Source organism: Callithrix jacchus, chromosome 14, assembly GCF_049354715.1.
Source record: "Callithrix jacchus isolate 240 chromosome 14, calJac240_pri, whole genome shotgun sequence".
Lineage (NCBI taxonomy): Eukaryota > Metazoa > Chordata > Mammalia > Primates > Cebidae > Callithrix > Callithrix jacchus.
This window is the reverse complement of record NC_133515.1, coordinates 50,294,212-51,112,500: the sequence shown is the minus strand read 5'-3', so window position 1 is coordinate 51,112,500 and position 818,289 is coordinate 50,294,212. Positions and strand designations below refer to the sequence as shown.

General features: G+C 38.0%; 4 protein-coding genes, 1 non-coding gene and 3 pseudogenes across 89 annotated transcripts in view; 3 read left to right on the top strand and 5 right to left on the bottom strand.

Annotated features, from left to right (window-relative positions):
• Window positions 1–38,970, top strand: part of EHBP1 (EH domain binding protein 1) — a 388,496-nt gene extending 349,526 nt beyond the window's left edge. For all 50 annotated transcript variants that reach the window (XM_035272471.3, XM_054244907.2, XM_054244906.2 and 47 more), the window contains 4 exons: window positions 30,000–30,099; window positions 31,178–31,251; window positions 37,552–37,666; window positions 37,896–38,970. In XM_035272471.3, the coding sequence (XP_035128362.1) occupies window positions 30,000–30,099; window positions 31,178–31,251; window positions 37,552–37,666; window positions 37,896–37,986 (380 nt within the window). In that variant the 3' untranslated portion in view covers window positions 37,987–38,970. The remainder of the gene's footprint in view (window positions 1–29,999; window positions 30,100–31,177; window positions 31,252–37,551; window positions 37,667–37,895) is intronic.
• On the bottom strand, window positions 33,360–41,165 carry LOC128929531 (uncharacterized). Its single transcript, XR_013526582.1, has 3 exons — window positions 40,908–41,165; window positions 38,965–39,129; window positions 33,360–37,929 (listed from the first exon to the last, which is right to left on the bottom strand). It is a non-coding gene; the product is annotated as an uncharacterized LOC128929531 (transcript).
• A 2,153-nt stretch (window positions 41,166–43,318) lies between these two features.
• On the top strand, window positions 43,319–50,281 carry OTX1 (orthodenticle homeobox 1). Of its 2 annotated transcripts, XR_013526580.1 has the most exons (6): window positions 43,319–43,386; window positions 43,737–43,805; window positions 45,366–45,573; window positions 46,512–46,663; window positions 47,951–49,480; window positions 49,713–50,281. XR_013526580.1 is itself a non-coding variant. In XM_008980622.5 (5 exons), the coding sequence occupies exons 3-5, from the start codon at window positions 45,477–45,479 to the stop codon at window positions 48,767–48,769; spliced, it is 1,068 nt and encodes a 355-aa protein (XP_008978870.1). In that variant the 5' UTR covers window positions 43,319–43,386; window positions 43,737–43,805; window positions 45,366–45,476; the 3' UTR covers window positions 48,770–50,281. The 2 variants fall into 2 exon arrangements, 1 of the variants encoding a protein (XP_008978870.1); XM_008980622.5 differs by having other exon boundaries at window positions 47,951–50,281.
• Window positions 50,282–97,667: 47,386 nt separating this feature from the next.
• Window positions 97,668–98,200, bottom strand: LOC100405308 (ribosomal protein S12 pseudogene; annotated as a pseudogene).
• A 39,962-nt stretch (window positions 98,201–138,162) lies between these two features.
• WDPCP (WD repeat containing planar cell polarity effector) lies at window positions 138,163–697,222 on the bottom strand. Of its 33 annotated transcripts, none has more exons than XM_035272444.3 (19): window positions 696,915–697,222; window positions 614,448–614,512; window positions 590,714–590,798; window positions 586,542–586,589; window positions 585,655–585,693; window positions 583,420–583,490; window positions 583,107–583,166; window positions 522,693–522,807; window positions 520,253–520,386; window positions 516,587–516,778; window positions 471,183–471,792; window positions 454,377–454,565; window positions 450,881–451,004; window positions 372,532–372,595; window positions 295,395–295,497; window positions 207,989–208,151; window positions 190,972–191,051; window positions 188,961–188,992; window positions 138,163–139,262 (listed from the first exon to the last, which is right to left on the bottom strand). In XM_035272444.3, exons 2-19 carry the CDS (start codon window positions 614,475–614,477, stop codon window positions 139,212–139,214), a joined length of 2,190 nt encoding a protein of 729 aa, XP_035128335.1. In that variant the 5' UTR covers window positions 614,478–614,512; window positions 696,915–697,222; the 3' UTR covers window positions 138,163–139,211. The 33 variants fall into 33 exon arrangements, 31 of the variants coding, with proteins under 31 accessions (XP_035128335.1, XP_078205338.1, XP_078205327.1 ...); XM_078349212.1 differs by lacking the exon at window positions 614,448–614,512 and adding an exon at window positions 570,164–570,298; XR_013526575.1 differs by lacking the exon at window positions 614,448–614,512 and adding an exon at window positions 291,328–291,407 and having other exon boundaries at window positions 139,036–139,262.
• On the bottom strand, window positions 618,194–619,146 carry LOC144579286 (uncharacterized; annotated as a pseudogene).
• A 465-nt stretch (window positions 697,223–697,687) lies between the features above and the next one.
• MDH1 (malate dehydrogenase 1) lies at window positions 697,688–716,884 on the top strand. 2 transcript variants are annotated; one of them, XM_035272457.3, is made up of 9 exons: window positions 697,688–697,767; window positions 703,522–703,620; window positions 704,463–704,559; window positions 706,246–706,421; window positions 707,898–708,020; window positions 714,014–714,190; window positions 714,607–714,720; window positions 715,568–715,657; window positions 716,549–716,884. In XM_035272457.3, exons 1-9 carry the CDS (start codon window positions 697,765–697,767, stop codon window positions 716,672–716,674), a joined length of 1,005 nt encoding a protein of 334 aa, XP_035128348.1. In that variant the 5' UTR covers window positions 697,688–697,764; the 3' UTR covers window positions 716,675–716,884. The 2 variants fall into 2 exon arrangements, with proteins under 2 accessions (XP_035128348.1, XP_035128349.1); XM_035272458.3 differs by lacking the exon at window positions 714,014–714,190.
• A 60,655-nt stretch (window positions 716,885–777,539) lies between these two features.
• Window positions 777,540–787,285, bottom strand: LOC100397197 (presequence protease, mitochondrial pseudogene; annotated as a pseudogene). Its single transcript, XR_001907083.4, has one exon. The product of XR_001907083.4 is annotated as a presequence protease, mitochondrial pseudogene (transcript).
• Window positions 787,286–818,289: the final 31,004 nt, after the last annotated feature.

The window sequence follows — 818,289 nt, the reverse complement described above, 5'->3', positions numbered from 1 at the left end:
AAGTGTTATTTATAATGTTAAAAGATGACTGTGAAAATGCCAAAGATCATAGTAGAATATATGCCATTTTTCTGAAAAAAATTTATTAATAAGACTTTTGAAATAATTTAGTACATTTATTAGTTTAGAATTAATAAATATTGCAAAATATATCTATATATGTCAGGATCTCCTGCATACTTTATTTCTATATATTTAAATATTATGTCTGTTTATAAGTCAAACTACTCATCATCATCCTAGTTTGACTAAAGATTTAAGCTGAAGTACGTGAGTAGCATAGAATACATTTATTGCGCAGAAACACAAACAGCTAGCCAGGCTGTAAGTATATTATCAGGCAAGTTCTTTCAGAAACGTATTGCTAAAGAAGCTTAACATTAATTATTGTAACTTTGGGAAGATTACATCCACACTAGCCTTGTAAGAAGCAGCATACACTTCTTGACCTCCAATGCTAGAGCTTTAAGACACAAGAATGGCATTTTACCAACTTTAATGGGATAACCAGTATAATCTTTCAGCAGTAAGGGAAGAAAAAGTGTTTAGAGTATAATACCCTTCTGATTCTAATAGAGGCTGCCTGTTATGTGTATTGCAATCATAATTCATTTGTTTATTTTGTTTTAGTTTTTAACTATTTAAGGGAAAAACAACTTTTATAAAAAAGCAGGTAGGTTGTTGACTTTTTCATCGCAGTCATTCTTTCTGTTTGCATGCCAACTTCTTTTTGTGGAATGCATAGATACACAGCAAATATATATGTAGGTATGTGTATGTATAAAATATTTGCCACAGTTTTGAGATCTCTTAAGTATAATCTGTGCAGAGATATGGTATGCAAGAAAATGCTTGAAAGTTGATTTGTCATAGTGCAAACTCATGATAAAATGTCTTAATGTTATTTGGATATGTAGTATATAGAAACAGAAAAATAAAGTAGTTTTTGTAACTTAAAAAAAAAAGATATGGTATGAATTTGGGCACGCCTATTCACATACTTTCCTTTTTAATGGAGTTTCTTATTTCCTAGTCATAATCCTACAATGCCATGTGCAGTATAAATACCAGCTGAAACACCTCCCCTGTCCTCCATGTATATCACATTGTGCCTAAGAATACCAAATATAGTAATTTACTCAAATAAATAGAAAGTATATATTATGGTTCCTCTACCTACAACATAAGTTAAAAGCACATTGATGATATTCTTCAAAATTATTTTTTCTAAATTGAAGAAATTCAGCAGGGTTTTTAGCACATCTCTGTTGACTTAGTTCAGTGCATGAGATTGGTAGATTATGATTAATTTTAATAGCTACATTAAAAAATACATCTAACATTCTTAATTAGAATAATCTCCAAAGCCAGTTAAATGTTTCAGAAGACAAACAGTTTAATTAGCTAACCTCAGAAGTTCCCCTCCCCCATATGTGCAGTGGTCTTAGGCTTGGTGTGAGCCTTTCAAGCATTCTTAAACAATTGGATGAAAAGGGATTTTAGGCAGATTAGACTAGGGGATGCTTTATATGTTGTTCCTAATCATGAGATATGCAAAATCTACAAAGTTTTACAAAGAAATGAAAATTTAAATAAATTTTACTTTGACTATCTAGTTAGCATGAATTACAAGCTAAAATATCCAGTGATAAGACTACTTAATAAATGTATTCTTTTAATTGTAGATAGGAGCAAAAGTACATGCTGGGGTGGACTAGCAAGTGATATGGCAGATTAACATTCTAAAAGGGTCAATGCTTTTTCCCAGAAAGCATGCTTTTGTTGTACTCGCCTGTGGTACCACTAAATTTTTTGGAAATTAATTCAGAAAGTTGAAATAGAATTGTCAGATTTCAGTCTTGTTTTATTTTTCTTAATTTCTTTCTTGTTCTTACCTACTTTATGCCCTCTCTAATAAAAAAATGAATGTTTTAGTGTATGTTTTTTATTTATCTATTACAAAATGCTGAGGAACTTAGGAATTTCCAACTTTTAGTGATATATAAATCACTCCTTTTTTAAAAAAAAATTTGTAAGGGGCAAAAAATATCTTTTATACCTAGAGGGTTTTTTTTTTCTTATTTGGCTTCCTGCCTTTAGTTTTCAGTTTGCCTAAAAATAATTAATGTTATTTGTAGTTTTAAATTTTTTTATTGTAACTGGATTACAAAATTATTAAAGCAATAAACCAGAAATAAAAATATGTAAGGTTAGATTGGAAAGATTGATTTCACCAATTGCATATGCAGATAATATTTTATATTTACATTATATGAAATTCATTGAGCTAATTTTAAAATAGTGTTGAATAAATAAGCCCATTAAAATGAAAAAATTAATTTCTTCTGTGTAAATTTTGTATAAATACGTTGTAAGGTGGCATTTGAAGTTCAAATAGCTTAATTGAGTTTGAAGGGGTAAAGGTCATTTAATTGGCCTATTGAAGTGTTAACAGAAACAGATATGCTGTGGAATAGACTTTAATGGCAGCGGTGTTGCACTAATGTCTGTATTCACTTGCAAAATTGTTAATTAGGGTACTTTGGTAGTTCATTTGTTTTTGTATTGATGTGCTTAGTCCAATGGGGAAATCAATTTTATAGGAGAAATTACATGACTTGCTAGCACCCTAAAATGCATGTTTATTTTTGATTCCTAAGAGAATATACTGTAAAACTCAAGTACATTTGCAATTGAAGACCTCTGCTTCTCTTCTGGATAGTGGAATGCCTGATCATTTTTCTGTGTTACTTCTTTGATAAGGTTAAAATGTCCTGTATGAACATCTTAATGTCTGAATCTATATGAAACTTTTCTTACCTGAACATTTCTAGAAACTAATGTCATGTTTCTAGGGTAAACACGCTAAGAAGAAAAAGGAAGGAATGGAGTATGGATGGAATTGCTTATTTCACCCTCTTTAGGTTAAGGTGTAAATAGCATTCTGAGTGAGGTGTTTTGCTCAGCATAAATGCTCATTGCTTTAACTAGGGAAAACTGCTTAGAAACAGAAACCGTATTTCAAATTTTTTAGGATACGCTTATAAGCTATATGTGATTCATTTACTGTAGATGGAGACTTTATTATGAGGGTATTACCTTTAGTCTTAGACCATCTATGTATACATAGAACAATTTGTGCTGTGGTACAGTAGTCCCCCTTTATCCTTGGGGGGTCTTCAGTGGATACCTGAAACCACAGACAGTACTGTGGTTTCTATACATACTATGTATATGTGGTTTCTATATATACTTTGTTTTTTCCTATACATACATATCTATGATAAAATTTAATTTATAAATTAGGCACAGTGAGAGATTAATAGCAATAATAAAATAATTTTAACAATATACTGTAATAAAAGTCATGTAAATATAATCCATCTCCCCAATATTTTATACTATATTCACCTACTTTTGGACCTCAGTAAGTGATAAGGGGGGACTACTGTATTCAGTTTTTAAAGCCACTATGGAGTAAAGGAAGGCAAAGAATCAAATTTTGAACACTAATTCCTAATATTAGCTTCTAATGTTATAGTACTTTGTTTTATATATTATACTACCACATAGTTATAAATGTTTGCAAATATGACAAGTCTTAGAGATCATCTAGTATAGACCTTTTATTTTACTGATAAAAACATTGAATCCAGAATTAGAGGTTGGCTTAAAGCTGTAATTAGAGCAAGTACCTTCTGACTCACATTCCAGGTTGTTTTCCTTCTCTTAAACTTTACTTTCATACAGTTTGTTTAAAAAGAAAGCGGGGAAGGAGGAAGATCAGTATATAAATGTTTCAAGGAAAAACCATCTATATTTTAAAAATATACTTTAAAAATTATACTAAATTATTTTCCATAATGTGTTCAGAGCTTAATGAATCCCTAATTTGAATCTCTTAAGTAAACTAAAAAATCATAGTTTACCTTATTCATGTGGAGAAAACCTTTGTAATTTAGACTCTAAATGTTATAGAATGTAAATATTATCTGTATAATAAAAATATACCTTTTAAAGGATCTTCTTTTGGAAAATATAACACATTTTAATGTAGCAATTTGACACTGACTTTGTGATAACAGAGTCAGTTTCCTAGGTTCCAGAGGTTTTAGGGTTTTTAAAGCTAGATATCCATATATTGTTGAAATGCTGTTAAAAATAATTACATTAGTCTTGTACCATGAACATTATAGGTTCGTTCCAATATGTCTTAAAATTCTTAGTAGAATTATTAACCTATATCTTGATTCTTTTCACTTATGTTTTCAAACTACTTATGTATACAACCCCAATTTAGCTTGCTAAGGTAACCAAAATTCTAGAACACGTCTTTGTACCAATATGCAAATGTATTTACATAGGAATAAATCTAGGTTTTCTTAAAGAGGGCAACAGAATTGAAAACTGAGGCCAACAAATAAATGAAAGTTTCTCTAAATCCACTGGATAATAGAGGCAGTGTTAAGGCTAACCATAGTGTTGAACTAAACAGAGGGATTACTCCTGGGTTTTGCATCAGTTGTTTTCTGCTGGGTGGCCTCACTTGTCAAAAAAAAAAAAAAAAAAAGAAAGAAAGAAAAAAGAAAAAAAAGTTTTAACAGGCAAACATTCACATGGGCACATTGAGGAAAGAAGTATGCTTAATTCCATCAAAGCTTTAAAAAATCAATCATTAATTTATTCTAACTATGATTGTTGGTCATTTGTGAAAAACATCTGGCCTTTAAGTCATAGGAACCTAAACACCAGTATAATATGAACACTTGTGAAGAAGCTTCAAGTTTGGTTTAGTATAAAAAAGCTATGTTAGTGTGCGTGTAGCTTTATCTAACAATATAACAATACAGCAGAATTTGTTTACTTAAAATACTTTAACTCAACTTCATTTTTTTGTACTTTGACAATATTATAAATGCAAGTATAATGTGCTTTAAAAATTAGAAAATTATTAATTTGCAGCTTTAAAAAGTTCAGCCTTTTTACATCTTTTTGTGGTTGCTTAACAGAATAACAGTATAGCAATCTCAGTATTTCAAGTCAGAAATGGTTTCTAACAAAGTCTAAATTCAAGATAGAAAATATATTTTAAACATGGTTTCAGAAGGGACATTCCCTATTTTCCATATGGCTAAGTAATTCTTAAAATATTTGTTTTAAAGCTGGACTTAGACACTCCTGACTGCGCTCTAATTTGATATAGCTAGTCAAAGAGATTTTATTCAAGAAATTTAGGCAGGAGAATTCAGTGATGGAGATAAATAATTTTGCAACTATACTCATATTGCAAAGTATAGAACTAATTCAGTCATTATGACTGTAATAACATCTGTTCTTTAGCATTAAAGCTAGCAGTAGAACATCTCAATGTTGGGATACATTTAAATATTAAGCTTTGTTAGTCAAGTTTCAAGTTCTAACAAAATATAAGTAGCCACCTCATAGCCACAAAATGATAACATAGTAGGTCTTGAGTTTTGTTATTGTTTTTTTTTTTCAATGAACTTTTAAATCATAGAAAAGACCTAACCAAAGCTGTAGGGGGTGAAAATTAGAACCTCATTAGAAATAAAAGTTGTAACATTTTAATTTCATGCCATAATATGATATGAACAGTTAATATAGAAAACCTGCCCTGATGATGACATACTACTTAATCTAGTGTTTCCTATCATATAAAGGAAATAAAACATGATATAACCAAATGCTACTGTTTCATTTAGAAATGATCCATTCTCTTACTGTTAAACTACCTTCACCAGATTATTCATATACTGTATTTCACTCACCACTGCTCCTTAGCTTCTCCTAGGCTTTTAATAATTATAAATTTAAAAAGAGTGTAGATATTTGCCATAAATTAGGTTGGATTCTAAGCAAAATAATAACTAGTAATAAAAAAGCACTTTTCTGCAATGATGAAAAAAATACTAATCTTTAATTTAGTCTTTTATTTCATTTAGGCCACAAATACATTATTGTAATGAAAGATAACCATGTTTCTAAAATGTATACTAAGTAAATCTCAAAATGTACATGCCATATGTAGAACTGTCTTGTAAAATTTTGGCCCTCATTTCAGAGGTACTAATGTCCAAAGTACTGTTAGGATACCAGAGATGAGAGGAAAATCACTTAAAACAGCTTGTTAAATATAATGTTTGAAATGGTTCTTTGAGAATGTGCAGATTATGGCTTGCATAGGGACTCCTTCCAGCTCTCTGGGAAAAGGAGCTGTTGACATTCTTTTGGGTCATCATTCAAGATACGAGGGCAACCACAAGGATTTAGCAGATAAATTCATCCCCAAAGACCTTTATCCATTTCATTGCAACTTGGAAACATTCATGTTGAATAGTAGCATTAATGTAGCCTATTTAGCTCTTCAAAGTGAGTCTTAAGTTTAAAAAAAGAAGAGAAAACAAAATGAAGAAGATGATGAAGAAAATCAAACAAGTAGGGTAATAAACTTATTTAAGTCTTCTAAGAGGTATTTATTTGCTTAATTCTAAAGCACAGAACATTTCTTTTCTCTACACAATTTCGAAAATAGAATTGGGTCTTATACAGTGAGCAATAAGCCTTTGAATTGTAACTAAGTTAATCAACCCTGTGTTACTTTCTAGTTGTTTATAACAAAGAACAGAAAGTAAATTAATGTTTTAATGTTGTATTCTGAAATGACTGGCAACATTTATAAACAATTGAAAATAATCTAATTTAGGTTCTGACTCTCTTTAGACTTCATGATTCAGGCAAAAGGAAAAGTCAGAGCTGTGATAAACACATTAAAGGTATGCATTAAGATTCACATGCATGTCCTTTCCTATAAAGGGTGAAAAAAACTTTTTGACTCAAATTGGAATGATACTATGTAGGACTGAATGTGCAGGAAAGTTTCCCACAATGCATTGTGCAACCTAGAGCTAACAAATACCCTGCTGCTTTGAAACCCCCCCAAAATACAAAGGCACAATGAAATAGAAAGCTTACCACCGGTAGCTTTCAAAACGACAAACTAGGCAAACTATACATCTCCACCACTCCAATTTTGTCAGAATGCTAATGAGCTTGCTCTGATCTTTACTCGGCTTCCCGTGTTTTCTACATCTTCAAGGACCACATGGCGCTAGCAAAATAAAGACAACTAAATGAGAATTTCGAATGCTTTTTGTGTTAGGACCTGGTGCTTTTCAGTAGACGCACTCGTTGAATATTCTCAACTTAAAAGAGTACAACAGGGGGTTGGGTATGAACTTTTTAACAGGAAGAAATTTGAACAAAAGTAAATTAGTGAGATGAGGAAAATATGAGAAAAATTTCTGATTAATTTCCACTCCATAATATCAATGACACCTTCAGCCCCACTCATACTCTTCTAACAAGAGATGCTGATAAAAGATGAATGATTCTGTGTTGTTCACAGTGAATGTTTAGTGGTTTTTTAATAGCAGCATTCTACATAAAAGGCACCAGGAAGTACTCCGCATTAGCAGTTGAGATCACTAGTTAATAGGATGATGTCTTTTAGCTTTTGTCACAAGATTATTAGAAAGGATGGGTTTCTCTTCTCATCATTGCATAGTTTGGAGTGCCTGTTGAGTACAAGTGCTAAAATACAGGTTTCTCAGTATTGTTTCACATGTAAAGCAAAAAGCCTTTTAATGCAACACCTTTTTCCTTTTTACCAGGTGATTTTGTTATTGATCTCTAATCTCTCCCTTTAGCTGTATTAAATGCTTGAAGTGTTCTGCTCTTCTGTGTAGCCTAGATGCTAGCTATTTGTGTCTATAAATTCATTAACAGTAAAACAGGATCTATATAGACTAATAGAGTCTATGAGTTAGAAAATGGCAGATTACATACTTTTTATAGTTTAGGATATAAATAACATAAATTTAGGATTATCTGCATAAATGTTAAAAAATACGTTTTTTGATAAAGAACATGTTTTTATAGGATTTTAATTATGTATTTATAAGGAACATATTTTTCACAATCTTTTCTTTAGCAATCACTGTACACTTACTAGGAGAATAAGAGTAGTCAACTCCATTTCTTACCATATCTATCTATACCTAGAAAGAAGAAAAAAACAAAACTTGGTACATTTTTATATATAAAGATATTTGAACTTAAGAGTTAAATTGATTCATACAACTAATAAATAACCAGGAAAAGAAGGAAAAGATGTTTGATATAACATTTTTCAAATTTTATATGAAGAAAAATTTTGCCAGTGTTTCTCACATTTAATACATATATTTGATGTTTCCATATACTGTTAAGTGTTCTGTTATCCTGAAAAATTATATTTTTGTACATTGTACTTGGTTCACATGACTTAAATATTGTCTCTTAAGATACTGTAATTTATATACCCTTCTAGCAAAATGGAGGTTAAAATCCTATATTAATAGGAGTAACTTGGACAACCAAAATTGATAAAGTCACCAAAAAAGTAGAGACTATTTTCTAAATATGACAACAATTTTTTAAAATATGCTAGTTCTTTATTTTTTATTATTTTAGTGTGCTGTTTCTATATTTCTTTTAAATATGGATTGGATGGGAATTAGGATTCATGTAATAACATGTCTTCATTTAGTAGAGTTCCTGGGTTTTTGTGGTTTTGTGTTTGTTTGTTTGTTTATTTAGAGACAGGATCTTGCTATGTTGCCCAGGCTGGACTGGAACTCCTGGGTTCAAGCAATTCTCTCGTTTCAGCTTTCCAAGTAGCTGGGACTACAGGCAAGTGCCACCATGCTTGGCTAGAGATTCTGTTTTAACATATATAATATGTCTATTTTCATACAAATTATAATGAGAAAAGAGACCATGTCATTAAAAACATATACATTAAACTAAGTGAGATATCTATTTTGGGTTTTAATTACAAAACTAAAAAAAATTTAAAAGCATAGATTTGTCATTAAAATTTTTTTTCTAAAATAATATACCATGATAAAATAGAAAATAAAGTTTTCTAGGTTATTGAAGTTGAATGTTTCTAGTTGACATCTACTCATATAAACTATCAAGTAGATAGACAAAGCTTTAATGTTTCCTCTGCAAAGGAACTTTTCATGAACAGAAACAAAATAAGTGAGGGAATTTGATGTTATAAGGCAAATAAAATGATTACTAAGGTTCTGAAGTATTATACGGTTACCCTATTTTTCTCTACTAAAATTTATAGAGCATTGAATCAATAATGATAAACCAGAAAAAATGATAATTTATGTCTGAAAGTTTTCTGCAAAGTGAGTTTGTAACACAATTTTCAGAGGAATAAGCCACATCCATTAATAGACTCTAAGAGTTGATAGTATTGTTCCTTTCTGGAAGCAAAATGCTGACATGATTTTGATAAATGTGGTATTATAGGTCTCTTTTGTATATATGTGTTTTTAACTGTGTCAAGATGTTAGTTACTTTGTTACCTAACTCCAAGAATGCAAAATAATACAGCATCATCTTCTAATTACGAGAAGTGATAAAACTTTATGCAGTTATGTTGGGGGGTTGTTTGTTTGTTTGAGGGGATGGAGTCTTGCTCTTGTTGCCCAAGCAGGAGTGCAATGATGCCATCTCGGCTCACTGCAACCTCCACCTCCTGGGTTCAAGCAATTCTCCCTCCTTAGCCTCCCAAGTAACTGGGATTACAGGCACCCACCACCACTCCCAGCTAATTTTTGTATTTTTAGTAGAGACGGGATTTTGTTTTGCCATGTTGGCTTGGGTGGTCTCATATTCCTGAGCTCAGGTGATCTGACAACCTCAGCCCCAAAGTGCTGGGATTACAGGTGTGAGCCACTACACCTGGCTTGCAGTTATAATTCAATGTGCAGAAAGTAAAAAGCATAAAAGGGCATGTCAAACAATTTATTCTGTCACATCTTGATGGAATCACAGTGAGGTAGAAGGACAGTGTGCCAAGGAGAACCATTGCTCCTATGCTCCTGTCCATTAGGACCCAGAGCCCAGAGGTTTTTTACTGTTGTTAGTATAACTACAAGACAGGCTGTTCTTCAATACTTAATCCTTGTCATACCTTTATATGAAAACATGGACTTACCCCTTTCAGCAGTGAGGTGGGACCCTAGCTTGGGGAATGGTACCCGTTTACTAACTCATCTTCATAGCTGGGACCCTCAGTTTCCACATTAATAAAATGAGGACACTGCGGCTTTAGAAATAAAAATTTGGGGAAAGAACCTAACTTTAATTCTCAGAAAAGATAAAATATGTTTTTCATTCTTTCACGTCCTGTCATTTCCATCCATTCAGCATATATATATATATATATATATATATATATGATCGAGTCACCATCTGTCACCCAGCTCGTGCAATCTCATCTCACTACAACCTCCACCTCATGGGTTAAAACAATTCTCCTGCCTCAATTTCCCATGTAGCTGGAATTACAGGTGAGTATCACCATGCCCAGCTAAATTTTTTTGTATTTGTAGGTTTTTGTTTTTTTTTTAATAGAGATGGGGTTTCACCATGTTGGCCAGGCTGGTCTTGAACTCCCGACCTTCACGGATCTGCCTGCCTAGGCCGCCCAAAGCGCTGGGATTACAGACATGAACCACTGTGCCTGGCCTGCCAATATACTTCGATCCCTCATTATGCCTGAGGTTTTGATCTTTGATATGCTTATACTGAGTGTAGAAATTTAACCCTTGTTAGTGAACCTAATTAGTTTACATTTGGTCACACTGAGTCAAAGTTAATACAGTATGGCAGCTAAGAGAATTGTGTGAATTAGATACCTTATATCAAGCATTTGCAACCAAACACTTGTAGTATAACATTTGTAACCAAGCTCTTGGAGTACTGCATATATCAAGTATTTGCAGCCAAGCACTTGGAGCTCAATAAATGTTAGCTGTTATTATTTATGATATTTTAAATAAATTTGTCAAGGTCTCATTTGAAATAAAAAATACCAAAAGATGAAAAACACCAATATGCTGGGAATTTTACACATCATCATCAAACACTATAAAAAGCTATAATAAATTAATGTTGTTCTCTTCTCACATTTCTATATTTTATTTATTCTGTATTAAATATGTAGTATAGAGGCATTTGATTATTTGAAGTAATCAATAATGAATACACGTATAGTTTAAAGAAAATAGTAAATTTTGTTTTAAAAGGAGAGTTTAGGGGGCTGGGTGTGGTGGCACGCACCTGTAATTCCAGCACTTTGGGAGGCTTAGGCAGGAGGGTTGCTTGAAGCCAAGAGTTGAAAACAATCTTGGGCAACAAAGTGAAACCTGTCTCTACAAAAATGAAAAAATTTAGCTGGTTGTGGCACACGACTATAGTTCCCAGCTATTCAAGAGGATGAGGCAAGAGAATAGCTTGAGCCCAAGAATTTGCTGCTGCAGTGAGCTCTGATTGCATTCCACCCTGAGCAATAGAGTGATACCATGTTTCTAAAATTAAAATAAATAAAAGGAGAGTTTATATTTAAGGTGCTTATAGTGCTTTTGTTTTTTTACTTTTTATACTTTCAATTTTAAAAACTGGTAATATAATTCTTGTCTTTCTATAGTTTTCTTCTGTAGTTTACCAGGAAAATTAAAATGTCATATTTTCAAGTTTTCTTTATTCTCACAATTTGTTCAGCTAATTCAAACTTCTGTTTCTATCTGTATTTCATTTAGACTTTTTAAGAAGGCAAATATAAATTATATATAGAAGCACTAGCACTTAATTGTTGAATCATTATGGTTTATGTGATAGGTTCTGGATCATAGGATTTCTAGAACGGAAGCTTGCTGATTCAGAAATGCAGAGAGCTTCCTAAGGTTCTCATTTCTAACATTTATTTCTTCTCTCCTTGGCACTCACTGTATGCCCCAACTTTTTACTATATACGGTAGTAAGTTGACTTTCTCATCTGCTGACTCATGTTTATTCATTTATCCAGAAAAACAAATGTATACAGTTTCTACCAGTGATATTTAGAGAGTATTTTCCACTACCAGAAATTTTGAATTGGAAATGTAAAGTATAATTTTTGAACCTAAAGAATTAACACATCACCATATATTTTCAATTTGGAACATGTCTGTTGCCTGAAGTGAGGAACATCCTTATTCTAGATTGCAATAAAATTTTTTAACATTTAAAAAAGTAGAAATTCCAGGAAAAAGTGTTTTTTCTCAACAACTATCTATGAAACAAAATTTAGGCATTTGAACTGACTTGGCAGCAACATGTTTTTCTTCTGAATGTGAAATTAAATTTGTGTAATGTCATGCCAGTGCTAAAATAACATGTTATACATGGAATATCACCCTTTCTTTTTTTAAGAAAAATTAATCTCAGTGACTTCTTTGTGAAAGGGCCAAGACAGTGATTCTCAAACTTTTATACCCATAAAAAAAATCCTGAGAAATATGTTAAAAACACAGATTCCTAGGCCCTACTTAAAAGATTCTGATTCATTGGACCCAGTCTGGAGCCAGTCTTCTAGGCAATTCTATATAGGTGATCTACAGGCCACATTCGAGAAACATAGAGTGAAGATGCGCTAAACTCACAGTGTTACAAGCGCTAAGAGAAGTAGCACGGCATAGAAATTTAAGAGCATAGACTTCAAAATCAGTAAGATCTCAACTAGAATCTGGGTATTCTTAAACAAAGAGGTACTTAACCTCTTTGAGTCTCTATTTGATCAGATGTTTTAAAAAAAGAAAAAGGCAGCCAGGTGTGGTGGCTCACACCTGTAATCCCAGCACTTTAGGAGGCTGAGGAGGGTGGATCAAGAGGTCAGGGGTTCGATACCAGCCTGGCCAATATGGTGAAACTGCATCTCTACTGAAACTACAAAAATTAGCCAGGCATGGTGGCACGAATCTGTAGTCCCAGCTACTTGGGAGGCTGAGGCAGAAGAATTGCTTGAACCCGGGAGGCAGAGATTGCAGTGAGCCAAGATCATGCCATTTACACTCCAGCCTGGGCAACAGAGCAAGACTCTGTTTCAAAAACAAAACAAACAAACAAAAAACAGAAAAGAAAAAGGCTGGGCCAGGGGTGGTGGCTCACGCCTGTAATACTAGCACTTTGGGAGACTGAGGCAAGTGGATTGCCTGAGGTCAGGAGTTCGAGACCAGCCTGGCCAACATGGTGAAACCCCATCTCTACTAAAAATACGAAAAATCAGCCAGGGGTGGTATCAGGTGCCTGTAATCCCAGCTACTTGTGAGGCTAAGTCAGGAGAATCACTTGAACCCAGGAGTTGAAGGTTGCAGTGATCCGAGATCGCACCACTGCACTCAAGCCTGTGCAACAGAGTGAGACTCTGTCTTAAAAAAATAAACGAAATGAAATGTAAAAGGCTGATAATACCTACTTCAGAAAGTTAAGAGTACTTAGCACAGAGCTTGGCAGAGGGTCAGCACTCAATACAATAGTAGCGACTGCTTTCAGTCATAGCAGTAGTTTAATTATTTATCATTGTTTCTGCCTTTTTTCTTTTTCTTTTTCTTTTTTGAGACAGAGTTTCGCTCTTGTTACCCAGGCTGTAGTGCAATGGTGCGATCTCGGCTCACCAAAACCTCCGCCTCCTGGGTTCAGGCAATTCTCCTGCCCCAGCCTCCTGAGTAGCTGGGATTATAAGCACGCACCACCATGCCCAGCTAATTTTTTGTATTTTTAGTAGAGACGGGATTTCACCATGTTGACCAGGATGATCTTGATCTCTTGACCTCGTGATCCACCCACCTCGGCCTCCCAAAGTGCTGGAATTACAGGCGTGAGCCACCACGCCCAGCCTTCTTTTCTTTTTTTCTGAGACAAAGTCTTGCTCATTCACCAAGGCTGGAGTGCAGTGATGTGATCTCAGCTCATTGCAACATCCTCCTCCCAGGTTCAAGCCATTCTCCTGCCTTAGCCTCTCCAGTAGCTGGGACTACAGATGCATACCACCACACCTGGCTAATTTTTGTATTTTTAGTAAAGATGGGGTTTTACCATGCTAGCCAGGCTGGTCTCGAACTTCTGACCTCAGGTGATATGCCTGCCTTGGCCTCCCAAAGTGCTGGGATTATAAGCTTGAGCCACCCATGCCCAGCAGCCTTTTTAATTTTTATTTTTATTTTTTTCAGACAGGGTTGCCCAAGCTGTTCTGAAACTCCTGGGCTCAAGTGATCCTCCCACCTCAGCCTCCTGAGTAGCTGGGATCACAGGCATCCACCACCATACCCAGCTGTTTCTTTTTTTTTTTTTTTTTTTTTGAGACAGAGTTTCGCTCTTGTTACCCAGGCTGGAGTGCAATGGCGTGATCTCAGCTCACCGCAACCTCCGCCTCTTGGGTTCAGGCAATTCTCCTCCCTCAGCCTCCTGAGTAGCTGGGACTACAGGTATGCACCACCATGCCCAGCTAATTTTTTGGATTTTTAGTAGAGACGGGGTTTCACCATGTTGACCAGGATGGTCTCGATCTCTTGACCTCATGATCCACCCGCCTCGGCCTCCCAAAGTGCTGGGATTACAGGCGTGAGCCACCGTGCCCAGCCCCCTAGCTGTTTCTATCTTTAGTTTTTCCTTAGCTTCTAATATGCACATCTCGTTCTATCATATATCTTCTCTTCTTTGCAACTCACACACAACGTACTTATACTCTCTCCATCTCTCCCTCTGTCTCTTCCCCAGCCTCCCAAAAAAGCCAGAAGTACTGGTTTAGGAATTTGACATAAGGCTGGAGAATTGTTTCTATTGTTATTGTGTTGTTTTTCAACCCTTAGGTTATATGTAAAAAGTAGTTTTAATGTTTGTGTGAACACCATAATTTTCATGGATAAATTAATAACTAGAAGGAAGCCTTAGGAATTGTGCTAGTCCCTCTATCTGAATTCATACACTTGTATTATATGAGTATGAGGTACTTACTGAAACAAACTGAACTTAGACATTGTATTTTGAGAAATGTATTTTAGGACATCATGTAGAAGTCAACTTTACAAATGCATTTCTCTTCCTCTGTTTCATCCTGACTTCCTCCCCTAAGAAGATTAACCAACATTTCAGAATTTGTTTTGATGAAGAATGACATCAGAGATGGATAAGTATGTATGAGTTGGCCCAAACCAAAATCAAAGTAGTTTATGGAAGGGTGCAAGCCCTGTTCCAACAACTTTCTCCCAGTTTCCCCAGATGGAAACATTTTTATTTAAAAAATATGGATGCTAATGTATGCAAACAGCTGGATGCATACTGACCCTTGTCAGGTCCTTCATCTTGGAGACAGAACTGTCCAGTTGAATAGCGATGAACATTACTTTCATTGTTAAACAGGCTTATAAAGTTGTGCTTTCAAATCATTGGTCATTTTTTTTTTTTTTTTTTTTTTGAGACTGAGTCTCACTCATTTGTCCAGGCTGGAGTGCAATGGCACGATCTCGAGTCACTGCAACCTCCAGTTCAAGCGATTCTCTTGCCTCAGCCTCCTGCCAATAGCTGAGACTACAGACATGCACCACCATGCCCAGCTTATTTTTGTATTTTTAGTAGAAATGGGGTTTCACCATGTTCGCGAGGCTAATCTGGAACTCCTGACCTCAGGTGATCACTCACCTCGGCCTCCCAAAGCGCTGAGATTACAGGCGTGAGCCACTGTGCCTGACCGACACTGCCAGTTCTTCTAGTGGATGGTAGATTATTAAGTCTTTCTTTTAGTTACTCATTATGTTTTTAACACTTTTCATAGGCCTCTAGGTGTTTTGCATAAGAAAAGTGAACATATATAGTCATTGTATCTGTTCCCTATCCCCCTGTGTCACTTCTGAGTTGGAATGTGAAAAGTATTCATGCACTCAAAGGAGCTATCTCATCAGAAGAAGTTTATAGTGTAAGTTAAAGAAAACCTGTTGAGTTGATACCTATTTTTAAAAAAATGGAGGGTGGGTGCAGTGGCTCACACCTGTAATCCTAGCATTTTGGGAGGCTAAGGCGGGCAGATCACCTGAGGTTAGGAGTTTGAGACCAATCTGGCCAACATGGTGAAACCTTGTCTCTACTAAAAATACAAAAATTAGCTAGGCGTGGTGGTGTGCACCTGTAATCCCAGCTACTGGGGAGAATGAGGCAAGAGAATTGCTTGAACCCCAGGAGGCAGAGGTTGCAGTGAGCCAAGATCACACCACTGCACTCCAGCCTGGGTAACAGAGCAAGACTCTGTCTCCAAAAAAAAAAAAATTTAAATGAGATATTTTTACATGTTTAATATTACTAACTAATATTTGTAGTGTTTGCTGAGTCATTTGGTTTTCTGTAAAGATTGTTTGTTTTGTTTTTAATGGAATTTGGAAGAATTTTTTAGAGAAACAAGGATTAATCAAAATAGTGTGATTATTATATAGTTATTTTCCTAAGGAAATACAGTGGACTTTAACTGTAAAAATGAAAGTATGTAAGTTAGTTTTATCTTCTGCATTTAAACTGGTGACATTGATCTATGAATTCACAATATAGAGAGTTAACAAACATCTTACTTGGGAGTGTATCTTGTACTTACTGACTGGTTATAGACTGTTCTTCTACTCTTTACCCACCCTAAAGCCACCCAATTCCATGCCCCCAGTACCAGTTCACTCTGAATTAATAGCACCACTTTGTGGCCAAAACTAGAAATTGTGTCAAGCACTAACATTTCTTCCCTACTAGCATATTGTCCTCTACATTAGACACATCTGAACTGGAATCTGACAGATCTATTCATTGCTATATCTGTTGTGCTTCTGAAGATCTAGCTCCATAAGGAAAGTTAAAGATATAAGTCAAGGAAGACATTCAGACTGATATAATTGTTTATTTTAAAAATGAGTTAATTATAAATTTCAGTGCTTTAAAAAATTAGAGATAATTTTATATTTCAGGTATAAAAATTTTCTAGAGAAATGAATTATTAAAATAGTCATATTTTGTTTTCTTATGATAATAAAATTAGAGGGAGTAAAGGCCAGATCTGAGGGATCACACCTGTAATCCAAGCACTTTGTGAGGCCAAAGTGGGAGGATCAGCCATTCATGGTGGCTCACACCTGTAATTCCAACACTTTGAGAGGCCAAGGTGGGCAGATCACGAGGTCAGGAGTTCAAGACCAGCCTGGCCAAAATGGTGAAACCCCATCTCTACTAAAAATACAAAAGTTAGCCTGAGTGGTGGCAGGTGCCTGTCATCCAAACGACTTGGGAGGCTGAGGCATGAGAATCACTTGAACTTGGGAGGTAGAGACTGCAATGAGCCAAGACCACTCCATTGCACTCCAGCCTAGGCGACAAGAATGAGACTCCACCCCTCCCCCCAAAAAACAAAAAATAAACAAAATGGGAAGATCACTTGAGCTAGGATCTTCCCTAGCTCAAGTGATCTTCCTGGGCAACACAGCAAGATTCTGTCTCTACAAATAATTTAAAAATTAGCTGAGCATGGTGGCATGTGCCTGTGATCTCAACTACTTAGGAGGCTACGGCAAGAGGATTGCCTGAGCCCAGGAGATCAAGGCTATAGTGAGCTGTGATCATGCCACTGTATTCCTGCCTTGGCAACACAGCAAGACCCTGTCTCAAAAAAAAAAAAAAAAAATTAGAGGGAGTCAAAATTTAACACTTTTAATACCATTTGTTTATTTCGAATCAAAGTTAAAGGTTAAAATTATACTGAACATCACTATTCAAAAATAGAATACTGGTTGGGCATGGTGGTTCATACCTGTGATCCCAACACTTTGGAAGGCTGAGGTAGGAGGATTGCTTGAGCCCAGCCTGACCAACAAAGTGAGATCCCATATCTACAAAAAATTTAAAAATTAGCTGGTCATGGTGGTGTGCACCTGTAGTTGCAGCTACTCAGGAGGCTGAGGCAGGAGGATTGCTTGAACTCAGGAGTTCAAGGTTACAGTGAGCTATGATTGTACCCTTGCATTCTAGCCTGGTCAACAGAGCGAGATCCATTCTAGAAAAAAAAAAAGTAGAATACCATTCTAGAAAAAAGTACTAAATATTCAAAAAGACAACAACAAAGTTTGGTTTTAGATAATAGAATTTCATTAAAAGATTAGTTTTCATCATTTGTAGAGGATAAAAATGTTTTCTTTTCTTTTTCTTTTCTTTTTTTTTTTTTTTTTTTTTTTGAGACAGAGTCTTGTACTATCACCCAGGCTAGAGTGCAGTGGTGTGATCTCAGCTCACTGCAACCTCCGCCTCCTGGGTTAAAGTGATTCTTCTGCCTCAGCCTCCTGAGTAGCTGGGACTACAGGCACCCATTACCACACCCAGCTAATTTTTGTATTTTTAGTAGAGATGAAGTTTCATCATATTGGCCAGGCTGCTCTCAAACTCCTGATCTTGTGATCCACCTACCTCGGCTCCCCAAAATGCTGGGATTACATGCATGAGCCACTGCGTCCAGCCAAAAATGTTTTCTTTAAAATTATCCTACAAAATTATTAGTGTAGATTAGGTAGATATTTTGCTAAACTCTGAAATATGTAATTTGATTTGATGGCAACAAGTATGGGAAATGAAAATGAAGTACTGTGTTAACAGGTATGTTGTGAGGACCAAACATATTTTAGACAGGGTTTGTTTTTTTTTTTTTTTTTTGAGACGGAGTTTCGCTCTTGTTACCCAGGCTGGAGTGCAATGGCGCAATCTCGGCTCACCGCAACCTCCGCCTCCTGGGTTCAGGCAATTCTCCTGCCTCAGCCTCCTGAGTAGCTGGGATTACAGGCACGCGCCACCATGCCCAGCTAATTTTTTGTATCTTTAGTAGAGACGGGGTTTCACCATATTGACCAGGATGGTCTCGATATCTTGACCTCATGATCCACCCGCCTCGGCCTCCCAAAGTGCTGGGATTACAGGCTTGAGCCACCGCGCCCGGCCTAGACAGGGTTTTGATCTGTCAGCCAGGCTGGAGTGCTTCGATGCAGTCATTGCTCACTGCAGCCTCCATCTCTTGGGCTCAGGCAATCCTTCCACCTCAGGCAGTGAGTAGCTGGAACTACAGGTGCACACCAACACACCCAGCTAACTAAGCTTTTTAATTTTTAGTAGAGATGAAGCCTCGCTATGTTGCCCAGGCTGGTCTTGAACTCCTGAACTTAAATGATTCTGTCACTTCAGCCTCCCAAAGTGCTAGGATTATAGGCTTGAGGCTCTGGTCCTTTTTAAATGGATGTAGCTTTGGAGAGAAGGGAAAGGACATTATAACACAAGATAACTCCTCAAGATTGGCCTATAAGATTTATGCCAGCATCTGAGATGTACTATTGGGGTACCATGATATTCTTCACTCTGCGGGGTAATTTAAATTTATTTCATGATAAAAGGGACAACTCAACATATCCTGGAGATTAAGTTGAGGAGAAATATGAAAATAAGCCTTGGGAATTTTAGAGATTCTGGGAGTCACACATTAGATTTTCTCTAGATTTCTAACTGAAAAAAATAGCAATTAGCACAAGGATCTTTGGAATAGACTTAACAATATGTGTAACCTTGGAAAGGGGAATATCTCATGGAGGGTTTGGAATTGAGTAGCTGCTTTAAGAAAAGAAAAATGGGTAATGGGTATTTGATGGGTTTAGATACTTTGAGGGGATTAAAAAGGTAGAGTGATGGTAGGATGCATTTTGGCTGATTGGTTCAGTAAAATGAATACATTAGAAATACGCTTAATGGGCCAGGGGCGGTGGCGCTCGCTTGTAATCCCAGCACTTTGGGAGGCAGCAGCTGGTGGATCATAAGGTCAAGAGATCAAGATCATCCTGGCCAATGTGGTGAAACCCCACCTCTACTAAAAATACAAAAATTAGCCAGGCCTGGTGGCATGCCGCTCTAGTTTCAGCTACTCAGGAGGCTGAGGCAGGAGAATCACTTGAACCTGGGGTGGGTCGGGGCAGACAGAGGCTGCAGTAAGCCACGATCATCCCACTGCACTCCAGCCTGGTGACAGAGCAAGACTCTGTCTCAAACAAAAAAAGAAATGCTCAGTGAAACTAACAACTTCAGACTTGCACTAAGTTGCCCAACATATTTACTTCTGTGGATAGTCCTTTCTAGTACTTGGATAGGCAGTCAGAAAAACTGACACTCTGGTGGGAGGATTCACCATGCCTTGCTCTCTCAATAATTCTAGGAGTGAAGGGAGAATACTGAAGTTTGAGTAATGAATATGGCTCTCTACTGTGTGTGCGTGTGCGTGTGTGTGTGTAAACAATAATAGCACCATCATATTACTTACATCGAATTTATTTACCATAAGCCTGTCAGTATTCTAAGGGCTTTACATATTTGAATGCATTTAATCTTCACAAAACTCTGAATTAACACCGTCGTTTCCATTTTACAGATGGGGAAACTGAGTCTTAGGGAGAATAAATAACTTATGCAAGTTCATATAGCTATTAAAGAGCATAGCTGGACTTGAATATATCCTGATAATCCAGTGCTAGGCAGAGTATTCTTGCTTGGCCATTTACATTGAATGGCCGTTTTGGAATCACAGGTAGCTTGTACTTACCCAAGAGATGGACAGGTTCCTTCTAGGCATCCCATTTCTGTAAGATATCATATATCAATTTATAATTCAAGGATCTTATGGACATGTTTGCATAGGAAGAAAGGCTGACTCCTCTTAGGAAGGATGGTATGCTGCTCTGGCATCATTGCTAAGTCTCAATGGGAAGACTAAATGAAATCTCCTCTGTTATGGATGAGCCAGGTGAACAAGGTGTTATATAATTGCTGAAACCCTGTTCAAGTTAGAAAGCTGCTGGAGAAGGATCTGCACTGTCCTTCTTTGCTTAGGTTTCTGTGGTTTAAAAACAAATGTGGGTGCGGGCTAGAAGGGGAGAGGCATAATTCCCATCAGCTCTCCCTCATAAATATTTAGGAAGGTGTATATAAGGACATTATGTTAAGTGAAATAGGCCAGGGACAGAAAGACAAATATCATATGTTCTCACTTATATTTGAAATCTAAAAAGATTAAAGTCATAGACATAGAGAGCACAGTGGTAGTTACCAGGAGCTAGGATGATAGGGGAGGTGGGGTGAGGTCAGGGAAGATGTTGGTCAAAGGAAACAAAATTTCAGTTTGATTGGAGGAATAAGTTCACCAAATCTATTGTACAACATGGTGAGTATATGTTTTTGTTTGTTTGTTTTTCAGAGACAGGGTCTCGCTATGTTGTCCCTGCTGGCCTTGAACTCTTGGGCTCAAGCGATCCTCCTGTCTTGACCTCCAAAAGTGCTGGGATTACAGGTGTGAGCCACCATACCTGGCCTTTAACAGTGTATCGTACTTGAAAATTGCTCAGTTGATTTTAAGTGTTTTTACCACAAAAAAGATAAGTATATGATATAATTCATATGTTAATTACCATAGTTTAGACATTCCACAATGTATACCTGTTTCAAAATATGGACACGATAAATACATACACTTTTTTCAATTAAATAACTAAATGAAAATGTGCATAGGAAGGATATATCGCAGTGTTACCTGGTTATCTGAACCCAAGCATGATCAAAGCAAGTACACAGTGGAAAAGAAACTTACCGTGCAGGCAGCTAATTGAGGGTTGAACTCATCCCTTATTGGAAACTGGAGGCTCTGGAGACACCGTGGATATGATATTTTAAGTACTTTTAACAACTTTTTTTTTTAAGAATTTTGGTCTTGTATGTTGCACAGGCTGGCCTTGAACTCCTAGGCTCAAGTGATCCTCCTACCTCAGCCTCCTGAGTAGCTAGTACAGTAGGCATGCTCCACCACCCCCAGCCAATTTGTAGAGACTTTAAGCAACACTGGAGCAGATTACCTACAAGAGTAGCTGACTGACTGCAAAATATATCCTTGAAGAAACTCTTTACTAGGAAGGAACCTATCTGGAAAACATTTAAAGCCTACCTGTCTGAGTTTGTGTTACTATATTTTTAAAATTATAGATAGTTAATTTTTCATACTTTCAGTAGACTCTAACTGCAGTCTCACCTGGCATTTAGTAAATAAGCTATTTCATCTACACTGGCACTTTTATAAGCTGATTTTAAAGGTGCTGTGCTTTTAACATCAAAACCTATAAAAATGATGAAAACTTACTTTCCCAATGAAGCTTTTTGCTTTATAAATATTTGCTATTTTGTTGTTGTCTTTGAATGCTTTCTTTACTTCAGATTACCTCAATTTGTACTTCATAGTATAATTTTCATTTTTTAAAGTTTATATTCATAACTAGTAAACTTTTAAATTGTTCCATTAGTCTATAATTTTCAATCTTAAAATGTACCTTTTTCATTTTTTTATAATAAGCACTATTCCATTATCTACTTTGTTTTTAAGTCTCTAAAACCTACTGTCAATAACTAAACTATCATTACTTGGAATACAGCCACATTGTTGTGTCACCATAGCTATGGGTATCTTTTGTAGGCAGCAGTGACACTACTGATGCAGTAGGGCATCTGCTTTGTTTTTCCAGCTGCAGAGATGGATTTGTACTGATTCACCCACATTTTTCACCTCTTCTGCATATGACCAGTGGAACACTAGCTGTAGACTTCGTTATGGTAGCCAAGATTAAAAATACAATTTGTGTCCTTGAATTGTTTACAGATTTACCCTGGTTATATGTCTGTCTCCATACTAGACTATGCAGCCTTTGAGGGCAGGGACCACATCTTAGTTATCTTGTATCTCCAGTTCCCAGATCAGGGCTGTATACACCATCATCACCCTCTTTATAATCATCATCATAGCGTGTAGTCTTGGGTTCTGTGCTCAGTACTTTATGTGGATTTTCTCAATTCCTACAACAGTCATAAAGTAAGTAATACCATTATCCATATAGAAATGAAGGAACTGAGGTCTAGAGAGGTTCAATAATTTGTCTGAGATCAAGGGGCTCAATTTTTTTAAAAAGCTAAACTGAACAAAAGCCGTATTGTTTTTGGCTTTTTTTTTTTTTTTTTTTTTTTTTTTTTTTTGAGACACAGTCTTACTCTGTCGCCCAGGCTAGAGTGCAGTGATGCAATCTTGGCTCACTACAGCCTTCACCTCCCGGATTCAAGCAATTCTCCTGCCTCAGCCTCTGGAGTAGCTGGGATTACAGGCGCATGCCACCATGCCCAGCTATTTTTATTTTATTTTATTTTTAGTAGAGACAGGGTTCCACTATGTTGGCTAGGCTGGTCTCAAACTTCTTACCTCAGGTGATCCGCCTGCCTCAAACTCCCAAAGTGCTGGGATTACAGGCATGAGCCCCCATGCCAGTCAACAAAAGCCATATTGGATGTGGATACAATGTTCATCTTATTTGCATTATATTCAGAACAACTGATATAACCAGCTACAGGAACTATAGATAGTATATAATTATATATTATGCTTGACTCTACCAGAATGTATAGTTTTATCTACAGGAGTTTCTCAGAATTAATGTAAGTAAACATTCATAATATGCTCCTTAATTAATAAGAAGTCTTTATTCTAAAGTTCATTTATGAGTTAGGTGCTCTATCACACTTGTCCAAATAACCTAAATAAAGATGAACTCCATTCTCCCAATGAGAATATTCCCCCCTGAAATTGTGACCTACATGAATATATAAATGTTTATGAATATCTCTTTTAACATTTAGCTATGTATATATATGTATTTAAAATTACATCTTAAAATACATTAACCTAGAAATATTGCTTTTCTCCATTCTAACTCTTTTTTTTTTTTTTGAGACGGAGTCTCACTCTGTCACTCAGGCTGGAGTGCAGTAGCACAATCTCAGCTCAAGGCAACCTCCACCTCCCAGGCTCAAACGATTCACCTGCCTCAGCCTCCCAAGTAGATGGGATCACAGGTATATGCCACCACACCTGGCTAATTTTTTGTATTTTTAGTAGAGATGGGGTTTCACCATGTTGGCCAGCCTAGTCTCGAACTCCTGACCTCAGGTGATCCACCTGCCTCGACCTCCCAAAGTGCTATGATTACAGGCATGAGCCACAGTGTCTGGCCTCCACTCCCACTTTTAAAAAAATAATTTTATTCACTGATTCATGTTCATCTTTCATATAAATGTGTCTGTTACTTCTAGAGCCACTTTTTGGATCATTACCATGACAGGACTGTGAGAAGGCTGTAGGACAGGAAGTGGGTAGAAGGGAGTCCACCAGGTGCAATCCAAACAAAACGGGTTTCAAGAGAGTGGAGAACTGGCAGGTATACAGTCCCCTTACAGGGAGAGGTATCCATCTGTAAGGAAAGCTCACAATTCAAGTTTTCCCCTTATTAGAGGTCGCTTAATTCATTTTCCAAGGAGACTACTGTCTATTCAGTAGAATTATGCTTATAAAAGTGACTGACTATATTTTATCCTATTTTACAAAATATGTTAAATATACCTTAAAAAATAAATACAGCTTTGGAGTTCTAAGTGTTTTAACTCCAGTCAAATGCTTATCTGTAGATGATCAAGATACATGCATTACCTGAAATGTGAGTCATTTACCTTTAAAGGCTCTTGGCAATAAAAAGTTATGGATGCATCCTCATCCCATATGTAATTTTAAAAAAATGCTAAACTATTGGTAAGGCGCAGTGGCTCACACCTGTAATACTTTGAAAGGCTGAGGTGGGCAGATCATTTGAAGCCAGCAGTTTGAGACCAGTCTGGCCGTCAAGGCAAAACCCCTGCTCTACTGAAATTACAAAAATCAGCCAGGTATGATGGTGCAAACGTATGATCCCAGCAACATGAGAGGCTGAGGCAAGAGAATCGCTTGAACCTGGGAGGTAGAGGTTGCAGTGTGCCAAGATCGCATCACTGCACTCCAGCCTGGGTGACAGAGCAAGACCGTGTTTCAAAAAAACAAACAAGCAAACAAAAAATCACCTAAACTATAAGTAAATGTAAACAATTGTATCACTTATAATTTTTTCCATAATGACCACTTTGATGCTTTTTTGTTTCTATCTCCCCTTTGTGTTTAGTTTGTTACCTTTTGAGAAATCCAGTGCTGACCTTCAGCATAAAAAAGGTTAGTTCAGACCCTAATAAGGAGTAAGGAGTTGGTGCAAGAAGACTGCTGTAAACTTCCAACCTTTAGAAATAGCTTCTTCCTATGTGCAAGTTTATTGAGGAAGAACTTTGAAGTTGTCTATGCCTCCTCCTGTAGAAAGTCCATCCAGACTCCTATGGATGGACTTTCTACAGGAGGAGGCATAGACAAAGTTGCTACCTTGCATCTCTCCCCACATTTTATCTTAGCAAATGGGTAAATAAAAGGTATGTTTGAGAGAGTATGGCAGTTTTTCTTGTACGTCAACAAAAGGGGACAGAATTTTTCCCAAAGTTTATACTCATAATATTATAATAAATATATCAAGCTGAGCAAATGGTTTTAAGACAATTATATGGCTGAAAACCAATAAAGATTATGAGATTCTTGTATGTTGATGCTATTTGAGGATATTGCTGGATCAGAAACATTTGTTTATAGTAAAATTCACTTCATAATATAGCTCTATTTCCTAAGTTTAAATATGAGGCACCGGAGTTCTGCAATAATGTTGGTTTCAGGGTTAATGTGTACATGACCCTACATAACTACAGTAAATTCATCTCTTTCATCTATTCCCTTCATGTATCATATGTCTTTTGTCACATGTCTTTCAAAGATCATATTCTTATAATTACCATCAGGACAATTTGTGATGGCAGGTTTTTTATGTTTGGTTTACCTTTGCTATGTTGCATTCTTGAAGGGCTGTATGTGATAACTATTCAGCCATCCCCACTATGGGGCTATGGCAAGATTTTAGCGTTCTTTAGTGTTTTCATGGTAGAAAATCTTGAATTTCTTTGTATACTTGTATAACAGCAGCCTACATTTATATGTATTTACTCTTTCCCATTGAATTCATCTTCTATTCATCTAAAATTGTTTTGTTCCTTATTTTGTATTTACATAAGAATTCACTGTCTAAAATGTATCTTTATAAATAGATAATTATTTCATGGTGAAAGATTAATTAGGAAAAGCTAATGAGAAGACAGTTTTTAAAACATGATTTATAATTTCTGGGTTTTGACATCACTTTTATTCATTTTAAAACTTAGGTTTAAAATACTACTTCTGAAAAAATAAATAACAATTACATACAGATTCTTTAATGAATGAATTACTAAATAAAAATAATAACTTTAAAGAATTTTTTGAAAGAGATGTGATATATGGTAGTTGCTATTGTCAGTTAACAATGATTAAGTATTACATGTAGTGCTTCTGTATCATATGCTTCTTTCTATTAAGTGGTTTTTGTTACCTATGTGATAGGAAGAATAATTGGAAGTTATATTTGCAAATAGTTACTTTTCCTGCCATTATCATTATCCTTGATTATTTAATGATTTTTACAAATCATATTCCATCTGCAATAATGGATTAAAAGAAAGAACTGACATTAAGCATTGTGATGTGGAAATAGATGTTACATTATCTTGGAGTCAAAATAAAAAACAGAAGTTTTTAAGGAAACAAAGTAGAAAAATATATTACCAGAGATTGTATTAAGTAGTCCAGTACTTTAAAATGTGAAGGTTAAAGCTAGGTAAGTAGTTTTTATGTTTTTATTTGTTATTTATAATAAACACGAAGTACTATGTTTTAAAATATAGTGTAACAACTCAGCCATACTTTCACATTTTAGTAATTGTATACTGTAGTGTATTGTTTTGTCATTTTTAATTTCAAAATGGCTTTCAATAGCATATGTCTTGAAATTTTTTAATGGTGAGACAAAAAAAAAAGATTTAAAAAAATATTGTTGATCTAGGTGACAAAAATGTGGTTATAATTACAAATTAAAGATAATTTTGAAAAAGAGATAGTTAACCAGGTTAGGTTAAACAAGATTAAACGATTTATGGCCATTTTATAAAATAATGACAGTCTTCATTTTAAGCTACAATGTAAAGTGCTTTATTCTGAGATTAGGTATTGTGGCAGAAGCTAAAACTGCCTTTTTTTCTAACAGTGCCAGAATACAACCTCTTTTTCTTTTTGCACTAACAAGACTGCTTTACCACCACAGCCCACTCTAAGTAATTAAATCAATCCTTTGTACTTACCGTATTCTCCTCTAGTGACGGTACTAGATCTGATTATATGCTTCATGCATATTCAAAGTACCGCACTGACAGCTCTTTAATGAGCTCTTACTTAATCAGTATGAACAATGTTCATCTTGTTCTTTTTTTCCTCATGCATTAGAGCTAGGAACAGTTGGGAAAAATGAAACATCCAGCATTCATTTGAAAAATATATTGTACTTTGAAAAGTGTCTAAGCTGAGGAAGTTGCATTCTGCCCTTTAAAAGTCTGATGGACAAATTGGATTACTAGTATTGGATTAAATAACAAATGGTTAGAGGAGAAATGAGAAAAGCTCACTGTGATCACAGGCTTTAATATTTTTTGTTACTTATAAAGCTAAAGGGGTCTTTAACCAGTTATTAAAGTCAGGATTAATTTGTAATGGTTCAACTTACTGGCTTTTAAAAGCTTTTTAAATTTAAAAAATTTAAGACCTCTAAAAACAATAGTGTAATGAAGTATTAGAAGAAATTTTATTTTTTTTAATTACTAGGTTAAGCATAGATATCCATCATTGTGTACTATCTCAGATAAGGATTTGGTGATACAGAATTATCTTCAAATATGTTTTTCCAGTTAAATACTCCATGAAAGAATGAGTAATGTGTCCTTAAATACTTCTTATTGTTAGGCTTATTTCCTTTTGAAACATGAAATTCTTTTGTTATTAGTCATTTCCTAACAATTAGAGGAGGGGATCTCTTATTCTTCACTAGAAATCATAGGCATGAGTTAAACTGAAAATAACGTAGTATCACATCAATATTGTTATTCTCAAGGAAGCAGTCTTCCATTGAAGAAAATGATGCTAATTTAAGAGTAGGCTGGTAACTTCTAGTATTGCCTGAAAGCCTCAAATTATAGGTTAAGTTAAATGCAAAAGAAAGTTCTAATAAGTATATATTTTTAGAAGCCACATAGGTTATGAATACAAGAATTAAGTCTTTAATCGGAAAGTAAAATATCATAAAATCTACACCTATTAATATTGCACACATGTGGCATTTCACTGATCAAAAAGGCCTTCACCAGGGTACAATTGGCCTTTTTCCAAATTGCAAGCTTTTTCTCAGCTTTTTCTTTTTACTCTTTCTTCTTTTGTTGCTACCCAGGGATTTGTGCCTATCGCAGTCTGTATCACATGACCAGTGTCAAGACATCACATGGTCCAAAGTGAATACAAAACCAGCTACCCTAAAAGAGAGATTAAAAATACTGTAAAACAATAAAGACTTTTGTTCAGACTCTAAAAGAATCTATCCTAAGTCGGCTTCATACCATTAGTTTTAACAGCATTTAATGAAGGCACATATTCTCAATTTTTCCCTAATGGTAAACAGCAGCTATCTATTTTATAGGGATGCTCTGAAATACATGTTTAATCCTTTGCAAACAGATTTGCTTTTTGTATTCTATTTGTAGTCTAAAATTATTTAAATTTATATTAATGTGGAAATATTTAAATTATGGTATGCTTATAATTTATGCAAGCACTATAAAGAATGAGATAGATATTTGGACAGTATGACAAAATAAATCATAGATGACTATGTAATATGAGCTCTCCTATGTTAAAGAAACACATACGTGTCTATAGATACAGTATATACACATGTGTGATAGATATGGCTATCTATGTGGTCTGGAAAGAAATATGTTAAACTGTAATCATACCTCTGGAGAAGGGAAGTGTGGGGTTGATGAAAGAGGACTATCTGTGACATTTTACTTGAAAAGAAAATCAAACTTAGGGAATAATAATCTGAGGGGAATTATTTAATTTTTTATTAGGTATTTAAATTAACCTTATGAATGCTATACAGAAGTTAGACTGATATATTAAATAATAGCTTAGCAAAACAATAAACCAGCCGTGGGAGAAATTCAGGAAATAAAAGTTGAAGAATTAGAAATTCAAGTAGGTATAATTTGAAGGGAGAAGAAGGAAGATATGGGGGAAATTAATATTTTTCTTTAACTGTGGCCTACTTCTACATGAAAAAATGCTAAATATATACTATATTATAATCCTTAATATCTGGCCTTAGTGAGAAAGTGGCAGGGTGGTATTAGATGATGGGATGGTTGTTAGTGATGGAGAATTTTAAGTATCTCCTGCATACAATCAGTTATAATCTAAAATGCTCATTTGTCACACTGCTCATATGTTTTCTGAACATTATGATGTTCATGAATTTTTTTTTCATAGATAGCTGTGGGTGGTTTTTTGTAGCCTGATCATTTACAGTGTATTTAGTAATTTATAAATGGTCTACCCTATTAGGGATGAGGAGTTACAAAATGGCATATATATGCATATATCACTAGTTTACTTTTGGGAAGGAAAATAGCAAGTTGTTAGAAATGGAAGCTTTCACATAGTCTCTGGACTTCCCTGATCTTCCTGCTAGTCTTCTGAGTCTCATAATGATTTTTTATTTTTTTTAAAAAAATCATGACTATATGTCTGTCAGCACTCTGAGTTCCTCATTGAAACATAATAGCAAGTCAGCCTCTAGGGAGGATTTAAAAGGTAGGACATTTTGTTTACTATGCTTAGTGTTAATATGATCTATAGGTGTGTTCAGGGAGACAAAAATATGCATGCTGAATAATATCACCTTAAGAAGATTGACTTATGAGTTTGAAATGTGGATTTTTTTTGAGGACTTGGACTTTAATCTTTTCATAAGCAGTTTAATATATAGTATTAGAGTAACTAAATTTTTTTTATGTTTAAAAAATGTTGTGCTAAACTATTATTTGGCTTGTCTAATGTCATATAATAAGAGGTAACTCTTCCTGGATTATAGGAAGGAACACAGAAGAAGAAGAAGCCATGATGCAGGAATGGTTTATGTTAGTTAATAAGAAAAATGCCTTAATAAGGAGAATGAATCAGCTCTCTCTTCTGTAAGTACTCATGATTATGCTTGCTTTGCATACAACATTGATAAATCTTAGGCTTCTTGTTTTTGTCTTCTTTGGGATTTCATGTTTGTTTGGTATTTCCCCTTTCCTTAGAGATTACATGTTTTATAAAAAAAAAAACAGTACATGATAATTTTCATCTTATAAGAATTTTTAAATAGAATGATAGACACTGAAAAAAGTATATATAGAAGGCCAAGGAATATAGACAATTATCACTTATACAAAAAAAGGAAGTTTGGTTTATATTGAGGGTTAGGGGGGAAGAAAAATAAAGTTCATTTAACAACAAATTCTCAGTTAAATAAAATAACTCTTAATAAGAACAAAAGTACATTTATAGTCTCAGGTGATGTTAATCTAAATTTTGGGATAAAAGATCAGTTACTAAAACAAAAGTGACCTTTATGTGATTATAAGAATTATAGTAAAATGGAGTCTAGACAAAATGTTAGCATTCTTAGTTTTTAGCATTTTAGTTCACTGGAGGACTTAAGCTTGTTCCTTTCTCCTCACTAACAGTATTCTTCTAGTATGCCACCTAGTGTGGGAATGAGCAGGCTTACATGGTTTATTTCAGTGAAAAAGTCTAATTTTATAATTTCTGCCATGCCTGAACTTGATAAAAGAGTTATAAAGAAGCACAAAACTTCACAAATCCTGAATTGTGGTCTCTGTATTAAATCTGCACTGCTGGTACTTTCATGTTTCTTATATTCTTTTCATATGGAGTTTTGGGAAAAAAGTGATTATATATTATGAAAAATATTTTAGAAAATAGCCTCATACTTGGCACTTAACACAAGAAGCAAAGAAGAGAGTAATTATCCTCATATTAAAATATACCTATGTGCATTCAAAATTGAAGGAGGAAAATAATAGCACTAGTAAATATTCAACTGAGGAAGGTTTTAGGGTTTGTGTATCATTTGTTTGGAGTAGCTTAAAGTTAAAGAGAAAAGTCAGTTATGAGTCCTAAAATCAATGTAACCTAAAGGTTCTTTTAAGTGTTTAATGATTTAGTAATTAGCATATTGATGAACTTTTGCAACTTGCCCAGGGAAAAAGAGCATGATTTAGAACGACGGTATGAGCTGCTGAACCGGGAATTGCGAGCAATGCTAGCCATTGAAGGTAAGAAATGTTTTGGTAGAGTGAAGTATGCAAGGTGTGAGTTGTCAAAGAGATTCAAAGCATATAACACACTTCTGGTCTTACTAGATCTGGTGTAGGAACCGTCCAGAATTGCAAATAAATGTCTTGGAGGCAGAAAGCAGTATCCATATAAACTTAAGGACCCTAATTCAGATAGATAATCATTATATTTGCTATTAATAATAGCACAAAATCATCTTAACTTCTGATTGAGTAAGCGTACATGTCCATAAAATGGAAAATATAAGGAGTTGATTGATTTAATTACATTTCACTTAAGTACAATTTTAAGTTGTTTCCACTGGGGAGGTTTGGAAAAGATTTCTCATTTTGATTTTTTACATCCAGACTCTAAATTTTACCTTAATATTTAATCGATGTCAACATTGAAATATATCCCTGTTCAGTCTACTACAGTTCTTAAGATTCCAACTTCTATTAAGTGAATATCTGGGCAAAGATTGGCATAAGAGGTAAATGAAACACTTTTATGCTTTTCATAAAGCTTTTAAATGAATTATATAGTAATCCTATGCATGTTTCATATCAGTAAACATCAGCTAGCTTAACTGGCATTTACTATATATGATTTTTTTTAATTCTTAGGTGTTTTATAGTGCTGTTCTCCTTATATCTCTCAGTTGAAAATGTCTTATAGTTCAAAGATATCTGCTTAAAAGCTAATCCTTTCGGCTCTGTAAAATGGACCTTTTGTCTAATCAATGCAAACTGATTTTCCTATTCTATATTGACCTTTTAACCCATTGACTGTCCATGGTAATTTTGTTCTTCACCTGATAAGCTACCTGATCCATAATAAGTCAATTCTAATTAGTTCAGAAACTGCAAATTTAAGTACATAAGGGAAAGCCAAGTGAAGCCTTATATTCTTAAAATATTTTAATAAATATTGTCATCAAAATGCATGCTGTTTAAATACCATCATACATGTTTGTAGACATTTCATTTTTAATTACTTCTGTATTCATAAGCTCATTTGATAAATATCACCAGCAACATTTATATATCCTCATTTAGAAATCTGATTTACTTTATTTTAAAAGGCTTCAGCTAGCCAATTCTCTTCAAGTGTCTACCCAGATGTATCAAATTATACCATTGACAATGACTATAAAATTTGTCAAAATTATTCAAGAACTTCTATGAAACTTGCCATTGAAATAAAGTACACAGGTATACTAAATGGTATTTTTCCTCTCAAAATAGTTTTTGTAGTCATGGTATAGTCTTTAAAAGGGCAAAACAGTTAAAAAGTAGGCACAGCAAATACTATTTATATATTATATCTGTGTGTAATATGTAATGTTTATATATAATATATGTAATACATATAATTAATCAGTTTATTCTTTATAGATTCATTGTATACTATACTCAACACAGGATATTCTTTACATTTTTACCTACCCTTTCATGTATAGAAAGATAAACTATCCTCAAAAAATACAGCTTGATACAATACTGTTCACGTTTAAGATAGATATTGATTCTAACCCCAAAACCATATTATAACAAATACCCATCTTAGAAGCAGGGTCATGACACATTTAAAAACAGTTTTGTCACCAATCCTATTCCTACATGCCAGATTTACAACATTAAATAATCTAATATTTTATCTGCCTGACCTGCTTGCACATACAGAAAAGCAGTAGAAAGTCATATATTTGAAGAAAAGGAGAAAAATATTTTTCTTTTTAATACAGTTGTTAGTGTTTTGTGTTATCATTCTCTTTGTTTTTTAAATACATTGCCCCATATATGACTGTACCTTAAATCTCTGGGCCAATTTTCATTGCTGGTTGAGGAAAAAAGGAGACTTGAGAAAAGAAGCAGCCTGTTGATTACAAATAAAGATATTGTCTTAAGAGAGAGGCCTGTCCCACTAGCCTGAGCAGTACATGGGCTGGGGTGTCCCAGAGAGGGTGATCATTGTGAAGATTGGCTCTGTGAAGACAGTTTCCTCTGAGTCAACCCTTAGAATGGACACACATTCAGTTCAATAGCCTTTTCGAATATTAAAACACCACAGGAAAAAAAAAACATGAATAAGCAACACTAGTTGGTTTTGCTTTGCTTTCTTTATTTTAAAGTTCATTTCTCTTTTCCCATCTCTCCTACTTAGTAGTCATTAGATGATTTTAGTAATAAATAAACTAAAATAAATCAGCTGCTGAAATCATTCACCAGGAGAACAGCATAAATGTTAATAACCATAGCACATTGAAAGAAATATTAATAGCTTGGTTTGAGAGCAAAAAAAAAATATTCAATACATTCATTCTTCTGAGAATCTATAATCACTTTGGCCTGTTTTTTACCCTTTTTTCCTGAGGTGTTTTTCGTAGCAGGAGTTTCACTCTACTGAGCTAAGTTGTAGGATCCCTCAAGCTAACAAACATCTTTTAGATACTTTTCCTATAGTTTTTTTGTTCCAGATTATTCAATGCCCCCTCAGGAAAGATAAATTCATTTCTGTACACATTGGGGTGGGCTTTTAGAAAGTGGTATGTTCATTTTCTGCACAAGAAATGGATCTTCTCTAGGATTTTGTACATCTTGATTTATTCTTGGCTTAGAGTTTGAAGTGGGTGCTCTTCTAAAGGGATTTATGCATAGGTTCACTATTTTTGTAGTTATGGTTTATATGATAAGCTTTTTATATTTAAAATCAATATGTAATCCTGTGGAGGAGCTTATCCCCTAAAACCCCATTTGTAAATCTATTTTAGCTTTGTTACACAGCACAGCCACAGTCTTCCATAGATTGATTAGGTACAGCGGTAGAATCCTATCAAATGGCCTGTTCTGATGATGATGCAAACTCTTTCAGGATTGCTAGTTGACTGGAACTAAAGATAAGACTTGACTGCAATCCCCCAATGTGCTCTTTACAAAACTAGTGTTAATTTTCATCAAAGTGCCAGGCTTATTTATAGTGGCAAGGTTGAAGGTTTACTATAAGAACTTTCGGTCCTTTCTATTAAAGTGTTTATAGGTATTCCTCTTGCCTTTTTTCAAGGTAATTATCAACTTCAGCAAATAAACTGAATCAGGGAGTGAATAATTGGCCCTATATATAAAAAAGAGTTTTTAAAAGTAACAAAACAGCTCAGTGCAGATGGACATAAACAAAATCTCTTTATTTCAACACTTTGGCTCAAATGCAGCATCAAAACTTAATCCTATTTGTTAGGAGAGGATATGGCTTTTGTAGCAAAAGTACACTGGAATCTTTAAATTAATCAGAACCCACATTGTAGTTTGTCCAAGCCAAAGTTAGTGCAGCTAGCTAGCTGTGACTGGTATTATAGGTGAGTAGTTTGTTCTTAAAATGCATAACAGGTAACACGTAAACTTACATGCAAGTTTTTAAAACATAACATTTCTAAGTGAAGCTTTTTAAAACAGGATTTTTAAAAAATTTAGGCTTGAACATGCAAATATGAATCTTGGTCAGTTTTAAATGTAATACTACATTAAAAAAAGATAAAAATAGTTTAATTTCTCAAAATAGCATTCAAATATATATGTATATGTATACACATGTATGAGTTTGTATACATACATATCATATAATTTATTCCCATTATAAGACAACAGACATGAAGTAAAAGTACAGTTTTGCTAATATAAAATCTATTCACTGCACATTTCTGTTTCCAGTATAGTTGACTAATATTTTGTAGACAGATATTAATCTAGCACTATAATGACAGATTTAATATTTTAAAGTCTCTAAATTTTTGCTGGGATATTTTAAATTCTAATGTCATTTAAATTTGACTCTGAAATGATGAAAATTACCTAAGTATTCTTAATTTTTAAATGATTTCACTACAGTTATAGAAAATGTCATTATTGAGCTAGGGAAAAGTTAAGATATTTTAAATTACTCAGTACTTCAAAGGGTAAAAATTTTCTTTAATGTCCTCTTTTATCCATTTTGTTAAAGTCCTATTTTTTTCAATATTAATGAAATCGTGATATTTGTAATTACTAATTAAAGCCTTTAAAGTGACTAGTCAAGTTCAGAAGGAATAATTAAGAAAATTATATGTGTTGTTAAAATTTATCTTTTCTTGGTTTAATTTTTTTTAATATAATTTTCAGTTTAATTCTATTTTTGAAAATGTGTTCATTTGTAAAGCTCTTAGCAAAATGTTTTGGAAGTAAATAATTATAAATTAAAGCATATAATCAGAATGATTTCTTGAGGTTGGAAAGGGAAAAATTAATATTCATTAAATTAGTAATCTTAATTATAAAATTTAGTTTCAAATCTATTTAGTTTCAAGTCTATTTAGGTTTCTTCTGAATTAATATTTCTAGAATTATACTTACCTGAAATTAGACTAGATGACTTTTTAAGATCTTTCCAACCTGGAGAGCCTATTAATTTACCTGCTGAATAAGACTGATTTAAGAACAAGAACCAGATTAAAAAATTTTCCAGCATTCCTGTCCTCAGTTGCATTTAAATCCAGAGAATAAAATTGTTACATATATAGAGCTGCTCTTCAGTTTTGCTGTTTATTATTTTTTAAATTCTTCTATTCAAAGAAACCCAAATAGTTTCTGTATTCATCTCCATGCTATAGAATATTTCATTTAAAAAATAAGAACGTAATGGTGATAGGTTATTTAATGTATTGTTCGATATTTTATATCAAATGTGGATAATTAACATATAGCATGTTTCATATAAATATGGATTTATGTGTTAGAGCTTATAATGAAAGAAATAGTGATAAATTGAGTAAAACATTCTAGCTTTTTGCTGCTTTTCTAACCTTTATTGCATGATGATGCATCTAATTTTTAATTTGTAAATACAAGATAGAATTCCCTCTAGCACCATTTGCTTTCATAAAGCTGCTGAGCAGTTTGCTGTCTTGAATAAATTTTGCTTTGGAGGGGGTCGGGGGGATTTGAACCAGCACATTCTTGTGTGGTTTGTGAAGATTCACATGGTAACCAGCGGTGTGCATTGTTAGGTTTATCTGAATAAGCACCAGCCATGTGAGTTTTAACATGATTGCCCAGGGCAATGGAGAGAGAAGAGAGAAACCCGAAAGGATTGCACTTCTCTCTGTTTTGGAAAGTGCATTTGCTGGGGGAGGGGGCTGCCGGAGTCAGTGGCCGTGGTCCTTTTTTTTTTTTTTTTTTTTTTTTTAAAGCTGGTGTCCTGTTTCCCTCTAGGTCCTCATTTGTTCTGCTATCTGCCTCATCATCTACTTCTTCTTTTCATTGTTTACCTTCCTAATGAGGGAGGCGGGGTAGACTGGGGGTTGATTGACAGCTACAAGCCCTTACAGTCTGGCCAGAGAGCAGTTGGCTTTGGTTTCAAAAGTGTTTTAAATGTTCGATTTGGTCCTGTTTTTATTAAATGAAACTGCTGCTCATCTTAAGGAAATCATCAGACCAGCGAAGATTAGGAAATGTATCGCTGGGGTCTAAAACCTTAAAAAAACGCATGCCATCCATAGAAAGAGCACTGCCCATCGGGTTTTCCAACCTTTAACATAGGGTTTCAAAAAGAAATATGTAATTTTTCCTTTGCAAAAGTGCTTTGATTTGAAACCACCCAGCAAACGCCTCCAAAAGAAAACTGGCTGTGATGAGATCGAGAGCTGCAGTGTAATATTGCAGAGCAAATTTATTTTTTACTTCAAAGAAAAATGCTAATTAGCCGATTCACTACTTTTAAAGTTATTGTGAAGCATATGGCGCCCAGTGTGAGATACATCCAACTGCTAAAATAGAGCGAAGAGGAAATTAGCGAAGAATGGGCTGTTTGGGGTGAGAGTGGGGGTGGGGGAGGAGGATAGGTTCTCAGGCAGATTCTCTAGCCTTTTCAGAATGATTTTATCGCCCAGCACTGTTTCCCGCCTCCTCATTTACCCACTTCCCCCACTATCAACCCCTGGGCCAAACTCTTCTGGGCCTCCAGCTTCCCTCCCCCAGTTTGGCTGGATACAGGTGCGCACCTCAGGCTAGCCACCGGCTCACACCTGGTTCTGAGCAGGTTCCAACCCTGCCACAGTCGTCTCCATTCGCAGGAAATATTTAGAAAGTAGAGTTTTAGCGAGGAAACCTTCACCACGACAGCCAAACTCACAGAAAACACTAGCTAGTGGCTCTATAATGTGGTTTGCCGAGAAATATAAGGAAACTGGAAAAGGCGGGAAGAGGAGGGCAGGGGGCCGGGTGTTCAGAGGCCCTGCCGGTGGGTAACTAGCCTCCCATCTTCTGCAGACTGGCAGAAGACCGAGGCCCAGAAGCGACGCGAGCAGCTTCTGCTAGATGAATTGGTGGCCCTGGTGAACAAGCGCGATGCGCTCGTCAGGGACCTGGACGCACAGGAGAAGCAGTGAGTGGGCAATGGGGTCCGGTCGAGGCTGGGCCACCTGCGTAGGGGCCGAGAAGTGTGCGGAAAGTTCGATCCAGAGGTCGCGGGAGGGCCGGGACAGCCTCCTGCTGGCCTGGTGCTCCCCATTCCCGTTGGGGATCCAAATACTGGGTGACGGAGGAGTGCTGCTCTGCCCTCCACGTAGAAAAATAATTTTGTTTCCTGTTTGTCCTGTTTCTCTGACATCCAGGGCCGAAGAAGAAGATGAGCATTTGGAGCGAACTCTGGAGCAAAACAAAGGCAAGATGGCCAAGAAAGAGGAGAAATGTGTTCTTCAGTAGCCATCAGATCAGAAAGAATCTCTCCCAACATTTTAGAGCCTTGGTTCCCAGACCAGAAAAAGTCAGACTCATTGTTGATTTAAAACTTTTAACATTTTGTTTGGCTGGATTGTCCTACTTTACCACCATCACCTTTTCCCTCCTTCCTTTCCAAATAATATACAGAACTCCAAAATAGCTTTGTTTAAGGATTTTTTTTGTGAGTTAACAATTTCCTTGAAATCCTGTGAAATAGATTTGCACAGACACCTTGTGAGTGATTGGTATTGGAGGTGCAAGAAACTGTTCAAAAAGAACAAAAACACTTCCCTTGTTATTTTCTCTCATTTTTTGATGGGAGGAAAATTTGAAACCTTCTTGTTGTTGTTGCTAATAGCATAATGACAGTGGGAGGGGGGTACAAGGGAATAAGAAAAATGTCATGTTTTTTTTTTCCAGTCCTGCCATATGTAACACTTACTCTGTTACCTAAATTTTATAGTTAGATCATATCCAATCTACTTATTAAACTGTGTTCTATTTACCAGTGGAGTTTTTCTGCGGTTGTTTTGCGTTTCACTGTAAGGATAATGTAGTTTCTCTCCTCTGCTTTCTTCAGAGGATGGTCCTTTAACTTAGCCAGAAACAAGCCCTGTGGTTTGAAGGTGAGCTGTGAGGATGGGACTAATTGATATGCACCAATTTACAAAGACAGTCTTATCATCCGCGAATACACCATCTTTTTCTCTGAATAATTATTTCTTACATCATGCTTGATTCCTACGTTTTGTTGGGTTTCAACAGTGGCTCACGAATGCTGTTAATATTTATTCTGTATTGATAAAAAAAAAAGTCTGTCTTGCTACTACAAGTAAATCCCCCATTTAATATTTTCTTCTTTAGCATAGCACTGTCATTTTTTTTGTGAAAATGGTTATGTTTATTTATTACAATACTGAGTCATATATAAATTTTCAATAAAAGCAGAAACTTTCTTACCTTAAACACGGCTGCTACTTTCTTGCAATGAAAACTTGACATTGGTTTGAGTGAAGTTTGTGTATCGGTAAGACTTTTCATGTGGAAAATGGTCCTCTGGAACATAGGGCAGGATACTGGGCTGCATTTGAAGTTGAGTAAGTTTACACCATCCCAGAGAGGGCCCTGCTGACACACGAATGTGAATTGAAAAGTAATTAGTCATATTCATAAGCAGTATAAACCAGCTCTCTTTTGTAAAGGGGTCATCTCTGCTAAAGATTTGAGGAAATTTGTGATTCCACACCAATGAAAAAATACTAATATCTTGCATTTCCACGTTGTTACTTTTAATTGTTATAGTTTTGAAGTCATATTAGGGAGAACTGTGTCTTCTAATAACCGGCAAGTCTGTAGGTACCGAAGTAAAAGGAAGAGGGTTATTGCTGGGGGGCGGGGAGAATGTGTGCAGGTATGTATGTATGAAATGAGGGAAATAGAACTTTTAACAAGAAGTTCTAGACTACAGAAAAAAAAACTGGCGATTCTCTCGTGGTTTCCTTCACTCCCCCATGGGGGTGTCCAAACAAAGAAGGCTTGTTCAACAAGTCCAGAAACTTAGAGAAAACAGTCCACTAGCATTTATACTTTAGCGTAGATCATATGTATGTACACACAAACAAATTTCGTTGCAAGTATGCAGCCACCTCCAATTGCCAGTCTTTCAAAATGATTAAAACACACACACACACACACACACACACACACTTGATGTGGTAGAATTTCTTCATGATGAGAATTTAAGTTATTGAAAAGTTATTTTAAGTAAATGAAGTCGGTATTTGCCCTCTTCATTCGAGCTGGAGAGCCGAGAGAACTGCGAGAGCTGCTGCTCTCTGGGGAACGCTCTCAGAATCCCGTTCTAACCCTAGGAAAGCTCAGCAGATGGAAATCTCCCGCCCCTAGCAGCCTGGGGCTTGGGCGACCAACAGCACCCACCCAGTTTACGCAAGATTCGAGGAACCTTCACTCCCGAGGGGCCTCGCCGAAAAGCAGCTCCTTCACCCCAAAAGCTTCTCCCAATCGGCCAAGTGATAACCCTTCCCTCTCCCCGGATTGCTAGGATGGTCTGGGACCGCCGGGCGGCCCCTCTACCTGCCCCTCCAGCTTCAGTCCCGATCCTCTCGGGGTTTCAATTTGGGCTGCTCGGTGGCGCCCGAACGCCCCTCAGCGGCGGTGGAGCGTGGACCCCGGCGCCTGGCGGGGTCAGGCCCGCGGCAAGGGAGCTGCATCCGGACATCGCTGCGTGGTGCCCAGACGTTGGCTCCCGAGAGCGGGCACGGGCCCAGCACGCCCGGGGGACCCGGAAACTGAAAGCCCGCGCCGCGGGAAAAGAGGCTATGGGTCCGAGGGTCGCAGAGGAGCAGGGGCGTTGGCGGCGGGCTTGCTAGGGCAGTCTGCGGGCGGGTGCGGAACTTCCTTCCCTGGCCAGATCCCTCGGCCTCGGAGCCAAACCCCTCCCCCTGTCCAAAGTGTCCTCCAGAGCCTGGCCGGGCCTGGAGGTCACCTGGATGCTGGATCCGGGTCTCCAGGCCCAGCTCCCTCGCCCTTTCCCGGCCCGGGGGCCTTGAACTGGACGGCTTCACCTCCTCCAGTGGTGTCCCCACTTCCCCTCCCCGCGCTGCGGCCGATATTGGAACGGTCGTGGCTTCTGGCCCAGCGTCTCCCACCTGGACGTTTGCCTAGCTACGGCCGCCTCAATCCTCTGTGCCGCTTTCAAGAAACTTTCGCCCCAGTCTCTCTCCCTCTCTACTCTCCTCCCTCTCTCCCTCTCCTCTCGCTTTCTTTTCTTAATCCTGGGGTTTTATGGGCTGAGCATTAAGAAAATTCGCCTGCAATTTGGGCTTAGTTAAATACTCTCATTAGAAAAGAAAAAATAAAATAAAATCCGTGCTACTTGATACCTCCCGACTTCCCCGAGAATGGTGGCAGCATCTGGAACCGAGAGCGCCGGACTCCCGCGAGGCGTGCCCTGGGGACCGCGCCGGCACATTCCAGCGCGCACGGCTGTCCCACCTCGCTGCGCGGGACCCTGGTCGGGTGCTGAAGCTGCAGGCGAAACAGGGCCTGGTGAAGGGAGGAATGCGTAAGGTGGAGGAATGGGGCAAGGGCACGAGCCCCGGCACATAGCCGACGGGCCGGGACTAGGGCAGCGCCGGACTATAGACGCGGACGCCGGCGAAGCGCACCCCGGGACGTCCGCATATTATTTTCCCCAAAACTAGTGCGCCCCAACCGGCGCCTTTCCTCGGAACCCAAGGCGGGGGTATATTTCGTTGCTTTCTTTAAACTTCACCACAAATCACAGCGGCTCGGAGCCGCGGGCGGCTGACTGCGGGCCTGGCGGGCTACTCCTGGTAGGGGCCTGCGCAAGCCTAAGGTGTGTCCCCGCCTGGGTTAGCGCTGCGCTATGCGCTGTTTCTTTTCCTCTTAAAGCTTCTTTCTCACTCACTCTTTCCCTCTTTCTCTCTCTCATTTTTTCCCATTTCTCTCGTTCTTTTATTCAGCTTTCTCTCTTTATCTCCCTTTTGTGAATGGGCCGTGGTTTCTTTGTTCTGGAGAGAAGCGCCCGTGTCGCTGACTTTTGTGAACCAGAGAAGGATCTTGTAAAACCTCCTTTTCTCCTTCGTACGCCCCCACTCCCACTCCTCCTCCCCTGCCCCCTTGATTAGATGTTCCCTCATCGTAAAAAAAAAAAATGTAATTTCGTTGGTCTGGCGGCCACTTTCTTTGAACATTAGCTCGCTTTCAGCTCCAACTTCAATTAGAAGGAGTTGATTTTGAGAGATCAACAAAAGAACCGACCAAAGCCTTATTAAAGGTCCTAAGAAGATCTCCCGGGCCCTTTGAGAAGCAGTTAAGGAAACAGTGTGCCCTCCATCATATTCTGTTACCGTATTTTATTCGGACTCCAAAGGAAAGTGTCGCTTGGGGGAGGGGGAAGCACTTTGATGAGCGGCGGCCGCGGCCCCTTTTCACTCAGCGGGCTCCCCTTTCCTTCTCCTCCTTCTCGCCCAGCGCCCGGTCTGCTCTCGGCGCCCGACCCCGCGGCCCGGGCTGCGCGGGTGCTCCCCACTGCGATGCGCCTGGAGGCTCCTTGACTCGCCTTCACACTTACTCCTTTGCAAACTTTTTACTACTCCTGTCGGGGTGAGGGAGTAGGAGATTAGAAACAAGGGGTAGAAATTCCTCGAAAGGTAATAAAGTGCCTAATTTTCAGGAGGAGGTGCCATTTAAAAGATTCGCCTTACTCGGAGTTGGGACGAAAACACTTTTTTTGCACTTTGAAAAGTCCACCCAGGTAGACGCGTTTGGGAAGTTTGTTCGGCTAGGAAATGGGCTTCACATATACGAACAATCCGGGGAAATCGCCTCAAGGAGGCTCCTTACGCAGCATGTGGAAAAAAAGTTGAGGGCAGGGGTCTGTGGCCACATTTTTCATCTAAAAGTCCCTGTTAGAGGGAGACTAGGAAAGACAGAGTGTGAAAAAGAAAGTTTCCTAGCAAAATGTTTGAATTAAGAAATAGGGTGTGTGTGTGAGGGGAAGAGGACGCTGGGTTCCAATGTTTCAGAAGAAGCGCTTAAGACTTGTAAACACCCTTGGTGGGGACTGGGAACCCCGGGAGAGGCCGACGAGCAGGTAAGTGGCGGCGCCCTTCCAGTGGGTGCTCTTCTCAGGCGCGGGAGTCCCGAGGCGCCGAAGAGAGATCTGCGCGCCCGGAGCTGCTCCCGCGCTCTGCAAAGTAGCCTGTGCTGGCACGAGCCGCCCGCGGCGTCGGTCTCAGGTGGCGGCGCAGAGGAAGGAAACGTTGGGGCCCGCGGCGCCGGGAGAGGGGCAGACGCCCGGGCTCTTCTAGTCCGCCGCCCCCGAGTCCTGGCGCCCACATCCGGGCGGCAGAGCCTGGTAGTGCCTCGGAGAGCGAAGGAACCGGTTCTCCAGCACCTCGCGCTCTCCGAGCCACTCCCTCCAGAGCGCCTAAAGCGCGAGAGAAGGGCCGGGGGGCCCAGGGCAGGCTTGGGGACCCGCGGTCCCCTCAGCGGCCAGGACTCCGGCTCTCCGCTCGCCTTCCTCGGCTAGCTCTGCGCCGCTTTTGCCAGCCGAGTTAGCGCGCGACCGGGGCGGGGCGGGCGGGCGGGCGGGGAAGGCGGGGAGTGGGGGGCGGGGGAGGGCGGGGGCGCGCGGAGGTAACCCCCGGCTCGCGCTGCCATTGCCCGGCTCCCTGTCACTCAGCCCGCGCGGGGCCCCCGATTGGCGGCCTAGCCCCGTTACGCACTCGCCTCGCGTTCACATACCCGGGGAGGGCAGTAGAAAGGTGATCAATCTTCATCAGGCTACATTTCCAATCACCTAAACAACCGAGCAAGACAAGCCACTCCGACAAGGTAAATCGCTTGATTTATTTAGTTTGCAAAGTGACTGTGCAGGACTTCCCAGTCCCCACTGCCTCCACGTTGTATCGGGAGTGCCGCGGCAACGCCGAGCCACCTCCCAACTCTGCCACTCGAATTACCCCCCTTGCGGCCCCTCGGCGCGATTCCCGGTCAGGCAATGTCCTGAGAACGCGTGGGGCTTAGCAAACAAAGTGTCTGTGCAATAAAGTGAAACCCTTAGGGACACGCACAAAGCCACTGGAAAAAAAGATAGACGTGGGAGGAAAGAAGTTGAGAAAAGAAAGAAACCGGGGGTCCTAGACCAGCCGCCGGGGTAATTCCTGTGCCGCTCTGTTTTGCAGGTTGGCTGCCCGGCGGGTCTCTGTGAGGGATCCAGGTAGATGGTGAACGGCCCCGGCAGCTGAGGGCAGGTAAGGAGAAAGCCGCGGGGCCACCCGGGACTCCGGGAGCGCGTTGGTTACCCTTACCTCCCCCTCCTCAAATGGATCCTCGCTTCCCGGAGCCCCAGCAGGTGGGCGGGGCTGGGGGAGCGGCCTGACTCCCCTCTGGGTGCGCGGAGGACCCCGGGGCGCTGTCGCGGCCCGCCGCCCCCTCCCCCGCCTCCTCCGAAGTAACCGAGCTGAAGTGCTAAGTTTGGAGAAAGTCTTTGAAAACTCAGGCTGCAGCCTCGCAGAGCCGTCGCAGCTTTGAGTCCCATTTTCCTTTGGCCTAAGAGCCCTGGCTGCTTCCCTTCTCGTTCCCTCCCTACAAGCTGGACTCCTCCTCTGGCCTTGGGTCCGAGAGGACGGGGGCAGGAACGGGGCTGGGGGGAGCTTCTTTAACTCCAACTTCTCTCCCTAAACGTCCTAACCCGAGTCCCTGGCCTGCTTCACAGCGATCCCGCAAAGCGGGGTGTAGCGACGGCCCCCTAGAACCCCAGGCCCACTTTCCAGTGCCCCTCCCTGACCCTTGAGAGTGGCGCCTGGGTTCTCGGCAGCAGCGGGGGCAAGGCTTCGACCTCCCAGCTCGGGTCTGCGTGGGCTCTGCCGCTGAGGCCTAGTTCTCTGTTCTCAACAGTGTCCTGGGGCCTCGGGTTCAGCTACTAGGATGGCAGCATGCAACTTGCTGCCCTCTGGCTTCGCAAATCTCAGAGACCCTTTAAGGTGCTGGGCCCCAGCCTTCACCCCCTGCTGGGACCATGTGGTCAGAAGCCCAGACTGGGCAGAGAGAAGGACGGGTGCGCGCTGGCAACGAAGGGCGATGGCCGCAGCTGAGGCGCTCCTGACCTCAGGCCGCGTCTTGGGATCGCCCCCTCTACAGTGTTCCCTTCAGCGTCCTCTGGCCCTCTGCGGCCTGGGCCCGTTGCTGCGGTTGAAGTGTGGTGTGATTCCGCGTCAGCGATTTTTCAGTGGTTGGGCATAGAGAAGTTAGCTGGAATGGTTATTGTGGGCTCTGGGGCAGGGACGCAGCCCTGGACGCGTTAGAAGAAACCAAGTGTCTAGGTGCATAAGAGGTTGAGGTGCAGTTAGTCCTCCACATTGCCTCACCTTGGCCCTTCATAGTCTCTACCTTTTCAAAAACACTGAAACAAAACGAAACAACCCTGCATGCTCTGGGCGCCCTGCCCCGGGCACCAAGTGAACTTTTGTTTGTGCAACATGAAGCCGGCTTCTGCCGGACTCAGAATTTTGCCTGGACTTGGGAGGTTGTACATTCTGTGTTTCCAGCTCTACCTCCCAGCCTGGCCCTGCTTTTAACTTCTTACTCTATGGACTCCCTACCAGTATCTTTGGCCCATTCCGAGCCTAGAGCTAGAGGACCTAGAAAACTTTACTTTTCAAAGCAACTGTGGTTTCTGGGCTAAGTCCTTGTGGAGGCTAGTTGACCACCCTGCGGAGTTCTGTAACCTGCCTTCCCTGTCTATCCCCGGACAAGACTTGAAAGCCAAGTGCCTCCGACTGATGGTTTCCGTGTGTATCGTGTCTCCATAGGCCAGGCCCCCAGACGCATCAGAGCCTGAAGGACTGCGCAGTGGGAGCCCTGCACCGCTCCTGGCCCCGGGCCCCCTGGATCTGTCGGGGCGCCTCCACCCAGCTGTTAGCATGATGTCTTACCTCAAACAACCCCCATACGGCATGAATGGGCTGGGCCTGGCCGGGCCTGCCATGGACCTTCTGCACCCCTCCGTGGGCTATCCGGGTGAGCACCGGCCTTCCGGCCCCTGCCCAAGACTCTCAAATGTTGGGGACCCTCAGACTGTTGGGTTTGAGTGTAAGCTTTGTTGCCGAGCAGGCCCAGGGAGCCGATTGCCTAATCTGTTTACAGTACAGGGCCCACTGTCGGCGCACTGAGCAGACTCGTGGGCGCATGAGGTGGCCAGGGCTGAGAAAACGCCCAACGTGCGCCTTCCCGGCCGGGTCACCGACAACCTTTCTCCTGTTGTGGTCCCATCGCCAGCGCAGAGCGCATTTACCCGCGGATTTGCTAGTAAGGGGCGGCTGATGATTTTCCTTTTCTCCCAACATGGAATGAGTAATCTGGACACTCGTTAGGCCCTGACCGAAGGAGCCAAACTTTCCTTATGTGAAACGGCAGGTGGACTGAAAAAGGAAGATTCTTTCTCTCGAATTAAATTGTCCTCTAAATCAATGTCCTGCACCCATTTTTGCACTGCTGTAGAGGACGACTTGAGTCAAACCCCGGTTTCTTTTTTAGCTCCCACTCGTTTACACCATTTATTTTCTCTGAAAGTGTTTTTCATCTTTCCTACATGAAAGGTGCCTACATCTTTCTCACTCCCTGTCCCCCAGCCAGTGTGTGTGTGTGTGTGTGTGTGTGTGTGTGTGTGTGTGTGTGTACAGGGGAGGGGGGAAAAACTTTTCTTACTTTTTCAACCTCTGGGAGGCAGGGAGAGACGCAGCCCTCGAATCTTGGAGACACTGGCTCCTAGTCGCACATAAGCACTTTCTCCCACCTGTGGCCTCTCAGGCTCGGCCGCCGGAGGGAGTTTCTTTTATTCCCAGTTCGGCTTCTCTTGAGAAGGCCGAGCTATGAACCTGCCAGGGGCTTCCCAGAGTTCACTATCCCTGGTCCGCGTGGCCACCAATGACCCGCGGCGCCCCCGCCTGTCCCCACAGCCACTCCGCGGAAGCAGCGGCGGGAGCGCACCACCTTCACGCGTTCACAGCTGGACGTGCTCGAGGCGCTCTTCGCCAAGACTCGCTACCCTGACATCTTCATGCGGGAGGAGGTGGCCCTCAAGATCAACCTGCCGGAGTCCAGAGTCCAGGTCCGCACTCCCCAGGCTCCAGGGTCTGGGTAGGGGCGCTGTGGCTGCTCGGGGAAGGTCTCGGAAGGCTCCTGGGGAGTTCTGAAGGAGACCGGCCTGCAGGGGTGGGCTGACAGACTGGGCAGCCCCTCTCGGACTCCCCCTAGCGCTGGGCCCCAGCCAGGAAAGGGGGCAAAAGTTAAGGGAAATGGCTTAGAGCCCTAGATTCCGCCCTTAGCCCTAGGACGCCTTAGGTATTGGTATTGAAAGTCCTTTTTAGAATTGCAGGAGGACCAGGGAGGCTCCCGAAAGTAAAGCACCCTGCGGGCCTGACACTTGCCCCTGCTTCTTCGCCTGACCCAGGACTTGGCAGTTTCCCTCAGAGGCCTGAATTCTGCCTCTGCTCTTGGGTTGCACCCTGGGAATCCTAGAAATGAAAGAACGGAGACTGGCCAGAGCCTGGTGCTCTGCCTGGGTTTCATTAGACGCTTCCTCTGCTTACAAAGGACGCCAAGTGCAAAACCCTGCTACCGGCTTTCTTATTTCTGTTTTTGAGATGAAAGGGTTCTGATGATAATGCTCAGATTCTAACTCCGAACTCTCCTCAAGAGCCTTTTGTCTCGCCTCCTTTACTCGAAGGCTTGAGAAGGGGAACCAGGAATGCAGCGCCATGTGCTGGGACTCTCCCAGAAGAGGGACCATTCCATTTGGTTCCCCAGCTGGAGCCAAAGACCCAACGAAATCTCACCCAGGCTTCCTTCCCGAGTCCCTCAACTATTGCCTCTGTTTAGCCTCTAGCCTTGCTCCTACTCCCACCCAAATACTTGCCCTGCCCAGTTCTGGCCTCCAGGAGTTGCTCAGTAAAACGGCTCTGGCCCTAGACTTGGTAACTGTTCTACACTCTTCTGTTTTGTACCTCTCCGCTGTTGCCTGAGCTCTATTAGAAAACTGGGCCTCCAAACATACACGTAAGCAGCCAACAGCAGCAATTTAGAGATGGCAGAACTTCTGGCTGGACAGACTCAAATATTCTGCCCTAGGGCAGAGTTGCGGTAGGGGTGGGGAGGTGCACATCCCTACTTTGGAGCCAGCTGAGGAAGGGCTTTAAGCAGAAGGATGGAGGAGGGTGGAGGAGCTGGGAACCGAGGTGGGGGGCAGGGTCTGGCCACCCCTGAGGCAGGAAGGGGCGGAGGCCTCGGTGGAAAAGGGTTGCGAGATTCTGGGCGGGGAGTAGGGTACTAGGGGCGGGGGAGCAGCAAGCTCCCCTCGCCCCCCTTGACCCACTCTCTCCCATCCGGCCCACTGCAGGTCTGGTTCAAGAACCGCCGCGCCAAATGCCGCCAGCAGCAGCAGAGCGGGAGCGGAACCAAGAGCCGCCCAGCCAAGAAGAAGTCTTCTCCAGTGCGGGAGAGCTCGGGCTCCGAAAGTAGTGGCCAATTCACGCCGCCAGCTGTGTCCAGCTCTGCCTCGTCCTCTAGCTCGGCATCCAGCTCTTCTGCTAACCCAGCGGCTGCAGCGGCTGCGGGACTAGGCGGGAATCCGGCAGTGGCCGCCGCGTCGTCGCTGAGTACACCCGCAGCCTCATCAATCTGGAGCCCGGCCTCCATCTCACCAGGCTCAGCGCCCGCGTCCGTGTCAGTGCCGGAGCCCTTGGCCGCGCCTAGCAACGCCTCGTGTATGCAGCGCTCGGTAGCTGCAGGCGCCGCCACCGCAGCAGCCTCTTACCCCATGTCCTACGGCCAGGGCGGCAGCTACGGCCAAGGCTACCCTACGCCCTCCTCTTCCTACTTTGGCGGCGTGGACTGCAGCTCGTACCTAGCGCCCATGCACTCGCATCACCACCCGCACCAGCTCAGCCCCATGGCACCCTCCTCCATGGCTGGCCACCATCATCACCACCCACACGCACACCACCCGTTGAGCCAGTCCTCAGGCCACCACCACCACCATCACCACCACCACCACCAAGGCTACGGTGGCTCGGGGCTTGCCTTCAACTCTGCCGACTGCTTGGATTACAAGGAGCCTGGAGCCGCTGCTGCTTCCTCTGCCTGGAAACTCAACTTCAATTCTCCCGACTGTCTGGACTATAAGGACCAAGCCTCCTGGCGGTTCCAGGTCTTGTGAGTCCAAGAATGAAAAAGGAGAAGAAACGCAACTACCTGCACCCTCCATTGCCCCCATCCTGTTGCTGCTGCTGCACCACCCGCCTTTGCCTCGACTTCTCCAAAACTGAATTTTCACCCCCCAAAAGATGTCCATTGCCTGCACTGCCGCCCCCATTTTTGTGCCACTTGCTTGGGGGGATGTGCAAACTCGACTACCCCTTGGATGGGGGCGGGGACCGGTGCTTCAGCTTGGCCTACGCATTCTATACAGGAGAGCTGTATTTTCTCCCCCACTTCAGCCTAAACTCCTAAGTCGCCCCTTCCAATCTTTCTGGACAGCTGTTAAGCACTTGCAGCCTTCGGAGGCTCTTCGCTCTGATCCGCTGTTTGAGCCCAACATTTTAATTTATTCTTTCTGAACATTGGAGTCACCGACTGGCGTGTTTCTGCCCATTGGAACACCTACACACTACTCCAAATCAAAACAACCACTAAGTGTTTCTTCCGCGCAGACTGCCTCCCTTTCAGCTGCCCTGGATTTTGCTCTACGCCTGCAGGCAAGAGCCTCCCGGTGTTTCTTCTGCCCCAGCGGGGTGCGCTGGGGCGCGCCGGGGCTAGGTCGGCGGGAGGAGCGCGCTCCCAGCCTTCCGCACACAGAGCCGCATCCCGCCTCGCCCTGCGCTGGACTGGTTCAAGCTTCCGTCTCGGCGGGAATGCTGTACATAGTCAGGTCCGTTCCAAGGACCACTTAAACTTTTTAGTTGATGTTGGTTGGTTGGTTGGTTGAACTGAACATATCTTGTCTTAGCACCCAGGAAACAACTTTAAGATATATACAGCACATATATATATATATATATATATACATATATATACACATATATAAAAAACAAAAGCAAAAAATATTTTCCCTCTGTCCCCCTTCTGCTCTTCCTCAATCGATGGCAATTTTTCTTTTTCAGTTGTTGCAAAGCTGTCCTGCTCTCTTCACATCTTCTCCCTCTGTGTATTTATTGACGAGAACTACTTCGTTTTAAGAAGCTGGGCGCGGAGTATCTGAAGTGTGCAGGAAACAGACAAGTCAGGGTACAGAGGTGGGGTTTGGGGGGGCGCAGGGCTGAACCCTTCACCCGGTCTAAACACAGGGTCGCAGTTCCGGTTTACAAACCCAAAACAAGAAAACCAAAACCAGAAAACAAAAACAAAAAATCCGTAAAAGTACAGCATTAGGGAAAAACAAATCCAGGCCCCAAACCGAGTTGCAACTCCTCTGTCGGCTTCTCTCTTTAAACACCCTTGTTTTGTCTAGTGAGTTTTTAGTGCTACTTCATTCTCCGAAATTTGCGGAGAGCCCGCGCGCCTGTGTATCAGTTTTGGCTTTGGCCGCTTCGTCCAGTAGTTGGGAAAGTAATTTGTAAATTTGATTTGTCTGATGTGAAGATCACAAATTACTTGTTGAAATGTAAGGCAGTCCCTCTCCTCCTCTTTATCTACATTAATTCTCGAAAATAAATGCAAATTAATGAACCGCTTGTCAGTGTTGCTCTTCTGATTCCAGCCCCAGATCCTGGTCTTGGGGGGGGGGGGCGCTAAAAGCGAGGGAAACTCCGTGTTAATAACCCGCGTGTTAATGGCCTGCGTGAAGCTGGAGGCCAAAGGATGTGGCGGGGAGGACTTGGCAAGAGGAGTCTCCAGAAACTTTCGCTTAGGGAGTGTCTCCCACCACCCCCACCACGCCCCTCCGCGTCAGCCTGGCCTCTTCCCCCAGGCGTTTTGACCCCTCATTCCCCCCTCGCTATCCAGGACAGAGACAGGTGTCAGGACTCAATTCCCGAAGCAATTCCTTTCTCTTCAGAGGCAGGAGCCTGGCACTGATTTCTTCACCCTAATTGCCAGCACCAGAAAGAAAAGGGGGAGGAGAAGAGGGTCGGGAGGCGGGAAAGGATAGCTCTGTAATGTTCTCAGAGCTGAGCCAAAAAGGAAAAGAAAGCAAAAGGACAAAAAACCGATCCGTGTCCTGCATGTTGGCAGCAGACAATCTTCCTTGCTGTTGAGCTGTCCCGGGTGGCTTCACCGCGGCTGGGGGATCCGAGCCATTCCTTCCACGTGCTAAGGTGTTCCTCAAAGCCCTCAGCTCCTGCCAGAAGTAGCCAAATTACCTTTCTTGTAAAGTTCCTTTAAAACATACAAACTCATAACCTGGAAAAGTCGACAAGGACGCGCGTTTCACTTTGGAAGGGGAAGAAGAGGCCCGGCTTGCATCTGGGGGTCAGGAAGGACAGTTCCATCTCCCTCTGAGGGAAAACGGGGGTGGGGGGAAATCCTCCCCCAGAAAATGCAGAGCCCGAAACTGTCCAGACTCTGACCTGAAACCTCTCGGGTGTAAGGCCATGAAGCTGCTCAATTTGCCCACGGGCGGGAAGCAAACAAGGAAACAACGAAAAGTTTCCTGCGAAGTGACCAACATCCCCTATTTTTTAAAATTCCGCGTGAGACCTGAGAACACATCGTGAGGCGGGGTTCAGAGAACGACCCCACCCCCACGTCCCGCGCCCAGCGAGGTCGCAGGGCTGCAAGCCGGGCTCTAGGAAAGCTTTCTCGGCCGCGTCCTCCCTCCGGATTCGGTAGGCCTGGCTCGGGTGCGCCCTTCCCGTGCCAACAAACCCATCTTCCCGGACTCAGCAGAAGCCCACAGGGGGGCGCAGCCGCGGCCCCTCAGCCCTGGGCCCAGCGGCGCCGCCCTGGCACACGGGGCCTGAAGGCAGGGCCGGCCTGCGCCCGCGTAGGATCCCCCCTTAGGCGGCGCCTTGGGTGAAATGCGGCGCCAAGCCTGACCTGCCGGGGTGCCCCGTGGTACCTTGGGTGCGGACCCCGCAAGTGCCGGGGGACCCGGCGGGCGGCCAGGGCGAGGAGGCTTCCAGCTTGTGCCACTCTGGCCTGGGCACCTGGGCTGCAGGGCCTTTTGGGGCGCACCCCTCAGCAATCCTGCCTGTAGCCTGTCGAGGCCCGCGGCTCCCTGAGGCGAGCTCTGTGGGACCCAGCAGTCCTTTTGGCTGCTAAATGGAACGAAACCAGGAGACCCGGCTTTACACTGGTTTGAACAACTGCTTGGCCTCCGGAGCAAGGTACCCAAATCCTTGGGCCTCAGTTTGGTCGTAGTCGTTATTTGACCCCACTCGGCCTGGGACGTGCGGGAACTTCACACGTTAGGTCGCGGCCGCGGGCGGGAAGTGCACACGCGATCCCGTGGGCCGGCCCCTCGGGGGCGTCTAGAAGCTTCGGCACCTGCGTACTAAGGCCGGTGGGTGCTGGCGGCCAGGCGCACTGAGGCCCGGCCGGAGTTCCCACCTGGGGAACGAGGCTTCGAACAGAGGCACGTGCTTCTCCCAGGGCCTCCCGGCAGGTGCTGACACCCCACAGCGCTGAGTGGAAACCCGGAGCGGGAAGGCGCCAGGGCCTGAGGGGCCGCGGTGCCACCTCAGGCAGTCTGGACGCTGAAGCGTCGGGTAGTGGGGTGAGTGCGCGGCCGGCCAGGGGTGGCGGGGGGCGACCAGGCTCGGCAGGGTGACGGCGCTGGCGTGGGCCGAGAGTCCCAGGGCAGCGGCGGCTGGAGCGCAGAAGGTACCCATCCCCACCCCCACCCCCACCCCCGGACCGGCCACCTGTTAAAAGGCAGGTTCTCTGAGAACCGACTTCGGCTCTTCCTTCTGTCCAGGAAGTTTGTTCGGTTTGGTTTGGGTGTTCGTGACACAATTGGAGCAACTAGAATTGAAGCACCTTTAGGAGATTTAGAAACCTGGGAAAAATTAGCAAGATGTCAACAGTTTTCTTTCTTTAAGTGCTCAACGAAATCTTGATGTTTTCTACTCATACCTTGTATTTGTTGCTTATACTGTAGGGGCAAAAAAGTCTACTCTTAGATGAACGTGTGTGAAATAAGCTTTAAGGGTAAGGGATGGGTTATATGTATGATTTTAAAGATTGCTTTTAATCTTAAAACTCTCTCAAGGGCACTGCTTTAATTTGCTGAAGTTCTAAACAGATTCGGTGAAGTAACCTCGTTTGCTGAGCCTTTCTGTAATTTGTTATACCAGTTATTGAGGATAGATAGAGACAGTATTTCTCTAATTCATGAGTGATTTTTGTTTTTTTTTTTGAGAAAAAAAATCTTAAAACTACAGGGAATTAAACGTAAGGAGGAATCTGAGAGGAAAAACAGGTAAAAACCTTCAGACGCTGGATGTCAGCAAATTCATTTCTGCTAAGTTGCAAAGCCCAAAAAACAGAGTGGTTTCATCAGAAGAGAACTACTAGTTTTTAATGTATTTTGTGCGAAATAGCAATTTCCACAGCTAAATTGTGATTTTTTTAATTGTGAAAATATAAATTCACTACTCGCTCTGGCAGAATTAATTAATGTTAATGATGTCATTAGTGCTTGATGACAAGCACTAGGTTTTCTTTAGAGGTACAGAAATAAAATCTATCTGATATATAAATGTAGTTAATATATACATTGTTGGTAAAGAGAATATGTATTATTACTGTTCAAGACCAAAAACTCACTTGGCTTCTGATGCAGAATTAATTTAAGAACAGCAACAAGATATTTATACAAAATTTCCTAATTAAAAACAGAATAACTTCTTAACAAGTTATTCTGTATTTTTCACACTTTGTCTCCCTTCCCCCATACATTTTAATGTTTAAAATGAAAATGGAAAAAAAAACCCTCAAGTTTAAGAAATATTTATATTAAGCACTTTAATTAAAAAACACCACATTTTAAATGAATACTAAGTAATAACAATGCCTTGCTTATTTGACAACAAGAAAACATCTTCATTATCTTAAGGAAAGAATCTGTTTTAAATAAATGTTTGGGTGTCTGGACTGTACTTTTTTCAAAACCAGAACCTTTTTTGGCTGTGTTTAGTAGATGGTTCCTGAGAAGCAATTATGCCTCTTAATTATCCTGTTGATATTTACTGATATCTGAAAAAAGAATTGAATTTTTATGTGTGGAGGAGGGGAACATGCCATTTTGATCTAATAATTCTTTAATCATGGTTTAAAACTGAGTTGGCTTTTACTTAAAACACATTAGGTGCAGTTCCTCAAAAGTCTGAAAAATATAAAATATTTGCCAAAAAATCCAGTAATTTTGGTGAAATGGCAGTTACATGATACAGCCAAAGTGGACACTGCTTTTGAATATATCTAGCTTCTTTGTTAGGAAAAAATAGAGCAAAGAAGTGTATGATGTGCTTGAAACTAAAATGCATATCACTCTAATTTATGAAATTGTGCACTTTTGTTTCTACAACCATTGCTTGAAAGATAGGGATATTTTTCTAACCAAATAGGACTTAGGCTCCATTTAATCAATGATGGTCCATCAAAATTTAAACATTGAAAATCTATGATGTTTCTAAAAATTGTGCATCTTTTACCCCCTTTGAATCCTTTACTTGGTGACTAATATCACTAAAGGGACAAAATTGCATTCCTTTCCAATGGTCACAAATACTTTTTTACAAAGGTTAGTCTTTACTAAACAGATTATGAAAACTATTTTAGATAATTTTAGAAATTCTTTTAAAGTGGATTGTAAATTAGGATTTAAGGAACTTGAGTCAAAACACTTTCAGGATTGGAGTATAAATAAATCATAACTAATCTTTACATTCAGGGTAAAAAATAAAATGTAAGAATGGTCTCTGATTCAGCCTCTAAAGAGTGTATAAAACATTTGGTGTTTTTTAGTACACAGATATTCTCATGTATGTTCAGAGCTCTAAATGCTAGTAAGATACATCATCTGTCATAGTTATTTCAATAGGAGTCATATTTCCTTTTTAAAATTTATTTTAAAAATTTTGCTGTGAAATACATATACAAAAGAAATTAAGAGATTTATGCACTGCAACGAATAAAATATACATGGAGTACAAGTTTTTAACAAATACTTTGAAAAGTAGATTTGTAGTTGGTTACAATATCAATGTTTAAATTGGATGTTATATAAAATATGTCTGTTCAGGTTTCGGAGATTTGTTCAATCTTTTACAATAGTAACTGTTCCTGTATAGGGACACTTTTTAAGGGAGAAAAGCACTTTAAATCTTAAGATACAAAAAAATCTATAGGCCCTTTGTTAATTCATAGGGTTTATTTCTTGAGGGGAAGAGATGTGCTTTATGTCTATTAGAGTTTTTAATGAAAGAGCACCAACATAATCTACCTTCTTGTTTCCCAAGCATGAATACTTGACCTCATCCACAGCTATAGCTTCAAATCTTGATTTCGTTACTGGTGACTCTCAAATCCATGTTTCTAGCCCAGACTTCTTGGTTAGATGTCGCATACCATACCTGTACATCAACTAAATAGAGGCCTTTGAATTTTAGCCCTTAGGAAAGTTAATGATATTATTTCTGGGCCTTGATTCAAAATAGTCAAGGAAGAGAGAGAGAAGGTCAAAAATATATTAAATAAGATTAGCCTTAGGTTGATAATTTTTGCAACTGAGGGAGAGTACTAAAACTTTATTATACTATGCTTTTGTAGAGTTATGTTTTTTTCTGTAATATGAATAAAAGACATTTATTAGTTTGTGGAAAGTAGTCTTTGTAGTAGATTGAAAAAATTGTGCTTCCCATGCTTTGGAGTTTGTACAATATTGTTTACATATATTTTCTTTAATTTGCTCAATTCTCTTGAAGTTAGCAGTGGTAAAGTGAGACTAGGTGATTTGCTTACTTATTCAAGGTTGTATAATTGGTAGGTAGCAGATCTTGGTACTCAGTCTTCAGATTCCATGGGCATTTGCTCTAAGAGGTGCCTAAATTTTTAAACATATTAACAAACATTAATTTTAAAATACATACCATATCATTTGAGAATCTGATTACCGGATTAATATTAACAAAACATGCTTCATCTAAATTCAAGTTGAAAAATTTGAGTTCTGGTCATTGAAAATTATTTCTTGGGATGTTCTTACCTTTCTGTTTCTGGGCATCACTTGAATTTTATTTTATGAGTTTTCAGAGAGATATTAACATTAACTGAAGAGGCTAGTTTGATATCAAGTCTCATTTTTCTATTTTCCCCTTTTAATTCATTACTAATTTTCGTTTCTAAGTACTTATAACATTTTTTATTGTTAGGTTCGTATTTATGATTGGTGTTTTCTGTTCTTGACTGAGCCTTCTTTGCTGAGAACGTTGCTACATTATAGGAGTTCTAATCCAGTGAATAAGTTTAAACCAGATATGGAGTTGGGATTAGATTAGTATCTCTGTATTTGAGTCTTAATTTATGTGTAAGCAAACATTCAGATTTTTTTTTTCTCAGTACACTAACTTGGAAACGTCTATTTTTGAGTTTTGAAGCTTGTAGCTTGATTTTTAAAATCTCACTGATGGCACATCCTTGTCTTTTAGGGTAAACTTTATTTTTCAGAGCTAACTCTGGAAATTAAGAAATAGGTTAATGAGATGGGTAGCAGAGATCATATCCCTATAGGTTTCCTTTATTGAAAAGCAAAGAGCAGAAGTCTGTTTAAATTGTACCTTTATTCCTCAGTTTTTTAAACCCTTATTTCATGATTCTATTCCTGCTAATTACTTCTTCAGTCTTCCCCTTACTTGATGTGAAAAATAAAGGTTGTCTATTCATGTTTATTATGTCTAGAGAAAATAAATAGCACCTATTTTCTTCCTGTATTTTCTCAGTCGAGGCATAAACTTCATTGTGTACTCAGTTCAGCACCTCATAATCCTGCATATCTTTTACTGAAGCTTTTTATTAGGAGCTGAGATTTTCCTTTACCCTGAGATTGTATTCTAATTAATAAGTCAGCTAAACCTTTTATCCCAAGAGAGATTATAAATCAGCAGGGTTCCTAGTGCTAAGAGAAACCTGAGAGATTGAACTAAGTTTTCCTGTATTCTCAGCCCTTAACATAATGCCAGACACAAGGTAGGACTCAACGGTGTTTATTGAGTGAATTAAAGAGTGAAGCCTAGTCATCAGCCATGAAGCAAATTTATATGTAATTATTCGCAGATACAGAATTGCCTTTTTTCTTTTCTTTTCTTTTCCAAGAGGAAATTTTTTCTCTTGTTGCCTAGGCTAGAGTACAATGGCTTGATCTTGGCTCACCACAACCTCTGCCTCCCCGGTTCAAGTGATTGTCCTGCCTCAGCCTTCCAAGTAGCTGGGATTACAGGCATGCGACACCATGCCCAGCTAATTTTGTATTTTTAGTAGAGATGGGGTTTCTCCAAGTTAGTCACATTGGTCTCGAACTCCCCGCCTCAGGTGATTCGCCTGCCTCGGCCTCTCAAAGTGCTGGAATTACAGGCGTGAGCCACTGCACCTGGCCAGAATTGTCTTTTTTCTTTGTGAATTTTAAAGTTTCTTTCCCTCCTTCCTTCCTTCCTTCCTTCCTTCCTTCCTTCCTTCCTTCCTTCCTTCCTTCCTTCCTTCCTTCCTTCCTTCCTTCCTTCTTTCCTTCCGTCCTTTTTTTTTTGAGACGAAGTTTCACTCTTGTTACCCAGGCTGGAGTACAATGGCGCGATCTTGGCTCACCACAACCTCCGCCTCCTGGGTTCAAGCAATTCTCCTGTCTCAGCCTGCCGAGTAGCTGGGACTACAGGCATGCGCCACCATGCCCAGCTAATTTTTGTATTTTTAGTAGAGACGATCTCTTGACCTCGTGATCCACCCGCCTCGGCCTCCCAAAATGCGGGGAATAAAGGCGTGAGCCACCATACCCGGCCTCGTGAATTTTAAAGTTTCTTAATCTCTTTTATCATCCTTAGAAATAAGACTTTTTTGGTTACTTCTCAGTATTACATCTCTTTCAAAATTTATTTCTTTAAAATTTTAAGTTATAAAATTTAAAGTTTATAAAGTTTATATGTACATTTTATGAAATGGTTATCAACTTAACACCATGTAATCATCACCATGTCAATAAATAGAATATTATTGGGACCACAGAATTTTTTACCCATCATAATCTCTTCTGTCTCCCCAGAGGTAACTGCTATTCTGTTGTTGATGTTACTGATGCTCCTTTTCTTACTATGAGGTTTTGTCCTAATAAACCGTGGTAAGTTAAAAATATCATAAGTTTATTGGCTAGAGTCAAAAAAAAGAGAAAATATTGTAAGTCAAAAACACATTTAATACAGTCTAACCTACCAAGCGTCATAGCTTAACCTAACCTACTTTAAAAATGTGCTCAGAGCACTTTTATTAGCCTACAGTTGGGCAAAAAAACCTAACAGCCTCTTTTATAATAAAGTGTTGAATATCTCCTAGTTTATTGAGTACTGTACTAAAAGTGAAAACCAGAATGAATGCACATGGGAACTTAACATATGGTTTCTACTGAATGTGTGTTGCTTTTGCACCATCATAAAGTTGAAAAATCCTAAATTGAACCATTGTAAGTTGGGAACTGTCCATAATTTTTTCTTGCATTTCTTTTCTATCTTAACCACCTGTATAAGTATTCCTAAACAATTATAGATCTATTTAGCCAGTTTTTAATTTTATAAGATTAAAATTATATTGTATTATCTTTGTAACTATTTTCACTTAACATCGTAAAGTTAATAATTATGTATCTGTAGCTCATTTATTTTTATTGCTGTATGTTATATAGTGTTACATAGTATGAATATACCAACATTTATCTGTTTTTCTGTTGATAGGTGTTTGGGTCGTTTCCAGTTTGGGACAATTATAATGGTGCCACTCCGAACATTCTTTTATGCATATCCTGATGCACATAAGAATGCAGGTCAATAGGATATGTTCTAAGAGTAAAGTTTCTTTTTTTCTTTTTGAGACAAAAAGGAGTTTCGCTGTTCTTACCCAGATTGGAGTGCAATGGCACGATCTCAGCTCACCGCAACCTCTGTCTTCTGGGTTCAAGCAATTCTCCTGCCTCAGCCTCCTGAGTAGCTGGGACTACAGGCGCGTACCACCATGCCCAGCTAATTTTTGTATTTTTAGTAGAGACAGGGTTTCACCTTGTTGACCAGGATGGTCTCGATCTCTTGACCTCATGATCCACCTGCCTCGGCTTCCCAAAGTGCTGGGATTATAGGCGTGAGCCACTGCGCCCGACCAAGAGTAAAGTTTCTGAGCCCTAAGACATGTATATATCCGACTTGACTATACTGGCGTAATTTTCCAAATTGGTTGTGTTCATGTTCTCAAATAGTGAATGAGAATTCTGATTGCTCCATATCTTTGCCAGAGTTTAGTATTGTTGGACTTTAAAAATTTAGTCTCTCTGTTGGTGTGTAGTAATATCTCGTTGTGGTTTTAATTTGTATCTTCTTTTTTCTTTTTTTGAGATGGAGTTTCGCTCTTGTTACCCAGGTTGGAGTGCAATGGCACGATCTTGGCTCACCGCAACCTCGGCCTCCTGGGTTCAGCCAATTCTCCTGCCTCAGCCTCCTGAGTAGCTGGGATTACAGGCACGCGCCACCATGCCCAGCTAATTTTTTGTATTTTTAGTAGAGACGGGGTTTCACCATGTTGACCAGAATGGTCTCGATCTCTTGACCTCGTGATCCACCCGCCTCGGCCTCCCAAAGTGCTGGGATTACAGGCTTGAGCCACCGCGCCCAGCCAATTTGTATCTTCTTGATTACTGGTGAGATTGAGCCCCTTTTTCATATGTTTGTTGTCTATTTTTATTTCTTCTTTTGTGAAGTGCCTATTCTTATATTTGCCTTTGTCTTTTTTTCTATTAGATTGTCTGCTTTTTCTCTGAAATCAGAGAATTTGAATAAGAGCTCCTTATATATTCTGCATACTATTCCATTGTCAGTTATATGTGTTGCAGATAATTTCCCCACTTTGTGGATTGCACTTTCATTCTTAGCTGAATATGTTAATTTTTTTCTTTCTGATTGGTGCTTTTTATATGTCTTGTTTAGGGAGTCCTTTCTTACCTCATGATCATGAATATATATCCCTATATTTTCTTATAAAATATTTCTTTTAAAAGTTTTGCCTTAAATATTTATCATCTGACTTTTGTGTGTGTGCAGTATTTGGCAATGGTTCCTCCTGTTCCTTCTTGAAACTTCATCTGCTCACATGACTGCAAATATCATCTTTATGTTGCTAATTCCAAAATTCTGTATTTTTTGGTATTGACTACATTCCTTAGCTTAGACCCTTATTTCCAGCTGCCTCTTGGATCTCTCCACTTAAATCCAATCAGTAACACAACCAATTTGGAAAATATCTGCTACATTGAGCTCATTTTTAAATCCTTGCTTTCTGTTTAGATGAAATCATCATGTAAGCCAAAGTACATGTGGAATCTTTGAATTTTTTCCCCTTTCCTTCTCCATCTAAATAGACATCATGTCCAGGTGATGCCAGTTCTCAAATACATCTCAAATCCATTATTCTTTCCCTTCTCTCTAGTTCTGCAATTACTGCTCAGAGTTCCACGTAGTCTAGTACAATAGCTTCCTAATTGGTTTCCCTGCCTTCCTTCTATACCCCTTCTGTAGTCAGTCATTCACACTGCCACAGAATTTTCCTTCTAAGACAAATCGCTCTTCTTTTCTGGTTTTATGGCTTTTCATTGCCTTCATTATAACAAAAAGTTTAAATCTTTCACGTGGCTTATACCATTACTCATTACTAAAGCAGGAATCTCCTGTTTTAACCACACCAAGCTATTTATTGTTTTCCTAAAGAAGCTGCATACTTTCATTATACCTTTTTTCATATTGTTCCCTCTGCTTGGAGTAGTCTTCCTTCTACCTCTTCCCACTGGGAAAATCCTATTCCTTCCACCACCATTCCCGAATAAAATTAATACTTCCTGCCTCTGGGCTTTCCATACCACTTTGTTCATGTCTTTATTGCAGTACTTATAATACTGCTTCATAGTTACTAGTTTATGTACTGGTCTCATGCTGTAGATTTTGAGGTCTTTTCAAACAGAGAATATGTTTTGTTAATGTTTTTATTCTTAGCACCTACAAATTGCCTGATACATAGTAGTACTAAAACATACTTGAATTAAGTTTTAAAATTCTGCTAATCATAAAAAAGAAAATGGAAATATATGCATTGACCAAAAGTCATGAGTAGAGAAAAGTGTTGATGAAAGAGTACAGTATCAATGCCTCTAAACTGTTTTAGAAAAGATTCATGTCTATTACCTATTCTGAAGTTGATTACAGCTGTTGTGTTTTGCTGTACCATAATCACAGCTTAATTAGTTATCTGGGCTGTTTTATGTGGATGGGTTCTAGTTAAAAAGATTAGAGCCTACTGCTCTGGCTCAATGCTAATGAAGGGGCAAAAATAATCTTCAAAGAACAAATAAAATAGATTGAACTCTCCTTATTTTTAAAAGGGTGACTTTTGCTTCAAACAGACTTAGAATACAAAGTTACTTAAAAAAATTTGCAACACTGCTGGAGAAATATGTGAGTTTTTTTCAGAGAACCCATTAATGAGCACAGTCTATCCTATTATAGGCATTATGATACTGATGAATATATTTGTTTTGACAGTGTTTGCTAACTTCTAGCCTGGAAGGTGCTGGAAGTAGGTACTCCTTGGTTTTAATCATAATGGTGATAGTTAACAGTTTCTACATGTGATAATTTTACAGACTTCCACAAAATATAAAACCTCTGGGGGCTAGAGTTGAAATGTTTACTTACAGCTCTCACAGCACATACAAAACAGTTGAATTGTGATTAGATTTTTACCGTTCATCTGGAGGAAGCAGGGTTAGGAGTGTTTGATAACATTATCTGTCTCTCTTTTCATGTTAGTTCATTTGTCATATGCAAAAGAATATTCTGAATATAAAATGTTCTTAATAGAGAAAATTGATTTTTCATTAAGATATTACATATTATTTATATTTGAAATTTGGATTGAAGTGGATCTTTAAAGAAACTTGAAAAAGTTTGCCTCCTGTCTGCAGCTCAGTATCTTCTGATGATAAGAATATAGGTTTTAAAATAAATCAGCCCCTAATCATAAAAGCAACTTTTAGATAACAGTCATTCTATTATAAAGACACATGCACAGGTATGTTCATTGCTCACTGTTCACAATAGCAAAGACTTGGAACCAACCCAAATGCCCATCAATGATAGACTGGATAAGGAAAATGTGGCACATATACACCATGGAATATGATGCAGCCATAAGAAAGGATGAGTTCATGTCCTTTGCAGGGACATGGATAAAGCTGGAAACCATCATTGTCAGTTTGAACACATATGTTCATTTTTACTCTCTTGAAAACACAGTAAAATGAAAATCAGGGAATTAAAAAAGGCATAAACTTGGTAAAGACAAAAAGAACATGAAAGGAGATATCAACAGAATTTTTGAAGCTGGGGTGTTAGTGGATAAGTGTTAGTAAAGAAAGCTGAACTCCAGACTGTGCAGCCGCTTTCCACCTGCCACACCTGGCTAGCTGGGATAGCAAATATTAGCCAATGGCTGTGCAGATACTAATGGTTCCAAGCAAATGGTCAGCGTGAACCCTGTAGGGAACCAGAGCTGTCTCGAGATGATCTTATCACAATATACCTGTCTAGATTGTTGAGCCTGCAAATAACTGAACATTATAGATGAAGTCTGCTATGTAAGCATATGCTATGAATTATGTTTGATTACAGAATTAGGATGATGGTGTCTAAGGAAGAACCTCAGTGGCTCTATTAATTCAGCAAGAGTAACTGTGGAAACATAACATCAGGACATGTACTGTCCATTATGGTAGCCATTAGCCACATGTGGCTTTTGAGCACTTGAAATATGGCTAGTCTGAATTGAGGTGCAATGTAAGTATACAACTCTTGCTGGTTTTCAAAGACTTAGTATAAAAAAAGAGAATGTGACATCTCATTAACCTTTATTTAATTGCTTTTGATAAAATATGTTGGATATACTGGTTAAACCAAATATATTAATAAAAATAATTTCACCAGTTTCTCTTCACTCTTTTCTTTTCTTCTTTTTTTTTTAATTATGCTTTAAGTTCTTGGGTACATGTGCAGGTTGTGCAGGTCTGTTACACAGGTGTACATGTGCCATGGTGGTTTGCTGCATCCATCATCCCATCCTCTACATTAGGTATTTCTCCTAATGCTATCCCTCCCCTATACCCCCACCCCGTGCTATCCCTCCCCTCGTCTCCCAACCCCTGACAGGCCCCGGTGTGTGATGTTCCCCTCCCTATGTCCATGTGTTCTTATTGTTCAACACCCACTTATGAGTGAGAACATATAGTGTTTGGTTTTCTGTTCTTATGTCAGTTTGCTGAGAATGATGGTTTCCGGCTTTTTCCATGTTCGTGCAAAAGACATGAACTCATCCTTTATTATGGCTGCATCATATTCCATGGTGTAGATGTGCCACATTTTCTTTATCCAGTCTATCATTAATGGACATTTGGGTTGGCTGCAAGTCTTTGCTATTGTGAACAGTGCTCAGTGAACATACGTGTGCATGATGTGTAATCCTTTGGGTATATACCCAGTAATGGGATTGCTTGGTCAAATGGTATTTCTGGTTCTGGATTCTTGAGGAATTGCCACACTGTCTTCCGAAATGGTTGACCTAATTTACACTCCCACCAACAGTGTTAAAGGGTTCCTATTTCTCCACATCCTCTCCAGCATCTATTGTCTCCTGAATTTTTAATGATTGCCATTCTAATTGGTGTGAGATGGTATCTCTGTGATTTTGATTTGCATTTCTCTAATGACCAGTGATGATGAGCTTTTTTTCATGTTTGTTGGCTGCGTAAATGTTTTCTTTTGAAAAGTGTCTGTTCATATCCTTTGCCCACTTTTTCATGGGGTTATTTGTTTCTTTCTTGTACATTTGTTTAAGTTCTTTGTATATTCTCGATATTAGCCCTTTGTCAGATGGATAGGTTGCACAAAATTTTTCCCCATTCTGTTGGTTGCCAGTTTACTCTAATCATAATTTATTTTGCTGTGCAGAAACTCTTCAGTTTAATTAGATCCCATTTGTCCATTTTGGCTTTTGTTGCCATTGCTTTTGGTGTTTTAGTCATGATGTCTTTGCCCATGCCTATGTCCTGAATGGTATTGCTTAGGTTTTCTTCTAGGGTTTTTATGTTGTTAGATCTTATGTTTAAATCTTTAACCCATCTGGAGTTAATTTTTGTTTAAGGTGTAAGGAAGGGACCCAGTTTCAGTTTTCTGCATATGGCTAGCTAATTTTTTCAACACCATTTAGATTTTAGAACATTTTAAATTACATATGTGGCTCTTTTTATTTTTTTAAAATTCACCTCTGAATAGAGATATTGATCCCTAAGATGGCTGGTATGGTTCGGTGGTCTGTCTCTTACAGGGACAGAAAGAACTCTAAATGGGGACCCCATTTATAATCTGTAATACCTCTAAGTATTACCGAAAGTGCTACAAATATGTGCTTTTGGCAAACTGTAAAACTAATAGCGTTGTGAGTTGTGAGTCTCTAAACTGAATAAAAGGTAATTGCCTACAGTTCTCAATAGACCTCTTGCTAAAATTTTTAATTTTCTTGAATGTTACCCCCTTGTTAATGCCTCTCTAGCACAATTCCTTCCCTGAATCTATGTAACTTACTTTTTGTACCTGGTTACTAAAAGCCGTGAGAAAAACCTCACCGCTGAGCTGATAGGATTCCATAGAGTCATGGTTGCCAACCTGGCCTTGGATTCTCAAGCATTTTAACAATCTTTCCAATTTTTCTGTGTTTTTCTAATAATTTCCCTCTTTTTTTGAGACAGGGTTTTACTCTGCCACCTGGGCTGGAGTGCAGTGGCACAGTCATGGCTCACTGTAGCCTTAACCTCATGGGGCTCAAGCAGTCCTCCCACCTAAGCCCCTCAAGTAGCAGGGGCTACAGGCTCATGTCACCATGCCTGGCTAATTAATTGCTTTTTCTTTATAGAACCAAGATCTCACTATGTTGCCCAGGCTGGTCTTGAACTCCTGAGCCCAAGTGATGCTCCTACCTCGACATCCCAAAGTACTGGGATTACAGGTGTGAGCCACTTAACCCAGCCTCTAATCATCTGTTTAACCTAGTCTTTCATGGTGGCCATTTAAAACCTCCTTTATTCTTCTCAAACTCTCTACCCTTGTTCTTAGCAGATGACATTACTCCCTACTTTACCAAGAAAATACTGTAGAAGGCATCAAAGAGGAATATGCTTGTCTTTCAACTACCATACCTGCAATCTTATCTCTACTCAAGTGCTAGGGTTCTCTAGAGGGACAGAACTAATGGACCCAGAAAGTCATCTATATTCCATCCACCTTGGTCTTTCTTCAATTCCCATTGTCAGTTACTCACCAAATTCAGTTTCTTTAATCACTTAACAGGCTTAATTCTGCTTACCTGTCTATATTCCCAATATAAAATGCCACTATAATCTCTTAACTAGTCTGTTCCAGTAACCTAACTGGTTATATTTTCCTCAATCCTAATAATATACATAAAACCTGTGGTAGTTAGTTTCCAAAGATAGCCCCCAATGAATCACATCTTCGATTTATGCCCTTGTGTGGTTCCCTCCCATACTGAATCTGAGCTGACCTTGTCATTCACTCTAAGTAATATGGCAGAATGGTTGCTGTGCCAGTTCCAGGCCTCTGTCTGGTAGCAAAAGTTGAATGCTTGATTGCTTTAACTTTTGTACCTAAAGTCCCTCATAGTAAGTCTAGTTCCCTGCTAGAGGACAAGAAAGTGGAAAGAGTATGCCTGAAACTAGATGGAGGAAGAGAAGGGCTCAGGTATCCCAGTATCCCAGGTGAATCCAGCCTTCTAGATGTCCCTGACAAGATGCCATATGTGTGAGAGAGCCATCTTTGATGTTCCACATCTGGAAACCCCCCAGACGACTTCAGCCCAGGCAGCAGCATTTTTGAGTTATAGAACTGTCTAACTGAGCCTAATCAATCCATAGAATAATGACAAATAACAAAATGGTTTTTGTTTTAAGCCACTAAACATTGTGATGGTTTACTTCACAATAGGCAAAGCCAAAACCAAACCTGTCTCTGTTCTACTTACTACTCCAGTCTCATTTCTGACAATTTACCTTTGACACTTTAAGGTCTGCCTTCATTAACCTGCCTGAAGTTCTCTGAATCCCCTCTGCCTTTGCTTCTAGGCTTTTTGCTCACATTGTTAAAAACATTTTCTTTTCTTATCTTTTTCTCAGACAGGGCCTCTCCCTGTCACCCAGGCTGGTGTACAGTGATATAATTACAGCTCACTGCAGCCTTGAACTCCTAGGCTCAGGTGATCCACCTTCCTTAGCCTCCTAAGTATCTGATACTACAGGCATGCAGCACCATGCCTAGTTAATTTTTAAATTATTTGTAGAGACAGGGTCTTCCTATGATGCCCAGACTGGTTTTGAACTCCTGGCCTCAAGAGATCTTCCCCCCAGGCCTTTCAATGTGCTGGGAATATAGGTGTGAACCACCACACCTGGCCTAGCAATATTTTTTTATTTAACTTATAACCCTTGCCCTACCAAATTCCTACTCAACTTTCAAGTTTCTGCTTAGACGTTCCTAAAATCATGGGTGACCAATTTAATTGCATTGCTTCTGTACACTCATGTTAGTAAATACCCTTGTTGGCAGAATAATGTTTGAGAATATATAGTTGAGCAGTATGATATTTTTGCAAGTTGCTTATTCGCTCTAAGCCTCCAGTTTTTTCACCAGTAAATGAGGATAATAGAAATTAACCATATGTTTGTTGGGAGTATGTCAGAAACAGTGAACTCTCATTAAGCAAAGACATAGAATCAACCTAGATGCCTATCAACTGTGGTATGTATATACCATGGAATACTATGCAGTCATAAAAAAGAATAAAATTATGGCCTGTGCAGCAACATGGGTAATTAATGGGTAACATTAATTCTAAGTGAATTAACACAGAAAGAGGATAAATACTGTGTGTTCTTACTTACAAGTGGGAGCTAAACATGGCAGCAATAGACACTGAGGATTACTAGAGGTAGGAATGAGGGAGAAAAGCAAGGGTTGAAAAACTCTTAGGTATTATGCTCACTACTTTGGTAATGGGATCATTTGTGTCCCAGACCTCAGCATCACTCAATATAACCATGTAACAAACCTGCACATATACCGCTTGAATCTAAAATAAAAGTTGAAATTTTTAAAAACTGAAAAAACTGTTAATGATTATTAATGTTGTTAAAACATTAGCATAGGCCAGGCACAGTGGCTCATGCCTGTAATCCCAGCACTTTGGGAGGCTGAGGCAGGAGGATTTCTCGAGGCCAGGAGTTTGAGACCAGCCTGGGCAACAACATGATGAGACTTTGTCTCTACAAAAAATAAAAGTAGCTGGGCATGGTGGTGCCCACCTATAGTCCTAGCTACTCAGGAGGCTGAGGTGGGAGAATTGCTTGAGTTTAGGAGGTAGAGGCTGCAGTAAGCCAATATTGTGCCATTGCACTCTGTTGCCTGGGCAACAGAGCAAGACCCTGTCTTAAAAAGCAACAACAAAAACATTATTGTTAAGTATTTGTTTATCACTTTAGAGTTTAGCAAAGTACCTACAACATAATATGTGCTGTATGAAATGTGAGTAAGTCCAGATGCAGTGGCTCATGCCTATAATCCCAGCACTTTGGGAGGCTGTGATGGAAGGATTGCTTGAAGCCAGGAGTTCAAGACCAGCCTGGACAATGTAGTGAGACACCATTTCCACAAAAATATTTTTAAATATCAGCCAGGTATGGTGGTGTATGCTCATAGTCCTAGCTATTCAGGAAACTGAAATGGGGAGATTGCTGAAGCCCAGAAGTTCAAATTTGCAGTAAGCTGTGATCATGCCACTTCAATCCGGCCTGGGTGACAGAGCAAAACCTGGTCTCAAAAAAAAAAAAAAAAAAAAAAAAAAGAACAACAGTGGGCAGTGGCTCATGCCTGTAATCCCAGCACTTTGGGAGACTGAAGTGGGCAGATCATAAGGTCAGGAGTTCGAAACCAGTCTGACCAACATAGTGAAAACCTGTCTCTACTAAAAATACAAAAGAAAAAAACAATTAGCCAGGTGTGGTGGCATATGCCTGTAGTCCCAGCTACTTGGGAGGCTGAGGCAGGAGAATCGCTTGAACCCAGGAGGCGGAGGTTGCAGTGAGCTGAGACCACGCCATTGTACTCCATCCAGCCTGGGTAAGAGAGTGAGACTCCATCTCAAAAATTAAAAAAAAATTACTAAATGGATGAGTTAATTCAGATCATTCATATTTCATCATATCAATCCAAATAAAAGCCTAACTTCATGTCTTTTTAAATTCTTTTTTTATTTTGGTGAAATATACATTTAATACAGATTTGTCATTTTAGTCTTTTCTTTTCTTTCTTTGTGTGTGTGTGTGTGTTTGAGGCAAAGTCTCACTCTGTTTTCCAGGCTGGAGAGCAGTGGTTCACTGCAACCTCTGCCTCCCAGGTTCAGGTGATTCTCCAGCCTCAGCCTCCCAAGTAGCTGGGACTATAGGTGCATACTCCCATGCCTGGGTAATTTTTATGTTTTTAGTACAGACACAGTTTCACCATATTGGTTAAACTGATCTCAAACTCCTCACCTCACGGGATCTGCCCGCCTTGGCCTCCCAAAGTGCTGGGATTACAGACGTGAGCCACTGTGCCTGGCCCATTTTAGCCATTTTAAGTGTAGAATTTAGTGGTGTTACATTCACAGTATTGTGCAGTCACCACCACTGTCTGTTTCCAAAATTTTTTCATTATTCCAAACAGAACCTTTGTCTCATTAAACAATAAACTGTGATTTTCTCCTTCTTCCAGAGTCTAGAAACCATTAATATACTTTTTCTCTCCGTGAATTTGCCTATTTTGGATTCTCATGTAAGTGAAATCGAACAATATTTGTCCCATTGTGTCTGGTTTATTTCACTTAGCTAATGTTAAGATTCATTCATGTGGCATGTGTCAGAATTTTCTTCCTTTTTAAGGCTGAATATTCTGTTGCATACATATGTATATTTTGTTTATCCTTTGCTGGGTACTTGGGTTGTGTCTTCATTTTAGCTGTTGTGAATAATGCTGCTGTGAACATGGGTGTACAAATGTCTGTTAAAGCCTCTGGTTTGAATACTTTGAGATATGTACTCAGAAGTGGGATTGTTGGAATATTTGGTAATCCTATTTTTAGTTTTTTGAGGGACCATCATATTTTCCATAGCAGCTCTACTATTTTACATCCCCCCCCATCAGCAATGCACAAGTGTTCTCATTTCTCTACATCCTTGCTGAAACTTGTTTTTTTCCTTTAGATAATCATCATCCTAATGGGTAGGAAATGGTATATCATTGTGATTTTGATTTTCTTCTTCCTAATGATTATTATTCAGAATAGCTGGTCTCCAGGTTCATCCATGTCCCTGCAAAGGACACAAACTCATCATTTTTGATGGCTGCATAATATTTCATGGTGTATATGTGCCAACTTTTCCCTGTCCAGTCTATCATGGATGGGCATTTGGGTTGGTTCCAGGTCTTTGCTATTGTAAACAGTGCTGCAATGAACATTCGTGTGCATGTGTCCTTATAGTAGAATGATTTATAATCCTTTTGATATATACCCAGTAATGGGATTGCTGGGTCAAATGGAATTTCTATTTCTAGGTCCTTGAGGAATTGCCACACTGTCTTCCACAATGGTTGAACTAATTTGCACTCCCACCAACAGTGTAAAAGTGTTCCTATTTCTCCACATCCTCTCCAGTGTCTGTTGTCTCCAGATTTTTTTTTTGAAGGAGAGAAAGAAGGAAAAAGGAATGAAGGAGAGGAAGACAGAGGAAGAAAAAAGAGGGAGAGGGAACAGGAACCTTGTTTTATTCTAAAAACGGGTATTGAAAACCTCTTTTATGCCAATAATTGTGCTTAATAATGGCCGATCAATATTTCATTTAAACCTGTGAGAAGGTGTGATGTCATACTGATAAGAATGTATATTTTATGTATTTAAAGTGGAGAGTTCTATAAATGTTTATTAAGTTTATTTGTTCTGGATCTGAGTCTCCAGATTTTTTTTTAATGATCCCCATTCTAACTGGCATGAGATGGCATGTCAATGTAGTTTTGATTTGCATTTCTTTAATGACCAGTGATGATAAGCATTTTTTCATATGTTTCTTGGCCTCATGTATGTCTTCTTTTGTAAAGTGTCTGTTCATATCCTTTGCCCACTTTTGAATGGGCTTGTTTTGTTCTTGTAAATCTGTTTTAGTTCTTTGTAAATTCTGGATATCAGCTCTTTGTCAGATGGGTAAACTGCAAAAATTGTTTCCCATTCTGTTGGTTGCCGATTCACTCTAATGACTGTTTCTTTTGCCGTGCAGAAGCTGTGGAGTTTGATTAGGTCCCATTTGTCTATTTTGGCTTTTGTTGCCAATGCTTTTGGTGTTTTGGTCATGAAGACCTTGCCAACTCCTATGTCCTGAATGGTTTTGCCTAGATTTTCTTCTAGGGTTTTTATGGTGTAAGGTCTTATGTTTAAGTCTTTAATCCATCTGGAGTTAATTTTAGTGTAAGGTGTCAGGAAGGGGTCCAGTTTCTGCTTTCTGCACATGGCTAACCAGCTTTCCCAACACCATTTATTAAACAGGGAATCCTTTCGCCATTGCTTGTTTTTGTCAGGTTTGTCAAAGATTGAATGGTTGTAGATATTTGTGTTGGCTCCGATGCCTCTGTTCTGTTCCATTGGTCTATATCTCTGTTTTGGTACCAGTACCATGCTGTTTTGATTACTATAGCCTTGTAGTATAGTTTGAAGTCCGGTAGTGTAATGCCTCCCACTGTGTTCTTTTTGCTTAGAATTGACTTGGCTATGCGGGCTCTCTTTTGGTTCCATATGAAGTTTAAGGTGGTTTTTTTCCAGTTCTGTGAAGAAGGTCATTGGTAGCTTGATAAGGATAGCATTGAATCTGTAAGTTACTTTTGGCAGTATGGGCATTTTCACAATATTGATTCTTCCTAATCATCAACATGGAATGTCTCTCCATCTGTATGTGTCCTCTCTTATTCGGTTGAGCAGTGGTTTATAGTTCTCCTTGAAGAGGTCCCTTACCTTCCTTGTTAGTTGTATTCATAGGTATTTTATTCTGTTTGTAGCAATTGTGAATGGCAGTTCGTTCTTGATTTGGCTCTCTTTAAGTCTGTTATTGGTGTATAGAAATGCTTGTGATTTTCACACATTGATTTTGTATCCTGAGACTTTGCTGAAGTTGCTTATCAGTTTCAGGAGATTTTGGGCTGAGATGTTGGGGGTCTTCTAGATATACAATCATGTCAACTGCAAATAGAGACAGTTTGACTTCCTCCTTTCCTATTTGAATACCCTTTATTTCTTTTTCTTCCCTGATTGCTCTGGCTAGAACTTCCAGTACTGTATTGAATAGGAGTGGTGAGAGAGGGCATACTTGTCTAGTGCCAGATTTCAAAGGGAATGCTTCCAGTTTTTGCCCATTCAGTATGATATTGGCTGTTTGTTTGTGGTAAATAGCTTTTATTATTTTGAGATACGTTCCGGCAATACCTAGTTTATTGAGGGTTTTTAGCATAAAGGGCTGTTGAATTTTGTCGAAGGTCTTCTCTGCATCAATGGAGATAATCATGTGGTTTTTGTTTTTGGTTCTGTTTATGTGGTGAATTATATTTATAGACTTGCGTATGTTGAACCAGGCTTGCATCCCCAGGATGAAGCCTACTTGATCATGATGGATAAGCTTTTTGATGTGCTGTTGCAATTGGCTTGCCAGTATTTTATTGAAGATTTTGGCGTCTATGTTCATCATGGATGTTGGCCTGAAGTTTTCTTTGCTTGTTGAATCTCTGCTGGGTTTTGGCATCAGGATGATGTCGGTCTCATAAAATGATTTGGGAAGGATTCCCTCTTTTTGGATTATTTGGAATAGTTTCAGGAGGAATGGTACCAGCTCCTCTTTGTGTGTCTGGTAGAATTCAGCTGCGAACCCATCTGGACCTGGGCTTTTTGTGTGTAGTAGGCTCTTAATTGCTGCCTCAACTTCAAACTTTGTTATTGGTCTATTCAGGGTTTTGACTTCTTCCTGGTTTAGGCTTGGGAGGAGGCAAGTGTCCAGGAATTTATCCATTTCTTCCAGGTTTACTAGTTTATGTGCATAGAGTTGTTTGTAATAATCTCTGATGATGGTTTGAATTTCTGTGGAATCTGTGATGATATCCCCTTTATTGCTTTTTATTGCATCTATTTCGTTATTTTCTCTTTTCTTTTTTATTAATCTGGCTAGTGGTCTGTCTATTTTGTTGATCTTTTTAAAAAAACCAGCTCCTGGATTTATTGATTTTTTTTGAAGGGTTTTTGGTGTCTCTATCTCCTTCAGTTCTGCTCTGATCTTAGTTATTTCTTGTCTTCTGCTAGGTTTTGAGTTTTTTTTTAATCTAGCTCCTCTACCTCTTTCAATTTTGACTATAGGGTGTCAATTTTAGATTTCTCGTTGGTCTCATGTGGGCACTTATTGCTATATATTTTCCTCTAGAGACTGCTTTAAATGTGTCCCAGAGATTCTGGTATGTTGTGTCTTTGTTCTCACTGGTTTCAAAGAACATCTTTATTTCTGCCTTCACTTCATTGTTTATTCGGTCAACATTCAAGAGCCAGTTGTTCAGTTTCCATGAAGCTGTGTGATTCTGAGTTAGTTTCTGAATTCTGAGTTCTAACTTGATTGCGCTGTATTCTGAGAGACTGTTTGTTATGATTTCCATTCTTTTGTATTTGCTGAGGAGTGATTTACTTCCCATTATGTGGTCAATTTTAAAGTAGGTGTGATGTGGTGCTGAGAAGAATGTATAGTCTGTGTATTTGGGGTGAAGAGTTCTGTAAATGTCTATCAGGTTTGCTTGTTCCAGGTCTGAGTTCAAGTCCTGGATATCCTTGTTAATTTTCTGTCTGCTTGATCTGTCTAATATTGACAATGGGGTGTTAAAGTCTCCCACTATTATTGTCTGGGAGTCTAAGTCTCTTTGTAAGTCATTAAGAACTTGCCTTATGTATCTTGGTGCTCCTGTCTTGTGTGTGTATATATTTAGGATCATTAGCTTTTCTTGTTGCATTGATCCTCTTACCATTATGTAATGTCCTTTATCTCTTTGAACTTTGTTGCTTTAAAGTCTATTTTATCAGAGATGAGAATTGCAACTCCAATTTTTTTTTCTCTCCATTTGCTTGGTAACTCTTCCTCCATCCCTTTATTTTGATCCTTTGTGTATCCTTGCATGTAAGATGGGTTTCCTGGAAACTGCACACCGATGAGTTTTGGCTTTTTATGCAATTTGTCAGTCTGTGTCTTTTGATTGGTGAATTTAGCCCATTTACATTTAGGGTTAATATTGTTATGTGTGAATTTGATACTGCCATTTTGATGCTAGCTGGCTGTTTTGCCCGTTAGTTGATGCAGATTCTTCATTTCGTTGATGCTCTTTACCATTTGGTATGTTTTTGGAATGGCTGGTACTGGTTGTTCCTTTCTATGTGTAGTGCCTCTTTCAGGAGCTCTTGTAAAGCAGGCCTGGTGGTGACAAAATCTCTGAGTACTTGCTTGTTTGCAAAGGATTTTATTTTTCCTTCACTTATGAAGCTCAGTTTGGCTGGATATGAAATTCTGGGTTGGAAGTTCTTTTCTTTAATGTTGTTGAATATTGGCCCCCACTCTCTTCTGGCTTGTAGGGTTTCTGCTGAGAGATCTGCTGTGAGTCTGATAGGCTTCCCTTTGTGGGTGACCCGACCTTTCTCTCTTCACTTCAACCCTGGTGAATCTTTTCTCCTTCACTTCAACCCTGCTGAATCTGATGATTATGTGCTTTGGGGTTGCTCTTTTTGCAGGATATCTTTGTGGTGTTCTCTGTATTTCCTGGACTTGAATATTGGCCTGCCTTGCTAGGTTGGGGAATTTTTCCTGGATAATATCCTGAAGAGTATTTTCCAGCTTGGATCCATTCTCTTCGTCACATTCAGGTACACCTATCAAACGTAGGTTAGGTCTTTTCACATAGTCCCATATTTCTTGGAGACTTTGTTCATTCCTTTTTACACTTTTTTCTCTAATCTTGCCTTCTCATTTTATTTCATTGAGTTGATCTTCAGCCTCTGATATCCTTTCTTCTGCTTGGTCAATTCAGCTTTTGAAACTCATGCATGCTTCGTGAAGTTCTCATATTGTCTCTTTCAGCTCCATCAATTCACTCATATTCTTCTCTAAGTTGTCGATTCTTGTTAGTAGTTTGTCAAATCTTGTTTTAAGGTTCTTAGTTTCTTTGCATTGGGTTAGAACATGTTCTTTTAGCTCACAGAAGTTTCTCATTACCCATCTTCTGAAGTCTGATTGTGTCATTTCATCACACTCATTCTCCATCCAGCCTTGCTTCCTTGCTGGTGAGGGGTTCTGATCCCTTATAGGAGGAGAGGTGTTCTGGTTTCAGGCGTTTTCCTCCTTTTTGTGCTGGTTTCTTCCCATCTTTGTGGATTTATCCACCTGTCGTCTTTGTAGTTGCTGATTTTCAGATTGGGTCTCTGAGCAGACATCCAGTTTGTTGATGATGAAGTTATTTCTGTTTCTTAGTTTTCCTTCTAACAGACTGGCCCCTCTGCTGTAGGACTGCTGAGGTCCACTCCTTGCCTGAGGGTCACCTGCAGCAGCTGTGGAACAGTAAGGTTTGCTACCAGTTTCTTCTGCTGCTATCTTTGTTCCAGAATGATGCCCACCAAATGTCAGTCTGATCAGTCCTTTGAGGTGACTCTTTGGATATACAGGGGTCAGGGAGCTGCTTGAGGAGATAGTCTGTCCTTTATAGGAGCTCAAGTGCTGAGCTGTGAGCTCCATTGTTCATTCAGAGCTGCTGGGCAGGTACATTTAAGTCTGCTGCAGCAGAACTCATAAACCCCTTTTTTTTCCCCCCAGGTGCTCTGTCCCGGGGAGTTAGGGCTTTATTTATGAATTTCCATTGTTCTGCTGCCTTTTTTTTTTCAGGGCTGTTCTGCCCAGCAAGGAGGCAGCCTAGTCACTGTCTGCCTACAGAGGCTTTGCTGAACTGCTGTGGACTCCACCCTACTGCCATATGAACTTTCCTGCAGTCCTGTTTATATGAGTGTGGTTAGAACTGCCTGGGCAATGGTGGCCCACCTCTGTAATGGTGGATTCTCTCTGTAATGGCAGCTTGCCTCAGCAATTGCAGGCTGCCTCAGCAATGGTGGACTACCTCTGTAGGGGTGGAATGCCTCAGTAATGGGGGATGCCCCACCCCCACCCCACAGAGCTGTACTGTCCCGGGTTCAGCTGTGCTTGCCATGAAACTCTCAACCCAGAGCATTTTCAGTTGCTGTTCTTTTTGTATATGTGTGTGTGGGTGGGACCTGCTGAGCCTGATCACTTGGCTCCCTGCCTCAGAGCCTTTTTTTTTTTAAGTTGAATGGTTGACTCTCTTCCAGGTGTTCCAGTTGCCTGCTGAAAATGTGCTGGGATCTGTGTGATTTCCAGTGCGGTGACCTACTGCGCCAGCTGAAACAACGGCACTGAGATTTGTGGCACTTTTCTGCCCAGGAATCTCCTGGCCTGGCTCCCTGTTTCAATCCCTTGTTTAATTAGATGAATGGGTGACTCTGCCTTCCTGGAACTCCAATGGCCAGCTTAAAAGGGCAACCAGACCAGTGTATTTTGTATGGAGAACCGTTGTGCTGGGGCACCGGCAAAACAGCTGCGCTGGCAACCCATGGGGCCCCTCTGCCTGGGAATCTCCTGGTCTATGGGCAATAAAGATTTGTCTGGAAATGCACCGACCACTCACCCTCTGTGATTTTACTGGGAGCTGCAATCCTGAGCTACTCCTAAACAGCCATCTTGGATCTTCCTCGTCTCATCTTCTTATAAGGACACCAGTCATTCTAGATGAAGTCCCATTCATATGACCTTGTTTAACCTTAATTACCTTTTAAAATGCATTGTCTCTAAATATGGAGAAATATTCTGAGGTGTACTGAGGGTTAGGACTTCAACATGTGAATTTTGAGGAGGACGAATATCTGTTTTAAGATTCTGCTTTAACTCTTTCTTTTGTGTATGTACCTAGAAGTAGAATTGCTGGTTCCTATGGTAATTTAATTTTTAATTTTTTGAGAAACCACTATACTGTTATCCAGAGCAGCTATTCCATTTTACATTCCCACCAACAGTGTACAAGGGTTTCAATATCTACACATCCTCAGCAATGCCTTTTATTTTCTGTTTTTTAAATGATAGTCTTCCTAATGATTGCATTTTATTCTTTTTGATAATGTTATCAGTGAATTTGTTTTCTTCTTTCTTGTATTGTTTAATTCTAATGTATAGAAATGCAGCTGATTTGTGTGTGTGTTGATCTTGTGTCCTGTAACTTTGCAGAATTTGTTTATTAGTTCTGACAGGTTAAAAACATTTTTTTTTCTTTGTAGAGATGGGGGGGTCTCACTATGTGGCATGGTGGCTCATGCCTGGGTTTTATGTGGATCCTTTAGGGTTATTTTTCTACATAGAAGATGATATGGTTAGGCTTTATATCTCCACCCAAATCTCATCTTGAATTGTAATCCCATAATCTACACAATCCCCATGTGTCAAGGGAGAAACCAAGTGAAGGTAATTGAATCATGGGGGCAGTTTCGCCCATGCTGTTCTTAAGCTAGCAGGTGAGTTCTGACAAGATCTGATGATTTTATAAGGGGCTCTTTCCACTTCGCTAGGCACTTCTCCTTCCTGTTACCTTGTGAAGAAGGTGCCTTGTTTCCCCTTTGCCTTCGGCCATGATTGTAAGTTTCCTGACACTTCCCGAGCCATGCTGAACTATGAGTCAATTAAACCTCTTTCCTCTACAGATGACCCAGTCTGGGGCAGTTCTTTCTAGCAGTATGAAAACAGACTAATACAGAAGATCATTTCATCTGCAAACAGAGATAGTTTTACTTCTTCCTTTCCAATTTGAATAACTGTCATTTTCTTTTTTCTTCCTAATTGCTCTGGCTAGAAATTCTAGTACTTTTAAAAATAGAAGTGGCAAAAGTAGGCACCCCTAATTTGCTCCTGATCTTAAGGGAAATCAAGCCTGTTTTTTTCTATAAAGTAAAAATATCCATCTGTGAAGAACAGTCTTTCATATTTGGGATACACTTCTCATTAGCTTGGTTTGAATGAGGGAACACAGAGCTTATTAAGCATAAGAGGAAAAAGTATGGAATGGAAAGAGTGGTTCGAAGCTGATTGGTAGGTATGGGAGAACCTCACTAGGCCTGACAAAATGTTGAAACAGAGGTGGGGTCAGGGACATCCAAGACTCACCCCACCACTAGGAGGCAGTCCCTAGCTGTTTCAGGGCTAGTTTCTGAAAGTAGAGCAGCATTCTATGAGTTATTAGCTCTTGTGTTTTTTGTTCAAACCAAGCTTAATGAGAATTGTATCCCAAACATGAAAGACTGTTCTCCACAGATGGAAATTTTTACTTTATAGAAAGAATAGGCTTGATTTCCCTTAAGATTAGGAACAAGTCAGAGGTGCCTGCTTTTGCCACTTATATTCAAAAAGTCCTGGAATTTCTAGCCAGAGCAATTAGGGAGGAAAAAGAAAATTACAGTCATTCAAATTGAAAAGGAGGAAGTAAAACTATAATGAATGTTCATAGGGTATAACAGGTATTTCTGTAAATTAGGAATAAACATGGAGTAGAAAATAAGCATAGTTCATAATAATTTCCTTCATTGATATGGGGTCCATGTAATTTATATCCATATTTTAAGACTGAAAGAGGGTAATACTAATGATCCCTCCTGAAAAGCAGATATAAACCGACTGTCACAGGCAAACTGGGACACAGGATATCCTATTTGTAGAGTTTGTCACATTCTTAGATGGCAACTGTAGTTACCATTTAATCTTGGGAATGATAGTCATGATGTCACATTAATTTCTGTTAAGAATTAACTATTAAAACAATCTAGAGGTGGTTTCATAAGGTTGAGACATTTAATATAAATAGCTTCAGTTCACACATGAACATAGAAAATAAAGGATAATTTGTGAAGAATGTAGTGATCTCTTTTGCAGTTGCCTCTGCTGTTGCATACAACTAAATTTATGCTCAAAGTTGTACTGCCCTTTAGGCAATTTCTTTGCCTGTTAGATTGAGTCAGAGTAATCCTATGGTAATGCAACTTTCAGTGATGATTGATGATGAATTTATAGCTCATTTTTGCTTACTGTTATTTTCTGAGAGTTTATAATAGTATCTATGAGCCATTTGACTCATATAACTGGATTTGTTTTTTGTAAGTAGTATGTCTTCCTTTTAGAATAGCCTCCTTCATGGATGTATGTGTTATTTATGTATAGGGCTATAATCTTTTATATCAACCTAAAAGTTTAAGAATTTCCCTCATAAAATATTGGTAAACAATCATAATTCTGTGGTCCATAACCTTTTTTAAATCTTAAAAAAAAATGATCTATTATGTTTTTAGCTTCCACAACCCACCTGGCAAGAGTGAAGCTTTTCATTTTGTCTTATCATTTGAATGGAAAGTAGTATTCATCTTCTTTGGATGTTTTGCTGGCTCTTCTTTTGGTACCCTAACCTGTGGGTGTTACTCAAGGCCCTGTTTTCTACCTCTTTTCTTCCTATGTTCATTCTCTTCATGAGCTCATGCATTCTGGTGAAAGATTCAGCTATGACTTCTATGTTGACTTTTAAAGCTGTCCATTCAAACTGATCACCTCAATTTCATCAAATCTAAAGCTTAATTCATTTTCAAGTGTCAGACTCCTTTTCCCAACTACCCAAGGTCATTTATATCTGTCTTACTCTCCATAAGTGTGTCTGTCATATATATTACTATCAGTTTTATCCTAAGTAATTCATCTTTACTACTTTCTCTAGGAGTTTATATGGGCTTCATTTTGTCCATTGCTTTAAGTTCAGGCTCCTATGATTTCAAGGCTTTATCATCTAGTTCCGTCATTTCTCTCTCACTGGTCCCTCCGGGGATTTAATCTCACCCTTCCCCCAACCCCTTGGTTTTAGGCTGGTCTCCTCTTTGTCATGGTGAACACACCTTGCTGATGCCGTCTATTTAATTCTGGAATGTACAGCTGAAGGTTTACCTTATCCTAAGCCTTACCTGACTACCCCAGGATCCCAAGACAATTGCACAATTATGGACATTTATTTCACAAATGTTTAGAAAGTGAGTGACATTTAGTTCTTGTTTTTTCCTATTGCTTTGTTTCACCACTCTGTAAGTTCCATGAAGGCAGGCAGATCTATGTTATACCTCTCTGTGCTTCAGTGTAATCAAATGATAGGCACATAAAAAAGGCTTGCTGATAAGTTATTTTATTTTAAACATATTGTATCTTCCAATACAGACCTTAACCATACCATTTTTATAGGTCAGTTTAATTTAATCATGTTTTTGGTCATTCATAAGTTGTTCTAATTCAAATCCTCACCTTTAGGGAACCAAAGCTTACAGAACAGTGGTTCTCAGTCTCGATGGAATGAACAACCCCCTTTTTAAAATTAAGTACTTTGTAACAGTCACTTTATTATCCTGAAAAAAAATATGGACAATATGACCTATTTGTATACCTAATATAAAACAAGAATGCCTGAAATCACACTAAGAAGCAATAAAGGAAAATTTTATAATAAAATATTAGATATTTCAATATATAAATGCTTAGGCATGACTGCACTGGAAGTCCTAATGGGATGTTGGTACATAGAATCACTGTGACATATGCAACTATGTATCTAAAGTGATTGAGGTAAGTTGTATTGATGTTTAAAATATAATGAGTAGTGTTTCTTTCAGTAGTGTGATTTTCTGAAATGGTGAATAACACTTGACAAAGTTCCAAACTTTTCATCTGAAAAATTCAGCACATATCAATACTGTACAAAAATATATTGTGTCTATATGTAACATGGAGAGTCTAGGCTCACATAATTATAAACACGTTTTTCCTTTCTATGACCATCTATCAGGACTTAAAAGTGATGAGACATTTCTCTGTTCTGTGTAACTATCCCACGTCCTGCCCACTTGCTTCCTGCTCACTATAGTAGCAACTGATTATTGTGATTATAATAACCAAAAATCCCCCCACCAGATTTCTTTTTCTTTCTTTTTTTTTGAGACAGGGTCTCACTCTGTTGTCCAGGCTGGAGTGCAGTGGTGTGATCATGGCTCACTGCAGTCTTGATCTCCCAGGCCCAAGTGATCCTCCCACCTCAGCCTCCTAAATAGCTGGGACTACAGGTGCATGACACCATACCTGGATGATTTTTGTATTTTTCACAGAGACAGAGCTTTGTCATGTTGCCCAGGCTGATCTCAAACTCCTGGGCTCAAGCGATTTGCCTGTCTCAGCCTCTCAAAATGCTGGGATTACAGGTGTGAACCACCATGCCCGGCTCCCCACCAAATTTCTTTTCTTTTTTTTTTTTTTGAAATTTTATTTGATAGAGATGGGGTTTCACCATGTTGTCCAGGCTGGTCTTGAACTCCTAGACTCATGTGATACACCCATCTTGGCTTCCAAAAGTGTTGGGATTACAGGCATGAGCCACTGTGCCCAGCCATTGCCACTAAATTTTTAAGACAAAAAATACTATTTTCTGTACAAAAAAGTCCCTTTTCTCAGGGAATGCTGCCCCATTGAGAATACTGTTTAAAATGATCTTGATTTTCAAATGAAATGAGCACTTCTCAAACTGTTTTGTGATGAACTAGTTTTTGACATGTTGATGGATACCCATGGGGGAGGGATATTCTAAGTTCAAATTTTTCTCTCAGCTGCATGATTTTTCATAGCCTTTAATGTGTCAATGTATATTTTTCAGTTTACTAAATGATTTCATTGTGGAGTCCTTTGGAAATTGCTGAACTCAGTTGTTTAAAATGTAACCCTTTTAGGCATATTAGATTCTGTGGATTACACTTTGAAGATAAGGACAAAAATGTCTGTAATGTGTCCCATTTATAGCAGGATCTAGGTAGCTTTTGGTCACCTAGTGAACTTTTAGTTGCATGTGTCTTGCTATTTGTAAGTATGTTTATTCTTTTTTTTTTTTTTTTTTTTTGAGACGAAGTCTTGCTCTGTTGCCAGGCTAGAGTACTGTGGTGAGATCTCAGCTCACTGCCACCTCCACCTCCTGGGTTTAAGCAATTCCCTTGCCTCAGCTTCCTGAATAGCTGAGACTAGAGGTATGTGCCACCATGCCTGGCTAATTTTTTGTATTTCAGTAGAGATAGGGTTTCACCATGTTGGCCAGGATGATCTTGTTTTCCTGACCTCATGATCTGCCCCCCTCGGCCTCCCAAGTGCTGGGGGATTACAGGCATGAGCCACTGCACCTGGCCTAAGCATGTCTATTCTACCAGAATGTTATGGAATAATTCAATCCTGAACTGTGAAATTTAGTAAACCTAGGAAAAGTTGTAAACAAGTTATGGAAATTTATTACTGAACGATTACATTGTATATCAACCTAAAAGTGGCAGGAAGGTGGAGTGGCCAAAATAAGTAAACCCTATGTCTTCTATGTTGATAATGCTGGTAAAATTTTTCTTCTGTGAATAGTTCAAATAATTTTCATAATGGGATCATATGCAAATTAGAGTAGACAGCATTCAATGAAAAATATATGAATGCATCTCTAAAAAATACTCAAATTGACATAGAAGTAATTTAGATTCTTTGGAGAAATCTGAAGGAAAATTGACAATCAAATAAAAACATCAATGAAACACACAAAAGAACACAAAACAAATCAATTAAATATGTGGAAACCATTACTTTAAAAAAATTTTAGATTCAGGGGGCACATGTGCCAGTTGATTATGTGGACATATTGAGTGATGCTGATTGCCCAAGTATTGAGCAGAGTACCTGATAGGTAGTTTTTCAGCCCTTGTTCCCTTCCCTGCCTCCTGACTTTTGGAGGCCACCATGTCTGTTGTTCCTGTCTTTGTGCCCACATGTACCCAGTGTTTAGCTCAAGCAAGAACATGCTGTATTTGGCTTTTTTTCTGTGTTAATCCAGTTAACATAATGGCTTCCAGGTGCATCCATGTTGCTGCAAAGGATGTGATTTCATTCTTTTTAATGGCTGCATAGTATTCCATGGTATACATATAACACATTTTCTTTATCCAATCCACCATTGGTGGGCACCTGGGTTGATTCCATTTCTTTGCTGTTTTGAATAGTGCTGTGATAAACACATGAGTGCGGGTGTCCTCTTGGTAGAATGATCTGTTTTCCTTTGGGTATATGCCCAATAATAGTAATGGAATTGTTGGGTTGAATGGTAATTCTATTTTTAGATCTTTGATAAATCTCCAAACTGTTTTCCACAGGGGCTGAACTATAATTTGCATTCCTGTCGCAGTGTATAAGGATTACCTTTTCTTCTCAACCTCACCAATACCTGTTTTGTTTGTTTTTTTGACATGGAGTCTTACTCTATCACCAAGGCTGGAGTGCAGTGGTGAGATCTTGGCTCACTACAACCTTCGCTCAGGATTTGGCTCTCTGTTTATTTTTGCAATTGATTTCATATCCTGAGACTTTGCTGAAGTTGCTTATCAGCTTAAGGAGATTTTGGGTTGAAATGATGGGGTTTTTTAAACATACAGTCATATCATCTGCAAACAGAGACAATTTGACTTCTTCTTTTCCTAATTGAATATGGTTTCTTTCTTTCTCTTGCCTGATTGCCCTGGCCAGAACTTCTAATACTATGATGAATAGGAGTGTTGAGAGAGGGCATCCTTGTCTTGTGTCGGTTTTCAAAGGGTTCAAGCAATTCTTCTGCCTCAGCCTCCTGAGTAGGTGGGACTATAGGCACATGCCACCATGCCCGGATAAGTTTTGTATTTTTAGTAGAGAGGGGGTTTCACCATGTTGGCCAGGATGGTCTCGATCTCCTGAACTTGTGATCGAACTGCCTCAGCCTCCCAAAGTGCTGGGATTATAGGTGTGAGCCACTGCATCCAGCCTATTTGTTTTTTTAATTTTTTAATAATAGCCATAATGACCAGTGTGAGGTGGTACCTCATTGTGGTTATGATTTGCATCTCTGTGATTAGTGCTGTTGAACATTTTTCATGTTTGTTAGCTGCTTGTATGTTTTCTGTTGAGAAGTGTCTATGTCCTTTGTCCATTTTTTTAGTATTATAATTTTTATTCAATGTAAGCATAATTTGTTTCCAATTTTATTTTAACATTAAGAGAACAAATCTGGCATCTTATAAAACTCAATCTTCAACTTCTTTTCTTTTTATTATACTTTAAGTTCTGGGGTACATGTGCAGAGCATGCAGCTTTGTTGCATAGGTATACATGTGCCATGGTGGTTTGCTGCACCCATCAACCTGTCATCTACATTAGGTATTTCTCATAATGATATTCCTTCCCTAACCCCTGACCCCACCATATAGGCCCTGGTGTATGATGCTCCCCTCCCTCTGTCCATGTGTTCTCATTGTTCAACACTCACTTATGAGTAAGAAAATGCCATGTTTGGTTTTCTGTTCTCGTGTTAGTTTGCTGAGAATGATGATTTCCAGCTTCATCCATGTCCCTGCAAAGGACGTGAACTCATCATTTCTACGGCTGCATCGTATTCCATGGTGCATATGTGCCATATTTTCTTTATCCAGTCTATCATTGATGGGCATTTGGGTTGGCTCCAAGTCTTTGCTATTGTGAACAGTGCACAATGAACATACATGTGCATGTGTATTTATAATAGAATGATTTATAATCCTTTGGGTATATACCCAGTAATGGGATCACTGGATGAAATGCTATTTCTGTTTCTAGACCCTTGAGGAATCGCCATGCTGTCTTCCACAATGGTTGAACTAATTTACACTCCCACCAACAGTGTAAAAGCATTCCTATTTCTCCACATCCTCTCCAGCATCGTTTCCTGACTTTTTAATGATCGCCATTCTAACTGATGTGAGATGGTATCTCATTGTGGTTTTGATTTGCATTTGCATTTCTTTAATGACGAGTGTTGATGACCCTTTTTTTTTTTTTTTTTTTTTTTTTGAGACGGAGTTTCGCTCTTGTTACCCAGGCTGGAGTGCAATGGCACGATCTCGGCTCACCGTTCCTCTGCCTCCTGGGTTCAGGCAATTCTCCTGCCTCAGCCTCCTGAGTAGCTGGGATTACAGGCACACGCCACCGTGCCCAGCTAATTTTTTGTATATTTAGTAGAGACGGGGTTTCACCATGTTGACCAGGATGGTCTTGATCTCTTGACCCCGTGATCCACCCGCCTCGGCCTCCCAAAGTGCTGAGATTACAGGCTTGACCCACCGCGCCTGGCCCAATGACCCTTTTTCCATATGTTTGCTAGCTACATAAATGTCATCTTTTGAGAAGTGTCTGCTCATATCCATTGCCCACTTTTTGATAAGATTGTTTTTTTCTTGTACATTTGTTTAAGTTCTTTGTAGATTTTGGATAATAACTTTTTGTAAGATGGATAGAGTGCCAAAATGTTCTCCCATTCTGTAGGTTACCTGTTCACTCTGATGCTAGTTTCTTTTGCTATGCAGAAGCTCTTTAATTAGATCCCATTTATCTATTTTCGCTTTTGTTGCCTGACTTTTGGACTTTCGGTGTCTTAGCCATGAAGTCTTTGCCCATGCCTATGTCCTGAATGGTATTGCATAGATTTTCTTCTAGGGATTTTATGGTTTTAGGTCTTACATTTAAGTCTTTAATCCATCTTGAGTTGATTTTTATATAAGGTGTAAGGAAGGGGTTCAGTTTCAGATTTCTGTATATGACTAGCTAGTTTTCCCAACACCATTTATTAAACAGAGAATCCTTTCTTCATTGCTTGTTTTCATCAGGTTTTTCAAAGATCAGATGGTTATAGATGTGTGGTGTTTTTTCTAAGGCCTCTGTTCTGTTCTGTTCTATATATCTATTTTGGTACCAGTACCATGCTGTTGTGGTTACTGCAGCCTTGTAGCATAGTTTGAAGTCAGGTAGCATGATGCCTCCAGCTTTGTTCTTTTTGCTTAGCATTGTCTTGGCTATATGGGCTCTTTTTTGGTTCCATATGAAATTTAAAATAGTTTTTTCTAATTCTATGAATAAGTCAGTGGTAGCTTGATGGGGATAGCATTGAATCTATGAATTACTTTGGGCAGTATGGTCATTTTCATGATATAGATTCTTCCTATCAATGAGCATGGAATGTTTTTCCATTTGTTTGTGTCCTCTCTTATTTCCTTGAGCAGTGCTTTGTATTTCTCCTTGAAGAGGTCCTTCTCATCCTTTCTAAGTTGTATTCCTAGGTATTTTATTCTCTTAGTAGCAATTGTGAATGGGAGTTTGCTCATGATTTCACTCTCTGTTTGTCTATTATTGGTGCTTAGGAATGCTTATGATTTTTGCACATTGATTTTTGTATCCTGAGACTTTGCTGAAGTTGCTTATCAGCTTAAGGAGATTTTGGGTTGAGACAATTGGGTTTTCTAAATATACAATCATGTCATTTGCAAACAGAGAGAATTTTCATTCCTCTTTTCCTAATTGAATATCTTTTATTTCTTCCTCCAGTCTGATTGCCCTGGCCAGAACTTCCAAATCTATGTTGAATAGGCGTGGTGAGAGAGGGTATCCTTGTCTTGTGCTGGTTTTCAAAGGAAATGCTTCCAGTTTTTGCCTATGCAGAATGACATTGGCTGTGGGTTTGTTATAAATAGCTCTTATTATTTTGAGATACGTTTCAATACCTAGTTTATTGGGAGTTTTTATCATGAAGGGCTGGTGATTTTTGCTGAAGGCCATTTCTGCATTTATTGAGATAATCAAGTGGTTTTTGCCATTGGTTCTGTTTATGTGATGGATTACATTTATTGATTGCTCATGCTGAACCAGCTTTGTGACCCAGGGCTGAAGCTCACTTGATCATAGTGCATAAGTTTTTTGATCTGCTGCTGGATTTGGTTTGCCAGTATTTTATTGAGGATTTTCACGTCAATGTTCATCAGGGATATTAGCCTAAAATTTGCTTGTTGTTGTTGTTGTTGTTGTGTCTCTGCCAGGTTTTGGTATCAGGATGACGCTGGCCTTATAAACTGAGTTAGGGAGGATTTCTTCTCTTTCTTTTGTTTGGAATAGTTTTAGAAGGAATGGTACCAGCTCCTGTTTGTACCTGTGGTAGAATTTGGCTATGATTTTGTCTGGTTCTGGACATTTTTTTAGTTGGTAGGCTATTACTTACTGTCTGAATTTCAGAACTTTCTATTGGTCTATTCAGGGATTCAACTTCTTCGTGGTTTAGTCTTGGGAGTAAGTGTCCAGGAATTTATCCATTTCTTCTGGATTTTCTAGTTTATTTGCGTAGAGGTATTTATAATATTCTCTGATGGTAGTTTGTATTTCTGTAGGATTGGTGGTGATAGCCCCTTTATCATTTTTTATTGCATCTATTTTATTCTTCTCTCTTTTCTTCTTTATTAGTCTGGCTACAAGTCTATATATTTTGTTGATCTTTTCAAAAAACCAGCTTCTGGATTCATTGATTTTTTTGAAGGGTTTTTGTGTGTGTGTCTCTATCTCCTTCAGTTCTGTTCTGATCTTAGTTATTTCTTGTCTTCTGCTAGCTTTTGAACTTGTTTTCTCTTGCTTCTCTAGTTCTTTTAATTGTGATGTTATGGTGTCGATTTTATATTTTTCCTGCTTTCTCTGTGCTTTTGCCCACTTTTTAATGGGATTTTTGTTTTTTTCTTGTTAAGTTTCTTACAGACTCTGGATATTAGTCTATTGTTGGATGCGTTGTTTGCAAATATTTTCTCCCATTCTGTAGGTTGTCTGTTTACTCTGTTGATAGTTTTTGTTTTTGTTTTTGTTTTGACTGAGTCTGCTTTGCCAGAGGGCAGTGGCATGATCTCAACTCACTGGAACCTCTACCTCCCAGGTTCAAGAGATTCTCCTGCCTCAGCCTCCTGAGTAGCTGGGATTAGAGGCACATGCCACCATGCCTGGCTAATTTTTAGTGGAGATGGGGTTTCACCATATTGTTCTGGCTGGTCTCGGAACTCCTGACCTCATGATCTGCCTGCGTCAGCTTCCCAAAGAGCTGGGATTACAGGTGTGAGCCACTGCGCTTGTCCCTGTTGATAGTTTCTTTTGCTCTGCAGAAACTCTTTAGTTTAATTAATTCCTGTTTATTTTTTGTTTTATTGCATTTTCTTTTGGGATCGTCATCATAATTTTTTTTTTGCCTACACTAGTGTCTAGAAGAGTATTTCCTGGTTGTCTTCTAGGCTTTTTATAGTTTCAGGTCTTACATTTAAGTCTTTATCTTGAGTTAATGTTTGTACATGGTGAGAAGTAGGAGTCCAATATTTCTTTCTTCTGCATGTGGTTAGCCAGTTTTTCTAGCACTATTTCTTGAATAACTGTTTGTTTTTCCTCATTGTTTGTTTTTGTCAATTTGTTGAAGATCAGTTGGTTTAGGTGTGTGACTTTCTTTCAGGGGTCTCTATTCTGTTCCATTGGCCTATGCATGTATTTTGGTACCAGTGCTATGCTGTTTAGGTTACTGTAGCCTTGTAGAGTAGTTTGAAGTCAGGTAATTGTGTACCTTTGGCTTTATTCTTTTTGTTTAAGGTTGTCTTGGTTATTTGGGCTATTTTTTTTTGTTCCATATGAATTTTAGTTTTTCTAATTCTATGAAAAATGTTACTGGTAGTTAGATAGGAAAGCACTGAACCTGTATATTAATTTGGGCAGTATGGACATTTAAATGATATTGATTCTTCCAACTCATGAAATAGAATGATTCTATATGTTAATGTTGTCTCTCATTTCTTTCAGCTGTGCTTTGTAGTCTTCCTCACATCCTTGGCTAGATGTATTCCAAGGTACTTCTAAATAGGATTGTGTTCTTGATTTAGTTCTCAGCTTGAATATTTTTGGTATATAGAAATGCCACTTATTTTTGGCTGGGCATGGTGGCTCACGGCTGTAATCCCAGTACTTCAGAAGGCCAAGGCAGGCAGATCACTTGAGGACAGGAGTTCGAGACCAGCCTGACCAACATGGTAAAACTGTGTCTCTACTAAAAATTTAAAAATTAGCCAGGCATGGTGGCATTCACCTTTAATCCCAGGTACTCAGTAGGGTGAGGCAGGAGAATCACTTGAACCTGGGAGGCAGAGGTTGCAGTAAGCTGAAATCATGCTATTGAATTCCAGCCTGGGCAACAGAGCAAGACTCTGTCTCAAAAAAAAAAAAAAAAAAAAAAGAAATGTTACTGGTTTTCTGCTTTTTGTATATTGTTTTTTTTTATCCTGAGACTTTGCTGAAGTCATTTATCAGGTCTAGGAATCTTTTGGCAGAATCTTTAGGCTTTTCTAGGTGTAGAATAATATTATCAGTGAAGAGAGAGATATGGTGAGACAGATGTGTGTTGAACCATTCTTGCATCACAGAAACAAAGCCCACTTGATAATGGTGACTTAACTTTGTGCTGCCAGATTTGATTTACTAGTATTTTATTGGAGGATTTTTTTTTGTTTTTTTGAGATGGAATCTTGCTCTGTCACCCAGGCTGGAGTGCAGTGGTGTGATCTTGGCTCACTGCAACCTCTGCCTCCTGGGTTCAAATGATTCTCCTGCCTCAGCCTCCTGAGTAGCTTGGATTATAGGCATGTGCCACCATGACTGGCTAATTTTTGTATTTTCAGTAGAGATGAGGTTTTACCATGTTGGTTAGGCTGGTCTTGAGCTCCTAGGCTGGTCTTGAGCTCCTGACCTTGTGATCTGCCCACCTCAGCCTCCCAAAGTACTGGGATTACAGGCATGAGCCACAGCACTCTGCCTTATTGGAGGATTTTTCTTTTTTTTTTAAGAGAAAAAGAAAGAAAGAAAAAGGAATGAAGAAGAGGAAAAAAGAGGAAGAGGAGGAGGGAGAGAGAACGGGAGTGTTGCTTAATTGCCCAGGCTAGAATGCAGTCTAAAAATGGGTATTGAAAACCTCCCTTATACCATCAATTGTGCTTAATAATGGCCAACCATAGATTTTTACATCTATGTACCAACATTTGCCAGATTTTGGTATCAGGATGATACTGGCTTTTTAGAATGAGTTAGGGAGGAGTCCTTCCTCCTTGAATTCTTGTAGAAGTTTCAGTAGGGTTGGTACCAGAACTCTTCTTTGTATGTCTGGTAGAATTCATCTGTGAATCCATCTGGTCCAAGACTTTATTTGATTGGTAGGTTTTTGGAAAAAAAAAAAAAAAAAAAAAACAGATCCAGTTCCATTACTTGTTATTGGTCTGTTCAGAATTTGTGTTTTTTTCTGATTCAATCTTAGGAGGTTGTGCATTTCCACGAATGTATCAGTTTCCTCTAGTTTTGATGGTTTGTGTGCATAGAGTTTTTAATAGTAGTCTCTGAGGATCTTCTGTATTTCTGTGAGCTCACTAGTGATGTCACCTTTGTCATTTCTAATTGTACTTATTTGGATCTTCTCTCTGTTTTTCTTTGTTAATCTGGCTGGTGATCTGTCTATTGTTTCAAATAACCAATTTTTCATTTCATTGATTCTTTGCATTTTTTGGTCTCTATTTAGTTCTGTTCTGATTTTAGTTATTTCTTTTCTTCTGCTAGCTCTGGGTTTAGTTTGTCCTTCTTTTTTGTTTCCTTAAGGTGTGAGGTTAGGTTGTTAATTTGAGATCTTCCTATCTTTTTGACATAAGCATTCAATGCTATCAACTTTTCTGTTAACACTGCTTTTGCCACATCACAGAGGTTTTGGTACATTGTGTCTCTGTTTTCATTTATTTCAAAGCATTTTTGTTTTTTGAGATGGAGTCTCACTCTGTCGCCCAGGCTGGAGTACAGTGGCACGTCAAAGCATTTTTTTATAGCTGCCATAATTTCATTGTTTACTCACATGTTTTTCAGGAGGTGGTTTTTTAGTTTCCATGTATTTGTTGGAAACCATTGCTTGTTGCTTAAGTGAAGTCCAGAAATTCATTACAAAGTTTGTAAAGAAGCTCCATTTGAAGAGCAAGGGAGTCTGTTGTTTGGCTGACTAACATTGTAGTTTTATGAATTACATACATTATCGTCAGTCGTGTGCAGAATTAATTAATTTCACATTGCCTTGGTTGCAAACAACCTGTGATGATAATGTCAAAGAACCAGAGAAAATAATGAATGAATATGATAGCAAAAATAAAGACCTTAGTCTCTATCTCAATATCTAGAACACATCAACCTTAATCAGTAATAGAGATAAACAACAGAATTAGACCAAAAGCATGCTACACACTTAGGTCCACCCTACCTCTCCTTTAAAGGTACCCAGCTTCGTTAGCCAGAACATATATATCAGACCTTTGAATAATAAGTTTAAGAGCATGAACAGTTCCAGAGTGTTGAGAAAGAGTAAATAATCCACACATAGTTCAAATGATCCTTGTTAACAATGACTGGTTTCTCTTGTAACTGGACTGAACATAATGTAAAAACATAAAAACAATTTTTCCGCATACTACTGACAAGATCTTACTTACCTTTGTACAAGGTGATGTCATCATTACACTGTCTCTGAAAGAAAAGTTGGCTGATTTTATGGTAATTTAGGTATGGGGTTGGTTATCAGTATCATATACATATTTGCTGGAGGAAAATGAGAAGGAAACAGGGACTATGGCAACTCTATGCCCTGAATTCATCCATAGGATGAGCATGGTGAGTTTATCTGAGAAATGTGGGGTTATTCCATTCACCAAATTATTTGGCACGTTTGTCAATAAGAGCAGCTGCTTCTAAAAGTGATGGTACTTTTGAGGCACCTGTGTCCAAGCTCGAAATTGTATCTACTAAAAATGTAAATGTAAAAATGTAAAGGTAGCAAAACTGCCTAAGTGGAGGAAACCCCTTGGCTGCTATGAAACTCTGATCATCAGTGGTAAGTGATCCACAGTGCAAATAGTATGCGAATAAGATTATTGAAATTCACCAAGATCAAATGCAGGTAAAGGATTATGAGTGTGAACACTTCAGGTTGTTGGTCTCAGGATCCTTCCTGTTAGGTTCCGTAAAATCACAGCTTGTCTGTCCCAGGATAACAAAATAAGTAATTCTACCAAATGTTAATAACAGGACCATGTTATTGCTACTCCAGGACCAACAAAGGGAAGCATAAACTTCAACTTACCCTAAATGCAATTGTCAGGGAAGACCACCTGTTTGGAGGAGAGATGCTCCAGCTAGGAAATAAATTGTAAGTGTGTTTAATTAAATGACTCATTACTTCTCTCACCATTTAAAAGAGTTGAGACATCTTTGTTTTCTTAAGGCAAAACAGCAGAGGATCCTAAACGGAAACAAGATGAGGGATAGGAAGATGCCCATGTTGTTAGAAAAATCTTCCAGAATCCTGATTCTGTCTGGTTAGGACCACCACTGGAGACAAAGACCTGGCATGATGTCCCACATTGCTACATACCCAGAACCTTCTCTCCCATACCAGGGCAGTAATTTCCTTACACATCCTTGGGCTAAAGGGGACAAATGGCCAGTCATAGTGGGCTAAAAGGTACTTGACAATTTATAGTGAAATACTGCTGGAAAAAGCAGTTTTTGTCTCTCCCTGACAGAATTCTTCTACTTAAGAAGAGCCACAAGAATTCTGTTTGCATTTGCCGGTTTACAAAGTGAATGGCAAATTAATGATATTTGATATATATAAAATGGGAAGAAAACATTTTAAAGAAAAAGAAATTAAATTATTTAAATGTTATCATTTATCACTTTAAAAGGCAAATCCATGAAAGTTCAGTTGTCATGCAATCTGCCTTATGTTTTCTCCCAGGTTAATTAATGAAGGTACAAAAATAAGGAGGAACAAGAACTAAATGCTAATTTTCAAAAATTTCTACATCTCTGTAAAATCCAAGAGCTTACAACTAAAATTAGTCAAATGACTAGGGTTTTTCTTTCAATATTAATACCTAAGTATTCACTTCCAAATAGAAAGGGAAAAGTTTTAGATTTTTGCCCCCTCCTCCTATAGAGAAATTCCAATAAAATAATAAACCTGATATCTGGTGTTTTTAAAAATTGTTTTTAAAATTTTTTTGTGGAGATGGGTCTCACATGTTGTCCACGCTGGTCTTGAGTTCCTGGCTTCAAGTGATTTTCCTGCCTTGGCCTTCCAAAATGCTGGAATTATAGGCATGACCTACTGCACCCTGCTGGTTTGGGGTTTTTTTTGGGTTGTTTGTTTAGTTTTTCAAAATTGTAGTGAAAGACATATGTGTTTACATCAATCATATTTATATTGTATCTAGAAAGCCACCTTTCTTGGGAAATTTAATCTCAAAGCTGCTGCTTTGAAATGAAAGCATCAAATTAAATGTATACATATGTAAGTATGTAGCCTGTTTAATGTGATGCTAATATTGGTATCTTACTGAAATACCTCAACTATTAAACTGAAAATTGTAGATTGTTCTCACTTAAGCTAGTATGACATTTTCTTTTTCCTCTTGGTATTCCTAAACGCTTGAGCTACTAGGATTGAGTTCTCAAGGATGCAGGGCGATATGTGAAGTACTCCTAGAGATTCAAGGCAGTGGATCTAACATGTATTAAATGTCCATCTGTTATAGATACTGCAATAGATTCTTTATATTTAATTTACTTAATCCCCACATGACTTTATATATTTTTATTCTCCCTTTACAGATAACAAAAATGGAGACCAAGATAAATTGTCCAAGATCATTCAACTATTAAGTACTTGAACTTAGTTTTTAATCATGGTTAATCTGATACCAAACCAGGTATCATGCCATTTTGTATAATCTACAAAGCAGTGTTCATGCAAATTATTTCTATTGGTCAAAAGGATAAATACATTTTCGTAGCTTTTGAAAAATTGCTATACATTCCCTTTCCAAGTTTTCCTCATAACCCTTCATTTTGACATTCTGTTTCACTTATTGTAAAGCTAATGTTTTTAGTGTCCTACAAATCCCTAGCTAAGCCCTGCCCCACCTCTTTCTGGTGTCTTTCTAACCTCCTCATTTACTACTTTTCTTCTTGATCATTATGCTTCAGCCACTCTGGCATTCTTACTATTCCTTGACTATGTGAGGCATACCTTTGTCTCAGGCCTATTTAGCATTAGCTGTCCTCTCTGTCTGGAATGTTCTTGACATTCAGATATCCACAGGCTTCACTTGCTTTTCTCCTTCAAGTTTTTGCTCAAATGTCATCTTCTCAGTGAGGGCCACTCTGGTAACCTTGCTTAAAATTGCCATGTCACCTACTTGAATTCTCTCTTATTTTGTTCCTTCTCTCTCTCTCTCTGTATATATTTTTAGAGACAGGGTCATCTTCTGTTGCCCAGGCTGGGGTATGGTGGCACAATCATAGCTCACTGTATGTAGCCTTGAACTCCTTGGCTCAGTTGATCCTCCTGCCTCAGCCTCTTGTATAGCTAGGATTACAGGCATGTGTCATCATATCCAGTTAATTAAAAAAATTTTTTTAAGAGATGGCATCTCACTATGTTGTCCAGGCAGGTCTTAAACTTCGGGTCTCAAGTGATCCTCCCACCTTGGTCTCTCAAAGTGTTGGGGTTATGGGCATGAGCCACCATACCTGGATCTATATTTTTTCCAGAACACGTATCACCTTCCAACATACTGTATGATTTACTTATTATCTGCCCACTCTTTCCTTACTAGAGTGTAAAATCCATACACTTTTTTTTTTTGAGACAGGATCTTGCTCTGTCGCCCAGGCTAGAGTGCAATAATGTTATCACAGTTCACTGCAGCCTAGAACTCCATGTTACCATGTAGAGTAGTGCACACTATCACATCTGGCTAATTTTTGTATTTTTTGTAGAGAAGGTTTTGCCATGTTGCCCAGGCTGGTCTCAAATTCCTGAGCTCAAGCAGTTCTCCTGACTTGGCCTCCCAAAGTGCTGGGGTTACAGATTTAAGCCACCGCACCTGGCCAAGATTTTAATCTGTTTTATTTAATGATGCAACCTCAGTGCTTACAGCAGTAGTTGGCACAGAGTGCTTAATAAATATTTGTTAAATGAAAAATAGAATGAATGAATAAGATATTATTTCTTCAGAGGTTTTCTGAACCTCTACAGCAGTAGATAGAAGAGTCCCTCGGTGTATTATCATCAGACAGTGGCCCTGGTATGTAGTGGATAGATCCCGATTTATGTGAGTGATTATATAGTCAGTATATTTTTGGTAAAGTGACTTCTTTATGGTGATTCTTGAATATTTTTTTGTTTTAGCATATATATATATTTAGTGGATGGGGATCTTACTAGGTTGCCCAGGCTGGTCTCAAACTCCTAGACTCAAGAGATCCTGCCACCTCAGCCTCCTAAGTAACTGAAACTATAGGCACATGCCACCACACATGGCTGTATTCTTAGATTTTTGGGGTAATTTTTTTCTTTTCATTCTGGGAATTTTAAGATATAAACTAAAGTGGAGATTTAGCAGTTACCCCCACACAGCTAACCTTACTCCTTGCTCACAGCCACCTCCTGAAGATTATTTTGAAGCAAAATGCTATGGTGGGGAGAAAACATATCATTTCAGTTGTAAGTTATCTGAATTATCTGAAAGGTTTTTGATAGACTTGAATATTGTTGAAACTCAATATTGCAGCTCATAATTTGTTCCAAAATATGATTAAGTCCCTACTAGAGCAAGTCACTCATATTCTAGAATTTTACTGTATTTTTATTTTCCCCTCTAAGATCTAAACCAGTTTTCTCATTTACGTTTGATCTAAATGTGACTTTCCCCCTTTTCATTGTAAAGGTTTTTTTCCTAAGTAAAAAATCTATGAGCACTGTGTTGGCCTGGCCTCAAACTCCCAGACTCAAGCAATCTTTCTGCTTCAGCTTCCTGAGTAGCTGTCAATGTATTTATAAGAAAAAACCAAAACAAAACAAAACTCCTCCTTAAGGTATCTGTTTTCATACAAATGGACTTTTTAATAAGTGACTGGATACTTAAAAAGAAAAAGCTATTTGTTTTTAGGGTAGTAGGATTATGGGTAATATTTAATTTTTAAAAATTGAACTATTTTTATTATTACTATTAAAAGTCAAAAGCATTTTGTAATTGAGCATTCTCTACTTATCTGTGCAATATGAGATGACCAAATCAGTGGTGCATGAAAAGGGTCAATTTTGTTGTACAAATGGCTGAAGAAGAGCTGTATATAACACTTTGTTCAGAGTCAATGAACTGTGATTTTTATCTGAAAGGTTATAGCTTATTTTTCAAGCCTAAATTCTCTCTGTGCTATGGGGTTACTTCAGGCAGTCTCAATGTATGACCAAAGTCTATGTGTTTAATCTGCTGTTATTATAGGCCCCTATAATTCATAAGTATGTTTTTAGATTGGGGAGGGGAGGAGGGAGCAAACATTTTGTATAACTATAATAGTTTGTACATTATTAAAATAAATTACAGTTAATTAAAATGTTCTAAATAGAGAAATATCTTATGTGTGATTTTTAATATATTATTAAACTATTAAATTTAGTCTTCATTATTTTCTTAGCTTACCAGTTGTGAAAGTGAATAACAAATTTGCTGTTTTCTGTTAACTAAATTATAGTCCATGTTAAGGAACCTCTTCTGCTTAGAAACATTTGAAAGTTTTAAGTGCTGACTAGGAAATTTAAAAATGTTATATTATCTTAAAAAGATTTTCTTGACAGACAAATCAGCATCTCTGCCAGTTTTTGTATCATTATTTTTGGCAAGATAATTAGCTGTAATGCCAGAATTCAGATATATGGTAGCTGGAGTTATAGATGATCCAAAAATTTATTCTCAAACTGTGATTTATCGCTCAACCATAGGAAGTAGGGTGTGGATTACAAATAACTAGGTGTATACATGGTTTTAAAGCTACCCAAATAAAAATAAGTAGCCTAATAAAAGGATGAGAGCTTTTGAACTATAATCACTTTGATTATTTTAAGTTAGCAGAACATTCCAAGCCTTAGCACTCTGTCAAGATTTTGGCAGTACATTATGGTATATATACAGTACAGTAATGCTCAGCTTTTCTTGAGGGAAAAGGTATAACTTTGGACAGTTTCGGACATATGTATCTTTTACCCATGAGGGAGTAGTTGAAGTTACAGCCGAAAGGAGTTAATTGATAGAATAAGGTTTCTGAGGAGCTGATTGGTAAGGCCAACTTAAATTGTTGTGCCTAAGGATGCTGGCGAAGTGGGTAAGGAGGGACTAAAATTGTGTGCTTAGTTTGATAAGCTTGTGCCCTTGTGTAGATATTGTGTACCTAGAGAAGGAGCCTTTCTCTTACAAAGTGTAACAGCATAAGCTCTGAGAGGCTCTGGTGGACAGAGATGAGTCTCAGAGGGCAGAAGTGATTGATTCCTATTCCATAATGACAGTAGGAGTGTAGAAAGATCTAAAGAGTCTCCTTCAAATATCTGTTTAATATTTTATTCAGGGTAGAAAGATATTTGCTTTCTAGTAAAAAAATTGCATACTTCTATATGTTCATAATAAAAGATTTAATAACATGCACAGAACATAGCTTAATATTTTAATTTTATATTAAAAAAACATTGATTTCCTACCACTGAAAATTAGGTAGCGTTATTTATTCATACTCATTAAGGATTGGGGTAAGGGCCTATAGTTGATCTGACTCCTCTCTTCCTTTTGGAAGTCATCACCAATAATTTATTTCCTTGTTCATTTCAGCCACAGAGAGGTCCTTGTTTCTGTTTTTGGTACTAGCCACTTCCTCTGTTTAGAATGTTCTGTTCTCTACTGTATCTATGCATGGTTGTTTCCTTTTTATCCTTTAGGTCTGTTGTACCTCAGTGTGGCTCTTCCTTACTTTTTTTTTTAAGCAAAACAAAAGCCCAGATTTATTGAAACAAAAGTACACTCCACAGGTTGGGAATGGGCTCCAGCAAGCAGCTCAAGAGCCCTGGTTACAGAATTTTCTGGAGTTTAAATATCCTCTAGTGGTTTCCCATTTGTTACTTCATTATACCCTAAGTAAATGAAAACCTGGCTTAGAGCCAGACTGATTGGTTGTAGGAGGGGACCAGTCAGAAGTACTTTCATTTTTCATCTGTGAAGCAGCAGAAAGGGGGGATTGCAAAGGGAATAGCTTCCTCTTCTTTTTTTTCTTTGTAAACAATGAGGAACTATTTATTGAAACTGGATGCTTACTTTTAATCTCTATAAGCAACCTCCTCATCCCTAGTCTTCTCTATGTGTCTCCCTATGTTTTCCTAAAAATAGTGTTTATTACTATATATCATCTTCGTTTATATGTTTAGTATCTGTTCCTCCTAGAATGTAAATCCCCCAAGAGCAGGGACCTTGTTTGTCTTGTTTACCACTATAACCTTGGTTTCTTAGAACTGTACCTGGTATATAATTGGTACTCAATAATATTGTTGAATAAATTATTAAAGTTGAAAAGTCCTGTTCAAAATATATTTCAGGTTACTTTTTAATGTTTCTTCGTTGGCAACATGCTTCTCACTTTTATTTTGTTCTTTCATTGGTTTTCTTGTGCTGTTTTCTGAACCAGACAGCTTCCTGTGAGGAATATTAAAGATTTCAAATTTAAATTAAAAAAAAAACCAAATTACTTGCTCCTGGTAAATAGCACCATACAATGCATGATTTAATTTTAAGTTTTCTGTAGATTGTGACTTTCAGTTTTTGCTTTTGTTTTTTAATGTGAACCAAAGATGTATTTCTTTATTTCTTGCATTTGAAGTACTCTTTGATGACATCCTTGGCCTGAGACTCCTTGCCATAGTCCTTAACTACTATACAACTGCAACCAATCACTTTACCGGGCTTCCCCTCTCTGTCAGTTTTACAGAGGCCTACCCATTCCCCTAGTTTCTCGTTGTCATCAACCTTAATTAGGTTGATTTGGTGTTCGGCACAAAGGGTCTCCACCAACCTGACATACATAGGCTCATCACAGTTGGATGCAAGCACACAAAGATGGGTTTGGTGCTTGTCAAAGGCTTTGGCAGCTTTGCGAATTCCACATGCTAGGCCATCAAGGATGAGGGCAGTCTTCATCTCTTGTAAATCAGTATTAACATCCATTACACCTCTAGCAGCAATGCCTTCCTCGGCCATGGCTGTGGATTACGGGTGAAGCTGAATCTTGAATGCACCCAAGCCTCCGCCTCCGCCTCCGCATGACTTCATGACTTGGTGGCACGGAAAGAGCGACTATCACTTTTAAGTCCCTGTTAACCATTTGGATCAGGATTGGTGACACTACCTTCAGTAGCACTATATAATCTATTAAGTAGATTCAGTCTGCAAAGATACTTGATGGAGATAGCTTGATGTTGGCAAAGTTATTTAAAGAAATTTTTTTGGCTGGGCACAGTGGCTCATGCCTGTAATCCCATTACTTTGGGAGACCAAGGAGGGTGAATCATGAAGCCAGGAGTTTGAGACCAGCCTGACCAACATGGTGAAACCTGTCTCTACTAAAAATTTAAAAATCAGCTGGGCGTGGTGGTGGGTGCCTATAATCCCAGCTACTCAGGAAGGTGAGGCAGGTTCTCAATCACTTGAAACAGGGAGGTGGAGGTTGCAGTGAGCCAAGATCGTGATCCAGCCTGGGCTACAGAGTGAGACTCCGTCTCAAAAAAAATTTTTTTTTCCAAATGCTTTCAACTTTGAGGACTTAGGGACTGTTACACATTTGCCTGGTTATGAAGCAGTTGCATTAAATAGTCCTTTATTATCATTTTATTCCAATGTTGTTATAGTGCCTCTTGAAGACTGGTCTCAGGCTTCTATTTGGTCAGTGAACCCTTTAATCCAGCTCTGAGAAATGGATAGGTATGGGTATATGTCACTTTAAGTGTGATAGCAAGAATTGGAGGAGTTCTTGGCTGATGTCTTTTATTATCAATGGATTAGGAGGCAAGGTCATTTGCTGAGACCAAGTAGAGAAATAGCTGGCTGGAAAGTGTGAGGGAAGTAAAGAAGAATGGGAGGAAACTGAATAGGGAAGTGAAGAAGGATTATTTGGTAGAGCTGAGAACCAAACTGAGATAGGTAACTATGCATTTTTAGTGGTATCAATCTTATGTTCATTTGTGTGAACAACTGGAATGGTAAATAATATAAACACTTCCTTGAATTCTTAGTATATGTTTGGCAGTTGAAATAAAAAATAACACTGTCTAATAGGGTTTTCAATGTGTGTAGATATATAGTGAGATAACTAACACAAAGGAGAGGGCAAAATGACCTAACTGATGGCAATGTTTCTATATACTTTAATTGTTAAAATTGTGATTCTAAGAAGACTGAGTAGTTTTTATTGTAATCCCTAAAGCTACCAGTAAAAAAGATATATAGTAATAACATAGTAGATGAACTTAAATCAAATACTAGATAATACTCAAATTTTCAAAAAGGCAGGAAATGTGAAACAGGAAAATAGAGGAGACAAACATAAAACAATAAAATGGTAGCTCTAAATTCAAACATATCTGTATCTACATATATACATATGTGGTCTAAATATAAGAACTAAAAGACATTAATTGTCAGATTCTATAATAATAACAAAAAGACCTCACCATATTCTGTCTGTACAAGAAGTCCACTTTAAATACAGTGATACAGACAGTTTAAAAGAAAATGATGGAAAAAGATATACTGTGTAAATACTAATCAAAATATACTTGGATGATACCTCATTAAATAGATTTCAGAGCAAAGAAAATTAGTAGGGGTGTTACATACTGATAAAGGGGTCTATTTGCCAAGAAGACTTTATCAATTTAAAATATATGTGTGCCTAACAACAGCTTTGAAATACCTGGAGCAAAAACTGATAGAAAGGAGAAATGGGAATATCCACTTGCAGGAGGAGACTTCAACATTCTTTTCCTATCCACTCCAATCACTATCCTAAGTGATAAGAGAGAGGCCAGGTGCAGTAGCTCAACCTGTCATCCTAGCACTTTGGGAGGCAAGGTGAGCAGATTGCTTGAAGTCAGGAGTTCAAGACCAGCCTGGCCAACACGGTGAAACCCTATTTCCACTAAAAATGCAAAAATTAGAGAAGCATGGTGGCACGCACTGTAGTCCCAGCTACTCGGGTGGCTGAGGCAGGGGAATTGCTTGAACCTGGGAGGCAGAGGTTACAGTAAGCCAAGATCATGCCAGTGCACTCCAGCGTGGATGACACAGTGAGACTCTGCCTCAAAAAAGGAGAGAAAATCAATTAGAACAATACCATCAGTCAACTAGGTCTAATTGAATTTAAAAAATATATCACCTTGTTAGGTGATATATGTTCTTTTCAAACTCTTTGGATATATGGGGGTCAGGGAACACTTGAGGAGATAGTCTGTTCTTTATAGGAGCTCAGGTGCTGAGCTGTGACCTCCGTTGTTCATTCAGAGCTGCTAGGCAGGTACATTTAAGTCTTCTGCAGCAGAACTCATAAACCCCCTTTTTTTCTCAGGTGCTCTGTCTGGGGGAGTTAGGGCTTTATTTATGAGTATCCGTTGTGCTGCTGTCTTTTTTTTTTTTTTTTTTTTTTTTCAGGGCTGTTCTGCCCAGCAAGGAGGCAGCCTAGTCACACATACCCAAATATATGTTCTTTTCAAATGCTAATGGAACATATACCACGATCAGGGATCAGCAAATATTTTGTGTAAAATGCCAGATAGTAACTATTTTATGCATTGTGAGACATGTGGTCTCTGTCACAACTACTCAATTCTGTCATTGTAGTGCAAACTCAGCCTTAGGTAATTCATACGTAAATGAGTGTGACTATGTTCTAATACACGTTTATACATGGATGCTGAAATTTGAATTTCATGTAATTTTCACGTGTTATAAAATATTGTTTGATATTTTCTTCCATTTAAAATGTAAATATAGGAAAAGAAAGAAAAAGAAAAAGAACTATTCCGAGAGAAGATCCAAGATGGCCCGTTAGGAGCAGCTCAGGATTGCAGCTCCCAGTGAAAGCACAGAGGGTGAGTGGATGCCGCATTTCCAAACGGATCTTTATTGCCCACAGACCAGGAGAGTCCCAGGCAGAGGAGCCCCAGGGGTCGCCAGCGCGGCTGTTTTGCGGGCACCCCAGCATGGCAGCTCTCCGTACAAAATACACTGGTCTGGTTGTCCTTTTAAGCATGCAATTGGAGCTCCAGGAGGGCAGATTCACCCATTCATCTGATTAAACAGGTCTGAAACAGAGAGCCAGGCCAGGAGATTCCCGGACAGCGCCGTTGTTTCCGCCAGTGCAGTGGGTCGCCACACAGGAAATCACACAGATACCAGCACCCTTTCAGCAGGTGACTGGAACACCTGGGAGAGAGTCAACTGTTCAACTTAAAAAAAAAAAAGAAAAGGCTCTGAGGCAGGGAGCCAGGTGATCAGGCTCGGTGGATCCCACCCCCACAAAAACAAACAAACAAAAAAACAGCAATTGGAAACACTTGGGGTTGAGAGCTTCATAGCAAGCACAGCTGAACCCAGGATGGTGCAGCTTGGTGCGGGAGGGGTGTCCACCATTACCGAGGCACTCCACCCCTATGGAGGTAGTCCGCCATTGCTGAGGCAGCCTGCCATTGCCGAGGCAACCCACCACAACAGAGAGAATCCACCATTACAGAGGCGGGCCACCATTGCCGAGGCAGTTCTAACCACACCCATATAAACAGGACTGCAGGGGAGTTCACAGGGCAGCAGGGTGGAGACCACAATAGCTCAGCAAAGGTTTGCAGGCAGACAGTGACTAGGCTGCCTCCTTGCTGGGCAGAACAGCCCTGAAAAAAAAAAAAAAAGACAGCAGCACAACGGATACTCATAAATAAAGCCCTAACTCCCCCAGACAGAGCACCTGAGGAAAAAAAGGGGGTTTATGAGTTCTGCTGCAGAAGACTTAAATGTACCTGCCTAGCAGCTCTGAATGAACAACGGAGGTCACAGCTCAGCACCTGAGCTCCTATAAAGAACAGACTATCTCCTCAAGTGTTCCCTGACCCCTGTATATCCAAAGAGTCACCTCACAAAGGACTGATCAGACTGATATTTGGTGGGCATCATTCTGTGACAAAGATAGCAGAAGAAGAAACTGGTGGCAACTTTTACTGTTCTGCAGCTGCTGCAGGTGATCCCCAGGCAAGCAGAGCCTGGAGTGGACTCAGCAGTCCTACAGCAGAGGGGCCAGATTGTTAGAAGGAAAACTAAGAAACAGAAATAACTTCATCATCAACAGTCTGGGCATCCACTCAAAGACCCAATCTGAAAATCAGCAACTACACAGACGACAGGTGGATAAATCCACAAAGATGGGAAGAAACCAGCACAAAAAGGAGGAAAACACCCGAAACCAGAACACCTCTTCTCCTACAAGGGATCACAACTCACCAGCAAGGGAACAAAGCTGGTTGGAGAATGAGTGTGATGAAATGACAGAATCAGACTTCAGAAGGTGGGTAATGAGAAACTTTTGTGAGCTAAAAGAACATGTTCTAGCTCAATGCAAAGAAACTAAGAACCTTGAAAAAAGATTTGATGAAATAACAAGAAAGGACAACTTAGAGAGGAATATGAGTGAATTGATGGAGCTGGAAAACAACATGAGAACTTCATAAAGCATACACAAGTTTCAGCAGCTAAATTGACCAAGGAGAAGAAAAGATATCAGAGGTCGAAGATCAACTCAATGAAATAAAACGAGAAGGCACGACTAGAAAAAAATGCACAAAAAGGAATGAACAAAGTCTCCAAGAAATATGAGACTATGTGAAGAGACCTAATCTACATTTGATAGGTGTACCTGAATGTGACAAAGAGAATGAATCCAAGCTGGAAAATACTCTTCAGGATATTATCCTGGAAGACTTCCCCAACCTAGCAAGGCAGGCCAATATTCAAGTCCAGGAAATAGAGAGAACACCACAAGGATATTCCACAAAAAGAGCAATTCCAAGGCACATAATCGTCAGATTCACCAGGGTTGAAATGAAGAAGAAAATGCTAAGGGCAGCCAGAGAGAAAGGTTGGGTCACCCACAAAGGGAAGCCCAACAGATTCACAGCAGATCTCTCGGCAGAAACCCTACAAGCTGGAAGAGAGTGGGGTCAATATTCAACATCCTTAAAGAAAAGAACTTTCCTCCCTCCCTCCCTCCCTCCCCGCTTCCTCCCTTCCTTCCTTCCTTCATCCCTTCCTTCCTCCCTACCATCCTTCTTCCCGCCCTTCCTGCCTTCTCCCCGCCAAAAAAAGAAAAGAACTTTCAACCCAGAATTTCACATCCAGCCAAACTAAGCTTCATAAGTGAAGGACAAAAAAAAAATCCTTTGTGAACAGGCAAGTAAAGTACCAGGCCTGCTTTACAAGAGATCCTGAAAGAGGCACTACACATAAAAAGGAACAACCAGTACCAGCTACTCCAAAAACATACCAAATGGTAAAGAGCATCAAAGAAATGAAGAATCTGCATCAACTAATGGGCAAAACAGCCAGCTAGCATCAAAATGGCAGTATCAAATTCACACATAACAATATTAACTCTAAATGTAAATGGACTAAATACACAATCAAAAGACACAGACTGGCAAATTGGATAAAAAGCCAAAACCCATCGGTGTGCTGTATCCAGGAAACCCATCTCACATGCAAGGATACACAAAGGCTCAAAATAAAGGGATGGAGGAAGATTTACCAAGTCAATAGAGAGCAAAAAAAAGCAGGAATTGCAATTCTCATCTCTGATAAAATAAACTTTAAAGCAACAAAGATCAAAAGAGACAAAGAAGGACATTACATAATGGTAAAGGATAGATACAACAAGAAGAGCTAATGATCCTAAATATATATGGATCCAATACAGGAGCACCCAGATACATAAGGCAAGTTCTTAAAGACTTATGAAGAGACTTAGACTTTCACACAATAATAGTGGGAGACTTTAACACCCCATTATCAATATTAGACAGATCAACCAGACAGAAAATTAACAAGGATATCCAGGACTTGAACTCAGACCTGGAACAAGCAAACCTGATAGACATTAACAGAATTCTCCACCCAAATCCACAGAATATACATTCTTCTCAGCACCACATCACACCTACTCTAAAATTGACCACATAATGGGAAGTAAATCACTCCTCAGCAAATGCAAAAGAATGGAAATCATAACAAACAGTCTCTCAGACCACAGTGCAATCAAGTTAGAACTCAGAATTCAGAAAGTAACTCAGAACCACACAGCTTCATGGAAACTGAACAACTGGCTCTTGAACGTTGACTGGATAAACAATGAAATGAAGGCAGAAATAAAGAAGTTCTTGAAAACCAATGAGAACAAAGACACAACATACCAGAACCTCTGGGACACATTTAAAGTAGTCTCTAGAGGAAAATATATAGCAATATATCCTCCATATGAGAAGAGTGGAGAGATCCAAAATTGATACCCTATCATCAAAATTAAAAGAGCTAGAGGAGCAAGATCAAAAAAACTCAAAATCTAGCAGAAGACAAGAAATAACTAAGATCAGAGCAGAACTGAAGGAGATAGAGACACAAAAAGCCCTTCAAAAAATCAATAAATCCAGGAGCTGGTTTTTTTTTTAAAGATCAACAAAATAGACAGACCACTAGCCAGATTAATAAAAAAGAAAAGAGAGAATAACTAGATAGATGCAATAAAAAATGATAAAGGGGAAATCACCACAGATCCCACAGAAATTCAAACTATCATCAGAGAATATTACAAACAACTCTATGCACATAAACTAGTAACCCTGGAAGAAATGGATAAATTCCTGGACACTTGTCTCCTCCCAAGCCTAAACCAGGAAGAAGTCAAAATCCTGAATAGACCAATAACAAGGTTTGAAGTTGAGGCAGCAATTAAGAGCCTACCACACAATAAAAGCCCAGGTCCAGATGGGATCACAGCTGAATTCAACCAGACACACAAAGAGGAGCTGGTACCATTCCTCCTGAAACTATTCCAAATAATCCAAAAAGAGGGAATCCTTCCCAAATCATTTTATGAGACCAACATCATCCTGATGCCAAAACCCAGCAGAGACTCAACAAGCAAAGAAAACTTCAGGCCAATATCCATGATGAACATAGACGTCAAAATCTTCAATAAAATACTGGCAAGCTGACTGCAACAGCACATTAAAAAGCTTATCCACCATGATCAAGTAGGCTTCATCCCGGGGATGCAAGACTGGTTCAACATGCGCAGGTTTATAAATGTAATTCACTACATAAACAGAACCAAAAACAAAAACCAATGATGATCTCAATTGATGCAGAGAAGGCCTTTGACAAAATTCAACAGCCTTTTATGCTAAAATCCCTCAATAAACTCAGTATCGATGGAACGTATCTGAAAATAATAAAAGCTATTTATGACAAACCAACAGCCAATATCATACTGAATGGGCAAAAACTGGAAGCATTCCCTTTGAAATCTGGCACTAGATAAGGTGCCCTCTCTCACCACTCCTATTCAGTATAGTACTGGAAGTTCTAGCCAGAGCAATCGGGGAAGAAAAAGAAATAAAGGGTATTCAAATAGGAAAGGAGGAAGCCAAATTGTCTCTATGTGCAGATGACATGATAGTATATCTAGAAGACCCCATCATCTCAGCCCAAAATCTCCTGAAATTGATAAGCAACTTCAGCAAAGTCTCAGGATACAAAATCAATGTGCAAAAATCACAAGCATTCCTATGCACCAATAACAGACTTAAAGAGAGCCAAATTAAGAACAAACTGCCATTCACAATTGCTACAAAGAAATAAAATACCTAGGAATGCAACTAAAAAGGAACATAAAGGACCTCTTCATGGAGAACTACAAACCACTGCTCAACAAAATAAGAGAGAACACAAACAGATGGAGAAACATTCCATGTTTATTGTTAGGAAGAATCAATATTGTGAAAATGGCCATACTGCCCAAAGTAATTTACAGATTCAATGCTCTCTCCATCAAGCTACCAATGACCTTCTTCACAGAACTGGAAAAAACCACCATGAACTTCATATGGAACCAAAAGAGAGCCCGCATAGCCAAGTCAATTCTAAGCAAAAAGAACACACTGGGAGGCATCACACTACTGGACTTCAAACTATACTACAAGGCTACAGTAATCAAAACAGCATGGTACTGGTACCAAAACAGAGATATAGACCAATGGAATAGAACAGAGGCATTGGAGGCAACACAGCGTATCTACAACCATACAGTCTTTGATAAACCTGACAAAAACAAGCAATGGGGAAAGGATTCCCTGTTTAATAAATGGTGTTGGGAAAACTGGCTAGCTATGTGCAGAAAGCAGAAACTGGACCCCTTCCTGACACCTTACACTAAAATTAACTCCAGATGGATTAAAGACTTAAACATAAGACCTTACACCATAAAAACCCTAGAAGAAAATCTAGGCAAAACCATTCAGGACATAGGAGTAGGCAAGGACTTCATGACCAAAACACCAAAAGCATTGGCAACAAAAGCCAAAATAGACAAATGGGACCTAATCAAACTCCACAGCTTCTGTACGGCAAAAGAAACAGTCATTAGAGTGAATCGGCAACCAACAGAATGGGAAACAATTTTTTGCAGTTTACCCATCTGACAAAGGGCTGATATCCAGAATTTACAAAGAACTAAAACAGATTTACAAGAACAAAACAAACAAGCCCATTCAAAAGTGGGCAAAGGATACGAACAGACACTTTACAAAAGAAGACATACATGAGGCCAACAAACATATGAAAAAATGCTCATCATCATTGGTCATTAGAGAAATGCAAATCAAAACTACATTGAGATACCATCTCATGCCAATTAGAATGGTGATCATTAAAAAATCTGGAGACAAGAGATGCTGGAGAGGATGTGGAGAAATAGGAACACTTTTACACTGTTGGCGGGAGTATAAATTAGTTCAACTATTGTGGAAGACAGTGTGGCGATTCCTCAAGGACCTAGAAATAGAAATTCCATTTGACCCAGCAATCCCATTACTGGGTATATATCCAAAGGATTATAAATCATTCTACTATAAGGACACATGCACACAAATTACAGCACTGTTTACTGTAGCAAAGACCTGGAACCAACCCAAATGCCCATCAATGATAGACTGGATAGGGAAAATGTGGCACATATTCACCATGGAATATTATGCAGCAATAAAAAATGATGAGTTTGTGTCCTTTATAGGCACATGGATGAATCTGGAGAACATCATTATCAGCAAACTGACACAAGAAAAGAGAATGAAATACTACATGTTCTCACTTATAGGTGGGTGTTGAACAATGAGAACACATGGACCCAGGGAGGGGAGCACTACACACTGGGGTCTGTTGGGGGGGCATAGGGGAGGGACAGTGGGGGGTGGGGAGTTGGGGAGAGATAGCATGGGGAGAAATGCCAGATATAGGTGAAGGGGAGGAAGGCAGCGAATCACACTGCCACGTGTGTACCTATGCAACTATCTTGCATGTTCTTCACATGTACCCCAAAACCTAAAATGCAATAAAAAAAAGTAAATATAATCTGTAGTTCAGGGGCCATACAAAAATTGCTGGGGGCTGGATTTAGTGCATAGTTTGTGCTCCCCTGACCAAGATAAATGATATTCTAGTTGATAAAATCTTAACACATTAAAAAAAATTGAAATCAGGCAAAATCTGTTCCCTGACAGTAATAGATTTAAGCTGGTAAAAATATCAAAAAAGATGTCTGGAAAGTCTGCAAATATTTAGAAAGTAAACAACCAAGTTCTACATAACTCATGGGTCAAAGATATCTCATGAGAAATGGACATAGTTGGAATTAAATGAAAATACAACATAGCAGAATTAGTGGGATACAGAATACAGGGAAATTTATAGCACTAAAAATAGAGGGAAATTTAATATTTTTATTTCCATTTTTATTTTCAAGACAGAGTCTCACTCTATCTCCCAGGCTGGAGTGCAGTGGCACCATCTTGGCTTACTGCAACCTTCACCTCCCATGCTCAAGTGATTCTTGTGCCTCAGCCTCCCGAGTACCTGGGACTACAGGCACATACCACCACAATGCCTAGCTAATTTTTGTATTTTAAGCAGAGACGAGGTTTCATCCTGTTGGCCAGGCTGGTCTTGAAACTCCTGACCTCAGGTGATCCACTCACCTTGATTTCCCAAAGTTCTGGGATTGCAGTCATGAACCCACTGTTAAAGGGAAATTTATAGCATTAAATGCTTATGTCAGAGGCATTTGAGCCAGAGCAACTCCAACTTGAATAGGAGCTGGGTAGAATGAGGCTGAGTTCTACGTGGTTCCATTCTCAGATGGTTAAGGCATTCTAACTTATAGGATAAGATAGGAGGTTGGTACAAGATACAGATCATAAAGACCTTGCTGATAAAACAAGTTTCAGTAAAGAAGCCTGCCAAAACCCACCAAACCAAGATGGTTACAAGAATAACTTCTGGTTGTCCTCACTGCTATACTCGCTGCAGCACTGTGACAGTTTACAGATGCCAGCGCAATGTCACGAAGTTTACCCTATATAGTCTACAAAGAGAGGCATGAATAATCCACCCCTTGTTTAGCATATAATCAAGAAATAACCATAAAAATTGGCAACCAGCAGCCCTTGGGTTGCTCTGTCTATGGAATAGCCATTCTGATATTCCTTTACTTTCTTAATAAACTTGCTTTCACTTTGCTGTATGGATTCACTCTGAATTTATTTCTTGCACCAGATCCAAGAACCCTCTCTTGGAGTCTGGATCCAGATGCCTTTCCTGTAACACTTAAATTAGAAAACAACAACTCAACTTAATAAGCTTCTGTCTTTGGGTTTTTCATATAGACAGTTTCTTCTTTTCATTATGCTATTGTGTGATTTTCTAGTTGATTTGCTATTTCTTTTATCTTGCTCATTCTTTTTTTTTTTTTTTTTATCTTGCTCATTCTTAAGTTCTAGGTCCCTACCCCAACTTTTCTTTGCTCTACTGCAATATAGGTGAATTTTCCTAGAGTTCTCTGTGACTAGTTTTTCTTTTCTGAGCTACTGTTTGGTGTACTGTTTCTGTACTCCTAGAGTTGGGAGCGTGAGGGGAGTAGGGAGGGTAATTCAGCTGGGGTTTTGCAAACTTTTCTAAAGGACGTGGGTTTTGTTTCCTCTTTCAGGTTTTATTAAGTGTCCTTGACCAAGGTTCATTCCTCCTAACCAGTGGGTATCCTTTTCCTGTGTGAGATGTGCTCAGAGTAGACATGATTTTCTCCAATATGTTATGTAACTCTAGTGCCTTTTCTTCCACTAGGGAAAAACATCCTACCCCATTTTACTTACTCATTTTCATCTCAATACTTACAGTTCATAACAATTCACATTCCTTTAATGTTCAGTTTTGCTAAATTCCTGTTTATTGTTGGGGATAGTTAGCTCTGCCTGTATTTTAAATGATGTGCCTGAGAGTGCCTCATCTCTTCACTAGAATCTAGCTTTTTTATTTAGAGTTTGTCTTCTCTAAAAATATTTTCAGCTGTGTGTGATGGGTCATGCCTGTAATCCCAACACTTTGGGAAACCAGGATGAGTAGATCACTTGAGGTCAAGAGTTCGAGACCAGCCTGGACAACTTGGTGAAACCCTATCTCTTCTAAAAATACAAAAATTAGCTGGGCATGGTGGTGCATGCCTGTAGTCCCAGCTACTCCAGAGGCTGAGGCAGGAGAATCACTTGAACCTGGGAGGTGGAGGTTGCAGTGAGCGGAGATTGCACCACTGAACTCCAGCCTGGGCTAGAGCAAGACTCTCTCTCTCAAAAAAAAAAATTTTTTTTCAGTTTCTTTTCCATGAGCTGCTTATTCATTTCCTCAGTCTGCTTTTTATCAAATTGGGGTACCAGTGAAAAACCTCATGACTTTTCTTTTTGATCCCAAAATAAGTAAATTTAATTATTTATAATGTGCAACAATAAAATATTTTACATATTTATGGGATACATATGAGTATTTTTACATATAATGATCAAGTCAGGGTATTTGGGGTATCTATCACCTTAGGTATTTATCATTTCTATGTTGGGAACATTTCACCTCCTCTCTTCTAGATGCTTTGAAATATATAAGATATTGTTGCTAACTATAGTCACCCTACTCTGCTATTAAATACTGGAGCTTATTTTTTCTATCTAACTGTATCTTTGTACCCACTAACCAGCCTCTCTTTATGCCACTCTCCTACCCAATTCACCCCATTCTCTGGTATCTATCATTCTATTCACTATCTCTCTGGGTACAATATTTTTAGCTCCAACGTATGAGTGAGAACATGTGTTATCTGTCTTTGTGTGTCTGGTTTATTTCACTTTACATAATGACCTCCAGTTCCATCTATGTTGTTGCAAATGACAGAAATTCATTCTTAGGGCTGACTAGTATTCCATTGTGTTTATATATTCCATTTTCTTTATTCATTTGTCTGTTGATAGACACTTAGGTTGGTTGCATATAATGGTGCTATAATAAATATGGCAGTGCAGGTATCCTTTTGATACACAACTTTATTTTCCTTGGATAAATATACATTAGTGGGATTGCTGGATCATAGGGTAGTTCTGTTTTTAGTTTTCTGAGAAATGTCCATGCTGTTTTACTAATTTACGTTCCCAACAACAGTGTATAAGAATTCTCTTTTCTCAGCACTGTAACCAGCATGTTATTTTTTTGTATTTTTAGTAACAGCCATTCTAACTGGGGTAAGATGATATCTCATTGAAGTTCTCATTTGTATTTCCCTGATAATTAGTGATGTTAACCTTTTTTCTTTTTTCATAAATATGTTGGCCATTTATATGTCTTCTTTTGAGAAATACCTATTCAGATCATTTGCCCACTGTTTCAGGGGATATTTTTTTCTGTTGAGTTGTTTGAATTTCTTGTATATTCTGGATATTAGTTTATTAAGTGAATAATTTGCAGATATTTTCTCCTATTCAGCATGTTGCCTCTTCATTCTGTTGATTGTTTCCTTTACTGTGCAGGAGCTTTTTGGTTTAATATAGTCCCATTTGTCTATTTTCATTTTTATTATCTATGCTTTTGAGGTCTTAGGCATAAAATCTGCCTACCAGTGTTCGTGTTTCCTCTATGTTTTCTTCCAGTAGTTTTATGGCTTGAGGTCTTATATTTAAGTCTGTAATTTATCCTGAGTTGATTTTTGTATATGTCAAGAGGGGTCCAATTTCATTATTTTGTGTATAGGTATCCAATTTTTCCCAGCACCATTTGTTTGTGATAGTATCTTTTCCTCAATATATGTTCTTGGTGCCTTCATTGAAAATTGGTTGGCTGTAAACATGGGGTTTTATTTCTTGGTTCCCTATTTTGTTTCATTGGTCTGTATGTTAGATTTTATACTAATACCATGCTGTTTTGGTTACTATAGCCTTTTAATATATTTTGAAGTCAGGCAGTATGATGCCTCTTACTTTGGTTGCTCAGAATTGCTTCGGCTATTCAGGCTCCTTTCTTGTTCCACATGAATTTTAGAATTATTTTTTTGAATTCTGTAAAAAAGACATTGGTATTTTTATAGGAATTGCATTGAATCTGTAGATTGCTTTGGGCAGTTTAGTCATTTTAATTATATTAGTTCTTCCAGTCCATGAGCATGAGATGTCTTTCCATTTGTTTGTGTATGTACTTTTCAATTTATTTTAGTAATGTTTTGTTTTTTTTCCCCTGGTATAGATATTTTATCTTTTTGGTTAGATGTATCACTAAGTTTTTTTTTGATAACTATTTTAAATGGGATTGCTTTCTTGATTTCTTTCTCAGTTAGCTGATTATTGGTATATAGAAACTACTGATTTTTTATATGCTAATTTTGCATACAATTAATTACTGAATTTATTAATCTAATCTAGAAAGTTATTGGTGGAATCGTTAGGTTTTTCTTTTTTCTTTCATTTTTTTTGCGATGGAGTCTTGCTCTGTTGCCAGGTGCCAGGCTGGAGTGCAGTGGTACAATCGCAGCTCACTGCAATCTCCACCTCTCGAATTCAAGCAGTTCTCCTGCCTCAATCTCCTGAGTAACTGGGACTACAGGTGCGCACCACCATGCCCAGCTAATTTTTGTATTTTTTAGTAGAGACGGGGTTTCACCATGTTGGCCAGGATGGTCTCGATCTCTTGACCTTGTGATTCACCTGCCTTGGCTTCCCATAGTGCTGGGATTACAGGCGTGAGCCACCATGCCCGGCCACTTCTTTGGGTTTTTCTAAATATGGGTTCATATCAGCAAAGGGGGATAATTGGACTTCCTCTTTTTGAGTTTGGATGCCTTTTATTTCTTTCTCTTGCCTGATTGCCCTGGCTAGTACCTCCAGTACAACATTGAATAGAAGTGGTAGAAGTGGGCATCTTTGTCTTGTTCTAGGTCTTAGAGAAAGGGCTTTATAGCTTTTTTCCCATTCAGTATGATGTTAGCTATGGGTTTGCTGTATTTGGCCTTTATTATTTTGAGGTATGTTTCTTCTAGTTCTAGTTTGTTGAGAGTTTTTACCATGAAGGGATGTTGAATTTTATCAAATGCTTTTTTTTCTGAATCTATTGAGATGATCATATTTTTTTCCTTCATTCTGTTGATGTGATATGTCACATTTATTGACATTTGCATATCTTGAACCATCTTTGCATCATTGGTATACATCCCACTTGGTCATGGTCTATTGCCTTTTTGCTGGGCTGCTGGATTCAGTTTGCTAGAATGTTGTTGAGGACTTTTATGTCTATGTACGTTGGGAGATATTTGTCATTATCTTTTTTTATTGTGTCATTGTCTGGTTTTGGTATCAGGGAAATATTGACCTCATAGAATGAGTTAGGGAGAGCTTTCTCTTCATCAGTTTTCTGGGATAGTTTCAGAAAGATAGGTATTAATTTTTCTTTCTATGTTATTTGAATTTGACTGTGAATGCATTCAGTCCTGGGCTTTTCTTTGGAGACTTTTTATTACTATTTCAATCTTGCTACTCATTACTGGTCTACTTGGGTTTTTGTTTTTTTATCTTTTTTTTTTTTTTTTCTTTGAGATGGAGTGTCACTCTGTTAACCAGGCTGGAGTATAGTGGCATAATCTTGGCTCTCTATAACCTCTACCTCCCAGGTTCAAGCAATTCTCCTGCCTCAGCCTCCTGAGTTTCTAGGATTACAGGTATGCACCAACATGCATGCTAATTTTTGTATTTTTAGTAGAGATGAGGTTTCACCATGTTAGCCAGGCTAGTCTTCAACCCCTAGCCTCAAGTAATCTGCCCCTGTTGGCCTCTCAAAGTGTTGGGATTACAGGCATGAGCCACCACATCCAGGCTACTCAGGTTTTCTATTTCTTCCTGATTTAGTCTTGGTAGCATGTATATTTCCAGCAATCTATCATTTCCTCTAGGTCTTTTAGTATGTTAGTGTATAGTTGAATATAATAGTCTGTGATCTTTTGTATTTCTGTGGTATCAGTTGTACTGTTTCATTTTTCTGATTTTGTTTGAGTCTTCTCTCTTTTTTCTTGGTTAGTCTAACTAGCAGTTTAGTAATTTTGTTAATCTTTTTGAAGAACCAGCTTTTCATTTTGTTGATCCTTTGTATTGTTTTCTTAGTCTCTATTTTGTTCATTTCTACTCTGCTCATTATTCCTTCTTTCTGCCAGTTTGGGAATTGGTTTGTTCTTGATTTTCTAGTTCCTTTAGTTTTATTGTTAGGTTTTCTTTTTTTGAAATCTTGCTACCTTTGATTTAGGTATTATAATAAAATTTCCTCTTTGCTATAACCCAGTGGTTGTTCAGGAGCATGCTGTTTAATTTTCTACATATTTGTGTAGTTTCCAAAGTTCCTCTTGGTATTGGTTTCTGGTTTTATTTTATCGTGGTCTGAGAAGGTACTTGATATGATTTGGCTTTTTTAAAAATGTAGACCTGTTTTGTGGCCTAATCTATCTTACAGACTATTCCATGTGCTGATAAGGAGAATGTATATTCCACAGTTGTTTGATAAAATGTTCCATAAATATCTTTAGGACCATTTGGTCTGATCTCCAATTTAAATTGAATGCTTCTTTGTTGATTTTCTGTCTACATGATCTGACTAATGCTGAAAATATGGTATTGAAGTTCCTTACCATTATCAGATTGGAGTCTGTCTCTCTTTTTAGATCTAATAAGAGATCTTTTTAAAATCAAATTTAATATTGCTTTATGAATCTGTGCTGCAGTGTTGGGTGCACATATATCTAGAATAATTGTATTGTCTTGTGAGATTGATACCTTTATTATTATATAATGACATTCTGTGTCTTTCAAAAATGTTTTTGGCTCAAAGTCTGTTTTCTTTGATATATGTATAGCTACTTCTGCTTGCTTCTAGTTTCTGTGTATGTGGAATATTTTTTTTTCTATTCCTTTGCTTTGAGTCTTTGTTTGTCTTTACAGGGGAAGTGCATTTCCTGTAGACAGCATATAGGTGGTTCCTGTTTCTTTATCCATTCAGCCAGTCTCTATCTTTTAAGTGGAGAATTTAATTCATTTAAATTGAAGGATATTATTGATATGTGAGGTTTTGTTATTTGTTCTTGTTAATTGTTTTCTGGTGGTTTTCTTTATTCTTTGTTTTTTGTTTTATTTTTCTGTTATTACTTGTTATGGTGGTTTGGTAGTTTTCTATAGTGATACCTTTTGAGTCCTTTCTCTTTCTTATTTGTATTTGGTTTACCAGTGAGTTTTATACTTTCAAGTGTTTTCTTGATGGCAAATGTCATCCTTTCATTTCCTGGTTTAGGACTTCCTTGAGCATTTCTTATAAATCTGGTCCAGTGATGATGAATTCCCTTAATGTTTGCTTGTCTGGGAAAGACCTTATTTATTCATTTATGAAGGCTAATTTTGTGGGCATAGTATCCTTGGTTGGCAGTATTCTTTCAGCTGGTTGAATACATCATTTCCTTTTCCTCTGTGATGTAAGGTTTCTGCTGAGAAATCCACTGTTAGTCTGATGGGGTTTCCTCTATAGGTATATAGACACTTGCCTCTTTCTGTTTGTAGAATCCTGTCTTTGTCTTTGATTTTAGACATTTTGATTATAGTGTGCTGTGGAGTAAAGCTTTTTGCATTTTATCTGTTGGGGGAGTCTCTGAACTTTCTGAATCTGCATGTCAGTCTCTTGCCAGACTTGGGAAGTTTTTATCTATTATTTTGTCAAATAGGTTTTCTAGGCCTTTCATTCTCTCTTTGCCCTTGGGGACACCAGTAACTCAAATATGATTGCTTTATGTTGTGCCAGATGTCACAAAGACTTTGCTTATTCTTTTAAATCATTTTTTCTTTCTTTTTTTCTCACTGGATTGTTTCAAATAACCTATCTTCAAGGTCTGAGATTCTTTCTTCTTTTTAAACTAGGCTATTGTTGAAGCTTTTGAATATATTTTGTATTTCAGTTCTCCATTCCAGAATTTGTTTCATCCTTTAAAAAAATATCTATCTGGTAGATTTCATATCCTGAATTATTTTTCTAATTTCTTTGTATTGTTTTTTAGAATTTTCTTGTATCTCATTGAACCTCTCTAAATCAGCATTTTGAATTTATTGTTTAGGGTTTAATGAATGTGTTCTTAATTGGGATCTTTTGCAAGAAAATTATTGTATTTCTTTGGGGTGTCTTATTTCCTTGCTTTTTTGGTGATTCCTATGTCCTTTTATTGATATCTGTTCATCTGGTGTAACTGTCGTTTATTCCACTCTTTTAAATTTGCCTTTGTAGTGGAGGACTTTTTTCTGAAGTTGTATCTATGATACTGGTTGGGTAGGGCACTTTGGTGTTGATTTGGGTACATGCAGTAGTGTAGTTCCTGTATGATTTATTTGGCTATAAACAGTGTCAGTGGTATCTGTGACTTCCTTGTAGCTAGGGGCAGTTATTAGTGGAGGCTGTGCTGAAGTTGTGCTGGGGACTGGGATGCCAGGTAGGCCAGTCTTTGGGCTCCAGTGGTGGCAGTGGTAGGCTGAAGTTACTATCCTTGGGCCCAGGGGTGGTGTATACAGAATCTAGTGTTGCCAATTCTAGGTGGGTTGGTTCTTGGGCCTCCAGGTGATTTGCTTGGATGCTGGTACTGACAGTGGTAGGCCAGACATGTGGGAATGTTCTTGGGCTCTTGGGCAGCAGGTGTAATGTTGGTGATGGTAGTGGAAGTGGTGGGGCAAACCACTGGAACCCAGTTGGTTCAAGCTGCTGCTGGTGCTGGCTTCAATGGGTTGGGAAGACCAGTCCTCTGGTCCACAGGTGGCACATGTGTTTGGGTGCTAGCTGTGGTGGTATAGACAGCTTGGGTCAGCCTGATCTCAGACCTCAGGAGGAGTGCTCAGATATCAACAGTGATGGACTGGGTTGGACAATTTTCAGGCAACTGGACAGCATGCTCATGTATTAGGGGGACCCCCTGGTCCAGCATACTTGTTATCAGGCCTGTGGTAGTGTGTTTAGGCATTAGCTGTGATAGTAGGGGTGGAGTTGTCTCCAGGCCACTGGAAAAATGCTCAGGTAGGGACAGTGGGAGCTGTGCTGCAGTCCTGCCACTGGAGGTGGTGTGGCCACTCTTGGAGGGAGCAGTAAAGGCAGCCAGTTCTGGAGTGTATGGTTTTCTTGACTTCAGTCCTGCAACAGCCTGCAGCATCAGCAGTCATCAGATTTATCTTTGGGGCACCTGAAAGTGCTCAGCCTCCCTTCTCCCTCCTTGGCTTGGCAGTAGCAGTAGTAGCATCAGCTCCAGGGTAGGACACAATCTTTCGGGGACTAGGCTCTCAGAATGGTGCCTTGTGGTAGCTACTCAAGGCTTAGGGGCCTCTCTGCAGCAATGCCTCTGCACAATCTTTAGGCAGCTCCCTGTGTGAGTCTCTAGGTCCATGAGTGTCAAGGGCTCTCCTCTAGCTAGGATAGTAAGAGTTTGGCAGGGATATGGACCCTTGGGGTCTTACTTACCCTTTCTCTGTGTCACAGAGCTTCTTCTGGCTTCCAGTGCATCTTGGCCAAGAAGGCTGCCTCATTTCTGTCTCTTTTCTTGCTTTCGGTGCTTCCTATAACTTCTCTATTGAATTCCAGTGTTTTCTCCTAGAGGATCTATTCTAAGTTTAAATATCTATTTGATATGTTGATTCCTTTCTATAGACGAGGTACATACTAATAGGATCTAGTCAGTCCTCTTGAATCACCTTGCCTCATGATTTTTCTGAAGCTGCTGCTTTTCTTAGAACCTCTTCTTTGGGGTAGAGATTATAGCTATTCCACACATTTCCTTAATTATTATTTTTTGAAGATTCATAGCATTTCATTGTTTATTCTTTACTGTTTGGTTTCTTTACCATTTAAAGTATTCTTAAATTGCTTTTGTTAGGCTTTGACAAAGAGAATCTGATCTGGTTTTACTCTGCCTTCCACCCAGCTCTCAGAAGACCTATAATTTGTATAGTTAGAAAAATTAATAAAGATATTTCCTGTTTAGAAGGTAGAAGATATATCAAGAAACACTTTATAAAAAAGAAATAAAATGATGAGACATTTGAAAAATTTTTCTAAATATAGAAAGTGCAATGAAAATTACTTGTAAAATTCACAAAGAAAAAGGAAACCAATATATTGAGGATTCAGTTTTAAAAATACCACATAAAAACAGGTTTCCTGAGAATTTATAAAACTTTGTGGAAAACAGTGTGGTCATGTATTTCACAGTTCTTAAAAATGCTTGTTTTCTTTCATGCAACATTCAGTTTTTCCTAAGAAAATAACCAGAAATATGTACATATAAACAACAAAAGGACATTAGTATTAATATAAACTGTAAACTGAAAAGTGATTAAAATGTTGATCAACAGATAAATGTAAGTGTAATTAGAAAATGCTCATTACAAAAAGCAGAATAGTAAACTACATGTTATGTGGCCCTAGTTTCATAAGAAAAATATATTTATAATAAAGGACAATGAAAGGAAGCACACATTTTAAATTTTATTATTTTGATAATTTTATGTATTTTTTTCAAATACTCCATCATGAATACATATTCTTAAATTTAGAGGAAAAATAAAAATAATAAGATGAAGAGATATTTATTCTGTGATGGTCCCAGAGCTGGGAAGAGGGGAAGATGAAGAAAGGTTGGTTAATGGGTATAAAATAGTTAGATGGAAGGAAAAAGTGCCAGGGTTGTATAGCATAGTAGCATGATTATAGTTAACAATAATCCCATTGGGCCTTGTGTTTAAGAGCAGGGTCTCTGAAGACATCCTTGTTGAAGACAGTTTTCCAAGGGGATATCACAGAGTAGTCTGTAGGCATGAGGTGATTGTAGTTATAAATTTGCCCCAAGACTTGATCTTTGACCTCTTGGCAGTCTTCTTGCCTATGGCAACTGATTTGTGGCAGTTCCAGCCACCAGAGCATGGTTATAGGGGTGATCTGAAGTGCCATCATCAGTTTTCTACATGATGATGGCTTTGAGTCCAGAGGCATCAGGCCAGAAGCAGCACCACTCTCCTAGGTTTCAAACTTGCCCATTTTGATATCAACCAAATAGGCCTACAGCAGAAGGGAAGAAAGGGCACTTTTGCTAACTGTATATTTCAAAAAAGTTAGAAAAGAAGATTTGAGATGTTCCCAACACAAATTATGTTTGAGATGATATCCTGATTACCCTGATTTGATCATTGCACATGGTATGCATGTATAAAACTATCACATGTACTCCATAAATATGTATAATTATTTATCAATAAATTTAAAAATATCTATTCTATATGAAAGAAATATAAAAAATACAAATTTAAGAAATATTCATGAGGATAAAAAGGAGTTTGAAGTGATAAGATAGCAAAAATATTAATATAATAATGTATGCTAAGAATAATCAGTATAAACCAATTAAAATGAGAAGGTAAAAGATTGAATAATAAAGTGACAAAATGTTTAATACAAAAATAAAATTAATATTAATGAATGAATTTTAAAAATAAAACCACACTAATCTGGAAGAAGTAGATAAATACCCAGATTAAATCTTCACATTAACATCCTTTAAGAATGAGAATAAAAAGAGTTTTTTGAGCTGAGGAAGTTTCATAGCTTTAGTGACTTTCTGCAGATTGCTGAGAGAAGAAGACAATATCTATTTGATAGTGCCATTTTCCCCTGGCTTCTCACACTTGAAAAAGCAGCAGTTCTTAGATATTTTTAAAGGAATTTAAGGGATTTTGGGGTTGGTTGTTTTTTCATTGTTATGTTTTTGAAAGTTCTTATTTGGTAAAACTCTGTGTATGAAATGTTTTGTGAGTCATTGATAATCAAGAAGTATTTGGTTGTAAAAGTAGAAAGCCATTCAAAAATTCTCATGTAAAGGGATAGAATAGTTGACATCTTAAAAGGGCATTTCATGCCATTCAGTTGCCAGAAGCCTCATGGAAGTAGTTCCCTGGAACCAGCTGATTTGTTGACGTTTCTCTGCATTTTTGCTTCTCTTTTCTCATTTATTATAAACTGACTTCCCTGCTCGTATATTCACTTGTACATGGTCTCTCATCATGACCATCTCAGAATGATAGCCTCAGATCTAGAGTCTACATGACTTCTGACTCTCCTATCCATACTTAAGTGTTCATGTTCTAATTCCAAATCCCCAGGAGAGAGTATCTAATTGCTTCAGTCATTTATTTTCTGGTAATAGGCTTGGGAGTGAAGGAACAGGGTCAGATAGCACAAAGGATCTGTTCCTTCCAGGGTTATGAACAGAGCATATTCTCAAAGAAGACATTACCAGCATCTCTGATACATGTGGTGAATAATTCTAATTTTTATAAATAATGTGAATAATCACAGGTAAAAACAAAATATTTTTTAAGTCTTAGTGTCTCCACTCTACTTGTGAATTGTGTAAGCACATCTTTCTTCTTTTGATAGTGGTAGCTTCAGAGAGTAGTCACGAAATGAGAACATATTGATGTCTAGATAAAACTCTCCTAAGTAAATCTCTGGATTGAAGATTTCAGCATATTCTTACTTACTTGTGGAACCTAAAAATCAAATCACTTGAACTTACGGACACAGAGAGGAGTAGGAAGGTTACCAGATGGGAAGGCTAATAGGAGGTTAGGGAGGAGGTGGGGATGGTTAATAGGTACCAAAAAAAAAGAAAGGATGAGTAAGACCTACTATTTGATAGCACAATCAGGTGACTATAGTCAATGATAACTTATGTATTTTTCAAATGACATAAAGAATGTAATTTGATTATTTGTAACTCAAAGAATAAATGCTTGAGGGGATACATACCCCATTTCTATGATGTGCTTATTTCACATTACATACCTGTATCAAAACATCTCATGTACCCTGTAAATATATACAGCTACTCTGTACCATCAAACATTTTAAAAGTTTAAAAAAAGTTAAAATATTTAATTGTATATAAAATGTTATCAAATGATGATTTTAATTCTACCCCATAAAATTGAGTAAGTATTGTATTTCACCTTACAAAATAAGTCCATTTTAGACATTAATGTAGACATTTAATGTAGACATTAAAACTAAATATTTTTATGAAAATTGCTCTTGTTCTATGTACATGTTTAATGTTACTTCCTGTATAATTTTAAAATCTGAAATTCTTTTAGCATACAGAGTAATTAGATTATGATATACTGAAGGATTAAGCTTCACTGTTTTGTGTCAGATTAATCTCTCATACATAGATTGTCACTTGACCTGACAGAAATATGACTGCAATTCACCAAAAAAACTCAATGGATAAGTAACACATTTCATTATTTTATGTAGAAGAATGCATGCCTCTTGACTGGTTATACAATTATCCAAATTAATTAAACCTCATAATCACACATTTTTCTCAGAGTTTCATAAGGATTCATGGAAAAGGTATCTCTGATAGCTTATGTGGTGAAATAGAACAATTAAATATAAATATTGTGATTCTTCCCACTTTATTATGATTAAAGTGTGCTAAAGTTACTCAATGAGAATAATTTTGTATTTTAATATAAAAGTGTTTGCATTATTTTAAACTTAAATTTTCTCATCAAACAAGTACAGATAAACTTTTGCATTTAAACAAAATAGTTAATACTATGAGAACATTTTTCCATTTGCTTATATGTTTTTGAATGAAATAGGTAAAATTATATACATATAAATGAATGTTAAAAGGGAGTGTGAAAAATAAAGATAGCTGTGAGGATTATAGTTTGAAATTAATGTATATTTAATAGTTAAATGAAATTAAAATAAACTGAATCACTGTGTTTTTGTCCTAACAGGAGGTTGTATGAAATAATTTAAGTGTATTATATTTAGGTAAATAGTTCAGCTATAGAGCAGAAGTATTAACTTAAAAATATTAATTAAAAAGTTGAAAATAAATAGGTGGGCATAGTGGCTCATGCTTATAATCCCAGCACTTTGGGAGGCTGAGGCAGGAGGATAGTTTGAGTTCAGGAGTTTAAGACCAGCTGGGGTAACATAGTGAGACCCTGTCTCTATAAAAAAAATTAAAAATTAGCCAGTTATGGTGGCCACTTGGGAGAACTGTGTGAGCCTGGGAGGTGAGGCTGCAGTGAGCTGTGGTTCCCCACTGCATTACAGCCTGAGTGACAAAGCCAAGACTCTGCCTCAAAAAAAAAAAGTTAAAAATAAAAGTGTTAGTAAACTTTTACATAACACACGAACAACATTTATATTATGTAGTTTATGTTAGAATAATTGTGAGAGAATGAAGGACTACTGCTTTTTTCAAAAAGTTGAGAATAAAAGTAGATTACTGAGCTAGATTGTTAAAATCTGGATTTTTAAAACAAATTGTATTTTAAACCTCATGACTTATTTTTTGTAAGACCTATTTTTTATTGAATTGTTATTTTTTTATTATACTTTAAGTTCTGGGGTACATGTGCAGATTGTGCAGGTTTGTTACATAGATATACACATACCATAGTGGTTTGCTGCATCCATCCCCCCATCATTTACATTAGGTATTTACCCTAATATTATCCCTCCCCAGTACCCCCCACCTGCTGCTATCTCTCCCCTAGCTCCCCATCCCCCCAACAGGCCCCGGTGTGTGATGTTCCCCTCCCTGTGTCCATGCGTTCTCATTGTTCAATACCCACTTATGACTGAGAACATGTGGTGTTTGGTTTTCTGTTCTTGTATCAGTTTGCTGAGAATGATGGTTTCCAGCTTTATCCATGTCCCTGAAAAGGACATGAACTCATCCTTTTTATGGCTGCATAGTATTCCATGGTGTATATGTGCCACATTTTCTTTATCCAGCCTATCATTGATGGGCATTTGGGTTGGTTCCAAGTCTTTGCTGTTGTAAACAGTGCCGCAGTGAACATACATGTGCATGTGTCTTTATAACAGAACAATTTATAATTCTTTGGGTATATACTCAGTAATGAGATTGCTGGGTCAAATATTTCTATATCTAGATCCTTGAGGAATCATCACACTGTCTTCCACAATGGTTGAATTAATATACACTCCCTCCAACAGTGTAAAAGTGTTCCTATTTCTTCACATCTTCTCTGGCATCTGTTGTCTCTTGATTTTTTTTCTTGAGACAGTTTCACTCTTGTTGCCCAGGCTGGAGTACAATGGTGTGATCTTGGCTCACTGCAACCTCTGACTCCCAGGTTCAAGCGATTCTGCTGCCTCAGCCTCCCAAGTAGCTGGGATTACAGGCATGTACCACCATGCCTGGCTAACTTTGTATTTTTCACTAGAGACAGGGTTTCTCCCTGTTGGTAAGGCTGGTCTCGAACTCCCTACCTCTGGTGATCCACCCCCTCAGTCTCCTAAAATGCTGGGATTATAGTTGTGAGCCACTGTGCCCAGCCTTGTCTCCTGATGTTTTAATGATTGCCATTCTAACCGGCGTGAGATGGTGTCTCAATGTGGTTTTGATTTGTATTTCTCTAATGACAGTGAAGAGCTTTTTTCATGTTTGTTGGCTGCATTGTCTTCTTTTGAGACGTGTCTGTTCATATCCTTTGCCCACTTTTTTGATGGGGTTGTTTTTTTCTTGTAAATTTGTTTAAATTCTTGGTAGATTCTGGTTATTTACCCTTTGTCAGATGGATAGATTGCAAAATTTTTTTCCCATTCTGTTGGTTGCTAGTTCACTCTAATGTATAAGACCTAATTTTTTTTAGAGAAGTTTTAAGTTCACAACAAAGAGGAAGGTACAGAGATTTCCCATCTATGTACGGTCACCACATATGCAATAGCCTCCCGTCTGTCAACATTCCCCACCAGAATGGTATGTTTGTTACAGATGATGACTCTCCATTGATACAACATCACCCAAAGTCCATAGCTTGTATTAGGGTTCACTGTTGGTGTTGTACATTCTCTTGGTTTTGACACATGTATGATGACTTGTATCTACTCTATAGTATCATATAAAACAGTTTCACTGCCCTAAGAATCCTCTATACTCCTCCTATTCATCCCTCCTTTTTCTTTAACCTCTGGACCCCGCTGGTCTTTTTACTGTCTTCACAGTTTTCCAGAATTCCCTTTTCCAGAATGTCATATTGATGGAATCATACATTATGTAACCAATTCAGATTGACTTCTTTCACTTGGTATTATGCATTTAAGGTTTCTTCATATCTTTACATGGCTTGATAGCTAATTTATTTTAGTGTTGAATAATATTCCATTATTTGGATGTACCACAGTTTTTTCATTCACCTACAGAAGGGCATCTTGATTGCTTCCAAGTTTTGTTACTTATGAATTAAACTTTGATAAACATCCATGTACAGATTTTTGTGTGGACATAAATTTTCCACTCTTTTGGATCAATACCAAGGAGCTCAGTTGCTAAATCATATATATGGTGAAAGTATGTTTCATTTTGTTAAGAAGCCACCTAACTTTCTTCCAAACTGGCTGTACCATTTGTGTTCCCATTTGCAATAAATGATCATTCTTGTTCCATCTCCTTGTCAGCATTTGGTGCTATCAGTGTTCTGGATTTTGGCCATTATAATATGTATGCATTGGTTATCTTTTTGTTTTAATTTGCATTCCCCTCATGACGTATGATTTGGACATCTTTTCTTGTCCTTTTTTTTTTTTTTTTTTTTTTGCAGCTATATGTCTTCTTTGGTGAGGTGTCTGTTAAAGTCTTTGGTCCAATTTTTGATTGGGTTGTTTTCTTATTTTTGAGTTTTGGGAATTTTTTGTATATTATGGATAATAGCTCTTTATATAAAAACAGCCCTTTTGCAAATATTTTCTCCTAGTCTATGACTGTGTTTTCAATCTCTTGGCAGTGTCTTTTGTAGAGCAGAAATGTTTAATTTTAATGAAATCCAGTGTATTGATTTTTTTCTTTTGTAAATCATATCTTTAGTGTCACATCTAAAAAGTCATCACCAAATCTAAGGTCATCTAGATTTTCTCTTGTTATCTTCTAGGAGTTTTATAGTTTTGTGTTTTACATTAAGGCTTGTGATACATTTTGAGTTAATTTTTGTGAAGGGTATAAAGTCTTCCTCTAGATTCATCTTTTGCATGTGGATGTCTATTATTCTAACATCATTTATTGAAAAAACTTCTTTTTTTAGTGTATTGCCTTTGCTCCTTTGTCAAAGATTAGGTAATTATATTTAGTGGGTCTGTTTCTGTGCTCTCTATTCTATTCCATTGACCTATTTGTCTTTTACCAGTACCATACTGTCTTGATTATTATAGTGTTACAGTAAGTCTTTAAGGTGAGTAGTATCAGTCCTCTAACTTTATGCCCCATAAATATTGTATTGGCTATTCTGAGTCTTTTGCCTCTCCCTATAAACATTAGAATCAGTTTGTTCTTATTTATGAAATAATTTGCTGGGATTTTGATTGGGATAGCATTGAATCTATAGATCAAGTTGGAAAGAAACGATATCTTGATAATATTAAATCAACTTGTCTATGAATATGGAATATCTTCTAAGTTATTTATAGTTTTTCTCATATAGATCTTGAAAATATTTTTTATAGATTTATACCTAAGTATTTCAATTTTTTTAGGTGCTTATGTAAATGGTACTGTGTTTTTAGATCAAATTCCACTTGTTCATTGCTGGTATATAGGAAAGTAATTGACCTTTGTATATTAGCTTTATATCCTGCAATCTTGCTGTAATTGCTTATTCCAGTTTTCTTGTGAATTCTTTTGGATTTTCTTCCATAAGTTTTTTCAAAAAGCAAATTGGTAGTTATTTAACTAGGATTACTAGGTAGTTGTAGATTATTAAATATAGAACTATTCTTAACAAAATCTTGCTACTTCTGAAAGTCAGCTTTCTTGGAGTTATTTTAGGAGATAGCAGATCTCAGTGAATTTCAAAGCCTTCAAAGTCATATTAAGGTAAAACTACATGTTACATACGTATTTCTTAAAGTTGTGGTAAATACACATACTATTTACCGTCTTACCCATTTTAAGTGTACAGCTTAGTGGGCTATGTGTATTCACACTGCTGTGCAACCAACCTCCAGAACATTTTTTATCTTGCAAAACTGGAATTCTCTACCCATTAAATAACTCACAATTTTCCTCTGCCTTTATTCCCTAGCAACTACCATTCTACTCTTTGTTTTTATGAATTTGACTACTTTGGATACCTCATATAGGTGAGTTATACAATATTTGTCTTTTTATGACTATTTCACTTAGCATAATATATTCAAGGTTCATGTATGTGTATCATGTGTCATAATTGCGCACTCCAGCCTGGGTAACAAGAGCAAAACTCCGTCTCAAAAAAAAAAAAAAAAGAAAAGAAAAGAAAAGAATTTACTTCCTTTTTTAGGCTCAATGTTTTATTGTGTGTGTGTACACACATATACACCATATTTTGTTTATGTACTGTCAGTGGACATTTATGTTCTTTTTGCCTTTTGGCTATTGTGAATAACAATATGGTTATTAACATGGGTATACAAATATCTGTTTGAGTCACTGCTTTCAATTCTTTTGGGTATATACTAGAAGTGGAATTGCTGGATCATATGATCATTGTATTTTCAATTTTTTTAGGAATCAACAAATTGTTTTCTGTAGTAGCTGTGCCATTTACCTTTCTACCAACAGTGTATAAGTGTTCTATGTCCTTGCTTACACTTGTTACTATCTTTCTTTCTTTTATAATGTAATAGCCATTCTAAGGCATATGAAGTAGTATGTGGCTGTGGTTTTGAATTTCATTTCCACTAATGACTGCATTAGCAATGTTGAGCATTATTTCATGTGCTCGTTGGTCATTTGTATATCTTCTTAGGAGAAATATCTGTTCAAGTTCTTCACCCATTTAAAAATATTTTGTATTTTTTGTTGAGTTTTAGGAGTTATTTATATAGTCTAGATAATAAGTCCTTATCAGATGTGATTTGCAAATGTTTTCTTCCATTTCATAGATTACTTTTTCAATCTGCTGATAGTGTTCTTTGGTGCACGAAGTTTTTTATTTGGAGCCCAATTTATCTATTTTTACTTTTATTGCTGGGCTTTGTGTCATATCCAAGAAATCATCACCAAATCAAATGTAATGAAGCTCTCCTTCTGTTTTCTTCTAAGAGTTTTATTTTTTTAGGTCTTATGTTTGGGTTTTTGATCAATTTTGAGTTATTTTTGTATATGGCATAAGGTAAGGGTCCAACTTCATTCTTTTCCATGTGGGTATCCAGTTTTCCCAGCAGCGTTTGTTGAAAAGACTGCCCTCTCCCTGATCATTTAATAGTCTTAGCACCCTTGCCAAAAATAATTTGACCATATATGCTAAAGTTTATTTCTTGGCTCTGTATTTATTCCACTGGTCTATATGTCTGTATTTATATATATATTTTTAAAGAATATAATTAGTAAGCTCTTTTCTTTTCTTTTTGAGACAGAGTCTTGCTCTGTCACCCAGGCTGGAGTGCAGTGGTATGATTTTGGCTCACTGCAACCTCAGCCTCCCGGGTTCAAGCGATTCTCATGCCTCAGCCTCCTGAGTAGCTGGAACTACAGGTGTGCACCACTACACCTTACCACTTTTTGTATTTTTAGTAGAGATGGGGTTTCACCATGTTGGCCAGTCTGGTCTTGAACTCCTGACCTCGGGTGATCCGCCTGCCTCAGCCTCCCAAAGTGCTGGGATTACAGGCATGAGCCACCATGCCTGGTCAATCAGTATGTTTTTTTTTTTTTTATTGCATTTTAGGTTTTGGGGTACATGTGCAGAGCATGCAATACAGTTGCATAGGTACACACATGGCAGTGTGTTTTGTTTGCTTTATCCCCTTCACCCACATTTGGCATTTCTGCCCAGGCTATCCCTCCCCACCTCCCCCTCCCACTGGCCCTCCCCTTTTCCCCCCAATAGACCCCAGTGTTTAGTACTCCCCTCCCTGTGTCCATGTGTTCTCATTTTTCATCACCCGCCTATGAGTGAAAATATGCGGTGTTTCATTTTCTGTTCTTGTGTCAGTTTGCTGAGAATGACGTTCTCCAGATTCATCCATGTCCCTACAAAGGACACGAACTCATCATTTCTGATTGCTGCATAATATTCCATGGTGTATATGTGCCACACTTTTCCAATCCAGTCTATCATCAATGGGCATTTGGGTTGATTCCAGGTCTTTGCTATTGTAAACAGTGCTGCAATGAACATTCGTGTGCATGTGTCCTTATAGTAGAACGATTTATAGTCCTTTGGGTATATACCCAGTAATGGGATTGCTGGGTCAAATGGAATTTCTATTTCTAAGGCCTTGAGGAATCGCCACACTGTCTTCCACAGTGGTTGGACTAATTTACACTCCCACCAACAGTGTAAAAGCGTTCCTTTTTCTCCACATCCTGTCCAGCATCTGTCATCTCCAGATTTTTTAATGATCGCCATTCTAACTGGCGTGAGATGGTATCTCAATGTGGTTTTGATTTGCATCTCTCTGATGACCAGTGACAATGAGCATTTCTTCATATGATTGTTGGCCTCATATATGTCTTCTTTTGTAAAGTGTCTGTTCATATCCTTTGCCCACTTTTAAATGGGATTGTTTGCTTTTTCCTGTAAATCTGTTTGAGTTCTTTGTAAATTCTGGATATCAGTCCTTTGTCAGATGGGTAAACTGCAAAAATTTTTTCCCATTCTGTTGGTTGCCAATTCACCCTAGTGACTGTTTCTTTTGCCGTGCAGAAGCTGTGGAGTTTGATTAGGTCCCATTTGTCTATTTTGGCTTTTGTTGCCAATGCTTTTGGTGTTTTGGTCATGAAGTCCTTGCCTAGTCCTATGTCCTGGATAGTTTTGCCTAGATTTCCTTCTAGGGTTTTTATCGTGCCAGGTCTTATGTTTAAGTCTTTAATCCATCTGGAGTTAATTTTAGTGTAAGGTGTCAGGAAGGGGTCCAGTTTCTGCTTTCTGCACATGGCTAGCCAGTTTTTCCAACACCATTTGTTAAATAGGGAATCCTTTCCCCATTGCTTGTTTTTGTCAGGTTTATCAAAGATTGTATAGTTATAGATATGTTGTGTTGCCTCCGGTACCTCTGTTTTGTTCCATTGGTCTATATCTCTGTTTTGGTACCAGTACTATGCTGTTTTGATTACTGTAGCCTTGTAGTATAGTTTGAAATACGGTAGTGTGATGCCCCCCACTGTGTTCTTTTTGCTTAGAATTGATTTGGCTATGTGGGTTCTCTTTTGGTTCCATATGAAGTTCATGGTGGTTTTTTCCAGTTCTGTGAAGAAAGTCAATGGTAGCTTGATGGGGATAGCATTGATTCTGTAAATTACTTTGGGCAGTATAGCCATTTTCACGATATTAATTCTTCCTAACCATGAACATGGAATGTTTCTCCATCTGTTTGTGTCCTCTCTGATTTCATTGAGCAGTGGTTTGTAGTTCTCCTTGAAGAGGTCCCTTACGTTCCTTGTGAGTTGTATTCCAAGGTATTTTATTCTTTTTGTAGCAATTGTGAATGGCAGTTCATTCTTGATTTGGCTTTCTTTAAGTCTGTTATTGGTGTAGACGAATGCCTGTGATTTTTGCACATTGATTTTATATCCTGAGACGTTGCTAAAGTTGCTTATCAGTTTCAGGAGTTTTTGGGCTGAGGCGATGGGGTCTTCTAGGTATACTATCATGTCATCTGCAAATAGAGACAATTTGGCTTCCACCTTTCCTATTTGAATACCCTTTATTTCTTTTTCTTGCCTGATTGCTCTGGCTAGAACTTCCAGTACTATACTGAATAGGAGTGGTGAGAGAGGGCATCCTTGTCTAGTGCCGGATTTCAAAGGGAATGCTTCCAGTTTTTGCCCATTCAGTATGATATTGACTGTTGGTTTGTCATAAATAGCTTTAATTACTTTGAGATACGTTCCATTGATCCCGAGTTTATTGAGGGTTTTTAGCATAAAGGGTTGTTGAATTTTGTCAAATGCCTTCTCTGCGTCAATTGAGATAATCATGTGGTTTTTGTTTTTGGTTCTGTTTATGTGAATTACGTTTATAGACTTGCGTATGTTGAACCAGCCTTGCATTCCCAGGATGAATCCTACTTGATCATGATGAATAAGTTTTTTGATTTGCTGTTGCAATCGGCTTGCCAATATTTTATTGAAGATTTTTGCATCTATGTTCATCATGGATATTGGCCTGAAGTTTTCTTTTCTCGTTGGGTCTCTGCCGGGTTTTGGTATCAGGATGATGTTGGTCTCATAAAATGATTTGGGAAGGATTCCCTCTTTTTGGATTATTTGGAATAGTTTTAGAAGGAATGGTACCAGCTCCTCTTTGTGTGTCTGGTAGAATTCGGCTGTGAACCCATCTGGACCTGGGCTTTTTTTGTGTGGTAGGCTCTTAATTGCTGCCTCAACTTTTGACCTTGTTATTGGTCTGTTCATAGTTTCAGCTTCCTCCTGGTTTAGGCTTGGGAGGACACAGGAGTCCAGGAATTCATCCATTTCTTCCAGGTTTACTAGTTTATGTGCATAGAGTTATTTGTAATATTCTCTGATGATGGTTTGTATTTCTGTGGAGTCTGTGATGATTTCCCCTTTATCATTTTTTATTGCATCTATTTGGTTGTTCTCTCTTTTATTTTTAATCAATCTGGCTAGTGGTCTGTCTATTTTGTTGATCTTTTCAAAAAACCAGCTCTTGGATTTATTGATTTTTTTTGAAGGGTTTTTTGTGTCTCTATCTCCTTCAGTTCAGCTCTGATCTTAGTTATTTCTTGTCTTCTGCTGGGTTTTGAGTTTTTTTGATCTTGCTCCTCTAGCTCTTTCAATTTTGATGATAGGGTGTCAATTTTGGATCTCTCCATTCTCCTCATATGGGCACTTATTGCTTTATACTTTCCTCTAGAGACTGCTTTAAATGTGTCCCAAAGATTCTGGCATGTTGTGTCTTCGTTATCATTGGTTTCGACGAACTTCTTTATTTCTGCCTTTATTTCATTGTTTACCCAGTCAACATTCAAGAGCCAGTTGTTCAGTTTCCATCAAGCTGTGCGGTTCTGGGTTGGTTTCTGAATTCTGAGTTCTATCTTGATTGCACTATGGTCTGAGAGGCTGTTTGTTATGATTTCAGTTGTTTTGCATTTGCTGAGCAGTGCTTTACTTCCAATTATGTGGTCAATTTTAGAGTAGGTGTGATGTGGTGCTGAGAAGAATGTATATTCTGTGGATTTGGGGTGGAAAGTTCTGTAAATGTCTATCAGGTTTGCTTGCTCCAGGTCTGAGTTCAAGCCCTGTATATCCCTGTTGATTTTCTGTCTGGTTGATCTGTCTAATATTGACAGTGGAGTGTTAAAGTCTCCCACTATTATTGTGTGGGAGTCTAAGTCTCTTTGTAAGTCATTAAGAACTTGCCTTATGTATCTGGGTGCTCCTGCATTGGGTCCATATATGTTTAGGATCATTAGCTCTTCTTGTTGTGTCGATCCTTTTAGCATTATGTAATGTCCTTCTTTGTCTCTTTTAATCTTTGTTGCTTTAAAGTCTATTTTATCAGAGATGAGAATTGCAACTCCTGCTTTTTTTTGCTTTCCATTTGCTTGGTAAATCTTCCTCCATCCCTTTATTTTGAGCCTTTGTGTATCCTTGCATTTGAGATGGGTTTCCTGGATACAGCACACTGATGGGTTTTGGCTTTTTATCCAATTTGCCAGTCTGTGTCTTTTGATTGGTGCATTTAGTCCACTTACATTTAGGGTTAATATTGTTATGTGTGAATTTGATACTGCCATTTTGATGCTAAGTGGCAGTTTTTCCCGTTACTTGTTGTTGATTCTTCATTATGTTGAAGCTCTTTAGCATTTAGTGTGATTTTGGAATGGCTGGTACTGGTTGTTTCTTTCTATGTGTAGTGCCTCTTTTAGGAGCTCTTGTAAAGCAGGCCTGGTGGTGACAAAATCTCTGAGTACTTGCTTGTTCGCAAAGGATTTTATTTTTCCTTCACTTCTGAAGCTCAGTTTGGCTGGATATGAAATTCTGGGTTGAAAGTTCTTTTCTTTAATGATGTTGAATATTGGTCCCCACTCTCTTCTGGCTTGTAGTGTTTCTGCTGAGAGATCTGCTGTGAGTCTGATGGGCTTCCCTTTGTGGGTGACCCCGACCTTTCTCTCTGGCTGCCCTTAGTATCTTCTCCTTCATTTCAACCTTGTTGAATCTGACGATTATGTGCCTTGGGGTTGCTCTTCTTGTGGAATATCTTTGTGGTATTCTCTGTATTTCCTGCATTTGAGTGTTGGCCTGTCTTGCTAGGTGGGGGTAATTTTCCTGGATGATGTCCTGAAGAGTATTTTCCAGCTTGGATTCATTCTCTTTGTCCCCTTCTGGTACACCTATCAAACGTAGGTTAGGTCTTTTCACATAGTCCCACATTTCTTGGAGACTTTGTTCATTCCTTTTTGCACTTTTTTCTCTGATCTTGGTTTCTCATTTTATTTTGCTGAGTTGATCTTCGACTTCAGATATTCTTTCTTCTGCTTGGTCAATTCGGCTATTGAAACTTGTGCATGCTTCGTGAAGTTCTCGTATTGTGTTTTTCAGCTCCTTTAATTCATTCATATTCCTCTCTAAGTTATCCATTCTTGTTATCATTTCCTCAAATCTTTTTTCAAGGTTCTTAGTTTTTTTGCATTGATTTAATACTTGTTCTTTTAGCTCACAAAAGTTTCTCATTATCCACCTTCTTAAGTCTAATTCCATCATTTCATCACAGTCATTCTCCGTCCAGCTTTGTTCCCTTGCTGGTGAGGAGTTTTGGTCCTTTCTAGGAGGCGAGGTGTTTTGGTTTCGGGTGTTTTCATCCTTTTTGCGCTGGTTTCTTCCCATCTTTGTGGATTTATCCACCTGTCATCTGCGTAGTTGCTGACTTTTCGATTGGGTCTCTTAGTGGACACCCGGATGGTTGATGATGAAGTATTTCTGTTACTTGGTTTTCCTTCTACCAGTCTAGCCCCTTCGCTGTACGACTGCTGAGGTCCACTCCAGGCCCTGCTTGTCTGGGGTGCACCTATAGCAGCTGCAGAACAGTGAGGGATGCTACCAGTTTCTTTTTCTACTATCTTTGTCCTAGGATGATGCCTGCCAAATGTCAGTCTTTTGGATATAGAGGGGTCAGGGAGCTGCTTGAGGAGACAGTCTGTACTTTATATGAGCTCAATTGCTGAGCTGTGAGCTCTGTTGTTCATTTAGGGCTGTTAGGCTGCTATGTTTGATTCTGCTGCAACAGAGGTCATTAAAAAACCCTTTTTTTCTAAAATGCTCTGTCTTGGGGGGTTGGGGCTTTGTTTTTGGATGTCCGTTGAGGTGTCCTGCCCAGCTAGGAGGCAGTCTAGTCACTTTTTGACTGCCGAGGCTCCGCCCTGCTGTTGTGAGGTTCGCCCTGTTGCTGCAGGCTCTTGCTCTTCTGCTGTGGTCTCTGCCACGGGCTACGCCCTGCGGCAGAGTCTCTCTGTTGTAGCGGGTTGCCTCGGCAATGGCAGACTGCATCAGCAGTGGGCGTGTATCTCAGTAGGGGCGGGTTGCCTCGGCAACTGCAGGCTGCGTCAGCAGTGGGCGTGTGTCTCAGTCGGGGCAGGTTGCCTCGGTAATGGTGGACGCCCCTCCCCCACGGAGCGTCTCAGGGACCGTATCCACGGCGAGCATTTGGAATTGCCATTTTGTCTGTCCCACTGCGCTACCCCTGACGCTGTGTCCCTGCCATCCCCTGGGCTGGCCCACTGTCCAAGTCCCCTTCAGTCTCAAGTTCAGCCCTCTCAAGTCTCAGGTTGCCAGTTCAACAGGGCACCCAGACAAGCATGCCCTGCGGGGAGCGCTGGGTAGGGCTGGTCGCCGCCACCCCGGCTGCCGGCTTCTCCAAGCAGAGCCTCTGCCTGGTGTCCCGCATCTCCTTTATACTTGGGAATTTCCCCATTCTGTGGGCAACAAAGGTCAGTCTGAAAATGCAGCTCTGACTCACCTCTCCGCGGATTAACCGAGAGCTTCAATCCTGGGTTGTTCTCACAGCGCCATCTTGAGTCCCCCCCCAATCAGTATGTTTTAAAATAAAGTCTTGGGCCAGGTGCAGTGGCTCATGCCTGTAATCCCAGCACTTTGGGATGCCAGCACAGGTGGATCACGAGGTCAGGAGATCGAGACCAACCTGGCTAACATGGTGAAACCCCATCTGTACTAAATACACAAAAAATTAGCTGGGCTTGGTGGCACGTACCTGTAGTCTGGCTACTTGGGAGGGTGAGTCAGGAGAATCACTTCAACCCGAGAGGCAGAGGTTGAAGTGAACTGAGATCACACCACTGCACTCCAGCCTGGGTTCCAGAGCAAGACTCTGTCCCAATCAATCAATCAATCAATCTTAGTTGTAAATTTGATAGTCTTTACTAATGTAGAGATGGCGAAACTTTACCTCCATTTTCTTAGAGTCTTGACTGGGCCGAAGAATTAAACTGATATAAAATAAACAGGAGAAAAGCATACACATTTACTGAATACAAGTTTTATGTGGCATGGGAGTCTTCATAAAGGAATGCAGAACTGGAAAAGCTGTTAGAGTCAATTACTTGAATAGTGAATTGGACAAAGAATAGTAAGGCTAGGATAGTTAATTGTGTAGATATATAGGCAGGAAGATAAATGTTAGTTTAACTAGGTTTGTTTGTACAAATTCCTTTGGCCTCAACTTTTTGTCCTCTATGGTAAGAATGTTGCATCATTCATATAGGAATTTCATTTCTTGTCTTAAGAACTAGCATGAATGTCATAGTGATCTTTTTTTCACCTGCTGTTTTTCAAGTGCTGTATTAACTTAAATGGTTAATATACCAGAATGGTATAATTTTTTCCATTAGTGAGTCCTGAGATTTTATTTTCCTTTCACAGTATACATAGAAAAACTTCTCTCCTACCCCATCCCCATCAGTCCCATTTCTCCTGCATCCTATAGGCAATCACTTCATAAGCAAATACAAATATATAAATTCTATTCTCTCTCCTTTTTTTAAACTTTATCTTTTGGTTACTTTCTACTGTCCTAATAAAGGCATATTTTTACTTTTTAGGTTTTATGCTTTAAAGAGTGGTATGGCTATATATACAACTTCTTAGTTGTTATCATATATTGGAGTAAATGTATTATTATTTTTACTAATAATTTACATTTAACATGCATCATAATCCTAAAAACATCAAAGTGTCTTTATAACATCCTCCAAACAAGAGAGAACAGCACTGCTGTTCTACACTGTGGCTCTTGCCCAGTCTAGAGTTATAAGAAATAGTTCTTTAGTTGCTGTGATGCCCTGGGTAGGTTTCATTCTTAAGTAATGTACTTGTCTATAGTAACTCCCTACAAATATGTGAACAGAAGATCTTGAAGACACATGGTGATGTTTGTTTGCCTTTGTTCTATGAAGCTTTTATGGTTGTTGCTTCTGTTATTACTTCCATCAAGAACTGGAGTTGACCTGATGTCATGATCTAAGAAAAAAAAATATATATGTATATATATTTTTTGAGATGGAGTTTTGCTCTTGTTGCCCAGGCTGGAGTGCAATGGCGTGATCTTTACTCACCGCAACCTCTGTTTCCTGAGTTCAAGCGATTCTCCTGCCTCACCCTCCTGAGTAGCTGGGACTAGGTGCACGCTACCATGCCCAGCTAATTTTTTTATATTTTTAGTAAAGACAGGGTTTCACCATGTTGGCCAGGGTGGTCTTGATCTCTCGACCTTGTGATATGCCCACCTCAGTGTCCCAAAATACTGGGATTACAGGCGTGAGCCACTGCACCCAGCAGAAAAATAATTTTTAATTAAGGAAGAAGTACCAGGAAATCTCATGTCACTGTAGACCTGCTTCTTTGAATACCATTTAGCACTCCATACTCTAGTCATCAGGCATAATGGTTGTGCATTGATGCCTCCATGTTAATGGACACTAAGGATCAGAAGTTGGGCTCAAACACTCTAACACTTGCTTAAGTAAAGGGGATGTGTTGTGTTCTTGCAAAAAATCCCACATATAAATACGTATGCATATTGTCCCACAAACATCCCCAAGCAGAAACCAGGGTTAGGTACAGAATAATCCCAAGAAAATTTTGGTTGCTAGGTCTTTGATGAGTCTTTCTGAGGCTGGTATTTTGACACTACATGCACCATTATTTCTCAACTGCTGTGTTGTGTTGTGTCAGTTGTTTCACCACATTATCACTAAAAACTTGGTCTCCCTAAAAACATTAAATTCTTAGGGCCTGTGTCTCAGTGGGAGCTTTGGTCTTGACTTTAGCTTTTTGGAGGACAGAGTCCCTTTCCCCTCTGTAGTGTTATTAGTGAATCAACCCTGAAGAGATAAAGTGTTAGGGCCTCAGCCTCCCAAGAGGCTGTCACTGGAGAATGGTTTCACTGACCTCAGCCCTTGGGCATTTCCACAGTACATTCTCCTCCTAACCACTCTACTGCCAAATGCCTACCTAGCTCTTGTAATAGAAAGGCTGGGAACTCCACTCGAAAACCATACAAAAAACCAGTTTGTACATTTGGTTAACTCCCTAGCACTCACAGTCACTGTTTCTCTTTTCCAACAGCAGTCACTCTCATGCAGTTTAAGTGATTTATTGATGTCACAGCTAACCTTGCTATTGTTTCAGAACATTTCAGCCATCAAGGTTTTTTAAGAAAAGCATTCTGTACCAGAGGAGCCACGCTGCTTCCTTGTGTCTGCCAATGTGTCCTTAGCCAGCCTCATTCTTCTTCAGCTTTTCCACTTTGGCAACATAGATCCTCGTGATGTCCATCTTAGACATTCCTTTCTTCATATTACATGCCTCCCACTTGGCCTTGGCTTTCACATCTGAGGCTGGAGGGCAGCAATGTTGCAGTTGATTTGTATGGGCTGTTTATAGAAGCTGTACACCAGCAGTTTTCTCCTGAGTGTACACAGGACCCTTCAGCTGCTTGAGGGCAGTGCAGGCCAGCTCAAAAACTCCACTTGGCACATTGTGGGAGGGGAGGCCAGTCTCCCCTGTCCTTTCTAGGTGAAATTGGTGCTAGAAGTGTCATCAGGTTTCCTCATCGATAGGAGTGGGATGATGATGTATCTTCCTCACTGTTTTGGGGGACTTTTCATTGAGAATACCTATGTACAGTATCTAGTACAGGGCCATGCATGTTGTAGCTCTGATCAAACTTGCAGTAGAGAGTGGTATAATTTTAACTCTCATAAACATTTCAAGGTAGTAAGAAGAAAGTATAATACCAAGTTTTGGATGCATGGCCTTTTTTAAAAAAAATACAAATTGAAAATCCAAATTTATTAATAATATCTACAAGTATCTGACTACTTTATTATATTTCAAGTTCATATCAGCCTAAGCATTAATATTTATACTATGTTAAAATCCTTTTATTTCTCCTTTAAATTACTTATTTACTTTATTATACCTTAAGTAGTGGGGTACATGTGCAGAATGTGAAGGTTACATAGGTTATGTATGTGCTTACATGGCCTTTTAATGAAGCAAAAACCTTTAGACATTAGCATTCCAAACAAAATTTATTCTAGCAATAAGACACATGTGATAGCTAATATAAATTACTGTGAAAATTACCTCAGATATGAGAAATCTGGAAATAGTTGAAAAACCTCATGGGTCTGTTCCTGAAGGACACTGTAAACCTGTCAGTGCTAGGATAGATACTACCTAGCTGTTCCTGTCTATACCACTCTTCTTTAGAGCTATGGTGTGGTAGCTTCATAATCCTTTCAGGTTCTAGCAAAGTTAATAAACATTCTCAGATTGATAACATCTGGGAAATAACAGCATTTATAAATCATGGACATTATCAAAGATCATAATATATTCTTATTACTATCTAAAATTGGTTTTCTGTACATTTGAGTTAATTTTTCTAGAGATATGTGAAGTGGGGAAAATGGATACTTTAAGAGCTATGATTTAATTTTCACCCAGATAACTGGCAAACATTATTATCATTATATAGAACAACATAGCTGTATCAATATCTATATTTTATATTTAATATCTCACAGGAAAGGTATTTTGGGTTAATGACTATTTACCAGAAAATCTGGAGAAAATTTTGCAATCTTGACAAAATCCTATTTTTTAATACAATTTTTCTTTGAAAATTAGTTAACTTTTGATTGTCTGTGTGATAAAGAAGAAAGGGAGTAGTAAAATGAAAGTTTGCTGGTAACTATCTCTTTTTAGTTTGTCTTACATGTTATACATTATTAAAATTTTTTCAGAGCAATAACAAAATGAAAAACATGTAATTTGAGTTTCATCTTTTTTGGTCATATCCTCTGGTAGAGGTACAGATAAATGGGAAGTAGAAAAATATGAAATGTAAAAGTCTCCAATCTTATTAACTTTTAACTCTAAGTTTAATTATATAATGTAATTGTATAGCAGTAAACAATGTTGATTATTATAGATGTCTATAATTGTGAAATATTGGTTATCTGCTAAAGAATGGGTGTCAGAACCGTGAAGGGTATGAGATTTTATCCTCTTTATTAGCAAACAAGTTACCACACTACAGTTTCATGGATGCTGGTAGAAGACATGAGACTCCTGAGTCAGAGACAATTGATAGTAGCCAGGGTATTGGCATTTTTTCTTTTCTTCTTTTTTAATGGATTCTCTGAGCTCTATTCCTACAGAACAATGTTAAGAGGGCTAGATGTCACCTGCACACAGAGTGAGCAGTGTAAAGGAGAGGCATTCTGAGCTTAAAGAACTAAAATCTCATATGCCTACCCCTTGCTCATGAGGGAAACAGTATCTGTGTTCCCAGGGGCAGTCAGGGCAAACTACCCATAGCAGTAATTTGAGAGAACCATGGAGATCTATCTTCTAATAATGGGTCTGGACTGAAACATTTGCATAATAAATACTGTATTTATAATGTAAATTAATAATGTAAACAAGAGCAGAGGAAGATTTTTTTTTTTGAGACAGGGTCATTCTCTGTTGTCCAGGTTAGAGTGCAGTGGCGTGATCATGGCTTACTGGCAGCCTTGAACTCCTGGGCTCAAGTAGTTCTTCTGCCTCAGCTTCACAAGCATGTTCCACCAAGCCTGGCTAATTTTTCTAGAGACAGCATTTCACTATGTTGCATAGGCTAGTCTTGAACTCCTGGGCTCAAATGATCCTTCAGCCTTTGCCTCCTAAAGCACTCAGACTACAGGAATGAGCCACTATGCTCGCCTCCTACTGCCTCCTTTTTAAAGTACTTGGGAGAACAAAGTTTAAATATGCTATTTTTGTAGCACCTAATTAATGTACAATTTAAGACACCTTCAAAATGTCTTCATTATTGAAAATAAGTAGACTAAAGATTTAGGATCATTGTGCTGTTATGCTATGTTTTTAAAATAATAAAACTTTATTTTGAAAACACTCCACTTAGAACTCTTAACTAATTCATATAATTCATACTGTCTCCTTGTTCAGAATCCACACAGGGAGATTTTAAGTCTGTATCAGGCCATGAAAAAGTTTAGATATGAAAAAGGTGGGTTTCTTTTGTTCTTCTGGTTTACACCAGACCAAAGTGAATCATTCTGAGAGAACTACCATCTCTGATTTCCTGCAAATAAAAAAATAAAAATAATTAAAATAATGTTTAAGCAGAGTAAAAAGAGTAACATTTGTATCTTTACTATTTAAGTATTTAAAAATAGTGAAACAAAATAAAATAGTTTAAAATGCACTGCCCAGAGACACATAAGAGAACTGTATACTTATCTGATTTGATCATCAAAATTTTGATATGATATTCATAAAAATTAGTCAAGAAATAATAAGCATTAAAAGGCAAAGAAAGGACAGGATGTTAATTGAAATTTGTAAGCATTTGAAAGTTTCTCCAATGAAAAATTGCAAACTGTGTGTCATTTGGATTCTACAGTGTGATTTTAAAATACTGTGTGTTCTGAAAGGTATTATATGGCATATATTTGAGGTTTATAAAATAGAGAAGATTGTGGTTTTATAAGACTTTCATAACATTTTATGAAGCTGAAAAGCAGTATTAGCAAGAACTTCATCTATTTCCCATTTGTTATTCTTTCTTTCTTTTGCACCCCACCCCCATCGGTCCCCATCCCTATCGGTTACAGAAAAACAGAAGATTTTATGGGCTTTTGAAGTTGGATGATGTGTGAAGGTAAGACTAAAGATGAGTGATATTGTGTGAAAAATAATACAGTGGGGACATTTAAAAAAAGTTTGAAGATAAACTTCTTAGAGTTGAAATGGAAAAGTGAAAGGTAAAGAGTAGGGATAATAGCACTTAAACTATCATGTCATAATTGGAGACATTTTTCTTAAAGTATAGGTGAAAATAATTAAAAAAAATTTATTCTGTAAGTTATATCTTAAAAATTATTATTAAGAGAAGCTTTTCAGAAGTCTGCATTTATACTATTTTAAGTACTCACATCTCAAAGGAAACAGGTATGGGGCTAAAAAATAAGGGCAACACATGTATGTATATATGTGCCTGTAGATCTTGAAGTATACAAAATTGAAAAAAAAAACCTGGAAAAACAGGTAGCAAGAAGAATGTGTAATTTAATAGTGCCTGGGGCTTGAGTGTGTGTGCTGGCAAGTTCCAGGGTTTTAGGTAGCTTTGAATTTAAAAAGAAAACTAAGCACTGTCATTTTTAAAACATAAGCTTCAACTCTTGGCTTATAAACTACCATACCAAAGTCTAGTTTGTACACCAAAAGAATGGTCATTGAGAAAATGAGTTCGGTTTTGGCCTTGTTCATCAACTGGCAGAGATCCTAGGTAAAGTATTTTATTTTCCTAATATCTAGATATACTGGTTGCTAGAAGGCTGATGGTATACCTAAGAAGTATCATGTGGTTCAGCCTTGTTGTTGATGTTATGCAGTGTCTGCTATCCATGATTTAATCCTTTCTTACTTTAGGAATTATATTTTAAAAAGTAAGAATCATAGAATTAACTTCTCAAGGATGTTCCAGGATTTAAAAAACAAAAAAAAATTTCCTTTGGAGGATTTCCTTTAAAATCCATTGCGTTTTAAAAAGATTTAAGGATGGCTGGGTATGGTGGCTCATGTCTGTAATTCCAGCACTTTGGGAGGCTGAGGCAGAGGGATCACCTGAGGTTAAGAGTTCGAGACCAGCCTGACCAACATGGAGAAACCCCATCTCTACTAAAAATACAAAAATTAGCCAGGTGTGGTGGCACATGCTTGAAATCCCAACTACTTGGTAGGCTGAGGCAGGAGAATCGCTTGAACCCAGGAGGCAGAGGTTGCAGTGAGCCTAGATGGTGCTATTGTACTTCAGCATGGGCAAGAAGACTAAAACTGTCTCAAAAAAAAAAAAAAAAGACTTCAGGGCATTGCCAAGGTTTTCATGCTAAATAACCTTGACTTACACTCTGTGTACCTTAGAGGGATATTTTGAAGATTTGTAAAATAATTTATATTCAATTTTTAACATTATTTGAAATAAAACATAATTATTAAATAAAATTTGGAAAACAGGAAAGTATGAAAATTTACCCATAGTCCTACCAATCATGTAAAACTATGGTTAACATGAATTAGTTTCCAGTCTTTTTCTCCACATATATGTTTTGTTTATTTTAAACACAGCTTGAATTCTATTGTATATATAATTCTATATCTTTCCTTTTTCTTTCTTTTTTTGGCCTCATAACACTTCATAACTTTTCACTTTCTACATAATCTGTTTTTAATGGCTGAATTTTATTCCATTAAATACTATACCTTTATTTAACCATTCCTTTTTTAGTTATATTTATATTGTTTCCAATTTCTTCTTTTTCATAAATAACCCTATGATAGCTATTCTTAGGCATGATTTTTCTTTTTCTGTTTGTAGGATTATTTCCATGGTATAGAACTGTAGAAATAGAATTATTGGACCAAAAGCTTATGAAATTTTAAGCTTCTTGATAAACACTGTAGAATTGGTGGTTTTGCTTTGTTTGTTTCCTAGTATGGGAGGAGGTGATTTTGTTCAATAATAGGAAGTTGTGGTTCCAAGGAAGACTAATCTTCATTTTTAAAAAATGTGTTGAAATTGTGCTGAGCCTTGACTCAATGAAGCTACATGTTAATTCTTGTAGTAATTTTACAGCAACAAAAGGGTTTTCCCCAGTCCCTCACTGATTTCTACATACGGTTAAGTGCATTTTCAGAGCCACACCCTTTTGCTGTTACCTAATGTTGGGTGATATCAGGTTACTTTCCTTTAAATGTACACAGACTTTTGTAAGTAAATTCAGTAGACAAGTTAAGCTTTGCTTTGCTATAAACTGGATTTTGATGCATTTCTAACTTAATACAGATTTTTGAATTTTAATAAGTGATCATCTCAGTTTATTACGTTAGGTTTCGTCTGTGTTACTAATGGTCTCTTGTGAAGTTTCTGATTTGGTTTAATAATAATTACATGCCAGAAGTATAACATTTTAGGGATGGAAGAAATCTTAAAACTCCCTAATCTGAAATTCTTTTATTTTACAGATTAACAAGCTGAGGCTCATATGGGTTGGGTGTTTTGTCCAAAGTCACTTAGTAGCAGAGTTGGGATTATAATTTAGTTTTTATTTCTCTATGAAGTGTTTTTTTTTCCACTAGAGTTTTTTTAATGTACTAATAAAACTAGTTCCACAGGATGCTTTATGATTAACTCCTCTCTCTCTATTCCTAGTATTTAAGGCTTTTGCTTAAAGCATGCTATAAGCAAGCACCGAATGTGGCAGGAAACACTTTCCTGAGTAAGTTGACCAGCTATTCAAGTTTCACCACTGAACACTGAAATTGAACTCTGCTTCTTGCATATTTGGTATCATACATAGGTTTCCTTTTCATCAACACTGCAGAGTTTGGTCCTTGACATTTTTTGTAGAAAATGCAATCTCAAACTGACTATAGGCTAGCACTCGCCAAAGGTTAGCTTGAGGCTTTTGGTTCATATGAGAGACAAGTTGATAGACAAGCCAACTTTTTGACTTCTGTGTTAAGCAAACCATCAGAAAGGAATGTACTTAGAACTTGTCATTTCACCTTTCCACAGAAATGCCTTTAGTGAATTATGATTTAATATAACTCTTTCGGCTTACAAAGAAGAGTTATAAGAAACATCTATGTGACTAGAATCAAAACTGTAAGACATGTTATTTTGTTCTTCTGTTAAAAAACATTTTTTTTTTTGGTAGAGATTGGGTCTTGCTAGGTTGCCTACACTGGCCTAAAACTGGGCTTAAGCAGTTTCCCCACCTCAGCCTCTAGAGGAGCTGAGACTATAGGCATGCACTACCACACCCAGCTTGCTTTTCAGTTTTTTTTCTTTTTTAAAACAGTGTTTGCTCTGTTGCCCAGGCTGGAGTGCGGAGTGCAGTGGTGCGATCTCAGCTCCCTGCAGCCTCTGCCTCCCAGGTTCAAGCAGTTCCCCCTGCCTCAGCCTCCTGAGTAGCTGGGAATACAGGCACATGTCACCATGCCTGGCTAATTTTTTTTTGTATTTTTAGTAGAGATGGGGTTTCACCATGTTGGCCAGGCTGGTCTTGAATTCTTGACTTCAGGTGATCTGCCTGCCTTGGCCTCCCAAAGTGCTGGTATTACAGGTGTGAGCTACCACGCTGGGCCACTTTTCAGCTTTTTTTTTTTTTTTTACACAAACTTTTGGTTGTTGTTGTTGAGACAAGGTCTCACTCTGTCATCCAGGCTGGAATGTAGTGGTCCAGTCAAGGCTCAGTGCAGCCTCGACCTCCCAGACTCAGGTGATACTCCCACCCCAGCCTCCTGAGTAGCTGGGACTACAGGCATGCACCACCACGCCAGGCTAATTTTTGTATTTTTTATAGAGACAGGATTTTACCATTTTGGCCAGGATGCTCTTGAACTCCTGGCCTCAAGTGCTCTGCTTACCTCTACCTCCCAAAGTGCTGGGATTATAGGTGTGAGCCACTGTACCTGGCCTGCACAAACGGTCTTGAGTGTGAATACAAAGTGCTGAAAAAAGTTTCAATCCAGATAAATTTACTATTTGCATATGTTAAAAAATTAAGTCAGTGATAATAATAACAACCATGTTTTAGAACAGAATGGTTTCCCATTACCTAATTGGACAAAATAATCATATAGTATTACTAGATTAAACATAACTATTCTCATTTTACAGATGAGAAAACAATTTTAGAGGTATATGGCAGTGAGGAGGTAGTGGAACAAAACTCGACTGAGACAGTTGGTCTATAATACTGCATTCTTTCTATTATATCATGATGCCTCTCAAAGTAAACCTATTTCACTTTTTTGTCTCTGCCTTCCCAAATTCAGAGCTAGACTCAGTTTCAACTTGTATATAACAGCCTGATATTCAACATTACTTACTCTGCACCTTTTTCTTTCTTGAAATAGGGTTGTGCTCTGTTGCCTAGGCTGGAGAACAGTGGCACAGTTACAGCTCATAGCACAATTATAGCTCGAATTCCTAGGCTTGAGTGATCTTGCCTCAGCTTCCCAAGTAGCTGGGACTACAGGCATGCACCACCATGCCTGGATAATTAAAAAAAAATTTTATTTTCGTAGAGACAGGGTCTTGTTATGTTGCTCAACTACTGGGCTCAAGTGATCTTTTTGCTTTAGCCTCCCAAATCACTAGGATTACAGACATAAGTCACCATGCCTGGCCTGCAACTTTTAATTGACTTTTGCTGTATATATAATTTATTTTAGATATGATATATAAAATACTTTTATGAAATGCCCCAAGTCTTTCAGAAAGTAAATAGATCATAAATACTAAGATCAAGTATGTTGATATATTTAAAATATTTTTAAAAAATAATTTCTTTAGAGGAAAGAATATGAGAACAATTTATCAACTATTCCATCTCAACCAATTCTTGAAGATACTGTCATCCATCAAGTAAACTGATAAACTTATGATAGTAGTATCAGCGAACTCAAAAATTACTACCTTATCATTTTCAGAGGTTACACACTAGTGCTCCACTAATGTAATTGTCAACATGTAAATACTGTGCACACACTCCCTATTCTATGTATATCATTCCTCTCTTTGGGTGATAGTAAAAACAGGAAGTACAGCAGGTTACTATATGTACCATAATTCTACATTAAAATAATCAATTTCTGCCATTTCTAAATATAAGATTTCTGTGGCTGGGCTTGGTGGCTTATGACTGTAATCCCAGGGGTTTGGGAGGTCAAGGTGGGCAGATCACTTCAGGTCAGGAGTTCAAGACCAGCCTGGGCAACATGGTGAAACCCTGTCTCTATTAAAAATACAAAAATTAGCTAGGTATAGTGGTATGTAATCCCAGCTACTCTGGAGATTGAGGCAGGAGGATCACTTGAATCTGGGAGGCAGAGGTTGTAGTGAGCTGAGATCACACCTCTGCACTCTTGACTGGGTGACAGTGTGAGACTTCATCTCGAAAAAAAGAAAAATAAATAAACAAATGTAAGTTTTTTTCAGACAGTATGCCAATGAGTTGTACAAACAAGACAAGGTAGATATGTAACTACATGATTTATTACCCTTGACTATGCAAAGTCAGTGGGAAGAAATAAGAGGTATGCCACATACCTAGAAACTCATTCAAACGTGTAGCCCCAAGATAACCTCTAAATTTACCTACTAAAGCTTAAAGGAGAATTCAGTTCCTTCCTTCAGCTTTTGTCATTAGCACAATTTTTTTCTAGAATGTTTCCAAGAGGTACCTAGACTGCTAGTGGTTTCATTTCTTTCTTTTTCTCTTTCCTTTATTTATTTATTTTTTTAAATTGCATTTTAGGTTTTGGGGTACCACTTTATTTTTTAAGTGTATACTTTAGTAAAGTCATTAGGCACATTATGTGACATGGTCATGATGTCATGTAACCATCACTACTCTCCATCTCTACAACTTTTTAATCATCCCAAACTGAAATTCTGTACTCATTAAGCAAAAATTTCCCATTTCTTACTTCCTTAAGCCCCTGATAACTGCTGTTCTACTTTGTGTCTCTAAGAATTTGACTATTCCAGGTACTTCATATCAGTGGAGTCATACAATATTTGTTCTTTAGAGACTCATTTCATTTAGCATAATGTCTGCGCAGTTCATCCATGCTGTAGCAGGTATCAGAATTTAATTCCCCTTTTAGGGCTGAATAACATTTCATTATACGTATTATACCTTTCGTGTATCCATTCATCTGTCAATGGCCATTTTTGTTGTTTCCACCTTTCAGCTATTGTGACTAATATTGCAGTGAACATGGGTATAAAAATATCTGTTCATGTCCCTGCTTTCAGTTCTTTTGGGCGGAAAACAGAAGTAAAATTGCTGGATCATATAATGGTTTTATGTTTAATTTTTTCAGGAACTACCATACTGTTTTCCACAGGGGTCACAGCATTTTATAGTCCCACCGGCAATGTACAAATATTCTAGTTTCTCCCCATCCTTACCAACACTTTTTGCTTTCTGCTTTTTGATAATGGCCATCTTATTGCTTCTCAGCCTTTTGGCTAAATCAAATAATAATAGCATCCTAATGTATGGAAAAGTAGTCTCTCATTGTGGTTTGATCTGCATTTTGCTAACAATTAGTGCTCTTGAACATCATCTCATGTACTTACTGTCCATTTGTATATCTTGGAAATCTTGTAGTTTAATTTTTTTGTTATTGGGTTGTAGTTTTTTTCTATATTCTGGTTATTTGTCACTTATGAAATACAGTTGTCCCTTAGTATTTGTGGGAGTTGGTGCCAGAACCCCCTACAGATACCAAAATCTGCAGATGCTTATGTCCCTGATAACAAATGGCTAGTATTTGCATATAATCTATATACATCCTCACATATACTTATTTTTTTATTGCATTTTAGGTTTTGGGGTACATGTGAAGAACATGCAAGATAGTTGCATAGGTACACACGTGGCAGTGTGATTTGCTACCTTCCTCCCTTTCACCTATATCTGGCATTTCTCCTGATGCTATCTCTCCCCAACTCCCTACCCACTGCTGTCCCTCCCCATTTGCCTCAAAAGACCCCAGTGTGTAGTGATCCCCTGCCTGTGTCCATGTGTTCTCATTTTCAACACCCACCTATGAGTGAGAACATGCGGTATTTCATTGTCTGTTCTTGTGTCAGTTTGCTGAGAATGACGATTTCCAGGTTTATCCAGGTACCTACAAAGGACATGAACTCATCATTTTTGATGGCTGCATAATATTCCATGGTGTATATGTGCCACATTTTCCCTATCCAGTCTATCATTGATGGGCATTTGAGTTGGTTCCAGGTCTTTGCTATTGTAAGCTGTGCTGCAATGAACATTTGTGTGCATACGTCCTTATAGTAGAACAATTTATAATCCTTTGGATATATACCCAGTAATGGGATTGCTGGGTCAAATGGAATTTCTATTTCTAGGTCCTTGAGGAATCACCACACTGTCTTCCACAATGGTTGAACTAATTTACACTCCCAACAGCAACGTAAAAGTGTTCGTATTTCTCCACATCCTCTCCAGCATCTGTTGTCTCCAGATTTCTTAATGATCGCCATTCTAACTGGTGTGAGATGGTATCTCAATGTAGTTTTTTCATTTCTCTAATGACCAGTGATGATGAGCGTTTTTTCATGTTTGTTGGCTTCATGTATGTCTTCTTTTGTAAAGTGTCTGTTCATATCCTTTGTCCACTTTTGAATGGGCTTGTTTGTTTTGTTCTTGTAAATCTGTTTGAGTTCTTTGTAAATTCTGGATATCAGCCCTTTGTCAGATGGGTAAACTGCAAAAATTGTTTCCCATTCTGTTGGTTGCCGATTCACTCTGACTGTTTCTTCTGCCGTGCAGAAGCTGTGGAGTTTGATTAGGTCCCAGTTGTCTATTTTGGCTTTTGTTGCCAATGCTTTTGGTGTTTTGTTCATGAAGTCCTTGCCTACTCCTATGTCCTGAATGGTTTTGCCTAGATTTTCTTCTAGGGTTTTTATGGTGTAAGGTCTTATGTTTAAGTCTTTAATCCATCTGGAGTTAATTTTAGGGTAAGGTGTCAGGAAGGGGTCCAGTTTCTGCTTTCTGCACATGGCTAGCCAGTTTTCCCAACACCATTTATTAATGGGGAAGGAATCCTTTCCCCATTGCTTGTTTTTGTCAGGTTTGTCAAAGATTGGATGGTTGTAGATATGTTGTGTTGCCTCGGATGCCTCTATTCTGTTCCATTGGTCTATATCTCTGTTTTGGTACCAGTATCATGCTGTTTTGATTACTGTAGCCTTGTAGTATAGTTTGAAGTCCAGTAGTGTGATGCCTCCTGCTGTGTTCTTTTTGCTTAGAATTGACTTGGCTATGTGGGCTCTCTTTTGGTTCCATATGAAGTTTAAGGTGGTTTTTCCAGTACTGTGAAGAAGGTCATTGGTAGCTTGATGGGGATAGTGTTGAATCTATAAATTACTTTGGGCAGTATGGCCATTTTCACGATATTGATTTTTCCTAACTGTGAACACGGAATGTCTCTCCACCTGTTTGTGTCTGCTCTTAATTCGTTGAGCAGAGGTTTGTAGTTCTACTTGAAGAGGTCCTTTACATTCCTTGTTAGTTGTATTCCTTGGTATTTTATTCTCTTTGTAGCAATAGTGAGTGGCAGTTTGTTCTTGATTTGGCTCTCTTTAAGTCTGTTATTGGTGTATAGGAATGCTTGTGATTTTTGCACATTGATTTTATATCCTGAGACTTTGCTGAAGTTGCTTATCAGTTTCAGGAGATTTTGAGCTGAGATGATGGGGTCTTCTAGATATACTATCATGTCGTCTGCAAAAAGACAATTCGGCTTCCTCCTTTCCTATTTGAATACACTTTATTTCTTTTTCTTGCCTGATTGCTCTGGCTAGAACTTCCAGTACTATATTGAATAGGAGTGGTGAGAGAGGGCACCTTGTCTAGTGCCAGATTTCAAAGGGAATGCTTCCAGTTTTTGCCCATTCAGTATGATATTGGCTGTTGGTTTGTCATAAATAGCTTTTATTATTTTGAGATACATTCCATCAATACCTAGTCTAGTGAGGGTTTTTAGCATAAAGGGCTGTTGAATTTTGTCAAAGGCCTTCTCTGCATCAATTGAGATAATCATGTGGTTTTGTCTTTGGTTCTGCTTATGTGGTGAATTTGGCTGTGAACCCATCTGGACCTGGGCTTTTGTTGTGTGGTAGGCTCTTAGTTGCTGCCTCAACTTCAGACCTTGTATTGGTCTGTTCAGGGTTTTGACTTCTTCCTGGTTTAGGCTTGGGAGGAGGCAAGTGTCCAGGAATTTATCCATTTCTTCCAGGTTTACTAGTTTACGTGCATAGAGTTTGTTTGTAATAATCTCTGATAATGGTTTGAATTTCTGTGGAATCTGTGGTGATATCCCCTTGATCATTTTTTATTACATCTATTTGGTTATTCTCTCTTTTCTTTTTTATTAATCTGGCTAGTGGTCTATTTTGTTGATTTTTTTTCGAAAAACCAGCTCCTGGATTTATTGATTTTTTTGAATGTGTTTTTTTTTTTGTCTGTGTGTGTGTCTCTATCTCTTTCAGTTCTGCTCTGATCTTAGTTATTTCTTGTCTTCTGCTAGGTTTTGACTTTTTTTGATCTTGCTCCTCTAGCTCTTTCAATTTTGACTACAGGGTGTCAATTTTGGATCTCTCCTTTCTTCTCATGTGGGCATTTATTGCTATGTATTTTCCTCTAGACACTGCTTTAAATGTGTCCCAGAGATTCTGAAATGTTGTGTCTTCGTTCTCACTGGTTTTGAAGAACATCTTTGTTTCTGCCTTCATTTCATTGTTTATCTGGTCAACATTCAAGAGCCAGTTGTTCAGTTTCCATGAAGCTGTGCAGTTCTGAGTCAGTTTCTGAATTCTGAGTTCTAACTTGATTGCACTGTGGTCTGAGACTGTTATGATTTCCATTCTTTTGCATTTGCTGAGGAGTGATTTACTTCCCATTATGTGGTCAATTTTAGAGTAGGTGTGATGGGTGCAGAGAAGAATGTATATTCTATGGATTTGGGGTGGAGAGTTCTAAATGTCTTATCAGGTTTGCTGGTTCGAGGTCTGAGTTCAAGTCCTGGATATTCTTGTTTTCTGTCTGGTTGATCTGTCTGATATTGACAATGGGGTGTTCAAGTCTCCCACTATTATTGTGTGGGAGTCTAAGTCTCTTTGTAAGTCATTAAGAACTTGCCTCATGTATCTGGGTGCTCCTGTCTTGGGTGTGCATATATTTAGTATCATTAGCTCTTTTTGTTGCATCAATCCTTTTACCATTATGTAATGTCCTTCTTTGTCTCTTTTGATCTTTGTTGCTTTAAAGTCTATTTTATCAGAGATGAGAATTGCAATTCCTGCTATTTTTTGCTTTCTATTTGCTTGGTAAATCTTCCTCCATCCCTTTATTTTGAGCCTTTGTGTATCCCTGCATGTGAGATGGGTTTCCTGGATACAGCACACGGATGGGTTTTAGCTTTTTATCCAATTTGCCAGTCTGTGTCTTTTGATTGTGTATTTAGTCCATTTACATTTAGAGTTAATATTGTTATGTGTGAATTTGATACTGCCATTTTGATGCTAGCTGGCTGTTTTCCCATTAGTTGATGCAGATTCTTCATTTTGTTGATGCTCTTTACCATGTGGTATGTTTTTGGAGTGGCTGGTACTGGTTGTTCCTTTCTATGTGTAGTGCCTCTTTCAGGAGCTCTTGTAAAGCAGGCCTGGTGGTGACAAAATCTCTGAGTACTTGCTTGTTTGCAAAGGATTTTATTTTTCCTTCATGTATGAAGCTCAGTTTGGCTGGATATGAGATTCTGGGATGAATCTGGAGAACATCATTCTCAGCGAACTGACACAAGAACAGAAAATGAAATACTGCATATTCTCACTCATATGTGGGTGATGAAAAATGAGAACACAAGGACACTGGGAAGGGAGTACTAAACCTCGGGTCTATTGCGGGGAATAGGGGAGGGACAGCGCAGGGAGGGGGAGCTGGGGAGGGATAGCTTGGAAAGAAATGCCAAATGTGGGTGAGGGGGAGGAAGGCAGCAAAACACACTGCCATGTGTGTACCTATGCAACTATCTTGCATGTTGTGCATATGTACCCCAAAACCTAAAATGCAATTAAAAAAAAAAAAGAAAGTTATTTTCTTTAAGGATGTTGAATATTGGCTCCCACTCTCTTCTGGCTTGTAGGGTTTCTGCTGAGAGATCTGCTGTGAGTCTGATGAGTTTCCCTTTGTGGGTAACCCGACCTTTCTCTCTAGCTGCCCTTAGCATTTTCTCTTTCATTTCCACCCTGGTGAATATGACAATTATGTGCCTTGGTGTCTTCCCTTTCATTTCAACCCTGGTGAATCTGACAATTATGTTGCTCTTCTTGAGGAATATCTTTGTGGTGTTTCTCTATTTCCTGGACTTGGATATTGGCCTGACTTGCTAGGTTGGGGAAATTTTCCTGGATAATATCCTGAAGAGTATTTTCCAGCTTGGATTCATTCTCTTCGTCACATTCAGGTACACCTATCAAACGTAGATTAGGTCTTTTCACATAGTACCATATTTCTTGGATACTTTGTTCATTCCTTTTTACGCTTTTTTCTCTAATCTTGCCTTCTCGTTTTATTTCATTGAGTTGATCTTTGACCTCTGATATCCTTTCTTCTGCTTGGTCAATTTGGCTGTTGAAACTCATGCATGCTTTGTGAAGTTCTCGTGTTGTGTTTTTCAGCTCCATCATTCTCTGATATTCCTTTCTAAGTTGTCCATTCTCGTTAGCATTTCGCCAAATCTTTTTTCAATGTTCTTAGTTTCTTTGTATTGGGGTAGAACATGTTCTTTTAGCTCACAGAAGTTTCTCATTTCCCACCTTCTGAAGTCTGATTCTGTCATTTCATCATACTCATTCTCCATCCGGCCTTGCTTCCTTGCTGGTGAGGGCTTTTGATCCCTTGTAGGAGGAGAGGTGTTCTGGTTTCGGGTGTTTCCCTCCCTTTTGCACTAGTTTCTTCCCATCTTTGTGGGTTTATCCTCCTGTTGTCTTTGTAGTTGCTGATTTTCAGATTGGGTCTCTGAGTGGACGTCTCATTTATTGATGATGAAGTTCCTTCTGTTTCTTAATTTTTCTAACAGTCTGGCCCCTCTGCTGTAGGACTGCTGAGGTCCACTCCTTGCCTGAGGGTCACCTGCAGCAGCTGTGGAACAGTAAGGGTTGCTACTAGTTTCTTCTTCTGCTATCTTTGTTCCAGAATGATGCCCACCAAATGTCAGTCTGATCAGTCCTTTGTGAGGTGACTCCTTGGATATACAAGGGTCAGGGAGCTGCTTGAGGAGACAGTCTGTCCTTTATAGGAGCTCAAGTGCTGAGCTGTGAACTCCATTGTTCCGAGCTGTTGGGCAGGTACATTTAAGTCTTCTGTAGCAGAACTCATAAACCCCCTTTTCTTCCCCAAGTGCTCTGTCCCGGGGAGTTAGGGCTTTATTTATGATTTTCCATTGTGCTGCTGCCTTTTTTTTTCAGGGCTGTTCTGCCCAGCAAGGAGGCAGCCTAGTCACTGTCTGCCTGCAGAGGCTTTGCTGAGCTGCTGTGGGCTCTGCCCTGCTACTGTGTGAACTTCCTTGCAGTCCTGGGTGTGGTTAGAACTGCCTGGGCAATGGTGGCCCACCTCTGTAATGGCGGACTCTCTCTGTAGTGGTAACAGCAGGCTGCCGCAGCAATGGCGGACTACCTCTGTAGGGGTGGAGTGCCTTGGTAATGGCAGACGCCCCTCCCCTACAGAGCTGGACCATCCCAGGTTCAGCTGTGCTTGCCGTGAAACTCTCAACCCAGGGTGTTTCCAATTGCTTTTTTTTTTTTGTCAGGGGGTGGGATTCACTGAGCCTGATCACCTGGCTCCCTGCCTCAGAGCCTTTTTTTTTTTTTTTTTAAGTTGAATGGTTGACTGTCTCCCAGGTGTTCCAGTCGCCTGCTGAAAAGGTGCCAGGATCTGTGTGATTTTCTGTGTGGCAACCCACTGTGCCGGCTGAAACAACAGCACAGCCTGGGATCTCCTGGCCTAGTTCCCTGTTTCTGTCCCCTGTTTAATCAGATGAATGGGCGACTCTGCCTTCCTGGAGCTCCAATCGCCAGCTTAAAAGGGCAACCAGCCAGTGTATTTTGTACGGAGAACTGCTGCACCAGGGCACTGGCAAAATAGCCATGCTGGCCAAAATAGCTGCGCTGGTGACCTGTCAGGCTCCTCTGCCTGGGAATCTCCTGGTCTGTGGGCAGTGAAGATCCGTCTGGAAATGCGGCGTCCACTCACCCTCTGCACTTTCACTGGGAGCTGCAATCCTGAGCTGCTCCTAAACCGCCCTCTTGGATCTTCCATCTCTTCTATACTTTAAATAATCTCTACATTACTTATAATACCTAATACAATGTAATTGTTTTATAAATCATTGTAATGTTGTATTATTTAGGGAATAATTTACAAGAAAAAAAGTCTGTACATATTTAGTACAGTTCTTTTCCAAATATTTTCAATCTGTTGGTGGAATCCATAGATGAGGAATCCATGGATACAGAGGGCCAACTGTATTTTCTCCTGTCATGTGGGAGACCGGGTCTTGCTCTGTCTTCCAGGCTGGAATACAGTGGTATGATTTCAGCTCACTGCAATCTCTGCCTCCCAGGTTCCAGTGATTCTCCTGCCTCAGCCTCCTGAGTAGCTGGGATTACAGGCATGTGTCACCAGGCCTGGATAATATTTTGTATTTTTAGTAGAGATGGGGTTTCACCATCTTGTCCAGCCTGGTCTTGAACTCCTGACTTCAAGTAATCCACCTGCTTCAGCCTCCCAAAGTGCTGGGATTACAAGTGTGAGCTACTATGCCTGGCCCGGTTGATGTTTTTGAATATACTGTCCCATTCTTTTTTAGCCTGCAAGATTCATACTGAGAAATCCATTGATAATCTTATTAGGCTCCCTTGTATGTGATGAGTGATTTTTTCTCTTGTAGTTCTCAAGATTGGCTCTTTGTCTTTGACTTTCAGCAGTTTGATTGTAATGTGTCTTGTGTGTCTCTTTGGGTTGATTAGAGTTTGTTGAGCTTCTCGAGTTTATATGTCCATTTCTATCCTCAGATTGGGAAGTTTTTGGCCATTATATTTCAAATAAGTGCCCTACATTTTTCTTATTGTCTTCTCCTTCTGGGATCTTCACAATGCATATATTGTCCTGCTTGATAGTGTCCCGTAAGTCTCTTAAGCTGTGTTCACTTTTTTTTCTTTTTGTTCCTCAGACTTGATAATTTAAAACAAGTTATCTTTAAGCTTGTTTATTCTTTCTTCTGTCCAAGTCTGCTGTTGAATCCCTCTAGTGAATTTTTAAGTTTGACTTTCACAACGTGCCCATTATATATTTCATTTCCAGAATTTCTGGTTCTTTTAATAATTTGTATCTCTGTTGATATTCTCCTTTGTTCATACAGTTTACCTGATTTCCTTTAGGTCTCTGTCCATGTTGTTCTTTACTGTTTGAACATATTTAAAACAATTGTTTGAAAATCTTTTTCTAGTAAGTGTGATACTTGTATTTTTTCAGGAATAGTTTCTACTAATGTATTATTATTATTCAATGTTCCATGTTTCCCTGTTTCTTTTTATACATTGTGATTTTGGGATTTTAAATTTACAATGAGTATATTGGGATTTGAAAAAAAAGAGACCTAGCTACTTTTCCCATTCTCTGTAGACTGGCTCTTTGCCATGGAAGTCCTTTCCTAATTATCTTGGCCTTGCTTCTCAATTTTGAGATCACATCAAAGAGAAAGCTAAAGATCTTCTTAGTTCTTTACAGAGCATGCATCTTGCCTGGGCCTGTTTGTGGTTTTTTTGAATCTCTGTATAGATTACTGCTTTTAATTGTCTTAAATTTCCCAAGAGATCTTTGTGGGGTCTTAATGGTCTGTCATATATCTCCACCTATAATCTTTTGCCCCAGGCATCTGTAGGGTCAGTCTCTCTGTGGGTTTCCTGAGCCATGACTACTGCCTCTCCTTATCTGAGATTAAAGCCATGCTTGTCTCCCAGCTGAGATCTGAGTTAGGTGAATAAGGGATCAATTATTCAGGCAGCCTCCAGACAAGTTAGAATGTTGCAAATAAGGTCAGCCTTGTTCCTTCTGGTTCAAGGGATGGTGATATGATTTGGCTCTGTGTCCCCACCCAAATCTCACATTGAATTGTAATAATTCCATGTGTCAAGGGTGGGACCAAGAGGCGATAATTGAATAATTGGGGCAGTATTCCCCATGCTATTCTCATGATAGTGAGAGTTCTCACGAGATTTGAAGGTTTTATAAGCATCTGGCATTTCCCCTGCTGGCACTCACTCTGTCCTGTTGCCCTGTAAAGAAGGTGTCTGCTTCTCCTTTGCCTTTTGCCATGACTATAAGGTTCCTGAGGTCTTCCCAGCTATGCAGAACTGTGAGTTAACTAAGCCTCTTTCCTTTATAAATTACCCAGTCTCGGATGTTTCTTCATAGCAGCATGAGAATGGACTAATACAGGTGGAATTGGGAACTGCCATCTCCTCCAAACCAAGACAATGGCTGGAGAGGGGTGGAGCAAGGGTGAGCAAAAATGCCATGAAATTTTTGTCCTACTGTTCTGAATGTAGCCATTCCTTGATTGTTTATTTGGTTTCTGTAAACCTTTGACTGTTTTCCAGAGTTCCTTAAAGTTATTTAGCCAGTGTACGGTTGTTTCTTTAATGTTTATTAAGGAGTATGAGGGCCTGAAGCTTCTTCTTTTTTTTTTTTTTCTTTTTGAGATGGAGTCTCGCCCAGTTGCCAGGCTGGAGTGCGGTGATGCAATCTCAGCTCACTGCAACCTCCACCTCTCAGGTTCAAGCAATTCTCCTGCCTCAGCCTCCCGAGTAGCTGGGACTATAGAAGCATAACACCACAACCAGCTAATTTTCCTTTTTTTGTATTTTTAGTAGAAATGGGGCTTCACCATGTTTGCCAGGATGGTCCCGATCTCTTGACTTTGTAATCCACCTGCCTCGGCCTCCCAAAGTTTTGGAATTACAGGCATAAGCCACCATGCCTGGCCATTCTTAGTCACCACTTTGCTGATATCATTCTTCCTAGGGGTTCTTTTTCTAATAATTGTTTACTCTGGTTGTATATGGTTTCCTTATTGCTTGGGAAGGGAACTTCATTGTCAATGCAACCCTGAATAATATATGCAGTGTAGGACTTTAGTGAAATTCTAATCCCATCTGATCAAATCCTTGTTATTTTGCTCATTTCACTTCTGTGGTCATAGAATGTAACTTCTCTGTAATACCTCTCTTCCCCAGTTTTATTTTGTTTTTCTCCAAAATTCATATTTTATTTCTATGATTTACCTCTTAAATCCTTTTCTGCTACAATATAATTGATCACAATTATGGTCAATAATACCCATTCAGCATGTTGAGAAATAAAAATTAAATTCTGGCTAAGTTTCACAGAATGCCAGAAAAGTACTTAGCAAATTTATATATATGCATACACACACATGTGCACACACACACATATGTACATGTACACATACTATTTTCATAATATGCTGTGTTTCAAAGGTTTTAGATACTTAGCATATACTATGAGCACTTTGAACACTGGTGTTCTTAATGTGAAATTCTAAGAATATTTTGTTCTTGGTATCAAATATGAAACTTGTGAAATTCACATATGCAGATTGCTTCATTCATTAGTGACCTCTGATGGCTTCTGATTGTCAGTATTGTGTCCATTTCTGAAGTATAGATTTAAAAAATTGTGAATTTCCTAATTTTTTCTTCATTGTGGCTGGCTATAGAGAAATTGCTGTGTATCTCAGTGAAGGTCCATTTAAATGGGTTTTTCAAAGCTCAAGATCGGGAGGTGCTTTGGCTCACATCTGTAACCCCAGCTCTTTGGGAGGCCAAGACAGGTTGACTGCTTGAGCTCAGGAGTTTGAGACTAGCTTGGGCAACAAGGTGAAACCTTGTCTCTACAAAAAATAAAAAATTTAGCCAGGCATGGTGGCACGTCTGTAGTACCAGCTACCTGGGAGGATCACTTAAAGCCACAAGGTGGAAGTTGCAGTGATCTGAGATTACACCACTGCACTCCAGCCTAGGTGACAGAGCCAGACCCTGTCTTGAATAAAACAAAAAGCTCTGGATAAAGTGTACAGAAATCTTAAAATGGACCACATCCATCAGAGAACAGTCTACTAAATTGCAGGGCATCTGTGAACTTTAAGGAGGAATTAGCCAAGCACTGTCAGAACATTTTTTGTTTTCACAAAGGCTAATATAATTCTTCCTTAAATGTTATTTCTTTTTTAAATTTTGAGATGAAGTCTTGTTCTGTTGCCCAGACTAGACTGCAGTGGCGTGATCTTGGCTCACTGCTACCTCAATTCAAGTGATTCTTCTGAATCAGCCTCCTGAGTAGCTGGGATTACAGGCATGCACAACCATGCTCAGGTAATTTTTGTATTTTCAGTAGAGACGGGATTTCACCATGTTGGCCAGGCTGGTCTCGAGCTCCTGACCTCAGGTGATCTGCCCACCTTGGCCTCCCAAAGTGCTAGGATTAAGGGTGTGAGCCATTGTTCCTGGCCAAATGTTGTTATTTCAAGTTAATAAAATTCTCATAATTATGGCAACATAATTCTCTTTTTATGTTTTTCCACAAAAGAAAACATGAACAAGGAAGTTAAGTTTTGTTTTGTTTTGGTTTTGAGACAGGGTCTTACTCTGTCACCCAGGCGGGACTGCAGATGGGTGATCACTGTTCACTGCAGCCTCTAACTCCTTGGCTCAGGCAATCCTCCTGCCTCAGCCTTCTGGGTAGCTGGGACTATAGGCATGTGTACCATGTCTGGTTAATTAAAAAAATGTTTTTTTAGAGATGGGGTCCTATTCTGTTGCCCAGGCTGGTTCAAACTCCTGGCCTTAACTGATCCTTTCACCTTAGCTTCCTAAAGTGCTAGGAAAGTGCCACCAGTGTGAGCCACTGCATTGAACAAGGAAATTTGAGGGACATACTTTTTCTTGAAAAGTAAACAGGCAGTAATGTATACTATTATAGATGTAGCCATTTTAGTACCAAAGGTTTAGTAAACTAATTCGAAAAGTGTCAGAGAACTTTATACTTGAATTACTGTATGCATTTCTCAGAGAACTTTTACCCAAACAATTTTCTTAAAGTTTATAATTTGATGAAGTCTAAAGCTGGTCATGGTTAAAAGAAATAGTGATTTAAAAATAATTCACTGTTTACTTTAACCATGAAGTAACTACAGGTGTGAGCAGAATATGAAATTTAAAGAAAATTGTTTGGGAAAAAAAGTCCTGCAGGGATTGATAGGGGTGGGAGGGAGGAAGAGAAGGAGACAATCTATTATAATATGGGTATAATAAAATAATATATATTATGTATTATATACAGGCACTTAATGGAACACTTAAGATTTGTGAATTTTATTTATGTGCATTTTACTGGGGAAAGGGAAGGAGTATAAACAAATATTCTTTAACTTTTCAGTTCAGGAATACATGTGTAGATTTGTTACATAAGTAAACTGTGTTATGGAGACTTGGGGTTTGTTGTACATATTATTTCATCGTCCAGGTATTAAGCATAGTACCCTGAGTTATTTGTCCTGATCCCCTTCCTTCTCCCACCTCCCACCCTCCAGTAGGCCTCATGTTGTATTGTTTCCCTCTGTGTGTCCATGCGTTCTCATCATTGAGCTACCACTTATAAGTGAGAACATGCAGTATTTGGTTTTATGTTCCTGCATTAATTTGCTTAGGATAATGGCTTCCAGCTCCATCCATGTCCCTGCATAGGACATAATCTCATTCTTTTTCATGGCTGCATAGTATTACATGGTACCACATTTTCTTTATCCACTCTATCATTGATGGGCATTTAGTTGAATCCACATCTTTGCTATTGTAAATAGTGCTGCAGTGAACATAAGCATATATGTGTCTTTATACCAGAATGATCTATATTCCTTTCAGTATATACTTAGTAATGGGATTGCTGGGTCAAATGGCATTTTTGTCTTTAGGACTTTGAGGAATCACCACACTGTCTTCCACAATGGTTGAACGAATTTACACACCCAATAACAGTTTATAAGCATTTCTTTTTCTCCACAAACTTGCCAACATCTATTATTTTTTGCCTTTTTAATAATAATCATTCTGACTGGTGAGGTGGTAGCTCACTGTGGTTTTGATTTGCATTTATCAGTGATATTTAGCATTCTTTCATAATTGTTGGCTGCATGTATGATTCTCTTGAAAAGTGTCTGTCATGTCTGCTGCCCATTTTTAATGGTTTTTTTCTTCTTGTATATTTCTTTAAGTTCCTTATAGATGCTGGGGATATGTCAGGTGCATAATTTGCAAAATTTTTCTCCCATTCTGTAGGTTATGTTTACTCTGTTGATAGTTTCTTCTGGTGTGCAGAAGCTTTTTAGTTTAATTAGATCCTATTAGTCAATTCTGCTTTTGTTGCAGTTACTTTTGGTGTCTTCATCATGAAGTCTGTGCCCATGCCTATGTCCTGAATAGTATTACCTAGGTTTTCTTCCAGACTTTTTATATAGTTTTGGGTTTTACATTTAAGTCTTTAATCCACTTTGAGTTAATTTTTGTGTATGATCTAAAGAAGGGGCCCAGTTTCAGTTTTCTGCATATAGCTAGCTTGTTATCCCAGCACCATTTATTGAATCCTTTCTCCACTGCTTGTTGTTCTCAGGTTTTTTGAAGATCAGATAGTTGTAGATGTTCAGTCTTATTTCTGCATTCTCTATTCTGTCCCATTGGTCTGTGTGTCTGTTTTTGTACAGGTACCATGCTGTTTTGGTTACTGCCGCCATGTAGTCATGATGCCTCCATCCTTCAGTTTTGTTTTGTTTTTCCTTAGGACTGCCTTGGCCATTTGGGCTCTTTTATGGGTCTGTATGAATTTTTTTTTTTTTTTTTTTGAGACGGAGTTTCACTCTTGTTACCCAGGCTGGAGTGCAATGGTGCGATCTTGGCTCACCGCAACCTCCGCCCCCTGGGTTCAGGCAATTCTCCTACCGCAGCCTCCTGAGTAGCTGGGATTACAGGCACGCGCCACTGTGCCCAGCTAATTTTTTGTAATTTTTAGTAGAGACGGGGTTTCACCATGTTGACCAGGATGGTCTCGATCTGTTGACCTCGTGATCCACCCACCTCGGCCTCCCAAAGTGCTGGGATTACAGGCTTGAGCCACCGTGCCCGGCCATGAATTTTTTTTTAACATAGTTTATTTAATACTCCTCTGGTGATTTAAATTATTTCCAACTTTTATTTGTAATAAAAATTGTACTGCAGTGAGCATCCTTATGATTAAATTTTTGTAGCCATCCTTTATTATATTTTTAGAATGAATTTCCAGAGGGCGAATTACAGTTCACATTTAACTCTTTCAGTGCACAGTGTCAAGCTGTCCTGCAGAGAGATTGTGCTGATGTCTGCATGCTCAACAGTGTATACCAGTGCCCATTTCCTTGCACCCTTGACAACACCAGATATTGCTATTTTATTTTTTATTTTAATGAATGAATGAATTTTTCCATAAGTTATTGGGGTACAGATGGTATTTGGTTACATGAGTAAGTTCTTTAATGACTTGGGAGAGTTTGGTGCATCCATCAAATATTAGTATACACTGCACCGTATTTGTACTCTTTTATTCCTCACCCCCTCCAACTCTTCCCTGCAAGTCACCAAAGTCCATTATATTATTCTATGCCACTGTGTCCTCATAGCTTAGCTCCCACATATCGGTGAGAACATACAATGTTTGGTTTTCCATTCCCAAGTTACTTCACTTAGAATAATAATCTCTAATCTCATCCAGGTCACTGCAAAGGCAATTAATTCATTCCTTTTTATGGCTGCATAGTATTCCATTGTATATACATACCATAGTTTCTTTATCTGCTTGTTGACTGATGGGCATTTGGCTTGGTTCCATGACTTTGCAATTGTGAATTGTGCATGTGCACGTATCTTTTTTCAGTAAATACTTCTTTTGCTCTGTGTAGACACCCAATAGTGGGATTGCAATAGGACCATTGCATCAAATGGTAGTTCTACTTTGAGTTATTTAAGGACTCTCCACACTATTTTCTATACTGGCTGTACTACTTTACATCCCCACCAGCAGTGTAGAAGTGTTCCCTTTCACCATATCCATGCTAACATCTATGTTTTTTTTTGAATTTTTTACTGTGACTATTCGTGCTGGAGTAAGGTGGTATCTCAGTGTGGTTTTGATTTGCAGTTCCCTGATCATTAGTGATGCTGAGCATTTTTTCATATGTTTGTTGGCCATCTGTAAATCTTCTTTTGAGAACTGCCCATTCATGTCCTTAGCTTACTTTTTGATGGGCTTGTTTTTTACTTATTGATTTGAGTTTGTTGTAGATTCTGGATATTAGTCTTTTGTTAGATGTACAGATTGTGAAGATATTCTTCCACTCTGTGGGTTGTCTGTTTACTCTGCTGACTGTTGCTTTTGTCATGCAGAAGCTCTTTAGTTTAATTAGGTCCCAACTATTTATCTTTGTTTTTATTGCATTTGCTTTTGGGTTCTTGGTCATAAAATCTTTGTCTAAGTCAATGTCTGAAAGGTTTTTCCAGTGTTATTATCTTCTGGAATATTTGTAGTTTCAGGTCTTAGGTTTAAGTCCTTAATCGACCTTGAGTTAATTTTTGTATAAGGTAAGAGATGAGGATCCAGTTTCATTCTCCTACATGTGGCTAGCCAATCATCCCAGCACCATTTGTTGAAGAGTGTCCTTTCCCCACTTTATGTTTTTGTTTGTTTTGTTGAAGATCAGTTGGCTGTAAATATTTGCATTTACTTCTGGGTTCTCTATACTGTTTCACTGGTCTGTGTGCCTATTTTTATACCAGTACCCACACTGTTTTGGTGACTATGGCCTTATAGTATAGTTTGAAATCAGGTAGTGTGATGCTTCCAGATTTCTTTTTTTTTTTTGCTTAGCCTTGCTTTGGCTATCTGGGCTCTTTTTTGTTTCCATATGAATTTTAGAATCTTTGTTTTTTCTAATTCTGTGAAGAATTATGGTGGTATTTTGATGATGATTGCATTGAATTTGTAGACTGCTTTTGGCAGTATGGTAATTTTCACAATATTGATTCTACCCATTCATGAGCATTGAATATGTTTCCATTTGTTTGTGTCAGCTGTGATTTCTTTCAGCAGTGTTTTGTAGTTTTCCTTTTAGAGGTCTTTTGACTCTTTGGTGAGGTATATTCCTAAGTATTTTATTTTATTTTTTGCAGCTATTGTAAAAAGGGTTGAGTTCTTGATCTGATTCTCAGCTTGGTCACTGTTGGTGTATAGAAGAGCTACTGATTTGTATACATTAATCTTGTATCCAGAAAATTTGCTGAATTCCTAAATCAGTTCTAGGAGCTTTCTGGTGGAGTCCTTAGGGTTTTCAAGGTAAACAATCATGTCATCAGCAAACAATGACAGTTTGACTTCCTCTTTACCAATCTGGATGACCTTTATTTCTTTCTTTGGTCAGATTGCTCTGGCTAGGACTCCTAGTACTGCGTTGAAGAGGAGTGGTGAGAGCAGGCATCCTTATCTTGTGTTAGTTCTCAGAGGGATACTTTCAACTTTTCCCCAATCAGTATTATCTTGGCTGTGGGTTTGTCATAGACAGAGTTCATTACATTAAGGTATGTCATTTGTATGCCGATTTTGCTGAGAATATTAATCATAAAGGGATGCTGGATTTTGTCAAATGCTTTTTTTTGCATCTATTGAGATGATTATGTGATTTTTCACTTTTAATTCTGTTTATATGGTGTATCACATTTATTGACTTGCATATGTTAAACCGTCCCTTTATCCGTGGTCTAAAATCCACTTGACCATGGGGGATTATCTTTTTTGATATGTTGTTGGATTTAGTTAGCTAGTATTTGGTTAAGGATTTTAGCATCAATGTTCATTAAGGATATCAGTATGTAGTTTTCTATTTTGGTTATGTCCTTTCCTGGTTTTGGAATTTGGGTGATGCTGGCTGTAGAAAATGAATTACAGAGGGTTTCTTCTTTCTTTATCTTGTGGAATATTATCAAAAGTATTAGTAGCAATTCATTTTTGAATGTCTGGTAGAATTCTGCTGTGAATCCACCTGGCCCTGGATTCTCTTTTTTGTTGGTAATTTTTAAATTTATCATTTCAATCTTGCTGCTTGTTACTGGTTTGTTCAGGGTATCTAATTTTCCTGATTTAAGCTAGGAGGGCTGTATCTTTCCAGGAATTTTTCCATCTCTTCTAGGTTTTCTAGTTTATGTGTGTAAAGGTGTTCATAGTAGCCTTGAATGATCTTTTGTATCTCTGTGGTATCAGTTGTAGTATCTCCTGTTTTGTATCTTAGTGAGGTTATTTGGATTGTCTCTTTCCTTATGTTGGTTAATCTTGCCAATGGTCTATCAATTTTATTTATCTTTTCAAAGAACCAGTTTGTCAATTTGTCTCATCTATCTTTTGTATTTTTTGTTTATTTCTTTCAATTTCATTTAGTTGTGCTCTGATCTTGGCAATTTTGTTACTTCTGCTGAGTTTGGGTTTGTTTAGTTTTTGTTTCTGTGATTCCCTGAGGTATGACCTTTGAATGTCAGATTGTGCCCTTTCAGTCTTTTTGATGTAGGTGCATAGGGCTTTGAACTTTCAACTTAGCACCACTTTTTCTGTATCTCAGAGGTTTTGATAGCGTGGTCATTATTGTCATTCAGTTTCAATACTTTTTAAATTTCCATGTCGATTTCATTTTTGATCCAGTGCTCATTCAGGAGCAGAGATATTTAATTTCCATGTATTTGCATGGTTCTGAAGGTTCCCTTTGGAGTTGATTTCTAGTTTTGTTCCACTGTGGTCTGAGAGAGTGCTTGATATAACTTCAATTTTCTTAAATTTATTGAGGCTCATTTATAGCCTATCATATGGTCTATCTTGGAGAAAGTTCCATGCACTATTGAATAGAATGTGTATTCTGTGGTTGTTGGATGAAATGTTCTGTACATATCTAAGTCCATTTATTCCAAGGTATAGTTTAAATCCATTGTTATTTTTGTTGATTTTCTGTCTCGATGACCTGTCTAGTGTTTTCAGTAGAGTAGTGTAGTCCCCTACTATTATGGTGTTGCTTTCTACCTCATTTCTTAGGTCTATTAGTAAATGCTTTATAAACTTGGGAGCTGCAGTGTTCTTTTTTGAGACAGAGTTTCACTGTCACCAGGCTGGAGTACAGTGGCACAATTTTGGCTCACTACAACCTCTGCCTCCTGGGTTCAAGCAATTCTCCTGCCTCAGCATCCCTGAGCAGCTAGAACTACAAGCAAATGCCATGACAGGTGTCTGTTTTTAGAATTGTTATTTTCCTGTTGGACAAAGTCCAACCATTATATAATTTTTACCATTATATAATTTGTCTCTTTTAACTGCTGTTGCTTTAATATTTGTTTTGTCTTATATAAGCTACTCCTGGCCTGGCATGGTGGCTTACACCTGTAATGCCAGCAGTTTCAGAGACTGAGGCAGGTGGATCACGAGGTCAAGAGATTGAGAACATCCTGCCCAACATGGTGAAATCCTGTCTCTACTAAAAAATACTAAAATTAGCTGGGTGTGGTGGTGCACGCCTGTAGTCCCAGCTACTTGGGAGGCTGAGGTAGGAGCATTGCTTGAACCTGGGAGGCAGAGGTTGCAGTGAGCCGAGATCACGCCACTCAACTCCAGCCTGGCACCTGGTGACAGAGCAAGACTCTGTCTCTAAATAAATAAATAAATAAATAAATAAATAAATAAATAAATAAATGGAATAGCTACTCCTGCTAGCTTTTGGTGTCCTTTGGTGTCCATTTGCATGAAATGCTTTATTCCGCTCTTTACTTTATGTGAGTCCTTATATGGTAGGTGAGTCTTCCAAAGGCAGCAGAGAGTTGGTTGGTGAGTACTTATGCATTCTGCAGTTCTGTATCTTCTTCTTCTTCTTCTTTTTTTTTTTTTGTTAGAGTTTTGCTCTTGTTGCCCAGGCTGGAGTGCAGTGGCGTGATCTCAGCTTACTGCAACCTCCGCCTACCAGGTTCAAGCGATTCTCCTGCCTCAGCCTCCTGCCTAGCTGGGATTAAAGGTGCCTGCCACCATGCCCAGCTACTTTTTGTATTTTGGTAGACCAGGTTTCACTATGTTGGTCAGACTGGTCTCGAACTCCTGACCTCAGGTGATCCGCCCATCTCAGCCTCCCAAAGTGCTGGGATTATAGGCATGAGCCACTGTGCCCAGCTGGTTCTGTATCTTTTAAGTAGAGCATTTAGGCCATTTACATTCAATGTTAGTATTGAAATGTGAGGTACTACTGCATTCATTGTGCTTTTTGTTGCCTGTGTTCTTTCTTTTTTTGATTCTGCTTTTTAAAGTGTATTTTGCTTTTATAGGTCTTGTGTGATTTATGCTTTAAAGAGGTTCTATTTTGATATGTTTCCAGGATTTGTTTTAAGATTCAGAGCTCCTGTTAGCAGTTCTTGTAGTGGTGGCTTGGTAATGGCAAATTCTCTCAGCATTTGTTTGTCTGAAAATGACTGAATCTTTCCTTCATATATGGTGCTCAGTTTTGCTGGATACTAAATTCTTGGCTGATAATTGTTTTGTTTGAGGAGGCTGAAGATAAGGCCCCAATCTCTTCTGGCTTTTAGGGTTTCTGCTCAAAAATCTGCTGTTAATCTAATAGGTTTTCCTTTATAGGTTACCTGGTGCTTCTGTCTTTCAGATCTTAAGATTCTTTCTTTTGTCTTAACTTTGGATAACCTGATGACAGTGTGCCTAGGTGAAGATCTTTTAGCAATGAATTTTTAAGGCGTTCTTTGTGCTTCTTGTATTTGGATATCTAGGTCTCTGGCAAGGCTGGGGAAGTTTTCTTTGATTAATCCCCCGAATATGTTTTCCAAGCTTTTAGAATTCTCTTCTTCCTCAGGAACACCGATTATTCTTAAGTTTGGTCATTTAACATAATCCCAGAGTTTTTGAAGACTATGTTCATATTTTCTTATTCTTTATTCTTTGTGCTTATTGGATTGGGTTAGTTCAAAGACCTTGTCTTTGAGCCTTGAATTTCTTTCTTCTACTTTTTCCTTTCTATTGGTGAGACTTTCTAGAGCATTTCACATTCCCCCACTTTTTTTTGTGAGACGGAGTCTTGACCTGTTGCCCAGGCTGGAGTGCAGTGGCATGATCCTGGCAAAATGCAACCTCTGCCTCCTGGGTTTGAGTGATTCTCCTTCCTCAGCCTCTGGGGTACCTGGGATTATAGCCGCATCCCACCAAGCCTGGCTAATTTTTGTATTTTTAGTAGAGACGGGGTTTTGCTATGTTGGCCAGGCTGGTCTTGAACTCCTGACCTTGTGATCCAGCCACCTAAGCCTCTCAAAATGCTGGGATTACAGGCATGAGCCACATGCCCAGCCAGCATTTCAAGTTTCCTGAATTTTTGGTTGCTTTTTAAGCTATCTATTTCTTTGAATATTTTTCCCGTCATTTCTTACATCATTTTTTGGATTTCCTTGCATCAAAATTGGGCTTTGCCTTTCTCTGATCCATCCCTGGTTAGCTTAATCTCCTAAATTCTTTTTCAGGTACATCAGGGATTTCTTCTTGGTTTGGATCCATTGCTGGGACTAGTATGATGTTTTAGAGGTAGTGAAGAGCCTTGTTTTGTCATATTACCAGGGTTGGTTTTCTGGTTCCTTCTCATTTGTGTAGGCTCTGTCAGAGGGAAGGTCTAGGGCTGAAGGCTGCTGTTCAGATTATTTTGCCCCATGGGGTGTTCCCTTTATGTACTACTCTCCCCCTTTTCCTATGGATGTGGCTTCTTGTGAACTGAACTGCAGTGATCATTGTTTCTTTTTTGGGTTTCGCCACCCAGCAAGTTTACCCAGCTCTAGGCTGGTACTGGGGGTTGTCTTCCCAGACTCCTGTGATATGAACCATCTGTGGGTCTCTCAGCTGTGGATACTAGTGCCTATTCCAATGGAAGTGGCAGGGGAGTGGGATGGACTCCATGAGAGTTCTTAACTTTAGTGGTTTAATGCTCTATTTTTGTGCTGGTTGGCCTTCTGCCAGAAGGTGCACTTTCTAGACAGCATCAGTTGTAGTAATATATAGAGAGGGACTGATGGTGGGCGAGGCCCTGGCACTCCCAAGACTATATCCTGTTTGTCTTCTGCTACCAGAATGGATAGGGAAGAACCATCAGGTGGTGGTGGGGCTAGGCATGTCTGAGCTCAGACTCTCCTTGGGCAGGTCTTGCTGTGGCTACTGTGGGGATGGGAGTAAGATACCCAGGTCACTGGAATTGTGTATGTAGGAGAATTATGGCGGCCCTGCTGAGTTATGCAGGTTGTCAGGGGGAAAGCCGACAGTCACTGGCCTCACCCAGCTCCCATGCAAACTGAAGGGCTGGTTTCACTCCCACCAGGCCCCTCCCCACAACAGCCCTGAGTCTGTTTCCAGGCAGAGGAAGTGATGGGCTTGAAAACTTGCCTCTCAGATGCAAGAAAGGGCCTGCATTTTAAAATAGTTTTTTTCTAGTTCTGTGAAGAATCTCAATGGTAGTTTAATGGGAATAGCATTGAATCTGTACATTGCTTTGGGTAGTATGGCCATTTTAACAACATTGATTCTTCTTATTCATGAGCATGGAATGTTTTTCCATTTGTTTGTGTCTTCTCTTCTCATTGTAGAGATCTTTCACTTCTTGGGTTAGCTGCATTCCTAGGTATTTTAATCTTTTTGTGACAGTTGTTAATGGGATTGCATTCCTGATTTGGCTCTTGGCTTGGCTACTGTTTGTTGGTATATAGGAGTGCTGGTGATTTTTATACACTGATTTTGTATCCTGAAACTGTGCTGAAGTTGTTTATCAGCTGAAAGAACTTCTTGGATGTGACTAAGGAGTTCTCTAGATATAGGACCATGTTGTCTGCAAACAGGAATAGTTTGACTTCCTCTCTTCCTACTTGGATGCCCTTTATTTCTTTCTCTTGCCTGATTGCTCTGGCCATAACTTCCAATACTACATTGAATAGGAATGGTGAGAGAGGGTATTCTTGTCTTGTGCTGGTTTTCTAGGGGAATGTTTCCAGCTTTTGCCCATTCAGTATGATGTTGGCTATGGGTTTGTCATATATGGCTCATATAATTTTGAGGTATGTTCCTTCAATACCTAGTTTGTTGAGAGTTTTTAACATGTTAGTGATATGTATCCTAAAGTGTCTAAAGAGGTTGAAGTGTATTGGTATCTGCAACTTACTTTGAAATATATCAAAAATAAGATGTTTGAATACAATACAATTTAAAAAAAGAATAAGATGGATTTATAAAGGGAGAGGTTAATGGACAGATACGGGATAATGCAATTATTTTAAGACAGTAAATGTCAAATCCAAATAGTGGGTAAATGGATGGTTACTGTGCATTCTTAGAACTTTTCTGTATGTTTAAAACTTTTCATAATAAAATATTGGAAAAACTAATGTTACTGAGAAGGTACCTAAGTCTACATAGGTCTAGTTTGGTTTAGTCAACAATTATTGGCATGTATAGTGTTCAAAGTGATATAATAGGTATTAGGGATATAGCAATGAAGCAACCCAGACTCTTTGAGGTAGAGAGTGGCAGGAAGCAAAACTGAAAATCACAGGTTAGTTAATGCAGAGTCTTATATAACATGATAAGGAGCTTGGACTTTATCCTATGGGATTTTACTTAGGTAGATTACTTTAGTGGCATTGTGGAGGCTAGATTTGAGGAGGTAGTGGTGGTGGTAGTGAGTACAGACTAAAGACAAAGATAATGATTAGGAAGCAGTACGCCAAATGAAGATGATTGATTAACCTAAATTACAATCATTATAGGGCTAGATTCTAGAAATATTTAGAAGCAATAATCAATCAATTGAATTTGATTGGTTGGATTAATTGAAAGTGGGTTATAGAGAATCAAGAATGACAAAGACCACTGATGAAGCAGCAAGTTTGGAGTTTGAGGGGAAAATGATGAGTTTGGTTTCAGACATCTTATGTTTTGGATATTATCTAGTCAAAGAGTTCTTTCTTTATTGATGCACTTGTGCCTATGTTATTTTATAAACATTCACTATAGAATTTCATGTCTGTTGCTAACAGTAAGATGTTGAGCAAAATGGATACAGATACTGCCTTTTAGAAAGTTACAGCCCAGTAGGCTCAGTGTGGTGGCTCATACCTGTAATCCCAGCACTTTGCAGGGCCAAGGTGGGCAGCTCACTTGAGCTCAGTAGTTTGAGACTGACCTGGGGAACATGGCATAAACCTCATCTCTACTAAAAATGTGAAAATTAGCTGGGAGTGAGGGCATGCACCTATAATCTCAGCTACTTGGGAGGCTGAGGCAGGAGAATTGCTTGAACCCAGAGGCAGCCTGGTGACACAGTGATACTGTCTCAAAAAAAATTTACAGTTACAGCCTAATGAAGGAGATAATTAAACCAGAGTTATAATAAAAAGTGATATTCATGCCCATAGGAAAAGTACAAGATGGTATAGAACTTCATGGAAGGGACAGTTATCTTAGTCTGACAATGGCTTGTAGGTATTATCAGTTTGAAGCTTGGGAGGAAGCCTGTACTGGGATACGAATTAATGCCTGTCTACTGCTGATTCCTCAGAGTTGATAAAAATGTCCTAGCAACTCAGGAGGCTGAAGTGGGAGGATTGCTTGACCTTGGGAGGTCAAGGCTGGAATCATGCCACTGCACTCCAGTTTGGGTGAGTGAGACACTGTATTAAGAAAAAAAGTTGTTACTTTATTTTTTTTGAGACAGAGTCTCCCTCTGTTGCCCATGGTGGAGTGCAGTGGCATGACCTTGGCTCACTGCAACCTCTCTGCCTCCCGGGTGTCTCAGCCTCCTGAGTAGCTGGGATTACAGGCATGTACCACCATGCTAGCATACACACACACACACACACACACACACACATATATATAGATACACATATATATGTGTAATATATACACACACATATATACGTGTATATACACACCCATACATATGTGTATATACATATATATGTATATATATACACGTATATATGTGTATGTATATGTATATATATATGTGTGTGTGTGTGTGTGTGTATATATATATAAAAAAGAGAGACAGGGTTTTACCATGTTGGCCAGGCTGGTCTTGAATTTCTGGCCTCAAGTCATCTGCCTGCCTCCCAAAGTGCTGGGATTACAGGTGTGAACTACCACTCCTGGTTGAGAAAAAAAAAGCATTTTCTTTTCTGTTCACTAAAGAAGTCTAAAAGCCGGACTCAAGATGGCGCTGTGAGAACAACCCAGGATTGGAGCTCTTCTCGTTGAATCTGCAAACGGTGAGTCAGTGCTGCATTTCCAGACTGATCTTTGTTGCCCACAGAACGGGGAAACTCCCAAGTATAAAAAAGACACGGGACACCAGGCAGTAGGTCTGCCTGGCGAAGCCGGCAGCCGGGGCAGCGGCGGCCGGCCCTACCCAGCAATCCCCACAGGGCGCGCTTGTCTGGGTGCCCTGTTGAACCGGCAACCTGAGACTTGAGAGGGCTGGACTTGAGACTGAATGAGACTTGGACAGTAGCCCAGCCCAGGGGATTGCAGGAATTGGGATACCCAGTGGGACGAACAAAACCGCGATTTCAAACTATCCCGAGTAGACGGTCCGAGACGCTCTGTGGGGGAGGGGCGTCCACCACTATCGAGGCAACCCGCCCCAACTGAGATACACGCCCACTGCTGACGCAGCCAGCCGTTGCCGAGGCAACCCGCCCCAACGGAGAAACACGCCCATTGCTGACGCAGCCAGCCGTTGCCGAGGCAACCCGTCCCTACTGAGATACACGCCCACTGCTGACGCAGCCTGCCGTTGCTGAGGCAACACGCTACAACAAAGAGACTCCGCCGCAGGGCGTAGCGGAGACCACAGCAGAGCCGGCAGGAACAGCACGAATCACACAACAGCAAGGCGGAGCCTCGGCAGCCAAACAGTGGCTAGTCTGCCTTCTAGCTGGGCAGGACACCTGATCAGACATCCAAAAATAAAGCCCAAACCCCTCAACACAGAGCATTTGAGAAAAAAAAAAAAGGGGGTTTTTTAATGAGCTCAGTTGCAGCAGAATCAAACATAGCAGCCTAACAGCCCTGAATGAACAACAGAGTGCACAGCTCAGCAATTAAACCCCTATAAAGTACAAACTGTCTCCTCAAGCAGCTCCCTGACCCCTCTATATCCAAAAGACTGACATTAGGCAGGCATCATCCTGGGACAAAGAGAGCAGAAAAAGAAACTGGTAGCATCCCTCACTGTGCCACAGCTACTAGAGGTGCACCCCAGACAAGCAGGGTCTGGAGCGGACCTCAGCAGTCGTACAGCGAAGGGGCTAGACTTGTAGAAGGAAAACAAAGCAACAGAAATACTTCATCAACAACATTCAGGGTGTCCACTCAGAGACCCAAACGAAAAGTCAGCAACTACGCAGACGACCAGCGGACAAATCCACAAAGATGGGAAGAAACCAGCGCAAAAAGGAGGAAAACACCCGAAACCAGAACACCTCGCCTCCTAGAAAGGACCAAAACTCCTCACCAGCAAGGGAGCAAAGCTGGACGGAGAATGACTGTGACGAAATGACGGAATTAGACTTCAGAAGATGGATAATGAGAAACTTTTGTGAGCTAAAAGATCATGTATTAAATCAATGCAAAGAAACTAAGAACCTTGAAAAAAGATTTGAAAAAAGATTCGAGGAAATGATAACAAGAATGGATACCTTAGAGAGGAATATGAATGAATTAAAGGAGCTGAAAAACACAATACGAGAACTTTGCAAAGCAAACACAAGTTTCAATAGCCGAATTGACCAAGCAGAAGAAAGAATATCTGAAGTCGAAGACCAACTCAATGAAATAAAACGAGAAACCAAGATCAGAGAAAAAAGCGCAAAAAGGAATGAACAAAGTCTCCAAGAAATGTGGGACTATGTGAAAAGACCTAACCTACGTTTGATAGGTGTACCAGAAGGGGACAGAGAGAATGAATCCAAGCTGGAAAATACTCTTCAGGACATCATCCAGGAAAATTTCCCCCACCTAGCAAGACAAGCCAACACTCAATTGCAGGAAATACAGAGAACACCACAAAGATTTTCCGCAAGAAGAGCAACCCCAAGGCACATAATCGTCAGATTCAACAGGGTTGAAATAAAGGAGAGAATACTAAGGGCAGCCAGAGAGAAAGGTCAGGTCACCCACAAAGGGAAGCCCATCAGACTCACAGCAGATCTTTCGGCAGAAACACTACAAGCCAGAAGAGAGTGGGGGCCAATATTCAACATTCTTAAAGAAAAGAACTTTCAACCCAGAATTTCATATCCAGCCAAACTGAGCTTCAGAAGTGAAGGAAGAATAAAATCCTTTGCGAACAAGCAAGTACTCAGAGATTTTGTCACCACCAGGCCTGCTTTACAGGAGCTCCTAAAAGAGGCACTACACATAGAAAGGATCAACCAGTACCAGCCATTCCAAAATCACACTGAATGCTAAAGAGCTTCAACATAATGAAGAATCTACAACAACTAACAGGCAAAACAGCCACTTAGCATCAAAATGGCAGTATCAAATTCACACATAACAATATTAACCCTAAATGTAAATGGACTAAATGCACCAATCAAAAGACACAGACTGGCAAATTGGATAAAAATCCAAAACCCATCAGTGTGCTATATCCAGGAAACCCATCTCACATGCAAGGATACACAAAGGCTCAAAATAAAGGGATGGAGGAAGATTTACCAAGCAAATGGAAAGCAAAAAAAAGCAGGAGTTGCAATTCTCATCTCTGATAAAATAGACTTTAAAGTAACAAAGATCAAAAGAGACAAAGAAGGCCATTACATAATGGTAAAAGGATCGATACAACAAGAAGAGCTAACGATCCTAAACATATATAGACCCAACACAGGAGCACCCAGATACATAAGGCAAGTTCTTAATGACTTACAAAAGGACTTAGACTCCCACACAATAATAGTGGGAGACTTTAACACTCCACTGTCAATACTAGACAGATCAACCAGACAGAAAATCAACAAGGATACCCAGGGCTTGAACTCAGACCTGGAGCAAGCAAACCTGGTGGACATTTACAGAACTCTCCACCCCAAATCCACAGAATACACATTCTTCTCAGCACCACATCACACCTACTCTAAAATTGATCACATAATTGGAAGTAAAGCACTGCTCAGCAAATGCAAAACAACTGAAATCATAACAAACAGCCTCTCAGACCATAGTGCAATCAAGTTAGAACTCAGAATTCAGAAACCGACCCAGAAACACACAGCTTCATGGAAACTGAACAACTGGCTCTTGAATGTTGACTGGGTAAACAACGAAATGAAAGAAGAAATAAAGAAGTTCTTCGAAACCAATGAGAACGAAGACACAACGTGCCAGAACCTCTGGGACACATTTAAAGCAGTCTCTAGAGGAAAGTATATAGCAATAAGTGCCCATATGAGGAGAATGGAGAGATCCAAAATTGACACCCTATCATCAAAATTGAAAGAGCTAGAGGAGCAAGATCAAAAAAACTCAAAACCCAGCAGAAGACAAGAAATTACTAAGATCAGAGCTGAGCTGAAGGAGATTGAGACACGAAAAACCCTTCAAAAAATCAATAAATCCAAGAGCTGGTTTTTTGAAAAGATCAACAAAATAGACAGACCACTAGCCAGAATGATTAAAAAGAAAAGAGAGAACAACCAAATAGATGCAATAAAAAATGATAAAGGGGAAATCATCACAGATTCCACAGAAATTCAAACCATCATCAGAGAATATTACAAACAACTATATGCGCATAAACTAGTAAACCTGGAAGAAATGGATGAATTCCTGGACTCGTGTGTCCTCCCAAGCCTAAACCAGGAGGAAGCTGAAACTATGAATAGACCAATAACAAGGTTTGAAGTTGAGGCAGCAATTAAGAGCCTACCACACAAAAAAAGCCCAGGTCCAGACGGGTTCACAGCCGAATTCTACCAGACACACAAGGAGGAGCTGGTACCATTCCTTCTAAAACTATTTCAAACAATCCAAAAAGAGGGAAGCCTTCCCAAATCATTTTATGAGACCAACATCATCCTGATACCAAAACCCGGCAGAGACCCAACGAGAAAAGAAAACTTCAGGCCAATATCCATGATGAACATAGATGCAAAAATCTTCAATAAAATATTGGCAAGCCGATTGCAACAGCAAATCAAAAAACTTATTCATCATGATCAAGTAGGATTCATCCCGGGGATGCAAGGCTGGTTCAACATACGCAAGTCTATAAACGTAATTCACCACATAAACAGAACCAAAAACAAAAACCACATGATTATCTCAATTGATGCAGAGAAGGCATTTGACAAAATTCAACAGCCCTTTATGCTAAAAACCCTCAATAAACTCGGTATCGATGGAATGTATCTCAAAGTAATAAAAGCTATTTATGACAAACCAACAGCCAATATCATACTGAATGGGCAAAAACTGGAAGCATTCCCGTTGAAATCTGGCACTAGACAAGGATGCCCTCTCTCACCACTCCTATTCAATATAGTACTGGAAGTTCTAGCCAGAGCAATCAGGCAAGAAAAAGAAATAAAGGGTATTCAAATAGGAAAGGTGGAAGCCAAATTGTCTCTATTTGCAGACGACATGATAGTATACCTAGAAGACCCCATTGCCTCAGCCCAAAAACTCCTGAAACTGATAAACAACTTCAGCAAAGTCTCAGGATATAAAATCAATGTGCAAAAATCACAAGCATTCGTCTACACCAATAACAGACTTAAAGAAAGCCAAATCAAGAGCGAACTGCCATTCGCAATTGCTACAAAAAGAATAAAATACCTTGGAATACAACTCACAAGGCGAACTACAAACCACTGCTCAACGAAATCAGAGAGGACACAAACAGATGGAGAAACATTCCATGTTCATGGTTAGGCAGAATTAATATCGTGAAAATGGCTATACTGCCCAAAGTAATTTACAGAATCAATGCTATCCCCATCAAGCTACCATTGACTTTCTTCACAGAACTGGAAAAAACCACCATGAACTTCATATGGAACCAAAAGAGAGCCCGCATAGCCAAGTCAATTCTAAGCAAAAAGAACACAGCGGGGGGCATCACACTACCGGATTTCAAACTATACTACAAGGCTACAGTAATCAAAACAGCATGGTACTGGTACCAAAACAGAGATATAGACCAATGGAACAAAACAGAGGCACCGGAGGCAACACAACACACATACAACTATACAATCTTTGATAAACCTGACAAAAAGAAGCAATGGGGAAAGGATTCCATGTTTAACAAATGGTGTTGGGAAAACTGGCTAGCCATGTGCAGAAAGCAGAAACTGGACCCCTTCCTGACACCTTACACCAAAATTAACTCCAGATGGATTAAAGACTTAAACATAAGACCTGGCACCATAAAAACCCTAGAAGGAAATCTAGGCAAAACTATCCAGGACATAGGAGTAGGCAAGGACTTCATGAACAAAACACCAAGAGCATTGGCAACAAAAGCCAAAATAGACAAATGGGACCTAATCAAACTCCACAGCTTCTGCACGGCAAAAGAAACAGTCACTAGAGTGGATCGGCAACCAACAGAATGGGAAAAAATTTTCGCAGTCTACCCATCTGACAAAGGGCTGATATCCAGAATTTACAAACAACTCAAGCAGATTTACAGGAAAAAAACAAACAAGCCCATTCAAAAGTGGGCAAAGGATATGAACAGATACTTTACGAAAGAAGACATATATGAGGCCAACAATCATATGAAAAAATGCTCATCGTCACTGGTCATCAGAGAGACGCAAATCAAAACCACATTGAGATACCATCTCACGCCAGTTAGAATGGCGATCATTAAAAAATCTGGAGACAACAGATGCTGGAGAGGATGTGGAGAAATAGGAACACTTTTACACTGTTGGTGGGAGTGTAAATTAGTTCAACCATTGTGGAAGACAGTGTGGCGATTCCTCAAGGCCTTAGAAATAGAAATTCCATTTGACCCAGCAATCACATTACTGGGTATATATCCAAAAGACTATAAATCGTTCTACTATAAGGACACATGTATACGAATGTTCATTGCAGCACTGTTTACAATAGCAAAGACCTGGAATCAACCCAAATGCCCATTGATAATAGACTGGATTGGAAAAATGTGGCACATATACACCATGGAATATTATGCAGCAATCAGAAATGATGAGTTCGTGTCGTTTGTAGGGACATGGATGAATCTGGAAAACATCATCCTCAGCAAACTGACACAAGAACAGAAAATGAAACACCGCATATTCTCACTCATAGGTGGGTGATGAAAAATGAGAACACATGGACACAGAAAGGGGAGTACTAAACACTGGGTCTATTGGGGGGAAAAGGGGAGGGCCAGTGGGAGGGGGAGGTGGGGAGGGATAGCCTGGGGAGAAATGCCAAATGTGGGTGAAGGGGAGAAGAAAAGCAAAGCACACTGCCATGTTTGTACCTACGCAACTGTCTTGCATGCTCTGCTCATGTACCCCAAAACCTATAATCCAATAAAAAATTAAAAAAAAAAAAAAAAAAAAAAAAAAAGAAGTCTAAAAGCCAAGATGTTAACTGCAGAGAAAATAGAAGAAATGGAGAAATAGTAGATTCTTGGTATAAGACAGGGAATTTACAGGATGACTCTGGGACATCTCATGCCCTAAAAGTGAAGCTGCTGCCACAGACAGTGTTAAATAGGGTTAAAAGGACACAGGACCTAACACACACACACACACACACACACACACATACACAAACACAGTGGATTAAAGACATGTGAAAGGTAAAAACTTTAATAAAAGGAGATTATTTGTATGAGATTCGAAGTAAGGAAGGGCATCTTAAGCTATAAAAGCATATCATAAAGGAAAACTGGTGCATTCTTATCTTTAATATACTCAAAAATTTCTTTCATCAACTGTAAAGACAGGAAAGAGATAAGCAACAGCTTCGGAGCAGTTATTTGTAACACTGATAAAGGATTAGTTTCTAAAATATGTAAAGACTACTACAAATCAGAAAAAGGCAAAGAACTCAATGGAAAACATGAGTAAAACATAGGAATAGGCATTTCAAGGAAGAAGAAACAAGATGACAATAAACATATGAAAAGATGTTCAACCTCATTATTAATCAGGAAAATACAAATTAAAACCTCACTGAGAAACCTCTACACAGCTACTAGGGATGGCAAACATTTAAAAACCTGAGTGTTTAAGTATTAGCAAGATGTAGTGAAATGGAAACTCATACTTGTTTAGTGGGAATTTAAATCTGCAAAACTACCCTGGGAAATATTTGGAATTATTTATTAAAAGTAAAGATGTGTATTGCCTGTGACCAGAAATTTCACTCCTAAGTATATACCTCAGGAATATGTTGGAAGAATGTTCATAGTTGCCCTGTTGTAATAGAAAAAGCTAGGATCAACATAAATGTCCACTAACAAAAGAATACATTGAGTAGTGGATGAATAAATTGTATTTGGTCAGTGAAATAGTGTAGGTAGTGAAAATGAATATACCTACACCTATACATGTCAGCATGGCTATGTTAAAAAATAACATTTAGTGAAAACAAGTAACAAGCAGAATGTATTATGTTTCCATTTATATAAAATTCAGAAAGAAGTAAAACTAAACAAGTTGTTAAATGAGTTTGAGACCAACAATATAGCAAGACCTTTTCTCTACAAAAAGCCCCAAATTAGCTGGGCATGGTGGCATGCACCTATAGTTCTAGCTACTCAGGGGGCTGAGGTGGGATAATTGCTTATGCCCAGGAGTTTGAGGTTACAATGAGCTGTGTTCATGCCACTGCACTCCAGCCTGCATGACAGACTAAGACTGTTTCTCTTAAAAAAAAAAAAAACCTTTTTGCCGGGCGTGGTGGCTCACGCCTGTAATCCCAGCACTTTGGGAGGCCGAGGCGGGTGGATCACGAGGTCAAGAGATCGAGACCATCCTGGTCAACATGGTGAAACCCCGTCTCTACTAAAAATACAAAAAATTAGCTGGGCACGGTGGCACGTGCCTGTAATCCCAGCTACTCGGGAGGCTGAGGCAGGAGAATTGCCTGATCCCAGGAGACGGAGGTTGTGGTGAGCCGAAATCGCGCCATTGCACTCCAGCCTGGGTAACAAGAGCGAAAACTCCGTCTCAAAACAAAAAAAAAACAAAAAAAACCTTTTTTTTTCTGTTTCTGTCTCCTTCAGTTCTGCTTTAGTCTTAGTTATTTCTTGCCTTCTGCTAGTTTTTGAATTTGTTTGATCTTGCTCCTCTAGTTCTTTTAATCATGATGTTAGGGTGTCAATTTTACATCTTTCCTCATTTCTCTGGTAGGCATTTAGTGCTATAAATTCATAAAATCAATAAATCCAGGAGCTGGTTTTTTGGGAAGATCAATGAAATAGACCACTAGCCAGACTAATAAAAGAGAGAAGATTAAAATAGATGCAATAAAAAATGATAAAGGGGATATCACCATTGATCCCACAGACAGACAAACTACCATCAGTGATTACTACAAACACCTCTATGCAAATAAATCAGTAAATCTAAAAGAAATTCATAAATTCCTGGACACTTACAGCCTTCCAAGACTAAACCAGGAAGAAGGTGAACTCCTGAATAGACCAATAACAAGGTCTGATATTGAGGCAGCAAGTAATAGCTTATCAACCAAAAAAAGTCCAGGTCCACAGGGGTTCACAACTGAATTCTACCAGAGGTACAAAGAGGAGCTGGTACCATTCCATCTAAAACTATTCCAAACAATACAAAAGAGGGAATCCTCCTTAACTCATGAGACCAACATCATCCTGATACAAACCTGCAGAGACACAACTAAAAAAGAAAATTTCAGACCAATATCCATGATGAACATTGATGCAAACATCTTTAATAAAATACTGGCAAACAGAATCCAACAGGACATCAAAAAGCTTATTCATCACGACCAAGTCAGCTTCATCAATGCAACCAGGATGCAAGCCTGGTTCAACATAAAAAATCTATAAAAATAATCCATCACATAAACAGAACCAAAGACAAAAACCACATGATTATCTCAATAGATGCAGAGACAGTCTTCGACAAAATTTAACAGCCCTTTATGGTCAAAACTCTCAATAAACTAGTTACTGATGGATCATATCTCAAAATAATAAGAGCTATTTATGACAGATCCATTGCCAGCATCATACTGAATGGGCAAAAACTAGAAGCATTCCCTTTGAAAAGGGACACAAGACAAGGATGGCCTCTCTCACCACTTCAATTCAACATAGTGTTGGAAGTTCTGGCTGGGGCCATCAGGCAATAGAAAGAAAGAAAGGGTATTTGAATAGGAAGAGAGGACATCAAATTGTCCCTGTTTGCAGATGACATGATTGTATATTTAGAAAACCCCACTGTCTCAGCCAAAATCTCCTTAAGCTGATAAGCAACTTCAGCAAACCCTCAGGATACAAAATCAATATGCAAAAATTGCAAGCATTCCTATACATGGATAATAGAGAGCCAAATCATGAGTGAACCCCCATTCATAATTGCTACAAAGAGAATAAAAGGTATACAACAAGGGATGTGAAGGACCTCTTCAAGAACTACAAACCACTGCTGTAGGAAACAAGAGAGGACACAAACAGATGGAAAAACATTCCATGATCATAGTTAGGAAGAATCAATATTCTGAAAATGGCCATACTGCCCAAAGTAATTTATACATTCAGTGCTGTCCCCATCAAGCTAACAATGACTTTCTTTATGGAATTGGGGGAAAAAAACCACCTTAAACTTCACATGGAGCCAAGAAAGAGCCGCATGGCCAAGACAATCCTAAGCAAAAACAACAACAACAAAAAAAAAAACAAAAAAAGCTGGAGGCATCAAGCTGCCTGACTTCAAACTATATTACAAGGCTACTGTACCTAAAACAGCATGATACTGGTACCAAAACAGAGATATAGACCAATGGAACAGAACAGAGGCCTTAGATAGAATGCCACACAACTATAACCATCTGATCTTTGACAAACCTGACAAAAACAAGCAATGGGGAAAGGATTCCCTGTTTAATAAATGGTGTTGGGAAAACTGGCTAGCCATATGCAGAAAGCTGAAACTGGATCCCATCCTTACACATTATACAAAAATTAACTCTAGATGGATTAAAGATTTAAACATGAGGTCTAACACCATAAAAACTCTAGAAGAAAACCTAGGCAATACCATTTAGGACATAGGTATGGGCAAGGACTTCATAACTAAAACACCAAAAGCAATGGCAACAAAAGCCAAAATATACAAATGGGATTGAGGGAATGTATTTTCTTCCCGGGTCCACAAGGCGGCACAGTTTCAAAGCAAGAGCTTCCCAGCACCATACCTCCATCTATATGTCTATCCAGAGATTTAGAGGTCTTTAACTTCTGTGCACATGGGGGAAAAATATCAAAGATCAGTCACTCCAGGAGAAGTTTAAAGGAACTCCTTTCATAGACCAGGAAACTTAAATAGGGTGGGAATTTCTCCCAGGTTAAAAGTCCCCATTCACCACATCCAGACGGACTCCATATCTGGATTCCCTTCCACAACGTCGTGGAAGCCCTTTTCCATTCTCCTTTTTATCTTTCTGCCTAAATAAATCATTTTCTGCAAAACTCTTTGGGGTCTGATATTTACTTACGAGTGTACTGTGGCCGGCAGGGTCCTCTCTCCCATTCTTGGGCAAGTGAGGGACCAAGAGACTGGAAGAACACATTGTAGTGGGGAGCTGAGCCTCCCCTGTACCCCAGAACCTGGTCAGAGCATTGGTGAGCCAGCCAGGAGGCAAGAAAGCAAGTCAGAGTGGTGAGTTGGACCTCTCTCACTTGCAATCTGTCCTGTTGCCTTAAGGAAACACCAGGAGCAGCTGCGCCAAGCTGCAGGGACAGGGCCCAGCAGGGCTTGGTCGCTGATCGAGGCCCCAGCCTGTCTTTAAGGGGTGCGGGCCAGCCAGAATTAAAGGTGCAGTTTTTTTATTCTTTCCAAACTGGCTTTCTCCGTCCCTCCGCCCCCACCGCCCCTACTCTCTCTGCTTGCTCTTTGCTCTCTCCCTCGGCTGTTTTCTCTGAGCCAAGTACCTGTAGGAGGTGGGGCAGGCAGACGCCATCTGCAGAAACTAGGCGGGACCAGCCGAGTGTCCCGGCTGTAATCTAAGCCTGTAGGGGGTGGAGCCGGTGAGCACTCTCCCCAAGCTATTTGCTCGCCAGCCTCACATCCAGGCCGTAAACTGGGATCACCGAAACAGCTGCTCGGCCCAGGGTGGGCCCAGGCTTTTAAAAGACACATTCGCTGCTGTTGCGGGTGGGAGCAAAACAGCGGGGAGGGGACAAGGAATGGCCCAGGCCTGCGTGCGACCAGGGAGCGCAGTGACCTGGCACACAGCCTGGCAAGCCTCTCTGGCATCCCTGGTCACAGGCAGCAGTGTAAAGAGGCTCCCAAACAGGGATGCACCTAGCTTTCAATCTCACAGTGTCAAGCAGTTATTTTTCTTTCAGGGTGTTGTAATGAGCCAGCGGCTGAAGCAAAAATCAGCTGCTGGCTGGAAGTCCCGCCCGGCTTTTGGGTTCAGATTTCTGGAAGGCCCGGGCTTCCCCCTGGCGGCACCGCTGCAGGGTGCAGCATTTTCATTCAGGGATTAAGGAAGCTCTCCAGCCTTATTTTGGAAAGAATGGCCTCGTAGCACAGTGGGTGTAGGGCTGGGAGTCACAGGGTTGCTGGTTTAAATCTCTGGTGCAAACAGTCTTGAGTGGGGAAACCTTTTGGGGAATTCTGAAGCTGAAGGCTATAGGACTGTGTGTATTGTGTATAATTTGTCTTGCTTAGGATTGGCTGTCTCTAAGGCAGAACTTCTCCATCTAGAAGACCATAGTCAAAACGGGTCCTAGCATTTTTCCTATAATGGAAAATGGGGTCGGGGAGGAGGCCCAGGTCCTGAGGGCATTGTTTCAGCCTCAGCCACACAGCCCTGCCTTCTTTGAATTGTGTGCTCTGCGGCCCCTTCCTAGAAATTTACCCTCCTAGGACAGTTTTATAATCTGGCCTGTGTAAGTTGGACTTTTGCAGGGAATATTGGTACCCATCTCCCTAGCCTCACTGGCTTCATTCATGGACATGCTGGTACGAACCACCCATCCCAGCGATCCACGTCTTTATGGTGGTCACTAAAGGCATGCTGACAGTGAGTGTGAGTACCCATGGCACTGGTATTGTGATTAAGCCCAGCACTGGGAGGCCCAAAGATGATCACACATCTTAGGCATACAGAATACGAGGTACTGACTGGGAGACTCCCCAGATCCAGTGCCCTACCTGAGGGACACCTCAGATTGCACGACTGCAATTAATAACCAGGGACGTGGGCATCCCTTGTGTTCGATTTCAGATGGGTGCTACTCTTCCCAAAATAAAGTCCCCATTAAAACGTATCTTGGAGAACTGGGACTAACTTGACACATGATCTTTGAAGCAGCAGCAGCTCATTTTTCTCTGACAAACAGTGTGGCCAAAATACCCCTTGCTGAATGGAAAAACCTGGCCTCCTAAGGGAAATATAGATTATGACACTATTTTACAATTAGACTTGTTTTGTAAAAGCGAGGATAAATGGTTTGAGATCCACTATGTGCAACTTTTCTTTTCTCTAAGGAATAAACCTCAGCTCGGGCCTGTTCCCCATACCATTTAGCCGTCCTCAGGACTGCCTCCACATTTGGGACTCCCTGTAGCTACTACCTCCAGTGCCAACCAGGGCTCCTCAGCTCCTGTACCCCGACAGGAGCCAAGGAGTGCCGAGACAGCCAAGGCATTTCAGGCTACTAGGATGCCCAGACTCTGCCCCCTACAGGCAGTAGGAGGATTTGGCCCAACCAAGGTGCATACACCCTTTTCACTTTCGGACTTAAAGCAAATTAAGGTGGACTTAACGAAAGTTTTCAAAATAACCCAAACAAGTACATAAATGTTCTGCAGGACCTGGGTCAGTCCTTTGAATTAGCCTGGAAAGATACCATGCTATTGCTTAATCAAACTCTAGCAATGATAGAGAGTCTTCTCTAGCAGTGGCTCAAGAGCTTGGGGACACCTGGTACCTTAGTCAAGTACATGACCTAATGATACCAGAGGAAAAGGGTAGATTTCCTACAGGTAAACAAGCAGTCCCTGGCACAGACCTTCACTGGGATCCTGATTCAGAACAGGGGGACTGGAGCCATGGGCATTTCTTGACCTGCATACACTTGGGGGATTAAGGCAAACTAGGAAGAAGTCCATGAACTATGCAATGTTATCCAACATAACTCTGGGAAAGAAAGAAAACCCAACAGCTTTCCTTGAGCAATTGTGGGAGGCCTTAAGAAAGTATACTCCCTTGTCACCAGACTCCATCGAGGGTCAGTTAATTCTAAAGGAGAAGTTTATTACACAGTCAGCAGCAGATATTGGGAGGAAGCTCCAGAAGCTGGGCTTGGGGCCAGAACAGGGTCTAGCGTCATTACTGAACCTGGCAACCTTGGTGTTTTATAATAGAGACCAGGAGGAACAGGCTGAAAGGAACAGGAGAGACCAGAGGAAAGCTGCTGCCTTAGTCATGGCCCTCAGGCAAGCAGACCCAAGGGGCTCAAATGAGGGAAAGCCTCGGGTTAGCTACCAGTCTGGCAGAGTTGTTACCAGTGTGGTTTTAAGGGACATTTTATAAGAAATTGTCCCCAGAGGAATGGACCACCTCCTCATCCTTGCCCACTGTGCCAAGGAGATCACTGGAAAGCACACTGTCCCAGGGGACAAAGGTTCCCAGAACCTGAGGTGTCTGATCAGATGACCCAATTCCAGGACTGAGTGTGCCCGGGGTAAGTGACAACTTGTATCATCACCCTCATTGAGCCCTGGGTAAAGCTGACCATAGAGGGCCAGGAAATTAATCTCTTGGACCCTGGCATGGCCTTCTCAGTATTACTCTTCTGTCCTGAACAGTCTGTAACTGTCTGAGGGGTCCTAGGACAAGCAGTCTCCTGATATTTCTCTAAGCCCCTAGGAGATGCATTAGGGATAGCCCTTTCTTACTAATGATTTTGTATTAGACAAGGAAACAGATCTAATAAAAGATACAACCTCCTTGGCTAAGCACCAACAGGCCCCAGTGTCCCAACAGCAGTTGGGCTTTCCTGTTTAGAGTGGGGATCGAGAAAATGTATTCTCTTCCTGGGTCCACAAGGGGCACAGTTTCAGAGGAAGAACTTCCCAGCTCCATACCTCCACCATGTCTCCATCCAGGGTCTTAGAGGTCTTTGTTTAACTTTCACATGTGTGGGAAAAAAAATCAAAAGATCAGTCACTCCAGTGGAAGTTTAAAGGAACTCTTTTCACAGGCCAGGAAACTTAAATGGGGTGGGAATTTCTCCCAGGTTATAAATCCCTGTCCCCCACATCTGGGCGGACTTCATATCTGGATCCCCTTCCACAGTCTCGTGGAAGCTCTTTTTCATTCTCCTTTTTCTCTCTCTCTGCCTAAATAAATCACTTTCTGCGAAACTCTTTGGGGTCTGATATTTACTTACTAGTGCACTGTGCCCGGCGGGGTCCTCTCTCCCATTCTTTGTTGAGTGAGGGACCAAGAGCCTGGAAGAACACATCATAGCGGGGAGCTGAGCCTCCCCCATGCCCCGGAACCCAGTCACAGGATCTAATTAAACTTAAAAGCTTCTGCACAGCAAAAGAAACTATCAATAGATTGAACTGGCAACCAACAGAATGGGAAAAAATTTTTGCAACCTACCCATCTGACAAAGGGCTAATACCCAGAATCTATGGAGAATCTTAAATTTACAAGAAAAAAAAACCATCAAAAATTGGGCAAAGAATATGAACAGACACTTTTTTTTTTTTTTTGAGACAGAGTTTCGCTCTTGTTACCCAGGCTGGAGTGCAATGGCGAGATCTCGGCTCACCGCAACCTCCGTCTCCTGGGTTAAGGCAATTCTCCTGCCTCGGCCTCCCGAGTAGCTGGGATTACAGGCACGCGCCACCATGCCCAGCTAATTTTTTTATTTTCAGTAGAGACAGAATTTCAGCATATTGACCAGGATTGTCTTGATCTCTTGACCTCGTGATCCACCTGCCTTGGCCTCCCAAAATGCTGGGATTACAGGCTTGAGCCACTGCGCCCGGCTGAACAGACACTTTATGCAGCCAATGAACATGAAAAAAAGCTCATCATCACTGGTCATTAGAGAAATGCAAATCAAAACCACATTGAGATACCACATCACACCAGGTAGAATGATGATCATTAAAAACTCAGGAGACAACAGATGCTGAAGAGGATGTGGAGCAATAGGAATGCTTTTACACTGTTGGTGGGAGTGTAAATTAGTTCAACCATTGTGGAAGACAGTGTGGCAATTCCTTAAGAATCTAGAAATAGAAATACCATTTGACCCAGCAATCCCATTGCTGGCTATATACCCAAAGGATTATAAATCATTCTCTTATAAAGACAAATGCACATGTATATTTACTGCAGCACTATTCACAAGAGCAAAGACTTGGAACCAACCCAAATGTCCATCAATGATATACTAGATAAAAAAATGTGGCACATATGCACCATGGAATATGATGCAGCCATAAAACAGGATGAGTTCAAGTCCTGTGTAGGGACATGGATGAAACTAGAAACCATCATTCTCAGCAAACTGACATAAGAACAGAAAACCAAACACTGCATGTTCTCATAAGTGGGTGTTGAACAATGAGAGCACAGGAACACAAGGAGGGGAACATCACTCACTGGGTCCTGGGGGGTGGGATGCTAGAGGAGTTATAGCAGGGGACGGGGGGTTTGGGGAGGGATAGCAGTAGGAGAATTACCTAAGGTAGATCATGGGGCAATGGTTGCAGCAATCCACCATCATGGTATGTGTATACCTATGTAACAAACCTGTACAATCATGTACCCCAGAACTTAGAAGTATAATAAATAAATTTTAAAAAATTGTATGGAACTAGATTTATATGTGGAAACCATAAAGACAAACAAGGGAATAGTTAAGACAAAATTTAAGACTGATAGTAAATAGAAGAAGAATGTAACTGAGGAGGGGGACCCCGGGGAATTCAAAGGTACTGGTAATGTTAATGGTTTTCTCTCAATGGTGGGATGAAAGTGATTTTTATTTTTTTATTTTTTGGCTTTCCATATTGTCAGAAATGTAGAGAAACCCCTACATGACATCACCTCTCTGAAATACATGTATGTGTGGCTTTCAGAGAGGTGATGTCATGTAGGGGTTTCTCTAGAGTTGTGGTTATTAACTAGGAATGACTTTTTACTATCCTCCTCCCTGCAGGAGACATTTGGCAATGTCTGGAGAATTTTTGGGTTGTCTTGACTGCGTGGGGAAACTACCAGCATTCAGTAGACAGAGGCCAGGGATTGCTGCTAAACATTCTACAATGCACAGGATGGCCCAACAGCAAAGAATTATATGGCCGAAAATGTCAACAGCACCAAGGTTCAGAAACCCTGGTCTAAGAGACAGACTGTTTGGGTTTGAATTCCAGCTTTATACTTTACAAGCTGTGAGACTATGGGAAATTACTTAATCTCTGGGTCTCAGTTTCATAGTTTATATGAGGCTAACAGTAGCATCTGTTTCATAGGTTTGTTGTGAGAATTAACTGAATTAAAACATAAGGTACTGAGTCCAGAACCAGATAAATGAGTACTTGATAAATGCTAACAATATTTTATTATTGTTTTTGTTGAATATATTCAATTGGTTGAGAAAAAAAGTTGAAAAAGAGCTGATCAAGAGAAATACGTTGAAAAATAGTTATTACAGCAATAGAAAATTATGCAAAGACATGCATATGCACAAACACTAAAATGCAGCATGTGGAAATTTCAAATGAGAAGAGCTTTACAAGCAATAATTACAGTCTGTTATAATCCGTATCTTATCTGTACTTAATGGCAATTTCTAAACAAGAAGCCAGAGAACTGAACATAAAGTGTGTATTAATTAGTGCTAGTCTGAATTTAAGCTATATTAGTAACTGAACTCAAAGTCTTGTGACAGATTAAATTACAAAAATCATTCTACACTTTAGTACACAAACTGGTCTTTCCCTTATTCTCTATAAAAACCCAGAAAGATCCTTGAGAAGTCAGTTTCTTGATTAAATTTCATGTACACTTGTGTATTCCAGTGGATGTGTCTGTAAAGTTTTGACAGGATACTGTATTTTTGTTTGTATGTTTATTTTGAGACAAGGTCTCACTCTGTTGCTTAGGGTGGGGTGCAGTGGTGTGATCTCAGCTCACTACAGTCTCCAGCTTCTGGGCTCAAGTGATCTTTCCGTCTTAGTCTCCTGATTGGCTGTGACTACAGGTGCACCTTTTTTTATTTTTAGTAGAGATGGGGGTTTTGCCATGTTGCCCAGGCTGGTCTTGAACTGCTGGGCTTAATGCAATCCACCTGCCTTGGCTTCACAAAGTGTTGGGTGTGAGCCACTGCACCTGACCAGGATGTTATTATTTTTTTTAAAGAACTATTCTAAAAATATAAGCTATTTAAAATATGTACAATTTATGGTAAAGTTTCTTGAAGCTTTAGTGAATTTTTAAATTAAATTTTTAGGCATGTATAGTCAACTGTATTTTCAAGCAAATAAAAATCTTTATTTTTAATACAGGTATGTCCAGAAAGAAGTAGATTGAAGCAGTGATACTGATTTTTACTATCATTAGTATAGTTCCATATAGTTAGCAAAGTCCTACACATTCATGTTCACAAAAGAGCTTCATAAAAATCCCATGGAGTGTGTGGAATTATCTCTATTTTAGAGATGAAGAAGTTGAGGCTCAGAGAGATGAAATGATTTGCCCAAAGTTATAAAGCTAGTAACTGTGGGACTACCATTCAGACTGAAGTCTCAAAATAAATCCTAGCCTTTCTGAAATTGGTATAACAGGATATTGCTGTTTATTCTCAAAATGAACTGCGATGCAATGTCAGGGTCAGACACAGACAGGGGTTCAGAACTACTTGCCAGATGTGATATTTTATATGCATTATTTATAAAAATTATATGTAAGTAAAATAGATTGGATAATTTCATCATTATTATACAGCTTTGATTTTTAAATAATTTATTTTGAATAATTTCAAACATATACCAAAGGGAGAATGACATGTGTAAACTGCTATATTATGCACTACCCAGTTTTATCAATTATCAACTCCTGGCTACTCTTTTTTTTTTTTCTTCTCTGACAGTCTTGCTCTGTTGCCCAGGCTGGAGTGCATAGCACAACCTTGGCTCACTGCAACCTCTGCTTCTGGGGTTCAAGCAGTTCTCAGGCCTCAGTCTCCTGAGTGCTGGGATTACAGACACAACCACCACGTCTGGCTAATTTTTAAATTTTTAGCAGAGATGGAGTTTTGCCATGTTGGCCAGGCTGGTCTCAAACTCCTGACCTCAAGTGATCTGCCTGCCTCAGCCTCTCAAAGGGCTGGGATTACAGGTGTAAGCCTGGCCAACTCCTTGTTACTCTTAATTCACCTATATCCCTTCTTCCCCCTACTGAATCATTTTGAGTCAACTTCAAGATATGTAATTTCATTTGTACATATTATGCACAATTTTATTTTTAAATAGCTTTTAAATAATATTTACAACTTGGGTATACTGAAAAGCTGAATGGCTTTTTAGAAGCTATTAGTGTAGTTAATGTAGACCAATTAATGTAATGTAGTCCAGTTAATGTAGACCAACAGATAGCATTTCTTGAGTTCAAAATAATCACAAACATTATGCTTTTCTCTTCGAATTTAAATGTCTATTATTAAACAGAAAGTGTTTTACCTGTTCTCTGCAGTCTTCACCCAGTTCTCTTTCTAAAATAAAAGATTACAACAATTATCTTTAAAATCTAATAAAGGACCTTAATAAATATTGTTTATAAAACTAAAAACAGAAATGCTTAAAATAATAACAAATAAATTAAAATGCTGAAAACTGTAGAGAAATCAAAAGCCAAACCTTAACATAGTATGAAAGTACCCATTATTTTCACACATACATGTATGGCTAATACATGTACCGAAATCAAATTAGTAGCTATGCCTATATAGTTCCTTTTGTTCTTAAAGTGATGCCTTAAACTAGCAAGGCAAGTAAGTTTCAACTAAATGCCAGTTCTGGTTGATTAATGGTGGTTACCCAGGGAACTGTGTTGAAGTTTTATGAGGCCATTTTCTTTTTTTTTTTTGGCTCAATAGGAAAGAAAGCTATAATTGATTAAGTGTTATACCTGCTGACCTTTGCTCAGTGCATCAAAATGATGCTTTAAAAGGAGGCATCCTTATATAACTTTATATGCTGAGGAGAAAGAACTGTCATTACTGCCACAATCTAATTTCTCATTATTGATGAATATTAACGAGCAGGCATTCATTCTCAAATATAAGAAATTACATATTCTCATTTTGAAACAAGGAATTTGGTATAATTTGTGGTGTTTATAAATTCCAATTATGTTTTTCATCCCTTATAGCACTTAGTGTGTACATACACCACACATTTGGTACTAGGCTTATATCATTTATTTAGATTATCTTCCTAGGTAGATTATATGTTTACTGAAGGCTTTTGGTGGTATCTTAGTCTTCCTTGTCCTAGCACCAGCTAATGCCTTGATGATAATTGTATTTCTGTATATACACATGTTACTTGCCTGTCATTATCTCTAAGTTACTTGCTATTTAAGAGTATTTCTGTATAGTCTGGGATGTTTTACTACTGAGAATTAGGTATTTTAAAACGATTAATGGCCAAAGAATTGCTTTAATTGTTTATTCACCTGCCTGTCCTGTATAAGAATCATTCTATTTAAGTTTTTATTTCATAGGTGAGGATAAGTGAAAAGGTGAAGTAACAGTATTTTAGATTAGAGTTAGGACTATATAGGCTTTTGACTTCAGTTTACGAAAACAAAAACAGTGTTCACTATATGCTTGGAACTATGTGATACTTCTTAAAAACTCATTTTCTTTCCTAACCACCTTTCTCAGATGCTGAAGTTACTCTCATGTATTTCCTTCCCTAGACACTCCAGAAGAAAAATTCCATTTAAAGACTGTTAACTCTACTTGCCTCTATTGTCTTTCTTTTTCGGTATTTCTGTTTCTTCAAAATTTTGCATTTCAGAGTCTCAAAGACAATATAGCTGAGTTAACCCGTTCTCAGAGGGAAAGGTAAAAAAATGAGTTGCCCAAGTTAGATTCATTTTTAGGGGATAGTGAGAAGGGAACATAGAATACTCAAATGTTTACTACTTTTGTCCCCTCACAGTTATCTATATATTATTTGTGTTTTCTATCTCTGCAATTTCTTCTGCATATTGAAAATTGACTTATCTTTGAAGGCCACCTGTTCAGCTGGACATCTTGGCTGGGAGTGATTGCTCTGTTATTGTGTCTTGCTTTCTTTTTTGGTATCACTTTTAGGGAGTATGTTACATGGCTACTTTGTGTTACAGTATTTACTATACATAGTATATACTATAGTATATACTAGCAGGATTGAGAGCTAATTACAAATGCAGAGCCATAGGCTCCAGCCCAGATCCACTTAATCAGAATAAACTTTTTAACAAGATCCCCAAATTTATATTTACTTGTATGAACAATGAAATTGAGTCTTTTTAATAATCAGGCAACTTGGTATTTTATGTCAACCACAAGCTGTTTTATAACATACCCACTAGAAATTCTTAGGAGTCTCTTATTTTTATTAATTAACTGAAACTTCTTGCAAGCTGTAACATAGTTTTTCTGTTATACTTTGAATACTTGGGTGTTTTGAATGCCATTACCTTCTGCATTATAGGTATTAGTCATCAAAGATCCAGAACAGATGTCTTTTTCAAGTTCATTTCTTCTGTCCATTACTTGTCTGCAATATATGGGATTTTTTAATTGGAAAAAGGATTAAAAAAGAAAATTTTAATGTTAGGTATGTTATAAATTTTAAAGTATTAAAATAATTTCAAATTTCTGAGTTTTAAAAAAATGTAATTAAAAAATTTCTCTAAAAACTTTCAACACTATAGTAATAATTTAAATACTATTATATTTAAAAATACAGAATGCCACTTTAAATTTTTCCACCATTAAATATTTTACAAGACATTTCAAAGAACAACTAAACTAAACTTTAAGTACAAATAATGTATTTTACATATGAAGTTTTAAGAGAAACAATCATGGAAACCAAATGTGATGCTCTGAACTCATGGTTATTACAAAATTAAAATGAATTATAAAGTTTTATAAACTTTTAAAAGTAATTCACTTTTGGTGTAGAAAATCCCCCCAAAACATAGAAATGGAATAATATAAATATCCAGAGCTGTTCTCTGGATATTTAGCTCCTCTACTTATTATTATGCATCTTTTAAAAAATAAAACTGAGATACTACTGTCTTGTGAAATTTTATGTCATCATCTTTCACTTACATATTTTTTATTTTAAAATGTGTAGTTTAAATTATATGTTAAAATTGACTTTGTTAAGGTATAGCATTTTATGAATTTTAACAGATATTTAGATTCTTGTTATTACCATTATAAACAGAATATAGAACAGTTTCATCATGCCAAAAAAACCTCCCTTACATGCTTCAGTCACACCCCCTCAACCTATATAACCTGGCAACCACAGAAATCTCCATAACTATAGGTTTGACTTTAAAAATGTCATATAATTGGAATTATACCATATAAACTTTTGTTACTGGATTCTGTCATACAGTATAATGCCCTGATATTCATCCAAGTTGTTAAATATGTATCAATGGTTCACTACTTTTTATTGCTGAGCAGTATTCCATTACAAATGTGTGTAGCAGTTTATTCACCTGTTGAAGGGTATTTTTCTCAGTTTTTGAAAATTATGAATAAAACCGCTATAAGCATTTATGTACAGGTTTTTGTGTAAACATGTTTTCACTTCTTTAGTGTAAATACTTAAAGAGATTATTGAATCATATGGTAAATACATGTTTAACTTTATAAGAAACTGTGAAACTGTTTCCCAGAAGAGCTGTACCATTTTGTACTGCATCTCATGCAACAATGAATGAGAGTTGAGTTACTTTGCCCCATCCTTACCAGCACTTGGAATTGTCAGTAAGTTTTTTTTAATTATAGACATTCTAATAGGTATACAGAGGTATTTCATCATGGTTTTAATTTCCCAAATAGCTAATGATATGAAATCTGTTTGTTTGCTATTCATATATCTCCTTACTGAAATGTCTGTCCAAGTCTTTAGACCATTGTAATTGGGCTATTTGTTTTTACACTGTTGAGCTTTGAGAGTTCTTTATATATTCTGGATACAACTCCTTTGTTGGATATGTGACTTGAAAATATTTGCTCCCATGTAGCTTGTCTTTTCAGGCTTCTAACAGTGCCTTTTGAGGAATAACAGTTAATGAAGTTATTAATTTTTAAAAAATGAATAGTACTTTTGGTGTCTAGTTGGAGAATTCTTTGTTATTCCCAGGTCACAGATATTTCCGCCTATGCTTTCTTTTAAAAGTTTGATAGTTTTACATTTTATATTTAGATCTATAATTTATTTTTAGTTAACTTTTGAGAGTAATGTATGAGGTTTAGTTTGAGATTCTTTGTGTGTCTGTGTGAGCATAGATGTCCATTGTTCCAATACCATTTGTTGAAAAACTATCCTTTCTTCATTGAATTGCCCTTGTACTTTTGCCAAAATTCAGCTGGGCATATTTATATGGGTCTATTTCTGGGTTATATGTTCTGTTTCATTAATCTGTGTGTCATCTTTTTACTAATACCATAATTTCTTGAAGAGTTATATAGCTTTAGAGTTGGGGATTGCAAACCACAGTCCATAGGCCAAATCCAGTTTATACATATTTAGTAAATAAAGTTTTATTGGAACACATTCATTTTATATTATCTATGGCTGCTTTCTTGCTATGATGACAGAGTTAAATAGTTGTGACAGAGACTATGTGGCCTGCAAAACCAAAATTATTTACTAAATGGCCCTTCATAGAAAATGTTTGTCAACCCCTGCTAAGATCATGTATGATTCTTCCAACATTATTTCCCTTTTTCAAAATGGTTTTTGTTATTCCAGTTTCTTTGTCTTTTTATATAAATTTTAGAATCAGCTTATTGATATATTTTACAAAATCCTTCTGAGATTTTGATCAGAATTGTATTAAATCTTTAATCAGAAATCTTTAGATCAGTCAGGAGACAGCTGACATCTTTACTATATTGTGTCTTCAAACCATAAACATGTTACATCTCTATTTATTCATTTTCTAAGGCAGAGTCTCACTCTGTTGCTCAGGCTGGTGTGCAGTGTTAGGATCTTGGCTCACTGCAACCTGCACCCCTTGGATTCAAGTGATTCTCCTACCTCAGCCTCCTGAGTAGCTGGGATTACAGGTGCCTGCCACAATGCTCAGCTAATTTTTTTATTTGTAGTAGAGACACGGTTTTGCTATGTTTGCAGTCTGGTCTTGAACTCCTGACCTCAGGTGTTCACCTTGGCCTCCCAAAGTGCTAAGGTTATAGGTGTGAGCCACTGTGCCTGGCCTATTTATTTTAATCTTTTTTGATTTCTTTAAACAGTGTTTTATAGTTTTTAGCATACAGATGGAGGGTTTGGTTAGACTTATAACAGTATTTCATTTATTTTGGAGCTACTATAATTTAAAAAGCTTTTTTTGGTTTTCAGTTCTACATTACTAGTATGTAGAAATACAATTGACTTTTGTGTGTTGATCATATATCTTATGACGTTGGTAAATGCACTTATTAGATGTAGGAACCATTTTGTATGCAAAAAGCGATGGTTTCATTTATTCTTTTCCAAGCTGTGTTTTTTTCTTGTTTTTCTTGCCTTATTACACTGTCTAAGATTTTTAGTAGAGTGTTCCATAAGAGTGGTAACAGTGGACATCTTTACCATGTTTCCAATCTTAGGAGGAAAACATTCAGTTTTCCTCTATCAAGTAGGGTGATACCTGTAGTATTTCTTTTTTTCCTTCTTGGTAAAAACTCTCTATAGTTTGAGGAAGTTCCCTTCTGCTTCTGCTTTACTGAGTTTTTTTTTTTTTTTTTAATCATAAATGGGTATGGAATTTTGTCAGACATTCTTTTTCTTCCAGTTGATCTGATGAGTTGATTTTTCTTACTTATACTGTTAAAATCATGGATTACATTAATTTTTGAATACTGAATAAGCTGTGCATTCCCAAGATAAATCCCACTTAATTCTGGCATATTATTATTTTTATACATTACTAAATTCTTAATCCCTGTTGAGGATTTTTGCTTCTATATTTATGAGAGATACCAGTCTACCGTTTTTTGTACTGTTCTTTTTTTCCTTTATAAAAAAATTCCATGGGACTGCTTGATATCTTTTATTGTACTGTCCTTGGGCAGTAGCCTCAGAAAATGAGCTGGGGTGTGCTGCATCATCTTACATTTTCTGAAAGAGATGTGCACAAATTACAGTATATTTTTCTCTCAATGAATTCACCAGTGAAACCATCAGGACCTGGCGATAGCTTTCATAGAGGTTTTAATGTTTGTTTTAAACTACAAGTTTAATTCTTTTAATAGCCTTAAGATTCAGGTGATCTCTTTCATTTTCAGTCAGTTGGTAGTTTGTGATTTTCAAGAAATTATTTCATTCAAACTATGTTGTTAAACTTATTTACATACAGTAGTTCATGACAATATTTATTATCTAGTTAATGTCTGTAAGGTTTAATATGATATACCTTCTTTGATTCCTGATATCAGTAACTTATGTCTTCTTTTTCTCTTTGTCTTTGAGTAGTTTTATCAATTTTGTTGATCTTTTCAAACAGGCTTTTGACTTTATTATTTTTCTGCTTTCAACTTCAATGATATATGCTCTTTATTATTTCCTTTCTTCTGCTTCCTTTGAGTTTACTTTGCTTTTCTTCCTCTAGTCTCTTTAGATGGAAGCTTAGATTGTTTACTGAGACATTTCTTTTTTTAATATAAGCATTTAATGGAATAATATTCTTATTTTAATCTATGATTTTTTTCAGTTTATAATATTTTCTGATTTCCTTGAGACTGCCTCTTTGACCTAGGGATTATTTAGAAGTGTGTTAATTTCTAAGTGTTTGGAGAATTTTCTGTATTTCTTTCTGTTATTATTTCTAATTTATTCCTGTTATGGTCAGAGGACATACTTTGTTTATTCTTTTGGGTTTGTTTGATGACCCATGAATGTCTTGGTGAATGTTCATGTGTACTGCAAAAGGATGTGTGTTTTATTGTTGTTGGGTGTAATGATTTTCTGTCTACTAGTTTTTCTGTTGTTGAGAAAGGACTGATGTAGTCTCCAGCTGCAAATTTGGATTTGTCTGTTCGTATTTTGATCTCTTATCATTTTTTGCCTAATTATGTATTATGACATTCTCTTGTCAGATGCAAACACATTAGCATTGTTATACTTTCTTGATAAACTGACTTTTTCATCATCTTTTCCTTCATTCCTGGTATCTTAAAGTTTCCCTCTGGTACCATTTCCCTTGTATCTCAAGAACTTCATTTGGTAATTCTTTAATAACAAATCTACTGGAAACATATTCGCTTGGTTATCCTTCACCAAATTTGAAGTTTTCAGCTATTCTCTGTATATATATATTTTCAACATTGCATTCTTTATCCTCTCCTTCTAGGACTCTGATGTTATGAATGTTAGACCTTTTTGCATTTCCTCACAGGTCCCTTGGTTGATTTTTTAAAAAAGAGATGTTTTCTTTATTCATTGAATATTTTCAATTGATCTGTCTTCAAGTTCACTGACTTTCCTTTGTTATCTCTATCCTGCTATTATCAAACTTATCAATGAGTTAAAACATTTTGGTGGGACAGGGGGTGGGGGAGGGCCAGGCACAATGGCTCACACCTATAATACCAGCACTTTGGCAGACTGAGGTGGTTGAATCAGGAGTTCAAGACCAGCCTGGGTAACATGGTAAAACCGTGTATATACAAAAAAAAAAAAAAAAAAAGGCAAAATGTAGCAGGGCATAGCGGCATACACCTGTAATCCCAGGCGTTTGGGTGGCTGAGGCAGGAGAATCGCTTGAGTTCAGGATGTCAAGGCTGTAGTGAGCTGTGATTGTGCCACTGCAATCTAGCCTGGGAGACAGAGTGAGACCTTGTCTCAAAAAAAATTTTTTTTGGTTAATTTACTTTTAAATTCTTTATTTGTTTCTTCTTTATACCTTCTATTTCTTTTTGATCCTGTGGTTTTTGTTTGTTTGTTTTTTAAAGAGATGAGATCTCACTAGTTGCCTAGGCTATTGTCCACTCCTGGGCTTAAGTGATCTTTCTGCCTCAGTCTCCCAAGTAGCTGGGACTAAGGTGCATGCTACCATGCCCGGCTTGTTTCAGGATTTTAATGATTCTGGGAGCTCCTTAAAGTCTGTCAGATAATTCCACCATTTGTCATCTCAGTGTTGTTGTCTTTTGATGATAATCTTTTCTCATATTAGTTGAGATTTTCCTGCTGCTTTATTTATCAAGTAATTTTTTGTATCATGGACATTTTGAATATTTTAAGACTTGATCTTGTTTAAATTCTGTGATGAATGTTGATTTTCATTTAGTAAGCAATTATTATGTTTAGGTTTCAAGTTACAGTGTTCTGCTGTGAGCTATGTTATGTGTTAATTTACTTTTTGAAGTCTCTGCAGGGCTCTTTGTCATGCTGTTTTGTGTTATTTGCAGTGACGTCAGTGTGTGTACCATCCAGCAGCTAATATATAACCTGGGTGATGGTATATGTATCAGTTTAGATCTCAAAGTCTTTTTTATGCTGCTTAGAATCAGATCCACACATACATACCTTGGGGTAAGCCCTGGAGTTTATAAACAGTTCAATGGGGTTATTTTTATAAGCTTTCAAGTCTGCAATTTCCTTTGGTACTTTCTGAATCCAAGAAGCTGCATCTTTTTAGTTAACTTATGCTTCTATGTACCTCCATAGTTGCACCTGACACTAGACCATAGTTGTGGAGAACTGAAGGAAAAGACACTAGTAAATGTGCCACAGGGTCAGAGGCACCTCAAGTTCTTGTCTTCTTCCTCATTTCTTCCGTACTATTTACTTTTCAGAGTCCCCAAACAGCTGCTCCAATGTATTCTACCAATGATTTTTAGCTGCATTCAATGGGTAAGACAAGGAGGAATGTGCTTACTCCATCTTACCTGGAACCAGAGCCTGATAATCATGATTTTAAATGGGTATATAGTATCTGTTATTTAGATATACTGTAATTTAGTCATTAATTTCCCACGTAGATTTTTAGGTCACTCACTTTTATAATAACAATGTGATTAACATTTTTATGTTTATATTACAAAAATGAAATTTAAAGTTATGGCATTTTTAGGCTTCTGTTATATGCTGCTAAAATTCGTTTCTGAAAGATTGATACTGATTTACAAATTTGACCATTACAAAGAATACTGACCACAAATGATTAAAACACATAAAATGATATTTAAAAATCCATATTAGCCTCCCCTCCCCTACTATCCAAAATAGTGGCCACTACTGGGGGTTGCTGAGTTAATTTATTATTCTGAAAACTGATAGATCTAAAAAAGTTATCAACCATTTACTCTACCTTTTGGGGTAACTGAATAGTTGATAAGGAAACTTTTCTGTATAGAAGTACACAAACTTATAAATGCAGGAGGAATTACAAAATTAGAAAATCATCATTTCACAACCCCTAATAAAATAATGTAGGCAGTGTTCATCAATGATTTCAAAAACAGGTGAAAGGTTGATGGGAACTTTATAATGGAAAATTCCATTATTCAGTCTTTGTTTCACTAAAAGACATATACCTCATGTTGTGATGTAATAGGAAGCCCACAGCACCATCTACTATGCATTATTTGGGACACAAAGCAACAGTTTCCCCAAATTTTCTTATAGTACATAAGTATGAAAGCAAAATAATAAAAATTTATAAATATAGGGGATGTGCAGATGACATGTTTCTCTTGTTCCAGATGTGCAGTGTATCTCTGGGAAGAAGCATACAAAGCTTGATATACCTTGAACCATAGTTAATAGACATGATCTGTAAGCAATGTATTACATGATGGTATCAAAGTGTGTCATGCCATACTTAAGGTATTTTCTGGGGCTCTGTCATATCTGCAAAAGTCAGTCCAGCACCCTTGTCTAGCACTGTTTTCAGCTGTGCATAAAATGGTAAAGATGGAATCATCCATTATTTATAACTGTTGCATGTATATATAAATGGCACCATATTCCTTATGTTGCTTTTAACTTTCCATAATTGCCTCTCTGAAAGTTTTAATTTCTTAACCTTTTTGTCACTCCTTTTTGACACACCAAGGTACATGAACCTAGATTCAAATAATATGGCACAGAGATAATAAATAGACCCAAAGAAATAGTGAAAAACAGTAAAAGCAGAGGAGAAAGCCAAGATGGCTGAATAGGAAGAGCTCTGGAGTGCAGTTCCCGGAAACAACGCAGAAAGTGACTGATCACCAAATTTCCATATGAGTTTTTACTGCACACAGATGAGGATATTCCCAGGCCAAAAGCACCAAAGTTCCCAGCATGGCTATTTCAGCCAGCACAATGGGTCTCCGCACAAGAACTCACGCAGATCTGGGCAGCTGTTTGAACTGGCGCCTGGAATGCCTGTGAGACAGCGCCTCCCGTTCAACTGAAAAAGAGGGGGCTGAAATAGGGAGCCAGATGATTTGGCTCGGTGGGAGTCCCACTCCCACAAAGACTAGCAATCTGAAACACCCTGGATTGGGACTTTTGCAGCAAGTGCAGCTGGACCTAGAATGGTCCAGCACAGTGAGGGGAAGGGCGTCCACCATTACCAAGGCAGTTCACCACTACAGAGGCAGGCTGTGATTACCGAGGCAGTCCACCACTACTGAGGCAGTACACCAATAGCAAGGCAGTTTGCCATTACTGAGGAAATCCACCATTACCAAGGCAGTCCGCCGTTACTGAGACAGATCGCCATTACTGAGACACTTCTGACTGTACCTGTGTAAACAAAACCTCAAGGAAGTTTACATAGTAACTGAGCAGAGCCCACGACAGCTTAGCAATGCCTCTGCTGGCACACTCTGACTAGACTACCTCCTTACTGGGCAGGGCATCTCTGAAAAAAGGCAGCAGCATGACAGGAACTTATAAATAAGCCCCACCTTTCCAGGACAGAGCACCTAGGAAAAGAGGTTGCTATGCGTTCCACTGCAGCAGACTTAAATGTTCCTGCCCAGCAGCTCTGAACCAAACAATGGAGCTCCCAGAAGAGCACCTGAGCTCCTATAAGGGACAGACTGTCCGCTCAAGCAGATCCCTGACCCCCATGTATCCAAAGAGACACCTCATAAAGGAGAGTTCAGGCTGACATCTGGTGGGTATCCTTCTGGGATGAAGATAACAGAAAAAGAAACCAGCAGCAACCCTTACTGTTCTGCAGCCCCGTGCGTGAACCCCAGGCAAGCAGGGTCTGGAGTGAACCTCCAGCAGTACTGCAGCAGTGGGGCCTGACTGTTAGAAGAAAAACTAAAAAACAGAAATAGCATCAATATCAAGTAAAAGGACGTCCACTCAAAGATCCCATCAGACTCACCAACCAGAAAGACCACAGGTAGATAAATCCATGAAGATGGGAAGAAACCAGTGCAAAATTATGAAAACACCAAAAACCAGAATGCCTCTCTTCCTCCAAGGGATCACAACTCCTCACCAGCAAGGGAACAAAGCTGGATAGAGAATGAGTCTATGAATTGACAGAAACAGGCTTCAGAAAGTGAGTAATAACAAACTTCTATGAGATAAGAGAACATGTTCTAACCCAATGCAAAGAAACTAAGAACCTTGAAAAAAGGGTAGAAGAAATGCTAACAAGAATAAACAGTTTAGAGAAGAAAATAAATGACCCGATGGAGCTGAAAAACACAACACAAGAACTTCGCAAAGCATACACAAGTTTCAATAGCCAAATCGACCAAGCAGAAGAAAGGATATCAGAGAATGAAGATCAACTCAAGGAAATAAAATGAGAAGGCAAGATTAGAAAAAAAAGAGTGAAAAGAAATGAACAAAGCCTCCAAGAAATATAGGATTATGTAAAAACACCTGATCTATGTTTGATAAGTGTTCCTGAATGTGACAAAGAGAATGAATCCAAGCTGGAAAACACTCTTCAGGATATTATCCAGGAGAACTTCCCAACCCTGCAAGGCAGGCCAATATTTAAGTCTAGGAAATACAGAGAGCACCACAAAGATACTCCTAAAGAAGGGCAACCCCAAGGCACATAATCATCAGATTCACCAGGGTTGAAATGAAGGAAAAAATTCTAAGGGCAACCAGAGAGAAAAATTGGCTTCCCACAAAGGGAAGCCCATCACAGCAGATCTCTTGGCAGAACCCCTACAAGCTAGAAGAGAGTGGGGGCCAATATTCAACATCCTAACTTTTAACCTAGAATTTCATATCCAGCCAAACTAAGCTTCATAAGCGAAGAAGAAATAAAATCCTTTACAAACAAGCAATTGCTCAGACATTTCATCACCACCAGGCTTGCCTGTCAAGAGCTCCTGAAAGCAGCACTAAACATGGAAAGGAACAACCAATACCAGCCGCTCCAAAAATGTACCATTTGGTAAAGAGCATCGACACAGTAAGAAACTGTGTGAACTAATGGGTAAAACAACCAGCTAGCATCAAAATGGCAGGATCAAATTCACACATAACAATATTAACCTTAAATGTAAATGGGCTAAATGCACCAATCAAAAGACACAGACTGGCAAATTGGATAAAAAGCCAAAACCCATCAGTGTGCTGTATCCAGGAAACCCATCTCACATGTAAGGATACACAAAGACTCAAAATAAGTAAATGGAGGAAGATTTACCAAGCAAATGCAGAACAAAAAAAAGCAGGAGTTGGAATTCTTGTCTCTGATAAAATAGACTTTAAAGCAACAAAGATCAAGAGAGACAAAGAAGGACATTACATAATGGTAAAAGGACCGATACAACAAGAAGAGCTAACGATCCTAAATATATATGGACCCAATACAGGAGCACCCAGATACGTAAGGCAATTTCTTCATGACTTACAAAGAGACTTAGACTCCCACACAATAATAGTGGGAGACTTTAACACTCCACTGTCAATATTAGACAGATCAACCAGACAGAAAATCAACAAGGATATCCAGGACTTGAACTCAGACCTGGAACAAGCAAACCTGATACACATTTACAGAACTCTCCACGCCAAATCCACAGAATATACATTCTTCTCAGCACCACATCACACCTATTCGAAAATTGACCACATAATTAGAAGTAAATCACTCCTCAGCAAAAGCAAAACAATGGAAATCATGACAAACAGTCTCTCAGACCACAGTGCAATTAAGTTAGAACTCAGAATTCAGAAACTAACTCAGAACTGCACAGCTTCATGGAAACTGAACAACTGGCTCTTGAATGTTGACTGGATAAACAATGAAATGAAGGCAGAAATAAAGAAGTTCTTCAAAACCAACGAGAACAAAGACACAACATACCAGAATCTCTGGGACACATTTAAAGCAGTCTCTAGAGGAAAATATATAGCAATAAGTGCCCACATGAGAATAAAGGAGAGATCCAAAATTGACACCCTGTAGTCAAAATTGAAAGAGCTAGAGAAGCAAGATCAAAAAAAGTCAAAACCTAGCAGAAGACAAGAAATAACTAAGATCAGAGCAGAACTGAAGGAGATAAGAGACACAAAAAACCCTTCAAAAAATCAATAAATCCAGGAGCTGGTTTTTCAAAAAGATCAACAAAACAGACAGACCACTAGCCAGATTAATAAAAAAGAAAAGAGAGAATAACCAAATAAACGCAATAAAAAACGATAAAGGGGAAATCACCACAGATCCCACAGAAATTCAAACCATCATCAGAGAATATTACAAACAACTCTATGCACATAAACTAGTAAACCTGGAAGAAATGGATAAATTCCTGGACACTTGCCTCCTCCCAAGCCTAAGCCAGGAAGAAGTCAAAACCCTGAATAGACCAATAACAAGGTCTGAAGTTGAGGCAGCAATTAAGAGCCTACCACACAAAAAAAGCCCAGGTCCAGATGGGTTCACAGCCAAATTCTACCAGACACACAAAGAGGAACTGTTACCATTCCTTCTGAAACTATTCCAAATAATCCAAAAAGAGGGAATCCTTCCCAAATCATTTTATGAGACCAACATCATCCTGATACCAAAACCTGGCAGAGACTCAACAAGAAAAGAAACCTTCAGGCCAATATCCATGATGAACATAGACACAAAAAATTTCAATAAAATACTGGCAAGCTGATTGCAACAGCATATCAAAAAGCTTATCCACCATCAAGTAGGATTCATCCTGGGGATGCAAGGCTGGTTCAACATGTGCAAGTCTATAAACATAATTCACCACATAAACAGAACCAAAGACAAAAACCACATGATTATCTCCATTGATGCAGAGAAGGCCTTTGACAAAATTCAACAACCATTTATGCTAAAAACCCTTAATAAACTAGGTATCGACGGAACGTATCTCAAAATAAAAACTATGACAAACCAACAGCCAATATCATACTGAATGGGTAAAAACTTGAAGCATTCCCTTTGAAATCTGGCACTAGACAAGGAAGCCCTTTCTCACCACTCCTATTCAATATAGTACTGGAAGTTCTAGCCAGAGCAATCAGGCAAGAAAAAAAATAAAGGATATTCAAATAGGAAAGGAGGAAGCCAAATTGTCTCTATTTGGAGATGACATGATAGTATATCTAGAAGACCCCATCGTCTCAGCCCAAAATCTCCTGAAACTGATAAGCAACTTCAGCAAAGTCTCAGGATATAAAATCGATGTGCAAAAATCGCAAGCATTCCTATACACCAATAACAGACTTAAAGAGAGCCAAATCAAGAACAAACTGCCATTCACAATTGCTACAAAGAGAATAAAATACCTAGGAATACAACTAACAAGGAACATAAAGGACCTCTTCCAGGAGAACTACAAACCACTGCTCAACAAAATAAGAGAGGACACAAACAGATGGAGAAGCATTCCATGTTCATGGTTAGGAAGAATCAATATCGTGAAAATGGCCATTCTGCCCAAAGTAATTTACAGATTCAATGCTATCCCCATCAAGCTACCAATGACCTTCTTCATGGAACTGGAAAAAACCACCTTAAACTTCATATGGAACCAAAAGAGAGCCTGCATAACCAAGTCAATTCTAAGCAAAAAGATCACACTGGGAGGCATCACACTACTGGACTTCAAACCATACTACAAGGATACAGTAATCAAAACAGCATGGTACTGGTACCAAAACAGGGATATAGACCAATGGAACACAACAGAGGCATCGGAGGCAACACAACATACCTACAACCATACAATCTTTGACAAACCTGACAAAAACAAGCAATGGGGAAAGGATCCCCTGTTTGATAAATGGTGTTGTGATAACTGGCTAGCTATGTGCAGAAAGCAGAAACTGGACCCCTTCCTGACACCTTACACTAAAATTAACTCCAGATGCATTAAAGACTTAAACATAAGACCTAACACCATAAAAACCCTAGAAGAAATTCTAGGCAAAACCATTCAGGACACAGGAGTAGGCAAGGGCTTCATGACCAGAACACCAAAAGCATTGGCAACATAAGCCAAAATAGACAAATGGGACCTAATCAAACTCCACAGGTTCTGCATGGCAAAAGAAACAGTCATTAGAGTGAATTGGCAACCAACAGAATGGGAAAAAATTTTTGCAGTTTACCATCTGACAAAGGGCTGATATCCAGAATTTACAAAGAACTCAAACAGATTTATAAGAACAAAACAAACAAGCCCATTCAAAAGTGGGCAAAGGATATGAACAGACACTTTACAAAAGAAGACATACATGAGGCCAACAAACATATGAAAAAATGCTCATCATCACTGGTCATTAGAGAAATGCAAATCAAAACTACATTGACATATCATCTCACACCAGTTAGAATGGTGATCATTAAAAAATATGGAGACAACAGATGCTGGAGAGGATGTGGAGAAATACGAACACTTTTACACTGCTCGTGGGAGTGTAAATTAGTTCAACCATTGTGGAAGACAGTGTGGTGATTCCTCAAGGATCTAGAAATAGAAATTCGATTTAACCCAGCAATCCCATTACTGGGTATATATCCAAAGGACTATAAATCGTTCTACTATAAGGACACATGCACACGAATGTTCATTGCAGCACTGTTTACAATAGCAAAGACCTGGAATCAACCCAAAAGCCCATTGATGATAGACTGGACAGGGAAAATGTGGCATATATACACCATGGAATATTATGCAGCAATCAAAAAGGATGAGTTCGTGTCCTTTGTAGGGAGATGGATGAACCTGGAGAACATCATTCTCAGCAAACTGACACAAGAACAGACAATGAACTACTGCATGTTCTCACTCATAGGTGGGTGTTGAAAATGAGAACACATGGACACAGGGAGGGGAGCACCACACACTGGGGTCTGTCGGGGGGAATAGGGGAGGGACAGCAGGGGGGGTGGGGAGTTGGGGAGAGATAGCATGGGGAGAAATGCCAGATATAGGTGAAGGGGAGGAAGGCAGCGAATCACACTGCCACGTGTGTACCTATGCAACTATCTTGTATGTTCTTCACATGTACCCCAAAACCTAAAATGCAATTAAAAAAACAAAACAAAACTGAAGACCAGCCTGGGCAACATAGGAAAACCCCATCTCTAGAAGCAAATACAAAAAATTAGCTGCATGTGGTTGTCCCATACAGAAATTAGGCTGGGCACTGGTGGCTCATGCCTGTAATCCCAGCACTTTGGGAGGCAGAGGCAGGCGGATCACAAGGTCAGGAGCCCATCCTAGCCAACATGGTGAAACGCTGTCTATACTAAAAATAAAAAAAATTTAGCTGGGTGTGGTGGCGCATGCCTGTAATCCCCGCTACTCGGGAGGCTGAGGCAGGAAAATTGCTTGAACCAGATAGTTGGAGACTGCAGTGAGCCAAGATTGCACCACTGCACTCCAGCCTGGGGACAGAGTGAAACTCTGTCTCAAAAAAAAAAAAAAAAAAGGTAGCCTGGCATGGCAGCATGTGCCTGTAATTGCAGTTGCTTGGGAGGCTGAGGTGGGAAAATCACTGGAGCCTGGGAGGTCCAGGCTGCAGTAAGCCATGACTGTACCACTGCACTCCAGATTGGGTGACAGAGTGAGATCCTGCCCCAAAAATAAAAAAATAAAGAGGAAAGACTACTAGGTAGCTGAAGATAATAGCAGTCACCTATGTTCTATTTCCCACTACTTCTTTTATAAACAATACAGAACATTATAAAAGGAGAAATGAAACTACATGACAATCATGTTCTTAGCATGACTTGAAGACAGCAAATGTCCATTCTGCAAAATAATTGTAAATAAAATGGAAAAAAAAAAACACCAAATGCCAGTGCAGGATCTCTCTAGCTCCTGATACTCTGGTACACTGGAGCATGGACTATAAGGAAGAGGCTATAAAGTACCATGCAATTTGAAGAGGCAGTTTTCAAAAAGAATAGCTTCTGAGGGGGAAGGCAGAAAGAGAGGGGCACTTTTGGCATTTGGGTGTGAAGTAAGGAACAAGCATAAAGAGGAAAATACCAGACAAGAGAAAGACAAAAAATGAGAGGTCCTAAAATCCCATCAAGAATTTGTGGGCCGGGCGAGGTGGCTCACACCTGTAATCTCAGCACTTTGGGAGGCCAAGGTGGGTGGATAACCTGAAGTCAGGAGTCAAGACCAGCCTGGCCAACATGGTGAAACCCCATCTCTACTAAAAATACAAAAAAAAATGTAGCCAGGCATGGTGGCGGGCACCTGTAATCCCAGCAGAATTGTGTGAACCCGGGAGGTGGAGGTTGTAGTGAGCTGAGGTCGAGCCACTGCACTCCAGCCTGGGCAACCAGAGTGAAACTCTGTCTCAAAAAGGAAAAGGAAAAATGATTGTAGAAAGCTTAAGTAGCCCCTTTTTGTTTTTCTCATCTCCAGGATCTCTCTGTTGAATTTTTGGCTGGTTTGCCATTCTGTCACTTGCCCTAATCAAGCGAGCAGAATCATTTCCTATCAAGTTTGTCACTTTTACTGACAACTGTTTGCTACTTTTATTTGACAATGCTGTTAGGCAGAGTTTTTCCACCCTCAGCTCCAAATCAAGTCAACTGTTGGTTTTCAAAGCCAGTCCTACCTAGTTTGAGGATGGGCAGGAAGATGGAAGCAGCTTGAGGCAAAAAAATGAGACTTCTACTTTATTACTACAAGTTCAGCAATTTTGCATGAATAAATGCTTCTCAATTTGTTTGCCTTTGATTTCCAGAGCCCAGCAATGGTGGCTTTGTCTAGTTTTATATTTGTTTCTTGGGGAGAGGATTTACTGATATCCAAATAAACACTTTCTTACTTGGAAATCCTCCCCCTCTTTATTTGCTGTTAACCTGTATAGTTTGAGATATTTTTCTTGAAGGTATTATAGGTGGGTATGTATAATTCATATATATGATTTTTTTAATGTGGCCTCTTTACAATGACTGAAAATAGGATCCTCAAAAGCAGGAAGGTTATCCATAAACCAGGGACCAAATCTGACCCACTGCCTACTTTAATTATAAATAAAGTTTTCTTCTAACACAGAGACTCTCATTCATTTATATATTGTCTGTGGCCACTTTGTCTTACTGTAACAGCAGGACTGAGTAGTTGCAAAAGTGTTTGTGTGGCCTGCAAAGCCTAAAATTTTTGCTGTCTGGCCCTTTACACAAAAAGCTTTCTGACCCTTGCTTGAGAGAATCATTATCATAATTAATATTATAATTATCACTGTAAATAACATTACTTTTGTCTAGTTTTTTTTTTTTTTTTTTGAGACAGAGTTTCGCTCTTCTTACCCAGGCTGGAGGGCAATGGCGCGATCTCGGCTCATTGCAACCTCCGCCTCCTGGGTTCAGGCAATTCTCCTGCCTCAGCCTCCTGAGTAGCTGGGATTACAGGCACGTGCCACCACGCCCAGCTAAGTTTTGTATTTTTAGTAGAGACGGGTTTTCACCATGTTGACCAGGATAGTCTTGATCTCTTGACCTCGTGATCCACCCACCTCGGCCTCCCAAAGTGCTGGGATTACAGGTGTGAGCCACTGTGCCCGGCCTACTTTTGTCTAGTTTTTAAATTTCATATTTCTTCTTTATCTTCTCAGTAACCCTATGTAGCAAACTGGACAGATATTTGAACTATCATCTATCAGATTTCAAAAACCAATGGTCAACTTACATTAAAGAAATATGATTATATAAATTATAATTCAAACTACATATTCTAAAAAATTAATGTTTATTAAAGGTAATCTAACAATCCTAGAATTAAATAACTGAATACAAACAGAATTCAGTATGTCATAGTAATTTCATTTTGGCCTAGAATAGCATTTATTGCAGCAATATTATTTTTATAGTCACTTTTGCCATTCATTATGCTTGCTCTGAATGACCAAACTACTGCAAAGTCTGAGCTGTGAGAAAATGCACACCTTTCCCCTTGACATTTTGAAATACTCTTGCTTTGCTATTAGTTCAAAATTGAACAGGTAATACTAAATACTTTACGGAGCAATTTCCTGAATTCAACATTTCTTACTTGTTAGAAGAGCCATTCAGTTTTCTTTGTCGTACAGTATGTTGGTGGGAGGAACCAGAGGGAGAGAGGTTATCTGGAAATGAGTCTTCCACTTGAGGTGCTAAAGACAGGCCAGCAAAAGCTTCATTTAGTATATCCCCTCTGTCCAAGGGCCCCAGCAGTTCTGTTAAAAACGATTAATATATAAGTTAAATACTAAGTACAATTTCTGTAACTCCCTCATAAGTAAGATTACAGAACAACTTTCACATATCCCAGTGGAACTTTTCTCTTGATTCTGTCAATTTGAAAATCTCGTTGTCCCAGTCTCCTATGACTTCCGACATTCTTATACTTACTTCAGCCAGGGGAGTTTGATAATAGAATCATGAATGTTTTCAAGCTCAGATTTAAAAAAATTCATGTATACCTTGCTTATATATGGTGTTTTTAACCAGCATATTATTAATTAAAAGTTTTTTTTGTTTTTAGCCAATTACTGGAATATTTATCTTAGACTGTTGCAAAAAGTGATTTTACTCTTTCACATATAGCAAACAATTTGAAAAGAAAAGAAAAATATTTTTCCCAATATTTGCTTTCAATTAGCATTTTAAATTTTATAGGAAGATATATATACTCCCATATCTTAGAGCTATACAGAGGTGTATATAGAGAGACTGGCAAGTTTGACAGGGCATTGTTTAAAAACATATTCTGAAACATAATGAAGCTATGAAAAATATATATTTTTTAAGAAATATAAACCTTATTAAGAAACAAACAAAAACCTCTTAGGACTACTGTGTTTGTATTTAAAGATTTTTAACTTATGGAAAAACCGTAATTTTTACCATCTTAAACATTTTAAAGCATACCATTCAATAGTGTTAAGTATATTCATATTGTTGTGAGGCAAATCTCCAGAACTTTTTTATCTTGCAAAACTAAAACTGCACCCATTGTACAATTCTGCTTTTGCCCCTCCCATGCCAGATAACCAACATTTTATTTTCTGTTTATATGAATTTGGTAACTTTACATCTTGTATAAGTGCTATCATACAGTATTTGTGTTTTTGTTACTGGCTTATTTCACTTAGCATAATGTCCTCAAGGTTTATCTGTGTTGTAGTATATGACAAGATTTCTTCCTTTTTAAGACTGAATAGTAAGCCATTTTATGTATATACCATGCTTTGTTTTTCCATTCTCTGTCTATTGACATTTGGGTTGCTTCCACCTCCTAGCCATTGTGAATAATGCTGCTATGAGCATGGATGTGCTAATATATCTGAGACCCTGCTATCAGTGCTTTTGAACATATACTCAGAAGGAAGATTGTCATATCATACAGTGGATCTATTTTTAAATTTTTGAGGAAACATTATACTAATTCATTGTGGTTCACCGTTTTACAATCCTACCAACAATGCTCAAAGATTCTAATTTCTCCAAATCCTTGACAAAGCTTGTTATTTTCTGTTTTTTTTTTAAACTAGTTATCCTAATGGATGTGAAGTGCTACCTCACAGTTTTGATTTGCATTTCTCTAATGATAAGTGATACTGAGCTTATCATTTCATATGCTTGTTGGTCATTTGTATACCTTCATTGAAGAAATGTGGATTCAAGTCCCTTGTCCTTTTTTTCTTTGAGACAGAGTCTCATTCTGTTGCCCAGGCTGGAGTACAGTAGCACAATCATGGCTCACTACAGCTTTGACCTGTTGGGCTCAGGTGATCCTCCCACCTCAACCCTCTGAGTAGCTGGGACTACAGGTGCGTGCCACAATGAATCACTCATTTAGAAAAACATTATTGTATAATAGAGGGGCTTTCACTAGGTTGCCCAGGCTGGTCTTGAACTCCTGGGCTCAAGAAATCTTCCCATTTCCTGTGGTGGCTCTTGCCCGTAATACTGCTTCCCAAAGTGCTGGGATTACAGGCCTGAGCCATAGCACCCAGCCCCCTTGCCCATTTTTAATTAGGTTGATTTTGTTCTCAAGTTGTAGGAGCTCTGTATGTAGTCTAGATGTTATGAGCTATATGATTTGCAAATATTTTCTCCAATTCCATAGCCTGTCTTTTCACTTTATTGGTACTTTAATGTGTCCTTTAATGCAGAAAAGTTTTTAAGTTGGATTAAGACCCATTTGTAGTCCCATTTGCCTATTTTGCTTTTGTTGCCTGTCCTTTTGGTGTCATACACATTAAATCATCATATCCAATTTCATGAAGATTTTATGTTTTCTTCTAGAAGTTTTATATGTTTGTTTCTTATGTTTAGGTCTTTAATTCATTTTGAGTTAATTTTTGTTTATGGTGTAACATAAGGTCCAACTCGTTCTTTTGCATGGGGATATCCATTTGTTGCAGAGATAGTTCTTTTTCCATTGAGAAGTCTTGACATTTGTCAAAAATTGTTTTACCATACAGTTAAAGGTTTATATCTGGGGTCTCAATTCTGTTCATTCCTATTGGTCTTTATGTCTGCATTTATGCTAGTACTAAATGTTTACTGTAGCCTTGTAATATGTTTTGAAATCAGAAAGTGTCAGGCCTATAACTTTTTCCTTTTTCAATATTGTTCTGGCTATTCAGCATACCTTGAGATTTCATATGAACTTGTAAATGGATTTTTCAATATTTCCAAAGATGCCATTGGGATTTTGATAGGGATTGCACCAAATTGGTAGATTACCTTGGGCAATATTGACATTTTAACAACATGAAGTCTTCCAATCCATGGACATGGGAGGTCTTACAATTTATTTGTGTCTTTAATACCTATCAGCAGGGTTTCTACTTTTAAGTATGTTAGTCTTTTACCTCCTTGGTTAAGCTTATTTCAAACTATTTTATTCTTTTTGATGCTATTGTAAATGAAATTGTTTTCTTACTACCCTTTGCAGATTGCTCATTGTTAGTGTATAGAAATGCAATGGATTTTTGCATGTTGACTTGTATCTTGCAGCTTTGCTGAATTCAATTATTCTGAAGTTTTAAAATGGGATCTTTAGGGCTTTCTGCATAGGAGATTAAGTCAACTAAAAGCAGAGACAATTTTACTTCCTTTCTGATTTTGGTGCCTTTTATTTCACTTTCATAATTGCTTTGACTAGGACATTCCAGTACTATGTTAAATAGAAGGGTGAAAGCAGGCATCTTTGTCTTGTTCTTGATTTTAGAGGAAGGGCTTTCAGTTTTTCACCACTGAAATTGATGTCAGCTATTGTCTTTTCATGTATTGCCTTTATTGTGTTGAGTTATTAATGGTTTCCTTATATCCTAGTTTGAGCGTTTTTCACATGAAACAACATCAAATTTTGTCAAATGCTTTTTTGTGTGTATCAGTTAAGATGATTATGTTCTCATCTTTCATTCTGTTAATGTGATTAGAATGATTTTCTTACATCAAACCATCCTTTACAGCAATACATTTTACTCAATCATGGTATATGATCTTTTTACTGTGCCTAAGAATTTGGTTGTCTAGTATTTTGTTAAGGACTTTTACACCAATATTTATCAAGAATGTTGGTCTGTAGTTTTCTTTGACTTCATCTGGCTTTGTTATTAGGGTAATGCTGGCCTTATATAGTGAATTTGGGATTTTCCCTTCTTTTAATTTTTTTTGGAAGAGTTTGAGGAGAATGGGTGTTAATTCTTCTTTAAATATTAGCTAGAATATTCTAAAGAAGACATGAGGTCTTGGGTTTTTCTTTGTGTGGGATATTGGTTACTGATTCAATCTCTTTAATAATTTTAAGTTTGTCCAGATTATTTAATTCTTCATTATCCAATCTTGGTTGGTTGTGTGTTTAAAAGATTTTGTCCATTTATATAATTTTTCCAGTTTGTTGGCATACAAGTGTTTGTAGTATTTTCTTACAATCCTCTTTACTGTATGTGGTATTGGCTGTAATATCCCCTCTTTCACTTCTAATTTTCGTTATGTGAGTCTTCTCTCTTTTTTTTAAAATTACTATACCTAATAATTGGTCAGTTTTTTAGATATTTTGGAAAAAACCACCTCTTAAGTTTTGCTGATTTTTTTCTATTGCTTTTGTTTTCTTTATTTCATTAATCTCTGCTCTAAACTGTATTATTTTCTTTCTTCTGTTAACTTTGGGTTTAGTTGTTTCTTTAATTTCTTAAGGTGCAAAGTTAGGTTGTTAATTTTTGATCTTTCTTCTTTTTTAATGTAAACACATAGCCATAAACTTCTGTTTGTGTTCACTGCATTTCACAAGTTTGGGCACTGATATGGCTTGGATGTCCCCTCCAAATCTCATGTTGAGATGTAATCCCTAGTGTTGGAGGTGGGACGTTGTATTAGGCTATTCTTGCATCACTATAAAGAAATACCAGACAACCTGAGCAATATGGTAAAACCCCATTTCCACAAAAAGTACAAAAATTAACTAGGCGTGGTAGCTCATGCCTGTAGTAACAGTTACTCAGGAATTTGAGGCTGGAGAATCACTTGACTAGGGAAACAGAGGCTGCAGTGAGCTAAAACTGCACCACTGCACTGGAGGTGGGGTGACAGAGTGAGACCCAGTCAGAGAGAGAGAGAGAGATATATAAGAGAGAGAGAGAGAAAGAGATCAGAGAGAGAGAGAGAGACTCAGTAATTTATAAAGAAAAGAGGTTTAATTGGCTTATGGTTCTGTAGGCTGTACATGCATGGTGCTGGCATCTGCTCGGCTTCTAGGGAGGACTCAGGGAGCTTTTGCTCATGGCGGAAGGTAAAATGGAAGGTGATTGGATCATGGGGGCAGATTTCTCATGAATGGTTTAGCAGCATCTCCTTGGTGCTGTCTTTGGAATAGTGAGTTCTCATGTGAACTGACTGTTTAAAAATGTGTGGCACCTCCTCCTTCTCTATCCTTCCTTTGCTCTTCTCATTTTACCTTCTGCCATGAGCAAAAGCTCCCTGAGGTCTGCTCAGAAGCTGAGAAGATGCCAGCACTGTGCTTGTAGAGCCTGCAGAAATGTGAACCAAGAAAACTTACTTTCTTTATAAATTACCCAGTCTTGAGTATTCTCTTATAGCAAAGAATGGCCTAACACAAGAACATTGTTTTGATTTTCATTTGTCTCAAGGGGTTTTCCAATTTCCCTTGTGATTTCTTCTCTGACCTGTTAAGAGTGCATTGCTTAATTTTCAGGTATTTGTGAGTTTTCCAGTTTTCCTTCTGTTGTTGATGTCTAGTGTCATTTCACTTTAATCAGAGAAGGTATTTTCTATGATTGCAGTCTTTTAAAAATTGTTAAGACTTGTTTTTTGGTCTTCACATGGTCTATTTTGGAGAATGTTCCATGTGCACTTGAAAAGAACGTGTTTCTTGCAGTTGAGGAGTGAGTGTTCTGTATACGTTCTGTTCTTTACAAAGACCTGGAGGTCATTATCTTAAGTAAAATAACTCAGAAACCCAAAAGTCAAATACTGTATTTTCTCATTTATAAGTAGGAACTAAATACTGTGAACACATGGAAATAGAGTGTAGAATAATAGACACTGCAGTCTCAGAACAGTGGAAGGGTGGTAAGTGTGTTGTTAAAGACCTCTGTTACTTTTTTTTTTTTTGGTTTGCATTTAAGGAGTATAGTCCTTGTAAGTACTTGTAAATGCAGTTTTGTTATATGGATATACTGTGTAGTGCTAAAGTCTGGCCATTTAGTGTAGCCACCATCTGAATAGTATACATGATATCCATTAATTTATTTGTCATCCTTTACCCACCTCCTACTTTATTGCATCTCCAGTGTCTATTATTCCATACTCTGTGTCCACATGTACATACTATTTAGCTCTCACTTGTAAGTGATAACATGTGTTGTTGACTTTCTGTTTCTGAGTTATTTCACTTAAGATTATAGCCTCCAGTTCTATCCATGTTGCTGCAAAAGATGATTTTATTCTTTTCTATGGCTGAGTAGTATTTCATTGCACATATATACCACATTTTCTTTATCCAGTCCTTCACCGATGTACACATAGGTGATTCCAGATCTTTGCTACTGTGAATAGCTCAGTGATAAACAGATGAGTGCAGGTATCCTTTTGATCTAATTATTTCTTTCCCTTTGGGTAGATACCCAGTAGTAGGATTGCTGGTTCCAATGGCAGTTTTATTTTCAATTCTATGAGAAATCTCCATATGGTTTTTCATACAGGTTGTACTAATTTACATTCCCACTAACAGTGCATAAGTATTCCATTTTCTCTGCATTCTTCCAACATCTGTTATTTTTTAAAAGTTTTATTAAGTTATTCTGACTTATGTGAAATATGTTATTATTTTTAATTTGCATTTCTCTCATGGTTAGTGATGTTAATCATTATTCATAAGCAGGTTAGCCATTTGTGTTTTCTTTTGAAAAATATCAATGTTCTTTGCCCATTCAATAGTGTAGGAGGTGGGTAAAAGATAAAAAAAGAATTTATGTGCTTTGTTTTTGATGTTGTTGAGTTGTTTGAGTTCCTCGTATATTAGTCCCTTGCTGTAAGCAGTTTAAAGGTTTTCACTCATTCTGCAGGTTGTCTGTTCTCATATTTCTTTTGCTGTGCAGAAGTGCTTTAGTTTAATTAAGTCCCATTTGTCTATTTGTGTTTTTATTGCATTTACTTTTGAGGTCTTAGTCATAAATTGTTCGTTTAGGCCAATGTCCAGAGGAATTTTCCTTAGGTTTTCCTCTAGTATTGTTATAGTTATATTTAAGCCTTTAAATGATCTTGAGTTGGTTTGTAGATGGTGAGAGAAGTCCAGTTTCATTCTTCTGCACAGGTAATCCAATTTTCCCAGCACCACTTAGTGTAAAGGATTTCCTTTCCTCAGGGTATGTTTTTGTTGACATTGTCAAAGATCAGTTGGCTTTAAGGTATATGGCTTCGTTTCTGAGTTCTTTATTGTGTTACATTGATCTATGTGTCTGTTTTTATATCAATACCATGCTGTTTTGGTTACTATAGGCTTGTAGTATAATTTGAAGTCAGATACTGTGATGCCTCCAGCTTTGTTCTTTTTGCTTACAATTACTTTTAATATTCAAGCTCTTTTTTCATTCCACATGAATTTTGTGATTGTTTTTTTGAATTCTGTGAAAAATTACATTTTAAAAATAGGAACTGCATTTAATTTCTAAATACTTTGGGTAGTATGGTTGTTTTAATGATACTAATTTTTCTGATCTGCAAACATGGTTAGTTTTTTTTTTTTTTTTTTTAATTTTTTATTGGATTATAGGTTTTGGGGTACATGAGCAGAGCATGCAAGACAGTTGCGTAGGTACACACATGGCAGTGTGCTTTGCTTTTCTTCTCCCCTTCACCCACATTTGGCATTTCTCCCCAGGTTATCCCTCCCCACCTCCCCCTCCCACTGGCCCTCCCCTTTTCCCCCCAATAGACCCCAGTGTTTAGTACTCCCCTCCCTGTGTCCATGTGTTCTCATTTTTCATCACCCACCTATGAGTGAGAATATGTGGTGTTTCATTTTCTGTTCTTGTGTCAGTTTGCTGAGGATGATGTTTTCCAGATTCATCCATGTCCCTACAAACGACACGAACTCATCATTTCTGATTGCTGCATAATATTCCATGGTGTATATGTGCCACATTTTTCCAATCCAGTCTATTATCAATGGGCATTTGGGTTGATTCCAGGTCTTTACATGGGAAGTTTTTCCATTTGTTCGTGTCATGTAGGATTTCTGTTATCAATGTTTTGTAGCTTTCTTTGTAAAGATCTGTCACCCCCTTGTTTAAATATATTACTAAATATTTACTTTCACTATTGTACTTCTTGATTTGGTTCTCAATTTGTTTGTTGTTAATGTATAGAAATGCCACTGATTTTTGTAAATTGATTTCATATTCTGAAACTTTACTGAATTTATTTATGAAATCTAGGACTCTTTAGGATTTTCTAGGTATAAGATCATATGAGCAAACAGATAAGTTGAGTTCATCTTTTCCAAATTTGGATGCATTTTATTTCTTCTTTTGCCCGATTCCTCTGGCTTGGACTTCCAGTATGTTGAACAGAAGTGGTAAAAGTGGTCATTGTTGTCTTGTTCCAGTTCTTAGGGAGACAAAATTTTTCCTGTTTAGTATAATGTGTTCTGTGGGCTTATCATATATTGCTTTTATTATTTTGCAGTATGTTCCTTCTATGCCTACTTTGTTGAGGTTTTTTTTTTTAAAATCACAAAAGTATCCTTGATTTTATCAAATGCTTTTTCTTCATCTATTGAGTTGTTTATATAGTTCATTTTTAATTCTCTTTATGTGATCAATCAAATTTATTTACTTAAGTATGTTGACCTATACTTGCATCTTTGGAATAAAATCACTTGATTATGGTGTATCATGTTTTTCTTGCTGTTGTATTGGGTTTGCAAGTACTTTGTTGCAGAGTTTTGCAACTATATCATCAGATATTTTGGTCTATAGTTTTCCTTTTTTGTCGTGTGCTAGCCTGGCTTTAGTATCTGCTTTGTACATTATCTGCATCTTTTTTTTTCTCTTTCTGTCTTTTTGGTTTGGCAGAGTTCTGTCCTGTTGTAATTTGTTTTCTTTCTCTTTCTCCTTTGTGTAACTGTTTTTATAAGACCTGTGAGTTTTATACTTTTGTGCATTTTTATGATGGCGAACATTGACCATTTCTTTCCATGTTTGTAACTCCTTTGAATATTTGTATAGGGTTCATCTAGTGGTGATAAATTCCCTCAGTGTTGGGGAAATACTGTATTTCTCCTTTATGAAACTTATTTTAGCAGAATACAAAATTTGTGGTTGGCTTTTCTTTTTTTCCTTTAAGCACATTGAAAATAAAATCCCAGTCTCTTCTGGCTTATGAAGTTCCCATTGTACTGTTAGTCTGATGGAATTTCCTTTACAGGTCACTAGATAATTTTCTCTTGCTGATTTTAGGATTTATTCCTTTATATTGGTTTTAGACAATTTAATGACTATATGTTGTGGGTAAAATCCATCTGGCAGTGTGTTCTCCTAGTATTCATTTTGCCTCGTGTATTTTCATGTCTAAATCTCTTGTAAAACTAGGGAAATTTTCATGTATTATTTAATTAAATTATTTTTGAAACTTTGTTTTTTCTTCTCCCTCAGGAATACCAATGATTCATTAAGTTTAGATTCTTCATATAATCCCATATAATCTCAATATATTCATTCTATTTTATTCTTTTTTCTTTGTCTTTGTCTAACTGGATTAATTCAAAGGACTTGTCTTCAAATTTTGAGATTCTGCCTTCTGCTTTATCTAGTGGGTTACTGACCCTTTCGGTTGTGTTTTATAATTCCTACAGTGAATTTTTCATTTCCAAAAGTTATGTTTGTTCATTTTTAGATAAAAAAAAATTGGTAAAGTTCTCTGTGATAAATTTCTCATTCATATCCAGAACTGATTTTCTGATTTCTCTCTATTGGTTTTCAGATTTCTTTTGGATCTCGTTGAGCTTCTTTAAAATCAGTATTTTGAATTCTTTACCTGGCATTTCAGAAATTTCTTTTTGGTCAGGATCCATTACTAGAGAGTTAGTGTAATCCTCTGGGGATGTCTTAACCCCTGATTTTTTGTGCTTCCAGTATTATGCAGATTTTTTTCTCATTTGCAGAAATAGTCACTTCTTATTTTTGAATTTACTTGTGTTTGGACAGAATTTTTTTTTCCCCTCTTGAGGATGTGACTGTAATAGATGTTGTGCAGGGCTGTTTTGGCTTTGCGTCTGGGTGCATTCAGTGGCAATGACTATGTATGAATTCCTTGGTTATAAATTACCATCATGTGGTGGCTTTTTCAAATGCTGGCTGTAGTAGTGGTATACCAGGCAGGTGAGCAGGCTCATGACACAAGGAGCTTATCTCATTCCTAAGTGCTGTGGACTTGTGTTTCCAGATTTTGTCTTATATTGTGCAGGTTGACTTCCAGGCCAGTCAGTGGTACATGCAGGTAAAAGCTGGCTGTGGTGGTAGTAGTAAAGTTCATGCTTGGTCTTTGTTTGCCAAGAGAAACTCTCCAATGTCCCAGGCAATGGGCAGGGTTGTGGAATGCTCAGTGGTTTGGGTTTTATGCTCAGCCTCAGAGAGGGTATAAAGTTGGGTAGAGCTGGACCAGGGAAGCCTGTACTTGTGCTGCTCCCCTCCACCACCTCCTAAACAGTGAATGTAAGCACTGTTTCTGAAAAGAGTTTGGAGAGCAGTCACCAAATGCCTGGAGATATGCCTGATAAAGGGTAGAACACTGCTGATGCACCAAGTTCCTCACATGTGAAGATTGGGGCAGGCAAAGCTCCTACACCAGGTGAGCTGGTATGGGATCTGTCTCCCTCTCACTCCTCAGAACCAATGGAACTGAATCCCATCCTGGCTTGAGGTGTGGCACTCAGTAAAGTCACATGCAGATTGGCTTTAGATTGCAGTGTCATCCCTGTCCACAAATCTTGCCACTTGGGGAAAACCATGGCTGTCTAGCAAATCTCCTCCCCGTCTCTGGGGGGGAAAGCCCAATTTCAGCTCCTATGGCTTGAATGCACTACAAAATCACCAGTCAATTCTGGCTGTGGGGGCCCTTCCCCAACTCCAGTCCCAGCATTCCAGTCTCCAGCCCAAGAATCTCTAATGCCTGTGGCTACTGCTCCTAGGTTACTGAATCCTGACCAGTTTGGTTGTCAGGATCAAGAAGGGCATCCTCCTGTTAGATCCCAGGTCTGGGAAAATGTCTGGAGCGCTTCCCAGTATTTTTCTTTCTCAGTCTCCCGGCTTCTTGCCATGTTAGCTGCAGGGCTTAGAAGGGCCAAGGTAGTTTCCCAGGGCCTGGGTGGCATGGTTTCCCAGCGGAAAGAAGGATCACAGAGGCACAGGTTTTGCTCCCCTACTACATCAGGGGCTTCACTCACAGTTCTCAGCCAGATGCTGCTACTCAGGCTGCCCTCCCACTTTCTATTTTCCAGGATTTGAATTTCTGTGTTCCTTCTTGAATAAAAGATTATTATGTGACTTTCTCTCCACTATTTTTATTTTTGGCTTCAAAATAGGTGAAGCATGCTAGAAAAGCCTCTGATCTGCCACCTTGGGGGAAGAAAAAGGTAAGTCCTCTATTTATTTATTGACCTTATATCTTGTGGTCCTATTCATTATTGAAAGTGGGCTATTGAAATCTCTTACTATTATTGTGTTGATATGTATTTATCTCTTCAATTCTCTCAATGCTTGCTTCACATATCTAAGAGCTCTGATATTTGGTGCATAAATATTTATAATTGCAGTATTTTCCTGGTGAATTTATTCCTTAATCATTACATAGTATCCTTCTTAGTCTCTTATGACAGTTTATGACTTAAAGTCTATTTTGCCTCATATTAGTAAAGATATCCCTGCTTTCTTATGGTTATTATCTGCATTGAGTATCTTTTTTCATCCTGTTTAGCCCTTCTATGTTGTTAGATCTAAAGTGCCTGTATGCAGCATATCATTGGATCCTATTTTTATTATTTTTATCCATTTAACCAATATGCCTTTTGACTGAGGAGTTTAATTGCTTCTCTTTAAAGTAATTACTGATATGGAAGGATTTTCTATAGCCTTTTTGTTACCTATGTCCTATATATCTTTTGGCTTTTTGGACCCTCATTCTTACTGTCTTTGTGTCTTATAGATACTCTTTAGTGACAGCCTTTTGATTCCCTTCTCATTTCCTTTTGTGTGCATTGTATAGATATTTTCTTGGTGGTTACCACTGCAATTGTAGAAACTATCTTTATTATTATTATAATTTCTGGGGTACATGTGCAGAACATGCAGGTTTTTACATAGGTATACATGTGCCCTGGTGGTTTGCTGCATCCGTCAACCCATCATCTACATTAGGTATCTTAAAGTCATAACAAATCTATTTTAGAGTAGTAACTTAATTTCAATTAGAGACACAAATTCTCCTTTATAGCCAAGCCCCCTTATGTTATTGTCATAAATTACCTATTGTGTATATTGTATACCAGTTAACACAGATTTATAATTGTGTGTGTCTGGGATTTACTTTTAGACTCTATACAAAAATTAAAAGTAGATTTATACACCAATATAGGATCTATGTTTATTTAAATGTTTATCATTAGTGGAGAACTTTATAATTTCATATCACTATGTTGCTGCCTAGCTTCCTTTGTCTAATTTGAAGGACTCTGTTTAGTATTTGTTGTCTAGTAATATTGACTAAACAGCTTTTCTTTATCGGATTCAGAGGCCTATCCATTGCTGTAGTCACTTCTGAACAGAGACAAATCAGAAATGTGCCCACATGCTATGGGAGCAACTTTATCTCAGGAAGCTCTCTTTTTGTGCCTCATCAAAAAGGACAAATAAGTTATATTTAATGTCTTTAGTCGCCTTCTAATATCAAAAAACTCAATATTGTTTCTATTGAATGAAAACACTAAAACAATGTACATTTGTTTTTATTCAATCATTTTTGGAAAATCATTACCCATGGTGCATGGCTTAGAATATATTGTTTTGTTTTTTTAAATTTCTGAATGTCAAGTCACAGAGTGAAATAATAGATGACAGAGGTGTCTAAATAAAGTTAAAATCAATGGAAGAAAAAAAAAATTTAATTTAATTTCTTTATTTCTGAAGGACAGTTTTGCTGGATGCAATATTTTTAGTTGATTTTTTTCTTTTAGCACTTTAATCATACCATTTCTTTTTAGCCTTCAAAATTTCTATTGAGAAAACTGCTGATAATCTTAGTTGGCTCACTTGTACATGATGAGTTGTTTTTCTCTGGCTGCTTTCAAGATTCTGTTGACTTACAACAATCTGATTATAACATGGCTTGGTATGGGTTTCTTCAGGTATATCATAGTTGCAGTTCATTGAGTTCTTGAGTTTGCAGGTCCATTTCTTTTATCAGCCTTGGGAAGTTTGTAGCCACTATTTGTTCAAATAAGCTCTTTGTCCCTTTCTCTTTCTCTCCTCCTTTTGAGAGACTCAATAATTTCAAATGTGCTAACTCAAAAACAAGGATTCTTTTGCTTGCATAAGTCTGCTGTTAGTCCCTCTAGTGAATTCTTTAGTTCTCTTGTATTTTTCAGGTCCATTATTTGTTTTTTTTTTTGTTTTGTTTTTGTTTGTTTCTTTTTTCAAGAGACAGGGTTTTGCTATGTTGCCCAGGGTGGTATTGAACTCCTGGGCTCAAGCCGTCCTCCCTCCTCAGCCTCCCAAAGTGCTAACATTAGAGGCTTGAGCCATCATGCCTGGCCTTATGACTTTTAAAAAATAGTCTCTCTTTGTTGATAGTCTTATTTTGTTCATGCATTGTTTTCCTGATTTCTGTGCAGTTCTGTGTTCTCTTGCAGGTCTTGATCATCCTTTTGAGAGTTACTATAAATTCTTTTTTAAGAAGCTTATAGATCTGCATTTCTTTAAGGCAAATTTCTGGAGCTTAATTTTGTTCCTTTGGTCAGGCCATAGTCCTGTTTCTTTGTATACCTTGTGGTCTTCTGTTGAGGTTTGAGCATTTGAAGAAACAGCCACCTTCCTCAATCTTTATCAACTACTTTTATTTGGGGGAAGACTGTGACCAGTCAGGCTAGCTAGAGGTTCTGAGACCACTCAGATTTTTCCTGGGGATATGTTTTCTTTAGGGTTGTACATTTGCTTTTAGTATATCTGGGTACTTCTGACTATCTTCGTTTCCTGTGTCTTCATGGGAGCTTTTTCTGTTGTATTCCTCTGCCTTAATCTCTTGCTTGCCCCCCTGGAACCTGCCTGCAGAACTATAGAGTCTCTGCTGTCTTAACATGGTAAGGCATTTACCTGCTTTCAGTGGCCTCTAGTCTTGTATTCAAACTATGCCACTGCCATTCTCATCAGTTCCCTGAGCAAAGGAAGGCAGCTTACAAAGAAGTTAGCACACTGGACTTAAGTTTCACTCTATTCCTTCTGTTCTAGGGGAGGGGCCCTGAAACTAGAATAATGTAATGAACTCTCTTACCCTCTCAGGCACCATCCATTCTTGTTTTTGCACTTGTCTGCGTTCTGTGAAACCTAATTTCTAGATTTCTCACAAACATGTTTTTATGTATATATTACAGATAATTTGTCCCTATAGGAAAATGAGGACCTGGAGCTTCCTAATCTGCCATCTTGCTAATGTCACTTCTGTATATTATTTTTGCAGTGTGTATCTATAACCATATATATATATATATTATATAGTTTCATATATATATTATATAATATATATATACAGTTCCATATATATATATAGTTTCATATACATATATGAAAACTGTAGCAGGTAAGGACTAAATGCTTTTTCCTTGATAGACAAGATATTATTATATTTATTCTCACCTTGAGCCCTTTTCCCAATCCTTACTGTTCCTGAATTTCTTTTCATATTCCACTAGAAAATACATATGGTATGGATTGTCTCCTTGCAAAACTTTCTATAATACATTTTGCTTGGATATGCTAGTACTATTTTAAGGATGAAAAGTGTAGTAGTTACTTCTATTATCGTACTTAATTGACATACTATCATTACATGGATCAGCTGTACTCTTTGCTTTTCATTAAGATAAAATGAAAATGTATCTCTGCTAGTAATAGAGTTCTCAGATGGTTTAATTTTCAAATGCAAAAATTAGGTTTGAATGTTTATTCATTTGTTTTTTTTTTTAAGATGCAGTTTTGCTCTTGTTGCCCAGGCTGGAGAGCAATGGCATGATCTCGGCTCACCACAACCTCTGCCTCCTGGGTTCAAGCGATTCTCCTGTCTCTGCCTCCCGAGCAGCTGGGATTACAAGCATGCACCACCATGCCTGGATAATTTTCTATTTTTAGTAGAGGCGAGGTTTCTCTATGTTGGCTAGGTTGGTCTCGAACTCCTGACCTCTAAAAAAGCATTTTATTGAAGGTCTGTTCTGTGCAGATATCTTTAATGATTGGGGATATAAAGATGAAGTGGACATAATCCCATCCTTAATGAGCTTACAGTGTGATAGCAGGGTGGGGAGAGGGGAGCAGAAAAAAAATAAACAACTAGTGACAACATAGAAGTAGAGAAGAGGCCAAGTGCTATGGCATGAACCACACACAGCTGTAATTACAGCACTTTGGGAGGCTGAGGTGGGTGAATTGCTTGGGCCAAGGAGTTCAACACCAGCCTGGGCAACATGGTAAAACCTCATCACTAAAGAAAAAAAAAATTAGGCATGGTAGCACATACCTGTAGTCCCAGCTACCTGGGAAGCTGAGTGGGAGGAGCACCTGACCTGGGGAGGTTGAGGCTGCAGTGAACCATGATCATGTCACTGCCCTCCAGCCAGGGTAACAGAGTGAGAGAACTTGTCTCAAAAAAAAAAAAAAAAAAAGTAGAAAATAAAAATTTTTGGAAGATACTAAAGGACTTATTTTGGGTTCTTTTATTGGTAAATGTTTAAATTGTGTTTACTTGAATATAAACTGAAAATAAGATCCCCAGTAGCAGCAATTTAATATGGTTATAACTTTGAGAAAGGACAACAGGAGTTAGAAAAAAAATAATTTATATTAACTATTTTAAATCTGGTAGTCTTAGATTATAGCTATAATATGTGATTATATTTTTAAAATATAATATTGAGTGTACTCAATTCCAGGAAAGGTTCTAGATGTGACTAGTACTTTGGTACCACCTACTAAACAAAACTTAATGTCTTAAACTAATAAACTACAAAAAGGCAGAAGTTTGGTGGGGTGGGGTATAGGATGGGGTAGGGAGTGGTTATAGCCTGAGTGACCTACTACTTTATAATCACTTTTGTGTTCCATTTGTGGAGAGGTTAAGGGTTTGGTCTGAAAGACCCTGAATTGGGTAAATTTGAATTCTTGCTAGGAAGCATGAATTACCTAGAATTTTGCTTTGTCTTCCTAGAACACAGATTTTAAACTGGTAGTCCATGTGCTAAATTCAGTTTACAGATGTCTGACCTACAGTATTTAACAACTATTTTGAATTATTTACCAACACTTAAAATTGGGACATTTAGGTGAGCTTTCATTTTGTTTTGTGCATGGAAGCTACCCAAATTCATTTAAAAAACTGGGAGATTTAGCATAAAAATCCAGTCTTCAGGCTTTTTGAAAAGTCAGAAGATTTTGCAATATTTGGCCTCCATTTCCTAAGAGCCACAGTCTCCTTAATCAGAATGGCTACTGCCTACTTTTGTGGGGCAGGCACACTCCACTTCATCCCAGTCCCCTTTAAACTCTTATTATTTCTATAACATCAAGGCTGAATATCTGTTCTACTTATCAGGCTTATACTTCTAAAGGCATCAAACTACAGATCCCATGAGCCACATGTAGCCCTACATCTGTTTTTTTATGGCCCACAATCTAAAAATGGTTTTTATATTTTCAAATGGTTGAAAAAATACAAGAAAGATATATTTCTAGATGTGAAAACTATATGAAATTCAAATTTCAGTGTATAAATAAAGTTTTATTGGAGCACAGCCATGTTTTTTTGTTTGTTTTTTTTTTTTTTTACATATTGTCTACGGCTGCTTTTGTGCTATAGTGTTAGAGTTGAGTAGTTGAGAGAGAGGCCATATGACTTGCAAAGCCTAAACTATTTACTATCTGGCCCTTTAAAAAATTTGCTGAGGCTTGATGTAGAACAAAAGGAAAAGCTCTCCTCACCCCCCTTTTTAATCTTTTTCCTTTTCTTGTCTCTTTCACTGTTTTTTTTGCTATCCTATCTTAACATGCTCCTTTAGATCCAGGCTAGAATTACCTTATCAAATTCCATTTCACAGCAACAATGAAAACAGTGAAAAACTCAGGAGACCAGGGTTCTGATCTCTGTGTTTAACTAACTATGATCTTAGACAAGTCATTTAATCTCTCTGAGCTTCTATTTCCTCATTTGTTCAACAAAAGTGCTAAATTAGATCATCTCTAAAATATTTCTTACTTTCAATTCCATGCAGTAGACAAAAAAGAAAGAAGAGATAAGCTGGGAGAATAAAAATGTAAAGGACAAAGACTAAAGAATGACTGGGAGACTCCTGGTTGCTAGGTAGATAGGATAGAATAATAATTGCCACCTTTATTTAGTTAGCCCATTTACATAAATTATCTCAAATTTTCATAATGACCCTTTAAGGTAGGTATCATTACACCATTTGCAGATACAGAAACTGAGGGTCAAAGAGGTTAATTGGCTTGCTCTAAACCAATATCTATTAAGTGGCAAAAGAATCAAGGTTCATACCTGAAATGTCTGGCACAAAGCCAGTGCTCTTCCATTTCAACAAACTGCTGGAGTCAAAAGAGGAGAAGCGAGCTAAGAGAACTTATTGCTTTTATACATTTGTCTTCTGAAAAAAATTGTACTATTTCTCTAGTGATCTTATACATTATTCTTTAAACCTATCTATTCTTTTGTTGGCTTTGTGCCTTCAAAGGAGATATCCTTTCCAGTCTAAAATCTCCAAAGGATTTTCAAGGTAAAATACTTTTCAAGATGTTGAATCACATGGAAGAATGAAAATCTTTTATAATATTGTTTGTTAAACTGACAGCTCTACTTAATAGAAACCATTAAAATATTTACAAAGTAGCAGCTGCTCTTATTAAAAAAAATACAGCTTTTTGGAGGCATAAAAATAAACAAGTTGATAAGTACAAGATAAACCATTTGATGACTTCTTTATGTACATTGCACAATATATGGAAAATTCTGATATTTACACAGCAATTATACTATAAAGCCTTTTAAGTTAAAAGGACACAGACTGAGTAAGAACTGAATTGTTTACAAGAATTTTCCATACTGATCTTGGAAACAATTTAGGAAACCCCCAAACATAATCCTTTAAGAAGTGTTAGATTTTAGGTGTTTATTTTTTCAAAAGCTTTGTTCTTAGAAGATAGTTATATATGAATGAATCTCTAATGAACTCAGTTGAGTTTTATATTATATTAGCATTACAGCCAAGCTTCTTATATTCATAATTAGAAGTTGTGGGAAACAGATCAAGAGAGCAAACCAATGTGTCAACAAAAATGTTTAAAAGTAAACTGAACATTTGCATTGTATGTCTTAGTCTGTTCATTTGACATTATTTATTTACTTAGAGACAAGAGTCTTGCTCTCTGGTCTAGACTGGAGTGCAGTGGCACTATCACAGCTGACTGCAACCTGTAACTGCTAGGTTAAAGGAATCCTCTCCAGCTCAAGGAATCCTCTCCAGCTCAGCCTCATGAGTAGCTAGAAGTACCAGCATGAACCACCATACCGGGCTAATTTTTAAATTACTTTTGTAGAGATGGGGTCAAACTATGTTGCCCAGGGTAGTAATCTGACATTGTATATATAAGCTGAGTGATTATAAACATTAATTATTAAAAATCTGCATTGTTGGGTAAAATTTAGTAATTAAAAAAAAATTGAGTAGTGATATGTAACTTTTACAACCCAAGGTTATTTATGAGGATAAAAAAATATATATAATGCATTTATATATTATATATAAATATATATATTCAAATAAATATATATAATATATAAATGCATTTATATATTATATATGTATAAATGCACTTATATTATATATATATTTATTTGAAAGTGGCTTTTGTCAAAATTTTAAGTTAATGGAAGAATGACATTGGTCATGATCCTGTGAAAACATAAGCTTACTGATTTACTTAATGACTTCTACTTATTGGTAAGAGCATTAGATTGAAAAGAAAATCATCTGGTAGTGATTTCTAAATCTGTGATATACTAATAGCTTGAGAAAAACCACAACTTTCATTTTTAAATATGCATGTAAGTTATGAAATTATTACAAACCTATCAAATATTTTGATATTCTTTTTCTACCTTCAATTTCACTTGGCTCACACTTTGTTGTCCTTCCAAATACAGTATTTTCTATGCTGTTCTTAAGGAAAATACTATTTTGCCATTTTTTAGAACTAGAAAAAGGCAGAAGACTAAGATGATGATGGAGGAAGTTTAGGATGCTCTAAAAGTGTCAGCAGCTTATCAAAAGTAAGGAAGAACCAGAAAAAACAGTGTTACCCTGACCCAAAAGGGTGGTAACAGGCAGCTTATCTTTTAGGGTAATTATTATAAGGTCCCATACTTTTCGTCTCAGTTACTTCAAAGTGTTGATGTGATCTCTGTGGAAGTCATGCCTTCCTGTATAAGAAATACCAGCATATATATTGTTGACAGTTGTTTTCATTAGAAAAAGAAGCAAACAGAAAAAATATGCAATTAATGATAATGTATTATATTTATGGACAGAAGTCTGTCTTTAACACTGGGTTTTCTTTTCTCATCTTGAAGATCTTTGATACAAGTGGATGTGCCTATATGGAAATAAGTACTCATACTTTGGGGACATGTAAATGTGTTGAGATAAAAGTATTTTATAAAAATTTCATTTTCGGCCGGGCGCGGTGGCTCAAGCCTGTAATCCCAGCACTTTGGGAGGCCGAGGTGGGTGGATCACGAGGTCAAGAAATCAAGACCATCCTGGTCAACATGGTGAAACCCCGTCTCTACTAAAAATACCAAAAAAAAAAAAAAAAAAAAATTAGCTGGGCATGGTGGTGCGTGCCTGTAATCCCAGCTGCTCGGGAGGCTGAGGCAGGAGAATTGCCTGAACCCGGGAGGCGGAGGTTGCGGTGAGCAGAGATCGCGCCATTGCACTCCAGCCTGGGTAACAAGAGCGAAACTTCGTCTCCAAAAAAAAAAAAATTTCATTTTCAATTATTATTACTATGTGTTGATTGATATATTAAGTTTTGGTGTCCATTGATAGACAATCTGGAAAAAGGGTGACTGTTCAAGACTGCTTTTGACTTCTCCTATGAAATAGACCCTTCTATGAAACAGGCACTGAAACTAAAACAAACAGTGGAGGAAGGATTGGTACAATATGGAAACATTTTTAGTGAAATGAAAAAGCAAGAAATATAAACAGAAATGATGTATTTCCATAAAGTTACATCAAGAATGCCTACCTCTCTTGCCTCTCCTTCAACCTCCTTCACGTATTCTGCCTCTGTCACCCCAAGACAGTAATACCCATCCCTCCTCTTCCTCCTCCTCAGCCTATTCAATATGAAGACAACACAGATGAAGACCTTTATGATGATTCACTTCCATTTAATGGTAAATGTATTTTCCTTTCCTTGTGATTTTTGTAATAAAATTTTATTTTTTCTAGCTTACTTTATTGTAAGAAGGCAGTACATAATATAACATACAAAATATGTGTTAACTGATTATGCTGTTGGTAAGGCTTCCAATCAACAGTAGGGTACTAGTAGTTAAGTTTTGGTAAAGTCAAAAATTATACATGGATTTTTACTTCATGGGGGTGCCCCTAAACCCCCACCTTGTTCAAGGGTTAACTGTACTTTTAAAAGGGCAATTTAGCAGTATTTATAAAAATAAAAATATTAATACTCTTTGGACTAGAAAGTCAACCTATTGAAATATATCCTGTAAAAAATCATTAATAGAATGAGCATGAAGATAAGTATAAGGATATTCATGCAAGCTCATGATTAAACATACATAATTTTTTCTGGACATTTCAGCATGTCTGAAACTAGACATTATTTAACTCCCACTTATAGGTAAGAACATGTGATATTAGTCTTTCTGAGTCTGACTTGTTTCACTTAATATAATGGCCTCCAGTTCTATCCATGTTGCTGCAAGACCTCCTTTTCTACCACATCTTACTTAACTAGCCAAAGAAAGTTCTCTGGCTCATTTAATTAGATTGGGCCCACCTGGATAATACAGAATACTTTCTATGTAATCTTAGTTAAATCTGCAAAGTCCCTTTTGCCATGTAACACAGCATATTCACAGGTTCTAAGGATTAGAATGTGAACATCTCTCAGTGGGGGATATTTTGTCTACTACTCCCTTTTAGGAAAGGTTCTCCCATTTACAGGTTATACCAGATTTCACCCATGTTTTCTTCTAGTATACTTACATGGTTTCCTTTGTTTACATTTAAATCCCTCATCCTTCTGGAATTTATTATGGTGTGAGGAGTGAATCCAATTTTATCATTAAAAAATCTACACTTACAGAAATTCCATTTATTAAAAAGCTGAAGTTCATCTTTTCTCCACTGACTTGAACTGCCTTTATCATACACTGAATTTCCATACAAATTTTCTGCTCATCTCCATTGGGATACCAATATACTCTGTAATTTTAATTAAATAGTTTTTTCGTATGTTTAAATGTCTGTGGGGCTAGGTTCCTTTTACTATTCTTTTGCAGGATATTCCCAGATTTATTTTTATTGTCTTTCCAAATGAATTTTAAAATTGTGGACCCCAGGGAAAAACAGTACGCTTTTTTTTTTTTTTTGCAGTAAAATGGATTGTATTGATGTATGGTTCTTGACATTTTGACACATGCAGAGACTCATCTAACCACCACCCCAGGTCTGATGGTATTTTTATATGCATAATGTTAAATTTGTAAGTTAACTTAGGGAGAGGTGATCCTCAGTGTTGGAGGAAGAGCCTGCTGGGAAGTGATTGGATCATGGAGGTCTATTTCCCCCTTGATGTTCTAGTGATAGTGAGTTCTCATGAGATCTGCTTGTTTAAAAGTGTGTGGTACCTTCACCTTCACTCTCTTCCTCCTGCTCTCCCTTCGCCTTCTGCCATGACTATACATTTCCTGAGGCCTCATATCTTTGTAAATTACCCAGTCTCAGTTAGTTCCTTACAGCAATATGAGAAAGGACTAATACAGAAAAGTGGCACTGGGAGGGGGACATTGCTATATAGGTACCAGAAAATGTGAAAGCAACTTTGGAACTGGTAATGGGCAGAGGTTGGAAGGACTGAGTTTGTAGGACTCAGAAGAGGACAGGAAGATAAGGTAAAGTTTAAAACTTCTTAGAGACTGGTTAAATTGTTGAAGTCCAGGCTAAGGTAGTCTCAGACGGAGATGAGGAACTTATTGGGAACTGGAGTAAAGTCACTCTTGCTACACTTTAGCAGAGACTGACAGCATTGTGCTCCTGCTCTGGGGATCTGTGGAACTTTACACTTGAGAGTCATGATTTGGGGTATATGGCAGACCAATGTCTAACCAGGAAAGCATTCAAACGTTTTGCCCAGATGCTTCTAACAATGTATGGCCCCATGAGTGAGTAGGGATGATCTGAAACTGGAACTTATATTTAAAAGGGAAGCAGAGTATAAAAGGCTGGAAAATTTGCAGCCTGATCATTTGGTAGAAAAGGAAAATCCACATTCTGGGGAGGAATTCAGCTGACTGCAGAAGTTTGCATAAGAGGAGCTGAATGTTAGTAAAGATAATAAGGAAAATGCCTCCAAGGCATTACAGAGACCTTCTCAGCAGCCCCTCCCATCACAGGCCTAGAGGCCTAGGAGGGAAGAACAGTTTTGTGGGCCAGGCCTGGGGTCCTGCTGCTCTGTGCAGCCTCAAGACATGGTGCTCTGCATTATGGCTGCTCCAACTCTAGCCATGGCTAAAATGGGCCAAGGTACAGCTTGAGCCATTGCTCCAGAGAGTGTAAGCCCTAAGCCTTGGTGGCTTCTATGTGGTGGTAAGCCTGCAGGTACACAGTGTGAGAGTTGGGAACCTCAGCCTAGATTGCAGAAGATGTATGGAAATGCCTAGATGTCAAGGCCAAAGTCTGCTGCAGGGGCAGGACTCTCATGGAGAACTTCTACTAGGCCAGTGCATAGGGGATTTGTGGGGTTGGAGCCCAAACACAGAGTCTCCACTGGGGCACTGCATAGTGAAGCTGTGAAAAGAGGACCACCATCCCCCAGACCCCAAAATGGTAGATCCACTAACAGCTTGTAGCATACACCTGGAAAAGCCACAGGCACTCAACAACAGCTCATGAAAGCATCCATGGGAGGTAAGCCCTGCAGAGCCAAAGGGGCAGAGATGTCCAAGGCCTTGTTAGCCCACTGCTTGCATCCTCATGCCCTAGATGTGAGTCAATGGTGATTATCTTGGAGTTTTAGGACCTAATGATGGAGGGGAGGGATCCAAGATGGCCAAATACGAATAGCTCTGGATTGCAGCTTCCAGTGAAAACACAGAAAGTGAGTGGTCACTGTATTTCCAAAGGAATTTTTATTGCCCACAGACCAAAAGACTCCAGGGTGGAAAAGAGCCATGGGTCTCCAGCGTGGCTGTTTCAACCAGCGTGGCAGGTCTCTGCACAAAAACTCACACAAATGTGGATGCCTTTTCAACTGGCAACTGGAATGCTTGGGAGAGAGTCTCCTGATCAACTGAAAAAAAGGGGACTGAAACGGAGCCAGGCCAGGAGATTCCCAGGCGAAAAATACCAGGAGTCTCCAATGCAGATGTTTCAGCCAGCCCAGAAGGTCTCCACACAAAAACTCACAAAAATCCGGGCACTGCTTCAACTGGTGACTGGAATGCCTGGGAGACAGAGTCGCCCGTTGAACTAAAACACAGGGGACTGAAACAGGGAGCCAGATGATCTAACTCAGCAGGTCCCACCCCCACAAAAACCAGCAATCTGAAATGCTCTGGACTGAGAGTTTCAAAGCAAGCACAGCTGAACCTGGGATGGTCCAGCTCCATGGGGGCAGGACATCTGAGGCAGTCCACCCTACTGAGGTAGTCTGCCATTACCAAGGCAGCCCAGCATTACTAAGGCAGTCTGCCACTACAGAGAGAGTCCGCCATTACAGAGGCAGACTGCCATTACTGAGGCAGTTCTAACTATACCCCTATAAACAAAACTGCAAGGAAGTTCACAGAGCAGCTGGGCAGAGCCCACAGAAGCTCAGCAATGTCTCTGCTGGCAGACTGTGAGTACGGTACCTTCTCACTGGGCAGGGCATCCCTGAAAAAAGGCAGCAGCATGACAGAAACTTATAAATAAAGCCCTACCTTCCTGGGACAGAGCAATAGAGCACCTGGGGGGAAAAAGGCGGTCATGAGTTCTGCTGCAAGAGACTTAAATGCACCTACACATCAGCTCTGAATGGAACAATGGAGCTCATAGCTCAGCACTTGAGCTTCTATAAATGACAGATTGTCTCCTCAAGCAGCATCCCAACCCCCGAATATCCAGAGTCACCTCATAAAGGAGAGCTCAGACTGACATCTGGCAGGTATCCTTCTGGGACAAAGACAGCAGAAGAAGAAACTAGCAGCAACCCTTACTGTTCTGCAACTACTACAGGTTATCCCCCAGCAAGCAGGGTCTGGAGTGGACCTCCAGCAGACCTCCAGCAGAGGGGCCTAATTGTTAGAAGGAAAACTAAAAAAAAGAAATACTTTCATCATCAACAAAAAGGACATCTGTTCAGAGACCCTATCTGAAAGTCAACATCTACAAAGACTACAGGTAAATAAATCCACAAAGATGGGAAGAAACCAGTGCAAAAAGGATGAAAACACCCAAAACCAGAATGCCTCTCCTCCAACAAGGGATCACAACTCCTCACCAGTGAGGGAACAAACCTGGATGGAGAATGAGTCTGATGAATTGACAGAAACAGGCTTCTGGTGGGTAATAAGAAACTTCTCTGAGCTAAAAGAACGTGTTCTAACCCAATGCAAAGAAACTAAAAACCTTGAAAAAAGGTTTGATGAAATGCTAACAAGAATAAACAGCTTAGAGAGGAACAGAAATGAATTGATGGAGCTGAAAAACACAACATGAGAACTTCACAAAGCATATACAACTTTCAATAGCCAAATCGATCAAGAAGAAGAAAGGATATCAGAGGTCGAAGATCAACTCAATAAAATAAAACAAGAAGTCAAGATTAGAGAAAAAAGAGTAAAACACAATGAACAAGTCTCCAAGAAATATGGGATTATGTGAAAAGACTGAATCTACATTTGACAGGTGTACAAGAATGTGACAGAGAGAATGAATCCAAGCTGGAAAACACTCTTCAGAATATTATCCAGGAAAACTTCCACAACCTAGCAAGGCAGGCCAAAATTCAAGTCCCAGAAATACAGAGAACACCACAAAGATACTCCTCAAGAAGAGCAACCCCAAGGCACATAAATGTCAGACTCACCAGGGTTGAAATGAAGAAGAAAATGCTGAGAGCAGCCAGAGAAAAAGGTTGCGTTAACCACAAAGGGAAGTCCATCAGACTCACAGCGGATCTCTCGGCAGAAACCCTACAAGCCAGAAGAGAGTGAGGACCAATATTCAACATCCTTAAAGAAAAGAACTTTCTTCCTAGAATTTCATACCCAGCCAAACTAAGTTTCATAAGTGAAGGAGAAATAAAATCCTTTATAAACAAGCACTTGCTGAGAGATTTCATCACCACCAGGCCAGCTTTACAAGAGCTCCTGAAAGAAGCACTAAACACAGAAAGGAACAACTGGTACCAGCCATTCCAAAAACATACCAAATGGTAAAGAACATCAACAGAATGATGAAACTGCATCAACTAATGGGCAAAACAACCAGCTCACATCCAAATGGCAGGATCAAATTCACACATAACAGTATTAACCCTAAATGTAAATGGGCTAAATGCCCCAATCAAAATACACAGACTGGCAAATTGGATAAAAAGCCAAAACCCATCAGTGTGCTGTATCCTGGACACCCATCTCATATGGAAGGATACACACAGGCTAAAAATAAAGGGATGGAGGAAGATTTACCAAGAAAATGGAGAGCAAAAAAAAAAAGCAGGAGTTGCAATCACAGTCTCTGATAAAACAGACTTTAAACCAACAAAGATCAAAAGAAACGAAGGACATTACATAATGGTAAAAGGATCGATGCAACAAGAAGAGCTAACGATCCTAAATATATATGCACCCAATACAGAAGGCCCCGATACATAACGCAAGCTCTAATGACTTACAAAGAGACTTAGACTCCCACACAAGAATAGTGGGACACTTCTAACACTCCACTGTCAATGTCAGACAGGTCAATGAGACAGAAAATTAACAAGGATATCCAGGACTTGAACTCAGACAGAGAACAAGCAAATCTAATAGACATTTACAGAACTCTTCACCCCAAATTCACAGAATATACATTTTTCTCAGCACCATATCACACCTACTCTAAAATTGATCACATAATTGGGAGTAAATCACTCCTCAGTAAATGCAAAAGAATGGAAATCATAACAATTAATCTCTCAGACCATAGTGCAATGAAGTTAGAACTCAGAATTCAGAAACTAACTCAGAACCACACAACTTCATGAAAACTGAACAACTGGCTCTTGAATGTTTACTGGATCAACAGTGAAATGAAGGCAGAAATAAAGATGTTCTTCAAAACCAACAAGAATGAAGACACAACATACCAGAATTTCTGGGACACATTTCAAGTAGTGTCTAGAGGAACATATATGGCAATAAATGCCCCCATGAGAAACTAGAAAAGATCCAAATCGACACCCTATCATCAAAATTAAAAGAGGCAAAGGAGCAAGATAAAAAAAAAACAAACTTAAAAGCTAGCAGAAGACAAGAAATAACTAAGACCAGAGGAGAACTGAAGGAGATAGAAACGCACACAAAAAAATCCTTCAAAAAATCAATAAATCAAATTAGCTGGGCGTGGTGGCACGTGCTTGTAATCCTGGCTACTCGGGGGGCTGAGGCAGGAGAATTGCCTGAACCCGGGAGGCGGAGGTTGCGGTGAGCTGAGATTGCGCCATTGCACTCCAGCCTGGGAAACAAGAGCAAAACTCCGTCTCAAAAAAAAAAAAAAAAAAAAAAAAAAATCAATAAATCCAGGAGCTGGTTTTATGAAAATGAAAAAAATAGACCACTAGTCACATTAATAAAAAGCAAAGAGAGAATAATCAAATAGGTGCAATAAAAATGATAAAGGGGATATCACCACAGATTCCACAGAAACACAAACCACTATCAGAGATTACTACAAACAAGTCTATGCACATAAATCAGTAAACCTGGAAGAAATGGATAAATTACTGGACACTTGCATCCTCCCAAGCCTAAACCAGGAAGAACTGGAAACCCTGAATAGACCAATAACAAGGTCTGAACTTAAGGCAGCAATAGCCTACCAACCAGAAATGCCCAGGTCCAGATGGGTTCATAGCCGAATTCTACCAAATGTACAAAGAGGAGCTGGTACCACTCCTTCTGAAACTATTCCAAAAAATCTGAAAAGAGAGAATCCTTCCCAAATCATTTTATGAAACCAACATCATCCTGATACCAAAATCTGGCAGAGACTCAACAAGAAAAGAAAACTTCAGGCCAATATCCATGATGAACATAGATGCAAAAATCTTCAACCAAATACTGGGAAGCTGATTGTAACAGCACATCAAAAAGCTTATCCATCATGATCAAGTAGGCTTCATCCCGGGGATGCAAGGCTGGTTCAACATACACAAGTCAATTAATGTAATCCACCACATAAACAGAACCAAAGACAAAAACCACATGATTATCTCAATGATGCAGAGAAGGCCTTTGACAAAATTCAAGAGCTCTTTAGGCTAAAATCTCTCAATAAACTAGGTATCAACAGAAGGTATTACAAAATAAAAGCTATTTATGACAAACCCACAGCCAATATCATACTGAATGGAGAAAAACTGGAAGTATTCCCTTTGAAATCTGGCACTAGACAAGGATGCCCTCTCTCACCACTCCTATTATAGTATTGGAAGTTCTAGCCAGAGCAATCAGGCAAGAAAAAGAAATAAAGGGTATTCAATCAGGAAAGGAGGAAGTCAAACTCTGTATTTGCAAATGACATGATTGTATATTTAGAAGACCCCATCATCTCAGCCCAAAATCTCCTGAAACTGATAAGCAACTTCAGCAAAGTCTCAGGATACAAAATCAATGTGCAAAAATCACAAGCATTCCTATACACCAATAACTGACTTAAAGAGAGCCAAATCAAGAACAAACTGCCATTCACAATTGCTACAAAGAGAATAAAATACCTAGGAATACAACTAACAAAGGATGTAAAGGACCTCTTCAAGGAGAACTATAAACCACTGCTCAATGAAATAAGACAGGACACAAACAGATGGAGAAGCATTCCATGTTCATGGTTAGGAAGAATCAATATTGTGAAAATGGCCATACTGCCCAAAGTAATTTACAGATTCAATGCTATCGCCATCAAGCTACCATTGACCTTCTTCACAGAACTGGAAAAAATCACCTTAAGCTTCATATGGAACCAAAAGAAAGCTCGCATAGCCAAGTCAATTCTAAGTAAAAAGAACAAAGCTGGAGACATCACACTACTTGACTTCAAACTAAACTATAAGGCTGCAGTAATCAAAACAGGATGGTAATGGTACCAAAACAGATATATAGACCTATGGAACAGAAGAGAGGCCTTGGAGGCAACGCCGCACATCTACCATCTGATCTTTGACAAACCTGACAAAAACAAGCAATGGGAAAAGGATTGCCTGTTTGATAAATGGTGTTGGGAAAACTGGGTAGCCATGTGCAGAAAGCAGAAACTGGACCCCTTCCTGACACTTTACACTAAAATTAACTCCAGATGGATTAAAGACTTAAACCTAAAACCTAACACCATAAAAACCCTAGAAGAAAACCTAGGCAAAACCATTCAGGAAATAGGCATAGGCAAAGACTTTGTGACTAAACACCAAAAACATTGGCAACAAAAGCCAAAATAGACAAATGGAACCTAATTAAACTCCAGAGCTTCTGCACAGCAAAGGAAACAATCATTAGAGTGAAGTGGCAACCAACAGAATGGGGAAAAAAAATTTGCAATCTACCCATCTCACAACGGGCTAATATCCAGAATCTACAAAGAACTGAAACAGATTTACAAGAAAAAAACAAGCCCATTCAAAAGTGGGCAAAAGATATGAACAGACACTTTACAAAAGAAGACATATATGAGGACAAGAAACATATGAAAAAATGCTTATCATCACTGGTGATTAGAGAAATGCAAATCAAAACTACATTGAGATACCATTTCACACTTGGGGGGTTGGGGGAGTGTAGGGGAGGGAAAAAACGAGGTGGCGGGATTTGGGTGAGATAACATTAGGAGAAATACCTAATGTAGGTGATGGGGGGGGGATGGATTCAGCAAACCACTATGGCATGTGTATACCTATGTAACAATCCTTCATGATCTGCACATGTACCCCAGAACTTATAGTAAAAAAAAAAAAAAAGTTTCGATCCAGACCAATGCCCTGCAGCATTTCCCTAATATGTTCTTGTATTAGTCTGAGGTTGTAGATTTAAATCTTTAGTCACTGTAATTTGTTTTTTGTATATGGCAAGAAATATGGGTCTTGTTTCATTCTTCTGCATATGGATATCCAGTTTTCCCAGTACCATTTATTGAAGAGACTATCTTTTCTCCAGTACATGTTCTTGTCATCTTTGTTGAAAATGAGTTCACTGGAAGTATGTGGATTTGTTTCCCGTTAGCTATTTTGTTCCATTGGTCTGGGTGTCTTTTATGCCAGCATCATGCTGTTTTGGTTACTACAGCTCTGTAGTATAATTTTAAGTCAGGTAATGTGATTCTTTTTGCTTAGGATTGCTTTGGGTACTCTGCATCTTTTGTGGTTCTATGTAAATTTTAGGGTGTTTTTTTCTCTTTCTGTGAAGAATGTCAGTGGTATTTTGATGTGAATTGCATTCAATATGTAGATTGTGTTGGATAGTATGGACATTTTAACAATATTGATTCTTCCAGTCCACGAACATGGACAATTTTCTACTTTATAGTGCTCTCTTCAGTCTCTTTCATCAGTGTTTTACTTTTTTCATTATACAGATCTTTTTCACTTCTTTGGTTAAGTTAATTCCTATGTATTTTATTTTATTTGTTGCTATTGTTAATGGGATTACTTTTTAAATTTTTTTTACATTGTTCACTGTTGGCATATGGAAATATTACTGATTTTTGTAGGTTGATTCTGTAACCTGCAGCGTCACTGAATTTATCAATTCTCATAGTTCTTTTATGTGTATTCTTTAAATTTTTCCAAGTATAAGATCATAGCCTCTGCAAACAAGGACAGTTTGACTTCTTCCTTTCCAATTTGGATGCCCTTTATTTATTTCTCTTGTCTGATTTCTCTTGCAATCAGTACCATGTTGAATAACAGTGGTGAAAGTGGGCATCTTTGTTGTGTCCCAGTTCTTAGAGAAAATGCTTTCAGTTTTTTCTCATTAACTATGATACTAGCTGTGGGTCTGTCATATATAACTTTTATTAAGCTGAGATTATTCCTTCTATGCTATTTTTTGAGGGTTTTAATCATGAAGGAATGTTGAATTTTATCCATTGCTTTTTTCTTAATATGATTTTTTAAAAATTTATTTTATTTTTTATTGCATATTAGGTTTTGGGGTACATGTGCAGAACGTGCAAGATAGTTGCATAGGTACACACACGGCAGTGTGTTTTGCTGCCTTCCTCCTCTTCACCCACATTTGGCATTTCTCCCCAGGCTATCCCTCCCCAGTTCCCCCCTGCTGTCCCTCCCCTATTCCCCACAATAGACCCCAGTGTGTAGTACCGCCTTCCCCATGTCCATGTGTTCTCATTTTTCCTCACCCACCTATGAGTGAGAATAAGTGGTATTTCATTTTCTGTTCATGTGTTACTTTGCTGAGAATGATGTTCTCCAGATTCATCCATGTCCCTACAAACGACACGAACTCAGTTTTTGATTGCTGCATAATATTCCATGGTGTATATGTGCCACATTTTCCCAGTCCAGTCTATCATCGATGGGCATTTGGGTTGGTTTCAGGTCTTTGCTATTGTAAACAGTGCTGCAATGAACATTCGTGTGCATGTGTCCTTATAGTAGAACAATTTATAGTCCTTCGGATATATACCCAGTAATGGGATTGCTGGGTCAAATGGAATTTCTATTTCTAAGGCCTTGAGGAATCGCCACACTGTCTTCCACAATGGTTGAACTAATTTACACTCCCACGAGCAGTGTAAAAGTGTTCCTATTTCTCCACATCCACTCCAGCATCTGTTGTCTCCAGATTTTTTAATGATTGCCATTCTAACTGGTGTGAAACGGTATTTCAGTGTGGTTTTGATTTGCATCTCTCTAATGACCAGTGATTATGAGCATTTTTTCATATGTTTGTTGGCTTCATGTATATCTTCTTTTGTAAAGTGTCTTTTCATATCCTTTGCCCATTTTTGAATGGGCTTGTTTTTTTCCTGTAAATCTGTTTGAGTTCTTTGTAAATTCTGGATATCAACCCTTTGTCAAATGGGTAAACTGCAAAAATTGTTTCCCATTCTGTTGGTTGCCGATTCACTCTAGTGACTGTTTCTTTTGTCCTGCGGAAGCTGTGGAGTTTGATTAGGTCCCATTTGTCTATTTTGGCTTTTGTTGCCAATGCTTTTGGTGTTTTGTTCATGAAGTCCTTGCCTACTCCTATGTCCTGAATGGTTTTGCCTAGATTTTCTTCTAGGGTTTTTATGGTGATAAGTCTTATGTTTAAGTCTTTAATGCATCTGGAGTTAATTTAACAGGGAATCCTTTCCCCATTGATTGTTTTTGTCATGTTTATCAAAGATCAGATGGTTGTAGATACGTTGTGTTGCCTCCGATGCGTCTGTTCTGTTCCATTGGTCTATATCTCTGTTTTGGTACCAGAACCATGCTGTTTTGATTACTGTAGCCTTGTTGTATAGTTTGAAGTCCGGTAGTGTGATGCCTCCCACTGTGTTCTTTTTGCTTAGAATTGACTTGGATATGTGGGCTGTCTTTTGGTTCCATATGAAGTTCATGGTGGTCTTTTCCAGTTCTGTGAAGAAAGTCGATGGTGACTTGATGGGGATAGCGTTGATTCTGTAAATTACTTTGGGCAGTATAGCCATTTTCACAATATTGATTCTTCCTAACCATGAACATGGAATGTTTCTCCATCTGTTTGTGTCCTCTCTTATTTCATTGAGCAGTGGTTTGTAGTTTTCCTCAAAGAGGTCCCTTACATTCCTTGTGAGTTGTATTCCTAGATATTTTATTCTTTTGGTAGCAATTGTGAATGGCAGTTCGTTCTTGATTTGGCTCTCTTTAAGTCTGTTATTGGTGTATAGGAATGCTTGTGATTTTTGCACATTGATTTTATATCCTGAGATGTTGCTGAAGTTGCTTATCAGTTTCAGGAGTTTTTGGGCTGAGGCGATGGGGTCTTCTAGGTATACTATCATGTTGTCTGCAAATAGAGACAATTTGGCTTCTACCTTTCCTATTTGAATACCCTTTATTTCTTTTTCTTGCCTGATTGCTCTGGCTAGAACTTCCAGTACTATATTGAATAGAAGTGGTGAGAAAGGGCATCCTTATCTAGTGCCAGATTTCAAAGGGAATGCTTCGAATTTTTGCCCATTCTGCATGATATTGGCTGTTGGTTTGTTGGAAATAGCTTTTATTACTTTGAGATATGTTCCATCAATACCGAGTTTATTGAGGGGTTTTTAGCATAAAGGGCTGTTGCATTTTGTCAAATGCCTTCTCTGAATCAATTGAAATAATTATGTGGTTTTTGTTTTTGGTTCTGTTTATGTGTTGAATTCCATTTATAGACTTGCGTATGGTGAACCAGCCTTGCATCCCTGGGATAAATCCTACTTGATCATGATGGATAAGCTTTTTGATGTGCTGCTGCAATCGGTTTGCTAGTATTTTATTGAAGATTTTTGCATCTATGTTCATCATGGATATTCGCCTGAAGTTTTCTTTTCTTGTTGAGTCTCTGCTGGGTTTTGGTATCAGGATGATGTTGGTCTCATAAAATGATTTGGGAAGGATTCCCTCTTTTTGGATTATTTGGAATAGTTTCAGAAGGAATGCTACCAGCTCTTCTTTGTGTGTCTGGTAGAATTAGGCTGTGAACCCATCTGGACCTGGGTTTTTTTTGTGTGGTAGGCTCTTAATTTCTGCCTTGACTTCAGACCTTGTTATTGGTCTATTCATAGTTTCAGCTTCCTCCTGGTTTAGGCTTGGGAGGACACAAGTGTCCAGGAATTTATCCATTTCTTCCAGGTTTACTAGTTTATGTGCATAGAGTTTTTTGTAGTATTCTCTGATGATGGTTTGAATTTCTGTGGAATCTGTGGTTATTTTCCCTTTATCGTTTTTTATTGCATTTATTTGGTTGTTCTCTCTTTTCTTTTTTATCAGTCTGGCTAGTGGTCTGTCTGTTTTGTTGATCTTTTCGAAAAACCAGCTCTTGGATTTATTGATTTTTTTGAAGGGTTTTTCGTGAGTCTATCTCCTTCAGTTCTGCTCTGATCTTCGTTATTTCTTGTCTTCTGCTAGATTTTGAGTTTTTTTGATCTTGCACCTCTAGCTCTTTCAATTTTGACGATAGGGTGGCAATTTTGGATCTCTCCTTTATTCTCATGTGGGCACTTATTGCTATATATTTTCCTCTGGAGACTGCTTTCAATGTGTCCCAGAGATTCTGGTATGTTGCGTCTTCATTCTCGTGGGTTTTGAAGAACTTCTTTATTTCTGCCTTCATTTCAATTGCTTCTTTGCATCAAATGAAAATGATCATATAGTTTTTGTCTTTCATCCTGTTGCTGTGATGTATCACATTAACTGATCTTCATATTTTGAATCATCCTTTCATCTCAGGAATAAATTTCACTAGGTCTTGATAAATACTCTTTTTAATGTATTGTTGAGCTTGGTTTACTATTATTTTGTTGAGGATTTTTGCATTAATATTCATCAGAGATATTGGCCTGTTATTTTGTTTCTGTCTTTTTCAGAGTACTGTCTGTTCATTCTCTACTGTGAGCATTACTGAAATTAGTAGCCAGGTTTCCCCTTTATCCTTCTTTCCCAGTGTCAGATATGAAGTAATACGCTTTTTATTTCTAGCCAGAATCTGTAAGGCAGTCCTTTATTTATTTTATTTCTTCTTTTTCTTGCAGACAAGGTCTCACTCTGTCATCTATGCTGGAGTTCAGTAGCTCATGGTTCACTGCAGGCTTGACTTCCTGGACTCAAGAAGTCCTCCCACATCAGCCTCTTGAGAAGCTGGGAGTACAGGTGTGTGCCACCATGCCTGCTAATTTTTGTACTTTTTAGGAGTTTTGCCATGTTGCCCAGGCTGGGATCAAGTGATCCTCCTGTCTCAGCATCCCACTTATTCTATTTTTATTCTACTCTTCTTATTCTCCCTATATTTTTAATAGTTGTTTTGGGTTGCGTAATTATCTCCCTTTAACTATCATTTAGTTTTAAAAAAAATTTATGTACAAGCTAATAGTTTTTCATTTATTGTGATAAAATACACATAAGAGAACTTATTATCTTAACCATTTCTAAATGTATATGTCAGTAGTGAATATATTCACACTGATGGGCAATAAATTGCTTGAACTTTTTAATCTTGCAAAACTGAATCCCATTAAACACTAATTCTCCTCTCCCTTTCTCTTCAGCTCTTGACAACCACCCTATTGTTTCTATAATTTTTGACCACTTTGGCTACTTCATATGAGTGGAATCATACAGTATTTACCCTTTTGTGACTGGTATCATCAGTTTGTTTTAACTGTAGATATATTTACTATGCTTATCACTATTCCTTATATAAATGTCTTAAGTCATGTTGACTGTTTGAATCTCATTATCTAATAGATTTCCTAATAGTGGCTCATGGCAGTAATAAGTGATATGGTTTGTCTCTGTGTCATCACCCAAATCTCATATCAAATTTTAATTCTCAGTGTTGTAGAAAGGGCCTGATGGGAGGCAGCTGGATCAAGGGGGAGGAGTTCTCCCATTGCTGTTCTCTTTGACAGTGAGTTCTCACAATATCTGTTTGTTTCAAAGTCTGTAGCACCTCCTGCTTCACATTCTTTCTCCCTCTCCACCATGCGAAGAAGGTGCTTGCTTCCCCTTCATGCTTCCACCCTGATTGTAAGTTTCCTGAGGCCTCCCCAGCCATGCTTCCTGCACAGCCTGTGGAATTATGAGTCAATTAAACTCTTTTCTTAATAAATTATCCAGTCTCTGGTAGTTCTTTATAGCAATGTGAGAATGGACCTAATGCAAATAGGTTGCTTTGGCTCACATTTTTCTTGAGTATCTTAAATATATTTCCATATTGTGTTCTGGCATAAAGTGTTGCTGACAAAAAGTGATTGTAATCCATTTTCATTCATTTAGAAGAACTTGGTCTTTTTGTCTGAATGTGCACAGGATTTCATTAGAATATGTCTTGATGTTGACCAACTTGGGCTGATGTTCCAGGTCATGATGTGCCCTTTCATTAGTACTACAAAGTTTTTTTCTATTTCAGGAAATTTTTCTTAAGAGTTTTTCAGGATTCTGCTGTACTGCGTTCGTTTTTCTTCTCTGGGAATTCTTATTTTATGTATGTTGGGTATTCTTTGTCTGTGATCTTTCTCTAGCACTTTTACTTGAGTCTTTTTCTTATCTTTGATTTTTAAGTTTTTCATCCTTTAAATTCTCTAGTTACAAGTAATTGTGTTTACTTAGTCTTGTGATCTAAGTTAATGCTCATTTCTGAAATGATTTTTTCTTACTTTCTTATTCTTTTATTCTCTAAAAAATCTTCTTTAATCACCTCTTTCTGAGTTTATCCTTATTTACATTGTTCTTTCCTAACTTCTATCATTATATTTACTTAAGATTATTTTAAAATATTGGGGTCAATTCTCATCTATTTGTGGGCATGTCTTTCTAGAGTGCTTTCATTGTTGATAGGGAAATTATATTGTTTTTCAAATGCAGCTTTGTATGGGATGTACTGCAACCCTTTGTTCTTGTTCATTTTTATGGAAAACTGGTTTTTCTGACTTTTAAGGGGGTGAGTGTGCCAAGAAAGCTTTCTTATCTGCATAGGTCTGGAGCTTCTGTATTTGTTGTTTTCATCATGTAGACAAAAATATGGTCCTCTATTTTACCTTTTTAATTTCTACATTTTTTGTCCTTTGCCTTCATTGTGCTTGGTGTGCTCAATTTGGACTCTATTCTCAACTGTTTCTCCTAAGTTTGGGGATTTATATAGAAAGATTATTTTACTTTGTTAGTCTTAACTATTTATAGGATCCAAAATCTAGACCATCCCAGCACACTGATACCTTCCCACAGTTTTCTTGTATTCACAAATTGGAATCTACAGAATCATCTCTAGTTTCTCCTGCTGTTCTGAGAATGACCTCACAAAATATTCCAATTAGTACTTTAATTTTTCATCTGTCTGGACCATGAGAAGATCCCCTACTTTCTGTGTGCTTCTCCCATGAAGCTGTTGTTGTTGTTATTTTTGTTTGTGTGAGGCTGTGCATTCACGGTCTGTATTTATAATGAAAATAAAGATCAAGTGTGCTTTTGCCCTTCTGCTCCATAGGAGGTTTATGCCCTCCCTGAGCTTGCTATTAGACACACCTGCATTATTGTTTCACAGGTATACCACTCCCGCTTAACTCCCCATTTGGCTCTGGCCCTGGCTCTGGAGAGGGTTGTGCCTGGATGGTGTGACTGGGTGCTTAGAGCCAGTAGTAATAGCCCATTAGAGCTCGCTTCCTACTCTCGCCATACTGAGCCAGTAAAATAAACAAACAGACAAACAGTAAGAGTAGTGATATTTCATAGGCAGCCCAAAAGGCTGCCTCCATCCCACTCCCTCACAGGGGTGCCTCTAATTATTTTAATTTGCTTTTTGTGATTCTAGAATTGAATAACACTTTATTCCATAAAATATAATAGAATAAGTGTTCTCCCTCCCACTTATTGTACACCTTTCATAGCTGTTTCTGTCATACTCATTCCCTTGGCTGAGGTTTCACTGGATAGTAGGTAGGGACAGTGGGAATCTTGGTCATCCATTAACGCATGTCACTAATTAGATGACCAAGCATTTGGGTTCCTTAAGAAACTTATACTTGCTACTGCCTTTTACCTGAGCCTCACTGAATTTTTTCATGTTGACATTCAGATGACTGCACAGACATCACATTGCCTTAACACCCACTGTGGACCTTCTAGACCTCATGAAGTTTTTAGTGGTCCTGTAGCTGTTGGTGATTTATCCCTATCCACTTATGTTTTGGGATTATAAGAATATGTTGTCACTAAGGTTTGTTGTAGATGCTGTCCATGGATAGTGGGGTTCACTATTGCAGTTGTTCTTTCTGTTATGACAAGTTCCAGGGGATTAAAATACTTTAATTACAGCATCTTTTTGGAATCATCTAGCAGTACTGATTTTAGTAAAAACAGAAAATAACCCAAACGCCCAGTAATCGGGTACTGATTAAATTGTAATATATTCATACATTTTCTTTTTTTTTTGAGACGGAGTTTCGCTCTTGTTACCCAGGCTGGAGTGCAATGGCCCGATCTCAGCTCACTGCAACCTCCGCCTCCTGGGTTCAGGCAATTCTCCTGACTCAGCCTCCTGAGTAGTTGGGATTACAGGCACGCGCCACCGTGCCCAGCTAATTTTTTGTATTTTTAGTAGAGACGGGGTTTCACCATGTTGACCAGGATGGTCTCAATCTCTTGACCTCATGATTCACAGGGGGTCAGTCTATATATACTGACATTCAGCTTTTTAAAATACTTTGATAAATTTTTAAAAAGGAATTTTGCAAAACAGGAAGTAAAGAATGATTCTATTTTGCTAAAAATATGTGAAAGGGGATAAGCTAGAAAATATGTAATATGTTAAAATTCCTTTTTTCTGGTTGGTGGCATTATATAGATCTCTTATTTTCTAATGTTTGAATTTTATGTAATGTGTATGTATTAACTTGTCATTAGATAGAAGAGTACATTTTGGAAACAATGGCTATGCTATAAAATTATGAAAAAATATACTTATAAAATTATAAATGTTATATATTTATGGAATATATATATATATATATATATATATATATACACACACATAAGTGCAAACCTAATGTGGACTGTTAGGTTTATAACAGTTAACATTATTTGCCTCTGAAGGCAACATTATTTGACTAGGTGACTACAGAACAAGTTTGGCAGTAGACCCTTTCACTAGAAACCTTTGGAATTCTGAGTCATGTGTGTATTTATTATTCAAAAAATTAAATGTAATTTAACATTGAGAATTTTCACAGATTAAAACTTCTTTCATGTAATTTAATTTACACAAATTAAAATTTTTTAAAATAAAAATGTGTGTAAATTAACTTTACACAAATTTAAAACTCATTTAAAATAGTTAACGTAGAAAATGGCCAAACTTAATTTTTTCTTAAACATTTATTAGCATAGGAAATTTTTTAATGAAGCAAATGGAACAAAAGATTTTATACTGAAAACTGATGTTTTTCACTATTATAATGAGAATAAAGTCTAAAGACACTGAATTGGGTTCACTTGAGAGTAATATTTTAAATGTCATTACTTCCAATAATTATTCTGGTAATTGGTAGGCTTCTGGAACCTATTAAATACTTTAAACAAAATTAAAAATAGTGACATGTTTTTTCTCTGGAACATAGGTACAGTCTATAAAACAAGAAACAAAACAAGCTGTTAGAACAGGGGTTACCAAACTATGCTCAGGCAAAATCCAGCCTAATGCCTGTTATTCTGTAACCTGTGAGCCAAGAATGGTTTTTACCTTTTTAAAAACATCAAAAGAATAGTCTGAGATGTGTCAGCATTATATAGAATTTATATTTATGAATTTATGCCCATAAATTTTTATTGAACTCAGCCTTGATTATTCATTTACATATCAGGTATGGCTGCTTTTGCACTACAAGGGCAGAGTCAAAAAGTTGTGCCAGAAACTCTATGGCCCACAAAACCTTAAAATACTATATGGCCCTTTACAGAAAGAAAATTGCCAACCTCTGCTTAAAATATTTCATTAAGCTGGAAAAGCTGGGTCCATTAGAATCATGAGTTTTAAATCTTTGCCCTCAATATTATTTAGCTTCTAACAGATTGATCAAAGGAATAATTGGTTTGATCTTCAATAAAGAAAATTTTTCATTTTCATTCATGATTTAGGTACATTCTTGAGACCAACAAATAAAGTGTTTGAAATATCTTTCTTTCTCCTGAACTAAAACCTTACCTCTCAGCTGTCATCTTAGAGTGAAAAGGAAGACTAACATATCATTTTGTGCTGGGCCACATAATTAATGGACCAGTGCACACATTGATGGGTTTAGATGAAAAGTGACTGAAATTTGAACTATTGGCTTTCTCTTTCTTGTTACTTCAAAACTAGTTTGGGCTTTAAACATCAACTTACAGGTGTTTATCTTTTCTTAGTTATCAGATAAATGGGCTTCCTGAGACATCATTTTGCAATTTGGTGCATCTCAAAAAGAAAAACCCAAGAATCCCACAATTGAACCCCTTGATAAAGGATAGAATGCCAAATGTCCCTTAAGGTTGCCTCTGTGGAGATACCCTTCAGAAATGAAAAATTAGAAGTATCATTATTGAATACTAATTTACTGAGCAGTTACACAGAATGCTATTTACCTTAAAGTTTGAGTACTGAGAATTTAATTTGATAATTTATGGTAAAAGGATTAAAACCTTTAATACTTATCTAAAAACTACACATTTGAATTACTAACCTTATTGAAATTTAGACCACAAAAATTATTTTGTTTTAAGTGAAGGAGGGGATTACGGGGCATTTTTTTTATTGAATATATTATACTTTTCTGTACTGTATGAATTTTACAAATGAGTATATATTACTTTCATTAGGAATAGTTAGAATCTAGTTATCTTACATTCAGGAAGGACTATTAACACTATTAATAAAAGTCAATAAACTGTAATATTTGTTTTCATGCTTTATTTCTGTTCAAAATTGTACAGTTGTAGGAAAAGTATGATGTGAACATATTGTTTCTGTTTATTTTAATATCTTAAAGTTAAACTGGGTATTTCTTATAAACTATAGCATACTTTAAAAAAGATTGTTCTATAGTTCTTTTTAGATAGCAGAAATCTCCAATGAAGTTTCTGTTATTATTTGCAATTTTAATTCCATATATATGGTTAAGAGTATGTTTTAAAATACCGGCTTAAACCTGACACATAACGATAGAATAATTTTCTTTGTTCTCAATCTGAAATATGTGCTGAACTATAATGAAGGCCGAGTTAGCTAATTGTGGTGTTTAAATATACAATTTACATGTATGTATAGTGTCATAAATCTTTGCATTGCTCTTTACTATTAGGGTTTGTTATTTATTATTTTCCAGATGGATGCTTTTATGAGCCAAAACATAGGAACATTTTCTGAATTCACCTCTGGGCATTAAGACAAAAGAAGTAGAGGTCTTATAACCTGACTTGTTTGGAACATCACTATGCTACTCTGAATGACAGTTTACAATTTACAAGTAGGGTGTGGCTAATAAAGTCACTGAAGCAGACATAAGCATAGGTTTTCTCTCATACATACTTCTGGCCTGTCAGTCATGCCTCTCAAATGCTTTGTTGCACAGGCATGCCAATAAGTAAAACCACATTTTATCAGTTTTGTGCCCAAAGGCTTTTAAAAGGCCATGCAACCATATCAATGTTTGAAAACCCCAGATTAAACTTGAAGTCCTCAGGAGAGACTTTTCTTCCATTTAAAAGAGTAGTCTTGTACTTTCTTAAAGTGATTGAAGAATGCTAAAAATAATATTTTAATAAAATTGTTAAAACTTTGGTTACTTATCTTGTTTCCAACATTTTCTATATAGTAATTTTTACACATCTTAAAAAATTCTAATATGAATGACTTAAAAATATGTATCACTTTTAGTGACTATATATATTAAGATAAAGTAATAACAGACTCGGCATGGTGGCTCACGCCTGTAATCCCAGCACTTTCGGAGGCCAAGAGGGGTGGATCACGAGGTCAGCAGTTCGAGACCAGACTGGCCAATATGGTGAAACCCATTCTCTAGTAAAAATAAAACGTTTAATGGCCGGGCGCGGTGGCTCAAGCCTGTAATCCCAGCACTTTGGGAGGCCGAGGCGGGTGGATCACGAGGTCAAGATATCAAGACCATCCTGGTCAACCTGGTGAAACCCCGTCTCTACTAAAGACACAAAAAATTAGCTGGGCATGGTGGCGCGTGCCTGTAATCCCAGCTACTCAGGAGGCTGAGGCAGGAGAATTGCCTGGACCCAGCAGGCGGAGGCTGAGGTGAGCCGAGATCGCGCCATTGCACTCTAGCCTGGGTAACAAGAGCGAAACTCCGTCTCAAACAAAGAATAAAATAAAATAAAAAATAAAACGTTTAGCCTGGCGTGGTGGCGGTGCCTATAGTCCCAGCTACTGAGGAGGCTGAGGCAGAGGTTGCTGTGAGCCAAGATTGTGCCACTGCACTCCAGCGTGGGTGACAGAGTGAGTCTCAAAACAAAGAAAAAAGAAAAAAAAGATATAGTTACAACAAAACAAACAACAAAAGCCTTTGGCTACACGGACTGCACCTCCTTCTGCTATCTGAAATATGTTGTCCTTAGTAATTTTTTAACTTATCTATGTATTTTCTGTCTATAGTTTATCTTATATGTAGTAATAAAACACAGAGTTTTAACTTAAAGGCATAGATTTGGGTAGCTGAAAAGTTTCAGCCAATAAAAGTTGCACATGTATTTCAGAACTTTCTAGTTTTAGAAAACGGATTCCCATTATCAATTTCAGAGCTGGCCATGGAGTTGTTGAGAATTTTTTACCTTCTGGGATTAGAGAATGGGGTGATAACTTAATGACAGATGTAAGGATCAGCAGAAAAAGAGAAAACAAGAAGAGGGAATAAATCTGACTGAATATGAACAACTCTAGGTTGAATATTAGGTGGTTGGTTATATCTGTGACCCTGAATGGCTCTAGGAAATGTTTAGCTAAAATGGATATGTTCTGGAGGAAAATGGTGTCTCCAACTTGGATTATGTCTTCTGATAATTACTGTGCACTGCTTGGTAAATTAGAAGCTTGACTCTGATCCTTTGTAGTCTTTTTTTTTTTTTGTCTGAAGTTCTTTCTAGCTGTTGATTCGCTTTGTGAAACTACCCAATGGTACAGACTAAAAGCAGGTATGGAGGTTAACGTTACTATGCAGTGATGTGTAAATAAACATAGTACATTATTATACGCATATTGTTCTTTAAATTTAAAGTTCTAGGATACATGTGCAGGACGTGCAGGTTTGTTACACAGGTAAACATGTGCCATGGTGGTTTGCTGTACCTATCAACACATCACCTAGGGATTAAGCCCAGCATGGATTAGCTACATTTATCCTGATGGTCTCCCTTCCACTCCCCTGACAGGCCCTAGTGTGCGTTGTTCCCCTCCCCGTGTCCATGTGTTCTCACTGTGTGGCTCCCACTTATAACTGACAACATGCAGTATTTGGTTTTCTGTTCCGGCATTCGTTTGCTAAGGATAATGGCTTTCCGCTCCATCCCTGCCCTGCAAAGGACATGATCTTGCTCCTTTTTATGGCTGCACAGTATTCCATGGTGTGTATGTATCACATTTTCTTTATCCAGTCTATCATTGATGGGCATTTGGGTTGATTCCATGTCTTTGCTACTGTGAATAGTATAAGCATATTTTTCAATGATGAGATAAGAGAACCAGGAGTGTTTTCTGTATCATATGTAGCTGTAAAACTGTTTTCCCAGGATTCATGTAGGATTTGTTTTCTATTCCCTTCATTTGAATGGTGAATAGAAGAATATGAATTTGTTCAGCTAAAGCAGCTGTTTTGTGGTGCTTTCCACAATTGCATATATAAACTGTGGGATAAGGGAATAGGCTATGGGGAAGTTAACAGCGGTAGAAAACTTTGATGAATGATATACTAATAGTACAGAGGAGCCAATAGGCCCAATGAAGGTAATAGAGCCATTTCAATAAGCACATCTACCACCATCAGAATTAAATGTCATCCTTGAGAAGACAGGTTTGTTATAACATCCATAGCAACAGCTATGTAAAAGTATTTAGAAGACAGTTCAGATGTAGCAACTTCTTGGGACATTCTGGGTCTTTGCTGGAGGTACATCTATCACAAAAGTAAAGCTTTGCTGGAGCTTTTTAAAAGATACATAGAACCCGGTATATTGGTAGATAACTTCCCCTCCATTTCCTGGCCTGCATTCCTTATCTTCAGGGGCTTGACTCTAAAACATTCTTGATTAGGTCAGGCATTGCTATGTGTAGGTGTCCATTTGTTGTTATCTCCTAATTATCTCAGTTAATTAAAAGTGTGTGGAGAATTTATGAGCAGGTCTCAAGCAAAACCTTGTATTTTTCTGAGAAGGGTCATTGGGTAGGCCAATGACATTAGGAAAATAACCTGCAAATCCCAGGAACATTTACATATCTTTGATGAGGGGTGTGGCTGTCTCACTCTGGGTTGGATCGTTTCCCTTAGTTGGAGAGAACACTGCTTAGGAGAGTCACCACCAGGCTCTCAAAAATACAATTTTAGGATTTGGTCCAGTGGTAGTACTCTTGCAGGCAATTCCGCTTTGCCTAGACAGAGACTCATATGCAGTTGAGGCTAAAGAGAGAAACCAAAGTTTTATCCATATACGTGATTACTCCTAATATTACAGATCAACCTTTATAATGTGCCTATAGCATTTTATGGACTTAAGAACATCAGCAGTTACTTTTAGTAAGACACTTTTAACAGTGTCTGAAAGGCTTCCCCACTTATAATTCTACTATGTAAGTTCAGCTTCTTTAAGACTCCTACCATCAGACTTGTGAGGGTTTAGCATAACAAGATTCCCTCAACCCCCAACTTTTAAAAAACAAGATACTGGGGAAAATGGAAGCTCTCAAGTACCATGGCCATAGATCAGGAATGTGGGAGAAAGGGCCTCTGGCTTACATAGTAAATACACTGTTTATCATGTCAAGCACCAAATCTTTGACTTGCAGTTCTGGTGACAATGTAATTCCTTTGTCTCCTGGTCTGAGAAGACCTATAAGAGGCAGTACATTTGATAAGAATTTTAGGAGGGGATAGAGCAGATGGCACATCTAGGTAGGTAGTTTGCAGATTATGCTTAAGGCAGTGCCTGGAGAGGAAGCTTATAATCATTTAAGTCAGCACTACAACATTAGCTCTATCAGCTGCATTTGTAGCTATAATATCTACTGTGATTTTATGTACAGGTATAAGGAACTAATTCCTTATGTCCTTTAGTATAGAATTGTTACATGAATCTATTTTTAAAATTATAAGTTATTTTCCATTTATTTCTTCTCTATAAAGTTATGACATTGCATCGTCATTAATATGTGTATATTTACATGTGTTCATTATGAGTTTGATTTGAGAAAAATAAAATTGATTTTTTATGAAATATTTGTTTTAAAAAGGCGGAAAAGGTCTAAGAGGGTTAAGAACAGCTGATATAAAACATAAGAAAACAAAGCAATTATCTATAACCAGGTAAGATAAAATGGGTATAATCTTTTAGTCCTTAAACAAAACATGACTGTATCAGTACTAAATGAATATAAATATGTCTAAATGCAGGATGCCTTAAATTTTAAATGAGAAAGCTAGCAATTCCTAGTTGAGAGAAACAACTCACCTGCTATCGATAATGCTCCTGCATTCTATTCATACCTGAATGTTGGGTCAGTTTTGACTAAATTGGGCAATGCCTTTGCAACTGTTCAGATAATTTCTAATAGACAGATGGCAATCAGCAAAGATCCAGATTGTTCATTAACCTAATATTATCAGAGAACGGTTTATCACCCTCATATGTGAGAATCCCTAGATAGCATATTGTTTAGTTGTGAAAATCTGATTGGCATTCACAAACTAGCTATTATAAAGACAATATTCATACAGTTACATAAAGGCTCCCCTGGAAAAGAGAAGCTGAATAGTAATAATCTAGTCTGTGCTTCTCTTTTTTTAAATTTTGAAGCTGTTATTTATTTATTTATTATACTTTAAATTCTGGGGTACATGTGCAGAACATGCAGGTTTGTTACAAAGATCCACGTGCCATGGTGGTTTGTTGCATCCACCACCCCATCACCTAGATTAGGTATTTCTCCTAATGCTATCCCTCTCCAAATCCCCCACCCCCTGCCATCCTTCCTCTAGCCCCCACCCCATGATAGGCCCCGGTGTATGTTCCCCTCCCTGTGTCCATGTATGCTCACTGTTCAACACCCACTTAGAAGTGAGAACATGTAGTATTTGGTTTTCTGTTCTTGTTTCAGTTTGCTGAGAATGATGGTTTCTAGTTTTATCCATGTTCCTGCAAAGGACATGAACCCATCCTTTTTCATGGCTGCATAGTATTCCATGGTGTATATGTGCCACATTTTCTTTATCCAGTCTATCATTTATGGGCATTTGGGTTGGTTCCAAGTCTTTGCTATTGTGAACAGTGGCACAATAAACATACGTGTGCATGTGTCTTTACAGCAAAATGATTTAGAATCCTTTGAGTATATACCCAGCAATGGAATTGCTGGATAAAATGGTATTTCTATTTCTAGATCCTTGAAGAATCACCACATTGTCTTCCACAATGGTTGAACTAATTTACACTTCTACCAACAGTGTAAAAGCGTTCCGATTTCTCTACATCTTCTCCAGCATCTGTTGTCTCCTGATTTTTTAATAACCATATTCTATCTAGCATGAGATGGTATCTCTGTGGTTTTGATTTGCATTTCTCTAATGACCAGTGATGGTGAGCTTTTTTTCATGTTTGTTGGCTGTATAAATGTCTTCTTTTAAGAAGTGTGTGTTCAAATCCTTCGTCCACTTTTTGATGTTTTTTTTTTTTTGTTCTTCTATGGCATTTATAAGAGGGCTTATTCCAGTGTATTAAGTAGGCAAGGATTGAATGAATTCTGCAAAACGTTCAGACTCACTACAATTGTGGCATATGGTAGCAGGGCTACTACATGGCCAGGTAAATACCTAGCAGCATATGTTTCAGGAGATTGACCTCTGCTTCTAAATTATTTAATCCATAAGGAATTGCTTTGTGTATATACTATTAGGCAGGGTTTTAAAAACTTATGTTTTAATCACATGGATATCCTAATAACCTAGCACCATTTATTTAAATGATTATCCTTTCTCTTCTACACAATGTCACTTGTGTCATAAATCATATGGCCATACTATATATGGGGTATGTTTCTGGTTTATTCACTTCCATTAGTCTGTTTATCTCTTCTTGCATCAATATCACTATTCAATTACTGTAGACTTGTAAAAGTTCTTGATTTCTAGCACTCTAAGTCTCCCAGCTTCGTTGTTCTTCATAATTGCCTTAGCTATTCTTGGTCCTTTGCATTTCCATTTTCATTTTATGATCAGTTGTTAGTTTACACCAAAAATACTATTATAGGCCTAAAGAGACACCTTACCAAAGAAGATATACATATGGCAAAGAAGCATATGAAAAGATATGCCACATCATATGTCATTAAGGAAATGCAGTTTAAAATAACAAGTAGCTATGACTACACAACTATTAGAATGACCAAAATCTAGCACACTCACAACATCAAATTATGAATGTTCCTTGGTGGAACAAGGGGTTCTTATTCATTGATGGTGGTAGCGCAAAATGGTACGGTCACTTTGGAGGAAAATTTGGTGCTTTCTTACAAAACTAAACATACTATATGATCCTGTAATTGTACTTTTTGATATATACCCAAGGGAACTGAAAACTTAAATCCACACAAAAACCTGCACACAAATATTTATCATAGTTTTATTAATAACTGCCAGAACTCAGAAGCAACCAAGTTGTCCTTCAGTCGATGACTAGATAAACTACTGTACATTTAGATAATGGAGTATTATTCCACACTAAAAGTAAATGAAAAGACATGAAGAAACCTTAAATGCATATCACCAAGTGAAAGCAGCCAATCTGAAAGGCTACATGCTGTATAATTCCAACTATGTGACATTCTGGAAAACACAAAACCATAGAAACAAAGCATCAGTGGTCACCAGGGACTAGGGAGGAGAGAGGGATGAACAGACAGAGCACAGAGGATTCTTAGGATAGTAAAACTATTCTAATGATATTATAATGGTGGTCACTTACGTTTATCTAAACCTACAGAATATACAACACAAAGAGCAAACACTAATGTAAATTATTATTCTTGGGGATAATGATGTGTAAATATAGGCTCACCAATTGTAACAGATTTATCATTCTAGAAAGGGATGTTGATATGGGGGAAGACTTATATGTGTGGGAGCTGGGGGTATAGAATTTTAATTTTACAAAATTAAAATTCAGTTTAATTCTGCTGTGCACCTACAATAACTCTAAAAAATAAAGCCTATTAAAAATAATTTTTATAAAGATACTCAAGAATGAAAAAATACTTTTCAGACTTTGGACTTGTTTTGCAGTACATACATCTAACAAAAGATTTACATAAAGAATATATGAAGAACTCCTAGAAAGCCTAAGAATAGGAATGATAATTCAACAGAACAATAGGCAGGAGGCAAAAGTCTTGAAAGGGCACTTTACAAAAGAGATATCTGAATTCCCAATAAACATATAAAAAGAAAGTCAACTTTATGAATCCCCAGAGAAATACAAATTAAGTAAAATGGTAGTGGTGGTTGGGGGCTGGGGATACCAAGTGTTGGCAAGGATAGGGATGTAAGGGAATTTTCACGTATTGGTAGTGAGAACATATATTGCTACAGTTACTCTGGAAAAATCCTAAGAGGTATCTACTAAAGCAGAATAAACACATGCCATAAGACCTAACAATTCAAGTCCCAGATATTGTACCCAGAAGAAATGGGTGCATACATTCACAAAGGACATGCAGCATAATATTTATAATAGCCTCAAACTGGAAACAACCCACGTTTCTTAATCACAAAATGAATAAACAAATTGCGGTATACAGTGGAACAATACACATGACAATATGGGTGGCCTTTCACAAAAACATAATATTAAGTGTAATAGGTCAGACTCCCCACCTCCACCAATGCACAAAAAGACCCAAATAGTCATCTCTGTATATTAATTACTACAGTATATGTATTTATGAATAATTGCATTCATAAATACATATACTGTAGTAATTAATATACAGAATGTATCTGGATAAGGATGTGTGATTCTCTTCCAAAACCAGGTGATACTGATTTATAGTATTAGAAGGCAGGAAATGTAATCCTATGAAGTATAAGAAGATGGGACAACAGAGCCTTTTGGAGTGCTGGTAAATTTAGTTTTATAATCTGGATGCCAATTATATGTGAGTGTTCACTTAGTCAAAATTCTTTGAGTTGAACACTTACAATATGTATATTCACTCATTTTCCTGTGATAGAGACAAAATTTGGGTCTTCCAAAGCAAATCTTGTGATCAACTCATCTATCCATACTCTATGTTGAAATCCTATGCTTTGGAACAAGAGTTTTTGATGACAGCTAAATATACTGCAGAAGCTTTAGAAAAATAAAGGTAGATGAGGAAAACATAATTGTATTACCAGAATGGTTTGGTCAACAGTGCAATGTGTAAACTCTAACTAAATAACTGTGTCTGCTGGAAGGGACTCTAACCCAGAGACACCTAGCTGGAAAAGACTGTAACCAAAGAAACATGACCTCAGTTGCCATAGATCCCCACCCCACCCACCGGTTTTTTTTTTCTGAGTAAAAGACTTCCCTAAGCATTTGAACTAAATTCCTTGATAGGTAGGAAAAATAAAACTATATATTCTTTACAACTTTAAAATACTATTTAAATCATTTTAAGGTATTGTTTTCAAGATTTCTTAAAATTCCTGACCTGAGTCATCTTTGAGATGTGTTACACCCTGTCACATTAAGTTACCTTACGTTGAATAAGCAGAAGAAGGGTTATAAAAACTTAGCATGCATACCACCTGACATGAAAATATTTGCCAGCTATTTCTTCTGCTTAAATGAATGCATCGCAAATATCTAGATTATATGAGCTTGGAAAAACTATATAGTTTACAAAATAATGAAAGAGTCATCTCTCTATATTACTATAGTACATACATTTATGAGTGTGCTTAATTCTACATATGGGTAGAGTTTTACTAGAAATATTATGTTTCTCTTTCACATTTAGTCTTTTCACATGAATGTACATGTACAAACTTGTTTTACTTCTCTCCTGGAAGCAGTCTTATGCAGAACATAGTAACTATCTAGTACAAGTGGAATTTAGCCAGAAAATAAAGAAATAACTGAAAGGTAACAGAAAATTTGGCCAGGGAGTGTTTATGGAACTTAAGTAAAAATACCATTTGTTATGAAAAAGCATTATTATGAACATCTAAATGACCTAGAATAGCTTCAAACACTTTTAATTTTGATTAATAAGGCAAAATAAAGTGAGGCTCTCATTAGGATATTCAGGTAAAGTAGAAAAAAAATTACTTAAGGAAAAGGAATCACTCTATACCCATAACTAACTGTTCTCATTAATGTAATGTAGCTATGATAAGTGATGTTTTATCCTCTATCTCATACTTTATTAAAAATATAGCTTTAAAATGCCCACTGAATGAATAATTTCCTTTAGTTCTAGAGGAATTGTAGAAGTTTCCATTTCATAAATGAAGGACCTGCTTAGCTCAAGGTCTAAGGTAAAAACCTCTAGTTCCACATTAATATTATAACCTGTCAGTATAATACCATGCAAATGTATTATAGAGACTGTATGATATAATGCTTAAAACTACTTTCCTGCACTGTGCTATGTAAGTGGTATAAGCACTTGCTTGTAGCATTGTTAATATAATACGGCAAACAAAGAGGACAAAGAAAACCTTTCTCGCTATCTTTTCTATGCCAAAATTAAAAAAACACAGACACAAGTAATCTGTAACATGCAACATCATGGTGGTAAGAAACATGTGAAATGGCAGTGGACTTAAAAAAGCAGAATCACAAAGTAATTTAGAGTATGAGATTTGTAATTAAATAGGTATGGTTTCAAAATTTGCCTCTGACAGTCTGAGTCTCTGTCCTCATTTGTAAATGGAAAAACTAATATTTAACTCTGTAGTTGTAAATATTAAATATGATAGTAATTACAGAGCTTAGCATTATGGTTTACAAGTAGCATGTGCTAATAAATATTTTAAATGAAGATTTGTTCCTTTATTCTCTAACCTTGATAATATTCTATATTTATTTCAAGTTCAAAAGGCATATGTATTTTGCACTCTATTTACAATGGAACAGAGTATAAATGTAACAGGGAACCAAAGAAACAAAAATGACAGGCATACATGTTTACATACAAAGTATAGCAAAATTTGTTCAGAAGAGTTTTTAAATACTACTACATTTAACATTCAATAGTCAAAATAAGTTGCTAAGATTTTATCATCTCAGAAAGAAGTTTTAGAAGGCTCATCATACATGACTCAAATTATGACTTTCTTAATGAAAAAAGTTTAATTTTATCGTCTGAAAATCTCCAAGTTGCTGGAGGTCAGGTAAACCAAATCACTGCCAATTTTTAAAAGATTCAAAGTCTCTTAAATTAGAAAGTCACAACTGCTTAGCAAAATTATTTGAAGTATATATTCAACTTTCAGTAATATTAACATGAAAAAAAAATCCATACACCAAACTATCATCAGTAGCCAGCTGGTGGATCTTCTAAAACCAGAGACAAGGTATTCTTAAGAGTCCAGACTTTTCAAACCTTTACACTAGAATATTCGAGCATATGGACTTTATTTGACTTCATTTAACAGAAGAGAAGATCCTCTGAAATGTAGTGAAAGACAGGCTGGTGTATTTTTGCAATCTTTCCAAGTTTAGACACAGCTTTTGTTGCTGATACCTTGGTCAACAGCTGCTGTGTTCCTCAGTTTTTCTTCAGTTCACTGTCCTTACTGTGAAATGTGATGTCCAAACCTTGAAGTTACTGGACTAGAAAATGGGGAAGACTCTCAAGATCTATTTACTTTCTCAAAAGAATCATCTTGAAATGCAAATTTCTGCATAAGTGCATGAGATAGTAAAGACACTGGGTCCTAATATAAATTTTGTCTTTTCCTCTTATGAATGGATTTACTGCCAGGTGACCATTCAATCACATTAAGCTTAACCTTTTTCATATCCTTTAGAACATTCGATATGTTTGGAATGTATTTCTCTTGCTTTTTAAATGATAATTACAATTGGTCTTACTAGCACCTGCATGCTGTTTTATTCGTTTCAGTAGCTGGAGTATCTGAGTCACAAATACTAGATCTGGTTGTATGGGAGGAATATGGAGGCTGGAGAGAAGAAAACTGAGGAGAAATTGGTGGTGGAGGAGGAGGAGAAGGAAGCAAGGAGGAGAAGAAAGTGCTGAACTTGGAAACTGATCTGACTTAAAGTTGGAAGCTCATCTTGGAAAGTCATCTGAGCAGCCCCCCAGTGCTGGCATTTGTGTCAAACTAATGGGCCTGTCATCTAAGCCAAAGGAGCTAGAATTTGTACTGTTTTGAAGTTCCTGCATTTCCACAGTTGCAGATATCTGACGGAAAAAAAATTAGCTTATCTTCAAGCACAACTATTTTTTTTTAATTGCTGCTTCACTTACAGGCAGATAATTTTTCACTGGTTTGTTATGTCTTAGAGCAGGTGACAGTGGATCTCAAATTACTTGCAAAAGATGGAAACATTCAATTTTATTCTTTTTTCTGTATGTTATTTTAAAATTGGAGCTAGCTTGCTTCTTCATCATTTGCCACACAGAAAATATCAGCAAAATATGGAACCATAAATCCACAGAGCTTATACAGTTCAAGAATGGGACTAACTCAAAATTGAGTCCTCTACAATGAAAGCATTTTCCCAATAATGCAAATGATATTGATCCACATCCTTTTTCTCCAATCAGTAAAACTTGGTCTACAGGAATGCCGAAGTATTCCAGCATCTCTCTTAAGATATTCAATATGAGAGATATCAATGAAGCAAATACAAAAGCTAATTCAAGGAAACTTATAAGTTTTTGGTAACTTCCTCTGAATCTGAAGCTAAGCCTCCTGGCAACCACCAGCACATTAAGCAGGGCATTATGAAACCCTGTCTTAGAATCCTCAATTGAAGAATTTTGGAGTGCAGTGGTTCTGGTCCAGGAGTGCTCAGATGTTGACCTAAAGACTGCCTGCCTTACAGGTGCATACCTCAACTTGCACAGACATTAATGATGCCCTCACTTAGGGGTATGAGATTGATCTGGTGACCAGAGCTGGAGCCCCTTGCTCAGCCAAGGTTAACTCTGCAGGAGGTGTTGCCACCTACTCCTGTGCCTAACCAACCTACCCAGTATTCCATTTATAGATTCAGCATAGTATTATAAAACTTAACAACATATGCTTAGGGCAGAAAGGACCTATGTGTAACAATGTCTCTGCATAATAATTTTTATTCATGGGTAAAATAGATGTGAGGTGGCTGTGACCATAACATGAAGTAATGTGTAAACAATGTTCAACACATTCTCCGATATATAGTAAATACTAGATTAGGGTATCAGTATGTTAACTTTCAAGTCACTTAGCCTCAGTTTCATGAAAAAAAAAAATGGATATAACAGCACCTGTTCCCATTTATCTTTTAGTGTTGTTGAGATAACAATATTATATGAGCTGGGCACTGTGGCTTGTAGCTGTAATCCCAGCTATTTGGGAAGATGAGGCAGGATGACTGCTTAAGCCCAGGAGTTCATGTTTGCAGTGAGCTATGACCATGTCACTGCACTCCAGCCTGGGTGACAGAGCAAGGGTTCATCTCTTAAAAAAAATGATGCAGGTCATCCCTTTAAAGTTGTAATGCCTATGAAATGGATGACATATTTCTGATGGTAGTTGAGAGGATAAATAACATAATAATGGCATTTAAAAGCCTACCTTAGAAAGCCTACCATAGAAAACTATGCCTACCTTTTGTTAATTTTGTAGACAATACACAGGTGACAAACATTAAAGAAGAACCATTTTTCTCTGTTGAGGTTAGTTTATTATGGTACTTAGAATCAGAAAATTTAGTTAATTATGAATATTTTGTCTTATTCAGGAATAAGATATTAACAGAAGTTTATGTACATTGTAGTACTGATGGTTTCTGTTGAGAAGAAATCCCCTCTTTGGCCCTAGAATTCACATCTAACAGAAATGATATATGGTTAACATCATCAGATTAATAACTATTTGTAAAGCCCTTCAAAGATGAAAAACACTCCATAAATGCTTAGCATTTATTACTACTAACATAAACATCATTAAGCTCTTCTTCACAATGCTGTGAAGACAGAATAAGAGAAATAACTAGAATTAGAGCATAATTGAAAAAAGCTGACCAAAAATAATATAAAGGATAAATGAAAAGTTGGTTCTTCGAAAGGATAAACAGGATCAATACACCATTAGCTACATTCACAAAGAAAGAAAGAGAAGATCCAAATAAGCACAAGCAGAAGTGACAAAGGAGACATTACAACAGATCTCACAGATACACCAAAGATCCTCAGAAACTAATACAAACAACTTAGTGTATACAAACTAGAAAATGTAGAGGAAATAGATAAACTTCTTAAAACACACAACCTCCCAAGATTGAACTAGAAAGAAGGTGAAACCCTGAATAGAACAGTAAACAAGTTATGAAACGGAATCGTTAATAAAAAGGCTACCAATCAAAAAAGCCCTGGCCCAGATGGATTTGCAGCTGAATTAAACCAGATGTACAAAGAAGAACTTGTACTCATCCTATTGAAACTTATTCCAGAAACTGAGTAGAAGGGAACTCATTCTTAACTCATTCTATGAAGCCAGAACCATCCTGATACCAAAACCTGGCAAAGACACAATGAAAAAGAAAACCACAGGCCAGTATCCCCAATGAACATATATGCAAAAATCCTCAATAAAATTCTAACACATCGAATCCAGCAGCAAATCAAAAAGTTAGTTTACCATGATCAAGCAAGCTTTAACCCCAGGATGCAAGGAAGTTTCAACATATGCAAATCAATAAATGTGATTTACCACATAAACAGAAGTAAAAACAAAAACCATATGATCATTTTAATAGACGTGGAAAAGCCTTTGATAAAAATCCAACACCCTTCTTGATAAAAACCCTCAATAAACTAGGCATAGAAAGAATGGAATTTAAAATAAAAAGAGTCATCTACGACAAACCCACAGCCAACATCATAGTGAATGGGCAAAAGCTGGAAGCATTTTTTTTTTCTTATTGCATTTTAGGTTTTGGGTACATGTGCAGAACATGCAAGATAGTTGCATAGGTACACACATGGCAGTGTGATTTGCTGCCTTCACCCACATCTGGCATTTCTCTCCATGCTATCCCTCCCCCCAACTCCCCCCATTGTCCCTCCCCTATTCCCCACAACAGACCCCAGTGTGTAGTGTTCCCCTCCCTGTGTCCATGTGTTCTCATTGTTCATCACCCGCCTATGAGTGAGAACATGCGGTATTTCATTTTCTATTCTTGTGTCAGTTTGCTGAGAATGATGTTCTCCAGGTTCATCCATGTCCCTACAAAGGACACAAACTCATTGTTTTTGATTGCTGCATAATATTCCATGGTGTATATGTGCCACATTTTCCCAGTTCAGTCTATCATTGACGGGCATTTGGGTTGGTTCCAGGTCTTTGCTATTGTAAACAGTGCTGCAATGAACATTCGTGTGTATGTGGCTTTAGAGTAGAACGATTTATAGTCCTTCGGATATATACCCAGTAATGGGATTGCTGGGTCAAATGGAATTTCTATTTCTAGGTCCTTAGGAATTGCCACACTGTCTTCCACAATGGTTGAACTAATTTACACTCCCACCAGCAGTATAAAAGTGTTCCTATTTCTCCACATCCTCTCCAGCATCTGCTGTCTCCAGATTTTTTAATGATCACCATTCTAACTGGTGTGAGATGGTATCTCAATGTAGTTTTGGTTTGCATTTCTCTAATGGCCACTGATGATGAGCATTTTTTCATATGTTTGTTGGCCTCATGTATGTCTTCTTTTGTAAAGTGTCTTTTCATATCCTTTGCCCATTTTTGAATGGGCTTGTTTGTTTTTTTTTTTCCTGTAAATCTGTTTGAGTTCTTTGTAAATTAGGATATCAGCCCTTTGTCAGATGGGTAAACTGAAAAAATTGTTTCCCATTCTGTTGGTTGCTGATTCACTCTAGTGACTGTTTCTTTTGCCCTGCAGAAGCTGTGGAGTTTGATTAGGTCCCATTTGTCTATTTTGGCTTTTGTTGCCAATGCTTTTGGTGTTTTGGTCATGAAGTCCTTGCCTATTCCTATGTCCTGAATGGTTTTGCCTAGATTTTCTTCTAGGGGTTTTATGGTGCCAGTTCCTATGTTTAAGTCTTTAATCCATCTGGAGTTAATTTTAGTTTAAGGTGTCAGAAAGGGGTCCACTTTCTGCTTTCTGCACATGCTTAGCCAGTTTTCCCAACACCATTTATTAAACAGGGCATCCTTTCCCCATTGCTTGTTTTTGTCAGGTTTATCCAAGATTGTATGGTTGTAGATATGTTGTGTTGCCTCTGAGGCCTCTGTCCTATTCCATTGGTCTATACCTCTGTTTTGGTACCAATACCATGCTGTTTTGATTACTGTAGCCTTGTAGAATAGTTTGAAGTCTGAGAGTGTGATGCCTCCTGCTGTGTTCTTTTTGCTTAGAATTGACTTGGCTACACAGGCTCCCTTTTGGTTCCATATGAAGTTTAAGGTGGTTTTTTCCAGTTCTGTGAAGAAGGTCATTGGTAGCTTGATGGGGATAGCATTGAATCTGTAAATTACTTTGGGCAGTATGGCCATTTTCACGATATTGATTCTTGCTAACCATGAACATGTAATGTTTCTCCCTCTGTTTGTGTCCTATCTTATTTTGTTGAGCAGTGGTTTGTAGCTCTCCTGGAAGAGGTCCTTTAGGTTCCTTGTTAGTTGTATTCCTAGGTATTTTATTCTCTTTGTAGCAATTGTGAATGGCAGTTCGTTCTTGATTTGGCTCTCTTTAAGTCTGCTATTGGTGTATAGGAATGCTTGTGATTTTTGCACATTGATTTTGTATCCTGAGACTTTGCTGAAGTTGCTTATCAGACACATTTAAAGCAGTCTCTAGAGGAAAATATATAGCAATAAGTGCCCACATGAGAAGAATGGAGAGATCCAAAATTGACACCTGATTGTCAAAATTGAAAGAGCTAGAGGAGCAAGATAAAAAAAACTCAAAACCTAGCAGAAGACAAGAAATAACTAAGATTAGAGCAGAACTGAAGGAGATAGAGATACCAAACACTCTTCAAAAAATCAATAAATCCAAGAGCTGGTTTTTTGAACAGATCAACAAAATAGACAAACCACTAGCCAGATTGATAAAAAAGAAAAGAGAGAATAACCGAATAGATGCAATAAAAAACGATAAAGGGGAAATCACCACAGATCCCACAGAAATTCAAACCATCATCAGAGAATATTACAAACAACTCTATGCACATAAAGTAGTAAACCTGGAAGAAATTCCTGGACACTTGTGTCCTCCCAAGCCTAAACCAGGAAGAAGTCGAAACTATGAATAGACCAATAACAAGATCTGAAGTTGAGGCAGCAATTAAGAGCCTACCACACAAAAAAAGCCCAGGTCCAGATGGGTTCACAGCTGAATTCTACCAGACACACAAAGAAGAGCTGGTAGCATTCCTTCTGAAACTATTCCAAATAATCCAAAAAGAGGGAATCCTTCCCAAATCATTTTATGAGACCAACATCATCCTGATACCAAAATCCGGCAGAGACTCAACAAGCAAAGAAAACTTCTGGCCAATATCCATGATGAACATAGACGCCAAAATCTTCAATAAAATACTGGCAAGCCGATTGCAACAGCACATCAAAAAGCTTATCCATCATGATCAAGTAGGATTCATCCTGGGGATGCAAGGCTGGTTCAACATACGCAAGTCTATAAAGATAATTCACCACATAAACAGAACCAAAAACAAAAACCACATGATTATCTCAGTTGATGCAGAGAAGGCCTTTGACAAAATTCAACAGCCCTTTATGCTAAAAACCCTCAATAAACTCGGTATTGATGAAATGTATCTCAAAGTAATAAAAGCTATTTATGACAAACCAACAGCCAATATCATACTGAATGGGCAAAAACTGGAAGCATTCCCTTTGAAATGTGGCACTAGACAAGGATGCCCTCTCTCACCACTCCTATTCAATATAGTACTGGAAGTTCTAGCCAGAGCAATCAGGCAAGAAAAAGAAATAGAGGGCATTCAAATAGGAAAGGAGGAAGTCAAACTTTCTATTTGCAGACCACATGATAGTATATCTAGAAGACCCCATCGTCTCAGCATTCTTCTTAAGAACAGGAACAAGGCTGGGCGTGGTGGCTCATGCATGTAATCCCAGAGCTTTGGGAGGCGAAGGTGGGTAGATCATGAGGTCTGGAGTTCAAGACCAGCCTGGTCAGGATGGTGAAACCCCATCTCTACTAAAAATACAAAAATTAGCTGGGCACGGTGATGGGCACTTGCAATCCAGCTACTTGGGAGGCCGTGGCAAGAGAATTTCTTGAACCCAGGAGGCAGAGGTTACAGTGAGCCAAGGTTGCACTACTGCACTCTAGCCTGGATGACAGAACAAGACTGTCTGACAAAAAAAGAAAGAAAGAAAGAAGGAAAAGAAAAAGAGAAAGAAAGATGAAGGAGGGAAGGAAGGAAGGAAGGAGGGACAGGAACAAGACAAAGATACCAACACTCATCACTCCCATTCAAATTAGTACTGAAGTCCTAGCCAGAGAAATCAGAAGAGAAAGAAATGAAAGGCATCCCAATAGGAAAAGAGGAAGTCAAATTATCTCTCTTTGCTGATTATATGATTCTGTACCTAGAAATCCCGAAAGACTTAACAATCACTCCTCAACCTGATAAATGACTTCTGTAAAATTTCTAGAAATCCCTAAAGACTTCACAGAAACACTCTTCAATCCGAGAAATGACTTCTGTAAAGTTTTGGATACAATATCAATGTATAAAAATCAGGGCCATTACTATATGCCAATAACGTTCAAGCTGATAGCCAAGTCAAGAACATAATCCCACTTATCATAGCCATATACAAAATAAATACCCCTAGGAAGACCCCTAACCAAGAAAGTGGCAGATCACCACAAGACTAAGAAACACTGCTTAAAGAAATCACAGATGACATAAACAAATGGAAAAACTTCCACATATACAGATTGGAAGAATTAATATTATTAAAATGTCCATACCACTGAAAGCAATCTACAGATTAAGTGCTATTTCTATCAAGTTATCAAGGTCGTTTTTCACAGAATTAGAAAAAAACTATTCTAAAATTCATAAGGAATTTTTAAAAAGCCTGAATAGCCATAGCAGTCCTAAGCAAAAAAGAATAGAGCTGGAGGCATCAAACTATCTGACTTCAAACTATACAAGATTGCAGTAACCAGTATGGTACTGGTACATATGGTATTGGTACAAAAACAGATACACAAAATAGACTGGAACAGAATTGAGAATGCTGAAATAAAGCTGTATGCTACAACCAACGGATCTTCAAAAAAGTCAACAAAAATAAGCCATGGGGAAAGGACTCCCTATACAATAAATGATGCTGGGAAAATAGGCTAGCTATATGCAGAAGAATGAAGCTGGACCCCTACCTCTTAACATACACAAAAATTAAATCAAGATGTATTAAAGACTTAAAAATAAAACCTCAAAATATAAAAATCCTAGAACAAAACCTAAGAAATGCTCTTGTGGAAATCAACATAGGTAAAAAATTTATGACTTGATAAACGTCCTCAAAAGCAATTGCAATAACACAAATGGAAAATTGGGACCTGCTTTAACTAAAGAGCTTCTGTACAGCAAAAGAAACTATCAACAGAATAAACAGACAACCTACAGAATGGGAGAAAATATTTGCAAACTGCACCTTCAACAAAAGACTAATATCCAGGATCTATAAGGCAGTTAAACAAATCTATAAAGCAGTTAAACAAGAAGAAAATAAAACATTAAAAAGTGGGCAAAGGACATGAAAAGGCACTTCTCGAAAGAAAGCATACAAGTGACCAACATTAAAAAAATGCTCAAAATCATTAATCATCAGAGAAATGCAAATCAAAACCACAATGAGATACCATCTCACACCATTCAGAATGGCTTTGTTAAAAAATTTAAAAAACAACAGATGTTGGAAAGGCTACAGAGAGAAGGGAATGTAAAAGTTGGTGGGAATGTAAAAGTTAGTTTAGCCTCAGTAGAAAGCAGTTTGGAGATTTCTAAAAAAAAACCTGAGTTGACCTACAATTCAATCCAGTAATCTACTGCATTTATACCCAAAGGAAAATAAATCGTTCCATCAAGACGATATCTGCACTTGTAAGCTTATCGCAGCACTACTCACAAGTGCAAAGGTATGGAAACAATATTGATGCCCATCAGTGGTGAACTGGATAATGAAAATGTGGTACATATATACCATGGAATAGTATGTAGCCATAAAAAGAATGAAATCATGTCATTTGAAGCAACATGGATGCAACTGGAGGCATTATCGTAAGTGAAATAATGCAGAAACAGAAAATGAAATATTGCATGTTCTCTTTTATAAAGTGAGAGCAGCTAAACTCTTGGTACCCAGAGATGTAAAGATGGGAACAACAGACACTGGTGGCTCCAAAAGGAGAGAGAGAAAGAGAGGGGCAAGGGTTGAAAAATTTGTTAGGGTCTATGTTCACTTTCTGAGTGATATGGTCAATAGAAGCCAAAACTCAGCATTATGCAATGTGCCCTGGTAACAAACCTGCACATGCATTCCCCTAATCTCAAATAAAAATTAAAAATAAGCATTTTCTTAAACAAACACAATGCAGCTACTGCTTCATGAGTTAACTGTTAAACAATATGACATGTTCAAAATGGTAGGTGGTATATCATGAGAATCTTTTTATGATTACAGCCATAATACAAATTTCTTTTGTTAAATAGCTATTAATAATAACTATTAGTACCTTATTCTTCAAAGGTTATTTTTGTCTCAGATAATTGAGGCTCTGAAAAATGCAATAATTAAGTTTTGATTCTATAATTTAAGCTAGCACAGAATAAGGCCCAAGCTTCTGGGAAACTCCTGAATTACTGATGTTGTAATGCTGCTATTTCCAATGTGGAAACACTACTGCATTTGACTACTGAATCTTGAAACATGGCTCGTGTGACTGGGGAACTGCATTTAAAAATTTTATTTATTTTCAATTAAATTTAAGAATTGATACTCCATTTAGTAATTGCGAAATTTTAAAGAATGTGTGCAACAGCTTGCGTAACTGAAACTACTTCTTCAACTGTAAATTTTATGAAATATAAGCATAGATAACATTTCCAATGAAAATTTAATATCTGATTTGAGATGTACTCTAAGATGTAGTAGGTAATTTGAAATTTTGTCTGTGGCTTGCATCATATTTCTATTGTACATCATTAAAGATACATGACAAATCATATATGATATGGACTTTACTCCTTTTATCTTTCTACTTCAAACCTAGGAAGTTGGAAGAGTATATGTGAAAGTTGAAAATTTCAGTTCTTGTATTTGTAGAATAGAGGAGTAATAAGTCTTTCTTTGATGGGTGAAGACATGCCTTCAGGAACTATGACTTGGCATTATCTCAGTTATGCACTGTTAAATTAACGACTCGCTCTCCACAAATCAAATCAAAACCCAAACTAAAAGCCAACCAATTAGTAGAATTTGCCAATTTCCATGATGTAAATATTCCTACCAGGGCCAATTTTGAGCTGCCAAAATGGTCACTAAACATGGAGTTGGGAAGAGATGCACATAATTGGTATTCCTGATGCCATGGAATCCAGCCTCAGTGTACCACTGGAATACTTTGAGTTGCTGACATCTATATTTCTTGAATGATGTATGTAGGTATGTATGGTACATATGTACGTGGGGGCTGAAATAGATTAGCTTTAAATTACATTCTGCCCTATAGCAAAAAGTATTACAGGATTATTATTTCTAGGAAAGTAGGACATTTTATTTTCTTTAAGCCTTTGGAACCTGACTATAAAAATTCTGATTCTTTCCAAATTCCCCTTGAAAATATACATCTATGGTTAAAAGAAGCCATTTTGCAAATTGTAAAATGAAACAGGTGAAGACATTTAATTTTGATAAAACAAAATGCATGACTACAAATTAGAAATTTAATAGGCCAATTATATAGCAAAGATTTGTGAATAGTGATTTCCTAGGGACATAATAAGGGCATAGGAAGATTACCTTCAGAATCGATATAAATTCTGACATACTGAGAATTTTATACATGTAAAATATCTGTAAGAGGTCCAAATTTAGCTCTAAAGTTCGATAATTTTATGAGTTTTGTTAGCTAATATATGTTAAATCATTCTGTTTATTTAGAAATTCTTGTTTCTATAATAGCTCCTCTGCTTGGGCACCTTAATGTTATGCTTTTTGCTACACTTTTAAATTTAGTATAACGTCTTTTAAAGGCAGTATCTAAGAGGATTTAATTTAAAAGTATCTTTTGAATAAAGCAATTTCCCCTCTAAGGAAATCCTTTAAGAGAATATTCAAGCTTATTATTTTAGTATGGGTTTGTTTGTACTATTAAATGGATATGAATAAATGATTTTTTCACAGAGTTATATATTGGCTAGAATTTTACAGTGCCTGAGTTTGGATTCTATTCTGTCATATCTAATCACATGCATAAAATTTTACTGTTGGAAAAGACAGATTCTTCTATGTCTTTACTTTATAATAGAGCAAACTGAGACTCCAAAAGGGGACTGTTTTAAGTGTTATTTGGCTAGTCTTCACTAGTTTAGCCAAGACTAGATCTCTTAGTATTCTTTGTTTTTTAGAGACAGGGTCTAGCTTTATTGCCCAGGCTGGAGTGCAGTGGCATAATCACAATTCACTTTAACCTCAGGCTCTTGGCTCAAACGATCCTCCTGCCTCAGCCTCCCAGGTAGCTAAGGCTACAGATGCATGCCACCACCCTGAACTAGTTTTAAAATTTTTGGTACAGTTGGGGTCTTGATATATTGCCCAAGCTGCTCTCCAACTCCTGGCCTCAAGCTATCCTCCCACCTTGGCCCCTTGAGTCATTGGGGTTACAGGCATGAACTACCATGACTGGCCCATCCTTAGTATTCTTAGTTTGTACCATATAACTGCATGAATCTACTTGTCCATCCACATTTTGAGATTATCGACAGAAGATATTTTTGTTATACTCCACACTAGCTACATTGGACACATATTCTATTTATTCTTTAACTTCACAGTTTCATTAGTTCCCCTTAATGTTCAATCCTTGAACAAAATTCTTTATTTTCTCAAAAAATTTGAATGTGGGTTATTCCGCCCTGGATTGGCATAATTTGCTAGTCTAGTAAGTAAAGCAGAGAAAGAGGTTCGAGACTTTCAACTCCTGTCTCAGAAAGAAAAATAGTAGGACTAAAGCATAAACAGTTTGACATTTGCACCTTTCTCCATAGGAAAGGACTACTACCTTTTGCTTAGTAACTGTCAACTTATGACTAGGTAAGTTCTGAAGAGTTGACAACTTGTTTTGGAATATAGTGATCTGGTATTTCAGAATTTAAAAATATGTTACATTTAAATTATGAAAAGTTTCCATCTGAAAATAACTAATTTAGAGAAAATCCATACTTATTCAATAATACGAATTCTTAATTACCATATGTCACATTCTGTGATTGACATTATGTCACCACAAAGAAAGGAACAAAGGTTTGATAATCATAGCATACTTAATAAGTTTACTGGAAACTGTACATCTCTTAAGATATACAAGTAATACAGTCTTGTACAGACCTTTGCAGCCAAGCAAAGCAGTTAATCTTTGATGTGCTCATAATTATGAAATATTTAGGATGTCTTTAGGTAAAGATGCCTACAGGTAGGAAGGTTTAGATCAAAACTGACATCATTACATAATAAAGGAGGAATGGTGAAGTGGAGCCAAAAGTAGATTGGCAGGAATATGCCTAAGTCAAACAATTAATATAATGCATCCTGTCATGCACAGTATAGGAGTTAAACAGTTGACCACAGTTTCAATTGTTTATAGAATTAAAAACTGCATTTGTAGCTTCATTTTAGAAGAATTTTGTTGATGTAATAAGATATTTAAAGTATAAGAACAAATCTTTACATTTGTCCATGTGTCACCTTTTAGACAGAATTTTTATATATGTTTACAATGGTACCATGGTTTTCAATTTTTAAAATATTTTTAGAGACAGAGTCTTGTTCTATGGCCAAGGCTAGAGTGTAGTGGTCTGATCGTAGCTCCGTGTGACCTCAAACTCCTGGGCTCAAATGCTGTTCTCACCTCAGCTTCTCAGTTAGCTAGGGTTGTAGGTGTTTACCACCATGGCCAACTAAATTTTTAATTTTTTTTACAGGTAAGGTTTCACTGTGTTATCTAGGCTGGTCTCAAACTCCTGGGCTCAAGCAATCCTCCTGCCTCAGCCTCTGCAAGTGTTGGGATTACATGTGTGAACCACTGCACCTAGGCTTATGACTTTAATGCCATTTTAGGAAGAACATGAAAAGTCAAACTTTTGAACAATTTTTAAAATGACTTGGTAATGTGGTGATGACATATACTCTGGTAATGAAAAGGAAGATAAATAATGACTCCAATTTTGTTAAATATATGCATAGAAGAAAGGGAATTAAATATACTAAAATAACTATTTTTATCAGTTATCTCCAGGTATATGAGTGATCTTTATCATCTTTATTTTACATTCTTTATGTCACATTCTTTAAAGTTTTCCATTAAGCATGAATAAGCTTTTATATCAGAATTTTAAAATACATTTTAAAAGGAGATGGCAACTTATAAACCTACAGCTTTTTTATAGCATAGTATCTGCAATATCATATATGATAAATGTATTTGGAAATATAATGCATTTGGAAGGATTTCATAATATGCAAATTTGTAGACAGCCATATTAAGTACAGCTGGGATGTCTTTGAATAGGATTTCTTTTATATTTTTATTTCTCTGCATATGAGGGTTATATAAAAGAGGTTATTTCTCCATGTTTTTCTTTTACTAAATAATATTCTTCAAATAAAAAGTTAACCAGGCATGGTGTTGCATGCCTATGGTCCTAGCTACATGGGAAGCTGAGGCAGGTGGATCGTTTGTGTCCAGGAGTTTGAGGCTGCAGTGAGCTAAGATTGCATCATTGCATTCTAGCCGTGGCAATAAATCAAGACACTTGTCTCTAAAAAATAAATACTATTCTTAAAATCTCACTGTAACAGATGAACTGCTAACTGTCCCCAGATAGCTTCTGCTTTTATAGTAACTGGTGTTTTGCTGGGTGCATAATCCCCCACTAAAAATGCGTTCCAGACTTTCTTACAATCAGTGTAGCCTTATGAACAGGTTCTGTCCAATGGGATATGTACAGAAGTGACAGGTAACAAATCCTGGGTTGTGACCTGAACAAGAAAAGACTATGCGAGTCTTCTTTTTCCTCCTTCTGTAGGCTGGGATGCAAATTTTCAATGATGTACATGGAGGCTTTACCCTAGAGATGACAAAGTAACAGAATAGATAAGGCCTGGTAATCTAATACCAGCACGAGGCCTGGTAATCTAATACCAGCACGCCTTACCAGTCCTGGAAGACATCCCAGCATTGTTATACAAGAAGGAAAGAAAATTCTCCTCCTGAAGTTACTGGGTTTCATGGTCTCTTGTTTTATAGCAGTTTAGACTATTCTACTTTATAACGGTATTTGTACTATAGACAGATGTAAATCTGACTTCTCAGGCTTATGCTGGAAATGAGACAATAATGTATTTACATTATTATTTAAGGGAAAACTTTGTTGAATGGCCATCCCTACTACTTTACCCACACAAATGATTTATCAGATATTATATTTATTGAAGAATACTAAAACAAGAATTAAATTATGCTATGACCAAGAGGAACCAATAAAAACCTGTATTTTGTATGTTATATCTACCATTTAAGATGTTTATTACTAAAAATTATGTATTTTAACTTTTGAAAGGTACTATTAATAGCTAACCTTCATTATACTTTAATATTTGCCTGACACTGTTCAAAGCATGAATTAACCAAATTAATCTCATAATATTCCATAACATAGGTACTACCATTATCTCTTTATAAAGATAAGAAACTGAGCTACAGAAAACGCAAGTTATTTGCCCTAGGTCTCACAACTGGTAGTATAAAACTAGTATTCAAACTCAAAAAGTATGGCATCATAGGCCATATTTAGAATTTTGTCATCATAGAGCATTTTTTAAAGCCCTCACCCCAGCCATTTTTATAAAGCTTCTTTAAAAGTTTATTTCTAACATTTAACACAGCGTAGCTTACAAATTAGTCAGAGAATAAGTGATTAGAGGTTAGGACTACTTATAATCAAGTAGCTTAAAAAGTATTGCACAATTAAGATCAACAAAATTTACATTGCCCTAATTTACATTATGAATATAGTATTAATAGCAATTCCAGTTTTCCATTTATAGTATTTGTATCTTTTCCAAAATGATTTTACATCCGCAATCTCATTCTCTTCATATCCGTCTTACCATTTCTCATTTGTCATAGTACTAAGCAACATAACACAAATTTGCATATAGCACTAAAAAGCAAGCAATGGAGAAACATAAGGGAGAGAATGCTTTAAGTGTCTTACTGCTACTGTCAAATTCTTATTAAGCTTAATTCTGTGTTTTATATGCATAAAGTGTATATGTCATGTTATGTCATGTCATGTCAAAATTGATTACAACTTTTTCCCCCACCAAGCTGTTCGAAAGTTAGCATGTTTGACTAGTATGCACCTTTATACAATTTATCCTGTATGAATGAACAGTACACTATAAATAAAAAAAGGGGGCTGAATGAAGATAAACTAAAAAGCTAGAAATCCAAATATTATAAATTTATACTTTGTGTACATAATAGTATATGTAGTTTATTTCACATAATATATTTAAAAACAAATTACCTGAAAAACATAAATGGGCTTGTTGTCTATTGGTTATACGTTATTAGGATTCTTTTCTGTATCTTCATTCTAATTTTTCCAATGCATAACAGTTAAAATTCTCTTCTTTGTGCATCATTTAGATTTCTCACATTTTTTAATACATTATAGTGGTTTCCAGGTGCCCTGAATTAAAACTGACATTATGCTTTAATGCACTCTGTTTGCTACTAACCTCTCTAACTCTGCTGAACTCTTGTGTTATGGGCTGGATGTGTTTTCCTCACATTCAAATGTTGGTCTCAACTCCCAGTACCTTAGAATTTGACTGTATTTGAAGACAAATCTTTAAAGAGTTAAATTAAAATGAGGTCATTATGGTAGGCCTTAATCTTATATAACGGGTGTCCTTATAAGAAGAAATTAGGAATGGTGTTGACAGCCCTTGAATTTCTGCTGGGTGCAGTTGTATGAATGAGGGTGTCATTTACTGAGATGGAAACATTAAAGACAGACTAAGTTTGAGGTCAGTTTAAGACATGATTGCTTTGAGATTTCAAGTGGAGATGTCAAGTAGAGAGTTGAATACACAGATACTAAGTTTTGGAGATACTAGCATGTATGTGGACATGGGTAAAATTAACCAAGGAGAGAATATAGAGTATTAGTGAAAGGAATCCAAGGCCAATTTTGGAGGAACGTATAGAGGCCTGACAGAGAAAGACAAACTAATAAAGGAAACTGAAAAGGAATAGCTAGAAAAGTAGTTAGGAGGCAACTCATGAAAGAATGATGTCACAGAAATCAAGAGGACAACTTCAATATAAAGGGAGTGGTTAACAATATTTAACAACTGTTGAAAAGGTAATGACATTTGAAGACTTAAAATTGCCTACTGAATTTAATGCCATTGGAGGAGAATAGAGTCACTGTCACTTATGAAAACTGTTTTGGTGGAATAATTTGATAGCAGCCACATAGGAATGAATTGAGGAGCGAATGGAAAACAGACTTTAAGCTAGCAATTATCAAAAAGGTTCCCAAACACCTAAAGCTGTTCATTACTTCTAGTAACAGTACTAGGGTTGTACTCTTACTTCTCACTGTCTCTTTCTTTCCTTGGAAATGTCTTCTACTCACATTATAAAGTGCTGATTCCTTGTCTTCTTAGGTTTTCAAATAATTGTGGGAATACCTATCTTATAATCTTGAATCAGTACACCTGAAAGTACACTAATTTCCCTTCTCCTAAAGGAGACATTGGTGATCTGCAATATGGAGACATATTTGATTCCTTCCTTTTCCTTATCTCTGAAGAAGATGCAGGTGGAATTATGTGCTTAGTATCTTTTTTTTTTCTAAGAACAATCTTTGATGTCCAAATCATGGCATTATTATGGGAGCCATTTTCATAGAGGTTTATGTGACCCAGGCTTCTTGCTATAGTTGATTGGTACAACCTGGTCAGAATGCCACCCTGGACTATAGTCCTTCTCTGGAAGTTTTAGAACTAGAACTGAGAAAGAGAATACTTTTTTTCCTCTGCATACCTAAATTGTATATAATATGTAAAGTTTGGGTTTTAAAGGTAGACATGCTGCCTGACTTAAAAACTTGAAAAGTAAAAATATCTTTAGAGAGAGAAAATACTGAAGCAAATCCAAAAAGCTTTTAAGTTTCTTGTTCCAGATTTTTTTTTTAACTTCTTAGATTTCAGGGGTAACATTTGTAGGTTTATTAAAGGTATATTGCATGATGCTGAGGTTGGAGTACAATTGAACCTGTTGCCCAGTAGGTAGTTTTTCAACCATTGCTCCTCTCTCATCTTCCCCATTCTTATATTTCCCAGTGTCTATTTTTCCCATCCTAATGCCCATGTGGACCCAATGTTTAGCTCCCACATTTAAGAGAGAACATGCAGTACTTGGTTTTCTATTCCTTTATTAATTTGCTTAGGATAATGGTTTCCAGCTGTATCCAAGTTGCTGCAAAGAATATGATTCATTCTTTTCTGTGACTGCATAGTATTCCATGGTGTATAAATATACCATATTATCTTTATGCAGTCCACCATTAGTGGGCACTTGTTTCCATGTCTTTGCAATTGTGACTGGTGCTGCAATAAACATACAAGTGTAGGTATCTTTTTAGTAGAATTGTTTATTTTCTTTTGGCTATGAACCGAGTAATTGGATTACTGAGTCAAATTATAGTTCAACTATTAGTTCTCTGAGAAACCTTCAAACTGCTTTCCTTAGTGCCTGAACTAATTTACATTCCCACCAGCAGTGTGTAAGTGCTCCCTTATCTCTGCATCTCTGCAGCCCTGCCAACATTTCTTTTCTTTTCTTTTTTTTTTTTTTTGACTTTTTAACAAAAGCCATTCTGGCTGGTATGAGAGAGTATCTCACTGTTGTTTTGATTTGCATTTCTCTGATGGTTAGTGATGATGAGCATTTTGTTCATGTTTCTTAGGGACTTGTATGTCTTCTTTTGCAAAGTTCATATCCTTTTCCCACTTTTAATGAGGTACTTTTTTCTTGTGATTTATTTAATTTTCTTATAGATTCTGGATATTAGGCCTTTGTCGTATGCATAGTTTGTGAACATCTCCCGTTTTGTAGATTGTCTGTTTACTTCATTGATAGTTTCTATTGCTGTGCTGAAGCTCTTTCATGAAAGCAGAAAACAAAAAGAGCAGGAGTTGCTATTCTTAGATCATATAAAACAGACTTTAAGCCAGCAACCATTAAAAAGGACAAAGAAGGGTATCATAATCATAAAGCATTCAATTTATCAAGAAGACTCAACTATCCTAAATGTATATACACTCAACATTGGAGCTCCCAAATTCATAAAACAAGTAATTCTAGATCTATAAAAAGACTAAGACAGCCATACAATAATAGTGGGGGACTTCAACACCACACTGATAGCATTAGACAGGTCATGAAGGCAGAAAAGTAACAAAGAACTTCCAGACTTCAACTTTACACTTGACCAATTAGACCTACTAAACATCTACAGAATTTTCCATGAAACAACTGCAGAATACATATTCTTCTCATCTGCACACAGAATATACTCTAGGATTTACCACATGCTTGGCTATAAAGGAAATCTCAATAAATTAAAAAAAAAATTAAAATCATACCAAACAACACTCTTAGACAACAGTGCAATAAAAATAGAAATCAATATCAGAGGTATCTCAAAATTACACAATTACATGGAAATTAAACAACTTACTTCTGAACTTAACTGAAATCTCTGGGTGCAGTAAGCACAGTGTTAAGAGGAAAGTTTATAGCTAAACACCTACATCAAGAAGTTAGAGTTCAAATTAACATTCTAACATCACACATACAGGAACTAAAAAAAACAAAAAAAAAACCCAGACTAACCCCAAAGATAGCAGAAGAAAAGAAATAATATCAGAGCAAAACGGAACAAAATTGAGAGGCAAATAAATATCCATACAACAGATAAATGAAACCAAAAGTTGGTTCTTTGAAAGAATAAACAGGATTGGTAGACTGCTGGCTTAGCTAGATTAACAATGAAAATAAGAGAGATCCAAATATGCACAATCAGAAATGACAAAGATGATGTTACAACTGATCCCACAAAAACATAAAGATCCTTAGAGATTATGATGAACACTTCTATGCACACAAACTGGAAAATCTAGAGGAAACAGATAAAGTCCTGTCAACATACAAATGACAGATAAAGTCCTGTCAACACACAACCTCCCAAGACTAAGCCAGAAAGAAATTAAAACCCTAAACAGAACAATAACAAATTCCAAAATCAAATAAGTAATTTTTAATGAGTCCAGCTATTTATGTACAGCTACATTTCTACTCTTTGCTACTAATAGGTATCCCATGAGCCCAGTGACATATTCCCATTTTCACTTATTTTGAGATGGGTGTCTGTCAGTTATCCTTATTCACATAACTCACAGGCCAAGTCTGATTTGCAACTTCTCAGTGTGAAGTTGAGAGTTTAATCATTACATTTAAAGTATAGGTTTAGCACCCCAATCCAAAAATCCAAAATCCGAAATGCTCCAAAACCTGAACTTTTTAAAGTGCCAATACTGATGGCATAAGTGGAAATTCTACATTTGACCTTCTGTGATAGGTGGCAATAAATATGCACACATACACAATTTATTAAATGTCCCCAAAGGAAGAAAGACCTTCCCCCAACCCTCTCAGCTGTCATATCTTTTCCAGACACAGCTAGATGCCCTCACCCACAAAGATTAATAAAATGGCACCTGTGCAAGCCAGGTGTGCCAATGTCAGGTTCCTCATGATGCCCTGCATGAGGCCAAGACCTGTGTGTATTACTCACTGTCGTTGTGTGTATTCTCTGCTCTTTGAAACGTCCAAACAGCCTATATCAAATAATTGTGTGGGTAACAGTGATAAGAAAGAGAGGAAGCATTTATTGCACAGAAAGTCAAGCTTTTTGAGAAACATGACAGTGGTATAAGTGTAAAATATCTTATACAGCAGGGGAGTATTGGAATGACCACTATAAATGACTTGTACAAAGAGGAGGACAAACTGTTGTTTTATGCTAAAAGTGATGTAAGTTAATGAAAAATAGAAAAACAATACATGCCATAAAGGTAAAAATAAAGATTCTGATTACATATTGAAGGAGTGGATCCATAAGTATTACAGTGAACACACGCCACTTAATGGTATACTGATGATGAAACAAGCAAAAATCATGATGAACTAAAACTTGAAGGGAACTGTGGTTAGTCAGTAAGCTAGTTACAGAAATTTAAGAAAAGGTATGGCATTAAATTTTTATTTTTACTTTGAATTATTATGGGCACATAATAGTTCTTTATATTTATGGATATATGTGATGTTCAATACAGGCATAAAATGTGTAATAAATCAGGATAACTGAGGTACCCATCACACCTTAAGCACTTACTTTTTTTTGTGATAGTAACATTCTGGTTTTACTATCTTAGTTGCTTTAAAAACTTGTGGTGATAAAGCATTGCTGATTATAAAGTGGTGAACAAATTCACTGATGAGTTCACTAAGGTCATCACAAATAAAAATCTGACATAAGAAAAGGTCTATAATATTGATGAACATCACTGTTTTTGGTGTAACTGCCCCAGATGAGACAGCCCCTATATGAATTAAGGATACCAATGACAGAAGAACTCTGCTGAGATGTGTTAATGCAGCAGGCACGCATAATTATAAACTTGCTATGATAGGCAAAAGCTGGAATCCTTGCTATTTTCCAGGAGTGAGTTTCTCACCAGTCTATTACTATGCTAACAAAAAGACATGGATCACCAGAGACATCTTTCCTGGTTGATTTCACAAATATTCTGTACCAGTGGCTTGTGCTCACCACAGGGAAGCTGACCTGGGTGATGACTACAAGATTTTGTTACTCCTTGATAACTTCTGCTCATCTTACAGCTGACATTCTCATAAAAAATATTTATGCTATGTACTTTCCTCCAAGTGTCACTTCATTAATTCAGCCATGTGACCAGGGTATCCTTAGATCAATGAAGAGTAAATATAAAACACTTTCTTAAAGAGCATGCTATTAGCAGTGAGCAGAGGTATGGGTGCAGAAGGTTTTCAAAAGGATGTTTAGCATGAAGGATGCCATATATGCTGTTGCCAACACTTTGAACACATGACTAAAGACACAGTTGTGCATGCCTGGCACAATCTCTGGCCTGTGATTATGTTCACTGGTGATGACAAACAAGGTGTAACTTTGTAGGATTCTATATGCCAAGTGAGAGAAAAATGTTTGACCTCCATATATGTACAACAAATATACCTTCAGAGTCCATCAGTAATCTGGAAGAGGTAGATATTGAAGAGGTTTTTAATATTCAATAATGAGCCTCCAGTTGTTCATTCATTAAACAATGGTGAGATAGCCAAAATGAGTAATCAAGTTGATTGTGATAACAGTAATGAAACTGTTAACACAGAAAAAGTGCCTGAGAGTGACATTGTGAAAATGTGCGATGGGCTTATTGAAAGAGTAGAGCAGCATGCGTTTGTAACAGTACAAGAAATCATGTCAGTTTATAAAACCAAAAAGAAATTTCTAAGACAAAAACTTTAGTTATGAGGCAGATAACTGATAACTCTAAAGGAACTACTTTAAAATGCCATCGAACAGAATTCCTTCTTATCCCTAGAGGACCCACTTCCAAACTCTTTAACTGCTGCTGATGTTTTTTCTCAGAAAAATAATGCCCTATGCAGTAATCTTTTACTCAAAACACAGCATTGTAGGCAGAGGTAGAAAGCCTGCCACTGTTTCATAGCTGATACAGGTATTCTGATGATTCTACTGTATTACTTAGTTATCCTGAACACATTAGTTTTTTACTGAATTAATGGTATGCTATATTTTTACTTTTAGGTACTTATGAATGGATAAGTGTAAGAAACTGATTGCTTATTGGTAGCATATAAATTTAGTCAGGAATGAAGATGATAACAAACAATCACAGATCGTCCACATGGGTGGCTGAGACAGTGACACCTTTGCATTCTAATGGTTCAATGTAGACAGCTTTGTTGCATGCACAAAATTATCAAAAGTATTATATAAAATTGCCTTCAGGCTATGTGTATAAAGTGTATATGAAATCTAATTGAATTTTGGGTTTAGGCCTGGGTACCATCCTCAAGATACCTCTGCATGTACCTGCAAATATTCCAAAATTGAAAAAACCCCACCAAACCAACCCAAATCTAAAACATTTATAGTCACAAGCATTTCAGACAGTGGACACTTAACTTGTAATTATTGACAGAGCAGGAGTTATATTTTAGAGCTATGTTTTAAAAAAATACAGCCTTTTTATTACTCATTTCTTCCATTGCTGCCTCCTTTTGGTTTTAGTTGTGACATGTTTTGATTCCCTTCTCATTTCCTTTTGTACATATTCTTTGGTTATTTTCTTTGTGGTTATCATGGAAATTACATGTAACATTCTAAAGTTACAACAATGTAATTTACATTGATATCAAGTTAACTTCAATTGTATACAAAAACTCTTACACAGCATTGTCACTGTCCCCCTACTTTGTTATTGATGTCACAAATTACATCTTTATATACTGTGTACCTAATAAAGAGCTTTGTAATTATTTTTATCCCTTTGTGTTTTAATTCAGGTTGCTAATAAGAAGTAGAGTTATAAGCTAAATAATACTGGTTTTTATATTTGACTGTCCAGTCTTGCTGGACATAAAATTCTTGGTTAATTGTTATTTTTCTTCTGGCACTTTAATTATACCTCTGGCCTCCCAAGCTTCTGCTGAGAAGTCAGACTCCCTTATTATTGAGGATCCCTTGTGTATGATGAGTTTCTTCTCTCTTGTGGCTTGCAGATTCTCTTTCAACAACTTGATTATAATGTGTCCTTTCGGTTGATTCTACTTGAAGTTCATTGAGCATCTTGGATTTTTGGATCCATGCATTTCCTCAAATTTGGGAGGGTTTTGGTCATTATTTCTTCACATAATCTTTCTGATCCTTTCTCTCGACCCCTTCTGGGACTCCCATAATGTATATATTGGTATATTTGATGATGTCCCATAAATCTCATAGGTTTAGTTTATTTTTCTTAATTCTTCTTTGTCTTTAGAATTGATATAATCTTTCTGAACCTATCTCTCTTCTACTACTTCTCTTTTCTCCCATAACGTATATACTGGTATATTTGATGATGTCCCATAAATCTCATAGGTTTAGTTCACTTTTCTTAATTCTTCTTGGTCCTTAGTACTGATAATTTCAAATACTGTATCATAAACTTGGCCAATTTTTTTCTTCTGCTTACTTAAACCTGCAGTTGAACTTCTCCAGTAAATTTTTAAATCTAGTTATTGGACTTTTCAGTTGCTTCAGAATTTGTTTGGTTCCTTTTTATAATTTCTCTTTGTTGATATTCTCATTTTGTTCTTTTGTTTTTTTGATATTCTTTAGCTCTCTGTATGGTCTCCTTTGGCTCCCTGAACATATTTAAGGCAGTTGTTTTAAAGACTGCCTAGTTTGTAAGATGTCTGTGCTTTCTCAGGGTTGGTTTCTACCAATTAATTTTGTTCCTTTGAATGGGTCATGTTTTCCTGTTTCTTTGTATGCCTTGTGGGGTGAGTATGTGTGTGAAACTGGGCATTTCAAAAAGCCATCTCTCCCAGTCTTTGCAGGCTAGCTGTGTGCTGGGACAGTCCCACTAATTAGTGAGGTTTGCTCTAAACATAAGAATTGGCCTGAGGTAAAAGCTTGGTCTTCTCAGGTCTTTTCTGACATGTATGTTGACTGGGCCTGTGTGTGGCTTTCTCAATTCCCCTGTATACATGGTTGCTTTTGAATGCATTAGTTTCTATAAGAAATGAGCCTGTTGGGAGAGAGATCCAAGATGGCCATCTAACAGCAGCTCAGGGTTGCAGCTCCCAGTGAAGGCACAGGAATTGAGTGTACGCCGGACTTCCAGATGAAATTTTGTTGCCTATGGACCAGGAGATTCCCAACGAGGAGCCCCACAGGTTACCAGCGCGACTCTCTTGGCCACCGTGGCTGTTTTGCCGGCGTCCCAGCGCAGCGGTTCTCAGTGCGGAGTATGTGGGACTGGGTGCCCTTTTAGTTGGCATTTGGAGCTCCGAGAAGGCAGATTCACCCATTCAGCTGATTGAGAAGGGGACTGAAGCGAGGAGCCAGACTGCGAGATTGCTGGGCAGAAAAGTGCCACGAATCTCAGCACCACTGTTTCAGCTGGCACAGTCGCCACACAGGAAATTGCATAGATCCCGGCACCTTTTTGGTGGGCGACTGGGGCACCTGGGAGAAAATCGACTGTTCAATTAGGAAAAGAAAAAAGGGGACTCTGAGGTGGGGAGCCAGGTGATCGGGCTTGGCTGGTCCCTTAACCCCACAAAAAAAACAGCAATTGGAAACGCTGACGGTTGAGAGTTTCACAGCAAGCACAGCTGAACCCAGGAAGGTCCAGCTCTGTGGGGGAGGGGTGTCCACTGAAGGAAAATAAACAGAAATAACATCACCACCAACAAGTGGGACGTCCACTCAGAGACCCAATCTGAAAGTCAGCAATTACAAAGATGACAGGTGGATAAATCCACAAAGATGGGAAGAAACCAGCACAAAAAAGCTGAAAACATCCAAAATCAGAATGCCTCTCCTCCTTCAGGGGATCGCAGCTCCTCATCAGCAAAGGAACAAGGCCTGATGGAGAATGAGTGTGATGAATTGTCAGAATCAGGCTTCAGAAGGTGGATAATAAGAAACTTCTGTGAGCTAAAAGAACATGCTCTAACCCAATGCAAAGAAACTAAGAACCTTGAAAAAAGGTTTGATGAAATGCTAATGAGAATAGACAATTTAGAGAGGAATATAAATGAATTAATGTAGTTGAAAAACACAACATGAGAACTTCCTGAAGTATGCACAAGTTTTAACAGTCAAATTGATCAAGCAGAAGAAAGGATATCAGAGGTTGAAGACCAACTCAATGAAATAAAACGAGAAGACAAGATTAGAGAAAAAAGGATAAAAAGAAATGAGCAAAGTCTCCAAGAAATATGGGACTATGTGAAAAGACCTAATCTACGTTTGATAGGTATACCTGAATGTGACAAAAAGAATAAATCCAAGCTGGAAAATACTCTTCAGGATATTATTCAGGAAAACTTTCCCAACCTAGCAAGGCAGGACAATATTCAACTCCAGGTAATACAGAGAATACCACAAAGATATTCCTCAATAAGAGCACATAATCGTCCGATTCACAAGGGTTGAAACGAAGGAGAAAATACTAAGGGCAGCCAGAGAGAAAGGTCAGGTTATCTACAAAGGGAAGCCTATCAGATTCACAGCAGATTTCTCGGCAGAACCCCTACAAGCCGGAAGAGAGTGGGGGCCAATATTCAACATCCTTAAAGAAAAGAACTTTCAACCCAGAATTTCACATCCAGCCAAACTAAGCTTCATAAGCGAAGGGAAAATAAAATCTTTTGTGAACAAGCAAGTACTCAGAGATTTCATCATCACCAGGACTGCTTTACAAGAGCTTCTGAAAGAAGCACTACACACAGAAAGGAACAACCAGTATCAGCCTTTCCAAAAATATACCAAAAGGTAAAGAGCATCAACATAATGAAGAATTTACATCAACCAATGGGCAAAACAGCCAGCTAGCATCAAATGGCAATATTAAACTCACATATATTATTATTAGTCCTAAATTTAAATAGACTAAATCCCCCAATCAAAAGACACAGACAGGCAAATTGGATAAGAGTCAAAACCCATCAGTAAGCTGCATCCAGACCCATCTCACATGCAAGGATACACAAAGACTCAAAAAAAAGGGATGGAGGAAGATCTACCAACCAAATGGAGAGCAAAAATAAATAAATAAATAAATAAATAAATAAATAAATAAATAAAAGCAGGAGTTGTCATTCTCGCCTCTAATAAAATAGACTTTAAAGCAACAAAGATCAAAAGAGGCAAAGAAGGACATTACATAATGGTAAAAGGATCGATGCAACAAGAGCTAACGATCCTAAATATACACTCATCCAATACAGGAGCACCCAGATACATAACTCAAGTTCTTAATGACTTATAAAGAGACTTAGACTCCCATTAATAGTGGGAGACTTTAACATCACATTGTCAATATTAGACAGATCAACAAGACAGAAAATTAACAAGGATATCCAGGACTTGAATCAGACCCGGAACAAGTAAACTTAATAAACATTTATAGAACTCTCCACCCAAATACACAAAAACATACATTCTTATCAGTACCACATCACACCTACTCTACACAATTGTAAGTAAATCACTTCTCAATAATTGCACAGCATTTCACAGGTTTAAATGAAATATTAAATGGCTGCTTGTTTGTTATTTTCCCCCCTTATTCCTTCCTGTCTCCATTGTTAAGCACAGTTATTGGCATAAAAGAGGTTTTCAATATCCATTTTTAGACTGCACTCTAGCCTGGGCAATAAAGCAAGACTCCCGTTCTCTCTCCCTCTTTCTCTTCCTTTTTCTTTCTTTCTTTCTCTCTTTTTCTTTTTTTCTCTCTTAAAAACAAAAAAAAACAAAAAAAAGAAAATAGTCTGTTGAGTGGCAATAGTAATGTCATCTTGAAGCAAAACTACCATGATAATGAATGTTTGACTGCTACATACCAAGGTGTTCTATGGCAAGTTCTTTAGACAATGCCTGTAGCATAGATAATATCTGATAAAGATGTTTTATCTAGCCTCTATAGTGGTCATGATTTTTGCCAATATAACCCTTTATGAAGATGCCTATTTAATATTTCCAGTTTTGGCAAGAAAGTCTGAGACATTAGCAGCTGCACATGTCTTTACTTCTGATTTTTTATGTAACTGTGGGGTAACTAAGGACAAAGAGCTTCCTATTCTGAAATTTTGCTGAATGTCATTCAGAGTATGGAACTGAAAGAAGGAAGAGGTTGAGGGGAGAGGAATTTTCTAGGTATGGTAGTCTCCCTTTATCCATGGGGTATATGTTCAAAGACCTCCAGTGGATGCTTAAAATAGCAGATATTACCAAATCAGAGGGCTGTCAGTTGGAACACTTTTCTGTTTGTGTCTTTCACCTGCAAATTTAAATGACTTTTCTATCGTAACTAAGCACTTATCACATGCAACTTTTGCAGTTTGAGGTGCAACAGCACAACTCGCAAATTTCTGTTTCCTTCTTCACAGTTTCATGAACGGAAGATTCATATGTACCATAGATATTAGCAAGCTCAGCATATGATTTCTATCCTTATTAAGTTGAGAACTTTCACCTTTTTACTCATTGAGAGGACCATAAAATGCATCTCTTTGGTATATTTGAATTGCCAGCATCATTACTCTTGTGCTTTGGAGTCATTATTAAGTAAAATACGGCTTGCTTAAATACAAGCACTGCTACACCATTACAGTCCATCTGATAATCAAGATGGCTGCTAAGTGACTTATGGGCAGGTAGCATATACAGCGTAGGTACACTGGACAAAGGCATTCACATCCTGAACAAGACAAAATAGGACAGTGTAAGATTTTGTCACACTACCTCACAGTACACATTTAAAAACTTATGAATTACTTATTTCTGGAATTTTCCATATAATATGTTTTGGAATGTGGCTGACTGCAGGTAATTAAAACCACAGGAAGGAAATTAGCAGATAAGGGGGGACTACTATAGTAACAGTATAAATGTCTGAATTCTTTACCTCTATGAATGATTATTATTATTTAAAGAGCTAGAACCATCATGCTAAACCTGTTAGCAAGAATAAAGATTTAGAGCTATGCAATTAAGCTATAAGTTTACCCAAGTGAATTCTAAAAACTGCAAGTTTTATGAATTTATAGCTATTTCCTGGAATGAGGAGAAAGATGAGGGTTGTATGGTCACAATTTTTGGAAATGTTAAGATAAACAATAGTTAAGTTTGTAATTTCTGAGAATATTTAATGTACACCATAGATTTTTAAAGAAATTAGTTTGTCTTAATATATCCTTCAAGTATTTAGCCATATGTATTTTATTTTATTTTACTGAGTATTTTATGGCACTACTGTATTTAGGAGTCAAATCTGGGGACTAAATCCATAGCAAACCGATTAGAATTGCTATAGAACAGCAGCTCTCAATTTTTTGCAATTCATGGAGCATTTCCACTGTCACCTCCTTTCATTGCCTATACAAAAAAGTTCTCTCCACAAGTTTATAGCACTAAAGGCCTACATCAAAAACTTAGATCTCAAATTAACAATCTAACATCACACCTAGAGGAACTAGAAAAGCAAGAATAAACCAAACCCAAAGATACCAGAAGAAAATAATATCAGATCAGAAAAAAATGAAGTTGAGATCCAAAATCCCATACAAAGAATTAACAAAACAAAAAGTCTACACCTTGAAAGGTTAAACAGGAATGACAGACAAGTTGGATAATGAAGGAAAAAGGATGATTAAATAAGCACCATCAGAAATGGCAAAGGTAACACTATCAATGATTCCACAGATATATAAAAGATCCTCAGAAAATAATACTAACACCTCAAGCACATGAACTAGATAATGTAGAGAAAATAGATAAATTCCTGGAAGCACACAATCTCCCAAGACTGAGCCAGAAAGAAAGTGAAACCCTAAACAGAACCCTATCAACAAGTTATGAAACTGAATCAATAATAAAAAGGCTACCAATCAAAAAAGCACTGCCCAGATGGATTCGCAGCTGAATTAAACCAGATGTAGAAAGAACTTGTACCCATCCTACTGAAATTATTCCAGAAATCAGGTAGGAGGGAACTCCTTCGTAACTCATTCGATGAAGCCAGAACCACCCTGATACCAAAACCTGGCAAAGACACAATGAAAAAAGAAAACCACAGGCCAATATGCCTGATGAATGAACATACACGCAAAAATCCTCAACAAAATACGTTGAATCCAGCAGCAAATCAAAAAGTTAATTCACCATGATCAAGCAGGTTTTTATTTCTGGGATGAAAGGTTGGTTCAACATATGCAAATCAATAAGTGTGATTCACCACCTGAACAGAATTAAAGACAAAAACCATATGATCATCTCAATAGGCATAGAAAGAGACATAGAACCCAACGTCCTTCTTGATACAAAACCCTCAACCAAGTAGGCATAGAAGGCACAGACCTCAAAATAATAAGAACTGTCTATGACAAACCCACATCCAACATCATACTGAATGGGCAAAAACTGGAAGCATTCCCCTTAAGAACAAGAATAAGACAAAGATGCCTATACTCATTATTCCTATTCAAAAGAGTACTGTGTCTTAGCAAAAAAAATCAGAAGAGGAAGAAATAAAAGGCATCCAAATAGGAAAAGAGGAAGTCAAATTATCTCTCTTTGCTGATGATATGATTCTGTACCTAAAAAACCCTAAAGATTTCACCAGAAGACTCCTTGACCTGATAAATGACTTCTGTAGAATTTCAGATACAAAATCAACATACAACATCGGTTTGAACCAATAACATTCAAGCCGAGAACCAAGTCAAGAACATAATCCCACTTTCAATAGCTACATACAAACAAAATAAAATACGTAGGAATACACCTAACCATGGAAGGGAACAAACTACAAAATACTGCTGAAAGAAATCACAGATGACACAAACATATGGAAAAATTTCCATGTGCATGGATTGGAAGAATCAATATCATTAAAATGTCCATACTGCCCAAAGCAATTTACAGATTCAACTCTGTATCTATCAAACTACCAAGGTCAATTTTCATTCAAAATAGCACAAAAACTATTCTTAAAATTCATATGGAACCAAAAAAAAGCCCAGATGGCCAAAGCAATCCTAAGCATAAAGAACAAAGTTGGAGGCATCACTTTACCCAACTTCAAACTATACTACAAGTCTGCAGTAACCAAAGAGCATGGTACTGGTACAAAAACAGAGACCAATGTAACAAAATAAGAGAACTCTGAAATAAAGCCACACACCTACAAGCATCTGATCTTTTACAGTCAAGAAAAGAAGTTGGGAAAGGACTCTATCCAATAAATGGTGCTGGAGTAGCTTGCTAGCCATATGTGGAAGAATGAAATTAGATCCCTACCTTTCACCATATACAAACATTAACTTAAGATTGATTAAATAATTAAATGTATGATCTCATACCATCTAGGAATCTTAGAAGAAAACCTAGGAAATATCCTTCTGGACACTGGCCTCGGTAAAAAATTTATGATTAAGTCCTGAAAAATAAATGCAACAATAACAAAGATTGAGAAGTGGGGCCTAATTAAACCAAAAAGCTTCTGCACAGCAAAAGAAACTATCAACAAAGTAAGCAGACAACCTACAGAATGGGAGAAAATATTTGCAAACTATGCTATGCATTAAACAAAGGACTAATAAGTAGAATCTAAGAAGAACTTAAAATCAACAAGATAAAAACAAGCCCATTAAAAAGCATGCAAATGACATGAACAGCCATTTCTCAAAAGCAGACATATAAGCAGCCAACAAACCTGAAAAAAATGCTCAATATCACTAATCAAAGAAAAGCAAATCAAAATCACAATGAGATACCATCTCATACTAGTCAGAATGGCTTTTGTTAAAAAGTCAGAAAGCGACATCTTCTTTGAGGTTGTGAAGAAAAGGGAATGCTTATACACTGCTGTTGGGAATGTAAATTAATTCAGCCACTGTGGAAAACAGTGGAGATTTCTCCAAAACTCAGAACTATCATTCAACCCATTGATCCTATTTCTGGGTATATATCCAAAGGAAAATAAATTGTTCTGCCAAAGAGACACATGCACTTATATGTTCATCACAGCACTACTCACAATAGCAAAGACATGGAATCAACCTAGGAACCCATCAATGATGGACTGAATAAAGAAAATGTAGTATATATACACCATGCAAAACTATATAGCCATAAAAAAGACTAAAATCACATCCTTTGCAGCAACATGGATATAGCTGGAAGCCAGTATTGTAAGTGAATTAACTCAGGAACAGAAAACCAAATACTACATATTCTCACATGTAAGTGGGAGTGAAGCATTAAGTACACATGGACATAAAGATAGGAATAATAAATGCTGAGAACCAGTAGAAGGGAGAGGAGCAAGGGCTGAAAAACTACTTATTGATTACTATTGCTTACTACCTGGGTGACGGGGATCATTCATACCCCAAATCTTAGCATTATGAAATATACCCATGTAACAAACCTGCACATATGCCCGCAAATCTAAAATAAAAGTTGAAATTATTTAAAAAGCTTCTAAAAAAATTCACCAATAGAGTACTTTCTCCTTTAGAGCTAAGTTGGGAGGAACAAATAAGGTAATGTTTATTACAGTACTTAACACAGGACACTACATTAGTATAAACTTTTAAAAATTAAACTTTTAAAGATAATTACATAATATGCAGTTATAAGAAATATTGGGAGATCCCATGTCTCTTTACTTAGTTTCATCCAATGATAATATTTTACTAAAATATAATACAATGTTCCAACCAAAATATTCACATTAAAACAGTGAAGATTAATGTAAAATTTTTAAGTTGTAAGCAGTGTTACATATGTCATATATATATAACTGAATCATAAAGTACTATTACATGTTCAAATGTATGCTTTCTAGAATGTTTGACATTTAGGCATTAGGTCAAAATAATCTGGATATCAAAAATAGATATGGAAATGAAACCATTTATAGATTGATCCCTCATGAACGTAAATGCCAATATTTAAAAATAATAAATGAAATCCAGCAATATGTAAAAATACATCATCACAATTAAGAAGTATTTATTCTGGAATGCAAGGTTTACCATTTGAAAATCAATGCAATTCACTATATTAACAGAACAAAGGAGAAAGATTATATGATAATCTTGATAGGCAAAGAAAAAGTATTGATAAAATTCAATACCTATTCATGATAGAAACTCTTAGCAAGCTAGTTATTGAAGAGAACTTTGTTAATATGAATAGAAGGTTTATTAAAAATCTGGAGAAAACTTTACACTAACTGGTGAATTACTGAAAGCTTTCCCTACACATCTAAGCTACATGGTAAAAAAAGAAAAGAAAAAAAAAGCTTTCCCTAAGAATCAAGAAACAGAAAATAATGTCTGTCACAACTTCTAAGAACTAGAAAGGAAGGAATTAAAATGTCCTTATTTGCAGATATGGTTTGGATGTTTGTCCCCTCCAAATCTCATATTGAAATGTAATCCCCCATGCTGGAGGTGGGACCTGGTGGGATGCGTTTGGGTCATGGAGGCAGATCCCTCTTAAATGCCTTGGTGCCCTCCCCATGGTAAGAAGTGAGTTTTTGCTCTGTGAGTTCACATGAGAGCTAGTTGTTTAAAGTAGCCTGGGTCCTCCTCCTCTGTCTCTTTCTCCCTCTCTTACCATGTGATCTGGCAGCTCCCCCTTTACCTTCTGTCATGATTTGAAGCTTCCTGAGGCCTCACCAGGTGTAGAAGCCAGCACCAAACTTCTCATATAGCCTGAAGAACCTTGAGCCAAAATAAACCATTTTTCATTATAAATTGCTCAGTCTCAGGTATTCCTTTATAGCAATGTAAAGAGACTAACACGTTTCCAGATGACATGATTGGGATGCAGAAAATTCAAAAGAATTTACAAACTGTTGGCATTAATAAGTAAATTTATCATTTATTGCTGGATATAAGGTCAATATATATAATGGTCAAATATATATATATATATATATATATATATATATATATATATATATACCAGAAATAAAACAGAAAATGAAATTTTAAAGTAAGATTATCACATACAAAGGAGAAAAAGAAATACTTAAATCTAAAGGAAGATGTGGAAGACCACTACTGTGAAAACTACAAAACATTTTTCATAAGAAACAGAGAAGACCTAAATAAATGGAGAGCTATATCATACTCATGGATTAAAAAACAATATTATAAAGAAATCGGTTCAGCCCAAATTTATATATGGATTAAATGATATTCTAACCATAATTTCAGCCACTACTGTTTCTTTTTCTTGATTGAGTCAGGGTATAAGCCAATTTTGAGATTTATATGGAAAAATAGCCAAGTCTATCTTAAAGAACAAAGCTGGGCAGTTTGCACTACCAGATAATAACATTTACAACCAGAGTTGCTTAAAGCAAGGAGATATTTGTGCAAATATAGACAAACAGACTAATAAAATAGAACATGGTCCAGAAAGAGTGTATGCATTATACTGTCACATATACAAAATTACAATACCTTTTCCACCAGAAAGACTAAAATGAAAAAGAGAGACAATATCAAGCATCAGTAAGGATGGCCAAAACTGGGACTCTTACATACTGCTGGTGAGAAGGGAAATTGTTAACAACTACTTTGGAAAACTGGAAGTGGCTACTGGAAGTAGCTAAGGCTACATTATCCTATGTCACAGGAATTCTCCTTCTAAGAACAATCCAACAGATCTGTGTACCTATGTCCATTAAAAGACATACATAAGAATGTTCATAGCAACACTATTCACATTAGCTGCAAACTTGAAACAACCCAAATATCCATCTAAAGTAGAATAAATTGTAGTACATTCATACACTGGAATATTGTTTTTTTATTGTTTTTTTTTTTTTTGAGACAGAGTCTTGCTCTGTTGCCAGGCGCCAGGTTGGAGTGCAGTGGCATGATCTCGGCTCACTGCAACATCCGCCTCCCAGGTTCAAGCAATTCTCCTGCCTCAGCCTCCTCAGTCTCCTGAGCTAGCTGGGACTATAGGTGCATGCCACCATGCCCAGCTAATTTTTATATTTTAGTAGAGATGGGGTTTCACCATGTTGGCCAGGATGGTCTTGATCTCTTGACCTTGTGATCTGCCCACCTCAGCCTCCCAAAGTCCTGGGATTACAGGCATGAGCCACTGTGCCCGACCTTGAATACTGTTATACAGCATTAAGAGTAGAAAAATTATATCTATATCCAACAATATGAAAGATGCTCAGATTGACAATGGTGAATAAAAGGAGTCAAATACAAAAGAATACAGGTATGAATCCATTTATTTTAAGTTTGTAAAAAGGCAAAACTAGTCTATAATGTTAAAATTCTGGACAGCTGGGCTGAGATTATAGCACCTTAAAGTGGATATAGGAAGGCTTCTGGGGTCCTGGTAACATACGTTTATTGGTTAGGATACTGTTTACAAGGATGTGTTTTCACTTTGTGAAATTCATTGAGTCACACAGTTAAGTTTTTCGCACTTTCTGTATGCATGTTGGACTTCAATAAAAAGTTTTAAAAATTACCAAATTGTTCAGATTATCATCATCCAGCTTTTCCTTTGGCAACTCTTGCTTTTAACTGTAGTGACAGCATTTATGTCTGATGCTTTTTTAGAGACTCTCCCATGTAAATGGAACTACTTACTTACTCTTTCGCTGTCTTACATAATTTGGCTTCTTGCTTGCATCAAAGAACCACTTTGAAAGCCAAAAATTTAATAACTTTCAGCTTTGGGATAAGTTTAAGAGAATAGCTGAATTAAATAGAGGGAATCTGAGAGAAAATTAGCTTTCCCCAGCATGATGCAGACTACAAAAAGAACTAGGCAGAGACCATGATGAGGAAACCAGACATTCTTTCCTATTCCATTTAGAATTATGAGTGAGAATCATTCGGGTTTCTGCAGCAAAAGTAGAGGAGAACATTCATCTAATAGGGCAACCTCCTGAAAGTTACCGATGTTATTTAATAGTATCTTTGTCAAAACACAGTAATCTAGGTCAAAGCCTGAGGCCTGAGACAAGGCTGAGAAAAGGGAAGTCACAGGGTATCAGTGAAAATATATTTGCTGGAAATGATGCAGGCCTCAAAGTGGGTACACAAAGCTTTCTGGCTAGGAATTATCCACTGACCATGGTAACCTCATCAGATAATACACAGGGAATGAGATGCATTTTGGTGAATCAGGGAGTTTCTTTGTTTTGCTGAAATTTTGTGATAATCTCTTCACATTCTTTTTCACTCTTACTAATTTTAAATAACTTTAAAATGCAAAGATGGCCTTCATTATATCTGATACCCTGGTAGAAAAGGCAGGGTACAGGACAACTAAGGAAAATTTCCAGACAACTGGCTATGACTTATTACTGTGTTTTCCTAAATGGCTAGAGGGATAGGGATGGAGAATATTTGTATCCCCATCACATAACACCATAATTCCTATAAACATGGCATGCTTTCATCATTTAGTTAGAAGTGACTTCTCATAACAAATGTAAGTTGTACTTACTTCACAGAGTTGTAGTGAAAATTAGTTGATATCTATAACTTAGCATTCAATAAATATTAGTTGCTATTATTATTAGTAGACACAGTAATATCCCTCCCTAGCAAGTAACAAGATGTAGTGATAAGTCAGTTACAGTTATTCTTATCTAATATTGCATTAATAGAGAGTATTCCTTATCCATTAGAAATGGAGATATGAAACTGGTCTAATCAATTTGGAACTCTTTCAGGATGGGGGAAGGAGAATGGAATTATCTTGCTAGTACCTAAGAGCCCTGGTATTAAGGTTGACAGCTACCCTGATGAAATGGTTTTGAATCCTTCAGTACCATCTTGAGGAATGGATCTACATGGTGGTGTCTGAGAGAAGCTGACAACTGGTCCCTTTGGATGCAAACAACATTACGAAAACAAAGCACAAGATCTATCAATGGAGAGGCTCCTATAAGGTTTTTTAAGCACTTACAAAGTGGAAATATTATTAAAACTTCTTTGTTTCAGAGGAGTTTCACAGAAAAATGAATTCTAGTACAATCCTGAGGGTTCTTTGCCTAACTTAGGACTAATAAATAGGAAGAAAATGAATTGGATTTCTAAGTATCATTATCGCCCATCTTAGTGGCATTAAATTGAATTTAAAAAAGATACTAGTGTTGATATTACAATTTTTTTAATCTTTCATTTTTTAAATTATAAAGTTTAAATGAACTTTTAAATTCATTCTAAGACTTCTGATCTGTCTTCTTTAGAATACTACAGTTTAAAATGATTCTAGCAGCTTCTAAACAAAAACAGATCACCCATCAAATCCAAAATCCCATATGAAATACTTTGCCTGATATAGGAGAGAATTCTTTTGAGAAATGACATGTCTGTGTCTAAATAAAGAATTACATAAATTTCTGTGTTGGTTAGTTTTAATAATAGCACTGATGATAATATTAAGCTCTTTCTCTGAAAATTTTATGAAAAGAACAATATCCTTTTGACTTTTTGATAAATGATGACTACAGTAATCACTAAATATAAATTTTCATATAAACACAATTCCAACTTGTGTATCAACATTGTACTGGTTGTCAAGTCTTAATTCTTCTTTTTATAAGGCACTGTCTTTACAAAGAAAGTAATTCAAATTAATCAACCATGTCCTCCAAATAGAAATGATACTAAGCATTGATTAAAATAAAAGCACTTAAAAATAGCATTAATTCTTACCAACTCCAGAGGTTATTGATTCTGCATCAATGTCACTAGCTCTTTTTCTTGCCACTTCAGCTAGTGCCAATTCACCTTTATCTAGTGCAAGATAATGAATATCCTGAGGAAATAAAGCAAAATAAAAAAATTGATCCAAAATGAATCTTGCTCAAGTTACAAAGAAGATTTTGAAAGAAACTTATTGTTCAGATTACAAAATAGAAACAGTTTGTAAATATTCTTTTCTATATTTTAAGATTCTTAGTTTTTTAGTATAAGCAAATTTTTCTGAATTGGAGAGCACAGCTATAACTAAAGGCAAATATTTAAATAAATTATTTTAAGCTGTGAGGGAAAATACAAGTTTTTAATAAAGTGTTTGACATACTCAGTTTTGTCAGGGAATAAAAATGTTAATTGTTATTTTTCTTTGACATTAATATCTGAGAGTTTGTCTTCAAATTTTAATTGTATATGATGCTAAGTACAATACAAAGGATACTAAACAGATGTGTTGCTGTGTCTGGCATATTTTGTTATAATATTATTAGTATTTTGAACTCACTTAAATAATTAGTACCTACTATGTGTTGGGCACTGATTTGGAGTATGGCCATCAATTATAATACTGTATCTCAAAAACCTATGTGCCCAATGGGGAGACAGACCACTGTAAACTAATAGTTTATTACATAAAAGGTTGATAGATTTTATAGCACATATTTGCAGAGTGCTGTGGAGCCAAAGAGGAACTGATATCTGATCGGAGTCTCCAAGGGTGAATAAGAAGAGTTACTCTAAGAGGGGGAAAATGGAGAAAAGGTGAGTGACAGTGAATGAATGACATCTGGTGCAGATATACAGAGAAGTTTGAGAAAATACAACTCTCTCAGGCAATGGCAGATCTTTCAATATGGAAAGATGGTTGGATGTGTGGGAGAAAGCAGTGAAAAGTAATACTGGACAAGTAAGTAGAGCCACTAAAAAGGATTTAGAACTCTTTTTGGTACACAGAACGATTGTTGGAATGAAAATTTTATTGAAATAAAAATGGGAAAAGAATATGAAAAACCAGTTTACAGTGAAGAAATAAATATAAATGGCTTATAATCATTAAAAGATATGTGACTGTATGCAAATAAATGCAAGCTGAAAAATGTAATTTCAAATTGGATAAATCTTTAAAAGTAAATAATTACTGGTTGCAAAGTTTGGGGAAAACTGGCATGTAACATTTACTGGGAATATAATTGGTTAAGACTTTATAGTGCAAGGGTCAGTAAGCTATGGGTCAAATCTGGCCTACTTCTTATATAGTCCTCAAGTTAAAAATGGTTTTTACCTTTTTAATGGTTGGAAGAACTGTGCTCAGTCACTGCTACTGAACTCTAAGTGGCTTTGAAATTAGCTTTTGCTGCAGATTTGAAAAGGTATCAGGCTAAAGTTACAAAGTAAAACAGTGCTTATATGTGAAACTTATATGTGAAACATACTGTGAAAAAGTCATTTTATCAGGAACATTGTTTGAATTGCAAGTAATGTCAGGCACATACTTCCTGCACTGTCAAAAGTTATATATATGTATATGTGTGTATGTATATATATACATATATAGTGATGTCTCCATTCCTACACAAATTCCCAGCAATATATTTTCTGATTTCAAACTACAGCAGTGTTTTTCAGACCTTGATGCAAGTGGAAAGGAAATTTACATATTCCAAAATCCATTTAACTGTACAATTGAGGAACTTTAATTGGAAGTGATTTGCAATGTAATGACATGCTAAAAGGCATTCTAGCCTTTTAGCTAATAGAATTCTAAAAATGCCTGCCAGTCTGTGAATATACGCAATTAAAAGCATATTCTCATGGATTGATATCAGTATTTGGCAATACTTATCTATGTGGAAAGACATTTTCAAAGGTGAAATATGTAAAATCTCATTGTAGATCAGCATTAACAGATGAATGTTAGCTAAAGATTTTGATGATAGAAAACACCAGCTTTCAAACCCAACTAAGTGAAATGCTACCTCCTCTGAAAAGGATTCCATTCTTCACATATATAGAGCTATATCACAAAAATTGTACTCTTTTAATTTCATCAATAAAGATTTATGGAAATTCATTTTCTATATTGTTATATAAGTACCTACATAATAACTTCAGTTTTGCCTCTTGGCCCACAAAACTCTAATATTTGCTACCTGGCCCTTTGTAGAAAAAGTTTGCTGGCCCTGTATTTGAACAATATTATCATAATTTAAAATGTACTTTTGGTAAATCTTTCTAAAAAAATATGGACAGTGTCCAAGATTGGTAATTAAAGCATTGTTTATAACAGTGAAAAACTGGAAACAACTTAAATGTACAATTAAAATAATCATGTGGTTTTTACTTTTTAAGCCAAGAATAGCATGTTACTTTCATAATAGATCCTTACAGTCAGAGAAGAATTTGGTAAGTTGAAAATACATACTTTTTTTCAACTTATTTAAGATTTTTGCATCTATGCTCTAAAGAATAGTCTGTGGCTTTGTTTACTTGGACTGCTCTTGACTGGTATCAAGATTACCCTGGCCTTACAACATAAGTTAGGTAGCTTTCCCTATTTTCTGTTCCTTGACAAAATTTGTATTTGATTAATTATTGAAAGCAAAGGACATGCAATATATTTGAGAAGCAAAGGACATGCAATGCATTATTGAAAGCAAAGGATATGCAATAAATTTGAGAAGACCATTACTAAAGAACATAAATGATCATCTGATTAAAATACAGACATTCACATGCTTATATCTAGGAAGACCACACATGTTTAAAGATTTCTATTTTGACCCAAAATATTCTGTAAAATTCAGTGGAGTTCTAATCAAAATCGCCTCAACTTGCTAAGTTGATCTTAAAATTAACATGTCAAAACAAATGATCAAGAATATCTAAAACTTATTTGAGTTAATTTTAAAACTATAGAACACTGATATACAGCCATATAAACCCAAAAAAAGCAGCATACTCATATATATATCATTCTGTTTGTGAGTTACCATCATAAGTACTTTATGTTTAGAAGTGTTTTAAGTGTGGGCTATACGATCTGTGGTCAACAAATTATTTCTGGAACATTTTCTCCCTCTCATTTTCATACTCTTCCTTAATTCTCTAATTTCTCCCCTGTATTGTTAAAAATAGTTCTAGAGAATTGTGGTCATCTATTTGAAGAGAGCAAATTAAAACAGAAAAATAAAAGAGATTGTGTCTTTGTTGCTCAGGCTAGATTCAAACTTCTGGGCTCAAGTGAACCTTCTGCTTCAGCCTCTTGAGTAGGTGGGACTACAGGTGCTGTCTAAAAGGGCAAACCTTAATAGTTCTTACATTTACATTATGTCTCTACCATGAAAGTCTTGATTTCATAATCTGTTTGGAAACATACTATGCAGTCCATTTATTTGCTGATTCACTTGTGGGCCTCCTCATGATTCATATATTTGAATGTGGACTTCAGCAAAATGGATTAAAGAATATATCTTTATAATTCCATGTCCCTCAGTCTGACAGGGTTAATTAAGATTTAGGATCTGGTTAAAGACATATCTAGTATCTATATCACCTCTCAAGTGGCTATCTTCTGGCTTCATTTAAAAAATCATTTTGAATAGATTTAGCCTGGGAATTTAGTTTAAATGTTGAATTTACACAATTAATTGCTATGATATGAATGTCTCACCAAAACACATGTTGAAACTTAATTGCCAATGTAATGGTATTGGAAGCTGGGGCCCTGAAGAGAGGATTAGGTCATCAGAGCTCTGCCATGATGAATAAATTAATGTTGTTATGACAGGAGTGGGTTAGCTATCAAAAGAATGGGTTTGTTGTAACAGTGAGTTTGGCCCAATTTCCTTTCTCTGTTTCATGTGCTTACATCTGCCTTCCACCCTTCACCATGGAATCACCCTTACCAGATGCCAGCACCATGCTCTTGGGCTTTCCAGCCTCTAAAACTGTTTGCTGAATAAATCTGTTTTCTTTATAAATTACACAGTCTGTGGTATGCTGCTGTAGCAGCACGAAGTGGATTAAGACAACAAATGTCTGGAAAATGGTCACAGTCTAAATGAATCAAAAAATATAACCCACTTGGCTGTATATTTCATTTTTATGTCTTTTACCTGAGTAGGCTACCACATACAGGAATAATGAACATGCAGCAAAGCTGGTTTAGACTAACTAATGCTAAGATACTGTTGAATCTAAATATACTGAAGAAATTGCAAGCAAGTGGCTACTACCCGGGTAGTCATACTCATTGTAACATTAGATTTAATCAACAGATATTGGCTAATCAAAAATCATTTGGTAAATAACTGTGGGATGTTTACTATGTACCAGATACACAGATGAATTTTTCATGAAGCTAATGAAGGTTCATTACCTCTTAACTATAGAAGTCCTTTCTGGAAACTAATTTTGTATATGAAAATTTAAGTCCTTTTTCTTAAAATATATTCCTCAAATTATATCAGCCTCAGGCCCTATGAAACATGGATCTACCCTGGCCAGATGCCTAGCTATCATTGTCTCACAGTCATGGTCTATGTTATTATATAGCTAGTTGTTTAGAATCATGTGTCTGAAAGACTCAAGTATATGCTGTGTACAAGAGACTCACTTCATCTCTGAGGACAGACTAAAAGTGAATGGATGGAAAAAGATACTACATTCAAATAGAAACTGAAAGACTGGAGATACCTATACTTCTATGAGACAAACAAGACACACTTTTAGTGAACAGCTATAAAAAGAGAAAAAGATCATTTTAAAGCAATAAAGGGGTTCAGTTCATCAAGAAGTTATAACAATTGTAAATATATTTGCACTAAATATTGGAGCACATGAATGTATAAAGCAAATATTAATAAATTTGAAGGGAGACAGAGACTGCAATACAATAATAGTAGTAGACTTCATTGCCCCGACTTTCAACAATGGATCATCTAAACAGAAAAATCAATAAAGAGACATCAATTTAAACCACAATTTAAAAAAATGTTCCTAACAGATATTTTATAGCATCAACATCCAACAGAAACAGAAAATAAATTCTTTTCCAGTGTATATTCTTTGGAACATATTATATGTTAGGCCACAAAACAAGTCTTAAATTTAGGAAGACCGAAATCATATTGAGTATCTTTTCTGACCACAGTGTCATAAAACTATAAATAATAAGAACAATCTTGGGAAACTCACAAGTATATAGAAATGAACCATCTTTCTGAACAACCAGTTGGCCAAAGATGAAATTTAAAAATACATTGTGACAAACAAAAATGGAAACACAGCATACCAAAACTTACGAGATATAGCAAAAGTAGTCCTAAGACAATGTTTAGTAAAAAATGCCTACCTCAGAAAAGAGTATCTCAAATAAACAATCTAACATTACACCTCAGGGAACCAGAAAAACAAGAATAAACCCAAACTTGGAAGAAAATAACAAAGAGAAAAAAGACACAAAATAGATAGTAGAAAAATAATAGAAAAGATCAAGAGAATTAAAAGTTGGTTTTTGAAGATAAAAAAACTGACTAACCTTTAGGTAGACTAACAAAGAAAACAGAGATATGATTCAAACAAAATCAGAAACGAAAGAGGAGACATTATAATTGCATACCACAGAAATACAAAGAATCAAAATATACTACTGTGAACAACTATATACCAACAACTTGGATAACCTAGAAGAAATGAATGATCTCAAAGAAACATGCAATGGACTAAGAATAAATCAGGAAAGAAAGAAATAGAAAATCTGAACAGACCAATAATGAGTAAGGAGACTGAATAAATAATCAAAAGTCTCCCCAACAAGAAAAACCCTGGATCTCATGGTTTCACTGTGGAATTATACCAAACACTGAAAGAAAAAGTAAAACCAATCCTTCTCAAGGCCTTCCAAAAAATTGAAGAGAACGGAATACTTCCAAACTCACAGTGAGGCATTACCCTGATACCAAAGCCAGACAAATGGACTACAATAAAAGAAAATTACAGGTCAATATCCCTGATGAACATAGATGAAAAAATTTTAAACAAAGGACTACCAAACCAAATCCAATGGCACATTAAAAAAGATCATTCACCATAATGAAGTGGTATTTATCCCAGAAATGCAAGAATGGTTCAACATATATAAATCAGTAAGTGTGATACACTGTATTAACAAGATGAAAGACAAAAACTGCATGATAATGTCAATAGACACAGAAAAGGCATCTGACAAAATTCAACATCTGGTCATGATAAAAACTCAAAAATGTAGAAGGAATATACCTCAACACAAAAAGGCCATATATGAGAAGCCCACAGCTAACATCATACTCATTTGTGAAAAGTTGAAGCCTTTTCCTCTATGATCAGGAATAATTCAACACATTACTGGAAATCCTAGCCAGTGCAATTATACATGGAAAAGAAGCCCAAAGTATCCTTACAGGAAAGGAAGATATGAAATTCTGTGTGCTGATGACACGATCTTATATACAGAAAAACAAAAATATTTTAGAACTGATAAACGAATTTGCAGGTTGCAAAAGCAACATACAGTTGATTTTGCAGCTTACAAAATCAGTGAGTTATAGGTTATAAAATCACCATTTAAAAATCAGTACTCTTTCAATATACTAACAATGAATTATCCAAAAAAGAAATTAAGAAAACAATTCCATTTCTACTAGCATCAAAAAAAAAAAAAACACATAGAAGCAAATTTAACGAAATAGATGAAAAGCCTAAACACTGAAACTATAAAACATAGATGAAAGAAATTAAAGAAGACACAAATAAATGGAAAGATACTGGCTGGGCACGGTGGGTAACACCTGTAATCTCAGCACTTTGGGAGGCTGATGTGGGTGGATCACGAGGTCAGGAGTTCAAGACCAGCTTGGGCAACATGTGAAACCCTGTCTCTACTAAAAATACAAAAATTAGCTGGGTATGGTGGCAGGCACCTGTAATCCCAGCTACTCAGGAGTCTGAGGCAGGAGAATCACTTGAACCCGGGAGGGGCGGGGTGGGGATGGAGGTTGCAATGAGCTGAAACTGTGTCACTGCACTTTAGCCTGGGTGACAGAGTGATATTCTTTCTCAAAAATAAATAAAAATAAAAAGATAACCCATATTCATGGATTAGTAGAAACAATATTGTTAAAATGTTCATACCACCCAAAGTAATTTATTAATTGAATGCAATTTCTATCAAAATTCTAATGTCATTTTTTTTTTCTAAGCAACATAGAGAAAACAGTCCTAAAGTTAATATGGAACCAGATAATGTCCTAGACAGCCAATAATCTTGGGCAAAAGAAACAAAGCTGGAGGCAACACAATAACTTCAAAATATATTATAAAACTCTGAAAAAAAGCAGCATGGTACTCCCAGAAAAACAGACACACTGAACAATAGTACAAGATAAAAGACCAAATACAAATCCAAGTATTTACGGTCAACTGATTTTCAACAAAGTGGCCAAGAACATGCAAAGGGGAAACAGCAATTTATTGTCCTCTCCAATTTACTTAATAAATGGTGTTGGGAAAACCGGATATCCAAGTTCAGAATAATAAAATTGGACCCTTACATCGAACCATATATAAAAATAAACTCAAAATGGATGAAAGACAGTATGTTAACCACAAGACCTGAAACTTTTGGAGGGAAAAGCTCCTTGACATTTGCCTGGGCAATGATTTCTTGGCTAGGACTCCAAAAACACAAGCAGCAAAAGCAAAAATAGAGAAATAAGACTGCAACGAATGAAACAGATTATGGACAGCAAAAGAAAGAAGTAACAGCGAAGAGTTAAACCATGTGTTAGGAGAAAACATTTATAAACCATACATCTGATAAGGGGTGAATACCCAAAATATATAAGGAATTAAAACAACTCAACAGTAAGAAAACTCAATCAAAAGCTGGTAAAAGTATCTGAACAGATATTCCGCAAAATAAAGAGAGATGAATGCCAACCGGATATATGAAAAATGATAAGCATCTCTAATCACCAAGGAAATGCAAATTAAAAACACAATGAGATATCACCTCATGCCTGTTAGAATAGCCAGTAATGTCAAAAAAAAAAGTGTTGGTGAGGATATGAGGAGAAGGGAACCTGCGTATACTGCTGCTGGGAATGCAAATTAGTGTAGCCATTTTGGAAAATAGTATGGAGGTTTCTTAAAAAACTAAAAATACCATATGATCTAGCAATCCTGCTTCTGGGTATATATCCAAAAACACTGAAATTGATATGTCAAGCAGACATTGGTATTCCCATACTTATTTTAAGATTTTTCACAATAGCCAAGTTATGGAAGCAACCTAAGTGTCCATCAATGGATGAATGGATAAAGACAATGTGGTATATCTACATAATGAGATATACAGCCTTTAAAAATAAGAAAATTTTTTCATTTGTGACAATATGGATAGAACTAGAGGACATTATGCTATGTGAAAGAAGCCAGGTATAGAAAGACAGATACTCTATGATATCACTTGTTATATATGGAATTTTTTAAAAATTGACTTCATAAAAACGAGGTGATGACAGAGGCTGGAGGTGATGGTGGTGGGGAAAGGGAAGATGCTGATCAAAATATACAAAGTTTCAATTAGACTGTAGGAATAAGTTTAGTAATCTTTTACACTATATGATGATCACAGTTAATAAGACCACTCTGGCCTGGTCTTATTAACACTTGAAATACACAATACATTGTATATTGCATAATACACAATGTATTGTATATTGCATAATATACAATGTATTGTACATTTCAAAATATTTGTTATTTTTTATTTCATTTTATAAGACAGGATCTCATTCTGTCCCAGGCTGGAGTACAGTGCCACAACCATGGCTCACTGCAATGTCGACCTCCAGGGCTCTGATGATCCTCCCATCTCAGCCTCCCAAGTAGTTGGGACTAGAAGCACATGACACTCTACATAACTAGCTTTTTAAAATTTTTGTTTTAGCTTTTTGTAGAGACAAATTTGCCATGTTGCTAAGGCTGGTTTCAAACTCCTGGGCTCAAGAAGTGCTGGAATTAAAGGCGTTAGTCACTGCTCCTGGCCTTCAAAATAGTTTTAACGTTATGATCACAAAAAATAAATTGGTAAGGTAACAATATGTTAATTAGCTCAAGGGAATCTTTCTGCAATGTGTACACAGATCAAAACATCACATTGCACCCCATAAATATACACACATGACTTTGTACCACATAAATGTACACAATTGTATCTGTCAATTAAAATTATAAAAGAATAATGCATCTTGGAAAGTCACAATAAAACACTGTAAGATGTATAGTCTTTTACTATTTTTTTGTTGGTCCATTTTGGAATTACTGTATAAAATTAAAATACTGTATCACAAATCTGAATGGACAATATACATAATAGATTTGAAAAATGTCATACTGACAATTTTCAACTTTTACTTCAACCCAACCAGTGTTACTTAGTTGATAGATGGTTACTTATAAAAGTGTTACTAACTTGGAATCAAGTATTCAACAAAATATTCAGAAGAATGAATACCACTGAGTGTCTGTCATTCTCAATGACAATTTTATAATTTATCATTTGCCAATTTGACTTATATTAGCATCATCATTTAGCACTATTAAATGAAATTGGCTTCCACTCAACAAAAGATGACAAACTGACAGTCTTTGGACATGATCCAGATTTCAAAATTTACACATATTCTGTCTATACATCTAAGATCTAAAATAAAAACTTACTGCTCCTGGGACTTCATTACCTTTCACAGAAGACTTCTGAATGTGCTACCAGAATGAATACACAAGTTTATAGCAAAAATTATTTAAAGCTAAAAAAACTTGAATGGAGTTTCATCTTAAATCATACTTTGGATCAGTTATTGACAGATAATTATAAGGAATGTAAAATATTGATATTGTTATAACCTTTTCTAATTTGTGTAATGTTCCTAGGATTGATAGGTTTCTATGAGATATAGAAGCACTAACAAAGACATTGGAACAGCTGATACATATTTATGATGACCGTGTTCTTGTCCTGCATGATGTTTTGATTAGTTCGAATCAACTGATAATTGAAAAATTTCATTCATATGCCACAGCTTTACAGGTTTAAACCTTGTTCAGAGTTGCCTTCAACACATTCAAATTCACGCTATTTCACCTAAACATAAATGTGTAAAGTATTGATACAATCCTCTGTGTTTATTTTAAACTAACATTTCCCTGTGGACAAATCTAATCAATAAGCGGCTTTAAGAACTGGGGAAAAATATTGTTTCTAATCCCATGTTTATATTTTAGAATTATCGTATTTTGTAGCTTTGAGGAGAATTAATGTAATTTTCAAAATAAGGAAGTATTTTAAATAACTTATCTCACAGTTAAATTAATTGAAATAAAAATTTAGTAATCAATTCTTACTATCCATATAAATGCTCCACAGTCTTTCTTTTTTTTTTGGGGGGGGGGAGGAAGGCAGAAAGGAAGGGAATAAGGATGGTAGGGAGGAAGGAAAGGATGAAGGAAGGAAGGAAGGGAGGAAGCGGGAAGGGAGGGAGGGAGGGAGGGAAGGGAAGAAAGGAAATCAAGCAATGAAAGAGACATTGCCGACCTGGATCTAGAGGTTTACAAGTTGATTTCTTTTTTTTTTTTTTTTTGAGAGAAGGAAAGAAAAAAAAAATAAGTAAAGGAGAGGAAGAGAAAGAGGGACAGCAAATGGAAATATTGATTTATTTTGAAAAAAATTGGGTATTAATAATGGCCAATCAATGTTTCATTTAAACTAATGGGTAGGTGTGATGTGGTATTGACAAGAATGTATATTTTGAGTATTTGAAGTGGAGAGCTCTATAAATATTTATTAAGTTTACTTGTTCTGGATCTGAGTTCGAGTCCTTGATATCCTTATTAATTTTCTGTCTCATTGAATCTATGTCTCCTATCTGGGTGTTAGGATCGTTAGCTCTTGTTGTTGCATTGATCCTTTTACCACTATATCTTTGTTGCTTTAAAATCTATTTTATCCGATACAAGAATTGCAGCTCCTGCTTTTTATTTATTTATTATTTATTTTTGCTCTCCATTTGGTTGGTAAATCTTTCTCCATCCCTTTGTTTTGAGTCTTTGTGTATCCTTGCATGTGAAACAGGTCTGGATGTAACATGCCGTTGGGTTTTGGCTGTGTCTTTTGATTGGGAATTCAGTCAATTTAAATTTAGGGTTACTGCCATTTGATGTTGACTGGCTGTTTTATCCATTCGTTGGTGTAAATTCTTCTTTACGTTGGTGCTCTTTACTTTTTGGTGTATTTTTAGAAAGGCTGATACTGGTTGTTTCTTTCTGTGTGTAATGCTTCTTTCAGAAACTCTTGTAAAGCAGGCCTGGTGGTAATAAAATCTCTGAGTTCTTGCTCGTTCATAAAAGATTTTATTTTTCCTTCAGTTGTGAAGCTTAGTTTGGCTGGATATGAAATTCTGGGCTGAAGGTTCTGTTCTTTGAGGATGTTGAATATTGGCCCCCACTCTCTTCTGGCCTGTAGAGTTTCTGCTGAGAGATCTGCTCTAAGTCTGATAGGCTTGCCTTTGTGGGTAATCTGACCTTTCTCTCTGGCTGCCCTTAGTATACTCTCCTTCATTTCAACCCTGGTGAATCTAACGATTATGTGCCTTGGGGTTGCTCTTCTTGAGGAATATCTTTGTGGTGTTCTCTGTATTACCTGGGGTTGAATGTTGACCTGCTTTGCTAGTTTAGGAAAATTTTCCTGAATAATATCCTGAAGGGTATTTTCCAGCTTGGATTCATTCTCTCCGTGGCATTCAGGTACACCTATCAAACGTAAATTTGGTCTTTTCACATAGTCCCACATTTCTTGGAGACTTTGCTCATTCCTTTTTATCCTTTTTTCACTAATCTTTTCTTCACGTTTTATTTCATTAACTTGGACTTTGACCTCTGATATCCCTTCTTCTGCTTGAACAATTCGAGTGTTTAAACCTGTGCATACTTCTCGGAGTTCCTGTATTGTATTCTTCAGTTCCATTAATTCACTCATACTCCTCTCTAAGTTGTCTATTCTCAATAGGATTTCATCAAACCTTTTTTCAAAGTTCCTAGTTTCTTTACGTTGGGCTACAACATGTTCTTGTAACTCACCGAAGTTTGTTATTATCCATTCCTTGAAGAGTGATTCAGTCATCAGGAGGCGCTCGTTCTCCATCAAGCCTTGTTCCATTGTTGATGTGGCACTGTGATCATCTTTAGAGGGAGAGGCGTTCTGACTTTGAGTATTCTCAGCTTTTTTATGCTGGTTTCTTCCCGTCATTGTAAATTTATCCTCCTGTCGTCTTTGAAATTACCAACTTTCAGATTAGGTCTCTTGAGTGGATGTCCAGGTTGTTAGTTCCCAGGGCCAGAGCAGCGGCGTTAAAACTGATGGTGCTTTTCTGCCCAGGATTCTCCTGTCGGGCTTCCTTCTTGTTTCCGTAGTAGGCGACTCTGCCTTCCCGGGGCTCCAAACCTCGGTCAGAAGGGGAACCTGTCCCGTTTACTCTGCGCTGAGCGCTGCCACGTTGAGGTGCCGGCAGAACCGCTGCGCCGACCACGAGAGTCGCGCTGGCGACTCGTGTGTTTCCACCACTGGGTGATCTTCTGCTCCGTGAGCGACCAGACTTTGAAAGTGTGGCATCCTCTAGTTCTCCGCGCCTTCCCTGAGAGCTGCAATCCTGGGATGTTAGCGATCGGCCATCTTGGATCGTTCTCTCTCCACAGTCATTCTTATAGGTAAGAACAATGAATCATCAGTTTAAAAGAAAATATATGGAAAGAATCTATATTTTATTTTACCAAAGTAAGAATTTACTTGGCTTGTCATATATTGTCATTAGAATAAGTTTAAAGGAATTACATGTTTTTGAAGGTTTTGTAGAACTCATGAATAAAACCAAGTGCTTCCTTTCAGGAATTCTATTTTTGACCACTGTTTAAATTTTCTCTCTGAGGTTACTAGACTATTTAATTATTTTTTATATCTTATGCCTATTTTAGCCATTTATATTTTTCTGGAAATTATTCATGGTGGGGAGGAGGCTTGCAAGATGGCTAACTAGAGGCACCAGCACTCACCTCCTCCACAAAGAAGGACCAGAATATCAAGTAGATAATCACATGTTGAATACAGCTTTTAAGAGAGAACACTAGAATTCAGAGAAGTGACAGGGAACTACGGAGACACAGAAGGAGAGGGAAGAAGTTGCCAGCCAGCCACGATTGGCACAGAGCCCAGGAAAAACTCAACAGTATAGGGAAAAGGTAAGTGAGAGGTCTATAGCAGTCTATTCTCCCATGATGGACTCCTGCAGTCCTAGCTACAGGAGAGCATCTCAGTCCTTGTGGACCTTGAGACTACTATATGGACTGCTTGTAGTCCATGCAGTGGCACTGTTTCACACAGGTAGTATGCACTGCATCCCACATCCTCCAAGCTCAAACAGCTGTAGCATGACATCACTTGAGAGCTCAGGCACAATGAATGATATCCTTCCCTGGGGCACAACAGCCCCCGAGTGTCCACATCACTGGAGACCTGCTGACAATTCCCCCTACATCAGCCCAGAAGGCTGTAGTACTATGGCACCAGCTGGATTCAGTGGTATGCTGAGGTATGCAGCACTCTAGTTCACCTACTGTCCTGCACCTGGGAAATGTGCAGTGATGTGCACTAGGGAGGCTGCCTCTGAGACAAAGGAAGCCAGAGCCAAAGCCAGAGCCAAAGTGTGGTCACAGGAGCCTGAGAGCCAACTTCCTGGGTCCACTGTGACTGACAACAGCCCTTCCTTGCTTCCAGCAGCAAAGGCAATGAGCACCTGCACATACCTTTGAGGAGTCAGGGACCAGCCAACCTAGGCACCATTCTAAGATCTAAGGACAGGCCCACCCTGCCCACTGTTGCATGAGTGCACTGTCCAGAGCCCTGAGAATTGATCTGCTGTCTGTCACAGCCTGAAGTTGAGTGAAACATTAAGGAGCTTCAGGAGTGGCCTATCTGGCCACCACTGTTAGTGCCCACATATACCACTGAGGGGTCTGAGAATAGATTTTCCCTGGTCACTGGCATCTGAGTACACTATCTGGGGTCCTGGGGATTGACCAATCCCATCACCGTCACTAGTGCCTACATGTACCATTCTGGTGGTGGGGAGGCAGTGGCTTGAAAACTGGCCTGCCCACCACACTGTCAGTGACTGTGTCTATCATAAAGAAACCTGAAGATAGGTCTACTTTGCCCACTGCTTCCACTGGCCAAGCACACCATTTGGAGACTTAGGGATCAACCCATCTGATCCACCAATATTTGCACATCCCTTTTGAGAGCACGACATTAGGCCCACCCAGCCTTCTGCCACCACTGTTGCCAACATTAACCTAGGACATGTACCACCTGGGAGACAGGGAGCAGCCTCGCACAGACTGCTACAATGACAGGTGCCAGCAGGTATTGCTTAGGGGCCTCTAGGTTGTCCCAACACTACTACTGTCACTGCTAACATCATACATGCTGCCCAAGAGCCCATGGATCTACACACCCACCCAACCACTGCCACTGCTGGTCCCTGAACAAGCAACCTGGAGGTCCAAAGGTCAGCCTGCATGGACTTACCACTAGTACCTGCATATGTCACCTGGGGGTCCAAGAACTAGTGCACACCCAGTCCACCACCACCACCATTGCTGCCTGAGGACCAGCCCTCCTGACATTCCTATTCTCACCAAAGCCTCACTATAGCTTTCACTAACAATTAAACCCCAAGCAACTGAGGAATTAATAGACGCCACTAATGCTGATGACAGCCAATGAAATCATGTGATGACTACATGAGTTTGCACAACCAGAATCAAAGCCAAATCAACCTACCCAACAAACACTGTAGATATGTCTTTAGGAAGATGTCTTACCCCATTAAAAGCCAACCTATAAAACTGGAAGAAGGAACTGTGACACCAGATAAGCAAATATCAGTAAAAAGGCATATGAAACATGAAAAGGCAAGGAAAATGACATGACCAAAAGAACATAATAATTCTCCAGCAGCAGATTCTAATGAAAAAGAAGTCTGTAAAATACCTGAAAAATGATTCAAAATAATAATAATATTAAATAAGGTAAGTGGGATCCAGAAAAATATTTTAAAGAGAAAAACAATTCATCATCTGAATGAGAAATTTGACAGAGTTATCATTAAAAAAAAACAAATTCTGAAACTGAAGAAATTAGTGAATGAAATAAAAATACAACTAAAGGTTTACACAACAGATTAGAACAAATACAAGAAATAATCTAAGAACTGAAAGACAGGTTCTGATACCATATATCTACCAAATATTTAAATTTTCAGAGTTCCAGAGGAGACAATATAGGCAAAGATATGGAAAACATAAAAAAAAAAAGCTGAATGCTTCCCAAATCTTATGAGAGACATGGACATTCAGATACAAGAATATCAAAAGATTCCTAAATAGATATAATCCAAAAAGGTTTTCAGACCACATTATAGTCACTGTCAAGAGTCCAAGAAAGACAAGAATTCTAAAAAAAGGAAGAGAAAAGTGTCAAGTCACATGTAAGGAAATCTAACACTAACACTGGATTTTCTCTCTTTACAAGACAGGAGAGAATAGGATGATATATTCAAACTGCAGAAAGAAAAATGCAAGACAAAAGTACTGTACCCAGAAAAGAATTTTTTTTTCAAATATGAAGAAAAAATAAAGAAATAAAGTGTTTCCCAGATAAGCAAAAACTAAAGGAATTCATCACCACTAGATTGCTCCTACGAGAAATATTTAAGAAAGTCCTAGATCTGGAAGCAAAAGGATAGTATCTACTATACAAAAACACATGAAAGTATAAAACTCACTGGTAGAGTAAACACACAATGAGAAACAGAAGGAGTCAAATGTTACTACTAAAGAAACTAAACAAATTACAATGATAAACAGTAAGAGAAGAAAAAAAGAATAAAGGCCATAAAAAACAAAAATAAAACATTTAATGAAAGAACAGAAATAAGTCCTCATCTAACAATAATAACCTTGAATGTAAATGGATTAAATTTCCCACTTAAAAGATACAGACAGGCTTTTCAGGCAGGACTTCCTCCCTGAGCTGAGCCAGTACCACCCCATAGGAAAACTGCAGTTCAGATGAGCCACATTCCAGACACCCAGGAGCCACACATGGCCAACAGCTGCCACACTAAAGTGCAGCTTTTACGTCAGTGCTACTTCCACAAAGATGGCTGAATAGGAACAGTTCTGGAGCACAGTTCCCAGTGAGGAGACACAGAAGGTGAGTGATCTCTGCATTTCTAACCGAGGAGAGCTTGGCTGACATTTGGTGTGTACCCTTCTCGGACGAAGGTACCAGAGGAAAGATAAGGCAGCAATCCTCACTGCTCCACAGTCCCCAATGGTGTTTCCCAGCCAAGCAAAGTCTGGAGGGGACCTCCAACAGTCCTACATCAGAGGGGACTGACTGTTAGAAGAAAAACTAAAAACCAAAAGAAATAGCTTCAACATCAAAAAGAAAGGACGTCCACTCAGAGACCCCATCCAAAATCATGAAATTCAAAGATCAGCGGTAGATAAATCCACAAAGATGGGAAGAAACCAGCACAAAGAGGATAAAATCATCAAAGAACAGAATGCCACTCCTCCTCCAAATGATCACAACTCCTCACCAGCAAGGGAACAAAAAAGGATAGGAGAATGAGTTTGATGAATTGACAGAAGCAGGCTTCAGAAGGTGAGTAATAACAAATTTCTCTGAGTTAAAGGAACATGTTCTAACCCAATACAAAGAAATTGAAAACCTTGAAAAAAGGTTAGACAAAATGCTAACTAGAATAACCAGCTTAGAGAAGAACATAAACGACGGAATGGAGCTGAAAAACATAGCACGAAAATTCTGTGAAGTATACACAAGTTTCAATAGCCAAATTGATCAAGCAGAAGAAAAGATATCAGAGATTGAAGATTAACTCAATGAAATAAACTGAGAAGGCAAGATTAGAGAAAAAAAGAGTGAAAAGAAATGAAAAAAGCCTCCACAAAATATGGGACTATGTGAAAAGACCTAATTTCTACTTAATTGCTGTACCTGAATGTGATGGGGAGAATGAATCCAAGCTGAAAAACACTCTTCAGGATACTATCCAGGAGAACTTTCCCAACCCAGCAAGGCAGGCCAACATTCAAATCCAGGAAATAAAGGAACACCACAAAGTTACTACTCAAGAAGAGCAACCCCAAGGCACATAATCATCAGATTCACCATGGTTGAAATGAAGGAAAAAATGCTAAGGGCAGCCAGAGAGAAAGGTCAGGTCACCAACAAAAGGAACCCCATCAGACCCACAGCAGATATCTTGGCAGAAACCCTACAGGCCAGAACAGAGTGGAGTCCAATATTCAACATCCTTAAAGAAAAGAACTTTCAACCCAAAATTTTATATCCAACCAAACTAAGATTCATTAATGAAGGAGAAATCCTTTACAGACAAGCAAATGCTGAGAGATTTCACCACCACAAGACCTTCATTACAAGAGCTCCTGAAGGAAGTACTAAACATGGAAAGGAACAACCAGTTCCTTTCCATGGAACAGCCACTGCAAAAACATACCAGATAGTGGAGACCAATGACAAAATGAAGAAACTGTGTCAACTAATAGGCAAAACAACCAGCAACTAACAAAATGGCAGGATCAAATTCACACATAACGATATTAACGTTAAAAGTAGACGACCTAAATGCCCCAATCAAAAGATTCAGACTGGGAAACTGGATAAAAAGTCAAGATCCATCAGTGTGCTGTATTCAGGAGAACAATCTCAAGTGCAATGATACACATAGACTCAAAATAAAGGGATGGAAGCATATTTACCAAGCAAATAGAGAGAGGAAAAAAAAGCAGGGGTTGCAATTCTAGTCTCTGATAAACTTTAAACCAACAAAGATCAAAAGAGACAAACAAGGGATTGTGGTAAAAGGATCAACAAAACAAGAAGAGCTAACAATCCTAAATATATATGAACCCAGTACAGGAGCACCCAGTTACATAAACCAAGTTCTTAACAACCTACAAAGAGATTTAGATCCCCGCACAATAATAGTGGGGGACTTTAACACTCCAGTGTCAGTATCAGACAGATCAATGAGTCAAACTTAACAAGGATATCCAGGACTTGAACACAGATCTGGATCAAGCAGACCTAATAGACATATACAGAATTTTCCTCCCCAAATCCACAGAATATTCATTCTTCTTAGCACTACATGGCTCTTACACTAAAACTGACCACATAATTGGAAGTAAATCACTCCTCAGCAAATGCAAAACAACGAAAATCATAACAGCCGCTCGGACCACAGTGCAATCAAATTACAACTCAGGATCAAGAAACCAACCAAATCCCACAGAACTATATTGAAAGTGAACAACTTGCTCCTGAAGGATGACTGGATAAACAATGAAATGAAGGCAGAAATAGAGATATTCTTTGAAACCAATGAGAAGGAAGACAGAATGTACCAGAATCTCTGGACACATTTAAAGCAGTATCTAGAGGGAAATTTATAGCAATAAATGCCCACACGAGTAGCAAGGAAAGATGTAAAATTGACACCCTATCGTCAAAATTGAAAGAGCTAGAGGAGCAAAATAAACTCAAAAGCTAGCAGAAGACAAGAAATAACTAGGATCAGAGCAGAACTGAGGAGTTAGAGACACAAAACATGCTTCAAGAAATCAATAAATCCAGGAGCTGGTTTTATGAAAAGATCAACAAAATAGACAGACTGCTAGTCAGACTAATAAAAAAGAAAAGAGAGAAGAATCAAATAGATGCAATAAAAAACGATAAAGGGCACATCACCACCAAATCCACAGAAATACAAGTTACCATTAGAGATTACTATAAACAACTCTATAAACATAAACCAGTAAATCCGGAAGAGATGAATAAATTCTTGGACACTTGAACTCTCCCAAGACTAAACAAGGAAGAAGTTGAAACTCTGAATAGACCAATAAAAAGGGCTGAACTTCAGGCAGCAATTAATGGCCTAACAACCAAAAAAACTCTAGGTCCAGATGGGTTCACAACTGAATGCTACCAGATGTACAAACAAGAGCTGACACCATTCCTTCTGAAACTTTTCGAAATAATACAAAATGAGAAATCCTCCCTAACTCATTTTATGAGAGCAACATCATCATGATACCAAAACCTGGCAAGACACATAACTAAAAAAGAAAACTTCAGGCAAATATCCCTGATGAATACTGATGCAAAAATAATCAACAAAATACTGGCAAACTGAATCCAACATCACATCAGAAAGCTTATCCATCACAACAAGTATGCTTCATCTCAGGGATGCAAGGCTGGTTCAACATACGCAAATCTATAAACGTTATCCATCAAATAACCTGAACCAAAGACAAAAAACACACGATTTTTTCTCTATAGATGCAGAGAAGGCTTTCAACAGCTCTTTATGCTAAAAACTCTCAATAAACTAGGTATCGATGGAACATATCTCAAACTAATAAAAGCTATTTATGACAAACCAACAGCCAATATCATACTGAATGGGCAAAAACTGGAAGCATTCCCTTTGAAATCTGGCACTAGACTAGGATGCCCTATCTTACCACTCCTATTCATTATAGTACTGGAAGAAAAAGAAATAAAGGGTATTCAAATATGACAGGAGGAAGCCAAATTGTCTCTATTTGCAGACAACATGATAGTATATCTAGAAGACCCCATCGTTTCAGCCCAAAAACTCCTGAAACTGGTATGCAACTTCACCAAAGTCTCAGGATACAAAATCAATGTGCAAAAATCACAAGCATTCCTATACACTAATAACTGACTGAAAGAGAGCCAAATCAAAAGTGAACTGCCATTCACAATTGCTACAAAATAATAAAATACCTGGGAATACAACTAACAAGGAATGGAAAGGACCTCTTCAAGGAGAACTACAAACCACTGCTCAACGAAATAAGAGAGGACACAAACAGATGGAGAAACATTCCATGTTCGTGGTTAGGAACAATCAATATCATGAAAATGGCTATACTGCCCAAAGTAACTTACAGGCTCAACGCTATCCCCATCAAGCTACCAATGACCTTCTTCACAGAACTGGAAAAAAACACCTTCAACTTCATATGGAACCAAAAGAGAGCCCACATAGCCAAGTCAATTCAAAGCAAAAAGAACACAGCAGGAGGCATCACACTACCAGACTTCAAACTATACTACAAGGCTACAGTAATCAAAACAGCACGGTACTGGTACCAAAACAGAGATATAGACCAATGGAACAGAACAAAGGCCTCGGAGGCAACACAACATATCTACTACCATACAATCTTTGATAAATCTGAAAAAAACAAGCAATGGAGAAAGGATTCCCTGTTTAATAAATGGTGTTGGGAAAACTGGTTAGCCCTGTGTGGAAAGCAAAAACTGGACCCCTCCTGACACCTTACACTAAAATTAACTCCAGGTGGATTAAAGACTTAAACATAAGACCTGGCACCATAAAAACCCTAGAAGAAAATTTAGGCAAAACCATTCAGGACATAGGAGTAGGCAAGGACTTCATGAACAAAACACCAAAAGCATTGGCAACAAAAGCTAAAATAGAATGCCAGTTAGAATGGCGATCATTAAAAAATCTGGAGACAACAGATGCTGGACAGGATGTGGAGAAGTAGGAACACTTTTACACTGCTGGTGGGATTGTAAATTAGTCCAACCATTGTGGAAGACGGTGTGGCGATTTCTCAAGGCCTTAGAAATAGAAATTCCATTTGACCCAGCAATCCCATTACTGGGTATAATCCAAAGGACTATAAATCGTTCTACTATAAGGACACATGCACACGAATGTTCATTGCAGCACTGTTTACAATAGAAAAGACCTGGAACCAACCCAAATGCTGATTGATGATAGACTGGACTGAGAAAATGTGGCACATATACACCATGGAACATTATGCAGCCATCAAAAACGATGAGTTCGTGTCCTTTGTAGGGACATGGATGAATCTGGACAACATCATTCTCAGCAAACTGACACAAAAACAGAAAATGAAATACCGCATGTTCTCACTCATAGGCGGGTGATGAACAATTAGAACACATGGACACAGGGAGGGGAGCACTACACACTGGGGTCTATTGGGGGGAATAGGAGAGGGACAGTGGCGGGGGAGGAGCTGGGGAGGGATATCATGGGGAGAAATGCCAGATGTGGGTGAAGAGGAGGAAGGCAGCAAATCGCACTGCCACGTGTGTACCTATGCAACTATCTTGTATATTTTGCCCCTGTACCCCAAAACCTAAAATGCAAAAAAAAAAAAAACAAAACACCACATATTCTCACTCATAGGTCGGTGTTGAACAATGAGAACATGTGGGCACAGGGAGAGTAACCACACAATGGGGTCTGTTGGGGGCTAGGGCATACGGGAGGTACAGCAGGGGGCAGCGAGGTTGGGGAGGGATAATAGTGGGAGAAATGCCTGATGTAGGTGATGGGGGGATGGAGACAGGAAACCACCACGGCATGTGTGTACCTATGCAATAATCCTGCAAGCCCTGCACATGTACCCCAGAACTTAAAGTATGATTAAAAAAAATACAGACAGCTTAAATGTACTAATAAGACATGAACCAACTGTATGCTTCCTTTAAGACACTCATTTCACCTGTCAAGGTATAATAAACAAAGTAAAGAAATAGAAAAAAAAATGTGCTGCACAAATGGACACCAACAATGAATTAGAACAACTATATTTATATCAGGTAAAATAGAATTTAAATACAAACATAAAATGAAACAGGGAAGGTAATTATAAATGAAGAGACCAATTGAGCCAGAGGGTCTAGCAACTCTAAATATATATGCACCCAACACTGAAACACACACACACACACACACACACACACACACGGACAAATCCGCAAAGATGGGAAGAAACCAGCGCAAAAAGGAGGAAAACACCCGAAACCAGAACACCTCGCCTCCTAGAAAGGACGAAAACTCCTCACCAGCAAGGGAACAAAGCTGGATGGAGAATGACTCTGACGAAATGACGGAATTAGACTTCAGAAGATGGATAATGAGAAACTTTGGTGAGCTAAAAGATCATGTATTAAATCAATGCAAAGAAACTAAGAACCTTGAGAAAAGATTTGAAAAAAGATTCGAGGAAATGATAACAAGAATGGATAACTTAGAGAGGAATATGAATGAATTAAAGGAGCTGAGAAACACAATGCGAGAACTTCGCGAAGCATGCACAAGTTTCAATAGCCGAATGAACCAAGCAGAAGAAAGAATATCTGAAGTCGAAGACCAACTCAATGAAATAAAACGAGAAACCAAGATCAGAGAAAAAACGCAAAAAGGAATGAACAAAGTCTCCAAGAAATGTGGGACTATGTGAAAAGACCTAACCTACGTTTGATAGGTGTACCAGAAGGGGACGAAGAGAATGAATCCAAGCTGGAAAATACTCTTCAGGACATCATCCAGGAAAATTTCCCCCACCTAGCAAGACAGGCCAACACTCAATTGCAGGAAATTCAGAGAACACCACAAAGATATTCCGCAAGAAGAGCAACCCCAAGGCACATAATCGTCAGATTCAATAGGGTTGAAATAAAGGAGAGAATACTAAGGGCAGCCAGAGAGAAAGGTCGGGTCACCCACAAAGGGAAGCCCATCAGACTCACAGCAGATCTCTCGGCAGAAACACTACAAGCCAGAAGAGAGTGGGGGCCAATATTCAACATTCTTAAAGAAAACAACTTTCAACCCAGAATTTCATATCCAGCCAAACTGAGCTTCAGAAGTGAAGGAAAAATAAAATCCTTTGTGAACAAGCAAGTACTCAGAGATTTTATCACCACCAGGCCTGCTTTACAAGAGCTCCTAAAAGAGGCACTGGACATAGAAAGGATCAACCAGTACCAGCCATTCCAAAATCACACTGAAGGCTAAAGAGCATCAACATAATGAAGAATCTACAACAACTAACAGGCAAAACAGCCACTTAGAATCAAAATGGCAGTATCAAATTCACACATAACAATATTAACCCTAAATGTAAATGGACTAAATGCACCAATCAAAAGACAGACTGGCAAATTGGATAAGAAGCCAAAACCCATCAGTGTGCTGTATCCAGGAAACCCATCTCACATGCAAGGATACACAAAGGCTCAAAATAAAGGGATGGAGGAAGATTTACCAAGCAAATGGAAAGCAAAAAAAAGCAGGAGTTGCAATTCTCATCTCCGATAAAATAGACTTTAAAGCAACAAAGATCAAAAGAGACAAAGAAGGCCATTACATAATGGTAAAAGGATCGATACAACAAGAAGAGCTAACGATCCTAAACATATATGGACCCAATGCAGGAGCACCCAGATACATAAGGCAAGTTCTTAAGGACTTACAAAAGGACTTAGACTCCCACACAAAATAGTGGGAGACTTTAACACTCCACTGTCAATACTAGACAGATCAACCAGACAGAAAATCAACAAGGATATCCAGGGCTTGAACTCAGACCTGGAGCAAGCAAACCTGATAGACATTTACAGAACTCTCCACCCCAAATCCACAGAATACACATTCTTCTCAGCACCACATCACACCTACTCTAAAATTGACCACATAATTGGAAGTAAAGCACTGCTCAACAAATGCAAAACAACTGAAATCATAACAAACAGCCTCTCAGACCATAGTGCAATCAAGTTAGAACTCAGAATTCAGAAACCAACCCAGAACCGCACAGCTTCATGGAAACTGAACAACTGGCTCTTGAATGTTGACTGGGTAAACAACGAAATGAATGCAGAAATAAAGAAGTTCTTCGAAACCAATGAGAACGAAGACACAACGTGCCAGAACCTCTGGGACACATTTAAAGCAGTCTCTAGAGGAAAGTATATAGCAATAAGTGTCCATATGAGGAGAATGGAGAGATCAAAAATTGACACCCTATCGTCAAAATTGAAAGAGCTAGAGGACCAAGACCAAAAAAACTCAAAACCCAGCAGAAGACAAGAAATAACTAAGATCAGAGCTGAACTGAAGGAGATTGAGACACGAAAAACCCTTCAAAAAATCAATAAATCCAAGAGCTGGTTTTTTGAAAAGATCAACAAAATAGACAGACCACTAGCCAGATTGATTAAAAATAAAAGAGAGAACAACCAAATAGATGCAATATAAAATGATAAAGGGGAAATCGCCACAGATTCCACAGAAATTCAAACCATCATCAGAGAATATTACAAACAACTCTATGTGCATAAACTAGTAAACCTGGAAGAAATGGACAAATTCCTGGATTCCTGTGTCCTCCCAAGCCTAAACCAGGAGGAAGCTGAAACTATGAATAGACCAATAACAAGGTCAGAAGTTGAGGCAGCAATTAAGAGCCTACCACACAAAAAAAGCCCAGGTCCAGACGGGTTCACAGCCGAATTCTACCAGACACACAAGGAAGAGCTGGCACCATTTCTTCTAAAACTATTTCAAACAATCCAAAAAGAGGGAATCCTTCCCAAATCATTTTATGAGACCAACATCATCCTGATACCATAACCCGGCAGACACCCAACGAGAAAAGAAAACTTCATGCCAATATCCATGATGAACATAGATGCAAAAATCTTCAATAAAATATTGGCAAGCCGATTGCAAGAGCAAATCAAAAAACTTATTCATCATGATCAAGTAGGATTCATCCCGGGGATGCAAGGCTGGTTCAACATACGCAAGTCTATCAATGTAATTCACCACATAAACAGAACCAAAAACAAAAACCACATGATTATCTCAATTGACGCAGAGAAGGCATTTGACAAAATTCAACAGCCCTTTATGCTAAAAACCCTCAATAAACTTGGTATCGATGGAACGTATCTCAAAGTAATAAAAGCTATTTATGACAAACCAACAGCCAATATCATACTGAATGGGCAAAAACTGGAAGCATTCCCTTTGAAATCTGGCACTAGACAAGGATGCCCTCTGTCACCACTCCTATTCAATATAGTACTGGAAGTTCTAGCCAGAGCAATCAGGCAAGAAAAAGAAATAAAGGGTATTCAAATAGGAAAGGTGGAAGCCAAATTGTCTCTATTTGCAGACGACATGATAGTATACCTAGAAGACCCCATTGCCTCAGCCCAAAAACTCCTGAAACTGATAAGCAACTTCAGCAAAGTCTCAGGATATAAAATCAATGTGCAAAAATCACAAGCATTCGTCTACACCAATAACAGACTTAAAGAAAGCCAAATCAAGAGCGAACTGCCATTCGCAATTGCTACAAAAAGAATAAAATACCTTGGAATACAACTCACAAGGAACGTAAGAGACCTCTTCAAGGAGAACTACAAACCACTGCTCAACGAAATCAGAGAGGACACAAACAGACGGAGAAACATTCCATGTTCATGGTTAGGAAGAATTAATATCGTGAAAATGGCTATACTGCCCTAAGTAATTTACAGAATCAACGCTATCCCCATCAAGCTACCATCGACTTTCTTCACAGAACTGGAAAAAACCACCATGAACTTCATATGGAACCAAAAGAGAGCCCGCATAGCCAAGTCAATTCTAAGCACAAAGAACACAGCGGGGGGCATCACACTACCGGATTTCAAACTATACTACAAGGCTACAGTAATCAAAACAGCATGGTACTGTTACCAAAACAGAGATATAGACCAATGGAACAAAACAGAGGCACCGGAGGAAACACAACATACATACAACTATACAATCTTTGATAAACCTGACAAAAAGAAGCAATGGGGAAAGGATTCCATGTTTAACAAATGGTGTTGGGAAAACTGGCTAGCCATGTGCAGAAAGCAGAAACTGGACCCCTTCCTGACACCTTACACTAAAATTAACTCCAGATGGATTAAAGACTTAAACATAAGACCTGGCACCATAAAAACCCTAGAAGGAAATCTAGGCAAAACTATCCAGGACATAGGAGTAGGCAAGGACTTCATGAACAAAACACCAAAAGCATTGGCAACAAAAGCCAAAATAGACAAATGGGACCTAATGAAACTCCACAGCTTCTGCACAGCAAAAGAAACAGTCACTAGAGTGGATCGGCAACCAACAGAATGGGAAAAAATTTTTGCAGTCTACCCATCTGACAAAGGGCTGATATCCAGAATTTACAAAGAACTCAAACAGATTTACAGGAAAAAAACAAACAAGCCCATTCAAAAGTGGGCAAAGGATATGAACAGATACTTTACGAAAGAAGACATATATGAGGCTAACAATCATATGAAAAAATGCTCATCATCACTGATCATCAGAGAGATGCAAATCAAAACCACATTGAGATACCATCTCACGCCAGTTAGAATGGCGATCATTAAAAAATCTGGAGACAACAGATGCTGGAGAGGATGTGGAGAAAAAGGAACACTTTTACACTGTTGGTGAAAGTGTAAATTAGTTCAACCATTGTGGAAGACGGTGTGGCGATTCCTCAAGGCCTTAGAAATAGAAATTCCATTTGACCCAGCAATCCCATTACTGGGTATATATCCAAAAGACTATAAATCGTTCTACTATAAGGACACATGTACACGAATGTTCATTGCAGCACTGTTTACAATAGCAAAGACCTGGAATCAACCCAAATGCCCATTGATAATAGACTGGATTGGAAAAATGTGGCACATATACACCGTGGAATATTATGCAGCAATCAGAAATGATGAGTTTGTGTCGTTTGTAGGGACATGGATGAATCTGGAGAACGTCATCCTCAGCAAACTGACACAAGAACAGAAAATGAAACACCGCATATTCTCACTCATAGGTGGGTGATGAAAAAAGAGAACACATGGACACAGATAGGGGAGTACTAAACACTGGGGTCTATGGGGGGGAAAAGGGGAGGGCCAGTGGGAGGGGGAGGTGGGGAGGGATAGCCTCGGGAGAAATGCCAAATGTGGGTGAAGGGGAGAAGAAAAGAAAGCACACTGCCATGTGTGTACCTACGCAACTGTCTTGCATGCTCTGCTCATGTACCCCAAAACGTATAATCCAATAAAAAATTAAAAAACAAAACAAAACAAAAAACTGAAATTAAGATCACAAAGGATAAAGGAGACATTACAACTGATATCACAGAAACAGAAACGATCATCTGAGACTTTTCTGAACAACTATACAGGAATAAATTGGAAAAGGTACAGGAAATGTGTAAGTTCTTGGATATATGCAACCTACCAAGATTGTACCAGGAAGAAACAGAAAACCTGAAGAGAATGTGTTTTTTCATCATTAACAAGAGTTAATCAGTAATAGCCTCCCAACGAAGAAAAGCCAACTGCTTTATTATTGAATTCTACCAAATTTGGAAACGAATACCAATTTATCTCAAACTGTTCCAGAAGATTGAGGAGAAAAAATTCTCCTAACTCATTGTATGAGGCCAACATTACCTCAATACCCAAACCAGACAAGGATACAATGAAGACAAAAAACAAACAAAAAAAACCTATAGGCCAAAAACCTATGGGCAAATATGCCTGATAAAAAGAGATGCAAAAATCCTCAACAAAATACTAGCAAACTGAATTCAACAAGACACACCATGATCAAGTGAGATTTATCCCAGGGATGCAAGGATACTTCAACATATGTAAATTAATAAAAGAACAGAATGAAGGACAATAACAATTTGATCATCAAATAGATGCAGAACAAACGTGATAAAATTCCACATTCTTTCCTGATAAAAACTCTCAACAAGTTAGGCAGAAAAGCCATATATGAAAAACTGAAAGCTAGCATTATACAGAATAGGGAAAAGCTAAAAGTATTACTTCTAAGAACTAGAACAAGGATGTCCACTTTCACCACTCCTGATCAACACAGTATTGTAAGTCCCAGCCAGAACAATCAGGGAAAAGAAAGAAAGAAAACAAAGTCAAATTTGCAGATGGTATAATCTTATAGCTGGAAAATCATTAGAAATAATAAATAAACTCAGTAATAAGTTTCTTTATAAAATTAACATATAGAAATCAGTAGTGTTTCTATATCTCAATAACGAACTAGCTGAAATGGAAAGAGACATCCCACAGTTGTGGTTTAGAAGATTTAATCCAATTAAAATGAACCAGGGATAACAGGGAAGATGGTGCATAGTAGGTAGGAATACCTTTCAGCTCCTACTCAGACAGGCAAAACAATGTATAGAAAATCACATCATAAACTTTTGCTCCAAGAACTACTGCCAGAACTTACCAAGAAAGCTGAAAGAATCCACAGACTCTGAAGAAACATGATCTCCACTGCAGGCCCCCTGAGACACTGAAAAACTGTGCGGGTATCCATGGCTGAAAGACCTGAAGACAAATCCTATCAAAGGACTCTGCAGACATTCCCAGTACCAGCCCAGAACCCAGTAGCTCCACTGGGTGGCTAAACTCAAAACAGCAAAAACCAAAAACCAATCACTGAAGTTCTGCTCTCAGGAAACCCCTCCCCTAGGGGGAAGGAGGAGAACACCACATCAAAGGAGCACCCCATGGGACAAAAGAATCTGAACAGCAGCTCCTGGGTCCCAGATCTTCACTCTCACATAGTCTACTCAAATGAGAAGAGACCAGAAAAACAATTCTGATAATATGTCAAAACAACATTTCAAACAAGCTCACCTGCAATGGATCTAAACCAAGATTAAATCTCTGAATTGCCAGAAAAAGAACTCAGAAGGTTGCTCATTAAGCTAATCAAGGAGGTACCAGAGAAAAGTGAAGTCCATCTTAAAGAAATAAAACAACAAGATACAGGATATGAAGGAAAAATCTTCATTGAAATAGATAGCATTAATTTAAAAAAATCACAACTTCTGGAAATCAAGGACACACTTAGAGAAAATGCAAACTACACTGTAAAGTCTCAGCAATAAAATTGAACTGCAGAAGAAAGAAATCAGAGATCGAGGACAAGGCTTTTAAATTAACCCAATCCATCAAAATCAAAGAAAAAAGAATTTTAAAAAGTGAAGAAAATCTATAAGAATTTTGGGATTATGTTAACTGTCTAAACCTAAGAATCATTGGTGTACCCAAAGAAGAAGAGAAATCTAAAAGTTTGGAAAACATATTTGAGGGAGTAATCAAGGAAAACTTTCCTGGCCTTGCTATAGATCTAGACATGCAAATACAAGAAGCTCAAAGAACACCTGGGAGATTCATCACAAAAAGATCACTGTTTAGGCACATAGTCATCAGATTATCTAAAGTCAAGATGAAGGAAAGAATCTTAAGAGCTGTATAGGCAATGGCATCAGGTAACCTACAGAGGAAAATCTATCAGAGTAACAGCAGATTTCTCAGCAGAAACCCCACAAGCTAAAAATGATTGGAGTCCTATTTTTAGCCTACTTAAACAGCAATTTTCAGCCAATAATTTTGTATCCAGAAAAACTAAGCTTCATAAATGAAGAAAAGACAGTCTTTTCCAGACAGACAAATGCTGAGAGAATTCATCACAACCATGCCAGCTCTACAAGAACTGCTAAAAGGAGCTAAATCTTGAAACAAATCCTCAAAATGCACCAAAATAGAACCTCCTTAAAGCATGAATCTCAAAGGACCTACATAACAATAATACAATGAAAAAAAAAACCCACAAGGTATTCAGGGAACAAATAGTATGATGAATAGAATAGTACCTCACATCTCAATCCTAATGTTGAATGTAAATGGCCTAAATGCTTCATTTAAAAGATTGACAGAATGCATAAGAATTCACCAAGTTACTCTTGTCTTCAGGAAACTCACCTAACACATAAAGGCTCCCATAAATTTAAGGTAAAGGAGTGGGAAAAGATATTCCATGCAAGTGGACAACAAAAGAAAGCAGGAGTAGCTATTCTTATATCAGACAAAACAACCAAAACGAAACAAAACAAAACTTTAAGGCAATAGCAGTTTAAAAAGACAAAGAGAGACATTATATAATGATAAAAGGACTAGTCGAAGAGGAAAATATCACAATCCTAAATATATATGCACCTAACACTGGAGCTCCCAGCTTTATAAAACAATTACTACTAGATATGAGAAATGAGATACATGGCAACATAATAATAGTGAGGGACTTTAATATTTCATGACAGTACTAACCAGGTCATCAAGACAGTCAACAAAGAAACAATGGACTTAAACTATACTACAAAGCAAATAGACTTAACAAATATTTAGGGAACATTCTACTCAACAACTGCGGAATATACATTCTATTCATCAGCACATCGAACATTCTCTCAGACAGAGCATATGACAGGCCACATCACAAGTCTCAATAAATTTAGAAAAAATCTAAACTATATCAAGTACTTTCAGACGATAGTGGAATAAAGTTGGAAATCAACTCCAAAAGGAATCCTCAAAACCATGCAAATACATGAAAATTAAATATCTACTCCTGTATGACTCTTGAGTCAACAATGAAATCAAGATGGAAATGTAAAAATTCTTTGAACTGAATGATAGTAACACAACCTATCAAAATCTCTGGGATACAACAAAAGCAGTGCTAAGAGGAAAGTCCATAGCTTTAAATGCCTACATCAAAAAGTCTGAAAGAGTACAAAGAGACAATCTAAGCTCACACCTCATGGAATTGGACAAACAAGTACAATCCAAACCAAAATGCAGCAGAAGAAAAGAAATACTCAAGATCAGAAACACAAACAATAAATGAAACAAAAAGCTGGTTCTTTTAAAAAATAAATAAAACTGAAATACAAAGAATTATTCAAGGCTGCTATAAATACCTTTATGTGCATAAACTAGAATTCTACAGGAGATGGATAAATTCTTAGAAATATACAACCCTCCTAGATTAAACCAGGAAGATATATAAACTCTGAACAGACCAATAACAAACAGTGAGATTGAAAATGGCAGTAAGACTGCCAACAACAACAACAAAAATCCAGGACCAGATGGATTTGCAGCTCAAATCTATCAGACATTCAAAGAAGAATTGGTACCAATCCTACTGACACTATTCCAGAAGATAGCAAAAGAGGGAATCCTCCCTAAATCATTCTATGAAACCAGTATCACCATAATACCAAAACCAGGGAAGGACATAACAACAACAAAAAAAACTACAGACAAATATCCCTGATGAACATAGATGCAAAAATACTCAATAAAATACTAGCTAAATGAATCCAACAGCATATCAAAAAGATAATGCACCATGGTCAAGTAGGTTTCATACCAGGGATGCAGGGATGGTTTAACATACACCATATAAACACAAATAAAAATCACATGATCATCTGAATAGATGCAGAAAAAGCACTGACAAACTTTGGCTTCCCATTATGATTAAACCTGCGGCAAAATCAGCATAGAAGGGACGTACCTTAATATAATAAAAGCCGTCTATGACACACTCACAGCCAATATAATACTGAATGGGGAAAAGTTTGAAAGCAATACCTTTGAGAACTAGAACAAGACAAGGATGCTCACTTTTTCCACTTCCATTCAACACAGTACTGGAAGTCCTAGCCAGAGCACTCTGACAAAAGAAAGAAATCAAGGGCATCCAAATTGGTAACGAGGAAGTCAAACTGCTGCTGTTTGCTGATGTTGTCATCATGTATCTAGAAACCCTTAAAGACTCTCCAAAAAGCTCCTACAACTGGTAAATGAATTCAGCAAGATTTCAGAATACAAAATCAAGATACACAAATCAGTCACTATGCTATACACCAACAGCAACCAAACTGAGAATAAAATCAAGAACTCAACCCCTTTTATAATAGTTGCAGACAAAATAAAATACTCAGGAGTATATCTAACCAAGAGGTGAAAGACCTCCAAAAGGAAAACTATAAAATACTGCTGAAGGAAGTCATAGATGACACAAACAAATGAAAACACATCTTATGCTTATGGATAGGTAGAATCAATATTGTGAAAATGGCCATACTGCCAAAAGCAATCTACAAATTCAATGTAATTCCCATCAAAATATCACTATCATTCTTCAAAGAACTAGAATAAACAATCCTAGAATCCATATGGACCAAGAAAGAGCCCTGTATTAGTTTGTTTACACATTGCTGATAAAGACATACCCAAAAGTGGGAACAAAAAGAAGTTTAATTGGGTTTACAGTACCATATGGCTGGGGAGGCCTCAGAATCATAACAGGAGGTGACAGGCACTTCTTACATAACCTTAGCAAGACAGAAAAATGAAGAAGTTAAACTGTAAACCCCTGATAAACCCATGAGATCTTGTGAGACTTATTCACTATCATAAGAATAGCACGAAAAAGACTACCCCCATGATTAAATTACCTCCCCATGGGTCCCTCCCACAACATTCGGGAATTCTGGGAGATAGAATTCAAGTTGAGAGGTGGGTGGGGACACAGCCAAACCATATCATCCTGATGCTGGCCCCTCTAAATATCATGTCCTCACATTTCAAAACCAATCATGCCTTTCCAACAGTCCCCCAAAGTCTTAACTCATTTCAGAATTAATCCAGAAGTCCACAATCCAAAGTCTCCTCTGAGACAAGGCAAGCCCCTTCCACCTATGAGCTTGTAAAATCAAAAGCAAGCTAATTACTTCCTAGATACAATGGAGGTATAGGTATTGGGTAAATAGAGCTGTTCTAAATGGGAGAAATTGGCCAAAACAAAGAGGTAATAGGGCCCATGGAAATCTGAAATCTAGAGGGGCAGTCAAATTTTAAAGCTCAAAAATGATTTCGATTGACTGCAGGTCTCACATCCAGATCATGCTGATGCAAAAGGCAGGTTCCCATAGTCTTAGGCAGCTCTGCCCTTTTGGCTTTGCAGTGTATAAACTCCCTCCTGGTTGCTTTCTTGGCTGGTGTTGAGTGCCTGCATATTTTCCAGGTGCATGATGCAAGCCGCCAGTGGCTCTGCCATTTTGGGGTCTAGAGGACAGAGGCCGTCTTCTCACAGCTCCACTAGGCAGTGCCCCAGAAGGAACATTATGTAGGGGCTCCAATCTCACGTTTCCCTTCTGTACTGCCCTAGCAGAAGTTCTCCATGAGGGCCCCGCTCCTGCAGGAAACTTCTGCCTGGGCATCCAGGTGTTTCCATACATCTTCTGAAATCTAGGCAGAAGTTCCCAAATCTCATTTCTTGACTTCTATGCACCCACAGGCTCAACACCATGTGGAAGCTGCCAAGGCTGGGGCTTCCACCCTGTGAAGCTACAGCCCAACCTCTACATTGGCCCCTTTCGGCCATGGCTGAGGTGGCTAAAACATAGGGCACAAAGTCCCTAGGCTGCAGACAGCATGGGGACCCTGGGTCTGGCCCAGGAAATGACTTTTTGGGCTTCACCCATGAAACCACTATTTCCTCCTGGGCCTCTGGGCCTGTGATGACCAGGGCTGCCATGAAGTCTCTGACATAGCCTGGAGACATTTTCCCCATGGTCTTGCAGATTAACATTAGGATCCTTGCTACTTAAGCAAATTTCTGCAGCCAGCTTGAATTCCTCCTCAAAAAAAATGGGGTTCTGTTTTCTACTGCATCATTAGGCTGCAAATTTTCTGAAATTTATGCTCTGTTTCCCTTTTAAAATGAAATGTTTTAACAGCACCCAAGTCACCTTCTGAATGCTGTGCTGCTGAGAAATTTCTTTTGCCAGACACTCTAAATCATCTCTCTCAAGTTCAAAGTTCCACAAATCTCTAGAGCAGCAGCAAAATGCTGCCAGTTTCTTTGCCAAAACGAGATTCACCTTTGCTCCAGTTCCTAACAAGTTATTGATCTCCATCTCAGACCACCTGAACCTGGACCTTACTGTTCTTTTCACTATCAGCCTTGTTGTCAAAGCCATTCAGGTCTCTAGGAGGTTCCAACTCCCTCATTTTCCTGAGCCCTGCAAACTGCTCTAACCTCTGCCTGTTATCCAGTTCCAAAGTCACTTCCGTGTTTTCAGGTTTCTTTGAAGCAATACCCCACTCTACTGGTACTTAATGTATTAGTTCATTTTCACACTGCTGATAAAGGCATACCTAAAACTAGGACCAAAAGGAGGTTTAATTGGACTTACAGTTCCATATGGCTGGGAAGGTCTCAGAAGCATGGCAAGAGGCAAAAGACACTTCTTACATGGCAGTGACAAGAGAAAAATGAGAAAGAAGCAAAAGTGGAAACCCCTGATAAACCCATCAGATGTAGTGAGACTTATTCACTATCAAAATACTAGCACGGGCAAGACTTGCCTCCATGATTCAATTACCTCCCCTTGGATCCTACCCACAACATGTGGGAATTCTAGGAGATACAATTCAAGTTGAGATTTGGGTGGGGACACACCAAACCAATCAAGCCCACACAGACAAAGCAAAAAGAACAAATCTGGAAGCATCACATTACCCAACTTCAAACCACACTCTAAGACTACAGTCACGAAAACAGCATGGTACAGGTGTAAAACTAGGTACACAGACCAATGGAAGAGAAGAGAGAACCTAGAAATAAAGACAAATACTTAGCCAACTGATCTTTGAAAAAGCAAACAAAAACAAAATGGGGAAAGGTCACCCTATTCAACAAATGATGCTGGGATAATTGGCAACCCACATGTAAAAGAATGAAACTGGATCCTCACCTCACACTTTATGCAAAAATCAACTCAAGATGGATCAAAGACTTAAATCTAAGACCATAAAAATTCTAAAAGATAACATCAGAGAAACCCTTCCAGACACTGGATTACACAAAGACTTCATGACCAAGAACCCAAAAGCAAATGAACATAAACAAAAATAAGTAGATGGGACTTAATTAAACTAAAAAAGTTTTTCTGCACTGCAAAAGAAATAATCAGCAGAGTTAACAGATGACCAACAGAGTGGGAGAAAATCTTCACAATCTATACATCTAACAAAAGACTAGTTTCCAGAATCTACAAAGAATTCAAATCAGCAAGAAAAAGAAATAACAAGCACATCAAAATGTAGGCTAAGGACATGAACAGACAATTCTCAAAAGAAGATAAACAAATGGCCAATAAGCATATGGAAAAATGCTCAACATCACTAATTACCAGGGCAATGCAACTCAAAACCACAAGGTGATATTGCCTTACTACTGCAAAAATGGCGATAATAAAAAAAAAATTTAAAAAAAAAAGAGATTTTGGTGTGGATGTGGTGAAAAGGGAACACTTTTACACTGTTGGTGGGAACGTAAACAAGTACAATGTGCAATTGCAAAAATATGGAACCAGCTGAAATACCCATCAATCAAAAGCAGATAAAGAAGATGTATATATATATGCACATATATATATACACACATGCACACACACAGGCGCACACACATGTGCGCGTACACACAAACACACACACACACAATGGAATACTACTCAGACATAAAAAGGAACTACATCATGGCATTTGCATCTACCTGGATGGAACTGGAGACGATTATTCTAAGTGAAGTAACTCAGGAATAGAAAATCAAATATCATACGTTCTCACTCACAAGAGAGAGCTAAGCTATGAGGATGCAATATTGTAAGAATGATACAATAGACTTTGGAGACTCAGAGAAAATGCTGGGGGCAAAATGAAAGATAAAATACTTCATATTGGGTATAGTGAACACTGCTTGGGTGATGGGTGCACTAAAATCTCAGAAATCACCACAAAAGAACTTATTCATGTAACCAAACACAACCTATTTCCCAAAAACCTATTGAAATAAAAAATAAAATAAACCATATCACCCAAAGCAGTCTACAGATTCGCTGCAATCTCTATCAAAATATCAATGACATTCTTTACAGAAATAGAAAAAATAATCTTAAAAGATTTATGAAACCACAAACAACTCTAACCAAAGCAATCTGAGCAAAAAGAACAAAGCTGGAGGCACTGTACTACCTAATTTCAAAATATAATATAATGTAACCCAAACAGCACGGAATTGGTATAAAAACAGACACATATACCAATGCAACAGAATAGAGAATCCAGAAAGAAATCTACATATTTACAGCCAACTGATGATAAAATATAGAGTTAAATTGGATCTCTCTTGATGTAATTTTTTCGATGATGTTACTTTAGAGCCATATGCATTTTTTACATAATTATAAAATAAAAGTGAAAGATAGTTCTTAAAAATCAAAAACAAAATTAACTAAATGAACTTAATAGTGGTCCTTCAGTATTAATGAGGGATTTGTTTTAGGACTCCATGCAGCCCCAAGAATACCAAAATCCACAAATATTTAGGTCCTTTATATAAAATGGCCTGGTATTTCCACAGAACCTACACAAATATTCCCAAACACTTTAAATCATCTCTTGATTACTTATAATACTATAATTCTTACACAACATTTCATTAATGTGGCTTCAACTTAGTGTTTGGCTTGGGAAAAATTGACATTTTGCTTTTTGGAACTTTGTGCGATTTTTTTTTTTCCTAAATATTTTTGATCCACGGTTAGTGGAATATATGGATGGGAACTATCAGATATGGTGGGCTGTGTATCAAATTGGTGGCATAATTTGATGGAAAAAATGATTTCAAGTCACTTTAAAATATAAATGTCTTTTATCCCTTGTGGGATGTATTTAAGAAAAAAAGAACTGCAAAGAAATCTTAGAATATTTTTAAGAGGTCTTGCTATATTGCCCAGCCTGGCCTCAAAGGCCTGGGCTCAAGCAATCCACCTGCCTCAACCCCTTGAGTAGCTAAAATTACAGGTGAATGCAACAGCTTCTGGAATGATTTTATAATTTTACGAGTAGGATTAATGTTTGTATAATTATTCTAAAACCATTTTCTATAAACATTGTATAACAGATATTGATAAAGTACAGCCTGTGACCAGTCTATGACCAGTTTTTGTAAATAAAAATTTATTAGAACATAGCCTAGGACCAGTTTTTGTAAATAAAGATTTATTAGAACATAGCCTAGGACCAGTTTTTGTAAATAAAGAATTATTAGAACATAGCCTAGGACCAGTTTTTGTAAATAAAGATTTATTAGAACATAGCCTAGGACCAGTTTTTGTAAATAAAGATTTATTAGAACATAGCCATACTTGTTTACATATTGCCTATGGCTGTTTCTAAGCTGCAGTGGCAGAGTTGAAGAGTTGTGACAGAGACAATGTGGCCTGCAAAGCCTGAAGTATTTACTATATGGCCTTTATGAAAATAGTTTGCCAACTTCCGTTCTAGTTCTTTCTCCAATGCAATAACACATTTAGGACAAGTGGGGCATCCCTAATCTAAAAATCCAAAATGCTTCAAAATCTGAAACATTTTGAGTGCTTTCGAATTAGGGATTGTGTTTCTTTGTCTCTAATTCCATATACCCAGCACTAAGCCTCTAAACAGTGCCAGGGCAGGGCTATATATTATGACCAACAGCTAGTTGTGTTGTTTAGATTCAGTTTGTTCCTATATCTTAGGAGAAACTTAGAAAACAATGAGGAATTCTACTGAGGAATAAAGGTGATACAAAGCTGAGAGGATTTATCAGTAAAGTTCAGTACAACAAAAAATACTAAACAAGGTTATTCAGTCAAATAAGGAAATGTATCAGATAAATACTTGGAATGATATAAAGGAATAAAGAGTACCAAAATGGTAAATACATGGGTACATTTAAAAGACTATCTTTTACATTAAAAATTAAGAGCAAAACGAGTTTCAATGTATTATGGCATGTATTATGTATAAAAGTGAAGTGAATAACAATAGCACAGAAGACAGGAGGAATGAATATATTCTGTCATCAGGTTAACACTATCGATGAAGTGGTATATTATTTGAAAGCAGACGGTTATAAGTTAAACATGCATACAGTAGTCCCCTCTTATCTGTAGGGGATCCCCAGTGAATGTCTGAAAGCATGGATAATACCAAATCCTGTATATACTGTGCATGGTTTTACTTTTCCTTCTTGACAATTTCATGGACAGAAAATGTTCTAACCATCTTTCTTAGCAACTTCAGCATATGTTTTTTTAAAATTTATATTGAGAACCTGCATGTTTTCATTTAAATGAAGCACTTTAAAAAGGTTTCTTGTTCGCATATCTGAATTGTCAGAATTACTACTTTTGTGCTTTGGGCCATAATTTGGTAAACTGAAGGTTACTTGAATACAAGCACTGTAATAGTTTAACAGTTGATATAATAACCAAGATGGCTACTAAGTGACAAATGGGCAGGTAGCTGTATAAAGTATAAATATGATACACAAAGGGATGATTTTCATCCTGGAAAGGATAACACAAGATTTCATTATGCTACTCAAAATGGCACATAATTTAAAATGAATTGTTTACCTTTGGAATTTTCTCTTCCATTTAATATTGTCAGACTGCAGTTGACTGTGGGTAACTGAAACCATGGTAGGTGAAGCTGCTGCCAATAAAAGGGGACTACTGTATTGTAAGCCCTAGAATAAGCATTTGCACATGCATATACATACACATACAAATTTAAAAATAAAGTATAGCTAATAAACCAAAATAGAAGGTAAACTGAAATACAAAAAAAAAAAAAAAAATTAAATTTAATTAAATGAAAAGAAGCACAAAAAAAGCAAAAAAGAAGAAAAGGGAAAGAACAGATATGACAAAAAAATGAGATAACAGGAAGTTTAAGTTGAAATACATAATTACATTTAAATGAAGATGGTCTAAAGAGTCCAAAAAGAGGGAGAACTCAAGATGGCGCTGTGAGAACAACCCAGGATTGAAGCTCTCGGTGAATGCGCGGAGAGGGTGAGTCAGGGCCACATTTCCAGATGGATCTTTGTTGCCCACAGAACGGGGAAATTCCCAGGTATAAAAGAGACGTGGGACGCCACGCAGAGGTTTCGGCTGGTGCAGCCGGCAGTTGGCAGCTGGTGTGGCAGTGGCCCACAGTGTAGCGCAGTGGCGCTACACAGCGCACCACACAAAGCGCACTGGTCCTGTTGAACCAGCAACCTGAGACTTCAGAGGGCTGAACTTGAGACTGAACGGGACTTGGAGAGTGAGCCAGCCCAGGAGATTCCACGGACACAGCGTTTGGGTAGTGCAGTGGGACAAACAAAATGGCGATTCTCCAAATGCTCCTGGTGGAGAGGTTCCCTGAGGGCGCAGCTCCGTGTGGGAGGGGCATCCGCCATTACCGAGGCAATCTGCATCTACTGAGGTACACGCCCATTGAGGACGCAGCCTGCCGTTGCCGAGGCAACCCGCTACAACAGAGAGACTACGCCACAGATTGAAGCCCCTGGCAGCAGGGCGGAGACTGCAGCAGAAAAACAGAGCCTGCAGCAACAGGGCGAACCTCACACCAGCAGGGCGGAGCCTCGGTAGGAAAATAGTGACTAGACCGCCTCCTAGCTGCACAGGACAGCACAAAGGACACTCAAAAATAAAGCCCCAACCCCCCCCAGGCAAAGCATCTGAGAAAAACAGGGTTTTTTTTTTCTGAGTTCTCTTGCAGCAGAATTAAACATAACAGCCTAACAGCCCTGAATGAACAACAGAGCTCACAACTCAGCAACTGAGCTCCTATAAAGTACTGACTGTCTGCTCAAGAAACTCCCTGACCCCTCTATATCCAAAAGACTGACATTTGACAGGCATCATCCTAGGACAAAGATAGCAGAAAAAGAAACTAGTAGCATCCCTCACTGTTCCGCAGCTGCTATAGGTGCACTCCAGACAAGCAGGGCCTGGAGTGGACCTCAGCAGTCGTACAGCAAAGGGGCTAGACTGGTAGAAGGAAAACCAAGTACAGAAATCCTTCATCATCAAAAATCTGGGTGTCCATTCAGAGGCCCAATTGAAAAGTCAGCAAATACACAGATGACAGGTGGATAAATCCACAAAGATGGGAAGAAACCAGAACAAAAAGGAGAAAAACACCCGAAACCAGAACACCTCGCCTCCTAAAAAGGACGAAAACTCCTCACCAGCAAGGGAACAAAGCTGGACGGAGAATGACTGTGACGAAATGACAGAATTAGACTTCAGAAGGTGGATAATGAGAAACTTTTGTGAGCTAAAAGAACATGTTTTAAATCAATGCAAAGAAACTAAGAACCTTGAAAAAAGATTTGAGGAAATGATAACAAGAATGGATAACTTAGAGAGGAATATGAATGAATTAAAGGAGCTGAAAAACACAATACGAGAACTTCGCGAAGCATGCACAAGTTTCAATAGCCGAATTGACCAAGCAGAAGAAAGAATATCAGGAGTCGAAGATCAACTCAACGAAATACAACCAGAAACCAAGATCAGAGAAAAAAGTGCAAAAAGGAATGAACAAAGTCTCCAAGAAATGTGGGACTATGTGAAGAGACCTAACCTACGTTTGATAGGTGTACCAGATTGTGACGAAGAGAATGAATCCAAGCTGGAAAATACTCTTCAGGACATCATCCAGGAAAATTTCCCCCACCTAGCAAGACAGGCCAACACACAAATGCAGGAAATACAGAGAACACCACAAAGATATTCCGCAAGAAGAGCAACCCCAAGGCACATAATCGTCAGATTCAACAAGGTTGAAATAAAGGAGAAAATACTAAGGGCAGCCAGAGAGAAAGGTCGGGTCACCCACAAAGGGAAGCCCATCAGACTCACAGCAGATCTCTCGGCAGAAACACTACAAGCCAGAAGAGAGTGGGGGCCAATATTCAACATCCTTAAAGAAAAGAAATTTCAACCCAGAATTTCATATCCAGCCAAACTGAGCTTCAGAAGTGAAGGAAAAATAAAATCCTTTGTGAACAAGCAAGTACTCAGAGATTTTGTCACCACCAGGCCTGCTTTCCAAGAGCTCCTGAAAGAGGCACTACACACAGAAAGGAACAACCAGTACCAGCCATTCCAAAATCACACTAAATGCTAAAGAGCATCAACATAATGAAGAATCTACAACAACTAACGGGCAATACAGCCAGCTAGCATCAAAATGGCAGTATCAAATTCACACATAACAATACTAACCCTAAATGTAAATGGACTAAATGCACCAATCAAAAGACACAGACTGGCAAATTGGATAAAAATCCAAAACCCATCAGTGTGCTGTATCCAGGAAACCCATCTCACATGTAAGGATACACAAAGGCTCAAAATAAAGGGATGGAGGAAGATTTACCAAGCAAATGGAGAGCAAAAGAAAGCAGGAGTTGCAATTCTCATCTCTGATAAAATAGACTTTAAAGCAACAAAGATCAAAAGAGACAAAGAAGGCCATTACATAATGGTAAAAGAATCGATACAACGAGAAGATCTAACCATCCTAAACATATATGGACCCAATACAGGAGCACCCAGATACATAAGGCAAGTTCTTAATGACCTACAAAGAGACTTAGACTCCCACACAATAATAGTGGGAGACTTTAACACTCCACTGTCAATATTAGACAGATCAACCAGACAGAAAATCAACAAGGATATCCAGGGCTTGAACTCAGACCTGGAGCAAGGAAACCTGACAGACATTTACAGAACTCTCCACCCCAAATCCACAGAATATACATTCTTCTCAGCACCACATCACACCTACTCTAAAATTGACCACATAATTGGAAGTAAAGCACTGCTCAGCAAATGCAAAACAACTGAAATTATAACAAACAGTCTCTCAGACCATAGTGCAATCAAGTTAGAACTCAGAATTCAGAAACCAACCCAGAACCACACAGCTTCATGGAAACTGAACAACTGGCTCTTGAATGTTGACTGGATAAACAATGAAATGAAGACAGAAATAAAGAAGTTCTTAGAAACCAATAAGAACGAAGACACAACATGCCAGAATCTTTGGGACACATTTAAAGCAATCTCTAGAGGAAAGTATATAGCAATAAGTGCCCATATGAGGAGAATGGAGAGATCCAAAATTGACACCCTATCGTCAAAATAGAAAGAGCTAGAGGAGCAAGATCAAAAAAACTCAAAACCCAGCAGAAGACAAGAAATAACTAAGATAAGAGCTGAACTGAAGGAGATTGAGACACCAAACACCCTTCAAAAAATCAATAAATCCAAGAGCTAGTTTTTTGAACAGATCAACAAAATAGACAGACCACTAGCCAGATTGATTAAATATAAAAGAGAGAATAACCAAATAGATGCAATAAAAAATGATAAAGGGGAAATCACCATAGATTCCACGGAAATTCAAACCATCATCAGAGAATATTACAAACAACTCTATGCATATAAACTAGTAAACCTGGAAGAAATGGATAAATTCCTGGACTCCTGTGTCCACCCAAGCCTAAACCAGGAGGAAGCTGAAACTATGAATAGACCAATAACAAGGTCAGAAGTTGAGGCAGCAATTAAGAGCCTACGACACAAAAAAAGTCCGGGTCCAGATGGGTTCACAGGTGAATTCTAGCAGAAACACAAAGAGGAGCTGGTACCATTCCTTCTGAAACTATTCCGAATAATCCAAAAAGAGGGAATCCTTCCCAAATCATTTTATGAGACCAATATCATCCTGATACCAAAACCCGGCAGAGATCCAACAAGAAAAGTAAACTTCAGGCCAATATCCATGATGAACATAGATGCAAAAATCTTCAATAAAATATTGGCAAGCCAACTGCAACAGCAAATCAAAAAACTTATTCATCATGATCAAGTAGGATTCATCCCAGGGATGCAAGGCTGGTTCAACTTATGCAAGTCTATAAACATAATTCACCACATAAACAGAACCAAAAACAAAAACCACATGATTATCTCAATTGACGCACAGAAGGCATTTGACAAAATTCAACAGCCCTTTGTGCTAAAAACCCTCAATAAACTCGGGATCAATGGAACGTATCTCAAAGTAATAAAAGCTATTTATGACAAACCAACAGCCAATATCATACTGAATGGGCAGAAACTGGAAGCATTCCCTTTGAAATCTGGCACTAGACAAGGATGCCCTCTCTCACCACTCCTATTCAATATAGTACTGGAAGTTCTAGCCAGAGCAATCAGGCAAGAAAAAGAAATAAAGGGTATTCAAATAGGAAAGGTGGAAGCTAAATTGTCTCTATTTGCAGATGACATGATAGTATACCTAGAAGACCCCATCGCCTCAGCCCAAAAACTCCTGAAACTGATAAGCAACTTCAGCAAAGTCTCAGGATATAAAATCAATGTACAAAAATCACAAGCATTCCTCTACACCAATAATAGACTTAAAGAAAGCCAAATTAAGAATGAACTGCTATTCACAATTGCTACAAAAAGAATAAAATACCTTGGAATACAACTCACAAGGAACGTAAGGGACCTCTTCAAGGAGAACTACAAACCACTGCTCAATTAAATCAGAGAGGACACAAACAGATGGAGAAACATTCCATGTTCATGGTTAGGAAGAATTAATATCGTGAAAATGGCTATACTGCCCTAAGTAATTTACAGAATCAACACTATCCCCATCAAGCTACCATTGACTTTCTTCACAGAACTGGAAAAAACCACCATGAACTTCATATGGAACCAAAAGAGAGCCCGCATAGCCAAATCAATTCTAAGCAAAAAGAACACAGCGGGGGACATCACACTACAGGATTTCAAACTATAATACAAGGCTACAGTAATCAAAACAGCATGGTACTGTTACCAAAACAGAGATATAGACCAATGGAACAAAACAGAGGCATCGGAGGCAACACAACATATTTACAACCATACAATCTTTGATAAACCTGGCAAAAACAAGCAATGGAGAAAGGATTCCCTGTTTAACAAATGGTGTTGGGAAAACTGGCTAGCCATGTGCAGAAAGCAGAAACTGGACCCCTTCCTGACACCTTACACTAAAATTAACTCCAGATGGATTAAAGACTTAAACATAAGACCTGGCACCATAAAAACCCTAGAAGGAAATCTAGGCAAAACTATCCAGGACATAGGAGTAGGCAAGGACTTCATGACCAAAACACCAAAAGCATTGGCAACAAAAGCCAAAATAGACAAATGGGACCTAATCAAACTCTGCAGCTTCTGCTCGGCAAAAGAAACAGTCACTAGAGTGAATCGGCAACCAACAGAATGGGAAAAAATTTTTGCAGTCTACCCATCTGACAAAGGGCTGATATCCAGAATTTACAAAGAACTCAAACAGATTTACAGGAAAAAAACAAACAAGCCCATTCAAAATTGGGCAAAGGATAGGAACAGACACTTTACGAAAGAAGGCATATATGAGGCCAACAATCATATGATAAAATGCTCATCGTCACTGGTCATCAGAGAGATGCAAATCAAAACCACATTGAGATACCATCTCACGCCAGTTAGAATGGCGATCATTAAAAAATCTGGAGACAACAGATGCTGGACAGGATGTGGAGAAATAGGAACACTTTTACACTGTTGGTGGGAGTGTACATTAGTTCAACCATTGTGGAAGACAGTGTGGCAATTCCTCAAGGCCTTAGAAATAGAAATTCCATTTGACCCAGCAATCCCATTACTGGGTATATATCCAAAGGACTATAAATTGTTCTAATATAAGGACACATGCACACGAATGTTCATTGCAGCACTGTTTACGATAGCAAAGACCTGGAACCCACCGAAATGCCCATTGATGATAGACTGGATTGGGAAAATGTGGCACATATACACCATGGAATATTATGCAGCAATCAGAAATGATGAGTTCATGTCGTTTGTAGGGACATGGATGAATCTGGAGAACATCATTCTCAGCAAACTGACACAAGAACAGAAAATGAAACACCGCATATTCTCACTCATAGGCGGGTGATGAAAAATGAGAACACATGGACACAGGGAGGGGAGTACTAAACACTGGGGTCTATTGGGGGGAAAAGGGGAGGGCCAGTGGGAGGGGGAGGAGCGGAGGGATAGCCTGGGGAGAAATGCCAAATGTGGGTGAAGGGGAGAAAGGAAGCAAAACACACTGCCATGTGTGTACCTATGCAACTGTCTTGCATGTTCTGCACATGTACCCCAAAACCTAAAATGCAATAAAAAATTAAAAAAAAACAAAGAGTCCAAAAAGAAAACCCCAGAGATTATTGTACTAGATGAAGAAGCAGGAATCAACTATATTTTGTCTATAGGAGACCCACTTTAACTCTAAAGACAAAGTCAGGTTAGAAATAATAGGATTAAAAAAGATGTGTAATACAAACACCAATCAAAAGAAAGCTGAAGTGCTTATATTAATAAAGGAGCAGTAAACTTCAGAACAATAACTATTACTAGGATAAAAAAGTCATTTCATGATAAAAAAGGTCAATGGCTTTAAAATATTTGATGCAAACTCTGAAAGAACTGAAAGTAGTGAAATCCACAATTATAATAAATAGAAAAAACTACTTGGATTTCACTACTTCTACTTTCAGTTTTTTCAGTTTGCATCAAATGTATTTTGGTATGGTTCTAAATAGGAAAAATAGCTTTTTCTATTTACCAGTTCTAAAATAAAGAGGATTTAAACACTCCTCTCTAAGTAGTTGAGAGAAATAACAGAAAGTCAATGGGATATAAAGACTTAAACAACACTGGAAACCAACTGACCTAAGAGTCATTTAAAGAACAACATCCAGCAAAAGCAAAATATACATTCTTTTCAGTACATATGGAACATTCAATAATAAAACAAGGTCATAAAACAGGTCTCTCTCTCTCTCTCTCTAGAGAGAGATAGAGATAGAGATAGAGATAGAGATAGAGATAGAGATAGAGATAGATAGAGAGAGAGAATCTATCTATCTATCTATCTATCTATCTATCTATCTATCTATCTATCTATCTATCTATCTATCTATCTATCTGTGTAGGCTCAAGCAGTCCTACCGCCTCAGCCACCCAAGTCCCTAGCACTAAGGCACATGCCACCACACCCAGTTAATTTTTAAATTCTTTAAATTTAACATATATCTGGATATGTTGAAAATCCAGTCTTATGGTCAGTTATTTTCAACAAGTGAATTTAATTCATTCACATTTATTAAAATTAATGATGTTTAGACATTCTGGCTAGTTTATTTAACAGTTTCTTACCATACCTTTCTTTACTTTTCATTATTTCCTATTTGCATTTTTATCAAGTTTTTTTAATTGTTGTTGTGTTTTTCCTATTTAACAGTTTGAGAGTTATACCATTTGTAGTAGCTGATTAAGGCTGTCATAACAAAATACCACAGAGTGGATTGCCTAAACAACTGAAATCTATTTTCTCACAGTTCCATAAGCGGAAAATCCATCGTCAAACTGGCAGGTTTGGTTTTTCCCCAAACCTCTGTCCTTGGCTGTGTCCTCACATAATCTTCCCTCTGTACACATACATTCCTGGTGTCTATTGCTCATAAGGACACCAGGCATATTGGATGAGGGGCCCATCCTTATGGCCTCATTTAACCCCCTTTAGAGGTTCTATCCCCAAATATAGTCACATTGAAGGCCAGGGTTTCAACATATGAATTGAGGAAGGGCAGATATAATTCAGTCCATGACACCATCCATTCTTATTTATTTGCTGAGTATCCTTAAATTTTCAACATACTCTTATCAACTTATTTTTCTGAAAATACCTAGGGTTTAATCAGTATCCACTTGTTCTGACTTTTCTCCACTCACTCACTTTACTCTTCCTGTTGTAACTCCCTAATTATTCATCCTTGCTTGCCCAGGAACACTTTGCCATTCCTAGTATCCCTTTCCTCAGGGCATGAAGAACTTTTTGGTGCTCCTTCCAGTTCTGGTAGCAGTCTTCTTTTGACATTTTGGTTTCTGCTTTGTTTTTCCCTAACATTCTATTTTACAGTTTTCAATAGATTCCTCACAAACTCTGGTCCATCAAATATTCTTGTCTTGAATTCCAGTTATAAATTTCTAAAACACACACACATACAGATGCATCTTCCATCATTTCCAAATATTTGGCACAGGAATAGATATATGTATATATTCAATCTAATCTTAAAACAGAAGAAATACATTTTGTTTAGTAGTTAAGTCTTCTGACTGGAGAGTTCCAACTGGGAGAATTTAAACTTGGAAGTCCAAGTTGGTTTGAGTCAGCACAGGCAAAAACTAGCCTATAATCATAATATGTAAAATTGCAATTATAAGGTATGTAATAAATGATAAGTCTTGTTTCAGAAGTTAGCAGGTATAAAACTTCTCTATGTAAAAACAGTGCCAAGGAAGCAATTCTATGTCAACTTGATCACCAAGCAAGTGCCTAGGAGTGGCAGATGTAAGCCATCCTACAAAAATCATGCCAATGAAAGACAAACTACCCAACAGTATCATGCCAAGGGAAGGCACAGATGGCTGGAGAGCAGCAGCTATAGGTCTTTTTATAGCATTATCAGATGGCACAGATGACATTCCAACTGGACCTGTGCCAATGGCCAAGGTAATTAGGGATGCCAACATGAGAATGTTCAGAAGGCATACTCATCCTCATGCCATCCAACATGAAGCCAGAGAAGCAATCTTGGGTGGCTTTTATGCAACAATGAGTAAAGTAAAATGAGTAGCTTTTATGACACAGTAGTAATGAGTTTGGAGAGGTTACCTGAATTTTCAAAAGCAGAATAATGTCCTGAAGAAAAGAATTAAAAGCAGTATTTCTGTGGCCAACAGACTTCCAAACCATACAGCATTTATTGAGAGAATGCATACAATGGTAGAATCTAAATCTGTAATAATAAGTGAAAGTTTTTACTTTTAAAGTAATCTCAAAGATACAGAAAAGTTTCAGGTACACTACAGAGATCACTTTATTTCTGAACCATTTTGGAGTAAGTTGCTGACACATTCTTGAATACTTTAGTGTTTATTTTCCACAAATTAGGACATTCTCTTACACAACCACAATTAAACCAATAAAATCATGAAATTAACACTGATATCATTACTCAGACTTAATAACTTAAGTTTCACCAGTTGTTAGAATAATGTCCTTCATATCACAAAGATCCAGTTCTTGATGCATTTACTTGTATGTTTCTTTAGTCTCCTGTAATCCAGAACAGTCTTACTTTCTCTTATATGAACTTAGCATTATTGAAGAGTATAGGTTGGTTATTAGAATGTCCCTCAATTTAGGTTCATTTGATACTCCCCATGACTAGATTCAGGTTGTGTACTTTTTTTTTTTTTTTTTTTTTTTTGCAAGAATGCCATGGAATGGATGTTGTGTTTTACTGCAATATATGAGGTGACAAATTATTTTTATTTCTTCCACTATTGATGATATAAATTTTGATTACTTGATTAACAGGGCATCTGCCAGCCTTCTCCACTGCAAAGTTATTCTTTTTCCCTTTGTAAATCATAGATATCTTGTGAAAAAATATTTTGAGGTTATGTAAATATCCTGTTTTTCATGAAACTTTTTCTCACCAGTTATAGCATCCATTATGGATTCTTGTCTTAGAAAATTATCACTATGAAGTTTGCCAAATTGTCATTTTCTAATTCTATCTTTACTTTTATATTTATTAGTTGGATTTATTTACTTATATCATTATAAAGTCATGGTGTCTTATTTTATGCTACATGGAATAATCATCCAACGCATTTTGATATATTATGTTCTCATTTTAAAATTCAATTCCAAATATTTCCCATTTTCTCTTGTGACTACTTCTTTAATCCATAATCTTTTTAGAGAAGTATTATTTACTTTGTGAGTATTTGGGAACTTCGTAAATATTTGGATATAACTGACTTGTAATTTAATTCCTTTGTTGTCATATTTCAATCTTCTAGAATTTATTGAGTTTTATTTTATGAACCAGATATAGTTTATATTTAGTGAATATGCCATGTAGATATGAAAAGAATGTATATTCTGCAGTTGTTGGATATAGGTTCAAAAATGTCAGATCAAGTTGGTTCACATATTTTATATATTCATGATTTTTTGACATGTTCTATGAAGTATTATATTTATCTATTTCTTTTTTGGTTTGTCAGCTTTTGCTTTATGCATTTGAAGCTCAGTTATCTTCTTTAGGATTGTCATGTCTGCCTGACTGAACTTTTGTCATTATAATGTCTCTCTTATCTCTGGTGATATTTTCTTTGTTTTTGAAGTCACTTTGTCTTACATTTACTGTTTGCAGGATATATATTTTTCACATTTTTACTTTTAATTTATTTGTTTCACCATAATTAGTTTCCCTTATACACTGAACATAATTAGGTCTTGCTTTTTATCCAATCTGACAATTGCTGATTTAAAAAAAATTCCTTTCTGCTTTTTGAGTATCTAGCCAGCTTGAACCATTATTAATGTCATTATTTACTAATACATTTGGAGTTTAGTGTAACATCTTATTTGTTTTCTATTTGTTCCCCTTTTCTTCTTATTGATTCAATATTTTTTAAGTATTTAAAAATTTCCTCTTTTGAGTTTTTAAAACAATGTACCTATTTACATTTTTAGAAAATCCTCTGGGCACATAATATGCAATTTTAATTTTCACAGTCTACCTAAAATTAATATTGTACCACTTCAGTTAAAAGGCACTAGTCTTACAACAATATAATTCCATTTACCCTCCCCTGTGATGTTGCCATTATTCATTTCATGTAGCCATAATAAAACACAATGTAGGCCGGGCGTGGTGGCTCCAGCCTGTAATCCCAGCACTTTGGGAGGCCGAGGCGGGTGGATCACGAGGTCAAGAGATCGAGACCATCCTGGTCAACATGGTGAAACCCCGTCTCTACTAAAAATTACAAAAAATTAGCTGGGCACGGTGGTGTGTGCCTGTAATCCCAGCTACTCAGGAGGCTGAGGCAGGAGAGTTGCCTGAACCCAGGGGGCGGAGGTTGCAGTGAGCCGAGATCACGCCATTGCACTCCAGCCTGGGTAACAAGAGCGATACTCTGCCTTAAAAAACACACAAACAGACAAACAAACAAAACACAATGTACGGTTATTACTTTTGTTTTAAAGAATTATCTTCTAAAGTAATTTTAAAATAAGGAAGAAAGATTTAATATTAGTCCATATGCTTATGATTTCCAAGACTCTTCATTTTTTTATGTAGAGGCAAGTTTTCATTTGGTATCATTTTTGTCCTATCTGAAAAAATTTCTTCAGCTTCTCTGATAGTGCTGCTGCTAATTTCAATTTAATTTCACTAATTTAAAAGTATCTTTATTTCACCCTCACTTAAGGATGATTTTCACTGGATGTAAGATTTCGTGTTGAAATTTTAATTTTGTTCAGCATGTTGAAGATGCTGTTCCATTAACTTCTGAGATCACTGTTACTGATTAGAAGTCAGTCATAATTCATATTAGTTATTGCTTCTTTTTGTTTCCTGGGTATTTTACAGATATAATTTTTTGTTTCCTGGGTATTTTAAAGATTTATCCCTCATCACTAGTTTTCAGTAATTTTTCTATGCTGTGCCACGATATGGTGTGCCTAGGTATGGATTCCTTCTATTAGGATTTCACTGAGAGTTTTGGATCTGCAGGTCAATGTTTTCCACCAAGCTCCAATTACAGGCATTTTGGACTATCTGATTTTCTTCCATAAGTCACTGATACTGTACTCATTTTTTGAAATATATTTGTTTTCTTTAGATTGGATACTTTCTACTGATCTGTCTTTAAGTTCATCGATCCTTTATTATGTCCAATCTCCTACTGAGTAAATGTTTCATTTCAGATTTTATATTTCTTACTTCCAGTATTTCTATTTTGCTTAAAAAATGTTTCTTTGTTTCTCCTGAAAATCCCTATCTTTTCAATCATTATGTTCATCATTTCCTTGAAAATCCTTGAGGACTTTTTATGACTTATTACCAAGAACACATTTAAAAGGAAAGCTGACATAATTTCTTATAGGAAAGACCCAATGACACCTGCCCAAAAGAGTCAATTACAGTTTTGTATGTGTTATACAGACTTAATTTTCATTGTCAAAGAGAAGGAAGAATAAGGCAAATGAATGTCTTCATAGTGACGGTGTTTTTGCATCTCTGATTTTTGGATTACAAATCTAGGGAAACAAAAAGTAACAAGGAGGACCAGGTGTGGTGGCTCACACCTGTAATCCCAGCAGTTTGGCAGGCCAAGACGGGTGGATCTCCTGAGGCCAGGAGTTTGAGACCAGACTGGCTAACGTAATGAAATCCCACCTCTACTAAAAATACAAAGGTAGCTGGTGTGGTGGCTCATGCCTGTAATCCCAGCTACGCGGCAGGCAGAGGCAGGAGAATTGCTTTAACCCAGGAGGCAGAGGTTGCAGTGAACCAATATTGTGTCATTGCACTCCAGCTCCAGGCAAAAGAGTGAGACTCTGTCTCAAAAAAGAAAAAAAGAAAAACCAAAGAGGAAATGGAACGATCTAGTTAGCAATTTGAAAGTTGGATCTTTTAGTTTCCATAATGAACTTATGAGAAGGTTTTAAAAGACCACAAAATAATTCTGTAATAGAATATCAGGTTGAAGGGTCATGGAGAAGGATTTCAACAGTATTATCACTTAATGCAGCCAGATTTTCTATCCTAACAGCTTTTTAAAAAATCTCAGAACAGAATGGTTCCATTTTTTTTTTTTATAAATATAAGACATGTTGAACGTGGGATTTTATGTCATTTGCCCAATGAGGTTGCTTAAGTTTGGATGAGTCAGAATTCCAGTATTTCTCAGAACTGTGAACACCCTAGCATCTCCATTTCTCCCTTAGTCTTACAGCAGTGGCTTTTTGCTATGCCTTGTCTACTGTAGTCTAGCTCTCCATTAAGGACCCAAAACGGACCACAATAAAGACTCGTGGTTCTCATCTCTTCACACAGATTCCCCCTTTCTGACATACCACAAATTTTATATCCTTTATCAGCCCTGAATTCTGAACACTGATCTCTGAGAAGATGGCAAAGTAGGAAATACCAGGAATCTGGAACCTAAAATAATAATTTCATTGGCAGAATCTCTATAGTCTACTGAGGCTTACAACTTTTAGGGAAAGGCTTGGATGGTAAATTACAGTTAATGTTCATCAATTTCAGCTCTTAGCCCAGTATCTGTTACCCATCCATCACCCCAGCTGTGTGGTGGGCAAGTGTGAAGACATTCCAGAGCAGCTGGCAGGCAGCTGGCTGGAAGGAGGGTGGGAAAAATATAGGGATTCTGTACGCTGACTGTGAATTGATGCTTTTGATTGCAGAGGTGCAGACAGGGAGGCTGGGAACCTCATCCCTCATTACACCTCACCCCTTATTGCTGCAAACCCCTCCTCCTTGCCTGAAGTAATTTGTAGGAGATTTGAAGAGCTGTACTCTTATTACTCCCTTCATTTTTTTTTTTTTTTTTTTTTTTTTTGCCCTTTTAGGAACCAAACATTAAAAACTAGGACACTCAAAAGCAACTGCATATATGGGGAAAATTACAAAGTTACCATGCATTCCAAGAGCAGGAAAAGTATATGTTAGGACAAGGCCTGAGACGACCTTAAGATGTACCTTAGTACAATCTTTTGCCCACAATCAGCCTAAAACAATTGTAAAAACCCTAAAGCAATAATAAAAAATAGCAAGCCCTAGGGAAGAATATGAATCTGATTCTTAGTTACCATGTTATTAGATTCCAAAGTCCAGTTTTTAATAATAATAAAAAATCATGAGGCATACAATGAAACAGGAAAGTATGGCCTATTCTAAGAGGAAAACATAAACAGAGACTGTCCCTGGTAAAGGACCTGATGGCAGACCTACTAGACAAAGACTGTAAAATAGTTATCTAAAATATGCTCAAAGAACTAACTAAAGGAAGATGCAGGGAAAGTCAAAATTACGAGTGAATAAAATGAAAATATGAATATAAAAGATAGAAAACCTAAAAGCAAACCAAAAAGAAATTCTGGAGCTGGAAAACAAAATAAGATGATTTCAAAGGCAGATTTGATCTGACAGAAAAAGAATCAAGAACTTTGAAGACAGGACAATAAACATTATCAACCTAAGGAACAGAAAGAAAAAAAGATTGAAGAAAAGTGAATAGAGTCTAAGGGACCTGAGGGATATCATCAAGCTGATCAACATATGTATTGTGGGAGTTCCAGAAGGAAGAGAGAGAGAAAATGCTAGAGAAAATATTTAAAGAAATAATGGCTAAAAACTCCACAAATTTAATGAAAAATATGAATACAAACATCCAATAAGCTCAAGGAACTCCAAGAAAGATGAACTCAAAGAAACGCATCTTGAGACACAATGAAATAAAACATTCAAAAGACAAAGACAAAGGGAATGTTGAAAGCAGAAAAACAGAAGTGATTTTTCACATACAAGGGCCCTTAAGAAATACTATCAACAGATTTCTCATCAAAAGCTTTGGAGGTAAGAAAGCACTGGGCTGATAAAAATCCAAAAGAGGCCAGGCACAGTGGCTCTTGCCTGTAATCCCAGCACTTTGGGAGGCTGAGGCAGGTGGATCATGAGGTCAAGAGATCGAGACCATCCTGGTCAACATGGTGAAACCCCGTTTCTACTAAAAATGCAAAAAATTAGCTGGGCATGGTGGCGCACGCCTGTAGTCCCAACTACTCAGGAGGCTGAGGCAGGAGAATTGCCTGAACCCAGGAGGCGTAGGGTGTGGTGAGCCAAGATTGCCCCATTGCACTCCAGCCTGGGTAACAAGAGCAAAACTCCATCTCAAAAAAAAAAAAAAAAAAGAGGCTGAGGCAGGCAGATCACTTGGGGGTTAGGATTTTGGAACCAGCCTGGTCAACATGGGAAAACTCCATCTCTACTAAAATGCAATAATAGTAATAATAATTAGCTGCGGGTAGTGGCAGGCTGCTTGGGAGGCTCAAAGAAAAAAAAATGCCCAAAGAAAAAAAATGTCAACAAAGAATCCCATATCTTGCAAAACTGTCCTTCAAAAGTGAAGAAGAAACTGAGAAATTCCCAGACAAACCTAAGCCAAGGGAGTTCATTACCACTAATCCTTGCCAGCAAGAAATGTGCAATGGAGTCCTAGAGGGTGAAATAAAAGGGCACTAGACAGTTAGCTACTCAAAGCAATATAAAGAAAAAAAAAATCTCAATAAAAGAAAATCTCAATACAAAGAAAAAAATCTTAATACCAAGGATATTATAAAAGCTAGCATTATTGTAACAATAGTTCAAAATTGCCCTTTTTACTCTCTACACAAACTAAGATACTTATACATTTTAAAAATTATTAGTCTAAAACCTAGTATTACTGTAATTTTGGTTGTCCTACCACATTTTATATTTTACATAAGACATTTAAAAGAACTATTAGTTTATGTTATAAACAATGTATAACAAAGTAGTTTTGTGACATTAAAAACCAAAAAAGGTGAAGAGAAAGAAAAAAAGAGCAGAGTTTTTGTGTGTTATTGAAAATTAATCAGGTGTAAATACAAATTAAACTCTTATAACTTTAGGGCAGTAAATATAATCCCCATGATGACTGCAAAGAAAATAGCTATAGAATATATGCAAATGGAAGAAAAAAATATTTTACTACAAAAAATATCAACCAACCATGAAAAAGACAGTAATCTAGGAAATGAGGGATAATTAAAAGCTATGTGATATAAAAAAATGAATGACAAAATAACAGAAGACCATCTGTATTAGTAACTTTAATGCAAATGGATCAAACTTCCAATCAAAAGGCAGATTAGCAGAATAGATAGAAACAACTGACTCTACTATATGCTGTCTATAAGAGATTTACTACAGATTCAAACATACTAATAGGTTAAAAATGAAAAGACAAAAAAAAAAAAGATATTCCATGCAAATAGTAACAAAAATAAGTTTGGTAATGCTAATAATCAGAAGAAAGTAGGCTTTAAATTTAAAAAGGTTACAAGAGATAAAAAAAAGATTATGTAAGCACAATCGGAAATGATAATGGTGAAACTGCAACAGATAATAAATATAAAATATCATCAGAGATTACTATAAACCTATCTACACACAAAAGTAGAAAACCTTGAGGAAATATATTAATTGAATACATCATCCCAAGATTGAACCAGGAAGAAACAGAAATCCTGAACAGACCAATAATGAGTAAAGTAATTGAATCAGTAATAAAAAATCTTCCAAAAACAACAGCAACAACAGCAAAAAAGCCCAGGCCCAGATGAACTCATGGACTACTTTTACCAAATATATAAACGAGAGCTGGAACCAATCTTAGTAAAACCATTCCCAAAAAATCAGGTTGGAAGGATCCCTCCCTAATTCATTCTACAAAACCAGTATCATCCTGACACCAAAATCATGCAAAGACACAACAAAAACCAAACTTATATACCAATGCCCCTAATAAATATAGATGTAAATATCCTCAACAAATTATTAGCAAACCAAATTCAACAGCATATTAAAAAGCTATTTCATGATTAAGGGGGGTTTATTTCATGGATACAAGGATGTTTCAACATTCACAAATCAATTAATGTGATTCACCACAAAAATACAATTAAAAACAAAAACTTTGTGATCATCTCAATAGATGCAGAAAAAGCATCTGATAAAATCCAGCATCCGTTCATGATGAAAACCCTGGACAAACTATGCATTTAGGGAACATACCTCAAAATAATAACAGCCATCTATGAAAGCCCACAGCAGACATCATACTGAATGGAGAAAACTTGAAAGCATTCCTCCTAAAAACAGGAACAAGACAAGGATTTCCACTCCCAGCACTACTATTTAATGTAATACTGGAAGTCCTAGCTGGAGCAATCAGGCAAGAGAAAGAAATAAAAGGTAGCCAACTAGGAAAAAAGGAGTCAGACTATCTCTATTCACTGATTACATGATCTTCCACTGAGAAAATCCTAGACTCCTCCAAGAGATTCCTAGATTTGAAAAATTACTTCAGTAAGTTTCTGAATACAAAATCAACACATAAAAATCAGTGTCATTTCTATCCACCAATAACATTCAAGCTGAGAATTAAATCAGGAACTCAATATCATTTACAATAGCCATAAAAATTAATATATCCAGTAATACATTTAAACAAGGATGTGAAAGGTCTCTATAAGGAGAACTAAGATATAAGAAATCATAGATGATACCCAAAAAATGGGAAAACATTTCATGCTCATGGATTTAAAAAACCAATATTGTTAAAATGACTATACAGTCCAAAGCAATCTGTGGATTCAATGCAATTCCTATCAAAGTATCAATGTCATTTAGAGGAAATGTATTCTCTTCCCAAGGCCACAAGAGGGTGTGGTTTCAAAGGCAAGAACTCCCCAGTGTCATACCTCCACCCCCTTCTCCATCCTGGAGCTCACTAGTCAGGTGAGACTCCTTTGTCTAGGAAGCCCTCTAGAAGCTATGGGAGGACTGTGGGCCAAAACAACAAATCAAAGGTTAGAAATCAAAGATCAGTCACTCCAGCGGAAGTTTAAAGGAACTCCTTTCATAGGACGGAAAACTTGAATGTGGCAGGAATCTCTCTCAGTTTAAAAGTACCCTTCTCCCACATGGGTGTGGACTCCATTTCTGGATCCCCTTCCATGACATCATGGGAGCTACTATTCTTTCTCCTTTTTCTTTCTCTCTGCCTAAATAAATCACTTTCTGCAAAACTCTGGGGTCTGATATTGAATTAAATGAGCCCACCGCTCCTAGTGGGGTCCTCTCCCCCATTTTTGGGTGAGTAAGGGACCAAGAACCTGGAAGAACACATCCTATCAGGGAGCTGAGCCTCCCAGGCATCCTGAAACCTGGTCTGAATTTCACAAAATTAGAAAAACCAATCCTAAAGTTCATATGAAATCAAAAGACAGCCCAAATAGCCAAAGCAATCCTAAGGAAAAAGAATGAAGCTGGAGGCATCACATTACCTAACTGCTGCTATTCTGGATCCCTACTGACTCTAATAAGGATGGCACCATGTCTGAGAGGCTGAAGAAGAGACCTGGAGTCAGCAAATGAGATATAGGATTTAGTGAGGAAACTTACATACAAGGACACTCCAGAGGTGGTAAGTTGGACATCAGAACTGTTACTGTTTGTAAAAAGCATGTGGTTTATACAGCATTTTCACTTAGCAGTCTCCACTTGGCCAAAACAAAAGGCATTAATCCCCTGTATAGCCTGCATTCCAAGGGATGGGCTGTGGGTTCAGATGTCCTCTATAAATATGGAATACGTCCTCAGGTTGGCCACTCTCAGATTCTTTAGCTTAGGACTCCAAACACACATTCTTGTAAGACAGTAGGATCATTCTCAGGGTATGCTTAAATTACTGCTGTCAGATGCATGTGCCATACGCTCCACTCTAACATACTATTGAATGGCCTTCACATTCTTATCATGCCATTTCTTCTGTAATTCTCCTAGGGTCAGGTATGTGGCAGAACATTTCAGACAAATGCCACAGCAGCAATACAAACTACAACAACAAAAAATAACAAATATAATAACAATCACACTGGATACAAAGTTCTACCAAGTGCTTGGGAGTTGATTTAACCATGTTTTTATAGGTGTGTAAGACAGCATTTCTATAGTGTTATTATAATGTATACCATAGAATATAATGCAGGTGTTTAGGACCCACATAGCCTGGTTACATTGTGAGAGTAATCAGGGATATATAAACAACATTCAGTTTTAACTAATGCATAGATTCTACGCGGGGCAGCAGTTAAGATGTCCAGGGCCATGCCATTTTGCAAAGTAATGTCTTATTTGGGTGGTCTTTTCAGTAAGAATAATTGCATGGCTGGTAGCATTAATGGCTGCAGTCATATGTTTAGCCTCAACTTGCAGCTCTATCTATATCTATTGTTGCCACTTGGGGAGCAGAAATGGCCAAAGGGTAAAACTGCCAGGATGCATGCTTCTGGAAGTACCTGGCTTTTACACTCTCCCAGTGAGGAGGAATACATGGTATGTATATGGGACACAATGCATACTGACAAGGACGCCACCAGGTGCATATAACAGTCCAATTAGAGGGTAAATAAGGCCAGTTGTGGGTGCCACCACCCATAACAATCCCCAAGGGGAGAGGTAGGCCCTCACCCCCCATGTGGAAAGAGTTATTCTGCCACCCCAGCCACATATCTTTGGTTACTTGAAGGGACTGGTTACACTGCTGTGGTGGGTAACCATTTATGATAATTAATATTGTCAACTTGAGGTGTTGCCAGAAGAGATTAACATTTGAATCAGTGGACTGCGAGAGGAAGAACCACCTTGGGTAGGTATGATCCAACTGGCTGCCAGCATGGCTAGAAAAACCAAGCAGAAGAAGGGGACTTGCTGAATCTTCCTGTCTTTAACTTTCTCCCGTGCTGGGTGTTTTCTGCTCTCAAACATCAGACTCCAAGTTCATCAGCTTTTGACTCTTGGACTTATATCAGTGGTTTCCCAGGGACTCTGGGCATTCAGTCAAAGATTGGAGGCTAAACTACCATCCTCATCACTTTTGAGGTTTGGGGACTCGGAAGGAGCCATTACTGGTTTCCATGCCAGCCATCGGATAGAGGCAAAGGTCCTATGTAGTCTAGCTGCCACTGTTATACTTGTCTCCAGCCCTGGCTATCTGTTCAGTATTGTGTGGAAAGGGCCTGGGGTATTTCTGTGCATAAGTAGGACACTGCTGACAGGTAAGTACTGTATCTTTGTATCATAGTAGTAAGTCCTCAGTTTTCACTATGGCCCAAAAGGTATGTTGTCCCCAGCATCCTCTCTTTTTACACAACCAATAAGCCACAACTTTTGTGGGCACTTACTTGAGGAGGTGAATGTATTCTGCCTTGTCTGTCTATTCATTTCCAGGTGGTATAGGTGCAATCTGGGCATCCACATGGTCGACTGTTACATGCATCCCCTAGATGCGTGGATGATGCCATTCCAAATGTCAGTACTTGAAAGGGCACAGGCTGCTATTGTCCAATCCTGTTTTCCACTATAGTAGCCACATTGTGAGTCCCCAAAGACAGCCCAGCTATCAGTGCATAGGACTATTAGGTCTAGCTTGTGAAGGAGGACCATCCAAGCTGCCTACAGCTCAGCTCACTGGCTACTATGTCCTTCACTTGGATCAAAGTAGATACTATCAGTGGATGGCTGAGTGGCCAAAACTATCTAGGGTTAAGGACTGAATCATCATAAGCCATCTGTGTACCAGGCCTGGTCAGGAATTGGACCCTGTCCCTCCTGTATAAATGAAGGGATTTGTGGAGGCTCAGCAGCCTCCACTGAAGACTGTCCTTCAGTTGTCACATAGGTAACAGGTCCGGCATCAAATGGAGGTCTGCAATTAATGTGTTCCTCTGCTGCAGGCAGGCCTGCCATTTGTCCTGTCTCTGGGCATTCCTAGGCTTTGGTTTCTGGAAGGTACCCTTCAGCCAACCTGCTATGAGGTATGGGGTGCATACTAGCACCAAGACACTCTTTGTAATGTCCACCACTTGTAAGGAATAATATGAAGTACAGAGTTGCTGCTCTGCAACATTACATTTAACTCAGCCTCCTTCCATAGTGATACAGGAGTTAAGAAGAAATCACTTAGGCAGATAACTAGGGCATAAGAGTCCTCGGAAAGACTTTTCTGTTTAATAAAAAGTAGCCCCAAATCATTTTCTAACAAAGAGAGCCTGCCAGCTGGAAGCTTGCACAGATGAATGCTGGCAGCACTAAGGACTAGACATTTTTAAGACAGCAGCTCCATCTTCCCTTCTCTGCCAGCCATGTGTGCTGGAAGAAGCAGACAAAATGGCACAGATCAACTGAAAAGCCCATTGACATAGAAGATTAGGGGGAGACGAGCAGCCTTCCCTGCCTGCTATATAAACTTCATACAGGATTGAACCAGTCTATGAGCCCTATGTAAATCAGACACCACCTCCTCAAACTGGACTATAAAACTTGGTGCATTCACTGCCAGCTGGCCCTTTCCTCTCAGAGACCCCTTCCTTTATGGAGAAAGCTGTCTGGACCTTGTCTGGGGGATACCGAGATATAACATTCATTGAAATGGTGAGTAGAGGAGTGAACTCCAACTCTATTCTTTCACTCTGAGGCTCTTAGCCTCCATTTTAGACCTTTCATTGAGGATTTAGCTGGCACATGGGGCTAGAAGTAGTCCTAGGGCAACTGAAGATTTCTGATCAGGGCTATCCCCTGGTGTTATCTAAAGGCTTCTGGACTGACTCCAGCCTCTGACTGCTCTGATGGGGTGTCAGCAACAGGATCTCCAACTTCCCTATCGTAATTTCCTCCTTTCCTGTTTGCAACCATCATATCTCTTATCCTCTCTGGGTATGAAATATGTGGTATGTTTTACAATGCACAGAAGTAATCCTGTTTAGCAAGACCAGAGAATTTCTAGTAACTGGGGATATAGTTCAAGGGAAAATGTCTTTGTGATTTTCTAGGAACTGAAAGTTTCCCCTCACCACTACCACTGTGACTGTTTCTCTCTCAGCCTTTGGTCTAGAGGGCACATGGCATTTCCAGGTCTCTCTCTGCCCTTGGTCTGGAAAGTACATGGCCTTTCCAGGTCTCTCTCTGCACTTGATCTGGATAGCATGTGGCATTTCCAGCTCACTCTCTGTCCTTGTCCTGGAGAGAGCACATGGCATTTCCAGGTCTCTCTCTGCCCTTGGTCTGGAGACAACATGGCATTTCCAGGTATCTATCTGTCCTTGGACTAGAGAGCACGTGGCATTTCCAAGTTTCTCTCTGCCCTTGGTCTGGAGACCACATGGCATGTGAAGGTCACTGTGCCCTTGGTGTAGAGAACACATGGTGTTTCAAGGTCAATAGTGCTACCTAGTGAAATAGAGATCCATAAGGAACATAGTTGGTCCTTCATCAAAATACTCTACTCTCCCAGTTCTCTTCCCTTTTGCACCTCTCTAATAGAAACCAGGCTCTATGCTGCTTCAGTAAATGGGAAAATTCTGCCTTCAACAATTGAGGTAAAATATCATCCAAAGCCAAATTTTAGTCTCGATGCTGTCTCATCAGCAGGAAGAGGGCCACTAAATCCCTCTATTTCTTTAAGGCACCTATTTTGCCTCCAATTAGAGTAGTACTTAGTAAGGGGATTTTAAGTTCAGAAGTTAAAACTGGAACCATACTCTACAGGTAACTACTTCAGCACAGGCCATAATAACAGGATATAAAGTTCAATCCAGCATGCTCTCTCTGTTAAAGTGGCCTTGCCCAACTATTATGTAGTCTTTCTGGAGACCAATTTTTTGGGGAGCCAGGCAGGTCACATGAGTCTAGGAAGTCAGAGAGAAATCACAGGCAAAGAACTAGAGCTTACGTGGGTGAGCGTGACTAATCCCAATCACTTAGCTCCTTTGGTTTCATGGCTGGGGGTCACACCTGGGGTACACCCCCATTGTCTTCCTTTCCGCCCTGAGTCTCACCAAAAGAAAAAAGACTAAAGGAATACCTTTTTCTCCCTTTTCTTTTTAGATGGATATTGTCTTAAGCCTGCACTACCTTGGAGTGTATTCTGAAGCACTGGGACTTCTTTCACCCTGAGGCTTTAAAGAAAAAGTGGCTAATTTTCTTTTGCACAAGGCATGGCCTTTTTACTAGAACTTTGCAAGCGTTACAAAATCAACCTAGTGCTTTTAGCAATCACATTGGGAAGGCCCAAAGAGAATAATTCTCCAAAATTAGAGAAGCAACTTTCAGGGGAACCATCTGAGGATCCCCCTAACTTGGGGCCCTTCGAGTTCCCTTCTCATTACAAGACCTTAGGCAAATAAAGGGAGACTTAGATCAATTTTCAGACAACCCTGATAGGTATACAGAAGCTTTCCAAAAGGTAACTCAGGTATTTGACCTCTCATAAAAGCATGTTATGCTGCTCCTAAGCCAAACCCTAACCACATCTGAGAAGCAGGCAGCTCTACAAATAGCAAAGAATTTCAAAGATGAGCAATATGTCTCCTGTAGCAGGCCAAAAGGGAAAAGAGAAGATAGTAAAGGGGAAGAAGTAGGGGAAACACCATTCTCAGTAATAAAAAGCAATACCTTTTGACAACCCTTATTGAAACTCTCAGGCTTTTCTATGGTGTTTTTCTTTCATGGTTTAAATGGCTTCTATCTCTTTTATAATGTTCTAACAACCTGGTAAAAACTAATTTTCGAACCTTAAAATGCCTGGCTTAGAGTTGAGCTAGGAGAAAGGAAATCCAGAAGCCTGACATGCCAATAATAGGGTAAAAATTCATTCCCAGTTGGGCTTTTGGCTTCTCTCTTCTTGTGTAAACTTGTAAAAGGGATAATAAGGATCATTGTCAAGTTTTAATGGAAAAGGATTTGTGAGGTTGGTCTTAAGCTGCAGAAAATCTGGTATGCTTTGTGTGTCTTTCTGTATGGTTATGCAAAAGAAAGGGTACCTTAGGTTAAGATACAGACCCAGGATCTTATAAGACTGCTGTTCAAGCCAGCCCAACAAAGCTATCAGTAACAAACATGGCTACAGGCCTCCATCTTGTTTCACATCCTTGGGAACATTACCTGTAAACACAGGGCAATATTTTGTTTTAGTCTTGGCCATTTTACAATGGTGCTGTCTTCTTGTGATAAGCCAGTTCCTGGGAGGGCTGCAAAATCAAATAAGCCAGTTTATCAATCTGAACAGGGTCAAGGTATATACCCCAAACAGTATATAGTACAGCTGCTTCACTAGTTGGTACCAGAACTCTAAAGGCACATGTTTATGTCCGTATGTTTCCAAAAGGCCCAACCCAAGCTGTTCAGGATAACTGGCAACCACCAATTCACAAGGTTATCCCTCCACTAGAACTTTCAAGGCTTGCATTTATGTCACTGCAATTTTAGCTTGTTCAAGGCCACATTTTCCCTTGTGGACACGTTCTAGTGGTCCTCCTTCTTGACTAAGCCATCTAGGGGCCTAAAAAGTTGCACCAAATAGGGAAATAAAAGTACACCAATACCCTAGAAGGCCTAAGAAAGTTTGCAACTACTCTGGTGTGGTAGGACATGGGCAGGCCTGTAGCTTATTCTACAATGGCAGACTGAATGAATTTAGTGTCAACCCACTAGATGACACCCAGGTATTTGATATGCCTGGACCCTGGACGTTGCATTGACCCTCCATCTTTCCTCTGTAGGTCAAGTGAGACAGCAAGGTAGGGGCTGTAGTTTCTAAGCTAAAAAATGACTCAGAAGTTATCATGATATCATCAATATAATGGAAAACACATACCCTAATGAGGTGTTCCACTTACTGAGGTTGGAGGCCCTTCGGGCCGCAACAGACAGTGGGGCTCAGTAAACATCCTGGGAGTAAGACAGTAAAGATTCATTGTTATCTTTTCCCAGAGGAATGCAAATTGGTCATGACCTCTGGGGCAATAGGGATGCTAAAGAAGGCCTTGGTAAACAACTCAGCAAGAGAAAAGGAAAAACAATCCCATTAAAAGTGGCCAAAAGACATGAACAGGTATTTCTCAAAAAGAAGACATATAAGCAGCCAACAAACATGAAAAAATGTTCAACATCACTAATTATCAGAGAAATGCAAACTAAAACCACACTGACATTTCATCTTAAATGAGTCAGACGGGCTATAAATTTAACAGTCAAAACAACAACCAGATATTGGCAGGGATGTGGAGTATGGGAGCCTTGTCCACTGTTGGTGGGAATGTGAATTAGTACCACCTCTATAAAAACAGTACAGATGTTTTGCAAAGAACTAAAAACAGAACTACCATTCAACACAGCAATCCCACAACTGGGCATTTACCCAAAGAAAAATAAATTATTATACAAAAAAGACACTTTCACTCCTGTTTACTGCAGTACTATTCACCACAGTAAAGTCATGGAATCAACCTAAGTATTCATCAATGGATGACTGTATAAAGAAAATGTGATATATATAGGTGTCTGGCAAGAACGCTGAATAGAACAGCTCTGGTCTGTACTCCCAGCAATATCAGTGCAATAGGGGGTGATTTCCGCATTTCCAATGAAGGATCCAGTTTGTCTCACTGGGACTGGTTAGACAGTGGGTGCAGCCCACAGAGGGTGAGCCAAAGCAGGGTGGAACATCACCTGACCTGGGAAGCTCAAGGGGTCTGTAAACTACCTCCCCTAGCTAAGGGAAGCCATGACGAACTGTGCTGTGAGGAACAGTGCATTCTGGTCCAGATACTATGCTTTTCCTATGGTTGTCACAACCTGCAGACCATGAGATTTCCTCAGATGCCTACACCACCAGGATCCTGGGTTTCAAGCACAAAACTAGGCACCTGTTTGGGCAGTGACCAAGCTAGCTGCAGGAGCTTTTTTCATACCCTAATAGTGCCTGGAATGCCAGCAATACAGAACCATTCACTTTCCTGGAAATGTGGGTGAAGCCAAGTGGTTTAGCTCAGCAGATCTCACCCCCATGGAGGCCAGCAAGCTAAGATCCACTGGCTTTAAATTCTTGCTGCCGGTACAGCAGTCTGAAGTCAACCTGGGACACTCAACCTTGGTGGAGGGTGGGGTGTCTGCCATTACTGAGGCTTGAGTAGGCAGTTTTCCCCTCACAGTGTAAAGAAAGCCACCAAAAAGTTCAAACTGGGATGAGCCCACTGCAGCCCAGCAAAGCCACTGTGGTCAGACTGCCTCTCTAGATTCCTCCTCTCTGGGTAGGGCGCCTCTGAAAGAAAGGCAGCAGCCCCAGTCAGGGGCTTACGTATAAAACTACCATCTCCCTGGGACACAGCACTTGGGGGAAGGGGTGGCTGTTGGCACAGCTTCAGCAGACTTAAAGGTTCCTGATTACTGGCTCTGAAGAGAGCAGTGGATCTCCCAGCACAGGGCACAAGCTCTGCCAAGGCACAGACTGCCTCTTTCAGTCTGCCAGTGATACAGGCAAACAGGGTCTGGCGTGGACCTCCAGCAAACTCCAGCATACCTGCAGCAGAAGGGCCTGACTGTTAGAAGGCAGGCTTAGAAAGGCACAGCATTAACATCAACAAAAAGAACATCCACTCAGAGACCCCATCAGAAGGTCACCCGCATAAAAAACCAAAGTTAGATAAATCCACAAAGATGGGGAAAAACCAGCTCAAAAAGGCTGAAAATTTCAAAAACGAGAAACCCTCTTCTCCTCCAAAGGATCACTCCTTGCCAGTAAGGGAACAAAACTGGATGAAGAATGAGTTTGACAAATTGACAGAAGAAGCAGGCTTCAGAAGGTGGGCAATAACAAACTCCTCTGAGCTGAAGGAGTATGTTTTAACACAATGCAGGTAAGCAAATAACCTTGAAAAAAGGTGAGGTGAACTGCTAACTAGAATAACCAGTTTAGAGAAGAACATAAATACCTGATGGAGCTGAAAACCGGCACAGGAACTTTGTGAAGCATACATAAGTATCAATAGCTGAATTGATCAAGTGGAAGAACGTATATCAGAGACTGAAGATCAACTTAATGAAATAAAGTGTGAAGACAAGATCATAGAAAAAAGAATGAAAAGGAACAAAGCCTCCAAGAAATATGGGACTATGTGAAAAAACCAAACCTACATTTGATTAGTGTACCTGAAAATGATAGAGAGAATGGAACAAAGTTGGAAAACACTCTTCAGAATATTATCCAGAAGAACTTCTCCAACTTAGCAAGACAGGCCAACATTCAAATTCAGGAACTACAAAGAACACCACAAAGATACTCCCTGAGAAGAGCTATCCCAAGACATATAATCGTCAGATCCACAAAGGTTGAAAAGAAGGAAAAATGTTAAGAGCAACCTGACAGAAAGGTCGGGTTACCCACAAAGGGAAGTCCATCAGATTAATAGTAGATCTCTCTGTGGAAATCCTACAAGTCAGAAGAGTGGGTGCCAATATAGAACATTTTTAAAGAAAATAATTTTCAACCCAGAATTTCTTATCTAGCAAAACTAAGCTTCATAAATGAAGGAGAAATAAAATCCTTTACAGAGAACCAAATGCTGAGAGATTTTGTCACCAGGCCTGCCTTACAACAGTTCTTGAAAGAAGCAGTAAATATGAAAAGGAAAAACCAGTACCAGCCTCTGCAAAAACATACCAAATTATAAAGACCATCAACACTATGAATAAACTGCATCAACTAATGGGCAAAATAACCAGCTAGCATATTAATGACAGGATCAAATACACACATGACAATGTTAACCTTAAATGTAAACTAGCTAAAATCCCCCATTAAGACACAGACTGGCAAATTCAATAAAGAATCAACATCCATTGCTGTGCTGTTTACAGGAGACCCATCTCATCTGCAAAGACACACATAGGCTCAAAATAAAGAAATGGAGGAAGATATACAAAGCAAATGGAAAGCAAAAAAAGCAGCGATTGCAATCCTAGTCTTTGATCCAAAACAGACTTTAAACCAACAAAGATCAAAAAGACAAAGAAGGGCATTATGTAATGGTAAAAGGATCAATGCAGCAAGAAGAGCTAAATATCCTAAATATATATACACCCAATACAGAAACACCCAGATTCATAAAGGAAGTTCTTAGAGACCTACAAAGAGACTGAGACTCCCACACAATAATAGTGAAAGACTTTAACACCCCACTGTCAGTATTGGACAGATCAATGAGACAAAAAATTAACAAGAATATCCAGGACTTGAACTCACCTCTGGTCCAAGCAGACCTAATAGACATCTGCAGAACTCTCCACCCCAAATAAACAGACTATACATTCTTCTCAGCACCACATCACACTTATTCTGATACTGACCACATAATTGGAAGTAAAACACTCCTCAGGAAATGCAAAAGAACAGAAATCATAACAAACAGTCACAGTGCAATCAAATTAGAACTCGGGATTAAGAAACTCATTCAAAACCATACAGCTATATGGAAACTGAACAACCTGCTCCTGAATGACTACTGAGTAAATAACAAACTTCAGGTAGAAATAAGTAAGTTCTTTGAAACCAATGGGAACAAAAACACAATGTACCACTATTTCTGGGACACAGCTAATGCAGTGTTTAGAGGGAAATTTATAGCACTAATGCCCACAGGAGAAAATGGGAAAGATCTAAAATTGACACCCTAACATCACAATTAAAAGAACTAGAGAAGCAAGAGCAAACAAATTCAAAAGCTAGCAGAAGACAAGAAATAACTAAGATCAGAGCAGAACTGAAGGAGACAGAGGCACAAAAAACCCTTCAAAATCAATGAATCCAGGAGCTGGTTTTTGAAAAGATTAACAAAATAGACCACTAGCCAGACTAACAAAGAAGAAAAGACAGAAGAATCAAAATGATAAAGGGGATATTACCACTGATCCCATAGAAATACTAACTACCATCAGAGAATAGTATAAACACCTCTATGCAAATAAACTAGAAAATCTACAAGACATGGATAAATTCCTGGACACATACACACTCTCAAGACTAAACCCAGAAGTTGAATCCCTGAATAGACCAATAACAAGTTCTCAAATTGAGGCAGTAAATAATAGTCTGCCAACCAAAAAACAGCCCAGGAACAGACGAATTCACAGCTGAATTCTACCAAAGGTAGAAAGAAGAGCTGGTACCATTCCTTTTGAAATTATTCCAAACAGTAGAAAAAGAGGGACTCCTCCCTAACACATTTTATCAGGCCAGCATCATTTTGATACTAAAGCCCAGCACAGACACAACAGACAAAGAAAATTTCAGGCCAATATCCCTGATGAACATCAATATGAAAATCCTCAATAAAATACTGGCAAAGCAAATCCAGCAGCACATCAAAAGGCTTAGCCAGCCAAGTGCGGTGGCTCACAAGGTCAGGAGATCAAGACCATCCTGGACAACATGGTCAAACCCCATCTATACTAAAAATAACAAAATTAGCCAAGCCTGGTGGCACACACCTGTAGTCCCAGCTACTGGGGAGGCTGAGGCAGAGGAATCACTTGAGCCCGGGAGGTGGAGATTGCAGTGAGCTGAGATCATGTCACTGCACTCCAGCCTACAGACAGCAAGACCATCTCAAAAAAAAAAAAAAATAGCTTAGGCATCATGAACAAGTCAGCTTCATCTCTGGGATACAAGGATGGTTCAATATATGCAAATCAATAAACATAATTTATCACATAAACAGAACCAGTGACAAAAACCACAGGATTATCTCAATAGATGCAGAAAAGACCTTTGATAAAATTCAATACCCCTTCATTCTGAAAACGCTCAATAAACTAGGTATTAATGGAATGTATCTCAAAATAATAATAGCTCTTTATGACAAACCCACAGCCAATATAATACTGAATGGGCAAAAGCTGGAAGCATTCCCTTTGAAAACTCGCACAAGACAAGGATGCCCTCTCTAACCACTCCTATTCAGAATAGTACCGGAAGTTCTGGCCAGGGCAATCAGACAAGAGGAAGAAAGAAAGGGTATTCAAGTAGGAATAAAGGAAGTCAAATTGTCTCCATTTGCAGATGACATGATTGTAATTTAGAAAGCCTCACCGTCTCAGCCCAAAATCTCCTTAAGCTGATAAGCAACTTCAGCAAAGTCTCAGGATATAAAATTGATGTGCAAAAATCACAAGCATTCCTGTACACCAATAATAAACAGAGAGCAAACCATAAGTGAAATCCCATTCACCAATTGCTACAAAGGGAATAAATACCTAGGAATACAACTTACGAGGTATGTTAAGGACCTCTTCAAGGAGAACTACAAACCACTGCTCAAGGAAATAAGAGAAGACACAAACAAATGGAAAAACATTCCATACTCACAGATACAAAGAATCAATATGAAAATGGCCATACTGTGCAACATAATTTATAGATTCAATGCTTTCCCCATCAAGCTACCATTGACTTTCTTCACAAAATTAGAAAAAACTACTTTAAATTTCATCTGGAACCAATAAAGAGCCCACATAGCCAAGACAATCCTAAGCAAAAAGAACAAAGCTGGAGGCATCACACTGCCTGACTTCAAACTATACTACAAGGCTACAGTAACCAGAACAGCATGGTGCTGGTTCCAAAACAGAGATATAGACCAATGAAACAGAACAGAGGCCTCAGAAATATCACCACACATCTACAACATCTGATCTCTGACAATCCTAACAAAAACAAGCAATGGGAAAAGGATTCCATATTTAAGAAATGGTGTTGGGAAAACTGGCTAGCCATGTGCAGAAAACTTAAACTGGACCCCTTTCTTATACCTTATACAAAAATTAACATAAAATGGATTAAGGACTTAAATGTAAGGCCTAAAACCATAAAAACCCTAAAAGAAAACCTATGCAATACAACTTAGTCATGGGCAAAGACTTCATGACTAAAACACCAAAGCAATTGCAACAAAAGCCAAAATTGACAAATGGAACCTACTTAAACTACAGAGCTTCTGGACAGCAAAAGAAACTACCATCAGAGTGAACAGGCAACCTACAAAGCGGGAGAAAATTTTTGCAATCTATCCATCTTGACAAATGGCTAATATCCAGAATCTACAAAGAACTTAAATTCACAAGGAAAAAAACCAAAGCCATCAAAAAGTGGGCAAAGTATATGAACAGATACTTCTCAAAAGAACACATTTGTGTGGCCAACAAACTTGTGAAAAAAGCTCATCATTACTGTTCATTAGAGAAATGCAAATCAAAACCACAGTCAGAATGGTGATCATTAAAAAGTCAGGAAACAACAGATACTGAAGAGGATGTTGAGAAACAGGAATGCTTTTACACTGTTGGTGGGAGTGTAAATTAGTTCAAACACTGTGGAAGACAGTGTGGCAATTACTCAAGAATCTAAATCTAGAAATAACCTTTTGACCCAGCAATCCCATTACTAGGTATATACCCAAAGGATTATAAATTGTTCTATTATAAAGACACATGTACATGTATGTTTATTGCAGCACTGTTCACAATTCAAAGACTTGAAACCAACCTGAATGCCCATCAGTGTTAGATTAGATAAAGAAAATGTGACACATATACACCACGGAATACTATGCAGACATAAAAGAGGATGAGTTCATGTTCTTTGCAGGGACATGAATGAAGTTGGAAACCATCATTCTCAGCAAACTAACACAGGAACAGAAAATGAAATATTGCATGTTCTCACTCAGAAGTGGGAGATGAACAATGAGAACACATGGACACAGGGATGGAACATCATGCATGGGGAGTTTTCTGGGGGTAGGGAGCTAGGAGCAGTATAGCATTAGGAGAAATACCTAATGCAGATGACAGGTTGATTGTTGCAGCAAACCTCCATGGCACGTGTATACCTAGGTAACAAACCTGCATATTCTGCACATGTATCCCAGAACTTAAAGTATAATTTTTAAAATGTGGTATATATACACCATGAAATACTATTCGCCTATAAAAAAGAATGACATCATGTCCTTTGCAGCAATATGGATGGAGTTTAAGAACATTTTCTTAAGTGAAGTAACTCAGGAAATCAACCACCACATATTTGCCCTTATAAATGTGAGCTAAACATTGGGTACACATGGACATAACAAGGGAAATAACAGACATTGGGGTCTCCAAAGTTGGTAGAGTTTTAAGGATTAAAAATTTACCTACTGTATACAATGTTTTGATGAATACCCATCCAAACAGTTGGATGATACCCATCATCCAAATCTTTACTAGTGGATGATGGGTACACCACAAGCCCAAAGCCTACCATTACTCAGTGTATCCATGTAACAAACCTGCAAGTGTACTTCTGAATGTAAAATTAAAAAAATTAAAAGATAGCATATACTAATGCAAATTTCAATACAGCAAGAAAAATAACAATAATTAACATTTATATACCAGACACCAAATTATCAAATATTTTATAAAAACTGACAGAAGCTGGGTACAGTGATGCATGCCTGTAATCCCAGCTACTTGGGAGGTTGATGTGGCAGTATTGCATAAGCCCAGAGTTCAAGTCCAGTCTGGCAACATAGTGAGAACCTGTCTCTTAAAAATAAACCAAATAGAATTGAAATAAGAAACAGTATACAGTAATAGTTGGAGGCTTCAATACCCTACACTTAATAATTGCTCGAAAACCAGACAGAAGGAAATAGAGGACTTAACACAATAAATCAACTTGTTGTACAGACAAATACAAAATACCCTACCCCGAAAATACACATTCTTCCCATGTGTATATAAGACATTTTCTAGGATAAATTAAGTTTCAATAGATTTAAAAAGATAGCTATCAAAGTATCTTTTCCCATCACAATGGGATGAAGTTATAAATTAATAATAGAAGGAAAACAAAAAAACCCCACAGATTTCTGGAAATTATGTAAATAGCACACTCAGACAACTAACGGATTAAAAGAAAAATCTGTTAGTTGTCTGAGTGTGCTATTTATATAATTTATAAAAAAGGGAAATTAGAAAATTCTTAGAGGCAAAAGTGAAAACACAACATATCAAACTTACATGACACAGTGAAAATAATGGTAAAAGAGATATTTATACTTATAAAGGATTATAGTAAAAAGCAAGATCTCAAATCAACAACCTAAGATTACAATTTAAGAAACTAGAAAAAGAAAAAAAAAAAAAACCACACCCAGAGGAAGAAAAGGAAATAATAAATATTAGAGCAAAGATCAACAAAATAGAGAGTAGAAAAACAGTGGAAGAAAATAACCCAAAAATTGTTATTAGAAAAGAATCAACAAAATTGACAAACATTTAGCTAATTACCTAAAAAAAAAAAAAAAAACCTAGAGAAATCTGAAATTACTAAACTCAGAAATGAAAGTAGGAACATTATTACTAATTCTATAGAAATAAAAAGGATAAGATAGTACTATGAAAAATTTTATGGCAACAAATTAGCTAACTAGGTGAAATAAATTATTAGAAACACAAAGCCTACTAAAAATAAATCAGAAAGTAATAGACAATCTAAATAGACTGAGAAATAATAAGAAGATTGAATCAGTAATAAAAAATTCCCTGCCAAAGAAAAGCTCTACCTCTGATAGCTTCACTGGTGAATTATGCCAAACACTTAAAGAGAAAATAATATCAATTCCTAACTCATTCTATAAGGCCAGTATTACCCTACTACCAAAGTTGGACAATAACAATACAAAAATAAAAATAAAACCACAGACCAATTTCCCTCATCAATATTAATGCATAAATCCTCAACAAAATACTAGCAAACTGAACTCAGCAGCATATTAGTAAGATTATATATCATGACCAAGTAAGATTTATTCTGGGAATGCATGAACGGTTCAACGTATGAAAATTAATTAACATGATATACCTTGAATAGAATGAAGGTAGACAAACCCACATAATCATCCCAATTGAGGTAGAAAAAGCATTTGACAAAATTCAACATCCTTTCACGATAAAACCCTCAACAATCTAGGTTAGAAGAAAACTAACTCAACAATAAATTCTATATACCAAAAAAAACCACCATTAATCAAACTCAACTGTGAAATACTCAAAAGCTTTTCCTCTAAGATCAGCAACAAGACAAACATGCCCACTTTTACCACATCTATTCAATGCAATACTGGAAGTTGGATTGGAGGATTTAATATTGTTAGGCTGTTAATTTTACCCAAAGTGACCAACAGACGCAATGCAATTATATCAAAATTCCAATTTCTTTTATGCAGAAATATAAAACCATCCTTAAATATACATGGGTCCCAAGGGACCCCAGATATCCAAAATAATCTTGAAAAAGAAGAATGAAGTTGGAGGACCCATACTTCCTGATTTCAAAACTTAATACAAAACTACTGTAAACAAAACAATGTGGTGTGGCACAAAGACAGACATATAGACCACTGGAATAAAAAAGAAAGTCTGCAAATAAACTCTCTCATATATGGTCACATGATTTTTGATAAAGCTATCAAGACAAGCTTACCAAAACACTCTGCTACTACCTGCTTAAGATTGCGTGTCTCTGGACACCTTAGTCCAATGTATTCTTTCACTCACAGAAAAAAAGACTGAACATTTTTCTGTATGTTTACCTGTCATCTTATTTTGTGACTTGCCTTCTTCTTATTTTGTGATGTGCCTGATTGTAACTCTTGCTACCTTTTTATTGGGGTGTTTTACTTCTTACTTCTTATTGGTTCTGTATATTAGGTACATTAGCCCTTTGTATGGCATATGGTGAGTCTGTTGAACCAACGTAAGTTATTGAAACTTTGCCCCACTGATTTGAAATGCTACTTTTACTGTACAGTAAATTAATATATATGCAAATGAATCTAGTTCTAGGCAATATACCACAGTGATTAGGAGTATGGACTCTGAAACTAGGCTGCCATAATTCAATTCCAACCTCTCAAGAAGAGACTACTTGGTTGTAAACACTCAAATATCAATAATTACCTAAATTCCAGCATTGTTAATCTGACAAATACATAAATAATATAAAATGAAGTACTATCTAAATATTTGAAAAGTGAATATAAAATAATATACCAGAAACTCTAGTTATTAAGTCATTACAATATGCTAGACACTTCATATATATTATTAATTAATTTGATACTTAAAACACACTAGGGATTTATGTATTATCATCACCACAGGCTATAAAATGAAAGCAAACATACTTAGGTAAATTACACAAAATTATGCAACTAGTAACTGAGAGAGCTCAGAGTTTAATCAACAGTCCCTAAATATAAGAATATTACTATGAGGATGCTGAACCTGAGGAAATGGGCCTGAAAGAACCTATCTCTTTGTTTACTTTACACTTGTACCTAGGAGCCTTGTCTCATTAAAGTTTATTTTCTACAGTGCAGCCTAAGTGATCATACTCTAAACAAGGAATCAGCAAATGGTGACTTGTCATCCAAATTCAACCCAAACTAAGAATGGTTTTTGGAAAAGAAATCACAAGAACAGTTTTACGTGACACTTGAAAATTATATTCAAATTTCAATGTCTATATATAAAGTTTTATTATCCAAACTTATTTGTGTATGTATTGACTATGCCTGCTTTTGCTCTATAACGGCAGAGTTAAATAGATGCAACAGAGCCCATATGGCTTGTAAAAAGTCTAAAATATTTGCAACACTTAGACATGGCTCATGCCTGTAATGTTAGCTCCTTTGGAGGCTAAGATAGGAGGATTGCTTGAGTCTAGGAGTTCAAGGTTATAGTAAGCTATGATCACACTACTGCATTCCAGCCTAGGTGAAAAACTGAGACAAGAAAGAAAAGAAACAGGAAGGAAGGAAGGAAGGAAGGAAGGAAGGAAGGAAGGAAGGAAGGAAGGAAGGAAGGAAGGAGGGAAGGGAGGGCAGGCAGGAAATAAGGAAGGAAGGAAGGGAGGGAGGGAGGGAGGGAAATAAGGAAGGAAGGAAGGAAGGAAGGGCAGGAAATAAAGAAGGAAGGAAGGACAGGAAACAAGGAAGAAAGGAAGGGAAGTAAGGAAGGAACAAAGGAAGGAAGGAAAGTAGGGAGGGAGGGAGGGAGAGAGGGAGGGAAAGGCAGGAAGGCCTGCCTAAAGTATTTGCTTACCTGGACCTTTATAGGAAAAGTTTTCTAGCAAATATATTGATAATATCACTCTTCTGTTCAAAATGATTTAGAAAATTCCTGTTGCCTTTGAGATAAATTCTAACTCTTTTATATGAAATGTAAGCCCCTTTAGTCTCTCTGCTTTGTAGCCCTATCAACTTTCTTGTCATGTTGTATGTCTTGTAACTTTTTACTACTGATAATATGCTAATGCAAAATGCACTATTTTCAGGTTAACTGATACAGTTTGTGTGATCCCATTGTGATTCATATGTTATTATTTTTAGTCTTTTAGGAAAAGATATCTCAGAGGTAGAAAATCATGTATAAGTAGGAATAATCTTGTTTATTTTATAAGCTTTTAATTTCAAAAAAGGTAATATTTTCCAATCTGTAGTCTATAGAACTCTGGCTAGATGAAATTTAGATAGTAAGAATCAATCTATTAAAAGAATAAATTCTTTTAGACAATTTCTACATGGAACCTTAAATGTATATATTAGATAGATGAGCTTAAATAGAATTTTGAGGCTTTAATGCTCTCAATATTTTGAGCTTCTGTAAAGCAGACCTTCGGGCTATAAAGCTATGTATGAAGAGTAACAATGCAGCATTCTAAATAGTGACTGTTTGCTTTTTGAATAAAAAGGATAGTAAAACCATTTCTATACTTCTCTTATTTTAGATTTTCATCTTTTATGTGTAAAAATCCTCATGGGTTAGGGTTAGCCTATCAATAGAAAGGCTTTAGATGAAGGAGATTTTATATTGGACACTTTATACTGTTATTGGCTAAACTAAGACTAAAAGCTGAAAAAGGTTAAGATTTGAGAAAAGTTTAGAAGGTGCCTTTCATGATTATGCTTATAAATTAATAATTACATTAGATATTACATAACATAATACCTTGAGAGACAAATTTTACCAGGCACCAAACATTTAAATATTTATCTCTTTAGATCTTCTCTTGGCTAGAAAAAGATTGAAACTATCAACCTAAAAAATAAAGAAATATGGAGAAAATCTACTTTTATTGGGGTAAGTGGCAAAGATGAAAAGGTAGAGATAAGGAAAAAAGTCAATGGGGCTGGAAAATCTAAACAGTGCAATTAATTTTCTGACACTGTGATCTTTGCATGTATAGATTTTGATGAAAATAATAAAATCTTCCCTCAATATAATATGCCTGCTCAACTAGATATCACAAAATGCAGATCATGAATAATAGAATATTCATACTTTTTAAAGTAATTACTTTTTCATGATCCATAAAAGTATAATTGAATGACGTACATTTAGAATTTAAATATCAAACTTAATCCAAAGATGACTGATCTAATGTGATGAATGCATAATATCTAAAACATCAAAGCTTAAACTATAAAATGTCTTCATTGTGCACAAGATTCAAGAAAACCACCTTCTAGAAGTATTTCTTGCTTTCAAGAAGCTTTTGCTCTATTGTTTCTGTGACAACAATGAAATTGCTGTCTAACAATATCTAAACCATCCCAGCTTAATTTAAACTACACAGTGTCTTCATTGTACAAAAGATTCAGGTAAAAGCGCCTTCTAGAAGTATTTCTTCTTTCAAGGAGCTTTTGCTCTATTATTTCTGTGAAAACAATGAAGTTGCTGTCTAACAGAATATGCTGGGAAACTAGGAAAGGACTCTTAATTTGTTCATTTGATCTCAACGTGGCTCTGTGGTGCAAGACCTTTTAAAACAGAAACCTGATATAGAGTACAAGGATTCATAAGAAACTGGTCAGTGTTACTGTTGTGCAGCTAATAAATGGGAGGGCCAGAATGTACCTGATTTTGACCTCTTGGATACACTTTGTACTATGGTTACTTTAAAAATATATGTGAGAACATTCAAACTTTGTTACTCTACACTGAAATCTAAGAGACAAACTAAGCACATTCAAGATCTGTGGGACATGTTTTGCCCTATGTCCTGGATTCTATAGCTTTATTTCAGAGACTGGATTAGAAAGATATTTAAGCTTATTAGATAGATAGGTGTCATCCCCTTGTATCAAGGAACATGAAGAGAAAAGTTCAAGAATTATAAATTCTTAGAAAACATAAAAGATCCGTTGGACTCAGCAAGGAAAATGTCAACAAATCAAAGATACTAGATACTAGATGGCTACTGACCAGTTTCACAAAAGCAAACCTGCAAGTCCAGATGGAATAATGCTTTCCCACCATGTGTCTAAGACTGCAAATGACACTAATCCTTTTTAATGGTCACAAAAGCTGACAACTTACTCAGCCTTAGAACTGAAGGCACAATATCATCTCTGAAAATGACTCACCATAAACAGGTCACGAGCACCAATGTCAACAGCTAGGAGAAATGCCTTTTCAAACCTCTCGTATCTATAAAGCAGAAAAAAATGTTATGTTAGTTGTTAACAAGAATATAAAAAAGGAAAGAGCTGTTTACTTAACATATTTGTGTGATACTGTCATTGTCCTTTTGATTGGAAAAATATTTTCAAACAGAAGGAATTTGGCTTACTAGGATCTTCCATATGTGAAAAGTTGTCACATTTAGGAGGGGCTGAGGTACAGAGCCTGTGGAGGCCTTACTTTGAAGAATAAACATAACCCCAAGTAGACACTGCTGACTATGACAGCTTAGAAAACATGCTGCCTCTTCTTATTAGTCCTTCTCAGCTACAGAAATCAAACGGCAATTTTGTTTATTTTGTGAATGAAGAGTGTCTTGTACTAGAAAGTTTATTGATTCATTATATATTCAGTGGAGGTTGGATATACTAAGGAAGAGGTCAGAGGATTAGCAAATTGTACAATTTGTCCTTGCATTTACTGCAGTGTTGCATTTGTCCCCATTCCATTGTAACTATTCTGGCAATACTAATTATCCATCTTCTTTTTTCATTTCTTTTTTAATACATGGCCTCACTCTGTCACCCAGGCTGAAGTGCAGTGGTGCAATCATGGCTCACTGTAGCCTTGACCTCCTAGGCTCAGGTGATGCTGCTACCTCAGTCTCCCAAGTAACTGGGACTGCAGGCGTGCGCCAATATACCCAGCTAATTTTTTGTATTTTTCATAGAGATGGGGTTTTTGCCACGTTCCTCAGGCTGGTCTCAAACTCCTGGGCTCAAGCAAACCATCAATCTCAGCATCTCAAAAGTGCCGAGATTACAGGCATGAGCCATTGTCATCCATCTTCTTAGGATCAAACTTAAAGGTAAATTCTCATCTTGTGTGTCCTTTCAGTCCTATCTAATTCCACAAACAGCCCTTCCTTGAAACCCTTTCCTACCTTGGCTTGCCCTACTTTCCTTACATTTTTGTTTTCCCTTCCTTAGATTGTGTTCTTCTCAGTCTCCTTTGCTGGTTCATTTTTCTCTGCCTCCCCGTGAAATCAGTTTTCTATGATCTTTTTTTTTTTTTTGCCAATCAGTTTGAGCTTATGAGGTTGCTCAGGTTAGCCTTGAACTGATGACCTCGCCTTCACAAGCGCCATGACCTCCGGTGGGAGCCACTTTGGACCCCTGATCTTCTTTTATTTTACCCACTCTCTCCAATCTCCTCAATAACCTTATCACTCCCAGGGCATTGTTAATCAATTATCAGTGGCTTACAAATCTACATCTCTGGGATCCATATCTTCCCTGAGCTCCAAATTATTATTTCAAGGCATCTCAAAGCTAACATGTCTAACACGTTCACTGAAACATCAATTTGGCAATCATATAGGGGAAACAGAAATTGGAGAGAGTGAAATTAAGGGGGTTAAGTTAGGATGTGCTCTTCTTTCTAGGTGAGAGGTAATGATAGACAGTAGACAATAGATGGTAATGATACATAGTAAAATAAAAAAACTGGCAGCCTGATGAAACAAATAGCAAAAGGAGACTCCTAACTAGATTGTTTATAGAATATAGAACTTTGTTAAAGTATATTAAAGTACATCATAGGACTTATGAAAGGAAAGTAAGTGAATACCAAGGGGGTCATATTCTCAATAAAAAAATAACCAATTAAGCAAAATCCCTTGATAGAATCATAGTGAGGACTCCTCAGTAGACAGCAAATAAGGTGGGAAAACAGGGCAGAACTACTTACAGGGCCATCCCCTTAGGAGATGAGTCTGAATAAAACTCAAGTTAAAGGTGATAAGCTCAGACTGCTGATTAAGCCAAGAACAAGTGCTAAACCCAAGAATTCTGATTAAGCTAGGGGCTAAAAGAGACCCAGGTTAGTAGTGCCCCTAACTTTCACAGAAACAAACAAATAAATTCATGTCTGGATTAAAGCCCTTCTAATAGAGGCCCTCAATTATTAACATAAATGAAAATCAAACAAGTACGAGTTCACAATCAATGATCATCAAAAACACAAGAAAATGAGAGACTATAACTAAAAATTAGAAAAATAACTAATTTAGATCTCCAAGGATTTCAGATAATTGAATTGTTAAAGTAGGCATATAAAATAATTCAATATAAAATATTTGAAGAAAGAAATGAGGGAGTAATAAAAATCAGCATGTAATATCATACAATAAAGAATAATCAGGTTAATATTTTAAAGAATAAAATAGAACTTTTAGAAATAAAAGAATTAATAACTGAAGTTAAATAATTAGACACTTTTTTTTTTTAACTGGGTCTTGCTCTTTCACCCAGGCTGGAGTGCAGTGGCTTGATTATAGCTCTCTATGGCCTCAACCTTTTAAGTACCTCAAGTCTCTTAGGAAACCTTGAATCTCCTAAATAGCTGTGACTGTATACAAGCATGTGCCATGTGCTGGGATAATACTTTTTTTTTGTAGAAGTGAGGTCTCATTATGTTGCCCAAGCTGGATTCAAATCCATCGGCTGGAGTGATCTTCCTGCCTCGGCCTCCCAAAGTGCTGGGACAATAGGTGTGAGCCCGACTGTGTTCAGTCAATTTGACACATTTGAAGAAAGAAACGGTGAAGTAAAAGTGCATAAATTATGTATAAGTCAGGAACTACTCGGAATGTTACACAGAGAAAATACAGATTAAAAATATAAAGAGAGGCTAAGCAAATTAGAGAATATGAAAAAGTCTAATATGACTACACAGGGATGCCTAAGTTAATGGATAGGCATTTCTAGACATGATAAATGATATGAGAAAATCAGCACAAAAGAAACAATGTATATCAGGCAGGATAAATAAAAACGATATTTAAAATATTCACATTTGTAATGGAAATGCAGAACTGAACAAAAAATTAAAACTAGGCCAGGCAAGATGGCTCATGCCTGTAATCCCAGCACTTTGGGAGGCTGAGGTGGGTGGAGCACCTGTATCAGTCTGGCCAACATGGTGAAACCCCATCTCTACTTAAAGAAAAAAAAGAAAAATTAGCTGGGCGTGGTGGCGGGTGCCTGTTATCCCAGCTACTCAGGAAGCTGAGGCAGGAAAATCACTTGAACCTGGGAGGCAGAGGTTTGAGTAAGCTGAGATCATGCCACTGCACTCCAGCCTGGGCAAGAAGAGTAAAACGTGGTCTCAAAAAAAAGAAAAAAAAAAAGAAAGAAAGAAAATTTATATGGAACCAGAAAGAAAGCCTGAATACCCAAAGCAATTCTAAGCAAAAAGAACAAAGTTGGAGGCATCAGATTATACACTTCAGATTCCCACAAAGCTACAGTAAACAAAACAGCATGGTAATGGTACAAAAACAAACACATTAACCAATGGAACAGATTAAAGAACTTAGTAAAAAAGCCAAACACCTGCAATCGACCTTCTGATCTTTGACAAGGTAGACAATAGCAGCAATGGGAAAAATGACTTCTTATTTAATAAATGGTGCTAGAATAATTGGATAGTCATATACAGATGACTGAACTAGGCCCCTTCCTTTCAATATATAAAAAAATCAATTCAAGATGAATTACAGACTTAAATATAAAATCTTAGAAGAAAACCTAGGAAACATAATTAGGGACATAGCCCTGGCAAAGATGTCATGACAAAGACTCCACAAGCAATTGCAAGAAAAACAAAAAATTGATGAATGGGAAGACCTAATTAAACTAAAGAGCTTCTGCGGCCAGGTGTGGTAGCTCAGGCCAGTAATCCCAGCACTTTGGGAGGCCAAGCAGGGTGGATCATGAGGTCAGGAGTTCGAGACCAGCCTGGCCAAAATGGTGATACCCCGTCTCTACTAAAAATACAAATACTAGCCAGGCATGGTCACGGGCCTCCTGTAATCCCAGCTATTTGGCAGGCTATGACAGAGAATTGCTTGAACCCGGGAGGTGGAGGTTGCAGTGAGCCAAGATCACACCACTGCACTCTAGCCTGGGTGACAGAGTGAGACTCTGTCTCAAAAAGAAAACAACGTCCCGACTCAAGATGGCGCTGTGAGAACAACCCAGGATTGGAGTTCTTGTTGTGTCTGCGGAGAGGTGAGTCTGAGCTGCATTTCCAGACTGATCTTTGTTGCTCACGGAACGGGGAAATTCCCAAGTGAAGAGGAGACGCGGGACGCCAGGCAGATATTCCGCCTGGCGAAGCCAGCAGCCGGGGTGGCGGCGGCCGGCACTACCCAGCGCTCCCCACAGGGCGCACTTGTCCGGGTGTCCCGTTGAACCGGCAACTGGAGATGTGAGAGGGCTGGACTTGAGACTGAGCTAGACTTGAACAGTGGGCCAGCCCAGGGGATTGCAGGAACAGAGCGTTAGGATTGGCCCAGTGGGACGAACAAAACTGCGATTTCAAACAAGCCCCGTGCAGACGGCCCGAGACGCTCTGAGGGGGAGGGGCGGCCACCATTACCGAGGTAACCCGCCCCAACTGAGATACACGCCCATTGCTGACGCAGCCAGCCGTTGCTGAGGCAACCCGTCCCTACTGAGATACACGCCCACTGCTGACGCAGTCTGCCGTCGCCGAGGCAACCCGCTACAACAGAGAGACTCCGCCGCAGGGCATGGCGGAGAACAGCAGAACAGCGGAGCCAGGGCGAGCCTCACAACAGCAGGGCGGAGCCTCGGCAGGCAAACAGTGGCTAGTCTGCATCCTAGCTGGGCAGGACCTCAACGGACATCCAAAAATAAAGCCCAAACCCCTCAACACAGAGCATTTGAGAAAAAAAAGGGTTTTTTTAATGAGCTCTGTTGCAGCAGAATCAAACATAGCAGCCTAACAGCCCTGAATGAACAACACAGCTCACAGCTCAGCAATTAAACCCCTATAAAGTACAAACTGTCTCCTCAAGCAGCTCCCTGACCCCTCTATATCCAAAAGACTGACATTAGGCAGGCACCATCCTGGGACAAAGATAGCAGAAAAAGAAACTGGTAGCACCCTCGCTGTGCCACATCTGCTAGAGGTGCACCCCAGACAAGCAGGGTCTGGAGTGGACCTCAGCACTCGTACAGCGAAGGGGCTAGACCGGTAGAAGGAAAACCAAGCAACAGAAATACTTCATCATCAACATTCAGGGTGTACACTCAGAGACCCAATCGAAAAGTCAGCAACTACGCAGACGACCAGTGGACAAATCCGCAAAATGGGAAGAAACCAGCGCAAAAAGGAGGAAAACACCCGAAACCAGAACACATCGCCTCCTAGAAAGGACCAAAACTCCTCACCAGCAAGGGAACAAAGCTGGACGGAGAATGACTGTGACGAAATGACGGAATTAGACTTCAGAAGATGGATAATGAGAAACTTTGGTGAGCTAAAAGATCATGTATTAAATCAATGCAAAGAAACTAAGAACCTTGAGAAAAGATTTGAAAAAAGATTCGAGGAAATGATAACAAGAATGGATAACTTAGAGAGGAATATGAATGAATTAAAGGAGCTGAGAAACACAATACGAGAACTTCGCGAAGCATGCACAAGTTTCAATAGCCGAATTGACCAAGCAGAAGAAAGAATATATGAAGTCGAAGACCAACTCAATGAAATAAAACGAGAAACCAAGATTAGAGAAAAAAAGGCAAAAAGGAATGAACAAAGTCTCCAAGAAATGTGGGACTATGTGAAAAGACCTAACCTACGTTTGATAGGTGTACCAGAAGGGGACGAAGAGAATGAATCCAAGCTGGAAAATACTCTTCAGGACATCATCCAGGAAAATTTCCCCCACCTAGCAAGACGGGCCAACACTCAATTGCAGGAAATTCAGAGAACACCACAAAGATATTCTGCAAGAAGAGCAACCCCAAGGCACATAATCGTCAGATTCAATAGGGTTGAAATAAAGGAGAGAATACTAAGGGCAGCCAGAGAGAAAGGTCGGGTCACCCACAAAGGGAAGCCCATCAGACTCACAGCAGATCTCTCGGCAGAAACACTACAAGCCAGAAGAGAGTGGGGGCCAATATTCAACATTCTTAAAGAAAAGAACTTTCAACCCAGAATTTCATATCCAGCCAAACTGAGCTTCAGAAGTGAAGGAAAAATAAAATCCTTTGCGAACAAGCAAGTACTCAGAGATTTTGTCACCACCAGGCCTGCTTTACAAGAGCTCCTAAAAGAGGCACTACACATAGAAAGGATCAACCAGTACCAGCCATTCCAAAATCACACTGAAGGCTAAAGAGCATCAACATAATGAAGAATCTACAACAACTAACAGGCAAAACAGCCACTTAGCATCAAAATGGCAGTATCAAATTCACACATAACAATATTAACCCTAAATGTAAATGGACTAAATGCACCAATCAAAAGACACAGACTGGCAAATTGGATAAAAAGCCAAAACCCATCAGTGTGCTGTATCCAGGAAACCCATCTCACATGCAAGGATACACAAAGACTCAAAATAAAGGGATGGAGGAAGATTTACCAAGCAAATGGAAAGCAAAAAAAAGCAGGAGTTGCAATTCTCATCTCCGATAAAATAGACTTTAAAGCAACAAAGATCAAAAGAGACAAAGAAGGCCATTACATAATGGTAAAAGGATCGATACAACAAGAAGAGCTAACGATCCTAAACATATATGGACCCAATGCAGGAGCACCCAGATACATAAGGCAAGTTCTTAAGGACTTACAAAAGGACTTAGACTCCCACACAATAATAGTGGGAGACTTTAACACTCCACTGTCAATACTAGACAGATCAACCAGACAAAAAATCAACAAGGATATCCAGGGCTTGAACTCAGACCTGGAGCAAGCAAACCTGATAGACATTTACAGAACTCTCCACCCCAAATCCACAGAATACACATTCTTCTCAGCACCACATCACACCTACTCTAAAATTGACCACATAATTGGAAGTAAAGCACTGCTCAACAAATGCAAAACAACTGAAATCATAACAAACAGCCTCTCAGACCATAGTGCAATCAAGTTAGAACTCAGAATTCAGAAACAGACCCAGAACCACACAGCTTCATGGAAACTGAACAACTGGCTCTTGAATGTTGACTGGGTAAACAACGAAATGAAGGCAGAAATAAAGAAGTTCTTCAAAACCAATGAGAACGAAGACACAACGTGCCAGAACCTCTGGGACACATTTAAAGCAGTCTCTAGAGGAAAGTATATAGCAATAAGTGCCCATATGAGGAGAATGGAGAGGTCCAAAATGACACCCTATCGTCAAAATTGAAAGAGCTAGAGGACCAAGACCAAAAAAACTCAAAACCCAGCAGAAGACAAGAAATAACTAAGATCAGAGCTGAGCTGAAGGAGATTGAGACACGAAAAACCCTTCAAAAAATCAATAAATCCAAGAGCTGGTTTTTTGAAAAGATCAACAAAATAGACAGACCACTAGCCAGATTGATTAAAAAGAAAAGAGAGAACAACCAAATAGATGCAATAAAAAATGATAAAGGGGAAATCACCACAGATTCCACAGAAATTCAAACCATCATCAGAGAATATTACAAACAACTCTATGCGCATAAACTAGTAAACCTGGAAGAAATGGACAAATTCCTGGATTCCTGTGTCCTCCCAAGCCTAAACCAGGAGGAAGCTGAAACTATGAATAGACCAATAACAAGGTCTGAAGTTGAGGCAGCAATTAAGAGCCTACCACACAAAAAAAGCCCAGGTCCAGACGGGTTCACAGCCGAATTCTACCAGACACACAAGGAAGAGCTGGCACCATTTCTTCTAAAACTATTTCAAACAATCCAAAAAGAGGGAATCCTTCCCAAGTCATTTTATGAGACCAACATCATTCTGATACCAAAACCCGGCAGACACCCAACAAGAAAAGAAAACTTCAGGCCAATATCCATGATGAACATAGATGCAAAAATCTTCAATAAAATATTGGCAAGCCGATTGCAACAGCAAATCCAAAAACTTATTCATCATGATCAAGTAGGATTCATCCCGGGGATGGCAAGTCTATCAATGTAATTCACCACATAAACAGAACCAAAAACAAAAACCACATGATTATCTCAATTGACGCAGAGAAGGCATTTGACAAAATTCAACAGCCCTTTATGCTAAAAACCCTCAATAAACTTGGTATCGATGGAACGTATCTCAAAGTAATAAAAGCTATTTATGACAAACCAACAGCCAATATCATACTGAATGGGCAAAAACTGGAAGCATTCCCTTTGAAATCTGGCACTAGACAAGGATGCCCTCTTTCACCACTCCTATTCAATATAGTACTGGAAGTTCTAGCCAGAGCAATCAGGCAAGAAAAAGAAATAAAGGGTATTCAAATAGGAAAGGTGGAAGCCAAATTGTCTCTATTTGCAGACGACATGATAGTATACCTAGAAGACCCCATTGCCTCAGCCCAAAAACTCCTGAAACTGATAAGCAACTTCAGCAAAGTCTCAGGATATAAAATCAATGTGCAAAAATCACAAGCATTCGTCTACACCAATAACAGACTTAAAGAAAGCCAAATCAAGAGCGAACTGCCATTCGCAATTGCTACAAAAAGAATAAAATACCTTGGAATACAACTCACAAGGAACGTAAGAGACCTCTTCAAGGAGAACTACAAACCACTGCTCAACGAAATCAGAGAGGACACAAACAGATGGAGAAACATTCCATGTTCATGGTTAGGAAGAATTAATATCGTGAAAATGGCTATACTGCCCAAAGTAATTTACAGAATCAACGCTATCCCCATCAAGCTACCATTGACTTTCTTCACAGAACTGGAAAAAACCACCATGAACTTCATATGGAACCAAAAGAGAGCCCGCATAGCCAAGTCAATTCTAAGCAAAAAGAACACAGCGGGGGGCATCACACTACCGGATTTCAAACTATACTACAAGGCTACAGTAATCAAAACAGCATGGTACTGGTACCAAAACAGAGATATAGACCAATGGAAGAAAACAGAGGCACTGGAGGCAACACAACATACATACAACTATACAATCTTTGATAAACCTGACAAAAACAAGCAATGGGGAAAGGATTCCATGTTTAACAAATGGTGTTGGGAAAACTGGCTAGCCATGTGCAGAAAGCAGAAACTGGACCCCTTCCTGACACCTTACACTAAAATTAACTCCAGATGGATTAAAGACTTAAACATAAGACTTGGCACCATAAAAACCCTAGAAGAAAATCTAGGCAAAACTATCCAGGACATAGGAGTAGGCAAGGACTTCATGAACAAAACACCAAAAGCATTGGCAACAAAAGCCAAAATAGACAAATGGGACCTAATCAAACTCCACAGCTTCTGCACGGCAAAAGAAACAGTCACTAGAGTGGATCGGCAACCAACAGAATGGGAAAAAATTTTTGCAGTTTACCCATCTGACAAAGGGCTGATATCCAGAATTTACAAAGAACTCAAACAGATTTACAGGAAAAAAACAAAGAAGCCCATTCAAAAGTGGGCAAAGGATATGAACAGATACTTTACGAAAGAAGACATATATAAGGCCAACAATCATATGAAAAAATGCTCATCGTCACTGATCATCAGAGAGATGCAAATCAAAACCACATTGAGATACCATCTCACGCCAGTTAGAATGGCGATCATTAAAAAATCTGGAGACAACAGATGCTGGAGAGGATGTGGAGAAAAAGGAACACTTTTACACTGTTGGTGGGAGTGTAAATTAGTTCAACCATTGTGGAAGACGGTGTGGCGATTCCTCAAGGCCTTAGAAATAGAAATTCCATTTGACCCAGCAATCCCATTACTGGGTATATATCCAAAAGACTATAAATCGTTCTACTATAAGGACACATGTACACGAATGTTCATTGCAGCACTGTTTACAATAGCAAAGACCTGGAATCAACCCAAATGCCCATTGATAATAGACTGGATTGGAAAAATGTGGCACATATACACCATGGAATATTATGCAGCAATCAGAAATGATGAGTTTGTGTCGTTTGTAGGGACATGGATGAATCTGGAGAACTTCATCCTCAGCAAACTGACACAAGAACAGAAAATGAAACACCGCATATTCTCACTCATAGGTGGGAGATGAAAAATGAGAACACATGGACACAGAAAGGGGAGTACTAAACACTGGGGTCTATGGGGGGGAAAAGGGGTGGGCCAGTGGGAGGGGGAGGTGGGGAGGGATAGCCTGGGGAGAAAAGCCAAATGTGGGTGAAGGGGAGAAGAAAAGAAAGCACACTGCCATGTGTGTACCTACGCAACTGTCTTGCATGCTCTGCTCATGTACCCCAAAACCTATAATCCAATAAAAAATTAAAAAAAAAAAAAAAAAAAGAAAACAACAACAACAAAAAGCTTCTGCATAGCAAAAGAAACTATCAAGAAAGTAAACAGACAACCTACAGAATGGGAGAAATATTCACCAACTACGCATTTGACAAAAATCTAATATCCAGAAACTATACAGAAGTTAAACAAATTAACAGGCAAAAAACTTACAACCCCATTAAAAAATGGGCAAAGGATATGAACAGATACTTCTCAAAGTAAGACAAACACTCAGCCAACAAGCATATGGGAAAATCACTGATTATGAGAGAAGTATGAATCAAAACCACAATGAAACACCATCTCATTCCACTCAGAATGGCTATTATTAAAAAGTCAAAAAACAGCAGATGCTGACAAGGCTGCAGAGAAAAACAAAAACATATATGCTGCTGGTAGCAATGTAAATTACTTCTGCCACTGTGGAAAGCAGTTTGGAGATTTTTCAAAGATCTTAAAACAGAACTGTTATTCAACCCAGCAATCCCATTATTGTGTATATACCCAAAGGAATATAAATTGTACTACCATAAAGATGTGATGTGTATGTTCATTACAGTACTATTCACAACCGAAAAGACATACAATCAACCTAGATGCCTATCAATGGTTGACAGGATAAAGAAAATTGGTATATATACACCATGGAATACCATGTAGTCATACCAAAGAAAGAGATCATGTCATTTGCAGCAACACTGGTGGAGTTGCTGGCCACTACCCTAAAATAATGAATGACACGCAATTTACCTTTGTAATAAACCGGCTGATGTACCCTTGAACCTAAAAGTGCAAGAAACAAAAATAACTTATACATAAAATTTAAAAAAAGAAAAAGCTGCCAGAGAGAAGATATATCCTCTACAAAGGAGCTACAAATAGACTGACCCTAGACTTCTTATTGGCAAGAACAGGAGGTAAAAAACAGTGAGAAACTATCTTCAAATTACGGAGCAAAAATAAGCATCATGTCTCTGACCAGAGACTCCTCCAATTTGTCAATTTTTGTTTTTGTTACAATTGCTTGGGAAGTCTTTGTCATGATGTCTTTGCCAAGGCCTATGTCCAGAACAATATTTCCTGGGTTTTCTTCCAAGTTTTTTTTATAGTTTTAGGTTTTACATTTCAGTCTCTAATCCATCTTGAGTTCATTTTTGTATATGGTGAAAAGAAGGGGCCTAGTTTTAATCTTCTGTATATACAAAAATTCTAAACTTGGATGTACTTAATAGGTTCAAAAATGTATAGAGCAAAACGTTAATGGAATTAAAACAAATGATAAGCCTACCATCACTGTGTGGGACTTCAAGAGTTATCTCTGAATTTTGCTAGTCTAAGCAGTGAAAAAATTAGGAAAGAAATAGAGGTCTTAAACAACATAATTACAAAGCTATGTTTATTGGACACATAGAACTTAAATCAGAGAACCTTAAATCTTAAATCAGAGAATACATATTTTTCTCAAGCACAAAATTATATTATGAAGTAAATAAGCATGGGGGACTATAAAATTATATTATGAAGTAAAAAAGCATGTCTCAATACATTCTAAAGATTATAATTAATCCATCCACAATGTAATAAAGTTTGACAAAAAGATAAGCAATATATTCAAATGTACTTAGGAATGACAAAGTCATTAGTCAAAAGAGAAATCATAATAGAAATTTTACAATACTTAAATATACACAAAAACACTTGAGCAAATGAGGCATTTGAAAGGAAATCTATAGCCTTTAAGTGCTTATATTGAAAAGAAGGTTAAAAATTGATAAACTAAATATCCAACCTAAGAATTTAGAAAACAAGAGTAGAATAATCTCAAGAAGGCAGTGGAATAACATGTTTGAAGTACTGAAAGGAAGGTGAAACACACACAAAATTTTATATGCAGCAAAGAGTCTTTTGCAAATGAAGGTGTAATAAAGACATATTCAGGAATAAACTAAGAAAATTTATCACAAGTAGAACTACACCATAAAAAAGACTAAAAGAAGCTCTTTAAACACCAGATGGACATGCAGATCTTCAAGAAACAATGAGAAGTAGGGGGCCGGGCACGGTGGCTCACGCCTGTAATCCCAGCACTTTGGGAGGCCAAGGCGGGTGGATCATGAGGTCAAAAGATAGAGACCATCCTGGTCAACATGGTGAAACCCCATCTCCACTAAAAAAAAATACAAAAAATTAGCTGGGCATGGTGGCGTGTGCCTGTAATCCCAGCTACTCAGGAGGATGAGGCAGGAGAATTGCCTGAACCCAGGAGGCGGAGGTTGCAGTGAGCCGAGATCGTGCCATTGCACTCCAGCCTGGGTAACAAGAGCAAAACGCCGCCTCAAAAAAAAAAAAAAAAAAAAAAAAAAAAAAAAAAGGATGAAAAGTAGGAGAAATGGCAAATACTTGGGGAATATAAAGACCTCCATGACCTTTATTTCTTTAACATATACTTGTCAGTTGAAAGTGAGAAGTGTAATATTTTGTGAGGGTTATAACATGTAGGTAATGTATATGGCAACTATGGCATTCAGGATGTGGTAAGGTGGGTAAATGAACCGATTCAGCTCATTGCAAGATTTCTACATTTTACAGGAAGTGGACTATGTGAAGATTTCTCATTTTAATTCTAAGTGGACTATAGAACACTAAGGATATATAATGTAACTTCTACAGCAACCATCAGAAAAACCGTGCAAGTAGGTATGACTAGAAAAGAAAGTAGTTATGACTAAAGAAGCAACCAGATAAATTAAAAAGTCTGAAAAATATTCAAATAATCCAAAGAAGAAAGGAAAGAAGGAGTGAATAAATGATAATTAGAATGTACAAACAGAAAACAAATAAAATGGTAGACTGAATTCCAACTAGATTCATAATTACATTAAATGTTAATGAACTGAACATTCCAATTAAAAGACAAAGACTGTCACAAGGCATAATATAGCAGGAATCAAACATATGCTGTTTATAAGAAGTCCACTGTAAAAAACAGAGAGTTTGAAAGTACATAAACAGAAAAAAATATGAAAAGGCTAGAATGGCTATAATTATCAGATGTAATGACTTTAAAAACAGTATTAGAGGGACATTTCATAAGGATAAAAACATCAATTCATCAGGAAGACCTGTAACAATCCTGAGTGTGAATATCTTAAACATACAAAGCAAAAAAGATAACAGAATTAAAGACAATTGTATTAACATTGCTTTCAGCACTCCTCAATCAGCAAATAATATAAAGTTAAAAAAATAAAGTAATAGATGATCTCTATCTTCATAGAACAACATCAGTCTGAAGTACTGAAAGGAAATGTGTCTCTATTATCAGTGTGTATTGTATATACATACACACATACATATATACAAAAATAAAAAATAGATGATCTTTATCTTCATAGAACAGTCTCAGTCTAAAGTACTAAAAGAAGTGTGTCTCTTATCAGAGTGTATACTGTATATATACACACACACACACATATATACTTTGATACAGTGTATGTGTAAACATATATACACACTCAGTGTGTGTGTGTGTGTATATCACCACCACATGAGAACTCCTTATTGATTGTTACTTTGCTTATTTCATTTTTGTCTCTTTGACCAGTCTTAGATTGAAAATGTTACATGCATATTAACTACTAGTTTGCTTTTGTCTTTTCTCCTTTTATCTCCTACAATTTCTGCTTTATGAAGATTCCTATCATTTTATTTGGTACACAGACATAATTTTTATTATTATGAAAGGCAGCCCACAGCATTGTAGAATTACTCTCTTGGTTCTGTTTAATAATCTGTGGCATAATTCTGTCTTGTCATACACTATATAACAATCCCTGCTTAGTTTGTTTTTTTTTTGCCATGTAGCAACTTTGCTTTTTAAAAAATTGTTTTGGTTTTGTATTTGTTTTGTATTTAGGAATGTTCACATTTTTATAAACTCAATAAGCATGTATAATTTACGTAATTTTCTTGGGCTCCTTTTTCTTATACTTCTATTGTCTACCTTTTTACATATCACTTTACTGAGATATTGTGATAAGGACACTTAAGATGTAGCCTGTTAGCAAATTTTTAAGTATATAATACAGTATTTGTTAATGATAGGCATTATGCTATATGTTAGATCTCTAGGTCTTACTCATCCTGCATATCCGAAACTTTGTGCTCTTTGACCAACACCTGTTGCTCCCCCTACCACTAGTCCTGGCAATAACTACTCTACTCCATGCTTCTATGAGTCTGACTTTAGATTCCTCACATGAGTGCAATAAGTCATATTTGTCCTCTGTTCCTGGCTTATTTTACTCAGCAAAATGTCCTCCAGGTTCATCCATGTTGTAATTTCTTTTATTTTATAAGGCAAAATGATATTCTATTTATGTAAATACATTTTTTTGCAAATAAATTGCTTTTACTGATTATACTGCAATATAAGCAAATGATACGGATGGCATTAATAGAAATTTGTAAGTATTTGAATTCCATTTAATTCTGCTAAGAATTAGAGATTGACTTTTCCTAATTTGCCTTGCAAATGAAGTTGGTACTGTGAATTTTATTATTCTAGTTTTGTATATCCATGTTTCTCTATTTTTTCATTATTACCCTGTCCCCAAAGGCCTTTTTATTTAAACAATTTTTAAATGTGAAATATCCAAATTTTTCAGTGCTGACTTAATTTTTGTATACCCTTTGCCCATCATCTCCCCTTTTCCAGAATGCCTCATTTCACCTAACTTCATGGTAACCACCACCCTAATCTGTAACACCATGAGTGCAACTTTTTTTAGATTATACATATAAGTGAGATCATGCTTTTTTTTTTTTTTTGGAGAGAGAGAGTCTTGCTCTGTCACCAGACTGGAGGGCAGTGGTGTGATCTCAGCTCACTGCAACATCTGCCTCCCGGGATGAAGTGATTCTCCTGTCTCAGCCTCTCGAGTAGATAGGGCTACAGGTGCGCACCATCATGCCCAACTGATTTTTGTATTTTCAGTAAAGACGGGGTTTTATCATGTTGGACAGGATGGTCTTGATCTCGATCTCATGATCCACCCACCCTGGCCTCCCAAGGTGCTGTTATACGTGTGAGCTACTGCACCCAGCCAATCATGCCATCTTTTTGTGTCTGGCTTATTCACTTAGCAAAATGTCCTCCAGGTTCATTCACATTGTTGTAAATAACAGGATTTCCTTCTTTTTAAAGGCTGAATAATATTCCATTATATATATTTATGTTGTTTCTGTATTGACTCAACATCTGAGGGAAAATTAGGTTGTTTCCATATTTTGACTGTTGGGAATAATGCTGTAATGAGCATGAGAGTATAGATGTCTCTTCAAGATAGTAATTTTATTTCCTTTAGATATATACCCAGAAGTAGGATTTCTGGACCATATGATAGTTTTATTTTTAATACTTTTAGAAACCTTTGTACTGTTTTCCAAAGGGGCTATACCAGCTAACATTCCCACCAAAAGTGGTATCCTTTTATCCACATTCCTGCCAGTCACTTGCTACCTTTTGACTTTTTGGTTAGGAGGTATCGTAACAGATGTAAGGTGTTATCTCTTTGTGCTTTGATTTTCATTTCATAATGATTAGTGATGTTCAGCATCTTTTCATATACCCACTGGACATTTGTATATCTTCTTTGGAAAGATGTTTATTCAGGCCCCTTGCCCATTTTAAAATTTGATAATTTGCTATGGAGTTGTATGAGCTCCTTATATATTTTGAATATTGACCTCCTTCCCAGGTATATGGCTTTAGAATATTTTCTCTCATTCAGTTGATTGCCTTTCATTTTGCTGATTTTTTTTCTGCAGTACAGGAACTTTTTAGTTTCACGTAGTTCCGTTTCTTTTTTTCTTTTGTTGCTGCCTATGATTCTTACATCAAATCTAAAAACTCATTGCCAAGACCAATAGCAAGGAACTTTCTCTGTTTTTTTCTACCAGTTTTAGTTTCAAGGTTTTATGTTTAAGTCTTTAATCCATTTTAAGTTAACTTTTCTGTATGGTGTAAGAGAAGCATCACTCTTAGAACTGCTTTTGCTGCATGCTTCACTATGTTTTGGTATATTGTGTTTTCCATCCTTAGGATGCATATGGTCACTGTTTCCCAGGGCTTTTTTTTTTTTTTCTGAGACAGGGTCTTGCTCTATCACCCAGGTGGGAGTACAGTAGCACTATCATGGCTCACTGCAGCCTCAACCTCCCAGGTTCAAGGATCTTCCCATCTTAGCCTCCCAAGTAGCTATGACAACAGGTGTGCACCACCATGCCTAGCTAGTTTTTGTATTTTTAGTACAGGCAGAGTTTCACCCTTTTGTCCAAGCTAATCTTGAGCTCTTGAGCTCAAGAAATTCACCCGCCTTGGTCTCCCAAAGTGCTGGGCTTACAGGTGGCGTAAGCCATCATGCCCAATTATTTTAAAGCCATTGGCCACATTTTTTTAAAGACAGATTCGATACCATGTACAACAGCTTGGGAAGATACAAAATCCTTGGCCCATCCCCTTTTTCCTTGTGCATTTTGTAGTCATTGCATCAGTGTTCTCTTGTTGGTAGGAAATTTGTTAACTTGATTATTTTTACCCTTTCAAAATGATTTAATGTTTTGGCCTGGAGACTGGGAGGATATATTGTCTTTAAGTTTGTTTTAGTAAGATATTTCATGGAACAGTCTGACTGTTTAGGTTAATTTTCCAGGTATACTGTGGGTTCTTTCAATATTTACATTCAAGTCATTTATTTCAGGACAGTTATCTTGAATATTTTAAATCACCTCTTGAGACATAATTCATTTATAATAAAATTCACTCATTTTAAGTAAATAGTACAAGGGATTTAGATGAATATATATTTATGTTACAATAACTACAATCAAGATAAATGTTTTTAAAATCATCTCAAAAACAGTTTCCATGTGCTATTTGCAGCAAATGCCCTTAGTTCACCCACTTTCAGGCTTTGGAAACAATTGATCCATCTGGTTTCTCTCACTATACTTTTGCTTTTTTTCCTAGCATGTCATGTGTGATATCAAACAGAATACAGTCCAAATTGTATCAGGCTTTGCTTTTTTACAAGAATATCATAAATGGAATAACAAAGTATGTATTGTTTTTATCTTTCTTTTCATAAACCTTTGGAGATTCATGTATTTTGTTCAGGTATGTAGTTTTTAAAAAAAACTGAATAGCATTAATCAACAGTTTGTTTATACATTTCCCAATTGGTGGCCATCTGAGACACTCCCATTTGGGCCTGTTATTAACAATGGTGCTTTAAGTATTCATGTATAAGTTCTTGTATGGAGATGTGTTTTCAGTTCTCTTAGCAGGGGATATACATATATATATGTTTATTTATATTTATACATTCTAACCATTCTAATCATATTCTAATAATTCTAATCATATAATTCAAATGGCTAGAATGTATAAATATAAATATCTCCCCCTAAGAGAAATATGTTTACATGTATGATTAGAATGGTTAGAATTGTTAGGTAATATGGTAAATGTATTTTTAACTTAAAAGGAACTGCTGAACAATGCTCCAGTGTAGTTATAACATCTTATGTATCCAACAGCAACACAGAAAATTTCTAGTGTAGCCACATCCTCTCTAGCACTTGGTATTATTTGTCTTTTAAATTTTATCCTTCTAATAGTTCCTGGCATAGTGGCTTCTTATTATATGTACAATATACTTCTCTGATGACTAATGATGTTGAACATTGTACAAGTGCTGCCTAGACATCCATATTTTTTCTTTGGTAATGTGTCTCTTCAGATCCTCTGTCCATTTTATATTGAGTTAGCTTACTGTTAAGTTGTAAGAATGATTTATATACGCTGGTTACAATACTCTAATCAGATATTGTTTTATCAGACACATATACTGAGAATATTCTCAGTTTGTGGCTTTCCTTTTCATTTCTTAATGGTGTCCTTTGAAGAGCAGAAGCTTCCAATTTTGATGAAGCTTTGATTTTATTCTTTAATTATTTTTTCCTTATTTGATTTTGTAAAGACGGGGTCTCACTCTGCTACCCAGACTGGTCTGGAACTTCTGGCCTCACATAATCCTCCCACCTTAGCTTCCCAAAGCGTTGAGATTACAGGTATAACCACACTCAACCTATTTTTTCCATGTTATATCTAAGAAATAATCACATCAAAATCAATAAATTTATCTTGGACCCACTTTTCCTGAAGATCTACAGTTTTACTTCTTATATTTAGGCTTGTGATGACCCATTTCAAGTATATTTTGTATTGGTATGAGAACAGAATTTTTTTTCTTTTTTTTTTGGCCCACACAGACATCCAATTGTTTTAGCATCATTTATTGAAAAGATTACTTGTTTGAGGACTAAGCTCTTATTTTTTTTATCTTGCCCAAATACCTAAGGGGTCTGGGGAGTCATGCCCTACAGACCATAAATTCCCATCAGATGGGTTTTATTTAACACCGTATATCATGACTTACTTTCCAATCTGACTCTGGCATAACAACAAAGAAAATCAAAATGTTTTACCCCAATATATATTTTCTTGCCATACCTTGCTTGCCCTGCAGTCTCCTATGGGAAAAATCCACATTCTGTAGAGAATCCCTTTTCCCCTTTGTTTCCCTTCCTTCCTTTTCAGATCCAGGAGATAATCAACTAAAAAGCCAGGCACCCTTTTAAGTTCTCTAAGAAACATTTTATGACCTGCTGTTTCTGATGTCTGCTATCTGGGAGATTCCTCTGCACGATAAAACTTGGTCTCCACAATCCTCTATCTTAACCTGAACATTTTCTTTCTATTGATTCTAGGTCTTCAGATAAACTCAACCAATTGTCAACCAGAAAATGTTTAAATTTACCTATAGCCTGGAAGCCCCTGCTTTGAGTTGTCCCACCTTTCTGAACCAAACTAATGTATTTCTTAAATGTATATGATTAAGTCTCATGCCTCCCTAAAATATATAAAACCAAGCTATACCCCAACCACCTTAGGCACATGTTCTCTGGACCTCCTGAGGGCTATGTCGTGGCCATGTTCACTCATATTTGCCTCAGAATAAATCTCTTAAAATATTTTACATAATTTTACTCTTTTTGTCGACACTTTCTTCATAGAATTGTCCTGACAAAGTAGTAAAAATCCACTTGTAATAAGTTTTGAAATCAGGAAGGATGAATACACAAACTTTGTTCTTTTTCAAGATTGTTAGGGGCATTTTGTAACTTCATGGGAATTCCCTATCTTTGAAAAAACAAAAACAAAATCATTGGAATTCTGGGAGGAGTACCGATAAATCTGTAAATTACTTTGTTCCCAATTGCCAGCTTAACAATACTAAGTCTTTTAATCCATGAACATGGGGTGTTTTTACATTTATTTAAGTCAATTTCTTTCAGGAATGTTTTATAGCTTTCAGTGTTTATGTCTTTCACCTTGTGAACCCCAAATATCTGAGACAGGTGTCAGTCAATTTAGAAAGTTTATTCTGATAAAATTGAGTATGCACACCTGTGACACAGCCTCAGAAAGTCCTTACAACATGTGCCCAAGGTGGGCAGAGCACAGTTTGGTTTCATACATTTTAGGGAGATATGAGACCTCAATCAACATATGTAAGATGAACACTGGTTCAATCCAGAAAGGCGGGACAACTTGAAGCAAATGTGAGACAACTGGAAATGGGGAGGGGACATTTAGGTCGCAGGTAGACAAGAGACAAATGGTTGCATTCTTGTGACCTTCTTATTAGCCTCTCCAAAGGAGGCAATCAGATATGCATTTTTTCTCAGAGAGCAGAGGGGCAACTTTGAATACTGCCCTAAGCAGTTCCCAGCTTGACTTTTCTCTTTAGCTTAATGAGTTTGGGGCCGGAAGATTTATTTTCTTTTCACAACCTCCTTGGTTATAGTTACTGCTGGTGTGAAACAAAAAATAAATCTTGGGACCCAAACTCACTAAGCCAAAGGGAAAAGCCAAGTGGAAACTGAGTCACACAAACCTGCCTCCAATTTTATTCCTAAATAAGACAGCTACAAAAATTTTTAAAAGCTATAGACCTCCTTCACAATTTGACCACAGGGCCTCAAGATCTTTACCCTAAAATAGTTCTGTTGATTTCCACCCTGACAACGTAAATTGATAGCTTATCTTCACAGGTATGGGAAAAGGACAGAATTTAAAGTCAGCCCTCTGCCCCCTAGACACAAATGCATATCTGATTGCTTCCTCTGCTCTATGTTTATCTCATGTTAAAACGCAGATTTAATAAGCTACATGCCTAACTAACTATTCCTCTACCCCTTTCACGTGTACATAGGTGATCAAAGACTCAAAAGCATGCAACCCTTTGCCTCTTATCTACCCATGACCTTTTAAAATTTCTTCCTCTTTCACCAATACCTGCCCTTTTCCCTTTAAATACTGAAGTCCCTAGACCCTCTTTGTAAAAAGCAGGGACCACAATTTTTCCTATCAATCTGTGTTCTTTCCTGGGCATCCCTTAACTGTAGCAAATAAACCTCCTAAAATGATTGAGATTCTCCTTGGTCATTTGATTTACATTAGGTATTTTATTCTTTTGGATGCTACTGTAAACAGAATGAACTTTTTTTTTTTTTTAAAGACAGAGTCTCACTCTGTTACCCAGGCTGGAGTGCAGTGGCACAATCTCAGCTCAGTGCAGCTCAGGGGTTCAAGTGATCCTCCCACATCAGCCTCACAAATAGCTGTGATTACAAGTGCCCACCACCATACCTAGCCAGGATTTCTTAATTTCCTTTTTAAACTGTTCATTGATGGTGTAGAAAAATGCTACTGTTTTTGCGTGTTGATCTTGTATCCTGCAACCTTGCTGAATTCATTTATTCAGTCTAATAGTCAGAGGAGTGTGAACCAGAACAACTCCATCTTAAGTAGGAGCTGGCTAAAATGAGGCTGAAACCTACTGGGCTGGATCCCAGACAGTTAAGGCATTCTAAATCACAGGATGAGATAGCGCAACACAAAATACAGGTCATAAAGACCTTGCTAATAAAACAGGTTGCAGTAAATGAGCCAGACAAAATCCACCAAAACCAAAATGGCAACTGTTAGGCCTCCCCAAATCCAGGCCTGGCCATTTTAGCCTTGGTGACCCACACATATACTTCTGGATGGTCTCCAGGAACCAGAAAGTCTGAAGTGGCCACAAATAACCAGGCGGCCACAGTAAGAAGTAAAACAACTTGTTCCTGCCTCAACTAATTGCTGCAACCTGCATCCATTGTTCCTGTTCAGCCTTGCAAAAATCTGCCCCCCACTCCCAGACACTGGGTTTCTCAAGAACCCAACCCCTGTAACTTTGTAATCTACCACACCCTACCCTCTGACTGCAACTGATACCCCCCCCACCCTGTGATCATGCCTGCTTGTAATAAATGACCCTTACCCTTGTGATCATACTCCCCACCCTTATAATCATGCCTGTTTGTAATAAATAATCCCTCCCTTGTGATCATACATCCCATGATGCCCTTCCCCTCCCCAAAATAGATTACTGATCCCTACCCTTGTAGTCATGCATCTTGTGACATCCTCCCCTCCCTCCCCAAGATAGATTACCACCTTTAGCTGATCATTTGCCCCAACCTATATAACCAATCCCCTCTCTCCTACCCCCTTTGCCTAATTCCTTTCTCAGACTTGGCCCACTGCAACCAAGCATGAAATAAATGGCCTTGTTGCCCACACAAAGTCTGTCTGATGGTCTCTTTATGTGAGTGACCTGCGTGATAGCAATGAGAATGACTTCTAGAAGTCCTCAATGCTACACATTCACCAGCACCGTGACAGTTGATAAATGCCATGGCAACATCGGGAAGTTACCCTATTTGGTCAAAAAAGAAGAGGTATGAATAAACCACCCCTTGTTTAGCATTTCATCAAGAAATAACCATAAAAATGGGCAACCAGCAGCACTCAGGACTGCTCTGTCTCTGGAGTAGCCATTCTTTAATTCCTTTACTTTCTTAATAAACTTGCTTTTACTTTGCGATACAGACTCACCCTAAACTCATTCTTGCATAAAATCCAAGAACCTCTCCTGGGGTCTAGATCAGGACCCCTTTCCTATAATATAATGGTTTTTATGTGGACTCTCTGGAATTTTCAAAATAGAATCATGTCATTTGCAAATATAGTTTTCCTTCTCTTTTTCCAATTTAAGTGCCATTTCTTTCTTTTACCTAATTGCTCTGACTAGGAATTCGAAAACAATATTGAACAGTAGTGGTGAAAGTAGACATCCTTATCTTGTTCCCAGTCTTAGGCAGAAAGCACTCAAGTCTTCTACCTTTGAACATAAAGGTTTTCCACAAATGGCCTTTATCACGTTGAGGAAGTTCATCTCTATTCTTAGTTTTCTGAGTTTTTAACATGAATGGGTACTGAATGTGGTCGCTTTCCCTGCATCAATTAAGATTATTGCATGGGTTTTGTCCTTGCTTCTAATCATGATTGACAGATTTTCTTACGTTGAAACACACATATTCCTGGGATAAATCAACCCATTAGGTTATTGATTTCAGACCTCTACTTTTAAAAATTTTTACTGAGGTAAAAATATATATAAAAGTTACCACCTTTACTATTTTTACATGTAGAATTCAGTGCTAATAAATACATTTATAATCTTTTTCCCCCCTTTATCCTCCTCTTTACAATTCCTGGCCTCTGGTAAACCACCAATCTACTCTCTATCTTCATGAGAGTCAGTTGTTAAGATTCCACTTATGAGTGAGAACATGCAGTATTTGTCTTTCTGTGCTTGGCTTATTTCACTTAACATTATGACCTCCAGTTCCATCTATATTGTGGCAAATGACATGATTTCGGGTTTTTTGATGGCTGAATAATATTCCATTGTATATATATATATATACACACCACATTTTCTTTATCCATTCACCCATTAATGGGTACCTAGGATGGTTCCATATTTTGGAACCATCTATTGGATATAGTGATTTCATTTCTTTTGAATATATACACAGTACTATATATTTAAAGCAATGTCTTAATCATATGTTAGTTCTGTTTTTAGTTTTTTGAGGAACCTCCATTTTGTTCTTCATAGTGCTATACTAATTACATTCTCACCAACAGTGTACATGAACTCCCCTTTTACCATTCTTACCAGCATCTGTTATTGTCTGTTTTGCGGATACAAGTCATTTTAACTAGGATAAGATGATGGGTCATTGTGGTTTTGATCTGCATTTCTCTGATTAGTGATGTTGAAGAGTTTTTCATATACATGTTGACCATTAGTATTTCTTTTGAAAAATGTCTACTTAGATCTTTTGCCCATTTTTAAAAACAGGTTTTTTTTTGCTATTGAGTACCTTATATATTCTGATTATCAATCCCTTGTTGAATAATTTGCAAATATTTTCTCCCATTCTGTGGATTGGCACTTTACTTTGCTGTCTCTTTTGCTGTGCAGAAACTTTTTTGCTTGAGGTAACCTCGTTTGTCTGTTTTTGATTTGGTTGCCTGTGCTTTTGAGGTCTTACACAAAGTCTTCTCAACGACCAGTATCCTACAGCCTTTCCCTAATGATATCTTCTAGCAGTTTCATATATTCAGGTCTTAGGTTTAAGTATTTAATCCATTTTAATTTTTGTATATGGTGAGAGATGGGGTCTACCGTCATTCTTCTTCAAAGAGTAATCCAGTCTTCCCAGCATCATTTATTGAAAAGACTGTGCAGTGACTCACACCTGCAATACCAGCACTTTGGGAAGTGGAGGTGGGTGGATCCCTGAGTTTAGGAGTTCAAGACCAGCCTGACCAACATGGTAAAACCTTGTCTCTATTAAAAACACAAAAATTAACCAAGCATGGTGGTGGGCACCTGTAATTACAGCTACTCAGAAGGCTGAGGGAGGAGAACCATTAGACGTTTGAACTCAGGAGGTAGAGGTTGCAGTGAGCTGAGATCGCACCATTGCACTCCAGCTTGGGTGATAAGAGCGAAACTCCATCTCAAAAAAAAAGAAAAAAGAAAGGACTGTTGTTCCCCCATTGTATGTATTTGGTGTCTGTGTTGCAAATAACTTGTCTATAAAAGTGTGAATTTATATAAGGGTTCTCTATTCTGTTTCATTTTCTTATGCGTCTGTTTTTATATCAGTGCCATGCTGTTTCAGTTACTATGGCTTTGTAGTAAATTTTGAAGTCAGGTAATGTAATACCTCCAGCTTTGTTCTTTTTGTTCATGACTGCTTTGGCTTTTCAGGGACTTTTATGGTTTCATATAAGTTTCAGAATTTTTTTTTCTATTTTTGTGAAGAATGTCATTCCTATTTTGATAGGAATAACAATGAATGTATAAATTGCTTAGAACTATCATTTTAACTATATTAATTCTTCCAGTTTACAAGCATGAAATACCAATTTTGTATGTGTATTCTCTTCAGTTTCTTCCATCAGAATTTTATACTTCTCCTTGTACAGATCTTTTCTTTTTTTCTAGGTACTTAATATTTTTTTAGCGATTATAAATGAGATTCCCTTCTTGATATCTTATTTTTTTAATTTTTAATTTTTAGTTTTTGAGATAGAGTCTCACTCAGTTGCCCAAGCTAGCGGGCAGTGATGTAATCTGAGTTCATTTCAACCTCTGCCTCCTGGGTTCCAGCAATTCTTGTGCCCAAGCTTCCTGAGTAGCTGGGACTACAGGCACACACCACCACACAGGGCTAATTTTTGTATTTTTAGTAGAGACGGGGTTTCACCTCATTGGCCAGGCTGGTCTTGAACTTCTGACCTCAAGTGATCCGCCCACCTCGGCCTCTCAAATTGCTTGGATAAAAGGCGTAAGCCACCGTGCATGGCCTAATTTCTTTTTTAGATTGTTTTCCGTTAGTATATATAAGTGCTGCTGATATTATATGTTAATTTTATATCCTGCAACTTGACTGAATTTATCAGTTCTAACAGTTTTTTTGGCGGGTCTTTAGGTTTTTCTACATATAGGATCATGTCATCTGAAAAGAGGGCTAATTTGACTTCTCCTTTTCCAGTTTAGATACCCTTCATTTCTTTCCCTTCTTTTCTCTTACCTAATTACTCTCACCAAGAGTTTTCATATTATGTTGAGTAAAAGTGGTGAAAAATTGGGCATCCTTGTCTCGTCCAGTCCTTAGATGAAAGGTGTTCAATTTTTCCCCATTCAGTACACTAGCTGTGGGTTTGTCATAGATGGCCTTTATTATTTTGTGGTATGTTCCTTCTATACCCATTTTAATGAGAATTTTCAATCATAAAAGTATATTGCTTTTACCAAATGCTTTTTTGCCATCTGTTGAAATAATCATATGGTTTTTGTTCTGTTAATGTGATATACCATGTTTAGTCAGTCACTGAATTTTTACTTAGTCCTTTGGGGAACTCATGGTTCCATTTATTGGTGTTTCTTATGGGTATACATTTATGTCTCTGCATTGAAGGATTATTTATTTCAGTTTTCTGTCTAGCTTGTTTTGTTTTTTATTGAATATATTTGCAGTAGGAGAAGGCTGGCTAGGAGCTCCAGTCCAAGGGACCTGTGAAATATACCTTATAGTGTGGTGCTGCTGAAAAACCACTGTGATTTGGCGTCTCCTTTGGCTAAGTTACAGAGAAGTTTCCAGGGTGGAGGAATCCTGCCTACCCACTCTGTCTCTGCCTCTCCTAAGGGATATTTCTTCATTCAAGCAGTCATGATGCATCTTGTGGGTTAACACAAGAGTAAGTCTCTTTCCAGGGACCCCCAAGATAGTGTGATTACTGGTTGACCACCTCAATCTCACTTTGTCCAGAATAGAAATTGTGAACCGAAGGGAAGATTTTTCCATTCACTTGTTGCCAGGCAGAATGGGAACAGAGAATATGATGGATGTGAAAGTCCAATTTTCCTATCATCTGCTCAAAATTTTTTCACTTATTTGTGGCCCTGGGATCTGTCATCCTTATATTTGAGTTCTGGGTTGTTGCTGATAGAAATCTCAGCACTGTATGTTTATTTCTGGTTTTCTGTGGGAAGGGGAGTAAAGACAGCTTGCTTTTACACTGCCATTTTAAAACTAGAAGTTCCCTCTTTTTTAAAATGTAGGTGTTTATCACTATAAACATCCCTGTGAGCATGAATTTTGCTGTGCCCCATTAGTGTCATTATGTTTCCAGTTTTAATTTCTGTCAAATTTGACAATGTGATTTCTTCTTGGAGCTCTTGTTTAAAAATCTTTTGTTTGATTTCAAATATTTTTGAATTTTTCAGTTTTCCTTCATTAATTTTTAGGTTCATTCTACTTTGATAGAAACTGTTTTTGTATGATTTGTCTTTTTAAATTTTTTAGACTAGTTTATTTTTATTTTTTTAAAGACAGATTCTCGCTCTGTTGTCCAGGCTGGAAGTGCAGTGGTGTGATCTTGGCTCACCTCCACCTCCACCTCCCGGGTTCAAGTGATTCTCCTGCCTTAGCCTCCTGAGTAGCTGGGACTACAAGCACGTGCCACCACATCCGGCTAATTTTTTATTTTTAGGAGAGATGGGGTTTCACCACATTGGCCAGGCTGGTCTAGAACTCCTGATCTCAGGTGATCCACCTGCCTTGGCCTCCCACAGTGGATTACAGGCATGAGCTACCATGTCTGGCCCCAGACTTGTTTTGTGACCTAACATATGATCTATCCTGCAGAATGCCCTGGAGAAAAATGTATATTCTGCTGTTGTGGGTGGGGTAGTGTATTCTATATATGTATCTACTAGGTCTCATTGGTTTATAGTATTGTTCAAACCCTCAATTTCCTTATTGATTTTTTTCTCTAGATGTGCTATCCATTATTGGGACAGGGCTACTGAAGTCTCCAACTATTAGTGTACAACTTCCTATTCCCTTCAATTCCATTAATGTTTGCTTCATATATCTTGGCTCTCTGGTCTTTGAGGCACACATTTAAATATGTAATACCTTCTTGATGCATCTTCTCTTTTACCAATATATGGTATTCTTCTTTCCCTCATGCAATAATTTTTGTCTTAACATCTGTTTTATTTGTTATTAGTATAGACACCCTAGCTCTCTTCTGGTTACCATTTGCATAGAATATATTTTTTTTGTCCCTTCACTTTGAACCTATTTGTGTCTCAGTATATAAAGTGAGTCTCCTCTAAAACACATATGGTTGGATCATGTTATTTTATCCAGGGGTCACCAACCTTTTTGACAATATTTTTCATGGATGGAGTGGGGAGGGGGTGATCTTTTTGGAATGTAACCGTTCCACCTGAGATCATCAGGAATTCGATTCTCATAAGGAGCATGCAACCTAGATCCCTTACATGTGCAGTTCACAGTACGGTTCATGGTCTTATGAGTATCTAATGCTGCCACTGATCTGACAGGAGACAGAGCTCAGGCAGTAATGCTTGATCGCACATTGCTCACTTCCTGCTGTGTGGCCTGGTTTCTAAAAGGCCATGGTACCAGTACATGGCCCAGGGATTGGGGAACTCTGATTTAATCCATTGTTTCAATCTTTGAAGTATCAAATTTAATCTATTTATATTTAAAGTGATTACTGATAAGAAAGTACATCTACCTACGATTTGCTATGTTTTTCATAACTCATATCTGTTTTGTTAAATAAATTCATGCAATACTGCCTTCTTTCACAAATTTATTTTAATCTTCATTTCATATTCTGGCGGGTCTTTAGGTTTTTCAACATATAGGATCATGTCATCTGAAAACAGGGCTAATTTGACTTCTCCTTTTCCAGTTTAGATACCCTTCATTTCTTTCTCTTACCTAATTACTCTCACCAAGAGTTTTCATATTATGTTGAATAATTTTAATGTTTAAATCAGATTCTTTCCCTCTCCATGGTTTGCTATTGTTACTGCTGAGGACTGCAGTCATACATTTTATTAGTGACATTCCCAAACTAATCTTGCAAAGCCTATATTCCTTATGGTCAGTGAAGTATTTTTCATTCTCTCTGTCATTGGCCAGTAACCTAACAGAGATGGTTTTAAATCCTCAAGCACAACAACAAATGAACAAAAACAAAAATTTTCTGAGAGCTAGGGCAGTCCCTCACTACTTACCCAGGCTACCTTACCCAAACTTTCTTACTTGTGCAGACCCCGAAAGTCCCCCAGAGATGTAAAGCTAAGGTGCATCTCATCATTTCTGAGCCTGTGTCCAGCTTTGGTCATGTGTGTTGTACAGATTTCACTGGTATATGCCATTCATGGCCCCTATTCACCCAAGTGTCTTTCTCCTCATCCTTTTCTTTCCCAGTTTTTTTGGTCTGTCTGTTGCTTTCCCCACTTACCATCCCTAGACTGAGACAGCTAGGTATTTTCTTAGATATATAGGTATTACATGCCTTTACATGCTTTGGACAGACACTGCCAGAAATGCTATTCCAGCCTGAGAGAGGTGAAAAAAACAAGCCTCTGTTAACAGTTCCTCTGAAAACGACCAGACTGATCAAAATACATTTTGAGAACAAGGTTTGTAATGACTCTCTGGTACCAACTAATCACACCAGAAATGCAGATCCTGTTCTCATGGCCACTGTTATACTGGAAAATGGGGGTGACAGACAAGTAAAAAAAAAAAATACCTCCATGCTTTCTAACCAAAATTTAACAGCTTCTATATTCATTATGCACTCACATGACTGCTGTTTTATTACATTCTTTATAATCTAATTTTCAAAAAATCGATTCTGTCAGCTTTTGCCTATTTAATAGTTGCTTCAGTGGAGGCATTAATTCTTGGAGCTTCTTATTCTGCTATGTTTCATGACATCACTCCTGCTTCTATCTGTAGACTCCAATGTGGCATCTATGACCATATACCTCTCCAATTCCCTATTATATGGAAAATAATTCACTACAGCACCAGCTGCTGCATTCTGAAGTTTATCACTGTATTTTCACGTTAAGACTACACTTTCCATAAGCTGCTCCTAGGCAATGGGTGATTACACAGAAACAGTAATACTAAGAGTCTGTTTCTAGGTGACAAAAAGTGCTTCAGTTGGGCAACCTTGGCTTGATGATTCCCAGTGCCCTTTCTGAAGAACTGCTCTTCAGTACATGTGGGTGGCAGGGCACAGATAGGCAAGGTGCACAAGTCAGTAGAATTTGTTGATTACTATTAAGCTCTATATGTTTTCAGAAAGGCTAATGAAAGACTGAGTGCTATTTACGGGTAGTGACTGAATATGACAGAGACTCTCTCTGGTAGCTCACAAAGGTTCTTATCTTCTTAATTTGAAGGCAGACACAGTAGACAGGTAGAAGATATAACTGTTGATCAGAACTCTAGAGATTTTAAGATGTAACATCAAGGCAGACCCACTTTGCTAAAGTCAGGGCCCTGCTTAATAACACCTGGGATCCTAATATATGAATGGATACCTCTGAATAGCTTCCCTTGAGGATTCTGATACTGCAGAACTCTTGAATCTGAGCCAGCACTCTGCTGTACTAGAAGATGCTCAGAGACCTCTTCCCACAATGGAATGCATACTCCCCACTCTGAGGAAGTACCTATACCTTTATTTATTCTGGCTGCCAAGCTGATAACTATGTTTAAATCTCACCACCGGACTGGGGTGATCCAAGATGGCCGAACAGACAAAACTGCAGCACACTACACCCAGAGAGAGAGACACAGAAATCCAGAGACCTACTAGCTCCAACTGAGGTAGTAAGTGTATTTCAACAGGTCTGGTCTGACTGTGAGCAAAGGCCACTCAGGGCAGACCGAGGCAGGGAGGGATGCTGCTTCACCCAGACACTGAATCTGACCAGCAAGTCGGAAGCTCCCCCTCTGGTATTCTGGTCTACATACAGCACTTCCCCAAAAGCCTAAGCAATACACAGAACAGGGAATCTTTGCCAGTCAAGCACTGGGAATTACAAGTGTGGAGCTGAATAATAATCAAGGACAGTTTCCCAGATTGGCGCACAGACCTAAACAGATGCATAAGCCCAAAAGGCAGCTGGGAGAGCCTGCAGACTGAGCTATTGCCCCCTCCTCCCACCTGGAGAGAGAGGAAACTATAAGCTGGAGCAGCTGAGCAAGCCCCTACCCCATGACCAGAGAGAAAGGAAGCTAAAGTGGGAGACGTCCGGGTGCAGCCGGCTGGGTCCCTACCCTCCCCCACAAACCCCAGAGGGCTGAAGCTCTAACTCTAGAGGGTTGCACAACAAGTGCCACAGTCTGAGCTGAACCTTGAATGATCCAGCCCAGTGGAGGAAGGGCGCAATCCACCATTAGAGGCGGGGGACTGGGCTACATGTTGTAACAAAAAACACAGGAAACCTTTGTAGCAATGGGAGGGCGTTCTTGACAACACAGCAGTGCCTAGGTCAGCAGAAGAGGTGGGCCTAATCTCCTAGTATAAACAAAAAAGACACAGGAAGCTTCCCCAGTAACATGAAGGAGTCCCTAGAAACCCAATAGCACCTCCACAGGCAGACAAAGGACCTCATCAAGCAGCTCCCTGACACCACAGCCAGGTAAATCCACAAAGATGGGGAAAATCCAGTGCAAAAAAGATGAAACCATCAAAGACCAGAACACCTCTTCTCCTTCAAGGGATCACAACTCCTCAACAACACAAGATCACAACATGACCAAGGAATAATGCGATGAATTGACAGAAACAGGCTTCAGAAGGTGGATACTAACAAACTTTTCTGAACTAAAGAAACACATTCTAACTCAATGCAAAGAAACCGAAAACAGTAAAAAAAGTTAGATGAAATGCTAACTAGAATAAGCTTAGAGAAGAACATAAAGGACTTGATGGAGTTGAAAAACACAGCATGAGAACTACGTGAAGCAAACACAAGTTTTAATAGCTAAATCAATCAAGCAGAAGAAAGGATATCAGAGATGGAAGATCAAGTCAATGAAATGAAAAGAAAAGGCAAGACAAGAGAAAAAAGAATGAAAACAAATTAACAAAGCCTGCAAGAAACATGGGATTATGTAAAAAGACCTACCTACATTTGATCAGTTTACCTAAATATGATGGGGAGAATGAATCCAAGCTTGGAAACACGCTCCAAGCTATTATCCAGGAGAACTTCCCAAGTCTAGGAAGACTGTCTAAATTTCAAATTCAAGAAATACAGGGAACTCCACAAAGATATTCCTCAAAAATAGCAACCCAAGGCACATAATTGTCAGATTCACCACGGTTAAAATGAAGAAAAAAATGCTAAGGGTAGCCAGAGAGAAAGGTCAAGTTACCCAAAGAGAAAAGCCAATCAGACTCATAGTAGATCTCTCAGCAGAAACCCTACAAGCCAGAGGAGAGTGGGGGCCAATATTTGACATCCCTTAAGAAAAGAACTGTCAATGCAGAATCTCATATCCAGCCAAACTAAGCTTCCTAAGTGAAGGAGAAATAAAATCCTTTATGGACAAGCAATTACTGAGAGTTTTTGTCACCACCAGACCTGTCCCACAGACGCTCCTGAAAGAAACACTAAGCATAAAAAGAAACAAGTACCAGTCACTGCAAAAGCAAACCACTTGGCAAAGACCAAAAATGCAATGAAGAAAATGAGTCAACTAACGAGAAAGAAAACCAGCCAATAACAAAATGGCAGAATCAAATTCACACATAGCAGTACTAACATTGAATGTAAATGGCCTAAACACTCCAATCAAAAGACACAGACTGGCAAACTGGATGAAAAGTCAAAACCCATCAGTGTGCTATATCCAGGAAACCCATCTCACATACAAAGACACACATAGACTCAAAATAAAGGGATGGAAGATGATTTATCAAGCAAATGGAGAACAAAAAAAGCATGGGTTACAATCCTAGTCTCTGATAAAACAGACTTCAAACCAACAAAGATCAAAAGAGACAAAGGAGGACACTACATAATGGTAAAAGGATCAATCCAACAAGAAGAGCTAACTATCCTAAATATATAAGCCCCCAACACAGGAGCACCCAGATACATAAAGCAAGTTCTTAATGACCTAAAACGAGATTTAGACTCCCATACAATAATAGTGGGAGACTACAATACTCCACTGTCAGTAACAGATCAACAAGACAGAAAATGAATAAGGATATCCAGGACTTGAATGCAGAGCTGGACCAAGCAGATATAATAGACATATACAGAATGCTCTACCACAGATCCACAGAATATACATTTTTCTCAGCACCACATAGCACTCACTCTACAAGTGACCACAGCACTGGAAGCAAATCACTCCTCAGCAAATGCAAAAGGACAGAAATCATAACAAACAGTCTATCAGACCACAGCGCAATCAGAGTAGAACTCAGGAGTAAGAAACACACTCAAACCCGCACAACCAGGTGGAAACTGAACAGCCTGCTCTGGAGTGTCGACTGGATAAACAATGAAATGAAGGCAGAAATAAAGATGTTCTTTGAAATAAATCAGAATGAAGACACAATTTACCAGAATCTCTGGGACACCTTTAAAGCAGTGTCAAGAGGGAAATTTATAGCAATAAATACCCACATAAAAAACAAGGAAAGATCTAAAATTGACAGCCTATCATCAAAATTGAAAGAGTTAGAGGAGCAAGATGAAAAAAATTCAAAAGCTAGCAGAAGACAAGAAATAACTAAGATTAAAGCAGAAATGAAGGAGATAGACACACACAAAAAACTTCAAAAAAAAAAATCAATAAATCCAGGAGCTGTTTTTTTAAAAAATATCAACAAAATAGACCACTAGCCAGATTAAGAAAAAAGAAAAGGGAGAAGAATCAAATGGATGCAATAAAAAATGATAAAGGGGATATCACCATTGATCCCACAGAAATATAAACTACCATCAGAGATTACTACAAACAAGTATATGCACATAAACCAGTAAACCAGGAAGAAATGGATAAATTCCTAGACACTTACACTCTACCAAGACTAAACCAGGAAGAAGTTGAAATCCTGAATAGACCAATAACAAGGGCTGAAGTAGAGGCAGCAGTCAATGGCCTACCAACCAAAAAAGTCCAGGTCCAGATGGGTTCACAGCTGAATTCTAACAGATATATAAAAAGGAGTTGGATCCCTTCCTTCTGAAACTGTTTCAAACAATACAAAAGGAGGGGAATCCTCCCTAACTCATTTTGAGAGACCAACATCGTCCTGATACCAAAAACAGGCAGAGACTCAACTAAAAAAGAAAACTTCAGGCCAACATCCATGACGAACATCGACACAAAAATCTTCAATAAAATACTGGCACAGATTGCAACAGCACATCAAGAAGCTCATCCATCATGATCAAGTAGGCTTCATCCCGGGGATGCAAGGCTGGTTCAACACACGCAAATCCATAAATGTAATCCAACACATAAATGGAACCAAAGACAAAAACTACATGATTATCTCAATAGATGCAGAAAAGGCCTTTGACAAAATTCAACAGCACTTCATGCTAAAAACTCTCAATGAACTAGGTATCGATGTACCCTATCATAAAATGATAAAAGCTATATACGACAAACATACACCCAATATCATACTGAACAGGCAAAATCTGGAAGAATTCCCTTTGAAATCAGGCACTAGACAAAAATGCCCTCTCTCACCACTCTAGCCAGAGCAATCAAGCAAGAAAAAGAAATAAAGGGAATTCAATTAGGAGAGGAGGAAGTCAAACTCTCTCTACTTGCAGATGACATAATTATATATTTACAGGACCCCATTATCTTAGTCCAAAATCTTCTGAAACTGATAAGAAACTTCAGCAAAGTCTCAGATTAAAAAAAATCAATGTGCAGAAATCACAAGCATTCCTATATACCAATAACAGACAAAGAGCGAAATCAAGAGCAAACCCCCATTGACAATTGCTACAAAGAGAATAATATACCTATGAAAACAACTAACAAATAATGTAAAGGACCTCGTAAAGGAGAACTACAAACAACTGCTCAATGAAATAAGAAAGGACACAGGAGGGACAGTCCAAGATGGCCGATTAGGAGCAGCTCAGGATTGCAGCTCCCAGAGAAACAGCAGGGGGTGAGTGGACGCTGCATTTCCAGACAAATTTTTAGTGCCCACATGGGGAGATCCTCAGGCAGAGAAGCCCCATGGGTCGCCAGGGTGGCTGTCTCACCCGGTGCAGCTGTCTCGGCTGGTGCCCCGGTGCGGCTCTTTTGGCTGGCGCCCTGGTGTGATGATTCTCTGTAAAAAATACATGGGTTCAGGTACCGTTTTAGCTGGCGATTGGAGCTCCAGGAAGACAGAGTCACCCATTCAACTAATAGAAAAGGGGACCGAAACAGGGAGCCAGGCCAGGAGACTCCTGGGCAAAAAAGCACCACGAATCTTAGTGTGGCTATTTTAGCTGGCGCAATGGATGGCTGCATGGGAAATCACACAGATCCCAGTGCCTTCTCAACAGGCGACTGGAACACCTGGGAGACAGTCGACCGTTCAACTAAAAATAAAAAAAAAGGGCTCTGAGGTAGGGAGTTAGGTGATCAGACTCGGCTGGTCCCAGCCCCACAAAATAACAGCAATCTGAAACGCTCTGGATTGAGAGTTTCACAGCAAGCACAGCTGAACCCAGGAAGGTCCAGCTCTGTGGGGCAGGAGCGTCCACCATTACCATGGCACTCCACCATTACGGAGGTAGTCTGCCATTGCAGAGGCAGCCCACCATTACAGAGAGAGTCTGCCATTACAGAGGTGGGCCGCGATTGCAGAGGCAGTTCTAACTATACCAGTACAAAACGGACTACAGGGAAGTTCACACGGCAGCTGGGTGGAACCCACAGCAGCACAGCAAAGCCTCTGCAAACAGGCAGTGACTAGGCTGCCTCCATGCTGCCTCCGCGCTGGGCAGGGCAGCCCTGAAAAAAGGCAGCAGCACAACAGAAACTCATAAATAAAGCCCTAACTCCCCAGAAGAGAGCACCTGGGGGAAAAAAGGAGGGGATTATGAGTTCTGCTGCAGCCGACTTAAATGTACCTGCACAGCAGCTCTGAATGAACAACGGAGCTCTGGGAGAGCTCAGACTGACCTCAGGTGGGTATCCTTCAGGTATAAAGATAGCAGAGAAAGAAACTGGCAGCAACCCTTACTGTTCTGCAGCCACTGCAGGTGATCCCTAGGCAAGCAGGGCCTGGAGTGGACCTCAGCAGTCCTACAGCAAAGGGGCCTGACAGGTAGAAGGAAAATGAAGAAACAGAAAGAAATCACTTTAACATCAACAAAATGGACATCCGCTCAGAGACCCAATCTGAAAGTCAAAGATGACAGGTGGATAAATACACAAAGATGGGAAGAAACCAATGCAAAAAGGGTGAAAACACCTGTAACCAGAACACCTCTCCTCCTACAAAGGATCACAACTCCTCACCAGCAAGGGAACAAGGCTGGATGGAGAATGAGTATGATGAATTGACAGAATCAGGCTTCAGAAGTGGGGTAATAAAAACTTCTGCGTGCTAAAAGACCATGTTCTTTTAGCGTGCTAAAATGACCCAATGCAAAGAAACTAAGAACGTTGAAAAAAGATTTGACGAAATGCTAACGAGAATAAACAACTTAGAGAGGAATATAAGTGAATTGATGGAGCTGAAAAACACAACACGAGAACTTTGCGAAGCATACACAAACTTCAGCAGACGAATTGACCAAGCAGAAGAAGGGATATCAGAGGTTGAAGATCAACTCAATGAAATAAAACGAGAAGGCAAGATTAGAGAAAATAGCACAAAAACGAATGAACGAAGTCTCTAAGAAATATGGGACTATGTGAAAAGGCCTAATCTACGTTGGATAGGTGTACCTGAATGTGATGGAGAGAATGTATCCAAGCTGGAAAATACTCTTTAGGATATTATCCAGGAAAACTTTCCAACCTAGAAAGGCAGGCCAATATTCACGGCAAGGAAATACAGAGAACACCACAAAGATATTCCTCAAGAAGAGAAAGAAACCCCAAGTCACATAATTGTCAGATTGACCATGGTTGAAACGAAGGAGAAAATAGTAAGGGTAGCCAGAGAGAAAGGTCGGATTACCCAAAAAGGGAAGTCCATCAGACTCACAGCAGATCTCTTGGCAGAAACCCTACAAGCCAGAAGAGAGTGGAGGCCAATATTCAACATCTTTAAAGAAAAGAACTTTCAACCCAGAATTTCACATCCAGCCAAACTAACCTTCATAAGTGAAGGAAAAATAAAATCCTTTGCAAACAAGCAAGTACTCAGAGATTTTGTCACCACCGGGCCTGCTTTACAAGAGCTCCTAAAGAGGCACTACGCATAGAAAGGAACAACCAGTACCGGTCACTCCAAAAACATACCAAATGGTAAAGAGCATCAACAAAATGAAGAAACTGCATCAACTAACAGGCAAAACAGCCAGCTAGCATCAAAATGGCAGGATCAAATTCACACCTAACAATATTAACCCTAAATGTAAATGGGCTAAATGCCCAAATAAAAAAACACAGACTGGCAAATTGGATAAAAAGCCAAAACCCATCGGTGTGCTATATCCAGGAAACCCATCTCACATGCAAGAATACACAAAGGCTCAAAATAAAGGGGTGGAGAAAGATTTACCAAGCAAATGGAGAGCAAAAAAAAGCAGGAGTTACAATTCTCATCTCATTTAAAATAGACTTTAAAGCAACAAAGATCAAAAGAGACAAAGAAGGACATTACATAATGGTAAAAGGATCGATGTAACAAGAAGAGCTACTGATCCTAAATATATATGTGCCCAATACAGGAGCACCCAGATACATAAAGCAAGTTCTTAATGACTTACAAAGAGACTTAGACTCCCACACAATAATAGTGGGAGACTTTAACACCCCATTGTCAATATAAGACAGATCAACAAGACAAAATTAATAAGAATATCCAGGACATGAATTCAGACCTGGATCAAGCAAACCTAATAGATATTTACAGAATTCTCCATCACAAATCCACAGAATATACATTCCTCTCAGCACCACATTACACCTACTCAAAAACTGACCACATAATGGGAAGTAAATACTCCTCAGCAAATGCAAAAGAATGGAAATCATAACAAACAGTCTCTCAGACCACAGTGCAATCAAGTTAGAAATCAGAATTGAGAAACTAACTCAGAACAGCACAGTTTCATGGAAACTGAACAACTGGCTCTTGAATGTTGACTGGATAAACAATGAAATGACGGCAGAAATAAAGATGTTCTTTGAAACCAGCGAGAATGAAGACACAACATACCAGCAGCTCTGGGACACATTTAAAGCAGCCTGCAGCAGAAAATATATAGCAATAAATGCTGACATGAGAAGCAAAGAAAGATCTAAAATCGACACCCTATCATTAAAATGGAAAGAGTTAGAGGAGCAAGATCAAAAACACTCAGAACCTAGCAGAAGACAAGAAATAACTAAAATCAGAGCAGAATTGAAGGAGATAGAGACAAAAAAAGAAATCAATAAATCCAGGAACAAAATCAACAAAATAGACCACTAGCCCAATTAATAAAAAAGAAAAGAGACAATAATCAAATAGATGCAATAAAAACGATAAAGGGGATATCACCACAGATTCCACAGAAATACAAACCATCATGACAGATTATTACAAACAACTCTATGCACATAAACTAGTAAACCTGGAAGAAATGGATAAATTCCTGGACACTTGCATCCTCCCATGCCTAAACCTGAAAGAAGTCAAAACCCTGAATAGACCAATAACAAGGTCTGAAGTTGAGGTAGCAATTAAGAGCCTACCACCCAAACCCATTCAGGACAGAGGCGTAGGCAAGTACTTCATGACCAAAACACCAAAAGCATTGGCAATGAAAGCCAAAATAGACAAATGGGACCTAATCGAACTCTACAGCTTCTGCACAGCAAAAGAAACAGTCATTGGAGTGAATTGGCAACCAACAGAATGGGCAAAAATTTTTGCAACCTACCCATTGACAAAGGGCTGATATCCAGAATTTACAAAGAACTCAAACAGATTTATAAGAGAAAAAAAAAGAAGCCCATTCAAAAGTGGGCAAAGGACATGAACAGACACTTTACAAAATAATACATATATGAGGCCAACAAACATATGAAAAAATGCTCATCATCACCGGTCATTAGAGAAATGCAAATCAAAACTACATTGAGATACCACCTCACACCAGTTAGAATGGCAATCATTAAACAATTTGGAGACAACAGATGCTGGAGAGGATGTGGAGAAATAGGAATACTTTTACACTGTTGGTGGTAATGTAAATTAGTTCAACCATTGTGGAAGACAGTGTGGCGATTCCTCAAGGACCTAGAAATAGAAATCCCATTTGACCCAGCAATCCCATTACTGGGTATATATCCAAAGGATTATAAATCGTTCTACTATAAGGACACATGCACACGAATGTTCACTGCAGCACTGTTTGCAATAGCAAAGACCTGGAACCAACCCAAATGCCCATTGATGATAGACTGGAAAGGGAAAATGTGGCACATATACACCATGGAATACTATGCAGCCATCAACAATGATGAGTTTGTGTTCTTTGTAGAGACATGGATGAACCTGGAAACCATCATTCTCAGCAAACTGACCCAAGCACAGAAAATCAAACACCGCATGTTCTCACTCACAGGTGGGTGTCGAACAATGAGAACACATGCACAGGGAAGAGAGCATCACACACTAGGGTCTGTAGTGGGGAAATAGGGGAGGGACAGCAAGGGGTAGGGAGTTGAGGAGAGATAGCATGGAGAGAAATGCCAGATATACGTGATGGGGAGGAAGGTAGCACATACACTGCCCTGTGTGTACCTATGCAACTATCTTGCATGTTCTTCACATGTACCCCAAAACATAAAATGCAATAAAAAAATAAGAGAGGACACTGATGGAAAAATATTCCATGCTCATGGTTAGGAAGAATTAATATCATGAAAATGGCCATACTGCCCAAAGTAATCTATAGATTCAATGCTATTCCCATCAAGCTACCTATGACCTTCTTCACAGAACTGGAAAGAACCACTTTAAACTTCATATGGAATCACAATAGAGCCCACATAGTCAAGACAATCCTAAGCAAAAAGAACAAAGCCGGAGGCATCACACTGCTGGACTTCAAACCATACAAGGCTACAGTAATCAAAACCACATGGTACTGGTACTAAAGCAGAGATATAGACCAATGGAACAGAACAGAGGCCCCAGAAGCAACACCACACATCTACAACCATATGATCTTTGACAAACCTTGCAAAAACAAGCAATGGGGAAAGGACTCCATGTTTAATAAATGGTGTTGGGAAAATTGGCTAGCAATGTGTAGAAAGCAGAAACTGGACCCCTTCCTGTCACCTTACACTAAAATTAACTCCAGATGGATTGAAGATTTAAACATACAATGTAACACCATAAAAACCCTAGAAGAAAACGTAGGCAAAACCATCCAGGACATAGGCATAGGCAAGGACTTCATGATTAAAACACCAAAAACAATGGTAATAAAAGCCAAGATAGACAAATGGGATCTAATTAAAATTCAGAGCTTCTGTACAGCAAAAGAAACCATTATTAGAGCAAATCAGTAACAAACAGAATGGGAAAAAATTTTTGCAATCTACCCATCTGACAAAGGGCTAATATCCAGAATCTACAAAGAACTAAAACAGACATACAAGAAAAAAACAAACAGCCCCATTCAAAAGTGAGCAAGGGATATTAACAGACACTTTTCAAAAGAAGACATTTATGAGGCCAACAAATATATGGAAAATGCTCATCATCACCGGTCATTAGAGAAATGCAAATCAAAACCACATGAGATACCATCTCATGCCAGCTAGAAAGGTGATCATCAAAAAATCTGGAGAAAACAGATGCTGGAGAGGACGTGGAGAAATAGGAACACTCTTACATAGTTGGTGGGAGTGTAAACTAGTTCGACCATTGTGGAAGACAGTGTGGCAATTTCTCAAGGATCTAGTAACAGAAACTCCATTTGACCCAGCAATCTCATTACTGGGTATATATCCAAAGAACAATAAATCATTCTACTATAAAGATACATGCACACATATGTTCACTGCAGCCCTGTGTACAATAGCAAAGGCCTGGAACCTACCCAAATGCCCATCAATGATAGACTGGATAAAGAAAATGTCGTACATATATACCGTGGAATGCTACACAGCCATAAAAAACGATGAGCTCGTGTCCTTTGTAGGGACTTGGATGAATCTGGAAAGCATCATTCTTAGCAAACTGACACAAGAACAGAAAGCCAAACACCACATGTTCTCACTCATAAGTTGAACAATGAGAACACGTGGACTCAGGGAGAGGAGCAGCACACACTGGGGGCAGTTGGGGAAGGTAGGGGAGACACAGCAGGTGGTGGGGAGGGAGGGAAGGGTGAGGAGGGAAAACATGGGGAGAAATGCCAGATATAGTATGCACCTAAAGTAAAATAAATAAATTTAAGAAAAAAAGTCTCAGCACCATCCAGTTGCGGACATGATGAACCTGAAAAGGTAGGAAACTATACAACTAAAGAGTTGCAAGAACTAGATACTGTGTTTCAGCAAAAATAGGGGAGCACTCCTAGGATTGGATTATGAGGATGCTTGAGCATGGGAATTAGAATGGAAAACATAAGAGTCCATTGATGTGGGGTATTTTTTCAGGACACAGGATTTAACATCTTATTGAGGAGCCCAAGAGATGGGGCAAATTGTTGCTGGAATGGCTCTTAGATGCCTGGAAAAAGTAATGCTCAACACTTAATGAAGTGGAAATACCATAACTGTTATGGCACAAGAAAAAGTAGAAAGCATATGAGGGAGAGAATAAGTATCATTTGAAGCCATAAGATTAGCTGCAGTGATAGTGGGTTCAGTTTATATTTCACCCATTTCACCTCACCTCAGTTACTATGGAATAGCTGAGCCTATGTGGAAAAATAGACCTATTCAGCCAATAAGTGGACAGTGGAGATCTTGAGAATGCACCTCTCAGATTTCTGACTTCAAGCAACAAAACAGACCAGGAGCACTGGATGCTATGGTCTGAAATCCATTAGAGTATCTGCACTGAGGATATAATTCTCACAGACTGCTTCAAGCCAATCCTCAGCACGGATTCTAGGACAGCTCCCTTGCTGGGAGACACGGAACTGTCCTGTCATTGTTCTTTGCCCAGTCTCATGTAATCTCACTCTATGAATGCATAGCTTAGAGTTCAGCCAAAGACTCAAGGTGACTCTTTGATAGATTTATGGAGCTCTTTCTCCACATAGCACCTCCCTCTCCAGGATAAAAACCTGCACATTCAAGTGGCCTCAGCTTCCCTGAACTCCAACTAACTCAACAAACTGCCATGCTCTGTTTGCATTCCCTCTCTTTGCTCTCTGGTCTAGACAGTGCCTCTCATCAGAAAACTAGAGGATCATAAGGTAGACCTCATTTGTTTTTAATTCTCAGGAATCAGAGTCCTACACTATCAATCATTTAATATCTAGAGACAAATGCATTTTCAATGCATTTTGTCCAGCTTATTGACTGTCTATGGCAATAGGGTCAGTCAGTTTCCAAATAATTATCACAGCAGACAGCAGGAACTCTCAAATAATATTTTCATTAAGTATTACAACCTTAACAATAGCCACAGTAACAACAAAAACAGGTAATATTTATTAGGATCTTCTGTGTACTAGTTACTATTTTAAGTACCTTACATATATTCATTTAATCTGAATAGCCCTATTAAGTTGGTAGTACTATTATCCCCATTCAATTGAGAAAACTGAAATGCAGAGATGTTAAGTAACAGTTACCAGGTAAAACACAAGACACCTAGTTAAATTTGAACTTCAGATAAATAATAATTTTCTATTGTTAGTATATCTAATACAATATTTGGGACATACTTATATGAAACAATTATTTGTTATCTGAAATTCAAACTTAACTGGGCATCCTATATTTTTGCTATATCTGGTAACCCTAAGCTTGCCCAAGCTTCCATAGCTACTCAGTTGCATAGCAGGACATGGAACCGGGCAGTCTGGCTCCAAAACTCACACCCTTTACCATAGTGCTGCTCTACTGTCATTGGAAAAGAATTAACTATTTGTCACAGTCTTATAGATACTTCTTCAGATCTGGTTCGTTGGTTTTCTGAATTCAAGATCAAGATTAGAAATGCCATGCTGTAGTCATTAAAAAGGAATGATCAAGTATCCCATGTTGGACTATTATCCAGAGCAGAGATATTTTGGGGGTCGGGGGGTCACTGGGCATTGGAGAACTATCTTCTGAGAGAGGGGGAGTTGCCCCCCAACTGAGTATTCGTATGAGCTTTATTCAGTCCCAGCCATGGCCCTGACTTTTGATTGTGGCCCTCGCTAATGCCAGCCCCCTCTTTGACTTCTATGTTAGGGACCTAAAATTCTGTCATTTTGGACCTTGCAAGTTTTAAAATTAGTATAATTCAAAATTTATCATCAGCTATGTGTCAGCTATAACTACATTTACTTTTATGAGGTATTTTCAAAATCCTCTAATGCTTGATGTTCTGTGGTAGGATTAAAAAGGTTAGAAAAACTAATGACATTAGTCTTTCTCAACTTAAGCAACTCAGTCTAGGTAGAAGAGATAGCCACAAACACAATAATAGCTATCACTTACAAAGTACTTAATACATGCTAGTCATTTTATTATTTATCATTTATAATCTTGGCATTTAATTACGGTTTGGTAAGTTATTCATCTATAAAAATGAAAATAACAGTAATAGCTTAAGTAACTCACCTAAAGTTACCCATCCAATAAAGGAAGCTGGGATTCGAACTTAGTTCTGTTTGACTCCAAGGCTTGGACTTTTCAAAAATTACTGCATGCTACTTCCACAACTGACTTAAACCTCAGACTATAAGTGCTATAGCAGAGCTGTCGATCAAGAGTTAGGGGAGCATTCATAACTAGTGCCTCCTCCTCAATACCTAGTAGAGGGGCTATTCATAATTATAATTGCTGTAGATTACTGACATGGTATGTAGTAACTGATCTTATTGTTAGTGTTATAATATTTGTAAAGATAGAGGCAGGTTTTGGGCAGGGCGTGGTGGCTCAAGCCTGTAATCCCAGCACTTTGGGAGGCCGAGGTGGGTGGATCACGAGGTCGGCAGATCGAGACCATCCTGGTCAACATGGTGAAACCCTGTCTCTACTAAAAATTACAAAAAATTAGCTGGGCACGGTGGCGTGTGCCTGTAATTCCAGCTACTCAGGAGGCTGAGGCAGGAGAATTGCCTGAACTCAGGGGGCGGAGGTTGCGGTGAGCCGAGATCGTGCCATTGCACTCCAGCCTGGGTAACAAGAGCAAAACTCTGTCTCAAAAAAAAAAAAAAAAAAAAAAAAAAAATTTGTAAAGATACTATTTATAAGACTTTTTTTCTGACAACTATGATGAGTAAACTGGTAATAGACTGACCCTATTACCATATATTAATGGTAGAAAATATCATGTATATTTAATTGTGCTTATATAGGTATTGATGATATAATGTTGCAGTATGGCTACAGACATTATAATTACATGAAAAATAATACTAAGTTGAAGAATAATTTCATGACAGTAAATCAGTCTAAAATAAATTAAAATAGAATACTCCAAATTGATGGCAGCAGGCATATTTAAAAAATAAGAATATGAATAAAAAGACAGGAATTGACAAAAAGCAGTTTCAACACTACTGTTCAACCAAGGATACGCCTCTGGAGAAAACTGTTACGTAAGGATTTCTGAGGAATAACAAATGTGAATGTATTCTGGCTCTTCAGACATCAGGGATATTCAGAAAAGGTGAGTTGATGAAACAATACTATCAATTGTGGCCTTGAAAACATGTTGAGATAGTGAGATGTCCACAGACGTTTTCAGAAATGCTTCTTACAGCCACTTCATGGAAACTACAACTGAGTTCTCCAGTTAAAGTAAGAGAGGTCTGTGTGCCTATATGTTGAGTATAGGGATGAAAATTTGTGATTAAAAAATCTGTAAAAAATTTACATGCATTGGTTGCTCATGTTAAATTTTGTCTGTCAAGTATGAACAGAAGTAATGATCTAGCCAAAGTTCCTGTTTTTTCCTAGAAATATGAGGTTATTAGAAGTACTTGGTTCTCTATTGCAAATTTTAACTGTTTTTGTCTGTATAGAGTATAAATTTCAAGAGTAAAAGAATTCAGATCTTAGTTTAAATGCATAGAAGTGTAACTTTATTATTCTAAGTCAGAAAGTACTAAAATTTATTTAAAACCCATCCATAATTTCCCTCTATTCTAAGCTGTATCAAATTAACCACTAGACATGACTAGTTTGTACCTCTAGACTATTTCCTTCTATATGAATTCTTTCCAAGATAAATTATTTCTGATTAAATTATAATATAGGAAAATTAAAGGTTTACTAGCATTTTTCATTAATCAATTAATAACAAATGGTAGTCAGAATCCTCTGGAGAAAAAAAAACTCAAGTTGGTTTCTTTTCTTTTTAGCCCCCATATAAAAAAGGTATATAAACCTACAATAAAGTGACATATCAAATTGAAGCCCTTTGGCTTAGGAACATTTTTATTTTCATCCTTTGAAAAGTACCTACCTGTACCCCCTGGTTTCTTAAAGTACTGCCCATCTCTGCTGAATAAGAAAAAAGCAGGATTATTCCAATTTGGTTGCAGACTCTCCCAGATCACATTCAGGGAATGGGATAGATCCCAGCCCTTCTTTTCCAAAAGACTGAAATAAAAGAATTCATGGGATATAGGATTTCTTCTCCTTAACACTGTATGCTTCTCTTTTGCACATACCCTCCTCTCTCTAACAGCTATATCTGAGCCAACCCATTGTCAGTCACTGGAAGTATGGGTTTAAGGCTTACACTGTGAGCTACTGTAGTCCATTTGATCTGAGGTCTAAGCCCTTTCTTTGCAGAGCACAGTATAGGGTATGTTGAAAGAGGAAGCACTGTAATAGAATGACTATAACTCTGCCTTCTTGTTCCATTTTGGCTCTAAATTGTAATCCTGCTTAGTGTAGAGATGATGTAAAACTTTGGATGTCTACTGGCAATTTGTAAGCATTTCTGTGGCAGAGCAAGGCAAAGTATAAGCTTTTATGATGCTTTGTTTACTTACTAAATAAATGCAAATAGCCAGTTTATACACTTTTTAGACCTTTCCCTCCTCCCTTGCTTTCTATCCTGAAATTTGGTTAAATAAAATATTTGTAAACAATGAAAATTGCTAAATTGTCTCTATTTAATTTTATTATTTTAAATTTCAACTTTTATTTTATTATTATTATTGTTTATGAGACAGAGTTTCACTTTGTTGCCCAGGCTGGAGTGCAATGGGTTGATCTTGACTCACTGCAATCTCCGCCATGTGGGTTCAAGTGATTCTTGTGCCTCAGCCTCCCAAGTAGCTGGGATTACAGCCATGTGTCACCACACCTGACTAATTTTGTATTTTTAATAGAGACGGGGTTTCACCATGTTGGCCAGGCTTGTCTTGAACTCCTGCTGGCTTCAAGTGATCCATCCGCCTTGGCCTCCCAAAGTGCTGGAATTGCAGATGTGAGCCACTGCATTCGGCTCAATTTTTATTTTAGATAAAAGAGGCACATGAGCAGGTTTGCTACATGGGAACATTGTGTGATGCTAAGGTTTGGGGTATGGATCCTGTTACCCATGTAGTGAACCTAATACCTTATACCCAGTTTTTCAACCAATCTAATAGTCTACAGTGTCTATTGTTCCCATATTTATGTCCATGTGTGCATAATGTTTAGCTCTCATTTATAAATGAGAATATGTGACACTTGGTTTTTGTTCCTGTGTTAATTCACTTAGGATTATGGCCATCAGCTGCAACCACGTTGCACTGCAAAGGACTTGATTTCTTTTTTTATAAATGCATAGCATTCCATAGTATATATGTACCACATTTTCTTTATCCAGTCCACCACTGATGGGCACATGAGTTGATTCCATGTCATTGCTAATGTGAATAGTGCAGAGAGGAACATAAGAGAGCATGTGTCTTTTTGGTAGAATAATTTTTATTCCTTTAGGTATATACCCAGTAATGGAATTGCTAGGTGAAAGGGTGACTCTATTTTCAGTTCTTTCAGAAGTTTCCAGATTGCTTTCCACAGTGGCTGGACTAGTTTACATTCCCAACAACAGTATATAAGCATAACCTTTTATCTGAGCCTCACCAGCATCTGCTGTTTTCTGACTTTTTAATAGCCATTCTGATTGGTGTGAGATGGTATCATACTAGTTCTGATTTGCATTTCTCTAATGATTAGTGATGCTGAGCATTTTTTCAGGTTTGTTGGCTGCTTGTATGTCTTCTTTTGAGAAGTGTCTGTTCATGTTCTTTGGCCACTTTTTAATGGATTGTTTTTTCTTGTTAATGTGTCTAACTTTCTTATAGATTCTGGATATAAGACCTCTGTTAGATGCACAATCTGTGAATATCTTCTCCATTCTGTAGACTGTCTGTTTACTCTGTTGATAGTTTATTTTGCTGTGCAGAAGCTCTTTAGTTTAATCGGGACCCACTTGTCTATTTTTGTTTTTTGAAAAGTTGAAAGTATTTTTTAAGTGTTAAGTTTCAATACTTTCGTACACTTCCTATTTTTTACCTAAAAGGAAAGAATGATATAATTTCCGCTCCCAACAAATTTACTGGATTACAGTGATAAATTAATGTATGACAATAAATATGCTTCAGAAATCAATGTGAAACCATTTTTCAATGTTTACTGCTAATACTCTTTGTTATAACTTAGTAGTATGACAAAACATAAAGTGATAGGATGTTTAACTGAATCATGGGATATTCATTCAGGGAATCATAGGAGTTGTACTTGAAAAGATAACAGCTAGAAGCCTGAAAACAGTTCAATGTTCTTCATTCAATCTGGGTTCAAAAGCAAAGAGGAGAGGAACATGGAGCCAGTGTCTCCTACAGTGAAAAGGCAGCTGTTGAGCATATGATCTTAATGTCCAGACACGTTCCCTGGCCTACATTAAGGCTAGGAACATACATAAAGGAATGACACATTCTCTAGCTTGAGGGTGCAAGCTCTGTGCCTTGGATGCTTGCATTTATTCTTCACAAATAAGGTGAATCCGACATAAATTTACAGACTCCTGCTATGTCCTATTGGTGTGTAATGATGGTTGCGATAATAAAAAAAACTGGTAAGGTAGCAGCCCTTTCTAATGAAAATCATTAAAGTCCTTTTATAAAAAAATATGGTTGCGTACTTACATTGGGACTAATTAAGGAAAAAACTTGACCCATGGGAGACAAAGAAAAGCAAGACAGCACGATGGCCCACCCGGGAGCAACACAGAGCCAGAAGAACCTCCCACTCCAGGGAAGCAGTGAATGAATGTGTCACCCCAGAGAACCACGATTCTCCTACAGATCTTTGCAACCCTCGGGTCAAGAGATCTCTTTGTGAACCCATTCCACCAGGGCCTTCAGTCTGACAGAGCTACCTGGAGTCTCCATACAACAGTTGCTCATGCATGCATAGAGACCCTGGAACCTTAGATACTCGGGCTTTCTGGCAAAAGTAGCTGCACTTCCAGCAAAGTGGGAGGTTAGACATCCGTACATACCCCTAGGAAAGAGGCTGAATCCAGGGACCTGAGCAACAACGGTCTGCAGATCCTATATCCACAGCCTCTCACAAGATAAGACCCACTGGCTGGGAATTCTGGCCAGCCACTGGTAGCACCATTGCACTTCCCTGAAAAAGAGCTCCTGGTGGGAGGGGCAGGCCACAATCTTGGCTGTTTAGGTGCCTTAGCTGCTCTAGTCTTCAGGTTTTAGAGTCTGAGCTGACCAGGGGCAGAAGGGATTCCCCAGCACAGCACAGCTGCTCTACAAAATGTGGCCAGGCTGCTTTTTTAAGCAGTTTCCCAATCCTGTTACTCCTCACTGGGCAGGACCTCCCAACTGGGGTCTATGTCCAACTCCTACATGTGTCTTTGAGCTGGCAATGGGCCCATGTGTCCCTGAGATGAAGCTCCCAGAGGGAAAGGCAAGCTGCCGTCTTTGTTGTTTCACAGTCCTCCCTGGTGATACCTCCAGGTACTGGAAAATTAAAAGTGACAAGGGACTTGAGCAGGCCCTCAGGATACTGCAGCAGCCCTATGGAAAAGTGGCCAGACTGTTCTGTGGGTGCCCATTCCCATATCTCCCCACTGGGCAGGTCCTCCAGGCCTGGGTCTCCAATCATCACTTGCCAGAGTTATTGAGCCAGTAGCAACTCAGCAACTCCCTAAACAGAGCCTCCAGGGGCAAATGAAAGCCTCTCTGCCAATGCCTCTACAGTGGAACTACCCTTGCCACTCTCAAACTAACAAAGGGGCAAAGACCCTAAGTGCCTTATCCATAGCTCTTAAAAGCTGCAGTTGACCCAAGAAGAGAAGACCAGTCTGTCTCCCACGAATCCCACACATCCCCCACTGCTTTTCACCATGCAAGGAACCCCTGGCTTGGGTCCACAGCACAGACTTGCCCTCCTGATTGCACTGAGTGATTGCTGACCTGCTGCTCTCTGGGAAGGAGCCTCCAGGAGACAAGCAAATAACACTTGGCCATAACCACTACTAAGGTCCCTTCCTCTGTTGCCTCCAAGTTGAGGAAGGAAGATAAACACTGAGATCTCTCTATAGCTTAAGTGGGCACCCCAGGAGTGCCAAGTCACTATCTACAGCCAACACTTAAGGGGGAGAAGAACCTACACATTCAGAGCATTAAAAGGGAAAATAGCTGCAACCGTAAGGGAAAATAGGGGAGTCACACTCACTGAGCAAGAGTATACCAACTGACCAATAAACCTAAGTCCCACCAGTTGGATCACACCCCAAAGCTTCAACACCAAATACACACACACACACACACACACACACACACACACACACACACACACGTATATGTATGAGCTGAGATTGTGCCAGTGCACTCCAGCCTGGGTGACAGAGTGAGACTCCATCTCAAAAAAACAAACCAACCCCCCTCCACATATATCAATACTAACCTTGAATGTAAACAGGCCAAATGCTCCACTTAAAAGGCACAGTGTGGCAACCTGGATAAAAAAGCAAGACCCTATGGTATGCTGTCTTCAAGAGACCCAACTCACAAGAAATAACACTCATAAGTTCAAAATAAAGGGATGGTGGAAAATCTACCAAACATATAGAAAACAGAAAAGCAGGGTTACAATTCTAATTTCAGACAAAACAGATTTCAAACTGACAGTGATCAAAAAAGACAAACAAGGACATTACATAATGGCAAAGGGTTCAATTCCACAAGAAGATCTAACTATCCTAAATATATATACCCCTAATGCAAGAGCTTTCAGATTCATAAAGCAAGTTCTTAGATACCTACAAGAGAAAAACACTCCAACACAGTAATAGTGGGACACTTTAACACTCCACTATCGGTATCAGACAGATCATCAAGGCAGAAAATTAACAAATATATTCATGACCTAAACTCAGCATTGGTCCAAATAGAAGTGATAGACCTTTAAAGAACTCTCCACCCAAAAGCAACAGAATATACATTCTTTTCATTGCCATGTGGCACATATTCTAAAATCAATCACATAATTGGACATAATCCTCAAAAAATGTAAGAGAACTGAAAGCATACCAAACACACCCTTGGACCACAGCATAATAAAATAGAGGTCAAGATTATGAATATTGCTCAAAACCATGCAATTACATGGAAATAAAAAAACATGCTCCTGAATGACTTTTGAATAAATAATAAAATTAAGGCAGAAATCCAGAAGTTCTTTGAAAATAATCAGAACAAAGATACAATATACCAGAATCTCACATAGCTAAGGCAGTATTAAGAGGGAATTTCACAGCACTAAATGCCCACATTGAAAGGCAACCCTAAGCAAACAGAACAAAGCTGGAGACATCATGTTATCCAACTTCAAAGTATACTACAGGGCTACAGCAACTAAAGCAGCATGGTACTGGTACAAAAATATGCACATAGACCAATGAAACAGAACAGAGAACCCAGAAATACGGCCACACATCTGCAACTATCTGATCTTCAACAAAGGACAAATACACACAATAGGGGAAAGAGTCTCTATTCAATAAATGGTGTTGGGATAACTGGCTAGCCATATGCAGAAGATTGAAGCTGGAGGTCTTCTTTACACCATACAAAAATCAACTCAAGATTGATTGAAGACTTACATGTAAAACTCAAAACTATAAAAACTCTGGAAGACAACCTAGGCAGTCCCATTCTAGACGTAGCAACGGGCAAAGATTTCATGACAAAGACACCGAAAGCAACCGCAACAAAAGCAAAAATTGGCAAGTAGGATCTAATTAAAGTTAAGAGCTTCTGCACAGCAAAGAAACCATCAACAGAGTAAAGACACAACCTACAGAATGGGAGAAACTATTTGCAAACTATGCATCTGACAAAGGTCTAATATCCAGCATCTATAAGGAATTTAAATTTACAAGAGAAAAACAACCCCATTAAAAAGTGGGCAAAGGACATGAACAGACACTCCTCAAAAGAAGACATACATGAGACCAAGAAGCATTTTTTAAAAAAACTTAGAATCACTGATTAGAATGCAAATCAAAAATACAATGAAATACCATCTCGCACCAGTCAGAATGGCTATTATTAAAAAGTCAAAACATAACAGATGCTGGCAAAGTTGCATAGAAAAGAGAATGCTTATCCACTGTGGGTGGGAGTATAAGTTAGTTCAACCACTACAGAAAGCACTTTGCCAATTCCTCCAAGAGCTAAAAGCAGTACTACCATTTGACCCAGCAATCTTATTACTGGGTATATATTGAGAGGAACATAAATCATTCTACCATAAAGACACATGCATGTAAATGTTCACTGCAGCACTATGCACAGCAGCAAAGACATGGAATCAACCTAAATGCCCATTAGTGACAGACTGTATTAAAAAAAATGTGGTACATATACACCATGGAATACTATGAAGGCATAAAAAAGAACAAGATCATGTCTTCTGTAATGACATGGATGGAGTTGGAGGCTATTAGCAAACTAACATAGAAAAGAAAATCAAATACTGCATGTTCTCACCAATAAGTGGGAGCTAAACGACACAAACATATGAACTAGGGTCTGCTTGAAGGTGGAAGTGGGAAGAAGGAGAGGAGCAGAAAAGATAATTATTGGATACCAGGCTTAATACCTGGGTAATGATATGATCTGTACAACAACCTTCATGACACTTATTTACATATGTAACAAACCTTCACATGTATCCCTGTTACAGGTGTGAGCCACCAGGCTGGCCTAAAAGTTTTTGAAAAAAGAAAAAAAAATCATGGTTGTATTTGCATTCTTGTAATATTTCAGTCCTGTTACTTTTTGGTTACTTTTTTAAAAGTTGCACGCAAAGCTTTTATTTATAGAACACCTTACAGAGGTAAAAATGTTTTCTAGTAATTGTCTTATTGGATATAACACTCCAGAAATACAGGAGATTCAGATGACTTGATTTCCCAATATATAAATAAATAGCTTGTCAAAGATCTCTTACTCTTACTCTGTCACGCAAGCTCCAGTGCTGGTGCAGTCACAACTCACTGCAGCCTTATATTTAAGTGACCCACCCACTTCAGCCTCCTGAGGAGCTGGTACTACAGGTGTGCACCATCATATCTGGCTAATTATTTTATTTTCTTAAGAGATAGGGTCTCACTTTGTTGTCTCAGCTGGTCTTGAACTAGTTGCCTCAAAGAATTCTCCTGCCTTGGCCTTCCAAAGTTCTGGGATTCCAGGTGGGAGCCACCAGGCTGGCCTCCAATGCTCTTTTAACTCCACCACTAACCGTAAGCATAGATGCAATTAAAGGGAAGTCAAATGACTTCCCACCATCACAGGTTATAACTCATTTTTTAAATCCCCAAAATTTCTATACAGACTACCCAGTCTCATTGCCCATGAGTACCATAAATACTTTCTAAAAATACTTTTTAGTCCCTGACAAAAGCCCTTGTTGCTAGGATGCTTGACATATTTCATTTTCTTCCCTGGAACCACTTTACCTTATCCTCTTTCTTAATTCTATCTATACCTATCTCTTCTCCACGTCCTTGCACTCTCTTTTTCCTTCCTTTCCTTCCTCTTTCCACTTTCCCTCATTCCCTTCCCTTCTTTTTCCCTCTCCTTCCCTTTTATGTTCATATCTCAATACTACTTTGCCAATATAAGAAGTTTTACCATAATCCAATCACAATATTCTGGTTCCTACATCTACATTTAAACATCTAAAATGTCATCAAATTGTCTTGCAATATTTCTCTCATGCTTGAGACATGCAACCTTGCATTTCCAAAGAGAAATCCATAAACTTTTCTAGAAGCATATGTTCATACAATTCAATTAGAAAATAGGCAATGGACATGAAGAGATATTTCACTAGAAAGCATAAAGATAGAACACAAGTTCATGAAAAGATGTTCAATATCATTAGCCATCGGGAAAATGCAAACGAAAGCCCCATAAGATATCACTACACATATTATAATAGCTAAAATAAAAAAAAATGGCAATGCTAGGAGGAACCAGATCTCTCACACATGGTGGGAATGCAAAATGACACAGACATTCTGGAAAACAGTATGGCAGTTTCCTGTAGTACTAAACATACATGGCCTAGTACCAGACTTAGCAACCACCTTCTTAGGCATTTATTCCAGAGAAATGAAATCAAATCCATACAAAAACCTGTACATAAATGTTCATAGAAGATTTGTAATAGCCCCAAACTGGCAACAACCAAAATACACCCTTTAACAACTGAATTCCATGATTTTTAAAAATTGTACTTTATAAAATAGAATTTCTTAGGAGAGTCAGAGTAGCAGCTTTATATATATATATGTTAAAAAGCATTATCTATTAAAACATTTCTAAGAATATTTTTTCCTCCAAAAAGTACAAACCAAACCAAACCTTAGCTTTGAATTAGACTTTAAGCTCAATGGAAGTTTGTGTCTTGTTATAACTTCAGTTATAAAATGGTTATGCAGAGAAACTTAAGCACCAATATTGTACAGATAGTCTCAACTAGTACATATTTCTCTATCTGAGAAAAGCTAATGAACAGGACTGCTTTTGCTCCCTTCCACAACCCCTTCTTGGCTTTTATTTAATTGTCTAGATTCTTTCAGTTTTCCCAACATGAAAAAATTCTTAAACTGCTACCATACCTTATGGCAAACATAGTTTTAACAGAGATCTCTTGGACGTCTGTATCCAGAGAGTAATCTCCATTATTCTTTCCTCTCAAGGAAAATCTTTATCTTTTACTAACCCCCTCACTACTCAGCTGTGTCTCAGTAGTCGGTGTTTGTCTCTGAATAAAGGCACGTGGTGCATTCTCCGCAAATTGCTTTCAGCTAAAAACAGATGTTAATATAAACTATAGATAACATCTCAAGGCACCTGTTGTTTCACACTTCTTTTGCTCAAGTGCCAGTGTGTCAAATCACATCTTTTATTTCAGTAATTTTCTACAGCTTTTCTTCCATTCCAGCTGTAGGTCTTTCACTGTGATGATCACTTGAACTTAACAGAAAAGCCATGTTTTACTGAGCAAAACTATCAGGATGACTACAGAGTCATTCAAGCAGCCCTAAGTCACGGCTCTGATTTAAGAATGAAATATGTTCTAATGATAAATGTCAGTTATCTGGATGCAGTGTCTGAATAATTTTAACTATGAGAACAGAAATTTAGGAAATTAGCTGAATGTATGTCCATCTTCCAGCTGTGCTGCAGATCTTAGTAACTGTTTTCATAACAAGACACGAGGGAGTAAAGGAGAAGGACTAGGTCAGAATTCACAGTGACCTTAATCACCTAGTACATGTCATCATAAAAGATTAAAGTTCTTTAAATGCAACTGTGAGTCACTGAAAATAAAATTGATAAGATGGGAAGGGACTAGATGAGAATATTCCGAAACATTTACAGAATGGATCAAAGTAATCAAGACTAAACTGTATAATATTGTGGTCAAAATCGCTACTGAGATGATACATGGATAAACTGGAATATTCTGATACTGATCACTGGCCACTAATCCTAAATTACACCAAGCATGGGGTTACAGCCTCAATAGATACAACAACGTAGATTTTGAGCTCTATTCTCCACTCTTAACATAGTGCAAGGCATATAGCAAACAAATATTTATTGAGTTAATGAATAATGTTTGCAAAAACTAAAGAAAAATTAGAAGTATGAAAAAAGCAAAGATAAAGTGGGAACATGAATATAAAGCTAATTAAATCTAGTAGTTCCCACTAAACTATGGACATGTCTCACCATGTAGGGTAGAAAACTCTCCCTAATTTTATGTTGGTAGCACATAACCTGCTCCAAGCACTAGCCTGATTCTTTCATTTGTTTTTGTTTTTGTTTTTTTTTTCCCAAATAGGGCAAGTGAGAGGGTAAAAATGAGAGAGGAGCAGTGAGGACAAGGCTGACAAACATTAATGTTGTACTTCTCAGAGGGAGAGGGGTGAGGCATCCAACCTCCAAGATTCACAGTATCTCAGGGCATGGAAGCTTCACCTAAAAATTCTGGGTTGGGGAGGAAGTTTTAAGCTTTTCCTTTATTTCCTAGTTTTTAAGATTGATATATCATAGTTGATCTATTTTGGAGGTATATGTGATATTCTGACACCTGTGTACAATGTATAAGGATCAAATTAGGGTAATTAGGATATCCATCACCTCAAACATTTATCTTTTCTTTGTATTGGGAATGGTATACTTCTCTTCTACCTATTAGGTATTTTGAAACATACAAGTTACTGTTGACTGTAATTTCCTTACTGTACTATTGAATAACAGAACTTATTTTTTCCATCTAACTATTTTTTGCAACCCAATTTTTTCCTCTTTAATGAGGTATTGTTACATGCATACCCTGGTAAAATCAGAATTCCTTTTTTTTTTGGTCAGAGGTGTGTGTATAAAAAGGAAGGGGGGTGAGGGGAGGAGAGACAGGGTGGGTGAGGGGAGAGGGGGAAGGAGAAGGGGAGGGGGAGGGGAGGGGGACGGGGGGGAGGGGGAGGGGGAGGGGGAGGGGGAGAGGGAGAGATTACCTGGATATAGAAAGTAAAACAACATTCTGCTCAGAGTGACCAGAAAATTTGTTATTCTTATCTGGGTCATCGGTGGTGACCATTAATACTTAGTTTCCAAGACTATAAATAATATCCAGTACTGCCAGGAGAACAAATTATGCTAATAATACTGGTTTGCTAAGTTCTGCTTGTCCTGTGTAGTCTGAGTGAGTGGGATGTATGAAATCTCTGAGGTGTTTCCATATACTTGAAAAATGAGCTGGCTCCTTGAGAAATTAGTTTATTTACTTTACATGAATACAAAACTTTTTATTTACTTTACATGAATACAAAAAATTAAATTAATATTTTCTTTTTTTAAGAGATGAGATCTTGTTCTGTCGCCCAGGCTGGAATGCAGTGGTGCAATCATAGCTCACTGTAGCCTCAAACTTCTAGGCTCAATTGATCTTCCTACTTCAGCCTCCTAAGTAGCTAGAACTAAAGGTGTGAACCACCACATCCTGCTAAAAATCAGTTTTCTTAACAACTATGATAGAATGTTTTATTTACGAACTAGGTTACTCTTAGGCATACTTTCTACTTCAGTTTCCTTATAACATAAAGTCCTTAAGATTACAGTTTGGGTAAAATTTTAGTACTATTATTTATTTGTAACTGAAAAACTTAAAAATTTTGAAAATAAGGAAATACCAAAAACAACATAATTACCACTGTTCACATCAGGGTATATATGCTTCCACTTATTTAGTGAGATGTTTTTTAATATGGACAAAATAATCACTCTTGTTTTTGTAAAATGTATCTGTGTTCATAAAGAATTCAAACAATATAAGAAGCACAAAGATGGAAATATGTATCATTTCCACATTGCAATATGCAAAAATTAACATGGTTCACATTAGACGTGCATCACCCTACATATCTTGTATGAGTATATAACAAATAGATGGAGGGATATGAAGGGATTTTTCTATGTTAATAGGTTTATGTTATACATACTATTGTTAATAAACAGTATTATAGTTGGGCACGGTAGCTCACAGCTAGTAATACCAGCACTTTGGAAGGCTGAGTCAGGCAGAATGCTTGAACCCAGGAGTTTGAGACATGCCTGAGTGACATGGTGAATATCCATCGCTGTAAAATGTTTGATAATTAGCCAAGTGTGGTGGTGTGCACCTATAGTCCCAGCTACTTGGGAGGCTAAGGTAGAAGGATTGATTGAGCCTGGAATATTGAGGCTATAATGAGTCATGAATAGGTCACTGTACTCCAGATTGAGCAACAGAAACCCTGTCTCTTAAAAAAGAAAAGCAAAATTTTACAGAAATTATTAACCTTCAAATACTTGTTTCCTGATCCTATCTTATTTTCTAAAAGTTCCAGGTTAAAAGATCATGAAGAATATCGTTTTTTTAAACTACTTATATGACTTTTAAACAGTATTCATGGATTTTTTGTTTTGCAAGTGATGACTGATATTTTCTCCATCTCTTCTTCCTCCAAATTCCAATTTTTATCATATAGTTGCATTTTTACATTAACCAAGATAATACCCTATTTTTGCCAGGCACTAGTCCCAGCTGCTCCAGAGGCTGAGTGAGGAGGATTGTTTGAGGCCAGGAGTTCAAGGCAGAAATGCACTATGACCATGCCTGTGAATAGCAACTGCACTGCACCTCCAGCAAGACCCTGACGATAAAAACAAAATACTCAGTATCTTTTCTAATCATAGTATCTATGGTTGTTTAGCATTAGTTACTCAAAGTGTATTGTTAACCACCATAATTCTTTTTTTCATTCAGATTCTCCATTTCTGAGAAGCCTTCTATTTACATTCATTGTTAAGCAGTTTTTTTTGCATGAAGGACTCACAAATGCTATTATTCTCTGAAGACTTACATGATTGAGAGTATTTGCCTGTTGCCTCTAAACGTGACAAAAATTTTAACTGGGTATAATATTCTTGGGTCACACTTCTAGATTCTTTTCTCATTTCAGAGACTTTTTATTGAATTATGTATTTGAGTACATCTTCTATTCCTATTAATGTTGAATCATCTGTCATCTATACCAAATACATATTTCTAATTGCCTTAATCTCTTTGTCTTTCATGTGCATTCACACACACAAATACAATGCTTATTGCAGAATTATTTATAGTAGCAAAACACTGGAAATTGTTCATATCTATATATAGCAGGATGGTTGAATAAATTATGGTAGTCCATCCTAAATAATGTGCCATGTAGATCTATGTTCATTAACATAAATAGAAGGCCATAATATTTATTTCTTGAAAAAAAATCAACTGTTACTTCTGTAAATCAGAAAGCTATTTTTGCTTTAGAAAAAACATAGCAGAGTGTTCCAAAGAACAATAGTGGCTGGGCAGTCTATCGATCAGGAAAACTTGAATTAATTGGAGGGTGTTAGTTTTAAAAAACTTTTATTTATAAAAACTATGAACCAAAAGACAAACAGAAATCCTTGCATAGTAATAACCACATGTGATCAGTGTTCGCTAAAGATTTCATAAAAGTAAGGTCTTTTCTTCAACTACTTCAACACTGCTGAGGTCCATAAACAATGTGATCTTTGTGGAAAGCTAGTATTTCTTGCCTCCCTATAATTTAGACAGATGACCCTCAGTACCTTTTGCTATAAAATGTAATGACATAGAGAATAAGGAACAGAATCTTCAGCAAGCTGAATATTTTATTATTTAAACATGCATATCTATGGGAAAGGAAAAGGAAAAAGGGAGAATTCAAAACAAATGAGTTCTACTTATCCTTGTGTCCTCTAGGAGACAGATGATTGAGAGCACTTACTAGAAACAGAAAAAGATTACATCATCTGTTCATAGTTTTTTGAGTTCTGCTAAGTTTATTTCTCTTTATTTCATTTTTTTGGAGACAGTGTCTTGTTCTGTTGCGCAGACTGGAGTATAGTGAAGTGATCTCAGCTCACTGCAGCTTCCACCTCCCAGGTTCAAGTGATTCTCCTGCCTCAGCCTCCTGAGTAGGTGGGATTACAGATGCACATCACTATACCTGGCTAATTTAGTACAGACAGGGTGTTTCACCACATTGGTCAGGCTGGACTTGAACTCCTGACCTCAGGTGATCCACTAACCTCAGCCTCTCAAAGTGCTATGATTATAGGTGTGAGCCAATATACCTGGTATTTTATTTTTTTAATTTAAAAAAATGCACTCAAGCAATTCTCCTGCCTCAGCCTACTGAGTAGCTGGAAATACAGGCATATACCTGACAAGTTCTGTTAAGTTTAAATCTGTACTAAACGTGTAAAGGATTATTAAGGTTGTGTCTAGACTGTATTAAACACAAAGGAAATACAAATATATTTCACATCCAGTGACATATTCTGAAATATTTATTGATGTTCATATTTATGTGTTGTCTTTCCTCAAGGTAAGAGCTCTGCAGATGTTATAAATCTGCCTAATAAATTCTTGATTATATTTTCTCTGTATGTTTCTTTTCAGGCTTCAATACAGAATTTATCCTAGATTTTATAAAGTATTCATGAATGTAAACAGCCAAGAATCATCATACCTCTCTAACAGCTGCCGTTTGTACATACTATGTATGCCCTTCACTACATAGTAATAAAAAAAAAAATCTTTGATTTTAACCATGTTGGTGGTAAAGGCTGTCCTCATCCCACAGCTTTAATACAACTGTAGCTTTGTAATAGAAGTGTCTGGAGTCATCTCCAGTATATACTTATTTCTGCCAGGTGCTATAATCAAATGTCCTTAAAGGCCAATTACTTAATACAGTGAATGTAGACACTGTATCTCTTTCAATCCGCCTCACCAAACTAAAGAGAGCCAAGCTTGCTGACAAGAAGCATGATGAGGTCATCATCAGGGGACAGTCGGCTTTGAGGTCAACAACTGTCTTGATCAGGAGTATGGTGGGTCTGCAGATGCAGTTCACTCACTTTTAAAACTGGTTTTTTACCCAGGTCCTCACTCAATGAATAAAAGTACCAGAGAAGACAGTTAGGAGTTACAAGGGAGAGAACATGAGAGTAACAAACAGATGGCTTCAAAAGAAAGTTGGACATACAAGTTCTCTTAATTACGCAATCCAGATGAGGAAGATCCAAGATGGCCCTTTATGAGCAGCTCAGGATTGCAGCTCCCAGTGAAAGCACAGAGGGTGAGTGGATGCCGCATTTCCAGACAGATCTTTATTGCCCACAGACCAGGAGATTCCCAGATGGAGGAGCCCCATGGGTCACCAGTGCAGCTGTTTTGGCAAGCATGGCTGTTTTGCTGGTGCCCCGGTGCAGCGGTTCTCTGTACAAAATACGCTGGTCTGGTTGCCATTTCAAGCTGGCAATTGGAGCTCCAAGAAGGCAGATTCACCCATTCATCTGATTAAACAGGGGTCTGAAACAGGGAGCAAGGCCAAGAGATTCCCAGGCAGCGCTGTTGATTCAGCAGGCACAGTGGGTCACCGCACAGGAAATCACACAGATCCTGGAGCCCTTTCAGCAGGTGACTGGAACACTTGGGAGTCAACTGTTTAACTTTAAAAAAAAAAAGGCTCTGAGGCAGGAAGCCAGGTGATCAGGCTCGGCAGGTCCCATCCCCCAAAAAACAAAAATAAACCAGCAATTGGAAACGCCCGGGGTTGAGAGTTTCACAGCAAGCACAGCTGAACCCAGGACGGCCCAGCTCTGTGGGGGAGGGGTGTCTGCCATTACCGAGGCAATCCACCCCTACGGAGGTAGTCCGCCACTGCTGAGGCAGCCTGCCATTGCGGAGGCAACCCACCATAACAGAGAGAGTCCACCATTACAGAGGCGGGCCACCATTGCTGAGGCGGTTCTAACCTCACCCATATAAACAGGACTGCTTGAAAGGTCACATAGCAGCAGGGCGGAGCCCACAGCAGCTCAGCAAAGCCTCTGCAGGCAGACAGTGACTAGGCTGTCTCCTTGCTGGGCAGGGCAGCCCTGAAAAAAAAAGGCAGCATTACAATCGATACTTATAAATAAAGCCCTAATGCCCAGGACAGAGCAACTAAGAAAATCAAAAGGGGTTTATGAGTTCTGTGGCAGCAGACCTAAACATATCCGCCTAGCAGCTCTGAATGAACAACGGAGCTCACAGCTCAGCACTTGAGCTGCTGTAAAGAACAGATTGTTTCCTAAAGCAGCTCCTTGACCCTCGTATATCCAAAAAGTCACATCACAAAGGACTGATCAGACTGACATTCAGTGGTCAACATTCTGGGACAAAGATAGCAGAAGAAGAAACTGGTAGCAACCCTTACTGTTCTGCAGCTGCTGCAGGTGACCCCAAGCAAGCAGGGCCTGGAGTGGACCTCAGCAGTCCTACAGCAGAGGGGCCAGACTGTTAGAAGGAAAACTAAAAAACAGAAATAACTTAATCATCGACAATCTGGACATCCACTCAGAGACCCAATCTGAAAATCAGCAACTACACAAATGACAGGTGGATAACTCCACAAAGATGGAAAGAAACCAGTGCAAAAAGGGTGAAAACACCCGAAACCAGAACACCTCTCCTCCTACAAGGGATCATAACTCCTCACCAGCAAGGGAATAAAGCTGGATAGAGAATGAGTCTGAGGAAATGACAGAATCAGACTTCAGGACACGGGTAATGAGAAACTTCTGTGAACTAAAAGACCATGTTCTAACTCAATGCAAAGAAACTAAGAACTTGAAAAAAGATTTGATGAAATGATAACAAGAATGGACCACTTAGAGAGGAATATGAGTGAATTGATGGAGCTGAAAAACACAACATGAGAACTTTGCGAAGCATACACAAGTATCAACAGCTGAACTGACCAAGCAGAAGAAAAGATATCAGAGGTCGAAGATAAACTCAATGAAATAAAACGAGAAGGCAAGATTAGAGAAAAAGAGTGCAAAAAGGAATCAACAAAGTCTCCAAGAAATGTGGGACTATGTGAAGAGACCTAATCTACGTTTGATAGGAGTACCTGAATGTGGCGAAGAGAATGAATCCAAGCTGGAAAATACTCCTCAGGATATTATTCAGGAAAACTTCCCCAACCTAGCAAGGCAGGCCAATTTTCAAGCCCAGGAAATACAGAGAAAACCACAGAGATATTCCTCAAGAAGAGCAACACCAAGGCACATAATTGTCAGATTCACCAGGGTTGAAATGAAAGAGAAAATGCTAAGGGCAGCCAGAGAGAAAGGTCGGGTTACCCACAAAGGGAAGCCCATCAGACTCACAGCAGATATCTCAGCAGAAATGCTACAAGCCAGAAGAGAGTGGGAGCCAATATTCAACATCCTGAAGGAAAAGAATTTTCAACTCAGATTTTCATATCCAGCCAAGCTCACCTTAATAAGTAAAAGAAAAATAAAATCCTTTTTGAACAAGCCAGTACTCAGAGATTTCATCACCATGAGGCCTGCTTTACAAGAGCTCCTGAAAGAGGCACTACAAATAGAAAGGAACAGCCATTACCAGTCACTCCAAAAACATACCAAATGGAAAAGAGCATCAACAAAATGAAGAATCTGCATCAACTAATGGGCAAAACAGCCAGCTAGCATCAAAATGGCTGTTTCAAATTCACACATAATAATATTAACCCTAAATGTAAAGGGGCTAAATGCAGCAATCAAAAGACACAGACTGGCAAATTGGATAAAAAGCCAAAACCCATCGGTGTGCTGTATCCAGGAAACCCATCTCACATGCAAGGATCCACAAAGGCTCAAAATAAAAGAATGGAGAAAGATTTACCAAGCAAATGGACAGCAAAAAAAAAAGCAGGAGTTGCAATTCTAGTCTCTGATAAAATAGACTTTAAAGCAACGAAGATCAAAAGAGACAAAGAAGGACATTACATAATGGTAAAAGGATTAATACAACAAGAAGAGCTAACGATCGTAAATATATATGCACCCAATACAGGAGCACCCAGATACATAAGGCAATTTCTTAATGACTTACAAAGAGACGTAGACTCCCACACAATAATAGTGGGAGACTTTAAAACGCCACTGTCAATATTACACAGATCAACGAGACAGAAAATTAACAAGGATATCCAGACTTGAACTCAGACCTGGAACAAGCAAACCTAATATACATTTACAGAACTCTCCATCCCAAATCCACAGGCTATACATTCTCCTCAGCACCACATCACACCTACTCTAAAATTGACCACATAATTGGTAGTACATCACTCCTCAGCAAATGCAAAAGAATGGAAATCGTACCAAACAGTCTCTCAGACCACAGTAAAATCAAGTTAGAACTCAGAATTCAGAAACTAACTCAGAACCACACAGCTTCATGGAAACTGAACAACTGCCTCTTGAATGTTGACTGGATAAACAATGAAAGGAAGGCAGAAATAAAGAAGTTCTTCAAAACCAAAGAGAATGAAAACAAAACATACCAGAATCTCGGGGACACTTTAAAAGCAGTCTCTAGAGAAAAATATATAGCAATAAGTGCCCATATGAGAAGAAAGGAGAGATCCAAAATTGACACCCGACTGTCAAAATCGAACGAGCAAGATGAGCAAGATCAAAAAAACTCAAATCCTAGCAGAAAAAAAGAAATAAGTAAGATCAGAGCAGAACTGAAGGAGATAGAGACATGAATAACCCTTCAAAGAAATCAATAAATCCAGGAGGTGGTTTTATGAAAAGATCAACAAAATAGACCACTAGCCAGAGTAATAAAAAAGAAAGGAGAAAATAACCAAATAGATGCAATAAAAAATGAAAAAGGGGAAATCACCACAGATCCCACAAAAATTCAAACCATCATCAGAGAATATTACAAACAACTCTATGTACATAAACTAGTAAACCTGGAAGAAATGGATAAATTCCTGGACACTTGCCTCCTCCCAAGCCTAAACCAGGAAGAAGTTGAAACCCTGAATAGACCAATAACAAGATCTGAAGTTGAGGCAGCAATTAAGAGTCTACCACACAAAAAAAGCCCAGGTCCACATGGGTTCACAGCCGAATTCTACCAGACACACAAAGAGGAACTGTTACCAACAGCTAATATACTGAATCGGCAAAAACTAGAAGCATTCCCTTTGAAATCTGGCACTAGACAAGGATGCCCTCTCTCACCACTCCTATTCAATATAGTACTGGAAGTTCTAGCCAGAGCAATCAGGCAAGTAAAAGAAATGAAGGGTATTCAAATAGGAGAGGAGGAAGTCAAATTGTCTCTATTTGCAGACGACATGATAGTATATCTAGAAGACCCCATCGTCTCAGCCCAAAATCTCCTGAAAACTGATAAGCAACTTCAGCAAAGTCTGAGGATACAAAATTAATGTGCAAAAAATCACAAGCATTGCTATACACCAATAACAGACTTAAAGAGAGCCAAATCAAGAACGAACTGCCATTCACAATTGCTACAAAGAGAATAAAATACCTAGAAATACAACTAACAAGGAGCGTAAAGGACCTCTTCAAGGAGAACTACAAACAACTGCTCAACGAAATAAGAGAGGACACAAACAGATTTAGAAACATTTCATGTTCATGGTTAGGAAGAATCAATATCATGAAAATGGCCATACTACCCAAAGTAATTTACAGATTCAATACTATCCCCATCAAGCCACCAATGACCTTCTTCACAGTACTGGAAAAAACACCTTAAACTTCATATGGAACCAAAAGAGAGCCCACATAGCCAACTCAATTCTAAGTAAAAAGAACACAGTTGAAGGCATCACACTACCAGACATCAAACTATACTACAAGCCTACAGTAATCAAAACAGCATGGTACTCATGCCAAAACAGAGATATAGACCAACGGAACAGAACAGAGGCATCGGAGGCAACACAACATATCTACAACCATACAGTCTTTGATAAACCTGAAAAAAACAAGCAATGGGGAAAGGATTCCTGTTTGATAAATGGTGTTGGGAAAACTGGCTAGCTAGGTGCAGAAAGCAGAAACTGGTCCCCTTCCTGACACCTTACACTAAAATTAACTCCAGATGGATTAAAGACTTAAACATAAGACCTAACACCATAAAACCCCTAGAAGAAAATCGAGGCAAAACCATTAAGGACATAGGAGTAGGAAAGGACTTCATGACCAAAACACCAAAAGCATTGGCAACAAAAAGCCAAAATGGACAAATGGGACCTAATCAAACTCCACAGCTTCTGCATGGCAAAAAAAACAGTCATTAGAGTGAATCGGCAACCAACAGAATGGGAGAATATTTTTGCAGTTTACCCTTTTGACAAAGGGCTGATATCCAGAATTTACAAAGAACTAAAACAGATTTACAAGAACAAAACAAGCCCATTCAAAAGTGGGCAAAGGATATGAACAGATACTTTACAAAAAAAGATATACATGAGGCCAACAATCATGAAAAAACACTCACCATCACTGTTCATTAGAAAAATGCAAATCAAAACTACATTGAGATATCACCAGTTAGAATGGCGATCATTTAAAAATTGGGAGACAACAGATGCTGGAGAGCATGTGGAGAAAGAGAACACTTTTTCACTGCTGGTGGGAGTGTAAATTAGTTCAACCAGTGTGGAAGACAGTGTGGTGATTCCTCAAGGACCTAGAAATAGAAATTCCATTTGACCCAGCAATCCCATTACTGGGTATATATCCAAAGGACTATAAATCATTCTACTCTAAGGACACATGCACATGAATGTTCATTGCAGCACTGCTTACAGTAGCAAAGACCTGGAATCTATCCAAATGCCCATCGATGATAGACTGGATTGGGAAAATGTGGCACATATACACCATGGAATATTATGCAGCAATCAAAAACGATGAGTTTGTGTCCTTTGTAGGGACATGGATGAATCTGGAGAACATTATTCTCAGCAAACTGACACAAGAACAGAAAATGAAATACCACATGTTCTCACTAATAGGCGGGTGTTGAACAATGAGAACACATGGACACAGGGAGGGGAGTACTACACACTGGGATCTGTTGGGGAGAATAGGGGAGGGTCAGCCGGAGGTGGGGAGTTGGGGAGAGGTAACATGGGGAGAAATGCCAGATATAGGTGAAGGGGAGGAAGGCAGCAAATCACACTGCCATGTGTGTACATATGCAGCTATCTTGCATGTTCTTCACATGTACCCCAAAACGTTAAATGCAATAAAAAAAAAAAAAGAGACTAATAAACAGTTCTGAACAGAGAACTCAAGCAGAAATTGGGCAGAAAACACACTTTGTACGTCCCAAATGAAAAAAATAACTATTGTCTATGGTAAAGAAAAGTCTTAATATTCACTCATTCAATGTCACACCTAATAAGCAAACTATCCCCACTCCTTTTTTTTTGCTTCCTGCACCAAATTTATTTTCTTCTACATATATATGTTATCATTCATCATTGTAATACTATTCTCTTTTTTAAAAAATTTATTATTATTACACTTTAAGCTCTGAGATACATGTGCAGAATGTGCAGGTTTGTTACATAGTTATGTATGTGCCATAGTGGTTTGCTGCACCCATCAACCTGTCATCTACATTAGGTATTTCTCCTCATGCAATCCCTCCCTTAGGCCCTACCCTGCCACAAGTCCCAGTGTGTGATGTTCGCCTTCTTGTGTCCATGTGTTCTCATTGTTCAACTCCAATTTATGAGTGAGAACATGTAGTGTTCTTCTGTTCTTGTATTAGTTTGCTGGGAATGATGGTTTCCATGCAAAGGACATGAACTCATCCTGTTTTATGGCTACATAGTATTCCATGGTGTATATGTGCTATATTTTCTTTATCCAGTCTATCATTGATGAGTATTTGGGTTGGTTCCAAGTCTTTGCTACTGGGAACAGTGCTGCAATAAACATACGTGTGCATGTGTCTTTATAACAGAATGATTTATAATCCTTTGGGTATATACCCAGTAATGGAATTGCTGGGTCAAATGGTATTTCTGGTTCCAGATCCTAGGGGAGTAGCCACACTGTCTTCCACATGGTTGAACTAATTTACACTCCTACCAACAGTGTAAAAGCATTCCTATTTCTCCACATGCTCTCCAGCATGTTGTTTCCTGACTTTTTTTTTTTTGAAAGAAGGAAAGAAAAAAAAAGTAAGTAGAGGAAGAGAAAGAGGGAGAGTAAATGGAAATATTGCTTTATTTTGAAAAAAATTGGGTATTAATAATGGCCAATCAATGTTTCATTTAAACTTATGGGTAGGTGTGATGTGGTATTGACAAGAATGTATATTTTGTGTATTTGAAGTGGAGAGCTCTATAAATATTTATTAAGTTTACTTGTTCTGGATCTGAGTTCGAGTCCTTGATATCCTTATTAATTTTCTGTCTCATTGAATCTAAGTCTCCTATCTGGGTGTTAGGATCGTTAGCTCTTGTTGTTGCATTGATCCTTTTACCACTATATCTTTGTTGCTTTAAAATCTATTTTATCTGATACAAGAATGGCAACTCCTGCTTTTTATTTATTTATTATTTATTTTTGCTCTCCATTTGGTTGGTAAATCTTTCTCCATCCCTTTGTTTTGAGTCTTTGTGTATCCTTGCATGTGAAACAGGTCTGGATGTAACATGCCGTTGGGTTTTGGCTGTGTCTTTTGATTGGGAATTTAGTCAATTTAAATTTAGGGTTACTGCCATTTGATGTTGACTGGCTGTTTTATCCATTCGTTGGTGTAAATTCTTCTTTACGTTGGTGCTCTTTACTTTTTGGTGTATTTTTAGAAAGGCTGATACTGGTTGTTTCTTTCTGTGTGTAATGCTTCTTTCAGAAGCTCTTGTAAAGCAGGCCTGGTGGTAATAAAATCTCTGAGTTCTTGCTCGTTCATAAAAGATTTTATTTTTCCTTCAGTTGTGAAGCTTAGTTTGGCTGGATATGAAATTCTGGGCTGAAGGTTCTGTTCTTTGAGGATGTTGAATATTGGCCCCCACTCTCTTCCGGCCTGTAGAGTTTCTGCCGAGAGATCTGCTGTAAGTCTGATAGGCTTGCCTTTGTGGGTAATCTGACCTTTCTCTCTGGCTGCCCTTAGTATCCTCTCCTTCGTTTCAACCCTGGTGAATCTAACAATTATGTGTCTTGGGGTTGCTCTTCTTGAGGAATATCTTTGTGGTGTTCTCTGTATTACCTGGGGTTGAATGTTGACCTGCTTTGCTAGTTTAGGAAAATTTTCCTGAATAATATCCTGAAGGGTATTTTCCAGCTTGGATTCATTCTCTCCGTGGCATTCAGGTACACCTATCAAACGTAAATTTGGTCTTTTCACATAGTCCCACATTTCTTGGAGACTTTGCTCATTCCTTTTTATCCTTTTTTCTCTAATCTTTTCTTCACGTTTTATTTCATTAAGTTGGACTTTGACCTCTGATATCCCTTCTTCTGCTTGAACAATTCGAGTGTTTAAACCTGTGCATACTTCTCGGAGTTCCTGTATTGTATTCTTCAGTTCCATTAATTCACTCATACTCCTCTCTAAGTTGTCTATTCTCAATAGGATTTCATCAAACCTTTTTTCAAAGTTCCTAGTTTCTTTACGTTGGGCTACAACATGTTCTTGTAACTCACCGAAGTTTGTTATTATCCATTCCTTGAAGAGTGATTCTGTCATCAGGAGGCGCTCGTTCTCCATCAAGCCTTGTTCCATTGTTGATGTGGCACTGTGATCATCTTTAGAGGGAGAGGCGTTCTGACTTTGAGTATTCTCAGCTTTTTTACGCTGGTTTCTTCCCGTCATGGTAAATTTATCCTCCTGTCGTCTTTGAAATTACCAACTTTCAGATTAGGTCTCTTGAGTGGATGTCCAGGTTGTTAGTTCCCAGGGCCAGAGCAGCGGTGTTAAAACTGATGGTGCTTTTCTGCCCAGGATTCTCCTGTCGGGCTTCCTTCTTGTTTCCGTAGTAGGCGACTCTGCCTTCCCGGGGCTCCAAACCTCGGTCAGAAGGGGAACCGTTCCCGTTTACTCTGCGCCGAGCGCTGCCGCCTTGAGGTGCCAGCGGAACCGCTGCGCTGACCACGAGAGTCGCGCTGGCGACTCGTGTGTTTCCACCACTGGGGGATCTTCTGCTTCGTGAGCGACCAGACTTTGTCTGAAAGTGTGGCGTCCTCTAGTTCTCCGTGCCTTCCCTGAGAGCTGCAATCCCAGGATGTTAGCAATCGGCCATCTTGGATCATTGTTTCCTGACTTTTTAATGATCACCACTCTAACTGGCATGAGATGGTATCTCGTTGTGGTTTTGGTTTGCATTTCTCAAATGAGAAGTGATGATGAGCTTTTTTTCACATGTTGGCTGCATAAATGTCTTCTTTTGAGAAGTGTCTGTTCCTATCCTTTGCCCACTTTTTGATGGGGTTGCTTGTTTTTTTCTTGTAAATTTGTTTAAGTTTTTTTGTAGATTCTGGTTATTAGCCCTTTGTCAGATGGATAGATTGCAAAAATGTTGTCCCATTTGGAAGGTTATCTGTTCACTCCAATGACAGTTTATTTTGCTGTGCAGAAGCTCTTTGATTTAATTCAATCGCATTTGTCCATTTTGGCTTTTGTTGCCATTGCTTTTGGTGTTTTAGTCATGAAGTCTTTGCCCATGCCTATGTCCTGAATGGTATTGCCTAGGTTTTCTTCTAGAGTTTTTATAATTTTAGGTCTTACATTTAAGTCTTTAATCCATCTTGCATTAATTTTTGTATAAGGTGTAAGGAAGGGCTCCAGTTTCAGTTTTCTGCATATGGGTAGCCAATTTTCCTAACACCATTTCTTAAAATAGGGAATCCTTTCCCCATTGCTTGTTTTTGTCAGGTTTGTCAAATATCAGATGGTTATATATGTGTGTCATTATTTCTGAGGCCCCTGTTCTATTCCCTTGGTCTATATATCTGTTTTGGCACCAGTATCATGCTATTTTGGTTACTGTAGCCTTGTAGTATAGTTTGAAGTCAGGTAGTGGGATGTTTCCAGCTTTGTTCTTTTAGCTTAGGATTGTCTTGGCCCTGCAGGCTCTTTTTTCGGTTCCATATGAAATTTAAAGTATTTTTCTAATTATGTGAAGAAAGTCAATGGTAGCTTGATGGGAATAGCATTGAACCTAAAAACTACTTTGGGCAGTATGGTCATTTTCATGATATTGATTCTTCCTGTCCATGAGCATAGAATGTTTTTCAATTTGTTTGTGTCCTCTCTTATCTCCTTGAGCAGTGGTTTATAGTTCTCCTTGAAGAGGTCCTTCACATCCCTTGTAAGTTGTATTCCTAGGTATTTTATTCTCTTTGTATTAATTGTGAATGGGAGTGCACTCATGATTTTGCTCTCTGTTTGTCTATTATTAGTGTGTTACCTCCATCTGTACAATGAATCGAGTCTATTTCTCTCACGCCAGAAAAAGAGTTATTAAGATTTTCATAAAATGCAAATGGAACAGAGTGGGTATCAAGGTAGCCTCTTACATAATCATGATATTTCCTTTTTAACACTGCAGTTTTTACCTATTTTGATCTTTAGACAAAATGTCATTCATAATTTAGAACATGAACAGCATAAGCAAAATGTAAAGACTTGTTTCACTGGTATTGAGGCAATGCTGTTAAAGGAAACCAGACTACCAAATGAAAAACAGCATGGATGCTTTGGATCACACCCCTCACTCACACACCCAATTAGCTATGAAACGGGAGCTTTAAGAAAGAAAGCAATAATAAAACTTGTTCATGTAATGACCATCAGGTTATTTGTACCTATATTCTGTCAATTTTGTTTGGTATCCTAATTTACTGATCAGTATCACAACTTTTCTTCAAATTGCCATTATGGTAAAAGGAGCCCTCATCCCTTGGCAGGAATCTAAAGAGCCTTTATATCCATGGTATTCCTTCCTAAATGGCCCTAACTGCACTCACATGAAAACCAGATCCTTCATCTATAAAATCACAGTTTTCTAGGTGCTTTCAGTTAAAAGACTTGATGTTTAGCTACTGTTCCCTTCTGCTTATTTCTTCTTTTGTCTTTTCAACCTTTCTCTAACCAAGAGTCTGTTCAGATGTGTGCAGACCACTGAAGGCTTAAACAACGTTTAAATCCAACTACCATATCAAAGAGTACACATCTCTTGGAATGCCATCGTAATAAATTAAACTTTTAGGATTTTTAAAAGATGTTAAAATTTCATGTATTCAGTGATTACAACTATGTAAAAAATGCATTTGATGGAAAAGACTGAAAAAAAAAAAAAACAACAACAGAAAAGAGTTCTGTGAATATAGCGATGGAACCTCACTTGCCAAAATCATCTGGGACTGTGGTTTGTTTTATGGGAGAAATGTTTATTACCAATTTCTTTCATGTGTATAAGACTATTTAATATTCTGTTTCTTTTTTAGTCAGTTTTGATTTTTATTTACCTAAGAAATTTTCAGTTTTCCCCATTTTTCAAGTTTGTTGTCATAGTTTTTATTGTATTCCCCTTACTTTTTTTCTGTTTGACTAATCTTGTCAAAGGAGTAATAATTAGCTTTATTAACTCTATTTTATAATTTTGGTTTTTGTTATATTTATTTCTAAACATCTTTATTTCCTTTCTTCTTTCTTCAGATTTATTTTACTGATATTTTTCACCATTTTAAAAAATTTCCTGGTCCATTGAGTCTTTCTTTTCCAAGATAAACATTTTAAAGATATATATTTCCCTTCATAGCTCTGCCCCAGAACTCACTTCTGAATTCCTCACTCAAACTCTACATTTCCAAAACCAAGCTCCTAATCTTTTCCCATATACCTACTCTTTCTGGAATCTTGTCAATCTTGTCAATAGCAATTCTATTTTTCCAATTGCTCAGGTCAAAATACTTGAAGTCATGCTTGACTTTTCTATTATATTCTTTGTCCAATCTATCAGATAATCCTGTTGTCAAAACCTTTAATAAGTTCAAAATCCACTACTCTATCTTCATTCCCTTTGCTACCAATCTATAATTGGCCACCATTGCTTACTCAATTACTGCAACAGCATCCCAGCGGGTCTCCTTTTCCTTGACCTTCTAAGGTCAATTCTCAACATAGAATCTGAGTTATCCATTCACTAGTTAGTTTCAAATCATCTACTGAGTTCCCCTATTATTCAAGAGAATATTCTGAATTCCTTACAATGGTCTACAAAGTCCTGTATGACCTGGCCACTTGCTACCACTCTGACCCATTCTTTTATTCCTCTCTTTCTCATTCACTGCTCCAGCCAAACTGCTGGGATTTAACTAATATTTTCCCTTTTTATCAAGGCCTTCCCTGGCAATCGTTTTTGTTTTTGTTTTTAAAGTATGATTATTTTGCATAACAAGCCTCCACCCCCCCCAAAAGCCTTTGTAATAACAATTTGTATTTTCTAGGGTCAGGGCTAAGGCTAGGGTGAAATGAATGAGGGAGAACAACAGAATTTACCTCAGGTGTAAAATTTAAGAAACCTGGCAATCTTATTTAAAACTGCAGTCCACTCACCCATTACCCAATACTTCCTAGCCCTGTGCCGGCATATTCTTTTTCATGACACATATCATTACCTGACATATTATATATTTTACCCACTTATTTATTGTATTAGGCCATTCTTGCATTGCAATAAAGAAATTCCTGAGACTGGGTACTCTACAAATAAAAGAGGTTTAACTGGCTCATGGTACTGCAGCCTGTACAGAAGCATGGTGCCAGTATCTGCTCAGCTTCTGGTAAGGCCTCAGGAAGCTTTCATTCATGGCAATCAGGGAGCTGAAATCTCACATGGCAAGAACAGAAGCAAGAGGATGGGGAGGCATCACGTTTAACCAATCAAATATGGTCATTTGGGTCATGAGGGTGGATCCCTTATGGCTTGGTGCTGTCCTTGTGAATTCACTATCACAAGGGGCACCAAGTCATAAGGGATCCACCCTCATGATCCAAACACCTCCCACCAAGCCCCACCTCCAACAATGGGGATTACATTTCAACATGCGACTTAGGCAAGGACAAATATCCAAAGTAATTGTTTTTGGTTTGTTTGCTCATTTTGCCCTTTGCTATATTCCTAGTACATGCCTGACATGTGCTGCTCAGTAATTAATTGTGGAGTAAATAAAAATTACTCCCTGAAATTTTCATGAATTTTATGACCTAGAATAGTCAGTTTATACAAAAGGTTTATTCATAAGAAAAAGTATAGTCTCCACTTGCTGGATATAGTACTCTAAACATGTCCATTAAGTCAAAATTTCAATTATACAGTATCGTTCAAATCTCCTATTTCCTGACACTTTGTTTGCTGAATCTATCAATTACTACATGAAGGGAGTTAAAATTCTGTAACTATTGACAGTGGACTTTTGTTTTATGTACATTGAAGCTATGTTACACACATTTAGAATTGTTATATTTTCCTAGTGAATTGATTTTTCTGTCAATATTGATCTCTGGTAATCTCTACTAATGATTTTGCTTTAAAGACTATTTGTATGACATTACTACTGTATTAGCCCTCTTCAGAGTATTTATCTGGTATAAATTTTTTTTATATTCTCTGACATTTAAACTTTCTTTGTTTTAGTTTAGTTTAGTTTTGTTTTAAATAACACAGGGTCTTGCTCTGTCACCCAAGCTGGAGTGCATTGGCAGGAACAAATTTCACTGCAGACTTGAACACCCAGGCTCAAGCCATCTTCCCATCTCAGTCTTCCATGTAGCTGGGACTACAGGCATGCACCACCACACACCTGGCTAATTTTTTTTTTTCTCTTTTTTTTGGTAGAGACAGGGTCTCACTGTGTTGCTTATGCTGGTCTTAATCTCCTGGGCTCAAGCGATTTTCCTACTTTGGCCTCCCATAAGTGCCAGGATTACAGGTGTGATGAACAGCACCCATCCATCTTCTATGTTTTAGATGTCTTAAAAAAAAATTGAGGAAAAAAATCTGTTTTACATTAACCATGATTATTGATTTTTTTATTCATTGCCAGTATCTCACTGTGTGTTTTCTATTTTCCATCTTTTTTCCCATGCTTTTTCCCCTGCATGCTGCACCTTCCTCTAAATCTTGCCATCTTTGGGGTTAAATTTTTTTCTTTATCCAATATTTTCCCTCTCCTTGCTTGAAAATTAATACTCTATTTCTTTCCTTTTAGTAATTACCCTAGAAATTCTGTATTTCACTTACTAAAATCTAGAATTAATAAATATCTTTATCTTACTCTTGAAAAGTATAAGGACCCTAGAATGTTTTAACCCTCTTCACTCCTCTTCTGACTTATATGTTGTTATTGTCCAAGATTTTAGAAAAATTTTTAACCCCTTGAATTAGACATTAGCGTATATGCTTTATATGATCAATTTTTGTTTAGGTTTCCATAAATCTATGATTTTTTTTTTGTCTACCATTACGTTTTGCACCCCATGCCTTCCTTTCTTCCACTTCTCTCAGGAAGGATGCTGTCTCTTTCATCTGACACAACCTTCCATTCTGCATGAGCCCTCAGTTATGTCTCCTATCTTCTGAGTATACAACCTTTGTAAACCAAGTACCTATCTTACTGTGATCCAGAAGATGCCCTCCAGGAGAATGTTAAAGTTTCCTTACTGTTGCGAAATCAAGCATCCTTGTCATTTCAACCTGTTTCCCTTATTTCACTGCCAGCTCAACCATGCTTTCAATAAATATTTGAATAAGTTATCTAGCATTTTTGGATGATCTGACCAGGAAGTTTGTCTCTAAAGATCATTCTATCTTGTTGTCTTGAATGCTCTTAGATTAACGTTTTTAGTATTCATGTTCTTTGAAATGGTTTCATAGAAATATTCTATTTACTACATATGCTCCATCAGTGAAAAGTATAAATGAAAGAGCCATGTATACATAGAATTGCTTAAGAACTGTTTTAGTCACAAAATTATTTTTGTTTTGCCTATTATATATATTTTACACAAGCTAAAAGCCATTTCCAAAAGACTGCCCTTTTTTTCTGAATTCTAAGTGTAAATATTGACTCCGATATATTATCCCCAACATCTTATTATAAAAATTTCCCAACATACAACAAAGTTAAAAGAGTATCTACTGCATGTATTTTGACTTTATCATTTTACAACCCTGCTTATCACATTATCTACCTATCTCTATTTATCCATCAATTCATATTACTTTTTGTTGTTACATTTCAAATGAAAATGCAGACATCAATACATTTCTCCACTAATATTTCATAAACAAAAATTATTTCTAGGCAATAAATCTTACATTCTACAAATTTTGCTTAATATTTTTATAAGCAGTTAAAAAGCACAACTATCTATGCCACAATCATGTAACACCATTTGAGTCAGAAAACAACAGTCTCACAGTTAGGAAGGGGGAAAAGTTAAAATAAATTATTAACTCTTTATAATACATTATATTTCCATGCTGGTAATAATAAGCTTCATATGTGGCACACTGATTTGAAATGTCTGCCCTTTCATTTAATCAATATTTAGGGTTCCTATTCCTGTTTCTATTTTTTAATGATAAAAGCTCTCACTTGCCATCACTTCACTGTTCAATACTTGTGGAAGACTATTCAATTTCACAGAGGCAGCTGACCAGTTATCTTTTAAATTTAGTTTAGGCAAAGTTGTGTTTGCCTTCTGTAGGTAAATGCCTTCCTACATTTAGTTTAACGATTTTATAAATTAGATTCTAACATCTCTTTAAAATTTTATTATAATAAACATTTGATTAGCTACCATATCAAGATTGTGCTTCTGTTTTCTCTTCCTATCTTTAACATTAGAAGCATAACTTACATTTCTAGGGAGCATTTCTTTTGAAAATAGATCACTTTGAATGCATTTAAAAAGATGAGAGGTATGTTTTAGAGTTTAGATTTATTTGAATTTGGAAAAGGCTTTCAGGTAATTTTTTATACTTGCCAAAGACAAAAAAGACCAAAAAATGTAAACCAATATCTGTAGAATTCCTCTACTGTCAAGACAAAAACAAAATTGTCTAAAACAATTATTTTAATAATCTACATGGTATACTTGCCTATTATCACAAATTCATAGTATGATCTTACCCTTCATTTGCTGGATTAAATTAAAATCAATGTAATATTATACTCTTGATCAAAACAATCCAATCCAGATTCAGCCAATCTGAGACCCATGTGAGTAATTTAGGCACACTCCTAATCTCTGTGAGGCTACTCTTCCTCATCTTTAATTTAAAATTCCCTAAGATAGTCTTTACTGTTTTAGGGCTTATTCCATTATCTAGAAGTTTTTTATCAGATTATTAAAATAATGACTAGCTAAAGGACAGAGTAATGTAATTCTAGCACTTCACAAATATGAAAAGGTATTTCACCTATTTTTCTTCCCCTAAGCACAGGAACTTCCTGGTAGCACATTAAACAAAAGAATGGTTCCAATTTAAGCTCTCTCATTTAATTTCTTCTAAACTTTTGTTTCTTTTTTCGTAATACTGTATAGCCTACTATCAAAAGAAGAACTAATAAAATACTCATTATAATTGAAATAGTAGCAAAGTATGAAAAAGAAGAAACATGAAAAAGCTAGTATACCTTAAGGGAAAACATCCAGTTCCAGATGTGACCACATAGAAAAGCTATAGAATAATAATGATAACAGTAATAATGACCTTATCAAAGTATGTCCAAATGGTTGCTCATTCGAGAAAAACCAATGAACAAAAAATTGCATGTTAGTAGAACAGAGCATCCTAGAGCCCACAGGATGGTTACAAATATGATGCTTAAGCAACAACTAAATCACTGCATAAAATGTCAGGGGCCAGAAACAGTGAGGACACAAAGAATATGCTTCCAAAACTTCTACTTCATTCACTTTCATCTTTTTGGGCTCTTTAGGCAAGATGAGAATCTACTAATTTTCCCCAGAAACAGGGAAACAAATATTAGCAATGAGACCAAAGGACAATGCTCTAAGTCCAAATAAATGTGATATTAACCCCAGCACTTTTACTATATGTTCATTCATAGAAGACATTTCATTCACATGAAGAATCTTGGAATATGCTAATATCATTCAGATGAAAAGACAAGATTCAATCATATATCAAAACTCTTGCAATATTTTAATGTTTCTCAGTTTCTAAAATTGCTGTTTTCCAGAGGCTTTGCTGCTTAATAGACTTCAAAAGCCACTTTATATGCAGAAATATAATTATAGAACGTGAATATCTATACGACAATACAACTTCTCAAATCTTGACCAATCTGGTGTCCTCTTTCTTTTTGGGCAGATTTACCAAACAGTCTACTCTTAAGTGAATAAAAACTTCCAGTTAGTTTATAAGCTAGGATCTTAAAACTATACAGCCAATAATAGCCAAACGGTTTTAAGGAAAGAGTAAGGAACAGGGAATCAAAATCAGTTCAAGATCTGGCACCACCAATAACTTGTTGTTTGATCTAAGCAAGCCACTTATCTATGCCTCAGTTTACTAATCTCTCATGTGAAACTACTACTTTAACAGGGATTTCTGAGAAAGAAATAAGAGAATACATATCAAAGGCCTTGAAAGAGTGAAAAGGATTCTAACTGATTATATTATTAGTAAAACTGAAAGTCTAAAATCAACTCCTTGATGTAATCTTCCTTTTTGGTACACAGAGTTGAATATTCTGTTACTTTCCATTATATAACATATCATATACAAACATATATTATACATGTATCTACACATATATACAAACATACACAGACATACATATGTATATGTATGTGTATATATACACATAGTTAAAAATAATTTTTAATATGCCCTGATATTTACCACTTACCTTAAATAGAACATTACTAATATCTTGGAGGCTATTATATGCTTATTTTATTGTATTTCTTTTCATTAAGTCCAGAGTGTTCTAAATTGTGTGCTAATTACTCCCTTGCTTTGACTTATAGTATTGGCATATATATATATATATCACTAAATTATCTATCCATGCATTCATCTTCCTTCTTTCCATCTATTAATCCTGCTTTCTGAACTTTATATATATAGATGCTGTATATATTTTTCCTTCAACTTCTGCAATATTTTTCTTCATTTCTTGACATTATTTTTCACATAATTTCTAAGGTTAACAAAATTTATTATACCCATTTAAAACAGAAAAAATGAGGTATGCTGAAGCTAGAAACTTGCCACATTATGTGAGAAGACAATGGATAAGTTTTTCTATAGTAATTCTGAAAGAAAAACAAACCAATGACTGTCTCAGAGCTTTAGAGAACATTCATATCATTAGCTTCAATTAAAAAGAAAATATTTACTTACTGCTAGCAGCATAATTCAGTTAATATTTCTACACTGACTTTACATAGATGATATTTGTTCTTTCATATTAAAGGGGAAGGTATATTAAAAAGTACTGATGATATAAAAGCCCCAAATAATATTTAAATATTTCCTTCAAATGAGAACAATAACAAATTAAGTAAGATCAAAAGAAGATGTATATTTCTTTGAAGAGATGGACTGTCAGGAAACACGTAGCCTTACTATGGAATATTTTAATTAAAGAGGATTGTCTCCTGAAATAAGTAATTAGTCTGACACTAATCAATCCAAACATATCATTCACCTGAGCAAATGGTGGAAGAATCTCCTTGAATATTTGCTGATTTGGTCTCTATATTCCAATATAGTGGTATCCAGAAGTGGTCTTGTTGGAGCATAGAAGGTTCCAAGGCTTGCCTCAAGCTGTGCTGTGGAATTCAAACATAGCAGCACTGAAACAAGTGAAACTCCTTCAATTACAACAAAATACTCATGTTTGCAGTCAGTCAGGTTTTGCAAACTTGGATGAAATGTGAGCTTGTTGCAGGAAAGATGAAATTAAAATATGACAGCTGGTACAAAAACAAACCTGTGTATAAACTTTCACTTGAGGCAAAGCTGACAATGACTCTGAGCAACAAAAAAGCTGTCAAAACTGAAGAAATCCATATTGAACCACCCTCTCACCACAAATGGGTAATTAAAGCAGTGACTCATCAAAGTAACGCAGTTTGAACTAGTACTTCCAGTAAAATCAGCTCACAGTGTGCTAAACATTTACTCTTTTTGGCTAAAAGGATAAAACTAACTTTTCCCTATTGGGAATTGAAATCAATATAGAAGAAATTGTTTTTTAAATAATACAAATAAACAGCCATATTGGAGTAGAAATATGTCTCTATTGCAGTTTGAAGAGAACCATGAAAGTCCCTATGTCTTCCCTAAGTCCTATCCTAAACAGCAAGATTCTTGGTTTTATCCAAGTGTGAAAACTAAGACTCCTGGGAAAGGAAAGAAGGACTGGAGAGTCAGGTTTTAATAAACTAGAGGGCTAAGACTGGGGGAAAGGGCACATTTTGCCTGTTTTGTAGTTTTACCAAGACATGCTTATGGGACTAGGTTTTTCCCCAGAAATACCTGGAAGTTAAGTAATAACCATAATAGTGAGAGTAAGAGTACGTATGAGAACACTATAGTTCACAGTAAGACTCCTCTGATTTGTATGCTACTAGCACTGGGTTGAATAAACAAATCCTTATTTAACAAAACTAGTTTTAGGCATATTTGGGTTTGAAAGTATTAAATACCTCATCAGAGTAATTGCTATGGAATTGGCTAAGCTGTAAGTAATTTCTTTTTTTAATCTCAAATCTAGACAGTAAAGTAAGATGAACTTTAGAGGTATTTTCTTTTAAAGCAGCAGTCAATTTAGATTAAAATTGAATACAGCAACGCTATTGTGAAAACAAGCCAGATTCTCTTGTCATTGCTTGTTTTCTTGACAGCATGTTTCGTACATCTGAAATGTTCAAACCTATATGGAATACTCATAACTCCCAGCACAGTTATAGATTCATTAGATATCCCAGCTTGATGTTTAAGGCAGAAATGAAGATCTCAAAGATAACTACAACATGGCTACAAATAAAATAGCTCACTGGGTTCCACTAATAAAAGGAAAACAAATTACCATATCAAATTTGTTAGATTCAGAACACATCTCAAGAGAGAAGAATTCTGAATGTTTTAGAAATCTGTTTTGCAGTTACTTGGAGGGAAATGCACATACCTACTTAAAATGTACATATTCTGATAACCCAGCATCATGCAAACATTTTATTTTAATAGCCTAGTATCATACAAGCTTTTTATTTCCCTATCTCCCCAATATGGTTCCTTGAAAATATCCTTTATTAAAGCAAGAATCGGATGATGCCCATTTGTGTATTCCCTAATAATCTTTCCTATAACACAGTCATCTTACAAGACAAATTCACTAAGGTACTAGCAATTTCTTGGTGTGCTCAGTCAATATTTTATCTTTTCCATATTTCTTCTTTAAGTATAAATTTATGATTGCTTATATAGATTGTGTATAATATAAGCATTCGTTAGGGACTCCGCTTTTAAAAATTTTTTATGTTTGTTTTTAAGTATGCACCCAGTCATTACAGTATATCATTGCTAATAAATAATTAGTTAAGATAACTCTGTAAGCAGCAATATTATAGTAGTATCTTGTATCCTAAAATTATGATGTTATATTCTTTTTATTTTTAACTAATACTCACTGAGTACCGAAGTATGGGCCATGCACTAGGCATTTTCTCATTGTAAAAATACTAGAATTTTTTGGCTGGGTGCAGTGCTCAGCTGTAATTCCAGCGCTTTGGGAGGCTGAGGCAGGTGGATCACCTGAGGCCAAATGTTCGAGACCACTCTGGGCAACATAGTGAAACCTGTCTACTAAAAACACAAAAATTAGCCAAGCGTAGTGGTGCACATCTGTAATCCTGGCTACTCAGGAGGCTAAGGCATGAGAATTACTTGAACCTGGGAGGCAGACATTGCAGTGAGCCGATATTGTGCCACTGTACTCCAGCCTGAGCAACAGAGCAAGATTTGGTCTCTAAATAAATAAATAAATATATTCAAAGTTCCTTAGTTAAATTTTGACTACCTCCTAAAAGCACATTCAATTAATATTAAATAAATATTTACTGTGGGCCATGTGTGACTTCCTGGATACAGACTTCCTGGAAGAGCATGTTCTTACTAATTATTCTTCTCTAAAATTACTAAAATGAAGATTACCTACAGAATTCTATCTAAACAACTTTTGTATTTTGGCAATGTAATAAAGTGGGATAAGAAAAATCTATAAAAATGCAAAGAAAATAGAAAAGAAAAGCTCTCCAAGTAAAGATCTTTTGACATATTTCCTGTTCTTCCTATCTTATAAATGACCTAGGGACAGTTTCTCATTGGCCATGATTTTCCACCATTAATGTCAATGCTTACCACAAACATACGTAAGATGCAAATGTTAGACTGCTTAGGTGTATTATACATCGAGTAAATAACTTATAAGAAAAATAAGACTAGATAATTGGCAAATATAAAGATTTATTTCATTATTGTATGTGTCACAGCATTCCCCAATGCCCCCATCCCCTGACCTTTGTTTTTTTTTCACTTCTCTTTTAAAATTAAACATCTTAGATCTCTATGGACAAAATTACTTATTGGGCAAAGGTAAGGAAATTCAAGCAGGCAGAAAAGAGAAGAGTGTCAGAACTATAAGTCAGAATAAGGAAAATAAGAAGGAGCAGCCTGGGCTGCAATTCAGATACACAGAAAAAGTAAGTGTTAAGGACTATTGTCTGGACAGAGGACTTGGGTGTGAGAAAAAAGAACTGATGTCTGATGTGAGTGAGGAATGAAAGACCTTTGTTGGGTGCCCTTTGTCTAGCAGATCTCAGGGAGTACATAAAAATTTTGGTCAACGTTTGAACTATGAGCACATTACATCCTTGATCTTAAGATAGAATGGTACAATGACTACACTGTGAGTTCCAACATAAGCATAAACAGAAAAGCTGTTTTTTATGTTGACAAATACTATACAATAAGTACCATATGGGAGCAATCAACTGTTATCTGATCCTTTGAGTTTTACTAGAGCACTAAAGTAATCTCCAATAAAATAATTCAAAAACAACCTTAAAAAATAACCAATTTAATAAAATATATTTCATGTATATACAAAATACATCTAAGTAAAATATTTCAAGCCTGACCTTCTCTCTCTGGAGTGAGCTTTTGTCTAAGAAGATGGTTTACAATGGCGCTCATGCTGATAAAGCACTGGTGGCCCAGAGTGTCCCAGTTCATGCTGCTCAGGATGTTTATTGCCTCATAGATCTTATCACAGTGAATGTACTGGAAAATGATATCTACCAGGCCCAGCTGTCCTTGAGTGAAGACACCTGTCACAAAACATGGAAAACCAAGTGAATCTCTTAAATAAAAGTAGGAAAACAAAAAGTTAACTTTTCCATAAAGAAAAAAACCTGCATTGCTTGCATAAGTGCTAGAAATGTGGGACTGATCTCTTTCTCAACTAATATCTACTATAAGATACACTGGTACAACACAAACGTATCTATTGATCCCGTCAAAATGAAAGAAAATTCACTTTTACTCTCATGAACATGAGCATAAAACAAAGGTTGGGGGTAGCAATCTGTTCTGGTTTTATAGACTTTTAAATATGGCTGACCTCATTTGAAATTAATCATTTCTGTCTATTAAATGACAATAAGTATTAGAGCTGTTAGGTGTTTTACTTGTTTTTTGTTTTGTTTTGCTTTTAATCTTTTCAAAATTGTAGGTAGGCTATAAAATCTTTTTTTTCTTCACTGTTTACTGATTTAAAGTATAAAAAACTTCCTCTCAGTACAAATAATCATAAAAGAAAATGAGAAATGTGAAATTACTTTCTAAGCTGCAAAGTATTATAAAATATTACTGTATTTCTTTTTATTACTATCATTATCATCATCATCATTTAACTGGAATAGTTACAGGCTTCGGGATTTTTAAAAATGTATTCATTTATGAGAAAGATGTTAAAATTCTTCATACTAACTTCAAGTCGCATGAAAATGAAAACTTGTACTAACTATTAACAGGACTGAACTTGATAGGGAATCTGGGGAATTGCCCTGACTGTACTAAGCAATAAAACTTTACTATTCCTTTTGTGTTGGTAGAATCAAAGAATGTGACTGTCCAAAAGCCTTCATGAGCCTGCAATCAAGCATTGGAAGTCCTCATAAATCAGGGTGGTTCCTTGGCAGTAGATATTAATGCACAGGAACTTTACAGGAAACCAAAAATATCTGAAGTCTGTTGACTCTACCTATACCCTAAGTAATGCTTCTACTAGTAACAAGAGAAAGAACTCATATATTAAGAAAAGCTAACATATAATAATAAAAATCACTGAAAGGTGATAAAGAGAAAATCTTAAAAGGCAACCACAAGAAAAAAAAATACATTGGATGTACAGAAAAGCAAAGGCATGAATGATTATAGACTTTCCATCTAAAATTATATAATCCAAAGGAAAATAACAAGACATTTTTAAACTACTGAGAGATAAAAAGTAAATTAATCTAGAATTCTATACCTTTATAAATATGATTCAAAATTCATGAAGAAAGATTAACAATCCTTAAATGCACCTAATAACAGAGCTGTGAAATAATAAAGCAAAAATTGACAGAATTAAAAAAAAGAAAAAGCTAAATCTAAAATTATAATTGGTAGCCAGAAGTGGTAGCTCATGCCAGTAATCCCAGCACTTTGGGAGGCCAAGGCGGGCAGATCACTTGTGAGCACATGTTCGAGACGGACCTGGCAAACATGGCGTAACATCATACACAAATTAGCCAGGCATGGTGGCAGGTGACTGTAATCCCAGCTACTCAGGAGGCTACAACAGGAGAATCACTTGCATCTGGGAAATGGAGGCTGCAGTAAGCCAAGATTGCACGACTGCACTACAGTCTGGGTGACAGAGTAAGTCTGTTTCAATCAATCAATCAATCAATAAAATGATAATTGCAGATTGCTTCACTTTTACTAATCAAGAGAATATGTAAGCAAAAAAAAAAAAATCATTGAGTAAAGGAAATACTTGAAAAACACTATCAATGAATGTGACCTAAGTGACATTTATAAAACACTGCACTGAACCACAGTAATACACACATTCTTTTTAAATGCACACAAAACATTAACCAAGATAGAGCATATTCTGGGGTAATATAATAAAGCTAAATACATTTAAAAGTTTTAAAATCATAAGAGCATTTTCTCTGACCAAAACAGAATTAAATAGCAATAACAGAAAAATTATCTGGAAAATCTCCAAATATTTAGAAGTTAAGCAACACTCTCCTAAATAACCTATGGGTCAAAGAAAAAAATGTCATAATGTATATTAGAAACTATTTTTAACTGAATTAAAGAGCAGATTAGACCCAAAGTAAATAGAAGAAAATAATAAAGACAATAGGAGATAAAGAATACAGAAAAATCAATGAATTCAATAGTATGTTCTTTGAAAAGATCAGTAAAACTGACAAACTTCTGTCTCAGCTGAGAAAAAAAGAGAGATGATACAATAACCGATATAAGAATGACCACTACAGAACTACTAACATTTAAAATCAGTGAATAGTTCACTTTCATACGAATAAATATAACCTAAATGAAATGGATTCCTTGAAAGACCCAAACTCTCAAAGCTCACTCAAGAAGGAGTAAACTTGAATGGCTCCATGTTATTTAAATTTGAAGTCATTGTTCAAAAATCTTTACAAACACATGCACCAAGGCACACACATACATATACATGTCATGCATGTTAAGATGTCTTCACTGGTGAATTCTCTCAAACACTAAGAGAAGAAATAATAAAGCCAGGAATAGGGGTGCACACCTATAGTCTAAGCTACACTGGAGGCTAAAGTGGAAAGATCGCTTGAGCCCAGGAGTTTTGAGTCCAACCTGGGCAACATAGCAAGACTGTGTCTCAAGTAAAAAAAAAAAAAAATTAACAAAAGAAGAAATAATATAAATCCAATACAACTCAGATTATAAGACAAAATATTTCCCAACTCATTTCATGGGGTTATAATTACATTGACACCAAAAATGAAGATATTACAAGAAAAGAAAAAGAAAACTACAGAACAATATTTCCCATAAACAAATACAAAAGCCCTTAACATAATATTAGCAACTCCAGCAATATATTAAAAAGATAACATATCATGAACAAGCAAGATTTCTCCCACAAATGCAAGGTCGCTTAAACATCTGAAAGCCAATCAATATAATTTACCTTATGATGAGAAAAAAAAAGAGGAAAAAACATATAGTCATTTCAGTTGCTGCAGAAAAAGCACTTGAAAAAAATTCAACATTCACTCAAATAAAATATCCCAGCAGACTAGGAAAGGAAAAGGACTTCTTCAATGTAATACCATCATACTTATAGTGAAAGATTGAATGTTTTCTACCTAAGATTAGAAACAAAGCAAAGATACCCTCTCTCACCATTTCTATTTAATATTGTACCAGATGTCCTAGCTGTAAGAAGTGAAGAGAATAAATTAAAAGGCATACAGGTTAGATAAGAGGATGTAAAACTTCTGAATCCAGTTGTCATGATCATCTCTGTAGAAAATCCTAAGGATTCCAAGTTACTTCAGCTAAGATGAGTTTAACAGGGTTGCAGGATGTATGGTTAATATTTTAAAAATTTATTTCTACATAATCCCAATGAACAATAAAATTGTAATGAAAAATATTTAAAATATAATCCAAAAACAATGCTTAGGGAAAATATAACAAAGCATGTACAAGATCTTTACACTTAAAATTATAGAACTATGCAGAGAGAAACTAAAGAAATTTATGGTTAGGAGACTCAATATTAAGAACCATCCCTACCCAAAATGATCTCTAGGTCCAACACGATCTCAGTAAAAATCCCATCAGGTGTTTTTGTAGAAACTGACAAGCCAGTTTCAAAACTTACATAAAAATGGAAAGGATCTACAATAGTCAAAATAACAGGAAAAAGGACAATAAAGTTGGAGGACTAACAGTACCTGATTTCACTACTTACTTTAAAGCCACAGAATTAAGTCAGAATAGTACTTGCTTAAGTATTGACATTTAATTTACTAAAAGACATCACAGTTATTGATAGGTAAAAGTAATTCAATGGGGGAGAGAATTCCGAAAAATGGTACTTGCTTATGTATTGACATTTAATTTACTAAAAGACATCACAGTTATTGATAGGTAAAAGTAATTCAATGGGAGAAAGAATTTCTGAAAATTGTACTGGAACAATAAATATTCATATTAAAAATTAATCTCAACCCATCCCTCATACCATATGCAAAAAGATAACTTGAAATAGACCATGAACCTAAATGAAAGAGCTATACCCACAAAACTTCTAGGAGGAAATCTTTGCGACGCTGGGTTTTCTTAGGACAGGAAAAGATAAAGCCACAAAACAAAGAACATTATGAACTGAATTTCATTAAAATTAAAAAACTTCTGCTACTTTATACACAATGGTAAGAAAATGAAAAGGTAAACTCCAGGCTAAAAAAAAATTCACAATATAAGTATCTTACAAAGGCCTTGTATTCAGAAAATATACATAAAAAACCTCTTACAACTCAAGTAAACAAAAAATCCAATTATATTTGGGCAAAATATTTGAAGACATACTTCATCAGACAAGATACACAATAAATAAGCACATGAAAATATGTTCAATTCCAACAGTCACCCAGGAAATACAAATTAACACTACAACACACTCACTAGAATGGCTAAAATTAACATGACCATAAATTTCAAAGTGAGAACATGTAGCAACTAGAGTTCTCATAAATTGCTGATATGCTAAATGGCATAATCACTTTGGAAAACAGTTTTTTCTAAAGTTAAACACTTAGCATATGGCCCAGCCATTTTAAATTTGTAGGACTTTCATAAGAGAAATGAAAATATATGTTCATACAAAGACTTGTAAATGAAAGTACACAGTATTTTTAATCTGTTAGCTAAAACCTGGAAACAAACCAAATGTCCATCAATATGTGAAAGGATTTAAAAAACTGTGGTAACAGAAATACCAAAAAAAATTTTAAAAAACCTTCAGAGGATATTAGGAACACCTCTATGCACTCCAGCTAGAACACCTAGAAGATATGAATGAATAAATTTCTGTAAACATACACTCTGTCAAGATTGAATTAGGAAGAAACAGAATCACTGAACAGACCAATAACAAGCTCTGAAACTCAATCACTAATAAAAAGCCTAACAACAGAAAAAGCTTAGGAACAGACAATTAATAACCAAATTCTACCAGGTGTGTAAAGAAGAGCTGGTACCATTCCTAATGAAAGTATTCCAAAAAAAAATGAGGAGGAATGACTCCCTAACTCATGCTATCAGGCCAGTAGCATCCTGATACCAAAATCTGGCAAAGAGACAACAAAAAAAGAAAAGTTCTGGCAAATATCCTTGATAAATATAGATGTAAAAATCCTCAACAAATACTAGCAAATGAAATCCAGCAGCACAGCAAAAGGCAAATCTACCACAATTAAGTAGGTTTTATCCCTAGATGTAAGGTAAGGTCAACATACACAAATCATTAAAGGTGATTCATCACATAAACAGAACAAAAAACAAAAACCACATGATCCCCTCAATAGATACAGAAAAGGCTTTCAATAAAATCCAGTCCCTACATGAAAAGAAAAAGAAAAGAAAAAAAAAAACCTCAACAAAATAGGCATTGAAGGAATATACTTCAAAATAATAGAGCCATCTATGAAAAATCCACAGCCAACATCATAATGAATGGGCAAAAGCTGGAAAACTCGAACAAGACATGGATGTTCTCTCTCACCATTGCTGTTCAATATAGAACCAGAAGCCCTAGCCATAGCAATCAGTAAAGAGAGATAAATTAAATACATCTGAATAGGATGATCAGAGAGTCAAATGATCTCTTTTTGTAGAAGATATGATTCTATACCTGGAAAACCCCATAGTCTCTGCCCAAAAGCTCCTAGATCTGATAAACAATTTCAGCAAAGTTTCACCATATAAAACTAATATATAAAAATCAGTAATATTGTTCTCTATCTGTTTTGGTACCAGTACCATGCTGCTTTGATTACAAAAGCCTTATAGTTTGAAGTCAGGTAGCATGATGCCTCTCACTTTGTTCCTTGTCCTTAGGATTGCCTTGGCTATACGGGCTCTCTTTTGGTTCCATATGAAGTTTAAGGTAGTTTTTTCCAGTTCTGAGAAGAAGTTCAATGGTAGCTTGATGGGATAGCATTGAATCTATAAATTCCTTGGGTAGTATGGCCATTTTCATGATACTGATTCTTCCTAACCACGATCATGGAATGTTTTTCCATCTGTTTGTGTCCTCTCCTATTTCCTTGAGCAGTGATTTGTAATTATCCTTGAAGAGGTCCTTTACAACCTTTATTAGTTGTATTCCTAGGTATTTTATTCCCTTTGCAGCAATTGTGAATGGGACTTCACATTCACTCACGATTTGGCTCTGTTTGTCTGTTATTGTTGTATAGGAATGCTTGTGTTTTCTGCACATTGATTTTTTTATCCGGAGACTTTCCTGAAGTTGCTTATCAGCTTAAGGACATTTTGGGCTGAGACGATGGGGTCTTCTAAATACACAACCATGTCATCTGCAAATAGAGACAATCTGACTTTCTCTTTTCTTAATTGAATACCCTTTTGATTTCTTTTTCTTGCCTGATTGCTCTGGCTAGAACTTCCAATACTATCTTGAATAAGAATTGTGAGAGAGGGCATCCTTGTCTAGTGCCAGTTTTCAAAGGGAATGCTTCCAGTTTTTGCCCTTTTAGTATGATATTGGTTGTGGATTTGTCATAAATAGCTTTTATTATTTTGAGATATGTTCTATAAATACCTAGCTTATTGTGAGTTTTTAGCATAAAGTGTTGTTGAATTTTGTTGAAGACCTTCTCTGCATCTATTGAGATGATCATGTGTTTTTTGTCTTTGGTTCTGTTTATGTGATGGATTATGTTTATAGATTTGTGTATGTTGAACCAGCCTTGCATCCCCAGGATGAAGCCTACTTGATCAAGATGTATAAGCTTTTTGATGTGCTGTTGCATTCATTTTGCCAGGATTTTATTGAAGATTTTGGCATCTATATTCGTCATGGATATTGGCCTGAAGTTTGCTCTTTTAGTTGATGCCTGGTTTTAGTATCAGGATGATGTTGGTCTCATAAAATGAGTTAGGGAGGATTCCCTCTTTTTGTATTGTTAGGAATAGTTTCAGAAGGAATGGTACCACCTCCTCTTTGTATGTCTGGTAGAATTTGGCTGTAAACCCATCTGGACCTGGACTTTTTTTGGTTGGTAGGCTATTAATTGCTGTCTCATCAGATCTTGTTATTGGTCTATTCAGGGATTCAACTTCTTACTGGTTTAGTCTTGGGAGGGTGTTAAGTGTCCAGGAATTTATCCATTTCTTCCAGATTTGCTGGTTTATGTGCATAGAGTTGTTCGTAGTAATCTCTGATGGTGGTTTGTACTTCTGTGGCTTTGGTGGTAATACACCCTTTATCATTTTTTATTGCATCTATTAGATTCTTCTCTAGTGTATAGACACTAAGAAGGGAACGACAGACAACAGGGCCTAGCTGAGGGTGGAGGATGGTGAGGATCGAAAAACCGCCTATCAAATACTGTACTTATTACCTGGGTGATGAAATAATCTGTACACCAAACCCCCAAGACATGCAATTTACCTACAAAACAAATCTGCACAGGTACCCCTGAACCTAAAATATACTGACATAATGAACCACTGCTCAGTAATGTAATGAAAAAATATAAAGATATACACACTAACATCTAAGATTCTCACAGAGTAACGCTGAGTGAAAGTACCAAGACACAAGAGTACCTACTATATGATCCCATTTCTATGGAATTCTAGAAAAGGAAAAACTATTTTTTTATTTTAAAAAATGTATCTTGGCCGGGCGCAGTGGCATACACCTGCAATCCACGCACTTTGGGAGGCAGAGGTGGGCAGATCACGAGGTCAAGAGATCGAGACCATCCTGACCAACATGGTGAAACCCCATCTCTACTAAAAACACAAAAATTAGCCTGGCATGGTTGCAACACGCGCCTGTGGTCCCAGCTACTCGGGAGGCCGAGGCAGGAGAAACCCTTGAACCTAGGATGCGGAGGTTGCAGTGAGCCGAGATTGCGCCACTACGCTCCAGCCTGGCAGCAGAGCAAGACTCCGTCTCAGAAAACAAAATGTTTCTTCATAGATTTAGGGATATAAGTACAGTTGTGTTACATGGATATACTGCATTGATGAAGTCTAGGCTTTTATTGTACCTATCACCCAAATAGTGAACGTTGTACTCAATAGGCAGTATTTCATCCCTCAGCCCTCTCCCACTCTCCCATCTTTTGGACTCTCCAGTGTCTATTATGCCACTCTGTATGTCCATGCATACCCACTGTTTAGCTCCCACCTATAAATGAGAATGTGCAGTTTTTGACTTTCTGTTTTCCATATGATTTCACTAAGGATAATGACCTCTAGCTCCATCCATATTGCTGCAAAGGACATGAGCAAATAGAATCTATAATGATGGAAAGCAGATCAATGCTCATCACTTTGGGGGAGGTGGAAATTAACTGAAAGGGGCCTTGAGATAATTTTTTGGGATGATGGAAATGTTCTATATTATGATGGTAGTAGTACCATTTGTCAAAACTCATTGACCTGTTTTTAATTTTTTTTTTTTTTTGAGAAGTTTCGCTCCTGTTGCCCAGGCTGGAATGCAATGGTACAATTTTGGCTCACTGCAAACTCTGCTTCCCAGGATCAAACAATTTTCCTGTCTCAGCTTCCTGAGTAGCTGAAATTACAGGCACATGCCACCACACCTGGGTAATTTTTAAAAACATTTTTAGTAGAGATGGGATTTCACCATATTGGTCAAGCTGGTCTTGAACTCCTAACTTCAAGCGATTCACCTGCCTCGGCCTCCCAAAGTGCTGGGATTACAGGCATGAGCCACTGCACCTGGCCTGAACTGTACATTTTAAATGAATGTATTTTATGTAAGTTGTACCTCAATAAACTTGATTTAAAAATTCATCATCACTCTAGTTTGAGGAAAGCAGAATGTTGTCTAGAATAAAAGTTCATTTAAAATGATATGAGATCCAATTTTAAGATGATTAGGCATCTAATGAAGTGTTTAGTATTTCCAGCAATAAACTGTCTAATACTACTTGGGTAAAGTATAATGTTGAAATAACTCTTTGAAAATAACTCTTGAGGAAAATTGCTTTGTACAAAATTTCTAAAAGAAAATCATACTGTTCATTTTTTAGAAAGAGACACAGGCATACACACACATACGCACATTACCCATCATTTTTAAAATTCTATGAGAGTGAGGATGTTAGCTTTTATTATCTCGTTTTAGCTCTTGAACATTTAACCTTCTCATAACTTTGCACCTCTATGAGGGCATTGTGGGGACACTCCAGGCAAATGGAATACTATCATCACCAACATGGAAGGCATGAGTGTGACAGCACACACCATGGCTGGGAGGCTACACTAGTGCAACTCAGCTGGGGAGATAAAGCCCAAGAGGCAGGAAAGGGCTTATCACCCACTAAAGTATTTATTTTAACTTTTAGGTTTGGGGGTACATGTGAAGGTTTGCTACGTAAACTCATATCATGGAGGTTTGTACAGATTATTTCAACACCCAGGTATTAAGCCCAGTAACCAAAAGTTAACTTTTCTGCTTCTCTCCCTCCTCTCAAACTCTACCCTCAGGTAGACCCCAGTGTTTGCTTTTCATTTGTTTGTGTTAATGAGTTATCAGCATTTAGCTCTCACTTATAAGTAAGAACATACAGTATTTGATTTTCTCTTCCTGCGTTTGTTTGCTAAGTATGATAGCCTCCAGCTCCATTCATGTTCCCACAAAAGGCATAAAGTATTTCAAGCTGGAGAATCCATGATCAAATCTGTACTATTAGAAGGATCACTAGGATAGCACCCAGGGAATTAACTGGGTAGTAGGATGAGAAGCCTGGAAGGCAGAAGGGCCTCTGCTTGATCATGGTAAAACAGAGTAGGTCAGATTAAAGCAATGACAGTGAGGCTGAACTGAATGAGATGTTATGAGTGCATATCAATAGGATTTGGTCACTAATTGGATGCGGTATTAGGAGGGAGGAAGGATTGTAGAAAAACTTTTGACTTGGACGTTCCATCTGAGTAACTGTACCATTCACCAAAAAGAAGAATCCAAGAGGAAAAGCAGGTCTGGAGAGAAAGAAGATGACTTCATGTCTGCACAAAATGAGTCTGAGGCACACATGTACATACAAGAGAATGTATTCAGCAAGCCAAGTGAATACGTGGATGTGGAGTCAGGAATGGACTGGCTGGAGTCAGAGATCAAATAACAAAATTGAAAACGAAGTCTCAACTTGTACAAAGTGAGAGAAGGGCTAAAAACAGAACCCTCAACAGTCCTAACATTTTCATGAGTAGGCAAAAAAAGAGCATAAAAAAGTGACAGAAAGTTGCATTTGGGATCATAGAGGACAAGTTTGATGAGGGTTCTGTGACAGCGGAAGTGGTCAGAAATGATCAAATGCTGAAAAGTCATCAAACAACATAAGAGAAATGTATTATTAAGTAGGAAGTCACTGGTGACCCTTCCAAGAGCAGTTCTGAGAGACCATTGAAGATACAACCACAGCACAGAGTTCTGAGGAGTGAGAAATGAAGAAGCAGAGAAAACGCAATGTTCATTATTATTTCAATGAGTTTGGCTATGACAGAAAGGTGAACATGAGATTAATAACAGAGGGGAAGTCATTTTAAGGAAGAGTTCTGTTAGTCTGTTTTTATGGTATGGCTTGGGCCTGTTTATCTGCTGCTGTACCAAGATAGATGGGGCTGGGGAGGTTGACAAAATCAAGGCGTCAAAGGGAATGTTACGAGCTCCACAGAGGAAACAGTGGTGGCATCAGTCTTGCACAAAAGGAAAGACTCCTTTTTCACTAAACAGAAAGGGAAAGATACATGTGCATACTGATAAGTGGTTGGGTGCATGGGTGGGTGGTAAGAAGCAGATAAATTTAATGAACTGACCATTAAAAGGTGAGATGGTCTGTTGGGAGGGATAGGGAACTGATTATGTGAGTTTAAGGAGAGCAGTGAAGGTTGGAAAAGGTACTAATGAGAATGAAAAAGCTTTAATATCCCAATAGTATAATGAGGGCTTCCACTTTTTAAAATTAATCTTAGTCTATGTATGAAGAAATATGTGATAGGGATTGTCACATAAAGAGATTCTGAATAATACAGCTTTCCATAAAACAGTATTTCCTGTCTTCCATGTAATGGATACTTCTAATTACCTCCTAAGGAAGACATAATCTTTGAATTCTTCTAATAACAATAATGATGGACTTTTAATGCCCAACACATTTGTGTGATCCTTGTAAAGATTAAGAAATGGAAGCTCTAGCCTTGGAACAGTGTTCCTTCAACATTATACTAACTGACCTTATCTAATGTCAAACTCCAAAAATCTTAGCATATTGGCATTAGGCACTGCCACGTTTACATATGAAAGCATTCTATTTTAAACTATGATCCACGATCTATCTTTACAATTTTAAATTGTAAGCTACACCTTTCATGTCAAATTTTCCAAAGGCTTGCATAACAAGCATTTGAAAAAAAAACTCATAAATGCTCCCTAGTGGGGAAACTGCACATGTAACTACCTGTTTATGTATGCAGTAACTTGAATTATACATGAAAATTCCACATGGATGCCCAGAATCAGCACTGACAAATTCAAGAAGTATATTAATTTTTTTGGATGTATTTAGTAGCAGATCATAAGAAAAATCTGTTCTTTAAACTGGGTTTTCTTTAAAAAAATCTGCTAGTTGGAATCTTCTATTTCAAGGAATCTACTCTTCCCAGGAAAAATAATTTGTAATAAATATTAATTTTATACATTAAAAATGAGAAACAAAACTTTAAAAATTCCTGAGAAATTATATATTTAGATCTCCTAAAGAGCATGTAAGACTGTATGATTTCCCTATCCTATAAAACTTAAGAGTCATATTGAAAATAAAATTTAAATGATAAATGTCAGTTGCAAAAGTTATCACCTTTTCATTTGAATGCTTGACTTCTATTGGATAATTCTCTTCCAAGAGACCTTCTTGGGAAAAAGAAGTGACAGCCAACTCAATGCCTAATTGATTTAGGAACAGTGCCCAGGGAGACAGTCCAATTAAGTTTACAAGCTGGCAATTAGCAGGAAGCCCTCTAAATCCCTACATTGAGAGCCTGTTTACTTTAGTAAGAAGGCAAATGTGCTAGAGATAGGAAGAGAAAGCTGTGCTTTTTGCAAAGCTGCTGTGAGTAGGCCCACAAGGGAAAGCTGAAGAAAAGCTAGGTGTACATGGGCAGAAAGCCTTCTGTTTGACAGGTAAATGGGTAATTTAGAGGGTTAAAGGAGAGATTGAGAGAGGGGTCTGGGGGGGGAGAGAGAGAGAGAGAAAGAGAGTGCATGTGTGTGAGCATGAGTGCATGAGTGTGTGTGTTTTAACAGATATGTGAAACATCAAACATCCAGTTTAATTAGTGTTGTGTATGGAGACATACAACTGTTAAACATGTAGTTGGGCAAAGTATAACTGGATTATCTCATAATAAATGAGACTCCAAACATTTTTTTTGAATATTAACATTATGAATAGATATAGCTGCATTTTTATTATGTGAAAAGAACATAGGTCTCACACTGTATACATTATATCTTGCAGGTTAATCAAGTCATGTTCACTAGACTTATTTTGTGTACTCAACTTCAGAGACAAGCAGATCAATAAAATAACAAAGTAAATTGAAAGCTGTTTAACAAACACTGCAATGCCTTTAAAAACCTAACTTTGTACCACAGAGCCAAATTCCATAAGGGGTTTTAAAATGTATTTCTCTTTCTATGTTTTCAAGTAGCCATACTGTACGTTAATTAAAATTTATTTTTTAAACCTAAGTGAGATTCTCTCAAGAATGTTAAATTGTAGAAATCTAATACCTAAAGTATACCATATATTTCAGGGTATAGCTAGTAATGCAAACTTAGAAAAGGCAAGTGAATCATCATAATAAATTATATTTTAAAGTCTGTTAGTTGATACATAAAAATCAACTCAAAATGGAATAAAGACTTAAATGTAAAACCCAAAAGTATAGAAACACTGAAAGACAGCTAGGTAATGCCATCCTGGACAATGGGCAAAGATTTCATGACAAGGATGCCAAAAGCAATTGCAACAAAAGCAAAAATTGACAAGAGAGGTCGCTTTAAAGAGCTTCTACACAGCAAAAGAAAATACAAAGAGAGTGAACAGACAACCAACAGAACAGGAGAAAACATTTGCAAACTGTGCATCTGAAAAAGGTCAATATCCAGCATCTATTAGGAACTTAGACAATTTACAAGAGGAAAACAAACAAACCCTTTAAAATGTGGGCAAAGCCAAAGTAATTTATGGATTCAATGCTATTCTCATGAAACTACCATTGACGTTCTTCACAGAATTAGAAATAATTACTTTAAATTTCACATGGAAACAAAAAGAAGCCTGGGTAGCCAAGACAATCCTAAGCAAAAAGAACAAAGCTGGAGGCATCATGCTACCTGTATTCAAACTATACTACAAGGCTACAGTAACCAAAACAGCATGATACTGGTACCAAATCAGATATATAGACCAATGGAACAGAACAGAGGCCTCAGAAATAACACTGCACATCTACAACCATCTGATCTTCGACAAACCTGAAAAAAACAAGCAATAGGAAGGAAGATTCCCTATTTAATAAATGGTATTGGGAAAACTGGCTAGCCATATGTAGAAAACTGAAACTGGACCCCTTCCTTATACAAAAACTAACTCAGGATGGATTAAAGACTTAAATGTAAAACAAAAAAACCATAGAAACCATAGAAGAAAACCTAGGTAATACCATTCAGGACACAGGTATGAGCAAAGACTTCATGAAAACACCAAAAGCAATTGCAACAAAAGACAAAATTGACAAAGAAGATCTAATTAAACTAAAGAGCTTCTGCACAGCAAAAGAAACTTACATCAGAGTGAACATGCAACCTACAGAATGGGAGAAAATTTTTGCAATCTATCCATCTGACAAAGACATTATATCTAGAATCTACAAGGAACTGAAACAAATTAACAAGAAAAAAACAACCTCATCAAAAAGTGGGCAAATATATAAGCAAACACTTCTCAAAAGAAGACATTTAAGTGGCCAAAAAAATATGAAAAATAGCTCATCATTACTATCATTGGAGAAATGCAAATCAAAACCACAATGAGATACATCTCACACTAGCCACAATGGCAATTATTAAAAAGTCAAGAGGCTGGGTGTGGTGGCTCACACCTGTAATCCCAGCACTTCGGGAGGCCAAGGCAGGCAGATCACTTCAGGTCAGGAGTTTGAGACCAGCCTAGGCAACATGATGAAACCCTGTCTCTATTAAAAATACAAAAATTAGCCAGGTGTGGTGGCGCATGCCTGTAACCACAGCTACTCAGGGGGGCCAAGACAGGAGAATTGCTTGAACCCAGGAGACAAAGGTTGCTGTGAGCTCAGATCACACTACTGCACTCCAGCCTGGGCAACAGATTGAGACTCTGTCTCAAAAAAAAAAAAAAAAAAAAAAACAAACTCAAGAAACAATAGATGCTAGTGAGGCTATAGAGAAATAGAGCACTTTTACACTGTTGGTGGGAGTGTAAATTAGTTCAACCATTGTGGAAGACAGTGTGATGATTCCTCAAGAATCCAGAACCAGAAATACCATTTTACCCAGCAATCCCATTACTGAATATATACCCAAAGGAATACAAATCATTCTACTATAATGACACATGCACACATTTATTACAAAATTATTTATAATAGTGAAGACGCAACCAACCCAAATGCCCATCAATCATAGACTGAATAAAAAAAATGTGGTACATATACACCATGGAATACTATGCAGCCATAAAAAAGAATGAGATCATGGCATTTGCCAGGGCACAGATGAAGCTGGAAGCCATCATCCTCAGCAAACTAACACAGGAATAGAAAACCAAACATCACATGTTCTCCCTCATAAGTGAGAGCTGAACAATCACAATACGTGGATGGGCACAGGGAGGGGAACAGCACACATTGGGGCCTATTGGGGGTCGGGGAGTAAGGAGAGGAAGAGCATTAGGACAAACACCTAATGCATACAGGCTTTAAAAACCTAGATGACAGGTTGATAGGTACAGCAAACCACCATGGCACACATAAAACTATGTAAACTTCTACATTCTGCTCATGTATCCCAAAATTTAAAGCAAAATAAAAATTAAAGAGGGCAAAGGACATGAACAGACACTCCTCAAAAGAAGACATACATGAGACCAAGAAGCATATGAAAAAAAGTTCAGTATCACTGATTATTAGAGAAATGCAAATCAAAACCACAATGAGATATCATCACACACCAGTCAAAATGGCCATTATTCAAAAGTCAAAAAATAACAGATGCAGGCAAGGTTGTGGAGAAAAGGGAACACTTATACACTGTGAAGGGGGAGTGTAAATTAGTTCAATCATTGTGGAAAGCAATATAGCAATTCCTCAAAGAGCTAAAAGCAGAACTACCATTTGACCCAGGAATTCCATTACTGGGTACATACCCAGAGGAATATAAATCATTTTGCCAAAAATATACATGCACACAAATGTTTGCTGCAGCACCATTCACAATAGGAAAGATATGGAATCAACCTAAATGGCTATCAATCACAGATTGGATAAAGAAAATGTGGTACATATACACCATGGATTATTATGCAGCCATTAAAAAGAACAAGATCATGTCTTTTGCAGGAACATGAATGGAGCTGCAGGCCATTATGTTTAGCAAACTAATGCAGAAACAGAAAACCAAATACCGCATATTCTCACTTAAAAGTGAGAGCTAAATGATAATACTTTATTAGCACAAAGAAGAAAAAAACAGACATTGGGGTCTAGTTGAAGGAGGAGGATGAGAGAAGGGAGAGGAACAGAAAAGATAACTATTGTGCACTGGGCTTAATACCTGTGTGATGAAATAATATGTACAACAAACCCCCATGATACATCTGTACCTATATAACAAACTTTAATGTATACCCACAAACCTAAATAAAAGTTAAAAAAAATAAAGTCTCTTGGTTGAAATGGGCTACATTAATATATAATTTTATAGATATTAACTTATCAACATCTATAAAAATATCTATCCTTTTGAATATTTTTATCCAAAAGAGAAACTAAAACAAAGTTATACAAATATCTTCAGCAAATTCTAACTAAATATCTGCTTTCTTTTATTTTAAAACTCTTGTTTCACACAATTCCAGTCTGAGAATCAACAAATACCAATAATCTAAAATAATTTTTATAGAAAAATTATTCTGTTCCTACAACACAGAATTTTTCAATGGACAAAGTAAGTCCTTTTAAAATCTTCACATATCTATTGCTTAAGGAATTATTTAGTAGTGCAGTTTATTTTAGAGAGTATCAAATGTAAAAGTTCGGGTTTTTGAAGCATCATGATTGACAATTAATGCAATTTCCAAATTCTTCAATATCTAATGTTCCCTTGACAGTTAGAAAATTATCCACAAAAGGAAACTATATGGATATTTAAAAGGCAAACATATTTACGGGATGACAAATAGAAAAATCTATTTTGTAAGAATAGTTTTATTGCCTTAATTATATCACTATCATAAACACTTTACTTACGACTTTCCTTAACTTACCTAGTTTGAACAACAGCACACCCAAAGGTCCTCTTTCAAACCTGAGGAAGAGGAGATCATAGATATCACTACCTTCAGCCTTCTGAGAAACAAACTGAGGAGCTATCCATTGCATTCGAACAAGACTGCTGGAAGCATCAAATAATTTATTGAATTGCAGAGTCTCCCTGGGTAAGTGGTCTTCAGCCAACAGCTGGATGTTAATAGGGGAGAGAGCCATATCAAAAATTTGTAACTCCCCTTGGTTGCTGCCAACTAGCAGAATGGCACCACTTGGGTGGCAGCTTATTAATGAAGGCAAAAGTTCAGTCTGTGCTAGGAAAGTCACTCTACGGTACGTTTCATAAAGAATTAGTGAGGAATCTTCACAGCCCAGAATCAGTTTGTCTTCAGTAACATTCCTGCAACAACTGATGGCCTTCGATTTTAGTGGTATTCTGGTGACAGACACACACTGGATTTTATTCCGAACACATTCATAGATGCAGCTGTCAGCAATGGGCTCTTTGTCTACACTGATGGAGTGCTCCACTGTGAACATCTGATAAGGCTGTTTAGCTCCAAAGCAAACATCCAGTGGGTCCCATTCTGTGCGAACAGAACTCAGAACCTATAAGAAACATATCAAGTACATTCAGACAGAGTTTGGTTTTTCTTCAACTTCATACCAAGGCATGCATATTAATTCAGAAACCTATTAAATAACCTCAATTACTATCTTAAACATCAGCAACATATAAGTATATGAAGTATATATAGCACATCTATCTCATGTAGATCACATATATAAATACAGTGACAGAGTGAGATCTTATCTTTAAAAAAAAGGATACCTACAGCACAGCTGCAATATTTAAAATATATTATTTTAATCTTAACAATTTGTTTTGGAAGGCTTGGAAATCCCTTTAAATATGTCCAATGATATATAAAAACTAAGAAAGTCGGCTTTTAGTAAAATAGTATGGTGAGCAGAATATCTTAAAAACTCACAAAGAATAAATAAGAACTTACAAACACAAAGTAGGACTTTAAATGATTGATCTCCTTTGACCAGGCACCATTCTCAATTCTGAAGTTATTGGTAAGGTACTTAGAAAAAATATATTTCTAATTAGTAGGGCTGGGTAGGCAAAGGAAAAACTTTGAACCCTGTTAACAATCTTGTAGAAATATTTTACTATCAGAAAGGATATAAAGGAGTTCTAAGTAGACAGGTGACCAAGAGAAAGAAATAATGTAATGTACCAGTTTAAAAATAATTAAGGAAGCAATTAATAGCCTACCAACCAAAAAAAGCCCAGGTCCAGATGAATTAACAGCTGAATTCTACCAGACATACAAAGAGGAGCTGGTACCACTCCTTCTGAAACTATTCCAAACAATCCAAAAAGAGGGAATCCTTCCCAAATCGTTTTATGAGACCAACATCATCCTGATACCAAAACCAGGCAGGGACTTGACAAGAAAAGAAAACTTCAGGCCAATATCCATGATAAACATAGATGCAAAAATCTTCAAAAAAAAATACTGGCAAAGCAATTGCAACAGCACATTTAAAAGCTTATCCATCACGATCAAGTAGGCTTTATCCGGGGATGCAAGGCTGGTTCAACATACGCAAGTCTATAAATGTAATTCACCACATAAACAGAACCAAAGACAAAAACCACATGATTATCTCAATAGATGCAGAGAAGGCCTTCAAAAAAAATCAGCAGCGCTTTATGCTAAAAAACCTCAACAAACTAGGTATTGACGGAACTAATAAAAGCTATTTACAACAAACCCATAGTCAATATCATACTGAATGGGCAAAAACTGGAAGCATTCCCTTTGAAATCTAGCACTAGACAAGGATGCCCTCTCACCACTCCTATTCAATATAGTACTGGAAGTTCTAGCCAGAGCAATCAGACAAGAAAAAGAAATAAAGGGTATTCACTTAGGAAAAGAGGAAGTCAAACTGTCTCTATTTGCAGACGACATGATTGTATATTTAGAAGACCCCATTGTCTCAGCCCACAATCTCCTGAAACTGATAAGCAACTTCAGCAAAGTCTCAGGATACAAAATCAACGTGCAAAAATCACAAACATTCCTATATGCCAATAACAGACGTAAAGAAAGCCAAATCAAGAGCAAACTGCCATTCGTGATTGCTACAAAGAGAATAAAATACCTAGGAATACAAGTAACAAAGAATGTAAAGGACCTCTTCAAGGAGAATTACAAACCACTGCTCAAGGAAATAAGAGAAGACACAGATGGAAAAACATTCCATGCTCATGGTTAGGAAGAATCAATGTTGTGAAAATGGCCATAATGCCCAAAGTAATTTATAGATTCAGTGCTATCCCCATCAAGCTACCTATGACCCTCTTAACAGAACTCAAAAAAAAACCACCTTAAACTTCATATGGAACCAAATGAGAGCCCACAGAGCCAGGATAATCCTAAGCAAAAATAACAAAGCTGGAGACATTACACTGCCTGACTTCAAACTATACTATAAGGCTACACTAATCAAAACAGCATGGTACTGGTACCAAAACAGAGACATAGGCCAATGGAACAGAACAGAGGCCTCAGAAACAATACCACACATCTACAACCATCTGATCTTTGACGAACGTGACAAAAACAAGCAATAGGGAAAGGATTCCCTGTTTAACAAATGGTGTTGGGAAAACTGGCTAGCCATGTGCAGAAAGCAGAAACTGGACCCCTTCCTGACACCTTACACTAAAATTCACTCCAGATGGATTAAAGAGTTAAACATAAGACCTAACACCATAAAAACCCTAGAAGAAAACCTAGGCAAAACCATTCAGGACACAGACACAGGCAAGGACTTCATGACTAAAACACCAAAAGCATTGGCAACAAAAGCCAAAATAGACAAGTGAGATCTAATTAAATTTTTGCATAGAAAAAGAAACAATTAAGCTTTTGCATAGGAAAAGAAACAATCCTTGGAGTGAACCAGCAACCAACAGAATGGGAAAAATTTTTTGCAATCTTCCCGTCTGACAAAAGACTTATATCTAGAATTTACAAAGAACTAAAACAGATTTACAAGAAAAAAACAAATTCAAAAGTGGGCAAAGAATATGAACAGACACTTTACAAAAGAAGACATACATGAGGCCAACAAACATATGAAAAAATGCTCATTATCACTGGTCATTAGAGAAATGCAAATCAAAACTACATTGAGATACCATCTCACGCCAGTTAGAATGGCAATCATTAAAAAATCTGGAGACCACAGATGCTGGAGAGGATGTGGAGAAATAGGAACACTTTTACACTGTTGGTGGGAGTGTAAATTAGTTCAACCATTGTAGAAGACAGTGTGGCGATTCCTCAAGGACCTAGAAATAGAAATTCCATTTGATCCAGCAATCCCATTACTGGATATATATCCAAAGGATTATAAATCGTTCTATTATAAAGACACAGGCTTTATACATTCACTGAAGCACTGTTTACAATAGCAAAGACTTGGAACCAACCCAAATGCCCATTGATGATAGACTGGTCAAAGAAAACATGGTACATATACACCATGGAATACTATGCAGCCATAAAAAAAATGATGAGTTCGTGTCCTTTGTAGGGACATTGATGAACCTGGAAACCATCATTCTCAGCAAACTGACAAAAGAACAGAAAATCAAACACCACATGTGCAGGTGTTGAACAATGAGAAGACATTGACACAGGGAGGGGAGCATCACACACTAAGGTCTTCTGTGGGGGGACTAGGGGAGGGACAGTGGTGAGGTAGGGAATTGGGGAGGAAAAACATGGGTAGAAATGCTAGATATAGGTGATGGGGATTGAGGCAGCAAACCACATTGCCATGTATGTACCTATGCAACAATTCTGCATGTTCTTCACATGTACCCCCAAACCTAAAGTGCAATTATATATATATATGTGTGTGTGTGTATGTATGTGTGTATATATATATATATGTGTGTGTGTGTGCGTGTGTGTGTGTGTGTATAAAATTAAGACCTAGTATATTTAGTTGGTCCTTGAACAACATGGGTTTGAACTATATGTGTTCACTTATAGGTGGATGTTTTCAACGAAATGCAAATAGAAAATACAGTATTCCCAGTATGTGAAATCTGTGTAAGCAGAAGGCTGACTTTTCATATACTTGAGCTCTACAAGGCTAAGTATATGCAGATTTTGGTATAGTGTGTGTATGTGTGTGTGTCTGTGTGTTCGCATGTGTGTATGTGGGGGTGGGGGTCCTGGAACCAATCCTCCACCTATATTGAAGGACAACTACAATATGATTTGTCAATCTTGGTGGAGTAAAATTTTAAAAGCATCTCTGGTGTAGAAAGAAAAGGCTATCTACCAACATGGAACACGATGCAGAAGAACATAAAATAAAACAACAGGTAATTCACTTTATTCATATGTAAATGATGGCAGCCCAAGAACCAGGAGAGTGATATTAGAGAAGGTCAGACCCAGAAATATTAAATAACATATATCTACACATGTTAAAATTGTATGGAACTGTACATCCCCCCAAATAGGTGCATGTAAAATCTGATGAAATCCATCTAAGGTCTGTACCTGAGTTAATAGTATAGTAATGAGGTCATTTTCCTGTATTTGACAGTAATGTAAAATGTCACTGGGGACACTGGGGGAAAAGTACACAAAGAGCATTTACTGTACTATTTAGCAATTTCTTATGAGTCAAACTATTTCAAGATTAACAGTTATTTTTTTAAAATGCACACCCATTTCTCCAGCTGTGTGGCAGAGTGGTTGGATTGGGAAGGGGTGGTGAGTTGATGTGACTTAAAAAAAAAATCCATCCTACATCTTATTACCAAATTAATCTTCCTAAACTATATGCTTTTGCCTCTACTCCTCAATTCACACCCTTCAATGGTTACCTACCGACTAATAAGTTAAGTTTTTATTCCCTTTCCTGGAACATAAAATACCACAGGATCCATATCCAACTCCTTCCCTCCCTCACACCCTTTTTGCTGCAGTCATTTTCTTTTTTGTCTAGTAAATATTTGAATACAAGCTATGTGCCAGGCACTGGTTCTGGGTGCTAGGGATACAATGGTGAGTAAAATCTTCTCAATCAAGGACCTACACTTGTAAGGGAGAAAAAAGTAATATATTTTCCTCCCATCACAAGGTTCATAGCTGACATCCCTATAACAAATGACAGATTAATAAGAGAAAAGCTTAACAAATTTATGTAATCAAAATTTTATGCAACACAGGTGCCTTCAGAAATGAAGACCCAAAGAACCAGGGAAAACTGTCTATTTTATGCTTAGGTTTGATGAAGAATGGATAGTCTTGTAGAAGTATAAGTGCACAAAAAGCAGGTATAACCTAATGGTACTGAGGGGAACTTAGCAAGTCCTGTTTGTTCAGATTTTTCTTTGTATTTCTGTGTGTTCATTCCTTTCCTCCATGTCTAGGGAAGACACTTGTCACATGAAGCTCTTATGATCTACTTTTAGGTCAGAGAATTCCTTTCATGGCTTCAAGGGGAGAAAGGTGGAAGAAGGCCGGAGAAAGAGAATGACAAAGACACAGGGACCTTTCTGCTTCTGCGGTTTTCTTAATTTCTTTCAACTTTAAACATTCAGTATGCCCAAATGCCATATTTGGAGGTAGCACTTTCTACACTCCATAACACCTTAAGCAAAAACAAAGGCAATAATAATAAAAGCATACAGATATCCTAAATACAGTTAAGAAAAATAAAGCAAAGTAAAGGGAATAGGGAATGGCTGGAGTGGGGCAGCGGGTATGATATAGGGAGATCAAGACAGAACTCTCTGATAAAGGTGACCTAAAAGAGGGGTGAGCAATGCAGCCATGTGGGAATGGAGAGCTTCAAGCAGAGGAAACAAGGCCTGAGGTAGAATCTCTATTGGCCAGATCAAGGAGACTAATATGGCTAGAGAAGGGGAAGCAAGGAAGAAAGTCATGGTAAATGGGAACTGGGGTGCGGAAAGGACACTGTAGCCTGCAGGCCAAAAGGGACTCTGACTTTTTATCTCAATAATATGAGAAGCCAGATGAGAAGCTGTAAGTTTTGAACAGAGGAGGGACATGATCTCTTTTGCAAATTTCAGTATTATCTCCTACACTCTCTGCTCCAGGACTCCTACTCCAAGTTCAAACAAAAACCAGCCACGCATTTTCCCTGCTCTCTAACTTCATTCATGTCTTTTGCCTGAAATCCACAGTCTTCATCTATACATTCTGTTTGTTCTACCAACCATACTTAACTAACCATACTTACATGTATACTGGACCAAAAGTATCCTAATTTTCTGGATTCCTTCTAGCTGGGTGGCACCTTTAAAAAAAAATCTGTCTTGTATATTATACACTTTTTTGTACCTGTGTAGCAGCTAGCCAAAAGCTGTGCTGGATGGAAGTTTGTTAAACTATTAATTAAAAGAAAATTGTAATGCTAGTTGAAATATCATACTTCCAGAAAGCTAAAGATTTGCAAAGAAAACCTTAGGGCAGATGATTGTGAGGCCAAGTGATGTTGAGTAGAGCCTGTACTCACAAAGGGGCCCAAACAGATGGTAGTCTTGGACTAAAACAAGTTACATTTATGATCCAGATAAAAGGGTCCCAGTCCTCTTTGTTTCCAAAGTTCGTGAGACACTTTCTAATAAGCTCCATAGTTTTACCAAGAAAAAGGGTAAAAACACGGAGGTGGACCAGAGGCAGGTCTAGAGTGCAGCTCTGGAGAGAGCAGTGTGCGGAAACCTGCAATGTGAATTTTAGCTCCAGATAGACTGCAAGAACAAATGAGCAGTCCCAAGAGGACCCGCACACCTTTTGAAGGAAGCAGACTGCTCCTGCAGTACCCGGGAGACACCCCAAATACTGTGAGTGCCCCAACTGTGGACATGGGAAAGGAAGAGCCTCCTCTCCCAGACACATACCCTCACTGGAGAACCTGAAGGTCTATTTGCATGAAAAGTTTCTGACCTTAACCGGAGCTGAGTCAATTTAGAGAGAGGAGTGAAATATAGGGGTAGTAGAAGCAACAGAAAGGCCCTGAGAGCTCGCTGGGTCCCCTAACAGGCCATTCCTACCAGGCCCCATAGGGATCCAGGGCAGGGGTAGCCAGAGGAAAGGGAGGTAAAACTCTACAAGGAGAAGGAACTCTCTAGCCGAACTCTGTGACAATTTGAATGGGGCAAGAAGCCTCCTGGACAGAACTTGGGGAAGGGTACAAATCCTGGATGCAAACTCCACAGGTGGGGAAAAAACCAAGCCCTTTTCTTTCTCAGCTAGGAGGCAGGTAGCCTAGGACAAGTTTTCAAGCCCAGCTTGCCTACCACTTGGAAACAGACTTGGGGTTGCTGTGGGGGGCACAGTGGGAGTGAGACGGGCCCTTTGGCTTGTATGGGAGTTGGGTGAGGCCTGTGACTGCCAGCTTTACCCCACTTCCCTGACAACCTGCATGACTCAGCAGAAGCAGCCATAATCCTCCTAGGTACACAAATCTGGTAACCTGAGTATCTCACCCTCATTCTCCACAGCAGCCATACAAAGGAGAGTCTGAGCTAAGACACGCCTATCTCTGACCTCACCTGATGGTCCTTCCCAACCCACTCTGGTAGTAGAAGACAAAGGGCATGTAATCTTAGGAGATTTATAGCCCTGTTCACCACCGGTCCCTCTCCATACTACCACAGCTGATACTCTCCAGAAAGCGCCACCTCCTGACAGAAGGCCAACCAGCACAAAAATAGAGCATTAAACCACCAAAACTAAGAACACTCACAAAGTTCATGGCATCCCCACCACTTCCACCAGAACAGCCACTGGTACCCACAGCTGAGAGACCCACAGACGGTTCACTCCACAGGACTCTGTGCAGACGACCCTCAGTACCAGCCCACAGCCAGGAAAACTTGCTGGGTGGCTAGACCCAGAAGAGAGACAACAATCACTGCAGTTTGGCTCACAAGAAGCCACATCTATAGGAAAAGGGGGAGAACACTACATATAAAGGGAACACCTCAAGGGACAAAAGAATGTGAACAACAGCCTTCAGCCCTAGACCTTCCCTCTGACAGAGCCTACTACCCAAATGAGAAGAAACCAGAAAACCAACTCTAGTAATATGATAAAACAAGGCTCTTTAATATCCCCCAAAACATCACATTAGTTCATCAGCAATGGATCCAAACCAAGAATAAATCCCTCATTTGCCTGAAAAAGAACTCAGGAAGTGTCAGGTCTCCATGTGCAAGCCTGGACCCAGAAAGTCTGAAGTCCTGCCTACCTCGGCTGATCGTCCCCCACAACCCCATCTGCGTTCCCCGTTATCCCTAATTGCCCAGCAGAGCTTTTGAGGAGCCTCTCACCCCACCCTGTCATCTTAACTGTTCTTATGATAATGTGAATATTCCTCACCCCATCCTGCAATCTTAACTGTTCTTATGATAATGTGAATACTCCTTACCCCACCCTACCATCTTAACTACTCTTCTGCCTTACCCCACCTGCCACTGTAACTGAACTTATGGTAAGGTATACTCCTTGCCCCTACCCGAAACCACTGTAACTGATCTTACTCTGTAACACCCCCACCCCCGCCCAAAAATTGCCCCAGCCTATAAACCGAATTCTCACCCTTAGCCCTTGACCTGTCCTTTCTCAGATTCGGCCCGCTTACACCCAAGCAAGAAATAAAACAGCCTTGTCACCCACACAAATCCTGTTTGGAAGATCTCTTTATTAAATACATTTAATATTCAGTGCGACTGGATGGGAATAACAGGAAGTTTGTTATTAAGCTAATCAAGGAGGAACCAGAGAATGAGTGAATCCCAATGCAAGGAAATTCAAAAACCAATAGAAGTGAAGGGAGAAATATTCAAGGAAATAGCTTAAGGAAAAAACAATCAAAAATTCAGAAAACATTGGAAACGCTTTAGAAATGCAAAATGCTATGGAAAGGCTCAGCAACAGCATTGAACAAGTAGAAGAAAGAAAGTCACAGCTCAAAGGTCTTTGAATTAACCCAATCCAACAAAGGCAAAGAAAAAAGAATTTTAAAAAATGAACAAAGCCGCCAAGAAGTCTGGGATCATGTTAAATGACCAAACCTAAGAATAATTGGTGCTGCTAAGGAAAAAGAGAATTCGAAAAGCTTGGAAAACATAATTGGGGGAATAATCAAGGAAAACTTCCCTGGCCTTGCTAGAGACTGAGATGTCCAAATACAAGAAGCACAAAGAACACCTCGGAAATTCATCACAAAAAATCACTGCCTAGGTACACTGTTACCAAGTTATCCAAAGTTAAGAAGAAGGAAAGAATCTTAAAAGTAGTGAGACAGAAGCACCTGGTAACCTAAAGAGGAAAACCTATCATATTAACAGCAAATTTCTCACAGAAACCGTACAAGCTAGAAGGGCCTGGGATCCTATCTTCAGCCTCCTCAAAACAATTATCGGCCAAGAATTTCGTATCCAGTGAAACTAAGCATCACTTATGAAGGAAAGATACAGTCTTTTTCAGACAAACAAATGCTAAGAGAATTTGCCACTACCAAGACACCACTATAAAAACTGCTAAAAGGAGCTCTAAATCCTGAAACAAATCCTAGATACACATCAAAACAGAACCCCTTTAAAGCATAAATGACACAGGACTTACAAAACAAAAATACAAGTTATAAAGCAAAAACAATAAACAAAAAAAGTAAACAGGAAAGGGGTAGAAAAAGGCATTTCATGCAAATGGACACCAAAAGCAAGCAGAAATAGCTATTCTTGTATCAGACAAAACAAACTTTAAAGCAACAGTAGTTAAAAGAAACAAAAAGGGACATTATATAATGGTAAAAGACATTGTACAACAGGAAAATATCACAATCTAAACATATATGCACCTAATACTGGAGCTCTGAAATTTACAAAACAATTACTAATAGACTTAAGAAATGAGATATGCAGCAATACAGTAATAGTGGGGGACTTCAGTACTCCACAAACAACACTAGACAGGCCATCAAGACAGAAAGTCAACAAAGAAAAAAATAGATTTAAACTATACCGTGGAACAAATAGACTTAACAGATATATATAGAACATTTCATCCAACAACCGCAGAATACACTTTCTATTCAACAGCATACGGAACCTTCTCCAAAATAAACCATATGATAAGCCATAAAATGAGCCTCAATAAATTTAAGAAAATTGAAATGATATCAATCACTCTCTGAGACCACAGTGAAATAAAACTAAAATCAACTCCAAAAGAACCTTCAAAACCTTGCAAATACATGGAAGTTAAATAACCTGCTCCTGAATGAGCATTAGGTCAAAAATGAAATCAAGATGGAAATTTAAAAATTCTTCAGACTTAACAACAATAATGACACAGCCTACATAAACCTCTGAAATACAGCAAAGGCGGTGCTAAAAGGAAAGTTCATAACCTTAAACCCCTGCATCAAAAAGACTGAATGAGCACAAACTGACATTCTAAGGTCAACCTCAAGGAATTACAGAAAGAAGAAGAACCCAAACCCAAACCCAAACCCAGCAGAAGAAAGCAAATAACCAAGATCAGAGCAGAACTAAATGAAATTGAAACAAACAAAAATACAAAAGATAAATGAAAAAAAAAAAGCTAGTTCTTTCAAAAGGTAAATATGATTGATAGACCATTAGCAAGATTAACCAAGAAAAGAAGAGAGAAAATCAAAATAGCCCCAATATGAAAGAGGAGATATTACAACTGACACCATAGAAATACAAAAGATAATTTAAGGCTACTTTAAACACATAAACCAGAACACCTAGAAGAGATGGAAAAATACCACTCTCCTAGCTTAAATCACAAATAATTAGATACCCTAAACAGACCAGTAACAGTCAGTGAGATTCAGATGGTAATTTAAAAATTATCAACAAAAAAAGTCCAGCATCAAATTCACAGCAGAACTCTAACAGACATTCAAAGAAGATTCAGTATCAATCCTTTTGATACTATTCCACAAGATAGAGACAGGAGGAACCTTCCCTAATTCATTCTATGAAGCCAGAATCTCTCTAATACCAAAACCAGGAAAGGGCCTAACTAAAAAAGAAAACTATAGACCAACATCCTTGATGAACAAAGATTCTCAAATCCTTAACAAAATACTAGCTAACTGAATCCAACAACATATCAAAAAGATACCCAGAAGAGGAAAAGAGAATCAAAGACAGAATTAAAATAAGTAATAATTAACATTAGCACTAGTTCATTAAGAAAATTCACAGTAAACAAAAATAGGTAACCCTCCTAGCTTAGACCAATGAACTGCAGCTGCAAACTTATCCCAGAGCCCACATTCCAGGCTAGTCACAAAAACCGTATTCAGAGAAAGTAGAGCCAAAGCTCTCTACTTAAATAAGAGTACCAAAGCGTATCTTTAGGCTTGCAGCTGCCACATATTTCTGCAATTCCTGTTTTTCTGGTCTCCTTGGGTGCTCTGCTCAACCTTTCAACCCCCTACCTCAGCTGCAAGGTTATAAAGTCAAATAACCAGGACGCCCAAGATTGTTAAACTTGATTAACTGTCTTTGTCTGAAAACTGTCTCCTGCCTTGTTTTCCTGCCTCAAATTATACAAAAGCAATATGTTCTCTTTGTTCAGAGCTGGTGGCCATTATGGGCAGTGAGGCCACAATCAGCCGGAGCTCCAGTAAAAGATCCTCTTGTGTCTCTTGGTTTCTCTGTTCTTCTTGGCTCAAATTTTCTCAACAAATCTGCCATGATCAAGTGGGTTTCATACCAAGGATGCAGGGATGGTTTCATATACCCAAGTCAATAAATGTGATATACCACATAAACAGAATTAAAAACAAAAATCACATGATCATCTCAACAGATGCATGCAGAAAAAGCATTCGACAAAATCCAGAATCCCTTTATGATTAAAACTATCAGCAAATTCGGCACACAAGGGACATACCTTAATGTAACAAATGCCATCTATGACAATCTCACAGCCAACACAATACTAAATGGGGAAAAGTTGAAAGCAGTCCCTCTGAAAACCAGAAGAGACAAGAATGCCCACTCTCACCACTCCTCCTCAACACAGTATTGGAAGTCCTAGACAGAGCAGTCAGATATGAGAAAGAAATAAAGAGCATACAAATTGGTAAAGAAGAATTCAAGCTGTGATTGTTTGCTGGCAATATGATCATTTACCTTGAAAACCCTAAGTACTCTTCCAGAAAGCTCCTAGAACTGATAAAAGAATTCAACAACATTTCCACATACAAGATTAACATACACAAATCAGTAGCTCTACACACTAACTGCATCCAAGTGGAGAATCAAATCAATAACTCCATCACTTTACAACTGCTACAAAAAATAAAATAAAATACTTAGGAATATACCTAACCAAGGAGTTGAAAGACCTCTACAAGGAAAACTGTAAAACATTGCTGAAAGAAATCACAACAAATGGAAACACATCCCATGCTCATAGATGGGTAGAATCAATATTGTGTAAATGACCATACTGCCAAAAGCAATCTACAAATTCATTGCAATCCCCATCAAAATACTACCACCATTCTTCACAGATTTAGAAGAGCCCACATAGCCAAAGCAAGACTAAGCAAAAAAAAAAAAACAAATCTGGAGGCATCACATTACCTGATTTCAAAGCATACTATATAAAAGCATACTGGTATAAAAATAGGTATATAGGCCAAAGGAAAAAAAAAGAGAATCAAGAAACCCAAATACTTACAGCCAACTGATCTTCGACAAAGCAAACAAAAACATCAAGTGGAGAAAGGATACCCTTTCCAACAAATTATGCTGAGATAATTGGCTAGCCACATGTAGGAGAATGAAACTGGATACTCATCTCTCACTTTATACAAAAATCAACTTAAGATGGATTAAGGACTTAAACCTAAGACCTGAAACTATAAAAATTCTAGAAGACAACACTGAAAGATAACATTGGAAAAACCCATCTAGACATTGGCTTAGGCGAGGATTTCATGGCCAAGAACCCAAAAGAAAATGAAATAAAAACAAAAATAAATAGGACTTAATCAAACTAAAGAGCCTTTGCATGGCAACAGGAATAGCAGAGTTAACAGACAACCCATAAAGTGGGAGAAAATCTTCACAATCTATACATCTGACAAAGGACTAATATCCAGAATCTACAACAAACTCAAATCAGCAAGAAAAAAAAAACAACGAATAATTCCAGAAAACAGTGGGCTAAGGACATGAATAGACAGTTCTCAAAAGAAGATACACAAATGGCCAACATACATATGAAAAAATACTCAACATTACCGATGATCAGGAAAATGCAAATCAAAACTGCCGTAAAATACCACTTTACTGTTACAAGAATGGCCCTAATCAAAAAATAAGAAACAGATGTTGGCATGGATGCAATGATCAGGGAACATTTCTACAATGCTGATGGGAATATAAACTAGTACAGCCACTACAGAAAACAGTGAGGATATTCCTTAAAGAACTAAAAGTCAAACTACCATTTGATCCGGCAATCCCATTATTGGTTATCTACCCAGAAGAAAATAAGTCAGTATATGAAAAAGTTTCTTGCACACACGTTTATAGCAACACAATTTACAATTGCAAAATCGTGGAACCAACCCAAATCCCCATCAGTCAATGACGGGATAAAGAAACTATGGTGTATTTATATACAATGGATTACTACACAGCCACAAAAAGGAATGAATTAACAACATTTGCAGGGATGTGGATGAGATTGGAGACTTATTTGAAGTGAAGCAACTCAGGAATGCAAAACCAAACATTGTATGTTCTTACTGATATGCGGGAGCTAAGCTATAATGATGCAACAGCCTAAGAATGATGATACAAAGGACTTTGGGGACTTGGGGGAAGAAGTGGGAAGGGGCGAGGGATAAAAGACTACAAATATGGCGGAGTGTATACTGCTCGGGTGATGGGTGCACCAAAATCTCACAAATCAATACCAAAGAACTTGCTCATGTAACCAAATACCACCTTTACCCCCAATAACTTACGGAAAATTTTTAAAAAGGGGAGTAAGACCATGGACTATACATAACCCCTTTCCCCAGCTGCCAATCCCAGATTACTCTTAAAAGCTAGTCAATGCTGGAGGATCACTTGCTGTCTTCTCTAATAACTGTCCACATGACAATAGATGGCCAACACTCATTTCAGGATGGAAAATGTCTTGCACAGCATAATTAAAGATACCATAAAAATTAAAAAAAAAAAAATACTTGAGGATAATCCCAGTGCTTTGTGAGGCCAAGGCAGGAGGATTACTTGAGCCCAGGAGTTTGAGACCCACCTGGGCAACTTAGCAAGACCTCGTCCCTACAAAATAATTTTAAAAATTAGCCAGGCATGGTGGCACATGCCTATAATCCTAGCTACTCAGGAGGTTAAGGTAGGAGGATCACTTGAGCGCAGGAGTCTGATGCTACAGTAAGCTAGTATCATGCCACTGCACTCCAGCCTGGGTGACAGAGCAAGACTGTCTATAACAAACAAAACAAAGCAACATACTTGAATGTGCATAAGTTTCAGTAAAGAGTAACCTCATCAGTAATAATAATAGTAATAAGCAAGAAAATAGGACACTGTGTGGCTTTTCATGCACTGTCTTATTTAATATTTTCAATACCCCAAAGTTAGGTATTATAATCCACATTCTAAAGATAAAGAAAATGAAGGTCTAAGAGATGTTATAAATTGCACCTGGCCCCAACTAATAAGTGACAGAGCTGCAGTTTGAATCCAGGTCTGGCTCTAAAAACCAAGCTCTCTGCAAGACATGCTACCTGTCAATCATAGGCAACTAATTAGTTTATACGACTGTATCGGCTTTTCCTTTATTCAATCAAGAGAGGAAATGAGAACCACAGGGCATTGGGAACCTTAAGTGAGGTGGAGGAAGCCCCACAAAGGAGAGAAGAGTGAGACAAAGTTGAAGGGACTGAAGAAATAAATTACTCAAATGACAGTAGAGCCTGTTAACTTTGGGGTGGAAAAGAAAGAAGGTGTGCTTTTTTCTAATAATGTAAGTAACTTTGCTGTGAATGGCTGAAAAGTTTGAAAGGGGAAGTTCGTAATAAGCTGACTTCTCATAAAGATGCTTCATTCTTTTATTGATTGATTTGTACTAAAAATAAAAAAGAATGCTTTGTAAATGTAAGTGAAAAAAAGTCCTAAAATGAACTAAATAAAAGCTAAATTATCCCCTCAAAACAAAAATTATACAATTAGAAAACATTATTGCTAGTTTTGCATCTGTTTATATAGAAGATAAAAAGGAAAATTAAGTTTCTCCTAAGCTGTTGCATGGAATCTTGTTTTTTTTTTTTAAAGACAGACTCAAAATCTAGTGTTACTTTTAATACATTCCAGGTGAAGGTCATAAGTTAGACAGAGGCAGATGATGAAGTAAAATAAACCAACTATGTCTATGTCTCAAACATGTATCAACTTTCTATACTGATACAAAAGTATGACCACCTCCTTTGAAAATTATTCAGTCCTGGCTGGAAGCGGTGGCTCAAGCCTGTAATCCCAGCACTTTGGGAGGCCGAGGCAGGTGGATCACCAGGTCAAGAGATCGAGACCATCCTGGCCAACATGATGAAATTCAACATTTTGGAATCTTGTTTTGTTTTGGCTCTGAGTCTCACTCTGTTGCCCAGCCTGGAGTGAAGTGGTGCAATCTCTGTTCACTGCAAACTCCGCCTCCCAGGTGCAGGCGATTCTCCTGCCTCAGTTTCCCAAGGGTATTACAGGTGCATACCACCACCCCAAGCTAATTTTTGTATTTTTAATAGAGATAGGGTGTTGCCACGTTGGCACACTGGTCTCAAACTCCTGACCTCAAGTGATCCACCCAGCTCGGCCTCCCAAAGTTCAGAGATTACAGGCGTTGAGCCACCACACCTGGATGGAATCTTTTGAAAGTAGTATTACTTCAACAACAGGCAGTGTCAAGTTTATATGACCCTTATAATGATATCACATTAGGATTAACACCCAAAATACTTTTATTTTTCTTTTCAGATGAAGTATCATCCTGTCGCCCTGGTTGGAGTGTAGTGGCATGATCTCAGCTCACTGCAACCTCCGCTTCCTGGGTTCAAATAATTCTCCTGTGTCAGCCTCCTGAGTAGCCGGGATTACAGGCACCTGCCACCATGCCCAGCTAATTTTTGTATTTTTAGTAGAGACAGGGTTTCACCATGTTGGCCAGTCTGGTCTTGAACTGCTGACAACATGATCCACCTGCTTCGGCCTCCCAAAGTGCTAGGATTACAGGCGTGAGCCACTATGCCCAACCCAAAATACTTTTTTTCATTTTTATTTTTTATTGTACTTTAGGTTATGGGGCACATGTGCAGATCATGCAGGGCTGTTGCACAGGTACATATATGGCAAGGTGGTTTGCTGCTTCCATTCCTCCCCTACCCCCTCAACTGACCCCAGTGTGTGATGCTCCCCTCCCCGTGTCCACGTGTTCTGACTGTTCAACGCCCATCTATGAGTGAGAACATGCAATGTTTGATATTCTGTTCTGTGTCAGTTTGCTGATAATGATGGTTTCCAGATTCATCTAATGCCATACAAAGGACAAGAACTCAACGATTTTTATGGCTGCATAGTATTCCATGGTGTATATGTGCCACATTTTCTTTGTCCAGTCTATCATTGATGAGCATTTGGGTTGGTTCCAGGTCTTTGCTATTGTAAACAGTGCCGCGATAAACATGTGTGCATGTGTCTTTACAGTAGAATAATTTATAATCCTTTGGGTATATACCCAGTAATGGGATTGCTGGGCCAAATAGAATTTCTATTTCTAGATCCTTGAGGAATTGCCACACTGTCTTCCACAATGGTTGAAATAATTTACACTCCCACCAACAATGTAAAAGTGTTCCTATTTCTCCAATCCTCTCCAGCATCTGTTGTCTCCAGATTTTTTAATGAATACCATTCTAACTAGCCCAAAATATTTTTGTTTAAAGTATTTTAAAAACTTGGGTTCGGAACGATCCAAGATGGCCAATCGCTAACATCCCGGGATTGCAGCTGTCAGTGACAGCGAGGAGAACTAGAGGATGCCACACTTTCAGACAAATTCTGGTCACTCACGGAGCAGAAGATCCTCAGTGGAGGAAACACACGGGTCTCCAGCGTGACTCTTGTGGCCGGTGCCGCGGTTCCGCCGGCACCTTGGTGCGGCAGCTCTCGGAGCAGAGTAAACAGGTTTGGAGGACCCACAAGGGCCCCCAGCACGACACCAGAGCCTGGCACAGCGGCTGTGACGGCACCTTGGCGTGCCAGGGAGCAGAGTAAACGGGACCGGCTCCCCTTCTGACTGAGGTTTGGAGCCCCGGAAAGGCAGAGTCGCCTACTACGGACACAAGAAGAAAGCCAGACAGGAGAATCCTGGGAAGAAAAGCACCATCAGTTTTAACGCCGCTGCTCTGGCCCTGGGAACTAACAACCTGGATGCCCACTCAAGAGACCTAATCTGAAAGTTGGTAAATTCAAGACCACAGGAGGATAAATTTACAATGACGGGAAGAAACCAGTGTAAAAAAGCTGAGAATACTCAAAGTCAGAACGCCTCTCCCTCTAAAGATGATCACAGTTCCACATCAACAATGGAACAAGGCTTGATGGAGAACTAGCGCATCCCAATGACAGAATCACTCTTCAAGGAATGGATAATGACAAACTTCGGTGAGTTAAAAGAACATGTTGTAGCCCAACGTAAAGAAACTAGGAACTTTGAAAAGGATATCAGAGGTCAAAGTCCAACTTAATGAAATAAAACACGAAGAAAAGATTAGAGAAAAAAGGATAAAAAGGAATGAGCAAAGTCTCCAAGAAATGTGGGACTATGTGAAAAGACCAAATTTACGTTTGATAGGTGTACCTGAATGCGACGGAGAGAATGAATCCAAGCTGGAAAATACCCTTCAGGATATTATTCAGGAAAATTTTCCTAAACTAGCAAAGCAGGTCAATATTCAACCCCAGGTAATACAGAGAACACCACAAAGATATTCCTCAAGAAGAGCAACCCCAAGGCACATAATCGTTAGATTCACCAGGGTTGAAACGAAGGAGAAAATACTAAGGGCAGCCAGAGAGAAAGGTCAGGTTACCCACAAAGGCAAGCCTATCAGACTTACAGCAGATCTCTCAGCAGAAACTCTATAAGCCAGAAGAGAGTGGGGGCCAATATTCAATATCCTCAAAGAACAGAACCTTCAGCCCAGAATTTCACATCCAGCCAAACTAAACTTCACAACTGAAGGAAAAATAAAATCTTTTTGAGCAAACAAGAACTCAGAGATTTTATTACCACCAGGCCTGCTTTACAAGAGCTTCTGAAAGAAGCATTACACACAGAAAGAAACAACCAGTATTAGCCTTTCTAAAAATATACCAAAAAGTAAAGAGCATCAACATAAAGAAGAATTTACGTCAACGAATGGATAAAACAGCCAGTTAACATCAAATGGCAGTAACCCTAAATTTAAATCGACTAAATCCCCCAATCAAAAGACACAGCCAAAACCCAACGGCATGTTACATCCAGACCTGTTTCACAGGCAAGGATACACAAAGACTCAAAACAAAGGGATGGAGAAAGATTTACCAACCAAATGGAGAGCAAAAATAAATAATAAATAAAAAGCAGGAGTTGCAAATCTCATATCGGATAAAATAGATTTTAAAGCAACAAAGATACAGTGGTAAAAGGATCAATGCAACAACAAGAGCTAACGATTCTAACACGCAGATACATAAAGACTTAGACACAATGAGACAGAAAATTAATAAGGATATCAAGGACTCGCACTCAGATCCGGAACAAGTAAACTTAATAAATATTTATAGAGCTCCCCACTTCAAATACACAAAATATACATTCTTGTCAATACCACATCACACCTACTAATAAGTTTAAATGAAACATTGATTGGCCATTATTAATACCCAATTTTTTTCAGAATAAAGCAATATTTCCATTTACTCTCCCTCTTTCTTTTCCTCTTTCTTCCTCTCCTTTACTTATTTTTTTATATTTATTTTTTTCTTTCCTTCTCTCAAAAAAAGAAATCAACTTGTAAACCTCTAGATCCAGGTCGGCAATGTCTCTCTCATTGCTTGATTTCCTTCCTTCCCTCCCTCCCTCCCCTTCTTCCCTTCCTTCCTTCCTTCATCCCTTCCTTCCTCCCTACCATCCTCCTTCCCTCCCTTCCTGGAAAAAAAAAAAAAAAAAAAACTTGTGTTCACGATATAATTCTAAGTTGGGCCTGATCCTATATAATAAAGACAGACTATACTGTACAGTAAAAAAGGCAAATGACAGAGCCTGAGTCCTTATTTTGGCGACAGAGAGCGCTGGGATCTTGAGCAAGATGACCCCTTAGAACTGCAGTTTTTCTCATAGCTCTGAAGACAGTGGCAGCTCTCCCAACATAGGGCTCAAGCTCTGTGTTATGAGTCAGACAGCCTCCTCACCTGGGTCCTTCAACCCGATGTCTCCTGATTGGGAGACACCTCCCAGTAGGGGCCAACAGACACCTTGTACAGCAGAGCTCCTGCTGGCATCTGGCGAGTGCCCCTCTGGGACAAAGCTTCCAGAGAAAGGAAGAGGCAGCAATATTTGCTGTTCTATAGCCCCCGCTGGTGATATCCAAGCAAACAGGGTCTGGAGTAGACCTCCAGCAAACTCCAGAAGCCTGCAGCAGAGAGGACTGACTGACGGAAGGAAAACTAAAAAACAAAAAGGAGTAGCATAACATCAATGAAAAGGACGTCCACTCAGAGACCCTATTCAAAGGCCACCAACATCAAAGACCAAAGGTAAATAAAGCCAGAAAGATAGAGAGAAACTAGTGTAAAATGGCTGAAAATTCCAAAAACCATACTGCCTCTTCTCCTCCAAAGGACCACAGCTCCTTTCTAGCAAGGAAACAAAACTGGATGGAGAATGAGTTAGACAAATTGACAGAAGTAGGATTCAGAAGGTATATAATAAAAACTCTGAGTTAAAGGAGCATGCTCTAATGCAATTCAAGGAAGCAAAGAACCATGAAAAAAGGTTAGAGGAATTTCTAACTAGAATGACCAGTTTAGAGAAGAACATAAATGACCTGATGGAGCTGAAAAACACAGCATGAGAACTTCGTAAAGCATAGACAAGTATCAATACCAAATCGATCAAGTGGAAGAAAGGATATCAGAGACTGAAGATCAACTCATGAAATAAAGTGAGAAGACAAGATAAGAGATAAAAGACTGAAAATAAAAGAAAAGGACCTCCACGAAACATGAGACTATGTGAAAAGACCAAATGTACATTTGATTGGTATACCTAAAAGCAGTGGGGAGAAAGGAACCAAGTTGGAAAACACTCTTCAGATATTATCCAGGAGAACTTCACCAACCTAGGAAGATAGGCCAACATTCAAATTCAGGGAATACAATGAACACCACAAAGATATTCCTCGAGAATAGCAACCCCAAGACACACAATCGTCAGAGTCACCAAGGTTGAAATGAAGGAAAAAATGTTAAGGGCAGCCAGACAGAAAGATTGTGTTACCCACAAAGGGAAGCCCATCAGACTAACAGCAGATCTCTCTATAGAAACACTACAAGCCAGAAGAGGGCGGTGGCCAATATTTAACATTTTTAAAGAAAACAATTTTCAACCCAGAATTTTATATCCAGCCAAACTAAGCTTCATAAGTGAAGGAGAAATAAAATCCTTTACAGACAAGCAAATGCTGAGAGATTTTGTCACCACCAGGTCTGCCTTACAAGAGCTCCTGATGGAAGCACTAAATATGGAAAGGAAAAACCGGTACCAGCAACTGCAAGAAAACCCAAAATGTAAAGGCCATTTGTAGAGAGCCAGAAGAGCCCACCCACTCCGGGGGAATCAGCAGCAAGGCTGTTGTGAACTTTGGATGAACTCCAGAGAAGTGAAACCATAATAGGAGAATGTATATGACTTGGAAAAGAGTAGACAAACCTAGAGAAAGATAACCAGCTTTCACTGACCTTGCTGCAAGATAGTTGTTAGCTGAAGTATGTGAAGTGAAGTATGAGAATAATAACAATGGGCTGTTATAAGTAACCGCACCCTCCCTCTGCTATGTGCTTTGTGAACATATAAAATAAAGTACTCTGAGACAAGTCAGAGCCAGAGAAACTGACATCCTCATTTTCCCAGACCACCTGGCCCAGATTTCTCTATGTTATGTCTTTGTGTTTTCCTTCATCCCCCACTGTTCCCTCTTGGGTCTTTGAACCTTGTGCAGTGTGGGATGCAGCACACGCCGGAACCATTGACACTATGAAGAAATTGCATCAACCAACCAGCAAAATAACCAGCTGGCATCATAATGACAGGATCAAATTCACACATAACAACATTAACTTTAAATATAAAGGAGCTAAATGCCCCAATTAAAAGAAACAGACTGGCAAATTAGATAAAGTGTCAAGACCCATCAGTGTGCTGTATTCAGGAGACCCATCTCATGTGCAAAGACACACATAGGCCTAAAATAAAGGGATGGAGAAAGATTTACCAAGCAAATGAGAAGGAAAAAAAAACCAGGAGTTGCAGTCCTACTCTCTGATAAAACAGACTTTAACAAAGATCAAAAGTGACAAAGAAGGGCATTACATAATGATAAAGGGATAAATGCAACAAGAAGAGCTAATTATCCTAAATATATTAACCCAATAAGGAAACACACAGATTCATAAAGGAAGTTCTTAGAGACCTACAAAGATACTTAGACTCCAACACAATAATAGTGTGAGATTTTAATACCCCACTGTCAAGAAAGTTCAATGAGACTGAAAATCAACAAAAATATTCAGGACTAGAACTCACCTCTGGACCAAGCAGACTTAATGGACATCTACAAAACTCTCCAACCAAAATCAACAGAATATACATTCTTCTCAGCATCACATTGCACTTATTATAAAATTGACCACATAATTGGAAGTAAAACACTCCTCAGCAAATGCAAGAGAATGGAAGTCATAACAGTCTCTCAGACCACAGTGCAATCAAATTAGAACTCAGGATTAAGAAACTCACTCAAAACCACACAATTATATGGAAACTGAACAACCTGCTATGAATAACTACAGGCTAAATAATGAAATTAAGGCAGAAATAAAGAAGTTTTTTGAAACCACTAAGAACAAAGACACAACACGTACCAGAATCTCTGCAACACATTTAAAGCAGTGTCTAGACAGAAATTTATAACACTAAATGACCACAAGAGAAAGCAGAAAAGATCTAAAATAGACACCCTAACATCACAATTAAAACAACTAGAGAAACAAGAGCAAACAAATTCAAAAGCTAGCAGCAGACAAGAAATAATTAAAATCAGAGCAGAACTGAAGGGGACAGAGACACGATAACCCTTCAAAAAAAAAAAAAAATCAATGAATCCAGAAGCTGACTTTTTGAGATCAACAAAATAGATAGACCGCTCGCCAGACTAATAAAGAAGAAAAGAGAGAAGAATCAAATAGACACAATAAAAAATGCTAAAGGGTGTATCACCACTGATCTCACAGAAAAACAAACTACTATAAACACCTCTACTCAAATAAACTAGAAAATCTAGAAGAAACCAATACATTCCTGGACACATACACCCTCCCAAGTCTAAACAAAGAAGAAGTTGAATCCCTGAATAAACCAAACACAAGCTCTGAAATTGAGGCAATAATTACTAGCCTAACAATCAAAAAAGGTCCAGGACCAGATGGATTCATAGCCAAACTCCACCAGAGGTACAAAGAGGAATGGTACCAGTTCTGAAGCTATTCTAAACAACAGAAAAAGAGGGAATCATCCCTAACTCATTTTATAAGGTCAGCATCATTGTGATACCAAAATATGGGACAAAAACAACAAAAAAGAAAAATTTAAGGCCAATATCCCTGATGAACATCGTTGCAAAAATCCTCAAAAAAATATTGGTAAACTGAATCCAGCAGCCAACCAAAAAGCGTATCCACCATAATCAAGTCGGCTTCATCCTTGGGATGTAAGGCTGGTTCAATTTATGCAAATCAATAAACATAATCCATCACATAAACAGAACAAATGACAAAAACCACATGATTATCTCAATAAATGCAGAGAAGGCCTTCAACAACATTCAACATCTCGTCATGCAAAAACTCTCAATAAAGTAAATACTGATGAAATGTATCTCAAAATAATAAGAGCTATTTATGACAGACTCACAGCCAATATCATACTAAATGGGCAAAAGCTGGAATCATTCCCTTTGAAAGCTGGCACAAGACAAGATGCCCTCTCTAACCACTCCTATTCAACACGGTATTAAAAGTTCTGGCCAGGGCAATCAGGCAAGAGAAAGAAATAAAGTGTTTTCAGATAGGAAAAGAGAAAGTCAAATTGTCTGTTTGCAGACGATATGATTGTATGTTTAGAAAACACAATGGTCTCAGCCGAAAATCTCCTTCAGCTGATAAGCAACTTCAGCAAAGTCTCAGGATATAAAATCAGTGTGCAAAAATTGCAAGCATTCCTATACATCAATAATAGACAAACAGAGAGCAGAATCATGAGTGGACTCCCATTCACAAATGCAACAAAGAGAATAAGAGATACCTAGGAATATAATTTACAAGGGATGTTAAGGACCTCTTCCAGGAGAACAACAAACCACTGCTCAAGGAAAAAAGAGAGAAGACAAACAAATGGAAAAACATCCCATGCTCATGGGTAGGAAGAATCAATATCATGAAAATGCCATACTGCCCAAAGTAATTTATAGATTGAATGCTATCCCCAGTAAGCTACCATTGACTTTTCTCACAAAATTAGAACTACTTTAAATTTCATATGGAACCAAAAAAGAGCCCACATAGCCAAGATAATCCTAAGCAAAAAGAACAAAACTGGAGGTATCATGCTACCTGACTTCAAACTATACTACAAGGCTATAGTAACCAAAACAGCATGATACTGCTGTTTTGGTACTGTGTTAGTTTGCTGAGAATGATGATTTCCAGCTTAATTCATGACCCTGCAAAGGACATAAATTCATCTTGTTTTATAAAATCAGAACAAATATATAGACATATATAGACAGAACAAAATTCATCTTTTTTATATATCAAAACAAATATATAGACCAATAGAACAGAACAGAGGCCTGAGAAATAACACCACACATCTACAACCATCTGATCTTTGACAAATCTGACAAAAACAAGCAATGGGGAAAGAATTCCCTATTTAGAAAATGGTGTCAGGAAAACTGGCTAGCCATATGTGAAAAACTGAAACTGGACTCCTTCCTTACACCTTATACAAAAAATAACTCAAGATGGATTAAAGACTTAATAAGACCTAAAACTATAAAAACCCCTAAAAGAAAATCTAGGCAATACCATTCAGAATATAGGCATAGGCAAAGACTTCACGACTAAAACACCAAAAACAATGGTAACAAAAGCAAAAATTGACAAATGGGATCTAATTAATTAAAGAGCTTCTGCACCGAAAAAAGAAACTATCATTGGAATGAACAGGCAACCTATCAAACGGGAATTTTTGCAATCTATCCATCTGACAAAGGTCTAATATCTAGAATCTACAAAGAACTTAAACAAATTTACAAGAAAAAAACAACCCCATCAAAAAGTTGAAGGATATGAACAGAAATTTCTCAAAAGAAGACATTTATGCAGCCAACAAATGAGATAGTATCTCACTGTGGTTTTGATTTGCGTTTCTCTATTGATCAGTGATGATGAAAAAAACTCATCATCACTGGTCATTAGAGAAACGCAAATCAAAACCACAGTGAGATACCCTCTCATGCCAGTTAGAATGCTAATCATTAAAAAGTCAGAAAACAACAGATGCTGGAGAGGATGTGAAGAAATAGAAATGTTTTTAGGTGGTTGGTGAGAATGTACATTAGTTCAACCACGTGGCAGACAGTGTGGCGATTCCAAAAGGATCTGGAACCAGAAACACCATTTGACCCAGTAATCTCATTATTGGGTGTATACCCAAAGGATTATAAATCATTCTACTATATAGACACATGCACATGTATGTTTATTGCAGCATTATTCACAATAGCAAAGACTTCCAATCAATCCAAATGCCCATCAATAATAGACCAGATAAAGAAAATGTGGCACATATACATCATGGACTACTCTGCAGCCATAAAACAGGACGAGTTCATGTCATTTACAAGGACATGCATGAAGCTGGAAACCATCAGTCTCAGAAGACTAACATATGAACAGAAAACCTAACACCACACGTCTCACTCAAGTGAGAGCCAAGCAGTAAGAATACATGGACACAGGGAGGGGAACATCACATATTGGGGCCTGTCAGTGGGTGGAAACTAAGACACGGATAGCATTAGGAAAAATATCTAATGTAGATGATGGGTTGACAGGTGCAGCAACCACCATGACACGTGAATAGCTATATAACAAACCTGCACGTTCTGCACATGTACCCTAGGACTTAAAGTATGATAATAATAAAAACTGCAATTTTCTCATCTGTAAAATGAGAATTTATTCATTTGTGTTGCAGGATTGCTGCACAAATTAATAATGTAATTAAATGCAGGGGATAGAGTAGCCCTCAATAAACAGTGGCTATTACCATTGTTTCTAAGGAGAAAGCCCTAGAATATTTGGTAAGAACAGCAGAATGAAACAAAAAAAAAAAAGAAAAACACTGACACTAAATAAAATTCATATTTGGTTATTTAGAATTTATGGCTGATATTTATATAGTGCAAACTGTTTTAAACATACTAAGGATGTAACGTGAAAATTAATATTAAACTCCTTTAACTGATTCATGAAATTTAACTCTGTAGTTGGCATATGATAGTGGCTCAACTATTAATGGAATACACTTCAAAAAAGATATACATTTCATATTTAATTTCATAATTTTATTTTTATTCACAATGTGATTTTTAAAGATAACTGATAGGAGAATGAAACATTTCAGTTCTTATGTCTATGAAATAATGAAAATAATAAATTTGTATAACATCATGATAAAGGTATCACGTACAATAAATGATAGCAAGAATAAGTATATAGAAGACAATCTGCACAGAAAAATGTTTATAAATAATTTGACTCACACAGCACAGACACTTAGTGCAAAAGTTTAAATCGATCAAGAAGAGTGAAACAACATTAAATGTTATACTGATATTTTTAATTGAAAGAAAAAGTAGACTGGAATATCAATTAGAATTCTGAAGAAGATGTAACCAAGATGGCTGATTAGGAGCAGCTCAGGATTGCAGCTCCCAGTGAAAGTGCAAAGGGTGACTGGACGCCACATTTCCAGATGGATTTTTATTGCCCACATATCAAGAGATTCCCAGGCAGAGAAGCCCCACGGGTCACCAGCGCAACTGTTTCGGATGGTGCAGCTGTTTCGGTGGGCACAGCTGTTTTGGCCAATGCCCCAGCGCGGTAATACTCCATACAGTTACTAGGCTGCCTCCTTGCTGGGCAGGGCAGCCCTCAAAAAAGGCACAACAGAACTCATAAAGCCCTAACTCACTGGCACACGGAGCTCACAGCTCAGCACTTGAGTTCCCATAAAGGACAGACTGTCTCCTCAAGCAGCTCCCTGACCCCCGTATATGCAAAGAGTCACCTCATAAAGGAGAGCTCAGACTGACATCAGGCGGGTATCCTTAAGGGACAAAGGTAGCAGAAGAAGAAACTGGTAGCAACCCTTACTGATCTGCAGCTGCTGCAGGTGATCCCCAGGCGAGCAGGGCCTGGAGTGGACCTCAGCAGTCCTGCAGCAGAGGGGCCTGACTGGTAGAAGGAAAACTAAAAAACAGAAAAAAATAACTTCATCATCAACAAACTGGACGTCCACTCAGAGACCCAATCTGAAAGTCAACAACTACAAAGACGACAGGTAAATAAATACACAAAGATGGGAAGAAACCAGCACAGAAAGGAGGAAAACACCCAAAACTGGAACATGTCTCCTCCTAAAAGGGATCACCACTCCTAACCAGCAAGGGAACAATGCTGGATGGAGAAAGAGTGTGATAAATTGACTGAATCAGGCTTCAGAAGGGGGGTAATTAGAAACTTCTGTGAGCTAAAAGAACATGTTCTAACCCAATGCAAAGAAACTAAGAACCTTGAAAAAAAATTTGACAAAATCCTAATGAGAATAAACAACTTAGGGAAGAATATAAGTGAATCGATGGAGCTGAAAAACACAACACAAGAACTTCACGAAGCATACACAAATTTCAGCAGACGAACTGACCAAGCAGAAGAAAGGATATCAGAGGTCGAAGATCAACTCAATGAAATAAAACCAGAAAGAAAGATTAGAGAAAACAGCATAAATACGAATGAATGAAGTCTCCAAGAAATATGGGACTATGCGAAAAGACCTAATCTACATTGGATAGATGTACCTGAATGTGACAAAGAGAATGAATCCAAGCTGGAAAATACTCTTCAGGATATTATCCAGGAAAACTTTCCCAGCCTAGCAAGGCAGGCCAATATTCAAGTCCAGGAAATACAGAGAACGCCATAAAGATATTCCTCAAGAAGAGCAACCCCAAGGCACATAATCGTCAGATTCACCAGGGTTGAAATGAAGGAGAAAATAGTAAGGGCAGCCAGAGACAAAGGTCGGGTTGCCCACAAAGGGAAGCTCATCAGACTTACAGCAGATATCTCAGCAGAAACCCTACAAGCCAGAAGAGAGTGGGGGCCAATATTCAACATACTTGAAGAAAGAACTTTCAACCCAGAATATCATATCCAGCCAAACTGAGCTTCGTAAGTGAAGGAAAAATAAAGTCCTTTACAAACAAACAGGTACTCAGAGATTTCATCAGCACCAGGTCTGCTTCACAAGAGCTCTTAAAAGAGTCACTATACATAGAAAGGAACAACCAGTATCAGTCACTCCAAAAACATACCAAATGGTAAAGAGCATCAATACAATGAAGAAACTGCATCAACTCATGGGCAAAAAAGCCAACTACCATCAAAATGGCAGTATCAAATTCACACATAATAATATTAACCCTAAATGTAAATGGGCTAAATGTCCCCATCAAAAGACACAGACTGGCAAACTGTATAAAAAGCCAAAACCCATCGGTGTGCTATATCCAGGAAACCCATCTCACATGCAAGGATACACAAAGCCTCAAAATAAAAGGATGGAGGAAGATTTACCAAGCAAATGGAGAGCAAAAAAAAAAAGGAATTGCAATTCTCATCTCAGATAAAATAGACTTTAAAGCAACAAAGATCAAAAGAGACAAAGGAGGACATTATATAATGGTAAAAGGATCGATGCAACAAGAAGAGCTAACGATCCTAAATATATACATACCCAATACAGGAGCCCCAAGATATATAAGGCAAGTTCTTAACGACTTACAAAGAGACTTAGACTCCCACACAATAACAGTGGGAGACTTTAACACCTCATTGTCAATATTAGACAGATCAACGAGACAGAAAATTAACGAGGATAACCAGAACTTGAACTCACACCTGGATCTAGCAAACCTAATAGACATTTACAGAACTCTCCCTGCCAAATCCACAGAATATACATTCTTCTCAGCACCACATCACACCTCTAAAATTGACCACATAATTGGAAGCAAACCACTCCTCCGCAAATGCAAAAGAATGGATGTCACAACAAACAGTCTCTCAGACCACAGTGCAATCAAGTTAGAACTCAGAATTCAGAAACTAATTCAGAACCACACAGTTTCATGGAAACTGAACAACTGGCTCTTGAATGATGACTGGATAAACAACAAAATGAAGGCAGAAATAAAGATGTTCTTTGAAATCAATGAGAATGAAGACACAGCATACCAGAATCTGTGAGACACATTTAAAGCAGTGTCTAGAGGAAAATATATAGCAATAAATGCCCACGTGAGAAGCAAGGAAAGATCTAAAATCAAAACTACATTGAGATACCATCTCACGCCAGTTAGAATGGCAATCATTAAAAAATTTGGAGACAACAGATGCTGGAGATGATGTGGAGAAATAGAAACACTTTTACACTGGTGGTGGGAGTGAAAATTAGTTTAACCATTGTGGAAGACAGTGTGGCAATTCCTCAATAACCTAGAAACAGAAATTCCATTTGACCCAGCAATCCCATTACTGGGTATAGATCCAAAGGATTATAATCATTCTACTATAAGGACACATGCACACAAATGTTCATTGCAGCACTGTTTACAATAGCAAAGACCTGGAACCAACCCAAATGTCCATCAATGATAGACTATGCAGCCATCAAAAATGATGAGTTTGTGTCCTTTGTAGGGACATGGATGAACCTGGAAACCAACATTCGCAGCAAACTGACAGAAGAACAGAAAATCAAACACCACATGTTCTCACTCATAGACGGGTGTTGAACAATGAGAACACATGGACACAGGGAGGGGAGCATCACACACTGGGGTCTGTAGGGAGGAAATAGGGGAGGGACAGCAGGGGGGCTGGGGAGTTGGAGAAATGCCAGATATACATGATGGGGAGGAAGGTAGCACATCACCCTGCCATGTGTGTACCTATGCAACAATCTTGCATGTTCTTCACATGTACCGCAAAACCTAAAATGCAATTAAGAAAAAAATTTTAAGACATTTTGTATTTAAAAAGTAGGAGAAACAGACAATCATAGATAAAAATGGGCTCAGATAAAATATGGCAATCATATCTAAGAGAAGAAAATTCAGTCATTTAGTTCTTCTAGGAAAATGCTAATGTGACAGACCAAGATGATGAAGTGCAAATACTTGGATTTAAGCACTTTAACCTTCTTAGAGAATACTCTATTGACTAAAGAAATATATAAAGACAAAAAAATGTTAATATATTTTCTAGCCATCAGACATTCTGTTAGCAGATCCTTGCAAACAGAAGGTGAAAACACCAAATATAATTATGTAGTTATTGAAAATACCTAGAAAAAAACAGACTTTTAAAAATCCAAACTTGTCCATACTAAGACAGCTCTTATCCTATTCAGCTGATTTTTCCTCCCAAAATCAGCTTAGGTTGAATTACTAGTCAAAAGATGATCAAGTCCAAGATATGATGCTAAGATAAAAGAACAAAATATATGGTGTGTAATGAAGGGAGAAATGCAAAGTGACAATGCCCTGAAGAAAAAAGCACATGGAGACAGAAAAATAAAAAAGATAGGATTGTGTTTGGTGACATTAGTGTAACCTATCAAGATTAATTTGAAATCTATTCCCAATTTCCATGAGGCATGCTCGTCATTATCATCAACAAACTTCATGATACAAGCATCCCTCCACTTACTGGGTTCTTGGTCTTAATCCTGTCTTCAGGTCTTTCCTAGACTTGGTGAATTCTGAAATCTAATAACTAAAGAGTCTTAAAATATATGTCAGAGGTTTCAGGAACTGGTCACTAGAATCCAAAAGGAAATGCTTGTGATAAAAAACAGGATAAAAAGTTCTAACAAAGACATAGTGAAAAGGCAAACAATTAGAAAGGGGAAACCAGTACAGATAATTAAGGGATGAAGAAAAATCTTTTGTGAGGTGAAAAGTCTGATAAAAGCCTTAAAATCTAAAGGAAAATGTCTCTGTTTTAATTCTAAGGCAATACAGTGGTACAAAGAAGAAAAGCAAAGAAACACAGGCAACGTGGTTGCTAAACCACAGGCTATGCAGTGTTAAAAATGGCCAGTGAGGGAAGACTGTTACACAAGAAATGGATGGCCAATGTCCAGTGTTTGGTTTTTCTTGTTTTGTTTTGTTTATTTGTTTTTGAGACCGAGTTTCACTCTTGTTACCCAGGCTGGAGTGCAATGGCGCAATCTCGGCTCACCGCAATCTCCATCTCCTGGGCTCAGGCAATTCTCCTGCCTCAGCCTCCTGAGTAGCTGGGATTACAGGCACACGCCACCATGCCCAGCTAAGTTTTTGTATTTTTAGTAGAGACGGGGTTTCACCATGTTGACCAGGATGGTCTTGATCTCTTGACCTCGTGATCCACCCGCCTCGGCCTCCCATTTTGTTTGTTTGTTTTAAAGAAAACTGTGTGGCAAAGAAAAAATGGTAAGAATTGAATAATTCAAGCTAAGAAAGAGTAGAATAGAGTTCTAAAAGTTCTGGGATTTCCCAGTTTCAAAGATGAACAAGGTAGTAGTTTATCCTTTAGCGTATCTTAAAGTGATTGTTTTAGCCAACTAGAAATCAGTCATACATTGTCTTTATTTAATTAAGGTTGAAACCTGCTGAAAAATGCATCACTGAAATGATTCACTTTCACTTTAAAAAAGCTACATCTGAAAAATGTAGATAGACTTGATCCAAATGCCATCAAAGGAGGAAGCAAACAAATAATCAGTCAACATGATTGATGCCAATCTCTGGAAGATACTTTAAAATCAGGAAAGCACGAAAAGCAGAAAAACAATCAGAGAGACAGGCTTAAAATCCTCATGTTTCATGTTTCAGGTATGGAATATATCTATACAGTCCTTTTAAAGTCACTCAATACAAAAACCAGGAAAAGAAAAATTACTTAACGAATGGCCTTTTCTAGAACTGAAAACTTTCACTGGTAAGTGCCAGTAGGTAAACCAAGATGTTTCACCTTCCTGTAGGTAAACATTTAATGTTTTGAATACTTTCTGCTATTACAATCATTTAAAAGATCATGCAGCAACCAAAAGTTCTTAGCTTATCAGTAGAATTTTTTCTGACATCTCTATTTCCCTCCTTACTTTGTGGAAATTTTTGAAACAGAAGATAAAAGGTACACTTCATTTTTACTTTTTTTTTTAAGAAACAGAAGATAAAAGGTATACTTTATTTTTACTTTCTTTTTTTACCATGAAGCATTCAAAATACACATAAAATTAGAATACTATGATAAGTGTGAAAATCAGTTTCATGAAATACCATCCTTTTGCTTCATTTCTTTTAAAGAAATAAGTAGCACAGATAAAGTTAAGGCCTGCCAAATCCCATACCCTTGTCTCCCTCCTCAGATGCAACACTATTATGAATTTGTTATTTATTCTTATGCATACTATTTCATCATCAAACAAGAGCAATGCTGTAGAACACATAGCATTATTCTGAATGTTTTTAAATTTATGTAAATGTATTTTGTCATACTGTAATTTCTTTTTGCACAACTTACTCTTTTCAGATTTCACATGGTCACATAGCTCTAGTTCAGTCACTTAAACTGCTGTAGAGTATTCCACCCTATGAATTCAACATGAAATGTTTTCATTTTCCTGTTGGTAGATATTTATGTTTTTTCCAGTGTATTTTTACTATTACAATGATGCTATGAACACTATTGTACATGCCTTAAATAGTGTAGGATACTCACCTTCAATTATATTACCTATTGCTAATCTGCTATTAGAGTTTACTAATTCACTCTACAATAATAGCGAATGAGAGTTCTCTATTTCTCGACATCTTTACTTATTCAACGTATCAATTAAAGACAAAATAGTAGCAATTGTTTTCAAATGGATACTGCTCTTATTTGTAACATTTTACAATGAAATCTGGCATTTGTATACAGGACAAATATATAAATGCTTACAAGCACAAAAAGAAAAGTTTAGAAAAACATACATATTTACTAATAAGTATAAGCATTTCCTTATGCATATTTTTGGGCATGTGAAAGTTACAAATTATGTTTATATTAATAAAATCCTCCAATCCACAGAACTACTTGCTATAACAGTAAACACAATATATTAAAATTTTTATTTTATTGAAAACATAACCAAATAGATCAATGGAACAGAATAGAAAGCCCAGAAATAGACCCACACAAATAAAATCAACTGATATTTGACAAAGTAGCAAAGGCAATTCAATGGTGAAAGGATAATCTTTTCAAGAAATAGTACTAGAACATCTGGACATCCTCATGCAAAAATGCGAATCTAAACACAGGTCTTAAGCTTTCACAAAAAGTTGGTTCAAACTAAACCTGTTCATCATAACCATGAATACAGCATCCCTAATTCTGGAGAGGTGTCAGAGGGAGTACCACAGATTTTTAATTTCTCTAAGTCCCCACATAAAACACACAGTTAAATGAAAGGGCAAACCCAAAAACCCACAGACAACTAGATGAAGATTAAAAGAAAAAGAACATTATATGTAGTGGTAGTATCAGCATGATTATCCTGAGACTGTTACGTGTTTATTGTGGGGTAAAATAAACAAGAAATTCTGGGATATTCTAATTCATCCTGTGTCCCTACTAAGATTTTTAATACAAAAAGAAGGATATATAAATGTAATATAAAGAAGAGGTTAAATTTAAAACTCTGTAGTCCTGAATTTAAGTTATAAATATTGATATGGACTCACTACAAATATATATATGTATAAAATCTCTCTTTCTACTGAAGAAACCTAGAAACAATAACCAACCCCAAAACAACAGCCTAATATCACTTGCACCCTTATTTGAGCTTAAAATATCATTTTCCATTAAAAAGGAAACCACAGTATCTTAGAGAAATGATTAATGCCAGATGTGGGGCAGAAAATATACAAGATAAACAAGGAATATACCCAAGACTGCTGAGGCCAACAAAAAAGAACAGCCAACCTGAAGAGCCTCCTGCTGGCCTAAAATGGGACAATCTTAGCTTCCAAATGATAGCAATTATAACTCAGGACCCCATCAAATCGAATATATTAAAATTCATGAATAATGCTATTTTAAAAACAAAAGCTAACAGGGCATCTTCAGAGAGTACTAAAGAATCAATTCATTACCTCAAAAACTGGTAAATAGAAAATAATCAGACATTTGTCCTGTTTACCCTATATAAGTACAACCATTGGGAAACATATAGAAGTTGAGTGGAAGTGTCCCTTTATAAAAGTATCCTAAGTAATCAATGAAAACTAAATATTATATTTATATATTATCATTTTGCAACTCTAATGAATTAATGGATTGAAGTATCAAACATGAAATAGCTGCTAACATCAAAAAAGAGAAAGAACTGAGAGAGAATCTGAAATTATGTGCCTCCTGACGAAAGACAAATCATCTCATAGTCTTGCCAAAACTGAGTACTAACTTGAGGAATTTTCAAATAACAGAGAAACATACTGAACCAAACATGAATATGCAAGCAACCAAATCCAGACTGTGGGACACTACAGTTTCAACAGACAAATTTTACAGAAAAAGAAAGAATGGATGGGGGACTTGTACATTAAAGGAGATTTAAAATACACATTAAAATGTCTTAAATGGCTAATATTGAACCATGGTTTCTAGGGATGCATACTTGGTGATTAAAGAATGTGATAAAAAGTCATGATAGTGGTTACTTTGGGGGACAGGGAAGGGGTTAAGATCATGACAGAGCACATGGAGGTACTTCTGAGTGCCTGCACAGAAAAGTGATTTCTTCACTTGGGTGGTAGTTCCAGGAGTGTTTCCTTTTTAATAGCTAATTAAACTATGCAGTTATTTTCTATGGCTTTATTTGTGCTTTATTTTATAATAAAGCAGTTTCTTTAAAAACCAGCATCCCTAAAGAATAATATCTTTGTCACTGGTTGAAAGCTAACACAGTATCTGCATTTCTTGGGAAGAGAAGTTTCTTAAGTATTTTGGCTTTTCGGTTGGATGCATTTATAATGCTTTCTGAATGCCTATGTTGTAGTTGGTTACAACATTACTTTCCCGTCAGTTACTGCTCCTGAAAATAGTTGGTTACATTATTACTTTCCCATCAGTTACTGCTCCTGAAAAATCACTGGAAAAACAGTTTTTTCTCCTTATGGGAAAATTATCTTCATGATCTTATGTTTCCCTGACAACATATTTTAAGGTTTAATAGCTCTGCTTAAATGCTTTTGGTTAATTTGGTAAATAAATTCAAGGAACTGTTCTGAGTAAGACATAATGAAATTACCACCATACTCCGAAAGCATTATCAAGTCTATACATCTGAAATGTTAAAATACCTGCCTAGAGACTAAAGTAAGGGCAGAATAAATTGTCATCACATTATTGATATTAGTTCACATTACTGATAAACATTTCTTCAAACTAATGGTGTTTGTTGACAAATGAATTATGTGACAAAGCAAATGAATAAAATACTAGTTCTTGGAGGATAATAACTTTCCAAAAGGAAATATTAAAAGTATGTAGAGATTAATGAGGGACAAGATGGTCGACTAGACATAGCCAGGACGTACCTCTACCACTGAGAGAGACCAAAATACTGAGTAAGCCAAGGTACTTGAAACAGATCTTGAGACAAAAAACACTGAAATTCAATAGAGAGAGATGCAGACACCAAACTGAAGATGGTGGAAGCTAGGAACGCTGCATGGGATTGCTGAGCACCAGGACTAGATCCTGGCCCTAAACAGCTCCTAAGAAAGGGGTGAGTGAAGTGATGATAGGGGAACCCTCTCTCGCTGCTGCCCTCTGGGATCCCAGCTACAAGAGATCCCACAATCTCCATACATGTTTGAATTGGCAGGGCATCTGTCCAGAGAATAGGCAGAGACAGAGCTTTGGCCAGCATGGAGCCCAGGGAGGTCTGCAGGGGGTGGCGGGGCGGGGGTGGTTTTAGGTGGGGCATCTTCAGTAAAATGTGATCACAGATTCACCAACTTCCTCCAAATAGCTCCATCCCCAGTTGACCACTGAGCCAGGAGACAAGAGGACCGTCTTTTTCATAGGACTGCGGCATGACTGTTCTTCACACCCGCTTTGTCCAGCCCCTCTTAAGGCCCCTGCTTAACCACTCCTCCAAGAGTGTGTACACAGCACAGTCTCCACTGCCCAATCTGAGTGCTTTGCCAGTAGCCTTGGAGCATGCTGACTACCCCAGCATAACCATGATCCAAACCAGGGGCAGAGAGCAAAGCTGCAGGCACAGTCCCAGTGTCCCAGGGTTACAGCACATAACTCAGGGAGCCAAGCTGAGCTCTGTGGCCAGCATGTAAGCAGGGGAAGAGCTTCCACTTTCAGAATACTCAGAAGAGTGAAACATGGGTACTTGTGGGCTCTTGTGGGCTGGTACGGAACTGGGGCATGACTCCCTCCACAGGGTAATCTGGGAAGGGTATGGCCTGCCTGCCAGCTACAGCCCCTGTCTAAGAAAGCCTGAGGCCTACAACACCTAATAAAGGCATTGTGGGAGGTGCCAGTGATTAGAGAGGGAGTCCCCAAGGCCGGGGAATGGATCTGGTGAGGGGGTTATCTCACCTCTTACACCACAGAGAGATGCTTCCAATGTGCTGAAATACAAGAGCCACATGGCTAAGAACTTATCTGCCAGTCATTACTCTTAAGCGCCATCTACTGGATTGCAGCCTAAATTACAACACCAAAAATAATTCTTCCAGTATATATAACTTGTGAAACCCAGGGCAACAACTAGCCACAAATGAAGATCCCGTGCAGACATCTGGACCTGAAAGCATCCAGAAACAAAGCCTATTAACTGTACTCAATTTGTACCACAGTTAAAAACTCAAGGGAATAAATTATAAAAACAGAAAGCCCCGTTCAACAACAGCAAATCCAAAAAGACAGTACCAGCCCATTCACATGAGAAAGGATGGGTGCAAAATCTTTAGTGATTGAAAAAATTAGAGTGTCCCCTTACTTCCAAACAAATGCACTAGCTCCCAAGCAATGGTTCTTTACAAGACTGAAGTGACAAAAATGACACAGAATTCAGAATATGGGTGGCAATGAAGCTCATCAAGATTCAGCAGAAAGTTGAAACCCAATAGAAAGAACCCAGTGAATCCATTAAAATGATTCAAGAGTAGAAAGATGAAATAGTCATTTTTAGAAACAACCAAACCCAACTTCTGAAACTGAAAAATTCACTACAAGAATTTCAAAATACAGTTGGAAGCATTAACAACATAATGGACTAGGCTGGGAAAAGAATCTCGGAGCTCAAAGACCAGTTCTTCAAATCAATTCAGTAAGAAAAAACTTTTTAAAAAGAATTTTTAAAAAAAATAAAACTTGTACAAAATATGGGATTTAAAAAAACCAAACCTATGACTCACTATCATTTCTGAGAGGGAAGAAGAGAGAGTAAGCAACTTGGAAAACATATTTGAGAATATAGTTCAAGAAAATGTTCCCAATCTTGCTAAAGAGATTGACATGCAAATTCAAGAAATACAGAGAACCCATGCAAGACACTATAAAAGACAACCATTCCCAAGACACATTCTCTTCAGACTGCCCAAAGTCAACATCAAAGAAAAAATCTTAAAGGGAGCTAGACAGAAGGGTCAGGTCACTTACAAAGGGAACCACATCACGCTAGCAGCAGACCTCTCAGCAGAAACTTAAAAGGCAGAAGAGGTGGCCAGGCACAGTGGCTCACGCCTGTAATCCCAGCACTTTGGGAGGCCGAAGCAGTTGATCAAAAGGTCAGGAGTTCAAGACCAGCCTGGCCAATATGGTGAAACCCCGTCTCCACTAAAAAACACTAAAATTAGCTGGGTATGGTAGGGCACACCTGTAGTCCCAGCTACTCAGGAGGCTGAGGCAGGAGAATCACTTGAACCCAGGAGGTGGAGGTTGCAGTGAGCTGAGATCATGCCACTGTACCCCAGTCTGGGTGACAGAGTGAGACTCCATCTCAAAAAAAAAAACAAAAAGGCATCTTTAAAGAAAAGAAATTCCAACCAAGAATGTCATATCTTGCCAAACTTAGCTTCATAAGTGAAGAAGAAAAATCTTTCTTAAACAAGTAATGCTAAGGGAATTTCTTATCAGTATATCAGCCTTACAAGAGGTCCTTAAGGGAGTGGTAAACATGGAAACAAAAGAACAATACCTGCTATCATAAAAACACAAGTAAGCAGATAGCCCACAAATACTATAAAGCAACTATACAATCATATCTACAAAACAACCAGCTAGTAACACAATGACAGCATCAAAATCTCACATATCAATATTAACTTTGAATGTAAATGGTCCAGACATCCCACTTAAAAGGCATGGAGTTTCGAGTTAAATAAAAAGACAAGATCCAAGTGTCTGTTGCCTTTAAGAGACTCAATTTACATTTAACAACACCCACACATTCAAACTAAACAGATGGAGAAAGATCTATCATGCAAACAGAAATCAGAAAAGAACAGGGGCCACTATTCTTATATCAGATAAAACAGACTTTAACAATAGTCAAGAAGGACAGAGAAGAGTATTACATAATAACAAAAGGGTTCAATTCAACAAGATCTAACTATCCTAAATATATATGCACCCAACATTAGAGCACCTACAGTCATAAAACAAGTTCTCCTTGACCTACATAAAAGACAAGCCACACAATAATAGAGGGCGAATTTAACAACCTACTGACAATAATTGACAGACCATCAAGGCAATGAAATTCTGGACTAATTGGACCTGATAGTCATGTAAGAGAATACTCCACCCAACAACCACAGAATATACCTTCTTCTCATCTGCACAAAGGACACACTCTAAAACTGACAACCTCCTCAGCCATACAGCAAGTCTCAATAATTTTTTTTTTAAATCAAAATTACATCAACTATATTCTTGAATTATATAGCAATAAAAATAGAAACCAATAGCAAAAGTTCTCTCAAAACCACAAAACTACATGGAAATTAAATAACTTACTCCTGAATAACTTCTGAGTAAACAATGAAATTAAGGCAGAAATTTTTAAATTCTTGAAATTAATGGAAACAGAGACACAACATACAAAATCTCTGGGTGAAGAGTGTTAAGAGGAAAGTTTACAGCAGTAAATGCCTACCTCAAGAAGTTAGAAAGCTCTGAAATTAACAATCTAACATTGTACTTAGAGGAAGTAGGAAAAAAACAACAAATGAACCCCAAAGGTAGCAGTAGAAAAGAAAAGGCGACTATCAGAGAACTGATAAAATTGAAACACGAAAATCCATACAAAAGATCAATGAAACCAAAAGTGGTTTTTTGACATAATAAACAAGATTAATAGAGTGCTAGCTAGATTAACAAAGCAATAAAGAAGAAAGATCCAAATAAGCACAACCAGAAATGGCAAAGATGACATTACGACTGATCCCACAGGAATGCAAAAGATCCTTACAGACTATTATGAATACCTCTATGCATACAACACAGAAAATCTATAAAAAATAAGATACATTCTTAGAAACACAAAACCCCCCAAGACTGAACCAGGAAGAAAGAGAAAACCTGAACAGACCAATATTGAGTTCCGAAATTGAATTAGTAATAAAAATCCTACCAACCAAAAAAAGCCCTGGACCAGATGGATTCACAGCCGAATTCCACCAGATGCAAAAAGAAGAACTGGTACCAAGTCTACTGAAACTATTCCAAAAAAAAATCAAGGAGGAGGGACTCCTCCCTAACTCATTCTACGAAGCCAGCATCATACTGATAACAAAATCTGGCAGACACAACAAAAAAAGAAAACGTCAGACGCAAGCACACCAAATCCAGCAGCATACCAAAAAGTTAATTCACCACCATCAAGTAGGTTTTATCCCTGGGATGCAAGGTTGGTTCAACATACACAAATCAATAAATGTGATTTATCACATAAACAGAACTAAAGACAAAAATCGCACGATTATCTCAGTAGATGCAGAAAAGGCTTTCAATAAAATCCAACATCCTTTCACAACCCCCAACTAACAAGGTATGGAAGGAACATACTTCAACATAATAAAAGACATCTATTTCAACCCCACAGGCCACATCATACTGAATGAGCAAAAGCTGGGAGCATTCTTCTTGAAAACTGGAACAAGACCAGGATGCCCACTCTCACCATTCCTACTCAATATAGTAGTGGAAGTCTTAGCCAGGGTAATCAGGCAAGATTCTTTTACACCAATAATGTCCAAGCTGAGAGCCAGATCAAGAATGCAATGTCGTTCACAACAGCCACAAAAAGAATAAAATGCCTAGGAAGACAGCTAACTAGAGAGGTGAAAGATCGCTACAATAAGAACTATAAAACACTGTTGAAAGAAATCAGAGACAACACAAATAAATGGACAAACATTCCATGCTCAGAGACTGAAAGCATCCTTATTGTTAAAATAGCCATAATGCCCAAAGCAACCTAGATATGAAACAGCATAGAGAACCCAGAAAAAAAGTCACATACCTACAACCATCCTGATCTTCAACAAACCTGACAAAAATAAGTAATGGGGAAATACTCCCTATTCAATAAACAGTGTTAGGATAGCTGGCTATTCATATGCAGAAGAATGAAACTGGAACCCCACCTATCACCATAAACAAAAATTAACTCAAGACGAATTAAAAACTTAAACCTAAGATTTCAAATTATAAATATCTTAGAAGGAAACCTAGGAAATACCCTTCTCAATACCAGTCTTGGCAAATAATTTATGTTCAAGACCTCAAACTCAAATGCAACAAAAACACAAATTGGTAAGTGGGGCTTAATTAAACTTAAGGACTACACAGCAAGAGAAACTATAAAGGGAGTACACAGACAACTTACAGAATGAGAGAAAATATTTGTGAACTTTGCATCCAACAAAGGTCTAATATACAGGATTTATAAGGAACGTAAACAAATAAAGAAGCAAAAAAAAAATAACCTCTATAGAAAGCAGGCAAAGGACATGAACTTATCAAAAGAAGACATATACAAGTAGCCAACAAACATATGAAACAATGTTCATAATCACTAATCATCAGAGAAATGCAAATCAAAACCAAAATGAGATATCATCATATACCAGTCAGAATGGCTTTTGTTAAAAATTCAAAAAATAACAGAAATTGGTGAGGCTACAGAGAAAAGGGGATACTTAAACACTGTTGGTGTATATGTAAATTAGTCTATTCACTGTGGAGTGCAGTTTGGAAATTTCTCAAAGAACTAAGAGTTGAACTACCATTTGAACTAGCCATCCCATTACGGGGTATACACCAAAAAGAAAATAAATCATTCTACCAAAAGGACATGTGCACCTGTAAATTCACTACAGTGCTATTCACAATAGCAAAAACATAGAATCCACCCAGGTGCCCATCAAATGGTATACTGGATAAAGAAAATGTGAGACAGACAGACACACACAGACACACACACACACACACACACACACACCATGAAATACTATGCAGCCATAAAAAAGAACAAAAGTATGTTCTTTGCATCAACAGAGATGAAGCTGGAGGCCATTATACTAATGAATTAATAATGCAGCAACAGAAAAGTAAATACAACAGTTCTCACTTATAAGTGGAAGCTATACACTGGGAATACATGCACATAAAGAGGGGAACAATAGACAGTAGGGACTAATAGTAGACAAGGACAGAGGAAGGAGGACAAAAACTACCTATTAGGTACTATGCTCACTAGCTGGGTGATGGTTTTAATTGCACCCCAAACCATAGCATCATGCAATATACCTTTGTAACAAGCCTGCACGGGTACCTCCCAATTCTAAAATAAGTTAAAAAATAAAAGAAAAAGAGTATGTGGAAATTCAAATGAAAACAACCACCATGTTATATGTGATAATTTAAAAATACACCTTTAAAATATATTAATATTTTTAAATGAATTTACTGATAAAACATTTTTTTCTGTACCATCTATTGTACATTTTTCAAAAACTTTTTTTCTTTGACTACATGATTCTCTCTGTTCTGTTCTTCTAATTAAGATATGGACTGTTGTTTACAGCTCTGTGGTGTGAAATTAGACTAGCAGTTTTCTAATATCCATAAAATAATTTAAAACTGTTTTTCCTCTGAAAGTCACATAATTCAGTCACAGAGCTTATTTCTATGTTTCCTTTGTTTTGTTGTTTTTAGCTGCTTGGTAAGCCAATTTTCTACTTAGAATCTACTGTTAAATCTCTCATGTGGTTCAGTATGTGGGCTTTATCCTTTCCATGGTCTGTTATGTAAAAAAAAGATGGCTTTAAAAATTTTTTTTTTAAGTTTGCTCTATAGCAGTGGTTCTCAACTTGGATACACACAAGAATCACCCAGGGAACCCATAAAAAATACTGATACTCCCTCCCTTCCAGAGATTCGAATGTAACTGGTCTGGGTGGGCCCCTTTTAAAAGCTCTGTAAGTGATTTTAATACGTTGTCAAGGCTAGGAACTACAGTTCTAAGATCCTTCCATTGTCCAAATAAAAGCTTATTATCTTTTCTGATTGAACCTAGATGATAAATGCTTTTTAAATATTCTATAGTTTTAACAGATCCAATGAAGAAATTTCTTTTCTGCAAGGCTGCTATATTTTTAGTTTGAATTTTAGGGTTTAAGAGTATATTGTATCTTTATCCTGATGATTAGTCCAAGAAGCTCCTTGGCCGCTACTGAAAAAAAAAAAAAATTTAAAGGAATATATGCCTGAATACTACTTTAATAGACTGGTGCTTTTGGTTCATAATATTCTAAAACTTTCTATACTTCATATTTAAAGATTATGTCTCCACACACACACAAGGAAAACAATTAGTGTCCTAGACATTTCTTCTAAAAGATTACACTTTTTGCATAACAAATTTCACATAAAGTTCTAAAAAAGAAATCTTTGCAAATTTTTCCAGCTAGAATAACTAAAAGGGCTAATTACTAAAACAAAAGCTCTTCACAAAAAAATGAATTATATATCTTAATAAGATTAAAAGGAAGGAAATTATACAATCAGTGGTGAATAAAGAATCATGGACAAATTTGGATACAACTTTATGAAAAAATATTTAAATGCATACAATGAATTATTTTCTAGAAACACAAATTACAGAAATAAAAGAAAAAAAACCCTTTAAAAGTAAAATCAGTAATGAAAAATCAACCCTCCCTGAAAGACATCACACCCAGGAAATTTTAAAGGTAGGTTTTACCAAACTTTCAAGTATCAATTTCTTTTAGTACTGTTTCAGAGAGGAGAAAAGGAAAAGGCTAGCCAAATCACTCCACTGAGATAGTACAACTTTAATATCAACCCTAGAAAGGATAGTTTAAAAAGTAAAATTGTGGGCCATGCTCATATTTGAGCACATTGGGAAGCCTGTTCAATCTTCCCTACTTAACATCTCTTTAAGTAGAATCAATCACCAGTTCCGTTGGCTCCCACTACAGCTTACACATACTCTACCCACAGCACAATTAACACTTTAATGCTCTTATACATTTTCATATTTGTCTCTTACTGGCAGACATTAAGATCCTTGCTGGCAAGGACAGTTTCTTATTCATATCCCCTGGTACGAAATACAGTGTTTACCCCCATGGTCATGCTCAATAGTTGCTAAATAACGGCTATTACAAGTAGAAATAGCATTAATGTGCACATGCAGAGGTAGGAAATAATGAGTCCGCAAGTAAATTCATGTGACTAAGACATGGTTTATGTAAGGAAACAATATTGGAAAGGTAAGCCAAGGCCAATCAGAGTGGGTTTTTTAGTGCTGAGGCTGAGTTTGGTTTTATCATCTATGGAAGACTTTTGGGCAGGCAATGTCTAAATCAGATCTGTGCTTCAGAATCCATACAAGCACTTTTTAGAGCTGTTAAAGACCTAGAGGTGACCTAACAGGATTAAATCTATCGTTTTAAAAGTAAGAATACTAAAGCCAGAGAGGGAAGGTTATCTACCCAAAGCCACGGAACACAGAATTAGCTAGAAGCAGGCAGAAGCTTAGAGGGAGTAAACTTGATTAAAGTCACATAGTTAGTATATGGGGCAACCAACAGGCAACCCCAAGTTTGTTCAACTATCTAGATGACACTAGGCAATGAGGGATGTAGACTATGTATATCCTTTTAGGACAGTCCTAATTGCATATAAGGACTCATTTCAAAGAAAGGTAATTTATAAAATATATAATTAAAAGCTAATTTAATTATTTTTACTTTTATTATAAGACACACATTTAATTGAATTCTAATTAGTTTAATTACATTAAGTCATTTTAACAAAGTCTTTTACTCAATGAACTTCTGAACCCAAGATCAATAAAATGGTGATCATGAACAGGAAGCGAGTAGGAAAAGTGCACTTCCTTAGCCTCACAAAAATCCACACCTACATCACTACAAGTTATTTTAGTCACTGCAACAGAATTAGAAAAGTTCCAGAAAAAGGAAACTAAAAAATCTAGAGGTAATTAAGAGGATTTTTGCAGAAGATATACATATATATAAATTATACATCAAACTTTAGGATGTTCCAGTCTTAAAAAATAACCTGAAAGTTTATAAAACCAGGAGAGGTAGGTAGAGATAGAAAAAACTTAAACTTATTCATCTTATATTGAATATTAAATCTGAGAAATAGAGGAAAATATAGGAACATACTATTTTACCTACATAAGAAGAGGGAGAGAGGGAGCTTTTTTTACAGTTATAATGAAACAAAAACAGAGAATTTTATACCCAAAGTACTAGTACAAACTGAAAATACACATAGGTTCACATATATGAATGAATGATCAAACCATTATCATGAATTGATAGAGGATACAGTCCTCACCTCATAGACTAATCTACAGTCTCCTTACATATCCTTGACCCAGCTACAGTCTGGCATGAAGGGCCTTATACAATATAAGCATTTGACTAATGTTTGTTAATTGACTGAAGTTTGAAGAGGGTAATTGGTAACAAAAGGTTTCGCAGGCATGATATCATGAATAAATAGTAATGATGGAACTAATTATGGTAATAACATGCATCATAATAGTGAACAGTGATTCAGGGTTTAATATATATTGATATTGCTCTAAATGTATGTATTAACTCATTCATCATCATTAACTCTATTTTTCAAATAATAAAACAATAGCACATACAAGTTAGTAACTTGATCAAAGAGAGGAAGCTACATAGTGGCAGAGCTAGCATTTGAACCTGGAAGCCTCACTCTAAATCACTACACTATTCTGACCAGCCCTGGTTTGTATGGGTATCTTCTAGATGTGATGCTTTTTAGGATCTCATTTCATATGTAATTTTCTTTTTTTAAATATTTGAAAAAATAAATTATAGGTAAAAAATAATTCACATTTCTTTCAAAATAGAAAAATCTAATAATCCTATTTATACTTTATTAAAATGTACATATTTGTTTTAGATTTACCTCTAGTCTTCCTTGAGCATAACCCAGGAGGAGTAGATTGGCTCTATCCTTCTCAGAAGAAATGGGGGCCCAAGGCCAAGCATCATCATTGACCAGTGGCCACCAGCAAACAACTCTATCATGAACACAGTTGATAGCTAGACGACGCTCTGTTGTCTTGTTTATTGGGCCAGGTATTTCATAATAGAAAATCTAATGATTAAAAAAAAAAGCATACATGAAACATTTCTTTTGAAAGATGCAAAATCCTCAAAGTATTACAAAAATGAAAGCATCTGGAAATATAGATACATTCAAGTAAATATGCATGTTAAACATGTGCTTAAGAAGGTGTCAGAATTTACCAAATTCTTTTGACACATATATAAAAAAGACATATGTTCAAAATTCTCCCCATTTTTAGCAAAGGAAAGAAAAGAAGAAATGTGAGTTAGGAAGGAATTGAATGTAGCAATTCCAATCAATACCAAAATGTACAGTCATGGTTACTTGACAGCATCGACCTACACACAGGATTTAGGACCAACTGTATAAAATGACAAGTTCAGTACTGCTGACCAAGAATGTCTCACTACTATTTAAGACATAACATGTCAACAATGACTGACAACAATAAAAGGAAAAACAACTTGAGGCAAACATCTCTTTAAAGAATATATAAGACGTATACACATATATTCTGCATAAAAGGGATAAGCCACAGAATCATGCATAAAAGTTTATGAAGCTTCTGAGAATTATGCTTCTCTTTCTTAGGAAGGATTTGTAGAATTTATTATTCAAACTATGTTATTTTGGAACATGGTTATTTGAAAACATAAGCACGGCACCATCTGTGTGACACATGCCAAGGAAATATAGATTGCACCGTATTTCTGCTTAAGGAATTAATGGAAGGTTGATAGCTTGGAAGAAAAAAAAACTATCTTGCCATTGCTGGTCAGCAATAATCGAACCACTTTCTGGGGATTAAGCGCATGGCTAAGCCTACTGGACCAGACACTAGCAAAGGGCAGGGGGTCTTCTTATCAGAGAAATGCTTCTGGAGCCAGTCTCACTACATGACAGATTGCTTTCATATTCCTGTCTGCAAGGCAACAAAGGATGGCAGTAATGCGATAATGCCAGAGTGCAATGGGTGTTAAGAACCCGTTGCATTTATGTATTGTATTTAGTAAATAATCAGGCTCATCCAAATTGTGATCTCACCACTCAACCAAGGCCATTAAAACCAAGGTTAATGCTTTAATAATCCTCTGCTATTTTTTTTCAATATGGTCAAAAGGAACCCTTTTCTATTTGCATGGCCATAATATTATTGACCTCTTCATCCTCTGAATGCACATCAAAAGAAACTGAAATCAAAGTAATTACTAGTGTTGTTCTCTCATGGTAAACATTTAACTCCTTGCACTGTCCCTTCACTGCTAAATAAATTGAATTGGATTTTTCAAATGTAGATAGGAAAACTTGTTAAAGGTCAATAGTTTAAGGATGTTTACCCTGCAATTTTCTTTGCCAAAATTATATCAATCTGAAAGAATTAAATTATAGTACAGCTGTAAAGAAAAGCAAAATTACAATACTCTATACCACTTCCTTGTTTTAAAATCCAAATGGGCAATGACAGACAACACAGATGTACTTTATGCTATTAAGTGCAATTTCTTATATTTAAGCTTTCAGTATCATTGTTGTAAGTCTTCTTATTTGAGAGAAATATCACAATGATATTGCTGAGTACTTAAAAATACACATACATTATTTTGATGTCTGATGTGACACATAAATATGCTACCTATGAATTTCTAGATGAGTTTAAGTTACAATGAGTGACTGACATTTTCAGTTGCCACATAATGCAAATCACTTACGTTAGGAAATTTCATGTTTCCTATGAGTTTAATATTATCAGTATTCTGTCATGATGACCAAGAGAGATAGTAAAATAAACGACTTTCTTAAAATATCCTTCCAATGGACAAACAGCAGATTTGACTAAGCAATAAAATATATATTTTAAATATTAAACCAGAAAATAAAACTCATGAGCTTTCCAAGGGGAAACAGATTACTTTTCTAACGTACAGAAATGACATGGATGTCCATGTTCCTATTTTCTCAAAGCCAAAGGCATATTCAAATAAGCAAGTAAGTAATTCCTTTACTTAAGGCTTAAGGATCCAAATGCTAGATCTATTTTCCACATCTTCTCATAAAAAAAGATGACATCTTGATAGTTTCTCTCTGCTCTCAGGTAGCTACTACTCTTCAGTTAAGAAGATTTTGTCAAGCTATCACACCTAAGATGAAGAAACTGGTCAGCCAAAATTTTATGCATACTTCCAATGGGTTAATGCACACTGGTACATTTTAAAGGCCAATAAATTTTAGTAAATAAACAAGATTTCAAGTAAATCTGGAGTTAGCCATTCTAGAACTAACATCCCTTTAAGAATGCTAATACCATTTTTGTTTTGGCTAACCAAGTATCATATATAAGTAGCACTGATTTCCTGTTTTAAAAAATCTGTATTAGAGTTTGACAGAAGTTTCACAAAGCTGGCAAACAAAACCAGATTGTAGTTTATTACCACAATGAAAAACTCACTGAATATATTTTATTCCATGTTAAATTTATTTTTATAAGAATAAATGCTTCTACTAAATAAAACTAAACCTTCCCACACTACTGCCACCTCATGGATAAGTAATAATCCCAAAGGGTAAAAGGTTAAGTTAAATACTCCTTCGCCAAAGACACACACACGTTTGAAGCTACAGAGCTAGCTTCTCAAACTCTTTGCCCTTGCTATAGACGCTCTTGGTATGGCATAAGTGTGCATCTTTTTTAAGGAAGCTGTATATCAGCTGTGTTCCCAGTGAACAGTGAACTGTCTCAAATCCACATCACAGAGGTTGGATCAATCTTGCAAACACAAGTCATTGCTGAAAAGAGGCCTTGAACTGAAACAGCCTGGAAAATGTATTAGATACTCATCCTAGCAGAGAATATGCCTCCCCAGCAGTTAAAATGTAATGTAGCAAAACTTAAATTAAACACATCACTTAAAATAAAAATTCTGCCTTAACAGATGTAAAGCCCCTGATACAGTAAGAAAACAAATTACCTGGAGTTAGTGAACAGAGAGATACTAACACATGAAGGAGGTTTCTTTTTGCATTTTCTCCAGTTATACTCGGAGGAGGAGGGTTCTCTCCCCTCCTTTTTTATCATACTTTTCTATTAACCTTTGAAAGTGCCTTCTTTCTTTCTTTTCTTATGAAGTGGAAACCAGAGCAGCTATCCTACCCTAGAAAGATGGTATGGGGTCTTAGGGTAAAATGAGAATGGTATATATACTACCACTAGCAAGAAAACCATTTTCAAAAGCGTAACTTGCCTCTACTATCTGTCTTTGATGTCTATTAATACTATTTAAATTGCTCCAAACATGCCATTGTTAGACACACCCCCATAGCAAGAGTAAAAAAGAAAACTTGGGGTGGTCACTGTTTGCAATTAATTAAGCTTAATCCTGTAACATTTCCAGTTTTTCTGAAATCCAGCAATGCTCAAGAATAATGAGCAGAACACCAACTTATGTTGATACTCATATATACCTTAATAATTAATAAAAGGACTATATAAATCAAAATCTTTACCTTATAATCCAAGGCTGAGAGTTTTTCCAGTCTTTTGTTTACATCAGAGGAATCCATCTTCTTGGTAAACTGAATAAAACATAGCTTGTTTTGTGCCAGAAATGATAAGATGATAAAACTGTCTGTGAGAAGAGCTAAAAAACATAATTAGATAATATCAAGTTAGAATAAAATGAGTAGTTTAACACGGAAATATTATAAAAAGCTATCTTCAAACATACATACATATATATTAACTGAAATCACTAAAGTCTCCTGAATATCATGATAGCATTTTATAAAAATATTAAAGATATTAGGAATAGACAACAATTATCAATCTAATCATGTATGATTTTTTTTCCTGTGACTATTTCAATATACTCTGATTTTGGAGACAACCACTGAATGAGATATATTTAGAATCAGGGCTACATAGATATTTTAAAAAACTATTTCACACTTGAATGTAGCGATGAAAACATTCTATTTTATTTGTGCTAAGATTTTAATCCTAATTACTTATCCATGAGGTGGCCGTAGTGTGGGAAGATTTAGTTTTATTTAGTAGAAACATTTATTCTTATAAAAAATAAATTTAACATGGAATAAAATATAGGATAGAAATAATCTGAGGATAAAGTGGATTTATTAGGGGATACTGATCAGTGTTCTCCACCAGTCTCTTTATTTAAAAACATCTTATCAATGAATCTTCTTTAAGAGGTATGCAAGCTGGAGGAAATAAAGCATATTATACCCAATATGTACATATTTATGTACCCAATATTTAATCATACCCAGTATTTAATCATGAAAATTAGCAACAATATTTCTACAGCTTTGTCACTAAAGCACACAGGTAGGTAGATAACTAATATTCATGGATTATATAAAGAGCCATTAGTGTTATATAAAGTTATTGATAAAAACATATTACAGGAATCTGAGAAATGCTTTGCATTGTTCCTAGCATAAAGAAATTATTAAATATTTTATACATTTTCCTTTACTTTCACACCCCAACCATGCAAATAGTGACCAACAGCAGATCTACACAATTCCAAGAGAATCTGGAGAACTGCCAAGAAATCACACTGTTACCATATTCCCATGAGAATGTATTATTTTGGGTATAAATAAAAAAGATATGTGAAAAAGGATAACTCAGAGACACGAATTGTGTTGTAAGTCTCCTTTTAATTCTCATTGAGGAGTATCAATATAACAAAATCATCACAGCCAGTATTTTATTTGCAGTACCAACCAAGGAGTCAATCATTAGACAAGAAAATGGAACCTCTTCCAAAGGGAAGCTTCCTCAGCACCTTACTCCTATAAGGAAGGGGAAATGGCATGCTTACAATCCTACCCCCAGCTTACAACTATCACTAATGTTGCTAATTATAGCCATCCTACAGAGTTCTTTTCTTCAAGATGATGTGATTGTGTCTGATTTATTCAGAGGTAGCTAGTAAGAGCACACAGCAGACAGAAGACTTCTTTATTCTCACCTCTGTCCTTTCCACTAGGACATACTTCCTTTGATTACTAAATTTAAGATATGGACCATTTTCAATCTTTCATAATAATACAATGTTTCTCAACCTTTTTACCTTGAATAAAAGAATATCATCTTTAAAAATTCAGGGGTCAGCACAGTATAGTGAAAAGAAAATGTACTTTGCAACTAGAACCTGTATTCAAATCTCAGCAAAATCACTTTCTAGCTATATGACTCTGCACACGTTCCTTAGTAGCTCAGCTTCCGTTTCCTTATATAATTGTTTTCTTGTATTAAATGAAATAGGTACGTTAGGAACCTAACATAGAGCCCTTTGGCTCAATAAATGTCTGTATCCTTCCTATTCAACAACTGGGTTAACATCTTTTGCTTAGATGCTTTGTACCAATTATGCACTGATTATGATGTCACTTAATAGGATCTGATTATCCAGTATATTTGGCATCGATATTTACTATTTAGAAAATACAGCCCAAAGTCTCTCACAAGTTAGTATTCCTAAGACTTCAGTAACAAAGAATTTTCCTATGAGAGCCAAAACACCAATTGTTTACTGGTTACTGGGTTGATATACTTGTGTTATTTATTCAAAATTCATTTGGAAATGAAATATGTATTTGAAGTACCAATTTAAAGAACTAATTTTGAAATAATGAAAACAAAACCCTATTTTGAAAAAATGTTCACTTCTTCTAAAGAAAAAGTGAAAAACCACTCAGAATATAAGCTTAACACTTGACAAGAAGAAAAAAACATTGATATTAAATATTAGTCAAAACTTGTATTGGTCCCAGGGGGGTTTAAGTATGCTATTACAAGCAATTACTTGTTGTGTTTGCAAGTCCCCAGTGGTAATAATTAGTCTACCTGTTGACACACTATTTCTTCTGCCCCACTGTTAATGTAGGCAATTGATTTGCACATGGGGGTAATTACCATCACTGATGGTGTCTGAGATGAGCTTCCCCACCAGGCTTCTGTCAATCACCACTTTCTCCAGCTGTGGCCCAGAAAGGCTTAGGGACACCAACACACCTGAACCAAAGAGGAGCTAAAACCAGGTAAGGAGGGAAGAGAGGGAAGAAGACATGCTGTGATTGAGAATCTTTAAAAAACCTCTCTCCAAATGTACAATTTATATAGATATTTTACACATGCATCTACACTACAACATGATAGAGAATTTTCTTCACTGAAAAACAATTACTGACATTCTGAGTAAAAAGAGACAGGTGGTTAAAGGATGCAATGCAGTAAGTGCCCTGATTAAAGCTACATGCAGAAACCTAAGTTAGTCCGTGTCTATCAGAAGTCTAATCTTCTAAATACTTAGAAAGCACCTATGCAGAAATAACTGCTTTGTTTTAGATTCAGAAAATGTACTGTATTCTATTGAGATATTTTGAAAGATTACTACTATATCATAAACTAAAACATTTCGTGAGGTTTGAATAGTCATTGCTGCACATTAAATATATAAGAGATGCCACTATTACAATATAAATAGCTAATGTTATGCATTTATTTGGAACTTAAACACTACTTCTAAAAATAAAGATCTTATCAGTCTAAAATATTAAAATACATGTAAATCAAGGCAATTAATGTTAAATTTTTAAATCATAAACAAATAATACATATCAGAAACAATTTCACAAGGAGAGATAGAGGAATACAGCAAAGCATTTGGGCTTTATCAATATCAGTGTTCACAAAATCACTCTACAAAAGATGACTGGATATCACCATTATAATTTTATACTGCTCCTTTCCATTTGTGGCAGCTTAATTCATTCATCTCCAAATGTTTAAAACTTCTGAAAGGACTATGCATATGTGTATGCTTGTTATCCATGAGACTATGAAATATCAACATTGGAAGAAATTGTTTCACCTTCAAGGCAACAGACTCAAAGCTGATGAATCATGGAATAACATATGGTATAAGAAGAAAAAAACCAATTGTCAGTAAACTAATCATCAACATGCTAGCAAATTCAAAGACAACTTTGATTTTAAACAAAACAGGGGAATCCCCTACCCACCTAGGCATCATGTCCCAGCTAGAGAGGATGATTCTGTGTTGAGACATATTTGAACATGTGTTAAAGATAAGCAGCATCAGGGACCAGGGTAATATAAAGACAGACCACCATTCCTTACTGCCTAACAGATTCCAGGCACATAATTCAGAAAAGAAACTGAAGAGTCGCTTTGCATTTACTGTTAGAACTCTTGTCCTAGTCACCAAAAAGTTTTACCTTTACTTAAGAGATTATTCCATTTCACATTAATACCTCTAAAGGGGCAGAGAGTGGGAGGTACCTTAATCATCTTTATGGGTTTTGGAGACTAGTAAAAGTCTTCAAACTTAAAATGTTTCACGAATTAATCTCTACTGAATTACGTCCAGCCCTACCATACACATTAATGGCAAACAGGAATATTTCCTTTTTGAAGAATCCCCCCATAACAACTCAGCATGTGGTCTTCACTCCCTAAATTCTCCCTTATCAGGCAATTTTAGGGACATCTTTCCTATGTACTTCTCCCCTTATTCCTTTATTCATAACATCTCTAAAACCTATCATTTTCTATTTATTTTTCTCTACTAAAGCTTTACACCTATACTCTTAAGACTTCTTCTCCTAATTACCCACTATCAGCTCCTTACGGATATTTGCTTGGCCACATTTATCTTTGTAGTTCCAGGAACACAATAGGTGCTCAACAAATGTTTGGAGAAAGAATCATATCTAACTTGATGGTATATCAGATAATTCAGAGTTACAAAAAAACTCAGTCTAATTTTCCATTTCCACATGACGTGGATGTTCCTTCTGCAGCATCCCTTCAAGCATCTAGCCCAAGCTTGAATAGTGCCAATGATCAGGAGCTCACTGTTTCACAGAAAAGCTATTCTACCATGAATCAGTTATAATCAATTTAAAGATCCTTTATTAATATTTTTAATTCACCAAAAACTGAATGTTGATTATATACCAAGCACTAAATTAAAGGGCTAAAAAAAATCAAATATGATTCTTAAAGTAAGTTAAATACAGGTTCATAAAAAGAAGTCAAGATCAAAGCAAATAACTCTAATAAAGTGCTGTTACCAGCTTACCATACCTATTATAGAAGTACATACTGGGTAGACTCAGAGAACTGAGAAGGAGGTGGTGACTGTTGAGACTGAAGCTAAGGATGCAACTGACTCCCTACAACTTCCACAGTACCCCAATTCTTCAATAGCACCCACCTCAAATATTCAAAGAAAATAGCACAGTGGTTAAGGGCACAGACTCTGAAATCAGAATAAAATCAGTATTGGCCATACCTGTTGCTAGCTGTGTGACACTTAGCCATACCTGTTACTAGCTGTGTAACACTTAGAGTGTAATTAAACCTCTCTGAACCTTCATTTCCTCATCTGAAAATATACCTGATAGTATCTAGTACATAGGATGAGGACTAAATAACTTTTTACAAGAAACATTTAGAATAATGCCCTAATTGATTCAACTATTACTTGTATGATACTGTCCATAGTCTCCAAATCACTGCTCCTGCCTCCATGCATAGATCAATTATCTAACCAATGTATGCATGCTTTTGGTTCCATGACACTCATCCCTTTGAATCCTATATCTAATAATGAATATCCTCACTACATTGTTAACCAACTCTGAACATATTTGTCTTTTTAAACACCTTGTAACCCAGAATGCACTAAATGTTAGACATGGAACACTCAGGCGAGAAACAACTAGTAAAAAATGTAATCTTTTGTTGCCTTTCCCATTTGCTGTGATTTCACAAGGATATTGTCTCCAAAATATTTGCAAGTTCCTTCAGAACTCTAGAGTTTAATTTTTCCAAGTCTCTAATTTCTTTTACCTTCTTTTCTGTTCTCACCACTGCTGTCATGAAATAACCCATATATATAAACAAAAACTGCTTTTTCTATGTATGAGCATTTGTTATAAAATTCTTTTTAAAACCCACTTTTATGGGATGAATGACAGTGTAGCCTGTGAGAGTAGGTAAACAAGGGAATAGCTGCAGGAAAAGACTCAGAGAGGTGAGGGTTATGGAGCCAAAAGCATGCATACACTGGTTAGATAACTAATCTATGCATAAAGGCAGGGGCATTGATTTGGATACTATGGATCCTGCCAAGTGAGGTTAGCCATTCCTCCAGAATATTTTTAAAAGAATAGGTGCATCCACTTTTTCATAAGGAGAGGAAGATCCAAGATGGCTGTTTAGGAGCAGCTCAGGATTGCAGTTTCCACTGAAAGCACACACTGTGAGTGGACACTGCAATTCCAGAGGGATCTTTATTGCCCCCAGACCAGGAGATGCTCAGGCGGAGGAGCCTCACAGGTTGCCAGTGCGGCTGTTTTGTCCATAGTGGCTGTTTTGCCGGTGCCCTGGCATGGCGGTTCTCCATGCAAAATACACTGGTCTGGTTGCCCTTTTAAGCTGGCGATTGGAGCTCTGGGAAGGCAGAGTCGCCCATTCATCTGATAAAACAGGGGACAGAAACAGGGAGCCAGGCCAGGAGATGCCTGGCAAAAAAGTGCCACGAATCTCAGCGCCGCTGTTTCAGCGGGCACAGTGGGTCACCGCACGGGAAATCACACAGATCCCAGCACCTTTTCAGCAGGCGACTGGAACAGCTGGGAGAAAGTTAACCATTCAAATTTTTTAAAAAAGGCTCTGAGGTAGGGAGCCAGGTGATCAGGCTCAGCGGGTCCCACCCCCACCAAAAAAAAAAAAAAATACAGCAATTGGAAACACTCTGGGATGAGAGTTTCACAGCAAGAACAGCTGAACCTGGGACAACCCAGCTCTGTAGGGGAGGGGCGTCCACCATTATTGAGGAACTCCACCTTTACGAAGGTAGTCCGCCATTGCTGAGGCAGCCCGCCGTTGCCAAGCAACCCGCTATCACAGAGAGAGTTTGCCATTACAGAGATGGGCCACCATTGCCGAGGCAGTTCTAACCACACCCATATAAACAGGACTTCAAGGAAGTTCACACAGCAGCAGGGTGGAGCCCACAGCAGCTCAGCAAAGCCTCTGCAGGCAGACAGTGACTAGGTTGCCTCCTTGCTGGGCAGGGCAGCCCTGAAAAAGAAGGCAGCAGCACAAGGGAAGTTCATAAAAAAGGCCCTAAATCCCCAGGACAGACCACCTGAAAGAAAAAACGGATATATGAGTTCTGCTGCAGCAGACTTAAATGCAGTACCTGCTCAGCAGCTCTGAATAAACAACAGAGCTCACAGCTCCACACTTGAGATCCTATAAAGGATAGACTGCCTCCTCAAGCAGCTCTCTGAAGCCCGTATATCCAAAGAGTCACCTCACAAAGGACTGATCAGACTGACATTTGGCGGGCATCATTCTGGGACAAAGATAGCAGTAGAAGAAACTGGTAGCAACCCTTACTGTTCTGCAGCTGCTGCAGGTGATCCCCAGGCAAGCAGGGCCTGGAGTAGACCTCAGCAGTCCTATAACAGAGGGACCAGGCTGTTAGAAGGAAAATTAAAAAACAGAAATAACTTCATCGTCAACCAACTGGACATCCACTCAGAGACGCAATCTGAAAATCAGCAACTACAGAGATGACAGGTGGATAAATCCACAAAGATGGGAAGAAACCAGCACAAAAAGGAGGGAAACAACCAAAACCAGAACACCTCTCCTTCTACAAGAGATCACAACCCCTTACCAGCAAGGAAGCAAGGCTGCATGGAAAATCAGTGTGATGAAAAGAGAGAATCAGACTTCAGAAGGTGGGTAATGAGAAACCTCTCTGAGCTAAAAGAACGTGTTCTAACCCAATGCAAACAAACTAAGAACATTGAAAAAAGATTTGATGAACTGCTAACGAGAATGGACAACTTAGAGAGGAATATAAGTGAATTGATGTAGCTGAAAAACACAACACAAGAACTTCAAGAAGCATGCACAAGTTTCAACAGCCAAATTGACCAAGCAGAAGAAAGGATATCAGAGGTCAAGGATCAACTCAATGAAATAAAACGAGAAGGCAAGATTAAAGAAAGAAGCATAAAAAGGAATGAACAAAGTCTCCAAGAAATATGGGACTATGTGAAAAGACCTAATCTACATTGGATAGGTGTACCTAAATGTGATGGAGAGAATGAATCCAAGCTGGAAAATACTCTTCAGGGTTAGGATCTTGATTTGGATCTCTTTAAGTCTGTTATTGGTGCATAGGAATACTTGTGATTTTTGCATGTTGATTTTGTATCCTGAGACTTTGCTGAAGCTACTTATCAGTTTCACGAGATTTTGGGCTGAGATGATGGGGTCTTCTAGATATTCTATCATGTCATCTGCAAATAGAGACAATTTGGCTTCCTTCTTTCCTTTTTGAATACCTTTTATCTTTTTTATTCCTCTCTAAGTTGTCTTAGAGACAACTTAGAGAGGAATAAAAAATGGTGATTTTTCAGCAAGCACTAGTAGATACTTTAAAAAATATATCTAAACTCTGCCCACTTGCTGAAAAATTGAATGCGGTATATGAGAGAAAGACTCAAGATTTTTGGCATGAGTAACAGTTTACTTTGACTGGGAATGCTAGAGGAAAAGCAAATTTAGGTTATGAAGAATCAAGAGTTTAATTTTGACAAGTTAAAGTATTTATGGACATACCAGGGGAGAGATCCAGTATGTAATCAGAAATGTTGTTTAAACATTGTGCAAGAGATAATTGAGGCAAATAGGAACCAAAACTCTTCTTTCTTTCTGACACCCCTCCAGAAATAAGTACCTTCTTTATTATTCCTACTCGGACCATGTCTATGTTGCTTTTCTCATTTTCTCCTCATTTTCTTCAATAAGCTCATACTATAAAGGTAAGTTTTCTCTTTAAGAAACTCAGAACTGATTTTTGCAATATCCAGATGGCTCTTCAAATTGGTTTCCCTTAACCCCAAAATCTATGGTACTTAGATTGAGGATTAAATTGGAAGTGAAATGGTACTTTGAGGAGAATGAGAAAATTACATCAGATGACATCAGACATCATTAACTGAAACAAAACATAAATAACATCTGAGTTTTGTTCAGTAGGCAAAAAAAAAAAAAAAAAGTGAGTGCCCCCTACATCCATGTCAGGAGACAAAAGTGAATATAGTTAAAGATAAAAATAATTAGTTGATTTACTATAGGAAATTTACTTAGGGAGAAAAAAAGAAAGGACAAGAAATAAACAGGAATTTTTCTGGATAGAAAAGTGAGGTTTCTCACTGGGGTACTGCAGTGGGATTTCCCAAAAATTTGTATGGTGTCATTCAATATATGGAATACATATGTACCTAGAAATCTGCCTGCAAAGTCTATTACAATTTATTAAATCTCATTTTCTCACCTATTCTCATTATAAAACAAATGATGCCATATTTTAATCCCTAATGTAACTTTAAAATCCAGCTAACTGTATTTGCACAGATGTGATCATTCCCAGGAAGTATTTATAACCATGTCAAATTCACAAAATAAAATGAGGTTCGAAGATAGATTTTATATTTGTCAGTTTTAAAGATCTAAAGAGTTAAAAGCAGTGGTGAGAAGTAAAGAGAAAGTCAATTTAGATAAACTTTTTTTGTATAATATTTTATAATTATAGAAGACTTTTATATGCACCATGTAAGTTTTGAAAACAATAGTAATAAGGTTAATTTCATCCTCATACTAATTCCCAATCGGAAGGGTAAAGCAATTAATCAAAAATCTCATAATGAGTGGGAAAGTAGAGACCAAGACAGGTCTACTAATAACAAATCCTATATACCCTTTCTCCACTTTTGAGGAACTAATATGCTTAACTCTCACTTCTGAGTTGACTTCCATGCAACATCCCATGTGATTTTCCTCTCTCCAGCTCTTTTCTTCACTCTTCTCCCTCTAAACCAGTGGTCCCCAATGCCCAGGCTGCTGACCAGTATCCATTTGTGGCCTGTTAGGAACCAGGCCACACAGCAGGAGGTAAGTGGTGTGTGGGCAAGCATTGAGCTCCACCTCCTGTCAAATCAGCTGCAGCATTATATTCTCAAAGGAGGCAAACCCTATTGGGAACTATGCACGTGAGGGATCTAGGTTGTGTGCTCCTTATAAGAATCTAATGCCTGATGATCTGAGGTCTGTAGAAAAATTGTTTTCCATGATACCAGTCCCTGGTGCTGCCAGGGGACCACTGCTCTAAACCACTGCTCCCTGGTTCTCAAATGGGGATGACTTTGGCCACCAGAAGACACATCTGGCAACATCTAGAGACACCGTGGTTGTCACCACCTTTATATATTAGCCATCTCCACAAAGCCTCGCTTTAGAATGCTTGTAAATGAGTTGCTGTGGAAGCAAACATGTTTTCCGTGTCTCCATTAGGCAGATTTGGAAACTTCTCAAATTTTAATCAACTCTTTTCTCACATAAAGAAAGGATGATGTGATAAGCTATCCTCTCTCATGAGTGACAGGCAGGTCAGATATCTCAAATGGAGTGGTGGGCAGTGCACAGTCCAGATCAGGAATCCACAGGAAACCCACCCTGTGTGTCTCTAAGCATGTTCAGGGCTATCACGATAATGACTAATGCTACTTTTCAAGATACAAAGTGCCCCACGGCAAGTAATTGAGCTACTTCAGCTAGAAAAGAAATATCTTGTTAGAACGCCTCCTTGCTTTTGTTCTCATTTTCTGCTCACAAATCAGCTTTCTTATCTATAAGTCAGTCTCTTGAGTAACTCATCCATAAGGTGCTAATACCCCAAGGAAATGAGCAATGTCTATGATGCCAAATATATCTCACATAGTAAATTAATAAATTGCCATTCCAGTTAATAAATCAGTCACTTCTGAATTTGGCTACTGTGAATGCTGTTAGTACAAGAAAATAAATGGAGATAACATAAAAGATTGGTAACTTTAATTAATCGGAAAATTTTTTCCCAACTGTATGATACATTGTTGAAGGTGGTGGCTGGAGTGGGGGCATTTTTAGAAGTTACAGACCTATACATATTACTGGGAAAAAAAACAAGAGTAGTATGGGTATATATACATATACAGAAATTGTAGAAACACAAGAAAATATCAGAAAAAAATAAAACCAAAGCTGTTGATAGCAGAGATCTCACAGAGATAAAATAGGGACCCAGAGGGCACAAACTTTCTTGCTAAATAGAATTTTTTAAAATTGATATTAGGGATGATTTCTTAAACCTTTTGTATGTTATTCAGTATGTTTCTATGAAAATTTTCAAAAGTAAGAAATGCTTAAAATATCTGGCCACAAATATATTTCTTATTTTATGGTTTTGAAGAGATGCTAGAAATATGTTTCTCAAAAGCCAGAATAATGAAAATGCACTAAGAGTTGTTCCTCAGTAAAAGAATCAAATGGGAAACTGAAATAATCCCTTGTCTCTGCTATTTAATTTACTAAAAAATTTTAAGACAATTTTGTTCTTGTTACACTGCCTTAATTACTCATCTATGTCCAATTTCCATATTTACTAAAAAGATTGCCACTAATACTTGTAAAGTATGGTACATCTAAATTATGAATTACTATGTACCTAGTAAAAATAAGGAGATAGATGTAGATCATGACAGCTGTCATACAGTTATGTAAAGAAAGTTACAGAAAAATCATATAGAGTGATTCCATTTATTTTTTTATGTGTGTATACATATACATACACAAATGAGTGTTTGAAGAAAGATATAAGCCAAATTGCTGAACATAGTTACTACTGGAGAAGGAAATGAGTCTGGGGTAGGGGAGCTTTTATTTTTTACCATATATCTATTTGTATACTATGCCATTTTATGATTGCCAGGAATCATTTTATTATTTTAAATTTAAAAACATTAAAAGAGGGAATAAAGATCTCCACTAAATCTCTTCTCACTTCATTTGGTATGAGACTGCCATTTTTAAGCTCTCAACTTTTCCTAACAAACTTCAAATTCACTATTAAATACTGCTCATTCTCTTTGTTCCATTTATCTCAGATCTACCACTTTTAATATACATCCTGTCCATTCTTTTACTAGGACCATACTCAACAGCTGCCCTTTACAACTTCCAGTTCTCCTCCATAATCCATACTAATGTAGTATAAATGAAAAAGACCATTTCTCAAAGCATAGTCCATGAAATACTGAAGATATTTCAAGAAAGTAAGCTTGGCAACTTTTCATATCATAGGCTCCTCTCAAAGACTGACAACCATGCTTCCTGAGTTTATTTAAATATACATATACAACACACACACACACACACACACACACACCCTTAATATGCAGTGAGATATGCTTCCTAATTTATCAGCATAGAGTATTATAGTGGGTTTAAGCACAGCAAAAATTTCTTAGGGTCAGTATTGTTAAATTGTTACCACTACCTTTTGTGTAGTTAGAGATACAAAATTCCCAAATCTTTGAGAATAAAAACGATCACAGAAAGAAAATGTGCTATATATACTCAAGAATACCATTCAGCCTTAAAAAGAAATTCTGCCATTTGTGACAACATGGATGAACCTATGAGACATTATGCTAAGGGAAATAAGCTAGGTACAGAAAGACAAATACTGCATGATCTCACTTATCTGTGGAATCTAAGAGAGTCAAACTCATATCAGCAGAGAGTATGATGGTAGTTACCAGGCTTGGTAGAGGGGAAATGGGGAGATATTGGTCAAAAGGTACAAAGTTTTAGTTAGAAAGGAGAAATACATTTTAGAGATCTACTGTACAACATAGTGGCTAAAATTAATAATAATGAGTTATATATTTCAAAACTGCTAAAAGAGATTTTAAATGTTTTCACCAGAAAAAATGATATGTGAGATGACAGATGTGTTATCTGCTTTGATTTAATCATTCCAATAGATATACATATAGCAAAACATCACATTGTATGCCATAAATAAATGCAATTATTATTTATCACTGAAAAAACTTGAATAAAAGTGAAAAAATATCTATCACAAAATATTTGCAGGAAGTTTTACAACTTCTCCTCCCAAATATTTGATAACCTCCCTCCTGAAACTTTCAGTCAAGTCAGTGAGGTAGTTAGTAATTAGATGGTCACACAATAAATGTCCAAGTGGAACTGCAATGAGTGTCAAGACGTACATAGTGAAATGCAGTTCAATATAGCTGAGACATCAGACAGCCACCCTTTCTAGAAAGTGGAACCAAAATTATGAATAGATAATCACACCTTGAACAGAACATCTAGGAGAGAACACTAGAGTCCGACAGAAAAGTCAGGGGAAATACCTGGGGTACATAAGAAAAAGAAAACAAGTGGCCACCTCATCCAAGATTGATTGGGAGCCCTGAGGACCTTGGTATTACCAGGAAAGAGTAAGTCACAGAAATTCAGCAATCCATATCCCCAACACAGGCTGCTGCAATATGAACCATGAGAGACCTCCTCTAACTACACAAACCCCAACACTAGCATGAATGTTGGAGACCCTGAGAGGGCACTACACCAGACAGAAAACTTGTAATGGGTCATGTACCCTACCCCTGAGACTTAAGTGGTTGCAGCTGGGTACCAATGTGACAGCATAGTTGTCACAGGACTGCATCCTGCCCTAAAAACCACAGCCCCCATGTCTCCACATCCTAAGAGCTTCCACTGACATCCCAGTGTCCACATAGAAGACTACAGCAATACAGCACTGGTTGGTCCCAAAAGTACTATGGGGTCTCCAGTACTTTAGCCTACAGAGTACTAATCCTCGGGGTAACAAGGTGCCAGTTGAGCCAGACTTCAGGGCCCACTGGTGGTAGTGGTGGACTGAATGTGCCTGATCTCGGGTGCTGTGCACCAAAAAAAACAGCCCCTGGGACAAAGGAAAGCAAAGTGTATGCTTTCCAGAGCCTGAGAGCTCCCTGTCTAGGGCTCTGAGAAGTGACCCTGCCTCAAGCAGTAGCACAAACTCTATGCTCAGTCTCACAAGCAGAGAGTGAGATATTTTCCCACCAGGAGAGTGACCCCTGGGGTTGGGCTCATACATAGAGACCAGGACTCCTTCTTCCTTTCCACACACCACTGCAGGCATAGCCACTTCTGCTACCCTGGAGGCTAGGGCAAGTGAGCTGGAGGGCTGCCTGTCTGGGGCTGCAGTGGTAACTGAGGTCACACCAGTGGCAACTGAGGTCACACCAGTGGCACGGTCTCCATTCCTGGGTTAACATGTGAAAGGCAGGGTTCTTCCCCCAATGCTAAGCAGCACTGTGGTGCTGGTCTGGGTCTGTGGATGGCAATCCTTCACTGCAGCCACAGCAAACACCAGTGTGCACCAATCAGGACAGAAAGAGTCATTCTAGTACTGCTACTAGTATCACCCACACAATGCCAGCCACCTAGGAAACTCATGAACCCACTCTCACACCTGGCCCACCATTGCCATGACTAACATTTAAACAAGCCACCTGAAGGTCCAATAACTGGCCTGCCTGGTACTGCTAACACCAGTGCCACTGCACATAGCCCCAAGACCCGAGATCAGGCACATTCAGTCCACCACTACCACCAGTGGGCCCTGAAGTCTGGCTCAACTGGCACCTTGTCCACAGGAACACTTCAACGTAGCCTCCACAAATAACCACACCCTAAACCACTGAGGAAATCACAAATACTACTGATGCTATTTATAGATGAAGAAATCATCTGTAAATCATCCGTAAATTTAAATCGACTAAATCCCCCAATCAAAAGATACAGCCAAAACCCAACAGTATGCTACATCCAGACCCATTTTACATGCAAGGATACACAAAGACTCAAAACAAAGTGATGAAGAAAGATTTACCAACCAAATGGATAGCAAAAATAAATAAATAAATAAATAAAAAGCAGGAGTTGCAATTCTCACATCTGATAAAATAGATTTTAAAGCAACAAAGATATAGTGGTAAAAGGATCAATGCAACAATAAGAGCTAACGATCCTAACACCCAGATACATAAGACCTATAAAGAGACTTAGACTCAATGAGACAGAAAATTAATAAGGATATCCAGAACTTTAACTCAGATCCAGAACAAGTAAACTTAATAAATATTTATAGAGCTCTCCACTTTAAATATACAAAATACACATTCTTGTCAATACCACATCACACCTACTCATAGGTTTAAGTGAAATATTGATCGGCCATTATTAATACCCATTTTTAGAATAAAACAACATTTCCATTCTCTCTCCCTCTTTCTTCCTCTCCTTCACTCCTTTTTTCTTTCCTTCTCTCCAAAAAAAAAAAAAGAAAGAAATCATACAGAGACTACACTACTGAACACACTCAGAATCAAAGCCAAAAGACGCCATCCAACCAACAGAATTGATGTATTTTCAGGAAAAAGTCATCCCCTACAAAAACAAATGCAAAAAAACTGGAAGAAACAACTATTACACCAGATGTGCAGATAATCAGTGTTAAGAGTACAGGAACTATGAAAAAGCAAGAAAATATAAAACCTCCAAGTAATAGCTAATTCCCCAGCACCAGATTCCAATCAAAAAGAATTCAAGAAATTCCAGGAAAATATTTCAAAAGTATGATACTAAAGAAGCTTAGTGAGATACAAGAGAATTCTGAAAAATAATACAAATAAATCAGATAAAGAATTCAGGATATAAATGAGAAATTTACCAAAGAGAGAAATATCACAAAAAAGAACCAGAGGAATTCTGAAACTGAAGAATTCCTTCTATGATATACAAAAGCACCAGTAATGAACTAGACCAAGCAGAAGAGACAATCTCAGAACTTGAAGACAGGACTTTTAAAACACCCCAGCCAGACAAAAATAAAGAAAAAGGAATAAAAAAAGAATGGGCAAAGTCTCTGTGATATACAGGATGCCATAAAGCAACCAAATATAGGAGTTAATGGTATTCCTGAGGGTGTGGAGACAATGAGAAAGTTCAAAAACTTACTTAAAATAATAGATGAAAACTTCCCAAGTCTAGCAAAAGATTTAGACATCCAGACACTGGAGATCCAGTAATCCCAATCAGATTCAATGCAAAAAAGTCTTCTCCACAGCACATTATAAGAAAACTGTCTAAAGTCAATAACAAAGAGAAAATTCTAAAAACAGTAACAGAAAATAATCTAGTCATAAAGGAGCGCCTATCAAACTAACAGCAAATTTCTCAGCAGAAACCTGACAGGCCAGAGAGAATGAGAAAAATATAGTCAAATTGCTGAAAGAAAAACATCAGCGCCCAAAGATACTATATCCAACAAAATTACCCTTCATAAATGAGAAATAAATATATTCCCAGATAAGCAAATGCTGACAGCATTCATTACTACTAGACCTGCCTTACAAGAAAGGCTGAGGGGAGGCCTAAACCTGGAAGTGAAAGAATTATAATTGCCATCATCAAAACACATGAAAATACAAAATTGATTGGTAATAGAAATGCACAAATGAGAAAGAGAAAAGATTCAAATGGTACCACCATAGAAAAGCAGCAAGTCACGAAGACAGTCAATAAGGAAAAAACAAAGGAACAAAGAATATAGAAAAAGAATTCAGGATATAAATGAGAAAAGCAACCAGAAGACAATTAACAATATGACAGGAACAAAACCTCACATATCAGCAATAAACCTGAATGTAAACAGATTACATTCTCCACTTAAAAAGATATATACCGTTTGAATCAATTTTTAAAAAAGAGGATCCAACAATATTCTGCCTATAAAAAAATGCACTATTACTTGTAAAGCTATATAAATACTTAAAGTAGAGGGATATAAAAAGATATTCCATGCAAATGGAAAACAAAACACACCAGGAATAAATTTATATCAGATAAAATATTAATTCAAGAACAGATAAAAAATAAAAGCAAAGAAGGTCATTATATAATGACAAAGGGATCAATCCAGCAAGGGTATATTACAATTCTAAATATATATGCAACCAACAGTAGTGCACCATAAAGCAAATATCACGAGATCTAAAGAAAGAGACAGACTCCAACACAATAATAGTAGGAGACCTCAACACTCCACTCTCAGCATTAGCCAGATCATCTAGACAGAAAACCAACAAGGAAACATTGGCCTTAAACCAGACTTTAGACCAAATGAACCTAACAGACATTTACAGAACATTTTGTCTAAAACCTGCAGAATACACATTCGTCTCATCACTACATGGAACAATCTCCAGGATTAGCCATATGTTAGGCCACAAAAAAAAGTCTCAACAAAATTTTAAAAAGGGAAATTACATCACATAGATTCTCAAACAGTGAAATAAAACAAGGAATCATTACCAAGAGAAACTTTAAAAACTATATAAATACAAGAAAATTAACACACTTCTCAACAACCATGGGACCAATAAAGAAATTAAGATGAAAATTTAAAAATTATCAAAATAATTGATATTTTTACAATAATTATCAAAATAATTTATATTTTAATAATTTATATAATTTATAAAATTAATATATATTTAATAATTTATATAATTATATAAATTTATATAAATGATTTATATAATTTATAAAAAATTATCAAAATTACAAAAATTATCAAAATTTTCAAATAATTTATAAAAATTATCAAAATAATTGATATTTTTATAATAATTATCCAAATAATTTAGGCAAGGCAAGGTGGCTCACGCCTATAATCTCAGCACTCTGGGAGGCCAAGGAAGGCAGATCACTTGAGTTCAAAAATTCAAGACCAGCCTGACCAACATAGTGAAACCTCATCTCTACTAAAAATACAAAACTTAGCCGGGTGTGATGGTGCATGCTTGTAATCCCAGCTAATCGGGAGGCTGAGGTGGGAGGATCACTTGAACCCAGGAGGCAGTGCCACTGCACTCCAGCCTGGGGAACAGAGTGAGATTCCATCTAAAATAATTAATTAATTAATGCAAATGGTAACACAATATATCCAAACCTTTACTGTGTTTTTGGGACACAGCAAAAGCAGTGCTAAGAGGTAAATTTACAACAATAAACCCCTACATAAAAAAGAATTAATAAATAAAGATTTCAAATAGTCTAATGATGCAGCTCATGGAACAAGAAAAGTAAGAACAAATCAAACCCCAAATTAGCAGAAATAAGAAACAAAGAGCAGGGCAAAACGAAACAAAATAGACTATAAAAAATCATAAAGGAACAACAAAATGAAAAGTTGGTTCTTCAATCCAGTCACAGTGGCTCAGTTGTATTCCCAGCACTTTGGGAGGCTGAGGCAGGCAAATCACTTGAGGCCAAAAGTTCAAGACCAGCCTGGACAACATGGTAAAACCCCATCTCTACTATAAATGCAAAAAGTAGCCAGATGTGGTGGCACATGCCTGTAATCACAGCTACATTAGGGAGGCTGAAGCACAAGAATCACTTGAACCTGGGAGGCAGAGGTTTCAGTCAGCTGAGGTTGTGCCACTGCACTCCAGCCTGGGTGACAAAGCAAGAGAGACAGAGGAGGAGAGGGGAAGGAAGGGGTGGAAGGAAAATAATACAAATAAATCAGAAAAAGAATTCAGGATATAAATGAGAAACATACCAAAGAGAAAAGGAAGGGAAGGAAGGTAAAGAAGGACAGAAAGGAAGGGAAAAAAAGAGGAAAGAGAGAGAGAAAGAAAGAAAAGTTGATTCTTCAAAAAGACAAACAAATGGACAAACTACTAGCTAGAACAACCCAGAACAAAAGAGAAGACCCAAACACACAAAAACATAAATGAAAAAGGAGACATTACAACTGATGCCACAGAAATACAAAAGATCATTAGGACTATTAGGTACAATTATGTCCTAACGAACTAGAAAACTTAGAGGAAATGGATAAATTGTTGAATGAATGCAACCCACCAAGACTGAATCAGAGGGAAATAGAAAATCTGAGCATACCAATAACAAGTAGTGAGACTGAATCACTATAAAAAGTCTCCCTACAAAGAAAAACCAAGAACCAGATGGATTCCCTGCAGAATTCTACTACCACATGTATAAAGAAGAACTAACCCTCTTCAAACTACTGAAGAGAAGTGAATTCTCCCTAACTCACTATGTAAGTCGAGCGTTACTGTGATATCAAAACCAGACAAGGATACAAAAAAATAATAATAAAACTGCAGGCCAATATCCCTGAATAAAAATAGATGCAAAAAACCTCAACAAAATACTGGCAAACCAAATCCAACAGCACATCAAATGGTACTATATCATGATCAAAAAGAATGTATCCCAGGGGTGCAAGGATGGTTCAATGCATGCACATAAAAACATGATACACCACATCAACAGAATGAAAGACAAAAATTATACGAACATCTCAATAGATGCATAAAAAGCATGTGATAAAATTCAACACTCCTTCATGATAGAAACTCTCAAAAAACTAGGCATAGAAAGACCATACCATCATACTGAATAAGGAAAGGTTCAAAGCTTTTAATCTAAAACTGGAATAAGACAAGCATGCCTACTTTCACCATTTCTAATCAACATAGTATTCTAAGTCCTAGCCAGAGCAGTCAGGCAAGAAAAAAAAAATATCAAAGGAATCCAAACTGGAAAACAGAATTTCAAACTATCCCTCTTTGCAGATGACATGATTTTATAGCTAGAAAAACCAAAAGACTCCACCAAAAAACTCTTAGAACTGATAAGCAAATTCAGTAAAGTTGGAAAACACAAAATTAATGTCTAAAAATCAGTAGTACACTGATCAGCATACATATACAAATCAGCATACAACAATAATGAACTAGCTGAGAAAGAATTCAAGAAGGCAATCTCATTTAAATGACTACCAAAAAATAAAATACTTAGGAACAGATTTAACTAAGTTAGCGAAAGATCTCTACAAGAACAACTATAAAACATTGATGAAAGAAATTTAAGAGGATACAACCAAATGAAAAGAAAATCCCATGCTCATGAGTTAAGACAATTAATATAGTTAAAATGATCATACTATCCAAAGAAAGCTACAGATTCAATACAATACCAATCAAAATACCAATGCCACTTTTCACAAAGATAGAAAGAAAAATTCTCAAATTTGTATGGTACCAAAACAGAACCCAAACAGCCAAAGCAATTCTGACCAAAAAGAACAAAGACAGAGGCATCACACTACCTGACTTCAAAACATATTACAAGGATACAGTAACCAAAACAGCATGATACTGGTATAAAAACAGACACATCGATCAATGAAACAGACTAGAGACAGAGAGATAAATCCACATATTTGCAGCCAACTGATCTTCTCCAAAGCCCTGAAGAAATACACTGGGGAAAGAACACCCTCTTCAATAAATGATAACCACTTATTCTTCTATATGTAGAAGAATGAAACTGAACTCTATTTCTCACAATATACAGAAGTCAACTCAAAATGGATTAAGTTTTATACCCAAAAGTCTAAAACTACTAGAAGTAGTAGTAGTTCTAGGGAAAACTCTTCAGGACATTGGTTTAGGCAAAGATTTTGTGGCTAAGACCTCAAAAGCACAGGCACAAAAACAAAAAGAGAAAAATGAGAGTATATTAAATTTAAATGCTTCTGCACAGCAAAAGAAACAATCAACAGAGTTAAGAGACAACCTCTTGTATGGGATAAAATATTTGCAAATTACTCATCCAATAGGGGACTAACACCCAGCATATACAAGAAACTCAGACATCTCAACAGTAAAAAATAAATAAGTAAATGAGTGAAGTACATAAACAGACATTTCTCAAAAGACATACATATAGCAAGCAGGTGCATCAAAAAATGTTCATCACTGATCACCAGGGAAATGCAAATAAAACCACAATGTGATTTCATCTCACCCTTTAGAACTGCTATCATTTAAAAGACAAAAAATAACATGCTGGCAAGAATGCAAAGGGAACTCTTACATACTGTTGGTCAGAAAGTAAATTAGTACAACCAATATGGAAAATAGTATGGAGATTTATCAAAAAACAAAAGGAGGCCAGGCATGGTAGCTAACGCCTGTAATCACAGCACTTTGGGAGGCTGAGATAGGTGGATCACCAGAGGTCAGGAGTTCAAGACCAGCCTAGCCAACATGGTGAAACCCTGTCTCTACTAAAAATACAAAAAAATAGCCAGAACTGGTGGCACAGGTCTGTAGTCCCAGCTACTCAGGTGGCTGAGGCAACAGAATCACTTGAACTCAAGATGTGGAGGTTGCAGTGAGGTGAGATTGCACCACTCTACTCCAGCCTGGGCAACAGAGCTAGACTGTCTCAACAACAACAAAAAAATTTACCATACAGTCTAGAAATCTTACTACTGGCTATCTACCCAAAGGAAAAGAAATATATTTCAATCAAAGGGATATCTGAGACAGGCATGGTGGCTCACGCCTGTAATCCTAGCACTTTGGGAGGCCGAGGTGGGTGGATCACAAGGTCAAGAGATTGAGACCATTCTGGCCAACATGGTGAAACCCCGTCTCTACCAAAAAAACAAAAATTAGCCGAGCATGGTGGTGTGCACCTGTAATCATAGCTACTCAAGAGGCTGAGGCGAAAGAATCACTTGAACCTGGGAGGCAGAGGTTGCAGTAAGCCAAGAGTGTGCCACTGCACTCCAGCCTGGTGACAGAGGAAGACCCTGTCTCAAAAAAAAAAAAAAAAAAGGGATATATGCACTCACATGTTTATCACAGTACTACTCATAACAGTAAAGATACGGAATCAATACAAGTACCCATCAACAGATCAATGAATATAACCAGTGGAGTATATAATGTGGTATATGTGACCAGTGGGATATTATTCAGCCATAACAATGAAATCATCCATTTTGCAGCAACATGGATGGAACTGGAGGTCAATATGTTAAATGAAATAAGCCAGGCACAGAGAGGCAGGTACTATGTGTTCTTACTCATACATGGGAGCTAAAAGCTTGATCTCATGGACACAGAATAGAACAACAGATACCAAAGACTGGGAATTGGGGGTAGGGGGAGACAGTTCGGTTATGGGTCCAAACATAGAGTCAGATAGAAGAAATAAGTTATAATGCTTGATAGCAGACTAGGATGACTATACTTAGCAATGATACTAGGTATATTTCAAAATAATTAGAAGAGAGAACGTGAAATAATGCCAACACAAAAAAATAATACCCACTCAAGGTAACATACACTCCAATTACTTGCACTTGATCATTACACATTCTTTACATGTAAACACTCACATATGTCCCATAATTATGTACATTATATATCAGTAAAAGAGAAAAAAAAACAAAAAATACAAAATAACTCTCTTATAAACAGGAAAAGTATGTGATGTTCTAAAACCACAAAATAAAGGATCAAGCTTCTCTGGAAAGGGTTCCCTGGGGAAGAGACAACTGGTAGTCAGGGATCTAAGGTTAAGAATGTGTTACTTTCATGAAAGAGGAAGCAAAGGGCATTTTAGGCAGAGCTAGGAATAATTTGTGCAAAGGTGGGGTAGCAAGAGATAGTTTGTAGAATATAAGGGATTGACAGAAGCCTGGTGATATAGTTTGGATATTTGTCCTCACCCAAATCTCACCTTGAAATGTAACCCCCAGTGTTGGAGGTGGGGCCTGGGGGGAGGTATTTGGGTCATGGGGACAGATCCCTCACGGTTTGGTGCTATTCTGGCAATAGTGAGTGAGTGTTCACTAAATCTAGTTGTTAAGGTGTATAGCACCTCCCATCCCTACTCTCTCTTGCTCTGGCTCCCACCTTGTGAAAACGCTGGCTCCACCCTTTGCCTTCTACCATGAATGAAAGCTCCTTGAGGCTTCACAAAAAGCCACGCAGATGCCAGCAACATGATCTCGTACCTGCAGAACCATGAGCCAATTAAGCCTCTTTTCATTATAAATTATCCAGTCTCGTGTATTTCTTTATAGCAATGCAACAACAGCCTCATATGCCTGGTGTAGCCTGGGCAATGAGATTAAAAAAGAGTATAGTAAGAGATGAAATTTAAAATACAGGCAGATTGGGACAAGTTCTACTGATGTTATAATTTTTAAAATTCAAATTACTGATTCAAGTTTTGGAACACATAATATATTCATGTAGCTCCAAAAGAACAGAACAGCAGATTATAGCAAGGTGTACAATTAAGTCTTCTTCCCATCCCTGTATGCCCTTACCCATGTTTCTTTCTCTACCCCTGTTTTACTCTATCAGTTTCCAGTTTCCTACCTGTCCTCCTTAAGCAGAGGAGTAACAGATTTGTTTTTTTTTTTAATTTTTATCATACAGTAAGTTCTGGGGTACATGTACAGATCGTGCAAGATTGTTACAGAGAAATACACATACCGTGGTGGTTTGCTGCATCCATCCTCCCCGTCACCTACATTAGGTATTTCTCCTAATGTTATCCCTCTCCAATCCCCCCACCCCCCAACAGACACCAGTGTGTGATGTTCCCCTCCCTATGCCCATGTGTTCTCATTGTTCAACACCCACGTATGAGTGAGAACACGCAGTGTTTGGTTTTCTGTTCTTGTATCAGTTTGCTGAGAATGATGGTTTCCAGCTTCATCCATGTCCATTCAAAGGACATGAACTCATCCTTTTTAATGGCTGCATAGTATTCCATGGTGTTTATGTGCCAGATTTAACTTAACCAGTCTATCACTGATGGGCATTAGGGTTGGTTCGAAGTCTTTGCTATTGTAAAAAGTGCCACAGTAAACATACATGTGTACATGTCTTTATAATAGAAAGATTTATAATCCTTTGGATATACACCCACTAATGGGACTGCTGGGTCAAATGATATTTCTATTTCTAGATCCTTGAGGAATCACCACACTGTCGTCCACAATGGTTGAACTAATTTACACTCCCACCAACAGTGTAAAAGTGTCCCTATTTCTCCGCATCATCTCCAGCACCAGTTGTCTCCAGATTTTTTAATGATCACCATTCTAACTTTCATGAGATAGTATCTGAATGCATTTCTCTAATGACCAGTGATGATGAGCATTTTTTCATATGTTTGTTGGCTGCATAAATGCCTTCTTTTTTTTTGAGATGAAGTTTTGCTCTTGTTACACAGGCTGGAGTGCAATGGCGTGATCTCAGCTCACTGCAATCTCCGCCTCCTGGGTTCAGGCAATTCTCCTGCCTCAGCCTCCCAAGTAGCTGGGATTACAGGCACGTGCCACCATGCCCAGCTAATTTTTTTTATATTTTTAGTAGAGACGGGGTTTCACCATGTTGACCAGGATGGTCTCGATCTCTTGACCTCGTGATCCACCCGCCTCGGCCTCAGATTACAGGCGTGAGCCACCGCGCCTGGCCATAAATACCTTCTTTTGAAAAGTGTCTGCTCATATCCTTCACCCACTTTTTGATGGAGTTGTTTGTTTCTTGCAAATTTCCTTAAGTTCTTTGTAGGTTCTGGGTATTAGTCCTTTGTCAGATGGGTAGATTGCAAAAATTTTTTCCCATTCTGTTGGTTGACGGTTCACTCTAACAATTGTTTCTATTGCTGTACAGAAGCTCTGGAGTTTAATTAGATCCCATTTGCCTATTTTGGCTTTTGTTGCCAATGCTTTTGGTGTTTTAGTTATGAAGTCCTTACCTATGCCTATATCCTGAATGGTATTGCCTAGGTTTTCCTCTAGGGTTTTTATGGTGTTAGATCTTATGTTTAAATCTTTAATCCACCTGGAGTTAATTTTTGTATAAAGTATAATAAAGGAATCCACATTCTGCTTTCTGCACATGGCTAGCCAGTTTTCCCAACACCATTTATTAAACAGGGGATCTTTTCCCATTGCTGTATTTCTCAGATTTGCCAAAGATCAGATGGTTGCAGATGTGAGGCGTTGCCTCTGAGGCCTCTGTTCTGTTCCACTGGTCTATATCTTTGTTTTGGTACTAGTACCATGCTGTTTTGGTTACTGTAGCCTTGTAGTATAGTTTTAAAACAAGTAGTGTGATGTCTCCAGCTTTGTTCTTTTTGCTAAGGAATGTCTTGGTTATGCGGATTCTTTTTTGGTTCCATATGAAGTTCAAGGTGGTTTTTTCTAGTTCTGTGAAGAAGGTCAGTGGTAGCTTGATGGGGACAGCACTGAATCTACAAATTACTTTGGGTAGTATGACCATTTTCACAATATTGATTCTTCCTAACTATGAGCATGGAATGTTTTTCTATCTGTTTATGTTTTTCCATCTTATTTTCTTGAGCAGCAGTTTGTAGTTCTCCTTGAAGAGGTCCTTCACGTCCCTTGTTAGTTGTATTCCTAGGTATTTTATTCTCTTTGTAGCAATTGTGAATGGGAGTTCACTCATGATTTGGCTCTGTCTGTTATTGGTGTCTAGGAATGGTTGTGATTTTTGCAAATTGATTCTGTATCCTGAGACTTTGCTGAAGTTGCTTATCATCTTAAGGAGATTCTGGACTAAGATGATGGGGTCTTCTAAATATACAATCACGTGATCTGCAAATAAAGACAATTTGACTTCCTCTTTTCCTAGCTGAATATGCTTTATTTCTTTTTCTTGCCTGATTGCTCTGGCCAGAACTTCCAGCACTATGTTGAATAGGAGTGCTGAGAGTGGGCACCCTTGTCTACTGCCATTTTCAAAGGGAATGCTTCCAGTTTTTGCCCATTCAGTATAATATTGCCTGTGGGTTTGTCATAAATAGCTATTATTTTGAGATAGGTTCCATTGATACTCAGTTTATTGTGAGTTTTTAGCATAAAGGGCTGCTGAATTTTGTTGAAGGCCTTCTCTGCATCTATTGAAATAATCATGTAGTTTTTATATTTGGTTCTCTTTATGTGATGGATTATGTTTACAGATTTGCATATGTCAAACCAGTCTTTCATATCTCGGATGAAGCTAACTTGTTCGTGATGCATCAAGCTTTTTGGTTTGCTTTTTGATGTGCTGTTGGATTCAGTTTGCCAGTATTTTATTGAAGATTTCTGCATCAATGTTCATCATCGATACTGGTCTCAAATGTTCTCTTTTAGTTGTGTCTCTGCTGGGTTTTGATATCAGGATGATGTTGGTCTCATAAAATGATTTAGGGAGGATTCCCTCCTTTTGCATTGTTTTAAATGGTTTCAGAAGGAATGGTACCAGCTCGTCTTTGCACCTCTGGTAGAATTCAGCTGTTAACCCGTCTAGTCCTGGACTTTTGTTGGTTGGTAGGCTATTCATTGCTTCCTCAACTTCAGACCTTGTTATTGGTCTATTCAGCAATTCAACTTCTTCCTCATTTAGTCTTGGGAGGCTGTAAGTGTCCTGGAATTCATCCATTTTGTTCTAGATGTATTGGTTTATGTGCATGTAAGTTGTTGTAGTAATCTCTGATACTAGTTTGTATTTCTTTGGAATTGGCAGTGATATCCCTTTATCATTTTTATTGCATTTACTCAATTCTTCTTTCTTTGCTTTTTTCTTAGTCTGGCTAGTGGTCTATTTTATTGATCTTTTCAAAAATCCAGCTCCTAAATTCATTGCTTTATCAAGGCTCACTTCTGAACCACCTGCTCTCCATTCTGAACTTCCAGATTACCAAACATATGTCTATCTACAGCTTCAAAGTTTCCTCCTAAAGTGCAAACGTCTTCCCTGTGCTCAATCCCTTTCTGCATATTTTTAGCTAGAACACTCACTTCTTCTCTCTCTAGGCTACTTCAAAACTTCCCAATCACTATCTCTATTCCCTGTGTGCCCCTACCAGTCTGCTCTCCATACAGCAGTCAAAATGATTTTCTAAGAACAAATCTGTGATTTAACAGATTTGCTGAATTCCAGTTCAACAAATATGCAGAAAGGGATGGTGCACAGGGAAGAAGTCTGCACTCTAGGAGGAACCACTGAAGCTGTAGATATATATTTGATAATCCAGAAGTTCAAAATGGAGTGCAAACGGTTCAGAATTGAGCCTTGAGGAATTCAAGGCTCTATTTTGAATAGAGATACCAGTGGAACCAGAATAGAGATATCAGTGGAATAGAAAAGAGATGCCAGGAATAAATCCTTACATAAATAATCAAATGATCTTCCACAAGGGTGCCAAGACTATTCCATGGAAAGAAAGAACAATCTTTTCAACAAATGATGCTGGGAAAATTAGATATGCATATGCAAAAGAATGAAGTTGAACCTTACCATACATAATAAATAAAATCTAACTTGCAAAAGAAGGCATGAGAGACTGTACCCGGAGGAACAGTGCACTCTGGCCCAGATACTGCGCTTTTCATACAATCCTCACAACCAGCAGACCAGGAGATTCCTTCCAATGCCTACGCCACCAGGGCTCCGGGTTTCAAGAACAAAACTGGGCAGCCATTTGGGCAGCCACTGAGCTAATGGAAAAAGTTTTGGTTTTTTTTTCATATCCCAGGAGCACCTGGAACACCAGCAAGACAAACCCATTCACTACCCTGGAAAGGGGGATGAAGCCAGGGAGACAAATGGTCTAGCTTGACAGGTCCCATACCCATAGAGTCCAGCAAGCTAAGATCCATTGTATTGAAATTCGTGCTGCCAGCACAGCAGTCTGAGGTTGACCTGGGACCTGAAGCTTGGTGCAGGGAGGGGTGTTCACAATTGCTGAGGCTTGAGCAGGTGATTTTACATTCATAGTGTACACAAAGCCGCTGGGAAGTTCAAACTGGGCAGAGCCACTACAGCTCAGTAAGGCTGCTGTGGCCAGACTGCCTCTCTAGATTCCTCCTCTCTGGACAGGGCATTTCTGAAAAAAAAAAGGCAGCAGCCCCAGTCAGGGACTTACAGATAAAACACCCATTTCCCTGGGTCAGAGCACCTAGGGGAAGGAGTGGCTGTGGGGACAGCTTCAGCAGACTTAAATATCCCTGCCTGACACAGCTCTGAAGAAAGCAGCAGATCATCAAGACAGCCTTTGAGCTTTGATAAGGGAGACTGCCTCCTCAAGTGGATTCCTGACCCCCATGTAGCCTGACAGGGAGACACTTTCCAGTAGGGTCTGACAGACGCCTCATATAGAAGAGCCCAGGCTGGCATCTGCCAGGTGACCCTCTGGGATAAAGCTCCCAAAGGAAGAAGCATGCAGCAATCTTTGCTGTTCTGCAGTCTCCACTGGTGATACCCAGGCAAACAGGGACTGGAGTGGATCTCCAGCAAACTCCAGCAGACCTGCAGCAGAGGGGCCTGTTAGAAGGAAAACAAACAAAGAGAAAGGAATAGTATAAACATCAACAGAAAGGACATCCACTCAGAGAAACCTCATTTGAAGGTCACCAACATGAAAGACAAAAAATGGATAAATCCACAAAGATGGGGAGATACCAGCGTAAAAAGGCTGAAAATTCCAAAAACTAAAATTCACGTTTTCCTCCAAAGGATTACAGCTCCCCATTAAGGGAACAAAACTAGATGAAAAATGAGTTAGACAAATTTACAGAGGTGGGCTTCAGAAGGTGGGTAATAAGAAACTCCTCTGAGCTAAAGGAGCATGTTCTAACCCTATGCAAGGAAGCTAAGAACCTGGAAAAAAAGGTTAAAGGATTTTCCAACTAGAATAACCAGTTTAGAGAAGAACACAAATGATCTGATGGACCTGAAAAACATAGCACAAGAATTTCATGAAGCATACACAAGTATCAATAGCTGAATCGATCAAGCAGAAGAAAGGATATCAGAGATTGAAGATCAACTCAATGAAATAAAGCAAGAAGACAAGATAGAAAAAAGAGAGTGTAAAGAAACTCACAATCCTCCAAAAAATAAGGGACTACCTGAAAAGACCAAATCTATGTTTCATTGGTGTACCTGAAAGTGATGGGGAAAATGGAACCAACTTGAAAAACGCTATTCAGCATATTATCCAGGAGAATTTCCCCAACCGAGGAAGACAGGTCAACATTCAAATTCAGGAAATACAGAGAATACCACAAAGATACTCCTTGAAGAGCAAACCCAACACACATAATTGTCAGATTCACCATGGTTGAAATGAAGGAAAAAATGTTACATGCCGCCAGAGAGAAGGGTCATGTTACTCACAAACGGAAGCCCATCAGACAAACAGCAGATCTCTCAGCAGAAACTCAACAAGCCAGAAGAGAGTGGGGCCCAATATTCAACATTCTTGAAGAAAAGAATTTTCAACCTAATACTTCATATCCAGCCAAACTTAGCTTCATAAGCAAAGAATAAATAAAATTCTTTACAGACAAGCAAATGCTGAGAGATTTTGTCAAGAACCATCACTGTGCTATATTCAGGAGACCCATCTCGCATGCAAGGACACACATAGGTTCAAAATAAAGGGAGGGAGAAATATGTACGAAGCAAATGGAAAGGAAAAAAAAGCAGGTGTTACAATCCTACCCTCTGATAAAAGACACTTCAAAGCAACAAAGATCAAAAGAGACAAAGAAGGGCATTACCTAATGGTAAAAAGATCAATGCAACAAGAAGAGCTAACTATCCTAAATATATATGCACCCAATACAGAGGCACCCAGATTTATAAAGCAAATTCTTAGAGACCTATAGAGAGACTTAGACTCCCACACAATAATAGTGGGAGAATTTAACACCCCACTGTCAATATTAGACACGTCAACGAGACAGAAAATTAACAAGAATATTCAGGATTGAACTCAGCTCTGGACCAAGCATACCTAACAGACATCTACAAAACTCTCCACCTCAAATCAATATAACATACATTCTTCTCAGCACCACGTCCAACTTATTCTAAAACTGACCACATAATTGGAAGTAAAACACTCTTCAGCAAATGCAAAAGAACATAAATCATAACAAGTCTCTCAGACAACAGTGCAATCACATAAAAACTCAAAATTAAGAAATTCTCTCAAAATTGCACAACTACATAGAAACTGAACAACCTGCTGATGAATGATTACTGGGTAAATAATGACTTTAAGGCAGAAATAAGTAAGTTATTCGAAATTGATGAGAAGAAACACACAACGTGCCCAGACTCTGGGACACAGCTAAAGGTGTATTTAGAGGAAAACTTACAGCACTATATGCCCACAGGAGAAAGAAGAAAAGATCTAAAATCAACACCCTAACATCACAATTAAAACAACTAGAGAAGCAAAAGCAAACAGATTCCAAGGTGATATAAGACAAGAAATAACTAAGATCAGAGCAGAACTGAAGGAGATAGGGACATGAAAAACTCTTCAAAAAAAATCAGTGAATCTAGGAGCTGGTTTTTGAAAACATCAACAAAATAGACTGCTAAACAAACTAATGAAGAAAATAGAGAACACTCAAACACAGGCAATTAAAAATGATAATGGGGATATCACCACCAATCCCACAGAAATACAAACTACCATCAGATAATACTATAAACACCTCTACACAAATAAACTAGAAAACCTAGAAGACACTGATAAATTCCTGGACACATACACCCTCCCAAGACTAAACCAGGAAGAACTCAAATCCCTGAATAGACTAATAACAAGTTCTGAATTTGAGGCAATAATAGCCTACCAACCAAAAAAATTCCAGGACCAGATGGATTCATAGCCAAAATGTACCAGAGGTAGAATGAGGAGCTGGTACTATTCCTTCTGAAATGTTTCCAAACAATAGAAAAAAGGGAAGCATCCCTAACTCATTTTATGAGGCCAGCATTATCCTGATACCAAAACCTGGCAGACACACAAGAAAAAAAAAGAAAACTTCAGGCCAATATCCCTGATGAACACTGATGTGAGAATCCTCAATAAAATCCCGGCAAACTGAATCCAGCAGCACATCAAAAAGCTTATCCACCACAATCAAGTCAGCTTAATCCCTGGGATGTAAGCCTGGTTCAACATACACAAATTAATAAATCCATCACATAAAGAGAGCCAATGACAAAAACCACATGATGCAGAAAAGGCCTTTGATAAAATTCAACACCCTGTCATGCCAAAAACTCAATAAACCAGGTTTTGATGGAACATATTTCAAAATAATAAGAGCTATTTATGACAAACCCACAGCCAATATCATACTGAATGGGCAAAAGGTGGAAGCATTCTCTCTGAAAACTGGCACAAGACAGCATTCCCTCTGAAAACCAGCACAAAACAAGGATGCCCTCTCTCACCACTTCTATTCAACAGTGTATTAAAAGTTCTGTCCAAGGCAATCAAGCAACTGAAAGAAATAAAGGGTATTCAATTAGGAAGAGAGGAAGTCAAATTGTCTCTGTTTTCAGATGACATGATTGTATATTTAAAACACCCCATAGTCTCAGCCCAAAATTTCACGCTGATAAGCAACTTCAGCAAACTCTCAGAATACAAAATCAATGGCAAAAATCACAAGCATTTCTATACACCAGCAAACAGAGAGCCAAATCATGAGTGAACTCCATTCACACTTGCTACAAAGAGAATAAAATAACTAGAAATGCAACAGGGGATATGAAGGATCTCTTCAAGGAGAACTACAAACCATTTCTCAAGGAAATAAGAGAGGACACAAATAGCTCTTGCCTGCAGCCATGTAAGACATAACTTGGCTCCTCATTCACCTTCCGCCATGATTATGAGGCCTTCCCCTGCCGAGGGAAACTGACATTTAAATTCCTACTGCCAATATATAAGAAAAGAGATGGTAGCCAAGATGGCCGAAAAGGAAAACCTCTGGAGTGCAGTTCCCAGCGAGAATGCAGAGGGTGAGGTGATCACCATATTTCCAAAAGAGTTTTTACTGCCCACTGACCAGGAGATTCCCCGGCAGAAAAGCACCACAAGTTTCCAGCACAGCTGTTTGAGCTGGCGCATCAGGTCTCCGCACAAAAACTCATACAAATCAGGGTGGCTGTTTCAACTGGTGCCTGGAATGCCTGGGAGAGAGTCACCCACTCAACTGAAAAAGGGGGCTGAAAGAGGGAGCCAGGTGATCTGGCTCTGTAAGTCCCACCCCTACAAAGACCAGCAATCTGAAATGCTCTGGATTGAGTTTCACAGCAAGCAGAACTAGACCCAAGACGGTCCAGCTCTGTGAGGGGAAGGGCGTGCGCCATTACCAAGGCAGTCTGCCATTACTGAGGCAGTCCATCATTACTGAGGAAAACCGCCATTACTGAGGAAGACTGCCATTACCGAGGCAGTTCTAACTATACCTCTATAAACAAAACCACAAGGAAGTTGACACAGCAGCTGGGCAGAGCCCATGGCAGGTCAGCAACACCTCTGCTGGCAGACTGTAACTAGGCTACCTCCTTGCTGGGCAGGGCATCTCTGACAAAAGGCAGCCGCACATCAGGAACTTACAAATAAAGCCCCACCTTCTCAGGAGAGAGCACCGGGGAAAAAAAAAGGCAGTTATGAGTTCTGCTGCAGCAGACTTAAACATACCTAACCAGCAGTTCTGAATGGAACAACGGAGCTCACTGCTCAGCACTTGAGCTCCTATAATGGACAGACTGTCTCCTCAAACAGCTCCCTGACCCCTGTATATCCACAGATATACAAGGCTAACTCATAAAGGAGAGCTCAGGCTGACATCTGGCAGGTATCCTCCCGGGACAAAGATAACAGAAGAAGAAACTGGCAGCAACCCTTACTGTTCTGCAGCCAATGCAGGTGATCCCCAGGCGAGCAGGGTCTGGAGGGGACCTCCAACAGTCCTACAAGAAAGGGGTCTGACTGTTAAAAGGAAAAGTAAAAAACAGAAAGTAATAACTTCATCTTCAACAAAAGGACATCCACTCAGAGACCCCATCCAAGAGTCACCAACTACAAAGACCACAGGTAGATAAATCCACAAAGATGGGAAGTAACCAGTGCAAAAAGGATGAAAACATCCAAAACCAGAACACCTCTCCTCCTCCAAGGGATCACAACTCCTCACCAGCAAGGAAACAAGGCTGGATGGAGAATGACTGATGAATTGACAGAAAAAGGCTTCAGAAAGTGTATAATAACAAACTTTTCTGAGCTAAAAGAACATATTTTAACCAAATACAAAGAAATTAAGAACCTTGAAGAAAGGTATAAAGAAATGCTAACGATAATAAACAGCTTAGAGAGCAATATAAATGAACTGATGAAGAGCAAAAACACAACACGAGAACTTCATGAAGCATACACAAGTTTCAATAGCCAAACTGATACAGCAGAAGAAAGGATATCAGAGATTGAAGATCAACTCAAGGAAACAAAATGAGAAGGCAAGATTAAAGAAAAGAGTGAAAAGAAATGAAGAAAGCCTCTAAGAAATATGGGACTATGTGAAAAGACCTAATCTATGCTTCATTGGTATACCTGAATGTGACTAAGAGAAAGAATCCAAGCTACAAAACACTCTTCAGGATATTATCCAGAATTTCCCCAACCTAGCAAGGCAGGTCAACATTCAAATCCAGGAAATACAGAGAACACCACAAAAATACTCCTAAATAAGAGCAACCCCAAGGCACATGATCATCAGGTTCACCAGGGTTGAAATGAAGGAAAAAATGCTAAGGGCAGCCAGAGAGAAAGGTCAGGTTACCCACAAGGAGAAAACCAACAGACTCACAGTGGATCTATTGGCATAAACCCTACAAGCCAGAAGAGAGTGGGGGCCAATATTCAACATCCTTAAAGAAAAGAACTTTCAACCTAGAATTTCATGTCCAGCCAAACTAAGCTTCATAAGCAAATGAGAAATAAAATCTTTTACAAACCAGCAATTGCTCAGACATTGCATCACCACAAGGCCTGCCTTACAAAAGCTCCTGAAATAAGCACTAACCAGTACCAGCCACTCCAAAAAAGGTCCAAATGGTAAAGAGCATTGACACAATGAAGGAACTGCATCATCCAATGGGCAAAACAACCAGCTACCATCAAAACAGCAGGAACAAATTCACACATAACAATATTAACCTTAAATGTAAATGGGGTAAATGCCACAATCAAAAGACACACACTGGCAAATTGGAAAAAACGTCAAAACCTATCAGTGTGCTGTATCCAGGAACCCCATCTCATGTGCAAAGACACACAAAGGCTCAAAATAAAGGGATGGAGGAAGATTTACCAAGCAAATTGAGAGCAACAATGCAGGAGTTGCAATCCTAGTCTCTGATAAAATTGACTTTAAACCAACAAAGATCAAAAGAGACAAAGAAGGGCATTCCATAATGGTAAAAGGATCAACGTAACGAGAAGAGCTAACAATCCTAAATATAAACGCACCCAATAAAGGAGTACACAGATACCTAAAGCAAGTTCTTAACGACTTACAAAGAGACTTAGACTCCTACACAACAATAGTGGGAGACTTTAAAACTCCACTGTAAACATTACACAGATCAAAGAGACAGAAAATTAACAAGGATTTCCAGGACTTAAATGCAGATCAGGACCAAACAAACCTAAGAGACATCTACAGAACTCTCCACCCCAAATCCACAAAATATACATTCTTCTCAGCACCACATCGCACTTACACTAAATTGACCTCAAAATTGGAAGTAAATCACTCCTCAGCAAATGCAAAAGAACGGAAATCATAACAGTCTCTCAGATCACAGTGCAATCAAATTCGAACTCAGGATTAAGAAACTAATTCAGAACCACACCACTTCATGGTAACTGAACAACTGGCTCTTGAATGTTGACTGGATAAACAACGAAATGAAGGCAAAAATAAAGATGTTCTTCAAAATTAACAAGAACGAAGACACAACATACTAGATTCTCTGGGACACAATTAAAGCAGTCTCCAGAGGAAAATTTATAGCAATAAATGCCCTCATGAGAAGCAAGGAAAGATCTAAAATCAACACCCTATCATCAAAATTGAAAGAGCTAGAGGAGCAAGATCAAAAAAACTCAAAAGCTAGCAAAAGAAAAGAAATAACTAAGATCAGAAGAAAAGAAATAACTAAGATCAGAGCAGAACTGAAGGAGTTAGACACAAAAAAACCTTAAAAAAAATCAATAAATCCAGGAGCCGGTTTTTCAAAAAGATCAACAAAATCGACAGACCGCTGGAAAGATTAATAAAAAAGGAAAGTGAGAAGCATCAAATGGATGCAATAAAAAACGATAAAGGAGATATCACCACCAATTCCACAGAAATACAAACTACCAGCAGGTATTACCACAAACAACTCTATGCACATAAAACAGTAAATCTGGAAGAAATGCATAAATTCCTGGACACTTGCACCGTCCCAAGCCTAAACCAGGTAGAAGTCAAAACCCTGAACAGACCAATAACAAGGGCTGAAGTTGAAGCAGCAATTAATAGCCTACCAACCAAAAAAGCCAAGCTCCAGATGGGATCACAGCCAAATTCTACCAGACATACCAAGAGAAACTGGTACCACTCCTTCCGAAACTCTTTGAAACAATCCAAAAAGAAGGAAATCCTTCCCAAACCATTTTATGAGACCAACATCATCCTGACCAAAACCCAGCAGAGACTCAACGAGAAAAGAAAACTTCAGGCCAATATCCAGGATGAACATAGATGCAAAAATCTTCAATAAAATAGTGGCAAACCGATTGCAACAGCACTTAAAAAAGCTTATCCACCACGATCAAGTAGACTTCATCCCGGGGATGTAAGGCTGGTTCAAAATACACAATTCTATAAACATAATTGACCACATAAACAGAACCAAAGACAAAAACCACATGATTATCTCAATAGATGCAGAGAAGGCCTTTGACAAAATTCAACAGCTCTTTATGCTAAAAAAAAAAAAAACTCAATAAATTAGGTATCAATGGAACGTATCCCAAAATAATAAACTATTTTACAAGAAACCCACAGCCAACATCATACTGAATGCGCAAAAACTGGAAGCATTTTCTTTGAAATCTGGCACTAGACAAGGATGCCCTCTCTTACCACTCCCATTCAATATAGTATTGGAAGTTCTAGCCAGAGCAATCAGGCAAGAAAAAGAAATAAAGGGTATTCAATTAGGAAAGGAGGAAGTCAAATTGTCTCTATTTGCAGATGACATATCTCCTGAAACTGATAAGTAACTTCAGCAAAGTCTCAGGATACAAAATCAATGTGCAGAAATCACAAGCACTCCTACACACCAATAACAGACAGAGACCCAAATCAAGAATGAACTGCCATTCACAATTGCTACAAAGAGAATAAAATACCTAGGACTATAACTAACAAAAGATGTAAAGGACCTCTTCAAGGAGAACCACAAACTACTGCTCAAGGAAATAAGAGAGGACACAAACAGACAGAAAAACACTCCATGATCATGGTTAGGAAGAATCAATATCATGAATATGGTCATACTGCCCAAAGTAATTTATAGATTCAGTGCCATCTCCATCAAGCTACTTATGACCCTCTTCACAGAACTGGAAAAAACCACCTTAAACTTCCTATGTAACCAAAAGAGAACCCACATAGTTAAGTCAATTCTAAGCAAAAAAAAAAAAAAAAACAAAGCTGAAGGCATCACACTACCTGACTTCAAACTATACCACAAGGCTACACTAATCAAAATAGCATAGCACTAGAACCAAAACAGAGATATAGACCAATGGAACAGTACAGAGGCCTTGGAGGCATGCCACACATCTATAACCATCTGATTTTTGACAAACCTAACAAAAATAAGCAATGGGGAAAAGATTCCCTGTTTAATAAATGGTGTTGGGAAAACTGGCTAGCCATGTGCAGAAAGCAGAAACTGGACCCCTTCCTGACACCTTACACTAAAATTCACTCCAGATGGATTAAAGACTTAAACATAAGACCTAACACCATAAAAAGCCTAGAAGAAAACCTAGGCAAAACCATTCAGGACACAGACACAGGCAAGGACTTCATGACTAAAACACCAAAAGCATTGGCAACAAAAGCCAAAATAGACAAATAGGATCTAATTAAACTCTATAGCTTCTGCACAGCAAAAGAAACAATCATTAGAGTGGAACGGTAACCAACAGAATGGGAAAAAATTTTTGCAATCTACCCATCTGACAAAGGGCTAATATCCAGAATTTACAAAGAACTAAAACAGATTTACAGGAAAAAAAATGCACCCATTCAAAAGTGGGCAAAGGATATGAACAGACATACATGAGGCCAACAAACATGAAAAAATGCTCATCATCACTGGTCATTAGAGAAATGCAAATCAAAACTACATTGAGATACCATCTTACACCAGTTAGAATGGCGATCATTAAAACATCTGGAGACAACAGATGCTGGAGAGGATGTAGAGAAATAGGAACACTTTTACACTGTTGGTGGTAGTGTAAATTAGTTCAACTCTTGTGGAAGACAATGTGGTGATTCCTTAAGGACCTAGAAATAGAAATTCCATTTGACCCAGCAATCCCATTACTGGGTATATATCCAAAGGATTATAAATCGTTCTATTATAAAGACACATGCACACATATGTTCATTGCAGCACTACTGACAACAGCAAAGACCTGGAACAAACCCAAATGCCCATGGATGATAGACTGGACAAGGAAAATGTGGCACATACACACCATAGAATACTAGGCAGCCATAAAAAAAACGATGTGTTCATGTCCTTTCTAGGGACGTGGATGAATAAGGAAACCATCATTCTCAGCAAACTGACACAAAAACAGAAAATCAAACACCACATGTTCTCACTCATAGGCAGGTGTAGAACAATGAGAACACATGGACACAGGGAGGGGAGCATCAGACACTGGGGTCTGTTGAGAGGGGGCTAGGGGAGGGACAGCGGGCGGTAGGGAGTTAGGGAGGGATAACATGGGGAGAAATGCCAGATATAGATGACGGGGGGGATGGAGGCAGCAAATCACATTGCCGTACCCATGCAACAATCCTGCATGTTCTGCACATGTTCCTCAGAAGCTAAAGTGCAATATATATATGAATTAATGCAACATAAAACAAAATTTTTAAAAAAGACACAAACAAATGGAAAAATATTTCATGCTCATGGATAGGAGGAACTAGTATCGTCAAAATGCCCATACTGACCAAAGTAATTTATATACTCAATGCTATTCCCATCAAGCTACCATTATCTTTCTTTATAGAATTGGGAAAAAACTATTTTAAATTTCATATGGAACCAAAAAGAGCCCATATAGCCAAGACAATCCTAAGCAAAGAGAAAACCCTGGAAGCATCACGCTGCCTGACTTCAAACTATACTGCAAGGCTATAGTAAGAAAAATGGTACTGGTACCAAAACAGATACATAGACCAATGGAACACAACAGAGGCCTCAGAAATAACACCACACATCTACAACCATTTGATCTTTGACAAACCTGACAAAAACAAGCAATGGGGAAAGGATTCCCTACTTAATAAATGGTATTGGAAAAACTGGCTAGCCACATGCAGAAAGCTAAAACTGTATACCTTCCTTATACCTTATATAAAAATTAACACAAGATGGATTAAAGACTTAAACATAAGACCTAAAATCTTAAAAAACCTAGAAGAAAACCCAGGCAATACCATTCAGGACATAGGAATGGGCAAAGACTTCATGACTAAAACACCAAAAGCAATGTCAAGAAAAGCCAACAATGACAAATGGGATCTAATTAAACTAAAGAGCTTCTGCACAGCAAAAGAAGCTAGCAGCAAACTGAACAGGCAACCTACAGAATGGGAGAAAATTTTTGCAATCTATCCATCTGACAAAGGGCTAATATTCAGAATCTACAAGGAACTTAAACAAATTTACAAAAAAAAAAAAAAAGAACCCATCAAAAAGTGGATGAAGGATATGAACAGATACTTCTCAAAAAAAGACATTTATGCAGCCAACAAACATACTGAGATACCATCTCATGCCAGTTAGAATGGCTATCATTAAAATGTCAGAAACCAACAGATGCTAGAGAGGATGTGGATAAATAGGAATGCTTTTACACTGTTGGTGAGAGTGTAAATTAGTTCAGTCATTGTGGAAGACAGTGTGGCAATTCCTCAAGGATCTAAAACCAGAAATACCCATTTGACCCAACAATCCCTATACTGGGTATATTCCCAAAGGATTATAAATCATTCTACTATAAAGACATATGTACATGTATGTACACTGCAGCACTGTTCACATAAGCAAAGACTTGGAACCAACCCAAATACCCATCAATGATAGACTGGATAAAGAAAATGTGGCACATATACACCATGGAATACTATGCAGCAATACAAAAGTATGGGCTCATGTTCTTTGCAGGGACATGCATGAAGCTGGAAACCATCATTCTCAGCAAACTAACCAAAGAACAGAAAACCAAACACCACATGTTCTCACTCATAAGTGGGAGTTGAACAATGAGCACACATGGTCACAGGGAGGAGAACATCACACACACTGGGGCCTGTCGGGAGATGGGTGTCTAGGAGAGGGATAGCATTAGGAGAAGTACCTAACGTAGAAGACAGGTTGATGGGACACAGCAAACCACTACGGCATGTGTATACCTACATAACAAACCTGCAAGTTCTGCACATATACCCCAGAACTTAAAGTATAATTAAAAAAAGAAAAAAATTAACTCAAAATGGATTAAAGACAGAAATGTAGAGTGCGAGCCTTGGAAGAGCAAAGTATTATGGACCCCATCTATAAAACTTCCAGAAGAAAACAGAGGAAAAGCTTCATGTCATTGGGATGGGCTCATGGTTTCTTAAGTATGACACCTAAAACACATGCAACAAAAGCAAAAATAGACCAATGGGACATGAAACTTAAAAACCTTTGTGTATCAAAGGACACAATCAACAAAAAGAAAAGGTAACCCACAGAATGGGAGAAAATATTTGCAAAACATATGAAAGAGTTAATCCTCAAATACATTTAAAAACTCCTAGAATTCAAAAACATATCAGATAACCCAAATTAAAAATGGGAAAAGGACTTTAATAGACATTTCTCCAAAGGTAATATACAAATATCCAAAAAGCCTATGAAAAGATACTCAACATTACTAATCATTTGACAAATTACAAATCAAAACCACAATGAAATATTGCTTCATAGCTCAATAGTATAATTACTACCACCACAAAACAAACAAACAACAACAACAAATCAGAAAAGAACTAGTGTTAGCGAGAATCTGGAGAAATTAGAATCCTTGTGCTCTGTTGGTGCGTTTGTAAAATGGCACAACCACTATGAAAATCAGTATGGTGTTTCCTCAAAAAATTTAAAATAGAACTACCATATGACCTAGCTATCTTAATTCAGGTTATACATTCAACAGAATTGAAAGCAGGGTCTTGAAGAGATATGTGCACACTCATTTTCATAGCAGTACTATTCACAAAAGCTACGACATGGAAGCAACCCAGATGTCCACTGATGGATGAATGGAGAAACAAAATGTAGATACCCATACATTGGAATATTATTCAGCATAAAAAAAGAAGGAAATATTGTCACATGCTACAACACGGATGAACCCTGAGGACATTATGCTAAGTGAAATCAGTTCAGTAACAAAAAGATACATATTGTATGATTCCACTTAAATGGGGTATCTAAAGTTGTCAGGTTCATAGAAACAGAAATGAGAATGGTGATTATCAGGGGTTGAGGGAGGAAGAAAAAGGGGCATTATTGTTCAATGGATATAGTTTCCATTTTACAAAATGAAAACTTTCTGAATAATGTGAATATACTTAACACTACTGAATTGTACACTTAAAGATGGACAATGTTATGTTTTTTATCACAATAAAAAAATTTTAAAGTTTTTAACTGAAAAAAAAAAAACAAAACAAAACACTGATTGAGAAGGGCAAAATGACAGGTTAAATTTATTTATTTAAAAAGCAGGTACCTGTACCAGACACTGTGCTAAGTATTTCATATGTGTTAACTTACTGAGTTCTCATAATACACCTACAATTTAAGTATTTTTTTCTTCATTTGATAGCTAAATAAAAACTGGCACAGACAGGTGAAGCAACTTTCCAAAGTCACACAGCTGGGAAAGCTAAGCTCCAAGAAAAATGGAGCGGTCTGTGCTTTCCACTATTATGCTGTACATTAGAGAAGCGACAATCACATTAGGTTCTGAGAAGGCCAGATGGAATGGGATCCAAAGTAAAGGCCCAGGTTCTTATTCCTTCTCAATTCACAGCACTGTTTGTGTTTCTGTAATTGTTTACAGTGCCCCTAGGCCAAAAGATATATCAATAGTTCCATTTATTAAATAGATTAAAACAACTTAATAAGTATTTATGTCCTAATAATTTAATAGCCACTTAGAAATATAATACACAGAGATTGAAAGAAAAAGATTTATTGAATTCCTAAATAACTACAATTACTTATTAGTAAGTTGTGTGCACTAACAGAAGTCAGGCACCACAAAACTCAGATTTTGAAATCAAATTGGACACCCTCACCCTGATTCCTGTTCTATGCTAATTATTGTGTAGTAGTTGCTTTTTATTACAGTAAGCCCTGAAAACCCAGCTTCAAATAGTTATGACAACTGGAAAAGGAATGTAGCATAAACTAACACTGAAACTTTGAATTACCTGGAGCTAACAGTTTGTGTCTTCGACAGAAATCTCTGTTTTCCTTGAGACTTTAAAAATATCCTGCAGAATGCCTGTAAATTCACTGTAGTACCCAGGGTGCCTCTGTGCATAGTTTGGGAACTTTAGGTCTAGGTAGAAGACTTGACTTCGGATAAAACAAGGGACTGTTCTATCAGGACAGAAGGATGAACACAAAAATAAGATAATTTATGTGCTTAGTGGGGCCTCATAATTCAACCTAAGATTCTACTAAGACCAATGGGACTGCAAAAGGACAGGTACTTCTTCACTGTGGAGAGACACTGTGAACATTTTATATACAATACTATTTTATGAGTAGTTACAACTGCTTTTCATTTCACAGTCACTTGTTAAGTAGTTTATCTGCTAAGTTAATACTTTTATTTAAAAAAAAACTATTAAAAAAAACTTAGAGGCATATAAATCACAATTTGGCAAAAGTACTTAATGTGTTTGCTCTATTAGTTACACTGACATATATATAACATAATTTTCTCAAATATCATGCTGGGTTTTCACACTTAACCTTAGATGTAGTTTATACATACATTTATATCACATTCCAAATTGTGCATTTAATGCAAAGTTGTAAATTGAAAATAAATCACTTTTTAAGTTTCTGTAAAACTGATAAAACTTGACTGAAAAATCAGTATCAGTATTAAAATATAAAGTATTAAAATTCTTCTCATTAGCTAACTATGGATGTACAACTTTACCCTCCCTTTAAAAACTAGATAAATATTTGGTATGTGTTTAAGAAAGACATGTGAAAATCAACAACAGAGGAGTTCGATTATTCAGATTACGAACTCATGTAGCTTGACACATACTTACTCTCAACTCTAACTGAATAAATATGAGAGAAATTCATAGTCCTGAACTGGCTTCATTTATAGCAAAATACCTGGAAGTTTCCAGAACATTATTAGTCATGAATGCCAACAGTGGAGCCAGGAAATTAAGAGTTTCTTTAAAGAAATGTTTTAAAATGAAGACAATTTATAAAAGCAAAAAAAGAACCATTTATGAAGAAAACAAGAAGGAAATTTTGATTGATGATAAAAAGGTATATTATTAAAAAGAAGACCAAGTATTTCTTTGTGTCCTAACCATGTTACAAAGTCGGGTAAATATTTTAAGCATGAAATATTTTAAGCACTATATTTTTAAGCATAAACAATGTATCAGTCAATTATCATAGGTCATTGAATTCTGGATTGAAGTAGCTAAGATACAATGTAAATTTTCCATTTTTCTTGGAAAGAAATACAATTTTTGCCCAAGGCCTGTCAGTGGCTCACTGTAATTCCAGCACTTTGGGAGGCCAAAGCAAGCAGATCACCTGAGGTCAGGAGTCGAGACCAGCCTGGCCAATACAGTAAAACACAGTCTCTACTAAAAATACACAAATCAGCTGGGGGTGGTGGCACACACTTGTAATCCCAGCTGCTCAGGAGGCTGAGGTAGGAGAATCGCCTGGAGGTGGAGGTTGCAGTGAGCCAAGATTGCACTCCAGCCCAGGCGAAAGAGGGAAACTCCACCTCCAAAAAAAAGGCCAGGTGTAGTGGATCACTAGGTCAGGAGTTCAATACCATCATGGCAAACATGGTGAAACTCCATCTAACATGGTGAAACTCCATCTAACATAAAGACACATACATACATATAGTCATTGCAGCACTATTCACAAGAGCAAAGACAAAGAATCAACATAGATGCCTATCAGTGTTAGATTGCATAAAGAAAATGTCGGACATATACACCATGGAATATTATGCAGCCATAAAAAAGATTTATGGTTTTTATAGGAACATGGATGGTGCTGGAGGCCATCATCCTTAGCAAACTAATGCAGGAACAGAAAACCAAATATCATGTGTTCTCACTTGTAAGTTGGAGCTAAACAATGAGAACACATGGACACAGAGAGGGGAACAACAGACACTGGGGCCTACCTGAGGAAGGAGTGTGGGAGGTGGGGGAGGAGCAAAAGAAATTCACTAGTGGGTACTAGGCTTAGTACCAAGATGACAAAATAATCTGTACAACAAACCCCCATGACACAAGTCTACCTATATAACCAACCTGCACATGTAGTCTTGAACCTAAAATAAAAGTTTAAAAAAAAAATACTTTCCAATAAGGCTTCTACCATCACCTTCCATTGAAACTGCTTTTATCCAGATCATAAATGACCTGCATGCTCCTCCATGCAGTGGTCAATCGCCAGCATCGTGTTACAGGTATCCTGGTATACAGTAACACTCTGTTCTTGAAACCTGGTTTCCAGGACATCACACTCCCTTCATTGTGCTCTACTTCTCTAGCTACTCCACTCTGTCTCCTTTCCTCATCTCCCCTTTCTCCATCTCTCCAATCTCAAAATGCTGGTGGACTCCAGGGAGCTCTTCAGCCTCCTCTATTTCTCCGTCTATACTAACTCCTTTGATGATCTCCACCAGTCTCTTGACTTTTAATGCCACTTGTGTCACTGCCTCTCAAATTTATATATCTGACCCAAATCTTTCCCTGAATTACAAATTCCAACAATCAACAATTGATTGTACTTTTACAATTGGCTATTTAATGGGCATTTCAAACAGAGCATGTCCAAAATTGAACTTCTGACATTTCCATCAAAAATGTCTCTCCTCAATCATACCCACACCAGTAAATGACAACTCCATTCTTCCAGTCCCTTAGAAATTTCCTCTATAGCCCACATTTGACTCATCAGCAAATTCTGATGCCTCAACACTCAAAATATACCCAGAATCTGGCCATTTTTCACCACTCCACTGCTATCATCCAATCAAGAGCCATCATCACACCTTTCCCTGGACTATGGCAACACCCTTCTATCTTCCTGCTTTCTCACTCTCTTCAATCTATTCCCATCAATAGCCACAGTGATCCAAGTAAAATATAAATTGAATCATATTTCTACACTCAAAATTCTTCAAGAGCTTCTCTTCTCATTTAGAGTAATAGCCAAGAGTTCTGAAAGGCCTAGAAGCCCCTATATAACTAGGGTCACATTTCCTTTCTGACCTCAATTCCTACTACTCTTCTTGTTCATTTCACCCCCGTCATATCGTCTCCCTGCTATTTTTCAAACATGCCAGGTATACTCCCATCTCAGGGCCTTTGTATCTGCTGTTCCCTCTACCTGTAATAGTGTTTCCCGAATATCTTCCACAGCTTACTCCCTCACTTCCTTCATATCTTAATCTCAATCTGGGGATACTTCATTAAGGTCTTTCCTGGCCCCCAAATATGAGGCCCATCCTGCCCTACCATCCCTCATCACTTTCTTTCTTGATTTTTCTCTAGTAGTTTCACTCTCTTACATACTATATGTATTCCTTAATAATCTTTTCTTGACTCTCTCTTCTTTTAGAACATAAGGCACATGAAAACAGGGATATTGCTTTTGTCCCTTCTATTCACTGCTATCCCCAGCACCTAGAATACTATCTGGAATATTGTTGGTACAAATAAACATGCATTGAGTGAGTGAATGAATGGTCACACGCTTCCCCTGCCCTTTCTGGATCATATCTCAGATTCAGACTTTTAAAAAGAAGGCTCATAGCAGAAGCTGAGAAGTTATAACCCAGTTGAGCCTGGTCCCCTTTCATAAACTTTCTTGGAAGTCCCACCAGTGACCTCTGCTTAGCAAACCAAGAAGTGCTTCATATGGCCAACTCCGGCTTGACGAGTAATAGGAAAGCTAAGAATTTTTAATTGGTTTTATTGCCACTCTGAACATCAAGTTCAGTTCATAAGGAAAAATGGATGATGGATAAGCAACGAGTAGTGTTCTCAACATATGCTATTTCTCGATTTAGTCATTACTTATTGACTTCCAATTATCATAAACGAGGATTTCTTGTATCTCTTATCTGTTATCATTAATTATCTTATATTAAATGATCTATCAGTTGCTTTCCATCTCTTCAACATCCTTCCTGGAACCTTCCATTCCCTGCCCCAATTTGGACTAGCTGCTCTCTGAGACTAAGACACAGCCATTTTAAAACTTTGCTTCACCTACTTCCTGTATGAAATTCACCGTTTCTTGATTCCTAAGAATCTTATTTACTCTATGGCTTTAGGGCACCACATCTTTCAATAACTTCCTGAGAAAAGTTTTTGGCAGGTAAATTTTTTTGAGAGCTAAGTCTGAAAGTGTCCCGCTTGAATGACAATTTAGAATTTTAGGTACAGAATTCTAGGCTAAAAACTCACTTTCTTTCAAAATTTTGAAGGCCTTATTGTATTCTAACTCCTCATGTTGCTGTTGAGAAGTCTGATATAATCCTAATTCTTAATCTTTTGCATGTATCACACTGTTCTTTCTTTTCTTTTTTTAAAACTCTAGAATTTTTTTGGATCTTTTTATCTTTGATTTCCTAAAATTAACAAAAATGTCTTTTCAAAAATTCACACAATATGCCTATTAATCTTTTTTCAATCATTGGTCCTTTCAAACTCTAGACATGCAAACTTCAGTTCTGAGAAATTCTCTTTTATTATTTCTTTGATTCTTCCCTTCTGTTTTCTATTATTAGTTAGATATTAAATCTTCTGGCCTAATACTCTAATTTTTTTCTCTCCTATCACCTTTGGTTCATTGTTAGGTCCCTTTGTCATTTTGTTCCACATTACAAGGATATTTTAACTTTATCTTTCAAATTTATTAATTTTTCTATTTTGCTGTCATGTTCTTAACTTGCAAGAATTCCTTTCCCTTTTTCCTAATTATTCCTTTTGTTTGTTTGTTTTGTTTTCTGAGATGGAGTCTCTCTCTGTCTCCCAGGCTGGAGTGCAGTGGTAGGATCTTGTCTCACTGCAACCTCCGCGGTTCCACCTGCTGAGACTATTCTCCTACCTCAGTCTCCCATGTAGCTGGGATTCCAGGTGTGTGCCACCACACCTGGCTAATTTTTGTACTTTTAGTAGAGACGAGTTTGACCATGTTGGCCAGGCTGGACTCCAACTCCTGACCTCAGATGATCTATCTGCCTTGGCCTCCCAAAGTCCTAGGATTACAGGTGTGAGCCACTGCGACCAGATTATTCCTCGTCAAAAACAGCATATCGTTCTTCTCTTATTTCACTGTGGATATTCATTTCAATTCTCTGACTTTAGTTCTGTTTACAGCATTGTCCCTGATTCTATTTTCTGAAGGCTTAGACTTACAGATCTCAAATTTACAGATGGAGAATTTCCTCAAAAGTATAGTGATTTCTGGCGCTCTGGTTATATTTAAAGGTGATTAGAAGGCTGGTTTACATGGTAGGCTTGTTAACTTGGACCTCATTGTAAGGAGATTACTTGGCACAGCTACCTTTTCAGACAGAACTGCCAAATATCAATATGTATACGTTTTACTCTGGGAAGAATAATCTATTTTTCCAGAGAAGGATCCTCTAAGCAAGTAACATGGAGACATAGCTTAGCTGCTAGAGCAGGGAATGAGTTGGGAAAAACCGCACTACTCTGGATACACGCCTAGTTAATCACCTTATTTTCAGTCTACCCATCTCATGTTTACTTTTTAATGTGCTTAGTGTTTTCAAGCCCAGAAACCCTGTGGGTTGGTGTCTTCCAAAAATTATCCTATTTCATTTTCTCTTTATACAAACTTTCAACATATCCCCTTATTTTAAGTTCCATCTCCTAATGCTCCTGGTCATCCAGTACTTGTGCCTTTGTGGAGTTCTACAGCACAAAGCTTTTACTCCCCATTGGTATCTTTTTGCTGCAACCACTCATATTTCAGGAAAGCCTGTGGTCTGCAAAGTCAGGTACCACATAGCCATCTGGTTTACAGCTTCCAAAAACTGTTATTTCCTATTATCACAGCCTTTTTATTCCCTTTGTCCTTACGACTTTATATATTTTTCCATTCCTTTACTAAAATTTAATGAAGTTATAAGAGGAAGTGAGAATAATCACATAGCTTTATTTATCCATGTTTAATGGGAAGACCTATGTGTGTTCCTTCCATATCTCATTGTGATTGACAGTATTTTTGAGTATTTTTCTATAATTATGTTTTGCTGAAAAACAGTATGATATTTAGTGACTAAGGGCATAAACTTTGAAGCCACTTTGAGTTGAATCCTAGAATGACTTACTAGTTGTGTATTAATTTGTATTTCTGTTTTCTCATCTATTAAATGGACATACAGTAGCTATCTGATAGGGCTGTAAAGAGTACAAAGAGTTAATGTTTGTTTATGAGAAATGAAAATGAGTTAATATTTATAAAATACCAAAAAATTGCCTGCCACATAGGAAATGCTATATAAATTTTAAGTAAAAGAATGTATATTCAGTTAATACAGAACTTAAATAAATACACACAGAATTGAAGAATATCCAGCTACAGATATCAGAGGTAAGTAGAATTGTGAATTCCAGTGCATTTTTTAATAATTTCACACACATAAATACGTATGTCCATGCAAATTTAAAGCTTTACGTTACATAAACGGAATCACAGTATACATAAAAGTTTCTGCACTAACTGGCAGACATAAGATAGTTCTCAATTTTAAACATTTACTTTACTTGGACATTTACGTGACTGTTTCTCTGTATACATATCTAACAACAGAAATGCCCTGCAATTGGTAATTGTACACTCTGACCAGTGATTTATGAAAATACTCATTTTCCCAATCAATACCTGAGGCTGAGGCTGTTAAATATTTGCTTATCTACTGAGTGAAAAACATAGTATCTCACTACTATTTTAATTTGCACATTTTAACGCTTGGTGGGGAAAGCTCCCTTTAAAACCATCTGTATCTGAGAGGGATGGGGGAACTGGGTGGAAGAATAATAATAAGCAGATTCAACAATATAGCAATAATCTAATTCATTAGTTCGGTATTGGGTTCATGTGTTTATTTTATGACACATGAAAAAGAACATATGTAATGTATTAATGTAAGTTCAAATAATATGTATTAAAATATTTAGGTCATATGTACAGTATATGTATATCAAGTATGTAATCTTTTAAGCAAATACTTGTAAGTAAATATCTGCAGAGTAAAAGGATAAATATCAAATGCTGAATAGTTATACTAAGTGGCTGAATTTGATGATTTAAGTCCCTTTGGGCTTTTCTATGTTTTCCAAATTTTCTGCCTTAAGCATGTCAGTTATTTTTATAATTTTAAAGAAAACCACTAAATACTTTTTTTTTTTTTTTTGAGACGGAGTCTCGCTCTACGGCAGGCTAGAGTGCAGGGGTGGGATCCGGCTCACTTCAACTTCTGTTTTCCAGTTTCAAGCGATTCTCCTGCCCCAGCCTCCCAAGTAGCTGGGACTACAGGCACCCACCACAACAGCCGGCTAAAATATTTTTGCATTTTTTAGATGGGGTTTTACCATGTTGGCCAGGACCGTCCCGATCTCCTGACCTCATGAAACGCCCACCTCGACCTTCCACAGTGCTGGGATTACAGGCCTGAGGCACCGCGCCTGACCTAAATACATTTTTTTAAGTGAGAAAACATAAAGTGCTAAGCTGCCATATGCTAGCTAAGTTTCGCTAGCCACTAGACACTATTATTCAGCTGTTTACCATAACAGTGAAACTAGCCTAACCCTGCAACAAAATAGTTTTACAGTACGTCAAAAGAGGTAATCAAATACACACCTATGGAGCAATCTTTTCAGACTACCCTTCTAGCCCTTACTTTGTACTTATCTAAAGACAGTTTTTCTTTGATTGTACATTTCCCCTGACTAGGAATGTTGTCCTTTCCCTTTCTACTAGCCTTAAGTGTGTCCTTCATAAGGTCACAATTTACCTGTGATAGGTTTGAAAATTAATTTGTACTTTTACATAGCCTGTCAAATAATTTACTACAGACATTAAAAAAAAAAAAAAAGACTATCTTTGGTTGGCCTTTTAAGATTGTGCCTGAAAATGCACAATTGTTATGGATGGAAACCACGGTACAGCTGACTATGTTATATACTTTTATAGTTCAATTTACATGCACAATTCAAATGATTTAATACAAAATGAACATATACGAAGTTACGTCTATGCTTAATGACAATACTGTTTTAAACTAATTACATAACAATCCAAAAACATGAACGTGACTTAAGCCATAATACTTTACTAAATTAAAAAATTCCACCAGACTGATGAACAATTTAATAGTATATTAATGTTAAAACTATTATTCTCTAGAACAGAGTTACAATGGTTTAAGAAATTCAAAGCAGGAAATTATTAAACACTTTAAGTGAAATGATTTTAGGAGACCAAAATAATAAAAATGAGAAATATATTGAATAGCTGGTAAAACTAAAACTGTGTATCTCATACCTTTTAATGTATCCCAACTAGGGATAAGCACTGTCTGAAAAGAAAATAAACTTTAAAAGACAATTTTTATCCTGAACATGTGTATAGGTAAGTCTTGATTTGAAAACCAATCTGGGAGGTAGGAGGAAAATTATGTATAGGAGGCAGGACTAAACTAAAGCTCCCACTCAGAAAGGCAGAGCAGCATGTGGAGAATCACATCATGAACTTTTGCTCCAAGAACTACCACAGGAACATACCAGGAAAGGCAAAAGAATCCACAGACCCTTTGAAGGAAGCAGATTGCTCCTGCAGGCCCTGGGAGACAGTCCCAAAACTGTAGTGCTTGAAGTCTGAAAGTGGGAAAGGGGGATGATCATCTACCCCCGAACATACACCCTATCTGGGAAACTTGAAGGTCCTGATCACAGGAGGATGATCTGGCCTTACCTGGAATTGACACAATTTCAGAGAGACAAGCGAAACACAAGGTAGAAGCAGCAGCAGGAAGAGCTCTGTGGGCTCTCAGTCCCCAGCGAAGCCATTTTTGACATTTATCTTTCAGAGGTCCTTGGGAAGGGATCCCTGGGAAAAGACCACAGGAAGAAGGAAACTTCCAGCTGAACTTTATAACAATTTCAATCAAATGTGAATGTGAAGTTTGTTGAACAGAACTCAAGGGACTGGGTGAATTGGGAGTGCAGACACAGCACAGAAGAGACAAAGACTGAGTGACATTACAGAATGATAGAAGGACTTTGTCCAACAGGAAAATATCACAATCCTAAACATATATGCACTTAACACTGGAGCTCCCAAACTTATAAAACAATTACTATAAGACCTAAGAAATGAGATAGACAGTAACACAATAATAGTGGGGGACTTCAATACTCCATTGTCAGCACTAGACAGGTCATTAAGATCAGGTCAACAAAGAAACAATGAATTTAAACTATACCCGAGGGGAAAAAAAGGATTTAACAGATATTTACAAAACAATCCACCCAACACTACAGAATATATATTCTACTCATCAGCATATGGAACTTTCTCCAAGACAGACCATAGGACTGGCCACAAAACAAGTCTCAGTAAATTTAAGAAAACTGAAATTGTATCAAGTACTCTTAAACCACAGTAGAACACAACTGAAAAATAAACTCCAAAAGGAACCCTCAAAACCATGAAAATGCATGGAAATTAAATAACCTGCTCCTGAATGATTGTTGAGTCAACAATGAAATCGAGATGGAAATTTAAAAATTCTTTGAACTGAATGATAACAGTGACACAGCCTATCAAAACCCCTGGGATACAGCAAAGATGATGCTAAAAGGAAAATTCATAGCCTTAAATGCGTACATCAAAAAGTCTGAAACAGCACAGACAATCTAAGGTCACATCTTAAGGAACTAGACAAACAAGAACAAACCAAACCCAAATCCAGCAGAAGAAAAGAAATAACAAAGATGAAACCAGAACAAAATGAAATTGAAACAAACAATAACAACAACAAAAATACAAAAGATAAATGAAACAAAAAGCTGGTTCTCTGAAAAGATAAATAAAACTGATAGATCATTAGCAAGATTAACCAAGAAAAGAAGAGAGATGATAAAAATAAGTTCAAAATGGGAGACATTATTACAAATACCACAGAAATACAAAAGATCATTCAAGGCTACTATGAATACCTTTATGCCCATAAACTAGAAAACCTAGAGGAGATGGATAAATTCCTGGAAATAGATCAGTAGTGCTCTGAACAGACCAGTAATAGGCAGAAATACTGAAGTGGTAATTTAAAAATTGCCAACAACAACAACAACAAAAAATCCAGGAACAGACAGATTCACAGCTGAATTCTATTAGAGATTCAAAGAAGAATTAGTACCAATCCTACTGACACTACTCCACAAGATAAAGAGAAAATCCTCCATAAATCATTCTATGAAGCCAGTATCACCCTAATACCAAAACCAGGGAAGGACATAACAAAAAAACAGAAAACTACAGACCAATATCCCTGATGAATAAAGATGCAAAAATCCTAGCTAACAATATCAAACAATGTATCAAAAAGATAATCCACCATGATCAAGTGGGTTTCATACCAGGGATACAGGCATAATTTAACATACTCAAGTCAATAAATGTGATACACCACATAAACAGAATTAAAAACAAAAATCACATGATCATCTCAGTAAATGCAGAAAAGCATCTGACAAAACCCTCAGCAAAACTGGCATAGAAAGGACATACCTTAATGTAATAAAAGCCATCTATGACAAACCCACAGCCAACATAGTAAATGGGGAAAACCTGAAAGCATTTCCCCTGAAAACTGAAAGAAGACAAGGATGCTGACTCTCAACACTTCTATTCAACATAGTACTAGAAACCCTGGCCAGAGCAATTAAACAAGAGCAACAAATTAAGGGCATCCAAATGGGTAAAGAGGCAGTCAAACTGTTACTGTTTGCTGATGATATGATGATATATCTAGAAAACCCTAAAGATTTCTCTAAAAAGCTCCTAGAACTGATTAACGAATTCAGCAAAGCTTCAAGATACAAAATTAATGTACACAGATCAGCAGCCTTGCTATACACCAACAGTGACCAAGCTGACCATAAAATCAAGAACTCAACCCCTTTTACAATAGCTGCAAAAGAAAAAAAAAATACTCAGAAATATACCGAATTAAGGAGATGAAAGATCTCTACAAGGAAAACTACAAAACATTGTTGAAAGAAATAACAGATCACAAAAACAAATGGAAATATACCCCACGCACATGGATGGGTAGAATCAATATTGTGAAAATGGCCATACTGCCAAAAGCAATCTACAAAGTCAATTTCCCATCAAATACCACCATCATTCTTCACTGCAAGAATAATGCCAAAGTAAGACTAAGCAAAAAGAGCACATCTGGGGGAATCACGTTACCTGACTTCAAACTATAATACAAGGCCATAGTTACCAAAACAGCATAGTGCTAGTATAAAAATAGGCACAGAATAGAGAACCCAGAAATAAACCCAAATACATACAGCCAATTGATCTTTGACAAAGCAAACAAAACCATAACAGTGGGGAAAGGACACCCTATTCAAATGGTGCTGGGATAATTGGCAAGCCACATATAGAAGAATGAAACTGGATCCTCATCTCTCACCTTACACAAAAACCAACTTAACACGTATTAAGAACTTAAATCCAAGACCTGAAACTTAAAATTTCTAGAAGATAACATTGGAAAAACCCCTGTAAACATTGTCAGGCAAGGATTTCATGACCAAAAACCCAAAAGCAAATGTAATAAAGATAAATAACTGGGACCTAATCAACCTAAAGAAGTTTTGCACAACGAAATGAACAGTCAGCAGAGTAAAGAGACAACCTACAGAGTGGGAGAAAAAAATCTTTACAATCTAACATTTGACAAAGGACTAATATCCAGAACCTACAATTAAACAAATCAGTAAGAAAAAAACAAACAATCCCATCAAAAAGTGGGCTAAGGACATGAATGGACAATTCTCAAAAGAAGATATGCAAATGGCCAACAAACACTTGAAAAACTGTTCAACATCACTAATGATCAGGAAAATGCAAATTAAAACCACAATGCAATATACCACCTTACTCCTGCAAGAATGGCCATAATCAAAAAATTAAAAAAAAAAAAAAAAAACAATAGATTTGGCAGGGATGTGGTGAAAGGAAACACTTTTACACTGCTGGTGGAAATGTAAACTAGTATAACCACTATGGAAAACAGCGTGGAGATTCCTTAAAGAACTACCATTTGATCCAGCAATCCCACTACTGGGTATCTACCCAGATGAAAAGAAGTCATGATACGAAAAAGATACTTGCCCATGCATGTTTATAACAGCACAATTCGCAATTGCAAATATATGGAACCAGCCCAAATTCCCATAAATCAATAAGTGGATAAAGAAACTGTGGTACATATATGCCATGGAATACTACTCAGCCATAAAAAGGAATGAAATAATGGCATTCACAGCATAAATTGCTGTGAAAAATAATGGCATTCACAGCATAAATTGTTAAATGATAGAACTGGAGACCATTATTCTAAGTGAAGTAATTCAGGAATGGAAAAATAGACACTGTATGTTCTCACACATAAGTGGGAGTTTCCTATGAGGATGCAAAGGCATAAGAATGATACATGGAGTTTCAGGACTCAGAGGAAAGGGTAGGAGGGGAGTGAAGGATAAAAGACTACAAATTGGATATGGTGAATACTGCTCTAGTAAAGGGTGCACCAAAATCCCAGAAATCACCACTAAAGAACTTATTCATTTAATCAAACACTACCTGTTGCCTAAAAAACCTATGGAAATAAAAAATTTAAAAATAAAAAAGAAAGAAAAATAAGTAAAGATCCAGAAATATAAAATACTATCCTATTAAAAAAGAAAAGAAAAACCATTCTGAATTTATAGGGGAGGGAATTAGTTTTTAAATGATACAAGGTAAAGATCATTGGACTGACATCATCAACTAAGCTTTGGTAATGATGAAAATCTATAAATCCTCATCGTTTGACACTCAGAACAATCCAACCTCAGATTGCATCCTCTGAAATCTTTATGTTGCTGTGGTTGCCTTGCTTACTTTTAAACAATTGGACTTTCCAAAGAAATAAGGATCCCTTAAAGAGATGACTACTAAAATAAATTCATAAATCCTAAATTTACAATTTCTTGGGAGAAAATTATGTACATTAGCAGAGGAGTAGCCAAGTTCAAAGACTGAGAGTCCAAACGTGTTAGCATGAAGACAGTGATGAACATTTTCACTCTTTTTCTAAGAGTTTATAGAGCATTATGTTGTGGTCAGCGGACATGCTATCTTTGGAACCACCATACTGGATATGTGTATAAAAGAGGTCCCTTGGGGAGCCTGTTAAGGTAGTTCACTTACTTTATAAGTAAGTAAAATTTAACAAAATTTAAGAAAAATTTAACAGAAAGGGTTAAGGGGGTCATTTCCTTAAGCTAAAAATGTAGCTTGGACATCAACATTTTAATTTATTGTGATATCAGAGATCTTCTGAAATAGAACATGCACAGATTTTTAGAAGAACTAGCTAACAATCTTATCTAGAAACTGAAGAAGTGAATGGACAATGTTAGGAGGTCTCTGAAAGACTTTAAATATGTGAAGACTGGCCTGGACCTGTGGGCAAGGTGGAGATGAAGTTACCTTGTTAAAATATATCACATCAAGAATGTGCTGGAAGTATAAGGTCTATTTTAGATGTATCTTTATAATCATAGAAATGAAGCACAGAATACAACAGAACAACAAAATAAGAAAAATCCTATTAGAAATGTTAAAAGCAGACTCATTAGTACACCAGCTTAATTAACCAATTAGATTACTGTAAATTACAAAATTTTACATATATTTTATGAAAATTCCCTTTCTGAATTGAATTAATGTAATAGTAAGAGACATCCTTCTCCAGACATCCCCTCATCACACATACACACACACACACACACACACACACACACACACACACACAATTACTAATAAATTAAAATTCACTAAAGACTATCTAAAAATGATTGTCTATTGGGATGCTCCACTGCATATTTTAAGATGCCAAACATGTTCAAATTTATCCTGTGTGATGGGTAATGGTGGAGGCCATAAGACATGCCTCTTACTACAGATGGCAGGCTTGACCTCCAGTCAATTAATTCTGAGCCTTGTTTTTTTTTTTTTGAGATGGAGTCTCACAATGTCACTCCGGCTAGAGTGATAATGGCATGATCTCAGCTCTCTGCAACCTCCATCTCCCGGCTTCACTAGATTCTCCTGCCTCAGCCACCTAAGTAGCTCAGATTACAGGCGCACACCATGATACTAGGCTAATTATATATAAATATATATATATATATATATTTTTTTTTTTAAGTAGAGACAGGTTTTCACTATGTTGACCAGACTGGTCTTGAACTCCTGATCTTGTGATCTACCTGCCTCAGCCTCCCAAAGCACTGGGATTACAGGCGTGATCCACTGTGCCCAGGCAATTCTGAGCCTATTTTTAACATGAATAATGGCATTAAAAACTACAAATTTGAGTTGTACTAAGTTTGAAACTTTCTGGAGCGTATTTTGTATTCCAGTTTCAAAGTATGATTGAATTATAAAAATAAGCTATAATTTTCCATCCTTTCTAATAATATCCTAAGGCAAATATAACAATTATGATTCTAAAAATGCTAACTCACCTTTGTAAATGAACTCTGAAAAATAAAAATGTGTGCCAGTTGAGAAGGTAACTAAATAGTTGCCTCCATGAGCAAAAGCAGACTAGACAAAAAAACGAGGAAAAACTAGAATCCACTAAAATGATGGTATGTATTCAAATGGTAGATTAAGATCTGTTTATAATTACTACAAATTTAGTGTTGCAGCTTTATGAACAGAACCATGGGCCTAAACTACAAACAAGAATGATGACACAAAAGAAATCACATTGTAAAAGAGAATTTAAATTAATATAGGAATATTTGATTCCATATATCAGTTATAATTCCTATTAGTACTAATGCAACTTCAATTCCACAGATGACTAATAATTATGCTTTTTATCAAAAGTATATAAAATTTTTCTAGACATATAAAACTTTTTAGGCCTATCAGCAAAGCTAAAGCATTTTTTCATTATCTTGTAAACAGTGTACACTAATTATTATGTCCTGAATCTACCCATTTAATATATAGATCACCTTGTCTAGGCCTTTACACTACTACTGACCAATAGAACTGTCTGAGATGGAAATGTTCTGTATCCGCACTGTCCAATATGATAACATATAGCTATTGAACACTTCAATGTGGGTAGTACAACTGAAAAACTGAATGTTTTATTTCACTTGATTATTCAGTCACATATGACTATTGGCTACCATAGTAAACAGCACAGCTTAGTGGGTTCAAAAAGTAAGACCAAATGTTTTATTATAGTAAATCTAGCTGTATGTAGTCTGCATGTTGACTTCCATAAGCAATGACATTCACAAATGCTTACAAGAGCAGTATGTCAAAAAATTTTTTACCCTGTGGTTTCATCTTCATTAAAAAATACTAGTAAATCAGGCTGGCAAGATGGCTGAATAGGAACAACTCCAGTCTGCAGCTCCCAGTCATATCAATGCAGACAGGGAGTGATTTCTGCATTTCCAACTGAGGTACCTGGCTCATCTCACTGGGACTTGTTAGACAGTGGGTGCAGCCCATGCAAGGCAAGCCAAAGCAGGGTGGGGCATTGTCTCACCCAAGGAAGTGGAAGGGGTTGGGGAACTCCCTCCCCTAGACAAGGGAAGCCATGAGGAGCTGTGCTGTAAGGAACGGTGCACTCCAGCCCAGATACTATGCTTTTTCCCACAGTCTTCGCAATGCACAGATCAGGAGATTCCCTCTGGTGTCTAAGCCACCAGGGCCTTGGGTTTCAAGCAAAAAGCTGGGCAGCCATTTGGGCAGACACTGAGATAGCTGCAGGAGTTTTTTTTTTCCAGACCTCAATGGAGCCTGGAACGTTAGTGAGACAGAACTGTTCAGTCCCCTGAAAAAGGGGCTGAAGCCAGGGAGCCAAGTGGTCTAGCTCAGCGGATCCCACTGCCACAGAGCTCAGCAAGCTAAGAACCACTGGCTTGACATTCTCACTGCCAGCACAGCCACCTGAAGTCGACCTGGGATGCTCAAGCTTGATGGTGGAGGGGTGATGGTCATTACTAAGGCTTGAGTAAGTGGTTTTCCCTTCACAATGTAAACAAGGCCACAGGGAAGTTCGAAGGGGGAAGAGCATACTATAGCTCTGCAAAGCCACTGTCGTCAGACTGCCTCTCTAGATTCTTCTTCTCTGGGCAGGGCATCTCTGAAAGAAAGTCAGCAGACCCAGTCAGGGGCATATAGACAAAACTCCCATCTCTCCGTGACAGAGCACCTAACAGAAGGGTGGCTGTGAGCACAGCTTCAGCAGATTTAAACATTACTGCCTGAAGGCTTTGAAGAGAGCAGTGGATCTTCCAGCTCAAGGACTGAGCTCCGCTAAGAGACAGCCTGCATGCTCAAGTGGGTCCCTGATCCCCATGCCTCCTGACTGGAAGATACCTCCTAGCAGGAGATTATCTCCTGACTGGGAGATACCTCCAACAGATACCTCATATAGCAGAGCCCTGCTGGCATCTGGCAGGTACTCCATTGGAACAAAGCTTCCAAAGGAAGGAACGGGCAGCAATCTTTGCTGTTCTGCAGCCTCTGCTGGTAATACCCGACAAACAGGGTCTAGAGTGGACTTCCAGCAAACTCCAGCAGACCTGCAGCAGAGAGGCCTGACTGCTGGAAGGAAAACTAACAAACACGAATAACATCAACATTAACAAAAAAGATGTCCACACAGAAATGCCATCCAAAGGTAGATAAATCCACAAGGATAAGGAAAAAAACAGCTAAAAGAAAGACTGAAAATTCAAAAAGACCAGAATGCCTCTTCTCCAAAGGATCACAACTCCTCACCAGCAATGGAACAAAACCAGACTGAGAACAAAACACAGCACAAGAAACTCATAAAACACATACAAGTATCAGACTGAGAATGAGTTTGACAAATTGACAGAAGTAAGCTTCAGAAGGTGGGTAATGACAAACTCCTCTGAGCTAAAGGAGCATGTTCTAACTCAATGTAAGGAGGCTAAGAACCTGGAAAATAGGTTAGAAGAAATGCTAACTAAAACAACCTGTTTGGAGAAAAACAAAAATTACCTGATGGAGCTGAGAAAAACACAGCACAAGAAACTCATAAAACACATACAAGTATCAATAGCCAAATTGAGCAAGCAGAATAAAAGATATCAGAGACTGAAGATAAAAATAATGCAATAAAGTGTGAAGACAACATTAGAGAAAAAAGAATAAAAAGAAACAAATAAAGCCTCCAAGAAATATGGGACTATGTGAAAAGACCAAACCTGCATTTGACTGGTGTACCTGAAAGTGACAGGGAGAATGGAAGCAAGTTGGAAAACACTCTTCAGCATATTATCCAGGAGAACTTCCCCAACCTAGCAAGGCAAGCCAACATTCAAATTCAGGAAATACAGAGACCACCACAAAGATACTCCTCGAGAAGAGCAACCCCACAACACATAGTTGTCAGACTCACCAAAGTTGAAATGAAGGAAAAACTTTAAGGGCAGTCGTACAGAAAGATCGGTTACTCACAAAGAGATCAGACTAACAGCAGATCTCTCAGCAGAAACCCTACAAGCCAGAAGGAATGGGGCCTAATATTCAACATTCTTAAAGAAAAGAATTTTCAACCCAATATTTCATATCCAGCCAAACTAAGCTTCACAAGCAAAGAAGAAATAAAATCCTTCACAGACAAGCAAATGCTGAGAGACTTTGTCACCACCAGGCCTACCTTACAAGAGCTCCTGAAGGAACCACTACACATGGAAATGAACAATCAGTACCAGCCACTGCAAAAACATCCCAAATTGTAAAGACCATCGACACTATGAAGAAACTGCATCAACCAACCAGCAAAATAACCAGCTAGCATGAGATTGACAGGATCAAATTCACACATAACAATATTAATGTTAAATGTAAATGGACTAAATGCCCCAATTAAAAGACACAGACTCGCAAACTAGACCAAGAGTCAAGACTCATTGCTGTGCTGTATTCAGGAGATCCATTTCACATATAAGGACACACATAGGCTCAAAATAAAGGAATGGAGAAATAGGTACCAAGCAAATGGAAAGGAAAAAAAAGCAGGTGTTACAATCCTACCCTCCGATAAAAGACACTTCAAAGCAACAAAGATCAAAACAGACAAAGAAGGACATTACATAATGGTAAAGGGATCAATGCAACAAGAAAAGCTAACTATTCTAAATATATATGCACCCAATACAGGAGAACCCAGATTCATAAAGCAAGTTCTTAGAGACCTACAAAGAGACTTAGTCTCCCATACAATAATAGTGCGAGAATTTAACACCCCACTGTCAATATTAGACACATCAACGAGACAGAAAATTAACAAGAATATTCAGGATTGAACTCAGCTCTGGAACAAGCAGACCTAACAGACACCTACAAAACTCTCCACCTCAAATCAACATAATATACATTCTTCTCAGCACCACATTGAACTTATTCTAAAATTGACCACATAATTGGAAGTAAAACACTCCTCAGCAAATGCAAAAGAACATAAATCATAACAAACGCTCTCTCAGACCACAGTGCAATCAAATAAGAACTCAAAATTAAGAAACTCTCTCAAAATTGCACAGCTACATAGAAACTGAACAACCTGCTTATGAAAGAATACTGGGTAAATAACAAGTTTAAGACAGAAATAAACAAGTTCTTTGAAACCAATGAGAACAAAGACAATGTACCAGATTCTCGGATACAGCTAAAGGAAGAGTTAGAGGGAAACTTACAGCACTAAATGCCCACAGGAGAAGGCAGGAAAGATCTAAAATCGACATCCTAACATCACAATTAAAGAAAGTAGAGAAGCAAAGCAAACAAATTCAAAAGCTAGGACACAACAAGAAATAACTAAGACCAGAGCAGAGCTCAATAAAATAGTGGTCAAAAAAAGCCAGCAGCACATCAAAAAGCTTACCTAACACGATCAAGTCAGCTTCATCCCTGTGATGCAAGGCTGGTTCAACATACACAAATCAATAAATGTAATCCATCATATAAACAGAACCAATAATAAAAACCACATGATCACCTTAATAGATGCAGAAAAGGCCTTTGATAAAATTCAACACACTGCCATGCTAAAAATGCTCAATAAACTAGGTACTGATTGAACATATCTCAAAATAGTAAGAGCTATTTATGGCAAACCCACAGCCAAGATCATACAAACTGGGCAAAAGCTGGAAGTATTCCCCTTGAAACCTGGCACAAGACAAGGATGTCCTCTCTCACCACCCCTATTCAACATAGTATTGAAAGTTCTGGCCAGGGTAATCAGGCAAGAGAAAGAAATAAAGGGTAACCAATTAGGAATAGAGGAAGTCAAATTGTCTGTTTGCAGATGACATGATTGTATATTTAGAAGACCCCACTGTCTCAGCCCAAAATCTCCTTAAGCTGACATGCAACTGTAGCAAACACTGAGGATACAAAATCAACGTGCAAAAATCACAAGCATTTCTATATACCAATTATAGAGAAACAAAGAGCCAAATCATGAGTGAACGCCCATTCACAATTAATACAAAGAGAATAAAATACCTAAGAATACAACTTACAAGGGATGTGAAGGACCTCTTCAAGGAGAACTACAAACCACTGCTCGAGGAAATAAGAGAAAACACAAATGAATGAAAAAACATATCCATGGCTCATGGGTAGGAAGAATCAATATCGTGAAAATGGCCATATTACCCAAAGTAATTTATAGATTAAATGCTATCCCCAGCATGCTACCATTGACCTTCTCCACAGAATTAGAAAAACTACCTTAAATTTCATATGGAACTAAAAAAGAGCCCACATAGCCAAGACAATCCTAAGCAAAAAGAACAAAGCTGGAGGTATCATGCTACCTGACTTCAAACTGTACTACAAAGCTACAGTAACCAAAACAGCATGGTACGGGTACCAAAACAGACCTATAAACCAAGTGAACAGAACAGAGGCCTCAGAAAAACACCATACATCTACAACCATCTGATCTTTGGCAAACCTGACAAAAACAAGCAATGAAGAAATAAACAGTGTTGGGAAAACTGGCTAGCTATATGCAGAAAACTGAAACTGGACCCCTTCCGTACACCTTATACAAAAAATAACCCAAGATGGATTAAAGACTTAAACGTAAGACCTAAAACCATAAAAGCCCTAGAAGAAAACCTGTATATACCATTCAGGATATAGGCATGAGAAAAGACTTCATGACTAAAACACCAAAAGCAATGGCAACAATAGCCAAAATTGACAAATGAGACCTAATTAAACTAAAGAGCTTCTGCACAGCAAAAGAAACTACCATTGGAATGAACAGGCAACCTACAAAATGGGAGAAAAATTTTGCAATCTATCCATCTGACAAGGGGCTAACATCCAAAATCTACAAAGAACTTAAAACAAATTACAAAAAACAAACAACCACATCAAAAAAGTGGGCAAAGGATATGTAGAGATGCTTCTCAAAAGAAGACATTTATGAGGCCAATAAACATATTAAAAAAGCTGAAAGCTCATCATCACTGGTCATTAGAGAAATGCAAACCAAAATCACAATGAGATACCATTTCGCACCAGTTAGAATGGTGATCATTAAAAAGTCAGGAAACAACGGATGCTGGAGAGGATATGGAGAAACAGGAACGCTTTTACACTGTTGGTGGAAGTGTAAATTAGTTCAACCCTTGTGGAAGACAGTGTGGTGATTCCTCAAGGATCTAGAACCAAAAATACCATTTGATCCAGCAATTCCATTACTGGGTATATACCCAAAGGATTATAAATCATTCTAGTATAAAGACACATGCACACATATGTTTATTGCAGCACTGTTTACATTAGCAAAGACTTGGAACAAACCCAAATGCCCATCAATGATAGACTGGGTAAAGAAAATGTGGCACATATACACCATGGAATACTATGCAGCCATAAAAAAGACGAGTTCATGTCTTTGCAGGGACATGGATGAAGCTGGAAACCATCATTCTCAGCAAACTAACACAAGAACAGAAAACCAACCATCACATGTTCTCACTCATAAACTGGAATTGAACAATGAGAACACATGGACACAGGTAGGGGAACATCCCACACCAAGGCCTATCAGGAGGTTGGGCGGGGGGGGGGGTGCCTACAAGAGGGATAGCATTAGAAGAAATACCTAATGTGGATGGTTGATGGGTGCAACAAACCACCATGGCACATGCATACCTATGTAACAAACCTGTACATTATGCACATGTATTCCAGATCTTAAAACATAGTACAAATATATATATAAATCTATGCCAGCAAACATCTACTACAACATTGAGACCACTTCAAACAAAAATACAATATGAAAGTATTTTTATTAGTGTTTATCATGTCAGTAAAACTATACAACTATACTGATTAATACTGATTAATGAGCCTGTTGTCCTATGTCAATCTGTCTAATGTTAGCTCTAGAATGACTAGAATTCAAACTATGAAATACCCACTGCTAAAAAAAGTTTTTGTCCATTACCTATCATAACACAAGAATACCAATTACTACATAGTTTTCAGCTCCATTGGTTAAACACTGCAAAGGCTTGTCAAACCATTTTACCTGACAGACATATTTGTTCTTCCATTTGCTCAGCACACACTGACTGTTTTGCATCAGCTCCTGAAGTACAACAGAAAAAGAGAGAGTGCAGTTGGCTATACACATTGTCATTATCAGTTAAACTGCCTCTGACTTGCAAGCAAAAAAAGATCAACATGCCACACAAAGACGCAACTGTTTTGGAACTCATCACTGGACAAAAGCAAAGCTATCATCACCATGAGAGTTGATCCTTTATGAAAATTAAAGCTGTTGAAAGATGTTTGAAAAACAGATTTGTTTGTTGCCATTTTTGAAACTTTTTGAAAGATACCTCCAACTCTTTGAGTGAGTCTCGGAGTTTTTCTGGGCGTCTGTTTTTGAGCGTCCAAGGATAATCTCGTGCTGGCAAATAAAACATGTACTACAGTTAGTTAAACAAGATTTTTTAAAAAGGAAATTCTGCTTAGCAGTGTGCCTTAGGAAGATTAAAATAAAACACCTCTATAATTGAGAGGAAGTAGGCTTCATTTCCATCATCAAATGACAGCCTTTTAAAAGGCTTTGTCATAGGAACAGGATTTTTACCACAAAACAATCTCCCTAATCATAGTTTTATGATGACAACCAACAAGGCTTGGAGAATCCCTGGAAAAGTTTGCTAGGCTTTTGAATCTAGTAATTCGTTGTAAATGACGTACTTTTTACCAAGAAAGTAACTTTTTTACGTAAATAATTAAATGTTCAATCCAAAAGAAATTCCAAATTCTCCAAGTAGCCTGTACTCAGACATAAAAAAAATTATCATGAGTAAATGAATATAATGAGCAAAGAAATAAAATGTAAAAATGAAAAAAAATTAAAAATAAAAATTTACATAAAAATATATGAAGTTAAGCATCAAAGCACCACATTTTAAAACTATGGAAAAATCTGAGGGAAATCCAAGTTTTAACGAATAAGGCCTTAATAGTGCTCTTTTTAATTAAGAACAGCTCTTTTTAAAGTATATGCCATAATGATAAGACTTTGTTTTGTTTTAAATAAATTTAATTAAAAGATAAAATGATTTAGTAGAGTCATGTTAGCTTAAAATAAATTAAAAATAGTTCTGTTTAAAATAATTTAAAAATGTTAAACTCATATCTATTTCATCAGAAAAATGAATTCATCTTTGGATTCTCCTAATTAATAATTCTAAATAACAGTTGTAAGTATATTTGTGCATATGTATGTGTTGTATGTGCCTATACATATATATAGTACACATAGATACTTAAATTTGAGAGTAGAATTGCTATACATCTTATTTCAACAAATGAACTTGGTCTATAAACAATTTTGATGTGTAGAATGTAAGTGCAAATTTTTAAATCTGTGTTGCAGCTACTAACACAGTATTTTTCAAAATTAAATGTCAGTTCAATCATTTAAAAAACAGGAAAACAAGCCAGGTGCAGTGGCTCATGCCTGTAATCCCAGCACTTTAGGAGGCAGAGGCGGGCAGATCACCTGAGGTCAGGAGTTCGAGACCAGCCTGATCAAAATGGAGAAACCCTGCCTCTACTAACAATACAAAATTGGCCGGGCATGGTGGCACATGTCTGCAATCCCCGCTACTCAGGAAGCTGAGGCAGGAGAATCACTTGAATCTGGGAAGCAGAGGTTTCAGTGAGTCAAGATTGCACTATTGCACTCCAGCCTGGGCAATAAGAGCGAAACTCCCTCTCAAAAAAAAAAAAAAAAAAACCCACACAAGGGAACAAATGGGATTTTCACCTCTAGCTACAGTCCATAAAAATCTTAATGTATGTTTAATTTTAAGTCATTAAAACCATATTACCTCGTAGTCATAATATACATATATACACTTATATACTGGAGATCAGAAAAGACTAGAGTGAATAAAATGCTAATACTGATATTAGAAATATTTTCTTAAAAATGGGTAAGAAGGCTGGGCGCGGTGGCTCAAGCCTGTAATCCCCGCACTTTGGGAGGCCGAGGCGGGTGGATCACGAGGTCAACAGATAGAGACCATCTTGGTCAACATGGTGAAACCCCGTCTCTACTAAAATTACAAAAAAATTAGCTGGGCATGGTGGTGCGTGCCTGTAATCCCAGCTGCTCGGGAGGCTGAGGCAGGAGAATTGCCTGAACCCAGGGGGCGGAGGTTGCGGTGAGCCGAGATCACGCCATTGCACTCCAGCCTGGGTAGCAAGAGCGAAACTCCGTCTCAAAAAAAAAAAAAAAAAAAAAAAAAAAAATGGGTAAGAAATGTTAACAATGTTGGCAAAGTATTAATAATTAAATGTTTAATTTAAGCTTGGTACAATTATCTTAAATCTACTAAATAACATATAGCTCATTAAGAAAGTTTATGTTTACATAAACATACATTTTGTAAAGGCCTGACGAATACAATTGTTAGTCATAATTCCTAAGCAATGGGAATTTGTAATTATAAGAAATTTGGAGGGAATAATGTTTCCTATTTGTTCCAGATGAATATTTTATAATACTGAACTTTTCAGTTTTATAGTTCCAAAAAAATATAAAGTAGGCTTACACTCTGCCAGCTTCTGCTTTTCTTCTAAGTTACCATACTCTGTCACGGATATTGTGGCAGAAGGGATAGAAAGAAAAAACAAAAGTAGAATTTATTTTTATTATAATGCCTTGTATTTTCATATGTACACATATATTATTAACATTACATGTATTACTGAAATAAATTATGCTAAGGTTCTTAAAGGACAGTTGAAAAACATGCCATAATTTGGATGTTTTCATTTCATAGAGATAATTCCTATATTTGTAGTGAAAGGGCACAACAGGTGGAGCAATATCCTGAGCTTCCACTCTCATCAGATAGGAAAGTGCAACAGAGCCCAGAACAGAAGCTGCTTCAGTCTGTCATCAGAACCGTGAAGTCAGCCTATTAACCACTAAGCAAAGCACACAGGATGCTCACACAGCCCACTTCAACAGAGACCAAAACAGGAAGTAACTCTAGCTAGAAAGACCTTTTGGCCCATCATAAAACTTCAGGGATTAACAGGATTAATCAGATAAGGAAAATTGATCATTCACTCAGAAATGCCTATTTCAGATATTAGGTGAGGATCCAGGAGGCCAGCATCAGTAGGACCTATGCATTAACAATGCCCTCTACTGGGACACCGATAAATACACGTGAATAGACTGCCCTGTTATCAGTCTGATCAAGAGTAAAATGAAAGTTTTCATCCTTCTACAGCATTTTCTCGATATTACTTTATTTTATATAGAACAGATCAATATCAACCTCAGCATTTTTCTAAAGAACTGAAGGGACTTTTCTTAAAATTCTAGAATTTATCTAAAGCTCATAAGAAGAGGGTTTTTAATGGTCAGTACTTCATGGTTTATAATATTTAGTTAATAAAAACTAATTGCACAGAATATGTACTTTACCTGGTGGATCTTTCTTGTCATAATACTGGTAGATCCCAATGTCTCTATCTATAGAAAGGAAGAAATAACATTAAATTGTGGTTTAAAAGTCCCAGAGAATAAAAAACCAAGCCATACTATACTGGAGAAAGGGTAGGGAAAAAAGCAGAAAACAGTCTCCTTATGTTTGTTACTAGAAATAAAATGGCTCAAAGCATCTGGAGATAAGTTCATATACTCTAGGGATATGCAGAAACTGGAAAGTCTATCAATCTAATGAGAAAAGATTTATACAAAACTAGAATGGCATGAGAAAAAAGATTAGTAAAGAACTGAAATCAAGAAAGACCAAGTTTTCTCTTTCACACTTCCTCTGATATTTTTCACAGGGCGCTACCAAAAGGAACTGCCACTAAGCAATGCCAAATGAAATCAGTGCATGGAAGAAAATGCCCTGTTGGATTCTGAGTTGTGGTTTTCTTTTCTCCAATTCAGCTCAAGAGTCTAGTCCCTATCCTATGGCATTTGGGAGAAATCTGCAGAAGAGAAAGGGAATATTAGAGGAAGCTTTGGATAAATTATTATCTGAAACTTGTTTAGACTGGGAAAACCCCTTCTAAACCTGCTCAAATTCGGACACTTTGCTGGGGCTACCTAAGAAGCAAAGCTGGCTTCTCAGATGTCAGGATTCATTTAATCAAGAAAGTATTGCAATTTAAATATAAAAGAACAAAATAATTTTGTCCATTTTCTTCATATCTATGAATAATAAAGTATTTCTTTCATTGAAGGAACGTTTGTTTTCTTCCATGCAAAATAATTCTCAGTTACTAACATAAGGATAAGGAGTATACAACTGTTTGCAAAGAGGTGAAAGCAGTACAGGCTGCCCCCTAGTGACTGACTGCCCTAAACTTTCTCAAACTGAATAAAACCAAAAAAAAGTATTACTGCTACAATGAACTTTTCCAATATAGTCTTTCGAAATAGTTAATTGTGTGTACTTGTTGAAGCTCTATTTTATTCATCATGCCATTTGTAGAGGCATACAATTTTAAAGAATGCAGTTTATGTCTCTAGACTAAATAACATCTAATAAGGATTGATTGGGAAAAATCATGAGTAGAACTTCTTGGATACTGATATTTTATTTGTTATCCTGGGTGGTAATTTTATGGGTGTTTTCACATTCTGACAGTTCACAACATAATCTTATAATCTCTACATTTTTCAGTACATACACTATACTTCAGTAAAAAGGCTTTTTTAATCTATTGATAATTGATAATATACAATAAGATATTTAAAGTGTGATGAGGAATGGGATATTTACATAATTTCAAGGTACGTCCCTACGAAATACTTAGTAATAACAAAGAAGAAATTAACTTTGCAGTGGAGAAGCCTAGCAGACACTATCAGTATCATCAGGAAAGGGACAAACTGAAATTATGTACCACCTGATAGGATGCATTGAGAATACAGCATCATTTGTGAGATATTTCCATCAAAAATGCATAACCTGAATCTAATTATGAGGAAATTTCAATATAACCAAACTTAGGAACATCCTACACAAAAACTGGCCTAGTACCTTCAAAAATATTAAGGTAATGAAACTTAAAAAAAGAAAAAGGATGACGGATGACAAGAATGAAGGACACTAAAGAAACATGGTAACAATACAATGTGTTACTGTGAACAAAATCCTTTTCCAAAAAAAGAACAAAGATGGGACAACTGGTGAACTGGTCCATTTAGATTGAAGTACATCATTGTTAATTTCCTAATATTGACGGCTATACAGTAATGCAGGACAAAATTCTTTTTGTAAGACATACACACGAATATATTTGGAGGTGATCAAGCATCAGACTACAACTTACTCTCAAATGTTCCAAGAAAAAAAGATTCTCTGTATTGACAATTTTTCTGTAAGTTTGTGATTATATCAAACATTTTAAAAATAAACATCAAGGATAATGAAAGCACATTAATAGGGTTACTAATTTAGTACAGATAGCAGGAACGGCTTCTCTAAGTGACTTAATAAAGCTGAGTCCTAAAGAAGTAGGATTCATAAAAGGTTAAACAGAAGAATGTCCCAATAGAGAGGCACTGCAAAAATGCAGTTGGGGTTAAAGACTATTTCCATGGAGCTACTATGCACCACTGTGTGATTCTTCTCTAAAACCATTCAGTGCCTCAGAATAGAAGAAACAGGGTTGGAAAACTTTAGGACTGATGGAAGGGCAGGAAAGGAGTTTGCTGGGCATGAACAGAAGATAAGGGGTAAAAGGGGATCAAGATGGAACAGCTCAGACTTCCAACCATGGGGTCCAAGCTGGGTAGGAAGATAAATTAAGAAGGCCCAATGGACTAGGAGAATATCAAGGGATTAAAAGATTAATGGTCTCAAAGAAGCATAAAACCTAGATATATGAGAATAAGGGAATAAGATGAAAAATGGGCAATTATGATTAGAGAAGAAAATATTTAAAGATTTCCACCAGTGGTAAAATTTCTTTTTTCTATTTTCTGAGGAGATTTCTTTTACACTTTGAGTTTTGAATTTTTTTCTGTAACACATTTTTACTTTTCAAGAGATCTGTATAACTTCAAATGTTTTCTGAAGCTTATGTTTTTGTTTCTTGTTTCATGGATTTTAGTATGTTTTCTTAGGTCTCTGTTGTACTTTTTTTCTCCCTTCCTACATTATCTCTATTTCTTCAGAAATCCATTCATCTTTTTACTTTGTTTTCTTTCCTGTTGAAGATATTCCTCAAATATCTGGTGATCCTTAGTTCTCTGAATTTACAAGTAAGGCACTAAAAAGCTGACTGGAAGCCCTGTGTACACAAATAGAGCTTGCCAACTGGTGGGCTTCACTGATCAGCCAAGGATCGAAGTATTTCACCAAAGGACTCCCTCCAATGTCTATGTATATAAGCCTTCTTTCTAGGGTCATGCAATCCTTCCAGAGAGGAGTATCTCAAGCTCCTTCTTTCTTGCAAAGTGTACAAATGGGTATGATATTCTCCGAACAAAGTGGGATTAAGAAGACATTACCCATCAGTATGTAGGCTTCCTTCCATTTCATGCCTGTTTTCAGTTCAGCATGTCTTCTCTCACTGGCCCTGGTGTTCCCAACTTTAGAGCCTCCTTAATTTAATATTTCCACAGCATGAAAGGTATCTCACAACTTCTTTTGCAAACTTTCATCTCCCTTTAACATCAGTCTCATGACACATACCATCTTCTACAATATCTGGCTCCTAAAATTTCTGTATCTTTCCAGAATTTTGAGTCATAAATTGGCTATCATTGGAACTCTCCTCTGCAGGCAATTTATATTCAGGTTTTTCAGCTCTACTAATTCCTCTTTTCCTCCCATCTTCTAAAATTTGTCCAATTTCAGTTGTCCCCTCTCCCAGAAGGGTTTATGCCTTCCTTATTTTTATTCCTTTATTGTCATTTTAGAAGAATTTTAACAGGAAGCAAATGAATGTTAAATCTACTTTGTTTAATTGAAATTTCAATCTTAATACATTTTAAAATAGATAAATGATGAAAATATCACAGTCATCCTTAATTCTATATTTGATATGGAAAAACGATATTTTGTAAGGTAAACCATTTTCTTTGTAATGATGCCTAAGAAATATAAATAATTTTGTCCTCCTAAATACAAGTGTTACTTTGTATAATAAAGATTTTTTAAAAGATATTTTCTATAAAATATATTATATCCTATGTTAATAAGCATTATTAAAACACACATATAATCCTCCCCCCAAAAAATGTGAACATGAAAATAACTGTACATCTTAGCTATATGTTTGAAATGTTATTTTAAATCAAATAGAAATGTCTTTACCATTAGCTATCCTGTACATATTTATGAATGTTATTATGAACAATCCCAGAAAAAAATTGAACATGTGTGTATCATGAGGGATCAAACATTAAGCCAATAAAATTAATTTTCAAAAATAAAAACCTAACTCAAGCTGTAAATATTAAGTTAGTAAGAGTAATTAAAAGGAATTATTTCCCATTAACCAATTTTTCATTAAGAATAAAGAAAGAATGCAACTCCAGCTGGAGAATTCAGGCTCTAACCTTTGCTAATACTTATTTATAATGGTGTAACATATTTGAAAAATATTGAAATTAATCCAGAGCTCATTTACCCGCAATGTGTAAGGTATTCTTCAAAGACCACAGGTGCAGTTCAGTCAAGCAGAAAGACATCTGACGGCAGAAGGAATCTCTGTCCTGTTAAAAAAAATAATTAAAAATAGGTGCCAATTAATTATCTTCTATTGTCAATAAAACCAAGATACCTTAGAAAGAGTAAAAAGAATCATTTGCCACAACTGTTATTTGAAATATGGTACATTAGAATAAACATGCTCTAGTGTATCCTTGGTTAACCATCCAGAAATAAACTCTAGAAAAAGGAAAAATACACTTCTTTTCCTGGATTTAGTATGTCATCACATTGAGAAAATGTGGTAAGAAGAATATATATAGTATTTAGGTTTTCAATAGCATATGTTTGGTTAAGACTCTGAGTATATTTAGAATTATTTAGTATTTAAGCATTTTTTAAAGTTTTATTTTTAAGGAAAGGAAACATCTGTTAGGTAGTTATTAAGTACGAGCACATTTTGTGGGGCATTTTTTGGTATGTAAAGCAAATATTTACAATATCCCACATACAAACAGGCTAATTAAAGTGGAATTTGCAAGGTAAATGGTATATACTTACTATTATAAGAAATACAATTACTTAAAAGTGAACTCTGAAACCACATTAGCATTCAGTTTAATTTGTTAATCTGCATGTCACAATGGATCCATATTATCCTATTCTGTAGGGGTTTTTTGAAAAAACAAGATAGTAATAATATACATCCTGTATTTCCTCTCATTTTAATGGCAAGGGCTAGGGATGGACACTATCTATACTTTTTTTTTTAATCAAGTACTACCTCATCAATTTAGACTGATTGGGAGAAGGCTAGTCTGCATTAGAAAATAGGTCAACATTTTACAAATGTTTGAAAGGAATTTATATAATTTTCAAATGTATCCCTGGAAATATATATAGTACTATACTGTATTTATGTTATACTACATATTAGAAATACCCACAATAATTTAAACTATGGACACTTTCTTTATAAAAATCATAAAAGAAATGTTCTTTCCAGTAAACTTCTGAATGATGAAGTTTGAAAAATGTTTTAATACATGTTTTAATGGAGGAAAATTCATTCAGTTTCTTTAACATTAGGAGTGACTAAAAATATTTCCCATAGTATCCATATGGGTGATAATCCAAAATAATTTCAGACATAGTACAAACTGCCTTGCCCCTTCCTTCATCCTTACATATGACCTCAATGCACTTACAATCAAGGAACAGATGCATGTTCAACTAATGAGATACAGTATGCTAGGGATTGGAATGGCAGAGAGAAAAATGTGGCAGCACAGAAGAGAGGCCCAATGCTGCCTTATCAGCTGGGCTATCAGAAGGCTCAGAGAAGTTGTGAAATGTTAGTGGGCCCTCAAAGAAGGAAAGGATTTCACCAGTTGATGATGATGATGATGATGATGATGACGATGATGATGATGATGATGATGACGATGACGATGACAACGACAACGACCAAGAGGATGGAGATAAAGAAGAGGAAGAAAACGATGGTGATAACAACAGATAACCTATACGTGTTCTAAACATTTTACATGTATTAACTCTCCTAATTCTCATAGCTATTCTTTGAGGTAGTATCATCAGTATTCCTATAATGAGGAAACTGAGGCATAGAGCGGTCACATAGCTAGCAGGTGGTGGAGGTAGGCTTTGGATCTACACAGACTACTTCCAGAGTCTGTTTGCAATCACAGTACTGTATTGTACTGGGGTAGACAGAGTTGTGGGAGAGAGTATATTTGGTGGTTTGAGTAAAAAGATGGCATGACCCAAGGTTGACAGTAGCTTAAAATGCACAGTGGATAGTGACAGAAAGGTGAAGTTGGAAAGGGTAAGGAGGAAACAGGCTATAATAGTAAATTTGGAGTTGATCCGAATTTACTTTCTTCCTTATATTAAATGCCTTTAAAGGTAAGAGATGAAATAAAAACCCCCTCAATCCCCAGATCTGCCCTACTGTACCTAGATGCTGGCTTCCATTACATACAGGTACGGAGTTCGAAAGCTAGTGGACTGCATTACTAAGAGAGAGACTGCAGTTCATTATCAGCAAACAGTAGAGAAAAAATGGATATTAAACTAGTTACTAATTCTTCAGTTAAACTGAGTATTACCTTTCAGAGTTATCACTTTGGAAGTGACTCTAGTGAGCCTACTATTACTCAAAATGTTTCCAAAGCAGTGTTCTTTGGAATCGCTTTCAGTTAGTTTTATGAGGCTTATTTTACAATTGTCATGTTACAGTTAAGCTTTTTCTTAACTAAAATACTTACTGTATTACAATAAGTAAACTGCAGCCTTCTCATTTGGAAATGTGAAGACTGGAATGTTTGTTTTAAAATACCAGTTAATGAATTAAATATTTATTTTGCATCTATTTAGCTTAATGTGTGGAATCTGCCTGCCTGTTTTCTTATTCTAATTTCTCAGCTTAGTAGCTAACTTAAACAAATTATCTAACTTCTCTATTTCTAAGATTCCCCCACCTATAAAATGGGTATAATAAAGTACCTACATCAGGACTGCTTTCAGGATACATTTACTCAATTATCTTAACACTGCAGTTGCTGCTTGCTGTTACCAGTGTATCTATCACTATACAAATTTCTATGGAAAAAAAACATATGATCTCTGACCTTATTTGGTAATCTCACAATATGAAATAAGTAAGTACTAAGCACAATAAATGGTTTATGAAGGAAAAACATTCAGATGTGGAGAAGTTACTACATAAGAGAAGGTATTCAAATTAGGACATGCAAATGGGTTAATATTTCACTGCAAGAAAAAAAGAAAAGATATGGTAAAGCAGGTACATACTTCCTCCAACACTGAGCATCTAAAGTTACCAACTTCTAGACTATACTAGAAAAATACAAATCATATTCCTCAATTTAGTTTTTATTCAGATACCAGTAATACTAATTTATGATAACTGCATAAGACAAGGTTGAAGTTTAGCTGTTTGTTGCTATAGAAAAATGTCTTATCATGTAAATTAAATATAGATGAAATTTTACAGAAGAAACCAAAAGACTGCACCTTTACTTACATATCAAAAGAAGACAACAGTTGAAATTCTATATTTCAGTTTGAGTCAATTTTATAATAATCTGTCAAAACTTTCTCCTGATAACAGAAACAGAAATAGAGAGTGGAGTATAGTTTTCATTATAATCTATACTGGCTATTTCTAAGAGGTAGAAAAACACCTTTTACTTGAAAAACTGATAGGTCCACTCCCCCATATCTTCACTAAGTTTGGAAGTCCTAAATTAATTTTTAAAAATTATACTGTTTCAAGGAGAATAAGTAAAATGAGCTCTGTGAAGAACTTCAAAGCCAAGAGTCAAGCCATTAATTCTCTGGGTTTGGACACGGGAAATTCTGAACATAGTACAGTATAGAGTCTATGACCTGGACTTCTCTTCCAGCTCCATACCCAATGATCCATTTCTAGGTCCAATGGTGGTGGGAGGACTGAGAAAAATGTACAAGATATTTCTCAAAATGCTCTGATGTACAAACAACACTGCTCTAGTTTCCCATTAAAAATCAGAGAACAAAAGAAAACAAAAGAAAAAGACATTCTCCTCCTACTTTATAAAGCACCCCTTTGTGGCCCCACAGGGAACCTATCATATAAGAATGGGGAACCAGGCCGGGCAGGTGGCTTACACCTGTAATCCCAGCACTTCAGGAGGCAGAGGTGGGCGGCTCACTTGAGGCCAGGAGTTCGAGACTAGCCTGGCCAACATGGCAAAACCCTATCTCTACTAAAAATAAAAAAAAAATTAGCTGGGCATGGTGGCACACGCCTGTAATCTCAGCTACTTGAGAGGCGGAGGCAGAGGTTGCAGTGAGTCAAGATCATGCCACTGTACTCCAACCTGGGCGAGAGAGTACGATTCCATCTCAAAAAAAACAAAAAACAAAAAACAAAAACAAAAGAAGAAGTGGTATGCAGCAGAAAATATGCAGGAATGGTAAAAGTGGTGATATCCAGACAAAGCAGGATCTGTATCCAGCAAACGCAGACATGCAGTCAAGGAGTGGCCTGCATCATCTGAAGAAATAGCAGCAATAATTTGCAAGTAATGGGTCCAGCAATGAGAATAAAATGACCAGTGTCCTTTAGTAGATGACTGAACTGGTTTATTAACAAAATGTCACAACTCTTGTAGATTAAGGAGGGGGCTTTGCAAGTGGTCATGCATTAGCGCGGTGGGGGGAAAGATAGTCAAATGTAGGTTATTCATCCTTCTTTTTTTTCTTAACTTCAAATATTTGCCAGGAAGACCATGTAAAACTAAAGAAAATTGATGGAGTAAATAAAACAAGTTTGTAGAAATCTATAATAATAACTAGATGGGCAAGGTGGGAGAGGACCATATCAATACCCTTGTTAGTCTTAAAGCTTTATACGCCATGCACGTTTTTTGAAAGACACAAGTTTTTTAAAGACTTCTAAACATCTTGAATCTCATTCAACTGTGCCACTAGTTAAAAAGAATGCTGGTAATTTCCTGGTTTGAAAAATCTGCCTGGAGGAAGTAGTCAAGACTGAGCTTGTATTATTCAAATATTGTATTTGTGCATAAATAGCTGTTTTGAAGGAGACAAGAAAATAATTTCAGAAGAATGCTGGGTTCCGCATTTTCAGAACGGGGTGTGTGTAGGGGTACCTATCAAAGTAAGGTAAGCAATGCTGCCCCACGTGACCTTGTACGTTTCTCTGAGCAGTAAAACCCAATGCACATGGCATAGAACTGTAATAAAAGTAACTGTACAGGGAGAAATGAAAGAACAAATGAATAAAATATAGAGCAAATTGTCCAACTATTAAATATTGAATCGGAAAAAGAATTATCCAAATGAAAAGAACAGTAGAATGAAAAACCTAAACAAAAAAGTCACCTGTAATGTAACTTCATTTATTTTTAAACACCTTTTCAACTTTTACAGTTTTTTCTTTAATTATACAAGGTAGTTGATGACAGTCTCAGAAGGCCATTTTGGATCCAAGCTTCCTACATGAGACAATAAACAGCATGATTTAAATTGAGCTTCACATAAATTTAGGATGACTGCTCTATTTATAGAGAAGACAATCTATGATTGCCCACATTTTAAGGACAGAGATGTGAGAATCCTAGAAAACCCCTTTTTACTTTCTCCTTACATCCTTAAAAAGTTTTTTCAGTGTTTAATACCTTCACTCCAATTTGGGCTACATTAGAGTAAATTAATATTTATTTGTCTTAAGAATAATTTTACCACATAGACTAAACTTTGAGAAAGTAACATGCAAAATAAAGATAGTTTCACTACTATACTGTTGATAATCTCCTCTTGAAAAAATGTTTTAGAAGTAGAGTTTACTTGCCACTGAATAAATCTGCAAAATACATGTACTCTGCCAGGGTAAAGTATGTAATTCCCTGGTTTCTAAAGTCAGCTATTTGGGCAGCCATGGGAAGGACAGGAAGCTTGAGGGCAAATAAAACCCAAATGTGAAACATGACAGCAAAGAAAGAATTAAGAAATAGAAGACATTGCTATTGCTAAGACATACCTAGACTATATCCTCATTATAACAAGGATAAATGCTGGCATGGCATCAATAAGATATTTTAGATGGCTGTGTATTAGCAGAAGACTGTGGATAGAACAAACGGCTCATTTGTACCTCACAGAGCATTATGAGATCTAAATATCAATTAAGTATCACAAACACTTTGAGCACTTTATGCATATGTTTACTGAGTCATGGATACACAGATTTATAGAATGGGCCTCTACTATCAAATATCATATAATCAGAGTAGCAGATAAATTAATCACAAAAACAATATGAAGTATGTGGTAAATGCTAATTTAGTAATATAAACAAAGGGCTGGGGGGTTCAAAGGGCACTTCAGGATTGTCAGATTTTGCTAGAGGGAGGGAGAGAGAAAGGAGGGAACAATATCCAAAACTGTAAATTAGAAAAATGCAAGGCTTATTTGAGAAATAATAAGCAATCTGTTTTGGTGCATAGGTAGAATACATAAATCTGGGCCATAATAAGGAAGTCTTCACCAAGCTCAGGAATTAGGACTTTATATTTGCTAGGTAGCTAATTAGGAATAATAAAGTTTCTGATCTGGGAAGATATTTTTAAAAAGAATAATGAATAGCTCAGAATTGTTGTAAGATTAACTGGTGGGTAGAATAATGGAGGAGTGAAGGAAGGTTTGAGGTGAGTGAACTGTCAGAAAGGTTAAAACAGACAACACTAATATTCAGTAAGAAGGACCTGAATTGGGATGTAGCAGTTGGAATATAAATAAAAAAAGGGATGTAAGTGATCTTTTGAAGAAAGAATCAGCAGCATACGGGCACTGATGATTTGTAAGAGACAGTGTGAGGGAGTGAGAGAGAAGAATCTGGAATGACCACCAATGGACGGGGATCTGGTTACTGTCCATATAGTGACCATTGCCTTGACCATGCCTTTACTGAACAGGCATGCCTGCATCATCATGTGCCCAGTAAATGGGTACCAGTGCATTCTATCTGTTCAGAATGACTGCCTCAACTACTCGACCCACACACCTCAATGTTCCTAGTTACTAACCTGGCTACTTGGTCTCCTGTTTTACTTCTGCCTTGCCCCTCAGTTTGTAGCTCTGGCTCTTCTTAAACTATGACTCAACTTCTTCATCCTGTCAAAGGACCCATGAATACTATTTTTCTTGGCCACACCCAGTTCGCAGGAACCCCTTACCCAGACTTGTTCCCATCTAGTTGATCCAAGTTTCGAGGCCAGGACTTGGATTGAAACACACACAGAAACAGGTTAGTCTAGAAGAAGAGCAAATTTTCTTAATGTTAGCAAGTCGAATTTTAGACTCAGTGGGATGTTAAGGCACAAGGAAATGCTCTGGTTAGATATGTCTAGTTGGTAGCTAGAAATACAGAAGAGGGGCCTGAACTACATAAAAACTACTTTGGAATTTTCTAAATAGAGAATAGAGTTAAAGCCAATGAATAAGATCAAAGAAGAAAAATAAAGTCAAGGATAGTCTGCTAATTCTCCAATTGAGTCAATTTAAAAAAAAAAGATAACATATTCTTAAGAAAGCCTTGAGCCGGGCACAGTGGCTCACACCTGTAATCCCAGCACTTTGGAAGGCTGAAACGAGTGGATCACCTGAGGTCAGGAGTTCCAAACCAGCCTGACCAACATGGTGAAAGCCTGTCTCTACTAAGTAAAATACAAAAATTAGCCAGGCATGGTGGTGGGTGCCTGTAATCCCAGCTCCTCGGGAGGCTGAGGCAGAAGAATTGCTTGAACCTGGGAGGCCGAGGTTGCAGTGAGCTGTGATTGCACCACTGCACTGCAGCCTGGGCAACAGAGCAAAACGCCATCTCAAAAAAAAAAAAAAAATTCTTGAAAGAAAAAAAAAGGGGTGTGTGTGTGTGTGTGTGTGTGTGTGTGTGTGAGAGAGAGAGAGAGAAGTGGTTATACAGTGATCAAACTTGTTGGTTTTGAATTTTAATGTAGAGATGACCTCAATATGATTTAATGAGAAGTAATGTTTTATCAAGTACATAGAGATTAAGTCTGCTAAAGGTGTGGTTCTACTGTTCTGAATGCTGGGCTCTAAGCCAAAAATGCCTTGATTCCAATTCCACTATGACAAACTTACTCCAAATCATTTAACCTCTGCCTCAATTTCCCCACCTGCAAAAATAGGAATAATGATATTGATCTACATTTATAAGGTTGTTTTAAGGATTAACTAATGCTGAACAATGCTTTGAAGATTAAAAATGCTGAACATTATTAGTGAGTATTGCATAACTGTCTGCAATACTAAAAATTTTATCCTTTAATTTTAAGCAAATAGTTATCAAATAAATATTCTAGCTCCTTTAGTACATTTACCTTCTAATGTTATTACTAAATTTATTATTGAATATGTATCTAGATCTTTTTTACAAGTGTTATGGCATATGAAGTTCTAAATCAGTTTGGAACCCTAGGACATTTTTTCAACCTAAATATTAAGTGTAAGTATTCAGGACATGTTTATCTGAAAATGAGCACTCACTACAAATATTCAATAAATGTCAGAGGTAATACTTTTAATTATAAAATTTCAGCTTTGACAAGTAACACTAAGCAATTAAATAATAGAAGCAAAATGCAAAAGCACAAAGCATTATGTTAAAAATACTATCTAAGTCTCTATTTTTAAAACAAGCTTTAGAACCAAAAAGTGTGCAAAACATGAAGAGAGAAAGCCAGGTTCAGTGGTTCACATCTATAATCTCAGGACTTTAGAAGGCTGAGGTGGAAGGATTGCTTTAAGCCAGGACTTCAAGTTCAGCCTGGGCAACACAGTGAGACCCTGTCTCTACAAAAAATAAACAAAAATTAGGCAGGTGTGGTGGCACCTGCCTCTACTCCTAGCTACTCAGGAGGCTAAGAGAGGAGGAACTGTGGAGTGCAATGAGCTATGGTCCTGCCACTACATTCCAGCCTAGGTGACAGAGCAAGACCCTGTCTCAAAAAAAAAAAAAAAAAAAAACCCTTTTAAATCCATTAGGCTCCTTCCTTTCCTTTTCTTTCCTTCCCCTTCCCTCTTCCCTCCTTTTTTCTTCCCCTTCCCCTCCCTCTTCTCTTTCTCTTCTCTCCCTCTCTCCCTCTCTCCCTCTCCCTCCCTCCTCCCCGCCCCTTTCTTGACAGGGAGTTTCACTCTTGTCACCCAGGCTGGAGTGCAGTGGCGCAATCTCAGCTCACTGCAACTTCTGCCTCCCAGATTCAAGAGATTCTCCTGCCTCAGCCCCCAAGTAGCTGGGATTAAAGGTGTGAGCCACCACATCAGGTTAATTTTGTATTTTTAACAGAGACAGGGTTTCACCATGTTGGGCAGACTGGTCTCGAACTCCTGACCTCAGGTAATCGGCCTGCCTCAGCCTCCCAAAGTCCTGGGCTTACAAATGTGAGCCACAGTGCCGGGCTGGTCTTTTCTTTCTTCTCAGGTTTTAAAATTACAATAGTAACACATACTTATTGTTCTTTAAAAAATGCAAACATACAGAAGTATTTTATGTAAAAATTAATGTGTTCTTCTCCCAGCTGCCCTCCTCACTCTGAAGGGAGCCACTGCACAGGGTGGCACATGGCCTTCCAGACTTTCTCAATGTGCCTACAATATGTGCACACCCATACCAGCTTGTTTGTTTTGTGTTTTTATAAGAATAAAATGTTATTATATATACAATTTTCTTTGTTCACTGAACACCACATCATGGGTACTCTGTTAGCACAAACAGATAGATCTACCTAATTTTCTAATAGCCACAATATGTTCCATTGAATAGTGACCATAATTGACTTATCCATTCTCTTAATAAACAATAATCTATTTCTAATTTTTGCCTTACAAATAATATAACCATAAAAATATATATTCACACTTTATATTTTGATAGGTACTGCCAAGTCAGTTTCCAAAATGATTAGTAAATTTACATTTCCACCCATAATATGACTGCACTTTTTCCTATATCCTCAACAGCATGCATTATTCAATTTTTAAGTTGTTGCTAATCTGGTAGGTGAAAATTTATCTTATATTGTTAAGTTTCATTTTTCCATTCATTAATAAGACCAGACATCTTTTCACAGATTTTTAAAACAATTTGTTCCCTCTATAAATTACCTGTTCCTGTATTTTGCCCATCTTTCTATTAAGTTCTTTATCCCTATGTGTGTATGAATGATATTAATCTATTGTTACATACTTTGGGCATGTTTAGTCATTTAAAATTTTTGTCACTAACATTATATACGAAGAGAATAAGAGAATGTAGAATTCAAATTAAAAAAAAAAACTGGGCATAACATAAAAAGCTCTTTAGACTCAATTAAACTAGTGCTTTGCAAAGTGTCAAAGATATTTAGACTCCAGCCAGACTGTGGTACTTCACGGCTGCGACCCACTGGTCACATGATGCTATTTCAACATGAAGCAAAAGGTGACAGATTTCTATGTTCCAAGAATATCTGTGCATCATTCTTACTAAAAGAGGTTAAAACAAATTCTATGCCTAGAAAGAAAAGCAGGAATCCCTTCACTTTCCTCAAATAAACTGTGGCAAAAATCTTTTAAAAATCTCCTGTTAAATTTGGCAAATATTTCTCTAGGGCACATTCAAATGGTTTAATTCACTTAAATAAATCTTGTCAGTTTAACATTTTCCATACTATAAGCAGTTTTGACATTTAGACAATTTATCAATAGCTTCTTCATTGTAGTCTGTTTCCTCTTCTTTCTACTCATTACATGCAACAAATTAAATTTCACTAATATTTAAAGATTGGTCCTGACCTTTGCATACTCATTTTCTAGGTTCCCATTAATATAAACATCTTGTTTGCTAATTCTCATTTTAAATATTTTGCTGCACACATTTTTCCATTATTCCAAAGAGACTTCTATCTAGTTGAAGTGCATTTTTTCCATGACCTCAAAAAATAACTGTAATAGTTTATATCAGGCACTACGGGGAAGTATGCTTGCATCAGCAAATATAATAATCAATATCATCATCTCTTACCACCTCCACTCAACACAGATACCCACTTTTCTGAGCTTCAAAAATATGATCTTAATTCTTCTTTTTAGGATATACCTCAACCACAACAATGAAAGGACAAGGAAAACAGAAATGTTAGCAATATAATAACAATAATTAATTGTAGACTAAAACTCTTTAAATATAATTTTATGCTATACTTGGATAGAAAAAAATATAACATTGAAGAGAAAATAAATTAAATTTCAGGAATAACTCCTAAACAGCTAAAATAAAGGCAAGAGAATGCTGAAATGCTCTTATCTAAACCAATGCTTAAATACCAAAATAACTTCTCAATTTAGGATTATTGTTTTGAAAAGCATATAAATCAAAGACTGTTATGAAGTGAGCAAGAATTAAAAGAAAGGAAAAGAAAGAAATCCTTTCTTTACAAATAGAAAAGGCAGTGGAAAATTTTGGAGTGGCCTGCAGCTATACCACCTCTACCTTGTCAGATTTCATTTGTCAACACTTTGATGACAGATTGCTACCCCCTCATCTGAAAAACAAACTCTAGTAACTGCTGAAAGAAATGGCTTCTTATAAAAACTGAAATATCTCATGCAACTTGATACTTGTATACTTTTAAAGCTTTCTTTTCCAAAAAAAGACCTGAAAAACTTTTTTCTATGGCTTCTAGAAAAACTTAGAAGCTAAAGAACCCTCCTAACATGAGGAAGAGAAAGGTGGGTAACATTTTTAAATACCTACTAAATGTACTTTATATTCACTATTTCATTTAATCCTCACAAAAGGCTTCTGAAATTATGTTCTAAGGTGGGAGGTGTGTGTGTGTGTGTGTGTGTGTGTGTGTGTGTGTGTGTGTGTGTGATATTTTGTTCGCGTATGCATAAAAACATTTTTCTGGGCAGGGAATAACAGTTTCTCGAAAGAGTCCATGTGCCTCCTCTGGCACAAATCAACTCTGACAGACTCTAAACCCCTTAATTTACAAATATGGAAACTGAAATCTATGGGGGTAATTTGCACAGATTCAATCATCTTGTTAGAGGAACAATTAGGACTAAAATTTCTGTCCACAGATTATCTGTGCAGTGGTCTTTCAACTCTATCTCCCTCTGCCTAAATGCTATGCTAAATGGAGCCTTTTGACCCCTGAGAAAAATGTCAGTTTAGACTTGTATAATTAATCCATGGAAAGGGTTATCTATGGAAACTATCTTCTGACCAACTTTTACTTCAATTTACTTCGCTTAGAAAGCTCTTGGAGAAAGTAAACTGAATGACTAGGGAGTATTTTAAATTAGTATAACAATACTTTATAAGTAAATTGATGTATATAAAATATCTGATTAAATTTTGTACTTACGCACTAAAGAATCTTCTCACTACTGCTTAGCAAACTTCATAGATGATATAAAAGCTCTGATACAAATTATTAACATTTATGGTTGACTGGTAAATAAATTAATGTCTTCCTGTTAAGTTATTGTGTTATATCACAGAAGATTTATTTCTATTTTGACTACTCTTATGTGGTAGTGACACCCTTTTAAGTTTTCAGCCCCTCAGTCTTTATGACAAGTTCTTAAGAAATGTAAACAAGCTCTAAATAGTCACAGTTTATAAGAGTTCTGCAGCAAAGTCTTTAATATTGTGATTGGATCTTCCTTCATAATCTTTCTTCCCTGATTAAGTGTTCTCAACTTTACTAATGGTTTGTCACAGAGTTCTTACTTATATAAAATTTTTAGTATTTTGTTTCAGTGGTTGAATAAAGAACCAAAGTAGATAACTTAGGAAAGAACAGCTTTTCTTACTGAAATGAAAGCCTGTGAATAATCACCAAGGTCCTTTGAGAAGGGATAGATTTCACTGCAATATATTTAACACAAGCATATATCATCACAGCTTAAAATGTTAATTCCCTAATATAGTAGGAAATTATTACCTGATATTTAAAAATCAGTAGAATGAAATAATGAAGATTCTAGATTATGATCATGTTTTGCCCTAAAGCCCAAATAAGTTTCAGATTAATAAAAAATGTTTCCTATGCTTTTTTATTCTATATTAACATATAGAAAAATGGAAAAGCATAATTGAAAATTTGTAGCAAATGATAATTGTTCAATAAATGTATTTTGCTTTCATGAATATTCAATATCCTTAAAATAATGAGTCTAATTTCAAAAATAACTAAACAAAAGAAGGAGTTTCACTGGATATCATTTTATCTTCTAATTATTTTTAGTATGGTTCAACCTACATTTACAAAGCATCTGCTAAGTGCAACCACCGAGCAGCACCATGCTAGGCATTCACAATATGATGTTAAGAAACCAAAGAACTTGTTCTTGAGGAGATCAAACTTAGTGGGGAGTGTAGGGATGGAGCAGAAAAATAATGAACACTATTACATCAGAGTATGGCAAATAAAATAGAACCATGTCCAGGAATTTAGTACAAATAAGAGAGTTATAACTTCTAGCATCTAACACAATCTCAATCACAACAAAAATAGAACTCATATATTCATTTTCAAAACTTGAAACTTCTTTAAAGAAAATGAATGCAAGCATGTGATCCACACAAATTTACTAATTCTAAAGTCACTGTAATTCACACTTGAGGGTTTCTCAAATTTTACATATCTTATAATTAATGTGTACATTTAATATGTGTTACTTTTTATCATCAAACTTGCATCTAAATAAACAATACCTTACAAACAATGGTAAATTAGTAGCAGTATATGCCAATGCTTCATTTCCTTTGGCAGTAAGACCAGCTCCAAATGACTTAGCAACATATACAAAGTCCTACATAGAGGACCATCCCCAAAAAGACAGGGGATTGAGTACATATACTTATATTCATTCTCTTACAAACTCTTGAGAAAATGATAAAGCAGTTTAAAATAAAAAACCTCAGAAGGCAAAAGAATTAGTGGCAAGATAACAAAATAGATGGCATCCAAATTTTGGAGGGTAAAAAGCAGATGGGCAAGAGGTAATTGACAATAGATCTGAGAAAGCAGAAAGGAAGTACCAATAGCAGAGTGGATGAAGTGAAAAAGCACATGTACTGGAACCCTAGAAAAGCTCAGAAACTGGAAGCACTAAGTACTTCTGAAGAAATAGCTGTGCTTAGAATTGAAAACAAAAGAACTGTTTGAAAGTCTATGGATATAATACTTAGAATTCTAGGTGCTCCTCCCTGCCAACACAGTTGGGCAATGAACTCTCCCTATCATAGAACAAAAATTAAAATGGACTACTGAGAGATTATATCAGAGCTTTATTTCTTAAGAAATAAAGCATTACTGAGAGTGGGAAGGCTATGCTGAAAAGAGGGAGAAAAGAACTCCTGGAAATAAAAGTATGAGAGCCAAAACAAAAGCAAACAAAAGAAGACTTGAAAAATGCTTTTAAGGAACTCTCCCAGAAGAAAAACACACAAAGAAAGAGAGATGAGGTTGGGTGATCAGTTGGAGTGATTCTCAGTCATACATTAGACTAAGACAAATAACAGAGACAATGGAAGGGAAGAAATTATGAAGAAATAATACAAGAAAATTTCCCAGAACTGAAGTACATGACTTTCTCTGTTGAAAGAAATCACTAAGTATCCAGTATAATGTATTACAAAAGAAATAATCCCTATCCAGATTATTGTGAAATATCAAAACAGTACAGATAAACAAAATACACTAAAAGTTTGCGGAGAAGGGAAAAAAAGATCACATAAAAAGGATCAGGGCATCAGACTTTCTGAATAACAACACTGGGAGTTATTAGAAGAAAAAGGAGTTTTACTTTCAATTTCTAAGGAAATTATTTCCTACCTATAGTTTTATATCTAGCCAAATTTTCACTTGAGAGTGAGATTAGAAAAAGAGATATTCAAGGGGCAAAGTCTCAAAAATAAACTATCATGCAATGTCGTTAAGGAAGTTACTCACCAAAGGATGAAATAAAAACCCAAGGAGGAGGATGATATGGAATCCAGGAAGGGAAAAAAATGGACAGAGAATTTGTTTGACAAACTGACAAAAGTAGGCTTCAGAAGGTGGGTACTAACAAACTCCTCCGAGCTAAAGGAGCATGTTCTAACCCAATGTAAGGAAGCTGAGAACCTTGATAAAAAGTGAGAGGAATTGCAAATTAGAATAACCAGTTTAGAAAAGAACATAAAAGACTCGATGAAGCTGAAAACACAGCACAAAAACTTCCTTAAACATACACAAATATCAATAGCGGAATCGATTAAGCAGAAGAAAGGATATGAGATTGAAGATCAACATAATGAAATAAAGTGTGAAGACAAGATTAGAGAAAAAAGAATGAAAAGAAACAAATAAAGCCTCCAAGGAATATGAGACTATGTGAAAAAACAAAACCTATTCCTGAAAGTAACAGGGAGATTGGAACCAAGTTGGAAAATACACTTCAGGATATTATCCGGGAGAACTTCCCCAACCTAGCAGGGCAGGCCAACATTCAAATTCAGGAAACACAGAGAAAGAAGCATTACACACAGAAAGAAACAATCAGTATTAACCTTTCTAAAAATATACCAAAAAGTAAAGAGCACCAACATAAAGAAGAATTTACATCATCGAATGGATCAAACAGCCAGTTAACATCAAATGGCAGTAACCCTAAATTTAAATCTACTAAATCCCCCAATCAAAAGACACAGCCAAAACCCAACGGCATGTTACATCCAGACCTGTTTCACATGCAAGGATACGCAAAGACTCAAAACAAAGGGATGGAGAAAGATTTACCAACCAAATGGAGAGCAAAAATAAATAAATAAAAAGCAGGAGTTGCAATTCTCATATCGGATAAAATAGATTTTAAAGCAACAAAGATATAGTGGTAAAAGGATCAATGCAACAACAAGAGCTAACGATCCTAACACCCAGATACATAGAGACTTAGACTCAATGAGACAGAAAATTAATAAGGATATCAAGGACTCGAACTCAGATCTGGAACAAGTAAACTTAATATTTATAGAGCTCTCCACTTCAAATACACAAAATATACATTCTTGTCAATACCACATCACACCTACTCATAGGTTTAAATGAAACATTGATTGGCCATTATTAATACCCATTTTTTTCAGAATAAAGCAATATTTCCATTCACCCTCCCTCTTTCTCTTCCTCTTTCTTCCTCTCCCTTGCTCATTTTTTTTTCTTTCCCTCTCTCAAAAAAAAGAAAAAAAAAAAAAAAAAGAAATCAACTTGTAAACCTCTAGATCCAGGTCGGCAATGTCTCTCTCATTGCTTGATTTCCTTCCTTCCTTCCCTTCCCTTCCCTCCCTCCCTCCCCCCTTCCTCCCTTCATCCCTTCTTTCCACCCTCCCTTCCTCCTTCCTGCCTTCCTCCCTTCCTCCTTCCCTCCCTTCCTGCCTTCCTCCCTTCCTCCCCTCCCCCCCCAAAAAAAAGAACACTATAAAGATACTCCTCAAGAAGAGCAACCCCAAGACATATAATCGTCAGATTCACCAAGGTTGAAATGAAGGGAAAAATGTTAAGGGCAGCCAGAAAAAAAGATTGGGTTACCCACAAAGGAAAGTGCATCAGACTAACAGTGGATCTCTCTGAAGGAACCCTACAAGCCAGGAGAGAGTGGAGGCCAATATTCAACGCTCTTAAAGAAAAGAATTTTCAATCCAATATTTCATATCTGGCCAAACTAAACTTCATAAGTGAAGGAGAAAATAAAATCCTTTACAGAAAAGCAAATGCTGAGAGATTCTGTCACCACCAGGCCTGCCTTACAAGAGCTCCTGGTGGAAGCACTAAATATAGAAAGGAAAAGCCGGTACCAGCAACCGTAAAAACAAACCAAAACGTAAAGACCATCGACACTATGAAGAAACTGCAACAACTAATGGGCAAACTAACCAGCTAGCATCATCATGACAGGATCAAATTCACACATAACAATATTAACCTTAAATGTAAACTGGATAAATGCCTGAATTAAAGGCACAGACTGGCAAATTGGATAGTCAAGACCCATTGCTGTGGTGTATTCAGGAGACGCATCTCATGTGCAGACATACATGGGCTCAAAATAAAGGGATAAAGAAATGTTTACCAAGCAAATGGGAAGCAAAAAAAAGTAGGATTTGCCATCCTAGTCTCTGACAAAACATATTTTAACCCAACAAAGATGTAAAAAGACAAAGAAGGGCGTTATATAATAATAAAGGGATCAATGCAACAAGAAGAGCTAGCTGTCCTAAATATATAACCACCCAATACAGGAGCACCCAGATTCAAAAACAAGTTCTTAGAGACCTACAAAGAGACTTAGACTCCCACACAATAATAGTGGGAGACTGTAACACCCCACTGCCAATATCAGACAGATCAACAAGACAGAAAATAAACAAGGATATTCAGGACTTGACCTCACCTCTGGACCAAGCAGACCTAATAGACATCTACAAAACTCTCCACCCCAAATCAACAGAATACACATTCTTTTCAGCACCACATAGAACTTTTTCTAAAATTGACTACATAATTAGAAGTAAAACATTCCTCAGCAAATGCAAAAGAATGCAAATCATAACAAACAATCTCTCAGTCCACAATGCAATCAAAATAGAACTCAGGATTAAGAAACTAACTCAAAACCATACAACTTCATGGAAACTGAACAACTGGCTTCTGAATGTCTACTGGATAAACAATGAAATGAAAGGAGAAATAAAGATGTTCTTCCAAACCGAGAATGAGGACACAATGTACCAGAATCTCAGGGACACATTCAAAGCAGTGTCTAGAGGGAAATTTATATAAATGCCCACATGAGAAGTGAGGAAAGATCTAAAATCGACACCCTATTGTCAAAATTGATAGAGCTAGAGAAACAAGATTTTAAAAACTCAAAACCTAGCAGAAGACAAGAAATAACTAAGATCAGAGCAGAACTGAAGGAGATAGGCACAAAACCCATTCAAAATATCAATAAATACAGGAGCTGGTTTTTAGAAAAGATCAACAAAATAGACCACTAGCCAGATTAATACAAAAGAAAAGAGAAGAATCAAATAGATGCAATGAAAAATGATACAGGGGATAATACCACCGATTCCACAGAAATACAAACTACCATCAGAGTTTACTACAAACAATTCTATGCACATAAACCAGTAAATCTGAAAGAAATGGATAAATTCCTTGACACTTGCACCCACCCAAGACTAAACCAGGAAGAAGTTGAAACCATGAATAGACCAATAACAAGGGCTGAAGTTGAAGCAGCAATTAATAGCCTACCAAACAAAAAAACTCCAGGTCCAGATGGGTTCACAGCCAAATTCTACCAGATATACAAAGAGGAGCTGGTACTATTCCTTTTGAAACTCTTCCAAACAATACAAAAGGAGGGACTCCTCCCTAACTCATTTTACGAGACCAACATCATCCTGATACCAAAACCCGGCAGAGATTCAACAAAAAAAGAAAACTTCAGGCCAATCTCTATGATGAACATTGATGCAAAAATCTTCAATAAAATACTGGCAAACCGATTACAACAGTACATCAAAAAGCTTACCCATCACGATCAAGTAGGCTTCATCCCAGGATATAAGAATAGTTCAACATACACAAGTCTGTAAATGTAATCCATCACATAAATAGAACCAAAAACAAAAACCACATGATTATCTCAATAGATACAGAGAAGGCCTTCGACAAAATTCAACAACCCTTTATGTTAAAAAATCTCAATAAACTAGGTATCAGTGGAACGTATCTCAAAATAATAAAAGCTATTTACAACAAACCCACAGCCAATATCATACTGAACGGGCAAAAACTGGAAGCATTCCCTTTGAAATCTGGCACTAGACAAGGATGCCCTCTCTCACCACTCCTATTCAATATATTATTGGAAGTTCTAGCTAGAGTAATCAGGCAAGAAAAAGAAATAAAGGGTATTCAGTTAGGAAAAGAGGAAGTCAAATTGTCTCTATTTGCAGATGACATGACTGTATATTTAGAAGACCCCATCACCTCAGCTCAAAATCTCCTGAAACTGACAAGCAACTTCAGCAAAGTCTCAGGATACAAAATTAATATGCAGAAATCACAAGCATTCCTATACACCAATAATAGAGTAAAAGAGAGCAAAATCAAGAGGGAACTGCCATTCACAATTGCTGCAAGAGAATAAAATACCTAGGAATACAACTAACAAAGGATGCAAAGGACCTCTTCAAGGAGAACTACAAACCACTGCTCAAGGAAATAAGAGAGGACACAAACAGATGGAAAAACATTCCATGCTCATGGTTAGGAAGAATCAGTATCATGAAAATGGCCATACTGCCCAAAGTAATTTATAGATTCAGCACTCTCCCCATAAGCTACCAATGACCTTCTTCATAGAACTGGGAAAAAAAACACTTTAAACTTCTTATGGAACCAAATGAGACCCTGCATAGTCAAGACAAACCTGAGCAAAAAGAAGAAAGCTGGAGGCATCAAGCTGCCTACCAACCAAGAAAAGCCCAGGACCAGATGGATTCACAGCCAAATTCTACCAGAGGTACAAATAGTAAGAGCTATTTATGACAAACCCATAGCCAGTATCATATTGAATGGGCAAAAGCTAGATGCATTCCCTTTGAAAACCAGCACAAAACAAGGATGTTCTCTCTCACCACTCCTAATCAACATGTATTGGAAGTTCTGGCCAGGGCAATCAAGCAAGAGTAAGAATAAAGGGTATTCAAATAGGAATAGAGGAAGTAAAATCATCTCTGTTAGCAGATGGTTTGACTGTATATTTAGAAAACCCCATCATCTGGCCAGTACGGGGGCTCACATCTGTAATCGCAGCACTTTGGAAGCCCAAGGCGGGCAGATCACAAGGTCAGGCATTCAAGACCAGCCTGCTAAGTATGGTGAAACCCTGTCTTTACTAAAAATACAAAAGAAATTAGCCAGGCATGATGGCAGGTGCACATAGTCCCAGCTACTTGGGAGGCTGAGGCAGGAGAATTGCTTGAAGCCGGGAGGCAGAGGTTATAGTGAGTGAGATCACACCATTGCACTCCAGTCTGGGTAACAGAGAGAGACTCTGTCTCAAGAAAAAAAAAAAAAAAAAAACCACCATTGTCTCAGCTCAAAATATCCTTAAGTTGATAAGCAACTTCAGCAAGTCTCAGGATACAAAATCAATGTGCAAAAATCATAAGCATTCCTATACATCAATAATAGACAAACGGAGAGCCAAATCATGAGCAAACTCCCACTTACAATTGCTACAAAGAGAATAATATACCTAGGCATACAACTTACAAGGAATGTAAAGGACTTCTTCAAGGAGAACTACAAACCACTGCTCAAGGATATAACAGAGGACACAAATAAATGGAAAAACATTTCAGGCTCATGGATAGGAAGAATCAGTATCATGAAAATACAAAACTGATGGGCTGCCAACATTCAGCATTAATTTAGGAGTTACATGCTCTGTAGTTCCAAAGTAATTTACAGATTCAATGCTATTCTCATCAAGCTACCATTGACTTTCTTCACACAATTATCAGAAAACTACTTTAAATTTCATATAAAATCAAAAAAGAGCCCACATAGCCAAGATACTCCTAAGCAAAAAGGGCAAAGCTGGAAGCATCACGCTACCTGACTTCAAACTATACTACAAGGCTACAGTAACCAAAACAGCATAGTACTGGTACCAACGTAGATATATAGACCAATGGAACAGAACAGAGGCCACAGAAATAACCCCACAAATCTACAACCACCTGATCTTTGATAAATCTGACAAAAACAAGCAATGAGGAAAGGATTCCCTATTTAATAAATGGTGATGGGAAAACTGGCTAGCCATATGCAGAAAACTGAAACTGGACCCCTTCCTTACACTTTACACAAAAATTAACTCAAGATGGATTAAAAATTTAAACATAGACCTAAAACCATAAAAACCCTAGAAGAAAACCTAGGCAATACCATTCAGGACACAGGCATAGGCAAAGACTTCATGACTAAAACACCAAAAGCAATGGCAACAAAAGCCAGAATTGATAAATGGGATCTAATTGAACCAAAAAGCTTTTGCTGAGCTAAAGAAACTAGCATCAGAGTGAACAGGCAACCTACAGAATGGGAGAAAATTTTTGCAATCTATCCATCTGACAAAGGGCTAATATTCAGAATCTACAAAGAACTTAAACAAATTTATAGGGGGGGAAAAAAACCCCATCCAAAAGTGGGTGAAGGATATGAACAAACACTTCTTCAAAGAAGATATTTATGCAGTCAACAAATATTTTAAAAAGCTCATCATCACTGGTCATTAGAGAAATGCAAATCAAAACTACATTGGGATACCATCTCATGCCAGTTAGAATGGTGATCATTAAAAAGTCAGGAAACAACAAATGCTAGAGAAGATGTGGAGAAATAGGAATGCTTTTACACTGTTGATGGGAATGTAAATTAGTTCAACCATTGTGGAAGACAGTGTGGTGATTCTTCCAGGATCTAGAACCAGAAATACCATTTGACCCAGCAAGCCCATTACTGAGTACATACTCAAAGGATTATAAATCATTCTACCATAAAGACATGTACACACATACATTTATCGCAGCACTATTCACAACAGCAAATACTTGGAACCAACCCAAATGTCCATTAATGCTAGACTAGATAAAGAAAATGTGGCACATATACACACAGAATACTATGCAGCCATAAATAAGAATGAGTTGATGTCCTTTGCAGGGACATGGATGAAGCTGGAAACCATCATTCTCAGCAAACTAACACAGGAACAGAAAACCAGACACTGCATGTTCTCACTCATAAGTGGGAGTTGAACAATGAGAATATACAGGCATGGGGAGGGGAACATAACACTCTGTTGCCTGTCGTGAGATGGGGGCAAGGGGAGGGATAGCATTAGGAGAAATACCTAGTGTCCATGATGGATTGATTGCAGCAAACCACTGTGGCACATGTATACCTATGTAACAAACCTGCACGTTCTGCACATGTAACCCAGAACTTAAAGTATGATTAAAAAATTAAAAAAGAAAGAATCCAGGAAATAAGGGATTCAACACAAGAACAAAGAAAAAAGAATTTACAGAATAATGATGAAAGGAAATCCTACATCTGCATCTCATGAGGAAGACAGCAAATTCAGGTTTAAGCAGAAGAGGAAATAACTTTCAGGGAGGTAATTTCAAGAAAAAATAAAATGTACACAGTAATTAATAGAGGCCTGAAGCTTCTGAACTTACATAAAGAAGACTTATACTTCTGGGGAAGTTGGGAATGAAGAAATAATAGGTCTATATTAAAAAGCATATTTAAAAAGTAAAAGCAATTATTTACCACAGAGAAAACAAAAAGTACAAAAATATAATTATAATATGCTACATGATCACGAGCTTTGAATATTTACGTCGTTAGAAAAACGTAAACATACAATATTGATTAACCAAAAATGGTGGTGTAATCATATTGGAGGGGAGAAAGGAAATATGTATGGGAGAGGATGAGTGCTGAAGTAAGTGTCGTTGGGGCTCAGATCACTAGACCCCAGAGTCTGGCACTCTGGCATGCTGAGCACTCTGAAGGAGATTTGAAGGCCTCTGAAGCAAAGTATCTCAGATGTTCTACTGTCCTCCTGTCTCCCTCTTTTCCCCAAAAAATGATTCACAGAAACCAGATCTGTGAATTCCTCTTCTCCAAGTGTCATAGACACTAGAATTCCTCTCCCTCAAAGCAAGCCATAAATCCTAGAAAGGTTAGTCTCTCCTTTCTCTCTTGAAGACCCTCATTCCACAGGGGTCCTGCCCCATACCTCTGAAGAAGAAATGCTACACAGAGAGGCAAGATGAATCTGAACAGACAAGGCTTGCTGGTTTCCCCCATCAGTCTATTACCATTTTTCCCCGCAGTGTCCAGTCACATTTCTACAAACTGTCCACTTCACTGAACCTAGGCATAAAAATAGATAGTTTTCCCTGGATCTTTGGGTCTTCATTTCTGAAGGCTCTTGTGTCACATAAGACTTTTGTTAAATAAATTTACTATGCTTTTCTCTTGTTAACCTATCCTTTATTAAAGGAGTGTTGGCTGTAACTCTTACAATGGGTGAGGAAAAGTATCACCCCTTGCATTTAAAGATGCTCAATAAAAGGTTTAATACTGTTACAGAGAAATGGTCAATTCCTACAGAGTTAAATTCTCTTTTTTCAAAGTAAGAATAGATTAAAAATTAAAAATTTTTAAATGATGAAATAAGTACATGCACATTGTTTATAAACATGGAAGCAAATACCAGAAGAAATAACTAAAAAACTGAAATTGGTTGCCTCTGGAGAGAGCTGGGAAAGATGAATGCTGTTGCTAGTTATGAGCCTTATAAAACTCTTTGACTTTTTACACTATATACGTGGGCTATTTTTTAAAGTGACCCACTTCCTACCAAGTTCACTCAGAACACATCTGCAGATGGGAATAGCAGTAAACAATGAGTAAATGCCTCATCCTAGGTGTTTTGCCCTCTCCTGTGCTAATACCTTTAATGTCTTGGTGAGCATCCTTTTTTCTTACTTCAAATTGACAGTCTGTTTAACTACACGGTTTGCACCATTGATATAGCTAATCATATTACCCTGACAGGCACTTTGAATGAAAGAATATTTTCTATTAGAAGTGCAACTAGGATTTTTTCCAGGATAATTCGGCACTTTGGTTTTGCAACATTCCGTGATGTCACCTGGCGTTTAAAAATAGGTATAAAATTTCTGGGCTGCCCACAGTTAGCATTTATTATTTAGCAGTTACATGCTCTGTAGAATGGCAAGCTAAGTTATAGCTCTTGATAGACGTGAAACACCTAAATACAGATATAGAGTTCAGGAGTTTGATCTGGAATGAAAATATGGGTTTAGGAGCCAACCATGCAATTGAAGCCACAGAGGTGGAAAGAGAATGGAAGCTAGAGGATTCTCAAGACAAAGAAAGGATTTATATTTTAAGACAGAATAGATATGAACTATCAATTATTCTTACCACTCGTGTATTTGCAACCTCTCTTCCCATATCCTCCTTTCAAGAGAAATTAGACAGGGCCAGAGCTGCAAATAACACAGAATCATAATTGGTTTTGGTGCTAATTCAGACTGCAGTTGTCTGTAGATTGTCACAGTTGGTGCCAGCCAACAAGAAGGTGCCTAGGTATTCAAAGACGGGTTTGCTATTTTTTCAACAGGTAATAAATATTGTATGTCAGTTATTTTCTAATTAGACGTACATATTTTAACTATAAAATAGTTTAATATATTTATACATCAAAAGCTTTATAGTAAGCTATACCAGAGGTATATTGATTTCTTCTGGAACAGCTTAATACATATGAGTGTGTGGTAGATGTGGCACAAGCACTGATAACCATACATTCTCTTTTGATCCAATTTATACTTACGTAAAGTACCTATTTATAAAATTGATATCTTACATAACTATAAAATTGATAGTTATTTCAAATATAAACTTTATGGTGTGACTTGCACGCTATCCAATATATGGCACACTTACAAGTACTTTCCATTAAAGATGCTCAATAAAAGGTTTAATACTGTTACAGATAAATGGTCAATTCCTAAAATAAAAACTACATTTGTGTGAAGTATTGTTAACCTCCTAGTTATAATTTAAATAACTGATTATGCTAGGAAAAGTGCAACTTGCCTTTAGAAATTGCATTTATTTGTTTCTAAACATTGGCAAATTTGGAAAATCTCCAAAAGTTTTAATATTACTCATTTTCTGTTTGATATAGAAGAAACTTCTCTTCAGTTATTTATAGAGTGCCTACTACATGCTGAGTGCTTTATGTGCACTTTCTCATTTAGATTTTATAATCACTGCTGGGTGCAGTGGCTCATGCCTATAATCCCAGCACTTTGGGAGGCCAAGGCAGGTGGATCACTTGAAGCCAGGAGTTCAAGACCAGCCTGGTCTACATGACGAAACTTCGTCTATACCAAAAATAAAAATTAGCTGGGCATGGTGGCACATGCCTGTAATCCCAGCTTCGAGAGGCTGAGGCAGGAGACTGGCTTGAACCCTGGAGGCAGAAGTTGCAGTGAGCCAAGATCATGCTATTGCACTCTAGCCTGGGTGACAAAGCCAGACTCCATCTCAAAAAAAAAAAAAAAAAGGTTTTATAATCGCCATATGAGGTAGTATTTCCTTACTTTATAAAGTAGAAAAGTGCTGGAGCTATATTTTTAACACTAATCTGTCTAATTCCAAAGCCCATCATTTTGTCACTACATTATTCCTTCAATGTAAGGTATTTAGAACAATTTTTTTATTGATACATAATAGACATATTTTGGGGTACATGTGATATTTCAATATATTCATTTATGTGTAATAATCAGGTTAAGGTAAATGGAATACCCATCACCCTCAAAATTTATATTTTCTTTATGCTGAGAACACTCAAATTATTCTCTACTAGCTATTTTGAAATATACAACAGATTATTGTTTAGTCATACTACTGGTTTATTAAATATCAGTCTTATTTCTTCTACCTACTTTTATTTTTAAAGTTCTGACTGCTTTGCCTCAAAATGGAGCTGCTACAGCCCTGTGAGGCTCAGAGCCTTCATTCACAGATGCCTATCACCTCTGACCAGAGTGAGAGGGGTAACCAGCAACTATGTTTTGAAGGCACTCAAACAGCCTATGTGGAAGCCTATGCGAAGAGGAGCAGATAATGGACTCTTGCCAGTGACCACCACATCTTTGTCAGCCATGTGAATGAGCCACCTTGGATGGAAATCCACCAGCTCCAGGTAAGCCTTCAGATGACTGCCACCTCATAAGAAATCTTGAGCCACAATGGCCTACCTGGTCTATTCTCAAGTATCTTACACACAGAAACTGTGAGGATAATACTTGTTTTTTTTCAAGTTCTGATATTTTTTTAAAATATGGGTAATGCATTTTAAATGTGAGCCACCTTCCCACTCTTATCACAAACTTTTTCCTTTCCCAGCAACATGGAGTACATGCTAACTACATACAAATGCTCACTCTTTTATTAAGGGGGATGGGGACAGGAAGATAAACAGGGAGGTAGGGAAGAAGGTGGGAGGAAGAACAAAAGAGGAAAAAAGAAATATAAAAACCCTTTCAAGTCCATCTCAATATGTGTCACCACTTCATGTCCTCTTTTCCCTTATTGGATCTGCTCCTCTAAAATACACCATCCTATTCTATTTTTTCATCTCTACTATTACCACTCTAGTTTATGCCCTCATCTTATCTTGCCTAGAGCACTTCAGTAGCCTTCTGACTAGACTTCCGTTTTGACTTCTGAGTCCCTATAACCCATTTCCCATAAAAATATAACACTATTTTTATATGTTCATATATTATGTATAATATTTTTAAATATATTTTAAATATATGAATTAGATCATTTTGTTTGTCAAAGCCCCTTCAAAAGATTGTCATTGCCTATGTCTCAAAGTTCTTATACTGGCTTATATACCCATGTGAGATTGCCTCTATCTCTTCTACATAATCTCTCTTTATTCCCCTGAGAAAGGCAGATTGGGGTGAAATTATAAAGAACCTAGGATAAAATGCAGTTAGTCTAAAATGTATCCCATAGACTAATAGTTTTCAAACTTTTTTTTCTGGCAGAACACTTTTTCCTATAACAAAACATTATATATGACTCCAATATATAAAACTTGTACAAGTAGAGACTGGTTGAAGCAAGGTCCAGGGCCCCATTCCAACCACTAACACAAATTGTTCCCTAAAGCCAGAGGTTAGATGCATGGAGCCATCCTTTATTTCTTAATTTCTAGCTGTATTGAACATATAGGATGTACCTTCTATGTCTCAACTTCCCTGTCATATTTTGTCTTTTAGCTTTAAATCTGTAAATATTTGACTTTTATGTCATATTACTATTTTAGTCTGTAGCTAAATCTGTTACATTGTTTTGCTGTATCTCTATGTACACACACACACACAGAGCATTATTTTTGTGTTTTTTTTTTTTTTCTTTTGTTTGAGATGGAGTCTCACTCTGTCTTATCTAGGCTGGGATAAAGTGGTGCAATCTCAGTTCACTGCAGCCTCCGCCTCCTGAGTTCAAGGGATTATCCTGTCTCAGCCCCCTGAGTAGCTGGGACTAGAGGTGTGTGCCACCGCACCCAGCTAATTTTATATTTTTAGTAGAGACAGGGTTTTACTATGTTGGCCAAGCTGTTCTCTAACTCCTGACCTCAGGTGATTTACCCACCTCAGCCTCCCAAAGTGCTGGGATACAGGTATGAGCCATTACTACTTTTAATTTCAAAGACCTCTTTCTGATGTTCAGAGGGAAGGCATTGGGAGTGGACAGAAAGAAGACATAAATCCTGGGCTGAAGGGGAAGGAAGCTGGGAACACTGCACAGGGCTACCAACACCAGGACTTGTTCCTGGTTCCCAGTGACTCCTGGAGATGGGGTGAGTTGAGCAGGTGAGAAGCCATCTGCTCTCACCAGGGACCTCTGGAATTCTGATAGCAGGAGGCCCCACCACCCCCACAGACACTTGAGCTGGCAGGGAGAGCTGCTTAGCGGAGTGGTAGGGGCAGAACTAAAGCCAGTGGGGAGCCCACAGGGTTTGGGGTGGGGAGCATCTGTAGTGGAGCATAGCCACAGATGCCCATAACCCCAAGGCTCGCCAGGAACCCCTAGGAGACTTTAGCCTTGGGAAAACTGCAGACCTGAACACTGCAAGGACAGTCTTGCCCATGAGACAGGGCCAGTCCAATCTGAGCACCTACTTCACCTGGCCTCTCCTGGGGCCCCAGCCTTACCATGCCTGCTTAAAGTGCAGCCTCAGATGTCTAGCTAGGCTACCACATGGGGTCACATCATAGCTCTTGCAGGGGTGAACTGGATCTGACCATTAGGGCACTCCAGCAGAGAAGCCTGCACAAATGCACACCAACCTGACCATGGCCACCTCCCACTACAGACTCTCCTTTGCCCATGGCCACACCCATATCACTTTGCTGGTGCATGTGCATATGGGCAAACCTCATCTCCCACTCACTGCCAGTGCATGGTGCACATGCACCCCACTGTACCACTGCTATTAGCATGTGTACATCCTGCCACCCACCTCCATGCTATTATTGGTCAACCTAAAGACACACCAGGAGACCAGCGGCCTCAGCCCCCAAACCGCACCATCATTGCACCAGCACGTTCATGCACAAAGAGACCACCAGCCTTTTTTCCAATAGCACGTGCGCCTATACCAACAGGACCGTTACTGTAAACCTACACACAGAGACCAGAAACGCTGCCCTCTACCCTGCAGAGCCACTGCAACCCGCATGAACATGGGCATGGAGAGCGCCAGCCCCACACCTGCCAGTGCCCCCACCTCTATAACAATACCACCACTGTTGCAAATGCCCACAGCAAGGCTGGCACTCCTGCACCTGCCAGTGCCCTGCCAAAGCCTAGGAGAGTATACTCTGCCATGTGGCCGGCAAATGCAAACAAGCATGGATCCCACTGCCACTGCCCAATGAAGAGCTTTGGCTGGCATCATCATTAGCCCCACCTCAGCGCCTCCAGCACAAAACACCTCAGCCCCTCCAGCACAGAAGTTTCCTAACCTCAAGGAGTGAGAGAACAAAGCTGGGAGCCTGATACCAGCTCCTCAGAGTTAGAGCATGCAGCCCAGGAGTCAGGAGCTAAGCCTTGGGCCCCTAAAATTATCCAGAAGTCAACTGAACCCACCTTAAACAAGACAAATCCCCAAGGACATTAAGGAGGATAAAAGAAAAAAAAAACATCAAAAGAGCCGCAACTTCAAAGACTGAAAAAACATGAGCCTACAAAGATGAGAAAGAATCAGCACAAAAACTCTCGCAATTCAAAAAAAAATCAGTGTCTTCTCACCTCCAAATCACTGTACTAGTTCCCCAGCAATGGTTCTTAACCGAGCTGAACTGTCTAAAATGACAGATACAGAATTCAGAGTATGAATAGGAACAAAGATCACCAACATTCAGGAGAAAGTCAAAGACCAATCCAGGGAATATAAAGATTACAATAGAACAATACAGGAGCTGATGGGTGAAATGGCCATTGTAAGAAAGACCGAACTGATCTGCTAGAGCTGAAAAATACACTATAGGAATTTCATAACTAAATCACAACTATTAACACATGAATCAACCAAGCTGAGGAAGGAATCTCAGAGCTTGAAGACTGGTTCTCCAAAATAATTCAGTCAAACAAAAATAAAGAAAAAAGCAAATAAAAAGAGTGAACAAAACCTCCAAGAAATATGGGATTTTGTAAATTGACCAAATCTACAACTCACTGGCATCTCTGAAAGGGAGAAAGAGAAACCTAGCAACTTGGTAAACATGTATCAGGATATCATTCATGAAAATTTCCCCAACCTGTCTAGAGAGGCCAAGAATCAAATTCAAGAAATGCACTAAACAAGAAGAGCATCCCCAAGACAAGTAATAATCAGGTCCTCCAAGGTCAAAATGAAAGAAAAAAATGTTTAAGGCAGCTAGAGAGAAGCAGCAGGTCACCTAGAAAGGGAACCCATTCAGGCTAACTGCATATCTGTCAGCAAAGGCCCTTCAAGCCATAAGAGATTGGATGCCTACATTAAACATTTTTAAAGAAAATAATTTTCAGCCAGGTGTGGTAGCTCATGCCTGTAATCCCAGCACTTTGGGAGGCCAAGGTGGGTATATCACCTTAGAACAGGGGTTTGAGACCAGCCTGAGAGACATGGCAAAATCCCATCTCTACAAAAAACACAAAAATTAGACAGGTATGGTAGGATACACCTGTCCAGCTACTCAGAAGGCTGAGGTGGGAGGACCACATGAGCCCAGGGAGGTCAAGGCTGCATGTGATCCTGCATGATTGTGCCACTGAACTACAGCCTGGGCAAAAAAAGTGAGATCCTATTTCAAAAAAAAAAAGAATTTTCAATCACGAATTTTATATCCAGCCATACTCAAAGGGCAAATAAGATCCTTTTCAGACAAGCAAATGCTAAGGAATTTTACAATTTGTTACACCCAGACCTGCCTTACAAGAGATCCTGAAGGGAGTGATAAATATAGAAAGGAAAGACTGTCACCAGCCACAACAAAACCACATTTAAGCACATAGACCAGTGATACTATTAGGCAACCACACAAAGACATCTGCATAATAATCAGCTAACAACATGACAGAATCAAATTGACACATATCTATACCAACCTTGATGTAAACATGCTAAATGCCCTAATGAAAAAGTACAGAGTGGCAGGTTGGATAAAGAAGCAAAACCCAATGATATGCTGCTGTCTTCAAGAGACTCGTCTCATATGCAATGAGACCTACAGGCTCAAAGTAAAGGGATGGAGAAAAAGCTACCAAGCAAATGGACAACTGAAGAAGGCAGGCAGTTGCTATTCTAATTTCAGACAAAACAAACTTTAAACCAACAAAAATCAAAAAAGACAAACAAGGGCATTACATAATCGTAAAAGGCTAAATACACACCCCATACAGGAGCACCCAGATTCATAAAGCAAGTTCTTCGAGATCTACAAAGAGACTTAGATACTCACACAATAATATTGGGATACTTCAACACCCCGTTGACAGACAGATCATCAAGGCAGAAAACTAACAAAGATATTTAGGACCTGAACTCAACACTGGACCAAATGGACCTAACAGACATCTACAGAACTCTCCACCCAAAACCAGCAGAATATACACTCCTCTCATCTGCACATAGCACATACTCTGAAACTGACCACCCAACTGGGCATAAAACAATCCTCAGTAAATTCAAAAACATCAAAATTATAGCAACCATACTCTTGGGCCACAATGCAATAAAAACAGAAATTATGGCTAAGAAAATCACTCAAAACCACACAATTACATGGAAATTAAAACAACTGTTCCTGAATTACTTCTTGGTAAAAGTGAAATTAAGGCAGAAACCAGGGAAGTCTTTGAAACTAATGAGAACAAAGATACAACATACCAAAATCTTGGGGACACAGCCAAAACAATTTTTTTTATTATACTTTAAGTTTTGGGACACATGTGCAGAATGTGCAGGTTTGTTACACACGTATACATGTGCCATGGTGGTTTGCTGCACTCATCAACCTGTCATCTACATTAGGTATTTCTCCTAATGCTATCCCTCCCCTAGCACCCCAACTCCCTGACAGACCCCAGTATGTGATGTTCCCCTCCCTGGGTCCATGTGTTCTCATTGTTCAACTCCCACCTGTGAGTGAGAACATGCTAAGTGGGAAGTTTATAGAACTAAACACCCACATCAAAAAGTTTAAAAGATCTCAAATTAACAACCTAACATCACACCCAGAGGAACTAGAGAAACAAGAGCAAACAAACCCCAAAGCTAGCAGAAGACAACAAATAACCAAAATCAGAGCTGAACTAAAGGAAAGTGAGACACACACACACACACACGTGATCAATGAATCCAGGACATGTTTCCTTGAAAAAATTAATAAGATACATAGACCACTAGCTAGACTAATAAAGAAAAAGAGAGAAGATCTAAATAAACACAATCATGAATGACAAAGGGTATGTTACCATTTGCCCCAAAGAAATACCAAAAACCCTCAGAGACTATTATGAACCCAGGTAGGAAGCCTACAAGAAATGAGCCAATTATTGGGAACATACAACCTCCCAAAGCTGAACCAGGAAGAAACTGAATCCCTGAAAAGAATTTCCAAAATTGAATAAGTGAAAAGAAAGCCTACCTACCAAAAAAGACCCTAGACCAGACAGATTCACTGCTAAATTCCACTAGATGTACAAAGGAGGATAGTACCATTCCTACTAAAATTTCTCCAAAAACTGAGAAGGGATTCTTCCTTAACTCATTCTATGAGGCCAGTATCATTCTGATACCAACACCTGGCAAAGACACACATAAAAAAAAGCTCAGGCCAATATCCTTGATGAACATAGACATAAAAATCCCCAACACAAAATCAAGCAGCACATCACAAAGCTAATCCACCATGACCAAGTAGGCATTGCCCCTGGGATGCAAGGCTGGTTCAACATATGTAAATCACTAAATGTGATTCATCACATAAATAGCTAACAACGAAAACCACATGATGATCTCAATAGATGCAGAAAATGCTTTCCATAAAATTCAACATATCTGCATGTTAAAAACCCTTAACAAACTAGGCATTGAAAGAACATACCTCACAATAATAAGGGTCATTTATGACAAACCCACAGCCAGCATCATAGTGACTGGGCAAAAGCTGGAACCATTCTCCTTAAAACCGAAAGGAGACAAGGATGCCCTCTCTTGTCACTCCTGTTAAACATAGTAATGAAAGTCATAGCCAGACAAATCAGACAAGAGAAAGAAATAAGATGCAACCAAATAGGAAGAGAGGAAGTCAAACTATTCCTGTTGGCATATGATATACCTAGAAAACTACATGGCCTCTGCCCAAGCTCCGTGATCTGATAAACAACTTGGGCAAGCTTCAGGATACAAAAGCAATGTACAAAAATCAGCGGCAGTCCCATATTCTAACAATATCCAACCTGAGAGCCAAATCAAAAATGCAATCCCATTCACAATAGCAACAAAAAGAATAAAATATCAGCCAGGCGCGGTGGCTCACGCCTATAATCCCAGCACTTTGGGAGGCCGAGGCGGGTGGATCACAAGGTCAAGAGATCGAGACCATCCTGGTCAACAAGGTGAACCCCCGTTTCTACTAAAAATACAAAAATTAGCTGGGCATGGTGATATGCACCTGTAGTCCCAGCTACTCAGGAGGCTGAGGCAGGAGAATTGCTTGAACCCAGAAGGTGGAGGTTGCAGTGAGCCAAGATCTTGCCATTGCACTCCAGTCTGGTTAACAACAGCGAAACTATGTCTCAAAAAAAAAGAATAAAACACCTTTATTCCTGAATAAAGCTGACCAGAGAGGTGGAACATCTGCACAGTGAGAATTGCAAAACATTTCTCAAAGAAATCAGAGATGACACAAACAAATGAAAAAATATTCTATGCTCATTGATGGGAAATACTGGTAAAATGATCATACTGCCCATAAGCAATGTACAGATTCAATACTATTCCTATCAAACTACCAATGATATTTTTTTTACAGAACTAGGAAAAGCTATTCTAAAATTCATATGGAACCAAAAAAGAATAGCCAAGGAAATCCTAAGCAAACAGAACAAAACCAGAAGCATTACACTACCTGAACTCCAACTATAATACAAGGCAACAATAACCAAAACAGCATGGTACTAGTACAAAAACAGAGAGACCAATGGAACAGAACAGAGAACCCAGAAATAAAGCCACACACCCACAACTCTCTGGTCTTTGACAAGATCAACAAAAACAAGCAGTGGGGAAAGGACTCCCTATTTAATAAATGGTGTTGGGATAACTGGCTGGCCATGTGCAGAAGACTGAAACTTGGCCCCTTCCTTTCACCACATACAAAAATCAATTCAACTTGGATTAAAGATTTAAATGTAACACCTAAAACTATGAAAACCATGGAAGATAACCTAGGAAATACCATTCTGGACGCAGGATTTTGCAAAGATTTCATGATGAAGATGCCAAAAGTAATGCAATAAAAGCAAAAGTTAAAAAGCGGGATCTAATTCAACTAAAGAACTTCTGCACAGCAACATAAACTAACAATATAATAAACAGACAACCTACACAATGGGAGACAGTGATTTCTCAAAGACCTTCGAACAGAATTATCATTAAACCTAGCAATCCCATAATTGGGTATATACCCAAAGGAGTATATGTTATTCTACCACAAAGACACCTGCATACATATGTCCATCACAGCATTATTCACAATAGGAAAGACATAGAACCAACCTAAAAGCTTATTGGCAGTAGAGTGAATAAAAAAAATGTGGCATAGATACACAGTAGAATACTGCTCAGCCCTAAAAAAGAATAAGGTTATGTCCTTTGCAGCAACATGAATGGAGTTGGAGGTCGTTAGCCTAAGCAAACTAATACAGGAAAAGAAAACCAAATACCACATATTCTTGCTTATGAGTGGGAGCTAAACACTGAGTACATATGGACACAAAGAAGGGAACAACAGACCCAGGACCTACTTGAGGGTAAAGGGTGGGAGGAGGGTGAGGACAGAAAAATTGTCTGTTGGGTACTATGCTTATTTCCTGGGTGACAAAATAAACTGTAAACCAAGCCCCTGTGACATGCAATTTACCTATATAACAAACCTGCACATGTACTACTGAACCTAAAATAAAAATTTTTAAACTAAAAACTAAAAAACAAAAAAAGTCTCTCTTATTGCTTCTTTTGGATAGTGATCTGTTCTTATTTTATTAACCTATGGAATTATTAAAATATATTTTATGTACTCTTCTTTAAATTCAATGTTTCATCCAAACCTGTTGTCCATTTTGGCTCTTCTTTTTCCAGCTACTGGTTTTTATAAGTATCTGATGACCCTGGGCTATCATTCATATTTATAAATGAAGATCTAAGTTGATGGGTACACACAGTTTCCTCCATCTGGTCTCTTTCCTAAAGAAAAAGGCTGACTGCCATTATGTCAGTTGCCGTGGCCACATTAAGCTGTGTGGGCCCAGGGAGGTAAGCTGAGGACACCCTAACTGGCAAAAAAAAGAAGAGCTTTACACTGGTAAAGTACAGTGGAGTACTTTAATGTATTCTCCTCCTAGGCAGGGCTGCCTTTCCTTTTCATTTTTTCCTCCCTTCTATGCCTGCAATACAGGAAGTCCCAAGTTACTTCAGGTTCTGCTCTTTCCTCAGGCAGCAACAGCCACACCAGAAGCCTTTCCCAGGTAAGTTGTCTATCTGGGAAAGTACACCATTTGAATTTTAGGAAAGGGCAAATACTTCTGTTGCTTGCTGTTGCTACTCTGTGTGTGCGCAAGCGCACATACATGTGCTCTCCCATGCATGTGCATATCTTGAGAAGAGAGGACGAATTGCGGGGGGAAACATATCAGCCTTTCTATTTAAGGCACAGATCCCTACAACAAAGACTTCAAGTTTTTGAGGCTCTCCTTTCATGCACAGTTGTTTTTTCTTGTTTGTCGTTTTGAGTACTTGTTTTCCAGCCTTCTGCTTCTGTCTCTAAGGAATTCCTCACAATTTTTGATGGCACTATTTCTTGTTGTCCAACACTATTATATTTATCTTTTCACTCTCTTCTATTTTAAAAATATTTGGAGAAAAAAGGAGAAGCAGTGGCAACTCTTTGAAAAGGAACTGTTTAAAGGGAAAAGGCCTAAAATATTTGTAAATTAAGAGAAAAGATACAGGGGAGTAACAAAGGTTAAAGATATCAGAATAAAATTCAAATTTCTTGCCATGACCTACCCTTTCAAACTCATCTTTCACCATTTTCCCCCTTAGCTGACAATCAATCCTTCAGAAACTTGTGCTTTCTATTCCTCAAAAAATATCAGGAGTGAGGACTCAAGATGGCGCTGTGAGAACAACCCAGGATTGAAGCTCTCGCTGGACGCACAAAGAGGGTGAGTCGGGGAAGCATTTCCAGACGCATCTTAGTTGCCCACAGAACGGAGAAATTCCCAGGTATAAAAGAGACGCGGGACGCCAGGCAGAGGTTTCCGCTGGCGTAGCCGGCAGCCGGTACGACTCCGGCCCGCGACGGAGCGCAGAGGCACTCCACAGCGCTCCATACAAAAGCGCACTGTTACGGGTGCCCTGTTGAACTGGCAAACTAAGACCCGAGAGGGCTGAACTTGAGACTGAACGGGTCTTGAACTGTGACCCAGCCCAGGAAATCTCAGGGACTCAGCGTTTGGGGGAGCGCAGTGCGACAAACAAAACGGCGATTCCAAACGCTCCCGGTGAATAGGTTTCTTTTTAAAGTGCAGCTCCGTGGGGGAGGGGCGTCAGCCATTACCAAGGCAATCAGCCCCTACTGAGGTACACGCCCATTGCTGACGCAGCCTGCCGCTGCCAAGGCAACCCGGTACAACAGAGAGACTCCTCCGCAGGGCGTAGCCCGAGGCAACAGGGCGGAGACCACAGGAGAAGGGCGGAGCCTGCAGGAAAAGGGCGAACCTCACACCAGCAGGGCAGAGCCTCGGCAGGCAAAAAGTGACTAGACTGCCTCCTAGCTGGGCAGGACAGTGAGGCGGACACTCACAAGGAAAGCCCCAACCCCCTCCAGACAGAGCATCTGAGGAAAAAAAAGGGGTTTTCTTACGAGTTAGGTTGCAGCAGAACTAAACATAGCAGCCTAGCAGCCCTGAATGAACAACAGAGCTCACAGCTCAGCACTTGAGCGCCTACAGACTGTCTCCTCAAGCAACTCCCTGACCCCTCTATATCCATAAGACTGACATTCGACAGACATCATCCTGGGACAAAGATAGCAGAAAAAGAAACTGGTAGCATCCCTCGCTGTTCCGCAGCCGCTACAGGTGCACCCCAGACAAGCAGGGCCTGGTGTGGACCTCAGCGGTCGTACAGCGAAGGGGCTAGACTGGTAGAAGGAAAACCAAGTAACAGAAATACTCCATCATCAACAATCTGGGTGTCCACTCAGAGATCCAATCAAAAAGTCAGTAACTACACAGACGACAGGTGGATAAATCCACAAAGATGGGAAGAAACCAGCGCAAAAAGGAGGAAAACACCCAAAACCAGAACACCTCGCCTCCTAGAAAGGACCAAAACTCCTCACCAGCAAGGGAACAAAGCTGGATGGAGAATGACTGTGACGAAATGACAGAATTAGACTTCAGAAGGTGGATAATGAGAAACTTTTGTGAGCTAAAAGAACATGTTTTAAATCAATGCAAAGAAACTAAGAACCTTGAAAAAAGATTTGAAAAAAGATTTGAGGAAATGATAACAAGAATGGATACCTTAGAGAGGAATATGAATGAATTAAAGGAGCTGAAAAACACAATACGAGAACTTCGCGAAACATGCACAAGTTTCAATAGCCGAATTGACCAAGCAGAAGAAAGAATATCAGAAGTCGACGATCAACTCAATGAAATAAAACGAGAAACCAAGATCAGAGAAAAAAGTGCAAAAAGGAATGAACAAAGTCTCCAAGAAATGTGGGACTATGTGAAGAGACCTAACCTACGTTTGATAGGCATACCAGAATGTGATGAAGAGAATGAATCCAAGCTGGAAAATACTCTGCAGGACATTATCCAGGAAAATTTCCCCCACCTAGCAAGACAGGCCAACACTCAAATGCAGGAAATACAGAGAACACCACAGAGATATTCCACAAGAAGAGCAACCCCAAGGCACATAATCGTCAGATTCAACAACGTTGAAATAAAGGAGAAAATACTAAGGGCAGCCAGAGAGAAAGGTCGGGTCAACCACAAAGGGAAGCCCATCAGACTCACAGCAGATCTCTCGGCAGAAACTCTACAAGCCAGAAGAGAGTGGGGGCCAATATTCAACATCCTTAAAGAAAAGAACTTTCAACCCAGAATTTCATATCCAGCCAAACTGAGCTTCAGAAGTGAAGGAAAAATAAAATCCTTTGCGAACAAGCAAGCAATCAGAGATTTTGTCACCACCAGCCCTGCTTTACAAGAGCTCCTGAAAGAGGCACTACACATAGAAAGGAACAACCAGTACCAGCCATTCCAAAATCACACTAAATGCTAAAGAGCATCAACATAATGAAGAATCTACAACAACTAATGGGCAAAACAGCCAGCTAGCATCAAAATGGCAGTGTCAAACTCACACATAACAATATTAACCCTAAATGTAAATGGACTAAATGCACCAATCAAAAGAACAGACTGGCAAATTGGATAAGAAGCCAAAACCCAGCAGTGTGCTGTATCCAGGAAACCCATCTCACATGCAAGGATACACAAAGGCTCAAAATAAAGGGATGGAGGAAGATTTACCAAGCAAATGGAGAGCAAAAGAAAGCAGGAGTTGCAATCCTCATCTCTGATAAAATAGACTTTAAAGCAACAAAGATCAAAAGAGACAAAGAAGGCCATTACATAATGGTAAAAGGATCGATACAACAAGAAGAGCTAATGATCCTAAACATATATGGACCCAATGCAGGAGCACCCAGATACATAAGGCAAGTTCTTAACGACTTACAAAGAGACTTAGACTCCCACACAATAATAGTGGGAGACTTTAACACTCCACTGTCAATATTAGACAGATCAACCAGACAGAAAATCAACAAGGATATCCAGGGCTTGAACTCAGACCTGGAGCAAGCAAACCTGATAGACATTTACAGAACTCTCCACCCCAAATCCACAGAATATACATTCTTCTCAGCACCACATCACACCTACTCTAAAATTGACCACATAATTGGAAGGAAAGCACTGCTCAGCAAATGCAAAACAACTGAAATTATAACAAACAGCCTCTCAGACCATAGTGCAATCAAGTTAGAACTCAGAATTCAGAAACCAACCCAGAACCGCACAGCTTCATGGAAACTGAACAACTGGCTCCTGAATGTTGACTGGATAAACAACGAAATGAAGGCAGAAATAAAGAAGTTCTTCGAAACCAATGAGAACGAAGACACAACATGCCAGAATCTCTGGGACACATTTAAAGCAGTCTCTAGAGGAAAGTATATAGCAATAAGTGCCCATATGAGAAGAATGGAGAGATCCAAAATTGACACCCTATCGTCAAAATTGAAAGAGCGAGAGGAGCAAGATCAAAAAAACTCAAAACCCAGCAGAAGACAAGAAATAACTAAGATCAGAGCTGAACTGAAGGAGATTGAGACACGAAAAACCCTCCAAAAAATCAATAAATCCAAGAGCTGGTTTTTTGAAAAGATCAACAAAATAGACAGACCACTAGCCAGATTGATTAAAAAGAAAAGAGAGAACAACCAAATAGATGCAATAAAAAATGATAAAGGGGAAATCACCACAGATTCCACAGAAATTCAAACCATCATCAGAGAATATTACAAACAACTCTATGCACATAAACTAGTAAACCTGGAAGAAATGGATAAATTCCTGGACTCCTGTGTCCTCCCAAGCCTAAACCAGGAGGAAGCTGAAACTATGAATAGACCAATAACAAGGGCAGAAGTTGAGGCAGCAATTAAGAGCCTACCACACAAAAAAAGCCCAGGTCCAGATGGGTTCACAGCCGAATTCTACCAGACACACAAAGAGGAGCTGGTACCATTTCTTCTGAAACTATTCCAAATAATCCAAAAAGAAGGAATCCTACCCAAATCATTCTACGAGACCAATATCATCCTGATACCAAAACCCGGCAGAGACCCAACAAGAAAAGAATACTTCAGGCCAATATCCATGATGAACATAGATGCAAAAATCTTCAATAAAATATTGGCAAGCCGATTGCAACAGCAAATCAAAAAACTTATTCATCATGATCAAGTAGGATTCATCCCAGGGATGCAAGGCTGGTTCAACATACGCAAGTCTATCAACGTAATTCACCACATAAACAGAACCAAAAACAAAAACCACATGATTATCGCAATTGATGCAGAGAAGGCATTTGACAAAATTCAACAGCCCTTTATGCTAAAAACCCTCAATAAACTCGGTATCGATGGAACGTATCTCAAAGTAATAAAAGCTATTTATGACAAACCAACAGCCAATATCATACTGAATGGGCAAAAACTGGAAGCATTCCCTTTGAAATCCGGCACTAGAAAAGGATGCCCTCTGTCACCACTCCTATTCAATATAGTACTGGAAGTTCTAGCCACAGCAATCAGGCAAGAAAAAGAAATAAAGGGTATTCAAATAGGAAAGATGGAAGCCAAATTGTCTCTATTTGCAGACGACATGATAATATACCTAGAAGACCCCATCGCCTCAGCCCAAAAACTCCTGAAACTGATAAGCAACTTCAGCGAAGTCTCAGGATATAAAATCAATGTGCAAAAATCACAAGCCTTCCTCTACACCAATAACAGACTTAAAGAGAGCCAAATCAAGAATGAACTGCCATTCACAATTGCTACACAAAGAATAAAATACCTTGGAATACAACTCACAAGGAACATAAGGGACCTCTTCAGGGAAAACTACAAACCACTGCTCAACGAAATCAGAGAGGACACAAACAGATGGAGAAACATTCCATGTTCATGGTTAGGAAGAATTAATATCATGAAAATGGCTATACTGCCCAAAGTAATTTACAGAATCAATGCTATCCCCATCAAGCTACCATTGACTTTCTTCACAGAACTGGAAAAAAACACCTTGAACTTCATATGGAACCAAAAGAGAGCCCGCATAGCCAAGTCAATTCTAAGCAAAAAGAATACAGCGGGGGGCATCACACTACCGGATTTCAAACTATACTATAAGGCTACAGTAATCAAAACAGCATGGTACTGGTACCAAAACAGAGATATAGACCAATGGAACAGAACAGAGGCATCAGAGGCAACACAACATAGCTACAACCATACAATCTTTGATAAACCTGACAAAAACAAGCAATGGGGAAAGGACTCCCTGTTCAACAAATGGTGTTGGGAAAACTGGCTAGCCATGTGTAGAAAGCAGAAACTGGACCCCTTCCTGACACCTTACACCAAAATTAACTCCAGATGGATTAAAGACTTAAACATAAGACCCGGCACCATAAAAACCCTAGAAGGAAATCTAGGCAAAACCATCCAGGACATAGGAGTAGGCAAGGACTTCATGAACAAAACACCAAAAGCATTGGCAACAAAAGCCAAAATAGACAAATGGGACCTAATCAAACTCCACAGCTTCTGCACAGCAAAAGAAACAGTCTCTAGTGTGAATCGGCAACCAACAGAATGGGAAAAAATTTTTGCAGTTTACCCATCTGACAAAGGGCTGATATCCAGAATTTACAAAGAACTCAAACAGATTTACAGGAAAAAAACAAACAAGCCCATTCAAAAGTGGGCAAAGGATATGAACAGACACTTTACAAAGGAAGACATATATGAGGCCAACAATCATATGAAAAAATGCTCATCGTCACTGGTCATCAGAGAGATGCAAATCAAAACCACATTGAGCTACCATCTCACGCCAGTTAGAATGGCGATCATTAAAAAATCTGGAGACAACAGATGCTGGAGAGGATGTGGAGAAAAAGGAACACTTTTACACTGTTGGTGGGAGTGTAAATTAGTCCAACCATTGTGGAAGACGGTGTGGCGATTCCTCAAGGCCTTAGAAATAGAAATCCCATTTGACCCAGCAATCCCATTACTGGGTATATATCCAAAGGACTATAAATCGTTCTACTACAAGGACACATAAACACGAATGTTCATTGCAGCACTGTTTACAATAGCAAAGACCTGGAATCAACCCAAATGCCCATCAATGATAGACTGGATTGGGAAAATGTGGCACATATACACCATGGAATATTATGCAGCAATCAGAAATGATGAGTTCGTGTCGTTTATAGGGACATGGATGAATCTGGAGAACATCATTCTCAGCAAACTGACACAAGAACAGAAAATGAAACACCACATATTCTCACTCATAGGCGGGTGATGAAAAATGAGAACACATGGACACAGAGAGGGGAGTACTAAACACTGGGGTCTATAGGGGGAAAAGGGGAGGGCCAGTGGGTGGGGAGGGATTGCCAGGGGAGAAATACCAAATATGGGTGAAGGGGAGAAAGCAAACAAAACACACTGCCCTGTGTGTACCTATGCAACTGTATTGCATGCTCTGCACATGTACCCCAAAACCTAAAATGCAATTAAAAAAAAAAAAAAGAAAAAGAGTAAAAAAAAAAAAAAAAGAATGGAACAGCTAGGTCACAAGGTAATGTTTGCTTTGTCTTATAAAAACTGAAAAATTATTTTCCAATAATATGTTACAATCTAATCAACAACAACAACAAAAAAAATATCAAGCTGATTCCTGCTTCAGGGCCTTTGTATTTGATGTTCTTTCATGTAGAAATGTCTTCCCTGTGGTTTTTATATGGCTGGCTGCTTTTCATGAGTCTGATCTCCATGTAAATGTTATTTCTTCCTAAAAGTCTTCTCCAATAACCCCCATACTTCCATCCCAGTTTTCTGTCACATCATTCTGTTTTGGTTTTAACATCATTGAGCTTATCCTAGTGTAGGATTACCTTATTTCTTTGCTTACACATCCAAGTACCTGAACTAGAATGAATGCCACATAAATTTGCTCTATAATATTCCCCAATATATCAAAGTATTCAATAAACATTAATGAATGGAGATTAGGTAAGAGAACACACAGTCAATGAAACAAGGTTTCCACATCAACTTGTAGTGTCAGCCATGAAAAGAAATAATTTTTATTTTTTAGAATATGAGTGAAATAAGGATAAAAATTATGTTTCAGGTGCTGGACAAAAATTCTCTAAAGGTCTCTCACATTTTTGCAAGCAACATACTACTTTGTGCTTGACTATTTGTTCAAAGATAGCAAGCAGCCTTAGAAAATCAAGCTAGTGTCTCTAATGGGGCAAAGAGTAGGTATGCTTTATATCCAGTACAGAAAACTTAGGTTTCTTAAGCTTGGAGTTGTTTTCCTATAATGCAACCCACTATATGTACATGTGTCATCTGGCCCTATTCATGTCACCCTAAGGGGATTAAGGTTCAGAGAGCCAGTGCAAAAATGTTGATACCTTAGCTACTCTGTTACCATGAGTAATAAACTGTCCTTCATCTCTGACCCAAGGTCATGTTTTCTAACAGTATCCATGCAACTGACAGGCCAACTTGTTAGTTTGAAAACATGGTAAAATCTCAGATTGTTCATGCTTTTTTTTTTTGAAATGGAATTTTGCTCTGTTGCCCAGCCTACAGTGCCATGGCGTGATCTTGGCTCACTGCAACCTTTGCCTCCTGAGTTCAAACGATTCTTGTGCCTCAACCTCCCGAATAGCTGGGACTACAGGCATGCACCACCACACCCAGCTAATTTTTTTGTATTTTCAATGGAGACAGGTTTCGCCATGTTGGCCAGGTGGATCTCAAACTCAGCCTCAAGCAATCCGCCCACATTAACCTCTCACAATGCTAGAATTAAGAACCTGAGCCACCAAGCCCAGGCCTCCATTTCTAAAGCTGAATTCACATTTTTTGCTTTCAGACTCCTTCTGTGGTTCCTTCCAATCACATTGAATGGAAGCACCAACCACCTAGTTATCTTTGCCAAAAACTTGTGCCACCTTTACTACTGTTTCTTCCACGAACCTCCACATCTAGTCAATCAACTCGATTGCTATTACTAGTTAAATATTTCACAAATTCATCTAGTTTTCTTCATCCCTACTGCTACTATCACAGTTTGTACTGCTATTGCCTCTCAAGTAATCACTCAGAAAGTTCTCATTTTGTAACCCTACCTCTAATTTGGGTCTTTTCAATCCATTCTCCACATTGTTGCCAGGGCAATTTTTCCATAAAACAATTATGTCACTTCTCTGAAAAGCCTTAATGACTACTTATTGCACCAAGGATGAAATTCTGGGTCATGATGATACACAAGACCATGCATGAAATGATCCTTACTCACAGTTCTAGCCTCACCTCTGAACCCTCTTAGGGTCCTATGAATCATACCATGTTATCTAGCCTTTTTACATATCATTTCATCTGAAATTGCACTTACCTATCCTTACTTCCTTCTCACTTCCAACCCTTCACCTGACTTAATGATTATACATGCTAGGCCTCAGATTAGCCAAAACTTTCTCCAGGGAGCTTTCCCCAACATCAGGCTCCACAAGGATTCAATTAAATGGCCACACCCAATTTCACCATAGGTACTTTCAGAGTACCTTGTGCTTTCCTCAATCATAACATCGTCTTACACACTTAAATTTTAACTACCTATTTACTTGTTTGTCTCCTCCACAAAACTGCAAGCAACTTGAAGCATAACAGGTAACTTACTATTTTATACACAGGTTCTTGAACATAGCCAATGTTCTATAAATATTTGTTGTCAGATGAATGAATGAATGAATAAACGAATGAACACCATCTCTGCTGAACAAGAACATACGTCCCCCATGGCAAAATCTGAATCAGATAAATTTGCAATCATCATATAATATGTTCTAAGAAACAAAGTTTTGAGGGTTTTTTAAAAAAATTTCAGATAGGTCAAAATAAATCTTAAACTTCAAAGAACATGATGTACAATAGAAAAGTATATTCATAATGCTGAGAAAGGAATCTCAAGAGTAAACAAGTCAAATCCCTGCCATTAAACAAATAAAAAATAATCAATCCCTCAATTGTCTATAATAAAGTATTTATAAATTACTATCAGCAATATTTAAAATAATACATAAAATTACACAATTAGATGTAGAGTCCCAAATATTAAAAATTGACTTACTATACATGAATTCATTAATATGTTAGTGTATAAAAAAGAAGAAACCCTGAGAAATGTGAATATCCCAAAGAATTAGAATAATGAAATCTACTTGAGTTCAGAGCTTTCATAATTTCAAAATATTTGAAGCCATCACTTTATAATAAAAAATTTGCCTTTGACAAATTGTTTTGTGCATTCTATGGGAGGGAAATTCATACAAGTATAGTTGCCCAGCTATAAAGATGATTTCCATATCCTAACAATTTTAGCATATCCTAACATAAATCTGCTTTAAACATATTGCATCACCCTGTATATTTTCTTTACAGCTTAATAACAACCATCTAAATCACTAGTGTCAACACCTCCTTTAAAAACAGTCATTCACGTATCATTCAAGGAAAATATTTTTTAAAGCATATATATTTTCAAACTGACAAGAACTCAGCAGTTATAAAGATTTATATTTTTCAAAGTAATAAAGTAGCAGAAAAGATAAAGCTAGCCTGATAGAATTTCATTGTATAATAGCTCTGAGAGTCAGAATCCTATCAATAGAAATCAGTCACTTTTGTTCTCTTCTGAAAAATCATGTAAGGTGACTTGCAAAATAACTGTGGTTAGTAAAAATATTTTCAAAATAATATAATACCAGTCATTAAAATTCACAGCTGGTGTCTATTTCTCAGACTTTTCTCAATTTTCTCCTTTGCAATTCTTGAACCCAAGTCTCCCAGACCTTTAACATACCATTAAAAAATGTTTAGGGCCGGGCGCGGTGGCTCACGCCTATAATCCCAGCACTTTGGGAGGCCGAGGCGGGTGGATCACGAGGTCAAGAGATCGAGACCATCCTGGTCAACAAGGTGAAACCCCGTCTCTACTAAAAATACAAAAACTTAGCTGGGCATGGTGACACAGCCTGTAGTCCCAGCTACTAGAAAGGCTGAGGCAGGAGAATTGCTTGAACCCAGGAGGCGGAGGTTGCAGTGAGCCGAGATCGAGCCATTGCACTCCAGCCTGGGTAACAAGTGCGAAACTCTGTCTCAAGAAAAAAAAGAATGTTTAAATATTTGTTGCTAAAATATTTATAGGAAACATATTTTATCAAAAATAGTATTTGATGAAAGTGAAACTTTCCCCAAATATGCAATTAGATTAGTTTTTAAAAACTTGTATTTTCTAAAACAGTTAACCCATAATTTACATTTATGTGAAAAACTGCATTATCTTATCACAATCTGGCTTTTTATATCTGAAGCCCCTTTTTCATTTGAAGTAAAAATTATACAGATATTACAAGGTGAAAGCAGACAGAAATTATTTTGAATTGCCAATGCTTCTGTAACAAGTAGTTAGACTAAACTGACTGCACTGAATAAGGTCTATTCCACAAATGAAAGCTAAAAAAAAAAAAAAGAAGAAGAAGAAGAAGAAGAAAAGAAAATCAGCTTACGCCTGTGATCCCAGCATTTTGGGAGGCCAAGATGGGTGGAACACTTGAGGCCAGGAGTTTGAAAACTGCCTGGCCAATGTAACCCTGTCTCTAGTAAAAATACAAAACTTAGCTAGGCATGGTGGCGCATGTCTGTAATCCCAGCTACTTGGGAGGCTGAGGCACAAGAAGTGTTCAAGTAACTTGGGAGGAGGAGGTTGCAGTGAGCTCAGATCACACCACTGCACTCCAGTCTGGGTGATATAGCAAGACTCTGTCTCAAAAATATATATATAATTTTTAAAAACTCAGGTAAAACTTTATGTATCAAATTAATTTTTTAGTTGTATATTTCTTTCCAGTAGTTAAACTATTCTATTATCTACAGATAATCAGAAACTGTGAACCAGTAATTCTACTAAGTATTGCCACTTATTTATAGATAGATGGATGAGTAAATAATAATTAGTCATTTCTTGAGTTATTCAGGACATGTTTTGCACTCTTTAGTACTTAATTTAATAATTTCACCATTCTCATTGAAATGTTAAATAAAAGCAGGATGTTCTATTAAAAGATTACGTTCCAAGAGCTATGTAATGAATAGTCTCTTGAGAATTAAATTTTAAAATCAATACTTTTATTAACAACATAGATACTTTTCTGTATCACTATTTAAAGGTGACTTAAAGATGGTATGCATAAGTATATTTAAGATAAAAACAAGTTTTCAATACTAGAAATAGTATTTAATTTACTAATTATTTTTATAAACAATAGACAATTATTTATTTGACCTCAATATTCTAAAACATCAGAATATTTCTTTTACTTTTATTACTTGATTAAACTCCTATAAATTCAGAGGATAAATAATTAGTACAAACACAATTATTTGAATGAATTAAGAGTTATGGAATTTTGAAAATTCATTACAAGAAATGTTCATCAGAGTAGATAATTACATACACACTGTTCAAATAGAGAAGCCTGTTGGTATAAAGACCTCCTTTCATTGTGGGGTAGAGAATAACGAGAGCAGCTTGTTGACATAGAGGATCCCCCTTATGGTTGTCTGTAAGGAACAGACTCTATGTTCACCAAAAAGCACCCCAAACTTTAAAACATAAGGAAATACTAATGATGGGCCAGAAAATATATGAGATTGTTTTATAGCATATGCGCTTATAATCATGTCTCTGTATGTAACCACTTATGTTAAATATGAAATGCAAAAAGTAGCAAACTAGAACTACGTCGTATATTTTCCTAATTAAAACATGATTAAATTCTATATTTCAGTTTTTAATTGGACTCATTTCTATTTAATGTTTTTTTGTTTTGTTTTATGAGCGTCTTACTCTGTTACCCAGGCTGAAGTACAGTGGGATGATCTCGGTTCACTGTAGCCACAACCAGTCGGACTCAAGTGATCCTCCCTCCTCAGCCTCCTAAGGAGCTGGGACTACAGGTGCACACCACCATACCTGGCTAATTTTTTTAGTAGAGATGGGGTTTTGACATGTTTCCCAGTTGGTGTTTTGTTTGTTTGTTTGTTTGTTTTTGAGGGAGAGTCTCCCTCTGTGGCCCAGGCTGAAGTGCTGAAGCATGATCTTGGCTCACTACAAACTTGCCTCCCGGGTTCATGTGATTCTCATGCCTCGGCCTCTCAAGTAGCTGGCCTCTCACCTAGCTAATTTTTGTGTTTTCAGTAGAGATGGAGTTTGCTATGTTGGTCAGCCTAGTCTCAAACTCCTGGCCTCAAGTGACCTAACAATTTTGGCCTCCCAAAGTGCTGAGATTACAGGCATGAGCCACCATGCCCAGCGTAATAAGCATTTTAACCCAAATGGGTTTCAGTATACTTTGTGGTTTTTCAAAACTGCATGCAAACAAATAGTTTGTTACTATCAAGAGTTATAATGCAATAGTGTATAATAAAAATAAGTTACAATCATACACGGCTTTTCATTTCACATTCTTAATTGTGTAATGCTGAAAAAGTATATTTCAGATTACTCTCATAAATACTGGTTTTTCGAACATAACGTTCTTCATTTTTTCAAAATCATTTATTGTTATAAAAGTAGAATAGCAAATATTAAAACATACAGCAAATGTTTCAATTTTGTACCTGTTTGTTATTAAACCAGCAAATGCTCGGTTTCTGCCCTTATTTCTCCCTTTTCTGATCAATAAATGCATTATTTAATATTAAAGGTAAGGATATAAGAGTCATATAAGCCAGTGGCATACCGACTAGTTAGTAACGTCAAACTAATGAGACCACAGACCAACTTGCTTTTTTTGACATCACTTCTAAATCTCTTTGAGCTAAATTTTCAGTCAGCATGTGAGAATTAGTCATAGCAATCCCATTACCTTAATGAGTATTCTATGTGTAATTCTATGCAAACATAAGGCCTTCACAGTTTAGTTTATCTTTCAAATATCAAAATAATTTCCACGTGTATAAAAACTCCAAATTCTTTATAAAGCCTAAACATATTTAAATAATGTATATATACACATATACATATTTATATATTAACTTGCACATACACACACATTCTCTATCAGTTCTCTACATAACTAAGAAGTTGCATTATAGTCATTAAAAGGATTATCCAAAATAAGTGACTGCATAGCAGCAATATCTTGGACGGGGTTTGAATGAGCTATATATTTAACAGAGCGTGTCAAATGTGAAGACTCCCATTCTTGAGACTATATGTATTACCTAAATGAAACTATTTGAAGACTGAATACTGCATTCAATAATACAGGTCTGGGAAGGAAGCATTTTTTTCTTCTTCCTGATGTGAATTTGATGCTTCTGAAAGACTGACAGATTTGGAAGAGAAAGTATAGCTCTAAACTAAATTAAGTATTCACAGAACAAACACTGCAGCTGCAAGAGCAATTCAAATTTCCTATCACCAATGTTTCAATCCTCTTTTAAAAGAACGATTTCTGAGGTCAGAGGTTACTCCCATTTTCACGGCTATTCAGCTCCCTGGCTAATGTACCTACCATGGGTGCCATTAAATGGTGGCAATTGCGATAATGGATATATCTGCAAAACGGCAAGTCACTTTATAAAGACTGCCAACTACTATAAAAATAGTGATTTTTCAATTCTGCAAATTATTTCTCTAACATTTTGCCTAAAACTGGCTTGCATTACTCAAATACTAAATATGTATTTTTAAAATAAAATATTAATTTACATGTTTCATTCCAAAAGTTTCAAAGGAAACTTAAAATAAATTTTAAATGAAAATACATATCATCAAATAAGCCATGAGCAATGGCCCGGCTGCCTGGACTTAGAGTAATCCCAAACACTCTCTGATGCATATATGTGTCGGTGAGTCTGTGTACACATACATCTGTTTCACAAACAGAAGGAAAACAACTCTTCCCTTCAAACCTCCTCTGCTAATTACTAGTAAAAATGTAATTAGTCTGATATAAGGAAACTTGAACATATTTTGAAATAAATGTGTAATCATTTATTCATAGCAATGAAATGATATTACCTCAAAATAAAAATATCAAATATTCAAAAGAAAAATGCTGAAGGTGGTAGTCTTGAAGAGTAGTAGTATAACATTATAGGAAAAGCATTTCATAAAATGTAAATCTAGATTTCCAAAAGGATATAATTTTTGTATGGTTTTTTTGTAAATGGAAAATGTTTTAAAAGAAAATAATTTATATCCTATATTTTTTCACTACATTAGTGAAACATAAAAATCAGTTTTGTATGACTCTGTATCTGAGAGAGCATTATCCTATTCACAGAAAAATAACATACAAATACACATATAGTTTGTCTGTCAGTTATAATAGCCTACTGAAGTACTTAAATTGATCCTGATTTTCCGTGATTACCACTGAATGCTTTGAAATGGTAAGACAGCCTCATTTTGTATTTCAAAAACATTGAAAAATATTTAAATACAAATTTAACAGAAATATTACTCACAAAATCATGGGAACACATATGACTTTTCTTTTTAATTCCCAAAAAGTATTTTATCTCAAACTGGAAAAAAAAACTTAAAAGGAAAATGAACCCTCTCAGAATTAAGACTCAAAGCTTTAAATTATTATCCATATAATTTTTTTATCTCAACATATAAATGAAACAATAATTCTTTTTCATCTCAGAAACTGACTCTTCAATTTAATGATTTAATGACTTGAACTTACATAGGAATGCAAGGGTTTTTTAGTGAATAAAAGAAGACACATATGCCAAAAGGAAAGCTACTTTGCAAGTTTTAACTGATGAACAATTATTCAATGAGATATAATATTACAGAAAAGCACTCAAATCCTAGGGCATTTTAGAATAATTTGAAATAGTAGAAGGTAAACCTCTTTAATTGTAGTCAGAGAGCAAGTCAATATTTAAATTTTCCAGAAAACCAAATTGGATCTTTTTTTTGTCATCATATTTTCTTTTATATTTAATGTACTTTATTTGTATGTTGAGGAGGGTGGTGTGGTTAGTTGAGCTTAAAATGCAATACAAACAATATACCAACAGCTTGAGACCTCTAGTGTAAATTACAAGATAGGTCCCCATTTAAATCCCGGACCAATTAATAGCAAAGCAAGATTCATTCATTCTATATTAGTATTTTGAGAATTCTTGTTTCCAAAGAGTTTATTCAAACCATAATTTCATCCTGACACCTTTTTTCAAAAAATGCATACTTCATTATATGGTCCTTGCACAATTGCACCACCTAGTGTTTACTCAATTAATTCCACAACTTTAATAAAGTTTTTTCAGCATTTTAAACAAAAAAACCCATACTATCACCACCATGATACCGCCACACTACATCAATCATCTAAACTTTATTATCTTTAACTTATAAAAGTTTAACTTTGTTTGACTTATAAAAAATTTATAAACTATTAAGTTTGGAATATATTAAAATTACAGATTTTAATTGTAATCTATTTTAAATATTCTAAATGTACACTGAAATACTCATTTCAAATGTGTTTAAATTGATTCTGTTATTTCAAAAAGACTAACTTTTAAATATCTAGAATGTATTTCAATGTCAAAATTAACAAACAAAAATGAGAATGGTAGGTGGCCTCTTTATGGCCAAAAGCAATAATAGTGTATCTCCCCTTCCCTCTACTCCTTTGGCTTCCTGAGGAAAACAGAGTAGTAGGTACAGTAGGCTCTTTTTCCTGTTCCTCACCCAGAATCATATTTTAAAAGCTGTGTATACGAAAAGGTATGCTTCTATAGTTTCCTCAATAAATAATTAGATTTTTAAAATTAATGCTCCTGTAACAGTGTTGAGCAATAACTTCTTTAAATGTACATCTGTGAATGATAAATTACCATATCATATTAAATTTAAAATATTAACTTGACACTTATTTAATAACGTACCTGATGATTACAAGTCATTATTGCAATTCTACATGGTAATCAGGCATAAGTGATACACTATTCACGTGAATTACTAGTGTCAACATTGACTTTACATAGTTAAAACTAAAAATTCATAAAGTAAGCTGGAGGGAGAAAAAGAGAAACTCAGGCAGAACAGAAAAGTACTCTAAGGCCTTTCCAAAGACTTTATGATCCATTATCTACACTTGAGAGAGCCAATCCTATTCCTTTTCTAGCAGCAGGATGCCACGGCCATGGATTACAGAATTCCCTGGCGGGTAAGTATACCAGTTCTCCAACTTGCCAACCTCCAGTGTTGAAAGCCAGGAGAGAGCCAAATACAATTTGGCTTAGAGTAGTAGTCCTAAGTGTTAAAGTATGTGAGAGGAGAGAGAGAGAGAGAGAGAGAGAGAGAGAGAGAGAGAGAGAGAGAGAGAGAGAGGTGGGGGAGGGAGAGAAAGAGAAAGAAACAAAGAGAGAGATACATGAAAATGGAGGGCTTCCATCCAAATTGAAAACTAGTCCAGGCTCCTCATTAAACTGCAAAGGTATGCAATCAAATCTTTTTTGGATAGTGTCTATTATACTTTGTTCTACAGCATCAGGCTTATATTATGATGTATTTTCTTATCCACCCTGTGATAATCTACCTGAACATTTTATTTTTCACCTTCTCTCTAGTTGAGATATGATTTATATAATTTGTTTCTTCTCTATAGGACATAAAAAAAAATCCAAGTGATTTCCTTGGTGCCATAATGTCAAGTAGAGCTCAGATCCACCTAGAAACATTCAAATATTCATGGACCATGGTGTATTCTCTAGAGGCTGAAGGTACACAAGAATATGACACCTCCTTAATGGAACAATGGTCTACAAAGTCTCACTCTTCCAGCCCCTCTAGTTTCTTTTTTTTTTTTTTTTTTTTTTTTTTGAGACGGAGTTTCGCTCTTGTTACCCAGGCTGGAGTGCAATGGCGCAATCTCGGTTCACCGCAACCTCCGCCCCCTGGGTTCAGGCAATTCTCCTGCCTCAGCCTCCTGAGTAGCTGGGATTACAGGCACGCACCACCGTGCCCAGCTAATTTTTTGTAATTTTTAGTAGAGACGGGGTTTCACCATGTTGACCAGGATGGTCTCGATCTGTTGACCTCGTGATCCACCCGCCTCGGCCTCCCAAAGTGCTGGGATTACAGGCTTGAGCCACCGCGCCCGGCCCAGCCCCTCTAGTTTCTTATGGCAGGTTCCTATTACTCATCCTGAGAGCTGGGCTTTATACTGATAATAAGGAGCTCAGATTTTTTAAAGAAAAGTATTGTGAAATGTGCCTGTGAATTGAAAGCTTTTCCTGATGTATATAAAACTTACTAAAAACTTTCCCTTTGCTAGACTGATGCACGTTCTTGCTCCCATGATCCTAGAGGCCAACTGTAACAATACAATCTCCTAAAATCTGACAGCCATGATTCGCAGGATCCTACGTCTAACCCAGCTCACCAAGGAACCATACCTACAAAAACATGGTGGGATACTATATTCACTGAAGCAGAAAGATGAGAGCCATGCTTGGGAGAGCCTTAGCCTTAAATTAGCTCCTCTGATCAGCAAAATGGATAAAGGGGAGTGACATTCATTCCTGTTCCTTCTAACAAATAAAATGTAAGTGAAAAATGGTAAAAGGAGATATTTTATGCATGAAGTAGGCGGAAATAGATAACTCAGAACCTTTAATATGAACTCAGAGCAAAACAGTAATGTAACTTTTAAATTCAAGAGGAAAGTAGACAGAATCCAGCCCTGCCCAAGGTAGGGGATCTAACACACAATCCATCTTTACCAACAAGTTTGAATTCTCAACATAAACGGGAAAGAAAATAAACTCACCCAATCTTTCCTACCTCTAGAGAACTAAAACAAAAGTTGCCTTGGCACTGAAAAGAGGCCCGGGTACCTGAGAAAACGTAGACTGAAGCAAGCCATTGCATAGAGTTACAGTCCAAATTCTCTTGACTGGGGTGTTTAAAGCATTTTAAATCTTGATTTAGTCCAAAGTAGTCACAGTCTGGTAAGTGACCTCGAACGCCCAGCAAAAGCTAACAAAGTTCCTCTTGGAAGAATAATTATATGATTGTTTCAGAACCCAAAGGCTTATTTAATTTTTCAAAGTTAAAAAATGACATACTAAAGCAAGGTATCATGAAAAAGAACCAATAAAAACATTAGAAAGCAGAAACAACTCAAAAACTTAATATATTGGAATTATCAGGCACAGATTATAAACTATATTTATATCTAAAGACATAAAGAAGGTTAGAAATACTGCAGAGAATAGAAAAAAAGGACAAAGATATCAGACAAAGTAAATAAACTAGAAATGAAAACCATAATTCTTGAAATTAGAAACTCAATAAAATTAATTCCAGATTAGAGAGCTGGGAAACATGAAAGAATGAGCTAGTTTAAAAGACAGTTTAACAAATAATCCTATTAAAAAATAGGCAAATGAAAAAATATATCTCAAAGGAGACATACAAATGACCAAGAAATATATTTAAAATGCTGAACAACACTAATCATCAATGAAATATAAATCAAAACCACAGAGACATCATCTTACCCAGTTAGAATGGCTATTATCAAAAAGACCATAAAAACAACAAATGCTGGTGAGGATGCAGAGAAAAAGGAGAGTAGGCTCAACTATTAAACACTGTTGGAGGGAATGTAAATCAATACAGCCATTATGAAACACATATGGAGATTTCTCAAAAACTAAAAATAGAACTACCATAAGATCCAGCAATTCCACTACTGTGTATATATATGAAAGAAAGGAAATCAATATATCAAAGAGATATTTGCTTTCCCATTTTATTGCAGCACTATTCACAATAGCTAAAGTATGGAATACTAGCCCATCAATGAATAAACAAATAAACACACGCACATACACACAAACACACTGAAATATTATTCAGCCATTATAAAAAATGACATTCTGTCATTTGCAGCAACATTGATGGAAATGGAGGTCATCATGTTAAGTGAAGTAAGCCAAGCAGAGAAAAACAAATATCACATGTTCTCACTCATATATGGAAGGTTTAAAAAAAAACACAAAAAAAAGTGGCTCTCATGAAGATGGAAAGTAGACTTGCGGGTACCAGAGGCTGGGAAGGTAGGGTGGGGATGATGAAGAGCAGTTTATTAATACATATGAATGGTGTTTGACAGATCAGTAGAATGACTGTACTTAACAGTAATCTATCATACATTTCAAATTAGCTAGAAGATAATAATTTAAATATCTCTAACATAATGATAAATTCTTAAGGTGACAGATACTCTAATTACCCTGATTTGATATATGAATGTATCAAAATTATCACATATACTCTGAAAATATGTACATCTATTATGTATCAATAACAAATTATTCTTTGGGAGGCCGAGGTGGATGGATCATGAGGTCAAGAGATCGAGACCATCCTGGTCAACAAGGTGAAACCCCATCTCTACTAAAAATACAAAAATTAGCTGGGCATGGTGGTACATGCCTGTAGTCCCAGCTACTCAGGAGGCTGAGGCAGGAGAATTGCTTGAACCCAGAAGGCGGAGGTTGCGGTGAGCCGAGATCGTGCCATTGCACTCCAGTCTGGGTAACAACAGCAAAACTCCATCTCAAAAAAATAAAATAAAATAACAAATTATTAATTACAAACTTAAGACATGTAACTCAAAACAAAAATAAATACTTGGGGCAATCACAAATTTTTTTTTTTTAAAGTGAACATATGTAAGTATTACATAATACTTACAAGAGACACATCTAAAATATAAGGATACACAAAGATTGAAAGAGGAAGGAAAAGATGATTTTTCATTAAAATACTAACGAAAAGATACCTGGTGCAGTTATATTAATATCAAGCAAAAAAAGAATTTAAGAATTATATCTAAAGATAGTCAGTTTATAATGACAGAGGTTCACCTTACCAAGACAAAACAATTTATAATTAACATGCATCTGATAACACATCTTCAAAATATATAAAATAAAAACTAACATAACTTAATCTACTCTTAGTTTCCTGAATGGCAATCAGAAAAAGAAAATCAGAATAGATATAGATTTTAGAACACCATTAACAAATCTGTCACAATGGGCACATAGAGAACACTACACTCAAAAGCTACAGAACACATACTCTTTTAAAACTCAATTTGGACATAAAAAAATCAAATGGGCCATAATACCCTAAGTCTTGACAAATCTTAAAGTACTTTCATCATAAAAAATACATTTTCTTTCCTTTTCTTTTTTTTTAAGAGACTGGGATCTCACCATGTTGCCCAGGCTTATCTCAAACTCCTGGCCTCAAGAGATCCTCCAGCCTCAGCCTCCTGAGTAACTAGAATTATAGGCATGAGCCATCATACTCAGCAAAACACATTTTCTAACTAATTCAGCTAGAACTCAAGAAAAAAAGAATTAAAATAAATGTTCGTATGTTAAGAATCAGGAAACACACTTCTAAACAACCATGGGTGAAAGAAAAGTATCAATAGAAAAAGTTTTAAGTATGTACATTAAAAACCGTGATGAAAATATCATTTGTTGTCCAGCCACAGTGGCTCACACCTGTAATCCCTGCATTTTGGGAGGCCAAGGCTGGTGGATTATCTGAGGTTAAGAGTTCAAGACCAGCCTGGTCAATATGGTGAAACCTGGTCTCTACTAAAAATACAAAAATTAGCTGGGCATGGTGGCAGACACCTGTAATGCCAGCTACTTAGAAGGATGAGGCAGGCAGAATCGCTTGAACCTGGGAGGCAGAGGTTGCAGTGAGCCAGGATCATGCCATTGTACTCCAGCCTGGGCAACAGAGTGAGACTTCTTCTCAAAAAAAAAAAAAATATATATATATATATATATATATATATATCTCATTTGTGCTAAGCATCTCCCTAAATAAATTAAAAATAAAAAGCTGCAAAGGAAATTCAAAGTAATTAAAAGGAAATAATAAAATTAGCAGAATTAATGAATTCAGAAACAAAGACACCACAATCAAGAAAGTATTTTATACTTTAATGAAAACTAGAAAAAAAATTACCAGGTCATTAGCATAAAAGATATTTGAAAACTATTCTAATAAACAGGAATTAGGAAGACAGACATAAGAACACACCCACAGCCGTGGCTACTTCCACTCAAAGGTTCTGATCTTGTTGTTTCAAATAGTAAGAAAAAGAGATCTGAAATTTAGTTGTTTATGCAGTAAAAATGTGCTCACTCCCTCTCTTTCCTATGCCATCTCCCACTGCTTTCCTCCACACCAGACCTTTCTGCAACACCCTCTGAACTCCCTCCCCCTCCGTCTTAAACATCATCAAATGCATCAACCATTGCTTTCTCTTTCTCCTTGTCTTCTGTAAAACTTGGTTCTGCCATAATTATACTGCCTTCTCCGATGTCCTCATGTGCAGATTCTTTATCTCACACATTCTCAATAGCATTCACTATATTTAAGTGTCTCCCATCTTAAGAAACACACACACACACACACACAGACACCCCTTCCTCTAATCCCAATTACCACCATTCTACTTGCTTTAAAAAACCAACTCTTGAAAGAGGTTTTCTTCATATATTCATAATCCCTGAACTCTGGTTTCTATTTTCACCACCCAAAGAAACTGTTTTCGCTAAGATCACCAATGATCTTCTTGTTACTAAAGCTAATGAGCCTTTCTCAGGTCTTATATCACTTGAGGTTTCTCCTATTTCATGCTGTTAACATCTCCTCTTTCTAGTAATATTTTCTGCTCTTGCTCCCCAAACTAGTTTATTTCCTATCTTTCTGACCATTCTTCCTTAAGTACCATTTTTCTGCTCGTGTCTAATATTCCTCAATATTCTGTCCTAGGTCCTCTTCTCTATCTGCTATCCTTGGGTGATCATATTTGCTTCCACAGCTTCAATTTCCAACTATAAAATTAAGTATCAAACACACACACACACACACACACACACACCATAGGAAGGTATGCGGTTTCCCTTACACCTATCCCCAACTCCTGAAATAAGAATTCCTTCATATAATGTTACTTACCAAGGACCAAAATTAACTTCTCTTCATCAAGCAAACCTATCTATTTTCCTGTCATTCCAGTTTTAGTAAATAATACTATCATTCAATTGCTCAAGGCAGAAACCCTATATGTAGGTCTTTTCTCATCCTTCTCCCTTGCCACTTACATCCAATCAACCACTATCCACTAAAGTCTACCTTATAAATGTCTTTCAAAATGATCTAAACCTCTTCTCTGAAATATCAGCATTTATTCTAAGATTTCAAAAACTAAGACCCTCAAATTCGACATTTCTTATGTACAATATAAACTTTGCTAATACATAAGAAAAATTAGCTTAGCTTTCATTTATAAATACATTCATCCGTATACACATTACTATGTTCAAGTGTCTCATATTTTAAAAAAGGAAATAAAACAACAAAAACGTTTCCCTCCACTCTCAGCTATTTCCTTCTGCTCCCAATTGAATGAATCTCTTAATAATCTTGTATATTCCAGCCACTGTGGTAGGAAGAAGAGACAGGATCTCTACCCTAAAGACTGCTGCATACACTCACCCATAATTTTTTAGAGATTTTTGGCATAGGAAAGATAAATCCAATAAATCTCACTCCTTCAAGAGGGCTCTGAGATCAGACATTAAGGGTGTCCGTAAAACACTGCAAGTCAAGGGGCAACATGTGATTGCACAATAAAAATAGTCCTACCATGGCATTCCAGCCTGAGTAACAGAGTGAGACCTCATCTCTAAAAAATAAATAAATTTTAAAACATAGTCATAGATAATGATGACTGTTAGGGGGAATTCATCCTGCTTCATGACTGGAACCTAAATCCCTGTGGGATCTACAGGCTTAAGCCATAGAACCACTTTCCAGGATAAACACATGAAATCAGGATCATTGGTTCAGCCCTACTGACAGCATCAGCAGGACTATCACCTACAGACTCTCAAACCCTGTTCTGCCATTTTATATTTTCCTCTGAGAAATCTCTATAATTTAGAAATACTGGTTCTAAAGGTTGTGATTTCATGTTTTAGTTATCTTCTGTTTCAGAAGGACCCTATTCAAATAAAGGCCCATCTGTACCTCAGCTAGTCAGCCTAAGCAATCAAGTGACATACAAGCAGCACGCCTCTTATCTACGTAAGAGGCAACTTAGTCACCATGCCTCCCACAAGGAGTTCTAACAACTAGAGTGATTCTCCACTGCAGAGGTCAGGAAGGATGCAGATTCACTAAAGGAGCTTTGTTAAACTCTATCTCTAAATTGCAGTACAAAATAGGCATTTACTCTCAGACCTACAAATTTTAAGAATATCCAAATACAAAGATAAAAATTCAATGCAATTCACTGCAGCACTATGTATAACAGCGAAAGAACAGAAACAACCCAAATACCCATCAAGAGGGAAATGGCTGAATAAGCATAGTACATCTACACAATGTGGTTCTCTGCAGCTGTTAAAAAAAAAAAAAAGAATGAGAAATATCTCTATGCAGTCCTACCGCATGATCTTCAGAATAATGTGGTATGTGAAAAAAATCAGAGGATACAGTATCTTACAGTATTTAAGAAGGAGATACACACACGCACTTTTTTTAAAGAAGGCTAAACTAAAAAGTAAAAAATTAAAAAAAATTACAGAAAGAGAGAGAGATGGAGGGAGAGACCAAGGTGGAGTGGAAAGGAATAAAATCTAAGCTTCTCTCAATGTCTTGTTTCATGGATTTGATTTGGGAATCACATAATATTTTGCAAAATTTTTTAAATTTTGTGAAGTTAAATAAAAAAAAGGAGGGAAAAGCCATTTTAAAAACCAAAAACGAAATGAAATTCAACCATACCAAGAACTATTTCAAGTGACTTTAAATTACAGCAATTTTCTGTTCATCTCTAATGGAATATCCTACGGAGGAGAGGAGATTGTGAAGAGACAGAGAAATGCCAAGAAATTACTAGTCTAGGAAATCATATGCTAGTAATGATATTGATACTGTTATTTTAAAACTGTATTTGCTTTAGTGTAGTAAGTGTAAATATTTGTTATTTAGAAACAACATTTTCAGCATAAGAAATCAGATACAAAGGTAAAATCAAGGAAGTAAAAACCCTGCATTAAAAAATTCAAATCATAAATATCGGTAAAAACTCATGACATATTTTCTGTTTTAAGAAAATACTCTTTTCCAGCTCAGACCAAGGCCTGGAAACAATGACCAAACCAATAATGCGCAAGTTGTGGCCTAATTGTGGCCTCTACATATATTTCTCAAAGAACCAGGGCTCTTTGAAGAAATAGCTGATTCCAAGTATGAAATAGAAAATGTACAAGATAAGCCTCAAACACCTTGTTCTGGGACTATGTCAAAAGGACTCAGGAGCCAACTTGAAGAGATTAAAATAATCTTCTAAAACTGAACACTCATACACTGTATGACCCAGCATTTCTACTTACAGGTATGTGTTCCCCAAAAACCTACATATGTACAAGAAAAGAATGTATGTGTCTTCAGAATATCAAACATCTGGGCCAGGCACAGTGGTTCATGCCTATAATTCCAGTGTTTGAGAGGCTAAGACAGAAGGATCACTTGAGGTTAAGAGTTAAAAACCAACACAGGCAATAGAGCAAGACCCCATCTCTACAAAAATACAAAAAACAAAATTATAAAAAATAGAAAAACAAAAATCTAGAAAAAAACCCAAATGAACAGAAGAGTAAATGACTAAACCATGGGCTATTCAAGCAGAGTACTATATAGCAGATAAGGAAATGAATCACAGTGGCTGGGCGTGGTGGCTCACGCCTATTATCCCAGCACTTTGGGAGGCCGAGGCGGGTGGATCACAAGGTCAAGAGGTCGAGACCATCCTGGTCAACAAGGTGAAACACTGTCTCTACTAAAAATACAAAAATTAGCTGGGCATGGCGGTGCGCACCTGTAGTCCTAGCTACTCGGGAGGCTGAGGCAGGAGAATTGCTTGAACCCAGAAGGCGGAGGTTGTGGTGAGCCAAGATCATGCCATTGCACTCCAGTCTGGGTAACAACAGCAAAACTACATCTCAAAAAAAAAAAAAACAAAGAAAATGAATCACACTAATGTGCAACAATATGGATGAACCTTAGCAATATGATATTATAAAGAAAAAATGTGGGTTATTGCCAAAGTCATTGCTTTTTTCAAAAGTGTAAGTTTAATAGGAAAATTTTAACAGAAATGTCTATGAAATTTCCAAAAATAATTACTAGCTAAAAGATAAAAGGAAGCTCTAATACTAAAACATCTGTATATTTTTTAAATCCACTAGTAGCCTGGGCACGGTGGCTCAGGCCTGTAATCCGAGCACTTTGGAAGGCCAAGGCAGGTGGATCACAAAGTCAGGAGTTCAAGATGAGCCTGGCCAACATGGTGGAACCCCATCTAACATAAAGACACACACATGCATATATTCACTGCAGCACTATTGACAATAGCAAAGCTATGGAATTAAACTAGATGGCCATCAGTGGTAGACTGGATAAAGAAAATGTGGTACATAAACGCTATGGAATATTATGCAGCCATAAAAGAGAATGAGATCCTGTTCTTTCCAGGAACATGGATGGCGCTGGAGGCCATTATCAAGACCATCCTAACACAGTGAAACCCCATCTCTACTAAAAATATAAAAATTAGCAGGGCGTGGTGGCACACATCTGTAGTCTTGGCTACTTGGGAGGCTGAGGCAGGGGAATCACTTGAACCCTGGAAATGGAGGCTACAGTGAGCTGAGATAAATCACTGCACCCCAGCCTAGGCAACAGAGTGAGACTCCATCTCAAAAACTCTGCTAGTAAAAAAATATGACTGTAATATAGTTCGGATGTGTATCCCCTTCAAATCTCAAGTTGAAATGTAATCCCCAGTGTTGGAGATGGGGCCTGGTGGGAGGTGTTTGGATCATGGGGGCAGATCTCTCATGAATGGCTTGGTGTCCTCTTCATGATAGTGAGTTCTCACTCCTTGAGTGCAAGTGAGATCTGGTTGATTAAGAGTCTGGAACCTCCCCCTCTCACCATGTGATAACAATGACTCCTTTGCCTTCCACCATGACTGAAAGATTCCTGAGGCCTCATCAAAAGCAGATGCCAGCACCATGTTTCCTGTACAGCTTGCAGAACCTGAGTCAAAATAACAACTCTTTTCTTTATAAATTACCCAGCCTCAGATACTTCTTTATAGCAATGTAAATGGACTAATACAGACTCCTATAATGGCAAGAGCATGTTGGACACACTGATCTTTGATAACATTAAAGCAATTAAGACTCAAAATATGTTAAAAGCAAAATGATGGAATAATACTTCTGTTCTCCAAAACCAAAGACTCACATGTGAATGATTTGTTAAATAAAAGGCACCCATTTGAGAAGGATATTTTTTATAATGTGCTAGATTTCTCATTACCCTTTTTTAACCTATCCCCATCACAGTCTTTCCTACTTAAATCTTATCCTACTATAAACCTAAATATGAATATTCTATTTTGCTTTCTTTTTCTTTTTGTATTAAGAGATAGGGTCTCACTATGTTGCCCAGCCTGGTCTCAACTCCTGGACTCAAGTAATCCTCCTGCCTCAGCTTCCCAAAATGCTGGGGTTACAGGTGTGAGCCACCACACTTGGCCCTGCTTTCCTTAAAACAATATTTTATATTCTGTATTCTATTTAAAATCCAAGTACTCTATTATAGTACCCCAAAAACGTTGTGATAAGTTATTTCACTAGTATCAATATTGAATCTGTATTTGGGCAGAGTTAAATTAAGCAGAATGAAGACTTACAAAAAATAAATTTTCTCTATTCTCTTTTATGTTGTTTATTCCAGATATTCCCAGAGAAAAATATATACACCTATTCTAATGCATAAAAATTAATTTTAAATAGATTCCACAAAACAATAAAATGCCAATTTTTAAAGATTTCTTCCCATATTAGGTAACAAGTGTTTAAAAGGTACCTGCATTTTAAAAAGTAATAAAAAGGTAATTCAATTCAAAAAATAGACACTGTGAGGAGGATTATAAGGTATAAACATATTATCGCCTCTTTTCTTATTTCGACTTTTAAATGCAGGAGGTACACATGTGGGTTTGTTATACAGGTATTTGTGTAATGCTGGATATCTTTTTAGAGTTTATAAATCAGTTGAGAAGACAAAGAATACAGACACAAACAACGAAACAAAAATACAGGAAATACGTGACTAAATGGCAAATAAAAGGCACTAACAAGAAAGCTATAAATTACTTAATACAGAGAAATCACTATGGACCAAGAGTGATTAGAAACAGCATCAGAGATTTTATTACCACCAGGCCTGCTTTACAAGAGCTTCTGAAAGAAGCATTACACATAGAAAGAAACAACCAGTATTAGCCTTTCTAAAAATATACCAAAAAGTAAAGAGCATCAACATAAAGAAGAATTTACATCAACGAATGGATAAAACAGCCAATTAACATCAAATGGCAGTAATCCTAAATTTAAATCGACTAAATCCCCCAATCAAAAGATACAGCCAAAAGCCAACGGCATGTTACATCCAGTCCCATTTCACATGGAAGGATACACAAAGACTCAAAACAAAGGGATGGAGAAAGATTTACCAACCAAATGGAGAGCAAAAATAAATAAATAAATAAAAAGCAGGAGATGCAATTCTCACATCTGATAAATAGATTTTAAAGCAACAAAGATATAGTGGTAAAAGGATCAATGCAACAATAAGAGCTAATGATTCGAACACCCAGATACATAGAGACTTAGACTCCATGAGGCAAAAAATTAATAAGGATATCCAGGACTCGAACTCAGATCCGGAACAAGTAAACTTAATAAATATTTATAGAGCTCTCCACTTTAAATACACAAAATATACATTCTTGTCAATACCACATCACACCTACTCAAAGGTTTAAATGAAATATTGATTGGCCATTATTAATACCCATTTTTTAGAATAAAGCAACATTTCTGTTCACTCTCCCTCTTTTTCTTCCTCTTTCTTCCTCTCCTTCACTCCTTTTTTTTTCTTTCCTTCTCTAAAAACAAAACAAAACAAAGAAAAACTTAACTTTAATGTCTTGAGGATGCTTTCAAATAAGTTACAAGAAGATATTGTAAGTGAAATATAATTTTTTTCAAAGGTAATAAAAGATACTTCAGAATCTGTTGTGAAACAGGGAAACTTGGGAAACCATCTTTACAGAATTAATCCCAGGACAAAACCTTTAGGAAATTTAGAGGAAAATGGATTCTAACATCTATAACCTGACACAAAAGTGCAACATGTTTAGCCACTTTGCATACACCTAGAATTTATATTCAATGATAATCATAATATTTAGAACCCTTGAATGCAGATTGCTCTAAAGCCCATATGATACAAATTTTGACCTTTTAAATCAGGAAAAATTTTTCTTGCAAGCCAGAAGAAAAAGAAACAGCATCTTGGAAGAAATGGAACCTGTGTTTTGTCAGATGAGTAGCAAACATTTAGAAAATAACAGAGGTGAGACAGGATCCAAGATGGCCGAATAGGAACAGTTCTTGATTACAGTTCCCAGCAAAAATGCAGAGTGAGTGATTACCTCATCTCCAAACTAATTTTTACTGCCCACAGACCACAAGATTCCCAGGCAGAAAAGCTCCACGAGCCCCCATTGCAGCCGTTTCAGCCAGTGCAGCAGGTCTCCACACAAAAACTCACACAAATCCGGGCACCATTTCAACTGGCGACTGTAATGCCCGGGAGACAGAGTCTTCGATTCAACTGAAAAAAAGGGGACTGAAACAGGGAGCCACGCCAGGAGGTTCCCAGGCAGAAAAGCGCCACAAGCCCACAGTGCAGCTGTTTCAGCCATCGCATAGGGTCTCCACACAAAAACTCACACAAATTCGGCGTCATTTCAACTGGCGAATGGAATGCCTGGGAGACAAGAGTCGCCCAAGCAACTGAAAAAAAAAAAAAAGAGGGAACTAAAACAGGGAGCAAGGTGATCTGGCTCGGCCAGTTCCACCCCCACAAAGACCAGCAATCTGAAACTCTCTGAATTGAGAGTTTCAGAGCAAGCACACCTAGAACCGAGACAGTCCACCACTGTGGGGGAAGAGCATCAGCCATTACCGAGGCAGTCCACCACTACCTAGGTAGTCCACCACTACTGAGGCAGACAACCATTACCAAGGCAGCCTGCCATTACCAAGTCTGCCATTACAGACACAGACTGCCATTACCGAGGCAGTTCTAACTATACCCTTATAAACAAAACTGCAAGAAGGTTCACACAGCAGCTGGGCAGGGCCCATGGCAGATCAGCAACACCTATGCTGGCAGACTGTGACTAGGCTACCTCCTCACTGGGCAGGGCATCTCTGAAAAAACTTATAACACCTATGACAGAAACTTATAAATAAAGCCCCACCTTCCCGGGACAGAGCACCTGAGAAAAAAAGGCAGTTATGAGTTGCGCTGCAACACACTTAAACGTACCTGCCCAGCAGCTCTGAATGGAATAACAGAGCTCACAGCTCAGCATGTGAGCTCCTATAAAGGATAGACTGTCGAGAGAACGATCCAAGATGGTCGATCGCTAACATCCTGGGATTGCAGCTCTCAGGGAAGGCGCGGAGAACTAGAGGACGCCACACTTTCAGACAAATTCTGGTCGCTCACGGAGCAGAAGATCTCCCAGTGGAGGAAACACACGGGTGGCCAGCGCAACTCTCGTGGCTGGTGCAGCGGTTCCGTGGGCACCTCGGCGGGGCAGCTCTCGGAGCAGAGTAAACAAGGTCGGAGGACCTGCAGGGGTCCCCAGCACGACACCAGAGCCCGGCACAGGGCTGTGACGGCACCTCGGCGCAGAGTAAACGGGACCGGTTCCTTTTCTGACCGAGATTTGGAGCCCCGGGAAGGCAGAGTCACCTACTACGGACACAAGAAGGAAGCCAGACAGGAGAATCCTGGGCAGAAAAGCACCATCAGTTTTAACGCTGCTGCTCTGGCCCTGGGAACTCACAACCTGGACGCCCACTCAAGAGGCCTAATCTGAAAGTTGGTAATTTCAAAGACTACAGGAGGATAAAGTTACAATCATGGGAAGAAACCAGCGTAAAAAGGCTGAGAATACTCTAAGTCAGAACGCCTCTCCCTCTAAAGATGATCACAGTTCCACATCAACAATGGAACAAGGCTTGATGGAGAACGAGCGCATCCTGATGACAGAATCACTCTTCAAGGAATGGATAATAACAAACTTCAGTGAGTTAAAAGACCATGTTGTAGCCCAACGTAAAGAAACTAGGAACTTTGAAAAAAGGTTTGATGAAATCCTATTGAGAATAGACAACTTAGAGAGGAGTATGAGTGAATTAATGGAACTGAAGAATACAATACAGGAACTCGGAGAAGTATGCACAGGTTTAAACACTCGAATTGTTCAAGCAGAAGAAGGGATATCAGAGGTCAAAGTCCAACTTAATGAAATAAAACGTGAAGAAAAGATTAGAGAAAAAAGGATAAAAAGGAATGAGCAAAGTCTCCAAGAAATGTGGGACTATGTGAAAAGACCAAATTTACGTTTGATAGGTGTACCTGAATGCGACGGAGAGAATGAATCCAAGCTGGAAAATACCCTTCAGGATATTATTCAGGAAAATTTTCCTAAACTAGCAAAGCAGGTCAACATTCAACCCCAGGTAATACAGAGAACACCACAAAGATATTCCTCAAGAAGAGCAACCCCAAGGCACATAATCGTTAGATTCACCACGGTTGAAACGAAGGAGAAAATACTAAGGGCAGCCAGAGAGAAAGGTCAGGTTACCCACAAAGGCAAGTTTATCAGACTTACAGCAGATCTCTCAGCAGAAACTCTACAAGCCAGAAGAGAGTGGGGGCCAATATTCAACATCCTCAAAGAACAGAACCTTCAGCCCAGAATTTCATATCCAGCCAAACTAAGCTTCACAACTGAAGGAAAAATAAAATCTTTTATGAACAAGCAAGAACTCAGAGATTTTATTACCACCAGGCCTGCTTTACAAGAGCTTCTGAAAGAAGCATTACACACAGAAAGAAACAACCAGTATTAGCCTTTCTAAAAATACATCAAAAAGTAAACAGCACCAACATAAAGAAGAATTTTCATCAACGAATGGAAAAAACAGCCAGTCAACATCAAATGGCAGTAACCCTAAATTTAAATTGACTAAATCCCCCAATCAAAAGACACAGCCAAAACCCAATGGCATGTTACATCCAGACCTGTTTCACATGCAAGGATACATAAAGACTCAAAACAAAGGGATGGAGAAAGATTTACCAACCAAATGGAGAGCAAAAATAAATAATAAATAAATAAAAAGCAGGAGCTGCAATTCTCGTATCGGATAAAATAGATTTTAAAGCAACAAAGATATAGTGGTAAAAGGATCAATACAACAATAAGAGCTAACGATCCTAACACCCAGATACGAAACTTAGATTCAATGAGACAGAAAATTAATAAGGATATCAAGGACTCGAACTCAGATCCGGAACAAGTAAACTTAATAAATATTTATAGAGCTCTCCACTTCAAATACACAAAATATACATTCTTGTCAATACCACATCACACCTACCCATAAGTTTAAATGAAACATTGATTGGCCATTATTAATACCCAAGTTTTTTCAAAATAAAGCAATATTTCTATTTACTCTCCCTCTTTCTCTTCCTCTTTCTTCCTCTCCTTTACTTATTTTTTTTTTCTTTCCTTCTCTCAAAAAAAAAAAAAAAAAAAAAAAAAGATAGACTGTCTCCCCAAGTAGCTCCCTGATCCCCGTAGAGCCAAAGAGTCCCCTCATACATTGGCGGGTATCCTTCTGGGACAAAGATAGCAGAAGAAGAAACTGGCAGCAACTCTTACTGTTCTGCAGCCACTGCAGGTGATCCCCAGGTGAGAAGGGCTTGGAGTGAACCTTAGCAGTCCTACAGAAGAGGGACCTGAATGTTAGAAGGAAAACTAAGAAACAGAAAGAAATAATTTCATCATCAACAAACTGGACGTCCACTCAGAGACCCAATCTGAAAGTCACCAACTATAAATACCACAGGGAGACAAATCCACAAAGATGGGAAGAAACCAGTGTAAAAAAGATGAAAGCACCCGAAACCATAATGCCTCTCCTCCACCCAGAGATCACAACTCCTCACCAGCAAGGGAAGAAGACTGGATGGAAAATGAGTCTGATGAACTGACAGAAACAGGTTTCAGAAGATTGGTAATAAGAGATTTCTCTGAGCTAAAACAACATTTTCTAACTCAATGCAAAGAAACTAAGAACCTAGAGAAAAGATTTGATGAAATGCTAATGAGAATAAACAGCTTAGAGAGCAATACAAATGAAATGATGGAGCTGAAAAACACAACACGAGAACTTCATTAAGCATACACACATTTCAATAGCCAAATTGGCCAAGCAGAAGAAAGGATATCAGAGACTGAAGATCAACTCGATAAAATAAAATGAGAAGGCAAGATTAGAGAAAAAAGAGTGAAAAGAAATGAACAAAACCTCCAAGAAACATGGGATTATGTGAAAAGACCTAATCTATGTTTGATAGGTGTACCTGAGTGTGACGGAGAGAATGAATCCAAGGTGGAAAACACTTTTCAGGATACTACGCAGGAAAACTTCCCCAACCAAGCAAGGCAGGCCAATATTCAAGTCCAGGAAATACAGTGAACACTACAAAGATATTCTTCAAGAAGAGCAACCCCAAGGCACATAATCATCAGATTCACCAGGGTTGAAATGAAGGACAAAACACTAAGGGCAGCCAGACAGAAAGGTTGGGTGCCCACAAAGGGAAGCCCACAGACTCACAGAGAATCTCTTGGTAGAAACCCTACAAGCCAGCAGAGACTGGGGACCAATATTCAACATCCTTAAAGAAAAGAACTTTCAACCCTAAATTTCATATCCAGCCAAACTAAGTTCCATAAGTGAAGGAGAAATAAAATCCTTTGGGAACAAACAATTGCTTAGAGACAGCATAACCACCGGGCCTGCTTTATAAGAGCTCCTGAAAGAGGCACTAAACATACAAAGGAACAACCAGTACCAGTCACTCCAAAAACATAGAAAATGGTAAAGAGCATCAACACAATGAATAAACTGCATCAACTAATGGGCAAAAAAACCAGTGAGCATCAAAATGGCAGTAGCAAATTCACACATAACAATATTAACCCTAAATATAAATGGGCTAAATTCCCGAATCAAAAGACACAGACTGGCAAATTGGATAAAAAGTCAAAACCCATCGGTGTGCTGTATCCAGGAAAACCATCTCACATACAACAGGCTCAAAATAAAAGGATGGAGGAAGATTTACCAAGCAAATGGAGAGCAAAATAAAAAGCAAGAGTTGCAATCCCAGTCTCTGATAAAACAGAGTTTAAACCAACAAAGATCAAAAGAGACATAGAAAAACATTACATAATGGTAAAAGGATCAATGCAACAAGAACTAATAATCCCAAATACATACCCACCCAATACAAGAGGACACAGATACATAAAGCAAGTTCGTAATGACTTACAAAGAGATTTAGACTCCTACACAATAATAGTGGGAGACTTTAACACTCCACTGTCAATATTAGACAGATCAATGAGACAGAAAATTAACAAGGATATCCAGGACTTAAACTCAGACCTGGGCTAAGCAAATCTAATAGACATCTACAGAACTGTCCACCCCAAAACCACAGAATATACATTCTTCTAAGCACCACATCAAACCTACTCTAAAATTGACCACATAATTGGAAGTAAATCACTGCTCAGCAAATGGAAGAGAAGAGAAAACATAACAAACAGTCTCTCAGACCACAGCACAATCAGGTTAGAACTCAGAATTCAGAAACTAACTCAGAACCGCACAGCTTCATGGAAACTGAACAACTGGCTCTTGAATGTTGACTGGATAAACAATGAAATGAAGGCAGATATAAAGATTTTCTTCCAAACCAACAAGAACGAAGATACAACATACCAGAGTCTCTGGGACACATTTAAAGCAGTGTCTAGAGGAAAATATATAGAATTAAATGCCCACATGAGAAGCAAGGAAAGATCCAAAATCGACACCCTATCATCAAAATTGAAAGAGCTAGAGAGCAAGATCAAAAAAACTCAAAACATAGCAGAAGGTAAGAAATAAGTAAGATCAGAGCAAAACTGAAGAAGACAGAGACACAAAATCCCTTAAAAAAAATCAATAAATCCAGGAGCCGGTTTTTCGAAAAGATCAACAAAATAGACCACTAGCTAGATTAATAAAAAAGAAAAGTGAGATCAAATAGATAGAATTAAAAAATGATAAAGAGATATCACCAAAGATTCCACATAAATACAAACCACCATCAGAGATTACTACAAACAATGCATATAAACCAGTAAACCTGGAAGAAATGGATAAATTCCTGAACACTTGCCTCCTCCCAAGCCTTAACCAGAAAGAAGTCAAAACCCTGAATAGACCAATAACAAGGGCTGAAGTTGAGGCAGCAATTAATAACCTACCAAACAAAAAAAGCCCACGTCCAGATGGGTTCACAGCCGAATTCTACCAGACATACAAAGAGGAGATGGTACCACTCTTTCTGAAACTATTTCAAACAATCCAAAAAGAGGGAATCCTTCCCAAATCATTTTATGAAACCAACATCATCCTGACACCAAAACCTGGCAGAGACTCAACAAGAAAAGAAAACTTCAGGCCAATATCCATGATGAATATAGATGCAAAAATCTTCAACAAAATACTGGCAAGCAGATTGCAACAGCACATCAAAAAGCTTATCCATCATGATCAAGTAGGCTTCATCCCAGGAATACAAGGCTGATTCAACATACACAAGTCTATAAATGTAATTCACCACATAAACAGAACCAAAGACAAAATCCACATGATTATCTCAATAGATGCAGAGGCGGCCTTTCACAAAATTCAACAGCACTTTATGCTAAAAACACTCAATAAACTATGTATTGACAGAACATATCTCAAAATAATAAAGGCTATTTATGACAAACCCACAGCCAATATCACACTGAACATGCAAACACTGGAAGCATTCCCTTTGAAATCTGGCACTAGACAAGGATGCCCTCTCACCACTTCTATTCAATATATTATTGGAAGTTCTAGCCAGAGCAATCAGGCAAGAAAAAGGAATAAAGGGTATTCAATTAGAAAAGGAGGAAGTCAAATTATCTCTATTTGCAAACGACATGATTGTATATTTAGAAGACCCCATCGTCTCAGCCCAAAATCTCCTGAAACTGACAAGCAACTTCAGCAAAGTCTCAGGATACAAAATCAATATGCAAAAATCACAAGCATTCCTATACACAAATAACATACTTAAAGAGAGCCAAATCAAGAATGAACTGCCATTCACAATTGCTACAAAGAGAATAAAATACCTAGGAATACAACTAACAAGGAACGCAAGGGACCTCTTCAAGGAGAACTACAAACCACTGCTCAAGGAAATAAGAGAGGACACAAACAGATGGAGAAATATTCCATGCTCATGGTTAGGAAGAATCAGTATCATGAAAATGGTCATACTGCCCAAAGTAATTTATAGATTCAATGCTATCCCCATCAAGCTACCAACAACCTTCTTCACAGATCTGGAAAAAACCACCTTAAACTTCATATAAAACCAAATGAGAGTCTGCATAGCCAAGTCAATTCTAAGCAAAAAGAACAAAGCTGGAGGCACCACACTACCTGACTTCAAACTATACTACAAAGCTACACTAATCAAAACAGCATGGTACTGGTACCAAAACAGAGATATAAACCAATGGAACAGAACAGAGGCCTCAGAGGCATCGCCACACATCTACAACCATCTTATCTTTGACAAACTTCACAAAAATAAGCAATGGGGAAAGGATTTCCTGTTTAATAATGGTGTTGGGAAAACTGGCTAGCCATGTGCAGAAAGTAGAAATTGGACCCCTTCCTGACACCTTACACTAAAATTAACTCGAGATGGATTAAAGACTTAAACATAAGACCTAACACATAAAAACCTTAGAAGCAAATCTAGGCAAAACCATTCAGGACATAGGCATAGGCAAGGACTTCATGACTAAAACACCAAAAGCATTGGCAACAGAAGCCAAAATAGACAAATGGGACCTAATTAAACTCCAGAGCTTCTGCACAGCAAAAGAAACAATCATTAGAGTGAACTGGCAACCAACAGAATGGGAAAAAATTTTTGCAATCTACCCATCTGACAAAGGGCTAATATCCAGAATCTACAAAGAACTACAACAGATTTACAAGAAAAAAACAAACCCATTCAAAAGTGAGCAAAGGATATGGACAGATACTTTACAAAAGAAGACATAGATGAGAAATAAGAGAAATGCAAATCAAAACTACATTGAGATACCATCTCACACCAGTTAGAATGGCGATCATTAACAAAACTAGAGACAACAGACAGATGCTGGAGAGGATGTGGAGAAATAGGAACACTTTTACACTGTTGGTGGGAGTGTAAATTAGTTCAACCATTGTGGAAGACAGTGTGGCAATTCCTCAAGGACCCTGAAACAGAAATTCCATTTGACCCGGCAATCCCATTACTGGGTATTAAATCATTCTATTTTAAGGTCGCATGCACACTAATGTCCATTGCGGCACTGTTTACTATAGCAAAGACTTGGAATCCACCCAAATGCCCATTGATGATAGACTGGACAGGGAAAATGTGGCACATATACGCTATGGAATATTATGCAGCCATAAAAAACTATGAGTTCATGTTCTTTGTAGGGCCATGGATGAACCTGGAAACCAACATTCTCAGCAAACTGACACAAGAACAGAAAACCAAACACCACACGTTCTCACTCATAGGTGGGTGTTGAATAACGAGAACACATCTACACAGGGAGGGAAGCATCACAAACTGAGGTCTGTGGGAGGAACTATTTTGTGTAAATATTTAACCTCACCTTTACATCAATCTGATACTTTAAAAACAAAATACTTTTTTCTTGGTAAGTAGAGCATTCAATGTGAATTGAATCATAGGGATATACAATTTTAGAAGAAAACAGGACTGTTTTCCTAGCTTTGCTGTGAAATAATTTCAAGTTAATGGAAGGGTTGCAAGAATAATTTTTTTAAAAACTCCTATGTACCCTTGACCCAGATTCCCCAATTAACACTTTAGTTCATTAAATCTAACATTCTCTTATACACACAAACACACACAAATTTCTTTCAAGCCATTTGAAATTAAGTTGCAGACACAATGTTCCACTACCCCCTTAGTATGTCAGTATGTATTTCCTAAAACCAAGAACACTCTCCTACATAACCACAGTATAACCATCAAAATCAATAAATTAATATCAACACAATTTTACCATTTAAACCAGAGATCAAATTCCAGTTTCACGCATTGTTCCAATAATGTTAGATCCAATTCAGGATCATGCTTTGCATTTCATTGTTATGTCTCTTAGGTTCCCTTCAATTTGGAACACTTCCTGCTGTCTCTAGATTTTGACATTTCTGATGTATAAAGGTTGGTTACTTTATAGAAGGTTCTTTGCTTTGGATTTTTCTTATGTTTCTTTAGAAGTGGCTTATGTATTTTTGGCAAGAATTCTGCAAAACTGATACCATGCTCTTCTAGGTTCATTATATCAGGAGGCACATAATGTCAACCTGTCCCATTATTGGGACTGTCAACTTATGTCACTTGGTTAATTGGTGTCTGCCATGATTTCCCTCAGTTAATAAGTATTTTGTACCTGATCACGTGAGGTCAGGAGTTTGAGACCAGCCTGGCTAACATGAAACCCCATCTCTACTAAAAATACAAAAAATTAGCTGGGTGTGGTGACAGACGCCTATAATTCTGGCTAGTTAGGAGGCTGAGGTAGGCGAATCGCTTGAACCTGGGAGGCAGAGGTTGCAACGAACTGAGATCACACCACTGCACTGCAGCCTGGGCAACAAGAGTGAAACGTCGTCTCAAAGAAAAAAAAATTAAGTAATAAATATTTTGTGGGCAGGTATTATGAAATTATGCAAGTATCCTTGTCATCAAAATTTCACCTACTACCAAGAAGAACAAAAATGGTGAGTGAATCCTGAATCAACAACTGAGGTGTCCAGGTTCTCTCATTGGGCTGACTAGGCGATTGGTGCGACCCATGGAGAGTGAGGAAAAGGAGGATGATGTGACAGCCCACCTGGGAGCCACATGGGGGAAGGGAAGCTCCCACCCTCGGCCAAGGGGGGTGATGAGAAATTGTGCTACCCCGCCCAAGATCTTTTTCCACAGATCTGAGCAGTCCTCAGATTAGGACAATCTCTCATGAGCTCATGCCAGCAAGACCTTAGTCCTAAGCACAGAGCTGTGCAGATTCTCCACGGCCACTTGGCTGGAGACTGCCTAAGGCTACCAAGTTCCCAGGGGGAGGGGCGGCAGCCATCACTATAGCAACAGTCTGCTGTTTTTCCCCTGCCAGTGCCAAGGAGACTGAGTGATTTGGACACAGAAGGAATTCCTCACAGCGTAGCATAGTGGCTGTGAAGGATTGTGGCCAGACTGCCTCTTTAAGCCAGACCCTGACCCATCCCTCCTCACCAGTTGGGGGCCTCCCTGAGGGAGTTTCAGCAACTCTAGCCAGGGGATTATGGACAGAACTCTGATCTCCCTGAGACTGTGCCCCTCTGGGGAGGGGCAGCCATAATCTCCATAGATCAACAGACATAGTCTTTCCCCTGCTGGCTCTAGAAAATCCAGGTGGTCCAGGCCAGTGGCATTCCCCCTAGCACAGCACACCCCCTCAGTCATGGGACAGCCAGAGTGCTTCATTAAGTGGATCCTGGATCTCATGCCTCCTAGCTGGGTAAGACCTTCCAACAGGGGTTGCGGGACACCTTATAAAGGAGCATTCCCACTGGCATCAGGTCAGCACCCCACTGGGATGGAGATACCAAAGGATGGAGCAGGCAGCCACCTTTCCTGTTCTGCAGCCTCCACTGGTGACACCTCCAGCGTGGGAGGGACCCAGGTGAACAGAGTCTGGAGTGGACCCCCAGCAAACCGCAGCAGCCCTACAGGAGATGGGCTTGACTATTAAAAGAAAAACAAACAGAAAGGAACAACAACAGCATCAACAAAACGACCCCATAAAATCACATACAAAGGACAGCAGCCTCAAAGATTTAGGCTAGACAAACTCATGAACATGAGAAACAATCAATGAAAAAATGCACAAAATTAAAAAACCAGAGTGTCTTGTCTCCAAATAATCCTCTCTAGCAAGGGCACAGAACTGGGTAGAGGCTGAGATGGATGAAATAGAAGTAAGCTTCAGAAGGTGTGTAATAACAAACTTGGCTGAGCTAAAGGAGCATGTTCTAACCCAATGCAAAGAAGCTAAGAACCATGATAAAACATCACAGGAACAGTTAACAAGAATAACAGGGAAGAATAACCTGATGGAACACAAGAACTTCATAAATCAACCACAAGTATTAACAGTTGAATAGACCAAATGGAGGAAACAATTTCAGAGCTTGAAGACCACCTTACTGAAATAAGAAAGGCAGACAAGATTAGAGATAAAAGAATGAAAAGGAACAAACAAAACCTCTAAGAACCATGGGATTATGTAAAAAGACCAAACCTGCAATTGACTGGGGTACCTGAAAGAGATGGGGAGAATGAAATCAAGTTGGAAAACATACTTCAGGATATACTCCAGGAGAACGTCCCCAAACTAGCAAGACAGGCCAAGATTCAAATTTAGCTTCTTTGCATTGGGTTAGAACATGATCTTTAGCTCAGCGAAGTTTGTTATAACCCACCTTCTGAAGCTTACTTCTGTCAATTCATCCATCTCAGCCTCCGTCAGTTCTGTTCCCCTGCTGGAGAGATGTTGAGATCATTTGGAAAAGCAGCAGCACTCTGGCTTTTTTAGTTTTCAGAACACCAGTCAGATACTCCATGAAAAGATCAATCTCAAGAAACATATTCATCAGATTCTCCAAGGTTGAAAGGAAGAAAAAATGTTAAGGACAACCAGAGAGAAAGGCCAGATCACCTACAAAGGGAAGCCCAACAGACTAACAGCAGACCTCTCAGCAGAAACCCTATAAGCCAGAAGAGAACAGGGGCCAATATTCAACATTCTTAAAGAAAAGAATTCCCAACCCAGAATTTCATATACAGCCAAACTAAGCTTCATAAGCAAAGGAGAAATAAAAATTTTGGACATGCAAATTCTAAGGAAATTTATCACCACCAGGCCTTCCTTGCAACAGCTCCTAAAGGAAGCACTAAATATGGAAAGGAGAAAACGTTACCAGCCACTACAAAAACACACTTAAGTACAAAGACCACTGACACTATGAAGCAACTACAAGTCTGCAAAATAACTAGCTAGCATCACGATGACAGAATCAAATTCACATATAATATTAAACTTAAAATATAAATGGGCTAAATGCCCCAATTAAAAGACACAGAATAACAAGCTAGATAAAGAATAAAGACCCAATGGTGTACTGTATTCAAAAGACCCATCTCAAGTGCAAAGACACACATAGACTCAAAATAAAAGTGTTACGCACGGTCTGAATAACGAGACCCCCTAAACAGGCTTTGTGTAAGCAACATGGATGTTTATTCACCTGGATACAGGTTGGCTGAGTATGAAAAGAGAGTCAGTGGAGGGTGGTGGGATAAGAATCAGTTTTATAGGTTTGGGGTAGGCAGGGGAAAGTTACAGCTCAGGTCAGTTTTTGTAAGCCGGGGGGTTGGGGCGGTGTAGAGGGGGGTGTCACCAGGAGGTTGTCACAAGGTCCAAGGTCCAGTGTCTCAAGTTTGGCTTATCAGTTAAGGGAGGAGTGGTTGAGTCAAGAACAATGGCAGAATGTTGCAAGGTCAGTTAATCAGGATGCAGGGTCCAGTGTCACAAGGTTGACTCAGACTTTCTGGCTCCAGAAGTCCATCTGGAAGTATATGTGTGGGTCACAGGAGTCACCATGGTGTAGCCAGTTCAGAGAACCTTGCATTCCTGTCTTTTTAAATTAAAAATATGAAGGAAAAAGTAAAAACTAGAAAAAAGAGGGCAGTAAAATGTTGGGGGCGGTACAGAGGATGACAGGTTACCTTTCTCAGGGCTCCTTCAAGTGGGATTAGGGGTGGCATAAAAACCTAAAAATGGGAAAGAATTTAGACTGCCAAGAGAGTTGGGGGCAAAGGTTGATATTGTGGTGTTGTTAAGGGGAGCATTTGTCATATTGACTGATTGGTTATAGCTTGGATACGATTTTGTAGGAATTGAGAGATTAGTCAGAAAAGGCAAGGGCCGAATAAGAGAAGGAGAAAAATGGGTTTAAGGGGGCCTGCTAATTGAAGGAGCCATGATACCCAGTTAGAGAGCAGCCAGCTAGGTCCAGAATAATTATTTGCCTGATGAACGAGCTTTTGGGTCCTGTCTTTAAGTCCTCTGATGGCATCATATTAGTTTAGATAAAAGCAGCATTCGTCATTTAAGAATAGGCAAAAAGGATGAAGGAAAATTTACCTAGCAAATGGAAAGCAAAGAAAAAAAAAAAAAAAGCAGGGGTTGCAATCCTAGTTACTGCCAAAATAGACTTTAAACCAACAAAGATCAAAAAAGACAAAGAAGGGCATTACATAATTGTAAAGGGTTGAATTCTACAAGAAGAACTAACTATCCTAAAGATATATGCACCCAATACAGGAGCACCCAGATTCATAAAACCAGTTCTTAGAGACCTACAAAGAGACTTAGACTCCCACATGAAAACAGTGGGAGACTTTGACACCCCACTGCCAATATTAGACAGAAAACAACAAGAATATTCAGGACTTGAATTTATTTCTCAATCAGGTGGACCTGATAGTTATCTACAGAACACTACACCCATAAACAAAAGAATATACTTTCTTCTTGGTGCCACATGTCACTTACTTTAAAATTTATCACATAACTGAAAATAAAACTCTCCACAGCAAATGCAAGAACTGAAATTACAACAGTCTCTCAGACCACAGTGCAATCAAATTAGAAGTCAAGATTAAGAAACTCACTCAAAACCACACAACTACATGGAAATTGAACAACCTGCTCCTGAATGACTCCTTGGTAAATAATGAAATTAAGACAGAAATCAGGCAGTTCTTTGAAACCAATGGGAACAAAGAGAAAATAACAGAATATGGGGCACAGCTAAAGCAGTATTATAAAGGAAATTTATATACTAAATGCCCACATTAAAAAGCTGGAAAGATCTCAAATCAACACCATAACATCACAACTAAAACAGTTAGAGAACCAGAAATAACCAATATCAGAACAGAACTGAAGGAGATAAGAGACATAAAAACCCTCTTCAAATAAATAAATAAATAAATACAGGAGCTAGTTTTTTGAAAAAATAAAAACAAAATAGATTGCCAGCTAGACTAATAAAGAAGAGAGAATAATCAAATAGACAGAATATAAAATGATAAAGGGGATATCACCCTTGACCCCACAGAAATCAGAGAATACTATAAACACCTCTATGCAAATAAACTAGAAAATCTAGAAGAAATTGATAAATTCCTGGACACATACACCCTCCCAAGACTGAACTAGGAAAAAGTTGAATCCCTAAATAGACCAATAAGTTGTTCTGAAATTGAAGCAGCAATAAATGGTCTAGCAACCTAAAAAAGGCCAGGACCAGATGAATTTACAGCTGAATTCTACCAGAGGTACAAAGAGGAGCTAGTACCATTTCTTCTGAAACTATTCCTAACAACTGAAACAGAAGGACTCCTCCCTAACTCATGTCATGAGGCAAGCATCATCCTGATACCAAAACCTGGCAGAGATACAAGAAAGAAAGAAAATTTCAGGCCAACATCCCTGATGAACATCAATGCAAAAATCCTCAGTAGAATCTAGCAGCACATCAAAAAGCTTATCTACCATGATCAAGTCAGCTTCATTCCTGGGATGCAAGGCTGGTTCAACACATGCAAATCAATAAGCATAATTCATCACATAAACAGAACTAAAGACAAAAACCATATGATTATCTCAATAAATGCAGAAAAGGCCTTCGATAAAATTTAACATTGCTTCACGTTAAAAACTCTCAATAAACTCGGTCTTGATGGAATCTAAATATAACAAGAGCCATTTATGACAAACCCACAGCCAACACCATACTGAATGGGCAAAAGCTGGAAGCATTCCCATTGAAAACCGGCATAAGACAAGTATGCACTCTCTCACCATTCCTATTCAACATAGTATTGGAAGTTCTGGCCAGGACAATCAGGCAAGAGAAAGAAATAAAGAGTATTCACATAGGAAGAGAGAAAGTCAAACTGTCTGTTTGCAGATGACATGATCCTATATCTAAAAAACCCCATCACCTCAGCCCAGAAGTATGTTAGGCTGATAAGCAACTTGTGCAAAGTCTCAGGAGACAAAATAAATATGCAAAAATCACAATCATTCCTATACACCAACAATAGACAAGCAGAGAGCCAAATCATGAATGAACTCCCATTCACAACTGCTACAAAGGGAGTAAAATATCTAGGAATATAGTTAACAAGGGAAGTGAAGGACCTCTTCAAGGAGAACTACAAACCACTGTTCAAGGAAATCAGAGAGGAAATAAACAAATAGAAAAACATTCCATGCTCACGGATAGGAAGAATCAATATTGTGAAAATGATCAAACTGCCCAAAGTAATTTATAGATTCAATGTTATTCCCATTAAACTTCCATTGAAATTCTAATTCTAATTCTAATTCGGAATTAGAAAAAACTCCTTTAAAATTCATATGGGACCAGGAGTGGTGGCTCTGGGCCTGTAATCCCAGCACTCTGGGAGGCCAAGGCAGGTGGATCACCTGAAGTCAGAAATTTGAGACCAACCTGACCAACAGGTTGAAACCCTATCTCTGAAAAATACAAATAAATTAGCCGGATGTGGTGGTGCATGTCTGTAATCCCAGCTACTTGGGGGACTGAGGCAGGAGAATCGCTTGAACCCGGGAGGTGAAGGTTGCAGTGAGCTCAGAGCACACCATTGCACTCCAGCCTGGGCAATAAAAGTGAAACTCTGTCTCAAAAATAAAATAAAGAAACCTCCTAGGTTCAAGCAATTCTCCTGCCTCAGCCTCCTGAGTAGCTGGGGTTACAGGCAGGCACCACCATGCCTGGCTAATTTTTATATTTTTAGTAGAGACAGGGTTTCACCATGTTGGCCAGGCTAGTCTCAAACTCCTGACTTCAGGTGATCTGCCTGCCTTGGCCTCCCAAAGTGCTGCAATTACAGATGTAAGCTTGAACCAGGGAGGCAGAGGTTGCAGTGAGCTGAAATTGTACCACTGCACCCCAGCCTGTGCAAAAAAGCAAGACTCTGTCCCAAAAAATAATAGGTGGCTCACACCTGTAATTCTAGCACTTTGGGAGGCTGAGGCAGGTGGATCACAAGGTCAGGAGTTCAAGACCAGCCTGGCCAAAATAGTGAAACCCCATCTCTATTAAAAATACTAGCCAGGCGTGGTGGCAGGCTCCTATAATCCCAGCTACTAGGGAGGCTAAGGCAGGGAACTGCTTGAACCCAGGAGGTGGGGGCTGCAGTAAGCCGAGATCATGCCACTGCACTTCAACCTGGGTGACAGAGCAAGAATCCGTCTCCAAAAAAAAACCAGTTGCAACAAAAGCAAAAATTGACAGATGGGATCTAATTAAACTAAAGAGCTTCTGCACAGCAAAAGAAACTATCATCAGAGTGAACACACAACATACAGAATGGGAGAAAAATTTTACAATCTATCCATCTGACAAATGTCTAATATCCAGAATTTACAAGGAACTTAATTTACAAGAAAAAGAAACAACCCCATTAAGAAGTGTGCAAAGGACATGAACGACACTTCTCAAAAGAAGACATTTATGCAGCCAACAAATATGTGAAAAAAAAGCTACCCATCACTAATCATTGAGAAATGCAAATCAAAACCACAATGAGATATCATCTCATACCAGTCAGAATGGCAGTTATTAAAAAGTCAAGAAACAAAAGATGCTGGCGAGGCTGTGGAAAAATAGGAATGCTTCTCCACTGTTGGTGGAAATGTACACTGGTTCAACCACTGTGAAAAACAGTGTGATGATTCCTCTATCTAGAATCAGAAATACCACTTGACCTAGCAATCTCATTATTGGGCATATACCCAAAGGATTATAAATCATTCTATCATAAAGATACATGCAAACGTATTTTCACTGCAGTACTATTCATAATAGCAAAACATGGAATTAATCCAAATGCCATCAATGATAAACTGGATAAAGAAAATGTGGCACATATACACCATGGAATCGTATGCAGTCATAAAAAGGAACAAGATCATGTCCTTTCCAGGGACATGGATGGAGCCAGAAGCCATTAACCTCAGCAAATTAACACAGGAACCGAACACCAAACACCACATATTCTTACTTACAAGTGCGGGCTGAACAATGAGAACACATGGACACAGGGAGGGAAATAACACATACTGGGTGGGGCTTTTGGAGGGTGTGGTAGGACGGAGAGCAACAGGATAAACTGCTAATGCATTTGGGGCTTAGTATACCTACGTGATGGGTTGATAGGTGCAACCATGGCACACGTTTGTAACAAAGATGCACATCTTGCATATGTATCCTGGAACTTAAAATTTTAAAAATAATAAAATTTTTAAAAATAAAAAATTTCCAAAAATACTTTCACCTACCAGTTATAGAATCCACTGATGATTTTGCCCAAATAAATTATTACTATGAGAATTGCCAAAGATGATTTTCTAATTCCAACATTTTTCTACGTTAGTTGGTACTGTACTCTAAGGCAGAGCTTTCCATTTGACACTACTTATTTCATGCATGTACTTGTGAATTTCAACTTACTTAACAAGTTAAATCTATCATTATTTACTCAGACATTCAAAATATCTCATATTTGGCCAGTGGAGTTCCTTTAAGCTTGTTCCTGTGTGCTTTTAACATGGTTTCATCATTCTTCAAACATTTCATTGTTTTCTGGCAGAGCAATCTATTTCTCTAAGAGGCCCTAAGCCCTTTTAGTGGAAAATGATAGTTAAAAATAGAGATGTGCACACTAGTGTATTCACTCCTACTAGACTGTCATTGCTTCTAAGTCCTCTCAGGGATCAGAGGTTGGAAATATATGCAGGTATACACACAAATGCACACATATATAATACATACATACAGTCAGTCCACTGCTGGTACAATGATTGAAATGATTGCATTTCTAATTCTAGTCTTAAGATCACCCAAAGAACAAGGTTTTCATGCATATGCGACAGTTTTAACATAACTCCATCAAAAAAGTCTAATGTTAATAAAACAAGTGAGACACAGAACAGCAAGCAAGACGATCTCTTCTACTACTAATCCACTAGTCTGAAAAAATGTCATCCAGAAAATGCCACATATGCAATGTATAACAAGTATCTTCTTGTTGAAAAACGGCATCATTTGGCTGGGTGTGGTGGCTCACACCTGTAATCCTAGTCCTTTGGGAGGCCTAGGTGGGCGGATCACCTGCGCTTGGGAGTTCAAGACCAGCCTGACCAACATGGAGAAACTCCATCTCTACCAAAAATAGAAAATTAGTCGGGCATGGTGGTGCATGTCTGTAATCCCAGCTATTTGGGAGGCTGAGGCAGGAGAATCACTTGAAACCAGGAGGCAGAGGTTGCCGTGAGCCAAGATAGCACCATTACACACTCCAGCCTAGATGACAGAGCAAGACTCCATCTCAAAAAGAAAAAAAAAATAGGCATCATTTAACGGAATAACCACCATAGTATGGAAATGAAAAAAATTACCAAAGCACTGCCAAGTAAGATTTATCACTGATTACGGGTTCTTCAAAAAGAAAAGTCAGCAGGCACATAAAGCCACATCTTATATAATTTCATATATATGAAATGTATAGATGGGGCAAATCCATAGACAACACAAAGTAGATTCATAGTCATTCCCCATTTCTCCCTCCCTCCAGCCTCCCAGGGGTTTGAGGGAGGGAGAAATGGGGAATGACTATTAATGTATTTAAGATTGCTTTTTGGGTTGATAAAAATGTTCTCAATTAGATAGTGGTTGCTATGGTTTCAATGTATCCCTTGAAGGGTTTCAATGTATCCCTAAGAACCTAAGATAGGTTCTTAGGAGGCAATTAAAGTTAAATGAGGTCAAATGAGTAGATCCCTAGTATAACAGGACTGTGGCCTTATAGAAAGAGAAAGAGCCCTATAATACACTCCTGTCTCTCACATATGATGCCTTCTGCCACACAGCAAGAAGGACTTCAAATGCAGCCCCTTGAAACCGGATTTCTCAGCCTCCAAAATTGTAAGAAATAAATTTCTTCACTTTAAAAATTACCCACTCTCAGGTATTCTGTTATAGCAACAGAAAATGGGCTAAGACAGTGGTGATGGTAGCAAACTTTTGGGTATACTAAAAACCACTAAATTGTACACTTTAAAAGGGTGAATTTTAGGATATGTGAATTTTATCTCAATAAAAATGGAGGGCTGGTAATGCAAGACTCCGTAAAGGCCCATCAAACATTAACTTTTGGAGATTCTCATGTTGCCAAACTTTGGTGGCTTCTCTGTACACCAAAGGAAGCAATTCTGACAGACAACACTGTCACTTAGGTGGAAAAGTGCTTCATTATAAGGGTCAACTTGCCAAGAATATTTTTGGAAACTTCATTTTCTCATTTCATTAGGTGACAGTTGCCAAACTTAGCCTGGTTAACTTGTAGCATTTAAACATTTAGGTATGCTTCAGAATTTCACTGTTAGAATTCTGTAACCTGTGGTTTTGGAATATTCAATTCAGCAAACATGCAGTGCGTGCTTTTGGGACTCTGCTAACATTGTGTCAATTTCAGTCACAGTTTTGTTGACTGTGACTGAAATTGACACAATGGCATCTCCCAGATCTAGGCTTGTTGTAAATTATAAGCCCAGTTTCCTTGAATTTTTCATCCAGTTGTTAATTCAATATCTGTGGGGAGCCTCCTTCTTATAATAGGAAATGCATTTTCTTCTTTCTGTCATCATGAGCTTAAGTTCAACTAACCAGATAGCACAATAACTTTTTCTTCAATGTTTGCTGATCTTCAATCAATTGAAATAAAAAATCAAAATTAAAATATTATTATTCAAAATTCACCAGACTATAAAACAAATATAAACAATTAAACTTTCAAATAATGTTCTTTCTAAATCTATAGTACATTTACTTGTGATGTTATTAAACCTTAAAACTGCACTTAAAAAAAAGTGTCTAGACAGTGTCTACTGTCTAGAATAATGAAAGCAAAATGAGATTTAGCCTAAAACACGAAGGTCATGAAAAGGCTGAACACAGAATGATTATCAAATCCCAGATTATTAAAATTAAAATTTTCAACCTTCGAAGCTTGCAAGATATTATTTTAAGACCAAAAAAAAAGTAATGTGTTACTTTTTTAAATAAAACTTAGGAATTTGTTATGAATACACAGACTGAAAATTCAATTTGCTTCAATAAGAGTTTGAATAAATGTATGGATGACTATTGGTCAGAACTAACAGAATAAGCTGGAGATATAAACCTTGAAAATATACAGTTAAATACATAATTTAAGCAACCTTAGAAAATAAAGAAATATTTAAACTTACAGGATATGAATTATAGTACAATAAACCATCAAGGAACCACTGGGAAAAATAAGGTGTGGGTGATTTGGCATTGTGCTTGTACTCAATTCACTGCTGAATCACTGTATCTTACCAATGCCTTGTTAAATGTAAATTCTCAAGGGATTAATTAAAATATAAATTAATAAATTAAAAAATGAATTACTATATTGCTAATCTAAAAAGCAAGCAATAAATCAGTATATATAACCTAGAATCCCACATTAGTTGAGCCTCTACTTTTGAAAAAATACTGAATTCTATTATAAGTCATATAACTAAAGAGAAAAGTTGTAAACCTGAGCATGTTGAATAAAAAAACCAAACACAATTTGAAAGTTTGCAAAGGAGATTGATTAGTCAAAACTCAATTTTGACACCTCCCTCTCTCTCACTATCTGCAGGTACATATGCAACCATCACCCAGTCCTGTCTATTCTATATCCTAAATATTTCTGAATGTCTAATTTTATCTCCACTACCACCATCTACTACCTCAGTCTCCTAACTCATCTATATTCAGTACCTTTTCTATGCTACAGACAGATCCTTTAAGACATAAAATAGATCCTTCTCCTCTCCATCTCACATTCTTCCAGAATTCCCATCCATTTCCCTTTACTTGGTTTGGAAGGTCTTGAATGTATCACTCTGATCTGTTTTTACTCACAACACTTCTGTGAAAGTAAAGTATCCTGGACCCCCAAAATTACTAAGGAAAACTGAAGCTGGAAACTGTTTAGGGCAAACCTGCCTCTCATTCTATTCAAAGTCACTCCTCTCCTCACTGAGATAAATGGGTATCTCATTTGCCTCCTTTGAAAAGGCTAATCAGAAACTCAAAAGAACATAACCATCTGTGAATCACCTATCTGTGACCAGGAAGCTCCCTCCAGGCTTCAAGTCTTTGCTTCAATTTGTACTGCCTTTCCAGACCAAACCAATGTGCTTCTTACTTGTATTGCTGTTTCACGTCTCTCTAAAAGTATAAAACCAAGTTATGCAGCAACCACCTTGGGCACATGTTGTCAGGGCTTCCTGAGGTTGTGTCATGGGCATGTCCTCAACCTTAGCAAAATAAACTTTCTAAATGAACTGAGACCTGTCTCAGATTTTCTGGGTTCACACTTCTGACACCAACTGTGAAGGTTTTCCACACCAAGCAATTCTCCAACTCTCTGGACACTACCTGGATGTCTTAGAATTCAATTCAATCCTGACAATATCCAAAATTAGCAACAGACACTACAGGTTTAAGAGCTCAGTCCCACAAGACCGTCCTCACTTCTGATGTTGGTTACAAGTCCCATGGTGTTGCTGATACTTATGACAGACTAGCTATATATTCAAGGGTTCCCACAACCCCCTTCTCAGGTTCTGTAATTTGCTAGAATGACTCACAGAATTCAGAAAGGAACCTTAGTTACTGTTACTGGCTTATCATAAAGAATACAACTCAACAACAGCCAAACACAAGAGTTTGCACAGGGCAAATGGCAGCAGGGGTCAGGTGGAGTTGGGGTGGGGGGTGGTGTGATTGTGGGGAAATGGTTAGGACAGGGCTTTCATGACTTCTACTGACTTGCCACCCTCTCAGCACCTCAATGTGTTCACCAACCCAGAAGCTCTGAACCCTGTTATTCAGCGGTGTTAAAGGTTTCATTAATAGGCACGATTAATTAAATCTCTGAAAATTGCTGACTGAACTCAACCTCTAGCCCCTCTCCCCTCCCCTAGAGGTCAGGGAGTAGGGCTGAAAATTCAAACCATGTACCTCCCTTGCTCTTTCTGGTTACCAGCCCCCATTCTGAAACTATCTAGACATCCCCAGCCACCAGTCATCTTAGCATACAGAAGACATTCTTATCAACTCCAGAGATTCCAAGAGTTTTAGAAGATGTGTGCTAAAAACCAGGAACAAAGACCAACTATATAATTCACTTCCCATTGTATCACACTCTCCAATTTCACTTCATGCAGCTCCCACTTTGTTCACTAAGCTCTTGCCTCTCTGGCTTCTCTTGGGCCCCCAGTACACCAGGCTCTTTCCCACATGAGGAGCTGGGCACATGCTGACCTCTCTGTAAGAAGTACTCTTCCCCCTACTTAACAGCAGTTACAGCTTAAATATCACTTGCTAAAAGAGGCTTTTCCCAATCCTTCCCACCAAAGTAGACATCCCTTGTTTTTTTCCCTTCATAATCCATATTCTTTCTTTTCATAGCACTAATAAGTTTGAAATTCAATATGTGTGTATTTTTTCTCTTTATTCTCTACTAGACTCTGATGTTTCTTAAGGGCAGAAACCATGTCAATTTAGTTGACCATTGTTTGTCCAGTGCCTTGCACAATGCCAGGCATCTAGTACATGTTAAACTCACTGAATAAATAACTTTTTATAGAATTCATTTTGATATAATTTGAATGAAAATTCTGATACATATGCTCTGGAATTTAGGATAGGGTTGAGGAGTACTGAATTTAAGCGTATAAATGGGTACCCCATAGAAGATAATTTTTTATACTTTCATTATGGCACATTAAGAATAATAAGAGCTAACATTTACTGAATGTTTGCCATGTTTCAGGCACTTTATATGTATTAATTCAATGATCTTTACTACAGCCATATGAGGTTGTTTGCAGGTGAAAGCCCGAGGTCAGAAAGATTAATTAACTTGCCCTACACTAAACAAACACGAGAGAGCTGGGAATTTTGAACCCAAGCAATTTAGTTCAACTACTATGCCCTCTAGAATAAAAGGAAACAAGTTTAAATGTAATATAACTACTTTAGGTTAGAAAGAAGGAAGTTGTCTCTCACTATAAACACTGAATAAATTCCTAAAAAAAATTTTTTTTTTCTAAAGAGCTCTAAAAATTCCATGACAGCTTCTCATTTGTAGTAAGAGATATTTATAAAAGTGAATATAGTACTGAAGAAGGAGACTCAAGCATCTAGGATCACCTCCCCCTTGACTTCCACACTGCATTTCAACAGAAGAAAAGGCTGGCCGACTGGCACCTCCTAAATCACCTTCCTATAGACAGCAGGCATGGTATGGGGGAATCTCTCTGCAAGACACTGTTTTTACTTAAACAAGATCAAACCCCCATCCCACTCCTCCATCAACCAAGACCCTTTCATGTGTAATTTCTAAAACTGTAAACCCAAGACCCTTTCACATGTAATTTCTAAGGCTATAAACCCAAGACCCTTTCACGTGTAATATCTAGAGTGCAAGCCTATATAAAGGCAGAGCATCTCTTTGTTAAATGAGCTTGGCTGTTAGACAAATAATTGTCACCTGGCTCCCTCTTCCTTCCTAGTGTCCGAAAGGTCTGTTTCTCAAAGAGGTCTTGTCGCAGCAGTTCCTGCATCAGTACCAACGTTAGAGATAGTTAAAAAGTGGAAACAAACTGAAGGTCATTAATATGGAAAATGGAGAATAAAGTATAAGGTAGAAAACAACATAGATGACTCTCAAAAACAATGTTTTGTTTTGTTTTGTTTTTTTGGTGGGCTAAGGCTGAAAAGGGCATTAGCGTCAAAAACAACGCTGAACAAAAAAACAAGCTACAGGAAAATACTAATTTCTATAAAATTCAAAAATGACCAAAATGAAACCTACTATTCAGAATATAAATGAAAAGTCTATGAGGAAAATCATAAGAGTAATTAACTATAAAAACTTGACACAATGATTATCTCTGGTGAGGAAAAAGAAGAATGCAATTGGGAAGGGATGTGTAGATGGTTCCAAAAGCATTGTTAATGTTCTATTTCTTAAGCTGGAGAGCAGGTACAAGTATTAATTTTTTTTCCTTTGGCCTCATATATGTTATATGTTCTTTCACATACATCTAGCTAAAGCTATATTATGTCACCAATGCAAAAGGAAAGATTCAGCAGAATGGGAATGCCCAAGGAAGCAATGTCATGTCAAAAAAAAGATGGGAGGGTCCAAAGATTATAAGCAAGAGCCTACCCCTACCTGATATTGAACATACCTGGCTTTATTCTTTCTCCAGCTTTAGTGCTGGGAGCCTATACTTAATTTCCTGATTACAAACATTTGCTAACTCACCTGGGCAAGGGCTCAGTGAGTCAGAGCTAACACTGACATGCAGAAGCAAACAGCCAGTTAACAGTGTGTTGATGACTACTTCCCCCCAAATTCCCCACCTCCATGAAATGTGTTATACCCTGGTAGACGGGCTAGCAAGTATATTTTCAGTTTACTTACAAGCACTCAGAAAGGACTATCTGACTATAGCAGAGGAAAAACATCTAATGGGGAGTTTTAAAACACCTTCAGACTCTCTCACATGCTTTGAACCCTGAGTACCTACATATAGTTATAACCACAAAAGACAGCTCAAGAAAAGGGGTTAGGGATGTGGTTGAATGACTGGCTGCCCACTCTTTGGTTAGTAGGGCCATTTTCACCACTTATTTCAATACTTACTCACTAAAACTACAGAACTAACTGGGTACTGAGACTAAGATTACAACTGTCATCCAAAACTCTCATTTTCAAATCTTGCTTTTTTCAAAAAAACTTTTAAACCCATTAACTTGATGTAAATATTTATAAATATAAAAGTCCAAAAACATCTGTGTAAACAATGTATTAGTTTTATACTCTGCAATAAAATGAAATATTTAACTTGGAAAAAGGGTTCTTTACTATTTAAACAAAGGTCTGAAAACATATGTGTACCATGCATTCTCAAACTGGACAAAATGTGGAGAATTTTTATGAACTTAATGGATGTTTATGTCTTTACCCACCAAAGTATAGCCTGACTTTCCTTTCCTTGCCTTAGCATTCACCTCAACGTTTCCCTTAACTTTCCTACTTGAGGCTGTCAGCTCTTGTTTTCCAGTCAAATATATTAAAATAGAGGTTGTGAGAGCAAAGGAAGCAATAAGTAAAAAAATTAAGTCAAGGGATGATGAATTGGGGCTAGGAATTACCTGTCCCAGGGATTAACTACAGGGATACATCTAGGTAGATGATCATTATTGTGTTTACAGTGGACAAAGTGAAGTGTATATAGTGTATACAGGAAAAACAGAATGCCAAGTGCACTAGAAATGGAAACTAAAGGTTTCTCATATTTCTTATTTTTGACAAATTATCTTTTACTTTAGTCACATATTATATATTTGCAATATGTTAGTCATGAAGTCTAATTCAGTTTTCATTTTCAGTTTTCATAATATAGTAGCTTGGAGCATAAACTCTGAAGTCAGACCCTATGTTCAAATCCTTGCTCTGACACTAACATTTTATGAAACTTTGGGTAAATCATTTAACCATACCATGTGCTGCTATTCTCATGTGTAAAATCAATCAGTGTACTATATCTACATATGCCACAAACTTCACAGAACAATGTTATAATTTTTAACCTTAGTCATATGTTTTGTTTGTTGATTGGTTTTGTTTATTTTTTGTTTTTGAGATGGAGTTTCACTCTTGTTGCCCAGGCTGGAGTGCAATGGTGCAATCTCAGCTCACAGTAACCTCCATCTCCTGGGTTCAAGCAATTCTCCTGCCTCAGCCTCCTGAGTAGGTGGGATTACAGGTACCCACCACCATGCCCAGCTAATTTTTTGTATTTTTAATAGAGACAGGGTTTCACCATGTTGGCCAGACTGGTCTCAAACTCCTGACCTCTGGTGATCTGCCCACCTGGGCCTCCCAAAGTGCTGGCATTACAGGCGTGAGCCACTGCACCTGGCCCATCATTTTTTTTTTAATTGAGAGAAATAAATATATTTACCCATATACCCACCATTTCTGGAGTTCTCAATTCCTCAGAAGATCCAGGTTTCCATCTGGTATCACTTCCTTTAAGTCTGAAGAACTTCCTTTAGCTAAATTTCTTGTAGTAAAGGTCTGCTGGCAACAAAATCTCATTTTTGTTTATTCAGTGTTATTTCCTCTTTCCAAGTATAAATTCCCTTTCAGTTTATTCCTGCTATGGTCACTCTCTGGTCCCTTCAGAGAATTGTGGGTTTTCTGTATTTTATCCAGAATTTATCATGGATTAGTTCAATATGAGCTACTCCACCATTACTAGAAGTGGCTCATATTTTAAAATGCCAGAATAGTTTTAAATATTCAAACATTATTCTTGGACATGTGACCATGAGGTGAAAGATGCACTACAATGCTTCAACATGATATATTCATAGTTACTGCTGTCATACCATAAATTAATTCAAGAAGCCTATTGGGATATAATTCAGCAACCTAATTATTTCAGCAATGTTTCTATTTTTCCCACATATAAAACATGTTACTCTCTCCCATGTAAACTTGATAATGGTCATCTACCCAGAAACATAATCATGTACTTAGTTGTTTCTTCTACCAGTTTTATTTGTTTAATAAACAACAGAAACAAACTTCAGTAAACTTTAACAGAAAATTATTGCAAAGAAATCAGATAAATCACAGAAGTAGTGGATGTATAGAAAATCAGGCTCCAGAAGAAATGAAAGGAGGCAAGGAATGGCAAATATCCTGTATCTCATATTCCAGTCCCATATCCCTTGGAACCCACTGAATACTTTTCCTCATTCCCTACCCCCGTACAGCTAGACTCTCAACTATTCCACAGCTACTTCATCTAACTAATCTAACACCAATCATTTCCTTAAGAGGAAGCACCCTGGGCAGGACTATCTGATTGGCTCAGTCTAACTGCCAGGAGTAGCCAGGTAGAACCTTATCATGTGTAGTATTTGCCCCAAATAAAAAGGATACTCAGCTATAAGTTATTTCTAATATGTTACTATTAATTATAAATTGGACAGTAGGCCAGGCAAGGCGGCTCACACCTATAATCCCAGCACTTGGGAAGGCTGAAGTGGACAGATCACCTGAGGTCAGGAGTTTGACATCAGCCTGGCCAAGATGGCAAAACCCCACCTCCACTAAAAATACAAACATTAGCTGGGCATGGTGGCAGGCACCTATAATCCCAGCTGCTTGGGTGACTGAGGCAGGAGAATCACTTGAAGCGCAGAGGCAGAGGTTGCAGTGAGTAGAGACTGAATCATTGCACTCCAGCTTTGCAACAGACTAAGACTGTCTCAAAAAAAAAAAAAGTATAAATCACTGGCAAGAGGGTAAACAGAACAAAATTATACAATATGAGAAATTTGTAAAAATAACTTCTCATGCTTGCTTTTTCCTTGGTTCAGTGCCTGTAATTATTTTGGAGTTAAAAGTTGTGCCCAACTTAAAATCTGATATACAAAGCTCTCATTTTTAAAACACATAAAGCAAGAAATAATAACTTTAGTTAGAAAAGGATTCTTGCTCTTCAAAAGTTTTCATTGGCCAGGCGTGGTGGCTCACACCTATAATCCCTGGAGTTTGGGAGGCTGAGGCAGGAGGACTGACTGAGGTCAAGAGTTTGAAAGCAGCCTGGGCAAAACAGCAAGACCCTGTCTACAAAAAAAATTTTTTGAATTTGCTGGTGGCATGTGCCTGTAGTCCTAGCTACTTAAGAGGCTGAGGCCAGGATCACTTGAGTCCAGGAGGTGGAGGCTGCAGTAAGCCATGATCATGCCACTGAACTTTAGCCTGGGCAACAGAGCAAGACCTGTCTTAAAAAAAAAAAAAAAAAGGACTCACTGCTGGATTCCTTTATATAACTGCCTCTCAGGCCGGGTGCAATGGCTCATGCCTATAATCCCAGCACTTTGGGAGGCCGAGGCGGGTGGATCACGAGGTCAAGAGATCGACACCATCCTGGTCAACATGATGAAACCCCGTCTCTACTAAAAATACAAAAATTAGCTGGGCATGGTGGTATGTGCCTGTAGTCCCAGCTACTCGGGAGGCTGAGGCAGGAGAATTGCTTGAACCCAGGAGGCGGAGGTTGCAGTGAGAGGAGATCACACCACTGCACTCCAGCCTGGGTAACAAGGGCAAAACTCTGTCTCAAAAAATAACAATAATAATAATAATAAAATAACTGCCTCTCTCATTGCAACTGACATAAGATTAGATTTAGAAAAACTCTTATTTTCTTCTACTTTCTGAATCAGGACACAGGTTTTAACCAATCAATTTCTTCTTTTATAACAAGAATGTCATTTCATTCATTTATAGATTCATTCATTTTAAGGTGCCTACCCTCACAGAATTTCCATGTTGGGTAGACATGAATAAATTAAAAACATGGGTAGACATGAATCAATTACTCTACTGAAGCTACAAAAATCAAGCTAATATGAAGTACCGGGGTACCAGTATTGAACAGTAAGAAAATAATGTAAAAGACTGAAATTCAGCGAGTGTTTTGGCTATCTTGTCCATTTGTCTGTCATTGACTAGGCTATGCTACAACTCTGTAGAGAGAAAAGTTGTAGAAAACTGATAATAATACAATAATTCCTGTCCATAGAAATGTAAATTATGTCCTGTAGAATGCTCAGTGGATATTCATCAGTTTTGCCAGTTTTTGCATTCAATGTGTGGTACTTCAACGGCAATAATATCATTATTGGGTTAAATGTAATCTTTGAGAAATAATCATTTTATATTTGTCTGAGAATCATGGTCATATTCACTTTTTAACTTTTTCCTTTAAAAACAGTCTGCTTGGTAGAGAGTTAGAATAGAAAGATAAATATATGTATCATTCACAACCAATAATTCTGTAATGCAACCTTGAAAAACATGGCAAAGGAGGGCTGCCTAGAGGACAACAGCTACAACTAAATAGACTTGGGATCAATACAATAATTATTTCTCTATATTACATAATGGAAATACTCTAAGAAATGTACTGTTCTCTACTACAGATAGTATGTCACTATATATAAAACATACATATTATATATACACATATACCGTATGTGTAAATATAGTATGTACATATACACATACATATACTGTGTAAACACAGGATAAATGGTACATATATATTGTATATATACTGTATACTAAAGATATTTACTATACAGTATATATACAGTATATATACAATGCATACTACTAAAGATATTTACTATACAGTACATATGCTATATACTACTGAAGATATCTTATTTACTATACAGCATATATACTGTATACTACTAAGGATATCTTATTTACTATATATTTACACATATAAAGAATACAGCATTCAGTATATACAAATGTGTGTGTGCATGTACGTATATTATAGACAGTATAGAAAATCACTGTGCCAATATTTAAACAGGAGATCATTTCTATTATTTAGAATAGAAATCTAGTAAATAACATGAATTTTAGACTAACTGTGGCATTTTAACTCTTTACCTAGTTTTATACTATTTTAATACAATGAGGAGCATAAGTCATAATTTGACATTAAGAGTTTATTTCCTTTTCACAGGCACAGTTAAGTAATTTTATGTTTTCAATTAGACATAGTATAGAGACAGGGCAAACCAAAGTGTTTTTCCTACCCTCACACACCACTCAACACATTAATCACAACAGACGTATACAGGTTTTGTACACTCCAAGCAATTCTCTAGCAGGTAACAAATGAGTTGTCCTATAATTTAAGTCAATTCTGACACTCTGCCTGGAAACAACATCAGATCCCCACAAGTAAGGACTCAATCCCACAAGACTTCTGACACCAATTATAAGCCCCATGTTGTGACCTGTACTTCTGACCAACTGGCTATATATCAGGGTTCCCATGAACCCCTTTTTTGGTTCAATTAATTTGCTAGAGTGGCTCCCAGAACTCAGGGAAACTACTTACATTTATCTATTTATGACAAAGGTTATTACAAAGGATACAGATGAACAGCCCGATGGAAAAGATGCATAAGGCAAAGCCTGTAGGAAGGGGTATAGAGTGCCATGTCCTCTCTGGGCATGCCATTCTGCAGGCACCTCCAGCTGTTCAACTGTCCAGAAGATCTCTGAACCCTGTCCTTTGGGGTTTTTATGAAGGTTCCTTTATAAAAGTCATATAGCCATGACTGATTAAATCAATAGCCATGGGGGATGTATCCAACCCTCAGGTTCTAGAGGTTGTGGGGTTCAACTGAAAGAGTCAACCCTTGGCCAGGCGTGGTGGCTCACACCTGTAATCCCAGCACCTTGGGAGGCTGAGGCGAGTGGATCGCTAGGTCAAGAGATCGAGACCATAATGGCTAACATGGTGAAACCCTGTCTCTACTAAAAATACTAAAATTAGCTGGGCAAAGAGGCACACGCCTGTAGTCCCAGCTACTCAGGAGGCTGAGGCAGGAGAATTGCTTGAAACCAGGAGGCAGAGGTTGCAGTGAGTGGAGATCTCCGACAGGGTACTCCAGCCCAGCAACAAAGGGAAACTCCTACTCAAAATAAATAAGAAAGAAAAGAAAAAAAGAAAAGAAAAGAAAAGAAAAGAAAAGAAAAGAAAAGAAAAGAAAAGAAAAGAAAAGAAAAGAAGGAAGGAAGGAAGGAAGGAAGGAAGGAAGGAAGGAAGGAGTGAGCGAGCCAACCCTCTAATCACAAAGTTGGTTCCTCTGGCAACCAGCCCTCCTGTCCTGAGGCTATCCAGGAGCCTTCCACTACCAGTTATCTCATTAGCACACAAAAAAACACTTATCACTTTAGAGGTTCCAAGGATTCAGGTTGATGTGTGCCAGGAACCAGGGGCAACCACCAAATATATGTTTCTTATTATATCATAAATCATATATATATACAAATATCCATCATTAACAGGTTTCTCATAGGCAACAATAATAAAATCAGATTTTCATAGCCAGAAAAGACCATGTTCTTGTGAAATCTTCACTATAAGGTAGTTCCACAATGTAGTTTCAAAGATTCTGAACGTAATTAATGTCAAATAACAGTAGCTAAAATGTTTTGAAATCCCTTTGCAATCAAGTAGTTCTAGTGAATATGGTAACAACTTATTTTAAACGCATATTTCAAATTTTTATATCGAATCCGACCTACAGTGTAATTTCCAAAATGATATTTCCAGAAGCCAAAACCCAGACTTCATGTCTCTAAAGTAATCTTGCCTTATAGTAGTTTTAACTTCAGTAAGCCTATATCCCCTTCCCAAAGTAGTTCTGGCTGGACTGGGCTTGTTGTAAATAGTTGGTTCAGTCAGACTTTTTAACTGTCAACACCCTTAACAGTTCACACAATGTACATGGAAAGTATTGTACCTTAAATTAAAGATGTTTCCTCTAAATAAAGTTTATTGTTTGGGAGAGTCTGCTGAACGGAAATGAGACAGCTTTATGTTCTCTAGAAAAGAAGTGAAAAGGCATCTCGTCTCACTTTTCCCTTCCTTTATCTCATTTCAAGCATGACCCAGAAATTAAATATTTTATATAGATAGAAAAAGTAACATATCATTAAAGGATGCAAACCTGCATAATCTAATAGTCATTCATGTAAGCCTGTGAGATTGCCAAAAGCTGTTCTACATTTTTAATATCTGAAAATAATCAAATAATTTTATGTCAAATACAAATTTTCCAAGCTCCCCAGTATATCCCCTCTAAAATTTTAAACAAATATACTTGATATGAAAAACAGAATTTTATCCAAATATCAAATATCATACCGAGTATTTGAACAGCAAACACAAACAGTCCTAATCCCAATCATAGACTATGTTGTGAAATGTTAATGTATTTAAATTTTTTAATTATACATGGAATTAATTTAAATACTGCACTTTAAACAATTAGTTATTAATATTTCATTCATATTAAATAACAAGAACACATGAACAAGTGATAACCAACACAGGAAATGTTCAAAAGTAAATTATACATTGTGGGAAGTCTAGTTCTGGCCTCTACAAAATGTTAACTGCAAACACTCTACACTAGCTCTTTTAAGGAAATACTAAATAATGATGCTATAGTAACAGAAAAGTTAAAAAAAAAACACTGTGCTATATTTACATCTCTTAATCAGGCCAAATTAATAAGGCAGACTTAACAGTTACGGTTTCACAATAATTTTAGTGAATAATACAAGGTATCAAATTACTGGAAATCCTTGTCCCAGTTTTATACCAATTTTCAGCATTATCATTTAAAATACATTTAAACAAATCTAACCATATTAGTATTCTGAAAATAACCCAAAAAGTAAACCATTTAGCTTATACTGCCTACAAGCAGAGCAGAGCTCTGAGGACTCTGTTGGTAGGATGAAAAACAGGATGAAAATCCATATTGCCAATTATATCTCCAAAAGCAACTTAGGAAAACTGCCCTTTCCACCAACCCTACTATAAGAGGAGCCACAGATATTCCATGTAAAGAAATATGTATTCTAAACATCATAATTCCTCTCCAACTGTGGCCATACCTGAGTGGACTGGGAATGGGCACCTGACATAGCCTGGTGTTGATAAGTAAAACATGAGAAACTTAGTAGGGGAAACTCTTCCCCATCAGAAGCAGCAATGAACTCCAGGCCAATCTACCTCTGTCTCTCTAAGGAACTATGAACACCCAGACAATTAAGAGCAAGAAGAAAAGCAGAAAGATTTTTAAAGTTAGGTTAGGTTATTGATGAAACACTGGAAGGACAGATAACACAGAACCTATAACTTTTTGAGATTGTAGAATGGCCTATCAATTCTATTCTCCATGAAAGTCCCGTATTCTTAATGAGGCTCAAATAATGGCTCTATTTGTTCCTGTTTAGGAGAGGAGAGAACAGGACTGGAATCTCACAGTTTGGCCTCATTAAGAATAGTTTTGTCCTCTCCCAAATAGGAACAAATAGGAACATTATTTGAGCCTTAATAAGAATAATTGAATCTCATGGAGAATAGAACTGATAGGCCATTCTAGAATCTCAAAAAGTTATGTCCTTCTAGCTTCAGCAGTCCACAGACAGACAGACAAGACAGATAATACTATAGTTTGGATGTCTCCACCAAACCTCATGTTAAAATGTGATGCTATTGTAATCATATTAAAAGCTGAGGACTTTATGAGGTGATTAGGTCATGAGGGCTCTATCCTCACAAACTGGTTAGTTGTTATCATGAGGATGTGTTAATTATTGTGGGAGTGGGCTCCTGATAATGTTTGGCCCCCTTTCTCTCTCTGTCTCTCACACTTGCTTGCCATGTGATGCCCTCTGCCATGAGACGATCCTCACCGGAAGCCAATGCCACACTCTTAAACTTCCCAGACTCCAGAACTATGAGCCAAATAAACTATCCTTTATAAATCACCCAGTCTATGGTATTTGTTACAGCAGCAGCAAACAAAGGCAAATAAGGAAAAATTCAAACTTCAGTAAAATGCCATTTATTAAGGGGTGAAAAAATGACACACTTTGAAAATCATTTTACAACCATAGTAATAATTGATTCAGGCAAAAATCATCAATGAGTGCTAAAACTATGAGTAAAAGTTTGGTGAGAAACAGGATATTAACGTAGTCTCAAAGTATCTCCTTACTATTAATTACAAATCTGGTGAATACCTTAGCCAAATTATTAAAATCAACATCACAAATAATAAGACATACTGATTTAATGCCCTAATAAGGCCACAACATCACCTATGTAATCATCTTCCCAAAAATACAAACCTGAATTTAATCACAAAAAAATACCAAACAAACCCAAATTGAGGGACAGTCTCAAAAAAACTAGCCTGTATTCTTCAGAAATATCAAAAGAATTGAAAAAGACAAAGAGGGCAGATGAACCATTCCTGATTACAGGAGATTAAAGAGATATGACATCTAAATTAAATGCACAATCCTGTATAAGGGGAAAAACATGGGACATTACTGAGACAACTGGCAGAGTGTCAACAGGAGAGTATATTAGATAATTGTATACATCAATGTTAAGTTTCCTAAATGTATGGTGGTTAAGCAGAAGAATGCCCTTGTTCTTGGAAAATATTCACTGAAGAATATAGAAACATAAAGGGACACATTATCTGCAACTTACTCTTGAATGATTCAGAAAAAAAAATGTGTGGCAAGGGGAGAGTGTGGTGCGAATGTAATAAAGCAAATGTGACAAGATGTTTAAAATGGTAAATCTAGCTGAGTAGGCCTTAGAAGTTCTTTTTACTATTCTTACAACTCTTCAGTGAATCTGAAATTATTTCAAAATAAAATACTAAAAAAAAAGAAGTTCAGCTTGTAAGAGAGAGCACTTCTCCTTACCAAGAAGTAGGAACTAAAAACCAAGTGGTAGGCATATGAAGCTGTGTTAGAGCTTAGTTCCATAAGACATATTACCATATGTCTTTGTGTGAGAGAATGTATAGTGCAAGAAAGGGGAAACCAGGAGTAGCCCAGCAAACAACTTGAGTTGAGGAGAGAGAACTGAAAAACTAGAGAAGACAAGGTAGTTAGTTCCCTAGAGAAGGAGAATCACACAGAGAGAACTCCAGAGAATTTCAGAGGGTTCCCCTTGAGAATTCAGTGAGTACTGACAGCACATGCATATGATAAAACCATGAGGCTGGAGAAAGAGCATCCAGAAATGATTACAGATAACAGTGCTTGGCACTCATATCGGGCTGGGAATAGTGCCTGTTCTCACCAGCCTGACAGAAAAACTTTGTGATTCACAGTCAATGGGTAGAGTATACAGAAAAGTCTTGGCTCTGGAGCAAGAAATTATTAGCCCTAGTAGCTGAGGACTACTCAGATCTTAACATTTAATAAATCTTAAAAGCAAGTTTTTAAAGAATCAAACTATTTTCAAATAATTCAACTGCATCACAGAATAAAGCTCAAAGTTATTGACAGAAAGATAAAATTATCTAAGCTGGGCATGGTGGTTCATGCCTGTAATTCTACCACTTTGAGAGACTGAGACGGGCAGATCACTTGAGTCCTAGAGTTTGAGACCAGCCTTGGCAACATGGCAAAACCCTATCTCTGCAAAAAACTACAAAAAATTAGCCAGGCATGGTGGTGCACACCTGTAACCCCAGCTACTTGGGAGCTGAGGCTGGAGGATTGCTTGAGCCTTGGAGCATGAGGTGCATTGGCCACTTACTCCACCCTGGGCATCAGAGCAAAACCCTATCTAAATTTTAAAAAGAGATATTCACAATCTGACATTTAATTTTAAAAATTACCATAATTTCAAAGAAGCATAAAAATATGGCCCATAATAGAAATAAAAATTAATTAAAATCAACCCAGGACTGGCAGACATGTTATAATAAGGAGATAAGAATATTAAAACAATGATTATAACTGCTGTATTCCATATGTTAAACAAACATAGCAGACATAAAAGCTATTTTTTAAAGGACCCAAATCCAACTTCTACACATTAAAAACAGTGTGTAAAATGGTCGGGTGCGGTGGCTCAAGCCTGTAATTCCAGCACTTTGGGAGGTGGAGGTGGGCCGATCACGAGGTCAAGAGATCGAGACCATCCTGGTCAACATGGTGAAACCCTGTCTCTACTAAAAGTACAAAAATTAGCCGGGTGTGGTGGTGTGCGCCTGTAGTCTCAGCTACTCGGGAGGGTGAGACAGGAGAACTGCTTGAACCTGGGAGGCAGAGGTTGCAATGAGCCAAGATTGTGCCACTGCACTCCAGCCTGGTGCCTGGCAACAGAATGAGACTGTCTCAAAAAAAAAAAAAAAGTGTGTAAAATGAAAAGCTGCATAGAATGAACAGCATATTAAACATTGCAAAATAAAAAATTAGTGGCCTTGAAAACATAGCAACAGAAACTTTACAAAATGAAACCCAGAAAGAAAAGAGAATTTGAAAAATAAACAGAGTACCAGTGAGCCATGAGACAACTTCAATCAGCTAACTACACATATAACTGTCATCCCCAAAACAGTGCCAGAATCGAAGAGCAGACAGAAAAAAAAATTTGAAGAAACAAGGCCAAAATTTCCCCAAATTCAAACTACAAACCTGTAGATCCTGAAAACTAGAAACCTATAGATCCAAGAAGCTCAATGAACCCCAAGCACAGGAAACATGAGAAAGACTACACCAAAGCACATCATAACGAAATTACTCAAAACGAGTAACAAAAAGAAAACTGCTAAAAGACACTTAAGTACAAATACATAAAGATGATAGCAGATTTTTCATCAGAAAGAAAGCAAATAAAAAAAAAACAGTGGATCAAGATCTTCAAAGTACTGAAAGAAAAAACTATCAACCTAGAACTCTATACCCAATGAAAATATCTTTCACTTTTCCATACATACAAAGCTGAGAGAATTTTTCAACAGCCAGTCCTCACAAGAAATATTTTTTAAAAAGGAATTACATTAGGCAGAAGAAAAATCATACTATATTAGAATATAGTTCTATAAAAAGAAATTAAAGGACTGAAAATAGTACCTATACTGATGAATATTTAAGATGTTTTCCTCATCATTTAAATCTCTTTAAAAAGTAATTGACTAAGTAAAAATAACAATGTTGTATGGGACTCATAACATGCAAAAGTAAAGTGTATGTCAACCGTAGTACAATGGTCAGAAAGGGAGAAATGGAAGTAAATTATTGGAAGGTTTTTATACATGAAGTTGTATGTCACTTGAAAATACACTATGATAAAAGGATGTATGCTATAAACCCTACAGCAGTCACTGAAATAATTAGTTACTATCCATAAGCCAACAAAGGTGATAAAATGGAATTGTAAAAAATTTCAATTAATCAAAAAGAAGGAAGAAAAGAGAGAAAAAAGAACAAATGGGACAAATTGAAAATAAATAACAAGACGACATTTAAATTTAACCTTAAAATTTTGAATAGAATTTGGAAAAATGGAAATTCTTCTTTTATGGTACAAGTTTCATGAGTGACTATTCTTTCTCAAAGTTGCTGTTCAATAATAAAAGATAAAGTTCTAAGTCACCATGTTTTATATAAGATAGGATACATAGGTCAGGCATGGTGGCTTGCACCTGTAATCCAAGCACTTTGGAGGCCAAGGCCGGTGGATCACCTGAGGTCGGTAGTTCAAGACCAGCCTGACCAACATGGTGAAACCTCATCTTAAAAAAAAAAAAAGAAAATAAAAGAAGATAGGATACATAAGAGTGGTCAGTGCCCATAGTCCCAGCTACCTGGGAGGCTGAGACAGGAGGATCATTCAAGTCCAGGAGTTCTAGACCAGCCTCAGTAACATAGCGACACCACATCTCAAAGAAGAAGAAGAAAAAAAAAGTGGTCAGAGGTATATGTGTATTCTAAATAAATAAATAAATAAATAAAACAAGACTATGTGCAGTGGCTCATGCTTATAATACCAGTACTTTGGGAGGCCAAGGCAGGAGTATCACTTGAGCCCAGGAATTTGAGGCTATAGTGATATGATCATACCACTGCATTCCAGCCTGGGAACCAGAGTGAGACCATCTCAAAATAAATAAATTAATGAATAAATACCCACATACTAACACAGCTTAAAAAGAAGTAGATTACCAATATGTTGAAGACCCCAGTACCCCCTCTCTTACTCTCCTCCCCAAGCAACCACTATCCTGAATTCTGAATCATTCCTCTGCTCTTCTTTATGGTTTTACCAGACATGTATGAAATCATGAATAACAGTATGTTATAAATTTTTAATTTTTATAAAAATTAAATCATAGTGTATATATTCTTATATGATTTGCTTTTTTCAATCAACATTGTATTTTTGATACTCATCCAGGCTGGTGTGTAGCTATGTTCTATTCATTTTCAATGTATTTTTACATTTTCTTATTGATGGCCACATAGGTAATTTCTAGAGTTGTGCTCTTAGAAACAGTGCTTACGAACATCTTATACATCTCTTGAGTTAAATGGGTATGTAAAGTAATGGAATTGCTACATTTTGTTTCCAGACATAATGATCACTGTGTTATTAGCCTCATTTCATTAATGAAGGCTTAAAGACCAGGAAACTTGTTCAAGGTCACACAGGTAGATAGTAAAGTTAAAACCAATAAATTCTACTTCTTCCACTTGAAAAAACACAAGGTTAGGTAGCTCATACTTCTGGAAACATGTAATTATCAAAGAGAATCCTGATGAATCATGTTTTATCTTGTTTTACCTAGAGTTAAAAGAGGAGGTGCTAGCAAATTATTCACTCAATTCTACCACTTGACCACTCACAGCAACTTGACTACATAATGATCACGATTAAAACTTTTATTCTATTACAATATCCTGTATTTCACCACTACTGAAAATTCTAGTCAAATGTTATAGTTTAAAATGTGTGCAAATTGTGTACATATAAAATTGTAAGATATAGTAATAAAGTGGTTCTCATTGTGACTACAATTTTAAATTAAATTACAAGCACTTTTATTTTTGCCATAACTAAATTTGGAATTACTATGTTTAAGATTCACTGAAGTGAATAGTTATTTTTTAAAATACTACATATTCATTTCAGAAATTTAAGAATACTTTCAAAAATGTCATGCATGTCATTTAAGCCAACCAAATAATTTCCAAGATACCTAGCATTATACTTAAATAGTAAAAAGGGTAAAAAGCCAAAATTTTATTTTCAGCTAAGGTCAACTACTCTGCAGTCTTTCCTTTAAAAAATATTTGTAATAAGGCCAGTTGCAGTGGCTCACACCTGTAATCCCAGCACTCTGGGAAGCCGAGGCAGGCAAATCACAAGTTCAGGAGTTCAAGACAAGCCTGGCCAATATGGTGAAAATATCTCTACTAAAAATACAAAAATTAGCTGGGAGTGGTGGCACATGCCTGTAATCCCAGCTACTCCGGAGGCTGAGGCAGGGGAATTGCTCGAACCCAGGAGGTAGAGGTTGCAGTGAGCCAAGATCAGGCCACTGCACTCCAGCCTGGGCGACAGCACTAGACTCCATCTCAAAAAATAGTAATTATATATATATATATATATATATATATATGTATATGTGTGTGTGTAATAATTTGGTCTCCAATTTATTTCACAAGTCTTAATCTTGTTTTTTAAATAATCCTATTTTCAATCACACTCTATTATCTAACACAACTGTTTATTAATTACATGATCCTATGGTAAAGCACATATTTCTAAAAGTGTAGCTATTTAAACCAACAGCAATGTAAAGGCATCTTTACATTACAGTACTCTCTAAATATTACATTGTTACCTTCAACAAAAAGGAACCAGATTATAACAAAATTGCTATAAAAATAGCTTAAAAGCGTAATAGTACTTCATTAAGGAAAACATTAAAATGAATGTGTTTTAACTAGATCTATATGACTTTTATATATGCTACAGATAAAATTAATATGAAGTTAAATAATTTTCTTTACTTTTTTTTTTTTCTTTTTGAGACAGGTGAGGATCTCACCCTGTTGCCGAGGCTGGGGTGCAGTGATGCCAATGCAACCTCCCCTTCCTGGATTCAAGCAACCCTCCCACCTCAGCCTCCTGAGTAGTTGGGACTACTACGGATGCAAGCTACCATACTCAGCTAATTTTTAAAAAATTTTTGTAGAGACAAGGTCTCAGTATATTGCCAAGGCTGGTCTCCAACTCTTGGACTCAAGCGATCTTCCAGCCTCAGCCACTCAAAGTGCTGAGATTACAGGTGTGAGCCACCATGCCTAGCTGAGGTTACATAATTTTATACTATAAAAAAGCATAAGATCTTGTGAGTTCGAAAGCGCCTTGGGTATCAAGGGCCAACATTCTGTTTCATGGATTTGAAACTTAATGCTCCTTTAATATCTTTCCTGGACGTTGTTAGAATAGTATTTCAAACATTTTCTACCATTTGAATTAAATATTACCTTACTAAATAATGCGAGGCTGGGCAAAAAAAATTAAGTACATCTCCAAATATAGCATAACAGTTTAATGCTCTGTTTGTTGCCTTACCAAAAAATGAATGTCTGCAACACATTCACAAACCACCTAGAGATTCAAACTCACAATGAAATATCAATGACATATTGTGCTATTTGACATTAGTTATTACCAAGACAGGTCAAAAGGAAGGAAGGGAACACAATCTTATTAGTATAATTGGAAATGTGCTGATAGACCCACCTGACCAAACATCTTCTCTTGCAATGTATTATATTACCTGAGAAAGGTAACTTTTTTTTTTTTGAGACCGAGTTTCGCTCTTGTTACCCAGGCTGGAGTGCAATGGCGCGATCTCAGCTCACTGCAACCTCTGCCTTCTGGATTCAGGCAATTCTCCTCCCTCAGCCTCCAGAGTAGCTGGGATTACAGACATGCGCCACCATGCCCAGCTAATTTTTTGTATTTTTAGTAGAGACGGGGTTTCACCATGTTGACCAGGATGGTCTCGATCTCTTGACCTTGTGATCCACTCGCCTCGGCCTCCCAAAGTGCTGGGATTACAGGCGTGAGCCACCGCGCCCGGCCAGGTAACTTTTTTTGTTGTTGTTGGAGACAGTCTCACTCTGTCACCAGGCTGGAGTGCAAGGTCGCGATCTTGGCTCACTGCAACTTCTGCCTCCCGGGTTCAAGCGATTCTCCCGCCTCAGCCTCTAGAGTAGGTGGGACTAGCATGCACCTCCACGCCCGACTAATTTTTGTATTTTTAGTAGAGACGAGGTTTCATCATGTTGGCCAGGATAGCCTCAAATTCCTGACCTCGTGATCCACGGTCTCGGCCTCCCAAAGTGCTGGAATTACAGGCATAAGCCACCGCACCTGGCCTTATATTACGTGAGAAAGGTAATTTACAATCAGTGCTAATATACACCTTAACCTGATTTACAAAGGCAACTAGCTATAAACAGAACAAGGCCCATGAGCTACCACACAGGTGATTTCAATTCTGTATATCTGGACTGGATGGGAATACGGAGGCTCACACGTTTGTGGCCTTCTTGGAGTATGGGAATGTCCTGTCCTGCTATAGGACTGCAGTGAGATTTCTGGTCATAAAAACGCTCCCTTCTAAAATTCACTGTAAATCAAGGACAAAAATCATGAGAATTTGAAAGACAATAACATGGAAAAATCTTTCTGTTAGCAGCTAGAAGAATTCTTTTAGAAGGATAATGAGACATTTTTGGTAACAGCTCAGAGTAAAAAGTAAAACTCAGAGAACCTAGGCTTGAGAATAATGCACACCCACTAATTCAGGACTAGACACATAAATTTGAGAGCTTTTGACATAAAAGTAGCATTTGAAGGGATGCAACTCATGAATTAGTTGCAACACTGAAGGATTGAGTATAGACAGAATGCAGGCACCACAATGTTAAGAGATCACAGCAAAAAAAAAGCTTTAAAAAAACTCGGAAGGACTGAGAACCAGGGACAAAAGAGGAAAACCAGGAAAGTTTGTTGCCTGAGAGCCAAATGAATAAAGAGATACAAGAAGGAGAGTCATTCAGGTATGATATTAATAAATGCTAAAAGTAAAGCATTACATTTCTTTCCAAAAATAGTAAATCCTCCAAAACGGAGAAAAAAATTGAAAGATATTTTACTTGGCATTCATTTATCAGTAATAGAGAAAAAAAACGGAAGTTAAAACAATGTAATCTAATAAGAGATGTTTTAATCATTTTCATTACGTATATGCTACTCCCAACCATCGTAACTTCCTTTCAACATCCACATGAAACAAGCTTTTAGTACACAGCAATTCTCTTGGGCAGCATTAATTTTAAAGAGAACCTCTTAAGTTGTTTTACCAGCTGAGACTGACTGACTAAACAACCAGTGTCTCCCATTCAGCTTCCAGTCTTTCCTCAGAAATGCCGTTCTGGCATAACTTTAAGAATCAAGATGGTTTAAAGAGCACCGTTTCTTCCAAAACAGAATGGGCAAAACAACCTTCACGGAAGGCTTAGATAAAGTTATATCCGAATACTGTGACCTCCTGGAAGGGAGAGGCTCAACTCCTACAAAGTAGATGCTCAATAAATATTTTTGATTTAACTCTGGAAAAGCCCAATTTTATAGCGGGGTTGGGGGTGCGCCTACTCCAGGGCACCACCCCCTCCAGAATAGTTGCATTCCCACACCCCTCATACTCGGCGGAGATGGGACCCACGAACATGCAGGTATCCGCCCAGTTAATAAAAGCAATGCCGGACGGCGCACAACCGCATTCCTGTCTCTAAGTTTAAAAGAAAACCCCTTGCCCTCGGGCCAGGGCTCACCTGCCTCGAGAGTGGGGAAGAAGCACGGCTCCCGCTCGCTTCGGAGTAGGCGTCCCGCGAAAACTCTCGCCTCATCACCAGGGTAGAAGCTTCTACCCCGGGCAGAAGCTTCCTAAGCAAGAGTTCCTGAACCCGGGAGGGAGCGACACGCTCGCTCCGTCTCTAGGGTCTCCGGGCCGCCGCCGCCACAGTTCGCTCAGGTGCTACCCAGCGGTCTGAGTGTGCGCTCGCTCCCGCCTCGTCGCTTAGCAACCTCAGAAGCTGTCGGGTAGTCCCAACTTAATGATTCCCCCTCCCCTCCAGAGTGTGAATTGTTTTTTTTAAAAAGATTTTGCTTCCGGGTCGAGACAGCTTTACGCAGCGGAAGGTCTCTTTACCTCCCACGTTTACCCTTAAGGGAGTATGAAGTCTCAGTCGCACGCCTGGGAGTGATATCGCTAAGGTGTCGGTCTCTCCTCCCTAGACTTATACACGCCGTCTCTCCGGCCAATTGCCAGGCGCCATCAGGCAGGTCTTTTTTTTCATGAGCCCAAACCATCCGCGTGTCGTCGTCCTCCAATCAGAGTGGCTCATCCTCAGGGACTACTTTGCAATCGGCGAACTGCGCAGTGAGAGGAACGTGAGAAAACCCTCTGGTCTCGGGAAGTGTAGTTCAACACTTGAAGGAAACGCCTTCGCGATTGCGCCAGAACCAGGGCAGTGTAAACTACAATTCCCAGAGAGGGCTGCGTCGCGAGCGGAGCCTTTTTTCGCTAACACCGCTCGCCCACTCCGAGTCAGTTCCGCGGTAGAGGTGACCTGACTGAGGCTCATTTTGCAGGCGTTAAAATTGTTCTCGCAGTTTTGAGTCATGGTGAGTGTGGGCCCCGGGTGCCTGCCTATCTTCGGCACTCGCGCCCTTGTGTGGGGTTTCTTACACTTTAGGGACTTTTGGGAGGCAGATGTGCAAGGCACTGTCCTTCGAGCCTTTTGGAAAGCTCGGACTCATCTTCTGGGGATAGTCTAAGTGACCCAATAATTGGGAAGGGATAGACGTCCACCTTGCGGGGCATGGGGAGGCCCTTAGGAGGACGCTGGGGAAGTATTTGTCCTTGAAGAGGCACGATCTTAATCCTGCTGCATGGCGAGAGGACAAAATATGACGCTTAAGCTATTTTTCGAAGGACATTATGGGGTTTGTTTGATATGGACGATAAGGTTTGCGATGGGAGGGAAAGGTTGGGTCCTAACCCCTTTTTCTCCTCATTAGCCCACAGTGTTTATAAGGGCTTTTGTCACAGGGCCTTTGAAAGCAGAAATCTGGAAAAATAGTATTTACCAGGTACTCCAGATGACGATCTGCGTTTGCACGAGAGGTGTTTCCGCCATATCTAATTTCACAAAATGTTATTTGGAACCCGTTCATTGACCTCCTTTTGCAATGCCAGGACATGCTAAAGTGACGGCATCACTAGCCAGATAACTACTGCACATATTCTTTATTGAACTGTATGTTATGAGTTCCAGAAGCACCTCTTTTAAATGTAACAGTGTAACCATTTTGTCATGGAAGACCTGGATAACCTAGATCTCCATCTCTTGCCACTGCTGAAAGAGAGGGGGAGGGAGAGGGTTGTTGAAGGAACTCTGACGTAGGAATAATCTGCGTACTGCTTGAAGGTGACATTTGTTATAAAACTCAGAGAAATCGCTTCATACTATAAACGCAGTGGCTTTTATTTATAGTTGCGACTATTTTTTCTACTTTATCTCCAAAATACTAAAATGGCTGGAGAATGTGGAGAAATGTTCGAATGAATGGGAAATTTTTCAGAACCTGAAAAGACACGTTTTCAAGGCAAGGGCATTACTCTCTCTGCTTATATAACGGGGCCAGTGGAGACAGCTGCTAATTTCCAGTGGGTGTTAAACCTAGGCTTCCTAAATATTTTGTCACATAATTAGTCATTTAAATTACGGTTTCAGTGGTTTCCGTCCTAATAACCTTAGGTAAGCAGAGGTACTTATTATCTGAGAACCTTGAACTTTCTGCTTTTAGAACTAAACGGGATTTTTTAAAGGTCATCTTGACGAATCTCCCCACTTCAGATCTTTAGGCTGAGTTTATCGAGACCCAGAGAGAATGTAATTTGCCCCAAGAATCTCACACTCTTTACATTTTTCTATATTGTCTCTTATACTTATCAAGTCTTTCTGAATATTTATTTTTATAGGGACCACTGCCATGGGGTCTCGCAGCAGCAGAGAGACAGTGTACTCAACTCTCTGAAATTTTATTTATTTATTTTTTTTATTTTTTTTTTTGAGACGGAGTTTCCCTCTTGTTACCCAGGCTGGTGTGCAATGGCGCAATCTCGGCTCACCGCAACCTCCACCTCCTGGGTTCAGGCAATTCTCCTGCGTCAGCCTCCTGAGTAGCTGGGATTACAGGCACGCACCGCCATGCCCAGCTAATTTTTTGTATTTTTAATAGAGATGGGGTTTCACCACATTGACCAGGATCGTCTCGATCTCTTGACCTCGTGATCCACCCGCCTCGGCCTCCCAAAGTGCTGGGATTACAGGCGTGAGCCACCGCGCCCGGCTGAAAATTTATTTTTACTAGCTGAGATTTTGGATGAAGTTACCAGCTCATACTGCATATACAAACTCAACTATGTTATCTACATGTAGATTTTTTTATAGCTTTATTCCTTGCAATTCAAAATATTGGAATTCTAGAATTCAAAGGCAATTTGGAGATTATTTTATCTACTCTTATAATGTTGTCTGTTGAGGTCAGATAATTTTCCCAAGGTCACAGAGAGATTTTGGGCTCCTGATTCTTAGCTGGTTTTCCCTAGCAAGGTCCCATCCCTAGAAGGTCACTGGGGTGCCAGATAGCAGAGAGACAGAACATAAAGAAGAATTTGTCTGGCAGTTTGCCAAAACTGACAGCAAACTCACACATGACTCAATTTCCTTGCCCCTTCAGGAGAGTGTATGAATGATCAGTTAGAAAGGAGCCTTTTTTTGTAAGCTCATTCAAAGGGGAGGATTCTTTGCTTGTTGTCTATAGGGAGTGACAGCAAAATAAACTGTATGAAGGAATCTAAATGGTAGCGCTTATTTTTTGTGATACAGAAATCCATGTAATTTATAAATATATATAAATTAGAAAGTGAAAAAGGAATATGTGGATCTGTCTGTGGAGTAACAGAGACACTTAAATTCAATAGTTGTAGCTGAGAAGTTAGCATAGAGCCTGCATTTGCAGGAAGATCATTGGTGCCTTGCTAAGAGCAAAGACGTTCCTTCTTTGGATCTTGGCAGACTGCCCAGATAACTGAGCAAAGAATAGTAACCTATGTTCACACTGTAACATTGTGAAAGTCGGCAGGACTCTCCCACCCTCCTGCTTTTCAGCTCCAATGTACCAGACCTGGACTTTTCTTTCTCTGTTTCATCTTCAAACATTCAGACACTAAGCCTCATACTACTATTAATAAGATGGAATTACCTACCTGTGAAAGTAATTTCTCCAAAGACACAGAAGGAAACTGCTGAAGTGGAATTAACTCTTCATTAGCTGGCCACAGCCCCATCACTAAGAGCTGTGATACTGTGAACACCTTTTTTAAGTAGCTACTAAAATTGACTGCATTATTCTAACCATACAGATGACCTTATGGCAGGCTAAACTTTATAGATAGTGATCTTCACTCTCTCCCACCCCACTTTTCTCATCCTAGCTTGCTGTACATTGAAGTAGTATGTGTTTATACTTGTTACTCTAACCTTCCCTCATTCAACAAATACTTATTAAATTCATATGAAAGGCAGACTGCTCTCAAGGGGGCTTCACAGCCTAATAGAGAACAACAGACATGTAAATAGAAAATCACAGGCTATTAAAGTCTTTAGAGGAAAATTCTGTGATGATAATTATAAATACTCCTACTGTTCTTAGTGCTTTGTGTGTTAACTCTTTTAATCCTCAAAACTGCTCGATTTGTTAGATAATTGCTATTATTGTCTCCATTTTACTATGGGGAAATAATATATAGAGAGATTAAGTAACTTGTCCTAGAGCATACAATTAACGAGTTGTGGAACCAGGACTTGAACCCAGAAAGTCTGACCCCAAAGTCAGTTTATTTAAATACTACTCTCTACTGCCTCTCTAGCCCCGTTTTAGAGAATTGGCTTATCCTCTTGTTTTCTAGCCCCATTTTAGAGAATTGGCTTATCCTCTTGTTTTCTTCTTATGATTCACCAATGGATTCCTTGGCCTAAAATAGTACCAAGTACATGATAGGAATTTAGTGGTGTTTTGTTTAATGAATGAATTAAATGAGACAGCAGTTCATCAGTAGATTTATAAGGCATTATCATTAGTACTAGTGACATAAATAATTTTCTTAACTATAGTTGGAACTATTGTGGTCACTAACTTTCCAACCTTCTGAAAACATAGTATATATGAATAAAACACCTTTTGTCTTCGTAGTATATATGAATAAATTTTTGTTTGTTTGAGACAGGATCTTGCTCTGTCACCAAGGCTGAAGTGCACTGACAGAGTAATGGCTCACTGTAGCCTTCCAAGGTTCAAGTGATTCTCCTACCTCAGCCTCCCGGGTGCCTGGAGTACAGCATGTGCCATCACACCCAGCTAAATTGTTTATTAAGAGAGAGGATCTCACTGTGTTACCCAGACTGGTCTCAAACTCCTGAGCTCAAGTGATTACCACCTTGGACCCCCAGCAGTGTGCTGGGATTGTAGGCATGAGCCACTGCATTCAGCCTTAAATATCTTAAATGAATAAAATCTCTTTAAAAAAATTTTTAAGCATGTTACATATGTATCCAAACAGTTCTTACACATTTCCATCTTTTTGGTAGTTTTACAGGACCCAGCTATTCCTTCAAGTAAATATCCGAGTTATAACTATGTGCCAGGAGTTTTTCTAGGCAATTGAGATATAGCAGTAAATAAAATAGACAAAAGTTCCTGTCCTTAAGGATCTTGCATTCTAAAGGTAAAGGGAGTAATAATAATAATAATAATAATAATAATTTCTTCCTCTATTCCCTTTTTCTTACGTATTCTACTTGACTTTAAGGAAAGAAGGGAAATGACAGAATGAAAAACATACTTAGGCCATTAAAGATTTTTCTATAAATAGTAATAACAAATTAGAAAACAAATATTGTATAGTTGGCTATGATCATTTTTCTACATCAGTTAACACTTTTTTTTTTTTTTGAGACTGAGTTCTTATTGCCCAGTCTGGAGTGCAACAGTGCAATCTTGGCTCACCGCAACCTCCGCCTCCTAGGTTCAAGCAATTCTCCTGCCTCAGCCTCCTGAATAGCTAGGATTACAGACATGTGCTGCGATGCCTGGCTAATTTTTGTATTTTTAGTAGAGACAGGATTTCTCCATGTTGGTCAGGCTGGTCTTAAACTCCTGACCTCAGGTGATCTGCCCGCCTCGGCCTCCTAAAGTGCTGGAATTACAGGTGTGAGCCACTGCTACCAGTCTGACACTTCTTTTTTGAAACTTTTTTCCTTTGACTTCTGTGGGTACCAAATTGCTGAGTGTTGCTGACCTTCAGAGCTTAGAGTTAGAAGCATAAAAGAAGCCTTCCAGGCTATCCATTCTTGTTTCATCTCAGAGACATGATTCTCATCTGAAACAGGGAATTTTAAATAAAAAGAAACCAAACAGTTCTAGGCTTAGTCACATCAATGGACCATTTCTCCATGCAGGTAGGGGTAAAGATGGCAGTGGAAACTTTTGGCTCCTTAAAATCACACACACACACACACACACACACAAAATTCTATTTTTTACATTATCTTAGCTTAGTCTTTTTTTAATAACTCAGTCATCACCTTGATTATCAGTTGTCTTTGTTTATATGTCTGTATTTTGTTCAGGGTCTGTTGAAATCTCTTTGTATGTCTTCCCCCTCCTCGTTTTTAAAAATAATTTTCCCTTGGAATCAGGTCGTCAGCTGTCTGTCACTACATGTTGCTGTTGTTATTTATTATTATTTAATACTAAAATATACCGTAATCCAGATATTACCGTTTTCTCCTTTTTGTTTCTCCCAAAATAAAAAATAAAGTCTTGTTTTTCCTCCTTCAGACAATAAAGTTGAAGCATGATTGTCTTATTTAAATGTTTTGGCTCAATGTAAATGGAAAGTTTTAGCCTCTTACTCCTCTTCTTGGTATGAAGATTCTATTGAACAGATGGGAGTGGGGGCTTTGCATAATAAGGATTTATGCAGTTCTAGTGGCCGCCAGGGTTTAGATCATCACATGCCGAGCACATCAACATTATTGGGCCAATTTTAGTGGTAAAATATCCCCAAAAAGGTGGATAAGATTATGTAAGTAAATCCAGGATAACACTTTTAGCTCTCTACATCGTGAGAGTTAAATAACGCCACATAAATATGCAGCACATTCATTTTCTACTAAGCCAGATGCAAAGAGACTTTAAAATTTCACATTCACTTTTAAAGTATGTGGATTTCTTACTATAGTAAGATTTCTTACTGGATATTTTTAAGGTACAGTACTTAAAGATGTTAATGGGTCTTTTTCATTACAGTCCGAACCAATCAGAGTCCTTGTGACTGGAGCAGCTGGTCAGATTGCATATTCACTGCTGTATAGTATTGGAAATGGATCTGTCTTTGGTAAAGACCAGGTAGGAATCGATGTCTATAAATCTTAAGTTATTAGAGTAAGAATATGGTTAATAAAATTCTATATTTAGTTGTACACAAATTGTAAAACAGTGAAGGAATAGGTAATCCCAACAAATGTAATAGGCACATTGCTATAAATGGAAGCTAGTAAGGTATTTATATGTATTCCTCCGGGCACTGAAAGCACTTTGCAAATGAGAACTCTTCCATATATTGTACTTAGTTGATTTGGTGCAACCAGCAGGTGTCAGTCAATGGGAGATAACAATAATGACAGTAACTTACAGTCATGTGGGAGAGAAAGTTGCTCAATAAGCACTTCGTTGTTCATAAACGACCTTTAGAACCAAAATAGTCAGAAAATCTGCTTCCCAATAAAAGCAGGTGCTCCCATTTCCAACAAGCCTGATTAATTTACAGTAAAATCCTTTTCTAAGGTATTCATTTATTCCATTTCTTGACCCATGGATATTGAATTCTTCTTTCATGTCAGATACTGTACTTAGCTTTCCATGAACTGAAATCAAACATACAGCTATTAACAATAAGAGCAAGCTGTGGTATGTCACTCAATTTGATGGTTTTTTTTTTTTTCACATACTCTTAAAATTGAGTAGTGGTGATTCCTCTCACTGTGTCTGTTAGCAAACTGGTGCTTGTTTTATAGCATTCTTTTTTCTGAAAGGGCATAGTACTAGATACCTGACCTTCTAAAATAATCATCATGACTAATTAATGGGAATTATATGCATGTACATACCAAATAAAAACTGGGAAAAGACTGTCTTGTGTCTAAATGAAATAGCCTACACTAACAGATACTATCCTTGATATTTGGTAGCCTATAATTCTTGTGCTGTTGGATATCACCCCCATGATGGGTGTCCTGGATGGTGTCCTAATGGAACTTCAAGACTGTGCCCTTCCCCTCCTGAAAGGTGAGTTATGGATAGAGAAAGGATTTTATAATATCAATGTCAGGTAAAGGACTATCCTTTTTTCCCAAATGTGTGTGTACATGATTTATTATGCCAGTTAAGTATAATAATGCGTAAGGGTTATATACCTGACATTGTCTACACACATACATTATAGACAGTGTGTAGAAATTGTCTACATTCTGTTATGTAGTCTACCTAAACGGTAATAGTAGCATCCTGTAAGGGAAAACTTTCTCAGTTGTGCAGGATGTCCTTCTCTATATATTGCTCTGGAAGTTAGTTGGTTCCTCTTATATGGTCCCCATCCCATCTACCAGTCATCAGGTTGAGACAGTGTAAAATTGTCGTTACCGTATGCTATATAGTTTGCAAAAAACTCAGAAGAGCTCAGATAAGGGCCTTTGCAAAGCATTGAACTATACCACAAATATAATAAGGAAGCCTTAAATGTGATTGAAGTTTATTAAAATTCTAAATTAATTTGAATATTCTTCTTTAGCTATAGCTTCATCATAGTCTTTTTTTGGGGTAGGGATTAATTAATGATACTCTCCTAGAAGTTTGCACTAAGCAAAATAATATATACCTCCCAAGAAAAACTTTCCTTAAAATTTTTCATCTGTTGAGTAAACATTTGCTAGAAGGGATACTCTAAGTCTTTTGGTTGCATAGTTCGGTAGAAGAATACATGACTGCCCACACTATTCTGTTGGTTCCCTTTTCTCACCCACAGCTCTTTCCAAATCAGCTTTGCTGCTTTTTCCCATTTGTATTTCTTTGTCTGCTGAGTTTCCTGTGCTTTCTCTCAAGGGCCCAGATTGCAGTCAGTTTGTCCCCTGCCAGATGTGAATATGGACATGTGATTGGGAAGAGGAAGATAAGTTTTTTTTTCCTCTAACTGGTGTTCCTGCCTATGCCCATTTTCAGATTTATGGCAGTTTTGACTATGATGCAACTATGATGGCCAGTTTTCCAGTGAAAATGCTAAATGTTGATCATAGCTTTTTTAATATAATCAACAAAGAAGTACGATGATATATGTTCTTTAGTCAAAAAACAAGTGATGTGCGCTTACTGTACTGACACCGGAGTATAGTGGTTGAACTCTGGACCAACCTAGGCTGGAATTACATCTCCATTATCTTTTGATGGTGGCGAGTTAATCTCTTTAAACCTCAGTGTCTCCGTCTATAAAATGTGAATATTAAATTTGATAATAATATAAATATCTTAGCATTATCCCTGGCACAAAACTCCTTAATAAACATTTATGATTTTTTAATTCGTGATTGGTATCTTAGACCTTAAAGTAATTTAAAGATTAGGTGAATTAGTTGCTCTTTTGTGTTATGTGGTAATTTGTGTGAATAATAAGTGTTGCTTCAAAAGTCATCGTTATACCTTGCATCATATATGATTATAAAAGATAAAAGCTATGGAATTTTTGAAATTTAAGGTAATTATTGAAATAGGAAAAGCAAAATGCATCTATTGACATTTCTGATGTTATGGTTGTTAAATTAATGTATTATCTTTGTTTTCTTAGGCTCCTGAAATGTATATCAGTGTGATATGTAAACACTTGCAACAAGTAAAAAAATTAATTGGTAGATTCAATATGAAAAAGAAAACTTCAAACTTTGGTGTTTAAGTAGCTCTGCATATGTATTGCCATGTCCACAGATGTCATCGCAACAGATAAAGAAGAGGTTGCCTTCAAAGACCTGGATGTGGCCATTCTCGTAGGCTCCATGCCAAGAAGGGAGGGCATGGAGAGAAAAGATTTACTGAAAGCAAACGTGAAAATCTTCAAATCCCAGGGTGCAGCCTTGGATAAATACGCAAAGAAGTCAGTTAAGGTGACCAACACTGTATTTTATGGGATCTTTTCATTATTAGCATTTGAAACTTATGCTTTTAGCATTTAAGTAAAACCAAATTATTTGCCCTTTTCTCTAGTTCTGTACAATCATCAGTAGATACGGCTATAGAGTTTTGCTCGTTAAGCTCTCTCTTTCTGGGTTTTTTCTTATAGTGTAGAAATCTATATTCAGAGTACTCAAAAATATTTTTCCTGTTAGTATAATGTGAAAATTTAATATTAGTTCTTAAACCTATAAAGAAGGCATGGGACATTTTGATGTATTTTTGCTGTGTGGGAATACTTATTCAGACATTTGGATATGTGTGTGATTCTGAAAGGAGATAGCCATAGGTAAGTTTATTCTCAGGAGTAGAAGATGGTAGTTTCTGAATGCTCAGGTTTCTAAATATGTCTTAATATTACAATAAGCCTTCTTTTTTATTTTATTTTTTATAATTTTTATTTTTGAGATGGAGTCTAGCTCTGTTACCCAGGTTGGAGTGCAGTGGTACAATCTTGGCTCACTACAACCTCTGCCTCCCAGGTTCAAGCAATTCTCCTGTCCCAGCCTCCCAAGTAGCTGGGACTACAGGTGCATGCCACCATGCCCAGCTAATTTTTGAATTTTAGTAGAGACGGGGTTTTACCATGTTGGCCAGACTGGTCTACAACTCCTGACCTCATGTGACCCACCCACCTCGCCCTCCCAAAGTGCTGGGATTACAGGTATGAGCCACCACCACCACCCCCAGCCAAACCTTTTATTAGCGAACTATTAATTAACTAGAACTTAATTGTCATACAGCAGTTAGGCTTGCTGGTTAAGGTTAAACTGATTTCTGTATACTTTACTATCTTGACTTTGAAAAAAAAAGCAAAAAAAAAGTTTTAAGATTTTTTAAGTTGCCCATTATAATGTTCTATCTATAACATTTCATGGATGTCTGCATTTTTGCTTTCTGTGGACTTAATTTTAAATAGTTCACTTATTTTTTGTAATCACAGAAAATACTAAAAGTTGAATAGAAATCCTCAGGTCCCAATAAAAGATTACAAGTTTGTTCAGACTGCTAAATTCCAAGCTTTTTGGAGGTATAGTATTCCTTGCATAGTAATTCCACCTCCGCAAAGCATCCTTGTTTGTGAGAAATATTCACCAGCACTGCAATACTTAGAGGCAGTGAAGTATCTTGTCTGCAGCTTGTCAAAAGAGGTACCAAAAAAAAAAGACTAAAAATACATGGGATTCATATAATATGCTTGTAACTTTTTTATAAATATATTATTTCAAAAATTTTTATCATTTTATTAAAGATTTTATAACTTAAAATGTATTTTCCTATGCTACATAATGTTTCCCAAGCATCCCCTGTACAAAGGCTACCTATTAGACATTTTCTGTCAAATTTTAACGTAGCTTAGTTAATAAGTATATAGTCTGTAACTCTTCTGTTCCTTCCATTCCTCATAGGTTATTGTTGTGGGTAATCCAGCCAATACCAACTGCCTGACTGCCTCCAAGTCAGCTCCATCCATCCCCAAGGAGAACTTCAGTTGCTTGACCCGTTTGGATCACAACCGAGCTAAAGCTCAAGTAAGAAAAATTCATAAGTCTTAAATCTTATGAATGTTCATCTTTAAAACATTTTTCTCTCACTTGTAAAATAACTGAATCTGAGTTTGTGCTTTTTTCTTATTTTTGTTTAGTAGGAACCTATTACTTTTATTAAATTAAGAGTAAATTATCATTAATTTGTTAGGGAATCTTTAAATGTATTCTTGTAAAGGACCAGAGGCTGGACTTCCTACTTGATTTTGTCTTTAGCTATATTTCTATTGCTAACTATAATTAAATGCAGTTACTAATGTTCTCTTGTTACAGTGGTTAAAAATTTGTTATACATGATAATACATAATTTAGTTTAATTTTTGTCAGATATATAGGAAATTATATAAACAAAAAACTTGAACGTTGTGTGATTGTATGGTTCTGCTATTTTACCTGCAGCTAAACAAATTCAGATTTTAATTTTTAATTTTATATTTAATTTAGTTTTCAATTTTATGTCTTTTTAATATTCTGTGTATCTGTAAAGTTTCCTACTTTCACTACTTAGGAGCTAAACTCTGTTGCTAATTTTCCTTATCCTTTGATCCATAGATAAATATGCTGAAGAACCAGTGACCGGGGAATTAACAATAGCTTTTCAAAAAATTAGAAGCCAAGCCACTGATCTGAGTTACTTTCCTAGGCTTTTTCAGATCTAAGTGGTCCTGGTGCTGTTGGAAGTCATGATAAAGTTCTAGTTTTGGACAGAATCTTTTGCCCTAATGCTTTTCTGGCCATTCCTTCTTGGCTGTAGGTCATCACCGCTAGATAGGTCTATGAGTTCAGTGCTTTTTCTTCTAGAAAATATAACTTTATTTAGTTTAAAAAGAAAGTTGTTAACCAGAAGATGCTGTGAGGTCTAAATTGAAGCACTACTACCCTAAACTGAGAATTAATAACCCTTCAGCTCTGGAATGCCTAGTGAAAGAGAAAAGAATATACATTTGTTAAGCATCTACTGTAAATTGAATGCTAGACATATAATTTTCCATTTAATTTTTATAGTAACCATATGAGGTATCTCATATTATCCCTACTTTAGGTAAGAAACCTGAGGCCCAAGGAAGTCAGGGAACCTGCTGAGTCATACAGCTCGTAAATTATGGAGCCACCATGATTTGCCTGACTCCAAACCCTTATGTATGTTCTTACCTAATGTTAACAACTTCCCTTAGTCCAGTTACTAGCTCTGTGATTTTGAGAAAGTGTATTCAATGTATAAAATGTATCAACCTCAGAGAGTTCTTATAAGGATTAAATGAGATCCATTTTAAGCCCTCAGCAAAGTGTCTGCACATAGTAAAACACAAGAAAGGTTGGCTGCTATTATTATTAGTTGATTTTGTTTTTATTTCTAAGAGGCATACAGCCTAAACATTCCTAATTTAGGGGGTTGTTAGATAACAACCCTTAAATTTTTAGCTTAAAGTGCAAATATTCTCTGAGAGGCTTTAGGTGGTGGGCTGGGTCTGGTGGTAGCTGAGAAGGAATAGGAGTTTGTTTGAATGAATGGAGGTAGGAGGTTTGGGCATTGTGGGACAGTTGTAATGGAAGAGATATTATATGTGTTACAGTTGTAAACTCTGGATTGCAAAAAAAAGTGACTTATTTCGTTAGAAGAAAGAGGTAGCACAATGACACTGACAACCACTTTTTGCTGTTTTGCCTGAGGCTTTGGTGGAGACAGGCCATGGAAAATTGTACTTCCAAAGGTACTACCAAGAGATGCTTAGTCCTGGTGCCTGAAACAGTTTTCATTGCAGGGCTAAACTCTGAATGAGCAAAGTGGGAAGAAAGTGCTATCTCCTCAGACTTTAACCTTCACTTTGGCACATGTTCTTTGTTATTCCCAGGCCCTTGGCTAGGCACTATTTCAGCCTAGCATAATAATGTCACTCTGGCATAGAGAGAGCTTTTAGGGAGTCTCTGAAGAACCACTTTCTTCCTCTAAAAGAAGTTATTTATCCAGTAAGCAAAATAACCCAAAGATAAGTTTTTCTTACGGGAATGGTTGCTAGGTTTTTTGTCTTAGAATTCGGAGGCCTTAGCTTAGTGACTTTTCTGTAGAACTTCCCTGTGTATTTGCAAGCCAGCACTGTATTTATGTCTGCTGATATGATATTTATGTCTTATAATGATAAGGTTATTTGAAAATGATATCAGTTAGCTAGTATCACATGGAAGAAAATTACCAGGGCTGGAGAATTAATCAAAAACTTTAACAGACATATATGATAGACATGAGTGTCTAAGGGAGCAAAGAATTGTTATTCTGGTTACATATTAATTTAGACTAGCTGTGACATGAATCATATTAAGAAATTATGTCTTCTGGGTGCAACGTACCTGGACTTTGCTGTCCTGAGAGAACTGGATTAGCTCAAGAGATCACAGGAGCAAGAGGAGGAGGGCCACAAGAACAAAGGAAGGCAGAGGAGCCAAGAAGGACTGAGGGTGGAGAGGCCTAGAGGCATTTTTGTCTTCACTGTACTTTGGAGCATTGAAACTGACATTCAGAGGAGTTGTGGGCTGTAAGCTCCTGGTAATATATATCTTGAGTTAATTGTTCCAGGTATAAATTTTATCTTTTTTTAATACCAAACTAGCTAAATATAAGTATAAATGTAAGTAAGAGCAATTTATTCCACAATTTCTTCCCCAGTTCTTTCAGGCCATGGCACACGTAAGAAATGGTTGAGCACCTTGCTACTATACCAGACCCTACAGGCTAAGCAGATCAATATCTGGTTACCCCAGAAACCAACCATCAACTAATTTTAGAGACTAATGCAAATATTGTAGATAATAGTCCTGATACTTGCAAAACTATATGAAGCAGGGATTAGGTTTGTCAAAAGTGATTTACAATATCACAAACAGAAATTTTTAAGTAAACTTTTTTAGACTAACAATTTTAGTATTTAAGAAAGCAGTCTCAACTAGTTTAAGAGTTAAAGTGAAAGTAAAGACAGTTTACTTCTTACCTAACAGAATAAATTAGTGTGAAGACCAGTCAACATTCCAGACATTTTTGGTAATGGCCTTTATCTTTATCCTTTTTGGTTGGTTGGTTGGTTGGAGTTTTTCTTTACTTTTTAATTTGAAATAATTTTAGACTCCAAAGTCGCAAAAAAATAGTACAGAGAAGTCTCATGTACCCATCATCCATTGATGGCATCTTACATAACTACAGAGTATTCTCAAAACCAGGAAGTCAATAAATTACATACAATACTATTAACTAGACTTACTGAAGTTTCACCAGTTTTACATTCACTTATTTTTTCTGTGTCTTTATGAATGATTCTATGACATTTAAATACAAGTGTAGGCCGGGCGCGGTGGCTCAAGCCTGTAATCCCAGCACTTCGGGAGGCCGAGGCGTGTGGATCACGAGGTCAAGAGATCGAGACCATCCTGGTCAATGAGGTGAAACCCCGTCTCTACTAAAAATACAAAAAATTAGCTGGGCATGGTGGCAGGTGCCTGTAATCCCAGCTACTCAGGAGGCTGAGGCAGGAGAATTGCCTGAACCCAGGAGGCGGAGGTTGCAGTGAGCCGAGATCGAGCCATTGCACTCCAGCCTGGGTAACAAGAGCAAAACTCCGTCTCAAAAAATAAATAAATAAATAAATAAATAAATACAAGTGTAGATTCCTATAACTGCCACCATAGTCAAGACACACAATTTCTTCATCACTCACAAAATAACTGCTTCATACTCTCTCTTATTAGTCACACCTCCCTTTTTCTTTGTCCCTGACATCATTTATCTGCTCTCCACCTCTACAATTTTTTCATTTTGAGAATGTTACAATAATGGAATCATTCAATAAGGAACCTTTCAAGACTGGCTCTTTTTCACTCAGTTCAATGCCTTTAAGATTCATCCAGGTTGTTGGTTGTTCCTGTTTGTTGTTTTTCCATGCATCTTTTATTTATTCTGTTGTATATATAAGACAGTACAATTTACTTAACCATTCTTTTATTTTATTTTATTTTATTTTATTTTATTTTATTTTATTTTTGAGAAGGACTCTAGCTCTGTCACCAGGCTCGAGTACAGTGGCACGGTCTCAGCTCATGGCAACCTCCACCTCCCAGGTTCAAGTGATTCTCATGCCTTAGCCTCATGAGTAGCTGGGATTACAGGCATGCGCTGCCACACCCAGCTAATTTTTGTATTTTTAGTAGAGATTTGTATTTCACCATGTTGATGGTCTCAATCTCCTGACATCATGATCCATCTACCTCAGCCTTCCAAAGTGCTGGGATTACATGCATGAGCCACTGTGCCCAGCATATTTAACCATTCTTTTTTTTTTTTGGTGCCACCATGCCCAGCTTATTTTTTTATTTTTTTAGTAGAGACGGGGTTTCACCATGTTGACCAAGATGATCTCGATCTCTTGACCTTGTGATTCACCCGCCTCGGCCTCCCAAAGTGCTGGGATTATAGGCGTGAGCCACCGCACCCGGCCTTATATTTAACAATTCTTGAAGGACATTTGAGTTGTTTCCAGTTTAGAGCTGTTATTACCCTTGTTTTAAAATTTTCCTTAAAATGTCAAAGTGTATTCCCTTTGTCACATGGTAAATATTCAAATGCTGCATTATGTGTGCTAAAGCTACAGACTCTAGCACAACTAATTTTCTCTTCCATTCTTACTGGGACACAAGGAAAGAAGAATTGCCCACAATGTCATCAAAACAGATCAGCTTCTTAAAATATTTTTCCACATTCCCTTCTGGTTCATCATAAATTCTGTTGTCTAATTAGGAACAATTTATACATACACCTAATCATAATTTTTTTTTTTTTTTTCTTTTTTTTGAGACGGAGTTTCGCTGTTGTTACCCAGACTGGAGTGCAATGGCACGATCTCAGCTCACCGCAACCTCCGCCTTCTGGGTTCAAGCAATTCTCCTGCCTCACCCTCCCAAGTAGCTGGGATTACAGGCACGCGCCACCATGCCCAGCTAATTTTTGTATTTTTAGTAGAGACGGGGTTTCACCTCGTTGGCCAGAATGGTCTCGATCTCTTGACCTTGTGATCCACCCGCCTCGGCCTCTCAAAGTGCTGGGATTATAGGCGTGAGCCACCGTGCCTGGCCAATAATTTCTTTTCTGTACATAAACTTATCACCGTACATAAAATAAGCAAGCTAATTTTGCTTTATTTAAATCTATCAAGACATAACTTTCTAACCTTTTTTGTGGCTACTTACACTACATATAATTGCAAGGCATTGCAAGACCCTAAAGTGTTTTCTGGAGTTATAGCTAGAGGTTGTTACATATGTTATTTTAGTGTGTATATATGTGTGTACACACAAATACACACATATATTTATAGGGAAAACCTCTTCAGTTTCCTGATACATAAAATGAAAACAGTCATATCTTGGTAATTTGAGTCCCATCCAACTCTAAAATTTTATATTAAGGATTATTTGAAAATTAGTTTGTATATGATATATAATAAAAATTTTACCTTCTACATAGAAAGATAAAATTACTACATAAAATTACTACCTTTACTTTCTACATAGAAAGTGCCCAAATACCTGATTACTCAGAAGCACTGAGAAGACATCTCCAAATAAACATTAACAATGAAACAAAAGATCACATTTAGTCAAGAAATAGTAAATTGATTAATAAATAGTAACTTGATTAATGTTTTATATTTGATACACTTACTGTATGAATACGTTAACGACAAACTATGGGATGCTTCCTACTTTTAAACATTCTACTCCATAAAGTTTAACATCCACAGTTGTTACCACTGTTAAGCTGTTGTAGGGAATTGCCAAACAATAAATTTACATTTTTTACAAGTCAATATAACTCTTGTGTTCTCTTGAAATTTCAGAAGCTTTTTATCTTTACTTAAGGGCATTTGTCAAAACAGGTCCCAATTGTAAATAAAAAGCATTAGTCTAAGTAATGTATTTGTTTTCAATTTAACTAGATTGCTCTTAAACTTGGTGTGACTGCTAATGATGTAAAGAATGTCATTATCTGGGGAAACCATTCCTCAACTCAGTATCCAGATGTCAACCATGCCAAGGTGAAATTGCAAGGAAAGGAAGTTGGTGTTTATGAAGCTCTGAAAGATGACAACTGGCTCAAGGGAGAATTTGTCACAGTAAGAAAAGTCTATGAGCCTTCTTAACACCTGAGCATAAAAACTCTTGAGAGACACTTAGGACAGGAAACCTTCAAGGAGAGCAGGTCTTTCACAGTTGCTCTGATGACTACATACTTTCGGGATCATAGTAAGCCAGTCATGATCCAGTCTGATCTGATGCGATCTGTAGCATAGCAGTTGAGATTTATACCAAGATCCATGTCTTTGCATGAAGTATGATAAACTTTATATGGGGATATATAGTTTTCTTTTTCCATAAGGATTAGTAAGGCTAACATCGGGTTGTTGCATGATTTTGGAGGGGACACATTAAGCCCTGGACATAGCCTTTCACCCCAAGGTCTACTGGAATCAATAAAAATTTTGCTATCATGATCAAATAACACTGCTGCCTTTGCCTGCCCCCTTCCCAGACTGTGCAGCAGCGTGGCGCTGCTGTCATCAAGGCTCGAAAACTATCCAGTGCAATGTCTGCTGCAAAAGCCATCTGTGACCATGTCAGGGACATCTGGTTTGGAACCCCAGAGGTAAAGATTTAGTCATTTGCACAAGTCACTATTTTATTTTTCTTGCCTGATGCTATAATATAAAAAGAATATAGCCTTTGCTACAGTCAGGTTAGGTTCATTCCTCCGCTCAGCTGCCTACTAACTAACCTTGGGAGTTTCTTAGCCTTGACCTTTCTGAGCTGTTTTGTCATCTTTACATGACATTATTATTTTTTTTTTTTTTTTTTTTTTTTTGAGACGGAGTTTCGCTGTTGTTACCCAGACTGGAATGCAATGGCATGATCTCGGCTTACCGCAACCTCCACCTCCTGGGTTCAAGCAATTCTCCTGCCTCAGCCTCCGAAGTAGCTGGGACTATAGGCACGCACCACCATGCCCAGCTAATTTTTGTATTTTTAGTAGAGATGGGGTTTCACCTTGTTGCCAGGATGGTCTCGATCTCTTGACCTCGTGATCCACCCGCCTCGGCCTCCCAAAGTGCTGGGATTATAGGCGTGAGCCACTGTGCCCGGCCGACATTACTATTATACACAGGGTTGTGAGGGTTAAAGGAGATTAAATATGGAAAACAGCACAATGCCTGATACACTGTAGGGGTGAAACTTTTTCTTCTAGTCCACAGGTTCCTCATCTGCAAAATGAGGATTAGGTTTCCCTGGCCTACTTCACATATGATATGGAAGAATGGAATGAAATAATATCCATGCAAGTTATCTTGTCGTGGAAGTACCTGTTGCTGATGATAGTTCCTTACATAGTAATGATGTTACGAACATTTTAAGAGAGGGCTGGTTTAATTTTATTATTTCCTGTGTCAGTTGTGTGAACTAATCACCATGAGAATGTGAAACATTGTTATTTTCAGGGAGAGTTTGTGTCCATGGGTGTTATCTCTGATGGCAATTCCTATGGTGTTCCTGATGATCTGCTCTACTCATTCCCTGTTGTAATCAAGGTAAAGTATTTTGGAGTTATTTCGCTTTGAGAAAGTAGTTATGTGTTTAAGAATGGTATTACTGGCCAAACATGATGGCTCACTTCTATAATCCCAACACTTTGGAAGGCCAAGGTGGCAAGATTGCTTGAGCCCAGGAGTTCAAGACCAGCCTGGGCAACGTAGTGAGACCCTCATCTCTACAAAAATAAAATAATCAGGCATGGTGGTTCATACCTGTGGTCCCAGCTTCTTGAAAGGCTAAAGTAGGAGGATCACTTGAGCTTAGGAGGTCAAAGCTGCAGTGAAACATGACAGTACCTCTGCACCACGCCCTCAGCAACAGAGTGGAACCCTGTCCCCCCCAAAAATAGAACAGTATAACTTTGTCTAGAAAATTGTTCCTTTACTAAAGTAGACATCTTTCTCAGCTTTAAAACAATATGTATTTCAACTTGAGGTCATTTAAAGTTTTTGTGATTGAAATTAACCTGGAAAGGAAGATTCAGCTCTTCCACTAAACAGTATGTTATTATGCCTCTAGTATTAGAGACCTACACATAGTATATTTCTGAATGAAGCGAAGTCTTTCAGTGTTGTTGCTCTTTATTATAACTGTGCTAAAGTCAATCATTTTTAAAGTTCTTTTTTTAAATTTAGATTCAAGGGGTTTTAAATTCAAGTGTTGAGTTTTTATTAGAATTATCTATTAAGATCTGGATTCTGATTTACTTCTTTAGAATTAGACTTTAAAACAAATAAATATAGGTTTATTTATAAACTTTAAATAAATAAACTTAAAAATAAACTTAAAAAAAAAGTTTATTTATAAAATTTAAACAACAACTAGGTTGTTGCTTATTGGAAGATCAGTTCCCATTTAAATCTCTTACTTGCATTATTTTCAAACAGAATAAGACCTGGAAGTTCGTTGAAGGTCTCCCTGTTAATGATTTCTCACGTGAGAAGATGGATCTTACTGCAAAGGAGCTGACAGAAGAAAAAGAAACTGCTTTTGAATTTCTTTCCTCTGCCTGACTAGACAATAATGTTACTAACTGCCTCAAAGCTGAAGAATCTAAATGTCGTCTTTGACTCAAGTACCAAATGATAATAATGCTATACTTAAATTACTTGTGAAAAACAACACATTTTAAAAATTATGTGCTTCTTGGTACACGTTTGTGAATGACAGTTTATCATCATGCTGTTACTGTGCATTCTAAATAAATATATATTCGAATGAAAGTGGCTCAGACACTGTTTCCAGCTAATATTTAGTATCTATTCAGAAAATAAACTTGCAGCCAGGCACAGTGGCTCACACCTATAATCCCAGCACTTTGGGAGGCTGAGGCAGGTACATCACCTGAGGTCAGGAGTTCGAGACCAGCCTGGCAACATAGTAATGCCATGTCTCTAATAAAAAATAGTAGAGGTGGGAGACTGAGGCAGGAGAATAGCTTGTCCCAAGAGGCAGAAGTTACAGTGAGCCAAGATGATGCCACTGCACTCCAGCATGAGCAACAAGTGAAACTCCTCAAAAAATAAAAGAAAACAAACTTGCATGTTTCCCAGCTTGCCTAAAGAATTCTGATTTTTTCTTTTTTTTTTTTTTCTTTTTTTTTTTATTTTTTTATTGCATTTTAGGTTTTGGGGTACATGGGCAGAGCATGCAATACAGTTGCATAGGTGCACACATGGCAGTGTGTTCTGTTTGCTTTCACCCCTTCACCCACATTTGGCATTTCTCCCCAGGCTATCCCTTCCCACCTCCCCCTCCCACTGGCCCTCCCCTTTTCCCTCCAATAGACCGCAGTGTTTAGTACTCCCCTCTCTGTGTCCATGTGTTCTCATTTTTCATCACCCGCCTATGAGTGAGAATATGCGGTGTTTCATTTTCTGTTCTTGTGTCAGTTTGCTGAGAATGATGTTCTCCAGATTCATCCATGTCCCTATAAACGACACAAACTCATCATTTCTGATTGCTGCATAATATTCCATGGTGTATATGTGCCACATTTTCCCAATCCAGTCTATCATCAATGGGCATTTGGGTTGATTCCAGGTCTTTGCTATTGTAAACAGTGCTGCAATAAACATTCGTGTGCATGTGTCGTTATAGTTGAAGGATTTATAGTCCTTTGGGTATATACCCAGTAATGGGATTGCTGGGTCAAATGGAATTTCTATTTCTAAGGCCTTGAGGAATCGCCACACTGTCTTCCACAATGGTTGAACTAATTTACACTCCCACCAACAGTGTAAAAGTGTTCCTTTTTCTCCACATCCTCTCCAGCATCTGTTGTCTCCAGATTTTTTAATGATCGCCATTCTAACTGGCGTGAGATGGTATCTCAATGTGGTTTTGATTTGCATCTCTCTGATGCCCAGTGAAGATGAGCATTTTTTCATATGATTGTTGGCCTCATATATGTCTTCTTTCGTAAAGTGTCTGTTCATATCCTTTGCCCACTTTTGAATGGGCTTGTTTGTTTTTTTCTTGTAAATCTGTTTGAGTTCTTTGTAAATTCTGGATATCAGCCCTTTGTCAGATGGGTAAACTGCAAAAATTTTTTTCCATTCTGTTGGTTGCCGATTCACCCTAGTGACTGTTTCTTTTGCCGTGCAGAAGCTGTGGGGTTTGATTAGGTCCCATTTGTCTATTTTGGCTTTTGTTGCCAATGCTTTTGGTGTTTTGTTCATGAAGTCCTTGCCTAGTCCTATGTCCTGGATAGTTTTGCCTAGATTTCCTTCTAGGGTTTTTATGGTGCCAGGTCTTATGTTTAAGTCTTTAATCCATCTGGAGTTAATTTTACTGTAAGGTGTCAGGAAGGGGTCCAGTTTCTGCTTTCTGCACATGGCTAGCCAGTTTTCCCAACACCATTTGTTAAACAGGGAATCCTTTCCCCATTGCTTGTTTTTGTCAGGTTTCTCACAGATTGTATGGTTGTAGATATGTTGTGTTGCCTCCGATGCCTCTGTTCTGTTCCATTGGTCTATACTTCTGTTTTGGTACCAGTACCATGCTATTTTGATTACTGTAGCCTTGTAGTGTAGTTTGAAATCTGGTAGTGTGATGCCCCCCGTTGTGTTCTTTTTGCTTAGAATTGACTTGGCTATGTGGGCTCTCTTTTGGTTCCATATGAAGTTCATGGTGTTTTTTTCCAGTTCTGTGAAGAAAGTCAATGGTGGCTTGATGGGGATAGCATTGATTCAGTAAATTACTTTGGGCAGTATAGCCATTTTCACGGTATTAATTCTTCCTAACCATGAACATGGAATGTTTCTCCATCTGTTTGTGTCCTCTCTTATATCATTGAGCAGTGGTTTGTAGTTTTCCTTGAAGAGGTCCCTTACGTTCCTTGTGAGTTGTATTCCTAGGTATTTTATTCTTTTTGTAGCAATTGTGAATGGCAGTTCGTTCTTGATTTGACTTTCTTTAAGTCTATTATTGGTGTAGAGGAATGCTTGTGATTTTTGCACATTGATTTTATATCCTGAGACTTTGCTGAAGTTGCCTATCAGTTTCAGGAGTTTTTGGGCTGAGGCGATGGGGTCTTCTAGGTATACTATCATGTTGTCTGCAAATAGAGACAATTTGGCTTCTACCTTTCCTATTTGTATACCCTTTATTTCTTTTTCTTGCCTGATTGCTCTGGCTAGAACTTCCAGTACTATATTGAATAGGAGTGGTGAAAAAGGGCATCCTTGTCTAGTGCCGGATTTCAAAGGGAATGCTTCCAGTTTTTGCCCATTCAGTATGATATTGGTTGTTGGTTTGTCATAAATAGCTTTTATTACTTTGAGATACGTTCCATCGATACCGAGTTTATTGAGGGTTTTTAGCATAAAGGGCTGTTGAATTTTTCAAATGCCTTCTCTGCATCAATTGACATAATCATGTGGTTTTTGTTTTTGGTTCTGTTTATGTGGTGAATTACGTTTATAGACTTGCATATGTTGAACCAGTCTTGCATCCCCAGGCTGAATCCTACTTGATGATGGTGGATAAGCTTTTTGATGTACTGTTGCAATCAGCTTGCCAGTACTTTATTGAAGATTTTTGCATCTATGTTCATCATGGATATTGGCCTGAAGTTTTCTTTTCTTGTTGGGTCTCTGCCGGGTGTTAGTATCAGGATGATGTTGGTCTCATAAAATGATTTGGAAAGGATTCCCTCTTTTTGGATTCTTTGGAATAGTTTCATAAGGAATGGTACCAGCTCCTCTTTGTGTGTCTGGTAGAATTCGGCTGTGAACCCATCTGGACCTGGGCTTTTTTTGTGCGGTAGGCTCTTAATTGCTGCCTCAACTTCTGACCTTGTTATTGGTCTATTCATAGTTTCAGCTTCCTCCTGGTTTAGGCTTGGGAGGACACAGGAGTCCAGGAATTTATCCATTTCTTCCAGGTTTACTAGTTTATGTGCATAGAGTTGTTTGCAATATTCTCTGATGATGGTCTGAATCTCTGTGGAATCTGTGGTTGTTTCCCCTTTATCATTTTTTATTGCATCTATTTGGTTATTCTCTCTTTTCTTTTTAATCATTCTGGCTTGTGGTCTGTCTATTTGTTGATCTTTTCAAAAAACCAGCTCTTGGATTTATTGATTTTTTGAAGCGTTTTTTGTGTCTCAATCTCCTTCAGTTCAGCTCTGACCTTAGTTATTTCTTGTCTTCTGCTGGATTTGAGTTTTTTTGATATTGGTCCTCTAGCTCTTTCCATTTTTACGATAGGGTGTCAGTTTTGGATCTCTCCATTCTCCTCATATGGGCACTTATTGCTATATATTTTCCTCTAGAGACTGCTTTAAATGTGTCCCAGAGATTCTGGCATGTTGTGTCTTCGTTCTCCTTGGTTTCAAAGAACTTCTTTATTTCTGCCTTCATTTCATTGTTTAATCCAGTCAACATTCAAGAGCCAGTTGTTCAGTTTCCATGAAGCTGTGCAGTTCTGGGTTGGTTTCTGAATTCTGAGTTCTAACTTGATTGCACTATGGTCTGAGAGACTGTTTGTTATGATTTCAGTTGTTTTGCATTTGCTGAGGAGTGCTTTAGTTCCAATTATGTGGTCAATTTTAGAGTAGGTGTGATGTGGTGCTGAGAAGAATGTATATTCTGTGGATTTGGGGTGGAGAGTTCTGTAAATGTCTATCAGGTTTGCTTGCTCCAGGTCTGAGTTCAAGCCCTGGATATCCTTGTTGATTTTCTGTCTGGTTGATCTGTCTAATATTGACAGTGGAGTGTAAAGTCTCCCACTCTTATTCTGTGGGAGTCTCTTTGTAAGTCATTAAGAACTTGCCTTATGTATCTGGGTGCTCCTGTATTGGGTCCATATATGTTTAGGATCGTTAGCTCTTCTTGTTGTATCGATCCTTTTACCATTATGTAATGGCCTTCTTTGTCTCTTTTGATTTTTGTTGCTTTAAAGTCTATTTTATCAGAGATGAGAATTGCAACTCCTGCTTTTTTTTGCTCTTCATTTGCTTGGTAAATCTTCCTCCATCCCTTTATTTTGAGCCTTTGTGTATCCTTACATGTGAGATGGGTTTCCTGGATACAGCACACTGCTGGGTTTTGGCTTCTTATCCAATTTGCCAGTCTGTTCTTTTGATTGGTGCATTTACCCCATTTACATTTAGGGTTAATATTGTTATGTGTGAATTTGATACTGCCATTTTGATGCTAGCTGGCTGTTTTGCCTGTTAGTTGTTGTAGATTCTTCATTATGTTGATGCTCTTTAGCATTTAGTGTGATTTTGGAATGGCTGGTACTGGTTGTTCCTTTTTATGTGTAGTGCCTCTTTCAGGAGCTCTTGTAAAGCAGGCCTGGTGGTGACAAAATCTCTGAGTACTTGCTTGTTCACAAAGGATTTTATTTTTCCATCACTTATGAAGCTCAGTTTGGCTGGATATGAAATTCTGGGTTGAAAGTTCTTTTCTTTAAGAATGTTGAATATTGGCCCCCACTCTCTTCTGGTTTGTAGTGTTTCTGCCGAGAGATCTGCTGTGAGTCTGATGGGCTTCCCTTTGTGGGTTATCCGACCTTTCTCTCTGGCTGCCCTTAGTATTTTCTCCTTTATTTCAACCTTGTTGAATCTGACGATTATGTGCCTTGGGGTTGCTCTTCTTGCGGAATATCTTTGTGGTGTTCTCTGTATTTCCTGCATTTGAGTGTTGGCCTGTCTTGCTAGGTGGGGGAAATTTTCCTGGATTATATCCTGAAGAGTATTTTCCAGCTTGGATTCATTCTCTTCGTCACATTCTGGTACACTTATCAAACGTAGGTTACGTCTCTTCACATATTCCCACATTTCTTGGAGACTTTGTTCATTCCTTTTTGCACTTTTTTCTCTGATCTTGGTTTCTCGTTTTATTTCATTGAGCTGATCTTCGATTTCTGATATTCTTTCTTCTGCTTGGTCAATTCGGCTATTGAAACTTGTGCATGTTTCGCGAAGTTCTCGTATTGTGTTTTTCAGCTCCTTTAGTTCATTCATATTCCTCTCTAAGTTATCCATTCTTGTTATCATTTCCTCGAATCTTTTTTCAAGGTTCTTAGTTTCTTTGCATTGATTTAATACATGTTCTTTTAGCTCACAAAAGTTTCTCATTATCCACCTTCTGAAGTCTAATTCTGTCATTTCGTCACAGTCATTCTCTGTCCAGCTTTGTTCCCTTGCTGGTGAGGAGTTTTGGTCCTTTCTAGGAGGCGAGGTGTTCTGATTTCAGGTGTTTTCCTCCTTTTTGTTCTGGTTTCTTCCCATCTTTGTGGATTTATCCACCTGTCGTCTGAGTAGTTGCTGACTTTTCGATTGGGTCTCTGAGTGGACACCCAGATTGTTGATGATGAAGTATTTCTGTTACTTGGTTTTCCTTCTACCAGTCTAGCCCCTCCACTGTACGACTGCTGAGGTCCACTCCCGGCCCTGCTTGTCTGGGGTACACCTATAGCAGCTGCGGAACAGTAAGGGATTCTACCGGTTTCTTTTTCTGCTATCTTTGTCCCAGAATGATGCCTTCCAAATATCAGTCTTTTGGATATAGAGGGGTCAGGGAGCTGCTTGAGGAGACAGTCTGTACTTTATAGGAGCTCAATGCTGAGCTGTGAGCTCTGTTCATTCAGGGCTGTTAGGCTGCTACGTTTAATTCTGCTGCAGCAGAACTCATAAAAAAACCCTTTTTTTCTCAGATGCTCTGTCTCGGTGGGGTTGGGGCTTTCTTTGTGGGTGTCTGTTGTGCTGTCCTGCCTAGCTAGGAGGCAGTCTAGTCACTATTTGCCTGCCAAGGCTCCGCCCTGCTGGTGTGAGGTTCGCCCTGTTGCTGCAGGCTCTGCCCTTCTGCTGCAGTCTCTGCTTTGCTGCCACGGGCTATGCCCTGTGGCGGAGTCTCTCTGTTGTAACGGGTTGCCTTGGCAACTGCAGGCTGCGTCAGCAATGGGCGTGTACCTCAGTAGGTGTGGATTGCCTCGGTAATGGCGGACACGCCTCCCCCACGGAGCTGCACTGTCCTGGGTTCAGCTGTGCCCTCAGGGAACCTCTCCACCTGGAGCATTTGGAATCGCCATTTTGTTTGTCCCACTGCGTTACCCCAAATGCTGTTTCCCTGGAATCTCCTGGCCTGGCTCACTGTCCATGTCCCGTTCAGTCTCAAGTTCAGCCCTCTCAAGTCTCAGATTGCCGGTTCAACAGGGCACCCGGACCAGTGCGCTTTGTGCAGAGTGCTGTGTAGTGCCGCTGCGCTATAGCGCTGGCTGCCGGCTACGCCGGCTGCCGGCTGCACCAGCCAAAACCTCTGCCTGGCGTCCCACATCTCTTTTATACCTGGGAATTTCCCCGTTCTGTGGGCAACAAATATCCGTCTGGAAATGTGGCCCTGACTCATCCGCTGTGCGCATTCACCGAGAACTTCAATCCTGGGTTGTTCTCACCGCGCCATCTTGAGTCCCCGTCCCAGAAAATTTGATTTTAAGGCTAGCTACTAATATTAAATAAATGGCAGATAATATTGTTAACAGTGTTATGCCATTGGATGAAATTAGAACACTTTCATCAAATAAAAAAATGATAATAGATTTTCCCTGGAGGTATTACTTTTTAACAGATAAGGAATCTTATATTTCATAACCACTAAATGCCACAGAAGTTTATGCTAGTGTTAGGAGTTCTCAATCTAAGCTTATTACTAGAAAAATAGTGGTTTTTTTAAAAATAGTCTTGTTTTTTCCCCAAACCTATGAGGACAGAAGGCATTTTCTACTTTTTCATCCTCATGCTTAACACACTTTACAGATATAAAAGACAATATCATATTAATCAATATCTCCAGGCCTAATGTAGTACTCTTTGTGGATGCTCAAATATTTGTTGGTTTGATTTACTTAAAATTACTACTTTGGGAGACCAAGGCAGGAGGACTGCTTGAAGCCAGGAGTTCAAGGCTAGCCTGGGCAACAAAACTAGACCCCATCTTTACAAAAAAAATTTTAAAAATTAGCTGGGTGCAGTGGTAGATTCCTATAGTCCCAGCTACTCAGGAAGGTAAGGCAAGAGGATCACTTAGCATGGGAATTCAAGGCTGCAGTGAGCTAGGTATGTGCCACTGCACTCCAGCCTGGGCAATAGCGAGACTGTCTACTTTTTAAAAAATTAAAAATTACCTAGATCATTATCTCATATGATATAGAAAAGAAAAAAGCGATAGACTAAAACTACCTTTAGGACTGCTATTAATCAGAAGCAGTCTGAAGTTTTAATATGAAATTAAAAACAATTTCATACAGAATAAATAAAGTTTTGTATAAAGTAAGTATGAATTGTATCAGTTGTTATTTTCTTTCAGTTCCAAACACATCCGTATATGTTCTTGTGATATTAGGACTGGAACTTGGCAAGCCACATTTCTTTACCAGTTGCTCCTTGTTAAAAATATACTAATAGGCCAGGCACGGTGGCTCACACCTGTAATCCCAGTACTTTGGGAGGCTAAGGGAGAGAGATCATTTGAGGTCAAGATTTTGAGACTAGCCTGGCCAACGTTGTGAAACCCCATCTCTACTAAAAATAAAAAATTAGCCAGGCATGGTGGTACATGCCTGTAGTCCCAGCTACTTGGTAAGCTAAGGCAGGAAAATCGCTTGAACCTGGAAGGTTGCAGTGAGACAAGATCATACCACTGCACTCCATTTCAAAAAAAAAAAAATATATATATATATACTAATAAAGGGTACTAGAAGGAGACTAGATGGCTGAAGAGAAAGAAAACATGCTCTTATTCCTTCCTGTTGGTTTCCTCTATCATTACCTTCTCTCCACTTACAGCCAGAAAAAAAGAAAACAAACTTTAGCAGAGCAATTAGTTGGAAGCATGAATACTAATTTCATGTAGAATTTAAAAAATCTTGTCTGGGTGCAGTGACCTGTTTGTAATCCCAACACTTTGGAAGGCTAAGGTGGGAGGAATGCCACCTGCCTGGGCCACATAATGAGATCCTATCTCTACTAAAAATAAAAAATTAGCTAGGCATGGTGGTACACACCTGTAGTCCCAGCTATTCGGGAGGCCAAGGTGGGAGGGTTGCTTGGGCCCAGGAGGTCAAGATTGTAGTAAGCCATGATCATGCCACTGCCCTGCAGTCTGGGTGACAGAACAAGACTGTGTTTAAAAAAAAGAAGCCAGATGCAGTGGCTCACGCGTGTAATCCCAGCACTTTGGGAGGCTGAGGTGGGAGGATCACCTGAGATTCGGAGTTCGAGACCAGCCTGACCAACATGGAGAAACCCTGTCTCTAAATAAATAAATAGAAATAAAATGTTACTGGAAGAAAGTATGTATATATTAAAGTTATTGGAGAAATCTATATTACTTGTAGAAACAAGTAATTTTTCACCAACTGTGCCTTTGAAGCATGGATTTTGCTTTGAATATTCACATGGTAAAATTGATTATCCCTTTATGCCTTTTTTTTTTTTTTTTTTTGAGACGGAGTTTCACTGTTGTTACCCACACTGGAGTGCAATGGCATGATCTTGGCTCACTGCAACCTCCGGCTTCTGGGTTCAAGCAATTCTCCTGCCTCAGCCTCCCAAGTAGCTGGGACTACAGGCGCGCATCACCATGCCCAGCTAATTTTTATATTTTTAGTAGAGACGGGGTTTCACCTTGTTGACCAGGATGGTCTCGATCTCTTGACCTCGTGATCCACCCGCCTTGGCCTCCCAAAGTGCTGGGATTACAGGCTTGAGTCACCGTGCCCAGTCCCTATACCATTTTTTTAATGCTCTGCACTTCTGTTACCTTCACCAAGAGAACAAAGCATTTTGTTGCCCTTTCTCTTAATGGACAGAATTCAGGCCCAGGAAATTGTGTCTTTAAGCAGCATGATAATATGTGAAAAGCCTACGCCTTTTTCTAAGCATTTTACTAGTACTTGAGGAAATGATACATGGGTGCATTACAGGGCAAAAGACATTACATCTTAAGCCAATAAAGTTAGATTAAGAAGCTTTCCAACAATTTTGCTTAATTTCCATCAATTGTGCTTAATAATCGCCAACCAATATTTCATTTAAACCTGTGAGTAGGTGTGATGTGCACCCTTATCAGTCCACATCACACCTACTCACAGGTTTAAATGAAATATTGGTTGGCCATTATTAGGCACAATTGATGGTATAAGGGAGGTTTTCAATACCCATTTTTAGACTGCATTCTAGCCTGGGCAATTAAGCAGCACTCCCGTTCTCTCTCCCTCCTCCTCTTCTGTTTTTTCTTCTTCATTCCTTTTTTTTTCTTCTTTCTTTCAAAAAAAAATAAGGAAATGAGAAGCGTTTTCAAGGAGAGCTGGGGCAGGAAATAAGAATCAATTTTGAGTCTAGCATCATTACAGCCCTTCTAGTCTAGAGGTAGAAGAAAAAAAAAAAGAAGCTTTCCAAATGAGGCACAATCTGTATAACCTTAAACCTTAAGGGAATATTGACCTCTACAGATCACGACCCTGGTACTGTTTCCTCAACAACAGAAGTGGATGGCCAATGCAGCTTTATTTAATTCTTAAAAAGCATAAAGAAGGAAGGAGAAAAAACCCTATAATTCCACTGCCAGTCAAATCCTAATTTAAATAAAGTTATAGGCCTTCTCTTCCCAGTTCTTCCAGAGTCAGGAAAAGCTGGGTTGAGAAGGTGAAAAAAAAAAAGTTATATATACATTAGAAAATCAATGAAATGGTGTTAAATGAAAACAAAGTTTTTGTTCATCCTTACAGCAAAAAAAAAAATACATATGTATTTTGAGCATTAACGACAACAACAAAAAGTAAAGGAATATATAGTAAAAAGAAATTCTCTTTGCTCACCTGACTCCTACCCATTTAAACCTCATTTTTGTCCCATGGCCTATAGCTCAGAAATATTCAATGCATAACCAAAGTAAGTATGTAAATCTATGTGTGTACATGAAACCATCCTCCTTTATACATAAATTATAACACACTGTTCTGTACTCTGTGTTTTTTCTTTAGAAATGTATCTTAAAGCTATATAGATACTTAGGGTCAGGCACAGTGGCTCATGCCTATAATCCCAGCACTTTGGGGGCCAAGGCGGGCAGATCACTTTGAGCTCAGGGGTTTGAGACCAACCCGAACAACATGGCAAGACCCCTTCTCTACCAAAAACAAAAACAAACAAAAAATGATTACCTGGATGTGATGGCTCACACCTGGGATTCCAGCTACTTGGGAGGCTTAGGTGGGAGGATTGCTTGAGCCCAGGAAGCAGAAGTTGCAGTGAGCTGAGCATGCCACTGCACTCCACCTTGAGTGACAGAGCAAAACCCTGTCTCAAAAAAACATAAAAGCTATATAGGGCCGGGCGTAGTGGCTCACACCTGCGATCCCAGCACTTGGGAGGCCGAGGCAGGTGGATCATGAGGTCAAAAGATCAAGACCATCCTGGCCACATGGTGAAACCCCATCTCTACTAAAAAAAAACAAAAATTAGCTGGGAGTGGTGGCGCGCACCCATACTCCCAGCTACTCAGGAGGCTGAGGCAGGAGATTTGCTTGACCCTGGGAGGTGGAGGTTGCAGTGAGCCGAGGTCAGGCCACTGCACTCCAGTCTGGCACCTGGCAACAAAGCAAGACTCTGTCTCAAAAAAAAAAAAAGCTATATACATACCTGCATAGCCACCTCATTCATTTTAAAAGTTATGTAGTACTCCATTGAATGGATATAGCAAACTTCATTTAGCCAGTCTCCTATTGATGGACTTTTAGATTCTTTTCAATCTTTTACTACTATAAAAATGCTGGACTATTTCTGTAAGTTGGTTATTTCATACATGTGCAAGTGTACCTGTAGGATAAATTCCTAAAGCACAGCAGATTTTTTTTAAACACTGTTGAATCTAGTTTGCTACAAAAACAGCAGGCTTCTGGCTTTGATATTATATTTACATTTAATACCATTTTAACTGTCCTTTCTAAACCACCCCAACCTTTTTTTTTTTTTTTTTTTTAACAATACCTTGATTAAAACAGTCACAATATCTCTCAAGGAATGTTGACCAGGGGAAAAATCTATTAGAAGTACATTTTTGGTATGCAAGCTTAAGAATTTGACTATGAAAAACAAAAAGCAACAAAAATAGGTTCCTAGTTGTCCCTGTGAAATTGGTATGAGAACTCATCATCTTTGTGATCGTTATGACTTTAAACAAACCTCAAAACAAGAAACATATCTGTTTTGATTTCTGAATATTGGTGGGTTCTTTTTTTTTTTTTGGAAGGGAGGAAGGCAGGAAGAGAGGAAAGGAGAAAGGGAGGGAGGAAGAAAGGGAGGGAGGGAGGGAGGGAGGGAGGGAAAGGAAGGAAATCGAGCAATGAGAGACATTGCTGACCTGGATCTAGAGGTCTACAAGTTGATTTCTTTTTTTTCCTTTTCTGAGAGAAGGAAAGAAAAAAAAGGAGTGAAGGAGAGGAAGAAAGAGGAAGAAAAAGAGGGAGAGAGAAGGGAAATGTTGCTTTATTCTAAAAAAAATGGGTATTAATAATGGCCAATGTTTCATTTAAACCTATGAATAGGTGTGATGTGGTATTGACAAGAATGTATATTTTGTATATTTAAAGTGGAGAGCTCTATAAATATTTATTAAGTTTACTTGTTCCGGATCTGAGTTCAAGTCCTTGATATCCTTATTAATTTTCTGTCTCGTTGAGTCTAAGTCTGTTTATAGGTCTTAGGTATCTGGGTGTTAGGATCATTAGCTCTTCTTGTTGCATTGATCCTTTTACCACTATATCTTTGCTGCTTTAAGATCTATTTTATCAGATACAAGAATTACAACTCCTGCTTTTTATTTATTCATTTATTTTTGCTCTCCATTTGGTTGGTAAATCTTTCTCCATCCCTTTGTTTTGAGTCTTTGTGTATCCTTGCAAGTGAAATGGGTCTGGATGTAACATGCCATTGGGTTTTGGCTGTATCTTTTGATTGGGGGATTTAGTTGATTTAAATTTAGGATTACTGCCATTTGATGTTAACTGGCTGTTTTATCCATTCGTTGATGTAAATTCTTCTTTATGTTGATGCTCTTTACTTTTTGGTATATTTTTAGAAAGGCTAATACTGGTTGTTTCTTTCTATGTGTAATGCTTCTTTCAGAAGCTCTTGTAAAGCAGGCCTGGTGGTAATAAAATCTCTGAGTACTTGCTTGTTCATAAAAGATTTTATTTTTCCTTCAGGTGTGAAGCTTAGTTGGCTGGATATGAAATTCTGGGCTGAAAGTTCTGTTCTTTAAGGATGTTGAATATTGACCCCCACTCTCTTCTGGCTTGTAGAGTTTCTGCTGAGAGATCTGCTGTAAGTCTGATAGGCTTCCCTTTGTAATTAACCTGACCTTTCTCTCTGGCTGCCCTTAGTAATTTCTCCTTCGTTTCAACCCTGGTGACTCTAGCAATTATGTGCCTTGGGGTTGCTTTTCTTGAGGAATATCTTTGTGGCGTTCTCTGTATTACCTGGGGTTGAATATTGTCCTGCTTTGCTAGTTTAGGAAAATTTTCCTGAATAATATTCTGAAGAATATTTTCCAGCTTGGATTCATTCTCTCCGTCGCATTCAGGTACACCTATCAAACGTAAATTTGGTCTTTTCACATAGTCCCACATTTCTTGGAGACTTTGCTCATTCCTTTTTATCCTTGTTTCCCTAATCTTGTCTTCTCGTTTTATTTCATTAAGTTGGACTTCTACCTCTGATATCCTTTCTTCTGCTTGAACAATTCGATTGTTTAAACCTGTGCATACTTCTCGGAGTTCCTGTATTGTATTCTTCAGTTCCATTAATTCACTTATATTCCTCTCTAAGTTGTCTATTCTCATTAGGATTTTGTCAAACCTTTTTTCAAAGTTCTTAGTTTCTTTACACTGGGCTGCAACATGTTCTTTTAACTCACAGAAGTTTCCTATTATCCTTTTTTGGAAGCCTGATTCTGTTAATGGGATGCGCTCGTTCTCCATCAAGTCTTGTTCCCTTGTTGATGAGGAACTGTGATCCTCTTTAGAGGGAGAGGCGTTCTGATTTTGAGTATTCTCAGCCTTTTTATGCTGGTTTCTTCCCATGATTGTAAATTTATCCACCTGACGTCTTTGTAATTACCAACTTTCAAATTAGGTCTCTGAGTGGACGTCCAAGTTGTTAATTCCCAGGGCTGAAATATGAGCAACCCACTGCGCCGGCCAAAACAGTGGCGTTAAGACTGATGGTGCTTTTCTGCCCGGGAATCTCCAGTCTGGCCTCCTTCTTGAGTCCGTAATAGGCGACTCTGCCTTCCCGGAGCTCCAAACCTCGGTCAGAAGGGGAGCCAGTCCCGTTTATTCTGCACCGAGAGCTGCCGCACTGAGGTGCCGGCAAAACCACTGCGCCAGCCACAAGAGTCACGCTGGCGACCCATGGAGCTCCTCCACTGGGAATCTTCTGCTCCGTGAGCGGCCAAAATTTGTCTGAAACTGTGGTGTCCTCTCATTGTCTGAGCTTTCGCTAGGAGCTGCAATCCTGAGATGTTAGTGATCGGCCATCTTGGATCGTTCTCCTTGGTGGGTTCTTATATAACCTAAAATGGTTACTGACTCAGTAGAAATATATAGGCTTTCATTCAGTTAGTGTCACCTAATCGGTATCATCCAGCACAATATAGTGAGAGTTCAATACACATTATTGAATAAATAGGTTCTTGTCAGTTTGCCCTCTAACTCTGCTGGGAATAGACTTGTATTCTAAATCAAACTCATAGCCTGACCCTGGTAGCACAATTGAGTAAAGTACTTTAAAGCTGAACAGACATCTCTAAACCAGTTTTCTCATGTCCTTACCACCACTGTCCTGGTTCAAGCCCTCATTATTTCTTCATAACAGACTTCTGCAATAACAATGGGAATGGGAGCTTCAGTTCGGAGTCTATGCCTCCCCTCTCGCCCTAGTCCAACCCAGACTTGCATCGGAGTTACTTGTTAACAATGATATTTTACTTCACGTTTTTGAAGAATAGACCAACTCATGGGCTTGGAAGTCAGACAAGCTTGGATTCCAGCCCTGACTCTTTTTAGGTGTCCTTAAACAACCTTTCTACATTTTTATTTCCTCAGATGCAAATATGGGGATATTAATAGTATCTTCTTTATAAGGTTTTCATGAGAATTATTTAAATGGAAAGCATATAGTAAGGGCTCAATTTACTTATTGGGTTTGTAGGGGATCAAAATATGCGACCCCAAAATATGCCACTTTAGCATAAGAAGTATTTTGAGCTGCAGTCATTTCAGATACGAAAGATACAGAAGTAGCCTTCCCTGTGCCTCCCTTGTCTGACTAAAAGCAGAAACTTCTGAAAATGATGACTGCCATAAATCCTCTCTCCTACAGAAGTTTCATGACCATGAAGAAGAGAAAATTGGCACTGAGATGGACATGAAAACAAACCTTATTCCTTTAGTTCCCCCCTACACTTACCTTTCTACAGTTTACCACCACTGAAAGCTTAAAACCTTTTCCTTTGTCTTGTCACAACTAAGTGTTTTTTTTTTTAAGATGCTATATAAACTCAAATTGTAACCATCCCTTGTAGTTACTCATCACTGAGTTTCTCCCATTTGTATGTGTACTACATGTGTTAGTAAACCCTGTTTTTCTTTTTTCTTAGCATCATTTCAAAGTCTATTATAATGTGGCCTCAAGTGACACCTGCCAGCCCCATCTTTTGACTATCATTCCCTGTACCTTACATATTTTCCATGCTAGCTGTGTTAAAGTACTTGGACAGTTAATCATGTGCATGGTTCCATGCCTTTGTTTGGCTGCTCTCTCTTTGCTTAGACTGCTCTTCTCTGCTTCTCTAGAGTGCCTTACACATAGGTAGTCAATATGTGCATATTGATTAATAGGGGGAAAAAAATCCCAAGAACCTGTATCCTACTGTCTTAAGACTAGTTCTCCAGAAGTATACCCTAAAATGAGATTTTTGAGGATTCAAGTGCATGTGATTTACTAAGGCAGTGCTCCCAGGAGAAATCTCTAAGGAAACCAGGAGCAGGGAAAAGGAGGAAGCCAAGCAATGGTGCATCTAGCCAAGGATGGCTCCAGCCTGATGAAATTCAGGAAACTTCTGAGGCAAGGAGCCTGGGGCTTTTATTTCATACTCCCAAATTCCCCAATCATGAGATGGGGGTGGAGAATGTAATTCCCAGCCATTGCCTGCTCTCTACGCTGCCAACAAGGCAGGCTGTAGTAGTACAGGCACAGTCCTCTGAGAAGAAACCCAGATGCTAGCTGTTAGAAGCAAAGGAAAGTCCAAGGGAATGGGAGCGTGGGTGCTAAAAGGGATCTGGGCAGAAGCACCAACATTATTCACCATTTCCACTGTTGGAGTGCAGAAAACAATACCCCAAAGTATGATGCTTTCGCATGCCGACCGCTTCAGAATAAAAGGAACTTAGAAAGCCTTAGAACCTGCCTCAGAACCAAGGACTTTCTAGTCTTCTCCCATTTCTACCTCCACCCCTAAGCACAGGGAGAGGTTGTCTCTGGAATTTTCCTTGTCTGACTGAGGAAAACTTCTTCCAAAAGAAATGTAATTATCTTAAGGCCCCCTCCCTCCCTAGGAATCTCATCAAATAACTAGGAAAGATTAACCACTGGAGAAAAGAAAAGATTAAACATCATCACCATGCCCAGTCAGACTTTTTATTCATTTTTCCTCAGAGCAGCTCCAAGAGATTACCTGGAAGACTTTATTTACATAATAAAGGAAACTTCCTTCATGGGGAAGTTCTGCCCCTCACTGTCCCACCACCTCCCCCAGTGCTCAGAAGTTTTTTTCCAGGCCATCTGTTCTTTGGGCACATTCAATTGTCCTGAAAATCATTTACCCCTCAAAATTGCCTATATCCCCCATTCCCTCTCCCCTGTGAAGAAGATATTTAAGCCTCAACCATCTGACCCTTCTTTGAGTTTCATATTTTGTATGGCTCCTGTGCACACTTGCGTGTTAATAAATTTGTATGCCTCTTTCTCCTGTGAATCTCTCTGTTGTCATTGTCATTTCGGCAAACCTTCGGAAGGCAAATGCCAAACTTTCCCTCCACTCCTATGTCTATCCACTCAGTCTTACTCCTAATGAAGCCTAGATGAACTCTATCATTTTATGCTTACAGGGAGATAGCAATGTTAGGGTTCAAAACACAATAGCCTAAAATATGTTGTCTTTGGCATGCTTAGTACTTTGAAACAAAAAAGACTGGAAGAACCACAGAAACAAAGTCTCTCTGACCTTCTCCCATCCTCTTGTTTCCCACCCCTTTTCCTCCCTCAAAGTAGGTCTAGAAACTAGTATTCCTCTTCCCCAAGGTGAGTCATAGCTACTAAAACTCCTCTTCCCAAAACAAGTCATAAAATGTAGAAAGACCACTTTCTGCCTTTTCACTTGAAGAATCTCATTCCAGAGGGATTCCACCCCATCCCCTGGAGGATGAAATGCTTCACAGAGAGGCATTTCAGGAATCTGAACAGATAGGCCTTGCTGGATTTCTCCCTCACTTGATTACCATTAGATCATACTCTATATCCAATCACATTTCTACACAACTGTCTATTCTTCATTGAACCTAAGCATAAAAACAGACAATTTTCCCTAGGTCTTGGGACTGTCATTCTGAAGTCTCTTGTAGCACATAAAACTTTGATGAAAATAAGTTTTTTATGCTTTTCTCTTGTTAACCTGTTTTTGTTATAGTGAGAGAGGCGATAAAAAGTAACTAGCTAGGCAGACAGGGCAGAGTTCTGAGCAGAATTTCCCTTCTAACAAAAAGCAGCCCAAGAAATCTCTTTTAACAAAGACCAGCCTGGAAGATCAGGCTGCAAACATAGATAAGGAAGCAGCTATGGCACAAAGAGGGAGCTTCCTGGTTAATCAGCAAGCTTCACATACTAGGGTGGGTCCCAGTTAACAGAGTGGGCCTTAGTGAGCACATTCCTTTCCTTTTTTGGACATACTTATAGGGGGATGCCTGAAGCTGCACCAATTGTAAGGAGTTCCTGGGACCAGGCATGTCCACCATGGGGGCTCCACCTCCCCTTTTTTGGCACATGTAGAGTAGGAAAGAAGTAAGCAACAAGAAGTAGCTCAGACCAAGGAGCATCCTGCATAATAAAGATGGGGGTGGGGACTGCCAGAGATTTGCACTCTATTCAGATGGAACAACCGGTTCTAACCTGTTTTTCACACCCTAGGTAAATAAGGTACCTCCTCCCCACTAACTTGTTTATAAAAACACTTGCATTTCCCTTCAGAATGGCAGCCCTTTTGGGGCCTCCCTCTACAGCTGAGAGCTGTTCTCTTTCTTTTGCCTATTAAACTTCTGCTCTAACCTCATCCTTGGTGTGTTTGCATCCTTGATTACCTTGGCCATGAGACCAAGAACTTCAGGTGCCACCCCAGGCAATGAGGCCATTTCAAGAGGGATGTCAGCCATTACCCTTAGGATTATATCTGGGTTCTGCACATGATTTACATCTACATGATTTTCTACTCATGTTTCTTCTCTTACTCTGTGGCCCTGAGAATAAGCTTTTTCATTTCACTGAGAGCTAAACTCATGGCACTAACTTCTTATTCTGGCTGGAAGTTACCTTGGTAATAATAATATTCTCAGTCTTGAGCTGTGGCATTTCCAGAATAAAGTTGCTCAGAGTAATGCTCTCCTGTTCATTTATTTTTGCAACAGACAGATCAGTCTGTGCATGGCACTGTGCTACTTCCAGGGACATTGACTAATTCTATCTTTACGGAACATACTATAAATAACACACATACATTACAATAAATTATTTGCAGGAAATAGTGCAATGTTAAGAAACTTACACAGATGAGAATCTACTTAGATAGATTCTCTAAATCTTTCAGAGGAGTTGATGTTTAAGCCCAAGATCTGAAGAACAAAAAAGGAGAGTGGGAGTTACTTCTTCACCTCACAAAGGGAATTACAGCCTTGAGCCTGGAAAAAAAACTCCTCCTGTTTTAGGAAAGAAAAGGTCTATTTAGGCCTAAAACAACCAAGGAGGAATTAAGGGAGGGAGGGTAAAGAGAGTCCAAACGGAATTGGAGAGGTAGATAGGAGCCAGACCATGCTAGACCCTCACCTTAGCCTAATAGGCTAGATTTCTTTTTAACATGCAAAAGTAAGTCTAATGTGCACATTTGAGTTTTATATATCCTTTATAGCATATAATAAGAAATATAAAACCAAAATAGAAATAATTTTAAGATTCTAGTGGCTTCGGTATTGCCAATAATGTTGATTAGTGGACAACTTTGCTTATGTGGAAAGAGACCATATTACTCTCCTCCCTTCCTTCTATATTATAATGCAAAGACGTATCATTACTTAAAAATAGAAACCCATGTAGAGAGGAAAAAAATCATTATTTAAAAAGTATATGCAAATAAGGATATTAGTGATCATGTGAAAAGGACTAAATAAAATTGCAATCCATAGAGAGATTTCAAAGTTGGAAGAAACCTTTGAGATTATCCAGCAAAATACTTTGCTTATTTTTAAAATTGAAGTAATGACAAGGATATTTAAGGTTTAAGAATTTCTTGTTTGTAAAAACAAAATGTCTTTCTCTAACATCCCCCAAAAGTAAAAATGGAGCCGGAATAAGTAGAAAAACAAATTTAGAAATGAATGCATACCAAGAGCTTTTTGCCTTGTCTCTGATCTGGCAACAAGGTCTTCTGGGGCAGAACTGAGCATTTGTAATCAGCACCTCAACAAAGAAGAAATTTGTAATAACTCTCAAGAAAGCCATTCAAGACACAGAATAAATTCTACATCAACCATGCTCATGCAACCATAAAAGATAATTAACCATGTTTAAATGTATCTGTTGGAGTGATAATGTAGACCAGCAGCTTTTCAATTTAGCTATGAAATTCAAAATAACATTTTTCAGAATTGTCTTGAACTTAGAGATGGGTTGCAAGTAAGATTAAAATGATTATATTCCTTCCTTCCTTCCTTCCTTCCTTCCTTCCTTCCTTCCTTCCTTCCTTCCTTCCTTCCTTTTTTCTTTCTTTTTCTTTTTTTTTTTTGAGGCAAACTTTCATTCTTGTTGCCCAGGCTGGAGTGCAATGGCGCAATATCGGCTCACCACAACCTCTGCCTCCCAAGTTCAAGTGATTCTCCTGCCTCGGCCTCCTGAGCAGCTGGGAGTACAGGCATGCTCCACCACGCCAGGCTAATTTTTTGTATTTTTAGTAGAGACGGGGTTTCTCCATGTTGGTCAGATTGGTCTCAAACTCCCGACCTCAGGTGACCCACCCTCCTTGGCCTCCCAAAGTGCTGAGATTACAGGCATGAGCCACCACGCCCAGCCATATTGTTCTTTGAAATGAAATTATAACTTCATATCCTCCTTATTTCATATGTGTTGGTGGTAGGAAAAAAATGCTTTCTTATACCCTTCTAGGTTCTGTGGCTGGTCTAAGAATTAAACTGACATAGATTAGCAGGAGAAAAACAATTACGTATGTACACATAAGAGTCCCATATGAGAGGAAGCAGCAAGATGATTGAGATTTTCATATCATCTGGAGTTACAGAAAGGAATAGGGGTTTGGGGCTGCTCAGCGGTGGTGGAGGCAAAGTGTTGGAAGGCTAGAGAAAAAAATGTATAGTGAATAAAGGTTGCCTGCCTTGTTATACAGGTAAGAATCTCTCAGGTGATAAAAGTTGTCTTCAGGAATGGCTGTCTTCCTGGAACAAATACCTTTACTAAAGAAAATTTGCTTTATAAATGTAAATTTCCTTTTCAAAAGGAGAAATTTAAACTTTATTTTAGGCAGTTGAGATAAAGAGTTGGTTCTCAATTTTTTTAGCTCAAACAATCAGCATGCCAAAGCAACAGATTTTGGAGTGGCATGTTCTGAACCCCTTTGTTTTCAACTCGTATCAGGAAAATACAAACAAATATCTTGAAACCACACTGTTTTTAGGCAAGACAACATAACAATAAAAATAAAAATGGTTTTTAAAAATTCTTCATCTGTAATTTTATTTCATTGATTAAAAAAATGCATTTTACATTTCAATTACGAAATCCTTGAGGATTAAGACATATTTAAATGAAAGAGGGGCTTATGTAAATATACCACCTTTGAGTCAGAAATGGGAACAATTTTCTTTTCTGCTCAAATATCAACGCCCTGTTGAGAAGAAGATTCCCCAAAATGTTCAAGCAAGTGCTTAGAATGAAAACTCAGCTAGCACAGAGTGGAATGGACAACTAGGAAAGCTTTATCTGGAAGGCTTTATTTCCTGGGGGGAGACTGCATCTTTGAACTTAATAGCTTAAAATGAAGTAACTAAGGTAGAAGTGGACTTCATTGTGTTCCTTCAATACAAAGAGTACATTCGAGTGTGATCACCAATTTATTATTAAGAATTTAATTGCCTAGGTGTTAAGCATTTTCTTTTTCTTTCCTGAATTCATTTACTGCCATTGTGAAATGATCAGTGATTATCTCCTATGACTGCCTCCTCAAGTAGGTCCCTGACCCCCATGCCTCCTACTAGAAGACACCTCCCAGCAGAAGTTGACAGACACCTCATACTGGAGAGCTCTGGCTGGCATCTTTGTCCCTCTGGAACAAAGCTTCCAGAGAAAGGAACAGGTAGCAATCTTTGCTGTTCTGCAGCCTCCACTGGTGATACCCAGGCAAACTGGGTCTGGAGTGGACCTCCAGCAAACTCCACAGACCTGCAGCAGAGAGGCCTATTAGACAGAAAACTAACAAAGAGAAAGGAATAGCATCAGCATCAACAAAAAGGATGCCCACACAAAAACCCCATTCGAAGGTCACCAACATAAAGACCAAAGGTAGATAAATGCACAAAGATGAGGAAAAACCAGCACAAAAAGTCTGAAAAATGGCCAGGTGTGGTGGCTCACGCCTATAATCCCAGCACTTTGGGAGGCTGAGGCGGGTGGATCACGAGGTCAAGAGATCAAGACCATCCTGGTCAACAAGGTGAAACCCCGTCTCTACTAAAAATACAAAAATTAGCTGGGCATGGTGGTGCGCGCCTGTAGTCCCAGCTACTCGGGAGGCTGAGGCAGGAGAATTGCTTGAACCCAGAAGGCGGAGGTTGCGGTGAGCCGAGATCGCACCATTGCACTCCAGTCTGGGTAACAACAGTGAAACTCTGTCTCAAAAAAAAAAAAAAGGCGAAAATTCCCAAAACCAGAACTCCTCTTCTCCTCCAAGGGATCACAACTCCTTGACAGCAAGAGAAAAAAACCTGACAGAGAATGAGTTTGGCAAATTGACAGAAGTAGGTAGGCTTCAGAAGGTGGATCATAACAAACTCTTCTGAGCTAAAGGAGTATGTTCTAACCCAATGCAAGGAAGCTAAGACCCTTGATAAGGCCGGGTGCGGTAGCTCACTCCTGTAATCCCAGCACTTTGGGAGGCCAAGGTAGGTGGATCACAAGGTCAAGAGATCGAGACCATCCTGGCCAACATGGTGAAACCCTGTCTCTACTAATAATACAAAAAAATTAGCTGGATGTGGTGACACATGCCTTTAGTCCCAGCTACTTAGGAGGCTGAGGCAGGAGAATTGCTTGAACCTGGGAAGCAGAAGTTGCAGTGAGCTGAGGTTGTGCCACTGCACTCCAGCCTGGTGCCTGGTGGTGGAGTGAGACTCTGTCTCAAAAAAAAAAAAGAAAAAAAAAGAACCTTGATAAAAGTTTAGAGGAATTGCTAACTAGAATAACCAGTTTAGAGAAGAACATAAATGACCTGATGGAGCTGAAAACAAGCATGAGAACTTCGTGAAGTATATACACAAGTATCAATAGCCAAACTGATCAAGTGGAAGGAAGGATATCAGAGATTAAAGATCAACTTGATAAAATAAAGTGTGAAAACAAGATTAGAGAAAAAAAGAATAATAAGGAACAAATAAAGCATCCAAATATGGGACTATGTGAAAAGATCAAACTTATGTTTGCTTGGTGTACCTGAAAGTCACAGGGAGGATGGAATTAAGCTGGAAAACACTCTTCAGAATATTATCCAGGAGAACTTCCCCAACCTTGCAAGAGAGGTCCAACATTCAAATTCAGGAACAGAGAACACCACAAAGATATGCCTCAAGAACAGCAACCTTACGACACATAATCATCAGATTCACCAAGGTTGAAATGAAGGAGAAAATGTAAAGGGCAGACAGACAGAAAGGTCGGTTACCCACCAAGGGAAGCTCATCACAGTAACAGTTGATCTCTCTGCAAAAACCCTACAAGCCAGAAGAGAGTGGGGGCCAATATTCAACATCCTTAAAGAAAAAAATTTTCAACCTAGAATTTCATGTTCGGCCTAACTAAGCTTCATAAGTGAGAGAGAAATAAACTCCTTTACAGACAAGCAAATGGTGAGAGATTTTGTCACGACCAAGCCTGCCTTACAAGAGTTGCTGAAGGAAACCCTAAACACAGAAAGGAAAAACTGGTACCAGCCACTGCAAAAGCATCCCAAATTGTAAAGACCATGGATACTATGAAGAAACTGCATCAACTAATGGGCAAAATAACCAGCTAGCGTCCTAATGACAGGATCAGAATCACACATAACAATATTAACCTTTAATGTAAATGGGCTAAATGCCCCAGTTAAAAGATGCAGACTAGCAAATTGTATAAACAGTCAAGACCCATCACTGTGCTGTATTGAGGAGACCCATCTCACATGCAAAGACACATAGAGGCTCAAAATAAAGGGATGGAGGAATACTTACCAAGAAAATGGAAAGCAAAAGAAAGCAGGAGCTGCAATCCTGCTCTCCAATAAAACAAACTTTAAACCAACAAAGATCAAAAGAGACAAAGAATGGCATTACATAATGGTAAATGGTAACAGGAAAAGCTAACTATCCTAAGTATATATGCACCCAATACACAAGCACACAGATTCATGATAAAGGAAATTCTTAGAGACCTACAAAGAGACTTTGACTCCTGCACAATAACAGTGAGAGACTTTAACATCCTACTCTCAATATTAGACAGATCAACAAGACATAAAATTAACAAGGATATTCAGGACTTGAACTTACCTCTGGACCAAGCAGACCTAATAGACATCTACAGAACTGTCCACCTCAAATCAGCAGAATATACATTTTTCTCAGCACCACATCACACTTATTCTCATACTGACCACATAATTGAAAGTAAAAGATTGCTCAGCAAACGCAAAAGAATGGAATTCGTAACAAAGTCTTTCACATCAGAGTGCAATCAAATTAGAACTCAGGATTAAGAAACTCACTCAAAACCACACAACTATATGGAAACTGAACAACCCACTCCTCAATGACTACTGGGTAAATAACAAAATTAAGGCAGAAAAAAATAAGTTCTTTGAAACCAATAAGAACAAAGACACAACCTACCAGAATCTCTGGGACACAGTTAAAGCAGTATATAAGGGAAATTTATAGCACTAAATATCCACAGGAGAAAGTTGGAAAGATTTGAAATTAACACACTAACATCACAATTAAAAGAACCAGAGAAGCAAGAGCAAACAAATTCAAAAGCTAGCAGAGGACAGGAATTAAGATCAGAGCAGAACTGAATGAGACAGAGACATGAAAACCCTTCAAAAAAAATCAATAAATCTAGGAGCTGGTTTTTTTAAAGATTAACAAAATAGACCACTAGCCAGACTAACAAAGAAGAAAGAACCAAATAGACACAATAAAAAATGATAAAGAGGATAGCAGCATTGATCCCACAGAAATACAAACTGCCATTGGTGAATACTATAAACACCTCTATGCAAATAAACTAAAAAATCTACAAGAAATGGATAAATTCTTGGACACATACACCCTCCCAAGACTAAACCAGAAAGAAGTTAAATCTCTGAATAGACTAATAGTAAGGTCTGAAATAGAGGCAGTAATTAATAGCCTACCAACCAGGAAAGGCCCAGGACCAGATGGATCCACAGCCGAATTCTACCAGAGGTGCAAAGAGGAGCTGGTACCATGCCTTCTGAAACTATTCCAAACTATAGAAAGAGAGGGACTCCTCCCTAACTCATTTTATGAGGCCAGCATCATCCTGATACCAAAACCTGGCAGAGACACAACAAAAAAAAGAAAATTTCAGGCCAATATCCCCAATGAACATTGATGCAAAAATCCTCAATAAAATACTGGCAAACCAAGTCCAGAAGCACATCAAAAAGCTTATCCACCACAATCAAGTTGACCTTTTCCTTGGGGTGCATTGCTGGTTTAACATATGCAAATCAATAAACATAACCATCATATAAACAGAACCAATGACAAAAATCACATGATTATCTCAACAGATGCAGAAAAGGCCTTCAAAAAAACTCAGCAGCCCTTGATGCTAAAACTCTCAAAAAAACTAGGTATCGATGGAACATATCTCAAAAAAACTAGGTATTGGTGGAACGTATCTCAAAATAATAAGAGCTATTTATGACAAACCCACAGTCAATATCATACTGAATGGGCAAAAGCTGGAAGCATTCCCTTTGAAAACTGGCACAAGACAAGGATGCCCTCTTTCACCACTCCTATTCAACATAGTATAGGAAGTTCTGGCCAGGGCAATCAGGCAAGAGAAAGAAATAAAACAGGAAGAGAGGAAGTCAAATTGTCTTTGCGGATGACACGACTGTATATTTAGAAGACCCCATTGTCTCAGCCCAAAATCTCCTTAAGCTGATAAGCAACTTCAGCAAAGTCTCAGGATACAAAATCAATATGCAAAAATCACAAGCATTCCTATACACCAATCATGAGTGAACTCTCATTCACAATTGACAGCCAAATCATGAGTGAACTCCCATTCACAATTGCTACAAAGAGAATAAAATACCTAGGAATACAACTTACAAGGTATGTGAAGGACCTCTTCAAGGAGAACAACAAACCACTGCTAAGGATATAAGAGAGGACACAAACAAATAGAAAAACATTCCATCCTCATGGATAGAAAGAATCAATATCATGAAAATGGCCACACTGCCCAAAGATATTCATAGATTTAACGTTATCCCCATCAAGCTACCATTGACTTTCCCCATAGAATTAGAAAAAACTGCTTTAAATTTCAATGGAGCCAAAAAAGAGCCTGTATAGCCAAGACAATCCTTAGCAAAAAAAAACAAAAAAACAAAGCATCATGCTACCTGATGCTACAGCAACCAAAACAGCATGATACTGGTACCAAAACAGATATATAGACCAAGGGAACAGAACAGAGGCCTCAAAAATAATGCCACACATCTACAACCATCTGATCTTTGACAAACCTGACAAAAACAAGCAATGGAAAACAGATTCCCTATTTAATAAATGGAGTTGGTAAAACTGGCTAGCCATTTGCAGAAAACTGAAACTGGATCCCTTCCTAACACCTTATACAAAAATTAACACAAGATGGATTAAAGACTTAAATGTAAGACCTAAAATCATAGAAACCCTAAAAGAAAACTTAGGCAATACAATTCAGGACATAGGCATGGGCAAAGACTTTATGACTAAAACACCAAAAGCAATGACAACGAAAGCCAAAATTGACAAATGGAACCTAATTAAACTTAAGAACTTCTGTACAGCAAAGGAAACTAGCATCAGAGTGAACAGGTAATCTACAGAATGGGAGAAAATTTTTGCAATTTTGATAAAGGGCTAATATCCAGAATCTACAAAGAACTTAAACACATTTGTAAGAAAGAAACGAACAACCCCATCATAAAGTGGGCAAAGGATATGAACAGACACTTCTCAAGAGAAGACATTTATGTGGCCAACAACCACCTGAAAAAAAGCTCATCATCACTGGTCATTAGAGAAATGCAAATCAAAACCACAATGAGATACTATCTCATACCTGTTAGAATGTTGATCATTAAAAAGGCAATTAGCAACAGATGCTGGAAAGAATGTGGAGAAATTGGAATGCTTTACACTGTTGGTTGGAGTGTAAATTAGTTTAACCATTGTGGAAGACAGTATGGGCAGTTCCTCAAGGATCTAGAACCGGAAATAGAGTTTGACCCAGCAATCCTATTAGTGGTTATATACCCAAAGGATTATAAATTATTCTACTGTAAAGACATATGCACACATAATGTTTATTGCCACACTGTTCACAATAGAAAACAAAGACTTGGAACCAACCTAGATGCCCATCAGTGATAGACTGGATCAAGAAAATGTGGCACATATACACCATGGAATACTATGCAGCCATAAAAAAGGATGGGTTCATGTATTTGCTGGGACATGGATGAAGCTGGAAACCATCATTCCCAGAAAACTAACACAGGAACAGAAAACCAAACACTGCATGTTCTTACTCATAAATGGGAGTTGAACAATGAGAACACCTGGATACACATTGCAGCCTGTTGGAGGGTGAGTAGCTAGGGGAGGGATAGCATTAGGAGAAATACCTAATATAGATGATGGGTTGATGGGTGCAGCAAACCACCATGGCATGTGTATTTCTATGTAACAAATCTGCACATTCTGCACATGTAACCCAGAACTTAAAGTATAATAATAAAAAATGAGAAGCCCAAGATAATAAAATATATAAATACAAAAACACACACACACACACACAACAGGGATTAGTTAAATGACACATTTGGTGACTACTTCCATTAAAAAGTAATTTTTCTGCTTTAACCTTAGTAATCTCATTTTGTTTTCTAAAATATTAATCTCAAATGCTATAATTTTTGTTCTCAGTTTTTCAGTAACAGGCAGACAACCTTTAGCTGAAAAGACAAAGCTCTTGTATTCTTTTTTTTTGAGACGGAGTTTCGCTCTTGTTACCCAGGCTGGAGTGCAATGGCGCGATCTCGGCTCACTGCAACCTCCGCCTCCTGGGTTCAGGCAATTCTCCTGCCTCAGCCTCCTGAGTAGCTGGGATTACAGGCACGTGCCACCGTGCCTAGCTAATTTTTTGTATTTTTAGTAGAGACGGGGTTTCACCATGCTGACCAGGATGGTCTCGATCTCTTGATCTTGTGATCCACCCGCCTTGGCCTCCCAAAGTGCTAGGATTACTGGCGTGAGCCACTGCGCCGGGCCAGCTCTTGTATTCTTAACCTTCCCCAAGACTGTCATGATCTGGAGTCATAAAATTAAAGGAGTATTTAACTGACAATTTTTACATCCTAGTCAGTGACTAGATTAGAGAGACACAGAGATTGCGGAGACACAGAGATACTTTTTTTTTTTCGTATTTTAGAAATACTGAAAATCGTATCTGTAATGATAGGGACAGCAGGCAGAGAAATTCTAGGCAGAAAAGGGCGGGGTCCCTGGCGAAGCCCCGCCCTCAAGCCTGGAACCACACCCAAAGTGAGAACATGCATTCCCGGTTTCCCACTCCAATGTTGCCTTTTCCAAAACCACCCATAGCCCGACCTGCCCCCCATCGTGTACCCATAAAAACCCCGGGCTCCACTGGCAGAGGGTAGAGAAGGAGAGAAGAAAAGGATCAGTTGAACATTGGAGAGAAGCGGCTTAACTTCAAAGGGACAGCTTGACAGCGGGACTTTGGAGTAGAGTCCCTCCAGAGACTGACAGACTTCAGGGGAAGAATATCTTCCTACTCCATTCCCTTTCCAGCTGAGCACCACTTCCATCTGCAATAAAATCCTCCGCATTCACCTTCCTCAATTCGTTTGTGGGACCTGATTTGTCCTGGACGCCAAACGAGAGCTTGGGTGCCATGGCTGCAGATGCTAAAGGCTGTCACATTGACCCTCTGCCCTCCTGGTGGAGAGCAACTGCCTCTTGCAAAAATGCAGAGGGCCCACTGAGCTTTTTAACACTTAAGCCGTCCTCTGAAGGCAAAGCTAAAAAAGTGCACTGTAACACACGCACTCTGGGGCTTTGGGAGTCATGAGTACACCCCGCACTAGATCCTGCTGCCAGGACCTCTGGCACCTACTCATCTGCGTGCTCCCCCTCCTTCTAGGGGTTGAGAGTTGCAGGCTGAGTAAGTGAGGCATCTTTGTTAGGAGCCCCGCAAAGGGGTCAGGGAAAATCTCCTATTTCAATAATGTTATCACATAGTCTATATACCAGCTTTCTGCTCTACAAAATATGATGATGGTAACTACTATTTTTGTATTTTATAATGATAAAAGATACTGTATTTTTTGCTTCTCAATAGAAAAAATGTTACGGTCCAGTTTTTAACTTACATTAACTCAGTGAAAGAGGATAATAATATACATATTGGTATATTTTTATATAATATCAAATATAATATAAACTATTTTGTTAATGAACACACCTTCTGACAATTCTATTTATGACTTTATAAACAGAAACCACAATAGAACTTATCTTAAAATAATCTATTGAAGAAGCATAAGTTTCAACTGAGGAAAAACTAAGAAAGAGTGATCTTAAAATAGGTTTCGGTTTAAGATTCAAAACAGAAAATTTTGCAAGCTTCTGTTCTATGAGGAAATTCACAGCTGTGAGTTTAGATACCATCTGGTTTAGGAGGTCTCAGTTTTTCCATACAGAGGACTGGCTCCAAATTTGACATCTTGGTATGTGGCCTAAGGGAGTTGGTAACAATGTCCTTTTCAGCAGCTGCTCAACTTTTTAATAGAAAATCACAGAGGTCTGAGAGAAGGACACATCCTATGACAACTGGCTTAGCAATGAATTGACCTAATGGCTGCAAGGTGCCTCCTAAAGAACCCAGATCCAGGACCACCATACAGAAAACTTCAACTCGGAGCTGAAATGGGCTTCACAGTTACCATGTCCGGTGGTCCCACACTTGGACTCAACAATGAATTTCCAAAACAGCAACAACCCAACAAAACAAAAAGCTTCACAGGGCTTTAGTTTCTATAGAGTAGACATTCTTTCATCTATCCTTTCCTCTAAGTATAACTAAAGAAATAACATGATGGCGCATTCTCTGGACTTTCTTTTTGCCTTATATGTATCCCAGAACCCAGGAAACTGGAAACACCAAACAGGCACAGAGAAAAATGAAGCCCATTTTGATCCTGCTCTTTCTAGCCAAAGCAGCAGGAAAGCAGGCAGCTTTGTAAGAGAAAAAATTTATAGGCAATAATTGCTGTACTCTACCACAGAAAAGATCTGTAACCCCACCCTACCTACATCAGCAAATGTCAAATGGGGAGCTCAAAGTTCCACTCAGGATATGCTGTAAAAAGGCAGCCTAACCCCACCACTGGGGAAGTATCAGAGAAGGCTGAGTAGAATTATATGAGTTTCATCCTACTGGGAAGTTTGAGGAACTTTATGGTATCAGTGGAGACTACATGGGAAGTCTGTACTTCCATTCTACTCAGTATTAATGAGGCACCCCTCTCCCACCTTCATGCTACGTGATGTCAGAGGACAGCCAGTGGACAGTAAAGACTTACACCAGCAATAGAAGGCCACCTCCCTCTTGGTGGCAATGGCAGCCATGTGGGAAGAAATAATGACACACTCCTATCCCTCTCAGTCTGGACATATCAGTGAGGGCTTAGTGGAGAGTTGTAAATTCCACTCCCACCCAGCAGTAGCAAGTTGCCCTCAATTCCATGTGGGTATCAGTGGAGGTTGAGTGAGAAACCTAACTGTCTACACTCAGCTGGCAATAAAGGGTTGGTACCCCACCCTTCCTGCCAGAGCAGTGTCAGAGAAATCCATCTAAAAGAAAAGATGTAACTAAGATCTGGAATTTTATAATGTAATACTCAAAATGTCCAGATTTCCATTGAAAATGATTTGTTACATCATGAAGTAGAAAATTTCAAACTGAATGAAAATAGACAATGAATATATGCCAATACTGAGATGACAGAAATGTTAGGATTTAAATCTGACAAGGATTTAAAGGCAGCTATTATAAATGATTCAATAAAACGTTATGAAATGCTTGAAACAAATAAAAACTCAGAAACTCTCAGCATAAGTGATATGCAGTACCTACAGCAACCATGAAAAAATTATAACCAAAAGATACACTTTAAAAAACTGTATTTAAATAAATAGAATTCACCAACATATTCAAGTAACCCACAAGAAGAAAAAGAAAATGGAAACAAAACCCAGAGGAAACAAATAGAAATAAAAAATAAAATGGCAAGCTTAACCCCTAATATATCAATAACTACTTTAAAGAAAAATAGTCTAAAGGCATCAATTAAAAAACAGATTGACAGAAGGGATTAAAAAAGATGACCAAACTACATACTGTCTACAAGAAACTTGCTTCAAATTTAATGATAGACACAGGTTGAAAGTAAAAGAGTAAAAAAGATATCATGCAAACATTAATGAAAAAGAAAGCAAGTAAATGCTAAAGAGTATCAACATAATGAAGTATCTACATCAACTAACGGCCAAAACAGCCAGCTAGCATCAAAATGGCAGCATCAAATTAACACATAACAATATTAATCATAAATGTAAATGGGCTAAATGCACCAATCAAAAGACACAGACTGGCAAATTGGATAAAAAACTAAAACCCATCAGTGTGCTGTATCCAGGAAACCCATCTCAAATGCAAGGATACACACAGGCTCAAAATAAAGGCACGGAGGAAGATTTACCAAGCAAATGGAGAGCAAAAAAAAGCGGAAGTTGCAATTCCCATCTCTGATAAGATAGACTTTAAAGCAGCTAAGACGAAAAGAGACAAAGAAGGTCATTACATAATGGTAAAAGGATCAATACAACAAGAAGAGCTAACAATCCTAAATATATATGGACCCAATACAGGAGCACACAGATACATAAGGCAAGTCCTTAATGACTTACAAAGAGACTTAGACTCCCACACAATAAGAGTGGGAGACTTTACACTCCACTGTCAATATTAGACAGATCAACCAGACAGAAAATCAACAAGGATATCCAGGGCTTGAACTCAGACCTGGAGCAAGCAAACCTGATAGAAATTTACAGAACTCTCCACCCTAAATCCACAGAATATACATTCTTCTCAGCACCACATCACACCTACTCTAAAATTGACCACATAATTGAAAGTAAAGCACTCCTCAGCAAATGCAAAACAACTGAAATCATAACAAACAGTCTCTCAGACCATAGTGCAATCAAGTTAGAACTCAGAATTCAGAAACCAACCCAGAACCGCACAGCTTCATGGAAACTGAACAACTGGCTCTTGAATGTTGAATGGATTAAACAATGAAATGAAGGCAGAAATAAAGAAGTTCTTTGAAACCAATGAGAACAAAGACACAACCTGAAAGAATCTCTGGGACACATTTAAAGCAGTCTATAGAGGAAAATATATAGCAATAAGTGCCCATATGAGGAGAATGGAGAGATCCAAAATTGACACCCGATCATAAAAATTGAAAGAGCTAGAGGAGCAAGATCAAAAAAACTCAAAACCCAGCAGAAGACAAGAAATAACTAAGATCAGAGCTGAACTGAAGGAGATAGAGACACAAAAAACCCTCCAAAAAATCAATAAATCCAAGAGCTGGTTTTTTGAAAAGATCAAAAAAAATAAACAGACCACCAGCCAAATTGATATAAAAGAAAAGAGAGAACAACCAAATGGATGCAATAAAAAATGATAAGGGGGACATCACCACAGATTTCACAGAAATTCAAACAATCATCAGAGAATATTACAAACAACTCTATGCACATTAACTAGTAAACCTGGAAGAAATGGATAAATTCCTGGACTCCTGTGTCCTCCCAAGCCTAAACCAGGAGGAAGCTGAAACGGAATAGACCAATAACAAGGTCAGAAGTCGAGGCAGCAATTAAGAGCCTGCCACACAAAAAAAACCCAGGTCCAGATGGGTTCACAGCTGAATTCTACCAGACACACAAAGAGGAGCTGGTACCATTCCTTATGAAACTATTCCAAAGAATCCAAACAGAGGGAATCCTTCCCAAATCATTTTATGAGACCAACATCATCCTGATACCAACACCCGGCAGAGACCCAACAAGAAAAGAAAACTTCAGGCCAATATCCATGGTGAACATAGATGCAAAAATCTTCAATAAAATATTGGCAAGCCAATTGCCACAGCAAATCAAAAAACTTATCCACCATGATCAAGTAGGATTCATCCCGGGGATGCAAGGCTAGATCAACATACGCAAGTCTATAAACGTAATTCACCACATAAACAGAACCAAAAACAAAAACCACATGATTATCTCAATTGACGCAGAGAAGGCATTCGACAAAATTCAACAGCCCTTTATGCTAAAAATCCTCAATAAACTCAGTATCGATGGAACGTATCTCAAAGTAATAAAAGCTATTTACAACAAACCAACAGCCAATATCACACTGAATGGGCAAAAACTGGAAGCATTCCCTTTGAAATCTGGCACTAGACAAGGATGCCCTCTCTCACCACTCCTATTCAATATAGTACTGGAAGTTCTAGCCAGAGTAATCAGGCAAGAAAAAGAAATAATGGGTATACAAATAGAAAAGGTGGAAGCCAAATTGTCTCTATTTGCAGACGACATGATAGTATACCTAGAAGACCCCATCGCCTAAGCCCAAAAACTCCTGAAACTGATAAGTAACTTCAGCAAAGTCTCAGCATATAAAATCAATGTGCAAAAATCACAAGCATTCCTCTACACCAATAACAGACTTAAAGAAAGCCAAATCAAGAACGAACTGCCATTCACAATTGCTACAAAGAGAATAAAATACCTAGGAACACAACTAACAAGGAACGCAAGGGACCTCTTCAAGGAAAACTACAAACCACTGCTCAACGAAATCAGAGAGGACACAAACAGATGGAGAAACATTCCATGTTCATGGTTGGGAAGAATTAATATCATGAAAATGGCTATACTGCCCAAAGTAATTTACAGAATCAATGCTATCCCCATCAAGCTAGCATTGACTTTCTTCACAGAACTGGAAAAAAACACCATGAACTTCATATGGAACCAAAAGAGAGCCCGCATAGCCAAGTCAATTCTAAGCAAAAAGAACACAGCGGAGGGCATCACACTACCGGATTTCAAACTATACTACAAGGCTACAGTAATCAAAACAGCATGGTACTGGTACCAAAACAGAGATATAGACCAATGGAACAGAACAGAGGCATCGGAGGCAACATAACATATCCACAACCATACAATCTTTGATAAACCTGACAAAAACAAGCAATGGGGAAAGGATTCCCTGTTTAACAAATGGTGTTGGGAAAACTGGCTAGCCATGTGCAGAAAGCTGAAACTGGACCCCTTCCTGATACCTTACAGTAAAATTAACTCCAGATGGATTAAAGACTTAAACATAAGACCTGGCACCATAAAAACCCTAGAAGGAAATCTAGGCAAAACCATCCAGGACATAGGAGTAGGCAAGGACTTCATGAACAAAACACCAAAAGCATTGGCAACAAAAGCCAAAATAGACAAATGGGACCTAATCAAACTCCACAGCTTCTGCACGGCAAAAGAAACAGTCACTAGAGTGAATCGGCAACCAACAGAATGGGAAAAAATTTTTGCAGTTTACCTGTCTGACAAAGGGCTGATATCCAGAATATACAAAGAACTCAAACAGATTTACAGGAAAAAAACAAGCCCATTCAAAAATGGGCAAAGGATATGAACAGACACTTTATGAAAGAAGACATATATGAGGTCAACAATTATATGAGAAAATGCTTATCATCACTGGTCATTAGAGAGATGCAAATCAAAACCACATTGAGATACCATCTCACGCCAGTTAGAATGGCGATCATTAAAAAATCTGGAGATGACAGATGCTGGAGAGGATGTGGAGAAAAAGGAACACTTTTACACTGTTGGTGGGAGTGTAAATTAGTTCAACCATTGTGGAAGACAGTGTGGCGATTCCTCAAGGCCTTAGAAATAGAAATTCCATTTGACCCAGCAATCCCATTACTGGGTATATATCCAAAGGACTATAAATCATTCTACTATAAGGACACATGTACACGAATGTTCATTGCAGCACTGTTTACAATAGCAAAGACCTGGAACCAACCCAAATGCCCATTGATGATAGACTGGACTGGGAAAATGTGGCACATATACACCATGGAATATTATGCAGCAATCAGAAATGATGAGTTCATGCCATTTGTAGGGACATGGATGAATCTGGAGAACATCATTCTCAGCAAACTGACACAAGAACAGAAAATGAAATACCGCATATTCTCACTCATAGGTGGGTGATGAACAATGAGAACACATGGACACAGGGAGGGGAGTACTAAACACTGGGGTCTATTGGGGGGAAAAGGGGAGGGCCAGCAAAGGGGGAGCTGGGGAGGGATAGCATAGGGAGAAATGCCAAATGTGGGTGAAGGGGAGAAAAGAAGCAAAACACACTGCCATGTGTGTACCTATGCAACTGTCTTGCTTGTTCTGCACATGTACCCCAAAACCTAAAATGCAATAAAAAATTTAAAAAAAAGAAAGCAAGTGTGTCTATATTAATATTGGATAAAGAGAAGAAAAGCTACTAGGGACAGAGAGTACCTTTAACATAATTATAAAATGATCATTCCACCAAGAAGACATAGCAATCCTACATGTATATGTACCAAACAAGAGAGATGTCAAACACGTGAAGCAAAAACTGATAGAAGTAATAAGATAGACAAATACGCCACTTGAATTGGAGATGTCAACACCTCTTACTCAACAATGGATAGAACAATGAAACAGAAAAATTGACAGGCTATAGAAGAATTCAACATCAAAGAACAGAACTAACTGACATTTGTAGAACATTCTACCCCCAAACAGCAGAGTATGCATTCTTTTCAAGTGTCCCTGAATATGTGCTAAGATAGACCATATTCTAGGCAATAAAAAAAACCTCGACAAATTAAAAGAACTGAAATAATACAGAGTATGTTCTCTGATCACAATGAAATCAAATGAGAAATCAACAATGGAAAGGCAATAGGAAAATCACTAAACACTTGGAAACTAAACAAATAATGAAAATATGTCAAAAACTGTGGTCTTGGCACAGTGGCTCACACTTGTAATCCCAGCACTTTGGGAGGCTGAGGTAGATGGATCACCTGAAGTCAGGAGTTCAAGACCAGCCTGGCCAACATGGTGAAACCTCATCTCTACTAAAAATACAAAAAATCAGCTGGGTGTGGTGGCCCAAGTCTGTAATCCTAGCTGCTAGGGAGGCTGAGGCAGGAGAATCACTTGAACCCAGGAAGCAGAGATTGCAGTGAGTGAGATCACACCACTCCACTCCAGTCTGAGCAACAGAGCAAGACTCCATCTCAACATAAATTTGAAAAACATTGTGAGATGTGGCTGAAACTGTGCTGAGAAAATAATTTGTATCACTAAATGCATACATTAGAAAAGAAGAGTTTGAAATTAATGATCTAAGTTTCACCTAAGGAAGCTAGAATAAGAGAGAAAAAAGCAAGCAGAAGGAAAAATAAACATAAAAGTGGAACCAATAAAATTGAAAATAGGAAAACAATAAAGAGAGGAGTGATGTCAGCAAGACGGAGGAGTAAGAGATTAGCAGCCTCCCTCTTCTGACAAAAATAATAATTAAACAGCTATCAAAGAATAAAAGGAGCCCGGAGAGGATTCAAATGTCCATTTTAAAACTACAGCAACACAGTGGAGCAAAAAAAAGAGAATAACCATACAGAAAAGATTGCTAGGGAGATTGGCTAATTACAGACATCTGGAGGTGGCTGGGAGTAAAGATAATGCATGGGGGCTATCTTTATCAGCCATGCAGCAGGTGCCATTGCAATCCCAAGTGGCCTGCTCAGTGGAGGACTTTGGCAACCTTTACTGCTCAGGACCTCAGTAGCCCTGACGACAGCCACAGACTCTGCAACTTTCACTGTGGAGAATCCTATAGTGTTCATTAGTGCCAACTCCAGCAGCCTGCTCTGCAGAGGACACTGGCATATTTCATTACTGATACAATCAACAATCATTGCTGCCACAGACTCCCCAGAGAGAGATGCTGCTGAGCACCCTCACAAAAAGATAGGCTGTTGTGCATGTTGAGGACCCCTGCAATCCTGACTGATGATGACCTCGGCTGACAGAGCTACAGACACCACTGGGTCTTCTACAGAGCTGAAACCATCACCCAATACTTCCACTGCCCTTGCACCAACCCTGCACCACCTTGTTGAAGGTCTTTCCCCACAAAAACCAGAAAGGCTTGATCCATAAAATATGCAAACATCAACATGAGAACAAAAAAATAGAAGAAACAACACCACCAAAGGAACACAATAATTTTACAGTAACCAACCCCAAAGACCTACAAATTGTTGAACAAAGAATACAAAGTAATTGTTTAAAGGAAGTTCAGTGAGCTATAACAGAACACAGATAGACAACTTAATGTAATCAGGAAAACAATACTTGAGAAAAATGAGAAGTTCAACAGAGAGATACAAACTATAAAAAAGAAACAGAAATACTGGAGCTGAAGAATATAATGAATAAAACGCAAAATGAAATAGAGAGCATCAGCAGCAGACTTGAACAAATGGATGAGAAAAACAATAAACTCAAAGGTAGGTCATCTGAAATTACCCAGTTAGAAAAGAAAAAAAAAGAGAGAAATTTTTAAAAGTGAAGACAACATATGTGAATTATAGACACCAAAAAGCAGCCCAATATATACATTATGGGAGTTTCAGAAGGAGGAGAGAGAGAGAGAGCAAAGCAGACAGAAAGCTTATTGAAATAAATAATGTCAGGCTGGGTGTGGTGGCTCACACCTATAATCCCAGCACTTTGGGAGGCTGAGGAAGGTGGATCATGAGGTCAAGAGATCAAGACCATCCTGGTCAACAAGGTGAAACCCCATCTCTACTAAAAATACAAAAATTAGCTGGCCATGGTGGTGCATGCCTGTAATCCCAGCTACTTGGGAGGCTGAGGCAGAAGAATTGTTTGAACCCAGAAGGCGGAGGTTGCAGTGAGTTGAGATCGTGCCATTGCACTCCAGTCTGGGTAACAACAGCAAAACTCCATCTCAAAAATAAAATAAATAAATAATGTCAGTAAACTTTCCAAATCTGGTGATACATATGGATATCCAGGCATATGAAGCTCATAGATCCCTATACAGATTCAATCCAAAGACGACTTCACCAAAACATATTATAATAAAACTGTCAAAAATCAAAACAGAGAAAATTTTAAAAATAGTAAGAGAAAAGAAACTCATCTTATACAAGGGAGTCTTCATAAGGCTACCAGCAGACTTCTCAGCAGAAACTTTAAAGGCCAGGAGAGAGTGAGAGATATTCAAAGTGCTGAAAGAAAAAAATCTGCCAACCAAAATACTTTACCCAGCAGAGCTGTCCTTAGGAAATGAAGGAGAGAGAAAGACATTCCCAGACAAACAAATGTTGAGGGAGTTCATTACCAGTAGACCTTCCATATAAAAAATACTAAAGGGAGTTATTCAAGCTAAAATAAAGGACAAAAATAGAAACATAAAAACATATGAAAGCATGAAACTCACTGGTAAAGGTAAGTATATAGTTAAATTCAGAACATACTAATACTCTAATAGTATGAAGGTTAAAAGACAAAAGCATTAAAAATAACTGTAGCTACAATAATGTGTTCTTGATACATAATATAAAAAGAAAAAATATAAATTATGACATCAAAAATGTAAAATGAAGGGCAAATAAAAGAGTAGATTTTTTTGTATGCAGTTGAAGTTCAGTTAATATCAACTTAAGACTGTTATAAAATTTTTGTGGAAGCCTCATGGTAACAACAAAGTAAAAACCTATAGTAGATACACAAAAGATAAATAGAAAAAAATAAAAGCATACCACTATGGAAAACTATGAAACCACAAAGTGCCATTGAAAGAAGGAAGGAAGAAAGGAACAAAGGAAAGAAGGAAGAAAGGAACAAAGGAGCTAAAAACAGCCAGAAAAGAATGAACAAGATGGTAATAGTAAGTTCTTACCTATAAACCACTATTTTCAATTAAATAGGTTAAATTTAGCCAGGCTCAGTGGCTCACGCCTGTAATCACAGCACTTTGGGAGGCCAAGGTGGGTAGATCACTTGAGGTCAGGCCTGGCAAACATGGAGAAACCCCATCTCTACTAAACATACAAAAATTAGACAAGTGTGGTCATGCAGGCCTGTAATCCCAGCTACTCAGCAGGCTGAGGCTGGTGAATCGCTTGAACCCAGGAGGTGGAGGTTGCAGTGAGCCAAGATCACACCACTGCTCTCCAGTCTGAGCAAAAAAGCAAGATTGCATCTAAAAAAAAAAAAAAACAGGAGAGGGGGTTAAATCCCCTAATCAAAAAACAGAGTGGCTGAATAGACAAAAACAAAAATAAAAAAAATACAATTATATGCTACCTACAAGACACTTACTTCAGCTTTAAGAACACATATAGGCTGAAAGTGAAGGAATTGCAAAAGATAGTCCATGCAAATGGAAACCATAAGATAAGGGATAGCTATACTTACATCAAACAAAATATAAGTCAAAACTTTAATGAGAAAAGAAAGGTAATTATATAATAATAAAGGGGTCAATTAATCAAGAGGATATAACAATTTTAAATATGCAAACACTATTGGAACACACAAATATATTAAGCCAATATTAAAGGCCTAAAGACAGAAATTGATAACAACATAATAATAGCAGAAACTTTAACATCTCATTTTAAAAATGGATAGTCATCCAAGCAGAAAATCCACAATGAAATCTTGTACTTGAACTACACATTAGACCAAATAGACCTAACAGACATATCCAGAACATTCCATCCAATGGCAGAATACACATTCATCTCAAGCCCACATGGAACATTCTCCAAAATAGATAATATGTTAGGCTACAAAACAAGTCTTAAAAAATTTAAAGGGGTTTATTACCAGTAGGCTATGTTAGGCTATAAAACAAGTCTTAACAAATTTAAGGGAGTTCATTACCTTCCAAATAAGAAATACTAAAGAAAGTTATTCAAATTTAAGAAGCTGGAAAATTTACAAATACATTCAAATTAAACAACACACTCCAGAAAAATCAATGGGTGAAAGAAGAAATCAAAGAAATCTAAAAATATCTTGACACAAATAAAAATGGAAACACAACATACCAGAACTTATGAAATGTAACAAAATAAAAAACCTAAGTTTACACCTTAAGGAACTAAAAAAAGAATAAACTAAGTGCAAAATTATCAGAAGGAAATAATAAGATGAGAGCAGACATAACTGAAACAGAGAGTAAAGAAACAATCGAAAAGATCAATGAAACTAGGAGCTGGTTTCTTGAGAAGATAAATAAAATTGACAAACATTTAGCTAAATTAAGTAAGAAAAACAGAGAAGACTTGAATAACGAAAATTATAAACAAAAGAGGAGACATTATAACTGCTACTCCATAAATACAAAGGACCATAAGAGACTACTATACATAATTATATATCAATAAATTGGATAACCTAGAAGAAATGTATAAACTTCTAGAAACATATAACCTACCAAGTCTGAAAGATGAAGAAATAGAAAATCTGAATAGGCTTATAATTAATAAAAAGATTGAATCAATAATCAAAAATCTCCCAACAAAGAAAAGACCAGGAACAAATGGCTTTACTGGCAAATTCAACCAAATGTTGAAAGAAGAGTTAATGCCAATCTTTCTCAAACTCTTCCAGAAAATTTAGGAGAAGAGAACATTTCAAACCCCATTTTATGAAGCCAGCACTACCTTGATACCTGAACCAGATGAGGATACTGTAAGAAAAGAAAATTAGAAGTCAATATCCCTGATGAACACAGGTGCAAAAAACTCTCAACAAAATACTAGCAAACCAAATTCAATAGAACATTAAATGAGAGGAGCAAGGAAGATGGTGCTGTAGGACCAAGTCGGGATTGCAGCTCCCAGTGAAAGCACAGAGGGTGAGTGGATGCTGCATTTCCAGATGGATCTTTATTGCCCACAGACCAGGAGATTCCCAGGTGTAGGAGCCCCATGGGCCGCCAGCAAGGCAGTTTGGGCCGGGGCCACAGCGCAGGGCACTCTGTACAAAATACACTGGTTTGGTTGCCCTGTTAAAATGGCAATTGGAGATTTTGGAAGGCAGATTAGCACATTCATCTGATTAAATGGGACTTAAACAGAAAGCCAGGCCAGGAGATTCCTGGGCAGCAAAGTTGTTTCAGCCGGCGCAGTGGGTTGCTGCACGGGAAATCACACAGATCCCGGCGCCCTTTCAGCAGGCGGCTGGAACACCTGGGAGAGAGTCAACCGTTCAACTTAAAAAAAAAAAGGGCTCTGAGGCAGGGAGCCAGGTGTTCAGGCTCGGCGGGTCCCACCCCCACAAAAACAAACAAAACAGCAATTGGAAACGCTTGGGGTTGAGAGTTTCACAGCAAGCACAGCTGAACCCAGGACAGTGCAGCTCGGTGGGGGAAGGGTGTCTGCCATTACCAAGGCACTTAATCCCTATGGAGGTACTCTGCCAAGCTGATGCAGCCTGCCACTGCCGAGGCAACCTGCCATAACAGAGAGAGTCCGCCATTACAGAGACGGGCCACCATCACCACGGCAGTTCTAACCACACCCATATAAACAGAACTACAGGGAATTACACATGGCAGCAGGGCAGAGCCCACAGCAACAGGGCAGAACCCACGGCAACAGGGCAGAGCCCACGGCAGCTCAGCATAGCCACTACAGGCAGGCAGTGACTAGACTGCCTCCTTGCTGGGCAGGACAGTGCAATGAATACTCATAAATAAAGCCCTAACTCCCCAGGACAGAGCATCTAAGAAAAAAAAAAGGGGGCTTTATGAGTTCTGCTACAGCAGACTTAAACGTACCTGCCTAGCAGCCCTGAATGAACAACGGAGCTCACAACTCAGCACTTGAGTACCTATAAAGTACAGACTGTCTCCTCAAGTATAAAGTACAGACAGTCTCCTCAAGCAGCTCCCTGACCCCTGTATATCCAAAGAGTCACCTCACAAAGGACTGATCAGACTGACATTTGGCGGGCATCATTCAGGGACAAAGATAGCAGAAGAAACGGGTAGCAACCCTCATGGTTCTGCAGCTGCTACAGGTGTACCCCAGGCAAGCAGGGCATAGAGTGGACCTCAGTAGTCCTACAGCAGAGGGGCCAGATTGTTAGAAGAAAAACTAAGAAACAGAAATACTTCATCATCAACAATCTGGATGTCCACTCAGAGACCCAATTGGAAAATCAGCAACAACTCAGATGACATGTGGATAAATCCACAAAGATGGGAAGAAACCAGCACAAAAAGGAGGAAAACACCAGAAACCAGAACACCTCGCCTCCTACAAGGGACCACAACTGCTCATCAGCAAAAAAACAAAGCTGGACAAAGAATGAGCATGATGAAATGACAAAATCAGACTTCAGAAGGTGGGTAATGAGAAACTTCAGTGAGCTAAAAGAACATGTTCTAACTAAATGCAAAGAACTAAGAACCTTGAAAAAAGGTTTGAGGAAATGATAACAAGAATGGACAACTTAGAGAGAAATATGAGTGAATTGAAGGAGCTGAAAAACACAACACAAGAACTTCACGAAGCATGCACAAGTTTCAACAACTGAATTAACCAAGCAGAAGGAAGGATATCATAAATTGAAGATGAACTCAATGAAATAAAATGAGAAGCCAAGATTAGAGAAAAAAGGGCAAAAAGGAATGAACAAAGTCTCCAAGAAATGTGGGACTATGTGAAGAGACCTAAGCTACGTTTAATAGGTATACCTGAATGTGATGAAGAGAAAGAATCCAAGCTGGAAAATACTCTCAAGGATATTATCCAGGAAGATTTCCCCAACCTAGCAAGGCAGGCCAATATTCAAGTCCAGAAAATACAGAGAACACCACAAAGATATTCTGCAAGAAGAGCAACCCCAAGGCACATAATCATCAGATTCAACAAAGTTGAAAAAAGGATAAAATGCTAAGAGCAGCCAGAGAGAAAGGTCAGGTCACCCACAAAGGGAAGCCCATCAGACTCACAGCAGATCTCTTGGCAGAAACCCTACAAGCCAAAAGACAGTGGGGGCCGATATTCAACATCCTTAACGAATAGAACTTTCAATCCAGAATTTCATACCCAGCAAAACAGAGCTTCATAAGTGAAGGAAAAATAAAATCCATTGTGAACAAGCAAGTACTCAGAGATTTTGTCACCACCAGGCCTGCTTTACAAGAGCTCCTGAAAGAGGCACTACACATAGAAAGGAACAACCAGTACCAGCCATTCCAAAAGCATACCAAATGCTAAAGAGCATCAACAAAATGAAGAATCTGCATCAACTAATGGGCAAAACAGTCAGCTAGCATCAAAATGGCAGTGTCAAACTCACACATAACAATATTAACCCTAAATGTAAATAGGCTAAATGCACCAATCAAAAGACACAGACTGGCAAATTGGATAAAAAGCCAAAACCCATCGGTGTGCTGTATCCAGGAAACCCATCTCACATGCAAGGATACATAGGCTCAAAATAAAGGGATGGAGGAAGGTTTACGAACCAAATGGAGAGCAAAAAAAAGCAGGAGTTGCAATTCTTGTCTCTGATAAAATAGACTTTAAAGTAACAAAGATCAAAAGGGACAAAGAAGGGCATTACATAATGGTAAAAGGATCGATACAACAAGAAGAGCTAACGATCCTAAACATATATGGACCCAATACAGGAGAACCCAGATACATAAGGCAAGTTCTTAATGACTTACAAAGAGACTTAGACTCCCACACAATAAGAGTGGGGTACTTTAACACTCCACTGTCAATATTAGACAGATCAACCAGATAGAAAATTAACAAGGATATCTAGGACTTGAACTCAGACCTGGAACAAGCAAACCTGATAGACAATTACAGAACTCTCGACCCCAAATCCACAGAATATACATTCTTCTCAGCACCACATCACACCTACTCTAAAATTGACCACATAATTGGAAGTAAAGCACTCCTCAGCTAATGCAAAACAACTGAAATCATAACAAACAGTCTCTCAGACCATAGTGCAATCAAGTTAGAACTCAGAATTCAGAAACCAACCCAGAACCGCACAGCTTCATGGAAACTGAACAACTGGCTCTTGATTGTTGACTGGATAAACAATGAAATGAAGGCAGAAATAAAGAAGTTCTTTGAAACCAAGGAGAACGAAGACACAACATGCCAGAATCTCTGGGACACTTAAAGCAGTCTCTAGAGGAAAATATATACCAATAAGTGCCCACATGAGAAGAGTGGAGAGATCCAAAATTGACACCCTGTAGTCAAAATTGAAAGAGCAAGAGGAGCAAGATCAAAAAACCTCAAAACCTAGCAGAAGACAAGAAATAACTAAGATCAGAGCTGAACTGAAGGAGATAGAGACACAAAAAACCCTTCAAAAAATCAATAAATCCAAGAGCTGGTTTTTTGAAAAGATCAAAAAAAATAGACCACTAGCCAGATTGATTAAAAAGAAAAGAGAGAACAACCAAATAGATGCAATAAAAAATGATAAAGGGGAAATCACCATAGATTCCACAGAAATTCAAACAATCATCAGAGAATATTACAAACAACTCTATGCACATAAACTAGTAAACCTGGAAGAAATGGATAAATTCCTGGACACTTGTGTCTTCCCAAGCCTAAACCAGGAGGAAGCTGAAACTATGAATATACCAATAACAAGGTCTGAAGTTGAGGCAGCAATTAAAACCTACGACACAAAAAAGCCCAGGTCCAGATGGGTTCACAGCTGAATTCTATCAGACACACAAAGAGGAACTGGTACCATTCCTTATGAAACTATTCCAAAGAATCCAAACAGAGGGAATCCTTCCCAAATCATTTTATGAGACCAACATCATCCTGATACCAACTCCCGGCAGAGACCCAACAAGAAAAGAAAACTTCAGGCCAATATCCATGATGAACATAGATGCAAAAATCTTCAATAAAATCCTGGCAAGCCAATTGCAACAGCACATCAAAAAAGCTTATCCACCATGATCAAGTAGGATTCATCCCGGGGATGCAAGGCTGGTTCAACATACGCAAGTCTATAAACGTAATTCACCACATAAACAGAACCAAAAAAAAAAACCACATGATTATTTCAATTGATGCAGAGAAGGCCTTGGACAAAATTCAACAGCCCTTTATGCTAAAAACCCTCAATAAACTCGGTATTGATGAAACGTATCTCAAAATAATAAAAGCTATTTACGACAAACCAACAGCCATATCATACTGAATGGGCAAAAACTGGAAGCATTCCCTTTGAAATCTGGCACTAGACAAGGATGGCCTCTCTCACCACTCCTATTCAATATAGTACTGGAAGTTCTAGCCAGAGCAATCAGGCAAGAAAAAGAAATAAAGGGTATACAAATAGGAAAGGAGGAAGCCAAATTGTCTCTATTTGCAGATGACATGATAGTATATCTAGAAGACCCCATCGTCCCAGCCTAAAAACTCCTGAAACTGATAAGCAACTTCAGCAAAGTCCCAGGATGTAAAATCAATGTGCAAAAATCACAAGCATTCCTATACACCAATAACAGACTTAAAGACAGCCAAATCAAGAACGACCTGCCATTTGCAATTGCTACAAAGAGAATAAAATACCTAGGAATACAGCTAACAAGGAACGCAAGGGACCTCTTCAAGGAAAACTACAAACCACTGCTCAACGAAATAAGAGAGGACACAAACAGATGGAGAAACATTCCATGTTCATGGTTGGGAAGAATCAATATTGTGAAAATGGCCATACTGCCCAAAGTAATTTACAGACTCAATGCTATCCCCATCAAGCTAGCACTGACTTTCTTCACAGAACTGGAAAAAAACACCATGAACTTCATATGGAACCAAAAGAGAGCCCACATAGCCAAGTTAATTCTAAGCAAAAAGAACACAGTGGGATGCATCACACTACCAGACTTCAAACTATACTACAAGGCTACAGTAAACAAAACAGCATGGTACTGGTACCAAAACAGAGATATAGACCAATGGAACAGAACAGAGGCATTGGAGGCAACACAACATATCTACAGCCATACAATCTTTCATAAACCTGACAAAAACAAGCAATGGAGAAAGGATTCCCTGTTTCATAAATGGTGTTGGGAAAACTGGCTAGCCATGTGCAGAAAGCAGAAACTGGACTCCTTCCAGACACCTTACACTAAAATTAACTCCAGATGGATTAAAGACTTAAACATAAGACCTGGCACCATAAAAACCCTAGTAGAAAATCTAGGCAAAACCATCCAGGACATAGGAGTAGGCAAGGACTTCATGAACAAAACACCAAAAGCACTGGCAGCAAAAGCCACAAATGGGACCTAATGAAACTCCACAGCTTCTGCATGACAAAAGAAACAGTCACTAGAATGAATCAGCCACCAACAGAATGGAAAAAAATTTTGCAGTTTACCCATCTGACAAAGGGCTGATATCAAGAATTTACAAAGAACTCAAACAGATTTACAAGAATAAAACAAACAAGCTCATTCAAAAATGGGCAAAGGATATGAACAGACAGTTTACAAAAGAAGACATATATGAGGCCAAGAAACATAAAAAAATGCTCATCATCACTGGTCATCAGAGTAATGCAAATCAAAACTACAATGAGATACCGTCTCTCACCAGTTAGAATGGCGATCATTAAAAAATCTGGAGACAACAGATGCTGGATAGGATGTGGAGAAATAGGAACACTTTTACACTGCTGGTGGGAGTGTAAATTAGTTCAACCATTGTGGAAGACAGTGGGGCAATTCCTCAAGGACCTAGAAATAGAAATTCCATTTGACCCAGCAATCTCATTACTGGGTATATATCCAAAAGACTATAAATTGTTCTACTATAAGGACACATGTACACGAATGTTCATTGCAGTACTGTTTACAATAGCAAAGACCTGAAACCAACCCAAATGCCCATCGATGATAGACTGGACTGGGAAAATGTGGCACATATACATCATGGAATATTATGCAGCAATCAAAAACGATGAGTTTGTGTCCTTTTTAGCGACATAAATGAATCTGGAGAACATCATTCTCAGCAAACTGACACAAGAACAGAAAATGAAATACCGCATATTCTCACTCATAGGTGGGTGATGAACAATGAGAAAACTTGGACACAGGGAGGGGAGCACTACGCACTGGGGTCTATTGGGGGGAAAAGGGGAGGGACAGCGGGGGGAGCTGGGGAGGGAAAGCATGGGGAGAAATGCCAGATGTGGGTGAAGGGGAGGAAGACAGCAAATCACACTGCCACCTGTGTACCTATGCAACTATCTTGCATGTTCTGCACATGTACCCCAAAACCTAAAATGCAATTAAAAAAAAGAAAAGAAAAAGGAAAAAAATCAATGAAACAAAAAACTGTTTCCTTAAAAACATCAATAATGTTGACAAACCTCTAGCATGGATGAAAAGAAAAACAGAGAGAAGATGCAAATTACTAATATCAAGAAGACAACAGGGTTATCATTATAGAACCTGCATTTAGTAAAATAATAATAAAGGAATATTAAGAACAATTCTACATTTGGAAATTTGGCAACTTAAGTGAAATGAACCAATTTCTTAAAAAACATAATTCATCCAATATGAAATAGAGAGTTTGAAACACTGTATAGCTATTAAGTAAATTGAATTCATAATTGAAAAGCTCCCTATATAGTAATCTTGAAGCCAAGAAGGTTTTATCAGATAATACTATCTTATGTTAAAAAGAATTTATACAAGTTCTACACCATCTCTTCCAGTAAATAAAAGAAGAGGGAACACTTCTCAATTCAAAGTGGTATTACTCAATAGAAAAACTAGACAAAGATCAGCAAAAACAAAAAGAAAGCTATAGACCAGCATGTATATAGATGCAAAAATAATTTTAAAATATTAGCAAATAGAATTCAACAATATTTTAAAGGAAGTACATGCTGTGACCCAATGGAGTTTTTTCCAGAGATGCAAGGGTGGCTCTATTTGAATGTCAATTAATGTCATCTATCATCTTAACAGACTAAAGATGAAAAACCAATGAGCATATCAATTGGTGCAGATAAAGTACTGATGAAATTCCACACTTAATCACAATAAATTGTCTCAAGAAAATAGGAATAAGGGGAAACTTCCTCAATTTTATAAAGAACAGATACTCAAATACCCTTAGTACCTCAGAATTTGACTGTATTTGGAGATAGGGCTTTTAGGAGGTAATTATGTTAAATGAAGTTGTTAGGATTGGCCCTAATCCAATTTGACTGGTGACCTTATTATTATTATTATTATTATTATTATTATTATCATCATCATCATTTTTTGACTGTGACTTTATAAGCAAAGATTAGGTCACACAGAGAGATAGCAGGGGCAGGGAGAGAAGACTCTATGAAGAAGCTGCAAGATGGCACCCTTCTGTAAGCCAAAGAGAGAAGCCCGCCAAAGAGAGAAGAAACCAAACCTGCCAAAGATAAAGATCTTTGCCTGCTAGCCTCCAGAAATGTGATAAAGAAAATTTCTGTTGTGTAACTCACTCATTCCGTGACATTTTATTATGGAAGCCCTGGCAAATTAATACACTTTTTCTTTAAGATCAGGAAAAAGGGAGAAATGTTCTTTCCACTCTTATTCAACACTGGCCAGACCTAGAAGTTCTTGCATATTCTTGCAATAAGGCAAGAATAGGAAATAAAATACATACAGATTGGGAAGGAAGAAATAAAACTCTTCTATCTACAGATAACATGAATGTCTACATAGAAAATATTAAGGAATCGGCCAAAAATATCCTAGAAATAATATGTAATTTCAATAAGATTGCAGTATACAGGGTCAGTATACAAAAATTAGTTGTCCCCAGAAATATATACAATTACTATGTAACTATAATAATTAAAAATAAAGAAAAATTTGAAATTAGTTGTATTTATATGTACTAGCAATGAACACATAGACAGCACAATTAAAAATGCAATACCATTCCATGTTCATGGTTAGGAAGAATTAATATTGTGAAAATGGCTATACTGCCCAAAGTAATTTACAGAATCAACGCTATCCCCATCAAGCTACCATTGACTTTCTTCACAGAACTGGAAAAAACCACCATGAACTTCATATGGAACCAAAAGAGAGCCCGCATAGCCAAGTCAATTCTAAGCAAAAAGAACACAGCGGGGGGCATCACACTACCGGATTTCAAACTATACTACAAGGCTACAGTAATCAAAACAGCATGGTACTGGTACCAAAACAGAGATATAGACCAATGGAACAAAACAGAGGCACTGGAGGCAACACAACATACATACAACTATACAATCTTTGATAAACCTGACAAAAACAAGCAATGGGGCAAGGATTCCATGTTTAACAAATGGTGTTTGGAAAACTGGCTAGCCATGTGCAGAAAGCAGAAACTGGACCCCTTCCTGACACCTTACACTAAAATTAACTCCAGATGGATTAAAGACTTAAACATAAGACCTGGCACCATAAAAACCCTAGAAGGAAATCTAGGCAAAACTATCCAGGACATAGGAGTAGGCAAGGACTTCATGAACAAAACACCAAGAGCATTGGCAACAAAAGCCAAAATAGACAAATGGGACCTAATGAAACTCCACAGCTTCTGCATGGCAAAAGAAACAGTCACTAGAGTGGATCGGCAACCAACAGAATGGGAAAAAATTTTCGCAGTCTACCCATCTGACAAAGGGCTGATATCCAGAATTTACAAACAACTCAAGCAGATTTACAGGAAAAAAACAAACAAGCCCATTCAAAAGTGGGCAAAGGATATGAACAGATACTTTACGAAAGAAGACATATATGAGGCCAACAATCATATGAAAAAATGCTCATCGTCACTGGTCATCAGAGAGATGCAAATCAAAACCACATTGAGATACCATCTCACGCCAGTTAGAATGGCGATCATTAAAAAATCTGGAGACAACAGATGCTGGAGAGGATGTGGAGAAAAAGGAACACTTTTACACTGTTGGTGGGAGTGTAAATTAGTTCAACCATTGTGGAAGACGGTGTGGCGATTCCTCAAGGCCTTAGAAATAGAAATTCCATTTGACCCAGCAATCCCATTACTGGGTATATATCCAAAAGACTATAAATCGTTCTACTATAAGGACACATGTACACGAATGTTCATTGCAGCACTGTTTACAATAGCAAAGACCTGGAATCAACCCAAATGCCCATTGATAATAGACTGGATTGGAAAAATGTGGCACATATACACCATGGAATATTATGCAGCAATCAGAAATGATGAGTTCGTGTCATTTGTAGGGACATGGATGAATCTGGAAAACATCATCCTCAGCAAACTGACACAAGAACAGAAAATGAAACACCGCATATTCTCACTCATAGGTGGGTGATGAAAAATGAGAACACATGGACACAGAAAGGGGAGTACTAAACACTGGGGTCTATTGGGGGGAAAAGGGGAGGGCCAGTGGGAGGGGGAGGTGGGGAGGGATAGCCTGGGGAGAAATGCCAAATGTGGGTGAAGGGGAGAAGAAAAGCAAAGCACACTGCCATGTGTGTACCTACGCAACTGTCTTGCATGCTCTTCTCATGTACCCCAAAACCTATAATCCAATAAAAAATAAAAAAAAAATAAAAAAAAATAAAAAAAAATAAATGGGGATCAAATTAAAAAAAAAAAATGCAATACCACGTATTATTCATTAAAAAATACTTAAATATAAATCCAACTTAAGTGTAAATCTAGCAAAACATATGCAGAACTTGTATACTGAAAATTATACAATACTAATGGAAAAAAATCAAAGAAGATTTAAATAAATGTGTTGGACATGTGGCTCATGCTTGTAATCCCAGAACTTTGGGAGGCTGAAGCAGGTGGATCACTTGAGGTCAGGAGTTCCTGACCAGAATGGCCTACATGGTGAAACCCATCTCTAAGAAAAATGCAAAAAAAATTAGCCAAGTGTGGTTGCATGGGCTTGTAGTACCAGCTATGTGGCAGGCTGAGGCTGGAGAAAAGCTCGAATCTGGGAGGTGGAGGTTGCAATAAGCACCACTGCACTCCAGACTTGGTGACAGAGTGAGACTCCATTTCAAATAGAGAACTATACTATGCCATGGATAGGAAGATATGAACTAAATAAGATGTTAATTCTCCCCAAATATGAAAACAGGTTTAACACAATTCTTATCAAAATCTGTGATGGTTAATATTGAATGTCAACCTGACTGGATTGAAGAATGCAAAGTATTGTTTTTGGGTGTATCTGTGAGGGTGTTGCCAAAGGAGATTAACATTTGAGTTAGTGGAATGGGAAAGGCAGACCCACCCTCGATCTGAATGGGGGCCATCTAGTCAGTTACCAGCAGAGCCAAAATAAAAGCAGGCAGAAGACGTGGAAAGACTAGACTGGCTTACTCTTCTGGACTTCATCTTTCTCCCGTGCTGGATGCTTCCTGTCCTGGAACATCAAACTCCAAGTTCTTCAGCTTTGAGACTCAGATTGGCTTTCTTGCTCCTCCAGCTTGCAGATGGCCTAAACTCCCCTTTGTATATACATCTTTCCCATTAGTCTGTCCCTTTAGAGAACCCTGACTAATGCAGGCCAGGCATGGTGGCTTACGCCTATAATCCCAGCACTTTGGGAGGCCAAGGCTGGAGGATCACGAGGTCAGGAGATCGGGACCATCCTGGCCAACATGGTGAAACCCCATCTTTACTAAAAATGCAAAAATTAGCCAGTTGTGGTGGTGCACACCTGTAGTCCCAGCTACTCAGGAGGCTGAGGCAGGAGAATTGCTTGAACATGGGAGCCCGAGGGTGCAGTGAGCAGAGATCATGCCACTGCAATCCAGCCTGGTGACAGAGCAAGATTCTGTCTCCAAAAAAAAGAGAGAGAACCCTGACTAATACAAAATTCCAGCATGATACTTTGTAGATATAGGCAAGATTATTTTAAAATGTATAAAGAAAGTCAAAATAACTAGAATATAAGAATAAAGTGGGAGGAATTATTCTACATGATTTCAAAATATTATATAGCTATATTAATCAACTCTGAGTAGTGTTGGAAGAGCATAAACACATATAAAAATGAAACAAAATAGAAAACCCAGAAATAAGACCACACACATACACTCAACTAATTTTTGACAAAATTTCCAAAACAATTCAGTGAAAGGAAGTCTTTTCAACAATAGTGCTTAAGCAACTGGACAATCCAGAGGCAACAAAATGAACCCCAGACTAAGTCTCATGCCTATATAAAAATTGACTCATAATATACCACAGAATTAAATGTAAGACATAAAACTCTAAAACTTTTAGAAAAAAAATGGAACAAAAATCATCAGGATCTAGAACTAAGCAAAGCATTATTTATTTGTTTATTTTTTGAGATGGAGTATCACTCTGTCTCCCAGGTTAGAGTGCAGTAGCATAATCTCTGCTCACTGCAACCTCCATCTCCTGGGTTCAAGCAATTCTCCCACCTCAGCCTCCTGAATAGCAGGGACTACAAGTGCATGCCACCATGCCCAGCCAATTTTTGTATTTTTAGTAGAGACAAGGTGGTCTCAAACTCCTGACCTCAGATGATCCACCTGCCTCGACCTCCCAAAGTGTTAGGAATACAGGCATGAGCCACTGCTCCCAGCTAAGCAAAGCATCCTTAGACTTGACATTAAAAGCACAATCCATAAGAGAAAAAAATTGATAAATTAGACTTTATCAAATTTGAAATTTTTTCCATAAAAAATGGTTAAGAGTATGAAGAGATAAGCTACACACTAGAAGAAAATATTCAAACTACATACCCAACCAAAGCTTAGTATCTAGAAATATATAAAGAACTTGAAACACAACAGCAAAAACCCAAAAATCTAATTAGAAAATGGGCAAAAGACATGAACAGACATTAAACAAAAGAAGATGCCTTAGTTGATTTTCTGTTGCTATAACAGAATACCTGAGATTGGGTAATTTATACAGAATAGAAATTTCTTTCCTCCTCCTTCTCTTCCTCTTTCCTCTTCCTCTTCATTCTTTTTTCTTCGTTCTTCTTGACAGAGTCTTGCTATATTGCCCAGACTAGAGTGCAGTGGTGTGATCATAGCTCACTGCAGCTTTGAACTTCTGGGCTCAAGAAATCCTCCTGGCAGGGTGGGGTGACTCACACCTGTAATCCCAGCACTTTGGGAGGCTGAGGCAGGTGGATCACTTGAGGTCAGGAGTTCAAGACTAGCCTGGCCAGCATGGTGAAACCCCAATCTCTACTAAAAATACAAAAATTTGCCCAGCATGGTGGTGTGCGCCTGTAATCCCAGCTATTCAGGAGGCTGAGGCATGAGAATCACTTGAACCTAGGAGGTGAAGGTTGCAGTGAGCCAAGATTACACCACTGCACTCCAGCCTGGGTGACAGAGTGAGACTCTGTCTCAAAAAAAAAAAAAAAAATCCTCCTGCCTCAGCCTTTTAAATAGCTAAGATTACAAACATGTGCCATCATGCTTGGCTAATTAAAAAATAATTTTGTAGGGACAGGGTCTACCATGTTGCCTAGTCTGATCTCTCAAACTCCTGGCCGCAAGCAAGTCTCCTGCCTCAGCCTTCCAAAGTGCTGGGCTTACAGGTGTGAGCAACCTAACCTGGCCTAGAAGTTTATTTCTTATGGTTCTAGAGGCTTGGGGGGTCTAAGATCAAGGTGAGAGGGGCACACTGAGAGTAAAGCTGGCTTTTATAACAGGCCCACTCTTACATTAACTAACCCACTACCATGATAATCCATTAATCCATGGCAAGTCCTCAATTCTTAATATTGTTACACTGGGGATTAAATTTCAACATGAGTTTCAGAGAACAAAAACATTCAAATCATAGCAGAAGATACGCAAGTGTCAAATAAGAACATATAAAGATATTTAACATCATTAGCCACAAGATAAATACAGATTAAGACCATGATGAGTTATTACTATAAACCTAACAAAATGGCTTAAATAAAAAATAGTGACAAAACCGGATGCTGGCACAAATGTGGAGAAACTAGAACACTCACACATTGCTATTAGGAAAGTAAAATGGTACAGTCATTATGAAAAACATGGAAACAATATCACAGTTTTTTCTTGAAAGACTAAACATGCAAATACCATATCACCCTGAAGTTGCATTCTTGGGTGCTTATTCCAGAGAAATCAAGATTTAATGTTTATATAAAAACCTCCACATGAAAAATTAGTTGTTTGTAGGAGTGTGCCTCTGTAGTCCCTGCTATTCAGGTGGCACTGGCAGGAGGATTGCTTAGGCCTGACAGGTTGAGGCTGCAGTGAGCTGTGATCACTTCACTGCACTCTAGCCTGGGCAAAAAAGTGAGACTCTCTGAAAAACACAAAACCAAACCAAACAAAACCCTGCAAATGAATGTTTATATAGTTTTATTAATAATGGTACAAAACTTGCACAAAATTAGATGTCCTTCACCAGGTGAATAATTGGTTAAACATATTGTGGCACAACTATGCCATGGAATACTACTTGAAAATAAAAAGGAATGAAATATATATATATTTTTAATTTTGTGGGTACATAGTAAGTGTATATATTTATAGGGAACATAAGATGTTTTCATACAGGAATGCAATGTGTAACAATCACATCATGGGCAGTGGGATATCCATCCCCTCAAGCATTAATTCTTTGTGTTACAAACAATCCAATTATACTTTTTTAGTTATTTTTAAATGTATAATTAAATTATTATTGACTACAGTCACCCTGCTGCACAATCAGATGCTATGTTTTATTCATGCTTTCTAACTATCTTTGTACTCATTAACTATCCCCATCTTCCTCCTAACCCCCCACTAACCTTCCCAGCCCCTAGTAACCATCTTTCTACTCTCTATCTCCATGAATTCAGTTGATTTGATTTTTTTTTTCTTTTTTATTTATTTATTTATTTATTTATTTATTTTATTTTTTATTTATTTATTTTTATTGGATTATAGGTTTTGGGGTACATGAGCAGAGCATGCAAGACAGTTGCGTAGGTACACACATGGCAGTGTGCTTTGCTTTTCTTCTCCCCTTCACCCACATTTGGCATTTCTCCCCAGGCTATCCCTCCCCACCTCCCCCTCCCACTGGCCCTCCCCTTTTCCCCCCAATAGACCCCAGTGTTTAGTACTCCCCTCCCTGTGTCCATGTGTTCTCATTTTTCATCACCCACCTATGAGTGAGAATATGCGGTGTTTCATTTTCTGTTCTTGTGTCAGTTTGCTGAGGATGATGTTTTCCAGATTCATCCATGTCCCTACAAACGACACGAACTCATCATTTCTGATTGCTGCATAATATTCCATGGTGTATATGTGCCACATTTTTCCAATCCAGTCTATTATCAATGGGCATTTGGGTTGATTCCAGGTCTTTGCTATTGTAAACAGTGCTGCAATGAACATTCGTGTACATGTGTCCTTATAGTAGAACGATTTATAGTCTTTTGGATATATACCCAGTAATGGGATTGCTGGGTCAAATGGAATTTCTATTTCTAAGGCCTTGAGGAATCGCCACACCGTCTTCCACAATGGTTGAACTAATTTACACTCCCACCAACAGTGTAAAAGTGTTCCTTTTTCTCCACATCCTCTCCAGCATCTGTTGTCTCCAGATTTTTTAATGATCGCCATTCTAACTGGCGTGAGATGGTATCTCAATGTGGTTTTGATTTGCATCTCTCTGATGACCAGTGACGACGAGCATTTTTTCATATGATTGTTGGCCTCATATATGTCTTCTTTCGTAAAGTATCTATTCATATCCTTTGCCCACTTTTGAATGGGCTTGTTTGTTTTTTTCCTGTAAATCTGCTTGAGTTGTTTGTAAATTCTGAATATCAGCCCTTTGTCAGATGGGTAGACTGCGAAAATTTTTTCCCATTCTGTTGGTTGCCGATCCACTCTAGTGACTGTTTCTTTTGCCGTGCAGAAGCTGTGGAGTTTCATTAGGTCCCATTTGTCTATTTTGGCTTTTGTTGCCAATGCTCTTGGTGTTTTGTTCATGAAGTCCTTGCCTACTCCTATGTCCTGGATAGTTTTGCCTAGATTTCCTTCTAGGGTTTTTATGGTGCCAGGTCTTATGTTTAAGTCTTTAATCCATCTGGAGTTAATTTTAGTGTAAGGTGTCAGGAAGGGGTCCAGTTTCTGCTTTCTGCACACGGCTAGCCAGTTTTCCCAACACCATTTGTTAAACATGGAATCCTTGCCCCATTGCTTGTTTTTGTCAGGTTTATCAAAGATTGTATAGTTGTATGTATGTTGTGTTGCCTCCGGTGCCTCTGTTTTGTTCCATTGGTCTATATCTCTGTTTTGGTACCAGTACCATGCTGTTTTGATTACTGTAGCCTTGTAGTATAGTTTGAAATCCGGTAGTGTGATGCCCCCCGCTGTGTTCTTTTTGCTTAGAATTGACTTGGCTATGCGGGCTCTCTTTTGGTTCCATATGAAGTTCGTGGTGGTTTTTTCCAGTTCTGTGAAGAAAGTCAATGGTAGCTTGATGGGGATAGCGTTGATTCTGTAAATTACTTTGGGCAGTATAGCCATTTTCACGATATTAATTCTTCCTAACCATGAACATGGAATGTTTCTCCATCTGTTTGTGTCCTCTCTGATTTCGTTGAGCAGTGGTTTGTAGTTCTCCTTGAAGAGGTCCCTTACGTTCCTTGTGAGTTGTATTCCAAGGTATTTTATTCTTTTTGTAGCAATTGCGAATGGCAGTTCGCTCTTGATTTGGCTTTCTTTAAGTCTGTTATTGGTGTAGACGAATGCTTGTGATTTTTGCACATTGATTTTATATCCTGAGACTTTGCTGAAGTTGTTTATCAGTTTCAGGAGTTTTTGGGCTGAGGTGATGGGGTCTTCTAGGTACACTATCATGTCGTCTGCAAATAGAGACAATTTGGCTTCCACCTTTCCTATTTGAATACCCTTTATTTCTTTTTCTTGCCTGATTGCTCTGGCTAGAACTTCCAGTACTATATTGAATAGGAGTGGTGAGAGAGGGCATCCTTGTCTAGTGCCAGATTTCAAAGGGAATGCTTCCAGTTTTTGCCCATTCAGTATGATATTGGCTGTTGGTTTGTCATAAATAGCTTTTATTACTTTGAGATACGTTCCATCGATACCGAATTTATTGAGGGTTTTTAGCATAAAGGGCTGTTGAATTTTGTCAAATGCCTTCTCTGCGTCAATTGAGATAATCATGTGGTTTTTGTTTTTGGTTCTGTTTATGTGGTGAATTACGTTGATAGACTTGCGTATGTTGAACCAGCCTTGCATCCCTGGGATGAATCCTACTTGATCATGATGAATAAGTTTTTTGATTTGCTGTTGCAATCGGCTTGCCAATATTTTATTGAAGATTTTTGCATCTATGTTCATCATGGATATTGGCCTGAAGTTTTCTTTTCTCGTTGGGTCTCTGCCGGGTTTTGGTATCAGGATGATGTTGGTCTCATAAAATGATTTGGGAAGGATTCCCTCTTTTTGGATTGTTTGAAATAGTTTTAGAAGGAATGGTACCAGCTCCTCCTTGTGTGTCTGGTAGAATTCGGCTGTGAACCCATCTGGACCTGGGCTTTTTTTGTGAGGTAGGCTCTTAATTGCTGCCTCAACTTCAGACCTTGTAATTGGTCTATTCATAGTTTCAGCTTCCTCCTGGTTTAGGCTTGGGAGGACACAGGAGTCCAGGAATTTATCCATTTCTTCCAGGTTTACTAGTTTATGTGCATAGAGTTGTTTGTAATATTCTCTGATGATGGTTTGAATTTCTGTGGAATCTGTGGTGATTTCCCCTTTATCATTTTTTATTGCATCTATTTGGTTGTTCTCTCTTCTATTTTTAATCAATCTGGCTAGTTGTCTGTCTATTTTGTTGATCTTTTCAAAAAACCAGCTCTTGGATTTATTGATTTTTTGAAGGGTTTTTCGTGTCTCAATCTCCTTCAGCTCAGCTCTGATCTTAGTAATTTCTTGTCTTCTGCTGGGTTTTGAGTTTTTTTGATCTTGCTCCTCTAGCTCTTTCAATTTTGACGATAGGGTGTCAATTTTGGATCTCTCCATTCTCCTCATATGGGCACTTATTGCTATATACTTTCCTCTAGAGACTGCTTTAAATGTGTCCCAGAGGTTCTGGCACGTTGTGTCTTCGTTCTCATTGGTTTCGAAGAACTTCTTTATTTCTGCCTTCATTTCGTTGTTTACCCAGTCAACATTCAAGAGCCAGTTGTTCAGTTTCCATGAAGCTGTGCGGTTCTGGGTCGGTTTCTGAATTCTGAGTTCTAACTTGATTGCACTATGGTCTGAGAGGCTGTTTGTTATGATTTCAGTTGTTTTGCATTTGTTGAGCAGTGCTTTACTTCCAATTATGTGGTCAATTTTAGAGTAGGTGTGATGTGGTGCTGAGAAGAATGTGTATTCTGTGGATTTGGGTGGAGAGTTCTGTAAATGTCCACCAGGTTTGCTTGCTCCAGGTCTGAGTTCAAGCCCTGGGTATCCTTGTTGATTTTCTGTCTGGTTGATCTGTCTAGTATTGACAGTGGAGTGTTAAAGTCTCCCACTATTATTGTGTGGGAGTCTAAGTCCTTCTGTAAGTCATTAAGAACTTGCCTTATGTATCTGGGTGCTCCTGTGTTGGGTCCATATATGTTTAGGATCGTTAGCTCTTCTTGTTGTATCGATCCTTTTACCATTATGTAATGGCCTTCTTTGTCTCTTTTGATCTTTGTTGCTTTAAAGTCTATTTTATCAGAGATGAGAATTGCAACTCCTGCTTTTTTTTGCTTTCCATTAGCTTGGTAAATCTTCCTCCATCCCTTTATTTTGAGCCTTTGTGTATCCTTGCATGTGAGATGGGTTTCCTGGATACAGCACACTGATGGGTTTTGGATTTTTATCCAATTTGCCAGTCTGTGTCTTTTGATTGGTGCATTTAGTCCATTTACATTTAGGGTTAATATTGTTATGTGTGAATTTGATACTGCCATTTTGATGCTAAGTGGCTGTTTTGCCTGTTAGTTGTTGTAGATTCTTCATTATGTTGAAGCTCTTTAGCATTCAGTGTGATTTTGGAATGGCTGGTACTGATTGATCCTTTCTATGTGTAGTGCCTCTTTTAGGAGCTCTTGTAAAGCAGGCCTGGTGGTGACAAAATCTCTGAGTACTTGCTTGTTCGCAAAGGATTTTATTCTTCCTTCACTTCTGAAGCTCAGTTTGGCTGGATATGAAATTCTGGGTTGAAAGTTCTTTTCTTTAAGAATGTTGAATATTGGCCCCCACTCTCTTCTGGCTTGTAGTGTTTCTGCCGAGAGATCTGCTGTGAGTCTGATGGGCTTCCCTTTGTGGGTGACCCGACCTTTCTCTCTGGCTGCCCTTAGTATTCTCTCCTTTATTTCAACCCTGTTGAATCTGACGATTATGTGCCTTGGGGTTGCTCTTCTTGCGGAATATCTTTGTGGTGTTCTCTGTATTTCCTGCAATTGAGTGTTGGCTTGTCTTGCTAGGTGGGGGAAATTTTCCTGGATGATGTCCTGAAGAGTATTTTCCAGCTGGGATTCATTCTCTTCGTCCCCTTCTGGTACACCTATCAAACGTAGGTTAGGTCTTTTCACATAGTCCCACATTTCTTGGAGACTTTGTTCATTCCTTTTTGTGCTTTTTTCTCTGATCTTGGTTTCTCGTTTTATTTCATTGAGTTGGTCTTCGACTTCAGATATTCTTTCTTCTGCTTGGTCAATTCAGCTATTGAAACTTGCGTTTGCTTCGCGAAGTTCTCGTATTGTGTTTTTCAGCTCCTTTAGTTCATTCATATTCCTCTCTAAGGTATCCATTCTTGTTATCATTTCCTCGAATCTTTTTTCAAATCTTTTTTCAAGGTTTTTAGTTTCTTTGCATTGATTTAATACATGATCTTTTAGCTCACAAAAGTTTCTCATTATCCATCTTCTGAAGTCTAATTCCGTCATTTCGTCACAGTCATTCTCCGTCCAGCTTTGTTCCCTTGCTGGTGAGGAGTCTTGGTCCTTTCTAGGAGGCGATGTGTTCTGGTTTCGGGTGTTTTCCTCCTTTTTGCGCTGGTTTCTTCCCATCTTTGTGGATTTGTCCGCTGGTCGTCTGCGTAGTTGCTGACTTTTCGTTTGGGTCTCTGAGTGGACACCCAGAATGTTGATGATGAAGTATTTCTGTTGCTTGATTTTCCTTCTACCAGTCTAGCCCCTTCGCTGTACGACTGTTGAGGTCCGCTCCAGATCCTGCTTGTCTGGGGTGCACCTCTAGTAGCCGTGGCACAGCGAGGGATGCTACCAGTTTCTTTTTCTGCTCTCTTTGTCCCAGGATGATGCCTGCCTAATGACAGTCTTTTGGATATAGAGGGGTCAGGGAGCTGCTTGAGGAGACAGTTTGTACTTTATAGGGGTTTAATTGCTGAGCTGTGCACTCTGTTGTTCATTCAGGGCTGTTAGGCTGCTATGTTTGATTCTGCTGCAACACAGCTCATTAAACAACCCTTTTTTTTTTTTCTCAAATGCTCTGTGTTGAGGGGTTTGGGCTTTATTTTTGGATGTCCGATCAGGTGTCCTGCCCAGCTAGAAGGCAGACTAGCCACTGTTTGGCTGCCGAGGCTCCGCCCTGCTGTTGTGTGATTCGCGCTGTTCCTGCTGGCTCTGCTGTGGTCTCCACCACGCCCTGCGGCGGAGTCTCTTCGTTGTAGTGTGTTGCCTCAGCAACGGCAGGCTGCGTCAGCAGTGGGCGTGTATCTCAGTAGGGACCGGTTGCCTCGGCAACGGCTGGCTGCGTCAGCAGTGGGCGTGTATCTCAGTTGGGGCGGGTTGCCTCGGCAACGGCTGGCTGCGTCAGCAGTGGGCGTGTATATCAGTTGGGGCAGGTTGCCTCCGTAGTGGTGGATGCCCCTCCCCCACAGAGCGTCTCGGACCGTCTGCCTGGGATAGTTTGAAATCGCGGTTTTGTTCGTCCCACTGGGTATCCCAAGCGATCTGTCCCTGCAATCCCCTGGGCTGGGCTACTGTGCAAGTCTCGTTCAGTCTCGAGTCCAGCCCTCTCAAGTCTCAGGTTGCCGGTTCAACAAGGCACCTGGACAAGCGCGCCCTGTGGGGATTGCTGGGTAGGGCCGGCCGCCGCCGCCCCGGCTGCCGGCTTCGCCAGGCAGACCTACTGCCTGGCGTCCCATGTCTTTTTATACTTGGGAGTTTCCCCGTTCTGTGGGCAACAAAGATCAGTCTGGAAATGCAGCACTGACTCACCGTTTGCGAATTCAACGCGGGCTCCAATCCTGGGTTGTTCTCACAGCGCCATCTTGAGTCCCCTCCTCCTTGATTTGATTTTTAAATCCCACAAATAAATGAGAACATATGATGGTTGTCTTTCTGTGCCTGCCTTTTTTCACTCAATATAATGATCTTCAGTTCCATCCATGTTGTTACAAATGACAGGATTTCATTCTTTTATGGCTAAATAGTACTCCATTGTGTATGTGTACCACATTTTATTTATCCATTCATCTGTCGAGGGACACTTAGGTTGCTTCCAAGTCTTGGCTATTGTGAACAGTGCTACAATAAACATGAGAGTGCAGATATCTCTTTAATATGCTGATTTCCTCCCTTTTGGATATATACCCAGCTCTATATTTAGATATCTGAGGAACCTCCAAACTGCTCTCCATAGTGGTTGTACTAATTTCATTCTTACCAACAGTGTACGAAGGTTCTACTTTCTCTACATCCTTGCCAGCATTTCTTATTGCCTGTCTTTTGGATATAAGCCATTTTAACTGGTGTGAGATGATGTCTCACTGCAGTTTTGATTTGCATTTTGCTGACGGTCAGTGATACTGGCCACTTTTTCATTTGCCTGCTTGTTTGTATGTCTTCTTTTGAGAAATGTCTATGCACATCTTTTGCCCATTTTTTGGATTGGATTCTTAGATTTTTCCCTATAGAGTTCTTTGAGCTCCTTACATATTCTGGTTATTAGTCCCTCGTCAGATGGGCAGCTTGCAAATATTTTCTCCCATTCTGCTAGTTGTCTCTTCACTTTGTTGATTGTTTCCACTACTGTGCAAAGTCTTTTTAACTTGATATGATCCCATTAGTTCATTTTTGCTTTGGTTCCCTCTGCTTGTGGGGTATTACTCAATAATTTTTGCCCAGACCAATGTCCTGGAGACGTTCCCCAGTTTTTTTAGTAGTTTCATAGTTTGAGATCTTAGATTTAAGTCTTTAATCCATTTTTATTTGATTTTTGCTTATGGTGAGATACAGGGTCTAGTTTCTTTCTTCTGCATATGATATCCATTTTTCTTAGCACCATTTATTGAAAAGACTATTTTTTTTTTCAGTATATGTTCTTGGTACCTTAATTGAAAATGAGTTCACTGTAGGTATGGGGATTTATTTCTGGGCTCTCTATTCTGTTCCACTGGTTTATATGTCTGTTTTTATGCCAATCCCATGCTGTTTTGTTTACTATAGCTCTATAGTACAATTTTTTTATCACCCTATCTTGATATAGTATAATTTCAAGTCAGGTAATGTAATTCCCCCAGTTTTGTTCTTTTTGCTTAAGACAGATTTGATTAGTCTGGGTCTTTTGTAGTTTATATACATTTTAGGATTATTTTTTGTATTTCTGTGAAGAATGCCATTGGTATTTTGATGAAGATTGCATTGAATTTGTAGATTACTTTGGGTACTATGGACATTTAACAACACTAATTCTCCCAATCCATGAACATGAAATATCTTTCCTTTTCTTTCTTTTTTTTTTTGGTGTTATCACTATTTTAGAGTTTTCATTATAGAGATATTTCACTTCTTTGGATAATTCCTAGGTATTTTATTTTATTTGTGACTATTGTAAATGGGATTAATATTTTGATTTCTTTTTTCAGATTGTTTGCTCTTAACATACAGAAATGCTCCTGATATTTGTATCCTTCAACTTTACTGAGTTTATCAGTTCTAATAGTTTTTGTATGTGTGTCTGTTTGTGTGTGGATTCCTTAGGATTTTTTCAAAATATAGGATCATATCATTTTTAAACAAGGATAATTTTACTTCTTCCTTTCCAATTTGGAGACCCTTAACTTCTTTCTCTTCTCTGATTGCTCTAACTAGGACTTCCAGTAATATGTTTAATAAAAAAGTGGACAACCTTGTTGTGTTCCCGATCTTAGAGAAAAGACTTTCAATTTTGCCCCATTCTGTATAATAATAGCTGTGGGTCTGTTATATATGGCTTTTATTATGTTGATGTATGTTCCTTCTATATCCAATTTTTTGAGGTTTTTCTTGTATCATGAAGGGATGTTAAATACTAACAAATGCTTTTCTGGCATCAATTGAAATGATCATATGGTTTTCATCTTTCATTATGATACATATGATGTATCATATTCATAGACTTGTGTGTGTTCAACTATCCTTGCATTCCTGGGATAAATTCCACTTGGTCATGATGAATGATCTTTTTTTCATGCCATGTTATCTTTAATTAAGCACAAAAATCTTTCTAACATGTCACTAGAGACCATTTTACCCACTGCTCTGTTTGGCCGCCAGTCTCTCATCTCTCTCTTCAGCAATGGTGAGGCAGATACCCTTTCCTCTGGGAAGAGAAATGCATGGTAGTCATCTTCACCAGCACTTTTAAATCTTTTTCTTCCTCAAAGCATGGGTTGTTAAATATTTCACTCCATAAATGCATCTGTCTGGCAGGTTTCGGTACAGGCAGAGAGAGGAGAAAAGCACACCCTGCTCATAGGTATCCATATGCAAGTTGTCAGGGAGCACGTGGGGAGAAGCGATCATTCCTCCAGTCTTCAGTTCTATCTGCTGAGCCTGCTCCTGGTAGTCAGGTAGGCCACAGCCCAGTTTGGTGAGGATGCTGCAGAAAAGAGGCACCTAGGGGCTCAGCTCCTCAGGGAGCATGTTCAGACTGGAGAAGGCCCAGAAATATACCACACCATTGGTGGGCTGGGTGCAGTACTGAACAGGGATATCTCCAATTGTCAGGACCACTTCCAACTTCTTGATAGGTATGGTGGGCTCAATATCTGAAACTTTCAACACTGGCAGACAAGAGGCATTTTGAGGTTTGCTTTGTTGAGTCCGTAATTCTAAACCTTTCTTGTAGATCTGCTGCCTGTCTCTGGAGGACAAAGCCTCAACCTTCTGCTTGAGCTCTGTAGCTTCTGCCTGTGCTTGCTTCTCATGACCCTTGTCGTTTGGACTCATTGATAAAGTCAGCTTATGCTGATTATTCTTAAAATACTGTTTTACTTTTTCTTGTAAAAATTTTGGATTTTTCTGCAGGCACTGTCTGAATTTAGCCAACTGATTTCCCACTTCAAGAGCTCCACAGGGTTCCCATCATGGTTCCAGCAAGAAGCTATGTATGATGTCAGAGTCAATACAAAGCTGGCAGACTGATGTTTCATCTGTATTTCAATTTTATGAAGTAAAGCTTCAATTTGATCATCTTCAAATCTTTTCTCAACTACTTCATCAATTGTTTTGTTTATGACTCATCTGATGGTCTCTATGTCTTTCTCCACAATCCCTTGGAGGTCAACTCTGAAGCAGGCCTCCCTTATTAGCTATTATATCCAACATCAGGAGAAAAGTCTGTGCCAAGGCCAGATTCAATCAAGGCTTTGTAAAAGAGAGTTGGGCCCAGAAATCAAGAGTGAAGACAGAAGACTTAGTGTGAATTCTTCAAATGTGTTGATGATGTCTGGTAATAGGAAGTTAATGCTGATGGTTGTTTGTTTAGAGGGATCTGTAGAAAATGAATATGGGCTACATGTTATCTGGAATTCCTTAGGCTTGTCCCAGGGTGTCTGAACTGGCACTGTGGTGCTCAGTTCAATTTTCTGAAATTTTCTCAGTGCTTCCTCATGAATTTGTTTCAGATGCTGTTCTAACAGAAAATTACCATGCATGAATAACCTAGCATAGCTTAAGTGATAGTGAGTGACATGAAATTGCTTAATTTGCTCCCATGTAAGCTCTGGGATGTACAATGGATCACCCCCAGAGACCACTGAGTAAGTGTGGTCTGGAAGAAGTCTGTTCTGAAGGTGCTGGGAGAATATCCTCTCATTGTCTGTAAATGCTTCCTTCACCTCATTAAAGCAGACTCCTTTAAAGACCAAGGACATCTGGGGGTCATTCAGACCTTCCTGCCAGAAATCCAGCTCTGGTAAACATGGGGAAAAGGCGGCATCCAAATACACTGAGAGGAGATTCTGAAAGTCCTTGGGATTTTGTGTGAAAAATGGATACAGAGTATAATCACTGTGAAGGGGTTTATGAAAGTGGATAGGGACCAGTTCAACATTTTGAAGAAAGGGTCTCTGCATGGATATTTCTGAGACCCACAAAGGATAGTATGCTCAAGAATGTGAGAAACACTGGTGCTGTCCACAGGAGTGGTGCAGAACTGCATGCTGAATAGATTATTTGTGTCTTCTCTGGCCAGGTTTAAATATCTGGCTCCAGTGAACCATCATGGCTGAGGTTCACTGCAGTCAGAAATAGCTCAGGAACAGATGTCACCTGGTTTATGGTGAATCTGTGGATCTTGTCTCCTAGTTTATACTGTAGAGCCCTCTCACAAGCCCAGTTACTGTTCCATCACCACGCTTTGTGGTGTGCGTGTCTGCTGCTCAGCTGCCTCAACCACCCAGGCCCTGCTGCCTGCCACAGCACCACGTGGCATGTCTTCATTTCTTTTTATTGCTGAATTTTGTCAACATTCTTAAATGCCCATTACCGAATCCACGACCCTAGAAATGGTTCACTCTGGTGAACAGAGCAGAAAGAATGACTACCTTCTTCCTTAACCGGAACACTGCCAATTGCAATCAAAGATCAACTTAGCATTCTCAGTAGTCAGATTGCAAAATTATCTCATTTAGGCTCCAGTTAACAAAAATTCCACGTTATTTTCACATGGATTTTTGTTCAGCAATTGCTCGGACTCATATGCTATTTTGAACCCAAGTACAATATTCAACACAACATTTTTTTTCTTTTATAGCATGTAAAAATTGAGATATATACTTTATATAACATAGAATTCAACATTTTGTATGTCTATTTCAGTATATTGACTATGGTGAGCAACTAATACCACTACATACTTCTAGAACATTTCCATCACCCCTGAAAGAAACCCCATACCTATTAGCAGTTAATCGCTATTCTCCCCTTCCTCATCCCTTGGTAACTACTAAACTACTTTTTTTTTTTTTGAGACGGAGTTTCACTCTTGTTACCCAGGCTGGAGTGCAATGGCGCAACCTCGGCTCACCGCAACCTCCGCCTCCTGGGTTCAAGCAATTCTCCTGCCTCAGCCTCCTGAGTAGCTGGGATTATAGGCATACGCCACCATGCCCAGCTAATTTTTTGTATTTTAATAGAGATGGGGTTTCACCATGTTGACCAGGATGGACTTGATCTCTTGATCTCGTGATCCACCCGCCTCGGCCTCCCAAAGTGCTGGGGTTACAGGCGTGAGCCACCGCCCCCAGCCCCTAAACTACTTTTTGCATCTATTTGTCTATTCTGGACATTTCATTAAATGAATCATACAATATGTGGTCTTTTATGTCTGGTTTCTTTCACTTAGCATGTTTTCAAGGTTCATTTACGTGGTAACATATAACAACTGCACTTCTTTTACGACTGAATAATATTTCATTGTACATATATACTACATTTTGTTTATCCATTCATTAGATATAGTGTTTGGCCAGAGAGGCTTAAACCAAGTCTGACAGACAACCTCTGACTGGGGTCAGGAATGAGAAGCAAAGGCAGTAAGAGAAGACGACCAGTTAATGTGTTACAGAGAGATCCCCTGAGACAGTGGTGTGTACAGCCAAAAGTCTAGCAGAGGCTGTGGCTTCTTTCTGAGTCTGGAATGAAATAATGGAATAATCAGTTTGGATGTTATGTCCAAGACCTTTGCTGAAGATGGAATGGCATGAAGTTTCCCAAGATTTGCTAAGTATAGTAGTTTTCACACTTTAGCTTGAGTCAGTCACCTGGAGGGCTTGTTAAAATACCGATTGCTTGACCCCACTCCCTGAGTTTATGACTCAAACTCAGGACAGTGTTGGGGCCTGAGAATTGGTATTTCTAGCAAGTTCCCCAATGATACTTATGCTGCTGGTGCAGGGACCTCACATATTTTGAGAACTTCTGCCTTAGTAAATGAATTTATCCCACTGAAAAGTATTTTGAAGAGAGGTGGTCCCTACTATCACTCCTTCAGGACTTTCCCTGCCCAGTGACTTTAGTACTGGAGTTTGCCATGGCTTCTTTACTTGTCTTATATGATCCATATGTTCACCCTACTTAGGTTTCTTTTAGGGAGAGAACTGGAATAAAGAATAAAGAATATGTTCTTAGTGTGACTCATGAAGCTGTGAGTAAAAACTGGAGGAAGGTAAGTGAAATGAAAAGGATCCTAAATTGATGCTCTTACTTCGTATAGTGATCCTTGGCCAATCTGAGGTTTCCTTGAGGTCCTTGTTGGTAACTATCAATTAGTTTTCTTAGCAACCAGCCAGCTAGCATGGACTTCATGGTGTTGGAAGGTGAGAGAATAGAACAGGAGTCATCATTCACATGCAATGAGAGGTGCAATGCATTGGGGTTGGCAAAGTCTGTGATAGAAACACATGATTACAATTGTAGTATTGTTAGTAGGAGGTAAAACAACAGAAATACTTTTTAAATACTTTTCCAGATGCCTTGCCAAGAAGGCTGAAAGATGGAGTGTGAGGAACTGGCAGTAGCCCAGTGGACTTGAAATACAGGGCTTTGGAAATTTGTCTCCCTCAAATACAAAGAGACAAACTTGAGACCATTATCAAATAAAGACAACACCCTTAGAGGTGACAGAACAATATAGTTCCTACGTTGTTTTCTGACCTTGTGGAGCAGAGCCACCCTGTCAGCCTGGACCGCATATCCTCTAGAATGTTTAGAGGGGCAAATTCTATTTTTTACCAAAGCCACTGTAATTTTAAATTTCTTAATTATAGCAGTTTAGTCTGTCCTTTATATATACCATAAATATTTGAGGATAAAATAAATGAAATTATAAAAATAAAGGTAGTATACAGTTAAGTGCTAAGTCAGAGGAAGGGGAAATCACTTTGGTCTAGAGATGTCAGAAAAGGCTTCTGTTTCAATTAGGGTTTTCCAGAGAAACAAACTCTATTTTATATGTGTGTACAACACACACACACACACGCACATGCATGTGCACACACACACACATACAGTCAGAGACTTATTTTAAGAAATAAGAAATTGGCTCATGCAATGTGCAATGTGGGGGCTGGCAAGTCTGAAATCCATAGTGTAGGCAGGCAGGCAGGCTGGAAATTCAGGAGGAGTTAATGTTGCCGGTTTGAGACAGAATTTCTTCTTGGGTAAACCTCAGTTTTTGCTCTTAAGGCCTTCAACTGATTTGATGAAGTCTACCGGCCTTATTCAGACTAATCTTTACTTAAAGATCATAGATGTTAACCACAGCTACAAAATGTCTTCACAGCAACATCTAGATCAGTGCTTGATCAAATAACTCAGTACTATAGCCTATCTCAGTTGACATGTAAAATTACCCATCACAACTTCTCATAAAAAGTGGTATTTGAGCTTGACCTTGAAGAATGGATAAAATTTAAATAAGCACATGACTTACATCAGGCTGATTTTTGCATGCTTCTTATCTGGCCATGTGTTCCTGGAGCTATAATAACTTTCCTCAAGGATATAAACAGCCTAATTTAAGCCGTGGCTCCATATGGAGAAAGATAATTTAAACCCATAGTCTGGTTCAATCAGTGACTTAAATGCTGCAATTCTGAAGGGCCATTTGTTCATATAATGCAATACTGAATGGTGCAAGTGGCCCTGATGGTTCCACACATGGACACTGGCATGATGCATTTGCAGATTGCTTCTGTGAAGCTCTGGCAAGAACAGAACATTAACCCAGTAGAAGTTCCCTGGTCACACACACAGGCACAGACACAATGTCCAGTTAACTTTGGAGGCTTGCACATGGCTTCCAGTAACTTAGATGGCACAACTTCTGGGTGAAGGTGGGTCACAACACTTAGGCAATGTACAAATTTTTGTGAAATTCAAGTACTCGAACTTATTACTGAGAAACAGGAAAGCCCTCAGCTGAAGCAGATCTCAACTCAAGCAAAGGTGTGCTTTTATTTGAGAAGAGAAGGAAAAAAATTCATTTGCTTTAAATCAGGACTGTCACTGGGTCTACAAGCAGGCAACTGTGTGGAAGGATCCCACCAGATGGCTTCCTCGCCTGTCACAAAGTCTCTGCCATCTGCTGCAGTTTATCAGCACTGGAGCTTCATTTTCTTCTGCTAAGGTTTGATCACTTCTAAAATGTTATAGGCTTTCTGAAAAAAAGATTTGATAAAGAGAAAGAACAAAGACTGTAGGAACCTGAGGATAAAAGGATTCAGAAGTTAAATGCAGTTATCTCTGAAGATCAAATTTGCCAAATTTACTGCAAGTTAAACTACTCTTAGTACCTGGTTGGAAAACTTAAGTCCAACTCAGTGTGTGCTATTGATCTTGGTCCTATTTGTTCAGAGCAAAAATGTAGAGTATATGAATGGATATAATCCCTTAAAAGAGAGTTTAAATGCAAGACTTTGGCCCTTAAGAGGTACTACTAGAAGTCTGCATTCTTCCCCAACTGCCATTATAAAACCTAGATAACTAGATAAAAGAGAAACAACCATTCTTGGATATTGAATAATAGGCAGTGCAGCACTATGATGTTCAAGAGAAAGGAATAAAATAAGATGAATCCTACAATTGCTCTGGCCTTCTTCCTGGAAGCAATTTTCTGGCAGTGGCTCAGGAAGAGGGAACCCAAATAGAGCCTGATGGTCTTACTGAGTGGAGACAGAGATCATAAATAGTGGACAGAAGGGAGCTTTGGAGTGAAAAGGGATCCAGATATCTATATAGAGGTCCTTTTGAGACTTTGACTATCAATTTGTGCATGCAAAGGGTGAAACTTTATGAGATGGAACAAAGTGCTGGGAAAGAGCAATTATTGGGACACTGTAAGCCAAGTAACTCTCAAAGCTTGCACAGGATTGGGACTAAATCAGGTTCCCACTAATCAGAGTGAAGAAACTTTGCTGAATACATGGAGAATTCAGTAGCCACCTTAGATAGGTCAAATTTTAATAGGGAGCCTAAACCAGACCTAGAGTAAGGCTACTCCAGATAAACTCACTGCCAGAAAAACTTAAAAGCAAGTCTGGAAAAGATTAAGATAACCTGTAAATAACTTTCTGCTACAGTACAGATAATCTTTAAAGGAATGTAATAATATCCAGTAATCAGCAATGTAAAATTTAAGTCCAACATCCAATAAAAATTACTAGAGGCCGGGTGTGATGGCTCATGCCTGTAATTCCAGCACTTTGGGAAGCTGAAGTGGGTGGATCACTTGAAGTCAGGAGTTTGGGACCAGCCTAGCCTGACCAACATGGCAAAACCCTATCTCTACTAAAAATACAAAACTTAGCCAGGCATGATGGCAGGTGCCTGTAATCCCCATTACTCGGGAGGGTGAGGCACAAGAATCACTTGAAGCTGGGAGACAAAGGTTGCAGTGACCTGAAATCCTGCCACTGAACTCCAGCCTGGGCAACAGAGCAAGACTCCATTTCAAAATAGTAATAATAATAATTACTAGACATAGGAAAGCGTGGCTCATAACCCAGAGAAAAATCAGTTGATAGAAACAGACCCAGACATGACAGATGATGAAATTAATTAGACAAGAACTTTAAAAGACTTATCAGAAAAATAAGTCTCAAGGATTTAAAAGAATATATGAACACAATAAAGAGATAAATTGAAGACATAGAAACATTGGGGTAAAAAACAAAATAAATTTTTTAGATGAAAAATAAAATATCTGAAGTGAAAATTTTACTGGACAAAATTAAATAGCAGGCTAGATATTGCAAAAGAATAAACCATGAAGCTAAAAAGAATACAATACAAATAATCTAAAATGAGGCACAGAGTAAAAAAGATTGTAAGAGTATTGTACAAGCAGTGGCAGAATACAGGTCCTTAGGGCTAAAATAGTTAAAACTGTTTCACCTCACTTGAAAAAAGACTGCAGGACTAGATGGGCAAGGCATTTGTCACTAATTGGAAGAAGAAAATGTGGAAAATCAGGCTGAGACATCCACTGATCAGAGGATGCATTTTTTAATGTTGCTGAATATTTGGATGCCTTCTTCCTTCCTCAGTCTCTTGTCTATTCATTTCGGAGAAAAAGCTTGATGCGAAAGTACAAACTTACCACAATAAAGCACATGTTCTTTAGCCACATATGCACAGTTGTCCCTTGGTATCTGTGGAAGATTGGTTCCAGGACCCCTCATGGATAGCAAAATCCATAGATGGTTGTGTCCCTTGTATAAAATGGTGTAACACTTACGTGTAACATGCACATTCTCCTATATATTTTAAATCATCTCCGGATTGCCTATAATATCTAGTACAAGGTAAATGCCTTGCAAATAGTTGTTATCTATATTGGTCTTAAATTTTGTATATTTTAATTCTTTTTATTTTCAAATATTTTTAAATCCATGGTTGACTGAATCTGGGAATGTGGAATCCACAGATATGGAAGACTGTACTTGGATTAGGCTCTGCCTTTGCTCTTAGCTCCTCATGCCTGAACCCACTCATCTCCCACAGAATATTCAGCCCCATTCTAGTAATCAGACCAAGCCAGAGGCAAGAGACTAGAGAATCACTCATAGACTTTCACCATCTCAGCTCAGAAATGGCACATGTCCTTTGTACTCATGTTTCTTTGGCCAAAACCAGGCATGTGGGTCTGCCCAACTGCAAAGGGGCCAGAGATGTTAAGAAGCAAATGGGAGACACAAAGAAAGTGTGGCTCATAACCCAGAGAAAATGCAATTCATAACTCATACTTTCACACATTTTGGCTCATCACCAAATGGGAACTTGGTGAGCATTGCTCTCTCTTCATATTATCCCTTCCCTTTCTCCAGTCATCTGGTTTACTTTTCCAGAGGGAAGCCCATTACCAGTGTCTTCTGCCACAAAAATTCTATTATTACAAACATGCATATATATGTGTATATATGTGTGTGTATTATAAGTATATATACTTAAATAACACTTTGCTATCAGTCTTCTATACTTTTTTCACTTAATCATATGTCTTAGAGATCTTTCCATCTCTGTACACGACAATTTTCTTATTTTTCATTTTTAAGAGGGGTTAATTTTTATATTTTGCTACATTCACATGATTCAAAAGAGAAACTACCTCTGTCCTCTATCTGTTCACACACCCCACTCTTAGGTGATCACTGTTATTAGCTTTTGTGCATCCTTCCAGAGGTTCTTGATGCACATAGTAGCAAAATCTAGATATGTCCTTGTTTACTACCTTTTTACACAAAAGGTATCATACTATATATGTTGTTCTAACCTTTTTTAAAGTTTAACAATATATCTTGTGGGTATTTCCATATTAATACAAGAAGAACTTTCTCAGTCTTTCTTTACAGTTGTATAGTATTCCATTGTCTGTATGTATCATATCATTCCCCAGTTCCTTATGAACTGCAATGTGTAACCTTGTATATACATCAATTCACATGGTGCAAGTGACTCTGTAGGCTGTATTCTCAGAAATAGTATTTTCTACCCTTTTATATAGATTAATCTAATGAAGGATAGGGGATTATTTTGCTGGGTCTGCTGAAAAGAACCTCTTTGCAAGCCCTGTGGGGAAGTGACTGGCATCTCAGCTCCTATTTCTCTGAACTTAGAATGTGAGTACCTGGTGCCTTTTGTTCTCGACTGTGGGTTCCAGTTGCCAGTTCTGGGAAAACAGGAAGATTCCAAATAGCACTTTGACTATTGTGTGTCAGTATTCTAAGATCTCACTCCAACAGCCTGTCTACTTTCCCAACCCCAGTGAAGAGTGAGGCCATACTCTGCTTGCCTCCCTGCCTCAGACCTGGAGCCCTACCATGGGTCAGGCTTGGTTGGCCCCAGATGCAGACTTGGTTGGTGGCTTGCAAGTAACAGAGATTCACAATTCTTGAGTTAATGGAGAATGGCTGGCATTAGCATCAGCAAGTGACAAAGCCAAATACCTGGTCTACAAAAAGGTTGAGAGGGCCATGGAAGCTACTGGAAGCCAGAAATGGGCCAAAGCCAAGGAGACACACAAACATTAGCAGTTAGCAGAAATGACTCAGGAGCCATGTATAGAATGGAGATTGAGAAGACAAAGTCAAAATTAAAAGCCAACTTGAGCAACTAAAACAACAACATCAAAAACAATGTCCTGAGTACCTACTATATGCCAAGCACTATTCGATGTGCAATAAATGAAACAGACTGTGACTGTCCTCAAGAACTTACATTCAGTGTAGGGACAGATAATAAAACAATAAACAAAGGCTATGAAGGTAGTAAAGTTCAATGAAGGAAAGTGAAGCAGATTAAGGTGGCTGAGGAATGAAATGTGTCTGCTTTTTAAGAGCATAGTCAGCAAAGGCTTCTACAAGAAGATGGCATTCGGTGAAATGAATGAAGTGGGGGAAACAACCGTGAGACTGTCTAGAGAAGGGAATTCCAAGTAAGTGCCAAAGACCTGAGGTTGAAGCATGCTTCACAAAGTAAAGGAAAAGGTGGAAGGCCAGGATGGCTGGAGTGGAGTTAGTGACAGAGTGCTAAGATCTGAAGCTGGGGAGGTTGGCAAGGGCCAGGTTGTGTGAGACTGTCAAGCCATGGTAAGGGCTACTTTATTTTCATTATGGCTGTGAATTATTGGGGAGGGTTTTGAGCAGAGATGAGATAGGTTCTGAGTTATATTTTTAATCACTCTGGCTGTTTTGTGGAGAAGAGACTGGGGTAGAGTAAAGAAGAAGTGGAAGCAGAAAGAATATTTAAAGGCAATTGCAATCATCTAGGCAAGAAAAGATGACAGACTAGAATGTAGGTGGTGCAGGTGGTGATAAGAGGGAGGATTTGAGATATACTGGCATTTCCCACTTATTGTCATTAATTTGTTCCTGAAAATATCCTGTGCAATACAATGAGTGTATTTCCCATTGTTTGTAAATAGAAAACAGTTATGAAAGCATTGTGAGGCCAGGCCTGGTGGCTTATGCCTGTAATCCCAGCACTTTGGGAGGCTGAGTAGGCGGATTGCCTGAGCTCAGGAGTTCACGACCAGCCTGGGCAAGAGGGTGAAACCCCTTCTCTACTAAAATACAAAAAAGTAGCCAGGCATGGTGGCATGCACCTGTATTCCCAGGTACTTGGGAGGCTGAGGCAGGAAAATTGCTTGAACCCGGGAGGCGGAGTTTGCAGTGAGCCGAGATCGGGCCACTACACTCCAGCCTGGGTGACAGAGCAAGATTCTATCTCAAAAAAAAAAAAAAAAAAAAAGTATTGTGAAAGTAGCTACTCTTAGAACTCACAGGCCAATCCTTACACCAGAGTCCCTCAGTCTGGTTTCCTGTCCAGCTGGCCTCTGCTTAGTAGGGACCTGTCCAACCCTCACCACCTACAACACCCAGGTTCGTGGAGCACAAACCTTGCTTTATATCTGCTTAATTAAAAAAATTCCATCAAAGTTGCCTTCCTAACTGGTCTACCCCTAAGACACATTCCAGTTTCCATTCTAGAAGATAAAGGACAATCTATGATTTTTTTAATGGTATTTTTTTTTTTAGCTTCAAAAAACTGAAGGTCCACCCTCTATGGAAATTTCATCGTTCTCTATGGGTCTGAGTAGTGTTCTACAACTCCATTGCCCTAGTCTTGCTTCACATTATAACTTTGATTCTGAGTCTTGGTTTCAAGAAAAGTCCCAGTGTGTGTTTTAAAAGACTTAAATAGAGTTGCTTTATATAAACCCTGAAATAGTGCAAGGAGAGTACACAAGTTTCAGATAATCTCTGCCCTGGATAACCTCCGTCTAATGTCAAAATGCATCCCTGGAAAAAGACAGAGTAAAATGGTTTCAGAAAGTCCTTTCCAGGATGTGTCAGCTGTTTTTCTGTCAGTTACTTTTCCTCTCCATTTCTGTTATGGGGTAATCAGACCTATGTACCAACTATGCAGAAAGGTCAGTAGCTAGTGAAAATAGCTGTACAGGACAGACAGCAGAGAATGCCAAAGAGGAAACTACTCAAAAAAGCAGTGAGTGTGGTATTTCAATCAAACAAGACCCAACAATTTATGCTTATTCTTATTTATTATAAAATCAAAATACTATGGAAAATTTAGGAAATACATGTCATCTAGAAATTCCCTTTAGATCTAGATGTAAATAGAAAACAGTTATGAAAGCATTGTGAGGCCAGGCCTGGTGGCTTATGCCTGTAATCCCAGCACTTTGGGAGGCTGAGTAGGCGGATTGCCTGAGCTCAGGAGTTTTGGCCTTTAATGCTCAAATAACAGTTCGCATCCCCATCCTGTGTAATGGCAGGAAATCCTGTGACTTATTGGGTTTCTGGATCCAAGTGTTTCTGGGAATCCCTGAGAAATGCTGACAGGTTCCACAAATATGAGCCACTTTTTGCTGATCATCTCAGCTGTCTGACAAGCTCTGGTTCACTGCTTTCTTTTCCTCAGGTCTCTTCTCACTAACTTGACCTTGAATTCTAACTTAGAAATTGATCTAGGACTTTTGTAGTCTTACAAAAGCAAAATAAAAAAGTAAACAAATAAACTCCAAAATATCTAAGATATAGCAGTCATAATATTGCTGGATATAAAAGGCTGTATTCACCTTTGGAAATCAGAATTCTTGTTTTGTGAATAATACTTCAGCGGATCTTTGGCTGTGAAAAAGGAGATCTAAAAGAAGATGGGGTAAATATATTGTACAGCATACTATTTAAACGTTAAATTGTGGCCAGAAATGAGCTAAAAGAGTTAAGTGAGCTTCTCTGTCAGAATAAGACTAGGTCTAACCATGTTCAACTGAAAGTTTCAGGATGTCAGAAAGAATTTATAATAATGCTAAAGAGAAAAACATTAAAACTAGATATCGTGAGCTGCACAGTAGTCCCCTAAATGACACATCCTAATCCCTGAAACTTGTGAACGTTACCTTATTTGGAAAAGAGGACTTTATAGATGAGATTTTAAGTTAAGGATCTTAAAAGGAGAAGCTTATCCTGGATTATCCAGGTGGGCCCTAAATGCGATTGCATGTATCCTTATAAAAGAGAGGGATATTATATGAAAAAAGCACAGAAGACAGACACACAAACAAGAGGAGGAGGCAATGTGACCATGAAGGCAGAGGTTAGAGTATTGCAGCCACAAACCAAAGAAAGCCTATACCCACTAGAAGCTGGAAGAGGCAAGCTACAGAGTTTCCTCTAGAGCCTTGGGAGGGAGGACACCTTAATTTTGGACTTGTGGACTCCATTGTGAGAGAATGCATTTCTGTTGTTTTAAGTCACCTAGTTAGTGTGGTAATTTGTGAGAATAGCCCTAGAGGAACTAATAAAGCAGATATAACAATTATGGGCCCATGAGCTTCCACAGAGTATCTTTTAATGGCCATCTCCATCCTTAGCTGCTGGTCTGTGGCAAGGTTATAGGACCAGCTTGCTCTCTCATGGTCTAGGATCCCAACTTCTCTTTTACTCCGAAGAACAGAGTTACTTTTCATTTTAATAATCCAATCATTTAAATCATCTTTACAAAGATGGAACTCTGGTCACAATTTGGCTTTTTTTTTTGAGATGAAGTTTCACTCTCATTACCCAGGCTTGGAGGGCAATGGCGCGATCTCGGCTCACCGCAACCTCCACCTCCTGGGTTCAAGCAATTCTGCTGCCTCAGCCTCCCGAGTAGCTGGGACTCCAGGCATGCACCACCATACCCAGCTAATTTTTGTATTTTTAGTAGAGATGGGGTTTCACCATGTTGACCAAGATGGTCTTGATTTCTTGACCTCATGATCCACCCGCCTCGGCCTCCCAAAGTGCTGGGATTATATGCATGAGCCAGTGCTCTGGGCCTTGGCTTTTAAATAATATGCTGTATACTATATTTACCCTTATCTCTTTTTAGATTATTTTTTTACAGTCAAAGGTCCACTAAAATACTTCTCACAAAATCAAGGGTTCTGGTTTCCAAAGGTAAATATAGCCTTTTATCTTTGGCAATATAATTGTAAGCTGTAGCTTAGATGTTTTGGAGTTGATTTGTTTACTTTTCTTTCTTGTTTCCTTATTGAGTATTCAGTTATTGTCTGTCCTTCCTACCCTACTCATTAGATGGTACATTTTTTGAAGGCTGGGGCCACATCTATTTTTCATGACAATGTTCTTATCACCTAGTACAATGCATGGCAAAAAGTGGGCCTTACTACATGCTTGTCAAAATAATGATAGAATGAACATACTTACTGGCTATAATTATTGATGCTTGAACAAGACAAAAAGGTATTCAAGGATTATTCATGACATGTATTCCTTGAATTATCTTTAATATGCACACAATTTCTGTTACAATGTTCTGTTGTCGATCTATGGAGATAAATAGCTATATGCTGACATTGTGTTTTGAAGTTACCTATGAAACAAACAAAATAGTAGGTGATATAATAGATGCTAAATACAATACAGAGCAAATGAATATTGCAGACAGTGGGTGCTGTGGGGAGAGCCATCACCAAGGCTCTCTTAATGATTTCTGTCCCTTGATTGATGAACAGGACCTTGATGAGTGGAAGTCAGTAAGGGGAGCTTCCAGGTGGCAAAAATCACCAGGACAAAGATGTGAAGGCAAAAGTGTATATAATGTGCATAGGGATCCATAATAGAACAGCTGGCAAGAGAAAGTTGCTTCTAGGCAGAACTTGGAGATAAGGTACGAGGAGAAGCATAAAATCTTAAAATAATGAAATTGGAATGGATCGTGGTTGTCACATAATCTAATCTTTTCATGTTAAATATAGGGAAACTGAGGCATAAAGAGGTCAAATGACTTGCCCTATGTGTCAGAACAAAGCAGTACAGTGTAGAAAGTATTAGAGTACAAAAAGCACATACTTTAGTGTTAAATAGCTGGATTTGAAACATAGCTCTGCCACCTATCAGATTGACCTTAGGCAAACAGTTACCTCTCTGAATTTTGGTTTCTTCATCTGTAAAATGGTAATAATAGTTTGTACCACTTGCAGGGTTTTTTGAGGATTAAACTAGATAGTACTAGGCTTGCCACACAGTCTGTTTGTGTATATATGTGTATGTATAGATGCATACACACAAACAAATTCATATTTCTGACAGGAAACATGAGATCTCTGGATCAGAGAACATACTATTCATTATTCACACAGTGTCTTAGCACTGGTTCCTCAAGCCCTGCAGAGCAACATGATAAGAGCCTACCATGTTAAGCACATGATAAGAGCCAGGATTGCAGCACAGGAGAGTCATGAGACTTGGAGCTTATATAAGGGCTGCTGATGTATCTGCCCATCATCTCTTCCAGAGAGGGTGGGGGAGGGAGAGAGAGAGAGGAAGAGAGAGCGCTTATCTTTGCTCTGGAATGTAAGCAAATGTCTCCGGGAGAGAGGGGTAGGTGGGTCCAGGAAAGATAAGCCTCTAAATCTCTCCAGAGCAGTACTGTATCTGTAATTCCCTAGGCATGTTTGCCAATCATTCTTTAACTGAGTTTGCCAGTGCTCTTTGTTCAGAAAGCCCAAACAGTGCAGAAATGTGAAAATATTCATGGAGAACTGCATCCCAACAGTAGGTAGTCAATAAAGGTTATCTTCTTTCATGAGTCCAAAAACAGTGCTCTTTACTTTCAGACCTTTTCCCACAGATGCAACTGTTGTTGAGAGACCAAAGGCTCACTGGCCATGAGATACCTCAAGGTGAATAGCCCCCAACCATACTATGTCATACCTGCTTCCATTTGATCATTTCCTGGCTTACAATTCAATCTGTTGGCTGCTCTCTTGGGCTTCTGTCACACATACACTTTCTGTAGATTAGAGATTCTGAAGAGTAACTTGTGTTTGGAGGGCTAACCATTTTAACTACTAATTGTTAGCTTCCCTGTACCCTGCTCCTTGCCTTCTCCTACTGTTGGCAGCTACAGTGCAGGATGACTATTATTTTGGAAAATTTTACTATAAGGGAACTGGAGAACAAAGAGGCCAACTTCAAGACCTCTGGTTCACACTTGAAGCACATACTTGGAAATTTATAAAACCAGTTGTATAGTGTACTCCTTCTCTATCTTAGGACTAGATACAAATAACTGGAAGGAAACATCAGAGAGGAGAACAATCCTGAACTCTGGTATGGCTCCCAGGCTGGCTCAGTCTGAGCAGGGAGAGAGGAAAAAGAGATGAAAACTCCTGTAAAGCGGCAATTGCAGATTACAAATGAGATATGATCATCTGAACCCTGGCAACAGAAATGGAGAAAGGACACAGGAGGATTCAAGATTTTGTAGGTGGGATTTATAAGACTTGGTGACTGAATACAGTTTGAGCAAGAGGGCAGAGTTCATGGTGAATTCAGTTTCTAAGCTGAGTGTTGTGTGACTAAGACATTTGGATGGAGGTTATAGATTAATTAGATGTTGTAATGTTGAGCTTTTACTATTTAGATAAAAATATTTGATCATGCTATCATGGAACAACTAGAATGGGAATTTTAAAATAATTGATATTGATTTCATGCATTTGTGGATTTTTTTCATGTTTTCAATAGAAACAGACTTACCCCCAAGTTTGGGAAGTCAAGAGGGCATTTTCCCTCATATATCAACAAACACCCCACCTTTAACCCAGGCATTACTGAAGGGCATTTGAGCATCTAGCAATTCCATTACATTGAGAAAACATGGTTTAATGAGGCTTAAGATCATTAAATCATTACATTTGGTTATGCACCTGTTTGTCTCAAGGTCACTTTTAGAACATGCAGATAGAGAGACCCAGATGGAATTCCAAGTGAGAAGTAGAAGCTGATGATCTCAGTTTGGGCATCATCAGTACAAAAGTGGTCATTAAAACCAAACTTGTGACCACCAAAATTCTTAGTTTCAAACAACGGAAACCAACTCTGGTTAGTTTAAATAGGAAAATAATTTATTAGTGATAATGGGTAGCTAGAAAAATAGAGAATCAAAATTAGAGACTATATGACAAGAAACAATTCTCAAATCACATTGCAGGGCTGGGCTCTGTCTCTGCAGCTGGTACCATTGACACTGCCAACATGTGGCATTGATCACTACCATCTGCTGCAGCTTGCCCCTAGATTCTGGAGGTGCTGATTCCATCCTTGGCAAAAGAGCTCCATGAGGGACTCCTTCTTTCTGCACAGGCTCCCAACTCCGTCTGTTGTGGGTAGAACTGAAATGCTTGCATCCTAACTGCAAGTGAGGCTGAAAACATGACTAGAATCTGGCCTCTATAATAGAGGGCAGAGGCTGTTAATGTAGGGAAGGGGGTGAAATGTGCAGTGTAGCCCAAAGGTATAACAAATGTCCACTACCAGAATCGAAGCTAAGATTACAAGAGAGAAAATGTGAAAATAAGAAGAAAATAACTATAACAAGTTTGTTGAGCACTTACATGTTCAGCACTTTATATACATATATAATAGTTTACTTCTTAGAATAACCCTCTCGAGTAGAAGTTATTGGTTTGCATGTAGGGAAACTGAATCAACAGAGTGATCAAACACATTGCCCAAGGTCACCCAACAAGGAGATCTGACTCCAGAACTTATGCTCTTATCAGTATACCACACTGCCTCTGCATGGAGAGGATGAAGATAACATTCTAGGCAACATACATTTAGGGAGCAGATAGAGAAAATGAGATGGACTGAGAAAAAATAAATGATTGCAATTGGCTGGGCGCAGTGGCTCAGGCCTGTAATCCCAGCACTTTGGGAGGCTGAGGTGGGTGGATCACAAGGTCAAGCGATAGAGACCATCCTGGCCAACGTGGTGAAACTCCATGTCTACTAAAAATACAAAAATTAGCACCGCGTTTGGGATGCACCTGTAGTCCCAGCTACTTGTGAGGCTGAGGCAGAAGAATCACTTGAACATGGGAGGCGGAGTTTGCAGTGAGCCAAGACTACACCACTGTGCTTCAGCCTGGCAACAGAGAAAGCCTCTGTCAAAAAAAAAAGAAAGAAAGGAAAGAAAGAAGGAAAGAAAGAAAGAAAGAAAGAAAGAAAGAAAGAAAGAAAGAAAGAAAGAAAGAAGGAAGGAAGGAAGGAAGGAAGGAAGGAAGGAAGGAAGGAAGGAAGGAAGGAAGGAAAGAAAGAAAGAAAGAAAGAAAGAAAGAAAGAAAGAAAGAAAGAAAGAAATGATCGTAGAGCTGGATGAAATCCCTTAGGACACTGCTCAGAAGCCTAAGATAAGAGAGTTAAAGAAATGGTGGTTTTATTAGTCCACTAGGGCTGCTGTAACAAAATATCACAACTTGGGTGCCTTAAACAACAGAAATTTATTGTCTCATGGTTCTCGAGGTCAGAAGTCCAAGATCAAATTGTTAGTAGGGTTGGACTCTTCTGAGGGCTGTAAGGGAAGAATCTGTTCTAGGCTTCTTTCCTAGCATCTGGTGGTTTGCTGGCAATCTGGTGTTCCTTGGTGTGTAAATGCATCATTCCAATCCCTGCCTCCACATGGCATTCTCCTTGGATCTCTTCACACAGTCTTTACTCTGTGTATGTCTGTCTCAAAATTTCCCCCTTTTACAAGGACACCAGTTATACTAAATTTCAGGTCCATCCTACTGTAGTATGACCTCATTGTAACTAATTACATCTATTATACAATGATCCTGCTTCCATATAAGATCACATGCTGAGATATTAGGAGTCAGGACTTCAACATATGAATTTTGGGGAGCCCAGTTCAACCCATAGCAATGGTCAACTATACAAATGTGAAAGGTCAAGAAGGATATTGGCTGCAAATAAACTATTGAATTTGACAAGTAGGAGGTGGCTGGGGATTTGACAAGAACAATTTCAATAGCATGGTGCTGGTACACATATATTATAGGAGTTGACATGGAGGAAGGGCTTAGGGGAGGACATGAGGGAATAAGCATAGACAATTCTCTATAGAAGCTTGATGTTTCAAGAAAGGTAGATTTTTCCCTACACAAGAGGGCAGATCCCTGCATAGCCTTTACCAAGATACTTGATGCTATAAACAGAAATTTTATGGTTTAATGGTGCCATTGTGAATCCAAATTTTTAGGAATTGTGATTTAAAGTCAACAACTGATTTTGGGCAAACATCTGCACAATATGTGGTGGTATTCCCATAGTGACTGTTACTCTGAGGAATTCAGGGTAGGATATTTACACTGAAGCTTCTGTGTTCCAAAGTGAAGACACAATTTTAGATACTAAGGACCTTTACATAGATCCCTCCTTAATGTTAATGTTATTCAAATGAGTAATAGAACACTTCAGACATTTTTTCATTCCTTGAAAATGAAATGCCTTTCATTTCCTGAAAATGAATTATCTCCTCTGCCTGGAGATACTTTTCTGAAATACAAGAGCTCAAATAGATCAAATTCAAATAGGGTTTTTGAGCTGTATAGCAGGAAGGAGTTAGGATTTAGAAGTCTGAGTTCAGTGCCTGCTGTGTGTTTCCATTTCTCTTTGCTAGGGCCAGTTGCTGTATTTCAGAAACAGAGAAGCTCTGAAAGCAAAGATGTGTGACTGAGAACATGGAATTGGTTCCCCATGTACGTTTAAAACTCCAGTTTGAAAGAAATGCTTTATTACTTTTCAAACTTCCCTACTGTTTTGGTGAATTCATTTCTCACACGATCCTGCAGAACTGAATTTTGTGCCACGGCCTTCAGGCTGGAAACAGTTTAGTTCTCTGTGCTAATGACTGATTCTCCCAGAGTGTGACCACCTGGCTGCCAGAATCTTTTGACTATCCTGCTATGGGAAAGCTTGCTCAGTGCTGGGCATTTTTCAATTCCTTCTGTTTCTACCCTACCATTTTAATGTGCTTAACATGGGGAGTGTCCATGCTGAATGTGTCGGAACCTTACCACGAATCCTACCCAATGTCAGTATGTCCACACCACACTCTCAGTTCCACAGACATCCTTTGCTGGAGAATCAAGGAAATCAGCATTGGAAACTTGTCAAATTTCCCATCGATATAGCCCAACAGACCCACAAAAAGAGCAGCTTAGGTAGTTGTAATGCAGATGCTTTTTGTTAAATGTTTTTGGGAAACTTTATTTCATTTGATGAGATACTTGGTTAAATGGAACCATCTCCTGGAAACACCTATCAAAGTTTATTAAAGTGGTGGGCCCCTATCTTGATTGTGGTGATGATTTCAGGGGTGGCTATGTACATTAAAACTTAAATTGTATGCACTAAATAAGTGTAGTTTGTGTCAAGTTTATGTCACCCTGAACAAAATGGTCTGTTATTTTTGTGTGTGGTCTCTCACTGACTATGGTTGTATTTCAGAATTTGGCAAGTGATGTTCACACACCCATTTATTCACCATAGGGTGAGGCTGGCATGGACTTGTCCTCTGTGGCAGAATAGGGCTGGCAGAGATGCTGGGGATAGGTATGAACTTCACACCAAACGCAAAGTCATTGTAAAAACCTGAGCAAGTAATCCAGTGACTTCTGGATGGAACTCTGAAATGATGTTTTACTAGCATTTTAACAGTAATAGCTAAGTGCTTGTGGGTTTGGTTGTTTTGTTGTTTCCAGTGTTTGTTTGTTCAGTTTTTTTGGCCACATTTCACGGTGGAGTTAGATTATACACATTCAAATGCAATTCAGAAGATTTCTGATGTTTTTCTTCCTGTTATCATGTTTTCTTCTTCTCTTTCCTTCTCCTTCTAGAGCTACATTAAACTCTAGAGACCCTCTGTGGGTCTCTTTTGCAGGGCAGATTGGAGAATGCAGAGGAACAGGGAATATATGGGGATAGGGTCCCATGATAACCCAGGAAGAAGAGCTGCTGGCTTTAGCTAATATTTGCTGTGCCCTCTGGATTCTGGCTAGGGAAACCCAAATAGTCTTCATGTTATCCAGGTTTCCTTCCTTTAATATTCAAATAAAGTAACTCAAACCCAATGTTCCCGTTTCTTCTCATATGTTTCTTAGGGCTGCCAGGGGATGTTCACATACTCTGGACTCCTTCCTACTTCCCACTTTTCTCCATCTGATAAACACTTCTCCAGGATGCTGAGCCCTTTCTCCAGTTCTCTTTGTTCTAAAACCTGAATTCCCTAAGGCAATGAGAGCTAATCCAAGTCCAATACTAAATTGTGATGATTAACAAAAGCCTTTTAAAGGGTTTTGGTAGGTGGAATGGCAACAGATAGGTGGCCACTAAACAACAGAACAGAACACAAAGTGAGATGTCAAATGTCTCTGTTTCTAGAGCCCACTGGCTACCCTCCTTTGTAGGTTGGGTCCCCGGCCATCTCTCCCTGGCCGGGGTCATCACTCACTCTCTTCTGCATCCCCTTTCCCACCACTCCCCAAGCCTCAAAACTGCAGCTTCAGTGTTCCCAGAAAAATGGAGAAGACAACACAAAAAGATTCTCTCCACCAAAATAAACCAATTGTTTACAATAACCAGCAGAAAAGTTTTAGCTCACATTGTTCTATACCTGCTTTTTATGGATTAGGCTTTAGCATAACTAAAGAATCATTCAGAGTACCCCTAACACAACCCCAAAAGAAAATCCAGATCTGTACTTTTAGTAAAACAGGGCACAGAAATCCCACAAATAAAGTGAGAATAGGATGATAGAAGATTTATCACCCACCCTACTCCCTGCCACCACTTTCCAGGGTAAACTGAAGACTTTGATTCTTTCTTCTTCTGTTTCTATATGTCTTTCTCTTTCTCTCCCCACCTCCTTTCTGTGCCCTCCTGTTTCTCTACTAGGTTTATATCTTTTCTTATTTTGTGGCAGATTCTAATAGGCAGGAATTAGATCTAAATCTGATTTTGGCATATCACCCATAAATTAGCACTTGGTGTAATATTAGGGACACTAAATTGCTTTCTAGAATAATCCTCCTTTCCCAGGAGAGAAAGTACAGGCTTTGGGAACTGCTGACAGCATGATTTTGGCTAGACCCTGGTCAACAGCACCTAGTTACACAGAACACTCCAAACTTTGCATTGCTAGGTAAACTTCTGCTGAATGCTTAGGCCATAACAAATATGTTCTTTTTTGGTGTGAAGTAGATAACAATATCCCAAGATCCATACTCAGGCAAAACATTAGGGAGAAAGATTCATCATTAGCTTCTTTGAACTCTACCATTTTCTTTAGAAATCCAGAAGATAAAACTATGAAATCTGGTAGGATATAAATAGCAGCTAAAGTCTGCAGAGTAAAAAGTAGTAAAAAGTCTAAGCATAACATGGATATGTGCTTAAATGCAATTTAAGCAACCTGAGTCTTCTACAATGTCTAATTTTTAATTTATTTTAATGTAATTTTTTTTTTTTTTTGAGGTAGAGTGTCTCTCTGTCACCCAGGCTGGAGTGCAGTGGCACAATTTGACTCACTGCAACCTCCACCTCCCGGGTTCAAGCAATTCTCATGCCTCAGTCTCCCAAGTAGCTGGGATTACAGGTGCATGTCACCATGCCTCACTAATTTTTATATTTTTAGTAGAGATAGGATTTTGCCAAGATGGCCAGGCTGGTCTTGAACTGCTGACCTCAGGTGATCTGCCCACCTCAGCATCTCTCAAAGTGCTAGGATTACAGGTGTGAGCCACTGTGCCCAGTCTAATTTTTTATTTAAAGAGTATATTCTCTTGTGAGATACATTTTAAAAGCTCTTCTCTTGTTACATGCATTTGCTCAAAACCCCATTATTGTGCTTAAGCATTCTCGCTTTGTCAGGGCTGCTGACCTATACAACTCCAGGGAGCACCATTCACATCACAGTCTGTGAATAGCTACCCCAGGAGTTGTCCAGTGCACAGCTTGCAGGACAGTACATGGAGCTCCTGGTTTGAATCCTGGTCTGCTACTTATTAGCTGTGTGAACTCAGGGAAACTTTTTATCTTCTATAAGCTCATATTCTTTAACTGTAAAAAGGGGATGATAATGGTATCTACCTATTAGGATTGCTGTGAGGATTAAATGAGGTGGTTAAGAAAACATAATAATTGTTAGATATTATGGATAAAAATAACAAATAAGCTTCCCATTTCTTGATATCTCAGACACAGAGAGCACAATCTGTAATGTTGATAAAATGGAACATTTTCATAGGGTAGGGACAGTTTTTCAAAGGCTCTAATGTGATATAATTTTATAAATCTTGACTCCCAGAGAGTTCTTTCAAGGTCCCAGGATTTTATATTATCAGGTCTTCCCTCAGTTCTGCTGCAGCCCTGGTGCTGCTGCATAGCCAGTGCTGTCTGGTGTACTTTGGTTCTGGCCACATGACCCCTTTTCCTCTGTTCTTCCATCCAAATGACTGCCCATGATGAAACATTTATATGAATCTTGAACAGAGTTAGGATCTAAGTACACTGGGAAAAGTGGCTTCTGAATTTTTTTATTTCTTGCCCTTGAATGCCAGGTCTGGGACCATGAGGGAAAACTACAGAGAGAGCAAAATAGCAATGCAGCATGAAGATTACAGGAATGGGAGTGCCCAAGGGTGGGTGTGTAAAGAGAGGTGTAGTGGATATGGTATAGAAAACAGGGAAGACAGAAAATGACATGGAGGAAAGCGGTGATGAGAGCAGACAGTTGAGAACCTCTTCCCATCTGCCCTTCGTTAACTTACCTCAAGGTCTGGGACCTGGTCAGAAATGGCATCTGAGGTTATTAATCACACTCACCTTTGGACCAAGTTAACATTGTAAATAACAAGGGTAGTAATCTCTTATCACCTTAGGGTAGTGGGAGCACATCTAAGGCACAAGTGTGAAATGAAAGAGAGGAAAAAAGAAGTAGAAAAAAAGAATAGTAGAGAAAAGGAAAGGGAAAAAGGAAGACTAAATAAAAAGTTCGGCTTTTGGAGAATCAGTAACAGGCACATTTGCCACTGCTACACATAAAGTTTTGTGCAGAGAAGGAAATGAAAGAGGGGAAGCCCACTGCACAGTTTGAACCTTTAATTCTGTCCCTACTCAGGGTCAGCTTTGTGATTTTTAGAGACTAGAGTAATTCCTAGAGTGCCCGGGAGAGTAGTTGGGATCGTCTTTCTTCTGGCATGATTCTCTCCTATCTCTGTGACTGCCATGAGGATGTGCCTACTAGACCTCCAGTTACATAAAGTGTAATTGATTAAAGGTCCAGCTCCTGACTCTGAAATCAATCAACACATTTGTTCCCAGGCCACACTTTCCATAGACTGCTCCTAGCCGATGACAAAGTGCAGTAGGGATACTAACAGTCCCATTTCTCAGAGGCATGGGAGTCTTCTAATGGCTACTTTGGCTTAGGGACTCCCAAAGAGCATAACTGAAGGTTTCTTAGACTCCAGCAATGTAGGATGCTTCTTTTTTTTTTTTTTTTTTTTTTTATCGCATTTTAGGTTTTGGGGTACATGTGCAGAGCATGCAATACCGTTGCATAGGTACACACAGGGCAGTGTGTTTTGTTTGCTTTCTCCCCTTCACCCACATTTGGTATTTCTCCCCTGGCAATCCCTCCCCACCTCCCCCTCCCACTGGCCCTCCCCTTTTCCCCCCAATAGACCCCAGTGTTTAGTACTCCCCTCTCTGTGTCCATGTGTTCTCATTTTTCATCACCCGCCTATGAGTGAGAATATGCGGTGTTTCATTTTCTGTTCTTGTGTCAGTTTGCTGAGAATGATGTTCTCCAGATTCATCCATGTCCCTATAAACGACACGAACTCATCATTTCTGATTGCTGCATAATATTCCATGGTGTATATGTGCCACATTTTCCCAATCCAGTCTATCATTGATGGGCATTTGGGTTGATTCCAGGTCTTTGCTATTGTAAACAGTGCTGCAATGAACATTCGTGTTTATGTGTCCTTGTAGTAGAACGATTTATAGTCCTTTGGATATATACCCAGTAATGGGATTGCTGGGTCAAATGGGATTTCTATTTCTAAGGCCTTGAGGAATCGCCACACCGTCTTCCACAATGGTTGGACTAATTTACACTCCCACCAACAGTGTAAAAGTGTTCCTTTTTCTCCACATCCTCTCCAGCATCTGTTGTCTCCAGATTTTTTAATGATCGCCATTCTAACTGGCGTGAGATGGTATCTCAATGTGGTTTTGATTTGCATCTCTCTGATGACCAGTGATGATGAGCATTTTTTCATATGATTGTTGGCCTCATATATGTCTTCTTTCATAAAGTGTCTGTTCATATCCTTTGACCACTTTTGAATGGGCTTGTTTGTTTTTTTCCTGTAAATCTGTTTGAGTTCTTTGTATATTCTGGATATCAGCCCTTTGTCAGATGGGTAAACTGCAAAAATTTTTTCCCATTCTGTTGGTTGCCAATTCACACTAGAGACTATTTATTTTGCTGTGCAGAAGCTGTGGAGTTTCATTAGGTCCCATTTGTCTATTTTGGCTTTTGTTGCCAATGCTTTTGGTGTTTTGTTCATGAAGTCCTTGCCTACTCCTATGTCCTGGATGGTTTTGCCTAGATTTCCTTCTAGGGTTTTTATGGTGCCGGGTCTTATGTTTAAGTCTTTAATCCATCTGGAGTTAATTTTGGTGTAAGGTGTCAGGAAGGGGTCCAGTTTCTGCTTTCTACACATGGCTAGCCAGTTTTCCCAACACCATTTGTTGAACAGGGAGTCCTTTCCCCATTGCTTGTTTTTGTCAGGTTTATCAAAGATTGTATGGTTGTAGCTATGTTGTGTTGCCTCTGATGCCTCTGTTCTGTTCCATTGATCTATATCTCTGTTTTGGTACCAGTACCATGCTGTTTTGATTACTGTAGCCTTATAGTATAGTTTGAAATCCGGTAGTGTGATGCCCCCCGCTGTGTTCTTTTTGCTTAGAATTGACTTAGCTATGCGGGCTCTCTTTTGGTTCCATATGAAGTTCAAGGTGGTTTTTTCAAGTTCTGTAAAGAAAGTCAATGGTAGCTTGATGGGGATAGCGTTGATTCTGTAAATTACTTTGGGCAGTATAGCCATTTTCACGATATTAATTCTTCCTAACCATGAACATGGAATGTTTCTCCATCTGTTTGTGTCCTCTCTGATTTCGTTGAGCAGTGGTTTGTAGTTTTCCCTGAAGAGGTCCCTTATGTTCCTTGTGAGTTGTATTCCAAGGTATTTTATACTTTTTGTAGCAATTGTGAATGGCAGTTCATTCTTGATTTGGCTCTCTTTAAGTCTGTTACTGGTGTAGAGGAAGGCTTGTGATTTTTGCACATTGATTTTATATCCTGAGACTTTGCTGAAGTTGCTTATCAGTTTCAGGAGTTTTTGGGCTGAGGCAATGGGGTCTTCTAGGTATATTATCATGTCGTCTGCAAATAGAGACAATTTGGCTTCCATCTTTCCTATTTGAATACCCTTTATTTCTTTTTCTTGCCTGATTGCTGTGGCTAGAACTTCCAGTACTATATTGAATAGGAGTGGTGACAGAGGGCATCCTTGTCTAGTGCCGGATTTCAAAGGGAATGCTTCCAGTTTTTGTCCATTCAGTATGATATTGGCTGTTGGTTTGTCATAAATAGCTTTTATTACTTTGAGATACGTTCCATTGATACCGAGTTTATTGAGGGTTTTTAGCATAAAGGGCTGTTGAATTTTGTCAAATGCCTTCTCTGCATCAATTGAGATAATCATGTGGTTTTTGTTTTTGATTCTGTTTATGTGGTGAATTACGTTGATAGACTTGCGTATGTTGAACCAGCCTTGCATCCCTGGGATGAATCCTACTTGATCATGATGAATAAGTTTTTTGATTTGCTGTTGCAATCGGCTTGCCAATATTTTATTGAAGATTTTTGCATCTATGTTCATCATGGATATTGGCCTGAAGTTTTCTTTTCTTGTTGGGTCTCTGCCGGGTTTTGGTATCAGGATGATATTGGTCTCGTAGAATGATTTGGGTAGGATTCCTTCTTTTTGGATTATTTGGAATAGTTTCAGAAGAAATGGTACCAGCTCCTCTTTGTGTGTCTGGTAGAATTCGGCTGTGAACCCTTCTGGACCTGGGCTTTTTTTGTGTGGTAGGCTCTTAATTGCTGCCTCGACTTCTGACCTTCTTATTGGTCTATTCATAGTTTCAGCTTCCTCCTGGTTTAGGCTTGGGAGGACACAGGAGTCCAGGAATTTATCCATTTCTTCCAGGTTTACTAGTTAATGTGCATAGAGTTGTTTGTAATATTCTCTGATGATGGTTTGAATTTCTGTGGAATCTGTGGTGATTTCCCCTTTATCATTTTTTATTGCATCTATTTGGTTGTTCTCTCTTTTCTTTTTAATCAATCTGGCTAGTGGTCTGTCTATTTTGTTGATCTTTTCAAAAAACCAGCTCTTGGATTTATTGATTTTTTGGAGGGTTTTTTGTGTCTCAATCTCCTTCAGTTCAGCTCTGATCTTAGTTATTTCTTGTCTTCTGCTGGGTTTTGAGTTTTTTTGATCTTGCTCCTCTCGCTCTTTCAATTTTGACGATAGGGTGTCAATTTTGGATCTCTCCATTCTTCTCATATGGGCACTTATTGCTATATACTTTCCTCTAGAGACTGCTTTAAATGTGTCCCAGAGATTCTGGCATGTTGTGTCTTCGTTCTCATTGGTTTCGAAGAACTTCTTTATTTCTGCCTTCATTTCGTTGTTTATCCAGTCAACATTCAGGAGCCAGTTGTTCAGTTTCCATGAAGCTGTGCGGTTCTGGGTTGGTTTCTGAATTCTGAGTTCTAACTTGATTGCACTATGGTCTGAGAGGCTGTTTGTTATAATTTCAGTTGTTTTGCATTTGCTGAGCAGTGCTTTCCTTCCAATTATGTGGTCAATTTTAGAGTAGGTGTGATGTGGTGCTGAGAAGAATGTATATTCTGTGGATTTGGGGTGGAGAGTTCTGTAAATGTCTATCAGGTTTGCTTGTTCCAGGTCTGAGTTCAAGCCCTGGATATCCTTGTTGATTTTCTGTCTGGTTGATCTGTCTAATATTGACAGTGGAGTGTTAAAGTCTCCCACTATTATTGTGTGGGAGTCTAAGTCTCTTTGTAAGTCGTTAAGAACTTGCCTTATGTATCTGGGTGCTCCTGCATTGGGTCCATATCCGTTTAGTTAGCTCTTCTTGTTGTATCGATCCTTTTACCATCATGTAATGGCCTTCTTTGTCTCTTTTGATCTTTGTTGCTTTAAAGTCTATTTTATCAGAGATGAGGATTGCAACTCCTACTTTCTTTTGCTCTCCATTTGCTTGGTAAATCTTCCTCCATCCCTTTATTTTGAGCCTTTGTGTATCCTTGCATGTGAGATGGGTTTCCTGGATACAGCACACTGCTGGGTTTTGGCTTTTTATCCAATTTGCCAGTCTGTGTCTTTTGATTGGTGCATTTAGTCCATTTACATTTAGGGTTAATATTGTTATGTGTGAGTTTGACACTGCCATTTTGATGCTAGTTGGCTGTTTTGCCCGTTAGTTGTTGTAGATTCTTCATTATGTTGATGCTCTTTAGCATTTAGTGTGATTTTGGAATGGCTGGTACTGGTTGTTCCTTTCTATGTGTAGTGCCTCTTTCAGGAGCTCTTGTAAAGCAGGGCTGGTGGTGACAAAATCTCTGATTGCTTGCTTGTTCGCAAAGGATTTTATTTTTCCTTCACTTCTGAAGCTCAGTTTGGCTGGATATGAAATTCTGGGTTGAAAGTTCTTTTCTTTAAGGATGTTGAATATTGGCCCCCACTCTCTTCTGGCTTGTAGAGTTTCTGCCGAGAGATCTGCTGTGAGTCTGATGGGCTTCCCTTTGTGGGTGACCCGACCTTTCTCTCTGGCTGCCCTTAGTATTTTCTCCTTTATTTCAACCTTGTTGAATCTGACGATTATGTGCCTTGGGGTTGCTCTTCTTGCGGAATATCTCTGTGGTGTTCTCTGTATTTCCTGCATTTGAGTGTTGGCCTGTCTTGCTAGGTGGGGGAAATTTTCCTGGATAATGTCCTGAAGAGTATTTTCCAGCTTGGATTCATTCTCTTTGTCCCCTTCTGGTACACCTATCAAACGTAGGTTAGGTCTCTTCACATAGTCCCACATTTCTTGGAGACTTTGTTCATTCCTTTTTGCGCTTTTTTCTCTGATCTTGGTTTCTCATTTTATTTCATTGAGTTGATCCTCGACTTCTGATATTCTTTCTTCTGCTTGGTCAATTGGGCTATTGAAACTTGTGAATGTTTCACGAAGTTCTCGTATTGTGTTTTTCAGCTTCTTTAATTCATTCATATTCCTCTCTAAGGTATCCATTCTTGTTATCATTTCCTCAAATCTTTTTTCAAATCTTTTTTCAAGGTTCTTAGTTTCTTTACATTGATTTAAAACATGTTCTTTTAGCTCACAAAAGTTTCTCATTATCCACCTTCTGAAGTCTAATTCTGTCATTTCGTCACAGTCATTCTCCGTCCAGCTTTGTTCCCTTGCTGGTGAGGAGTTTTAGTCCTTTCTAGGTGGCGAGGTGTTCTGGTTTTGGGTGTTTTCCTCCTTTTTGCGCTGGTTTCTTCCCATCTTTGTGGATTTATCCACCTGTCGTCTGTGTAGTTACTGACTTTTTGATTGGATCTCTGAGTGGACACCCAGATTGTTGATGATGGAGTATTTCTGTTACTTGGTTTTCCTTCTACCAGTTCAGCCCCTTCACTGTACGACCGCTGAGGTCCACACCAGGCCCTGCTTGTCTGGGGTGCACCTGTAGCAGCTGCGGAACAGCGAGGGATGCTACCAGTTTCTTTTTCTGCTATCTTTGTCCCAGGATGATGTCTGCCGAATGTCAGTCTTATGGATATAGAGGGGTCAGGGAGTTGCTTGAGGAGACAGTCTGTAGGCGCTCAAGTGCTGAGCTGTGAGCTCTGTTGTTCATTCAGGGCTGCTAGGCTGCTATGTTTAGTTCTGCTGCAACCTAACTCGTAAGAAAACCCCTTTTTTTTCCTCAGATGCTCTGTCTGAGGGGTGTTGGGGCTTTCCTTGTGAGTGTCCGCCTCACTGTCCTGCCCAGCTAGGAGGCAGTCTAGTCACTTTTTGCCTGCCGAGGCTCTGCCCTGCTGGTGTGAGGTTCGCCCTTTTCCTGCAGGCTCCGCCCTTCTTCTGTGGTCTCCGCCCTGTTGCCTCGGGCTACGCCCTGCGGAGGAGTCTCTTTGTTGTACCGGGTTGCCTCGGCAGCGGCAGGCTGCGTCAGCAATGGGTGTGTACCTCAGTAGGGGCTGATTGCCTCGGTAATGGCTGACGCCCCTCCCCCGTGGAGCTGCACTTTAAAAAAAAAACCTATTCACCGGGAGCGTTTGGAATCGCCGTTTTGTTTGTCGCACTGCGCTCCCCCAAACGCTGAGTCCCTGGGATTTCCTGGGCTGGGTCACAGTTCAAGACCTGTTCAGTCTCAAGTTCAGCCCTCTCGGGTCTTAGTTTGCCGGTCAACAGGGCACCCGTAACAGTGCGCTTTTGTATGGAGCGCTGTGGAGCGCGTCTGCGCTCTGGCGCTGGCCGGAGCCGCACCGGCTGCCGGCTACGCCAGCGGAGACCTCTGCCTGGCGTCCCGCGTCTCTTTTATACCTGGGAATTTCCCCGTTCTGTGGGCAACTAAGATGCGTCTGGAAATGCTTCCCCGACTCACCCTCTCCCTGCGTCCAGCGAGAGCTTCAATCCTGGGTTGTTCTCACAGCGCCATCTTGAGTCCTCCCCTTGTAGGATGCTTCTATGCAACCTACCTTCCCTCTCTCCTTCACCTAGCCTCAGACTTGCTTCATTAGCTAATGCTCACCCAGCCTTGCCTGGCTCCCTCCTCATTTTCTTTCACAAGTGGTCCCCTAATATAGTCTTTTATAGTCTTTGCATTTTTTTTTTTTTTTTTTTGAGACGGAGTTTCACTCTTGTTACCCAGGCTGGAGTGCAATGGCGCGATATTGGCTCACCGCAACCTCCACCTCCTGGGTTCAGGCAATTCTCCTGCCTCAGCCTACTGAGTAGCTGGGATTACAGGCACGCGCCACCATGCCCAGCTAATTTTTTGTATCTTTAGTAGAGATGGGGTTTCACCATGTTGACCAGGATGGTCTCGATATCTTGACCTCCTAATCCACCCGCCTTGGCCTCCCAAAGTGCTGGGATTACAGGCTTGAGCTACTGCGCCCGGCCTGCATTTTTTTTTTTTTTTTGAGATGGAGTCTCACTATGTCACCCAGGCTCTGGAGTGCAGTGATGTGATCTCGGCTCAATGCATCCTCCGCCCCCCAGGTTCAAGAGATTCTCATGCCTCAGCCTCTCTAGTAGTTGGGATTATAGATACATGCCACCATGCCCTGCCAATGTTTGTATATTTAATTCCAATTTGGCACCTGCTTTTCAGACTAATATAATATCCAAATACTGGCAGAAACATGAAATCCTAGCTCTTAAGGCTCATCATACACAATGCAAAGCCTTAAATCAGCACTAAATCACTTTCCCCTGGAATACTGTCCTTGTTTCTGTGTTTGTCTCATGTCCCCAAAGCCTCAGGCTAGTCTTGCCCTGTTCCTGATCCCAACTATGGTTTCCAGGAACCAAACCCAGATCAGAGTTCTAAGGCCACATTGGTCTGGGGAAAACAAATGTTTTCTCCTCATGGATAAAAAGAGCAATGTGAATGATTGTATATATTTCCTTTTTCCTTTGGCTGCAACTTCAACAGGTTGAAACATGTTTTGTGCGTTTTATTTAAAAAACTCCCACAAGATTACTATATAGATCTATGTCGAGTAATCAAATGTTCCCATGGGTTTGTGGAAATTTTAACAAAGTGGTTCAAAGTTTATCAGGTAGAATGGAAAAGGAAGAAGAGCCAAAACATTCCTGAAAAAGAAAAACTAGAGAGGGGTAAAGCTAGAGAACATTATCTAAGTGAAATAAGCCAGTCACAGCAGGATAAATACTACATGATTCCACTTATATTAAGTATCAAAAATAGACTCATAATAAGCAGAGAGTAGAATGATAATTGCCGGGGTTTATTCGGGGCAGTGGGAAATGGGAAGTTGCTGTTCAATATGTATATAGTTTCAGTTATGCAAGATGAATAAGTTCTAGAGATCTGCTGTGCAATATCAAACCTATAGTGGACAATGCTGTATTCTATGTACCCGTAGGAACTTGTTAAGGGGTATATCTCATGTTAAGTATTCTTGACACCAAAAAAAAAAAAGCATTCAATGGTTTAAAATTTATACAACTCGTATGTTATAAATGAATTCAATTTTTGGTTCTCATTTTCTTTGATGATGGAAAATACTCAAGCCTGCCTCATATTTTAGCTTAGTAAGTTTGGCTTAAAACATCGTTCTTGGTAAGTGAATATCTGGTCCACCCTAAGGTCTGAGAATACCTACCTTCTTGACAGGTATATATGTGTGTGTGATCTAAGTTACCCTGGGGACATAGCAGATGTCCTGGCAAAGGGCAGCAGCGTCTTGTTCTTATGCCAGCCTATGTCTTACATGAGAGTATAACTGGTTCTCACCTGCCCTGGTCTTGGGGATCCTTTTGAACTCCACCCCAAACTTCCTTTTGTTCTCTGGTTCTCTCATCACTTTTTTTTAACCTCCACTGGGAGCTCAGGAATTTTCAGTGCCTTCTGGAACTACCCAAGATTGTGAGACTCTGCCAAAAGCCTCTGAGGCCCATCTGCCTACACGCATCCTTTAGTAGGGCTCTTCTACCACCCAAGCAGCAAGTTTCTCAGAATCCTGGCTGAACTTATTCAACTCTAGGCTTCCCTGTGAGTTCTGCAGTCTCTTTGGCTGGGATTCCCTCAAAGCTCTCTGGGTGTTTCTATCATACTCTCTCCATCTGGGCTTTATTTAACTCCAGGTGGGTGGGCATGTATACAATGGAGCAGGTAAGGGGAATGATTCTACAGTAAAAAGTCTATGCTTTATTTGGTTCCCTACAAAATATCCTCTAACTGCTGTTCAAGCTCTCTCATTTCTTTTTTTTGGAGGGTAGCAGGGGGTGGCAAGGGCAGAAAAATCTCTGTTATATGTTGTCATGCACTCCTTTCTACTCTGGTTTTACATAAATTATGCTTAGTCCTCCAAATTTGACATTTTCTATTTAAATCTAGTGTGAAAATAATAAGAAAACATTTTCTTTTTTAACAAATACTAAGTTTTGCAAACAAAAATGTTTTCAGCCTATTGTTTAAATCTGTTTAATAATTTGTTTGGGACTTTAGTTGCCATTTTTTCGGCTTAAAAGATAGCCATCTTCCTCTTGAAGACCAGATATATAAAATAATATCATTTATTTAAGTGTAATATGGTCATAAAATAAATGGAAACTATAATTTAATGTCAAAGCATTGCCCAATACAACACAGACAAATTTATGGCTTAGTTATAGCAAATATTAGAACTTTATGATCATATACTTTATGATCGATTCTTCTTTGTAGTTTACAATTACCTTCCCTTTGGTCTATACATTTTCTCTAGGACTAATCTTTTACTTTTACTTAGATATTATTTAGTAGAGTTCTACCTTTGGCAATAGCTGGCTAGGTTATTTTGGACTAATCCTGGCATTGGTAAGAATCACATAAAATGGACAAAATATAAAATAAACAGCTGTTCCAAGACATCAGAAAGCCACTGAGAGAGTGAGAATTTACAGGGCCAAAAATCCAAAAGAAGAAGAAAGTTTACAGAGGGGAGTTGGACATTTGGTCTCCATTTCTTTCAAGGCAGTTGCTGATTCTCTAAGTGAAAGGTATGGCTGAGTGCACAAGAAGTTGAGCAGAACTTTCAGCAATATTCTTGAACTAGGAAAAACCCACAAAGGAGGAGTGACCCTGGAAAACACTTCAGCCTCTTGTTTAGGACTTTTAAAGGCTATGCTCTAAGAGTAACAGTGAACCAGAAACAGACCAGCCCTTATAGCAGTGGTTCTCAATGACGGATAAACATGAGAATTAACTACAAAGATTAAAAAACATATCAATGCCCCGTAGTTTAAAAAAATCTCTATAAAATTATGCTGAGTGAAAAGAACCAAAATCAAAGGATACAGATTGCATGATTTCTTTTGTCCAACAATCATGGAACAATTACAGGGATGGAGAACAGATTAGTGGTTGCTAGGGCTTAGAAATGAAAGAGACAGGATGGGTGTGGCTATAAAGGAGTAACACAGGGAGTGACAGTACAGTTGAGTATTTCATTTGTGGTGGTTTTTAGGGAGGCTACAGATGTGACAAAATTGCATAGAGCTACACACACATACGTATGTACACAAGTCCATGTATAACTGGTAAAAGCTGAATAAGATCTATGGATTGTGCCAATGTTAGTTTTTCGGTTTTAACATGGTACTATAGTTGTGTGAAATGTTTGCATTTAATGGGGCAAGCTTTAGGGAAGGGCTACATGAGCTTTTCAGTGCATTTCTTTGCAATAGTGATTCTGCTATTTCTTTGAAGCCATAATTATTTCCAAAAAAATGTTTTGAAAAACTACCCCCCCCCCCAAAAAAAATCAATGCCTTATTCCAAATCAATTGAGTCAGATCTCTGAAGCAGAGTCTGGGCACATGCATATTTTTAAAGCTTCCTATGTAGTTCTAATGTCCATCCAGCATTGAGAAGCACTGACTTACAGGGACTGAAGCCACTTTTAATAATTTCAGTACTTGGATAGATTAAGATTATCGCTAGGCTCATTCCTTCCAGAGAAAAAGTAAATTCTCTATGAAAGAAGATAACATCATTCAGGATCACGAATTATCTCTATGTTTTTTCATACTCAGTATGCATCAAGACAAGACTTCATCCAAAACTAAGAATAAAAACAGATAATAGAGACAGATCTACAGAAGATCCAGATCCTGAAGTTATCAGCCAAATATTTAAAAATAACCATACTTAAAATAGCTATACAAACAAAAAGAACCACAAAGGAAAAAAAATTTAAAGCAGAAAAAAATACAAAGAAAACCATGGCTATGCATGTAACAATAAAAGTACTAAAAATCAAAGACAAAAACTCCTAAAAGCAGCCATAGAATAAAAACTACAAAGGAACTGCAATAAGATTAAAGTTACAACTGAATTCATAACAGAAAAAGGAAAGTCAGAATAAATGCAGTTATATCTTCAAAATGCTAAAAGAAAATTACTACCGACCTAGAATTCTATGCCCAAAGATAGCCCTCAAAAATGAAGTAAAATAAGGGCATTTTCAGACTACTATAAATTGACAGAATTTGTCATGAAAGGAAATATGAACGAGTGTTCTCCAGCAGAATGAAAAGAATCTCAGATGAAACTTGGAAATGCAAGGATTGAAAAGCAATGGATAGGGTAAATATGTGGGTAAATCTACATGAATATTGCCATATATATTTTATTAAATGTATTTTTAGTAGCTGCTCCAAAATATTTATGTAATCACACTTCAAAAAAGTATTTTCACAGAAGGCATATCATTTTCATAATCTTTCTGTGATAGGAATGTGGGTTGCAAGTATTTGAAAACTAAATAAAGCTTTAAAATAGGGGTTCCTTTTTCTAATATAACAAGAAATTAATGCAAATGCCCATTTATGGTATTTGCAGTTGCTGAATGTAATCAAGGACTCAGGATTTTTCCTTTTGCTCCATCATTCTTAGTTCACTGGCTTTCAATCTTATGGTCAACAGATGGCTGTACAACCAGGCATCACATTCTCATTCTCATCCTAGGCAGGAAGAAAAGGGAAGAGCAAAAGGCTGCATCAGCTAGTTTGTTCTCCATTTAGGGGGGAAACAATACTTTCCCAAAACCACTTATCAAGCTTCTGTTCACATCCTCTTGGCTAGACTGTTTCACGGGGCACCTCCAGTTGCAAAAGAGGTTGGAGAATTGATTAATAATTGATTGATCTATCTTTCCAGCCTCTAATGTACAGGAAGGCAAAAGGGAATGGGGCAGAGAATTAATTTGAAGTAAGCCAGCCTACAGTACCTGCATGGGGGATAACCTCAACTAGCTCACTAAACATTGACTCTATCCTTCTTTTAGTGCACCTTTTTGTACTGCAGAGACTAGAAGCTAAAAACTACTTTTCCCAACTAGGTTCCTGTGTGATTTAGCTTTTGCTAATCAGATGCACTTGTGCAATATTTGGGACCTGGAAGTGATGGGCTGAAAGCGATTCTGCTATTTCTTTTGATTCTTTCTGCTGGCAGGCACAGTCAGGCAGAGAAGCCCTGGCTTTTTCTGTGCCAGCATTTCAGTGGCAAGTCGCTAGCTTCATGGGTAGTGATGTGCCTAATGTAGAGCATGCACATCTAAGAGATTCAGCATAGTTCTAGAACTAGCAGTAATGGTGGTGGAGGCAGAAGCTACCTGATCCCTGGTACATGTTTCTGAAGCCAACAGTTCCAATGACAGTGGCAGAAATGACATCTCTGGTGGCTACTTCTGCAGGGTCATTCTGGAAGTTATTTTTGAAGACCTAGCCTGGAGCTTCCCCTTGCCTAAAATGTAAATTTCTAATTCCATGCATTAAATACCTTTGCTTAAAATAGCTAGTTTCTGTTTCTGCATTTCACTCTGGCCTATATAATCTGCCTCAATTCATCTGCTTAGGTTCCTAATACCCCTACTCAATCTTTTCATCAAATATATACTTGGTTTAGAGGGAGTCATTCCTTCTCTCAGGTTAAGCTCAATTCTTGCAATCAGCTTGAGTGATTTTTATTCCTGTCAACTTCCTATATGCCCCCCTACTGACCTATCCCATGGAGTGATGGAATTAATCTGCCTTCTACATTCTCGGTGTACAATGTATGAAAAAATAGAATGACTACACTATGAACATGACACACAGAGCTGTCAGTAGTCACGGCACTTGCAGAATCCTGCTGGGCAGAAGTGGTGAGTACTCTATGCTGGCAGTGGAGTCACTTCCTTGGTTGAGCCATCTGTCTGTCAGTTCTGGTTCTGCCCTATGGGAGAATCTTCTCATTATCCCCTATAGCCACATCTTATTAATATTTGGTTGGTGGAGAGCCTTCCATTCCTATACAGATTTTATAAATCATCTTCTTTTGAGATGTCCTCAAGAGCCTGAGGACTGCCTTAGGGCTGAGCAGTCAGTCACTGGCTGACAGCAAGCTAGGCCACCATTTCTTTGCAGCTTCCCCCAACCTCCTTAGCAGGTTTCTAGTTAGTTGGATTCTTGTCAGTCCCCAGATATGAGTAACCATAGTCAGAAGCTTATCTTTAAATAGACTTTAAGCCTGAAGTTTTTCTTTTTTTCCCTGCAGTCCTGTGTCCTCTGTTCTCCCTGTCCCTATGCTTCATGGCCACTGCATGGGGCACTTTGAATCAATAGCCCTGTGTGGAAAGATATCACCTTTAATCAATTTTTTCCCTAGGGACTGGCCTCTCTCTCTTCTTATTGCTAGAAAGCTTTTAAAAGAAAATGCTTGAGAAAGGCCTAAAGCCCTGGCTACAAGGTTCTAAACTGTGACATTTGCATGCAATTTTGAGTGTAGGCAGCAGGCAGAGACCACTTTTCTCAGCAAAACTATGTTTTCATTCATCTTTTCTACATTGGCTACTTCCAGGTCAACTTCATCCCTTTATAGGGTCCAAATATCCCCATCGAAACTCATAATGAGAGAGGGTTGACAAAGATGGTCAGATAGAAGCCTTCACTGATCGTCTCCCCCCCAGAGAAACACCAAACTGAAAAATGATCTATATAAAAAAGTACCTTCACAAGAACCAAAAATCAGGTGAGAAATCACAGTACTGGTTTTAGCTTTACATAGCTGAAAGAGGCACTGAAAAGGGTAGGAAAGATAGTCTTGAATAGCTAATGCCACCCCCTCCCCCATCCAGCATCAGATGCATGGCATGTAGAATCTGTGTGCATAGGCAAGAGACAGCACAGCTACTGTGGGACCTTGCACTGAATTCAGTGCTGCCCTGTCACAGTGGAAAGCAAAGCCAAGCTGAAGTCAGCAAACACTCATTGACAGAGGGAGCATTTGGACTAGCCCTAGCCAGCGGGGAATCACCCATCCCAGTGGTCAATTTGAGTTTCCACAAGCCTTGACATTGCAGGCTGAAGTCTCTGAGATCCTAAACAAACATGAAGAGCTGTCTAGGCCACAAGGACTGCAATTCCTAGGCAATTTCTAGTGCTGTGCTCGGTTTGGAACCAGTGGGATTTAGTAAGACACCAATCGGGGTGTCTAAAAAAGTGCTTGCACCACCCTTCCCCAATCCCAGGCAGCCAATTTCACAGCAACAAAAGCACATTATTCTTTCTATTTGAGAAGAGAAGTGGGAATAGTAAAGAGGACTTTGTCTTGAATTTTGGATATCAGCTCAGCCACAGTATAGCACTCTGGGCAGAGCTCTGAGGCACCCATTCCTGGCTCTAGCTCCTGGACAAAATATCTGGCCCTTACCTGGGCCAGAAGGGAACCTGCTGCCTTGAAAGGAAGGACCCAGTCCTGGCAGGATTCATCACCTGCTAACAAAAGAACCCTTGGGCCCTGAAACCAGCAGTGA

Bases quoted from the DNA above. Each gene is read 5' to 3' on its own strand.
- OTX1 (XM_008980622.5), top strand. From the start codon at position 45,477: ATGATGTCTTACCTCAAACAACCCCCATACGGCATGAATGGGCTGGGC. The intron at 45,574-46,511 runs GTGAGCACCGGC...CTGTCCCCACAG, and splicing joins CCCCTCCGTGGGCTATCCGG to CCACTCCGCGGAAGCAGCGG. The intron at 46,664-47,950 runs GTCCGCACTCCC...GGCCCACTGCAG, and splicing joins TGCCGGAGTCCAGAGTCCAG to GTCTGGTTCAAGAACCGCCG.
- WDPCP (XM_035272442.3), bottom strand. From the start codon at position 696,989: ATGAGGCGAGAGTTTTCGCGGGACGCCTACTCCGAAGCGAGCGGGAGC. The intron at 295,498-372,531 runs GTGAGTCATTTT...TTATTTCCTCAG, and splicing joins GTGCTCGTGACCTGTTTATG to GATATTCATTATCTTGCACT. The intron at 191,052-207,988 runs GTAAGAAATGTT...CATATATTGCAG, and splicing joins CTGAATGGCTCTTCTAACAA to ACAAGTAATGGACAGAAGAA.
- MDH1 (XM_035272457.3), top strand. The intron at 703,621-704,462 runs GTAGGAATCGAT...GATATTTGGTAG, and splicing joins CTGTCTTTGGTAAAGACCAG to CCTATAATTCTTGTGCTGTT. The intron at 706,422-707,897 runs GTGACCAACACT...CATTCCTCATAG, and splicing joins ACGCAAAGAAGTCAGTTAAG to GTTATTGTTGTGGGTAATCC.